The sequence below is a fragment of the Caretta caretta genome, chromosome 2 (assembly GCF_965140235.1).
Source record: "Caretta caretta isolate rCarCar2 chromosome 2, rCarCar1.hap1, whole genome shotgun sequence".
NCBI lineage: Eukaryota > Metazoa > Chordata > Testudines > Cheloniidae > Caretta > Caretta caretta.
In genome coordinates, this window is record NC_134207.1 from 74,251,764 (window position 1) to 75,108,994 (window position 857,231).

The window sequence follows — 857,231 nt, forward strand, 5'->3', positions numbered from 1 at the left end:
GCAATTAATTACAAAACTTTTTTTCTTTACTCTTCGGTATTCTTGTATGTGATGTTTTTTGTTTTAATTTGCATTTCTTATTTTTCAAGACTTGTATGTACAACAAACAGAAGAAAATGCAATTAATATTTATTTATCTGAAGAAGTCTCATACACAAACAAAGCTATTAAAACACAATTAATTACTTGATTTTTATTATTGGGAAATCAATTAATACAAAATGATTTGTCCCATTGATTATTTAATAAAAATAACTCTAAAACGTAATCGGAACTCTTTAAACGATTACACATATCCCAAAAACCTTCTTTTCTGCTGTTCTCATTTTTCCCCCATCGCTTAATTCCAAAATGAAATACTAAATACTGCAGTTGTAAATAAATAAGTAAATAATATTTGTGGTAAACTCAGGACAAACAGCTACAAAAGGGGGGTAGTAATTAGTCCCAGGGAATTGAAAAGCCCCTCCCTATCCACTGAGGAGAGAGAACCAAGGGGCAATAAGGTTCCGCTGGAAAAGGGGTTGCTAGGGAACCAATTAGGTTCAGCTGACTCCAACTACTTGGGACCTTTTCAAACCCTTCTCTGGGTGGTAGGAGGGGGAGAGTGAGGGGAGCAGGGAAGTTGCCAGTAGGCTGTTTGCAGCAAGACACCAGACCTTCCCAGTAGGGAGGCTGCACTCGCTCCCCGGAAGGAAAGGAAAACAAGCACAAGGGACTGACTGAGGAGAGGAGTAGCAGGAGCCTGTGCCACCTATAAGGATTTGCCTTGCCCCAAACCTGAGTCTCCAAGGCTAAAAAGGACTGAGCCTACTGAGGCGAACAAGGTATTTTGCAACATATTAAAAACTTTTACTGTCTACTGTTGGAAGCTAGATAAACAGTACATTTTTTTCTGTTGTGAGTAGAAAGACCAACACAACAGCAATAACACTGAAGTTATGTACAGTTGAAATATGAACTGTTAGAGTAGAATATCATACACTGGATTAGCACACAGTTTTCTGTTTACAAACTGCTTTGGAATACTTTTGAGAAAAGGGGAATTAGCTCACAGGGTAGCATGTTTTCTTAGTGTGTCTGTTGAGGAAGTGGGATTGATGCTCACGTTCTCCAGTATGCATTTTGACGAGATTATTTATTCTAAAACTGAAAATCAGTAAAACGCTATAAACACATTCAATATTAGCTTTATTCAAAGCTAAAACTTTCTTTTTGGATAATGACATAGTCACATGCAACAAGCAGAATTTCTATATTTCTTCCAGGAACAAATACATATCTTTGGTATATACCCTAAATTAAGACTAAATCATTAACAGGAGCAATGAAAAGCTGTTCTGAATTTGTTTCAGTCTGGATGTGAAGGATTTGTATCTACACTGTACTCCGATTTCTCTTTGACTGTCTGATTTTTATACGTTGTAACATGCTCCTGTAAAATTGTTTGTGCCAGCTCAAGAAAAATAAATTTATGCATCTAGACACTATCACTAATATTGTGATAGATCAGACCATTTCAATTACATTCTGCTAAACTAAAGAGTTAGCTTTTGAGTTTTTATTTGGCCTAGAAACTCCACAGTTTCATCAAACAACTTGGGGATGTTAACCCCCTACAACTTTAGTCCTGCTAATCTGCTCCTGTTTAAATGTATTTCACAGTATCCTAGTTCTCAGCACTCTCACCTTTTGAAAAGTGACCATTTCAGGAATGGTAACTTCATTTACATGCTTGTTTTATCCGTCACTGTGTAAAACTACAGAGAATTTTTGTTAAGATTTTATATTCTAAGGCTGTCTACACTACAAAGTTAAGTCGACTTAAGTCACATCAATGTACAGCCACCACTGTAATTAAACTGCTGTTGCATGTCCACACTATGCTTCTTGTGTCAGCGGAGCGCATCCACACTACACAAAACTGTATCGTGTAGACATGGTCCAAGATTCACTTACAGCCAGAGACTTTTCAGTAGTAGTTTACCCACCCAAGTCGAACATGAATGGAAGATCAGACAGTGATAAAGACAGTCATACCTGATCTCTTTTTGAATGCAGCATCTGACTTTACTTGCATCACTAAGACCATGTCTACACTACACAGTTTTGTCCACATAAGGCAGTGTACGTTGACCTAACTATAGAGATGAACACATTGCAATGCTCGTCCTGTCATTTTAATTTGCTTTCTGTGCTGACATAATAAAACTGCCTCGATGAGAGGCGTGGAGCTTAGGTTGACGTAGTTAGAGCGAACACAGTGTCAGTGTAAACACTGCGTTGCTTACGTTGCCTTAAGTGGCCTCCACGAGGTATCCCACAGTTCCCACCATGGCCACTCTGGTCACCGTTTTGCACTCTGCTGCCCTGCATCCAGGTAGACAGGTGAAAACCTCTCCCCTGTTAAAAGCCCCCGGAAGTTTTGAACTTGCTTTTCCTGTCTGCTTGGTGTGGAGAGCTCATATAGCAACTGCCCAGATGAGCAGACCGGCTCCACACAGCAAACTCGCTCCTACCTGGAGTACACAGGAAGTGGTGGAACTCCTGGGTCTGTGAGGAGAGGAGATGGCAGTAACGGCTCCACTCCAGCCACAGGAACTTGCTTGGGTATGGAGAAGAAGGGCTACGTTAGGGACATGCATCTGTGCCATGTAAAAAAGAGCTGCAACAGTAATAGAAGAAGGCAAGGGAGGCAAATAGTTGCCTTTAGTGCATAGCTACAGACGTGCTGCTTCTACAAGGCCAAGAGGTGTCAGGGTAGTAGTGAATAGCCTCCTCGTTGAGCTCCTCTTGTAGCCTTGTGTTCAAAACGCACAGCCCAAGACTGAAGGAGGTTGGCGTAGATGACCTCCTGATGTCCCTTCCAACCCTGTGATTCTATGAAGAGCAGTGCAGGAACCATGCTTTCTGACACAGATCGCTGGCTAGCAGGTTACCAGGCAGTTGAAAAGCGGCTAGTAGGATGCCCATGGAATGATGGGATTAAGAAATGTGCATCATGTGATGCTGAACCTGCCCCCATGAGGCATTGCAAACCCTTCCCAAAACACCCTGTGGCCAGCTGCACAGTGGGATAGCTCCCTATGGTGCACTGCTCACTGTCAATGGAAAAGCTGCTCCTGTGGGTGCACTCAAAAAGAAACAAACAAAAAAAGGAAATTATTTCGATTTTGTTAATCAGACAAAAACTTCAGCCCAAACTTTTTATCCTGAAAAGGAACATGTGCCAGAGACTCCATTAATTCCTATTGGATGAAAAAGAAGTTCCACTTCCATTTAGACTTAAACAGTTTCTTTTAGCCTTTATGTTGTACATTTTAAGACAATGCTGTTACCACCTATGAATTATATATACATGGTGAGAAAGATAACTAATCAAGTTACCTCTTCTGGGGTCAGGGTGATTTTTTTCAAATTTCTTGTCTCTGAGTTTGGTCCATGTCTTTTCGAATCTCTTGTTGTCAATCACCTATTTTTTATCTCCTATTCCATTACTTTGCAGACTGAGTTTATTAAATTACCTCATCTGTGTACGTATCTATTCTAATCCCTTAATGAAAATGTTTTCATGCATAAATCACGATAACTAACCTAAACTAATACATTTTTGTTTATCCTGCTAAAACTTACCTTTGTCTATTTGTGACATCTAGTCTGTGCTGTCAACCACACTGGCTCCACTGAGGTGTTTTTTTTCTTACTAGTCTGTTTTTGTGGCCTTGGGTTTTTATTTATTAGCTTGTCTTGATAGGAGGGATGCGAGCAGCTGGAGCTTACAGTTCCCTTATGAAACTCTGCTTCACCCTACTGTTAGCACAGACCAAGGAATGTATAGATGAGACACACAAATGAGATTTCATGATTTACACAACTGTGAAACCGTTTCAGCTAAGTTCTGAAATGCTGCGTCAACAGAGAGACCTACAAAAATCAAAAGTTCCTTTATATTTTCTTATAAAACTATATATAATATTCATTTCTCCAACACTATTTACTATATATATTTGACTAACATCATTTATTACACAGTTTTCTAACAGATCCTAAGGGTCTTTGCTATGGGTTTTTATGTGGATGGCACTTAGATACTATGGTGGTGGGCAGCAGGATAAAACTCTAAGAAAGAAAACCATGAGAATGATACATTTTATTTGTTAACAGGCTTCCCTTGGAGGTTTCTGACAATAGCTTCTGCACTTCTCAAACATGTATCCTTTATAGCACTCCAAATAGGTAGAGAAATATACTCCCAAGTAATTTCCAATTAAGGTGGATATGTCTGACATGTAACTCAATATGATAATCAATTCCATTTTCTTTGGAAGTCTGGCTACTTGCTACCTACCCCAGGAATGCTGGGGCATCTAAGTTATGAGAGAGAGAGAGTGTGTGTGTGGGGGGGGGGTGGACTAGGCCCTGAGGCCCCCTACTGGAGGCCTCACAGCCCTGCCATATTCTGCCGCAAAAAGGGCAGTAGAGAGGTCCTCCAAGCTGCCTGGAGTGGCTGCGTGGGATGCAACCAATCAGCAAAGAGGCTGCAGGGAGAAGTCAATCAGGGCCTGTCAGCTTGGTATAAAAGGAGCTGCAGGCCTAGAGTGAATTCAGTCTGCTGCTGGCAGGGAGTGGGGAAAATGGGAGCGGCTGGCTGGCTGGAAGCCTGAGCATGGCTCCTGACTGGCTACTGGGACTAAGTATGTAGTTACTGGCAGGGACCAGGGGAGTGAGGAAGGACCAGCTGGCTGGTTGCCTGGATTCAACTAAGATAGGCTATGGGGAAGTGGCCCAGGGAAATGCAGAGCAGCAATTAGTAAAGGGATGCAGCTCAAGGCTGCTGTACTTAGAGTCACTGGGTTGGGACCTGGAGCAGTGAGCAGGATTGGGTCCCCCCTCCACCAGCCCCTGGGTGGAAGTGGCTATGGTTTTAGGAAGGGAATTAGAAGTGTGGCACACCAGGGAAAGGGGTTGCACTACCAGGACTGAGTCAGTGGGGAGCTATGGTCAGCCAACTGAGTTCAAGAGGAGTGGCTCAGCTGGGGACACTGAGGACTCAAATGAAGGCAAAGAGTCTCCAGGGAGGAGGCCTTGGGGGTGCTGCTCCACTGAGAGCAGGAACCTTTGCAGGACTGAGCCCAGGAAAAGCTACAGAGAAGGACATGCCCAACTGAGGGTGCTGTGATGGGCTGTTTTAGAAGACTGAGCCCAGGGAGGGCTGCAGAACTTTCTGGATTATGTACCCTGGAAGGGGGAGTTTGTTTTGCACATGGACAGAGAATGACTTGGCCGAAGGGCTGAGTCATCAAAGACCAACCTGACAAGTACAGTGGCCAATGGGGGAGGGGGGGTTCTGTGAGAAGAGGAAAAACTGCAGGCATGCACACAGTCAACCAGGGTGCTTGCGAGAGATGAATGCACCCATTACAGAGATTAGATGTTTACATAAACAAGAATATCCAAGTTATATCCTTTCCAAACTCTTTGTTTTGTAACTATTATAAACCCTCATGCCTCAGTGCTAGCTGGTATCAACAGGAGGGTTAGCAGAAACTTTCCCTGTGCACAGGTTAACTCTTTACGGCAGGTTCTCTTGCACCACGTATGAAGCATCTGGTGCTGGCCATGAGTGGTAACAGGATTCTTGATGAGATGGACCATTGTCTTTGATCCAGGATGGTAATTCCTGTGAGTAAACTGTACAGCGTGTCTTTGGTCAGGAGCTTGCACTGAGGTGGTTACACTGATGCAAATTGCACTAGTAGTTTGATTGACCTTAGTTCTGTTACGCACTGATGATTCAAGGAATTTACTCTAAAGATGTGACATTGTTCACAAAGTAGGTTACAGATGTATTAAGATATCCACAAGTGTGACCCTCCCTGACAGCAAAGCTTTAAAATGGTTGTAAAATTCCCCAATGCCTTATATTAAGAAAGTTTCTCTGTATTATACAGCATATATTTTTTGTTTGGACATTTCTCAACCATCTGTTACTTACGAATAACCATGGGCAGTTTGTGAGATGTGACTGGATCACTTTGATGTGGCACATCTCAGAGCCAGGTGAATCATAGTTGGTTCTAGTAGAATAGCATCTGTGGAAATATAGTCTGGCCAGAGACAGTGTTTTTTAGAACAGTATTAGCACAGCATCATTAAATAAGTGGGATCCTGTCACAGATTTTTAGTACTGGCCTAACTTTTCCTGAAACATTGTGCATAGTACCAGAAATAACCTCCTACTAGTGATTTGTGTCGCAGTAGAGCTCAGAGACCCCAAACAACATAAGGGGCTACATTGTGCTGGCCATACAAACATCTACTGAAGGAAAATGCAGGGGTTGATAAAACAATCTTACAATCTGTGTGTAATTAACCATTCCTTTTGTGTGTTAGGTGAATCAAGTTAGCAACTGGCTGTGGTATAGTTATATCTTACACCATACATTCTGTAAAGTGATAATCCTTAATGAGAGCTGGTGAGCACCTCCATATTTACAGCAGTTTGTTCTGTAGGTGAATACATTATTTCTTTAATCATAAGTAAACCACTTACAATGTGTTATGAACTAGATCTATTTTAGGATGACTTATCTATGTGGTCTTTACTCTTGCAAAGTCAGAAACATCTGCAAAATGTTTTTTTAATCTATGCTGCTGTATACAGGTGGCAAACCCCTTGAATTACCAGCCACCATGGCAGCTGTGGGATTATGAAAACACCTGTTTTGACTGACTACCTGACAAGATAAGAAAGCAAAAATACTGCGAAATGTATGGTCAAATCTCCCTGCACAGCTACTTTGTATGCAGTGCCTCTTTTCAGCACTAACCTTAAGTGTCACAGGGCTTTCTGAGAAGTTAATGTGGAATCCCCCATGATTTCCACAGCCATGCATTTGGGGACTTTGAGGAGATGGTTGGCCTGGGATCTTAATCTTTATATTAGTTTTGTTATGGGGGATATGGGGAGCAAGGCACTGGGCTCTCACTTAAGATCTAATCCTGTTACTAGTGAAGTCAGTAACAAAACTACCATTGACTTCAGTAGTGCAGGAGGAAGTGAGTGCCATTCTAGATCTAATATAGGTATACAGTGGAAGGAATACTACAGGCATCAAAATTAGAAACTAGCAATGAACTGAAGTGATATTTTTTCACCTAAACTGCTTTGTTATTCCATCCCTCCTGACTTTTCTGAACTAATCTTATGATATGATGCTTATTTGCATTAGTTCCCCATTTATCCCCTTTTGTGAAAGCATTCCACTCCAGGAGAGTGGAAGTTTGTGCTGTCCCATTCCACTTTAACTGCAGCTTTTCTCCCTTTAGTATTAAGGCAATGTAATTGTCAATGCTACGTCCTTTAATGGGCATGTGGAAAGTATCTTTAACATTTGTCTTATACCCTTACTACTTTATACATAAAGGAGCCTGAATAAGGGTTTCTTGCTTATTATCTTGGACACAAAAGAGACTGCTCTCTCACTGCTGTGCATTGCATTCCATTCCCCATTTACAGCTAGCTACCCACATGGAAGGTAGCATAAAGACATCTTAATAAATTGGAGTGAATATTGGATTAATTGAAAACATAACACTATTCCTTTATGGAGACTTCACGTGAACAGGTTTCAGAGCGTTAGCTGTGTTAGCCTGTATTAGCAAAAACAAGGAGTCTTTCTGGCACCTTAGAGACTAACCAATTTATTTGGCCCACGAAAGCTTATCCCCAAATACATTGGTTAGTCTCTAAGGTGCCAGAAAGACTCCTTGTTTTCACATGAACAGAAATTCTCAATCTGTTTGAGCAAGCATTTGTGGAGATATTTATGCCTTTCTCTTCCCAGTTTTTCCTTTTCTACTGTATATTTTAAGATTGATGTTTGTGATGGGAAAGCATTAGTTCATACAGAGGAGGATCCAATTCTATAATCAGAACCTTCGCTAAAGAACAGCTTTCAAATACAATTCTAAAATGTTTCTATAATTTTATTGACCTAGTTACTAATGTGGGACTTGAAAGGTTCTGACCCATCTGTTTGTGTTCACATGTAAGGGTGTCACCAATTATTGTGTACTAAGAATTGCAATTGGACAGTCATCAATTTTAGTTCTACATCCTCTCTGATCAAGATCAGTACCAGATGCTTAAAGGAAAAAAGCAAGAAAACATGTTATGGACAACTTGAAATAATCAATGTTTCTTCCTAACACTTATGAATCACAGGTTGGTTTGTGGTCTGAAGAATAAAGTATAAGGGCTTTAGGCGCCCCCCCGCCTCTTTTAAAATCTTTTATTCCTATTAGTGTCTTATCCTAGTAAGCTCTTAGCCTCTGCCATAATGTACTCTAAGTTAGTAACACTCATTTCTGAATCCTCTCTAGGTATGCTGTATTATTTGTCAGGGTGAACCAGAACTGAACTCAGTATTCCAAATGTGGTGTACCATGACTTCAAGGAATTGCCATTTTTGGTAGTATTTTCTATTCCATTCCTTATGCAGCCTACCCCCTTGTTCAGTTTGACTGCTGCTCCACAGAGACCAGAATTTTTCACTGAACTAAAGACACCCACAACTTCCTTCTTAGTGATTTAATTTAGAACCCAGCAGCCTGTATAAATATTTCACATTATTCCTTCTAACATACATTCCCAGGCATATATCAGCATTAGTTTTTGTGTGCCTAGCTTAAGTGCTACTGCTGACTAACAGTTGTCATTTACAAGTTCTGTCCTCCTTGCTATTTACCCCCTTTCCAATAACTTAGTACTGCAGAACACTTGAATACTTTGCTTACTTTTTTTACTGTACTGAATGTTGACTAATTCAATACAGTAGGATTAAATGATCAGTTTCTAATGTATTGAACTTTATTCATCTTTAGCTTGTTTTCAGTTTTCTAGAGAAACTTTTTTGTCATGTTCAAATACTCTTGATCTCACTTACATGTAGGGAAGCTGTGCATAATCTGAAACAGTGTGAGAACTGACCTTGTGCTCTGAGAGCAGATGAGTATAATTAAATAGCTAAAGGCCACTTTTCCACATCTATAAAATGTCTGTAATATTAGTGTTATGCCTACATGCTGCATCCTCTGATTTAAATTCCCACTGCAATGGACGAGAGAAAATGACCGGAGAGACAGTCTGAATTATGTTTTATGAATTTATAAATCTTACAGTAATAGGGGTTACTATAGGAAAATGACCTAATGTGAAACTTGGACTTCATTGTAGCTTGTTATGGTAAAAGTTCAAAGCAGAAAGACATCTTAACAGCAATTAAACGCTGATGGGAGGAAGAGAGAGCAGTAATCTGAGGGAAAAGGAAAAATGGTTACTTTGTTCTTTTAAACTCCTGGAAAACAAAATGAAGGCTGCTGAAGTGTTCAAGATTTAGCTTAATTTTTTGTAATGCATACAAAGGAAAAATTATAATGCCAATGGATTTTAATTTCGAAAAGTCACAAGCACTAATCTCGCTGTAGTAAAAATATTAAAGCATAAATGCAACTTAAATCAGTGCATATTATGTCAAAAAGCAGTGGTTCAAGATGAATTTTGACATTTGGGCTTTAAAATACATAAAATTTGTAAGCTTGTTCTACCAAGCACTTGACTGAAAATACACATCACACTGAAATATAAGTAACCCATTTTATCCAAACAAATATCGCTGTTCAATTGCAGCTTTTTGCAGTCCTTCAGAGAATCTAGTTATTTACAGTGCTGACAGTGGTGTTCACCAACAGGTCACCATCATGAGTTTTGCCACGGAGAATAATATTCTTAAACGTGATGCAGATCAAGGGAAGTACTTGAAAAAAACAGTAAAACTCTGCTGTTAAGTTATCATTTCATTACAGCAACCTAACAGTCTTTCCAGTAACAGTCAAGAAGTCATCATCAGCCAAGGCACGAAGTGCTTCTTCAAACATTTCTTTAGTGACAGCCTTAGAGAAAAGAGAAATGTTTGAGAAAATATACAAAAGGCTATGTTACAAAGCCCCAAAGAAAAATCATGGGATTCTGCTTGTCTCACCAACTTCCATGTCAAGTTTGCCAGGTTTTAGGTAAAAGTTTTGTCTTTTCAAACTGTAAAATTCATCCTGGAATGCAACAGTTAAAGTGGGTTCTTTCTGGCTTGTGCATCCTCAGTGGTAATAAGAGATTCTGCAATCATTTTGTTGATGTGCAAACCAGAATAGACACCTATAGCTGACAAGAATAATCAGCTTTTTTTTGTCAGTCAGACAAGGATGTAAATAGTCAAGATCTCTTCTATTCCACAGATGGAACTTATATCTATGAAAGAAACACTAACTGAAACCAGAATTAAGCTAGTTAATCAGGAACACCTAATGACCAACTGACTAGCAAGCTAATCTTATGCCTGCTGATGTGTCAGGTGGACAGCAAGTAAATAGATTCATAGATTCCAAGGCCAGAAGGGTCCACTGTAAACGCTGATTACCTGTATAACAAACGGCATACGTACAATTTCTAGAGTGTATCTTTTAGAAAAACATCCAACCTTGATTTAAAAATTGTTCAACTTCCATTAGATCGTATTATATCTTTCTCTGTGAGATTGAAGAGCCCATGCTTAATATTTATTCCCCAAGTAGATACTTAGACTACAGTCAACTTACCCCTTAGCCTTCTCTTTGTTAAGCTACATAGACTGAACTCTGAGTATCACTTTAAGGCATGTTTTTGAATCCTTTAATCATTTTTAGGGGTCCTCTCTGAACCCCCTTTAATTTATCAACATCCTTCTTGAACTGTGGGCACCAGAACTGGACAAGTATTCCAGCAGCAGTTACACGAGTGCCAAATACAGAGGTAAAATAACCTCTCCACTGTTACTCGAGATTTCCATTTAGTTTTCCTAGTCAACTGAGATACAACTATAATCGGTACTGAGGACCATGCTGAGTACACAGAAGATCCCCCCAGGAGATGGAAACTTTTTTTTAACTCAGAGTAGTATACAAAGAAAGCAGAAACTTACTGCGTCAGACTGTGCACGGAGATCATCAAAAAGCTGTTGGTATTTTAGAGCTGGTGTTTTGCCCTTTGACTGGATAAGCTTCTTCAAGGCTTGAGCCAGCTCCTCCTTACGTTTACGGGCCGTGGCACTTATCCCTTGGAAAAAAGTACAGAAAAAGTTACAAAGGATATAATGTTGACTTATTTCTGCTTTAAATATGACAATGTCAACATTAGGAACTGAATTCTTTGTAGCTGAAAGAGGGCTAACAATATAGGCTGCTGTATCAACTGTTCACTTCAGGTATTAGCCACGTTTGGGGAAAGTTTTGCAGATTTCAAACATTGTTTCAATTCAAAATCAGATTTCATTGTAAAATGAATATACTGACTTTGAAATTACATCCAGGTTTGACATTTATTACCTGGATTGCTCAATGTCCAATCTGAAGCATTTACAAATCCACAAACCAATCACTGAGGATATCACCAAACTGAAATAGCATATATAGTTTTCTAAAGCCAGACCCATTAGATACTAATTTATCCTTATGTGAGCACAAACCTGTAGTGAGAATGGATATGTCCACAATGCCAGTTCTTGGATCAGTAGCAGACTGTTTCAGAGCTTCCCGATGGAGTCGTTTTGCTTCTTCGACATCAATTGTTTCAACCTTGTCAGAAAAACGTACTTTAGCATGAGCTTCTGCCAGACGGATCAAAGACTCAAGCTGTCTGGGATATGCAGAAACCATTCCTCTACCACTGCCAATCTTTCTCATGTCCACATAAGCCTGAAGGAGAAGGAAGGGGGGAATGTTTTATGTATGAGTAATTCACAGATGTACTATGTAGGATGTATCCAGACTCCTCCTTTCAGAGGATTATCAGCCTGGGGGGGGAAGAAAAAAATCCAAATAGCATGTAGCCCCTTAAACATAAGTGCCATATACATCTTCACTATTTCCCTTGCCATGACTGACATCTACCACAGCTAGTATGTCTCTCCTTGTGCTTGATCCTGGAACAAAGCCGTAATAAACTGGGCAGATTATTCCTGCAACCTTACACAGTATCTTTGGGGATCACAGTGGATGGCAGGGAGCTGTGCAGCCTTAATATCCCCTGTCAGAAGGGTCCCTATCCGGAGACAGGTGATGGCTGGAGACTTGACTGGGCATTTCCAGAGTGAATCCAGGGGGAAATACGGGTGCAGTTACCATGAAACTGAGACAGTTATTAATGTTAAATCTGGTCTCAAAGCACAGAAGAATATGTGGAATGCTAAAGCCTATCACTACTATCTGTACAGGTATATCTATAAAAAAGCATGAGAAAGTTCAAGTTCTACTGAAATTATGTGATGGTTCTGTAGGAGTATGGGAAACCTGCTCAGGGACAGACTGGTTTGCACAGAATGACTTCTATGCAGGATTAAAAGGAAGGAGAATAGTAAATACAGAATATAGATTTTAAAAAGATTTCAAGAGCCTAATAAAGGAAACCGGTGTACACAGTTCTGGTACATCTTATCCCACAGGAAGGTTCCCCCCCCCCCTTCTTTTTAAATCATGTACTTTAAATTTCACATCCACAACTTTTTACCTCAATAAGGGCCTGACTTGCTTCTTCACTTAGTCTAGGATTAACATAGCTACGAGCATACGCAATGTAATCCCTCAATACTGCCATGTCCATGTACTCTTCTTCCACCTGCTCTTCACTTTGGTAGTACAGTGCAACCAAGTGGTGAGCAAGACGTCTGTCGTATGCTTCATCACGCGGGTCCAACATTAGAAAGATCAGATCAAATCTGCATGGAATAAAGTTTCAATACTTAGTGCATAAACTTTTTCCACCATTTACACTACTCGGTGTAAAGCTGTGTAAAGTGGAAGCTGTCTGCAATCTAAAATCTGACATTTTATTTGTTACATCACGAGTACTGGATACTCTCAGGAAGTAAAAAAGACGGTAAAAATGTGATTTTGCTTTCAGTCGACAGAGCTGAGTATTTGAAGGCAAGATGTTTCCAGAAGGCTTCCAACTATGGAATTTTCTCCCATCATTCACCGAAGAACATCTGAAGGCTGGAACCTTCCACGCATAGTGTAAACTTCCATTTATTGAAGCTTCTGCCTGATGAGGTGATAGAGTCTACATATGCTTCCAGTTTGATCTTGAGGGGGAATGTATTTGAAGTTTGTCTACTTAATGTATTGAATAATTCCTGGGTGCAACTGTATTCCGAGAAGGATGTGCTGGGCATACTTTTAGTCAGATTTCAAAAGATGACAACTACCAGCAGTTTATTAAATCAATGGAATTAGATGCTCATAATCATCCATAGTTACTTATTTTCTACACTGCCTAAAAGAGTTCTAGGTGCCTCATGGTATGAGGTATGGTACATATTTTGAGAGGTTAAAAATCTTAATTTATCATCAATAGGCTCAAGCCTATAAAAAACAGAAAATAGGGTGACACTTGACATAAGAATACAAACCATACACTTGTATACTATATTTGGCTTCCTAATTTGTAAAGCATGCAATGGCTGAAAGACTAATTTTTATGCTCTTCTGAAGATGTGATGCCTCTATCATTGTTCATGAAACACTTACTCCAGCTACTAATACAGCTTGACAGGAAGAAAAGGCAACTCAGGTATGTCTACACTGGAGCTGAGGTGTAACTTCCAGCTTGGGTAGACATACCCAGGTTAGCTCTGAGTTAGTGCGATTAAAAAAAGGAAGTGTTGCTGCCCTGGCAGAAGTGGCTAGCTGCCTGTGTACGCACTGAAGAGTTTCAGATGGGATCATGCCTGGAGCACCTATCCTGTCCCACTGCTTGCACTGATGTGGCTACACTTCTATTTTTAGCACTGTGGCTTGATGACCATTACAGCAGGTATATCTACTTGAGCTGGAAATTACACTCCACCTCCAGAGTAGATACATGTCCTTAGAACTAAATGTAAAATACTCGAGATTTGAAAATGCCAGTGCCTGCGCAGTGACAAAATCTTGAAGCAAACAGAACAATGGACACAACAAAACCCTAGAGACACTGCCGAATCCCATTATTCAATACCAAGCACTATATGCTAGAAACTGGTCAGCCATTTACAGTCCTCTGCTAGAGTATTAGTTAACAACATTACTTTTAAAGTAAATTTAGAAAAAAACCTTTCCCTTTCTACATTGCAAATGTCACCCCTAATCAACATGTTCCTGCACACACTATATATATACACACACAGAGAGGGGTAGAAAGTTGTTTTGTAAAAAACCAACCAAGCATGCATCATGGAAACATAAGTCTAATTGTAATACCTGGATAACAACGTATGAGGAAGTTGGATGTTTTCAATAGTAGTTTTCTTTGGATTCCACTGCGACTCTATAGGGTTAGCAGCTGCTAGGACAGAGGTGCGAGCATTCAGTTGGCAAATAATTCCAGCCTGTCAAAAGGAAACGCATTTGAGAGCAAACAACCTTTCCTAGCGGAAGGAAGATTCCAGCAGCTATGTTAAGAGCCCCAAGACTTGCTTCTTCTAACAAGAAAGACTTTAAAGAATTAACTCTTGCTGGGTTCACCAAAAATGCTTTATAAAAAGGGTTCTCTAGATCAAGAGAAACAACCTCATTACAAAAGCTTGGGTACAAAATGGAGCAAGGTTATCTGGAAGGGGTATTACATGCAGTGTGCAGCCATGCTGAATGTTGTCACTGAAATACAGCTCCAACATCTATACTGTCATTTAACTCTGAGGTTTTAAGTGACCCAGTTCTGTCAATAGTCTTATCTCCAATTTCTATGTTACCTTTTAAATTATCTCATTTAATCATCTAACAGATATTAACCTGGGTACAATGCTGAGCTAGGGTCTTACCTTGGCAATAGAAAGAGTCTGTTGTTCCATTACTTCATGCAGTACTGATCTTGTGCTTTCATTCATTTTATCAAATTCATCAATGCAGCAAATGCCATTATCACTGAGAACCAGAGCACCTGTCTGCAGAACTAGCTGCCTTGTCTCTGGGTCCTTCATTACATACGCAGTGAGGCCAACTGCGCTAGAGCCCTTCCCAGATGTGTACTGGCCTCTAGGAACCAGGTTATAGACATACTGAAGCAGCTGTGATTTACTAGTGCCAGGATCACCACACAGAAGAATGTTGATCTCAGCACGAAAATTTCCTCTTCCGGTATGACTGAAATCTTTTCTTGATCCCCCAAACAGCTGAAGCAGAATGCCCTATAAAAATAAGAATTTTTCCAAATCAGACACCAAAGTTCTTGATAATTACATGAGCCAATCTCTGATTGAGTGAACTGAAATGTCAAATGAAAATGTGTTCTGTTAATAATTTCAGACAATGTGAAGCTGGAGTACTGTTTTCTGTCAAGTATCACTAGAAAGGGTCTGGAGTTCTAGCTTTATCACTTCAATGATTTCCAGGTCATATCTGCTTAGATTACTTTTTAAATTAAACCACCGGCTTTGCAAAGTCAATTTTGAATTTAAACACTGAGCTAGGTTCTTTCTGGATCTCTTATCAATGAAGACTCTACAGTTGGTGTGATGCTGTATAAAAGAAAGGTGACCATGTCTGACCCCTGTTGCGCAATTGTGATAAATCTTGTACCTGTGTCATGTAAAAAGAAAAGGAGTACTTGTGGCACCTTAGAGATGAAGTGAGCTGTAGCTCACGAAAGCTCATGCTCAAATAAATTGGTTAGTCTCTAAGGTGCCACAAGTACTCCTTTTCTTTTTGCGAATTCAGAGTAACAGCTGTGTTAGTCTGTAATGTGTCATGTAAGGTATCATTGGAAAAGTTATAGTCTGCTAAGTACGATTATCCTGTTTGTATGCATGTATCATCGTTGTATATGAAGTTATGAAACTTAGCTGTGTGTCTGTATCTCAAACCTGTTGTGTTTCTGGGTTTATTAATGTAAAAATAATGTAAAAAAATACAATGTCTGTGTTTATTAATGTAAAAAAGGAAGAGTTATTAAACAGTTAAAATGAATCTTTTTTCTTTCTGAGCCTCCTTCCCCCTCCCCCCGCCCCCCCAACATGCTATAAAAACTCCATGGCCCACTTGTGCCACAATAACTGGTCTTCGGCATATAAAAGCCAGGGCTGGCGTTAGTGGTTAGCAAGCAGGGCAGTTGCCTGGGGCCCATGCAGCAATGTTACTCAGGCTTCAGCCCAGCTGATGGGACTCAGGACCCTGGGGTGTGTGGCTGGTTCTTTGGAACGGGGAAAACTTTAAATGTGGTGGTTTTGGTTTAACAACCTTTCATCCCTAAGTCCAATTGTAATAACCAAGGGCTGGAGGGCCTAGGGGACTGTTGTGTGGCTCTCTGAACTAGTGTAGTGATACAAGAGCTCACTTTTCTTACTGGCTTGGTGATCTCTAATCATAGAATAAACCACCAGTTTTGGGTTATGTCTGTGTTATGTCCCCTAGACAGATTTACATCAAGGCTAGCCAGCCTGCTTGATGGCCCATTAAGGAGAATCAGCTCTTCTAGAGACCCCTTCTGAGATCCCTTAAGGCAGCACCTAGGCAATGAATGCCTCATGACTCAGCAAGGCATGACATCAATCTTGGTCTTCATTCCTGCTCCACATATCTGGGCTATGATTTCTAAGCAAGGGAAGCTTTGAATAAAAGGACTGATGACCCCCAATCCTTTTAAGTGATCCAGAGAGACTTAATGCAAACTGACAGATTTAACATCACTGCTAATATCTTGATTTACAAACTCTGAAATCAACTGTAAACAGTAGTTTTCAACCAGCGGTCCAGGGCCCCCATAAGGGGCCTCGAGCACGTTTCAGGGGGGCCTCCAAGCAGGGCCAGTATTAGACTCACTGGGACCCAGGGCAGAACACCGTAGCCCCACTGCATGGGGCTGAAGCCTAGGGTCCTGAGTCCCATCAGCTGGGCTGAAGCCTGAGTAACATTGCTGCATGGGCCCCAGGCAACTGCCCTGCTTGCTAACCACTAACGCCAGCCCTGGCTTTTATATGCCGAAGACCAGTTATTGTGGCACAAGTGGGCCATGGAGTTTTTATAGCATGTTGGGGGGGCGGGGGGAGGGGGAAGGAGGCTCAGAAAGAAAAAAGATTCATTTTAACTGTTTAATAACTCTTCCTTTTTTACATTAATAAACCTTTAGTTTTGAGTTACTAAAGGATTGGCTACAAGCATAGTTTTTGGGTAAGATCTGACCTATATATTGACCTGGGGTGTGTGGCTGGTTCTTTGGAACGGGGAAAACTTTAAATGTGGTGGTTTTGGTTTAACAACCTTTCATCCCTAAGTCCAATTGTAATAACCAAGGGCTGGAGGGCCTAGGGGACTGTTGTGTGGCTCTCTGAACTAGTGTAGTGATACAAGAGCTCACTTTTCTTACTGGCTTGGTGATCTCTAATCATAGAATAAACCACCAGTTTTGGGTTATGTCTACCCTGAATTTGGCACACTCAGCTGTGACTCAAACTAGGTAGCTGGAACTTACTTTAATTTGGTTGATGATGCACAAGTCAAAATAAAATACCATACGCTCCCCCTCCCCACTAACAGAACAACAATGATTTTCATACAGCTACAGCTTCCGTCTTATTTCAGGTTTACCATTATATGTTAGCTAGTATATAAACTGTTACACTGATTCCCATTGTGGCTCCAGCCATCGAGCAAAAGGCAGGTTGACAACACTAATGTGCACAAAATGCAAAATTCCATGGGAAAGGATTTGAATTTATTGCCCTTTTGTTGAAAGTGCAAATCTGGTTACTTTAAACCACCATGGCAGTATGTTACTCTGAGTGTCGTTCACCAATATGTTTAAGGAAACAGTTGCTCTTACAGGTATAAACTTTCTGTAACCAGAGATGCTAAAACTTTGAGTGCTGTAAACTTTGAACTATTTCTAAACTTGTCCTTGGTACCATTGAACAGCTGATCTCAGGAGCAGTCCCTGCTGTTTCATGAAGGTCAAAGCCTTAGATTCGCCTTAGCTTTACATTAAAAAAGTTGCACAAATCTGGAAAAAAAAAGTTACAGCCTGCTCATTTTAGGCGGGCCTGTATATCACGAAGCTTTTGACCAAATGTCCCTAAATTTCCACTATAAACTTTAACCTCAGTCCCTCTTACAGCATTTCCATGCACGTGGGTTTTAGAGCAATTGAAAAATTAAAAATCAACTCCTTACTAGAGGGCTGTATCCAAGGAACCTCTAGATCAAATGACTCCCAACTTGCACTACTAACTGTGGCTCTGGTCCTGATGACATTAATTTTCAGCACAACTGGACTATGCATATGGATTTTAGAGCACTTTGAGATGGTGGCTCAAACTAGCAGCTTTTCCCTGAGAGCAAGCCTTCCAAAAAGGAGCTCCTTCAGAATGCGAGAATAATTAAAGTGAAAAACACATGTTCTCAAAAAGCTACTGAGGGCAGGAATTGAATGCATAGTACCCGGGCGCTGCTCGGGTTCAGTGGCCACAGCATGTCACCTGAGCCATCCAGTTACTCTGACATCAGGGTAGCTGCAGAACACGCTAGCTTGGAACAGCTCCATTCTCGCTGGACATACACAAATGACTTTTCTCTGGCTTGCCAGCATGGGCTCAAGCCACATTATAGATTCAATTTTTATCCTGAATAGTTCAAAATACTGTTTCCCCAAAGGGGCAATGTGTGCCAGACCCTAGCTGAGATCAATGCCAAATGTGTTATATTCAATAGCAAAAACACCCAACTTAATTTTAGAAGCAACGTCCAAGAGGAGGATGCTTAGAGCAGAGAACTGGAAACATAAGTCCATCCAAAGCAAACTGAATAGCTTTCCATGCAGGTGCCTGTGTAGAATATTCAAAGTAAAATGAAGAAATCCTTGAATGGGCACAATTATCTACAACACCACAAATAGTACTGAAGAATAGATGGACTTATTTGGGGCAGCTGATAAAAGGCTACTTACATGAGCATTTTTTTTTGGCTACCCCAGGGCACGAGTGCACATACAAACCAGTAAGCTTTTAAACAGTAAGCTACTCTCAACCTGAGAGTGTTACTGCCCCACTATAATAATCAAAGATTTAGAGCCCCACTCAGTGGACGGTCTATAATGTTTCCCAAGGTTTGTTAGTTGTGACTGCATTTCTCAGTTATCTGGATCCTGTTGGAGAGTAGAGAGATGGCCAAAGAAAGCAGAATTACTGGCTGGCCAGTTTCCTTAAAGCCAGCCAATAGAAGAGGAGAGTGAAGCTAAAGGCTTCCTTCCCTATTACCTGAACCCCTGTCCCATTATCTAAAGATTTCCGATTCCCGAGGCCCTCTGATAACTGAAACTTACTGTAAATAAAACTCAAATTTTATTCGGGATGTATTCAAATACACAAAGGCCTCTTATTTTTCTGTATTTGAAAGACTCCATATAGAGTATCATTTCCAAAAAAAGTGTATATTTTAAATGGAGATGTGGATTTATACTATCTAGTCAGGTGTTCCGGTAGACTTGTAAAATTTTGTTTACCTTTTTGATATCTTCATGTTCATAAATGCTTGGAGCCAGAGCCAAAGAAAGTCTTTCATAAATATCTGGTTTTCTGGAGAGCTCTTTCAGCATTTCCACACGTTCCTCTGCAAACATTTTCTGCTCAGTTTCTTCATCAACACCATGCAAACGTTTTGAATCGGTTTTACGGTAATGAATGACGTCAATGTGGGTTTTATAGACCGATTTTACATTGCTCACTCTTGGATTAACTCGAATAGGAACTGCTCTGTAGATACCTAAAAAAATCCCACACAGAATTACAATGCAGATATGAATTCAAATAAGCTCAGCTCAAATGCTGGAGGTTTAAACGACTTATCTACATTTTTACTTTTCACTTCAATTTTCAGATTGCTTCTACAGAATTAGCCACATCATGGAGGAGCAATTCTCTAGAAAGCTTTCCAAAAGTTGAAATGCTTTGACCAGGTTATGCTCCTCCTGATATCAATGTTACTTATGCCCCTACTATTGAGGCCCTGATCCTACAAACACTTAAGCATGTGTTTACCTTTACTACCATGTCCCATTATTTCAGACGGGCTACTCATGATAGTAAAGTTATGACCTTAAGTGTTTGCAGGATCATGACCTAAAGTGCATTAGAAAATCCTAAAAGAGCCTAAATTTAGCCAGCTCTTGTAAAAAAAATAAAAATAAAACAAATGTTGGCTTGCACATATAAAAAGTTGACAATATTGTTTGTGCACTGAAGGTCTAAATAACTTTTCAGTATTAAAACTGAAGCAATCTTGTTCTGAAGCAGCAATGATTTTATGCTAGTAAGAGAAAAGTTTATTAAAAACTATTTTAGTCTGACCACTGCGAACAAGCACATGTAAATTTAAACATGAGTAGTACTATTTAAGTCCATGGTACTGTTCACATGAGCAAAGTTAGTTATCTGGTTAGGTGACTGCACTATCAGGATCATAATTTTCAGTGTTTGGTCTACAGCAGTTTTGTAAAATTTAAATTAGACTAGTGACATTAAAAAAAAGCACTTATAGTTAATTCATTATAAATTCTAACCTAATGTTTCAAAAGTACAATTTTTAAATTAGTTTCAAAAAGCCTCAGCCTAATTTAAATTGAGTTAATTTAAATCATTTCAACATGCTTCCTCATCTGTTCAAGAAATCAAAATCTGTCAGTACATGTAAGCTTTTCAAAAGCTGTTTCATGATAAAAATGCTTCTTTCCTTTGAAGTATAGGTTAAAGAGCTGTAATCATTAATTTTTAGAAATTGTATCATACAAACATATGGCAAAAACACTCGCACCCGTCCGTCTACACAGATAGTACCTATTGGCAGCTGTAGTTACACTATTGCTGATTTAAGAAAGGGGGAAATATTCAGAACTCTAACGGTATTTTGCACCAAAACTAAGATATCACTATATAAATCAGATGGTGACTGAAAACTGAAGTGGAAATATCAATTATGATGTACTCAATTAATATTCAACAGACACTATTCCAGAATAGACCACTTGGTCCAATGAAAAGAAAGGCACGTGTATTAGCCAGATGAAGTTAAGAAACTGCATTTTACCTGTAACATTAACTCTGTCGCCTGGCTGAACCTTATCAACAAGGTCGTTGTGAGCAAACAGCACCACAGTATGAGGTGTCTGGCCAGCTGGCATATCTTCAGGAGACTCCTGTAGTTTGATCTGACAAAAGAGATATTAAGGTTACTATTTCTAAACAGTAGAAACCTAACAAATTTAACTCATTTGTAAGAAAGGATTTTACAACAACTAAAGAAGTCGGGCATCTTCGAATGGATACTGTTACATATTAGAGTACACTAAAACACAAAACTTTCAAAGATTTCACAACATGGTAGAAAACCACTACTAAATTAGAATTCCCCAGTAGGAATACCCAATCAGAATTATGCAATCTAGTTGTAGAAATGAGAGAGTGCATCTAGTGATTACTATCTCACATTGGCAGAAGTATAACAAGCAAGATTTACAGACAGGGCTAACCTATCCCACATATGTCATAGGACATTAGAACAGTCTCCGTATGGCAACATTTATTCGGTAAGTGAACAAAAAAACACTAATTGGCTTGACTAACTTTTGGCACAAAAAACCACTCAACTCCCCTTCCAAATGGAGGATGGATAATCCTTTCATTTCTTTCCCCCCCTCTAAATATTAAGTATTATTGCAACCCTGTATTGCTTCATATGGTTACTTAAAGAGCTATGAATTGTTTTGAAGTTCAATATAGTAAGTCCTAAGAAACAGACATTTTAATATGGTTAAGTTACTTTTTAAAGAAAAAGGCAACTATTAAGCAAGCAAAACTTTTCTATTTTACAACACCAAAACGAAGCAACATACCATCTGTTTGTCTGAAAACATGGACCGATTGTGTATTAGTGCCATACTGTGTGTTGTGCTACAGTTCTTGCACGTTGACGGTTCAGCAATCCGGCCGCGGTCAATTTCTACTCTTGTGGTGAAGGCACAAACCTGGCACTTGAAGAATGCTTCTTGCATCTCAGGAATCAACTGGGAGCTTCTGATCACCATACCACTGATGGTGATAAGTTGGTCAATGTCTACAGCATAGAAAGGGATACATGTGATTGGCTCATGCTTTTCATTTGCCTGTCTCAAAAGTTCACCCTAGATTTTATTTTTACAACTAAATGGAGATTTACAGTGCCCACACATGAGGTAGAGAATATTTTGTCTGAGACACAAAGAAAATAAAATCTATATGAATAAAAATAAGCCACAGTTACCTCAGAATTTTGACACAAGGGATATTATAAACCCTTACATTTCCAGGTATAAGACAGTCATTTACCAATAGAAGTTTGGAAAAAAATTCTTTTGTGGGCAGGTTATTCAACAGTTGTCCATTACAGTGTTTTTTGCACTTTCCTCTGCAACACGTATAGTGACTATGTGAGTCTGAAAATACTGGCCTAGATGGACCTGAAGTCTCATCATTTATCTTTTTTAATCTGTGTTTTCCTAGTTGTTGAACAAATTTCATGCATCCTCAAGTTTCTTTTTTTACATGGCAATTAAAACATCTTACCTTCAGGGTTCAGACTCCTCATATTCCTGGTCTTCAATGCATTATATGGTCTGACTTGAATCTGGTGTTCTAATATTGAGTCAGGGTAACGATCAAAAAAGATCTCATTAGCAGCCATGTCAAATGTTGGGATAACTTCCTGTTTAAAAGGAATAGATGCATGTGTAAGAAAGCCTGGCATTAAGTAGTTAACACTTTTTACTCCCAAAATATTCAACTTTGTGACCCCATTTGGTGCTAAGAGATAGGAATGACCACAGTTCTGTAAGCATTCCCCTATAGAGAGGGAATTGCCAGTTGGCTGTTTAAACTAGCTTTTTGTCCCCTTTGTACTGAAAGAGCAGTGCACTCCTGATCTGGCCTTTGGATTCTTAGCTGTAGTGCAATTGCCCTACCTTTTTGGGTTTAGATAGAATTTTAATGATACCCTACATTACTTTTTGAAAGGTGTAACATACGCATAAAAGGACAGCAAAAAAGGGGCCACGAAGAGTATGCCAAATATACATACATCATTATGGAACATATGTATTGCATTACCATGAGACAATTTCACTAAATACAGCCTGTGACTTTTAGTCATCTTCCTTAATATTTAGCATTAATACAGAATGCACACACTAGGCTAAAAACCCCCACTAGGCTTTGGAGAGTAAGGTTTCTTATTTAAGAAAGATTAGAATCTAAACTTTCCTCTAAAGAAGTAGGTTGCTAGCTCTTATGGTTGCAAAGACAAGGATACGGTGAAATGTCTGAATGTGCAGAAAGCTCCATTGTTCTGCTGCTCAGAGTAACAACTTTCTCAACCTACAACAGAGTGAAAACTGGCAGCAAACTTGTCTTCAGAATCCTGTGGGCACCAGTAAAACTGAGCCACAGTTTCATTCTGTTGCTACATAGAAAAGCTGTGAGCAGCAGCAGAATCCGACTCTGGAGCTATTCGCAGGCAGAGGAGGGACTCAAAAGAAAGGCAAGGAAAAGAATTGTGAAGGCAGCGCCATGGTTGCAGTTGTAGCTAGGTATAGAACAGATTTAAGACAGGCACAGAAAGACTGATAAAGATCCAGTGACCACTACTTTGTCATTCTGGGATTCAGCCTTGAACTTATGGTCTTTTGAAGCTGCCTGCTTCCTCCACACACCTACCTGGCAGAGAGAAATAAGCTGGAGCACTGAGCAGGATCCATGGACTACAAACTGGGAGGAATTCCAGCAAAATCCCCCTTGTCAACAAATTTGGTGAGCGGAATGGGGAGGCGTTCAGAGCTTCCCATGGGAATTTGCTTTGGAGAGCACCCTCCCTGAGCTCTCTAGTATCTGTCTGTGGTTATGAAGTGTCTGGTAAATATTTTAAGACCTTTATGTAACAAAATATATTTTATGCTGAAGTTTGTATACACAAATGTTATATTTCAGAGTAGCAGCCGTGTTAGTCTGTATTTGCAAAAAGAAAAGGAGTACTTGTGGCACCTTAGAGACTAACAAATTTATTTGAGCATAAGCTTTCGTGAGCTACAGCTCACTTCATCGAATGCATCACGAAAGCTTATGCTCAAATAAATTTGTTAGTCTCTAAGGTGCCACAAGTACTCCTTTTCTTTTTACAAATGTAATATTATCTTTCTAAATATTTATAGAAGTACTTAAGCACTGGGGTATGTAGCTATAAATACTGCTTCCTCATTGAGTGATAATCTAAAACAGTTACATACTAATTTATGCTTAAATAATGCAATTTAAAAAAAACAGAACTCAACTGGAAGAAAACCTTTAAAAAAGGCCTGATGTTACCTGTGGATAGCAGATCAGCTGTCTGTATAGATTTGTGTCAAAAGACCTCAGATGGTCACAGTTTACGTTTAGAAATGGTTCCCCAACCATATTGATCTGCAAGATGTTTAAAAACACCACATTAAATCACCAGCATTTAAGTCTGAAAAACAAGTTAGTTTTAGCTGTATTACAGTACTACCTCCTCAAGTCGCTGCATATAGAGTGGTTCATTAAGATCCAAGCCAACGTTCTCTTCCTCTTTAGCCAATGGATCAATAAAACGCTGAAGAAATCTCTGAATATTGAGAATAAGATAAAAAAAGTTATATTTAAGAGTGCCCAAAGGGACAGAGCTGTGATTTCACTGCTACACCATTCCTACCCTGGATGACATTTTCATGGCTCAAATTACCTTCAAAAATTCTCTCTATATTGCAGGTAATCAAAAACTCCCAAAGGGTAAGGATACCCCTAATGCATCCCCCTACAGGATATTTCTCTCATACACACTACAAGTTTCTTAATTCCAACAATATATTTCAAATTTCACATAGTAAAGCATACCAATTACTTTGAAAAAGCCTTATTAAGCTATTATCCCTTTTTAATCAAACTAATTTTTTAAAATTTTACAAATACAAGTTAAAAACACTTTTGGGAACAGGATAACATGCTAAGCATATTACTACTAAAAAAGTATATGAAATTTTACTGGGGATTTTACTCTATTACATCCTAATGCCTACAAACCTTACTCCTGGACCAAAATCCCAACATTGTACAGCGCTTACTAACAGAATAAAAAGAGCTTTCCCAAAAAGCTTACCATCCAAGTAGAAGACAAGAGACAACAGATGGATACAGACAGGGACATAAAAAGAAACAGGGTCACAGTACTGGTCAGTATGACAGGCAGTGGCCTTAGCACACCAGCAGCCTAGCTGTTGTAAAGGTTTTTGTAGGCATCACAGAAAAGGAGAGCTTTAGAGAAGGATAATAAGGGAACTTTATAGATATTTACAGGGAACTCCTCCTAAGTGTAAGGGGCAGCATGGGAAAAAGCACAAAGATACTTATTTGAAAATTTAACAAATGGACAATAGAAGCGGTCCAACTGGAAAAGAAAGGAGACTTTCTCAATAGTTAATAAGAGTTGATGGGTAAGGTGGGAATAAGCCATGACAGACCTTGAAAGTGAAGACCAAGTAGCTTGTGCTCAATGCAGCAGAGAAGGGGGAGCCAGTGAAGAGACGAAAAGAGAGGGGTGATCTGCTCAAAACAACATACTAGGAAAATATTTTTGGCAACATTCTGAACTGGCCTAAGCAGGGCAAGATTTGATTGGTTAAGGCCAGAGAAAACGCTGTTGCGGTAATCAAGAGGAGAGTTTTTGGCCAGGTCTACACTACAGACCTATACTGGTACTGAAGCAGAGAGGTACAGCTGAGTTTCCCACATAGAAGGGATAGCTGAATTTGTGTTTGCAGATGAGATTACCCAGAGATAAGGTGGAGAGGGAGAAGAGAAGGGAACTCAGGACAGAACCATTTGGAACTTCTACAGAATGTTGAGGGTGGATGAGGAGGATCATCTAAAAGACTTGCTGAGGAGGCGATTAAAGAGGTAGAATAAAGAATAGGCAAAGGATGGAAGCCAAAGGAGGAAGAGACTTCAAGAAGAGCATGGCTGATTGTGCTGAAGGCAGCTGACAGGTCAAGGAAAATGAGCATAGAGTACTGGTTCTGAGCTTTAGCTAGTAAATGGTCATTAGAGACTCTGGGAAGAGCAGTTTCATTGGAGCCCAAGGGATGGAATCCAGAATGATGAGCTCTATGGTGGAAATTAGAGAAAAGAAACTCCAGACAACAATTTTACTTTTTCTCCTCTTAAAAACACTGTATGAAAACATCAGTATTCTTCAAACACCCTCAGATTGATCCTAAACATAACTCAATTCTAATATTTGCTAGAATCAAATACTGCACATAGAGAAGACAAATAAGCTTTTCATGAAAATGGAGGTATCCACACTTGTTCACCTACCTGGAACTTTTCTTTGCATGAAGCTACATTAACATCTGTTCCCCATATCACAAGTTTTTGTCCAAGAGTTTGTTCACTTGCCAATGCATCCTCTGCTGGCTGTGGGAAGGAAAAAGCCATCAATATGGATAATATAAATACATTTTAGAAAAAAAGTTACCAGCAAAATCTGAAACATCTACCTACCACATCAGAATGCAAGTCCACCTGCCTGGCTTTGCGGGCGGATCCAAGATCTGGCCTCTGCCTGACTGGAGTTCCTCGCACACCACTCCTTGGAGTGCCCTCCACTCTAGAGCTGGGAGTGCCATAGGTCAGAGGTGAACTAATATCAAAATCAAGTGGAATTGCTACAAAGAAAATGTTTAATTATACTTCAAAATATTAATGAATACACTTTGCCCTAATGAAGTAAACAAGTTAGTGTTTGTCATCGGTCAGTGTGATGGCAGACTAGCAAAGTTTGTAAGTCTTGTTAATTTTATAACTGTATTTTACAAGGCTGTACTAGCCATAGAATGTACTGTATGGATTAAAATGTATATTTCTCCAAGCCAGAAGGAACACACTTTGCTAAAATAGTTTATTTTAAACACCAACAGTATTTTAAAACACTGTAGAGCTTAACAACAAGTCACACTAAGGCCTACTGGGTGCATGTTTTATGCGCTAAAATCAATTAACTAACGTAAAAGCAAGCCACCAACTAACCTGTAATTGAAAACAATCCTGTTAATTCATTTTTTGTTTTTAAATTGACAGCTATGTAAAAGCCTACATTAAATCTTTCAGTATAGGCCATTTAACAGCCAACAGTACACAGATATCAGCATTTTGCTCCTACTACTGACAGCAATACCTGATTCCCGAAACTGAGGTGGGCTGGAAAACAGAACATCTTGCGCATTTGGGCTTTGCATGTCAACTGCTGGGGAAGTAGGCATTGGCTGTAGATCTCCTGTAGATGTGGAGTCATCTGTTCTACGTTTTTGTGAAGGAGGAGACTGAGCATCTTCAGTGTGTGCTGCAAGAAGATGAAAGCTGGTTAAGTAGCTATTTCAGATGTTAGCTGCAATGTTCTACACAGATTAATGTTAAAAGACCAAATCACAAAATAGATCATATGATAGAATAGCAGAGAACTTAGCTGATATAAAATTAAAAAGCAAAGTGCAATATTTTGCTGAAATGAAAATGAAGAGTATTTGTGAGATTCCAAAAGTGGAAAGTAGCTTAAGACAGTTTAAAATAATTAATTATCTTCTAAATGCTTAAGAAATCAAAACTGCTACTACTAGTGTTATGAAAACCTAGCTCACATAGTGCTTTTCATGAGTAGACTCCTTTGTAAAGTGCTTTGAGAGCAGTATCAATATCCCTGTTTTCCAGCTGTGGAAACTGAGGCAGAGAGAGGCAGAAGAGACCTACATACCAATGAGTATCAACGCTTTTCAAGTGCAGTGATAAGTTTCACAGATCACACCTGTAACACTTGTAAACTTGCCTCCCTTTCACTTTTACAAAGCAGCCTCTTGCACCAATGCATTGTTGAAGACTAAAGCCAGGTCCGTACGACAAAGTTTTGTCAACATAGCTATGGCACTGACAGATGTGAAAAAACATACCTCTACCTGACACAGCTATGCCAGCAAAAACCCATAGTAGTAGCAACAGCTTTGCTAACAGAAGGGTGTCACTGAAATGGGAAACAATGCCCCAGAGTGAGTTGAGCTTACTACTGTACTGACATTACCTATGCGGATAGAAGCACACTTCTTCCCACATAGCTGTGTGGGAAAAGCCTTTGCAGTGCTGACAATGCCATGCAGAAAAAACTAGTTTAGCCCAGAGACTAACAAAAAGTTAGTTTACTTAAGTTGTCATGTTCCTCTGAAAAGGATCTAAACCAATAATTTATTGCTTCCTGCACATCCAGATTTTTAAATTTTTGCTTTAATAACAAAAAGCTGCTTTTACTGTTCTTAAGGCATTAGCCCTGCAGACCAAACACAGGTGAGAGTGAGCTAGACTCCATCTGTTCTTTGGCATCAGTTTAGGCCTAGACTACACTTAAAATGTAAGTGAACCTAGTTACTGCCGTCAAATATGTGAAAAAGCCACACTCCTGAGTATACCTTGGAAGACCCAACCCTGGCTGTAGATGTTGGTAGGTGGGCAGATACTGTCACTTGGGGAGGTGGAGTTCCTACAGGCCCAGAAAACCCCTAACTCTCTCAGGGTAGGCAGTGCTCATGCTACGGGGTTACAGCAGCAGTAGCTACACCAGTACTGTATAGTCTCTGCACGGTGCACATACCCTTGCTAAGCACCAAACAGAGAGCGGGGGGGCTGCCCACATTCCCCACTCCGGGCATTGCTTGGCCTGCCGAGGCCTTCCCGGCCGGACGCTCATCTCCTAGTGGAGTTTGCAGGGCTGCGGCCGCAGTCAGCTGCCCCGACCCAATCCCGACGCACCTCCACCCGGCGGGGAAAAACTGCACTTACGAGTCGGCGGGTTGCTGCCCCGCCCGCGCTTGCTGCCGCGGCGGCTCGGTGTGGAGGCCGGCGAGGACATGACGCTGCTTCACCGGCAGCTGCTGCTCCCTGCGCGGGTGGAGAGAGAGAAACTGAGGCAGAGCGACCCCCCCTCCCCGGAGCCCGCACCGAACCCCCTCTCCCGCGAGCCCGCCGGCCCCGCGCCCTGCACCGGGAGCAGGCAGCCCTGCTCTGCGCCGCCCCCCGGCACCTGCTCCGAGCCGGGTTCCGAGACCAACAAGTTACAGCGAATTAACGGCACAGCACGGAGCCGCCCTCTTCAGCGCCGCGAGCCCCCCGCCCGTCCCTCGATCCCCTTCGCGCGCACATATTCGCGGGGGGGGGGGGGGCGTGGGGAGAGATGGGGGCGTCTCGCGCTCATACCCCGCTTTTCTTCCCCAAGCACCTTCGGCCAGCCCGTGAACCCCGAGAAAATTCCGCGCCAAACCGGTCACGTGGGTGGGCTCGCGCGGGTTTTCCCGCCAATAGCCGCACGGCCGAGCCTAACTCGGCCCAGAAAGGGGGTCGGAACCACCCATCTCGGTTCTGGGTACGGACGATCGCGCCTTAGGGGTTCTGTGAGCCTCTCTGCAGGGACAGAGCAGACTCTGACAGGAGCCCGATTATCTCACAATACAGGGAATTCACCCACGTAGAGCCTACATCAGATTCACAGACGGGTCCCCCCTCTCTCTCTAGTGAGACATGGTATCGCCCAAGTTTCGCGGCTCAGCTATTGAAAGCCCCTCGACGCAGGTTGGGAGACTAGAACGGTCCATTCCCATCGCGGGGGTGAGGGATTGTACTCATAGCTACCTGATTTACACGAGACGGAGTTTTACATCTGCAGCAGTAACATCGCATGAAAACAGCTTCCTCGTTCGTGTTCCTGTGTCTCCGACCGGAGGCGCGGTAACGGACACCCCCGCGGCCGCAATGGTTTAGTCCAACCTTTCCTTTCCTCCTCCTCCTCTCTCAGACTGAATCAATCAAGCTCCCTCCTGCGCCGGGCTGGGTTACTCGGCTCTGCCTGGGGAAGTGTCCTCACCCAGGCGCGTGCGTCTGTGCGATTGGTTCCGCCTAGCGAAACTCCTATCTGGGGAAGGTCCTACCCCGCCGGCGGAATTGGTCTTGTTCTGGAAGGCCCTGTTGGGAGTTGGTTGCGCCCGGCGCCGGGGTCGCCATGGCTGCGGCTCTGCCCGTGTTCGGCCGCGGCGGCGGCGGCGGCGGCATTCAGGGCTTCCTGCACCAGCTGTCCTGCGCGCTGCAGGACCCGGACCCCGGCACTGCCGCCCTGCGCGGCTACCACCTCATCCGCAGCGTGGGGGAGGCGTGCGTGACCAGCACCGGCGACGGCGCCCGCGGTGCGTGTGACCTGGGCGGCGGTAACCAGCAGGCCCGTGGGCGGTGCAGCCCCGCTGCCCGGGCGCGCTCAGCCCGTGCCTGGGAAGAGCTGTCAGGCGCCTGGCCGGCGGGGACAGGGGAACCCCGCCCACGGCTGGCCCCCTTGGGGGAGGGGGGGTCATGGCAGTGAGCCCCTCTCGTTCCTTGGTCACTGTGCCCGTCCTAACGCAGTAGGACCCTGCAAAGGGGTTCTGGGGTGCCCTGTGGACCGAAGCAATAGGTCCCGGCCTGTGCATGGGGGCAGGGAACCCCTTCCTCAGTCCTCGTTGTCCTCGCCCAGTTAGCCTGCGAAACGCTCTCCAGAGCGCCTGCCGCCCCAAACCTGACCTTCCGCTCTCAGTAGCCCCCAGGGAGCTTCCTGTGTTAAACCTTGAGAGACTAGGTGGGTGAGCAGTGATAATTTTTGTGGGGGAGAGAGACGAGCTTTTCTGTCCTGACTGCACAGTGCTGCACGCTCTGCACCCAGCTGCTCCGCCAGCATTAGCTCACGGTTGTGAGGGAGGGACGCGGAATGCGAGCGAGCTGCTCCGCTGTCGGTACCAGGAACTCCCCCATCACCAGGCCAGTTGGTGAGGGTTTTGGGTTACCATGCCGTCTCAGGAGCCAGCTGAGCAGGTTCAGGTGTGGTTGGTTTGCTGTGCCAAGGCTGACCATGCCTGGGGCATCTTTTGCAGCTCACTATGCATTTGGTGCTGTGGAGCATGCTGCACGGTTGTTCTTTTCCTCTTGAGCTCCCCGGTGTTTGCAAACTGAACACTGACCACTCAGAAGTCATTGACTAGCTTTAGATAGCTCTGTGATTTTTGTTTTTTAATAAAACTTGCTGTCCTTGTCATGACAATATTCTATATAAGACTGTTTAAAACTATTCTGTGCAGCCCTACCAGCCACCGTTCTAATCCTAGTCCGGGAGGGAAGCCCTACCCTGTGGAATGCTAACCATAGCCTGGAGAGCCCCAGGACCTTACTGGGTCGGGGGCTCCTATCCTATTGAACCCTAGCCCCAGGAGCTCGATGGTATTTAATCCTAGATTAAGGAGCTCTATCTTTTTGAACAGTAATCTTAGCCTGGAGACCCTGTACCCTATTGAACTCTAGCAGTTTTTTGGTGGATGCTTGCAGCCCTGCCTTAATAACCCTTAACTCTAGTGCTGGGAGCCCTAACCTTTTAAACACTAGCTCAGGGAGTCCTAGCCCGTTGAAACCTATCTTTATCCCAGGGAGCTCTACCCTTTTAAACCCCAACTGTATCCTGGGGAGCCCTTGCAATCCCAGACCTAGCCCTATCCTGGGAAGCCCTAGCCTATTGAATCTGAACTCTAGCCTAGGGAACCCTAGTCTACTGAACCTTAACCCTAGCCTGGAGAGCCTTTTGCTATTGAACCCTAATCCTATAACCTGAGGAACTGTAGCCTATTGAACCCTAACCGGGAGAGCCGTAGCCTATTGAGCTCTAACACAATCTCAGGGATCTCTACCCTATTAAACAGTAACTCTAATCCAGGAAGCGTACTCTGCTGAAGCCTAACCCTGGTCCCAGGAGCTCTAGGTATTGAACTCTAACCCTAGTCTGGGGAGCTCTAGCTTTGGGAGTGCTGCTCTATTGAACCCTAATCCCGAGAGCTGTACTCTATTGAACCCTAACCTGGGGAGCCCTAGTCTATTGAGCCCTAACTCTAGACAGGGAGCCTTTGCAGCTCCAGCCCTATCCCTAGCTGGGGAGCCTTAACCCTAATACTAGCCCAGGGAGCCATAGCCCTTTGAACCCAAATGTGATCTCGGGTATCTCTGCTTTTTTAAACTCTAACCCTAGTTCCGGGAGGTATACTCTAATGAGCTATACTAGCCTAAAGATCGAAATCTATCCTGGGGACGCGCATCCTTTGTAATCCTATCCCTAGACCAGGGAAGCCTACTGGTCCAAGGTCTATTCCTAGCCTGGGGATGCCTACCCTTACTAATGCAAAGTGTACGTGGGGAGTACTAATGTCTCCAGGCCTAATCTGATCCCAGAGAGCCCTACCTTTGGTAACTGTAACCATAGCCTGCTGAGCTTTCCAGCCTCAGGCCTAACCCTAGCCTGGCGAGCCCTACCATCACCATGAACTTGACGGTATAGCCCTGTACTTGGGAACCCTAAGAGCCTTTCAAGATCCAGGAATGCCTACTGACCCCAGGCCTAAACCTAGCTCAGAGGAACATACCCTTAGTAACCCTACCCTTAGCTCAAGGAGCCCTACTGGCCCCAGGCCAAAACGTAGCCCAGAGACGCCTACCCCTATGAACCCTCACCCCAGTCTGGGAAGCCCTACCTTTAGTAACCATGACACCAGCCTAGGGAGGTCTTAATCCAACAATGTCTGGCCTTACTAACACAAACTCTAGCTGGGGCATCCTAGCATCCTTAGGCCTACATGACCACAGGGAGCCATATCCTTGGTACCCCTAACCCTACTCCAAGAATCCTACTGACCGCAGATCTAACCCTCACCCAAAGAGCCTGACCCTTAGAAACTCTACTCCTAATATGGGGAGTCTAAACCTATCTTGGTGAGAACTACCCTTAGTTACCCTTTCTCTTCCCACAGAGACCCAGGCCCAACCCTAGCCCTTGGAGCCCTATGCTTTGTAAACCTAGTCCTAGTATGGGGGAGCCCAGCAGTCCCAGGCCTAACCCTCACCGGGGGACCTCTCCCAGAAGCAACCTGAACCCTAGACGGGGGAGCCTTACCCTCAGCAACTCTAATCTTAGCTTGGGAGCTCTACAAGGTGTGGGCCTAACCCTAAACTGGGGTAACTCTTACCCTAGCTCAGGGAGCTACACTGATCCCAGGCCTAAAGCTAGCCTAAGGAGCCCTACTGACTCCGGGCCTAAAGCTAGCCCAGAAGATGCCTACTCTTTGAAACTCTAGCCCCGGGGAGGCCTACCGACCCCAAAGCCTAACCCTAGCCCCGGGGATGCCTATCCTTAGTAACCCTGATACTAACTTGGGGAATCCTACTAACTGCAGGCCTAACCCGAATCTGACGAATCCTACCGTTACTAACACAAACCCTACCTGGGGGAGTCCTACTGTATCCAGGTCTACCTGACCATAGGGAGCCATGTCCTTGGTACCAGGGAGTTCTACTGGCTCCAGCCCTAACCTGGCCCCAAGAAGCCCTATCCTTGGTAATCCTAACCCTAACTCGGCCAGCCCTACTGGCCCCAGGCCTGACCTTAGCCTTAGGAGTCTTGCAAGATCCAGGACTACCCTTACCGCAGAGAGCCCTACCAGTATCAAATCTAACCCTAGTCCAGGGAGCCCTATCTGTAGTAACCGTAACCCTAACCTGGGGATCCCTACCAGCCACAGGCCTAACACTAGGCCAGAGGGGCCTTACCCTACCTGGGGAGTCATACGTTGCCCAGGCCTTCCTGACTACAGGGAGCCATGCTCTTGGCAACTCCAGCCTATGGACTCCTACTGGTCCCAGGCCTAACCAGCCCCCAGGAAGTTCTGTCCTTGGTAAACCTAACTGTAGTCCAGGAAGTCCTACCAGCCGAAGGCCTACCCCTAGTCTGTGGAATCCTACCTGCCTAACTCTAGCTTTGGGAGGCCTGTGGGCCACAGGCCTAACCCTAACCCAGGGAACCCTACCAATCAAAGGCATAAAACTAGCTTGGAGAGGTCTATCCTTAGAAACCTTAATCTTAGTCTGGGGAGTCCTCCCTGTAGTATGCCTGACGTTAGCCCTGGGAGCCCTACCCTAGCCCTCAGTGCCATAACCTTACTAACCCTGATTTAGGTTGGGGAGCCCTAGCAGCCATATGTCTAAACTGATCCCAGGAAGCCCTAGCCTTGGGAGCCCTCACCCTAGCCTGGGGATCCCTCCTGACACCAGGCCTACCTCTCACCTGGAGAGCCTTACTGTTAGTAACCCTAATCCTAGTTTGGAGAGACCCTACCCTTTGTAACCCTCACCGTAGCAAGGGTAGCTCAACCTGCCCCAGGCCTAGCCCTACCCCAGGGAGCCCTGTGGGCCCCAGGTCTAACCTTCACACAGGGAGCCCTACCGTCCCCGAGCCTAACCCTAGCAACTGGTGCCATACTGGCCCTAGCCCTTAATGTAGCCTGGGGACCACTACCATTGGTAACCCTCACCTGAGCCTGAAGATGCCTACACTTACTAAACCTAACCCTACTCTGGTTGTCCTACTCTTCCAAGGCCTATCTGACCATAGGGAGACGTACCTTTGATAACCCTAATCCTAGCGCAGGGACTCTTACTGGTTCCTCGCATAACCTGACCCCATGGTGCCCTACCCTTTGTAACCCAGACATGGGGAGCCCTACCAGTCCCAGGCCTAATCCTAGTGCACGTAGCCTGATGGACTCTTGCCTGTGAAGTACTACTGTCCAAAGGCCTAAAATTAGCCCAGTGAGGTCTACTCTTACCCATGGTAACCATAACCCTAGCTCAGGGAGCTCTAGTCTACTGAACTCTAACTCTAGCTCTGGCCTATTGAACCCTAACCCTAGTTTGGGGAGCTCTAGCCCAGTGGCTCTCAACCTTTCCAGACTACTGTACCCCTTTCAGGACTCTGATTTGTGTACCCCCAAATTACCCCTCACTTTAAAAACTACTTGCTTACAAAACCAGACATAAAAATATTACTGAAAAATTGCTAACTTTCTCATTTTCACCATATAATTATAAAATCAATTGGAGTATAAATATTGTACTTACATTTCAGTGTATAGTGTACATAGAGCAGTATAAACAAGTCATTATATGAAATTTTAGTTTGTACTCACTTTGCTATTGCTTTTTATGTAGTCTGTTGTAAAACTAGACAAATATCTAGATGAGTTGATGTACCCCCGGAAGACCTCTGCATACCCCAGGGGGTACATGCAGAATCACTGCTCTAGCCCATTGAACCCTAACCCTAGTCCCAGGAGTTTTAGCCTACTGAACATTAACCCTACTTTGTGGAGCTCTACCCTATTGAACCCTAGCCTGGGGACCTCTGTCCTATTAAACCCTAAACCTGGACCAGGAAACCATAGCTTATTGTATGATAACCATAGCCTGTGATTCCCTACCCTATTGAACCCTAACACCACATCAGAGATCTCTACCCAAGTGAACCCTAATTCTAATATGAAAAGACTTCTTTTACTGAATCATAACAATATCTCATGGACCATAACCCTAACCTTGAGAGCCCTACCATATTGAGCCCCAGTCCTAGCTCTGGGAGATGCATTTTGTACATGGAGGGGAGCTAGAGAGGAAGAAATGTTCATAGTGAGGGTGGGAGAGTATAAATCTTGAATGAAACTTATAGTTGTGTGGGCAGGAAGTAAAGACTATATCTGTGAGATGTTATGAAAGAATAAATAGCAGGATTTGGTCATAGTCTGGATATTTGGAACAAGATAAAGGGAGGAGTTAAAGGTGGCACCCAGGTTACAAGTCTGAGTGACATGGAGGATGGTGATGTTAACAGCGAGTGAGAGTGGAGAGACTTGGGTAGAAAAGATAAACTCAATGTGAATGAAACTCCTGAAGTTGATGGTGTGCTGAGGAGCGGTAAGAGAGACGGCATGAAATGTGGGATTGGGTAAACGAAGACAGGATTGGAGAGAGAGACTAGCAAATCATCAGGAAAGATGGCAGTGAAAGCTGTGTAAGTGGATGATTTCATCCACAGTAAAGGTTTAGATCACAGATGTCAGATAGAATCTAGCCCGCATGATATATTTGTGGCTTGCATCAGACATTTAGAGTCTCCAAACTCTCTAAAATTTCATTTTTAAAAAGTAAGTTTCTAATTCTTATGGCTAGAGAGGAAACCTTCCAAAAGTAAGGCAAGTGTAGTCAAAGCGGTGATGTCTGCCTGAGTATGCAGACAGCTTGAAACTGACTCAGAGGGATGAACACCATTCATCTGCTTGGAATATCAACTTTAAACTGATAACTGATTGTTTCAGATGAGGGAAATGCGGTAGACCTAATCTATCTAAGCTTCATTAAAGCATTTGACATGATACAACATGGAAAATTATTAGTGAAGTTGGGGAAAATGGTGATTAGTACAGGAACTGTAAAATGCATAAGGAGTAGCTAAAGGAGAAACAGCAGCTTGTTGTGTTGAAAGGAGAACGATGGGATGGAGGAAGGTTACTAGTGGCGTTCCTCAAGGGTCTGTCTTAGGACTGATTTTATTTAATATTTTCATTAATGACCATGGCACAAAAAGTAGTAGTGTACAAATGAAATTTGCTGATGACAAGTCAGGAGGCATTGTCAATACAAAGGAGAATTGGAATATTATATGAGAAGAATAGGATAGCCTGGAGGACAGGAATTTTTTCTCTAACTTGGGGGCTTATCAGTTGGAAATGACAGAGGAGGATAAAGACCTGGGTGTGTAAGTTGATCATGGGATGACTAATGTAATATGGCTGTGAAAAAGGCTATTTGGATCCTGAGATATATCAGGTGAGGCATTTCTAGTAGAGCTGGAGAACTATTAATACCATCAAACAAGGCACTGTAAGACCTCATCTGGAATATCATGTACAATTCTGGTCACCCATGTTCAGTGAAGATGAATTTAAACTGGAACAGGTGTAGAGATGAGCTACTAGTTGGGTTAGGTAAATGGAGAACTGTTTTAGGAGAGGAGACAAACAAGCCAAGCTCTCTCAAGCCTAGCAAAACAAAGTCTAAGTGGGAATTTGCTTGCTCTCTACAAATACAGAAGGTAGGGGTTAACGCAAGGGTGGGAGAAGAGCTACCTAAGCTAAAGGACAGTGTGTGCATAACAACAAATGGGGATACACTGGCTATGAATAAGTTTAGGGTGGAAGTTAGAAGAAGGTTTCTAACCATTAGGGGAGTAAGATTTTTGGGTTAGCCTACCAATAAGAACGGCGAGGGCAAACAACCGAACTAGTTTAAGATGGAGCTTGCTATGTTTGTGAATGTGATTATATGAGGGGATTGCCTGCAAAAGCAGACGACTGGACTCGATGACCCAGGAGGTCCCTTGTTGTCTTTTGTGCTATGTTTCTGTGTTTAAAGTTCAGCGATGACACTTCAGTGGAACCTGATTCTCCACTGTTTTGCACCTTGTGTAGTCATTTACATTGATGCAAAATGAGTACAGAATGCTGCCATTCTGAGTTCATAACATTTCATCCTTCACTTTGTACTTTCTTTGCACAGGTGTAAATGAATACACAAGGTGTAAAGCAGTGGAAATCAGGGCAGTGGTTCCTGACATTTTCCATTCAACTGTGAGCATGCTGCCACTGTCTGGAGCAGTGGAATAAAAGGCTGGCAGCATCGGTGCACTAGGGATCAGAAAAGTGCCGCCTTATTAAGACAGGGATTAGGAGTGTGGATCACAAAAAGTATCAGATTTGTTACATATAAGTTGTGTTGAGACTCACTTAAAAAGGCAAACTCCTGTCACTCTTACATTGTGGAATACCTTATGTGGCAGTTTGGGTTCACTGACTGTACCCATGGAGAAAAGTACTACTCATAAGTCAGGATGGCAGAATCTGGCCCTAAGATTGTGCCCCAACTGCCACGTCTACAACTGGCAGTGTTGCTGTAGGTGTTGGAAACTTACAGCTTCACTTCCTCTACTGTGTATTCATGCTTCTCAGTTCACTCTACTCTTAACTGAGGATCATATTTGTTACCTCCTGAACTGTTAAGAGGAAGTTTTAAGCAGTCTGATTTATCTAATTGCTGTTTTTTTAAATAACAGCTGTTAGTTTTAGAAGTGAAACAAATTAATTAGTTGTTTGCAGTGTTGTTGTAGTCCTATAGGAGACACATTGTTGTAGCCAGAATACGAGACACAGAAAGTGGGTGAGGTAATGGCTTTTATTGGACCAACTTCTGTTGGTGCAAGAGACAAACTTTTGAACTATAAGAAGTTCTTCAAGAGATTCATTAGTGGCAGGTGTATTTAGAAGAAATGAAAGGAAATACTATTTCACGCAGCATATAGCTATTGTGTGGAATTCGCTGCCACAAGGGGCTATGGGATTAAATTCTGTATCTGGATTTTTAAAAGGGCAGAATAATTTTAGGATTAATAACACTTGACTGTGGAAGAGGTTTAATATTTTTCTGAAGCATTGGGTGTTGTCCACCATTAGAATTGGGATAGTGGACTTTGATGGACCACTGGTTTGATCTGACATGTAAAATACTATGTTCCTGTCTAAACTCCTCATAGTTTTACTAGATGATAATTAAGACTTGTTGACATGACCTTTTTGGTCCTGTCTACTCTGGTGTTTGGAATCAGGTTAGCACCTTTTTGGCAAGAAGTTTATTTAAACGTCTCTCCGGACAGGAGTTAACACGGCTTCAAATGTTAATATAGATTATGTCTTAGTCCAGGATGACCTCTCCTCATACTCATTGATTAAAACATAATTGACAGGTTATGCTTTGGGGTCATTGCAGACCTGATGTTGCTGTACTGGTTTTGGCCCCAGGATTGGAAGATACAAAGGTGGCGTAAAGCCACCTTTGTCTCATCCCTGGTTCTGTACCAAGCAGAGTGGGGACTGAACATGAGGTTTGAGCATATGTGAACTGAACATTTTACAAACAGAATTTAGGGTTCAATCTTGCAGACCTAATTCATGTGACTGGCCCTTTTGGCTTCAGTGGGAATACTTATGTAAGGACTGCAAAATCATGTTCTTATTTAGCACTGAAAATAATTAGTTGCATTTTGGCACAAGGACATTCTTTAAAAGTGGACATCCTGAATAATGCCCAATATTATCTAAATAATCAGGTTCTAGGAGCCACTTGTTTGGAAATACTGTAAATAACAAAGCAAATAGTTTGATGCTTTTCTTGTTCGTCCTACAGCATTGCAAACTTCACTGGTATTTTCCAAAGATAATGGATTACTTGTGTTTGTCCGCAAGTCTCTCAGGATTGAAGAAGTAAGTTGATAAACTTAGTTGTGATTTTTTTTTTTTTTAAAGAACTGTTGTAATATTTTTCGTTGCTAAGTGAGAGCATACAGGCTTTTTTTTCTAAAAAGGAACTTGTTTTTTCAGTTTCGAGAGTGCAGGGAAGAAGCTTTAAAATTTCTCTGTGCCTTTCTGGAAAAGATTGGTCAGCACGTTCATCCTTATGCTCATGATATTAAGGTAAGTGAAGGAAAACTTATTTTTAAAAATCTCTGTCAAATACTTTTAACAGTTCTTCAGTGTTTTTAATTTGAACACGAAAGCTTGAAAGATATATAAAAATATGACTAGTACCAGGTTCATGGCTTTCCTTTATTCAATTCACCCTCCTCCCCCCCCCCCAAATGTTTCTAATAGAGCTAAAACAGAAGAGCAGTTTTGGTTTACATATTAATGCACTGGTGTCATTAAAAGTGTTAGTATACTTTGGTAGTATTTGTTCAAGTATCTTGGAGCCAGCAGGGTTAGCATATATTTTTCTCTCTCTCAAAAAATGGTAGTTGCTGGGTTTGGGGGTTTTTTGATAATTTTGTACCAGTGAAATATTTGATTTAAATATTTTGAATCCTTCTGCTCCAGTTCGTAACCTTTGAAGTGACTTTTTTAAGGCCTGTTTTTTCACAGGAGTTGTGTACCTGGGTACTATGAGTGCTCATTATTTCTGAAAATGTGTCCCTTAGAGTATGTCTACGGTGCAGTTAAAAACCCATGGCTGGTCCATGCTAGCTGACATGGGCTTGTGGGCCTCAGACTAACGGCTGTTTAACAGCAGTGTAGACATTTAGGACCCTGTGAGGTGGAAGGATCCCAGTGCTTGGGCTGCAGCCCAAGCCGGAATGTCTCCAACACAATTAAACAGCACCTTAGCCTGAGTCCCGCGAGCCCAAGTCAACTGGCACAGGCCAGCGGCAGATGTCTAATTGCAGTGTAGACTACTCTAAGAGTCTAAACTGCTCAGTAGTATCAATTTAACTGGAGATGTTTGTGCCACTGTACTTTTTGAGCTCGTGGTAATAGCCCCCTGCTTAAAAGGAAAGGGGGCTAGTGGCAGATTTGCTGCATGGGGTTCTTTTATTCTAGAACTTGCTTCAGTCTAGATTTACCAAAACTTGGATTTGCTCATTTTTAGGACACACTGCAAAACCAATCTTTTCTTTTGGGTTTGGTTGAGGGATATAAGGTAGTCAAGTGATGGGTTAGTGTTGCTATTTTCTGGGTGAATATTTATTCTAGTCTGCATTGGCTTTGTATAAGAAGTTGTGTATTTTTATTCTTGGGCTTTGTACATTTTAAATGTTGTAAAATACCTAAAATCATTGGGGAAAGGTATTTTAAAGAAATATCTTAAATTATTTAAATATTTTTAAATCTTCCGTCCTGTTAATGATTATTATGGTCTATTTTTTTCCAACCTAGCTAACTTGTATTAGCGTTTACACAAAAGAAAAGGCTGCAAAATGTAAAATCCCAGCCCTGGAGCTTCTCATTAAGGTAAAACATACTTTATAGTTCATTATTTCTAAGCCTAGAGACTTTTGAGTTATACCATGGCTGCTGTTGAATGTGGCAAACTCAAAAATCTACCATAACAAGGGAGGTTTGGTGGTTTAATTCTGTAGGAGGGGTATTAAAAAGGTATTTCTCTGCCCACAAATCAGTCCTAATCTCTTTTGACCAAATTGCTTTATTAAAGGTGCCATCCCTTAATTTGTGTTGGAAGACATCTTGGATTTTGAGGGTGATCACAGAGTGCATCTTTATTCCCAATTTAAGTGCTGTTCTTTAAAGCAACACTGTCAATTTAAAAATCACACTTCTGTATGAAAATATTAATCTGTTACAGATAACAACTAGGATAATACAACTGAAACATATTTGAGGGGCAAACTTGTTTTATATTTTTTTTTAGTTTTCTTAGTGCATATGATAACATTTTGTATATAATAATTTTTACTGTTTTTCCTGTGTAGTGCATTATGCCCTGATCTGCAAACACTTATGCATGTGCTTAACTTTACATATGGGAGTAGTCCTTTTGAAGTTAATTCTTCTGTGATTTGAGTGGGCCTTACAGCAACAGGGAGAGAAACACTTTAAAACTAGGTAAACATGCTTATGAAACTGCAGACATTAACAGGTGTCATATCCTAAAACTAATTATAACTCATTTTTTAAACTGATTACATTTTAAATTGATGGTGCCCTTTTGACCTCAAATTACAGCCAAAATATGTACAAGGAACATAGGAAGTAGAAAAATAGGTGAACTACATATACAATAGGATGAGCACATGATTTGCATGAGGAAAACACAACAAAACCAATATTTATTGTATAGAAATGGTAGCTTGTCTTTACCTACATCTTATACGATCAGAATACGTATCAATCATCTTTAACTTAACCCGCTAAACCAGTGGGACTACTTGTGCTTAAAGTTAGGTATGTACTTAAGTATCTTTCTGACTTGGGGGCCTTATTTACCTGGGTCCAAGTGGGAAAAAAAAAAAAATTGTTTTTCCTCATTTGTGGGTATCTTGTATATATTTCCAGTTGCTTCAAAATTTACGGTCTTCCTTTCTAATGGAAGAATTGAAAGTTGGAGAGATCTTTAACAAATTTTATGGGGAACTTGCTGCAAGAAGTAAAGTGCCTGACACAGGTGAGCCTTAGCTTTTCTAGCAACATTATTACTTATTTTATTTATTATCTTTTAGTATAGTAGAACCTCAGAGTTATGACTACCAGAGTTACAAACTGACTGGTCAACCGCCTATGTCATTTGGAACCAGAAGCACACAATCGGGCAACAGTAGAGACCCCCTACCCCGAAAGCAAATACAGTAAAGTACTGTATTAAATGTAAACTATTTTAAAAAAAAATAAAGGGAAAGCTTAAATTTTTTTTGACAAAGTAAGGAAACCGTGTCTGTGCTTGTTTCATTTAAATTCAAATGGTTAAGAGCAGAAATTTTCTTCTGCATAGTAGAGTTTCAAAGCTGTATTAGGTCAATGTTCAGTTGTAAACTTTTGAAAGAACAGCCATAATGTTTTGTTCAGAGTTACAACCAACTTCCATTCCCAAGGTGTTCATAACTCTCAGGTTCTACTGTATTAATATCTTTATGGATTTTTTCCAACAGTAATGTGGGTAAAATAGGAGAAGCTAGGACTTAAAATAAAAACAAAACTTCAAAAATAGTCTTTAATGAATAAATGTAAGTTACATACTAGTAGTAAGACTGCTCGGTTGGGAGTTGGGAAATTATGTATAAATGCATTTGACATTAGTGAATAGGAAAATCATGAAATGTTACTATTTAGTATACTGGCTCTAAATACTGATCAGCTGTCAATATGCTTTTGTAAGACCAATAAAGCAATATCATCATCATCTCCTCTAGAATAAGTAAGTGTCCTCAGAAATATTGACTGTCACATATGGTAGAGCTAGGTATGGGTTTTCTGCTTCATTAGGCCCTGATCCTGCAATGAGCTCTGACCTTGTATGGTCCAGCTCCATGTCAGCAACATTCCATGGACATCAGTGAGGGTGTGCCCACACAGAGCTCGTGACAGGAGACTTAGGCTATATTTATATTAATGTTGCATTTTTAAACTTTCACTGCTGAACTCAACTCCTTGATTAGGGACTTAGAATGTCAAGGTGCTGAGCACCCTGTTTTCTCAAATCCCATTGATTTCAGTCTGAGTTGAGGGTGTGTGGTACCTCATAGGATTGAGCCCTATAATTTAGTATTTAAAACTAGTGGTTTGAATAAATTAATCTTCACTATATGAGCTGGTGATTAATTTCAAATCCAAGCATGGAAGAATATGTATGTATTAAAGCATTGTTTTACTCTTTCGTTTGCCAGTCATCATGCCAAGATACCACTAGCCTTAACTGCCTAAATAGGTGGGTGGACAAACACACTGACTTTATAATAATGGTGTCTAACTACTGTATCATATGCCACAGAGATCTCAAAGTAAGTGACGCATATATTGATATTTTTTAGTACTGGAAAAATTATATGAGCTCCTTGGAGTATTGGGAGAAGTCCAGCCTATTGACATGATTGACAATTCTGAGAAATTATTCCGAGCTTTCTTGGGTGAGCTCAGAACACAGGTATGATTGGAACCTCTTGTAGGACTCTGTCAATCAGTTTTCTCTGGTGGGTGTTGAATTACCATTCATCCCAAGATGGTTGGATACTTCATTTAACCAGATAATTATAAAACACAGTTTGAACAATTTTATTGTTAATAGCTGTCAAGTTTTGTTTTCTCTGGTTACAAGGTCTTGGGTAGATTACAGGTGGAGAGGAGACCTAGTGGCCATTAGCTGAGTAATGTGGGGAGGGGAGAGGGAAGAGCATGATCGTCATCAGCCATAGTGTCCTAGGTAGAGGATGTGATTTCCATTAGAGGCCAGTTTCTTATTTAGACTCTATTAAGCTGCAGAACTTCATTGCACTGTTTGTTTCAGAAGGTTGACAACACAGCTATGCCTTACCAAGGTCCTTACTTGTTTGTTTCTATCTTACTCTTCTAATTTAAGCATAATATTTTCTTTAAAACTTTTATTTTCAGATGACCTCAGCAACAAGAGAGCCCAAACTACCAGTAGTAGCAGGGTGTCTGAAAGGACTGACTGCGCTTATGTATAACTTTACTAAATCCATGGATGAAGGTGCAGTACTTTTTATTTTTCTTTTATTTTTATATATATAGACATTTTAACTGTTGTGCACCTGATGGAGCATCTGTTCATCTGGTCTCAAGATTCACTCTTTTATAGATAAGAATGGATGCAAGCAGTTGTGCATTCTGAGTGAAATTCCCCCCCATTGGCAGAAGGCCTGCTCATGCAAGGCCTTCATGCCCCAGCACCCCGGGGTACTCCAGTACGTAAGAGAGTGTGGTCAGAGTGGTTGCATAGGGTGGGAAGCTGAAGTGCTGTTTATCCAGGAGGGACTGGCCAGCTGTACAACCCCAGGTGAAAGTTTGAACATTCTTATTCATAATTATATACAGGCACATTTACACTAGCATACCCATGTTGTTTAAAGAGTGGTTTTTCAGAAAGTCAAACGGAGAAGTATATGTAAAAAAATTTTTTTAGCATCCTCAGGGAGAGTTTCCCTTCCTTTAAGAGTGTGGTATTTTGAAGACCTTTAAATATTGTCTCTTCACATCCATAACAAGATAAAATTATCTTGCCGTTTTGACTCTCTCAGAGGTGCCCTTAGTGAAATGTTTCATTATTGTTATCCTACAGATCCCCACACTTCAAAGGAGATTTTTGATTTTGCAGTGAAGGCGATCAGTCCACAGGTAGAATGTTTGATGAATATCTTCCGAGTGTGCATTCTTCTACATACATTAGTGCTGAAGAGCAAGTCATTTATGGTGAACCTTTTGTTTTTACAGGTTGACCTAAAGCGATATGCAGTACCTCTAGGTAAGATTTTATCTTATAACTGTTTGCAGTTCTATGGATACCAAGCATATCTTGGAGGAGACATGTTTCCTCCTCTGCTTATTCCCTTCAAAGAATACAGCATATTTTGCATTCTAGGCTAGAAGAGTGGAGTGAGAGAAGAGTGTGCTTTTGTGATCTAAGAAGTTAAAAATAGAGTAGTTGGCTGAGCAAAGCAAATTCTAATACTCAGCAACAACACTGCATCCAACACTTAACTTAATGGCATTTCTCTTTCTGTAATGTGACAACTTTGAATGCCATATCCAATGTGTTCCAAAATTTCAGGGAATGTTCTAGGCATCTGTGCATACCCAGGATAAAATCCAGATTAATGAGTAGCTACGCCATGCCTGCCTTCTAACCTGGGGTGTCGTTTACAATGCTTTGCTGGTGTATCCTCCCATTTGGATTGCTCACAAACAGCCTCCAGATAACTTGCCACCCCAAATGGAGTTTTCCCAGACACTTTAATCTAATCCATTGTGTTTTAATTGAACAATAAAACAAGTTTATTAACTACAGACAGAGAGAGATTTTAAGTGAGGTACAAGTAATGAGGTGTAAAAATCAGATATGGTTACAAGAAAATAAAATTAAAACACTACAAGTGCCTAACTTAACCAACTGTATGAGATTCAAGCAATGTTTCTCTCACTACACACACTCAGCAGTTTTACTGTCCAAACTTCTTAGGCCAGGACCTCTTCTCCAGTTCTGTGGCTGCTTCCTTTGTTCCTTTTGGTGTAGTGAATTGATGAACAGAGAGAGGAAGAGTGCTTTGGGCTGTCTGTCCCTCATTTTTATAGTATCTGTCCTCCTCTTGGAGAACGTTTCCACCTGAGATTCAGGGAATAGAGAGTATGTGTAGGAAAGGCTGTTCACTACTGCATTTCCTCACTTGTCTGAGGTTTCTTTGTCCACCCTTCCTGCTTGATGACTCTGTTTACTGCTTAAATGCAAGTGAAGCAGAGCACATGTTCCTTTGTTTGATACAGACCTGTTTGCCAGTTTCTGCTGTGGTTTGGAACATGTGTTAATACCGTTATACAGGGGAAAATGCAACACATTTTATCAGGATACTGTTGATGAGCAAATTACGAGTTTGCAAATGATACCTCACAAGGCATACTTTGTACAAAGATTATTACGATAATGTGTAAATTGTGGACACAGGACATACAGTTCTGGGGGAAAGTCTAAGACGGGGGTGTGTTGGGGTCACCCTGCAATATAACCCAGGCTGGTAAGTGAATTGCATGCTGGAGGCTGTTTGTCAGCAGTCCATACTGGAGGCTACAGCAACAAAGCAGTGTAGAGGATACCGCAGGTTAGAGGGCAGGGGTGACAGTTACTCATTAGTCTGGATTGTACCCTGGTATGTCACAGCGTCAGTGGCCAGAACTCTATTGATTTTGGTGAAAATCAGAAAAACTGAAAGGGGAAAATGGGGAACATATAGAGTCTGAGCAACAGGTTAGCTAAGCCTTCCATATAACAATATTCTCATCTCAGCTCTGCCCATCCTCCCAATACAGTTTTTAAAATGCTGTGGAGAAGGGGACAGTGGAGGGCACACAGAGCCCCTGGCATGGGGAAAATATGGGAAATGAGGAGCAGATAGAGCCCCTGGCCTGGGGGAGGTTGGGTGAAACTGATATGGAATGAAGGGAGGAGGTGGGGAGGTTTGCAGGGAGATTCTGAAATAGAGGGGGATGGAAGGTAGCATACAGGCAGCTATGAGGGAATGGAGGGATCTAGAGAACCTTTGGTGTGTGCAATGCTACAGAAGCAAAAAAGTGTGTGACCCTCTCGTAAAGGTGGTGTAGGTTGACTAGATCATGGATTCTCAGTCTGAGGGCTGCAACTCCTCACTGGGGGGTTATGACCACTCTGTATTTCCTATGTTGCTAAATGTAAGGTGCGGGGTTGGGGGGTGGCATTGTTCCTACCTACATCCCAGCTCAATGGAAGAGGGGACTCTGGCATGTCTCCTGGCATGGAAAAGGCTGAGACTCACTGGCCTAAATGAAGTAAAGTTCTCATTCATAATATCTGGAGCCCCTCCCTCCACCAGCAGTAATATACAGACCACTGAAAGGGGCTGCTGCCTCCCTTAGCTGTATCTATACTAGGATAAAAGCAGGAAGATTGTTTTCAGTTTTGAGCTCATATGTAGAGTTAAATGTGTGAATATAGATGTTTTAATGATCAGTAATACAATTTAGTCAGGAGATATGAGACTTCCTGTTGGCCTAATGTAAACTTCTAGAGCATGTTAAGTTGTCAGAAACTTGGAACACAAATCTGAGTTTTACTGAAAATTGTGGTTTTGAATTACAGTTGGATTACACTTGTTCAGCGAGCATGCTGCTCAGTTTGGCACCTGCCTTCTGGACAACTATATCTCGCTGTTTGAAGTACTGTCCAAGTGGTGTGGCCATACAAATGCAGAGCTGAAGAAAGGTGGTCATTCAGCCCTAGATTCGTTCCTTAGACAGGTACTGCTAATTTACATAAGAACTCCAAGACTTCATCAAGGAGTTAGATTTCTCAAAACACAAGTGGAGTGCGGGGACTGTTACATAGATATGGTGGTATATATTTTCTTAAGGTTGTCTTTTTTACTTTAGAAAATAACCAAAGTGAAATTAGTTTCTGGAAATCCATAATTGATTGTTTGTGTAAATCTGCAGATTTCTCTAATGGTGGCTAAAGATGCAGAAATGCACAAGAGCAAGCTGCAGTTCTTCATGGAGCAGTTCTATGGTATCATCAAAAAAATGGATTCGAGCAATAAGGAGTTGTCCATTGCCATTCGTGGATATGGGCTTTTTGCTGCGGTATGGCAAACTTACTCTGACAAAACATTGGATGGGTTTTATGTTATGATTTGGAAGCCATTCATCTTACATGTTTGTTTTGATTGGCAGAGTCTGTTATGCAGGGAATGCTTCCCCCCAACCCTAGTTGTTTCTGAATTATAAAAGAAATCCACGAGTCAGACTTCTGCATTTTGACTTATAATAATCACTAAAGGCTCAGTGAACTACCACTGAATTCACTTGGAAGACTTGCAGAATTGGACTCTAGAGCATTATAGCTTTTTCTCCTTAATATGTGACTTTAGAAGTTAGAAACACCCTTTCCGCTGTCAGAATTTTGGCCACATTAATTCAACTTAGACTTATCTTGTTGTGCTTGGATACGAAATCTACTGCCTTGGCAACTATTAAAAGTTGGAGGAGTTGCATCTATGGGCTGAAAATAAAACCTTTTTACCACTATATAATTCTCCTTTTTCCTTCCTCTCTCTTAACTGAGAGTGCTGGACAGGGTTTACTCTGGAGTCCCAACAGTGCTTCTCCTGATTGGCCAGTGTGGCTTGCTATGAGTAACATGTTGCTACCATGTTCCCCTGTGGAGAGCTAAGAGCCATTGTCTCTACAACATTCTCAGCCTGTCAGAGCTCTGGAAGTAATAGCTGTAGACCTCTTCAATGTCCCCAACTTATCCTTTCAAGGCAGTTGTATTGAAAAGTTGCAAGAAGAGGATAGATAGTGGCCACATTTCCGTTCCTAAAAGACCACCTAAATTCTTAGCTTCTCAAGTTGGGTTGGAAAAGTATTGTAACTGCAAGCTCAAAATCAGATTATTAATATAGTTGCAATAAATTATAAAGCAAGGTCACTTTGTTTACTAGCACTTAACTGTTGAACAACATGAAAAAAAGTATTCAAATGTATCAGGTTCCTGTAAAGTTTCAAAAAAAGTTTTTATCTGAACCCAGCTTTTTTGGTTTTTTGTTTTTGTTTTTTTCTAGTATTGCCACGTTCTTGTGCTTAACGTAAATACTAATTATTGAAGTGATACTTTACTTTCTCTCATTAAAGCCTTGTAAAGCTATAAATTCTAAGGATGTTGACTTCATGTACGTTGAGCTTCTTCAGCGCTGTAAACAAATGTATCTCACTGAGGCGGAGACAGCAGATGAACATGTGTATCAGCTACCCAGTTTCCTTCAGTCAATTGCAAGTGTTATATTCCACATAGATACAGTAAGTGGAATATTTAAAACATCAGTCAATTATTTTGTACCTTTAGAGCCATATATGGATCTGTTAAGGATGCACTGAACTACAATAGAAGAGACTCCAATATGGGAGTGCATGGTGACTTGCTGCTCAGCATGTACACGCTGACCTTTTGCTCCTAGAAGGCGGGATGAATAGTGCTATATTAAGAAAATTAATGAGAGGTCTGTTGAATAAAGGAAAGGATAACACACAGACTAGGTAAAACAGTAAATACTATGGCAATTGGTGCATTATAGGACAAGCACAGTAGTCAGGAGTGAAATTAAAAAAAAAACAGTCTCTGGATGTGGCACACCCTCCCTTATTAGGTCACTTGTGTTGCAATGGCAGGCATGGTGATATCTGTGTTAGAGGGACATAATCAACTTAATAGCCACACTTCTACATTTCTTTTAAAACTAAGGTTAAACTAAGGTCACTGGGGTTTTTTTCAGTTTGTTTTTGTGCATACAACAGCACTTTATATAGTCAGTTTCCCCTATGTACCGCTTACCCCCTATATACCCAATCACTTTCTTGTTTCAATCCGTCTTTCACACAACAATGGAAAGAGAAATGTTTCTCCGGCAATACAGCACAGCTTTGTATCAGCTGTGTTTGTATAAGCCTACTGTCTTTATCTGCTCCCACACTGATAAGTCTGACACTTAAAGTGCCACACTGAGACGGGCAAGTGAGTCTACATGGATTCCTTTATGTATCTGGAGTGTGTGTTTTGAATGAGGGCTTCCTGATCATTGGCCATAGGTTGGGAGTAAGATGAGCTGTACTTGAATGCCCTGGCTTCAGATGCATAAAAACAGATTAGGCTTCTGGTTTGTGGTTGCTTTTGTGTGAATAAAGCTCTCATTTTAAATTCATAATAATAAGAAATGAATATGATTATTTCTGCTAACACTTGCCTTCATTCAGAAACTGCCTTTCTGTTCCTGGGACATAATGTGGCCCCAAGAAGCCTTCACTAACTCCTGTCTGTCTTGATGTTTTAAACTCTGTCCACATATAGTGGTTTGCTAAGTCTTTCTTTTACCAGTAAATAAAAGATAGTAGATAATTGTGTAACATTTCTCTTCTTTTACCTTTTGTTGGGAATTGCCTCTTATTTGAGAAGATTTGCATAATTTCCTGAGTGTTTAATGAAGTTATAATCGTTGCTTTTACTGGACACTTTTTTTTCCTGCTCTTATTTTGTCTAGATTCCTGAAGTGTACACTCCAGTTCTTGAACGTCTAATTGTGGTGCAGATAGATAGTTTTCCACAGTACAGTGTAAAAATGCAGTCGGCTTGTTGCAAATCCATAGTAAAAGTTTTCCTAGCCCTGGCAGGAAAGGGACCAGTTCTCTGGAGTTTCATCAGCACAGTGGGTGAGTATGTGTTTCTGACTCCTGATTTTTCCATCTACAATGATAAACCAGTTGAAGATAAGTTTGTGGAGTATTTATCTGAGATGGTCTCAATGATAATGGCCATTTTGGGAGCAACCTGAGGACTCCCACTCTCCAGGCCAGTAGAGGGTTTGGGGTGCAGATTACATTACCCTTGAACATCCTCTACCAGTTCCCTCTACAGGTGAGTAACAACCTTGTATGAGAACGTGACGATGACTTACACAAAAGGGTAAATGAAACAATAGTGTTTTAAAAAAACAGAGGTAGCTGTTACTGTTCTTGTTCAGATACATTGGGTTGAGGGGGAGTCTACCAACAAAAATAAAAAGTCCCTGTTTCCCATTTGCAAAATTCTTAAACTTTATATTAAAAAATGTGTACATCTGTTTAGGCCTGGGAGCACTCTTGTGGTTGATGTTATTGTAGAATCTATCAGAAATACATGATGATGAACTCTTTGCTTTATGGAATATATTAATGGCATAAAATAAAATTCTAAATTTGTGATGTTGTTAAGATACAATCCTGTGAACAGAACAGTGTCTCTCAATGTTTATAAAATTTCCAAGATTTCCCAGCACGCCTTGCAATTAATATAAAATTAAGGGTTTTTCTTATTACATTGGGATTTATTAATTTTCTGTTTAATAACTGATCACCCACCGTATCATACTCTAACACAAGTCCTGACTCCCTGCTCAGTGAAGTCCATTGGGATTTTTCTTATTTACTGCAATGGGCATTAGATCAGGTGCTCAATTCTGAGTACAACCAGCATCAGACCTGGAGAGGGGATGAGGCAGTGCTGACAAAATGTGATGTGGAGGCAGTTCAAAAAAGTTTTCCTGTGGGAGATCCTTAAATTTAGAGTCCACTTCTGGTTGTGCTTGCCAATTGATAAACTTCCTCTCCCCGTATTTTTAAAACCCAAATTCTATCAGAATGCCAGAAATAAAGTTATACACCTCTTTCTTTTAGTGAATCATTTGGATGATGTACCTTTGAAATCTGTTCAGATAATTTTTTTTTATTTCAGTGCATCAAGGGTTAGTCAGAGTCTGCTCCAAGCCAATCACCTTCTCAAGGGTAAGTTAATTGTTGAGACTCTTTACTGGAAGTGTTTTTTTTTTGATTATACAGTGCAAAAGGCAGAGACTACTGTATATAGTTATCAGATCTGTAAAGTACGAATAACCTTTTGGGAGTCAGCTGATTGTTCTTTGGCGATCTATGATGTTTGTTACCAAAAAGATGCAAATAAACTGGTAGCTTTAAAAACAAATAAAGTCTTTTTTGTGCTAGTTTTGCATACTACTTAATGAATGAAAAGCCCTGTAAGCTGCTGCTGTTCTTCGAGTGCTTGTTCATGTCTATTCCAATCAGGTGTGTGCGCATTCACGGTAGCTGGAGGAGTTTTCCTGTAGCAGCCTCTGTTGGGTCGGCCTGGGAGCCCCCTGGAGTCGCGTCTTCATGGCGCTCAATAGAGACCCCTGCCGACCCGCCACCCCCTCAGTTCCTTCTTACTGCCAGTGACGGTTAGTTTGAACATCCCATAGCCCTTGCTTAGCAAGTGCCTTTATCTCTGTTTTTCTATATAGTTCTCACCCTCTAGGACATGAGGCACTGACTGGCACCGCCATAGCCCCGGCGCTCGAAGACAATCGGGTGTTGCAGCAATTGCTGCACCAGGTTGCTCAGGGTTTGGGCATCAAGGCAGAGGAGGTAGTAGAGGACTCTGATCCCATCGTGGATATCCTTGCAGCCTCTGGACCTTCCCATATTGCCCTACTGCTCATAAAAACTATTGTGGACACCACCGAAACCCTGTGACAGAACCCAGCCTCATTGCCACCTACCAGCAATAATTTGTGCTGGTTATGAACATCTTTATTCCCACCTGCAACCTGATTCCCTTGTTGTGGATGCTGCTAATCAGTGCAAGCAGCAAGGTTTTCAAGGCCCCTCCCCCCAAAACAGGGAGGCTAAAAAACTCTACCTTTTCAGGAGGAAGGTCTATTTCACGGGTGGATTGCGGCTCCACATTTCCAATCAATAGGCCACTGTCAGTCAGTACTCTTTTAATACCTCTGTGGCAATGGAAAAATTTTCAGAGTTGCTCTCCTAGACCCCCGTGCTGAATTTTCAGCCTTGTTTGAGGAGGGCAAGCTAATTTCCCAAGCTTCCGTCCAAGCTCTAGTGGACAGTGCTGATGTAGCTACGAGAGTCATGGCTATGGGGTGGCCATGGGAAGGGGCTCCAGGTCTCTGGTCTCCCATACGAGGTCCAGTGGACCATACAGGACCTCCCCTTTGAGGGTGTGACTCTGTTTTTGGAGAAGACCGATAAAAGGCTACACAGCGTAAAAGACTCTAGAGCCATGCTCAAATCCTTGGGCCTACACACTCCTGCCATGCAGCAGAAGCATTTCAGACCTCAACCTCCTCCGCAGTTCTACCAATAGAACTGACAGGACAGCTCCCGGAAGAGGAATAGGAACGGCAGAAAAAGGCCTCACCCATCCTCAGGCCAGGGCTCTGGCCAACCCTAACCACCTCCAGCCCCAAACCAGTCTTTTGAAGGTGCGGTCAAGGATGGCACACCAGAACAAAAACTGGACCTATGCTGCCTTACCTTTTCCTCCTGACTGTCCCCTTTCTGCTCTGCATGGTCCTGTATCACTTTGGACCGCTGGGTGCTCCGCAAGGTAGAGGGGGGATACCCCATCCAATTCCGTGCCCTCCTACCCTTCCACCTACCCTTCCCCATCCCTCTTCAGGGACCCCTCTCACAAGCAACTCCTTATACAGTAGGTGCACTCAGTCCTTTCGCTAGGGGCAGGGGAAGAGGTTCCTCAGGAGCAGAAGAGCAAGGGTTTCTATTCTTGGTATTTCCTAATACCGAAAGCCAAGGGCTGACTTAGGCCCATACTAGACCTCTGAGAACTCAACAAATTCGTAAAGAAGCTCAAATTCTGCATGGTCTCTTTGGCCTCCATCATCCCTTCATTGGATCCAGGAGATTAGTAAGCCTCTCTCGACTTGAAAGACGCGTACTTTCACATAACAATAACTCTGTCCCACAGAAAATACCTCAGGTTTGTGGTGAACAGGACCCACTGTCAGTTCACAGTCCTCCCGTTCGGCCTATCAGTGGTGCCTCGTGTTTTTATCTAGTGCATGGCAGTCATGGCTGTGTTCCTGTGCAGACAGCAGATACAGGTGTTCCCGTACCTCAATGACTGGTTCATCAAGGGCCGCTCCAGGTCTCAAGTGGAGGCACAAGTCAACTTCATAAGAGCGACATTTGACGAACTGGGCCGCCTTCTGAACGAGGGAAAATAAACGCTGTCCCCAGTTCAGAGGGTAGAGTTTATAGGGGCAGTAGTGGACTCGATACAAGCCAGGGCATACTTCCTGGAAGCAAGGTTTCATTCCCTCAGCGACATCATACGAGGTCTCAGGTAGTTCCCCACCACCACAGAAAGGAATTGCCTGAAACTCTTGGGACACATGGTGGCTTGTACGTATGTAGTACAGCGTGCCAGACTGAGACTTCGACCTCTTCAATTGTGGCTAGCATTAGTGTGTCGGCAAGTCCAGGACAGCTTGGACAGGATTGTAACCCTGCCTCGCCTGGCTCTCGACTCCCCCTGGTGGTGGCTCGACCCACGGATAGTACGTGCAGGGGTCCCCTTCACCAGCCCTCAGCTGTCCCTCTCGCTAGTGATGGATGCGTCAGCTCTGGGTTGGGGAGCACGTCTGGGAGAACTCGGAACACAAGGCCTCTGGTATCGGGTGGAACTCGCTCTCCACATCCATGTCAGAGAGCTGAGAGCAATACGCCTGGCGTGCCAGACTTTCCAAGCTCACTTGACAGGGAGATGCATCTCAGTTATGACAGACAACACCACAGTGATGTTCTATATCAACAAATGGGGGTGCACGTTCCTCTCCCCTGTGCCAGGAAGCCCTCCTGTTGTGGGACTTCTGTGATGAGCACTCGATACATCTGCAAGCATCATACCTCCCCAGAGTACAGAATGAGTTGGTGGACTATCTCAGCAGGTCGTTCTGTGGCCACAAGTGGTCCCTTCGCCCAGATGTGGCAAACTCAATCATCCATCAATGGGGCTTTCCCCAGATAGACCTGTTCGCCACCTGACGCAACAGGAAGTGCCAGCAGCTTTGCTTCTTTCTGAATCACAGTGCTGGTTCTATCGCTGATGCATTCCTCCTTACATGGGGAGACCATCTCCTATACACGTTTCTGCCCATTCTGCTCGTTCACAAGGTGCTCCTCAAGATTCAGAGGGAACGAACTTCAGTGATATTGAGAGCTCCAGCACTGGCACGCATCACTCCTGCAAATGTCCATGGAAGCTTCAGTCAGCTTGCTGCTCTTCCCGGACTTAGTAACTTAGGATCACGACAGTCTTCAACACCTGAACCTCGAATTGCTACGCCTCATGGCATGGAAGCTCCATGGCTGAACCTGATGGAGCTTTCTTGCTCAGACCCCAGTTAGACAAGTCCTTCTTGGCAGTAGGAAGCCTTCCACCAGGGCTACCTACCTTGCCAAGTGGAAGAGATTTTCAGTCTGGTTGGCGCAGCACCGTTCATCCCCAACGCTTGCCTCTGTGGCACTTATGTTGGACTATTTCCTCCATCTCAAGCAGCAGGGACTGTCTGTCATCAGTAAGGGTTCGTTTGGCTGCCATCTCTGCCTTTCACCCCGGAGCAGAGGGCCGCTCGCTCTTTGCTAACCCTATGGTTAGTAGCTTCCTTAAAGGTCTCGACAGACTGTACCCGCAGGTCTGATAGCCGGTCCGAGCTTTGGATCTCAGTCTGGTCCTTTCCAGACTCCTGGGTCCACCCTTTGAACCTTTGGTGACATTCTCTCTCTCTCTCTTTACACACAGACACACACAGACACTCTCTCTCTCTCCCTCGCGCGCTTCTGGTAGCAATAACCTCAGCCAGAAGGGTGTCTGAGTTCAAAGCCCTGACATCAGATCCCCCTTATGCTGTGTTCTCTAAGGACAAGGTTCAGCTCGGACCCCACACGACTTTTCCTCCCGAAGGTTGTCTCCCAGTTTCACATCAACCAGGACATCTTCCTCCCAGTATTCCATCCTAAGCTTCACTCGAGCGGCAGGGAGCAAAGGCTTCGCTCATTGGATGTCCGTAGAGCGCTAGCCTTCTACGTTGGGAGAACAAAGCCGTTCTGAAAGTCGGTCCAATTATTCGTGGCGGACAGGGTGAAAGGTCTTCCTGTCTCTTCTCAGCGAATATCGTCATGGATCACATCCTGCATCCATGAGTGCTAGAACCTGGCGAAGGTGCCAACTCTTCTGATCACTATATACTCCAGCAGGGCTCAGGCCTCTTCAACGGCTTTCCTGGCACAGGTTCCCACCCAGGAAATCTGCAGAGCAGTGACATGGTCCTCCATACACACTTTCACCATGCAGTATGTAATCACCCAGCAGGCCAGAGATGATGCGACCTTTGAAAGAGCAGTGCTCCAATCAGTGGACAACTCTGACCCCACCTCCTGAACTTGGCCTTGTGAGTCACCTGATTGGAGTGGACATGAACAAGCAGCAAAGAGGAAAAAATGGTTACTCACCTTCTCCTAACTGTTCTTCGAGATGTGGTGTTTATGTCCATTCCAATACCCACCCTCCTACCCCTCTGTTGGAGTAGCCAACAAGAAGGAACTGAGGGGGTGGCAGGGCTCTGTATTGAGCGTCATGAAGGCGCAACTCCAGAGGGCCCCAAGGCTGACCCAGTGGAGGCTGCTATGGGAAAAATTTTTCTGGCTACCATGCACATGCGTGCATGCACCTGATTGGAATGGACATGAACAACACATCTTGAAGAACAACAGTTACGAGAAGGTGAGTAACTTCATTTTTTTCATATAATGATAACACTTCAAAAGATAGCAAGAAAGGGTGCCCTGTACCTCTTAAACTCTTTGTTGCTTAGATTGGTCATCTCAAACTAGATCGTAACTAATCAGTCAGACTTTGGAGTTTCTGTGATGTTTACTAACATGGACTAAAGGATAAATCTAACTGAGCATGTAACAGGGGCCAACCACTTTTCAGGCACCCCTTTGTGGCTTGGGTGGCTCTATTGTGACCTGCCTCAGTTTCCCCTTCTGCTACGTAGCCCTTAAAGTCTACACAATCCAAATATTCAATGCATTCCCCTTCTGGAGTCCAATTTATTAAAACCTGCACAGTGTGTTGCAAAACCAAACTCAAACCACAGAGAACTTGTCTATATGAACATTTAGTTGGTGCCAAGCTGTTGCATACTCACCTGCTGTGTACTAACTGTCTGCTCCTGTTTCAAAATGGGGTGTAGATTAAAGTGCTCTAGGGCATTTTTAGTGTGTGGCAGTAGGGTCTGCACAGAGAGGTAGTCAGTGGAAGGCTAATGCAAGGTAGATTTACACCCCAGCTTGTGGCGAACTAAGTGTTTGTTTAGACAAGGCCAGAGTCTTTGCCCCAGTCCCAAGCTGGGCACAGGCCTTCCTCCCAAGGGTCTGTCTTCCCTTCAGAGTTCTAATACTCTCCTCTCTCCTTGTGTCAGGAGCTCCCAGAGCTGGGTTGTAATCAAATAGAGCCTTTTTTACTGCCTGCAGCACTCTCCTACAGCTGCTCTCTCAGGCCAGCTGCAGCATCCCAGGCTTCTGTCATGCCTGGCACTTCTAGTCTAGGCCTAGCTGGAGTGTTATGTTCCCACTTGAGCTCCCCTTTCCAAGGACTTACCCCTAGGAGTCTGTACTTTCCTTCCTTCTCCTGATCACATGACCTCATGATCTCACTCATTGTTACCCACCTGGGGAGGTGAGCTGATCTTCTCACAGGTGAGGCTGAGGGCCCATTTCCTCTTAGAGGCGGGACAGCCACCCTGTGATAGAACACTTGCCTAGTGAAGGAATTTTAAAATGTAACAATTAATCTCTTACACTGCATTGAATTAGAATCTCTTTAAACTAACAGATTACCTGAAGAGAAAATGAAATAGAGGTCCAGCGCATACACAGGAGAATTTTATAAGCAGCTAGTTGTACTCTATCTCCAGCATGGTAAAACCAGGAAGCAGTCTGTTTCAGTCTTCTGATCTAAAAGTGACTTCCAGTTACTTATCTTAGCCTTTATTGAGACTTCTTCTCTTTCTAAGGAAAATATGTAGCCGAGGCTCTTGTAGGTAGTTTCACATGCAATGTATTGTACAGTTATTTAAAAAATATTAACATATTGATCTATTGCACTGCCCTGTAGGAGATTTTTGGAAAAGAAGTTTCTAAATTGGAAGAGTCCACAGCAGCTGGAGAGGTCAGAACTGGGAAATGGAAAGTACCTACGTACAAGGACTATCTGGATCTTTTTAGAAGCCTATTGAACTGTGATACAATGAAGGTAAAAGCCCACTTAACGTTGAGACCCAACAAGAAAAAGTTGAACTCCTTGATTTTTTTTGTTACATTTATTCAATTAATCCAAGATTATTATTTGAATAAAGTTTATTGCTCTTAAAAGCAAGTAACTAACGTCACTGGCTAACACCTGGCCTCATACAGCCATATATTGTGCAGGCTGCCTTGCTTGGTTCTGCCAAAGAATCCTAATCCTGTCCTGTTCTTATCCCTGCTATGCCAACCCTAGATTTCTTCCAGGCAGGCAGCCAATCATGCTGCAGTATAGTGATTTAATGATATGGGCTCTGAATGTGGGCTGAGGGTGCGACGATCACATTAATTTAACAAAGGTGAATTTGGCCTCCTGGGGTGAAAGGCTTCTGTACTAACCCTCTGCACCACAATCCCTCAAAACTTTACAGGTTTAAAAATAAGGAAGAATATAAATTTCAGAGTAGCTCTTACCATTGTTTTGAAGTTTATCCCTTTTTCTCCCACAAAGGATTCAGTTTTCGCAGATGAAACGTTTCTGATCGCAAATTCACCACTGCTTTCTCTGAACCGTTTGTTGTATGATGAACTTATAAAATCAGTATTGAAGATTATTGAGAAGTTGGACCTGACAGTTCAGAAACTGAATGTTAGTGAACAGGTGAGGCCTGATATTTTACAATAATTATTGTGATGAAAACCCCAAATCCCAGTCTTTTGCCTTTCTTTCCATACAGTGTAACCCTTGAAGTCTCCTTGAGTTAAAATTCATAATAGTCAAAATGTATTAAATTTTATTTCTGGAAGCTATTTCCAAACTGCCATTATGGCTGTCTTCAAGACGGACAAAATTCCCTCCTTGGCATCCTGTGATCTCATTATTTTTGTTTTTCTTAGTGAGTATTTTCAGTTATTACAAGTCCAATGAATTACATATGTCTATTTTTAAAAAGATAGATTAACGTGTAGCAAACTAGTGAGTATATTCTTTTTCCTGCCTTGCTGCTGACTGATAACAGTGGGTAAGTATTGTTCCAATCTGTAATGCCCGCTCTGTTGAAGCACATAAGCACATATTACCCTTTTTTTTTTCTTTCCCCCACCCTAGGATGAAAATGAATCTGGCACTGCTTTGGTTGTTCCTACTTCTGATCCAGCTTCAAACCTTCAGCCAACTAAGCCTAAAGATTTTATAGCATTTGTTAACCTAGTAGAATTCTGCAGGTACTGCAAGTTCTATAATTTGGGAATTCTGGAGTAGGTGCTGGGATAGTAAGATGCTATAGAAATGTGAACTATTAGTATTGAGTGTGATCATTTCCTGGTTTCATGCAGCGGGAGTGTGTAGGTTTCTGGGCATATTTGATGTCTGTTTAAAGTGCACAATGTCCAGAACACTAGTTGGAAGCCAGTAAGCATATTTTGAACATTTAGGTTGTGGGTGAAAATATTAGTATACACTGAAACTGTATAGAAGATTTGCAGCAAACTCCAAGATACATGATGCCCTTCAAATTGAGTGAGGAATTAACTGTGTGACTGCTGCACTTTAATGCTATGTCATTCATATATTCTAAGTGCTTTAGTTTCAGATGCTTAAACTTTAGAAACTTACAATTCAATATTAGAGGTTTTTGTCACCATTCTAGCATTCTTATAAGATGGTTGATAAGTTAGTCATTCACCTTCATTTTATTCTCAGACATGCTTGCCTGTAATAAAATACCATATATAATTACACTAGCTATTGTAGGATATAATAATTATGAGGACTTTCAGCTCTCATGCTTTAGATCATAAGATCTCCTTTAAAATGTACTACACTATTGAAGGCCCCAAACTCTACAATAGTGTTATTGTAATCTGTAAGTGTTTAGGATCAGTATTGTATTATATTCTTTATAAGGGTGATCACTGGAGGGGTCAGGAAGAAATTCTCTATGTGCCCTATATAATGTGTAATTAGGGGCAGTCTGGGAATTTTACTCTTTCCTCTTTAGTTTCCTGTAACTGATTTCTTTTCAATACTGATAGTTGGTCTGTTGCATTATGGCAGTTCTGATGTTTTTCACTTTCAGGCTGGTATAAGAAAAACTCATTTCAATTTATTTTGTTTGAATGTTCCCTGTGCATTTATTTTACAGAGAAATTCTGCCAGAGAAGCATGTTGAATTTTTTGAACCATGGATGTATTCCTTTGGTTATGAGCTTATTACACAGTCAACACGGTTACCTCTTATTAGTGGATTCTACAAATTGCTCTCTGTTGCAATGAAAATTGCCAAGAAAATAAAATATTTTGAGGTGAGTACTCTCACTTGGAGCATCCCATTTTGTATTTTAATGACTATGCAAGTTGAAATATACTTTTGCACAACTGAAAATATTTATTAGTTATTGTTCGTTATTTTATTTAAAAATTTGGGTGCAAATTATGCCTTTTTGCAAAAAAAAACCTATTGGAAAGCTGAAATTAGGCTGAAAACTCAGCTTTTTAAAATATATCATCCATACGGGATTCCTTTCTGCTGGATCTTAGCTTCTTAGTGTGAGATTAATAGAACTCACCTAGCACTTAAGGTGTTTGACGTTTAAGGTGACTGGCCAGATTCTCAGCTGATATAAATTGTCATAGATCCATTGGCTCCAATGGAAGGAGGCTGATTTATACAAGCTAGGAAAATGGTCCAATAAATTCAGAGAAGCAGAATTACCAATTCAATAAATTACTCTTTCATTCTCTGAGTTTGTATCCTGTTGTGGGAGGAGGATTCATGTGCAAGGAAGCTTTTGGGCAAAGGAGGTCCTTCAATTCAATGGATATTCTTAGAGCTGTGAGGGAGGGAAAATCACAGATGTTGAACCACCTTCTGCTGTCCTTCTGCACTGCATACCTTCTCCTACCAAAAATAGGAGCATGGTTCCTACAAAGAGCCTGGCTGTGCCTACCGCTCCAAGAACTGTAGAAGGGAAGGACCAGTTTTTCACAAAAGTTCAAACTAAGAAGGTTGCCATTGATTTCCACAGAAATTGTGTAGACATTTATGCAGGTTAGCATGAGGGGATGATGCTATGGTGAGCAGCTGCCTTTTCCTACCCCACTCTCTTTCTAGCCGCACCTTTATAAACCTGCAGAGCCATATATGCACACTGTTCATGGAGAGAATCTTTCTTGTTTTCTCTTTGGCCTGGGGTGAGGGCTGGGGAGAGGAAGTGATGCTGCTGCTTAAACTCCTCCATCCACATGCATATTGATCACTTTGGCTAGTACTTGCATACATTTAGTTGCCTCTGTACCTCAAAGCAGAGAGGATGACTGTCTTCAGTGCTTTTTGGTAGTATGTAATGGTGACTTTTGCTGAGAAAAGTGAATGAACGTACATTTTAAGCTTTCACTTTAGCAGATCTGTTAGTATTCAGGCAATAACCTATTCTTATCCTGTAGCTTTTTGTTTTGAGCCTAACTTGCGGAACAAGACTTGATGTCTGTCAGAACACGTACCTTTTGTGTATATATTTTTTTATTATTCATAGCAGTGATGATAGTTTTCTGTTTGGCAGGGTATAAGTCCAAAGAGTTACCAAAAATGCCCTGATGACCCTGAGAAGAGCTCTTGCTTTGCACTATTTGCAAAATTTGGAAAAGAGGTAAACCATTTTCTTTGTTAGGCTTTTATTACTATATCAATATAAACAGTGTTATTTCCAGTACAGCATTTTTAACAATAGTATCTTTTTGATTTTTGTCTCCATCATAATACAGCATTATCCCAGCATTTTGGGTTATAAGAGATACTTACTTTAAATAAATATGACCATGCGCAAGTGCCTTTCCCTGCCTGCTTGCAAGCACAGTCCAAATACTCTGTAGTCCAAACTTGCTGCATTTCTAAGGTTTGGTTTCATTAACATAGAAACAAACAATAAGATCAAATTCAGCTCAAGCCTTCTTCTGACTTGGCTGCTCAGCCAACACCCTAAATCTCTTATATTTGGGTGGAGAAATAAACCACCTGCCTGCATAAGGGCTAGTCTTCACTGGCAACTCCCAGCGCTCTTTAAAAAAACCTACCTCAACGGGGGGCGTAGCTCCCAGCACTGTGAGCGCTGTTTACACTGGTGCTTTACAGCGCTGCAACTTGTTGCACTCGGGTGTTTTTTCACACCCCTGAGCGAGAAAGTTGCAGTGCTGTTAATTGCCAGTGTAGACAAGCCCTTAGTCACCAAAAACACCTTAAGAGTCTCTGGTAGGATCAACACCTGCTCCCTGACTGGTATGTTTCAGACCGAAAAAGGTCATTCCAGTAAGCTGAAGTGATTGTGTCAGATAACCCAATAGTGCAGTATAAAACTATACAATATGCTCCTTTCTTTCTTTAAGTAAAGTTCCAAAATGACTAGAAGTGATTCTGACTTGGGAGAAAGACATTTACATCCCTTACTCAACTTAAATGTAAAGTTGATTCATTAAACAAATATAACTATTATCATGCCTTTTAGTCCATCCCCCCATAGTAAATGATTAGTGCCAAGAATGAACTTCAGGGAAAGAAATGCTGCTTAGTATAAAATAAATAGCAACACATCTTCCATTGTTAAATGAAAATAATCAATTCAAGGGGAACAATTGTCAGTTCTCTTTTTAAATATGGATGGTAAATTCTACCATACTGCAGTGGAATCATCTCGGCAAATCAAAGGATGTGCAGTTCCTGATCTACAACTATACAGTTACTTCTCAGTTGTGCATTCTATATTGCATGATAATGAGTTATTCTCTATGTGGCATTCAGATCCTATACCCAGATTTATTGTTTCAGTTTATAGAATGGATCTGTCACAAACTATATTTAAAAATGCATATTACAAAACAAATGTAAGTTGAAATAATGTCAGTTAAAATGTACTCTGGTGTTCAAAAATGAGACTCAGTGCACGGCCTGAGAGAAAACAATGTGAATACATAGGCTTTGTAGTATGCTTATGTATGCAGTAAGTTAGGCTTTGTCGGACCAATGGAGGAAGAAAATTCCATAGTTAAAATCTAATCTTTGGCCCTAGAGTTTTGTTCAGGAGAACAAAGTTTAACAATATTAAGAGCAAGCACTGTCCTTAAACTGATTGTAGTCAGGAGATAAGTTCAAGTTCATAGAACTTATTTGTTCTTCAAGATAAGACAAATCATCCTATTACTGTTGATATGATATGATGATGACTTTTTTATAATATGGGATGTGAGTGAAGTATTTAAAAAGAAAAAACACTTAAACGTGTGATGTCAGAACAGCCCCTCATTAGAACTAGATTTTTAATTTACACTTTGAACTAAAATCATACCAAAACCATGAAACCTCACAAAACCCTCTCTTCCAGTGGGGTTTAAACGTTTTGGTTGATTCTACAGTACCTAAAATACCAACTCTTAAGTACAACTTTTACCCTCAAGGTATTTTCTGAGCTGCTGTGAATTTCTGTTATCCTACCCATTATGTTCTAGTCACTAAACGAGATTCCTGTGGTATATGAATTATATAGCAACATATAGTGATAAAGCCAACACTTTCAAGATCCTTTAAGGTTTTATTTACCAGCTAAACAAATGATCTGCTCAATTATTATTGTTACATTTCTGAATTTTAGGTAACAGCAAAAATGAAACAGTACAAAGACGAGTTGTTAGCATCATGTCTAACCTTTGTACTCTCCTTACCACATGACATCATCATGCTTGATATCAAAGCATACATTCCTGCATTGCAGGTGGGTCAGTGTGATGTATAATTAACATTCTTTGTTGGCTTTTGTTTTTAAAATCACTCTTGCAAAATTTTGTAATTGTATATGATTTTTTTTTTTTGACGGACAGGTAAGAAATCTCTTTCACTTTTGCACTAGCATCATCATTGATAAAAAGTTGGGTCATTGACCCTTTTGTGTGAGCTGGTAAATTTGTATGGCTAAAACGTGATGTTTGCAGCTCCACCTGAAGGTTGTGATCATGCAAAGGAGTTCCAATGTTGTAATATAGTAAAATAAATGTTTGGTACATTAGCATGTCAGCTCTTAAGGAACTAAAGATATAAAAGGACATTATAATTTATAGTGTTATAATTTACTCATAAAGGTATCTTTTCTTTAAATCTTAGTATTGATTCCCAAAATATTTAATAGCTTTGTTGGCTTAATATGTAGAGTGCATTTAAGCTGGGCCTCAGCTATACCCCAATGGCTGATGTGGGGCTGGATGCCCTGGAAGACTGGTCAGCTCGCATTCCCAAACATATAATGCAGCCTTACTACAAGGATGTCCTTCCTCTCTTCGATGGCTATTTGAAAACCACTGGATTGGCAGGTATGTAGTAGAAAACATTGATGGTATAGAAATACAGAGTTGGGGGCATTTGCAAGCTTTAATATATTCAAGTATAATATAATAAAAAATTCAGTAGAGCATGAGGGTGCGGATGTAGGATACTTGCAGCTTATTGTAGAAGCTCTTGCATGTGGAATATTAGGAGATTCTTCTACAAACAAGAATTGTGCTGCTTTTTTTTATTAAACTGAGAGATCAGTGACTGCTGCAAGTAGAATCCCAACAATAGCAAATGGTATCAGTATATTTGCGCCATCCTTCATATTGTTTTCAGCAGTAGCTAACAGGACAATAACTGTTGTATTACCCCTAGTTTATTGGGGTAAGTTTTGTAATGTTAGTGGGAGTTCTGTGTACCCATGAGTGGGCAATAACCCCAGTTACTGGTCTTCACTTCCAGCTATAATAACTGGCTTTTTCAATGCTCAAGTAAAAGGCCCATATTGGATAGTGAAATTTTACCTCTACTGACACCTCAATTAGCTGTTGTGTAATAATAATTTCTGAAAAATTAGCAGAGCCTCTTCATGGCCAATCTTGTGCCACCCTGTAAATTGCCTGGTGGGGGGGAAAGCTTTCTGTTAGAGAATGGCTATTGCCCTTCTCTGTGCACCTCACAAGTTCAAGCAAGTCCTGTCTTCAGTTCACCCATGCTCCCAATGGTTGATGACAATAGTCCTCTTGTCTCTTTTCTGGTGTTAAGTTTCCTTTGAGTCAGCTTAAAGTCGGTTCCATAACATGAAGAGTTTTTCCATGTCAGATATCTGAAAAGGAACTTAATTTTTTGCAAAATCACTTTTAAGAGAATAAATTCAGTGGATTTGAGTATATGGGCAGTATACATTATAGTATATGGGCATTAATAAGCTGCTTCTTTTTGATCAGATGAATCCCAGAATAATTGGGAAGTGAGGAAGCTTTCTCGTGCAGCCCAGAAAGGATTTAACAAAGTTGTGATACAACGTCTGAAAAAAGCAAAGACCCTTTCATTGGTAAATCCTTCTTTCTCTATTGAAACTGACATTAACACTTCTGTTCTGCTCAGCTTTCAAAACCAAAAAGTATTATATCTTTTCAGAAGTAGATGTGAAAATACACTGTTTATATCTTAAATCAGAGTGAATCATTTATTTGCTGGCAGTAACAGCATGTAACCATGAATTCTCTCATTTTTCTTAGTGACGTTTCATGTATTTTTTTCTTGTATATAATATGAGGCCTGACTGACATGTTGAATAAACTGATGTTGTAGATGCCTTCCAAAATCAGATGCTGCACATATAGGCTTGTGAACAGGGCCCTGTGGATCCCTTGATTGTGGAAATCACTTCTTGCCACAGAATTGGGCTCAAGAGTTTAAGCTTTTATTTTTGAAAATCTGTTTCTGGCCCGTACAATTGCAGAGTAAATCTTGGGTACAGATTGATGCAGAATTGTCTTCCTAAATCTGCGGATAACCAGGAACAGTAGCACTGAGAGGTGAAGTGTCCCACTCATCTCAATGAGGTATTAACTCTGAAACACAAACCTGATAATCTGTGGTATATTGAAAATGTGCAACAGTATGAAATAATTGGAATTGAATATCACATGAATAATGCAGGGATTAGTTAATTGATTGTGGTGCTTAACTTTATATGTATTTCAGTAAAATTTTTAAAAAGCCCTATATAATAAAAACTACTTCAGAATTTCCAGAACATCCACCAGACTGCTGCTGATTTACATCCTGTTTGCTGCAGAGTACATGAGGCCTTGCTCAGAAGAAGTATCTGATATTTTCCTGACTGGTATTCAAGCCACACTAAAATCAGAATCTGGTTTTATAGTGGTTCTGAATGGTACTTTGTGGAAATTTTTGTATCCCATCCAAAACGTAATTGAAACTCATGAAAGTCAGGCATATCACTCATCCAACCCAGGGGCTTCTCTCTCTCTTTAGAAAACAGTGGCATAGTTTAATTTATATGTAATTTAATTTGGGTAATTTTAATTTATAAACTACCTGGAAGGGAGACAGTTTTAAGCAGGTAAACAATAGCTAATCCTAGTTGTGTATGCAGTGTTGTACCCATGTCAGTCCCAGGGTATTAGAGAGACAAGGTGAATGAGGTAATATGTTTTACTATTCTCTGTCGCTCAAAAGCTGGTCGCTCACCAACAGAAGTTGGTCCAATAAAAGATATTCCCTCATCCGCTTTGTCTTTCTATTTGTGCAGACAGTGTCAGATCCAGTAGTTTATGAACAAAGCCAGCTAGTTTATACATTAAACTAATTTACATCATTGTTGGCTGCTGGATACTCAGCACTTCTGAAAATCAAGCATATGCCTAAATATGGATTTAGGAGCCTTACTTTAAACCCCTATTTTTAAAAAATCTTTACCTTAAGTGTTTTGATTTTGTGAAATTCTGCACCCAACATGGTATTCTGTAGTCATGTGATATTCCTGTGCAGAACAGAGACAAATGTGCCACAAAATTATTTTACCTTTCCTGCAGAAATTGCCACTGAAGTGTCACAAAATATGGTGACTGTTTTGATACCTTCAGAATCAATCTTACTAGGGAGAGGAACTGCATATGGAGCCAGATAAAAATATATATAAAATGTTTTCCAGTGCTTCTGCCTCTTACTGAGGCAAGAATTCCACCCCTACCTCCAACTGTTTTAACTTTGTGGACAGGAATTTACTAATTAAGACCCTAATCCTGTATCCACTTATATTTGTAAAGTTACACACATGCGTGTGTAGCCCCACTGTCTCTTCACTTTTCTAATGAAGTTCTGAATTATCCAGGAAGAAGACCTGTCCTTGGAAGCTGTAAGAACTAGAGTGGTTCGGCTTCTTGGATCTTTGGGAGGGCAGATCAATCGAAATTTAGTTACAGGTGAGTGTCGAAAAATATTAAACACTTTTTTATGCTCTCTCTCGTTTACAACTGACTTTAAGTGCAGGTTCATAAATGTTATCCTTTTATGAAATAAGGTGACCTTACCAAATAAAACACTATTTTAGTAGGCTGGTTCTATTTTGTTAAGCTTTCCAGTTCACAAGAAGAAAGTAAAACCTATTATGGAATGATAAGTGTGTGTCTGCACTGCAGCTGGGAGTGCCATTCCCAGCTTGAGTAGACATACATGCATTATCTCCGCTCAAGCTAGCATGCTAAAAATAGCAGCGTGGTTGCGGCAGTACAGGTGGTGGCTTGGGCTAGCCACCTGAGTATGTATCTAGGACCTCAGTCAGGGTTGTACTTGGTGGCTAGCTCAAGCCACCATGGCCATGTTGCTATTTTTAATACATTAGCTTGAGCAGAGCTAGTGCATTTTTGTCTATCTGAGCTGGGAATTACACCTCTCAGCTTGCAGTGTAGACATACCCGGAAAGGTCACTTAGCCCACAATCATGCAAAGCCTTACACATATACTTCACTTTATACACGGGATTGGTCCCTTTGATGACTATTAATGGAAAAGTCTGAAACTGACTGTACAAAGTGAAGTCGGACTCAGTTTTTGCCGCCTCCCATTTACCCCTTCCACTCCCCAGGTTAACTATCATTTTCTCTTTTAATTTTAGACATTTTAGGGTCATATCTTGTCACTGGATCCACTTGTTTAGACCCTATACTCACACTGAGTCCTGTTTGAAATTAGTGAGTTTCTGTGCATTTCCAAGGGTCTTCCTGCCTGGATCCAATTTGTAGAATCCCACCTCTAAGTGTTGCTTGTAACAGAAGCAGACCAAAAAAATCCATATTGGACTTTTGAGAGAAGTGTTCTGAAACAAGCATGTTCCAATATGTTCCAAATTTATAAACTACTCTGAAATTACCTCTGTTGGAGTTGGATAGTAATGCTTTCTTGTGACAAGTTGGCAGCAATTACTCTTTCTCCAAGTGACAGTGAAGCTGTTTTTCTGTGAAAGTGAGACCACCATTATTCTGACAATTACCTTGATTAGCTAGGTACTTTGATGCACCCCTTGTTTGAAGTTGGCGGGGTTAGTCAAACAACTCTATCAAAATGCCTGAAAATCTCAGTGCTTTATGACTTGTGTTTTGATTTTTATTATCTGGTTAGTTGCATAGCATAAAGCTTATTTTTGTTTTGCTCTCTTCCTAATATACTAGCTGCTTCTGCAGAAGAGATGATGAAGAAATTTGTGTCCTGGGACACTGAGAAGCGCCTGAGCTTTGCTGTACCCTTTGCAGACATGAAGCCAGTCATCTACCTGGATTTGTTCTTGCCTCGTGTGACTGAATTAGCTCTATCTGCTAGCGACAGGCAAACTAAAGTATTGCCATTTTTGTGTTTGTTTTCATTATTAAATAATTGTCAGCTAATGCTTGTAAAAGATCTACTTCCTTTCTGAAGACTGTTCTGTTTTTGACTAAATCCTAGACTGTAACATGGTTCCTTGATGCAGCTCTATAATCATGTTGCTCTCCACGCTATAAACTAAAAAGTTATAGAACATAGATCCTTTGAACTGTACTGTACAGCCATGTGCTTCCACGGTTAGACTTGTAGTGAAAATGAGGGTTTAGAGAGAGCTTTTTTTGTGTGTTATGTGGCCTCCCTTCCCTGGCATAGTAAGCAAGCTTGTATTTTCCTTATCCATTGGCACTTGTGCAGGAAAGTATTTAAGGACATGCTTAAGTTCTTTGCTGGGTTGGGATCATGGTTTCCAAAGAAAGACGAGGCCAGTAGTGGCAATAGCAATGAAAGGCTATGAATGGTTTTCAATAATGTGTTTTCTCCAGGTCATAGATTCCACGGCCAGAAGGGACCATTGTGACAATTTAGCCTGACCTGCTGTATAACACACAGGCCATAGAACTTCCCCAAAATAATTCCTAGAGCGTATCTTTTACAAAAACATAAAAAACAAAAACCCCAATTGTGCACAATGAAATGGGAGGCAATAACTTGCTATGAAAAACTGTATTAGTATCTGAATTACTTAGTGAGCACAGTATTGAAGTACTTCTTAGTGCAATATTTGTTGCTAGGATGAGGATACAGTATAGATCAAAACCAGTTCATTAACATGCATTAGTGATAAGAATTTCCCCCGACCCCATTCCTTTCTTGTATAAGTAACTGGTACATAACAAAAAAGGCTGATCAAACTTTTATTGCAGGTTGCAGCATGTGAGCTCTTGCATAGCATAGTTATGTACATGTTGGGGAAGGCATCTCAAATGCCAGATGGACATCCAGGTTCCCCACCCATGTATCAGCTGTATAAACGAATATTTCCTGTACTGCTTCGGCTTGCCTGCGATGTAGACCAGGTAAATACATTTATTTGTTTGTGCCTCCCACTGAAACTCACACTTTGTACTGTTATATCTTAGAAAATTCCTTTATAGCTTGGTTAAAAGCGTCAAAATTTTGGAATACATTTACTACATGATATAAAATATTATGGCACATGTTGCTGCCTTTTTTTTTTTTTTTTAAATAAATACTTTTTGTGTACTGAGATCCTTATCCCCCAAGCTTCCAAAGTGGAAGACAAAAGCCTCCTAGAAAAGTCCAGTGATGGACTTCAATCCAGGTTAATTCACAAGAGTATCATTTAAAGAACAGTCTTCTCTGATTCATTCCAAGAGTTTTCCAAAGTATGAGTTCTTGATTTCTGTAGCAAAATAAGTTAATTTTGGGAGGGGGGAATTAATCATTCCAAATATACAGTTAATGTACAGCTGCGATGCTCCAGAGAAAAAATACATGAGGCACAATTTGTGATATTTGGTATCTGGAGATGATGATGTACATAATTCTGTGTGCTTCTATAACACCTTCCAGACAAAGATCTCAAAGCATATTAACCCTCCCATCCCTTGTAGGAAGGTATTATCATCCTCATTTTACAGATGGGAAGCTGAGTCTCACAGTTTAAAATTACTGAACATATAAGGTTTTTCAAATTCTGAAATGTTTCATCCTATAAAAGAATTATGTCTTAAGACCCACCAGCTGAGTTTCTCTTCCAGTGCACCAAAATAAAAAGATTTAGATATCAAGTCTAACTATTTGCTGGTGTAAGTGTGGGTACAGCTCCACTGAAGTCAGTGGTGATGTGCCCAATTACAGCTGTGCAAGTCTGAAGTTAGTGTGCATGGGGCCCATATGGCGTCCTCAGTCTATGTGAGACTGAGATCAAATACAGGTTTCAGAGGAACAGCCGTGTTAGTCTGTATTTGCAAAAAGAAAAGGAGTACTTGTGGCACCTTAGAGACTAACCAATTTATTTGAGCATGAGCTTTCGTGAGCTACAGCTCACTTCATCAGATGTATACTGTGGAAACTGCAGCAGACTTTATATACACACAGAGAATATGAAACAATACCTCCTCCCACCCCACTGTCCTGCTGGTAATAGCTTATCTAAAGTGATCAACAGGTGGGCCATTTCCAGCACAAATCCAGGTTTTCTCACCCTCCACCCCCCCCCACAAATTCACTCTCCTGCTGGTGCTAGCCCATCCAAAGTGACAACTCTTTACATAATCAAGTCGGGCTATTTCCTGCATAGATCCAGGTTTTCTCACATCCCCCCCACCCCCATACACACACAAACTCACTCTCCTGCTGGTAATAGCTCATCTAAACTGACCGCTCTCCAAGTTTAAATCCAAGTTAAACCAGAACATCTGGGTGGGGGGGGGGGGTAGGAAAAAACAAGAGGAAACAGGCTACCTTGCATAATGACTTAGCCACTCCCAGTCTCTATTTAAGCCTAAATTAATAGTATCCAATTTGCAAATGAATTCCAATTCAGCAGTTTCTCGCTGGAGTCTGGATTTGAAGTTTTTTTGTTTTAAGATAGCGACCTTCATGTCTGTGATTGCGTGACCAGAGAGATTGAAGTGTTCTCCGACTGGTTTATGAATGTTATAATTCTTGACCTCTGATTTGTGTCCATTTATTCTTTTACGTAGAGACTGTCCAGTTTGACCAATGTACATGGCAGAGGGGCATTGCTGGCACATGATGGCATATATCACATTGGTGGATGTGCAGGAGACCAAGCCTCTGATAGTGTGGCTGATGTTATTAGGCCCTGTGATGGTGTCCCCTGAATAGATATGTGGGCACAATTGGCAACGGGCTTTGTTGCAAGGATAAGTTCCTGGGTTAGTGATTCTGTTGTGTGGTATGTGGTTGTTGGTGAGTATACTCACTAACCCAGGAACTTATCCTTGCAACAAAGCCCGTTGCCAATTGTGCCCACATATCTATTCAGGGGACACCATCACAGGGCCTAATAACATCAGCCACACTATCAGAGGCTCGTTCACCTGCACATCCACCAATGTGATATATGCCATCATGTGCCAGCAATGCCCCTCTGCCATGTACATTGGTCAAACTGGACAGTCTCTACGTAAAAGAATAAATGGACACAAATCAGAGGTCAAGAATTATAACATTCATAAACCAGTCGGAGAACACTTCAATCTCTCTGGTCACGCAATCACAGACATGAAGGTCGCTATCTTAAAACAAAAAAACTTCAAATCCAGACTCCAGCGAGAAACTGCTGAATTGGAATTCATTTGCAAATTGGATACTATTAATTTAGGCTTAAATAGAGACTGGGAGTGGCTAAGTCATTATGCAAGGTAGCCTGTTTCCTCTTGTTTTTTCCTACCCCCCACCCAGATGTTCTGGTTTAACTTGGATTTAAACTTGGAGAGTGGTCAGTTTAGATGAGCTATTACCAGCAGGAGAGTGAGTTTGTGTGTGTATGGGGGTGGGGGGGATGTGAGAAAACCTGGATCTATGCAGGAAATAGCCCGACTTGATTATGTAAAGAGTTGTCACTTTGGATGGGCTAGCACCAGCAGGAGAGTGAATTTGTGGGGGGGGGTGGAGGGTGAGAAAACCTGGATTTGTGCTGGAAATGGCCCACCTGTTGATCACTTTAGATAAGCTATTACCAGCAGGACAGTGGGGTGGGAGGAGGTATTGTTTCATATTCTCTGTGTGTATATAAAGTCTGCTGCAGTTTCCACGGTATGCATCTGATGAAGTGAGCTGTAGCTCACGAAAGCTCATGCTCAAATAAATTGGTTAGTCTCTAAGGTGCCACAAGTACTCCTTTTCTTTTTGAGATCAAATAGACTTTGCATTTTGAAAAATATGTAGGAAATGACTACACCAATTGAAGTAAAACCCTCTTTGCAGACATTGGGCTAAATTCAACCTTGAAGGAAATACATTAATTACATCAAAGTTGAATTTGGCACATTTAAGTTCTTTAAATGCTCTTTTCTATCAAGATCTCAATATTTGGTGGTAATTTACCTTCAAGTAAGTGTTAAAATACAACATATTAAATAGTAAGGGTAAAAAGATGCTAAAAAAAACCCCAAACTGAGTATGGTTTAAAAACCAAATATACTGCTCTACCTACCTGCCTTCCTTTCAAAGTCTGCTTGTATGCACCAGTGTCAACCAGAAGGTTGCGGTTGTGATGTACGATGTGAGTGAGAGTGAGCTTGGTGAGCTCTTGGCTTTGAGGACCTGAAAAGGGAAAACAGAGTCTAGATGATTCCAAGTCAAATGCTGCTTTTAATCCTTGCTGTTGGATATGTGGACCTATAATTATGAAATTATTGGCTTTTCACTCATTCACTTTACGGACTCCTCCTTTTTTAAAAAATAAATAAATACATTTTTTTTCATTGTCACATGAAAACAAGCTAGAATGTAAATATATATTTTAACCTATTGGGTGGTGGTTTTCATCTCTTCAGGTAACAAGGCAGTTGTATGAGCTTCTAGTCATTGAATTGATTCACTGGTTCACCAACAACAAAAAATTTGAAAGTCAGGACACAGTAGCATTGCTGGAAGCTATTCTGGTAGGAAGTTGGTTTCTCTTTTTATTATTATTGTTGTTGTTGTTGTTTTTATTTATTATTCGTGTGTGACGTCTTTTAAAAAGTAAAGTATGATCTGCTAAAGGAACTCTAACAACAAATATACACATTTTACAGACTTTCCTCTCATGTAAAGAAGAAACCCAATTTATTACTTTCCTCCACAGGCCATCTTTATTCATTATTATTTACTTTTATGTTGGGCTTTATACTCCTGTGAATCCTTCATCTTTTTTTTTCACTTGACAATCTCTAAATAAGTCAAGTATCTTAAAAATTAGCAAGCATATTGTTAATCTTGGAAAGATCCTAGCCATCCTTTTTGTGATCAGCGTGTACAAGAAAGTACTAAAATACCATTTTGTATGGCCTGTTTGAAAGTTTTCTGCAGCTATTATTCAGGCAAAAGTTTAACTACTTTTTGCACCATACTGATCAATTAAGGTTATCACAGTGGTCAGGTGAATGGAATTTTTAACCAAAAGAACTTTCTCCCATTTCTTTGGTATTCAGCTGAAATAGGTATTAAAAAAAAATACTACCCAGAAATAGTCTGGTTAAATATCCTTTTTCCACTCGGCTCTTAAGATACGCTTCATTAATACTGTGATGTCATTGTATTAGTTCTCCAGTTGTTCATAAACTTCCAGGGGGAAAATGAGTAGACAAGACTCTGAATTTCAAATAGAAACTACAAGCAGAAAAAAAACTTAGTTATTTTCGTCCCCAAACAAACAAACAATTCCAGCTGCCTTTATATATTGTAAAGATAAAAAAAGGGGACCAACATCCCTTCCCTTTGTAGATGATCTGTGAAGTACTGTCTTAATGCAGGAAGTCAGTTTTTACTGAGCAAATGGTATTGTGTCTGGATGACTTCAGTAGGGAATTTTATTTTTAATCTAAAAGCTTACTCACATACACGAATTCCCCCCTCCCCCGTGCAAACTTTTTTTTTTTTTTGAGCCATTTATACTGTGAATTATTTTTTCTCTATGCTTATTCTTATATTTGTCCACTGGAATAATACATGATATTTAGCACTTATAGCTGAGGTTCTCAAAGCTCTTCACAAACATTAATTGAATAGATCTCACCTCCCCTATGAGACGGCTATGATAAATATTGTCCTCTTCTTATAGATGGGAAGACCGAGGCTTGGAAGTTAACTTGCCCAAAATGATACAGCAAGCCTCTGATAGCACCAAGTTTAGAACCTAGTTCTGACTGTCTAATCTAATTTTTCTAGGTTCTTATCAGATTCCTGTTACCTTAGAATCTGAGCACTTCTTAATAAATAAATAAACCTTAATATAAGACAGAGTCTAACAAATGGCATAGATTTTTTCCCTCTACCCTGGAAGATTGTTGGAGTTTTTTCCCCAGACATTTATTCTGTCCAGTTCTTCACCTTATATATTACATTATTCTCTCTCTCACATATTGCAGGTGTTGACTCCTTTCATCTGGGCACTAAAGTGAAAGTAGGCCTATAATGGGGAGGGAGAAACCTGCTTTTGTATGAAGTAGAAAACCACAGCAATGCTAGCCTTGAAGCTTCTACTTCTTGTAATGAAACAGTCTGCCCTTAATTTCAGGATGGGATAGTGGATCCTGTTGACAGCTCTTTGAGAGACTTCTGTGGTCAGTGTGTTAGAGAATTTATGAAATGGTCCATTAAGCAGACAACGCCGCAACAGCAGGAGAAAAGTCCAGTGAACACCAAGTCGCTCTTCAAGCGACTGTACAGCCTTGCTCTTCACCCTAATGCTTTGAAGAGGCTGGGAGCTGCGCTTGCTTTTAACAACATCTATAGAGAATTTAGGTGAGCTGAAAACTTGAACGGTAGCTAAGCTAGACTAAAATAAGCAATGTTAATATACTAGAGGAGAGAGACATTTTGAGAAGAGAACCCAGGTTTTTATCCACTTACACTGAGGTTGGTTGATGCTGACTATTAATATGTAAAGAAGCTCTATCAATAGACCTCTTAAGACTATATACTGTGAGGGAAATTGACTTTACCCACAGAGAGCCTAAATATTTGGGTTCTATGTGGGGTGGAGAGCAGTGAGGCTGAGGTGGCGAATTTTCGTCCCAAAGCCAGATAAAAATAAGTTAACAGTTTTTCTTTTTAAATAAAGTACCACTTTTAATGATGGCTAGGTAATTTTCTCTTTTGCTGATAATGGTCTAAAATACTCTTGCAGTCTGTGTTAAGAAGCATAGGATATTTCTTTGTTCATTTGAAATGTGTTGTTTAACTTATTTCTAAATTTCATATTTGAGTTTCATATTCACTTGCCTATTGTTACTCCTATGCATGCTTTTTAGCATATTTACTCTCTTCCTCATTTTATAGGGAAGAAAATTCTCTCGTAGAGCAATTTGTGTTTGAAGCATTGGTTGTGTATTTGGAAAGTCTGGCCTTGACCCATACAGATGAGAAGTCACTAGGTGAGTTGAAACTGATTTATTGTGAAATGGAATGAATAAACCATCCGGTCTCTCATCCTTTTAGATGGCTAATGAAACAATCTTAACTAAGCCAAGCCATGACATTGAAGTTGTAGGTAAACTACAGTGCAGTTCCCTTCTTTCCAGAGGATCAATTATTTTCCATTCTCAGGGCTCCTCATTAAATTGGGTTTCTGATTTACTGGCATTTCTGTGCCAATTTCTTAAATGTGTGGGATTTTTATATCTGTATGTAAAATAAATCAGAGTTTTACAGATGTTTTACAGCAAAACTTCAAAAAACTGAGTGATGCTTCTGACCTAAGTATCCTGGTCCCACAGTTACACAAAGTAAAAATGGAGCCCAATGGTTTTTAGAGTTTAAAGGCTATTTTGTAACAAATATGGGGTTCAAAAAATGTATTTTTCTGCATTGATGGAGAGGGCTCCACCTACTTAGCAGTACCCTCAGCCACTAGCCCTCTTATGCTCCCCCATTTGGTTCTGGGAATGGGAGTTGTGTGAAGAATTCATGACCTCTTCCCCAATATTAAATAATAACCTATATTATTATATTTACTTGCCTTTTTTCCAATAGCCCTTTGTCAACTAATAATGGTTAAAATGTAAAACCAAAACCTTGTTTACAAATCTTTCATTATTTCTTTCAAAGAAAAATATTTTGGATGTGATATTTTACTGGGAGTGGCCACGGGAGCATTCATATGGAAAAGAATGAGCTCCTTCTCTGTGTGAGTTAGTCATATATGCCAAAGAAATTATCTCTAAATGATATATACAGGGGGTAGGAAAGATGATTTTGTGGCAGAGGCCTGGGAGTTAGGATATGTAGTGACTGGGGGTTTTATAGTAGATGTAATATATCTGGACTTCAGTAAGGCTTTTGTCACTGTCCTATATGAGATACTCATGTGTAAACTAAGGAAATGTGGCCTAGATGAAATAACTGTAAGGGGGTTACACAACTGGTTGAGAGAACATACTAATAGTAGTTATCAATTGTTTGCTGTCATACTGGAAGGACCTATCAAGTGGAATCCTGTAGTGTTATGTCTTGGGTCTGGTACTATTCAACACTGTCATTAGCGACTTGGATGATGGAGTATAGAGTACGCTTTTAAAATTTATGGATGACACTTAGTTGGGAAGGGTTGCAAGCACTTTGGAGGACAGGATTGGAATTCAAACCAAACTTGACAAATGGGAGAATTGGTCTGAAATCAGTAAAATGAAATTTAATTAAAAAAAAGTACAAAGTACTAAACTTAGGGAGGAAATATAAAATATACAAATATAAAATGGGGAATAACAAGCTAGGTGGCAGTACTGCAGAAAATGATCTGGTGGTTATAGTTAAGGCTACGTTTTAGTCACAGGTATTTTTAGTAAAAGTCACGGACAGGTCACTGGCAGTAAACAAATTTTCACGGCCTGTCACCAGTCCATGACTTTTACTAAAAATACCAGTGAATAAAACTTTGGGGGGGACTGCTTGGGGGCTCCACGGGTGCTGGGGAGGGCAATCCGGCTGCTTGTGGGAGTGCAGATGGCAGCACACAGCTCGGGACCCCTGCTGGTGCTGGGGAGTTGTGGGTGGTGGCACGTGGCATAGGACTCTCGCTGGTGCTGGGTGGGCATGGGTGGCACCCCAGGACCCCCCTGGTGCTGGGAGGGGCGGGAGAGCATTTTGGCGGGGCCGGCAGGCTCCCTACCTGGCTCCGTGCCTTCCTCCCCAGCAGCAGCAGAGCTTTTTGGGTGTGGGAGGGGGTTGTGGTACGGGACGGGGTGAGGCTGGCTCTGGGCGATGGTTATCTGGGGGGCTCCCCGGAAGCCGCGACATCCTCCTCGTTCAGCTGCTAGGTGGAGGTGATGTCAGCCCCACGCTCCAGAGGCAAGCCACCACTGGGATCACCGCAGTCATCACCGGCCTGGTACCGGTCTTGGTCGAGGGAACGTTCCTGACACTGCTCACCGCCCAGTGACCGTTCAGGGCTCAGTCCATGTGGATCGCCCTTGACGCTGGCCCGACTGTCCGGATGGGTGCCGTCCAACCGGGACTCCTGGGACCGCTTGTCTTCGCGAATCGAATATTGACGGGACCATGGTGGACATTGCCAATGGTCCTCATCTCGCAGGAGATACCGCAGTCGGTCGTGGCATGATTGACGCCGGTCCCGCTTGGACTCCCATTCCAAGTCTCTGCCAAGGCACTGTAGCCCCGGGCGTCGATCACCGGCGTCTTGCTGACGCAGGTCTGCCCGTCGAGGCTGTTCACGGAGCAGCTACTACCGTCGGTGCCGCTCCTCCGTGTCGAGATCACGGTCCCGTGGCTAGCATAGATCCCTACACCACCGATACTCCCGGTCCAGAGGCAGCAGTGGATCATATGCCAGTCCGGCCTCCCCTCACAGCCACCTGTCTACAGGCCCCGCCGGTGCCTCAGCAAGCGCAATGGCACTAAGCGTCATGGCCGGCCCAGTGGTACCAGTGGGCACCGTTGCCTCCAGCGCAGCCCCTGGTGGGGGCTCACTCGGCGGCTGGGGCCTCGGAAGCACCATCAGCATCCATCTTTAGACTACCAGAAAAAAGGTCGGTGGGACCTGTGTCCTTGGTATTGTGCCGGAGTCCGACCGGGTAGTGGATCCTTTGGTGCCGGACGACACCCAAAGCACCGCACCGTCCTTGCCCTGTCTGGAGGAGCTGATTGTGGCCCTGCCCCCCTTCGTCCCGCAGGAGGACTACCGGGCCCACCAAGACCTCCTAAAAAGTGTGGCAGAGAGCCTCCACCTCCAGGCTGAGGAGATGGAAGAGCCCTCAGACTCCCTGTTCATTGTGCTGTCCCCTTCAGCACCAGGCAGGGTGGCCTTGCTGCTCCATGAAGGGGTGGCAAGAATTTCAAATTCCCTGTGGCAAACACCAGCCTCAATGGCTCCCATCTCTAAAAAGGCAGTGCGCAAGTACTTTGTAACCACGAAGGGACACGGGTATTTGTATACCCACCTGGCACCCAACTCCTTGGTGGTTGAATTGGGCAACCAGCCCCGACCCCCCAAGAACAAAGACTCTCGGAGCCCGAATACTTTCAGGAGAAAAGTTTATTTGTCATCAAGCTTTCAGCTACGACAAATGAGTAGCAAACCATCAGGATCTGGGAATCCCTCCCTAAGTTTGAAGGACTCCCTCCGGGAGTGCAATAAGGAGCTTAAGGCGTTCACGGAGGAAGGGCGGCGGCCGCAAGGGCATCCCTGCAGGCTGCTTCGGATGCAGCGGACACGGCCGCACCGTGCATGGCCTCAGTGGTGTCCATGAGAGGAGTGTCATGGCTTTTGCTATCTGGGCTCTCTAGTGAAGTGCAGTCATCAGTGCAGGATCTCCCCTTCGACTAGAAGGCTCCGTTTGCTGGGGAAACGGACACAAGGCTGCCTGGCATGAAAGACTCCCGCCTGACTCTCCAGACCTTGGGCCTCTATGTCCCTCCTCCAGCAAAACCCAAGTTCAAGCTGCAGCAGGCTCCCGCCCAGGCTGCTCTCCCGAAGTATGAGGCCGCCCACAAAAAGCAGCAGGACTATAAAAAATGCCTGCAACGACAATCCCGGCCTGCCCCCCACAGCCTGGGTCTTCTGAGGTCAAGCAGGCGGGCAAAAGTCTTTTTTGATGGGATGCTCGGGGTACCCCGCCAGTTCTCAGCAGGGACCTACCCCCAATAAAGCTCCCTTTCTCCAATTGGTTGTGTGCTTTCCTCCTGGAATGGTCACGGCTCACCTCGGACCGATGGGTCCTCAACACCATCTCCCGAGGTTACACCCTTCAATTTACCTCCTCGCCGTCCAACTGCCCTCCGCCCCCGTCCATCCTGGGGGACCCCTCTCATGAGGCTCTGCTCAAGCAGGAGGTGGGGTGGCTCCTGGACCTAGGAGCTATAGAGACGGTGCCCAAGGAGTTCCTGGGCAAGGGGTATTACTCCTGGTATTTCCTTATCCCGAAGGCCAAAAGGGGCTCAGGCTCAGGCCCATCATGGACCTGTGAGGCCTGAACCACTACATGGTGAAATTCAAGTTCCGCATAATTTCCCTGCCCTCCATCATCCCCTTCCTGGATCCTGGGGACTGGTACGCTGCCCTCAATCTACAGGAAGCGTACTTCCACATCCACATATTCAAGGGACGCAGACACTTCCTCTGTTTCGTGGTGGGACAGAGTCACTACCAAGTCACAGTCCTACTGTTTGGTCTGTCCACTGCCCCCAGGGTCTTCACAAAGTGTATGGCGGTAGTAGCGGCCTACCTCAGATGCCAGGGGGTCCAAATATTCCCATATCTGGATGACTGGCTAGTCAAAGGCACCTTCTAATCACAGGTGAGGGATCATGTGGTGCTCCTCCTGTCCACATGTACTGCCCTGGGCCTGTTGATAAACAACGGCAAGTCCATGTTAGTCACGGTACAACGCATAAGAGTTTGTTGGGGTGCTACTGGACGCAACGTTGGCCAGGGCCTCTCTCCCACCAGACAGGTTCGAGACCCTGAAAGGGCTCATCGACTCGGTCACAAGGTTCCCGGTGACGACAGCCAGGGCTTGCCTGCAATTGCTGGGTCACGTGTCTGCGTGCACATATGCGGTCCGTCACGCCAGACTCAGAATGAGGCCCCTCCAGCTCTGGCTGGCATTGCAGTTCTCCCAGGCCATGGACAGAATGGACAAAGTCCTCACCATGCCGAACTCGGTGATCACCTCCCTGCGGTGGTGGACCACCCCAAACAACATGCTCCAAGGGTTCCTGTTCAGGGGCAAGGCCCTGTTGTTGGAGCTGGTGTCTGATGCGTCGGACCTGGGTTGGGGGGCCCACGTGAAGAACTTTCAAACCCAAGACCTATGGTCTCTACAAGACCTACCCCTTCATATAAATGTCAAGGAACTCAGGGTGGTGCAACTGGCGTTTATGGCTTTCCGCTCACACCTGGAGGGTAAGGTGGTCAGGGTCCTCACGGACAACAGGGCCTCGATGTTCTATATCAACAGGCAAGACAGGGCCCAATCCGCTTCCATGAAGCTCTCAGTCTGTGGGACTTCTGTGTAGCCCACAACATCTACCTAAAAGCCTTCCACCTGCCGGGCGCCTGGAATGTGAGGGTGGATCGCTTGAGCAGGGATTTTTCCTCTCAGCACAAGTGGTCTCTACACCCAGAAGTGGCTCAACAGCTCTTCCGAAGGTGGGATACTCCCCAGATGGACTTATTTGCAACCCGGCAGAACTGACGATACCCCCGGTTCTGCTCTGAGGGGGTCTAGGGAGGGGCACTATCTCTGATGCCTTTACCTTGTCCTGGTCAGGCCAGCTTCTTTACGCCTTTCCCCCATTCCCTCTGATCAGCAGGACCCTGGAGAAAATAAAGACGGACAAAGCCAGGGTCCTCCTCGTTGCCCTGGCGTGGCCCAGGCAGCACTGGTACGGGACCCTCTCAGGGCTGGTGGTAGCTCCGCCATGGCAGTTGCCGCTCCACCCAGACCTGCTCTCTCAGGACAAGGGCTGCCTCCTCCATCTCAACCTAGTAATGCTTCGCCTCACGGCGTGACTGCTCAGTGGCTAGGTGGTGAGGAAAGGACATGCTCGGAACAGGTTCATTGCGTCCTCCTCGAAAGTAGACGGCCCTCCACTCGTCGCTCCTATGTGGCGAAGTGGTCTCGGTTTTTGAGGTGGGCGTCAGGCCAGGGTGTTTCCCCGACAACTGCCCTGATCCAGTTTATCCTTGATTACCTCCTCCACCTGAGGGCCCAGGGACTGGCCCCCTCGTCAGTCAGGGTACGCTTGGCAGCCATGTCAGCCTTTCATCCCCCGATGCAAGGGCACACAGTGTTTTCCCATGCTATGACCAGCCGGTTCCTTAAGGGTTTGGACCGTCTCTAGCCATATTCCAAGCCCCTGGTTCCAGTCGGACCTAAACCTGGTGCTGGCTCGTCTCACGGGGGCCCCGTTTGAACCACTTGCCATCTGTTCCTGGTCTCGCCTCTCGTGGAAGGTGACCTTTCTGGTAGCTATCATGTTGGCCAGGCGGGTCTCGGAGCTCAGGGTCCTAACCTCTGAACCGCCGTATACAGTTTTTCATAAGGACAAGTGTCGTAACCATACAGCTAAGGGTAACCTAGAATTCTTCCTTACCTGTAATGGGTTAAGAAGCTCAAATAACCTGGTTGGCACCTGACCAAAGGGACCAATGGGGAAAGAAGATACTTTCAAATTGGGGGGGTGAGGGAAGGCTTTGTTTGTGCTCTTTGTGTGTGTGTTCTCTGAGAAAGCAGAGAAGCATCAGGTCAGAAAACTCCTCCTAAAATCATCCTAAAATGAGTCTCAGTATTGCAAAAAGAGTAAGTAAATAAGGCAAGGCGCGTTAGATTATCTTTTGTTTTTAGCTTGTGAATTTTCCCTTTGCTAGAGGGAGGTTTATTCCTGTTTTTTGTAACTTTGAAACTAAGCCTAGAGGTAGCTCCTCTGTGAATCTTTTGTTACCCTGTAAAGTTATTTTCCATCCTGATTTTACAGAGGTGATTCTTTTACCTTTTCTTTAAATAAAATTCTTCTTTTAAGAACCTGATTGATTTTTTTTTTTCAGTGCCCTATAGACCCAAGGGGTTGGGTCTGTGCTCACTTTGTAACCAATTGGTTAGGATATTATTCTCAAGCCTTCCCAGGAAAGGGGGTGTAAGGGCTTGGGAGGATATTTTGAGGGAGATAGGGCTCCAAGTGGCCCTCCTTGAATGTTTGTTTAAATCACTTGGTGGTGGAAGCATACTGTCCAAGGACAAAAGGAATTTGTGCCTTTGGTGAAGTTTTTAACCTAAGCTAGTGGAAATAAGCTTAGGGGGTCTTTCATGCAGGTCCCCACATCTGTACCCTAGAGTTCAGAGTGGGGAGGGAACCCTGACAACAAGCTCCAGCTCCGCCAACATGCCGCGTTCCTCCTGAAGGTGGTCTCCACCTACCACATGGGTCAGGACATTTTTCTGCCAGTCCTCTGCCCCAAGCTGCATACGACTAGTGAGGAACGCCGTCTCTACACGGTCGACATGAGGTGAGCTCTGGCTTTCTACCTTGAGCGGACCAAGCCGTTCAGAAAGTCTTTGCAACTGTTCATCGTCTCAGCTGAGCGTGCGAAGGGTCAGCCGATTTCCACTCAGTAGCTTTCTAACCAGATTACTTTGTGCATCTGTTCCTGTTATGAGCTGGCGTGGGTTCCCCTGCTGCCCATTGTGAGGGCATATTCGACTCGGGCGCAAGCCTCGTCCGCTGCCTTTGTGGCCCACGTCCCCATCCAGGACATTTGTAGGGGCCGCCACGTGGTCTTCGGTGCACACGTTCACCTCGCACTATGCAATCGTCTCCCAGGCCAGGGATGATGCCGGGTTTGGCAGGGTGGTACTCCCTCCCGAGAACTTGTGAACTCCTACCCACCTCCAACAGATATAGCTTGGAATGGCCTATTGTGGAATACACATGGGCAATCACTTGAAGAAAGGACATTTGCCTTTTCTGTAACTAGCGTTCTTCGAGATGTGTTGCTCATGTCTATTCCACCCTTCTTCCCCTCTGTCAGAGTGGTCTGGCAAGAAGAAACTGAGGGGGGGAGCACAGCCCCCTTATACTGCGCCAGACAGGTGCCGCTCAAGGGGTCGTGGGGGGGGGGTGGTGCTCCCCCCTGCGGGTACTGCTAGGGGAAAAACTTCCGGCACTGGTGCACATGGCAATCATGCATACCTATTGTGGAATAGACATGAGCAACACATCTCGAAGAACACCAGTTACGGAAAAGTAATGGTCTTTTCCCAGCACATCCTGAAGTAAGCAGGTGGCATGCAGGAAACTCTGTACAAGCCCAGGACCCAGTATTAGGCTGTTTCTCCCTTTGCATCCTTGGGCTTTGGGAGGGAAGGGGGTGCGAATGTATGGGCTTGCGGGGGGCCCTGTGGTTGGGTGCTGGGAGTGTGGGTGTCTGGGCTGGTTGGGGGGAGGCACAGCTGAGGTCTGGAGGGAGAGGGTATAGGTGTCTGGCCCTGAAGCTCAGGGTATGTGTGCAGGTGGCTGGGGTCTGGGAGGGCAGGGGACAGAGAAACAGCAACTGGGTTGTTGTAGGGGTTTCTTTAACTCTCTACTCCTGGGGTAATCGTGTTTGTTGTCTGTATTGTTAAATACACAGTTGCTGACAGGTATTTTGAAATAAATTACCAGACTAATTGAAACTGATGTGATTATAATATGTTGTTTTGACAAAATAAAATATAAAGAATTTTGCAGAATTTTAAAATATTGTGCACGGAATTTTTAGGTGCAGAATTCCTCCTGAGGATAATGTTTAATCTAGAAAAGAGAAGAGTGGGGGGCATAAGTCTTCACATATGTATACTTCTTGTCCTACTTATTACAAATGTGATCAGCTTAGTTTGCAGCAAGGGAGATTTAAGTTGGATATTAGGGGAGGCTTTCAAACTGTGAGGATAGTTGAGCACTGGAGCAGGTTACCTTGGGAGGTTGTGGAATCTCCATCCTTCGAGGTTTTTAAAAACAGATTAGATAAACAGCTGCAGGAATGGCCTATGTATACTTAATCCTGTGATTGTGTGCATGTGGACTAGATGACCTCTTGAGATCACTTCCAGTCCTACGTTTCTATGATTTCTATGACTCCCAGCTGTTTCACAGGCTTGCTCGGTGACCTTGAGCAAATTATCATAGAAATGCAAAGCCCGATTATTATTAGGCATGATCCTGCATGTAATCCTCATGGAAATCCCATAATAGAAATACACATTTCTACAGCCTGGAGTCTCCCACAATTCTGTTATGTCTGGGCTGCTTTCATTCACTCTGCAGTTTCTATAGGTGGTTTGAACTCTCAGCACTGCTCATGCTGGCCACGTCCCTTTCTCCTGCTTGTGGCCAGATCTTCTGCCTCTGCATCAGCAGTCAAGTGGTGGTTCATTTTACTCCGTCCTTTCAGTTTATTAGTTATTCAGCCATTTTGGGCAGTGACTGGCAGTTTTCTCTTCTTCCAAGCCTCCTCTCTTCCTTTTTGGTTCAGGGTCTGAGCAGCGTGATAGTCACAGCCACCTGAAGCTCCACTGGAGTGTCTCCAGGCTGAGCTCCTCTGCCCCATTTTAGCCAGAGCAACCGTGTGAGCGCTGGTCTAAGTCCAGAAGGATCCAGTGTAAGGCAGCTTTCCCAGGCTCAGCTGAAGGTGAATATTCCAATTATCACAAGATCTCTCTTCTTTGGAGAAAAGTTATGTAAGATGGCAGCAGAAAATGCTGTAAAATCTAAGTAATCCCTTCTCCTTCCACTGGGTGCTCTCAGAAGGGATACAAACCTGCTTTCAGGCCGAGACACTCTTTTTGTTCCTGCTCTTCTCAGAAATATCAGAGGAAGGTGTGATGGGTGTCGGGGGCAGTCCAGACTAGTGAGTGGTTGCTCTATAATTCTGGATTGCCTCATATTGCTTTCCTGCTGTAGCTCCCAGCCTGGGATGCTCACAACAAGCATACCAGCATGCAGGTCACAACCTGAATGTCTGTGTACTAGACAGCCCTGGTTCAGCAGCTCTGACCCCAGCAGACTGTCTACAGCCCCACTGTGGTTTCCAGCAAACTGGGTTACAACCAGCAAGGTGACCAACATACTCCCAGTCCCTGATTTTCCCAAAACTATGTGCTCTGTGATGCCCAGCCCCCCTCCTGGTCACTTCAGAGAAATGTTCGGGTCTGTTCCTCTAAAGACTCAAAAGCACATCATAGCTTATTAGCTTAACTGACATGAGTACAATCTTCCTTTTAAACACAGCATTGAATTGGTTTATAGTAAAAATAAGACACATTTATTCACAATAGGACATAAGTTAAGTGATGCTAGGTAAAAGGAATAAAGTTAGAATGGGTTACAAGAAAATAAACGTGAAAACGTGCACTTAAAGGTCTGAAATGTAGTGTAATAAAGTACCTTCATTGCCTAAGGAGGTTTTTCCCCTATATTCAGTTTCCAGAGACTACTATGAGAGTGCAAAAGGCCAGCTGTAGCTCAGTGTCTTCAGCTACCTGTCGTCTTGATCTCATGCACAGGGATCACTCCAAGGGCAAGGTCATACATCCAAATACTCCAGGTCTTCCTCATGAAAGTGTGAGACTACTCCCTGGGGTGCATGATAGATCAGATGCTCTGTTTCCTAACATAGTGGACAGCCTCAGGGAGTGTCTGCAAAGGCCCTCCCCCATGTGCCTTCCATACCCTCTGATTCTTGCAACGAATATCAATCTGAAGGGTTGGGAAACACATTTGGGACCCAAAACCACACAAGGAATCTGGAGCCCAGGGGAAAGTGACCACTGCATCAGTCTCCTGGAGCTCAGACTGGTCAAACTCGCCCTACAAAGGTTCCAGAGCCCCCTAGAGGGGATTCACTTTCTGATTCAATCAGAGAACACTACCACAGTCACATACAGAAACAACCTGGGAGGGACAAGAAGCCCAGTGCTACACACACAAGTGATGGTAGTAATGAGACGAGCAGAATGCTTTCTCCCTTCCTAAAAGCAATCCATGTGAAGGAGAGATGAACTAGAAGGCAGGCTGGCTCAGTAGACAAAAAGTCAACAACTTAAATTAGTGCCCTCCTGAAAAACTGTGGCACACCTTAGACGTCAGAAGAGCACTGAAGATTTGCCTCAAGTGTACAGAAGCCACCCGAAGTGACCAAGGACTCTGAGTTTCCAAGCTATATATTGCCAGATGGATCAGACTGTGCATTGTTGAAGCCTACAAGTCATCTGGCATCCCTGTTCTGGAAGGAATTGAGGCACGCTTCACGAGATCAGGACATCCTTGTGGTCCAGATGGGCAAGGGCTTCCACTTCAGAGATATGGAGTGCAGCTATCTGGTCTTTTGGCCAACACCTGATCAGACACTATATAAAGTGGACTTCCTTTTGTCTGCAGAAGCTGCTTCCTGGATGAAAGTGCAGCAGGTGGTGGCCCAGTAATAGTATTGCCTATTGGGCAACTGTCAATAAGGGGGATTCCCTTCCTACCTCATTCTGTTTATCTTTTTCCTCCCTACTTCTGCTCACTGCTCCAGATGTAACAGAATTGTGGGAAAAGCTGGGCTGCAGAATGGAAAATTTCTTATACAGTAATTTTGTTTCTGCTAGCAGCATCTCCCACAGTTCTACCCACCCTGGATGGCTTCACTGTTGAGGGTAAGCTTTTCATCTAGATCATCAGCACGTAGGCTGTTTGTCTGCTATAAATAGTTATCGAGTTGGCATTGAGGTTACTGTTGTTAATTTGCTTTCCATGAATTTTCTGCAGCTTTGAAATGACTTATCTGGCAGCAAGTGGGAGAAGGGAGCATGTCCAGCCTGAGATGTGCTGTAACTTTAAACCATCTCCAGAAACTCCAGAGTGGAGGGGAGCATGCCAGACATAATAGAATTTTGAGAGACTCAGCTAGCAGAAAGGAAATTATTGGGTCAGGAATTTTCCATTCTTTAACTGGGCCCAACTATTGGCATTTATTCATAGATGAGCACTTCCCTTTTCTTTGATAACAGGTACAGTTCAACAATGTTGTGATGCCATTGATCATCTAAAGCGCATAATTAAGCACAAAGCATCTTCTCTAAATAAGGCAGAAAAACGGCGGATACCAAGGTTAGTTGTTTGAGATTTTGCCTTTCCAAATACTATATCTTAGTTCGTTACATATGGCTCTTGTAAAAATTTAGGGTGGTGGGTCTGGACTTCCATTAATGCGTAACTGCATCCCCTTGTGTGTGAAAACTTTCTCCTGAAATGCCCCTTGGCTCAGGTTGGCCACCCCTGAGGTAATGGAAAGAGCATCCATAATTCTTCATTGGATATTTATCTTTGCAAATAGAGCAGTATGGCTTCATTAACATGATGCTGTTGTGGCTTTTCCTTGAAACAAAGAAAAGTCTTTGGCAAATATCAGTAAAGATTGTTGATTTGTATTCCTTATTTTTGTGCAGAGGATTTCCAAATGCTAAGTCAGTGTGTCTGTTGGACCTTGTCATGTGGCTCTTGGTGCAATGTGGGCGACCCCAGACAGAGTGCCGGCATAAATCCATGGAGCTCTTCTATGAGTTTGTTCCTTTATTACCAGGTACCATGGTCACATATACCTCTAGTCTCCTGCTTCACATAATTGTGCATTTCTGCTCTCATTTTCTGTGCAAGTAGCTGCAAGTATTTCATTCAGTATAAAAACAGCATTTTTTTTTTTTACCATGCAAACTTCCTCCAGCCAGTGTGCCTCAACTCTGACCTGGAGTGACCACCTTTAGGTGCAGGAAAACTATTGTAGCTAGCTGTGAGGGGATCCTCAGCTAATGCAGAGCAAGAGGAGTGGTTCCTAATCCACCCTCTTCCTTGCAGTTGACATATGCAGCGTGGCCAAGGGAATCTGACCGCTGTATTGGCTGTCTCCTCTTCCAGAAAATAAGAGCAACTAATGGAATAGGTTTTTGAGTGTTGATCCGTGTCCATAATATCTTGCAGAATGCCAGCTGTGTATTTACCTAAAGAACATTGATTTCTGTATGCTTCTTTATCAGGAAACCAGTCCCCATCTTTGTGGCTAGGTGATATTCTAAAAAAACAAGGAATCTCTTTCCTCATCAACAAATTTGAAGGGGGAGGTAATGATTGTGACAATCTCTCTGGAATCCTTTCTCAGCCAACACTGTGTGACGTGCAGGAGCCCTTTAGTTTGCGAGCAGTTGTGCAATGGATGGATATGTTTTTAGCGGCTCTGGACTGCTACAATACATTCATTGAGCAGGGAATGATCAAACCATACGAAATACTAGGTAGGTAAATCCTGGCAGCAGCTGGGTCAGTATTATCCATGTTATAAACTCACTCTGAGGGGTTCCTAGCTTGGGCTTAACACTTGTTTCAAGAATAGATTTGATTTACAGGTTCACAATCAGTTTCAGCAACAATTGCCTTGCCACGTGGATTTTTTTTGTAATAGTGGGCTGGTATAATACCTTATTTACTTTGTGTTTTATAGAAATGTTTCATTGCAATTATAAAAACACTAATTTAAATTTCTTTTCCTCATGGATTTATTTTCCCCTCACGTTGTTTAATTGTGTCCCAACTTCAAAGGCCCTGCAGTGCAGCAACCCTACCTCCAATGAGAAGATCTGTGCATGATTCCTTCTAAAGTCCGTCACCACTCTCCTTCACTTACTTAAAGACGATTACCAATTATCAAAGTGAGGCGCCTCCTTCACTCTCCACTGCCAGCCCAGTCATTTGAGTTTGTTGCTTTTCTCATGCTTCAGCCCCACCGAACCAAGGGAGCTCAGTACTTGTATTCTGATGACATGAATACCAATACCTTGTGTAGCCGTTAGGCCATTGGGTCTGCATCCAATAAAAGTTTTTTTAAATTTATTCATACATTTCTGAACAGCATGTTTCCATAGTAGTAAAATGCAATGGTGGAATTAGATAACCATTTGTAAAATACTGGTCTGTGTGTGTGTCAGGGCAAGATACCTAGCTTCATTAAAGTGTACAATAAGATTCTTACTAAATGCAGATATTAGAGGGCCAGATTTTCAAAGATGTGGACTTAGATTTGACATGTATGCAGATACCTAGTACACACATCCATTAAGAATGTATAGTTGTCTGAAAACCTATCCCTCATGTCCAAAACTTAATACTAACAATGTAATTGAAATATGGTTTGAAGAAAAAAATCTCGTTCTTTCACTGGTGGGGAAAGATTTTGACTTTTCTCCCCCCCCCCATATTTTCATTGTCATTGCATTATGTTAGTCTTTCTCTTTGTGCTGAGCATAAAATGTATTTTCAGATTTATGGGGTCACTATATATTTAGATTTGGTGTAATTCTTTCTAGGTACAAAGATGAGGTCTTCATTCCTGAGAGCTGTGGAGTTCTTCCTTGAAACTATTGTCTTGCATGATATATCTGCAGCAGAGCGGTGCTTTGACATTGGGTCAAAAGGCACTATGTTCAGCCCACAAGAAAGAGAAGAGTATAATTACAGCAAATGCACGATCGTAGTCCGAATCATGGCGTTTGTCAGCATGATCCTGGAGACCTGCCAACAGGATTTCTGGAAGGTAGGTGTTGAACCTATTGATCTGTAGAAGGTGACCTCTGCAGTTGTTGCAGTTGTTATTTAAAGTTATGCATTGTTGATTTGAGGGAGGGTGGGGGACTCATGACTAGCTAGGAGAAGTGGATCATCCTTTGCAATACCTTGGGCCATTAATCCTAGCTGGTTATTAAGCCCCAGGAAGTGTCCTGCTCTTTGGACATTACTGCTTCAGTAAGGTGAAGGAAACCCTCACTTCATGGATTATTTTGCAATGAGTGATGCAGTTCTAATTAGGAGAAATTAATACCATGTATATTTGCCAGTCAGGTTGCTTGAATCGCCATCAGCATGAGTATCTTATGTTCTTGAATCTGGGAATTTTTCTAAGTGATCATAGTACAGATACTGTGAGAGAGACAATGGCTATAGAAATGACTGTGCTCTGCATTTTTCCTGTTAAATTCCTTTTTGAAGAATGAACATGCAAGTCTCTTTCTGTATTTAACGTAATATAAATGGAAGTTTTAATATCTACAGTTCCTTATGAATTTTAAAAAGGGCACTGCTAAGTCAATTTCCGGGTGCATACAGGTGCATAACTGGCAGTTGCATAATTTGTTCAGATGCATAACTAGCAGTCTTCATGTGTGTAGAAGTCTGTAGTATTGGCACATTATTTGAACACTAAAATGAGCACATGTATGTGGAAATAAGGTGTGATATTGTGCACCCTCATCTTTAAAAATGGCCACTTAACTTCTGTAAATCAGAGTAATTAACAATATATTGAAAATGAGCCATTTTGGAGAGAAAGAGATTAAGATTAACAATTGAATAGCCATATTCTGCTTATTTCAGGCACAGGAAAAATTATGGAAAGCAGAATAGGTCATCGAATAGGATTAAGAATAAAATGTCTTCAGCTTCATTTTAATCTTTTATTCGTTCCAGTTACTTGAGAAGGAATTGCTTAATGCAAATCTGATAGAACTTCTTGTGAGAATAGTGTGTGATCCAGCAAACATAGGCTTTAATACAGCTGATGTACAAGTCATGAAAAATCTCCCAGATGTTTCTGTGAGGCTCATAAAAGCTTTGATGAAATCTCCCTATAAAGAATCCTTGGAGCTAAGTATAAAGAAAAGAATAACATCACAAAGGTAAGAGCTCTCTGATAGCCATAAATGGCTAATTTAAAATAAAAACGAATGCAGTACATAGTGAGAGATGCAAAGTGAATGAAGCTTCCATTGCACAGTTATAGGATGGTGTATTTTTCTCATGTTATATTGATACACCCACAGGCAATCTATGTTTTTATTTATTTTTCCTTTCCTTTGTCAGCATCGAGGAGCTTTGCTCTGTTGAGCTGTATAATCCAGATGCTCGTTTTGATCATATTAGACTTAGTTCCATCTTGTCTGCATGCAGGCAGCTCCATAAGGCTGGCCTGCTTCATTCCACACTTCAATCACAGGTAAACATTGATTCAGAAAATAACAGTTAAGATTTTTCATATTCAAGAGCTTTTCTAATGTGAAAGGCCATGAAGTCATGGGGAGTTGCTTGTGAAGTAACCAATGGCAGAATAGGCCTTAGCTAATTCTCATAATTTCCTAGTGAAGTAGGTCAATAAATAATATCCTTTTATAGATGAGAATACTCTGGCAGAGAGATTAAGTAACTTGTCCAAGGTAACACTGGAGAGTTGGTGTTGAAACTAGGATCTGAACTCTCGAATTGCTGGTGCTCAGACTCTACCACCCCTAAATAAATGATTTACATTACACTCAATAAATACCAAACACTGGGGCATGAAAACAATAGAAGAGAGCCGTGAAAAATCCCTTTATCTATGGTTCCGTACAATTGGGTGGTAAATTTGGTAGTGTAGCTAAAAATCTGGCCACATGTGTGTACCTTAATGTTCAAAATGGAGGTTATTTCAAGAAAATATCTGCACTTCAAATGGAGTGGTAGACATTTAATTCCAAAGAGAAGATTAGATTGCAGACAGTAATGGTGGGGAAAAAAGAAGGGGAAGATGTGCTTAATTTTTGACAAAAGTAAAAAAACTTGATTTATCGTTAAAAGAAGTCCAGGGGAAAGAGTGATTTTTGTGGTTTTGACTATGCAAACAAACTTTTTACATTTTGAAAACTAGCATGTAAACTTACAAAATGTCAGATAAGAATATATCATTGGTTATGATTCAGTTGTGAAGTAGTCGGTAGAAGAAGGAAAAGATTTAAAATGCTATCAGAACGAGACAGAAAAGCATCAGCCCCTCTGATGGAGCAGTGTTCAGAAGAGAAATATACAATATATTACAATATATTAATATTCTGAGAAGAATATTAAGACAAATGGGAAAAGGTGTCAGAGAAGCACGTATAAGTGTGGTATAGGGGATACGTTATTTGGATGTATTGTTATTAAAATAAAGATTTTGGACATAGTTGCAAATAAAAATTGGTTTCCTTTATTCATGAGTGTTGGCAGGCCTGGCCTTTAAAGAGCAAATCCTTTGTCCAAAAAAATAATCAGTATAGGTCATCCTATTAGTACTACATATGTTGTTTTGCAAGAGACCAGAGTTCAAATTGTGAAGAGGTGGGTTATTCAGCTTCTGGAATAGAAGGAGAGCCTCTTTCCTTCCAGTAGGATGCTCCATTGGCTGAACAGATGCAGCCTGAGGGGCCTTGTTTAGACTTTTGAGTCACAGGAAAGTAGGATAGAGGGAAGTTGTACAGATCAAACTTAAACCTTTATGGAACCTCCTAGGTATTCCTTGGGCTTCCTGATACCAAGGTTCTGGAATTCATGTCTCAGCCAGTCTCTGTCACTATAGGTAAAGGAAAAAAGAAGGAAGATAGGTAGCAGCCATTCAGGATTGACAAAGACTCTGCTATTTGGTGAAGGATGCCACATTTATCATGTAACAATGTAAATGTTAAATTTTATGGAATTTTTGCCGTTAATTTCTCCAAGACCAAGATTTCACCCTATATGTTCAGATAAAAACCTGCAATAGTAGGACAGCATGTTGACTGGTGTCAGTGGTACCCACGGATTATATGGTGCCTCCTTCAGGGCATCTACATTCTCATAAGATTTTCTGAATGTCCATACTAGTATTGCTCATCAACTGTTCAGAATCCCTTAAAGTCCCTCAAAATCCCTTAAAGGAAGAGGTTCAGCATCCCTTGAAGTCTTGAGTCCAAATTTTGGGTTAGTGAGTAATGATCCCCAAATGGGTATCAGCTCATTCTGAAACCAAATGTTTATTCAAGTGTGGTTTCCAGGAGCATGAATAGGACTGTCTAGGTGCAGGGACAATTGTCAGGTCAACAAGCTTGAAAAAACAGAGATTTTTTCCCAGAACCCCTGTGGTGCTCCTGTCACAGAACAGTTTTACGGAGGTTTAATTTATTTATTTTTGGCAGCTAGGCAGAGCAATTTAATGTTTAAATTGTATTTTTCTCCTGCATTTATGCAGACTTACAGTAGAAGTTGTCCCTCTCCACCCCCCTCTCCACATCCTCTAGGGTTCGGGGCTCCATTTCACAGTTGGCTCTAAGCTTCTTTCAGTTGTTTATAAAAGCATTGCACCAGGAGATGAGAGGAAATCTCTTCCATCATTGGACATCAGCAGCAAGCGACTGGCTGATGGACTCTTGCAGCTGGCCTTTGCTTTTGGTAGCCAGGTAGGAGGATCACCTCTTCTGATGTACTGTCTCCAAGTCCATTTCTGTAGTTCTGGGTTCTGGCATGTTTCCTGTTCTGGTAGTTAATCTTATCTGTGCTGTCTTCAGCAACATTGTAGAAGAAACTGGTCCATTTCTCTGTAACATGTATTTTTTGGGACAGAAAATTATGTATGTATGCAGCATGCTGTATTTATAAAGTTACCTCAACACTTCGAATCCAGAAGCCAGAGTTTGGCCATTGTTGAGTGCTAGCGTCAAAGGCAAATCATGGATTCTTTAGTTGGGGAAATATTCTGATAATGTTCTGGGGGGGGAGAGGGTTTGTGCTTTTTTCCTTAAGTTTTAATATTTGTTTTTGTGTTATAAGTATACGTACAACTATTTGAGAAGGTAGCTTTAAAAGAGCTTCTCTTGATTTTGTAGAAGGCTAGTGACACTTAGTGATTTCAGTACCTCTGGACTGACCTCTCTTCTTGTGCCAATTCCCACAGTGTGAGGAGCTGGTAAGTCTCCTGTTGAACACAATGATCCTGTCTGTGCCACTATCAGGAACATCACAGAGGAGTCTGATCAGCTTCTCCCATGGAGAATATTTCTACAGTTTGTTCTCAGAAACCATTAATCGAGAACTGCTGAAAGACCTGGATGTGGCCATACTTCAACTTATGAAATCATCTGTGGACAGCCCCAAAATGGTACTGGACCTTTTTTTCAAAAGGACACAGTCAGTTGAAAATGTCATACCCTCTCTAGTTACAAGAAACATCTACAATAACTGTAAATGAAAGATTGGGGGGGGGGGGTTGTTAAATGTTCTTTTTTCAGTGTTTCACTTTGTTGTGGAGGTTTGTTTGTTTTTTTGGGTTGTGTTGATACTCATTGGTTCTGCATACCTCATGCACCATAGCAAGATGGCATAATTCCCATGCACTGCACTCTCACATGCTTCCTCTTCCCCAGGCCCCATTAAAGAAAGTCTGCCAATTAAAGAGGGTTTACTGGTAACACAGCAGCCGAGCTGATGTTTCTAAGATTGGGCTCAAGATGCCTGGTAAGGGCTAGGGACAGCAGAAGCCCATGGGAGGTGGGGATCTGTCTTCTTGGCCCAGGCAGGGGTCCAGGGAATGCAGTGACTGAAACCTGAGGAGCAGCAGCCTCTGCCTGGGATCAAGAGGACAGGTGATTCTTCTTTTTTGGGACTCCTCTATAGGTCCCTCGGAAGAATTTAGAAGGTGGGAGGCCTTATTTCAACATTGCTGCTAAAGAGCTCAGCAGAGAGGTATCAGAGCAGAGGAGTCAAGCATGTTTGCCAGTGTTGCTTTTGAGCCCACACACACTCTCTTGCAGAAAAATTCAGCAAGGAAGAAGACACCCCACTTAAAAATTAATCAAAGGAATTTTAAAAAGTAGTCTGGACATTACATTTAAAAGGTTTTATCTCAGACAGTTCTAAAAATAATCAAGCTGGTGGTATCACTTTAAATTGTTTCCACTGTCATTAAAGCTGATGTAAGCAGCAAAGAAGTGATTTTTTTTTAAAAGGCTGGCACTTGCATATTGATGATTCTCCAATGTGCTGTGTGTGCAGAGCCATAACAGCTGTTAGTCTGAAAACTGGATCTCTCCTATCTAGTAGATTCCTAAATATTCATATTCACATAGTTGTAGCTGGCAGTGGATATTCTCTATAACACCTGCTTTTTAAATTCTCTACTACTTCTGTTTTTGAAAACTTCTTGTGGCTGGTTCATGCGCTACAGGTCAGGGAGGTATGGTCAATTATTTTCCAAAACCACATTCCCTCCTCCTTTGTTAGAACTTGGAGATTTCTTTTTCAGGTTAGTGAGATTTTTCTTTTACAGTCTTTTGTCCTCGCTTTTGAAGATTTGGGAAGAAAAATACCCATAGTTTAACTGTAATATTCTAAATCTGGTGGAATCCAAATATGATGATTATATAGTCAAAAGTGCAAGTAATCCTTGCACAGTAGGATGCAAAGTTCAAGTATAGTACTTAGTGATTTTGTTTTATACTCTGATCACATAATTTAGAAGAATTCTCTGTTTATTAAAATTGTGATCTCATCCTGTTACACTCTCTGTCTTGGATTGCAAAACTGAGAGGGAAGAGCAAAAAATGCTTGACTGTTACCATGTATGATACACCTTTATTCTTGGCTTCTCTGTGTACTTGTCAACAGAAATGTGTTTCGATTTTATTTTTAAATGTTACTTCATTTGTATCTTAGGTCCATTCTAGAGACTATTTTAAAATAAGAATTGGAGTTTATTAGGTTACTGTATCTGTCTCACTCAAATATACTCCCTTTTCCCATGTTCACACAAACTTTAACAAACAGAACTGCTGCACCATATGTGGAATAAAACAGGAATGAATATGAGAGCAATCTGAAGTGTTTGCTTTTGATCGTTAATGCTAGTATGTCCTTATGGAAAATTAATATTAGCACTACTACGTGATGCATGAAACTAATCCTCACTTGATTAATATTTTAGGCTCGGATTTTCAAAATCACCTAGAGAATTTGGACTCAGTTCCCATTAAAAATAGTGCAAATTGGCTGTCAAAGTCTCCTAAACTAGTGATGCTTATTGTTTGTAATGATCTATCCCAATGACCAAATATCATGATTACATTGAATTAAATGTTACCACCATATGGAATACATGGAATTTTTATTTTGTTTTCATTTCAGGTGGGTACCATCCTGAATGGTATGTTAGATCAAAGCTTTAGAGAGCGTGCTGTACGCAAGCAGCAGGGAATGAAGTTGGTGACTGCAGTACTGAGAAACTGGATGAGACTTGACAGCTGGTGGGCCAAAGATTCTGCTCCAGAGAGCAAAATGGCTGTTTTGACACTGTTGGCTAAAGTTCTGCAGGTATATATTCAGAGGGGTAGCCGTGTTAGTCTGGATCTGTAAAAGCGGCAAAGAGTTCTGTGGCACCTTATAGACTAACAGACGTATTGGAGCATGAGCTTTTGTGGGTGAATACCCACTTCGTCGGATGTATGTAGTTGAAATTTCCAGAGGCAGGTATAAATATGCAAGCAAGAAACAGGCTAGGGATACCGAGGTTAGTTCAATCAGGGGGGATGAGACCCTCTTCTAGCAGTTGAGGTGTGAACACCAAGGGAGGAGAAACTGCTTTTGTAGTTGGCGAGCCGTTCACAGTCTTTGTTTAATCCTGAGCTGATAGTGTCAAATTTGCAAATGAACTGAAGCTCAGCAGTTTCTCTTTGAAGTCTGGTCCTGAAGTTTTTTTGCTGCAGGATGGCTACCTTTAAATCTGCTATTGTGTGTCCAGGAAGATTGAAGTGTTCTCCTACAGGTTTTTGTATATTGCCATTCCTAATATTGCTGGTGAGAATACGCTTCAGCCCATAGAACTAATCAACATACCCTTAGAGCCCCGACAGGGGTTATTCTATCTACTGCCCAAGATCCACAAATCCGGAAACCTTGGACGCCCCATCATCTCAGGCATTGGTACTCACTGAAGGAGTGTCCAGATATTGTGGACTCTCTACTCAGACCCCACACCACCAGCACTCCCAGCTATCTCCGTGACACCACTGATTTCCTGAGAAAACTACAATGCATTGGTGACCTTCCAGAAAACGCCATCCTAGCCACCATGGACGTAGAGGCTTTCTACACAAACATCCCACACACAGATGGAATACAAGCTGTCAGGAACAGTAGCCCTGATGATGCCACAGCACAACTGGTTGCTGAGCTCTGTAACTTTATCTTCACCCACAATTATTTCAAATTTGGTGACAATATATACCTCCAGACCAGTGGCACCGCTATGGGCACCCGCATGGCCCCACAATATGCCAACATTTTTATGTCTGACCTGGAACAAGGCCTCCTCAGCTCTCGTCCACTCACGCCCCTTCTCTGCCTACCTTACAATGATGACTTCATCATCATCTGGACCTGCGGGAAGGAAACCCTGGAAGAATTCAACCATGATTTCAACAGCTTCCACCCCACCATCAGCCTCAGCCTGGATCAATCTACACGGGAGGTCCACTTCCTAGACACCATGGTGCAAATAAGTGACGGTCACGTTAACACCACCCTATACCGAAAACCATCATCAGTGATCTACAACCCATCCTGGACAACAGTCCCTCACTTTCACAGGCCTTGGGAGGTAGGCCAGTCCTTGCCCACAGACAGCCTGCCAACGTGAAGCGTATTCTCACCAGCAACTACACACCGCACCATAGTAACTCTAACTCAGGAACCAATCCAGGCAACAAACCTCGGTGCCAACTCTGCCCACATATCTACACCAGCGACACCATTACAGGTCCTAACCAGATCAGCCACACCATCACCGGTTCATTCACCTGCACATCCACCAATGGAATATACACCATCGTGTGCCAGCAATGTCCCTCTGCGATGTACATCGGCCAAACTGGACAGTCCCTACGTAAAAGGATAAATGGACACAAATCAGATATTAGGAATGGCAATATACAAAAACCTGTAGGAGAACACTTCAATCTTCCTGGACACACAATAGCAGATTTAAAGGTAGCCATCCTGCAGCAAAAAAACTTCAGGACCAGACTTCAAAGAGAAACTGCTGAGCTTCAGTTCATTTGCAAATTTGACACTATCAGCTCAGGATTAAACAAAGACTGTGAACGGCTCGCCAACTACAAAAGCAGTTCTCCTCCCTTGGTGTTCACACCTCAACTGCTAGAAGAGGGTCTCATCCCCCCTGATTGAACTAACCTCAGTATCCCTAGCCTGTTTCTTGCTTGCATATTTATACCTTCCTCTGGAAATTTCCACTACATGCATCTGACGAAATGGGTATTCACCCACGAAAGCTCATGCTCCAATACGTCTGTTAGTCTATAAGGTGCCACAGGACTCTTTGCCGCTTTTACAGGTATATATTGTGTTTGGTAAAGTTAAAGCCACTTTAACAGCAATCTGTAAGAGCATGCTGCATCTTGGAAAAGTGGCAGTATTAGATTTTGAAGGTTTATTTTAGTTGTTTTGTTTTTACTTTTATTGCTAGTTGGAGAATTTCAGTGTTCTCTGAATAATGAATACAAAGGTTTTTTTTTTTTTAAAAAAGGTTTTGGCAGACAGAACTTTTGATTTCACCTTCCCATTTTTACTCCTGTGTCTGATGTTATAGCTCCCCATCTCCTTCATAACCAGAGTTGCCAATGGAAGGAGTCATCTTTGGGAAGCAAGCAACCTCTGATGAGGTACTGCCTGTCTCGTTGGCAGCCAGACAGTTGTTTTTGGAGTGGTTGTCCCCAGACCAAATCATTTCAGAAAACTATTCTGTTTGGAAGAACTTCAACTTCTTTGCCTCTCCATTCCCTCACTTATTTGAGACATTCTTCCTCAGCTCACATCTTGAAGACAGAGCTTTTTTGACAACTTGTAAACCCATGCAAAATATCTAGGAAAAGAATCAGAATGACCTCCCCTATTCTTTTCTTTATATTCATTCTGTGGCTTGAGGTTTATTACTGGAAGGTGTGTTTGAAAATATACGAAGTGGATTATCCTAATGGCTTAGCTGGTAATAGTGCAGTAATCATAGGAGATCTAGCTTTGGGAAGGAGCTTAATACTGTTTTTCATTGGCCAGAAAAGGTCACAACATGTGATTCCCAACATTGTGATGGATGGGAACTTTTAGATCCATGCTAAGAACACATGTAAAACCTAAACCCTCATCATATGCATGTCTGCTGAAATAAATTCCAGAAATGACTGATGAATTATGAAACTCTGAACAAAAATCATGGAAACTGTGTTTAACACAGAGATTCTTTTTATATATTAAATATTTTTATATGTTTTAATTGTTTTTTCTCTCTCCAGATTGACTCCTCAGTGTCTTTTAATACAAATCATGAGGCTTTCTCTGCTGTTTTTAGTACATATACCAGCCTACTTACTGATTGCAATTTAGGTCTAAATCTAAAGGTAAGTTGTATTTTGTTTTCCCCCGAGTTTGAATGCTAGCTCTACTCATGGATTAAAAACCAGTTTTAATTGGGTTACGTCACTAAGGGTACCTTTCTCTTGCTTTTCATAATAATGTAACAAATTTCCTTTTCTTTCTTACCCTCCCATAGATCAGCAAGCTAAAAATCACAAGTTAATGTCATTTTTATTTTTTTATTTTTACATTTTTCTCAATCTTCCTTCTTTTTCCTTCTCTTTTTGATCATGTAGTTTTAGGAAAAGTCAATAATATGGAGATATAGATGTAGTTATAAACTCACTTAAAAACGTAAGAGGAATATAGCTTGATCAGGGATGTCATTTCACTTTTGAGCACTATCTGTAGGGATTGAACCTGGGACCTTTGTATATAGAAGCATTAGATTCCTATTGCTTGAGCTAAATACCAAACTCATAAACTTCTATATGTAGTCTAGACACTAAAGTGGGGACAAAGAACCACACTGTGTTAGTATGGGGTACAAAAGATGCTGGACTGAGAGCCCTGACAACTGAAGTTCTCTGCCTACAGAAGAAACACAGTATGGTTACTTTTTGCGAATACAGACTAACACGGCTGTTACTCTGAAACCTGTCAGTATGGTTACTGCCAATGTTCCCTCTAATTTTTTACATCCATGCGCGGAATGAATTTTGTTATGTGCACCAATATGGAAGTGGTGTGTGGTGGGGCTGAGGAGTTCGGAGTGTGGGAGGGGGCTCAGGGCTGGGGCAGAAGGTTGGGGTGTGGGGGTCAGGGGTCTGGGGTGGGGCCGGGGATGAGGAGTTTGGGGTGCAGAATGGGGCAGAGGGGGTTGAGCACTTTGGCTGGGGGTGAGGGCTCTGGGGTGGGGCTGAGAGGTTCAGGGTGCGGGAGGGGTCTCAGGGCTGGAGCAGAGGTTGGGGTGCAGGGGTGAGGGCTCGAGCGTGGGGGGTGGGCTGGGGATGAGGGATTTGGGGTGCAGGTTGCCCCAGAGCTGCAGTGGGGAAAGAGGAGTTCCCCCAGCCCTCTCTCACCGCCGGCGGCAGCTCCGGGGGAGAGGCACCTCTCCCCGCCAGCAGCTCTGCATGCCCCAACTTTCCCCTCTCCAGGCCCCCGTAGCTGTGCACCTGCCAGCTGCGCAGCTTAGAAGGAACATAGCTTACTGCCCTGCTAATGTGAGTCTGCCATGAATTAGGCAGACTACTCTGGTGATTGCCTGTTTGTTCATATTCAATTGAACTTGGACTTTTTGCTGTAGCTACCAAGAAGGGTGTCAGTTAGTGCATTAGTAGTGGTGTTTTTCTGTGCTAGTAGACACTTGTTAAGTAGAAAATGGACTGAGACTTATTCGTTGTGTACATCAACCATGAAATATCCATTGGAGGATAATTTTTGGTCATTTCTGACCAGGGCTTGATTTTGGACCAGCAGCTTAAAAGATGGAAGGCTACATATTAACTAATTACCAACCACCTGAGCTCTGCACTTATCTAACTCTGCTACTGAGGAGTAACTTGTAGTTTTTTCAATCTGATACATAGCTGGAGGATGAAAAAGTTTTTCTAATTTGAAATAACCTCTATTTACTTCAGAGCCAAGCAGTGATTATTCTTCCATTCTTCACTAATCTGACTGGAGAAAGGCTTAGTGAGCTTAAGGATGCTCTTGACCAACTTGTGGCTTTCAATTTCCCCATGAAGTCTGATGAGTTTCCCAAGGGAACCTTGAGGTACAATAACTATGTGGACTGCACTAAGAAGGTCAGTACTTGCGTATGTTTAAAGTGTATAATTAAAAACATAAGTGAATTTCTATGCAGAAACCATGTAATTTATCAGTATGTTTGTCATCTTTGAGATGACAGGATTGTTTCCTCTAAATCCTAATGTAGTTCACCAGTTTATCTTAATTTATTTCTGGTAGTTGATGATTCCAAGCATCAGAAATTAGGAATATAAATACAAGGTCCAGTTCTGCAGACCTTTACCCTTGTGAACAATCCTTATTCATACAAGTAGTCCTATTGACCTCTGTGGGATGACTCTCAGGAGTAAGGCTTAAATTTAAAGGATAAGGGTGTATGGTAATTCAATCTGAAGAAAAGTCATATTTAAGGTAATACATTTATCAGATTTTCTTTAAGAATATGTTGTGTCTGTGTTAGGGCAGAGCTAAATTGTATTCTCCATGGTCTAGACTGTGACTGTTGAACCACATCCTTTTATAGGGGAGGTGCAGTGCGGAAAGGATCAATGGAGGGGCACAGTCTCTTTTCAGAGTTCTTCCACACATGGTAGTGAGCATTTTGTCCATCTATCCATAAAGTGGAGCAAATTGCTGTCCCCAGTGTAGTAGTTCCATCCATGGCCCAACCCCAAAGTGCAGGAAACATACAGAATTCTCTTGAATTAAGAGGGCTCTCTGACAGCAGCCACATCCCCCTACTCCTCAAAGGAAGAGGCTTTCTTTATATCTGGTGATTTATTTTTTGTGTGTGTGGAAGATTCTCTTTCCTGGCAAATGAAAGTGTATGAAATAAAAATATTCTCTTGAGCATGGTCCAGCAGCATGATAGGATACCAGATCCGACGGACCATTGGTTTGATCCAGTATGGGCAACTCTTGTATTCTTTTTTCCAGTTTCTAGATGCACTAGAATTATCTCAGAGTCCAATGTTGTTACAATTGATGACAGAAATCCTCTGTAGGGACCACAGACACTTTATGGAGCACTTGTTTCAAACCAGTTTCAAAAGAATTTCCAGAAGGTGAGCTTGGGCTGTCATTTTTTGTTTTTCTGTGAAGCTTTACCTTGACAATAGGTGCTCGACAGTAATCAAGTCCTGTTATGCAGATCGTTATGGTTATGAGCATTATATTTCCAGCTGTACTTTTGAAGAAACTTGTCAGTTTCTTCCTGATCTCTCTTGAGCAATACCATCTCCTCCTGAAATTCTCCCAAAACATTTTGACCAATATTTCCCGTAAAAAACAAGTAAATGTGGTTCTGATTTCCAGATGACACTTCATGTGTCTGGAGAAGTTTGCAAAGCCTTGACAGCTCAGTCTCTTCAAAAAAAAAAAAAAAAATTCAAATCAAGATAATAATCTTGGAAAACATGCACCCGGGGATGTTCAGTTGATCTTCCAATTGTATATTTAATGGAGTTAACCTTTTCCATAAGTAACTACCATGAAGACAACTAATAATTACTTTGTGCACATTTATGGGAATGAATATTACCAGGACAGTAAGACAGAATCATTTACAAAAAAAAATGGTATTCAGAAAAGTGTGTTTTAAGATTATATCCTCATTGAGAGCATTAAGGTTTCCTGACTTGAAGTCTTCATTTATGTCCAGATTTCAGTTTTGTATGTTTAGTTTTATGTAATTATCCAGGATAACAGCCAATATGTGGCAAAACTACATCACTGACAAGCCCAAATTTACCATGCCAGTAGATGCTGAGCAGTAATCCAGTCCTTCTCTTTTCCTTCCTCTTTGGAGATCAAGTATGTCTCTTCAGTTGTCCAGAAAGCAAGAGACTGAACGAAGCATGGCTACAACCCAGCTGACTCTTGAAAAGCTGTCCTTTTCAAAGAGTTCTAGTTTCTGTCTTTGTGAACGATTTGGTGGGTGCCTGAATGGCCTCGATTTTATTTTTTATTTGCTATTTGCTTATTACTACATTTCTAGGTGATGTTCTGTACACATTATTAAAGATACAATTGAGTTTTTAATATACACAGAGAACCAGATTCTAAACACCTAGATGTTCAATACTGATAGCTATGCGTATCTTGAAAAATCTGATACTGTGCTTTTGCATAGTTAGGTCACCAAAGTATGTTTGGGCAGCTAACCCTCATTCCCAGGGATCAGACTCCAGTATTTTAGCCCTCTTTACACTTGTGATTGATGCTAATGCCATTGCTTACTTGCAGGCTGCTTGTGAAAATTAAGCAAAACTGGACAGGAGAATATAAATCCTGTTAAATATTTCTAAGAATTGTATATTGCGGTGGAATCTCCATCCTTAGAGGTTTTTAAGACCCGGCTTGACAAAGCCCTGTTTGGGATGATTTAGTTGGGGTTGGTCCTGCTTTGGGGGGTTGGACTAGATGACCTCCTGAGGTCTCTTTCAACCCCAATCTTCTATGTTTCTATGTAACAAGCTTCTTATATCTAGGCTATTGGGTATTGGTTTCCTAGATATAGGGTTTTAATGGTTTGGTGTTTCAAGTGCTCATGTGTGCAAGTACTATTTTGAATTTATTTAATGGTCTTTGTCCTGAAAGCTCTCAAAACACTTGAAAAATTACATGTGGACAAGAATTGTCATCTACCACTGAAATGCAGCTGTCTTTTGGGGTGAAATATGGCCTCCATTTAACAGCACACAGCAGCACTGCGCTATTGTTTCATAGGAAGTGAAGAAAAGCATGGCATATATTGACAATACGGGGGGGATCATGTAGACAGAACGTAATTATCCAATCTTGAAAATGAGCTAAGATGCTGGGCCTAATACTGTTCTGTAGAGTGCTGTAGAATGTTTCATGACCACAATTGGTCTAGAGTTGGACCTCTCATTTATAAACCATCAGATAGCACCTCCACTAACCCAATGCCTTCAAATGGCATGCTGTGTTGCTGGATTAACGAAGACTCAAAAAGTACACCTACACTCCACACTTCTTATGGTGTCATATAGAGTACATACACAGCTCCCCTTCCTCCCCCCACACAGTGTGGGTACAAATAGCGGTGTAGATAGTGAGGCACTGCTTAGGCAATTAAAGACAGGCTTGGATGTACCTGGTATGTACCTGGGTATATACTCTGTGACTCTCTCTACAGCCAAAGCAGAGCTTCCCCAATCTGCAGTGCTATTTTTCCAGCCTTTGTCCACCACAGGGATAGATTCTGGGCAGGGTGAGGCAATGGGAAGGTGCTGAAGCCTTTTCCTGTTTTCTCACCCTGCCAGAGCCTTTCATTGACGCATGTAGCTACACACCGCAGTGTGGACGCAGCCTTTTTAATGAGGAATATAGCTACGTGTACCCTACATGCTGCCAACAGTGACATGCAGTGTAGATGTAGCCAAAGAGCAGAATGCCACTTACCAAATGACAAAAACTGCTTCCTGCAACACCTGGGTATTGTAGATCTTCTACCCCAGTGCTGATGACCTTGCTTACCATGTGAGATCCGCTGAGATGACAACCCAAATTGATATGACTGCTCAAGAGAATCAAAAAGTAAATGTGGAGTTGAAAATTTAAATGGAAATTTGGTAAAGGAGTGGTTCACCTAAAATTCTCATCCTGCTTAGGAGTAGCTGTGAAAAACAAGTTGTGCTGTTAGACACCGTGCACAAAATGTTCCAGAGCGAAGCCCTTCTTTCAAATGCCACTCGACAAGCCTTCGTGGATCGCTCTTTCCTCACCCTCTTGTTGCACTGCAGCTTGGATGCACTGAAAGAATTCTTTAGCAAGATTGTATTAGAAGCCATGGATACACTGAAAACCAGATTTACAAAGGTGAGCTTCATTTTTCTTTAAGGTTGTAAGAAATCCTCTAAAATGCCAGTATTGTTCCATGATATGTTACAGATTATATTTTCTTAACTATAAATACAACATTCAAATAAAGATAATTTTTTCCAATTTTGAGTACATTATAGAGCACAAATTAACATCTTAATGTCACTGGGAGTCTTTCCATTGACTTGAATGTGTGTTGGATCTGGCCTGAACATGTTATTACTGTGAAGTTAATATATATTAACTTATATGTTGCTTATGAAAAGAGAAGAAATGCCATCTGTGTATATCCAGAGAGGCTTAAGGTCCTGTCAAAGGCAAAATCCTGTCCTAACCTTAACTGGGGTGTGTGCGTCTGTCTAGAAGATATATTGTTTTACTGTACTCTTAAATTATATAAACTTGCATATTAACATGAAATGATGGTGATGGCGCCAAGTCTTATTTTGACTATTAGAAAAATGTTAGTACTTCCTGTGGTCAGTAATATATATATTTTGTTACAATTAAAAATCCTTACTGTTTTTATTTCAAAATATCAAAGTGCTGACCATCCTCGGGGGAAACTCCCATTGACTTCTTTGCAGACAGGATTTCACCTCTGGCTTCTATTTTATATTCTCCTATCACTGTTCTATTTTAAAAAATTAAATACATAAATATAAAAGATCATTGCAATATGAAAAAACAGAGTTCTAAGCCTGTATTTCTATAAGAACGGCCATACTGGGTCAAACCAAAGGTCCATCCAGCCCAATATCCTGTCTACCGACAGTGGCCAATGCCAGGTGCCCCAGAGGGAGTGAACCTAACAGGTAATGATCAAGTGATCTCTCTCCTGCCATCCATCTCCACCATCTGACAAACAGAGACTAGGGGTATGTCTATACTACGGAATTAGGTCGAATTTATAGAAGTCGTTTTTTTAGAAATCGGTTTTATATATTCGAGTGTGTGTGTCTCCACAGAAAATGCTCTAAGTGCATTAAGTGCATTAACTCGGCGGAGTGCTTCCACAGTACCAAGGCTAGAGTCGACTTCTGGAGCGTTGCACTGTGGGTGGCTATCTCACAGTTCCTGCAGTCTCCGCTGCCCATTGGAATTCTGGGTTGAGATCCCAATGCCTGATGGGGCTAAAACATTGTCGCGGGTGGTTCTGGGTTACTATCGTCAGGCCCCCGTTCCTTCCCTCCCCTCCGTGAAAGCAAGGGCAGACAATCGTTTCGCGCCTTTTTTCCTGAGTTACCTGTGCAGACGCCATACCACGGCAAGCATGGAGCCCGCTCAGGTAACCGTCACCGTATGTCTCCTGGGTGCTGGCAGACGCGGTACTGCATTGCTACACGGTAGCAGTAACCCATTGCCTTGTGGCAGCAGACGGTGTGATATGACAGCACCGTCATCTTCATGTCCGAGGTGCTCCTGGCCACGTCGGCCGGGAGCGCCTGGACAGACATGGGCGCAGGGACTAAATTTGGAGTGACTTAACCAGGTCATTCTCTTTAGTCCTGCAGTCAGTCCTATTGAACTGTCTTATGGTGAGCAGGCAGGCGATATGGATTGCTAGCAAGAGATGAGGATGGCTAGCAGTCGTATTGTACCATCTTCTGCCGGGCAGGCAAGAGATGAGGATGGCTAGCAGTCATATTGCATCATCTTCTGCCGGGCAGCCATGAGATGTGGATGGCATGCAGTCCTTCTGTACCGTCTGCTGCCAGCCAAAGATGTAAAAGATAGATGGAGTGGATCAAAACAAGAAATAGACCAGATTTGTATTGTACTCATTTGCTTCACCCCCTCCCCTATCTAGGGGACTCATTCCTCTAGGTCACACTGTAGTCACTCACAGGGAAGGTGCAGCGAGGTAAATCTAGCCATGTATCAATCAGAGGCCAGACTAACCTCCTTGTTCCAATAAGAACAATAACTTAGGTGCACCATTTCTTATTGGAACCCTCCGTGAAGTCCTGCCTGAAATACTCCTTGATGTAAAGCCACCCCCTTTGTTGATTTTAGCTCCCTGAAGCCAACTCTGTAAGCCGTGTCGTCAGTTGCCCCTCCCTGCGTCAGAGCAATGGCAAACAATTGTGCATCTGAGTTGAGAGTGCTGTCCAGAGCAGTCACAATGGAGCACTCTGGAATAGCTCCCGGAGGCCAGTACCGTTGAATTGTGTCCACGGTACCCCAAATTCGAGCCGGCAAGACCGATTTAAGCGCTAATCCACTTTTCAGGGGTGGAGTAAGGAAATTGATTTTAAGAGCTCTTTAAGTCGAAATAAAGGGCTTCATCGTGTGGACGGGTGCAGGTTTACATTGATTTAAGGCTGCTAAATTCGACCTAGTCGTAAAGTCGTAGTGTAGACCAGGGCTACGGACACCATTCCATACCCATCCTGGCTAATAGTCATTAATGGACTTAGCCTCAATTAATTGATCCAGTTCTCTTTTAATCCTGTTATAATCCTAGGCTATGGGCTGTCTTCTCTCTGATATAAAAAGCTACAGATGCAGGTTATATTTCAGGGTTTTCTTTTTGCTGCAGTGGGATTGCCATAAAATCTAAAGCTGTGGGGTTTTGAGCACTAATGATGATTAATATCCTAGACATATTGTCTGATAAATATTTTAAATAATGTTTGTACTTACGTAATATATTTCAACCAAAGATCTGAGTGCTTTACAAATCTTTAAGTAAGACTCCCAACACCCCTGTCAGGTAAGGAAGTACTGTTCTCCCCATTTTACAGATGGGGATATGGGCACGGAGGTTGTGACTTGTCCAGGGTTGTATGAGATATCTGTGGTACAAATGAAATAGAACCTAGTTCTTCTGTTTCCTAATCTTCTATTTCTGCATTTTTGTTCCTTCACTACTGTGTACTGGTACTGCATTTTTTTCAAAACCTTAGAGCTATGTTTTGGATGATAATTGTTTAATATTTCATGCACTCTATAAATATGGTTATGGAATCTTCAAAGAAATATTTAAGATTCACTCATAAAATGTCAATTTTTAAATTTACAATTTAATTTTATTCTCATGAAAAGTAGTTAGTGGCTGGATGTTTATTTTTACCATCATACAGTGAGACTTTTGATATGGAATTTTAGTTTTAGGATATGGAAAGCGAGTTTACTCTAGTTTCTACTGAGTAGCTTTTGGAGATACATTGCAAGGACAAAGGCTAGGTGATCTTTTCCTCTGTACATGTTTTGTTTTTAGTCAAATGAATCTGCTTTTGATACACAAGTCACCAAGAAAATGGGGTATTATAAGATTCTGGAAGTGATGTACTCCCGTCTCTCAAAAGACGATATTTACTCCAAGGATTCTAGAATTAACCAAGCTTACCAGGGATCCACAAATGTAGAAGGAAATGAACTTACCAAGGCACTAATAAAGTAAGGCTTTCTCATTGTTTCATAAACTTGTTTGCTACCCATTTGTCTGAGTGCCAGATATTTTTTTATAAATATTCAGTTTAAACCAAAAGTTCATATCCAAGGAAAAATTTAATTTGAAAACCTGAGTTTTGGTTTAAACCACAGTATAAGGTGTTGAATTGAATTTATGCCTGGATGTGAGGATGTCCAAATATAGAAACTGGAGTACTTTTCTGTCAGAGTAGGTACCACTTTTTTCATGGGTGTGTTTGTGACGGTTGGGAGTTTTGTTTGGTTTGTTTTTAATGAAAAGTGTGAGACTCTGCATCTTTTAAAATGACTCAGTGGATTTCCTTATCTTTTACTGTCGCTTATCACTGAGAGATTCTAGATCTTTTGTATAATTTTGCTGATCTATAATGTAGCCAGCCTGGCCTGTTTGCACATAATTTCCTAGATCAGAGAAAAGTCTCCTATGTGGGTTGAGAGCTTGTCTCTGACAAGTTGAAATCAGACAGAGAACATTTTAAAGTATTAGATCCCTAGCACTGCTATCACTATAGAAATACCAGCTAATGTTTGGCTTCAGTAGTGCTGCTGAGTCAATTTTAATAAAATATTTCTATGAGAAGACTTAAAGGCAAATTAATATTTGACATGGTGCATTGAGATGATGCATCAGTAGGCTGTGCTATGACACGGATGCAAAGCCTATGAAAGTCTTTCTGTTGATTTCATTGGCCTGTGGATTGGATTCTATGTGGCCTTCTAAAAAAAAATTTGACGCTATTTTCTGGTCTGTTTTGTTCTAAGGTCATGCTATGATGCATTTACAGAAAACATGGCTGGTGAGAGTCTGCTGTTGGAGAAGAGGAGACAGTACCATTGTGCTGCATATAACTGTGCCATTGCTGTCACCAGTTGTGTCTTCACTGAAAGTAAATTCTACCAAGGTTTTCTTTTCATAGAAAAACCAGAAAAGGTGAGATTTAATGAGGAGGCTACTGTCATGTCAAAGGTCTGCAGGGTCCGTACAGTTTATTTTGGACACTAACTGAAAGCTTGCACTTTGAACCCAAGAATTGAACCTATATAATGCAAATTGTTATGTAAGAAACTGATGAGATTGAAAAATTGTTCTTGTTAGTCTCTGAGGATTGGACAAGAAGCAATGGGCTTGAATTGCAGCAAGGGAAGTTTAGGTTGGACATTAGGAAAACTTCCTAACTGTCATGATAGGTAAGCACTGGAACAAATTGTCTAGGGATGATGTGGAATCTCCATCACTGGAGGTTTTTAAGAGCAGGTTAGACAAACACCTGTCTAGTCTAGATAATACTTAGTCCTGCTTTGAGTGCAGGAGATTGAACTAGAAGATCTCTTGAGATCCCCTCCAGTCCTATGATTCTATGTAGGTGGCTTCCTTTGATCCTGCACGGCAATTGAATCACTGATGGAGGTTTTTCATATGGTTGAGTGGGGATGCAGTAACAGTACATTCAACCTCTCTACTCTATCTCAATCACTATTTAGTTATGGAAAGTGCTTAAATATTACAAAAGCCCTCCAACATTTTGAAATATTATTGAATAAGAGAATGTTACAGGGCTTTGTGTACTCTTTTAAAGTAACTAGTCACTTAACTTGTTCTTAGATGTCTGCATAATGGTAATTTCTCATAAATGAGTGTAATGGAACGGACTGTCCCTTATTTTGTATGGTAATTTGAAATAGACTGTCTTTTGAATAAAATATTGCTGGTGCCCCAGCTATTGTTTACAGTAAGTTAATTTTTAAATTTCCAAATATGCTTTGGTTCACAGAACTTGTTTATATTTGAAAACTTGCTAGATCTGGAGCACCAGTATTTGTTCCCTGTTGAAGTTGAGGTGAGTCATAGTTCTGTGTTTTGTTGTAATACAGTGAAAATGTTCATTGCTTTTAATTCTACTCAATCATTGCAGAGTGCACGCTCTGTGTGTGTGTGTTACATAATTATACATAGAAAGAAATGGTGCTGTTTGAAACCATGACAAATACAAGTGGAGACCTATGACCCTTTTGACTGTTATGTAGTTCGCATAGTAAAATCCCAAATCCAAGGAATGAAAAGCACAACTGGGATGTACACATTTAATATATTGTTTTGGCAGATTTATTCCAAAGATAAATTATTTCTAGTGTCATTAGTTCAGCTGATGTGATAAATTCTAGAACACTGATTATTAGCATTTGTAAGTTGGAACTCCTGTTCATTTTTAAATAGCTGAAATACTTTTTTTCCCCACATTGTTTAAAAAAGTTAAGTTATAAATAAAAGTTCTATAGAGTTTGCTAGGTAATAAATATAATTCTCTAAATCTTTTTGTAAAGATATCAAAATAGAACTCTTATTTTTTATCAACTAGTTATTTTTTTAAAAGCAAATTTAACTAATTTTAAAGCTCATATTTTTGTTGGTGTTCTAGGTGCCTATGGAAAGGAAGAAAAGGTATATTACTATTAGGAAGGAAGCCAGGGATACCATAAATAGGGACTCAGGTATGACATAAATTTACAATGATTAAAAATTTGTCACTCCCTCCTCAGCTCCCCCCACTTAAATGTACAATGCACCATTGCACTTATATGGAATGTGCTTATTTTAGTAGAGATGCATCTAGAAAAGCTGGTAACCATGTCTAAATTCTGATTCTGCAGGTGGCAGTGCGTGCCCAACTTCTGACTGCATGACCCCCTGAAGCTATTTTTTCAGTAACTAGAATGGGACCATATAAAGGATAATTTCCTTCCTCTTTCTCAACAGCCCCAAGCAAACAGAGCCATATAAAAATTGCTAACTGAGACTGCATTTTTGCGTTTTGACATGTTTGCTAAACGGTTTCAGAACGTTTTCCCACGCCAGTGTGTTCCGGTTTTCTGGGACAGCGGTCCATTCCATGCCTTTCTAATGACATTGAGGTGCAAGAAATTGAATTGCTAATAGATATTAAATGCGTAGAAAATTTGTTATGTCAGTGGAGGAATTATGCAAAGAAAGAGACCAATTCATCATATTTATTAACAGGCCTGTGCCTTACAGTGAAACCTGGACGAGAGACCACCTTTATAAAAGTACCACTGATGTGCTCAATATTGTTCCAGATGCAAATAAAGACAGACACTGTACTTGGTCTAACTTTCATTAGAATACTTCCTTGGTTAAGCAACCAAATTTTATTTTCCTTGAGTAGTCACTGAAGACAGCTTTCACTCAAATTAGTGTTGTGATTATCAGTACATTATTTTTCTTGTTTAGATGAACCTCAGTATTTGCCTTCTGCATCGTATATGGTTGACAGCAGTCTGAGTGAGGAAATGAGCCAATTTGATTTCTCAACTGGAATCCAAAGTTTTTCTTATAACTCACAAGACCCTACAGCTACCAGTATACACTTCAGGAGAAAGGTGATTACAGATGTATACTGTGGGAGGAACAAGAGTCTCAGTATTCTAAAACTCTCAGTAAACTTATACATTAATTAAAAGAGCAAGTTTCACGTACATGTCCTAGGAAAGGTAAAAGGTTCAATGGGAGTAAATACTGGATACGGGTTATCTCTATATGTAAGTCTGTCTTTAATATGAGGCTTTAGGCATCAGAGCAAGTGTTTTTTGCCATCAGTTTGGGTCCCTCTACTCTGTTTTTGAACTTAGTAAACCTTCTTTTAATTTGAAGGTGGAGATTTGCTCATGAAGGCAGAGGCTTTGCATTGTTGAAGGGAACTATAGTACAGAGTTTCTAAATCACTGAATCTAATTACAAAGAAAAGTCCATCACTAAAATATTTTTAGAAGCATCTTAGATATAATGTAGGTTAAAGGGCCACTGTCTTCTGTACTTTTCTGAATTTGACTAGATTTAAAGTGGTTGTATAATTTACATCTGTGCCTGAGTTCCCCTGCCATTTTTCTGTTTAATAGTCAGTCTCCTATTTCCCACCTCCTGCTTTACTATTACTATGTGAAAGATCCACAGAAACAACACATGAAAATGAGTTAACGACTATGTAGGGAAAACCCTGAAACTGGTCAGTTGGTATCAAATGTACACAATAAACTGAACAAAAGAGAGAGAAAACAGTATTATTTTCAATCTACTCTCTTGTGGTTATATAGTGTCTTATGTGTTGCTTGCGACAGTATGTTCTGACATAAGCCTGACTTGAAGCTGACGGTGGCCCTTTAACATTTAGTCAGGCAAGAGTTTGCCGTATTGAAAGTAAGATTGAGAGAATCACTTTCACCATTTTAAAAACGTTGGTCATCCAGGTATCATACATGTTTAAAGCAAGATCTATCAAAATAATTATAATGTTATCTAACATCAGATAACCACCTCTTTTCATATTTTGTAGTGAGGAGGTTATTTTAACAGTTGACTTGACTTAAATTAACCAAAAATTTATTGTAATTATAGAACATGTCATAAGCAATTGTGATTTCCACTTCTTTGTAGTGGTGAAGCCAATTTTTTATTTGTTCTTTACTGTCAAATGAAGTTTCTTCTGGAAAGAAGAGAATGGCTATGGCTGCCCCCACTGGAAAACAGCCTCTGAATTCATCAGAGATTAATTACTTTACAAATAGCTTGACTGGGAGTAAAATTTAGGAAAAATGCATGAAGTCTTGAGGAAGAAGTATGGTGGTGGCACTCTCAGGTGTGAAGTGGAATTATAGCTTCTGTGGAGGACAATTAATTTTTACATTTCTGATTGTTGTTGCCATACTCTTTTACGTATCTGAGTCAGAGTGACATGCAGCTGGCACCCTTAAACGTAGAGATTTGGAGCTGTACAAAATTAATTCCTATATTTGGGGGAGATTTTGGTTTGAATAACATATTTGACCTATTGTTTGTTGTAATACGGTTTGTATAGACGTGACGAGAAAATCAGCATAACGAACAGTATAATTACGACTTTTAAAAAATGGTGCATAAAGCCCCTCATGATTAACTGGCTCTCCTTATTTTGACAGGAACCCACAGAATCCATGGATCCAGATGATCTGATGGAACTGGAGATGGACGAGCTCAATCAGCATGAATGTATGGCCTCTATGACGACCCTGATTAAACATATGCAGAGAAATCAGATTACACCCAAAGTAGATGAGGTCAGTATTGGTTCATGGTTTAGCACCTCTCTAGTTTAAGAACATAGTTAAGTATTTGAATAGGTTGCTGACTGAGGTTGTGAAATCCCTGTGGAAGTTTTTAACAACAGATTAGACAAATATCTGTCAGGCATGGTCTAGGTGCACTTGGTCGTGGCTCAACGCAGGGGGATGGAGTAGATGACCTCCCAAAGTCCCTTCTAGTCCTGTATTTCTATGACTTTTTAAACTCAAGAAAGGAGGTTATAATGGAAATATTGTTTTGTAACCGTTGTTGCTATCAGTCCCTAGTGTAATAGAATAAAACCTGTGGTAATCTTGAGTTATATGCATTTCAAATGACCTATTTAATTTTGATTTCAGGGAATAGTTCCACCAGACCTTCCTCCATGGATGAAGTTTATACATGGCAAATTGGGGAATCCATCTGTGCCACTAAATATTCGCCTCTTCTTAGCAAAACTTGTTGTTAATACTGAGGAAGTAAGTGATTTTTCAAAAAAATTGTATCATATTCTCTCTCTCTAGTAAAATATTATCTTAAATTGATTACAACTTCAGCTGTGTAAGTCTTTCAGAACAAAACCCCACACCAGTTAAACCTCTCCTAGATACAACTTTAGTTACTTGACCTATTGAAGGGAGGGTGTTCCTGGCGTATGTGTCAGGTGAAAGCCATGTGATATTAGTTGGCTCAAATGAGTTTTAGCAACTCCTGTGAACCAAAACTCCTGAATTTTGTATAGCTCTAATTGCAACAGAATATAAAGCTATGTGGTCACTGAATGAGGTCTGTAGTGACTCTGTGGAAATGTTCTTCCTTCCTCTATTTCAGGTGTATAATGTTTCCATCCTACTTCAGCCAGTCTCTTTAAAACAAAGTATTATGAACCAAAGGAATCCTACTGTCCCATTACATTGTATATAAGATCCTAAATGTTGAAATTTCTGCAGTTCAGTGAATTGTCAGTCAGTACTGTTCTCAAAATAGCTTAGTGCTAGTCTGGTGACAGAGTAGCAGCTTTTAACATTAAAAGCTAAATGAGAAATGTGTGCGTGTGTGCATGGGCGCATGCACTCGCTTGCTTGTTCATTCTGGATGGGTGGGTTACTATTCTGACTTCCATGGGTAAGACTTAGTGTATGGAAAGCTGGTAGATGGGCTCCAGTGGAAGAAATCATGTGCTTTGCCAATAATAACGAACTTGACTTTTCAGGGCTTGCACACAGAAATACAAATGGGGTATGTAACTAATTTATCAATGGGGAAATTTTCTTTGGGAGCTTTTCAAATTACTATCGTGAGGGCTTTGTACAATATTAGGCAAAAACTATACAGAGAAGGTTGATTTCTAAATGTCTGACAGACAGAAGTTGGACCTTGATGGGGATGGATCACTTGATAATTATCCTGTTCTGTTCATTCTCTCTGAAGCATTGAGCACTGGCCACTGTTAGAAGACAGAATGGTGGGCCAGATGGACTGTTGGTCTGACCCAGTATGGTCATTTTTATGTTCTTATGTAAAAAATAACTATGCCTGTAACAATGTGATGCATAAATGCTTTTTGCATAGTAGGTTTGTATAGATAACTGTTCTTTATTTCTTCTAGGTTTTCCGACCTTATGCAAGGCAATGGCTTGGTCCTTTACTGCAGCTTGTTGTTTCTAGGGATAATGGAGGAGAAGGAATTCATTACATGGTGGTGGAGATAGTAGTTACTCTGCTTTCCTGGACTAGTATAGCTGCTCCCAAAGTAAGGAAATGTGGAACACGTTTAATTACAGTAGACTTCGCTTGCAACCCATCGGTTGCCAGTAAAAAGTTGCTATTATCTAGCAGTTGCTAATAAGCAGAAGCAGGTTTGTGGGGCAGGAGCCAGGGAAGGAACAGCTGGGACATGCCTTCCTTGGCTGTAGCCTTGCAACCTGCCTGTGGGCAGGGCAGCAGTGAGGAAAGGGCTTTTCTTCCCAATGCTGGGGTTTTCTGTGGGAGCAGTGGTGCTGGGAGCCCAGAGGGCTGCACTGCACCTCTTTCTCCATTCTCTGGGAATCAGGATTCAGCGTGTCCTAGCACTTTCTTCTCTGCATGAAATCCTGAAGCAGGGAGCAGCTTGGGGAGCACAGGGAGAGATACTGCGAAGCTCCAGGTTGCAAGTTTCAGCCTTCCCTTCCCTCCGAGCCTGCAGTCCCTTACCTCCTGTATGGTCCCTATGCACGGGCAGGTTTCTGGTGCTGCAGTCCCAGAAGGAAGCCCTAGAATGGGTTGAGAACTGGCCAGAGGCAGGTTTTCAGGTCTGCAGCTAGGCAAGGCACATCCCTGCACCTTTTTTCCCTGGTTGCAGCCCCACAAATCTGCCTGCAGGTGGTTCCACTTCCAAAAAAAGTTTAATAAGCGGCATGCCATTGCCAATATCTGAATCCCTTTAACATTAAAGTAAATGGAATGGAATTGATTCCCAGCAAAATGTTGCTACGAACTGGAAGTTGTTAATATCTGGGTGGCTATTAAGTGGAATCTACTGTACTCTGGTGATAGTTTTGTAATGAGTTTTTAAAATTATGTTCATATAATCACAGAATCCTAGAGTTATAGGACTGGAAGGGATCTTGAGAGCTCATCTAGTCCAGTCCCCTGCCCTCAAGGCAGGACTAAGTATTATCTAGACTAGACCATCCCTGAAAGGTGTTCGTCTAACCTCTTAAAAATCTCCAATGATGGAGATTCCACAACCTCGCTAGGCAATTTATTTCAGTGCTTACCTACCTTGAAAGTTAGGAAGTTTTTCCTAATGTCCTACCTAAACTACCCTTGCTGCAATTTAAGCCCATTGCTTCTTGTCCTATCCTTAAAGGCTAAAGAGAACAATTTTTCTTCCTCCTGCTTAAAACAACCTTTTATATACTTGAAAACGGTTATTGTGTCCACCCTCAGTTTTCTCTTCTTGAGACTAAGCAAACCCAATTTTTTTTCAATCTCCTCTCATAGGTCATGTTTTCTAGACCTTTAATAATTTTTGTTGCTCTTCTCTGGACTTTTTCCATTTCATCCACATCTTTCCCAAAATGTGTCATCCAGAACCGGACACAATACTCCAATTGAGGCCTAATCAGCACAGAGTAGAGCAAAAGAATTACTTCTCATGTCTTGCTTACAACATTCCTGCTAATACATCCCAGAATGATGTTTGCTTTTTTTGCAACAGTTGTTTTTGCAACTTTTTTTTGTTACACTGTTGACTCTTATTTAGCTTGTAATCCACTATGATCCCCAGATCCCTGACCATAGTACTCCTCCTCAGGTAGTCATTTCCCATTTTGTATGTGTGCAACTGATTGTTCCTTCCTAAGTGGAGTATTTTGCATTTGTCCTTATTGAATGTCATCTTATTTACTTCAGACAGTTTCTCCAGTTTGGCCAGATCATTTTGAATTTTAATCCTATGCTTCAAAGCTCTTGCAACCCCTCCCAGCTTGGTATCATCTGCAAAGTTTATAAGTATACTCTCTATGCCATTATCAAAATAGTTAATGAAGATATTGAACAGAACTGAACCCTGCGAGACCCCACTTGATATGCCCTTCCAGCTTGACTGTGAACCACTGATGATTACTCTCTGGGAATGGTTTTCCAACCGGTTTTATGCACCCATCTTATAGTAGCTCAATCTAGGTTGTATTTCCCTAGTTTGTTTATGAGAAGGTCATGCGAGACCGTATCAAAAGCCTTGCTAAAGTTAAGATATGCCGCATCTATTGCTTCCCCCCATCCTCAAGGCTTGTTACCCTTTCAAAAAAAGCTATTAGGTTGGTTTGACGTGATTTGTTCTTGACAAATCCATGCTGACAGTTACTTATCACCTTATCTTCTTAGGTGTTTGCAAATTGATTGCTTAATTATTTGCTCCATTATCTTTCCGGATACTGAAGTTAGTGTTGGGGACACTGGGGCATGGCCACTGGATAACTCGAGGGAATGGAAGACCACGAGTGTCGATGAAGCCCCCTCGCACTAGGCCCAAGTGTCCTTGGCCCCCTTCCCCCCCTCAGCCTCCCTCCCCCCCCCGCCCTGGAGGCACTCGCAGCAGTTATGCGCACTAGGCCCAAGTGTCCTTGGCCCCCGCCTGGAGATACTCGCAGCAGTTATGCTGAGAATCTGCAACAATATGTTGCAGAGTCAGACTGCCTAAAACTAAACAAGGCCAAACAGGGCAAATATAAAAAAACAATGCTAAATAAAGCAGCTTTATGTATAGTTTAACAAATAATACAAAAAACAAGGGAACTAGCTGGTAACTGGATTGGCTGGCTATATAAGTACTTAAGGCAGCTTGCTATTAAATAAATATGCTAAAAAAAAGAATGTATAAAAGTCTGTGTAACTTCCTGCTCTGTGTACAGGATTTGAGATTCTAATCTCCCTGTACCTTTTTGAAGCTTCAAATAAACTTTTCTGCTTCTCCACCCCGTTGTAATTATTGGGTGAAGCACACCGGGTAGCAAACACCCCCCCCCCCCCCCCACCACCGCTGTTGCTCGTCTCTGGCACTGAGTGCCGGCAACATTAGGATGACTGGTCTATAATTCCCCAGGTTGTCCTTATTCCCCTTTTTATAGATTGGCACTATATTTGCCCTTTTCCAGTCCTTTGGAATCGATCCCATCTTCCATGACTTTTTGAAGACAATTGCTAGTGGCTCAGATATCTCCTCAGTCAGGTCCTTGAGTATTCTAGGATGCATTTCATCAGACCCTGATGACTTGAAGACATCTAGCTTGTCTAAGGAATTTTTAATTTGTTTTTTCCCTATTTTAATGGGATGATATTATTTTATCGATCTTTCCTCAGTGCTGCTTTAATCATTAACCACTGTAAATAACTAGATCATCTTAATAAGAAGCAAGTTTAGTTCATTAATTAAATCAATCTCTCTGGCAACACTGTAAGTAACTTATTGAGCCTGTGATCCTCCAGGTTCTTTCTTATTGGTCCACTAATGGACACGTCAAGTGGTAGAATGCACAAGTTCACAACATACCTGAGAAATACATTAATGAACTCAAAAATCTACGCCCTGTCATGTCATCTTGTAATATTTTTTAGACTGATGGTAAAAGTTAGTGCCACCTTCATACTTCCCTTCCCCAAAAGACTTATCAGTACTGGTATAACTTACTAGTGCCTTTTGGACGCTCAGTTTGCCAGTTGTAATAAGATGCCAGGATAGTTACTCTGTATCACTGTGAGGGCTAGAATGTCTTTTGAGTCGGTGTGAAGCAATGGAAACAGTCTCTAGCATGGTTCAGAGCACTTTTTATTCAGAATATCACCACATTCAATCATCACTGGGATTCAGGGATCTGTTACACTGAGAATATAAAAATTGGATGGTATCTTTTCCATGCTAATAGTCCTAGACCATTGTGATATCATACATCACCACCATTACTCTTCAGCTAATTTGCATGGAACAGTTTCATTAGTTGTATGAGGCATACTGCACTGATGGTGGATTAGTTGGCCCAACTGCTATAGTTCAAAGTATGGACTTTCACCTGTTTTCATAACAAGTTGCCAGGGCTCTCCTACGTAAAGCTAACAAAGTTCTGGTGAATTCTGAGCTTGACTTCCCTACAAACTTATACTGCTGAACATGCCTTTTCCTTCTGTACACTTATTGCAAACTCATAGTCAACATTGTGTTAGCTAACTTGAGAATTCAGAGTTATATTTTAAACATTAAACCAGTGGAGAGTAAAAACGTTCTATGCGTTCAGATTATGAACAAAAATATTGTTTTATATAGAATTACCATGTTGCTTTTTGTTTCATGTTAGGGGAATATTAAAGATGAGATACTGGCTAACAGATTACTTGAATTCTTGATGAAGAATGTATTTCACCAGAAAAGAGCAGTGTTCCGACACAACTTGGAAATTATAAAGACAGTTGTGGAGTGCTGGAAGGATTGTCTCTCCATACCGTACAGGTAATATCAGTATAAAAAGAATGTAGGGAAAATGTGAACTGAGCTCTGCAGAGGTGAAAGGGTTAGCCCGGTGGTTTTCAACCTGTAACACAAACAACTTGCAGGTGGTCTGAGGATCTGGTCCTTTCACAGGCAGTAGTGAGGCATCCATAAGTCTTCAAGTGGTAATGCTTCCTGCTAACAGTCGCTCAATCCAGGATTGTACATGGATTTTAGTGGCTTTTTGACCAACCAACTATTTTTTAAAAACAAATTCTCTTAGTGCTTTAGCCAGCTGCTCTCTCCCTTTGTGGTAAATTCACCTACATTTCTGTCTGTTGTTGACACCAAAATTGCAGAGGCAGCAACACACACAACTCATGCTGCTAAGAATCCTGGATAGATAAGAATTACAATGAGCTGTATGCAGTGAGAGAGCAGAAGGCAGGAGAAACTACTGAGAGGATTTTTTTGTCTGTTATTGCACCATTGAGTTAGCAGCTGGTGATGTTCAGTCATTGAGGATAGAACACAGAAATCAAAGGATGAAAGTTTTGTGGGGGGGATAATTTCTGGGAATTTGCAAATATTTTATACTATATGCATTCCCAATAAAGTATTGTTCATGTAGCCACGGTCACTTTCACCAGATTTGTACTGTCTTTAGCATGTACTCTGTCACATGCATATATATACATATATATATTTTTTTTGTACATCCTTGTGCTGCAGGTTAATATTCGAACAATTTTCTGGTGGAGATCCTAATACAAAGGACAACTCAGTGGGAATTCAGTTGTTAGGTATTGTTCTTGCTAACAACTTGTCTCCCTATGACCCAAAGTGTGAAATAGACAGCGTGAGGTGAGAAGCATGTCTATTTGGGGAGTTAATTTTTTATTATAAACCTTACAATAAGCTGACCAAGAAGGATGTTGGCAGCATGGAGGGTGGGATTTGGAATGCTCACCTCTTGGAGCTTCTTGTCTCTCTGGCCCCACCACCACCCCTAAACTCCTAAGTTGAGCAAGTTGCTCCAGCTAACTCCGCAGCTGTTCCTTGCTTTAGGAGGTGAATTGGCGGGAGCGTAGATGTATCTGCACTTGGCACTATTCTGACTCCTGCTTTTACAGTTGTTGAGCTCTTTGGCACCCAGTGGAGTCAAGAGTGGCGAAACAGGTATTTGTGGCACTCCAGATCCCAAAAATTCAAAAGGGGAAGTGTTGTTACCACCTGAAACCTTCATGGATATGGGGTGTTAGTGTAATAGCACCACAAAGACTGCAGTTAAGACTCTGAGTGTGGATGCATGAAATGGAGAGCGGCAAAGAATATTTTTAGAGTTTCTTAAATGTCTGATTTTCATGGAACATCAAATACTAGGGTGAATGGACCACAGCTGATTTCCTTTGTATGTTAGGTACTTTCAGGCTTTGGCCAATAACATGTCCTTAATAAGATATAAGGAAGTTTATGCAGCTGCAGCAGAAGTGCTGGGACTTATTCTTCGATACATGGCTGAGAGGGAAAATGTGAGTGTGTTACATTGTGTCTTTTATCATTATTGTATTAAAGACTGTTATATCTATAAGTCTAAACTGAATACCCAATTCTAGCTTCAAAATGAGAGAACGTTAAATTTAATAAGGCCTCCCCAGAAGTTCGGCAATAGCAGAAGATGCTATCACAGGAGAATCAGAATTCAAGATGAGATTAGCACAGGCTGGGCGCACTTTGCCTCAATTCTTATGAACCTTTTGTCTTGACCGTGGCAGTGAATGGATCTGGGGGAGTTGTGTTCACCTCTTTTCTGCCAGTGGGACTGACAAATAGAAATTTTTCAGATATGAGGGAAAGTGAATAAAATGTGAAAGTTAAGAATTCTCAGGGCTCTATTTGATAGAAGATTTCTAGGAACCTGAAAATAGGGACTTAGAATGAAAGTGCTTTCTCAGCTGCTGCTCTTGAACTGTAATTGTGGCACTCCTGTAAAGCAGGTATGTAGCTGTCTTCCCTGTCCAATACATTCCATTTTGTTCATCCTTTCTCATTCTCTAGGGTGCATGATGAATATTGTTGAACCCTTGCACTCTTCTCATTTTCAGTCTTATCCATTCCTCCTTTCCTTTAAAAAAAAAAAAAAAAAATCTGTCATTTTGAATGAGTAAGCAGGTGTGGTAGTTAATATTCTGTGTGTACCTTGTATTTCTTTGCAGATAAAGTTAATTTAATAGAAAATGGCTTTTTATAGTATTTATTTTACTGGAAACCTGCCACACACCATCAGGAATTATTTAGTGTTTGAAATAGGAATATCGTGTGATTTTTTTCTTTCTGTATTTAAGCTGTTGGTCTCTGCACAGTTAATAGAAACTTATGAATTGTTAGACAGCAGCTCTGTTAAAGCAGACAAGTTGTATTTCATCCAGGCATGTTGTGCTACTGCTGTGAATTGTCATAAATGTCAAGATTAAGCCAGTGAAGTTTCACTGTAACTAAAAATATCCCCCGTGTAATAGTACTGTTACATAATTTGAGTGTTCCTGAGTTTCTGGTGTTGGCATTTGTTTAATGATAAAATGTTTCTGATCTTTCAGATATTTGAGGGTCCAGTTTATGACTGTGTCATAAAACAGTTAAAACAACATCAAAGCACCAAAGAGGACAAGTTTATTGTGTGCTTAAATAAAGTAGCAAAGAACTTTCCACCTCTTGCTGACAGGTATAGTGAGAGATGATACCCTGTATATAGAAAAATCATTATCTAATAGAACAGTGGTCCCCAAAGTCTGGGGCTCACCCCCCTAGAGGGGTGCAGAAGAACGTTCAGGGCAGGGCCTGCACCAGACTCCATGGAGGGCAGGGAGAGACCACCGCCCAGACCAGTTCTGCTCCCAGCTACAACTCCACTCCAGCTGCAGCTCTGCCCTCATTCTCTTTCCTCCCCCATATCCAGTTCAGTCCCCAGCTCCACCTTCAGCCCAGGCTCCTCTGCTGAGCCAAGTGTGCAGTAATGGAGAGGTGTGTGGACAGATCCCATTACTTGTAATGGGGGACACAACAGGAAAAGTTTGGGCACCACTGTAATAGAATATAACTTCTTATTTGTTGCTTTGTGGGCTCCTTATCATGTAAAGGTTTATGAATGCAGTATTCTTCTTGATACCAAAACTTCATGGTGTTCTGAAAACATACTGTCTGGAGGTGGTGATGTACCGTGCAGAGGAAATAACTGATCTCTACTTACAATTAAAGAGTAAAGATTTCATCCAAGTCATGAGTCACAGGTAAGTGGGCACATGACCAGTGCATGATCATCTTGGCAACCTGGGAACATAGTCTGAATTTTGCAGTGTTATCTTTTTCTAGTAGTGATGCAAGTTTTACATTCCACGTGCATTTACATTTCCAGTTTTTTTTCTTGAGAGCCTTGTTCTCTTCTTTGAGCAAATGTAGATTAGAAAATCTGGCAGGTTTTTTCTACTTCTCTTATTCAAGTTGAAAAGTATGCTTGCTGTAGCTTTTTTCCTTAGCCATATGGTGAAATCCTGGCGCTACTGAGATCAGTGGCAAAACTCCCATTAACTTCAGTGGGGTCAGGATTTCACCCTTAATGTGTATTTAGTTTGGTTCGACAGATTTTTTTTTTTTCAGGTAAACACAAAAATAGTAACTAAAAACATTTTTATGCAATATGAAATTGCTAAATATTACTTTAATGTTCAGCTGTATGTGTAACTGTAAATAGAATAATGAAACCAATGCAGTTGCTTTTTATCTCCTTTAGAGATGATGAAAGGCAGAGGGTGTGTTTGGATATCGTATACAAAGTGTTGCCTAAGCTGAAACCACTAGAACTAAGAGAACTTCTTCCTGGAGTAACAGGGTTCATCTCTCACCCTTCTCCAGTATGTCGGGAGCGCATGTATGACATCCTGATGTGGATTTATGATAACTACAGGTATGGATTCAGTTTCAAGTAGTGTCTTCCAACTGGGTAAGAGCAGTTATATAAAAGTGATCTGAATAGTTACTTTCCTTATGTAAAAAGTGAGGTGATGGTGTTATCACAGCACTGGGAGCAGAAACCTTTGAGTTCTACTTCCCTTCCTGAGGCTTGGAAAACTCACTTAAACCTTTCTATCTTCATTTCCCTGTCTGTTAAATGGGGATGATAATTGTGTACTTCTTCTAGTGATGGTCCCTATTGTATTCCACTGTGGGTCTACCCATGCACCCGGAGCCAGAGAATTTGAAAGTAGCATCCATTGGTCTGTGCATGCACCCTGGCTCACCTCCAGCCTCTGATGGAGGGGATAAAGGACAGGGAACCATCTCTCTAGTTCCTTCTCACCTCTGCCTGATCTGGGTTGGAACCTCCAGTGTCTGTAGTTTTGGTTTTGTCCTACAAGATAAGATTTAGATTTAGTGTTGTAAATGGTTTTAATAGCTTGTACAGATTTTAGTGTTTTATAGATTTCTTAGTGTTTAAATTTAGTCTCTTTGGAGGAACCCTTCCCTGTTCAAGTACTGGACTATGCCCAGGTCTCCAAGCTTCATATTCTGCACTTGCTGCCCGCAATCCTTTTCGATCAGCGATGACTATCTGTATGCCTTGGGGAAGCCTGCATCGCGGTGAGTTGCAGTATCCGCCGATGATTCCTAAGCCTTACCCAAGAAGGGCGGGAACTTCATCTCTAGAAACACCTCAGTCGAACTCAGGTCAGGAAACCATCCCTGAACATTGGCCTGATTCAGGAAGCGATGTGTCTCCTGGTGCGAAGTCCAACTCTGGAGTAGGAGCGTCTAGCCCCACAGATGCCCCAGTGGGATCTTGTCAGGAATTGAGGAAGCCCCTACCAAATTCACTGTCCATTTTAGTCAATTTCACGGTGATAGGATTTTTAACATAATACATACCATGATTTTAGCTATTTAAATCTGAAATTTCACAATGTTGTAATTGTAGGGGTCCTGACCCATGAAGGAGCTGTAGGGTTGCAAGGTTATTGTGGGGGGGTTGCGGTACTTCTAACCTTACTTCTGCACTACCTTCAGAGGTGGGCAGCTGGAAGAGTGGTGGCTGCTGGCTGAGAGCCCAGCTCTGAAGCCAGAGCCGCTGCCAGCAGCAGTGCAGAAGTTAGTATGCTATTGCCACCCTTACTTCTGAGCTGCTGCCTGCAGAGCTGGGCCCTCAGTCAGCAGCTGCCACTCTCTGGCCGTCCAGCTCTGAAGGCAGCAGCGCAGAAGTTAGAATGGCATAGTATGGTATTGCCACCCTTACTTCTGCGCTGCTGCTGGCGGGCGCTGCCTTCAGAGCTGATGCCTGGCTAACAGCCACCGCTCTCCAGCTGCCCAGATCTGAAGGCAGCGCAGAAGTAAAAGTGGCAATTTGCAACCCCCTTGAAAGAACCTTGTGACCCCTCCCCCCCTACAACTCCCTTTGGGTCAGGACCCCCAATTTGAGAAATGCTGGTCTCCCCTGTGAAATCTGTATAGTATAGGGTAAAAGAACACAAAAGACCAGATTTCACTCAGGAGGGGGAGACCAGATTTCTTGGTCCATGATGTGTTTTTCAGGGCCATGAATTTGGTAGGGCCCTACTCATAAGCATGAGACTAAGTCTTTCTTTCTCTAAATCCACTTCAGGGAAGTCAGATTCAACTCTGAGCAAAACCCATCAGTTTGGCCTGTGAGGACTTAGTGTGTCCTTAGTCCCTGAGGCATGACAAGAAAGCCCATAAGCATAGGGCTACATCATTCTTGGCACCTCCCAAACCCTGAGATCCGCCGGCACTGACAAAGACCAATCATCAGCTTTGCTTGTCCACAGCACCAGCTTCATCAACAGTTACACAATCTTCTCTGGCTCCAGCAGCTTGGACAAGTAGAACCCCTCTCACATCAGGGAGATCAGATCCATTGCTGTTCCACAAGACATTTTTGCTCTCCTGGATCTGGAATTTTCTGCTCCAGCACGTCCCTCCATTTCCCAAAAGATAATATCACAAATGAGGGAGTTGACCACTGAACGGAGTTCATCACCTGTCACATGCGCAGAATAAAACTATCCTCCAACAGCCATTTCAACTATTCCTGCTACATATCCCTGCTGTTGTGGATAAATCCTAGTCAGGTATGTATGCGCTTCTCTTTTCTCCCTTCCTCACCAGACAGGACCATTATTACAGATCATTCTTGTTCAGTTGGGGAGGCCACATGAACAGCCACAAAGCACAAGCTACCTGGACATCTTCAGAGCCCAAGAGTTCCAAGCTGTCCGGAAGGCATATGAGTCCTTTCTTCCATACATCCACGCTCACTATGTCCTTATAATGTGAGACAACATTACAATTGTCTTCTATGTCAACAAGCAGGGAAGAGTGAGATCTGTCCCCCTGTGTGCAGAAGTAGTTAGCCTATGGAACTGGTGTCAGCAGTCAAATCACCCTATCAGCAGCTTACCTTCTGGGGAAGCAAAATGTGCTTGCAGACTCCCTCAGCAGACATTTTGCAGTCAACCATGAATGGGAGCGCCACAACTTGGTACTGTGTAATATTTTGCTCAGTGAGGCACCCCAACCAGGGATCTGTTTGCCTCTCAGATGAACACGAAATACATCACATATTGCTCCAGAGGAGCCCTAAGTATCTCTCCCTCGGCAGCACTCTACTTCCTCAGTCAGGCCAGCTCAGCTATGCCTGCCCTCCGCTATCACTCCTTCCACAAGTTCTACACAAAATCCAGCAGGACAGGGCATGGGTCATCCTGATCACCCCCTGCTGGCCCAGTCAGTTTTGGTTTCCCATCTGCCTATGCATGTCATCCCTACTACCAATCATCCTCCTAGTGTTTCCCAGGCTTCTGACTCAGTAGAATGGCAAGATCAAGCACTCGATCTGTGTCCATTACACCTCAGGGCTTGGTATTTGGATGGGCATTATCCTTAGAATGTTCATGCTTTGTAGCCATGCAAGACATCCCTTCTGATCGTAGAAAGGACTCCACTCAAAGATGTTTCTTAGCTAAATGGAGGTGCTTTTCTTCTTGGGCACATCAGAGGACCATTCTCCAAGAAACAGCAGATGTTCCTTATCTTGGAGTGTATATCCTTTTTCTGAAGACATCAGGCCTGTCCATCAGCTCCTTGCGAGTCCACTTGTTAGCAGTTAGTGCATACCGTTCACCTTCTCAAGGCTACTCTGTCTTCTCACACCCACTAATCACCAGATTCTGGAAAGGCCTAATCACAGCCTTCCCATCTATTCAGAAGCCTACTCCCAGTGGGACCTGAGCCTTGTTCTCTCAGCACTCACAAAGCCCCCCTTTGCTTTTTGCTCCATGTCTCTCCTTTCCATGAAGGTCACTTTCCTTATAGCCATCTCCTCAGCTAGAAGGGTTGGCGAGCCTGGGGCAATATTCCATAAGGATTAGGTTTCTTTGCATCTACACCCCAAATTCAGTCACAGAGCAGTTTTAGAATTTTACCTTAACCAATCGATTCACTCACCTGTGTTCTTTCCAAAACCACATGCATCTGCAGAGGAATGAAGATTCCACTCCCTCAGTGTTCAGTAGGGGCTTGGCCTTTTACCTGCAAATAACAAAACCTATCAGGAAGTCCTGCAACTGTTTTGTTGCTGTAGCAGAAAGAATTGGGGGGCACACCATCTCCACCCAGAGACTCTCCAAATGCATCTCTGGCTATATTCTACTCTGCTGTCAGCTGTCAAACCTTCTTCCCTGCCAGGGGATAAGAAGTCATTCCACAAGAGCACAAGCAATGACTATGGCATTACTTCAGGAGGCGCCCCCCCTTGATATCTGTAAAGAGTCCATGTGGGGCTCTGTTTACGTATTTGCGAGACATCATGCCCTGGTGCAGGACTCCTCTGCTGATACCTCCTTTGGGCCGGCAGTCCTCCCCTCAGTTCTACTGTCTATATACTTGCACCATTCTCCAAGTACTTCTTGTCGGTCACTACAGTGGAATAACAGGGACCTTCACTTGAAGAAGAAGAGGAGGAAGTTACTGACCTGTAACTGGAAGTTCCTGGAGGTGAATGGTCCCTATCTGTATTTCACTACCCATCTTCCTCCTCTGCTTTGGATCTTCTCTTATTTATGGTAAAGAAGAAAGTGAAGCGAGGGTCTGGCTGCTCTGCCCTTTATCCCCTTGGTCAGAGGCACGAAGTGAGCCAGGACACATGCCTGAACCAATGGATGCTACTTTCAAATTCTGCGGCTCTAGAGGCATGGTGCACATGCGTAAACCCACAGTGGAATACATCTCAAAGAACCTCCATTTACAGGTCAGTAACTTCCTCTTACCTATCATGGATTTGTGAACTATTTAATATTAGTAAAGCACTTTGAGGATAAGTGCTAAATTTGATTTATGACAGAAAATTGGTCTTATTTCACCATATTATTGAATTCTTGGGTGTGTTGCTTTTCTGCCTTTTTCAAGTTCTGTTACATTTTCACAGGGTAAACAAAAGAAGGGCTTGCCTTCTCCTCTGAAACTTCCAATAGTGTTGTTTCCCAAATTGACCAGCAGAAACTTCTAAGGAATAGCATTATTTAGTTTCTTTCTACCTCTTTTTTCAGAAATAAAGTATCTGAAATATAACCTGCCGAGATAACTGTTCTCCACTAGTCTTGGGATCACATGTCTGCTAGCCACTTACTAAGCTTTGTTGCTGTGTGGCTGTGTGTTCACTGCAGTGTAACTAGGCAAAGTCAATGCTATACCTCCCACTTGAGTTTGATGCCTCCTAGCTATGTTGCAATAAAAGCTATAGAGCAGGGGTCCCCAAACTATTTCAGTCGTGACCCCCTTCCCTCTGGGAGAGCAGGGGTGGGGCAGGATGGGGGAGAAGAAGCTGCGTTTGGGACAGGACAGGGAGTCACCGGTATCTCTGCAGTTGTCAACTTTCTGACTGCAGAAAAATGAACACCCTTTCCATGCCCCCTGCCACACCCCTTCTGAGCCCATGCCCCTTCTGAGGTTCCACCCCTGCTCACTTCATTCACCCCCACTCTGTCGGTCGCTCTCCCCCAACCTTGCTCATTTTCACCGGCCAGGGCAGGAGATTGGGATGTGGGGGCAGGCTCTGGGGTTGGGGAGGGGACTCAGGGCTGGGGCAGAGAGGTTTGGAGTGTGGGAGAGGGTGCTGGCTCTGGGAGGGAGTTTGGGTGTAGGCTCTGGCCAGGCAGTGCTCACCTCGGATGGGTCCCCAGAAGCAACTGACATGTTTCAGTGGCTCCTAGGTGGAGAGGCCTGGGGGCTCTGCACTGCAGTTCCTGGTCAATGGGAGCTGCGGAGCCGGTGCTTGAGGCGGGGGAAACACTCAGAGCCCCCAGGACATCCCTGCGCCTAGGAGCCGCGTGGACAAGTATGGAGCCTGCCTTAGCCCTGGTGCGCTGCTGATTGGACTTTTAATGGCCCAGTCAACAATGCTGATGGGAGCCGCCAGGGTCCCTTTTCGACCAAGCATTCCTGGGTGGCGCTCCCTCCTCGGGGGGCTGGCCTGGGCCCACCGCATCCCCCCGGACATTCCTCTGTGTCCCCGGGGGGGGGGGGGGCACAGTTTGGGGACCATTGGTATAGAGCCTTGTCTCTGTGAGGGTTTGCATGAGGTTACTAACATGCGTTATCTCTCTTTAAAACAAACAGCAAACCATCATCGTTTTGGGGCAGTGAAGACATAGCATGTATGAGCCAAGTGCACTGCCATTATTTTTATTTTCCCCGTGTTTGTTCCTTTTGTTGCAAGTTGCATGAGAGAGAAATCAATAAGACTTTCTTTCCTTTTCATTTTATATCAGGGACCCAGAAAGCCAAGCAGAGGAGGAATCTCAGGAAGTATTCAAACTAGCAAAAGAAATGCTACTTCAGGGACTGATGGATGAAAACTCCGGACTACAGTGAGTCGGCACACCGAGTATTGTGATGGGTCAGCTGAGATGCTTAAGTCTTGAATGCGTTTTTGTTTTGTTTTGTACAACAGATTTTTTTTTAGGGGTTTTTAGGCTATTAAGATATGTTAAGCAGTAAACGTAATAGTGACACCTTGCTCAAAAATTTCATGTTTGTTTCTGGAGATGGTTATCTTGTTTTTCCTTCTTAATTGGAAGACATAGCTTTCCCTATTTCAAAGTTTCCAGTTACATTTCATGAAGAGGCTATATTACTATTAATCATGCTTATTATGGTAGTGCCTAAGGGCCAATCAAGTGTAGGCCGCCATTATGCAAACTGTACAAACGCAAAGTCGGAGATGGTCCCTGCTCTGAAGAGCTTACAGTCTAAATAGACAAGAGAGACACAAGGTGGGGGAAGGGGTAGAACACATGTGATGGTGGCAAAAGTCGTGTTAGTTCCACAATTATTTTTGTGGAGTGTGGGGTTAGCTAGGAGGGGATACTCGTAGTAGAAAGAAAAGGAAAGGGAGGTGAGGGGGACAGGGCAGGGGAGATGAGAGTAAGATGGGCAGGTATGGAGTGAAGCTGAGGTGAAGAGGCTGTGAGGATGGAGGGGCACGGAAAGGGCTTGAGCTAATCAGTACAGGGCAGAGAAAGTTTGAGAACATTCTACAGTTTTGACTAGAATGCTCTGCTTTGACTGCTTCTGCTCCTGCCAGGTGGAGCCTCTGGCTGGCTTCTCTCTGCAGTTCTCTCCCAAAGCCACATGGTGAAAAGGCAGGGAGGCACCATCTGGGTTCTAGTGCCCCTAGACTGGGCAGGGGCTCCACTGCACATTTCTGAGACCAGGGCATGCTGGGGGAGAGATGGCTCTGCCTGGGCTACATTTTATCCCAACCCCAGTGCAGCAGTCCCAGCTTTGGCTGCTTCTGGTCCTACCTGCTGATTCAATGTCACTAACAATGATCAATTTGGAAAGTAAAGACAATATTATAAACTGTTTAAAGTACAGTAGAACCCTGTTTGTTTGTCCGGTTTAATTGGGATCGGGGCCAGATTAGATAATCCAAACTCTGTATAAACTGGACAATGGGAAAATACGATGCTGCAGCACCATCTAGTGGTCCCAGGAGAGATCACCTACTTCTGGCCCTGGAGTCCTGGTTGTTAGGTAAATGCAGAGAGCTGGTTAAGGGAGGGTTGGATAAACGGGGTTCTAGTGTATAAAATTAACAGAAGATTAACATTTTAAGAAGTGTTTGTATCCTATTCTCTTGCACTACATTTAGCTGAAATAGTGAGAATTTGAAAAAATGTTAAGGGCTTGTTCTAAAGCCTATTAAGTCAATGGGAGTCCTAAATCAGTAAGTCTCTTTAGTTTATATTAGACTTAATCCTATGTTAATATAACACAGTCCCTATGCCAGCACCTAAACTTTTGATCTATAAAGACGTAAGAAATTAGGTCCAGTTTTGGAAGATAGTATCATCATTAACTTTTATAATGCGGCACAATAGGAAAAAAGGTGTGTTTTATATACCTGTGCCCACAATTTCTTTTGTTTGCATGGACATGATTTCATAATCATAAGTAAAATTCCAATTTATGAAGTATAAAAATCCTTGTGACCTTACTAAAGTTTTTAATATCATTTAGATGAAATACAGATTGGGGGTGGAGAGTGGGAAATGAGATGATTAACATACACCAGTGTGGAATCGTTGGGGTAAAGAAATTAGTGGGGTAATATAGTCCTAATCCTAATCCTCCTTATATATTTTTTGCTATTCACTAGTTTTAAAAAAAAAAAAAGGAAGTTTTTTGAGTCAAGCATTGCGTAAGGCTATAGTGTTCCATTTATAGGTGTCCAAGTATGTTTTTCCTCTCTTTACAGATTGATTGTTAGAAATTTTTGGAGTGATGAAACTAGGTTACCTACAAATACCCTCGATCGTATGTTGGCTTTGTTAAATTCCTTGTACTCTACCAAGATAGAAACCCAATATTTGAGTTTAGTGACGAATTTTCTGCTTGAAATGACCAGCAAGAGCCCAGATTATTCCAGAAAAATGTTTGAGCATCCACTTTCTGAATGCAGATTTCAGGTGAATTGTAATATTTGTGTAATGCTATAGAACTATGCAGCAGTGTCCAGTTATCAATGTAGCAGTTACCTTTGTAGAAGTTAAATAGAGCTGAAGTAATGAAGGAGACTGAACGTGTGCTGTGTTCTACATCAGTAACAGCTGAGGCAGTCATGGGTTATTCAAGTTCTTAGGAGTTTGATATTTATTTTGGGAGGATAACTTCATATTTTTAACGTGAACTTTTATTTTAAAAAAGTGTAGGTAAGAACTTACTTATAACTCAAGTGGTAATTATATATGATGTATGCTAATTGTCAGAGATCCTTTTGTTAGATTATGTGTTATGTGCTAATTAAATAAATAAAAAGGGCACCTATAGCTTGGAAAGATAACTGAATAAATAAAGAATCAAATTGGGGGTTCTAGTGTTGTTACAGCAGAATAGCAGAACTGATACTAAATGACTGCTTTGTATTTGAACCAGGATCATGCAATGTTACTGAAATATGAACAGTTGTCATATGGTTCTGTATGTTAAGGAGACCAGTCAGTACTGAATTTAAAGTGATGTATTACATACTAGCCATTTTATCTCAATGGTTGAAAAAAGTTTCAGTTCCCTGTGCTCTTATTAAGACCTTTTTGCATGTATAGGACTTCACTATTGATTCTAACTGGCGTTACCGAAGTACTGTTCTCACACCAATGTTTGTGGAGACTCAAGCTTCCCAAAGTGCCAAGAGGAATCGGTTACAAGAAGGATCCCTTTCAACTCCGGGGTCACTAGGTGGTCAAGTGAGGGCTACCCAACAGCAGTATGAATTCACACCTACACAGAATATCAGTAAGTATAGATCAGCATGTTCTGGAGCTCTCCTGTTCCCCAAAGCAACAATTCTACTTTCCTTATTCCTTTTGTGTATGCTTTTTTTAAAAAGCAAAGGTATAAGTAAATGTGTATCATTTTTATGAAAACATCTAAACACTCTGGTCAGCTGTAAATTGAAGTACTGTATATACTCGATCATAAGCTGGTTCGTTTATACGCCGACCCCCCCCCCCCCCCGCCCCAAGATGGATAAGTAAAAATGGAAAAAAATGTATGATCCATTCCTAAGCCAACCCTATAATTCAGGGGGCATTAAACTTTGGCTCCCAGACCATCAGGATAAGCTGCTGGCAGGCTGAGATAGTTTGTTTACCTCGAGTGTCCGCAGGCACAAAGGTAAACCTAAGTAAACGAAAAGAAAAGGAGTACTAGTGGCACCTTAGAGACTAACAAAATAAATTGGTTAGTCTCTAAGGTGCCACTAGTACTCCTTTTCTTTTTGCGAATACAGACTAACACGGCTGCTACTCTGAAACCTGTCATTAAGTACACAAAGTGTCCCGGCATGCCAGCTGCTTACCCTGACGAGCCGGGACAGCAACTGGTGGGGAAATTTTTTGTGGGGGAGAAGCTGGGGGTCAGGGGAGTAACCCCTGTGACCATCCCCCCACGTGACCCCCCAGCCCAGGACCCCCACATTCTCCCTATCCCATCCCTTCCCACCTTATCTGGGGAGGGCCAGACGGGGCAGCGTGGCCGCAGCATGTTCCAGCGGGCTGGGCTGGGTGGCACAACCACAGTGTGCTCCAGCGGGTGGCGCGGCCACAGCCTGCCCTGGTTGGCGGGGCCGAGCGGCATGGCTGCAGCCTGCCAGCCCTGGAGCTGCAGCTGCTTTGGAGGCTGGGAGGAGAGTAGCGTGGCCAGAAGTGGAGAGACTCTGGCCCCGCCTCTTCCCTTCTGGCTCTGCTGGCTCTGCTGCCTCTCCTTGCTCTCTCTGTTGCGGGGAGGGGCTGTGTCCCACCTCTCCCTCTCTATACCCGTTCATAAGCCAACCCCCTCCTCTGGTGCTTCAATTTTTAACTAAAAATATTCGGCTTATGAATGAGTATATACGGTATGTTACTAATTTGTTCCAGTTCCAAAGTAGTAAGCCCTACACACTTAGTTTGCATTGATTGTTCTTATTTTTTTAAGCCTCATGTCCAATTAAAAAGATTGGCCTCCCAGCTGAACATTTTACTTCCTGTTGTTCTATTTAGGTGCAAAAATGCAGCATTCATTAGATAATAATTGGACTCTTCTTCTTTGCTTATGAGCAACGTGCCTCAAGTGGCAAGTGACCAGGATTCATCACTGAATTTGGTCCACTGGTTGGATCATTAGCTTGCCCGGGCTGGGTACTGATGGGGACCAAGATGTGAATGCTGATTTCCCCCCATAATTGGACTATAAAAATGGGAATTGTGCCCTTGTTTGGAAGGAAATTTTGTGCATGTTTTGACTTAAATGAAGTCACAAACTGATATTTCATATTTCTGCTTTTTACAGGTGGGAGAAACTCTTTTAACTGGCTAACAGGAAGCAGCATTGACACACTGGCAGAGTATACAGTCCCTTCATCATCCGAATCATTGTCCTCATCCATGCTGTTTGCTAGCAAGCGGAGTGAGAAATCACAGAGGGCAACCTTAAAACCACTGGGACCCAATTTTGGGAAGAAAAGGTTGGGTTTGCCAGGAGACGAGGTGGACAGCAAAGCTAAAGGTATCAATACCTTATTGATGGAATGCCAATGTTGTTTATAAATTTTTTTTTTGTTTTTTGTTTTGTTAAAGAAAAACTGACTCTGTGTGCTAATGAAGTAGGTGGCAGAACATCATCTTTGGGATGTTGTAATGAAGGGACAATCTGGAAATTTTGCTTCCTGTCATATCTGATGTAAGGAGCATGTCAGATGTGAATCCTTCAGTTTGAATGGGCTACTGTACCCTACTTAAATATATATAAATATAAATAAATATATCAAATGTGGCTGTTCATAATATAGGTGGTGTTTGAGTAGTGGAGTAGTAGTAGGTGTCTACAAAATGGAATGTTGTTGGCTAAAATGATAGGGTAAGTAACACCTCCATTGTCTAAAACCAGCATTCCTTATTTATGTTTCTTGTTCTCTCCAAGATGACCAGAAGGGAAATGCCAGGGAAATCTATATTTCCTTGTATCTTCTAGATTTGTCTGAGTGTCTCCATAAATGAACCTAACAAGTAGTAAACATTAAAACAGTTACACCGGACCCTCTCTAGAATGCAGGATTTGGGATCCATGCGCAGTACCGCGTTATAACGAATTGCAATTAAAGTAATTAAATTTGGGATCCATGGCCGCGACCGCATTTTATGTGAATTTGCGCTATATAGACATGCGTTCTAGCGAGGGTCTGGTGTATTTCTTTTTCAAATAATTTGAGTAGTGCCTCAGACATTTTTCAAATGGATTCCAATTTGGCAGCAGAATTAACTATTGTTCTTATAAATCAATCTCTGAAAATGAGCTTTCACTTATCCACTCCAGGTCTGAAAAACACTAGCATCGTTCTGGAATTGCTTAGAGGTTTTTTGTATGGTTAGTTAAAAATAAAGTGTGAGGCAGACAGCTCTGGAGTTTGACCCCTACAACATGGGCAGTGTACCTCATGCTGCCAGGTCAAGGTACTTCAACCCTGTTTCAAAAGGAACATACTCAAAGTACGGCCATGTCTACACTACGAAAGTACTCGGATTTTACAGAAGTCGATTTTTGGGAACAGATTGTAAAAAGTCGAGAGCATGCGTCCACACTAAGCACATTAATTTGGCAGTGTGCGTCCACAGTACCGTGGCAAGTGTCGACATTCCAAACGGTGCACTGGTGATGCACCCACAGTTCCCACAGTCTCCGCTGCCCATTGGAATTCTGGGCTGAGCGCCCAATGCCTGATGGGGCCAAAAATTTGTTGCGGGTGGTTATGGGTAAATGTCGTCAGTCAACCCTCCCTCCCTCCCTCCCTCCCTCTGTGAAAGCAATGGCAGACAATCATTTCGCGCCCCTTTCCCTGGATTGCCGGAGCAGACGCCATAGCACGGCAAGCATGGAGACCGTTCAGCTCACCGCAGCAGTTATGACCATTGTAAACACCTCGCGCATTATCGTGCAGTTTATGCAGAACCAGCACCTGAAAAACCAGGTGAGGAGGTGATGGCAGCATGGTGATGAGGACATGAACACAGATTTCTCTAAAACTGCAGTCCCTGGCAGTTTGGAGATCATGATGTTACTGGGGCAGGCTCGTGCCATGGAACGCCAGTTCTGGGCCTGGGAAACAAGCACAGACTGGTGGGACCGCATAGTGTTACAGGTTTGGGGTGATTCCCAGTGGCTCTGAAACTTTCGCATGCGTAAGGGCACTTTCATGGAACTTTGTGACTTGCTTTCCCCTGCCCTGAAGCGCAAGAATACCAAGAAGAGAGCAGCCCTCACAGTTCACAAGCGAGTGGCAATAGCCCTGTGGAAGCTTGCAATGCCAGACAGCTACCGGTCAGTCAGGAATCAATTTGGAGTGGGCAATTCTATTGTGGGGGTTGCTGTGATGCAAAGTAGCCAACGCAATCATTGAGCTGCTGATATCAAAGATAGTGACTCTGGGAAATGTGCAGGTCATAGTAGATGGCTTTGCTGCAATGGGATTCCCTAACTGTGGTGGGGCTATAGACGGAACGCATATCCCTATATTGGGACCGGACCACCAGGGCAGCCAGTACATAAACCGCAAGGGGTACTTTTCAATGGTGCTGCAAGCACTCGTGGATCACCAGGGACGTTTCACCAGCATTAACGTGGGATGGCCGGGAAAGGTTCATGACGCTCGCGTCTTCAGGAACTCTGGTCTGTTTAAATGGCTGCAGGAAGGGATTTGCTTCCCAGACCAGAAAATAACTGTTGAGGATGTTGAAATGCTATAGTTATCCTTGGGGACAGCCTACCCCTTAATGTCCTGGCTCATGAAGCCGTACACAGGCACCCTGGACAATAGTAAGGAGCTGTTCAAGTATAGGCTGAGCAAGTGCAGAATGGTGGTAGAGTGTGCATTTGGACGTTTAAAGGGTCACTGGCGTAGTTTACTGACTTGCTCAGACCTTAGCGAAACCAGTATGCCCATTGTTATTGCTGCTTGCTGTGTGTTCCACAATTTCTGTGAGAGTAAGGGGGAGACGTTTATGGCGGGGTGGGAGGTTGAGGCAAATTGCCTGGCCGCTGAATGCACACAGCCAGACACCAGAGCAGTTAGAAGAGCACAGCAGGAAGTGCTGCACATCAGAGAAGCTTTGAAAACCAGTTTCATGACTGGCCAGGGTACTGTGTGACACTTCTGTTTGTTTCTCCTTGATGAAAACCCGCCCCCTTGGCTGCCTCTAAATTCCCTGTAAGCAACCCCCCCCACTTCGATCACAGCTTGCTTGCAAAGGAAATAAAGTCACTATCGTTGAAAAAACGTGTATTCTTTATTAATTGATTATAAAAATAGGGAGATAACTCACAAGGTAGCCCGGGTGGGGTGTGGGAGGAGGGAAGGAAAAGGCCACTTCAAAACTTGTTGAATGACAGCCTTCTGTTGCTTGGGCTGTCCACTGGGGTGGAGTGGTTGGGTGCCTGGAGCCTCCCACCCCGCGTTCTTGGGTGTCTCGGTGGGGAGGCTATGCAACTTGCGGAGGAGGGAGGGCGGTTAAACAGGGGCTGCAGCAGCAGTCTATGATCCTGCTGCCGTTCATGAAACTCCACCAGATGCCAGAGCATGTCCGTTTGATCCCATAGTAGCCCCAGTGTTGCATTATGCCTCCTCTGATCTTCCTGCTGCCACCGTTCATCGGCCGCTTTCCTGTACTCTGCTATTGTGTCCCTCCACACAGCTCTGTCAGTGCCGGACGACTGCATGAGCTCAGAGAACATTTCATCGCGTGTGCGTTTTTTTCGCTGCCTTATCTGAGATAGCGTTTGGGGCGGAGGAGGGATGCTTGAAACATTTGCAGCTGCTGGAGGAAAAAAAGGGAGTGAAATATTTAAAAAGATATATTTTTACAGAACAATGGCTATACTCTTTCACGGTGAACAACACTATTCACATTACATAGCACATGTGATTTTGGTACAAGGTCGCATTTTGCATCTTATATTGAGTGCCTGCGGCTTTGGTGTTAGAGATCACACGCAGTGCTGGGCAACAGAATTAGGCTTGCAGACGGCCACGGTAAGCCATAGTCTTCCGGCTTCTGCAACCTTCATAACAGCAGCCCCCTTTCCCATACCAAGCAAAGCACATTGAGTTGGCCATTTAGTACTGCAGTTTTCCTGTTAACATGCAGCAGCAGAAACCAAACTAACTCTCCCCTCCTCCCCCCCCATCTCCCCCAATTCAATTCTCTGGGATTATCTGGGATGATCGCTTTACCCCTCCCCCCATCACATGGCTGGTATCAAGGAAGATCCCTGCTAGCCAAACGCGAACAGCTCAGCGCCAATTCCCACCACCACCACCACTGCGTGGCTGACTGTGGGGAGGATTTCTTTTCAGCCACAGGCAAACAGCCACCTCTGAATGTCCCCTTAATTAAATTCCCCTATTTCAACCAGGTTACCATGAACAATATCACTCTCCTGAGGATAACCCAGAGAGAGAGAACGGATGTTGCTTGAATGCCAACAAACACCGGGACCATACGCTGCCAGGCTTTGTCATGCAATGATACCAGATTACTTGCTACTAGCATGGCATGGTAAAGTGTCGTTCCCTGGAGGACGGAATAAGGCTGCTGTCCCCAGAAACCCTCTGCAAAGGCTTTTAGAGGACCTCCAGGAGAGCTTCATGGAGATGTCCCTGGAGGATTTCCGCTCCATCCCCAGACGCATTAACAGACTTTTCCAGTAGCTATACTGGCCACGAATGCATCCCAAGTTCTCAGGGCTACTTAATCATTAAAAAACTCTTGCTTTTATAACATGTATTATATTTTAAAAGGTACACTCACCAGAGGTCCCTTCTCCGGCTTGATTGGGTTGGAAGGGTATTTCAGTCAGGGTGATAAAAAGATCCTGGCTGTCGGGGAGAACGGTGTGCTGTGTGCTCTCCTCAAGCTTGTCCTCCTTCTCCTCATCTTCCCCGTCCGCAAAATCCTCAGGCATGGCGGAGAGCACCCCATCATCGGAGTCCATAGACAGGGGTGGGGTAGTGGTGGCCCCCTCCTAGAATTGCATGCAGCTCAGTGTAGAAGCGGCATGTCTGGGGCTCTGTCCCGGAGTGTCCATTTGATTCTTCGGTTTTCTGGTACGCTTGTCTGAGCTCCTTAAGTTTCACACGGCACTGTGTTGCGTCCCTGCTATAGCCTCTGTCCCTCATGGCCTCGGAGATTTTTTGAAATGTTTTGGCATTTCGTCTTTTGGAACGTAGTTCTGATAGCACGGATTCATCTCCCCATACATCGATCAGATCCAGTACCTCCTGTTCGGTCCATGCTGGAACTGTTTTTTGATTCTGGGACTGCATGGTAACCTGTGCTGATGAGCTCGCCTGGCCAAACAGGAAATGAGATTCAAAAGTTCCCAGGGCTTTTGCTGTACACCTGGCCAGTGCATCCGAGTTCAGAGTGCTGTCCAGAGCGGTCACAATGGTGCACTGTGGGATAGCTCCAAGAGGCCAATACCTTCAAATTGCATCCACATTAACCCTAATTCGAAACGGCGATGTCAATTTAGGGATCTGGGGCAAAAATTGGGGATTGGTCCTGCTTTGAGCAGATGGACTAGATGACCTCCTGAGGTCCCTTCCAACCCTGGTATTCTATGATTCTATGATACTTAACACAGTGCTCAGGGATTTCAGCTTGTAGTAGGGGGAGCCTCAGTGCTGGTACACCATAGTGAATTCAGCTCAGCACCTGTAGCTAGACTCCTAATAGACCCAGAATTAGCTCTGATATTCCACAGTGGAGAGAGACAGAGGTGCAATTGATGGTTCAGGCCCTCACAAAGGGGCCCACACCACCAGGTACTAATACCTGTCTCCAACCTCTCTCAATTCACAGTTTGGGGGGAGGGTTAGCTCAGTGGTTTGAGCATTGGCCTGCTAAACCCAGGGTTGTGAGTTCAATCCTTGAGGGGGCCATTTAGGGATCAGGGCAAAAATTGGGGATTGGTCCTCCTTTGAGCAGGGGGTTGGACTAGATGACCTCCTGAGGTCCCTTCCAACCCTGATATTCTATGATTCTATGAATTTGAGCGCTAATCCCCTCGTTGGGGAGGAGTACAGAAATCGGTTTTAAGAGCCCTTTATGTCGGGCGGGAAAAAATGGCTTCGTTGTGTGGACGGGTGCAGGGTTAATTCGATTTAACTCTGCTAAATCTGACATAAACTCGTAGTGTAGACCAGGCCTAAGAAGAGGTAGTTCAGTTTCCATGCCAATCAATCCATAGTCTTCCTGTTGAGACTGCTAGCCGGGTGTCTGTTGTGATGGTGTAAGTTGTTTATGGGCACCTGTTTACTAAGATTTGGACTGAGATCACAGATTTATTTCATATAGGGCCCCACTGAACAACCATTGGAATGATTCTTTTCCATTACTGTCCTGGATTGGGTTTGAACCACTGAGGCTTGAGATGGAAAACCATATAATCTATTACCAAATCTCTGAATCTTTTCAACTCTGTTGTTTACAGAAGCTGCAAACATGCTGAATGCTTTTCAGAACTTGGATAAAATACAATACTTGGCCTGAGGCGTTTACACTCTATTTATTACATAGACAGTAGTACAATTCACTCACAAATTTTTACATACTTACAGGTCAGACATAGAATGTACATGAGGAAGTGCTGATGAAAATTGATTGACATAAGTTAAGGTTTTCTTTAAAGGGGATAGCTATAAGGGTGGATACTCAAAATGTGTGTGTAAATTGTTGGTGCTTACTCATTATTTATTAGGTATAGATGAACGGGCAGAAATTCTAAGGTTGCGCAGGCGTTTCTTAAAGGACCAAGAGAAACTCAGCTTGATTTATGCAAGGAAAGGTGTTGCTGAACAGAAACGAGAAAAGGTTTGTTTGCTTCTTAATAGTTAGAGATTAAAATCTTTGACTAACAGGATGTGTTAGCTGTTTTTGAGAAGTCTGATATTTTACCTATAGAAGCATCATGCCATTGGAAAATTATGGTGTTGGGTACCATTGGAAGAACCTAGATAGGTTCTGTTACAGAGATGGTATCTGCAATTATGTTTTGCAAGTTTTATAATATATTATTTGTGTGTGTAATGCTGAGTGTGACTTAAACTTCTCCAGTAGGGAAAGCGCTGGGCGTATTTACTCCAATCTCCCATATTGTGTGGGGGTATTGGACTATGTGATTTTGTGCACCATTTGTATCACAACTCCTAGGAGCGATGGTGCAAGTTAAAAATGAAGGGCTATTCTTAACTCTAAATTCCTCAACTGTTATGGTATACTGTGAAACTCTAAAATTACTTAAATGTTTCTTGTTTGCAGATGGCATAGTTTTCCAGTGTAGATGTCTTATTTAGGTGCGTAACGTTACTGTGTCCTGTTAATTGGGGTGATAACCACCCACAAGTCCCAGTATCTTCAGTGAGTTGAGGGTACTCCCTTTTTAGATGTCTAAATATGGATTTAAATTAACTATTTTTAGATACCTACATTGGAAAACTGGTCAGTTTCTGTACTCTACTCAAGATCTGCAGATACATGCAAACTTGATAACATGTCCAGTGAGCCCTGTTCTATAATGCATCTCTGACAGCATTCACCCTCGGGTACAGAACATGAAATGGCTGATGGAGTAACCTGAAATGTGTCAAACACAATGTCACAAACACATAGTATGTGTTTGTACAGCATGTAGCACAATGGGGTCCTGATCCATGATGAGCTCCTAGGCACTATGAATAACAATATTTTAGCCTGTGTAAAATGTGATACTGGATTTCCTTCAGGGTTTATAGATTCCAGTTTACTATGTGTCAAGTCTTGACAAAATTATCTAAAATAATTTGTAGTAGCTGTTTATTTAACCCATTCATGTTAGATGTGTAATATTCACCTTTCTCACATTTTTGCAGACTCTGATAGGTTTAATGAGGGTCATGTTACTAAAAATGAAAGCACTGTTGCCCAGGAACTGATACAGTTGGACAAGAAAGTACACATGGAGGACAAAGCCTCGCATCAATATTGTCATGTCTGATGGGGCAGCAGGAGTGAATAGATACCAGCCAAAAAAAATTTCTAGTGCTCTGGGAGCTTCACCAAAGCTCTAGTTCCCCCATGACATATCTCTTGTAATCTTTTGAAAGAGTGATCCATTTAGAAGGAAGACGAGGCATAGAGGTGTGGAGGTAAAAAAGCCCAAAAGAGCAGGAGGAGGAAGAGGAAGGATTTGAGCAGAAGAAAAGAAATTGCAGTCTCGTCCCCTCACTAGCGTGCACACTCTTCCAAGACGTAGAAATGCAATTCCAGGTGGTCCGGATAGCAGTAGCAACATATATGTACTTTTTTTGCAGGGAATAGGGAGGAAGCAAACCCCAAGCCCTTTTTACTGTTAATCTACCCTCCTGCCCCCTTGCCAAAGCCCATCAGTATTTTCACTTGTATAAAAGGAAAAAGGCAGAGGCATCTGGAGAGAAAAGTAAATGTTTGTGTACACGAGAGAGTTGCACCTGTTTAGTTTAAGATGTAATTAAAAATGGATTTAGTTAAACTGGTGCAAAAGGCTGTTTGGACAATCCTATTTCATTTTAAAGCAGGTTTATTTCTGTTTAGCTTAAAATAATTAGGAATAAGTTTAAGCCAAAATGAAACAAGCCATTCTTAAAACAGAGTGAATCTACAGGTTTGCGTACTGGTTTAGGCAAATCGGTTAAAAAATTGACTTAAGGTAAACTAATGCCACTTCTGTAGAAAAGGCATAAGATACAGTGGTACTAAGGAAGGGTGAAAGTAGCTTTAGGCTTTGTTTTTTGTTTTGTTTTTTTACAGAATAATCATTTTGGTGTTTGGTTTTAACTCATTATGATTTTTGTAACTTTTTTTAGCCATTAACACTTATGAGAGTTTTTAAAGGAATTGTTAAACTTGATCACATTTATTATATCTCCTCCATTAAACCAGAAACAGATTTCACTGAGTAGGTATTATGTGATCTTTTGTCTCTACATGTAATCAAGGCTGCTTTTTTGCTGGCAATTGTTGCAGGAGATAAAATCTGAGCTGAAGATGAAGCATGATGCTCAGGTCACGCTGTACAGGAGTTACCGACAAGGAGACCTTCCTGATATCCAGATTGAATACAGCAGCTTAATCACTCCTCTGCAGGGTGTGGCACAGGTCTGTCTTCTGTTCACAAGTCACTAGCCAAATGTTCCAAAATTGTTCTCTGCCAGACAAATTGAGTATGTAACAGCCAAGCTTTTTTCAAAATGATTAGTGATTTGGGGTGCCTCAGTTGTGGGATAACCAAGTTGAAGCACCTTAAAGGAGCCAGGTTTTCAGATGGTGGGTGTTCAGTACTTTCTGAAAATCAGGCCCCTTTAAAGTATCCTAATCTGGGGAACCAAAAATGAAGAAAAGGGTATAGCTGGCCTTTTACTCTTTCCCAGTTGGAAATAGCAGCAATTGTAGACTGGACTCCTCATCACTTTTGATGGTCAGGCTCTCACAGCATCTTTGGCCACCCTAGCCCACTCCCACCCCATCACAGTAGTATAGCTAGGAATAAGGGTACATAAGTCAGGCTTCATGAACAGTTTGCCTAAACTCCAGTCCCACTAAAGATCAGGGTGGGTTTAGGCTCTGTTACACTTGCAAATATCTACGTTCAATAATGTGTGTAAATCTGGGCTGATACTGTTCATCGCTATCTCTTTGCTCCATCCTCACACATGGATGACTTCCTATTTTGTCTTTTGAGCCAGCTGATCCCTTGTCCTGTCTCTTATGTCTTTGGGAGGGTGTTGGCTCTCTGCTCCCAAGTAGCAAGGTTTTTAGGGGAGATTGGGAAGAACACCTGGATGTAATTACTACCTCTCCTAGTCCTTTCAAATGGCATGGCTGGGTGGGATGTGAAGAATAGGATACATTCTGAGCCCTCAGTCCCTCCTATAGACAATGGTATACACACTCACTGAACAGGTTTAATAGAAAACTCCTTATTTCATACAGTAAAAGTACAGGGTCACACTTCACAAATGTTTTGAGTGAGTCATTTAAAAGATGCTGTATTACGTAGATCTTCCTCAAAATATCTAATATAGGTGAAGAAAACTAGTGGTCTCCTCTGACTGGCGCCCCCCCCCCCCCCCCGCCCCATTCTTTCAAAAGTCTCGATGCTTCAAATTTGGGCCACTTTGTCTGGAATACACCGTACTTGGCATGCAATGAGGACCTTCTTTTTAGCATTCTGAGTTACATTGTCTTAGTCACTTGTACTATGGTAATTGGTAATTTACAGAGAGATCCAGCGTTGGCCAAGCAGCTCTTCAGCTGTTTGTTTACTGGAATTTTGAAAGAAATTAACAAATTTAAGAATCCTTCTGAGAAAAACTGCATCACCCAAGAGCTGCTGCAAAACTTCAACCGCTTCCTCAGCATGACCGTGTCTTACTTCCCACCATTCATAGCCTGCATCCAGGTAAAACTTTCTGTGTGGTGTGTCGTCTTTGTCTACCCTAACACTGATTAATTATGGTGTCACAACTAATTCCAGGAAGTGCATTTTAATCCTATTAGAGGGTTAAGCCAAAGAAAGAGATGGAATATAAATGGAGGCAAACAGTGAATGAAGATGGCAAAATAACTGTTCTGTAAAAGTGAGAATGATGTGACATAGCAAATCCTTCCTACAGTTTTGTGTTCCATGTGTACTAAACAATAGATACCAGATATGTGACTTAGGCCAGAATGCCTTAAGGCAGCATTTCCCAAAATGTTGAAAACTAAGTCCCTATTCAGGAAGATGAAACCAGTTGCTCTATAGCACCACCACATGTTAATTAAAGACCTGTCCATTTTAATGTAAACATTTTCTTCACTCTGCCTGGCTAGTTTCTCACATGTACGCCAGAGGAGACATTGGGAAGTGCTGGTATAGATCTTCATAATGCTATACTTCCTTTCCTTTCTTACATAATTTGATGAGCAGCTGAAAATAATAGTGATGGCATTAAAGTATCATCACTTGGCAATTTGAAGTAGCACCCATTGAGGTAAATAGGGTGGATCACACCTCAGAGCTACTGTTTCAGGCTCTCTGCAAATTCAGGCATGCATTGCTACATCTGGTACATTGAGGTCACATTTTGAAGGGGTTTTTTCTGCAACCACAACAGAGATACTTGTTTTTAAATAAAAGTTCAGAGAATAATTGAGAAGTCTGGGCATCCCAGCTGATCTTTCAGACTCGGTCAGGGGCATGCACTTCACATTTTCCGAAATGCTGCATTAAGAAATACTTTGAGGTGTAAGGCTCGCAGACATTGATAGCATTTGTTTTTTTTCCAGCAACTCTTACTCATTGCTTGCCAATGTCTTCAGTTTATTGCCTTACAATAATTACCAATGTAATGCAGACAGCTTCCTACTGAAGGGAAAGTTGTTCCCATTGACACTGATCTTCGACCCTTTCTCCTTTGCATCCTCTTTGATGTGTTTCCGTATCACCAACACACAATTTTTAATAGCATGTCAGCTCCAGTTTTATGTTAATTTTCAAAGAGTCTAGTAAAATTTATGGTTATCCAAGTAATCACAGTAATAATTAAACACTTCTCATATACAAACCTCGCTATAGGTTAACATCTCTTCTCGTTTGAGTTAATTTTGATCAATCCATTTGTAATTTATGAAACTCTGAAGTCACTACAAAATAACATGCCTTTAGAAAGGCAATTAGTTTAGCTTCAACTCTCTAGCACAAAAATTTGAAAAACCTGATCTGTGGCAGCAGGTGTCATTCTTATTACGGTGAAACGCTGCTGTTCTGCAAATCATGTCTAGTGTCAACCCAGTTTTCTAAACTGTGATAACCTCACTTCCTAGCACTTAATATTTGAACATATGAAAAATTACAGCTTCCTGTTTACTTTCCTCTCTGCAGCTGCACATAAAGTTGAATGCTTTGGGAATTATTCTGTGCTTTCCAGGCCAGCATCTCACTATGGCTTTCTATTCATCATGTATTCCCTCTTGACTCTTTTTTTTTTTTTGCTGGTTCCCAAGCTCAGTATTTTATTGTTACTTGCATTGAACTGTGCTCCCTGCCTGTTCTCCTCTATCAATATTGTTGTTGTATTTTGGCAGCTCACTGTATGAAATTTCAGAAAATTATGGAAAAATAAAAGTAAGATGAAGATACACAGCAACTAAATTGTGAGATTCTGCTTCTGCTGTTACTTTTTCACCTTTAAACTTAATAAAAAGCACAGGAATGGAGCTCAGAGAAGTCACCTGGTATTTCCACCAGCTGCTGCATAAATGTGGGGTTGGAAGTGAAAACAATTTAAAATTATTCATGAGAATGGCTTAATTTTTTTTAGATGTCTGGTTTGAAATATTTAGGTTTCAGAGTAGCAGCCGTGTTAGTCTGTATTCGCAAAAAGAAAAGGAGTACTTGTGGCGCCTTAGAGACTAACAAATTTATTTGAGCATAAGCTTTCGTGAGCTGCAACTCACTTCATTGGATGCATTCAGTGGAATAGTTATGTTCCCTAACATTCTAAGCCTGGCCTTGGCTTTATCTCTCATCCCAAGGCCTTCCTGCCAAAAATTAGGTAGGAAACGTGACATTCTTCTTCGAGAATGTGGGTGCTTCACTTTAGGTGCCTTGATGCCCTGCACTTGTAATGAGAGATTTGTGGTAGTAGATTTGTGGTAGCTGCCTCGTGCCGCTCCGAGTGGTTACATGGTGGTGCGTGCAGCCTTAGCCTCAAACAGGCTAAGCCTTGAGCCTTAGCCTCAAACAGGGTTTACCCTTGTTTTTCCTCTGAGACCGATTCAGGCGTGCCAGGCTCACCTGGTTTTAAACACTGCCTAACTTGTACGCTCTTCATACTGGTCTCTGACGGCCATGCTCAGTGTGTCTGCTGCCTCAGCGAGACACACGTTACTCAAAAGTGCCCACATTGCAGAAAACTGACGGCCAGGACCAGAAAAACCAGGGATCTCCAACTGAAGTTCCTCATGATGGAGAAATCCCTCAGGCCAGCCTTCGACCCCATGTCCAGGTCGCACCCTGGTCAACGGTCACCAGCAGCAGCCTGTGATAGGGGCTCTGCTCCAACAACAGCTGTCAAAGAGCCTGTTCTTAGACAGGTTCCAAAAAACAGTCGCAGACATTCCTGCATTGAGAGTTGACCAAAAGAAAGCAATTTCCTGATGAAGGATCTGCCCGAGGACCGATGGCACCGAGAGTTCCTGACAAGCTAAAGACCCTATGCGGGCATGGTCTAATGGAGTTTCACGTACTAAAGTGAAACCTTCCAACTCGGCACCCATAGAACCGAAAAAGGTCTCGGCACTGAGCGGTACAGTGGTGCCACCTGCCATGGCTAGCATCATTTGAGGCCTGAGGAAGTACCTGACCACTACTGCAAGGAGTTGTCATACCCGCCTACTTCAGGCTACGTTACCTCTTATTCTGGAGTACCTCCTGCACCTGAAACAGCAAGGCCTGGCAGTGTCGTCCATAAAGGTACACCTAGTGGATATCTCAGCTTTCCAACCCGGAGTCTTGGGACACTCTGTTTTCGCCATCCCCATGGTTGGCCAGTTTCTCAAGGGCCTGGACCAGCTACATCCCCAGATTAGACAGCCTGTTCCTGCATGGGACCTTAATTTGGTCCTCTCCAAATTAATGGGGCCCCTATTAGAGCCACTGGTGACTTGCTCCCTCCTCTACCTGTTGTGGAAGGTAGCCTTCCTAGTGCCTATTACATTAGCAAGAAGAGTGTCTGAATTGAAGACCCTTACCTTGGACCCACCTTATACGGTTTTCCACAAAGACAAGATGCAGCTGAGACCTCCCCTGGCTTTTCTGCCTAAAGTGTTGTTTCATTTCCATACCAGCAAAGTCATATTCCTGCCTGTTTTTTTTTTTAAATCCAAAACTGCATACCAGTAGTGTGAGCGTAGGCTGCACTCCTTGCATTACTGGTCTCATCTCAAATAATATCTTCCTGGATCACGTCCTATATCTGTGTTGCGAGCTGGCCAAGACACCAGCTTCAGCATTTACAGCACACTCCACAAGGGCATAGGCCTCATCGGTGGCATCCCTGGCCCAGGTCCCAGTGCAAAAAATTTTCAGGGCAGCAACTTTGTCCTCCATACATATGTTCACCTCTCGTTACGCCATCGTCCAGCATGCCAGAGATGATGCAGTCTTCGGCAGAACGGTGCTTCAATCCGAGATTTCGTAACTCTGACCCCACTGCCTTTGTAAGGCTTGGGAGTCATCTAATTGAATCGATATGAACAATCACTCGAAGAAGAAAAAATGGGTACTCCCCTTCTCATAACCGTTGTTCTTTGAGATGTGTTGCTCATATCCTATCTGCCTTTCCCTCTGTTGGAGTATCCGGCAAGAAGGAACTGAGGCAGCGCTGGGTTGGCAGGTTCTTATATTGGGCTCCATGAAGGCACCACTCCAGGGGGCTCCACTGCCAACCCGACGGGTGCTGTTAGGGGAAAAACTTTCCAATGACTGTGCATGCAACGCACGCACACCTAATTGGAATCGATATCAGCAACACATCTTGAAGAACAACAGTTATGAGAAGGTGAGTAGCCATTTTTTACTGAACAGTCGGAGACTAAGCACAAGAAAGACCTGTATCCATAAGTGGAAACGATTTTGCACCTGGTGCAGCACAAGAAAAACAGATCGTACCACAGTTGTCCCCCCACCTTGTTATCCTTGGAACTTATTCTTTGTTGCCCTTATCCATGAAGGTGACCTTCCTCATTGCCATCACGTCCGCAAGACGAGTGGGAGAATAAGGTGCCCTAATGGCACACCCACCTTATACAACATTCTTTAAAGATAAAGTAATCCTGCGACCACATCCAAAGTTCGTACGCAAGGTCGCCTCTCCTTTCATTTAAGTCAATCCATTTACTTATCTGTATTTTTTCCAAAGCCACATGCGGACGGAAGGGAGGTCTCACTCCACATGCTGGATGTTCACAGAACATTAGATTTCTACGTTTGAAAGAACAAAAACATTTAGAAAATCACCTAGACTATTTGTTTCCATAACAGAATGCTCAATGGGTCAAACCATTTCAAACCGGAGACTGTCCAAATGGATATCTGGATATATCCATTTGTGCTACCAAAACAACCTACAATCTCCACTGGGAGTTCGTGCACACACCACCAGAGTGCTGGTAGCATCTGTAGCCTATCACTGACATTTTCAAAGCAGCTACCTGGGCATCAGTCCATACTTTCACTAAACACTCTGCTTTAGTACAACTGTTAGCATCAGATGCTCACTTCGGACTCATGGTGTTATCTGCTGTCGACAGACCAACCCCAAAGCCCCTCCCCTCCACTGAGGGGCACTGCTCAACAGTCACCTAAAGTGGAGCACCCCTGGGGGCATTCCTCGAAGAAGAAGACAAGGTTACTCATCTTGTGCAGTAACGGAGGTTCTTCTAGATGGGTGTCCCTGTGCATGCTCCACTACCCTTCCCCCTCCCCTCTACTTCGGAGTTTCAGGCCAATTCTCTGAGGCAGAGAGAAAACAGGAGGATAGTTGGCTGCGCACTGCTATGTAAACGCTTGATGTGGCGCGAGATGGCTACAGTGCGTGCGCAGCCCAACCACACTGCCGCTACAAACCTCCAATTACAAGCGCAGGGTGTCAAGACACCTAAAGTGGAGCACCCACAGGGACAACCATCTTGAAGAACCTCAGATGCTGCACAAAGTGAGTAACCTTCTCTTTGCTTCTCTAGAGAGGATGAATGTAATTGACATGTGACACTGAACAGCATTCTATAGTCAATCCATTAACTTGAAATCATATTATACAACCTCTAGATGGCTGCCATAAAAAATCACATTAGTTGCCTTCATAAGTAAATTTTTTGGCCACAGTTTCCAAAAGTGTATTTTGTTTAGAAGTTGGAGAGTTTTCAGTGTTGCATGAATAAAGCATTTATCACCACTCTAAATTCCAGTGCTGCTTTTCCTGGTGGCCATAACTAGAAAATCCGTGTTTGTAAGACAGTTACTTGTATAGTTGTCGAAGTTTGGTTAAGGCATTTTTTTTTTTAATTTTAAGCTAAAAAATGGCTTTCAGACTTCTCTACTGTTTTAGTTTTATTTTTTAATGTGCATTTGGACTTAAAAAAACTTGAATATTGTGTTTCAGCTAGATGTAATTTGAAGCAGCCAGTAATGCTGTGCCCTGCTGTGGATTAAGGTTAAATGGGAACAAAGATCCATCAAAACTGTATCACTCTGCTAAAAAGCAAGCAGAGCTGGACAAGCACAGTTAAATGTGTTTAGCTTCAGGTTCTGGTCTGCTAAAGCTGGACAAGACTTAGGCTCAGGGCCTGTACCTGAACGATCCAAGTCTTCATGGTTAATCCAGCCCTGGGCTTATAATAGAAATGCACCATTTAATAGATCCTTAACCTATTGTTGTTTAAAGAGTGCATGAGCATTAAATTAATAGGAGGAAGGACGTGCTGCAAACGAGATGGAAGTTATCATAATATCTGTAGTCACTCTGCCTGCCTTATGAAGAGAATGTTGGTTATCAGTGTAGTTCCAGCCACTTATCTCTCTATCACTTCTGTTGTATTTTTATATAATGCCCAACATCCAAATGGCAGGCCAGGTGCCTCAGCTGAAATATGCACATGGAGTAATGACCTATTTCTGTTGCACAGCTTCTCTCCTCATTGGATAATGCCCCTCACCGGTGGAATTTGGTGGTGGATTATTGTTGCTTGGAGACTCCAGGACTAAGCTCCAGTCTTCAGCTCAGGCCACCAGATTTTCTGCCTCTGGAACAATTTGGTAGTTCAGATTCTCCTGATCATTTTTTTTTTTTAAACTATCCAGAGCTATCCTGCAAACACCTGGCTTAAATCTAAGTGATGTTCCCTATGTGAGACATCACGTATGGGCTCTACAGAAGATGAATTATCCCATGCCTGTGACCAGCCAGCTGACCCTTGCACTGCTAAGGCACAGAGGTCAGAGTCTGACCAGCATGTCGGGTCCCCATCCTGCCCCAAGGAGCCATGACTCCAGTGCAGAAAAGACTGATCATGACCTTCTGAGGTTTTGGAGAGAGAGCCTAATGAGGAAGCTCTCTGGACAGCTCATGGAGTAGGTACCACAATAAACAGGCACCGAAGGGGAAAATATCCAGAGAAGATCCAGAGTCCCCACACCCAGATGTGGGTTCCCTCCTCTCTGGGGGAAAAAGGCAGAGCTCCTACGCAGCTCCTCTTTCTCCCACTGTGAATCAGAGGATTTTCATTATACTCATGGGTAAGTCCTGAAAAACCCAGTGACTTCCAAAAAAGCAAAAGTGCAAGCGATATCTTCTTAAGACGGTAATTAATATTATGAACAAGTGAGTTTGAAAATCAGGGGTTAAACTCTTTCTCCTTTGTCTTCTCCCCCTGAGGGAGCGTTTGCTGGGGTTTCTCTCCTTCATAGAGGTTCTCTCGTAGCTTTTAGCCCAAGGACCCTTGCTCTGCCAGGGAAAGGGGCTCAGACTGTGAAAGGTGGGAAGGGTCTTGCTCTCTACCCCTCCCCGCTCCACAAGCTGGCTCCACACTAAAGTCTTAGGAGCACTTGAGGCAGTTGATGACACAAATGGAGGCACATGAGTATTCCACTCTCCACAAAGGTGCACCTTCATGGGATTACAGAATGTTCAGAATTATCCTTCTCATGTTCAAAATTATCCTGATTTACTGAGTAAAGCGCTGAGTGGTACTAGGTTGCTCCTACAGTAATTACTTGGGTGCCAGCCTTCAGGCTCCCAGGAACTTTTAACAGGCTACTTCCACAATTGAGGTATGTGTACCACTAGCCCTCCTCTGTTTTGGGGTTCCCATGCCAGGATAAATAGCGTTCTATCTTTCTGCTGTATACAGCCAGGGGAAGAAATACCACACATGCAGCACAAAACAAAATAAAAATAAACCTCTACAGCACCCTATCAAGAGAAACAGACCCAATCATAAATTAACAGCTGTTGGAAAGGATTCATAGCCACCAGTTTTTTATAATGAAGGGGAACTTTGGATCCAAATGCAGAGTTCCTACCCAGAGATCAAAATAGATATGGCTTTGGCTGTAATTTTGCCGTAGGGTAAAGATTTGCAGGAATCCAAAACTTCATGGCATCAGTATTTCCTAAGGGGTCATCAGTAACCAGCTATTTCCAGGTTTCAGAGTAACAGCCGTGTTAGTCTGTATTCACAAAAAGAAAAGGAGTACTTGTGGCACCTTAGAGACTAACCAATTTATTTGAGCATGAGCTTTCGTGAGCTACAGCTCACTTCATCGGATGCATACCATGGAAACTGCAGCAGACTTTATATACACACAGAGAATATGAAACAATACCTCCTCCCACCCCACTGTCTTGCTGGTAATAGCTTATCTAAAGTGATCATCAAGTTGGGCCATTTCCAGCACAAATCCAGGTTTTCTCACCCTCCACCCCCCCACACACAAATTCACTCTCCTGCTGGTAATAAAAATAATAAGCTATTACCAGCAGGACAGTGGGGTGGGAGGAGGTATTGTTTCATATTCTCTGTGTGTATATAAAGTCTGCTGCAGTTTCCACGGTATGCATCCGATGAAGTGAGCTGTAGCTCACGAAAGCTTATGCTCAAATAAATTGGTTAGTCTCTAAGGTGCCACAAGTACTCCTTTTCTTTCAGCTATTTCCAGTGGCTAGGGTTGCTGATGCAATGCACCACTTTCATCCCTTGTGTGGGTTTCTCAAAATGCACCTGCTGAAATTCCTTCTGAGGACATAGAGCCATGCACTTGATGCAATGCAAAGTTAGGTGTCATTCTCAGATCAAATCCAAATGACCCTTTGGGGAAGGGTTAGTGCAAACATCATGCTGAAAGCAAACCTAGCTTTCACTCTAGACCCTTGCATACTCACTGTGGAATCAAGCATACTAGGAAGACAAATATAAATGAGATTCTGCATATACAATATACAGAACAACATTTCAGTTCATTTTGACGTCTCTATTAGGGTGTATATTTAAAAAATTAAAAAAGCAAAACGTGCAAATATGGACTCTAGGGGAGTCATTCTGTTGTCCATGCAATCCAATATCCTTTTTATGATAGTGGCCAATACCAACTGCATCAGAGGAAGGTGCAAGAAACCATTTCGTAGGAAATTGTGGTACTTGCAGAGAAAGTATCCTGCTAATTCCTGTTAGAGGTTGGCTTATGATTGAGGCATGAGTGTTTATATCCCTTCCATAATTAGGGAGTAACCAGAGTGAAAGCTTCTCCTTGGCAATGGAAAAAATGTCCTGGGTAGAGCAGAATCTGCTGCCTTTCAAGACAGTTCACGTAAAGGATACAGAAAAGAAAAAGGAGAGTTGTGGTCCTCTTGCTAGTCCTCCACTGGCCCAGAAGGCACACTGGACTTGCTAGATAACCAAGGACCCCACCTTGTACATGCAGAAAACACATGATCCGTTGAAACCGGGACTCCTACAGGAATACCTACAGTTAACAGCCTGGGTGTTGGAAGAGAAGTTCAGTTTTCAGCATGGATTCCAGAGTTCTGTCTGGAAACCAAACTGTAACAGTCAGAATATTTCATTCACTGGTCTGGTCAGATTTACATTTCTGGTGCTCTTTGGGGCAGGGACTGCTTCTTCGTTTGTGCAGTACCCAGCACAAAGGAGTCTGATCTCTAGATACAAATATTAATCCCAAAATTCTGGTAATCTCAGATACACTAGAGTTTCTCCAGGACTCTACAACCAAGTCCTACAACCAAGCACCTTTAGAAATGTGGGTACCAGCCACAGCAGCATTTTGTAGACAGGCACATCGGTTCCTCTGAGTATATCTGCCAAATTTAATTAGAAAGATGGATTAGACAAGCCTGTGGCTGGCATTTTTAGTCACCATTACCTCCAAAAGGAAGATTTTGGAATTAGTTCCCATATCCATACAAGAACCATGCTGCCTTTGTCATAAGGAAAAGGTTACTTTTAGAGCTCCAGAAACCTTTCTGTCCAAGGTAAATTTCTCTTTCCACAGTTCCTGGGAAATAGTTCTCCCATTGTTTTGTTCTAATCCTTGGAAGATTGTGGCATAAATGGGCATTCCTAGAGCTCTAAAGATATGTCTCAAGCACATGGCATACATACACCAATTGTAGCCTGTTCATTTCATTCTATCCAAAATGCCAAGGTCTTAGGGTCTCAAAGTTGCTTGCAGGCAACATGTAAAATTCTTGCACCAGCTGGCATGCTGTGGGGGGGAAGGAACCTCACCTGAGGAAGATTTGCAAAGGAAATTTCCATTTCTCCTTTGGTTGGAGGTTGCTACTTAGTTTATAAAGCTCTTGCTTTATATATGGAAGAATTTCTATTCCTGCCTATTAGCCTACTGTAATAATTAAACTGCTTATTGTTTCCCTTCCTGCTTCTGGGAGTCACTACTTGCTACTTTCCATGAATAGCGAAAGAGGAGAGAAACTGTGCAACAGAATGAGAAATTCCTTATCTGATGATTTTCCTTTCTGTTAGCGGCTTCTCGGAATTCAACCCACACTGGGAGTCCGGTAAATGAGGTTGTCTTAATGCTAATAATTGGTTGCTGGAGTGTTTCTACAGCTGTGGAAGAACTGCTCTGGTGGCCTGAGCTAAGGGGCGGAGCTTAGTCCTGGACCCTGGAGCAACAACAATGGACCACCTCTGAATTCCTCGGGTAGGGCGCGTTGGTCCATGAATAATGGACTCGGAAAGAAATTGCTCATGTAAAGAAAATTATCAGATAAGAAATTTCTCATTCTCCATTCATTTTCAATTTGTTTTCATGCTGCAGAGTTTAATTCAGTCTGATGGTGCATGAGTGGGAGAAAAGTGGATTTAGGGTGACCAGATAGCAAGTGTAAAAAATCGGGACGGGGCTGGGGGTAATAGGTGCCTATATAAAAAAAAAATCCCCAAAAATCGGGACTGTCCCTATAAAATTGGGACATCTGGTCACCCTAAGTGGATTGGTTACTCATGTCAGCCAAACTGTTGCTACTTAAGGAAAACTGCACCACAGCTGGGAACTCTCTTCATGATGCAATGGCCTCCATCCAAGCTTCCTTTCACTTTAGGAAAATAAAACCAAAAGATGTTCTCAGTGGGCCTGTAAGTATTGGAAATAGGCTTTATAAACAGCCCATGTCTTTGTTTTACAGGAAGTGAGTTACCAGCACAGAGAGCTGCTAGACCTCGACTCGGCCACTGTGAGCACTAGCTGCTTAGCCAGTTTACAGCAACCCGTGGGCATCCTGCTTCTTGAACAGGCTCTAACTCGTCTTTCTTCTGCAGAAGAACCACTGTCCAAACGAATGCGTGGAAGGGCAGAGCTCTCTCCAGATGTAATCAGATGGATTGAACTTGCTAAGTAAGTGCTTGTTTGGGCAGAAATTAATTAGTTCAAATTAAAGCAGCCAAGAGTTCTAGTCATATGTAAGTCTTGATTTTCATAGGAGGTATATTTTTAATACTTCTGAGCTAATTATTGACCTTTCAGGCAGGGCTACTCCCATGTCATAAATCTGTTCCAACACATTCTCTGGTACAGATTCAACAGCTTGGTTTCCAATCCAGTTAAATGCTGTACTCTTTCGGAGTAGTGTGTGCAGCATTCTTTAAGCATTTTTTGACCAGAGTGGAATTTACACAATCCAGTATAAATTCATAATCTGATAGAAGAATAATATCCATTTATCAGTGATGCATTCTGTGCAGCCAGGCAGTTATAGAGCTGTCAGTTTGCATAGACTATCTAACATGTATCAGTTGTAATACTGAAGCACTTTGTACCTGGATACTTTGCACTTGAATAGAAAGCTGTTCTTTTTCAAATAATATTTTTTTGTCTTAACTTTACTAGGCTTTATCGATCTGTTGGAGATTATGATGTTCTTCGTGGTATTTTCAGTGGAAAGATTGGAACTAAGGAAATTACCCAGAATGCACTGTTAGCAGAGGCAAAAAGTGATTATGCTGAAGCAGCTAAACAGTATGATGAGGTAAAAAATTACATGGTTTATGGTTTATTTCCTCTCAGATTTTTTTTAAGACCCTTTTTTTACTTCCATCAAAATAATAATTCTGAGACAGCGTGTTGCTTTAAACGTTCTTTTATTTAGTTCACTTCATTATGTAATTCAAGAACAATAAAAGATACTTGGCCAAATGCAATATAAATAACAGTTCATAACAGACAGTGCTTATTGAGCCTAATTTTCAAGTTATCTCCATTAGTGTCACACAACTTTACAGGCATAAATCAATATAATTTCAATAAATACAAAAGAGCATTAAAGAGTGCAAATTAAGTGCCTATGATCTGCACATGTAAGTTCTATTTGTGTTCACAAGTTGATAATAGATAAAAAAATCTGTGGAAATGATTTACCTACAGAATGTTTGTGTCTAAATGAAAGGTGGAAAAATGCAGCTCTTTACAAATGCAGGTTGACTGAAGCTCTCATCTGAATTGAGTTTTATATGTTAAAGGTGTGACTGGCTTAAATTTTGAAGAATTCTTTGGAACATTTTCTTTGGTCCTATTTGTTGATTAAACACAAATGCTGATAAAGGAATAAAATATTGTCATGCAACAGTGAAAACATTATAGGTTTTCCTGAACGTGTTCAGCTAGAATAGTAAAAAGATCATAATGTTGCCGCTAAGACCCTACTTGTTTTTTTTATCTGACATTCCTTTTCTAGGCTCTCTCTAAACAAGACTGGTCGGATGGTGAGCCTACTGAAGCAGAAAAGGATTTCTGGGAACTTGCATCTCTTGAATGCTACAACCATCTGACAGAGTGGAAGTTACTGGAGTATTGTTCCACTGTTAATATTGATAGCGGACAACCTCCAGACCTAAACAAAACTTGGAGTGATCCATTTTATCAGGTTTGTGAAATCATTGCTAGATTAGATTTGATATCACGCTGATTGCATTTGTACAGGGGCCATTACTGCGGTGCTTTGATTAGGGATAGAGGTAAAATGACTTGATCACAAAGGTATTTTGCACAACTTAGATGAGTTTTCTTATAAAAAAGTACCGTCAACAGTAATTAAAGTAAATATTTTTTGCTGTTCTGTTGCTTCTCAAGTTGCCCTTTAGTCCCATGACTGAGAAAATGGCTCCAGCCTTGTCACATTGTCCTCTTCATGTTGCTGTCATTTATTTTTCTCCTCCTCCTGTATTTGGGTGGTCAAACAGAATTTATCTTGAAGTTGATAAGAAATGCAAAGCGCCAGTACCTGTGCAACTGCATGAGCCCACCGGAAGAGGGCTCTATGTGACTTGTTGGTTGATGGGAGTCAGTCTGAAAAAGGTTAAGGTACACTGAAAAATATAATTACATTTGGTGAAATATGTTAGTCTTTTCCTAATTTGAAAATCTTTAGGCCTGTAGCAGATGGAACCAGGCCCCTATATGTCTTGCATACGGTTCTACATCACCAGCAACAGATGGCAGAAGTGATTATTCAGTATCCTGCCCCAGGAGTAAAGAGACTTTACTTTTTTCCTCTGTAGGAAACCTATCTGCCATATATAATACGGAGTAAGTTGAAGTTACTGCTCCATGGGGGCAATGACCAGTCCTTGCTGACCTTCATTGATGAGGCTATGAAGATAGAACAGAGGAAAGCCCTTATAGAAATGTATTACAGCCAAGAGCTGAGTCTTCTCTACATCTTGCAGGATGACTTTGACAGAGCCAGATATTACATAAGCAGTGGCATGCAGGCCTTCATGCAGGTAACAAAGCTGCTGACATGTCTGCTGTGATTCTCTGTTGGAAGTCATGTCAAGTGCAGCCCTTGCTGCTACTGGAACAGTCCTTCAAGATAAAAATATAAAGGATGGAATCTTGACCCCCTTGAAGTGAATGGCAAAACTTCTGTTGACTTCCCTAGGGTCAGGATTTCACCTCAGGAACTGAAGAAATGGAAACAGCCATCCAGTGCAACATTGCCCCCCCCCCCCTATTTTGGGGGTGTCTTGCTCCTTTCAGTTTATTCATTCTGTCTCCTCCTCCCCCCCACTATATCACACTGAGTTTATTCAGCCTAGTTCACTGATGTGTCATTCTGAAAACCTCTAACTAGTGTAAACTGATACTGGTTGGTTTTATGCATCTTTTCTAAGGATGATATGAATCACAATCTAGTTGAGCATAGCACATAGAAGGATCGGTTATTTATCTGCTCTACAGGGCTTTAAATAAAAACATGATAAGAAATCACTTAAAAATCATTTTCCCTCTCCTAGAACTATTCCAGTATTGATAATCTGTTACACCGAAGTCGACTAACAAAGCTGCAGTCTGTCCAAGCTTTAACAGAAATACAGGAATTCATCAATTTTATAAGCAAACCAAGTAAGATATTTTTCCCCACAGTATTTTTCGCTTATTTTGTGTATATACATTGTGGCAATGAGCTTTTTATTTTTGGAAAGAGTGAGTGTAGTTATTTTCACATGTCAAAAGACTCTGAATCTGTGTCTGATAACAGTGAAGATACTTTTAAAAAGGGTCATCAGCTATGTTATGTTTTATGTTTCTAGCCCTTGCCATAAAATCCTTGCATGATGATTTAAAATACCAATTATCTCTTTAAAATTACACATGATTAGTTTTAGACTAGTTTGATAGATCATAGAATATTAGGGTTGGAAGGGACTTCAGGAGGTCATCTAGTTGAACCCCCTGCTCAAAGCAGGACCAATCCCCAACTGAATCATCCCAGCCAGGGCTTTGTCAAGCCTGACCTTAAAAACCTCAAAGGAAGAAGATTCCACCGCCTCCCCAGGTAAACCATTCCAGTGCTTTACCACCCTCCTAGTGAAATTTTTTTCCTAATATCCAACCTAAACTTCCCCCACTGCAACTTGAGACCATTACTCATTGTTCTGTCATCTGGTACCACTGAGAACAGTCTAGATCCATCCTCTTTGGAACCCCCTTTCAGGTAGTTGAAAGCAGCTACCAAATCCCCCCTCATTCTTTTCCGCAGACTAAACAATCCCAGTTCCCTCAGCCTCTCTTCATAAGTCATGTGTTCCAGTTCCCTAATCACTTTTGTTGCCCTCCGCTGGACGCTTTCTAGTTTTTCCACATCCTTCTTGTAGTGTGGGGCCCAAAACTGGACACAGTACTCCAGATGAGGTCTCATCATTGTCGAATAGAGGGGAACAAACACATCCCTCCATCTGCTGGCAGTGCCCCTACTTATACAGCTCAGAAGGCCATTAGCCTTCTTAGCAACAAGGGCACACTGTTGACTCATATTCAGCTTCTCTTCCACTGTAACCTCTAGGTCCTTTTCTGCAGAACTGCTGCCTAGCCATTTGGTCCCTAGTCTGTAGCAGTGCATGGGATTCTTCCGTACTAAGTGCAGGACTCTGCACTTGTCCTTGTTGATCCTTATCTTTTGGCCCAATCCTCTAATTTATTTAGGTCCCTATGTATCCTATCCCTACCCTCCCGCGTATCTACCACTCCTCCTAGTTTACTGTCATCTGCAAACTTGCTGAGGGTGCAATCCACGCCATCCTCCAGATCATTAATGAAGATATTGAACAAAACCGGCCCCAGGACCGACCCTTGGAGCACTCCGCTTGATACCAGCTGCCAACTAGACATGGAGCCATTGATCACTAGCCGTTGAGCCCAACAATTTAGCCAGCTTTCTGTCCATTCATCCAGCCCATACTTCTTTAACTTGCTGGGAAGAATACTGTGGGAGACTGTATCAAAAGTTTGGTGAAGTCAAGGAATAACACATCCACTGCTTTCCACTCATCCACAGAGCCAGTTAACTGATCAAGGAAGGCAACTAAATTAGTCAGGCATGACTTGCCCTTGATGAATCCATACTGACTGTTCCTGATCACTTTCCTTTCCTCTAAGTGCTTCAGAATTGATTCCTTGAGGACCTTCTCCATGATTTTTCCAGGGCCTGAGGTGAGGCTGATTGACCTGTAGTTCCCCAGATCCTCCTCCTTCCCTTTTTAAAAGATGGGCACTACATTAGCCTTTTTCCAGTCATCTGGGACATCCCCCGATTGCCATGAGTTTTCAAAGATAATGGACAATGGCTCTGCAATTACATCCGCCAGATAGTAGTGAACAGCATAGACAGATCATGTGTTCCATTAATATCTGCCATTTTAGGCATAAAATATAAAGTTATTTACATCTTATCAGCTTAGTACAAAACTCTAGTTAACAATTGTACCTTTGTATTCCACTATACTCCTATGAGGAATACTGATAACTGTCATTCTTTTTCAGTGATAATTATTGCTCCTTTTAGTTTCTTTACTCTCTAGTAGTTGAGATACAGCAATGCCTAGAAAATAGTATAATAAACACCAGACAATGATTCATTTAATAGGAGTCAGGAAATTTGAGTGAGTTTCATTATAGTAACTGCTGGCTGCTGCTGTGTCAATCTGTGCTTTTCTCATTCTAAACATTATGGTTTGACCCCCTACATTTTCACATTACCTCCATGCAGCCTTTTCTTAAAGTATTTTTAATTGATTTTAGGCAGCTTAGCTTCTCAAGCTTCCCTTAAGAGACTTCTCAGAATTTGGACAAGCAGATATCCAGATGATAAAATGGACCCCATGAACATCTGGGATGACATTATTACAAACCGGTAAGATGAGATACTTGTCTGTTAACTATGATTCTACGTGATAGTTAAGCTTGCTATATTTCTCATGTTGCTTGTAGAAATTTTTGGTTGGAATCTAGCACTCCGTGATTTCTAAGTACTATTGTGTCTTGCCTTTCAGATGGAACAAATTGTTTTCATATTACTAAGATATGGAGAGGAGCAAAGGGCAGACTGGGTGCGTAGGTGGATAAGAGGATGTTTTCATATAAATAGTGTAGTTAGCAGATTAGACCAATAGCCTAAAGCTTAAAATTGTTTGTCATCCATCAATAGCTAGGTACACGATAAAGAAATAAGGATTATAAATTAAGATTTGCCATCCATCCATCCTTGGCCCAATTTTTCAATCCTTACATATGTTGAGGAGTAGATGGGTGAATAGTCACATTTATCACAATGGGGCTACTCACTAAGTGCCCCTCAGCGTGAGTAAAAGTCACAATAATGGGCTCTCAATTACCAGATGTCTTTAAACAGCTAGAAGTTTTAACAAGGTTTTATACAAAGAACCCAACCCCAGTCATCACCATGTTCTTCAGGTATTTATGTGACTGTCTTTAACTATTACTATAACCAAAACTTCTGCTGTGCAACAGTTACCTGAAATGGCTGACCCTTGAGAGACTTTATTTAGGCAAGCTCTCAAGAGGCTCAGATGCTTTCTCTAACCTTTTAATTTCTTTCTCCTCCCCATAATATTTCTCCACATCCTCTCCTTTCTCTCAATGCAACTTCAGATCACTCTCCTTTCCTCAGTCTTCATCATTACCTCTCTCTGAGCCAAATAAGCTCCTTAAAATTTGCTGATTATGGAGTCTCAGCAGGCTTGGCAGTGTTCGTTCAGCCAGGAGCCAAAACCTCGTGTGCATAGGAGCTTACTTAGGTTAGAGGTGAACCAAAACACATTTCATGCTTTATCCTTTGGGAAAGCCCCAAAACTTACAAGCTTTGGAGAGTTGACAAACTGCCGAAAGCTTGCTGTGGGCTTTTAAGATACCTACTTGTGTCTTCTCTTAAATTAGGTTATAAGGTTCCTTGGGACAGGGACCGTATTTCTATGGTGTTTACACAGCACCTAGTGCAGAGCCAGACTGATACCCAGACTCCCAGTGAGTAACAGTTTACATGGTAAGCAGTCCCATTGAAGTTCATGGGCCTACTTATAGAGTAAGGTAATAGTCACTGTGAGTAAGGATATCTCAGTGGGTCCCTTGATGGTGACTGGAGTCTCAGGGCACTACTGTAATAAAAATCTGAAAGGTCACTTGTGCAAACCTAAATAAGATTTTCAGTTGGGTCAGAGTTTGACATGAAATATAGGCTCGTGCTAGAGCTGGTAAGGATTTTTCCTGTGAAATAGAGTTTCATTGGGAAATGCCGATTTATTGAACCTGAAGTGTGTTACAGAAGCATCTCTGGTTTGATAAACTTTAATTGAATCACAGGCAGGTTTCCACCGGAACTCTGCTTGGTTTCATGGCAGGCTGCTGGGGAGCCTGGGCTTCTAGGGTCCATGGCTTTGGGCAGCCCTACCATGCAGACTGCTCCCAGATCAACTGGCTCCCAGGACCCACCCACTTGAAAGACTTGGAGCCAGCAGGCCTAGATGTCTGGAAGCTCTGCGGCCCCCAGTGTCAGGGCTGTGAATATAGTGGGGCTGCCTTGGATCCTGGGAATCCTGGCAGCTGCTGACTGAAATTGACATGATTCTTGTCAGCTTCACCACTGCCCTTTGAAATACTGAAATTTTCCATGAACTGGAAATCCCAAGTTTCAGTCAGCTCTAGCTGGCATTTATATTTTATAAGCCGGTATACATGTTCCTTACAATTATGCTGTCATTAGAGAAAGGGCTATAGGTTTATCTTCGTACATTTGGGGTAGTATTCTAGAAAAATGTAATAATGGACATTTTCTAGCACCTAAACTCCATAGTCTCCAATAAAAATCTAACCCCATAGCCAGGATTAAAAAATGAAATATTTGTAAGGAACACCATTTCAAGACAGAGGGGTATTCATTACACCCTGTTTGTGACTATTAATTCTATTAGTTGAATATGCCTACTCCTGACTGAAGAGGATCAAAATCACAAATAATAGTGACATCAGTCAGTGATTGAAGCTGCTTAGCCATATTTACCAGTGGGAAATTTGGCAGCATTGAATATAGATCAAGGAGAGGAAGGATTAAAATCACCTGTGTGCTTCTCACTGTATGTTAATGTCTTATATTTCCTTTCACCATTGTGCAGGTGTTTCTTTCTTGGAAAAATTCAGGAGAAACTGCCTAACATCCAGGCTGATGATAGTATGGAGGTGGATGGAAGGGGAGATGTTGGTGACAAAATGGAAGCAGATATGCAGGAAGAAGACATTCATTCAATGATTAGAAGCTGCAAATTTAATATGAAAATGAAGATGATAGAGAGTGCCAGGAAACAGGTGACTCTGCACTGTCTGGTAGTGCTTGATTCATTGGAAAACCATAGCTATTAGAACTGGAAAAGACAGATTAGGTTGTCCATGTCATGCTGCTGCCAATGCAGGGATTTCCCCCCATAGTATGTTCTGGGAAGCCTGGTTCTTTTTCTACAGAATTGTAGATGGCAGCTGTTAATTAACAACTTTTCTAAAATGTGCAATTTCAGGAAATGTGCCCAAAGGCTCTTTTCGTTCACCAGATGTTCCTGGTACTTTCCAGAACAAATAAATAAAGCATCAGAAATGTTATAGTTGTGGGCCTGTGGGGGGCATGTGTAAGTAGCATAATGTATCACATTTTAAAGTTTTTTAATTTCATGTATTTATATTTCTATTTTTATCTTCTGCTCTAGTAAGGTAAAGGATCTGAACAGGGATCTGCCACCACCTCTCAGGCAAGTGCCCTAACCATTGGGCTATGGGATATTGTTATATGGGACTCTCTCAGTCTTTCCTTTTGAAGCTTTTCCTCTCTGGAAAAAATAATTAGTCATTAGAGCAGGGATCCTGGGCCTCCCACATTCTGGGTGAGTTTTCAAACCACCAGGCTCTCTCTCGCTCCGGACTAATGACTGTTTAATTGTTTATCCACAATGGAACTGCTTCTACAGGACAGACTGAGGGAGGGCCACATCAGAATATTCCATACCTAGTGATTGGGGCCTTCACTTGCTGATCCCTTGAACTGGGGTTTTCCATGTTCCACATGAGTATCATAAGGACTGAGCTAAGTCCCACTGTCTGTTTTGTGTGAGCTTACCTGTGGGGCCAGGTCCAGCAGGCAAGCTTACCTGCTTACCAGCTCAGGCCCAGCGTGCAAGTTAGGTGGAGGAACAGCTGTGTTTCCCCGGCCTGTGCATCACATTGGGACTTAGGTGTCCAGATGTCTAGAATGGAGCAGAGGCTCAGATACACAGAGGCAGAAACATAGGTGCCTAGGTAACTTGTTCTGCAAAAAATTACGCACCAAGTGAGTTAAAAATCTACAGGATTCAGCAGCAGCTGAGCTGTGGGAGTTTTAATACTAGTGGTGTCTGATCTTGGGATTTAGGCACCAAAAGTGGAAGGTAGGCACCTAAATCCCTTTCTGAATCTAACCCTAAGTGACCTGTTGCTCAGAGGTGCTGAATACCCAAAGTCTCCATTGAGATCAGTGGGAGTAATGGGTACTCAGTACCCCTGAAAGTCAAACCACTTGTTAATGGGTCTAAAGATAGATGTAGAGACCTAATTTAGAGACCAGACTATCAAGGTGGAAAAAGTTGACATGTTGACCTCTGTATTTTAAGTAGGATTTGAGTTAAAAATGACTGGAGCTAGATTGTTTGTGTATTTTTTTTTATTTTTATCAAATACTTCCATGTGTAAGCCTGTTTTTCACACCCAGCCCAAAAGGTAGTGGTGCCCCTCACACTTTGCTGGAATTCCCAGGACCTTTCCTGTTACACGTTGTGAATCCTGTAAAGGCGCTTGCAATATCCCTGGATCTCTTCATTTGCTGCAAACAGTAGTTTTTTATTTCCCCTTCTTCTAATGCATTATTGAAAATTCCCATTTTGATCTGTTAATGTAGAACAGCTTCTCAGTTGCCATGAAGCTTCTGAAGGATCTGCACAGAGAGTCTAAAACCAGAGAAGACTGGCTCTTGAGATGGAATCACAGCTATTGCCGCTTTAGCCATAGTCGCAGTCAGAGCCAGAATAGTCCTGAACAAATGCTCACTGTGTTGAAAACCATCTCTTTACTGGGTAATAATGTTATCTATTCAGACTCCATTGATGCAGAACCTATGCTATGGATTCTCTTCCTGTTTGTAATGGGAATCCATTTTACTGCCAAATTACCAACTTTATTTCTGAATTCGAACAGATGAGAGCAAAACTGACTACCTGAGTAAAAACATAGTGGCCTTCCGCAACCAAAACCTTCTGTTGGGTACCACTTACCATATTTTGGCCAGTGCCCTTAGCAAAGATCCAAGATGTCTTGAAAAAATGGAGGAAGAAAAAGCTAGGAAAGTCGTGATGCTTTCTGGAGAGAGGCCTGAAAACTCTGAGAAGGTAAATGAGAAGGGAAAGGAGCTTCTTACTCATTATTGTAGCTAGCTAATTTTGTTATGTAATTCATTAACTCAGTTACATTAAGCCCATGTTACTACAGTAAACCCATGCTACTGCTCTCTGTTGCTAGCACTGATTTCTCCAATGAGCTGCAGCTGCTGTTAGTCTGATCTGGACCCCGCTTAGTCAGTCATGGGCTCCTGCCCCTGGACAGTCCTCTCCTACTCATTGCTGGAGAGGAGGTTTCATGCCCCAAACTCCCACCAAGATGGTAAAGAAAAACTTGTGGAGGCAGGTTTTGAATCTGCTGTGTCCAGAGCCTCCATGATTGTGCTAGTGTTTGTCCCTACTGACATCTTATATAGAGGAAGGAGGTCTGTCCGAGAGCATGTGCATGCACAAAGGCAAGAAGGGTGAGGGAGCAGAGACCAGCCTCATAGTGGGATGCGTGGTGCTCTTCGAAATCCATGCTAACATCAGGCAGGGCTGGTCACATGAATCTCCCATGAAGATAGTCAATTCCTAATATTAATATAGCTAATTTTCTGTTTATTTTAATGATTGTTTAGTCATTTTAATGATCAACCATAGCTAGGAGCAGAAAAAAGTAAAATTTGTCCCATTGTCCTTTGCCTTAATTGAGCAGGAGTACAATATAAAAAGCACGCAATTGGAGATCCTACCAGATCTTCAAATGTATGTATTGAGAGTTGTTCAAGATGCCCTGGAACTGAACTTATGTCTTTCAAAGGAAACCAAATGGAGAGTTAAACTGCATATATCAATTTATATCTGCTGATCTTGATAGCTGCCCTCTATTAAGAGCCTTGGGAGTAACTACAGTCAGAATGAACAAACAGTCTTATTTGTCTCTCCAGGAGCAAGTACAATCTGTAAATGAACAGTGTCAGTATAATAAGGACAAAAATTATTATAACTATTTCATAAAGTTAAAAATTATTGTGCTAGTTACTCTACCAGAATGAATGACAACATTCTTTATAATGAGCAGTTGAAAAGTAAGCATGAAATCTCTTCCGTACCACCTTGTGCTGTGATCCTTAAAAACTAAGAAAGATCATACTTATTTGAGAGACCTCCAGAAAGATACTGCAGTAAGTGGTATCCATCATTTTGTGGATGATTCTGTTCCCTCTGAGTCAGTATTTAACCAGTATCCCAGCATGGTACTAGAGAGCACTATACTACCTTCTGGATGAGACATCAAACTGAGATAACATGGTACCTTCTGCAAGACCTAAGGGTGCTAACACTTGTCTCCTGACCAAATTCCAAGTCCAATAATTTCCCTTTGCCTCCATAAACTTCACAATGTAGGGTTTTTTGTTTATATTTTGATTCCCTCCCCCGAAACAAATAAGGGAAGAATAGAAAAGATAAAAGAACGAAAAGGGAGGGAAAGGGAAGAAAGGAAGTGGGGGTAGGGAGGAGAAAGAAGAATGACATCTCTGTTTCCATCCACTAGGGATTAATCAAACATTTTAAAAAAGTTAGACCAAATCTTTTCAAATTTGCCTGAAGTCCCTGTTCTCCAAAATGTTACCTGCTCTGAGATGCCTGGTCAGCCAAGTTGCTGAGCCAAGCTTCTGTCCCTGGACGCAGTCTGCTCTTTTATCTAAATAATATGAATCATTTTGCTACAAGCACAGCTCTGGAGAACCAGGCTTTCCATGAGTTGTTGCATTTCCAAGACAATGGGATATATTACAAAATACAGTTCTAGGAAGTGATTTTTAAGGAGATGCCTTTTATCATATTAATCCTCCTGCCTGCTTCTAGCCAAAAGGATTATATCCTGGGACTGTCCCAAAAAAATTCACAGTGTAGTTTATATTGGATACAGTATTTTTCACTTGCTGTTCCTAAACTGTTGGGTGGTATTGCTGAATACTGCTAAACAGCTGGCACATTTCTGCCAAGTAGGTGGTAGATGATGGAATCTGTATACGGAGTTTAGGTAAGTTTGTTTGTAAAATGCTTTGTAAATGATTTCTTCCATTCAGTACATTGTGGTAGAGAAATCTGGGATGACCACATTGTGCCTCAGTTCTCATAATAGAAAAAAACATGATTTGTGTATAAATAAAGGTTAAAACTAGATCTGGGCTTTTTAACAAAACAAAAATCCCCCACATATTCTCATGGCCATTCAAACTAAAAAACTTAATTTTCTTCAGCTGTGCTTGTGTCTCTTTCACGTTAACTGTTTACAAATAGTCTATTGAATGAGTTTACTAGCTTGGAAATACCAAATTGTAGAGAATGTTCATAGAAAGTGAATTTTAAACTAATAAATATGACTTGCGTTGGAAGCCCCAATCTAAGATTTATGCCTATCCAGACAGGGAACAGAACTAATACCATATGATCTATGTATCCAATACAGCTCAAATTTCAAATATTGAATACTTGCAGCCAAGAATCATCTACAGATCAAGAACTGTTCACATAAAGTATTTGACAAATACGTGCTCAGTCTTCATTTGCAAATAGAAAAAAGAGACTAAATTTGTTGAATATTCACCATGACCTATTTGCTGAACTCTCCTTGTTGTGGTTTCCACTTGTGGTTGAATTTCAGGTGATAGCAGGTCTGAACAAGAGGGCTTTCCAGTACTTCAGCACTGCAGTGAGGAAGGCTGAAGAAGAGGTGCAGTCTCACTCTATGGAGCACGTAGACCTTACAGGAGTCATAAATGCTTACATGACTTTGGTTGATTTCTGTGACAAGCATCTCCGTAAAGAGGAAGAAGGTTCATCTGGTGAGTCAGAAATTAAAATATTTGTCAGGACTTCTCATCTTACTGTTATGCAAATTTCAGATGGGAGAGTGCCAATAGAGAGCAGTAAAATGCAGGGGCTTGAGGTGGGCCATTTAAAAAGAAAATATTCTTGTACATGGAAGAATTTATAACCGGTGGTGTTTAATACCAAGGGAGTAACTCCTGTTGTGGAGGATTTACCTAAAATACATCAGGCTTCACTCTGCTCCTGAAATCCCAGAAAGTTATATGACTTGAATTTAAATGTAAACAGATTGTCCTCAACTTGGATGTTGTTTACATCCTTTTTATTCTTTCTGACAGCTGCTTCTGGCTTCACCATTAGTGAGTCATGAGGTCTCCATCTTACTGGTGGGATATGCATCCTATCCAGCAGATGCTCCTCTTGTTCATTCCCAGACCATGACAATGCTGTGTATAACATGGGCAAGATACTAGTGATGATGCAGCCTCCTGATAAAAGCTAATGCTTACAGTCCAAGAATACACAGACTAGTGGTGTGTGCAGTTCAAAAAAGTCTTCATATGGGAAACAGAATAAAGTAAAAAACAAAAAAAGTTAAAATTCCATACAGAGCACCAAGAAAGTAGATAATACAATTAAAAGTAAAGATGATGTTTTAGACGATCAAAGGGATGGAAAAAAAGACGGTGTTTCTGATAATTTTTGTTTAATGTTTCTTGGCAGATGTCAGTGCTCTGGATCTGCAGACATTCCCAGCCATTGTAGTGGAGAAAATGATAAAAGCTTTAAAGCTGAATTCCAGAGATGCTAGGCTAAAGTTTCCTAGGCTGCTGCAAATAATAGAAAGGTATCCAGCAGAGACACTGAGCCTAATGGCACGAGAGGTTAGTTACTTCCATTCCTGGGACAGCAGAGTTGATTGTGAACCAAATATTTATTGAACGGAATCCCTTTACTTCAAATTGAATTTTGGATTATTGTGTAAATCTGTATGTTAGTTTAATGGGATGTTTGGAACTTGTTGCATTGCACTTTTTGCTGAGTCAGCTGCTGAGTTGGTTAATGAAGAAATAAGACTTGAACAGTGGTTCTTAACACATGGCCCGTGGGCCACCTACGGCCCAATTAGTATACAGTTGCGGCCCAGTACCGCAGCTGTGTGCTAAAAATAATTAAGTTTGCTGCTCCGGTCAGGCAGGGGCTGGGGCCAGAGCTGGGTGAGGGGGAGCCTGCTCTCACAGCCCTGCTGGAGCGATCCTGCCAGCAGGAAAGGCCAAGCAGTCCCCTATGGCTTGGAAGGAGCTCAGCCGGCAGCCTGCTGCTTCTGCTCCCTCCTGTCTCTGTCTCCCCACGCTGCAGGAACACACTGTCAGGTATTGGTTAACACTGGTGACCAGGTGCTAAAAATCTAGAGACCACGGGAACCCGTGTCAGCTGTGGGTGTAGCTTGAGCAGACATTGCCCCTCCCCGCTCCCCCGATTTCTTCGCAGCTCTGCTTAGCTGTCAGGGTGGGAAGAGGCTCCCTCTGGCCCTCTCCTCAGCTGAGGCTGGCAGGCAGCTCCAGGACGCTGCCTCCTGCGTCATAGTGCCCATCACTGTCATCTTCTATATGTGCTGTGTCCCATTTCTGGACAGGTGGTGATTGCCTTGGGTGGGGGGGAAGAGGCAGTAGGGAAAGAAGAGGGATGATACAGGATGGGGGAAGAGATGGGGATGGGGGAATGGGGCAGGGGACAGTGTGGGGAAGAAAGGGGGTGGAGTTGGGAGAGGAAAGGGGAGGGAATGGGATGGGGGAAGCGAAGGGGATGACTGAGAGTGCTGTTGCCGGGCAACTGCTGCCTCCTTGCTTCTGGGTGTCTGCCCAGAGAAATGGGGGGGCATGTCCCTCCCCACTAGCCACTTCTTCATGTCGCCTCCGGCAGGGATGAGCATGCTTCAGGCTGTGATTGCCTGCCCATCCCCTATGGCCATTTCTAAACGGTTTGTTTCAGCCGTTCTCAACCTGCGGGCTGCATGCAGCCCAATTAGCACACAGCTGCGGCCCAGCTCAGGTGTGTGCTAAAGGCCACGGGCTCCCAGCTGCCCTGCTCCAGGCACCCCAGCCGGGCAGCTGGCTGCTGCCTGGCCCTGCACAACAGGGTCCTGGCAGGCTCTGGGGTCGGGGTCCTGGCTTCTGCCTGGCCCCCTATAGCTGGGTCCAGGCAGCCGGCTAGCACCTGGCCCTGCACAGTGGGGTGTAGGGTCCGGGTCCTGGCTACCCACCCTGTCCCGCACAGCAAGGTCGCAGGTCGGTGTCCCTGCCCCCACACCCAGCTCTCCGCTCCTGGCCCCACTCTGTGGAGGGGTCTCTGGGCGGAGGGTGCTGAGCTTAGGGGTTTGTGTGTGAGGGAGTTAGGTGGGGGGCACTGTGGTTCTCAAGCTGCAGCCCAGCTAACACTTTGAGGGCCACAAATGTGGACCACAATGATAAATAGGTTGAGAATCACTGGACTAGAGGGCTGCACACTTTTTATTTCTGTCAGCCAAGTGCTTTGCACACATCAGGGTCTCCTTGCATCCCTTCATTTTCCCCCACAAGCTTCCCATCCCCTCTTTCAAGGACTCCTTGTAACCCTTTTCCTCCATGCCAGGCCACTGTGTGACATCTTCCCCCCCCCCCCCCCCCCCCCGTGACTGCTCCTGTCTTAGTCTACACTGAAAAGTTCTCTCACACACTCCTGGTGTACATAGCTGTGCTGACCTACCCCCACAGTGTAGATGCAGCTGTGTTTGATGGAAGAATGCTTCCATTGACATAACTAAACTTTTTTCAGGAAGGTGGTGCTCCTACCCCACTGGGAAAAACCTCTTCCATCGGTGCAGGCTGTGTCTGCATTATAGGTTTATGCTGGCATAGCTATGCCGGTATAGTTTCTGCATTGTTAGCACAGGCTTGTTTCAAAACCACTTTTTTAACTGAATTTATATGCTAGTGGTTACAGATTGGGGGGGGCAGTGCATTGATATAGGGACATACTGAGAAGGCATCATGGGAACAGAATCGCAGCTTGGCTGCCCCACTGAGCTGAGAATGTATCTGTGGAAGCCAAGACAGGAAGACTACGACCTGGTCTACACCTAAAACTTAGGTCAACCTAGATGCATCGCTTAAGGCTATGAAAAATTTTGCACCTTGTGCAACATAGTTAGCTCAACCTAACCCTACTATAGACTCAAGCATGCTGATGGAAAAATTCTTCCATTGACCTAGCAACCACCTCTCATGGATTAACTACACTGACAGAAGATACCCTTCCGTCTATGTAGAAAGCATCTACACTACAGTGGCTATTGCGGCACAACTGCAGCACCATAGGTGTGCTGCTGTAGCCACTTGACATAGACACACCCTAAGAACTGTGACAGTAATGAATTCCCCATTAGAACATTATGGGTGAAGTCTGTCCTAGCTAACAGATGCCACAAAAACAATAGTTGCTCATCAGGAGTCCTTCATTAAGTCATTTAGGGTGTCAACATTTCAAATTCCATTGAGGCAAAGGGTAGAGCTAAGATGGGATATGTTGTGATGCTGGAAGGTGTTAATGGCTGCCATCAAACACAGACCTGGTTAAAGCTGCTGTGTTGAACCCTACTGATTTTGGGCTAACCAGGTGCCAGGAGCTCTGTGTCCCCCATTTCCTCCTCGTTTTCTAGGTTTCCGCAAAATCAATAGGGTTCTGTCCATTGATGCCTAGAACGTTGCTTGAAAGTTTGGAATTGATCAGATGCATCATGCAAATGTTGTTACATCCAACCAGACACAGAAATGCCATCAAGTTGAGTGTAGGGCCTCACTTGGCTCAGCCAATGAGACATAAATGTTTGCAGATGAAAACCTATCAAGAACTGAAAATGATTGCTTCAGCAGGGGACATTCTGTGCAATCTAATTAACGTTGTCTATTTTTCCACGTGTTTCTGCCTGCTGACTTGGAACGCAGAGTAGTTTTGTTTGCTTTTGTTTATAGTCCGGATTTTTCAAGATATATAGAAGGTGAAAACACTGTCTGTGTTTTGCAGATTTCATCAGTTCCCTGCTGGCAGTTCATTGGTTGGATTAGCCAGTTGATGGCAGTGCTTGACAAAGAGGAAGCCGTAGCTGTGCAGCATACTGTAGAAGAGATTGCGAATAACTACCCACAGGCAATTGTCTATCCTTTCCTGATCAGCAGTGAAAATTATTCCTTCAAAGACACTGCAACTGGCCACAAGAACAAGGAGTTTGTAGCAAGGTGGTGTTTGAAATGTTGCTTACAAATCTATAAGATTTTAATAGGAAGTGATAGTCTGTGAAAAGCATAGAAAATGGTAGCTAGATTTTGGTATCTACTGTGCTTGGTTCGAAGGCATAGAAAAACGGGTACTTTTAGGCCAACTTTTCTAATGTGGGTGCCTAAAATTAGGCACCTCCATCCATATTTAGGAATTTAAGTAAGTGGCTAGATTATTTTTAGAGGTGCTGAGCACCCATAGTCCTTGCTCATGCTTAGCCTCCCACAGCCGTATAAAAATGAACTACAAAACATAAAAGAAAAATGTTTGCCTTTTCCTGCTCTTTTGAAGTATGAAGTATCAGGTGCAAAATCATAGAGTGAGGATCCTTCCTTGTCTGCTCTGCTCTGCTAGGGTTGAGGGAAATCCACAACTCACTCTCCAATTACATCACTATTCATATCTGCTAATGTTTTCTAAGATCCTTTAGCAAAGAGAGGAAAGTGAGGCCCTGACATTTTTAATCTTTCAAATATAACAAAATGAGCAAAGACACTTGTTAATTAAAAAATAATTTAACTAATTAAATAAGCTATCCTTGTACATCAAAAAGAGCAGTGAGGTGAATGCCCAGGCTTTCCTTTTAGAAGGCTGCTCTTATTGCATAAAACACACTGCTCCCTTATTCTAGAGTCCTCAGCCATCAGGAGAGTGGGGTTGGGGGAGGTATTTTTTCATGCTTTGTGTGTATAAAAAGATCTTCTACACTTTCCACAGTATGCATCCGATGAAGTGAGCTGTAGCTCACGAAAGCTTATGCTCAAATAAATTGGTTAGTCTCTAAGGTGCCACAAGTACTCCTTTTCTTTTTGATCTCCCTAGCGTTGCTTTTCACCACCATCTGTTAGTGGGGCAAGAGCTGTTTTAGTTGACTACAATAGCATGTAATGCCTAACTTTCTCATATGGGTTATCACACAGCCCTTGTAAAATTACTATTATTGTATGTGTCCCTTTGTCTTTTCTCATGATTTTTGCATCATATCTTAGTTTGAGACAAGAAGGCAAAGGTCCACACTTCTTGTGCTACTCAGAATAAATAACCCACACGCAGCTTCACTGGCATGTGCTGGATGTATACAGTCTTGTTAATGCTGATTGCTGTACCCACCGGAGAGCTGCCAGTTCAAAATATTGCTATTTTCACAGCACACTCTTAGCAAATACCAAAAAATAACAGGTTGCAGAGAGAGAGAGACGGACAGATTTAAGTGCTGTATTAGAGGCCAGTAAGTGGTTCCGCTGCTGTTCCTCTGCAGCCTGAGAGAGAGAGAGAATTCCCATCCTCGAGTCCCTCTTGTCCCTGAACCCCATAGAATTATATGTGTTCAGGTTTTACACATAGAAAGTATTTGTGTGAAGACCGGACAAGAATATGCTGAGGACAGCTTTTGTTGCCCAATTCTGATGGTCTGTTCTTTCACAGGATAAAGAGTAAATTAGACAGAGGAGGAGTGATTCAAGATTTTGTTCATGCCCTGGAACAGCTTTCTAATCCAGTGATGCTCTTTAAGGTACAGTAGGAACCCCTCAGCCATCTGGCCTTTGAGAGAGATAATGCAGAGAGGAGCCAGCCAGACTGATGCTGGAGAACTGTTGCAGGGATTGATGGCCACAGATGATGTCATCATAGTGCTTTCTGCAATTTTTACTCTGAACATTCCTATCCCTGTTCTGATCTGATGTTAGCCCCTTCCTCACTAACTCTAACCCTTCTTGCTCCTTCCCTTTAGCACTTCACCTAGCTAATCCCCTCCTAATATAACCTCACTGAAAGGATTTAAATAACAAAACAAAAGCAGAAGATGTGGTAGAACTAGCATAATGTTTGCAATCATTGCATTGTTTCTTCTGCTTGTACAATATACTCCTTAACCCTACTTATGTCTGTCTTGTATATTTAGAGTTTACACTCTTTAGGTTAGGGACTGTCTTATTCTGTCTTTGTACAGTGGCTAGCACAATGGGGCCTTGCACTCAGTTGGCCTCCTGGCACTACTATAATAAACAAAGTATAAGAAACAGCATTTTACATAGCACTCCTGTAGTTTTCAGCTTGCTCCAAAATGATTATAGCAGACTTTTAAATTCTAAGTCACATAATCGGTAGACCTAATACCATCTGACTGGGTTACAAAAGAGAGAGTGTGTAAATTATTTTCTTCAGTCCTCAGCCCCTTCTCTCTGTATTCACAGGATTGGGTTGAGGATGTCAAAAATGAGTTGGGAAAAACTCAGAGAAATAAAAATAACCTTAAGGAAATGTATGAACGAATGTACAGAAACTTAGGAGAATTACAGGCTCCAGGTCTTGGGTTGTTCAGAAGGAGATTTATTCAGGTATGTATGAAATGCTGTTGGTGTGTAATGGGATGAGAAGGGTATACTGGAAAGTTAAAAAGGACAGTATCAATCATATAGGAGGTCCTCGCCCAATCCTGCAGCCCTCATTCGTATGAATGACTGAGTTACGACTGGGCCTTTAATACTTATTAATCAATAACTGTGGTGCTTTAGTTTTGTTACCGTTCAGCTGACACTTCCTGACTGCTCTGCCATGTAGAATGTTCCCACCTGAGGCATTAGTTTACACTTGTTTAGTCATTCCCCTCTGCTTCCATGCCAGTGCATTTGCCTCTGTCCTTACCCAAAGCTTTCTGCCTATGTACTTGTGTGGTACTCTGGCCTCTTATTCCTATCGTAATGATTTAGAGGCACCAGATGGACAGTTCATTTGGGGTCTTGTTGATGGCTGTGGCTGTGCCGAGAATCCTGAAATATCTGAGCAGTTAGTGACAAAGAAATGGAGAAGGAAGAGTGAGTGTGTGTGTGTGCTTTTTTTAATGTTAAACATGCTGATGATTTCCAGCACTGCCTTTTTAGAGAAGCAGTTTCATTCTAATGGGGATTAGTGGATTTGGGTTTGGAATCTCTGGACATTGCAATTAATTATTAGGTCAAGTCCTCTCTAGCTTAATTAATTTTCATCAGAACTAAAAATATTCTGATATATTTCAAGAACACACAAAAGAAAGGAGGCTTGTTAATGCACAGTACAACATACATACTACATTGATCTTGTCTTCAGTGGAACTTGTTTTACTTTTGTGCAGCCCTGCCTACTTTTGCCAAATGACTGTGATAAAATAAAAATATCTGTGTTCAGCTCTTTAAATGGGCCACTCCTCATATAGTATCTCCTATTCAGTGCAGCACTGTGAGTGATAGACACATCTAAATGACCTGGAAGAAAATATGAAACCATCACTTGATAAAGTTTGCAGATGAAACAAAAACTGGGGGAGTGGTAAATAATGAAGAGGACAGGTCATCAATTCAGAGCAATCTAGATCACTTAGTTAACAGGGTGCCAAAAAACCAAAAAGCATTTAATATGGCTAAATGTAAGTGTATACATCTGGGAACAAAGAATGTAGGCCATACTTACAGGATGGGGGACTCTGACTCTGAAATAAGATTTGGAGTGGGGTGGGGTGGGGAGGTGGATAATCATCTGAACTTGAGCGCTCTGTGTGATTGTGGCCAAAAGAGCTAATGCAATCCTGTGATACATAAGCGGAAATCTCAAGTAGGAGCAGAGAGGTTATTACCTCTGTATTCGGCACTGGTGTGACCGCTGCTGGAATACTGTGTCCAGTTGTGGTGCCCACAATTCAAGAAGGATGTTGTATCGATACACTCAGGGAGTTCAATCTATTTAGCTTAACAAAGAGAAGGTTAAAGGGTGACTTGATTGCAATGAGGAACAAATATTTAATAATGGGCTCTTCAGTCTAGCAGAGAAAGATATAATACGTTCCAGTGGCTGGAAGTTGAAGCTAGACGTTTAGATGGGAAATAAAGTGTAAATTTTTAACAGTAAGAGTAATTAATCACTGGAATAATTTACCCAGGACTGTGGTGGATTCTCTATCACTGACCATTTTTAAATCAAGGTTGGATGTTTTTCTACAAGATCTGCTCTGGGAATTATTTTAAGGAAGTTCTATGGCTTGTGCTATACAGGAGGTCAGACTGGATGACCACAGTGGTCCCTTCTGGCCTTAGAATCTATGAATCTAGTAACCAAACAAGAAAGAAAAGTAGACTTGAAGTAAAAAAAAAAAACAACTTTAAACTAAAACATAAATGATAGAAAAAATACTCTAACAGTTGTCTGAGCCTCCTTAGAATATTACTCAGATCCTCCATAGTGGGATTTTTTTGTGCTAATCCTCGTTTCACAGTCTCCATGGGAATCAGAATGCAATGCCCTTGACGGCTCATTTTATTTCTTTATTACTACAGGGTGATAGTTGTTCATAATGCTTTATAGACAAATAAAATGATAAATTTAAGTTACAGAGGACTTGTCTTAATAATTAATTACTATGTCCAGGGATTCCAAAAATAAATTCCCACTAAAATGAAACTGATTCTCTAAAAATGCAGTGTTGTTCCTCTGAGGCACAGTGTGATCTTGCTTTGTATGAAGTGAACTTTAATTCCTTTATTGTAAATTAATTTCAACTTCAGACCTTTGGGGAGGATTTTAACAATCATTTTGGAAAAGGCGGCTCAACGCTGTTAGATATGAAGGCTGATGACTTCAGTAGAATTGCACTCTCTCTCCTTTCAAAAATGAAAGACCAGAAAGAACCTGGAAATCTGAAAGAATGCTCACCTTGGATGAGTGACTTCAAAGCTGAATTCATGAGGAACGAACTGGAGATCCCTGGTATGCTACCATTTCAATACGGACAGTGAACTCTTACAAGAATAGTAGTTACCCTTAAGTTCCAGTCATCTTTAGCTAAGAACAAGAGCCCTCTCAGTTTGATACCTAGTGCGTCCTCTCTGTGGCCCTGTATCCTGCCATTGCAGGCGAATGCACTTGGTAATCAGAGGGATCTTTCCTGTCTCAAACTACCAGGATTCTCCTCTTCTTAAGACTAGATTTAGCTATATTTACTGCTGTGGTATTTTAAAATATCTTTGCTTTTAAAAAAATATCATTGAACTTTTATGTTGCTTCTAACCCCTTGATCCCAGCAGGTTTTAAACTAAGATCTAATGGATTTGCATTCTAGTTTGAAAAAGGTCTGCCCTCTGAAAGCAATAAGAGTTCCAAAATCTAATGGCATGGGTGAAAAAATAATACATGTCACTGAATGACCAGATGAAATACTGTGTATGTTTAAATATACACTTTTAAAATTTTAGTTTTCTGCTAGTTTAATAAGATGCAATATTAGGCTGAATATGCATGCCATCATTAACTAACATTTAATTTTTAATTATTTTAATATTTAAATGAAGACTGTATGCCTCTTTGTTTTATTTTTTCTTCAGGTCAGTATGATGGTAAAGGTAAACCATTGCCAGAATACCATGCAAAAATCTCTGGATTTGATGAACGGGTATGCTAACAACTTTAAAGATAATATCCCTTTTGGCTTCTAATGTAAAAACATGGCTCAGTATTGTGTTTTTTGTGGGGAGGGAAGCAGTGCATGAGCAGATATCTAACAGTACACAAAAGATTAATCTTATTAATTAGATGGCCATTATAACATCATCATTAAATACACACTGATATTAGTTTGCAGTGTGTTCCATATGGATAATGGGATATTTTCTGCAGAGGCAATGGATTTATCTACATTTTTCTGAATTAGCAAAAAATTAAGCAGTCTAGTGGTGCAAGAACAACAACACGATCACAGTACACAGGAATGTAAGAGGCCCAGGAGTTTAAGTGATAGTCCTGATGCTACAGCATTGCATCCTCTCACCTGTGCCAAACATGTTTTGCTTTTTTCCCTCCCTCCAAGATCAAAGTAATGGCGTCTATCAGGAAACCAAAACGTATAAACATCCGAGGCAGTGATGAGCGGGAACACCCCTTTCTTGTCAAAGGTGGTGAAGATCTCCGGCAGGACCAGCGCATTGAGCAGCTCTTTGATGTCATGAATATTATCCTTTCCCAAGATGCTGCGTGCAGCCAAAGGAACATGCAGATAAAAACTTACAAAGTCATACCCATGACAACCAGGTAGGGACTTCGTGGTCTTGTCATTCAGGGATAAAAGTCCTCACCTCAAAAGTCGCATAGCTTTTTTGTGCTGGGAGGTGGGATTTCTTTGTGCCAAATGCTGGTGCAAAAATTTTTGGCACTTGGCTCTGGGAATTTTTATATGATATGAAATTTTTTTTAGACCATTTACATGATATTTTTAGATCTTTGTTGAAAGTGCTGTGTCTGGCAATTATTTTTCTGAATATATTTGGGTTTATAATTATAACTTAGCAGTTTATATAAAACTTCCTGCGTTTAGACCTCTCAGCACATCCCAGCGTTGGTTAAATCCTATTATCCTGTTTTAAGGATAAGGAAACTGAGGCACAAGGAAATTTGAGGCTTGCCCAAGACCATGATCTTTACCAGAGTCAGGAACAAAACCTATAGCCTTGTGACCTGTCAAGTGGACCATGCTGCTTTCTGTTTATATTGCTCCTCTTCTTCAGTTAAACTCTGGGGTTTTGTTCCCACCCATGATTTCTTTTGTTACAGATTAGGGCTGATTGAGTGGTTGGAAAATACCTGTACCTTAAAGAATTTCCTTATGGAAAGCATGTCCGAAGAGGAAAAAGATTACTATCACAGGTGATGCTGGTTTTAACTGTCCACGTGAATAGAAATAACTATTTACTGGGCTCTTTCTGACATTCTGTTTGTCAGAATAGAACCTAGATTTAATGGTGTAAAATAAATAAATAAAAAAGTTATTGGTAAGCCAGAAGTCTCTTTAGTACTTCCTGACCCAAATTAGTAATTGGCAGCTATTTAATGAGCACCACTGAACCTGTCCTCCATATCTTCCACCCAACTTGTGTAAACATGGAGTTTGTAATCATCTATGATATTACCATCACTATTTCCTTATCAACAGATTATGATTTTACAAGTGAAGGATTTTGATCTCTTGCTTTGAACAAGCAGGAAGTGAACTTAGGTCAGGAAGGAGAGAGAGCTACTTAGAAAACTGTGTGTTCAGCAATGAGTCAGTAATTGAGGATATTGCCTGTAACCACATGAAATACAAGTCTATTAGAGTTTAAAAGAAATGTTGCCTTTGCATGAAGAGTGGATTTTAGAAATTCTGGTTTTCTGTCTCCTGGCTGTTGGTTTTCAAAGGAATGAATATTTGTAGAATCAGATAAATTCTATTTTTTCAATCTTGATTATCTTTGTGAGGCTTTAGAAATAACTTTCACTAACCTGCTTTGTTCCCATTACACAGTTTTGTTTAGATTTGTCTAAATATTGGCATGATTCATTTGCAAGCTCTCTTGTTTTTGAGCCAGGGTGTGGAATCAAGTCCAACACCAAGGCTCACATCCAGGTTGACACATCAGTTGCATTACTGGTTGTGTCCTTCACTTGAGACATTTAACTGTGCTCCTTTCTGCTTGTGTTCTGTTTGTACAAAACCAAGTTAACAATCATTTGACACTTTTCCAATAGAAATGAGAGCTGTGAAAAGATTCTTTCTCCATTTTCCAAGTGGGTGGTGGAGTAATCACTGAGCATGTGAGAACTACTGTATTTGCCTACAAAGTCTCTGCATTACCAGCACCTACCTCATTGCTTTGCGATGGGCTTGTACCTTGAGTGAGAAAGGGGTCATGTAGATCCCATTCTGGGTGGTGGGAAAGTTGAGGAGGAGGGACCATGATGTGCAGAAAAAAAAAGAGAATTCTAATATGTAGGGTAAGTACATAGAAATGTATGTTTGTGTCTTTGTGAAAACTGTTTTATAATTTAAAACATAAACCTATTGTTGTAAATACAGTTTATTAATTATTTCCATACTTGGCTGAGGGAACAGCAGCATTCCCAAAGAAAATACTGATGAGAATTCCCACTGGCTAAACTTCAGTTTAAGGGAGCGGGAAAAAAACCTAAAATAATTATACAAGGATTTGGAATTTCTTTGCTTTGCGTTCTGCAAAGCAGAGACACCAGGCAGCCTGGATACTAATCTTCTTCTTCTACCCTTAGTCCCATCTGTATGTGTCAGCTCTTCGAGTCTGGCTTTTCCATTCCAGTTTGTCTTGAAACAGTTGCTTGGAAACTCCACAGCTAATCAAATCCTCTTGTATGACATCCATTCAACTACTTTTGGGTCTTCCAACCCTTCTCTTACCCTCGATTTCTAAATTTAACACTGAGTTTCCTATATATTCTTCTGATCATCTTTTCACACACCCAAACCATACAAGCTTGGATTTCCTCAGCTATTCTATAATTGGTACTACCTTCACACTTCTTCTACTTCATTCATTCCAAACATAGTCCATCCTTGCAACTTCAAGCATCCATCTTAACAGTTTCTTTTCTACTATATTCCAGATCTGCTCCTGTCTCTTCCTCAGTGCCCAGTGTTTGGAGCCATACAAAAGGGCAGTCCTAATTACCATCTTACAAATCTTCAGTTATTTTTCAATTTGATAGGCGTTTTCCTATTTCAGATCATTCTGCTCACTTCTCTCCATTTAGTCCATCCCTTTCCAGTGTTGCTTGTAAGTTTGTCATTGAGTTTACCTTCATCCTGTACTATTGAATCTAAATACTTGAACTTCTGTACCTTTGGTAGTGGTTCCCCCTTCCCCCCGCCATACTTACACTCATTGCCTTCCTGCAAATATACTTCAAATGTACAGGCCATATTTCTGCTGATTTTTTTCATGCCATTTCTTTTAAGTACACACAATTCTATCTCTCTCAATCTTTTTTGCTCTCTCCCATGAACACTACATCATCTGCACAAAGCATGCACCAGGAAGCCACTCTGAATGTTTTCTGTAAGTCCATCAAGCACCAACATGAACAAAAAGGGGCTGAGCCTTGATGTATTCCAACTTTACTAGAATCTGTTCAGTTTCTCCACAGGGCCTTTTAATTGGTAACAGCACCCTTGTACACGTCCTGGACAAGTCTGATGTAGTCTTCGGGTATCCGTTTCAATCTCATACAGATCTGAGAGCTGACTTCTCTCAGAACATTGTCTTAAGCCTTCTCAAGATCGATGAATACCATCTGCAGAGTTTTTCTCTTTTCTCTATATTTTTCCACAGGCAGTCTTAATGCAAAAGTAGCATCCATTGTTGACTTGCCTGGCATGACTCCAGCCTGATAGTCACTGACCTTTACTTCTCTTCATAGTCTCTTATCCTAACTTTTCCCCATATCTTCATTGTGTGCATCATAAGTTTAACGCTGTCATAGTTGCCACGGTCTTTTATGTCTCTCTTTCTCTTAAATATTGGTACTAGTGTGCTCTTTCTCCAGGCATCAAGCAGCTTCAGTCCTCATGATGAAATTAAACAGTTGTGTCAATATGTTCATGTCTACTTGCCCCAGGGGCTTCCATACTTCTGCTGGTGTGCGGTTGGGGCTGAGATCTTTCTTTTTCATGTTCCTCAATACTTCTGCAACTTCTTCTAGGACTGATGCCACCAGGCCCTGGGTTGGTTTTATATATGGCTTAGTTACTTTGGATTCTTTTCATTCATGAGCCTTGCAAAGTAATTTCTTCACTGTTCCTTAATCTGGTTCTCATTGATTAACGTATTTCCACTTCCATCTTTTAATGACTTTGAAATGAAGGAGGGTGAGAGAGAAATATATAGACTGGCAAAGACTCACGATAAGAGAACTAAAGACATTGTTGAGATCAGTCTGGATACTAATACTTTACTAGAATATTCCATCTGAGAATAACAAAGACCCCAAACCATTAATTAACCTCAGAATATCCTCTGTATCCTAGGAAAAGAAGGGACGTTGTGTACATCTCACTTCACCCTCTACTAAAAAGCATTCAGGCCTTTGGTGGAACACAGCTGTTTAACAGTACACAGCAACATTACACCTGATCTTACAGGAAGAAAAAAAAAAGAAACTGCAGAAGCAATTTAAGCAGGCACAATGGAATTATGTGAATAGGAAATTGGCCAGGGCAGCGAAGGTAGCACTCTTCTCCCTTATGGAAAAATATGATGGGACCTGCATTAAGCTACGAGAGGTCAGGACCTCAGCTTTACATATTTTTTCCAAAGACAGAACCTTCAACTGCACACAGTGCCTCTTAGGGGCCAGCGTGGGTAACAGGTTCAGTAACAGGGATAACTGTGCCTCATACCAACTTCCATCTGAGGGTCTCCAGGGTGTTACAAACCATACATTAGGCATCTAAAGACCCTTATGATAATAGGAAGTATTAGTCTTAACCCCATTTTTTATAGATGGGGGGAAAACTGATGCACAGAAGTGACCTAACTTGCCCAAGGTCAGACAGGAAGCCCTAGGGTAGGCTTTTGACCACAGTCTTTTCTTCCTCCCAGTACTGAGAAAATGCCACCTACTGAACCACAGCACAATTTCCTATAGCAATTAAGCATTTATTTAAAGGTCTCTTATTCAAATATTGACTTGTCCTTACCCTCCTTACCTTGTTACTATCTATGAGAAGCCCAGAGCAGCACAGCTGGAGATCATAGACAATTGTTTTAAGGATAGGAGGGTATGGACAATTTGAATCTTTCTACTATATGCTTTCTCTTTACTGTAGTGTAGATTCAGACACTGTATGCTCTCTGTTTAGAACAACCTGGCAAAATTCCCCTTGCTGCAGGTGAATTAAAATACCATTCAGGTTTTTCTTTATTATCAATTAGCATGGTAAAAAGTGGTCAAATAGATTTTTGCATGAATTACTAAATTTTCAAGACCCTTCTTTTCAAGGCTGCTTTAGGATCAATTTATGCTCTCTCACTTCCTTCTCAAGGCCCTTGCTGTTCCTACAGAGAAAAACAGTTCAACAAAATGCACCAAGTCAAAGAGTCCTGTGGCTGGTGAAGGCCTGTCTCTAATATTTGTTTCGTATGAGCTTGATTGCAGAATATTTGCACTTCACTCTGGTTTACTGTATTTTGTTTTGCATTTTGTGCATACAAAAATGTAGATAAATCACCCCTCCTTTTGTTTGTCTGCAGCCGAAAAGGACCTTGTATCATGTACAGTGACTGGCTGACCAAGATGGCTGGGAAGGAGAAAGGCACTGCACGCTATAAGACTATGTACAGGTAAGTCTCATAGTTACGTACTTTTCAGGAAAACAGTTGGTAAGAAACATCTACAAAATGTTTTTGGTAGAATTTGCTGAATCATCTAAACCAAAATGTTCCAGGGACCATGTTGATTTTGATGAAATTCTGCCAGAAACCAGGTAGGGTTCCAACAGAATCCTGCCTTGTGTCCTGCCAGCTTTTCCATTCACGTCCTTGACAGCCCATCTAGTAGGCTGACACAGAGGAGAGAGCCTAAAAGCCCAGGATTACCAACACCAGCACGCCCCACCAGGTTGTCTGCCCCCAAGCCAGGGCTTACAGTGCAGCTGTGTGGAAAATGGTAACTCTGCTTCACCGAGAACTTCAAAATATTGGACTTTTGTTCCAAACTGGAGCTAAACCAATTTTTTAAAATCTCAAAATCCTCCACAAAATGAAATAGAGTATTCTCTGGCCTGCTGTAATACTGATCCTTGTAGGCAATGAAAGTTAGGTTCTGAGTTACTGATTATGAATGGTTGAAATTGGCATGCTCCTTGAATCATTCGCTGCATCTCTTGCTTTTTAATGGATATTTTTGATCTGTTCTGTGTGTGCTTGCTGAGGGATTTAAATTGCAGAGACACTAATGAGACCTACAGAGGGGATTGTCCAATTGTATTTTTAAGTTTCTGATTGTATTTCTGCATTAACATTGAAGCTTATCCCATTTATTTTATTTTCTCCCTGATTTCCACTGTATTGAATTGATACATTAGGAGATTTCACTCTGGGAATGGCTGCCTGGAAAATAGGTATTTTCTGTCTTCCTAGGAACAAACAACATTTTTTCATCTTTTTTCCTCTGAATTTGAGGAAACACTCTTTGTGATTGGTACAGAGTTAAAGAAAATGTTAGTGCTTTGATGTAAGAACCCAGATTTTCTTAAGTGTTATATCTTTTCATTGTACAGTTTCAGTAACTAGTGCATTCTGTTGTTGACTTGCAGTAGAGCTAATCGTACAGAAACAGTCCTGTCTTTCAGAAACAGGGAAACCAGTGTTCCAGGAGACCTTTTAAGGTGAGTACACTGTCCTTTACTGTGTGTTGTTTACAAAAGCTATATTAATGTTTGTTTCACAATATCTGACTTCTGTTTTTGTTAAGGAGAGCATTTGTTAAGATGAGTACAGCTCCTGAGGCCTTTCTATCTCTGCGATCCCATTTTGCCAGCTCTCATGCACTGATGTGCATCAGCCATTGGATTCTTGGTATTGGAGACAGACATCTGTCCAACTTCATGATTAATATGGAGACAGGTGGCATGGTGGGAATAGACTTTGGACATGCATTTGGTTCAGCGACGCAGGTATTTTTCCTCTAATCCTTTTCTGTTGACTACTCTATTGGGTGTCTTGGGGGCTGGCAGTATCTTAAGTGGATGGTGGTCAATCAATTACTTTATATTTTGTATTGAATTTAATTTAAAAGTATTTTATTTCTGCTGAATTTGATGATTACTCATACTTGACACCATAAATTAAGCAAATGATTCTAGTTAACACTAGAACAGAATCTTTTCCCGAATAACTTGTCTGATGCTAACAGGTTGATAAATTCTACAGTTCTATGTGGAGAGCAAAGTATTTTTTTAATATGGGTATCAGTATTTGATGCTTTTTGAAAATGAGAAGGCCTTGCTCATCCATGCTTTCAAACAGTAGTTATTGACAAATATTCATAGCCATAACTTTTACGCAAGAGCAATCTGGTTTCAGTGGGCTCCAAGTTATTTTCAGTTCACTAGTCAGCAATGTTTTAAGGTTCACACAAAAGACTTCTTTGTAATCCTTCAGTTTTAAGGTTTCTTAATTCATGGGTTTCACTTTTTCTTTGTTCTTGTGTAGTTTCTACAAGTGCCAGAGTTGATGCCTTTTCGTCTAACTCGCCAGTTCACTAATCTGATGTTGCCAATGAAAGAATCAGGTCTCATTTATAGTGTGATGGTACATTCCCTAAGAGCCTACCGCACAGACCCAGACCTCCTGATCAGCACTATGGACGTGTTTGTAAAAGAACCTTCCTTAGACTGGCAGGTAGATTTTTTTTTAATTTTTTTTTTGTTCTTTCCTTTTTGCCTTTCTATTCATGTACAAAGTCTAAAGTTGATTAGTTTTGTCTTTGTTTGATCATTTTTCGTGATAGAACAAGGAAGTCTTTCCTAATAGTCAGCTTACATTTCCCTTGTATCTTTATCAGCAGCTTTATTGAGCTAGGGAATAATCTTTCAGAGGTACTGGCCAAGTTCTTGCAACATGTAAAATAAGACACCGATCTCTTACAGGGGTGAGAGATGGACTGGATAGAGTGATAGATTTTATCCATTTCTAATTTGTGTTGTTTAGTTTAATTTCTGTATTGAATGAGTGATCTTGAGATCTTCAAATGTTTATGGTGATTCATGCTATCACCCTATGTAGTATAAATACAGTATTTTCAATTTGTCAAACAGAGCAACTCTTAGTTTCATTTGCAACATGCATTTCATACAATGTGCTGTTTATGAAAATACTTCAGAAACCAGTTACTGAATTATAAGTTTGAGTATAAATATTTTCAGACTACCTACAACCATATAGAATTTGCTAAATAGATGTAATTATGTGCAATAAATTATTCCTTAGTTTTAGAGGCAGCAAAACTTTGAGATTTCGCTCAAGCAGGTCAAAGTAGAGCTTAAGAAGATGTCTTTTCCTATGTTCAGGTTAGCGTTGTTCATCCACTATACTGAATCTGCAGAAATACAAATGTTTGTCATATTTTCAGTTGCAAAGTAACTTAAGTCACAAACAGAAGTAAATTTCCTCTAAATATCCTGCCCTCCACTTTCTTTGCAACACAGGTTATTTGCTGACTTGTTCCTGAGGATGTGGGTGGCTGTGAGAATGTAGGAGAGGTTTAGGAGTATGGTTATCTGTCTAAAAAGAAAAGGAGTACTTGTGGCACCTTAGAGACTAACCAATTTATTTGAGCATAAGCTTTCGTGAGCTACAGCTCACTTCATCGGATGCATACTGTGGAAAGTGTAGAAGATCTTTTTATATACACACAAAGCATGAAAAAATACCTCCTCCCACCCCACTCTCCTGCTGGTAATAACTTATCTAAAGTGATCACTCTCCTTACAATGTGCATGATAATCAAGTTGGGCCATTTCCAGCACAAATCCAGGTTTTCTCACCCCCCCCAACCCCCCCCACAAACCCACTCTCCTGCTGGTAATAGCTTATCCAAAGTGACCACTCTTCTTACAATGTGTATGATAATCAAGGTGGGCCATTTCCAGCACAAATCCAGGGTTTAACACGAAGGTCTGAGGAGGGGGGGAGGGTGTAGGAAAAAACAAGGGGGAATAGGTTACCTTGCATAATGACTTAGCCACTCCCAGTCTCTATTCAAGCCTAAGTTAATTGTATCCAATTTGCAAATGAATTACAATTCAACAGTTTCTCGCCGGAGTCTGGATTTGAAGTTTTTTTGTTTTAATATTGCAACCTTTAGGTCTGAGATCGAGTGACCAGAGAGATTGAAGTGTTCTCCGACTGGTTTATGAATGTTATATAATTCTTGACAACTGATTTGTGTCCATTTATTCTTTTATGTAGAGACTGTCCAGTTTGACCAATGTACATGGCAGAGGGGCATTGCTGGCACATGATGGCATATATCACATTGGTGGATGTGCAGGAGACGGAGCCTCTGATAGTGTGGCTGATGTTATTAGGCCCTGTGATGGTGTCCCCTGAATAGATATGTGGGCACAGTTGGCAACGGGCTTTGTTGCAAGGATAGGTTCCTGGGTTAGTGGTTCTGTTGTGTGGTATGTGGTTGCTGGTGAGTATTTGCTTCAGGTTGGGGGGCTGTCTGTAAGCAAGGACTGGCCTGTCTCCCAAGATCTGTGAGAGAGATGGGTCGTCCTTCAGGATAGGTTGTAGATCCTTGATGATTCATTGGGGAGGTTTTACTTGTGGGCTGAAGGTGACGGCTAGTGGCGTTCTGTTATTTTCTTTGTTAGGCCTGTCCTGTAGTAGGTGACTTCTGGGAACTCTTCTGGCTCTATCAATCTGTTTCTTCACTTCCGCAGGTGGGTATTGTAGTTGTAAGAATGCTTGATCGAGATCTTGTAGGTGTTTGTCTCTGTCTGAGGGGTTGGAGCAAATGCGGTTGTATCGTAGAGCTTGAGGAATTCCACCATGATTTCAACAATTTCCATCCCACTATCAACCTCAGCCTGGTCCAGTCCACACAAGAGATCCACTTCCTGGACGCTACAGTGCTAATAAACGATGGTCACATAAACACCACCCTATACTGGAAACCTACTGACCACTGTTCCTACCTACATGCCTCCAGCTTTCACCCTGACCACACCACACGATCCATCGTCTACAGCCAAGCTCTGCGATACACCCGCATTTGCTCCAACCCCTCAGACAGCCCCCCAACCTGAAGCAAATACTCACCAGCAACCACATACCACACAACAGAACCACTAACCCAGGAACCTATCCTCGCAACAAAGCCCGTTGCCAACTGTGCCCACATATCTATTCAGGGGACACCATCACAGGGCCTAATAACATCAGCCACACTATCAGAGGCTCGTTCACCTGCACATCCACCAATGTGATATATGCCATCATGTGCCAGCAATGCCCCTCTGCCATGTACATTGGTCAAACTGGACAGTCTCTACGTAAAAGAATAAATGGACACAAATCAGATGTCAAGAATTATAACATTCATAAACCAGTCGGAGAACACTTCAGTCTCTCTGGTCACTCGATCTCGGACCTAAAGGTTGCAATATTAAAACAAAAAAACTTCAAATCCAGACTCCGGCGAGAAACTGTTGAATTGGAATTCATTTGCAAATTGGATACTATTAACTTAGGCTTGAATAGAGACTGGGAGTGGCTAAGTCATTATGCAAGGTAACCTATTTCCCCTTGTTTTTTCCTACCCCCCCCCCCCCCCCCCGAGACATTCTTGTTAAACCCTGGATTTGTGCTGGAAATGGCCCAACTTGATTATCATACACATTGTAAGGAGAGTGATCACTTTAGATAAGCTATTACCAGCAGGAGAGTGGGGTGGGAGGAGGTATTTTTTCATGCTTTGTGTGTATATAAAAAGATCTTCTACACTTTCCACAGTATGCATCTGATGAAGTGAGCTGTAGCTCATGAAAGCTTATGCTCAAATAAATTGGTTAGTCTCTAAGGTGCCACAAGTACTCCTTTTCTTTTTGCAAATACAGACGAACACGGCTGTTACTCTGAAACCTGTCATTATCTGTCTAATTTATGATAAACGAATAAAAATATTTTCTCTTATTAGAATTTTGAATTGAAGCAGTTGAAAAAAGGCGGCACGTGGTCTAAGGAAGTAAACACAGCTGAAATAAACTGGTATCCCTTGCAGAAAGTGAACTATGCCAGAAGAAAGCTGGCAGGTTCCAATCCAGCAGTACTCACCTGGTAAGACAGTCTCTCCCTTGGATTTCCAAGTCCTTTAATAAGAACCTTTGCAGCTGAAAGAGTCAGGGACTTGTTACCTTCAGACTTAATGGGAGAAAAGGAAGACAAGGGGGCAATTTAATCATTTTGCTTCTTGGCAGAGTGAATTGTTTTTGTGTACAAAAGGTGTCTGAATCATCTTACCAGCCAAACTACCCCGTATCTATCTCCTGAGTGTCCTTGTTCCAGCTCCGTTTTCCTTTCTACTTCTGAGCATTTATTTTTCTTGGCAGCATGTGTGGCCACACCATGTAAGCCTAGTTATTTCCCACCCCTCACAAGCTGTTGCTCTTCATAAAGCTTTGCAGGTAGAGGTGGAATTTGAATGGACTCTACAAAAAAACAGTAGTCTAGCAGGAATGTTGAGGCAACTGTAAGGGAGGCATACAAGTAAATTAACTAGTTTAAATTGCCTAGGAATGTGATGGGCTACTGAGATTTAATCAGCTCAGTCAAGATTGGCTCAAGCTAGAAATCACAATATTTTAGTCTTTAAAATTCAATTAACCCCTTCTGTTTAAATTTGGGGTTGGTGCAATGAATGAAAAGCTTGTTTAAAATTATACAAATACTTTACAAATGGCTGAATAGGAAGGTGCAATTGGTATCATTCAGGAGAGCTGTGACAGCAACAGGTTTGATTGCCTTTAGGTTGCTGAGTGTGACAGAATGAGTGAGCTGTTTTCTGCTCTGGCCTCCATAGGTGAGGCAGACTTTGCAGAAAGCAACTGGCTGCCTTTTTTCAGATGAGCACTTGGCAGGTGAGGGAGGGGAGAAACAGTACAATACAAGTAACAGTTTGATTGAGAGGCTTATAGAAATTCTGTATATGTCTATATTGTATCTGAGAGCGAGATTCCCAGACTGGGCCCCCAGACTTGTGGTTTGCTCAAGTAGCTATGCAGATAGTGCTTTAACGGTGCGGCTCAGAAGCCGGGGCAGGGGTGGTTTTCAGAGCCCAAGCTGCTATGTCAAAGCACTGTCTCCACAGCTACTTCTAGCACATGAGTGCAAGCCCCCTTAACAGAAGTCTGTGGACTCAGTCTGGGAATCTTGCTCCCAGATGCAGTGTCGACATACCCTGTGAGATTTTCAAAGACTTGAGCTCAAGCTGAAGATGTTCATAGTAAATGCTCACAGATGAGGGAGGAACCTGAGATCACTCATTTAAGGACCTGATCTTGACTTGCTTAGCATTCTAAACACCTATTGAGTCAAGAACGCTCACTGTGACAAGTTCGGTCACAGAGACCCCCTTGGGACTGTCACCTGATGTGCAGGCCGACGCCTTTGTTTACATGTTAGTTTGAACCCTTTCCCAGGAAAGCTCAGATGTGGTTTGGTGTCTCCTAAAGTCCATTGTCAGTTAGGTGTTCCTTGATAGAACTATTCTCAGTAAGTGCCCATACTCAGAAAGCTGACCAAATACTTCCCTGAGGCTACTTAGAATCAAACAGATTGAGATACAAGTACATAGCCATTATTCATAACTTCAAATACAAAAATGATACACACATACAGGCAGCATAATCATGACCAGCAAATTACAACCTTTCTATAGACACCTTACCTTGACCTCCTTTGTACAAGATTTAGTCCAACTAGAGGATCTTGGTTGCAACAATGATCTATACGTCACAGTTCACGTCAATAACGGCACACTCACTACCTCATAGGATTAGGCCTTAAAGCTCTCATTTAAAAATAAAAAATCCAAGGCCTGGATTTTCAGAGTTTTCTTTTTTTTTTTCAGTGATGAATTACGACTGGGCCACGAGAAATCACCTGCCTACAGGGAATATGTAGCTGTAGCTCAGGGAAGCAGAGATCACAACATCCGAGCCAAAGAACCAGAGGATGGGCTTTTGGAAGAAATCCAAGTGAAATGCCTTATAGATCAAGCAACAGACCCCAATCTCCTTGGCAGAGTTTGGGAAGGATGGGAGCCCTGGATGTGAAAGAAAGGATATAAGGAAATAATCAAATGGAGTGTTCTCTAAGCCAAACCACTACTGTCAAGTTACTGTGTAGTGGGGAAGGAGCATGGATAGAAAAACAATTAATTTGTGTTTTCCACACTGGTAAGTCTGAACTGATTAAGGGTTGTGATACTGTGGTAGAACTTACTCAAAGATGACAATTATGAACCAATGTCTCTGTACTAGGAACCTGAAAGGAATATGGTAATTGTGCTGAAGGCTAAGGCCCATGATATTAAGCTATTGTATTTAATAGAAGAAACCACAAACAGAATAACCACACAAGCTTTGAAGAGATGTTTACATGCTGTATTAACATGTAAACATGTAATAACCACACAAAGAGTGATTAGATAAATGTCAACACATACAGCCTACTGAATGATACACATAGAAATCTCTCATTTTTAAAAGTAGCAGTCAGTTGCTATAATACCAGTTATGACTACAAAACAGCCTGTTTTAACAGTTATAGGAGATGTTTAGTAAGTTGACTGTATATTATAAAGATGTTTAAATTAATGCAAAACAATAAAACTGCAAAGTTTTCATGTTTTAAGAATCCTATTTAACAAAAGTGTTGAATCCATACCTGAAAACAGGCATTGCTGGCGTCTCTACCGTTTTCTGCTGTGAATGAGCTGGACAATGTAGTCTATTGTTTTCCAGTACTTGCTTATGAGGAGATTTAAGGTGGGAAAGTCTGACTTTAGTCACACCAAGAGCACGAGGCTCTATTGTAAAGCAGTTTTTTAGAGGTAACTTCTGTGCCAAACAAAGTGCAGCAGGTATTATATGGGGATGAATTACTGTCTTTCAAAATATTATGACTAGTTATTAACATGAATTCATTTAAGAAGACATTTCCCATTGACATTTTAATAATGCGTGATTATCATGTAGCAGTGAACAAGTATAAAATAACTTTAAAAAATGAAAAGCAAGCACCTTTGACTTCTCTGCAGCTGTAGGCTCTTCTTTGCAACTGTTATTAGTCATTTCAGCCCTACTCAGGGCTGCTTCTACACTGACTTCCTTTCCCTGGCATCAGTTTCAACCTGAAAGCAGACGGACCATCAGTCTCTCTGCTGGATAAGAACCTATAAGACAAATACGAGCTGGTAAATGTATAAAATAAAGCTAATGAGCATAAAGGGGATTGTTCAGAGTTGGAAACTGAGTGGCACAAAGAAGCAACAATTAAAATTTCTGGGAGGTTTTTTTCCCCCATCTAAAAATGTTTGACATTTTAACACCCTTTCTAGACCATAAATGCTAAGAGTTTTGCTTTGTTCACTTTGACTCAGTTCTAGCACTGTAAATCAATATCTCCGAATTCTTGGTCAACAGCATTTTGAATGAATACAACCGAGTCTGGGGCCATACTTGATCTTTATTGGGAAAACCATTGGCACAAAAACTCCTGGGTGCTGTACAGGAGGTTTGTCTATTAAAAAATGAAAACATAAGCTGTAGAATAAGTAATAGCTCATTTCTAAATTAGTAGTTTTAGGACACTTACTCACTAAAGAAGCTAAACTGCTCTTTTCCACTCTTAAATTGCAGGGCACTATATATGCAAAGTTGTTTTTTTTTTGTCCGCTGCAACATGTGCAATGTAGTAATGTGCTTTATATACTCACCTTTTTATGATTCTTCTGAATGCATTTTGCTCATTTTTATCTTTGATATTAATAAAGGAGACAACATGACTTAAGGCTGTCTGTGTGGAAGAACTGTGTGTCTCGCCAAGGCCACCTTATTCTAAAGTCATAAAGCACAGTTGTCATAACCATACAGCTAAAGGTAGCCTGTAAGGGGTTAAGAAGCTCAAATAACCTGGTTGGCACCTGACCAAAAGGACCAATGGGGAAAGAAGATACTTTCAAATCTTGGGGGGGGTGGGAGGAGGGCAGGCTTTGTTTGTGGGTGGGAGGGGGTGTATGTGTGAAAGCCGAGAAGCATCAGGTCAGAAAACTCCTCCTAAAATCATCCAAAAATAAGTCTCAAATTGCAAAAAGAGTAAGTAAATAAGGCAAGGTGCATTAGATTTATCTTTTGTTTTTAGCTTGTGAATTTTCCCTGTGCTAAGAGGGAGGTTTAGCCCTGTTTTTTGTAACTTTAAAGTTTTGCCTAGAGGGGAATCCTCTGTGTTTTGAATCTGATTACCCTGTAAAGTTACCTTCCATCCTGATTCTACAGAGGTGCTTCCTTTCCTTTTTTTTTTCTTATAAAGTTCTGTTTTTTAAGAATCTGGACTACCTGTTTGGTAGGTAGATTATTCTCAAGCCTCCCCAGGAAAGGGGGTGAAGGGCCTTGGGGGGATATTTTAGGGAACAGGAACTCTAAGTGGTCCTTTTCTTGAATCTTTGTCTAACTCACTTGATGGTGGCAGCAGTACCCATCCAAGGACAAGGAAGGATTTGTGCCTTGGGGAAGTTTTTAATCTAAGCTGGTAGAAATAAGCTCAGGGGGTCTTTCATGCAGGTCCCCACATCTGTACCCTAGAGTTCAGAGTGGGGAGGGAATCCTGACAACAGTAAAGAATCATAGAATATCAGGGTTGGAAGGGACTTCAGGAGGTCACCTAGTCCAATCTCCTGCTCAAAGCAGGACCAATCCCCAACTAAATCATCCCAGCCAGGGCTTTGTCAAGCCTCACCTTAAAAACCTCAAAGGAAGGAAATTCCACCACCTCCCCAGGTAACCCATTCCAGTGCTTCACCACCCTCCTGGTGAAAATGTTTTTCCAAATATCCAACCTAAACCTCCCCCACTGCAACTTGAGACCATTACTCCTTGTTCTGTCATCTGCTACCACTGAGAATAGTCTAGATCCATCCTCTTTGGAACTCCCTTTCAGGTAGTTGAAAGCATCTATCAAATCCCCCCTCATTCTTCTCTTCCGCAGACTAAACAATCCCAGTTCCCTCAGCCTCTCCTCAGAAGTCGTGTGTTCAGTCCCCTAATCATTTTTGTTGCCCTCCGCTGGACATTTCCCAATTTTTCCACATCCTTCTTGTAGTGTGGGGCCCAAAACTGGACACAGTACTCCAGATGAGGCCTCACCATTGTCCAGTAGAGGAGAACGATCACGTCCCTCCATCTGCTGGCAAGGCCCCTACTTATACAGCCCAAAATGCCGTTAGCCTTCTTGGCAACAAGGGCAAACTGTTGACTCATACCCAGCTTCTCATCCACTGTAACCTCTAGGTCCTTTTCTGCAGAACTGTTGCCTAGCCATTCGGTCCCTAGTCTGTAGCGGTGCATGGCATTCTTCTGTCCTAAGTGCAGGACTCTGCACTTGTCCTTGTTGAACCTCATCAGATTTCTTTTGGCCCAATCCTCTAATTTGTCTAGGTCCCTCTAATTTGTCTACCTCTCCTCCCAGTTTAGTGTCATCTGAAAACTTGCTGAGGGTGCAATCCACACCGTCCTCCAGATCGTTAATGAAGATATTGAACAAAACCGGCCCCAGGACTGACCCTTGGGGCACTCCACTTGATACTGGCTGCCAACTAGACATAGAGCCATTGATCACTACCCATTGAGCCTGACAATCTAGCCAGCCTTCTATCCATCTTATAGTCCAAGAGTCACATGACTTCTGAACTGAACTCAGCTTTTCAAGTGGCTGACTCCAAGGAGGTGTTAAATTGCCCTTTTTGCACATTCCTCTTATACTTGCTGAGTACTTTGACCTGTAAAATAGATAGTGTAGGCTTACAGTTTAACCAGAGTTTTTCATATAGGAGTTTTGAAGCTTTCACAAGGAATTTGCAGTTTTCTGACTAGGCACTGCAATTTTTATTTTTTTTGAAAATTGGACACTTAAGTTGCCCCAACATTCTCAGAAGGGGTTTGTATAAAGGATTCTGTAATGGGACTTTTGAAGTGAGAGCCAACACCCAATGCCATTGTCCCAGCCAGCCACACTTTTTCAAGGGAAAGGAAGTTGTGATGAATGTGGACTGCTAGTGCATCAGGGGAGGGAAAAATAGACCACCAAAAAGATATACATACCTGTTCTGAGTAGTGTAAGAGCTTGAGAGTTACCAATGGAAGCCTTTGATGTAGCCCAGCTGCTGAAACACTCACTAATTGTCCAAGGGCACCAATTTATCATGTGCTTTCTACCTCGATGATTATTTTTAGATATAAAAGTGAAGTCTGATTTATAAGCAACAGACCACTCAGTCCTATGAGTGATGTATACGGATACTACTCTAGCTCACTATGACAGCCACTTCCTCCATGCAGGAATTAACCCATCCAAGCTGAAGGTTTTAATAAGGTTATTTATATTTTCACTGGCACCACCTCCAGGCCATTGACTTTACTAAGTTATCCAGTCAGGAATACACCTCTGAGACTTCACTATCTAGTTGTAAAGGTCTGTTAAACCAACCCCATCATTTAATCCTTTCAACTGTTGTGCTGTACTGAGTTGCAGCTCTATATCTAAATACATACATGTCAAAAACAAAGACTAAATGCCAGGGCAGAGGCTAACAGACAAATAACATGGAGCAACAGGCAAGGTATGGGAAGGTGCTGACACAATGACAACCTCAAAAAGGAAGGTTTTTTTCGTAGAGTGAGTTTTCAGAAGAAGGCAACAAGAACCTATTTGGCACACAGGAAGTGGGAGACCGTTTCAACTGGCTTAAAAGAAGGTGATAAATAGAATAACTGAATAATTAGCCACAAAGTTTGGGTTAACAAAAATATTACCTATTCTTACATTGAACTGGTTAAAACAAGCAGATACACTAGATTAACTAAAGAAAAATACATTAATTGAATGCAGGAAATTATACAAACAATTGGAATAAAAAAATACAAATTCTGCTGAATAACTAATAAAAATAAACTACTTAGAATATGTAAATACTCCTGATCACACATTCTTTGGAGGGAAAAAAAAACCCCATCAATCATCTTTCAGCATTGCTTTGCTGGTTTGCAATTTGGGATACTGTTCCATCCCCTTAAAAAAAAAAAAAAAGACACCATTGTCCATGACCAACTCCAGCATCCTTTCCTAGAGATTACTGATGAAGTTCACATTCTTCTCACACATCAGCACTATCTTTCCCCATCCTAACTTAAGCTATGTCTATACTACAGATGTTACAGCAACAGAAGGGTTTTTTCTGTCACTTTATTTAATCTATCCCTCCAAGATGTGATAGCTAGGTTGATGGAAGAATTCTTTAGTTGACCTCGCTTAGGTCAACTTAACTATGGCTCTCAAGGGTGTGAATTTTTTCACACACTCCAACTGACATAGCTAGGTACACCTCAGTTTTACGTGTAGACCAGGCCCTAGATCTGAGTTGTTAGGTGTTTGCACCTTGCTTTCCTCATATATATCCCAAGGAACCTGCAAGGTGTTCCAGAGCAGAGTTTGTTTGGTTACTGTGTCTGTTATAGGGTAAAGGCCCCTTCAGCAACTAGTCTGCCCTCATGCTGAAGGGTTTGGTTAGAAGCTCCACACAATTAGATAAAGCAGCTTTATTGAAGGAATGATATTCTTTGAGAACCCTGTCCACAAACTTACTTTATGCATAATCTTGAATATGCTAAGGATTGTTACCCAAATATAATTGCTCTAAAACTTATTCAACGTTGTAGTTGCTAACCCATGACCAAGGGTGTGGGACTATCGTCTGAGTCAGTCCATTGCTGCTAATATGACTGGCTATGAAAAGATGTAGATATGAAATGTATACAGAAACTCTGACACTTTTTAAAAAGCAACTAAGCAAAAATACAATGACCATCTAGCCTGGGGAGTGGGGTGTCAGTAACAGCAGAACTCAGAGGCATTTTAGTGTATTACATAAATGTTGTTTATCTGTTCTACTGTCAATAGAAAGATATGGTGTCTGGAAATACAAATATTTCATTTTACAGCAACATTTTAACTCCTGTTTCCATTTTACTTAAATATTCTTCCTATTGCAAGGTGCTGCTTTTCCTAGGACTTACTACCTTGCTTTCAAGCAGATGGCATAGCTATTTTGCATTCATCAAAAAATGTTAAGATTTCAATCACATGAAATACAGAAGGCATTTTCCCATTTGCTCTAAGCCTGATATTCTGCTCCTTCCTATTGGCATCAATGGTAAAACTGACTTCAGAAGGAACAGATCAGATTCACAATGTCTAGGTCTGATATTTCATTAGACAAAAGCAGAGTTCTCTTCCTGCTGCGACACCAGTATCATCTTAAGACTGAAAAGTGGCATCCTAAAATCCAATGTTAAAATCCAATCAATATTAAATAAAATACCTTTTCCTGGCACGGTTCCATTCCACCAGGGTCACTTCATGACTAATTCCGCTCTGGGGAAGAGAACATACTTTAGCTAGCTGATTAGCAACACAGTTAAGTACAGGCAATTATGGATGCGCTTTCTATGGAACAATGTGGTTTCTAAGATAATTTGTCATGTGCCAGAAACACTACCCATAAAGCAGTTCCTTCCAGCTGATCTATGGACCATCCCATAAAGAATGTGTGAGAGAGGAAAAACTAGTAGAACACTTGTGAACTAAGCTTGATCCCAGAGAGATAAAGTGCCTTCCCCTATGTTCTATACGTCCTGCTATGTAAACTAATGACCTTTTAGTGCATCTGCAGGGAAGAGTACAGTAACACCTTTTAGCTGACTTTCAGGCTGCTAGGCTGAAGTTTGTAGGGCATGTAGTCACAATATAAACAGATGCCATAGTGCTAACTAGGATGGAAAAACAAAACAAAAAACCACCCACAAAATTGGCGCATAGCACATTTATGTAGGTGAGAAAAGTCTTCTATAGAAATGTATTCTGTCTGGCATGGAGAAATACAGCATGCACGTGTCACTACTGCATCTACATACAACAGACAAAAGTGGCAGTACCCTCCATATTCTTGTGTCAAGAAACAAAACACCGGCCTACTAAATGTTCTCAAATTAAGTGTAGCACCACCTCTATTGTAACAGAAATTGTCAACATAGGTCAGAGATTGGGCCGAAATAATTTAACATTGTTACAGTTGGATGGAAAGGACTCCTCCCAATGCCAAAGATTCTTTCTTTCTTTGATAGGAACTCGCTTCCCTCTGTGCATCAGCACCATCATGAAAGGCAGCATTGCCCTGAGAATAGGTTTTGCCAACCAAGCCTTGGCAGAGCCAAAAAATGCTGCACTGAACAAAAGCTGTATCCGTTTCAAGATTAATACCCTGTCAGCTAAAATAACTTCTAATTTATACATTTTTTGAAACAGGCTGAGAGGATTTTCAAAGGTCAGTAGAAATGGAATATGGCATCACAGATTATGCCAAGGAACGTGAGCTTTAAATAATAAGCAAGTTAAATTTTGTATCAATAGCTACTAGGCACAGGCTGAGACTATTTAATTTTTGCTAGAGCTATACATTGATATATATATCGCTCCAAAACAAATGATTAGGGTGGATAATTCCAGATCAGAATGTAAAACAGAGGCTGGGGAGTTTATGCATCTGGTTTAGAAATGTTGGAAAATTGCCAAGTTTTGTTTAGAAAGTAGGCCTTATGGACATTAGAAAAACTTGTACCTGCCAACAATGGTGCATCTGAGCTAGAGATAATGAAAAACAGACTTTTATCATAGTGGTAAAAATGCTTGAGCCATGTCTAAACCTCAGTCCTGCCGTACCATTTTTGGCTGTTGTGGCAATATGGACGTTACATTTTGTAGTGTAGACACTCACATGTAGCATATGCAAAGGTTGTTGAATGTTTTATCTATAGTAATTCATATGTTTAAACAATTTAAAAATTATTTTAAATAGACAAAAAATTATGGGAATAGTATTAGGTTTCAAAATCGTGAATAATGAGAATGGACAGAAAGGAGTTTGTGGCTTCAGTGTCCAGATAGATTACAGGTATGTATGCACTCATCAGATTAGGAAGCATTGTGAACTCAGAGATCACCTAGAGACGTGCGAGACAGAGTCCATTGCTGATCTTTACTACAATACAACCTATTTACAAATGAAATAATATAAAATGAAGGTACTTGTTTGAGCCACCTAAAATGAATATTGATTTATAAAGGTATATTTTGTGTTACAAAAATACAATTATGTTAATATATCCTCAATCATGCAACCCTAATTCATGTGAAAGTTAAACTCAGTGGGGACTATTGATGTAACTAAGAGTTGCATGATCAAGTCCAGAGAGAGCAAACTGAAGCTATGCCTACCAGCTTGTCTAACTACACTTATATAGCTAAAGCGGTACAACTTGTGTGTGTAAAGTAATACAACCCCATAGTAAGGACAGTTGTACTGGTACGAAGATGCTTGAGGTAGTATAGCTCAGTGGTTCTCAAACTGTGGGTCAGGACCCCATAAAGCCAGGGCTGGCCTAGACTTGCTGGGGCCCAGGGCCAAAACTGAAGCCCGAACCCCACCGCCCAGGTCCAAAGCCCAAGGACTTCAGCCTGGGTGGTGGAGATCAGGTTACAGGCCCTCTGCCTGGGGCTGAAGCCCTTGGGCTTTGGCTTTCATCCCCGGCCTGGAGCAGTGAGGCTTGGCTTTGGCTCAGGTGGGCTCAGGATTCAGTTCCCCACTCCTGAGGTCATATAGTAATTTTTGTGGTCAGAATGGGCTTGTGGTGCACTGAAGTTTGAGAACTCCCGGTATAGCTTATTTCCATAACGGAAGAAGAATAAATTATAGCTGTATAACTGCATCCACACAAGGGGGGTGTCATCCTGTAACTATTTTGGTTGAAACAAACAAACAAACAAAATGCACACCACTAATTGTAATAGTTAAGGCAGTACAAAAACTACTGTATGTAGACCAGACTGTAGCACTGTCCTTTTAAAGTCTACCTATGAAGAGAGAAACTAGGCAACTCATTTTGAATATTAATTGCTTTAGCTAATTCTCTTAAAAAAAACAAGCAAACATATTTTGATAAACAATTTTATTTTCCCTTTTGTAAACAGTCAGGGGACTATTCTTTTAAAATGTTTGGGAGATGGGAAAACTTCATATTACACATTGTATCTTTAATTTTTAATTACATTAATTTTGTTTCAGGTATACTTGTTCATTTACCAGTATCAATTACTGATTTTAAAGTATGAGTATATTCATCAAAACTTTTTTTAATAGGCAGCTGAAGGGAGGAGGGTAAGAGAGATTACTGTGCAACTAAACTGTTTTCATTTTACTCTCTAAAGTGTCTAAAACCATAAATCTACATTTATAACCTTGTTGCTGTCAGAAGAACATCTTGTAATGAAATGTACAGGCAAGCATATTGTCAGTTAAAACAGATTGTCCCAATCTGTCAGGCTGAGTTCTTGCCTTTTTAGTAACCACAGTAATTTCTCCTAAACTAACTGAACCTCAGGAGGGCACTAGAGTGACATTCACAAAGTGAAATACTCAGGTGTATGTATGTTTATTTTGTAAATATATACTGATTCCTCTTTAAAGTCTCCATTGGAAAAAGTTGTATTTTCTACACTCATTTACATTACATGTGCCAGGTCAAAAGGTGAAGAATTTACCCATCAAAATGTCAAGCAAGCCACCACTGGTATGCAATCCTCCAGCCAATATGAATGATGGAGGTGGTGTTCATTTGACAAGACTAGACTGCAAACCAGTGGGAAGATTTCCTAAACTCTATTAGTGTTTTTATAAGCTTTCACATCACCAAAAATGTCTGAGCCTAATTAGTTATATAAAGAACTTTTAATGACCATATGTTTTTACAGTACCTTTCACTGTGGAGGATCTCAAAATGTTTGTGTCAGAGCAAGCAGAATACTTTGTTCACTGCTGCCATCAAATGGGGGAGGCAGCAGCCCTTTAAAAGCCCACAGCAACAGTTCTATAAACCTGTGTGGTGATAATATCTAGTTTTAGAGGTAGGTATTTAGGAAGACAAGCTTTTCTGTATGTAATACCTAATCCTGCAGTGATTGCTCAAGCAAAACTCATTAAAGTAGATTGCCCCTGAGGTCATGGTATCAGAACCCCTCCCCCCCACGTGTTAGTGACTGCAATCTAGTATGGCATAAAGCCCTTGTCAGGAGGGCTGGTGCTGAGAAGGCGGGGAGGTGTATTACTATACTGGAACCTTTGGGAAAGGATAGGGACGTTCTCATTCCTCATAAATGCTTGCTACAATTCAGGTCAGTTCCACTTAAAAAAAAAGAAAAGAAAAAAAAGTTCATCATTCCTTCCTTGCTAAGAAACCCAAATTAACTATTTATTTGGAGTGTTACTTTATAGTTTTCAGAGTAGCAGCCCTGTTAGTCAGTATCCGCAAAAAGAACAGGAGTAATTGTGGCACCTTAGAGACTAGCCAATTTATTTGAGCATAAGCATCCGATGAAGTGAGCTGTAGCTCACGCTCAAATAAATTGGTTAGTCTCTAAGGTGCCACAAGTCCTCCTGTTCTTTTTACTTTATCGTGCCACGAGCTGCAACCCGTTCACAAGGCTGTGCCGCCGATAATCATGGCCATCAAAATCGCGCAAAACGAAACAGAGAAACGACCGTGTTCCTAAAGCAGCACACTTTACACGTTATTATTCACGACTTACCTCTAGGAAAACCCTCTCAAGGTGAGCGATTGTTTAAAGACCGTAACTGGGAACCGGGACACCCGGGCGGTCTCTTCCGCGGCTGTGGGTGTCAGTGTAACACACCCTCCCCGCGCTCTTTGCGTGACCTACATTGCAGCCTGAGCTGACAAATACCGACATAGCCAACATTCAGCCACAAGAGGGCAATGCGTACCAAGGAGGCAAATCACTTCATGGTTTTGAATGCAGACCAAGTATTGCCTATGGTGCTAAAATCTATCACATGGTCAAACAAACAGCACAAAGCTATCCCCCCCCTCCCCCCCGCCGCTCCATGCAGTGTGTACGTGCCAGTTCGCCTGTCAAAACCACGAGGCGCCGCACGGCCCTGCGAGGACGCAATAAGTGTGAACACGTTTAGAAAAGATAGCGGACGCACGAGGGAGCGGAGCCTTGTTACGGGGGGGGGAAATTCATCGGCCAGGCGGAGTGTCCCTCTAAACCGTGGCTGATGCCGAGCCTTGCAATACACAAGCTGCGAGCTACGCCCAGCCTCAGGTGCAGCAGGCGAAGTACCGATCGCCGCCACCTCACTAGGCAGCGCACCGGGCGAAGGTGAGCCGTCTCCTCGGCAGGCTGGGACCCAGCGCCAGCCACGGGAGTCCCCGGCGACGCTGAGCTTTGCGAAATCAGCCGCTGGCGCTCAACGCCTTGGCGCTGCTCTGGGGCTTAACAGTTACCCTGGTCCTGCCCAGGGGACACGTTTGCAGCCCACGTGCATTGCTCGTGTACGGTTCAGGGCAAGTGGTTTCTCGCTCCCGCCCCTTCCCCAGGAACCCGAGCAGCGCAAACCCCCATAAACAGGAAGGTGGGAATGAGACCAGCAAGTCCCGCCGCCTGTTACAGGCGCGTTCCCAGCGGCAGCCGGCGGAGCTCGCCCGGGCTCCGGCTCGGTGGCGGAAGCAGCCCGACCTCCCCCAACTTGCTGCTGCTGCAAAGATTTAGGAGGCGCAGCCTCGGATTTAGGTTCCGCGGCTCCGCGCCCCCCGGCAGCGGCGCAGGGCAAACCCCTCCCCTCGCGCGGCACAGCCCCGGGCCCGAGGGATTCCAGTAACACGCTCGCCCCGTCACCGGGGCAGGGGGGCGGGGCCGGGGCCGGGGCCAGATAAAAGCGGGGCAGGCGGCGGCTCCCAGGTTCAGACTAGCTGACCCGGTGTCGGAACAACCTCCTCGTGGGCACGGGCCTGGGCGCTCCCAGCGTGACACGCCGCCGGGCAGGGTGAGCCCGGGAGCAGCCTCCAGCCCAGCCGGACAGCCGAGGGGGAGCCCCTCCCGTGTGGCGGCGCGAACAGCCCGCGGAGCCCGGGCCCCGCTGCGCCCCCGTCAGCCCTGCGCCGCCGCTGCCCGCTCTCCGATGAGCGCCGCCGCCCTGTACAGCCTGGACTCCCCGGCATGCTACAGGAACTGGTCCCTGGAGCCGGCCAACTTCTACGACACTAAGGCGGGCGGCGGCGGGCTGAGCCCCTCCTGCAAGCCCGGGAGCGGCGGCATGAGCGCCGAGGAGCAGGGGGGCGGCAGCAGCAGCCTGGCCGAGCTGAGCGCCGCCGCCCCGGCCATGTACGAGGACGAGAGCGCCATCGACTTCAGCTCCTACATCGACTCCATGTCGGCGGTGCCCAACCTGGAGCTGTGCAACGACGAGCTCTTCGCCGACCTCTTCAACAGCAACCACAAGGCGGAGCGGGGCGGCGACTACGGCGAGTACCTGCCGCCGGCGGGCCGCGACCCCGCCAAGGACTTCGGCGGCGCCCTGCTGGGTGGCGAGCCTCGGCCCGGCTCCTCCTCCGCCCCGCGGGCCGCCCTGAAGCGGGAGCCGGACTGGAGCGACAGGGACCTCTCCGCCTCCCTGCTGCCCTCGCAGGTCGCCACCTGCGCCCAGACCATCATGAACCTGAGCGGGCAGCCCACGCCGCCCACCTCGCCCGAGCCCGCGGGCAGCAGCTCGCCGTCCAGCTGCAGCACCAGGTCCCCCTCGTCGTCCTCCTCCTGCGGGCAGGGGGCGGCGGCGGGCAAAGAGCGGAGCGGCAAGAAGTGGGTGGACAGGTTCAGCCCCGAGTACCGGCAGCGCCGGGAGCGCAACAACATCGCCGTGCGCAAGAGCCGCGACAAGGCGAAGCGCCGCAACCAGGAGATGCAGCAGAAGCTGCTGGAGCTGTCGGCCGAGAACGAGAAGCTGCACAAGAAGATCGAGCAGCTGAGCCGGGACTTGACCAGCCTCCGGCACTTCTTCAAGCAGCTGCCTGGCGCCTCCTTCCTGCAGCCCGGCTCGGGCACCGACTGCCGGTAACTCAGTGGGCAGGGACGCGAGGGACTGTGACTGCCTTATCCTACCAATACCTCAGAGACCTCCACGGAGCAGCCGCGCTGCAGAGGCGGGACTGGCCTACCTGCGGCGGGGACGGTGCCTCAGGACTGCGGAGGGGGCCGCCGCCGCTGCTCGGCTCCCTAAGCGGCATGAAGGGAGAGAGGAAGACAACAGTGAAATTGTGCTGGATTTCAGTTTCTTTTGAATGTTGTAGCAAGATTGGGCTAGGACCCTGGGTCTTTAACGGCCAAACTTGCAAAAAAATTCTAGCGAGAGAGAGAGAGAAAAGGAAAAAAAGCTAAACTTTTGTGTTTTTTTCCCCTTAAATTATTTTTGTAATAGTTGTTTTTGTTCTTTCTACATTTTACTCATATTGATGCAGCTATGGTACATTTGTAAAAATGATTCAAAAAACCCTCTTTATACTGTAGATAGTAGGAGGAAAAAGACTGAGCATGCTCAACCTTTTATATCAATTTTTACAGCATTTCTAAAAATAAAAAAGCATTTTTAATCACTTCTGCTTCATGTCTTTGCCCTATGCTTTGGAGCCTTGGGTTGAGTGTAAATGCAACAGGTGGAGCGGTACTTCTCAGGAGTTACAAACATGCATAGTATGATTAATATGGAAATGTGATTCATCAGTAAAACCCAGACTGGAGGTGTGCTTTAAGTACAACTTTTTAAAAAAAGTTTAATTTTAAATTAGGAAAAAACTAATAGGCTTATTTAGTGCACTAAATCTTTTAAACATCTCAAAAGAAAATGGAGGCAACACTTTGGTATTCATTAATAGGGTTAAAATTCATGTCTGCCAGTATAATGGTTATAAAGTATACCTTTCTGCACCCCCTACATTCTGCTATACCAACGTTGAGTCAGTAATTACTATTTATAACAACAGTTCAAGCTAACTGATCCACCAATGGCTGAACTCTTAACAACAAGTAGGCCATTTCCTACCATGGTTCTCAAGTAGCATAATAAAACACAGGGGAAGCTAAGTTTTGCTATTAAACTGGTAAATCCTCAAGACAACAGAGCTCCCACTGTAAAATACCCCAAAATCAGGTCAAGCCATGTATACTATTACTTGTACAAAGAGGTTTTAAGGCTATGAAGTCTCTCAGGAAAAATGCATTCCTTGTGGAATGAACAGGTTATTTACATTATTGCTGCAAGTACATAAATCTTTAGTTTCTTGTATGGATACATTTTAGTATTCTGAATCCTACTCAGTGAACAAACTGACCACCTTTGCTGTGCAGTTCTACTGACAGTGAGGGTCCAAGAGGCAGAACTGACACTGAAAATAACTGCATATATTTAAGTCAATTTAGTCACCTAAATTTGTTCATAATCTGGAAGGAAACTTATTAGCAGCACAGCATGTGTGGGGGCAGCAGTGGCCTGCAGAAAACCAACCTAATGCTGCAAACACTACCAGGGTGTAGTGCTTACCTGCAGAAAATAGTTCCATAGATTTCAGTGGGACTATTCACAGCAGTAAGTATTACACCTGGTATTTGATGGACTAGGCCCACTGTTTGTAGCTTTTTCTTAAGGTAAAACAGCTAAGGAAGAAAAGGTCTTTTTTTGACTCAAAGGCTTGGTTATTCATTAGTGCTCAAAAGAGTGCCTAAAAGTCATTCTGTTATCTCAGATTACCCCAGAAATGACTAGCAGGAGACCGATTTACAGTTATTTGTCTATTCAATAGCCACAAATCAGGTAGGAAAATCTTTTCAGCATGCAAAACTAGTTACTGTATAACTCTGGTCTATTGTTTTTTCATTAAGTGCAGACAATGTGCTCTGTGCTGTACAGGACAAAGAAAAAAATCAGTTGGTACCTTAATAACCTTACAGTCTAGTCTTACATTAAAGTTCAGTTATGAACACAAAAGATTAAGGTTATAACGATGTCTCCATAGCTACATGCAGCTATCAGAACAATTATACCACTCCTGAACCAGTTTGTTCTTTGCTCTTCATACACATTTATACTATACAATGAAACATCCACCTCATGGGAAGTTCGATGCCACAGTATTTCTATATTTAGACTATGACTAACTTATAAAACACTAGTTCAATACACCTTTGACACCATTTATCATATCTGAAAGATAATGAGGCTCATTAAAATCTGTATTTGTAATATTTATTGCAGAGTGGTAATAACGTTACAGTTCAGTATCAATGGTGTGCAGTGTATAATGCATCTGGAAATTGTTATTAAAACAGATAGCTTAATTAAGGTCCACCACTCATGGTAAAACCCTTATTCCAAAAATAACATTTAAAATGTTATTCTTTTGATACACACACAAGTATTGATACATACACAATATTCATAACACCCATTATAAAAAAATCACCAAAAACACACTTTACAAACATTCAAACCTCCAGAACAAGTTGTTTTACATTCATGAACATTTACTCCAACAGAACACTCTCAAGAACTATACTCTTAAATTCTGGACTGATCAAAAACACAATAGAAACATTCAAAAAAATCAAGATTTTAAAAAAATTATATTTAGCTTTTTTAAGTTTAGCAACAATATATTTTCTAAATCACAGTTTTAATAAACTACCTCACTATATCATGCTTGCATTATACATTATCTGTGGGTATAGTTATCAAATAACCACATTACAAAGTCCATGGATATTATAGTAGCTGACAGCATTCGGTTTAGTTTCTTCCTGCTTCCAGAAGGACAATTTCCTCCAATCCAACACAGCTAGGATGGTTGGTTACAGACTGGACATAGCAGTTTAATAACCCCACCTCCTTTCCCAGCACACTCTTCAACTCATAACTCTGTAGTGATAAAGGCATGTTGATTAAACAAACAGTACTGTACGTTCTGTTCACACAACTCAGAGATAGAGTGTAAGGTCCTCTTCCAGTGTACAACATTTTTACTGCTCAAAAATGAAGCTAAACAAAATAAGATGGTGAAATGCTGCTACAAAGAATGTACTTAGTCTGATAAACGAATTAGATTTTCAATAATTTTAGAAATAAAACAATTCCCAGCAGTCGCAGTTAGAATGGATCTCACGGTCAGGCTCTTAAAACTGCAGTAGGTATAATGGCTACTGCAATCTAGCACCCAGTCCATGAAAGCATAACCAATTGCTTCTTTATATAGCTTTCTTGGACACCCAAGGATTTTGCATGTGATAGGGCACTGTGTGTGTGCATGGTCTGTAAGAAGGTAACCAAAGAAAAAAATCCCATTCGAAATAAAACCTTAAAACAAAACCAAAAAAAACTTTACACCTGTTCCTGTACAGTCCTACATATATAGTTATAATAATTTGCATTTATATAGCTTTTTCTGTTTAAGGATCACAATATAGCTTAATACTAATTGTGCCTCAACATTTCTGTGGGGTAAGTACTACTATATTCATTTTATAGTGTGGTACACTAAGGTATAACGGTTAGGTGATTTGTCCAAGGTTACACAGAAAGATGGTAGAACCAGGATTAGAAAATAGGAGTAGTGGCTGTTCGAACCAGGCTTGAAAAGACATTTTTATTTGAAGCCCACACTAACTTTGGCAAAAATTACAATTTGAAGTGATATTTCTTATGCTTAGTCTTTCCCTAAATGTGTTTTCTTTTTAAAATAACGCTGCAGTTTGAATTAGTGCAGTATAGGGGGGTGGGGTGGGGTGGGGGGAAGTTATCACTGGATTTCAACTAGAAGGAAAAAAAACCCCTCCAAACAGCAAGTTTTCGGGTGTAATCTTTCTGGATAACTGGCAAATATTCTTAAGACTTAAAGCATGAAAATGAGTTTCTTTGGGTTTTGTTTGTTTTAGTTAACTAACCCAACTCACTCAAAAAAGGGCTACATTATTTTGTCATACTTTCCAAACAAAAAATAGTTAATGGAAAGAAGCTTGTGTCAAATGACATTTGAATAGACTTCGGAATTGATGTGCAAGTACTCTATCAAACACTGGCTTTGTATTCAAGAGTTGCAGGAAGATTATTAATCATTTTAAAAACGGTCTTCTATAAACCATAAGTCTATTAGCTTACATATACTAAAGTATCTACAATATAAAAGAGCAGGAAACAATTCACTGCAAAATAATTTTAAGAAAAACTTTCCACTTAAAATATTCCTTATAAATCAAATTAATACAGTGTATTGTGTTAGTGACAACTAAACATACCATATAAAACACAAGACAAGCAAATAGGGCTATACTGATGATATCTCAGACCAAGAGAGTAAACCACTTGATGACTGTCTTATAGAGCATGGTTGCTTGTGTTTCATGTATCTGTGGTTTGATTTATTTGGGTTCCAATAAAACAATTTATTATATATTTTACAGGTTTTTTTCGTGCTGCTTCCTATGATGAAACTTCAGTGACAGTTACTTGAGAGCAATTGGGTCTGGGTGTTAGAAGAAAGAACTAGCGGGCCAGGACTCTTGGTTTTGTCACTGACTTGCACTAAGTGCCCATCTGTAAATAAGTGTACTGTCAGGGTGTAGTGAGACTCTGTTTTTTCCTAAGCATTCCCAGATTCCCAAATGAAAGATGCTATATAAGAACAAAGTATTCTTAGCATGTTTACATACAGCTCAGAATAGCTACTGTCCACTTTGGAACTCTGCCTCTAAACTAAAATTCAAGAAATTTCAATTTCTTTATTTATCTTATGTATACCTACCCCATCCTCACTGGATGATGACATCAGGACAGAAGAAATTGTTTTTTGTAGCAGCTGCAATAAAAAAGTGAAAGGAAGACAAGACAAAAATCATATTTATGTGTAACATTCACTTTCCATGTTAAAAGTGAAAACTAGTATCTTGAGCCTAGAAATGTCTGTCCAATGTTTTACAATGCAGTTGACTGACAAAACCAAAAGACCTAAGAGTAATACTGAAAAAGAACTTCAGGATGCGAGTCAAAACACCCATATTTCCTTTAAGCTATGGCCTATCAGTTGGCTCATTGAAGAATACTTCAAGGGATATTAGATAGGGTGGGATCTGAGTTACCCAGGAAAGAATTTTCTGTAGTATCTGGCTGATGAATTTTGCCCATATGCTCAGGGTTTAGCTGATCGCCACATTTGGGGTCAGGAAGGAATTTTCCTCCAGGGCAGATTGGAAGAGGCCCTGGAGGTTTTTCGCCTTCCTCTGTAGCATGGAGCACGGGTCACTTGCTGGAGGATTCTCTGCTCCTTGAAGTCTTTAAACCACGATTTGAGGACTTCAATAGCTCAGACATAGGTGAGAGGTTTTTTTGCAGGAGTGGTAGGTGAAATTCTGTGGCCTGCGTTGTGCAGGAGGTCAGACTAGATGATCATAATGGTCCCTTCTTACCTAAATATCTATGAATCTATGAATACATGTCCATGGCTCATTACTTCCTAAGGGCCCAATCCAGCCAAGTTCTTCAATGGGAGTTGTTGGTGCTCAGCACCTTGTAGGAAGTGCTCAGCATTTTGTGGGATGAAGCTCTTAAGAGTGAACTCAAGGGGTGTTTTACCTGAGTAAGGACTGCAGGATTAGACCCTTAATCTCCATTTCAGTACCACATTAATTTTAGGATTTTCTTTTTGTTGTATTAACAAAGTTATCATTTTTCTTCCATCAGGGGCTGCATAGAAAATTGTGTCTCAGAGCATCTGATATCAACACACCTACCCTCAATATACTGGATACAATTAGCACTTTTATTATCTACACTCACCTTTACTTTCACAGTACAATGAGGTCGGGATGGACAGTGCAGAAAGACTTCCAGTTGCATTTTGAGAACTGGTAAAATTACTGTTTGGGAGCACAGGCTGCAGTAATATGATCCCCTGAAACATATGTGAACAAATAGTGATGGAAGAGACATATGAAAGACAAGTATCAGTCATCAGATCAGAGGGCAAATAAGTAAACGATGTACTGATTTTGGCCCTGATTCAGCGAAGTACTCAAGCATGCTTAAGTCTCATTGAATTATCACATGAATAAAATTAAGCACATGGTTAAATGCTTTGCTGAACTGGGGTTTTATGGAATAAATTTACATTACATTATTAGCTAAATAACAGCAAAACTTCCTTCAAATGATAGGGTCTGATCCATTGGAAAACACACACAGAGGCACTACTAATAACATACTTAAAAAAACCTACCAAAATATAGGGCAATCTTTGTATTTTCGGCTTGCGGTTTTTCAGCGGAAATTATATATAACACAGTACACAGTGTATTTTTTTTAATTTTTGTTGTAAATATTCCTTTATCCCTTTAACTGTAAATTACCAGAATCTGGAATCAAAATAACTCTATCCCTCTTTATGTATCTTGTCACTAGAAGACATCCTTTTTTTCTTCCCTTTACACTATGCCTACAGCATTATTGTCTTGTGCTGTCATCCCATCAAGGTCTTTAAAACTATGCAAGATGAGACTAGGTAAGTACTTAGATGGTAGACTTCCCAAGAACTTTCTGGTGGGAAGTAGCATTGGTAATTCAGCTGGTAGAATTTGTGCTGAGAGGTAGCATTTGTAATTTAATTGGTAGAGTTCTTCCTGAGCCAGTGCTGAACCAATGTCCCAGGATGCAGTTGCCCCAGTGTCCCTTTCAACATAACAGATACCATTTGCTTCGAGCCCTGAAAGGTTCTGAGAAATCAGACTTTACAGCTGTGATCTATTTGTAGAAAAGTGTCATTTTTATTCGGGTTATAAACTTAACAGGCCTGATTCTCCTCTCATTTACATTAATGTAAAAGAAGGAGTAACACAGAAGTTAACTAATACATACCAGTAAAAAGTGAGAAACGTACTATATCCATACCAGTTTGAGGTAACCTACAAAAATATATCATAGCAAACTCATACCATTTTGAGTCTACTTGTGTCTTCCTTAATAGGTGAATCTTACCCTTACTGGTTGTGTCATTCCATCAGCAATAAAAATCCTGCAGTTTTGTCCCTCTCCCTCCCAACTCCACCGTGTAGCTGTTGTGGGAGAATACAGGCATAGACAACATTGTAGGAATGAGTGTACCACATATGGCTGCATCTGCACAAAAAACCCTTGGTACATCAAGCACCACACTGATTCTTACCTATCCTGTGGATGCTGCTCCAGTTTTCCATTGCCACATCTGTTACATGTGGGCCAAGAGAAGGCAGTGCTCTCGTTAACTCCAGAGACGGTGCCTAAAAAAACAATGAAATTCTTACAAAGGTATAATATATGATGGTGAATACAACTACCCAGGGAGGGAGTTCTCCAGGTGAAGGAGGAGCGACTACCTGACCCTTGGGTGAGTTTGTTGTCTTTGTTAGCCGTGCTTGCTGCTTGACTGAAGTATATAGTGTGGTCTGTTTGTTAGGGGTGCCATGTGCTGAGCCAAGCAGCCTGCTAGGCAAGGCTGGGAACTTCTTAACAAGGCTTTGATCCCCAAGCCCTTTAACACCCATTAACTCAGTAAGAAAGGGGGCTTAAAAAGCCAGCTCCTAAGTGACTAGAAGAGCTAGCGAAAAAGGAGCAGCTAATGGGAGTTTTGTAAGGGAGTGGGAGAACTAGATACACCTGATTAACATTCTCTAAACTTAGGGCAATAACTACCTACGCTCTCTCCCCCCCCCCCCCCCCCCCAAAAAAAAGAGACAGACAAAACCAAACAAAAAGCTGCAGGAGTAAAAAGAATGCAGGCAAAGTCCAGCAGCAGAGTGGGGGTATCCAGTTTACTACACTGAATGCAGCATGTATGATTACCTGCCTTGGGAGCAGGTGGCATGTGTGTGCATAGGTGCTCGAAGTAGAGGTGCTGGGGGTGCTGCCACACCCCCTGGCTTGAAGTGGTTTCCATCATATAGGGTTTACAGTTTGGTTCAGTGGCTCTCAGCACCCCAACTATACAAATTGTTCCAACATTCCTGTATGTGTGCATACACTGCAAGGAGCTCATGGCCCTCAGAGACCAAGTACAGGCTCTGGAGACCAGAGTGGCTCAACTGGAGGAGCTAAGGGAGACAGAAAGGAACATAGATAAGACTTTCCGGGACATGGTAGAGTGGTCCCACTGACAGCTTCTGTGCTGCTGAGGACTGAAGTCTCAGGGAAGAAGAATATCAAAGTAGGGCAAAGGAAATGGTCCCATAGTTGGGACCCTCCCCCAAGATGATGTCATGGTCTCCCTTCACACTGAGGATACCTCTTCAGGGGAGAGAATCCCAGTTATTACAAAGAAACAGGTAATAGTAATGGGAGCTGATAATCAGAAATACAGAAAGCTGGGTTTGTGATGACCAGGAGAACCGCATGGTGAATTGCCTGCTGGGTGTGAAGGTTGTGGATCTCTCGAGACATCTAGACAGGCTTATGTGCAGTGCTGGGGAGAAGCGGGTGGTCATGGTACATGTAGATACCAATGACATAGGGAAAGGTAGGAAAGAGGTCCTGGATGCCAAATTGAGGCTCCTAGGTTAGAGATTGACCCAGGACCAGGACTTCAGTTCTCTGAAATGCTTCCTGTTCCATGCAAAGGGCCAGATAGACAAGCAGAAGTGCAGGGTCTCAATGCAGGGATGAGATGATGATATAAGAGTTTAGATTTATTAGGCACTGGGAAACCTTTTGGTAGAGCAAGAGCCTAAACAGGAAGGATGGGCTCCACCTAAGCCAAAACAGTACCAGATTGCTGGCATGTAAAATTAAAAACGTTGCAGAGCAAGGGCTGGGAGAAAGCTGACAGGTGTGGAGGAGCACATGGTTCAGATAAAGACATCCCTTAGGGAAGGATCTATTAATAGAGATTCTCTATATCCTAGTGAGGAGAGGATGGAAGTTGGTAAAGTACAGATAGGAAATGAAGAGAAATGAAAGAAGCATCCCATTTAATTACATCACATAATGGCAGACAGCTAAAAGTGACAAATTTTATAAATGCTTGTATACAAATGCTAGCAGTCTAAATACTCAGATGGGTGAAATTGAGTGCCTGATATTAAATGAGAATATTGATATAACAGGCATTTCAGAAACTTGGTGGAATGATGATAATCGATGGGACATGGTAATGCCAGGGTACAAAGTATATAAGAATGACAGATTAGGTCATGCTGGTGGGGGAGTGGCATTATACATGAAAGAAAGCAGAGTCAAATGTAGTGAAAATCTTAAATGAATCAAATTGTACCATAGAATCTCTATGGATAAAAATTCCATGCTTGAATAATAAGAATATAGCCGTAGGAATATACTGCTGACCATCTGATCAGGATGGTGATGGTGACTGTGAAATACTCTGGAAAATTAGAGAGGATATAAAAATAGAAAACTCAATAATGGGGGATTTCAACTATCCTCACATTGATTGGGTACATGTTACCTCGGGATGGGAAGCAGAGATAAAGTTTCTTGACATCATAAATGACTGTTCCTTAGAGCAGCTAGTCCTGGAACCCAAAAGAGGGGCAATTCTTGATATAGTCCTAAGTGGAGCACAGGAGCTGATCCAACAGGTGAATTTAGCTGAACCGCTTGGTAATTTATAATAGTAATTTACAGGCTGGTAAGACTAACTTCAGTACCAGGCAAATTGGTTAAAACTACAGTAAAGAACAGAATTATCAGACACATAGATGAAAAAATTTGTTGAGGGAAGAGTCAACATCGCTTTTGTAGAAGGAAATCATGCCTCACCAATCTATTAGAATCCTTTGAGGGGTTCAAAAAACACGTGGACAAGGGTGATCCAACAGATATAGTGTAGTTGGACTTTCAGAAAGCTTCTAGCAAACAGAGACTAGGGGCACCATCCCTGCCCATGCTGGCTAATAGAAGCTGGGAGTGGACGACGGGGGATGGATTACTCAAAGACTGCCTGTTCTGTTTATTCCCTCTGAAGCACCTGGCAGTGGTCACTGTCTGAAGACAGGATACTGGGCTATATGAACCATTGGTCTGACTTAGTAAAGGCATTCTTATGTTCTCATTACTTCATTGTTTTCAGTTTAATAATTCCTCTTCTTTCTTTGCAGATGAACATCTGACAGCAGGCAATGGCTTTCCAATCATCAACAAAGTGGGCAAATGAAGAAAAAAATCTGACAATACAATTATGAGTCCTTCATTTTAATGTCAGGGTGCATCAGAACTTCAAATACTTCAAAAAAGTATTTAAATCTCCATTTCTTTCATTTAAAACTAAAGCTCCAAGCAGATTTTTTTTTAACCTTTGCTGTTTCCATGGCAGAGAAGAATGATTGCTTAGTATTCTAGACCAGAAAATTTCATACTGATATTTAGGAAATGCTAGATAATCAGAAGATAGACGCTGCTTTTTAAAAACAACTCAATAGGTTGAATACTATAAATAACAGAATTACACTTGATTTACACTGATGTAACAGATTAACATCTGGCCCATAAAATTAACGGTTTGATCAGGGAGAAGATGCTAGATATATTCAGGATCATCATTAATGCACTCCCAACTAATGACAATATGGGAAGCCATTAAGGAGATTTAGAATAATGATAATATGCTGAGATGAAGAGTTAGAATTATGAGTAGACCATTCTGTGTCCATAAACATTTCTGAATGGCACGAACTGGGACAACTACAAGTGACAAATTATATTAAATCAACCTGTAGTTGATATGGCAAAGGCACTGACTAGTAATTCCAGATTTTTTTGAGCAAGTCTCTCAATTTTACAATACATCCAATACAATAAAATAAAATCCTAGAGAGACAAAGAGGTGGCAACACATTTACTTTCCCATTATAAAAACATTACTGAAAGGGACAGGCAGGAAAGAGGGGGAGATACACTGCATGCAATTAGGACAAACCAACAAAACTTTGATTTTCAGTTTCATGAAATTTGAAGAAATCCAAGAGCAGACACCAAGAAGGCAATCATTGAATTCTGAAGTAGCATTTATGTGGCTTGAACGAATGGCTCAAAAGATCTGACAGTTAAGTATATAAGCAAAGAAAACACAGACTTCTGATAAAAAGTGAATTTCAAGGGCAGTGAACAGATGCTGAAGAGCAATCTGTAACATGTAAGCAGAGACCCTCAGGCATGACACAGCATGAAGTAAGTGGATAACTTTTTCATCCATTCTTCTTTTGTTTTTGTGATGAAAATTAATTTAAATATTTATAATGCATTGGGGAGGGGGATGTGCAAGATGTATTTAATTAGAATTTGTTATTACAAGATTTTACACAAACTTGCCACAGTATATGAGTGCCTCTTTTCTGAATGGAGGAAGGATAGTCATGCATTTTTAAAGTACATCTCTGCCCTCACTTCTTTCACCAGAATTTTTTTAAAGTTATTTTTAAATTGTCCTTATTTTGATAGATCAGTTTCTTCTCCCTCAATCTTCTGATTTATTTTCGTCTTTTGTATAGTATTCCAGATACTTTATTTAGCACCAGCAGTATGTAATCCAAATAATCAGAGAGAAAATAGATACAAATTTTATTGACTATATTACCCAAAGTGTTGAGGTTCGCTCTTACTTGGATGAAGAGGTGAACTCCCCAGTGAAACCATCAAAGATGATAGCAAAAGGGGAGTACCAAGCCAAGTGAAAGCAGTGGCAGACACACTAATCAGGTGACAATCACAGATGTCCCACAACATAAAATGGTATGCAGAATCCAGGTTTAAATGCTGTACAGAATTACTAAGTCCATAGTTTTTCCTCAACTTCAAGCAGTTTTAGACTCTGGCCCTAAGCTCTCTCTTTTTAAAGGACCCATTGGTAGCTGTAATTTGACTTTGAGACATGTCTTATATTTCTTTGGACTGCTGCTGTCATCAGCATGAAGAGACTGAGAATGGCTTATCTGGGCTGCATCTGGAAAATTAGAAACTGGTCACTAATGGGAATGAGAGCTGGTGGCTAAAGGAAGTGTGCTGACTAAAAGGTCCAAAATCAATGGGTATGAAGTTTTCTTCAGCTTGTCACATTGATTAACGAGTGGGTAGAATGTCTGGTCAATTGACAATATTTAGGAATAGGCAGGGTGGTAATTATCATCATTCGAGCAGTTCATCAGTACATCTGGAAACAGTGCCTCTTGGAGAGGGGCTTAAATATGAAGACATCAAGTGTCAAAATCAGAATATCATATCTGAATCATTCCCTGAAAAAAATACTGTTAACCAGTTAATCCTCCCACAAAGCATATGTGGAATGAACTACCGGAACGCTCTCATATGAACAGTTGGGCCTAATAAGAAATAGTAATAATCTTATGCTCTTATCAAATACAAATGGGGAAGCTGCAAGCATTTCAGAAAGATACACCTCCTTTGTTAATCATTTCACCAAATAAATTTGTTACTACAAGAACAACCGCGCTACACAATCATTTACCATTCATCCACTAGAAAGGTTCGAAGAGGAAGTAGCCAAACAAACTACAAAGCAGTGAAAATCCATTTTAAACACTGTAAACTATTAGTTACTATGTGAAAATACAAAGAAGAGAGATTATCTATAGACAGAGCTAGCTCTGCCTATAATAGGAGAAGATACTTTACATTCTGCATTAGAACAAAAGGACCCAAGAGACTATTAATAAAATAACAGGTTTCAAAGTAGCAGCCGTGTTAGTCTGTATTCGTAAAAAGAAAAGGAGGACTTGTGGCACCTTAGAGACTAACAAATTTATTTGAGCATAAGCTTTCGTGAGCTACAGCTCACTGAATGCATCCGATGAAGTGAGCTGTAGCTCACGGAAGTTTATGCTCAAATAAATTGGTTAGTCTCTAAGGTGCCACAAGTCCTCCTTTTCTTTTTAATAATAGTTACCCTAAGTGAAAGTAACTGTAAAATCAAACAGGGTGAATGCCAGAGGAAGTTCCATAAAACACATCTGCTCAGACCGCCAGCAGCACAACTCCCTCTTTCTTCCTTAATCCTTCCTTCACAACTAAGGAAGAGCAGGAGCTGAGGGGTTTTTTTGTGTACCTTGAGCATTAAAAATAGTTCTTCATTTTTACAATTATGTGCTTTAACTTGTACAGGAACATGAGGTGGATTTTTTCTCCTCTAGATGAAGGGGATGGCGGGGGAGGCATCTTGCACTGATTGTGTGTACATGCACGCACACACAGGCAATGAATGGGAACACTGACCATGCAGAGCTCAGATGGGCAACGGTGTGCAGGGGAAAAGACTTCCACAGCAACATGTGCAAGTGAAAGGCAATGAAAACCCAGGAAGAGATATAAACCTGACTGTCCTAATGACACACAGCAACTGCCCCTGAAGTCCCCCCCCCCTTTTTTTCTTCTTCAATACACTGTTTTATTCAAGGGACCTAAACACTTAAAATGAACACAAATAGTTAGAAACATTCATTTAAAAAAATGCTGTACCAACCTCTTATGGTACAAATGGAATTGGCCTGTGTTGTAGAATCCAGTTCATCTAGTCTGACAGGGCTAGTCAGCTCACTAAAGTCAGCCTCGGCAGCCGGGTACAAAAGGGGCTTTTGTAACGAGAGAACGGTACGTTCAACACAAATAATCCTACCTGCCAACAAAGACATTTCAATTTATTACAGTAACAAGGAAAAAGGTGACCGCATTGTCATGGCCAATAAAGACAATGCTTTCTGCCAGTTACTAACCAGATAGATGGATTATTTCAGATTTCCTCCACAACAACATATTTGGTTTTTGAATGAAATACATATTATGCTCCTGGTGAGTTCAGTGCCTTCTGAGCAAAAAGATTTTGCTAAGTCAGATTTTTAAAAGGAGAGAGATTCAAATTCAATTCAAATAGGATTGTTATTTATTCACTGGAAGCATGTGGTTTTTGTCTGTTGTTTAATCAAATAACTTTGTACTTCTCTTAGAGGTGTTTTTATTTGTTTAAATCTGTCCCGAGGCAAGGCACATGTAGTACTTTACTCTCCAAAGCAGGAATTTCCCAAACTGTTACTCACCTGCACCTAAATGCCACATCTCATTTGCATAATATGGACCAGATTTCAACTCCTAAGGGTAAACAGATTGTTCAATGGATTTGGTAACAGGACATGGAGCCTTTCATAAGTAGGTCAATGGCTCAAACCCAGGCTGGATTGATGGTGACTGAAAGTCACTAATATCTGACGTCTTATGTGAAATCAATTTGGTGTTCTCATTGTATTTCCTGGTGGACAAATATGCACATCCTAAGATTGTCACAACTATTGGCACTAAACTGGCTCGCTAATTGGGTGCCTTGAAAGAGAGGCCAAAGAATGAATGGGCATAGAAATGGAACTATCTTCCCATAGATGACAATATGGTCATTGAAGAGCTACACTGAAAAGGCAGTGTGGGGCAGCTTGCAATGCCTCTGGCTGTAGGGAAATAGAGGTGTCAGGTCTCTGGTTGTCATTAACCCTACTCCTTCTAGGGGCAGTAAATTCAGTTAACAATGTAAAAGAATGAAAAAAAATTATTGAAAACAACAGTTACAATTCCCCCTTCCCCAGATATTGGGTCCCAGCTTACAATGCTTCATCTTGATCTGGGTGTTTTAGAGTCTCACAAGGTTGAATGTCTATAATAAAGATTTGAATGCCCATGGGTCACAGTTAATTTATTTTGGCCCCTGTACTATGAACAAACAGCTTACCATTTCCTCGTAAAGCATCCTTGAAGAAGATAACACAGTGGGAAGCATTGGTGAGTGCCTCCATTACTTTCTTATCGAGAACACATGATGAAGCAAAATATACAGGTACAGTCTTTGGAGTTCCACCGTTGCCTTTAGCCCCGCTCTGCAGTGTGAAGTCGGTCACAAATAACCAAAACTCCCTTTGACCCACAAAAACACTACATTTTACCTAGGGTTTCAAAAAGAAAGGGCAAAACATTTTCATTTAATTATAATACAATTTGATTCAACTAATAGCAGAACTGAAGACTAAAACACCTCCGTCTTCTCATAACAAACAAAACTCACTGAGACCATGATGTTTAGAGTTTGGACAGGAAGAGAAGTGAGGGTTAGGACAGGATTAGTTAACATGTGTTAACCCTTTCGCTGGCACAGATTCAGATTAACATCTTTTATCTTAATTTAGCTGGTCGACCTGAGTGGGGAGTCTGGGGTTACCTCAACCAGCTAGTGTTATAATACAATTTGCTCCACCCACACTAGAGTTTTAAAATATATTAGTTAAAATGTGTTAGCTAGCAACATTTTAAAAATACACCTTTTATGCCAGTCTGGACAAGGCCTTGTATGAGCTTTGTAGTTAAAAAAAAAAGTCTGACTGACGTTATTCCTACATAAGCAAATATTGTCATCAGACTCTCTCATATGCACCATTACCTGAGTAACAGCTGCTATATGTTACAAAATTGGATGTTTTTCTTACTGATGAACAAATAGCATCTTTCAAAAATTTTGAAAAATACATCTAATTATAAACTAAATTATTCATAAAGAGTTCTGAGAGAAACGAGGGAATCAACCCTGATTACATAAGTCTTCTGCCTGTTTAGGACAGGGAGAAATATATTCTGGTATTGCTAAAATAAGCAACATGAAAACAGATGATGTCACAGCCAAAATACCTACACTTTATGTTAGACTTCATATCTGAAAACATGATTACCAGTAGCTCATTAGTGTTTTAACATGTTTCACATTACTTTGATGAACAAACTAGACAGATGGATATTAAATTTATTAAAAGATCTACCAAGATCAGCTGGGCTAAAGTTTGGCAATTTGTGTTTTCTTGTGTCTGTTTGCAAAGCTTTTGTAATTCTCTGTGTGTTCCCAATCCACTTTAAATGCTTCAGTGTTTTATTTTATATCTACAATTCATGCAAAGAGAGCACTCAGGAGCAGCTCTATAATAATGAAGTAGTGTATAATAATGATAGAGAAAAGAGATTTTTAGGTAAATAAACTTAATTTAGATCCAAGTATTCAAGGAAATATAAACATTGTATAACTTTTTTTCTGAAGGATTTATGATTTTTTTAAAACAATACTTCAAAGCTTAGATAATATGGTGATGGGTGCTACCAGAACATTATGTATAGATATAGCCTTTTAATTTTCAAGAATACATTAAAATTTTTATTGAAGCATATAAGTAGAAGATACTCTGCAAATATCTTTATCATCTCAATTATTTATTGGAGTTTAACTCTAACTTCCTCCACCTCACCTCCCGCCCCAAGAGAATGTCTATATTTCTAAAAATAAAGACATATGAACTCGTAAAGCCACATTCATCTATTACAGGTTATGAGACAACGAGAACCTCAGCTCTTATTTCCAACAGCAAATTAAACCTGAAAAATCAGACCCTTTAAAACTAACCGTTTGTTCATATTAGTAGCTCCCAGAACAAATACACTGATTGGAAATGGTAGTTGGCAGAATTCATAATTCAGATGCAACAATTTAATCTGGTTCCTTAGTATATGTTTTTTTATTGTACTTATCCCCAAGTTCCCTCTCTAACAGCTACATGCATCTGATCATCTTCCACATGTGCAGAGTTTTAAAACAGTCTCGAAAAACTGACTTTTACAGCTGTCACATGAGAGTTACCCCAGAGCTTTTAAAAGTTGGTCTTTAGAGGTACACAACAGAAGAGTCAGCCAAAAAGTAAAATAACAACAACAGTAATAGTCACAAGTCACTGTAAAATCATCGTCTTTGTATGTGTGACAATTTGTTCTGAACAGAAAGGAAACAACAGACAAACAGCAGCAGGATTGAGTTATAAAAAAGGACAACTCCTCAAGCACAGATGGAATATATTTCCTCATTTTCCTTTTCTACCACAGTATTTGTTCTGAATAAATAAATAAATAATAACAGGCATATTTCCATTCCCCTTTCACCCAAATAAGACATTGCAGAATACCAATCAAGTGGCTATTTGGACTGAACACTGCTGCTTTTTAAAATACAGTAATATAAATGAACTACAAAATGTACACAATTCATACAGAGTATTTTCCCAGTTCTGAATAATGAGCCTGAAGAAGACATTAAAACTGATTCAAGGTCCTCACTTCACATTTTATTGCACAATAATCTTGCGTGTGAAGAACAACTCCTCTTGGCAAAGACTGAAGCAATCAACAAGTTGCTGCATGTGACATTTTATTTCTGGAAGGATTAGATGAGTGACACACAAACAGCAGGTAAGTTACATCCTGAGAGCAGCTATCCAAAAGTGAAACATTTTTCATTACCTTTGTAGCAGAGTTTTCCAATAATTTAGGAGTCCTTACCTTGTTAATTCACAGAAGTCTAATGCATACAGTTAAATAGTGAATGATCACTTACAACAACAACTGGCTTATCAAACATTTTAACAACATGGAAGTATATATAGGTCTTTCCTAGTAGGCACATGAAAATTCTTCAAAGAAATGTACATCCCAGCATAGTTGATCTCTTTTCTAAGTAAGTCACCAGGAACTTCTAGAATAGGATACTGCTACACAATATTGATTCAGATATAGGCACATCTAAAATCAATGATCTCCGAATCAGTCAACCAGTTACAAACACAATCTACTTTTCTGTGATTAAAACAATTTTTAGAGGAAAGTTTCTTTTTTTGTTGTTTGTTTGTTTAAAAATAGGGCAGGGAGACAAATCTGTGTATCTAATTCCCCTACTGATGCCCCCAGGATCTCATAATTTCATCTTGCTTTAAGACCCACACAAATGCCCATGCCATTTAACTTGGGGAAATCATCATTGAGCAATAAAAGGCACTAATTTCTCAGGAGTCAATTGTGCTGCTTGCCTAAGTATCAGATTATAACCCATGAGCCCTGGAAGCAAGAGATGATTTTTGACCTGAAACTGAATTCAGCTCTGTGTCATGGTGGTGGGGAGCACTTCCAGTTTCTTAGCTGGTCCTGTTAGAATTAAATCCCTTCAAATTTCCTTATCTTTGTTCATTATTTTTGTTTGACACTATTTTTCTTGTCAATGAATCCTCCATCTACTGCATATTCAGTAGTCTGGAGAAAATCAGTAATGCAAAATCCCTTTAACTACTGATACAGAGGGGTGAGCATCACTTTGGAAAAAAAAAAATCCAGAAGTAGAAAATCCAATGTGGATGGCAGACAGATTTACCTAAGAGCTCCTCCTTTTTACTAGTAGATTAGAGAAGCTAAATTCTGCTCTTGGGTGCACCTGGATGGCTCCCCTTGAAGCGAGGGGGAGCCGCCCAGTAGCACACAAGGACAGAATCACTCTCTTTCTATACCCATCATCTACCAAAGTCTGCACTCAGATGTACCACTGAATGGGGGCTTCTCAGGTGCATCTGAAGGCAGAATTTAACTGTAAAACAGATTCTCTTTTTGGTTGTCACTGCAGATCCCGACTGGTTTCAATGGGAGCTGCCTGGTCATATATAAGGTGAAAATTTGTCCCATGACAAACAGCACTTGATTCAGAAGAAATTAGTTTTCTAACCTAAACAGAAGCGAGACCAAGTAGAACAGTTCTTCTTGCTGCCCATTCACAGGGATACCCTACCTACTGATAGTTCCACTCAGACAGCTCTTGAAGAGCATCTGAAAAGTAAATGTTTTATCTAAACACAGCAAATATCTGCTTCTTCACACACATTACATTGGTTTTAGTACATTTAATTGCTAAAAAGTAAAATTACCTGCAGCCTTCGATATATAACTTGTGCCCAAAAGCTACAACGTTGATTAAAATCACCAACCTGCCATACAATTTAAAACAGACGATTAGTCAAATATGGTATTATAAATCTATTACATTAGTAATACAAAATACCTGTTATTGCACTTTTAAAAAAGTTACCTGAAGAATTTCCTTTAGACTATGCACAGTTGGGGGCAGGTACATATTGGAAATCTGTCCTTCCTCACCTACATTGACATGTCTTGGATCAGGCTGAGCCGTAAGAATGTAACAAAAGCTGGGAGGAGGAAGGTTAGTTTTAATCTGTTGAAAATAAATTAAAAAAATGGGAACCAATTAAAAGTATTTCAATATGAGCAATAATGATAAGTAATAATACTTAGGACTTACATCACACATTTTCAAAGTGCTATGCAAACATTTAACTGATACAACACCCCTGTGAAGTAGGAACTGATGAAAATTTAATGTTTTCATGTCACAAGTGAAATCAGTTTGTAAGAGTCATCCTTTTTCCTAATTTGACATTGATCCATAGCTCAAAAATATCACACAGTTTGGCACAATGGACAACCACTATGACTACTTTGTGACGGGGCAGTTTTGAGAGTTACGAATTCTATGATTTTCATGTTTTCAAAAAAATGTGTGACTTCTGAGACTTCGGGATTTTTTTGTATGTGGGTGGGTGACAGTAAACAGCTGAAGCAGCTTTACTGAGAATGCTGAAAGCTGCCAAGTTAAATCCTGGGCAGCACAGAGAGAAAATGGAGAACAGCAGCAATTCAGCAACAACATGAACTTTTCTCTCTGCTAGGACCAGCCCTTATTTCCCTTAAACTGTTATGTGATGGAATAACCACACTAGCAATCCCCATTCAAAGAGGCCTCAAACTGGAATAGCTTCTCAGGATGCAGGGTCAGCTCTATACTTTTATTTTTATTTACCAGTTTGTAAAATTCTACTCTGGGGATGTTGTTTAGGAGTTAATAAAGCACTTTATATAATAAAGGAAAGCTGGATTAATGAAAACAGCTGTTCAGCCATTAAAAAGTACTTCCACATAAGAAAAAAAATGTCAAAACAAGATGTTTCCTTTTGAATATATCAAAAAAGATAGTTTGGTGTATGTATGGCACAAGAGAAGTCTATTCCAGAGACCTCTTCATACAGTAACATTTTATTATTCATATTTTTAATTATATCTAAAGAATGTGCTTTCTAGGCACATTTATATCAATAACAAATGTATCAAAATTAAACAACATACTGCCAAAAATTGGAAGCAATAATAAACTTCATTGTGGCATCTTCAAATATTAGAATCCTAGGTTTGTGAAATACACTTCAAGTGTATGACAATGGAAAGTTTCCTCTCTATTGATTATTTATTTATTATTATTTATTAAAGTAAAAGAATTTAAAACCAAATAAAAGTTATAACAATATTACACAACATTTAAGAGTTCTGCTCCATACATAGATGCTCCCACTGCTGCCTACTTGTTGCAGCACATACATCAATCAATCTTTTTGAGACTTCTGAAATACCTAGATTGTATGAGGGGTGAATCAAGGACAGACCAGTAGTTTTATTCAGAATTGGTCTTGCTTTTTTAGGTTAAGTCAGAACTTTAATGGTATTATTTTAAAACATCAGGGTTTTAATTTTGTTCTCCAATGTAAACCCCTTAGCAATGTAAAAAGTATGTTGTAGCGAAGAGATTCATGGGATTTTTTCCCTGGAGTAACAAACGATCACCTTTTCAATTTCCTTTGTGTTGGTTACTTTTTTCCCCATGGGTACGTTTCTTTATTTTTAAATCATGCACACCCAATTTATAAATCTGTATAGCACCTAACACAATGGGGCCCTGCCCTGGATGAGACCTCTAGGTTCTAATGTAATGCACATAATTAAATAACACCAAAACCTTCTCTCCAACATGAGAGTTATACAGGAATACCAGAACAGCATAGGCACCTGATTCTCAATCATTAAAACAACACCACATCTCAAAACTTTCCCATCAGAGTAATACTCCCAAACAACACACAATAGACAAAGTTTCTTTTCTGAATATAATATCAATTAAGGGAAATTAACAGATAAAATCCCAGATTTGCAGTGCACATTAGCATCACATTTTAGTTTGAAATTCACAGAAATGCTCACACTATTTTTTATTATGCCAAGATTGTTTTAGTGCTCAGTTAAACCTCCAGATGATAATCTTTACGCAGGATGAGTACCACAATCAGAATCACTCCAGTATGCAAAGGAAGTTAGAACAGCCCTTACTTTGACCTGTAGAACGGTTCTGTCCTTGCTGAGTTCTACAGTTATATTTTCTGGTTTGCCTTCATAGCATCTGATCTAATTTGTATTTCCTGTAGAAGGAGAGGACTACCAAACTAGCGACCAATGCTGTATTCCACCATGACGTGTAAAGAGAGTACATATGGAGTACACATCTACAGTGGTGGATGAGCAGTGGCGGATTAGCCACTGGGCCAACAGGGCCTGTGCCCAGGGGCCCTGGAAAAATGTACACCCCCATGTGCTGGAGGGGATAAGGGGGGACTGCAGGCAGAAGGGGTGGGGAGGAGACCCTACAAAACAGTAATCCGCCTCTGTGGATGAGATCAAGGTGTTGGTCTAGGGCAGGGGAGGCCAACCTGAGCCTGAGAAGGTGCCAGAATTTACTAATGTACATTGCCAAAGAGCCACAGTAATACGTCAGTAGCCCCTCATCAGCTCCCCCACTCCCCCGCTCCCAACACCTCCTGCCGGCCTCACCAATCAGCGCCTCCCCCTCCCTTCCTGCACCTCCCTATGAGCTGTTTCGTGGCATGCAGGAGGTTCTGGGGCGGGAGCGAGGGCAGGCTCAGGGGAGGGGGCGGGAAGGGTTGGAGTGGGGGCAAGACCTGTGGCAGAGCCAGGGGTTGAGCAGTGAGCATCACCCCAGCACACTGGAAAGTTGGCACCTGTAGCTCCAGCCCGGGAGTCAGTGCCTATACAAGGAGCTGCATATTAATTTCTGAAGAGCCGCATGTGGCTCCCGAGCCACAGGATGGCCACCCCTGGTCTAGGGGATGGGGGTAGGCAGTTAGTCTAGAATGAAGGGAGAAGCACTAGAGCACAGCTGTATGGCTAAAGGGACTGGGAGAATCTGACAACCCAAACAAACATGTGCACACTATACGTACAAGACCTTTAATTTTGGATGAAGAAACACAGTTCAGTAAAATACACCTTACCGCTTCACAGTCTTGACTTTGACCAGGAACTTTTAGAGGCACTAATGGAGGCCACAAACTGTCTATCAGACTGAAAAGTCCCAATGCCCTTAGGAAAAAAAAATACAACCTGATTCAAAATATTTTCAATTGAACATGCTGCATTAAAAAGACATTTAATTTGAATCTTCATATGATTGTGAAAACAAATCTAAGTCATCTTTGTTCATCAGATTGATTTTTGTGGGGCCTAATTTAACCCCCATGGTCTCTGCTGCAGAGCAAGAGAGAAAAAGAAAGATAATTAATTGCTAACTATCAAAGTTTCATTTAATTCTTTGCCTATAAAAAGATGCAATATTGATAAACACTGACACTGTACATGACACATATCAATCCAGTTCCTTATTCAAGAGTTTTCAATCTAGAATATTTGCAATAAGCAGAGTAAAACTAAATTTGCTGCTGAACTAAAAATGTTTGACTTTCTTGCTTTTCTCTGACCTCAGAGGTCTACTGGCCATAGAACCTTATAAGAAAGCCAGGGTAGATGTGATATTCTAATGTACAAAACAAACAGGATTTTGTTTTTATTTTAGTTATTTTTAAAATAACATCGAGCGTTCATTATACATCATAAAGAAGCACAAATGGGCACAGTCCCACTTTATTTTTCCTTTGCATTTCATCCTTTATCCATTTTTTAAAATCTAAGTACTCTATTTTGCATTTAGAAACCTACATACAAAATGGACAAACCCCTTGAATAAGTGGACTGGGGTGAGACAAGTTTAGGGAAAGAGGAATAACGGTGGATGCAAATAAAAAAGAAATGAATATAATACTTTGCTCTTCTTTAATGTCTTCCATTCAAGGATCTCAAAGTGGATTATCAACATTCACAAAGCTGATTTTATAGTACTTTGTACACCTTTGATATCCCTCCTACTATTAGCTGTGCTTTTCAGATGGGAAAACAGTGGAACAGCAAAGTTGACTACATGTGTCTAGCAGAGCCAGGAGGAGAATCTAAGGGCTTGTCTACATTCAGGAAAGTTAAGACAAATTGAAAATTTATAGAAGTGTAAGTTAAAGCACATTAGTTACAGTGCATTAAAGCCCTGTTTGGTCACTCTCATTTATAAGTAAGGTGGCCTTGATGTTTGTGGGAGGCAGCGTGGTCTCATGGCTAGTGCAGGGAGCTGCATTTGGGGATTAAGCTACAGGAACCAAGGCAACCTTACTTCTGTATAAGAGACTATACATAGAGGTTTAATGCATGCATGTGGAGGTCGCAAAGTAAGAGTGGAATAGTTAACACTGGCAATAAACTGTAGAAGCTCAGCTGCACAGATGACCCATGCCCTGCCTCCAACACCCAAGGGATGATTCTGTCTCCTCCCAGAGGCTGTGTTGGTGCCTCACACAGGAGGTGTGAAGTTTGCTCTTATTACTTACATTTCACCAGGGAAGGGTAACTGACTTTTCTGTGTACAATGGGAAGCAGCCTATCTTGCTTGAACTAGAAGCACCTAATCGCTACTCTGAAACCTAATTGCACAATAATTCACACCACTTGTTTACAAATCAGGGAAACAAAATTACTTAGCAACTGTCTATCTACTAAATATCTTGGCTCCACACTTTCCTTTGATGTTATTAGTCAGACTAGTGGCATGGGGGTTATAATACCAGAGGGATCTGCAAAGGTAGAAATCAAGTTGTGCTTCTCTCTCTCCCAGGCTGGAAATTCTGTTTTGGAGCTGTTATTTGTGAATGCTGGGGGAGTATCAGCCACTGCCCCTTCCAAAGGGCCTGCTTCCCCACCCACATGGAATCCAGAAGGCATTGTATTTGCATATCGACACTCCAAACAGTCATGGACTTTGCTTCCTAAGCAGTTGGGGAGAAGGGATTGGAAACCACACAGGGACTATATCCTCATCTTTGGAAAATGGTTTCCCCGAACAATGAATGAAATTAATCCTGCACAGTAAGCTGGTACAAGGCCTATGCAACCCTCATGTCCCACCTGAGCCCAAGTTTCAAGGATTGAGGGGTGCATAGGCTGTGTGTATGCAGGCCCTCTGGAAAAGGCTGTATGTCACACAACACTGGTAGCACTTGCTATGGAACCAAGCCAACGTGTGCAACTACAGCGGGCTCTGCGCTAGAGTGAAGGGTCAGGGTTGACCCACAGTGAGTAAGGAATTTCTTTCACTGTATAATAAGAAAGGTGAACTCCCTGCACATTTGCTCTGTGTTTGTGCATGGTAGTGGAGGGGGGAATAATGGCAATTTTTTTTTTTTTTTTTTACATTTTTGTGACAATGTTTTTGAATATTTTTATGACAAAAGAAACATGGACAAAATAAAAATAAGCAACAGGTGCAAGGAAAAAACCATCATATTTTAAATAATGTTCTTCTTACCTAAAACAGAAAGAATCTAATCTAATACTCTGTATTCTTATTTTTCCTACAAAAAAAGGTTTGAATCCCTTTTGTAAATTAAAAACAAAACCCCTCAACTATGGAGTCATGACCAGCAACTCCATAACAAACTAAAAGATGCGCATGGAAAAAATCCTTCCATCCCACGCCGAATGCAGAAATATGTTGTCTATCGATAACCATAATGTACAAGGATGCAGGGAATAGTCATCTTATGACAAGGACCCCTCTCCATGTCAAATGCTCTCCCTTTCTCTTGCCCTGAATCTTTCCAGCTCTGCTCACAGCCCATACAAGTAGGAACTGTTCAGGTTTGTTTTTACATCCATTATACTTGAAAATCATTATTTACAACTTTAGTCTGAAAAGTTGAACATGCTGCCTCTTTTTCTGTAGATCAGTAAACTCCAACTGTCCTGTCTGAACCCTCAGTTCTGGTTGAGGTTTTAATAATCCCTATTGTTAAACAAGTTGAACACACGGTTGACAGAATGAAAAAACAACACCACCACAAACGAAACCACCACCTCCTGCATATGCAAAAGTAACTCATGACCTATTTAATAAATCATCTTAAACCACTGAATGGAACAATTACTAGAAGATAGATGCTGATATGAACAATAACAGAGACAAGTAGCTGCCACCCCCACCCCCTTGGAATAAAGAATGTGCTGCCCCGTTCTGAGGCTGCTTTCATTTATACACCTAACCACCTCCCTCCCCAGTTTCACATTTCAGCAGTGTAATCAGGAAACACAACCACCTTCTGTTTCTTACCTTTTGTCTTTTAGTGTGTATGTGTGGCGTAATCTGTGATTTTTGATAAAGAAGGTAGATATTATTGACATCTGTTTAACAGATGGGTGAGCTGAGACTTTGACTTTGTTGACACTACAGACATTTTTGATAAATTTCTCAACACTGCTAACACCAGCAACATTAGAAGCTCTAATATAGACAGGTGTTTAGCTGCAGACAATCTTCTGGCACCATGTCACCTTACCCTGCCGGGAGAAAGTTTAACTGATGCACTTGAAGCTGTTGACTATGTTTCTAGATTAGATCTATATTCGTTTTTCTGCAGCAAAATGCAATTTATAAATATTTTTACTTAAAAATCATGACACAGCAAATTCAGGAGAAAATGAGACAGGATAAAGAGAAAGGATAAAGACCAAGACAGACAAAAGAAGAAAAGGACAAAGAAGAAAGAAGGGAGAGAATGGGTCTACGAACTAGTAAAATGTAAGAAGCTAGGTAATGTAGTGTAATGGTTGCAGAAGGGGACAGAAAGCAGGAATCCTGGGTTCCATCCCAAGGTCTGCCATAGGCTTGCCATGTGGACTTGAGCAAGTTACTTAAACCTCTTTGTTTCTCAATAAACTCCACTATAATGGGCATAATATAGACCTACATCACAGTGGTGTTGAAATTAATACCTTTAGAGTGTTTCAGGATCCCCAGATGAAAGGTGCAATAGATCTACATGTCCTGATCACAGCTAGAATTGGAAGAGAAAGTCATATATGAAGACAATATTCTTCTTTCATTTCCAGCTAGAGAACGCACATCTTGTGAGAAAACTTGATCTCATGAGACTTCCAGCCCTGTCTACAGGCCAAAGACATTAGGATATTTACTCAAATTGAATCTTCAATCTTTTGGCTTACTCATCAATACTAGAGAACACAGTAGCGAATATCTGGCATACACACCATCTTTCTTTTGGCTAAATCACCCTGTCAGTTTTCCAGGGAAAAGACCATCCGTATCGTAGAACACATATATTACCTCAAACATGTTCAGTGGAATACACTTAATGAAACAGAATATGGTACCTGGATTTGGCAGCATCAGGGATACTGGAGAAGTGTAGCATAGAAAATCTAAAGTCGTGGCTGCTGGAAAGCACATAGATTACACAATTCCTTGTAGGAACTGGCATCGGTACCTCTACCAGTCCATGGTGCTGACCTGAATTTTATGGGTTAGTAGTTATGACTTGCTGCTGATCGCATCCAACCAGAAGACTACAGGGTACAAGAACTCAGAGAGTTCTGTATCAGGAGAGGACTCTCTGGGTGCCTGGCAAAAACACTTGCACTGAGGACAATACCAAATTGATAAAAACTTTATTGAGATTAACAAAAGAATAATAAATGCTATGAAATTTATGACTGCAAAACAGTGAAATAATTCCAACCCCCCTAGTGGTAACATTCCTATTATAAGTTCTTTAATTTAACATACTCACGTCCTTCCTTGAGGACTCGGTAATAGGAGGTGAAGGACCAGCCTTACTCCTGGCATGCCCGAAAACACGATGGTGCTGGCTTCCCCAATAGTTAGGAATGTTGAGTAGTTATACTATACTACACAAGCGGAGCTGAGAGCATGATAGAAGATAGAATGATAGGTAGATAAAAAGATAGTCTATAGAATATAGGAGAACAAAGAAAAGAAAGAGCTAAAGACTAAAAGAGCGCTGAAAGAGCTACAAGCTAAAAGACTGCTAAAAGAGCTCAAGACTCTTCATTACAAGGTATTTTATAGGATCCTGACACTATGTAATTCAGGCCCAACCTATTATACCCAAAACTTATTTGCATACCCTAAGAAATGTATGGGTACCCTTATTCTGTATGTTAGTGGATTATGACACTTACTCTCTATAAATTAATAAGGATTATCTCACTCCAAAAACCGCCAACCTAGGCTCTCTTGGTGACTTCCAGGTTGTGGTATACTCTGCAGTTACCAACCGGTTGCAGATGCCAGATAAACCTGTTCAGTGTTGTATACACTGTTGGTTCCCCAAAGTTCAGGGACCATTCCTATCCATTCCTATGTGCCAAAGGTTACCAGCTTTTATGCTGACTTTTAACTGATTATACTTTTAGCTATTTAGCGGATCTTACCGGATATAGGCCGGTAGGCTTCTTGCATTTCAGCAAAACTTATTCTATGTATAATTATTAGGAAACACGTATCATATGCCTCAACACATCCTAAATTCATAGGAATTAATACTGATAAATATAAGAATGAAATGGATTAATTCAGAAAGAGAAACATATTATTTGATACGGCTGTCTGGATTAGTAGGATATATTAGCTAGCAAAGTAATCCTATGGGCTATAATGGGGCCTGCAGAGCTTCTTCATCTAGTTGCTGAGAAGGATAATTATTGCTTAACTGAGCCTCTTATAACAAATATAAGTCTTATTTCCAGCAATATAGACATACAGGCCCTGCAACCCCAGCATACACTAGAGAGAAGCCAAACTGCTCTTAGAAAGCAATGGTCTTCCACTGTCTTTGAAACTTTCTGAAATTACAAAACAAAAAATCTCTCTTCAATACTGCAATAAAAATCGCAAGAAAATGTTTTATTTCACCTCTTTCCCCCCCAGCTTTAGTAAAAAAATATTACAGAAAGAGACATTTTTAAGACACAGGTGTTTGGGTTTTATCAGGCAAATATTACAACACACAAAAATAATATTAAGGGGGGGGTGGAAGCAATTACTTACCTTCCATGAAAGATTTCCATTTGTTCAACACTAAAAACAAATCCACCCCCCAACTCCATCCCACACACGGCATAAATCTGAACAGTCAAAAGACAAGGCAAGCCAAATGTAAATCTGTACTTGCCAGTCAACACTGCTTCCTCAACTTCCCTTGTTATGCATAGTCATTGGAGAATGTATGACATGAAACAATATACACTCTTAGATTTCAGCTCTCCATACACCTATGGGAGCCTGGGGGGAGGAGGAAGTCAAAACCTGGAACTAATAACTCAGTATTTCAGTCAAATTGTACTTTTTTTCCGTTTTTGTTAACTTTAGCTAGTGTGATTACATTCTTTATGGGACATTAGAAATTACACATACTGCATGGAATAATTTGGATAGTGCTAACCAAAAACTAAAATCCATATCACATCACTGAGAGACTGAAATGCTTTCTTATACCATATGAGGCCATTTCGTACTCTCAGATATACATATAGGTGGTGGTGATAGATAATAAATATATCCTCACCAGTTTAACGGGCCACTGACAACCTAATCAATAATCAAAGTTTGTTAAAGGAAATAGAATACACTCAATTAGAAACTAAATTAGTTTTGATAATCTATGCAGTTATTAAAAACAGTAAAGAGTAAAAGTATCTTAAAACATTAACTTATTTAAGTTATGCTTTAAACTGAGACACTCAACTTATAACCACAGCAATTACTAAATGGTTTCAAGGACCTCAAAACCTCAGGGAAGTGGGCGGTTCCTTTAGATGGCACTCTTTCGGAGGAGGAAAAACCAAAATGAAGGAAATTACAACTTCCTTGCTCTCTGGCCATTGCATGTTTCCTGTTACCATCCAGCAGTTGAAGAACCATCTCTGATGGCAGTTACCAGTCATCTATGTGGTCCTGCAAAACTAACCATGTCTTTTTAGAAAGCCAGTATGTGAAACAGAGTATTAGAAAAAGTAAATCAGAGCGAAGGGTTGGAAGAAAAGATAAGGGAGAGAGAGACACTGAATTTCAGGAAGGGCTAAGTGATGTACTGACTAATACTAACACTTGTAGCTAATTTACATAAAGATTAAGATATGTGTGACAAGACCTCATGCAATAGGTGCCGACTATCCATGGGAAAAAAATAGTGGGTGCTCAGCACCCACCGACAGGCAAGCGGATCAGCTCCTCCCCCTCTCCCTCAGTCCCTCCCACCAACCGGCGGGCCCCACCCATCAGTTCCTTCCCCTCCCTCCCAGCACCTTCTGCCCATCGCAATCAACTGTTCAGAGGCATGCAGGAGGTGCTGGAGGGGAGAGGGAGGAGCAGGGGAAGGAGGCGAATGGGGCGGGAAGAGGTGGGGTGGGGGTGGCGTCTTGGGGAATGGGTGGAGTTAGGGTGACCAGATGTCCCATTTTTTGGGGGACTTTTTCTTATATAGGCGCCTATTACCCTCCACCCCCTGTCCCGTTTTTTCACAGTTGCTGTTTGGTCACCATAGGTGGAGTGAGGGTGGGACTTGGGGCAGAGCAGGGGGGTCGAGCACCCCCCGGGAACTCAGGAAGTCAGTCCTCTGCCTCATACAGAACATAAACTGCTCATCATAGAAGGTCAGGCATAATCAAATAAATCGTATTTCTATAGTATTTCCCATCAGAGGAGCTCATAATGATTTAAAAATACAGTTCTGCCAAAACTTTTTTAGCCAAAAAAAGCAGATTCAGGCTGACTGAATTTTGCATTCACCAAATTGTTTCAGTAAAAAAAAAAAAAAAAAAAGTAAAAAAAACCCCCCCTAAATGTTTTGTTTTGACATTTTCAAAATAAAACACTTAGATTTTTTGATTCAAAACAAAAAGTTGTTTAATTTTATTAAAAAATAAAAAGTGTTTATAAGAGCTCAAAAACTAAACCAAACACTTTATTTTAGGTCAAACATTTGTTTGACCCAAAATTATTTTTTCCCTTTTTAGCTCACTGAAAATTTTGATTTTTTGTTTCAGGTCAACCCAAAAAGATTTTTCCCCTCAAAACAGCCAGTGAACAACAAAACCAGTTATCTGCACAGCTCTATTTAGAAACACTGGGTAAAATCCCCACCGAAGTCAATGGCTAAAATCCCATTAAGTTCCGTGGAGCCAGGATTTCACCCATCAATGTGGTAAACTTTACAACAACTTCCAAACATAGGTATTGTCATAACAGACCACAGGACCAGCTAGTTCAGCATCCAGCCTTTGACAGAGACAGAAGGACTAGATGTTTCAGAGGAAGATGCAAGAAACCCTGGAGTGAACAATTATAGAACAAACTTCCATAAGAAAAGTTTCTTCCCAAACCCCATCAATAATGTAACTTTGGAGGTCTGCATTATCTATAGAAATGTCTAATCCTTTTTTGAATCATGGTAAGCTTTTAGCATCAATTATATCTTTTAAAGCGAGTTCCCAGGCTAGTTAGGGATCATGTTAAAGTATTTCTTTTTATCACTTTAAAATTTGTCTTTGTTTTGTTGATTATGCTTTTATATTCTAAGAAAGAATAACTAGAAGAAATGGTTACTCATCCTGTGTAGTCACTGTAATATTTTGAGATGTGTCCCCTTATGGGTGCTGCACACTAGGTACGCTTGTGCCCCCTGCACCTTTGATCGGAGAGTTCTCATAGCAATGTGCGTTCGGCCCACATATGTGTATTACTCAGCCTCATGCTCCCTGACGTTGTTATATAGCACTACACACGCGAACCAGACTCAGTTCCTTCTCTACTGTGAAGCTCTATAGCAAAGAACTCCGAAGCAGAGGAGAAGGAAGGCAAGTAGCGGAGCACCAATTGAGGGACACATCTTGAAGAACCAGTTATTGAACAGAGTGAGTAACCATTCCTTCTTCTTCAAGTAGTGTCCCTACACTAGGTGACTATGGAGCAGTTCCCTCTAAGCAAGAGGGGGCTTCAGAATTGAGTCCAATACCAAGAAAGTATAGTCAAGCTGAATGCAGCATGAGAAGCTCAGTCATGAGCTATGGTGTGATGCTCAGCAAACATATGTATAGAGACACAAGTCACAGCGCTACATATTTCAATGATGCGAACATTTTTGAGAAAGGCTTTAGAGGTAGAAATAGACCTTGTAGAGTGAATTTGTATGTGCAAAGGTGCTTGGATATTGCAAGATTGATAGCAAGAACTAATACAATCGGATATCCATTTGAAAGTCTTTGTTTAGAGACTGCAGACCTCTTTGTCTGCAAGCGAGACAAATAATTTGGGAGTCCATCTGAAAGGTCTAGTCTTGTCAAGATAGAAGGCCAGGGCTCTCCTTACATCAAGCATGTACAACAGCGCTTCTTCTTTGCTTAGGTGAGGTTTAGGATAGAAGATCAGAAGGTCAATGGGTGGGTTAAGATGGAACTTGGAAGATATTTCTGGTAAAAACTTGGGATGTGGTTATAATGTCATCTTGTCCTTGAAAAATATTTTGAAAAGGGGGTATGCCATAAGGGTCCCTATTTTCCCAACTCACTGAACCAAAGTGAAGACGATTAGAAATGTTGTTTTAATTGATAAATGGAAGAGTGAGCAGGTAGCCATGGGTTCAAATGGTGATCTTGAAAGGCATTTAAGAACCAGACTGAGGTCCCAAACTGGAGTAGGACTCCTGATTGGCAGAAAGAGATTTCCAAGCCCCTTGAAGAACCTCATGGTCATTGGGTGGGCAAATCTGGAATAACCTTCGATTGGAGAATGGAAAGCCAAGATAGCTGCCTGGTGGACTCTAATGGAGCTCACTGACAGGCTTGTGTTTTTTAGTTCTAGGGTATAGGTCAGTATAGCTGGCAGCAATGAGATTGTTGGAGGAATGTGTTTGAAGTCACACCAGCAGGCAAATCTTGTCCAATTTTGTAAGTAAGTGTAGCATGCACACTGTTTTTTTTTATGTGTAATAGCACTCTCTTTACTTCCTCTGAGCAGGTTGTTTCTAATCCCATGAACCATCTACCATCCATGCGTTGAGATGAAGAAGTCCAAAATTGGGGTGAAAGATCTTCCTGCCTTCCTGGGAAAGGAGATCAGAAGTGGCCTGGAGAGTGATTGGTGAGTAAATGGCTAGCTTTATCAGGTAAGAAAACCACGTTTATCTGGGCCAGATCAGAACTATTAGAATAACTCTGGATTTGGCCTTTTTTATTTTGAGTAGAACTTTGAATATTAGAGGAGTTGGGGAAAATGCATACAGTGGACCCAATGACCACTGAAGATGAAAGGCGTCCCCCAAGGAATGGTGATTCAGCCCACATCTGGAGCAGAACTGGGCACACTTCTTGTTCATTGCCAATGTAAATAGCTTTATTTGCGGGGTGCACCATTGCTGGAATATGTGGTGTAGTATGATGGATGGTATTCAAAGAAGTACCTGTTGAGTGTGTCTGCGGTCACATTCTGAACTCCTAGAAGGTAAGCTACTGTGATGACAATCTGATTGGGTATGCACCAATGGCAAAGCTTGACAGCCTCAGCACACAGAGAGGGGGATCTTGCCCCTCCTTGTCCTTGATATAGAACATACAAGGCATGTTATCCAACAGGACCTTTATTTGTTTACACCTAATTAGTGATAAAAACTGGAGACAGGCATATCTGAGTTCCAGGAGGTTGATGTGCAGAGTGGTCTCCTGAGGCATCTACCTGCCTTGGGCTGAGTGTCCAGATGTGCTCCCCACCCTAGCAGGGATGCATCCATCATTATGACACTGTTGGGGAAGCGTGGGTGAAAGGGACTCCTGCACAAACATTCTGAGGGTCTTTCCACCAAATGAGTGATTCTTTCACACAGGTAGGTATGGACAGTAGTGTAGTGAGACTGTGATTGTTCAGTGCCACATAAACAGTTCTGAGCCACCCATGAAGGCAATGCATGCAGAGTCTTGTATGGTCTATAACAAAACTGCCAGCTGCCATGTGCCCCAACAGTTCTTGACTGGGGTCTGAGGGCTGATCTGGATTGTACTATGTTGGATATGGCCATGGATCTGTGCATTGGGAGGCAGGCTCTTGCCTCTATTGAATTTAGATAAGTGCTTATGAATTCTAACTTTTGCACGTGAGTCAAGGTGGATTTTTTGAATGTTCAATTGTAGGTCCAAGTTGATTAAGAGGTCTACGGCGACACAAGTTGCCCATGAGTTTACATCCAAGGAGTGACCTTTCAGAAGCCAATCACCTAGGTAAGGGAACAAAAGAATTCCTTTTCTGCAGAGGTGTACTGCTACTACTGACATAATCTTCAAAAAGACCCTTGGGCAGAGGACAGGCTGAAAGAGAGCAACCTGTACTGAAAAACAGTCATGTCCAACCGTAAAAGGTAGAACTGTTTGTGAAATGGGTGGATCGTTATATGGAAATATGCATCCTGATAGTCTAGGGCTGAGAACTAATCCCCCTGGTCCAGTGATGAAATTATTGCTGCAAGTATCACTATTTTGAATTTTTGAACCTTCATGTAAGTATTGAATAGCCTTAAATCTAGGATGGGTCTCCCACCACCATTCTTTTTTTGGAACCAGGAAATATCTGAAATAAACCCCCTTCCCTCTGTGCTGCCTCAGAACCAGTTCTATAACACCCAAGAGTAGGAGAGAGTCTATTTCTCGTCGAAGCTGGTTCTCATGAGAGGGGTCCCTGAAGAGGAATGGGAAAGGAGAGTTGGCAGGCAGAAGAGAGGTAACTTTTGTGTTGAGGTCTGTATGATCTCTGGGAGCTCGATAATTGGGTGGACAAGATTTCTGCACTGTCTGGGACTCACTAAACTTTTCTCTTGTGGGCACTGGGCAGGTGTATAGACACTGAGAAAATGCAAAGTAGCCTTGCAGTCCTTTAATGTGCATAGTGATTCGTCCGTGCTATAATCGAACAGTTTAATACCCCATCAAAAAGAAGGGCTTAAACCATATTTTGGACCTCCTTTGGATATCCTGAAAGCTGTCACCAGGAGGCCCTCCTTCTAACTACAGCTGTAGTGATCGAATGAGTGGGAATATCAGCAGCGTCGAGGGAGGCCCGCAGAGATCTTCTGGCGAGCCACTGGTCTTCTACAATAATGGCCTGAAATTGCTCAGTATGTTCAGCTGGTAGATTCTCAATAAAAGAACTCAGCTTGGCATAATTTGTATGATCATATTTAGCCATTAATGTCTGGTAGTGGCGATTCTGAATTGCAAAGTAGCTGACAAATATGATTTTTTTTTCCAGACAGATGTAGGTGCTTATGATCCTTGCCATAGGGCAAATATTCAGCGTGGAGCTGCCTTCTACATTCATTAAGCACATGAATCATCAAAGAGTTAGAAGAGGGATGAGAAAATAAAATGTATGAGTCCTTAGATAGGATATAATATTTCTTATCCACTCTCTTGCATGTAGATGGAATTGAGGCCGGGGTGTACCAAATAACCTTTGCAAGGTCTAGCAGGGCCTTCTTAACTGGCAAGGCACTGCAGCAGATGAAGCTATATGGAGGATGTCAAGGAGTTTATGATGTGGTTTTTTGCAGATCCCTCTTGAGGAAGTTAAAGAGTCCGCAGTTCTCTTGATGAATTGTTAAATCTCTTTAAAATCATTTGGAAGGGATGGAGGAGGTGGCATTACTCCTTCATCAGGTGACAAAGAAAAGATGTTGGCCAGTGGAGAGATGTCTTCATCAGCTCTAGCTTCCTGTTTCTCCCAGGTTTCTCCCTGAGGTTCCAGTCTCCTATAGAGGGAAAGTGATGAAGGTTGCCTATCTCTGTGATGGGTGGTGCTTGAGGCCCTAGAAAGGCTGGCCCTGGTGATATGCTGCCCAAGGGTCCCTGTATGGCCAATGAAGTGATGTATATGGCGTGGTGGCGGCATGCATGGATGTTCATACAAATGAGATGGTGGTTGAGGTTGTCTCTCGTGACTTCAGAGACTTCCGGAAAGGGGCCTCTATAGCGGTAGTGCCCAAACTTTTCCTGTTGTGCCCCCCTTACCAGTAATGAAATCTGTCCATGCTACTCCTCCATTACTGCACAGTTGGCTCAGCAGAGGAGCTTAGGCTGAAGGTAGAGCTGGGGATGGAGGAGGAGCTGGTCTGGGGGCAGAGGGTGAATGAGGGCTGAGCTGGGCTGGGGGGACACAGGGGACTGAGTGGAGTTATGGCCGGAGCTGGGCTGCAGGCGGAGTGGGACTGGATGGTACTTCCTCCCTGCCTCTCATAGGGGCTAGCCTGAGCCCTACTGCGCACCCCCCAAATGCTCCTCCATACCCCTCCTAGCAGGGTATACCCTAAAGTTTGGGGACCACTGCTTTATAGGGATGGAGAGGAGATCCCTGCACAGATATCTGGGAAACCGAGGCAAGATCGTCAAAAGAATCCTGCTCTTCCACTCTGTCATGGTGAAGCACTGGAAGAACCCTGAGGTAAAGCCACCAGTACTGGGAAAATCTGGAAGTCCCTGGTACAGAGAGTATATTGGTCCTGAGCAGTGGTGAGTCAGGCATGTCAGACACAGCTAGGTCTCGGGGAAAGCAAAACTCCTGTGATACAGAGATTGTTGTTGGTACTGTCTCCCTGGCCTGCACCAAAGTGATAGTGGCCGAGACAACTGATGATACCATGAATCTCAACCACTCTGAGAGGAGACCAGACAGAGCCTGAAAGGGCTTCTTCGGTACCGAGTGAGAAGTAGTAGAGCGCTTCTCACCACTTTGCTCTACTGGTGGTACCGTCGACCTCTTAGAACCTCAGACTTTGCAGTCTTTAGGTCTGACAGTGCCCTTAGTACTTGAGGAATGAGCAGCTTTGTGGGTACCAGGTTGGAGAGCAATGGTTGCCAAAGTAGCTGAAGTCATTGGAGATCATGATCTCTTCAGGATAGATTCCCTACCTGGAGAACTTGAGGGACAGTCTTAGCGGAGAAATCTGCGGTATTCCTCTGAGATGCCCTCGAGGAGTGGGGTTCAGAGGCAGCGGACTTAACTGGGGAGCGGCGCGTAGAGTGGTGCCCTGGCCTTGGTCAGAAGACAGGTGCAGCAAGCTCTCCATCATAAGGAGACAAAGTTTGATCTCCTTGGAGTTTTTTTTGGCTCTACATTTTAATGCAAGGTAGAATTTGCAGTTTTGGGAAACAGGAGATTCTCTGAAGCAATGTATGCAACAGGAAGGAGTATCTGTCATTCATTGAGTTTGCCTCCCAGCATGACAGGCAATGTTTGAAACCAGGAGAAACGGGCATAACCTCCCAGTAAAGTAAAAACTATCTATATAGAAGAGGAGAGAGAGAAAAAAATTGAAAAGTTTTTTTAAAACTAGCATTACTTACTACTACTAAGAAAACACTATAATAAACTACACAGTTGACGTAAAACTCAATGCAGACAACTGCAAAGGCTCCATCTCAGGCCAAAGTGGTTGAAAAGGAACTGAGGGTGGTTTGCTCATGCAGCGTTATATCACAACTGCATGAATCACAAGACCGAGTAACATTCATGCATAGGGCAAACAGATGAGAAATCTCCGATCAAAGGCGCACAGAGGGCAAGCGTACCTAAAGTGGAGCACCCATAAGGACACTACTTGAAGAAGAACTAATAGTTTGCTTTTGGAATTGTTATCCTGAAGTCACTTAGTGCCTGCCTGACCAGGTAAAAAGGTTTATAAACTAAAGGAGAACTTATTGTATGTATTCACAGATTTCAAGGACAAAAGGGACCATTTTGATCATCTAGTCTGACCTCCTGATTAACACAGGTCATAGAGCTCCCCCCCAAATATTTCCTTTTATACTAGAGCATATCTTTCTTAAAAAAAAAAAATTCCAATTTTCAATTAAAAATTGCCAATGATGGAGAATCCACCATATCCATGGACAAATTGTTCCAAAGATTAATTACTTTCACTATTAAAAATGTACACCTTATTTCTAACACCATTCAGAACTAAAGTACCAACACAGAGAAATCCATAAGTGTAGACAGACAAGCACCAGGTACATCACAGCATACAATTTTAACTTCCTATAAGGAACCATTTCACAGGCAATTTGTAGGTTACTTTTCCCCCCTCATGCAATCTTTTATTGAACACACTACTCAATCTTTACACATAACTGCATCCACTTGGGTAGTGATCATACTGAGGCTATCTTGGAAAATGTGGAGTATACTCCAGAGGGGAGGTGACATATAGGCTGGAATGTGTACAGCTTGGACATTGCTATCTACGTCCCTGGAGGAAACCTGGGGCAATCTCACTTCTCTTTTCCCAAGAGACTAAATTTATAAGATTGGCAAGTGGGCGGGGGGATGTTAAGAAATATAGAATATACACATCAAACACTAAATGGCAAAAAATTTCACTGTGTCTGCTCTTCTCTCTCCAAACCTTCATATTATTTTAGTCTCTGTTAGGCTGACACAAAAGGTGCAGGTCAGGGAAGAGAGGTGCAGGGAGGGTTGGTGGACCAATGTGAATGAGAATAGCGGAAAGGAAAAAGATGCCGAACCACATGCTATTAATCCAGCTTCTACAGTAATGACTTGTATAAACTGAGTAAGTCACGATAGCTTCTCTGTGACTCCACACTATCCATCTGCCATATAAGTCAGCCAGATACTGGACAATGATGTCAGGGGAAACATTTCTTCCTTTAGTTTCCTAACAGGGGAAAGGGTTCATTGCTGTGAGAGCCTTGCAGAAGGTGTTCCTTGTAGACACTAGGACCCCAATCCAGTCCAATGGGAAGCCCTCCATTAACTTCAAAGAGCTTTAGAACAGGGCCTAAATGAACTGCATAATCCTAGACTGTCCTTTGAACCAAAGGCCCATCCCAACCCCAACAATCACAGAAGTGGAGAGAGAGCCCCCAGTGACCTCCTTCAAAAAACAACACTGGGAGACCCTGTACCCAACCTCTTCTCTCTTCCCCCACAGTGGAGCTGCATGGGGATTACTGCAGCCCTACAGCAATAACCATCATAATTCCAATGGTCAAGATCTGCACGGGCTGCTCTGGGTCAGGATATTGTTGGATCATATTAAAGAAGTTCTGTATTAAAATCACAAATGAGTTTGATTCCCCATAGTTTAAATTCCAGGGTATTACTAATTAAGAGGTCTCTTGGTTTTTGCTACTGTTTCTCTCCCTCTATGTGTGAAACCTACAAGCTGCTAATTGCGTTAGTACATTCTAAGACAGAGTCTGTTCTCAAAGCAATTCACACAGAGAGAGACTCAAAGCAATACTCTGTAACAACAGAAACAGCACCCAGAGACTCCCTGCCCTTTTGTTGTATTAACAATTGTGATTAAAATAGAGATAGAGGATGTATGTGGATGGATGCTTGGTGTGGATAATAACTGAATGATCAGGGAGGTGCCAGCCTAAGAATCCAGTGTCCATCGGCTGAAGAAGGCGTCAAGTGGAAATAACCAGAAGAGCCCCGGAGGGCAGACTGGAATCCACCCAACAGCCTCAAGAATGGGAGAACCAAAGAACAAGATAACATCTAGCAGCACAGAGCCGTCAGGAATGTGCTATCTGCTGATTGATTCAGCAACAGCATGATGAAGCAATTCCCATAGACTGGCATAGGAAGAAATTCCTATAAAAATGGACTCTAGAAAGCGAGAACTTTGGGGTCTGATTCTGCAAACCAACTTCCAGGAGCATCAGATGAGCATCTGACAAGGCTCTGCTCCCTCCTCAGCTTCCAGGCCACCTGGCCAGTGGCTTGGCATGAGCAACTCTAAGGCTGGTAACTATGATAACAACCTTGCAGAACCTGTGTGTGTGTGTGTGTTTGTATGAATGAATGTGTGAATAAATATGAGACTGAATGGAATGTTATAGCTATAACCAACTGCTTACTATGATTCTTTCTGTATTCACAATAAATGTGGTATTTTGCCTTTTCCCCTTTAATAAGATCCTGCTAATTTTTATTTTATTGGTATAACATTTTGGTGGAGAATTGCAAAAGGGGGAATATTGGTAAAAAACCTCAGTTATTGTAAATATTGGTGTGCATACCGCCAGCTCTATTGAGCTAGGCATTTCTATTAGGTTAACCAGACCTGCTGGCCTCCGAGAAGGTAGCAGGGAAAACAGATTAAACCAGACCTGCTGGCCTCTGGGAAGGTAGCAGGGGACCTGCTGGCCTCTGGGAAGGTAGCAGGGGACCTGCTGGCCTCTGGGAAGGTAGCAGGGGACCTGCTGGCCTCTGGGAAGGTAGCAGGGAAAACAGATTAAACCAGACCTGCTGGCCTCCGGGGACCTGCTGGCCTCTGAGAAGGTAGCAGGGAAGAACAGGTTAACCGGACCTGCTGGCCTCCAAGAAGGTAGCAGGGAGAAATAGGTTAACCAGACCTGCTGGCCTCCAGGAAGGTAGCAGGGGAAAAACGCATAGATTAAGCTATGATTTCAGAATCTAGGCTGTGTCACTTGCTAAGTAATACCAGGAGTGACAAAGAGATTGAAATATCCATGTTAAGATGTTTAAAAGAAAACAGGGTAAGCCAGTACCAGAGGGAGGAATGGAGTCAGAAGGAACTCCAACCTCACCTTTTGTTAAAGAAATTACACCTTTTAAACAAATCCTTCAAAAATTTGGGCACAGTCCTTGGACTAAACAAGTCCTAGCTGATGTCTGCACTATTTCGGACCTGGAGGATAGATTGGCTCAGTATATCCTCATATACAAACCTTCTAGTGCTGCCAAAAGAGATGCAGCAGCAATTTTGTTCTTGTGGGAGGCATGTAAGGATTCTTACCTCCGCTTGTCTTCATGTAAAGAGAAAAAGGCACAAACGGAAAAGGGAGCAGACAATTGGAAGGTGCTGGCTACAAATACCCAAAGCCAGCTGAAAATAGTGAAAGAGGCACTCCAGGAATACAAAAAGAGTGAAAAAGTTAACTCTGCAGAGGCTGGAGGGACGTGGGTAGAGGGGGAGAAGGTCCTATGTATGGCACCCCCAGGCATAATTACAAAGAGTAAAAAAGTTAACTCTGCAGAGGCTGGAGGGAATTAAGTAGCTAAACTTTGTGAAAATGTTAAAAAGGAAAAGTGTTAGAGAAAGAGCATTCTTGGTTTCTTTGCAACCATTCTGAAGGAAAAATGGGCCCTTTTCCAAAGGGATGTCTGTAAATTAGCCAGGCAAAAATAAACTATCTGATTAAAATCATTTGACTGGACAATTTAGTCAAATTTGCTAAAAAAACATAAGAGGGTTCTATTGGAACTTAACTGCCTCAAATGTATAAAGGGAATGTAAGATGTAAAAAACAGAGCAGTGTGGAAGGGATGTTAAGGAAAAGAAAATGTGTATGTATATATGTAAAGTTCTAAGGACCAATTGGTTTTGTTTTTGTTTTAAATAATGCCACTAAAAATCCATTTGACTCTTTAATTCAAAGTTGCAAAACTGACAGACCTTTTTGCTAGGCACAGGTAATTAGTGTTGTTTGGCTTTGGGATTTGGCATTTAACCCTTAAAAGGTAACTCAATGCTTTACAAAATTTAAAATGTTTTTAAGTTGTGGCTGCAGCAAGGCAGTCAAAATCAGGAGAACAGAAAAAAATTCTGGATTCTTTTTGTTTGTTTGTTTTTTGTAACAAAATAGCAGATGAGAGTTGTAGTAAAAAAAAAAAAATTAAAAAAGACAGTGGCCCTCTGAAGCAACAGCAGGGGTGAGGTGCACAAAACAAAAAGAAGCAATGTTAGAAACACTGAGTCTTAAAATGGCTCTGAGTAATCAGACTGTCACTTTGATAAAGGTTCATGAAAACTCTGTAAGCAAAAAAAAAAGAAACAGTTACACCTTATGTAAAAATTGATATGGATAACGTTATAAAAGTTAAACTATGGAAGGAATGTGCATTTGCCCCAGAACATGTGCAGGGTATATTGTAGAAGGGGCAAAAGAAATGCAAACATACCATGCTACTTAATTAAAATGCTATTAGGGCTCCAAAGGGAGCCAGAATAGGTTGGGTTTTCTTTTTCAGATTGCTGTGTGTTTTGGAAGCAGAAGTTAAAAGTAATCAAAACTCTGGTGAAAGTTGATTGTGTCCCTTTTAAGATAGAGTCTCTGAACGGCTGATGGCTTTAAATCCGAAAGCAGGAAGTGTCTGCGAAAATGCAAATTACCTAAATGATAAAGGAAGGAAAGAACTAGCAGCACCAAGGAGCTGCAGATAAAGGACATACCTGGTCAGCAAACAAATTGTCTAAATAAAAGGCATTGGATAACAAGATAATTTTAATAAATTTAATGATAATAAGTACCCTTGTAACACCCTATAGTGTGTATGATTTTTGGAAAAATCCTTTAAGGTCATATGGTACTGATGCTTCTCAGCTATTACCTGTAAATAAACTTAAAGCTTAACACAGCAGGAAAAACATTATAAACTTGGTCTGCTGTATAAGAAGGGAAACTGAGGTACCCCACCTCAGGGATTTAATGACTAAACAGTGGGATAATTTCCCCATAACCCTTAAAAGATAGAAACCATTGAAATCTGATCTGCCTATAGAACAAAAACAGGAAAATGTGGGGGCCAATTCCTCTGTTTTGCCTGCAATCAGCAAGGGTATTTGTAAAAGAAATATTTTCAGCAATAATCTGCCACCCCAAAAGAGGTAGAAACATGTTCTTTTTGTCTTTCAGGAAATCAGGAAAAGTTGATGCCAGCTGAAAAGCAACCCAATACCATGAATCTACTGTCACAATAGAAATTGTGTTTTGTGTTCTATGTTTTGTCTTGTGTTTTGTCTTGTTGCTAGCACTGTTGTATGTTTAAAAAAAAATACTAAAGACCTGCAGGTAATTAAAAATAAATTAAGCTCTCTGTCCCAGCTACAGGACAGCCTGATACAAAAACAAGTACATGCCAATGTAGACTTGGTCCAAATTGGTTTGGGTAACCTAAAAGCCCGATGGGATCTTTGGCAATGGCTTAATACTACCACATGGCTTATGCATAAGAAAAAAAAATTAGAAATAGGAAACTACACAGCCATAGCTATAGGATGCACTGAAATGCAGATACTTGCCCTAGCAACTTTGGAACACAAAATGTTCTGGGTCATATTGGGAAATATTAAGGGTTTGGTGCATTTGTTAAAAAAAGAAAGAGATCATTTTGTTTGACACTTATCAAAATGAATGGATGCAATACGTTTCCAGTATTGTAAAACTAGACTTGTTAATGGGAGAAATTGTTGTCAAAATTGCACACCAACAGTCCCTGGAGGCAAAGGTATTGAAGGTTAGCCCACTCCCCATATTACACATGGGATCCTTCTGGCTACCCTGGACCTCGAGCCAGTGAGCTGGGGAGGGAGGGAAGCTATTGGACACTAGAGGTTGTACTGAATGGACTCCTCAAAAGTGGGTGTGCCTTACCTTGCCTGTTGCCCCAGAACCTTGTAGTAAAGATACATCACTAGGATCATGTATGTGGGATGAATTGGAATCACAAACTCAAATTGCCTCACAGTACCTTCTTTTGAATAGGCTACATAGAAAGTGACACTGACAATTATAAATCTTAGTGTCAAAAGGGGGATTATGTTGGATCATATTAAAGAAGTTCTGTATTAAAATCACAAATGAGTTTGATTCCCCATAGTTTAAATTCCAGGGTATTACTAATTAAGAGTTTGGTACTTTGGTACTTGGTTTTTGGTACTGTTTCTCTCCCTCTATGTGTGAAACCTACAAGCTGCTAATTGCGTTAGTACATTCTAAGACAGAGTCTGTTCTCAAAGCAATTCACACAGAGAGAGACTCAAAGCAATACTCTGTAACAACAGAAACAGCACCCAGAGACTCCCTGCCCTTTTGTTGTATTAACAATTGTGATTAAAATAGAGATAGAGGATGTATGTGGATGGATGCTTGGTGTGGATAATAACTGAATGATCAGGGAGGTGCCAGCCTAAGAATCCAGTGTCCATCGGCTGAAGAAGGCGTCAAGTGGAAATAACCAGAAGAGCCCCGGAGGGCAGACTGGAATCCACCCAACAGCCTCAAGAATGGGAGAACCAAAGAACAAGATAACATCTAGCAGCACAGAGCCGTCAGGAATGTGCTATCTGCTGATTGATTCAGCAACAGCATGATGAAGCAATTCCCATAGACTGGCATAGGAAGAAATTCCTATAAAAATGGACTCTAGAAAGCGAGAACTTTGGGGTCTGATTCTGCAAACCAACTTCCAGGAGCATCAGATGAGCACCTGACAAGGCCCTGCTCCCTCCTCAGCTTCCAGGCCACCTGGCCAGTGGCTTGGCATGAGCAACTCTAAGGCTGGTAACTATGATAACAACCTTGCAGAACCTGTGTGTGTGTGTGTGTTTGTATGAATGAATGTGTGAATAAATATGAGATTGAATGGAATGTTATAGCTATAACCAACTGCTTACTATGATTCTTTCTGTATTCACAATAAATGTGGTATTTTGCCTTTTCCTCTTTAATAAGATATTGCTGGTTTTTATTTTATTGGTATAACAATATGACTCATTTGTGTGAGCTCTCAGACACCTTCTCTTCCAGAGCATTCTTGTCCCCCATCAGAAGGGAGTATGGTTCCCTCTGCCCCACTTTAATGTACCAGACCCACCATCCCCAGAATTTATTCAGGCTAGTTAGCAGTCTGTAGTCAGAGTAAAATACCCTTTACTGCCTTCTGAACCTAGGCTACATTTTGGTCCTTAAAGTCAGCACACGCTTATCAGACCATAAAGAAAAATCTTGTCTACTAAACACCCAAGACTAAGGGAAAAGTATTGAAGAGTATTGAAGTGAGATTCCAGTCCTTGGGATTGTGGGACAACAGACACATGTTGGAGTTTATCACCCATTTTGGCTTACTCCAGACTCACATGCCCCAAAGGTGAAGGGGGGCAGAGGGAAAAAAATAATTTTCCCTCATACTTTATACTTTTATTCCTTTACGTCCATTTTAGAATCCACTGATGATTTTCCTGAAACCAGCACCTTAAGAGTCACCTTTTGGCATTTCCTGCAGCATTTGAAATAGTCATGGTTAGGGACACAGATGACAGAAACATGAGTGTAAAGAAACAATTTTTAGCATAAAGCAGTGATTCTCAAACTGTGGTCCGTGGACCTCTGGAGGTCTGCGAGTCATGTCCAGTGCCACTGGCCCTGCTGATCAACTCCTCCCCGTCCCTCCCAGTGTCTCCTGCATGCCGCGGAACAGCTGTTCAGCGACGTGCAGGAGACGCTGAGAGGGAGGGGGAGTGGCGGGGATGAGGCGTGCTCGGGGTAGAGGGCAGAAAGAGGCAGGCAAGAGGAGGGGCAGGGGTGGAGTGGGGGCAGGAAGCGATGGGGCGGAGGTGGGGCCTTGGGGGAAGGGGTGGAATGGGGAAAGGACCTGAGACTGAGCGAGGGTTGAGCACCCCCAGGGGAAAATTAGAAGCTGGCTTGGGGGTCTGTGAAAAGTTTGAGAACTGCTGAAATAAAGCATGATTTAAATATTAGACAGTGAAACCATGTTGCAAATCATGTTAGCTATCCCTGGATTTATATTAGCCTTCTTCCTTTAATGTTACCACCAATGCAGCTCCAGCAGCACTAGCCCAGACCAGCCTCTAGTGTTTTAAGCACTTCATAGGTGAGCTGTCTGAATAACATTTGGTTTGGGTGCAGATCAGGAAAGAAATTTATTGGGTCAACACAAAATGTTTAGGTCAACCTGAAATGAAATATTGTGCTCACTTTGAGGTTTTTAAACTTAAAAAAAATTAAATACTGAGCAAAATTCAAAACCAAGACACTTTTCTAAAACAAAATGTCTTAACATTTAATTTCATAAATGACTATACAAACTGTTTCAACATTTTGGGTTTTTTTTGTTTGTCCTCCCTGAAACAATTATCTTTGAAAACTCGTGGCGAACGGGGGAAGTCCCGGATGACAGGAAAAAGGCTAATGTAGTGCCAATCTTTAAAAAAGGGAAGAAGGAGGATCCTGGGAACTACAGGCCAGTCAGCATCACCTCAGTCCCTGGAAAAATCATGGAGCAGGTCCTCAAAGAATCAATCCTGAAGCACTTGCATGAGAGGAAAGTGATCAGGAACAGCCAGCATGGATTCACCAAGGGAAGGTCATGCCTGACTAATCTAATCGCCTTTTATGATGAGATTACTGGTTCTGTGGATGAAGGGAAAGCAGTGGATGTATTGTTTCTTGACTTTAGCAAAGCTTTTCACACGGTCTCCCACAGTATTCTTGTCAGCAAGTTAAGGAAGTATGGGCTGGATGAATGCACTATAAGGTGGGTAGAAAGCTGGCTAGATTGTCGGGCTCAACGGGTAGTGATCAATGGCTCCATGTCTAGTTGGCAGCCGGTATCAAGTGGAGTGCCCCAAGGGTCGGTCCTGGGGCCGGTTTTGTTCAATATCTTCATAAATGATCTGGAGGATGGTGTGGATTGCACTCTCAGCAAATTTGCGGATGATACTAAACTGGGAGGAGTGGTAGATACGCTGGAGGGGAGGGATAGGATACAGAAGGACCTAGACAAATTGGAGGATTGGGCCAAAAGAAATCTGATGAGGTTCAATAATGATAAGTGCAGGGTCCTGCACTTAGGACGGAAGAACCCAACGCACAGCTACAGACTAGGGACCGAATGGCTAGGCAGCAGTTCTGCGGAAAAGGACCTAGGGGTGACAGTGGACGAGAAGCTGGATATGAGTCAGCAGTGTGCCCTTGTTGCCAAGAAGGCCAATGGCATTTTGGGATGTATAAGTAGGGACATAGCGAGCAGATCGAGGGACGTGATCGTTCCCCTCTATTCGACATTGGTGAGGCCTCATCTGGAGTACTGTGTCCAGTTTTGGGCCCCACACTTCAAGAAGGATGTGGATAAATTGGAGAGAGTCCAGCGAAGGGCAACAAAAATGATTAGGGGTCTGGAACACATGACTTATGAGGAGAGGCTGAGGGAGCTGGGATTGTTTAGCCTGCAGAAGAGAAGAATGAGGGGGGATTTGATAGCTGCTTTCAACTACCTGAAAGGGGGTTCCAAAGAGGATGGCTCTAGACTGTTCTCAATGGTAGCAGATGACAGAACGAGGAGTAATGGTCTCAAGTTGCAGTGGGGGAGGTTTAGATTGGATATTAGGAAAAACTTTTTCACTAAGAGGGTGGTGAAACACTGGAATGCGTTACCTAGGGAGGTGGTAGAATCTCCTTCCTTAGAGGTTTTTAAGGTCAGGCTTGACAAAGCCCTGGCTGGGATGATTTAACTGGGAATTGATCCTGCTTCGAGCAGGGGGTTGGACTAGATGACCTTCTGGGGTCCCTTCCAACCCTGATATTCTATGATTCTATGAATTTGCTGAAATTGATCCAAACTGCTTTGATTGACCCAAATCTGCATTTTTCAGTGAAAAACAGTTGTCTGAGAAAATTCCCCCCCAGCTCTACTCTATAGTCTGACCCTCCTCAGAGCAGCCAGAAGTGAGTTACTGTTGCTCTGAAATAGAATTTAAATTTTTAAAAGTCTGTCTCTCATTTACTAAGCAGTACGGAGACTCACTAACAGCCAGTTATAAGGCTGCATTTGTAACCAGCATTCCAAAGCCATAATTTCTTTGGAAAATATGTAACTTCTAAAAAAGATCAAAATAATGAGCTATGAATGAATGAGAAGTGTTTGTTCTTAAAGATACATAAATAATCCAAGTAGATGATCCAAAAAATTAATTCTGCACTAACTGGTACAGAGTAATAAAAGGGGGCAAAATGCGCTTCAGGTCCATATGAAGAAAACTATATTAAATAGTCTGGCCAGAAAACAACAATTCCATTTCACGACACATTTCAGCGTTTTAAAATTTGTTTTCATTTTGATGCGGAATGAAAATTAGACCCTTTGAAAGCGTTTGGGAAACAAGTCTCTCTTTCTGTCTGCCATGGGCTGGATCTGAGAAACCTTCCCAACAAAACTGCTGCAGAAATGGATGTTTCCATGAAACATTTCAGTTTCAACTAAATGTAATTTTTCAACAGAAAAAAGTTTCATCAAAAATATTTTATCTGTTCTAATGCTAATGACTTGTTTACATTGTGGTATAAGATGGAGTGAGAATTTAAACTGATATAGTTATACTGGCATATGTCCCCTTGTGGACACACTTACACCACTTCCCTTGGGAAGCTATTCCACAAAACAATAAATCTCATAAAAATAAGTTTTCTGTGACTAATTACAGACATATTTACATTGAAAAATAAAATAAATTACACACTATTAGCAAAACTAAGCCAAGTACCACAGGTTAATTTTGTACTCCAGATTTCTTGCTACAGTCTTTTCTTAGGGCTTGTCTACACAGGAAAGTTTTATCAGTTATATTGGTATAATTTTACCAGTATAGTTAAGCCAATATAGTTATACTGGACTAACTCTCAGTGTGGACATGCTTATTCTGGACTGAAAATGGGATCCCTCCCCCCCGGTTTTGCTTAAACCCCTTTCAAAGCAATCTAAGCGAAACTGAGGCCTTGGCTACAATTGCGAATTACAGCGCAATAAAGCCGCCCAGAGCGCTGTACCTCACTCCCCGTCCACCCTGGCAAGGCCTGTACAGCGCTGTGTCTCCGCGGCGACCGCGCTGCTGGTACTCCACCTCCCCCAGAGGAATACAGTTTGTTGCACCACCACTGGTGTGCTGCAGTGCCAGTGTGGCCGCCCAGTGCGCTCTGATTGGCCTCCAGAAGTATTCGGAAGTATCCCACAATGCCTGTTCGAGCCACTCTGGTCATCAGTTCAAACTCTACTGCCCTGGCCTCAGGTGACCAACCATCAGACCCGCCCTTTAAATTCTCTGGGAATTTTGAAAATCACCTTCCTGTTTGCTCAGCCAGGCGTGGAGTGCTATCAGCAAATCTTTCCAGGTGACCATGCCTCCACACGCCAGGCGATCCCCAGTACGGAGCAATGGAGAATTGTTGGACCGCATCAGTATTTGGGGGGAGGAAGCTGTCCAGTCCCAGCTGCGCTCCAGCCATAGGAATTACGATACCTTCAAGCAGATATCAAGGGGCATGAGGGAAAGGGGCCATGACCGGGACGCACTGTAGTGCAGGATTAAAGTGAAGGAACTGAGGAGTGCCTACTGCAAAGCCCGCGAGGCAAAAGGCCGCTCGGGTGCTCGCCCCACGACCTGCCGATTCTACAAAGAGCTGGAAGCGATTCTTGGGGGCGACCCCACCTCCACTCCGAGCACCGCCATGGACACTTCAGAGCAGGAGGAGAAGAAGGAAAGCAGGAGTGAGGGTGCTGGAGCGGGGGGAGACACCCCGGAATCCCTGGCGGCATCCTGGAGGCATGCAGCCAGGAGCTCTTCTCAAGCCAGGAGGAAGGTAGCCAGTCGCAGCGGCCAGTACTTGGTTGAGGACAAACAGAAGAGCAGGTTCCCGGTAAGCAGCTTTGTTTTCAGGAAGGAATTTTTTCGGTGCGGGCTCTTTGGGCGAGGAGGGTTAGGGCTGCAGGCATGCCTAGATGCGGAATAGAGCATTGATGTGGACTATTACATTGCGGTAATCGGCCCCGGTAATCTCTTCAAAAGTCTCATCCAGAATGTGGGCAATGCACTTGTGCAGGTTTCTTGGGAGAGCCACCGGGGTCCTTATCCCAGTTAGTCTAACGTGTCTGCAACACTGTGCCGCAAGGGGCAGTGGGACCATTGCTGCACACAGGCAAGATGCATATGGGCCAGGGCAGAAGCCGCTTTGCAGTAGAAGACCCTCCCTTGCTTCCCAGGTCACCCTCAGCAGCGAGATATCTTCCAGGACAGACTCCTGTGGAAAATGTTGGGACAGTGTTCAGTTTAGATGCCCCCTGCAGCTATTGGCTCTCCCCAAGGCACAGAAACCCAGAGGACAGTACAGCCATGAAACAATCAGTCCCCCTTGACCCTGTGCTTACTCACCATTTTGGGGCTCCTGTGAGTTATGTGCGCTCTCTTTGGGACGGGAAAGTTATGCTATTGTGTAGACTGTGTGTGCCCTCCTTAAGTTTGGGGGAATCGTTACTATGTCTGGTATAAACAATGCTGCCTCTGTTAAGTGTTGCATTTTGCCTTTACAGATGCAACCTTGAGATCTCAGCAGTCCGTGTTATCATTGGCCGAGAGACTGCAAAGACTCAGGAAGAGGCCACGAGAAAGCAAAGAAGACATGCTGCAAGAAGTGATGCAGCAATCTCCTAAAGAGAATCAAAAAGTGCAGGAGTGGAGGGAGACCAAAAGCAGGATCCGCCAGGAAAACGCAGTGCACCGACAGCAAAGCACGGAGCTCCGGCAGCAAAGCACGGATTGGCTGATAAGCATCATGGAGCGCCAAGCGGACTCGATCCAGGCACTCAGAGCCATGCAGGTGGAGCACTACAGCGCCTGCACACCCCCCCCCCCAGCAGCCGTTGTCCCAAAACTCTTTCCCTTGTGCCCCCATGTCACCTCCAACCCACTTTCCCCAACATCCGGGTTCTTATCGCCACCAGCTGCCTCCAACACCTGTAGCTTCACCACTCAGCCCTGAAAACTACGACCCTTACCCACTGCACTCAACCCCTATCCTGAATTATAGCCATCCTGAAGTGCAGCACTCATTGCACAGCACTCCAGACAGGAAGGCTGAGTATGAGAACAGGACATACGCAAATCTATGATTGAACCATTCCCCACCCCACCCCCTTACCCTTTCTGTTTCCCAAGCAGTTGTGTTTCTTTTCAATAAATGGATTTTTTGGCTTTGAAAACATTCTTAATTATTGCATAAAGTAAAAGATACCTTAAAGAAACAGGCCCTGCAAGTCAGCTTAGCAAACAGAGATTCCTACTAAGATTGGAACCACTGCACTTCACTCCCATGCAGGGCACCAGACATTACAGGTGGTTTTGAGCCTCAAATTATTCCCTGAAGGCACTCCTAATCCTTGCAGCCCCACGCTGGGCCCCTCTAATAGCCCTGCTCTCTGGCTGTGCAAATTCAGCCTCCAGGTGTTGAACTTTGGAGGTCCATGCCTGAGAGAAGAATCCACCCTTCCCTTCACAAATATTATGGAGGGTACAGCACGTGGATATAACCGCAGGGATGCTGTGTTCGATCAAGTCCAGCTTTCCATACAGAGATCACCAGCAGCCCTTTAAACGGCCAAAAGCACACGCCACAGTCATTCAGCACCGGCTCAGCCTGTAGTTGAACCGTTCCTTGCTGCTGTCAAGGCTCCCTGTGTAGGGTTTCATGAGCCAAGGCATTAACGGGTAAGAGGGGTCTCCAAGGATCACAATGGGCATTTCGACTTCCCCTACTGTTATCTTCCGCTCTGGAAAAAAAGTCCCGGCCTGCAGCTTCCTGAACAGGGCAGTGTTCCGAAAGACGTGTGCATCATGCACCTTTCCGGGCCAGCCTGCGTTAATGTCAATGAAACGCCCACGGTGAGCCACAAGCACCTGCAGAACCATAGAGAAATACCCCTTCCAATTAACGTACTCGGAGGCTACGTGCCAGAATAGGAATGTGTGTCCCATCTATCGCTCCTCCACAGTTAGGGAAACCCATTTGTGCAAAGCCATCCACAATGTCCTGCACATTACCAGGACTCACGGTTCTTCTGAGCAGGATATGATTAATGGCCCTGCAAACAAGCATCAACACAAGTCCAACGGTCAACTTTCCCACTCCAAACTGGTTCGCGACCGATCGGTAGCTGTCTGGAATTTCCAGCTTCCAGATTGCAATAGCCACCCGCTTCTCCACCGTCAGGGCAACTGTCAATCTCGTGTCCTTGTGCCGGAGGTTGGGGGTGAGCTCCTCACACAGTCCCATGAAAGTGGCTTTTCTCATCCGAAAGTTCTGCAGCCACTGCTCGTCATCCCAGACTTGCATGACAATGTGATCCCACCACGCAGTGCTTGTTTCCAGAGCCCAAAAACGATGGTGATTAGCATGTCTGTGAATGCCACAAGCAATCTCGTGTCATATGCATTACGCAACTCGATATCATCGTCGGACTCCTCACTGTCACTTTGGATCTTAATGAATAGCTCGACTGCCAAACGTGACGTGCTGGCGAGACTCGTCAGCACATTCCTCAACAATTCAGGCTCCATTTCCCACAGACTGAAATGGAACTCAGATCGCACTGCACAGAAACCGTTGAAAGATGGCACCAAATGTGGACGGAAAAACAGAGATTGCTGGGATGCGAAGCGATGTATCATAGGGCGTTGGGACAGGTCCCAGAATGCTCCACACCCCACACCTCCTTTGCACAACCCACGATGCCAGAATGGGAAGAGGTGCTCTGTGGGATACCTGCCCATAATGCACCGCTCCCAATGCAGCTGAAAGTGCCGCAAATGTGGCCATGACAGTGCGCCCGCAGCTGCCAATGTGGACAGACTGCAGCGCTTTCCCTACTCAGCTGTACGAAGGTGGGTTTAACTCACAGCGCTGTACATCTGCACGTGTAGCCAAGGCCTCAAAAGGCCTTTTTATACTAGAAGAAACTGCAGTGCTTGAGACATTTTAAACCAAACTGGACAAAACTGTAGAAAATGTACTGTACAGACCAACCCTGTAATGGGAAGGAGATGGACTAAATTACGTAAAAGGTCTCATCTATCTTTTTGAGTCTTTGAATCTTAAACAATAATGAGCTTGCTTCTCCTCCTCCACCCCTTTTCCTGGGAAATACTTAATATTATCTAAACTTGCTTATGCTGATTGAGTATAGCTGTTCAAATATTATATTTTTTCTTTATTGCTCTGCTACCGGCATGGTGTTCTACAAATGGTGATTATAATACCAGACCAAACAAAGTCTGCCTTGTGTTTCAAAGTATCTTGATCCTTAACTAAATAAAATGACATCATCTCTACCACAGTACACAGCATACTTTTTCAGGGGATTGTTCTCACCTTCCCCGTGTGGTTCTCTGCAAAATTCTTATTCCAGCTAAAGTGCAGGATTTTCCTTCCCATCTCCGGCTATGCTGTTCAATGTCCTCTGAAGAACATGGGGTCTGCAACTGCACTTCACTGAACATTCCATAGGCATCCTGAACAAGGAGGCATAATCTGAAAAATAATGTTTAATGTTTCTCTGTTAGCAAATTGCTCACAATTATGAAACAACAGGTAACAAATTTCAGAAAACTTGATTGTGAGTTCCTCAGAGTAGGGATTAGCCTAAAATGCTTTGAAAGCACTTTGCATATAATGGACTCTGGGACAAATAAATACATTAAAACAACAATAGCACTAAAGATTTTTTCAAATATATTTGCAATAGACAAAGGATAACAAAAGTTATGGAGAACAAGTAAAAATGTAAAGGATTTACATTGGAGATTAGGAAACAGTAGATAAGTAATACTTTGTTCCTTTGTCTGTAAAGAGAGTACAAATCTACTCGAAATGGGGATGAATCTTCTAGAACTGATAGACGGTATGCACAGATAACACAACTGGCTGTAAATATATTTGATCCACTTAAATAAAACACTGGATTTGATGAGATGAACAAGAGTCAAGAAAAAGGAAACCGATGGATATATTTTTTTAAATTTAATTGAAATCAGAGTGACCCAGAGGATTAGAAATTGGCAAACACAACCCAATTATTTAAATAAATGAATAAAAAACAAACAAACAAAACACAGAATGATACATCAGTGAGTTTAACATTTGTTGTATAGAAACACTTGGAAACTATCTTCAGGGATGTGGTAAGAGTACCCCTAAACAAGCAGTGCGATTAAGGACAGCCCACATGGAATCAAGCTTGGGAAGTCATGCTTAACTAACCTGCTGGAATTCTTTGAAGATATCACTATCATGGTAGATAAGGGAGAGTCAGTGGATGAAGTATATTTAGATTTTCAAAAAGGTATTTCATCACAAGGTTCCACATCAGAGATTAGCAGCTAAGATAGTATGACTCATAGAAGAGTGGGTGAACAAGGCTGCTGGATACAAAACTAGCTTCACTGCCCAGGGGGATGGGGGGGGGGGGAATTGAGCAAGGAGACCTTTCAAGAGGGAAAGGAGTTATGGAGCACCCTTGCAGATAGCATAGGTGCCTCCAACATCTAGAGACGATTCCTTTTTGGAGGAAACTAAGAGGTGTGACAGAAGATAGAATTAAGATAAATTTTAAAAGTGCAGGCACTGCTTCAAAAGGTTTTAGAGAGGCTTCCTGTGAAATCTCCTTGTCGGTCAGTCCAAACACGTGAGCACCATTATTGAAGATCCTCCACTGGTAGAGCACAAACCCATTTTAAAAAACATCTAATGACTGAGAAAGGACTGCAACCAGTGAAAGGTAGAGAGAGTCACGTATCTCTTAGTTCATCTCCTCATCCCTCTGGATCCATGGAATCAGCTTTCTCCTCATCTCTCACCCGTACTATACATGGAGCCTCCATGCTACCCAGAAGCATACTGGGCTTCATACCAAGGACTCAGCCCAGCCTATCAAAAAACTGATATGTTTTTTGTTCCACACGGGACCTATTATTATCGACCTTTACTCTTTTCACAGAACTTGCTTGCAACTTCAAGTGTGGTCTATCTCAGCTATTACCTCAGACACTTGGTGATGCCAATGTTCTTTTAAGAAGCACCGGATCCTTCTCATTTCTTGAGATAGACTTTAGTGCTTGCAAGTCAGCGTCAGGCCAAATAGCAGTATGCTCATATTAAGGACACTGAGACAGTCTAGTGGCTGATGCAAAATGAACTCAGTTGCTGCTGAAGAAGTTAATCATTACAATATAGTGTACAAATGAGCCCCACATTGTGTACAGTGTTATTTTTACAGACAAGTGGCTTTTAGCAAACTTGACCCATGTATAGTCAAGTGCATAAAGTACACCAGACCCCAGGACGCATGAGCAGTGACGGATGTGGAATGGTAGTGGAGAATTGTACTACTGCAGCTACAACACCCACAATCCAATCCACAAAAGTACTGCATCAGCGATTACCGGTACAGTAGAGAAGCACAGACAGTATCTTTGCTCACCATTAGTCTAATCCAAATGCCTATGTGATTGCTTTTGCATGATTGGGAGAACGTGTGTAAGTGGGCATGGGGGGTTATTACAAATATGCTGGGGGCACCAAATAGTGGTTAGGATTACTCTAATATACACAAGTCTAAATTGAGATTAGCACGTTGACTTATTTGCAAAATTGAATTCCAGATTGGCACTCAAGATAAGGAACATCACAGACTAACAACATGACTGAGGACAACACAAAAAATATTCACCTCCTTAAAACTTTTTTACAAGTACAAGTGATATAATGTAAAAACCGGAGATCATACTGATCATAGACCCAGCATCTCTCACTGTGGAAGGACAGAAAATCAGTCTAATGCTACAAGTATCTAATTAATGGACATCACTTTTCCTCTTCACTCTTACAATAAAAACAACCTAGCATCACAACAGGACCCAGAAATGTATTAATAGAACTCTTGATGTCATTTTAGGTGCAGCTGGCTCAGTTCTTACAGATCCATTCATACACTATTACCAGTACCACCATGAATGGATGCAGCCTACTGGCTCCTTGAGGATGTTGATGCATGGCAGCTATGCTTTACAGAGAATTCTATTATATATATTTACTTTAGTTTTCTGAAATAAATTCTGAATTCGCATCATTTTCTCATATTATAATTTGCACCACATTTAATCAGATACTCTCAAAATTTAGTTCTCAATCAAACAATATATAAAAAATTAAGCAACAATTTATACCAGCTTTTTATCTTTGGAACCACTATGCGGAACAAACTTGAAACCTAAATTACAAGAGACCAAACATGTAATCCAAAATGTAATTGTTCAGAACTATATTACTTATCTATGAAAATTCAGCCATGTATTTACCACAAATCCATCTCTCCATAAAGTGCAATATGCATTAACAGCTTGACTAATATTGTACATTTTCTAAATAAATGTTTAACACTTGTTTGTTGCTATACATATTCCTGAACTAATATAAAAGAAAAAACATTACTATTAATCAATGGTGTCTGTGCGTGTGTTGTGGGCCTATACCCTTTTTTTCAAAATACAGTGAACTCAATTTATAAGACTCATTGATGGAAGAATCAATTGCATATAGTGATCAAACCCACTGGGACAAAATCATTCCTACACTAACTAAAATACTCCACTTGCAAGAATCAACCACTTATAAAAATCAAATCATTCGGGACGGATGTGATTCTTATACAAGGAGTGCACTAGAATGGTCTGGAAGTAGGCTGACCAGATAGCAAGTGTCAAAAATCAGGACACGAAGTGGGGGTAATAGGTGCCTATATGAGAAAAAGACCCCAAAATCTGGACTGTCTATGAAATCGGGATATCTGGTCACCCTGACCGGAAGGCTTAGCATTTGTGGCCCTACAGAAGTACTGAATTTAAAGGAGGGATGTGGAAAAAAAGACTCCTGTTGAGATCTATCCCGGAGGGTGACATGGGAGACGGCATGAAGAGGAGAGTGTGAGAAGACAACTAAGGAAGAAGTGAGGTCTGACTCATTGATAAGAGCAAAGGAGGTAAGGGCAGGGAATGATAAGAAATGAAGCAGAGCTTAGTCAGTTACTTTTTTTTTTAAATGTAATGACACAGTGAGTCTTATTTTAAACCTTGGGAAGATTTTGTTAATTTCCTAAAAGCCGTGGGGGATGGGGGAGGGAGTAGGAGAGGTTGACTACTTTGCATTATTTTTATGACTGAAGTAATATTAAGGACTAAATATTTCCCACTGGAAATGTGGAGATGATTACAGGATTGCACGGCTGTACCCCTCCTAATTAGACACCCTTCACAGTGAAGGAGTAAAACTCCATTTTCTTCTTTTTAATTATACATGAAACACACCATACATCTATGGTGCTGCCTTGTATCTTGCACTTAAGTCTTCTGGAAGGATGGGCATGAGTAGAACCCCCTTGTGTTTAATCATTCCACAGTTGACAATTACCTCTGCCAGTGAGAGGAACAGTGTATTGAAAAATATGCCTAGCCCAGGAAGAGAGGAGAGAATGACTGAGGGTGGGGAGCAAGAAGGCACTGAATGAAGATGCTGCAGTTGCTCTTGTCCGTATCTTGTAGAAATATGCAGCAGATTTGTCATAAACAGAAATTAACTAAAAGTAACTGTGTTTTATCAAAAGGTAAAAGGACCACACAGGCTCTTTGTTTATTCACATTTTAAGGAACACACTCCAGACTGTGGTGAGAAAGAAAGCCAGGCAGAAATTTGTGCATACGAGTCCCCAACAAATCTCCTACAGTATGCAAAAGGGACACTGTTAGTTGTTTCTTTGGAAGGGAAAGGAAGCGAGAGTCAGGAGAGTGGGAGAGAGAGTGGAGGGAAGGGGAAAGCACATACAAGCCTTAAGTTAACTCCAAAGTTTGCTCATCCTTTATCTCAACCATCAAGGTAGGGTAGTGTTGATTATCCTTCTTTGCTGGGGAAGATTTCTTATCTATTTTTGTGTGCTCCTTGCAGAGACATAAAACACACCTAAAAACACTCCCCGCTCCCTCAATCACCACAGGCACAACACTCTGCCTACACAATTCCAATTCAGCAACTTGTCTAGTCAAGTCTCAAGGTGGAGCTCCTTAACTCCTGTAAGCATAGCTTAGATTCACACTGTAAACTTCAGGATACCACCCAAGCTTGAGTTAACTTATCTGAACTTCACACATGCACACAAGAAGCCACCCACCATCATGCAAACAAAGCAGCCCGTCTGCTCATTGTACCTGTCGTTGGAAAAATCAGAGCCGGAGACACAGACAGGGTTGGCACCTATCCGGGTTTTACCCAGACAGTCTGGTTTTGGCTTCTGTGTCAGGGTACCATTTAGGATTGCCAGGTGCTCAGTTTTCAACCAGAAAGTCTGGTTGAAAAGAGCACCTGGCAGTGTATAGACTGGACACCAAAAGTCCGGTTACTGTGAGTCAGGGGGAGGCACCGGGTCATTAACCTGCGCCAGCCCCTGCTCAGCCAGGGCCACCTCCTTGTCAGGCTGCAACAGCTCCCCTCCGAGCACCAGCACCTGAGCACCGGAGCAGAGGAAGCCCAGCTTGGGAGGGAGGGAGGTGAAGATGATCCAGGGAGCAACAGAGGGTGGGGGAGGGTGCAGGGAGAGGAGCAAGTGACAGGGGCAAAGCCTTGGGGGAAGAGGTGGAGCAGGGGCAGGGCCTTGGGGAAAGAGGCGGGGCAGTGGTCGGGTTACCAGCAATTAGAAAGGTGGCAACCCTACAGATCTGAAAACACTGTGGGACTATGATCAGCTTGTTTATCCTGAAACAACACAGGGATTGTTGTTTCAGGATGCTGTGTCCTCATTTTATAGATGGGGAAATTGATGCCCAGAGTTTACATTATCTGTCCACAAATCAGCACAGTAGTGGCTGAGCTGAGAATAACATCCATGACCCCAGCCAAATATGGCTAGGGAAATAACAGCCTAAATAACAAATATGTAGCAGAGGCCTCCAAAATGTTTAGTAAAACATTCTTAGCAATTACTTTCTCACCCTGCATACATACAGCAGAAAGTTTATACAAAGTAAATGACACATTTTGTAGTGTCCTTATTCCAAAATTAAAGGTTCTGTACATTTATTGCATTTATCTAGTCACTTGTGTTTTGATGGCAGTATTTTAAAAAATGGTCTTTTTTCCCACTTCTTCAAAGAATCAACAAGTGCAGCTCAAACCTGGAAAATTAAATGTACCTTCTACCAGGACTTTTATAACCGTCCCCTGGCTGACTGCTTTCTCCATTTTTCTACCCAGGTTATTCTTCCATTGCCTTCTTTGTTGCTTTTATGCCTTGAGGAAAAGGAGCTGATAAAAACTGCTTCTGTCGGAAGCAACAGGCCTGTAGGAGCCATGTGGTGGCCAGGCTATGTTGTTAATGCCAAACATACACATGACTGGAGCTGCATGGCAATTTAAATTTTCCCAGTCAATGTGGAACACTCCAAATATCTGGTGAGAGCTGAACATAAACAATACGCCATGGAGATAGCATGTGGCACAGAAATGGACTATTTATATTTGTAAAGACAAGAGCACTGGTTCCAGAAGTTGAACTGGACGATCATTTTCAACAGAATACATTTTTCCTATGCAGTTTTTTTTTAATACGGCACCAATGCAATGTTTTAAATTCACCGAACCACACTCTCTGTAATTCACTTTCCTGTAATTCTTAAACTCCTAACGTTTGATTCTTTTTTATATGTTCACAGATAAGAACTTTCTAGTTATTTTTTGAACGCCCTTATAGTTTTGGCCTTCACAACATCCCCTGGCAACAAGTTCTACAGGTTGACTGTGTATTGTGTGAAGAAGTTCTTCCTTTTGTTTTAAACCTGCTGAATATTAACTTCATTGGGTGATTCCGGGTTCTTGTGTAATGTGAAGGGGAAACAACACTTCCTTATTCACTTTCTCCACACTAGACACGATTTCAAGTCTCTTTTGCTTGCTGAAAAGTCTTTATAAACTCTCCTTGATCATTTTTGTTGCCCTTCCTGTACCTTTTCCTATTCTAATATGTCTTTTTTGAGATGGGGTGACCAAAACTGCATGCAGTATTCAAGGTGTGGGTGCACCACAGATTTATATAGAGGCATTATGATATTTTCTGTCTTCTTATCTAAATGGTTCTAACATTCTATGCTTTTTTGACCGACGCTACACAATGAGCAGGTGTTTTCAGAGAAATATCCACAATGACTCCCAAGATCGCCTTCTTAAGTTGCACCAGATAATTTAGACCCCATTATTTTGTATGCATAGTTGGGATTATGTTTTCCAATGTGCATTACTTTGCATTTATCAACACTGAATTTCATCTGCCAGTTTATTGCCCAGTTACCCAGTAACCGAGTTTTGTGAGATCCCTTTTTATTTAAAAAACAAACCAACATTTACAAACGATAAAAAGACATTCCTGTCATCTACCCAAGCTCAATATCAAGCTTAAGTTATAGTTCCAAACCCTTTCAGAGATGCATTTGGCAAATATTTTCTACATTTTTCTGGTTGTTTTGGCTGTCTTGGACTCCTGAATATTGAAATCATTCTATTAATAGTTGCAGCCAAAAAAAATACATCAAATAGAAACAAACATTCCCAGCAAGCTGTTGTTGGGGCTAGGAGGGGTAAAGAAAACAGTTATTTGTTCAAATGTTTATCTCAGAACTTGGATGAAGTTTCAGGAGAAACAGTCCAGTAGGACATAAAAAAAAGAGATAATTTTATAGCTTTCTGTAATTTGTTTGGATCCATGCTGAATACATCACCAGGGTAAAGTCTTAATTATACAATGAGAAAAAACTACATCCATAACATCTTCAATCATTTCCATTTGTTTCCGGAGTGCAAGCATCAGCAGTGCTATAAAATAACTAAGAACAAGAAGCGCATTCTGGGTACATATAAGTAAACAAACATGAGACCATTTCACCTAGTTTCAGAATTGCTGCCGCCAGTATTGTTGTGGCAGTAAATTACAGGTAGAATATAGTTTAAAAAAAAAAAAAAAGAGGTAAATGCAGACTCCCATCATATACTGCTATGTTAAATTATGGATAGCTTCCACATGGAGTCTCATTACAATTACCTGATTTGTTTGTATGGATCAGCTTAGAACAGGATAAATTTTTTCTACAGAAAATAATTTATTAAACAACAGGAAAACTTTATGGTGAAGAAAGCCACAGACTCAGATGAACACCATCCATTGAGGGTGATTGAAATCTCCAATCTCCAAGAGAAGATCACATTCTAAATTTAGGTTTCAGAGTAACAGCCGTCTTAGTCTGTATTCGCAAAAAGAAAAGGAGTACTTGTGGCACCTTAGAGACTAACCAATTTATTTGAGCATAAGCTTTCATAAGCTACAGCTCACTTCATCGGATGCATACTGTGGAAAGTGTAGAAGATCTTTTTATACACACAAAGCATGAAAAAATACCTCCCCCCACCCCACTCTCCTGCTGGTAATAGCTTATCTAAAGTGATCACTCTCCTTACAATGTGTATGATAATCAAGCTGGGCCATTTCCAGCACAAATCCAGGGTTTAACAAGAACGTCTGAGGAGGGGGCGGGGGGTAGGAAAAAACAAGGGGAAATAGGTTACCTTGCATAATGACTTAGCCACTCCCAGTCTCTATTCAAGCCTAAATTAATTGTATCCAATTTGCAAATGAATTCCAATTCAACAGTTTCTCGCTGGAGTCTGGATTTGAAGTTTTTTTGTTTTCATATTGCGACATTTAGGTCTGAGATCGAGAGACCAGAGAGATTGAAGTGTTCTCCGACTGGTTTATGAATGTTATAATTCTTGACATCTGATTTGTGTCCATTTATTCTTTTACGTAGAGACTGTCCAGTTTGACCAATGTACATGGCAGAGGGGCATTGCTGGCACATGATGGCATATATCACATTGGTGGATGTGCAGGTGAACGAGCCTCTGATAGTGTGGCTGATGTTATTAGGCCCTGTGATGGTGTCCCCTGAATAGATATGTGGGCACAGTTGGCAACGGGCTTTGTTGCAAGGATAGGTTCCTGGGTTAGTGGTTCTGTTGTGTGGTATGTGGTTGCTGGTGAGTATTTGCTTCAGGTTGGGGGGCTGTCTGTAGGCAAGGACTGGCCTGTCTCCCAACATTTGTGAGAGTGTTGGGTCATCCTTCAGGATAGGTTGTAGATCCTTAATAATGCGTTGGAGGGGTTTTAGTTGGGGGGCTGAAGGTGATGGCTAGTGGTGTTCTATTATTTTCTTTGTTAGGCCTGTCCTGTAGTAGGTGACTTCTGGGAACTCTTCTGGCTCTATCAATCTGTTTCTTCACTTCAGCAGGTGGGTATTGTAGTTGTAAGAATGCTTGACAGAGATCTTGTAGGTGTTTGTCTCTGTCTGAGGGGTTGGAGCAAATGCGGTTGTATCACAGAGCTTGGCTGTAGACGATGGATCGTGTGGTGTGGTCAGGGTGAAAGCTGGAGGCATGTAGGTAGGAATAGCGGTCAGTAGGTTTCGGGTATAGGGTGGTGTTTATGTGACCATCGTTTATTAGCACTGTAGTGTCCAGGAAGTGGATCTCTTGTGTGGACTGGACCAGGCTGAGGTTGATGGTGGGATGGAAATAGTAGAAATCATGGTGGAATTCCTCAAGGGCTTCTTTTCCATGGGTCCAGATGATGAAGATGTCATCAATATAGCGCAAGTAGAGTAGGGGCGTTAGGGGACGAGAGCTGAGGAAGCGTTGTTCTAAGTCAGCCATAAAAATGTTGGCATACTGTGGGGCCATGTGGGTACCCATAGCAGTGCCGCTGATCTGAAGGTATACATTGTCCCCAAATGTAAAAAAGTTATGGGTAAGGACAAAGTCACAAAGTTCAGCCACCAGGTTAGCCGTGACATTATCGGGGATAGTGTTCTTGACGGCTTGTAGTCCATCTTTGTGTGGAATGTTGGGATAGAGGGCTTCTACATCCATAGTGGCCAGGATGGTGTTATCAGGAAGATCACCGATGGATTGTAGTTTCCTCAGGAAGTCAGTGGTGTCTCAAAGGTAGCTGGGAGTGCTGGTAGCATAGGGCCTGAGGAGGGAGTCTACATAGCCAGACAATCCTGCTGTCAGGGTGCCAATGCCTGAGATGATGGGGCGCCCAGGATTTCCAGGTTTATGGATCTTGGGTAGGATAGAATATCCCAGGTCGGAGTTCCAGGGGTGTGTCTGTGCGGCTTTGATCTTGTGCTTTTTCAGGGAGTTTCTTGAGCAATTGCTGTAGTTTCTTTTGATAACTCTCAGCAGGATCAGAGGGTAATGGCTTGTGGAAAGTGGTGTTGGAGAGCTGCCGAGCAGCCTCTTGTTCATATTCCGACCTATTCATGATGACAACAGCACCTCCTTTGTCAGCCTTTTTGATTATGATGTCAGAGTTGTTTCTGAGGCTGTGGATGGCATTGTGTTCTGCACGGCTGAGGTTATGGGGCAAGTGATGCTGCTTTTCCACAATTTCAGCCCGTGTATGTCGGTGGAAGCACTCTATGTAGAAGTCCAGTCTGCTGTTTCGACCTTCAGGAGGAGTCCACCTAGAATCCTTCTTTTTGTAGTGTTGGTAGGGAGGTCTCTGAGGCTAAGTCATTATGCAAGGTAACCTATTTCCCCTTGTTTTTTCCTACCCCCTCCTCCCCTCCTCAGACGTTCTTGTTAAACCCTGGATTTGTGCTGGAAATGGCCCACCTTGATCATCATACACACTGTAAGGAGAGTGATCACTTTAGATAAGCTATTACCAGCAGGAGAATGGGGGGGGGTATTTTTTCATGCTTTGTGTGTATAAAAAGATCTTCTACACTTTCCACAGTATGCATCCGATGAAGTGAGCTGTAGCTCATGAAAGCTTATGCTCAAATAAATTGGTTAGTCTCTAAGATGCCACAAGTACTCCTTTTCCTTATTCTAAATTTAACATACAATCACGATCATCATGACACTTAAATAGCTCTTTTATCCATGAATCTGAATAGGCTCATACCAACATAAGACTGATACTAAGGGCTTTTTTGTTTGTTTTTTGTTTTTAATGTTTTAATGTTCAATTGCATATTTCAATGGGGAGCTAACAAAGGATCTTGTTCTGTGCACTGCTGGGTACCCTCAATTCCAAAGAGATCAGAGTTCAACTCCTGGCTCTAGCACAGGTTTTTTTTGTTTAATGTTCGGCAAGTCACGTTCCCTCTCTGACTCAATTTCTTGTCTACAACATGAGACTAGAAATGTTACCCTCGCAAGGCTGTTGTGAGAATAAATGCTCAGGAAGAGCACAGATACTGCAGGGATGGAGGCAATGTAAGTACCTAGAAAGACATACCCTGCTGCAAGCCCCTCCATGTACTAAACTTGCATATAAATTTACGGCAGTTTTGTAAGTGAAAGGCTTTCAAGCCCATTCTTTTTGAAATACAGCAGCATCTTTGAGAGAACACTTAAGTACCTTTGACAATACATATGGCAAGCGCTTTTCAAATATTGTAGCCGCTGAAATAAAATAAGAATGCTGTACCAATACCAGTGGCATCACTGAATCTTTCAACTGTGTATCATTTGTGGATACAGTGGACTGATTTTTAAGCCACATAGACTATGAATGGACTGTGAGAAGAATTTATAAAATACGATACAAAACGAACTTTAACAACAAAGAAAGGGAACAGCCCACATTCTGAAGAGTGATAAGGCATTCAAAAATATACTCCTGGTAACATAAAGCAAAAGAGATATATAAAACATTCATTGCTTCAGTGAACATGTAATGTGAATGAAATATAACACTGCAGGGTATTTTATGGAGCTGCATTCAGGAAGAAATTCTTTCAACAATATTAAAATCTGTATCTATTATTCACCAAAATAAGCAGCAGAAAAAAACAGCAAAGAAAATCACAACTGAAGACTTTCTGGGGACCTTGTTTGGCAAAAATACAACTCAATTCTTCCTTGAGGTTTCTGATGTTTCTTTTCACCCTTGGTTGTTTTTCTCCTTGCTCTCATTCATTGGCTCAGTTTCATAGGTGTGTGTACGAGTGAGGGTGAGTGTGTGTATATAGACTGTTTACAAGAGTTATGGTAGCAATTCTCAGCAGTCCATTGAGAATTCCAGGAAATGGCCCCTGTTATTTTATTCTAGGTCAATGTCAGCTCATGACAGGCAGTAAAGATCACACAGGACAGCTCACTCAAACACACAATCCTTCAGTGAGGCCTCAATGGGAGAGAAAGCCAGAGAGCTGTGAGTGGGCGGAGTGCCTTCCCAGCACTCTACCAACCACAGCACAAGGAATTATGATAAACATCACTCTGGAAACCAGATACAACAGTACATTGTGTTCTTCTTCTGAAAAACAACCAGGCATCTCCTCACTTAAAGTAAACAGTTAATCCTGTTTATCTTTTTTTTCTTGATGAGTTAACAGAATGATCTATTCTGCATAGCAAATTAAAGATTTTTCCCCTATAATTCATACAGATTTTTTTTCCTCCAAAGGGGGGGAGGGGGAAAACAATCAAGTATGTAAACTTTCTAGTATTGGCAGGCAGTGAGGAACACCAACCTTTCTTGGCTTAAACTGACAACACGATGCCAAAAACTGAATAAGACCTTTCCCTCTCTTGCATATTTTATTTTTGGAGTCCCAAACACAGTGTGTTATTTTTCTCATTTAACTACTACTTTTCTGTCATGAACAAATAAAACTGGTAAAAACTGTTACATGCGATATCTTTCCAGGCTGGGTAAATGCTATACTCTCTATATGAGACTCCTTTCTTCCCAAACTTTGATTTAGTCAGTTCTTTACAAGATATGGGGGGAGGAGAGAGAGTGTATTGTATGCAGTTTTCTCACCATGAATTGATAAGTTGCTTGCTTTTCCTCTTTTTCACAGTAAGTGCTAACTGTGTAAATTCATCCTGTCCCTGATTTTGTATCCTAAGGATGACTAAACAGAAAAACAGCTGGAATTGATTATCTTGTTTTTATGAAGCCACCATGTTATACCTATTAACTACTTATTACTGGTGAGTCCCAGTGTGTCTTCTGCAGGGTAACTGCTTTTCAGTAGGAAATCCCAACCTCTGGCACTAAGAAATTAAAACTGTACAGAAAAACTGAAGATTTTAAAAGTTTTTAATATCCTAAATCACTAACAGAGTATTTGTTTGGCCTTTTATAATCATAAATACATATGATTTGGTTTGTTTTTTTTTTAATTTATCTGACTAGTCTTTAGTTTAGGATTTTGGGTTTCCTATGCAGTAGAATGGATGATATCATCAAGGGTTAGTGGGAACTCTGAATTTGGGTCTTGGAAAATAAGTATCCATGAGGCAGATTTTCATATATTTTATGTTTAAATGTATTGATAAGTCTTAAGCTTACACAATCATTTTTTGTTACTGATTTGAGCTCTTAAATACTTTTGTATTTTATTTATTTTTTAAACCTCTTGAGAGAAGTATGGAGCACAATGCCTCCCAAAGCTCCTGTGGAACACAAACACTGCCCACCCCTTAGGAAACCTGAGGAGTATGTATGTGCAGGGGAAGTCATGGCTCTACCGCTCTCTTACTTTTCAGAGAGGGTCTAGTGCAGAGGTCCTCAAACTGTGGGGTGCACCCACTTAGGGGAGTATGGGGAACATCGAGGCCCAGACCAGCCCCTTATGGGGGCCGTGGAGGGAGTACCACCCAGTCCTGGTCAGCTCCCAGCTCTGTTCTGGCTAGGGTTGCGAATTTTCTAATTACACAAAATCGAACAGCCTTGCCCCACCCCCTGCCCCAAGGCCCCAGCCCTTCTCTGAGGCCTTGTTCTTTATAAATGGCCTTTGTCATTTTATTTCTTGTGCATAGGGGACACTGTACTATTACATAAAATTGTTAAAAAGTTTGAAATATTATCTGTCAACATAGTTTATTCAGTTAAATCAACAAAAAAACAGTTACCTACCTTTCATAACTGTTGTTCTTTGGGATGTGTTGCTCATGTCATTTCCATTCTAAGTGTGCGCGTGCCCATGTGCACGGCCGTTGGAGATTTTAGCAGTACCCCTAGGGATTTTAGTAGTACCCCTTAGCAGTACCCCTAAGGCAGGCTGTGGCGCCCTCTGGAGTGCCATGCTTATGCCGCGGTATATCAGGTGCTGCCGGCCCTACACCCTCTCTGCTCCTTCTTGCAGACCATTCCGACAGAGGGGCAGGAGGGTGAGTAATGGAATGGACATGAGCAACGCATCTCGAAGAACAACAGTTACGAAAGGTAGGTAACCGTTTTTATTTCTTTGAGCGCTTGCTCATGTCGATTCCATTCTAGGTGACTCACAAACAGAATCAATGGAGGTAGGCTCAAAGTTCACAGTCTTGGAGCACTGCTCTGCCAAAGCCAGCATCGTCTCGATGAGATGCGAACACGAGGACAGATGACCAGGTTGCAGCCCGACAGATCTCTTGGATTGGCACCTGCGCCAGGAAGGCTGCTGCTGCTGCCTGCGCCCTAGTCGAATGAGTCATCATGATCACTGGCAGTGGCACCTTTGCCAGCTCACAGAAAAAGTGGATGCAGGTCGTGATCCAAGATGAGATTCTCTGGGCTGACACTGGGCAACATTTCATCCTGTCAGCAATAGCAACGAACAACTGCGTTGACTTACGGAATGGCTTCATTCTATCAATGTAGAAGGCCAGTGCCCGTCTGACATCCAGTGTATGTAGCCTGCGCTCCTCATCCATAGCATGATCCTGGACAAAGGACTGGTAAGCAGTTGTCTTGACCAATGTGGACCTGGGAGACGACCTTGGGCAGAAAGGCCAGGTCCAGACGCAGCTGGACCTTGTCTCTATAGAAAACTGTATAAAGTAGCTCCGACATGAGTGCCCTGATCTCAGACACCCTACAGGCTGAAGTTATAGTGACCAAGAAGGCGACCTTCCAGGAGAGAAGAAGAAGGGAGCAGGAAGCCAAGGATTCGAAGGGGGGATCCATGAGTCTGGACAGCACAAGATTCAGGTCCCAGGGGGGACCGGGTCTTGGACATGCAGGTAAAAGTGTTCTAAACCTTTCAGGAAACGCCCTGTCATGGGATGGGTGAAAACCGACTAACCTTGAAGTGGCAGGTGGAATGCCAAAATGGCAGCCAGATGTACCTTGATAAAAGATAGTGAGAGACCCTGCTGCTCAAGGTGCAGTAAACAGTACAGTTATGTCCTGCAGCGGGGCCTGATCCATACGAATGTGTTGGTCCACGGCTCAACATGTGAACTGCTTCCACTTCACCACATATGCAGCCCTAGTGGATTGTCTTCTGCTGCCCAGCAGGACCTGCTGGACACCAGCGGAACACCCCCATTTGTCCATACTCAGCCATACAGCAGCCAAGCCATCAAGTGCAGCAACTTCATGTTTGAGTACAGCAGTTTGCCATGGTTCTGTGACAGCAGATCCGGCCGAAGAGGCAGTTGCAGCGGGGTGGCTGCCAAGAGATTCAGCAGCATGCTGAACCAGTGTTGATCAGGCCATGCCAGGGCTATGAAGAGGATCAATGCCTTGTCTTGCTTTACCTTGAGCAGGACTCTGTGGATTAGCAGCACCGGCAGGAAAGCATACATCAGGGCCCTTGACCACAGAATCAGGAAGGCGTCTGACAGGGAGCCTTTGCCCCTGCTCTGCAGAGAACAGAACATGTGGCACCTCCTGTTCTGTCTGGATGTGAACAGATCCACTTGGGGAGTCCCCCACCTGCAGAGGATCAGGCTGACCACCTCTGGATGGAGTGATCATTTGTGGGGAGATGAGAAGGTGCTGCTGAGGTGATCTACCAGGACATTCTTGGCTCCGGGCAGGTGGGTGGCTACCAGATGAATGGCACACCACACACAAAAGTTCTAGAGGCTGAGCACTTCCTGACAAAGGGCTGAAGACCTGGCTCCGCCCTGCCTGTTGATGTAGTACATTGCGGTTGTATTGTCCACCAGGACCTGCACTATCCTGCCCTTCAGGCGGGGCAAGAACACCTGGCAAGCCAGGCGAACCGATTTGAGCTCCCTGACGTTGATATGAGGGACAAGATCGCTTTGAAGCCAGAGGCCCTGGATGTAGAGTTCGCCCAGATGGGCTCCCCAACCCAGGTCAAATGCATCTGAAACCAGGCTAAGTGACCGAGATGGGGTCACGAAGGGAACCCCGCCGCAGCACCGACTCCAGATCCAGCCACCAATCCAAGGACAAAAAGGACGCAGCTTGGTACTACAACCACTCGGTCCAGGGCATGCCTTCTGGGGATACAGACCGGAGCCAGCCACGCCTTCAGAGGTCGTAGATGAAGACAGGCATGATTGACCACATATGTGCACACGGCCATTTGACCCGTCAGTCGCAGGTGTGTGTGGGCTATGGTAAGCAGATGGCTCTTTACATGGGCAATCAAGTACGACATGGCCTGGAAGCGTGCCTCCAGAAGGAAGGCCCTGGCTCACGTGGACTGACATTAACATGAACTTTTCTGTATTTATTAATAGGCTCAGATAGTCACAGATGGATCACACCAGGTCGAGGCTCTGTTGGACTTGCCCTGGAGACCTGCCGTTGATGAGCCAGTTGTCGAGATATGGGAAGATCTGAACTCTCAGGTAAGCCGCTACTGGAGCCACGCATTTCATGAACACCCTGGGAGCCGAGGACATGCCAAAGGGTGACACCATGAACTGGAAGTGACGCCTGGGCACTATGAAGTGCAGGAAGCGTCTGTTGCCCGGGAATATGGAGACATGAAAGTAAGTGTCCTTTAAATCGAGAGTGGAGTACCAGTCCCCTGGATCCAGGGAAGGAATGATGGAGGCCAGGGAGACCATGCAGAACTTCAACTTATTGAGAGATTTGTTGAGGCCATGCAGGTCCAGGATGTGCCTGAGGCCCCCCAAGCCCAGTAGCTGCTAGCGAGAAGAGTCCCTGAAGAGGGATGGGAAAATGCAAGGGTGGGAAGGAGGGATGGGGTATGGCCCTGAGCCACTATGTCCAGGACCCAGCGGTCCGACGTAACCCATGACCAGGAGAAGGGCTTGATGCTTCTTAAAGTCATCCAGCAGGCTAGCTCTGGAAGGTCCCATGACCGCCTAGTCTGGGGACAACAAGGAAGACTGGACTGCCAGTGGGGGGTGCTGGGTCTCGATCACCATTGGAGAAAGAGGCTTTGGGGTAGGCACAGGGCCCCAGCCTCAGAACAGGCTTCCGGTACCACGTCTGGTGATGCTGGAGCCGCCACCTGCCGTTCTGTCATGGCCACCTAGGATTGCTATGGAGGAGGCATTGTCATGACCTGTACGCCCCATATGCTCCAATACGGCCACTGTGCTTGCCACTGGCCATGCTGCCACTACGGTACTGCTGACGAGGAAGCTGACTCCAGCGCACAGCCATGCTGATGAGACCATGGCAACAGGCTGAGCTGGCCCTCCATATCAGAGAAACTCCCTTCCAGAGACCAGGGAAGAGCCATCAACGCCTGAGTTTGTTTGCTGGTCGTGGTACCGGTGACCATTGGGAAGAGTTGGGTGCCAGTGGTGCACTGTGCACGGAGGCCGAGGCACTTTTTGCAACCCGCCTGGATGGCTCAGAAGCTGAGTGGAGGGCAGACTCCACCAGGAGAGCCCTGAGGCAGATGTCCTGCTCCTTCTGAGTGCGGGGCTGAAAGTTTTTGCAGATCCGGCACTGCTCCTTAATGTGTGACTCCCCCAGGCACTTAAGGCAGCTGCTGTGGGGGTCACTCACAGGCATAGGCCTGCTGCAAGGCTTGAACCTAGGAGACCGGGGCACGCCCTGCCTGGAGCAAAGTCCTGCTGGGACCCTAACTACTAACTAATTCTCACTTAACAACTACGTAAGACTAACAAAACAAACTAAATACAACAACCTTAAGGCATGAAGTTCAAAATGGTAGATAACCACTAGCTCTTGCTAAGCAAGAGAAGCACTCTGACGGACCAACACAGGGTAGTCAGAAGAAACTGAGAGGGTGTAGGGCAGGCGGCATCTAATATACCACAGCAGAAGTGCGGCACTCCAGAGGGTGCCACAGCTGGCCCTACAGGTACCGCTAAGGCAAAAATCTCTGACAGCCAAGCACATGGGTGTGCACACACTTAGAATGGAATCGACATGAGCAAGCACTTGAAGAATAAGTAAATGCTTCAGTCTATAGAAAAGGGCACATGATAGATAAGTTCTAAATGTCACCCTGTTGGAAGTTCTACTGCACCTCTTTGAGCACTGTGCAGAAGGCTAGTAACCCCTTGTCCCATTCTAATTTATAACAAGGCTACATTTACATAGTGCCTTTCATCCCAAACAAGTCTCACAGTAATTGAAAAATGAAGTACTTAATGGATATAGATTCAGATTTTCTGCTCACCCTACATAAACAGAATTTCCTTGAAAGCAAACAGAATCCATTTATCTACCACTGAAACACAGAATCTGTTTAATACTTCAGGACAGTCTAACAGTGGCTCTCAACCTTTCCAGACTCTTGTACCCCTTTCAGGAGTCTGATTTGTCTTGAGTACTCCAAGTTCCACTTCACTTAAAAATGACCTGCTTGCAAAATCAGACATAAAAATTCAGAAGTGTCACAGTACACTATTACTGAAAAATTGCTTGCTTTCTCATTTTTACCATATAATTATAAAATAAATCAATTGGAATATAAATATTGTACTTACATTTTACTGTACCATATATAAAGCAGTATAAACAAGTCATTGTCTGCATGAAATTTTAGTTTATACTGACTTCGCTAGTGCTTTTTATGTAGCCTGTTGTAAAACTAGATGAGTTGACATACGACCTGGAAGACCTCTGCCTACCCCCAGGAGTGTGCATACTCCCCCAGTTTGCATAGAACCACTGCTCTAAGAGAAAAAAAGCACCACGTCTAATCAAAACTACAGGACCAATTTAGATAGACAGAAGGTAATCATGAAAATTTGAATGGACTAGGGTACTTAATTAAATATCTACTGATGCCAAAAGTGATGATTTAATATTTCATAGCACAAGTGGAAGACTTGGATTTTGTGCTTTATCCAAAAGAGTACCTACAACTGCATATCATTCTATAATCATGCTGGTGTTCCTAGTTCTGGCTCGACTCAGCCTTAATTCAGAAGGAAGAGAATCACCAGCAACATTTCCTGGAGCACTTGGGTTTTTGCTGGAGGTCTCCCATCCAAGTACTGAACAGGCCTGGCCAGTCAAGCATGAGATCTGACAACATCAAAGTCAAGAGAGGAGCATATATTTTGTCTGTAAAGGTTCAATTTCCTGCTCATAATGCTTACTACTGTTACCCTCATTGTCTCTCCCTAGTTTCCTCTTATTCTTTGTTACAGTCCGTTGTCATTACTTACCTTAAATTAGACTGTGAGCTCTTCAGAGCAAGAAGCATGTCCTACTGTGTGTTTCTGTAGAATCTGACAAAACGGGGTTCTAATTCTGATGGGCATTATTGCATTACAAAAAATAAAAAAAAGTTATGGCCTACAAGAATGAAGCTGCTTAGATGTAAATTACTTATGCTTAGCCCGCTGAATAATGTGTCATAGGGCTAGTGCTTGTATCCCCAGAAGAGATAAAATACTGTCAGCCTTACAGCATCTCCCCACTTCTCTCTTGGGGGTTCTCCATGAAATAGGAGTTCTTTCTGTTGAATGTAGCAATGGCTCTCAAACCAGGTTGCCTGGATGACTCTTCAACCATGGATCCATTCCTAGTGGTCCACAGAATTAAACAATTTGTGAACCAACAAGTGAGATTTTGACAGGGCGGGTGTTCCTTGAAGGGAGCTCTTTCTTACTGGTCTATATAATAAAAAGGCTGGAGAGTCACTGACGGTAGAAGTGGCGGGTTATCGCTCAAAATGCTGGTCATACATTGTTTGAATGTGTTATCTGTTGCCTTCAATACTAAATAAATAGCATTATTTGTATTGCCAGCCACTTTCAATTTTTACATCATCCCATGCTGTCTATGTATTCACACATGTAGAAATACAAGGATTGAAAGTTTAAATGAAAAGGGAAAAAAATATTCTAAAACTAATATACATGTAGACAAAAAAATAAATTCTATTCATGAGATCAGAAGACAAAATGTCAGTATTTTTAATAATAGATTTGTTAATGTTCACACTTACCGCATCTGATACAAAATATGTCATGAAAGAAGCATCACCAGAGAATCCTGGGCTCTAACTAACTTCTCTTAAATGTTGTCTTTTCTCACTCCTCCAATTTCTTTCAAGTTCAGTTTTCACAGTCTATCTTAGGTTTATATATGGTTCCTTTGAGCAACTGATTGATCATATGCCTGTGATTGATCATATGCCTGGAGCTGTGCTGTAAGGGTGGGTGTCCATGACTTTGAGAAGAATCAAGTTTCAGTTGGAAGCACGGCGCCAGGCATGGAAGCGATGTGCAGCTCAATCAACACAACTAGCCAAATGGCTCTGTGGCCAATGTGTACGTTGTTCTTCCCGAACTGGTCTATGGAATCACTTGAAGACCCATTATTACAAACTGTGCTTCTTGTCCTCATCCTTGAAATTGAGGTGACTAACATCACCACCATCATCTACGGTGTCTGACCACCTGTACCTAAGCACAGTACATTGCAAAAGGTAGTCGGAGAAAATAAATATATTTGTAAAAAGAAAAGGAGTACTTGTGGCACCTTAGAGACTAACAAATTTATTTAAGCATAAGCTTTCGTGAGCTACAGCTCACTTCATCGGATGCTTACGCTCAAATAAATTTGTTAGTCTCTAAGGTGCCACAAGTACTTCTTTTCTTTTTGCGAATACAGACTAACATGGCTGTTACTCTGAAACCTGTCATTATGCAAAATATATTTGTGCTTATCTAATAACGTATCTCCTCCGAATGTCCAGGTTCACCATAAGTGTGAATTTCCATCTGGTGTGCAGACTTGAATGAAGGGCTAAGTGATAACTTGACTCCCCCACCTCAGAACCTAACTAGCAATTAGAGCTGGACAGGAAATCATTTTCCCATCCTGTGAACATTTTCAAGATTTTGAAAAATATTCCATCTTGAATCAGGATGAAAAGTCAAAATCTCCAAAATGTCTGTGAACCAAAAATCCAAAGAATGTTTCAAATTAACGTTTCAGGTCAATCAAATGTTTTGTTGTGATCATTTCTAAATGTTTATTTTGATTTTGACCTTTTTACTTATTTAATTATTATTACACCGCTATCTAGTGAGGAGGCATGGCCTCCCTCAGAGGCAGATGCAGAGGGGACGCCACAAGCTGCCTGGTGGATGGAACTATGAGGGCCATATCCCGCACGCTGGAAGCAGAGGGGCGGGACAGGAAGAGGTAGTACAAAAGGCCCGCCCAGTAGCTCAGTCGAGAGGGAGCTGCTGAAGGAAAGAGACACTTCTTCCCTGCTGCTGGAGTGGGACGCCAAGGAGAACCATTGCTGCCCTGAGGACCAGCCTGAGCTTCCAGAGACCCTGCCCACTCCCGATGTTGAGGTGCTGCTACCGCTACCCCTGGCAGAGTATCTTGAGGAGACTGAGGATGACCTCTGGATGCAGATATACCCGAAGGGGAGAGAAGGAAGCAGCTCAGGGGAGCCAGACTACCATCTGGCTGTGGTGCTGCTGGAAACACGATCAGCATGTTGCGGGTGTATTCCCCGCTGACCCAGTGGCAGACCACTCTGCCGCTGTTGGGGCCTTGGGCTGTGATGCAGTGGAGCTGGTGGGCCCACATCCCCGGGATGGCAGTACTCCCCCACCTTAGGCCAGGAGGCCTGCACTCCTCAGGTGTCCCTGCCATAGCCCCATAGACGGTACTTGGTGCTCCCCTCTCCCGGAGCCCATAGACTAGGTGGATAAACTGCTACAGCTCTGCCTGACTGCAGGCCAGAGCCTTGATTGCTTGCCACCCTGCCCTGCTTAAAGGCTGGGCAAATAAACAACTACCACTCTGCCTGGTTGCAGGCCAGAGCCCAGACTGTTTACAGCGCTGCCCTGCTTGAAGGCCGTACCCATTGAGAATCGCTAATTCCCCCCTTTGTTTTTTCTTAGCAGACCAAACTGCAAGGACGACAATGCCAGCTTACATGCTATCAAACCAAAAAATGGTTTTGAACCAGTATTCTGACAATTTCAAAACTTGTTTTTTCCCCAAAAGATCAAAAAGGGAAAGTCACTAAAACTGACCTTTCTTACAGAAAGTTAAATCAGCATTTTTGATGGAAAAATGTTTTAATCAAAAAAATTCCTAACTAGCTCTACCAGCAAGTTTTTCCAATCTGCGATACATTAAATAAACTCATCAATATGTAAGTATATAGGATTTTTTTTTAAGAGTATTACTGGCCAACATGTCCAAAACTACTTAAAGGAAAAAGACCTAGCTTTCCAGAGTGTGAGTGTGCCTACGTAAAAAATAGCAAGCCTGGCTATTAAGAGAAAAGAACTTACTAGGTAAAAAAAAAAAAAATCTCCTCCTTTCTGTTCCTCATATCCAGGAAATAAATTACTAATTTTTTAAAAGCTGTAAAAATGTAAGGAAAGGCCCAACAAAGCTAATGTAAGTATGTAAAAATTTTAGATGAGAGAATGATATGAATTAAAGGTGAACTTCTGGAGTAAGGTGCACTCCCTGGCTAACCCCCCCCCCCCAAAAAAAAATCATATTAAAGCATAGGAAAGGCAAAACCCAGATATGTACAAAATTAAAATGTAAGGTCAGAGGGGAAAAGCTTACACTCTACAGAAAAATCAGGCAGTCGAAAGACTACATGAGAGCATGCCTGGAGGCATAACACAAATGGCTGTGTTCCCATATGTGCAGAATCAGTCTCAGTATCTGACAATTCTGGTCCCAGGCCCCTATCTGCATGTGATAGCACATGGGCAGACTGCTGTGTACACCCACTGAAGTCAGTGGGGCTCTGCCTGGGAGCAGCAGCCTTCCTGAATGCTGTCAACTGCAGGATCAGGGTTGAAGTTTGTACAGAAGAAGAAAAACCCCATAGTCTATGACTATGAGAGAGACTTTGATGATAGCCTTTTTCTTTTCTCCGTCACACCATCTAACATGTCTACAAGGGAAGAAAAGGTCCTGGCTTTGAACAAGAGTTGAAGGATCAGAGCAGGCTATATCAATTTTATTTAAGGATTGTTTATTTTATTCTATTATTTGAATATATGGTTCAATGGTGGTTTGTATGAGTTTCCAATTTTAAAGAAATAGAATTTCCTGGGTGGAAGGAGGGGAGAGAAGGGTAGTAACTTCGGCCTGGACTCAGTCCCCTTTGGATCACTCTTGTTTTTAATTTGAAAAAAAGATGACAGGCATGTAATAGAGGTTTATGTTTGTTTGTTTTTAAACCAGTTACCCAGATACGTGGTCTTCTAGGCAACCCCATGAAATATGACGAAAATGTCCAACACAGAACTGTATTCTTTTGGTATCAACATTTAATTCCACGCAAACCCTCCTTTCCAGATCACAAAGCATTTATATTTTTAAGCACACAGCCAGTTGTACTTTATTTATTATTATTTATTTATTATTTAGACTTAATTTCTTAACCTAAGTAGGGAACTATTAACGCACAAAAAGCTTTCTGTTTCAGTGATAAGAGGTGGGTTGCATGCCAAATCGTAAGCGAGGGATTGAAAAGTTAAGGGTAATATTTTCCTCTGAACTTGCCCTGATGTGACTGGAGAAAGAAGACCCCAGGAAAAGAACTGAAGTTTAAGACAGTCGGAGAGGTAGTGGGAATATTGCATCTTAGAAACACTAGTATTTTTCAACTTGTCAGAGGAATCAATGCTGAGAAGTATATACTGTATACCCACTGTTTGCAAATAATTAACTTGCTTGTATTCCTAAGAATTGTCAATAGCAAGAAAGCCAATGATGTTTTTTGAGAGTGAGCAAATGTAACTGAGAGCAGCTGATTTTGAATCAAAATTAGACACTGGAGGAGCATTTAATACTAAACTAGTTAGGATTTATAACCCCCCCCACTTTCCTCCCAATAACCACTACAGGACATGCATTTTTCAACACTCCACCCCGTGGCTCCAGGCTACATACTGAACACTTTGTACATTCTGTTCCTAAATTTCAATATTTATTGTCAATGAAAGCTTCCTGGTATTTCTTCACTCTGCAGTTTGGGTTTCAATTCCACAGCCTGGATTTTATGTATTAAACTCCCTTTTGTGGAGTTATCCTTCATCATTACTGTATGGTTTAATGGGTGATTATAAGAATTTTTTGTACAAGTAAATGGTATTTCTCTAACAGACAAGTTAATTTTCCAGCTACAATACATGAGTTAGTCAGATACTACGTTTCAGAGTAGCAGCCGTGTTAGTCTGTATTTGCAAAAAGAAAAGGAGTACTTGTGGCACCTTAGAGACTAACCAATTTATTTGAGCATAAGCTTTCAATGAAGTGAGCTATAGCTCACGAAAGCTTATGCTCAAATAAATTGGTTAGTCTCTAAGGTGCCACAAGTACTCCTTTTCTTTTTTCAGATACTACGGTGAGGAGAGTAGTATAATAACCTAAACAGAACAGAAGTTTTTATTTATGTTACTTTTACAGGCAAGAGTTACCAACTGAGTATCAGAACATTTTAAGCACCAACAAAGGTTTTCCTGGAGTTCCTGTTAGCTTCCCTACTGTGTACGCTATTTCCCTTAGTATAAAAACCAATAATCACCAGGAGAGAGGTGAGAGATATCTTGTTGGAATTATATTGTAATAAAGTCAATGGTATCTGCATATGTTCAGTATCTCCAAAAATCAGGCCACTTATTTAAGTGCCTAGATAGGATATTGGTGCCTAACAGTAGACGCCCGTATTTGAAAAGAAACCTTCACCTCCAGTCTTCATTTTCTCCATCTACAAAATAACACCAACAAATTGTCTACCTCCTGGGGCTCTGAGAGACTTAATTTCATGTTTGTAAAAGCCTTGGGAGATCTCCAGATGGAAGGTACCATTATAATTGCAAAGTATTATCATCACAAAAAGCACAGTAGGCATCTTCCTGCTTCAGAGCTCCTCAGCTGAGGAGGTCTGCTCCTCACTAACTGAAGTTGATGAAAGGACAGGCTGAAACTGTCCCTATCTCAAATAGCACCATGTATAGTGGCTAAGATTTCTGGCATAAGAGGCACAGAATATGTTGCATGATCTCACCACAGGAGGCGAATTTATTTGATTTCTCTTTAACCTTCTCTAATTTTTACCCTTCGCGGTGCCTAACTAAACTGAGACAACCAGTCAAAAAGTAAGAACTGGAAAGCAAGGTCACTTGTCCTGTTCACTCTGCATGAGAGTGAAACTAGAGATGCTAACAGGAGTCACAAGGCAACCTCAACAAATTTTGCAAGTCCTTGAGAATGCAAAGGTACACTGCCAATACCCAATCACAGAACTTAGAAGTGATAAACTGATAGAGGTACACAGCTTATACACAAAAGGTTACTGAGCATCCTTCAAAGTTGGGCACTTCAATTAGATTGTCACTACTTCAGAATACAACACAACAGGTTCCAGGTCCTTTCCTGGAAGCTGTACATGACACTTGTACAGGAAAGTGAATGCTGCTGTTTGGAAATGCATGAATTAAATCCTAAAGTTCCATGTCCCGTCACTTAATTAACCTGCATGAGATAAATATCACACATAGTAAACACTTTGCAGAATATACCAGGCACAGAAAAAGTCAAGCTCTGGAATACCCTGGGTGTAGAAAGTCCATAAGCAGCTTAAGAATTCAGGGTGGCTGCACTGGAAATAGCAGCAGCAGACCCAGTGCAAGGGGGTTTCTCCCTGGCATGCAGGAGGGTGCAGGATGCATCAAAGACTCAGACAGTGTATTTACACCTGGCACAAGTCAACTTAACCAAAACCTCACATGGGAGAAAAGGTAGCAGTCAACATCTCCTACTTCACCCATACTGTATAGTAGCCACAGACCAGCCTCACATATACAGAGCTTAATTTGTGCCAGTTCTTGCCATGGCTGAGCCCCAGCACCTCTAGGCTTGGCAGTTCATAGTCCCAGCACCTCTGGGCTTGCTGCCTGTTATGAATGTAAAAAAATTGCTTGAGTCCCGCCACCTCTTTCATTACAAATTAAGCACTGCACGTACACTATGATTCTACCCCTTATCTCTGCAATATTTTAGCATAGAGCATGGGACTTCCACTTAGGCTTTACTCCTTCTGCAGGTTTTAGCCAATAATTGTTTCAGAGGTATGACAATACCTCTACAGCAGCCAGAGGCGGCCTCACCAACCTGTCCTTGCAATTGCTTTATATCATATCTTTGAAATTAAATGAAGATACAGAATGATTTTGATGAGAGAAAAGGACAGTATGCAAATAACATGCAGAAAAGTATAGCGTGAAAAGAAATGTGCTAAGTCATTCTTAATAGTTTTATACAGCCACATATTGTCAGAAGCAAGACTGGCTAAAGAAAAAAAAAAGGCACAAAGTTCAAAGCTTATAGACAGAAAGCTTAGGCTGCCAAGGCTTCCAGAAGCTAGAAGATTTGGTATGCCTTCTGAATCAATTTTTCCATAATAAACCACTATTTGTTGTGCTGTTTAAAAAATGCTCTGGGCTGAAACTTAGCTTAGCAAATCTTAGCACACAACAAAATTTTTATATTTTTTATAAAATCCTGGTTGAGTCATGAAAAAAATAATATTAACCTCCTCTTTTTCTCACAAAATAAATGTAAAGACCAGATTCAACTTTAAAAGAATGCTCTGTTTCTGCTGAGATGCATTTTTATGCTGGTATAAATTTCAACACAATTCTGGTTTTCAATAATAGAAGTTTGTTGAAGTATATAACTAAGCTAGAGTAACTTAGTTTGTAAGCTCTTTGGTGCAGGAATTCTTTTTTAGCTCTGTGTTTGTACAAGACTAGGGCTCATTGGTGCTGGTCATACAAATAAACATTTTTTCTATTAAATCATCCAATTTCATATTTCATCTTTTTTAAAAAATGGATCTGCTCTGCCTGAGCAGCAAGATTTTTCACCCAGTGCTTCTTGTCAATCTTCTTTTACAATCTACATGTTTATAACTCACTTTAATCTTACAGACCACAACAAATCTGTTTATGGGCCATAATGAACTTTAGGATCCATGATCCACAAATGTAGAGAAATTTTAGTGGTTCTTTGCAAGATTAACTGCATCAGCTCCAAAACACCCATGCCAGTCCTCAGTACAAATGGGACCCCAACATTGACCTTTTACACCTCAACAGTTCAAAGGCAGAGAAACAAAACCTAATATTGTATTAATGATGAGGTGGGATACAGGCTTTCCTCCACAAGTCATAGAAACCAAATGGTGCAAGGCTCATCTGTGTACTCAGACTTTTGGTGAAAGAAGGTCTTATGTTCTTAAACTTAACTTTGGTTTTTGGTTGGGAATATTGGTTTTCCACTTGTGTTCTTCATTGTGAGTTTTACATTTGGGGAATATCCTTTTATGCAGAGGATGGTATGTAGCATAATGTTAAAAACAATTGCATTTTAATTGTAAAATTTCCCAGAGATTTAGGGAATGGGCCAGATTAAAAAACAAAACAGAATCCTAAAACCTTTATATCTAAAAAAATGGCAGAAATTCACCAAAACCCAGGAAAATCCCATCTCTGAGATAAAAATCATGTAAAGTTTCTCTGGTTTTAAGCTGTTTTGAAGTCAATTTAGTTTTCCCAGCATACAGTACATAGACAGGAATTTGTGCCCGTGCACACATATATACAGCCTAACTCCCCTTCTTAAAAGACCTCAACAAATGAAAGTCAGGCTGCAGGCTTCTGTTAAAAGTTGTGTTTAAGCCTCATCCACAATATTCTAGCCCATTTTCTTTATTTATATTTTCAGGATGGTTTGCTGAATTTGTAAAACTCCTTAGCTAAAATTTAGGTATTTTTCAGGGTTCTATTTCACTGCCTCTCAATTGTATTCTTGTAGGGAAGTTTTACTAAAAGTAAAAAGAAAAGGAGTACTTGTGGCACCTTAGAGACTAACAAATTTATTTGAGCATAAGCTTTCGTGAGCTACAGCTCACTTCATCGGATGCATTCAGTGGAAAATACAGTGGGGAGATTTATATACACACAGAATCTGAAACAATGGGTGTTACCATACACACTGTAACCAGAGTGATCACTTAAGATGAGCTATTACCGGGGGGGGGGGGGGGGGGGGGGAGGGAACAGACGGGACACGACACACAAGACCTTTTGTGGTGATAATCAATCCCACCTTGATTATTACTACAAAAGGTTCCCCGCCTGCCCCCTCCCTCCCTCTCCCACCCCCCCGCCTGCTGGTAATAATGCATCCGATGAAGTGAGTTATAGCTCACGAAAGCTTATGCTCAAATAAATTGGTTAGTCTCTAAGGTGCCACAAGTACTCCTTTTCTTTTTGCAAATACAGACTAACACGGCTGCTACTCTGAAAACTTACTAAAAGTAGTAGTCTATAGTCACATCGAATTGTGAGGGCTAACATCTTGACATATACCACAATGACAAGTTATAGTATTCAGTCAAACTTGAAAAGCTGGACAGTTTCCTCTTCTCACATAGACAATTATCTGCTAGTGAAGGAAAAGAATAGAGGTTATTTCCAAGTAATGTTGTATCATTTTGTACCTAATGAGAAAGCCCAGCAACTGAAGTTTTATTTTACCATTTTACTGGTAGTTAAGATACTACCAGTATCTTCTCTATGCTTATAATGAGGAATTACTACTAGAACCAGTATCATCTTACCTACCAATAGGAGGTGAGGTAAAACAACAAAAAAGTTAACTGTCCCCAGGACACAAGTCTTCAGATGGTGGGGCCAGTGCCAAATTCAGGCCAGAGTGTTGGCAAGACTGTCTATATTATGAAACCTACAAGCTTTACTAGGTTTTAGTACAGATTCCTGCAGAATGAGAAATCCTCAATACGAGAGTGCCTCAGGTAAATATTTATGGAAAAATAAATTGTAAAATATTTCCCTCCATAAAGGTAGCTGGTAAAAACACAATGCTAGAGACATACTTATAACACTAAACTTCAAAAAGGCAGATAAAGTCTGTATCTATCCTCCTCCCCACCTGACAAAGACTCCCAATTTTACAGTTATTGAGAAACTATGCTTTTTCACCCCCAGTACAATACTATCGTTTCAGGATTTGCAGCTAAAGATAGTGTTAACATGGATCTGATTACCACAGGGTATGCATTCTGAATGGACTGAAATAAAAGCAGTTTTTTTGGCCTATCTACATGTGTAGTTAGATTTAACAGTATGAAGGAAGGAAAAATATGTGCAAGAACAAACTACAAGTAATATATCAGGGGTGTTTCCTAAACCATTCTATGAATTCCAATAGTTTTTGAGATTTGTTTCCAGACATACATTTTATAACATGTTTAATGGTTGCAGTATTCTACAAAATATGAAAGGCTTAAAAATTAAACATGTCTGAACATTCCTCCTAATAAATGAAATAGCCTACTTTTTGTGGGGTTGAAAGGAGTGCCCAGATTTGATTGACTGGGATTGCGTTATGTGGGAAATGAGTGACAGCGCTGATTTTATTTGTGGAGATAAAATTGACCAATTGGTGTCAGGGGACAGAGCTGAACTTCTGAGAGGGGACTGAAGTTGTGGCAATGTACATAAACAGTCATGGCTTTAGGCCATTGCACTACTTTTTTTCCTGGGTGTAATCCTTTCCTATGTGTCAATGAATTTATCAAGCTCTGATTTAAAGGGCTTTCTTAAAGGACAGACTCAAGATTTGACCCTGCTTCCTTTATCTTTTCTCATCCCGCCCCGTACAGTGATTGTTTGTTCTATAATTGCTTGTGTGTGTGTGGTGGTGGTTCTTTTCCTCTTCATAAACAAATCTCCAACATTATTTCTTTAGTTCAAAGCACTGACCAGCCTTTATGAGCAACCCTAAAATAACAAATCTAAATGAGTGATTGAGATTTTATTACGGAAAAAGATTTTATTTTTAAGCCTCTAAGGATTTGTTGAAGGGGGAGACATAGTGACCTCTATGCTAAGCATAACTGAATGGTGGTCTATGCTGAAACTTTACATCAACATAGCTTCGTCTCTCAGGGGTGTGAAAAATCCACACCTTGAGAGACGCAGTTAAGCCGACCTAAAGCCCAGTGTAGACAGCGCTAGGTTGACAGAAGAATTCTTCCATATTCTTCATACCTAGCTACCTTCTTTCAGGGAGTAGATTAACGATAGTGATGGAAAAACCTCTCTGTCGCTGGTGATTGTGTACAGTGAAGCGCTCCAGCTGTGCGGCTGTAGTGTTTTAGTGTAGACATAGCCTGACACTCTCCCTTACAAAAAGAAAATATCACATCAAAATGATTTTTAAAATCATGGTGCTTCTCTTGTCAGTATCTTTGAAGTCTCAATATTTATCTCTTGTATAGTTTTGTTAGCAGTCCTTCGCACTGTTAATAATAGAAAATGAAGAAGCATGTAATTGTACCAAGGAGGAAAAAATTTTAAAAAATGATTGTGTTCTCAGAAATTAGCATCAGTTTGTCCAGCCATGAAGAATTATAGCTTGCTTCTAGCTTTAAATTACCTTAATGATGATAATCATAAACATTTCTAATAGTATTTTAAACTGGTCTTGTAAGGTTTTTGAACATGGAACTGAATGTACTGCCAGCTAGGGCTTCACCAGCCATGATTGTAAAAAGAAATTTTTCAATTTGACATTAGCTTGTTTTCTGACATGAGCGTAGTCTGAGCTTGGATATTCAGTAACGGGGATCAGTAATGATCTGAGAAAACGTTACTACTAAAATATGTGAACTAATTAGTCATTTCACTTTTTATTGCTGGGTTTTAAAAACATAAATAAGTAACCTTTAATGGATGCAAATTTATTTAGATACATGTGATCATTTAGCATTCTGATGTATTATGTAATGTGCCCATCACTGTGGTATATAGGCCTCATATACACAATTTAAAAAGACACAGTCATCAAAGAGGAGGATATACCGTAGACTGCATCATATTATAAGATCTAGCTGCATTCTTAGATGGGGTTGTACTCCCTTATTAGTGTCCTTCAGAAGCACAATAAATTGCATACACAGAATATTTCACATTTTTCTAATGTATGAGATTTTCACATTTTAAAATATCTAATTTTGGCAATAATTTAAAAATAATCATCCTAGGAAACAATTCAAGGTTTTGGTATTAATTGAATTTCATGATCTCTGATACATCGAACTGGAAAGATTCAATTTTTCACATTATGCATCAGAAAGAAGCAACAATCAAGCGGCAAAAGTTCTGGCACAAATAGAATTAAAAATAAAATGTATATATACACACACACTGTTTACATCTTCAAAGTGTGGGGGTTAATGTGGACTTTTCTGCATTTACCTGAAGTCCTGAGGACTGAAACAGATTGAGTAAGGAGAAAACTGCTACTTTCACCTCCTGATACGACCATGTCTAAGTAAGGAAATGTTGGGTTGCCTTGTTGGCACAAGTGTGCTACTACCACAGCCAGGACCACTGTAAAGACTCTTGAGGCTGTCGATAAGCTGAAAGGAAGCACTCCATATTGGAAGTGCTGTAGGCCCCCCGGTAAACAGCAGAAATCGCCTATGAGCTGGGTGAGTAGGGAAATAGGAGTCCTTCAAATAGAGAGTTGCAAAGCAGTCACTTGTATTCAGGGAGGGGATTATAGCAGCCAGAGTAGTCATCCTGAATCATGAGTGGTGGATGAAGATACAGCCACCTTGGAACCAGGATGGCTCTCCAACCCCACTTTCTTTTGGGAATTAGGGACTATTTGGAGTAAAAGCTTTTCCTCCTGTGTTGACAAGCTACAGGCTCTATTGCCCTTCAATGGATAAAGGAATCCACCTCCTGTTTGAGGATCCTCTCGGGAAGGGGGGTTTTGGAGAAGGGGTAGACAGGAATTCGATCCTGTAGCCAATTGAAATGATGTCAAGATCCATTTGTCTAAAGTGATATGTTACCACATCAGAAGAAAATGGGCCTGGAGGCCATCGAAGGGGAGTGGGGAAACTGGTTGTGCGCAGGCTGACTGATGGCTCTCGAGCATCCTGTTAAAATGCCTTCTTGATAGACAGCTCGTTCTGAAACGGGGATGGTGGTGGTGCAGTGTGTCTGGCATTTCCTTGCAGGCTCATAGGCCCTCTGAAGATAGAAAGGCTGAGGTAGCTTAAAAAATTTCCCTGGGTGTATATTCCCAAGGACAGTGGCAGGAGAGTCCTTGAGGGAGTGAAATGACTCATCAATCTTTTCACTAAACAGATTGTTAGAGCCCTGCGCAGATACAAAATTTGTATCCACATCTGAGCCGTGATCTGCAAAAATGCTCTGTGGATATCTGCAGATTTGCAGGGCTTTAGATATAAAATTTGGATCCGCATCCATCTGCGATCCGCAAAAATAGTCCGCAGATGTCCACATCCGATTTGCAGGTCTCTTCAGATTGTTACTCTTAAAGAAGAGCAGGGGGAGGGATAGCGCAGTGGTTTGAGCATTGGCCTGCTAAACCTAGGGTTGTGAGTTCAATCCTTGGAGGGGGCCATTTAGGGATCTGGGGCAAAAATTGGGGATTGGTCCTGCTTTGAGCAGGGGGTTGGACTAGATGACCTCCTGAGGTCCCCTTCCAACCCTGATACTCTATGATTCTAAGAGATCTTCAACTGTCACCTGGACCTCCAATGACTGCAACCAAGAGGCCCACCTCATAACCAAGAGGACGCCATGGAGCATGAAGCCACGTCCACTGCTCCAAGTGATGCCTGAAGGAATGATCTGGGATTGGGGTCCACATTCCTGCAGTAGTTTAATGGCAAACTCTGAGAGCTTGTTGTAATTGATAAAGTTGTATTTTCACAATCTAGCATAGTAGGCTGGCTGAGGAGAAATTATTTCTGATGAAGGGATCTAGTCTCTTGGCTTCTTTGTTCAACAGAGCGGACCTAAGCTGGTGGAACCCGTTTTATCCATGACCACCTGGAAGACGAGAGAGTTCAGGTTATGGTGGGAGAACAAGTATTCTGTCTATTTGGAGGGCACAAAGTACTCCTTCTCAGCCTTCTTCAGTGTCAGGGCACAGGTGTGCCACATAGATTGAGCAGGCTCCAATACAGCCTCACTGGTTGGGAGCACCACCTTGGAAGGAACCGTAGAATTGAGCATGTCCAGAAGTTTACGGATGGAATCCTGAACCTCCTCCAGTGCGATCTGGAGGGTTCTGCAAATCTCCAGGGGAGTCTTGGTATTGGCTATAATCATCCTGGGGAGATGGAGAGGCTGGTGCCACCGCCTCATCTGGAGGTAAAGGAAATGCTGTTGGCAGCTCTGTCAGTATTGGCTGTTCCAGCTCAGTGACATGCTTTAAGAGGGACTGAGGCTCTTCTCTTGGAGGCAATCTCTGTGGAACGTGGTGCCCAGGAGCTCATAGTCTGGGGCCTGAAAGTACAGATCCCATGGACCCCAGTATGGTCAGCAGCTAACTTCATAAGGGTATGGAAGCGAGCTCCGGAGGTGTTACTGTGGGTTCCTAGACCCACAGTACAGGTCACAGGGATGCAGAAACCTCTGGTAGGCTCTAGAAGCCCTGTCCAGGCTAACTTCTCATGCTTGTGCTGTCGGGGAACTACTGGTACCATCTCCTGTTCGTCCAAGGAGTTCTATAGGTGGAGTTGACTTCACTGTCTGTCTTGTAGCAGCAGAGCTGGACGCATACAAAGGAAAATAGTGCCTAAACGGTGTGGAAGTGTCCATGACACAGCTAATACTTGGGACCAGTGCATGTGAGGTGATGATGGCTTTCTATAGAACCAGTTCTTCAACTGTCTGAAAGGATCAAAAAGGTTCAGTGACTCAAGATCAGTGTAAATCATCAGGTCCTCAACAAGAGTGTAACAAGCTGGCTGGAGTTTTTGATATAGGCTGGTCCGACAGTGCAAGCTTGGATGCAGCACCATACCACCTACATGGAAGGCTAATGTTCTTTCCTATCCTTCCGTGCTGCAAGGGACTGGTCCCCATCTCCTCCATTGACAGTTTTGGAGCACTGGATGCTCCCGATACCATCGGTCGCAGTCCATATCCCCCATGAGCACCAGATGCACCCATTCTATAGTTTTTCACTCAGTACTGAGGGGAGAGGATAGGCAGTCCTCTTCTAAAGGGCTTGTGTAGCTATTTGTCTCTCTTTTACCCTCCTCATGTCTCCATCTGAGTTTAATGCAGGATTCCGAGCTGGAAAGCATCAGTTCATCAGCAGGGTTTCTAATCTGAGCCTTCAGCAATGCAGCATTGGCTGCTTCCACTTGGCTATAGTCCTAACGACATTAGCTGGCAGCAGGAAAAGGCTGTTGTTCCAGAGGGACTCGTGGTGGACAGCTGGGTCCAGGAGATCACTATAGGAGCCCAGCTCCAGCTCCAGCCCCAGCCCCTCTCTCTCCCCTTTCCCCACCAGCCCCACCCCCAGGACTTGGGTAGCTCCGGCCCCATGTACTGCTCCCAGAGACAGAGATGGCTGCTAGAGCTCACGTGCAGGAGCTGGGGGGTAGGGTTGGGGAGCCTGGTCCAGCTCTTTTTCTTATGTCCTGGGAGTTGGAGGAGCTCCTGACTCATGTGGGGCCCCCACAGGGGCCATACGGTTGGTCTGAAAGGGGGAAGCCCAGCCAGACTCTCCCATTCCCTCCTGGCAGCTTCCAGGTATTCCCTGCACAGTGGCAGCTGCTGCTGCTGCTGCCAAAGAAAACAAGGCACTTTCTACCTTGAGGGTATTCCCCCTGCCGAATATCAAAGGTCTGGAAGTTCTCAAATAAAAGGTCACAAGAATCCTTTATAATGGAAAATGTTAGACTACCTAAGTAGAGGAGTTGCTACCAACTCCCCGTACAATACACATACACTCACAAATTTGTTGTTACAATCTACACTAGCCTTTGCAGAATTACCACACAATCTCACTATTGTAACTCTTTCTTATCCATCCTCCTCTTACCTCCTATTTTGTAACTTCCTTCACTGTATCATGTCTAAAAATCAGACTTTTTGGGGAAGGGACCATATTTTATTTGTACTGTGAGATGCCAACCACACTCTTGAATGCTCTAAAATAATGCTGATGAACCGAGAACTCTCAAGTAGAAATTAGGCATATTACGACATGTCTTCACTAGCAATGTTAAAGTACTGCCACGGCTTTAACATGGCTGTGTAGTCGCGGCACCAGCTCTGGAAGAGAGGTCTCCCAGTGCTGATAAAAAACACCTCCATGAGGGGAATAGCTCCCAGAGCTGGTGCATTGTCTACACCTCTACTTTACAGCACTGAAACTTGCAGCACTTAGTGGGGTGGTTTTTTACACCCCTGAGCAAGAAAGTTGCAGCGCTGTAAAGTGGCAGTGTAGACAAGGCCTTAGAAAAGAGAGTGGAGGTAACTGAGTGGGGAAGAGAGTTTCAACTACTCTCTGCATTCTCCTGGGCTCTGCATTTGAGCACTGTCTACTGAACCAGTAAAAATAAAGAAGTGACATCCTCTGCATTCTTAGGGTAATAACTTGCCTCAGAAAACTGAGAATGTCTCTACTTAATAAAATACAAATGTTTTGCCCTCGGACACCTGAAGCAGACATCAACCAGTGACACTGACAGCAGGCTGGTTGAGCACAAGTGCACCTAAAGAGCCAGCCCCACTAGGTTTGCCAACCCTTCCACTAGGTTTGCACAGTGAAACCTTAGCTCTCACCACAGCTTGAGTCCTTCCCTAAGATTCCCAAACTCTCCTAGTATATTTTCTTGACATACCGCAACTATCCCACTGAAATGCCCTCCTTGTCTGCTAGCTGTCATAGTTGTATGCAGTGTTGTTGCAGCTGTGTCGGTCCCAGGATATTAGAGAGAAGTGGTGGGTGAAGTAATATTTTCTATTGCAGTGGCTCTCAACCTTACCAGACTACTGTACACCTTTCAGGAGTCTGATTTGTCTCGGGTACCCCCAAGTTTCACCTCACTTAAAAACTACACTTAAAAACTACTTGCTTTCAAAATCAGACAAACATACAAAAAGGTCACAGCACACTATTACTGAAAAATTGCTTACTTTCTAATTTTTACCATGTAATTATAAAATAAACCAATTTGAATATAAATATTGCACTTACATTTCAGTGTATAGTATATAGAGCAGTGTAAACAAGTCATTGTATGAAATTTTAGTTTGAACTGACTTTGCTAGTGCATTTTATGTAGCCTGTTGTAAAACTAGGCAAATATCTAGATGAGTTGATGTACCCCCTGGAAGACCTCTGCATACCCCCAGGGGTATCCCTGGTTGAGAACCACTGTTCTACTGGACCAGCTTCTGTTGGTGAGAGAAACAAGCTTTTGAGCTTAATCAGAACTCTTCGTCAGATCCCTGAAGAAGACCGGAAGAAGAGCTCTGTGTGAGCTTGAAAGCTTGTCTCTCTCACCAACAGAAGTTGGTCCAATAAGAGGTATTACCTCACCCATCTTGTCTCTCTAGTTGTCATAGTTTTCACTTTAAAAATACTGATCCAATCATTTCACCCTTCATCTCAATATAAAACATTGTAAGAGTGACTATTGGCTGTGGCACATTTAACTACTACACCAAGAAAACAGTCAAAAACAAAGCCAATAAATACATGTTTAAGCAATAGGCTTTCTAAATCAGAGAATTTTAGAAAGTGGAACAAGCTGGTGCAATGGACTGGTAATTCAAGGTTGCTTCAGATCTGGTTATGTCACCACTGACTGAAGATTGCTGCCATTTTACAATTGTCAGTGTCAGATATGAAATGACCAAAACTCATTCTTCACAACTGGCACTGACTGACAGCCTTGCTGGTCATTTCATCAGAAGAGTCAAAGATTAAACGGGTCTAGAAGCTGAACTCTTCTCTCACCAGTACTGGTGCTGCCTCAGTTAGAAGGGAGGGGCACACTAGTAGGCACTGTGGGAAGGTTGGCCTGTGCTGTATCTGTGGTATAGGGAGACGACTTCAGTTCCCAGCACTGCTAATGCACACTTATCACTTTTACAACCACAAAAAGAAGAAAACATTTTCAGAATGCTGACTGGAATTTTCCAAGAAACAGGGAGTTCCATAAATCCTGTCCTTACTGAGAATCTGGCTACTGAATGGTTTTAGCCTTTAATCCAAAAACATAAGAAACTAAACTAAGACCTGTTTACTCAAGGTAATGTTTCATTTATGTCTTCTACCATGTAAATTGATTTTTTCTGCTGTAATCTAGTTTTAAAGAAACTTTATACTTTTTAAAAATTTTGTATAAAAATCAGATACACCTCTACCCCGATATAACGCAGTCCTCGGGAACCAAAAAATTTTACCGTCTTATAGGTGAGGCTGTGTTATATCGGGGTAGGGAGAGGAACTGCTCCCCGCCCCAGCTCACCTCCGCTCCACCTCCGCCTCCTCCCCTGAGCGCGCTGCCACCGCTCCGCTTCTCCCCCCTCCCTTCCAGGTTTGCCGCGTCAATCAGCTGTTTGGCACGGGAAGCCTGGAAGGGAGGGAGCGAGGGGGGGGCAGAAGAGGAGCGGCGGCAGAGCAGAGGTGAGCTGGGGAGCGTTCCTCTGTGCGCCCCCCCTTACTTGCTGTGGCCCCCCCGCCCACCTCCGCCGCCTCCTCCCACAAGCATGCCACAGCTCCGCTTCTCCCTCCTCCCAGGCTTGCTGCAGAGCTGTAGTGCGCTTGTGGGGGGAGGCGAAGGCGGAGCAGAGGTGAGCTGGGGTGGGGGGGGGCTGCAGTAAGTAAGGGGGGCGTGCAGAGGAACCGCTCCCTGCCCCAACTCACCTCTGCTCTGCCTCCGCCTCTGCTCTGCCTCCTCCCCTGAGCGCGCTGCTGCCGCTCCTCTTCTGCCTCCCCCCTCGCTCCCTCCCTTCCAGGCTTCCCGCGCCAAACAGCTGACTGACGCGGCAAGCCTGGAAGCAGGGGGGAGAAGCGGAGCGGCGGCTAGCTCAGGGGAGGAGGCGGAGGCGAGCTGGGGGGGGAGTGGTTCCTCTTCCTACCCCGATATAACACAGTCTCACCTGTAAGACGGTAAGATTTTTTGGTTCCTGAGGACTGCATTATAAAGCGTTGCTTTACCGCGTTATATCCGAATTCGCGTTATATCGGACCACATTATATCGGGGTAGAGGTGTATTTTGCATACAGCAAGATAGTAATAAAGGAAAGATTGTAATCTGGCTTCAATGCTTGAAGATTCTCGATCACTCTAGGGAAAAATATGTATGTATTGTGACAAAGCTCTCTCCTTGTCTCCGTGGGTCCCACGTTTCCCGGTGGATTTCGCTAGCCTCAAAGGCTCACTGTGACCCTCCACCTAGCCCTTCTCTCTCTAGAGGCAAGTGTCACAGCCTACTGAGCCATTTTCATCATAAGCCAGTGTGGGAGGTGGGGAAAAGCTATCCTCCCTTTCACAGTCTCTCGTCTCCCAGTCTCAGTGATTAATCAGAGGGGCAAAGGTGGGAGCCCGGGCCTGCCCTCTACTCTGGGCTCCAGCCCAGGGATCCTAATAGTATCAGCTATAGTAGCTGACTTTTTAGAAATAGGACGTGTACAATTCCCTGGGCTACTACCCCACAGCAGCCCCCACTTCCTCAAGATCCACTTCACCCTTACCTCACAGCCTCCTTCCTTGTGCCTGATATGGTGTGTACTGCTCAGTCTCTCCAACAGCATAACTTCCTGACATGTGCACCCACCTGACTAACTAGTAGGCTTTTAACTAGTTTCAGCCAGCCTCTGATTGGCTTTAGGTATCCCAATCAACCTAGCCTCCTCCCTGCCTTCTGGAAAAATCTTAATTGGCCCCAGGTGTCTTAATTGACCTGGAGCAGCTGCCATTTGCTTTTTCTGGTAACAGGGATTTGTTTAGCCTGTGGCTAATATATCTGTCTCCCATTACTTTATTATAGCCCTCTGGCCTTGCCCCGTCACAGTATCTACATTTTTTTTTATCCTAAATACACAAATGTGAATTGAAAGATACATGTTCTGAACCACAAATGTAATAGACAATAGAACCTATCAAATTGCTTTAACTATTCTGGCCCCAATAAACCATAAGCCTACCCTTTAAAAATCGTTTTTCCCATATAGGAAACTTCCACAAACTCAAAACTAAAATGTATGTTAAAGACTGGAACCATAAGTACAGAAATTACTGATAGCTTCTATACCTACTAACATAATGTGTATACTTGAGCCGAACACACACAGGGCCAAATCCTAGTCCCCCTGAAGTTAATGAATGTTTTGCTATTGATTTAAAGGTAGAAGCAGGATTAAGTCAACTATAAGTAGTAATATGATACTGAGTTGCTAACTATAATGAACATAGAATCCAGGAGAGAGATCGTAAACTGGCACATGTTTGACACGCAGGATTATCAACTCCCTATTCAGATCCCTCTGCTGGATTATTTTTCTCACCATATCAAGTTTAAATTTCTGTCCTTGCTTTCAAGACCCTGCTCTATGCTGCCCTGGTCTACTTTTTGTCTCTTATTTCATCCTCCATTCAGCCCCTCTGTTCTGCCAGCCTGTATATCCCATTTATTTTTGACAGTATTGCCTAGAGATCCCAAGTCCGGGCCCCATTGTACTAAACACTATAAGGCATATAGCAAAAGACAGTCCCCACGCTAAACAGCATAGACTTTTAGGTTTAAACACAAAATGTAACAGATGAGTGAAACAAACATAATGGAGGGGAGACAGGGTAATAGCAATATGAACACTTATTAAAGACTCACCATGTGCATAATTTGTGTTGGATCTTATTGAAGAAGTTCTGTATTAAAATCACAAATGAGTTTGATTCCCCACAGTTTAAATTCCAGGGTATTACTAATTAAGAGGTCTCTTGGTTTTTGGTACTGTTTCTCTCCCTCTACGTGTGAAACTTGCAAGCTGCTAATTACGTTAGTACATTCTAAGACAGAGTCTGTTCTCAAAGCAATTCACACAGAGAGAGACTCAAAGCAATACACTGTAACAACAGAAACAGCACCCAGAGACTCCCCGCCCTTTTGTTGTATTAACAATTGTGATTAAAATAGAGACAAAGGATGTATGTGGATGGATGCTTGGTGTGGATAATAACTGAATGATCAGGGAGGTGCCAGCTTAAGAATCCAGTGTCCATCAGCTGAAGAAGGAGTCAAGTGGAAATAACCAGAGCACCCCCGGAGGGCAGACTGGAATCCACCCAACAGCCTCAAAAATGGGAGAACCAAAGAACAAGATAACATCTGGCAGCACGGAGCCGTCAGGAATGTGCTATCTGCTGATTGATTCAGCAACAGCATGATGAAGCAATTCCCATAGACTGGCATAGGAAGAAATTCCTATAAAAATGGACTCTAGAAAGTGAGAACTTTGGGGGTCTGATTCTGCAAACCAACTTCCAGGAGCATCAGATGAGCATCTGACAAGGCTCTGCTCCCTCCTCAGGTCCAGGCCACCTGGCCAGTGGCTTGACATGAGCAACTCTAAGGCTGGTAACTATGATAACAACCTTGCAGAACCTCTGTGTGTGTGTGTGTGTGTGAATGAATGTGTGAATAAATATGAGACTGAATGGAATGTTATAACTATAACTAACTGCTTACTATGATTCTTTCTGTATTCACAATAAATGTGGTATTTTGCCTTTTCCCCTTTAATAAGATCCTGCTGGTTTTTAATTTATTGGTACAACATTTGCAGGTATTGCGAATGTTCATTTTCTTCTGCCATCTTATATTTTTCAGTCCTGCACTTGTATATGGGAAGACCTCCCAAACCCAACCCACCAAGGACTCCAACCTCTCATTCAGATCTGCCATAATAGCTCACTCTTCTGCAGCACCCACAAGAAGTGGGTTAATAACAAATAGTTCCCTCCTCTTGGTTTCCCAGTTTGTCCTGTGTTCTCCATGTCCATTTGACTGTAAGATCCTTGGGACAAGGGATTATCTTCATTTTTGTGTCTCGTAGAGCAACAAGCATATTGTCAGTAGTTTACAAATAAGAAAGGATTAGTATTTACCTGTAAATATTATTTCTGAATATCAAATACATCAGTATTTATGGATGGTATACAGCGGTTTTGCAGAGTAAGGGTGATTTTACTCAGTCACTCAGCAGAGTGAGGAGTATGGTATAAATGCCTAGTTAAATTAAATACAATAGACTGGTGCCAAGTAGCAATAGTCTGTTAAAAGAGCAGATTGTATTTTGCATCTGACCCCATGCCTCAGTTTGCCAATTTGTAAAAATGGGGCAGTTCTTCTCAACTTGGGTCACATATAAAGTTTTAGCTTGGTTCAGAACACAGTTATGTGCTAACCTATCAACTGGCACATTGTTGCAACCAGGATAGGGAAGATCCATAGTGTAACCAGGTGCCTTGATATGGTTGTATTTGTAGTACGGAAGTGGAGATGGGCTCGATGAGCCACCTTATTTCAGTAAAATCCCAGTTGTGGTGATCTGAATGAAGTGGCTGTCAGCTGTACCTGTTCTAACTGAAAAACCCATAAGAAAAAGGAGCTTAAAGATCAAGGTGTCATGGTTCCAGCAGCTCAGGAGAGATGACAGACTCAGAGCACCAGATTCAGGCTCTAGATTGATCAACATGTCCAATGGGAAGTCTAAACAGGGCCAATACCTGGAGGAAACATATTACTAGGGGATAAAGGCCTAACTCTGTTATGTTTAGACTTTCTCTCTCAGATTTCATTGAAGCATGAGTTCTGAGGACAGACTTAGGGTCTTTGCATAAATCAGTGGTGTGATCTAGGGAACAACTGATGGATCAAACAGAACTTGGACAATTTCAAAAGAAAAAAAAAAACTTTTCCAAATCTAGTGATATGCTGCTGATGTCCCAGATCTTCTTGAGTGAGAACATCAAGATCACTGGTGGAAAAAACATCTTTGCAGAAAGGTTTAACCTCTCACACCACAGTGTCATTGCTAGTATAGTTAGCTCCTGAAGAAATGCCTCCCAACATGTGCACACACAGGTCAACATGAGATCAAATTATGGAGGATTGGGACCAAGGGACATATGTACAGAAGACTAAGGTTCCATCAGAACGAAAAGTTTTCCCAGGATTTAAGAAATAGCTGAAAAGGAAAGGAAATGAAGTTTGAGATGAATGTGAACAAGGTCGATCAAAAGTGTTCCTCCATCTTGGCACTCAGGATCAGCAAGATGATCGTCTAAAATGTTCTAGCTCAACTTAAGTGGTTCGTGCTTGATCTAAGGGATCTGTAAAATAGCATGCAGGATGACTATATCAACTCCCCTTTTGCCCAAGAACATAATCAAAAGGATCTTCTAGCCACCATATGGCTAGCTATTTCACAAGCTGAGAAATGAAGGAGCCTTGAGTCACAGCACAGGGGTAACAGGAGGCCAGATCATATGGGGCTGTTCTGTAGGAAAATCAGGGTGCTTTCCCAACTATACCTTCTGGGCACAGGCTGTATGTAAGGAACAAATACCGTTCATTTTCTTTTGACAGGATAATGGTCTTTAATGGGTGGAGGAAATGTATCCCAACAGGAGATTACTAATGATTCAATCTTGGAAGCAAACCAGATTTTTGCCTTAGTTACAGAAAGTATAGTTCAGCTTTGGGAATGGACAGAGTAAATTAGGCCACAGGAGCTGCCGAATAGCTTTTGACAAGGGCACTGTTTGGGGGGTGAAAAGGTATAGCATTATCAGACTTCTCTTCCACAGTGAAGTGAAGCTCCTATGTGATGATGGCTGATGTAGTGAGCGGTATTCTGAGAAGATTGGGATGGTTTTGTACATACAAACAAACTATTACAGTGAACTTTCTGAGGCCCCCTTGACTCTGAAAACTCTATTTCTCATCACTAGCATCTGAGGCAATTCTTACCACTGTAATGGAGGTGACAGGAATGGAAAGTCATGCTAAGGCCCTTTCACCATAGCCTACCAGTTTTTCTGTATTCTCCCTTAAAAAAAACTTTCAGATTTCCTGTGAATGGATGCAGAGTGACTGTGAGGGAGTGGAAGAATAGCAGCTATAGCCTTAAAAGAAGCGATAGGCCTGCGTTTCTTAGGAGGGAGATGCTGGGGTGTGGGACACTCCTGGGATTAACTGTTAAAACAGCTAGGTTAGCTTGTAAAAGGGACAGTGTTAATTCCACATCTTCTGCAGCAATGGTAGGCAGAGCAGAAACAAAATTTCCTACTACTTCTTTGGGTTTCTGTGCTGTAATCTGGTTGAGAAGACTTGTCAGAGCTGGTGGCAGACCCTTAATTACAGGAGGGAGAGAGGATGGGTTGACAGGATTGTCAGAGACCACCTCAGCTGTGTTCCAAGGACAGCATTTCTTACCCCCTTGGTTTCTCTCTCCAAGTAGCTTTCTGACTACTTCTCTTTCAGAGGAGGAGTAAGGAAAAGTAAAAAAAGAGAGAAACTGGAAAAGATAATTGAGCTGTTCTCCAAAAATCTTCGGTTCAATAGCCAGTCACTTGAATCAATGCAAAGCAACTAGATAAGCAGTCCAGACTGACCTATTCAAGACTTGCAGGAATATGATATATCCCTAACTCATTTTAAATGCCAAAGAGAAAATGCTTTATGGAGCTGCATACGAGCTGAGCCTTATTTAAAATAACAACTAAGTGCATTGTTTTTAAAAATGTAACTGAATTCTGTAAGTCTTGTGTTTTGATATGTTAAAGTTTTATACAAAGTCCCCTTGGATCCTGGAGAGTTCTATTTCTTTAAAGAGACGCATACTGTTCTAATATATATTCTATGACAGCACAAACAGTTTTCATGTAAACACAGCCATGAACACCATGAGTAACAACTCTGCTTCCATCAGAAGCCCTTTTTCCTGCGTAAGAAGTCTGCACGCTAATAAATGTCCCATGCTAATGTTAACCAGATACAGCTGGCTCATAGCTATAAAAAGCATTAATGAAAACATAAATACTAACGTCTCCACCCTCCAGAGCCAGTACGTCAAGGCTGAGCAAAAGCATCACTTTCCAAGTGCTCTGTGTGAATGAACTGGCTGCTCTGAACCAGCTTGGGCTGGTTCTCTGAAGTTTGTTTACTGAACAGCGTGTGCAGAGAGACAGGCTGATCATGGGGGATGGAGGGGGAGAGACAAATCACATGATCAACTGGCTCAGGCAGCCTTGAGTGATGTCGTTTTCAATAACAAATAGAATAAGGGGGAGAGGAGTGTTTATAAACAAAAAATATTGAGCTATAAACAAAGATGAGACTATCTTTACCTGTGCTGAATACTATATGATATTCTGAAATTTATTAATTTTAGCATATGCTTTACTATGCAGTAAAATATCTAGATTCAGTGCATGCAATGATATACTGCAAGATTAAAGAGAAGAGACCTCATTATAGGTTTACCTTTTTGCTCTCTCTCTGCTTTTTTTATATAACAGCACTTAATTTTTTATTGTGCTAACATTATTTTATTGAGCTTTATCATTTAAAAATTATAGAAAAAGAAACAGATACAAATTTAGCATGTACATACATGGAAAATAAAACCACATCTGTATTTCTATTTAATGTGAAAAGGGTGCAACATTCATGCAACATTAAGGTTGCAAATCTAGACATCATCAAGTCAGGAAATTAAAATGGTACTACTGGTAGCAATGGTAACAAGCACACTGCATATATGTAAGTATTCTTGATTATTATTTGGGCTGCAAACTGTTTACAGTATGTGTAATTATATTCAATTTAAAGTAAGCTAATGTTGGTATGAGAACTGTTACCTAATCATTGCCGAACTTGTGTGTGTTTCAGTGTGTACTGCTAGATTGTGACAAGCCCTCCATGAGCATGCAAGGAGGGAGACTTACCTACTGTGCCAACCATCCTTTCAAAGGGTGCAGCAGGAACCAATCCAATCTGAACTCCCCCAGTTCTTCCAAAAGCAGTTGTGTCTGCCCCCAAAAGCTCCTCCTGGGTAAGGCAACACCTACGCCCCTTTACACAGTTTACACCTTAAAGTTACATTAACATACATTTTGATTTCAATTTCCTTGTTTTATTTCAAAGATATAAACAAAAATGAATAGCGCCACCAGATCTTGCAATTTCATCATGAGTTTCAAGATATTCGATATACTGCATTTCTTAAAGCCTCAGCTTCTAAAGTCATATGAATACGTGAGAAGCTCAGCTTTCAAGTTTTGTTTAAAAGTAATTTTCTATCAACAAGCTTGCAGAGAAAAGTTTGAGAATGTGACCCAAGTGTAACCTAAAGGTTCAAAACCAGAAAGTAAATAAAAAGTATCCAAAATGTAGTCTTATTTTAAAATATCTCATTTTTAAAGCCAATCTCATGATTTTGAGAGGCCTGGCTCTTGATTTTTGAGCACATGGGGCTAACTATACTGAAACAGCCTTGCAGAAAACCATCTCAAACAGCAGCAGCAAATGTGTCAACTCATCTGCTTTATTCCATCAAGATATAACTTCAGAGGCTAGTTGGGACTCTCAAGTTAAAACAGTATGGGACATTGGACAAGGGCAGTTGTTTTTTAAAATGTGTTAGTTAGGGTTAGCTAGGGTTTTCAAACATGACTGTCCTTGTCCACACTAAGGACTAAAGCCATACTGTTTAACATTGTGTTTGTTAACATGCTTTCTAACCATGTATTTTCTCTTAGAGAAGCTCTAACACTATTCTGTATCTAAGGGCTTGCCCACAGGAAGACTCAGGGTCTGAACGTACAGTGCACTAGTCTGCTTCACACTAAATTGTCATGTGGACCCTGCTATAACACACTAAAAGTTCCATAAAAAACAGCAGTAGGTCAAAGCAGATGGGGTCCATCTGACAAAGAAGGGGAAGAGCATCTTCACGCACGGACTCGCCAATCTAGTGAGGAGGGCTTTAAACGGGGCAGGCGACAAAAGCCCACAGGCAAGTATAAAAAAAAAAGATGACCTTAACAGAGATGTTGGAGGGGACATGGACAATTAGAATAGGGTCATAGGAGCAACACGAAGGAAATCAGTGGGGGAAATCTGCCCAACATCTTAGAAGTCTACGCACAAATGAAAGGAGACTGGAAGTATTAGTACATAAGCTCAATTATGACTTAATTGGCATTACAGAGACTTGGTGGGACAAGTCTCATGCCTGGAATATTGGTATAGCTTGTTCAGGAAGGGCAGGCAGGGTAAAAAGGGAGGAGATGTTGTATTATATATCAAGAATGCATACACTTGTTCTGAGGCCCAGAAGGAGACTGGATGCAGACCAGCCGAAAGTCCAAGGGAAAACATACAAGGGGTAAAAAACAGGGGTGATGTCATGGTACGGGTCTATTATAGACCACCAAATCAGAAAGAGGATGTGAATGACAAACAACACAAATATCCAAAACACAAGACCTAGTAATAATGAGGGAGTTTAACTTCCCAGGTATCTGTTGGTAAAATAATACAGCAAAACATAAAATTTCCAAGAAGCTCTTGGAATGTATTCAAGACAACTTTTTGTTCCAGAAAGTGGAGGCAGTAACCAGGGGGAACAGTCATTTTAGATTTCAGAGTAACAGCCGTGTTAGTCTGTATTCGCAAAAAGAAAAGGAGTACTTGTGGCACCTTAGAGACTAACCAATTTATTTGAGCATAAGCTTTTTAGCATAAGTCATTTTAGACTTGATTCTAACCAACAGGGAGGAATTGGTAGTGAATCTGAAGGAGAAAGGCAATTTGGGTGATTGTGATCTTGAAATGACAGATTTCATGATTCTAAGGCAAAGAAAGAATGAAAGCAGCAGACTAAGAATAATGGGCTTTAAAAAAATCAGATTTTAACAAACTCAGAAAACAGACAGGTATGTGAAGAAAATCTACAGGAGAGAGGGCAGTTTCTCAAGAAAACAATATTAAAGACACAACTGCCAGCTATCCCAGTGTGAAGGAAAGAGAGGAAGAATAGTAACAGATCAATGTGGCTCTATTAGGAGCTCTTTAAATGACCTGAAAATCAAAAAGGAATCCTACAAAAAGTGGAAACATGGACAAACTGCTAAGGAGGAGTATAAAAGAATAGAACATGCATGCAGGAACAAAACCAGAAAGGCTAAGGGACAAAATGAATTACATCTAGCAAGGAACATAAAAGGCAATACAAAGAGATTCTTTAAATTCATTAGAAGCACGAGCAAGAAGGAAGGAAGGAAAGTGTAAGTCCTCTACTTATCAGGGAAGGAGAGCTAATAATGGGTGACATCAAGAAAGCTGAAGTGTTTAATGCCTATTTTTCTTCAGTCATCACTAAAAAGATTCATGGAGTTCAGATACTCAACAGATTTAATATTAACAATGAGGGGGAAGGAAAAATAGGGAAAAAACAAACATATTTAAATAAGTTAGATGTATTCAAGTCAGCAGGACCTGATGAAATTCATCCTAGAAAAGTACTCCTTTTCTTTTTGCGAATACAGACTAACACGGCTGCTACTCTGAAACCTGAGGGATGTGTGAGATCCCAGAAGACTTCAGAAAGACAAACAAAGTACCTATCTTTAAAAAGTGGAACAAAGAGGACCCGAGGAACTATAGACTGGTCAGCCTAGCTTCAATACCTAGAAAGATACTACAACAAATTTTTAAACAAATCAATTTATAAGCACCTAGAGCACAGTAAGGTTACAAGGAATAGCCAGCATGGATTTGTCAAAAACAAATCAAGCCAAACCAACCTAATTTCCTTCTTTGACAGGGTTTCTGGCCTATTGTATAGGGACAAAGCAGTAGATATGATATATATCTTGATGCTAGTAAGGTTTTTGACACAGTCCCATATGACATTCTTATAAGCAAACTAGGAAAATGTGGTATAGATGAAATTACCATAAAGTGGGTGCAGAACTGATTGAAAAAAACCTATCGCTGTCAAACTGGGAGGACATATATAGTGGGATCTCACAGGGGTAAGTCCTGGGTCTGGCATTATCCAATATTTTAATTAATGACTTGGATAATGAAATAAAGAGTATGTCCATAAAATTTACATATGATACCAAGTTGGAAGGGGTCGCAAGCACTCTCGACGACAAGATTAGAATCCAAAAGGACCTTGTTAAAATGGAGAATTGGTCTGAATTCAACAAGATGATATTCACTAAAGACAAAATGCAAAGTACTTCATTTAGAAAGGGAAAATCAAAAGCACAACTACAATATGAGGAATAACTGGCTAGTTTGTAGTACTGTTGTATAGGATCTGGAGGTTACGGTGGACCACAAATTGACTAAGAGTCAACAATGTGATGCAGCTGTGAAAAAGGCTAATTGTCTGGGGTATATTAACAGGAGTGTTATATGTAAGACATGGGAGATAACTGTGCTGCTCTACTCAGCACTGGTGAGGCTTTAGCTGGAGTGCTGGGTCCAATTCTGGCTGCCACATTTTAGAAAACGTGGACACACTGCAGATAGTCCAGAGGAGAGCAACAAAAATTATAAAAGGTTTAGAAAGCCTGACCTATGAGGAAAGATTTAAAAAATGTCATCTTTAATCTCAAGAAAAGAAGACTGAAGGGGGACCGGATAACACACTTCAAATACGTTAAGGGCTGCTATAAAGAGAACAGTGATTAATTGTTCTCCATGTCCACTGAAGGTAGGACAAGAATTAATGAGTTTAATCTGCAGTAAGAGATATTTAGGTTAGATATTAAAAAAATCTTTCTAATTATAAAGCTAGTTAAGCTCTGGAATAGGCTTCCAAGCGAGGTTGTGGAATCCTCATATTTGGAAGTTTTAAAAAACAGACTGGACAAACATCTGTCAGCGATGGTCCAGGTTTACTTGGTCCTACTACACTGCAGGAGGCTGGACTTGACTTCTCAAGCTCCCTTCCAGTCCTACATTTCTATGATTCTATGAAAGCACACTAGGGAACTTTTAGTATGAATTAGCAGGGGCTTTTTGACCAGTTAGCGCATGGCAGGCTAATCAGCTGTACATTTAAACCCCTGCTTGCCACACACTAAGTTTCCATGTGGACAAGCCCTAAGCAATAAATATTCAATAGCAGTCTGACTCAGGAAGTTTTTAAAGCACTGAGTTAAGTTCTGCACTCAGTTACATGAATACAACCCTGCTCAGATCAACATTTACATGAGTGTAGCTGACCAATGAAATTGACCCACTATCGATCTCTTCCCCACCAAAATGTTTTTCCATCTCTTTTGCTATCACTCTTCCCAACTCCGTGCCCATACTCTCATGCACACAGTTTGATTCTCCTCTCATTTACATTGGGGGTTTTTTGTTTATTTTTTAACAACCACAACACTCCACTGGTCTCAGTGAAGTTACTTGTTGTACACTGGTGTAAATGAGATCAGAATCAGACCCACTGATTTCCCTGATTTTGAGGGTGTTTAATTAAAATCTCTCTTTTCTCAAAATTTAAACACTACCAACTGGGTCCCCCTGCCATGGCAGCTGGTCTTCTACTGCTGATATATTTAGACATTTAGTACTGAGCATGACTGCTGCAAGCAGCCTTTGTTGGTTCAGCCACCATGCCAAGCAAACATGTATTTAGTATTAAATAGAAATCAGTGAGAAATGGAAATTACTTTTGCCAAGAAATAAGGCCCTGAATTCTTTAGTTAAGAAGCTCGTATATTTTGTATTTAAGTTATTCTAAGGTGGTTGATTAATCTGTGGTGCCATATATAAGAGATGATATAAAAGTATTTTTGTTCCTAATGACCATATTCACATCCTGGCACTTTTCCCCCCTCATGTTGGATGGAGTATTTAAAAATCTGGGCATCTGTTTGGGGGTAGGGAAAAAGCCTCACAACTTGAGCATTGGTCTAAAAAAGCAAAAACATCTGCTACAGTCACGAATTGAATAATATCTGAATTCAATCGGGAACCCTGGTGTTGATAGGTGCCCTGTTCACTCACAAAAATACTCCAGTGTGGGAACTACATGGATTCAAGGGACATTAATGGATAGACACACAAAAAATGAAAGGTACACCATACTAAATAGTATTAATTAATTCCTAGTTCACCCTATTGTACTGTGAAGAAACCTACAGCGCTAATAAATTCTGGAGAAAGCACAGAGATAGTAAAGTCTTTTGACTATACCAAGACCCAATCACACAGAACCAAAACGTCAAAAGTCCTGTCATTATGCAATAGAAAAATCTTTAATTAAGAGGAACCAAGCCCACTCCACTTACATTCTGTATAGTTTGATGACATCACTCTGTCAGTTTAAAAGAAAAATCGCTCTGAATTAGTTGCATTCAATCTTAACCTCAAGTGCTTCTAAAACAGGTCACCCAGAGGAGCTTGTACTGCAGCCAAATTTAGGCCTCAAATCAAACATCTAAAACTCAAGAGTTATAAAAACATTTAAAATCTTTGTCAGTTTGTCAGAGAAGTGCAAATCACTTCCTTTTTCTTGCCTCAGAAGAAAGTAACAACAGCAACAAAGAATCCCTTTTAACCCCATACCACTATGTATACCTTGCAAAGTTTGTTAAATAGTAAATTCATATTTATTTACTGCAGTAGTTTTCCCACACATAACTTACATCATTTTGAGGTATGGGCTCGTCTACATACACAAAGCTGCAATTATGATTCTATTCAGGAAAAAAAAAGGAGTTAAGACACTGACTGAAATGAGTTTGTCCATATTGGATATCTGGCCACACCATTAAACAATGACACAGTTTGGGAAGGCTGGAAGTTTCTCTCCAGGAGAAACACAGATGTAGAACAGCAGAAATGATAACACATCAGGACTGAAGTGAACTGATAGAGGTAGAGAGGAAATCTTAATTATCACTAAAATTAGAAATTACAGCCTAGTATTCCTCCATAGCCCATAAGAAAGGGAGTAAGATAAGAACTAAGATGGACCTTATGAAGGACCATTCTTTTCTGTTCTTATATCTTCTCAATGCTCTTTATCTTTTACACCAATTTATTAGTGTATAGTGTACAGGATATCCCACCCTTCACAAGTTGAAAAATCTGAGGGTCTATATTATTATTTAGATTGTAAATAGCCCTGCACACTGTAGCACTAACACATAAGACGACAATATTTAGAATCTAAAGGCCCTCTTTCCACTCAATAATATCTTACTCACAAAAGTATTCCTAATGATATGAAGGACACTATTCAACATGATGAAAGTTGGTGGTTGGAACTAAATTGGACACATATATAAGTAAATCAGCACAATGTGGCAGAGGAAGGAAACAGTGGGGTGACAGTACAAAAGATACCAGGTTATACAAAGGTGGGATTTTGGTGGAAGCACAAAAGAATGCGCATTTCAAATATGGCCACAAAAGTCCCACTATGAACATGGATAAGTGTAAAGTCATTATAAATTGTAGCCTAAAATATGCTTATTCTTATTCAAACAATGAATATGAATTTTCTTCTTCACTGCAACATAAAAGGTTAAAGAGAAGAAAGTAGAACTGGATGTGTAAAGCCCTGCCATGTCAGACTCTCCAGTCTGGCCTGATTATATTAAAACTCTCTGAATGTAGATGCTAATGAATGGTCCTAAATTTTTAACTCTGTCCCTAAAAAAATAAAATAAAATTAATTGGGTCCAATCTAGTAAGATTAAGAGGGCCAAAGCATGTATCTTCTCTCCAATGTGTCTTTATTAGTTATTTTCAAATGATGTCTTCTCTGGGGCTGATGATGACAAATTTTAAAAGTTAATATTGGTGATCCTCATTCAGGCAAGCCTCTCATTCTAAATCAACTTACAAAGACTTTTTTTCAGAATAGGCCTCTAATTTTTAACATATTTGAATTTGCACATACAAACAGTGTTTACACAATTCAAGCAAAAATATATTTGCATGTACAAATTCCAGACAACATATCTGGGACCATTTAGAGTCTCACCCAACTATTAACTCTCTATTGAGGTATTTATAATGCATTTATCACCACTATATCTGAGATTCTTGCCTTCTGCGCCATAGTAGAAGGATAACAAATTCCAGAGACACAAACTGGCTTTTATAAAAGTTTTGGAGAGCTGCTCCAGCATGACTAAAATACTGCCTCCAGGTCAGCCTCAAGTCATGTATCTGGGTGAGAGGTAGGGTAAAAACACACGTGGAGGATTTCTGCATTCAGCACCGTCAGCCACACAACTTCCAAAGACACAAAATTCAAGGGGAAGAAAGGTCAAAAACAAGGGGGGAAATTCCATACCTTTTACGTAGACCATCTTGGAATAATTCTTGACAAATAACAGATGCTGAAAAATTACTATCCCTAGTTTAAACTACAATCTGAGAACAGGGACTGCACATACCTTGATCTTTGCTCTAGGGCTGGAAAATAACCTTTGCAAGTTGCTGGCTTTCTACTCCCTAAACTGGTTTTCTACCACTAGATAACACATGGGGAATAACAATACTATTTTTATATTTTTCTATATTTTTTCCATAATCAAAAGGATTAAGTATGAAAACCCATTAGGGTTTTCATACTTGGTGCACAGACATAAAACTGGGGGGAGAGGAGAGAAAAGACAGGGAGAATGACAAGATCGTAGAATCATACAATATCAGGGTTGGAAGGGACCTCAGGAGGTCATCTAGTCCAACCCCCTGCTCAAAGCAGGACCAATCCCCAACTAAATCATCCCAGCCTGACCTTAAAAACTTCTAAGGAAGGAGATTCCACCACCTCCCTAGGTAATGCATTCCAGTGTTTCACCACTCTCCTAGTGAAAAAGTTTTTCCTAATATCCAACCTAAACCTCCTCCACTGCAAATTGAGACCATTACTCCTTGTTCTGTCATCTGCTACCACTAAGAACAGTCTAGATCCATCCTCTTTGGAACCCCCTTTCAGGTAGTTGAAAGCAGCTATCAAATCCCCCCTCATTCTTCTCTTCTGCAGACTAAACAATCCCAGTTCCCTCAGCCTCTCCTCAGAAGTCACGTGTTCCAGTCCCCTAATCATTTTTGTTGCCCTCCGCTGGACATTTCCCAATTTTTCCACATCCTTCTTGTAGTGTGGGGCCCAAAATTGGACACAGTACTCCAGATGAGGCCTCACCATTGTCCAGTAGAGGAGAACGATCACGTCCCTCCATCTGCTGGCAAGGCCCCTACTTATACAGCCCAAAATGCCGTTAGCCTTCTTGGCAACAAGGGCAAACTGTTGACTCATACCCAGCTTCTCATCCACTGTAACCTCTAGGTCCTTTTCTGCAGAACTGTTGCCTAGCCATTCGGTCCCTAGTCTGTAGCAGTGCATGGCATTCTTCTGTCCTAAGTGCAGGACTCTGCACTTGTCCTTGTTGAACCTCATCAGATTTCTTTTGGCCCAATCCTCTAATTTGTCTAGGTCCCTCTAATTTGTCTACCTCTCCTCCCAGTTTAGTGTCATCTGAAAACTTGCTGAGGGTGCAATCCACACCGTCCTCCAGATCATTAATGAAGATATTGAACAAAACCGGCCCCAGGACTGACCCTTGGGGCACTCCACTTGATACCGGCTGCCAACTAGACATGGAGCCATTGATCACTACCCGTTGAGCACGACAATCTAGCCAACTTTCTATCCACCTTATAGTCCATTCATCCAGCCCATACTTCTTTAACTTGCTGGCAAGAATACTGTGGGAGACCGTGTCAAAAGCTTTGCTAAAGTCAAGGAACAACACGTCCACCGATTTCCCCTCATCCACAGGGCCAGTTATCTCGTCATAGAAAGGCAATTAGATTAGTCCAGCATGACTTGCCCTTGGTGAATCCATGCTGACTGTTCCTGATCACTTTCCTCTCCTCTAAGTGCTTCAGAAGATGTTCATATGCTGCAAAGTTTCCTTAACTAGAGGTTGCGATTCACTTTAGGCCTTGTCTACACTAGGAAATTAGGAGGCTTTTACTATGTTGGTGGTGTGAAAAATCCACACCCCTGACCAGTGTTGTAAAGCTGCCCTAAGTCCATGTGTAGACAGCTCTAGGTCGAAGGAAGAATTCTTCTTTTGACTTAGCTGCTTTACCTATGCTGACAGGAGAATCCCTCCCGTCGACATAGGTAGTGTCTACACAAGTGCTATAGCAATACAGTTGTGCCGCTGTAGCATTTTAAGTGTAGGCATTTTAAGTGTTGTATGCATTTCAGTGGGGGAGGCGGAGAGGACAGAGAAGGGAGTGATTACAATGTAGGTGGTGGTGAATACAGAATTGTGCATAATGGTAGTTCCATGAGAAACAGTGAGTGAGCTAGCAAACATGCATGTATATTATAATGGGAAAATCACAGATTAGTAGGAATTCTACTGTTTCTTGAATAAAGTAGCACTCTTCAGAGGAGACTACTTTCTATCTGTGTACTTATAAACCTGCCACCACTGTATGAAAAGCTGGACCAGGGCAAGGCGTTGGAGGTGGCGTGCAAGTGGGACACCAGCAAGCATTTCCTTCCCAGGAGCAGCTTCACCCGATTTGCCTATTGGAGATTCAGCCACAGGGCCCCGTTCAACTGCGTCCCACTGAATGGAGCCGTCTGCCACCGGAATCGGGACAAGTGATGCAGGAAGTGCGGCTATGCCAACGAGACGCTATCCCACATCCTGTATAGCTGCAAGCCCCTCCTGAGAGCTTGGCAGCTGTGACACAATGCCATTCAAGATCGCCTGGCCAGAGCCATCCTGCCACCTGTTGGGAAGGTTGCCGTAAACGGCGCCATCCCTGGAACCAACAGCCAACTGCGAACGCATATTGTCATCACCAATGAGGACCGGAAGAAGATCATGGTGGATGTCACAGTGCCGTTTGAGAACAGGACCCCGGCCTTCCACAATGCCAGAGCTCGAAAGGTAGAGAAATATGCCCCTCTGTCCGAAACCCTTGAGAGCTAAGGATTACCAGGTCCAGACACACGCACTGATTGTTGGAACCTTAGGCGCATCGGACCCCAGTAATGAGTGAGTGCTAAGAGAATGCGGAATCAGTCAAAGCTATGCTCAGCTGATGCAGCAATTCATGGTGTCGGATGCCATCAGGTGGTCGTGGGACATCTACAAAGAACACATCACTGAACATCGGCAATACCAGCAGGGATGAGCTGGAGTTCTGATTAGAAGTGCAGCCAGAAAAGTAACAAACACTTTCCTCATGGATTGTATTTTCTAAATGGACAACCAACCAAATTTTCAACTACTGAGGGACAATCTGCACTCATTGATATACTTTGCTTTCCACAACCAAATCTCCTTACAACTTTTCATGAGTGATGTACCCAAGTATTCGGATTCTAATACCTAAACTGTATTGTCAAATCTATTCACCTAAATTTGGGTTATTGCTGATTATGTACTGTATGTATCATATGACTTTTAAAAACTAACTTTGTATTTGTGGATAATCTAAGCACTATACCCAGATGTAGAGACAGTCTTTTCCTAACCTATGTATTATATAACTTTTTTTAACATTAGCTTTAATAAAATTTTTAAATCTGAACATGCTGAAATGGAGCGTGATTCTTCTGGAAAACTAGTAAGTGACCATAGGTTCCATCAGCCCCCTCTGCCCCCCCCACCCCCACCCTGACACACACAGTTGGACAGCTAGTAATTGTCATTTCTGATAATTTCCTTGCCAGAAGGATCAGTACCCTTCACAATGTGTGCTTTTTACTGACCACCACCTGCTTGGGACTTCTCTTGTACACCAGCTCGTCTGCTTCAGTTCTGATACAACAGAGTGACAAAGACAACTTCTTAACAAACCATTCTATCATTTTATTAGTTGTTATACCCAGTGCTGGATTTAAAAAGAATGGCAAGTTTTTGTTCTTGTGCAACATATTTATTAGATAATACTTCTTTTACCCTCTGCTTCACTGTTTACCTAACATAGGAATAAGATTCTGTGTTTAGCATTGAAAAGGAAACTGTAATGTAAAATTAACAATGTCTACACATCAACCACCTGAGCAGCACAGCTGCAACACTGCAGTTGCACTGCTTCAGTGAAGACACTACCTACACTGATGGGAGGGGTTTTCGCGTCAGGATAGGTACTCCACTTCCCCAAGAGGCGGTAGCTAGGGGACAGGAGAATTCTCCCGTTGACCTACTGTGGTCTACACTAGGAAATTAGGTTGGTTTAACTGTGTCGCTTAGGGTGTGGATTTTTCAAACCTCTGAGCAACAGTTATACCAACTTAATTTCCTAGTGTAGACCACACCAGAGTGTTGTGTAGGAGTGGCACTGGAAGGAGTTGAAGTTCCATCCATCAAACTTTATAATCAGCACTTGGGAGGCAGCCTTTCAGGAACGAGTTTGGGAAGGGATGCACAGGGAATCAATGGCACGAAATGTATTATAATTTAATGTCTCAGCCAGACAGTGAGATGCCAAAGCTAAATTCCCAAAAAGCAAACTGTCTTTTTCCTCTCCATTTCAAATCCACATTGGTCAGTGAGTTGCTGTGACCAGGGCGATGCTTTCCTTATAGAACGGGTAAAGAATGAGGGGGGAAAGTGAACAATCCTACTGTAAAGGACACTAAGGCCTGGTTTACACTTAAAAATTAGATTGACCTAACAATGTTGCTCAGGGCTGTGAAAAATTTCATGCCCTGAGCACCATAGTTAGGTCAGCCTAATCCCCAGCATAGACGTGGCTAGGCTGGTGGAAGAATTGACCTACGTACCGCCTCTCAGAGAGGGGGATTAATTACACTGACAGAAAAACCCTGTCCGTTGATATAGGAAGCATCTTCATTACAGCATACAGTGGTGTAGATGCAGCATTTCAGCTATAATACTTGTAGTATTAGACATAACTCTACTCAGGGAAAGAAGGAAAAGCAGAAGCAAGTTATTAGTCCTTGAACTGCAGTGAATATGTTTTCTCAAACTGCTAAGGGAACTATTAAAAGCCTTTCAAGTAGCAATTAGACAACTTTACAAGAATATTAAAAGCATATATCTTTGCTCACAAGAAGCAGCTGAAAAGAGGAAATCAGGGAAAATGTCCTAGTGCATGAATTGCAGTGAAGAGCCTTCAGTTACCTATTTCCTGTTTACTTCCCACTTGAAAAATTGTACCCCAGAAATCCAATGCAATTAAAAATCCATCATACATTTTAGCACACACTGTTGAGAAATGTTTTGTTGAAAAAATGACTGGAATGCTGTAAACAGAATAAAGTCGGCCACAAAAGAAAATGTTTTGACAGATGCTAACATCTGTGAGCATGGATCTTTAAATGGCTCTCCTTTCTTCAGACCTTTTTCACATTAAAAACCTACTACTGTAATTTAAAAAAGGCCTCTTACACCTCAAGATGAGATTTTCCTTAAGTTAGACACCACGACTTATCTATGCCACCACAGAGCTGCTAGAAATGTTAACTGTTGCATTTGATCCATAATGCAACTATGTGTGCTCTAAGACAAATTGGAATGAAAATGTCCTAAGACCGCAAGAGGGAAGAAGGGAAAGAAGAAAGATGATCCTGATAGAGTTTACAAATCAGTTTCAGAGGACTGGCACAGGTCACTAGATCCTTTCTGCCTCGCATTACGTGGGCATACACTGTGTAGAAACTCAGAACAAGCTGCTAGGAAATAAACAATCCCAGCAGACATGGCTGTAGTTTTTTTGCTGCCCTAGTCAAAATGGAAATATACAATATCCCCATTCCCCTATTTATACACAGAAAAACTTGGCTTTCTCTAATAATTTGCTTCTCTGGGGTTCTGCTTGCATGGTGGAGTCAGCCCTAGCTGCTTCTCAAGGCCCTGACAAGAAAAGTGACTAGAAAATAAAAGATAGAAAGAACAAAAGAACTATTCATTACTGAGAGGGAAAACAGGGTCGTACCTTTTTTTTAAAAAAAAAAATTGTATACATTCTGAGAATAGAACTATAGAACCAAGCTATAATTTTAACATTCGGGGGGGAAGTAGGTCAGGACATACCCAAAGAAGTGAATGGAAAAGTCCTATATTCGCACACAAAGATTTTAAAATGTGGATTCACAGACATAACTAGCTTTGTTCTCTTTTAAAAGTTACTAAGCTTTTCCTCAATAGGGCACATCCTTTTTCAAACCCCAAATCTTTTGAGCTCTTGGATTGGTTAATTATCCAGTAAGCCTGCAAACTCTGAGTACTGGTTACACTAACTACTAGATAATGATTCCTGTCCTTAAGGAATGAAACTGACCAACTACATTTTCCTGAAGTCAAGCACCCCACTCACAACAAGATGATACTGGCAAGAACAAAATCCAAATTATACATGGCTTGATACCACAAACACAAAATGCAAGGCTGACTCAGCAAATCAGGCATCTCATCAGCAGAAGGCTCCTTAACACAAAGGGTGTCCTTTTTTTTGTATTTTCTTAACAATTAGGTTCTCTCCAAAAGAAACGAAAAGAGTAATGTTAGAGGGAGACGTTTTGGGCTTACACCTGTGCTCCACACCTCCTAGGGATGGGCTGAATCCATTCAGGAATACCACCCCAGAATTCTCCAGACAGATGGCTCTAAGCAAGTGTAAAACAATTTCACTGAGAATCAACTTTATATGATTTGTAAAAGCTACTCTTTCACCAAGACGGGAGAACAGCAGCAATATGTATGCCAGACAAGAATGGGGAATAAAAAGAATCATGGCAAGGCACATTTCTTTCTTTACCTGCTCTCTAAGCATGAATAGTACATCTACAAGAGCAGTTCATTACTGGAGGGAATGGCAAATATAGTGGTTTTTAAGTGTCCTGAAAATGCCCAGACCCCCAAATTTCATAGAATAATAGATGTTAGAGATGCAAAAGTCCTATTAGGTCATCTAGTCAATTTGCCTACCATTAAAGGATTGCAACTTACTGTAGGTACAAACTATATAAGTACCTATGCAGTCAGTTGCTATATAAAGCTAGGTATTACAGTTTTTAGTATTTCATCCATTTACATTACACTAGCAATAGTTTTGGAAACTTTTCTTAAGAGAAAATTCCAAAATCCTCCAATTTATAAATACCTTTGTAGAATTTAGGTGCCCAGAACAAAACAACATGTTCCAGATGCAAATCCAGCAAAACCAGGCAGACAACCAGGATTAACATCTCCTTGCTCCATATTTTAATTTTCTGCCTCTTTTCATTTTACTGCCTTTTTAAAAAAATGTTTCTCCATTGCAGTGACATTTCGATTCTATAACAATAAGAAAACTATAAAACAGTCTGTCAGAAACAGCTTAAATCCGTAAACTGTTGGGCTACCCTGATATTTAGTTCGAACTTTTGTATACAAATTAAAAACTTCTGTTCACTCCTATTGCCTCATAAGATACACATCTTGTTTTCATGACAAACGTTTTAAGTAAAGAATTGGCAGCTGGTTTAAGGGATTGTCTAGGGGATGGTCCCTTGTGACAGGAAATGAAGGAGCTCATTAGCTCCATGAGGAAGTGATCCAACCAGGTCACTTTTAAGATGATGAGCATGAAAGTTTCTGATGTAGGAGGAAGGTCTATTCTGCGTAATTGTTTCACCACGGAGGTGGGAACTGGGGATCATCTCCTGACACACGTCTTCCACCCCCTCCTGAGCTCTAAAGCAGTGCTGCTTCACCAGCTTCCTCCCATCACCTGATTAATTTTCTCTCCTGGCAATGGGGTCTCAAAGCAGTCTGATGGTTGATACTGGCAGCAGTCAGGCTCACTTCTCAGCTGAAATGCTTACAAAAATTCTAAGCCACTATCAATGGCTTAGTTTAACTACTGTATATGAGACAACTCAGCTACAGCTGTAGGGAGTATTTAGAAGCCCAGAACCCTATTTTATCCACCTGTATAACCATTCATCCAGTTCTGAACTGAGGGGTTTAATGTCCAAAGTCTAAAGGATCTATTTTTATTTCAAGTTTGATGTAAAAATACAATCTGAGATTTGTATGTGGTTTTACCCCACTCCTGTGAAGGGTGTAGATCAAAGACTATCTGGAATTGTGTTCATGGGTGCATTTTTTGTTTGTTTGTTTAAACACAAACTGAAAAGGAGGGGAGGAAGTTAGGATTTTAGATCATAATCAAGCTAAATTATGGAGTGATAATAGTCACTTCATCGTTAAAATTGCAAATGGTTTTCCATCAGAAGCCCAATTTCAGCCCCTTCTTTAAAATCTATGAAGAGAAAAACATTGGCAGGCTGTTTTTTGGCCAAAACAGAATTTTTCTACCATTTTTCTGTAATAGTGGACAGAAAGTTGCATCCATTTAACACAGCTTTTAAACTGGCTTAAGCTAAACCTGTGAAACTTGAGAGTATGGACGAGCCCCAAGAACACTGGAAGACTGATGATCCTGTTGAGGTTTGCTGAATGGCTGATGATCCAGTTTTAGTTCTGTGGGAAAAAACAAGCCTCGTAAGGCTTGTGGTGAAAGATTAGGGATTGGCTGGCCTCTGTAGAGCATCATAAGGCTCGCAGAGAAATGAGGGTTGAGGAACTTCGATGAGTTTTTGAGGCTAGCGGAGTGCTCACAAGCCTTCCATCGCCTACAGGGGTGTGATTGAAAGTATCCCCAGTGAGGGCCCTAAGGCATAAAGGGTCCCTCATGAGTCTCCTTAGTCTCCCCAGGGGGTCTGAGGCACTTATCCATGTATAGCCTCACCCTTATATAGCTCCAAAATTCTGCAGGGTCTTCCTAAGGTCTTGAAAGGCATATACATTCAAAACTCTGATACGTGCCTGTAACCTTAGCTTAACCTTAATAAAGCTTTTTGTAGGAGAACAAAATTTAATGCATTTGCTGTATAAAGTTTCAATTCAATGTGATTTGAAAGTGCTAAGATATGAAATCCACTCCCCCAAAATGGGATTTAATAAAAATCATGGTGGTCATAACCACAGACACACTCATTTTATTTCATTCTTTTGCAATTCTGCTTTGCATTTTTAGGGTCAAAACAACGAGAACAAAAAGTTGCAACAGTGGCCAGTATTGCTGGCATCAAGATGGAACTGCATCTGGCATGTCTTCTGCACTGGAAAAGTGAGATCCCACTGTGACTCTCCTACACTGCAGACACTAACAACATTCCATTTGCAGGACGTAAAGGAAGAAACAGAAAAGGTTGAAAATGCTGGTCTAAGCCTCTAGATGTTGCAGGCCTTGGGTACACTGGAGATTTTTGCACGGATCCTGATGTAACTGTGCAGTACAAATCATTTTTCACACTGGTGCACTAGGGGTGAAATGCTGGTCCCACTGAAGTCAATGGAAGTTTTGCTACTGACTTCAGTGAGGCCAGACTTCACCAGAGGGTTGTACTGGTGCAGCTAAATCAGTGTAAAATCCGCCTTTTAGACAAGCCCTCAGTTTCTCCACTTCTAAAATAAAACTAATTTTTCTTTCCTATTTCATAAGGGTGTTATAAGAGGATCAATTAATTATTTGTCAAGTGCTTTAAAGATTGAAATAGTTAGGTAACTGTTAGGTAACAGAATTAGTAGCTGTACAGTGCAACTCATGTAATAATATAAGACAGGCACATAATCATCACCTATTTTAAAATTATCATCCAGTTACTCATTTTTCAACTTTCTGCCAGTAGTTCTTGGTGCAGCACAGGAATCTTAGGCAAGAGGTCAGGCCATCCCCTCCCTCAGGTAACATCAGTGGTGCTCTGCACCTGTGCCTATTAGGGAGGTGTAATATTATTACAACTAGATCACTAGGTCTTGCTCAATATATTTAGCCAGTGTTAGCTGAGGGCATCAGAATGCCAGACCCAACTTCCCCTCCCTGTTTTATGTCCCTGATATTATAATCCCAACAGACCAGTTTGCAAGTGTTTTATTACTCACCTAATATTTGGCAGATCTGAATTTAAGATTGGTGTTGCATAACGAATTGGGTTATTTCCTTGAAGCTGACATCTGAAACCCTCTCTTGCAGGTAGATAATATACCCTTTGGACAACCACTTGTACCTGCACTTCCTTCCACCCCGCTGCTCCCTGGCTTTCCACCACTTCTAGGAGAGAGTCATTCGGGGCACTGAGTGCAAAGGGATGTAGTTTGGACTCAGGGTTGCTGTTAGTCTGTACAGTCTTTGGTGTAATCATATTGGTACAAGCAACCTGGTAAAGACAAAGCCATAAACTAAATTACTTTATGGACTATGAAACCATGCAGTGACGCAAAGTAAAATTCAACAAAGATTCATTATAGAAAAGCATCACAAGATTATTTTCAAAGTATTTAGTATATATAAACTATAATTTACACACATGGCCAGCTTTTATCTAAGATTTTAAATAAAGGCACAAGAAACCCTACAGTTCAGCACACAGTGGTCTCCTGTGTATAAATGTTACCTTGGATTAAACAAATTCAGTTCATGTAAGACAAAGGTGACAGTAGGGGGAAGAAAGAATTGGCATTAGTATGTATCACCATTTTATGTTTTACTTAATTCTTGGTAGTTCTAACTATTACTTCCTTTTAAATTGTAGCATTAGCCTTCAAAATTGACTCTACAACTTCTAAATTGAGGGAAAATATAAGGGTGCATAGTTTTATGAAGCAATAATCCAGCTCTCAAATTGATGAACTACAATGTCAAAGGAACCAGATTAATGAGGAGGAAAACAGGAACCCTAATCTATTTCCCTATCTATTTCCATTCTTTCACTACACCTGAAAAAAGTAAGGTTTCAGAGTAGCAGCTGTGTTAGTCTGTATTCACAAAAAGAGAAGGAGTACTAGTGGCACCTTAGAGACTAACCAATTTATTTGAGCATAAGATGCATCCGATGAAGTGAGCTGTAGCTCACGAAAGCTTATGCTCAAATAATTGGTTAGTCTCTAAGGTGCCACTAGTACTCCTTTTCTTTTTGAAAAAAGTAAGTTTATTTTGGAATAAAAATTGTTGTTGCCCTCCATCTCCCCTCTGCCATCCTTATTCTAAACCCCATTTTCAGTACTCTTTTAGAAAAACGCTACAAAAAATTAATCCCTACTAGCTGTCACTCGCTAGCATGAATGGATTTGTCCTGATACCATTCAAATTAATGCTGAACTCCCTTTGACATCAGTAGGACCAGGATTGTCTCCAAGAACATAGTGCAATTCAAAGGGCACTTGTTACCAGAAAGGGCTCATGGCCACTTAGGCTATCTCTACACTGGCAACTGAACGACAAATCTTTTCTCTTTCAGAGGTGTTATAAAAACGCCGCTCATTGGGGGTGGAAGTATTTTGTTGACAGGAGAGCTGACAAACAGCAGCTACACGGTGTGCCTTTTAGCGACACAACTGTGGTGACACAGCCCTGTCGCTAAAAGCTGCATAGTGTAGACTTAGCTGAGTCCTTGCTCATTCTGAATTTTTGCACTGATGTAGCTAAATCAAAGTACTTGCAACCAATACAAACTCCACTGTAGATGCACGGCATCAGTGTATAAAGATATTTGCACCTCTCAGAGAAGCTACGCTGATACAAAAATACCCCATGTAAACAAGGTCAAAGCTGTAAGTTTTTTAGCTGAAATTTCAAAGGAAGTGTTTTTGGTTTTTTAGAAGTTTGTTTGTTGGGTTTGGTTTTGCAAAAACAAGAAGTTTGTTTGTTGGGTTTGGTTTTGCAAAAACAAAACCAAGGATGGTTTGGATACAGGCCCCATTTTTTCTGAACCTTCCAAAGTGTAGGAGTGTGAGTAAATTATTCTGGATTTGGCACATTAGTAGTGGAAATTGGTTAAAAATGTGAAGTCAGATTAGGGTTTGATTTGATATATCTAACCTTTTCATTCCCAGGCCTAAAAAGAGGTGTCAGATATGATGGGAATGGTGAGCTTTGCAAGGGAGTCATCTGAAACTCTGGCCAAGATTTTCAAAAGTGACAAGTTATTTTCGGTGCCTCCATTTTTGGGTGTCCAACAAAATACCTTAAAGGGGTCTGGATTTTCAGACAGTGCTAAACATTCACTCTCTATCAACCAGGCCTCTTTAAAGTGTCTTAAGTTGGGCATCCAAAGTTGAAGCCCCACAACCACTAGTCATTTTTTAAATCTTGACCTTATTTCTATTAAAGGCAATCGTTGGTGTTTTAAAGAAAGGATGCAAGAGGAAGGGGAAGAAGGCTCAAAGATGGGATTATAGAAAGGAAACATCAAAGTTTATTAAGAAAATAGTAATTATTTAAAATGAGATTGGGTACTGAGCTACAAAGAATAAGAGTGAATCAATGAAAACTTAAGCTGTGATACGTCACCAATATTACTCAGCACAGTAGCGAGCCACAACAAAATAATCTCACAGCAGTTCAGCATTTGGCTGGCCAAAAGTCTCTACTTGTAAAATATTATTAAAACAAACAGCACATAATATTATTCAGTTTTGGCTAAATAAGAGGGCAAGAGAGCACAATATTTCACTATTTCTGTTTTTGTTATGATTTCCAAACATCTGGCCACCAAATTATTAAAAAAGTGCTAAACTTCAAACAAAATGAACCATACCTGATTAAATGCAGATTCCTGGGGCAGATTGTCTCTGAGGTCATTTAATCTGAATATTTGTGCCAAAGATACACTATTCCTTCTAATATGCAACTTCTCTGGACAACGTGTCCTATCTTTCACTTCTGCATGATCTTTGAGAAGAACCTTCTGACTAAAATATGTATTCATGATAACAGGGACATTTTCATTATGGAGAAGGAGCTTTTGCCTAGAAAAAAGGAGTAAGAATCAAATATTAAATTATTTTTAAAAAATTGTGTCACCATTAACCCTATTTTAAAAAAACTTCTTCCATGTGTCTTTCTTCCTCTTTTTGTGTGTGTCTGTCTCTCTCTTGTGCTTTTACTGAGATATACTGCACAGTATTTTGACTCAAATATATTTTCTTCCTGCTTGTTGTTATTGCTCTTGTAAACCTTCATTCTCAACCCTACCCCTGATCACTAGCATTTTGGCTCCTCTTGCTATAGTACATCTCCAAACGGTTTCACATATAACAATTTTTCTGCTAATTGACTGAGGTAGCAGTTGAAAAAAATCTATAACCTCAGTTTTCAGAGTAGCAGTAATTCAATACCAAACATGTTCTGATGTTGATATTTGCTCTGACACACACATGTCATAGTCTTATGTTTTGAGATGGATATTTTTGTACTCAAAGAATGCAAGTCTATTGAAGTCAGTTAACAAAAACAACGACTAATTTAATTTTCTAGTGCTTGTCAAAAAAAAAGAAATCAATTCAGTGCGTTTATTGAAAGCTATGTTTTTTCCCAATTAGATTAGTATCACTTGGGAGTAAAACAAGGCCTCCTTCTTGGCAGCAAAGATGCAGCTGACCCGGGTTCAGAAGCAACCTCAGGACTCTAGTTCCCCAGGCTGCTGCAGAACAGTTGTGTTTTGTTTGCTTCATATCCTTGTCTTCACATCTGGGATTAAGTACTACAGCACTATGGCAAAAATAAAACAAGGTGAATAATTCCTCAAAAATATTTGTTTCATATTATCATAGATACTGTTTCATTCCACCTCCCCAGACTTCTTAATTTGTTCTTTCTATTCATTACCCAGGGTGAGAAACTCTACAGCTCACTCATACAGGAACTGAATGGCCATGATAAATTAGACGGTGATTGGATCATCACTCTACATTCACTCTTCCATATAACAGGACATGCTTTCTTTTTAAACAATGCCAGCAGCTTGGGTACATGGAATCTACAGGGTGTGTATCGATGAGTTTGACTCGATTTCCTTTGCAGATGGAATGGGAAAATATGGCTATTCAGCTTGTATCCAGTAGGGTCGCTTGCACTCAGTATTAAGAAAACAATTCAGAAATAAAAATAGAAATCTACACTGCATGCAATAAAACATAAAAATTATATTATAATAAAATAGTGCACTATCAAATAAAATAGTAACTATTATTATTAATAAGGTTTCTACTTATGCATCCTCCTCTTTATGACTACGGTGGAAAGTTAAAATTTATCAGGGAAATGGTCCTCAGATAGAACAAAGGGGAAAAGAGCAGTCTTGCGGTTAAAGTATTGGTCTAGAATTCAGGAAATCTGGATTCAATTCCCAGCTCTGCATGACCCTCAGCAAGTCATGCAAATACTCTTTGAAAAGGGTATAGTACCTAATTGACAGGGATGTTGTGAAGATAAATCCACAAATGTGTAGAGAGAGCACAGCTACTTTGGGTGGGAGGGCACACAGAAATAAGATAAATGTGCTTCAGAGTGTTCCAAAATTGGTTTTGATTTGCCCATGTTGAGCGTCTTTCGTACTACTACTTAATGCATACACGTTGCCAATGACCCACTTGTTCAGCACTTTTCAAATGAGCAGTTGGAGAGGAGACAGTCTGTGATGTGTGTGTTCACTGAATTAGAGAGGTCTTCGTAAGATATTCCAAGATGTGTCCAGTAGGAACTTGCCTCATTCAGATGTCCTAGCTTTAATAATCCAAAATGCTGAAAAGCTGATATGCCCAACTCATGAAGATTTTAATAATTCGAAGTACAAACTCAATGAGACAGAATTTCACAGGAACTCTTGTCTCATGGAGTAAGGTGCACGCTGAATAAGGTGGGGGGTGATCAGAAGCCTTTACTAAATTCATTATTCATCTCACATGGGACAGGGCATTGCCTCATTCACTGCGTCAATTGTACAAAAATGACTTTAATGGGTGCATCTGGTACAACCAATGTAGTTTGTTGTAATTAGGATGAACAGATAGATATCTGGCTGTAGAAAAAAATGGATGATGTCATATTGTGACAAATACATTAAAGACTTGTTCATAAAGCACTCACAGAAAGGGGTGAAATTAAGGTATCACATTCAACTCTCTCTTTGGCATGCCCTGATTCTGGCATACTTAGTTGCACAACTTTACAGAGGCTTCTTAAATGGAGTTGCTTTACACACACACACACTTTAAAAAACATGCCTTATTTTGTTAGTCACTTTTACTTCTCCTGAGTTATTTACACTGCTCTGCTGATTTATTAACAGAATACAATACTTATTGTTCAAAGGGCACAATCATTAAAATGTGCTTTAACTTTTTGAAATTAGCTCCACTTTGACTTAATATTTCTTATGCCTGGTAAATCTGAAGAAAAATAATAGATAATAGATTACATTTCCAAACCACTGTGCAAACACTAATATATCTTTGCAACATCTCTGTGAACTGAATCGCATTATTACTCCCATTTTACAGCTGAAAATCCAAGAGGTGAGATGATCTGCAGAAATCCCACAAAGAAAAAAATGTACAGTAGGATAAAAAGGTGTGTCTTTAAAATGTAATAGTTAACATGCAATGGATTTTAAAACAGGATAGCTGTAATTTTTTTAAAAACACATCTTTTGTCTTACTAGTTTAGACAAGGCCATAGAGAGGCTGAGCCAGAACGAGAATTAGAACTCAGTAATCCCAAACTCATAGCCTCTTGCTTAGTTCTCAAACCTACTTTGTCTCACTTGAAAATCCAGTTAGTTACGTTTTTACTTTTGTTTTGTTTTTTAGTATCCACTTATGGTTATTGTGTAAAGAAAAAAATTAGCCATACTGAACATACTCATAAAGGCATTAAACTTGGCATGTGCAGGACAAATGAAAATACACCTCTACCCCGATATAACGCGGTTCTTGGGAGCCAAAAAATCTTACTGCGTTATAGGTGAAACTGCGTTATATCAAACTTGTTTTGGCCTCAAGCATTTCCGTTATTAATAGTCACTTCCCGCCCCCTGACTGACCCTTCAGAACCCCCGACCCATTCAACCCCTCAGCTCCTTGTCCCCTGACTACCCCCTCCAGAGACCCTCCGCCCCTAACCACCCCTCCCAAGACCCTACCTCCTATCTAAGCCTCCCTGCTCCTTGTCCCCTGACCCCCCACCCCCAGAGACCTCCCCATCCCTAATCACCCTCAGGACCCCACCCCCTACCCAACCCCCCTGCTCCCTGTCACTTGACTGCCCCGACCCCTATTCACACCCCTGCCCCCTGACAGGCCCCCCAGGACTCCCACGCCCTATCCAATGCCCCCGTTCCCCGACTGCTCTGCCCCCAGAACCTCCAAACCATCCAACCCCCCCTGCTCCCCCCTGAGATCCTCTGCCCTTTATCCAACCCCTTGGCCCCGGCCCGGCACCCTTAACACGCCGCTCAGAGCAGTGTGTCGGAGCCAGACACGCTGATCCCCCAGAGCGCTGCTTTACCTCGTTATATCCGAATGTGCGTTATATCGGGTCACGTTATATCGGGGTAAAGGTGTATTGCACATGCACAAGAAGGCCAAATTACATTAGGTGTAGGATTTCTTGACTTTTGTACATGTAAGAACTCAACCATACAATTCTTGCCATAGCAGTAACATTTACTTTATTCAATAATTTCCCTATTTTGTTTTACTCCTGAGGGCATTCTGCACCAAAAAAATTAAAAATTCTGCACACAATATTTTAAAATTCTGCAAGTTTTATTTGTCAATAAATAAATGTAGAGGCTCCAGCATGGCAGTGGGGAGCATAGGTCACTGGCTGCACAAAGATGGGAGATCACCCTGCAGCCTCCCCACCCTGGGGACACAGATTCAGTGGTAAGGCTGCACCCAAGCCTGACACAGCACAAGGCCTGGGCCTGCCCCAGAAACATCCTGGGGGTCCTGCCAGGTGTGGGGCAGGCAGGCTCAAACAGGCAGGATCCAAGTGTAGAGGGGCTCAGTCTCGGGGGGATCCAGGTGTGGGATGAGAGGATTCTGTGTGGGACAATCTGGGTGCAGGCAGCTCAGTGCGGGGTCTAGGTATGGGGGGATCTGGATGCACAGAGGCTCATTGCGGGGTGCAGGAGGTCTGGATACAGCGGGCTCCTGATGCAGGGAATGAGATTCAGTGGGGTGGGGTTTGGGTTTGGGTATGGAGGGCTAGGGGGGTTCTGGGTGTACGGGGTGAGGCTTGGTCTGGGGTGTCTGGATATAGGAGGTCCAGATGCACTGGGGTTGGGCGGATGGGAAAGCAGCTCCCCTTACAGTGACCCCTCCCCCCGCAGCTGAGGAGCAATGGGGGCAGGCAGCAGGGGAGGATGCTGAGCTTCTGCAGCTGGGGGAGGTTTCTGGGGGTGGGTTTGACACAGCCCCAGCCACTCCTTGCTGGGGTAGAGGAAGTTCCGTTCTCTCCTGCCTCCAGCCCAGCTGGAACTAGCAGCTGATCCCAGCTCAGGGTAGGAGCCACTGTCTGGGGTGTCCCCAACCCTTCAGTGATTTACCTCTCTGCCGGCTGCTCCGGGTGTCTGAAATTATGTACCTGCACAGCTAGGGAGTGGTGCGTGACTGCTCTTGCAGCTTCCCTTTGCTTCCCTGTGAGAAAGTCATTTTTCTGCAGGGAAGCAAAGAAATCTGCGGGGGATATGAAATCTGCACACACACAGTAGTATCCTTTTCAAAAAGACTGAATTTTTTAGAAGGTATACATTTAAAATAATCTTTCATCTTAAAATTAGTTATAAATAGGATCCATTTAAAAAAAATCTGACTGTGAGCACTCAGAAGTGCCGATTTGACAACATTAGAGACTGAATTCCTCTATTTATCAACAGAAAGTAACAGCACAGAAAGCAACTGCAAGCTTCATCACAATGCCCTACTACCATCCCTGAACTCTGACCTAGAAGGATGTCTAGTAGCCAAGTAGCTGAGTCTCTACAGACATTCAGTCCTTAAACTCTTGACTGAGATAGCCAACAATGGTGACAATCAATGAGATTATGATGGTAACTCATTTTAGGTACTCATGGCCACCACATAGTTGTCTTCTGGTAATAACTTTTGGCATTACTGATCTGGTCTGTGTTCAAATTGGTGACCTACATATGAATGACTATTTTCCACCACAAATTTGATGAGCTATCTAGCTCCCAGATTTTATACACACAGGCAGTTATTGTACCATGCATCCTCATATATACAGTTTCAAATATATTGTATATTACATATATTTGAAAATGAACATGCTAATGATGCATAGTAATTTTATCCCTACTTTAGTTTAATAAGACAACTGTGATCCGATCAGTTTTATAGATCTATGGGGATAAAAATGCATTACCTTTTTACTTTCTGAAAGAAAGAATATCCACAATTTGTCAAGAACCTCAAAACAATTAATTCCATAGCTATACTTGAACACACACCCCATAAGAGGATTCTAGAATCTACTTTCCTGACACTGCTGTGTTCAGAACACAAGTAAACAGGAAACATGTTAAACCCAGGTCTTTGTTACGTCACCAATGTCAGAAGAACACTTGCTTGATCTAGCCATCTCATGCTCTAAAAACACTGACGTGGGTAGCAAACCATTCTCAGGAAGGCTGAGGTTTATGGTTTTGTTTTTATTTTCCTACAGCACAGAAATCTGATCAGCTTTTTATTAAGGTTGATAGGCTTCACTTACACACATTACTTGAATGGTGTTGTTTTGCTACATCTATGCCTTCCATCCTCTGATTACTTTCATTTCCACTAACAGTTCATTCATCTTTCATAAAAGCATTAGATGAGTGATGTCATAAATTAAGAATATGCCTGCATTTCCATAAGAAAATCTATTTTCAGGTATAAAAGTAGTTCATTCCCTACCTATAACATTTACTTACTGAATATATATATCTTAATGGATTTATTTTTTATTGGATATGTATACCTGCATGGAGGCCTGGTGGTTACTCCCACACTCTATACTGAACCAGCAGTCATCTTTCATATGAGGTCAGGTGCACAGCTAGGCAACTCTCTCTAGAAGAGACAAGCATGTTCCCAGCGGCGCTGATGTGAAATTTTTCTTGACCAATTGAAAATTGAGGGTTTTGTGACCTAAGATGGGCATGGGCCCACTTCTGTTTTCAGGTATCAGGACATACCTAGAATAAAATCTCTTTTCAGGAAGTGATGCTGCAACCGGAATTATTAAACTCAAGTGAATTCTCAAAGCTGGCAAGTTGGATCAATATCTCTGGGCTTTACATCCCCACTGTATAACACTGAGAGCCCTCCCTTATTAATAGAAGCAATCAGTGAAAAACACCCCTCATCTCCTTTTGACAGGGAAGGTGCTCTGAGGTGATATAGGCAAACTAAATATTTGCTTCAAAATCTTTTAAAAATCTGCAGAATTTTGCTTCGTGTGTGAATGGGGCTTGGAATCCTTCTGCTTCAGCCGATAGGGAGGCTGAACAATCCAACTTTAAGTGCAGTGGGCACCTAAGAATCTGGACCTAGAAGCTTCCTTTGATCAGATTTACCATGAGGTTTTGGGTATATGTCTGCATTTCCTAGTAGGCTCTGGAGCAGCTCCATTCCTTTTTTTCTGACACAGCCCATAGGATACTGCTGAGTGATCTCTGTACTGAGGGCTCTTCTCATGATGGCTCTCCTAGAGTGCTGTCTTCTGCAGTCCCAATTCTTACACATGCTTACACATGCTGAGATGTACCTTACTCCACATGAAGGTCTACTGAGTTTTCATTCTGAGTAAGGATGGCAGAATCAGACCCACAGAGAGCAACTCAACAAACTTTCCTCCCAAACTTAAAAATAATCTCTCACATTTTTTTAAAGAGGAAAGAAAACTAATTTTTAAGATTTCCAACAATCTTAACAGATGTAATGTAATATGAAGCATTTCCTAGACTATGACAGACTCTCTTCCAATTTTCTTCTCTCTCTTTTTAAATTAGGAAAAATCAATGCTTTAACAATGCTTTCATTAGGTTTAAACTGTTACTTTCATATAGTGAGAAAAAATGCTACCCCAAACAATCACTTATATAGAAACTGAATGTATAGAAAAAAGAGCTCATGTACCCTAAGATAAATGTCTGTAGTGAACTTTAAACATCTTCTTTACTCCGCAAAGTGTATTTAAAACTTGTGCTGTCAGTGTTCTACTTACCCACAAGTGCCTGTAAAATTTAAATTAATGTAGATCAACTTGACCAAAGAACATTCTAAGGTACTTTGTAATGATCTGGAGCAGAGGCTTTGAATTTTTGTAGTATGGACCACCGTTAGAGCGAGTATATCTTGCAGATCACCTTTTTCCTCATTTGTGATCCCACAGAGCACCTGTGCTAACATCCCTCTGAGAACTACAGTAACTGCTTACATGGACAATATTAATTATTTCATTTTTATCTGTTCCATTAGCAGCTCCAGCCCCCAAGGGTATCTCCCCTGTACGTAAGAGTGGCTGCTACTGAAGATAGATGCAGGAGACCTGCCAGGTCTCTGTAGATCACCAGCAAATGCTCTATTGGTTTGAAAATCACTTACAGGATGGCCCTGAAGCACACAACAAGCAAGTGGCTAAAATTTCAACACAGACCAGGGGTTTGAATCCTGCTCTCAGATACTGAGAAGGTTCATATTGTGACATGTCTTGTATAACCCAGTTCTGTGCTTGCATTGTATGTAGCCTCACACTCAGTCAGAGACAGGTTTAGAATCTATGGCCGCACTTAACTAACAAACCACAAACATCCCCAGAGCCATGCTGACATCAAACCACGATGCTTCATTGGTTCATGAACTTAAGATGACATTTTGTCATATTTGTTTTATAAAATACATTTTCATTACACATTGTGCAAGGGCCTAAAGAATTTTGACAAGCGTATTGTATTGATCGAATTAATAAGTTCATCAATATGTTTTAGTAAATAGAAGTTGAAGTTATTAAACAAACAAACAAGACATGTTAATTTCAAGTCCATTCAAAACTTTGAAGGGGGAAGAAAATTCAGTATTTGTCAAATGGAATTGTATTTGTTTACACAGAGTAAAAATCTGACAGGCATTTATGTGGGAACCCAGGAGCAAGGGGGAAAATGCAAGTAGCCTTCCCACTTACATGCCTCATAAAAAGATCCATCTCTATACCTAGTGAGGTACAGTCACTGCCAGGGATACACTTTGCCCCCAAAAGATTAAAGGGGCAGGGACTCTTTGCTTCTTAACTGGGCCGTGTGTGGTTTGCCCAGTGTAGCTCATGATGATTTACATCAAGCCCGAACGTCTGGGCACACATATAGAAACTGAAAACAAACAAACTGACTCAAAAACACATTAATCCCTACCAGTACCCCACCAATGATAGTAAATTCCCTCCCAATTCCTAGCCCAAATCAACTAGCCAGTTGGAACAGATTCATTCATCTTGCACTATTAGGGTTGCCAACTTTCTGATTACAGAAAACCAAACATCCTTGTCCCACCCCTGCCCCTTTCCTGAGGCCCCGCCCCCGCTAACTCCACCCTCCCCTTCATCGCTCACTAGGGTGACCAGATGTCCCGATTTTATAGGGACAGTCCCGATTTTTGGGTCTTTTTCTTATATATGCTCCTATTACTCCCCACCCCCTGTCCTGATTTTTCACATTTGCTGTCTGGTCACCCTATCGCTCTCTGTCCCCAACCCTCGCTCACTTGTTCATTTTCACCGGGTTGGGGCAGTGCGTTGGGATGGGGCTAGGGAGAGGGCTCCGGGGTGAAATGGGGAAGAAGGGCTTGGGGTGCAGGAGGAGATTCTGGCCTGGGGGATGGAACTGAGGGATTCAAAGTGTGAGAGGGGGCTCCGGGCTGGGGCAGACAGTTGGGGTGTAGGAGGGAGAACGAGCTCTGGGCTGGGGTTCAGGCTCTAGGGTGGGGCCAGAAATGAGGGCTTCAGGAGGCAGGAGGGGGCTTTGGGCTGGGGCAGGGGATTGGGGTGCAGGGAGGGATAAGGGCTTCAGCAGGGGGTGCAGGCTATGGGGTGGAGTTGGGGATGAGGGGTTTGGGGTGCAGGAGGGGGCACCGGGCTGGGTCCGAGGGGTTCACAGTGCAGGAGGGGGCTCAGAACTGGGGAAGGGGGTTGGGATATGGGAGGGGGTTCTGAGCTGGGTCACGGGTTGGGATGCGGGTGTGGGTGAGTGCTCTGGCTGGGGGTGAGGGCTCTGGGGTGTGCCTGAGGATGAGGGGTTTGGGGTGCAGGAGGGGGTTCCGGGCTGGGGCCAAAGGGTTCAGAGTGCGGGAAGGGGCTCAGGGCTGGGACAGGGGGTTAGGGTGCAGACTCAGGGCAGCGCAGACATCAGGCGGCTCCCAGAAGTGGCCGGCATGTCCCTCTGGTTCCTAGGCGCAAGTGCAGCCAGAAAGGGCTCCATGTACTGCCCCTGTCAACAGGTGCCACCCTCGCAGCTCCCTCTGGCTGTGAGTCCCACCCAATTGGAGCTGCAGAGCTGGTGCTCGGGGCTGTGCAGGTGCAGAGGGATATGCCAGCTGCTTTCAGGAGCCACTCAGAGCTGCGCAGGGAGCCTTCCAGGCCTGCACCAAATGGACTTTTAACAGCCCGGTCAGTGGTGCTAACCAGAGTCGCCAGGGTCTCTTTTCGACCGGGTGTTCCGGTAGAAAACCAGACACCTGGCAACCCTATGTACTATTCAAAGTTGCCATACTTGCTAACAAAAGGCTCAGTACTACCAATAGGTACATGAGTAACTTTATTCATGTGAGTAATCTCACTGCACTCGTGTCAGCCTCCAATTTGGACTTCTCACTCGAGTAAAATACTTTGCCATATAAGTGTTTGCAAGATCATTTCCAAATATCATTAGGAAAAATGATTTTCAAACATCTGAGACAGTAATACAAGCAACTATAAAAATTTCTTGCTACTACTCTTTTTAGCACTAAAATTATCCAACTCTCACAAAGTGACAGATTACTCCAGAGCACAACTCTTATGCTACCTCTACATTTTCCACCACTTGGGCTGTAAAGGCTTTTTCTTTTTTTAAAAAAGAAATAAAATACCAATTTAGACTAATATCCAAAATAATTTACATTAAACTTGCAATTCTGTATATAACCAGCCTCCAAAGAAATCAAACTGAAGTATTTCTGGTTAGCTGGCTCAGCACAGTATATGCAGATCAAAGGTTCTCTCCGATAATATTCCACCCATTTTCATATCCTTTGTACCAATTTACTATAGGTGCTGAACTTGCATTGGATGTATTGATGTAGTATGTTCCTATGTACACTATTTGTAGAACATGATGTGTTTTATGTAACTATACAATGGCAGTAGTTGTATTCCCTGATAAAACAATTTTTTTTCAAAATCTTGATTGCATCCAACATAAACAAAGAAACCACAGCTATTATTAACTGGTGTATTGTTTTAACACAAGCCATCACCATTTGTTCCTCCTCAACCCCAAATGAAGAGTGTCAACAGCAAATGAAATTAGTAAAAGGGTACAAGAAATATATCTTCTTTGGGGAATACAGCAACTTCTTTGGGGAAAGGAAATAGCCTTGCCCTTCTAAACAAGATTGTTTATGAACCTGAGAAAACATTCCAGACAGAAATTGCTCTACGCAAAGATAGAAAATTTATTTATTTTTATCATTTTACTAATTTCATAGTAAATATGTAGCACAAACCACAGGCTGTCCACAGCATTGCCCTTTGAAATGTGACACTTTCCATGCAACTAATTTTCAAACATTTTAAAGTTGCACTTTTCAAAGGGCGCTAATATGATGAGCCTGTAGTGAGCATTATGTACTACCATGTCAGACACCCAGGCCTAGTTGCCAGGCTTCATTCCTTGCAGTAGACAGCACACTGTGTTAGTCTTCGGTGAACCTTCTGGTTCACTTAGGAACGCCATGGATGGATTCCAAAGTGAATCTCATCCAACTCAGAGAAGATTGTCATAATTCAAGGCCTTGGTGGCAGGTGTAAGAGGATGAGAAAGTAGGTCTTAAGGCATCTAGAGACCACTGACTGACCTTCAAAGAGTGAGTGCTATTTAACAGTTTAGGGATAAAATCTGAATGACCTTAAATATGCCAAAGGAAGTTCCTCAAAATTATAGAGATCCATTTATTACAATAAATCTCAGCCTTCCAGCACCAAGAAATGAAATATATAAAAAACTCCACCATAGCAGCAGTTTCCTAAGATCTGCACAAAAACAATCTCTTGTTCTACTGTGCTAACACTTCTGAGGCAAAAAGAAAAGGAGTACTTGTGGCACCTTAGAGATTAACAAATTTATCTGAGCATAAGCTTTTGGGAGCTACAGCTCACTTCATCGGATACATGCAGTGGAAAATACAGTGGTGAGATTTTATATACACAGAGACCATGAAACAATGGGTGTTACCATAGACACTATAACGAGAGTGATCAGGTAAGGTGAGCTATTACCAGCAGGAGAGAAAAAAAAGCCTATTGTAGTGATAATAAAGGCGAGCCATTTCCAGCAGTTGACAAGAACATGTGAGGAACAGTGTGGGAGGGGAGGGGGGGGAATAAACATGGGGAAATAGTTTTAGTTTGTGTAATGACACATCCACTCCCAGTCTTTATTCAAGCCTAAGTTAATTATATCCAGTTTGCAAATTAATTCCAATTCAGCAGTCTCTAATTGGAGTCTGATTTTGAAGTTTTTTTGTTGAAGAATTGCAACTTTTAGGTCTGTAATCGAATGACCAGAGAGATTGAAGTGTTCTCCGACTGGTTTTTGAATGTTATAATTCTTGAAGTCTGATTTGTGTCCATTTATTCTTTTACGTAGAGACTGTCCAGTTTGGCCAATGTACATGTCAGAGGGGCATTGCTGGCACATGATGGCATATATCACATTGGTAGATGTGCAGGTGAACAAGCCTCTGATAGTGTGGCTGATATGATTAGGTCCTATGATGGTGTCCCCTGAATAGATATGTGGACACAGTTGGCGACGGGCTTTGCTGCAAGGATAGGCTCCTGGGTTAGTGGTTCTGTTGTGTGGTTTCTGGTGAGTATTTCCTTCAGGTCGGGGGGCTGTCTGTAAGCAAGGACTGGCCTGTCTCCCAAGATCTGTGAGAGTGATGGGTCGTCCTTCAGGATAGGTTGTAGATCCTTGATGATGCGTTGGAGAGGTTTTAGTTGGGGGCTGAAGGTGATGGCTAGTGGCATTCTGTTATTTTCTTTGTTGGGCCTGTCCTGTAGTAGGTAACTTCTGGGTATTCTTCTGGCTCTGTCAATCTGTTTCTTCACTTCAGCAGGTGGTAATTGTAGTTGTAAGAATGCTTGATCGAGATCTTGTAGGTGTTTGTCTCTGTCTGAGGGGTTGGAGCAAATGTGGTTGTATTGTAGAGCTTGGCCGTAGACAATGGATCAGGTGGTGTGGTCTGGATGAAAGCTGGAGGCATGTAGGTAAGTATAGCGGTCAGTAGGTTTCCGATATAGGGTGGTGTTTATGTGACCATCGCTTATTAGCACTGTAGTGTCCAGAAAGTGGATCTCTTGTATGGACTGGTCCAAGCTGAGGTTGATGGTGGGATGAAATTGTTGAAATCATGGTGGAATTCCTCAAGGGCTTCTTTTCCATGGGTCCAGATGATGAAGATGTCATCAATGTAGCGCAAGTAGAGTAGGCAGTTAACTAAGAATAATCTACTCAGGGCCTGTGTTGACATCATTCATGCACCTAGTGCACAAGTCAGTGAGGCTAGGTCCATCAGTGGCTATTAGCCAGCATGGGCAGGGATGCAAAACCATGCTCTGAAGTGTCCCTAAGCCTCTGTTTGCCAGGGGATGGATCACTTGGCAATAGGGGATGGATCACTTGATTACCTGTTCTGTTCATTCCCACTGAAATACCTGGCATTGGCCACTGTTGGAAGACAGGATACTGGGCTAGATGGACCATTGTTATGAGCTAGTATGGCCATTCTTATGTTCTTATTTCAAGTGGAATACAATAAAGTCATGTTAGCCTTAAATTATATTAAAAACACTGTGGGAGAATATGCCCAAAAGGAAAAGGACAACATTAGAAAGCGAAAAAGAGCAACTATGAAGGTGTTACAAACAATTGGGGGAGTGGGGGGGTCATAAATATCACCAGACTTTATCTTTAATAATCAGGATTTACGAGAGAATTCCAGTCTCTGTGTTTACACTACAACTCAATCTCTGACAAATTATCTATTAGATCATTTATTCAGAAGACTTATCCTACATGCTGTCAGTGCTAAAGTGCTCTCTGAAAGGATACATGCCTTCTGCACACCAAGAGCCCAGTTATGCAGTGGCTCCCTGTGCACTGTTGTACAGTGAGGAGTGGAGACAGAACAAGGAACTATATGGACCTATCAGTCACTCCTATTGTGATGGAAACAAAAGCAGAATGGCACCTATGAAGCTGCAATGACAACCATACAGCAGTTTCACTATCACAAAAGTGATGTGAGTGGCTTCCCCTCAGCCCCACTGGAGCTATCCAGTGTACAGACTGGCTGCTTGGGGCTGTGCATTAGAGCCAAGATCTGGGGCATAAGAGTTCATCTCTCTATTGTTCCAAGATATCTGTCTGGAGATTCAGAAAGTTAACACTATTTAAGTTGATTCCAGTGTGGATGATTATCTTCACAACTATAAGGAAGAGATTTTTTCTTTTAAATAAAAGTTAAAATTTTGCACAAACTGATGAGTAAGCCCTTCCTACAGTGACAACCTAAATATAATACCCAGAAACATAGGCCAACATAAACAGGCTGTCATATGTCCTATTTCTTAGGCAATGAAAGCTGTTCTTCTCAACTACAGCACTAAGCCAGTTTTCTTACATATATGAAAAGCCTTGGGAACACTTTAGGCGCATCTAAACTCACAAGTAGATGCACTGCTAACAAGACTTTATTTGGAAAGTCTCAAGAAGGCTTTCTGCAAAGGCATTGTTTCTTCCATACTTGTAATAAACCTTTTCCCCCTGTAGTTATTAGAGTATTCTTGCAAAACATATGTCCCATGCATTAAAGTAAACAGGGACATGCATCTATAGAATGTCATACGTATGTCAGGTGTATGTATCTCTCCACAATACAACAAACAATAAATAATATTTAACTAACAATTAAGATCATTAAAATGTTCAAATATCTGTTTAAGGCTCCAGAGTTTTGTTATTATGCTTACACGGAGGTACCAAAATTGCAAGTACTACCACCACTAATCTCAACATTTTCAGTGCAATATATAAAACCACTACTTGCAACAATACCAACAAACAACCACAAAACATGATTTAAAAAAGGATAATATATTTAAACTTACCTGAAAAATCTCCTTTATTTGAGTAATAAGGTCCACGGATCCATTATGTTTGGTTTTCAAGCACAGCTGCCAGTTGATGGCACAACCAGATATGCACATCGTCAGCTTAAGAAGAATGCCCCTCTCTCTAAAGGGCCCATGGGTGGAGACCACTTTCACTACTACTACTACTACTAAGTAGAAATTACTAATAAACTTCTCATGAAGAAAATTCTTGTAGTAAAAAATGCAAATTTATATTCTTGTCTGATCAGTAAAGATTCTTTGCCAAGCGTGGGTCAAATGTGTCAACTTTCAGTAAGGAAATTTTCAAGAATCTTTTGCTCATGCTGTCATTGTTGCCATAAGGAATGAACCCTAAAGTTCAAAGGAGGTTTGATTTGTATGCCATTGAAATTCTCTGTCTATTCCATGTTGAAAGAAATGACTCAGAAGACTTCTCAGGCTTTGGATTTCCTGCAGGATTAGCAGATTCTTGAAGAACTAGCAAATAGCTAGCATGTGCCAGAGCTACTTCTGGGGCATCAGAGGACATTGGACTATTTCTTGAAGTATAAGGAAAACTGAATTTACTTTGGGATGAATACTGTAGTTGGGGGTAAGGCTCACGTTGCCTGAACAGAATGCACAATACTGATATTCTAATGAGTGAGCACCTAGTGCAAAACAAAATATGTATAGCTCCTGATCTGTGGAGAGAGTACCATCCAGGCTGTCCCGAGGAAGAGCCTTTTGTCCAGATCTTGAAATTTTTTTGTTCTTCGATACATACACAGGATACTTTGCCTTTTAATATAGTAGCTCTATTGTAAAAATTCAGGCCTTCTTGCAGAAATTGTAAGACATGTTTAATTTCTGCTACTATGGGAAGCACACCATGGTCTTTGCACCCAGTACTTGGATCTTTGTTAGGTTTGATACTATGCTCTGTTTGTTTGCCTTTTCCTAGATACCAACAGCACACTAACTATATCATGTCACTATCCCTTTTTCCTCAAATATTTTCTTACAAATTTCAAATTTCCCTTTTTTGCTTTAGGCTCAATAGCAGGGAGGTCTAATAGACCCTGCCTGAAACTATGGAGGCAGAACAAAACTGGTAGGCTCTTCAAGGAAAGGGGCACTCCTTTCTGATGGTCAGTGATATCTGGTTTTGTCCTGAGATGCCTGCAGGCTGAAGACCCATTGTAATGGATCTACGGAATGTCCAATTTCTGAAGATGTGTGTGTGAGAGAGAAAATTCTTTATTTTATAATATTGGGAGGCTGTCAGATCCCATGGTGAGAAGTTCTCTGACAGAAATTAGACAGACAGCTTTTTCCATTAAGAAATATTGCAGAGTTCCTGAGGAAACTACAATCAATTGGTGATCTTCCAGAAAACACCATCCTGGCCACTATGAATGTAGAATCCCTCTACACCAACATTCCACACAAAAATGGACTACAAGCCGTCAGGAACAGTATCCCCGATAATGCCACGGCAAACCTGGTGGCTGAACTTTGGGACTTTGACCTCACCCACAACTATTTCACATTTGGGGACAATGTATACCTTCAAGTCAGCGGCACTGCTATGGGTACCCGCATGGCACCACAATATGCCAACATTTTTATGGCTGACTTAGAATAATGCTTCCTCAGCTCTTGTCCCCTAACACCCCTACTCTACTTACGCTATATTGATGATGACATCATCATCTGGACCCATGGAAAAGAAGCCCTTGAGGAATTTCACCATGATTTCAACAATTTCCATCCCACCATCAACCTCAGCCTGGATCAGACCACACAAGAGATCCACTTTCTGGACACGACAGTGCTAATAAGTGATGGTCACATAAACACCACCCTATGCTGGAAACCTACTGACCGCTATACTTACCTACATACCTCCAGCTTTCATCCAGACCACACCACCCGATCCATTGTCTACAGCCAAGTTCTACGATACAACCACATTTGCTCCAACCCCTCAGATAGAGACAAATACCTACAAGATCTCGATCAAGCATTCTTACAACTATAATACCCACCTGCTGAAGTGAAGAAACAGATTGACAGAGCCAGAAGAATACCCAGAAGTTACCTACTCCAGGACACGCCCAACAAAGAAAGTAACAGAACGCCACTAGCCGTCACCTTCAGCCCCAAACTTAAACCTCTCCAACGCATCATCAAGGATCTACAACCTATCCTGAAGGACGACCCATCACTCTCACAGATCTTGGGAGACAGGCCAGTCCTTGCTTACAGACAGCCCCCCAACCTGAAGCAAATACTCATCAGCAACCACACATCACACAACAGAACCACTAACCCAGGAACCTATCCTTGCAACAAAGCCCGTCACCAACTGTGTCCACATATCTATTCAGGGGACACCATCATAGGGCCTAATCATATCAGCCACGCTATCAGAGGCTCGGTCACCTGCACATCTACCAATGTGATATATGCCAGCATGTGCCAACAATGCCCCTCTGCCATGTACATTGGCCAAACCGGACAATCTCTACACAAAAGAATAAATAGACACAAATCAGACGTCAAGAATTATAACATTCAAAAACCAGTCGGAGAACACTTCAAACTCCCTGGTAACTCATTTTAAAAGTGGCAATTCTTCAACAAAAAAAACTTCAAAAACAGACTCCAACAAGAAACTGCAGAATTGGAATTAATTTGCAAACTGGACACCATTAAATTAGGCTTGAATAAAGACTGGGAGAGGATGGGTCATTAAGCAAAGTAAAAACTATTTCCCCATGCTAATTTTCCCCCCTACTGTTACTCACACCTTCTTGTCAACTGTTTGAAATGGGCCATCCTGATTATCACTAGAAAAAGTTTTTTTTCTCCTGCTGATAATAGCCCACGTTAATTAATTGGTCTCATTACAGTTAGTATGGCAACAGCTATTTTTTCATTTTCTCTGTGTATATATATATATATATATATATATCATCCTACTGTATTTTCCACTGCACACATCCGATGAAGTGGGTTTTAGCCCACGAAAGTTTTTGCCCCAATAAATTTGTTAGTCTCTAAGGTGCCACAAGTACTCCTTGGTTTTTTTTACTGCATATACTGTATCCCTCTTTAGTTTGGAAAAAAAAATCTTTCTTACAGAACACAACTGGTCAGGTCAAGATCTCAGTTTCAAAACCAACTCCCTTAACAATTAAATACTGCTAATCCTGCCAATTAAAGAATCCTTCCACCTGTGAGAAATTGCTTGTGAAGTAGAATAGGAAGCTGACAGGAACTCTGTGCTGAAACGTCAGCTTTTTGGATTCATATTAGTGCTCTCTGTACTTTCAGTTTTCACACAGAAAGTGAAAGATATCAAATGTAGTCTGCCTCCTGTTCTTTTCAGCCCAGCTAACGTATGACCCTAAACATCAGCAACACACTGAAAATATGCAGAGTAGTTTTCCACACTGGTTCTCAGTTATGCCTGCAACACACAAACCTGACACATCAATATACTATAATTTAAGATACATACAGAGGGGAGGGAAATGCTTTTAACTATACTAAAAATGTCATGACAAAAAATAGTGTAGCAATTGTGTTTCTTGTTTCACCTGGGTTTTCAGTTTGTAAATTTTTTGGACACTGGGGTTAATGGCACATTCTGTATCATAATTGTTTTAGAAACATAAACAATGCAGAGTATGAATTGTCCACAGGATGCTGAGTAACTTCTTTCATTATATTGCACAATCAACTCACACTATTGATTATGTACCCAACATAGCCTACACTTAAGGATGTCTTTCACCTGCTTTTTCTTGCTCAGGCCTGAGTCAAGAGAGAAACTTGCCTTTGAAGAGAGATACTCAAGATCAACTGTCTTCAAAGGTTCTAAAATATTGTTCACACTGAGAAGTTTCAATGATTTCCCCACATACGGCCTAGCTCCAGTGCAGATCCACCAGTGGTAGTACTAGTGACAGTATCAATGCAGACAAGACACGCAGCATTTTACGCACTGTATCACACAAACCTCTGCTCTGAGCAATGATAGAATACAGTGTTTAAAATGCCAGTGACCACTTGGAATTCTACCTACAGTAATGCACCCGCCGTTGTAACCAGCTGAGGCTCTGAAATGACAGTGGAAAGAGCAGGACATTTTTCAAGAAATAGCCTGGCCTAGACACAACCTCACTACTAGGGTAGCCAGGTGCCCAGTTTTCGACTGGAAAGTCCTGTCGAAAAGGGGACCTGACACGTCTGGTCGGCTCTACTGACCAGACACCCAAAGTCCAGTTACTGTTGGCAGGGGAGGCGGGGAGTATGGTTGCCAACTTTCTACTCGCACAAAACCGAATACCTGCCCCAGGCCCCACCCCTCCTCTGAGACCCAGCACCTTCTCTGAGCCCCACCCCCCGCTCACTCCATCCCCCCTCCCACTGTCCCTCACTCTTCCCACCCTCACTCACTCATTTTCACTGGGCTAGCTCATGGGGTGGGTGTGCAGCTGGGGGTGCGGGTTCTGGGGTGCAAAAGGGTGCTCCAGGCTGGGTTCGGGGGGAGAGCTGGGCTTCAGGGCTGGGGCAGAGGGTTAGGGCATGGGGTGTGTGTGTGCAGGCTCTGGAGTGGGGCTGGGGATGTGGGGTTTGGGATGCAGAAGGGTGCTTTGGGCTGGGACTGAGGGGTTTGGATGACGGGAGGGGGATCGGAGCTGGGGTAGGGGGTCTGGGCATGGTGGAGGGGAAGATGAGGGCTCTGGCTGGGGATGTACTCTCTGGGGTGGGACTGGAGATGAAAGGTTTGGGATGTAGGAGGGTTGTCCGCGCTGGGATCGAGAGGTTCCGAGGGCAGGAGGGGGATCAGGGCTGGGGCGCGGAAGAGGGTTGGGGTGCAGGCTCTGGACCGCGTTTACCTCAGGCAGCTCCCAGAAGCAGCGGCATGTTTCCCTTCTGGCTCCTACGCAGAGGCGCGGCAAGGCGGCTCTGCGCACTGCCCCCGCAGCTCCTATTGGCCGTGGTTCCCGGAGGATGTGGTTCCCAAGTGTCAAGTTTTTAAATATTACCAAGTTGCCAACACTACTCAAATGTAGTATAAGGGAAGGTAGAAAAAGCCTGTCACTGAAACATTCCAGTTCCATGATAAACAAAATACTTTTCTTCTGTATTTTTGGAATAGAAAGCAGTAGTCAGTAAATATAAGATTTTCACTTGCAACTCACAGTAGAATTTTTTGTTTTTGTTTTGAAACTTACTAAATAATTATTTTCAGAACGTTTTATTTCTGGGGAATATTGCGTCTCTCTTTCGTTAATTACAATAGATGGAAATTCGGAATATCTTCTTCAACTGCAGATGTGAAAAAAAACTTGCCGAGAAATTATAACATTTTAGATTCTGCTCCCTGAATAGTGAGGCATTCGTTTTGCATGTTGGAATTGATAGGAATGTTGTTTCAAAGATACAATTATTTTCTTGATATGTACTAGATGAGCCATAGGTCTCTGCACTAACACCACAAACCATGGAATTGTTGACCACTAGGTTATTGTTATGATTTGTTGATAGGCCTTTTGTTTTGTTTTATTTCACTAAGTACCTGTAATTACAATAAGGCATCAGGTCACCTCAAACCCACATAACTGTCAACCAACAACACACTATATTTCTATATCTGACTAATGTCCCTTTTTGGACTCATTCAATGGAGCTTCTAAATTGCTGGTAAGACTCATTAGTGTAACGACATGAGATTCACGCTTCCCCTAATAGCAGTGCATTGATGCTTTGACAACCCTATTAGCCCTTAAAGGCCATGGAGGTGGAATATTTCCTACATTACCTAGTCAGTTTGACATCTACTGCAAGAAGGAAATGGACTTTGCTATTGTACGTAAAAGGGAGGAAGAAAGTAACAGAGGACCTACCACTTATATATATATATAAATCTTTACACAGAGAGAGAGCAAGAGAGTGCTCTCCAAACATTACCAACAAAATGAGCAAGTGAATGGGAAACACATAATTCTGATGTGGTGCATGCAATGATATGAGTACTGTTGCTTTGAAACTGTAACTGGAAGCCAGCCTTGAGTAGGGTGACCATACATCCCGTTTTGCCTGGGACAGTCCCTTTTTTAAGCCCTGTCCAGTCCATCCTGACTTTTTTGGAAAAAGTGGGCATTTGTCCTCTTTGCTCTTGCTGACTTGATCAGTTGGCAAGAGCAAACGGGACAAATGCTCACTTTTGTCAAAAAAGTGGGGTGTGGTGCAGAAGAACATGCGGTGGGAGGACAAGCAGTGATGCCAGCTCCACGTAGCAGGAGAGGCAGGGCTCAGGTGAGCAGCAACGCCAGTCCCAGCCTTGCGGGGGGGAAGGACAGGCATAGCGCGGGCGAGCAGCTCAAACCAGCTCCATGCAGGGAGGGGGGGGTGCCTTCGGGCTAGCCTTGCGCAATGTCCCATTTTCCTTTTTGGGCTTGAGGGGCGGAGAAACATTCTAGAAAAAGCTCTACAGAGTGAGAGAGAGAGAGAGAGAGATGAATAACTTCTTCAAGGCAGGGAACAGATCGACCTTTGTGTTTCTACAGCATCTAGCAGAATGGGGTCTCATCCTGACTGGGGCCTCTGGGTATTACCACGATACACTGAAGTAAAATAACAATAAACTTCACTAAACTTGAAATAAACTATATTTAAGTCTGACACAAAAGCAGTAAGCCAACTATGGTCAAAAACAAATGGAAAGCTGTCCCCTAGTATAGTGGTACTGTGCTGTGCTGACATACAGAGGATCCTTTCAGCCACCCCACGTTCAGGCTGAGATCAGAACTGTGCAAATAACTGATTTTTTGGTTCATTATTAGGTCTAAAAATTTTTTTAAATCACTTTGGATCAAACCAAAACCAACATTTTTCACAATTGTTGGTGAACTGAAGTTGGAAAAATTTCATTTCATTTCGATTTTGGGCATTTTTAACCTTTTTAAACTTAAAAGGAAATAAAGGACTAGATTCACAAAATGGAGAAAGTGGTAGTGGTGCCAACCCTCTTACGGCCAAAAGCCTGCTGGTTAGGGCATTCACCTGGGAGGGGCGAGACCTGGAATAAATTCTTTTCCCTGGAGAGGGGTAAGTCTATTCTGCAGTGGGTCTCTCTCAATCTCTCCGGTTGAAGCTGTTTCACTTTGTATAAATAGAGTCACTAGGCCAGAGAGATATAGGAAAAAAATGAGAATTACTCAATAGCCTGGTGGTTAGGACACCCTCCTGGAGAGGGAACATCCAGGTTCCAGTCCCTGCTCCAATAAGCGTTTAATTATTTACACAAAGTGGAAAAGCTCCACCAGGAGAGATTGAGAAAGACCTGCCCCACATTAATCTATAACCTGGTGGTTAGGACACTTGCCTGGGAGGGGAGAAACCTGGGTTCGGTCACTGCTCTGCTCCAGAGCAAGGATTCAAACGTGGGTTTCCCTCCTACTAGGTGAATGCCTTAACTATGTAGCTATTGACAGGTTTCAGAGGAACAGCCGTGTTAGTCTGTATTCGCAAAAAGAAAAGGAGTACTTGTGGCACCTTAGAGACTAACCAATTTATTTGAGCATGAGCTTTCGTGAGCCACAGCTCACTTCATCAGATGTGTACCGTGGAAACTGCAGCAGTCTGCTGCAGTTTCCACGGTACACATCTGATGAAGTGAGCTGTGGCTCACGAAAGCTCATGCTCAAATAAATTGGTTAGTCTCTAAGGTGCCACAAGTACTCCTTTTCTTTATGTAGCTATTGAGTATCAAGGGGGCAACCACCTCTTCAGCTTGAGCTCCTGGTTTTGGAATGGCACCAAAATCTGCTCATGAACCTATCGTGGAAAATCAAAATATTTCATTTTGATGTCAAAACGAACCATTTTGACATTTCCAATTTTTTTTTTTTTGCCCATTTTGAGCAAACCGACTGATTCACTTAAATCAACAAGAATTCGCTAAATGTTTCAGTCAACCCGAATGTGTTTTTTTAACCAAAAAAAACCCCAAAAATTTCAGACAAAAAAATTTCCTTCAGCTCTAGGTAAGAATTCTGTAGAGACAACATGCTCCCAAGGGAAGGGAGCATCGAAGGTATCTAACAACTCTAAATGGCCCATGGATCAGCACTGACAAGCTCTTGAGAGAACTGTATTCAGCCCCCTTCTGCTGGAAAGAATGGACACAGGGCCTTTGAGGTGAGGAAAGACATTTGGGTCCTTTGAGCCTGGAAGGCTTGGCAGCGACTCAAAAATATTGAATATGCATGATCTTGTTACATTGCTGACTACAGAACAGTGATCACTGCACCACACCTCAGTGATTCTAGCTAGGGGTTGAGCCAAATTGGACCTTCATAATTCTGCCCTCCATCAGAATATTACCCAATCCAAATGGTGGAGAAGTTACAGCTCTGAACCCTGCCGTTCCAGGGTGTTTAAGGTAGCCATTATAGACATTATTCTCCAACAATTTTTAAATGATTTCTTTTATTTTAAAAAAAGATTTATTTTTTGCCATAACCAGAGAACATAGAACATAAAATTAAGTTTAGAAGGAAAAGTGTTGGAAACGTATGTAGGAATTTACTCCTGCAAGAGCCTGCTTATTAAGATGAAATTCTTCAGATTCATTAGCTTGTTTTCAAGATTGTTTTTGTCTGAAAAACTATGCAGCCAAACTTAACACTAACTACATTAATAAAACAACTTTATTTTATCTGTAACATCTTTCCTTCAAACTATATCCCCAAATGCTTTAATCAAATAAAACAATGTAAAATAATAGAGAGAGAGAAATTAAGAGGTATAAGCAAGGGAGGACAGATACACTTTGGAATGAGGTGGAGGGTCAATGAGGCAGTGAGATACAGGAAGGTAAACTATTAAGTTGAAGTAAATTTAAAATGCTGGCAAACTCAAAAAAAGGAGGAGCTTTAAAGCGAAGGCTGAAATTCTGTCCCTAAGTAACTCCACTGGGCTAGGCACATTTTTAACAAGAGTAAGATCAGAAAATATGTGGAGAATCATGAAATGTTTATGAAAAATAAGGGGAGGTTCACCCTTTATTGAAGATTCCCTCATTTTTGTGGTTTGAAGAAATCCTGAACAATAGTTTAATGTACATTTTTATTATTAAAAAAAACAAAAAAATAACTGCTCCCAGGCCAAGACGCTATATGCCAAGTTCCAGAACAAATAAGATTTTTATGGCCAAGTTTTAATTTCTTAGAAATAAGGGCTTGTAATGAGAATGCTGAAAGATTTAACTAGAGAGGAATTGTCCTGCAATTATTTCAATTGTCCTGAAGAACAATAATCACTGATATACTTCATACTGTTGTATACAACTTCACTGAAAAGATGGTAGATATTACTACATGCTGCACAGTAATTTAAGGATTTGAGAGTGGACAGTGCAGTGGGGGAGAGGGCAGAGCGTAACAAAGTGCAGATTCTGCATTCACATGCCTTTTACAATGGAAGCTGAACCCAAAACTGAATCTGAATCCAAGCTTACTCAACCCTAGCATTCAGGTGGAACAGAAGAAAATGGGGCAACAGCGGCACATTCTTGCTTAAAGGTGTACAAATAATTATTTTTAGGAAATTATATTTTTAAAACGTATTTATAAATTATTTATGTAACCACCTTTTGGTCTCCCAGCACAGACTGCATACTCTAACTTAGCATTTATGAAAACTAAATGCATACCTGAAGCCATATGAGCATAACTATCTAGTATTAATGATTTTAAAAGTAAGAGGAGATTATGGTTGACTTCCAGAATGTAAATGCGTTCAGCTGAAAAATGCAAGATTTTCAGACCATTGTACAGTACGGAAGAGAAGTTCCCTTGCCTAGTTAATGTCAGAAAGAACACAAGGGATTCATCAAGGGACCAGAGGCAATTCCATAATTACAGCACTCTCTTTTTCTCTCTGTGCTCCACCAAGGAGGCAGATGAGCAATTAGAAGATTCCCTGCAGGGAACAGCTCTTCAAAGATATTGTGCTTTTACATTCAGCTGACTACATAAAACAGTCTTTTAAAATATTATCTGTTTGCTTGCTCAAAGCATCACAAACATGATGTTCATGTCTGCGACCCTGACAGTTTCTGGTCAAGATGCAGAGAGATTGTGCAGACCACATCACTTTCCAGCACCCCTGGGACGCCAGCCAAACAGCAGTATTACAGTCTCAGAGGAGACTGTCGGCTCATTCTGCCTTAGGCAAACACTGCAATAGTCTATAGAGACTGACATACTGGAAAGATGGATGGGATTCTAGAATGGAGAAGTAAATCCAGAATTAAGGAGTGAATGAAACCAAAGACTTACAGAACTTTAATTTTGTAAAAGTGCCCAATAAATAAACAACAATAGCAGAGATAGTGTCTATCTATTCTATGTTTCTGGAGAGAGAGTGGAGGCAATTAAGTTTAAAAACAAAACAAAGCTTTTTTTCTTTTTAAAATGTTTGCTAACATGCTAGCATGCACGTCTAAACTAAGGCTCCAAACCTACTGAAACCCAGTTAAGGATCTGTATTCAAACACACCTCACTTCATACAATTTTTAACACAATCTAACCAGCCAGGGTGTATGTATTAACGCCTCATTTAAAACTCTCATTCAACTGAAAGAATACTGTTTTAAAGCCAGCCAAACTGGTTCTAATTTGGTTTGTCCCTATCCAAACTAGCCAGCCTAAGTGCGCATAGAACTGTTTTCATAGAAACTATGTTTGAACCAAATTCATACATGGCTGCCACACTTTATTTCAAGGCCACTGGAGCCACAGTCTAGCAGACACTGAAGCTAGGGCAGAGGCAGAAATGAAGGGGAAAATTAGAAGGTTTGAAAAGAGAGAGGGAAGAGAAGTGACGAAGCAACATTACATGGCTTTTAATACATTTCAAAGTCAGCTCTGAATTTGGTGGTATTCACCACAGTGTCACATTCAACCACAGAAATGACTGAGCACAAAATGACTATAATCAGTATTTGCATATACAGCTATGGATACCAGTATGTAACTCATCATTTTATAGACTGCCACGGTATACGTGAAAGACATGAGATAAAACTAATATCTATTCTGTTTTATTCTAAAACTAGTTCTGGGAATTATTTTATTTACTTATTGGAATCTTTTATATAAAAGTTCCTATTCTAATCTGTAGTCTCTTAAGCATATTATTTAAAATATACAATTCAAACCCAAAATTAAAACAAACGAAGCCTAAGGGAACTCTAATTCACATACCGAATCAACCAACCAACCATGACATCCCCCAAATACAAATAAATAGGCCACCCTCTTTAAACCCAAACCCTTCAGCCATTCCCAAATACTTCAGAAAAATAGATGGGTTTTATTGTGTGTCCTGAAGATCATTAGACTCTGGCTATTTCTGACCAAAAGAGCAAATTTTAATGTTGAGGGCCCATCATTAATGTCACCCAGCCAGCCTTCCTCCCGCGTAAGATGAGGGGGTTCAAGGGTCTTTGCTGAATTCAACTATACCAGGATTATAATGAAAAGAAAGTCTTTCAAGTCAGCCGGTTCCAAGCTATTTAGAATCTTAAAAGGTTAAAAACAACCCCCAGAGGCAACTAATGCAGCTTTCAAAGTGCTGGTGTTATGTGCTTACTACTTAAAAGACAAGCAAGGTGCATGTGCATTCTACATTAGACTACGTTTCCAAACAGTTGGTACAGCCCTATGAAGAGATCCCAGCTGTAGTTTAATCTCAATATGACAAAGACATGGATGATGGATAAGAAGTTCTGCATCAGAAAAAAAGGGCTGCAACTTTCTGGGCAGACGCAGATTGAAAAGAGCCATCCTAACACACGGCTGCAACTTGATCATCTGAAAGCAAATGAGGATCTTACAAGCCCCCTAAATTGCAAATTTACATAAAAATTAGAAGGTTTACACAAACAATATAGGGGCTGATAAAATCTTCAACTCTCCTGGTTGCTTCCCCATCCCATCATCTCTGTCTTACTGGGATTAAGCTCCAGCCAGCTAGCGCTCATCCACACTTCAGTCTCAACTAGACACTGGGATAACACCATGTGTGTTAGTCAAGGTGGAAACACAGAACTCGGGGTGGTCAGCATATTGAAGGGATCATAAACCCTATGTCTCCTCACTAACCTCCTAACAGACTCATAGATATGAGCAAAAGGGACGGCAAGATATAACCCTGCAGAATAACACAGGACAGACTAATCCAATGCTACCCTCTGGAAAGACTCATCAGAAATATACAGAAGCTCTGCCCACTCCCAACAGGATCCATCGGTGAGCTACCACCACTAGAACTAGGTGAATTTTTTTTTTAGGGAATAGTCAATTTGCCGAAAAATGCATTTTTCAGGGCACCAAAGCTATTTGCACATTCAGTGCAAATTTGGCAAAGTGTTGGCTGAAAAAAAATGAACACAGTTTTGGAAATGTTGAATATTTTTTGACTAATTACATTGAACCATTTCAAAGATGTTCAATCTATTTCACATTTTGTGTCAAAATGTCATTTCAATTCAACATTTTATTTAGAAAAGGTTGTTTCAATTGGACACTTTTTTGATTGGAGTTGGCATTCAAAATATTTCATCCCGATACAAAGAAATGTTTTTGTTTCAGTGAGAAAAACCCAAAGAAATTCAGTTTCGGTTCAAAACTAACTGAATTTTCTTCCCCCAGATTTTTCAGTTTGGCCACTGAACCAAAATAAAATGAATAAATAAATTATATAGAACTACAGATTATATATATATATATATATATATATATATTTGCGCAACTTTTTTTACCACCACTTCATGGTCCATGATATCAAAGATAGGTAACAGATCTAATAGTATCAACACAGGCACCTGTTCTTCATCCATCACCAGCAAGAGGTCAAGCATCAACTGATCCAGTGCAGTTTCAGAACCATATCCAGGTTCTATGGGTGGGATGACGTACACTCATTCACTGTGGAAAGCTTCCCACTGCCATGTGGATTTTTCAGCTGATGTCTATGAAACTAGCATTACTTTAGATTAGCAAAATTGAAAGGATTAAAGAAAAAAATCAAATGTACTATACATTTTTCTATGCTGTTTGCTTTTTCCTGTTTCTTTATCTTGGATAATGAAAATAAATTAAACCAATTACACTTTCAGGTACTCCTCCACGCAGTGTTTAGTTTGCACACATTATAGGGTATGGATTATTTGTTTAAAAGCTACTGTATTCATTGGCTATATTCATATATATTTAGTGCCATGGGAATATTTCTATGGTCCTTAGCTTTTGTAGAAACTCGTTGATACAAAATTTACATTTTGGCCAAATTTTACTTGATGGTGCCCCTTCAACAAACTATAAGTGTTACAGCAGGCTTGCTTTGTTTCCTGAAAGCACACTCTTATTACCAGGTGAAAATCCTGCTAGAAGATCTAAAGTGGGTTCTGCTGACTCACTATCGTAGGTGGCTCATTACACCACCTGGCTATAAGGGAAGAGGATGTGGCTCTACAGAGAGCCTTAGATGTGGGCTGAGCAGTCCCTGGGGAGGAACCCTGACGGCAGCCAAGTTTGAGCTAGATTTTATGTAGTTTTAATTTTTAGTTTAATTTTGTCAATAAAGTGAAATGCCAGGAAGAGGGTAAATTTTTACCAATAGCAACTGCTGAGGGCTCTGTTGGAGTAGGATGGAGGCAACAGTGAGCATATTTCTCCAGTAGAAACATACCTGTGTTGGCTAATTAAAAATGCACACCTTATGAGGAAAAGCCTGACCCCAGCATGTGACCCAAGTCATTAGGCTGTGTGCTTAAGCAGACCATCCCATTGAGGATCTGAAGTCTCATCCTTGGATGATATCGTATAAGCAGAGCTACTCCACAGCCATATTTTATCCTCAGGGCTGCAATAGTGTGAACTCCTGGCTGCCGCCCTTCCAAGTGTAAGGGCCGGGGAAACAGCAGATGAACTAACAGTAACAAATCCCATTAGCCCCTCCTTTTCCCCTGACCTGCCTCTGCCACCCAAACCTATTCTCTGTGTACAAGTGGTGCAGTGAACTACCAGGATACTGTATCCAGCACAACTGATATAGTTCTCCTGCATCCAGGTCCCTCTATGCTTGTGGGATAGGTAGGGAAGAGGCAGGGATGTAATCCTATGTAAATCAATGACATCATCCTTTCAGACAGAAACAATTTCCAAACTCAACCTTCAACAGTAGTTACAAAAGTACCTGAAGCCAAGCAAGAATGCCATAGCTTATAAAAACAATAATAATCTACTCCTGTGGCTCAAATACAGAACATGTCCTAGAAGGAGAGTAAACATGTTTATTCACTCAAGATTATTCACTTCAGTCACAGTACACTCATGCAAATGAAACCTTTAAAAGACACCAACCCGATGGCTATTATACTATAGGAAGAATAAGATTATTCCAAGCTTGAAAAATGTATCTTCTAACCAGAGGTTGATGGGAAAGACAGGTGGTCATACCAGCAGGGTACAGAGGCAGTGCCCTGGTGAGGAAGTCAGCAATTCCTTCTCTGCTGCTGAGAAGGGTGACCTGAGTTTCCCCACCAACGTGCTGACCTAGGTGTCTCCTTGGCAGGCTCCTTTATTTATACTGTGTCAGGCTTGGCAACTTGTTTGGAATCGCGGTGGACCTCTCCCCTGAACACTTCCCTGTCTTCTGCCAGTCTGGAGAAAGCGGGAGCTCTTTCCCTCAAGACCCTCACTATTTCCTAGGAGGCAGGTCTTCCCTCATTTTTGTCTCCTGTACTCTGGGAGAGGGAGCTCTTCTCATGTCATTTTTAAACTAATATCTTTAAATGTCATAGAGTAGGGAAAAAAAATTGAATCTCTAATTAACACCACCACCCAAAAGACTATACTCTACCTTCATGTACACATGTCCAATCCCACTGAAGTAACTGGGGGCAACATGTGGCCAAAGTATACTTGGGGCCAAATTTGCCTCCAAATGTGCACGTGGAGTTACTGTTAAAGTTAACAGACGCGCCCTGTCTGCATCTACAGACAGAATTTGGCCCTAAATGTTTTATTAAAATTGACATATTCCCTGGAAAACAGTGAGACACATGGAAGGAATTCAGGGAATTCAGTACAATGCCTGTGTAGTGCTGGAAGAAATGTGCTGCATAGCACTTTGTGGCTATGTCTATACTGAACTTTCATCAGTAAAACTTTTGTCTGTCAGGGATGTGAAAAAACAACAAGTTTTGCCAACAAAAAGCGCTGGTGTGGACAGCTCTTTTTCGGTGGGAGACACTCTCCCGACCACAAAGCTACCACCGTTCATTGGAGGTGGTTTTATTTTGCTGGCAGGAGAGCTGTCTCTTACCAGCAAAGAGCGGCTACACTCGAGACCTTACAGGGGCACAGTTGTAGCAGCACAGCTGTGCCGCTGTAAGGTACACAGGGTAGACATATCCTGTATCTGCTGGTGAAAACTGAAGGTTGCATGCTCTCGAATACCTGCTTCCAGATGAAGATAAGGTGTAGCCCTAGCCATGCTACCTGGGATTCTAATACACCACTGTGTATACCCCCTACCATCTTAGAGTGCTCAGAAAGCACCTGTGTCCATATTCCTGGCACCCTGTGCTGGAAAAAGAAAAGGCTCTCTCCTGAACCTACTCTAGATGAGCTACAATATAGCACTTCATTCATCAGCTTTTCCCATTGTTACCACTACAAACAACTTTTTCCTTAGGTTCTAACACATTTTTGTGCTACATAACAATTCAACATGCTTTCTGTAATCTAGACATCTGTCTCATGACATACCCAGCGTATGCAGTTTGTTGTTTTGTTTTCTTGTATTTTACCTAGTTAATTCTTTAAAAGGAAAGAATACAGAGAACGGGGATAAACCAGTGAAGCAAACAGGAGCCCAAATCTCTCACTGTCTAAAACATACCACGTCACCAGCAACCACAAAGGATATTAAAGTCAACAGATAAAGGTCAGATAAAGCACAAGATATGGCACTGTGCACGTTAATACCTCTCAGACCTTATTACAAGGTTAATCTGTAATACTACTTATGCTTTATGGTTAACAATTAAATATTTTTATGTATCAAAAATCAAAAGCATTTATTTTTATTGTATAACCAAAATATAAATGTTGCTATTCATACTAAATTTTATCATAATTTTTATTTATGACAATTGTTAAGTCTTAATTTTAGAATAAAATCTAAATGTATGCAGTTTGTCTACAATTAGAGACTTTTACCCAAGTGTGGCTACACTAGTCCAGCTGCACCTATGTAGATGTACATCGATACAACTTAGCACAGCTTCAGGTAGTGCTCCACTTTATCTAAAACCACAGTAAGTCACACCCCTAGACCTGGTCTATACTAGAAAATTAGGTCAGTTTAACTATATTGGTCAGGGGGTATGAAAAATCCAAACTCCTGACCAGAGTAATTAAGCTGACCCAATTCTCCATGTAGATGGCACTACATCAGTGGAAGAATTCTTCCATCAATCTAGCTACCGCACTTCAGGGAGATGGATTATCGACACTGACGGAGTAGGCAGTGTCTACACTGAAGCACCACAGTGACACTGGGTGCAGTTTGCTGCTCATAGAATCATAGAATATCAGGGTTGGAAGGGACCTCAGGAGGTCATCTCGTCCAACCCCCTGCTCAAAGCAGGACCAATCCCCAACTAAATCATCCCAACCAGGGCTTTGTCAAGCCTGACCTTAAAAACTTCTAAGGAAGGAGATTCCACCACCTCCCTAGGTAACGCATTCCAGTATTTCACCACCCTCCTAGTGAAAAAGTTTTTCCTAATATCCAACCTAAACATCCCCCACTGCAACTTGAGACCATTACTCCTTGTTCGGTCATCTGCTACCAAGGAGAACAGTCTAGATCCATCCTCTTTGGAACCCCCTTTCAGGTAGTTGAAAGCAGCTATCAAATCCCCCCTCATTCTTCTCTTCCGCAGATTAAACAATCCCAGTTCCCTCAGCCTCTCCTCAGAAGTCATGTGTTTCAGTCCCCTAATCATTTTTGTTGCCCTCCGCTGGACGTTTTCCAATTTTTCCACATCCTTCTTTTAGTGTGGGGCCCAAAACTGGACACAGTACTCCAGATGAGGCTGCTGTAGCGTTTTAAGTGTAGACAGGCCCCTACATAGGAGCTTTGCATCACTGTGCCTACTCCAGTGTAGAAAACCCTGAAATTAGTTGGTAGTGTCTCTAGTTTAATAAATTCATTTTCTCGGATCTTGGTTGCTTCAGGGACATGGGGCTTTACTCAGTTGTTTTCACTAACATTACTGTATGCATTAGACTGTAAATTTGTTAACCTCAAAGATCTGCAATACAGCCTCTTCTGCCATCTCCATCTTGCCTAATCCTACTACAGTGTTGTGGTTGAAACATGGGAGAATGCATAAAGTAAGAGAGTTCCCAATTTTAGACAGAGTCCTGTGATAGAGACTGCACAATCTCATATATGATGCTACACCAGGGTGTCAACTGATGTAGGAATTTGAAATGCGAGGACATTTTCACAGGATTACCAGGAAATTACAAAATTCAATGTCTTATTTCCTTCAGTGTTGTATTATAATTGTAATATGTGATGACTTAGTGAACTTGGAACCATATTCTAATTACAGTTATGATAAAAAGGATTATTAAAAAAATACGTGATGCTTCTTCCCAGGGCCTCCCTCTAGCCCTTACAGGGGCTTTTTCTTATACTTATTTTGGATCTATGGAATATATAAGTCCCAAGAAGTGTTTAAGTTTGCAATCTTAAACCAGATATGTAGAAATCATTACCAATGGGAAATTTGCCATGAAGAAAACAAATATTTTACATGTTGAAGATTTTTTTAAAAATTGAGAAATTCTTATCTTTCCCAGTATTTCAAGGATCAGAGTATAGCCTGCGATAATGTCACGGCTAACCTGGTGGCTGAACTTTGTGACTTTGTCCTTACCCATAACTATTTCACATTTGGGGACAATGTATACCTTCAGATCAGCGGCACTGCTATGGGTACCCGCATGGCCCCACAGTATGCCAACATTTTTATGGCTGATTTAGAACAACGCTTCCTCAGCTCTCGTCCCCTAAAGCCCCTACTCTACTTGCGCTATATTGATGACATCTTCATCATCTGGACCCATGGAAAAGAAGCCCTTGAGGAATTCCACCATGATTTCAACAATTTCCATCCCACCATCAACCTCAGCCTGGTCCAGTCCACACAAGAGATCCACTTCCTGGATACTACAGTGCTAATAAACAATGGCCACATAAACACCACCCTATACCGGAAACCTACTGACCGCTATTCCTACCTACATGCCTCCAGCTTTCACCCTGACCACACCACACGATCCATCGTCTACAGCCAAGCTCTGCGATACAACCGCATTTGCTCCAACCCCTCAGACAGAGACAAACACCTACAAGATCTCTGTCAAGCTTTCTTACAACTACAATACCCACCTGCAGAAGTAAAGAAACAGATTGATAGAGCCAGAAGAGTTCCCAGAAGTTACCTACTACAGGACAGGCCTAACAAAGACAATAACAGAACGCCACTAGCGGTCACCTTCAGCCCCCAACTAAAACCCCTCCAACGCATTATTAAGGATCTACAACCTATCCTAAAGGATGACCCAACACTCTCACAAGTCTTGGGAGACAGGCCAGTCCTTGCCTACAGACAGCCCCGCAACCTGAAGCAAATACTCACCAACAACCACATACCACACAACAGAACCACTAACCCAGGAACTTATCCTTGCAACAAAGCCCGTTGCCAATTGTGCCCACATATCTATTCAGGGGACACCATCACAGGGCCTAATAACATCAGCCACACTATCAGAGGCTCCTTCACCTGCACATCCACCAATGTGATATATGCCATCATGTGCCAGCAATGCCCCTCTGCCATGTACATTGGTCAAACTGGACAGTCTCTACGTAAAAGAATAAATGGACACAAATCAGAGGTCAAGAATTATAACATTCATAAACCAGTCGGAGAACACTTCAATCTCTCTGGTCACGCAATCACAGACATGAAGGTCGCTATCTTAAAACAAAAAAACTTCAAATCCAGACTCCAGCGAGAAACTGCTGAATTGGAATTCATTTGCAAATTGGATACTATTAATTTAGGCTTAAATAGAGACTGGGAGTGGCTAAGTCATTATGCAAGGTAGCCTGTTTCCTCTTGTTTTTTCCTAACCCCCCCCTCCCCCCAGATATTCTGGTTTAACTTGGATTTAAACTTGGAGAGTGGTCAGTTTAGATGAGCTATTACCAGCAGGAGAGTGAATTTGTGTGTGTATGGGGGTGGGGGGGAAGTGAGAAAACCTGGATCTATGCAGGGAATAGCCCGACTTGATTATGTAAAGAGTTGTCACTTTGGATGGGCTAGCACCAGCAGGAGAGTGAATTTGTGTGGGGGGGTGGAGGGTGAGAAAACCTGGATTTGTGCTGGAAATGGCCCACCTGTTGATCACTTTAGATAAGCTATTACCAGCAGGACAGTGGGGTGGGAGGAGGTATTGTTTCATATTCTCTGTGTGTATATAAAGTCTGCTGCAGTTTCCACGGTACACATCTGATGAAGTGAGCTGTGGCTCACGAAAGCTCATGCTCAAATAAATTGGTTAGTCTCTAAGGTGCCACAAGTACTCCTTTTCTTTTTGCGAATACAGACTAACACGGCTGTTCCTCTGAAACCTGATGAGAATGTTAACCACACCCCCACCCAGGCATTATCTCAGCTGTACATTTTCCTGTATGACAAGAGGAAAGGCTTCATTACTTAGAAACCCTCCAGGGATGAAACAAAACAAAAACATCTACAGTAAGTCATACTACAGCCATCTGCTGCTTACCAAATATTAAAAGCGAATTTCTGAGATTCACTATTTAACTAGGTGCTTATATGGCTTCCAGTACTGTGCTCATCTCCAAGTGTCTTGAAATATATAAAATAGAAATGACAACCACTCCCTCCCTCTTCCTTCTAAGCCTACAAGAGAGACAGTTTGATTAGTTTAGAGGTTGTTTATTTGCTTATTTATGTATGGGGGTGTGCTGGCCTTTGTCAGAGAAAGAGAGTGAGGAAATTATTGAGGAAAAGCTAAACTGAAAAAGTTACTTTTACATTTAGGACTAAATGTACTTAGCTCCATGATCACTCATCTCCTGGGGGGAGTGAATTCTATAGTCTAGGTCCGGAAACTTCTGTCTCTCATGCCCACGTGCCCACCCCCCCAGCTCTCCACCATTGGTCAATGCTTCACTCTTTCAGTGAAACACAGATGCCATGAAAGGTCATGGTCATGGAGCGGTCATTGAGGGCCAATCCCATAGAAGTATTTGATTATTAGGACAGAGATCTTGAGATAGATTCTATTCAATGGAGAATGGGAGCAGAAAGTAGAGCATTGGGTGATGTGTTCACAAAGACCTATTAAGCAGAAAGATTGAAGCATTTTGTACCAGACGGAGTTTTTTCAAAGCATGTGGCTTCATTCCTGGAACAATAATGAGCTGCAGTAAAATAAAGCCTGAAGGTCATAAACATATGGATTACCACAACCAGGGCTGTGTCTGATAGAATCCCCCTGCACTCCACGCTATCTTCACTGAGACAGAAACTTAATCAAGATATTATCTTGTTATTGCAAGAGATCCAAACATGCAGATGATTTTTGAAAAGAAAGAAGAAAAAGAAAAAGAGCATTTATATAGTACTTTCCATCTGAAGAGCTCAGAGTACTTCACAAACATTAACTGATTAAGGCCCAAATTTGTAAAGATATTTAGATATTGCAACGCCTAACTAATTTAAGAAGCCTAAATCTCGTTTTCAAAAGGGATTTAGGCACTTAGGAACCAAAAATTTCATTTACAGCCAAAAGGATTTAGGCTGCTAGGTGTATAAATCCCTTTTGACAATGACATTTAAGCTCTCAAATCAGTTGGGCATTGCAAGGCTAAGCATAGAAATGCCTAAATAGCTTTAAAATGTGGTTTAAACCCTGAAAAGATTTAATGAGTTTTTTTTAATTTAAATTCATTTTTATATTTTATTTAATTTCAATTTTGGATGCCCCCCATCCTGAATTTTACCAACTGTGAAATGGAGACACAAAGATGTTAAGTAACTTGCCAAATGTCACCCAGAAAGTCAGTTTCTCAGCTCCTGATTTGCAGTGAAGTGCTCTGATTAGTAGACCACACACCTCCCAGTCTTTCTATTGCCTTTAAAGAAGCTAAAAAAATAACTACTGGCTTACTAATGCATGCCAGATAATCATATGCAATATCTTTGGAGACCATCTTGTATTAAATTATGAATTGTTTATGTATGATTGTGCTCCACTGCATGGGAGAGGGTTACCACAATTCCTATAGGGTTAAGAACAGTGGTAGGTGATTAAGGTGAGACTAAACAACTCTATAAAGGTACCACCCCCTGGAATGGTTTAAATATATTAGTTTAGGATGGGTTTTCCAGAGCATAAGAGACAAAGAAAGGGCTTTTGGTATAAAAGGATGAGCTTGAATTGACTCAGGTCTTCTTTCTGATTCAGCAAATGGACAGGACCTTCTGTTCAATGGGGGCCCCAACTCTTGGGGGAGGGCAAGAAAAATATTTGGTATACTAGGGACCCATAAGACTCCTGGGTGACTCCGGGGTTTTTTTGGTGTGTTTAAATCTATTTTATTTATATATATTGCTTTTATCTTAAAAAGAAACATGCTGCTTAGAAAGAGTTGTGTGGTAACTTGTAACTGTCACAATACATGGTTTATAGCTCTTGGAGAGAAAGCAAAAAACAGGTACTGGCCTTTTGGCAGATATACTCAACAATCCTATCATAGTGTAAGGTAGGAAGCTGTGCAATCTTAAAACCTCCCGGTCAGAAGGGAGTGGGACAAGGGTACCTACCTAGAGACAGGTGATAGCGATAGACCTGAGACCTGTCTGGGAACTCCTGAAGTGGACCACAGAGGGGGGATATGGGTGCAGTTTCTGAGAGAAATAATCTGTTCATTACTGAAATTAAATACAACTAGTTCTGAAAGGTGGTAGATATCCATGTGAGCATGCACAGTAAGGGTGTTTTTCACAAGTGCCCCCTTAATGCAGCGCAGGACTAAGTATCACATCGGTCATACTAAAACTGAAGATGTCAACCCATGATCCAAACCTTCACTTGATGATTAATCTGAGACATAAGATAAAAAAGGTAAAAGAACATAAACCAACAGGATGTTAAAGTAAAATCTAGATACTTATCTATTAGACTTCCCTATCTGGTCTGAGTTCATTATATATCATACTAATAATGCATTGCTTTACATGTGTTGCCTCCTGTCACAATACACATTTTAATCTTTTCATATCTCCCAAATTAACACATTTTATACTTTTGGCAATAGGAAACAACAATCTCTTTTTAAAGAAGTGTAAAAGTAGCTCTTTATTACATTCAGAAGAATGCTTTCGACTATTGCCTTGAACGTCATGAGGGAAGCAGAAAATCTGTGTACACTTGTTCCATTGAACTTTCTGTTTATTTAAAAAAAATTGATCACCTCTCAGCGGATTATGTTCAAGGACTTAAAAAATAAACAAATAAATAACCTTGAACACAGACTACTGATGTCATTTCTGATATATGAATGACGACACTGGTTGTCACAGGGGCACATACAATCAATGCCAGCTGCCTTGGAATTAGCTCTGGTAGATCTGGAAGTCCTTCCAGAAGTATCTAGTTAAAAATTAACCATTTACAGATCTGTTTGAGATACTACTACTAGGCACTCCTACTCAACATATAAAGTATAGACAGTGTAATACGAGGGGGAGGGGGAGGAGGAGGGGGAAAAAAGACTGTTTACTTTCAGAACCATCCTGAGTTAAAAGTTAATACAACTTACTTATGGTAGTGGAAAAAAATGTTACAGACTCATTAAAAAAAAACAGAAGAGAGTTGCCCAGTCCAGAAAATTGCAGGACAAACCTGATTTTCTGATCTTCCATTCTACAAGAAACAAAAGCAGAAACAGAGGTTTATAAGTAACATGGAAATTAAAAAAAGAAGAATTTTCAAATAATAAAGAATTATTTTATACCTGTACAACAAGGGATTCTGTGGGCCCTTTAGAACCAGCATTTAAAACAGTAATTGAATTATACACCACACTGATGAAATAAAAAAAAAGACAGGCATCAGTGTTGGCATTTCTCAAATGAGAATCTCAGATGGAAATAAACTTCCTTTTAAAATAAATATGTATATGTGACTATAGAATCCTCTTGCTACCATCACGTAGTACAGGTTGGTTTACATTTTGAGGAAAACTATGTACGAATTTAAGGGCCTGATTCCATCCCGAAATTCTATGAAATGGGAGCAAGGCTGGGCCCTAAGGGCCTGTCCATTCTGTGGAAATTCTCCAGAAATTCTAATCTGTTTTAAAACTGGTAGGAGCCATAGTATGGATCAGCATGAAATCAGTCAACACTGAAGCACTAATCAGTTTTAAAACCAGTTCAAATTTTATTTTATTTTTTTAATTTCCCTAATCTGTTTTAGTTCTGGTCTAGATGACACAGTTAGGTCAAAGCAAGGCAGCTTATGCTAACCTAGCTGTGGACATGTCTTCACTTAAGCTTGTTCTGCAGTACACCCTAGACTAGAGAACTGTATACCAAGACATCCTTACGGCCTCCGTCAACATTCCACATGGCACGAGCGACCACTGCACTGCTCCTACCACTCCATCCCTGAGGACATTAAAGACATTCACAGACACACAGACTCTGACCTATGAAAGACACGATTGATGTATGTATCTGAAATGGAAATGACTGCTTTCCTCTTTTTCCCTTAGTTTATTAAGTTTTATTAAGTTATAAATGTTTTTCTATTTGCATTGTAATGGAATAAAAGTCTGTTTTTGGAAACATAATTCATCTTTATTAGTTCACAACATATATTGGGTGATAATGACATCATTCACAAACAGTATTAATGGGTGCATTGGCCACGTTATATTACTACACACACAGCACGCAAAGGGTTCACACAGGTCTGCAAAAGAGCTAGGATGGGTGGAGGATACTACAGTAACGCACACTACAGTGGCGTTACAATGGACTTTCAATGCCTCCTTGAGCATATAGCTACATGTTGAGCTCTTCTTACAGCTCTTGTATTTTGCTGTTCAAATTCAGCAGACAGCTGCTCCTTCTCCACCCTCTATCCCAGTGGAAACATTTCCCCCTTTGCTTCACAGATATTGCACAGGACAGCGCAGACAGCTATAACCATGGGGGTATTTTTCTCACTGAGCTCCAATCTTGTAAGTAAACAATGCCAGCAACCCTTAAAATGACCAAAGGCACATTCAACTGTCATTCTACGCTTGCTGAGCCTGTAGTTGAAGTATTATTTGGTGCTGTCAAGGTCATGAGCTCTGGGAACAAGGGGTAGGTTGCAGGGCCATTCCTACCAGTGATGGTGCTGTACACAGCATGAGCACACACACACACACACACCCGTCCCCGAGGGTCTGGGCTGCTCTCAAGGCCTGCGAGGCCAGGGAGGCAGGAGCTGTGGGGGGCCCCACAGGCCCAGAGTGGCTAGGGGGATTAGCAAGGGGCCTGGCACCAGCAGCAGGAAGCGGAACAACCCGGCCCCAGCCAGCTCTGCTCCCCCCACCCCAGGCGTGTTGCTCAGGGGAGGTGACTTGGGGGGGAAGGGGTCCACCCCCCCGCACTCACCAGTGGCGGGAAATGGAGCGACCCCAGCCCACTCTGCTTCCCCCACCTTGTCCCCAGCCATGTTGCTTGGGTTGGGGGAATGGATGGAAAGAACCGCCCCCCGCACTCACCGGCGGTGGGAAGTGGAGAGACCTGGCCCCAGCCTGCTCTGCTTCCCCTGCCCCAGCCCCAGCCCTGTCGCTTGCAGGAGGTAGAAAGATCTCCCCCCACACTCACCAGCAGCGGGAAGCGGAGCAACATGGCTGGGAGCTGGCAAAGTGGAACGGGCTGGGACCAGGTTGCTCTGCCTCCCGCCGCTGCTGGTGAGTGCGGGGTCGCTGGGGGAAGAGGCTTGGGAATGGGGGCAGGCCAGGGAGGAAGGCTAAGAGGCAGGGCGGAGAGAGCTATCCCGGGCCCCACACTCCCGTAGGGACGGCCCTGCCCCTTGCAGTAGGCGAAGGCCGTGGGGGAGCCAGCCAGAGGATAGGGCTGGCTGCCAGAGCTGGTGCTGCTGTGTATTCAGCACACAGCTGCCTAGGGCATCATGAGATTTGGGGCAATTTGGTCCCCCAAATTTCATGGTGCCCTACTCAGCTGCATATTCGGCGTATGCTTAGGGACGGCCCTGGTACGTTGGGTCTCTCAGGATCACTATTGCATTTCAACATTCCCAGTGGTATTCTGCTAGTCAGGAAAGAAAGTCCTTGCTTGCAGCTTTCTGAACAGTCCTGTGTTCTTAGAGATGTGCTTAGCATGCACCTTCCCTGACCAGCCTACACTGGTGTGGGTGATCCACCAGCACTTGCATTACCATAGAAAATAAGTCCTTTCTATTGATGTACTCTGTGGCAAGCTGGTCTGATGGCACAGACCACAGGAGGCCCGGAAGGTGGAGACACAGGCCAGGGGCTGATCTCGGCCCCCCCACTCCAGGCAGGCAGATGGACAGTCCATGGCCCCACTTTCAAGAAGTGGGAGGGCTATGGCTCCCTGCCTCCCCCCACCCTCCAATTCCGGTGCCGATGCTCCATCAGCTCTGCGAACGTCACCAACCACCTTGAATTGTTTCTGTGTTGCACAGCAATCTAGCCTCTAAAGAATTGTCCAATTCCCCACAGCTCCTCTTGTGGCTCTGCAAATACTACAGGATTATGCGCCTTGTGCAGCAATGCCCATGACAATTGTACACAGCTGTGCAGGCTCCATGTTTCCATCAGAGATGGTGGCTAGCAAGGAGGGACAAATGGGTTTGTGGGGCTTTTTGAAAAGAAGGCATGAAATATTATGGGATGCAGAACACTGCATTATGGGAAGTTGACCCCATGCTTCCAGTCATTCCTTTGTGACTCATTTCGGCCGTCAGGCATTGCAAAATCTTCCCAAAACACCTTGCGCTGGATGGTGGTGAATTGCACAATGCAAACATTCCCATGGTGCACTGCACTCTGGGTTGATACAAGGACTCCTGGTGAGGATGTACACCGCTGATACAAGGAGCAAAGTGCACACACACAAACAATATAACAACTGCGGCAGCTGTATGCCAACATAATTGGCATAATTTTTCCATGTAGACATGGTCTAAGACCAAAAGTCACCACCCATGCAGCTCTGCTGGTGGAAGCAAAGTTAGAAGCTGTAGTGTGGACAGGACTCTGGAGTTTTTAAACCACTATATTGTTTAATACTACTCAAACACCCGAATCCTGACCACAGTACAACCTCCACTACTGCTAACACTGGTGGAGAATTATAGGCCCTAATTTAGACAAGATGCACCAGCATCCCTTCATTCTGTCATGTCAGAAAGGGTTAGAAATTTGTGCAAAGTCTGACCTGGTAAATGATTTTCTAGAGCAGAAGGAGATCAAAGCTGCCACAAACAGTTTCTCATATCAGTCAACCCTCTGAGGTTTATGGGAAGGGGGTCTCACTGGTACCCACATCCTTTACCTCATTAAGAACTTTTTGAACTAGCAAACTGCCTTGCATTCTATTTCCAACATGGTGTCAGCTCTATCAGTTTGAAGCTCCCATTGTTATATTTTACTGTAATGTAAAGAACTGAAAAGCAATTAAAACTTGTTTACAGATCTTTAAACCAATTGCTTTTTGGTAAGAGAATTGGTTCCATTAATGCCATCCTTAATATAATCAAACAAGATGATAATAAAACAGCACATAGGGATGTCACAGCCCAGCTAGAATGTTGTAAAGAAAACAATGCAAGTCAGTTCACACCTCATCAAACTAACAACCTGAATACACACAAAATGCAAATGATTAACTTAAAGGACAGTAAAAAGAAAAGGAGTACTTGTGGCACCTTAGAGACTAACCAGTTTATTTGAGCATAAACTTTTAGCTCACGAAAGCTTATGCTCAAATAAATTGGTTAGTCTCTAAGGTGCCACAAGTACTCCTTTTCTTTTTGCGAACACAGACTAACACGGCTGTTACTCTGAAACCTGTCATTAAAAGACAGTATCTCTGAATGGTGGGAAGTAGGGGAGAAAAGGAAGCAAGACAAATAGGGGTTGCCTATACAGAAAGTTGCAGAAGTATAGGATAAATCAATGTAGCTCCACTGATTATGTCATTCCCACCAATATGAAAAAAATTATTTAATGCATTTTTTGTATATATACAAAATCAAAGAGATTGGGTTTAAACTCTAGGGAGCCACAACCATAGTAAATTTATGCTGAAGATTCCAATATTAAGAAAAAGGACATTTTGACACTGAAACAAAATTCAATTTCGGGGATAGAAATGATTTTTTGTTTCAAAATTAAGTAAATGTATAGAAAAAAATTTTTAAAAGGTCAAAATGAAACTAAACATTTCAGAAATCACTGAAATGAAATCCAAATGGTATTTTCAGACTTTTGGTTTGTAAAAAACAGAGTTTGACCTTTTGTCCAGATTTGGGACAGGATTTTTTTTTAAATCTCAAAAATTCTCACTTGATATAACATCATTCACCACCCATCTCTAGTACTTATGTTACTGTAGTTGCATTTCTAGAAGTTGCTGGAATACAGGGTTACATTTTTCTAATGCAGACAAGGACTATTTATTTTAGTAATGTCCTTATTTTTGAGGTGGTCGGGCAATCTTCTTTTTTCCTCTCATTTTACTGTTTTTGGACTTTTGTACTTTACCAGGTATGAAAAAGAGCGGCAAAGCCTTTTGTAAGCAAAGCAGCAAAACAAAGCTTGCATTCAGACTAGGCATACACTCCACATTTCATTTTCTTAAGTAAACTCTTAAGGCTCCAGATGCAAGTAAAATTAAGTACTTTGATAACCAAGTGGAACTAAAGAAAGGTTGGCATTTACTTCTGACTGTGTCAATTGCAAAGATGACAGTAAAAGAAATGTTGTCTTAAATCACCACTCAAACATTAAAGTTGAAATTCTTATTTCAAAACAATGATGCAGTGTAACACAGCATGTTTCCAATCACTGAACCCAAGCAATCAGAAATCCTGCAGGAGAATAACTTGGCTGCTAATAGTTAGAACAGTAATGTTAATTATATAAGGTCAAGGATTAAATACAAAAGTCAAGTGTTCTCTTAAAAGTGTTTTCAGCAGAATTTAAGAGCAGCACTGACCCAATCCTGAAGCCCTTAATCAAACAAAATTCCGAGTTATGTCAATAGTATTTTTGCCTGAGTAAGGACTACAAAACCAGGCCATATGATCAACAACCCAATCATACAGGATTGGAATTTATTTTACTGTGTCATGATTAAGATGAGGTTTTTTTTTTTAAATCTTGCTCTTCATGATGTGATCTTACCTCTACCTAAACTAAAATAGGGCTTCCCAAGACTAGAGAACTCCAGTTTATCCTCTACCCATGATCTCTTTCACTCATGAATAAACTACGTATTGCTGCCAGACTACAAACCAAAACCTTGGTTTCTTTTTCAGGTTATATATTTTCCAATAATTAATTATTAAAACTTAACATTTCTGTTCTTCCTCACTGAGAAGTTACTAAGTGGAAAGCACTCATATTTTCTGTAATTAAAATAAATAATAAAAAATTAGGGGACAAAATAAACATTTGTGTGTGTAGTTAAAGGGAGCACCTCAGCTCTAACACCCCTGCAAAAAAGTTAGGTGGAAATCAGTCACTGGCTCCACTTTAACTAAGCTCTAGTTACTAGAGTGTAGAGTCATAAATTAAACTAGCCCTCTGACCTTTAAGAAAATTTAACAACTGAGATCATAATAAACAAGTCTCATGTTCTCAGTTTAGGCCCAACAGAGAGAAGTCCCACAGTGCTTCATAAAATCTTTAAGAGGTCTAGTCTCGTGAAGCACATGTAGCATCCATTAACATTTAAAATAGTTATGTGCACATCAAAAGGGACTAGGTCTCAACTTATTTTGAATGTTAGTTTTCCCTAAAAATTAATAGTCTATTAGTCCAAACTAGAAAATAAAAAAGAAGGGGCTGAAAACTATCCCACTGATATTGACATATTGATAGAAATACTAAGATGTTTAGGACAAAGCTCAGATAGACCACACTGCATAGTATTTGTGTATAATAATGTTTGATCTGAAAATTTTAATTTTAATGAGGAAACTACAGAGATTTTTTACTTTGAAAGGTAAATCATTTTAAATAACTAATTGTCTTTAAAAAGTAACTCCAAACTAACAGAAATAATAAAGGGCCACAAAGTTAAGTTCATCACTTCAACATGAAAAACTCATGTGGAAACATTTTTCCTTAAGTAGCATAACAATTATTTTTACTTTCACCTTCACCTTTCCTCAAACATCACAGCACAAGCAAAACTCATGCCATCATTTGAGGACAATTTTTAACTATTTCTCCAACAATCCATCTTGCCCCAGCCAAAGCATTATGGCCTTTGTATTCTTATTGGATGAGCTGATTACGTGCACGTGCCTCAGCCTCTTGTTCACCATAATCTCTCAAGGCCTTGACTACACACAAAAATGTTTTTCCACTTTAACTACACTGCTTTAGTTACAACAGTATAACCTCCCTAGAACAAACAAAGATATAGCACTAAAAAAGCGCTTATATTGGTATAGCTCATATTAAGGATTGGATTTCCAATTAGGCAGTTAGGCATGTGCCTAGGCGCGCCGACATTCTAGGGACACCTAAAAGTTAAAAGTGGGTTAAAAGTTTCATTTTTTATGGAAAGCATGAAGGTCAGCTGTAGGTGGGGGGCGGCGCACTGAAGATGCCGTGCCTAGGGGCGCGTAAGGTGTAAATCCGGCCCTGCTCATACTGGTATATATAGTCAGGATGGGTAATAAGCTATACTGGTATAACTAGTTAACTTTACAACTATTTCAGCTAAAAAAAACAACCCCCTCACCAAAATAGTTATACTGGTCAAAAAGTGAATGTAGACTAGCCTAAATATTTTCCACCAGTATTAGTGATGTTGCGAGTAGTAGAGTAGAAAAGGCTCCTGCAACCAACCAATATTTTTGAATACTGAATTATCTAACCCTGCTCAGAGCAGGTCTTCAAACATGGTGCTTATAATGCCACTGGCTCTCAATTCTGTGTTTGCACTTGTACTACTACTGTTGCTACCACCGGTGGGACTGAACTAAATGGTAGCAGTGGCAGGAAATTTTTCAGAAAAACGGCCTGTGTGCCCTCCCCATCTTGGCTCTGGGTCCTGGTTCCATGTTGCTTCCTAACTGCAGAAACCCTTTTCTTGACCAATTCCATCATGTTTCCACCCTCTGCTTCCTTCTAGTCCCCCATAAAACATTCTTCTGCCAAAACGCCTTTCTATCCTAGGCCTTGCCTACACTGCCACTTTACAGCACTAAAACTTTCTCGCTCAGGGGTGTGAAAAAACACCCCCTTGAGCGATGCAAATTTCAGTGCTGTAAAGTGGCAGTGTAGACAGTGCGACAGCGCTTTAACATTGCTAGTGAAGACATACCCTTAGTCTTCTCCCCTGAAAAAGTATTAACAAAACAAGGCAACTGAAAATCTTTAGCCTTTAAAAAAATTCAAACAGATGGAACGAAACAAAATTATGGCTAACTTGACCAGCTTTAATAGCTTCTCGTTCCCCTTTCTGTGTCGATAAATTCTGTAGTTGGATTGGAAACCCTCTGCAAACAGGGATCTTTATAGACAAATATGAAGAGAAACATCTAGCATACTGCAGGCATTTGGCAAATATTCGCTTCATATTGAAAATACCCACGGTAAGACTTAAAACAGCAAGCATTGTCACTGCCCCCCATGTTGGTTCACAAATACTCACAGCAAAGTTTTACTAATTTTGAAAACTGGATGTAAAAATGACAGTTTTGATGCTATAAAGAAGCATTATCATGCTGGCTGACACACAGGGAATTTAATCCTTATTTCAGTACAATCTGAAGTACTGCTCAATGGCTTTAGTAAGAACAGCATAAAAGTTCTATCATGTGATGAACTACATGCTGATCTCTGGCATAGTATGTAAACGAACTCTTTCACCCTCCTTGGGTTTTCCCCTTTCTTTTCCCTGATCTTTAATGAGAATATCATGCTTGGGAGTAGCAGGCTAAAGTTTGCTTTGTACTTTCGGAGTGGGCAGGATGCCAAAATGCAACCACAATGACTGGATTCAGTTTTTAAGCAAGCACATCAGAATGGCATTCGCCCTCATATGGGAAGAATGCTTTCGATCGCAACTTTAACAGGAAATCTAGACCAAAACAAAAATGGGTCATCTCCTAATTCACTGTGGAGACTTTACACCTGGATTTTAATGCCGCTTTCTTGTAATGAAAGTTTCCAGTGACAGAAATTTCACTTCCAAAGACTTATTTAAGTGCTTTTTTTCAGCACAATGATTTTTAAGGATGCATATTCTGTACAGTTTATAGTAGGCTTGACATTTCTGCTTTTATTTCTTGTTGAAATCACAATGTATATACATGTGAATAACATTTACAAACTTATAAAATTCTATTACACACACCAATACATTGGCTTATTGTCAATCTGTAAAATAAATATTCACTAAAAAATGTATTTTAAAATTACAACATTCATTTTCTGTTTTTTAAAATATAGTACACTGGGCATAGGTTGCACATGCTAAATTCCAGTTTCCATTCTGTTCTCTTCTCCCTCCACCCCTATAGATGCTCCAAACTACGTCAATTTAATTTCCTATGGGATGAATTTACCAGAGGTGAATTTCTTTGGGCAGATTACATAAAATCAGTTCAGGCATATTCCATATTTTGGCTTCATAGACATACAAATGTATACTATCGGTGAGAATCCATGCTGCGCCTCTAGGAGGTGGCCACAGGGAAAGTGGGTTAAGGAGGCTTTAAATCCTCTCTGCTCTCCCAATTTTGGGGTGCTTCAGGGACTGGGCCGGCCCCATGGTGTAATTTACCCAAACTCTGCACTCAGTAGGGAATTATTTCTTTCTATATTGGCTTTTCTACAGCATTCTTCATTGTAGTATGTGAATGCCTCACTAACATTTTATTTTCACAAATACCCTGTAAAGCTAGGAAATACTATCAAACCCATTTGACATATGCAGAATTGAGGCACAGAGAAATTACTTGCTGAAGGCCACACAGGAATTCTGTAGCACAATCCCAATCTTCTGGGTCCCAGTTCAGTGCCTAAAACACAAGAACATGCTTCCTCTTCAAATAGACAGCTGGCCATTTACTACGCTAAATTAATTTGGCAGTTCCTAAGGTAAATAAAAAAGTGGTGTTCTGGTCATCAGACAAAGGTGCCATACAACCCTGCTTTATTGTCTGTCCAAAGTGCATAAAGAATTAGGAAAGAGTCCTGAGGAAAAATAGTATGTGATAATTTAAGAGTGTATTGCAATGCTCATGCACAAGGAGGCAGAGTATTGGTTGCATAAATAACCTTAACGTTGTTAGTTCCTGAACTTGGCTTGCATTACCTTGCAACCCTAATGTTCGTTTTACATATTTTCCCCCCCAACTATGGAATTTCCCATGAGATTTAAAAAACAAAAATCCACCATTTTCAGGTCTTTGATTTTGAGCATTACAATGCTCTATACTATGAAATATGTGTAATCAGTGAGAAAACACACCTTTATATATCAGATGCAAGGCCCCTCATTTTTGGTTTTAATTTTTTTTTAAATTTCCCAGGATTGTTTATCAGTGTTTATTACAAAAATTAAAAAACAGATTAAATCAGTGCAACGTTAATTTCACAGTTTTCTAGGTACATGTCGGGGTTAATATTAGGGGGCAAAACTACAGAAAAAAAGCAACTAGAGAAAAGTAAGGGCTATTGAAAGTAAAAACAGTTTAATGCGGTGATTTGTTTAGTGAACTGTATATTAACAGTATGTTCATATATGCGTGCGCATGTGTATGTGTGCCAGTCTTCCACAATATTGCCTTAGTTTAACAGACAGCCTCGCATTTACACTTGGACTAATTTATTGTTAATATAAACACGTCTACCTAATGTAATGTAACGTATTGTATTTTCTTAACATAATCTGTATTTTCACGTCCAAAATTTGGGTGAAAAATCAATAAAAAACAAAATATCTATGTAAACCCGGGAATTTTTAGTTAAAAATGAGTAAATAGTGAAAGCAAAGGCCTTAACCATATGTAAGGAGGCCAAATTGCTCTGAAGCCATGTCTCTTCCCATGCAAAGGTCCCTCAAAGATCGCGTTCCACAATTCAATCAGTTTGTGTGTGCAACACGCATATTGACAATGAAATACTGGAAAACAGTTTTGTCATCATTTAACCAAAGGCTTATTTGTGAGAGAGTTTGTTTGTTTTCTGTGGAAACCTTATAAACTGATTTTCCTCAGACCAAAGGAAGGTGCATACACAACCCAGAAACAATGTCTCTGCCAAATTTCGAGTTATCGCCTAAAATCTGTGTATTGGGCCACAGTCTCTTTATCAGGCCACAGAGAAGCAGAGGAAGGAGTAAGTGGTTACATTGGCAGGATACTGGTTCAGACTCTATAATTACTTCAAAGACAGTTAGATCCAAAGAGAAAGTAAAAATGAAGTCAGGTACAGGACAGATGTGTATTGGCATTTTCTCTACCAGAGCTACCATCCCTTGTTCTGAAAAGGAAAAAAGGAAGCAGTTGTTCCAATTAATAATGATTTTGTGTCATTTGAGTTCTTAAATAAACATAAAATAAAGTAAAAAAAGGGAAGTCTATGGAGGTAGGATCATTTGCTTCTTATCAGCATTATGGTAAACACATTATAATTGGAAGAACCAAGAATACAAAACACAAATTTAAAAGGATGTTATTAGCATTTTACAGGGGATGGGGGGAAAGAGGAGGGAAGGAAGGAAGGTAAATAGCATTTGTAGGGTTATTTGAAGAAGTTCTATATTTTTCAAATTGGAGGAAAGAAAGGAAGGGAAGAAAAGTAATATGTTCTGAATATAACTGACTCAACAATGACGTCTTACAGCAAATTAGCAGATTTCCACTCTCTTATTTGTTTATTTTAATATGAGGCAACAAATTACTTGTTGGTTATGCTGAAATAACCAGAGGATCCTTCTGCAAAACAAACATGACACAATGAAAAACTGCTAAAATAAAAGACTTACTTAGCACTGGCATGCCCTTCCTGTTCATCCTGGCTCACTTTTCACTTCTAAGCATAAAAAGAAATGTCATGTATTTCTAAACTATGTCTGGGAGCACAGCCCCAGAGATCATGAATAAAACACCGAAGCTCTTTATTATATAAAAAAAAAATACTGTACTTAATCACAAACTGAGATGTTTTTAACTACAGATTGTATCCATCATGTGACGAAGAAATGTCTAAATATCCTCCTCCTCCTTGGGAGTTACGCCCCTCCTCTGAGAACAGCAGCACAAATTCCATAGCATACTGAAAGCGGTCAAGACAGCATGTTCTTTTTGCCTTCAGTGTAATACATATTCTTGTATAGAATGTGTGACACATGAAATGAAAAACCTGTGAAGGAACGGTGTTTTCTACGTTATACACTTACTGCTGACTCAAATGTCTTTATTATCTAAGGCAACTGGAACTCGTGCCCATAGCAGTTACATTTGATAACTCAAGGTTTACCTATAGTATAATTTATTTCTTACAGCATTATTTGCTATCATTTGGAGCTTTTATTCAGTGCCATAAGTTGGACTTCTACTATTATACAGATAAACATCAAATATGACTGTAAAGAGACACCATGACTAGGCACCAATCTCTTTTCTGTGCAACTATTTAGCCAAAATTCAGTCTTGAAGTGCCACAATTTACTGTACTTACACTAGTAGGGGAATGGATCACATGACTGTTCCTCACTAACATCTATGATTATGATATATTCCACAAAATGCAAACTTCTGCTTATTCTTTTTCAGAAGTAAAGAGACTAACATTTAAGACTGTGTCTTTCCCCAAGCACTTTTCTTCTTTTGGTGTAGCATAAGCTTTTAATGTTTCATATGCCCAATCTCTGAATTGCAACTTGTTTCCTTGGAGTTGATTTGCTCAGGATGAAGTGGAATTGTGTTAACAGCAGAGGTTCATTTTGATGGTGAATATAGTACTTACCTACCTCAAAGGGGTGTTGTGAGAATAAATACATCACAAGATTATGAGGTGATCATACACTACAGTGATGGGGGACATATAAGTACAATACATAGAGAGAGAATGGAATAACTTAGGGCCCTGGCCTTATCTAGCTTTTCTGACCATTTTGCTGTTCCAGTAGGACACAGATACTGTGGGAGGTCATAGTCATGGAAGGAGTGGTGAACTCTCAGGTAGCTTGGGTCAGACCTGTCGAGGGCTTCATATATCAGGATAGAAATTTTGAATTGGACTCTGTTCTGAATGGTACAAAGAATGGAGTACTGGAGTGATGCATTTACTATAATGTGGGTTGGTAAGCAGATGGATGGCTAGGTCTTGTACAAGTTGGAGCTTTTTCTGGATGTGAGGCTTCATTTCTAGATATGAGTTTTAATAATCAAGCCTGAATGTTGTGTATGTGTGGATCATCTTGATCGGGTCTGTGTCCAAGAGGATGAGCACAATCTTCAGGCTCATGTTTTTTGCCACCACAGCTACTGATGATCCAATAGACATTGAGGAGTCCAACAAGTAAGCAAATAAAATTTGAGGAAAGATGACCTCAACAGTACTTGTCTTTTCTCAAGATCATCATCTTAGCCTGGATTCAGTTTAAGATGGCTGCCTTGAGCCAAGTGCTGAGGAAGCTGGAAGATTGTGCAGACTGACAGAAGATGGAGCAAAAAAAATCTAGGAGGAGAAGGCTCAAAGAAAAGATTCAGGCCTTGTCTAAATTAGAAGATTAAGACAGCTTAATTACATTGCTCAGTGGTGTGAAAAATCCACACACTCCTGAGTGGCGTAGTTAAGCTGACAGCCCCCCAGAATAGACAGTGCTAGGACAACAGAAGAAGTCTTCCGTCAACCTAGCTACTACCTCTCGGAGAGGTGGATTACCTAAAGCAGTGAGAGAACCCCTCCTGTCAGTGCAGATAGTGTCTAACACTGAAGTGCTGTAGAGGTGCAGCTGTGTCGCTGTAGCATTTCAAGTGTAGACAAGCCCTAAGAAAGGATTGAAAAGTACCCCAAGAAGTTCAAGAGTAGTTAAGACAGGGATCTAAGAAGTGTAGAACTTATGGGGTGGCGGGTTGGTGAACAATTATTTTCTTCCTTCCCTGCCCCACCACTTTTAAAAAATGAAATATGGCTCTAGATTATTTTCAGAAAGATGAGCTAAGCTTTGTTTTTTGAACCAGTTAGTGATAAGTTGCCATTGATTACTGCAAACTACTTTTAAGAAAGGTAGGATTTTCTAATCATGCTACCTAGGATTCTGGGATTTCCCTGATCATTCATTCTTGTGTAAGCAGGGTCTGAATTAATTCTCCCCTGACAGCTAGCTGTGAGGGGGAGAGACTTCAGGAGCAAACTGTATTTACATGAACGCACTACTCTGCTTAGATATCCAGCAGATGGAGCGGTATTACTCAAAGTAATCAACTTTGGCTGTTAGGTTACAAATCACTTTAGTACTGAGTGCAGGGGTAGTGAAATGCTGTTACGAATGTTGTTGTCATTATTGTATGAATAAAGGGGAGCAGAACTGTGCATCACCTGTCCTAAATGAGGGGGTCACCCTCAGCGGAAAGGACCTCGTTAAGCCAGGGGCTCGAATGCCAGAAAATAAGAGGGGTGGTGACAGGCGTCCCAGCCATGAGTTGCAGACTCTATCTAAGGGTTCCCAGTCTGGTTTAAGCTGTTCCTCCCCACTGTTCAAAGAAAGAGATGAATAGTCTTCATTAGGAGTCTTTGTTACGCTAAAGTGCTCAAAAGAGAGCTAAAATTACTTGAGATGGGGCAGTGTTTCTGCCCAGCCTACAAACAGCTGAAAATTACTAAAACTGATGTGTAGAGGTCACAGCAGAGAGGCAGGTGGCAGCAGAAGGTAACTGGCGGCCAGCAGAGAGGAACTGCAGCTGGTGGGGCAGCCAGCCAGAGCAAGCAAGCAAGGTGCCTTCTTCCCTGGTGGGAGATGCACCTCTGAACCTTGGGTCCTCACTGACCAAGGACAATCACTGTGAGTGGGGTATGGTGAAGGAACAGAAAGGGGTACCATAAAGGAATTTTTGGTAGTAGAACTCAAGAATGAGGCAGAAGGCACTGCCCCATGCACTCTGGGCTGGGTGTCCTGCTCACAGTTTTATGGTTATGAATCCCACTTGTGGCATTTTCCCTAATTAATGTTGGGTGACTTCCCTCCTTTCATTCAAAGTTTCTTTGCTACACTCAGACTCTGCTTGCAAATAGGGAAGTACTGCCTCTCCGAGGCGCCCAGGGGTGGTGTATAATTTTCCCAGGTTACTGGGTGGGAGCTCAAACCAGTTCTGTGTTGTACTGTCGAAAAGGAACCCCTCGATATTGACCCCAGCCCTGGCTGCTGCCAGATCCACCTGGCAGAAGGGTTACACTTGAAAAATTATTTTTAATTTCCCCAGTCTCCTCTCCTTTTTCCAAATTGACATAACATCCCCATTCACCCTTCTCCTCCCTTCACAAACACAGCTTTCACTGACCTCAGCTTCCCTCCTCCAAAATGACATGGTGATATCTGAACACCCCTAGGAATGTGCTGCCCTGAAGACTGTGATACAGAAGGATTATAAAGAAATGGTGACAGTTATTTTAGGAACAGATTGCTGCCACCATCATCAGCTAAGTAGTTGTGGCAATGATGATAGCAGGACCATGTAGTCTTCTATAGACCTGTTTTTGTGTGTGACTACAGTGGATGCCCCTCACATCATGTTGTCAGGAGATGCTAACAAGATTTGGATAAGAGTTGCTGCATAAGGTGAGCCAAGTTGTTCAATAAGATCAAAGACAAACAAGATTTCCAGCAAAAGAAGGTGAAGTTGCATAAAGCAGTATTATAATTTGGAACACAGGCAATATGTATCAGTGTGATTTCTCAGGCAAACCAAAATACTAGAGCAGCTGACAGAACAGCAAATCAAATAATGCAATTAGGAGAGAGAAGGAAGCCAGACACAGAAATAGGTGGCAAAGGAAGGAGAAAATACCGGGGAATTCTCCATCTTAAGACACAAAAATAACAGTACTTCAAAGAAGCGGATGCGGTGGTGTGTAGGTTTGTATTAACGATGGGATAGCCATACCAGAGGAATAGGATTGCAAAGTCTGATGTTACTAGAAAGAACCTCTGGGATCTGATGGGATGGGTTAAGTTACAAAGTGCTGACTGTAAAATGAGTAGATGTTCTTGTTAAATTAATACATGTTGTACCAATTTTTCCTGGAAAGCTGGACCACTCTTATGCATTTTATTCATTCAGGGAACATGCAGTGCGTCTCCAAAGTTGAAAAGGACGAAGGAGTAACAGATTGTACCAGAAGTGACTGGAATCAAGTGATTCAGCTGATACTTGTTTACCCAAGTCAGGTGACATATCAATCTAAGTGGACACTAGCATGGTCATTGCTCATAGCCTGGTGTTCACCAACAGGTGTCTAGGAATAATGTAGGGCCTATACTGCTTATCAAACTATAGTGGTAAATGGCAGGACACAACTAAACATGAAATAGCTCCCTCCTGAAGGTGGGCAGCGGATAGCATGATGAAGTTAATCTCACGGATCATTAAATGTTGGTTTTGGGGAGAAATACTGTGGGATATGAGTGGTCTAGGGCAATTTTGTTGGGAAGCTCATCATAGGCCCATATCTCAGAAAATATTTCAGTAAAAATGAGGGAAGATAATGGTTTCCCTATAGCATAATGTAAGAGGACAAAGTTATTCTCTGAGGAAGAGAGCCAAATTCTAGTCAGCAATAATTATGTAGCTTGAGGCACTTACTACTAGCAGAATGGTATAAAAGACTAGTTCCAGAAAGGTTTTGCTGAGACAGTCATAGAAGAGGAAATATGAAGTTACTCCTAGGGCAACAGTAGGGTGTACTATATAGAGGGAGGAAAATCCAACATAATGGGATGAAAGAAGGCTGTCCTTTAAATATCTTTTTCTTTAACATTTTGGGGAGTAACTCTGTAACTGAGCAGTTTTGTATTCAGTAATTCTATGCCCTATGCATTTCAAGCCTCTTCCCACTCCCACACCCACCCCTCACACAGGAGGTCTGTGCCAGACCATGAGACATTGCAAATTGTTGCCTTTTAGTACAAGCTTTCAGAGTTGCCAACTCTTGCAATTTTATCATCAGTCTAACAACATTTGGCCATTTTCTTAAAACCCCAAACTCCTGGAGTCACATGATTATGTGAGAATATCATCTTTAATTTTAAAAAAATTCTGTCCACACAGCTGTGGAGAAAAGCTTTAAATCATGAATGCACAAGGATAAAAATGAGAAATCAAATAAAGAACATCAAGGATGTTAAGCCAGTTTCATAAATTTTGGGAGCCTTACTCATGATTTTGAATACTTAGACTCAACAATACTGCAGCTGATAAGTTGGGCTCAGTTTATAGACCCACAGTAGATAAGTCAAACTTATCTCAAGTCTGAAAGATAGGTCACATATACTCCCTTGTTTAATTACCGTTAAACAGATCTTTCTACGATGCTGTAAAGTGACATGGTCTGTCCTTTACCACTAGATCAACAACAGAAACCTTTGCAATGAGCTTAAGTGAAAGCCATAGAATCTCTGTGTGTTTGTCGTCTCCCATTTTGCTGCTATATGCTGCTTTGGATGAGCAGCTGCATTAAAGTTTAGAATATCTGTTACTGAGGCATTAATAATAATACCTAACTCTTATCAGTAGCTCTCAGAGCACTTTACAAGCTCAGTATCATTACCCCAGATTTGAAAACTGAGGCACAGAGAGGTGAAGTGACTTGCCCAAAATCACGCAGCAGGCAGAGGCAGAGCTGGGAACAGAACTCATGTCTCCTGAGTCTACGTCCATACTCTATCCACTAGACCACACAGCCTCTCATTACTGAAAGATTAAATTATCTCCAGTTTTGCAAATATATATCTCAAATACTTTTCCTACAGACTGAGGTGGCGAGTTAAAAAGCACGTACTAATATTTAAAACCAAATATTTTCTTCTGTTATTGGTGATACCTTAGAATACTAAAACTGAAACATTTTAAAAATGTAATTTACTTCTTGACATTTATTTCTGTGTTTACTTACGACTTTTTATTCAGCTTGGATAATGAAGACAGTCTAATAAGTTTGTTATTTAAATTAAACAAAACCATAATTTGGGGTTTGATCTGCCGAATTCTAAAGATTTAGTCCAGGACATTTCTGCAGTATTTGATAGTATCTTGTTTAGAGGTCAGCAATAGAGTCACAAAGTAAGTTTGAAACAAAAAAGGCAGACATCAGTTAATAACAGGCACTACTAAATATACTCATATTATGTTGCCTGAATATTGTTCTATTTAAACATGCAGAGGGGCAATTATATAATTCCCTGACCCACACAAGATACTTTTTATGGTGGTCCTACTGAGGACAATAAACCTATGTTTGTGACCAAAATCACATGATTAACGTTGAATACCGCAAGACTCAAACCTGAATGACTGTCGGAATACTACAGGTGCAAAGAATGATAGGCAAACTGATTAGAAGAAATTTGCCGAGTTATTAGCACAATATTAAATATTCATTAGTCAACACCACATGATTTACTGAACAACAGACAAAAAGATGGCTCTGTTTCATATATATATGCACACACAAATGCTGACAGCAATTTTAGTAATAATTAGCCAGTCTATGGTGGCTTTTCCAAATAAACTTTCAGTTTATGAAGGACTTCGTGGAACAATATACACATCAGAGACCTTTCTAAAATACTAAATATGCTTGGCTCAGCAGAACAAGAGGAAAGAAAAGATTATGAAGATGGATTTTGAAGACAGGCTTAAAAGTTACCAGGCTTATCAGCAAAACTTTGCCCCATCTCTGGCCTGCACAAGCAGAAAACAACAGGTAGCAGGTTTTGTTCAGAAAGAAATCTGTACTGGCAATTTGACAATTCCTTCTGAAGTGACGGCTAAAAATAAATATGAGATGGGGCAGCAAAAGTGCTGGAGCTTTTAAATTGAACCCATCATAGCAGTAATCGCACATGTGTCGCCTTTCACCATTTGAGCAACAGTCCCAACTCTTCAAACCTAAGGACTCAGCAAACATAGGTACTGAGCGAGATTCAGCAACAAATAAATGGTTACTGTAATTTTACACCTGAAAAAGGCATTCTGATCTGTGAGAATGGTAAAAGCCTTTCTTGCACAAACTCTTTAAGACACTTTTACAACAATCCAATTAGTGGGAAAATAGAGAAGGTTAAGTATTTTAGCAAAACCACCTGCTTTCCAAATTCTGAAAATAGATTAGAAAAACACAGCAAACCTCAAAAGTGTCTGTCATTTTGAAACCACCAGCAAATATCTCAATCTAAGTAACACTGCCTTGCCCTCTTGCTAAAAATAAAACAGTACATTACAGCAACATTTTTGCTTGCTTCAGCCAAGAACTCAAAAGCCTCCCTAAACCCTGCCTTAGCTGGTTCATATGATTGTACACTATGAATCAGCATTTCTCAACATTTCTGGAAATTCCTCAGAATATAATCCACCCCTGCAACAGGAAACAGCCTATCCATTCCAGTGTACAACAGGAAGCTCACACATTCACAGGCTTCACCTGAACTGTATAAATATTATTAATTGCAATGTACTGTGGCTATCAAATACCCTACCTTTTACCATAATAAACTCAGTAACTCTCTCATCTGCAGGTAAATAGCATTCTGAACAATGATATCATAAGTAAATCAGATTAGCTGAAATGTACTACCTTATGCGCAAATCACTACTCATTCCTCAGAGAAATATCAAACCTTTATTGTATTTACTCCATTTAGAACAACACATTCCTGCTATTATATGCACAAAGAAAAGGAGTACTTGTGGCACCTTAGAGATTAACCAATTTATTTGAGCATAAGCTTTCGTGAGCTACATACAGCTCACCGATGAAGTGAGCTGTAGCTCACGAAAGCTTATGCTCAAATAAATTGGTTAGTCTCTAAGGTGCCACAAGTACTCCTTTTCTTTTTGCAAATACAGACTAACACGGCTGTTACTCTGAAACCTGCTATTATATGAGATTCAATTGAACCACATGGAAGACCTAAGGCAGGAAAGCAAGAAGAATGCATAGAAAGCTAAATCCCATTCCAGCACCCAGCCGAAATAGCTGGGCTGGGCACTCGGTAGAAGAAAAGGGAGCTGAGAGGAAGAATCCTCCTCAGGACATGGAATAGTCTAAGCAGCTGCTCTGCAGCTTCTACATCATTATTAGCTGAAATAACCCTTCATGTGCCTTCATCCCAGTGGATCAGTGCAGCAAATGGATCCTGTAGCCCTAGCTATGGTCCTTGCCACATGTCTCTTGCCACACAGGGATCCCAGCAAGGCTCTGAACATTCCCATCCAAGTTTTCTTCATACACATATCCACAGATAGCAGCAAAACCACAATAGTTTTGCCATCAGGGCAGCATTTGGCCCATAAATGTAAAATCAGTCTCCAGCCTTAATAGACAGGTAGTGGGGGTTCTCCATGGAGCGAGGTGGAAAGAATCCTTCCACACTCAAGGCCAGAAAGCAGCTCTGAAGTCACTATACAGCCACTACCACAGAGGATCTAGAGGTGGCCGCAGCCCAACAGCTCCTGAAAACTCCCTCTTCTACACCGCAATTTAAATACCATGCAAACCAGGGTTCAGTGACGGGCAATGGGCATGCTTCCCCGGGAAGAGTTTCCAAATCCTACCCTCTCCTACATACATTAGCATCTGATCAGTTCTGCTGCAAATGTGACCCCATGCACTCACTGAACGTGAGGGCAGGATTTGTCTCTCAGCATTTTACTACATTAACTATTTGCATCCAAGCAATGGGTACACATTGAATACAAGTGGCAAAAATATTCCTGAAAAACCGTGAACTTATTGTACCTCTCTTGTTCTACATGTAGTATTTCGAAAGCACTTCCCACAGTTAGTGTAATTCCTACTTTACTGATGTTGCATTAAGAATCTGCTATTGTTTTGCTTTTAATATATAACTTGGCAGTGATATTAAAGACAGGGTAAGTGAAAAGGGAATCATTTTGCAAACAGCGGTTACACACTCCAAACCCTCCGATTTACACCAAGTATATTTTTCCAACTAGCACAAGGTAAGAAATTTACTGGATTAAAGACTGTATTCTTCAGAATTAAACTAAATTTTATTTCTGAAGAATAAAAACAGTAATAAAAGCATAAAACAAATACATATTGTTGCTTTTTTATGTATAAGTATGTCTCTTTTTTTCCTAGAAGGGTCATTTTTGATAATTTTTATAAAAGAAGCTGTTCAAATCCCAGGGACAAAAATCTTTTTTTCTCAACTGTGTTTAAATACAGAGCAATGAGATTAAAGTGCAACAGATAGACAAATACTTCAACCATCGTAGTCATTAATAGATGCATTTAACATTCGTGCAGCTTTCAAAAGCAAAACATCTGGTTCTAATTTCAAATCTGGCTTATAACACGAGTTCCGCCTCCACAATACTTTTATTATAAACTGTTCTTTTCCTCCTCTTTTTTCCCCTCCTTTTTGGAAGCGGCTGTTCCTTCCTTCTTGCTGGAAGCCACCTGACCATTGCCAGGAAGAGGAATGCAAAACATTCCCAGGAGCAGCTCCTGACGTCAGTGCAACATTCCACCTCCCAGCGGTCAAGACTGTCTGGAAATTCCAGTCTCCAGCAGAACTCATTTAATACGATAACAGCTGTAGCCTGCACTGAATCACATTAAAAACTCCTTCATGTTAAAGCAATAGACAGTGATATTATCTGCTTAAAAAACAAGGTTAGACCTGAACTGCTTTCTCTGAAGTTATATTACAGTGCTTACTGTGATATTTTCTTTTCTTTTTTTTACACTGTACAGTAATAATACAAGACCCATTAAAGTGGAGGTATATGATGATACGCTTAAATTGGATTTTTTAAAAGGACCACGTACCATTTCTGAATGTTTCATGAGGGAGCTGGGAAGCAAGGAGGAAAGCCAGAAGTTTATTTAAGATTACAGAGGGTAATCATGACTCAGCCAGAATTCCTTATAGGAGGCACCAGCCACTTCACAGCCATTCCACAACCCCACCCTCCAGCATGCAGGACACTATCTTGCCTTAAAGTAGAAGTTTCCATCTCAAACAAATATTGGTTCTTTAGTGGGTTTAAGTCAGACCCTGAGGTGACCAGCATGGATTCAAGCTTTTACTATTCTTTGACTTTACTTTTCTATTCTGGGTCTAAAGGTGCTGAGGAGGAGGTATGATAGAAACATGCCAAACAGTTTCCCCTACAGTAGTCCCTGATACATCAAGTAGTGACAACAATACATCTAGATAACACAGATAACAGAGCTGTCCTGTTGTGTCTTGTTTAGAGGTAGGATAAGATTTTAAATGTAGTAAAAACTGTAAAGATTTGCAAGTAGGGAAGGCACTTTTTTGCAAGGGGGGGGCCTCCCCCCTACCCCCATATCAACAATAAACTGAGTGAAGGACATCTAGAGGCTACATACACCCTTTTAAATTGATAATGAATGTGCTGTTTTTGAGGAGTAAGTGGGAGAGGGCTTTTGTAAACAATATAACCTTGAAACTCTCACAATGTTTCCTGTATTGCCTATAATATTCAATTTGAAATTCTGGCAAAATGGGATGATTAGAAATAGAATTTCAGCTACGAATTCCCTTGCTTTTGTGGGTTAAAATAAAAACTTAATATCTGTATACATTAATATGTTCAAATAACAATAAAATTCCTTCCGCCCTACTTTGAAAGTCTGATTCAACTGAAAGTTACACAAGGGATATTCCTGTTCAGGTTGAATGGTCCAAATCCTGCTGGCTTTATTCAAACACACAGTCCCATTGCAGATTACTTAGGTGACTAAAGCCAGCAGGATTTAGCCTGATATTTCCTGGATGCTAACATTTTTCATTCTACTAAAAGACCAACTGCAAAGATGATTAATGAATTTCATTGAAATAAGAGTAGTATAGTGGCATCTCTGAGAACTCTAAACTTTGAGATAAGAATCTGAAAGTAGTTACTGAATCTGGGAAGCTGAAATGGACCACTGATATTATCTCATCACTGGGGGCATGAAGAGTGATCAAGGAAGGACCAAGAAGGTATGAAAAAAACGAAGAAGGGGAGAAGCTCTCCAAATACATGTTTGCATTCCATGTATTCCCATTTAAATCTTAAAAAAGTTAAAAATGCACGACTTCTCATTTCAAAAGCAACAAAAACTTAAGTTTGGACCTACCTCTCTTAATTTAATCACTAAATATTTTCCAGGAAAAACAAAAAAAGCCAAAACCCCATCTTGAATAGACAAGGAGGAGGAGGAGTGGATGTTACGAACCCTTCTAGCCTACCTCTTTCTTCCAGATATCTACATATTAAATAATAATGTATCGATCTTGACTGACTATAGTGAGAAAATCAGTATTCTCTAAGTACTTTCTTTACTATGAAAGACAATTAAGCAATTCCAAATTTTAGAGTGCATATGACATGGTACAACTAAATCAATGCTGTGCAGTGAGGTTCCTGTATGTCTGGTCATAGTTCTACATTTCAGCATTTGGATTGTTATACAGCACGTGTGAGTTTACCACCTTCTTGATGCTGATGTAATAGCTGTTAATTTCATCTCATAATAATTTTGAAAATTTTAAGTTTGTTCTCATCAATGGGAGGAAATGGAATCAAGGTAATCAACAGAAATTTTTCTCATGCAGAACACTAGTTCCACACTACCTATGACATTAGTAAAGAAAACCATTCTCCGAGGAATTGCAGAAAGTAAACAAACTGTTTCCTGGTCAAAAATCTGCATGACATCTTGGTTGCACTAGTTGGTCAACAGCTAAGTAGCTGGAAAAAATAAAACCACTTTTGGCCTCTACCGATCATGAATATTGAAGCAGATTAATTTAATCGGAAAACTTCTTTGATGAGAAAGCAAATGGCTAAAACCTTTATTATCAAAAAAAAAAAAAATCTGACAATTCTTTCATTTTCTCTTACAACACTTAAATAGGACCTGGAAAAGGAAAACAAACAAATAACCATTAGCTTCTCAACCTAGAAATGATAAATATAAATATATCAAGTACCAACAGTAATTTGTTCAACAAGGAACACCTGTTTGGGAAGGTATGCTTAATACAGACTCCACTCCTGGATGGGAGAAGCTAGCAAAAAAAGGTTATTCAGCAACCTCACTTGGCAGATGTAGAAAACAGAGGGGGTATTCATGATCTATCCAAACAACAAGGAGTTTGATTCGGTTTTCACTTATGCCAGTAAAAAAATCAGAAGTAACTCCACTGAAGCCAATGGAATGACAAGGTAAAACAGAGGTGAGAATGGAATAACACCCTGTAGCTATGTTGCAACAAGGGGAAAGGGAAAGTGCACAAAACCTGTATAAAACTAGTACAAAAATAGGAGAAAATACAGCAGCAACATTGAATCTGATTCTACTGCCTGAGCTAAAATATAAATAATAGAATAAAACAATTTAGGCCTCACTGAACAGGTTGAAATTCAGAGCTAACAGATAAAGAGAAAAAAATTGAGGTACACATGCCATTAATGTCTTTCAAAACTAAACACTCAGAAGGTTTGTAGCCTCTGAAATACATATATGTAGATAATTAATAGGAGAACCAAATCAATTATTTCCCCTCTGTAATTGGTATACTTTTTGCTTAATATCAAAACCATACCCCCTTCTTTGTAATAAGACATGCATTTCAGGGGGTTGTTTTGAGTTTTTTAGAATTCTCTCACTTTTATGGGGTGCGGGGGCAAGAGACTTTGTCGTTTTCTTCAGTCTGTCGGATGAAACATACAAATTATGTGGAAGTACCTCACTACAAAAGATTTAATTATCAAACACTTTTAAAGTGTTTATATTTTTATAACACCTGGTGTGGATGGCTCGGGTGGGACTAGAATGGGAACAAAGTGTGTATGGGGGTGGGGGGGATGTGAGAAAACCTGGATCTATGCAGGAAATAGCCCGACTTGATTATGTAAAGAGTTGTCACTTTGGATGGGCTAGCACCAGCAGGAGAGTGAATTTGTGTGGGGGGGTGGAGGGTGAGAAAACCTGGATTTGTGCTGGAAATGGCCCACCTGTTGATCACTTTAGATAAGCTATTACCAGCAGGACAGTGGGGTGGGAGGAGGTATTGTTTCATATTCTCTGTGTGTATATAAAGTCTGCTGCAGTTTCCACGGTATGCATCTGATGAAGTGAGCTGTAGCTCACGAAAGCTCATGCTCAAATAAATTGGTTAGTCTCTAAGGTGCCACAAGTACTCCTTTTCTTTTTGCGAATACAGACTAACACGGCTGTTCCTCTGAAAAGTGACTCAGATATCCAAAGGATGGGCTTGAGTTGAGCTCGCCTACAGTTTAAGCTTTTTCTCTTTGGTTTTGACACTTGGAGGTTATTTGCTTGCTTGCTTGTTTGGTTTCTTTCTTTTCTTTTCTTTTTACTGCCCTCTATAGTAGTTTTGATTACCAGAAATAACTTCAGGATTCCCCCCCCAAACAGCAATTTACCACAGCAGAAATTTTTTCATATGTATGCTACAGGGAGGTAGGCTGGAGATACTGTTCTGAAGAATCTCATGACTCTTATGTGCCCCATTCCAGAGGATAGGGGTCAGGCAGTAATATCTAACTTTCCCTGAGAGAATTTGGTAAGAGATTTGATCTACTTCAGTCCGTAATAGGAGTATTTGATATTGAATTGTAAATTCTGCTTCCCAAGACATATGATACTCAAAAGACCGAGTGGGCATAATTTATCACGCGAATAAGACAAAATGGCTTCGCTATTAATGGGCAAAATGACATTTGCTAGTTGGTATTTCCAGAAGGAAAGGAACATGGGGACCTTATTACTTCTGTCAGAATTAAATAATGAGTAATAAGGATAAGGTAGGTAAGAATTTAGAGAGAAAGATTGGGAGAAATGTAATTTTATTTTTCAAAAGGAGCTCCTTTCTGGCTCTAAAATATCTATTTAGATTATCTGCTGTTTTAGGCACACACCCATCTTGCACGGAGAGCTTGAAAAAATTGTGTTTCTGTTTGAAAATGTTGTACTTATTATCCGCATAAGTAACACCTAAAATGGTTATAACTGAAAAGAGTTAGAGGAAAACGGGTCCTATATTCCAGTTTGCTTAACTGTTCATTTGGCAGCATTTTGCGAGTCATCTATTTCACTTCTTATTTTAGGCACTAACATTGTCCTTGTGCCTTGTTCACATGGGTTTAAGTGCTTTGCTGGATTGAGGCCGCAATGCTCAGCATCTTCCAGTATCAAGCCCCTCTTGTGGTTTCTGAATTTTGGTGCTAAGAAGGTATATTTCCTTGCAACTCTTTAAACTTTGTCCCAAACCCATCCTTAACCGTCCTTGCAGTTCGAAGACCCTCTGTGAGTATTTTTAGTTTTCTGCTGCTGGTTGGCATAGGTAGTGGAATTGTTGAAATACAACAAAAGAAGAAGCCAATCCAACTGTATTACTGACACAATTCAGATGGCCTGTTCCCATGGTTTTGTACATCAGCACCCACACGTTTAGATACTCATTTAAACCAACATCTTGAGGATGAATTTTCATTAGTACTAAGCCATTAAGGAGTCTGATACATTGTTTCAGAAGATCAGAGTATACAAGACACAGTGCTAACTATGCTTAAGTCAATTCATAACCTTAAAATTTCAATTCTATCTACACAGCTAAATTATTGCATTAATGGCTTTGGTATGTCCCTTAATGTTGAAGAAAAACGAATCCAGAGATCTGTGAATCAAGTCACTAAGCCTGTTCTATTCAAAACTGGGACAAAGTCTTAAAAGACTATCTGTAATTATGTACCACAACACTGAGACTCTGTTATAACATTCAGTGTTCTGATATTAGATTTATTGATATAATTATGGTGTTACTAAGATGCTTAAAGTTTTAGGCCTCCACTAGTTATGAGTTCTTGTTAATCATGCTCCAAAATCAACTGAAGACTCCCTTCTTTCCCCACACTGTGGAGACACAATGCAGTTGGAGTTTATTGTTATGTATTACATTTGTATGCAATGCTTATTTATTTTCATTTAAAGATTTTATGATGTGAGACCTTTTTCCTGACAAAATGTTTAGCTTTGCTGCATGGATAGACATGAGCAGCTAATGTGGGTAGTGTTTATCATCCATAATTTTAAAACTTTAAATGCAGCATATGATAAAAGATATAAAAACCTATAGAGAGAGTATGATAATCCCAGGGTAAAACATTTCATATTTACCCTATTCTATAGCAGTTTGACATACAGTTTTATGTAATTATTGTACTTTAAATAAGAGATAGGAGAAATTCTTTAGACGTTTTATAGGTTTTAGAAGTTTACACTATTCGGTTTTTCAAAACCCCAGTCTGAAGAGGAAAGATTCGCCAATTCAGAACAATCAAACAATAAGATTCCAAGAACATAAAAGTTAGATGGAAGAGACCTAGTAGTATCCCTGCAACACTTTGCAAAACTAAAGCCCAGATGTTGCCTCCTCCCCCATATGTGACCTTGGGGAAAAATTGCAGAGAGGAATCAGCCACAGAGTCCAGGAGCAGCTGCAGAAGTAGCCAAAGCAGGGACCTGTGGACATTCAGAGAACTCTCTAGAGTTTTGACTGTCCTGATTGGTCCAACCCTGTCCTATCCCCCACTCAGTTTCTTCTCCTCAGCTTCACTCACACCTGCCCCTCTTACCCTCTTCTTCCCTGTTCTGTCCTTCACCTACCTTCCTTTCAATATCCCCTCTCCCTTCTCTTTCCATGTAGGTTATCCCTTCCTAACTAAATCAATCTCTCTCTCACACACACACACTCACAAACACACACACAAAATCATGGAATTAACATGACATTTGTTGCCATCATATTGTTCACTCTGCTTAGGTTATACCCCTTCTTCCACCCTGTTCGTCTATTTAGACTGCAAGCTCTTTGGGGCAGGACCAGACTGTTACTCTGTGCCAGACACAATGGGACCCCATTCTTGACTGTCCCTTGGGTACTACTGTAATAAACTTGACCATTATTATTAACAGGTTGTCTAATGAAAAGTTTTGCAAACTGTAAATTCCAATCCCACCTCCTCCCCGCCCCCACGAAAGGTTGCAAAGGAGAAGATATGTGGGGTTGAAGGGTTGCCCCAGAGATCATAAAAAAAAGGTGATATTTTACAAAATTCTAATTCTCATTAATTAAAAAATGAATATAAAACGTAAGTCCAATAGAAGTGTGCCTCTTTAAGGCCACCATATTTTTGTAACGTGTGAAGCCCAATTAGTGATCCAGCACAGTTTAGTACAGTGTGGGGGCTTAGCAGGCTACTACAGCTCCTGCTAATAAAATGGTATTAAGCCTGTGCCCGTGCAGGTGCTCTTATATTTACCTTCTGTAAAATAGTATAAATCCTATTATAATGTTATTTATGACAAAGTCATGAAATGGGATTACCAGAAGCATCTTCTATAATCACTAAGGCCTGAGGACCTTGCTGAGACTCACAGAACCTCACCGCATGCATCATTCATTCAGTGTTCCAGCTCAGTTGGCTCTGAGGGCATGGCTCCACTTGCAGATGTAGAGCACTTTGAGTTAAACCAGCCTTCGGAGAGCACAGTAGGGAAAGCGCTGCAGTCTGTCCACACTGATAGCCGCAGGCGCACTGGTGCGGCCACATTTGTGGCACTTGCAGCAGCATTGGGAGTGGTGCATTATGGGCAGCTATCCCACAGAGCATCTCTTCCCATTCTGGCACTGTGGCTTGTGGGAAGGGGGCAGAGGGTGCAGGGCATTCTGGGTCCTGTCTCAATGCCCCGTGATGCATCGGTTCACATCCCAGCAATCCCTGTGCTTCCATCCACCTTTGGTGCCATCTTTCAACTTTTTTTGTACTCCACGCTCTGTCTTCCTTTCAGTCTGCGGGAATGGAGCCCGAACTGCTGAGGAGTATACTGACGAGTCTCACTAGCATGTCACATTTGGCAGTCGAGTTATTCCTTATGATCCAAAGTGACAGTGAGGACTCCGACGACATCAACTCGAGTAACGCATATGACACGAGTTTGCTTGTGGCATTCACAGACATGCTCACTACTGTTGAACACCGCTTTTGTGCTTGGGAAACAAGCACTGAGTGGTGGGATCACATCGTCATGCAAGTCTGGGATGAAGACCTTCATCCATTTCTGAGAAGGACATTGGAAGTTATTCTGATTATGGTACAGGAAGATAAATGAAAACACAAACATACAACATATACCAGGTGCTGTTTTAGAGTGATTCTGTACCACAGTATATTCTGAAGATCTGGCTCTTCAAGTCATTGTTACACTTAGAAACAAACATCTATTATGAATAGATGAACCTGAGGGCTTTTTTTAAAGAAGAGAAAACTTGAAGCCTTGAAAAATACGGTTTAAGAAATTATAGAGCTTAAAGAAAAGTGAAAACAGTGCATCTGTTGAACAACAATCTTATGTGCCACATTAGTGATGTGGCCAAGGAAGTCCAAGGCCAATTGCTTTCAAAATTTAGGCTAAATGACTACTTCACAACTCAGCCTTATGATTCAACCAATATTTCTGGGGCTGCACCACTTCGTATTTATGGCTATTGTATATTCTGATTGTTCTATTGAAAAAGACTTGTGGCACCTTATAGACTAAGAGACAAACTGGAGCATAAGCTTCCATGGGTGAATACCCCCTTTGTCAGATGCTTATACTCCAACACTACCCACGTTAGCTGCTCATGTCTATAAGGACTCTTTGCCGCTTTTACAGATCCAGACTAACATGGCTACCCCTCTGATACTTGAAAGAGACTTATTCATTTGTAAAGCTGTGCCAGGACAGAAAATAGGAGAATGTTTATTCAAGATATTTCAAGAAGCTGGCAAAGACTTCCACATTCAGTGGGAGTCGTGTATTGCCATCTGAATAGATGGTGCCAAGTCAACGGCTGGTAAGAATATATGCGTGGTCAAACAGATGCCTAATCCTGCACCTAATACTTCGCAATTTCACTCCCTTATATACCACCAAGCTCTTGTTGCTAAAAATGTCTTTAAAACTGTGGCACAACACAAAAGCTAGAAGCAGAAGTGAGTAGACTCTTCAAATTAAGAGCAGAAGTGCATATTTTCCGGAAACGTTAAAGGCATCGGCAAAAGAAAATTACTGAGGATTCATTTTGGGCAGCAAAGTTTACCAAGTTTACTTTCTGATTCTCTTTTTTATAACTGTATTTGTTATGATATGGCTACAGTTATTAAATTTTGCCTCCCTATGGTTACAATAAGAAATTTTGGGGGAGGGGTCCAAGAAAACATGTCTTTGTCTGGAAGGGAAATAGGGAAACCCGGTTTTAATCCATCTCCTTGCCAGTACAGAATTGCACAAATGTAAAGAGGTGTACCCTGCACTCATTTTACATGCAAAACTCCCATTTATATGAAGAGCTTGATAAGTCCAGGGGCATGAATAATTGCATGCACAAATCTCTTTGCACAAATGTATACTTAACTGTACAACACCTCACTACACTACACTCCCCACCAACTCCATCAAGGGGACATGACTTAACCCTAAAATTGTCTCTCCACAATGAACCTGAAGAAATGCATTACATTACCAAAAAAAATGATATAGCAATGCTGATTAGACAACACAACTCAAGGAAATAACTTTTTTTTAAAATGTAAATACAAAAAAAGATGAGATGCATCCTGATAATTCTGCATGCTTTACATACATATCACTCACATTAATCGAAACTGGTTTTTTAGTGGTTAAACTACTGCAGGAATTTTGGCACAAACTCTTTTTACAAATTAACCATCATTTTACACATCCCAAATGTGTTATTCAGAATTATTAATGGAGAAATAAAAGTCACAACTTTGTAATAATCCTGTGTTAAATCTGAATTTGTTCATCTTGTTTTTCCTTCAGGACTGGACAAAATAGGCTATGGTATTTTGTGCAGTGCCAGGTCTTGGCTCCATCAGTTGCTCATTAAATAAAATCTGGAATGTAGAATTGAATTGAATGCACATGGGAATGCATGTGAAGCTGCCCATATATCATTGATAGCTCTGTTACTAACGCAGAGTTTATCCAAGACTATGCATTTTTATATGACATGAACAAAGCTGTTTGCCATTCTCTGTTTTGACGTCAGTGGACAACTTCCCACTAACAGTATCTGTCACAGCAGAATGCTTGGAATTTCCTCACTTGTACGTGCTGGAAAGTTTTGAGTACAGAGCTTTTATTTTAACAGAATGGTACACATTATTAAATTTTAAGATTTAGAACATCTTTTCTGCAGGATTATTAAATAAGAAATTTTCATTGTGACAAAATGTTTTTCTCCCTCAATAAACAGATTGAGACTGTACTGTATATTTAAGCATGAATAACATTTACACAGTACCATGATACCACATTTTAATGAGACATATCAGTTAAAACTGTGGACGTAACTACTTTCTTCCTCTTACCCCAAGAACTTAAGAGGACAAAATTAAAACAGCTTCTTTGACAATTTAGTACAGATATTTAAAAGCTGACCTTTTTTTTTTTCTGCACCTAAGATTGTGGGCACAGTTACATACAAATTCAATTAATATATTGTGGATATCTAAATACCACAGTCAAATATTTAGCTGTCTAACTGAAATGAACTGTGCCCACAAACACAGAAGCAAGAAAGAAGAAAGAAAGCTTGGAAAAGAGACAACTAAAAGGAGATATGATAGAGGTCTATAAAATCATGACTGGTGTGGAGAAAGTAAATAAGGAAGTGTTATTTATTCCTTCTCATAACACAAGAACTAGAGGTCATCAAATGAAATTAATAGGCAGCAGGTTTAAAACAAACAAAAGGAAGTGTTTCTTCACACAACGCATAGTCAACCTGTGGAACTCTTTGACAGAGGATGTTGTGAAGGCCAAGACTGTAACAGGGTTCAAAAAATAACTAGATAAATTCATGGAGGACAGGTCCATCAATGGCTATTATCCAGGATGGACAAGGGTGGTATCCCTAGCCTCTGTTTGCCAGAAGTTGGGAATGGGCGAGACGGGATAGATCACTTGATGATTACCTGTTCTGTTCATTCCTTCTCAGGAACCTGGCACTGGCCACTGTTGGAAGACAGGATTTGGACTAGCTGGACCTTTGGTTTGACCCAGTATGGCCATTCTTGCACGTTCTTATGCTATCGCTGGTGTTAAATAACAGTATAAAAAGTCATGCCCTTTATATGTATTGGGGTTTTCCTCTTATATACCCTTCCTTTCTTATTAACATTGAAATGTCCCATGTTGAACTGATTCCCACTAGAACTCAGCAATATAACTTAACAATACATGGTACTTCCTCCAGCCAGGGTCTCAGCAGACTGCTTCCACTCTACTCATAGCTTCTACTGGCCTGGAAACATACAATTAGGTTTGAGACACCCAGTTTGGGAGAGATTATATAATGCCAGTAGATCACTGAGCCAGCATCTAACTATTCCAAGCAGATAAATATAAAAACAATGGTTGTTGGAGACTGCCCTTTCACATTAAAGTAATTTTTAAAAAAAAATCACTACCAAAGGCCCAGGCTATTGCCTCACAGACAGATCCTTTACTGGGACATCCCCAACCTCTCCAACTCACCTGAAAGCTGGACTGATAACTATAGAATTTTGTAACAAAGATCATATCATTTTAACCTTCTACATAGCTATAAGCACTGCTAGAATGAAGCGGAATGTCTTGGCTAATCATCGCTCTTAAGTACTGTACAAGTATCAGGGGGTAGCTATGTTAGTCTATATCCACAAAAACAACAAGGAGTTCGGTGGCACCTTAAAGACTAACAGATTTATTTGGGCATAAGCCATCATGGGCTAGAACCCACTTCATCAGATGTATGGAGTGAAAATTACAGATGCAGGCACTACTATACTGACACATGAAGAGAAGGGAGTTACCTCACAAGTGGAGAACCAGTGTTGACAGGGCCAATTCGATCAGGGTGGATGTAGTCCACTCCCAAAAATAGATGAGGAGGTGTCAATTCCAGGAGAGGCAAAGCTGCTTTTGTAATGAGCCAGCCACTCCCAGTCCCAAATTAATGGTGTTAAATTTGTGAATGAATTTTAGTTCTGCTGTTTCTCTTTGAAGTCTGTTTCTGAAGTTTTTTTCTTCAAGTATAGCTACATTTAAATCTGTTATAGAATGTCCAGGAAGACTGAAGTGTTCTCCTACTAGTTTTTGTGTGTCACCATTCCTGATGTCCAATTTGTGTCCATGTATTCTTTTGCGTAGGGACTGTCTGGTTTGGCCAATGTACATGGCAGAGGGGCATTGCTGGCACATGATGGCATATATCACATTAGTAGATGTGTAGGTGAATGAGCCTCTGATGGTGTGGCTGATGTGGTTGGGTCCTCTGATAGTGTCGCTAGAGTAGATATGGGGCAGAGTAGGCAACAAGGTTTGCTACAGGGATTGGTTCCTGGGTAAGGGATTGGTTTCTGTGGTGTGGTGTGTAGTTGCTGGTGAGTACTGTCGAGTTACTGTCCCACATCTGGATGGTTATGTCTCAAAACTCCTATATTCCACAAAACCTTGTCTTTCATTTTCTACAGACCTCTGAACTCCCCATTTCACATGCCTGCAACAAGCATGGCTGTCTCATCTTCTCAGGTCCTCTCAGAGGTCCAGAGAGGCCCATTGCATTTCCAGCTTTTGAAGCCCCCTAGACATAATTTAAAAAAAGAAAAAAAGACACATGAAAACAAAATAAGGCACCAAAAAAAGAGTGAGACAATTTGAATATTTTTTAATTTAACAAATGCTTTTCTAGCCTTTTTCTGTGCAAATGCACTAATTATTGATCTAAATCTAGCTTTCATGCAATGTCACAGCTGATATTAAGCACGGCGAGCCCATTCAAACACTCTTGTCCCATAGTTGAACAGTGATAGTTCTTCACCTGCTTCAACACATTGAAGGTGCGTTCACGTGAAGCCACTGATGCAGGCAAACTGACAAAAATACGCAGTGCAATTGTGATATTAGAAAACACCCCAGAGAGTCCAGGTTCGAGTATTTCTTGAAGCAATTCCTTTGGCTTGCAATCCAATTTAAAGTTCGTGGAATATATTCATTTGAGGAAGATGACCTCGTCACGGAGATCTTTTGAGATTTCTTTGTTGTACTGTTGCTGAAATTGTTCAGCTGCAGAAAGTAGATCTTCATTATTCAATCTGTTGAACTGCCAAAGAAACCCAAAAAGGGTACAAATTAGTCACAGTGACTCATATTGACGTGTAAGACCTAACTGAAGAGAGTCAGTGATGACAAGGAAGACATTGACCCTATAATGCTGCTCGGCATCGGATTCAGTAGGTAAGTTGCGACTGATGGAGAACTGAAATGCCAATATTCTGTGCTACTAATTTGGACTCAGCCAGGATCACATCCCATTGTTCACAAATCGGTTCAATGTCATTGATAAGACTTTCAATGTTATCCCTCTCAACATCAAGTGTAGCACTGCGTGCTTCGATTACCAGATTAGTTTGGTGGATCATTGTAAGTAGCTTCATCCACAAAGATTACATCAGAATGCATTCAAATTTGGACATGTGCTTCTGAATAGACTGAAGTTCAGTTCAAGCCTGTGCAGTGAGATTGAGAGATTCAGGTTCATTTAAAGCCTTTCTCACTGAATTCAAATGCTGCGCAACTGGTTGAACACCATCAATCTATACAGACCATCTAGTTTCGGACATCCCATGCAGTGAAACAGGAAGATATTGCTTCAGATTTTCCCACCTTTGTGGACTGCTACTGAAGAGACTGTACATTTGCTGAACAGTTCCAAAGTACGTAATTGCCTCCTTGCATGATTCAGCACCGACAACACCTACAAAGTTTAGTGTGTGGTTTCCACAGCTGGAGAAAATACAGTTTGAATTATGCTCAAGCAGAACTGCTTTGTACTTCCCATAAAACCAAGCTGCGAAACTTATCAAATGTCAAAACATTGACAAGTGTCTAAATTTGAGGCCCCCTTTGAGCTTGAGGTCCAGGTCAAATGGCACTCCTATCCCCCCTCGCCCCAGCCTCCCCCTGCGATTGGTCCTGCATCTTCTCATCGCCGTCCACTCCACTCTTCTCAACCTCTCCTCACACATCCTATTGCTCTCTTCTCTTGAAAGTGTAGCATTTCCACATAGGGTGACTTCTTGTCCTGTAATTTACAGGGATATCCTCTCTTGCATGCATTATTTTCTACGATACATCAGTTTGGAGGTTAAAAAAACTGAATTTGTTCATTTCCTTGAAAATAATTGGATCAAGTGACAATGACTGCTATAGAGGGATCTTTCATCTGAAATTGCATTTGCAGAGGTCTATTGCTTCAACCGGCTGTGACAATTATATGATCTGAGGAACAGGTAGAATCTACAGAATGTTTTCTTGAAGTCAAAGATCTTTAACCCACAAGTCCTTCTTAACTCTGTTCTGATATTATCTGGCCTACCTTTGCATAAGCCTAATATAACTATATTATTTATCAGTCTGGCTAAAAAGGATTTGAATTATTTTGATCTTTTACATCTTGGATGAAAGGACACAAATAATACCGATGACTATCTGTTTAGTTTTTTTATGATATATTTGCATGGCTGTACAGATAGCAGGTTTATGCCATAGTTTTTTTTCTTTTTCATCTATAGGATCCAAACCAAAACATGCTAAGAATCTCCTCTGAGGTGTGACAACTGATTTATCTTTGCATTTTTTAAAATGGGTAAATCCTTAGTATTACTCTCTCAAAATGGATATGAAAGAGAAGCCACATTTGCTACAGATAGCTTTCTGAAGTCATGTTCAAACTACAAACTTTTGCTGATGCAAGTTGTGTTGGCACGAAGCCGCTTGCTGCAGTTAGTATATCACTTGTGCACATTGATGCATACTTGGTGCCTTGCATTAGTACTCTGCATACTCAGCAGGAGTGCTTGTGTCAATGCAGAGTGCAGTGCACCATGAGTAGGTATCCCAGCATGGAGCTTGCCACCATCCAGCACACTGTCTTTTGGGAAATTTTGGCAATGCCTGGTAGGGCAAAAACAAGTCATGGGGGAGTGACTGGGAGCACGGGGTCAAGTTCCCATTATGTAACTTTCTCCACGCCGTAATGCACTCTCTAGCCCACGATTTTCATACCTATTTGGAAAATCCCCGATACCCATATGGGACTCACTGCTGTCTGCCATCTGTGACAGAAGCTTGGAGCTGCACAGCTCTGCACAATTGTCATGAGTACTGCAAGCAAAGGACACATGATCCTCCAGTATTTGCAGAGCAGCCCCGGGGAACATGACAATTTCCAGGAGGTCAGACAGAACAAACTGAGAACCAATTCAAGACTGTTCGTAGCATTTGTGGAGCAGCTGCAACTGGTGGAGTGCTTGTTTCTCTCAGCCTGAAAAATGAGCACTAACTGGTAAGATTGCATGATAATGCAGGTTTGCCATGACAAGCAGGGGCTGCAGAACTTTTGGATATAAAAGGACACATTTCTGGATCTGTGTGCCAAGCCAGCCCCAGCCCTCCAGAGCATGGACACCAAAATGGGAGCTGCACTGACAGTGGAAAAGCAGGTGGTGATTGCACTGTGGAAACTTGCAACACAGGATTGCTACCAGTCAATGCAAAATCATTTTGGAAAATCTACCGTGGGGCTATTGTCATGCAAGTGTGTAGGGCCATTAATCGTCTCCTGCTACACAGGAGTGAGACGCCAGGCAATGTGCAGGACATAATGGATGGATTTGCAGATATGACATTCCCAAACTGAGGTGAAGCAATAGATGCCAACAATGATCCTGAGGGACCAAGCCTACCCCTTGCTCATGAAGCCATACATCAGCCACCTCCACAGCACAAAGGAAAGATTCAACTACCGACTCAGCAGGTGCAGAATGATAGAGGTTTTGGTAGATTGAAGGGGTGCTGGTGTTGTGTACTGACAAGACTGGATCTCAGTGAGAAAAATATCCCAATGGTTATAGCTGCCAGCTGTGTCCTTAATAATATCTGTGAAGCAACGAGGGAAAAGTTGCTGCTAGGGTGGATGGCAGAGGTGGAGTGGTTGTCTGCCGAGTTTGAACAGTCAGATACAAAGGCTGTCAGAAGAGCTCAACACAGAAGTATACAGTGCAGGGAGGCTTTGAAAGAGCACTAACAGTGAGCCACAATAATGTGTTGTGGTATACCATGCTCTACCTTATCATGCAGTTTGGGGGACCTTTGGGAATTATGTGGTGCTTGGTACACATGTAAGAATAACATCGACAACGCATCTATTATTTTTGTATTGCTTGCTGTACATTTAGGATTATATATACTATGTTTGTCACTGATCCTGTGAGTTGTCAAAGTGTACAATCTTGTGTACAATCACAAGTAAGTAGATACTTTCAATGCCGCCAGCCATTTTGCTTAAAAAAGGGGAAGGCACATTCATGCGCATTTCAGCTACACGTATGTCAACCGTGGCTCTCATAGGTCAATGTATGTTAAGCTGTGGTTCTCCTTGACATCCCCTGGTGTGGAGTGGTAAGAGTAGGGATGCGGTCCGTGATGCAATGGGAAATGTTGGCCGGGGGTTGTAGGGAGATGCTATACTGCTGTTCTCCATGGACTGCAAAGGAGGTGAACTCGGAATTATTGAATCTGTGGGTCCACAAGAGTCTGAAGCCTCTGTGTTTGCTGCTGCAAAAGCCCCATTACGTCCTGGTGCATCTCCCTCTCTGACTCCTGGGCCTGTCTTCTGTATCTTCTCCATAAAGTCTGCAATATTTGTCCTCCCGGCTCTCCGTTCGTGGTCTGATGCAGCACTGGCTTGCAGGATTCTAATTGAAAATGTCATTCCAAGTCCTCTTCTTTCTCTTGCTTAGCTAGCTCAGGCATTCCGCAGGTGGGGAGGGGGAACCCCTTAAGGCCGCTACAGATAAACACACAGAGGTAGCAGTGTCAGTGCAGTCACAATGGAAAGTGAAAGTTATGATTCAAAACTCCCTTCCCTTGCTCCCCTGAAGTTGTAAAGAAGAGAGGCTTACTGACACTTCTGCTTCGGAGTGCTTGTGCACAGTAACACTCACAGCACCAACCATGGTGAGTATGGCGTGCCAGGGGTGAAAGATATGCTCAGTTGCATAAAACAAAGAGTATAGAGCAATAGCACTGAATACTGCCACCATTTTCCACAGAAGTAGTGATTTTAGCTGATATCTCACTCCTGATGGTAACAAAGACGCAAAAGGCACAGCTTCATCTGATGTCCCAAAGCTGCCAGGGTCCATATGCTGCTAGCCTGTGTACTGTAATGGTACCTGCCAAAGTGGCATTGGAAAGTGTCCTGAGGCAGAAGAAGAAATAAGGCTGCCATTCCTAAAAACCTTCGAGAGAGGACTGCAGAGTGCCTCCAAAGTTTTGTCAAGCTCTCAGGAGGGTTTAAGGGACATCCCTGTGTACATAAACACATTGTTCCAGATGACCCCCTGCCTAACTGTACAGGGAAATGAAAAGCAGATAATGACTCTACCTCAAAGAATTTAAAGAATAACTAGCCAAAGACAAAAAAAAATTATTATTACTTTTTGAAAGTACATCAGAAGCAGGAAGCCTGCTAAACAACCAGTGGGGCCAATGGACAACTGAGATGCTAAAGGAACACTCAAGAACGATAAGGCCACTACAGAGAAACTAAATTAATTCTTTGCAATGGTCTTCACGGCTGAGGATGTGAGGGAGATTCCCAAACCTGAGCTTTTTTTAGGTGACAAATCTGAGGAATTGTCCCAGATTGAGATGTCATTAGAAGAGGTTTTGGAACAAACTGATAAATTAAATGGTAATAAGTCACCAGGACCAGATGGTATTCACCCAAGAGTTCTGAAGGAACTCAAACAAGAAATTGCAGAACTATTAACTGTAGTTTGTAACCTATCATTTAAATCAGCTTCTGTACAAAATGACCGGAGGATAGCTAATGTGACACAAATTTTGAAAAAGGGCTCCAGAGGTGATCCCAGCAATTACAGGCCAGTAAACCTGACTTCAGTACCAGGTAAACTGGTTGAAACTACAGTAAAGAACAAAATTGTCAGACACATAGATGAACATAATTTGTTGGGAGAAGAGTCAACATGGTTTTTGTAAAGGAAAATCATGCCTCACCAATCTATTAGAATTCTTTGAGGGGGTCAACAAGCATGTGGACAAGGGGGATCCAGTGAATATAGTGTACTTAGATTTTCAGAAAGCCTTTGACAAGGTCCCTCACCAAAGGCTCTTAAGCAAAGGAAGCAGTCATAGGATAAGAGGGAAGGTCTTCTCATGGATTGGTAACCGGTTAAAAGATAGGAAACAAAGGGTAGGAATAAATGGTCAGTTTTCTGAATGGAGAGAGGTAAATAGTGGTGTCCCCCAGGAGTCTGTACTGGGATCAGTCCTATTCAACATATTCATAAATTATCTAGAAAAAGGGGTAAACAGCGAGGTGCCAAAATTTGCAAATGATACAAAACTACTCAAGATAGTTAGGTCCCAGGCAGACTGCGAAGAGCTACAAAAGGATCTCACAAAACTGGGTGACTGGGCAACAAAATGGCAGATGTAATTCAGTGTTGATAAATGCAAAGTAATGCACATTGGAAAGCATAATCCCAACTATACATTTAAAATGATGGGTCTACATTAGTTACCACCACTCAAAAAAGAGAACTGAGTCATTGTGGAGAACTGAGTCTATGAAAACATCCAATCAATGTGCAGCGGCAGTCAAAAAAGCAAACAGAATGTTGTGAATCATTAAGAAAGGGATAGATAAGACAGAAAATATTATATTGCATCTATATAAATCCATGGTATGCCCACATCTTGAATACTGCGGGCAGATGTGGTCGTCCCATCTCAAAAAAGATATATTGGAATTGGAAAAGGTTCAGAAAAGGGCATTAAAAATTATTAGGGGTATGGATCAGCTTCCATATGAGGAGAGATTAATAAGATTGGGACTTTTCAGCTTGGAAAAGACATGACTAAGGGGGAGACATGATAGAGGTCTATAAAATTATGACTGGTGTGGAGAAAGTAAATAAGGAGGTGTTATTTACTCCTTCTCCTAATACAAGAACTAGGAGTCACCAATGAAATTAATATGCAGCAGGTTTAGAACAAACAAAAGGAAATATTTCTTCACACAACAGTCAACCTGTGGAACTCCTTGCCAGAGGATGTTGTGAAGGCCAAGACTATAACAGGATTCAAAAAACAACTAGATAAGTTCATGGAGGACAGGTCCATCTATGGGCACGGATGGTGTCCCTAGCTTCTGTTTGCCAGAAACTGGGAATGGGTGACAGGGAATGGATCATTTGATTATCTGTTCTGTTCATTCCCTCTGGGGCACCTGGCATTGGCCACTGTCAGAAGACAGAATACTGGGCTAGACAGACCTTTGGTCTGATCCAGTATGGCCGTTCTTATGTTCTCTCTTTGTTCTACAGCTACCTCTTATAGTACGAGTAAATAAATGAAAAGTCAATAGCTGTGTCCTGCTAAATTGGGGATGCCATCACGGTAATAGGAAACTAACACACTTACCCAAGGCTCCTTTGCCTGCATTGGGCTTGCCCATGCTCGACTGCCAGAACTGACTGGACTGTGGTGGATGCTCAAACAGGTCCTAGCTCACATGTGCCCCATTCTCTTCCTCCTATTCAGCCTCGCTGTTTACACCAGGGGCCTGTGACTGCCTCCTCAGAGGTATCCATGGTGGTGTGCAAGGTGGTGGTGGGGTCTCTGCCAATTGTGGCATGCAGCTCTTAGTAAAAGCAGCAGGTCTGCGGCTCAACAGTGGATCAACTGTTGGCCTCCCTGGCGTTCTAGTATACCTGTCTCAGTTCCTTTGTTTTCACACAGCACTGCTGCTGATCCCCATCATAGTCCTTCTCCTGCAGCCCCCCATGCAATTTGCTCGTATATGTTCACATTTCTATGGCTGGTCTGTAGCTGTGCTTGTACAGCCTCTTCTCCCCACAGGCCCAGGAGATCCAGTAGCTCCTGTCTACTCCAAGACGATGTGTGTCTGGATTGTGTAGCCAGCACGGTCAGCTGGACAGTTGCACATAACTGTGGAGAGCTGCTTGGTGTGCTTGCCAATCTGGACAATTAGGAAAAGTCATCTGAATAATCTGCAGGGCTTTAAAGGGGGAGAGGTCTTCCGGTTTGTGTAAACCCTGGATTGTGGAGTTCACAACTGTGACCAGAGTGGTCAGTTTCAGGCATTGTGGAAGAGGTGCTAGAGGACTGTTCGTGTCAACATCGGTAACAGAGCATCTACATCTGCGCTGTGTCAACCTCAGTAAATTGACCATGACTCAATGCCACTTGGGGGGGTGGTGTCACTATGTCGGCATAACTGAGAGTTTATATCAGTGGGAGATAAATGTAGGCATACACACATGCACAACTAGGTCTACACAAGGTGGCTTATGGGGACTTAACTTTGTAGTGTAGACCAGGCCTGAGAATAGATGGAAAAAATCATTCTATTTTTAAGGACAGTATTTTTAAGGTTTCTTTTTAAGTCAATATAACAGGAGAGACAGGCTGTTTTAACAAAATATATTGGGGATAAAAATGCTTTTCAGAAGGCTGCAGCTGTTTCAGTTTCTCCTTAAGGTAGCTTCAATTTTCCTAACTGCATGATCTTGAAAAGTAATCACCTACAGATGGTAAGATCATATCTTTGGCTTTGAGGCTACTGCCATATCTACTTTAGAAATAGTCACCATGCTGGCTTTGGAACTTTTGTAGAATTTTATCTGCTGGTTGAGCCTCCTTTCCCTTATCAGGATTCTCACACTGCTATTATAATATCTTCAAAGGAAGAATGTAAAGACAGTGCTCACTCCCTTTTTGATAGTGGGGATTTGCCTGTTGATTTCTTCTCCTCCTCTTTGTCTGGTTGAATATCTATTATATTGATAATGTTTTTAAATGTACACATCGTATCAAAGGGCTCTGAAGGAAAACAATCTCTCTTGTTGATCCTGGTCTGACTGATCAACCTCTGATTCAGAGAACTTGCCTTTATCAGTGGAACACGTAAGGGAACTGAAGTTTTGCAAAAGATATTTCTTCCTTATTTTTTTATGATTTAAAAAAAAAAGTTTATGAGTATCAGCAGAATGCAAATGATAGAGTTCTTTTCCTGTTAGACAGCACCAAACTGAGGAACACACTGTTCCTGTGTTTCATTAACAGAGCAAGCCCAAGCTGCTACTTTATCATTATCAAACAGGCTGAGGTATTTTATGATAGCATTTTTTTAAAAAGCCTCATTGTCCAGAAAACAGTGACATGGGCAAAACATCTTCCTCCTGTCTAACAAAAGGAAACAGGAAAAGTGAAGTTAGAACTGTATTTGCCCCTTCAAACTTATGTTCAGGAAGCAGCAGGTATATTTGAACTTACTGCAACTATGAAATCCAAGTTGGGGGAACACTTTGGGATCACTCTTCTTGCCAAGTTTTATTAAGATTGATGCCTTCCCTACATGCTGCATTGGCTCCACCACCAAAAACCAAACATTGGTATTGTCTCCCTACCAGATGCCTCCTACATCCAATACTCTGAACACGCAAGGGTTTTTGGGCTAAAACCAGAATTGACAAAAGCCTCCTTCAATCTCAGGATTGAGACATCTTACAAATTAGACAACTTCTGTTTTTTATGCCTGTTTAGAACAAGTCAACTGTGACACTTCAGGTAAATGAGACATTTCCTGTGAGTCATCTCCAGAGAAAATCCTTTTTGTTTATGGTTGGAACTTCAGAAATTCATAATATACAGGACGAACTAACAACTACAATTAATGTTCAGTGTGCCTCTTAGTTCCCTACTCCAAAAACTTCTACCTGAATCGGCAAAAGTAGCTTTTACTGTTGCAGGCAGAACTTTTAGCAGGAAGTAGAAGGCACGGCTTATAATCCAGAGTTTAATGACAAAAAAACTGAATTGCCCCTGGTAGCCATCAAGAAAAGGAGAACCCACGTGTGATGGAGATTCTGTAAGACAAGGTTTCTAGTAAGTATTCATTTAAATTTTCATCATTGGCAACGGACTCTAAGGTGCCACAAGTACTCCTTTTCTTTTTGCGAATACAGACTAACACGGCTATTACTCTGAAACCGGACTAATTTCTGTGCTCCTCTTCACTCGCTTCTCCCTGCTGACCAGTGCCAAGGGAACAAAGACTGATCACATCTGCCTTGTAAGGTTTTGTTTCCCTGCAGACGGTGGTAATTCTCAGTAAAATAAATTCCCTTCAGTGAGGATTGTAAATACACATTTTAAGTTTAACACAATGTATGAAACATTAACTAGGTGAAAAAAACTGATCCAATGTATAAAGCAATTAGTGCCCAATCTTACACATTCTCTTTCACACATGAAGTTCCATTGAGTCAGTGGGACTACTCATAAAAAGACTGTTTGTGTGAATAAGGAATATTTTTTGTCACAGAACTAAAATTAGTATTTGTCTTAATGTTACAGTAACACAGGATTCTGTATATAAAAGTGTTTAGGGACAAATCCAAACACTGCTTCCAAAAATATGCATGCATGTTTCCTGCAGGACCCATTTGCTTATGCAACATTTTTGTCTTTTTATGTCAAGTTGTGATTTGTGCTCAACAAATGTCCACATACAAACTCATCCTCTGAAACTGTAGATAATGTGAAGAGTAAATTCTTTAAACACTAGCTCCTAAATTATGCATGTAAGTTTTGCGCATGCACAAATCAGCACTGGTGTGTCTAATGACCTTATTCACATGCTCAGGTGATCAATCTGTGTGCACAAAGATTCAGTGCAAAACTCTAGAGAGTAATTTGAAGAACATATTTGAAAATGTTGCCCTACAGATTTAACTTACACCAACAGAAGCAGTCCTCTCTTAACTCACCCCATTCTGCATTACACTGCAAGCACCTCAAAAGAGTGGATGAACTTACATACTGTGCCATGTGTTCCAAGTATATCTGGGTGATTTAAGGATGAGGTGGCGGCCTTTGCCATGACTTTCTTTGTTGATATAGGTCAAACCTCAACCTTATTTTAACATCCTATTTTCTTATTCAGTTTCCTTTGTTTCTGATTGATGTTATAAATAAAATAAATGTGTAAATAAGCTCATTTTAAAAATAGAAGAAGTTCTATTTAAACAGTGTTTTGGTGTTTTCAGATGCTTTTTTCACCTGTTCACATGTTAAATAGCTTTATTTTAGAAAATGAAGTTCTGCCAGTTTTTCTTTAAAGGCCACAGCTGTATTTCATTATGACAAATTACACTCATTGTAGACTCGTACGTACTTCTGTCCACATCCACAGTCCTATTGATTCCTGTTTTCTAACTAGTGGTGTCTGGAATGCTGAATCATAACGCTGATGTGATGGAATCATTTATTAACGTTATAGAAGTGAATCTTACACTATTCAAAGCTTCATTTTATCTACTGTATATGATTGTGTTCCCTACTTAAAAGGATCATCTAAAGTCTTGGTCCAACACTTTAAACTGTGATATTTATTTTTAAAGTCGAGTACCCTATTCTAAGCTTGAAAAAAAAATCACTGTTTGTTTTACCTTTTCTAACGTTACTAGCCATATATATTATAACACAGTAACAAAAAATATTCAGTTCATAACATATTGGGTCAAATTAATCCACGGAGTAACTCCATTGACTTCAATGGATTTACATCAGGGATAGATTTGTCCCATTATCTTTGGAAGAGACATATGAACATGTTTTTCCCTCATGTTTTTGTCTCCTTCAAATTATAAAAATGTTTATTCAATCCAAAGGTAGTGGAGGATATTTTATTACTCTTAAATAACAGTTTAACCAAATAAGCCGCACTCCTGCACTATTTTTTTAGTGTAGTGGAGGAAACATCCACTAAATACAAGACAAGTTTCAAACTTATGTAAAATTACGACTTCCAAATTATAACCTTTTTTAAAAACAAGAAAAATGGTTTACTTTAACACCACCCAGGCCAACTTCATTTAACATTTGGCTGAGTGAGGAAGGAAGACAATTTGGCATCAAAACACCACCAAAATGATGTAAAATGGGACTGCAGATCAGATATCACGGAATTTTGCCACTATCCACCAGTCTTTAAAAATAAGCCTTTACAACAACAGAAATTATGAGAGCACCTCTAACAATTCTGAAATGCCCCATGCATAAATATTCTGACTTCATAAGATGATCTTTTGCCAATATGAAGAACCCTGTGGGGGTTCAGTGATTGCTCAGTGCTTAAGGAGCTTGCAAAAGATGTGCTTTTTTCTGTGTTGGGTTCCAAGAGACTATGCATAAATAGAGATTACATACCTGTAAACTAGAAGTTCTTCAAGCTGTGTGGTCCTTATCTGTATTCCACATGTGGGTACACATGTGCACCATGTGCCTGAGTCCAGAAATTCTAGCAAGCATTTTCCATTGGCCCACACATGCGCAGATCTCCTTGTGCTCCTGAGGGCAGAAGAGGCAGTGCAGGCCGACACCTCTCCAATTCCTCCTCCTAACGCAAATCCAGAGAGGTACGGAGCAGAGGGAATGGAGGGCAAGTAGTGGAATACAGATACAGACCGCAAATTGAAAAGAACTTCCAGTTACCTGTAAGTAACTGCCATTTCTTCTTCAAGTGCTGGTACCTGACCCCCCCTTGCATCCCAGGACTCTGCAGGGCTAGAGGGTCCGAGTCAGTGTTAAGCTGGAACCTGGGGTCCAAAGCCTATTGATTTCTCGTGTGCACGCAGTCCCAGCTTGACTTGGGTCCCAGAAGACCTCTGGATATATCCCAGAGTTCCTGGCAGAAGAGGAGCGGTGCTGCAGGCAGCAGCACAGTGGCTGGAAGCACCATTACTGCCTGGCCAAACCCGCTCCCTGTTCCTGTTCCTGCTCCTCTTGCGGCAGAAGCTCCGGCTCCTCCTTGCTGCTGCTGCACGGAGCTTGCCTGGAGCAGGGAGCAAAGTTGACAGGCACGAAGTGGCTTTGACCGCCAGGATGTTGCAGGTCATCCCACCCCCAACCATGCTGAACTGGGAGCCCTGCCGCTCCCGGCCCCTCCTCCACCCCTGCTCTCCCTGGGGCTGTGTGTGCAAAGGCACCTGGGCAGCGTGCACTGTGAAGGCAGTGAGTGGGAGCAAGCCCCAAAACTTCCTAACAGCCTTCCTGGGACCTCTTATCCCTACCCCCTGAAGTGCGGCAGGGGCAAGGATGCCCGGTGGGAAGAGGTGACGCAGATACTTTTACCTACTGCTGTTTGGCATAACACCTGAGATGACTATGAGAAAGATATTAGCAGAAAAAAAGTTTTCTATTTTTCAGTTTGTATAGACCTTGGCTGGTGGGGAGAAGAGCAACAGCCCTATCCTAAAAAGTCTCCAAACTGCTGACCCAATGCCACAACGCCTACACGCTACAACCAATCCTTCACTCTAAAAATATAGTCATCTTATGCTGCCCTCAGTCCAGAAAAGTTAAACAGTTCAGCCAAAGTTATATTTTGACAAGTTCCAGAGAAAGTTAACAATGCGTGCTACAGTTGAGTTTGTGGAGTGGAATAGAGTTAGCAGTGAAAATGATAACCAGCCATTTACTGTAGTCTTACTGATAAGTAGTGAGTGATTTATTTTACTTTTTTCAGACACACTATCCTTCCATGGAGTATCTGCTGAGTACTGCACAGTTAGAATAGACTTTTCCACCAACAGGGATATGCCCAAACTAAAGACAACACAGGAATATTTCTGACTCACTTTACCCCACCAGAAAATGTATTTAATTGGTATTATCGTTGTAAACAGTTTTTCATGAATCCTAAACATGAAAATATTAAATGAAAAACAAAATCAAAGCCCACAGCAACACAAGCAGGTATTATATTTCCTTGTTACCTAACCTAGCATTACATTAACGTGTCTGTCAAAAATTCTCACAAGCCACCAGAGACACAAGGCCTGACTCTCTGGAGCCTTTTCTGTAATAATGTGATGAATGGTCTGATAAAAATACCTTATCTTTTAACACTACGGCTGGTGCAACCAACGTATTGTACTTACCAGGGAGGATAGATGTGGACAATATCCTGTGGGCCTCCCTTGAGTTGAGCTGCTGTTTCCTTTGTAAAGAGAACTTTGACTCTGGGCTCAGACTCAACGACAACCTCTTCAGAGGAGCTGTCAGCAGACAGCGGTCCCAACTGCTGGCAGAGAGCAACTTGCATAGCGCATTCCTCTTGTACCTCTAAGATCTTCACAATTAATACACCGGATTTGCCTCCTGGAAAGTAAGCAAAGTGACAAAAACAAAATAAAAAGTTAGGAAGACGAGTCCTACAGACCAGAGTAGTGGCACACAGATTCACATCCCACTGTCAGACTCCTCTCATTTCTTTTGACAAAGCAGTCAAAACTGCTTGGACGTGTTAAACAACCAAAGTGAAATAATACAACACCAGGCTACGAACCTGCTTTCTTAAAAACCACATCATCACAAAACATATTCTATATAGATGTCATGAACTGAACAAAGCATTAAAGTCTCTCTATGTATTCCAAATACTGAGGACAGCACCATACACCATTTAAAAAAAACAACACTATTTTTGAAGCAGTTTGTATACACCTGGGGTGGTGGGGAGAAGAGCCACCCAAGGTGTATACAGAAGAAACAGTGTCGTGCCAAGAACTGGATGTAGTACTCTAGCTGGGACCTCACCAGTGCCAAGTAAAGCAGGACATTTACCATCCATGTATTACATACAACACTCCTGTTCATATTAGTCTTTTTTTGCAGCTGCATTACATTGATGACTCATCTTCAGTTTGTGATCCACTATAACCCCCAGATCCTTTTCAGCAGTACTAACATCTAGCCACTTAAGCCCCATTTTGTATTTGTGAATTTGATTTTACCTTCCTAAGGACACCTGTCTTTATTGAATTTAATCTTGTTAATTCAGACCAATTTTTCAATTTGTCAAGGTCATTTTGCAGACTACTCCAGGCCTCCAAAGTGCTTGCAACCCCTCCCAGCTTGGGGTCATCTGCAGATTTTATAAGCACACACTCTAACCCATTTTCCAAATCATTAATGAAAATATTACATAGTACCAGACCCAAAACTGACCTCTGCAGGACCACAGTAAATATACTCTCCCAACTTGACAGTACACCATTGATAACTACGCTTTGAGTACAGTCTTTCAACCAGTTGAGCACCCACCTATAGTAAATACAACTAAACCACATTTCCCTTGTTTGCTTATGAGTATGTCATGGGGAACTGTGTCAAAAACCTCACTAAAATCCAGATATATCACTACTGCTTCCCTCCGATCCATTAGGTCAGTTAATTGATCAAAAATGGAAATTAAGTTGTTTTGACATGATTTGTACTCAACAAATCCATGCTGACTACTCCTTATAATCTTATTATCCTCCAGGTAATTGATTGTTTAATAATTTGCTCCAGTATCTTTCTGGGTATTGAAGTTAGGCTGACTGGTCTATAGTTCCCCAGATCCTTGTTGTTCCCCTTTTTAAAGATAGGTACTATGTTCGTCCTTCTCCAGTCTTCTGGAACCTCTCCAGTCCTCCAGGAATTTTCAAAGATAACTGCTTCAGCTAGTTCCTTACGTAACCTAGGATGAATTTCTAAGTTAGATGTAACTTATCTAAATATTCTTTTAACCTGTTCTCTCTCTAGTTTGGCTTGCATTCCTTCCCCTTAGTTGTCAATATTAATTGTGTTGAGTATCTGGTGATCATTAGTCTTTTTAGTGAAGCACCTCAGCTTTCTAGATGTTATCAGTTATTAGCTCTCCTTCCCCACTAAGTAAAGGACATACACTTTCCTTCATTTTTCTCTTACTCCTAATGTACTTCAAGAACCTCTTCTTGCTGTTTATGGCCCTTCTAGGTGCAACTCATTTCGTGACTTAGCCTTTATGATTTTTTCCCTACATACTTGCGCTGTTCTTTTGTACTCCATCAATTTGACCTTGTTTCCACTTTTTGTAGGACTCCTTTTTGATTTCCAGGTCATTAAAGAGCTCCTGATGGAGCCATATTGGCTTCTTACTAGTCTTCCTATCCTTCCTTGCAGTTGTGCCCTTAATATTGTCTCCCTTAGGAACTGCCAGCTCTCCCGAACTCCTTTTTCCCCTAGATTTTCCTCCCATTGGACCTTACCTACCAGTTCTCTGAGTTTGTTAAAGCCCATTATCCTTATTCTGCTGCCCTTACTCCTTCCTTTCCTTCAAATCACGAAATCTATCTTTTCATGATCACAATCACCCAAATTGCCTTTCACCTTCAGATTTGCTAACAATTACTCTCTGTTGGTCAGAATCAAGTCTAAAATGACTATCCCCCGGTTACTTCCTCCACTTTCTGGAACAAACAATTGTCCTGATACATTCCAAGAATTGACTGGAAATGTTGTGTTTTGCTCTACCACTTTCCCAACATACGTCTGGGTTAAAGTCCCCCATTACTATCAGGTCCTGCATTGTGGATATTTCTGTTATTTGTTTCAGAAATGCCTCATCTACCTTCTCTTCCATTTTCCTGCTTTGGTGGTCTATAATAGACTTCTCCCATGACAGCACCCCTATTGTTAACACTTTTATCTTTATCCAGAGACTCTCAACTGGTCTGCCTCCCACCTTCTTCTACATCTCCTAACAATTATATATATATATATATCCTTTATGTGTAATGCAATCCTCCTCCCTCTTTTTCCCGCCTGTACTTTCTGAACAAGCTATACACCTCTATACCAATATTCCAGTCATGAGACTTTAAATCATAACTTAGTTATGTACTAATACTTCCAGTGCTTCCTGTTTATTCCCCACACTCCTTGCATTTGTGTAGAGATCTAAAAATGTCCAAAAACCCTGAAATGGGACTTTTCAACCTTATCAAAACACTTTGTTTCAATTTTCATTTCAAAACAAGTTTTTATCAAAAGCAGCAGATTTCAATGAAACATTTTGCTTTCAACAAATCAGCGTTTTCTGATGGAAAACATTCTGCCAGAATTTCTCATCGGTTCTACCCAGGAGACCTGAGTTCTGTTCCCAGCTCGGCCTGTTGGATGATCTTGGGCAAGCCACTTCAGCTCATAATGCCTCATTTTCCTCTTTTGTAAAGCATTTTGAGATCTACTGATAAAAAGTGCTATTCAAGAACTGGATTTTATTCTATTATTATTACACGTCTTTCTCCGCCTCTCAGGACACATTGTTAGGTTAAAATCTAACCTCAAGAGTTATCTAAAACAGTTAAGTTCTGCTTATGCACAAGCTTCCAATAAACCTATGATGCCAAAGTCTGGGCAGGTTTTCAGTGCCTAAAAACAAACTTTAGAATATTCACGCTCTCATGAACTATCTTGAGAATATTCACACTTTCGTGAATTATACTTGAATGCTTGTTGTGGTTCTCAGCTAACTCTAAACCATGTGGTATTCATAAACAGATTTTCCCACCACAAAAATTCCCTGCCTTTAAAGTAATTGGATGTTTCCTTCACTAGACCTACCCCACAATTTTAATATTCATGTATTCTAAAAACCATTTGAGTCACTCAAATTAACTTCAAACACACACAAAAATTATAATCAAACTTTTTTTTCAAATTTAAAAAAAAAGAAGAACTAGTGAGGCCAATCTAGCATTTGAAATATCCAGCTCTAATAAACGAAGTTTTGCCATTTTGACTATGCAGCATATAATTAGGTCAGCTGATCCAGCAGTAAGTTCAGAAAATTTCTGTAGGACAAGATGATGATCTGACAAGGTGAAACACACTGGGTTCTGTTTTTTAATAATATACATGAAAATGAGCCAGATTTGAAAATACCAAAATATTCTCAAATTAATTCTTAACTTTATATGAAACCCTAGAAAAGACAAGAGAAACCCCATTCCCACTATTCTCAGGTTGTTCTTCAGTCTGAAAATTGACACAAGACAGAGTTAATATTGTACAAAGAAGAACATTTCCTCACCAAAAGAAATGTGTAACCAGCTACTTCAGGATCCCAATTAAGCCGTGCACATGGCAGAAAAACAAAGTATACAGAACCACAACCTATTTGATTATTTATATCCATACAGATAGTTACATTTACTCAGAAACTGTGCTCTTACTCCTGTTGACAGAATGCTCTCTCAAAAACCAGGAGAAGCAGCCTGGATTGCTGGCAAAAGATGAAATGGGAAAGTACAGAATGCAGCTTTAATGTTTAATTCATTTGGCTCTTGGATTTTTATGCCAATTAAATCATCAAATGTGTCTGCTTGCGCATCGAGGGTGTGTGTACGGGCGAGGAGGCGGACTGGACAGCTGTAATTTTGACAGCTTCAAGCTTGGTTGTTTGGTTTGTTTGCTTGAGGATGTTTTCCTTGCAGTGTTTTCCTTTCTACTTCGGATAATCTATGGAAATTCTTGTCAAACTTCTGAAGACCTCATTCTACTGTATTCCACTGCCAAGGCAGAATTATGTTTTTGCATTCAGTGATGCAGTACCTAGGGAAAGCAAGCTTAGAGGTATGTTGGTAGCAATTCTGCATAACAAGGAGGTAGGTTTCTTAGAACTAACCAACCATTTATGTTAACAACAAGAAAAATACTTTAATGGTATGCAGGAATCCTGACTACCATAGGTGCTGTCTTCCTGATTTCCTGGAGGGTACTTAACCCCTGCCCCCAGACCATGCCCCCACTCCATCCCTTCCCCCGCTCCGCCTCTTCCCGTCCCATTCTGCCTCCTCCTCTGAGGGCACCCCATAGACAACTGGTGCCTCCCCATATGGTGGGGGGAGGGCACGATCTAAAGGGGAGGTCACATGCGCCCCTCCAGCCAACACCCCCCACCCAGCCGAGGGCCACCACGCTCTCCCAGACATGTTACGTGCAGCAGGGGACATTCTGTCCTCCCTCTGCACCTGGCCCCCAGCATGTTCTGGCACTCTCCCTGGTGTGAAGGAGCTTGGGAGGGGAGGAGAGGGGAGCCTCTTCTAATGCTCTGCAGCCCAGCAGCTGCCTGAGATAGCCTGCCCAGGCTCGGCTGAGCGAGCCGGAAATGTGCTGGGGGAGGGGGTCTCAGACTTGCTCACCCCCAGTCCCTGTCACCCAAGCCCAGATGGGGAGCAGAAATCGCCTCCCCAGCCAGGCTCTCTCAGGCAGCTGCCAACCCACTATGCTGCAGAGCAATGTCCCTGCAGCCAGAAGTGGCTGGTCCCACCCCTTCCACTCCCTGGCATCTGGAGAAGTTTCCCTGACCTTGCCCAGCCCTGCCCCTGCTCTTCCCGCCCCATTCTGCGCTCTCCCCTGCCTCTTTCTGCTCCTGCTCCTCCCCTTACCCCCAGCGCCTCCTGCATGCCACTGAATAGCTGATCCACGGCCGGCAGGAGGCGATGGGGAGGGGGGAGCTGATTGGTGGGGCCTGCCACCAGCTGGAGGCACTGAGGGGTAGATGCGAGGAGGGGTCCACCAGTGGGTGCTGAGCACCCACTATTTTTTTTCTGGAGCGCTCATGGAGTCTGTGCTTATGCTGACTATATGGACTGAATACGTTGAAGCAATAGCTATGAAACTGTATCATGTAGAGGGATTATACTGAGGACAAAATATAAAATAGATGCTATGCTAATTGGTCAATTATTAAATATGTATATAGATAAGATGTGACTAGAGCTAATTAAACAGACTTACTATTTTACCTACTCAATTAAAACTTTGATTCTGCCATCTGCAGGAATCTTCTTGAAAACTCAAAAATAGTGTTTTTCCAAATTGTCCGTGTCATACAGGGGACGAATACAGGACTATAATTTTTGAAAAACTGTTTGTGAAATTCTTGGAACTACAAGCTTTTCTCTATTTTTTGTCTGAGCTGAATGAAGAGGACTATTGAGTAAAACTATCTATCCAGTTTATATTTTACATCTGTCTCTATAATCTGTGAGACCAGGGCTGTTAAATACAGTCTGCCAGAAAAGCTGCAATTCAGCAAAAATAAGAATGATACAGTATCTTCAGTGGTGGACTATTAAAGAGTCTATTTAATAAACAATATACAAAGAGCTCATTAATATTGACTCTTTAAAAATGCAACTTATTTATTCTTCAAGTATTAGGTTCTGACTCAAAGCCCATTGAGGTCAAAGCTGTTACATGAAATAAGCAGTCTCCCATAAAACCGTAAACAGATGAATTATAAATTATGTAGAAACGCAAGGGACAGTTCAAGTGTATGATAATTACTTGCAAAGATTAAATAAAAAAGCCATTTAATTGGGCTCCAAAGGAGGCTTGGAGAGTGAAAGTGAAAACTATGGGTCCTGTTTGCTCCCCACCACTACTGAGGCTAACAGAAGCTGTAGGTGCCCTAAATTACACTGCAGCTCATTCAGTCCCAGGGAAGATGAGGCAGAGTAAGTTTCTCAGGACAAAACAGCATAGACAGTCTTGGGAAAGAATTTACGCATCTCTTCAGAAGAGATACACCAGTGTGAAAATTATGGTGATGAGGGAATTCAAGGGAAAAGGATAAGAGGAAGGGGAGATATATGAAGTGCTAAGTCAACAAAAATTGAAATTCATATGCTCATATTTCTCTCTCTCTCTCTCTCTCTCACACACACACAGACACCCCGCAAGATTTAAACAGCCAAAGTAATGCATAATAAATAGAGCCATGCAAATCTATGGATATCTGTGGACCATGTTTGCGGATCGCACATGGATGCGGATCAAAATTTTGTATCCACGGAGGGCTCTAATAATAAGGTCAAGCTATAATCAGTGCCAGGAGAAATCCAGGGGCACAGAATTCCCACGAAAATCAAGACCAAGAAATCTTAATATAACACCCTAGAAAACAGGGAAAGTTGTTTTCCAAATTAAACCATAATTTAAAGCAAAATTATTAAATATTTTTGTTCCTGTTTTGTGCAAAGGTAGTCTGGACAGCATATGTTTGGTTTTATCATGTGAGCAGCCAAGATCTACACCTTTTGAGCTGATATCACCTGAGTGGGGTGACAGCTCAGCTTCTGAGAAGGACAGATACTTCAGAGAAAGCAATTACGGATAGTCACTTATGATCAAATATAATAAAAAAACTACAGAACCAAATTATATGATTTACAGATTACAAGTAGTTTTGTAATATATTTGATGTAACCAAATAATTAAAATAAATCATTTAACAGTCTGAATTTCCTAGGATTTTTGCCATTTTGGCTCCCAAGAAAATGAAATACATTCTGTTGGATTTCTATTGATTCTGCCTGTAACAGTTCATGGAATAAAATCTTATGGAAATGCAAACAATCCCGTAAACATAATATTGCTGATAGAATGTGTCGTGCTAAGAAATAAGCCCATATTCTGGGGCTGCTTTAGAAGAACTGATGGAGTTCAACTGTTTTCAACTTGAGAGGATGAAGTACTTTTTTTTGTTGCATTTTTAGTTTAAAAAAAAAAGATAGTTAATGATAAGCTCTCCATTTGTCCCTGCTGGTTACTAATTTTAAAATGAGGCAATATTTTAGTCCACATTGTTTAACTTCTATTTGTCTAATTTGGGCCTGATTTTGCATGGCACTGAGCACCACTTGGAGAGGGTGCTGAATGCCTTCAATTTCCATTATATTCAGTGGAGCAATGGCCTATTCTATACTTCCCAGATTCAGGCCACATATTTATATTTTTCTTCTCAAGTTAAAAAAAAATGTCTTGAATATTTCTTTTTTACATCAGTAGTTTTTCAACATGGCTTCTCTTCCTTTGCTCCTCCTCCTTCCTGCAGTAGAAGTCTCCAGGCATGGGTACTTCAAACTCAGCCAGCAGCTGAATGCCAATCCAAAGCCAATGTCTCAAAACTAGGAAGCAGAGTGGGGCTTCAGGGGACTTCACAGCATAACTGTCTTGATGTTAGTCAGCTCTAAAGAGATCATATTTCTTCATGTGGTGATAATTTCTGAACCCATTCATAAGTTCTATTTTTGAGAAAATAAAGACTATAAATGCAAGACTACCTCTTTACCCCACTTACGGACATATGGAAGAGGCTGTCTGAATTTGGCCCTATTTGAAAAGTTCTGTGCTCTTTAAGAAATTATTTATGGTGTTTTGAGTGATTGAACATACCATTATTCTTTCTCATAGGAAGGCCCAACTTCCTTGTAAAAAAACAAGCAAAAAAGAGAAAGTTACTTACCTTATAGAAAAAACGTTTACTTAGCTTTTCGTAACTGTTGTTCTTCGAGATGTGTTGCTCATGTCCATTCCATTCTAGGTGTGTGCGCACCCATGTGCCCAGCCGTCGGAGAGTTTTGCCTTAGCAGTATCAGTAGGGCTGGCTGTGGCACCCTCTGGAGTGCTGCGCTCATATGGCGGTATATCAGGCACCGCTGGCCCTATGCCCTCTCAATTCCTTCTTGCCGGAACTCCGACAGAGGGGCAGGAGGGCGAGTAATGGAATGGACATGAGCAACACACCTCAAAGAACAACAGTTACGAAAAGGTAGGTAACCATTTTTCTTCTTTGAGTGTGTAGCCCATAGGATTACTTTGCTAGCTATTATATCCTACTAATCCAGCCAGCCATAGCAAATAATAAGTTTGTCTTTCTGAATTAATCCATTTTATTCTTATATGTTATCAGTATTAATTCCTATGAATTTAGGATCTGTTGAGGCATATGATATATTTTTCCTAATAATTATACATAGAATAAGTTTTGCTGAAATGCAAGAAGCCTACCAGCCTATATCCTGTAAGATCCGCTAAATAGCTAAAAGTATAATTAGTTAAGAGTAAAAAGAACAAGAGTACTTGTGGCACCCTGAGAGACTAAAAAATTTATTAGAGCATAAGCTTTGATACATCTTTGGCTCAGATAGGAATGGTTACTGTTTTTCAGTCATAAATTTCATAGCATTTATTATTCTGTTAATCTCAATGAAGCTTTTATCAATTTGGTATTTTCCTCAGTGTAAGTGTTTTGCAAAGCATCCCGAGAGTCCTCTCCCGATATAGAACTCTCTGAGTTCTCGGACTCTGTAGTCTGAATTGGACAAGAACCTATAAATCTTCTGGTCAGATGCGATCAGTGGTGAGCCATAACAACTAACCCATAAAATTCAGGTCAACAAGTGCTTGCTCATGTCGATTCCATTCTAGGTGACTCACAAGGAGTATCTATGGAGGTTGGCTCGGAGTTCACAGCTTTGCGGCTTGCAGTATTGCTCTGCCAAATACAGCGTTGTCCCGGGCCTGCTGAGTAAGTGCGTAGTGGGATGTAAAGGTATGGACAGACGACTAGGTGGCCGCCCCACAGATGTCCTGGATAGGCACTTGGACCAGAAAGGCTGCTGAACAGGCCTGCGCCTTGGTAGAGTGGGCGGTGATGATCGCCAGGGGCAGCACCTTGGCTTGATGATAGCAGAAGCGAATGCAGGCTTTCCAAGAAGAAATTTTTTGAGCAGATACAGGGTGACCTTTCATGCTGTTGGCCACGGTTGCGAATAATTTCCTTACAGAATGGCTTGATTCTGTCAATGTAGGAGGCCAGAGCCCACCTGACGTCCAGGGCACGTAGCTGTGCTCCTTCTCCAACTTATGGATCTTCGGAAAGAAGACTGGTAAGTAAACGTCTTGGCTCGAATGAAACTGAGATACTACCTTGGGAAGGAAGGCCAGATGTGGTCTTAGCTGGACCTTGTCCTTGAAGAAGACCGTGTAAGGCAGCTCCGAGGTGAGTGTCCGAATCTCGGACACCTGACGGGCTGATGTCACCATGACCAGGAATGGAACCTTCCAGGAGAGGAGAAGGAGACAGCAGGAAGCCAGAGGCTTGAAGGGGGAACTCGTGAGCCAAGACAGCACCAGATTCGGGCCCCACGGAGGAACAGGATCACTGATATGTGGATAGAGGCACTCCAGCCCCTTAAGGAATCTGGCCGTAATATCCTGAGAGAAAACCGACCTGCCCTCGAGCAGCGGGTGGAAGGCTAAGATGGCCGCTAGATGGATCTTGATCGATGAGAATGACAAGCCCTGGAGCTTGAGACGCAGGAGGTAGTCTAGAATGAGTCGCAACGCAGCTCACTCGGGACAGACACCCTTATCTGCCCTCTAGCAGGTGGACTGCTTCCATTTAGCCAGGTAGGTTCCTCTGGTGGAGGACTTTCTACCTCCCAACAGGACTCGCTGGACCTTAGCCAAGCGCTGCCACTCCTGTGAATTTAGCCACACAGCAACCAAGCTGTCAGATTAGTGCCGCCAGGTTTGGGTGCAGAAGACTGCTGTGGTTCTGGGACAACAGGTCCACCCTGAACGGAAGCTGGAACGGGGTCGCCACAGAGAGGTACAGCAGAGTGCTGAACCAGTGTTGGCGCAATCATACCGGCACTAAGAGGATGATCACCATCCTGTCCTGTTTGATCATCATGAGGACCCTGGGCAGCAACGGCACCGGAGGAAAGGCATACATCGGAGCCCCCGACTGTTAGGATATTCAGGCCTGTCTGCAAAGGCCTGTACTTTAAGAATTTAGGTGTATTCTTATCACTTGGCTAGTTATAGAGGTATAAAAGAAAGAATCAAAATCACTGTCTGCCAGTGGAAGATCCTTCTCTTACTGTGACAGTCTGAGGCCCTGTTCTTAGGCTAAGGCCTTTGGCTAAACAGCAGAAGCAGCCATAAGCTGGGAAGCAACCGGTCACATCCTCACATTCCAAACTAGTCACATTGAAATAAGGTGCTATTGGGCTGTTAGGAATACAATCCTGTCCTGATAGTGCCTATCACCTCCAGAGAAAGGAAAGTGCCCAGAAAATGTAAATGGAAACTTAGTTTGATAGCATCCTGTCTGGCAAGAACTCACATATCAATAGCTGGGATGTGAAATCCTCACTTCTGTATTGTTTTGTCATTATAGTTCCCACTTTGCTATTGTTTGTCTGTATAATCTCTGTCTGGTTCTGTGATTGTTCCTGTCTGCTGTATAATTAATTTTGCTGGGTGTAACCTAATTAAGGTGGTGGGATATAATTGGTTACATAATCATGTTACAATATGTTAGGATTGGTTAGTTAAATTTCAGGAAAATGATTGGTTAAGGTATAGCTAAGCAGAACTCAAGTTTTACTATATAGTCTGCAGTCAATCAGGAAGTGAGGGAGTGGGTGTGTGGGTGGGGCAGATGGGAACAGGGAATGTGGGTAAGGAAATTGGAATCATGTTTTGCTAAAGGGGGAAATGGGAACAGGGAATGGGGGTAAGGAAATTGGAATCATGTTTGGCTAAGGACAGGAATGGGAACAAGGACACAGGTGTAAGGCTCTGTGGTGTCAGAGCTGGGAAGGAGGACACTAAGGAAGGAAACTGGAATCATGCTTGCTGGAAGTTCACCCCAATAAACATCGAATTGTTTGCACCTTTGGACTTCAGATATTGTTGCTCTCGGTTCATGCGAGAAGGACCAGGAAGGAAGCGGGTGAAGGAATAAGCCCCCTAACACCGACTACGGGAGCAGGAAGGCATCTGACAGGGATCCTCTGTCCATGCCCTGAAACAAGCAGAAAACATGACATTTTCTGTTCTGCCTGGACACGAATAGGTCCACCTGGGTAGATTCCCCACTTGTGGAAGATAGAACTGACCACCTCCAGATGAAGGGACCACTCGTGGCAAGAAGAGAATGTCCTGCTGACATGGCGTTCTTGGCCCCTGGGCGGTGAGTGGTTACGAGATGGATGCCATGCTACAGACGGAAGTTCCAGAGCCGTAGGACTTCTAGGCAGAGGGCAGATGACTCTGTCCTGCCTGTTGAGATAGAAGACAGTGGCCATATTGTCCATCAGGACCTGAACCACCATGTTTTGTATGTGGGGCAGAAAGGCTTCACAGGCTAGGCGAACCACCCTGAGTTCCTGGACGTTGATGTGCAGGGATCGATTGTAACTGGACCAACACTCTTGCATACTGAGATCGCCCAGGTGGGCTCCCCATCCTAGGTCTGAAATGTCAGACGCAAGAGTCATGAATGAGACTGGGGCTGCGAAGGGGACTCCTTCCAGCCCCAATGTGGGATCTTGCCACCAGTTAAGAAATGACAGTACACTATCTGGGATCCTGACCACAGTCAGTCCATGCCACGCCGACTGGGGACATAGATCGACGTCAGCCATGCCTGTAGAGGTTTGAGGCGGAGTCGCACATGCCAGACCACGTAAGTGGATGCCGCCATGTGACCTAACAGTTTTAGGCACGTGTAGGCAGTGGTGATCGGTTGGGCATGCAAAGACAAGATGAGGTCACCCATGGAATCGAGTCTTGGGGAGGAAGGCTCTGGCCTGAGTGGAGTCGCACCTGATCCGAGGACCAGCCCTTTATCAACCAATAGTGGACCTACTGGTAGATTTGGATTCCCCCACATCGTAGGTAAGCGGCCAATGGCGCTGTATGCTTTGTGAACACTCTCGGGGCTGACAAGAGACCAAAGAGCATTGCCATGAACCGGAAATGGCGCTGGCCCAATGTGAAATGGAGGAAATCCCAGTGCCACAGGAATATGGAAATCTGTCTCCTTTAAATCGAGGGTGGCATACCAGTGTCCTGGATCCAGGGATGGAATGATGGAGGCTAGGGAGACCATGCGAAACTTCAACTTCTTGAGGGACTTATCAAGGCGACACAAGTCTAGAATAGGTCTGAGGCCACCTTTCGTCTTTGGAATTAGGAAGTAGTGGGAATAGAATCCTCTTCCTTCCATGTTCCGAGGAACTTCTTCCACTGCCCCCAGGCACAGGAAGTTTTCGGCCTCCTGAACAAGGAGCTGCTTGTGAAAAGGGAGGACGGGAAGCAGACCAGGCTGGGAATGGGGACGAGATGACGACAATGGCATTGCTTAAAACCCCCTCCTTTTTGTAGGAGCAAGACCGAAGGGCACCCCAAAACCTCAACAACAGCAGAGGAGGTGGAGGGCGGAATGGCTTTCTAGCCTGCTGAGGAGTATGCAGGCCCAAGGAGCGGAGGGTGGCCTGGGAGTTTTTAAGGCCATGGAGCCTTGCATCAGTCAGCTCCAAGAATAGCCCTGTTTCCTCAAAAGGGAAGTCCTGGAGAGTAGTTTGCATCTCCTGGGACAGCCCAGAGGTCTGTAACCAGGAGTTGTGCCTCATGGTTATTGCAAAGGCGACCACCCTGGACACCGAGTCCGTGGCATCTCAGGCCATCTGGAGGACACCGCTGGCCACAGCCTTGCCCTTTTCCATGAAGGTGGCAAACTCCTGAGCCCGATCCTGTGGGAGGCTCTCCTTGAGCTTTCTGATCGAGTCCCACAGGTTAAAATTGTATCTGTCAAGTAGGGCTTGATGGTTAGACACCCTAAATTGAAGGCTGGCTGTCGAATAAATTTTTCTGCCAAATAAGTCTAGCCTCTTGGCATCTTTGTTCTTGGGGGTACCACTCGCCTGACCCTGCTTACCCCTTTCATTGATGGCAGATATGACTAGGGACCCCAGGGGAGGGTGTGTGTACAGAAGAAAGGAGAGCAGCAGAATACGGACCCTGGACTTCAGAAAAGCAGACTTTGACAACCTCAGGGAACTGATGGGCAGGATCCCCTGGGAGAACAACATGAGGGGGAAAGGAGTCCAGGAGAGCTGGCTGTATTTTAAAGAATCCTTATTGAGGTTACAGGGACAAACCATCCCGATGTGTAGAAAGAATAGTAAATATGGCAGGCAACCAACTTGGCTTAACGGTGAAATCCTCGCTGATCTTAAACACAAAAAAGAAGCTCACAAGAAGTGGAAGATTGGACAAATGGGAAGAGTATAAAAATATTGCTCGGGCATGCAGAAGTGAAATCAGAAAGGCCAAATCAGACCTAGAGTTGCAGCTAGCAAGAGATGTTAAGAGTAACAAGAAGGGTTTCTTCAGGTATGTTAGCAACAAGAAGAAAGTTAAGGAAAGTGTGGGCCCCTTACTGAATGAGGGAGGTAACCTAGGGACAGAGGATGTGGAAAAAGCTAATGTATTCAATGCTTTTTTTTGCCTCTGTCTTCACGAACAAGGTCAGCTCCCAGATTAGTGCACTGGGCAGCACAGCATGGGGAGGAGGTGACTAGCCCTCTGTGGAAAAAGAAGTGGTTCGGGACTATTTAGAAAAGCTGGACGAGCACAAGTCCATGGGGCCAGATGCGCTGCATCCGAGAGTGCTAAAGGAGTTGGCGGATGTGATTGCAGAGCCATTGGCCATTATCTTTGAAAACTCATGGCGATCGGGGGAGGTCCCGGATGACTGGGAAGCCTGGCTGTTTAAAAATAGCCAGAGCTTCGCGAATCAGCTGAGCGGCGGAGAACCAGCTGAGCAGCGGGGACAGCAGAGCAGCACACAGCAAGAGTTTGCCTGGGAGTTCGCCTGGAGTGAGCCCAGTGAGGCTTACGTCTTGCAAACTGCTCTGAGGAAGCTCGTAGTAGGAAGGTGATATGGAAGGGGGGAGTTCAGCTGTTGTGACCTGCACTGGATGTGCCATGTTTGTCTTTCTTCCACAGGACAGAAGCGACTTTGTCTGTACAAAGTGCAAGCTGGTCTCCATATTGGAAGAGAAGATTGAAGGTCTGGAGCAACAGATAACAACCCTGCGTTGCATACGGGAAACTGAGGATTTTCTGGACAAAACTCAGGATAGGCTTCTAGGGGCACAAAGCTCTACAGATATAGAGCAGGTTGCACAGAGGAGCCAAGAGGCCAGTGAAGAAGCTTGGCAACATGTGACCTCCAGAAGAGGTAAGCGGAATGTCCGGGTTCCAGTAACACAGACACAGGTAACTAACCGCTTTCATGTTCTCTCCACAGGTATCGTTGCGGAGAGTGGACCAGATGTTATGTCTGGGGCGAGAAAGCAGAAGGAGACTCCGCTGGTTGGAAGGCATGAGATGCTATGTCCTGAGGTTGGGAGTTCCACGACCACCACTCCCAAGAGGAGAAGGCGGGTGGTGGTGGTCGGGGACTCTCTCCTCCGGGGGACTGAGTCATCTATCTGCCGCCCTGACCGGGAAAACCGAGAAGTCTGCTGCTTGCCGGGGGCTAAGATTCTCGATGTGACGGAGAGACTGCCGAGACTCATCAAGCCCTCGGATCGCTACCCCTTCCTGCTTCTCCACGTGGGCACCAATGATACTGCCAAGAATGACCTTGAGCAGATCACTGCAGACTATGTGGCTCTAGGAAGAAGGATAAAGGAGTTGGAGGCGCAAGTGGTGTTTTCATCCATCCTCCCCGTGGAAGGAAAAGGCCTAGGTAGGGAGCGTCGAATCGTGGAAGTCAACGAATGGCTACGCAGGTGGTGTCGGAGAGAAGGCTTTGGATTCTTCGACCATGGGATGGTGTTCCAAGAAGGAGGAGTGCTAGGCAGAGACGGGCTCCACTTAACGAAGAGAGGGAAGAGCATCTTCGCGAGCAGGCTGGCTAACCTAGTGAGGAGGGCTTTAAACTAGGTTCACCGGGGGAAGGAGACCAAAGCCCTGAGGTAAGTGGGAAAGCGGGATACCGGGAGGAAGCACAGGCAGGAATGTCTGTGAGGGGAGGGCTCCTGCCTCATACTGGGAATGAGCGGCGATCAACAGGTTATCTCAAGTGCTTATATACAAATGCACAAAGCCTTGGAAACAAGCAGGGAGAACTGGAGGTCCTGGTGATGTCAAGGAACTATGACGTGATCGGAATAACAGAGACTTGGTGGGATAACTCACATGACTGGAGTACTGTCATGGATGGTTATAAACTGTTCAGGAAGGACAGGCAGGGCAGAAAAGGTGGGGGAGTAGCACTGTATGTAAGGGAGCAGTATGACTGCTCAGAGCTCCGGTACGAAACTGCAGAAAAACCTGAGTGTCTCTGGATTAAGTTTAGAAGTGTGTGCAACAAGAGTGATGTAGTGGTGGGAGTCTGCTATAGACCACCGGACCAGGGGGATGAGGTAGATGAGGCTTTCTTCCGGCAGCTCACGGAAGCTACTAGATCGCATGCCCTGATTCTCATGGGTGACTTTAATTTTCCTGATATCTGCTGGGAGAGCAATACAGCGGTGCATAGACAATCCAGGAAGTTTTTGGAAAGCGTAGGGGACAATTTCCTGGCGCAAGTGCTAGAGGAGCCAACTAGGGGGGGCGCTTTTCTTGACCTGCTGATCACAAACCGGGTAGAATTAGTGGGGGAAGCAAAAGTGGATGGGAATCTGGGAGGCAGTGACCATGAGTTGGTTGAGTTCAGGATCCTGACACAGGGAAGAAAGGTAAGCAGCACGATACGGACCCTGGACTTTAGGAAAGCAGACTTCGACTCCCTCAGGGAACGGATGGCCAGGATCCCCTGGGGGACTAACTTGAAGGGGAAAGGAGTCCAGGAGAGCTGGCTGTATTTCAAGGAATCCCTGTTGAGGTTACAGGGACAAACCATCCCAATGAGTCGAAAGAATAGTAAATATGGCAGGCGACCAGCTTGGCTTAATGGTGAAATCTTAGCGGATCTTAAACATAAAAAAGAAGCTTATAAGAAGTGGAAGGTTGGACATATGACCAGGGAAGAGTATAAAAATATTGCTCGGGCATGTAGGAATGTTATCAGGAGGGCCAAATCGCACCTGGAGCTGCAGCTAGCCAGAGATGTCAAGAGTAACAAGAAGGGTTTCTTCAGGTATGTTGGCAACAAGAAGAAAGCCAAGGAATGTGTGGGCCCCTTACTGAATGAGGGAGGCAAACTAGTGACAGAGGATGTGGAAAAAGCTAATGTACTCAATGCTTTTTTTGCCTCTGTTTTCACAAACAAGGTCAGCTCCCAGACTGCTACGCTGGGCATCACAAAATGGGGAAGAGATGGCCAGCCCTCTGTGGAGATAGAGGTGGTTAGGGACTATTTAGAAAAGCTGGACGTGCACAAGTCCATGGGGCCGGACGAGTTGCATCCGAGAGTGCTGAAGGAATTGGCGGCTGTGATTGCAGAGCCATTGGCCATTATCTTTGAAAACTCGTGGCGAACCGGGGAAGTCCCGGATGACTGGAAAAAGGCTAATGTAGTGCCAATCTTTAAAAAAGGGAAGAAGGAGGATCCTGGGAACTACAGGCCAGTCAGCCTCACTTCAGTCCCTGGAAAAATCATGGAGCAGGTCCTCAAAGAATCAATCCTGAAGCACTTGCATGAGAGGAAAGTGATCAGGAACAGCCAGCATGGATTCACCAAGGGAAGGTCATGCCTGACTAATCTAATCGCCTTTTATGATGAGATTACTGGTTCTGTGGATGAAGGGAAAGCAGTGGATGTATTGTTTCTTGACTTTAGCAAAGCTTTTCACACGGTCTCCCACAGTATTCTTGTCAGCAAGTTAAGGAAGTATGGGCTGGATGAATGCACTACAAGGTGGGTAGAAAGCTGGCTAGATTGTCGGGCTCAACGGGTAGTGATCAATGGCTCCATATCTAGTTGGCAGCCGGTATCAAGTGGAGTACCCCAAGGGTCGGTCCTGGGGCCGGTTTTGTTCAATATCTTCATAAATGATCTGGAGGATGGTGTGGATTGCACTCTCAGCAAATTTGCGGATGATACTAAACTGGGAGGAGTGGTAGATACGCTGGAGGGGAGGGATAGGATACAGAAGGACCTAGACAAATTGGAGGATTGGGCCAAAAGAAATCTGATGAGGTTCAATAAGGATAAGTGCAGGGTCCTGCACTTAGGACGGAAGAACCCAATGCACAGCTACAGACTAGGGACCGAATGGCTAGGCAGCAGTTCTGCGGAAAAGGACCTAGGGGTGACAGTGGACGAGAAGCTGGATATGAGTCAGCAGTGTGCCCTTGTTGCCAAGAAGGCCAATGGCATTTTGGGATGTATAAGTAGGGGCATAGCGAGCAGATCGAGGGACGTGATCGTTCCCCTCTATTCGACATTGGTGAGGCCTCATCTGGAGTACTGTGTCCAGTTTTGGGCCCCACACTAAAAGAAGGATGTGGATAAATTGGAGAGAGTCCAGCGAAGGGCAACAAAAATGATTAGGGGTCTGGAACACATGAGTTATGAGGAGAGGCTGAGGGAGCTGGGATTGTTTAGCCTGCAGAAGAGAAGAATGAGGGGGGATTTGATAGCTGCTTTCAACTACCTGAAAGGGGGTTCCAAAGAGGATGGCTCTAGAATGTTCTCAATGGTATCACAGAACGAGGAGTAATGGTCTCAAGTTGCAGTGGGGGAGGTTTAGATTGGATATTAGGAAAAACTTTTTCACTAAGAGGGTGGTGAAACACTGGAATGCGTTACCTAGGGAGGTGGTAGAATCTCCTTCCTTAGAGGTTTTTAAGGTCAGGCTTAACAAAGCCCTGGCTGGGATGATTTAACTGGGAATTGGTCCTGCTTCGAGCAGGGGGTTGGACTAGATGACCTTCTGGGGTCCCTTCCAACCCTGATATTCTATGATTCTATGATTCTATGACTGGAAAAAGGCTAATGTAGCGCCCATCTTTAAAAAAGGGAAGGAGGATGATCCTGGGAACTATAGACCAGTCAGCCACACCTCAGTCCCTGGAAAAATCATGGAGCAGGTCCTCAAGGAATCAATTCTGAAGCACTTAGAGGAGAGGAAAGTGATCAGGAACAGTCAGCATGGATTCACCAAGGCCAAGTCATGCCTGACTAATCTAATTGCCTTCTATGACGAGATAACTGGCTCTGTGGATGAGGAGAAAGCAGTGGACGTGTTGTTCCTTGACTTTAGCAAAGCTTTTGACACGGTCTCCCACACTATTCTTGCCAGCAAGTTAAAGAAGTATGGGCTGGATGAATGGATGATAAGGTGGATAGAAAGCTGGCTAGATCGTCAGGCTCAACGGGTAGTGATCAATGGCTCCATGCATAGATGGCAGCCAGTATCAAGTGGAGTGCCCCAAGGGTCAGTCCTGGGGCCGCTTTTGTTCAATATCTTCATTAATGATCTGGAGGATGGTGTGGATTGCATCCTCAGCAAGTTTGCAGATGACACTAAACTGGGAGGAGAGATAGATACGCTGGAGGATAGGGATAGGATACAGAGGGACCTAGCCAAATTAGAGGACTGGGCCAAAAGTAATCTGAGGTTCAACAAGGACAAGTGCAGAGTCCTGCACTTAGGACGGAAGAATGCCATGCACTGCTACAGATTAGGGACCGAATGGCTAGGCAGCAGTTCTGCAGAAAAGGACATAGGGGTTACAGTGGACGAGAAGCTGGATATGAGTCAGCAGTGTGCCCTTGTTGCCAAGAAGGCCAGTGGCATTTTGGGATGTATAAGTAGGGGCATTGCCAGCAGATTGAGGGACGTGATCGTTCCCCTCTATTCGACATTGGTGAGGCCTCATCTGGAGTACTGTGTCCAGTTTTGGGCCCCACACTACAAGAAGGATGTGGATAAACTGGAAAACATCCAGCGGAGGGCAACAAAAATGATTAGGGGACTGGAACACATGACTTATGAGGAGAGGCTGAGGAAACTGGGATTGTTTAGTCTGTGGAAGAGAAGAATGAGGGGGGATTTGATAGCTGCTTTCAACTACCTGAAAAGGGGTTCCAAAGAGGATGGCTCTAGACTGTTCTCAGTGGTAGCAGATGACAGAACGAGGAGTAATGGTCTCAATTTGCAGTGGAGGAGGTTTAGGTTGGATATTAGGAAAAACTTTTTCTCTAGGAGGGTGGTAAAACACTGGAATGCGTTACCTAGGGAGGTGGTGGAATCTCCTTCCTTAGAAGTTTTTAAGGTCAGGCTTGTCAAAGCCCTGGCTGGGATGATTTAGCTGGGGATTGGTCCTGTTTTGAGCAGGGGGTTGAACTAGATGACCTCCTGAAGTCCCTTCCAACCCTGATATTCTATGATTCTATGATATTCAAACCCATTTCAGGGGACATAGGACTTCTTTTCCGCCTTCTTGGATGTGGGCGGAATGGAAGGTGGGGTCTGCCATGCAAACTTGGCAATTTTTAGGACCCCCTGGTGGATGGGCAATGTGACCCAGGCTGGGGCAGAGGAAGGGGATGATACTGAAAAGGTCATCGGACTCTTTAGCTAGCTCCTTGACCTCCAAATTCAGGTTGGCAGCCACCCTCTTGAGCAGGGCTTGTGCTCCCTGAAGTAATCGGGGGGGGCTATTGGTTTGTGAGGGCTCCGCCACTGCCTCGTCTGGGGACGGCGAGGACGACTGCACCTCTGGAGGGTGGGGAGCGTCTCCTTGCTCCATTGGTGACCGCTCTGCAGCTGCCGGGGCCTCCCGCGAAGCTCCCGCTTCTGACTCAGCATGACGCTCCAACTCGGGAGCCAGCTGCGCCGGGCGTAGCTTGTCCAATGTAACCAGGGAGAAGCGGTACAACTACAGTGCCAGCATAAAGGTACACCCCACAGGTTCCACTATTGCCACAGGGCGGGCCATTGCCCTTGACCCCATGCCAATGCCGCCAGCACCTTAGCGGGTTCCTGGCTAAGAGGCGATTCGCCCTTTATAGGGAAGCGGCTGAAGGGGCCCTCTGACCTGGACCACTGCCCTTCTGGTGACCAGGGCGGGAATGTTGAAGCATGAGTCTGTCGACTAATCCTCATTGGCGACCAGTACGGAGAAGGCCAGGGCCAATGCCTGCCCTAAGAACGGTGCCGGGGCCCAGGCAAGACCTCAGACCACAGTGGTAACCCTAAGGGCCTCTGTAGTGGGCACGAGGCCTAACATAGGTCCTTTGCCTGAAATTCCCTTCTTGCACAGTGCCTGTGGGCCAGTCAACAGACTGTTTCTTTGGTATAGGTGAGGGGGAACGGTACCAGGCAGATTCCGGTGCCAGCAGGGCACTGCATGTCAACACCAAAATACCGGGCGTGGAGTCCGAGTGCAAGGGCTCCGATGCTGGGCACATATTGGTCTCCATGAGGAGGGCCCTCAATCGAATGTCCCGCTCTTTCTGAGTCCAGGAATGAAAAGTTTTTGCAGATCCAGCACTTGTCTTTTCTATGAGACTCCCCCAGGCACTTTGAACAGCTATCGTGAGGGTTACTGATGGGCATCAGCCAGCTGCACTCAGAACACGGCTTGAAACCTGGGGAATGGGGCATGCCCTGCGCCAGGATAAAGTCCCAGCTGGGACTCTAACTATGAAACTACTATTAACCCACTTAACAGCTAACCAATCAGTCAACTAAACAACAAAGGAGAACAATCTAAACAGTGAAGAACCAATAATGCTCTTGCTAAGCAAGACCAGGTGCTCCAAGCAACGGTTATGGGCGGTAAGAAGGAACTGAGAAGGCGTAGGGCCAGTGGTGCCTGATATACTGCCGCATGAGCGCGGCACTCCAGAGGGCGCCACAGCTGACCCTACAGATATCGCTAAGGCAAAATCTCCGAAAACTGTGTACGTGGGTGCACACACCTAGAATGGAATCGACATGAACAAGCACTTGAAGAAGAAACTAGAGTTTTTTGAGATGCGGTGTCCTTATCTCTATTCCACTGTGGGGGTATATGCAACCGGAGAATTTTCAAAGCAGTGTCCACTGCTCCACACATACGCCCTGATTCACCTCATGCCTCCAACTGGGGATATAAAAGGTACCCATGCAAATATACATAGGGACCAGCAACTCAAAGAAGGAGCAAATTTACATTTAGTTTTGTTTTCAACACTGCAACAAATTCAGACATTTGGTTAGTAAAAGAGGATACAAACAGAAATTTGGCCCTTTGCCATTCCTCTGTAGGCCTAAAATAATAATTTATAGTATTAACTCTTAAGTAGCTATTAAATAAAAGAAATCTAGACTAGGATAGAATGAATTAGCAAGTGAAGCTCAAACTCTTACAGATTTTCATATTCTTGGGCTTGTCTACACATTGCATTAGTGCACTCCAGCTAGGGTGTAAATTCTAGTACAGACCAGCGTGTCACACACTAACTGTCCTCGTAGTTCCTGGTAGTGTGGACTACAAGTTCCCTAGTGCACATTGACATAGTACCATGACTATGTCAATGTGCAGTCCCTTCAAAACTGCACTACCCCTTTCAACTGCATAAAGTTTATACTTCTTGTCCTCATCTTAAGGACTTTCACAATTCTGCCCCTCCACTAGTTTTTCTGTTCCTATGTCATATTGAATTCCTGTCCCTGTCACACACCTACCCACCCAAAAGAAGTTTGGATTATAACTCTGGAGTAAAGTAGTTTCTCATTAATAAACCCATGCAATTGGAGGTTCTCACAACCCCAAAATGTGCACACATCCTGAAGTCCTTGTTATTTATGTCCTCTGTCTCAAAGAGCTTGCATAAATAGTTATGACTATCTAGTCCTTTTATTGTATTAGAACTGCTAAACATGCAACATAGCAACGTATTAAGCCTCGTGTAATGATTGCAGAAAAAGAAAATAAAAACAACCCCTCAGACAAATAAAATGTATACTGTACAAAGCTTCAGCGTTTTCATTCTTAAAATCTACAGCACACAATCCCCTAATATTATATGTATCCCCTGCTATAAAGAACAGATTCTTCACAACATAATCCAGCACAATGTAGCTGTTGCCTTCCACATCATGCAAGCCCCTTAGAAATTGCAGATGCTTCCTCTGCAACAGGCGGACCTCGTCAGTACAAAGTTCAGCTGCCAAAGACTCCCCCTTGCTCCAGTGACATTTCCGGTTTGCAAGATACAGAGCTGAATTAGGAGAAAAAAGATGTGTATAAATGACCTCACAGAATCTTGCACTCAGTGACTTCAGATTCTCGGGACTACCTGTTCCACTCACCAAGAGATAGTAGTCCAAGAGATTATGAAACCTTCACAACCACATATACATAGATAGGCCAGATGGCTATAAAAACACAAACCCAACAAAAGAAAATATATTAGATTGTTAGGGGGAGGTTCTTGCCCTCCCCCAATCACTAGAGTGCCTTCACATATCCATCACACCTAAAACATTGGTATTGTATTGGTGAAAAAACTCCTCACCCCAGCCTCCATTACATTTGGGGGCAAGGAGCCTGTCAAATCATCATTGTGGAGAAATGTTGGAGGAACTCTGTCTCTTCTCTCTCATTACACCTTTTACTAACAGGGCAAGTGGGTTATCTTAACCTTGTTCTCTCTCTCTGACTGAAATGGAGTTATCAGCCAATGGAGTTATCAGCCAATCCAATGAAGTTATGTACACAATAACCTCTCTTTAAAATTGTTCACAATTGACAATCACATCCCCATAGTAGGGGACTCAGGGGTTCACGAGGTATGCGCTCCCCTTCTGCCGTAGGGTTGCCAAGTTTCTACTTGCACAAAATCGAACACCCTTGCCCAGCCTTCTCCAAGGCCCCGCCCCCCATTCACTCCATCCCCCCTCCCTCTGTCGCTCACTCTCCCCACTCTCACTCACTCGCACTCATTTTCACCGGGTTGGCTCAGAGGGTTGGGGCGCGGGAGGGGGTAAGGGCTCTGGCTGAGGTTGTGGGCTCTGGGGTGGGGCCAGAAATGAGGAGTTCAGGTTGTGTGAGGGGGTTCCAGGCTGAGGCAGTGGGTTGGGGTGCACTGGGGTGAGGGCTACTGGCTCTGGGGTGGAGCTGGGGTTGAGGGGTTTGGAATATGGGAGGGGGCTCCGGGCTGAGACAAGGGGTTGGAGTGTGGGAGGGGGTATGGTACGGGCTCTGGGCTGGGGCCAGAAATGAGGAGTTCAAGGTGCAGGAGGGGGCTCCAGGCTGGGACAGGGGGCTGGGGCTTTGGTGTGGGCTGGGGATCAGGGATTTGGGGTGCAAGAGGGGGCTATGGGCTGGGGGGGTTCAGAGGGTGGGATGGGGATCAGGGCTGGGGCAGGGGAGGGGGGTCGGGGTGCAGGCTCCGGGAGGCGCTTACCTCAGGCAGCTCCTGGAAGCAGTGGTATGTCCCCGCTCTGGCTCCGACACGGAGGCATGGCCAGGCAGCTCTACACGCTGCCCCATACATAGGCACCGCAGCCAATGGGAGCTGCGGAGCTGGTGCTTCAGGAGGGGGCAGCGCTCGGAGCCCCCTGGCTGCCCCTATTCCTAGGATCTGGAGGGAGGGACATACCGCTGCTTCAAGGAGCCACACGGAGCCACAGCAGGCAGGGAGCACTGCTGACTGAACTTTTAATGGCCCGGTCAGCAGTGCTGACCAGAGCCACCAGGGTCCCTTTTCGACCAGGTGTTCCGGTCAAAAACCAGGCACCTGGCAACCCTACTCTGCCCCTGTGATGTTCCCCTGGTGTTACTGGACCGACTAGTTCAGTCCAATCCTTGACTCTGGGAGCCAGCCTTACCCTGCTCCACTCTGAGAGCCCCCACTCCTGGGCTGTCCACAGCCTCTAGCATGTAAGCTGCTCTGAGTGTGCACTTTTGGCCAGCCGCCGCTTGGATTGTGCAACCGAATGACACTGGACAATATCTCCGGTCCCAAACACAACCCTAGGAAACTCTGTCTTGCACTGTCCATTTATGCTCACTGGATGCTGCAAGCTTGTATGAGTTCGTCAGTTTAACAAAGAAACTGATAAGTACCAGGCTTGTTACAGGAGCCTCCGACACGCTTCAAACCAAATGCACTGCTTCAGATAGAATAAACAAACAAATACATAAACTACAAAAGATAGATTTTAAGTGATTATAAGTCAAAGCACAACAAATCTGATTTGGTCAAATGAAATAAAAGCAAAACGCAATCTGAGCTGATCTTAACATTTTCAGTTCCCTTACAAACTTAGATCCTTCTCACCACAGGCTGGCTTGTTGCGCTTCAGCCAGGCTCTCCCCTTTGATCAGCGTTTCAGTCGCTTGGTGGTGGTGTCTGTAGATCGGAGTGAGCAAACTACGGCCCACGGGCCGGATCCAGCCCATCAGGGCTTTGGATCCAGCCCAAGGGATTGCTCCCTGTGGTGCCGCAGGCCCCGCGCCGCTCTCAGAAGCGGCAGGCACCACGTCCCTGTGCAGCCCCTGGGGGAGGAAGGGCAGAGGGCTGCATGCGTTACCTTTGCCTCCAGGCACTGCCCCCCACAGCTCCCATTGTCCAGGAACGGAGAACCGCGGCCAATGGGAGCTTCGGGGGAGGTACCTGGAGACATGGCAAGGGCAGCACATGGAGCATGGTTCCGGTTGCTTCCCGGAGTGGCGCCACATGGGGCCAGGGCAGGCAGGGAGTCTGCCCTGCCCCAGTGTGTGCCGCTGTCACCCTGGAGCCCGAACCCCTCCTGCACCCCCATGCCCCAGCCTGCATCTCGCACCCCTCCTGCACCCCAACCCCCTTCCTGCACCTCACACCCCTCCTGCACCCCAACCCCCTTCCCTGAGCCCCCTGCCTGAACCCTGCACCCCTCCTGCACCCCAACTCCCTTCCCTGAGCCCCTGGCAGCACCCCGCACCCCTCCTGCACCCCAACTCCCTTCCCTGAGCCCCTGGCAGCACCCCACACCCCTCCTGCACCCCAACCCCCTGCTCTGAGCCCCCTGCCTGCACCCCACATCCCTTCTGCGCCCCAACTCCCTGCCCTGGGCCCCCTGCTGCACCCTGCACCCCAACTCCCTGCCCTGAGCCCCCTCATACACCCCACGCCCTTCCTCTGCCCCAATCCCTTGCCCTGAGTCCGATCCTGCACACCGCACCCCCTCCTACACCCGCACTCCCTCCCGCACCCCAAACCCCTGCCCTGCATACAATTTCCCCACCCAGATGTGGCCCTCGGTCCAAAAAGTTTGCCCACCCCTGCTGTAGATGGAGGTGGAAGAGAGAGAGAATGGCAAACGTCTCTCCCTTTTATCAGGTTCTTTCTTCCTTCTTGGCTTTGCTCCCCGCCCTTCAGATTCAGGTGAGTATTACCTCATCGTAGTCCCAAACGGACCAAGGGAAGGTGGGGTGACTCACTGGAGAGTCCAACAGTTGCTGCCTAGGCCAGTGTCCTTTGTTCATGTGAGGCTGGGCTGGGCTTGTCCCCATACATGCCATGATGAGGTGTGAACTGCCCCTCTGCTCCTGGAGAGATTTGCCTGGGCTTGTTTTAAGCCATGGGGACACATTTTCAGCCTCATAACTATATATATGAAATTACAACCTATAACATTACTATAACAACAATACTCAGTGCATCATGAGCTTTCCAAAGACACCTGACATGACAAACTTTGCATTGGATACCACACAATCATATTATAAGGATGAACATGGAGGTGGAAGGTGTTCCCCCGAGGTAGAGAGCATCACAGCCCCCTCCCCCTACACTTGAAAAATCTTCCAAAAGACCAACAGCCATATACAGCAATCAGATGTAATATAGTCATAGTTAGCCTCTACCTCAAGAAGGGGCAACTATGGAGTACATGATGCACCATTCCACAGGTGCTGAAATGAAGATACTTCTCTCTACAGAATAAGGTGTAGGCTCTGTTGTGGTAGAGCTCAGAAAACTCTCAGACATTCCAAGCTGCTATGGAGTCTGATTTAGACAAAAGCAATACCCTTAATGAATAACCCTCTCAATTCACAGTATGAAAGACAACAAACACATGCTTCAAGGGGGCACTGTTTTCTGAAGCAGTAACTCAGCTCTGCTACAGAGAGGCAGCCAAACCACAGCAATTACATACAATTAAGCTCTGCAACAGAACAGAGGTCGGCAGAACAAAGGAATTTTTAAAGAATAAAGCCAAAAAGAAAGGTTTCATTGGGTGACATGGAGGTTGACACAACACGCAAGATAATAGCAAAATGAAAGCTCCAGTTTTTGCAACATAAAATGCCATGAGGGGGTCAGCCAGACCGTTCTGGAAATATTTCTCCTAAAATCACAAATTAAACCAAAGGCCTGGGATTAATTTCATTGGGAATTCCTCCCTCCTTCCTTGTCACTGAATTTCTGGTCTATGCGAACATACAATACAGAGCATCCAAAATGACTTAACAGATCTTCAACCACTAAGCTGCTTCAATCTCTTCCCACTGATCACTGTGCTCATCTGTCTCTTTTGTGTCTGCCTTTAGCAACAGAAGCAGAGACAAGAGCTGCATGAAAGTCAGAAACAATCCTGCATTTTAGAAATATTATCAGAGCGAAGAAAACCTAGAAGGCTGAGTATCATGCTGCCTGGAGCAGCTCACAGCCAAGAGTGCCAACCTCAGGGCAGACTGTCAAAAGCAGGGCAGACACCCCAAACTGGTGATATGTTCTATAATTAGATTACACCAACCCAGTAACAAATGTGAATTCCTATCTCACTGTACCAGTCTTACCATGGAGTCATAGACAGTCCCTTTGGGCTCTCCAGTCTATCTTGCCACACAGGCAAGCTGGATTTAGTTATAAATGATCACTTACACCAAAAATCACAAAATATTCAGGTTGCTCCCAGTCCCAAGAGACCAGCCACTTACTCCAGATTCATTTGTCTTTGGGATGAGATCTAAGGTACAATACCTACAGCCAATCCTGTAATAAACTAACTAAAGGTTTATTATTAACTAGGAAAAAGAAATAAGAGTTATTTACAGGCTAAAGCAAGCAAGCATATATACACAAATAATTTTAACTCTGTGATTTCAAAGGTGACAGAGATGTAGTAATCTGTCAACACTGGATGTCTTTTTTGGGCTTAACTCAGGTCAACCCTGCAGATCTCTGCTTTTTGTTTCTTAGCTCCTGCCCTTGTGAGATTCCAAACAGTAAAGAGAAGAAAAATCTTCATGCTAGCAATTTTTATTTCCCTCTTCCGGCATTCAAGTGGATGGCACAAAGCTTTCTGCACGTACTTCTCTATGGGTGGATTGGGCAATCAACAAAGCTTTTGTCCTACAATGGCCTACTTAATATTTGATAGTCCTCTTGGATAGGTAGGGGAACAGACTCTTCTTGTTTGAGTTCACAATTTCAGAGCAGGCATTTTTACAATCATAAAACAAACTTTATAGCGTGGAATACAGACATTACAAGTAAGATTAATGCATGAAGCAATTTACAAGCATTTCATAGAGTCTAAACATTAAATACGTTCTTATAAAGCTAATACGTATTTTGAACAAAACTAACATATAGATGAGCTGGTTTCGTTTCCAGCTATTAGTTTGTTAGTTCTTAGCTAACGCCTACGGCCTTGGCCAGAGCTGGCACTTTGTTTACCAACATTACACTGAGACCAGCAAGAGATTCTTATCTTAAATCCCAATAAGATGAAAGCCAAAAGTGTTACAATTAGCAGCGAAACAAAATTATTACACTCTTAGATTACAGGCAGTTACATTAATATTGCCTAACTGTCACAGCAAAATCTTAACCATTCGGGCTGAAATTTTGCATACTGGGCATCTGACCTAGGTTGAACTTTTTTTTTTTTTTTTTTTTTTTAATTTCAGCTAAAACAAGTCAGCTATTTTTGAGAACCAGATTAGATTAGAGAAATATATGTTGTCCAGCCCATGTAAAAAACAAACAAACAAAAACAAAAAAATCACAGCCATGTTGTTGAGATGCTCTAGTGCTTCCACCCTTTGCAAGATAGACTTGAAATTTTGTAGTGGGGTTGCCCTGATGTAAGAGATGTGCCCTTTGTTGTCCCTGTGAAAATTCACCCAAATTCAGCCAATTTTTGAGACTCTGAAAAATCACACTTTATACACGCTCAGTAAAGTCTTAAGAGTTTGGCAGCTACATTCTTTGAAGATTCAGAGAGGCATGTGATCATGTAATTGGAGACTGTATCATAAAACTGCATACATCCAAGGGGGATAAATTAAAATTTCCTATACAATCTTAATTCTCGCATTTCCTAACATTTAAGCCCCTAGATCAGTGGTTCCCAAGCTAGGGGTGCTGCTTATTCAGGGAAAGCCCCTGGCGGGCTGGGCCAGTTTGTTTACTGGCCGCGTCTGCAGGTTCAGCCGATCGTGGCTCCCAGTGGCCGTGGTTCACCGTTCTCGGCCAATGGGGGCTGTGGGACGTGCTGGCTACCCTTCCCGCAGCCCCCATTGGCCTGGAGCGGCGAACTGCAGCCAGTGGGAGCCGCGATCGGCCAAACCTGCGGACGCGGAAGGTAAACAAACCCGCCTGGCCCGCCAGAGGGTTTCCGTGAACAAACAGCGCTCCTAGTTTGGGAACCACTGTCCTAGCTGGACAGAAAATTTTCACCTTTTGAACTCAAGTACTTCAGTGACAGGGACATTATGAATACCTAGTGTGCTAGATAAGAGATGCAATTCTGCAGAATATTAATGATGTATGTGCCACAACTCAGAGCCACTGCTATACAGAATACAAACTTGCACCATATTACTATATGCATGGCGATGTCAAATATTTTTCTAATGAATAGATGTAACTAACAAATATGTACTTTCATATAACATGCCTATATACATGGTTCTTACCTGAAGAGGTTTTATACTCTGAAACACATTGATGTTTCCAAAAGCTAATGGCAGACCTCTCTCTGTTCTTCAGCCGATTTAACCTCTCTGCTAGCCCTCCCCTGCAGAGAATGAAGAAATGCTCAATTAAGCCAAGAATTAGCATTCAGTTTTGCCAAGTGACAAGTCATAGGACCAATGAAATATTTATTCTGTGACCCTCAGAGACAGAGACATACTGTAAAATTACACTCTACAGATTTGCTCAGACAATTCAGATTGGGCTACAATCCCAATAAAATGTGAGCTTAATACAATAAAGAAGACACAGAAACGTTCATCATCCTGGTATTCAAAATTTCAAGTCCCTCAGTCCCCCACCAATATGAGTTTAAAGAAGTATTTCCATCCTCCCTTCCACTTCCACTTTTTTTTTTAAATTAGAAGAAAGACACAAATATAGAACAATTTTGAAAACGCCCACATCTGTCAAGAGCAATGCCCCGCCCAGAATGTCATCTTATCCATAACTTTCACCTGGGGTTCACTTTACAGCAACTTTTTCAAAGTTGCTTGCTCACTGGCAATGAGTGATTGCAAAAATATTCTTTTAGCCACACTTTACCCTATGATTCATTTCACATGCTGGGTCAAGTGTGCATTTCAGTGGCCTGAAAACTCTCCACACTGAAATTAATTCAACATTCTCGAGGTCAGAAGAAGAGGAGTAGCATCTGAAACATACACATTTAAGATAATTTCAAAGCAATTCCTATACCTTTGATACTGACCCCAAAGGGGTCAGTTTTCGAGTTTAAGAACAAAGAGACTAGTGTGTATGAAGCTGCCTTTGGACTATTGTGGGACTATTTGAGCATTTTTCTTCACCTCTGACTTAGATAAATTTTCATATTTATCTGTCTGCGAATAAGATCTGAAAAAATTATTTATGCAGGGCTGCAACTTGTGTTTCCTTTCCCTACATTCAGCTACCATCTATTATTGATTCTTTAACAATAATCCTTCCATTTCCCATCAAAAAGTGCAGTTAAAAGAAGCTGTGAATTTGCTTGGTTTCAAAGTATAAAGTATACTCACGACAGTACTTATGAGAAATTCCAGATGCTCATTGGAAATAGTTGTTTCTGCATCTGTTTGGTACATTGTAAAATTGGAAAATACAATAAAAGGATATGCCATGCATGAGAGGAATTTCCACGGTAAACAAGGGGGATGGGTAGTTTACAGTTAAGATTTGTTCGGGGGGGGGGTTGTTTTTGTTTTGTTTTTTAAAACAAAACCAGAAATTAACTACTTCTTTTGGTTCAAACATATACACACACATTACAACAGAGTTTACAATATTGATATTTGATAAACACCAAGTGATATTTTATATATAATACTGTTGCATACATTATTAAGAGTACTGGTGGGGATATGTTGTACAAGTTATGTATGTATGTTAATATGGAATATGCAAGCAATATCATGGCTGGACAGGTAAGAGGACATTAACTATGAGTATATTTTCCCTTATTAAAGATGGAAGATAGAGCATGGTGCAAAGTTGATATTGGAAACAGCACAGAATCTAATCTCTTTTCCATGTTTAGAGGGAGGCAAGAATATTTGTTTAAATTACTTTTAATTCTTTTTTAAGGTTTGTACATACAAGCTGGTGTTCATGAATTCTTCTCTGCCCAGTGAACTGTCACACTCAAGGTTTCATTTACACAGCAAACGAAGAGACCCTTGGCAGCAATTCTCCAAATCTAAGTCAATTCATTTGGGAGCGCTGTTAGCGTAAGATCCATAAACCTGGAAATCCTGGATGCCCCATCATCTCAGGCACTGACACCCTGACACCAGGATTACCTGGCTGTGTAGACTCCCTCCTCAGGCCCACGCTACCAGCACTCCCAGCTATCTTCAAGACACCAATGACTTCCTGAGGAAACTACAATCCATCGGTGATCTTCCTGATAACGCCATCCTGGCCACTATGGAGTAGAAGCCCTCTACACCAACATTCCACACAAAGATGGACTACAAGCCGTCAGGAACAGTATCTCCGATAATGTCACGGCAAACCTGGTGGCTGAACTTTGTGACTTTGTCCTCATCCATAACTATTTTACATTTGGGGACAATGTATACCTTCAGATCAGCGGCACTGCTATGGGTACCCACATGGCCCCACAGTATGCCAACATTTTTATGGCTGACTTAGAACAACGCTTCCTCAGTTCTTGTCCCCTAATGCCCCTCCTCTAATTGCGCTACATTGATGACATCTTCATCATCTGGACCCATGGAAAAGAAGCCCTTGAGGAATTCCACCATCATTTCAACAATTTCCATCCCACCATCAACCTCAGCCTGGACCAGTCCACACAAGAGATCCACTTCCTGGATACTACAGTGCTAATAAACTATGGTCACATAAACACCACCCTATACCCGAAACCTACTGACCGCTATTCCTACCTACATGCCTCCAGCTTTCATCCAGACCACACACCACGATCCATTATCTACAGCCAAGCTCTATAATACAACCACATTTGCTCCAACCCCTCAGAAAGAGACAAACACCTACAAGATCTGGATCAAGCATTCTTACAACTACAATACCCACCTGCTGAAGTGAAGAAACAGATTGACAGAGCCAGAAGAGTACCCAAAAGTCACCTACTACAGGACAGGCCCAACAAAAAAAATAACAGAACGCCACTAGCCATCACCTTCAGCCCCCAACTAAAACCTCTCCAATACATCATCAAGGATCTACAACCTAGCCTGAAGGACGACCCACCACTCTCACAGATCTTGGGAGACAGGCCAGTCCTTGCTTACAGACAGCCCTGCAACCTGAAGCAAATACTCACCAGCAACCACAGACCACACAACAGAACCACTAACCCAGGAACCTATCCTTGCAACAAAGCCCGTTGCCAACTGTGTCCACATATCTGTTCAGGGGACACCATCACAGGGCCCAATCACATCAGCCACACTATCAGAGGCTTGTTCACCTGCACATCTACCAATGTGATATATGCCATCATGTGCCAGCAATGCCCCTCTGACATGTACATTGGCCAAACTGGACAGTCTCTACGTAAAAGAATAAATGGACACAAATCAGACGTCAAGATTATAACATTCAAAAACCAGTTGGAGAACACTTCAATCTCTTTGGTCACTCAATTACAGACCTAAAAGTGGCAATTCTTCAACAAAAAAACTTCAAAAACAGACTCCAACAAGAGACTGCTGAATTGGAATTTAATTTGCAAACTGGATACAATTAATTTAGGCTTGAATAAAGACTGGGAGTGGATGGGTCATTACACAAAGTAAAACCATTTCCCCATGTTTATTTCCCCCCTCCCCACCCCCCACTGTTCCTCAGACATTCTTGTCAACTGCTGGTAATGGCCCACCTTGATTATCACTACAAAAGGTTTTTTTTTCTCTCCTGCTGGTAATAGTTCACCTTAAGCGATCACTCTCCTTACCGTATGTATGGTAACACCCATTGTTTCATGTTCCCCATGTATATAAATCTCCCCACTGTATTTTCCACTGAATGCATCCGATGAAGTGAGCTGTAGCTCACGAAAGCTTATGCTCAAATAAATTGGTTAGTCTCTAAGGTGCCACAAGTACTCCTTTTCTTTTAACTGAAATAGTGTAACTTAGGTCGACTTACTGCAGTATTGTAGACCAGCCTTAAAAAAACTAGAATAGATGTTTTGGCTTTGCTGGAGCCCAGGCTTTGATACCTGGCAAAGGGGGAGGGTCGTGGAACCCAGGCTCCTGCCCAAGCCTGAATGTTTACACTGATATTTTTAGCCCTACAGCACAAGCCCTGCAAGCCCTAGTCAGCTGACCTGGGCTCTGTTACTTGCTTTTGACAAGATTTCAAGGTATACCATTTTTACTCTGCATCAGCTTCAGGGGTTGTTGTCATGTTATATCTTATGATTTCCTCAATTTTGCTGGCATCTGTGATGCAGGCCTTTGTTGATGCTAGTATTTGCTGTGGTCTTGCTTCATTTTGCCAGACGTTGGCATCAGTGCAGGGCCTATTGTAACTAGCTCTTGAACTTAACTGTGGTTTCGTTTCTTTGTGCAGCTGTGTGCCTCGGGATGGGGTGGGAAGGCATGTTATTTTCTAATGCTGAATTTCCTCTTTTGGCAGATCCAGACACTATTATGTACTTAATTGGCCTATGTGATTGACTTACATTTTGGTGTATATAATTTGACAGGTGGCAAATGTCATTTTGAAGAATAAAATATGATTCTTTTCTGTGAAGGAGGTGGACAGTATGTTTTTATATAACAAATAGCATACTTTGAGATTTATATCATATCAACCTTTCCCAAGAAAGAACAATTTTTTGTGAAACAATTTAACACGCGCATTCATTTAGCCACCTATTATGCAAAGGTGACCAATCATACATTCTCCATTGCCCACAATTTTTCCATATTTTACCTGGTGTCACTATTTTATCCAGTAAAAAGAAAAGGAGTACTTGTGGCACCTTGGAGATTAATTTGTTAGTCTCTAAGGTGCCACAAGTACTCCTTTTCTTTTTGCAAATACAGACTAACACGGCTGCTACTCTGAAACCTATTTTGTCCAGTGAAATCCCCTGGGGAAGACTCCAGTTTAAGAAGCAAGATACATGTCCTAGTTCAGTACTTAACATGAACTTTTCACTGTAGGACCACTACCTCCCTGAGCAACGGTAGCTAGGACTATGGAAGCATTCTTCCCTCAACCTAGCTGCTTCTACATGGGGAGTTAGGTCGGCCTAGCTATGGCACTCAGGGGTAGTTCACATCCGTAGCTATGTCAATCTAAATTTTAAATGTAGTCTAAGACTTACTGGCCGTTGGGTCCCGACCCAAGTGAAGTTAAATTTAAAAGAAAATCTGTACTGCACTTTGAGCATGCAAGTGTAATGCCGGGTAAGTTGGGTTTAGAGACGTTTATCTTGTTTATTTGTTCTTTTTTTAAACGTGTTGGGAATCTATGTTCATTATTTAAATTACCAAAACCAACCCCATTAAATATGGGTCATCTAAGTTTACTGGTTTCTAGTTCATTTGAATTTAAGAGCAATAAACAGTTACAGCAATATAGCATTTCCTAAACATATTTTATTCTCATAGTCAGGGTCCCATGTAATCAGTGATTTCACAGCCACAGACTTCACTGCAGAATTCACCCGCTGACAAAGAATTGTGGTTCCAGAATCTCAGCTCCCACTCGCTAGCTCTCATGGTTGTGAAGATTACACTCAGTTCAAGTTAGAATTTTTGTAACAATTCTGAGGAGTGTTAGCCATCCAATTCAGCTCAATGTAGTGTTGACTTAGAAAACTAATGAGTTCTCTTTAACTGTCACCATTGTTAACTATTTCACAATTGATCATTAGGTCATTAATTATTTGTATTGTAGCATTGCCCAATCATTATTGGGTACTCACTGTACAAAGTACTGTACATACATATAGAAAAACAGCTTATGGAAGTTTGTCAAAGTAGTTGCCTTGCAAGTCCCCTCTCAACCCTAGAGATAGTTGCTGAGGATATGTCTGGACGACAGAGGCTATACTGGCATAGCTCAGCTGGCATATCCCCATAGTATTGATGAAGCCTACTGTAACAGAGGGTGTCTTTCTATCAGTCTAGGAACACCACATCCTTGACTGAAGTTAGCTGTGTTGATGGAAACCCTTTTTTTCCCCCATCATGTGTTTTTCACATCCCTGACCAACAACTACATTGTTGATATAACTTTTCAGTGTAGATCAGGCCTGACCTAGTGGAGTGAGTTACAAAATCTTCAGATGGTATAAACTTAAGCTAGGTCTACGCTTAAAGTTTCGATCAACCTAGCTATCTTGGTGACAGGTTTCAGAGTGGTAGCCGTGTTAGTCTGTATCAGCAAAAAAAACAGAGGAGTAGTTGTGGCACCTTCGAAACTAACAAACCCCAAAAAAATGTGTTAGTCTCTAAGGTGCCACAAGTACGCCTCATTTTTTTTTGCTACCTATCTTGCTCAGGGATGTGAAAAATTTACATCGGAGTCCCACAGTTATGCCAAGTTAACCCCCCAAGTGCAGACGAGGCTAGATCAATAGAAGAATGCTTCTGTCGACCAAGCTACTGCTTCTCAGGGAGATGGATTACCTACAGTGAGAGAAAAAGCCTTCAATCACAGTAGGAAGCGAATACGCTATGGCATTACAGTGGCATAGCTGAAGCACTATAGCTGTCTGCTGTAGCACCTGTAGTGTAGACATGACCCAAGCTTTAGAGCCCTGCACTACACAAGTTTTGATACAATTCACTATCACAGATTTAGAAGCCTTATTCCCTCTGTGTCTCAAAATGATGCATTAGAATCAGTGCAGTACATTTTTTCATTGGTTTAGTGTTGTCAAATTTGGACCACCCTTCTAACACCTGAGGCATGCCACAATTTTTCTTTGTGATAGGATGAGTTGGCACAGAAGGAGACAAGAGTAATCCTTCATCCTTATGTTACTTGTTGTGTAATTGCAACTGGGTACAAATTCTGGAGACATGCATACATCAACTTTGCCATTTTGGAGAGTGCAGTGTTTCTCCATCAACACTTCAGCCAACTTAGATATCATTTGGATGACCAGGAAAATATCTAAGATACATATTTTCACTGACAAGAAGAACAACTATTTCAATGGCTCAAATAATCATTTCTAATACACAATGGTCAATGATCAATGGTGAGCTGTATCTGCCAGTACAGAAATCGTGGGGAAGAGGGTACATATTTGAAAGGGATAGAAAATAAGACAGAAAATATATTTCTTCTACATAAATCCATGGTATGCCCACATCTTGAATACTGGAATTGGAAAAGGTACCAAAAGGGGCAACAAAAATTATTAGGAGTATGGAACAGCTTCCATATGAGGAGAGATCAATAAGACTGGGACTTTTCAGCCTAAAAAAGAGATAACTAAGAGGGATATGATAGAGGTCTGTAAAATCATGACTGGTGTGAAGAAAATAAATAAGGAAATATTATTTGTTCTTGTGTTATTTGAAGGAATTAGGAGTCACCAAATGAAATTAATAGGCAGCAGGTCTAAAACAAACAAAAGGAAGCATTTCTTCATACAACACACAGTCAACCTGTGGAACTCTTTGCCAGGGCATGTTGTGAAAGTCAAGACTATAACAGGGTTCAAAAAAGAACTGGATAAGTTCATGGAGGATAGGTCCATCAATGGCTATTAGCCAGGATGGGCTGGGATGCAAAACTGTGAGCTGAAGTGTCCCTAGTTTGCCAGAAGCTGGGAATGGGCAACGGGGGATAGATTACCTGATGATTACTGTTCTGTTCACCCCTCTGAAGCACCTGGCATTGGCCACTGTCAGAAGACAGCATACTGGGCTAGATGGACCATTAGTCAGACCCAGTATGGCTGTTCTTATGACCTGTTTGAGGTAGGGCATTAATATGGATACAAGTGGTAGTGTGGCTTGGAAAGTTGCACTGATGCAGGTTTTCCTCTCTCATCCTTCTGTTTCTATTCAAATTCTTTGATCCATTGTATCAATGCTGAGAGGTCTTTTTTGACTGTTTAAGGCAGTAAAAAGATACATCTGAAGTCTCACCTAGAATCACTTGTGAATTTATGGATTTGGAGTTCTTTCCTGGAATCTGATAGAAGAAGCAGTTGCTCCTTCTGCGCTCTGCTAAAGCGTTTTCAATTGCCTCACACCAGAGTTAGCTTCAGCAAAACTTGCAGGGAGCAAATACTTAATTTGCATGAGTTGCCACACAACGGTAGGAGCCAAAGATGCCTGTTAGCAACTGTAGGAGAAGAAAAAGTGACTTTCCAGAAAATTTTACACTATCTACAGCTGTAACCCACCACAGAGGCTGCTGCTAGATGCATCTTCTTAATCGCTGTCTTTACCTCTTTTATCTTAAATTGGGCAAGATGTGCCTAAACACTATGCCACTGTAACTCCTGCAAACGAGTAAACAAATATATGTTTGCAACACTGAAGAGTCAAGGTTCCTATGAAGCAAGATTTCAGTTTTCCAATTTCCCAGATCCCTTGAGGAAAAAAAATGTCTCTGGAAAAAGGCACAATAGTATTCTTTCCAGGGATGAAACTGCATTTGTAAAATTGACAAACCTGCTATTTGTCTTTCTGCATATGGTAAGATTTGGTCGAGAGTTTGTGTTCCTGTTCTTCTAAGCAGGACAACCACCTCCACTGAATTTATCAGCGGAATTTAACGGCCCTGTTTGAAACAAGAAGGAAGAAACTTTTGGGAGGTCTAGGTTTAGGGCCTGGTTTGTTTAGGGCCTCCTCAGTTTCCAGGGTATTAATTACCTTTTTAACCACGTACTTCAAAAATTCAAGTTGAAAAATTTACCAGGAATTTCTTAATCCGTTCCCGCCCAACCACCCCCCCCCAAAAAAAAAAAAAGCAGAGCGCGCTCTCCTTCTAAACCAATGGTTCTCAACCTTTTTCCCTTTGCAGACCCTAAACATTTTTGAACAGAGCTGCAGGCCCCTTTGGAAATCTTAGGCATAGTGTGTGGACCTCCAGGGTCTGCAGACCACAGGTTGAAAACTACTGCTCTAAACTGGCATGGAGCTGGCATGGAGGCCTACATATGGATTTCTTCGACCTCTGAGAGCCTAAATATGACACACATGTCTCTTGCCCCTAACCTGAGGAGGGGAGGTAGACAGAGGAGAGGACTACAGTTCAGGGACAGATGACCCACCTCTCCTATGACACATGGAGAATCTTACCAAAACTATGGAAACTCGATCCAAATAAGTGTCCTTGTTCACAATGATAAGTTATTTTCTTGGTTTTATTCCTGGTTTGAATTTTACCCAAAGCTGATTTGTTCATACAACTGCTGGCAAAACAAAAATGGCAGAAGGCTAAGGAAGAGAAGTCCGCATAGAAGCGGAGACCAGAGCAGCAGCCAGACAAAGCAAAGTATCCCCATGGATTCCCTGCCTTTGCTCTTACAGACTAGATACTGAGGCACGATCTCTGGCTCAGAGACTTCTCTGCCAATTTGTCTCCCAAAGGCTTGCACATAACACCAGACTATGATTCCAGGGCCAAAAAGGAAAAGGCACCAAACTGACTCCTCTTTGGTAAGGCACAGATATGTCCTGTTAGACAATTCTAAACAGGCAATAGCTAGTAATTTAAAGTTACAATTGGGAATTTTTTGTTTTAGGTAAAAAGTATTTTTGCTCAAAAAGCTGTCTGCTCCCTCCATTAATATACATCACCTGACATGAACAACAAGGCAGGGGGCATCAGCCTCATTTTCAGTTTACAGACAGCCTTCAATCTTTGACAAGTGCATGGATCATGCATTAGTGAGGGCTGCCAGCCAAACCATCAGCAAACAAAGCAGTTTTTACAAATGATGCATCCAGGCAGTAGCTCTGATGCATTTCAGTTATGTCCTCTTTGTCCAGGAATAAATTATCTAGTGAAATTTTACTTAGTATTTATAATTCCAGTATTTTATCAGATCAGGATGTCAGAGAAATTAGGCTCTAGCTGTGAAGATTTCATACTACTTGTATCCATATGTGAGGAAAACAGATCAAATTAGATAGTATGAACAAGCTCCTTTTTCCCTTGGCATTTTATTTTATATTCAGGGCCTCTGCTGGCCTTGTACGATAGAAATTGGTTGTGTTTTACTTTGTGGAATACCAGGACATTCTGTATTTTCTGGTCCTTTGAAAAGGAATACGTGCATTCTAGCAGATCAAATCTTAAGTACCCCACTGTTCTACAGTACAATTACATATCAAATAATTAAATAAAACTTTCTTAACCTGCTCAAAACAATCCAAGCTAAGAATGTTAATAAAGTATAAAAGGAATTGTACTGATACAGGAAAGATTCATGATAGCTGGAAAAAAATATTACAAAGTGACAGATCTGGAAACAGAAGAGTTAACATTGTACGAAGTCTGCATTTCCTGAACTGACCAGCAGGCCTCAGAATAACTGGTCAGTTTTGCTGACGAAAATAAAATCTTACTTGAAAAAACTAGAAACCCATAAAACCTTCACATCAGACATTTATTTTCAGCCACAAAAAGCTGAGTTTTATAGCAACTGTTCATCACATTTTATCTACACTTTGTCTTTAAGTTTCCTTGTTTACCAGTTTTATGAACAAACAATTATTGATATAATCCATACAACGAACTCTATAAAACCTCGTATTTTCTTCCTTCTATCCTTCATAATGGAACTCTAAGAGTGAAAGAACTTACACAGATACCCAATTTCATCCTAAGGTATGGGCGTGAACGAACAGACTGCAGAAATAAGATTCATAAAGGGTGGTGGCTGCTACACATTCCCTTTGGCCTTGTCTGATGTAAAAAACATGCAAATTTTTTTAGTGTAGATAAGGTCTCCAATTCAAGATCTGTGTGTGGTGGAAAGCATGGGAACAACACTTTACTACCTGAACACCAGCATAATCCATCTCTCATTAGTTATGGTTACACTGCTTCCTTAATAACAAAACAACCCCTTGGAAGCTAGTTACTATGCAGTGCAGTAACATACAATCAAGAATCATAGAAATATAGGGCTGGATGAGACCTCGAGAAGTTAACAACTCCAGCCCCCTGTGCTGAGGCAGGACCAAGTAAAACTAGACTATCCCTGACGGGGGTTTCTCTAACCTGTTCACTGACTGGGATTCCATCATGTCCCTTGGAAACCTATTCCAGAGCTTAACTGCCCTTACAGTTAGAAAGCGTTTCCTAATATCTAAACTAATGCTCCCTTGCTGCAAATTAAGCCATTACTTCTTGTCCTACCTTCAGTGGACATAGAAAACAATTGATCTCCCATCTCAGTCTTCTTTTTCCTCAAGACTAAACATGCCCGGTCTTTTTTTTAACCTTTCCTCAAAGATCAGGTTTTCTAAATCCTTTATTGTTTTTGTTGCTCTCCTCTGAATTCTTTGCAGTTTGTCCACATCTTTCCTCAAGTGTGGCACCCAAAATTGGACACAGTACTCCAACTGAGGCCTTACTAGTACCAAGTAGAGCAGAACAATTACTTCCCGTGTCTTACGTACAAACGCTCCTGTTAATACAGAATGATATTAACCTTTTTCTCAACTGCATCACACTGATGACTCATGTTCAACTTGTGATCCACTATAACCCCAGATCCTTTTCAGTGGTCCTACCAGCGAGTCAGTTATTCCCCATTTTGTAGTTGTACATTTGATTTTTCCTTCCTAGCTTAAGTACTTCGCACTTACCTTTATTGAATTTTATGTTGTTGAATTCAGACCAGTTCTCCAATTTGTCAAGGTCATTTTGAATATTAATCCTGTCCTCCAAAGTGCTTGCAACCCTTCCTGCATGTTGTCATCTTCAAATTTTATAAGTATGCTCTCCACTCCAAGTCATTATTGAAAATATTGAATAGTATCGGACCCAGGATTGACTCAGGCGGGATCCCACTAGATATGCCCTCCCAGTTTGACAGTGAACTACTGATAACTAGTCTTTAAGTCTGGTCTTTCAACCAGTTGTGCACCCACCTTATAGTAAATTAATCTAGACCACATTTCCCTAGTTTGCTTATAAGAATGTCATGTGGGATTGTGTCAAAAGCCTTTCTAAAATCAAGATATATCACATCTACTGCTTCTCCCCATCCGTTACGCCAGTAACCCTGTCAAAAGAGGAGAAATGAGATGGGTTTGGCATGATTTGTTCTTGACAAATCCATCCTGACTATTCCTTATAACACTATTATCCTCTAGGGCTTAGAGGATTGTTTAATAATTAGAGCTATAGATTAATCACAGTTAACTCACGTGATTAACTCAAAAAAATTAATTGCGATTAATCGCAGTTTTAATCACTGTTAAATTGAAATTAAATATTTTTGATTTATATTCTGTGTTGTAATTGAAAGCAAAGTGTATATTATTTCTGATTACAAATATTTTCACTGTAAAAATGATAAATAGTATTTTTCAATTCCCCTCAGACAAGTACTGTAGTACAATCTGTCGTGAAAGTGCAACTTACAAATGTAGATTTTTTTTGTTATGTAACTGCACGCAAAAACAAAACAATGTAAAACTTCAGAGCCTACAAGTCCACTCAGTCCTACTTCTTGTTCAGCCAATTGCTAAGACAAACAAGTTTGTTTGCATTTACTGGAGATAGTGCTGCCCTCGTCTTATTTACAATGTCACCTGAAAGTGAGAACAAGTATTTGCATGGCACTTTTGTAGCCAGCATTGCAAGGTTTTTACGTGCCAGATGTGCTAAACATTCGTATGCTACTTCATGCTTCAGCCACCATTCCAGAAGACATGCTTCCATGCTGATGTCGCTTGTTAAAAAAAAAAAGTGTTAATTAAATTTGTGACTGAACTCCTTGGGAGAGAACTGTATGTCCCCTGCTCTGTTTTACCCACATTCTGCCATATATTTCATGTAACAGCAGTCTCGGATCATGACCCAGCACATGTTGTTCAATTTAAGAACACTTTTACTTCAGATTTCACAAAATGCAAAGAAGATACTAATGTAAGATTTCTAAAGATAGCTACAGCACTCAACCCAAGGTTTAAGAATCTGAAGTGCCTTCCAAAATCTGGGAGGAATGAGGTGTGGAGCATGCTTTCCGAAGTCTTAAGAGAGCAACACTCTGATGTGGAAACTACAGAACCTGAACCACCAAAAAATAAAATCAACTTTCTGCTGGTGACCTCTGACTGAGATGATGAAAATGAACATGCGTCGGTCTGCACTGCTTTGGATTGTTATTGAGCAGAACCTGTCATCAGCATAGATGCATGTCCTCTGGAATGGTGGTAGAGGTATGAAGGGGCATATGAATGTTTAGCATATCTGGCACATAAATACTTTGCAACGCCGGCTACAACAGTGCCATGTGAACACCTGTTCTCGCTGTCAGGTGACATTGTAAATAAGAAGTGGGCAGCATTATCTCCTGTAAATGTAAACAAACTTGTTTGTCTTAGTGATTGGCTGAACAAGAAGTAGGACTGAGTAGATTTGTAGGCTCTAAAATTTTACATTGTTTTATTTTTGAATGCAATTTTTTTGTACATAATTCTACATTTGTAAGTTCAACTTTCGTGATAAAGAGATTGCACTACAGTACTTCTATTAGGTGAATTGAAAAATACTATTTATTTTGGTTTTTACAATGCAAATACTTGTAATCAAAAATAAATATAAAGTGAGCACTGTGCACTTTGTATTCTGTGTTGAAAATGTAGAAAACATCCAAAAATATTTAAACGGTATTCTAATATTGTTTAACAGTGCGATTAATCATGCAATTAATTTTTTTAATTGCACAATTAATCACAATTAATTTTTTTAATCACTTGACAGCCCTATTAATAATTTGTTCCAGTAACTTTCCAGGTATTAAAGTTAGGCTGACTGGTTTATAATTCCTGGTGTCCTCTTTGTTCCCCTTTATAAAGATAGGTGATATGTTTGTCCTTCGCCAGTCCTCAGGGTCTCACTTGTCCTCCATGAGTTCTGAAAAATAACTGCTAATGGTTCCAAGATTGCTTCAGCTAGTTCCTTAAGTACCGTATGATAAGTTTCATCAGGCCTTGCCAACTTGAACATATTTAACTTATCTTAGTATTCTCTAACCTGTTCTTTCCCTATTTTGGCTTGGATTCCTTCCCCTTTATTTATCCCAGCTATCACTATTAGCATGGGAAAATTGAATGGATTTATTTTTGTTTACTTCTACTAAGGGATAGGATTGCACAAAGTGACATACAAGATTGATGTATATAATGAGAGGATGCTTAGGAGCTACAGTTCTGACAGCTGAGAACTAAAGAGGACAATGATGTACTACCAGCACAGCACCAGAATGGGCCACCAACTACAGTTTTGTTCTTTCGAGAATTCTGAAACCTGACGGGGTCCATCAATCCCTGATGGCTAGTCACACCATGTGGTTATGCTACAGAATGCAAAAAAGCCGGAGCCCTGCCATCTGGACCTGCAGTGTCAATTTCCAATATTCGTGTGTGTGCTGGTGGTTCATTTAATACAGAGAGCCTGATAATGGAGGCTCGGATAAACGGGGTTCTACTGTACTTCTGTTCTGACTTCAACCCTAAAGCTCACTTACCCCTGCAGTCTGGCCTAAAAAAGCTGGCAAGGGGGATAGAATTAGTGTCTGTAAGGCATTTTAAATCACTATTGAAAAAGCTAAACTATACTGAAACTTAGAGAGCTGGAGTTCAAAATCCAGTGCTTTCCTCACTGATTTCAAAACAGAAAATGCTTTTTCTCTCTCTCTCTCTCTTTTTTTTTTTTTTTTTTTTTTACAGTTTGCCTGTTAGCAGATGAGAGAGCGTCTTAGTAAATTTTCCTTCTTTAAATTTTTAACTATAAAAAGAAATTAATCTTATAATAGATTCTACTGTTTTTGATAAATGTTGGTTAATTCTGATTTTTTCATTTGAAGCTTTTCCTTGAAAAAGAATTGTAATCTACCTCAGCAATTTCCTTTTCTTTGCAGAATCTTCTGGAGTCCTTGAAGTCTTCTCTGATTGTTTCTTAGGTGTCTGCAGAAGGGCCTGTGCAGATTTTAGCCAGTCACTTGCAGATCTGCCTGTAGCCTGTGCCAGATCTGCTTCAGAACTTGATTGTAGCTTTTTGCTAAATCCAAAATTAGGAGACTCTGTGTCCACCTGGCCTTCTTCCAGGTTTTCACTCTCAGATGAATATTCAGAAATTTCTGTTGAAACTGTCTGGACATATGAAAATAAGAACAAACATAGAGCATCAAGTCTGAACATACACTGACAGAAGAGTACATCCGATTTATTTTTTGGATGTAGGTTTGTCAAGTTGGGGAAAACAGTTGACTCCAACAATCTAAAGATCTCTTTACTGACTATCCAGCTTTATTGAAATACTAGGTTAAGTCAGCTTTGTTCTAAAGGGACTTAAAGCTGCCCCTTAGGACTCCTAATTTCTGGCTCAGAGAATGGACATGATTCCTTTAAGTAATGTTTTTATACACTGCTATACAAAATCTCATGGCAGAGGATGTTGTAGAACATTAAAGCCTGTAACTTCTACCAAAGCTGACTCATGAGCCTTGTCTACATTGAGGTTTTCTTCAAATTCTCCCATCAGTGCTCAGGGACGGTAAGTTGTACGGGCCCGTGGTGTCCGGGCTCCAGCAAATTCAGGGCCTGGAGAGCCCAGCTCCACCAATGTTTGTGGCTGGGTCTCTCCTCCAGCCCTGCCTGCCATTCCTGTGCGCCTCCCCCGGAACGTCCCATGGGGCCTGCCTGCCACCTCCCCAGAGCATCCCTGCCTGCCCTGGGCAGCGGGTGGCTGCCCCCTGCAGCTCCGCATTGCACTCCCTCACCGGCTGCTGCCACAGCTGGCTACAAGGGAGTGGCACTGGGGGCAGGCTGAGACGGCTGCTGCGCCTGCAGAGGGAGGAAGGAGGGAGGGAGGAGGAGGTATATGACAGCCCCCCTTCCCCCAGCAGGGGACTCCGAGGGCTTATCCTAGCTGGACCACCTGAGCATCAGCAGCTGGGGTGGCTTGGGTGAGTGTCGTGCTGAGGAGTGGCCCCCTTTTCCCTCCCCCCCGGAGCTCGCTGCTGCTGGTGGGGAGAGCACTGGGGAGAGTCCTCCTCTCTGGCCCCCTGTCCCAGCCTGCCTGCTTCACCCCAAACTCCTCATCCCTGGCACATCCACATGCCCCTGACCCCCACCCTCTGTCCCAGCCCAGAGCCTGCACCCAGCACCCAAACCCCCTTCCAGAGCTCACACCCCCTCCTACACCTCCTCCTGCACCCCAACCCCCTGTCCCAGCCCAGAGCCCACACCCCTCCCGCACTCAAACTCTCTCCCAGAACCTGCAGCCCAAACCCCCTCCTGCAGCCCAACCCCTGTCCCAACCCAGACCCCACACTCAGGACCCAAACCCTGCACCCCCTCCTGCATCCCAACCCCCTGCCCCAGCCCAGAGCCTGCACCCAAACTCCGTCCCAGAGCCTGCACCCCTCCCACATCTCAACTCCCTCCCAGAGCCTTAGGCAGGTGTGGGGGGCAGGACAGGACTTGGATCTGTTCTGAGCACCACCAAAAATTATACAAACTTGTCGCCCCGTCACTGCTCTAAGACAGGTGATATGACACCACAGTGAAATTGCTGGGGGCTGGTCTACACTAGTAGCCCCTCTATTGCCAGTGGAACTATAATAGTGCTGTTGCAACACTGGGACAGTTTGACAAAAGAAGGCCTCAGTGTAGACAAGATACATGACTCAGAATTATCGTCACAATTATCAGTCTATTTGGCTCTTTTAAAGTATTATCCTCACTTTACAGAAGGGGAACTGAAAAAAGAGAGAGAGTAAGTGACTTGCTCAAGGTCAAATTTTCATCAGTTAACAGTGCCCTTGACCACAGACTATCTTTTCCCCATGGAGTCAGCAAGGCAGACAAAATCTCCAATGAAGACTTTAAATCATTGGTGCCATCATGATAACTGAGGTTAGTGCCTCCTCTCAAGAAGCTAGCAGTGTCATCTGTCAATAATTAACTTAATTATTTGCAACAGAACATTGTGTTTAACTGTGTATTTTTAAAAAAGTTCTCTAAATTTTTCTCCAACGCAAGATTAGTGTAAATTATGAGATGCATGGTTAATGTTCAAAGAACACACACGTGCTTTCAAAAAGAAGAGTTGGAAGGACTTTTAAAAATTACTCAGAAGGAAAAAGAATGGCAAAAAAATGTATTTAAGCCCCCCTGTCCGCCAAAAAGCAGGCTAATATTAAACACAACGATTAACAACATTGTATTTTAGCAAACAGTGGGGTGGGGGGGTTGTTTGGGTTTTTTTTAGGACAATGCTTTCCTCCTGAAAATGCAACCAGAAATAAAAAGGTTTCACACAGTAATAAATTAGTACACCAGCTCTTTATTTTTAGATAACCCTTGGATACATTCTTTTGCTTTTGGAGAGATTTGAGTTTACTGGGATAAATGGCTGTAATACCCATCACATCAAAAACAAAAAAAGGGATGCAAACATGAAGTAGTTTGTGCACATACATCCCAAATGAGGAAAGCAATTAAACATGCTCTTAACTCTAAGGATGTGCTTAAGACCCATTGAATTTAATGGGAGTTAAACACATGCTTAAGTGTTTTCCCCCCTAAATCAAGGCAATATTTTTGTTGGAATTTATTACTATACACATATTAAAATTATTAATTTCCCAAGAAATCCCATCTTGTGATTTTTTTTAGAATAAGCGAGGAGAGTACTAACATGTACTGTCACTGAAAGCCGGAAAAGGTCTAGTCTCTTAACCTCCTTATTTTTGGGGGTGGAACTAGAATGCCCTTGCCTGTCTTTCTCGTTGGCCACCGAAACAAAAAACTAATGACACTGGGGGCGGGGGCATGTATAAGGATTGGAACCCCTTGGCAGGGAAGAAATTCTTTTTCTCAGCCCTCTTGGAAGTGGGCAGGCTTGAGAATGGGGTTTGCCAGAGGGCTTTGATAATCTTTAGGACCCCTTCATGCACTGGGAGCACGTGCGGGGATGGATGCAGAAAGCACATTAAACAAAGCGTCTGATTGCTCCACCATCTCTTCCACTCTAGACCTAAGTTAGTGGCCACGCTTTGGAGTGGGGCTTGGTGCTTCTTAAAGTCGTCTGATGGGCTAGCATGAATAGGCTCCGCCACAGCCTCATCTGGAGAGGATGAGGATGACTGAACCCCCGGGGGAGGACCCAGAGCATCATCCCCCGGCAGGAGGGGATCTCAGAATGGGCACCTGTCCCTCCACCTCAGCATCTGCTTGCACTTCACGCACCCAGTCCGGTGCCGTTTGGTGATTGTCCAACACAGTGACCAACACTTGGTGAGATGGGGACATTAGCATAATCAGCATGCCCCAGGCATTCCAGTAAGGCCATTGTGCTGGCCACTGGCCCTGCTGCCAGGATGGCATTGCTGAGGTAGATGCAGCCTCAGGAGCCCAGTCACGATGGTGCTGTCTCGGCGAGGGGCTGAACTTCCTCATCCTCCTCCCGTGACCATGGCAGGGCTGTTGACCCCTGATTCTGGCAGCTAACTGCCAACGTGGGTGACCGGTGCCTCGAGTAGGCAGACCAGTGCCAGGAATGGCGCTGTGCTGGGGAGAGTCCCTGTGGTCTAGGTGATGGTGATTGTCGGCGTGCAGAGGGTTGGCATGAGGATGACTGGTGCTGACCGTACGATGACTGGCACTTCCCTCTGGGCAAGTCTCGACACGAGGGCAGAGACTGGGAGCACGGTGCCGGCGATCTGTGGCAGCAAACCGGTGACCTGGGCTGATGCAGAGGCCAGAGGCGTGGTGATAAAGAGCTCTGCCTTGGCATCGGAGACCAGCAGCATTCACTTGCCTTCTGGGAAGCTTTCATGGCTGGCTTGCCCTTGTAGGGAACCTTTGGCAGGTCCAGTGCCGCATGCGGTGCCAGCTGTGGTGGGAGAGTCCTTTGCTCTCTGGGCACTGGGAAGGCATTGACTCCGCCATCAGTCTGGGTCCCTTACCATCCCCTGGAGTCAGCGGCGGATCACGAAGGAGGGTAGGAGGTTCCCTCGGGGAAGTGTCCCCTTGCAACTCCAGCATGGGCAGGCAGCCCAAACAGGGTCCTTTACCCAATGCCCTTTGGTCTGTCTTGCTCGGTGCTGGGTCGCACTTCTTAGACTTCTTCTTGGGCACCAGCGAAGGGGATCGGTGCCGGGTAGAGCCCAGTGCTGGGGGTGCGCCACGAACCGAGGACCAAGTGCTGGGCATTGTGTGCGTCCAGCCAGAACGGCTTGGAGGCTGGGCAGAGAGCGGCCTCCATGAGGTGGTGTCCTGGGATGAAAGTTATTACAGATGCGACACTTTTCTTTGATGTGGGATTCCCCCAGGCACTTCAGACAACTGCCATGCAGGTCACCAACCTGCATAGGCCTATTACAGTCAGCGCAGGTCTTAAAACCCAGCGACTGGAGCATGCCTCGTCTGGGGCAAAGCCCCACCAGGACCCTAACTGACTAACTACAGTACTTAACAGCTATTTACTAACTAATCTACAATAGCAAAACTATTTACAGCTGGACCACTAAGTCAAAAGGGAAAGAAACCGCTGACCACTTGCAAGGCAAGGAAAAGAGGCACTCCGACCAACCACCACGGTAGTAAGTAGTAAGAAGGTACTGAGAGGGCATAGGGCCGGTGGCGCTGATATACTGACGCATGAGTGCGGCACTCCGGAGGGCACCACAGCCAACTCTACGGATACCACTAAGGCAAAAGTCTCTGACCACTGTGCATTGGGGCGCACAGACACCTAGAATGGAATCGGCATGAGCAAGCACTCAAAGAAGAATAAAGAGTTTAAAGCTATACATATTTTTCTCTTTAAAGCTTCTCCCCCCCCCCCCCCATTTTGAAAATTGTTCATTGAAACACAATGTTGACTTCAACCCCAGATCTTTTACTAAGATTCATGGAGATAATTCAGTTAAGGTAAATATTTCTTTTCAGTCTTATGGGTTAAATTCAGATTTACACCTTTGCTTAAAAGCCTAAATTCTTGGGTATAGGCTTTTGTGTGTGCAGTACCATAAGAGACACTACCTTTCTTCTGACAGCATATCCATAGAGAGAGCAGACAGTGTCTGTGAGATTAAATAGTAATGCGTGGGCTGTGTTAACCATGACGACAAAAAGGAGTAATAAGATAGATAAATCACTAGCTCTTCATTTTTTGGAGCTGCAAGCCCAAACTGATGGCGGAGATTAATTGAAACTTCCTATCTGGAGCAATAATGCAATGTATTTATAATATTAATAGCTTATATTTTTGCAATGCCTTTCATCCCAAAGGACACCAAATTACTTTGTAAAGTACAGATCAAATTGTGGCTGCTTGTTTGGGTGCACGAGGGAAAGAGAAAGTGCAGGAAGCTTCCTGGCAATCCCTCTGTGCACATGCACTCGCACAGTCGGATGTGCTCCATATCATAGAATCACAGAATATCAGGGTTGGAAGGGACCTCAGGAGGTCATCTAGTCCAACCCCCTGCTTAAAGCAGGACCAATCCCCAATTTTTGCCCCAGATCCCTAAATGGCCCCCTCAAGGATTGAACTCACAACCCTGGGTTTAGCAGGCCAATGCTCAAACCACTGAGCTATCCCTCCCCCCAAAGCCTACAGCACCCAGTATTCCCAGGAGGTCTCCCATCCAAGTACTAACCAGGCCCGACCCTGCTTAGCTTCCGAGATCAGACGAGATCGGGCGTGTTCAGGGTGGTATGCAAAATGGGAAGTGACTGGGCCTGCTCAATGCTCCACATCCCCTTCTGTACGCATTATTACTCTGAGGCTGACACCACAGAGAGTGCAACTGCACCCTTTAAAAAAAACTGGTAACAGTTGCCTCTCCTGAGTTCGCTGACCAACCACCACTCCCAACCTCAACAAAAGCCACAACATAGCCGCTTACATCGACACAATGAAATGCAACCGTCCTCTGGGGTGGAATGCAGTAGCTGTTTAACCGTGCACAGAAACATTACATAATCATTTAGGATAAATAGTGAGAAAGAAGGCTACATCCACTTGTATCTGCAGAAAAAATTGTATAGGACAAGTGGTAGTTTCTCAAATTAGAATTTAACCAGAGCCAAATACCCCATCTCTTCTAAACAGTGCTATGAGATCTTTAACAAGTGGTTAGCACCTCATTTTTAATGACTCATCAGAAAGACGTTAATCCCCGCAGCACAGCTCCTCTCATGATGCCAGGGCATGGGTTCATTACTGTCTCTAAGGGAAGAGGATCAGCTTCTAAATTAACAGCACCACTTCCTGGAACAACACATTGGCTTTTCTTTGGAGGTCCCCCGTTGAAATATTGACCAGTTCTGACACTTCTAAGGTTGAAAGTCCTGTCAGGATCACAATACCAGAAGCTGTGTTTGCATTAGCTACTTTATTAGCTGCAGGTTACCCCAAGTATACATGTGATCAAATTCAAAGCATTAGTACTAACATGTATTGTCACTGAAAGCCTATTGGACAGTTTTTGAAAAATTTCCATCGGGTGAAGGAATTGGAAGGGATTTGGTCTAAGCCTGCAGATGTTCACAGACAACATGCCTTAAGAACATAAGAACGGCCATACTGGGTAGACGAAAGGTCCCTCTGGCCCAGTATCATGTCTTCCGACAGTAGCTAATGCCAGGTGCATCAGAGGGAATGAACAAAACAGGTAATCATCAAGTGATCTGTCCCCTGTTGCCCATTCCCAGCTTCTGTGGAATCCTACTGTAACCTCTCACCTATTTACAAGCTATCTATGTGAATACTAAAATGAAAAGAGAAAAAAAAGAGAAAAATTAAAAAATAGGATGCTCCCTAAAATGACTGGAGATCAAAGCACAATACTCAAAAGACACCAAAATGGTATACTCCTGTTCTGATTTCTGCACAACCTTTGATGTTTGTTCTAGGAGGTACCTCCTGTCAGGCAATTTTACATAGTGTCATTTGTTTCAGGAAACTGTTCACCTTCTTCAGGTGGACAATAACTGTGGTAACAGTAACTGTCTGTTAGAGGAAACAGTAACCCCAATAAGCAAGAGGAGGGACAAATGAGATCTTGCCTAGAATATTGTTCAAGAGTAGTGGGAAAGAGTTCAACCTGAATGAGGAAATTTTGTGGCTTCTATTACAAGCAACTAACACCCATTGCCTCAAAAAAGAGTAACAGAAATGAAAAACAAATGATCTCCATTGTTACAGAGTGGCTCTGATTCCTTGTTCAGATGATACTACCTTGGTTCAGAAAAAGCACGGCTGGCACTGACTTCTCAAAGAAAAAAATGCACGTCATCACACACACAATCCTACCTCCTTCCAATACGCAATACTCATTTGCCAACATACTGCATGCAGCACCACGAAAGAAGAGGCTGAAACATGGTTTTGCTCCTCCAAAAATTCATTTTTCTGCTGCAATTTTGTAAAACCTCAAGAGAACAGATTTAACTTGTAACAGAACAGATTTTTCCACTGACCTAGTGGGAAAGTTCCATGTTAGTGAAGCTTTAGCTAGGTAAAAAGGAGTGGGGAGCCAGTGGCAGGGAGGAAGAAATAGAAGCTACAGGATTCCTCTAGTCTCCAACTCTAAGCAGAATTAGCACCTTTTGAGGCAAACAGGTTTAGCAGGTTAGTCCAGAAGATGTCTGCAAGCTGTTTCAGCCTGCCTGTCTCAGAACAGGTTAGTCTAAGGCAGAGGTTTCCAAACTTTAACAGCCCGTAAACCCCTTTCACTAAATTGTGAAATCTTGTGAACCCCCTCCTAAAAATTAATATTTCCAGGGATTTAAGTTTAAATTTCCTCCGCACTCCATGAGGCTCCTGCTGCTGGACCCCGCTGACCGCCCTGGCCAACTGAGCTCCACTGAACTCGGGCTGCAGGCCCCGCTGATCGCCGGGGCTCAGGCTGCCAGCCCCAACTGCCCAGCCCCGCTCTCCCTGGGGTTTGGGCAGCCGGCTCCCCGGCTGACAGGGGCAGGGCTTGGACTGCCAGCCCCAACTGCCTGGCCCCGCTGTCCCTGGGGCTCAGGCTGCCAGCCCCAAGTGAAGTGCCGGGGTTCAGGCTGCCGGCTCCCCCACTCGCAGGGACAGGGCTCGAGCTTCCAGCCCCAACTGCCCAGCCCCAGTCTCCCTGGGGCTCAGGCTGTCTGCCCTGCAACCAGGTCCCACCTGCTGCCTTCAATGTCCTCTGGCTGCCATTAGTGAAATTTTTCTGGAGAACCCCCTGTAACATTCTGCGAACCCCCAGGGGTTCGCAAACCCCAGTTTGGGAACCACTGGTCTAAGGCATAGATCCTCGTAATAGAAATAGTAGAGGCCACTTGCTCAGTCCAAGTAAACTTTTACACACAAAAAAGTGCCCCCCTTTCATTTAATTTTTATTTCCAAAGGCACTTGCCAGCTATAATATTAAAATGAAGTTTTGAATGCACAAACAGATCAAACTAACAAGCACAGTAAGACAAAGTGCTATCTATTGGAGAGAGGAGACCAGGTTAAAAGAAGGAAATGACTGGCTAAGTGACAATTTACAAAGATGCAGTTTTAGGGTTACTTCGAGGCCCTGCCCATATTATAAATATGACTGTGTGAAGAAGACTTGCTTGCAATCTAGGCAGTTGGAACAGCCATGTTGTAACTGAGCCCCTTTACACCATTGTCTTTGTAATGTAGATAGGCCTCAAATTCAGGGATTTTGTGATTTGATTTTTCTATCTTAAATAGTGCTACTGTTCGCTCCATCAACTTGTAGCACAAGTGAACAGAACCTGTTTTCTCCATTAACCTGATAACTGTTTAAGTCTCAATGCTGGAACTCCAGATATGGTTTTATTGCCTTGTCTAGTCTCTGATTCATCATCACACAAGAATATCTTCAATTTCTTCCAGTTATGTCAGGTTGAGAGACAATGAAGATTATGGACATGTATCTATTTTTCAAAAAATTGTTAAAATTATTTGGATCAACCTGTGCACATAACTAGCCTATGTATTACAGTTACTCTCAACCTCTCTCAATCTTACACTCACTTATATCTTGTCCTTAATTAGATTTGCAAGCTCTGCAGGACAAATACCATGTCTTCCATGTAACTATGTAGCCTCCAGTACAATTGAGTCCTGATCTGATTGAGGTCTTGTGGGCACTAGTGTAATATCAATAGGCTCAATAGGTGTAGATGGTTAGCACCACTGAAAATCAGGCCACTTTTATGCAGAAACTTACTTGGCTGTAGATGTCTATCTTTAGGCACCTAAATTTGAAAATTTTGGCCAACAACACCACTGAAGTCTCTTCATCCTTGCTGTCACTTATATAAGGACTATTTCTGTATTTCTGACATTAAAGTCGCTAGTTATTACTATCTTTCTATTAGTAACTGTATGAGAACTATCACCACATCAACCGTTAAACCTATTCGATAGTTTTCAGAGTAGCAGCCGTGTTCGTCTGTATTCGCAAAAAGAAAAGGAGCGCTTAGTCTCTAAGGTGCCACAAGTACTCCTTTTCTATTCAATAGTGTTTTGCTTTAGGTAATTATGTGTTCAGTTTCATTTATGAAAATGAGTGGAAAAACCCAGTTTTTTGAGATTGGTAATCCTCTGGGTTAAAGCCTGGACATAATACAAGATGACTCAATTGAAAGGCACTACAGAGTCAAATATTATTTCTATGTAAATCCTAAGATACCTACTCAGACTAAACTCCTACTGAATCAGAAAAAAAAACCTGTTCTTAAATAAGGAATTAAAGTTTGTAACTTGAAGCACCTCTTTGGCCCCTTCTACAGAGTTTCAGAACCATGAGTAAAATCAGTATAAATACAATTCTTGCAAAACTGGTTTCTAACATTTTGGTTGCCTAAATTGAACAGGGAAAAACTATATTAGAACTAGGTTTTAAGACCATATTCTTGCATAGAAAATAGGGCAGAATTTCCAAGATTTTGATTTTGAAATGAGAGAATTTTATTCAGGAATAAATCCTATGTACTAGAAGTAAAATCTTTAGCATGTTTCAAGCTCTTATCTAAAGAAGGGATCAGAACAGCTTGGTATAAGCACAAGTGCCACTTATGCCATAATGCTGAATTCTGAGCAGGTATTCTATTTCAGATTTAGACATGACTCTGTGCCAGCAGCCAAAACTCCAACAAACTAGTCCATTTCCTCCTCTTCCAGCAACTTCAGGTAGTTCAGATCTGCCAAAGAGCAATCACCACCAACCTGTACTTTGAACTAAACTGGATTATCTAAACATCATTTCAGTCCTTAGACCCCTTCATCTGAGCTGGCCACGTAGACAGATTTGTTCACAATCGGTATGAAATTTTTTTTCAGAGGCTTCAGAAGTAATGTTCACTTATCAGCGCAAGTGGGGGGCGGGGAGGAGGTACTACTTCTGATGGTCTGCATTTTTCAAGGGTAAACTGGAGCAGAGCTTATTGATGGACTCAATCTTGCTTCCATTTACATCTCTGCTCTCAGTACAATCCTATGGGAATAAATCCAGGTGCACACACAAACACAGGAAGAAAAGGAGTACTTGTGGCACCTTAGAGACTAACAAATTTATTTGAGCATAAGCTTTCATGAGCTACAGCTCACTTCATCGGATGCATGCACAAACACAGGATTAATGTTCTATTTTCAAAGTTTCAGCAGACTGCTCCACACTAACAGCTCCTGCAGTGCTGGGGAATTTAGGTTACAGCACTTAAGGAACATTATAGTGCACTCATTTTCTCCCACTCCCACTGCATTCCTCCCAAACCTCTTGCTTGACTGCCCTTCCCCTTTGCCCCACTTCTTGCTTCACAACTCACAAGGCTCTGTCCCCTATGCCTGGAACATCTTACCTCCTTCAAACCCCTCCCTAAACTTTTTACTTCTCCCTGCCTTCTCATCTCCCACACAAAATCTCTCCCATGCCTACCTTTTGTAAGATATCATGCCAGGTTTTATTTTTATTGGTGTTGTCTATTTTAGTCTATAAACTCTTCATGGTAGGGAATGTGTCTTTTCTACACGTCTGAAGCATCATGTCATTTTTAGGGATTGTTAATAATGATGATAACAATACATGCATACTGAGGGCACGAGCAGCAGAATGGAGAAGGTATTAATTTGTTTTCCCGGTTAAATCAAACAGCATCTCCTAACTATACCCAAGAAAAGTGAGCAAAAAGAAATTTACATTAAATGCACTCTACTAGAATTCTTTGTTTTTGGGAGAAATATGCTAAGTTTATTGATATAATATCACAGAGTGTGCGTTAATCTGTAGAGAGGTGGGGACAGGAGGGAAAGTAAGTCATCAGAAACTGGGCAGGTGTGCTGTCCCTGGGAAGTTTTTGGGGAAATGCATTACATTTAGCAGAATCGCATGCATTATACAGACAAAAAATATGCTGTCAACATTGCTCATCTGCTTGTAAAACACACCCTGTTAGCAGAGTGAGTAGTTCTGCTTGGCCAGTCTCCAAGCATCTAAGGAGGACAGTAGCAACATGGAAGGCAGGAGACTGAGTTTAATAAAAATCCAGTATATGTGCTATTGTAAAAGAACAATTAAAAAGTTTACCAATTTCAACTTTTATAATTCAGATTTTTATAACTATATAAGCCACTAATGAGTAGATATTGAAATGTTATGCCTGCTAGATTCCATGGAATGTGCTGACATTACGTTTCTATAAATCTGTGAGGAATTTCAGGTTGCTAGATGTAGTGTTTTCTTTGATAATCTTTTCAACAAGTTGAGGATAATGTTTAACAAGGGCTGCATTAACCCACCCTAAACCACAGAGGAATAAGAAACAAGATATGGGGATAAGCAGTCATCTCAATTCACTCTCTTCCTCAGGTACTTCTAATGTGTCCATCACCTAGTACATCTAGGAGGTCCCAAATGGAATATGTGTACCAGTGGTGGTATGTGAGATTGTTGGAAGCGATGTACCAAAAACTCTTTAATAAATCTGTTTCACATGAAAAGTTGCTGCATGAATTACAGCACACCAGAAAATGCTCAAGAAGCAAAATGTACACTCCTGACTGCTTTCAGCCATAATCGTGAAAGACTCACTGACCATGCCAGCATAGTCACTTTATTTAGTGGTTTCTTGTATGCCAATCAGCATTATACTCTCATCTGGTGCACATCTGGATGGCTCTCTCCTAAGCCTAGCTTTCAGCTTGCGCTGAGCCACACAGCTGGAGCTACTGAGGCGAAACTACAAAGTTCTGTATCTCACCACCAGAGATCCTTTCATTCTAAAAGATGCAGGCATACATGGCTGGTTCGGAGCAACTGCAAAACCTGCAGTTGCAGGGAACCCTGAGATCAAAGCCCTCTCCCCTCCCCTCCCCAATGCTGTAGCAGAGCAGGAGCTTTCTCTATATTCTTTGCCCTGCAGAGGCTGTAGCCTGGTCCCTGCAGGCCTGGGAGGCAGAGGATGCATGGGGAATTCCCTCTTGTCTCCACAGGGAAGTTGGGCAGGGGAGTCGGACAGGAGGCCAGTAAGGTCCAGTGGATAAAGGTCTGACTACAGCTCTGAAGAGAATCAGCTGAGGTTTGCCATCTTTCTAACTGCTGGTAACTGGACCTGAGACCCCACTCCACCTTTTCTCCCAAGACCCCTCTTTGCCTCTTCCCCCGAGACCACATCCCCATTACTTGTTCCTCTCCCTCTCTCCACCCATTGCCCACTGGATCATCTCAAGAAGCCTGCCTGCAGGTAGGACGCAGACCTAGCTAGGTAGGGTTGGGCATGTATTAATGACCAGCGCTTCCTCCTGTTCCGCAGTAACCAGACTTTTAGTTTGGATGCCATTTAGGGTTCCAGGTCCCCTTTTTGACTGGATTTTTCAATCGAAAACCAGGCCCCTGGCAACCCTAAATGGCACCCAGACGCAGAAGCCAAAAACCAGACTGTCTGGGTAAAACCTGACTGAGTGGCAACCTTAATCACCTGGCTCTTCAGCAACAAAGTAGCTGGCTGCAATTTGAGCCTCCTCCCTGCTAAGAGGAGCTCCTGTGCAGCTTGCCCAGCATTGCAGGCACCCAGTGGCCTTGCTTGGGAGACAGTGTAGCCACTGAGGAGCAAGAGGCTTCCTGGAATAGACGCTGCCAGATGCCCAGATAAACATCCAACACTCTCTAACACCCCGCCCCCACTTCTCGTTAATGGCACTTTTCATTGTTAAGCAAGAGTTACTCAAAATGTTTTGTATTTTTTCTGTTTACACTTTTTAAAAGGAGAAGTAAAGTGAACTTTGGCTTACGTTCAGCAATAATCCAGATAATTAACAGGAACTTCCAAGTTAAATGCCTTACAGAAGTCTAAGTATATTATATCAATACTATTACCTCTATCAACCAAGCTTGTAATCTCATCAAAATAAAAATATCAAGTTAGGTTGACAGGATTTATTTTCCATAGACCCATGTTGATTGAAATTCATTATATTACCCTCCTTTAATTCTTTATTAACTGAGTGCAGCATCAGCCACTCACTTATAAGAAAAGGAGTACTTTGGACACCTCAGAGACTAATAAATTTATTTGAGCATAAGCTTTCGGGAGCTACAGCTCACTTCATCGGATGCATTCAGTGGAAAATACAGTGGGGAGATTATATACATAGAGAACATGAAACAATGGGTGTTAGCATACACACTGTAACAAGAGAGTGATCACTTAAGGTGAGCTATTACCAGCAGGAGAGCGGGGGGGGGGGAGGGGGGGACATTTGAAGTGATAATCAAGGTGGGTCATTTCCAGCAGTTGACAAGAACGTCTGAGGAATGGTGGAGGGGGGGAATAAACATGAGGAAATAGTTTTACTTTGTGTAATGACCCATCCACTCCCAGTCTCTATTCAAGCCTAAGTTAATTATATCCAGTTTGCGAATTAATTCCAATTCAGCCGTCTCTCGTTGGAGTCTGTTTTTGAAGTTTTTTTGTTGAAGAATTGCCACTTTTAGGTCTGTAATCGAGTGACCAAAGAGACTGAAGTGTTCTCCGACTGGTTTTTGAATGTTATAATTCTTGACGTCTGATTTCTGTCCATTTATTCTTTTACGTAGCGACTGTCCAGTTTGACCAATGTACATGGCAGAGGGGCATTGCTGGCGCATGATGGCATATATCACATTGGTAGATGTGCAGGTGAACGAGCCTCTGATAGTGTGGCTGATGTGATTGGGCCCTATGATGGTGTCCCCTGAACAGATATGTGGACACAGTTGGCAACGGGCTTTGTTGCAAGGAGAGGTTCCTGGGTTAGTGGTTCTGTTGTGTGGTCTGTGGTTGCTGGTGAGTATTTGCTTCAGGTTGCAGGGCTGTCTGTAAGCAAGGACTGGCCTGTCTCCCAAGATCTGTGAGAGTGATGGGTCGTCCTTCAGGATAGGTTGTAGATCCTTGATGATGCGTTGGAGAGGTTTTAGTTGGGGGCTGAATGTGATGGCTAGTGGCATTCTGTTATTTTCTTTGTTGGGCCTGTCCTGGAGTAGGTGACTTTTGGGTACTCTTCTGGCTCTGTCAGTCTGTTTCTTCACTTCAGCAGGTGGGTACTGTAGTTGTAAGAATGCTTGATCGAGGTCTTGTAGGTGTTTGTCTCTGTCTGAGGGGTTGGAGCAAATGCGGTTGTATCATAGAGCTTGGCTGTAGACAATGGATCGTGGTGTGTGATCTGGATGAAAGCTGGAGGCATATAGGTAGGAATAGCGGTCAGTAGGTTTCCGCTATAGGGTGGTGTTTATGTGACCATCGCTTATTAGCACTGTAGTATCCAGGAAGCGGATCTCTTGTGTGGACTGGTCCAGGCTGAGGTTGATGGTGGGATGGAAATTGTTGAAATCATGGTGGAATTCCTCAAGGGCTTCTTTTCCATGGGTCCAGATGATGAAGATGTCATCAATGTAGCGCAATTAGAGGAGGGGCATTAGGGGACAAGAGCTGAGGAAGCGTTGTTCTAAGTCAGCCATAAAAATGTTGGCATACTGTGGGGCCACTATCAGAGGCTCGTTCACCTGCACATCTACCAATGTGATATATGCCATCATGCGCCAGCAATGCCCCTCTGCCATGTACATTGGTCAAACTGGACAGTCACTACGTAAAAGAATAAATGGACAGAAATCAGACGTCAAGAATTATAACATTCAAAAACCAGTCAGAGAACACTTCAGTCTCTTTGGTCACTCGATTACAGACCTAAAAATCGCAATTCTTCAACAAAAAAACTTCAAAAACAGACTCCAACGAGAGACGGCTGAATTGGAATTAATTTGCAAACTGGATACAATTAACTTAGGCATGAATAGAGACTGGGAGTGGATGGGTCATTACACAAAGTAAAACTATTTCCCCATGTTTATTCCCCTCCTCCACCGTTCCTCAGACGTTCTTGTCTGAGATGTTCTTGTTACAGTGTATATGCTAACACCCATTGTTTCATGTTTTCTATGTATATAAATCTCCCCACTGTATTTTCCACTGAATGTATCCGATGAAGTGAGCTGTAGCTCACGAAAGCTTATGCTCAGATAAATTGGTTAGTCTCTAAGGTACCACAAGTACTCCTTTTCTTTTTGCGAATACAGACTAACACGGCTGCTACTCTGAAACCACTCAGTTATGTTACCCAGGATCAATGTCTGACTCAAAGAACTATAACCACCCTGGTCATCCCATTTACACTTTTTATATATTGGCACAAAATTAAACTTCCTTCAGTTTTCTGGTGTTCCAAGATTTATTGAATATTAACATTAACGGTCCAGTCAGGTCCTCAGCCAGCTTTTTTAAAACTCTTGGATGCAAGTTATCCAGAGTTGCCAATCTAAAAATGTCTAACTTTAGCAGCAGCTGTTCAACATACTACCGAGATACTAGGGGAATGGAAAAAGTATCATCATCATCGTCACTACATGATATTATGATATCATCTGTTTTTCCCCAAATACAGTTTTATGTATAAGGTTATTTTGGTTTTGCGTATTTGAAATAAGTATGTTTTAAAATGAAAGACACAAAACTCATTTAAAAGTTAAATCTCAAGAAAGAGCACTTTACTGTCACCGCGCACTTATTGCAGGGACTGGGCAGCAGGCTGCCTGGTGTACACTCTGAAGAGTGCACACCCAAAGTTTCTAAGAGAGGGATTACAGTTCTGTTCAGACTCCAGAGTATATTGAGACACAGAAGCCAGCAGCTGGGTCCCCTCAAAGCAGGGGTCCCCTCAAAGCTGGGTCCCCTCAAAGATCTTTTGGCCTCATGCCCCCTATTACCTCAAAAAAGACAGAGATTGGCATGTCTCCCCTACTTTACCAATTCACTTGCAACCAATTTCTCCATTTATTACAGGGGAAAAAAATCTTTAATTCAGACCTCTCATTTTCTCTTCCATTAAGTATAGGGCATGTCAGTTTGCATTTATACTTTGAAACCTCAAGCCTAGGAGCACAACCCTGAAAAGTTGTGACATTTAAAATGAGTTTGAAACGAATAATAAATAAATATAATATCAAAAGATAACATATGCATATGCTTCTAAACCAAAATCTGTTTCGGTGAATTTTGGTGGAGAACATTATATATCTGAAGTATCTGCACCCTCTATAGTATCTTAATTTTCTCTCTCTTAACCTAAAACCACTTAAGTTTTAAGGAGGAGGGGAGCATGGGTGTGGGTGTGTAAAAGAATCAAATACCTTTCCTGTAAAAAAGCAGGAAACTGCTTGTGGAAACAACTCTCAAGTATATGCTTTGAGCAAGGTGCCCATTTGGTTCACTGTCCACCATTCTGGGCCATCAACTCCTACCCTTTTACTTTTCTTTTAATAAAATATTTTCCCCCACACACTTTTTTTGCAGCAGAAGGTTCTCTCTCTTTTCTCTATGGGATATATGATTAAAGCTACAACTATCCTCAAGAGAAAACAAAGAAAGGTTACTTACCAGTAAGTGTTGTTCTTTGAGTGTCAGCTCTGTGTATTCACATTTGTGGAATAAGGTGGGACTGGAGGGAGACAGGAACAATGGACAAATGGTGAGGGTGCAAGCCAAGGGCTTGGCAGACCTGGATCAGATCCCTTCTCTGCCAGAGTCTTCCTGTATGACCTCAGGCAAGTCACTTAGTCTCCCTGTCCCTCAGTTCCCTGTCTGTTAAATTGAGATACTACTACTTCCTTCCCTCAAAGGGGTGTTGCAAAGATAAATACTTTAAAGACTGTCAGGTAATCAGATATTACGGTGACAGGGTCTATACATATAGAGGCACAGACAGGAAATTGTCTTCATTTCTGTTCATACCACTTCAGGGCAGAACCTTTCCTGGATTGCAATAGGATGGCTTGGACACTCAGAGCAGAAATGGTCCACATTAGTCAGCAGGTTACCCTCTATTCTGTGATATGGAGTATCTGGGTTCAGATGCTGAATGCTCCACTGCTGTTGAGACAGGATGTCTGAACACAGAGGCAGCAGATATGGGGTTTCTCTGGCCAGCTGCAGAAGATATTGACACCCATGCCAACAAGGCCAATTTGAGGCCATTAATACAATATTTGCTCTGTCCAACTTGATCTTCATTATGACCCTGGGTGTCTAGGAAATGGGAGGGAAGGCATGTAGAATCTTGTATCTAAGCCAGCAGAAATGCATCCAGGAGATTAGTTTTTGTTTCTGTGTTCTTTTGTGAAATACATATGGCATTTGAAGTCTTGTTTGGACGGGAAGAGGTCTATTTCTGGGTGGCCTCATCTGTAAAATAGTGCTCTGGCCACTGCTGCTCCCATGTTAAAACCTGAGGCCACCTGCTGAGTGAGTCTGCCTCCACACTCTTCTCTCCTACTATGTGAAGATCAGTGGGATGGATTTGGTTTTTGATGCACCATATCCATAGTTTTCTTGCATTCACATATAAGAGGTAACACCACGTTCCTCCCTGGTAGTTGTAGTACGTGGCTGTGGGTGTTGTCTGTAAGAATCTCAACTACGCAATGCTGAAGGGCTGGACAGAAGGCCTTGAGGGCGCACCAGAATACCCTAAGCTCCAGTATGATGTTATGGAGTCTGGACTCTCAGATGTTCCAAAGGCCACGTATTTGGAGGTCTTGGCAATGCATACCTCAGTCCAGACTGAAAGCATTGATAGCAAGTGATGGTAGTGAAGAAGGAAGCAAAGGTTATCTCCATGGGATAGGCAGTGTTCTCCCACGAGCGAAGCTGTTGGAACACTTGAGAAGTCTCCTCTTAGTGTTCATAGAACCATAGAATATCAGGGTTGGAAGGGACCTCAGGAGGTCATCTAGTCCAACCCCCTGCTCAAAGCAGGACCAATCCCCAATTTTTGCCCCGATCCCTAAATGGCCCCCTCAAGGATTGAACACTCAACCCTGGGTTTAGCAGGCCAATGCTCAAACCACTGAACTATCCCTCCCCCCGATGTGTTGTGTACATCCAGTGTGTAGTGACCTGTCACCCAGAGCTGCAAGGGTTCCATGTTAAGGCAAGCAAGGGTGTGAACACAGGCTGATACGGCCATCAGAACAAGCAGTGTGAGGAAAACTGCATGGTCTGTAAAAGCTGTTCTCTCAAAGTTGTCAGGGAATTCCATATCTTGAAAAATCTCTCTTCTGGGAGAAATGCCTAGGACTGAGTGGAGTCTGGGACTGCTCCAATGAAGATTTAAGAGTGAATTTCTCCCAGTTGACAAACAATCCCAATCACTGGAAGAGGCTCCATATGTGCCAGATCACTATGCAGAGCTCCCGTTGAGAGTTGGCCGTTAAGAGCTAGTTGTCCACAAACGGATAAAGAAATATTTCTTGGTGTCCAAGGTGAGCAGCAACCACCACAAAGCACTTTGTAAAGACTAGTTGATCTGCGGACAGGAAGTGAAGGACTCTAAACTGTTAGTATCTTGTACCCACACAGAATTTCTGGAACTTAATGCAAGTATTTCTCCTGTGTCTGCATCTGTAAAATATCAAATGGGATCAGATCTCTCTGGTGCAGTGACCTCCGTTTCAGCTGCAGAGTATAGACCATTCTCCCTGATACCTCTTGAAATTGTCTGATTTCTCAGGAGGGGAGACAGATGAAGTACTAATTTTATCTTCTGGTGAAGTGTCAAGGAATGTGTTTCCACAGCAAGGACTTGTATGGATCCTCAGAAGAAGCCCCATCCCATCCCTCAGACAGGCTGATCTTCCTGCCTACCTGCAAAATCCAGTGCTGGTTTCAGTGTCTGCAATACATGCTGGATATGGGATTGGTAACTGCGCAGGCATCGGCTGGGGTAGAGAGTATCAGCGTAGAGTCCATGCCAGAACAGGTGTTGCAACTTCCAAAAGTGCCTTCACAGAGTCCTATATGTAGGTCCACATAAACAACTGAAGTGGGCCCTCTGCATGTCATCCTTCCATGATGTATGGACCTGTGGTGAAGGAAAGGCCCAGCATCCCAAGGTCGATTTGGGAAACCCTCCAAGCACATTTCAAAGGAGTGGAAGGCTCTCAAACAGCTCTGAATCAAACCCGGAAAAGTCGGTACAGGGGCAGAGTCAGGTAGTAGGAAAGCATGCAGCAGAGTGGCTAGTAGTCTCAACAGCAAACCCCCACACACAGACAGAGATCAAATGTGTTATTGGGATATGATCCATGGAGGAGTCCAACTTTATCAGTACTGAGACGTCCCGCACTGGAGTGTGGAGAAGAGGTGACAGTGGAGCCATTTGAGAGGCTTCAAAAACACTCCTGAGTCAAGGAATAAATAAGAGGGGACGGAGGGCACATCCTGTTCTCCTTCTGTTTATGTCCCTCTTGTGGGGAGATATGCTACCTCCTCCTTCTTTCACCCAGATAGGCACCAAAACGGAGTTGAGGTGAGATGCCAAGAGAAAGTAACTGTTGTAGGACATATCCAGTGCCAGGTGAGTAGTCAAGTGTTGAGGTGAACACCTCATGCGATGGCACCAAGATCAAAGCTTTATGAGACAGTTGGCTTAATTTTCTGACACAATTTAGAGTTGACTATCAGTAGAGGCTGTGAGCATTGAGAAGTCAGATGAGCCTCAAGTGTCTCCCATTTTGTGTGGGGAGAGAAGGCACAGAAAACCACACACACTGGGTTACTAAGTAGGTCTCACCCACACACAGACGGCATCAACATGGATGTTGGTCTCTGGTATATTCCTCAGGCAAGAGGTGCACTTCTTAAAATCTTTATGGGTCTCAGGGCCCAACACAGTTTTTCCCTTGGCCCCTTACTGGACTATTTACAGTAAACTAACTAAAACTATTCTGTACTACTCTACACTATTTATACTATATACTATAAGCGCAAGGTAGGCTAAGAGAAGGTTTAATCTGGGGACACAAAGACCAGTTCTGTTTGCGCTCTGCGATGACCAACAAGGAACTGAGGTGGCTAGGAGTTGCACTCCCTTATTCAGAGATAGGGTGAGGAGTTCATCTCGTCCAAGACAACTTGTGATTCCACTCCCCAACCTCCAATGCTTTTCAGTGTAGTTCCACAGCTACAGGGGTGCCAAATTCCACCAGCGGGATTACAGAGACCCTTAAAAGAAGAATAAGGTTTTCAACCAATCACTAAATAACTCCCCAAATGTCACAATACATAAAACTAATACTATATTTCAGAGACAGAGGATAGTTCAGCCAAAGAACAAAGGTACAAAAATATATAGGAACTGCTGTGACCTTTCCTCTATTTCTAGGGTGGTTTTAAAGTTATTAGACATTAAGTCTCACAAGAATACATTTATGACGGCAGTCAAGCTGCTGCAACTCATACAACAATGAAGCACTTCTAAGCAACTGGGAATGTTATATTTCCTTTGTGCTCATATATGTCAGATAAGCAGTAGGAGAAATATTAAAGTTATATGGTTAACCAGTCAGAGGTCAAGAAATACCAAAAGTTAAGACTGATTATACAACCTTAACTCTGGCCCCGTGTGTGAGTGCATTACAAGAAATTGTTTTTACATGATCACGTACTCTCTCTCAGATATGGTGTTGTACAGTTTTTTCCTACAACCTGCCTAGCTCTGTTGATTGTGAAGTCACCCTAGCATCTTCAGGATGGCTGCAAGAAGTGAGGGGACAGGGGACACACATGAGGATGGAGTAGGAAAGCTAGTAGCCAGAGAGTGACACCACAGAGCAGGAAGAGGCAGGAGTAGGAAACAGCAGGGAGGGAAGAGAACAATGGGAGGGAGAGCAGAGGGTATTACAAAAGGGGACCAAAAATAAAACAAAATATTTCCCAGGAATGGAGGCATGGACCAAATAAAATAATTCAGAAGAGGAGAAAAGTGAGACGAGAAAATGAAAATATAGGAGCAACCTGCTTTAATTTGGTGGGGCTTCTATTTTAGTTTCTTTTGGCTATAGGAAACTCAAACATAATTCTTCCCCTAAAGTGTTTGGAACTGCCCCTGCTCTTCCACCCCAGAAATAGAGGAAAGGTCACAACACTTCCTAGCTATTTTTATATCTTTGTAGCTTTGTTCTTTGGCTGAACTATCCTCTCTGAAATATAATATTAGTTTTATGCACTGTGACATTCAGGGAGAGGGACGTTTAGTGGTTGGTTGAAAACCTTATTCTTCTTTGAGGGCTTCTGTAATCCCACTGGTGGAATTTGGCACCCCTTGTATTGTGCTGTGGAACTACATTGAAAAGCAGTGTCGGTGTGGGGAGTGGAATCACAAGTCTTCTTGAACAAGATTAACTCATAACTTCTTTAAAAAAAAATGGTGAAAGTCTAGAGAAAGGTCTCCCATCCCTTGTCCCTTTCTAACAAGTATAAAATTGAACTCCCAATGTAGCTAAATTGTTAAATAATCCATCCCTTTCCTTGTCTACACACACAAGTTGTGCCAGTTTAACTGATATTGGTTTAGTTAAATCATTACAAGTTTTTCAGCTGGAGTGCACTGGCACAAGCAACACAGCTTTTAGCTACACATCACATTGCTGCAGCAATGTAAACATTGTACAGTGTGGGTAGGTATCCCAGAGTACCTTATACTGCCTCCAAGCTCACTGCATTCTGGCCAATTTCCACGACATATTGGGGGATACCTGCTGGCATCCAAAGAACCTGGAAGCAGGGGCCAATTTCTCAACATCTCTTCAGCTGTATCCCATAGCAAACCTCTTGTCTTAAACATTTCTTCCAGTGATGCTGACTCCTTGGCAGTGGAGTGCAAAAAGGTTAACAGTGAAATTCTTCAATGAGCAGTGCAGTGTGGGATAGCAGTGGGACAACAACTTCCGTTGGTTTAGCTATATAGGAAGTGGAAGGCATCTAATTTACCTGTATAACCAGTACAGAATTCCATAGTTAAAATGTAGGACAATTAATTGATTTAACTAAAGAGCTCTGTAGATGGGAGACGTATATGGACACATGCCTGCTTCCACCAAACTAAGGAGAGGTATATCAGTGCCATGTGTGTGTTTAGGCCAAGGCAGCACACTAGTATACTAGCTTTTTCACAACAACCTTAACAGGATTAATTTCTCATGCTTCCTATTTATTCTACAGTAGCCATGAAAAAATATAAGAACTGGGCAATTACAAAAAATGACCCTAAAGGGATTATAAGAACAAATATATTTAAACATTAAACTATGCAACAGACTCAGTCAATTAAGGAAATTCAAAAATAAAACCAAAACTGCACACTTGTGTCTAAATACTGGGAGTCCTAGCACTAGGCAAATCTACCCAGTGTATTTCACTAGGGGTTTCAGGAGGCAATCTCAGGCTTGAGTCTGAATTTTCTTGGATAAGACTGTTTCACAGCATTAATATAATTTTGACAGGTTTTTTGTTTTGCTTTGTTTTTGTTTTTAACTACAGTCACTGCAGGTCCATCTTTGAATCCTTCTTTGTTTTCAAACCAATGACCTGAGATTTTCATTGGAGCCACTGAAATTTACTGCATCAATTTGGCTAAGACTTCAGGATAAAAATCTTCCTGACATGTTTATTGACATCTACTACAGCCAAATTTTAAACTTGGAAATCTCAGCCATTTTAAATGCATTTTCCCTCCAAATTGCCAAAAGCAGCCAGATTTTGTTCTGTACAGATCACTGAGAGAAAAAAAAGTTTGTTGTGTTTTATGTAAAATGCACTGTTTGAATAAACTGAGGGAAATGCATCAAACATAAGTGATTTTTTTCTTTCATTTTACTATCCACAAAAATAACGGAAAATTATTCATTTTAATTATTTAGTTAATCATTTATATTAGAAAAATGCTCCGATACAGCTAAACAAATTCATGGAATAACATTTATTGTAATGAAAGTGCAAAGCACAACAATGAAATGCATTTGTCTAGTGTAAGTAAAATGATGGAATTTTATAATATATTATCCACTTTAAGAATTACTCTATGTCAAGGCAAAATTTTTAGGGAATAACAGCTAAAAGAGATTTAAAATCAGCTAAAGAAAAAAGTTTACAAAAAATCCCACATTTAATAAATGTTTATTTCCTGTAACATATTTAATAAATTAAATTTCAATTGAGTCAATTAATGAGATTTTAAACAGCAATGTCTTTCTGCCTTTAGGGCAACATATAACATCCCTTGTTAGTTTTATTTTTGTCTTCATGTATTATTATATACATATTTGACACTGCTAGTGAACTAGATAGTGCTGAACTGATTGGATTGTTTTGTTTTAAAGATGATTAAGCCACAAGGGTTCACAATTCAATCTGCTTTTGATTCTCCTCCTGGAGTGTGGAGAACTTAGCTTTACTTTACCCTCTTCCACACACTAACGGGCTATACAGTTTCAAGATAAATTTTAATCTAAGCAGAGAAATAAATATAATGTTTGGATTCACAGATATATAAACACACAGAATAAAAGTTTCATACCATACCATCAATCAGTGTGTATGCCACATGCTACAGAAAAAATATTTAGGAATGTTTAAATATTTTTTACAACGTAATAAAGATTTTATGACATTTTGGAGTCTTTTTTGCGCCCCTCAACCTGTAAAACTAGATGACTTAGTTACAATGAAACTCACTGGACAAGTCTCAGAGGAGGAATAAAATTAAAACACTACTAAAAAAAGCAACCCCAAATAGCTTTTTCTGTATATAAATATACAAAAATCTAAGGCCAAAATCCCAGGAAGTTCCAGTGCTAAAAGTAAATGCTGTGTCTTTGGAAAGCTGGGGCTCTCCCTTGTCCTAACATAAGAACATAAGAATGGCCCCACTCAGTCCGACCAAAAGTCCATCTAGCCCAGTACACTGTCTTCTGACAGTGGCTGGTGCCAGGTGCCCCAGAGGGAATGAACAAAACAGGTAATTCCCTGTCGCTCATTCCCAGCTTCTGGCAAACAGAGGCTAGGGACACCATTCCTGCCCATCCTGGCTAATAGCTATTGATGGACCTCTCTTCCGTGAATTTATCTAGTTCTTTTTTGAACCCTGTTATGGTCTTGGCCTTCACAATATCCTCCGGCAAGGAGTTCCACAGGTTGACTGTGGACTGTGTGAAGAAATACTTCCTTTTATTTGTTTTAAACCTGCTGCCTATTAATTTCATTTGGTGACCCCTAGTTCTTGTGTTATGAGAAGCAGTACACACTTCCTTATCTACTTTCTCTTCACCAGTCATGATTTTATAGACCTCAATCATATCCCCCCTTAGCCGTCTCTTTTCCAAGCTGAAAAGTCCCAGTCTTATTAATCTCTCTTCATATGGAAGCCGTTCCATACCCCTAATTATTTTTGTTGCCCTTTTCTGAACCTTCCAATTCCAATATATGTTTTTTGAGATGGGGCGACCACATCTGCATACAGTATTCAAGATGTGGGCATACCATGGATTTATATAGAGGCAACATGATATTTTCTGTCCTATTATCTATTCCTTTCTTAATTATTCTCAGAATTATGTTTGCTTTTTTGACTGCTGCTGCACATTGAGTGGATGTTTTCAGAGAACGGTCCACAATGACTCCAAGATTTCTTTCTTGAGTGGTAACAGCTAATTTAGACCCCATCATTTTATATGTATAGTCCAACTGTATAAACCTGCCATTACTAATCCTAAAAAGCAAACTGTGGATCTTAAACTTGTCACTATTACAGGGCCAAGTATTCCCTGTCCTCAGGCCTGTATACATTTGGAGGGAAATTTTTCACACTTGGAAACAAAGAAGAAAGCATTTCCTACGAAGGTTTGGAAGAAATAAAGACAGCTTTCTGAAGCATCTCAAAGATGTTAGAAGTACTCCCGGTTGAGATGGTTTAAAGACCAAAGTGCAGGCAAGGTGCTCAAAAAAGTACATGATAAATGCAATCTAAATATATATGCAATACATACTATATGCTGCTATATACACTGTCGACAAGATTTTAAACAGTGGATACATGAAGTTAGGAACTTAAATCCACCTAAATCAATAGCCCGATGTTCAAAAGTGATGAGAACAATGGGAATTGTTGGGGATTCAACGTATCTCGTGAGTAGTTTTTTATTGTCTGCAAATTTTGCCATCTCATGGTTTACCCCTTTTTCTAGATCATTTATGAATATGTTGAACAGTACCGGTCCCAGTACAGATGCCTGGGGGATACCACTATTTACCCCTGTCCATTCTGAAAACTGACCATTTATTCTTACCTTTAGTTTCCTATCTTTTAATAAGTTACTGATCCATGAGAGGACCTCTCTTATCCCATGACAGCTTACTTTGCTTAAGAGACTTTGGTGAGGGACCTCATCAAAGTCTTTCTGAAAATCTAAGTACACTATATCCACTGGATCCCCCTTGTCCACATGCTTGTTGACCCCCTAAAAGAATTCCATTAGATTGGAGAGGCAACATTTCCATTTACAAAAACCATGTTGACTCTTCCCAACAGATCATGTTAATGTATGTGTCTGACAATTTGGTTCTTTACTATAGTTTCAACCAATTTGCCTGATACTGAAGTCAGATTTACTGCCTGTAATTTCCGGGATCACCTCTGGAGCCTTTTAAAAAAAACCGTCATCATATTAGCTATCATTTGGTACAGAAGCTGATTTAAACAATAGGTTACATACCAGTTAGTAGTTCTGCAATTTCACATTTGAATTCCTTCAGAACTCTTGGGTGAACACCATCTGGTCCTGATGACTTATTACTGTTTAGTTCATCAATTTGTTCCAAAACCTCCTCTAATAATTTTGTCAACTGCTGTTGACCATTGCCTCATGCCTTTTCTCAGGCATTTGGGGAGTTAGTGCTTAAAGAGTAAGGAAGGCTGGAAATTAAGAATTGATTTCAGGTACAGTCTTTGTTATCTCATGGTTAGATGGAGTGTGTGAAGTTTCATGGGAGAGTTCTTTAAACTATAAATTAGTAACTAGAACTGTGATAATTTGAAATACTATATGTTTCAGATTTACAAGTGCTTTGGCCTATGCCAGCTCTACACTTAAAAAATAAGTTGATCATTCTAGGTTGCTCAGGGGTGTCAAAAATCCACATCCAAGTGACACAGTTAAGCCAACCTAACCCCCAGAGTGGACAGTGCTAGGCTGATGGAACAATTCTTCCGTAGATCTAGCTACCTCCTCTCAGGGAGGTAGGTTAAACTATGCTGACAGAAGAACCCACCTGTTGATCTAGTAGCATCCACACTAAAGCCAGCAGCGGCTCAGCTGTAGCATTTTAAGTGTAGACAAGCTCTTATAGATTAGGAGGCACTTAGAAGACTTGAGTAGAAACCAGAAACATGGAAAACATAAATAAAAATACATTAGCGTGCATCTAAGCCTGGCAGCAGACAGAAACATGGCCGATGGCCAAAGCCTCATAACAGACTTGCCATGCAAAACTGGTTTGATGAAAACACAGAGGAAAGAACAACAACGTGTCGACAGTAGATGGCAGACAGAACAGGTTTTTCTAATGATTGTTGCAGAAACAGAACCAATCAAAAGGCTTCCCATTCTAAATGTTCTAAATCATTTTTTACTGGAACCTATCAAACCACTCACTATTAGGAAGGAAGATGGTTCAAGGGAATTCCCCAGTTTGGGTACAGAAGAGGAAACTACTGCTGTACCCTCAAGAGCCAAGAAATGTATTTAAAGCTTAAGTGTTTTAACAAAATAATACAGCTTGAACATGTAAACCCTCGCAAAAAAACCATGAGATTGTGGTGTGAGCACAGGACTATGGGTCAGGATATCCTTGCATCTAATACCAGATTTGACCCCAACTCTCTATATAGTTTGGGGCACACTGCTTAAGAAAAAAGTTTTCAAAAGAGATCTTTAATTTTGGATGGCAGTCTGAGAATCTAGTGCCTGCTTTTCAGAGGTACTGAACATGTGCAGCTCCCACTGACTTCAATGTAAATTGAGGGTGCACAGCACCTCTGAAAATCAAGTCGTAGGCTTCTCAAGCTGGGCATCGAAAAACGTAGGCACTCAAATTTGATAGACAATTGAAGAGTGTGGCCTTAATTGCTTTACCTTTAGTTTCCCTGCCTGTAAAAGGAGGGAATACATACCTATTTCAGAATGACAGTGGAAGAAGTAATGCCTGTCAAGTGCTTTGCATGTGAAAAACACTGTAAGAAACAAGCATGTAAAAATGTTGAGTACCCTCCTTCAAGCAAATTTTGTCAAACTTATCACTGGTCAAAGTAAGTTCCCTATAATTCAGTCCTCTTGAGCAGTTCAATATTCAACCGTGAAATTAGAATAATTTAGGCATTTTACTTTGACATACCATGACAAAGCATAACTTGATCTAGTTTTCATTTTTTAGCACAACAAGTTCTTATTTCTTTGTACACTTCCTCAATTCAGCCAGTGATGAAATTCAGGCAGCGAAGCTTACACTGTTTGGTGTTGCAATGCATTCGGGACTTAAGAAAAAAACCCTCAGTATGAGATAAAAGTGGTCAGAAGGGTAGTACTCAATAGGAAGTTGTTCCTCCAAAGGAAATTGCAAATTCAAGTCAAAGAGGAAGACTTTGGAACAGTTAATTCTGCTCCATGAACTTCAAAAATTAGAAAGAAGGAAGGGCTATAAGTGAAGAAACCATCTGTGACCACAAATACAAGCTGAACGTACTAACTTGGACATGGTTGGGAAAATATATCTGCCTTTTAGTAGATCTCAGATTAAAAAAACAAAATTTACAATATGTCTCCACCAAATTACATTTATTTTTAAAAGGACAAGAAAAGGGATATCTCAAATTGTAATCTGTGTCACGTTGGGATCCAATTACCAATAATATAGACTACATCAGTGCAGATGTCCTAAAAGCTAGCTGTCCAAGACAAGAAAAAAAAATAATAAGGACATGAGATATGTTACTGAAGGTATTTAAAAATCAGAGCTTCTATTCCATTCTATTCTGTTCAGGCTTTTAGACCACCCTCAGCACCATAACATCTGAGTACCTGGTTCTAATGGAATAACAAGGCCTATCCCGGTACACAATGTGTACGTCAGAGTGACCAGCCAAACCTTTTTATCAGCTAGTTTAAAAGGGTCCGTTTTTGTTCACAAAAACGGTTCTTGGCCCAGAGTGCACAGGGACTAAGTGCATGCTGGATTGTTATTTATTTTTTAATAATGTAAAAAAATTGTTAACTAAAAACATTATCTGCTAACTGCTGTCTAGATGCTAGAGTGGTATTAACCAGTTAGAGCTCCATCCCCACTCAATCACAGGACTAGCACAAGTTTCCAAAGAATAGCATCTAAACCAGAGGTGGGCAAACTACGGCCGCAGGACAATCCTGCCTGGCCCTTGAGCTCCCGGCCTGGGAGGCTAGGCCCCCAGCCTCTCCCCCGCAGCCTCAGCTCGCCATGCCACCAGCGTTCTGGGCGGCCAGGCTGCAAGCTCCTGCCAGGTAGTGCAGCTGTGAGAGCCACCAGGTGTAGTGTATGAAATTGCTCGCTGTAGGAATGTGCTACCTAGAGCACCAGGACTGGCAGCCGTAAGTAGTACACCATGAGTAGCACATTCCTACAGAGAGCAATTTCATACACTACACCCAGGTAGGGAAGGCTGTGCCTCCCCAAACAGCCGGGCCCCTGCCCCCTATCCGCCGCCTCCCACTTCCTGCCCCGACTGCACCCCTCAGAATCCCCAACCCATCCAACCCCCCTGTTTCTTGTCCCCCGCCCACTCCTACTGGGACCCCCCTGCCCCTAACCACCTCTCCGGGACCCCACCCACTATCCAACCACCCCTGCTCCCTGTCCCCTGACTGCCCTGACCCCTAACCACACCCCCACCCTCTGACAGGCCCCCGGGACTCCCACGCCTATCTAACCACCCCTGTTCCCTGTCTGCCCCTGTGACCACCTAGCCTTTATCCAACCCCCTCCCCCCCCCCGTTCCCCATCCCCTTACCATGCCACTCAGAGCATCGGGAATGGCAGCCATAAGTAGTACACCGTAAGTAGCACGTTCCTACAGGGAGCAATTTAATACACTATAGTTTTGGAACCCCGATGTGGCCCTCAGACCAAAAAGTTTGCCCACCCCAATCTAAACTAAACCCACAAAATATGTGCACATATAATTATGCATTCAGAATAGAAGCAAAAACTTTCCAGCTACCCATGTGGTGGGTCCACGCATCAATTTGAGCATGCACATTTTGCAGACAAAATTTAGAGATCATTGTTTGAAAATATTGCATTAGCAGGGTAGGGGGGAGAGCAGACAGTAACCCCACCAGGTAAACTGAAGACCATGCCAATAGGCATTGTGCTAAACATGGCTCTTTGTCATTTACTGTATTTATTTTAATTTATTGCCCTTCTCTTAATGCGGTTACCTCGCTGTGAAGTATTTGTACACCTGGTAAACTGTGAGAACATAGGTGGTAAAAGGTCCTGGTTAGGACTGTCTTTTATAAAAAAAAAAAAATTACTCTTGATGAGATTCTTTCCTGATTAAATACAAGGATGATGTCATAGGATGACTGACCCTTTAAAGGGGAGATGATACCGGCCACATCAGTGCCACAATTGATTAGCTGCTTCCCAGACTGAGAGGGTGGGACTAAGGAGGGTCAGGTGACAGCTTAAAGGACACCTACACCTTAAAAAAGACCGAGTCAGATCCATCAGGAATTGGAACCACTGTGAGTGGGAAGGCTCCTGGGGAAGACCCTGGACCAGGGTCTGCACGAGGCCAGGTGCTCCAAGGCAAGCAGCCTAGGGATCCAGGGCTCTATTCCAGAACAGAGAGAATGAGGGAACTGAAGAGAAGCCCAGGAGAGGTGGAAGACTGTTGTGAATTACATTGTACCTGGACTCCCACAAGAGAAAAGCCTAAGGAGTTAGCACTCTGATAAGGAGTGAGAAGACCTGTGACAGTTGAACTTAAGTTATTTTGCTTTCTCCTAGGTTCACTTGGGACTTTTGTCAAAGGTGGTGTTAATTTTGGGACTTTGGAGTACCCTAGAAGGAAAATGAACTTTCAAGTGGCCTGGCTGCAGACCTAGGCCATGGCAGACCCAGATGAAGGAGACTTATGCGGAAGGCCCAGCAACCTATGTATCCAGCCACAAGGGGGCTCTGGCCAGTGAATTACTTGAGTGTATGTTCTGGGGCAGGATCCTAAAATAAATAATAATAACTAACTAAGCATGGAAAGCTTACTTAGTCTAATAAGCAAAACACATGTGTCTTTGGAACATAGGTCTGCCCATTTCTGGACCTCTGGCCTTTAGCGTTCAGATGCAGTAGTCTCTGCTACAAAACCTACAGCATTACTAGCTGTCTTCCACAATTTATATTCCATCTTTAAGCATAAAATTAAAATCTCCATCTCTTCAGGAGATAACAGGAAAAACAACATGTGCCCCCCTTGACTATCTGTATGTACCTCGCCCTTCCTGCCAATTAACATTTTGATAGTATCACTCCTTCTTCACTAAGTGGTATCTGCCCTCCTTCCCTCCAACTGCAACAGAAACACATTCTTTGTTTTGTACCAAGAAAGAAAATATACCAGGCAGATATGAAACAGAGAAGATAAATAAGAAATCAAAAACTATGGTATTTGAGGCTAGAGTATTTAAAAAAATAAAACTAAAACTAAAGGCTAGATGAGTGCTTAGCCAGCTCATGATCTAACTTATTTAAAAGAATTTAAATCAAAAGGGTTTCATTACAATTAGAGAATTAATTATGAAAAACAAAAGTACAGATTTTATCTAAAGTAGTGGGGAGAAGTTAAAACTACTACACTCATTTTGTTAGTAGAACCCACTTTAGATAGTAGCACCTGCCCACCCAGTTAGCCCACTTCAGGGCTAAATTCTTAGCTTACCAGAAGCTAGAAGGCTGCAACTAGTTTGCATAGAACAGAGCAGTTAACAGCTGCTTTTTTTGTTTATATAGATGTGTAGCTCACCAAGATCAAGATGGACCATTGTTTACTGGAATCTGTGGTCTCTATGGCCCCCCCACACCTCTCCAAAACAAACAAAGGAAAACCCACCACAGCTGCACTGTTACATGATAAAAACCGGCAAAGAGTCCTGTGGCACCTTATAGACTAACAGACGTATTGGAGCATAAGCTTTAGTGGGTGAATACCCACTTGTTGGTGTATGTAGTAGTATTCACCCAAGAAAGCTTATGCTCCAATACGTCTGTTAGTCTATAAGGTGCTGCAGGACTCTTTGCTGCTTTTACAGATCCAGACTAACACAGCTACCCTTCTGACACATAATAAAAACTACTCCCCATAAGTGAAGAGTCGCATCCTCCTGCAAGCCTCCCTTTGTTGCCCAAAGCACTATGACATTCTCTACTCTGCCTGTCCACAGTCTCTCCTCTCTTACAGCACTCCTAAGGCTCAAAGAGGAAAACAGGGAGAAGAGCTGACAGGACTGGCAGTCACTCTTGCCCCCACTGATGCTGTACTGCTGACTCCTACTCTGTCCTAGTAAGGTCATAGTGTGGTTCTCAAATTGTACACATCTTCTTTCTGAGTGTACACTTTTTTGTCCTAAAATAATGTCAGGTGGAATCCTACATGAGCATGTGTATGAGTTGTAAAAGGAGGTGAACAATCTTTTAAAAATTGGAAGTCAAATCCTACTAATGAAAATAGAATGTAGCAAACTCTGGCAAGTCAAGTGTAAAAGTATAATAAAGCAGCTCAAAAAAAAAAAGAAGAAAGAATTTGAAGAGCAACAAGCCAAAGACAAAAGCTAACTAACATTTTTTTTAAAGTACGTCAGAAGCAGGAAACTTGCCAAACAATCTGTGGGGACACTGGACAATAAAGGTGCTAAAGGAACACTCAAAGACAACGCAATTGCGGGAAAAACTAAATGAATTATTTGCATTGGTCTTCACTGCAGAGGATGTAAGGGAGATTCCTACACCCAAGCTATCCTTTTTAGCTGACAGATCTCAGGAACTGTCCCAGTTTGAGGTGCCAATAGAGGAGGTTGGGAACAAACTGATGAATTAATAAGTCACCAGGACCACATGATATTCACCAAAGAGTTCTAAAGAAACTCCAGTATAAAATTGCAACTGTAGTATATAACCTATCATTGAAATCAGCCTCTGTATCAAATGACCGGAGAATAGCTAATGTAATGCCAATTTTTAAAAAAGGGGCTCCAGAAGCAATCCTGGCAAATACAGATCAGTAAGTCTAACTTCAGTAGCAGGCAAATTGGTTGAAATGATAATAAAGAACAGAATTATCAGACAGCTGAACATAATATTTTGGGAAACTGTCAAAATGGCTTTTGTAAAGGGAAATCATGTCTTATCAGTCTATTCAAATTCTTTGAGGGGGTCAACAAACACGGAAAGGGTGATCCAGTTGATAGCGAGTACTTGGACTTTCAGAAAGCCTTTGACAGGGTCCCACACCAAAGGCTCTTAAGCAAAATATGCAGTCATGGGATAAAAGGATAAGTCCTCCTCTGGATGAGTAACTGGTTAAAAGACAGGAAACAAAAAAGAGTAGGAATATAAGAACAGCCTTACTGGGTCAGACCAAAGGTCCATCTAACCCAGGATCCAGTCTTCTAACAGTGGCCAATGCCAGGTGCCCCAGAGGGAATGAACAGAACAGGTAATCATCAAGTGATCCATTCCCTGTCGCTCTTTCCCATCTTCTGGCAAACGGAGGCTAGGCAAACCATCCCTGCCCATCCTGGTTAATAGCCATTAATGGTCCTTTCTTTTCTGAACCCTGTTATAGTCTTGGCCTTCACAACATCCTCTGGCAAAGAGTTCCACACGTTGACTGTGCGTTGTGTGAAAAAATACTTCCTTTTGTTTGTTTTAAACCTGCCGCCTATTAATTTCATTTGGTGACCCCTCGTTCCTGTGTTGTGAGAAGGGGTAAATAACACTTCCTTATTTACCTTCTCCACACCAGCTGTGATTTTATAGACCTCAATCATATCCCCCCTTAGTCAACTCTTTTCCAAGCTGAAAAGGAATAAATGGTCAGTTTTCACACTGGAGAGAGGTAAAATAGTCGAGTCCCCCAAGGCTCTGTACTGGGACTGTGCTGTTCAACCTATTCATACACGATCTGGAAAAAAGGGGTAAACAGTGAAGTGGCAAAATTTGCAGATGATACTAAATTATTCAAGATAGTTAAGTCCAAAGCAGACTGCAAGGAGTTACAAAGGAATCTCACAAAACTGGGTGACTGGGCAACAAAATGGCAGACGAAATTCAGTGTTGATAAATGCAAGTAATGCATACTGTAAAACATAACCCCAACTCTACATACAAAATCATGGGGTTTAAATTAGCTGTTACCACTCAAGAAAGATCTTGGAGTCATTCTGAATAGTTTATTGACAAGATCTGCTCAATGTGCAGCAACAGTCAAAAAGGTTAACAATGTTAGGAACCATTAGGAAAGGGATAGATGATAAAAGAGAAGATATCATAAATCCATGGTACACCCACATCTTGAACAGTGCATGCAGTTCTGGTTGCCCCATCTCAAAAAAGATACATTAGAATTAGAAAAAGTACAAAGAAGGGTAACAAAAGTGTTCAGGCCTATGGGACAGCTTCCATATGAGGAGAAGTTAAAAAGACGGACTGTTCATCTTAGAAATGAGATAACTAAAGGAGGGATATGATAGAGGTCTATACAGTCATGAAAGGTGTGGAAAACGTAAATAAGGAAGTGTTATTTTTCCCTTCACATTACATAAGAACTAGGGATCACCTAGTTCCAATGAATTTAATTATTAGGCAGTAAGTTTAAAAGAAACATAAGGGAGTGAGTCTTCACACAATGCACAGTCAACCTGTGGAACTCATTGGTAGGGGATGTAGTGAAAGACAAAACTATAACTTGTTCAAAAAAAAAAAGAATTAGATAAATTCATGGAGGATATGTCTATCAATGGCTAACAGCCAAGATGATCTGGGATGTGACCTCGTCCTATGGGTGTCCCTAATATGATTGCCAGAAGCTGGGATTGGAAGACAGGGGATGAATCACTCAATAAATTGCCCTGTTCTTTTCATTCCTGTGAGATCAGCCACTGCTGGAAGACAGAATTATTGGCTAGATAGACCATTGGTCTGATTGAGTATGGCCATCCTTATGTTCTCAGCTGTGGGGCTGGCAGAGGAAAGGTATGTGATAATGGGGTATATTGGGGCATTCCTAAACGAGGACAGAGCTAAGGAAGTCTAACCAATGTTAACTCTACATTTCCTGAATGATGGCAGACCAAGTGCCAGCACGTGCCAAGGCCCCTAGGTCTCACCAAACACGGACAAATGCATAGCTGGAAATCAGTCTGGCTCACCTATGGGTTAGCATTTTTTAAAATATGTCAAGTTTATTGGAATGTGTTTAGTGTTTGAACTTCATGAGATGCCTGTGAGTTGCTGCACGCAGTAATCTCACTTATAATATCTGTATCCCACGTTAGAAGGTAATATTTAAGTGTTTTGCTCTGTAACTATAAAAGTGTTTGCTGTGAAACTGGAAATCTTCCCCCCACCTCCCAGTCAGGAGAGAAGCATTAACAAGTGTGAGATACTAGTTTATCACAAGAGTGTCATCTCCTGTCCAACAAAAGAAGGCCTGTAGACTCCAGACAAACCATTGTGGAACAAACAACAAAATCTTTTGTCCACTGATGTTTTCCCCACAGCCATCACAGCTTGAACTCTGGGGGAAGGGAATAAAAATCCCTGACCAGAAGGGTTTGTATCACTATACTGCTTGGAATTTAGAGAGGGCAGTATTTCTAAGACTAAGCAAGAGATCCCCAAGCTGCTTAGCTTGGGTTAGTCCTAAAGGACATACAACACTTTTATATTATAGCAGCTTCTGTTACCTTTTGACACCTAAGACTGTAATTCATGTGTATGTTTACCTGCTTTAACCTTGTAAATAATTCTTATTTCTTCTTCCTAGTTAATAAATCTTTAGCTTATTACAGGATTGACTACAACTGTTGTCTTTGGTGAGAGATTTAAGGTGCAATTGACCTGATTGGTCCTTTGGGACTGGGAGTAACCTAAATATTGTTGCAATTTTTGGTGTAAAGGACCATCTATCACAAAGGCAAGATAGATGGGAGTGCCCCACAGGACTCCATATTAAGGCAGTCATAGTGCATGAGGAGTTCACACTTGATACTTGGTTGATGAAATTTAAATTATAGAACACAACTAGTTTGGGGTTTGTGTCCTCCAGACAGCTTGACATTCTGGTTTTCAGATGTTTGAGTTTTGCCCAGGTCAGTGTTCTGCAAGGGAATGATATACCACTAAGCAAACTTAGCTCTACATTAAATGTAGCTTTTTTGCCACTGAAATTCCTAGTTTTGTTTTGTTTTTTAAACAGGAAAAAAGATATGTTGTTGTAGGCATTAGCAGTCATTTAGGCAACTGTACATATCATGTCCTGCAATTTGCATACCAAGCCAAAACAGCCTGCAGTCAGCAATTCCCAGGCCATTGTGTATGCCTTGCTTCCTGCAAACTTCCGCAACCTCGTGATCCAGGAATCACCCAGAATCTATATGTTGGCAACCCTAGCAGCACACATTTCTTTTCCCTAACTAATCAAGGTACCTGTACTATGAGTTCTGAACCTATGCACAACACATCTTTGGAAACACCACAGTAATCTGGCCCAAGATCAGGAAGCAACCAATTGTCCACCACGCCCTCACCAACCCACCTCTGGAGCTCGTAAAAATAATGATTTTCCCAAACAACCATTCCACGGTTTGCCTGCCACCTGTCCTTATTGTCTAACCCCATTGCAACCCCTGTACCTGTTCCCACCCTTCCCCCCACAAATTCCTCTGTCTACAACTCCTCCCCCTCCAATATAACAAACATTTTGGTTAGACGAGCTGCTGACTTCTGCTGCATTCACAGTAACCTCCCCATTAAATAAATAAAGATGTCATATTATAAGAGAGACAATTTTCAGCAAGCAACATGAGTCATTAAATGTTTACTGCACAGGTGTACAAAGGTTCAGACTAGAAATATCGGCGGTGGAGAGTTCACTGGGGGCAATGATATTGGCACATTCCCTCAAACTACCCAGGCAAGCATGAAGTGGCTGCACAGAAACCCTCTCACTTTTTTTTCCTTTATTGGTGCATGTGCACTATAATCCTTCCAGATTACACATCTAAAAAAGGAAAGAATTTAACACGTTCTTAAATACAATTTGCAGTTTGGGTCCCCCCCAAAAAACTTAGTGGCTGCCATGCACTACCACGGGTAAAAATTGATCAATTGAAACCATTTTGACCCACATCACAACAGTAGTTTTATCTGGTCGCCCTCTGGGGGGGTGGGGGGGGAAACACACCTAGAAACTTTGGAAAGTGGATATATTATTCAGGGCTTATACCTCCAGAACACCAGGCTTCAATGACTCCAAATATGGGTCATTAATCCTACTCCACATTCCCAGAAGGCATAGCAAATTTCAAGAAAATCCATGCAAGTATGAGGCTTTCAGAGACTTGTAAGTGTCATCCTTTACATAGAAAAGACAGAGGGATGGTAAGGAAAGGGCTCTGTGCACTCATTTGCAGCACAGGAGGCTCTAAAAAGTGTATAGTCAAAGTGGTCCATTCATCACAATTCAATGTTCTCAGCAAGACAAATCCGACATCTGAAAGGGGTACAGTAGTCTGGAAAGGTTGAGAGCCACTGCTTTAGAGTCTGTGATATGCATGACATAGGTCAGTTCTCAGCTCCCCACTCAAAGGGGCAGGATTTCCCCAGATCCTGGCTCACACTGCGGGGGAGGGATATGTGCAACAACTGTAGATGACCACAGCTCCCCCTCCCCTGTGATCTGGCATGCCCACAGGGAGGAGCATGAGCCGCTCAGACACTCTCAGAACATCAAGGGACAGGAAGGGGGCTGAGACTCCCCTGGGGGGCAAGAGCTCCCTAGAGCTGGCACACACATGTGAGGGGAGAATATGGGGCTGACAGAGACTGGCAGAGCAGGTGCATAGGGGTCAGGGAACATTGTCAGTGTGCCTCAAACTTCACCAGAGCTGAGGGGTGCAGGGGATTGGGGTGCACTCGCAGAGTTGGGGACTCTATCCCTCCCTCACCTGAGCCCCCAACCTCTTGCCACCTCTACCATCCATCCCCATTTATCCCCTCCCATCACTGCAGCCCCAAACCCCTCTCCCCTTTATTCTCCCTCTCCTCCCAGGAAACATTCACATTTCTTGGGGGGCCAGGGGGAACTGTCTCCTGTGACTCACAAACTGTAGCAGTCTCCAGCCACTGAGTCCAACACGCCTTCTGTCTCAGATTTAGGCTTGTGATTAAGTTATCCTAAGTATCCTATGTTAACCGAAGGGTGAGTTCACCGTCCGCAAGCTCAACAAGGTCTTTGGATTTGTGGATTTGTGCAGTCATTAGTAAGGGCAAAAATTAAGTCAACCTAAGCTACGTCAACATACAGCCACTGCAGTAATTAAATCACTTTGGCACATCCATACTACACTCCTTGTGTCAGCACTGAATGTCCTTACAAGGGACACTTTAACTGATTTAAGTGTCAGTGTGGGGCACTGTGTCAAAAGGCAAAAGCAGGAGACATGCAGGAGCCCTGTTCGCCTCCGTGGCCCTGCCCTAGGGTTGCCAGCTGTCCAGTTTTCGACCGGAACAAAAAAGAGACACTGGCAGCTCCGATAAGCTCTGCTGACTGGACAGCTAAAAGTCTAGTCAGCAGTGCAGCGGGACTAAGGCAGGCTCCCTCCCTGCCCTGGCTCCGCATGGCTCCCGGAAGCAGCCGGCATGTCGGGCTTCTATTCGCAGGGGCACACAAAAGGCTCTGCATGCTGCCCCTGCCCCAAGCGCCAGCTCCGCAGCTCCCATTGGCCAGGGACATGCCGGCCGCTTCCGGGAGTCACCTGAGGTAAGCAACGCCCGGCCAGAGCTTGCACCCCTCACCCCCTCTCGCACCCCATCCTCCTGCCCCAGCCCTGAGCCCCCTCCCATGCCCCAAACCCCTCATTTCTGGCCCCAGCCTGGAGCCTGCACCCCAAGCTGGAGCTCTCAACCCCTCCCGCACCCCAACCCCTGCCTCAGTCCAGTGAAAGTGAGTGAGAGTGAGGGAGAGCAAGCAACGGAATGAGGGGGAATGGAGTGAGCAGGGGTAGGGCCTCAGAGAAGGCAGGGCAGGGCAGGGCCTCAGGGGGAAGAGGAGCGGCAGGGTACGGTTGCCAACTTTCGAATTGCACAAAACGGAACACCAGGGCCTCGGGGCAGGGCAATGGTGTTCGGTTTTGTGCAATTCGGAAGTTGGCAACCCTACCCCGCCCCTCCTCTTCCCCCTGAGGCTCTGCCCCTTCTCTCCCCTCAAGCCCGCCACCCCCTACTCCTCTTCCCCTGAGCCGCCACCCTTGGCCAGGCCAGAAGCTGGAACGGGGCCATCGTAAAAGCTGCCTAGGGATCTCAGGCCACTGTGCTAGAGAGCAGCCCCTGGACCATATCCCCACCCCCCAGGGTGCATCACCCAGGGCAGCATGGTAGGTCTGCGGTTCCCTGGGCAGCTCTAATAACTGCCCGGCACCAGCTTCTGACCTGGCCAGGGGACGGGACCTCAGGGGGAAGATCAGGAGTAGGGCCTCGTGGTAAGGGGAGGCTAAGGCCCACCTCAGCCCCACTACCCCACCGGGAAGAGGCTGATGCTGCATCTGAGCCTCAGGCAGGCGTGAAGCGGTGCCGCAGGCAGTCCAGGACAAATAGTGCCCTGGAGTCATTCAGCCCAGGACTTGAATTCTGCATTTCGGTACTGTCCCACTCAATTCAGGACAGGTGTTCACCCTAATTGCGGGACAGCTTCTGAAAGGAAGCAACAATTGAGGTCAGCAACCCAGTGTATACACTGACTGCATCGACCTAACCACTACGCCTCTCGTGGAGGTGGAGTTAAGTCAGTATAGTAGGCAAGTTATATCAGTGGGGGCTACATTTTAGTGTAGATACTTCCAGAGTTAGGTTGATGTAAGCCACTCTCAGTTTAACAGTACAAGGCAGCAGAAGGAAACTGTCCGGGGGGAGAGGGGGGACAATAACTCAGGAACCCCTCCATCAGGGGTCGGTCCTGGGGCCGGTTTTGTTCAATATCTTCATAAATGATCTGGAGGATGGTGTAGATTGCACTCTCAGCAAATTTGCAGATGATACTAAACTAGGAGGAGTGGTAGATACGCTGGAGGGCAGGGATAGGATACAGAGGGACCTAGACAAATTGGGGGCCAAAAGAAATCTGATGAGGTTCAATAAGGATAAGTGCAGGGTCCTGCACTTAGGACGGAAGAACCCAATGCACCGTTACAGACTAGGGACTGAATGGCTAGGCAGCAGTTCTGCAGAAAAGGACCTAGGGGTAACAGTGGACGAGAAGCTGGATATGAGTCAGCAGTGTGCCCTTGTTGCCAAGAAGGCTAATGACATTTTGGGATGTATAAGTAGGGACATAGCAAGCAGATCGAGGGACGTGATCGTTCCCCTCTATTTGACATTGGTGAGGCCTCATCTGGAGTACTGTGTCCAGTTTTGGGCCCCACACTACAAGAAGGATGTGGATAAATTGGAGAGAGTCTAGCGAAGGGCAACAAAAATGATTACGGGTCTGGAACACATGACTTATGAGGAGAGGCTGAGGGAACTGGGATTGTTTAGTCTGCAGAAGAGAAGAATGAGGGGGGATTTGATAGCTGCTTTCAACTACCTGAGAGGTGGTTCCAGAGAGGATGGTTCTAGACTATTCTCAGTGGTAGAAGAGGACAGGACAAGGAGTAATGGTCTCAAGTTGCAGTGGGGGAGGCTTAGGTTGGATATTAGGAAAAAAATTTTCACTAGGAGGGTGGTGAAATACTGGAATGCGTTACCTAGGGAGGTGGTAGAATCTCCTTCCTTAGAAGTTTTTAAGGTCAGGCTTGACAAAGCCCTGGCTGGGATGATTTAATTGGGGAATGGTCCTGCTTTGAGCAGGGGGTTGGACTTGATGACCTCCTGAGGTCCCTTCCAACCCTGATATTCTATGATTTATGATTCAAATGACACCAAATTTGGATCACAAATGCTACCCATGCTGCTATGAGGCACACTAAATTTCAAAGTAGCCTCATGTATTGTTCAGAGTTTTGAGCACTTACAACAGTCAAGCTTTAAAAAGCATATAAAATGGTGGGAATGGAAACCCTCTAGCGACTTTTCTGTTTTGACACATATGCGAGTGTAAAATATGTACATTTTCTTAAATATTGTTTTCAATTTGGGTCCCCCAACCATTTAGTGAGTACCATGTGCTACCTTGGGTAAAACTCAAAAGATTGAGATCATTTTAACCCACATCCTACCAAAAGTTTATCTTTACATCGGGGGGGAGGGGGAAGAGGCAGAAAAACACCACCATCCATGAAATGTTTTTAAATGGCTATTGGGAGTGGGGGGGAGGTGTTATATCTCCAGAACCCCTGGCTCAAGTGACTCCAAATTTGGGTCACTAACCTATCCTGCACACTGCTGAGGCACACCAAATTTCAAAGAAATCCAAACAAGCATGTCAATTTTAAAGGATTTAGAAAGATCAATCTTTAAGCAGATATCTTGATGCAAACTTAAGTATAATTAGACCCTGATTAAGAAATGGCCTATGGCCACCATCTTTAATCTTCACAGGCTGCCTATTCTATGTTGCGGAACCAAATGTGGATAACATAACATAAAAAGTGAAGGATCTACAGTATTTTACTATGATTAAAGGTGTAATTATATAAAAAGAAAAGGAGTACTTGTGGCACCTTAGAGACTAACCAATTTATTTGAGCATAAACTTTCGTGAGCTACAGCTCACTTCATCTGATGCATAATTATATAGTTGGTCATGAAAAGTATTCTAATACCTACTATACTTCAGAGAAACCCACCTCTCCAGGGAAAGTGTGGGGAAGATAATACTGCTTTATTCATCCAAGCACTCTCTCAATTAAATTCAAATAAGGATAATGATAATACTAACTGTGTATTAGATAAATACAATGACACACTGCCACAAATACTTAGTAATCCTAGGTAAAACAGAGATGGACACCTTTTACCCTGTAACCTTCGTAAAGGGAAACTGGAGGTTTATGAGTAAGCATTTGTCATAACCCATACAGGTATCAGCAGAGGAAATGTCTGTTTTTCTCTACTGTGCCATGTAAAAAGTTAAATGCTCTTAAAATATCACTAAACTGCATAAAAAAACTGAAATCTATAACCAAAAGTGCTAGAAAGATAGGATTTAAGAATAATCTGAATGGATTTATCTGCTTTTATATGGACCATGTTCAGCACTCAGTTCAGGCATGAACTTCCACTGGCATCAGTGGGTAGTTTGTGCAGAGCAGGTAGAATATGGTCCTAAAAATCCTGTTCAGGACTAGCCTAACAGAAAGGCACTTCATGTTTCCTCCCACATTTTCTGAGCTCTGCTATATAACTTTGAGTAAGTCATTCTCTCCAAGTCTTAGGGCTTGTCTACATGGGAACCTTTCTATCAATTATACCAGTATTGTTACATTAATATAACTCACCCCCACACACGTGAGCATTCTTATTCTGATACAAGGGTAGCTTTTTTCAATTTAGCTTAAACTCCTTCCCAAGAGACAAACTAAACTGAAAAAACCACTCGTACTGGAAAACAAGAGTGTCCAAATAGAGGGTAATAACGTATAACTATAGTATTTTAAATTCACACCTTCTGTTATCGAGAAAAAAAATGTCTGTGTAGACAATGCCTCAGTTTCTTCATCTGTAAAATGGGAAAGTGAAGCTTCTCATCCGTAGAATGGGACTACTACTTACCTACTTCACAAGGCCATTGAGAGTCTTAATTTGTTAACATTTGAAGAACATGGATATCCTCAAATAGAAGGTGCTAGAGAAGTATTGTTAAACTATTATTATTAAATGAATTCTGAAGACACCTCAGGACATCTAGTTTGCCTCGCTACATAAAATCAGACAACACAGAACTGACCCACTTGAACCCCTGCGTATGTGGGAGGATGGCAGAGGGGGGGAGAAGGGACATGGTATGCAACAACTTGACTAGAGCAGCTGCCCCTGCCTACCAAGCTATAAAGCAGCATGGCCTCAAAATAGGTGCCTGTGTACTATAAACTTGACTAGTACCAAGAAGTCACTCTCAAAGTCAGATTTCAATAGTGGGGCAGGAGGGTGGGAGTAAGGAAAGAGAGAAGCACTTCCAGTAATATACCTATTTACATTTTACCTTTGGTGGACATATTTCTCTCCCTGGACATCCACTTTTGGAGAAAACATGATGAAGGTTAGCTAGGCATTCAGCAGTACCAACTCATATAGCTAAGTCATCACTGGCTAGTCCCCCTGCCAACACCCCATTTAAATTTAAAAAAAAAAAAAAAAAGGTAAAAACTTTAGAGGGGATATTTTACACTGCAGAGTCAGTAAAGACACCAAACTAATACCAAAATGCTGGAGAAGACAAGGCAAAAGCCAAGAGAGGCACCACATTCCACAGAACGTACTAGACAACAACAGCAAAATCATCTCAGTGGGTGCATGTGCAAAATCATCTTGGCGCGCCCACATACCCCCCTTGTCCCTCTCTCTTTTTTATAACATCATCCACTGCCTAACACATCATAAGGCATCAGCGGTTAAACGCAGAGTAGTTTTTTTAGTTTGGGAGTCTCCTTTTCTACTTCATACATGCTAGTTCAGTTTGCAGTGGTTGTTTTTTAAGTATCCCTTTTTGTGATCCAATGTTCTATCACTATGTCTCCCTTTGTTTATATTTTTAAAATCACTTTTGAAAAGATCAGCTGTCGTTATTTTTGCCTCTCACATACTAGTGAACAGAACTATATAAAAATGACAAAGAAAGAACAAAGAGAAAGGAATGTGCCATATAAGAATTCAAAACTAGTAAGTACCAAAATAGGACAATTTTATGGGGCAGGAGGTGATAGGATGGAACAGACCATTAGAATTTCTTGTCATTTCTCTCATTTTTTTTTCCCCTTTGGCTGAGACAGCAAGGAAGCAGAATGATTTCAGAAAAAAAAAATCCAACCCAAATGATATTCCAAATAATTGCAAATGAGTGACATCTAGCGATGAGCACAAAGTTGATCAACCTCTACTCTCCCACACAGTCAAGATAAGCTAGCAAGCTCTGACAAGTAGCTGAAGAGTGGGTGTTGAACCATGGGAACCTGGTACTGCTATGTTTCTCTCCCTTAAAGACCAAACAACAATTGAGCCAAGACCCAGAAATATGATACAATACATGACTCCAAAAAACAAGACGTTAACACAATCAAAGGGGACAGAAATTTCAGCTGGGATCTGTGAATTAACACCTCCTTAATTTACATCTCCATTCTTTTATACATACCCTTTCCTCCCACTGTTTTAATCATGGAACTGTCCCAGATATTTTATTCATAATAAAAAAATCTAAGAGATATGGTGAAAAAAATGGATTTCATTTCTGATCTTGAAACATTAAACAGTTGTCTCAGAGACAGCTTAATGACTTCCCTAACTTTATATATCTTAATAGTGTCCTGTCGTAAGAGTTTTATGAACTTGTCAAACAGGCTCTTATTTTGCCAGTGGTTCCAAAATTATTGCTCACAGAGCAGAGTTACTGGAAGTGAGGGGGAAGGGAGGGACTGGAGCGTGATTTGTGGTGGGGTTACAGGAAGGAAAAGTACGCTACTATGCAAAGTAGCAGTAATACAGTCAGTCCCCTGACAGGGAAGTTGGAACTAGAGAGCAATAAAATGAAGGCAGATTTTTCACCACCATAACATAGTACAGTTCTTTAGGAGGGACATGGACCCAGAATAGATTTCTTTAAGGTGTATGTGTATATTGGAATAGAAGTATAATTATATGTATTTTAAAGAACAACCCTAAACACATTGAAGATAAGAGAGTGAAGCCCAGAATCTTAAATGTGGGGGGAAGAGTATATGAGCTACTGCCCTAGACTGAGACACTGTAGCGTTAATACAATTCACCATGCTGTATCTATTTCTGTCACAATCAGGGCTCTGCCACTGGGATTTCAGTAGTACTCCCAGAGCTGAACAGAAAAGATACACAACAATGTCAAGACTGATGTAGGGAAGGATAAAAAAAAAAAAAATCAAAATCTGATAAAGCGAAGGAAAGTCACAATACACAGGTTTTGTTTTATATTCTAGATCAGAGGTGGGCAAACTATGGCCTGCGGGCCGGGCCCATGAACTCCCGCTGGGGAGTGGAGTCTGGGGCTTGCCCTGCTCCGGCACTCCAGCCAGGGTGCTGGGTCGGGGGCCGCACCATGTGGCTCAGCCCTGCTCCGGCCAGGGCGCTGGGTCAAGGGCCACACCACACAGCTCCCAGAAGCCACAGCATGGCCCCGCTCTTGCTCCTACCTGCTCCAATGGGAGCTACAGGGGCCGTGCCTGCAGATGGGCGAGCATGCAGAGCCACTTGCCCATGCCTCCATGAAGGAGGCAGAGAAGGGACATGCCACTGCTTCCAGAAGCCGCTTGAGGTAAGCACCGCTCGAAGCCTGCACCCCAAGCCTCTCCCCACGCCTCTGCCCCAGCTCTGATCCCCCTCCTGCTCTCCAAACCCCTCGATCCCAGCCTGGAGCACCCTCCAGCATCCCAAACATCTCAGGCCCAGCCCCATCCCAGAGCCTGCATCCCCAGCTGTAATCTGCACCCCTTCCCACATCCCTGCCCCAGCCCTGACCTCCCTCCCACCCTCCAAACCCCTCAGTCCCAGCCCAGAGCACCCTCCTACACCCCAAAGTCCTCATCTCCAGCCCCACCCCAGAGCCCACACCCCCAGCTGGAACTCTCACCCCCTCCTCCACCCCAACCCCAATTTTGTGAGCATTCATGGCCTGCCATACAATTTCTATTCCCCAATGTGGCCCTCAGGCCAAAAAGTTTGCCCACCCTGTTCTAGATCCATTCTACCATCTCATTCACATGCATGAAAATGATTTTTTTTGTATTACCTATTTAAAAAAAACAAAAAACACTTAACTTATTTAGAAAAACTGACAGGACAGAGCACCCTATCCTGTGAAGACAAGACTGACATTCCTCACCCAGTGAGAGCCTACGCTAAAACTTATTTAAATGAACTTGACCCAGCTTGGCTTCGGGCCAGCATTCAACGTCACTGAATGACTTAACAGAACAGAGTGTTCTTGGCATGAGCACAAAAATGTGTTGAAATCCATGCTGGAGAGAAAATCAGTTTGCATTTCAAATTAATAAAAAGAAGTGGTAATAAAAAGGTAGCAAACACAAAGACAGCAGTAGTCATTTGAATACAGATTTACTGCAAGAATTTTTTTTAGCTTTCTACTGTTCCCTCATTCACTAAACAAGTTACATTAAGGGACTTAGTTCTCTGAGATATGCCCTTCCTTCCTTCTCCAAATCTCAACTCACAGCCTCTCCCCTTTCCTTCCCCTTCTCACCTCCCACAATGCTGTACCTGGAAAATTCCAGTACACCTTTTAGCTATCAAGCAAAGGGAGTGACAGCCTGTAAAGCCAGAACAATTCATGACTCACTTCCGCCCAAAACCTTGAAGTAAAGGCTACACTGCAGGCATCTCACGCAATGCTTCTGTATAGAATACTTTATAACAAAGTTATGTCATTCCTAAATGGATTATGTTAATTCTCTGTCATGAAATGAAGAGGAAACAAGAGGGAGAACAGGCAAAATAAACTTACCATACATTCAATGAACTTCCTGCATGTAAACATATGGGTATTATCTCCTTTCCTGTTTCCACACTAAGATTCCCCCTTATTTTCTTTCCAAGCCCAGTTGCATGTCCTGTTTTCCCTTCCTTTGTTCTAACCCTTCTTCTGTCTCCAGTATTCCATTTTTCCCCTCCAGCAAAGACTGTATCACCAGAAGCAAAAACAGCTAAAGGGCCTTTCCCAGGTCAGTCACACAGCGTTGTCACTTCCATCACCCATTTATCATCCCATTAACTAGGGAGCATTCCTGCCACGGCCGTCCGTAGGCAAACGTGGCTGCGTAGGGCACCTGAAAATTTGGGGCACCACCGGGACAGCAGGTAAGAGTGGGTCAACTCCTGCACACCCAGCGCGTGCTGCAGTCTCCTTAAGTAGGGGCCGTATTCACAGAGCAGAATGTGCCAGTATTCTGCGTGAGGGAGAGGGCATGGGGGTCTCTGCAGGGAACAGGGACTCTCCGCCGCCGTGAGGTGGGCCAGGTGGCTTGGTATCCTTTGCTGCCTCGTCCCTCCCTCTCTGGGCTGCGAGCCCAGGCTGCCGCTGAGTCTGCTGCATACGAAGCTCGGTGTGTGTCAGCAATGGCAGGGAGGGTCTCCTGGAGGTCCAGGGGCCGGAGGTGGTGGCTGTGCCCCAAGTTGGGCATAGGGGCATCAGTTTAATAATACTGCGTAGGGCCCCATAAATCCTAAGGATGGCCCTGATTCCTGCCTTATGACTCCATTAGACCCTCAAATGCAAGCCTCACATCACAGCAACATCCTCCAGCTAGCGAAACAGGCCATAGTGAGCAATGATCATTCTCAGAACATGCCACACAAATCCTTAGACCAGCCCATAGCCCAGGGCCCTAGGAATTGGGCAGATGCTTCCCACCACCTTTGAAGCCCTAAAAGTAACTCTGGAGCGGCTTTGCAGAAGCTACTTCAGGTCACTGACTGAAATAGACTTGTGCCACCCTAAATCACTGTCAACCCTCTGCTGAAAGAAGATTGAAGATCTGTGATCTGTTCGGCAAATGGATCCTTCAGTCACACACAGAACTTCATGGCAGGGAGGGGACTCCTTACCCCCTGACTCATCCTCCCCATATCCAGTACTTTCAGCGTGTAGCAAAGCTGCACTGGTTTTTGCTTCCGGGGGGAGAGTGGGCGTCCACAACCACTAAGTGTTCACATTAACAAAATTAAACAGCCCTGCATGTGAACTAAGAAGCAAAGTAACTTGCATGGCACATGAATTAGGTCTCCATTTGGCATCACAAACTAAGCTCTTCCAATCCTTTTCTAACATATATTATAGAATAAACTCTGCCCGTGCCTCCCATCAATTGACAAACTACAGTATCCACCGTGTTAGTCTGTATTCGCAAAAAGAAAAGGAGTACTTGTGGCACCTTAGAGACTAACCAATTTATTTGAGCATAAGCTTTCGTGAGCTACAGCTCACTTCAGCATCCGATGAAGTGAGCTGTAGCTCACGAAAGCTTATGCTCAAATAAATTGGTTAGTCTCTAAGGTGCCACAAGTACTCCTTTTCTTTTTGCGAAACTACAGTATGTTTACAGTAGCATATTAAAAGTATTAAAGTCTGTTTTGAGGTCCTAAATATGGGGAGGGGAAAGGCAGCAACCTCCTTTTTTGTAGATTTTTGTTTGCCTGATTGCCCTTCTCTGCATAATTACATCCTAAAACATGACTGGGGGAATAAAGAGGTATAAATGTTAGTTCTCACACAGAGGAAAAGGAAAATGCCTATTGAAAGCATAAATCAGACTTGAAAACAAACACTACTGATCATGAGGTTAAGGATGGGTCTAATCTATACTTTATTAAATTCAAAAACACTTTGCAATCATATAACAGGAATCAGACAGGATCAAGGGGGCATTTTCACACCATCTGCTTCCTGTAAGCACATGGCATTGGTGGAACTCAGCACTTCCTGTCTTATCTCTCTGGGTTTCTATGATGGTCAGACTATGGAACAAAAGGGCCTAAATAAGAAACAGAAATAGAGTTTATTTCAAGAGAGTAATGGATTGGGACTGGAAGAGTTTTAGCAAGTGCTAAAACTAGAGAGTATGCACGCTGCTACTGCTGACGACAACAGCATTAATATGTTAATGTGCATTTCCTAATTTTAAAAGAAAAGGCCTTGTTTGATATACTCTCCATTAGGATTTTTAAAAGAGAATGATAAATCTTAGACAAACTGTAGGCCATAAGCAATGATGTAATTAGTCCACCAGCACCCTCACCCAAAACAAAAACATGAACAAAATACACCATTCTGTAACATGAATAGAAAAGAGGTGGGGGAGGAGCTGTGCATAAATTAAGGGAGACCATGAAACAATTTCAGTATTTACAGTGAAGCATTTTGGGCTGTTAAGTAGGAAAAAGATCTTTGGAATACATAAGATTTTATTAAATCACAAAAATATGTATCAGTTCTATGTAGTCTCAAACTCTGCCCCAATACACTTGCCTCTCACCTAACAGGTTTCAGAGAAACAGCCGTGTTAGTCTGTATTCGCAAAAAGAAAAGGAGTACTTGTGGGCACCTTAGAGACTAACCAATTTATTTGAGCATAAGCTTTCGTGAGCTACAGCTCACTTCATCGGATGCATACTGTGGAAAGTTTAGAAGATCTTATTATATACACACAAAGCATGAAAAAATACCTCCTCCCACCCCACTCTCCTGCTGGTAATAGCTTATCTAAAGTGATCACTCTCCTTACAATGTGTATGATAATCAATTACCAGCAGGAGAGTGAGTCTGTGTGTGCGGGGGAGGGGGGGGTTGAGAAAACCTGGATTTGTGTTGGAAATGGCCCACCTAGATTATCATACACATTGTAAGGAGAGTGGTCACTTTAGATAAGCTATTACCAGCAGGAGAGTGAGGTGGGAGGAGGTATTTTTTCATGCTTTGTGTGTATATAATAAGATCTTCTAAACTTTCCACAGTATGCATCCGATGAAGTGAGCTGTAGCTCACGAAAGCTTATGCTCAAATAAATTGGTTAGTCTCTAAGGTGCCACAAGTACTCCTTTTCTTCTCACCTAACAGTATGCTGTCATTCAATGCCAAGTTCAATTAAGTCTGAAAGTTTGCTTGAGAACCAGATCCACAGGTTAGCGAGGTTTTCTAAAGCCACTCCCTGTCAGTTAGTAGGCAACCCACTGGAGACTGGCACAATCTCTAAGAAGGGCAAAATTGAAAGGAGGATGTGACATATCCTACAGTCATGTAGGTTACTTGTTTTAGTAATGTATTACTCCATAAATAATCTTTGAACAAATGCATGAGACCATTAGCTCAAACAGGAGGAGACTACATTTTTCAATGTACTGTAAAATTATGTACTGAGTGGGTTGTGCATTCCCTTTTCTGTGTACACTCTAATTTCATATTCTCATCGACGTTTGAACAAATTGTTCAGTCTCTTGAGAAGGTTCACTGTCAATTCAACTTTTCAATCTTTTTTCCTAATTAAAATAAAGACCAGCAAGATCTATATTCCATTACCCTTTTCCCAAGTCACTCAGTTTCCCTGGAGGATTACTGGGAAGTTGCAGAATTCTGGAATATTTTCCTTTGTGATTTAGGGAATCTCAGGTGATCTGATACTGTACCTTGTTAGCTGTGCCAGAACCAAAGAGGGTAACACATTTCCCTACTTTTGTGTACACTGCTTGACTTAAAGCTTTTCAGTTGGGGCATTTTATTTTGAAAATTAAGCTTGAAACACAAGAAAAACCCCAACCCATCCTATCAATATTAAAGCCCCATTTTCTGGACATTTTTCATATTATTCTCATATGAGCCTCAATTAATCAGTGTCTCCCCCACCCTCACCACCCAAGCATGTATGAAACTGACTAAAACAGCACAAGACTAGATCTAGAGTAACACATTTTTGGGGGTAGCACTATGTAAAAGGGAATGTTTTTACATGTAAATGCCATTTTAAAATTAAGAGGAAGCCAGATGATATAAGGTAGCTTCCTTAAAGGAAACTAATAAACATGAAAACAAAACTGATACCCAACAAAAAGAGTGATATAAGCCAGCTCCGTTATGTCAATTTACTAATTTGAAAGTTAGGTCATTTAATTATAAAGCAGAAACTGATTACTGGTATTGTTATGTTGTAAAGTTCTGCAGCATTTCAGACAACGTTGCCAACTGTTTAAAAAAAAAAAGTTCAAAAACTTTTCCACATATTGTACAGCACCAGTTAACAAATGGCATGCATCTCAAACTACGAAAGTTTATAACCCTGTATTACTTGGTGTCTGTAAAGTTATTTCACAGACAGACAATGCTGAACCACTATAAATACAACACACATTTTCCAATTATTTTGATAAATATCCCACATAGCTGGCATAGGTACAATCACAAAGACAGTATTACTGCTTCAGCTACTTCTAACTCAGCCATTATCATACATCTCTCACTATTATTTCAAGCATTAAAAAGGAAACAAACCGAGCACAATTGGTTTCAGAGTAGCAGCCATGTTAGTCGTATTCGCAAAAAGAAAAGCTACAGCTCACTTCATCGGATGCATCCGATGAAGTGAGCTGTAGCTCACGAAAGCTTATGCTCAAATAAATTTGTTAGTCTCTAAGGTGCCACAAGTACTCCTTTTCTTTTTGAACACAATTGAAGCATCATGCATTTCTGATTTTCATCAGTGGCCACATTTTTCAGTGACGACTTAAATATTTAAACATTTTATTGCGGTATCATCTAGAGGCCTCATCCATGTCAGGGGCCCATTGTATTACACTCTAACAAACAAACAAACAAAAAAAAGAGACAGTCTCCACCCCAAAGAGTTTACAATCTAAAAAGACCTCACAGCAGGAGGAGACAATCAGGGGAAATGACCCTCTTTAGAAAACTGTGGAAGATGCTTTACTTTTGGGTAGAGCGTTGTATCCAGTGCTCTTTTCCAGAACATTTACCTATTGGATCATCTCTCTAGTCCACAGCTCAGGCCAATCCATGAGCAATATTATCAATCTCTCTCCTTTTTATAACTGGTGATTGTAGCACAGGCTATTGTAGATGATTAATTGGTTACACAAACCCATATTAAAAATTAAATCCATTTTCTTGTCTCTGGTTTAAAATGAGCATAGTTACAAAGCAACATAAAGTAGCAGTAAATCATCTGTGAAGTCCCACCCTCACAAGAAGTAGTGAACTGGCAAGCATAATCAGCAGCGGTCATACTTTTCTGATCTAAGATAAAGAAGAAGAGGATGACAATAATGAAATTTGCCTCAGAGCAATGATGAAGGCAGTAGTCACTCAAGCATTGGCTAGTCAGCATCTTTGGAGCACGCACAACACATGCTAAATAGAATAAAGGAAGTGGCACTTCCCACAATGCTTATAAGCAAATTCAGTGACGAACGCCAGCTGAATGACAGATGAGACAGCACTAAATAAGCATGTGACTCACGCAGGAATATTCCCATTTTTATTCCTATAAAAGGTATTTTTAAAATTATGATCCATATTATTTTATAAGTTGTTTGTGATTCATGCCAGAAACTAAACTCTATAGTTACTGGTATATGCTCTTTGCAGTTCCTCCAGAAAAACGCAATACAAACATTTAAGTTAATGCAAATTCTTTGAGCCATACCTACAAGCCGCTATACGGAGGTCATCCCTCTAAATACTGAGGCTTATAAATACTGTACCCTATTTCCCTCTATGAAAAATTCTGTATGTAGCTAATGCCAAAATGTTCTTTATAAATATTTGTACTGTACTTTGTCCAACACAACACTGGCCACCCAAATATGACACCTGAATAATCAAGGTTTAGGATAATCATGAGACTTTTCAATGTCATTAATAGACTTCAGGTGGTCGGTCCTGTTTTGCATAAACAAGATTATATCACATCTGTGAAACAAAGAACTTCAGAAAAGTTAAAGCTACATATTGCATTTCAATTTTTTATTCATTTATTTAATAGGGGGGAAGCCTCACTAAAGGCCAGATTGTGTCCCACAAGCCAGTATGCAGAAAGGATCTTCCTCGCATAGTTTTTTTTGCCTGTCTTAAGAGAACATATAGGTTAGCCACCTTCACAGCATTGTAGCTTTTCTGCCCCAGTAAGGGCTGATCCTTGCTCTGAGAATCTGCACATGTGGAAGAGGCAGGCCTGGGACGACCAGAGGTTAAATTAGGTTGGACATGCATTTTCTCTTCTGGCAACTTGGAGGCCAAGAACATGAACTATGCTAACTTTCCTGCTTAGCTCCATTTGTGTTAGTAACACCTTCTGAAAGGAGGGTTTGCAGGCTGCAGCAGATACACAAAACTCTGGCATTTCAATTCCACCCAAGCAGTTTGGGTGATCAGATGTCCTGATTTTATAGGGACAGTCCCGATATTCAGGGCTTTGTCTGTTATAGGCACCTATTACCCCCAACCCCCGTTCCGATTTTTCACACTGGCTATCTGGTCACCCTACCCAAACCATATGGCAACAACTCCGACATAACTCTTCCTTACACAGCTATGGAAATCAGGGTTTGATATAATATTTTCACACTTCTGGCCTCTTTCATCTATGCATTGCCCTATGCTCTTACAAATCCCAGAAATCCACAGGACTTTGGAATAGGCTCTGTTTCTTCTACAGGGGAACAAACAAACAAACAGTCTTCTCCTTTCCCACTCCCAGAGTGGGGAATCTTTGCAAAGGGAACTTCAGTTTTCCATTCCTTCAGTTACTTATAGGCCTTCATAAGGCAGGGTGCAGTATGGTCTTTAGTCATTTGATATAAAGATTAGCATTGCTTTTAGCTGATCGTGCTGCATTGGTTCACAGTCCCTTCCAGAACACAAGCATTTTTTATTTATTTTATTTTATTTTTTGCAATGGCCTCAATATACAGTAGGAAGTGCCAACTTTTGAATACTTAGAGCAGGAAACTGAAATATGTTCAAAAAGAATACACAGAAAGCACTGCATCCAAAACTTTATTTTCCAGTTAAGTTATTTGATTTTAAATCCAATCACACTTGTACTCAGACCTAAGAAACTATTTCTGAAAACATGAAGATTATGCATCATACAGCACAAACCTGGCATAAACATAGCTCTTCCTCACAGCTTTCTGAAATTCAGGGTTGGATATATTTTCCTCCTCACCCCCAATCTCACTACCCTCCTCTTCCACTCAAGACATCTGAATTAGTGTTTATTGTCCAAAAGATTTATAACTACAATGCTTTTAGTTTATTTATACTTATTTTAAATAATGGTAGGAGGGAAAACAGCAGAATAAAGACAGTGGACTTCAAGAAGGCAGACTTCATCTTAGAATGCTTACGGAGCTGACTAAGGAGATATCTGAGCCATTAGCGATTATCTTTGAAAACTCATAGAAGATGGGAGGGATTCAAGAGGACTGGAAAAAGGGCAAATATAGTGCCATTCTATAAAAAAAAGGGAAATAAGGACAACCCAGGGAATTACAGACCAATCAGCTTAACTTCAGTCGCCAGAAAGATAGTGGAACTAATAATCAAGCAATCAATTTGAAAACATCAAGAAGATAAGGTGATAAGTAGCAGTCAGTATAGATTTGTCAAGAACAAATCGTGTCAAACCAACCTATAGATTTCTTTGACAGGTTAACAAGCCTTGTGGATGGGGGGCAGTGGTAGATGTGGTATATCTTGACTTTAATAAGACTTTTTATACTGTCTTGCATGACCTTCTCAAACAAACTAGGGAAATACAACCTAGATGGAGCTACTATAAGGTGGGGCACAATGGTTGGAAACCCATTCCCAGAGAGTAGTTATCAGTGGTTTACAGTCAGGCTGGAAGTGGGGTCCCGCAGGGATTGGTCCTGGGTCCAGTTCTTTTCAATACCTTCATAAATGATTTAGATAATGGCATAGAGAGTACGTTTATAAAGTTTGTGGATGATACCAAAGGGAGGCATTGCAATTGCTTTGGAGGACAGGATTAAAATCAAAAATGATCTGGCCAAACTGGAGAAATGGTCTGAAGTAAATAGGATGAAATTCAATAAGGACAAATGCAAAGTATTCCACTTAGGAAGAAATAATCAATTACACAAACACAAAATGGAAAATGAATGCCTAGAAAGGAATACTGCAGAAAGGGATCTGGAGGTTGTAGTGGATCACAAGCTAAATGTGTGTCATTGTAACACTGTTGCAAAAACAGAGAAAATCATTCTGGGATGTATTAGCAGGAGTGTTGTAAGCACGACACGAGAAGTAATTCCTCCGCTCTATTCTGTGCTGATAAGGCCTCAGCTGGAGTACTGTGTCCAGTTCTGCGCACCACATTTCAGGAAATATGTGAACAAATTGGAGAAAGTCCAGAGGACAGCAACAAAAATGATTAAAGGTCTAGAGAAAATTACCTATGAACAAAAATTGAAAAAACTGGGTTTGTTTAGTCTGGAGAAGAGAGGACTTATGTCCCCCGCTCAGTTTTCAGGTACATAAAAAGTTGTTACAAGGAGGAGGGTAAAAAGTTGTTCTTGTTAATCTCTGAGGATAGGACAAGAAGCAATGGGCTTAAATTGCAGCAAGAGAGGTTTAGGTTGGACATAAGGGTAGTTAAGCACTGGAACAAATTGCTTAGGGAAGTTGTGGAACCCCCGTCATTGGAGGTTTTTTAAGAACAGGTTAGACAAACACCTGTAAGGAATGGTCTAGTTATTATGTAGTCCTGCCTTGAGTGCAGGGGACTGGACTAGATGACCTCTCAACTCTGTAGGACCTCTAGTCCTACACTTCTATGAGTCAGCATACTCAGAGAATTGGTAGGCAAGATCCCATTGGAAGCAAGTGTAAGGGAAAAAAAATGTTCAGGAAAATTGGCAGGTTTTTTTGGAGAGACAGTATTAAGGGCACAAGAGCAAACTATTCCAATACATAGGAAAAATATGAAGTATGAGAAAAGACCACCCTGACTTAACCAGGAGATCCTCAATAACCTGAAACTCAAAAATGAGTCATACAAATAGTGAAAACTAGGTCAAATTATGAAGGATGAATATAAAAAAACAACAACGAGCATGTACGGACAAAATTAGAATGGCCAAGGCAAAAAAAAAAAAAAGATTAAACTAGCTAGGGACATAAAGGGTAACAAGAAATTTTTTTTTATAGCTTATGAGAAGCAAGAGGTAGACCAAGGCGCATTACACAATGAGGACGGAATGACAACAACAGAAATAACAGAAAATGCAGCAATGGCAGAAGTATAAATTGGGTAGGATTTGAGGCTAAAATAGGAAACGAACAAGTTAAGAATTACTTCGGCCATGTCTATGCTACCACTTATGTCGACAAAAAACTTATGTCGTTCAGGGGTGTGAAAAAAACACTCCCCTGAGTGACCTAAATTATGCCAGCATAAATGGTAGTATGCATAGCACTATGTCGGTGGCAGAGCTTTTCCCGCTGACATAGATAACTCCACTCATTGGGGGTGGCTTAATTATGTAAACAGGAGAGCTCTTTCCCCTTGGCACAGAGCAGCTACATGAGAGATCTTACTGCAGCGCAGCTGCATTGTTACAGCTGTGCCACTGTAAGCTCTCTAGTGTACACATAGCCTTAGACAATTTAAAGGTCTTCAAGTTGGCAGGGCCTGATGAAATACATTCTTAACTATTTAAGAAACTGGCTGAAGACCTCTCTGAACCATTAGCAATTATCTTTGAGAACTCATGGAGGACAGGATAAGTAAAGGGCAAATATAGTACCTATCTATAAAAAAAAGGGGAATAAGGACAATAAGGGAATTACAGAACAGTCAACTTAACTTCAGTACCTGGAAAGATAATGGAGCACATAATGAAACAATCAACCTGTAAACACCTATAAGAAAATAAATGGATAAGTAACAGGCAATAAGGATTTGTCAAGAACTAATCATATCAGAGCAACCTAATATCCTTCTTTGACAGAATAACAAGCCTTGTGGATAGCAGGGAAGCAGATGTCATATATATCTTGACTTTAGTGAGGCTTTTGATACCATCTCACATGACCCTCTCAAACAGACTAGAGAAATATAGTCCAGATCATTAGTTCTCAAACTGGGGCAGGCCTCCCAAGGGAGGCCCGAGTCGTGTACTGTTTTGTTGTTATTTTTTAAATAAAGAGCTCTAGCTGTCAGCCCCGGATGGCTGGGGTTCATGCAGAAGGGCCATGCACATCCAGTAGGCAGTGGTAAAAGAGGACGGAGCCCTACCATCCAGGCTTGGGCTCTCCTCCCCTCCCCATAATAGCTCACCAAGAGGTAGCCCAAGCTTGGGCTCTCCTTGCCCACCCTCTGCTCCAATCCCTCACTAGGAGGCAGCTCAGGCTCAGGCTCTCCTTCTTCCCCCACTCCCTGCCCCAATCCCTCACTGGGGACAGACACAAAGAAAGGGGACCCGATCAAATAAGTTTGAGAACCACTAGTCTAGATGGACCTATGATAAGGTGGGTGCACCACTGGTTTGGAAAAGTTTTCTCATGGCTCACAATTAAGCTGAAAGAGCATATCATCTGGGGTCCCACAGGGATCTGTCCTGAGTTTGATTCTATTCGATAGCTTCATAAATGATTTGGATAATGACAGAGAGTAAACTTAACATGTGTGGATGAAACCATGCTGGGAGGGGTTGCAAGCACTTTAGAGGACAGGATTAAAATTCAAATGATCTTGACAAATGGTCTGAAATAAACAGGATGAAATTCAAGAAGGACAAATACAAAGGACTATTCTTAGGAAGGAATAATCAATTGGACAAATACAAAATGGAAAATTACTGCCTAGGAAGAAGTACTGCCTAAAAGGATCTGGGGTTGATGACAGATCACAAGCTAAATATGAGTCAACAATTTAATACTGTTGCAAAATAAGCAAATATTCTGGAAAGTATTAGCAGGAGTGTTGTAAGCAAGACATGAGAAGTAATTCTTCCATTCTAGTCAGCATTGATATGGCCTCAACTGAAGTAGTGCATCCAGTTCTGGGCACCACACTTTGGGAAAGATATGAACAAATTGGAGAAAGTCTAGAGGAGAGTAACAAAAATGATTAAAAGTCTAGAAAAGACGACCAATGAGGAAAGATTGAAAAAAAGAAACGGGGGAGGTTGTTCAGCCTGTAGAAGAGGATACGGAGGAGTGGACATTGAATACTTAGTCCTACCTCAATGTAGGGGACTGCTCTAGATCAGTGGTTCTCAAAGCCGGTCTGCTGCTTGTTCAGGGAAAGCCCCTGGCGGGCTGGGCCAGTTTGCTTACCTGCCACGTCCGCAGATTTGGCTGATCGCGGCTCCCACAGGCCGCAGTTCGCTGCTCCAGGCCAATGGGGGCTGCGGGAAGGGCGGTCAGCACGTTCCTCGGCCCGTGCCGCTTCCTGCAGTCCCCGTTGGCCTGGAACAGTGAACTGCGGCCAGTGGGAGCCACGATCGGCCAAACCTGCAGACGCGGCAGGTAAACAAACCAGCCCGGCCCGCCAGGCGCTTTCCCTGAACAAGCGGCGGACCAGCTTTGAGAACCACTCCTCTAGATGACCTACTAAGGTCCCTTCCAGTCTTACACTTCTAAGATTCTATGAAAAAAAGGATTTATTAGCACTTATTTGAGATGACAGTCCTAGATCCCCATGACTTAGAAGTAATGTACCTATTTACTACTCAGCAGAAAGAGACCCATTTCAGATTCAGGACTTTATACCACATCACTAGGTATTCCCTATTTAGGCATACACACCCCAAAAAACAGCTGCAACTACTTTACTCAACACATCCTCCTAAATATTCAAATAAGCGCTTCTGACAAGTACATAGGTTATACTATACAGCTCCTCTCATTACAAAGGATCCTAAACTGCTTTACAAATTATATTTCACAAAACATATAGAATCACTTTCCCACTCACTCAAGTATGGCACTTTTAGCATATATCTAACAGTAACAATGAATATTTTTTTAAAAACACACTGAAAAATGCAATTGAAAAACACTGAGCTTTCTTCCAGAATGTTACAAATATAAAAGTCTTCAAGTTACAGTCAGATAACTGTCTTGCGTTTCTTTTAATGATCAGTATATATATATATATATAATCTCCCAGTCTGATGAAGTCCCTCATCATCTCACCCAGAGTGAGAAGACAGCATTTCTAGGAGAGTCTGACAAATGCCATCTATTTCTGTAGAGTCTAAGATTTTTTTTTTAAAAAATGAAAATTATTGAATCTTATGGCTTCTCAGAAAACTTTAGAACCATGACCTAAGCATGAACAAATCTTGCAGTGGCCAAGCAATGAGATCTGCTGCTTCTAACCAGTGGGACTAATAAGAGGTGCTCCTAGACTTTAAGACCAGAAGGGACTATCACGATCATCTAGTCTGACCTCTTTGCACACCACAGGCCACAGGACCTAACCCACCCCCTTCTGCAATAGATCCATAACCTCTGGCTGAGTTACTGAAGTCCTCAAATCTTGATTTAAAGACTTCAAGTTACCATTTATTCTACTTTAAATCAGCAAGCAATGTGGCTATGCTGCAGAGGAAGATGAAAAAAAACCCAGGGTCTCTGCCAATCTGACCTGAAGGAAAATTCCTTCCTGACCCCAAATATGATGATCAGTTGAATCATGAGCATGTTGGCAAAACCCACTAGCCAGACACCTGGGAAAGAATTCTCTGTAGTAAGTCAGAGCCCTCCCCATCTAGTGTCCCATCTCCAGCCATTAGGGGTTATTGCTATTAGCAGTTGATTACACAAAGGTGGGAAAGGGATTGCAAACACTTTTCAGGATAGAGCTAAAATTCAAAGGGATCTTGATAAATTGGAGAATTGGGCTACAGACAACAAAATGAAATTCAACAAAGACAAATATATGGTGCTACACTTATGGGAAAAAAACAAATGCACAAATACAGAACGGGGGATAACTGGCTTGGCAGCAGCACTGGTGAAAAAAATCTGGGACTTGTGGTAGATCACAACCTCGACATGAGTCAATAATGCGCGGCTGTTGCTAAACAAAGCAAATGCAATTTTGGGTTGCATTAACAGAGGCATAGCATAGCATGCAAGGAGGGGATAGTACTGATCTACTTGGCACTGGTTAGGTCTCAACTGGGGTACTGTGTCCAATTTTTTACTACCGTTGTACAGAAAGGCTGTAGAGAAACTGGAAAGGATCCAGAGACGAGCAACAAAGATGATCAAAGGGATGGAAAGCAAGCCATATGAGCAAAGGCTGAAGGAACTGGATATGTTTAGTTTGGAAACGAGGAGATTAAGGGGGAACATGATAGCAGTCTGCAAATACTTGAAAGGCTGCCATAAAAAGATGGAGAAAAGTTGTTCTCTCTTGCCACAGAAGGCTGGACAAGGGGCAGTGGGTTCAAACTACAGCATAGTAGATCTAGATTATATCTCAAGAAAAACTTCTTAACTGTAAGAATAGTAGGACAATATAACAAACTGCCTAGGGAAGTCGTGGAAGTTTCTTTATTAGAGGTTTACAAAAAGATGGTGGATGGCCATCTGTCTTGGATGGTTTAGACACAACAAATCCTTCATCTTGGCAGGGGGCTGGACTAGATGACCGTTGCAGTCCCTTCTAACCCCATGATTCTATGTTCTTGCACTGCAATGGCAGCCAGTGACAGCAGTAGCACCTCCTACACCCTATTCCCACACCACCTGACTGTACACCCTCCAAGCAGAGGCCAGCAGCAGCATGAAAATACTTAGCTAGCCTCTGACACATGGAATACAATGGGTGAAAAGATACTGTATACAGATACACAACTGAGGAAACTAACCTTATCTGTCTGAAAGAGAAAACAGACACCTGAGCCCCAAGTGACAAGGTTTCTGGACTATGAACCTTCCAAACTCCTCTTGCAGCCAGAAAAACTTAAAGTTTTATTCCATCTCATCATATTCTGTTTATTGTTCTTATCAGAATCTACTGAACTGTCTTGTTTTATACAGTAAGATGGACATAAACTCTACATGCTTAACACTTTTCACAAAGGGCACAATTCTGCTCCCACTGAAGTCAAAGGCAAGAAACCCCTAAATACAAACTGAAGCAGGCCCTAAATGTTTAAAACAATAAATCTGGAGATTTAAGAGCAAGGTTTTTTGTATACTTACTGCTTTGGGGGGGGGTGTTTTTTTTTAAACTTTGTCTACAGACTAGCCATTTTAGATGTATTTTGTTTACTGCTGAATATTTTAGGGGCTGTTTGTATGTATTTTTTGTCTTTGACATGGCAAAAACCTTCAATCAATACAATTTGATATGAGAACAGGTACAGCATGAGCAGCAGCAGTACGAGATTCCTCAAGTTACGCTGCCCTCTCCCCTGTGCTGCAGCAAGCATTCTAGTGGTGAGAGGGTATTTCACACTCCCAAACCTATTCAATCCGTCACCTTTTTGCTGAGACAGACAATCGTGAAGGTGTAAATTTGATGGAGAAATATCCACCTAACATCTTGAGGATAAACCGTCTTTATAAATATCTGTAAAATAAGTTTGGTTTTTAAATTAAAAATTAGCAAGGAAGTCAGAAACAATAAAATCTGTTTCAGAGTAGCAGCCATGTTAGTCTGTATCCGCAAAAAGAAAAGGAGTACATGTGGAACCTTAGAGTACCTGTGGCACCTCACGAAAGCTTATGCTCAAATAAATTTGTTAGTCTCTAAGGTGCCACAAGTACTCCTTTTTAATAAAATCTGTGTAAATTAGAGCACTATCGACAGTTTGGTGATCAAATGCAAACCTACCCAAGACACAGGCATTTGTTACAATTTGATGTGCACAAACCTCTTTCTATGGTCGAGAATGGAATTAAAATCATTAAACCAAAACGTTTGGTCAAGTCTTAGTTCTAATACTACTAAGTCCATAGCAAACACCCATCATGCACATATGCCAGACCATCCAGACTGACCCTATTCATGCTAATGAGCCTCCTTTTCCACCACTTCTCTCCACAGCAAAAGTTAAAAACTAACACCTGATCTACACTTATAAATTGGTATTGCTGTTGGTAGAGAGAGGAGGGCCTGGTACAGCAGCATGTTTCCTTTGGGAAATATGGTCACCCTAATTTTAATGTTATTTTAAAACGTGGGGTGAGAGGGAGGTATTTGGTACACATAAGCAGAGATAGCTATGCTGTCAGCTGCATTTAAGTTGTGGCTCTCCAGAGCTATGAAGAAAGAAGATGTAGCTTAACTGAATCCTTAAGTTAAACAGAGCAGAACTGGTGGATTAGTAGACCCAAACAGCCAAAGTGTTTGCCCAGTTGAATCAGTGAAAATAGACAGGTCTAGTATGAACAGCATGCGCCATCAAGGCTTAGGCTCTACTTCATTCAGTAACTTCTGCTATTCAACAGAGTCTATGTGAATAGCATAATACACCGGATGCTATTTTAGATTTATATAGAAAAACATCCCAGAATATTTAACAAACTGAAATGTGGCCACCTCTAAGCAACTCAACTTATAGAACTAGAGTCTATGTAACATGGCTATTTAATGTCTATGCACAGCACAAAGGGCTGATTTGAGATTTCAAGGTATTATTTGAATAATCACCATCCAGTTGTCTACCTCAGGAGGAAAATGGACCAAGTCAGCCATGCTGAGATTTGAACTTCCCAAAACTAAATGTTTTAAACCATCAACCCTTAGACCAATATAGACCTAATGATTCAACTTATATCTTCAGCTACCTTCAAACTCCGGCCCAATTAATATGAATGTGGAGCCCTAAAGGAAAGCAGTTATAACCAGCAGACTACCACAACTCATCCAGGAGTGGACTATATTCTATACTGAAAAATGAAAAATAGACTATTACACTTCATTAAATTGATCAAGTCAATGGAAGCCAGGTGTCACAAGATAAGTCTCCTCTGGCTACAGAAAGGCTGATTCCATTACCGTGTTCCATTATAAGGATATTATTTCTGTTATATCAAGTGGTTACTGTATAGTTAATCATTTTACCTGACTGATGTGAGTGCAAAGTGACAGTTGCTTCCTAAACCATTATTGACCTGATGTGTTCTGACCAACTGGTTTTGAAAACAGGCCTACTTTAGTGCGTGCTGCAGTCAAAGACCAGTTTGTCCATAGAAAAGTATTTCTTTAGAAGTATAAGAGTTTCTAATAAGCTGGTTGAGGTGTTTGTATTTGTTGTTCTGGAGGCAGATCTTTCTTGATAGTGGGTTCATAACTCTGAAATTTGCTCCTTGCAGAAATACTCTTTCAGAAACAGCTGCAAGATGCTCCTCTTTGTCCAGGCCTTCCCAGCCAATTAAATCCTGGTATCCTGACTTGTAACGCTGCAGGCAGCAGGGGAATGTGGTGTTTGGTCTCTCTCTCATTATGATTATTACTATGTCTTAATATATGCTTTTTAAGGTGCCCAGATACAAGAGACATGGGTGCCAAAGTAAATGCTTGCAGCAATACATAAACATATAATCTTTTATCAATGTTTAAATTATCAATCTGACTTGACACAGATTCCATTTGATGTTATGAGTCAATTCCCTAAAATAACCTATTTTTAACTGTATTGTACAAGATAGGTGCTAGATTCAACTTTAATTTTACATGTAGAAAAAGTATAGTGGTGAAAGACAATGAGGAAAAAATACTTGTATGACTGGCTGCTCAAGATACTGCTCACCTTTGAGGGATATTTCTGGGATGCCATCGAAGATGTAAAATCTACTTCACGTAAGACCAGGGTGCAGAAAGGGAGAGAGAAGCTAATCACTTGCTACACTTTCCTATTTTGTCATTTTTGAGCTAAGTTACTGAGGCAGCAATAAACTAATATATCAATTACTGACTCATCCATGGCCCCAATTCTAGTCGGTCAGAAAGCCTCAGATACTACCACAGGTGTGTATTTAGAAGAACGTCACAACATTCTTCACTGAGGAAAGACAATTGCACAGAAGAGTATTTTCTAGTCTACATAAATCATTTAAAGCTCCCATTTCCAATGCAATGCCAAAAAGCAGCAGGGCTTTTAGAATACTAGTTATAATCCATTTCAGTGAAGTCTGAAACATTTAAAACCTGGCGATGGTCTAGTTTAAGGAATATCCTCCTAGAACAAGATTCCCATTTAGGAACTGTTAATGTTTTAGAATCATAGAACATCAGGGTCAGAAGGGACCACAGGAGGTCATCTAGTCCAACCCCCTGCTCAAAGCAGGACCAATCCCCAACTAAATCATCTCAGCCAGGGCTTTATCAAGCCTGACCTTAAAAACTTCTAAGGAAGGAGATTCCACCACCTCCCTAGGTAACGCATTCCAGTGTTTCACCACCCTCCTAGTGAAAAAGTTTTTCCTAATATCCAGCCTAAACCTCCCCCACTGCAACTTGAGACCATTACTCCTCGTTCTGTCATCTGCTACCACTGAGAACAGTCTAGATCCATCCTCTTTGGAACCCCTTTTCAGGTAGTATTTATTCCTTTGAGAAAAAATGTTCTATCAAATTATAAAGTTAGCTTTTTTGCTGGGTTCTTTTGCATCCAGATTAGATGTTATAATTTAAAAGATAAACTGCAGGCAGGCTTATTAAGTGTGTTTTGCAAAAAAGGGTCTGCCTTAAATAATTATTAAGCCTTACTTATTCTACATAGCACATACAGAGGAAGATATGATCACTGCTCCAAGAAATTCATAATTTAGGGGACAAATTTTCCTCACTTCATTCATGTAATTAAATTTCTCTGGCCTAAATGGGACTAGTCACAAAAAGTGAGCAAATCTGGCAGCACACCAGACACAGACAATACATAGTCTAAGCACACAGGACATTAGAGGAGTATCCAGGCTCCAAGTGAGGCAGACATATATTTTAATAAAACAGAGTTAACCTACTTTAGGAGGATTAATGCTGAAGACTTCACAGAAAAGTGTTTTAGAAGGGATCTGAAGGAAAAAAAGGAGGCCATTTGGCATGGATGGAGAGAGGCAGTTCCTAGTGTAGGAGGCAGCATGGTAGGAGGCATGAAATCTGATTTAAACAACATTAGATTCTGTTTAATCCCCTGGAATGAAAATATTTAAAATTTAAAATATTTAAGAGATTAGTCTTTTTTGATTACATTAGAGGCCTTTTATCTCTGAGAGGAGGCTTTTAGCAAAGGCCACATTCTGGTTGGGTCATTCAAACCACTATTTGTAATGCAGTGACCTGCGTTGAGTGGAATAGAGTCCTCCTTAAAACATTATATAATTATACTGGAAAGGAGGTCACCATCATTGCACACCAGAATCTCCAAGGAAAAGGTTGCTAGTGCCTCCTCGACCCTTTGGAAGTTCTTGAGGAAGACCATTCTTGAGCCAGACCTCATCAGTATTGTCTGTCCTTCATTTCTTATGCAAAAAATCAAGTCAGTTATAGATAAAAGGGTTTTTTGTATCTGAGCAAAAAGCAACACGTCCTTTCCATTCCCGTCTCGCCCCCACTCCCCAAAAGGAAAGAAAACACACACTCCACCCAACTCTGGGTGGGATTTTCAAAACTGTGTGTATTGACCTAACTCTGCTCCCATTGAAGTTAATGAGACTGAGCAGAGTTAGGCCAATGTTAAGCAGCTGTGAAAATCCTATCCTCTGTTTTTTAAGTGCAGGGCCTACACATAAGTAAAAGCTGTGTACATACATCCTGGTGTAATACATCCAGCTTGTACATTTCTGTTTAAGCCCTCACCCTCCTTTTTGTTTTTAAAAAAATGATTTGTAATAAAACACGGGAGAGAAGTAATTTTCAGACTAAACCTATTGGTGCATCAAGGAAGGCATCAGTCACAAACTTATTCGTCTTTAAAAATGGCCCATGACATTAGAGGTCTAGCACACTGTAAAAATGGATAAATATTGCAGAAAAATATTTTGACAGAATTGCTAACCCTCCAGAACCTAATGGAGTGTAGCATTTCTGAGTAGTAGAAAATAAATTTCACACAAAAAAGTCTTCTAATTATGCAGACACTCCATTAGGTTTCAGAGATTTAGTAAATACTACACAAATATTGTATCTCAAATGGTTGCCCATTTTACAGTGTTAACCAACTAAATTAACAAGCAAGGATTAATCTTGTAGACAATGCTTTCCTATAGCAAACACCTCTTTTGTATTCTCAGTTCTGTTGTGTTTTTCCTCAGATAGTTTGCCTGAATTATTCCTACAAGGGTGCAAGTCCCAAATATTGCATAACATGGCAAAGTATACCAAAGCTGTAAGAAGCCACTAATTTACACTGGGGATTTACCTTCCTGCATGAGCAAGCCCCCAGAGTTAAAGTATGGCCCAGACTGACCACTCCCATGGAAATTTCCACAAAAGGGAGCTCTGTCAGAAGGAAAACTGAAAAGGAATCCTCCGAGTCCTGGTCTACACACAATTTTTGTAACAGTATAAACTATTTTGCTTAGACGTGTGATTTTTTTCTGAAGTAGTTATATTGGTACAACCCCTAGCATGGATGCAGGGGTTGTACCAGTATAGAAGGTGCAGTATATTGTTATAGCTGATTCCCCTTTCCTGTATGGAATAAACTATACTGGTATAACTACAGCCACACTGGGGTGGAGGGGGTTGTACCACTTTAACTAAACTGGGATAATGAAAGTGGCACAACTGTCATGTATAGACAAACCCTAAGTGTGTTTTCCTGGGATTGTATGAGGTGGGCATGGGGCACTCCATTCCACCTCTGCTATTTGGACTCCCAAGTTCCTTTAAACTTCCTTAATGTGGATTTCCATGTGCAGAGAGTTCATTTGAGTTCATTCTGTATTAATATTACCCTGGATTCCTGATGGTACTCTGAAGAGGGTGTAGGGGAGAGGATGTACTTACCTACACATCACCCACTGACTCCTGACATAGTATGGACAGGGGAAGATCTGCGGGGGGGGGGGAGGGGAGCCTTTCTCCCTCTGCTGGTCAGATTAGGGAAATGATTTGACAACTGAGAAGAGCTGATACACCTAATTATCTAACTCCTCAACTATTCTTATTTACAGATTTATGTAATCTTGTCTGCCATGACTATCAGTTTTCACTTGATTTCAGGGGCTCTACCACAACAGTAACAAGATTACTAGTTGTCAGAGCATGAAAAATTTACTTGTTGGCACTGAGAGGGAAGTTATTCCTAGATAACATGGAGGCCCAAACCATCAAGTTGTATAGAATTTAAATTTCTATTAAAAGAAGCTTCTAGCACTTATGATTGTGAAGATAGCCTTTCCTCTTCCTTTTGAAACAAACCAAAGCAGTACAGTCTTCCTGAATCTACAGACAGACAGCTCTAATGTTTCCACTAATGTTCATGGCTTTGTAAAACAGCAGCAAAAACGAAAACCAAACTTGTCAGTTTCACTGCTGCTACTCAGCCCTCTGGGTAGCAGCAAAATAATCAGGAATCACATTTAATGTCTCACTGCTTCTTGGGCACAAATGTAAGCACTGGAGAAATTGAAAGGGGATCAAAAACTTAAACTGGAAGGTGAAGAAAGGGTAGAGCTATGGGGTATGTCCACACAGCAATTACAAACCCATAACTGCCCCGTGCCAGCTGACTCAGGCTCATAGGGATTGGGCTAAGTGGTTGTTCAACTGCGGTGTAGATGTTTGGACTCAGGCTGCAGCCCGAGCTCTGGGACCCTTGCAGGGGGAAATGCTCCTTCCTATTTATAGCATCTAGAAGGGATGAAGCATCAAGTTTATAAGACATCTTACTAGTCAGAGCCAAATAAAAAGAGAGAAATAGAGATGGCACCACAAGCAGGTTTCAGGAACAGAGCCCTGTAGAAAACCCTGTACCTTTCCCTTCATAGCAGGGGGTGTCAGGAGGGCTAGGTTTTTCTCCAAGATATTGGAAATGGAGCCTCTCCACCCTTGTCTTTAATCTACTAGCCAGAAGCAGAAGCATCATGTCTGATGAATTATTCAAGTATTGCTACTTGTCAGCGATTCTACCCCACTCCTGATTAGTAGACGGGAAACAGAACTCTTATTCTCAGACAGATCCTTTTTTCATAATCTTGGCAAGATTCAGTCTTGGTGAAAGTAGTTGCGACTCCATTGATTTAACTGACGTAGTGATGCAAGTAGTTGCAATTTAGTTTGGCCCATTGTTTTCACACTCCACTTATCATTATTACTACAGATATACTGTTTGTTTTTCCTTTTGTCTAGAATAACATGCCATACCTTATGTCTGCTCAGATGTCAGATTTGATGTTGACATCTGTATTCATCATACCAAAAAAAAAAAAAAAACCACCCCACACACACAAACCCCTCTTGGACAATTTAACCTGCACAATCTCTAATTGCCACAACAGTGCATTAAGCTCACAAAAGCTTATGCTCAAATAAATTTGTTAGTCTCTAAGGTGCCACAAGTACTCCTTTTCTTTTTGCAATTACATAAGAGTATACAATTCTAAATCCATTTTTCTCTAGAATTCCCAAGTAATCTGTTACTGAAAAGTAAAACTGAATAGTTAGTTTTTGGCACCCTCTACTGGAAATTCTGGGAACATACTTGTACAGTACTATGAACTTTTAAATACAAGGGCTAAATATTAGAAATTACTTCAATCCAGCCCTTAAAATATGTATGCTTATTTTTATGAGTGCAATTTTGAACATCAAGTTTTTCTGCACACAAATAGCATTTGTGCACAGCAATTGTCACCCAATTTCCCAGCTGAAGCACAAAAATCAAGTTGGCACAAACCAATCCAAGATTTGGGACGTCCAAAAAATGCAGGCACCTAAAATTTATGCATGCAAATTTAGAAACAATGTTTGTAAAACTGGTGCCTAAGGATAATGGATCTTCTGTGAGAGGAAACAGGTAACCATTTTGTAAAAAACATAAGAATAGCCATATTGGATCAGACTCACGGTCCATCAAGCCCAGTATCCTGTCTTCTGACACTGGCCAATGCCTGATGATTCAGAGGGAATAGACAGAACAAGGAAATTCTAGAGTGATCCATTCCCTGTCACCCAGTCCCAGCATCTGCCAGTCAGAGGTTTAGGGACACCCAAACCATAGGGTTAAACCCCTGACCATCTTGGCTAATAGCCATTGATGGACCTATTCTCCAAGAACTTAATTCTTTTTTTAACCCAGTTATTCTTTTGGCTGTCACAACATTCCCTGGCAAAGAGGGTCACAAGTTGATTGTGCATTGTATGAAGTAGTACTTGGGTTTGGGTTTTTTTGTTTTAAACCTTTTGCCTGTTAATTTTATTGGGTGATCGCTGGTTCTTGTGCTATGTGAAGGGGTAAATAATACTTGCTTATTCATGTTCTCCGCACCGTTAATGATTTTAAATAGACCTACATCATACACCCCTTTAGTCATCTTTTTTCTAAGATGAATAGTCCCAGTCTTTTTAATCTCTCCCTCATATAGAACTGTTCCATACCCCTAGCCATGTTTGTTGCCCTTTTCTGTATCTTTTTTGAGACGAGGCAACCAGAACTGCACATAGTATTCAAGGTGTGGGCATACCATGGATTTAAATAGTTGCATTATGATATTTACTGTCTCATTAACTATCCCTTTCCTAACGGTTCCTAGCATTGTTAGCTTTTTTGACTGCACACTGAGCAGATGTTTTCAGAGAACTATCCACAATGTCTCCAAGATCTCTCTTTTGACTGGTAACAGCTAATATAGACCCCATTATTTTGTATGTATAGTTGGGATTATATTTTCCACTGTGCATTAAAAATTTTGCATTTATCAACATTGAATTTCATCGGCCATTTTGTTGCCCAGTTGCCCAATTTTGTGAGATTCCTCTGTAGTTCTTCGCAGTCTGCTTTGGACATCACCATTTTTAATAATTTTGTATCAACTGCACATTTTGCCACCTCACTGTTTACCCCTTTTTCCAACTCACTTATGACTATGTTGATTATTATAATATATATATATATATATATATATATATATATATACATACACACATATATACACACACACACACCATTATTATTATATAACAGTGTGTACCTTACAGGTTATCCTAGCAGAGGAAAGCTGCCTCAAGGTCTGATACTGAAACAGTCTGTTTTGGCACAGCACTCTTACTTTAAGGCAAAAACCCATGCCACTGAAACGGCACAAGACATTGTACAACTTTCTTATAAATTAATGATTTTATTTTCTAAATCAGATCTCATGTGATGATTTAATAACTACAAGACGCTCTGTCGACTGATCTATTCACTGACCATACTGCTTACCTATCTGTAGGTTTGGGGAAGAATGAGAATTTGAAATATTCTTGTTTGTGAAGCTCTCTTTTAGGGAGAAGAGGTAAACAAAAACAAAAAACCTCATGTCCCACCCAAATCAGTTCTTCCAAACCTTAATATGCTGTACGGTTATGTTTTGGTTTTTTTAAGCAGAAACATTTTCTCACCTTAGGAAGTTCACCTTCCTTCTCTTCAACAGGCAGAGAATTACTGCTTGCACAGGAATCAGAGTCTGATATGTCCAATGCACTGTCATCTTTTCCTGATCCATTGCATTCACCACCACCATCCCCAGGATCACTGTCCTTCTCCCAGTCAATGAATTGTGGTTCACCTTATATTTTTTAAAATTAAAGACATTTTTCTTAATAAGTCTGTGTGTTATTTATAACTATGAATTCAACAATGACAGTAAACATGCTGTTAAATTATCTCTCATTCAAAAATGTAAGTGATGTTATTTTATATACATTCAACCGATATTTTTCTTACTCTTTCCATAACACACAAAACAACTTTGATAGCATCTTCCTTAAAAAGCTCAATTCTAATATACTTTGCAGAGCTAAATAGTACAGTTATAAAATTAAATAGCAGGTAAATGCTAACTTTTGTGGAGGCAAATCTCAAGATGACAAACTGACTATTTCCATATGCAATCTGATTGGTTAACAACTCTTATTGTCCCTGAAAAGGTAGGGGTTTTTAATTATTAGGATTTATCTAGTTACATTTTCCAAAAGCCCTAGCTCACGTTTGGCTGAGTAAATCAAACAACAGAGGGTAAGAGAAGTAAAAGATAAGAGAGAAAAATTAAGTCTTCTTCAGAGATCTGAAACAAAAATAGAGAGTTGATAAACCAAAGCTACATGAAGGTTATTCCAAAAGAAAAAAAGGTACAGACTAAAGCAACAAGATGATGGGTACATCTACACTGCAGCAGGCAGTGCGCTTCTAGCACAGGTAGAAAGACACGCTAGCTCTCCTTGAGTTAGCACACTAAAAATGGAAGTATAGTGTGCGGTAGCACAGGTGGCAACTCAGGCTAGCCACCTGGGCATGTGCCCAGGGGATTCGGGTCAGTTTGTACTCAGGGGGCTAGCCAAAGCCATCACCCATGCTATCCCCAGCTACAATGCTATTTTTAAGCTCTGAGCTACTGGGCTAACACCTATCTGTCTGCAGCTGGGAACATGCTTCCCAGTTCAGGTAGCGTAGACAGAAGAGACAGGTTAATACCAGGCCCAATCACGCCTCCAACTCACCCCTTCTTTCTTCCAATTTCCCCTGAAAATAGGCCTCTTCTCTCCACTTATGGAACCCAGCTCTGTCTCAAAGAAACTCAGTCCCTATCCTTCAGTTGTACATTGGATATTTAGGCCCTTATCCTGCAAAAAAGATAATCTTTAAAGATACATGGAATCTAATTTACTTTAATGGGACTGCATCAGACATAAGGGTCTACTCATGTTGATCCCATTTCAAGACCTTTTCAAGTCAGAGGGGCTCTGTATTGTTGCAGCAGTCTTCCCTTCCCCGTGCAGTAAATTGCAGGATCAGGATCTAATAGCTTGTCTACATTACAAGTGCTAGAGCACCATAGCTGCAGTTACGCCACTACAGTACAGACACTTGCTACAGCAGTGGAAGGAGTTTTTCTGTCGCTTTAGTTAAACCACCCCTCTGAGAGGCAGTAGCTAGATCAATTGAAGAATTCTTCAGTTCACCGAGTGGTCTACACCGGGGATTAGCTGGGCTTAACTACGACGCTCAGGGTTTGAATATTTCACACCCATGAGTGACATAGCTTAATCAACCTATGTTTTAGGTGTAGATCAGGCCTGAGATTGTAAACTCCTGAGGGGAAGGATCTTGTCTTGCTTGCAAAGCATATAAACACACCATTCTGACTAAACTTGCTTGAATGGAGAGAGAGCAGACACACCGTTGTTTGTGAAGTAAGTCCATGTGAGGTTTTAAATCTAGGGGGGAGGTCTAAAGGAAGCATGGTTAGAACAAATAAGGAGTTGTGGAATTGGTCAAAGCTGAAAACAATATGAATATACTTTCTTGTATGTGTGAGGAAGCAGGCTGAGGTAGCAGCACTTGTTGGATCATATTAAAGAAGTTCTGTATTAAAATCACAAATGAGTTTGATTCCCCATAGTTTAAATTCCAGGGTATTACTAATTAAGAGGTCTCTCGGTTTTTGGTACTGTTTCTCTCCCTCTATGTGTGAAACCTGCAAGCTGCTAATTGCGTTAGTACATTCTAAGACAGAGTCTGTTCTCAAAGCAATTCACACAGAGAGAGACTCAAAGCAATACTCTCTAACAACAGAAACAGCACCCAGAGACTCCCCGCCCTTTTGTTGTATTAACAATTGTGATTAAAATAGAGATAGAGGATGTATGTGCATGGATGCTTGGTGTGTATAATAACTGAATGATCAGGGAGGTGCCAGCCTAAGAATCCAGTGTCCATTGGCTGAAGGAGGAGTCAAGTGGAAATAACCACAGGACCCCCGGAGGGCAGACTGGTATCCACCCAACAGCCTCAAGAATGGGAGAACCAAAGAACAAGATAACATCTAGCAGCCCGGAGCAGTCAGGAATGTGCTATCTGCTGATTGATTCAGCAACAGCATGATGAAGCAATTCCCATAGACTGGCATAGGAAGAAATTCCTATAACAATGGACTCTAGAAAGTGAGAACTTTGGGGTCCGATTCTGCAAACCAACTTCCAGGAGTATCAGATGAGCATCTGACAAGGTCCTGCTCCCTCCTCATGTCCAGGCCACCTGGCCAATGGCTTGGCATGAGCAACTCTAAGGCTGGTAACTATGATAACAACCTTGCAGAACCTGCGTGTGTGTGTGTGTTTGTATGAATGAATGTGTGAATAAATATGAGACTGAATGGAATGTTATAGCTATAACTAACTGCTTACTATGATTCTTTCTGTATCCACAATAAATGTGGTATTTTGCCTTTTCCCCTTTAATAAGATCCTGCTGGTTTTTATTTTATTGGTATAACACACTCTGTTCATGCTGATGTCTGGAGACATGGTAGTTAGAAAGGAACATTGAGAACCAAAGAAAGTTACTACAAAATTGCATACTAATGGTACCTGACCCCAGTCAGAGTAAAGGTAGTTCACAGAACTGGTAAGTGAACTGAGAGAGGGCAATTCTTCTAGTGGTTTTGAGCACACAAGATAATTCCCCCGCCCTCCCCAAACCATGCAGGAAATAAAAGACGAGGTCACTCACCTTGTTCAGCCACTGTGGTTCTTTGAGATGTGTGTCCCCCACCATGGGTGCTCCATCTGAGGTGGGCATGCTTCTCTGAAGCCTTTGATTGGGGATTTTTCCACTAGCAGAGTCAGTTTATCCCCCGCATGTGCTCTTACAACCTCCTGCCATGCTCCAAGCACATATAGTGCTGCACAGGTGAACTTCGCACAGCTCCTACTCTATCTGCGTGTTCAACAAGAACAGTCCAAAGCAGAAGGGAAGGAGGGCAGGTGGTGGAGCACTCGTAGAGACACACATCTCACCGAACCACAATTACTGCACAAGCCGAGCGTAGCCTTTTCTTCTTCTTCTTCTTCTTCTTCGAGTAGTAGTGTCCCTTTGGTGACTCCCAAGCAGTATCAAGGCCAAGACTGAAGACAGTACAGTAGAACCAAGTGCCGCATCAGATCTAACAGCATAGACCAACGCACTTTGTTTAGAAAAGGTATGCACTGAAGCCCAAGGAGCAGCTCTGCATATCTCAGAAACTGGAATGTTTTTGAGTAACGCTGTGAAAGTTGCTTGTGATCTGATAAAGAGAGCTATAATCCTTTGGGGATGCAAAGCACCATCTGCATCACACAAGCAGTAATATACCCAGCAATCCATTTCAAGAGACTGTGGTCCCTTTGATTATTCTGCAATGGACACAGAGTCTAGGTGATTTCCGAAATTGATTGGTCCTATCCAGATAAAAGGCCAATGCCAAATGTACATCTAACATATAAACGGAAGTCTTCCTCTGAGATTTATGTGGTTTAGGAAAAAATACCAGTAGGTGAACAGACTGATTAAGATAGAAATCCAACAGCACCTTAGGTAAGAACTTTGGGTGCAACTGTAGGAAGACCTTGTCCTTGAAAAATATTGTAAATGGGGTGAGGTCTGACATCCAGCTTCTTCAACCTTGTGGGCTGACATGATAGTTACTAGAAAGGCCATCTTCATAGATAAGTGAAGCAAGGAGCAGGTCACCATAGGTTCAAATGGAAGTCCCATAAAGCTATCTAAATACCAGGTTGAGATCCCAAGTCAGAGTAAGATCCTTAACCTGGAGCTAGATTCCCCAGACCCTTAATAAATCTTAAGGGCATGGGATGTGCAAAAACAGAAAACTCCACTAGCGGGGAATGAAAAAAAACTGATATCGCAATGAGGTTAACTTTAATAGAGCTAATTGATTTTAAAAAAAATCAGGTTTAAGTCCAGTAATTAATCCAAGATAGCTGAGAGCAGAAAAGATTCAGGCAGAAGCCAGTGACTAACATCAGTGGTTGAATCTCTTCCATTTCTGAAGGTAAATAATTTGAGTTGACTTCCTTCTACTGTTTAGTAATACTTGTACTCCTGTCGAACAGGTAGATTCTAATCCCATGAACCATCTAGGACCCATGCTTGAAGAAGGACCCCCCCTAGTTTCAGGTGAAGCACATGGCCCAGGCCCTGGGAGAGATGAGAGGCTGTCAGAAGTCTGAGCACCAGTTGGACACACAGGTGAAGCAGGTAAGGATATAAAGTTTGCCTCAGCAAGGTCAGTGCTATGAGGATAAACCTAGCTTTGTACCGGCGGATCTTGTTTATCACTCTTAGAATTAGTGGTGTTGGAGGGAATGCATAGAACAGGCCCTTTGTCAAAGGAAGGGGACAAGCATCTCCCAAAGAGAGGCGACCTACGCCGCCTCATGAGCGGGATAAAGGGCACTTCCCGTTGTTGGATGTGGTGTATAGGTCCACCTGTGGAATTCCCGACCTCTAGAATACCCCAGGAAGGATTTGGGAGTCAAACTCACATTCATAGTCCTGGAAGAAGCACCTGCTGAGAATATCAGCAGTGACATTCTGAACTCCAGGAAGACAAAATAGCTGAGATTTGAATCTGATGGGCTATATACACAATGGGCTTTATAGCTTCAATGCACAGATCCAGGCACATTTCATTAATGGGTAATGCAACTTGGATGGGTGTCACCAGCTGCAAAATGTCCTGGAGCTTGTGATGTGACTGTTTACCTCTTGAGGAGGTAACCTGGAGTGTGTCCACCATCCTCTTCACAAGGACCTGGAATTGATGAAAACTGTCAGCTATTCATGGTGGTGGAGGCATGACTCTCTCATCCAGAGACAAAGATGATATAAAGATTTAAGGGGTAGCCTCTTTGTCCACCCTAGCTTCCTGTTCCTGAAAAGGTCTTCTTGTGTTGGGGCTTTGGTGGAGCAGACAGTTTCCAGATGCAGTGGAGTTGGAGGTCAGGCAAATTGCTGCTGATACGCTGCCAAAGGATACCAGTAAGGCCATAGGGGAAGCCCATGCGAGAGAGGGGGTAGTACTCAGGACTGATCTCTACACCCCTGACATGGGCAAGGGTCTTTGTTAAAGTATGGGTTCCTCTAATGATGTGTAAGGGAACCCTACACTGATAAGGAGGAGACAGACTGAGGAGGATGAAGGAGTTCTCCAATGTCCTCCAATGGGGTGACTCCCAGGAGAAAAGGTTGGACAATTCTGTGGTACCAGGAAGCAGTGGTAATCCAGAGACTGAGGTCATGGTACGAAGAGTCATTTGGTACCCATAAGCAGTGGCTTGTCTAACACTGACGGAATTCCTGTGGCACCAAGTGGGTTGGTACTGACAAAGCAGTTGACTTGGGAGATACCATTGGTTTGTAGCATGTAGGTGCCGGGGCAGAAGGTGTGTGCTTCGATTTTGTTGGTACCGATAGAGTCAAGTGGGAGGGCACCATTGGTAAGTCTGAAATAGATGGGCAGTAGTACCAGGGCTCTGCCAGCACCATCTTTCCCCAAAGTGCTCCATGATCTTCCTGCTCCGCCGGTACTGGAGGGAGGGTCGTTCGCTTCCACGGCACCATGTCGAGAGGTCAAGGCCTCAGACACTGTAGACTTCACAGAAGATCAGGACTTCTTGGTAGCTGGCTCCTTCTGGTGGGAGACCAAGCTCCTCCTCTTTGGAGCCTTATCTTAGTCCTGTGAGATCTTCTCAGGCACTGGAAGAGGTTACTCTGAAACCTGGATCTGTCTGGAGACAGATGTACAGGGAGGGAGGGAGAGAATCTCCTGACCTGACTTGAAAGTGGGTTGAGGGGAGTGATCCCAGCAGCAGCTTCAATTTAGTCTCCTGATTCTTTGGAGCTCCAGATTTTAAGAGCCACACAAAAAATTACCCATTTGGGAGATATAGGACTCTCCCAGGCAATGGATATACTAGAGTGGCTGTTGCTGATTGGGATAGTCTCCTGCCAGGAGAGGCAGCATTTGAAAGCTGGTAAGTCCAGCCAGGCCAAATAAAGTCCCCAGGAAAAATGGGGAGGAAAAACTGGGGAAAGAGGAAAAACTGAAACCTCTTACAACTAATTCTATACTACCAATAAACAAAAACCACAAAACACACTGAGGCACACATGAGACAGACACATTAGCGCTCCATCTCAGGTTGAGGGGTAGAGAAGGAACTGAGGGCAGTTCACATGTGCAACCCTACATACCCTTGGAGTGCAGCACGAGGTTGTATATAGCACGTGTGTGGGCCAAACAGACATTGCTAAAGGAAAATCTCTAATCAAGGGCTCGAGAGGTGCTTGCTCACCTGAAGCAAAGCACCCATGGGGGACACTACTCAAAGAAGAAGACGAAATCAGTTTGTTCTAGTCACATCGATCCTTGACTGAATTTGCTAACTGTTCAGTGCCTGGGCATATAGAATATTACAAAATAAAGTGATTTTGTATGTCTTAGAAGCCACCAGGTTGGCAACTACTATTCAGTAGGGAAGGGGTTCTCATGTTTTGGTTTTTTTTGCTGAAACGCCCTTTTAAAATATTTCAAGCTGTGATGACAATCCCCAAAAAGTGACAAGCTCCCAGCAATACCATGCCACCCTTACTTCTGTGCTGCAGTTGGCAAGGGTGCTGCCTTCAGAGCTGGGCATCCAGCCAGCAGCAGCTATTGTGACACCCCCCCCACCCCACCCCCCACACACACACGTCTTGTGACCCACTTTTGGGTTGGGGCCCCCAGTTTGAGAAACACTGCTGTAGGGGATAGTTGCCCCAAGCACAGAGTATTATTTTGAGGAGGAAAAAGTGATATAAGCAAGAAATAAAATGTCAACTATTTAGAAATCTGGTTGCTGTTTATTAATTATTTAGAGAAAAGTCAAAGGTTCAGAAGCTTTTTTGAATTAGAAAAAATGTACAGTTCAAAATTATTTCTCTCTCTCTCACACACACACATGCTAAAAATCAAATTGAAAAACACTCTCCACCCTCGCAATCCACTACACCCTGGTGGTTTATATTCAAGGAAGAGAAACCCCATGTTCATTAAAAGTATTAATTTTGTTCCACCATTGGCAAGGTTAGATTTGTACCACACATTTCATTTTTCACTATATATATTTACTGTAATTACCTGATATTTTAAAGCAGTATATTACCAAAGGAAATGATTAGATGTTTATTTCTTTACCTTTGGTTCTCCACCCATAGACAGTTAATGTAGATCAGAGAAGAATATGCAAGAGTGGCACATGGGTTCATTCAGATTAATTCTGCTCTGCTTGTTAATATTTAGGTGAAGAGTTACAAATTTGTGCACAAAGCATAGCTCTTTTTCTTCTTTAATTATGGTTTTGTCTCTCTTTAGACACTGGGGGCAGAGAACAATTAACCCAACAGAAAACTTATTAAGTCAGGGAGAAAACCTTTCATTGGACCAGAAACTCAAAGAACCATGGTGTACTATATGTGAACGGTGTACACCAGGTGAGCAATAAAAATTGATAAAAATATCAGATGTAGTGAATTGCAGGAATACTCTATATGGAAATCTAGGCTTGATTTACCAGATAGGCACAGGAAGTGCCATTTACCACCAGCTGTATCTGCAGGAGTGTAATGGTTGTGTGGGGACTGGTTGTGTGGGGACTGAAGGCCTGGGGGTTCACAACTCCACAAACAGCATGGACAAAGGAGTTAGTGTACCATCCTATAAAGAGTAGGTCATCCTATTTCAATATATTATAAATCATTTTTATTTGTATTGGACAACTATTATCCCTCGCCATTCCACCCTTCATACTTTAGTATATAGTTCACTTTTGCTAAAGCTGTTTAGGGCCCATTCTGGCTCCCACAGAAGTTAGAGGGAGTTTTTCCACCAACTTTAATTAGAGCAGGATCAGAGCTGTAACATTTTGCAATAACTTCAACTGATTTTCCCATAAAATATTTAAAATCCAGCAAACACAGGATTTCTTTCCAAAAAGCACTTGCAAACATTTGAACTCACCTTCACTACTCCTGTCCTCTGACAATAAGTTATTCTTGCTGTAAGATTTCTGTGCTTTGGAATGACGACTCTTTTGGTTATACAACCTTGAAATCAATATTTTATTCTCATCATCTGACAAGTCGCTACCACTAGAGCTCCATACTATGTCCGCAAACTCCTCTGGGTTCTCAACAGTAGAAACTCCTATCAGAGAGTATGAGACAGTGTTAGTATATAACAATATGAAATCAATAGGAGTTTCTAAACTAGTGAATTTAAAATTAAACTTGCATTCTTTTTGAGCTGAAATAAATCATAAATCCTGTCCCCCCAATATCAGGTGCAACTATTTGAGTATCCACACTTAATACTAAAATATTACAGCATTACCACTTACACTTTTAAAATATAAAGCATTATCTATCTTCATTACAACTCTGTGAGGCCAGTATTAGCATCTCCATTTCCAGAAAGAGAATGTGGGGCAGAGGGGTCACATGACTTGGCCAAGGCCACAAAGCAAGTCAGTAGCAGAGCCAGGACTAGAAATCTTGACACAGTTCCCTGCTCATTCCTCTGGATCACATTGTTACCTCCAGGCTCCATCTCTGCAGAGACACTTCAAATACAGTATTTGAAGCCTCAAAGTAAAATCAGTTTTTGGATTTTTTTTTTTTAAGTATGTGTGGTAATTTACACAAAAACTAATAATGTGTCATCATTAATCATAACAACAAAAGTTAAGATGCAGAATTGTAGAGCCTTTCACTGTCATAGCAAAATTAGAAAAGGCAATTAAACTGCTCAGGAGTAACTAAGAACAACAGTTCATTCAGAGACAACTGGTGAAACCAACGTGTTTTCAGAGATAAAGTAAAGACAACTGATGGGTATTCCAAAATACCTTTTACCCATTATTATTAATGCATATAAAGGAAGAGGATTACAGCTTAGTAGCACAATGAATTTCAGTTTACAGGCAGGCACAAGGCAAATGAGATCTCTTACTTCCTTCCACTTTGAAGTCTGATCTCTCATTCTGAAAAATCCAATTGTTGGGTATCGGTACTGGAGGAAAAAACCAAAATCACCTTCTCCCACCCGCAACACAGATTCCTTTCAAAAATCTGGAAAAGCATAATTTTGAACTCCAAGATAGCATGTAGAAGAGATGCCCATTATCTTACTTATTTTTAACTCAGGGAACCCAACGGAAGCAGCAGAGCCTCCGGAGCAGATAGAGAGACAAAGGCAAGACTGGAGACAAGGGGTTAGAAGTGACACACCTGAAGAGAGCCTGCAAAATCTGTGGGGGTTTCAAACTCCTGTGAGGAAAAGTGGAAAGAGTCTGCAGCAGTAGCTTCCCTACCTTGCATCTATAAGGAAGAGGGGACTTTGATTGGCAATGGAGGCTAGGAGGTTAGGGAACCACTATCCCAGCGCATTTTGTACATGAATGGAGTGCTATCACTGGCTAACTCATCAAACTCCTTCTCATGGAATTATAATTTAAATTCTCCTGAAGTTTCACCTAGATAAAGCATTATTCTTCACTTTTTAATTGTAAACCAATATGTAACTCTTCTAAGAGTGCATAGTAACGCTGACATGTTCTACCAGAGGTAGCTGCATTTCATCAATGGCTGATTGCATTCCTAAATAAAGTCTAGGGCTTTTTTGGAATAAGGTGTATTGCCATATTTTTTATTTATATATATATATATATAGTGTGTGTGTGTGTGTGTATACACACACACACACACACACAAATTAGAACTTATTTTACATCATATCTAGGCTCTTTTTGAACTGTAAAGTCAAATCATCCCTTAAAAATTTACTGTTATGGCTGCATCTATTTTTGTAATTCCTATCACGATAGTAGTTGCTCCATGCAGCTATCCTGGGTGTCCTCACACAAAGGGAAAAGGATATGAAAGCAGCAGTGCTGCTGCTGTCAATCCAGCTGATAGGGTCCATTTTCTTTTCCCCCCAGCTCCACCTTTAGTCTCCTTATTTATCTGTCTCCAGGTGGAGTACACAACTGCCTCTCCTTCCATCTAAACACTTTAAGCGTTGTTTTTTTTTAAACTGTGAAAAAACTTTAAAAATACTATCCCTGGCAGGATATGAAGTGTACAATATATGAAGCATTAGTAGAGCTCCTTTCGCACATACAAAAGCAGTGGCCGAGGTTCCCGCCTCCCTTCAGGATCTTTATCTGGAGATCAGGGGAGAGGGAGACCAGGAATGCAGGTGCAAGTGGGATAGGATCAGTTCTATTTCTTCGAGAGATCACCCTCTGTATGCATAGACTATGCCAGTAGGTGGAAGCAGCTGATCTCACAGATAAGAACTCAGAAAACTTCTATGGACAATGCAAACTGATAGATGCTTCTACAGTGTTAATGTGAAATAGTGATAGTACCTAGTGTGCCTTCAGCAGAGGTAAGCAGTGGCCCAAGATGCTTATCAGCTCTAGACTTCTTTTCAGAAGATTCTGATGTCTACATGACAAAAAAATATAGATATATATATTTTATATACGCACACCAAATGATTAAAGGAACAAGGTAATAGAATAGTTGTATGTTACAGTGACTATTATTTATTCACATTAACATGGCAGTTCACTTTCAAGTCAGTGAGCTTTATATTCTATTAAAAGCATTATATATTAAGCAGTCCTACTGATTCTGAGTAATTCCCTCACACTCTTCCCAAGGAACAACAACTTCAGAATTGCATAATCTCTGCTCTGGGTCAGGAAAATATCCACTCTCCCTGCCCAAAGCACTGACATTACATTTTACCAGGGGTGGGGGGTAGAGATAGGCAACAATTTCACTCTAATTCCAACGTGGGAGAGCAGGCTGAAAGTTGGAAAATATGATCCTTAACATATTCAAAGGGGCAGGGAAAGAAGCATGCAGTTGTATTGACTCTGCTCTTATAAAAATCTCACAAACCAAGCACGAATGGGCCTGGCCAGTACTTGGATAAGAGACTACAGGGAAAAAACCAAATGCAAGAAGATGCAGAGTTGGAGATTCAGTAGATAGCATTCCTTCAATCTCAGCCAGAATTGAACAAACATCCCAGTAGAGTGACCAGACAGCAAGTGTGAAAAATCGGGATGGGGGTGGGGAGGGGGTAATAGGAGCCTATTTAAGAAAAAAGACCCAAAAATCGGACTGCCCCTATAAAACCAGGACATCTGGTCACTCTACATCCCAGTGAGGTAATAGAGGTAAAGGTACTGCAAATGCCATTTTGAATGAGACATAAAACTAAACTATCAACTGAAATACGCCGTGAACTGTTGTTGAGTGTTGCTGTGAACTTTTAAAGAGCTACTGTATTGCATCCCAGGAACGGATGAAATTATTTTTTGATACTATAAATATAGTTTGGAAATGTTTGAGCTCTTTCCAGATGAAAGGTACTGACCAGGATAAGTGTAAGATACCATCATGTGCAGAGAGAATTACACTTTGGAATGAAAACCAATTCTGTGCAGTCTTGTTTTCCAGTTCTGCTTACCTTGTCAACTCAACAATATGCTGTTGACACAACTTTTGAGTGGTGTTCCAAGAGGAGGAGGACAACTGACAATATAAGCAAACATGGGGAGAAGAGATAGAACACATGAAATTTCAACTGATAGAAATTTTGGGAGAGGAGCTACGAGCCACATTGAAGCCTCAAGGGTTTGTTGTATGTTTGCTATAAACAGTAGGTTTGTTATTTTTGGATTGTGCATAAAAAGCGAATTTGGGGGGGAAGCCTTATGATCATCAGTTTGCATCTCTAGCCTACACCACAGGTTAACCAGGATTTTACCTCAAGCATGGAAGTGCTCTGAAATCCATCGCCACACTTAAGCCATGCGCTGGAAATGGAAGAAGTAGCTACTGCTGTCCCAACATTTGCTTTTCTCAACGCTAGAGGTGTCTCATCCGGAAAAGACATACATTCAGCATCCCAAGCTCGTTTCCTCTACAAAGAAAATTGTAAACCCATTAAACTATTGAGCGTTCATATTTAATTTTATTTTAAGTACAATAAAGTCTAGTTAATCTGGATCTTGATTCAAAATATAAAGAATACTTATCAAAGAACTGCATACTTGGTTTGAATACTTAACAAAGAATTGTAATTTCTGCTTTTCAATAAATTGGAGGGGGCTCAGAAAAGAGCCAGGAGAATGATTAAAGGATTAGAAAATATGCCTTAAGTGTGATAGACTCAAGGAGCTCAATCTCTTTAGCGTAACAAAGAAAACGTTAAGGGGTAACTCTATCAGTTTGTAAGTAATTACATAGGGAACAAATATTTAATAATGGGCTTTACAGTCTACCAGACAAAGGTATATCAAGATCCAATGGATGGAATTTGAAGCTAGACAAAGCGGAGGGGCGCTGTGGGCGCTGGGAAGGGGGGCGGGGCTGCAGGTACTGGGGAGGCGGGCACGGGTTCTTGGGAGGCGAGTCACAGCCCAGAGGGGAGCTGAGGGTGCTGGGCCAGGGGGTTGCTGGAGCTGGCTCCCTACCCAGGTCCTGGTAAGCGGCAACAGCAGCTCCCCACTCCACGTGCTGCCTCCGCTCTCCCCCAACCCCTGGTTCTGCAGCTCCCATTGGAGCTAGGGGAGCTGAGGGAGCGGAGCCCCCCACTCAAGGTAAGCACTGCCCCACACCCCAAGCCCTTACCTCCCCCCACACCCAAACTCCTGCTGCTGAGGGGCAAGGGGGCCTCCGAGACTGCCCCAGCAGCAGCCGGTGCACCTGACCCAGGGGCTGCCTGAGCTGCTCAGACGGCTCCTGGGCCAGCCACACAGGGCTGTTGCAGAAGTCAAGGAAACCATGACTTCCGTGACCTCTATGACAAACACAGAGCCTTAACTATAATCAAATCTCATGCTTTATCTGGTCACCTGCAGGAGGCAGAAAGGATTTTTTTTCACCCAATGCACAATTGTCCAGACATAACTAGGTTGCTTTGTTTGTCTCCCTCTCCTCCCCACCCTCCTCTGAAGCATCAGAGATTGTCCACAGCTGGAGAGAGGACACCAGAAGGTGTGGGCCAGTACTCTGAAGTTGTACAGAGAATTGTCAGCAGTTAATCCACCCCCATGAGAACTTCAGGAACTATGTTGATGGAAGAAGCCCTCCTGTTGACACAGCGCTATCTGCGCCGGGGTATAACTGCATTGCTCAGTGATGTGGATTTTTTACACCCCTGAGCAACGTAGTTATACGGATGAAAGTTTACAGTGTAGACCTGGCGTAACTAAAGTATTTAGTCTTAATATTGAGATATCTGGGGAAAATGTAATGGCTTGAGATATACAGGAGCTCAGACTAGATGATCTAACAGTCCTTGCTGACCTTAAACCCTATGAAACTATGAGTTTGGAACAATTACAGTTTTAGATTGTACATAGGATATCCAGATCACTGTTTTATAAACAAAATTTGATTAAATTATTTGAAATGTTAAGTGCCAAAATCTTCTCTCTCCCTCCCCCCATCCTTAAATGGGAATAGTCCTATTCAAATAGAAGTCCTTCCCAAATTCATAGCAGCAATGTCTGTATTAAGGACCAAATACTTTATAAAATCTAGATACAATCCACAACTACTTTGTAAGGTCTGAGGCCCTTTTCTGCAGTAAGCAGCAGCAGCCATAAGCTAAGAAGCAGAGAGTCACATCCTCACATTCCATCTAAATTGCACCAAAACAATGTAATATCAGTCTGTTAAGAAGGCGCTCCCATCCTGATAGTACCCACCATCACCAGATAAGGAAACAGATCTTAAGATGTTTAAAGAAAACTTTGTTTGATTGTATTCTGTCGGGCAAGAAACCACTTATCAACAGTTGTGATTATGAAATCTATACTCCTATTGTTTTGCCTTTATGATCCCTACTTCTCTATTTTTTATCTGTATGGTCTCTGTGATTCTTTCATTGTTTCTGTTGCATAACTAATTTTGCAAGATTTAATTCAACTAAGGTGCTGAGGAATGATGAGTTAAAGAACAGTGTTGTAATGGGCTAGGACTGGTGAAAAATACAGCCTTGTAGTATTTTAGTTTAAAATGATTGGTTAAGGTATAGCTAAGAAGGACACAAGATTTAACTACATAAATGGGTCCAAAAGGAAGTTCTTTGAAACCTAACTCCAGGACACAGCCCAAGATCAGAATCGCCGGACCTCAACACCCTGGCAATCATACCGTGCAGAAGCTGGTGCCCTAGACGATCTAATCTTGACCGGCCACCAAGAAAAGTTTGCCTGCCTTATTGGGAGTGGTGAGCATTGTATGCAGAGTGAGCGTATTCTGTTTTGGTAACTGTTAATAAATAGAGGTTATGGATATTGCTGTGTAAGGTTCTTTCACTGGTAAAAAGGACCTGCAAACCCGCAGAAGATTACACCCTGAGCCCTAGGAACTGGGTAAGGGCAGGTGCCTTTTGCCTCCACTCGGCAGCTAAGGGCAGGTGCTTTATCGCCTCCACTCAGCTTTCCCATCGTGTAGCACTCAGTAGTTTCTCTATCAGAAAGGATGTTCCCAGATGTTGCTTCAAAATTTGCCATCAATGAGTTGATGCAGAGAAAAATACACAGATGCTTTGAATTACATTAAAAAATTCTGCAGCCTTACTAGAAGCTGATGCTGCATCACTGACCACCAAGTTCAATGAATGAGAAGTGCCTGGGACAAAAAAAGCTTGAGGGTTTAACTCTCAGATCCGTGTCTGCATTCCTCTGTTCTTTCCTCTCATGTTGGCACCATTATTGTAGCCCTGACCTCTCATGTCAGCTATTGCAATTCCCGTATCTTCCAGCTTTTTAAGAAGCACATTTGTTATACCAGCTCCTGTAATATCATCAATGTCAATAAATTCTAGAAAATGCTCTGTCACCGTTGCAGGGACATTTTCACTAGGTTCTGGTGTTGTTACAAAACGCACCATTAAAGTCATTTGTTCCGTATGGCTGATGTTAGGTGTGCAGTCCAGAATAACAGAGTAATATCTTGCCGACTTCAGATCTGCCACAATCTTCTGTTTGACTTTTGTTGCCAGTAACTGTATGATCTCATTTTGAATTGTTTTTTCCAAGGTAGTGATGTGTGTACATTTCTTGGGTGTGTACTTTCTTGCACATTGTAGGGAGAGTGGTCACTTTGGATGAACTATTACCAGCAGGAGAGTGAGTTTGTGTGTGTATGGGGATGGGGGGTGAGAGAACCTGGATTTGTGCTGGAAATGGCCCACCTTGATTTTCATACACATTGTAAGGAGAGTGGTCACTTTGGATAAGCTATTACCAGCAGGAGAGTGAGTTTGTGTGTGTGGGGGGGGGGGGGGCGGAGGGTGTGAAAACCTGGATTTGTGCTGGAAATGGCCCAACTTGATTATCATACACATTGTAAGGAGAGTGATCACTTTAGATAAGCTATTACCAGCAGGAGAGTGGGGTGGGAGGAGGTATTGTTTCATGGTCTCTGTGTATATAATGTCTTCTGCAGTTTCCACAGTATGCATCCGATGAAGTGAGGTTAGCTCACGAAAGCTTATGCTCAAATAAATTGGTTAGTCTCTAAGGTGCCACAAGTACTCCTTTTCTTATTTCTTGGGTGGTGACTCTTCTTAGATGCTACTGGAGTACAGCATCAAACTCAGCCATCAGCTCCACAATTTTAAGGAAGTTTCCATTGTTTGGCACATACAGCTGATCTGAAGCACCACTCAGTGCTAGGTTTTGGGTAGCAAGCATTCTCACAATGGAAACGAGCCTTTTCAGAACATTTTTCCAGTAAAGAGACTCTGATGCAATCCGCTCTTGAAGCTGATCATCTATGGTGGCCTTTAACCTTTGTCTCATCTCAAGCTCTTTCCACCTGTGGAATGCTCTCTGGTGATTTGCTGCCTTCTCACGGCATGCCAGATTTCTAGCCAAATTTTTCCAGTCCTTTGTTCCTGTCAAACCCAATGTGGCTGGAACATTAGGCTGGAAGAGTTTGCAAGAAAAACAGTATGCAGCATTCTGGGTTTTTGAGTACATAAGCCATGGCCTCTCCACTTTGTCACCATTGGGGATTTGCCAGTAATGTGTTGGATGGAAACTTCTATTCTCATTGTCTTTGGGGAACATGAAGTTTTTGCTGTGGCCCATGCAGTACAAGGAAGTCCCTCAGGCTGCTGTCCACAGCAAGTGGGTCCACAGTCCTGGATCATCTAGACTTAAGGAACTAAACTCAGCAACAGCTGTTTCTTGTGCCTCCACCACACTCTTCTCTGATCTACACTTTTCTTCAGGAATGCGTATGGTTACATCCATTTGAGATGCAGATATGGATGCTGCAGTAACTACCAGGTCACCTGCACTCTGACTAACTGGAAGATCAGGCATCTCGTCACCACTCACATCCTCACTGGGGCCAGAAGACTCACCGTGAACATTTGTGTCTATGTATCTCAGGAGAGCTCCTTCCTGCTTAGAAAGCAAAGGAAGCTTTTCTATCTTTCTTTTTCTGAATGCTGCTCCCGAGGGGCATTTTCTTCTTTCACTCATGAATGATGAATGCTGTTCTGTGACAGCTATAGTGGCTCTCAACACTCATTTGAAAAGGACAAATAAGCAGGCTGGTAGCAGGGCCTGAGTGAGGGAAGATATCAGCATCTTAAGGGCCTAACTGGCTCCTACTACTTCAGTTGACTGCCTGTTCTCCTCAAGTGGGTTCAGGGAAGCAGCAGGAAACAGGAAGCTCCCTGAGAAGCTGGCGTTAATCATTCCAGGCTCCTGGGGGTGTTAGAAAGGTACATAAGAGACTCCTCCTCTTCTCTCTCCCTGCAGCTCCTGCTGCTTTCTGTTATTCCCTCTCACCTTTTCTCCTGCTTGCCTGCCTGTTATGTCTCTTGTGCCCTCCTTCTTCCAGCACAGCACTCCACCATCTCTGTGCATCTAGAGCAGAGAGAATACATATGCACCAGCAGCAGACACAATTTTCTACACTCTGGGTTCTAGTGGCCCCCGCCCAAGCCTGGCACCTGAGGCAGCTGCCTCAGTTCGCCTCATGGTAAGGCCAGCCCTGAGCAGAGGTGACTTTCACTCTGTTGAGCCTGATACTGTAGACACCAGAGCTGAACCCATGATGGTGTAATACAGCATTACTAAATTCACTTTAAAATGTAAGGGTACATTACCAACCTCCTACTTCATTGACACCAGAACTGGAAACAACATCCAAGTAGAAATCACACCAGTGCCAATACAGAAAAAATATACTCTTTTTAGGCCTACTCAATATTACCCTATTAATACATCCAAGAATTGCATTAGCTCTCTTGGCCACAACCAAAGAGAGAGGCTGGAAATGTGAAGAAATATATTAAAATTTCAGGAGAGACACCTATAACTGGGGAGTTCTTTTGCAAGGCTTTAGCTTCTTGATTAATGATATTCTGTCCTGTAAGAATTAACCTTTTATTGGAATCTACAGGAAAAAAAAAGAAAAGAAAATCCAGTCGGGTGGTTAGTGAGCACTGCAGTTTTCCAGACCCAAACATGGGAACAGTTAGCTTCCACACAAAGGGCTAGGGAAATGTTACAAGTCTTACTTATTATAATGGGGGAAAAGTATTAACATGATATCAGAGGGGTAGCTGTATTAGTCTGTATCCACAAAAACGAGGAGTCCGGTGGCACCTTAAAGACTACGGGATTTATTTGGGCATAAGCATAAAAAAAAACACTTCTTCAGATGCATGGAGTGAAAATTACAGATACAGGCATAAAAATATATTTGTACATGAAGAGAAGGGAGTTTACCTTACAAGTCCACGTGGGCTTTGACCTCTTCCCTGCCCAGAGCAGTGGGGCTTGAGCTTTGGCTCCCCCACCCGGGGCACCGAGAATCAGGTGGACTCAGGCTTTGGTCCCGCCTCCTGGGGTCATGTAGTAATTTTTGTTATCAGAAGAGGGTCACAGTGCAATGAAATTTGAGAACCCACGATATAGTACAACCATCATTTTCAGGCTAAATGCTGTTACACTTTGGCTATGTCAACAACATTAGTAGCATATTGGGATAGCTGGTCAGTTTTTTTAAATGGCTTGCCAATTCTGCAAACACTTCCGCATGTGCTTAACTTTAGGCCTACACATAGACACTATTTGGAGATGAAATTAAAGTTAAACATGTGCATGTTCGCACAAGGTGTCTGTTTCTGATAATGCCATGCTCAGAATTCAGGGGGCCATGGCTCCAAGCTCTCTTGTAAGACCACTCTACAAGTTATCAGAGATTAAACACTAAACATGGGCACTGCAAATGCCTAAGAGATGCCCACAGCAGCCAGGGCTCTTCACTTTTGTCCACCATCCCTCTCTAAAGACAAATATGCTGCAGTCCCCACAGCAGCTAACGTAGTAATAATAGGCAAAGAGTCCTGTGGCACCTTATAGACTAACAGACGTATTGAAGCATGAGCTTTCGTGGGTGAATATCCACTTCATTGGATGCATCGTCATATTCACCCACGAAAGCTCATGCTCCAATAGGTCTGTTAGTCCATAAGGTGCCACAGGACTCTGCCGTTTTACAGATCCAGACTAACATGGCTACTCCTCTGAAGCTTGACATAGTAATAATAAACAGCTCTTGCCTATTGCTTTTTTTCTGTAGATCTCAAAGCGCTTTACAAAGGACATCAGAATCTTTATCCCCAGGTTACAAATGGGAAAACTGACAGGAGCCCATGCCCTGTGTGTAAGAAGTTAAAATAGCAAACAATGCTTTATCTTCTCTTCCTCTGCAGGGGGGGCCACACTGAGCTGCCCCTGCAATTTAGCTCCCCCTGTATCTTTAACATTTGTATTTCACCAGCCTCTAAGGCCCTCTGCACGGAGGCTCCCACGTGTACCTAGGGGCCCGCTGTAAAACAAACCAATAACGGTACCGAACGAGGCCCACTGTGCTAGGCGCTGTACAAACGGAAGCTAACATGGCCCTGGCACCAGACCACTGCGGGACTAACTCCAGTCCTCCCTCGTCCCCTTCCCGCAGGGCCCCGCAGCCGCCTCACACAGCTCGCGCTCGCACACCGGCCGGTACTACCTTCCTACTGGGCATATCTTCTCCCGGGCCCTTACGCCGCAACAGCCGCTCCCTTCCCACGTGACAGGGAAACCCCGGAAGGAGGCGCGGGGAGCCCGAACTCCAATCCCCGGACTGGAGGCGGGGCCTGAGCCCTTTCTGCCACGCCCCCTCCTTTCCAGCTTGGCGCCACGACACAACGGCTTCTGATTGGATAGGCGTGCCGGGATGCGCGTGACGTAACCGAGCGACCGGAGAGCGGTCGTGCCTTCCCCGCCTTTACTGAGGTGGCCCGTGCGGCGTCGGGCGCGGGGTCCGCTCGCCTTGCCTAGGCGGGCCGATGGCGGAAGCCTCCGTTGCCTGCAGTGGGAAGAGGCTGGGAGCCGAAGGAGCTCGCTCCTCCCTCAAGGGAAGCCCGGGGGGCGCCAGCCACCGCCCCGCTCCGCGGGCTCGAGGGGGAGCTGCGCGGGGGCGGCCCCGAACCTGGGCCAGCGGCGCTGTGGGAGAGGCAGAGGACACCCCGGCGAGCCGCGGGGCGGCCCATCTCGCAGGGCCCGTGCCTGTAGCGCTCCCGCCCACGCCGTGCTGCCTACTCTGCCCCGGGCAGGCCGTTGGCGCCGTGCCCCTCCGCGCCCCCCCAACCCCCCCCCCCCCCCCCCCCCCCGGCGCCGGGCCACTCGCTTTTTTCCTTACAGGGTTAAATAATCAGTTGGGCATCTGGGGTTTGTAGCTCATGCCTCGCCCACGGCCAGCCCCCCTGCGGCCGGCAGAGCGGCTGGGGCGGTGAGCCCGGGAGCAGTCACAGGATCGCTTGGCTGGGCTGAGTTTTATGGGAGACCCGTTTTCCAAACCAGGTTTTTGTAAAAGGAAGTGATTCTGTGACTGTATGGCATGTGCCTGTGTTCACGCCCCACGCGCTATTGTAACTTTTGTACAAGGCATCTCTTGGGAGGGATCATTTAAAAGCTCATAACTTGCTGATCTATAATGTGGCGAAATGCATGTAGCAGTGTTATAGGTGAAGCTATAAACATAAGCAGAGATCATGATAAAAATATGTTTTTCAGAGATGTAGGGAGAATGGCTAAACCGGTTCCTCAGAATCCAAGGGCAAGCTGACACCTCAGCCAGGTTTAAAAAAGGCTGATGACCAATACCTCCTAAGTGGCTATCCTTTGCCAAGAAAGGAGGCTGGTCAAAAAAATGTACATCTTAATAAAGAAACAGCATGGAGTTCTCTTCCACACAGACTCCCTGTTGCCTTGCTCCCGGTTGGCAATGCTTCTCAGAGGGGGCTAGGACTATAAAAATAAGGGACAGACTCCCCAGGAAACCCCTCTCTCTCTCTGCCCATTGATTCATTGTACCTGAAGAGACAACAGAAATAACCATTGGACTGGAAGAGGGGTCCTGATCGAAGAAGTTTGGTCAGTAACTAAGGCTGCTGAAAGCATGGGATGAGAAAACTTTGCTTTGAATTTAACATAGTTAAGTTACAGGTTTCAGAATAACAGCCATGTTAGTCTGTATTCGCAAAAAGAAAAGGAGTACTTGTGGCACCTTAGAGACTAACCAATTGATTTGAGCATAAGCTTTCGTGAGCTACAGCTCACTTCATCGGATGCATACTGTGGAAAGTATAGAAGATCTTTTTGTACACACAAAGCATGAAAAAATGGGTGTTTACCACTACAAAAGGTTTTCTCTCCCCCCACCCCACTCTCCTGCTGGTAAAGAGTAAAAGCAGGAGAGTGGGGTGGGGGGAGAGAAAACCTTTTGTAGTGGTAAACACCCATTTTTTCATGCTTTGTGTGTACAAAAAGATCTTCTATACTTTCCACAGTATGCATCCGATGAAGTGAGCTGTAGCTCACGAAAGCTTATGCTCAAATCAATTGGTTAGTCTCTAAGGTGCCACAAGTACTCCTTTTCTTTTATAGTTAAGTTAGGCACCTGTTGTGTTTTATATTTATTTTTTCTTGTAACCATTTCTCGTTTTATGCCTTACTACTTGTACTTACTTAAAATCTGAATCTTTGTAGTTAATTTGTTTTATCTAATCCAGTGTGTTTAAATTAAAGTGTCTGGGAAACTCCGTGTGGGGTGGCAAGTTGTATTCATGTTATTCCTTTTAAAGGAATAACAGATGTATAACTTGTATTGTCCAGGAGAGGGTTAGGCACTACAGTAGCTGCTCATTAGTCTGGCTTGTACCCTGGTATGTCACAATTTTGTTGAACTTTGATCAGATTTGTTGCAATCCATTTCCTTGTGCAGAAGCGTCCATGTAACATCACACCAACCATTGTCTGAACAAGAACTAATTTGTTGATAGTAGAAAGAATGAACTGTCTGTCTCTTGGAATGATCCGACATTAGGTTAAGGCACGCTAATGGAATACTATGGGGGAATGCTACTACCAGAACTGTTTCTCCTGTAGAGACAGAGAACTTCAGTCTCTATAAAAGTATGTCTACAGGGCAACGGGGAGCATGACTGCAGCACATGTAGACATATATTATTAAAGCTAGTTTATTTAAGAACAGCCATACTAGGTCAGATCAATGGTCTGTCCCGCCCAGCATCCTGCCTTCTGACAGCAGCCAAAGCCAGAAGCTTCAAAGGGAATGAACAGAACAAGGCAATTATCAAGTGATCCATCCCATGTTGTCCAGGTCCAGCATCTGGCAATCAGAAGCTCAGTGACACCCACCACATGGGATTGCTTCCCTGACCATCTTGGCTAATAGGTCCATCAGTGGCTATCTTCCATGAACCTTTTTTTTTTTTTTAACCCTCTTACAGCTTTGGCCTTCACTACATTCCCCGGCAACAAATTCCACGTTTGTTTGTTTTAAACCTGTGCTGTCTATTAATTTCATTGGGTGACTCCTCGTTCTTGGATTATGTGAAGGGGTAAATAACACTTCCTTATTCACTTTCTCCCACACTATTCATGATGTTATAGACCTCTATCATCTCCCCCCTTAATCATCTCTTTTCCAACCTTTTTAATCTATCCTCCTATGGAAGCTGTTTCATAAGCTTAATCATTTTTGTTGCCTGTGTCTGTACCTTTTCCATTTCTAATATCTTTTTTTTTTTTAATGGGGCAACCAGAACTGCACACAGTACTCAAGGTGTGGGCATCCCTGCATTTATATAGTGGCATTATGATATTTACTGTCTCATCTATCCCTTTCCTAGTAGTTCCTAACATTGTTAGCTTTTTTGACTGCCACTGCACAGTGAGCAGATGTTTTCAGAAAAACATCCAGACTCCAAGATCTTTCTTGAGGGGTAACAGCTAATTTAGACCCCATCATTTTGTATTTATAGCTAGATTACTGGTACTGATAGCAGTGAAGCCACAACAGTACAGACTATAGAAGCAGGGACCCTGCATAATTACTTGGGTGGCTAGTCAGTGTTGGCACTGCTTCAGTCCAATTGCATTCCCCAGTTGCAATGTAGACCTAGCCTAAGGCTCTGAGTCCTGCCTCCTTCACAATCTCTAGTTTAATTAAAGTAAATACACCAGGACTAATGTTCCTATGGAGGAATGGAGAAGGAATGGTATATGTCAGGCAGCCTCACAGAGCTCTTTAGAAAGGTTTCTAACATCAGAACTTTTTTTTTTGCAAGTGTACAAGGAAGCTTATTAAAAACATTCTTAAGTTCAGTTTGGAAGGCCATCATTAATGTGATTAGCCACAAAATTTTGTAAGAAAAAAGAACATGCTAAATTTGATTACATACACCTATCTATGCATACCCTGGCCTAGATGGCATTTCATGTCTGTTGTTTACCTGAATCAATAGCTTCATCATGACGTGTTGAAGATCAGAGATGAGACTAAATAAAGGGCACCTGCCACTGCACAATGGAAATTTTATACATTTTTCACATTTTGTATTTGAACTGTGTGATTTTTAAGGGAAACACAAATTAAAATGTAAATTCCTGTTAGCAAAAAAGTCATATCTTTAGTGGTGTTCACAGGGAATAGCAATTAATTTTCCGTGATGCACGGAGTACATGAATACTACTTTGTAATCCATATCTAAATAGTACAGACTTTTGAGGAAACTACTAATTACTTTATGCCCCCTTAACATTTTTTATATAAACTATTCAGACTGTGAATTGTTACTATGAACTGAACAAATTTGTATCTGATTCAAATGTAGTTTAGTGATTCAGTTCCCCATGCTTCTAAAGTTATAACTCTTAAATGTTTCCAAAATATAAGAACTGACACTTTTACCAAGTGCCAGACCTTTACTAAATGGAGTAAGTATTATAAATAATTTATATTGAAATTGTTAACTTGTGATTAATTTACAACAAAAATATATTTCATACAAGATATCATAAAATATTTTTGAATCACTTTTAAAGGACCTGCACATTTGGCAAAGGATTTTCTTGTCGGTTTTTGCCTTAGTAAAGATTGAAGGGTTGCAAAACTCCAAGTAATTTCCGTACCCAAGGAAAAAACAAATGATTAATACTACGGGACAAATTCTGAAGTCCTAGTGACAGTTTGATGTTTATGAATATTTCTTGCAGTGGATGTCCCTGAAGCAGTTCATTTGTGTTGAAGTCTTTATTCTGTTGTGTGCTTGCCCTGAGTACAGTTGTCAGAAATGTTTCCCTCTGCGATACCCACTGGGGCAGTTCAAGCACCCTCTGTTGCGGCACACCACTGTGTGTAGATATAAAGGATGAAGCTGCCCCAATCCCCCACAGTTCCTTCTTACTGATGGTTGATAAAAAAAATCAGTTTGTCTTGCTTCAGCAAGCTCTCTATACACAACTAGATGCATAGTTACCTATTTGGGTAGCTTTTAATGCTAGTTAATAGGTAATTTTTTTTGTTTTGTAAAAGTTAGTTTCTCAGTTCCCCAATGTTGGGGTTCAATTTGTTGGTACTGAGAAATGCCTTCGTCACTGTGTTTCAAGCCCTGTCTTTCATGCTGTAAACTGGGGCCTCCGAGTGACCCATGCACTAGTTGTTCAAAAGCGTCTGGGTGAGTTTCACATTACAGATCAATGCCAGATTTGTGACAACTTCAAGACAGGACCCAAAAAAGTCTATCTATACTGCAATTAAAAACCTGTGACTTGGGGCACATGGGCTCAGGCTAAACAGCCCCTTAACTGCATTGTATATATTCAGACTCCGGCTGGAGCCCAGGCTCTAGGACCCTGTGAGATGGAAGGCTCCCAGAGCTCAGCCCAATGTCTACACTGCAGTTAAATAGCCCCGAGGTCTTACAGGACTAGACCGAGTCAGCTGGCATGGGCCAGCCACAGGTGTCTAATTGTAATGTAGACATACACAGAATGGCCAGGCTGTTTCTTTTGATAGAGGCTGCTCTGAGATTACCTTCACAGCTTTCTCAGTCAGGAAGGGTGCCCAGCACTCTGGCTTCTGTGAGAAATGCCTGTCTGATGATGTCTGAGTCCCAGCACCATTGTTCCTCCCCAGCACCCAGGAAGAAACAAGGCTTACGACAACACTTCAGGGAGAGGCAGATCACTGGTCCCCAAGATGCTAAGCAAGAACTCAAGGGTCTAGAAGTGTGCATGCAAAAAAATCAAAGCACTCCTCCATTCACTCATTGGCTAATATGGCACCATTGACTCCAGTGCCAGGGCAAGGAGAAGTCAAGCCTGCAAGCCCAAAGTGGTGCCTTCATCATCTGCAGCACTGTCTTCATCTCTCACACACTAGTGAAAATATTCCAGAGGCATATGCAGCAGCAAGGGACTTGAGTTAATTGGTGCCATTGTCTCCAGTGGTGCAGGAGATTGCTCCTACTGTAGTGGTGAAAAAACACGGCACCAGCCTCCAGTGCAGCACCCAATACCTTCTCAATTTCCCATGTCCCAGAGTTCTCACCGGTCAGTACCATCCAGAGGAAAACCATCAGTGAATTGGTTTCTCTTAATGTTCTCTCGGCACCAGTCTCCAGCACTGACAGGGACGGCCCCTCTGTGATCAGGAGAAGGTGATTCTTCTTCTTCTGACTGGTTATTATGTCTCCCAGCCACAGTGCTTGTCCCTCCTAGACTTTACCACTTACAGTACTTGCAAGATCCTGCAGCCTACACTGGCATGGAAGACGTTGGGGTCTAGTACCCTTACAGGAACTGTGGAGGATTCCCCCTGTTTCCAGAACCTCTCCAAACCGTTCACATTTGGTTTCTTCATCTAGATGGGGGGGGGGGCAGAGTCATCTCGTTGAGCCCCTCCTGATCCTGCTATGATGCTGGCAGACCAAGTGCCAACTCATGCCAAAGTCCCCACATCTCTATTGGGCATTGACAAATACATGTCTGGGATCAGTCTGGCTCACCTGTGTGTTAGTATTGTTAAAATAGGTACTAGAATAATAAGAATGTGTTTAGATTTTATTGAATGCTTGAGATTAATGCATACAACAACTCACACTTATAAATTTGTATCCCATATTGCAAGGTAATATTTGAGCAGTGTCCAGATGAAGCAGTTTCCTCCAGAGCATCTTTACTCTCATCTGTTGACTCAGAGCTCACCAGGACATCCAAGTAAAGGAAGTTAGGGAATCTTATCATCTTATTGACATCCTCTCCACAGCTTGTCTGTCTTGTGTGGCTCTTCTGATTAATGAGGCAGGGATCTGATTTAGAGAGAGTCAATGGCAAAGTCCCTCCTTGCCCCTTTCCACATCAAAATAAATGGAGTGTAGATGTTAAGTACTTTACCAAGGCTTCGACCATTTTTATACCCCATCCCCAGGATCACTTGTCTTCAGACAGAATGCCCATGAGCGGGAATACCTGGGGCAGCAAGCAGCTACTCAAGTGGAAGGATACTAAAATCTTGACTTGTTTGGTAGAAACGTTTAATTCTACGGTGGAATTACAGTTTAGAATCGCCAACCAGCAGGCTTTATTAGGACAATAGGATTTTAACATCTGAGACTCCATTCTGGAATTTAAGGATAAGCTGCCTGAGGACACTAAACAGGAGTTCCTTTCACTGGTATAGGAAGGGAATTTAGTGGCAAGAACTTCTTTTCAGGCTGGTTTGGACATGGCTGACTCGGCTGTTAGGACCATGGCCTCTGCTGTCACCATACACAAGTGCTCATGGCTGCAGACTTTGGGTTTGCCCCAAATAGAGAAAATTATTCAAGACCTGTCATTTTAAAGGTCATCCCTCTTTTTAGCACAGATGGATTATAAACTTCATAAAAGATTCCAAAACAACTCTGAAGTTATTGGGGATGGAAATTCCTTTGGGATTTTTGCACAGCCAGTTCGATCTATCTCAAAGCCTCTTACCTTCTAGTGGTGCAGATCACTTAAGCAGGTTGTTTACAAGTCAGCACGAGTGGTCCCTGTCCAGATGTAGCCAGGTTAATTTTCCAGCTCTGGGGGACTCCCCAGGTGGACCTGTTCACAACAAGATCCAACAAAGTCCCAGCAGTGGTGTTTCCTACATGGTCAGGGTTCCCTCACAGAAGCTTCCCTGTTTCGCTGGATGGGCAACCTCGTGTATGCTTTCCCAGCAATCCCACTTCTTCATAGAGTACTGTTAAAAATCAGACTGGACCATATCCAAATCATACTCATAGCCCCAGCTTGACCTTGGCAGCACTGGTTCTCCACTCTCCTGTCCCTTTCAGTGAAAGCGCCAATATCACTTCCACTGGACCCAAACCTAATTTTGCACCTTCTGCACCCAAACCTGTAGGCTTTCCATTTAACAGCCTGGATGCTCCATGGTTAGACTCGAAAAAGAAGTTTTGCTCAAAAGAGATTCAGGATATACTGTTAAATAGAAAGATGCCATCTACTAGAGCTACTTATCTCTGTAAGTGGAAACATTCCTCTATCTGGTCTCAGTCTTGAGTCATGTCACTACATTCTTTGATCTAGCATATCTCGGGCTGTTATACCAAAAACAACAAATATGGACCATAAGTTCTGTCAAAGTCCACTTAGCAGCTGTTTTGACTTCCAGACAGAAAAGACAGCGATCATCAAACAAGATGTCAAATCTTTTTTGACCGGCCTGGAAAGGTGGTAGTCTCACACACAAGATCCTGTTCCCCCATGGGACCTAAACTTGATATTGTCAGAGCTTACGGGGCCTCCTTTTGAACCTTTAGCAACCTGCACCTACTACATCTTTCAATTAAGGTAGCATTTTTGGTGGCCATCACTTCTACAAGGAGGGTGGGTGGGTGAACTGTGGGCACTGATGTCTGGCCCTCCCCCACTTTATAGTTTTCTTTAAACACACTCTTTACCTGCATCCTCATCTAAAGTTTGTCTCAAAAGTGGTATCTAACTTCCATATCAACCAAGCGATATATCTACCTTCATTCTTTCCGAAGCCACATTCAAATAAAGATGAGGAAAGGCAGCACACACTGGATGTCAGGGGAGCATTGATGTTCTACCTTGACAGGTCCAAGCAGTTCTGTTTATCTTCCCAGCTGTTCATAGCAGTCACAGACAGCCTAGTTTCTTCTCAGAGAATATCATCTTGGATAGCCTCCTGTATTCACTTGTGCTACAATTTGTTTAATGTTACTCTACCAAGCGGAGTGACAGCTTTCCTGGCTCAAGTTCCTGTCCTAGACATTTGTGGGGTGTCAGCTTGGTCTTCAGTGCACACATTTGCTTCCCATTATACCATTACTCAGAATGCTAGCGACGATGCCAGATTTGGGCAAGTTGTGCTTCAGTCCTTGTTCAGATAGACTCCGATCCCATGTCCTGATTTCATCACTTGTGGGTCACCAAGACTGGAATGCACATGTGCAATCGCTCAAAGAAGAAAAAAAAAAGGTTACTAACCTGTTCTGTAACTGTTGTTTTTCAAGATGTGTTGCACATGTCCATTCCACAACCCACCCTCCTACCCCTCTACATCACAATATTCCTGCAAGAAGGAGCTGAGGAGGGTTGGGGGCAGCCTCGCCCATATACCTGCACGCAGAAGCGCATGGCAGTTGAGGGTGCTCAAGCTCCCCTGACAGGTACCAGTGAAATTTCCAACAACTGTGCTCGGGGCGAGTGCACACTAAGAGTGGAATGCAGATGTGGAACACATCTCAAAGAACAACAATTACGGAATAGATTAGTAACGATTTTTTACATGCTGGGCGATTAGTAACTTTTTGAAGTGTTTGGGGGAGTAACATGCAAAGTTAGGTGATCAAAGGATGAGAACTATGAAGGTTTGACACCATAAATGTCATGCCACCACCACAATAAACTTAATGGGATAGCTTGAAGATATAGTAGCTGGCTCTGAAGAATTGAAACTGGTTGTGGACATGGGCAATATACAAAGTGCCAGATTTTGATAAGCTGCATTAATATTTATACCTTCATCAGAAGAACATTTTAATGTCTGCTTTTCTTTTTTAAACCAAAATAGTATTTGAATGGAGCTACATATTAATTATGTGTCTTTGGAACTGCTCCACTTTCTCTATTTAAGTCATAGAGCTACTGTTTATGCAAGACAACCCCATGCTGCTCCTGGTCTGGCCAGCAGAGGGTAGCTTTGTACAGCACAGAGGACTTTCCAGTGCATACCACACTAGTACAATCTAGGAATCACACAGTATTGCCAGGCTCTGCACGTTTTTATGGTGGCTGACATTTTCATATTTGCTTTTTCCTTTGTATTCAGTGCTAACAGTGGAGGGAATCACATGCTTGTTGATTTTTTAGACTGAGTTTATTGCGCACAAGGGGTCCTTGCATTCCTCCATTGTTCCCCACCCTGTGTACCACTCTCCCGTTCCCCTTTATTTCAGGGACTCATTGCAAACCAACCCTGCCAGGGCCTTTGGGTGCCTCACTCATTTCCCTCTGTACCATGATCCCCCATATCCCCTCCTGCCAGACGCATCTTTGTGCCCCACATTATACCCTCCATGACAGGGGCTCTGTGCACACCCCCATAAGTCCCTTCCCTCAATGGCCCCCACACCAGGGTCCCCCATGGTCCCACTGCCAGCAATTCTCTGTGCCTCTCCCATTTTCTCCCCATGCCAGGATCCCTCATTCTGCTCCATATGCTAGGGGGTCTGTGCACTCCTCTTTCTCCACTTATGCCAGGGTCCTCCATTCTTCCCCTGCCAAGGACCACCAGAGTGTGTTGTAGCAGTGGGGACAAAGGTCAAGCTTAACCTCAACCAGGATCCCTTAGCTAGGCTTTAGAGTGACATAAGCTGTAAATTGAGGAAGACTGAGAGGAAGAACTGCAGCTGGAAAAAAGGAGTCTAGGGCTGAAGGAGAAATGACGTGCTGACCAGGACAAATAAACGCCAACCTAAACAGGAGGAGAGGAACACGCTATGCCAACAAGGACAGGAGGAGGAGGACAAGCAACAGCACAAAACAGAGAGGCAGCATGAGCTAGGGAACAGAGGCCTGATGAATCAGTAGGTGGGGATAAACCACAAGAAGCCAATTCTGTGTGGGGCATAGATGCTAAATTGATAAGTGTCTGTCCCTCTTCCTATCTAACAAGCTTTGGAAAAGCTTGTGATTTGCACCAGGTCCCCATCAGAGAGGATCAGATTCCGACTCCATTGGTGGTACAAAGGGCCTTGCTGCCTAAAGCCAAACGGACGGAATAGAAATTGTGAACTATGAAAATTTAAGACAACTAAACTCCTTAAAGTCTGAAGTGACCCCCTGAGGCTTACGGGGAAAAATTTCAGGTGGGTTCAAAAGCATCAAGGTGTAACTTATATGGAGGTGACAAGACAGATAGATTATCCTTTTCCCCATTTGCAGAGGTAAAGAAACAGTACCGTGGATCAATTGTATGAAATGTTTGGGTTAGAATAATTTTATGATTTGTGTTCATATGACCTGAGGTTGCGGGTGAGGGCTCAGAAGCAAGAAGACCTGTGTACTGTGAGCAGATTGATGAGTTTGTGGCTAATTAGGTTGGTTCTGAGAAAAAACCAAGGTTGACTGGCCCAAGCATGGGTTATAGGAGGGGGAATATGTGGGATTCCCCAGAATTGGGGACTGGATAATATCAAGCTAGGGAAGAGGGAGGTGCAGCACCCCCAAATCAACACATTGGTAAGGACCCCAAAGATCTGAGTTATCATCACTGCCAGGGAGCTGGACACAAATGGGCTGTCTACCCAAGGCTCAGGCACTGATGCTGAGTCAGCATGTATTACTTTATTGCAGCCTGGCCCAATAGGCGCTGGGACACTGGCCCACCGGTGCAACAGGCTAACCATGGGAGTACAGTATGAATGCAACTGAATTCACACCACAGCCATCTGTTTATATGTCCTGCGGTTTATATGTCCTGCTGCATCCTTGAGAGTCAAATACAGCCAGATCCCCAATGGCAATTGGAAGTGAGAATCAATGGGGAGATATTTACAGTGTGGTGGAACACCAGCACTGGTCACACCTTAGAACCTGCATGTTGTACCCAGAACAGGTGCTGACAGACAGGCCCCTGTGTGAAGGTTCCTACCATGAATCTTCATCACTCTGCCTGTGGCCCATGTCATTAGAGACCCCAAAGAAGGTTCTGGGAGCCTGAAAATAGGATACTGGAGGATATTACTTTTTGATGTATTTGGAAGAGTTACTGCAGGGTGGAGCCCAGAGAGCTCAGGTGTAAATCCACTAGAGGCCAGCCCCATAGCCAAGGGGCCTAGCTCACAGACATCTTTCAACCAGATAACAGAGCCAGTGTTAAGCATGGTAGCGTCCAGAACTCCACATGGAAGTGGGGGAAACCAAGGCACAGATGAAAGTGGTATGAATCCAAACTCCACAGGGAGATGGGACACTCAGGCTGCTAAGGGATACTGCCAACTACACAATGCCTGCCAGGGAGTTGGACAAGCCTAAAGTAAGTGTTAAGCCACTGCTTAGGGGAATATAAAGCAAGCAGCAGCTAGGAGTAGGGGGAAGGTCTGTGATGGGGCTCCACTCACCCCACTAGCACCTCCTGCTGGCCATCTTGGGGATTAGCTCCACAGGTCAGTACACCCTCTCCTGATGGTGCCTCACTGCTGTCACATCCTCTCACATTACTCCAAGGACTGTGGCATCCTTTTCATGACATAGCCCTCTGGCACCATCTCCATCTCTGCTCCCCCCTTCCAGGTAATCTACAATCAACTGTGCAGCCACTTCACCAGAGGCAAACCTAGGCCTGCCCACTGCTCTGGGTCCCAGACCAGAGACTCTCTGAACCACAGTAATCTACTACAGTCCTTTGACTTGACCACCACTGCATTTCCCTGCACCACTTCCCCACAGTCACGGCACCCCATCTGGAGCTCCTTCTCTACTCCCTGCCTGCACTGCTCTGTCCAAGGTGCTACAGGGCTGTAGTCTACTCAGGACACAGTCTTCTCTTCTCAGGCTCCTAGCAAAGACTAAATGATGCTAGCCCTGCAGTTCCTTTTATGTGAGTCCACTGGGCCCTGATTGGCTGCTCCTTGCAGTCTGTCTCCTATTGGCTGCTTCTTGCACAGACTCCCTAGGGCCCTATTAACCCCTTCCCTGCCAATGTGGGATGAATGTCCCATCACAAGGTCTCCCTCTATCTATAATTGTATTATAATCTGTGAAAATGTAAATGGATATAAGGCCGGTGGGGGAGGAAGTGCTGCTCTCCTAAATGTATCATGAGCAGTGGAACTAGATTCAGAGGGCCAATATTCCCTGGAGGCACTGTTATTGATGGGACAACTGGAGAAAAGGGAACGCACAAAATTAGGCTAGAAGCAGCTCAGCCACATGGACAGAGCAGTGCAAAGGGTTTAATAAAGTTTCATTTCTTCAACTTAACCCGCAGTCAGCTTCACTCTTTGTGAACAAAACATTTAGCATGTAGAGAACACAGGGACTCCACAGCCATCACATAGACTGCAAATGCAGGAGGACCAGGGAATGTAACTTGGTTGTGGGGGCAGTTTGAGGGTTCACCCCTACCAATGGATCAGGCCTATTCCTCTACAAGAAGCATTGTGGGGTTAAGACATGCTCTGCAGGGATCCAAGCCAGTTTTCATTATGGGAGTTAATCAGTGCCCTAAGAAGAGACAACAGGCTTCCCCTAAGAATGGTGACCCTGTGCCTGGGAATGTGGGGGTTTCCGAGAGTAAAGCACAGGGTGGGGTGGCTGTGGCAGAGCCTGTGTCCCAACAGGCTCTGGGTGTCTCTAGGGATGTTGGTTCTGGGGGGTTAGTGCCCTCCTTTACAATCTGGGGGAGATGACATTACTGGTTCTGTGGCTCCTGACTCAGTGGCCTCTTGGCCTGAGTCTGACTGAAAAATAGAGGCTGAGCCTGTTGCTATGGAATCTGTGATCTTCCTTAACTGAGGATTCTGGCTTTTTGGCAAAGCCCCAAAGCAAAAAAGGCCAGTGAAGGAGGAGGCAGTTCCAGTTTCTGAGGGTGCTATGAATTGGGCTAGTTTGGTTAGTGCAGTTGGGAAGCACGCTGTTGAGGGGGTTGCTGGGGGTGGTTCCATGGTTGGGGGCATAGAGAATTCTCTGGTATTAGTTTTGCCCCCTCCCTCTAGTCTCTCTGAGGTTCCCCCCCCTTGAGGTCAGTAGTGACTCTGACGTGGGATGACAAACTCACAGATTCTTTGGGCCCTGAACATCTGGAGGGGGGAAATATCCTGGACACCAAGGATAGGTTTCTGGCTGAGACTAAATTGGGGAAATTGGTTTCCTGAACTTAATCTGTTTTTGTTGTAAAGTAACTGCCTCTATGCTGTAGCATAAGTATATTATGTTGGATCCTCCTCCACTCTTTTCCGAAAAAGATCAGAAGGTTCATTTGGACTTTTTCTTGGAAGTCTGAGGCAGAATATTTTGTATCTGCCCATTGTGGAAGGGGGTCAAAGTCTCATTGATCCTTTGACTAGAGTTGCAACTTTTCAGTTACTGTCTCTGTAGCAGTTCTTTGGGGATGAGTCTGTTCCTTGGAAGCCATTGGCCTTTGCTTTTCTTCAGAGGGTAGGGGGTTTGGGTTTTGATCAGAAACTTTTTTTATTGGAACCTGGGTGCCTCAGTTTTGAGGTGTTACCTGGTTTTATTAAAGCCTTTTTAACACTTGGAGATCTTTCGAGCCGAGACTGCAGGATAGGTGGCTGGAGTTCCCAGGGCTGCTTCCTGAACCTGTTGTTTATAATCCTGCCACCAGGATTCCTACTCTTGTTTCTAGGAGTCTTTTCTTTTCCCTTATTGCAGCAGGTATAACAAAACTGGTTCATTTAATTGATTTTACTAATTTTACTTGAGTCTCAGCAGCTATCTTGGCTGTCAAGCTTGGTTTTCATTCTGTTTACTGGTATTGTCTCTTTTTGTTTTTAAATCAGAGGTGGAATGAGCCCTTCCTAGGGGCAGTATTTCCAGTCTTGGCATTTGCCTCCTTCAGTGAGCCATTCCTGATTATACTAATGGTTCTGTTTTCTTGCTTGTTGTTCCTGCTGTGGACTGGGATGTTAACAAGTCTGGCAACTTGCTTGCCTTGAGGAGGGAGGGCGGGGGGGGTCTTCTGAATTTATTTTTCATAGCCTAGGCCATGTGTCATTGCATATGCTTTTGGTAAAGATTCATCATTTTCAAACGCTTGTTGATTATCCCAATATGGTATGGAGAAGACAGCTTTTGGTGATGGACTCCATCCATCCAGCCTGGCGAGCTGTATACAAGCCTCTGACTGCAAAGAGGATGGTTGATCTCCAATGGAGAATTCTTCATGGGGCTGTTGTCACAAATGTGTTTATTCATCCACTGACTGTGGAGGTGTCCGTGTCATGTCCTTTTTGTGACACGGAGGAGACTGGTTTTCACATGTTTCTTACCTGTCCCAGGTTACAGCCATTATTTGTTTTACTTTAGTGTATTTTTTGGTTATTGTCTCAATATTTTTTCCTTACTGAATTTATTTTTACTGTTACGTATAAGTTCACAAATAGATCTGTGGTATGCCTGGCAAACTTTACTTTGGGTCAAGCAAAGAGGGCCATTTTAAAAAGTAGACAATGTAAATTACTGTATTTAGTACTGGAGTTGCCAAAGTTCTTTGTGTGTTTTTAGCTTTTTATTGGTTTTACACCTTCTTTTGGAGTTTAGCTAGCATACACTTATAAGCAATTTGGATCAATTTATTCAGTGGTAGAATATTGGAAATGCACCTTACTGTTGGTGACAGGCAATTATTTTTGAATTTGTAATTTATGTTCTTGGTTTTACTGCATTTCAGTACTGATTTAATTAAAAGTGTTTTAAAAGTCAAAGTTTCTCTGAGTCAGCCTGTCTCCCTAGGCAGCTGCTTACAAGTGATCCCTTTTTCTCCCCTGGAGAGAAGCTTTTTAATGCTTTAGTATTCTTTTGATCTCTAGCCTCCCAGCTTTGGCAACATAAAGCTTGCAACTTATGAGAGACCAGAGACAGGATTCTTGAAGCTAACAGCTTGACCCATTGTCTTTCAAATGTATGTTGGGATAGCCTTAGCTAGATCTCTTGTTGCTTTCCTGTTTGTTCTTCTCGTGGCTCCCCTTAAGTAAGATCAAACAATCATTCAAAAAATTCTAATAACCCTCCATAGTAATACAGTACAGTAACTTTATCTAGCTGACTGGGTTGCTTACAGTATTCTTACCTTTAATACATATCAGTATTCACAGATTAATACATAACAATTGCAAGCTTTCACATCTCCCTCTTTCTAGAATGGGCACAGCGTTACCCTACAGACATCCAGGCATGCCCCCAATACCTCTAATTCACTGTACCAGTTTCCTCCCATTGATCCCATAGGAGGGGTATATATGAACAGACTTCATGTGCCCATATGTTCTTGTCACTCCCGTACTTCTGATCATTTGGGGTACCCATGAGAGGGTTGGATCCCTGCAGAGCATGTCTTAACCCACAATGCTTCTTGTAGAGGAATGGGCCTGATCCATTGGTAGGGGTGAACCCTCAAACTGTCCCCACAGACAAGTTACATGCCCTGGTCTTCCTGCATTTGCAGTCTATGTGATGGCTGTGGAGTCCCTGTGTTCTCTACATGCTAAATGTTTTGTTCACAAAGGGTGAAGCTGACTGCCGGTTAAATGGAAGAAGTGAAACTTTATTAAACCCTTTGCACTGCTCTGTCCATGTAGCTGAGCTGCTTCCAGCCTAACTTTGTGTGTTCCCTTTTCTCCAGTTGTCTCATCAATAACAGTGCCTCCAGGGAATGTTGGCCATTGCCTCAGTGGCAACAAACTCAATGTAGTCACACTCTCCAGTGTTCTAGAGCCGCCAGGTCTACACATATTGAATTTATTTCCACATGTTAAGTATCCTCACATCTTCTTGTCAACTGTCTAAATGGGCCATCTTGATTATCACTACAAAAGTGGTTTTTTTTTCTCCTGCTGATAATAGCTCATCTTAATTAATTAGCCTCTTACAGTTTGTATGGCAAATTCCACCTTCCCTGTATGTATGTATATATCTTCTTACTATATGTTCCATTCAATGCATCCGATGAAGTGGGCTGTAGCCCACAAAAGCTTATGCTCTAATAAATTTGTTAGTCTCCTGGTTTTTTTGCGGATACAGACTAACAGGGCTGCTACTCTGAAACAGGTCTATGCAGAGCGTGTCACAAGATCTTGTATCTGTATTCCGCAGTGCTGTGTAAACGAAGCCTTTGATTGTAACAAGGGACTAGTGGCCCCGTCGCCTCTTCTCACTGAGCCGGAGCCTCCAGGCAATGCCTCCCTCCCCAGGCAGTGCCCATGCTTGGTGCCGCCTAGCAGAGGAGCTGCGGGCAAGCGCGGGACCAGGCTGAGACTGACACATGCTCCCCGACTGCCAGCAGCTCTTCTCCCACCCTCCCCTTTCTCCAAGCGCTCCGGCTGCCTCGCCACCTCAAACTCTGCCTCGAGCGCCAGCAGCGGCACCCAGCACCGGGGCTGCACCCAGGCGCGCGGATACGGCACCATGTGACAGCCCCAGTATGTCACTGCCTAGCAGCGGGCCGGCTTCCGCCGATACCAGCTAACGCTGGCCGGAGAAGGAAATCCCACGCGTCCCTCCCGAGTTTGGCCCCCTCCTCCTTGGACTTCCTGGGCGAGGGAGAAAGCAAGCGTCGGGTGCAGAAAATACACTGTTTAGTTCCCCCGCCCCCACCCAAAGCTGCTGCAGCCCCTGGGTGTTTTCTTGATCCCGGGGATGGCCGGGGATTGGGAACTACGGGAACCGAAAAGTTGCGGGGGTGTTGGCTTCCGTGCGAGTCTGTGGGTATGTGCGGTGTCTTTCCTGCCCCTGGCCCCCAGAAATGAGACCCATGGCCAAGTTCTGGTCACTTTGAAGTCAGCAGCCTCAGGAGCCCCAGGGCAGGAATGAGAAGGAAAGTCACCACTGGTACTCAGCTGCCTCCTCATGCGGTGCTGCCTGCCCTGGCCCTGCAGGGGCGTGTGATGTACAAGGTTGGGGGTGGGACCCTGGGAACAATATGCTTCTTTCTCCTAGCATGTTACTTGGCTCTTCACTCTGTGATATTTCTTCTCCCAACTCCTGAAGGGGCCCTAGCTACCTGGTACTTTCATTTTACATCCCAGCGTGTGGGTTGATTGGATTGTTTTTTACCACATCAAATACAATTATTACTTGCATCTGAAGAAGTGGGGTTTTTACCACGAAAGCTTATGCCCAAATAAATCTGTTAGTCTTTAAGGTGCCACCGGACTCCTTGTTGTTTTTGTGGATACAGACTAACATGGCTGATACTTTACACAGTGTTTGGGTGTCCCCATGCTGCTGGCAGAGGTCAGTGAGGAAAGACCAAACTAGGGAAGGTTGAATGTATGTGAATGTGAGTCAAGTGGCATATTATATTCTTTTTCAGGTTCTCCTAGTTGTCTAGGCTCAAAGCTTGATTTCCGGTTAAAGAAAAAACAAATGAATGCTTTTCCACACTGGCAAAACAACAGACCTCTTTTTCTTACTTCAGTGATCATTTAGCTATTGCAAAGTTTTAAGGATCCCTTTTAGATTTTGTTTTTTTGAGTTTGAGAAAGTTGACATGCATTGGATAAAATTATGTTAAGATGTTTGTGTGTAAATCAGTGTATTATAATGTTTATTTAAAATAAAATATATCAGCAGAATTGTTGACTGAACTAACTGTGAAGGTCAGCAAGGGGGGTTGGAACTGAATACTAATGAGGAATTGAAATGGCCCCAGGTGAATATTATTATCATCACGCTTGTTTAAAACAAAAAATCAAAAACATGTTTATGTAGATTAACCATTATTTTTAAAGCTGGAAGGCATCACTATGATGATCTAGTCTGTCCTGCATAATACAGAATTTCACTCAGTTCCTGCAGTGGAGGGAATTACTTAGCCCCTGGTCTACACTACAGGGTTAGGTCAAATTTAGCCACGTTAGGTCAATTTTATAATGAATGCGTCTACACAAGCCACCCCATTCCGTCGACCTAAAGGGCTCTTAAAATTGTTCCGTCGACCTAAAGGGCTCTTAAAATCAACTTCTGTACTCCTCCCCGGCGAGCGAAGTAGCGCTAAAATTGACCTTGCTGGATCGAATTTGGGCTAGTGCGGAAGCAAATCGATGGTATTGGCCTCCGGGAGCTATCCCAGAGTGCTGCAATGTGACTGCTCTGGACAGCACTTTCAACTCCGATCCACTAGCCAGATACACAGGAAAAGCTCCTGGAACTTTTGAATTTCATTTCCTGTTTGGTCAAGCGGGCGAGCTCAGCAGCACAGGTGACCATGCAGTCCCACCAGAATCGCAAACGAGCTCCAGCATGGAGCGAACGGGAGACACTGGATCTGATTGCTGTATGGGGAGAAGAAACTGTGCAGGCCGAACTCCGATCAAAAAGAAGAAATGCTAATATATATATGCCAAAATCGCACAGGGCATGGTGGAGAGGCTACAACAGGGACACACAGCAGTGCTGCATGAAAGTTAAGGTATCTCAGGCAAGCCTACCAAAAGACAAAGGAGGCAAACAGTTGCTCTGGGTCAGAGCTCCATACATGCCACTTCTATGGTCAGCTGCATGGCATTCTAGGGGGGGGGCCACCACTACCCCACCAGCGTCCCTGGACACTGCAAGGGGGGAGTGTCACGCAACAGGGAGGAGGATTTTGTCGATGAGGAAGAGGAGGAGGAGGAGGAGGAGAATGAGCAGCAGGCAAGCGGTGAATCCGTTCTCCCCAGCAGCCAGGACCTTTTCATCACCCTGGAGCCAATACCCTCCCAAGGTGGGATCCCCGACCCTGAAGCCGGAGAAGGGACCTCTGGTGGGTGCACATTTGTAACTACAGTATAGGGTTTAAAAACAATAGTGTTTAATGTTTGATTTGGCCCTGAAGACTTGGGATGCATTCGCGGCCAGTACAGCTACTGGAAAAGTCTGTTCACATGTCTGGGGATGGAGCAGGAATCCTCCAGAGACATCTCCATGAAGCTGTCCTGAAGGTACTCTGAAAGCCTTTGCAGAAGGTTTCTGGGGAGGACTGCCTTATTTCATCCTCCACGGTAGGACACTTTAATGCCAAGCCAGTAGCAAGTAGAATCTGGAATCATTGCAGCACAAAGCATGGCAGCGAATGGTCCTGGGTTTTGATCGCATTCAAGCAACATTCGGTCTTTATCTTTCTGTGTTAGCCTCAGGAGAATGATATCATTCATGGTCACCTGGTTGAAATAGGGGAATTTTTGTAAGGGAACAATAAAAGGACCCCATTCATGCTGGGTTGTTTGTGCTTGGCTAAAAGGGATCATCCCAGAGAATAGCCATGCTGTGGGGTGCGGGGAGGTGTGTGCTGCACATCCACCCGAAAACCATAGCCCCTCCTTTTAAATGTGAAACCCAACCGGCATTGCTTGCTATGGGAAAGGATGGCGCTGCAGTTTGAAACCATTCCCACATGTTTTGAAGGCGGAAGAAGCCAGCCCTGCATACCAAAAGGCTTACCATGGCTGCCTGGAAACTGAATTCTGTTGCCCAGTCATGTGTGATGTGTCACCATATCAGCAGGCGCTCAATATAAAAGGCAAAATGCGACCTTGTACCTAAAGCACATGTGCTGTCTGCTGTGAATTGCTTGATTCACTGTGAAAGAGTCTCCCTTTTGTTCTCAGAAATGTATCATCTTAAATTTTACTCTCCCTTTTTTATCCCCCTGAAGGTGTAAATGTTTCTATGCTCCCCCGATCATCTCTGTCCCTGAAATTATCACAGATTAGAAGGCAAAAAAAACACCGCACTGGTGATGACATATTTTCCGAGCTCATGCAGTCCTCCCACACTGATAGGGCACAGCTGAATGCATAGAGGCATTCAGTGGCAGAGGCCAGGAAAGCATTAAGTGAACACGAAGAGCAGAGGCAGGAGGCGATGCTGAGGCTAATGGGGGAGCAAACAGACATGATGAAGCATCTGTTGGAGCTGCAGGAAAGCCAACAAGAGCACAGACCCCCACTGCATCCATTGTATAATCACATGCCCTCCTCCCCAAGTTCCATATCCTCCTCACCCAGATGCCCAAGAATGCGGGGTGTGAGGCTCCAGAGGATGGCCGAAGCAACAGAAGGCTGTCATTCAAACGGTTTTGATTTGTAGTGTGGCTTCACTAAGCAATGTGGCCTTGTCCTTCCCTCCTCCTGCACCCCACCCCACCCCACCTGGACTACCTTGTCAGTTATCTCACTTTTTTTTTAATTAATAAAGAAAGAATGCATGGTTTCAAAACACTACTGACTTTATTTCCTTTGCCAGCTGTGATCGAAGGGGGGAGGGTGGTTGGCTTACAGGGAATTAAAATCAACAAAGGGGGTGGGTTTGCAGCAAGGAGAAACACACACAGCTGTCACACCATAGCCTGGCCAGTCATGAAACTGGTTTTCAAAGCCTCTCTGATGCGCAGCGCGCCTAGCTGTGCTATTCTAATCGCCCTGGTGTCTGGCTGCTCAAAATCGGCCGCCAGGCGATTTTCCTCAACCTCCCACCCTCCATAAATGTCTCCCCCTTACTCTCACAGATATTATGGAGCACACAGCAAGCAGCAATAACAATGGGAATGTTGGTTGTGCTGAGGTCTAACCTAGTCAGCAGAGAGCCCCAGCGAGCTTTTAAATGTCCAAAGGCACATTCTACCACCATTCTGCACTTGCTCAGCCTATAGTTGAACTGCTCCTTACTACCGTCCAGGCTGCCTATGTATGGTTTCATGAGCCATGGGAGCAAGGGGTAGGCTGGGTCCCCAAGGATAATTATTGGCATGTCAACATCCCCAACAGTAATTTTCTGGTCTAGGAAGTAAGTCCCTTCTTGCTACTGCTCAAACAGCCCTGAATTCCTAAAGATGCAAGCGTCATGCACCTTTCCCGGCCATCCCACGTTGATGTCTGTGAAACGTCCCTTGTGATCCACCAGTGCTTGCAGCACCATTAAGAAGTACCCCTTGCAGTTTACATACTGGTTGGCTAGGTGATCTGGTGCCAAGATAGGGATATGTGTTCCATCTATCACCCCACCACAGTTAGGTGCATTGCAGCAAAGCCATCCAGTATGACCTGCACATTTCCCAGAGTCACTACCCTTGATAACAGAACGTCAGTGATTGCACTGGCTACTTGGATCACAGCAGTCCCCACAGTAGACTTGCCCACTCCAAATTGATTCCCAGCTGACCGGTAGCAGTCAGGCATTGCAAGCTTCCACAGGGCTATTGCCATTCACTTCTCATCTGTCAGGGCAGCTCTCATCTTGGTATATCTGTACTTCAGGGTGGGGGAAAGCAACTCACAAAGTTCAAGGAAAGTGGCCTTACCCATGCGAAAGTTTCGCAGCCACTGTGAATCATTAAATACCTGCAAGACTATATGGTCCCACCAGTCTGTGCTTGTTTGCCAGGCCCAGAATCAGCATTCCACTGTATCAACCAGCCCAGCTGCCTCCATGATGTCCCAGTTGCCACAGCCTGTGCTTTCTGTGTCCATGTCCTCATCACGATCGTCCTTGTGCTGGCGTTTCTTAGCCTGGTTCTGCACATACTCCAGGATAATGTGCGAGGTGTTTACAATTCTCACAACAGCAGCGGTGAGCTGAGCGAGCTCCATGCTTGCCGTAGTATGGCGGCTGCACGTGTAACCGAGGAAAAAAGGCACGAAATGATTGTCTGCTGTTGCATTCACGGAGGGAGGGAGGGAGGGAGGGGCGACTGACAACATGTATCCCAAACCACCCTTGACAATGTTTTTGCTCCATCAGGCATTGGGAGCTTACCCCAGAATTCCAACGGGCAGCGGAGACTGCGGGAAAGCTACCCACAGTGCACCGCTTCGTAAGTCGATGCTAGCCATGGTATTGAGGACACTCTCTGCCTATTTAATGCGCTTAGTGGGGACGTACACAATCGACTGTATAAAATCAATTTCTAAAAATCGACTTCTATAAAATCGACCTAATTTCATAGTGTAGACATACCCTCAGAGGCTTACTGTGTGAAAGGGGTCACCACTACAAAAGTTTGAGAGCCACTGATCTAATAATTCTAACAGTTATGCTAATGTTACCTTTGGTTCCCTATTCTCATCACTGTGGTCCCTAGCTTTCCCCAGGTAATTTACCAGTCTGAGTCGACCTTTTGGTAATCCCTGTTGGGGTATCACATTGGACTAAATCTCCACAGGTCAGAAACCGTTGACCACTTTTTCATCTCTCACCAGAAGTCAGAAGTTTTCTGCTTGTTTCCAGGAACAAACTGTAGTGAATTATCCCAAGAACAGTCAAATATCTCAAAGTTACAAAATTGAAAGATCAACAGGAAATCAAAGATAAATATTACAAAAATTATATGAAGGTCTAAGGCTCCCTAGTTTCACCCAGATAGGTCTAAATCCTTTAAGTTACAGAAACAGTATCAGAAAATATGGTGTTCACATTTCTCGAGTTGTATGTTTCTCTCAGGGAGTCAAGGTGCTGGTCTGATCCTCCAAACTTTAACATATAAGAGTTTTAGCTCAGTGTGAGTGAGTTTCTGTCTCCTGCATTTAGATTAATGTCTGTCATTTGAATCCTTCTGGCTGCCTGACATGGCTAGGTGTGACCTTGCCATTACCAAACCAAGAATGGAAGTAGCACCCTTCTATGTTAATAGGTTCACAATAAGGTTTGATCCTATCAAACATGACCTCTCCGCCTTGGCCTATGTACTCCAATTTAATGCATTAGTCAGTTTGCTTTCCATAGCCAACAGCTGTAATTCCTATCTTTTTAACTACATTTTTTACCTGAAAAGAAAAGGAGTACTTTTTTACCTGCTTAAGCTAAATTGAAATGACACTTTTATTCTCAGACTTGCACCAAAATCAGTGACTTACCACTGAGTTAGTAATTTCCATGAAAGTTTGTGATTCGACCAACCCTGACAGAGACTATTTAAACTCAGTTCACATTTTCAAGGCTATCTTCATGACTGCAAGGCCTAGAAACATAACTAGAAGCATGGTTCTATTGAAGTCAATGGGAGTTTTGCCATGGACTCCAGTAGAGCCAGGATTTCACGCAATGGTTTTAAAATGAAAGTTTACATTTCAAAGCACAAGAGATTGTAGTGTATATTTTCCCATGTAACTGTACAATTCTCAGGGCCCTGATACTACCCATCTACATTAGATATGATTTCTTAATGGACAGTATTCAATGTACCACAGATAGTGAATGGTAATTAGGGTGGTGCCTCTGTAGACAAAATTGTTCTCCATTTGCCTTGAAATTCTATCGATCAGCTCAGCCTGTTGTGGTTATTTTTGCACAGCATCTCAGAACCAGGTTAATTAAAACTTTGATCATTTTAAACAGTGGAGAAGCCTAAGATTGTCAAACTCCCCAAAACTAACTTTTCAGTAAGAGAATAACTGCTACCTTTTAGAAACAAGACAGTGATTCAACCACCTACTGTTCTGGGAATGAAATCTTACAGATTTTTTTCCACTTTACTTTGATGAATTATGTAATTAAAAGTCTAATTAGAACTCTGCTAGTGTATAATGTTCCAAATAAAACAGTAGAGTCAGTAACCTTAATTTCTCTGAGGATTTTTTAGATTATTTTTGTGCAGATGTAGTAAATCAGTTGGTGAAATCCTGACCCCATTGAAGTCATTATATTTAAAGCAATGTGCCAGAATTTGCACTGCATACTTATTCCTGCCCTATTGATAATTGATGTAATGTAGTATTCACATAGCTCCATAATCATTAGTTTTCTTACAGACACCAAGTCATATGCGAGAGCAACATAATGAAATCATTTGGCATAGAAGTTGCAGCCAATGTCACTGATCACAGGACTAATGGTGGCACTATTGTATATACCCTTGGGGAACTCAATAAGAGCAGCGTTCTATCAGTGAATTCACAGGGGATTCTTGTTTGCTGAATCATTTCTGAGGCAAACAATTTGGGTGTAAAAGAAGTTTTTTGTTTAGCTGGTTCTCATAAAAATGCAAACAGTGACAACATATTTTGATTGTGTTCCTTTGTTTAGAGATATCATCTCTATGAGATGATAATGTTATAAAAAGTTTACCTGGAGTTTATTGGTAGGATATACAAGAAATTTAATTACCACCAATTTGGTCTAGCATGTGCCTGTACATGTTGGTTATTTCACGTTTTTTTATTCAACTATGTTTTGATGGTAAAATAGTTTCAAAGCTATAGATATGTGAAGCAGAAATGGATTATTTGTTAATATTTCTGTGGAAACTACTCACAGAGATTAGCGAAGAAAACTACTCACATGTGGTTTCTTGTACCTTTCTCTGAAGTAGTACCTGCCCTTGTTCGACAGGATACTAAACTAGATGGACACCACTGTTCTGATCCAATATGGCAATTCCCATTTTCCTAAGATATCTTTAATTTGATTTTATATTGGCTGTGTTCTTTGTGGTAATGTAAATAAATACATATTTTACAGAAATTAGAAGTCATCATTCTTTTCTGCTATTAAAGCGCAATCAGCTGAAAAATGTGATGAATGTACTTGAATTGTACAAAGTCATACTGAGAGGCCAGCAAAGTAGGCATTTAGCCACTCAACTTTGAGGTACTGTACATAGGAATTTCCATATTGGATCAGAACCATGGTCATCAAGTCTAGTATCCTGTCTCTGTCAGTGGCCAACACCAGATGCTTCAGAGGAAGATGTAAAAACCCTACAGTAGGCAGATGCGGGATAATGTGTCCCCCACAATAGGTTTCATCCTGATCAATGAGACATATTGTATGGAGACTTGTTTAAGTGAGAGGAAGCTTCTTAACTGTACAGACAATGTAATCATTAGTTAGTATATAGTTCTGGCATCAGGGAATAGAATCGACAACCTCAGACTCCAAAAAGAAACAAGAAAAGGAGGACTTGTGGCACCTTAGAGACTAACAAATTTATTTGAGCATAAGCTTTCATGAGCTACAGCTCACTTCATCGTGTAGCTCATGAAAGCTTATGGTCAGATAAATTTGTTAGTCTCTAAGGTGCCACAAGTCCTCCTTTTCTTTTTGCGAATACAGACTAACACGGCTGCTACTCTGAAACCTGTCAAGAAGAAACAGACTTCTATCTGGGGAAGTAACTGAGCTGTTGCTCTATTTGTTCAGCCAGCAGAGGAACCTATGTTAACATGAATAGATTTCATTTAATCTATTACAGATGGCAAAGGTATACTAAGCAGTTCATTGCACTCAATATTTCCCCTCACCTAATAATTGCCTCAAAAATGATTATGTTAAAAATTGTTTTAGAAAAATTGTACGCGACTTTTTTGGTTTGTTAAAAAAAATACTAGAGTTGTACAGCTTATGCTGTAGAAAATGAAACACTGGGCACGGTTTTTAAAAAAATGTTAAAACTAGGCTGCAAGTTAAATCATCACACCAGCATTCGAAAGAGAGGTTTAAGGATTGAATAATTTATACTATTAACAAGCCTCTTTTCTGCTCCGAAATTGCTCTACCTGAGAGAAGCCTTCATCTTTCCTCCCTCATTAGCAAAGAAGTGGTCATGGGCAATCTTCTGCACTCTAATTTCTCCATCAGTGACAGAACACTTTTGGAGTTGGGTTTCCACAGCTCATCCTCCCATCAGCAGTGACACATCATGGTTGCATCCATCCTTCCTTCCTTCCTTCTGTGGGAAAGTAGTGGTGAATCCTGGCCCCAGTGAAGTCAGTGGCACAGGAGGTTGAGGAAAGCCACATATTGTCCTCTGCCTCATCAAGTGCACTTAACATAGCTTAGGTATACCTGAGAATCTGGCCCAAGGTTTTCAATAATTGTTATTCTTTTTTTGCCTTAGCTGTGATGCATTGGGTCCAATGCATGCTGTGAAAACCTGTTTTTCTTAAACCACATTTAAGAAAAAGATCTGGCCAATGATAGCAGCTAGAACTCCTGAATGTTACACCCTATGGTTGAAGTGAAAAATGTTCCAACTTTGAGTTTAAAATGGATAAAACTGGTGGTGTTCTTCCCACTCTCTTTATAGTTTTATCCTGCTTGTAATTAGTTTTTTTTTCTAAAATACTGTAGATTATTTTTATGTTTTTCTTGGACTAATTTTATTCATTTTATTAAAACCTTCAAGTGTTTTATGACCTTCATATAAGGTCCCCTGTAATTGTTAGTTGGCTCCTTCCCTTTCTGTGTTGGAACAACTATTATACTCGTCAATAATTTACTACAATCATCATCATCTTCCTATTATGCCTTTCAATGGTTCCCCAGCTGTGCCCCAGGTTTTTCAGGTTGGCTTCCACAGCTCTTCACCGTGTTGTTTTCGGGCAGCCTCATTTTCGCTTGCCTTCAGGTGTCCATCTTATTGCTACTCTGGTGATGGAATCAGTTTCCATCCGAAGCATATGACCAATCCATCTCCAACGTCTCCTAGCAATGATGGTGCTCAGATCCTCTTGGCTACGCTGTGTCAATTGATCTTGTTTGAGATTGTTCTGGGCTAAAAGATAGGGAGGATTTTTCTGAGGCAGTTTGTATGGATTGAAGACAGTTTGGACATGTCATACTTTCTCACTGCCCAGTATTCTGAACTATAAAGTAGTGTTGAAAGTATGCAACTCTGATAAATCTTGAGTTTGGTTTTGGTGTTGTATTTTGATGATTTCCAGACTGTATTTAAGCTCCTGGAGGTGTTCCTGTTTACTACAATGCCAGATTTCTAATTCCACATAAAATATCAGAGGGTCCATGCAACCCTGTCTTCTATGTATTTCAGCCTAATCCATGATTACCACCTGATATACAGCTGCTTTAAACTATTGGTTTTTCTGAGAAATAGGCTTGGCAGTCATTAAATTCCTAATAATCCCATTTCTTTCCTTTCATAAAAATGAACTCTTAAGTGCAAATTTGAGTTGAAACATTCATACTTTATTTGAACAATCTTTTATTACTTATGCTTAAATTCTCTCTCTCTCTATATATATATGTTTGAAATATTTCAATAAACAACACTCCCAGCTCTGTCTCTATTGGCTTTCTGACCCTGGGGTGAGTTACAGCCTGTCTGTACCTTAATCTCATGTTATGTAAAAAGGAAATAATAGTGCTGACCTAACTCTTATGGATATTGTGATAATTAATTATAAAGCGACTCCCAGGCCAAAATGCAAAGTATTGTTAAGGATTTATAGCTGCTTATACATAATTAAAAAAAAAAATCTGCTTCTTTGTTGCTGTTGCTCCTTTTTGGCCTGAGCAGTTGACCAATATTTGGAGCTTTATTGGCTTATTTATGTTAGAAGGAGAAACTGGTGAAAGAGTCAAGTATTTCTCTGGTGGAAGCCTGTTTATTTACAAAGAACGCTCACAAAGCCCTGTTTCACTCAACACACTAGGAACAAACAACAATAGTCTGTTTCCTTATTCAGAAATCCAAATTTGCCTTTCCAGTGAGCATTGTGTCCAAAAGAAGTTCTTTCAGCTTCCTCCCAGGTCTACATTTATGACTTTTCTTACTGTCTGTGGCTTTTTTCCCCTCACACACAGACACACAGCTATAACCAATCAGTTCTGAAGCCCCTGCATTTGCAATCAGTTCCAAGGTAAACCCCTCAGTCCATGTGCCTTAACTCCTGCTCAGGCTTTGGCATGCTGACCAGGGCCTTGGGCAGTGGCTTCAGTTGTTTCAGCTATCGCTGCACAAAGAGGTATTTAATTGCTCCTTCCATTTAGCTTGAATGAAAGGTGGTTAATACATCCATAGATTTTTTCCAGGTCTGTGATTGATCTACATATCAGAGACATGCTTGAGGGCAACCATTAACACCTTCCAATAGAACATTAAGATCCTAAACTGCAGGATTTACAACACTGTTATAAAATCCAAGGCTCCTATATGCTCTTCCCCTTCCTCTTTATTTGTGGAGCCCACTTAGGGTAGGATGACAGCTGGGCTCTTCCCCTCCACTCCAGTCTGCATGTGCCATGCCCAGCACAGTTCATATATTCCAGGGCCAGGAGGGACCACTGCGATTATCTAGTATGACCTGCTGTATAACGCCGGCCATAGAAGTTCCCCAAAATAATTCCTAGAGCAGATCTTGTAGAAAAACATCCAGGCTTGATTTTAAAATTGCCAGGTATGGCAAATCCACCATGACCCATGGTCAATTGTTTCAATAGTTAATTACAGTAGAACCTCAAAGATACAAATGCCAGAGTTAAGGACTTACAGGACAACTGGACACCCTCTGGAAAAGGAAGTCATCAATCAACCAGCAGCACAGACAAAAGAAAAAAAAGCAAATACTGTACTGCCTTAGGGCTTTAGCTCCGAGGCTCACGGCTTCAGCCAAGGGGGGTTGAGGCTGCAGCTGGTAGGGGGTGGGGGGGTCAGGGCTCTGGGTGGGTAAGGGAGGAGAGGGGCTTCTGACCCTCAGGAGCACCGGGTCTTAGGGCATTAGACTGGGGTGGGGGGGTGCTGGGGCTTGGGACTTTAGGTATGAGGGGAGCTCTGGTTTCAGCCCCAGCACTCTCCCCGTAGTTAAAGCCTTGAGCCCTGCCCCCCACTGCCAAAGCTCGGAGTGGAGCCATGGGGAGCCCTGGCACCCCCCGTAGGACTAATGCCAGGAACGGAGCTGAGGGGCTGCAGCCCCAAGCCCTGGTGCTCAACGCAAGGCTGAAACCAGGAGTGGAGCTGAAGCCCCAAGCCCAGCACTCTCCCCAGATCTAAAGTGCTGAGCCCCAACGCTTCTGTAGGGCAGCAGCCCTGAGCCCCTCATCCAGAGCCCTGGTGCCCCAAGAGTCAGACGCCCCAACCACCATCCAGGATGGCTGCAGCCCCAAGCGCCCGTGTGGCTGAAGTCTGTAACCTCTTCTTCAGAGTTACGGAACATTTCATAGTTATGGACAACCTCCATTCCTGAGGTGTCGGTAACTCTGAGGTTCTACTGTACTCTTATTGTTTAAAATGTACGTCTTATTTCCAGTCTGAATTTGTCTAGCTTCAACTTCCAGCCACTGGATCATGTTATACCTTTCTCTGCTTGTTTGAAGAGCTCATTATTAAATATTTGTTCCCCCGTAGGTATTTATAGATTGGAATCAAATCACCCCTTAACCTTCTCTTTGTTAAGCTCCATAGGTTGATTTCCTAGAGTCTATCACTATAAGTCATTTTCTAACCCTTTAATCATTCTTGAAGTTCATTCTCTCTCTCTCTCTCTCTCATTCTTATTTACTTGGCTTTTTTGCACCCTTTCTCCTGGTGATAGCCTTCTTTTCTCTCTGCATTCCTTCAGTTCAACAAAAGGCTATATACTACTCTTAGCCATGCCTGGCTAAACTACAGGATCAGAGAGAAGAGAAGCATGGGCTGACAGGCTGATTCCTGAGTCTGCAGTCATGTATATGTCTGCTCCTGCGGGAATTCTGTGCCACTGCACATGTGCATAAATAATAAGCCATGCATATTTTTAATTTTTTGCACAGAAAAAAGCTTCTGCCGGAAAGTTGCTTCAGCTCCACCTTTTGCCCACCAGAGGGAGCTGTGGCAAGAGAACAGAGCAGCAGCTAGAGAAGAGAAAGAGCCTGCCTTCTTCACAGCACCTGTCCAGAGACAGAAGCTAGAGGGAGACAAAGAGAGTGGGGTTGCTTGGGGGTCAGACAGGGGCTCATAAGGGCTAGTGGGGAGGACAGACTGGGGCAGAGGCTGAATGGGAGTGGAAGTACATGGCCACAGGGCGGGGGGGGGGGCGTGCAGGGCCACATGGTGATGGGGAAAGGGTGCAGGGCCACATTGGAACAGGGGGAAGGGGTGCAGGGCAATATGGTGATGGGGCAGTGGGTGTCTGAGTGGGGGTGGAGGGACATGTGGACGGGGCAGAGGTATCTGACTGAATGGGAGAGGCTAGGAGTCAGCCAGGGTCTGTATGGGGGAAGCATCCTAACAATCCCTCCCCATCTCCCCAAAAAAACCTGTTCCATACTTTTCCCACCCATACCCAACAACCCTCCAAGTTCACATCTGGGCTCCTTTCCAGCAATTACTTCCCTCTCCCTCAGCTCCTCCGTTTCCCTTGACACTCCCCCAACCCGCCCTCAAGCCTTTGCACTGCTTCTGAAAGGTGTGGGAAGTAGGGTTGTGTATTGTAGTTTAAATGAATTATTACTCGGAATTCTGTATTAATATGCCTAGTAAACAATCTATTTGTCAAAAAACATTTCCTGAATCTTTTTTGTTGTCTGTATTGTTACAGACATACTTGTTGACAGGTATTTTGAAATAAAGACCCAAAAATAATTGAAACATATGTGATTATATTGTGTTATTTTCTCAAATAAAATATGCAGAATTTTGCAGAATTTGGAAATATGCATAGAATTTTTAATTTTTTGGTGCAGAATTCCCCCAGGAGTAATAATATGTGAATTACTCCCATGTTTAGCCCTATTAGGAGCCCTTCCTAGAGCAGGGAGAAAAAGAGGACGGCTTTCAAGGAGCTGCCAGTTGTCTTAAACACAGCAGAAGTATGTTTGGAGTAGGGAGCAGGATGGAACTGCTCATGCTGTTTTGCCCATCCCACTGCCTTTAGCCACTCCCTCTCCCTGATGGGAATCTTTATAGTATTGTTATTGTTTTATAATAAATTAAATGTTCTTGATAAATCTGAACACCTCTGCTGGGTATCAGTGAAAGAACACCCTGAATCCTTTTGTAGTCCACTAAGGCTTGTTTCCAAAACCATGGTTATTGCTTTCCTAAAAGACATAACTATGTGTCTTTGGTATTTCCATTAAAATAAATATAATGGCAATATGATTTTGATTTTTATATATAAGTAGTGTTTGGTTTTGTGCGAGGTGTACCCTACCGCTATTTTATTTTTGCAACAATAAAAATGTACTGGAAGCTGAAAATAGGCCAAATTCTGCTCTTAGTTACCCCAGTACAACCCCACAGGCCGGCTGTATCTAGCAGCTTTTACAAAGGTCATTATTAGTATTATTGGTGTCATGAGGATTTAGCGTTTAAACTGTGAGCCAGTCAATTTCTTCAGTACCTTCATTTATTTCCTTAGTGTGGTGCTGTAGTGCTCTGTCTAAAGCCTTGTCTACACCAGAAAAAAACCTGGTATTGCTAGAGCCACATTTACAGCTGATTTAAATACAGAGGAAGGATAGTCTTGTGGTAAAAGCACAGGGTTTGGAACTAATATCTGGATTCTAAAAGGACACAGAGTCACAGAGTCTGTGACTTTGGAAAAAGCATATTTTCATAAATGACCTCTAAGACATTTTCCTGCTACAAAGCTGCATCTAACTTTGGGTGCTTTAATATTCAGGTGCTTAACTCCAGAGAACTAAGGCATAATTTTAAGTGGTTCTAAGCATCAAACAACTTCTTTTGATTTCATTGCAGCTGTATATGCTTAGTACCTCTGAAAATATGACCGTACATTGCTAAAGCTGGGTATTCAAAGTTAGAGAGTGCACTTAAGAATGTGGGCTTTTACCTGTCTGACTCATTTTTACTTCAGAAAAATAAGGAATTACAATACTTACCTCCCTCAGTTAAGAAGAGTTCAGAGACCACAATTTAGGAATCTCTGTTTTACTGAATAGTTTGGTCTCCTAAAGAGCCAGGAGCAACAAACTTATGGTCTTGAATGCTATGGGTATTTTCTTTGGAACAGAGCCTAGCTCTGTGCCAAATCTTATTTAACTCAGCTGCTTTTTCCCTTGACAGAAGAATGTCTGAATGCCTCTCCCAGCACCATTCAGTTTATACATTTGTTTTTTTCAGTTTAACTAAAACAGATCAGCAAATAAAAAAGAGCAGGTCTCTATTCTAGTTCTTCACACCTTCCTGAACATTCACCCACTTCCCAAAAGTCCACAGTTCATCCAAGAACAGGGGAACCCTTTTTCCCTTCTTCCAATGCATTGTAAGTGACCCTATCATATACTGTGAACTGTTCTTGAAAAGTCTGCATGTGATGTGACAGAATATTGCTGCAGTCCATGATGTTTTACTAAAAATAATGACACTCACCCCTGGAGTTATCATCAAGGCTTGATGTCTTCACCAACCCCCCCCCCCCCACCTTTCTTATGCAAAGCAGTTTAAATGCTTTCATTTTCTGGCAAGTGTTGATTTTGTTTCACTGTTGTTAGGAATATTAAAGATTCATATTTACAATTAAGATCACTATAAATATTTCCAGAAAATGAGCTGACGTGGGTTTTCTCCTTGGGAGCAGGTAAATGTTCTGGAGAGTTTCTGAGTACTTTGGCCATGAAGCTGTATTTTATTGTTATTTCATAGATATTTTAGTATTTTAATGTTATGGGTGTGCTTAAGGGAAAAAGAGGGTGGGTGAGGAGGAAAGAGCAAGATTGAAGGTCAGGTGGTTCTACCTCTTTTTACTCTGACTGTTCTTGTTTCAGTACGACTGAATTTGTCAAATTTGCTGTCTAGCAAGTTATCAGATAGCCTGTGTATGATATTAGAGATTTCTCATTACTTATGCTGGCAACCTACAGTATCTTGGGCTTCTTAGTGTTGACATCAGACATCTCTTAAAGCTGAAGAAAAATAATCACAATACATCAGGGTGGAGCAATATAAAACAAGGTTATTTAAATAATTGAAATCATGATCAGTCACTTGATTTAAAAAGAAGAATAATTGATTTAAATTAGGTCAAGGGTGTGTAAAACTAATTTGCAACTTTTGGCAATTGCAATTTCAAATTAAAATGTACAATGAACTAAGTTATAAATGTGGGTTTTTAAAAAATATTATGATTAGTCAGGTATCTTATTTGAATTTAACAAAATTGCCATAGGCAAAAAACAAAATATTGCAAATTAAGACCTAGAGTCTACACACACTTAAGCAGGTAATTTTACTCACATAAATAGTACCATTGACTTTAAAGAACTATCAAGATGCTTAAAGTTAAGCATGGGCATAAGTGTTTGCAGTATCATGGGCTAAAATTTGTTTTTATTAAAAACTTGCCTCTAAGTAGCATACAAGCTTGGTTACTTCAAAACAAAATTGCATCATTGTTAATAACAAAGTTATTTAGCCTTTGGATACGTTCACATTAATGTGAATATTCTTATATACACAGGCTAACATTTTTAAAAATAGGAGCCTGAAGTTGGGCAGTTAAGTTCATAATTGAGGTTTTAAGGGTGGGATTTTCAAAAGCTCCAAGGGGCAGATCTTCAGAACTGTTTAGGCATCTAACTACCATTGAAATCTTCCTCTGAAAATGAAAGCCAATGAGGCTTGGAATGGGGGTGCAGGGAGGGACAGGGGGAAACTTTAGGACTCTTCATGCTTACATGAAGTCTCTGTAGTTCAAATATATACTAACTGACTATTCCATTTGCCATAGGGAATATCACACCTCATCCACCCACACCATATACATGCATACCCCCCTTAGATACCAAATGATTAATCCATTTGCCATAAGGGATATATGGCTGGATGCACACATCCATCTGAATATTCATACAAGCACAAACATACACTGTTCCAAACTTCTGTTATTTAGTAGCAAGCAGCACCACCAAAAAAAAAAAAAAAATTAATCAGTGCAGTTAAGGTTTGGATGATACAATATGGAGATAACGTGCTGATAAAATACTGTAGCGACAGTTGGGAATACTGTACATACAGGCTAGTGGTAAGCTGAATCCCATCTGACAAATTAATTTTAGTTTATGTAATGCATTTTCCTCCTTTTTCAAAAATAAATGTATATATGCTATCAGAAGAACTCTCAGCATAACTAGGATTGCCAACTTTCTAATCATACAAAACTGAACACCCTTGCCCTGCCCCCTGCCCCACCCTTCCCTGAGGCCCTACCCCACCCCTTCTCTGAGGCCCCACCCTTGCTTGCTTCATCCCCCCTCCCTTTATCATTTGCTGTCCCCCATCTTCACTCACTTTCATCAGCCTGGGGCAGGGGTGTGTGGGCTCTGGGGTGGGTCTGGGAATGAGGGGTTTGGAGTATGGGAGAGGGCTCTGGGCTGGAGCAGGGGGTTGGGGGGTATAGGCTCTGGGCTGGAGGCGTGGTCTGTTGGTGGGGCCAGAAAAGCATTTAAAAGTTAGGAAATGCCAGAATTAAGGTTTCTCATGCAACCCTAGTTCTGCCCTCTTATGTATATGCATTATGATAGTCTTGAATCACATGATGACATACTATTTTTTCCACAGTACCCAGCCTGATTTAGTGCACAGGCTGGTCCTGCTCTGGGGATGAATCAGGATTGAGGCTGTTGTCTGTAGGATCCCTGCCTCATTCATAGCAGAAGTCAAAAGATATGTAGTGAATGAGGCAGGGGATTATAGGAAAAAAAGAGACAGTTAAAGACACTGAAAAAACAGAAATTCCATCGTGTGGAATCATTCTGATGTCCAGATGGGTCACCAGCAGGGTTGGAACCTAAAGCTCTACTGTACAGAGTCTGGTTCTTGAAATAATGGAGTCGGTTGTTATCTGTGTAGACCTGCACTAGAAGGGGATGGGATGCACATGGATTTCACAGGGATTTGCTGACAGCAGAGGAGTAGTGAGACTCTGGAATCTTGGGCTCCAAGATCGGGAAGGATGGGCACAGACTCTTCTGCTTGTTTCCCTCCAACCTGTCCCTGTCCCAGTCCTGTCTCTTACCCAACCCCGGTCCTTGTATCAATCCCCATTTTTCCTTGCCTACCCAGCCCTACCCTCCACTCCTCAGAATTTTCATCCTAGTCTCATTGCCCAGCCAGTCCTCGTCTCTCCCTCCTCCAGTCTCTGTCCAACCCCCAGTCTCCCCACAGTTCTTAGTCTCTCTGCGCCCCCACCCACACCTAATCCCAGTTTCCTTACCCAGATAGTCCCCTTTCCTGCTGCAACTCCTTGTCCCCAGTATCCTGGACTAGCCAGTCCCAATCTCCTCCCTTCCCCCAGCTCCTCACTGATCTCAGTGTCTCCACTCCTTTATGACAATTGGCTCCCATCTCCCCATTTCCTTCACTGGCTCCCAGTCCCATTCTCCACCACATATGCTCCCAGTCCTAGCTTCCTCTCCCCTCCCCTGCCAGCTTCCAATCCCAGCCTCCCCTCTCCCTCAGGATTCAAGTCTCCTTGCCCAACCAGTCCATCTCCTCTCCAGATCCCAGTCTCCTTGGCCAACCAGTCCCAGTTTCCCCCCTCCAATTCAATTACAGTTTCTCACCCCTTTCCAGTTCTATCCTCACTAGAGTTCTTGGCCCAATCTACTCCTTTCCCTTACCTCTAGTTTGGCTTTCCTCCCCCTCTTCATTCAAGTTAGATGGCTTCCTCCTCCATACTGCCTGGGTGCCAGCTGGGCGGGTTACTGGGAACAGAGGAGAGACAGGCTCTCAGTTCCCTGCTCTCAGTTCCAGTGTCTGACCCCACCCCGATCCAGAGTAGATGGGCACAGTCAGTACAGGCTAGGCCCCATAGCCTGGGGATAGAATATGCACAGCCATTCTGTGGGGATGGCTCATGTACAGTCTGCTCATGCATAGGAGCTGCGAGAAATGGAGCATACTCAGGAATCGTCTGAGCTTTTATTTGTTAAAATTGAAGAGGTCTATTGAGCATGTGCAAATGACACTTAATAAAAGAAATGGTCACCAGAATTTTTAACATGGACAAAACAATGTATTTTCCCCCAGCCTTCTGGCAAATGTTCAAAAATGAAAACAACAAAACAAGCCTGACACAGGTATCTATCATGAAGATTTTCAACCCAAACGGTTGAAGTTTGGTAAAGTTATACGCAACTGAAAACAGGGTCTTATAATGGGAAGTGTTGGGCAACCTTAATAATAGGCAGGCTACCAACCCTGCCTATAATACACAGATAAATATTCAAGTTTCAGGAACAATACGGTTTTCATAGAATCATAAAATATCAGGGTTGGAAGGGACCTCAGGAGGTCATCTAGTCCAACCCCCTGCTCAAAGCAGGACCAGTCCCCAACTAAATCATCCCAACCAGGGCTTTGTCAAGCCTAACCTTAAAAACTTCTAAGGAAGGAGATTCCACCACCTCCCTAGGTAATGCATTCCAGTGCTTCACCACCCTCCTAGAGAAAAAGTTTTTCCTAATATCCAATCTAAACCTCCCCCCTGCAACTTGAGACCATTACTCCTCGTTCTGTCATCTGCTACCATGGAGAACAGTCTAGCTCCATCCTCTTTGGAACCCTCTTTCAGGTAGTTGAAAGCAGCTATCAAATCCCCCTCATTCTTCTCTTCCGCAGACTAAACAATCCCAGTTCCCTCAGCCTCTCTTCATAAGTCATGTGTTCCAGTCCCCTAATCATTTTTGTTGCCCTCCACTGGACATTTCCCAATTTTTCCTCATCCTTCTTGTAGTGTGGGGCCCAAAACTGGACACAGTACTCCAGATGAGGCCTCAACAATGTCGAATAGAGGGGAACGGTCACGTCCCTCGATCTGCTGGCAATGCCCCTACTTATACAGCCGAAAATGCCATTGGCCTTCTTGGCAACAATGGCACACTGTTGACTCATATCCAGCTTCTCGTCCACTGTAACCACTGGGTCCTTTTCTGCGGATCTGCTTTCTAGCCATTTGGTCCCTAGTCTGTAGCGGTGCATGGCATTCTTCCGTCCTAAGTGCAGGACTCTGCACTTTTCCTTGTTGAACCTCATCAGATTACTATTGGCCCAATCCTCTAATTTTCTAGGTCCCTCTCTATCCTCTCCCTACCCTCCAGCGTATCTACCTCTCCTCCCAGTTTAGTGTCATCCGCAAACTTGCTGAGGGTGCAATCCACACTATCCTCCAGATCATTTATGAAGATATTGAACAAAACCGGCCCCAGGACCGACCCTTGGGGCACTCCACTTGATACCAGCTGCCAACTAAACATGGAGCCATTGATCACTACCCGTTGAGCCCGACAATCTAGCCAGCTTTCTGTCCACCTTATAGTCCATTCATCCAGCCCATACTTCTTTAACTTGCTGGCAAGAATAGTGTGGGAGACAGTGTCAAAAGCTTTGCTAAAGTCAAGGAACAACACGTCCACTGCTTTCCCCTCATCCACAGAGCCAGTTATCTCGTCATAGAGACAATTAGATTAGTCAGGCATGACTTGCCCTTGGTGAATCCATGCTGACTGTTCCTGATCACTTTCCTCTCCTCTGAGTGCTTCAGAATTGATTCCTTGAGGACCTGCTCCATGATTTTTCCAGGGACTGAGGCGAGGCTGACTGGCCTGTAGTTCCCAGGATCCTCCTTCTTCCCTTTTTTAAAGATGGGCACTACATTAACCTTTTTCCAGTTGTCCTGGACCTCCCCCAATCGCCATGAGTTTTCAAAGATAATGGCCAATGGCTCTGCAATCACATCCGCCAACTCCTTTAGCACTTTCGGATGCAGCGCATCCGGCCCCATGGACTTGTGCTCGTCCAGCTTTTCTAAATAGTCCCGAACCTCGTCTTTCTTCACAGAGGGCTAGTTCTCAAGTAAGAACAAAGTATTCGGTGCAGTTTTGTTCTACAGAAGACAGCTCATAGATACTGGGTGTAGCATTATTATGCAGAAGTGTACACACAAGTATTCAATGTTTTACCCAAACGAAAGCTAATATCTTCATAGAACCAACAAAGGACCTTTCAGTTTTAAAGAGTTGCCAGACATAGATAGTATTAGCAACTAAAGACCTGATCTTACACTGGGATCTGGTAGAGCAGACCCTTGCACTAGTGCTGAGTCCCATTTAAGTTAAAGGAACACTGAACAGGTGCGGGGACCTAGGCAATCCTGATGCATGATCTGGTTCTGAGAATATTACACAAGTTACATAGTCTTGATACTCACTGGTGAAGAAGAAATGACTCATAATGTTAGTTCAGGAACAGATAACAATAATCCAAAGAGAGGACATTTAGGGCAAGATTTCTAAAGGTATTTGGGCTCCTAAATCACACCTAGTGGAATTTGCTTATTGAAATGAATGGGAGTTATGCACTTAAGTGCTTTTGAAAATCCCACTTGACACCTATCTGCAATTTAAGGCACTTTAATACCTTTAAAAATCTGGCGTTTAGGGACATTTTATTTTAGCAACCTGAGTCTCTTCTGGAAATGTTTTCTTATTGTGAAATTAGCGTACAGAAATAGCATAGTGAAGTCATGAATGATCACTTTGGCATATGAAAGCCTTCATGGCTGTTTTCTAAAAGAGATGTAAAGGAGAATAATGCTGTAGTTTTCTTCAAATCCCACATTCATGCTAGCAATATACTACTGCTGAGAATACACATTTCAAAGGGTTCCACTGAAGACAATTTAACTAAAAAAAGACACAAAACAAAATACAGTATTTTAAAAGGATTGCTAATGAAGTCAATGCGAATTCTATGCATAGAGTGGTTATAGAACTGATCTGTACTAATTTGTCAACGTGAAATCTTCGTGTGTATGTGTGTGTGTAATAGATATTTAAATCTAAGTCTCAGGATATTTGTCTTCCACAAAATCCGTTTGTTATTGCCAATATACTATAAACCAGCTCAGCACATTTTAATTAAATTAAAACTTCATTAGTGGCAATCAGGGTGAAATACACTTACATCAATCAAATTTAGGTTGATTTTTCCTAAATGCTGAAGGCCATATTCTACCCATGGAAAACAGTGTTCTCAATGTCTTGTATGTTTACATGTTTGTTTCTTTGCTTACAGTACAGTGCTATGGACACAAACCCTTTCATCAGTCTATGTTATTCAGCCCCTCTGGAACAGAATTGTAAATTGTTCTTATTGTTTATAAGAACGATCCAGTCATAAATGTAAGAGTTTGTTTTAAGGTGCAGAAGGTAGATTTAATTTTAAACAATAGATACTGATTTTAAAAAGCTGAAATTAAACTTATAAAAACCAAAAAAAACAACCCCTGAAACCCTCTCCACACAAGAGCTTACTGAATGGATAGATATATTTGAGACGGGTATGTTTAGATTTGTATATATCTGTTACCAGTGTTGTATCTATTGTTTGTCATCATTATAACAGAAAACATCAGTTGCCATCACATTCCTCATTACTGAATTTTTGGAAACATTGAAAGACATCCTTAGTACAAGTCATTTTTCCTACAGCATATGCTTTCTACCACCAGGATCTCCTTATCTTTCTGTTATGCAAATGATTACAAACAAGCACTGTCTAATAGTCTCCCAAGGGAACTTGTCCAGGGAGCTGGATATTTCTTTAACAAGCTGAAAATGGGAGCAGTTACTATGATCACCAAAAACGTTGGGAGGTTCTCCAGTCATAAGGTACAACCCCCTGAATTTAAGGATTCATTAAAAATTCTTGCCTTTGGGCTTGACATTTCACTTGCCATCTTTCTGCTAAAGATGGGCCCAAACCACAATACTGGAGAACTGCAAATGAACCCCCCCTCAAACTTTGGGTCTGGAGCCAAAATCTCTGGAGTGGGTGCCTCTCTACTCTTTGCATTTATTTCTGCTTCAGCAATGAAGATAGTCAGTTTCACTTTTGCTCCTAGTTATTTTCACTATCAATTCTAATCTGGAGCAATGCAGGGTAGTGTTTATTTGTAAAACAAACAAACAAACAAACCTGCCTCCACCAGAATAAAAAAAAAACATAGAAATATTGCTATTGTCTCAGCTTTTGTAAAAGTTTGTTTTTAAAATCATACACTTTGGGCCAGACCATGTTTTACATGACAACATCTCTTTAATGCTAGACTGACCACTGTTAACTCCTGTAGAGAGGTGGAAATGCACAGCCAAAATGGGGGATCCAGTATACAGTAGAAATTTCAGTAGAGTCCAGTAAGATTGTTTGACTGGTTTCTGGTTGTTTCTACTGGAGCCAAGCAACAGAACCAGTAGACCAATAGACTTTTTGTTCTGTTCCAAAACTTAGTTGGCCAACTAGGACTAGTGAGAACCAAATGAATATTTTAAACTAGAATTTCCAGTAGAGCAGTATGACTGTTCATCTCTGAGTACTGAGAATAGGTTTGACTGCAGCTCCTCCCACTCAGCCCTACAAAATTTTACTCATTTGCTCACAAAGCGAGTAATTTTTTTTCTAACAGCAAGTAAAATTGTATCATAATGGCAAGGGTAGGTAAATAGATATTCTCCTTAGCTGGTAAATATTGCAAACCACCTTTATTTATTCAGATTATTTATTTTTCTGTTTTGTATCCATAGTAAATACAAGAACTGGGCTAGAAGCAATAATCTAGCAAATAATACTGAACCTACATCTCACAGTATGACATTTGACTTAGATGTGACCAGAAAGGTACACCACAGTAGAGAGACAAATGAGAGTTTTAGGAATGTTATCAGAAATTAAACAAATTGCTTGAAATTTGTTCATTAAAAATTGGGTAATAAAAATATGTCCTTTGAGGACTGAGAAACCTCTTTCCTCTTGGTTCAGCTATCCTATAAAATTTGCCATACTTACATACATGCATATACACAAGATATGAATAAATTCTGTATGTTTTTTTAATTCATGAAACCCCACTGCACTATATTTCCTCTTTTCCTCGTGCCCTAGAGCAGTTAAAAAAAAAATAAAAAAGCATCTTGCAGAGCCAGTCAAGTAAAGAACAAAGTGTGATGGTCTATAAAAAATGTATGAATATGGATGCTTAGGAATTAGGTCTAGCTTTTTGTGTGCCAGTTTAACCCTATTTATGGCACATGTATCTCTGTATTCCAGAACACAAAGGAAAGCATCCACTTGTCAGCGCACCCTGAATTAATGCACGTACTTTTACTACATTATGAGAGACATGAAGAGAATCCAGCACTGAAGGAGCGATAGCTATAGAGCAAGACAGACACATTCATATCCCAAGAAGAGAAAGAAAACTACCTTATCGTAGCTGGTTTAAGCATTTATCTGAATATTAGCAGAGCAGCCAAGATATCCATGTAGACAGGAGATTCATATGAGAATTCTGAGCATTACTAGCTGGTGAGTGCATTTTTCTTAGGTACGGTATCATGTCTGATAGTGTCACTGTATGTTACTTTCATTTATTACACATTTTTTGGATGTCATAAACATTCTTGGTTAGACATCTATTCACTTGCCACTGATTATCATGAAAAAACAGAAAGTGGAGGAAGACTGGCTTCATGCCATGATTTTACAATGTGCTAGGAGCATTTCTGTTATGCATGCATCCATTGCAGACCCTTCCCATAATGAGACAGCATATGAAGAGGAGCCAAATTACAGCATATGCATGCAAGCCATCTTTATACCTTGAGGGAGGACTCTGTGCAGAACATTTATATCTCAGGGGGATAGAAAGATCTTTTTGCTACAGGGAGTTCATTTTATAAGGGGTATCCCCCCTATAAAGTCATACTGTTTTGTGGGTGTGTCACATCTAAAAGTTCTTATTTATAGAAAAGAAGGGGTTGCAGAATTACTGCCTGTAGAATTACTTATTACAGTGTGGGAGTGGAGTCCTTTGGAAGATTGTTACAATGCTGCCTGGATACTGAGTTACCACACTGTGGTGCTGCAGTTGCTTTTCTAGTGTCTAAAAGCATGAGAAACTTTCACTGTAGCGCTTGGGAGAACAAGGACTATAATTAAATATGTATAATGCATGAACATAGAACATTTCTAAACTACATTATTAATAAAAAATGTCACTAAAAGATTTAGGCAAAAAAAGACAATATTTAAGAAGAAATTTTCTTGCATATTTTCCAGAACTTTTTAATTTAAAAAATTGAGGAATCTTTAACATTTGAAATATTTGCTGATTTTGCAGATATAACAGCCTTTGATTTATGAACACATACTTCTCTTTAGCTTTTACAAACGTGGTGACATGTTCAGTTAAAATATGGTTTCTTAATAGTGTGATTTTTCTTTTAAATATTTTTACAGATAGTGCCTCTGTGGATTGCTCCTAAGTTGTTAAGCTTCTCTGGATTTCTGATTATTTTAATTAATTATTTTCTGTTATCTTTTTATGACTGGGACTACACCGCATCAAGTAATTATCCCTTTGGTTTTTACAACTGTAGAGCTACTCAACTAAATTCTGGCAAGATATCTGCCTTCCTTCTCCCACACAAAGCTCCATTGACTTCAGTGGGGCTCCATGTGGATGCAGTTGCCTGCCTGCCCACATCTCATTGAAAGATCAGGGCTGAGAGTTGCAAAGACCCACACAAAGTCATTTAGCTGAACTTTTACACTATAGGTTTGATCCCGCAACCATTCAAGTCAATGATAAAACTCCCATTGAATTCAGTGGTGCAGGAGCAGGCACTATCATAGGATTCTAATGCCATAATCGTTCTTAAATAAGATCAGAAAAAAAGAAAAAAACATGCCTTCTATAAAGTTTTTTCATTTGCCTCAGAGACCATAATAGCTAAGATCCGTGTCCAGATCAGTATTCATTTCCCTTTCTTTTCTGATGTCAAAATAAGTGAGTTTCACCTCCACATTCAAGTCTTTTTCTGGCCAAATACAAAACTATAGAAATTGATTCAAAACACCTGCTCTTTTCTGACAAATTTAGATCTACATTTTCTCAGGTTCCAAATCCAAATTTATCTGCATCATGGGCTGAATTATTAATACCACTCACTCCGATTTCAAGGATGATGTCAGCAATCACAATTTGTACTAATGGGTTTTCGCCTGCGACTGTAGACCAATTTGGGAAGAACAACATTTACCACACTGACCACAAAGCCATTTGCCTGGGTTGTGTTAAATGTTCTGCACATTATTTCTGTGCCTGGTGCTGTGCTTCCTGCTGCACCAGCCAGGCTGTAAGAAAACTGAAAAGGTTTGTATATATGAACATTTGTTGTTGGGACACCCTCACCAGGTTATGTCTAATTTAGATTGCATGCTCTTTCAGGCAGGGACCTAGTGCTCTAAATAAACAAGGATTTAAAAAATAGTAGTTTTGTAGCCATCTTATAGTTCTATACAATTCATATTTTTCCCCGGTTTAAATGCAAGACTATCAAGAATCACCGTATCAAGCACCTTTCCAAAAATCAAGAGAAACTATCACTGCTATATCCGCTCTAGCCTATGGGCAAAGTTTTCCTCTCTGATCTGTACTGTAAAACTGCACAATGATCTCATTTATGTTACTAAGAACAATATGTTACTAAGAACTTAAAAATTACACAGTGCATTGCGCAAATATTAACTCATTAGTTGATGGGTGGTCTGCACAGAACCTGCATGAAGATTTTTGCCCTATTATCTTTACTTTCATACAATGTTGTAATCACTTCAGCTGCAAAAATCTATTGTATATTTTTTTCCCCTTTACAATATGAGCCTACTTGTAAATACCCTGGGCCTCCATTACCCCACTAAATTCAATGAAGTATAATCAGTATAGATTGCTGATGGTGCACATTGCTTCCAATTCACAAAAATATACTGTTTTAATTCTTTTTCACATAATGAGGATGTGCACATACACACAGATACATGTTCTATTGCACACAAGACTTTTAGGTGATTTCATTAGTTATAACCACTGTTATTCCTCCCCATTCCTCCACTCACCCCCATATCTTGCAGGTGCCAGTCCCGGAATTGTTCCAGCATGGGTATGGCTATGTGGTACTTGTACCACCTTTTGTGCTTATGCTTTAGGTAAAGTATGATAAGAGAATTTGCATAACTCATATCTACATGTTGTTTTGTCCAGTATGTTGTAATTAAAACAATAAAAGGTTGTGAATAAATTACTAGCCTATTCCCAAAGCACTGACATATAGGGATTTGATAATGTGCTGAAAATGTTTAACACCCATAGGATGTATTTTTAACCCAACATTCTAAAACTTTCCATATTGGTAAACTGCGGCCTTGATAACTAGCTAACCTCCCTTACAAATGCAAGCAGAATTTTTTTGCAGCATGACAACACCAACCATTTTCTTTGGAAATTGTTACTAAGTGCTGACATTGCTGTTGGTGACCCTGGCTACAGTCCTTGGCTTTCTTAAAAAAATAATTTCATTTTACCTTTGGGTGTATTTCAGATGTTTCAGAATGGGACAGCTTTGTCTTATCTGTACATTTGCCCTTTCTTAAGAATGATTCATAGATTCCAAGGTCAGAAAGGATCATTGTGATCATCTAGTCTGACCTCCTGCATAACACACGCCATAGAACTTCCCCAAAATAGCTCCCAGAGCAGATCTGTTAGAAAAACATGCAGCCTTGATTTTAAAATTGCCAGGTATGGAGAATCCACCATGTCCCTTGGTAAGTTGTTCCAATGATCAATTACTTTCAGTGTTAAAAATTTATGCCTTATTTCCAGTCTTAACATAAGACTGGCCATACTGGGTCAGACCAAAGGTCCATCAAGCCCAGTATCCTGTCCTCTGACAGTGGCCAATGGGAGGTACCCCAAAGGGTTATCATCAAGTGATCCATGCCCTGTCACCAAATCCCAGCTTCTGGCAAACAGAGGCTGGGGACACCATTCCTGCCCATCCTGGCTAATAGCCATTGATGGACCTATCTTCCATGAATCTCTCTAGCTCCCTTTTGAACCCTGTTATAGTATTGGCCTACACAACACCCTCTGGCAAGGAGTTCCAGAGCCTGACAGTGTGTTGCGTGAAAAAATACTTTTGTGTTTGTTTTAAATCTGCTGCCTATTAATTTCATTTGGTGGCCCCTTGTCCTTGTATTATGAGAAGGAGTAAATAACACTTCCTTATTTACCACTGCAGTTTGGAGTTGGGCAGAGAGCAGTTTGGAGGAGTTGGGGCAGAGGAGAGTTTGGAGAAGTGCCATGGCTGGCTAGAAGACCAAGACCCTGGGTAAAAGACATCTGGCTTGTGCAGAGAGAGGGCAGGAAGCCCCACAAGCTGAAGAGCAGGAGAAGGAAGTAGCCCAGGGGAAGGAAGGACTAGTTCAAATGGTTTGCCACTATCCCTAGGGCCCCTGGGCCAGAGTAGAGGGCAGGCCCGGGTCCCTCCCTCGTCACTACCCTTCTTTGGGTTACTAGTGGGACAGTAGATACCCCTAGTTCAGGGGCAGGAAACTGCACCCTGAACCTCCCCCCCCACACACAAGAAGAGGAAGCGTGGGACCCATCATAATCATGCCGGCAATTTGCCACATGTGGTTTTAGAAGTGGGATCTCCACGCTGGGGACTTAAACCAGTGTTACCCAAAACCATCCCATCCCCAAGATGGACGACATGGTCAAGGCTGAAATATAAGCCACTGTGGCCCAGCAGGAGGCTACCCGAATCCAAGCAACCACCCAACAGGAGGCAACTCGGGTGCAGCAGGAGACTAATTGGCTGTTGATGAATTAGGCTGCCCAGGACCGAGGTCTGTTATAGGAGCTGGCAAACCAGATGAAGGCCCTTATGAAGTGGAACCACAATTGCCATGGAACCCGGACTTTACGGGCCAGCCCTGCCTACAGAAAATTACATGGGAGGATGACGTGGAGGCATACCTCCTGGCATTTGAAAGAACAGCCCTGTGGGAGGCCTGACCCCAAGATCAGTGGTCTGGTATCCTCGCCGTGTTCCTGTGTGGAGAGGCCCAGAAGGTCCACTATGATATGGCTGCAGAGACTGCGGAGGATTACGCCCAGCTGAAGGCAGAGATCCTGGCCAGATCCGGAGTAACAATGGTGTTGCGAGCCCAGAGGTTTCATGAATGGCAGTATACAGAGGACAAGACACCCCGATCTCAATTGTTTGACCTGATCCACCTGACCCGGAAATGGCTGCCCTGAGCTCTGAGAAAATGATGGAGCTCCTGGTATTGGACCGGTATATGAGGGGGCTACCACCAGGCCTTCGGGCTTGGATTGGCCAGAATGACCCCTCTACCTATGATGAGTTGGTCTCCCTCGTGAAAAGACAGCTGGCAGCCCATGAACTGTTCCAGACACCAGGGGGTGAGACACGGCAAACCAGGAAGCCAGCCCCAAACCCAAGGCCCCGGATTGTCGAGAACTACAGAAGAACCATAGCTGGGAGGAAAGACACTGAGGAATGGCCTGAGGCCAAGAAGGGACCTGGGGGTTTGGGAAGAGAGGGCTGGGGGGGGCCGACCAAATAGCCCCAGGTAGAGAGCGGCAACTGGGTTAAGGGGTTGGTGTTACGAATGTGGGGAATTGGGGCATATAGCAGCCCAATATCCCAACAGGGAAGAGCCTATGCAGTGCAATCTGGGGGATCCTGGGGAACAATGTGGCCGAATCGGCCTGGTAGGGGTCGCAATGACCTCACATGGGTATACAAGGTCAGTAAAAATGAATGGTATTGTGACCACAGCATTAGTAGATTCTGGGGGTGCTGTCACACTGGTCTTGGGGAAGTTGGTGGGGCAAGACCAACTAACCCGGGCCAAAACCATGGGGGTAACATGCATTCATGGCACCGTAAATTTCTACCCCACAATCCCAGTATGGATTGAGATCCAGGGAAACACTACCAGGGTAACTGCAGGGGAGGTCCCTAGGCTCCTCTACCTGGTCCTAATTGGTAGGGACTTCCCTGGGTTTGAGAACTTACTCCCCACAATAGAGCCAGGGGAGGGTAGCAAGCCCCAGGCTGAGACAGAGGCACCCCAATTTTTGCCAAATTTGCCCCAGAGCTATTTTCATCCCCCAGGAAACCCCGAAAGTATAGGTGGGAAAAAGGGCAGATAAAAGGAGGGATAGCTCAGTGGTTTGAGCATTGGCCTGCTAAAACCTGCTAAACCCTGTTCAATCCTTGAGGGGGGCATTTAGGGATCTGGGGCAAAAATTGGGGATTGGTCCTGCTTTCAGCAGGGGGTTGGACTAGATGATCTCCTGAGGTCCCTTCCAACCCTGATATTCTATGATTCTATGAAGGCTAGGGATCAGGATTCTAGCAGAGAACCAGAAAGCTTCCCTTGTTGGTAAGCGAACCCATTCAGGAGGCTAGGAGACAATTCAGGCCAATGAGGACTCAGATGCAGTTCCTAGCCCAAGTAGGGGCAACCCAAGGGGCGGAGTAGAAATAGGTCCTATGGAGTTAGGTCAGAGTGGTACTGCTCATGAGAATTTCGGGCAGGATCAAGCCAACGACCCACTATATGCAAATGTGACGGAGGAGGTAGTGGAAGTAAATGGCGTACCCGTGGAAGGAAAGACCAAAGGCCCAAGGCTGTATTATGTTATCAAACGTGATCTGTTGTACCGAATAGTGCAAATACGAGGGGAAGAAGTAGAGCAGCTCTTAGTCCCATGGAAACACACAAGGGCAGTACTAGAGTTAGCTCACAGCCATTTATTTGGGGGACATCTAGGAGTAGACAAAACACTGGATAGAGTCCTAAGAAGATTTTATTGGCTAGGAATATGCGCGGCGGTCCGACGCTATTATACCTCCTGCCCAGAATGCCAGTTGCATAGCTCCGACCTCAATTGCGGGCTCCATTAGTACCTTTGCCTATTATTGAAGTCCCTTTCGAAAGGATAGCCATGGACCTAGTGGGCCAGCTGGAAAGATCAGCACGGGGCCACCGAAATGTATTAGTCATCCTTGACTATGCCACGCCAGAAGCCATTCCTTTAAGAAACCCCACATCCAAGGCAATAGCAAAAGAACTACTCCAGGTTTTTGCTAGTGTGCATCCCTAAGGAGATCCTGACTGACCAAGGAACCCCTTTCATGTCAAAATTAATGAAGGACTTATGTACCGTGCGCCGCATCCATGCCATACGGACCTCAGGCTACCATCCTCAAACAGATGGCCTGGTCGAGTGGTTTAACCGCACCCTTAAAGGTATGATCCGGAAGGTGGTAGCACAGGATGGAAAAGACTGGGATACCCTTCTATCATATCTAATGTTTGCTATATGGGAATTCCCCGAGGCATCCACTGGTTTTTCTCCCTTTGAGTTACTATATGGACGCCACCCATGCGGAATATTAGATATTGCTAAGGAGGACTGGGAAGAACAACCCAACCCAGCAAAGAATGTCATTGAGCATGTGACACAGATGAGAGCGCAAATAGCTCGAGTAACCCCTATAGTACGAGAACATTTGGAAAAAGCACAAGAGACCCAGTGGACATATTACAACTGCTGTGTGAAAGTACGGAAATTTCAGCTGGGAGAACAGGTGATGGTGCTCGTGCCAACAGCGGAAAGCAAACTCCTAGCCAGCTAGCATGGGCCGTATGAGATAGTGGAAGCCGTTGGGGAAATGGACTATAAGGTCAGACAATCAGACCACCAAAGACCAGAGCAGATCTACCACATAAACTTACTGAAGCCCTGGTGTGACCGAGAGACCTGGTCATTCGGAGAGCTCCACCTCAGACAGACGACCCACAGGGCAGATGAGGATATCTCCCGAGTTAGCCCCAGAACAACGAACAGAGGTCATTGATATGATCCAACGGAACCAAGATGTGTTCTGTACACAGCCGGGCCATACGACACTGGTCCAACATCATATCGTCACCAGGCCTGGAATAAGGGTGACGATAAGACCGTACCAGATACCAGAAACTAAAAGAGAGGAAATTAGGATAAAAATGAAGAAGATGTTGGAACTTGGGGTTATTGAAGAATCCCACAGACAGTGGTCCAGCCCTATCGTCCTAGTACCGAAGCCTGATGGCACCCTGCGGTTTTGCAACGACTTCCGGAAGTTGAATGAAGTATCCCAATTCGATGCCTATCCGATACCATGCATTGACGAACTAGTTGATCAGTCACACAAGGCCTGATACCTAACTACTCCAGACCTGACCAAAAGATATTGGCAAATTCCCCTGGCCGAGAATGCCAAAGGAAAAGACTGCCTTCTCTACACCCGATGCCTGTTCCAATACACTCTCCTCCCTTTTGGACTCCATGGGGCCCCTGCAACATTCTAACAACTTATGGACAAATTGCTGCGACCCCATGCCAGGTATGCCGCTGCCTATTTAAATGATATAGTCATCCATAGCTGTGACTGGGAAAGACACCTAGGGAAAGTAGAAGTGGTACTAAATGCCCTGCAGAAGGCCGGCCTCACTGCCAACCCTCTCAAGTGAGTGATAGGACTAACTGAGGCCAGATACCTCGGGTATGTAGTAGGGAGAGGCTTGGTAAAACCCTAATGGAACAAAGTGGAGGCAATACAAGACTGGCCTTGGCCAGTCCATAAAAAGCAGGTCAGAGCATTTCTCGGGTTAGTAGGGTACTATCAGAGATTCATCCCTCATTTTGCCACAAGAGCAGGGCCATTGACGGACCTGATAAAATCTCGGGGCCCCAAGATAGTAAAGTGGTCTGATACAGCTGAAGGAGCATTTGCAGATTTAAGGACAGCCCTTTGCTGCCATCCAGTACTCATAGCCAGTAGTGAGCTGGAGCCGGTTTGTACTGGTTCACTAGAACCGGTTGTTAAATTTAGAAGCCCTTTTAGAACCAGTTGTTCTGGGAGGGACAACCAGTTCTAAAAGAGCTTCTAAATTTAACCGGCCAAAAATAACGCCTTAGGCGCCGACTCCACGGGTGCTCCAGCCCTGGAGCACCCAAAGGGAAAATTTGGTAGATGCAGAGCACCCACCGGCAGCTCCCCGCCCCACCCACGGCTCACCTCCACTCCACCTCCGCCTCCTCCCCTGAACGCGCTGCCCCGTTCTGCTTCTCCGCCCCCACCCCAGGCTTCCCACGAATCAGCTGTTTGCGTGGGAAGCCGGGGCAGGCTGAGAACACCCTGGAGCACCCAGGGAGTCGGCGCCTAAGGCGCCACTTTTGATGTGATCAGTGGGGGGAGCAGCCGCTCCCCCTGCTCGCCCCATAGCTATGCTCCCCCACCCCTAGGAGGGACCTGCCAGATGCTTCCTGGGAGCACCACCAGGACATCCCATCTCGCCCCCCGGCAGGTGCCTCTGGCTCCTAGGGGTGGGGTGGTCACCCACTACGGTGGCCCACGAGACCCTCCTGCCCAGTTCTGGGGGCAGTCAGGGGACAGGGTGGATGGGGCAGGGGTCCTGGGGGGGGGTGTCAAGGAATGTGGGGGGGTTGGATGGGGCAGGAGTCCCAGGGGGTGGGGGTGGGCAACGACCCCCTCGTGGGATGAGGAGGGAACCCGTTGTGAAGATTTTGGCAGCTCATCACTGCTCATAGCCCCAGACTTCAAGAAAGAATTTGTCCTACAAACAGGTGCCCTGAGCCCCTTCCTGCACACTGCACCCCCTCCCACGCCCCGCACTTCCTCCCGCACCCCAAACCCCTGCCTCAGCCCTACATTCATGGCCCTGCATGCAATTTCCCCACCAAAATGTGACCCTCAGGCCAGAAAGTTTGCCCACCCCTGGTGTAGATCATAATTATTTAGGGTTATTTATTCCCCTCTGTTAGGAATGTTTTCCTGTAGGACTTGGGTCTACTGTGCTTTGACAGATTATCAGGGAGGCCATTGGGAGACAGGGTAATGAATGCAAGTGTCTATTTGCAAAGCTTGTGAGGAAGAAGAGTTGTAACAGAAAAATATTTCGATGAGGGCAGAAGTCAATGTTTTATGGACAGGACTAAAGTTTTGGTGGAGCAGAACTCCATTTGTTCTTCGTCTATGAATACATTTCCCCCATGTTATTAAATACTGTAGCATGAAATCTATCTAACAAAATTATATTTCTTTTGTTTTTTCTCCCCGCCCCTGACCTTTCTAGACTCTATAGATGGGAAGCATGCTCGAAGGACTCAGTCCAGTAGCCCTTTGGGGTAGTTATTTGACCATGGGCTAGATAGCTGGGCTACCTCCCTCTTCATCCTCTCTTATTTTTCTATCTGCTCACATGATAATGGAAAGACTGGGATTTCTGTACATGCAATGTATATATCTTTAAGCATTGTCTTGCTTAACTTTATGTTTTCACATTGGGAAAAATATAACACAGGAGTTCTCTTTCTTCCTTGGGGATATGATCTAAGCCAAGTGGTAAGTATTTATGATTCTTGTTTTTAAAACTATGTTACTGTTAAGTATGAAAGAAAAGAGAAAAATATTGCTCAGGGCAAATGAACTTGGCCAAGAAATTGAACAAGAAATAGCATAATCCTAGAAGTACTGCAGAAATATTTGTGCATTTGAAGGGAAGGGGCATGCTCAAACAAATCATCAGTGTTATAGTTTCATTAGCTTATCAGAAAAATATGCCTGCAGCAAGTATAAAAATCAGATGACATAAATGAGAGTGTAATTTAGCTAGATTTGATTTGTGACATTTAGATAACATTAGTCTTAGTGAAATGGTAAGCATAGCAGTTACTTCACCAGCACAGACTCTGATGCACTGTATGAATTAACACATATGGCATTTATTAAAATGCCATAATCATTACTCTAAGCCCCCCAGTGCCCTCACTTCCACTGTTCCATCAAACCTTACATAAAATGCAGGGATATAAATGACAGTATTTGCACAATAGTCATATGGTGTTCCCAAGTGATTTTACCCATGCAAAAGTTCAAAGTCAAGTACCTTTCCTTAGAATTCATCCTCCTGGATTGATTTCCCCAGTCTCAGTTATCTTCTTCTGGTGGCTTACTAACCAGCCTCCAGGTGGAGCTCTTTCAGAAACCAGATCCTAGGTAGGATCTTGATGACCATTTGTACTGCGATCACACTTTAGGACTTCCCATAAAGGTTCATTCTGCATGGCAGGTACAGCTGGGTGAAGACAATCAATTATTAAAGCTCAAATTATTAATACGAATACTCACAGAGAGCTGTTCATCATGGATCCAGTGCTGAAATTCAAAGAGAGCTATCCCCTATTCATGAGGCGCTATTAGGGAGGAAAGCCCAGGACTGGGAACCAGCTGATATGGGTGGTACTTCTGGCTCTGCTAACAACTTCCCATGTGACCTTGGGGAAGTCACCGCTCTATGCCTCAGTTTTCCCATCTGTAAAATAAAGATAAAACTTCCTTATCTCATGGTTGTGCTGTGAGGCTTAATTCAATGGTGCTTGTGAAGAGCTTTGATGAACTCAGGTGGAAGGCACTAACAAAATGCAGACTACTCTTATTTCCATTTTCTATCGACTTAGTTCACAAACCACTGTATTTGTTTTTATACCTCATTTCTAGTAACTTCTGTAACGACTCACTCACAGTCAGAGCGGTAAGCAAATAAACTTAAATATCTGTTAATTACATGAAGAGGTAGAGCGAATATTAAGGCAAGCACTATATATAGGGCCCAGATCCACAAAGGTACTTAGGCATTCTAACACTGAGTGTTGTGGTACCTAACTTTTGACCATCGAGAAAAATTACAGGAGCAACACTGTGATCGACAAAGCCTAGGCATCTAGACAATGAATGGGGAAAGAGAGGCTCCTTACAGTATGATCCACAAAGCCAGCATGCTGGCGGGGGAGCTGTCTGAGCTAGCCAATGGGAGACGTTGACAAGTAAAGGGGGGAGGGATAGCTCAGTGGTTTGAGCATTGGCCTGCTAAACCCAGGGTTGTGAGTTCAGTCCATGAGGGGGCCATGTAGGGATTTGGGGCAAAAATTAGGGATTGGTCCTGATTTGAGCAGGGGATTGGACTAGATGATCTCCTGAGGTCCCTTCCAACCCTGATATTCTATGAAAGGTGTGTGGTAAGCCCTGCCCTTCTTATGGAGATAGGCATCTAAGTCTGGGCTGCAGGAAGGCATCTGTCTTTGCATGTGAGCCACAAACTAGGGAAGATAGGTGTTCGGCTGACTAAATTGTATGCAGGGCCTGAAACAACAGAAAAGAGGAGGAAGAGGACCTCCCTTATAACCTTTAGCCCTGTGGACGGGGTACTCACCATTTGAACAGGGATCAGCCACCTCTCAGGTGAGTGCCTTAACCACTAGGCTAGAGAATCATTCTGACTCTGTCACTGGCCCAGTTAATACTTAATTATTCAATTAAAGGGGAACAACTTCAATAGGAGAGACTGATGGAGCCTCATATCAGACTACGCCATAGCCCAATGGTTAAGACACTCCCCTGAGAGATGGTTAATTCCTGTTCAACTCCCTTCTCTCCCTCAGGAGGAAGGGGGACTTGGACTAGGGGTCTCCCACATTCTGGGTGAGTAGCCTCTCCTCTCCCACCACAGCTGTTTTGTGTGAACTCTCCTGTGGGTCGCTATCCCATAGGCTGCCTCTCAGCACGTTCAGAGGCAAAACCATGGGCAACGAGTAAGTTTAGGTGCCTACAGGGTTAGGCAGCAGCTGAGCAGAGCTTTGTGGATCATAGTTATGTCCAAAAACAGGACCCAAGTATCTTTGTGGCTCACACCCAAGGTGTCCTTACTCCAGCAACTAGTGCTTGGCATTGAAGTAACGCTCATTATGCACTGACTGAAGCTAGAGAAGGGGGAGTCTGATCCACAGGGCCATCCTTACCCATACACAAAGTACTCAGCTGCGTAGGGCACCAGGAAATTTGGTGCCCCAAATTTCCTGGTGTCCTGCGCAGCTGCGTGCTGCTCCAGCTCTTCCCCAGGGCCCCTGCCCCTGCTCCACCCCTTCCCCGCCCCAGCCCCAGCCCCGCCTCTTTCTGGCCCCGCCCCCACTCCCCTGAGCTCTGCAGGATGGCCGAGGTGTTGCACTCACTGGCGGCAGGAAGTGCAGTGACCAGCCCCAGCTGTGCCGCTGGTGAGTGTTGGGAGGCGGTTCCCCCTGCCCTGCAAGCCAGCCCCGCCCCCCTGCAGAGGCCTGGGGCCAGCCCCCCCGCAGAGGCTTGGGTGCCCCCATGGGGGGGCAGCATAGAGCCCCAGAATAGCTAGAGACAGCCCTGCTGATCCAGTTCCTGTTATTGGCTCTGCCACTAATTCACTGGGTTAAATTTAGTTAAGTTATTTAAGGCCCAATTCTGCCATCATACTCCCTACAATACTTTAGTAGTACCTTATTGTACTAAACCCCATTGTAGTAGAAGCCATTTCTCACAGATTAAGGTGGTACACAAGGCAAATAAGGGTAGTAGAACCAGGCTCTTCATCTCTTTATGCTTCAATTTTCCCATGTGTAAAATGGAGGCAATACTTATCCATATTTGTAAATCACTTTGGAACCTTAGATGAAAGGTTCTGTTTAAAGCATGCACATCATTATTACCTCCAGCAGCACAGAAGAAGAGGACTCTAACTTCATTCAGTGACAGAGTTACACTATTACACCACTTCAAGCACTGAGATGAGCCAGTCCCCCTTACCAACGTGCCTCCTTTTTAAATAGGGTTGCGAAGCCTCCAGGATTGTCCTAGAGTCCCCAGAAATTAAAGATTAATCTTTAATTAAAGTTTATGTCATATGATGAAACCTCCAGGAATACGTCCAACCAAAACTGGCGACCCTATTTTTAAATTGATGGTAGCCAGTCACTCAGGGCCACGTTTTCAGCATAGTGTGCAGGAAGTACAGCATATTATATGATAGCAGCAGTTGTGTAAGCTCAATGAAAACTTAACCCTCATTGTGCAGTTCACAGGATGATGATGATGACTCAGCTTCATTCTGTGAAGCAGCGGACTATCCTCTGTACTTGCCTCTATCTTAACTGGAAAAGAAAATAGCTGTGGTTCATCATGAAAATGTCATGAGACAGAGAAATTCTTGTAAGTTATGCAGATGACTTTTATTTGCCACTGCAGGACTCATCAGAATTAGTAATGTAATTACAGGGCTTTTGTTGTAATTGGTGTTCCGATTGGCTTTGCTTAGAGCTAGCCATTCAAAGGAGGCCATGATACATAAACTTGAAAATTAGATGTAAAATTTCTGAAGGATAGGTGATCAAATACATCTACATTTATAGAATCATAGAAATGTAGGACTGGAAGGGATCTTGAGAAGTCATCAAGTCCAGCCCCCTACTCTGAGGCAGGATCAAGTAAATCTAGACCGTTCCTAACAGCTTCTTTCCAACCTGTTCATAAAAACCTCAAACAATGGGGATTTCACAGCCTTCCTTGGATGCCTATTACAGGCCTTATAGTTAGAAAGTGTTTCCTAATATCTAACCCTAAATCTCCCTTGCTGTAGATTAAGTCCATTAGTTCTTGTGCTACCTTCAGTGGACATGGAGACCAACTGATCAAGTCCTTAATTTTTTTATTAATTAAAACCATCCAATATCAAGAAGAGTGCTGCCTTAATGGTGTTTGTTTCTCCAGTAAACACAAGCTCTTAGTCTTATGCAGAGTCAAAAAGGCAGCCAGAAGAGGAGCCTCTTTACATTACACTGGTGCATGACAGTTTTGGTCCCAGTGCACAAGGATTCATGTAAACAGTATTAGAAACCCCATAAGGAGTGAGGTGAAGGAAGGGCCGTGGTTAGAGCCGGTTTAAAAATGCCAGTTACTTTTCACAGGAAATTTCTATAGATTTAAAAATTTCCATTTATTTGTAATTTCTTGTGGAAAAAACACTAGAGATGTTTGATTAAAAAAAGTTTTTAAAAAAAGCTATTAAAATTGTTGAAAAATGTTACTGAAAAGTTAACTTTTTAAAAGATGCCGCCCCATCAATTTATACTGAAAAACTTATTGGTTTCCGGTTTTTGGATGACAAAATGGGAAATTTTGATCAAAATAAGTTACACATTCTGTCAAAAAATTATAATTGAAAAAGAGATTATGAAAAAATTTGGACTAGCTCTAACCATGACCCTGCTGTGGCTCTAAGCCAGCTCCAACAGCTAGTGTGAAGTGGCAGCAAAGAATTTATTTCTTCTTATTGACAGGTGTAGCACTGCTACTGTGTGCAGTCCCAGAGACTTTATGCTTATCTGAAGCACTATGGGAAATTTTCTTTAATAAAATGGTAGGTTAAGTCGCACCAGATAAATTACAAATGTTGGTAATAACTGGAGTGATTTAGGTGGATAGGCTGTGTCCCTACTTCTTACTCACTACTGCCAATTGAAGAGAGGAAACAAAGCTAAAAATAAAAGGAAGAAAATAAACATCAGTTGTGAGAGGGAGCCTCTCAGTCTGAGCAGTGGACCACCAGAAAAGCCCAGATAGCATGTATTCACTGAAAAGATGGCAGTGGCATTACTATTCCAACGTTAAGAGTTGTACTTGGATAGCTATTTCAGATAAAAAGAAAATCACACTCCTAACCCAAATAGTTATACCAGTTAAAAAACAAAAACAAACAAACCACCTGCTTATAGACTGGGCTCTACTGAACCAGTGTGTGACCAGTCACAATCAATTTACACAGCTTGAAATTAATCTAAGTGAATATCATGTTTTCAAATTCATGTGAACAGCAAGAATATTTTTATGTGCAATTGCATGGAAAGCTTTGACATTTTGTAGAATGGCTTCAAAAGAAAACCTGTAAGCAGTCAAATTTTGTTGGAAAGTCATTTTCTCCAAATATTTTTCTCACCTCTACTAAGTATTAAAATAGAATTAATGTTAAGGGTTGATTTACTATATTGAGAGGCACACCCCAGCAGGGTCCTGTACAGCCTCTATTCTGCAAACTGTATGTTTGTCTAGATGGAGAGCTCATGCACGGCAAGCTGGGGTGTAAATTTACAGTGCCCCAAGCTGATGCACACTAACTGACGGTGTGGACTCCACTACTGTGCACTAACAGTTTCCTAGTGCGCTTTCAAAGAATCATAGGGTTAGAAGGGACCACAAGCATCATCTAGTAGTAGTAGTAGTCTAACCCCCTGCCAGATGCAGGATTTGTTATCTAAACCATCCAAGACAGATGGCTGTCCAGCCTCTTTTTGAAAACTTCTAATGAAGGTACTTTCACAACCTCCCTAGGCAGTCTGTTCCATTGTCCTACTGTTCTTACAGTTAGGAAGTTTTTCCTGAGATTTAATCTAAATCGGCTGTGCTGTAGTTTGAACCCATTGCCTCTTGTCCCGCCCTCTATCACAAGAGAGAACAACTTTTCTCCATCTTTTTTATGACAGCCTTTCAAGTATTTGAAAACCTCTGTTATGTCCCCTCTTAATCTCCTCTTTTCCAAACGAAACATACCCAGTTCCTTCAGCCTTTGCCCGTATAGCTTGCATTCCATCCCTTTGATCATCTTTGTTGCTCACCTCTGGATCCTTTCCAGTTTCTCCACATCCTTTCTATACATTGGTGACAAAATTAGACATAGTACTCCAGCTGAGGCCTAACCAGTGCTGAGTAGAGCGGTACTATCACATCCCATGACTTGCATGTTGTGCCTGTGTTAAGGTAATCTAAAATTGCATTTGCTTTTATTGCAACAGCATCACATTGCTACTCATGTTGAGGTGGTGATTCACCACAACTCCCAGATCCTTTTCAGCAGTGCTGCTGCCAAGCCAGTTATCACCCATTCTGTATTTGCACATTTGGTTTTTCTTCCCTAAGTGTAACACCTTATATTTGTCTTCGTTGAATTTCATTTTCTTGTCTATAGCCCAGTTCTCCTATTTATCAAGATCCCTCTGAATTTTAGCTGTATCCTCCAAAGTGTTGACAACCCCACCTAGCTTTGTATCATCTGCAAATTTGATCAGTACGTTCTCTATTCCTACATCCAAGTCATTAATAAAGATGTTGAAAAACACTGAACCCATAACAGATCCCTGTGGAACCCCACTTGAGAGTTCCCACCAGTCTGATATAATTCCATTGATGGTCACTCTTTGTGGTTGTTTAACCAATTATGTATCCACTTAATGGTAGTTCCGCAAAGCCCACATTTTTCCAGCTTAGTTATCAGAATGCCATGTAGGACTGTTTCAAAAGCCTTGCTGAAGTCCAGGTATATTATGTCCACCACATTCCCCCTATCCATCAAACCAGATACCCTGTGAAAGAAGGAAATCAAGCTGGTTCGGCATGATTTGTTCTTAGTAAATCCATGCTGTCCGCTTGTGATTTACCCCTTCATCCTCCAGGTAGTCACAAACTGAATGTTTTATACATTGCTCTAATAGCTTCCCAGGCATCAAGGTCAGGGTGATTGGTCTGTAGTTCCTCAGCTCCTCCTTTCCCCCCTTTTAAAAGATGTTACTCCTTCTCCAGTCTTCTAGGACCTCGCCTGTCATCCATGGGTTTGCAAATATTATTGCCAGTGGCTCCGAGAGTTCTTCAGCTAATTTTTCTGCAGCCTGGGTGAATAGCATCAGGCCCCGCTGACTTGAATTCATTCAAATTAATCAGAAGATTGCTGATGTGTTCTTTAGTTATCCCGATCTGCATCCCTTCCTCTTTATTGTCTATGGTAACTTCGCTAGTCGTCCGGTCATGTTATTTTTTGTGTGAAGACTGAAGAAAAGTAGGCATTGTGCAGCTCTGCCTTCGTATCATCTTCTGTTACTGGCTCACCGTCTCCATTGAGCAGTGGACCCACACTATCCTTGATCTTTCTATTTGGTCTGACATGTTTGAAGAACCCCTTCTTGTTGTCTTTAACATTTCTTGCCAGCTGTAACTCATTCTTTGCCTTGGCTTTCCTGATTTTGTCCCTACATCCTCACGCTATTCCCATGTATACTTCCTTGGTGACATGCCTCTCCTTCCATTTCCTGTATATATCCCTTTTGGTTTTTAGGTAGCTCTTCTGATCTTTCCCTTGCATCAGAGTAGCTTAATGTTGATCCTCTAGTATTACATCTTTTTAGGAACTGCCAGCCCCCCTCAACTCCTTTTCTTCCTATTTGGCTTTTCCATGGGACTTTGCCTACTATTGGTTGGTTGAATCCGCCTTTCTGAAGTCTAGGTTCCTTGTTTTGCTGTTCTCATGTCCTCCTTTCCATGATCACTTCCTCCCAAGTTCCCAACCACCTTCACATTCTCAGTTAATTTATCCCTGTTGTGTTACCTGCACATTCTAGGGCACACACCTTTACCCATTTCATAGGGCTGAAGGCATAACACAGTTAATTTAGGCACCCTCCACCCTTTCCCAGATCCTAGGGCTCTGGGTGAAAGGTACACACCCTTACCCCATTCGTAGGGCTCAGGGCCACCCAGACCCAATTCTGAGGGCTCAGGTCGTAATCTGGTTCATTTAAGTACCCCCCTTACTCCGTTCCTAGGGCTCAGGGCATACTCTTCTGCGGGGCCTTTTATCAGTGAAAGAGCCTTACACAGTAATATCCTTAACTTCTATTTATTAACAGTTACCAAACCAGAATGCACACACTAAGCATACAGTGCTCACCACTCCTAATAAGGCAGACGAACTTTTCCTGATGGCCAGTCAGGATCAGGTCATCCGGGGACTCCAGTTTCTGCATAATATAGTTGGCAGGGTGTTGAGGTCTGGCAGCTCTGATCTTGGGGCTGTATCCTGGGAATTAGGTTCCAAAGAACTTCCTTTTGGACCCAAGTTTATATAGTGAAACTTGAGTCCTTCTTAGCTGTACCTTAACCAATCATTTTACTAAAGTATTACAAAATAATTTTGACCAATCCTAACATATTGCGAAACAATTCTTTACCCAATATACCCCACCATCTTAGTTGACTTAAATCTTGCAAAATTAGTTATGCAACAGACAGTAATAACCAAAGAGAGACCATACAGATAAAAAATAGAGAAGTAGGGACCATAAAGGAAAAACAATAAAGAAGTAGAGATTTCACACCCACAACGGTTGATAAGTGATTCCTTGCCAAACAGAATGCTACCAAAGAAAGTTTTCTTTAAACATCGTAAGCTCTGTTTCTTTATCTGGTGGTGGGTTGGTTCTATTAATATAGGAGCGCCTTCTTAACAGCCTGATATGTAATTGTTTTAATGTAATTGAGATGGAATGTGAGGATGTAACTCTCTGCTTCTTGGCTCATGGCTGCCGGTGTCCTAATGTGGCTGCAGAAAAAGGCCTCAGACCTTACAGTTGGTCAAGACCAGATCAAAAATTGATGACTCCTTAGTTGTTTCCTCAACTTTGTGAATCAGAAAGTTGCCCCCTACACATGCTAAGAATTTGCAGGACGTATTATGTTTTGCTGTAATTGTCTTCCAACAGATATCAGAGAAGTTAAAATCCCCCATTAAAACAAGCTCATGTGTGTTAGCTAACCTTGTTATCTGCTTGTAGAATGACTCATCCACTTCCTGTTCCTGATTTGGTGGTCTATAATAGACCCCCACACTAACATCGCTACAGTTCTCTCTCTTTTTTATCCGCATCTAGAGGCTCTCAGTAGGTCTGCCACTCACTTCCTCTTGGGCCTCGGACCAAGTGTACACATTCTTGACGTCCAACGCAACGCTTCCTCCTTTTTTTCCCATACCTATCCTTTCGGAACAGTCTCCATGCTGGTACCTCACTGCTGGTACTCCAATCATGAGAGTTGTCCCACTAAGTCTCTGCAATACCAATTCAGTCATTTTCTTCATATACCATGACTTCCAGTTCACCCTGCTTGTTCCCACTCATTGCATTTGTATATAGCATTGAAGATATTTTTGCAGACTGCGCTATTGCTTTTCTTCTGGCCTTTTTAATGCAGTTGTGTTTTCTAGTCCCTTCTCCAGAAATTAGCCTCTTCCCCTTGTCTTCATTAGTTGAACCTAGATGTGCATTGGCTGGATTTTTGTCACCATCCCTCATAGGACCTAGTTTAAACTCTCCTTATCAGATTAGCCAGACTATGTCCAAAGATGCTCTTCCCAGTATTTGATTGATGGAGCCCATGCCAGCACAGTAATCCCCTTTCCTGGAACATGAGCTTCTTGTTGAAGCAGCCAACCTCTCTTGCCGATATCACCTGTGTCGCCACAAATTTACTTCCATGATTTAGTGGTCCTTGCCCAGACCTTCTCCTTCAACAAGGAGGATGGATGAGACACCACTTGAACCCCAAACTCTTTTAACTTTCTTCCCAGTAACATGTAGTCTACAGTGATCCACTCAAGGTCGTTCTTGGCAGTATCATAGGTGTCCAGATGGATAAGTAGGAAGGGGTAGCGGTCCAAGGGCTTGATGAGTCTCAGTCACATCCTGAATTCTAGCTCCAGGCAAGCAGGACACTTCTCAGAATTCCCAGTCTAGACAGCAGATGGATGACTCTGTCCCCCTTAGGAGGGATTCCCTGACCACCACTATCTTTCTCTTCTTGGGAGTGGGGGGTTGTGGAACCCGCATCCTGAGGACAACGCATTCCATGCCTTCTGGTTGACACGGTCTCCTGATCCCTTCCCTCAGATGACGCTTCCAAGGCATTCTCCCTAGTACCTGTGCAGAGAGCCTGAAAGCAGTTGCTTACTTCTATCTGTGTTGGGGGTATATTGGTTCTCCTCCTTGTTCTTCAAGAGGACACATACTGCCAACTTCCTTCCTTTTTCATCAGTTCCCCCCTGCACTGCCCTCTCTGATTCTTCAGCAGGCTGTGCCTGAAGTAACAAATCCTGACTTCTAGCCAAAAAGTCTTCATTTTCTCTGGTGCAACACAAGGTCAATACATGGGTCTCTCTCTAGTCCTTTAACCTTTCCTTCCAGTATAGAGACCAGCTTTTATTTCATACAGACAAAGTCGCTTCTATCCTCCGGGAGAAAGACAACCATGATTTGATCTACTCCCGATGGGAAATTTACACCCCAGCTTTTTGTGCACCAACTCTCCATCTAAACAAGACTTAGGCACATATTTAACTTTACATACCATGAGTAGATCTATCAAAGTTAACAGAGTTACTCCCAATGCATAAGGTTAAGCACATATGTAAGTCTTTGCAGGATCAGGACATAGGTGTGGAAGGCCCATTAGAATCAGTGGAATTCTGCTGCACTGACTCTTACGCTCTGTTAGATTAATTAATCAAGGAGCCCATCAGCAGAATTATAATTAAGTGGTTTTTCTGTGAAACTCCTTTTTTCGTTTGTTTTCGCTATTACTGAATATCTGCTCAAATCTAAATGCATAGCAAGCTTCTTTAAGAATTAATTTTTTTTTTACATATTACTTAACTGCCTGTCACCAGTTCTCTACCTGTTTCTATATGTATCAATTTATTGCACATAATGTCATGTTAAAATTAAAAAAAAAAAAAGTCTGAAAAAATTCACATCAGGCTAAGTTTTGCACCTGTTCAAATCAGACCCAGAAGATTGCTCGGCTGTTTACTTTTATTTTCTAGAGTGACATTTATGTAATGTTTATTTTGGGGGCAGAAAACAAATCTTCCTTTGTAAATGATTTTTTATTTGTTCATATTCTCTAGAGGTTCATGTATTAAGCAAAAAGAAAAGGAGTACTTGTGGCACCTTAGAGACTAACAAATTTATTAGAGGATAAGCTTTTGTGAGCTACAGCTCACTTCATCGGATGCATTCAGTGGAAAATACAGTTGGGAGATTTATATACACAGAGAACATGAAACAATGGGTGTTTCCATACACACTATAAGGAGAGTGATCAGGTAAGGTGAGCGGTTGTGGGGGTGGGGGTGCCGGGGAACCTTTCGTAGTGATAATCAAGGTGGGCCATTTCCAGCAGTTGACAAGAATGTGTGAGGAATGGGGGGAGGGGGGAATAAACATGGGGAAATAGTTTTACTTTGTGTAATGACACATCCACTCCCAGTCTTTATTCAAGCCTAAGTTAATTGTATCCCGTTTGCAAATTAATTCCAATTCAGCAGTCTCTCATTGGAGTCTGTTTTTGAAGTTTTTTGTTGAAGAATTGTCACTTTTAGGTCTGTAATGGAGTCCTTGAGGAATTCTACCATGATTTCAACAATTTCCATCCCGATGTAAGCAGAGTCAGGATGAGCTCCACCCTGACATCTGGTGGTGAGGTGTGGCAAGTTGTGGAAAAGAACTTCAGGGGCTGATCTCATTTGCATATGCACACCCATGCCACCTAGAATGAGGCCATAGCTGCCCAAATGGTCACTTTGGCTGCTATGGGATCCCCAGTGTCTCTGTTATTGGGGCAGGAAGAATAAATTGTTATTACCCTGATTATGGGAATCAAGGACAGTGGAACTGTACTTGGCCTTTTGTTATGATGGAGGGACTCGCCATCAACTAAGTAGCACTCGCTAGGCAAGGGACATGGGTTCCAAAACTCTGTGAATTAAGAGAGGCTGGGGACAGGTATTAATACTTGGTGGCATGGGCCCCCTGGTGAGGGCCTTACATGTTAATTGCACTTCCTCCTCTCTCCACTGTGGAATATCAGAGCTAATTTTGATTCCCTTAGGAGTCTAGTTACAGGCTGCTGAGCTGAATTCACTTTGGGCCAATGGTGCACCAGCACTGAGGCTCCCCTGCTGCAAACTGAAATCACAAAAGAGCTAAACTTACTAAGAGCTGAGTGTTGTGTTAAGTAGTGGGGGAGCCTGAAGATATATGGTGGAGCAGTTTGTGGGACGGTGAGCAGAGCGGCTTGTGGAGCAAAGCAGTTTGTTGGCTGCCTAGAGCAGCTCATGGGGCGGCTGGCGGAGCGGAGCTCCATGGAGAGGTGGGGCCATCAACTTTGGACCACGTAAGGTGCCCCTTAACCCCCCCCCCAAATCTCCACCTAGGTTGGGAAGTAAAACACTGCAGATGAACTTTTGAACTCTGGGACAGAGACTTTTGGGACTTTAGGTGATTTTGGATTGCTGGACTCAAGAACCAAAGGGAAAGGACACGTCCCAATTTGCTTGGCGTGGGTTTTTTGCTCATGGATTGTGTTATGAATCCTGTTGGTGGTGTTTCCCCAACATAATGCCACATTGTTTCTCTCTGTTATTAAAAGGCTTTTTGCTACACTCAGACTATGTGCTTGCGAGAGGGGAACTACTGCCTCTTGGAGGCGCCCAGCGGGGGTGGTATATATTTGTCCCAGGTCACTGGGTGGGGGCTAGAGCCGGTTTTGCATTGTGTTATTGGAATGGAACCCCTAGATACTGAACCCGGCCCTTGTTGCTGCCAACTCTGACAGGCAGAAGGGTTACACCACCATCAACCTCAGCCTGGACCAGTCCACACAAGAGATCCACTTCCTGGACACTATGGTGGTAATAAGTGATGCTCACATAAGCACCACCCTATACCGGAAACCTACTGACCGTTATGCCTACCTACATGCCTCCAGCTTTCATCTAGATCACACCACACAATCCATTGTCTACAGCCAAACTCTGTGATACAACCGCATTTGCTCCAACCCCTCAGAAAGAGACAAAACACCTACAAGGTCTCGATCAAGCATTCTTACAACTATAATACCCACCTGCTGAAGTGAAGAAACTGTTTGACAGAGCCAGAAGAGTTCCCAGAAATCACCTACTACAGGACAGGCCCAACAAAAAAAATAACAGAACACCACTAGCCATCACCTTCAGCCCCCAACTAAAACCTCTCCAACACATCATCAAGGATCTAAAACCTATCCTGAAGGACGGCCATCACTCTCACAGATCTTGGGAGACAGGCCAGTCCTTGCTTACAGACAGCCCTGCAACCTGAATCAAATACTCACCAGCAACCATACACTACACAACAAAAACACTAACCCAGGAACCTATCCTTGCAACAAAGCCCGTTGCCAACTGTGTCCACATATCTATTCAGGGGACACCATCATAGGGCCTAATCACATCAGCCACACTGTCAGAGTCTCGGTCACCTGCACATCTACCAATGTGATATATGCCATCATATCATCATTGTGCCAGCAATGCCCCTCTGACATGTACATTGGCCAAACTGGACAGTCTCTACGTAAAAGAATAAATGGACACAAATCAGACGTCAAGAATGATAACATTCAAAAACCAGTCGGAGAACACTTCAATCTCTTTGGTCACTCGATTACAGACCTAAAAGTGGCAATTCTTCAGCAAAAAACTTCAAAAACAGACTCCAACGAGAGACTGCTGAATTGGAATTAATTTGCAAACTGGATACAATTAACTTAGGCTTGAATATAGACTGGAAGTGGATGGGTCATTACACAAAGTAAAACTATTCCCCCCCCCCCCCCCCGTTCCTCACACATTCTTGTTAACTGCTGGAAATGGCCCACCTTGATTATCACTACAAAAGGTTTCCCCCCCCACCTCCGCTCTCCTGCTGGTAATAGCTCACCTTACCTAATCACACTCTTGTTATAGTGTGTATGGTAACACCCATTGTTTCATGTTCTCCGTGTATATAAATCTCCCCACTGTATTTTCCACTGAATGCATCCAATGAAGTGAACTGTAGCTTATGAAAGCTTATGCTCAAATAAATTTGTTAGTATCTAAGGTGCCACAAGTACTCCTTTTCTTTTTGCGGATACAGACTAACACGGCTGTTACTCTGAAACCTGTCATGTATTAAACGTGAGCATAAAATTAATTGAAAATTTTATAATGCAAATGTATTTAATGCTAATCTATTATCCCAGTGAAACTGAAAGTATAAAACTTTAATTTTGACTTAACTTTTTGCAATAAAATGAATGCTGTGATTTTTGGTGCATTGTAGAGACTTTAAAGGAATGGTCAGGAGTTTCACATAGCTCTACATTTAAGAAGAGCTGGAGGAAAATTATGATAAACTTTTTGTCAGTTTTTTGTGGGTGTAATGTAGCAGACCCAGTCTTACATGTGTGCTTGTATGTGAAATATAAATGAGGCCAAAATATTGCATATATCAGCATTCAGAAAACTTCAGTCACAAAATTCTCTTTTCTGAAGCTTCAAAAACCTGGAAGAGGCAGTGCCGCTCAAAAAGCACATAGTGATTAATTACAAGCCATGAGTTTTTATTCCACCTTTGCCACTTACCAGCACTAATAAAAGGTTGCACTTATACAGAACTTTACAAATATTAAGTATCATTACCCCCATTTTACAGATGGAAAAACTGAGATTAAATTACTGTAATTGCCATAAGCATGATTATGTAGCAAGTCAGTATTTAGACTAAGATTAGACCTCCCATATCCTGACTCCAAGCCTGGTGCCTACTCTGCTATACCACAGAGCCCAGAAGCAAATAACCTTTCATATCTTAAGTTTTCAAATCTTCAAAATGGGAATCAATGGTACATACTTGTGGGTATGGACATCTTAAAAACGACATATTTTCTGATTTTTGTCTGTGTTAGGTATGGTGGTTGTCTTTTACAAATAAAATTCAGAGATTAAATGATTTGATGGTAAAGCACTGGATTCTAGTGGATTAGTGGGAGAAAAACCTGGGTTGTATGCATGATTCTGACACCGACTTGCTGTGTGAACTTAGGCATGTCATTTAACATGGCATTCTCATTTTCTCCATCTGCATAAAAGGAGATAATACTCGTAAAGTACTATATATATGCAAAGTATTATTAAGGCCAGTCATTGCCAGATGTAGAAGTAGAACTCCTGTCTCTCAGCCCTCTTTTTCATTCAGTTGATAATGTAGTGTTTGGGAATATTACCATGCAATTTTTATGTACTTATTTATTTTTAGCAAAAGGAACTTTTTAAATGTTCACAAACATTAGGATTGTGCAAAATATGTTGCACAAATTTGTCAAAAAAATCCAATTTTGCAAGAATGTAGTGAACTCAAATCCATATTTTTTTTTTTAAAAAATTGTTTTACTTTTGCTCAGTTCTACTTTCAAGATAAATGGACATGCTTAAGGTTTCTAAGCTCTGCTTTTGATTTAACTTTTCAAATTTTATAATGTGACAGGTTTCTGGGCTGAAATCCTGCCCCATTGAAGGCAATGGAATTTTTTTTGCAATTGATTTAAATAGATCCAGGATCTCACTTTTTTTTTTTTTTTTCAATCTTTAAAAATATGCCTCTCCAGAAGTTTAAAAAACATTCTTTTGTGCATCGTCTACAGCATCTGTAAAATAACAAACAATGCACTTGATCCTGTGAGTAGAGCTGATCGGGAATTTTTTGACTAGCCATGTTTTCTGTTGAAAAATGCTGATTTGTCAAAAACAAAAAAATCATTTGTGAAATAGATTAGGATTTGATGAATCGCCCAACTTGAAAAAAAAAATCACCTCATCTGATGTCAGTGTTCCCCACCCCGCCTCCCCAATCTAACTGGTCTCTAACTCCCTCCTCCCATTTCTCACACTGGTTCATGGTCTCAGTCTCCCCCCACCCCAAATCCCAGTCCCAGTCTCCTTGTCTACCTAGTACAGCCTCCCCTACCTCCTGGGTTCCAGTCTCCAGTAACAGTCACTGGATACTTCCTCCTACCCCCACCCTCCCGCCAGTCTCAGTTTCACCAGATTCCTCGTCCCAGTTTACTTCTTCCCTTCTCCCCTAGTCCGGCTTTAGCCCACTCTGCATTCAGCTCTAGTGACTTCCTCCTTCATGCATGCTAACAGAGGGGTCACTGAGAGCACAGGAGAGACAGGCTCCCTGCTTTCAGTTCCTGTGCCCGGCCCCATCCTGGTACAAAGCAGCTGAAAGTATCTGTTTCAAGGAAAGTCCAGCTTTGCCCCATAGTCCTTGCTGGAGCATCCTCAGTTGCTTTCTGGGAATGGTGCATGGGCAATAGAGTTGGTAAGAAATTTTTCTGATGGAACAGTTTTCTCTTGGAAAATGCTGATGCTTCAGAATTGACAGGTTTCAGAGGAACAGCCGTGTTAGTCTGTATTCGCAAAAAGAAAAGGAGTACTTGTGGCACCTTAGAGACTAACCAATTTATTTGAGCATGAGCTTTCGTGAGCTACAGCTCACTGAGCTGTAGCTCACGAAAGCTCATGCTCAAATAAATTGGTTAGTCTCTAAGGTGCCACAAGTACTCCTTTTCTTCAGAATTGAAACATTCTGGGGGAACGTCTCGATTTCAACAAATTTCTGACAGATGCCTGGCAGGTTTCCAACAGAAACCTTCCTGGTTTCCGGCCTGCCTCCCTCCCTAGCTCCTCAATAGCCTTCCTGTGGCAGCCTGTCAAATTTGGGCAGATTTACACCAAAATGGTAAAAGGCATATCCCTGGTACAAATGCCATCCTACTGTAAAATTTCAAGACCCTGCTGCAAAGCATGGAGGTGCTAGAGCTTTTTAAAGAAAACACCACCAGAATTTTACATGGGCGCGTTAACGTATTTCCCCCTAGCCTCATTCTTAGTCACAACTACATCGTTTTGGTTGAAATTTTCCAGAATAATTCAGCCTGAGGCAGACACCCAGCATATAAAATTTCAGCCTGAACTGTTAAAGGTTGGCAACTAAGAACAGAGTCTTATAATGAGACATATTAGGCAACCTTAATAATAGGCGGCACTACCAGTCCTGCCTACAGTATCCTGACTGGAGGCTTTTTGATTCTTCTACATTCAATACTGTATGGCCACTGTACACCCTGAAAATGACAGGAAACACTAGTCAGCTTTGGGCCTTCAAATGCTAATAAGCGGTGATGTGAAGATTATTATGATACAATGACTACAATGTGAAATAAAATAGAGCTACCGCAACAAGAATGTTTTTAACGATGCCACCAAATTAACTTTAATCAGAATATCCAAATTACAGGTACATCACTGTTATAACTAGAGTAACCTAACCCACATAGGGTAAAGTTTTCAATGCAGTGCCTAATGAATTAAGTGGTTACTCCTTTTATTTTTAATAAAGTTGCCTGCTTGCTTCCTCGTCTATCCTATAATTAGGGCACTACCAAATTCTCGGCCGTAAAAAGTGTGTCATGGTCCATGAAATCTGGTCTTTTAAGTGCTTTTACCCTAGACTATACAGATTTTACAGGGGAGACCAGCGTTTCTCAAATTGGGGGTCCTGACCCAAAAGTGAGTTGCGGGGGGGCGGGGGGGTTCACAGTATTGCCACCCTTACTTCCCTGCATTGCCATCAGAGCTGGGCGGCTGGAGGGCGGCGGCTGTTGGCCAGGCGCTCAGCTCTGGAGGCAGCGCCCGCCAGCAGCAGCGCAGAAGTAAGGGTGGCAATACCTTACCATGCCACCTTTACTTCTGCGCTGCTGCCTTCAGAGTTGGGGAGCCAGAAAGTGGCAGCTGCTGACTGAGGGCCCAGCTCTATAGACAGCAGCGCAGAAGTAAGGGTAGCAGTACCACAACCCCACTACAATAACCTTGCAGCCGCCCCCCCCCCCCGCAATTTTTTTGCGGGGTCAGGACCCCTACAATTACAGCACCGTGAAATTTCAGATTTAAATAGCTGAAATCATGAAATTTATTATTTAAAAAATCCTCTGACCATGACGTTGACTAAAATGGACCATGAAGTTGGTAGGGCCCTACCGGTAATGAATAGTGTTAGCGTCTCTTAGCCAAACTAAGAATCTTTACAAAAAAGATGAGTTCTATTTTTTCATTTTTTCCATTTTGTTTTAATAAGAAATTAATGCCAGCTATTTTTTCCCTTAAAAGTACTTTGCTTTATTCTGTTTAGGGGGAAAAAATGGGTTGGAAACCAGGGGTGGGCAGACTATGGCCCACGGACCGCGTCTGGCCCATCAGACCTTTTAATCTGGCCCTCAAGCTTCTGCTGAGGAGCAGGGTTGGGGGCTTGCCCCGCTCCATGCGGATCCTGGAAGTAGCGGCACGTCCCCCCTCCAGCTCATATGTGTAGGGGCAGCCAGGGAGCTTCACACTCTGCCCCAGCCCCAAGTGCCGGCTCTGCAGCTCCCATTGGCCGGGAACTGTGGCCAATGGGAGCTACAGGGGTGGTGCCTGTGTATGGGGCAGTGCCTACGGACGGGGCAGTGCATAGAGATGCCTGGCTGGCGCCGCGCCTCCATGTAGGAGCTGGAGGGGGGACATGGCGCTGCTTCCGGGAGCTGCTTGAGGTAAATGCTGCCTGGAGTCTACACCCCGGACCTCTTCCCGTACCCCAACCTCCTGCTCCAGCCCTGATCCTCCTCCCACCCTCTGAACCCCTTGGTCCCAGCCCAGAGCACTCTCCCCCAGACTCCAATCCCCTGCTCCAGCCCGGAGCCCCCCGCCTACCCTGAACCCCTCATTTCTGGCCCCACCCTGGAACCCGCATCCCCAGCCCAGAGCCTGTACCCCCTCCCATACCCCAACCCCCTGCTTCAGCCCAGAGCCCTCCTATACTCCAAACCCCTCTTCTCCACCCCCAGCCTGCAGCCCCCTCCTACACCCCAAACCCTGCATCCCTGCCCCACCCCAGAGCCCGCACCTCCAGCCAGAGCCCTTACCCCTTCCCACATCCCAACCCCCTGCCCCAGCCCGGAGCGCCCTCCCGCATTCTGAACTCCTCATTTCTGGCCCCACCCCAGAGCCCGCACCTGCAGCCAGAGCCCTCACCCCCTCCTGCATCCCAACTCCCAATTTCATGAGCATTCATTGCCCACCATACAATTTCCATAGCCAGATGCGGTCCTCAGACCAAAACGTTTGTCCACCCCTAGATTAAAGAGACAGAAAATAATTACAGTAACCAGATTTGAAAATCTGAATCTAGGTCCATTGACACCTATGAGACCCGGCTTTATGAAGAGATTGGGGAGTTGCAGTTTCTGGACTAGTACTGAGAAGAGGAGGATGCACACATTACCAGGATTGGAGCTTGCATCTTGTACAGCTTATTCTTAAAGTCATTTTGTTGGCTGTATTGGAACTTTGCTCCTCTACCTCCAAGTATTGAGTTGGGTTGCAGGATTAGTCCCTATTGTGTGGGGAGGGAAGAGGTGGAAACCAGCATATTTGGACCCTGGAGTTTATGCTCGATTAGGGTGAGTGAAATTTTATGCATTTAAATTTGCCTTTATAAGTGGAAGATTAAAACAGCTTTATCCTTTTTCTATAGACATTAATAGCAATGTATCTGGTGATTGCTGCTGTTTGGGGTAGAAGTTTGGCACAAGACTTTCCTATTTGGTTATTACATTACAGATATATTAGTAATCTTGCTGATAGGTAAATCTCCAGAGCTGTGAAAATCTAAATGGTTTTTCCTAGCTTATTTACTTCTTTTTCTTTATAATGTTTTTTCTTCCTACGATATTTGTTATCTGCCACTGAAAGAGATGTTTTTACAGAGTGATTTATTAAGATCAATATTGTAGTGATTTAGAGAATCTCCCACTGAGAAATGGAAACGATTGGAGAAATGTTTCCTCCTCACGTTCATACTTTCTGATGCTCACTAACTCGCAACTGAGAAACAGAAGAACCTGACTTCAATCAGGGGGTCTAATTCTTTTTGCTGCTTGGTTGACAGGTTTCCAAAGATTCAAATGTAGTTAATGTCACACAAGTAAGATTGCTTTCATTATTGGGGTGGTGGGGGAGGAGAGAGACATGGAATTTGTATGTATGTGTGTTTATTAGTATGAGTTTGACCCTTTTAATCCATAATACAATAGGTTCTTAGGACAAGATCCTCAAAGGTATTTAATCTCTTAACTTCTATTGATTTCAACTGACGTTCAAATCCTAACTAGCTTTGAGAATTTGGGCCTTAGATACTATTGGTATAAAGTGATGTGGTGGAAAGAATGAAGGCTTTTACTGTTTAAATAATGTTAGGAGACAAAACTGTAAACCTGACGAGCAGGCTATTCAGTTTTTAAACTTGTATTTAGAAAGTATTTGTAGAACAGAAATGCTAAAATGTTGCTACTCCTACTAACTAATGTTTAGCATTACTTCCTATCTGATGTAATCACTTTTATTTCTAGATTCTGATATAAGCACTGAAAATTTCCTAAGCCAGGAAACAGACAGAATTACAACTGGAAAGAGAACAGAAGTAGTTTTATCTTTTAACAGATTAAAATAATGAGTTTTCAATAACATGAAATCAGGAATGTGTCTGAAATATCTTCCAGGATTTAGTTGGAATGTTAAGAAATTAACATGCACATTTTGAATATCCTGATGTATTAGATTTTTATTTGTAATGAATTTAATTAGGAAGAGAAAAGACAGGAAAAGGAGAAGTTGGTCTTATACGCTATTTAACACATCCAGTATGGAAATAATTCTTAAGAAACATTTGCACTCTTTGAGCCAAATTAAGCTCTTGGGTATGTGTTTTTATCACCCATTGACTTCCCTAGAAGCTGTACAAATGTGTTTGAGGAGATAATTTAATTGTGCCTATTAAATTCACACACACTCTCCGTCTCCCACACCCACTTACAAACCATTAAAAGATACTATCTTCAGCTTCTATTGTACCTTCCAGGAATTCACAGATTATAAAGAAGTAGAACTATTCGAGTGACCCTGTACTTAGGCATAATTTTTAGAAGGAATGTGTACAAGGATGTGTTTTTGTTTCCTCTCTTGTTTTACCTTCAATGTAAAATCTTATGACAGCAGCCAAAATTGTATAATCCTTTGTATTTCAGGTCCACAGTATGCCCATTTTTGAGCTCTTTGGAGAAAAAAAATGTGAAATAGAACACGCCACAGTAATATCTCATGAATTTGTCAACTCATTTTATGTGGGAATGAGCTTAAAATGCCATCTGGTGGCTGGAAGTGGGGAAATAGGGAGATATGGAGTGATTTGTGCACAAGTCAGAGCACCATAGGCACTCTGAGAAGATCAATGCCAGCTTGTGCAGAAGTTGGCTATGTGGTGGTGCGATATGCAATCCTGAACTAGTCCACTGAGTGCAGTCTTCCTTTACCAAGTACCTATCTTCTTTTGTGCCTGTCTTTAAGGCACGTGACAACCAGTTTAAGGAGAAAAATAATGACCTTCCTTCGGCTTGACAAGCCACGGATAAAGCTTTAGTTCACACTGTTCAACATATTAAGAAGATTTGTGGAAGGGAGGCTTGTTAAAGCTTTAAAATCCCCAGAAGCAAGCAGCCTCTCTTTACTCTCACTCAACCAAAAACCACCTCAAAGAAAAGCTTAATAATATCACTTAAGAGTTATTAGGCTCTGTTTATATATTGCATGCTAGTCAGGCAAGGGTCATGTGAATGGATTCTTGAAGCAAGAGAACTGAATGTTCTTTCCATCATTGTCTTGGGTAGTTTACACATATCTAAGAGCCCAGGGAGGCCTTTAAAATCTGTCACACAGTAGTTACAAGGCACTTGGTGGGACAGATTTCATGGCTAGAATATATATATGACTGTTTTTAACAATGCGAAAACCCCCCAAATGAACTATATTAATTGGCTCAGTTATTACTGTTTTCACAGTCCCTTGTAACTTTATTGAAATCAGTCTTCAAGTTTGTTTTTAGGGACTCTTCAGTTACATTCACAAAGCAGGAGAGGGCAGATGAGAGAGTCCTTGGAATTGACTTTGGGCTAGAAAGCATTTAGTCTTTGTGTCACAAGTTTGAATCTGGGTTCAGTAATAGAGACCAGAAGTGGTCACCGTTTGATAGCTGTTCATCAGCTTATGTGCAATGAGTAGGTTCAGTTCAGTTTGCAATGGTAGTCTGAGATCTGTAGCACCATATTCATTTTGCTCTGTGCCAGGATTCCTAAAAATGGTGACAGTCTCAGATATACTAAGGGCTGAACAGATGAAGACTAACCTACCTTCTCACACAGAGGTTGTTTCACCAGATTAGTTGATAGTGGGGGAAGCCTGAATGGCAAGCACATTCTGTGGAACTGATTTCATATATATAAAAATAAAATCAGAGAATCCACTCTCTTGCAATTCAGTCCCTTTCATGAGCACTTATAAATAGAAAAACAAACAGGACACTGACATTTTGTGAGTTTGTTTCCAAGGCCCCTAATTAAATCTTAATGGGGCATCACTTAACCATTTGGTGGCTTTTATTAATCACTGTTGGCACTTTAACAATGAGCTTGTATCTGGTTGGTCAACACTTGGCAAAGTATCTGAATGCAGTTTCATTCTCTCTCCCCCTCCTCACCCCAGTACAGAAGCAGAGCTGCTGGGCTGTCAAGTTTTTGGACAATCAATTTAGAAGAGCAAGAGTAGGGTTTGCAAATGTCTCTAATGGATTTTCAACAATTGGAGTCCCTAATGGTGAACTTCACTCTTAACACATTCTCAATAGATGTTGTAGTTTTACTGAGTGAGGCTCATGTTCTCTCATTACCAGGATTGAGTGTGTTTAAGATTTACAAAAACAGCAGCAAAACCGAGTGTTAGATCTGCAGGGCTAGGACAGTCTTCCTTACTTTCCTGTGAATCACCTTGCATGCTCTGAATGCATCTAGGAAGTCCAGAGTCAGATACACTGGACAGAAATCTCCCTGGAATCCCAGGTTAAGCAGAGAAACCACTCCAGAGTATTTTACAGTATTTCTTCTGCTACCAAGTGAACACACCCAGAAAACTTTCATGGGCCCTGGCCACATTTTCATCATGAAGCTCAAATCCTTAAGCCACAAAGCAAACTCTCAGATACACACCAAACAAAATAAACAGGGTAGCTCTTCTGTCTAAAGAGCTCCCTGTCCTGACATCCAGACAGCAAACACCTTTTCTAACGTAGTATGAGAGAAGCCCAGTCCCTTTTAAAAGTTCAGACACTAAGTAGCCTCAGCTGTACCTAATTACCTCAACTCAGCAAGGCCCTCTCAGATGATACCCTGAAAGCCCCGTGAGGATTAATCACAATTGCCCCTCAACACTCTGGCTCAGTAGAATCTCCCATAGGGTCACACTGGGACAGGGTGTGTCATAACTGGTCCAGACCCCCCTGCAAAAAAAAAAATAAAAAAGCATAATAGTAGAGGGCAGATATTGATGTGAACATTTTTAGAAAAACATGTCTTTTCACACAATTATTTCCCAAGTGAATTTGGTACCTTAAATGAATCCAAAAAGCTGCCATAAAGTTTTTGCTCACTTGCAAGCAAAAAAATCACTTTTGAATGCACAGAAAGAAATGCTTTCCTTTCCCCACACCTCACAATATTAATCAAAATCAGAAGTTAGAAAATTGTTCTTGTGCTTGAGGTGCCATTAGAACTTACAGTGGCTTCCATGTATTTCATCAGTGCAGCTCTAAGTGCACAATAGAAAGGCTGTTCTATAATCCAAGCATTGTTGCATGTTTCAGACCTTTGGGATTGGCCAGTAAAGATGGGATCCACAAATTGATTTAGGCACCTAATCCCAGACTTAGGTGCCTAAGTCCCCGTTTGGCTCTACTGCGATCCACAAAACTTCAACTGAACACTGTGGGCACCTAAACCCATTCGGTGCCTAAGTTTTTTAGCGTGAAAGTTCCCTCAGAATCGAAGTTTCTGTCTCTGAGCATGTGCACTGCTCACTCCCTTTAGGCATCTGGACACCTATCTCCCACCTAAACCCCAAAGCAATTTGAGAGCCAGGGGAGGAGAGGCATTCAGCCACTTAAGTTGTGTGTGGGCCCTGATCTGGAAGGAGTCTTCAGAGGCTGCCAACTGGATCAAGTCCAATTCTAAATCTAGCTGTAGGAGGAGATGTCTACCTTATAACTTTTAGACCAGGGTTAGAGCACTCACCTGGGTAGTTGGAGACCCAGGTTCAATTTCCCCCTCTCCGCCAGAAGTGGGAGAAATGGGGTCTTCCACCTCTTAGGAGAGTTCACTCACCACTGATATTCTGATGAGGGGATGCCCTCAGTTTCTCCTGCTGAAGCAGTTGTCTGTGGATAAATAATGAAAAAGTGACTGGACCCAGGGTCTCCCACCTCCTAGGTGGGTGCCCTAACTAATGGCCTACAGGGTCATTCCCATGCACTTACTCCCTCTTTCTGGCCCAATGACTATTTAAGTATTTATCCACAGTGGAAGTAATAGGTTTAGAGAGAGGAAGAGTGTGAATGAGGCTGTAATCCAATGGTTAGGGCCCCACCTGGCAGGTGAGACACGTCAGCTCCAATTCTCCTGCTTCAAACTCTCTTATTTATCCATCATGGAACAGCTTCAATACGAGAGACTGAGGGAGCCCTCATCAGAATGTCCCATAGCTCAGTAGCCAGTAGAACTCTCCATAGGAAACCCCTGTTCAAATCCTCCCTCCCTCCCTGCTCCCGGCACAGAGAGGAGAATTGGACTTGGCTCTCATATCCCAGGCAAGTGCTCTAACCACTAGGCTAAAAGTTAAAAGGTGGACACACCCTCCCTGTACCATTTTGTGTGGAGCAAGGCGGGTGCCAAACTCATTCTCACAATAAATGCCTTAGGCGCCATTTGGCAGTAGGTTCCTTTTCATGGATTGCTAAGCAAAGCTAGCTGTCTTTCTTCAGCCAGAGCTTACATGCCCACCTCTGAGAGAGGGGCAGGGCTTAGGACACATCCCTCTCATCCGCATCTCCCATTAACTAGCTTAGGTGGCTCCCCAACTAGTATGCTGGCTTTTGTGGATTGCATTCTTAGGTGCCTGTCCCTCCCCGTTCATTGTATAGAGAACCTAGGTGTATAACTTGGCTTTGTGGGTCGCAGTGTTGTTCCCAGATTTTTTAGACACCTAAAAGTAAGGTGCCGTGATGCTCAGCATTGCAATACCTCAGTCCTGTTGTGAAACCCACCCTAACTGCCCGATCTTGTGCCCACTGAAATCAATGGCGAAGCATCCATTGGCTTCAATAATGCAGGACCAAGTCCCAACTGAAAAATGAGATGTAAAAGCTGGCTGAGGTCTGGGCCATGCACTCTCTCCTATAAGTGGGGTTAATGTTTGTAGAAAAAAAAGTGTTAATTTTTTCTGTGGTGTGTTATACTGGAATTTACATTGATTTTGTAAAAATAAGTTTCCATTTTTGGAGGTGCTCTCAGCCATTGCTATATGTTGGTTTGATAATAAATACATAAACAATAATAATTAATAAATAGGGATGACCCCAAGGCATGACATTTAAACCTTACCAAACAGGAGCTATCATACAGGATCAGCCCAGGGCCATACCTAGTCTAGTAGCTTGTTTCTTAACCGTGGCCTGTACCATATGCTCCAGAGGCAAGTGCATGAATCCCTGTAAGTGGACAATCATGCAATAACCTAGCCATAGAGAACATTTCTTCCTATCCTCTGTCACTTAGTGGTTGGTTTATGCCCAGAAGCCTGAGGGTTTAGCTCTCTTCTAAAAAATTATTCTAACATAATGTTGCCGGCACCCAGTGCCGAGAGGCTGAACAACAGCTTGAGTTGGTTCGTTACCCGGTGTGCTACACCCAATAATCACAACGGGGTGGAGAAGCAGAAAAGTTTATTTGCAGCTGCAAAAAGGTACAGGGAGAATAAAATCTCAAATCCTGCACAACAGAGCAGGAAGTTACACAGGCTTTTATACATCCTTTTTCCCAGCATACTTATCCAATAGCAAGCTGCTCCAAGTATCCATATAGCCAGCCAATCCAGTTCCCAGCTAGTTCCCTGATTCTCTGTATCATTTGTTAAACTATACATAAAGCTGCTTTATTCAGCATTGTTCTTCCATATCTCCCCTGTTTGGCCTTGCTTAGTTTCAGGCAGTCTGACTCTGCAACATACTGTTGCAGATTCTCAGCATAACTGCTGTGTGTGCCTCCAGGCGGGGGGGCCAAGGACACTTGGGCCTAGCACGCAGAGCTGCTGCGAGTGCCTCCAGGCAGGAGGAGGGGGGCCAAGGACACCGGGGCCTAGTGCGAGGGGGCTTCATCGACACTCGTGGTCTTCCATCCCCTCGAGTTACCTAGTGGCCATGCCCCAGTGTTCCCAACAACTCCCCCCTTTGAGAACACTCAACAGCCTTGGCTCTGAGTTTTCTCACTTGGGCTACTTATTTCTTTACAATATGACTTTGCATAAGCACTTTGTGATAGCCCTGAAGAGAATGACTTATTAACTTTTGCAAAAGGGCCCTAACACATGATACTGCACAGCATAATACCAGTAATACAATCAATACAGTAAAGAAAAATTTCAATAGCAGGCTAAATAAACCACCAAGCCAAGACGACAAACCCCAGCCTGAAAACAAGGTTTGCAACCAATCGTTCTCTGGGGCAGTATAGGCAACCTGTGCTCCGGCTCGGGCATGGGCCTCAGCCTGTACCACCTTTTCATAGATCTCATAACTGCTATCATTTACATATACACAACATCGGGGCCCGATGAGGGCACAAACCCCTCCTTGGGATGCCAAGAGATAGTCCAAAGCCAGCCTGTTTTGGAGGGAAAACGTCCTGAGCTGCTGTACCTCTTTATTTAATGTTTTTACTGCTGACCCTAAATCACTAACCGAGTCCTCTAACTTTAAGGCCACTTTCTCAAGTACCATCTGCAGCCTTATAGTATAGCGGCCTATGCATGCCATGGCTGGCCCAGTAAACAGTGGCGCTATTCCCAGGACAGAGCACCCTACCAGCTTCTCGGTTGTGAGGGCATTTTTCATATTGCCCTCCAATGCCTTAGTCAGTCGCCGCAGGGTCTTTTCTCGTGACTCAACAGAGGTGTCTCGGGCATTTCTAATCTTTCCTTTGGGCAGTGTGGCAGTTATGGAAAGATGAGGAACTCCATGAGCTATATAACAGCTACCTGTCCAGTTGGCTGGCAGCACCTTGTAAGCCTTTCGGCCACATACAAAATAGTGACCCTGTAGGGCCCAGTAAGGACTGTTTCTTAAGGGGATTCCTGGGATATTTAGGGCTGCTTTGGCTGTTTTTTTTTAAATAATTTATATGCCCCAAAGCGGGCATCCCATCCTCCTGATTGGGTACAAGTGGGGGCATTTCTAATTGTCCCGTTCAAATTACACTCGCCATAGGGACCACTACAAACCCACCATTGGCTTGCTACATTGGAGATATTAACTGGACGGCAAGTTACATTTCCAAACCCCTTTTTTGTGGTAAGATTATTTGTAAGTGTTTCCCTAAAAGGGGAGCAACCATTACACCCACACTGTTGGCCTCCCCTGTTGGTCTTTATCCAATACCCATCAGCCCACTGTGTAATAACACAGGAGCTCTTTCCCACAGGATGCCCATAGGGATCAGATTGGTTTCGGGTAAAACATAACACTCCCTCAGTGAGTACTGCAACTGAATACTCCTGGTCCTGATAGGTGGCTTGCTGTAAAGAGGTCTTGTTCCAGAACGGTGAGTTCGTTCTTTCCTGCTCTTTGGTGGTGGCTAATTCTGCTAGGGTCAAGGGCAGCATGTCAAGGGACATTCCCGTCTTGGGGGATAGTGGAGTTGGAGCACATACTCAGCAATCAGTCTGGTTTGTTAAATTAGCAACATGGTGCGCAAGCAAAACAAAGGAGTTATGCTCCCGATATGCACAGTTTGGAAATACCAATACAAAGAATAACAATGTTACCCAATTAATTATTACCAAAGTCTTTCCAACCCAAGGTCTCCAATACCTGGGTGGGCCCATTTTAGCATTAAGGTGCCCGCTATTTGTGTCTTTTAAACAGTAGCTTTAGCCCGAGATCGTCACTAGATGAGGAGTCAGCAGGTTGGACAGTCCACTGTTCTGCTGACGAGGGGGCAGGTACTGCCTTCAGACGAGAGTGATGGATCCAGTTCTTGTGTCCCTCGATCTTTGCTGCTGTATGGGAGATCAGCAGGACGGTATAGGGTCCTTTCCACTTTTCCTGGAGAGGCTCGTCTTTCCAGGTACGAACAAGCACAGAGTCACCGGGCTGTAAGGAGTGAACGGGAGAGTCCAAGGGGAGAGGCTGGGAATCCTTGGTATGCCTGTGAAGAGACAAGAGAACAGCAGACAGGGAACACATATACTGTGACAAAAAAACATTACCCAACTCCCATTCCCCTGACAGAACCGGGGTGCCATTCATGGGCCATGCCCTTCCAAACATAATTTCAAAGGGACTGAGCCCTAATCTACCCTTTGGGAGAACGCGGATACGGAGTAGGACGAGGGGCAAAGCATCAGGCCATCGCAGTGAGGCTTCTTGGCACACTTTTGAGAGATGCCGTTTAAGGGTCTGATTGGTATGCTCCACTACACCACTGGCTTGCGGTCTCCAGGGCGTATGGAGTTTCCAGGGGATCTGTAAGGCATGTGAGATGCTTTGAATGATTTTTGACGTGAAGTGTGTCCCATTGTCAGATTCCATCCACAGGGGGAGTCCAAAGCGAGGAATGAGCTCCTTAACAAACTTGAGGGCCACTGTCCTGGCAGTGCAGTTACAGCATGGGAAGGCTTCTGGCCATCTGCTGAACCGATCCACTATAACAAGGAGATATTTGAACCCTTGGGTCCGGGGAAACTCAGTAAAGTCTATTTGCCACACTTGTCCGGGGCCCGGAGTGGGTTCTAGGGCAGCTGGTGGCACAGGATGTCCCGGTCGGGGGTTATTCTTTTGGCAGACTAAGCAGTCCGCTTGTACCTGGGCAGCCAGGGGTCGGAGTCCGGAAGTGATAAAGTATTTTCCCATTAGCTGGATAAGTGTTTCCCTGCCAGCATGAGTGGTTTGATGTAGTTTCTGCAGCACTGGCCGGATTAGGCCCTTTGGTAAGAGGACCTTCCCTTCTGGGGAATGGAGCCATCCCTCCTTTTTCCGGAGACTGAGTTTGTCAGTTAGCTGTTTCTCCTCCGCAGAGTACTGAGGGGTTGGAAGTTTCCCTTTCTGATGGGATAAGGGCATGCATATGGGCGTTCTCAGCCTGAGGGGATGGCAGGGTGGCAGCATGCTTAGCCTCTCTATCTGCCCGGGCGTTACCTCTGGCCACATCTTGATCCTCCCTTTGATGGGCTTTACAGTGTACCACCGCCACTTCCGAGGGGAGTTGTATGGCTTCTAGGAGCCGGAGGATTTGGGGCCCGTACTTGACTGGGGAGCCTTGGGCTGTCAGCATTCCCCTTTGCTTTCATAGGCCAGCATGAGCATGCAGCACACCAAAAGCATACTTTGAATCGGTAAAAATGTTGACCCGCTTTCCTTTTGACAGTTCAAGTGCACGGGTCAGGGCTATTAGTTCGGCAAGCTGGGCAGAGGTCCCAGCAGGCAAACCTTCAGCTTCCACAGTGTCATGGAGGGTCACAACAGCATAACCCGCCCTCCTTTGCCCATCTATTACAGTACTGCTACCATCAGTGTACCACTCATGATCTGCATTTGGGAGAGGTACATCCTTTAAATCCGGACGGCTGGAGTACTGGACATCTATGATCTCTAAACAGTCATGTTTCTGTTCCTCTGTTTCTGGCAAGAGAGTGGCTGGGTTAAGGGAGGGGCAAGGCTGTAGGGTGACTTCAGAGTTCTCTAACAGCTTAGCCTGGTACCGAGCAATCCGAGCCTGGGTGAGCCAAAGCCCTCCCTTTGCATCCAATAAGGCTCGGACCATATGGGGAGTATAGATTTGCATAACCCCTCCCAATGTTAGCTTCTCGGCTTCCTCAAGCAATAGGGCAGTAGCTGCGACCACCCGTAAACATGCCGGCCAACCCTTTGCAACCTGATCCAATTGCTTAGAAAAATAAGCCACAGGACGCTTCCATGCTCCTAACAGCTGTGTAAGCACTCCTAGGGCCACCCCCCTTCGTTCATGTACATACAACTGAAACGGCTTAGAGAGATCTGGCAGGCCCAGAGCCGGGGCTTCCATCAATTTTCTTTTCAGAATTTTAAATGCCCTGTCAGCCTCTGGGGTCCAATAGAAGGGGTCATGATCCGCTCCTTTTACACAGTCATACAGGGGTTTAGCCCACAGTCCAAACTCTGGGATCCATATCCTGCAAAAGCCTGCCATACCCAGAAATGCCCTGAGCCGCTTACGGTTACTTGGGGTAGGAACTTGACAGATAGCTTCCTTTCTTTCGCTTGAAAGCTGACGCTCCCCTTGCCTTAGCTGTAACCTGATCCCTCTCCACCTCAGACAACAGGGTTCTCAGGAGGATATTACAGTCATCTCAATCGGCTTGTGACTACTGAGGCACCCCTCAAAGACTGATATAAACCTGCTTGCGTTGGTTGAGAATTCCCCAGCCTGTGTTTTAAAAGCTGCTAAGTCTATTGGATTGAATGGCACATGGGTTTAAACTTGCATAGTGGTAGCCTGACGTCCGTCTGCCCCTGGGCAAGCCACAACCGTCTCGGTAAGCAAAGGATAGAGTACCACCGAGGGGGCAATCTCTGTAACCCGAGGCATCCTACCCTTATACGGTGGGGGTGTGGGGGCCGAAGGGGACACCGGCTCTGCCATTACAGTGGGGGTGGGGGTCTGGGGACTAACATTAGCTGCTACCGAACCAGTCGGAGTCAGATTACAGTGCTGTAAAATATCTGGTCGAGTACATAAAGTCAGAAACAAATGCGCATACATATGTTCATTCCATTTACCCATTCACTGACAAAACAAAACTAATTGGAGGATCGTGTTGTAATTAATTGACCCTCCTGGTGGCCACCACTCCTGGTCCTCTAGTTGATATTGAGGCCAGTCAACTGTACAGAATCGTTTTAATTGGCTCTTAGTCATCGGATCCGCACCAAATACCTTCCAGTTTGCTAGAATGCACTCTAGGGGCGTACACCGTGCCCTAACCTTTGAGCTCTGTCCCTGTCCCATACCTACAGGGTAACTCTGGGCGTCCCCAGGTTCCAACAGAGCATATAATCCGGATTTTAATAGGTTCCTACCTTATCCAAGGGTCCGGTTCTTCACCGTGGCCTGCAGCTGCTCCTCCCCCACGTCTAAGGGACCGGTTCTTCACCGCCGTCCACAACAGCTTCTCCACTATATGAGTGCGTTGCACCGTTGTGCCCTCTGGGGTCGATCAAATCGCGTCTCCTCCGAGGCCCCCGATGAACTCACCGGTGCGCGCTGGGCGTCGGTTCTCGCTGCAATCCTCGACCTCCAGGAGGGATCCGGGCAAGGCTAAATTGCAGCCTCGTCGCCCACCCAGGGACGCCAAAAGCTGTTGCCGGCACCCAGTGCCGAGAGGCTGAACAACAGCTTGAGTTGGTTCGTTACCCGGTGTGCTACACCCAATAATCACAACGGGGTGGAGAAGCAGAAAAGTTTATTTGCAGCTGCAAAAAGGTACAGGGAGAATAAAATCTCAAATCCTGCACAACAGAGCAGGAAGTTACACAGGCTTTTATACATCCTTTTTCCCAGCATACTTATCCAATAGCAAGCTGCTCCAAGTATCCATATAGCCAGCCAATCCAGTTCCCAGCTAGTTCCCTGATTCTCTGTATCATTTGTTAAACTATACATAAAGCTGCTTTATTCAGCATTGTTCTTCCATATCTCCCCTGTTTGGCCTTGCTTAGTTTCAGGCAGTCTGACTCTGCAACATACTGTTGCAGATTCTCAGCATAACTGCTGTGTGTGCCTCCAGGCGGGGGGGCCAAGGACACTTGGGCCTAGCACGCAGAGCTGCTGCGAGTGCCTCCAGGCAGGAGGAGGGGGGCCAAGGACACCGGGGCCTAGTGCGAGGGGGCTTCATCGACACTCGTGGTCTTCCATCCCCTCGAGTTACCTAGTGGCCATGCCCCAGTGTTCCCAACAATAACATAACTGTGGAAGTACTCATTAGCCATTTACATATCTAACCTAGAGTTAGTTGCAAAAAGTATTTCCCTCCCTCCCCAAAGTTTCAGACAAAAAAATGTTCAGAGCTTTTATGATCTTTCACTGACTTTTTAAAATCCTATTTTAAATTTTTGTTTCATTTCAGGTTTTATATTTTTGGGTCTCCCCCCTCACAGTTATGGTTTTTTTCCCACAATGGAAAAATGTGGAAAAATGTAAAAAAGGATGAGTGGGATATGGGGAAGATGATACTTCCTCACTTTAAAATGTGTTTTTCAACTGGAATCATAGAATCATAGAATATCAGGGTTGGAAGGGACCTCAGGAGGTCATCTAGTCCAACCCCCTGCTCAAAGCAGGACCAATCCCCAATTAAATCATTCCAGCCAGGGCTTTGTCAAGCCTGACCTTAAAAACTTCTAAGGAAGGACATTCTACCACCTCCCTAGGTAACGCATTCCAGTGTTTCACCACCCTCCTAGTGAAAAAGTTTTTCCTAATATCCAACCTAAACCTCCCCCACTGCAACTTGAGACCATTACTCCTTGTCCTGGCCTCTTCTACCACTGAGAATAGTCTAGAACCATCCTCTCTGGAACCACCTCTCAGGTAGTTGAAAGCAGCTATCAAATCCCCCCTCATTCTTCTCTTCTGCAGACTAAACAATCCCAGTTCCCTCAACTTCTCCTCATAAGTCATGTGTTCCAGACCCCTAATCATTTTTGTTGCCCTTCGCTGGACTCTCTCCAATTTATCCACATCCTTCTTGTAGTGTGGGGCCCAAAACTGGACACAGTACTCCAGATGAGGCCTCACCAATGTCAAATAGAGGGGGACGATCACGTCCCTCGATCTGCGTGCAATGCCCCTACTTATACATCCCAAAATGCCATTGGCCTTCTTGGCAACAAGGGCACACAGCTGACTGGAAAAGTATGAAAACTTTAAAAAAAGTTTAAACAAATGAAAGTATTTTTTCACACTTTCTAAAAACATTTTTCATACTTTTCTGAGCTGGGGAAAAAAGGTGTTAGAAGAAAAAAAAGGATATTTTCTTTCACTGAGAAAATGTGGGGTTGTTCTGCTTTTGTTTTAATTCTTACAAGGGGGGCAGAGAGGAAGAGGATGTTTCCCCTGCCACATTCTCTCAATTTTTTTGACCTTTATGCTCCTTATTCCAGTGGACAAAGGAAGGGTGGCTGGGGCAGGGTGAGGAGAGGAGGAAAGTAAAAAAGGAGAATGATTAAACCTGAAAAATCTAAAAACTGTAAATTGAAACATTGCATTTTTGGTTTTTAAAAACAGAAAGACAATAGAAAAGGCAATTAGGTATGAAACTAAAGTGTAAATGACAGGTTTCAGGGTAACAGCCATGTTAGTCTGTATTTGCAAAAAGAAAAGGAGTACTTGTGGCACCTTAGAGACTAACCAATTTATTTGAGCATAAGCTTTTGTGAGCTACAGCTCACTTCATCGGATGCATACTGTGGAAAGTGTAGAAGATCTTTTTATATACACACAAAGCATGAAAAAATACCTCCTCCCACCCCACTCTCCGGCTGCTAATAGCTTATCTAAAGTGATCACTCTCCTTACAATGTGTATGATAATCAAGTTGGGCCATTTCCAGCACAAATCCAGGTTTTCTCACCCCCCCCCCCCCACAAACCCACTCTCCTGCTGGTAATAGCTTATCTAAAGTGACCACTCTCCTTACAATGTGTATGATAATCAAGATGGGCCATTTCCAGCATAAATCCAGGGTTTAACAAGAACGTCTGGGGGGGGGGTAGGAAAAAACAAGGGGAAATAAGTTACCTTGCATAATGACTTAGCCACTCCCAGTCTCTATTCAAGCCTAAATTAATTGTATCAAATTTGCAAATGAATTCCAATTCAACAGCTTCTCGCTGGAGTCTGGATTTGAAGTTTTTTTGTTGTAATATCACAACTTTCATGTCTGTAATCCCGTGACCAGAGAGATTGAAGTGTTCTCCGACTGGTTTATGAATGTTATAATTCTTGACATCTGATTTGTGTCCATTTATTCTTTTACGTAGAGACTGTCCCGTTTGACCAATGTACATGGCAGAGGGGCATTGCTGGCACATGATGGCATATATCACATTGGTGGATGTGCAGGTGAATGAGCCTCTGATAGTGTGGCTGATGTTATTAGGCCCTGTGATGGTATTTTTTCATGCTGTGTGTGTATATAAAAAGATCTTCTACACTTTCCACAGGATGCATCCGATGAAGTGAGCTGTAGCTCACGAAAGCTTATGCTCAAATAAATTGGTTAGTCTCTAAGGTGCCACACGTACTCCTTTTCTTTTTGCGAATACAGACTAACACGGCTGTTACTCTGAAACCTGAGGGAGGAGAGAGATTGCTTTTTTATTGGCATATACTGCTAAGACAAATTTTCAGTAACATATTGGTAACTCATTTCAAAATGATTTCCTGTACTTTCTATTGCAAAGCAGCTAATCATTCTGAATAGTCATTAGGTAATGTTAAGGGATATACTTTCAAAGTATGCTTAGACTTTGGCTCAATTAGGATTTAAAAGTGTGTTCTGAGCATGTGCTAGCTAATATATTCACCTGCTTAGTACATATGAAAGTATTGTTATGATGGAGGCTGGGTGAAACCCTATCGAAGCTGATGTGCATGCTAGCCACTATTCATTCAGGATAAATGCAAGAAACAGGTAAGGTCCTTTTTGGAGAAACAATAGGAACAACTGCCCAAAACACAGGCTACACGGCTCGACTGGACAAAGGCTGAGCTATATGTGTTGAGAGAGTTTCTCTGGGGGCTTAGGGCAAATATGGGGGGTGGGGGAGAATAATGTTTGGTAGGGCTGTGCATGAGACGACACACCAGAGAAGCAGCCAGCAAGAGAAACACTAGTAACATGGCTCAGAGAAATGCAAGAGGAAGAGCTTTTGGGGCAGAATGCTGGCTGAAAAGAGGCTTGGAATGGTTAGTAAAGAAATTCCTTCCTGTTTGATTCCTACTGTGATCAGGGAAACAGGACTTTGGAAACATTTTTGTAAATAAAAAGGATTGCCTGAAAGAAATACAAGTCTCCATCATCAACTTCTCCTCCTAACTCAACCAGAAGATCATGAACATTGGCTAACCACTTGGTTCAAAAGGGATAGCAATGTATACTGTACTATATGGAGCTATCTCATGACCAGTCTGTGCTAGATTTCTACAATGGGTTAGCATGTAGCCTCACCATGACAATGCCTTAGGTGGCAAATATGGGTGCAAACTCACTAAATCCAAAACATGTGCATGCAAATGTTAATTGAGTCTTTGTGCATGCAGATAGCATACATGTTTTGCACAACTATCCTGTCTCCATGTAAAATCAGATGTGTTGTAATTCATGCTGTACTGGTACGCTTGAATATGTATTTGTTTGCTTAAATTGCTTAAAGTTGCATACTTCAGACATGTTAAGTTTATAAATTCTAAAATTTTCTTCTCAGTTGATTCTTTTCAGTTCATAAGTGGTGCTAACTTTTACACTGTAAATAATAAAATACTGATTGTGTAGTCAGCAAGCAGTTGACTATGTAATAATCTGTTTGCCCCGCCAATCAGTGGAATTAGAAATTAAATGAAAACAAAAAAGTTCCTTTCTCCAGAAATGCATAACAGTGAGAATCAGTCCTGTTCTATAAACAGCCACTTCTCCAGCTACCAGTGCCTCTGAAAGTTAAAAGTTTAACAAGGGTATATTAAACATTCTATGCAGTGAAATTTTTTCCCAACAGTCTCACTGCTCTAAAATGTGGAATATGGAGTGGGGAGGGGTTTTCTAGGGTCTGAGATGCCAAACATTGCTAAGTAATTTTTCCAGCTGCTAGGTGTAAATGAATCATTTTTACAGTTGACTCTTCAGCAGTCATTGAATATAAGGTTATCAGTCTAGAGGTTGAAAGGGAAAATAGTGTGGTGATGAGATGGGTCAGTTATGGCACATCTACACTGCAAACAAACCAACCCTGTGGCAGTGAGTCTTGGAGCCTGGGGCAACTGAATGGGACTCATGCTACCGAGCTGGAAATAGCAGCGTAGACTGCTGCTACTGCTGTGGGCTGGAGCCTGGACTCTGAGACCCTCTTCCCTTGCTGGGTTTCAGAGCCCAGACTCCAGCCCCAGTGGGAACATCTACACTGCTCTTTTTAGCCCGATAGCACAAGCCCCTCAAGCTTGAGTCAGTTGATCTGTGCTCTGAGACTCGCTGATGTTTTGTTTTCTGCAGTATAGCTGTAACCTTAGGGCTGCTGAGAATTGGTAATATTAGTGATGCAGGTTGAAATGCTACTAAACTGCCAAGCATTTAAGGACTCAGTTCAGTCAAAATTAACTCTTTGGCTTTGTCTACGCTGGCAACTGAATGACAAAAGTTTTCAGAGTAGCAGCCGTGTTAGTCTGTATCGGCAAAAAGAAAAGGAGGACTTGTGGCTCCTTAGAGACTCACCAATTTATCTGAGCATAAGCTTTCGTGAGCTACAGCATCAAGTGAGCTGTAGCTCACGAAAGCTTATGCTCAGATAAATTGGTGAGTCTCTAAGGTGCCACAAGTCCTCCTTTTCTTTTTGACAAAACTTTTGTCGTTCAGAGGTGTTAAAAAAATCACACACCCAGAAAACAAAAGTTTTGTCAACGAAAAGCGCCGGTGTGACCAGGGCTTTGTCGGCAGGAGCGCTCTCCTGCTGACTAAGCTACAGCTGCTCGTTGGGGGTGGAAGCTTTTTGGCGGTGGGAGAGCTCTCTCCCGCCGACACACAGCAGCAACACTGCGCACCTTTTAGCGGCATGGCTGTAACGGCACAGCTGTGTCACTGAAAGGTGCGTAGTGTAGACAAAGCCTTAGCTTCTGCCTTCTGCAAAGAAGGATTGCCCAGCCCTATTCCCTGTCTCCCTTCTCCCCCCGCCCCCGCCCCGCCAAAATGGGGGAAGTTTCCCCTTCTCAGATGGAAAGTTTTTGGAAACCAAAATTTATCTGAAAGAATGGCATTGGTTTGAAGTACAACAGTGGCTTAAAAATGACAGCAACAGTGTAGAGCGGCAGGATCTCATTGCCGAACTTGTTCTCACAATCTGGAGGAGTTTGGTGATCTTCTGGTAATGGCCTAAGGCTCTTTAAATAAGTGTTACTTAATTACCATTAGACAAAGGCGAGAGGCTTATATAGGGCGCAAAGTGGGTCAGTGATTTGATTAAGTCATTCTTTAAGATGACAGATATTTGTTTTTAATTTTCCATAAGGTGTACTATGCTATGGCAACGTCTGCTATAGAAATATTCACATAAGTAACTAACACTTTTTTGTGTTAGGATAAGGATTGAATTCAAAAGCCCTAAACAAGAATTTGAGGTGTCAGAATTGCTATTGCAGCTGCCTCTTTGATAATGAAAAACGTAGATCTCAAAAATAGCTTTGGAAATTCAAAAAGTGTCTTTGTTCCTAATGTGCCTTTGTCCTTTAGTGGATCATTTTAGTATTTCCTGACATGACAGAGATGGTTACAGATACAAATGCATTTTAACTGCCTATTTTATGTGTCTAAAAGAGGGTTGGATGATCTTGCTGCTGACTTGGGGGTTCTATTCCCATCTTGCCACTGGATTTCCCTACGTTACTCTGTGTCACCTCTCTGTGGCACAATTTCCCCACTATAAAATAGGGATAATTTCTCACAGTGGTGTTTTGAGATAGAGCTCAGGAACAGAGTGGGTTGAGAAGTGGTAAGGATTTTTGTGTAAACAAAAGCTTGACCAGTTCTGTTCATAGGTTGTATAATGTTTTTAGATCCTCAGAATGAAGTCGTTGTAGAAGTGCACAGCATTCCTATTCGCACTCACATTTTGCATTACTTCATGTTCTGATTTTTTGAAGTTAGATTTTTTTTTAGACTGAATGATTTCTATTGAGAGAATGTCTCCTAATATCCCAAGTATGAGATTTCAGTCAACACAGGTAATATTTGCAGAATGTGTGATTTTAGGGAATTTCAAAAATCACTGCTTGGACAGGAGTCAGGATGGCTCAAAGGCCAAGCGATTGTGATTGGGTTAGAGCCTCACTCTGTGCCTTCCGCTCCCTGAATCAGCAGGGACTGAGAATGATGTAGAAGCAGCTATTCAGTTGCTGGGCAGAAGGGATTTCTTAACGCTAATTAAAAAACAGTCTTGATGATTTCCAATGACAACCCCTAGCAGGCCTCCTCAGCTAAAAAGACAGCGGAAGCAATGTGCTGAAGAAATTGGGCAACTTCATAAAAACTACCCCCTCCCCCATACACTCAAACCCCCACCCTCATAAAAGATTACATTGGGTAAAAGTTTATTTGGGTGAAGGATGTATTTGGTGTATCTGTTCCCTCTTGGAGATGGAATTTTAACTAGTAAGATTATCATTTGTGGTCCGTGTGTTATTTCTACCTAAATTGACACTTCATAAAGATAACAAATAGCTGGGAACTAATGGTCTTTAAATTCTATTTCTAGTGCTTGTCTCTATTTCTGTTCTTCTTGGTTGCTTTTCTTCTAACAAATCAAACTTCAGGATTGAAACAGGAAATTTAGATTTAACCTTAAGAGTCAGTGTTTTGTCTCATGTCTGCTCTAATGTGATGCAGATGGTAGGACTGCTGTACGTAACTCAAGATTTTATTGAACTAGCCCTCCTTGCTTAATAGAAAACATAGCTAGCTGCAAATGCACATTAAACAGACAATTCTGAGAGCAGTAAGCTTGAGAATATATATAAGTATATTGACAAAATACTTGGGATGTTTCTTCAAACTGCAAGTCCTCCAGCTGTTTGATAGAGAGGACGGATTTTTTTTGTAAGGGTAGGGGAGGAGAGGCAGATGAGGGCTAACCCCCAAAAAAACCCACCACCCCAAAAAAATTACAAGCTGAACTATTCTTTTCTTTTTTCTCCTTTTAGAAGATGGTTGAAGGTTGATGGTTCTACTTATTAAAGAACATATAGGCTATACTGACTAGTCTCCATGGAGCTAGAGGAGTATTCCTTAATACAACTTTATCCTGACTCCAATATCCCTGCTATTCTAGTTTTCCTTTGTTGGAGTTGCCAATCATCCCAAATTGTGCCAAAGACTTTGGTAGTTCTACAATGGGGACAAATGACTGACAGGTGAAAGCCAAAATCTCTTGAGGAGACAAGAAACCCTGCTGTGCTATGGTAACCCCAATATATACTATCCTAAATTTGTTTTTGCACATCCTCTACAAATAGAGGACCCTGCATCCTGAATTTCCTTGTTTTTACAAAAATTGTTACAAAACGCTAATACTGTGAAACCAGTTGGGTACTTTTTTATAATTAAGATTTTTGGAAGTTTAAACTTACAAACTCAAAGTTTATATCACCAGAGGGTGCAATTCTACCTCGTAACAAACTATTAGTCTTGCACAATTTTAAAACACAGACATTATGACAATTGTCCAGCCAGATAATAATGAAACGGAGGCAGAGGCCATCCTATGGGGACTTCAAGCAACAAATCAACCAGCTGGAAAACACCTGATAGGTAGTCAGAAAGGAAAATACTACATAGACCAACACAAAGGAAAAAACTTACGCCACAGAAGATCACAGGAGTACCGCATATGTCCACTGCCCATCATTCTGACCAGTATTGTCTCACTGTTTCCTTGTACACCCTGATCTGTCTGTTTCCATCTGTTGTCTCATATTTAGGTTGTAAACTTTTTGCACAGGGACAGTCCTTTTGTTCGCTGTTTGTACAGCGCCTAGCACAGTGGGGTACTGATCATGGCTAGGGCTCCTAGGCACTATGGTAATACAATAAACACAGAGCTGCTGGCCTAGTTTATACAAGGGAATCCCTATTCCTTTGCCAGTTAACTCAGTCTCAAAGAAGAAAAGATTTTTTTAAAGCTGCTGCTGTGTTTTTAAAGTGAATATCAAAATGACAGTCAGTCAAATAATGACAGTAGTGAAAATAAATCATTGTTAAAATGGAATATACAATTATATTATAAATAGAATCTTTGTATATTAAATTGCCAACCTACCATTTTCCTAAAAAGCACATTCATTTATAAATAATTTGACTTCTGTGTTTGTGGTTAATTATCAATTCCAGCTGCAAGTTCTTTGTTGAAGATCTGTCTATTATGTGAACATACAGCGCCTACCAAAATGGGGCCTTGATCGCAGTTGAAGCCACTAGGTGCTACTATAGAACAAATAATTACTGAACTGTGATGCAATCTTTTAGTAACGCCATTACAACACACTCTGCTCAGAATGTCTCTTAAAAGCTTCTACTGCTTGTCTTACAAAATGCAGGAATTGAAATGGTTAACCATTTGCAGCAGCATCACTTAATAAAATATATATGGGCTAATAGTGATAATTATACAGCTGCAATCAGCCTTTGACCTCAGTTTACACACCCAGTAGAGAATTCTCTCAAAACAAGGCAGAACAGTTCAGTTACCACGTCAGTAAAGATTTGATGCCATCAATGCAGCATGTCCATAAAACATCATGTATGAATCTTGTTTCTTTCCAGGCTGCAGTATATTTCTTTCAGTTCTGCAGACGCTGTACAACATTCATAAGTAAGTGCATTAACATAAGTGTCATACCATCCTACTTAAATCATTGCATTTTATGCTGTCCTCACAAGAGAAATAAATGTAACATATGAAAAAGCTATGTTTCTTTCAGTTGGCAACTGGTCCACAGATGTACTGTGTGAAAACTTGACTACAGAAAAACAATCTGTAACATTGGTTTCTTTTTCATGTTTATAACTCTTTGTGTTTTCCTGTCACTTTCAGGCCTCCAGAGACTTAGGTTTGTAGTGTAGACCAAGCCTATGTCAGTATAACTATGTCACTCAGTCCTGAGTGATGTAGTTGCATCGACCTAACCCCGAGTGTAGACAGCGCTATCTCAATGCAAAGGCTCTTCCATCAACTTACCTACTGCCCCTTGCTGAGGTGGAGTACCTATGACAATGGGAGAAGCTCTAGGAAGTGTTTCCTGCCCCCCGCCCACAATCTAACCCAGTTCCTCTTTATAACTCCGATTCTTCAACAGGCAAATTAAACAGATGTATGCTGTTGGTTAATAATACTGTGTTTTATTTGCAGTCAAATGTGCTCCATGATTTTCTCCAAATGTTATTGGCCACTGAAGGTAAATTATTGTTGTTGAGTACCTTACACTCAATACATCTTATCCTCTTTTAATCCCTCTTTAAAACTCAGCTCTGCCAGGAAGCATATAGGAAACTACCGTCAGATAATGGCTAGGCAGGTGGCAAGTTGTGATTATTTCTAATGGTTGGTGCATTATACCTATGAAATTGTATGCACAGCTAGCATATGCTCAAATAGCCTATTTTAATTATTCTGTCCTGCCCTCTGCCTTATATTGCTTGTTTATATTTCATCCATCTGTTACATCCTTGGAGCAAGGACAGTCATTTATTTACATGCATATATAATGCTAAGTACAACCTGGTTGAGGTCTCTAGGCATCAGTGCAATATAAATATTATAAAGTTTTAAATTTAGATAGAATATAAAATAATACCTAGCACTTACACAGCATTTTTGTGTTGTGGATCTCAAAGTGCTTTACAAAGACAGAGCCCAAGGAAGCCAAGAAGAGGAATGGACATATCCCAATCCCTTTGCCCACCAGCTTGCTGAGCTGCTGGAGTAGGTTACACCATCCAAAGAAATGGGGCAGTTTCTGCTCTTCACCTGCATGCTAGGGTACTCCAAGAGAGATTATGCCTCCTGCAGCATATTCCCACCAGAGGTGTCTCCTGTGTCATCCCAAAAATGGGCCTGCAACCAAAGCATAATGTGGGTTTACTGGCCCTGAAAAGTGCCAGAGACCTGATAGAATTAGTATTTCTTCTGATTAGTGAATATTCTTTATTTTCTTTCTTGTCATTCTCAGCACTTTGTTTTGCTTAGCATTTTCCCTCTTATGTAATCACTTGGCAGGGCTTCTCTCAGGCCTGCTGCTGTTTTATGTCACTACTCTGAACAGAAAAGTACAGTAGTTCTAAACATCCAGCAAGGTCTGATTTATTGGATTCTAGTGGTCATGCTCAGAAGCTTTGGTCATTAAAAATTCAGGTTTTCTGGTAAACTTGCCCTCTTTTCTCCCCACCCTGCTACTCTGAACATCAGCAGGTATTTTATCAGCATGGGTTATTTTTTATTTTTAAAACAACAAAAAATTTCAGGAGACCTTATTCATTCTTTTGTATGTATTAGGGCTATCAAACCATTAAAATTAATTGCAATTAATTGAGTGGTGTTAAACAAGAATAGAATACTATTTATATAAATATTTTGGATGTTTTCCACATTTTCAATTGATTGATTTCAATTACAACACAGAATACAAAGTGTACAGTGCTCACATTATATTATTTTTATTACAAATATTTGCACTGTAAAAATGATAAACAAAAGAAATCGTATTTTTCAATTCACCTCATACGACTACTGTAATGCAATCTCTTTATTGTGAGAGCGCAACTATAAATACATACATTTTAACTGGTATTCTATTGTTTAACAGTGTAATATATATGTGATTAATTTTTTTTTAGTTAATCGTGTGAGTTAATTGCGATTAATCGACAGCCCTAATATTTTATATATATCAGCGGTCTCCAACCTTTTTACACACAGGATCACTTTTTGAATTTAAGATCAAGCCAGGATCTATCCCGCTTCTTCCCCAAGGCCCTGCCCTGCTCACTCCATTCCCCCTTCCCCCTGTTGCTCACTCTCCCCCACCCTCACTCACTTTCACCGGGCTGGGATGGTGGTGGGGGGGATGCAGGCTCTGGGCTGTGGCCAAGGGGTTCAGAGTGTGGGAGGAGGCTCCAGGCTGAGCCTGCAGTAGTGGGTTGGGGTGCAGGAGGAGCAAGCTCTGGGAGGGAGTTTGGGTGTAGGAGGGGGTGGAGACCCTCTGCCCCCACCCTGCCCCAGGTCCTCAAGCACCTCCCCCACAGCTCCCATTGGCTGCAGTTCGCAGCCAATAGGGGTTGGGGCAGCAGCAGTGTGCAGAGCCACTTGTCCTCCTCCTGCCCCACGGGGGTTGCAGAGACATGCCAGCCGTTTGCTGGGAGCAGCATGGAGCCAGGGCAGGCAGGCAACCTGCTGCTGTGCCACCGGACTTTTAGCGGCCGGAGAACGCGATTGAGTGGCAGAGGCTCCAGGATCGACCAGTCGACCGCGATTGAGCGGTTGGTGAGCACTGATTTTACACACACAAAGTAGTTGTGTGTTTTGCAGTATATACTGTACCTAAAGTTGTTCTTTTAAATCAGGGGTGGCCAACCTGAGCCTGAGAAGGAGCCAGAATTTACCACTGTACATTGCCAAAGAGCCACAGTAATACGTCAGCAGCCCCGCATCAGCTCCCCTCCCCCCCAGTGCCTCCCGCCCACCAGCAGTCCCGCCAATCAGTGCCTCCCCCTACCTCCCCGCTGTTTTGTGGCATGCAGGAGGCTCGGGGAGGGGGGTGGTGGGGGAGGAGCGAGGGTATGGCAGGCTCAGGGGAGGACGTGGGAAGGGCCTGTGGCAGAGTCAGGAGTTGAGCAGTGAGCATTCCCCAGCACACTGGAAAGTTGGCACCTGTAGCTCCAGCCCTGGAGTCGGTCCCTGTACAAGGAGCCGCATATTAACTTCTGAAGAGCAGCATGTGGCTCCGGAGCCACAGGCTGGCCACCCCTGATTTAAATCATAAGTATAAATCAATGACCCAAATCATATAATCTTTAGTGATCCAAAATCCCACTGATATGCTTTATGGGAGTTTTACGTTAGTAAGGAGATTGGTACAGGCGCAATCACTGTTTATCTTACATTTATCCTTTCCTCTGACAGACCATCAGTTCTTTACCGCCTTTAAAAGTACTATAAAAGATCAACAATCAAGAAAAAACAAACATTAATTTTGTTATATTTTACTACTTAAAATTGATTCCACATTACAATAGCATTTGGGTGATGCCGCAACAATCATTTAGCAGAAACATATCTAAAACTAAGCAAATAATAATGTGCCAGCATTAAGTATGATGTATAATGGATGAAAACATTTCAGCAGCCTCTAAATAAAAAAGTTTCATCATCTAAATAAATAGTTGCACAGCATGTGGATTTCTGTGAAATTGGAGAATTGCAAAAGACACAGCTACTGCAAATCACTCGGCGTGAGGTTTGTGTTTTATTGCTAGACGTGACGAATAGGGGAAGCTGAGCAAAGACTACCTAATATGAATAAAACAATCTAATTTTAGCCAAGTAAGAAGAATTGCATAGGTATCCTAGGATCTCTTAAAATATTTAACTTTCTAAAACATTTGCACAGTGGTAATAATATTTGAGAGATGAACTGTTAAGCTTCATAGACCTTGTTCAAGCTAGAGTTTTGAAATTATTGGGGAGAGGTAGATTAGATAACGTATATCTCACTCCATAAAATCGATAGTTTTCTTTATTTGCAGAGCACACAAAGAAAACATTGAAGAAAGATTCTTTGTATGAAGGACTTCTACCTCTGGTATCTCCTGTGCTGCTGTTTGTGCTTCTTACTATCTGGGTGATTTTATCACCGTGTGATACATTAGCAAAACAAACCAGGCTATTTTTATGGATGGCTGGTGTTGTCTTCTCAAATGTTATTGTAAGTATTTTTGTGACTACGGTTTATATGTAGAGACACTATTCTAGGAGTAGAATTAAATTGTTCTTTTACTTGATGTGTCTAAAAGAAAGAAAAGAGCAACATTAGTTAAAAAAACTCACCAGAATCACTTTCACTCCTCTTGTGCCACTGGAATTAAGTGTCTAAATAGCGTGTCCACATTACACCCTCATTTATAAAAATATACTACACCAATTGCCTGAAAAGTTAACGCTTTCAGCAGTGTTAGTACAGGTTTTTGGATATTTATTCCAGATTAGTGTAAAATTTTTAAGGTCTCTTTTCCAGGGCTTTATGAACATTGCTGTCTTTATTTCATGAAACATACCAGATATCCTCCAACACGTAGGTATAATTGGGTACTCCCCGATTAATCGGGTACTCCCCAGTTTAGACCACCACCACAAGTACTATAGTATAAGTAATATTTTGAGGGCATAAGTGATGCCTTGCGATGGTCCTCTGAATTTCTCTTACATTACTTGTTCATTGTGCCTTAGCACTCTCTTTCTTCATCTAATGTAGATGGAAAATAAATCTTTGTGAAGAAGCAATATGGAATACCATACAACAAAACTGAACATAATTCTTAATATTCAAGCTCTCACTGAAATCAAGGGTTAGGCCTTGATTCACGACAGCGCTTGATTTCAATGGGACTTAAGCACATATTTTGCTAAATCAGGGCCTTGTGTTGAAAAATTTGCCTGCCCCAGGACAAACCCTGAATAACTGGGCTTCATGCATGGCACTAAGTTTTGGAAACATATCGAATCCATATGCCTCAACCTGCAAAAGATATTGTATAACTCCAAATATATAAGTTTACTTAAGTAAATAATGCAACTCAATATATAAGGATGAAAAGATTTTTTGAGAATTATAGGAAGTGAACAATTAACTTCATACAGAGAGCTGCAAATGCACTGAGATGTTGGACAACCATTATATCTGTAAAAAGAAAAGGAGGACTTGTGACTTATGCCCTCAAATTTGTTAGTCTCTAAGGTGCCACAAGTCCTCCTTTTCTTTTTGCGGATACAGACTAACACGGCTGCTACTCTGAAACCTGTCATTATATCTGTGTACACCTTTTCAGTATAATTGTTCCTCCACAGGTAAATATATTTTAGTTGTTTTACAGGAAGATGCACATTTTACCGCATATTTTGAACAACACTTCTGGTATAATTTCCAGGACACAGTTTCACTATAAAAGTGAATATCAATCAGTACTATGCTCATTGTAATTAAGTATTTATTACTACAGTATACAAGAGTAGGTTAGTTTGGCATACAGTACCACCAAATTTAACATGTACAGAAACGGAAGTTTCCTGCATTACAGGAGATGTGAAATCCTGTCAGTTCAGGATGGAAGCCATGAGCTCTCATTGGAGGCCTCTAAACATTTATTTTGTAAAACCAGGAATGGATATTCATGGATAGTGCTCATGTTCAAATATCCTTTTAAAAATATGCTTGGCAGTCACAACTGAATAAGCTCCATCTTGGAGACTGCACTCTGCCATGTGAGGGGTGCCTCATTTGTCAAGGGTACAAGCGCAATTGTATGAATTTGTCATTCCATTTACATTTCTAAGAGAGCTGTGTATGTTCTTAAGTGAGAAATACGGATTTCCTGCCAGTGAGGGAAATCTGACGGGCAGTAGGCAAATATTAAATAAGCATCTCAACCAATGAAGAACAATAGTGTCAAGATACTTTTAAGGTGAAAACAACAAGGTGACCCAAAAGTTCCTTGTTATGCTGCAATTTGTTGCAGCTAATGAGTATAGTATGTATTTCAAGATCCTGTCTTACTGAGATAATTACTGCTGAATTAGAGGGTTACAGCAATTAAAATGTGTAAATAAATAGTAATTGAACCACTAACATTTCAAAACCAAAAGAAGCCATCTTTTTTCCTCCTCTCCGTTGGTACCTTTTATACATATTCCCTTCAGAGACTAAGTAATAGTTGTCATAGCAATAGAGGTTCACCCTGAGATTCTGATACACTGGGTTTTCATTATCTGCCCTAAAGACCACAAATTGCTGCCCACTGTTCTCTACCTGCCAGTATCTTGCATGTCTCATTCCTTTCACAACATATTTATTTGTCCACTAGACACTTTTGACTTCAAGCCTGCTTTCAACTTGACCTCAAAACCATGCAATGTCAGACTAGGTAGGTAAAGCAAGGGCCTCCTGGGGGGAAAAACAAGAAGAAAAAAGAAAAGCCTCTAATGGGAAGCTCTAAGAGACAGGCAGTTCCCAATATTTTAGCATCTAACTGGAAAAACAAGACTTTAAAAAAAAAAAAAAGGTAAGGTGTCTACCAGCAACTCATCCCCAAGAGACAGCTCTTGCCCCTCCCCCATACACCCTGCCCCTTTGGCAGGGGCAGCAGCACAGCCTTGGAGCCACTCCATTCATCCCACTTCTCTTCTGGTTTGAAGCACAAAACTTACTTCCCTCTATTCCACTCAGGGATCTCAAAATTCCACTGAGGGGTCTCAAAGGCATCCTGGGAAATGTTCAGGCAACATTGTTGGCTGGTCTGAGCACACAGTCACAAAAGGCAAATGTCATACTTCTGTCTGAACTACAGGCACACTTAGAAACTCCCCTAAGACAGGTAGAGATTTCCATTCAGAATAATAGAACACTTCGTATTGAGGATTTAGGATGGTGGATGGGAGAGTCTGAGCCCTTTTGGACCTCCTCATGGAGCTGGGTGTGGAGATTGCAACTGCTTGGGGGATTTCAGATTCACTGCTAACAAACGGATGGGGCGGAGGTGAGCATAACTGTGGAGACAGTTAACAGGGAGTTCAAAGTGGGAGAAGACTGAGGACCTAGACTGAAATATAAGACAACTGTAAAACGTACATGTTTAAGATCATCATAGCCAAAACAGAATTCTTAACCATTTCCCCGTCCCCACAATGGACACCATCCATCCATCATCACCACTCAGGCCCATAACCAGGGCGTCATCTTCAGCTCTGCTCTTTCTCTAGAGCCTCTGATCCAGGCTATGTCTAAATCTGGCCAGTTTTTTCTGAACCCAATAATAAATACTAAAACAATGGTAACAATACTCATAGAATAGAAAAAGAGAGGCTACTGAATAACCTTATAAAGACAAATATATATGTCGTGTGGCCAACTGAGGTCTAGGTAGGGAATACAAGTCAAATAAAAATACTTGTAGCATTGGAAAGGTGTAAACATTAAGGAAAGAGGAATTAGCTGGGTTGACACATGGGAATGAGGTTAACAGGATGGAATTAAGAACGAAAATTTTAACCTTTCAAAAAATATTCCTAACACAATTAGCTTGTGGAATGGGAATAGTGGAACTGACCTTTCTAAAGCCAGTTTAAATGGAACCAAAGCACTGAGAATAGATTGTAGGAAAAGATTCTGAGGGAAATGGGTTAGATCAGCAGAAGAGTCTTAATATCCCACTTCCATTTTTATCTGACAAACTCAGTTCTAACCTTTTTTCTACTGTCATCTGTAGTGACTAGAGTAGTTCAGGTTTAAAATAGTATATTATTTATTGGCCAATATATCTCAGAACTAGTAAATGACTGCAATTACAATTCTTTATGCACAATATATTTTGTTGATGCCTTATGTTAATGGAAGTAATTTATTGTGATGGAAACTGGGAATAATGTGAGTAAACATTACAAACACACTGAGAATTTAACAAATCAGTTTTAATGGAAAATCATATTTAACATAATTAACAATACATATTCCACCTTCTGGATATATGCAGTTGCTCAGCAAAAAAGACACTATGTATGTAATAAGAAGATTACGGTAACTTACTCTTGTTGATATACTGCAAAGTACAACACAGCTCCCTAAGTGAATTCTAAAATGGATTGTATTTTAAAAGGGACACTGTCAACTTCAATAATACATTGTAAGCCAGTGTGTTTACCTGCACTATTAATAATTACACCTTAAATTACTGAATGTGAAATAAATTTACATACTTTATTTTTTCCATTTTTTAAGCTTCCACGATGAAACAGTGAAGTCAGTGTCACCTTTACTTTCAGAGTCGTAATACTGTAGTGTCTGGATTTCAAACACTACAGGGGAATGAACTTTTCATTTGATTTTTTGTGTGTGGAAGTTTTTCTATTGATTTTAGGATTTATAAAATGCAAATTTTTACTACATTTCAATTTTGAGCCAAGCTTAAGTTGACAAGGGGTAAAATTTTCAAAAGTGCACAAGTGATTTAGGAGCTTATTTCATTTTCATAAAATGTTTTTGGCTCTTAAGCTCCATTGACTTTCAATGATACTTAAGCCATGTCTACACTACAGCATAATTATGGCACTGCATCTGTGCTGCTGTCGTGCCATGGTGTAGATGCTTCCCAGACTGATGGAGGGTTTTTTCCCATCCTTGTTGGTAATCCACCTCTCTAAGAAGTGGTAGGTAGGTTGACTGAAGAATTCTTCAGTTGATTTAGCTGTGCCTACCAGTGGGGTTAGGTTGACCTAACTACATTCCCCAGGGCACAAATTTTTTCACAGCCCTAAGTGATGTAGCTAAGTTAAATCTAATTTTCAAGCCTAGACCAGGCCTGGAGCCAAATTCTTAAAAGTATATAGGCACTTAAAGATGTACAGAGGTGCCTCATGGGATTTTCAAAAAGCACTTACACTCCTAACTCCATTGATTTAATGGGAGTTATGCAACCAGTGGCTTTAAAAATTCCATTAAATCCCATTTGAACCAATTGAATTAGGTGCTTTTGAAAATCCTACTAGGAGTATGTCTGGATCTTTAGGTGCCTAAATACCTTTAAAAGCTGACCCATAGAAACCTAAGTCACCTTTGAAAATGGGACTTAGGTGCTTTTGAAAATTTTGTCTATGGTTTGGTATTTAGTCATTTCAAGCTGAAAGAAACTTTGGTTAAGGATATGAAAATTCATGTAGTGAAAATACATAGGAGACCAATATATTACAATAGTATTACAGTATTCAGGATCTCACTAAAACACTAATACTTGTGATTTATACAGCACTTTATATGTTCAGTCCATCACTTTGACCATGATCCTTCTACCTCAACCCATTGCTCCAATGTTTAAAGTTTGATTTAGTATTACATTTTTGAGTGTGTGAAAACAAGTGTCAAACAAGCTGCCCTTTATGCAAAGTTATTTTTAAATTCAAAGAGTAACATGTCAAAACACTGTCTCCATAAAAGATATGTACTGTATGTTTTAAATTACATGTAATAAAGTGCTGTAAAAATCACAGCCAATAAAGGAGCAAAGACAATCATTTATGATAAATCCCCATCTTGGAACTACCCATGTTTCCTAAGCCACACGCTTTTTCAACTGAAAATACTCTAGCAGACAAATTAATACGCTTCCTTTAAATAAATTGCTCCAATACATCTTACCTGACTGATTACATTATTCTAACAGTGCAGACTGATAATTTGCCAGGCAAGTGACACCAGATCTGAAGCTTTCCACTGGCTCCTGTTTCCATGAGCTCTCGTGGTCTACGCAGTGGTAACAGGGCTCCTGGGCAAGAATGAGGAAATGGCACTTACCATATTCACTATGTTAACCACAGCTGTTCACGTACGCTATGGAGTTTGTGTGGTAAATACATGTTTTTTATAATTTTATTAATAATTGCAGGTATAGAAAAAGTTACAGCTGAGGCAGTAGGGAGAAGATACATGTGTCAGATTTGGTGTGATTACTAATAACATACAAGTGTGGCAGTATGCTATACTTTGAATTTTTTTTTAATTCATTCTTTGCTGTGTATTTATCTTTAGTCCAAAGGAAAACAAACTTGTTCATTATGGGCACTGCATCTCTTGCCCCCAAGTACAGAATCTTTAGTGGCTCAAAATATTGCAGGGACAGAGATTATTATCAGCTAAGCCTATCATAGTCATAATCTTTGTTGATTGGTTTTATGTAACAGTTTATGAGTGTCCTGCACTTCCCCCAGCCTCTTCGCTAGGAGATTAATCTAATGAAGTTAAAACAGAGTAAAATACAAAACATATTTAAAAAATGGTCATTTTGTTTTGAATGTGCAAAGCAGCATTTCAAACATTTAATTTATGTTGCCTCCTCCACCAGCTCCCATGTTAGAGGTACCATGGTGTCATTGTGTGTGTGTTCTAGGAATATCTTCCGAAAGCTTTCAGATTAGCTGGATACCGTTTGAATTTATTTTTGGCATTTATCACCATCTGCGTTACTGATCAAATTCATTCTTCTGCAGTCAATAGCATTTTGTCCTACCAATTTTGTAGAATAATCCTTAAAACATGCCCTAATTTGACTTTGCTTTAAGAGCAAATGTCCCAAATAGCAAAAATTTCATTTAGAAAATATACAGTTGACATCCTTTTATTGAAGACCTGGTGCTGCACTGTATGGGAAAGCTTTGCCTCCTGCCTTGAAAAAAATGTTCCCTTGTCAGTGTGTGGATGCAAGTGCCGTAATAGATTTTAAGACATTTGTCAATCCAGGCCAAAATAGCACAGATTAGATCTGAATTATTTGGACCAGATTCAATGCTGGCATAAGAGGGCCTAATTCTATTCACTTCTTTTGCCACCTGTGAATCTAGTCCCCAATGGCTTCATCTCTCATCAATACACTACATGAGGAATTTAAAATCAAAACTCACTAGCTTTAATGCTTAGAATTCCAAACCTAAAACTCCCAGTCAGTGGGAATACAGAGACTTGGAATTCTTGTGCAGGTACAATAATGTTCTCATCAAAACATGCAACCCTCTTTAATTTATCTTTAGGGGAGGCAGCTGAGTAAGCATTTCAACATTTACATCTTTTTGTTGAAGAAACACATTCAAGAATGAACATCTTTGCTGTGACCAGAGCATAAACCTTACCATGGAGCTTCTCATTTGTGTTTCTATGATGAAAATAGTGGTGCTTTGTTGATTAAAATAACCAAAGAGTATAATGGGCTCGATATGCAAACGGCTGAGACAATGAGCTACTCAGCAAGCTTCAGAGAAAGCTAGTCCAGTGATCAAAGTATTGCTAGTCATTCTGCTGCCTATGTTGCCTATCCTATCTTCTTCCTCTTTGCCCAGAATATCAAGTTTGAACTTCTTGTCCCTACCTTCGAAACCCTGCACAAATCAGTCCTAGGCGATACTACATCATTGAACTTTTTAAATTGTGCCCTCTCTCTATCCTGTCCATTCACCAATGAAGCCAGTTTTGATGTCCCCTACACTTCCTTCCCTGGCTCATATGTTTGTGTCTGCTTAAGTGATGCTGTATTTGTGTGGAACTTCCAATATGCCAGCCACATTCCATTTCCTAAAGTCTCACTTCTCTGACACTCCCCCCCAAATACTAACCCATGTCAAATGCTTTATTTACCTCAAGTTAATCAGTGAAGAGCATCAGATGAGGAAACTTCAAGCAAAACAAGATCCTTTAAATCCCACACTCTCTTTGGTTCTCAGTGATCCTTGTCTGATCTATATTATTCAGATTGCAAGCTCTGCAGGGCAGGGATTGCCCTTACATGTGTGTCTTATACAGCACAAAGCACATTGTTGGTGCTTACCTAAGAAACAACAATATACCCCACTCCAATCTGGTTGTTTATGAAAAGAAAACTTGTACACTAGAAGGCTTTGAAGATTCTCTGAGGGCTTGTCTACACATGCTGCAGTGCATCTGGTGAAGATGCTCTATGCCGACGGGAGAGAAGCTCTCCCACCAATATAGTGCTGTCCATATCAGGGCTATATGTCAGTGTAACTTATGTTGCTTGGGGTGTGGTTTATTCACACCCCTGAGCACCGTAAGTAATGCCGACATAAGCTGTAGTGTAGACATAGCCTAATCTTGTTGTGAAGGTAGGGCCTGAATGCTAGAGTAACTGGGCAAACAAATTTGAAAAACCAAATAGACACAAAGTGAGTGGCCTGCTAGATCCTTTGTGCACAGTATTTTTTTCAGCCTCATCTAGGTATGCAATACATACTAATCAGTTCTTTGCCTGCATTCTTTACTATCTAGGCCAATAAATCTTCTGGTGCATATAGCAGGGTTGCAAATTCCTGTTGCTATTTAAAGTACATTACTCAGGTTACACAGGAAATAAGAATTTGGGGGTGGAGTGGGAGGAGGGCTACAGCGATATTTAAAAATACAAGTGTTCGTCCTTCACTGAAAAATGCTTACTTTATTTAAGTTTACGTCCTTTGTGATTGGGCTCTCTTCCTCTCACATGCTGTCCTAGCCAAAGAGGCTTTCTGACTCGTCCAAGGTATTCAGGTGTGCGTCAATTGTGCTTGCATCACATCAATTCAAGCCAATGGTTAAGTCAGCTACTTAGGGAAAGTTCTACTATCCCTCCTTGAATGACGAGTCCCCTTCCATCTATGGAGGTGAAGGTGAGGGTTGGGTTGCCCCAGCCTTTTTGGGGTCTCCAGAGCAGGATTCCAGTGCTGCATGAAGGAATACTTGCTGCACCTACCAGGTCTAAAGGATTGTGTATTTAATGAGATGCTAGAGGGGAAGCCCCGAGTGCATGTAGCTAAGAAACTGAAGTTTCAGACAAAGATTCTGAAGTCTCATTCTTTGATGGAATTAAATATTAATTCAAATACTTTATATATTGGAACAGAATTTTCTCACCTACTTTGACACCTGTAGATTTTCGAAGTTTGTTTTTTTTTAAATCCATTCATCAAAAAATATCGGGAAAATATTTGGGTGAATACAAGCAAATCATAATTTTTTAAGTACAGTGTATGAAAAGTATGTGTAATAGAAATATACACCTCAGTAGTTATATCAGGATCATTATCTTTGTATTGTTGCTCCCCGCACAATTTATTTGTAAACTGTTGGAAGTGTACATGTACATAAAAGTGTCTTAATTTGGTGCACTGTATTGTAGTACCTTAAAATAGTTCACTAACTTAAAAGACAAAACTTGAAACGCCACCATCCTGTCCATGTCTCTACTATATTGATTTTTTAAAATGCATAGCACAGAGTTTTAATGTAAATGAATTCCTTGTACTATTTAATGTGGAAGCTATATCACATATGCAATTTTTATCCATTTTTTTAAAATTAACTGTCAAGCTACATTAGAGCAAACTGAAGTATAGATGCAGATTATGTACTGTACAGTGTATGTTACACTGTTAGAGAATGTCTTGGAAAATAAGTCAACTTTGATTCAACAAAATGGAATAGAGTGGTTTGTTCACAGCAGGGCAGTATGAGCACTGACTGACTTTTCACAAGGTCTGCTAAGGACTATGGAGAAGATAAACTGGAAACCGTGCCTCCTTTTACTTGGTACATCTGTGCAACAGATGGTTAGTTTCACCATCATTTTCAAATGAAAGTTATTTAATAAGTGAAATTTATACTCTTTATGATGGGGCATGTTAGACATTGGAACATAGATTTGCTTACCTATTCTGATGAAGGGCATCTATCGTAATAATCTTCTCACTGTGACAAAGAACTTAAATCTGGTTGGTCTGAATGAGATTTCTGCCTACCCCTCCATGGCCTTCTGTTCTTCTTCCCCACCAAACTTTAGTAATTTAAGAACTGTTATAGTACATGCTAAAGAAGCTGAATTGACCTCATGCTGAATGGATGGACAAAGCAGCCTTCTCTGAAGCTGTGATGAAACATTAAAGCAAACCTCTAGGTGGAGATCAAGAGCAATTTAGATTAGATCCTTCCTTCCTCTAGGAAGGGAAGCATTCCCTGCCCCCCAGTAGTGTTCCCTAAGGCTTAGCAGCAAATACCTAACACACTTTCCCACACTACACTGAGTCAGATCCATGGAGTTGGCTTTAATGCATTCTTTCAGCTATTTCGTCACACAGAGCAAGTATTTCTGATCCCAATTTAAATCTTTTAGAGATTGCACTTAAGATGGCATCCCTACCGTTAGACCTCTGTGGCAAAGGTCCATTTGGAATTTCCCTGAATTTCACTATAATATTCCCTCTTCACCTCTTAGTTTACTTTTGCTGTACCTACATCCAAACTAAACTACAGCTGCAAGAGATTTAGTACTCTGAAACTGGAAAAAGTTTGCCAAAAGAATAATCTGCATCTTATTTTATTTTTTTTATATTTTCATTCATCTCATCCTGAGATTTGTGGAAGGGTGATACAGTTGTTGGGCTCCTGAAAAGAGATTTCTACATACATTATGAACCACATTTCCTTTTAAAGCATTTGGCTTTTTTTCCCTTGCTCGCATTTGCAATTAATAATGAAACAGTTTAATATATAAATAGAAAACTACCACTTTAAACTGTTTTGAATAGTCTCTAGAGCTACACAGATTTTAACATATACTTTTTTTTTTATTAAATATGTAAAAAGATAAACGCAAGTCAAGTTATTCACATATTCAGAGACCAAAAAAAAAAAAAAAAAATCTACTCTACCATGCGACAATTTGTGGGTAATGTAAAATGAGTGATACATCTGAATAAGACTTTTTGCATCTATGATGTCATTACTTATCTATTTATAATTAACAATACATATGTTTACATTCCTTTCAGTTTACATTTAATATATAACCAAAGCTTTATGGTGTGCTATTTAGTAAAAGTAATTACAAATGCATATTAAAACCATAATGGAATAATGGTGTTACTCACCCGGGCAGGAGGACAACTCTATCCCCTTCCAGAGTATCACTCCTCACCACATTTGAGGCTCTCAGGCTTGGGAAGGTAACTACCATTCCTGTGCCCTACATCAATCACTTCCTGCCTGATACAAAGTAGTGAAAGGGTTATACTCCTCAGACCAATTACAAGGCAGAGTAGGAAGAAAGGGAGGAAAGGACAGGTTGGCTTTTTTTATACTTATAGCTGAAAAGGGTAGGGTAGAGTAGCCTTGTCGAGAACCACCTCGCAAGCAGAAAAATCTAACCATTTTGCAGCCTTGGAAAAACACTTTAAGGAAGACCTCTTCAATGTCTGCTTGCCTATAAATGGGAACATGATGGAATTGTATCAGTGATCACAATCTGGTGCTGATGCCAGTAGCAGGGTAGGGTCTGATCCTGAATTTCTTGCGCCACCAGAACTTCCCCAGATGCTAATGGAAATTTCTGAGACAAAATTAAGAACTGTGCCCTAAATGCTGACATTATATCCTTATAAAAAACTCCTCACTTTTTAATTTGCTTTACATATAGGATTTTAATTGAAACCAAGCAAATCAATTAAACTAAAAATAGCAATGAAAGTACTACATTGCAGGGTACAGCACTTTCACTACCTATTATTGGGTAGGAAGTGAGGTCAATGCTGGGGTCAGGGCCAGAAAACTCTTTCAACCCACAGGGACTGGATACTATGCTGCTGAGCCGAGGGAGCAATTGAGGAAATGGAAACACCTGTTCTAATGTTTAAAGGTATTTTATGTACTGGCTGTGGTATGAAACTCAGTAGGAGTGATTGCTCACATTTAACTAAATTAGATTAACGTTGCTGCAAAAGATTTGAGAACTGAAGATTTTTTTTGAATTAAAAAAACCTTCTGCTTCAGTATAAATTTAGTACCGGAGCTTAATCAGTAAAGCAACTCCATAAAGATTTTAAAAAAGATACAGCATTCAGAAGGTTTTATTGAGCTTTTCAATGATAGTAGCCTGGGATGCGACTTCTCCTTGTGCCTGCCAAATCAAATAACCGAAGTAATAAATCTAGAATTAAGAAATCAAGCGATGGAAGCCAGGAACACCAAGTGTAAAAGAAAGGCAATACTGATTCAGAAATAGACCAAAAATGTGCTATTTTAAGATTTTTTAAAAATAAGGAATGCTTTTAAATGTATTTTATGCTATATTTCTGCCTACAAAATGCCATAATTTAGAACAGGATAACAAGTACCCTAATTAAGAGGAAACACCCTTGGCACAGAAGTCTCTAAATTCTGTTTCTGCACTGGGCCAACCTATCCAGCAGTGAGGTCAGTCAGCCTGCAGAACTGTTTTTGTCCCTTGCAGGTGATCCCCTGCTAATGTGTTCTTTACCTCTAACAGGACTTCTGGCTGGTTCACTAAGCATGCAGAGAGTGGCCTAAGCACCAATGGGGAAAATATGCCTTCAATCAGTAGTCAAATCATTTCATGTTTAAAAGGAGAATCTCTTAAGAGTTTCAGGACTGGTTCTGCAGCTGGTTTGCAGCACATCAACCTTGGATATGCCTAGCCCCAGTAAGGAAGTCTTCATCTTCCATATGTGTGTGGCCAAGGGGAGAGGCAGCAAGAGTAGGAAAGAGGAATGGCTGACCCACTTGATCCTCATTTGTAGGGGTGGCAGGCAGAATATAAGGTCAGAGATGGCATTCTGCAGATGCAGCTGCAGGAGAGAGGAGACTGTTGTCTCCCGAATCAGCACTGAGCTGGAGGCAGTGACAGAATTTCTAATAAATACATGTCCTTCAAAAGAAAGAAGCAGGGAAACGTCCTGTTGAAAAGTCAGGAAGTTGAGAGGACTTTCAAACAGCTAAGTAGACACGTATCTTCCAGAAATAAAAACATATCGTGCAGCTTTCTAACATGCTTTGGTGTAAAACACTCAGGGGGGTTTAAATCTTTATTAGGGAAACTGTTGCTTTGCCGTCTCTTTTGTGAATACAGGATAGGAACGATATGAGTCACATAAGCCTTTTCCCTCCACAACACATACCTCATCATTATAGCTTGAGTATCACTTCTAAAGTATCCCTTTGTTCCAACTGTTTGACCAAATTTATGCCCCGAGGCAGATGTACTTGAAAATACCAAAGCACCACCAAGTGACAAACACATCTAGTGGTACAGTACTTCTTGCCACAAGAGATGCCAATATAAACATTTTAGAACAAATTACAAATGTATCATACTTAAGACAAAAAGAAAAAATAAATATATATATTTTTTAAAAAGTGGAACAAATCTCAAGCAGCCAAGTGGTGAAGTTGCAGTGATGTACAGTAGGTGATGTAGCCCTACAACCTCTCAGGTAGACACACTGAAAGAAGACTTCTGCAAATGCATCTTGGCAAAATATGGGTACAGAATGCAGTGGTTTGCTTGCACTCACTACGGTACATAAATGTTAATGGCAGACTGGGAGTGACTGGTTTTGAGTTTGAGGCCACACATATTCCTTTCTCCAGAAGAAAGTTCCCATACAGAATGAAAACTGTCAAAGATGTTGGACAGGTCAGTATTCTTCCTGCTGCTGGGGCTGTTCATGAACCTGCTCCTCGCCTTCATGCTCATCTGTGTGGCTCTCCTGCATGTTTAAAAATAAAAAGAATAAAAGACTTCAACAGAACACACTCCTGATTTGATATATTACCATAGCACTAAACCTAGTCTATGTTTTGGCTCCTAATTTTCATTCAGGTATGAGGACAACAGGTAGCCATAATTTCAAGGCTACCAAGGCAAGACGTCTGTGTTGGACACTCCCACATCCCCTTTATTCTCAATATCCAAACTATTTTGCAAGTATGTCTGTTTAATACAACAGGATGAACCTTTGGGACTAAGGGGTTAATATTTGAAGAATTTCATTTCCAGTACAAAAGAGACTAGTTCAGTGGAATAAATGTTGCATACTAGTTAGCAGGACTCATAACAGGTTTATGGAAAAATAAGTTTCATAGCACTTTGGTATAGCTTTTCTTTTGTTACTTAAAGACTGAAAACTGGGATAAGACCCTGTTTAATATGGTCTGCTGCAGTGGCCTGTAGTACGTGATTGTGGTAAACAAGTTAAAACTGCACAATCGGTCGTAGGTTACAATTCAGACAAATCCACTTTAATATATTTCTGCAAGGTAGAAAACTGTTTTGTGTTTCTCAAGTATCATTTGACTTGTAGCTAGTAGACAGCATGGGTTGCAGCTAATAGCTGGGGAAAGCACAGATTTACCATGGAATTACATTCTAATTAAGGCTGTCAAAACGATTAAAAAATAATTGGAGTTAATCACAAGATTAAAAAAATAGTTGTGATTAATTGCAGTTTTAATCACACTGTTAAACAGAATACCAATTTAAATTTATTATAAATATTTTTGGATTTTTTTCTACATTTTAAAACATATTGATTTCAATTACAACACAGAATACAAAGTGTACAGTGCTCACTTTATATTGTTTTTATTTCAAATGTTTGCACCGTAAAAAACAAAAGAAACCATGTTTTTCAATTCATCTCATACAAGTTGTCATAAATATAAAGGGAAGGGTAAACCCCTTTGAAATCCCTCCTGGCCAGGGGAAAGCTCCTCTCACCTGTAAAGGGTTAAGAAGCTAAAGGTAACCTCGCTGGCACCTGACCAAAATGACCAATGAGGAGACAAGATACTTTCAAAAGCTGGGAGGAGGGAGAGGGACAAAGGGTCTGTCTGTGTGCTGCTCTTGCCAGGGACAGAACAGGAATGGAGTCTTAGAACTTTTAGTAAGTAATCTAGCTAGGTATGTGTTAGATTATGATTTCTTTAAATGGCTGAGAAAAGAATTGTGCTGAATAGAATAACTATTTCTGTCTGTGTACTTTTTTTGTAACTTAAGGTTTTGCCTAGAGGGGTTCTCTATGTTTTGAATCTAATTACCCTGTAAGATATCTACCATCCTGATTTTACAGGGGGGATTTCTTTATTTCTATTTACTGCTATTTTTTATTAAAAGTCTTCTTTTAAAAAACTGAATGCTTTTTCATTGTTCTCAGATCCAAGGGTTTGGGTCTGTGGTCACCTATGCAAATTGGTGAGGCTTTTTATCCAACATTTCCCAGGAGAGGGGGGGGTGCAAGTGTTGGGAGGATTGTTCATTGTTCTTAAGATCCAAGGGTCTGGGTCTGTAGTCACCTAGGCAAATTGGTGAGGCTTTTTACCAAACCTTGTCCAGGAAGTGGGGTGCAAGGTTTTGGGGAAGTATTTTGGGGGGAAAGACGCGTCCAAACAGCTCTTCCCCAGTAACCAGTATTAGTTTGGTGGTGGTAGCGGCCATTCCAAGGATAACGGGTGTAATATTTTGTACCTTGGGGAAGTTTTGACCTAAGCTGGTAAAGATAAGCTTAGGAGGTTTTTCATGCAGGTCCCCACATCTGTACCCTAGAGTTCAGAGTGGGGGAGGAACCTTGACATGGTGGCACAGTGGTGGGATTAACCTGAAATCATTTGAGATCCAGTTGAGATTTTTTGAACTAGAAATACAGATTTTAAAAAGGAAATTTTTTTTTCTTTGGAAAGAAAGTCCAGAAAGCAGCTTTGAAACTGAAAGCAGCTTGGTTTCTCTCTGCTTTGTGGCCAAGCAGAGACAAAAGGGGATTATCTTGTGAATTGCAGGTTTTCTTTGCCTGGAGGCAGGGTACTTAACTCCTGCAGGGAAGTCTTCCAAACCAGAGGGTTTTTTTTCTTTTCTTCCTAAAAGTAAATAGGGGGTGTGTGTTCTACCCATTTGCTTTTTCTTTGGGCTGGGTAAGCAGGTTTCCAAGCAGTTGGAGGTTTTTTGCTTTAATTTGGGCCCAGAGCAGAGACAAGGGAATTGTCTTTTTCTGTAGGCTGACAATCACTATCAGAGAATAGGTATTCTATTCCAGCACAGCAAAATTTTACAGCCAAGTTTTGTTTGTTTATTTCTAAACCTCGGGTGTAAAGTTAGTAAAAACAGAGAGGTTAGAATGGCAAAATCCGCGGCTCGACTACAGCTCGAATTAGCCAAATTTCAGGCTGAGGAAAGACAAAGGGAACATGAAAGACAGATAGAACTCATGCAGCTGAAGAAGGAACAAGAAATGGAGGCAAGGAAGCATGTGGAGGAGGAGAGGGAAAAAGAGAGGAAGCATGTGGAGGAGATGGAGAGGATAAAGGCCCAGCAGAATATACCAACAAACCCTAGCAATCCTTCTCCAGGTACCACTTCCCATCCCAGAAAGTTCCCCACCTACAAGGCAGGTGATGATACTGAGGCCTTCTTAGAAAACTTCGAAAGGGCCTGCCTTGGGTACAACATCTCTACTGACCAATACATGGTAGAGCTGAGGCCGCAGCTCAGTGGACCCTTAGCTGAGGTGGCAGCTGAAATGCCTAAAGAACACATGAACAAGTATGAACTGTTTAAATCCAAGGCGAGAGTCAGAATGGGGATAACACCTGAGCAGTCTCGTCGGAGGTTCAGAGCCCTAAGGTGGAAACCAGACATGTCATTTACCCGACATGCCTACCACATTGTGAAACATTGGGATGCCTGGATATCAGGAGCAAGTGTTGAATCTCCAGTAAATTTGCCCTTCCTAATGCAAATGGAACAATTCTTAGAGGGTGTTCCTGAGGAAATAGAAAGATACATCCTAGATGGGAAACCCAAAACTGTAATTGAGGCAGGAGAGATTGGAGCCAGATGGGTGGAGGTGGCAGAGAAGAAGAAAACTGGTCGCAGTTGGAGCGGAGACCAGAAGGGACCACCCCAGACCACACCCTATTACCGGGGGCCGCCCAAAGCCCCACCTACCTCCCAAAGAGCCCTCCAGACCCCTTATCGTCCCACCACCCCGTTCTCCAGCAACCCTCCTCGCCCCAGTGACCCGTCAGCTGGACGATGTTTTAAATGTAACGAGCTGGGGCATGTAAAGGCCAACTGCCCCAAGAACCCCAACAGATTACAGTTCATTGCACCAGAATCACACCAGAGGTCCACAGGCCCAGATACCTCCCAGATACCCTTGGAGCGGAGGGAAACTGTGAGTGTGGGCGGGAAGAAGGTCACCGCGTGGAGGGACACCGGAGCACAAGTGTCAGCTATCCATGCTTCCTTAGTGGACCCCAATTTAATCAACCCAGAGATCCAAGTGACGATTCAACCCTTCAAGTCCAACTCTTTCAATTTGCCTACAGCCAAGTTGCCTGTCCAGTACAAGGGCTGGTCAGGAACGTGGACTTTTGCAGTCTATGATGATTATCCCATCCCCATGCTGTTGGGGGAAGACTTGGCCAATCATGTGAAGCAGGCCAAGAGGGTGGGAATGGTTACCCGCAGCCAGGCTAAACAAGCCGTGAGGCCTAGCTCTGTTCCGGAAACTTCTATCAGGACCCAGTCAGAGGTGATGGACCTGGACACCAGGCCAATGTCTGCAACAGCAGTAGTGGATCCAGTCCCAGAGACCCAGACGGAACCAGTCCCAGAACCGGAACCAGCCGAACAACCAACACCAGACCCCGTGTCAGCACTGAATCCAGTACTTGCAACCTCAACACCAGAGGGCCCCACCGAACCTGAACTGGCAGCAGCCGATAACCCGACCCAAGAGGCTCAGCCGGAGCCTGAATCCCAACATAGTGCACCAGCGGAGAGCGGTTCACAGTCAACAGAAACAGCTCCATCCCCTATATCGCTTCCAGAGGGACCAAGCCTAGGTCCACAATCCCATGAGGAACTGATGTCTCCAGCATCAAGGGAACAGTTCCAGACTGAACAGGAAGCAGATGAAAGCCTCCAGAGAGCTTGGACGGCGGCACGGAGCAACCCACCGCCTCTCAGCTCTTCTAATCGATCCAGGTTTGTTGTAGAAAGAGGACTTTTATACAAGGAAACTCTTTCTGGTGGACACCAGGAAGACTGGCATCCTCAGAGACAGTTGGTAGTTCCAACTAAATACCGGGCCAAGCTCTTGAGCTTAGCCCATGATCACCCTAGTGGCCATGCTGGGGTGAACAGGACCAAAGACCGTTTGGGGGGGTCATTCCACTGGGAGGGAATGGGCAAGGATGTTTCTACCTATGTCCAGTCTTGTGAGGTGTGCCAAAGAGTGGGAAAACCCCAAGACCAGGTCAAAGCCCCTCTCCAGCCACTCCCCATCATTGAAGTTCCATTTCAGCGAGTAGCTGTGGATATTCTGGGTCCTTTTCCGAAAAAGACACCCAGAGGAAAGCAGTACATACTGACTTTCATGGATTTTGCCACCCGATGGCCAGAAGCAGTAGCTCTAAGCAACACCAGGGCTAAAAGTGTGTGCCAGGCACTAGCAGACATTTTTGCCAGGGTAGGTTGGCCCTCCGACATCCTCACAGATGCAGGGACTAATTTCCTGGCAGGAACTATGAAAAACCTTTGGGAAGCTCATGGGGTAAATCACTTGGTTGCCACTCCTTACCACCATCAAACAAATGGCATGGTGGAGAAGTTTAATGGAACTTTGGGGGCCATGATACGTAAATTTGTAAATGAGCACTCCAATGATTGGGACCTAGTGTTGCAGCAGTTGCTCTTTGCCTACAGAGCTGTACCACATCCCAGTTTAGGGTTTTCCCCATTTGAACTTGTATATGGCCGTGAGGTTAAGGGGCCATTGCAGTTGGTGAAGCAGCAATGGGAGGGATTTACACCTTCTCCAGGAACTAACATTCTGGACTTTGTAACCAACCTACAAAACACCCTCCGAACCTCTTTAGCCCTGGCTAGAGAAAACTTACAGGATGCTCAAAAAGAGCAAAAAGCCTGGTATGATAAGCATGCCAGAGAACGTTCCTTCAAAGTAGGAGACCAGGTCATGGTCTTAAAGGCGCTCCAGGCCCATAAAATGGAAGCATCGTGGGAAGGGCCATTCATGGTCCAGGAGCGCCTGGGAGCTGTTAATTATCTCATAGCATTCCCCACCTCCAACCGGAAGCCTAAGGTGTACCATATTAATTCTCTAAAGCCCTTTTATTCCAGAGAATTAAAGGTTTGTCAGTTACAGCCCAGGGAGGAGACGACGCTGAGTGGCCTGAAGGTGTTTACTTCGAAGGGAAATGTGCTGGTGGTGTGGAAGAGGTGAACCTCTCCATGACCCTTGGGCGTATGCAGCGACAGCAGATCCAGGAGCTGTGCACTAGCTACGCGCCAACGTTCTCAGCCACCCCAGGACTGACTGAACGGGCATACCACTCCATTGACACAGGTAATGCTCACCCAATTAGGGTCCAACCTTACCGGGTGTCTCCTCAAGCTAAAACTGCTATAGAACGGGAGATCCAGGATATGTTACAGATGGGTGTAATCCGCCCCTCTGAAAGTGCATGGGCATCTCCAGTGGTTCTAGTTCCCAAACCAGATGGGGAAATACGTTTTTGCGTGGACTACCGTAAGCTAAATGCTGTAACTCGCCCAGACAACTATCCAATGCCACGCACAGATGAACTATTAGAGAAACTGGGACGGGCCCAGTTCATCTCTACCTTGGACTTAACCAAGGGGTACTGGCAGGTACCGCTAGATGAATCTGCCAAGGAAAGGTCAGCCTTCATCACACATCTCGGGCTGTATGAATTTAATGTACTCCCTTTCGGGCTGCGAAATGCACCCGCCACTTTCCAAAAACTTGTAGATGGTCTCCTAGCGGGATTAGGAGAATATGCAGTCGCCTACCTTGACGACGTGGCCATATTTTCGGATTCCTGGGCAGACCACCTGGAACATCTACAAAAAGTCCTTGAGCGCATAAGGGAGGCAGGACTAACTGTTAAGGCTAAGAAGTGTCAAATAGGCCTAAACAGAGTGACTTACCTAGGACACCAGGTGGGTCAAGGAACTATCAGCCCCCTACAGGCCAAAGTGGATGCTATCCAAAAGTGGCCTGTCCCAAAGTCAAAGAAACAGGTTCAATCCTTCTTAGGCTTGGCCGGTTATTACAGACGCTTTGTACCGCACTACAGCCAAATCGCTGCCCCACTGACAGACCTAACCAAAAAGAAACAGCCAAATGCTGTTCAGTGGACCGGAAAGTGTCAGAAGGCCTTTAACAAGCTTAAAGCGACACTCATGTCTGACCCTGTACTAAGGGCCCCAGACTTTGACAAACCGTTCCTAGTAACCACAGATGCGTCCGAGCATGGTGTGGGAGCAGTTTTAATGCAGAAAGGACCTGATCAAGAATTCCACCCTGTAGTGTTTCTCAGCAAAAAACTGTCTGAGAGGGAAAGCAACTGGTCAGTCCCTGAAAAAGAATGTTACGCCATTGTCTACGCTCTGGAAAAGCTACGCCCATATGTTTGGGGACGGCGTTTCCACCTGCAAACCGACCATGCTGCACTAAAGTGGCTTCACACCGTCAAAGAAACTAACAAAAAACTTCTTCGGTGGAGTTTAGCTCTCCAAGATTTTGATTTCGACATCCAACACATCTCAGGAGCTTCTAACAAAGTGGCTGATGCACTCTCCCGTGAAAGTTTCCCAGAATCAACTGGTTAAAATCGTCCTTGAGATGTGGAAAATATTGTTAGTCTTTATGTACTTGGTAGTATATTTAGAGATGCATGTGTCTTATTAACTCTGTTTTTCCTAGAGCTCCAGGAAGAAATCCCAGCCAGTGTTTCACCCTAGCTGAGATTTGGGGGGCGTGTCATAAATATAAAGGGAAGGGTAAACCCCTTTGAAATCCCTCCTGGCCAGGGGAAAGCTCCTCTCACCTGTAAAGGGTTAAGAAGCTAAAGGTAACCTCGCTGGCACCTGACCAAAATGACCAATGAGGAGACAAGATACTTTCAAAAGCTGGGAGGAGGGAGAGGGACAAAGGGTCTGTCTGTGTGCTGCTCTTGCCAGGGACAGAACAGGAATGGAGTCTTAGAACTTTTAGTAAGTAATCTAGCTAGGTATGTGTTAGATTATGATTTCTTTAAATGGCTGAGAAAAGAATTGTGCTGAATAGAATAACTATTTCTGTCTGTGTACTTTTTTTGTAACTTAAGGTTTTGCCTAGAGGGGTTCTCTATGTTTTGAATCTAATTACCCTGTAAGATATCTACCATCCTGATTTTACAGGGGGGATTTCTTTATTTCTATTTACTGCTATTTTTTATTAAAAGTCTTCTTTTAAAAAACTGAATGCTTTTTCATTGTTCTCAGATCCAAGGGTTTGGGTCTGTGGTCACCTATGCAAATTGGTGAGGCTTTTTATCCAACATTTCCCAGGAGAGGGGGGGGTGCAAGTGTTGGGAGGATTGTTCATTGTTCTTAAGATCCAAGGGTCTGGGTCTGTAGTCACCTAGGCAAATTGGTGAGGCTTTTTACCAAACCTTGTCCAGGAAGTGGGGTGCAAGGTTTTGGGGAAGTATTTTGGGGGGAAAGACGCGTCCAAACAGCTCTTCCCCAGTAACCAGTATTAGTTTGGTGGTGGTAGCGGCCATTCCAAGGATAATGGGTGTAATATTTTGTACCTTGGGGAAGTTTTGACCTAAGCTGGTAAAGATAAGCTTAGGAGGTTTTTCATGCAGGTCCCCACATCTGTACCCTAGAGTTCAGAGTGGGGGAGGAACCTTGACACAAGTACTGTAGTGCAATCTCTTTATCATGAAAATGAAACTTACAAATGTAGAAATTATTATTATTCTTTTTTACATACGTGCACTCAAAAACAAAACAATGTAAAACTTTAGCACCTACAAGACAAAGCATGAAGGAGCACATGAATATTTAGCATATCTGGCACATGAATACCTTGCAATGCCGACTACAACAGTGCTATGCGAACACTTGTTTTCACTTTCAGGTGACGTAAATAAGAAGCGGGCAGCATTATCATCCATAAATGTAAACAAACTTGTTTGTCTTAGCGATTGGCTGAACAAGAAGTAGGACTGAGTGGACTTGTATGAGGTGAATTGAAAAATACAATTTATTTTGTTTATCTTTTTTTACACTCAAAATATTTGTAATAAAAATAATAAAAAGTGAGCACTGTACACTTTGTATTCTGTGTTGTAACTAAAAATCAATATATTTGAAAATGAAGAAAAACATCCAAGATTGGTTTTCTATTATGGTTTAACAGTGCTATTAAAATTGCGATTGCGTCTTTTTAAAATCTAGTTAATTTGTTTTGTGTTAATTGTATGCATTAACTATGATTAATTGAGAGCACTAATTATAATGGATTAACCCATTTACTAGTTAATATAGGAATTTTATTTTAACCAGTTTGTGCTTGATGGGAGCTGGGATTATTCCCCCCACAATGCTGTTGGTTTTCACAGCATTACGTGACATATTGTTCCTCTGAATGGACATTAAAGAATAGGTAGTTTATCTGCAAGCTAGAGTTTGATAAGGAATGTGGCTAAATGAGAGCTCCTGATACATACTCCCTGATTTGTCATTCACCTACCCTGGTCAAGTCTCTTAAAATTCAATGATGGCTCCTAAGAGTCTGAGCAGTGTTGCCAACTCATGATTTTACTGCAAATACCCCAGTATTTGCTGGTTTTCATAAAGCCTCAGTTATGCCATTACACGAGTATCTAGGCATAGACTGAAGGGGGGGGGGGGAAAGAACGTGTAGCCTTCATGGCTAGAAGCTCGAAAGGCTCGAAAGTCAGAAGGCGCGTTTAAAAAGAACCCAACATTTAAAACACTCATGATTTTCTGGGTCTGACTCTTCACTTTTGAACATTTAGGGTTGGCAGTAATAATATCCAAACTGAGGAGAGACAGGAAGCACCATACCCACAGGTGCAGTACTCTCTGGGCACTGGGAGCAGCACTGGCCAGAACAATGTGCTACCTTCGGAAGAGATGAAGTCAGAACTTCCCCCCGTGCAGCTCTGAGGATTCTTTGGGGGCAGGGCCACAATGCAGTCCTGACAAGCCCCCTCTGGGGCTGGCTAACAAAGATGGCAGCTCTAGTTTTTCTTCCTCCTTTCCCCTACAATATAGTATTGCTGTCTCCTGCAGAGGTGCACTAGGGAGCAGATTTTCCTGCCCTTCCCCAGCCCTGCAAAGCTAAGTGCTAAGCATGATCACAGAAGCATGATCTGCTAAATTACATTATAAAATGCACAAGGTCCAGAATGCTTTACAAATGAGTGAAATACAGTCTCGTGTTCAAAAGTTGGATGCACTTTAGGAAACAGATATTTTTATTTTCCTTAGTTGTTTTATTCACGATTCTGCTAACCTAAATCAAAGTTTAAAAGGATACCTAAACTTTTTTGGGAGTTTTATTTAATCCACAAAATGTACCTTAAGAATAATTAAATATGTATTTAATTTACGTTTTATTTAAAACATATTTATTTCTTTGAACAACTCTGGGTTCAGCATTCATTGACCTCACTGGCTACTGTTAGTGACATTATGTCTGGCCTTTGTTGTCTGAGGACCACCATTAAATCCCATTATTTAAAAAAACGGATTAGTTATGTACAACATTCTCTAGAGATGCTTCATAGAATGCACCTTACTACAAAGCAAATAAACACTGATTCTTTTAGATCGGAGATTTATTATTTCAAGATACTAATTTTAGTAAAATATTGTGCAGTTTAGCGATACTGGAACTCAAAAACCAAATCTTAAAGCGCACTTTCCATGTTCCCATTGACTCTGGCACCATTAAAAGCTATGCTTTGTTTCAGCAGATTTCATCATTCTGGAGAATGATTTTACTGAAAAGACCCTACATAGTTCATCCCTGCCCTACATTAGTGATAGCTAGCTGACTACGACTGAGAGGCGGGGGGACAACTTTGCTTAGCCGCCATTCAAGTTGTACCATCAACAATCCAATACTTCTGCAGGACCTGCTATCGCCAGACAATTTTTATTAGACATGATTGGTGTAAATAACTCTCCAAAACGGATATTGCTACTTTTCAAATGTAGAGGCTGGTGGGGGGGGGAATAAAAGGGGGGGGGGAGGGGAAGAGTCTGATGAAGAGAATTTGAGGCTTCTCAGTTTAATTCAAAGCAGGTTATGCAATAAAGTGTTTCCATTTTAGCAGGTAACTATATGTTTCTAGAGGATAGGGGAGGCAGAATAAGGTTTTTACATTTGGTGTCAATGCTGAGCTGGTTTTGGAATAGTCCTTTTCAGATGGGAAGTTAAACAAAATAAAAACAGAATGATACACAAAAGTCAAAATATCAGCACTGATACTCCTAATCTTGGGCATTAAAGTGACTCCCTGGGTGTTTACCTGTCTGATGAGATGCCACGATAAATTAAAATCAATTATTTTTTTTTTAAAATCAGCTTTCTTCATTATTGAAATTGGACTTTATTTAAGCTAAATACAGGGTTGTTTTTTAAGAAATTATATTTGAAATTGACAATCTATGTTGAGCCAAAACTTATTACAATCTTAAAATTATTTAATTTAAACATTAAAATATTAATCATTACATGTTTGCTGTCAAACTTTGGAGACAGTCAAAACCACTGTACTAGTAGATGTCACCTGAGTTTGTTGAAGTGCTAAACTAGCTTTTGACAATAGTAGCCTCTTCCTCAGGTACAGATAAAATATTTTCTTCACTTTAGTTTATTCAACTAGTTCAGTTCAAAGACTAGTTTATTTCAAGTTCAAACGCAGATGGGAGTTGAAAAAGCAGGAAAGCTTGTTTTTCTCTGTCAATCGATGAATAAAAGCTAGGTAAGAGAGGATGAGATCTATAAGATCTAAAATCTTGAAGGACACAATGACCAGAAACAATTAGTTCAATTTACTAACTACAGACAACACAGGTTATAAATCTGTTTTAAATGCAAAACGTTTTGATAAACATTTTTGTTTTACGTATCCAGCATATTTAAAGCAGTCCTCATGGGAGACAGAGCGGGAGTGCCACCCAGCCCTGCTCTGCCCCCAGCTCAGCCCCACTCCGCCTTTTGCTCTGTCCCAGCCCAGCTCCAACCCCAACCGCAGCTCCTCTCCGCCCTCTGCTCTGCCCCAGCCCAGCTCCACTCTGCCCCCAGGCCCGCTCTGCCTCTAGCCCCAGCTCCAGTTCTGGCCCCCGCCCACTCTGCCTTCAGCCAAAGCTCGTGCTGTAACGGAGAGGGAGCGTGGACAGATTCTGTTACTGATAAGGGGGGGTCTGACAGGAAAAGTTTGGGCACCACTGAAATAGAGCTTAACACAAATCACAAGCAAAAAATTAACGTAGATAATTACTTAAATAGAAGTGTACAGATATCGTCCTGATTAACACAAATAAACACCAGATTTAATGTAAGGACTATATTTAGTTGCAAATCAAGATGTGTTAATGATTACCAAGCAACGAGAATCAACCTTTCTTCAGGAAAATAACTATAAAGTATGAATGTAAAACGTGATTAAAATCAATTATTTAAATCATGTTTCATGGCTGCTGATTTAAAACATGATTACAATCAGTGATTTGAATAAATTTGATTTAAATCAATTCCCCCCGATATGCAGATTTTTCTGAGGCACCAGTTAGAAAATACATGCATGATATTATAAACTTGTACATCCTGATCTTGTACATGTGCTAGGGAAAGCCACTAATCCTGAGCGAAGAAGTGGCTTGGGAACCTACTCTGACTCTGAACAAGACTGGTGGTCTTCTGTCTGCCTGAGGAATGGTTTCCTTGGGCTGGAAATGGCAAATTCTCCCTGTGCCCTGGTCACTCCTGAAGAAGTTGTTCTGAAATATGGGCATAAATTTCTCAGTTTATACAGTCTGTACCTATACAAATGAAATAGGAAAGTCAGACTTTCACTATGCACAATCACTTTGGGACCATATAGTCTATTTGAACAGCATCCCTAAAAAGTAAAGTAATAGAGCATTTACTTCTACCATATATTGTAGGATTGTGTCACCTCAGGCCTCCCCAATAGAGATGCTAGCTTCCAGCTGTGAATAACCTGACTCTTCAATCTATCTGACTTATACGGTGAGTCATCTAACCGCACAGGTGTGACTGCCGGCACAGTCAAGTATTATGAAGCCCATCTACTTCAGGAAGTGTCTCTTTCAACTGGAGTTTCTTTCTGAGGGACTGGAGCAGTAGGGTGCTAAAAATTACTAAATTAAGACAAACTGCTTGAGAACCTTGAGCTGAGTGACTGACAGGGATAGAGATACGCACTAAAGCAATTAAATAATGGCAAGCCTTTAGCTTCCATTGAACTGCAAAAGACTAGACTGTTTAGGAGAGAGAATAGAAGAAGCAAATTTTTCACTACAAGCCAGAATTGCATGGCTCAAGGATTCGTAACTGGATATGAAGCCTTTCACCTCTGGATTACAAGACTGAATTATCCCAGTTCAAAAGTGACTGAAAGCTGTTAGGCTAAACAGACTATCAAATGTTTTACTTGCTAACTGAAGTCCCAGTTCAGTTCTCAGCACATCCATGTCATAAGCAATCCATTTACTAAAAAACTAATGACCCAGTATCTGTCTCTCAAATGCTCCTACGACTTTGCTGATGTCTTTAAAGTCTTTCCTCTCCCCAGCACTCTTCCTCTTCACCTCTCTTTATATCCAGCTTTGTTCTTACAGACACAAATAAATGATTTTTACTTGCTAATATTAATTTTATTTTTCTCTGGGTGATGTTTGTATTCCCTTCATATCTTTGTTACTGAGTAAAAATTCTTATAAACAAAGATTTAACAAACAAAAAGAAAAAACAACTCATCCAAGTTGGTGCCTGCATTGTCAAGCTCAGCAGAGAAAGTCTACTGACTGAATGGAACCTGCTTTATTGGTACCCTAAAATTGTTGTCTCCAGTTCAGTACAGAGGCAATGGAAAGAAGCTGATAAAGCCATGGACCAGGTTGTGCCTTATGGATTATTTATAGGGCGCTGTGTCTGTCAAGGAGGTCACGGAAGTCACAGATTCCGTGACTTTCCGCAACCTCCGTGAGTTCTGCAGTGGCCAGTGGGCCTGACCCCAGCCCCTGGGACTGCTGCTCAGGTGGCCCTGGGACAGCCACGCTGGCTGCTACTGGAGCCGCTCCGCAGGCAGCCATTCGGACAGTCCCTCAGCCAGCTGCATCAGCCGCTGCTGGAGCTACCCCAGGGACTGCCCATCCCTGGTGCGGCTGGCCCAGGGGACCGACTGAGCACCAGTCCTGGGGGTGGCGGAAGCAGCAGCGGTGATGTGGCCCTGGGAGTGGCCAGAGCAGTCGCTGCTCTATGGCCTCTATGGCCTCCTCCCCAGTGCTGCAGGCTCTGGGCCCCCTCTGCCCCCCCCTAGAGAAGCAGCCTGCCACCATCCCCTCCCCCCTCCAGAGCAGCGGCTCCCCCGGGGGGTCCCCCCAGCTAAGATTTAGTCAGGGATATTTATAGTACAGGTCAAGGTCAGGTCACGGGGCTGTGAAGTTTTGTTTATTGCACGTGACCAGTTCATGACTTTTACTAAAAGTACCCGCGACCACATCACAGCCTTAATTATGTATTAATTTAACAGAGATGAAACCAATAGGATTCTACAAAAATGTAATAATGTTACACAGAAATTACTGTAAAAATCTACTGAATGTAACAGACAACATCCTTTATAGGTGTTCTGAAACAACTTATATCAAATTCTATCACAGGCATATAAAACTTTATTAAATTGTATAAGGAATTTACTTAGGGGCATGGCCTTCCTTAGGCATACACAGCATATGCGGCTGTGTAGGGCACCCAAAAATTTGGTGCACCACTGGGACCGTAGGCGCCAACTTCTCATCTTGCCAGGGGATGCTTGACCCCCCTGCCTCCACTCCATGCCCCACCCCCACTCCACCCCTTCCCCCAAGCCTGTGCCCCTTCCCGCCCCTGCTCCACCCTCGCCCCGCCTCCTCCCCTGAGTGCGCCCCACCCCTGCTTCTCCCCCTCCCTCCCGGAGCTTAAACGCCACGAATCAGCTGTTTGCGGCACTCTGGAAGCACTGGGAGGGAGGGGGGAGAGTTGGTAAGCGCTGGGTGGCTGGCGCGCGGCAGGTGTGGCAGGAAGGGGGAAGAGGGGCGCATGATGCAAAAATTTTCCCTGTGGGTGCTCCAGCCCCGGAGTACCGACCCGCGGAGTCTGCGGCTATGACTGGGACAGCAGGTAAGCGCGGGTCAGCTCCCATGCACACAGTGCACGCTGCAGTATCCTTACTAGGCAGAAGCCGTATTCACAGAGCCAATAAAGGGGCACCAGTATTCACAGAGCCCAATGCACCGGCACAGGGACACCAGTTGCGCCAGCATAGGGACACCAGTTTAATAATACTACGTAGGGCCCCATAAATCCTAAGGACAGCCCTGCCTGAGGGGTAGCTGATCTGAGAGGAGAGCTCCAGTCTCTAGTGCTGTCAATCCAGAACTTTTCACAAATATTAAGTTTATTTTTTAAAAAGAGCTATTAAAAATAGGGATTAAAAACTGAATAAGAACAGTTGGCATGTCTGAATAGGGCATGCTCTATAGAAAGAATACAATATATGCCTGTAAAATTACAGCTTAAATGAACCAGGGCATGAGAGTGCTACCAAAAGGTTATTGGAAATATGAACTGAAAACAAATTTAAGTCAACAATGATATTTCAAGCATGAGGCCTTTGCCAGGAATGATTTGTACAGTTTGTTCTAACTATAACTTTTTGCTGAGGAGAGCCTCATGACCCTTGATATCTAAAATGCACCCTGAACACTAAGTTAACCCTTTTGCTTCACTGACAGCCCCTACACTCCAGCTCTTTCATTAGCAGTCCATTAGACCAGAGGTTAAACCAAAGCTGGATTTAGCAAGAACTCATTAGCAAGAAACCAGAACTGTTGGAGCTGCTTGTAGCTTTGGGAGTTGGGGCTCTTTCATTTGGGGCTCAGGAAATCCTAACTGCTGTTACCAAGGGATTAGCCTACAAAATGCTCAGTGATAGAGAGAACACTTAACTTGGAGATGAGGAACAGATTCACTGCACAGGCAGAAAATAGAACGCAAAGGCAAGCCAAGCCAAGGAAAAGAGAAGACATTGCAAAAGAAAGAGTCGGCAAGATATGCAGCTACCCTCTCCACTGTTAGCATCAGAGCACCTAGATCTTTGGCTCTAAGTGCTAGTGCGCTGATGTCTTGCCTCAGTAAACCAACATTGAGCACTGAAGATCTAAGGAAGAAAGACAAGGGGCTCAGTTTTCCCATTGCAGAATATGCAATAATTCAGTGGAAGTTATCTGTATCCAGATGCGGGAGAACAGGGCTGCACTGTATATGCTAAATGTTTTTGGGCAGCTATTAGTTTATGACATTCCTAGTGGGGAGGATGGAAGGGAACCAGACAAAGGGCTCAGAACTATGATCTGAGGTAAGCTGAATTTTGTGATGTGTTTTGCTAATAACGAAAGCTAAAGAAAAGGGAATCAACAAGCATTCTTTAGCTGAGAAGTCGCTTAACAATTCAAGCCAACGAACAAACAGATGTGATAGGATATGGGGAGAAGGGATTTCTCCGGCTTCCCTTTACAAATAAATCACTGTTCTTGCATTCAGACATTTCCTTTGACCACTATATATGTGCAGTTCTTATGACTTTGCTCATATGTCTGGTCAAGTTTTTTTAAAATGTTTGGTCCTATCAGTATTGAAATACTGGTTTGTTCCCTAAGGAAACCTCCATGAATCCCTCCCACTTCCAGTCAGTTTTAGCTGTGTGGGGCCATCAAAATCATAATTACAATTTTCAAGTTCTTGATAGTGTTTTAAAAACTACACAAGGTAAATTATTCTAGCCTTGCTTTTAATGACCCAATAATCTTATCTCAAGACAACTCAATCAACTACTACTGAAGTTATCATCTGAGAATAGATACTAAATAAGGAAGTGTCAACAAAACCACAGTACCAGTGAGACTATGTTGATGCCAACACATTATGGAACCAAAGCTACGGTGCACTGGAGACTGAGGGGCAGGGCGTGTGTGTGGTGTCAATCTTCAGAGTAGTACACACAGGGATTTAGCCAACATGAATGGGAGTAGTTCCAACTAAATTCTCATGGAGTCATTACCCCTGAACATATCTAAGGAATTTAGTCAGTATCCTTTATCAGCCCTCTTCATTCTTCCTGTTCTATTAAATGTTTACCATGCTATGTCTATAATACAAGTGAGATTCTTGCTTATTCTTCCAGATAAAATAATTCTGAAATATTGGTAGACTGAAAAGGACAAAAGATTATTGGGTTTTGTGCAGTGAAGATTCTGCCTATAGCAACAGGATAAAAATGCTAAATAAAAAAGCAGATATGTTCCTTGTACCAGAAGTAATCATAGTGTGTACAGTGTGCAAATCTGTGAACATGTCTATCTGGTTTTCAATTTAATATTCTGAGATATTTAGGACCCTCTGTATTTCAGCATATTTATGCAATCTGACTTTCAAGAACATGTCAAGGAACAGGATTACAAAAAAATTTCTGTATAATTGCAGCAGCAGAAACAAAGCAGAGGCAGGAATAAGAAAATTTGAAAATACTTCAAAATACTTTTGATGTCCCTTTCTGTTTCAGATTAACATCTCAACAAAATTAGAGCACATAAAATTTATACAACTGCACTAAAAAGCTATCAGCCCCTTCAGTGCATTCACCGATAACAAAAAACAATTGTCTCTAGATGCAAAGTGTTTTTTAAATTGACATTTGTTAAAAAGACTAGGTTGCAACAATCTGTGCTGATCTACCTAGAGAACTTGACCCAATATGGTGCCAGTGATATGAAGCCTGTTTTCATTAAGGAAACATACGAGAATAAAGAATATCTTGCACTTACGTGTTCTTCTGAAGCATAAAGGACTTCCATTAGCCTTTGGACAAGGTCATTATTTTCTTGCCCATGTTCTTGGCAGAGAAGTTCAATCTCCCTTAATTTTCCAAAGTAGAAATCCCTTTCCTTCTCCACGCCTTCGAGTGCAAGTTTTAATGAATGTACCTGTAAATAAAACATACATGTTCCAATAACAGGAGCACGGCACACGCGATCTGTGAGCAGATTATGAGTGAGTTTTGCCTACAGTGCAGGACAGTACATAACAGGCATAACCTTAATATATATACTTTTTTACAAGTCTTTAAACTTAAAAGTGCATTTTGTAGTTGTTAAAGGTGCTAGACTGTCGGAATAAGGAAATCCTTGTTCACAGAGCAGCATGGGCAAAAGAGTGTAGATTTCCCCATACTACCCATCAAGGCACCTCAACCCTCACCCCGGAGGGACCATTTTTACAGAATGTTTCAGTGCTGTGGTAATACATATCAATAGCAAGCTCCAATAACAGAGTGGCTCAGGAGCTATGACTAAAACCTGGCCCCCTGTTGAGACTGCTATAAGTGCCAAGCTGTGCCACTTGCCATGGCAATTTCACAATATTCATAATGGCTGCATTTCTACTTTGGCTGAATTAATGTACATTTGTTGTAAGTATTGTTTATCCTAAAATTTATCTACTCCTTAAAAATATTTAGCTGTGTCTCTTATGATAATTTTTTTAGTTTTCTGTCAATCCTGCCTTGGCAGAATAATGATCAGGTGACCTACTATATGTTAAAAAAAAATCTTTGAGTGCGAATACTGTGTGTGGCTGCTTATACCTTTCTTCACTTGTTTAACTGGTCTGGTGCTGGGTTTCAGAATTCTCTTATGCTGGCATAAAATATAGTGGTAGTTCTGAAATACCAGCTTTCAGGTGATTGATCCAGGTGCTCCCTAATGGGGTTCTCACAACAAATTTTTTGGTGACCTCAGAGAGCGGCCATCAACTCTTGCTGGTGGCCACTCTGACAATTTTTCCTAAAATACTTATTTAACTTTAGGAAAAACAAATAAATATGCATATATACATGTCCAAATCATTATAATTTATTTATGTAGGGTTTTTGTTGTTGTAAACGCAACAATAAATACAATTGTCTCTATTCTTTACTGGACCTACACAGAATAGAAACACAAATTCATGTTTTTCATGTTCTTCTCTTTTGATGTGGTGGTGGTTTCTTTTGCTTTTTTGGTTGCTTTTTTCATTAGACTTTCTAGCTAGTAAGTCTGCTGCTGTGAAAAGTGATATTTGTATGTTATATATATCATCACTTTTCACAGAAGCAGACTTGCTAGCTAGCTGGAAGGCAGTGAAAAGTGATATGAACAGACATACAAATATTACTTTCCATAGCAGATTTACTCAGCCCCGGCAAGCTAGGGGATAAATTAAGCACTGGATGGAGAGGTGGGTAGGGAGGCAGTGAGGGCCAGGGATGATGGAGGGGTTGTGAGCCCAGGGCCAACACCCACCACCACGCAGCTGGGGCCAGAGTACCCATAGCTGGAGCCTGCTGCCTGCTACCCCACAGCTGAAGCAGGAAGCCCAAGCCCCACGGTTCCCAGGAAGGTGGCGAACTCATACTGGCTGGCTGATCCTCTGGCACTTGTGACTCCAGAGGGGGGCAGGGCTGAACCCCTGCTGATGGCCTTGGGGGATGAGCCACTGTGCTTCCCCCCACTCAATCACCGCCCAGGAGGCTGTGGCCGGAAGAAAAGCCCATGATGGCCGCATGTGAGAAAAGCTGAAACTGCTCAAGTTTCAAAGTACTTCTCTTAATTGACACCTGCACATGAGAATCTAGTTCCAAGATACACTTTTCCAGCTCTGTTTCACCACTATACCTGTTGCACTCATTTGCGGTTTATTCTGACTGTATTAAAATAACAGGTTTCACATAAACTAGAACAGAGCCCTCAAATACTTTTTGAAAGAATAACTTTGTGTAAACAAAAGTCAAATTACAAATATCTTAGCTGCTGTATATTTAACTCTACAATAACATGTTACCACTTCCTTCCAGATAGCGAAGTATATTGACCATCACCAAACTCCAAATCCAACTACAGATCCCTAGGACTCTACTATTAAACCTCTTTCCATGGTGAAAATAAGTTATGTTTCATTATTCCTCCTATCACAAGTTTTAATCCATGAGGACAGACTTAACTCTCAAAATGTTACTGGATTCTTCATAACAGGGAAACATATTTATCAAGATACCTTTTAAACTCTAAATATAATATAACAGACATACAATTCTTCTTTCATTCTAAATTCTCGTGTTAGAGGGACTAGAATTTTTCTTATAAACCATGCAGCTATCTGTATTCAAGTAAAACTGTAATATGCATATTCAAGTACAACTAGCTTTAAGGCAGCTCTCACACTGCAGTATGATTCACCCAAAATCATCCTTAGCATCTTTTTAAAATATGGGCACAACATTGGCCATCCTGCAGCCAACTGCTAGAGCAGCATGTTTTTAATGACATCACTTTTGTGTTCATAGCTGAGCTATTCCATTTGTTAGATCCTTCACCACTGTGAAGTGAATATAATCCAGACTGGAATCGGAAGTTAATTTTTCAGTTGTTCAATGTTTTGCTCTGTCTCAGTACTTTTACTATCAGTATACAGTAATCTTCGTTTTCATGACTTTTCATAGCTTTCCTAGTGCTTCTGATAATGAGGGTCCTAACAAATTCACGGCCACAAAAAACACGTCACGGACTGTGAAACTGGGTTTCTCCCCATGAAATCTGGTCTTTTATGTGCTTTTACCCTATACTATACAGATTTCACAGGGGAGACCAGCATTTCTCAAAGTGGGGAGTTGCAGGGTAAATCACAAGGCTATTTTAAGGGGATCACGGTATTCCCACACTTGCGCTTGCGCTGCCTTCAGAACTCGGCGGCTGGAGAGCAGCGGCCGCTAGCCGGGCTCCCAGCTCTAAAGGCGGCGCCCTGCCAGCAGCAGCGCAGAAGTAAGGATGGCAATACCATACCATGCCACCCTTACTTCTGCGCTGCTGCCTTCAGAGCTGGGTGCCCAGAGAGTGGCAGCTGCTGACTGAGGGCCCAGCTCTGCAGGCAGCAGCACAGAAGTAAGGGTGGCATGGTATGGTATTGCCGCCCTTACTTCTGTGCTGCTGCTGACGACAGCTCTGCCTTCAGAGCTGGGATCCATAGACAGCAGCCGCCACTCTCCAGCTGCCCAGCTCTGAAGGAGGAGTCACTGCCAGCAGCAGCACAGAAGTAAGGGTAGTAGTACCGCCACCCCCCCACACAATAACCCTGCGGACCCCCACCCTCCACAACTCCTTTATGGTTCAGGACCCCTACAGTTACAGCACCTTGACATTTCAGATTTAAATAACTGAAATTCACGATTTTTTAAAACCTGTGTCCATGAAATTGACCAAAACGGACCATGAATTTGGTAGGGCCCTACTGATAACTAATTCTGCGGTTGAAGCAAAGTTACCTGTTCACTGAGTTGTATGACTTGTGTTTCCAAATCTTTATCTGATTTGGATGCTGAGCTGCTTGGTGTGGCTTTTTTTGCTGACGATGGACGAGAAGGTGTGGACCCTGGTTTAGAAACTGGACTGGATTTAGCAGCACCTGAAAGCACAAGAATAAAATTGATTTGAGAACACTCTTTTAAAGATCAGATTTAAGTATTTATGCCCAGTGTAAGTATTATACTCCCAATAATTTGAATTTTTACCCCTTCCAGATACAGAAAAAAGGTATTTAATTTGTATATGACCATTAGTGCTGTTACTTCCCGGTTTTAAGTAGAAAGATGCAAAATATTGAAAAGGAAAGTAAATACCATAACAAGAATGCTTCTTTCAGTTTAAAAGGACAAAATACCTCACTGATACGCAAAGAAAGGTGAATAAATAACATAATTTCTTTAATTACTACTACTTTACAGTTTTAAAGATGACACTGGCAACAACTAAATCATTTAGCTTAACAGTTAATATTTATTGATTTTAAAAATTTACTGGAGAAAGGCAAGTTGATTTAATTTGTGGTGATTTTATTTGTAAGTCTATCTGCTTCTATGCTTTAAAATGGAGAAGAAACTAACACCATTACTTGTACAATCACACTGAAATTCAGCAGATGCAAACTGAATTAAATCCATCAGTGAGCACTTGATTGCAGCAGTGGCCAAAAGATAACGTTTCTGATCAGCTTAGGAGGTTTTTGGTACTTCATGTGAAAAGCAAAGCCGATAACGTACCCAAATGTACAGCAACACTTTTGCCCACAGAAAACACCACTCACACCAAGCACCGATAGATACTCTATTTTCACAAGCATCAAGCATGCACAAATGCTTAAGTATAGACACAGGAAAATGCAGTGCTAATGCCATCTTTCTACGCACCCTAAGGCTGACAACTGATATGATGCCCTTCCCTTCTCCGTTCCCTTCTCCCCTCTCTTCTTTAGGGTTTGAGTGAATACTAAAGTCCCAACTGGGCTCTGAGTTTATCATTCGTGGAAGGAGATGTCCAAGCTTCACATACTGTAATTAGCAGCATCCACTCCCAAAGCACAGGATGTCCCACTCCAATTATTCTTCAGAAGAGACCACCCACTTTATGGTCTCAATGTGGCATAAGGTTACCAGTTTTTAAACAAAAATGACTGAGCAGAATTAAAAAGCACAGAAATGAACTCCCTAGACCTCTCTGCCAACCTTAATTATATTTAAGGCTTGAGGAGGAAAAGTTAGGCTTGTTAGATTGCCCATTTTCCTTTAAGGAACAGAGTAAAGAGTAAAAGCCTAAGGAACTCAATCCACAAATTAGCTTTGATGTAGCAAGACTCCCCCTCCCATCACATACACTCAAACCCCCCACCTCCCGCAAGATGTCCTCAGGCTTCTCGGTCAAGAAACTCAAAAGCTGATTGGGAGGAATTGCAACGATCGGTGATTCAGTCAAGCTTGTTAGGTTCTTGTGATTTAGTCACAGACTACACTGGCTACTGTACAAAGAGTTGTCTTTTCTCATCACTTTATATTCTCTAGTGACAGCCCTGAGAGTATAAACAATTACACATTTCATCTGCTTTTAGTGGGCACCATTTTGGCTAAAATTCCACCATACTTTTTCATATTTGTTACAAATAAAATTATTGATATATCTGAAAGGTACCTTGCCAACAGAAAGTTAAAACTCCAGTCTGGCCAAAATATAGCATCTTCCATCCTGAAGTTACAAGTTACATACATGGACTACATCACCCCTTGATAACAGAGTTCAGGTACGGTATACAGAGTTGGTAAAGATGAAATTTACACTGTTCGTATGCCTAAAATTACTTATTTTTTTGAAAGAGCACTTAGTATCTACAGATGTCATCAATCCAGCTCTTTTCTTGAGCAATAAAATTTGGTTCATGAGGCTAACATGAACCAATACACACTAACAGTGCCCTACTGCTCTTACACAAACAAAACAGTAAGTCTTTTTGGTAAAGTACTCTGACAATAGAGTAAGATCTGTAGTTGCCATTTTTTCCTTTGTCAGAGACCAGCAGATCTTTGTGTATAATCTTCACTAACATTTTCCCCAAGGGCCTGATCAATACTTTAAATACAACTGAAACCACAACTCATTAAAACAAATCTTTTGTTAGGATCCCAGAATCTTACTCTGACATTTAAGTGATCCATGCATCCCATGTGACAATAAGCTTCATTTTTCATACAATAGCATTTATATACACATCACCACCATATACTTTACATACGTAGACTAGTTTCAGAGTAACAGCCGTGTTAGTCTGTATTCGCAAAAAGAAAAGGAGTACTTGTGGCACCTTAGAGACTAACCAATTTATTTGAGCATAAGCTTTTGTGAGCTACAGCTCACTTCATCGGATGCATACTGTGGAAAGTGTAGAAGATCTTTTTATACACACAAAGCATGAAAAAATACCTCCCCCCACCCCACTCTCCTGCTGGTAATAGCTTATCTAAAGTGATCACTCTCCTTACAATGTGTATGATAATCAAGGTGGGCCATTTCCAGCACAAATCCAGGGTTTAACAAGAACTCCAGGGGGGGGAGGGAGGGGGGAGAAAAAACAAGGGGAAATAGGTTACCTTGCATAATGACTTAGCCACTCCCAGTCTCTATTCAAGCCTAAGTTATTGTATCCAATTTGCAAATGAATTCCAATTCAACAGTTTCTCGCTGGAGTCTGGATTTGAAGTTTTTTTGTTGTAATATCACAACTTTCATGTCTGTAATCGCGTGACCAGAGAGATTGAAGTGTTCTCCGATTGGTTTATGAATGTTATAATTCTTGATATCTGATTTGTGTCCATTTATTCTTTTACGCAGAGACTGTCCAGTTTGACAGTATGTACATGGCAGAGGGGCATTGCTGGCACATGATGGCATATATCACATTGGTGGATGTGCAGGTGAACGAGCCTCTGATAGTGTGGCTGATGTTATTAGGCCCTGTGATGGTGTCCCCTGAATAGATATGTGGGCACAGTTGGCAACGGGCTTTGTTGCAAGGATAGGTTCCTGGGTTAGTGGTTCTGTTGTGTGGTATGTGGTTGCTGGTGAGTATTTGCTTCAGGTTGGGGGGCTGTCTGTAGGCAAGGACTGGCCTGTCTCCCAACATTTGTGAGAGCGTTGGGTCATCCTTCAGGATAGGTTGTAGATCCTTAATAATGTGTTGGAGGGGTTTTAGTTGGGGGCTGAAGGTGACGGCTAGTGGCGTTCTGTTATTTTCTTTGTTAGGCCTGTCCTGTAGTAGGTGACTGAAACCTGTCATTATGCAAGGCACTGCATTTAGCCGTATGGAGTGGAAATCTATCAACTGCATGAAAAAACTTGTACAGATACAGACAGACATCTTCCTTTCCAAATGCAAACAGATGGACATTTTACCAAAAGGACTGAAAGTAAAAAATCCATTACAATCTACATACCACACAGACTATGCTGACAGCTTGTGCCACACTCTCTCAAAGAAACTGCGGAACGACCTGATCAACATCCTCTACAGCAAACAGGGAAAGATTAAGAATGAGCTCTCAAAAATGGATACTCTCATAAAAAACCAACCTTCCACACAAACTTCCTCGTGGCTGGACTTTACTAAAACTAGACAAGCCATTTACAACACACACTTTGCTTCTCTACAAAAGAAAAAGGACACTAAACTTTCTAAACTACTACATGCTACAAGGGGCCACAGCAATGGTTCCCTCAACCCACCCAGCAATATTGTTAACCTATCCAACTATACTCTCAGCCCAGCAGAAGCAGCTGTCCTATCTCGGGGCCTCTCCTTCTGCCCCTCCACCCCCACGAACATGATACAGTTCTGTGGTGACCTAGAATCCTATTTTCGACGTCTCCGACTCAAGGAATATTTCCAACGTACCTCTGAACAACATACTAATCCACAGAGGTCTCCCTACCAACACTACAAAAAGAAGGATTCTAGGTGGATTCCTCCTGAACGTCGAAACAGCAGACTGGACTTCTACATAGAGTGCTTCCGCCGACGTGCATGGGCTGAAATTGTGGAAAAGCAGCATCACTTGCCCCATAACCTCAGCCGTGCGGAACACAATGCCATCCACAGCCTCAGAAACAACTCTGACATCATAATCAAAAAGGCTGACAAAGGAGGTGCTGTTGTCATTATGAATAGGTCGGAATATGAACAAGAGGCTCCTAGGCAGCTCTCCAACACCACTTTCTACAAGCCATTACCCTCTGATCCCACTGAGAGTTACCAAAAGAAACTACAGCATTTGCTCAAGAAACTCCCTGAAAAAGCACAAGATCAAATCCGCACAGACACACCCCTAGAACCCCGACCTGGGATATTCTATCTACTACCCAAGATCCATAAACCTGGAAATCCTGGGCATCCCATCATCTCAGGCATTGGCACCCTGACAGCAGGACTGTCTGGCTATGTAGACTCCCTCCTCAGGCCCTACACTACCAGCACTCCCAGCTACCTTCGAGACACCACTGACTTCCTGAGGAAACTACAATTCATCGGTGATCTTCCTGATAACACCATCTTGGCCACTATGAATGTAGAAGCCCTCTACACCAACATTCCACACAAAGATGGACTACAAGCCGTCAAGAACACTATCCCCGATAATGTCACGGCTAACCTGGTGGCTGAACTTTGTGACTTTGTCCTTACCCATAACTTTTTTACATTTGGAAACAATGTATACCTTCAGATCAGCGGCACTGCTATGGGTACCCGCATGGCCCCACAGTCTGCCAACATTTTTATGGCTGACTTAGAACAACACTTCCTCAGCTCTCTTCCCCTAACGCCCCTACTCTACTTGCGCTATATTGATGACATCTTCATCATCTGGACCCATGGAAAAGAAGCCCTTGAGGAATTCCACCATGATTTCAACAATTTCCATCCCGCCATCAACCTCAGCCTGGTCCAGTCCACACAAGAGATCCACTTCCTGGACACTACAGTGCTCATAAACGATGGTCACATAAACACCACCCTATACCCGAAACCTACTGACCGCTATTCCTACCTACATGCCTCCAGCTTTCACCCTGACCACACCACACGATCCATCGTCTGCAGCCAAGCTCTGCGATACAACCGCATTTGCTCCAACCCCTCAGACAGAGACAAACGCCTACAAAATCTCTATCAAGCATTCTTACAACTACAATACCCACCTGCTGAAGTGAAGAAACAGATTGATAGAGCCAGAAGAGTTCCCAGAAGTCACCTACTACAGGACAGGCCCAACAAAGAAAATAACAGAACGCCACTAGCGGTCAGCCCCCAACTAAAACCTTCAGCCCCCAACTAAAACCCCTCCAACGCATTTTTAAGGATCTACAACCTATCCTGAAGGATGACCCAACGCTCTCACAAATCTTGGGAGACAGGCCAGTCCTTGCCTACAGTCAGCCCCCCAACCTGAAGCAAATACTCACCAGCAACCACATACCACACAACAGAACCACTAACCCAGGAACCTATCCTTGCAACAAAGCCCGTTGCCAACTGTGCCCACATATCTATTCAGGGGACACCATCACAGGGCCTAATAACATCAGCCACACTATCAGAGGCTCGTTCACCTGCACATCCACCAATGTGATATATGCCATCATGTGCCAGCAATGCCCCTCTGCCATGTACATACTGTCAAACTGGACAGTCTCTACGTAAAAGAATAAATGGACACAAATCAGATATCAAGAATTACAACATTCATAAACCAGTAGGAGAACACTTCCATCTCTCTGGTCACGGGATTACAGACATGAAAGTTGCGATATTACAACAAAAAAACTTCAAATCCAGACTCCAGTGAGAAACTGTTGAATTGGAATTCATTTGCAAATTGGATACAATTAACTTAGGCTTGAATAGAGACTGGGAGTGGCTAAGTCATTATGCAAGGTAACCTATTTCCCCTTGTTTTTTCCTACCCCCTCCCTCCAGACGTTCTTGTTAAACCCTGGATTTGTGCTGGAAATGGCCCACCTTGATTATCATACGCATTGTAAGGAGAGTGGTCACTTTAGAAAGCTATTACCAGCAGGAGAGTGGGGTGGGGGGAGGTATTTTTTCATGCTTTGTGTGTATAAAAAGATCTTCTACACTTTCCACAGTATGCATCCGATGAAGTGAGCTGTAGCTCACAAAAGCTTATGCTCAAATAAATTGGTTAGTCTCTAAGGTGCCACAAGTACTCCAGTTCTTTATACGTAGACTAGGAATTCTTTCATCAGAGTTTCTAAATCTTACTCCTTCATAAGGACCAGATAAATAATCCCCTCAGATACATGGTAAGCTTTTTAAAGTGGGAACAAGGGTGCATATTTTAAAAGCTAGGGCAAGGACAGCCTGTTTCTTTTCCTTCCTGGCTTGTTTCCACTAAGAGTTCAGCAAAAACTTCTTGAAGATCAGGAAGGCAACATAGCCAGATGGGACCAATCATAGTCACAGTGCATACAACTAGCTCAGATTGACCAGATTACTGTAAAACTGCTAGTAAAGGCAGCCTTCATGGAACCTGGAGCTCTACCTCTTGTGTCTGTCTTCAAATGCACACACAGAGCATATTTCTTACAGAAAGGATTAGGCAAAGGGGAAAAAATCTTCTTCATTTTCCCTGGAAATATATTAGACCCTTTGCAGGGAAGTTGACCCCCTTATTAACAAGCACTGCTTCATCAAACTTGGTGCAGTGACTCATAAAACTTAAAAACATAAAGAGAAAAAGTAACAGAAAAGAAAGATGAAGTTTCTAAGTTTCGAAAACAAGTACAATGTGTATCCTTGCAGACTAGTCAATCAGAGGACAGAAATGCAGCATGTGAAGATGCATCACTGGGGCGAAGACAGGCAAGGCGAGTATGATTTAGAGTCACAGGTTAAAATGAACAGAGGTTAAAATGAACAGAGGTTTTGAAAAGATTTGAATAGCTTGGAAAGAAGGAGTTCCAGAAACTAGTCCCTTTTTCACTTCTATAGTACACTGTAATGTACAGATAGTGCTAGTACAGAAATCAGGTGGATACATGGTCTGATGTATAGGAAGCAGTAAGTTCATGGATGTTTAACCCAAGAGGGCATTTCTGAATTGAATTTACAGATGAACAGGAGACAGCAGAAGTGACAAGACAGTGCAATATGCACACACTTTGTCCAGTAACGTCTTGGGTTACAACATTTTAGAGCAGAATACAATGAACAGAAGAAGCCACCCACTGAAAAAGCAACACACATGCAATTAGATAGCTGTTACCGGAAGATAATTGAATATGCTTTTTTGCATATCAAGACCAAGGCTTATTATCTCCAACTGCAACCTACAATGGCAAAAACTCATCCCATTAGAAGACCACCATAAAAAATGATGGTATAACTTTAGGAATTAGTAATCGGGTCTGGCTAGGGACCTATCAAATTCAAGGTCCATTTTGGTCAATTTCACGGTCATAGGACTTTTAAAATAATAAATTTCATTATTTCAGTGATTTAAATCTGAAATGTCATGGTGTTGTAATTGTAGGGGTCCTGGCCCCCCCCCAAAAAGGAGGGGTGTGTGTTTGTGTGTGTGTGCGTGTGTGTGTTGGTGGGCGTTCTGCAAGGTTATTGTAGGGGTGGTTGTGGCATTGCTACCCTTCCTTCTGCGCTGCTGCTTCTGGCGGCGGCAATGCCTTCAGAGCTGGGCAGCTGGAGAGAGGCAGCTGCTGGCTGGGAGGCCAGCTCTGAAAGCAGAGTGGCTGCCAGTACCAGCGCAGAAGTAAGGGTGGCGTGTATGGTAGTGCTACCCTCATTTCTGCGCTGCTGCCTGCAGAGCTGGGCCCTCAATCAGCAGCCGCCGCTCTCCGGCAGCCCAGCTCTCAAGGCAGCCCAGAAGTAAACATGGAAATACTGCAACACCCCTCAAATAACCTTGTGATCGCTCTGCAACTCCCTTTTGGGTCAGGACCCCCAATTTGAGAAATACTGATCTCCCCTGTGAAATCTGTATAGTAGGGTAAAAGCACACAAAAGATCAGTTTTCATCAGGGGACCAGATTTCACGGTCCATGACGTGTTTCGTGGTTGTGAATTTGGTAGGGCCCTAGGTATGGGATGTGAAACACATAAATCACTGGACAGAGAATATGTTGATATGACCAGAAGTTAACGTTTGATGTTATATAGCCTAAGTCCATCTCATAAAACTTCTAATCATAAGGTCACATGGACTGAGTATGTGCAGAGAGCATGGACTGAACAGGCACAGTCATCTACCTACTCTCTCACCTCTAGATGTTCTCTGTCAATTGCAATTTGAGGCACTATGGTGGGGTGTTCTGGGAAAGCTCAGACTGTCTCCTGCCTGTGGTTAGAGATCATTTGATAACACTTCTCATACAGCATCTTTCACAAGCAGAAGAGTTATTAAAGGACTATGCTTTAAAATATTAAGTTTATGGCTTTTTAATTCCTTATCCTGAGTGACACTAAGCACTTCAAACCCCACTAAAGTCAGCAGGAGTTAGATATGCTCCTTACTTCTCAGGATCAGACCCTAACCAAACAGGATGTTCTGATATCCATTATCAGTACTGTCGTTTTAAAAAAAAGCTAAATAATCTGAGCGTTCCAGATGGCATGAACTAGAGACAGCTGAAAATGAAATCTGAATAACAGAGGATGTCCAGCAAATTCTAACTGAAAATTTTTTGCATCAAAGTAAGTTTTACCTCCACATTTACTCTTTTTGTTTGGCCTCAGGGAAAGCCCTTGCGGGGAAATGAATTTCCAACAGAAACAAAATTTTATAAAAACGTGTAACGGCTCCAATCTAGAACTACAATTAAATGCAATATTTCAGCCCAGACCATTTTTATCAGCTAAGTACCTGGAAATTGGGACTCACAATGGGAAACCTTGATAGACTTAATAGCTGCACAATTTAACACTAGGAGTGCAAATACTGCACTTATTTACACCACTGTAAATCTGGAAGAGCTCCATTAATTCCCTGTGGAGAGGTGCTATATTTTCCATACACAAATAGCCAACATGTTCTTCCAGTCAGGATGATTTATTTTAGCATGAGGATTCCAAGCCAGAATCCCATGGTACTGAGCACAGTCTCTCAACTCTAAGATCCTCCATCTTGAATTGCCCTCAACACTCTCCCCACCTCTCTTCATTCTCCCAGCAGACAGGCAAAGTCCTTACATTTAAAGATGCAGTACACAGAAAATAGGATAATATCTCCTCAGAGCTGAATAGCAGCAGACTTCCTTCTTATTTCTTTATTGAGAAAAAGAGTATTTTACTTTCATTATTAATTTTTGTCTGTGCACTTACTCCAGCCAATGTGACTGAATTATTATTTATTTGTATATTATGGAATCCAAGGGTACCAATCAGGTATCAGGCCCACACTGTACTACATATTCTCTGGACAGATATGCAGCAAAGAGGACAGTCCCTGCCCCAAACAGCTTAACAAGATACATGCCCTGTGTATGTCTTTGTTAATTAATGTAGTTTTTATTGCCTCGAATCTCAAGCCTGGTCTGTGTCGGCATGTGGTCCATTTTAACTATAAATTTATTCTTTGGGTAGCAGGGATATCTCATTACCTGCAAAAGTACTAGGCACTTTGCTCGTGCTATGGAAATAAATAGCAATATCTACTATAGCTCCCTGCCTAGGCAGCAGTCCATGACAGTTTCAACTGTATTTTCAAAAGGAAGATTCATGAAAACAATTAAATGACACCCCTACATATCTGTCATGTAAGCAGTTTCTTTCAATCATCACTGGTATATGAGGCATTTCATTATCAACAGCTGGGATGCTATCAGGCAGCCTCAACTCCCAATCAGACAGGATTAACTTTAGATGTCCAAAACTGACACAGTGTGTTATGATTTTACGTTAGCTCACAGCTCAGTTTTTAAATACACCATGTCACTGAGCTTGTTAGCAGCATCACAGCTGGCTGAATTAACACTCAGTTCATTTTAGTTTGTACCTGGCAATACAACCACCACCGGTGTAAGATAATTTAATATATCGTTAATAAAGACAGGAATTATTTTTATCTTGACAATGTAACATAAATTGGATAGAGTAGCTATTACAAACATTACAATTATCAAGCAGTGTATTTATGATGCCCTAAAAACCTAATTACTATCAGTCTCATTATGCTGAAGAATTTCCCACTACAGCTTCTATTTTCTTTTCTTTTTGCTAAACGGGAGTTTTTATGTGCAGATTAAAAATGTTTAAATTTTGTATAAACTGCTACAATCCCAAACCTTTCATTGCTGACTACAAAAATGTGGGATAAGAATGCCAGGTCACTTAATACTCTGAGTAGATGTATTCAAAATAATGGGTCCAGGATTCTGTCTAAATAGGACTTCTGGGATTTAATTGTAGTCCTACAGACAAAATACCCCAACTACTGACTGCCTCAAGGTCAAATTATCTCTGAAGCTATGTCAGTAATTAGTAACTTGTTCAATATTTGTGGAAAATGCTATGAAGTTCTGCTCATGTGACAACTGCATGAATGCAGTGCAAAGGGACATGCCAAAACATTGCACTCTGTGGCATCATTCATGGTCACTGCTTGCGTGGAATTTGGGACTCACTCACATTAACTGCAGTATTTCTTCTGTCACATTCATTAAAAAGGGCTAAAATAAGAAATTACACTGGTGACATGCTCCTGAGAAGAAACAATCTTTGAGGAAGATTAAGCTTTAGAAAAGGTTATTTGAATTAACAGCTTCCCTACTAACTAAATCATTACTGAGAGACTCCCTCTCACCCACACATTTGTTTTAAAGACAAGGGAATCAGTGCTCATGCATGCTTCCCCTCACAGCTCAGTGGACATGCAGGAGCCTGCTCAACTGTGTGACAGGTTTGTTGGAGTGATGACACCCTCCCCTGCTGAATGGGATCAGAGACTTAACTCATTTCATTTGTGACCCAAGACAAAAATCTAATCCTCAGTCTTCAGAAGAACTGTAATCCTACTGCATTGTATAGGGCCCCTTTTCCACCCACTGACATCCTCAGACCAAACTTCATAGCTATTGCTAAAATCTTAAATTTTGTTTCTTAAATCTGCCCCATACATAAAGGAAATGAGCTTGCATAACTCAAGATACATCTACACTGCCTCACAGTTTGGCCTGAAGGGGTATGAATAGCACTGTGCATCGAAATGTTGTGCTGTCTCTCTCCCATGTGGATGCTGTGGGCATGAATCATTCACTTCCACCGCGTCCACAAGGGAAAGTTACAGCGCAGCATTTTAGTGCACGCTGCTATTCTCAGATCTGGAAACCTGTATATAGGTTGGCCAAAGTGCAGTCTTTGCGCTAGACATAGTCCACTGGAGAGCTCTTAGATCAAATTGGAGCACTATCTATGTGGATTGATAGTCTGATTTCCACCTTAGCATTAAAAAAGGGTGGCTGCAATTTGCTTAATATTAGACAAAATTAGGTATGCTCCTATGCTCGCAGCAAGCTGCCAAAGCAGCTTTAGCTGGGCAAAGTGTGACCACTCTGCCTAAAAGTGTATCATAAAGGAGACTCAGCATGTGACTTTGAATGTTGGCCATTTCTCTGAATAACTCACTTCTGTTCTATATTATAGAACACCATGTAAGAAGCCTAGAGCTATATATAATTAACCACTTCAGCATGTGTATAATTAGAACCTAACATAATAAACATTAAACCCCATATATGTGTTTGCAATGCAGTTTCAACTCCTTTCATTAGATATTAATCAAAGAGCACATATGCTCTGCTTGCCACTTCAGGCAGTTTTTTTGCTGTTGTTGAAGCAGTTGAATCCATCAGGAATGTAAATTACAAGGCATCATGGAGGGATTTGTTGGAAAAAAATATTGTTTCCAGTAAAATCTTTAACTGAGCATTCAAAGTAGAAGGCAAGAATGGAGGCAGCTGGTCTAAAACAAATGTTACAGTTCAAAGTAGTAAATCTTAACATAAGTAATATGCTGAACTATCATGGTTGTACACTCCAGTAACTTAGCAGAGACTAAGGATCTTTTCTCCTCTGGATCATGTGAAAGTCAGATCGGTAATGGGATATAGATGTGGTTCTCAAACTTTCACAATTGTTCAGAACTTAAGACAGGAAGGCTTTAGAGAACTTTTTCTCCCAACCCTAATCCGCACCTCCCATTCCACGTGGTGGCTGGATCACTCAGTTACATTAAGTAGTAGGACACTATTATAGAGACAAGTTCAAATAAACTTGCTTTAATGCAATAGGTTCAGGTGCTTGACGCTAGCGGTGCTATTTATTTCCTCTCCATCGGTGTAGGACTTTACATTAGTAACAAATCTCTTCACCTTGCCTTCAACGCTCACTGCTCTTGGCCTCTTTGCAGTTTGAGTTTGCCTGCTGAATTTGATAACCCCACACTGACTGTGTTTACCATACAGCTGACAAAGAAAGTCTTTGTAAACAGAGTCCAGCAACCTAACAGGACTACGTGCTGGAATCTCTACTTGTGAGCCAGTATATGCACAGTTAAAGATTTCTGGGATGGGGTATGGCTGATGGAGTTCAATTATACATACTTCCTCCTTGTGATGGAAGAGGCTCTGTAGACCACAATTTGAAAATGATTGGGAAAGCCATTTAGAAAGATATTACCACTAGAGCTGGCTGGAAAATGGTTTATTGCCCTGTGGAAAATTTTGACTTTTGATCCTAAAACCAAAAATTCAATCATAAACCATAAGCTTTTCTAGTTTAGATTTTTCAAGGAAAATTTGACATTTTTGAATGTCATGAAAAAATTGTTTAACTGAAAATCCAATTTTCCACCAGAAAACAGTTTTGATGGAAAATTTTCAACTCGCCTTAATTACCACCGGATGGTTTATGTAAAATGTGTTCAACCACTTTGTAGCAGCAGAAGGAGCCATTTTAAATTGGCCATTATGTCTTGTAAACGATATCGGTGGGATTTTTTTTTTGTTTATATATCCAGAATATAGCAATGTGCATCACTAAAGGGAGGTCTGAAAAAAAACTGCCCGGAGGGAAAGACAGTTGATTAACAAATTTTCTCAACTAGAACTACACTGACATACTGGAGATTAGAAAAAAGTAAGAGACGCGAGAAAGACCAATGTTAAAGGTACAGTTTATAATTTATAGCATCTTGATAGTGCCCTATTTTTCTAGGTTTTCAGTCCAGTTTCTAGAACAGTAGTCCATGTCACCTTGGAGCAACCTTGCTGGCCCTCTTTTATTACAAATGGAAACTAAACTACCTTCTCATTCTTACAGCTGGTTCCTACGTATCAAGGTGGAACAGGAAAGCCTGCACTGTCAGTACTGTATCGATTCTGTGAAAGGAACATTTCATCCAATGGTATTCCAACTCCTTTCCTGAACTCCAAACACCAAGTTTTTAAAGTAAAAACAAACAAAAACTTCTGAATATGCCCTCTCAGCATCTCCTGTACAGACTATGCCTCCATAGCATTCTACATCTTCTGCAACAATACAACATGAGAAAGGGTCAAAGAACTATATATTGAAATGAAAACAGATGTGATTGTATAGTTGTGTCTGACCTACAGGAACGGTGGCAACAGGGTTTGATGGGGAAGGAAAGAGGAGAGAGAAAAGATGGCAGAAATTAATTCTTTGAGTAATTCCTGCTATTTCAAGTCTCCATGCTTGTCAACATGTCACTAACAGCTAAATTTAAGTTTTAGTACACTAAGAATAAAAAAAGAAAAAATATTTTTATCGAAAAATTAATTTACAGCACACCTAGCATTGTCTGATGCCATAACCTATGCAAACATATCTCACATATTTCTCTTTCCATAATGCATTATAAAGAACACCAGTTCTCCTTGCACAAGAGGCCTCAGATGGCTGTTTCATTCTCTGTAAACATTCATGGACAAACAGTTAATTCTGCCCTGGTTATTTTCCCTGTCATAGATGTGCTTATTTTTAGCCATCATGTGACTCTCCAGTATTTTCCAGGCACTGCTTTAGCCATCCAATTCTCACAGGATACTTCAAAGCAAAAGGCAAAACATCCTTCAGACTGAAGAATCTTCTGGAATTTTAACCTAATAAAATTGTTTACTTAATAAGTTGTCTTTTGTCCACAAATTTTTGATGCTCCCCACCCTGAAAATATGGGTGGCCTATTGAGGTGTGATTTACACTTGGGAATGCTTACATAAGCTTGCTGAGCTGAAATCCCAACAACCCGATCAGACTATTTTCTACAGGCAGAATTAAAATTGGCACAAAACAAAAAAAAAGTTGTATTTAATCCCTCACAACAACTTTGAGCCTACATCTGTTGACTGTTTACTACAGCATAAGGGAAAAAACAGGTTATAAGAGGTTAAAGGACCTGAGCAATATTGAGCTGGCAGATGGCACTATCTGTGAGGAACCTGTGGTGCTGGCGGGAAGCCTGTAATGGAATATATACTGTTGGTACCAATCCTTATGAAAACACGCATGTGTATTCCCCTTGTACAGTGGGAACAGTATGTGGTGAAGTGGGGCTCCTTATTCCAGAGTACTGCCACTTCAGGTAGTCTGAAAGGTACAATTATCAAATTCCATCCATAGTTCATACTATATATCAGCTCTTGACAAATTGGCTCTGCCTCCCCAAGGAATGAAGGCAACATGAGGGTGGCACAGAAGATTAGTCCCAATGAACTATTTATGCTGCAATTTCCAAGCTGCATTATCCTTGACCTGCCCTGACTTTTAAGAGTGACTGCTCTTCGAAGATGTCAGAGAAACCTCCTTGGAGCACTCATTTTTGAAACAAAGTTAATATTTCTTTTTATATTTCTCCTTGCTCTTAATTTTTTACAAACAAACCAAACCAAACGTAGGTTGCTAAATGCTAGTTGGGGACCAACCGTAGCATTTGCACAAATATGATAAACATCTATTTACAGAAATGGTAAACAGATGCCAAACTCCATCTGGCTCTGAGAGTTTGGCATCAGATTAAGGCACATTGAAAATAATTTTAGCTTGTTACAACTACCTTTTAGGGGTAAATTTTCAAAGCAGCCTTTAGGGATTTAGCAGTTTAATTTTGTTAGTGGGAGATTCACAGCTAAATCTTTTTGTACTTCTGAAAAAACAGAACAAAATGTTAGGAAAAATATTAATTAGTTAGGAATAATAATTAAAAGATTTACATGATAAGTGTCTGATTAAACAGAAAATGTTATTTTGTGGAGCAAATCAATATTAGTGTCTCTGCCAACTAGGTAGATAAAGATAATATTTCAATCTATCTATATCTATATAGATTTATTGGTGGCTAAATATTAGGGCTGTCAAGCAATTACAGTGCTCACTTTATATTTATTTTTGATTACAAGTATTTGCACTGTATAAAAACAAAAGAAATAGTATTTTTCAATTCATCTAATAGAAGTACTGTAGTGCAATCTCTATCATGAAAGTTGAACTTACAAAAGCAGAATTATGTACAAAAAAAACTGCGTTCAAAAATAAAACAATGTAAAATTTTAGAGCCTGCAAGTCCACTCAGTCTGACTTCTTGTTCAGTCAATCGCTCAGACAAAAAGTTTGTTTACATTTGCAGGAGATAACGCTGCCCACTTCTTGGTTACGTCACCTGAAAGTGAGAACAGGCATTCTCATGGCACTGTTGTAGGCAGCGTCGCAAGATATTTACGTGCCAGATGCGCTAAAGATTCGTATGTCCCTTCATGCTTCAACCACCACTTCAGGGGACATCCAGCCATGCTGATGATGGGTTCTGTTCGATAACAATCCAAAGCAGTGCGGACCGATGCATGTTCATTTTCATTATCTGAGTCAGATGCCACCAGAAGAAGATTGATTTTCTTTTTTGGTGGTTCGGTAGTTTCTGTATCGGAGCGTTGTTCTTTTAAGACTTCTGACAGCATGCTCCACACCTCATCCCTTTCTGATTTTGGAAGGGACCTCAGATTCTTCAACCTTCGCTCGAATGCTCTAGCTATCTTTAGAAATCTCATATTGGTACCTTCTTTGCGTTTTGTCAAATCTGCAGCGAAAGTGTCCTTAAAATGAACAACATGTGCTGAGTCATCATTCGAGACTGCTATAACATGAAATATGTGGCAGAATGCAGGTAATATAGAACATGGGACATATAATTCTCCCCCCAAAGAGTTCAGTCACAAATTAATTAACACATTATTTTTTTAACAAACGTCATCAGTATGGAAGCATGTCCTCTGGAATGGGGGCTGAAGCATGAAGGGGTATACGAATGTTTAGCATATCTGGCATGTAAATACCTTGCAATGCCGGCTACAAAAGTGCCATGCGAACGTCTGTTCTCACTTTCTGGTGACATTATAAATAATAAGAAGTAGGCAACATTACCTCCCGTAAATGTAGACAAACTTGTTCGTCTTACTGATTGGCTGAACAAGAAGTAGGTTTGAGTGGACTTGTAAGCTCTGAAGTTTTACATAGTTTTGTTTTTGAGTGAAGTTATGTAACAAACAACAACAACAAAATCTACATTTGTAAGTTGCACTTTCACAACAAAGATTGCACTACTGTACTTGTATGAGGTGAATTGAAAAATACTATTTCTTTTATCATTTTTACAGTGCAAATATTTGTAATAAACAATATACACTTTGATTTCAATTACAACACAGAATACTATATGAAAATGTAGAAAAAGATCCAAAATATTTAATAAATTTCAATTGGTATTTTACTGTTTAACAGTGTGATTAAAACTGCAATTAATCACGATTAATTTTTTTAAATCGTGATTAATTGTTTTTAGTTAATTGCGTGAGTTAACTGCGATGAATTGACAGCCCTACTAAATATATTACTCAGGCTTCTTGGAATTATTTGACTAATTTATGAAAGATATTAACCAGAATTAAAAGGAAACATATACTTTTAAAATTTTTTAAAAATAAGTTTTAATATCCCCACATCTATCCTGTTCTTGACACACTAAGCACTATATGTCAGCATTCACACACAGACCTGCATCCTCAGGACCCACCCTGAACCAGCATCATCCAAACTTTCAGAAGGGACCTTCTAAACTATATCCACAGAAGTTTTTGTATGTGCTTACCTGCACACTCATACCTCAGAGAGTCTAATTAGTATTTTTGTGAAATGCCAAAAATTTGAGATACTATAAAAATCAATGTTTTTGCATGTACAATGGTTATCTTCATTTGCAAGCAGATAATCATACAAGTGCAGATATTACAGAACAATTTGAGAGCATTTTTGAAAATCTGACCAATGAAGTTTTCACACACATTTGGAGCAGTTTTAGTCCTGTAGAAGAGTGGGAGAATACTCATCATATAATTTAGCATTTTGCGAGCAAACTAATGTTAATAGTCAAAAAGGCATCTGCTTTATTTCTCATTGCTTTTAAAAGCAACTTAATACAATGCACCATGCATGCAAAGAGCATTAAAGGTAAAGTTTTCAAAAGCATGCAGCATTGACCTAACTATGCCCCCACGTAAGTAAATGGGAGTTTTACCACTGACTTCAACAGGAACAAAAGTTAGACCAATGCTGACTGCATCTGAAAATCCCACAAAATGATTTGATTGCAGTGGACAGAATGCAGCTATCTTTATAGGCACATGCAATTAATATCCATTCACACAACTACATCCTCAGGGCAGTCCCTGCACTGACATAATCCAAGTAATCACTCCGCTGCCTACCTACTTCAGGAGAGCATCAGAAAGGGGCCTAGGAGCTCTTGTAGTTTCTTTGCCAGGCCCTAGTATCTGCAATTTTAAGTTTCTCATCCTAGGTTTTATGGGTGGTGGATGACGCTTCCCCTTGGGGAGGCTAGCCCCCTGCCCACCTCTTCCGGCCGAGGGCCTGCCTCCACTCACTGCTCTCAGCCCCCCGCCCCAGTGGCCCTCGCCAAAGGAGTTGGGGGGGGGGGGGAGCCAGGGGAGGGAGGGCTGAGAGCTCTGCTGGGACTATGGCAGAGCTCTCTTCCCTGGCTGAAGAGCAGAGCCCGGAGCCCCTCCCCCCTTCCACTGCAGCCCCATCCCATTCCATTCATCCATGGGCCTGCCCCAATTCCATCCCCACTCTGCCTCTTTCCCTGTGAGGCCAGGCCCCCCACCAACTCCCTCCCCCACCACCCCAAGATCGGAAAAGGCCTGTGCCCCCACTGCAGCTCCGGAGTGAGAGCTCCTCCAGCCCTGGGGCTGTGATAGAGGGAAATTTTTCAGAGTGCCCCAAATCTTCCACTGTCTCCACTCCCCACCACGACGGTGCGAGGTTTGGGGAGACTTAGCCTCCCACAGTCTCCATTATGCACTGCCTATGCTAGGTTTCATTTGTTTTTTTACAGTGCAAATATTTGTAATCAAAAATAAATATAAAATGAGCATTGTAAACTTTGTATTCTGTGTTACAATTGAAATCAATATATTTAAAAATGTAGAAAACATCCAAAAATATTGAAATAAACGGTATTCTATTATTAACAGTTCGATTAATCGCACAATTAATCGTGATTTTTTTTTAACTGCACGATTAATCGTGATTAATTTTTTTAACCACTTGACAGCCCTAATATATACACATAGGATATATTCCTTTTGGGACTATATTGGGAAGTGTAAGTATTCTCATCCAATAAGAGACCTTATTCCTTTAGACAGTGCAATTTACATGACTTAACACATGACATATTGGTGAAACTAAAATACACGTTACTCAATGGGTTAAACCTACTTTCCAATGAGCTACCAACACTTTTGACTAAACATAGAATCTTGTTCTAGATATAATGGACAACAAATGTTTTAAATACACAAAAATTCTCCATTTAGCATCTGGTAGAAAAAAATATCAAAAGAGCTTTGCAGATAAACACTGTAATTCTGGACTATATTTAAATCAATGGAAAGGAAATCCATGTACTTCCCGAGTGTGTAGAAATTGTCAGAAGACCTCTTATTTGTCCCACACAACGCTTGAACTGGAGAAATGTCTTATGTGTCTCAGTTTTTCCTCCAGTGTCACTTTTCATTTTCTTCTTCAAAGTAGCAGCAGCCTGAAGACTGAGGATATGGCATTACCACCCACACCTCTCTTGCCCAGTTCAAATACTGAAAGCTATTCCATTCCCTCAGAATCTTCCAGGTATTAGCAACACTCACGAATTCCCTCTGCAGATGGTCTGTTTTGCCATCCACATTAAGCTTACACTTATTAATAAGAAGTATTTTTAAAACCATTCACTTTGAATTAGCAATAGAACTTAGCAATTTTCCTTTTTTGAAGGGTGGTAGGGAACTACCACTCAGGGAAGTACACATAGGGTTGGCTATCAGGTTTCTTGCCCTGGGTGCCAAACCATCACCGGGAATGATGTGGGGTGTGTGCGCACCTAATAAGGTTGGGTTTTTTTTTTGTTTAGCCGTTCAGGGGCATCAAAACTATGTCCCACCCTATGTGACAACACACCTATGGCCATCCCTAAGTACACAAAAGGCACCAGCTCCTCAGAAATTCAGAACGAAAGGTTAAAAATATAGGAGGTACAAAACCAAAATGCAGATGTGTTACAAACCCAGCATAAGAAGCTGGCAGTGTTTGCCTGAAACACCCCACTGCGCTAGCAGATGTTGACCTTGCTGGGAAAGTGGGTTAAGTGAGTGTTGCTAATTCATGGAGGTAGGTGGTTCAACCCCACACGGATATAAGGGAGAGTAGGGAGCAGCACGTTCCAGCTCTTGGATCTAAGGTGTGGACTGAGGAAGGAACTGTAGAAGCAGCCATGCTTGGGGTGGAGTTTTGAGTTGAACTTTATGTTATTGTTAATGTAAATGTTGAAGGTAAACTCCAGGAAAGGGTGAGTATTTGACTCTAAACAGCGTGTGGATTTTATTTGAGAGCAGGCTGGGAAAGGACTTACTCTCACCCCAAAACTATGAAAAACAGATTAAAGCAACAAGATTGCACTACATGTTTAGGGTTATTTTTAAGATGTTTCTGCTGCTCTCTTGTTCCCTGGTTTAGTCAAAGTGATAAAAAAGTATCTGTTTTGTGACCCACACTCTCTATGGATAGTGTAGGAACAACTGTGAAATGGATCTTTGATGCTTTTTCCCATTTCCGATACATGCCAAGTAATAATAATAATAAAAAAATCAATGATGCCTTTGAAGACATAGGACATTACTGTACGGGGCCCACTTAGAAGATTACTGTGTCTGAATGATCAGCACATTTAAAAATACAAATTAATCTATTTTCTGCTTTTGGGCGAGCACTTAGGATCTGGAAGTGTTCCAGTCACCAGAAAACCAGACTACGCCTGCAATTTCCTGTGAAGATGGGGGGGTGGGGGGAACTATTTGTTACATTCTTGAGTAGTTTATTTCACCTAGGCTCAGAAGCAAAACAGTCAATTGGCTTTGTCTCCAAAATTAGGTACACTGGAGTCATGGGATTTATCTCCCAGACCGCGAAATCTTCAGTAATGATGTGGCAAGTCAAAACAGACCAACAAAATGACTGCCCACAAAAAGTCCATTTATGTAATCTAGGATGGTGAGCCCCAGATAGTGCAAAATGCAAACACAAAGAGCGTGGTGGCTGTTGAAACACCATTTCTAATTTGACCCCATATTTATATAAGCTATTGACAGCAGATTAAGACATTACTATACCATTATCTGTAAAATGGGAATGGAAATCTCCAAGATTTACAATACCTGCAGTGGGGGAGTTTGCATGATGGGACTTTTTTGGTAAGTTAAAGATCTGTTCACCGGGATCTGGTGGGGGAAGAGCATCTTGGCCTTGTCGAGCCACGACAGGATCATACTCTTTACCATCATAGTTGGCATCAAAGAACTTCTTAAACCATTGGATAAAATCTAAGTTGTCTTGGAAGCGCCCTCTCACCAATTTCTCCACTGGAATCACCTGTAAAATACAATGGTAAACGGTTCCAGTAACACTGCATTGCCAGTACATACATATTTCTCAAATTATCTAACAATTTAACTACCAGTGTGGTGTCTCCTGCATCACTCTGGATTTAGAGTTATATGGTTACGGTCTTCTCAGCTTTGTGTGTAGCTATATATATAAAGCCCTTTTAAATACTCATTTTCTAGCAGTACCTTTCCATGAACAACGTTAAGTTAACCTCTCAATAGTGCATGTTCTTCTAAAAGGTAGAAGTACCAGTATTATGATACCATAGTAGAGAGTCTTGCAACCTGACCCAAACCCCATGGGACCCCATATACAAGTGTTGGGTTCAGCTCAGGTCTGAAAACAACCCAACACATTTGGGCTTGACTCGGTTAGTCTCTCATCATCTCCTCCTGCCCATGAGGTCGGTGAGGCAAGGTGGCGGAGCCTGCTGAGTGCCCTGCTCCTGCTGGCCATGGTCGTGCTGTGCTGTGTGCACCATGGAGCGAGCGTGCTGAGGAACTGTAACATCTATTATGCTGTAGCACACACAGCGCAGTGAGACGGGGGCAGCCGGCTGCACCGGTACATGCAGACACTACTGTGACGACCCCACAAGCAGGAGGTAGATGGAGATGGATTGTGGGCACAGGGTGTGGGGAGCCCCCACCAGGCCAAACCTCAAGGATGAAATGGCAGCAGTGTTGACACAGATTGGGAAGGGGGGGGGGGAGGAGTGTCAGATTTGGGTTGGGTCAGGTCTGAAAACAACTTGACTCTCTGGTTGGATTTGGACAGCCATGAGCTACTCAAGTTTGGGATGGACTTTAAAATTAGGCCTGTGCAGACCTAATTACTGTTCTTCCTCAGCTATGCTCCTTTTAGGTTTGAGTGACAACTGGGCTGCATGTAGCCAGTCTGAAACTACTGCCATCTTTAACAACAAGTAACTGGGAGTCTGTCCAAGATTTTAACTAACAAATTTTCATGCAATCAGATGTATGTCCTAAAACTGAACAATTTCTTCAAAAAGCAAAGAGTCAGATTCTGGCTTGCCCTGAGTAGGTGTGCAAGGAACTCTCAGAACACAGGAAATCCTCTTTCACACTGCCCTGTGTATTCACGGTGGGGAAACAGAATCTCAAGTGTTCTCATTAGACAAACCTATGTAAGCACCGTTAGTGCTGGGTGTGTCTGCAAAAGGCTCACGGAATCATAGAAGTTTAGGGCTGGAAGAGACCTCAAGGTATCATCTAATTGCTCCCCCTGTCCTGAGGCAGGATTAAGTATACCTAAACCATCCTTGACAGGTGTTTCTCTAACCTGTTCTTAAAAATCTCCAATGATGAGGATTCCACAGCCTCCCTTGATAACCTATTCCAGTTCTTAACTTAACTATTCCAGTTCTTTAACTTACAGTTAAAAAGTTCTCCCTAATAACGAATCTAAATTTCCCTTGCTGGACATTTTTTCAATTACTTCTTGTTCTACACCCAGTGGCCATGAATACAATTGATCACCATTCTCTTTATAACAACCTTTTTCACATTTGAAGACTTATGTCATCCTCCTTCAGCCTCTCTTCTCTAAACTAAACATGCCCAATTCTTTCAACCTTTCCTCATCAGTCATGAACTTTTTTTTTTGGTGCTCCCCTCTGGACTCTCTCCAATTTGTCCACATCTTTCTTAAAGTGGGGTGCCCACGATACTGTATGTCTCCAAAAGGGAAAGGAGCTGCTCCTTGGTGCACTCCCACAAAATCCTCAGAAGCATTCTGCCCACCTGTGTCCTGTGCAAGAAGAGTGTCACCAACCAATACTGCTATGCCTTGGCACTCTCCTCACCGCCTCTGTAGTGAAGCAGTGGATTTAAAAAAGACACAATGGAGTTCAAACTCACCTATATTTTTGAAATACACACTCATTCTAATACTGAGGTACTAACCTGACCATTCCAACCCCCACCCTTCCATACATGCTGTATATAGAATGGTTTGTTTACATGCAAGAGTTTGGGAAATTGCCCATGAAGTTTTAATGAGCTATAATGGAGACTGTGAGAAAGTTTCTTCTGTATCAATATCTTGTGAATTCTTCAGCAACATGAAGAATCTAATGAAACTGATTAAATCCTAATACTGCAGCATAAGATAGGGTTCTGCCCTGCTCTCTGGAAGATCAGGATTCAATTCCCATTCCCAGTTTCAGTGGGCAGATAAGGACTACTGTAGGAATGCTGGAAGTGCCACCATGGCTTGCTTAGCAACAGTCCACATTGCTGAAAGTTGAGTGGATCAGAAGAGAATCCAATCTTCAACTGGAAAAGGGGTGCCCAGAGTCTCAGGGGGAATGGAAATTACAAGGCTAAACCGGCAACAGTGTTTTAAAAAACTAAAAGCTAGCCTGTACTTCACAGATCATGTCACATTTTGTACAATATTCCCTCAGTCTGTTATGTTTATATTTTTAATGACACACTGGCAAACAATGAGGTTATTCCCTATAAAAAAAAGAAATGACAATCAACTTTATTAGGCTTTTCAATGCTTTGCTGAAAGAACCCATTTTAAACAGAAGCACCTGTAGCATTATGGTAATAATGAATTAGTATTAAAAAGTCCTATAACATTCATTCAAAATATAGTGCTTTTAAAAACAGTTTAAGATTCAGAATAAAAAGGTTAAAAGCAGGCATAAAACCTTTTTTTGGATAAACCTTTACAAATATAGATATTTTGTACATGCAGAACTGAAACATGACCGCATTTTAAACTTATTCACTTTTATTCAGTTTAGTTTCTCATGTTGCTACTGCTTACATAAACTGGGCAAATTCATGTTGAGAAACAGTTAATTTTATACCACTTCAAATTTAGTCTGAGTAAAACGTGTGATAGGATCCTATCTGCACACAGAATATACACCTGACTGTATCAAGGGGAAGTAGCCTGGGGAACACAGAGGATGGGTCAACATGACTGATTAAAGTCAAGGAAAGGAAAAGTAAAGACATATTTAGTTTTACAGAACAAATAATGCACAACAGGTGAGAGACTAAACAACACAAAGAACAAACATTGAAAAAAGCTTAATTTGTCAATGTGTATTTTGCTAGGAAAGTTGACCTGCTTGGACAAAATGCTGATTACATATTTTATAGGTTTTCTACATTTAAGCCAGGCAGGGCACGGTTTGATTTGTTCATAGGTAATGTTCAAAGGAAATTCTGGATAGATTGCATAGTTTCATATGTTTTAAGGCCAGAAGAACTAGTAGGATCATCTACTTCCGGAACTCCTTCACAATTCGGCCACAGAAGCATCAAGCCCATATCTTGAGGTTGAGGTAGTTTGTTTGTTTGAAGAAAGATATCTAATCTTGGTTTAATGACTTACCAAACAACATGGTGGATTCTCCATCATTTGGAAGTTGTTCCAATAGTTAAAAATGTACAACTCTTCATATCCTACCTTGAGTAAGTAGTATTCAATACAACAATAGATACAGAATGCTTGTTGTTTACCTCTATTGGGAATTCTGGGTGTCACCACACATGACCTTAAGTTTTCCCCTCACCTTCTGAGGATCACAGTATTTATTCATTTTAAGGATCTTCCAATGGACAGCATTTTATTACGAGGCCCTCTCGTGAACTCGGGGACCTAATGAGTGGTAATTTTTAAATTATTGACAGCTAACTATTATGGGCCCAGTTTTTCACCTTGAATACTAAGGGTCCCGGTTTACACATTTTCTGCCTTTGTACCCAAATACCCACTTTAGACGTCAAAATGCCAGTGAGAGCATCTAAATACAGAACTGGGATCTCCAATTCAGGTTTTAGAGTTTGAAAAACTAGGTCTGGTCATTTTTCATTTTGGTTCCCAATGTCCATTGTACATCACCCAGTATAGAAAATTGTTTTGTAAAACATTACAATTATTTAAATATTAAAAACTTACCTTATCCACATTCATTCTTTTAAATGATGCTTGCAGAAGTTTGAAATTGTGAATGTACTCGTGCTCCAGCTTTGCCTGAAATTTTACTTTCTTCAAGCTAATGCACCCTGGGAACAACATGTCCATGAACTGGCAGTAAGCTGCTCCTATAACAAGAAAATGCATTGACATTAATCTTGATGCACCCAGCTATAACTAAGTGTCATTTATAGTCAGAAAAGAAAGTAACCATGCTGACTAGCTACTGCTGTAATTCATTTCTAGTGCCATGTACCCAATGCCTATCTGTCCACTACAATGTTGAATAGTGTAAGTGGCCTATTAATATCTATATTATTTTCATTCAGTCTGGATGCACCAAGCACTATTGTGTAACATCTAAAGGATGACCGTGACTGAGGCAAGTAAATCTTTCTTCCATTTACAACTGGTGTTGTACTGAAGTAGACTCCCTATACAAGGTAGGGCTGCCTGTACAGCAAGTAATAAAGTCCCTAGCTGTCAGTTTAAATGGAAGCCATCTAATAAGTGTCTTCAGACTCCTACAGCTTCCCAAAGTTGGATCAAGGGAAAATATGTTTGTTTCCTGGAACCAAAGAAATCAATGGCACTGAGATATAAGGTAGCTTGCTCAGTTTGCAGCCAATCCTATTCAGTACCCCCATCAGGTAGAGGCTTAAAATGAGACAGAGCAAAACCCAAAGTGACATGAATACAGGCGGGAAATAAGTTTCAGAATTATGGGATCTAAGGCCATTTCTCCCCCTCATCCCGCCCCTTCCCCAACAAAAAAAATCCTGAAATTTTTCACCTCTAAAGCTCAAAAACGAAACATTTGGATAAGGAGACACTCAGTCACCTCATTGCCCAAAGCGTTCAGATATTGGGCTCCTTTTAGTGCTGCCAGTTTTAATTCTTTCACACAACAGGTTTACTAAATTTAGCATGAGGGTTCAGTAAATTTAGATGCCAGCCACAGGGGATAAAAATATGCAATACACAAATGTGCAGGGAACTTTTTAAAAAAGGTGAACTGACTAGGAATATATAGGTAATACTTTGTTACACCTAGTGACCTTTCCCTTAAAAGGTCCTTATGTCACAGCAGCACCATCATTGGGGAAGGGGGGATCTTCACTATCAAGACATGAAAATGTCATGACATTTTGGTGACAAGTGTTAAAAATGTGGGGAAGGGAAATCTCAACTCAGATTCTTTGTGGAACAGTGATGTCCTCTAACCTGGAAGATATTCCACCGTATTAATATTCCACCGTATTAGCATATTTAAGGTCAATTTTCAGATGCGTACAAGCTCAACCACCTATATACCTGTGTATGCAAGTCAGAAAATTGCACATTAAATACTATTTGCTCAATAAGTTTTAAGCGTTTTGTGCAAATAGTATTTATCAAAAGGGCTGTTTTGTGCAATCACTTGATGTATGGGTAGGTCTAAGAGGCACAACTTGGGTGCGGGCTTTTGACAATTTTGCTCAGTGTCACACAAATATTCTTTTTTAATCAAAGTTTTAGCAATTGTCAGTAGTCTTGCAAGGTAACAGGTGTGTTGGATCCGAGATTATCCTCTATTTAGCCAAAGCACAGATACACCACAGATAGCAACAGAGCAAAAAACTACCACACTTTTCTATCAATATGCCTCAAACATGTTCTGGAGGGCCCATAATTCTCTATACTCAGTCAACCATCATATGAAGGGAGGGAGAGGCTGTCTTCCAGAAAAGAAAAAAACAACAGAGTTTGAGCTAGAGTCACAGGAAAACGAGTTACATAAGCTACAAATGAAGCTTTCATGTGACTTATTGTCAAGGCTGTGACAACAGCCTAGACTCAGTGCTTGAAACTGCTGCCATTTTTAATACCTTCTTTGCACAGCATTTCTTAGGAAGTATATTTACACTTACTGACTTTATGGGTGGAGTTTATAGGAAAGATTTGAATTTCCAAAGAAACCTCTTATTTAGCTACTTGCAATGGCTTTGGTATGCTTAGGATATAAAATAAAGAATCCCTGTAGAACAGGAGCCTTGTGGCAAGTTAAAAACCTCAGATAATGCAGGTGCATCATCATACAGAAAGCTTTGTAAAGCAAACTAATTGCACAGAGCTTACCTTTATATTGCATGGGAACTAGTAAATAAATGTCCACTAATAGAAAGTATGTGAAATATCGCTGAAAAGGAAGATGAGTAGTGTGATATAGTATTGGATGGCTTGACTTGATTATACTATATTATTTATTACTACGTGGATTTATTTAGTATGCAGTGTTGTCCTAGCCATGTCAATCCCAGGATATTAGAGAGACAAGGTGGGTGAGGTAATTTTTTTTATTGGACCAATTTCTGCTGGTGAGAGAGACACGCTTTTGAGCTACACAGAGCTCTTCTTCAGGTCTGGGAAATGTACGGCGAGCAACACAGCTAAATACTAGATTGAACAGACAATTTAGCATAAGTAGTTAGCACGTATTCTAAGGGACCATTCATCAAGGTGAAGCAGCCCACTAAAACCCCTGCAGTCATAGGACCATTCAAGGTGAAGTAGCCCACTAAAACCCCTGCAGTCATTGGACAAAAAAAAAAGGGGGGAGGGGACTAGTGGGTTACAGATGGTTGAAATAAAGCCTAAGTCCAGTGTCTTTTTTAAAACCATGATTTTTAGTGTCTAGCAAAGTTATGAATTAAAGCTCCCAGATGTGTCTTTTGAAAGTGTTGTGCAGGTTTCTTTTGAGGATGTGGACTGATAGGTCAGATATAGAGTGATTGCTTTGTTCAATCTAAGGGGTCAATTGTGCAACTGATTCATGGTATAAAGGGAGTTTGCGCCAAATTCTCCCTCCCGACCCTCTCCCCACATATAAGCTTATACTCTAACACCTAGGTAATTGCCAGGAGTCCCTGAACACTCACTGCACAGCTGCTTGTGTTAAAGATATTCACAGTGCTGAGGTTCTCACCATTTTATTTATAGTTGTCATTTGGTAAGTATACATGAGTTTGCAAAGTCATCTTTTATTGTTTCTGCTGGTAACAAATTCCTTTTGCATCCCTCTGGGCAGCAGCTTACTAGGTTTGAAACCTTTGTGATGATGCGTCCCCGTGTTCTCTTCTCCCTCTGATGTTGGTAGTTGTTTTTCTTGTATTTCATATCAGCCAATAGGATGTTCTGGTTCTGTGCAATACCCAAATGCCAGAAACGCTGAACATACCCACTTTACAGTACTGACCTGAACTGTGATCTCCGATAACAGCACAGTTTGCTGCCAGAACACTCCCTCTGTAGTAAGCTTCATTACAGTAACAAATACAAAAGTGGAGTAGGATGGGCCAAATTTGATGTCAGAGACTAACTCACATCAAGTCACAATCACCAGCTGATGTACGTTAGGAACTCTAGAAAGGAGAGTGGTGTCAGAGCTCAAACATGTGTCAGTACAAGTGTCAAGAAGAAATCTCGTACATAGCTAGGGCTCATATCCTGAGCTTTGTGAACGCTGCTATCTTGCTGGATAATACAGGAAGTAAGGATGCATCCTATGTCCCTTTGCTTCCCAGCACAGTGTTGTACCACAGATTATTTTGTGCCTAGTTAGTTTAGTCACTTTCCCACACCGTTGGAGAGTTTTGGCACAGCCACCGGCAAGAAATTAAAAAAAATAATTAAAAAAAAATCACAAAATGTGGCAGGAGGCACAGGGGCAGATAAAAGTAGTCAAGTATTAACTCTCAAATTAACAAGTTTAAGTTAACTGCGTCCCTTTAATGCAGCTGAAAGTTCTAATGATGAAACTGTATTTTAAAAAGACTATTACAGCTATTGTGTAATTTACATGAACAAGGTTTCTACAGCAGATTTACCACTTGTCATTTATTTTATTTTAAAACTTTACCTTCTCTGCTCTAGTTTACAAAGCGTAAAAGTGGATGTTGGAAACAGTATAGCAACAACCACACCAGAACTGTCTCTCATGGTTAGTCTGTCTCTGTCCAGCCACAACCACATCAGAACTATCATCTCTCATGGTTAATCTGTCTCCATCTACCCCTACTGTATTCCCCTCCACATCTGATTTTTTGAAAATATTACCAGGCACTCCACTTTTTTTAAATGAAATTATAATCAGCAGTATAGCAATAGAAAGGTTATTGAATTTTGTAGATGCACCAATGCTGGAACAGAATGAGAAAGGGTTTTTAACCATTATTAAAATTAATTCTGAATTTTTATGTAAATCTTATATTAGTTGTTGTTCTGGCATATTGATCCGGTCATTGACTTCTTTAAAATTCTGAGGCTAGATTACAGAAAGTATTTGCCAGCATGGTTGTGCTGATTAGACATGAATGGTCACTACTTTTGACCCAATCAGTAGAAATGTAGAAATTCTATACCCATTTTAAAATTAAGTGGCACAGCAACTGTTTTTTATACACAGCAGTATTGCCTACTTCTGTTGTTGTATACAGCTAGCAGAAAGACACTTGAAGTTGATTTGGTTTAAATATTTATATTTAGAAGAAAATAACTAGTTCCCCATACCGTGACATTACAATTGATGGTTTCTGTAGTCCTGAATCAGGCTAACATGCCAAAATATTACTGCTTCTGGCCCATGGGAGGCTTATGAATAGTATTTTCCTTCCCTCCAAGAGAGAAAATTCCATTGCGATTAAAATCTAAAAGCTGAATATCACTAAGTCTTCATAACTTGGGTGTGGAAGTGTGTGCTGAGTTGCTCTGCCAGCCAGCCCTTTACGCTGACGGCTTTTTCTTGGTTTCCTGCATAGAGATTACTACACGGCATGCCTCAAATGTAAATGACAAGACTACACCCACAATGCTAAGTAGGATGACTACAACCGTAGTAGGGGAAGGAACTGGCCTCTATGTCAGAATAAAAGCATGGAAGAAGAAACTGTTGATTGTAAAAGTGTCAAATGATTAAATTTCAATTAAAATGTTTCAGTAAATGCAATATTAAGGCTGACATTTGCTGTTGATTGCACATTTCTTTAAAATCAGAACTACAGTTCAAATTGTAGAAAATGGTAGTTCTTAGTAATGTTTTCGAAGTTGCATACATTTATTTTCTTGATAATTTAAGTTTTCTTTGTCTTCAGCACAATGCATTCAGGTCCCCTCTTGCCCTTTTTTTTTTCTCCTGAGAAACAATCTGCACTCTTTCTGCTCAACATCTGGAGGCTGGAGCCTTCTGATCTTTAATATGGCCCAGAGTCTTGTGTCCTGGGATTTGTGGCATTTCAAAGGGACAATGAATATATCACTCACTTTCACTAACACAACTGGACATGAGCTGCTGTTGTTTAATATGATTCAAATACAGCTTAGCTGCATTAGAAAGAGAAGCATGATCACCATGGTACCTAAGCACTGAATGGGAGCCTTGGTGCAATTATTAAATAGTCAATATAAATCCAGAGTTCACAGTGGAAACATTGAGAGACTGATTGCTAAAGGAGCAAGAACAGTGGAGAAATGGTTCAAAATGAGAACCATATCCAGAAAGGAATTTACAAAGTTGCTCATTAGTTTCCTAAATGAAATGGCACCTTACAACTTTACTGCTCAAAAATATATGCAGCTCTCGGTTTGCTTCTCTAAATAATTCCAGCTGGAAGTGGAAATCCGTCCTGACTCCCGCACAATTATACAATAGTATTTTTTTTATTACGTTTACACATGTGGAGAAGATAGTTCTATTGATAAAAACAATCTAATTATTTTTATACAAAATGTCTTTGATATAAGCCAAACACTTCCTGTCATTTTTCATCCTCTGCAGCAGAAGCCAGGTAAACTCCTCTCCCCACCGAGAGACCCCTTACCTCATGTTGCGTATTAACAGGTTCTGCCCATTTCTTTATGGCCCAATATCCTTACAATACTAGCTCACCTCCATCCATGGAACCCCTGCCAGTTCTTGACTATCCCAGTGGTTCTGTCCTCCCAATACTGTTGCATCTCCCTCTTCAAGTTTCCAGGCCTAGAGGATTACAGGGGTTAAACAGGGCCTGGGACTCTGCTGCCCAGAGTGCTGACATGACAGCCAGAAATTCCTCCACCTGACAACACTACTCTGACAGACTCTCACAAAATCCTTGGGAGTGGGATATCCGCTGGGCATGAAATCCTCGTAATATCACTGTCCTGAAACCGAAAACGACATGTGGTTGTAATAATTATGTTTATGATAAAGGCAAAGGATATTTCAAAGACAAAGTAGGCCCAAAAAGATAATGGAATATAGGAATAAGTCTAAATTTGAGTGTCATGTGTTAGTTAAGCAAGGAATATTTGGTTTTATTAATGAGATTGTGTACCTGAAGAAATTTCTTTTTTAATGGACCGAGACATTTTTGATGATCGGGTCAGATAGCTGGTGATGCATTGGAGATCATTGGGCTTGCTGGATAGTCTTAAAAAGAGATAAGTTTGGATAGTGATGCAGTCACTTGTTAATGAAAACAAGACAGTTTTGCAACTCTTTTCTTAGCCCTGGTCTACACAAGGACTTTAGGTCGAATTTAGCAGTGTTAAATCGATGTAAACCTGCATCCGTCCACACAATGAAGCCCTTTATTTTGACTTAAAGGGCTCTTAAAATCGATTTCCTTACTCCACCCGACAAGTGGATTAGCGCTTAAATAGGCCTTGCCAGGTTGAATTTGGGGTACTGTGGACACAATTACACGGTATTGGCCTCCGGGAGCTATCCCGGAGTGCTCCATTGTGACCGTTCTGGACAGCACTCTCAACTCAGATGCACTGGCCAAGTAGACAGGAAAAGAACCGCAAACTTTTGAATCTCATTTCCTGTTTGGCCAGCATGGTAAGCTGCAGGTGACCATGCAGAGCTCATCAGCAGAGGTGACCATGATGGAGTCCCAGAATCGCAAAAGAGCTCCAGCATGGACTGAACAGGAGGTACGGGATCTGATTGCTGTATGGGGAGAGGAATCCGTGCTATCAGAACTCCATTCCAGTTTTCGAAATGCCAAAACCTTTGTCAAAATCTCCCAGGGCATGAAGGACAGAGGCCATAACAGGGACCCGAAGCAGTGCCACTTGAAACTTAAGGAGCTGAGGCAAGCCTACCAGAAAACCAGAGTGGCAAACGGCCGCTCTGGGTCAGAGCCCCAAACATGCCGCTTCTATGATGAGCTGCATGCCATTTTAGGGGGTTCAGCCACCACTACCCCACCCGTGTTGTTTGACTCCTTCAATGGAGATGGAGGCAATACGGAAGCAGGTTTTGGGGACGAAGAAGATGATGATGAGGTTGTAGATAGCTCACAGCAAACAAGCGGAGAAACTGGTTTTCCCGACAGTCAGGAAGTGTTTCTTACCCTGGACCCAGTACCCCCCGAACCCACCTAAGGCTGCCTCCTGGACCCGGCAGGCGGAGAAGGGACCTCCGGTGACTGTACCTTTTAAAATACTATACATGGTTTAAAAGCAAGCATGTGAAAGGATTAATTTGCTCTGGCATTCGCGGCTCTCCTGGATGTACTCCCAAAGCCTTTGCAAAAGGTTTCTGGGGAGGGCAGCCTTATTGCGTCCTTCATGGTAGGACACTTTACCACTCCAGGCCAGTAACACTTACTCGGGAATCACTGTATAACAAAGCATTGCAGTGTATGTTTGCTGGCGTTCAAACAACATTCGTTCTTTATCTCTCTGTGTTATCCTCAGGAGAGTGAGATATCATTCATGGTCACCTGGTTGAAATAGGGTGTTTTTCTTCAGGGGACACTCAGAGGTACCCGTTCCTGCTGGGCTGTTTACCTGTGGCTGAACAGAAATGTTCCCCGCTGTTAGCCATGCAGTGAGGGGAGGCAAAATGCAACCTTGTAATGAAAGCACATGTGCTATGTATGTAATATTAACAGCAAGGTTTACCCTGAAAGAGTGTAGCCACTGTTTTATAAAATGTGTCTTTTTAAATACCGCTGTTCCTTTTTTTTTCTCCACCAGCTGCATGTGTTTCAATGATCACAGGATCTTCTCCTTCCCAGAGGCTAGTGAAGATTAGAAAGAAAAAAAAAACACACTCGTGATGAAATGTTCTCCGAGCTCATGCTGTCCTCCCACACTGACAGAGCACAGACGAATGCGCGGAGGCAAGTAATGTCAGAGTGCAGGAAAGCACAAAATGACCGGGAAGAGAGGTGGCGGGCTGAAGAGAGTAAGTGGCGGGCTGAAGACAGGGCTGAAGCTCAAATGTGGCGGCAGTGTGATGAGAGGAGGCAGGATTCAATGCTGAGGCTGCTGGAGGATCAAACCAGTATGCTCCAGTGTATGGTTGAGCTGCAGCAAAGGCAGCTGGAGCACAGACTGCCACTGCAGCCCTTGTGTAACCAACCGCCCTCCTCCCCAAGTTCCACAGCCTCCACACCCAGACGCCCAAGAACGCGGTGGGGGGGCCTCCGGCCAACCAGCCACTCCACCACAGAGGATTGCCCAAAAAACAGAAGCCTGGCATTCAATAAATTTTAAAGTTGTATATTTTTAAAGTGCTGTGTGGCATTTTCCTTCCCTCCTCCATCACCCCTCCTGGGCTACCTTGGTAGTCATCCCCCTATTTGGGTGATGAATGAATAAAGAATGCATGAATGTGAAGCAACAATGACTTTATTGCCTCTGCAAGCGGTGATCGAAGGGAGGAGGGGAGGGTGGTTAGCTTACAGGGAAGTAGAGTGAACAAAGGGGCGGAGGATTTCATCAAGGAGAAACAAACAGAACTTTCACACCGTAGCGTGGCCAGTCATGAAACTGGTTTTCAAAGCTTCTCTGATGCGTACCGCGCCCTCCTGTGCTCTTCTAACCGCCCTGGTGTCTGGCTGTGCATAATCAGCAGCCAGGCGATTTGCCTCAACCTCCCACCCCGCCATAAATGTCTCCCCCTTACTCTCACAGATATTGTGGAGCACACAGCAAGCAGTAGTAACAGTGGGAATATTGGTTTCGCTGAGGCCTAAGCGAGTCAGTAAACTGCGCCAGCGTGCCTTTAAACGTCCAAATGCACATTCTACCACCATTCTGCACTTGCTCAGCCTGTAGTTGAACAGCTCCTGACTACTGTCCAGGCTGCCTGTGTACGGCTTCATGAGCCATGGCATTAAGGGGTAGGCTGGGTCCCCAAAGATAACTATAGGCATTTCAACATCCCCAACAGTTATTTTCTGGTCTGGAAATAAAGTCCCTTCCTGCAGCTTTTGAAACAGACCAGAGGTCCTGAAGATGCGAGCGTCATGTACTTTTCCCGGCCATCCCACGCCGATGTTGGTTAAACGTCCCTTGTGATCCACCAGAGCTTGCAGCACTATTGAAAAGTACCCCTTGTGGTTTATGTACTCGGCGGCTTGGTGCTCCGGTGCCAAGATAGGGATATGGGTTCCGTCTATGGCCCCACCACAGTTAGGGAATCCCATTGCAGCAAAGCCATCCACTATGACCTGACATTTCCCAGGGTCACTACCCTTGATATCAGCAGATCTTTGATTGCGTGGGCTACTTGCATCACAGCAGCCCCCACAGTAGATTTGCCCACTCCAAATTGATTCCCAACTGACCGGTAGCTGTCGGGCGTTGCAAGCTTCCACAGGGCTATCGCCACTCGCTTCTCAACTGTGAGGGCTGCTCTCATCTTGGTATTCATGCACTTCAAGGCAGGGGAAAGCAAGTCACAAAGTTCCATGAAAGTGCCCTTACGCACGCGAAAGTTTTGCAGCCACTGGGAATCGTCCCAGACCTGCAACACTATGTGGTCCCACCAGTCTGTGCTTGTTTCCCGAGCCCAGAATCGGTGTTGCACAGCATGAACCTGCCCCATTAGCACCATGAGCATGCATTGGAAGGGCCCATGCTTTCAGAGAAATCTGTGTCCATGTCCTGATCGCTCATGTGACCGCGCTGACGTTGCCTCCTCGCCCGGTATCGCTCTGCCAGGTTCTGGTGCTGCATATACTGCTGTATAATGCATGTGGTGTTTAATGTGTTCCTAATTGCCAAAGTGATCCGAGCGGGCTCTATGCTTGCCGTGGTATGGCGTCTGCACAGAAAAAAGGCGCGGAATGATTGTCTGCCATTGCCCTGACGGAGGGAGGGGCGACTGATGACATGGCTTACAGGGTTGGCTTACAGGGAATTAAAATCAACAAAGGGGGTGGCTTTACATCAATGAGTACTTCAGGCAGGACTTCACGGAGGGTTCCAATAAGAAATGGTGCACCTAAGTAATTGTTCTTATTGGAACAAGCAGGTTGGTCTAGCCTCTGATTGTCTAGATTTACCTCGCTGCACCTTCTCTGTGAGTGACTGCAGTGTGACCTAGAGGAATGAGTCCCCTAGACAGGGGATGGGGGGGGAAGCAAATGAGTACAAAACAAATCTGGTCTATTTCTTGTTTTGATCCACTCCATCTATCTTTTACATCTTTGGCTGGCAGCAGACGGTGCAGAAGGACTGCAAGCCATCCTCATCTCTTGCCTGTCCAGCAGAAGACGGTACAATAGGACTGCTAGCAATCCGTATCGCCTGCCTGCTCACCATAAGATGGTTCAATAGGACTGACTGCAGGACTAAAGAGAATGACCTGGTCAAGTCACTCCAAATTTAGTCCCTGCGCCCATGTCTGCCCAGGCGCTCCTGGCCAACATGGCCAGGAGCATCTCAGACATGACGATGACGGCTGCCAGTCCTACTGTACCGTCTGGTGCCACAAGGCAATGGGTTGATGCTGCTGTGTAGCAATGCAGTACCACGTCTGCCAGCGCCCAGGAGACATACGGTGACGGTTACCTGAGCGGGCTTCATGCTTGCCGTGGTATGGCGTCTGCACAGGTAACTCAGGAAAAAAGGTGCGAAACGATTGTCTGCCCTTGCTTTCACAGAGGGAGGGAGGGAACGGGGGCCTGACGATATGTACCTAGAACCACCCGCGACAATGTTTTAGCCCCATCAGGCATTGGGATCTCAACCCAGAATTCCAATGGGCAGCGGAGACTGTGGGATAGCTACCCACAGTTCAACACTCCAGAAGTCGACTCTAGCCTCGGTTCTGTGGAAGCACTCAGTCGAGTTAATGCACTTAATGCACTTAGAGCATTTTCTGTGAGGACACACACACTCGAATATATAAAAACGATTTCTAAAAAACCGACTTCTATAAATTCGACCTAATTTCGTAGCGTAGACATACCCATATATTAACTCCTTAGCAACAAGTTAAAAATTAGTCACTCCAGTGCAAACCGACTGAAGACAGTAGGCTTCCACAGATGTTACTCAGGGTATGATTTTGCCTACAGAATCTTTATCACTGATGATTAGAGCCCTGCACGGATACAAAATTTGTATCCGCATCCGATCCACAAATATGATCTTTGGATATCTGCATCCGCAGATGTGGATATCCGCAGACATAAAGCAGATATCTGCAGATTTGCAGGGCTCTAATGATGATATACAATATGCAAGAAACCTGCTTTACTTTCAGATCCCATTCTAAGTGCAGAATTGGCAGAGAAAACATCTTAACTTTCATACTGAGGAAATCATAGCACCCCACAGTGTCTGTTTACCGTGTCACTTCTCAGATTAGAACAGCACTGCAGGGGAATGCAGAAAAGTTACTAACTGATGTCAGAACTATGGCAACAGAAACTCGATCCTGAACTGGTAACTAAGCAAAATAAGAAAGAACAGATTTGTTCTAAAATGTAGTGTGGGGCAACATTTTTTAATGTGTTTAAGTGACTTCAGAGCCTAAGTCAGGGGTGAGCAAACTTTTTGGCCAGAGGGCCACATATGGGAATAGGTTTCAGAGTAGCAGCCGTGTTAGTCTGTATTCGCAAAAAAAAAAAGGAGTACCTGTGGCACCTTAGAGACTAACCAATTTATTTGAGCATAAGCTTTTATTGGTTAGTCTCTAAGGTGCCACTAGTACTCCTTTTCTTTTTATATGGGAATAGAAATTGTATGGCGGGCCATGAATGCTCACAAAATTGGGGCTGGGGTGTGGGAGGGGATGTGGGTTCCAGGGTGGGGCCATAAATGAGGAGTTTAGGGTGCAGGAGGGGGGCTCTGGGCTGGGGTGGGAGACTGTTTTGGGGGGGGGGATGGCTCCAGCTGGGGGTGCGGGCTCTGGGGTGGGGCTGGGGATGAGGAGTTTGGCATGTAGGAGTGTGCTCCGGGCTGGGACTCAGGGGTTCGGAGGGCGGAAGGGGAAATCAGGACTGCGGAAGGGGATCGGGGCGCAGGGAGTGGCTCAGGGGTACTTCAAGCAGCTCCCTGAAGCAGTGGCCAAGGCCCCCCACTGGCTCCTATGTGGAACCACGGCCAAGCGGCTCTGAGCACTGCCCCGTCTGCAGGTGCACCCCTGCAGCTCCCCCTGGCTGCAGTTCCCAGCCAATGGGAGCTGCAGGGGCAGCACTTGGGTAGGGAGCAGCGTGCAGAGTGGAGCCCTCTGGCTGCCCCTACACATAGGAGCCAGACGGGGGCCATGCTGCTGCTTCTGGGAGCCGCATGGAGCGGCCCCCAACCCTGGTCCCCGGCTGGAGCATGGGAGCAGGGCCATACCGCTCCTTCCGGGAGCCGCTTGGAGTGACCCCCGACCCTGCTCCCACCCTAGAGCACTGGAGCCTGTAAGCCCCAGACCCTGCTACCAAGAAGGAGCTTGAGGGCCAGACTGAGATGGCTGGAGGGCCTGATCCAGCCCATGGGCCGTAGTTTACCCACCCCTGGCCTAAGTCCCATTGATTTGCAACGAGAGATAGGTTTCTAAGTCCTCCTGCGATTCTAGCCCTTAAGAATCTAATTCCCACTTAAGACTCCTAATTCCCAGAATCAGATCCCACTGAAATCCATAAAATCTCCACTCATCTGCCTCCAAAACCCACAGGTACTAAACTTGCTAAGTACCTAAATTCAGGTAGTAAAAGTTCCCTAGGTGCCTATGTTTCTGCCTCTAAGCATGTGCACCACACAGCCCCATGCCAGGCAGCTGGACTCCTAAGGTCCAGAGTGTTTCATGAATCAGGAAAAGAGGGGCATTCTTCCACCTAAGTCACCTGCAGGGCCCGAACAAGTAAGCATGCTCTGACCTCACGTACCAGATTGGGCCCCAATAGGCGAGCTTACACCAACCAGCTGGGGGAGAAAGGAGCAAGAGGAGCTCCCTCATAACTTTTAGCTCAGCCGGGATATGGGAGACCCCACGTTCAAGTCCTCTCTCTCAAGAGGGGCAAGAAGGGATTTGAACATGGATCTGTCACATCTCAGGGGAGTGCCCTAACCACTGTGCTCAGAGATATTCTGATGTGGGCCTTCCTCCATCTCTCCTGTTGAGGTTAGTCCACATTGAACAAATAATCAAAGAATCACAGGGGCTGGGGGAACAGTACGTGCACAAGAACACATGCACAAGCAAGCATGCCAATGACTCTGTAGCCTAGAGGTTAGAGCACTCCCAAGGGAATTGGAAGACCTTTGATCCAATCCCTCTGCTTCAATAAATTTTTAAAATTATTTAAACAGGAGAGATTGAGGGATGCCCATATCAGAATATCCCACAGCCCACTGGGAAGGGCACTCGCCTCAGAAGTGGTAGATCCCAGTTCAAATCCCTTCTCCACCTTAGACAGAGGGGACTTGGACTAAGGGCTCCCACATCCCAGGTGAGTACCCGAAGCACTGAACTGAAAGTTATGAGGGAATTCCATCCCTCCCTGCTTCTTGCTAAAGAGACATAGGTGTCAAACTCCAAGAGAGGGTTTGCAGCTGAGAATTCCAAGCAGAGGGAGGCACCTCATTGCAGCTTAGGCGAGAAACCACCCAGCCTGCTGGCTTTTTGTGAGTCCTGTTCTGAGGCACCCTTCTCTCCCCATTTATTGTAAAGGGAGCCAAGGTACCTAATTCATTCTTTGTGAATCCCAATGATTTTTTTAGGCACCTAAAAGTTAGATCAGTGTCACCACACCTAAGAGTCTTTGAAAATGGGACTTAGGCACCTAAGGTCCAGAATTTTTGGAGGCATTTAGATGTTGCTGTGCCTAACTCATTTAAGACCCTAAATCTATTTTTAAAGTGGATTTCGGCACTCAGGAGCCTTAAAACCCATTGACAGTTGATGGGATTTAGGCTCTTATGTGCCTAAATCCATTCTGAAAATTGATTGAGGCTTCTAAATCAGTTAGGTATTACAACAATGAGCATAGCAATGCCTACATGGCTTTAAAAATCTGTGCCTAAGTATCTCCACATAGTCTACTAATAAACTGGATACTTAAGAGGTTTTTTCTTTAAAGATTTCTCAGCTATTCCATAAATTAAAAAAAAACGAAATTAGATGCAAACCCCTGCAAATTATAACAATGAAGTTGTAACAATCTGACCATGTAGATACAAAACTTAAGATTGATAATCCTTATGCTTTATTGGGAGAAGAAAATGGGCACTGAACGCACAAAGTAATACATTAAAAATGAAAGCCCAGCATTAATTTTATATATATTAGTCATTAAACACTTCAGTCCATAAAAATTATGGGTGTTAACATTGATGGGAAGGGACACACCTTGTGTGTTCACTGATGGGTCAAAAAGAAGCATCTTGTAATGAGCATGCATGACATAATAGTTTCGGTGAGAACAGAAACAACTGCAGAGTACAGCAATGACTGTTTTAGAGCTACATAGCACTTGAGGCTTAAGTTTCATATTTTTAGACTTCCTAGAATTGCTTCCCTGAACATGATTTTAATGTTCCTATTTTCAATGGCTAAACAGTACGTTAGGCATTAACTTTTTGTCTTTAGATAAGATTTAGTAAACTAAGAATTTTGAGAAAAAGCAAGTTTAGTTTTGTTTTGAAGAGGCTTAATGGAATGTTTCATCTATTCCTATGCACCTTCATGCCACTCTTATGATGCTTTTTAAAACATCTTTGGCACTAGTAGCATGGAAAAGTCATGCTAAATGTATCCATATGTTTAGGAATTTATTATGATGCATGCAGTCCCCATGGAGTAATAGAAGTTATTGAATGCACATCAAAAACACCTAAGTGACTTAGGAGCACAGGTTAATAAGACATGCTTCTAAATCACATAGGTGCTTCTGAAAATCCAACCCCATATGTCTCAGAGTTTGTGTTGTGATGCAACCAGGTATCCACTGAACACCTGAATGAAATAATGTATTCTGGATTGTAAGACCTCAAACGCGTCTTTCCTTAAATGGTGTGTTAGCCTCAGGCAGTCAGTTAAAAAAAAACAAAAACAAAAACACCCTGCTGTTAGGCTTGCCAACTTCCTAATCGCACAAAACCAAACACCCTTGCCCGGCCCCCTGCCCTGAGGCCGACCCGTGCCCCGCCCCCACTCACTCTATCCCTCCACCCTCCATCACTCACTCGCTCATTTTCACCAGGCTGGGGCAGGGGGTTGAGGTGCAAGAGGGGGTGAGGGCACCGGGGTGGGGCCAGAAATGAGGGGTTCAGGGTGTGGGAGGGGGCTCCAGGCTAGGGCAGGCTGGCTCTGGGGTGGGGCTGGGGATGAGGGGTTTGGGTGCAGAAGGGGGCTCTGGGCTAGGTGGAGCCTAGGGGTTCAGAGTGTGGGAGAGGGCTCTGGGCTGGAGCAGGGAGTTGGCGTGTGAGAACGAGTATGGGCTCTGTGCTGGGGGTGCAGTTTCCAGTATGGGGCCAGAAATGAGGGGCTCAGGGTTGGGGCAGGCAGTTGGGAGGAGGTATAAGGTGCAGGCTCCAGGAGGGAGTTTTGGTGCAGGAGGGAGCTCAGAGCTAGGGCAGGGGGTTGGGGGACAGGAGGAGGTGCGAGGAGAGGATTGTGGATGGTGCTTACCTCGGGGGGTTCCCCAGAAGCAGCGACATGTCCCTCAGTTCCTAAGCGTAGGGGCAGCCAGGCGGCTCTGCACAGTGCGCGCTGCCTCGTCCCGTAGGCGCCACCCCTGCAGATCCCATTGGCCGTGGCTCCTGGCCAATGGAAGCTGCAGAGTCAGTGCTTAGGGCGGGGGCAGTGTGCGGAGCCTCCCAGCTGGCCCTCCACCTAAGAGCCGAGGGAAAACCAGACAGCTGGCAACCCTAACTGCTGTGCTTATTCAGTATTTCAGGATCAGTAATACTTATTCAGAATTCATTATATTAAATTTGTTTTTCCTAAATCTTCTCCTGTCTAAAAACTCATTTTAAGCATTTTGCTCTGGACATAATGTGTTCCATGATCATTCTAAGCTAAATTTAATAAATAAAGGACAAGTAATGAAAAGTTTCACATGGGTAAAAGTCAATTTAACTTTAAAAGTGACAGTTTGAGAAGAAACAAATAATTTTAACAGAAATATGCAAAGCTGTTGTTTTATTTTTAAAATTTTATTCCTTGTGAGTTTTTGCTGAATTACTATTAATGCCCATGAAAGAAAATAACTGGTGTCTGTTTAGAGTTTATGAGTAGCTGCTTGGCAAGGTCTCTCATGAAGCTCTGCACATGGTCTTAAAAACTGATTGTCAACATCCATTGTACTCTAATGCTAAACATCATACGGAAAACATTAAGGAGTCACTTACACAGTAGACTCTCAGTGTAGCAGGACCTCAATACAGTATGGTAGTGCCTTAAAAACATGGTTCAGTTTCACAGCGCAGACAGGATCAAACTATGTTTTAATCATGTTTTCAAGTCACATTACAGCCTTCACTTTGCAGGGCTGCAGTGTGATTAGAGAACAATGCTGAAATATGTTTCAGTTCTGTCTGCACTGCCAACCGAATGTTTGGGAACAACTGGTCTAAAAGGGTCCCACAGCACAGGCTTTCATAGTGTGTACACAGGAATCTTATTTATTTGGCTTAAAATAAATACATTAAGCAGCATGTACCCAAATATTTATGTATCCTTTTCCATCAATTAAAAATACATTGAAAAAATGTTAAGGCAAAACAAGCACATTCCCCTCCTGTATACAATGACAAGAGAGCAAAACACACTTCTTCCCACTTGTGGAATCCTCAAGTAAACTTCACCCCAGCCACCCTCAGCCTTGCTCATAAGAGGGGCCCTACCAAATTCACAGTCCATTTTGGTCAATTTCAGTCATAGGATTTTAAAAATCATAAATTTCAGCTATTAAAATGTGAAATTTCATGGTGGTGTAATTGTAGGGGTTCCTGACCCAAAAAGGAGTTGGGGGGTGGCTGCAAGGTTATTGTAGGGATGGTTGCGGTACTGCTACCCTTACTTCTGCGCTGCTGCTGGTGGCGGCTCTACCTTCAGAGCTGGGTAGCTGGAGAGCGGTGCCTGCTAGCCAGGAGCCCAGCTCTGAAGGCAGACCAACTGCCAGCAGCAGCGCAGAAGTAAGGATGGCATAGTATGCTATTGCCACCCTTACTTGTGTGCTGCTGTCTGCAGAGCTGGGCCCTCAGTCAACAGCCACCTCTCTCTGGCCGCCCAGCTCTGACGGTAGTGCAGAAGTAAGGGTGGCAATACTGCGACCCCCCCTAAAATAACCTTGTGACCCCCCCTGCAACTCTTTTGGGTCAGGATCCCCAATTTGAGAAATGCTGGTCTCCCCCATGAAATCTGTATAGTATAGGCTAAAAGCACACAACACACCAGATTTCACAGGGGCAGACCAGATTTAACGGTCCGTGATGCGTTTTTCATGAACATTAATTTACGCTAGGGCCCTGCTCAAACATGGTCTTTACAGCATGCTCTGAAGGTAAACACATTTGTATGCATCAGACCAAAGGAAGTATTAGGGGAGTAGATTCTAAAGTTGAGGTTTCCCCACAGAAGAGCCTGGCTGACACGTCCCTTTATGTTAACACTGAAAGAGTTTTAGTTCAAGCACCTCCACTGATTTTCCATTGTGGCAAAATAACCTCTGGGGGAAAGGCTGTCTCAAGTAGTGTGGTTCCAGACACAAGGAGAACAACATTCAGCAGCCCCCTGTGGGCGGCATGAGAAATATAAAGTTGAGTATTATGCTGAAAACACTTGGTAATAGTTGGATGGATTGTCAGTGGCAAGAGACTTTCTTTGAACAGAGGACCAACATGTACTTCTTTTAAAGCAACTGGCATCCTGCCCTACTCAAAGGAGATGGAGGATCTCGTACTTCCCCACTGGACTCCACAAGTCAGGAGAGACAAAGATCCAAAGTACAGAAGGCAGCATGAAATTCTCCCAACACATCCAAAACATCCAGAAGTGACCCTCGCTGTAATGACCTAATTTTTGTCCTATTCAGATGTTACTCTGCATCCATGGACAAAGCAAACAGTTTGAGTACCAACAATTGTATCTGCAATGTGACGAGAAATGTCCTCAGAGTGGAAGGGACTTATATCAACAGTCAAGCAAAGAAAACACATATTAACCAAACCATTCATCACTTGAAATAAGTTTCCTGATCAAGACTTTGCAGATACCATAGTGAAGACAAGTGCCATGGTATAAAAATTCCAAATGTCAAACTGTGTGTTGGTTTTACAATGTGGTCTGGCATTCACTAAAGACAAGGTAGAGAATTACCTATTTTATACACACTCATGTATACATACATATATAATTCATTTATATACAAGTCCTCTCTATTTTCATATAGCCTTGCATGACTCATTTAGAAAACACATTCCAATACCACAGCAATACATTCACAAGCGATCTTATAACAAAAAAACTCAACTGTGCATACACCATGGAGGAAAAACAATTTTAGTCAAGACAGATTAGTTATAAATCTTATTTAAAACCTATTTTTACTCATTACAAAAATAACTTGACCCTTGGGAAAAGTATGACAATGAAGTTGGCCGTCTATTTGAACTAATGTAACTTAGAAATAAGGCTGCTACGTCTAGGGATCCCAATGCATTAAAACCGGTTAGGTTTTTTTGTTTGGTATAGAGGAATGACAGTCTACAGTGCTCTAGATCCTTAGGAGAACATTATGACAGTAGATTGACATGCTATAATGACACGTGCAGTTGAAGATATACATTTTCATATTCAGCTCAACAATCAAATGCAAAACCAATTCAACCTTTTTGGCTAGAGACCAAGAATGACTAAATACCCTCCCCACCAGCACCACCCAAAGTTAAGATAATTCCAAGGCTTTTATATTTTGGAGAGTGTTCCTTGTCTATGTTGTCAAAGCTAAATTATCAGAGCTGCAGACTAAATTTAGATTCTCCAGGGCTGAATTAATCCATAACCAGTCCTTTTGGCACATCACTACTACAGCAGGCATTCTGAAAGCACAGGGGACACTACACTGCACTCGACCTACTTAGCAAGGACAAAAACACAGCCAAGACTCAAGATGAATACAAATACTGTGCAACTGTAAAAGCAGCCTCTTCCTTTGCTGCTTCTCATCCTAGCTCTATTCATCTAACCAGCTACTGGGAAACAAACTCGTCTCTCTATAGTACATACACTCTTAATGCCACTCCTTAACTACTTAACAGCAATGAAAAATGAAGAAAGAATCCAGTGGCCTTAGCTGTTCTTCCTTCCATTAAAAATGGTCACCTGACGCTTTTCACTGCAATATTTATTTAGAACTCAAAAGCGTACCTAAAGGCACAGTGTCATCCTATTGTTTTTCCTTTATACTCAAAATGTTTAAAACTGTCTCTGAAGTATATGCTTTACTCCAGTGTGTGCAGCACCCGAGTGCCATGATTTCAGCTGGCATCAGTGGGAGCCAAGGATGTTCATCATTCTACAAAACGGGGCTTTAGTGTTTTGCACTCAAACAGTTGATGATTTTTCCTTTTTTTTTTTTTAAGTTTGACCCTGTAGTTAGCTTTTTCTGGCATTTGGATTGCTTCTTGCTGCCAAAAATGAGCACAAATTGAAAATGCATAAGACTGCAATACAAAACGTAATGCTTTTTTTATTATTATTATTTATTATTATTATTATTAAAGAAAGCAAAACACCCTTACAGTTTTTTATTAGGAGATAAAATCCAGTTATCTTAGTCGCTCTGTAACTCACTAGAATACTGTGAAATGCTTCCAAGTGTTACAAAGTTTCCCACATCCTCCTTCCCTTTGAAGTCTTCCAGAAATGCTCATATTTTATGGAAACTAATGTTAAACTGCATGAAGGTTGCAAATACATTAGGAACGATGGCCAAAATAATGTTAGAATGAATGAATTAGATCAGCCGTTCTCAAACTGTGGTCCATGTAGCCCTTGCTGGTGGTCCACAGACAGCTCGCTGGTCACAGGATGCTAGCTTGCCTCCTTGCTTGCATCTGCTAAACTGTATTAAAAGACAACTAAGAAAATACAGCAAGTGCTTCCTTAATATTACTTTGCCATGTAAACAATCACTGTAGCTGCCACAGGAATTTTCTTTAACATGGGTGGAGGAGGGGACAGGGAGACAGGTCTGTGAAATCAAAAATGGCAAGGGAAGTGTCCATCAGACTGTTGTGGTCCACATTATGAAAATTGTTTGCAAGAACCTGTATCAGTGTCAATATTTCAGACACTGAGATCTTTTTTGACTGTAGAAACTTTTTTTGGGGGGGCGGGGGGGGAGAAAACCTGGATTTGTGCTGGAAATGGCCCACCTTGATTATCATACACATTGTAAGGAGTGTGATCACTTTAGATAAGCTATTACCAACAGGAAAGTGGGTTTGTTTGGGGGGGGGGGGGAAGGGGGAGAAAACCTGGATTTGTGCTGGAAATGGCCCACCTTGATTATCATACACATTGTAAGGAGAGTGATCACTTTACATAAGCTATTACCAGCAGGAGAGTGGGGTGGGGGGAGAGAAAACCTTTTGTAGTGATAAACACGCATTATTTCATGCTTTGTGTGTATAAAAACAAACATCTTCTGTATTTTCCACAGTATGCATCCGATGAAATGAGCTGTAGCTCACGAAAGCTTATGCTCAAATAAATTGGTTAGTCTCTAAGATGCCACAAGTACTCCTGTTCTTTTTGCAAATACAGACTAACACGGCTGTTACTCTGAAACCTGTAGAAACTTGGACACACTCTCACACCAAAAATTGCAAGATTGAAACCTTGAGTGGATTCTGGATTGGAGCATTTAGGGAGTAGAATAAGAATGCCTGAGAAAAAAAAATATAAAGCTAAAATCTCAAATTGAATTGGTAAATAAATGTAAAGCAATTTGGTCTATCAATGTTTGACTATAAAAATAACATGGGAGAATGGAAAAAAATATACAAAGATAGAATCTGAAAGTTAATACAATCCTAGATTTCATTTAATACTAAGTACGGAAAAGGTGGGAATGAGAACTCTGATAAAGCAGCCTTTTTTCAATTCCTCCCATGATACACCCTAAAATCCTTGCTTGAAGACACAGAAAGAGGTCCTATGAGAACGTCTCATGTAATAAAACAAGACAATGAATTCATAGCATTTTTCCTGCCAACTATGGACAATCCAGATTTAGAGATTTAAGATCTCTAACTTTCACTGCATTCTCCACATTTAAGTTTTTTTATCAACTATTTTTCCTTTTTGGTTATGGAATTATATCATGAAAGCTTTTATTTAAGTCTGCAAACATTCGAGATGATGGGGTATTAGCTTCGAAGCTTAACTTTAGACAATTCAGAAGTATTTGAATGGTCATACAGGAACAAATCAATAGCTCATCCTGTCCACTATGCTTCCTGTCTTAAATCGTGAAAAATGCTGGTAGTTGTGGGAGAAGGTGTCTATCCTCATGTACCTTATTGCGTCATATTATATGTTTAGATGCCAATACTTAGAAACAATTTGCCAAAACCAATACTCAGACAAATGTATGGAACTTAATTAGAACACCAGCTAGGTGTAGTGGTTTTGCTTCAACTAGACACTCACAAAAAAAACCAACCCAAGATGATCTCGGTTCAGCAAAAACAACATGCTATGATGCAATATTTTAAACTAGTCATCTTATGTTTAGCAGCTATATTAGTTACACTGACCTGTACTGTATCAACACGACTTTCACAAGTCCTGTAGTGAAATTTGCTTATGTACGGAAAGAGGACAGATTTCTGCAAGTGGATGGGTTGTTCCTTCATATCAGTTTTGGATTGTTTTGACTGCTCTGTGGAGCTTATATTCAGATAATTTAGAATCACAGAAATGTAGGGCTGTGAGCTCTTGAGGTCATCTTGTCTACCCCGCTGCCACGTATATCTAGACCATCCTTGTTAGGCATTTGTACAACCTATTCTTAAAAACCTTCAGGGATGAGGATTCCACATCTCTTGGAAGCATATTCCAGAGCTTAACTATCCTTACAGTTGGAAAGTTTCCTTAATATCTACCCTAAATCTCCCTTGCTGCAAATTAAGCCAATTACTTCTTATCCTACCTTCAGTATACATGAAGAGCAACTGATCACCATCCTCTTTGTAGCAGCCCTTAACATATTTGTAGACTTATTAAGTCCTCCTCAAGACTAAACATGCTTAGTTTTTTAGAAATTTCCTCAGAGGTCATATTTTCTAACCTTTTATTTTTGTTACTCTCCCCTCTGGATCTCCCCAGTTTGTCCACATCTTTCTTAAAGCGTGGTTCCCAGAATGGACATAGTACTCCAGCTAAGGCCTCACCACTGCCAAGAACAGTGGGACAGTTACCTCCCATGTCTTACATACAACCTTCCTATCAATACACTCCAGAACTAGCCTAGCTTTTTTCACAATTGCATCACATTGTTGACTCACTCAATTTGTGATCCACTGTAACCTCCAGATTCTTTTCAAAGGTACTACTGCCTACCCAGTTATTCCCCCATTTTGTAGTTGGGGATTTGATTTTTTTTTCTTAAGTGTAGTTCTTTGCACTTGTTGTCACTGAATTTCATCTTGTTGATTGTTGGACTAATCTCATCCTACCAAGTGCTTGCAATGCCTCTCAGCTTGGTGTCACTAACAAATTTTATAACTATACCCTCCACTTCATCATCCAAGGCATTAAGAAAAATATTGACTAGTTCATGACCCAAGATAGACCTCTGCGGGACCCCATTAGATAACATCACCCCAGTTTGAGAATGAACCCTTGATCATTACTCTTTGAGTATGGTCTTCCACTCAATTATGCATCACCTTATAGTAATTTTATCTACACCACATTTCCTTACTTTGCTTATGACAATGTCACGTGGGACTCTGTCAAAGCCTTACTAAAATCAAGCTATATCAGACCTGGATCTTTCCCTTCCCTTCCCCCCCCGCCCCCCCATCCACTGGGCTAGTAATCCTGTCAGAGGTTCTTGACAAATCTATACTGGCTATTACTTATAATCCTATTATCCTCTAGGTACTTACAAAACAATTGTTCAATCATTTGTTCCAGTACCCAGAAAGCTAGCATTTTGGAGGACACGATTTACCATATCTTTCATGAAAATCTGACTGAGATGGACATCTACAGAAGAAGTGGTAAGTAAAAATTAAATGTCTAACATGGATCATTCTTACAATAAAATTTCAACTTGGTCAACAGATCTAATTTTTGATGAAGTGGTTACATGGATTCAGTTGTCCTGAACCCCCAAGGCACTGTCTTAGCAGATATGAAGTCACAGCATGCCAGGTAAAGAGTATGGAGCAATGATCTTATTAGATCTCCTTCACAGAAACACTTTTCATTTTGAAAAACTACAAACAGAAGCCATGATGCAAGTGACACCGCTCACTGCCCATAACTTCCACTTTCCTAGCTGCCACCTAGTTATAGAACCTGCTGTTTTACAGACAGTTTGCAACCTCTACTTTTATTAAATCATGGAGTTCCTCAAAACATCTTCTCTATTCCTAGATCTCATTGACTGCATTGCCTACAGCAAGGGCCTGTCATAGATGCAGTGGAAATAAGCAGATGTGCCTGGCACACTGTAGGAACACCTTGCAGCAGTTAAATGATGCTTTCTTTAAACCGACTATGTCCCACTTCATTTCACATCACCACTTTTCTGTGATTTTTTGTGTGCCCTCCAACAAGAATTTCAGGACACTTACCACTGGTGAATAACCCTTGGCGTATTTTATTCATCTGGGTACCCACCATTGCATTAGTGTATAATGTTGCTTTCACTAAGGTTGTCACTTTTCAGATAATATAATTCCCAGTTTTGCACCAACGTTTTAAAGCTTTCTTCAGTAACTGTACTATGCATTTAATACAGACACTCTCTATTGCATTCCTTTCCTTTGCTGCTTAATCATCATATTTATTACTAGATTTTATCTGCAGCTTTATCTAGACTCTTCATGTTCTGCATTCATTTTGCTTCCCCAAACAACCTTATCCTTCCATAAGTTATTTTTAACTCAGCTACACAAAACACATGGTTGGATATATTCTTCAGACTGTCTTCCCTCAAGAGAGCTATCCTCTGACACAGAAGGCATTAGAGGTATACATTTTCATCAAATCAGATTTTTAGGTTCAAACATTTTATGAATATACAGTATTTTAAAATAATATCTTACCTGAACAAAGTTGTTCGACTTTTGTGTAGTTTAAAGCTACTATGTCATTAACCCATGCAATGATGTCATGTCTGCTCATAGTCTCTTGGGTTATAGAGGTAGAATACACGTTGACCGCCATTCCCCAACTAGAAAATAAAAGTTAAATAAATAAATCTGCTTGACATTTGAATGAATTTATTTGATACATACATTTTTAAAAGAGCAAGTTTCATGTAATTTCAATCAGTGCTAGTGAAGGAAACAAAACTGCACAGTCTGTAAGAAAGAGCCTGCATTAAACACACCTTTTCTCTTTTCTGGAGAAAGGAGGCTAACTCCACGTAAATTTTCTAACCCACTTTGGCAAGGGGTGATCTCCCAAAGGTCCCCTCCTATGCCAACTATAGCAGAAGGGCAAAGAGCAAACTTTAAAGAAGAGAATATCATACAGAAGTTTGTGGCATTTAGTTAGGATGGTAGCTAGGATGATGGCAATTCTTTTTAGCATACATCTACTAGGAGCAAAGCTGAAGGGTAATTCAGAGAAAGCATGGTCTAAAGGAATTTGATCAGGACTAGTGAGCCGAGACTCTGAAGTTCTATTTCTGTTTGCCACTTACTGCTGTGTGACTCTGCAGTAATTTAATATCTCTATCAGTTTCTCCAGCTACAAGTTTCCTTATCTAGGTGCTGTGATTAGTTAATATACATAAAGCACGCTGAAGATGTATGATGTTCTACAAGTGCTACATAATAAATATACTAGACTACATAGATCATAATAGTTATGAGCATGACATCAGCTCAGGACAATTATTGTAAAATAAAACAAAGTTTGAATACTCTGGAATGTAATGGAAAACAAAAAATTTGAAAAAACACGCAAAGAAAGAAAAGCTGTAAGCTTAAGTGTGGTTTTGTTTATGAAGGTGACTAAAATTAGCACCTTTTAACTCAATATGATATATGTTCCTTAAGCATATTTGGAGCACTCTCTCTTGCTTTATTGACAAAAATAAGCTTTTCCTACTTTGACTCTGGTTAATTCTACAGACCCAATACAGTTAGCTACAGGGGACTGAGACAAATTCTTTTCCGATTCATGCCTCAAATTTCTTTTAATTAAGTGCAATATGTTTCCACCATTCCTTTTGTGCTGAAAAACATATCAGCTCACTATAAAGTTTGCCTCCAAATTCTATTCTTTCTATTTGAGATACTGCGGATATGCCTATACTATAGCCACTCAAAGTATTTTCTGGGGAAATATGGGAGGAGTCACAACCATGCCAAAATACAATGTATGGTATGTTATCCTGCAAAAATCAAAATAATTTGTCACAGAAAACGGACAGTAAATTAAAAAAATCTCTAAGTAGCAGTAACCTGCCATCAGCAAGAATCCATGGAATAATGTAGACAAACATATACATTTCCATGGATGTCCAAATGGATGAGCTGTCTATCAATGGCGTGCACAGGCTTCCTCGCAGACAAGAAGACTGGAAAAGCTTGCTACATATCCATACACCCTGGACCTTTACTATAGATTTCCCCATATTTGTAATTGTGCAGTGCTCCACATCTTTCTTAAAAGATTATTCATGAGTTAACAAGTTTTCAAATGAGTGAATTTATTGTAATGTGCCCAGGAGTCTATCCAACCTAACAACATCTAGTGGGAAACCCGAGGTAAGCGGCCTGATGTTGGCTTGATTTGCCTAAAATGCTACCAAGGTAGCCACAGCAGTAATGAGTCGAGACATGAACTACAACTGTCTAGGGAAGAGTGGGACCAGGCCAGAGTTGCCCAGGAAACAGAAGATGGCCCAGACTGGAGCTAATGCATAATCTTTAACAGTTCCTGGGGATAGTGAGAGATGGTCAGGGCAATTTAGATAGATATCTTTGAGGAGACTGTGCTAATGGGAATACTGTTTGGGAAAGATAACAGATCCTGGGTTAGAGGGACCCTGACTTAAGTGACAAGTCACAAGGATCTTGTAAATTGGAAGTACTTATATTTGAAGTGTAATATTCAATATACTTTAAGATGTTTACTGAGTAAGATGGTTTGGCCTGTTAATCCCAATAAGTGGTTCTAGGAATTCTTGTTCAAAGTAAGGCTTGTAAGTTGCCCCTTACCAAGACAGAATGAACCACCTCAAGATGACATTGGTAAAATTCGTAAAATTCCAGTTTCTTCTCCATTTTTAGAGTACATTTCAATCAATGCATCCGATGGAGTGAGCTGTAGCTCACGAAAACTTATGCTCAAATAAATTTGTTAGGCTCTAAGGTGCCACAAGTCCTCCTTTTCTTTTCTCAATCATTTGTACATTTCTGAAAGAACTGGGAATATTAATTGCTAGACTACTGGAAACCTGCCACATTTTCAGAACTGGAAGCTCTGAAACTCACAAAACTGCTTTAAATCTTCAGCAAAAGTGAAATTTTATTCTTAGAAGTAATAAGATGGTTTGTGGGGGACCCACTGCTTATGCCTCAGTGATTCCTTATAGAAAATGCTCAGTTTGCTAGTTTAACTGCCAGCCCTGAAATTCAGCCTTGGATCTGAGAGTCAAGCTGGGTTCTCTCTCTCTCTCACACACACATAGTAAAGGTTCTATTTGCCAAATTATGCTCTCAGTGAAACCTGAGTAGTCCCATTGTTGTGTTGACTGCACTGGTGCTGGGGGTTGTTCACTTGGTAAACATTAAAGCAGGAACAATTTTTCAACATCTGGACTGAGTTGAGGAGCATTGACAAGGATTTAGCAACAAAGAGTGCCTGATTACTTTTAAAGGCCCATTATTATGGCCTGTTAGAAACTTATCTCCCAAGGCCAGCACTGAAGAGAGGTTGGGTAGGCATAAATTTGTGTCTGTTACTGAACATTACCTGAAATTTGAACTTAATTTTTGCCAACCCTGAGACATGTGGGATTTCTTTTCTCCTTTCTGAGCTAAAGAAACATCAAGAAGATTTTCATCTCTGTGGTTTTAGTATTAAAGAATACAGTTGACCTGTTGACTCTAAAAACAAATAGCCAAAGAAATCTTCAGTGAAAATTTAATACGTTAAGCTACTCTTTTTTAAAAAAAATCATTAGTTTTTCCAATTACCAGCAGTTTGGGGCCAGCGAATTTAGCCCATCAGAAATACAGTTAGACAAATATACATCTGTCAAGAAGGAAGAAAGTAATAAACCCATCATAGCACTCTTCCAAAAGCTAATACCAAAGAAAAACCCACAACGCTTATTACCTTCAGTGACAGTGGTAACATGAGCTACATGCTATACTACACAGAAAGAACAACTCCACAGAAGGAAAACTGTGCAAGGAAATTAACAACATGAAATTTAAAAGGATGCCCTGAAGTAGCTCTGTAACTTGCATAGTGTTGGTACAATAGTAAGAAAATATTTTATTACAATCAGGGGTCAAACACAAATTTCTTAAGGTTAATGCTAAAGAGATGACAATTTTCTATTTACAAGTCTAGATGTATATTTTTGGCCATATCATGCCAGTTTTTAAATACGACCCATTTTAAAATAGAAATTTTCCATGAAGTCATTGCGGGAGAGCGACTTCCACTCAATCAAACACAATGATAAAGCCCTTTATTTGCAATGGTTTATACTGTATTGCATTCCTGAATCTTCCTTTATATCTAGGGTGACCAGATAGCAAGTGTGAAAAATCGGGACGGGAGTGGGGGGTTATAAAGATCTATATAAGAAAAAGACCCAAATATCAGGACTGTCCCTATAAAATCGGGCCACCTGGTCACCCTATTTATATCTTCTTTTGAAATAGTTTACAATGTACCACTAAATTCTTTGTACACCACCCTGGAGTTTATTCCAAAGGAGGAGGTTTTTTAAATAAACAAAGGAAAAGCTTAGTTGTAAGATCACATTTAAAGTAAGTGTGTTCTAAATCAGTGCTCATTTTCTGTATGGATGCTCACACAGACTCTCTTACTATAAATCAACAACTATGCAGGAAAAAACAATCCACTACATGTAACATGGGCCAAATTTTCTAAAGAGCACAGTACCCAACATGCTCATCTTTTGAGAGTCTGAACCAAATTTAAAATACATTCAGTAAAGTGCAACATAATGGCTAAGGAAGCAGAAAGCTGTGTTCACAACTACTGACCAAGCAACTAAGAACTTGCAGATTTTATTATGTTTGTTACCCTGGCTCACCAACCTTTCCCATGCCCACTTGTTTGCATCGTTGACCTGTTATGTTTGTCTTTTTGACTGTATGCTCTTTGGGACAGGGACTGTCATTCATTGTGTGTCTGCACAATGCCTAGTTCAATGGGACCCAACCTAACTGTAGTCTTTAGGCAAAACCACAATACCAATGTTCAGCAACAACTAGAGATACGAGTTAGATCTGGAACTCCATCTTGGGCCTTCCATACCCCATACTTCAAAAAGTTCAGAGCAGAAATTTGCGGCTCACAGGCCTAACAGTGAAGAGTTAGAAAATGTGCTAGTTAGAAAAAAAGAGTCATTCATTTCAATTATGAAAACCTTAAACTGAAATCCATAGAATTGCTAATTAATATTTATCAGTTTTCACATTATATTATTAATTCAAGCCCTGTTTCAGCAAGACACTTATGCATATGAGTAACTAAGCACTTGAGAGTCTCATTGATCTCTTCGGGTACATCTATGCAGGGCTGGGAAATTGCTGTGCAGGTGTTTGGGCTCAGGCTGGAGCCTGAGCACTGGGACCCCACAAGCGTGGGTGGGGTCCTGAGCCCAGTCTCCAGACCAAACCCAAATGTCTACACTGCCATGTTTAGCCCTACAACCCAAGCCCCAATCAGCTGACCTGGGCCAGCTACAGTTATGTCACAGGTCTTTTATTCTAGAGTAGAATATCAGGATTAATCAGGTGCTTGAAGTTATGCACATGCTTACAATAACCTGATGGATCAGGGTCTTACTAGTTTAGCATATCCCTTGATAATACATAGTCTGATCCAAAACAAAACTAGATATTTGTGTGTGGCACAATATACATTACAGGGTATGATAAAAGTGTTCCAGAAATGCTTACAGATAATTATGACCGATAAGAGAAATCATCATCGAGTTATATTTGGGGAGAACTTTTTGAATGTGAAATATTTACTTAGCAATGTTTTTTTTTCCCTAAAAAGCAAACAATTGTTGGCAGCAGAAGTTATTTCTGCCAAAAGCAGTAATAGAGCCCAGATAAAGGATAAAACAAGTGAGGAGTACTTCCAAATTAGTTTACCCATTTTATGGAATGTATGAAACTATCATTTTTCAAGAAACAAACAGAGGACTTTTGTAGATGCTAGAAGTAGGATAAATCTGTGGATAAATGGATAAAAAGATTGTTAAAATGGGAAAATCTTATTCTAATAATGCCAAGGGAAATCATTCCAGAAGTCCTCCCCTGACAGTACCCAAGATACACATTTTGAATAAAAGGAAAGCTCTCAGAACAAAGCTGTTGAAGCAAAAGATATGAACAAATAGGCCAAGATATAGATGAGTGAGTCTGCCCAGGTCTGTGTGGGAAGTCCATTTAAAATGAATAGCTTCTGCAAAAGAATAAAAAGCTCAAAGCAGCAGAAAAACAGGGAAGCTTATGATTCACTCTGGCCATTTTTCTATGGGAGAAAAATTATTGATGTCATCCTGAACTGGGGGGGATGGAGGAGAGAGGTTGTTTTAAGATTAGACCTTTGCTGCTGTCTTAACACAGATTATGTACAGATTCAATGTTCAGTTTTGATCATTAGAGAGGCCAATTATACTCCTCCTGGGGCTCGCTGTATTGAAAACGATTTCTGGACACAATTTGGGCAAAAAGCTGCAGCACATCCTGCCAACATATGATGCGCACTCTCCAATTTTCAAGCCACAACATATTCCTGTACCAAAAACAACTGCAAAAAACAAAACAAAAACCAAAAACCACAGAATTTTCTCATGGGTCACAGAACCTGTAACTGAAATGAATTATGTAGCAGGTATTACAAATTCTCTGGTCTAGTCAATCACCCATAAAATCTGCAAAGATGAAAAACACCCTTCTTACTTGGTATACTTCTCTCCATACCCTAGCCAATACATCAAACCTTTAAAAATAGTGAAGGTCATTCTCTGTGCATTGTACTTTCAAGTGTTACCAAACATAAATAGCATCTTAATTTTTGTAGCAAACTATGATGTTCTGACCCAGAAAAAAATTAAGGTGTTTGGATCTCAGTGATTGGTTTGAGACCAAATGTAATTAAGTACTACACAAGGTGTAACATTATACAATAGCAAACAGTTTGCTAGATAGAAAGATGCATACCACTTTATTCAGACAAGTTTTCCAGGTCCCAAAAGCTCATCTAAAAATGTTCAGACAATACAAACCCATTGGGGCTTTGGAGACAAAACCTTTAGAATAACCCAATAAATAGTCCCGCATTATATTATTTTGCTATTGCTTGAAAGATAATTTTGCTTTAAGTTTATTCACTGAGCCAACTGTGAAAGTATAGTTAATACTTTGCATTATTAGAAATTAAGTTACAAATTTCATACAAGTGATGTAGTTCTTAAAAACACTTTAGGGCACCTCAAAGAATCCAAGCCATGTCCAATGGCTTCTTTGAATTTTATGTATTTTGAGTTTCCACTCTCACCTCTGCACAGAAAACTGACAATTTTTTTCATTCTTTGGCTACTTTCTCCATACCTTTTCCTGCTGTTTTTTTACCACTACAGTATTTTGCTGCAATTCAGTAAATACAATATTTGATAGGCCTTCAAAACTGTACGGACAAATCTATATTAGACCCAGCTTATGCATAACAACAAACTGTGTGCTGTTTCTTAGTTCTTATGTATTTACATATTCACTGTTTGTAGTTAAATAGTTAGCAGATAACGGTATAACATGATCCAATTGCTAGACGTTGACGCTAGACAAATTCAGACTGGAAATAAGGTGCACATTTTTAACACTGAGGGTAATTCACCATTGGAAGAATTTACCAAGGGTCATGCTGGATTCTCCATCGCTGTCAATTTTTAAACCAAGGTTGGATTATTATTATTTTTTAAAGATATACTCTAGCTCACAAGAAGGTATTTTGGGGGGAGTTCTATGGCCTGTGCCATACAAGAGGTCAGATAGTGGTTCTTTCTGGCCTTGGAATCTATGAATATGTTGTCATATCTTTGGAATTAACATGGATTGAACGTGTCTGCATTTGATCTGTATAGATAGCTTTCCACATCAACCTTCACCAATGTAGTTTTAGCTAAGTTTGGCTCAGGTAATAGTACTGGAAGACAGCTATCAGCAGTTTGCCCTGAATGGATGTGGGTCCTAATCTTTAGAGACAAGCATCAGCTTTACAATAATTGATCCCCACCCCAATAGTGTCTATACTCTTATTAGTTGTGTGATGTATCCAGCAATGGAGCTTGTGCTCACAAACATGATTGGGGTTTGGACCACCCAATCTTCTTTATGTACTAGAGCTCACACATCTTATGAGAGGAGAGCAGCAGCAGTGACCAAAGAGACTCATTAAGACAGGAACAGGAAAGTTTAAGGTAGAAGTATGAGATGTATATGTTTTTATATATCTGAGCAGCTTGGAACCAATAATTCACAATATACAATATAAAATGGTGTCTTACAATGACGGTTGGAGCAATACCCGGTTGGACTTCTGAACTGGCCGTAAGGTAGGAATTTAATGTGGCAAAGCTTAAAGTGTCAGTGAGGTAACACTTTCAAAACTGGCCAGACTTTATTTAAAATATTACCACTGAGCTAGTCTTCAGCACCAAAGAGTTAAGCTTGAATTGCTCCTTTGATGTTTTCTTCCAGAAGGATGAGATTAAATCTATAAAATTTTCAATGAGCTAGGCATTGGCAATGGTGCTTGATTCCCCTTGTTTCAGCTCTTTTCACATTATACATCTGTACATTATTCATTCCCTATATTAAATCTGAGTTGTAAAATTTTAAAAATCTACATAAAATTTAGATAGGTCACCAAGGATGAGTTCTGATCATCTGTGACTGCAATAATTTGAAAGAGAAGATTAATAAATCTGTGGTTGGTCCCCAATGAAACCAAGCTTGAACCCACCAAGAGAGACTTTGGATTTTAGATTCTCTTGATACAGTTGTTCAACTCCTATTTAAATTAAAGAGTTGCTAAGCACACTTATGAAGACAATACAACTGTATATGTGGAGCCATTTACAAAAAGCAAAAGGTATCATGATATAATACATTGCCGCTTTATTAAACTCCTGGGTTGGATGCAGCAGACAACAGATCAACCCATGAGTAGATTATCTTTTGTTCTGGGCAGAGGACGATTAGCAGTTACACATCATGCTTCTCACCAGTACGGAAGATTTCAAAGTGCTTTAACAAACAGATAAAGATTTTATCCCCATTTAACCAATGGGAAAACAGGCACTTTTCAAAATTGGCCTTTAATTACAGGTGCCTAAAACTTGAGATGCCTGAGCCCACATTTTCAGAGATGCTGAGCACCTGCCACTGCCACTGGCTTTCACTGATGTGGTGGGTACACAGCCACTCTAAAAAGACTGGGACTGTGCAGGCTTTCCTTCAGTTCTAACTTTAATTCTCACTCCGCAATTTCAGTCCAGAGACTGCCCATGGTGTTTAACTGCTGGGTAGTTTTCAGATGGACAAGATTCAGCTAGTTAGCAGGATGAAATCGCCCAATTAATTTAATTTTTGACCTGTGCAGGATTCTCACTTGCATATTCAGAGCACTGACCTACTGAACCACTCATGTATGTGGGCTTCAAGATAAGGTACCGTAACACTACATACTCATCCTCACTGGGGACCTAAGCAGATTCCAAACTCCCCACATACTTACTAACAGCTAACTATGTATAAAGCTCATTCAAGCAATAACTAAGCAAGAGTGAAGAACAGAACAATTTATGAAGATTCAATGAGTGTAAGCATCAAGGAGGAAGGGGAACTACTTAGAGTGGTACAAAGGGAATGACTAGAGGGAACAGGATAAAAGTCACAAAAATTGAGGCTAAATGTTAGGAAGAACTTCATGACAGTGCGATCTATGAGACTGTGGAATAGCCTCCCCAGGGAAATTGCTTGAGACATCTGAAACTAGGCTGGACACTAGAAAGTGTCCTGTAAGGAACATTCTTTCATTGGCAGAGAGATGGGCACAGTAAATATTTTCTATTCTTAGCTTCTACTTACATAGAACCAGGAGATGATCAAGGACCAACCCTTCACATCTAGAACTGCTTGACCCTCCTACCCTACATATTTCAAAAGACAAACATTTCTAAGATTAAAATTCTTATTTTAAACTTTTAAAAATGTTTTGTGCCTGAAAAGGATCAAAGAGCACTCCATTACAAACCATTTCATAGCCACTCTTGCATTATACTTCGAGGAGGCAGGGGCATGATCAGCAAGGACAAATTTAACTTTAATTAGCTAATCTTTAATTAACTTCTAACTGTAGTTTCATATGGTCTTCTAATATATTTAAATACATTAATGCTATTTGATTCCACCTATCCACCATTCTCTAATATACCTCTGGATTTTTCTTACATGAATAATCTCTCAAATTATAGTCATGTCACCCAGGGCCCGATTAAAGCATTCCAGAGCCACCACCTAAATGTCTTACCTCGGCACCATGGCCCTGACACTTGGGGAGCTGGTGGCAGGGGCTACCCACAGAACAACCATCTGCTGGGCAGGTTTCCAACACCACAGACCACCTGAAAACTGGGGATTCCACACAGTCCTCAGTTTCCCTTCCTGCCAATGCCATCTCAGCAGAGCTATAATGGGATGGCAGCACTGAGCCCACACCATGTGTCTTCTGTTAGGTTTGTGTTTTCAAGCTTTCCCGCCCAAATGCACCCATAAGAACTAGAAAAATATATATATATATATATATATATGATTAAATGAAAGCCTGGATTCTGACATAATACGATTGTCTGAGCAGAGGCCTCAATCTAGCTCTGAGAACTCCTGCTATTGGTCTGTGCAACCTCAAATAGATCAATATTAATAAGATGACTTATCTGGCTTTAAAACTTCAGTCATGTCACCTTTAGTAGTTTTCTTCCAAGACTAAAACAGTCGCGTCACTCTCCTCACATATTTGGTTGCTTTATGCTGTACTCTCTCCAGCTGCACTGGGTGCTCTCGGAAAGTTGATTCTGGTTATAGAAATATTACCAGTATGTTCTCTAAACTTAAAAATTCATTCCCATTCTGGAGATATTACTGCCCCTAACAGTATTCCTTCATTTCAAATGCACACACTGTATAACTTCCAAATTAACCTCAGATAGGGTGGCCAAAACTGGACTCTACACTCCCTTGTGGAATAAACTGCCCTTTATAAAAAATTGTTTGCTCATCATCATTTATATAATAATTTTTTCTTGATACAGGCCAATATTCTATTAGCCTACTTTGTTGCAGCTGCACAATGAATCAATTTTAATGTTGGGACCAGGATGGATAAAAACAAATTTTAAAAAATGATTTTTTAAAATTTAAATCCTTGGATTTTTATATTTAAAAATGGGATTGTTTTGATTGTTATTTAAATTATAATAAGTTTTTCTAACAATAGACCTGTTTAAAATTAAAATTTAATATAAAATATGTTAAGGCCTAAACTCATTACAATCTCTTAAAACATTTAAGTAAAAAATAAATAGGCTGAATTCATAAGCCTCTATCAAAAACTCTGAGTCAAAGGATGCTTGTGCATACAAAGAATGAATCGGGGGGAGGGGGAAGATCTAATTTCTGAGTTCAAGCTTTATAAATATGGCATAATAGGTCATGTATCGTATTAAGGGCTCGATCCTGTGAGAGAACCAGGGGCTGTGCTACTAGATGAAAGAGACCAGCAAAGTCATCACCGGCATTGGGACCTGGCCTGTGACTCCAGGAGACATCATCATGTATCTCTTCAGGGTCATCCTTTGAGCCCACCTGGATGGTCTCATACTCCTATTTTAAAGCTTCTCCCTACCTGGGCTCTGACTGGCTGTTCTCAAAATTATGAATATTTATGATTCCACCCACCATGGAAACGTAGTTCCCGGTTCATGGCAAAACACTGATCTGCCCAGTAACAACCAGCCCTTGCTTTTGAATCTGGGCACTTCAACTAAATGGCCTTGCTCGGTGTCCTTGCACATACACACAGCCAGATACAAACAGAATTAGTTTCTCAACTGCCCCCCGGTCCCTACACAAATAAAATGCTGCAGTGCAAAAGGCAGATGGTTACTTAAGTTGAAGTCTTGGATTGTTGTTAGCTTGTTTTTATAGTGGTAAGGGTAGGGTAGAGTGGGAGAGTTAAATGACTAGGGAGAAAGAACAGAGTATGCAACAAGGAAGGAGTAACACTGGTGTTAAGCAGGATGCTGTGGGAAGAATGTACAACATTCTTCAGAATGCAGTCTCTAGTGTTGATTTCAACATCAGGGAACAGCAGAAAAAAACCTTCTATTGCTGTAAGTGGTAAAATAAACCCTATTTGGAAGTATTTTCAAGAAGTTCCTGTACCTCTGAGTAAAAGAGGAACGCATGCCAAATGTAAACACTGCAAAAAAGAGATGCAAGGGCTGGTTGTCAAAATGAAACATTATGAAAAATGCTCCTCAGAAGGCAATGACTTTGACAATGATGATGTGGACAAGTCTGACAATCTAGATCAACTAATTAGTAAACTTATTTTTGCACTATTCATATGGACTGCCTACCATGTCCTACTATGCTAACAAACTTTAACTTTGATTATTATAGTAAATTTATGTTTTGAGTGGATTACTTATGAATTTCAAAATGTTTGTATTCAAAATATAATTGGTATGTTAGTTTGTTGTCGAAGTATGTCAATGTTTTACTGATACTGCAGGACTTCTGAAGTGATTTCTTAATTGCTCAATATAATCAAATCTAGGTGAAGATTTTCTGTTTAAAAGTAAAGTTTTACTAGGGATTTATTAATGTCAACATTTAAAAATGTTCTTTTTTCAAACTGTTTGGTATGTTGCTAGAAATAAAAGTTTAACTAGATTTAGATAATCCTTATGCTTTATTAATTATTTCCCCTATAAAACTAAGTTTAGAAAATAAGTTATATCATTGAAACAATGGTACAAGCAGCTGCAGTAGAAGGACTCTTTCATTTACAATCTTATTTTTTAAAGCAGTGCACTTAGTAATACTCAGTGAGAGAGAGTGACTTTTTTCACCATTTTCTTTCAGGGTCCACCTGAGACAAAAGGGGTTATGATGGTCCATCATCTGAAATGTCTACAACTTCAGAGACTTCTGTTAGTACCACCAACAGTGCTGCAATTAAACATACATCAGACAATAAAATTACCTATATTAAAAAAGACTTTCTTCATAATCCAGTAAAATGAATGAATTTGTAATCAGGACCAGCAAATTCCATCAAGACTCCATAGACAAAAAGATTGCTTGGTTCATTTATGCAACCGAGTCTTTCTTTCATTTAGTTCAGAACAAACATTTCATTTATATGATTCAATCATTACAACCAGCATACACTCCTCCAGGCAGAGCAGACATTGCTGGAAGGCTGCTGGGTACAGCATATGAGAAGGAAATTTGAACACTGAGAAAAAATTAATGAATTTTCCATCAATCTGAGTGTTGATGGGTGGAGCACGTACACTCTGATCCAGTAATATGTTCTTGTGTCACAACAAAAGGTGGGGTTTCTGTCTTACAGAAACAACTGATACATCAGGAAATGCCCATACAGCAGACCGCTGAAGAGAAGTAGCAGTAAAAGCTATGACAAACTGCAAATAAATACTTAAGTATCAAGTGCATAGCTTTGTTACAGACAATGCTAAAAATGTAGCAAAGATGAGAAGAAATCTAGAAGAAGATAATCAAGAGAACCTGAAACTTGCAACATATGGGTGTAGTGCTCATTTGATGCATTTTTTAGCCAAAGATTTAAGTATAACTCCAGGAATAAAGGAAAATGGTGTTTAAATTGCAAAATACTTCTGTTACAACTGCTTTGCTTCAGCTTCATTGAAGAGAGCAGGAAACTAATTCTCTCCCAAAATGTACAATGGAATTCATTGGTTGACTGTTTTGAGCTGTTTTTTAAGAACGGGCCTATCCTGATAACAATTTGCAAAGGAAAACATGACAGAACAGATGGAACTATCAATGTAGCCAAAGTAGTCAGCATTGGACTAAAGAGAAATGTGGAATATATGCTGAATATATTGAAACCTAGTTCCATAGCATTGGAAAAACTGCAGAAAGATTGCTGCTGTATTGCTGGTGCTGCTGAAATTTGGAAAGAATTGAAGAGACACTGAAGAAATACTCAACAAAACTGAATTCCAGGCAGTAAAGAGCGGCTGGATCAAACTCTAACTACACCAAATTTTCTTGCCAATTTCCTCAATGCACCAGTCATGCCAACCATAATAAATTTCAGGAGTGGAAGTGAACTATTCAAGCAGTACGTGTTTGCTGATGATGTTGCACCACTGAACTGGTGGAAGTCACTAAATAAGCACCTGGAACTAGAGTCTGTTGAAATGATAAATCAGCTTTCAATAGCTGTAACCTCTTCCACAGACACAGAAAGAATATTTTCTTCATTTGGACAAATTCATTCAAATCTGAGAAATCAACTGGGAGTTGAAAAAGCAGAAAACCTTTCTATCTCTTCCAGGCTATGAATAAAAATGAGATGGGAGGGGATGAGATCAACTAGTTTTAAAAGTTTGAAGGACAATCTAAGTAATTTAGGAGATTGTCTCATTTTCAAGAGACTTAGGCAAGTGGGAGCTTAAGTTACAGTCACATTCACTTAAGCATATTTGAACATTTTCCAGTCTGACTTTAAATATACAGATAATCCCTCTGTTTATTTAATACATCAAATTTAGTTGGTAAATATGAAACATGTTTTGATAGGAAATGTTTATATATCCAAAATGTCTAAGATTTTGTTTAATAAAAATAAATTTTATATGCTGTTTTGTGCGTTTAAATTCCAGTTAACATCCTAGCACAGCTTGACACAAACCATGATCAAAAATTATCTAGTAAACAAGCAGTGTTGTTCATCATTTTCTAACATACTAAAAATGTATAATTTAAGAATCTGAAAACACTAAGCTATATAAATTGCTTAAATAAATGTATATAATTATAGTGTACCATCCTAGATATCAAAAAGATGTACCAAATCTAGTATAAAAAGTCTCTATTTAGTTGTAAATCAACATGTTTTAATGGTTGAACCAACCAATGAGAATGCAACTTTCTTTAGAAAACTGAAGTAGAAATGGGAAAGTTGATTAAAATCAGTTATTTAAATCAAGACTTTTCACTTGGTGATTTAAATAATGATTTATATTGCCTTGATTTAATCAATACACCCTGGTTGAAACTATCAGTATCAGTGGTGGGCAACCTGCAGCCCGTCAAGTTAGCAAGCAAGCCACTGGCGAGCTGCAAGACAGTTTTTTTACGTTGACCATCCTCAGGCTCGGCACACCTGCACCTCCCAGGGGCCGCAGTTCGCCATTCCCGGCCAATGGGAGCTGCGGGAAGCCACGCGGGCCGCAGGTTGCTCACCACTGATCAATATACTATGATATTTTCCCCCAAATCTCATTTCCCCCAACCACATTGGTCTCTGGTGGAGCTCCTGCAGTTTAAAAATTATTAGACCGTGTAAGAGAACACACAAACTAAAAAGAACCAGCTGCAGTTTGTCAGACGATCCCTCTTTTAGATCGTGCTAGTTGCCTGAATACCCAAGAACAGAATTACCAGTGGCCGTTCAGACACACCCCTTTTATCTTGAAGGGCTAGCAAAGTTGTGTCCTAGTTCACCTTAAGCTAAGAGAAAGGTGGATGTACTGTTTAACAGAATTTGTCCTCCTTTAATATTTTAAGGTCAAGTCCTAAAGTACACTCCCATCAGACACATGGTGACACTAGTGCGTTCAATCCCCACCATAAACACTGTAAACAACAAACAAGCAATTTAGTTGAAGACAAATGCATCATGCAACAAACACTTCAACATGCCTATAACCTATAGGCATACTCTGATATGTAAATTAAGTTGCACACTGTAAATATGTATTTATTAAATGCTTGGACTGTCAATCTGCTTACAGGGTCATGTGACAAAACAGGTTCACTCTGTAGGCCTTCCCCCCGCCCCCAACATTAACCAATGTGCAATAAGATGACATGGGTCACATGACACTTGGATTTAACAGATGTGGCTGTGATCTTTATTGAACTTCCTTAAGGGTAAGAGTTTAAAAAGATAAACAAAAGAAACAGTATTTTTCAATTCACTTCATACAAATCCACTCAGTCCTACTTCTTGTTCAGCCAATCGCTAAGACAAACAAGTTAAGTTTTCATTTACAGGAGATAATGAAACCCTCTTATTATTCACAATGTCACCTTAAAGTGAGAACAGGCATTCACATGGCACTGTTGTAGCCGGCAATGCAAGATATTTACATGCGAGATATACTAAGCATTCATATGCCCCTTCATATTTCAACTTGTAGGCTCTAAAGTTTTACATAGCTGCACTCAAAACAAAAACAAAGTAATTCTGCATTTGTAAGTTGCACTTTCACGATAAAGAGACTGCACAACAGTATTTGTAAGAGGTGAACTGAAAAATACAATTTCTTTTACCTTTTTTACAGTGCAAATATTTGTAATCAAAAACAATAATATAAAGTGAGCACTGTACACTTGGTATCATGTTGTAATTGGAATCAATATATTTGAAAATGTAGAAAAACATCCCAAAATATTTAGAATAAATTTATATTGGCATTTTATTAACAGTGAGATTAAAACGGCAATTAATCATGACCTTTTTATTCTCGTGACTAATTACGATTAAAGAAAATCATCATAAAGTCTGATGTCATCAGATCATCCATTGCCATGAAAAGCCACTACTTAATTATTATGTAGAAACCCTATACTCTCCTCCCCTTTCTATTGCCTTATGAACTTGTGGTCATTTCTGTATAGTGATACTGTAAAAGACATGTTTCCCTATAATTTGCACACTACCATCCTGCTGGATGAAATTAGGTAACAACACATTTTAGGAACAAAAACACCAGTCTGGCACAGCACAAGCTGTCAAAAAAACAACCTTGTGGCACATTTACGAAAAGGTATTTCTAATGTCATTTTTTTCTTACCATCCCTAATAGACTATAGCTATACCAGCAAGTCCTTTGTAGTGTAGACTAGCCCTTAAATGCCTTGTTCTGAATCCATTTAATTTCTACCATATTCTAACATTGTATTCTTTGGCAGGAAATGGTGGAAGTGGTATCGGAAAGGCAGACCCTGCCCTACATAAAGGAGTATTAGCTAAAATGGATACTAATCCATGGCATGTGACCTAGAGACCACAGAAAGGGCACAGAAAGAACCTACATTACTTTCAAAGGAGTGTTTGGGCCTTTATTTAAAGATCCATGCTAGACAGTGAGTAGTGCCAGGCAGTAATGCACAAAGATGTTTAACAGCTGCGCCATTTTGATTTTTGGGATGAAGAAATATGGCAACTGAAGATGGAGATGTATACTCCACCTCCACACAGCAAGCCATTACTCAGGATTTCTATAATGGTTTTAATGATAAGCTACCCTTTATAAGCTACTGAATACTGTAACAAATATTTTAATGGGATATATATTGTTTTAATGCGTCTCAATCAGGCAACTATCGCACTAGTTCCACAGGGATTAGCCTTAAAAGGTTTTCCTCTTCATAATAATGTATAAATCTACCTGAGGCATATTTTTATTTTTTAGAACACAGTACTGTACTAACAGCCCTTCTGAGAATCCACACTCTGCATTCCAGAGTGACAAACAATAATTTGCATTCAAGTGCATCTCTGACTAAACGCAGCTTTTTAGGTTGCAGACTTGCACTGTATGAAAAAAAGCCCTGCTGTATGAGGAATGCTCATTTTACATACTTCTAATTATATATCTTCTCTGAAATGTCACTTGTCCACAGCCCTTTGGACTGACCATGTCCTAGAGCTTTGCCAAGAAATGCAATACTGAAAAATGAGTATCTAAAGAGCAGCTGAAATTACACTCACAGTACCTGCCCACACCACAATATAAAAAAAACAAAACACACAACAAGAGCACATACACATTCTTAATTGATGTTCTGCATCTCCGTGAAGCAAAATGATGGGCTATTCCTTTATTCAGCAGTACTACTAGTGCAGGAGCCTGGTTATGCAGACAAAAACATTGGCTAACATTTTTTCATTTGAGAAACAGTTTCTTGGTCAATTCCACTGATTTTTAAAATATTATTCTACCGCACTCTTAAAACCCCCTCATTTACACAAGATCATTATAATAATCTTTCCCTTCCTTTGCTATTCACATATGTCCCAGATTCATAACATGTGATTCTTTTCTGACAAGGCAGTAGGTGAGAATTGCCCCACTGATTTCAAATGAGTTAACTGGTGTAAAACTAGCATAAATAGGAGCCAGATCTGGCCCACAGCCTGCATGGGACATTCCTCCCCCAGCAGCTCAGTTTGGCACAGTTATAGGTTTTCCTATGAAAGCTACATCCTTAAGCCTCCCTTCACTGATTAATGTTTACATTTCCTCTTGATGAGCCAATCCTTTTTGGACAGCGTGACAGAGAAACAGATTTAACTGAATTATGATTCAGTTAGTTTGTTTACAGCTATCATGAAAAGAAAATGAAATCAAATTGGTCAAGCCAGACCTTTAAAATACATATATGATTTTACCAGATGGTCCTAGCCTTCCCTGTGATTTGGTGTGCACTAAGTGTTAGTCCACAAAACTTACTCTTCAGCAACACTTCAGTAATAAAGAGCTTCACAACCAGAATATTGCATGCAAATAATAGATCCTCATTTTGAATTACGTTGTATTCATTTTAGTATTAACAAGATCACCAATTAATGGGATTGACAATATGTGATAAAACCACTCATTTTCTATTACAAAACTGCCAAGAGGGCTGGTTGGAAAGTCTGCAGGGAGTAAAAAGCTGACACATGCTAATCTGCTTCCTTACCAAGCCTGAGCTATGCCTTCCTTAGAGTGGGAGGATGAGTGCAGGAATTTTTCTCCAACAATTGTTACACATTTCAAAAATTCACTTGCATTTTGGAGTGAATAAGTGCTACAAATATAGTGCTACACTATGTTAGTTTTCATTCCCTATCCTCCAACCCATCGTATACATGGGAAAGGTTACTGCCTGATCTAACTTCATTCACTGCCTCACATCTTACCATGAGCACGGGCATGTACCTGGCATGGTTCCCAACCTTCCCCAACACCTGCTCTTTCTTCAGCGAGAGGGAGACCATGGTGTGCACTTATATAGGGTGCACCATACTGCAGCCTGTCTTCCCATTCCTCCAGAATCTCCTCCTGAGGTACTGGCTGCCCTTTCCCCCCACACCTCCTGACCCAAGCACACTCTGTCTGCGGCCCCACAAAGTCATAAGACCTCCTCGTCAGCCTGCTCCTGGCACTGGCCAAGATGGCCATCCATCATACCAGGAGGAAGAAGCTGGATGGTGGGTGCTCTGACTGTGGGACCTACTTTTGGTCCCTCCTTAAGTCACATATCCAGGCAGAGTTCCTCTGGGAAGCGTCCATTGCCTCCCCGGACACCTCCGAGGAGCAGTGGACGCTGTCTGGGGTTCTCTACTCGGTGTCCTCCTGTGAATCCCTGACTTTATCCCTCTGACCTTCACTTCCATCCCTGTTTTCTCATTTGTTGTTCCCCAGATTTAGCTGATGCCTGGGTTTGGTGGCTCCGGGGGGGGGGGGGGGGGAGGGGCGGGAATGGAGCTTTAGCAATGGCCAGGCTGACATCTACCAATCCCCAGTGCCTCAATGGGTCCATTACACTTCACAGAACCTAGGCCTGCATAGAAGGTTCTGTTCTTATAGTCTAGTCCAAATGTGACAAGGCAGTTAGACCTCACTCACTCCACCCACATAGCAAAGGACAGTTAAGGTTTCTACCTTGCTCCTATCAATTTACTTAATACCTTTCTTCCTGTGGGCAAAAACCATGCAAGTCCCCACACCGATGTCCCCCAAACTATCCAACCTGTTTTCCATATAAATTCTGTTAAGACATTTTTCACTGTCAGCTGCAGTGGCAGCAGGAAACACTAACCTCACCAGCAGGAAAGTACCTAGCAACAAGGTCTTCCCACAAGAGGACAAGGCTGGGGCGAAGCCAAAAAGGTTATTCCTAAAGGATACATCAGGTTAAATTTTCTAATATCTTAAGTCTACTCTCTTTTTGCAAGCACCCACACAACACTGGGGTGGTGACCATATTAATAAGCAGCTCAACAAGCTGTACCTTTAAAATAAAGCTCACCTAGCCACAGGATGCTTCATAGACCCACAAACGCAGCATATATTTCAATTCTATCCAAAGCACTTCAGTCAGAGAGAACCGGCCTGAAGGCTGAGAAGAGGATGGTATGTTGGAAAAAGTTTTAGTTTCACTTCCTTACATGACCTAATGCTAGACTGTCTTGCAAGTCATAAAGAGGTTCTCTTCAACAAGAATCTAAGTTATAATCAGAATAGGATCCTCAACAATTTCAGGCTGAGGAATATTTACATTTTGAAATGTCAGTGCAATGCTATTGCGCAAATGAGATCAGCCCCTTGCCCTACAGATCAGCTGTAGTGTTTGAGTACACTCAGAACATTTGTTTTGCCAAAACAAGTTCTCTTTAAGTAGAGCTCCACGGTGTGCCACTATAGCCCATTTTGAAAGCAGGATCTCTCAAATGGGCTATATCCATTGAAATTAGGGTGACCAGACAGCAAATGTGAAAAATCGGGACGGGGGTGGGTGGGTAATAGGAGCCTATATAAGAAAAAGATCCCAAAATCAGGACTGTCCCTATAAAATCGGGACATCTGGTCACCCTAATTGAAACAGTGTCTCCAATTTATCCCAGAATCAGAATCTGCTCACTCCAGTTTTTAAGAAGCAGAAAATAGCCTTTTTAAAAATTAAAAAAAACCCAATAGGCTCTATGAAGGGGAACTGGGATGAGATAGGAATCCAACCTGTATGAGAAGAAGAGAAAGAACATCTATTGTCCAACCTACAGGTAGTAGGCAAAAGGTAAGGAAAGATTCTTGCACCACTCATACAAGTTACACTGGAGATTAACTGCATCCTTTAAGTCACCATTTAATACACACAGGACATTATCATGGGTATTACCTTACTACGGTGGTAGTATTTTACTTCAGATGCTTTGACATGCAAGAGGGGTTATCAAACAGAGTCCATATCTTTTGGAATGGAGCCAAACATATAGGATATGATTTTCAAAAGCACTCAGCACTGATCTAAATCTGTTCCCACTGAAGTCAAAGCTAAGACTCCCATCAACTGCAATGGAAGCAAACAGATCAACACTGAGCACTTTTGAAAGTCTAACCTTTATATATAATAGCACTTGTCATGGGTAGCATTTGAAATTTTCAGAGACTGAAGGATGTGGGTCTGAACTGCAGTCTGTGAGCCTTACTTATCCAACCCCATAAAATGAGAGTACTTGTCTATTTAGTATCTTCTCCCATAATTCCTTGCAACAAGACTGAGCCCTATTCTACTCATTTCATCCATGTGAATAGTCTTATTTAAAGTCAATTGAACTATTTGCTCGAGTGCGGCAGGCAGGAGTTTGTGTTCTGTCTAACCAAACTAAGGTAATGCAATAAATCCTTCTTAAATACTTAAGTAAAGAATACAATTATTTTGTACCAAAAAGTAAATTCCACTGCTCTAGACATACTGAGGGAATAGATTAACTCAAAGAGTAAAATATCAGTGGATGAAACTAGTTTAACAATACAGAGAAACCCTCGAGACATATAATGCAGGTTTTCTTAAGGATGAATGATTCATGGTCCAAAATTCTCAAGTAGAAAATCTGTCCAGGACTTAATACAAGGGAAACAAAAGATGTGAAGGACGATTCTAGACTTCTGGGTCCTAAAACAGTTAACATTCTACTGTTAATTTAACTCTATCTTCTATAGGCCAAAGAAATTACCATCTAAAAATCCCTATACCAACTGAAACTCTAGACATATCCTGTTAAACATTATAGTTTTTGTAATCAGTGGATGAGAACACCATCACTTCTGTTCCACATTCGTTATTATGCACAGAAAAGCTATACATCAGCAGTGTAAATACCAGTTTCTCCTTAAGAAGAGAGAAGAGGACACTAACAGTAGGCAAATATTTATAACTAAACAAAGATATTGTGTCAGAAAATATATAATCTGTACTCAAGCTGTATGTACAAGCAAAAAGCCTGAAAGAGTCCTAAAAAGTTTAAACACTCATTCTTAAAAGCTTAGGGTAGTGAAGTAAGTGATATGGCTAGTGGACAAAAGGCCAATTAATAAATCTGATTTCCCAACTGCATGTGGATAAAACAAAATTAGGAGTGGTATCCAAAGAAAGAGGGTGTAAGACTCCACTATTTCAGTGAATTAAAAATTTTACCTCAGATTTGTAATATGAAACTTGAAAAATACTTTAAATATTTGTGTGTGGCTGGTGAACTGATTGAATTGCCTAGATTGTGGCATAGGGCGCTGTGGCCAGGTGCCTGTTTAAAAATGTCCCCACCCAGCCCTGTCATTCCTGATTTGCTGCTTTACTGATTTACTTATATTTACCTAGGGCAGAGAATTATAATTATAAGCAAATATGGGGCTATTCTCTGGTGGGAGCCAAGATCCATTCTTGGCCATCAAAATTTATTACACCTTAGTGCCAAACCAAATTTACAGCCAAGCCTCCTGACTGAGATGTATCAAACGAACACCCTCTTGTCCTTCCTTTCCACCCCAGAAATATAATTTTAATAAACTAATATAAATTTAATATTTACAATTATTTACTGTAAGATGCAACATGATCTTATGGATTGAGCACAGAGTTGGAAGCCAGGAACTGCTTCAGCATTTGAATAGTAGTTCTGCTATTGACTCTCTAGGTAACCTACTGCAAGCCACTTAACACTCTGTATACATGTTCCCATATCTGTAAAATGGGGATATCTACCTCACAAGGATGTTGAAGACTATTACATGGGTTAGTGGATAAAGCACTATATTGGGACTCAGGAGACCCGGGTTCTATTATTTGCTCTGCTCCTGGAATGCTGGATGACCTCGGCCAAGTCACTTTGTCTCAGTTTCTGCATCTGCAAAATGGAGAGGGTACTCCCTTCCTTTGAAAAGTACATTTAGATTTACACATGAAAAGCACTGTACAAGAGTTAAATAATGCCTAACAATATTAAATATTATAAAAGCACTAATTTTTCACTAGATTAACAAATATACTTTTGTTTATTATGACCAACAACCATTTCCTTTGTTTAAAATAAGATGTGTTTACATAAAAGCATCTAAGGTATATTATGGAGGATAACTTGAGATGGTGTTGAACATTGTAGGAGAGAGATACAGTATTTGCTTTTCATGAAAACATAGTAGACACAGTCTAACTTGGCCAAACTAGATTGCGAGCAGAATGTTTTTTGTTTGGTTGTTTTTTTTTACATAAGATTTGCCCAACAATTGACTTCTACTTCATGTTTTAGGATTTTTTTAAGAGTAAAATTAATGCATATTTCTAAATATAGATGGAACCAACTAACTATCAGAGTCACGCCAGCTTGGAGTGTGATTTTATGAGATGTTTGTTCTGGTCGGTATTTGAATATGAAAGCTACAAGGAAAATGCAAAATGCTACACAAGAAATTGGACAGAAGTTTATACAAGGTGCATTTCCCCCATCTCAAATTCAATTGAACTAATAGTCCAGCATGATCTTAATGGGTGTGATGCTGCCTTTCAGACAAAACATAATTTACTTGTGTATAAGGACTTTCATCCTACTAGAACTCAGGGTACTTCAGAGCCCTAAACCAACTGAGTCTTTAAAGATTTCATGGCAGCTTCAGCAAAATTAAGAATGTGATCTCGTGTCATGATAAAATCCCAATTTAGCTATTTAACTAAATATTTCCTGTAAATTTCAGTTAAGTAGTGTTGACTTATATAGCAGTTTTCATCTGTAGGTCTCAGAACACTTTATGAAAGTATCATTATCCCTATTTGATAGATAGGAAAACTGGCACACAGACAGGTGACTTGTCCCACATCACAAGGCAAGTTGTTAGCAGAGCCAAGAACAGATTCCAGATCTCCTGAATCCCAGTCCAGTGCTTAGTCACAAAATAAAGTTGCCATTCAAGCTTGCATTATTCATTTAACTATCCTAAAATGATGTATAGTGATAGTGTTGACAGGTAATGTGCTACATTCCATTCTCACAGGTGGGTGAATTGATAAAGAGGATTTAAAACATCTTGAGGCCTGGATAGTCTCTGGGTAAAAGGCTAAATGTAAGCAATTTTCATGTAAAGTATTATTCAATTGATACATTAATTTCCACCGTAATGTTTCCAGTAGTCTTACTACAGCAATTTTTCAAAAATTCTATTTTTGGGCATAGTCTTGTTGATGTGAATATCATTCCAACATGCATTATTGTCAGGCCAGAAATTGATTATTTTGTAGGTAGGTGCAGAAGTACTAAATGTAAACAGTGATTCCTCTCTGGTGCAACAGTGCAATGGGAGGATCTTATTGACCAAGGGGTTTCAACAAACACTGAAGACAGTGCTATCTTTTGTAAGTCAAACTGGAGTGCCTAACATTAAACTTACTTCTATCAAAAGATTTTGTTACCAGAATACAGCACAACTGCAAAGATGCAGCAGAATGCTTCCATTTAGCCATGTGGTAAAAGTCCAGCTTTCCTCTCAAACAAAACTATGCTACATGGCAGGAATTTAAATCTACAAAATGAGAGCTTCAGTCTTCCTGCCAGTAGGAATGATTCTTTACAAAAGGTGAAAAACCTATTGGAAGTTTAATAATGCTGCTTTAAAACTAAGCCCAATGAACTCTATCAACATAAAGGAAACGCCTGTAGAGACCTGAAGGCTTCTGGGAAGCAATAAGATTCTAATAAAGTGCAGGCTAAATTTGTGTGTGGCATTCATGGTAGAGTAAGCACTTGGATTCCACAAGTATGTCACCTCACCACATTCATTTGAGTGCTAAGCCATGAGCTTTTGGGGGAACTGTATGGATTCAGCCAAGATTTACTTACAAGGTTAATATCATCATAACTGAGTTATTAGGGCCCAGTTATTCCTAATAGAAAATAAAGTAAAATACTCTGATTTTCTTTGGCTAACTTAGCAAAACACTCAGGTTTATTTTGATCCAGTTCTATGTACAATCAGAAAGTATACATTATCTAAATATTTAGCTAACGTTTTAAGGACAGTATCATTTCCTGTTGCTGGTTTGTGAATATGAGCTTTGAAAGATGTGTGTGCTCAGAAAAGGCACAGCTTGCTGTCATCAAGGCAGCATTTAAAATAACTGCATCTTAACTTTAGAGGAGATACGACTGATCACATTATCACGCTTCAAGTCTACAGCTCAGAGCACATAAAACTAGTTGAATTCAAGGCTACATTGTTATCCTTATCAAAAAGGCAAACAATTTCAATTAGCTTATCTACTGGACCATATTGTCAGATATGTTAATGTAAAACGGTGCCAACAATACATGCCAAACCATTAATCAAAAATGCTTACAACTGTGACAAAGAACACACCATCCTCAAACCATACAGTCAAAAATGTAACGCAACTGCCTCCCAATTGGAAAGAAGGGCTGAGTTCCCTGCCACACACCAGAATCAAAGAAAAGGCACGGGGATACGCAGGGTCTTCTAGAAACGGCTGCAGTCCACCTGGTCGCTAATAAACCCCCGGTTTCGAGGAGGAAATGTTAGTGAATGTGTGACACCGTGACCTCTGCTGTCAAGCCTTCCACCAATCAGGGAGCAGAATTCTTACAAAGCTCCATCAATCTGGCGCTTTAACATCATCATCGACTGCAGTTTAATCTGGAGGATTCCATTTTTCCTGCACGCACCAGGGCAGGCAGGCACAAGCCGTTTTGACTCCATCCCTTCGCCTTAGCTTTCACGCGCAGATGCCCAGCGACCCCGGCACAGCCAGAAATTCGGCGCCGCAGCCCAGCTCCCTTTGGGCGACCCCACAGATCTCTCTCGCTTGCATTTTTTATCAACACGCAAGGAAGGAGGGGTCTGTGGGGCGGGCGGGGGAGAGCCCCTACAGGCAGCAAATCTACTCACAAAATGTTTTCCAGCTGGACAATACAAACGCTATTTCCAACAGCCAGGCTTCCATGCAGGCGAGGCAGGACCCCGGCTAATAGGTCCCAGCTTATTTTTAACACGCCGCGGAGAGCACGGCGTTTTGTTATGCAATCCCCCTGCCTGTCCCTTTGCTGCAGTGCCCGCAGCAGCCCCCACCCCAATCACGCAGGCAGCCGCACCCGGGCGATCCCCGCAAGCCAGCGCGGGTTACCTGTAGGAACGCTCCCCGCGCACCGTGTGCTTCCTGAAGGGGATGATGGTGCCGTTATCCTGCAGGATGTCGTTGTTGTTCTCGCCATTTGGGGACAGCGTTTGGGTAGGTCCCGGCATTGGCGCGCGCTCCCACCCCCACACGGCTGGCTGCCTGGCTCGCGCGCGGAAGGTCGGCGGAGAGGCTGCGCCGGGGCTGCTCTGCTGCTTTGCCACAGCGGCTGCCTGCTCGCGCTCGCGCTCCCCTGCCCACCTCCCTCCCTCCCTGCTGACGTCAAACCGCCCGGAGCAGCACCCTGGTCACGTGACACGGCCCCCCTCACCATAGCAACCAGCTAACTCATCAGATCTCCTCGGTTCGCACCAGGGCTCCGGCGTGGCCGCGCCAGTGCCGCCCAAGAGGCGCAAGGGAGGCGGGGATGGGGGCGGCCTACATCTGGCCCGCAGCGCGCCAGCGCCCCCCCCCCCCCCCCGCCCCTGACAACAGCCTCGCCGCCTCCAAAGCCAGCCCTTCCTCTAACCGTTTCCTTTCGGTCCCCTGCGCGCCGTGCAGCTGTGTACACAAAGCGCCCGGCCCGGGCGGGGGGCGGCCCCGCAACCGCCTCAGGGCCGGCGCGTCCCCACCCGCCGGCCCCTTGCAGGTCGGCTCCAGCCCGGGAGCCGGCCCGGGAGCCGGCGGGCTGCACGCGGGGCCGACCCCAGGGCTTGCGGAGTCACGGTGAGGCGGAGACGCTGGAGCCAGCCCGAGCCGCGTGCAGCGGCGGGGTTTTACCTATTAAAGGGACCTTCTACCAGGCGGCGGCGGCGGCTGCACACAGCCCTGGAGAACACACTGCAGGGAGCCGCCGTGACTGGGGGGAGGAAGGGGGCGAGCTGGGATGACGATCCCCCCCCCCCCGCCCGCCGGTCTTTTCCACCGTAGCTTTAACTTTGCCCCCGCGAAAAGCCCGATTCTTCTCCGATGATTGGTGGAGAAGGGTGGCATGGCAAAAAGCCATTTTCACGGCGCAGAGCTGCAACACGTCCTTCGAGCCTGCTTCATGGGACTGGGGGAGGCACTTTAGTGTTTGGACCTGCATTTACGAGGGAGCAAAACAAGCGTTTGTGAAAGATCATAATCCACCGTCATCTCTCCCCAGTAATACGCAGATATTTTTGGTCTCAAACTTCCGGAATTCGCATGGAAGCCTCACAATGGTCGCATACAATGCCCGGCGGGTCGTGATAAAATCCAAACATGAAAAGAGAGCGCGCACTCGCTCACACGCCCACCTTATTTTGCCCCGGTATTTTTCCTATCTTAATGTGCATGCAATATTTGATCCCCCGTAATGCAAATATTTCCTCTTACTTCTCCTCATTTAAAATGGTGCAGCTTTTGAGGAGTGGGGTTTTTTTGTTTGTTTTTAAATAGAAAGTAGATCTGACCCTTACTGGAAAGGGGCTGAATTTAAATGCACATTATTATGTAACCGTATATCAGAATTGAGCTCCAGCCTATGAAGTATTATAAAGGTCTAAATTTAACACCTTCCCAGTACCCAGACCTGTAATTGCTTTCCTTCTCCTCTCTGCTACTCGGACTGGATTTCCGTATGAGACCCTAATCCACTATTTTGTGTCCTCGAGCTTCATCTGAGACTATGCTTAAATGAACATTTTAATCTTCATTTTTAAGTTTCCAAATTTCTTTCAATTTCAGTATGTACTAAAGCCATTTGATGGCTTTCCTTTTTAAAAAAAATCTTGTTGGGGGAGGGTGCAAAAGGGGAAATAGTGCCAATATACGGTGAGAGACTACTGAATAACTAGCATTGCTAACAGAATTAGCAGTTATGTTAATGGCCATGTTAAGTACCTCTTCCTTCCCTTCTCTTCCACCCCACAATTTAGAAACAGTTCCCTATCCCCCCAGGCTTTTTTGCCCCTTAAACCACTCTGCATATCCACAGATAGTTAAAGCCTCCCTGCATATTTTCACATATTTAAAGTAGCAAGGAAAATTATCTTTGACTTTAAATACTGTGTATTTTTAACAAGTAATATTATTAATTTATATACAAGTGGATTAAAAGCTTAATTGGGCACCCACCATTATGAGAGGTTGAACCACAATAGTTCCCAGATATGTTAACCAAAATCAAACCATTTAAATGAGTTTCTCTGGCTGTTCTCTGAAACCCACATAAGCAAAAGTGTGCATTGAACTGTGGTGGGAGGAAAGTCTCTTAATTAGGTCTATAGAAACTCAAGGCTGGGAATTGGAAAATAATAATGAGTAATTGGGCAGATGCCTCATGATATTTTTGGCTTCAAAATTAAAAAAAACACTTAAATTCACCCTTTTAAAATCAAGGGTTTGATCAAGTGGAAATCATGAGATATTTATAAGTGATTAGATCTCAGTGACGAGATTTAATAAAAACCTCACAGCTTTCTCAGCTATCATAAAGACAGACTCTGACCAGATTTATATTTTCTGACAGGGTTAGCAATTTCCTCTCCCCTCTCTGAAAGTAAAATTCATGCACTGATTAAAATATAGTCCATTTGTGACCTTTCAGATGGATTTGATGCTTAGGAAAAAGTTACCTTAGTTTATGGAGTTGCACTTATTGTATAAGTGAGGTTTTTTAAAAAAAAAAATCCAAAGAAGTTCAAGTATAACTAATTTGGCAGGAGCTCAACCACAGAACAAAACAACCTACTGTGCTGCAGGGAAGCCTAACGCAAGTCATGGTGGTGAGTTTTGTAATGTAGGCATCTATCTCTGAGGAACTCAGCTGAGACCACCAACCCCTTGCAGGCCGCTGAACTGACAGATGGGAACTTTCACTACTGATCCACACTGGATTTGAACTGGAAACAAAGGTGGAAGACTTTTCAATTACCAATCCAAGGATATGCCCAGTTACTTTATGTCCCCACACTTGATTGAAGAATACCCCCATTGTTAAATTGGTAATGGACTTGAAATAACAAGGGAAAGACAACAGATTCATAGTTAGCATTGTAACATTTGTCTGAGCCTTTTTTTAAGAACAAATAAATGCTGCTAAACAGCTCACAGGTGCCTTAGAAGTACATGAGATAATGCAGATGCAAAAGCTGCTATATAGTGATAGACAATATAAAAATAATCTGTAGCAGGTCTTTGGCTGCCAGACATTCCTATCTGATCCGTCAAACCAGAAAGCAGTAAAACATTCAGCCACCTCTAACTTGTAAAAACATTTTTATTTCTTCATCAACAGCAAAGAACAGAGGCTGCTTTACTGAGGTCACCAAAATAGCTTAAAACATGCACTGACAAAGCTACAGCACAGGGAAGAGCAGATGAAGACAACATTACAGCATTATTTCTCTCTCTTAAATGTGTTCACATTAGGATTCCAGTTCAATTCAATTGGCTAGAGAGATCTAGTTTCCCTTTGCAGGCTGTGCCAGGTCTGGACAGGACTAGAGTTTTTCATTTGTTTACAGAACAGTGTTTCTACATCTTATCTAATGCAATTGGGGAAATATGGGGGGAGCAATATGCATGACCGTCCTTCTGCCTGGCTGGCTGAGTCTCCATTTGGAAACATTGCATGTGCTACAAATATAACTAATTTTGTAGGTACAGCAAGCAAACCACTAAAAGTACAGTAAATCATCCTGTAGGTTTCTTCTTCCCACATTCATAGTTCTCTGCAAAAAATTCCCTAGATCTAGAACCAGTGACAGGGAACAAAGCCAGTAAGCCATAGGAGTTATGAAATGGCTGTATATCCTTGGTGATTTTATAGCTTTCACATTTGGTAAACACACAAACAGAAATGCAGCTTTAAGAATGTAGGTCAAGTAAAAAATCCTACATTTCTATCATCACCAACACAGCTGGAGCTAGAGGTACTGCTGCACCGCCTGGCTTGAAGTGGATTCCATTATATATATAGGGTTTACAGTTTGGTTCAATAGCTCTCAGCACCACCACTATAAAAATTGTTCCAGCACCCTGATCACCAATGAATATCAAAAGGCACTTTTAATTAAAATGAAAAACTGGTGCCGTTTCCACTAATTAAGCAAAGCAAAAAGAACCTGGAAATCCTGATTAATGCTCAAGCTTTTCCTTCTACCACCACCCTCATGTACTGCATTCTTGGAGATTCCCTTCCATGTCCCTCTTAACTCCTGCCACAAGGGACAACAACATTACTTCCAAGTAAAGATTGGGATGCGAGTCCAATCATACTACATTTTAGCCAGCCAGCAAGTCACTAAAGCCAATACAAGTCTCTTGTCAGCATTCTACATTCTTACCAATGCCAGCATGGGGACTGAGTGCATGAATGGTAATTGAAACCCAGCTCTCCTGCCTAGCAGCAAAGAGCACCACAACCAAGACTTAATGTTTTTCAAAACATTATTTGCTTCTTTCTACTCAGAACTTTCAGCTCCATTCTAGTTAGCGCTCTGTGTCTCATTACTACTATCAAAAGCCCACAGTATGGATGGGTAAACAACACAACCAAACAAAAAAAAAACCCCAAAACAAAAAACCACAGTGATATAAAGCCCTTTAAAAATAAACACTTTTCGTTTTAGAAATACCTCAAACATACTCTAATCAAGACTTTAGGCCATCTTTTATTATAAGAAAACCAAGGCCAGGCCTGCACAAGAAACTTGCTAGTGTAGCAATGTTGGCTACAGCGTGATTTTTTTGGCAACATGTTATACTGACTGAGCCCTGGTGTAGATGAAGTTATACTGGCAAAAAAGTACTTTTGCCGATATAGCTTAAGTGAGGAACTATAAACTATGCAGGTAGCAGCACTTTTGCGCTTCATCTGTACTAGGAGAGGTTGCCAGTGTAGCTATACCAGCAAAAAACTTTCCTAGAGTAGACCTGGCTTAACATCCTCTGTTTATCTACAGATTGCTAGCACATCCCTCAGCCTGCACCGCTTCCCGCAGCCCCCATTGGCCTGGAGTGGCAAACCGCAGCCAGTGGGAGCCACGATCAGCTGAACCTGCAGACACGGCAGATAAACAAACTGGCCCGGCGCGCCAGGGGCTTTCCCTGAACAAGCAGCAGCCCTAGTCTGAGAATCACTGCTGTACCATATCCTCCCTAGTTGTCTCTTTTCCAAGCTGAAAAGTCCCAGTCTTATTAATCTCTCCTCATACGGAAGCCGTTCTATACCCCTAATCATAGAATATCAGGGTTGGAAGGGACCTCAGGAGGTCATCTAGTCCAATCCCCCTGCTCAAAGCAGGGCCAATCCCCAATTTTTGCCCCGTATCCCTAAATGGTCGCCTCAAGGATTGAGCTCCTAACCCTGGGTTTAGCAGGCCAAAGCTCAAACCACTGAGCTATCCCTCCCCACCCCCCCATTTTTGTTGCCCACTTCTGAACCTTTCCCAATTCCAATATATCTTTTTTGAGATGGGGCAACCATATCGGCACACAGTATTCAAGATGTGGGCGTACCATGGATTTCTATGGAGGCAATATGATATTTTCTGTCTTATCCTTTCTTAATGATTCCCAACATTCTGTTCACTTTTTTGACTGCTGCTCCACATTGAGTATGTTTTCAGAGAACTATCCACAATGACTCCAAGATCTCTTTTTTGAGTGGTAACAGTTAATTTAGACCCCATCATTTTATATGTATAGTTGGAATTATGTTTTCCAGTGTACATTACTTTGCATTTATCAACACTGAATTTCATCTGCCATTTTGTTGCCCAGTCACTCAGTTTCATGAGATTCCTTTGTAGCTCTTTGCAGTCTGCTTGGGACTTAACTATCTTGAGTAGTTTTGTATCATCTGCAAATTTTGCCACCTCACTGTTTACCCCTTTTTCTAGATCATTTATGAATATGTTGAATAGGACTGGTCCCAGTACAGACCCCTGAGGGATACCACTATTTACCTTTCTCCACTGTGAAAACTGACCATTTATTCCTACCCTTTGTTTCCTATCTTAACCTGTTACCGATCCATGAGAGAATCTTTCCTCTTATCCCATGACAGCTTACTTTGCTTAAGAGCCTTTGGTGAGGGTCCTTGTCAAAGGCTTTCTGAAAATTTAAGTATACTATAGCCACTGGATCTACCTTGTCGACATGCTTAACTCCATCAAAAATTCTAGTAGATTGGTGAGGCAACATTTTCCTTTACAAAAACCATGTTGACTGTTCTCCAACAAATTGTGTTCATCTATGTATCTGATAATTCTGTTCTTTACTCTAGTTTCAACCAATTTGCTTGGTACTGAAGTTAGGCTCACCAGACTGTATTTACTGGAATTGCCTCAAGAGCCTCTCAAAAAAATTGGCAGCACATTAGATATCCTCCAGTCATCTGGTACAGAAGCTGATCTAAAAGGACAGGTTACTTACCACAGTTAGTAGTTCTGCAATTTCACATTTGAGTTCCTTCAGAACTCTTGGGCGAATACCATCTGGTACTGGTGACTTATCACTGTTTAGTTTATCAGTTTGTTCCAAAACCACCTCTAATGACACATCCATCTGGGACAGTTCCTCAGATTTGCCACCTAAAAAGAATGGCTCAGGTTTGGGAATCTCCCTCACATCCTCAGCCTTGAGTGCTCCTTTAGCTTCTCAATTGTCCAGTGGCCCCACTGGTTGTTTACCAGGCTCTTGCTTCTGATATACTTAAAAAATTTTACTATTACTTTTTGAGTCTTTAGCTAGCTGTTCTTCAAATTCTTTTTTGGCCTTCCTAATTATATTTTTATACTTCACTTGCCAGAGTTTATGCTTCTTTCTATTTTCCTCACTAGGATTTAACTTCCACTTTTTAAAGGATGCCTTTTTGCCTCTCACAGCTTCTTTTACTTTGTTATTTAGTAAAAGAGCTAAAAAACTGCCACCATGGCTATGTTTTTTAATTTGGGAGTATAAATTTAAGTTGAGCCTTTATTATGGTGTCTTTAAAAGGTAGAGACATCAGAGTGTAAACTTTCCTGCACCATCTTCATAATGCGCCTCAACTTCAGCCTGTAGAACTCACTACTAACCACTGGAGATCAGAAACCCCAGCTACATACCCATTCAGTCTTTGACCTCTCTGCTAAAGCTACCAAAGGTTCCAATTAGTGCTAGGTTTTATGACCAATATTGTGATATGGACAATTGTCCACCGGGAAGCGGAGTAAGATCAAGCTCATTTCATATGAAGTGTTAAATGGTAACATCTCAGTCACTAGTAAAGCAACAATGCACTGAATTTCCGATCAATGCAATTTCCTTAGTTCATTCAACAGTCATTCTTGTTTTCTTTGAATTCACTACACGGGAATGAACAGTTATCTGAAGAAAAACCAAGTGAGACATTTTAAAGCAAAATGAAAGTTCAGAAAATTATTTTTAAAATGATCTTTTAGCACCCTAAAGTGTGCTCGGTATTTTTCAAGTCTTTAGAGATGTCCCTGCCTGAAAGAGCAGCTTACACACTACATACATGTAAAAAAGAAGTGATAAATGGGGAAGAGACGGTTTAGGACAAGATTAAAATAATAAAATCATAGTTACTTAGTAAGGCATGCACGCATCTTAACTATTCAGCTAGACCTGAATAAGCTGCTTAGGCATATATCTCATTTTGAGCATGAGTAGTTCCACTAACCTCAGTAGAACTATTTACTTATAATACGTATTTAAAGTTAGGCTGAATCAGGATGTACATTTTCTTTCTAAATATGCATTGAGAATGTAAAATTTCTGTTGATGTTTTTGGTTTACTAAATAATTGAAGAAAATTGTTATTGTGTTAAGAAGCCCACAATAAAGTGTCACCTAACAGAAGTGTGAAATAGACAAATGTGATTGTACATCTATATTAGAGGGTATAGATTTGTGCCAGATTATTATACATTAGAACACTGTACTGATTTAGTGACATACATTACACATAAATGCACGAGTTACATAAATGCTTACTTTAAAGGAATTAATAGCAGTTGACAATAGTATTCCCAACACACTGAGCACACCAAATCAGATGTGATCTACTGTGTGGCTTAAATTCATGCTAAACTAGGTTATGCAGACAGAACTACTCAGCTCTCATTTTTCCATGACATGTGACCAGCATCACTCTGATTAACTCAGAGGGACAATCCAGTGGTGATGTTAAGGTGGTTGGAGTGAAAATTCAGATCCTAGACCTTTTATGTACTTTATTGGCTTCCATAGTACCTGATAAAATCCCCTTGGGTACTTGCTCTATTCCTTAATGTTTATGTCACATTAGGTTTAAACACTACCATACCAAAATAGTAAATGCTATTTCTGGCATTATGCAGAGAAAGAAACACAGCATGTGGTTTTCTAAACAGTTCCTTATCCCTCCAGGTATCTTGTAGATAAGAAATGAGGCCCCCTATTGCCACTTCAGGATAGACCTTAATTATTTGCTTGCTCTGGAGAAAGCAGGCTGCCCAATGACACCATGTGCATGGACCACATTACCATGAGGGAATCAATCAATTTTTATAAAGATGGGGCATATTGAAATTCCAGGGGTCAGGTTTCATATTTTAAAAAATTGTTCTGTGTCTGCAAGGAAAAGTAACAGGAAAGACTCAGCTGCTTGCCACTTAAACCTGGCTTTTCAAATGTGCTCAGCTGAAGATCTGACCCATAGTAGGGAATTCATACAAATGCTGATGCTCTTCCCCCTAGCCTTTGGGAACCTATGCTTTTTAGCAGCAGCCATCCTTTAGTTACTACAATAATCTGTGGCTCACTCACAGATCCAAACATTTTGGTCACAGACAGTTACAGAAAATGGTCAATATTAAAAGTGTTTTTAAACTAAGATTACATTCTGGAGATAATCCCAGAGCTATTTACTCAGATTATTAGCAGCAGCACGTAAATGCATCACCATACAATGGATCACAAGATAAAACACTATGCTTCAATTCACATGGTTGAAAAATACAAGTTATGGAAAAGATTATGTTTAATTAGACATTCCCCAAGCCAACTTGAGCACCACTGGGCCATAAAGCCAAAAAGTCCTTTAGCTAAAACCACCCTCAGATACTGTGTCTAAGAAGATACAGCCTTCTGTGTACACTAAATCTCTCCTGCTTATCCAACTGAAAGAAGTCTGCACCAAATATCCAGCATGTTCTTATGAATAAACACTTCGCCAGCTACTTAAGAATATTATAAAGCCATCAGCTGAAAGCACTATACAGTACAGCAGAACACACCCAGTGAACGAAAGTTCAGTCTGAGAAATTAAAAGGATTCTCTTACTTGCATTACCTCCAGACATAGCAACAATTAATGGAATTCTTATAGGGGCATATTACACCTGTGTTCAGTGGTATGTATTTGATTTCAATTGAGTTCTAGGTACAATTTTAAAAGTGCTGATTTTGACCAAGAAAGTCATAAATGGGCTGAGATCAACTGAGGCAGTATCTTTCCCTCTGTCCCTCATTGTAAATGGAAAAGGGCTGGAGATAGGACCCTGATTCCCATTTTATTTACACCAGTTTTACTCCAGTGCAAAATCCAGAGTTGCTCCACATTTATACTGGCATTTTAAAGAGTGGAGTCCAGCCCAGTGGGTTTGCAGGGAGGAGTCCTCAATGCTGGAACTAACTTCCTCACTTTGGTTTGCCAGTGTCCAAAATCTGAGGATGGTACTCAACATGAAGGGTATAGCTACACTGCAACAAAACACCCAGGGCTGGCTTGGGTCAGCTGGCTCAGGCTCACAGGGCTTGGGCTATGGTTCTGTAAAATTGCAGCATAGATGTTAACGATCAGGCTGGAGCCAAGGCTCTGGGATCTTTCCCCCTATGGGATCTCAGGGCCTTGGCTCCAGCCTGATCCCAAATGTCTATGCTGCAATTTAACGGCCCCACAGCCCAAGCCATCTGACCCATGCCAGCTGCAGGTGTTTTACTGCACTGTAGACATACCCTCCCACCTCCTAAAGGTGGTCTTCAGGTAACTCAGGTAATCTTTTTCTGGGGATGAGAAGAGCTTGATTGGGTGGGAGGCAGATGGGATGTTCTAGAGAGGGGTTCTTGTTTTGAGCTTTGGTCCAATTTTTAGGTTGTACAGATTTCATTCATTTTAATGTGCGCAGATCTACAGAAATCTACATTTGATAAAACAAAACGAATCTATAAAATAAATGTGGCATCAGGCTGGAAGCCTGGAGGAACAGCAGAGAATATCTGAGAGGGGGAGAAGGTAAAGTATGAAAGGACTCCTGATGGATTTCAAACTGTTAAGGAATTTTAGAGCTGCTCTCTGCTTCCCAAACACTCAATTTTGTCCCTAAGTGGCCCAAGTTGGAGCTGGAAAAGCGCAAAAGGAAACAAATAAATGGCATTGGTCTTCTGATTTAAGAAGCTGCGTGAAGTCATGTCTTGTGTTCTTCATTGGGAGATAAATACATTCTCCAAGAGCCTTTTAAGCCAACTGGCACTTTCACCCAGGCAATTGTTTAAAAAAAGGTTAGTTAGTAGCATTGTGTGACACAGAATTGTCAGGTTTCAGAGTAACAGCCGTGTTCGTCTGTATTCGCAAAAAGAAAAGGAGTACTTGTGGCACCTTAGAGACTAACCAATTTATTTGAGCATAAGCTTTCGTGAGCTACAGCTCACTTCATCGGATGCATACTGTGGAAAATACAGAAGATGTTTTTATACACACAAATCATGAAAAAATGGGTGTTAATCAAGGTGGGCCATTTTCAGCACAAATCCGGGGGGAGGGGGGAGGGAGAAAACCTGGATTTGTGCTGGAAATGGCCACCTTGATCATCATACACATTGTAAGGAGACTGATCACTTTAGATAAGCTATTACCAGCAGGAGAGTGGGGTGGGGGGAGAGAAATCCTTTTGTAGTGATTAACACCCATTTTTTCATGATTTGTGTGTATAAAAACATCTTCTGTATTTTCCACAGTATGCATCCGATGAAGTGAGCTGTAGCTCACAAAAGCTTATGCTCAAATAAATTGGTTAGTCTCTAAGGTGCCACAAGTATAGAATTGTCAGTAGCTTTGTGTGACAAAGAAGGGAGCACTTTTCCAAAATGTGAGTCTGGCATCCCTACATCTCACTTGCCTGCCAACAAGATAAAATACACCAAGCAATCATTTTAATGCTGTAACTCACTTTTTGAATTGAAATAATATGAGTTGGCCCTTATGTTACACAATGGATTCCAAAAAAGTGAATGCTGGCTCTTGGGACTGGTAATTCTCTGTCCCTAGTACACTGCAAGATTCTGACTGTGAAATGTTTTGCAGTTAATGGCCATTTCATTTATGCACACAATAAAAGAAATTTAATCCCCCACACAAATACCTGTTGCATGCGTACAAAGTCTATATAAGGAGCAGAGGAAATGTAAACACTTTGGAATTGTTCAATAAAACTTAAATGCATCACACTGAGTAAAATTCAATCATTAGAAGCTGGCCCAGCATACAGTACTAACATGTCCTGAATCAGTGGTAGGACTCTTGTGAGTTAGAGTTGCACAGGAATTGTAACCTAATACAATGAGTATTACATTTGCCAACCCCCGTCAAAAAAAAACAAAAAAAAACACATCACTGCTTAAGAAAAATGAAGATAGAAGGCTGGCATTTTAAGAAGTGATTACTTCCTTACTGTTAAAGAATTTCATGAACAGTTTTCTTACGGTGTTAATACAATGAGTATTTGTCAGAGTCACAAGGTCTGGTCTATGCCCCAGCCTGTAATCAGTCTCCTGGGATTGACTCCTTTAATGTGCTGGGCCCCAAGGACCCACACAGTTCCACAGGCCCAAACCCATAGCCTCCAAGACTCAGATTGGGCCTTCGGCACCAGCAATCCCTGTCTCTCCGAGGGAACAGAGTCCTGCGGGAGGCTGTTACGGTCCCCCGTCAATCTGCTAATATAATAAAAAAACCTCAAGGTTACTAACCTTTCTGTAACTCTTCCAGAGGTGTTGTACATATCCATTCCAATGTAGGTGTGTGTGCACCCTGAGCACAGTTGCTGGAGGTTTTTCCCTTAGTGGTATCCTTTGGGTCAGCTCCAACATCCTCTGGTGCCGCACACTCATAGATCCCAGATAAAGGGCCCTGCCGACCCTGTGCCCTCTCAGTTTCTTCTTACCAGCTGACTGATAATAGTGGAAGGAGCATGGGTTTTGGAATTGACGTGCAACACATCTCAAAAACAACAGTTACAGAAAGGTTAATGCTTGCACATGTCCATTCCAATTTAGGTGACTCAAGCAGCTGCACAGGAGGTGGGCTTGGAGTTCAAGAACGAGCTGACTGCATGGCCAAAGTCAGCATCGTCTCTGGTCTGCTGAGTGATGGCATAGGGCTTTGAGAACGTGTGCACCAAAGGACCAGGTTGCTGCCCTGCAGATGTCCTGAATAGGAACTTGTGTTAGGAATGCAGTGGAGGCTGCCTGCGATCTTGTGGAATAAATGGTCAGGTTAGCTGGAGGCGGAATGCTGACCATCTTACAATGCGTACATTGTAATCCAGGACGAGATCTTCAGGGTGGAGGTGGGAAGGCCTTTCATCCTGTTGGCTATTGCTATGAAAAGCTGGCTTGATCAGCGAAACGGCTTGGTTCTTTGTAAATGGATGTGCTCTGGCATTCTAACATCCAAGGAGTGTAGACATTGCTCCTCCCTGTTTGCATGCGGCTTCAGGAAGAAAACTGGTAGAAAGATCGCTTGACTGCAGTGGAATTGTGAAACCACTTTCAGGAGGAATGCCGAGTATGTATGCAGCACCTTATCTTTAAAAAAAAAAAGAGAAGGAGGACTTGTGGCACCTTAGAGACTAACAAATTTATCTAAGCATGAGCTTTCGTGAGCTACAGCTCACTTCATCAGATGCAGTGAGCTGTAGCTCATGAAAGCTTATGCTCAAATAAATTGGTTAGTCTCTAAGGTGCCACAAGTACTCCTTTTCTTTTTGCGGATACAGACTAACACGGCTGCTATTCTGAAACTTATCTTTAAAGACTATCATATATGGGGGCTCTGATATGAGGGCACAGATCTCCAAAACCCTTCTGACTCAGGGGATGGCCACTAAGAAGGCCACTTTCCAGGAGAGGTGCACCAACAAGCATGTTGCCAGCGGCTTGAACGGGGGAAAAGAGACCAGTTGTTGACCCAGGGGAAGAAAGGCAGATATTGCTGCTAGGTGGAGCTTGACTGAAGAAATAGCCAAACGCTGTTGTTTCTGATGCAAAAAGGTACTCCGATATGAGTTGCAATGAGGATTGAATGGGTGGAACTCTGCGTTGGGAGGACCAGATGGAGACTCACTTCCATTTTGCAAGGTAAGTGGTCCTGGTAGAGGGTTTTCTACTACCTAGCAGAACTCTACGGATTTGCTCCAAGCAAGCTTGCTCTTCAGGATTCAGCCATGGATCTTCCAGGCCATCAGATGAAGAGACCTGAGATTTGGGTGGAGCAGCTGACCCTGGTCTCGGGAGATCATGTCTGTGTGTAGCAGAAGCAGGGTTTCCATTGAGAGGTCTAACAGGGTGGTGAACCAATGCTGCCTGGGCCATTCTGGGGCTATGAGAATGACCAGTGCCCAGTCCCACTTGATCTTCATCAGAACCTTGTGTGTCGAGTCCTCCACCATTGGAAAATGTCCCTTGAGATGTCTGGCCAAAGGGACCATTCATGGTGAGAGGAGTAAGACCTGCTGAGGTGATACGCCAGCTGGTTCTGTGCTCCCAGGAGGTCCAACACCACGAGATGGATTGAATGGGTTATGCAGAATCCCACAGCTGGATTGCTTTCTGGCATGGGGATGGGAGGAGTGAGCTCCTCCCTGCCTGTTGATCTAGAACATGGCAGTTGCATTGTCTGAGAACCAAAACGACTTTGATGTAATATGGGGCAGGAATAGTTGGCAGGCAAGGCGGACCATCCTGAGCTCTCTGACATGGAGATGAAGAGAGAGTTCTTCTGGGGACAATAGTCTTGAGGGACCCTAAGTGGGCTCCCCAGCCCAGTGCTGATGTGAGAGACTGGAGACATTGATGGTTTGGACCGTGAAAAGGGCACTCCCACACAGACCACTTGGTAGTTCACCCACCAAGTCAGTAAATAGAGGACTTGAGCGAGCACAATGAGCACTGAATCCAGATGATGCCATGAACGTGAATACACCATGGCCAGCCATGTTTGGAGAGGTCTGAGACACAGCTTTTCATGTTATACTACGCAAGTGCATGATGCCATGTGGTCCAGAAAACGGAGACATTTTCAAGCAGTCATGACTGGATGGGATTTATCAAGACTGACTGCTCAAAAACGGTCTTCTGGAAGCAAGGCTCTTTCTGAATGAAGTCAAGAACTGCACTGATGTACTCTAACCTCTTCATCAGGACAAGGGTGGATTTCTGGGTGTTTATCAGTAGACCTAGGGCCTGGAAGTTTGATTGGATGAGATGGATGTTGGATTCCACTTCAGCTGTGGACTGGCCACTGACTAGCCAGTCCCTGAGAGATGGGAAGATGTGCACTGTTTCTTGAGAAAAGCCCCCACCACTGCCATACATTTGCTGAAAACCTCTGGAGAGACTAACAGGCCAAATGGAAATGTACATTACCGCAAACTGGTAATGTACTTGGTTCACAATGAATCTTAGGAACCTTCTGTGGCCTTGGGGGTGGGGGGGACACGATATGTGGAAGTATGTGTCCTTTAAATCAAGGGTGGCATTTCAATCCCCCAGATGCAGAGAGGAAATGATGGAAGCCAGGGAGACCTTTAAGCTCTTCAGATAGTGGTTGAGACAACGCAGGTCTAGGATAGGTCTAAGACCACCCTAGGCTTTCGGGGTTAGGAAATAACATGAATAGAGCCCCTTTCCTCTTAGGTGATATGGAACCTCTCCTATGGCTCCCACCCGAAGGAGGGATTGGGACTTCTTGTTCCAACAGTTGCTCCTGAGAAGGGTCCCTGAAGAGGGATAGGGGCGAGGTAACCACAAACTGGAGAGTGTATCCCACTCTACTGTGCTGAATACCCAACAATCTGAATTAATGTGCGTCCAGGCATTGGTGTGGGACAAGTGGTTCAAAAACAGAGGGACAATTGTATCAGATATTGTGTGGATTGAAACGTCAACCTTGAATGTCTTTCCACTGAATGCATCCGATGAAGTGAGCTGTAGCTCACGAAAGCTCAAATAAATTTGTTGGTCTCTAAGGTGCCACAAGTACTCCTTTTCTTTTTGTGAATACAGACTAACACGGCTGCTACTCTAAAACTCACCCAAATGAGTGCTTCAAGCTCCCTGAGAGTTTGGGGGCAGCCTGTATCAGCCCTGCTGAGGCGGCCAGTGGAGGAGGTCTAAGCCTGAATCCACTGCTCTTCCTCCTCTGCTGGTCCTGGCTGGCTGGGCAAAACAACAGCCTATCTGTTGGGGTCTGTAATGCTTCCTGGATGCCGCTGGAGTATATAGCCCCAGGGATTTCAGGGTCACCTTAGAGTCCTTAAGCCCATGGAGCCTACCATCAGTTTGCTCTGAAAAGCATGAGGACCCTTCAAAAGGGAAGATCTTGGAGGTTTTGTGGTACTTCCTGGGGAAAACCCCAACAACTGCAACCATGAGCTTCTGCACATGGTCGTTGCCCTGGCCATAGATCTGGCTCCAGAGTCAGCTACATCCAAAGCTGCCTGTAAGGAGGCCTTCACCACCATTTTCCCCTCCTCAATCAGCAAGGAGAACTCCTGTCTGGCATCCTGAGGGAGCAAGTCTTTCAACTTTTGCATAGCCTCCCGCATATTAAAGTCATAGCAGCCCAGGAGAGCCTGCTGGTTTGGTATGAGAAGCTGTAGTTCTCCTGTGGAAATAGGCCTTCTGGCCAAACAGGTCTAACTTTTTTGATTCCTTTGCCTTAGGTGTTATGCCTGATTGTCCCTGGCGATCTCTCTCATTGGTGGCCACTATCACCAGGGATCTCAGGGGAGGATGAAAGAATATAAACTCGAAGCCTTTGGATGGTACGAAACACTTCCATTCTGTATGCTTTGCCATGGGAGGGAGGGAAGCAGGGGTCTGCCGTAGTCCCTTAACTGGGTCCACGATAGCCTCATTGAGTGGTAGAGCCACGCTTGAGAGGCCCGCCACCAGCAGAATGTCCAGTAGATTGTGAGTCGCCTCATTGACCACCTCTGCCTGGATGCCTAGATTCGAGGCCACCTGCTTTGATAAGTCTTGGTAAGCCTTGTGGTCATCCCCAGATGAGGACATCCCCAGATGAGGCTGTGGTGGCAGTGGGTAAGAGGAAGAGGAGTCTAGGACTGGCTGAGGGGCCTCCACTCCTCCCTCCATATTGACCAGGATCCGCAGGGCCTCTTCTTGAGGCTAGTGCCACGCTTGGTACCAGAGTCTGGATCCGGGGGGGGGGAGCGGGTGTCACACAGTGAGGTACCAGAGGTGCTCTGCTCTGAGGTCACCAAGTAGGAGCACCTCAAGAGACTGCCTTGACCTTGGGGGAACCAGAAAGGCCATTGCATAGGTGCCGGCCGCCATGGAACCAGCGGCCAAGCACTCGGTGGTACCCCTATGCTTGGGGGCACGATGGAGTAGGAGCGGCCAGGGAGTAATACAGGCAGCTGCGATGACGGGAAGAGTCAGATCCCACTTCTGACTCTGATGAAGACGAAGAGTCCCAGCATGGTGTCCAGGGTTGTGCAGACCCCCTTGGTGCCGGTGATCCGTGCTGCAGAGACGCCTGCAATGAGGCTCCCACAGGGGGTTTTCCCCTAGAGGGCAGTCGTGGTACCGGAGGATGGCTGGGGGAGTGTTCTTTGCCACTCAACGGTACAGTAGTGCCGAGTCCTGAGTGCCGCCAGGGACACATGAAGCGAAAATGAAAGTAGGGTGACCAGACATCCCGATTTTATCGGGACATTCCTGATTTTAGGGGACTTATCCCACGTCCCAAACTTATATCAGTCAGGATGCCCTTTGTCCCGATATCGGGACAGTCCGGACCGCAGCCGCGGTGCTGCTCCTCACCGCTTCCTGGGGCAGCTCCCAGCGCCCGCCCGCCGGCAGGAGCGCTGCATGCTGCAGGGGCGGGGCTTGCAGGTGTCAGGAGCGGGCAGAGAGCCCTCTGCCCCCCACCCCACGACCCTAGGAGCCAGAGGGACCTGCCTGCCGGATGTTTCCTGGGATGGGAGCTGCCCCAGGTAAGCACCACTGGGACACCCCACCTCATCCCCTGGCAGGTCCCTCAGGCTCTTAGGGTGGCAGGGCTCTGTGCGCTGCCGGTGCCTGCAAGCCCCGCTCTGCGTCTCCGGCAGCTCCCATTGGCGCTTTTCCCAGCCAATGGGAGCCACGGAGCTCGCGCTTGTGGCGGGTGCAGCACGTGGAGAGTCTGGGGACTCCCCTCGCTGCTCTCACCCTAGGAGCCAGAGACCTTCCAGCAGGGCTGGTGAGTGCGGCCAGGGAAGGGGGCAGGATGTGATGGTGAATATCTGGGAGGTGTGTGGGGGGTACTGGGCTTTGAGGGTGTGGAGGGTGCTGGGCAGTGGGGGAGGTTTGTGTGTTTTGGGGTGCTGGGAAGTGGGGGAGATCTGTGTGTGTCAGGGCACTGGGTGTCTGTATGGGGCATTGTATAGTTGTGGTGGGAGTGTTGTGGGGAAGGGCACTGGGAAGGAAGAAAGAAGGGAGGGGAAATCTGTGTGTATTGGGAAACTAGCAAGTGGGGGTGTTCTGTATGCGGGTGCTGGGCAGCTGTGGTGGGGCTGTGGGGGCGCTGGGCAGGGTGTGTGTTTGTACAGCACTGTGCATTTGTGGTGGAAGGGTTGTAGGAGAGCTCTGGGCATAATAGATCCAGTGGGCGCTGGGCAGGGGAGCTGTGTGGCGCAGCATGGGCCCACCCCCAACAGGAAGGGGCACGCTGGTAGCACAGGGCCAGGCGGACCAGCATGCCTCTGGCTCCGGTTAGGGCTGTGCACCTGTGTCTGTCTCTTCCCTTCCGCTTGCCCAAAGTGTCCTGATATTTCACTCTTGCGATCTGGTCACCCTAAATGAAAGTAGGTCCTTGGCTGCTGCAAACACCTCCGGAGTAGATGGCACCATGAACTGACTGGCACACTGTCTGCCTGAGGACAGTGTGTCGGACGCCAGAGTCAGTGGGTCCTGCATAGATACTGGAGTCATCAGTACCAGCTGTTGCAGTGCCAGGGTGAAAGTGCAGCCCCATGCGGACATCACTTTATCCTGGTCCCCAGGCCTGTTTGACTTGTGCATTGGATCAACTCTTCTCCCAACTGTTTCTTATGCTTCTTGGGCACCAGGGATGGGGACCAGTGCCAAGACTTATGACCAGTGTGGGAAATACTCCTTGCAACAAAGCCCGTTGCCAACTGTGTCCACATATCTATTCAGGGGACACCATCATAGGGCCTAATCACATCAGCCACACTATCAGAGGCTCGTTCACCTGCGCATCTACCAATGTGATATATGCCATCATGTGCCAGCAATGCCCCTCTGCCATGTACATTGGCCAAACTGGACAGTCTCTACGTAAAAGAATAAATGGACACAAATCAGACGTCAAGAATTATAACATTCAAAAACCAGTTGCAGAACATGTCAATCTCTTTGGTCACTCGATTACAGACCTAAAAGTTGCAATTTTTCAACAAAAAAACTTCAGAAACAGACTCCAAGGAGAGACTGCTGAATTGGACTTAATTTGCAACCTGGATACAATTAACTTAAGCTTGAATAGAGACTGGGAGTGGACGGGTCATTACAGAAAATAAAACGATTTCCCCATGTTTATTTCCCCCCCCCCCCCTGTTCCTCAGGCGTTCTTGTCAACTGCTGGAAATGGCCCACCTTGATTATCACTACAAAAGGTTCCCCCATCTCTCCGCTCTCCTGCTGGTAATAGCTCACCTTAAGTGATCACTCTCCTTACAGTGTGTATGCTAACACCCATTGTTTCATGTTCCCCATGTATATAAATCTCCCCACTGTATTTTCCACAGTATGCATCTGATGAAGTGAGCTGTAGCTCACGAAAGCTTATGTTCAAATAAATTGGTTCGTCTCTAAGGTGCCACAAGTCCTCCTTTTCTTTTTGCGAATACAGACTAACACGGCTGTTACTCTGAAACCACAACTATAACAGTGTATATACACTGGAAAAGACGACAAAACTTCTACTGGGAAGTTTTCCTGAAGCAAAGAGTAGTTCCAGCAACTGCCACAGGTGGTAAGAAGGAACAGGGGATGCAGGGTTGGCAGGGCCCTTTATACCAGTGCTATAAGGGCATGGCACCAGAGGGCGCTGGAGCTCACCCGATGGATACCACTAAGGCAGTGGTTCCCAAACTTTAACAACCTGTGAACCCCTTTCATTAAAATATCAAGTCTCACAAACCCCCTCCTAAAAATGAATATTTCCAGGCATTTTCTCCTTTACCTGAGTATAAATTATAAAAGCAGTGATCTTGGAAATATAAAATTTGTTTTTATGGCATGCTCATTACACACTATTATTAATTATTATTTATCATTACAGTATTTTTATTACATTACGAAAACAGCAACATTCTTCCAAGATCTCACTTTCGTAGCTTGTATCACTTTGAATAAGCCTGTTATAAGCCCAGGCTCCTATGTTTCATCAAGGAGTATCAGATGTGAAACAGCATGAAGGTATTTAAGAAGCCAACTCAAAAAGATCCTCCTACACAAGCATTCAGGTCTTGAGCAGTTTGGGCAAACAATGCATGTTACAACAAAACAAACTTGTTCTTCATAATAATTTTAAAAACAATACTAGCTGCCTATTAACTTTTAAAAACAGCAAAAAATATCCACCTCCCTTTCAATTTATTACAAGGAGTCTTGAAGTTTAAATCTCCTCAGTGTGATAGATATGCTTGTTTTAATTTGCTTAGCTCTTGGAAGCCCAGGGGCTCCAGGCTGCTGGCCCCGTGCTGCCTGGGATCCCTAGGGATAGCTCTGTCCACCATTAGGGAATTTTTCCCTGAGAACCCCTGCAACATTTCGTGGACGCCCAGGGGTTCACAAACCCCAGTTTGGGAACCACTGCACTAAGGGAAAGAATTTCAGCAACTGTGCGTGCGCCGTGCACACACGTACATTAGAATGATCATATGCAAGCACTTAAGAAGAATACAGTACTAGACTATTGGGAACCATGAAACACTGTTAATCTACTTGGTTGAATTACTTCACCATGCTGTATCTAGAGGGCAGATTTTCTCATGGATTCTTTTACTGTTGGGTACTTTTTAAAAATGCATTTCAGGCTACTTATTGCTTACATCTAATCTGAACTGCATGTCTAGTTCTTTGATATCAGTTAATTTTAAAGTCTTATTTCCTACCTTGCTGCTTATAGTGTTTACCAATCTGTTATGGCTCCTAGTGCTAGCTGATTAATATTTTCACATCCTAGAATACACAAGCACTTCCATTATACAAAGCCTTCCACCAGAGAACCTCAAAGCTAGTGAATTAAGCCTCAAAAATACCCTTTGGTTTCTAAAAAGATCTATAGGGTTCGCCCTTTGAAAGGTTAGAGAAGGCTGCAAAAACAGCACAGAAAGAAGACTACATAGCTTAGCACACTAAAGAATGGTCTGAGAGCCAGAAATTAGAGTTCTACCCACAATTCTACCACTGACCAGTTAAGTCATGCAACCAGTGTCTTAGTTTTCCGAACATCTATATAAGATGAAAGTAGTACTTTCCTTTTTCACATGATTGATGAGGATTAATGTTTGAACAACACTAAGATGCTGAATAAATGCTAAGTGTTATTAATGAGAAAGTTTCAAATGAGCAGAAAACAGCATTATGCATGAAGAAATTCAGCACTGTAGGGAGACATGTTGGTTTTGTTACCACAGTGTGCTAAGACAATGAAAAGTTTTCAGAGGATGTCAAGAAATTTGCATCCAAACTGAAGGATATTTCCTTAAAGACATTTGAGGGTTATGAGTCATATTAAGCACACATGATTTCATGAATACCTTAATACAGCTTATTGGAAGTAAGTAGTCTATTTACTAAAACTGTACATTCTGCTCTGTGTTCTTGCTTATGTGTATTTGTACACTAACCTGCTACAGGTAACTATACTTAGCAGAGCTGCTGCTGTATGGTTTTCTGCAGCTCTGAGATTCAGATTTAGCAGAAGGTGCCCTTAACAGGGCATCTAGAGGAAAAAATGGGTCAGGGTGGAGGCTGATGTCCTGAAAGGGATAAGTGACTCTCAGAAGCCAGTAGAAAAGAAAAAAAAGTCGTGCTCAAGAATTGAGGGGAGTATGCATAAAGAAGAAAGAAGGATTTTTTTAGCAATACACAAATAAATATAAATGAACATAGAATTAAATGCAATTAAAATTTGACTAAATTAAAAATTGCAAAAGGCTACAGCAGGATGCAATTAACACTGCCACACATCCAGGAACAAGCATATATAGGTCAAGTGTTATGTCTGCTGAAGAACTATAGTTAAAAACAAATTTATATAGAGCAGAAGAAATCCAATATAAAGCTCATCTCTCTCCTCGTAAAGATAGAGCTCCATTAAAAATTTAAGTGCCTCCATTTTGAGTAGACAGGAGCATACCGAAAATACATACATCTTATTGGGAAGATGGAGAGCTGGATTTACTTCCTTTCATTAACCAATGACCCACCTGTCAAATACATGGTTTAGACTTAAGAAAGAAGGATTACATGTAACTTGTTCTTACGTTAAATACAAAATACACACACACATGCACACACACACTCTAAGGTCTTAGTTAAGAAATCAAGTCAGGAAATGTGAAAGTAAAGGTTGAATGCACAATCTTAACTCTGCTCCTTTGTTAGGGTTGCCAGGGGTCTGGTTTTCGACTGGAATGCCCAGTCAAAAAGGGACCCTGGTGGCTGTGGTCAGCAGTGCTGACCAGGCTGCTAAAAGTCCGGTCGGTGGCATAGCGGGGCTAAGACAAGCTCCCTGCCTGCCATGTCTCCGCACAGCTCCTGGAAGCAGCCGACATGTCCAGCTCCTGGTTGCAGGGGTCGCCATGGGGGCTCCGTGTGCTGCCCCCACCCTGAGCACCAGCTCCGCAGCTCCCATTGGCTGGGAGCCATGGCCAATGGGAGCTGCGGAGGCAGCATCTGTGAGCACAGGCAGTGTGCAGAGCCCTTTGGCCCCTCCACCTAGGAGCTGGACATGCCAGCCGCTTCCGGGAGTCGCCTGAGGTAAGCGCTGCCCAGCCAGAGCCCGCACCCCAAACTCCCTCCCACACCCCAATTCCCTGCCCCAGGTCAGAACCCCCTCCTGCACCCCGCATTCCCTCCCACATCCCACACTCCCTGCCCCAGTCTGGTGAAAGTGAGTGAGGGTGGGGGAGAGTGAGTGATGGAGGAAGTGGGGATGGAGTGAGCGGGGGGGTGGGGTAGCGGTGTTCTGTTTTGTGCAATTAGAAAGTTGGCAACTCTATCCTTTGTACGTATGCATAATGATAGCCATCAATTAAGTGATAATCTTATTTTACATACAATATAATGCAGTGATGTTGTCTAGAGCCTTGCACATGTGTATCCCCACAGTGTCTGATTAGACAATTAAAGAGAATGAGCCAAATTTGAGCCTTATATAAATGGGTGGGACTCCAATGGAAGCCAATTTGCGATCTTAACTAGTAGGCACTATCAGGGTCCTGCTGTAATAAGTTTATAGGGGGCAAAATTATGTTTTCTGGGTGGTTTAGAAATCAAATTATAGCCATGCCACTTAAGCTTATATAATGTTTTGGAGGGAGATTTTCAAAGTCAAAGAGTACTTAGGTACACTGTTACTATTGAAACACAAAAGGCACTTTGAATATCTACTCCTTTATCTTTGCTTTATACCATCTTCTATTGTAATAAAAATTGTAGCCCACATGATAGTGGCTTAGTCACACTGTTAGTTATGACAGAACAACTCTATGTAGGCTGAGCAGGTCATTATTATACACAGCATCTAACTTTTTATACAAGACAACAACATTTAGAGTAAACATTAGGTGAGAAATTTTTCACATCCACCTGACCCCTGTGATCCCAACACTTGAGATTTTATTGTGAGTCTCATAACATTGGTGATTTTCCTCAAGCCCCCAGCTCCTGGAATGATGTAATTACATGAGAATCTAACCTTTCATTTAATAAAAACAAGCTGCTAGCCCTCCTGCTTGCAGAGAACAGTGTGGACACAAGCGATTCCGAAAGTCAAATAAAAAGATCCCAAAATGCATTTCACAGAATCAGGGTTGGAAGGGACCTCAGGAGATCATCTAGTCCTTATATTATTTCAATTTTTAAGTCAGTCACTCTCATGGTGTGGGGGGCCTGAATCATGATTTCTGAATGTGTGGGACTGGCAACACAGATGTGCTTAATATTCAGTTGCCTGATGCAATTAAATACTGTTCCCTCAGCATTCATGCTATTCCCTAGGCATTCTCCATTCTTAGTATAGGCTTCAGTTACAGTGCGGTAATGTTATCTACTTGCAAGGCAAAACTGGAAATGTGAGGGGCATGTTCTCTGTGTGTATAGATAGATAATCTATCATCCTACTGTATTTTCCACTGCATGCATCTGATGAAGTGGGTTTTAGCCCACGAAAGCTTATGCTCAAATAAATGTGTTAGTCTAAGGTGCCACAAGTACTCCTCGTTCTTTTTACTGTACTTTAGAAGACCCTCCATCTGATGCTCACACTACATTTCTTAAAGAATTCATGTAAGAAAGATTATGACTAAAGCAGACTGTCAAACATTCTGTGGAGAGGATTGAACTCCATTTCTAATTATGGCCCTGTGGCAGGAACACACATATAGGACTATGTGCTTCCTTCATTCCACACCTGATCTCCCACAGATGTCAATGAGAAATTTGCACAAAGGGAGGAACAGAAGATAGCCCTTATACAGCAGCTAAATTCTTAGTTACATGTCCAGGTCTTTGTCACGCTCATCAACATCACTTAGGGGGAAAATATGCTGACGTTTAGAACCACTGCTATTTCAGCCCTTTGTTTCTCTTCCTTCCCCATGTTTCTTTCATTTCTCTTCCTATTCCCTGTGTCCTTTCTTTCTTCCCTCTGCATATCCTTCCCTGCAGCAGCTCCCAGTAATTACCCATCACTTTACTCCCACCCCTTTCCATCTGCTAACATGATCAACAATTAAATAGTTGATGATATTTTAAGTATCACCAGTATGCTTTTTACACTTTAGTACAGTATTGGGCAACCTGCAGCCCATCAGGGTAATCCGCTGGCAGGTCGTGAGACAGTTTGATTACATTGACCATCAACAGGCATGGCTGCCTGCAGCTCCCGGTGGCCATGATTCGCCGTTCCTGGCCAATGGAAGCAGCGCTGGCCACAGGGACGTGCTGGCTGCCGCTTCCCCCGGCTCTCATTGGCTGGGAATGGTGAACTGCAGCCACTGGGAGCTGCAGGCAGCCGTGCTTGCAGACAGTCAGTGTAAAACTGTCTTGCGGGCCCGCCAGTAGATTACCCTGGCAGGCCATGTGTGGAGGCTCGTGGGCCGCAGGTTGCCCACCACTGCTCTAGTAAGATTAATGGGGTTAGTTTGGGGAAAATAATACCCCTGTCTTGTTTCAGGCTGCCTGCAGACTGAGGAAGACAACATTGCATTGGATTATACTCTGCTCACATTTGGAAGGTTCTCTTTACAGCCCTAAGAGGTAGAAACTTTTTCTAAAATGAAAATTTGTTTCTGCAAAATCTGAGTGTGTCATATTGAGTCAAATATTTCCAGTGAGCCAGCTCTGGCAAGCAGGTTGGGTTTCTTAAACTGCTGAATCACAGAAGCAGAGCAATCTAGGATTTCTCTACTCAGACTGCAAGAGTGCTTAGTCATTGCTTGAAGTATCTTTAATACACTAATAAATTGTTGAAATGGACAAAATGCAATACACTATGCATAAACTAGAATCTGGCATCCATTTACCAAAAGCCCATAAAATGATATAATCCTAACTTTATTTTCCATTTATTTTATGCATATTTTTGAATAGCAACTAAGTAACAAAATTTAGTAACCTGAAATGGGTCTTATTACTATGAGGTTAAGTTGCTCTATTGTAAAAAGCCTGCCTTTTAAGTATTGTAAACAAAAATATAGCAATGATATTACAATAATATATTTTGCTCATGTTGTTAGAAAATTATGTGCTGATTTTATTTAATGCAAAGTAACAAAAACCCATATATTTAATAGTTATGAGTTATAGTTAACATTGATAGCTTGGCCATTGGAATGGACTGTCATTAACTTTGAACAAAACCTTACATATGTTGCATTTTTTTAAAAAAATTCTGTGGTGTTTTTTTTAAATGAGTCAGTTGCATTGATGAACTCCTGTGGGATAATTCCTGGTAGTAGGACAGTGGGGGGAAAAAAAGTCACCCTATGGTTCAGAACATTTTCAGACAAAACCATAAAAGGATATTTAGTTTGTTCAATTACTAAGTAAGGCAAGGAAAGGATACTGGTTAGCATGAAGCCATAAACAAACATTCCATTCAAGTTAACTTTGACCTTCAGGTTCAAAATTTAGATCCAAACTACAGCTCTCTTCTCATGTTAAATCAAAATTGACCATAAAACAATTGTGTCTTCATGCAGTTGTGACTGTCATAGGATGTTACCCTACACTGACTTTTGGAAGACCCAGTCACTTTCCACAGGATGGAAATGCTGTGAAAGCAATGCATTCAGCCAAAGGATTAAAGTGACTTGTTTTAGTGACCCCCTCTGGCTAATAATGAAGATGCAAAAGAAGTAGAGGAACTTTTTCCCCTGCCTGGAAGGAAAGACAGTGTTCCTTTACTCTTCCTGCTTTCAAGTAACTAAGCATATCTTTTCTACATGCAAGAAGCAGAGCAAATAATGAAAGCCTCTTATCAAGTAGATTTAGAAAGTTTTAGCTTTAGTGAAGCAAAGAAAACCTGCCAGGATATTGAAGTTGTTTTATTGTGTTCCTTTCCTGAACAAATTCTGTTTTCTAATCCACACTGGATTAGATGCTTTTGGCTGCTTGTACTGCTAGCCAGAAAATACTGAATAACTGCAAGTAAACATGGACTCTAAAGCACCATAGAAACAGCAATGTTTTTTGTTGTTAGGATGCATTCTAAATCTGTTCTTTTAAAATTCCTTGCTTAATGCATTGTATTTTTAACTGCCAATGAAAACTTTCTACATATCCTGGGGGAGTATTCTAAATGAAAGTTGTAAAACTGCCTGGATAGTTGAACTTCCTTCCCTATATGGCTATCCCTACAACTTTAACAATTAAACAAAAACCCACAAACCACCACTGAGTTGTCAAAGAAAGCATGAAAGTGCATCAAAATTCCATTGCATATTGATATGTGAAACCTGGATTTGGTCAATGTTCGGCTATAGTGCAGCTATCTTTATAGCAGTATGATAAACCTCTGGTATTAAAAAGCTGGCGGCTGGGACTTTATTTTGATATTCAGCGTTCTACAAAGTTCCACGGATTTTGGGAGGAAAGACTACAGAGTAGGCAGCAGACCAGAGGGAATACTCTGGAAAGCAGCCTGTTGGTCTGAGGGTGGGACTATTCACTCCAGGAAATCTGTATGTCCAAGATAAGTTTTATTAGGCAATGTGTAGTCACAAGCAGACTTTTGTAAAGTAGACTATATATCTCTGTTGCCTCTACACTAGTAGTTTTCTTCAGATTGCCTACTGTTTCACAACCACCTATGGGAATGCTAGTATAATCAGATTGATTGCAGCTGAGAGTGTTTTAACAGTATCATCCAGACATGTTTTGAGCAGGGTTAGAAAATACATGATTAAAAGGACATGGCCACTCTACGTTAGGCACTTCCACTGGTGCAATCCTACCACTGTTAAAAACAAGGTGCAAGTGGAGGAAATCCATTAGAATTCCTACAGCTTTGAGTTTCTCAGCTTCTTCATGGGACCCAGATCCTTTGTTTCATCTTTGACTCATTCCAGGCCTCTTTCAGCTTCTCTTGTGCTATAGCAATTATCCACTGTTCTTAATATGAAAACTCCCAGCTTAAATATACTGCATATATCTTGTGGTTCCTCAAATTCTTTCAGCTCTCATCACTTCATTCTCAAAGCTTCTAAAGTCTGCAGTTATCCCCTTATAGCTCTCCCCATCACAGTTTCAGTCTTCTCTTTTAACTGCTCCCTCTCCCCAGACCCCCGTTAAGCAAGGTTCAGCTCCAATTCTTCATCTCCTAGGAACTGTTCTAACCTAAACCTCTCAACAGATCCCAATTCTCTGCAAACATTCAGGTCTCCCCTCCTGTTGATTTGAGCTAAAAACCCACCAACTGTGCATTTGTAGCACCTTTTTACAAATATGTCTGAGCAGTTTCAAGATATTCAAAACCCTTAATCAACAGTTGAACCATCTCCCTAGTTCCCTTGTGAAAAAAGCCTTAACATTGATTAGAGAGTACAGGAAAAATATGGCTCATCTTTGCTAAAATATACAACATAAATAAAATATTCTAGCAAATGAGACATGCCTTATGCCCCCATCAAAGTCAGACTTTATAAATGGTAACATTGACAGACTTTCAAGCATTGGCAGGTGGGTTCTAAACTAAAAGTTTCTGAGCAGGGATATGTCATTTTATTTTTATGTTAAGTGCACAACTACATAAAATATAATGTGTTATAAGATATGCCATACAGTGAACTGTACTCTGTACCTTACCAAGAGAGACTGCATGGTTGCATATACTTTTGACAGCACCACACCGCATGCTAGAAGGTGTTTTTATTTAAAAAAAAAAAAGGACTATAATATTGTATTCTAGTCTTCCTTTTGGAGAAAGTTTAGAATTCAGGCTGTGTAACAAGACAGACACTTGGCAACCATGATACAAAAAGACAGTTAATATGTGACAATGTTTCTTTAATCAACCACAGTTCAAGTGATCATTTTAAAGACTTTCAAAACATTGCCATCTTGTGGACCTACCTCTAATTGTATCATTGTTCTCTGCTGTTCCTACAGGTGAGCCAAATTATGACTGTGCAAATTGCAACATGACAAATTGGAGGCTGGATAGATTAACCTAGTGTCCAATACACAACTAACTGAAAATTTACAAAGAGATGTTCCTTATCAGATATGTATTATTAACCATGTACAGTAACATTTGGTCTAGCTCTTTTTTCCCCCAGTTAAAATTGGAAAAGCTGTATTATTTCACTGGTAGAGCTGCTAACTCAATGAAGTAAAATGAGCATTGAAGAGAGAGCATAAGAAAGTTTTCCACCAGAGTTCCTGAAGCAGGAGAGAAGGACAAGAGACGAGAGAGAGACGGAAAGATAGGGAGAGAAAGAGATTCCTCTCCCACCTTTGGCTTCCCTCTTTATTGATTGCCCCCTCCCCCCCCCCCCGCCCTTTATTCACATTTGCAATATTTTTTCTGGAAGCAGTTGTCATTGGTGCTGCTAGCTGTGAATTTATTACAATTAATTTGTATTGCATGGATACTACCATTTACAAAGGCAACTTATTCTGACTTGTACCTATTTATTTTTGTATGCTAGGTCTTGCTGCAAAGGAAACTCAGTATCTACTGTACACTGAATGTCACCCAACTGTTGACTTGCTCTTTAAAAATATAAACAAAATCAAAGCAATACCTCATTACTTTTAATGTCAGTCAGAACATACTGTACATTTTATCACGCTACAGAGAGAAATAAAACACTTACTTTGAGCATCCAAGCACTTTCCCTGGTTGCCGGAATGAAGTATTCCTTACAGAAATTTGGTACTAGAAGGAAAACATGACAACAATTAGCTCAGCAAGGAAATAGGAAAAAATAATGAATGGTCTTTGTCTATATGGGATATGCAGCGATGCAACCACCATGTCTGTTCTAAAAACGAAACAAGAGGAGAAACCCTTCCTCACAATACCCTAATTCAGCTGAGCTCACACAATAGCACAGTGTCTGGTATAACTGCACAACAGTCACATGTGCCTCCTAGATGGTAGGAAATCTGTTAGGTCTCTTGCACCACCACATTCAGAGTTTATTCATAATCGCAGGTCATATTTCTGCCCCTTAATTTTGCCAGTCTTTTCTGAGCAAGAACATAATCACAGCAAATTTATGAGCATTCCACCAAACTGATCTTCCTGGCTATGACCCACTTGAAAAAAAACAAAACAAAACTATATGGTCCTGCTTCGAGCAGGGGGTTGGACTAGATGACCTTCTGGGGTCCCTTCCAACCCTTATATTCTATGATTCTATGATTCTATATACAGTACCTCGTGGGTCTATATTCCCTACATTTCACTACATTGCTGTGTTCCACAGCTGTCCATTAGGGGGCTGAGAGGAGAGGTTATGCAGAATGCTGTTAACTAAAGCTGGGTGAATAATGGACTTTTTGGTTCAGTAGCATTCCAAAAAAACAAAAATGAAAAAAAATGTTTAACTTTGTGTTGAACCAAAACCAACGTTTTCCAATTTTTTTCAGCCAATTGAAGACTCAGAAAACACAGAGGGGCCAAACAGAATACTTTGTTCGACCAAAGTCAAAACTGTGTTTCAATTTTGGGCATTTTAACAAAAGTAAAGGACCACAAGGGCTTGTCTATATGACCAGTTAGTGCAGGGAAGCTGGGGTGTAAGTTTACCTCACACTAACCTGCTGCGCACTAACTGTCCATATGGCCATGCACTATAAGATCACTAATGTGCTTTGATCTATTCCCATTTCAAAGCAGGGTAGATCACACTAAAAGTTCCCTAGTGCATTTTGGACTGTTTGTATGCATCAGGCTAATGTGAGGTAAACTTACACCCCTGCTTGCCATGCACTAACCATTCATATAGACAAGACCTGTGTTCATAAAACAGAAGGGACAGGGAAGGGAAGGTGCCTCTCTCTTCTGTTGAAGCAATTCCATGTTGCATCAATAGTTAGTCACTGGAGCAGGGACTTAAACTTGGGTCTCCCAGAGGAGTGCCCTACCACTAGGCTACAGAGTCACTTCTCACTCTTTCCTGGCCCAATGACTATTCATTGTCATCATGAATGACTACGAATGGCAAAGAATTCCTGAATAATTTCAAGTCAACCAAAACTGCATTTTTCAGAAAATAAGCTATTTTTCAAAAAAAAAAAAAAAAAAAAATCCCCTAGCTCTACTGTTGATGCAATCTGAATCAGGTGGCATCTTTTACACTTGGGCATGTATTTAAGAATTTAATGACTCAGGGATAGGTATTTTCTTTTGAGTTTCAATCCCTGTGTTCTGCTTCTGTGCCTCAGTGGACTGGACGCTTCCCATCCTATTAAGCAGATTTTTTTTTCTTCAAGCACTGGGAATTTAATGCCACATGATGCAATCCTTACAACAAATTATAACGCGAAAGACAGGACCTATGCATGCTAGAAAGTTTCCTCTCCTGGCTTTGAATGTCTTCACCACTTTTTGCAAAAAGAAAACAGGATATAAAAACAATTTTTAGCAATTGGAAGGGAATTTTAAAGGGGCCAAAAGTGTCTGACAGTCACTGTTTGCACAATGAATGAATGACTACCCCAGCCACAACAGGTTGCATAAATGGATAAATTCAGGGTATGTCTCACTGCAACAGAGATGTGATTGCAGCATGTGTAGAAATACCTAAACTAGTTGTGATCTACAGTAGAACCTCAGAGTTACAAACACCAGAGTTACGAACTGACCGGTCAGCTACGCACGTCATTTGGAACCAGAAGTATACAATCAGCAACAGTAGAATCAAAAATACAAATACAGTACTGTGTTAAATGGAAACTACTAAAAAAATAAAGGGAAATTAAAAAAAAAAAAAAGATTTGACAAGGTCAGGAAACTGTTTCCGTGCTTGTTTCATTTCAATGAAGATGGTTAAAAGCAGCATTTTTGTTCTGCATCGTAAAGTTGCAAAGCTGTATTAAGTTACTGTTCAACTGTAAACTTTTGAAAGAACAGCCATAACGTTTTGTTCAGAGTTACAAGCATTTCAGAGTTCTGAATAACCTCCATTCCCGAGGTGATCGTAACTCTGAGGTTCTACTGTAATTAGCTAGCTCAAGTAACAATAGCAGTGAAGCTGCAGCAGCACGTGCAGCTGCATTGGCTACACCGGCTTGCCAAGGTACCCTGGTTACATCCTTGAGCAGCCATCACCTGTCCTGACATGCCTTCACTGCTATTGTTACTGAAGGTGGCTTTGATGAAAGCTAGCCTGAGTATGTCTATATGCGCTGCAATCATACTTTTGACAGCAGTGTGGACATACCCTCAGCCATAGCCATAAAGTGTGAACTAGCAAACAAACATACTGCTGTATGGGATCATTCTGCTGGCTACAAGATAAAACTGGTGAAGAATCATTGGACTATCTCAAAAATACAGATATAATGGGAGCAGAGTTCTGCACAGGTAGAATAGCACCAGCAATTGTAGGATGGAGCCGAATTCAGTGTTCCCTTCAATTCCAAAAAACCCAAAGGTATCCTTGTTGACTCAGATCAATTCACAGGAGAGACACTGACAGAGTACACATCTGAAAATTCCAACAAGCATGTGTCAGATTTTTCATGCCTCTTTATGCCTTAGTAATTTAAAACACATTTTTGATCCGTATCTTCTGATTCTCTTCCCGTGCCTCAATTTCACGTTGCACATTGACATGAATAAAGGCTACTAAAAGTTTTCCTCCCCTTGTTCACAAAGCCACCAATAAATCTTCTGAGTGATCAAAAAGAAAAGTGTTACACTATTAAATACAGTCTTGTCCTGCTGAATGACTTAACAGGCACAGAAGAAGGACAAACATGCACTGTTCCTCATAAGTGGCTAGGATATGCTCACAGCCCTTACCTCTAAGAGGCATCATATTTCATCCCCACAGAGCAGCCAGCCAGCTCTACCCCTTGGAATATAATTCCCTTTTGCTGAGCTCCTCCAAGATGGAGATGCATATAGAGATAATACATGGATCCAAGACCTTGGGAACTATGAATGAAGATCACTTCTGCGCTCTCATGAAGGCCTAATTCCCTTCCAATGCTTTATAAGCTTCCTACCTCTTTCTGTAAAGGCTTTATGACACCATAACTATCTTCCAGCTGGGAGGGTGCCATAGATCTGGCTTCAGAGTCAGTTAATATAATTTCTGTTACTATTAGTATGACAAGTACTGCCAGTCAGTACACTAAGTATCTATGTAAATAGTAGGTCTAACAGTAGTAATTGAGTAGATGAGATTTACAAAGTGTGTCCATTTTGCATTATTGTTAATATATAATTTGATAGCACAGGCTGCCACACTTTGTGGAACTGTTATTTCTTCCAGCGGTTTCTTCCCTTTGCCACTTTAGTAGGCAATGCTACTTTTTGATCATGAGAACAAGTCTCTCCTCTCTTTTCGTTTGGTAGAGAGAAGTAGAAAATGTCTGCATTTCAGTTGCTCCTGTCACACTGATTAAAGTCTTTCCTACTTGCATTTTCAATGTGTCTGATATCTGCTGGCTTCTACATCTTGTGTGCAATCACTGAAGGAGTATGTTAAGCATCTGTCTGTAATAGTTGGCTAGTCTGGTGCTCCTGCATGTTTTGATCTGTTTTTACCAGTAGGCTGTCTGTTTTTAGAGTTAGGTGTAGTAATATGAGTATGAATGAAGTTGATCAGATTTCTGGGTCATGCATTAGTGCTGCTCACCAACTTTACATATTACTTCAGAACCCAAGCCCATGTCATCGCACCATGCTGGTGTTCCATGCATGGAACAACGAGGCAAGAAGCGTGGGATCCGAACCCACATTTTCCACTGAGGAGTGCACTGAGCTACTACTTTGAGGCTGAACTGAAGCTATATTGTAAACTCAAAACCAAAAGTGACTAGACTTAATCATTTCCTATTAAACTGTTAGAGGGGTTACAATTTGGAAAAGTAACCATGACCATTGCACAGGACAGGACTTGAAGATTACTGACAAGGTGGGGTAAATGGCATGAGGCACATCAATAACTAGGAAATAACCTGCACTTCTTTTATTAGAGGATGGCTGGCAGTAACTGCTATATCTAAGGATACCATTTCCATTATACGCCTCTTTGCACATACTCCGCTTTACAGCACAGTTTTGCTGCTGAAACTTCTCAAGCTCTCTCTCTGCCATAAGTAGCTTTTTTTTTTTTTTTTTATATAAAGACAGGTTAGGCAAAATTCTGTAGGTTTTTAGTTTGGCAAGGTAAAAAAAATACTCAGTTTTTCCCATTTAAGAAATTCTACAGACACTTCTTTTAGTCACGACTATAGCAAAAACTACTACAGTTAGAAACTTAACATGAGGAGAGCCCAATGAAAATTAGCAATTCATGGCTTTGATGTTACCAAAGTTATAATCCTTCAGAAATTGGTTACTGAGTATTGAATGATGGAAAATTTTGTTTAAAGATGTGCTGTATTCTTGGAGATGCATTGTAAATTAATTCACAGCAAATAGTGTGCAACTTTCAAAATCATTTTGATAGATACATTTTAAATGTTCCTGTCTTTAGAATTACTATCCTTATTGAAGCCAATCAGTTTGGTAGATTTAAAAGCAGTTCTCTAAGTATTTGTAAGCAATTCCTTCAGTCACCTAAACTCGTACACGTCCATATATATCATAACATGCACAGGCTAGGAACATCATAAGTTTAGTTTGCAATTTTAAGATACTAGGCCAATTTTTCACCAATGACTGCATATTAAGATTACAAGTATGTAGTTTACTGGTAACAATAAAAAGCACTAACTGGCTTTGGCTGTCTGGTATGTTATGGAACTGGCGACTTATTTTGAAGAATGTTTTAAAATTAGTTAATGCAACATTAGGGTTGCATAGTTAAGCACTTGAAAAAAATCAAATAGGCAAGTGTGGTCCTAAAGAGTGACTATGTAAAAATGCCACCATTGTACTCCAGAGAGCTGCCCACTATCTGCATCTGGAATCATCTTATCTACCCAGTAGATGGTCTTCTGGTTAAGGCACTAGACTGATACTCAGGACATCTGGATTCTATTGCCACCTCTGCCTCAGTCTTCCTGTGCAACCTCTGTGCTTCAGTTTTCCCACCAAAAATGGGAATACTTCCCTACCTTATATGGATATTGTGAAGATAATTAAATTAAAAATGTTTGGGGGATGCTGAGATATCAGGTAAGAGCTATAGAAAATAAATTTGCATTCCTCTTGGTAGCACTGCTGAGATAACAGCAAAGAGTATGAGCAGGATACTATTCCTTCTTGTGTATAAGAAGTATCGGTTACTTACTTGCAAACAATTACACATGTACAAAGCCACTGAAGACAGACACCACAGATGTCAGAGGACTTAATTTGAAGACAGTAAGTTTGCACAGGTGTGACTGAGGTCATAGGATGGTCCAGTAGTTAGAGCGCTCACCTGAGACTCTGTGACCTGCCTTTGCCACAAACTTCCTGCATGATCTTGGGAAAGACCTTTAGTCTCTCTGCCTCAGTTCCCCATCTGTAAAATGGGGATAACAGCATTTCCCTACCTTACAGGCATTTTGTGAGGATAACTACATTGAAGATTGACATGTGCTTAAACACTAGGAGGTTACACACTTAGTAGCGTCTGTTGGCTGAGCTTACTGCAGGGGCATCTTGCATCCCTCCATTCTTCCCCCCTCCCCACCCCCAACTCCCTTTGTGCCACCCTCACATGCCCCTCTCTTTCAGATACTTTCAGCAGCTCCCCCCCCATCTTCCCCCACTGAGGGCTCTGTGTGTCCCCCATTCTCCCGCCATGTCAGCTATTCTGAGTATTCATTCTCACTCCCCTTCCCCCATTCACCCCTCCCCCCCCATGGCAGGCATTTGTGATCTCTTTTCCCTCACTCCTATATCAGGGTCCCCCAATCTCCCACACCAGGTGTTCTGGGTGCCCCACATTTCCCCCTCCCCTCATACCAGGGTCCCCATTCTTTCCCCCATGCCAAGGGCTATGTGCATGTCCCCATTCTCCCTTTCCATCCATGCCCTCTGAAATTCCCCATTTCCCCCCATTATTATGGGAGATAAGTCATTCAGGGAGTCAACACAGTAAACTGTATTGGTAGGATAAGCAGAGATGAGATTGGGTGTTCTGCTGGAAGACAAAGTATGCCATCAACCGATAGATTGCAAAGGTGCTCAAGCCAGCGGCTGGGTGAAAGAGCTGGCATGAATTTCATATGTCCACCATTTTCTCCCTTTTTGGTTTTCCAATTTTTCCTAAAAAACAATAGGGTTCTGGCCATTGATGCAGGGGTACCAGGGGCCATGGCCCCATCACTTTTAAAAATGAGGGCTATGCCATCCCAATTTTTAACAGTGGTAAGGGCGAGCAATGGGGGGAGGGGCAGAGAGGAGCGAGCAGGAGGTGGGGTTTTGGGTGGAAGAGGTGGGGGGGGCAGAGCCTCAGAGAAAAGGGGAGACATGGGGGCAGGGCCACAGATCAGGCACAGGTGGCCCCCCCCACACACTTTTAGGGGGCGCCCGCCGTTCCTGCATTGATGCAGAGAACATTCTCTGAAGTTTTGGAATGGATTAGGTCTGGCATTCAAAAATGCTTGCATGACAGACACATGTGCCGGCAAACTGAGTGTCAGGTCTTCACAAGCTTGGCCACTTACAATAATAGGGGGCCACAATGTATGGAACAGAGTCATACTTTGGCTGGCAGAACCTGCTATACTAGAAGAAAACTCAGCTCAACTCTCCAGATCTCAGACCAAGTTTGGAGACCTGGGAGCCAGAAAATATATATTTACTTGAGACTATTAACAGACAGACAAACATGGAACCCCACAATGCCATTTACAGAGTCGCTTTTCAGAGTAGAATCATACTTTAAGGTTAAATGTGTAGCTTTATTCCACTCCTTTACAATTACCATATACCACTGTTTCCCAAACTTGGGACGCCGCTTGTTCAGGGAAAGCCCCTGGCAGGCCCAGCCGGTTTGTTTACCTGCCGCATCCACGGGTTTGACTGATCGCGGATCCCACTGGCCGCGTTCACTGTGCTGGCCAATGGGGGCTGCAGTACATCCCTGGGCCCGTGCCACTTCCTGCAGCCCCCATTGGCCAGGTATAGCAAACTGCGGCCACTGGGAGCTGCGATCGGCCGAACCTGCGGACACGGCAAGTAAACAAACCAGCTGGGCCCACCAGGGGCTTTCCCTGAACAAGCGGCGTCCCAAGATTGGGAAACAGTGCCCTAGACTAATTCCATGATCACAGCTTCTAAGATACATATGTAGCTGAAGTTGAAGATAAATGGATCAACTTAGAGTATAACAGAGAAATACACAATATAACAATGTAATAATATTGCACAAGCAAAAGACATGGAAGGGGTTAAATTAAGGCTCTCCATTCAAATATCTTGACTTGACATTACCTTGCTTTGGGGTGTGTGTTTGTATTCAGTTGCTCTCTGGACTGCACCTGTGAATGGCAGTGTTTCCTCACCATGGCAGTCATGAAAACGGACATTGACTTAATCATCTTTGGTCACTTTACTCTGCAGAGGAGCACTGCACTACGTATGAGCGCAGTCCGGAGTGTTAACTGAAAACACCTTTCTCCATTCAGCAGAAAAGAGTGGAAAGAAAAAAAGTGAAAACCCAAAAGATTCTATAGTTTCAGGCTGAATTTAAATCCCTGCAGGAGTTCTGATATCAGAGAGACCAGCTCTGCATTTACCCATTCCTCACTGCCAGTCCAAGGAGAGCTCTCCCACTCCTGGTTTGCGGGACCACCAAACACTCCTCATTCAAATCAGTTGTAAAAATTCATTGTTGCATTGTCCACAAAGAGTTCAGCAGCCTATTATTCCCTCCTCTGCATTTCCCCGACGCTCACACTGTTTTCTGTGTCCCGGCCAGATTGTAAGTAAGAGCACAGACATCACTTAAAAAATGGCTGGAATAGTTCCTTTGGACTCTTACCTACTGTTAATGCACACACAAATGCTTACCAATTGTTAAGGGGTTTGGTTTTATATAAAAATACTCAGCAGGCCACAGTAGCTTTTAATTTATAGACCGTTTTTAATATTCAGAAATAAAATTATGGAAACAAAACAGGGCAAATAAAAACAAAAACTGAAAATCCAGGAAACTGAAAGAGGATTACTAACTTTCATCATTGTGCGTTTCTAATGTAACCCTTCCGCTACACATCTATGTTTCTCCTCAGAGTTCACTGAATTTCTAGACTTGCCAGTTTTTTTACAACTAGAAAATAGCACTGCCCCTTTAGCCCAAGTGATTAACCAAAACTCAGGGCCTTGCAAGGTTGTTACCATTAGGAAAAGGAATTGATTATATAAATCAGGTATATTTTTGCTGTAATCTTGTTTATTTACAAAGTCCTGTTTCCATGAACATAGCAGAACAAACAGTAGCAGGCAGTTTCCTTGCTCAAAAATCTGTGTTTGCCACTCCAATGAGTTGGGTGCCTAAAGACCTGCCCCCGGGCTGATTGACCTCTATGTCACAATGATGACCTTTCTAGCATCTGGAAGACGGTATAAAAAGAGATGTGACATCATGACTAGGCCTCCCTCCCTTCCCCCCCCCCAACTCCAATCTCAACATCTGAAAGAAAAAGTCTGAACTGGGGAAGAGTGGTCTGAGGCTGGAAGGGTGTCTAGTCTGTATATTGAGGAACTGTAACCTGCTTATACCATCTGTTAGGGTGAGACACTGAGTTTGTTTTAGTTTGAAGAAGAGAAGACTGAGGGGGGACATGATAAATTTTCGAGTACATAAAAGGTTGTTGCAAGAAGAAGGGAGAAAAATTGTTCTCCTTAACCTCTGAGACTCGGACAAGAAGCAATAGGCTTAAATTACAGCAAGGGTGGTTTAGGTTGGACATTATGAAAAAATTCCTGTCAGGGTAGTTAAATACTGGAATAAATTGCCCAGGGAGGTTGTGGAATCTCCATCATTGGAGATTTTTAAGAGCAGATTAGACAATCTGTCAAGGGTGGTCTAGATAATACTTAGTACTGCCATGAGTGCAGGGAACTGGACTAGAGGATCTCTCAAGGTCCCTTCCAGTTCTTCAATTTTATGATTGCTTGATTCAAGTTTTGCTTAGTCTGTTAAAGTTAGAATTTAGACTGGTGTTTATATTTTATTTCTTAGGTAACCAATTTTGATCTCTATGCCTGCTACTTATAGTCACTTAAAATCTATCCATCTTTCTTTAGTTAATAAATAAGTTTTATGCTTTTGTTAAATTGCTATGGGAATCTCAGCTCCAATTACAATGGCTGGTGCATGTCTACTTTCCTATGAAGAAGAGGCCAACTAGATCATGAGCTTACACTGGCCAGTGCAAAGACAGTACAGCTCTGGGGTGTAGAGCGGGAGATGGGGGGGAATTGGCTGAAGCCTCTCTATTGATGGTTCATGAGTGGCTGGGAGATCAATCACGTAACTCAGTTGGGTGTACCTCTGCCTGTGGATGTCTGTGTAAGTGCAGTGCCTGTCAGAGGCTTCAGAGTAGCAGCCGTGTTAGTCTGTATTTGCAAAAAGACCAGAACAGGAGTACTTGTGGCACCTTAGAGACTAACACATTTATTTGAGCATAAGCTTTCATGAGCTACAGCTCACTTCATCAGATGCACTCAGTTGAAAATACAGTGGGGAGATTTATATACATATTGAGAACACGAAACAAAAAGGTTTTTTTTCCCCCCGCTCTCCTGCTGGTAATAGCTCACCTTAAGTGATCACTCTGGTTACAGTGTGTATGGCAACACCCATTGTTTCATGTTCTCTGTGTGTATATAAATCTCCCCACTATATTTTCCACTGAATGCATCCGATGAAATGAGCTGTAGCTCACAAAAGCTTATGCTCAAATAAATTTGTTAGTCTCTAAGATGCCACAAGTACTCCTTTTCTTTCTGTCAGAGGCTTGTAGCTTGACATCAGCATCACAATGTGAGAGGCAGCCCAGGCTGGTGAGTTTGGAGGGTTCAGTGGTCCCGCAGTCCAGGTTGCATCCTGGGAACCCCAACACATACGCATACCACAGTTTGGGAACATGCTCCAGAAAATGCAGCCTTATTTTTTTTCCTTGACTGGTAATGCTCAAACAAGCTGCAAATGCCTTATACGTATCAGTGCCATCATTTTGCCTCAACATGTCAGTGTATTCCTCCTCAATAGAAACCGTCAGTTTCAACACTCCGCTACTAAAACATTTATGGGTTGTCAGCATTCACCTCTCCAGTTCACATGACAAAAAACATGTGAACTTGAATTTCCAGAATACAAAAAACCCACTATGCTAAGATTTTGAATGATAAGATACTTCATGCATCTCAGAATAGGAAAGGATACATGAAGCCCCATAAGACTTAGTTCTAATAAACAGTAACTTACCTTCAGAAAAAGCATACTGTTTTCATTCATATATTCCTTCTCTTACATCAGTAAAATAGAGACCCATGTTTTAATATGACGATTCCAACAGTGTCACTATTTGCAGAGTTAGATCCTCTTCCTTGCTGCCCACGTGGCACGTATGAAATACACATTGATATCAAAGTAGTTCTCTGATAGTAGTAGAAAAAGTCCAATACATTTAGGAACTTAAGTTGATGCTTCTCCTTTTTAAAACTGATTCTGTACGTTTGGAAATGCAAGCCACAGATTTTCAGCATCTGACTGGAGAGTCCGTTCCAGAACATGAACATTTATCTGGTAACATGCATGAAGCACAGATATCAAGTGACGCCACATCTCTGGAAACCACATTTATGTTTATATATTTTCACCCATTTGGTTGTTACTTTTCAGAGCACAGGAATATGCGCATTATAAAATGCTATAAAAACTCTGTCAACTGGTCTTTAATAGCTCTCCGTGCCATGATATGTTGTCTCCATGTGTCTTGTCTTCAAAACACTTCACCAGCACTCAGCTTGGCTGAGCTCTCATCTCCCATTGATTTCATTGGGTTCTCAACACCTTGCAGGATGAGTCCCTATATGATTTGCTCAGCACCATGTGCAAGTTAGCTTTAGAGCTGGAATTAGGATTGAGTCCCTCTTTCAGGCTCCTGCTTTGAGCACACCTTTCCTAGGACTTCAATTTTTATAATGTGGTTATTAACTATTTGCATGCCAATGTGACTAAAAGATTTGTAGATATCAAATCTACTGTGTATATAGCAAGTGGATTGGGGTCTCCATCTCATTGTCTATGTGCATCTGGTACGATACCCTTTTTGTAATTCTACCAGTTTGGTTGCAAAACTATCATGAAGCATTTTTCTTTAATTCGTGTAAAACCTCTGATAACAAAGACAATCACTGCATAACATATTCCTCCTCACAGGTATTATTTTGTAAATGAAGATATGTTTAAGACTCATGGGGTTATCCATCCACTATTGGGGTGAAACAGTGAGGCAAACAGTGACAGTAGCAACTAGGTCTGAAAGGATATTATAAGGTTTGCTTTATTAAAAAGAGTGAGGCCTAAAAATTAAAGTGTTGCTTTAAATAAAGTTTCCTTGCATAATATACAATGCTAGCTTATTTCTGCGAGTTTTTATATGGTGCTCATCACCATAGTTCCAAAGCACTTAATTATGGCAAATTATCCTCTTATTCACCCATTAATAAAAGAACCTAAAGGTTGGCAAAGAACTTTCAGAAACTCTTGTGTTTTCCTCAGAAGTACTGAAATATTGGAAGACCCTATTGCATTCATGCTTCCAAGGACTTGCCACCATACAGCCGATATAGTTAAAATGTGATTATGTCATTCTTCAATGAGAAACAGCACAATAATTGAACCACGTTATATGCCAGAATATGAAGGTGAATGCACAGAACAAAAATATGACTGATTAATATAATTATAGGGAATTAGACGAGTACAACTATATCTATGAAAAAGAAGGGACTGCTGAGATACTTGAAGGTATTAAGGTTTCTAGGTGTATTACTTGACACTCTCTTAGCTGTTTGTACAGTCCATGTAATTTCTTCCACCCTGCTCTTCCAAAATCTGCAAATAAGCCTTTAAATTGAAAGTTAGAACTATTAGTAGATCTAGTCTATCCCACTCCCAGTACAAGAAAATTGCTTCTGTGAAACAAAGGCCCCATCAGTCAAGATCAGGAGCCACCCAACAATAAACCAGTCAACATGAGAGCCATGGTGAAAAAGAAATGTTCATAACAGATTCCAGCTTCAATGGGATAGCAAACATTAAGGAACAGTTTCTGATGCTCATTGTCAGAAAGAGTAACAGGCTCCGATGATACTAACTAAGCAATTATGTCCTAAGCACTGTGAGCAATCTAGGCTCATGCTAAAAGGAGTTTAAAATTATTTAAAATATCCTGAGAGAGTCCCTTAAAAGGCCTGCTGGAGTATGGGGTAATTAAACTCAGACTCCACCAGGCAACATAGTTTCAAATGACCATTACATTTATGAAATATTCTGGTCAGTCTGTTTCTCATGTAAACCGGCTTGCGTAACAAGTCATACCAAGTCTACAAGTGACAGATTGCAAATAGACATTAACATCTTAGGTTGGAAACTACTTATAATCAAAAATCCCTTATCTGAGCTCTCAATCCTAGACAGGGTAGGGGAAGGAGACGTTAATGTGAGAAGAGATATTTCTCAAGGATATACAATAAGGTCAAGAACTAATCTTTGCATTTTTATTTCCTCCATTGAATTGAGTGGAACATAATATGATCTGCAATTCAAGAAGCAAACCCACAAGAAGGTGGTTAGAGTTTTTCTAACTCATTCATAGGGAATACAGAAGAGATCAGCACTCCTTCCAGCCCTTCTATGTGACTTATTGTTTTGACCAAAAAAAAAAAAAAAAAAAGCAGTACCAGTAGCTACTAGTTCCTTTCAAATAAAGACAAATGATAAAGCTACCATCAGTCAGACAAACATTTCTTGTTGTCCAGCAAATCATCAATTCCATAAACCACATAATAAGTTCCCTGTCACTGGATAACCACATTACAGTATTTCTCTGTCTGACCATGTTCATGTGTAGCCCCTGAACCACAATGAAGAGTTTTAGTGCAACAGAGCTGATACATCATTCTAAATATGCAGGTTGTGCATGCGATACTAGTCAAAATGCAACCTTTCGCTAATGTGGCCTTCACATTTTTGACAAATACTCTTCATAGGTGTCTCTGGTTAAGCGACATTTCACCCAAGACCTGGGTGACTGGCTGGCATATCCATTTTTAGCTATTTTTATCCAGTGATACTCGGAGTGGTACTAAATATTCTTACAGACTTGTTTAGCAGTGTTGACACCCACTTCCCACAAGATGCTACAAGGCTGAACTTCAGGCCTCTGCTTTGTGCTAGGAATATTGGCTTATTTGCATGGCTAGGAGATGGGGGGAAAAAAAGATACTGCCATCAGAATTAAAGTTTAAAAAAGAAACAACCCCAATTCTAGTGCCAGTGTGCAACACCACAAGAGAGGGGGGAGGTTGGCTGACATGTTAATCTGGCATCAATCTCCATAAATTTCTATGACTGTCTCAATCACTTCTTCAGGGAGAATAAAAATGTCTCCTTAGTTTTTCCTGTTGAGGGATACTCCTTGATATCTTTGGTTAGATACACAGAACTCTGAGATGAGAGCACATCATAAAATAAAAGCCTCTCCAATAAAATGACTAGTCCAATGATGTGATCAGGGAAATGCAACAGCCCCCTTCTCATGCAAGTGTTGTGGGTATAATAGTAGCATAGTGATAGGACCCTTATATGTTTCATACACCACTAGTTTGAAGCACATGGGAAAAGCTATTATTTTAGGAGAGTTCAGTGAAGCTTGCTCAAGCTTGAATCCAGAACTGGTTTTAGGATCTGTGAAGTTCCTCTGATTTCAGGACCTAGAAATTGGAAAGACTTTAGATTTTATAAAAAAAGGAGAATCATTATTTTTCAGTTTGGGTGCCTACATTTAAGCAGACAAATTTTCAGAGGTGCTGCACACTTGCAGCTCCCCTTGAAGTCAGCTCAGCACTTCTGAATATGAGGCTACTGTATTTAGGTGTGGAAATGTGGATTTAGACTGGGCTCTAGGTGGAAAATATTGAGCTAAATTTCTAGTCCTCTTCCTTAGGAAGACAGTGTTGAAAATGTAAAAACACATGTAAAACATTCACAAGGGTTAGAATTTCACCACTACTTCCGTGCCTCCCCCACCCCAGAAGATCACGGCATATTACGAGTCCCTTGTGCAGATGTGAACAGGTCTCTTGATTGCTTTGAGGAATGCAGATCAGCTCAGTCAATGGGAGAGATGGAAAAACCACCCAGGTTTCCACAGAAGGCACTAGAGCTGATGCAAGTTCCCCCCTATCCCCCACAAGCTTCATGCAGCTGAGCCAGCTCCTATGCTACATATTAATGTTAGTGACTTTGTCCACAGGGAGAGGTTCCTAAATAGTCCACTAGATCACACTGCCTCTCATGCCACGTACAGAAATGAGAGCATGGTACTCACGTGTTCTAATCTCAGTTCTAACACTGGCTTCCACTGTGAGCTTAGTCAAGCCATTTAATGAGTGTCTCAATTTCCTTAATTCAAAAATGGGGCTAATACCTACCTCCAGGGTGGCTGTGACAATGTCAGACACTTCAGAGATGAAGTGAGCTGTAGCTCACGAAAGCTCATGCTCAAATTGGTTAGTCTCTAAGGTGCCACAAGTACTCCTTTTCTTTTTGCGAATACAGACTAACACGGCTGTTACTCTGAAACCATTCAGAGATGAAGTTCACCAGAATGCACACAAAGCCCTCCTCTGGCTAAGGGCCTGGCATACTCCAGACCTCCAGTTCGTTTGGGCAATTGTCCCTCAGAATTGTTTTAATGATTGTCAACCATGCATCGACTCCAGCAAAAGCAGCTAGGCTCCACTTCCGCAGCTGGGGGCTTTGGTATCGGAGGAGTATTAACACACACTTCATAAACATGAATCAAATAAGTTTGGGGTCCATCACCAGAAATTCTCAATAACCTTTTCTAAAATCTACAGATTGGCCCTGAACAGAGCAGTGTGATCATGATGGATAGAAGTTTCCTTCAATCAAAGGAGAAAGGGGAGTGGGGAGAAAAACTGGCTTGAGGGTCCATCCAAAAACACTAAAGCCAGCTCTCCTTATTTGGGTCTTCTGATAGCAAAGTATTTATTTTAATGTGAAGGGCAGGGTAAATATTAGCATGCAATGTGATTTATTGCGGATTCAAATGTCATTGTTGCCATTTGATAGTGCACATGCAATAAATTACTGTAATCTAAGTTGTCCTGGCTATTTTTTTCACATTTATTACTTAGCAAACCAACAGAACAGTTCTCTTGGGCTTTCCTATAATTACCTTGGAGACTTTTTAGCATCCTGCATGAGAAGGAATCATTCAAACATTAAAGTTGTGTACATATTACAAATATTTAAAGAAAAAATATATATATAAAATTTCACAAAACATGTACCCTAAAGGCGAGAAGGCATTCAAGGTTTTGAAAAAGATAGACAACGTTTTATTGTTAGATTTCAGTCACAAATATATTATTCTCAAGAGTTCACATGGATAATTTATCAAATAGAATTATAAACTTAAATATAATTTTAAATATTTTAATTTGAAATTGGCTTTTAAGTCTGCTCTTAGCAATGACCATGTTGCTAGCATGTTGAACTCGTAGCAAGGCAGTCTAAAGTCAAGGGTCATAATCCAGTTTCTCTCCTAGATGAACAGCAATTTGGTATTTGAACTGCATTAGATAAACATTTTTATTTACATGAACATTCCTCAGATGTTAAAATGGAAAAGGCTAGTTTAACTTATTTCAATTTCTACATCAGTTCTTAAAACTGCCAATATCACAAGTTAGTGTACTATTTAGGCCTAAATTTTCTAAAGTGGTAAGTGATCCTCAAGTACCCAATTTCAGAAAGCTTTAAAGGGGCCTGGTTTTCAGAAAATGCTGAGAAACCATCCTATGAATCATAGAATATTAGGATTGGAAGAGACCTCAGGAGGTCATATAGTCCAACCCCCATGCTCAAAGCAGGACCAACACCAACTAAATCATCCCAGCCAAGCTTTTGTCAAGCCAGGCCTTAAAAACTTCTATGGATGGAAATTCCACCAACTCCCTAGGTAACCCATTCCAGTGCTTCACCACCCTCCTAGTGAAATAGTTTTTCCTAATATCCAACCTAGACCTGCCACTCTGCAACTTGAGACCATTGCTCCTTGTTCTGTCATCTGCCACCACTGAGAACAGCCAAGCTCCATCCTCTTTGGAACCCCCCCTTCAGGTAGTTGAAGGCTGCTATCAGATCCCCCCTCACTCTTCTCTTCTGCAGACTAAATGAGTCCGGTTCCCTCAGCCTCTCCTCATAAGTCATGTCACCCAGCCCCCTAATCATTTTTGTTGCCCTCCACTGGGCTCTCTCCAATTTGTGCACATCCTTTCTGTAGTGGGGGGGCCCAAAACTGGACACAGTACTCCAGATGTGGCCTCATCAATGCCGAATAGAGGGGAACAATCACTTCCCTTGATCTGCTGGCAATACTCCTACTAATGCAGCCCAATATGCCGTTGGCCTTCTTGGCAACAAAGGTACACTGTTGACTTATATCCAGCTTCTCGTCCACTGTAATCTCCAGGTCCTTTTCTGCAGAACTGCTCCTTAGCAAGTTGGTCCCCAGCCTGTAACGGTGCATGGGAGTCTTCTGTCCTAAGTGCAGGACTCTGCACTTGTCCTTGTTGAACCTCATATTTCTTTTGGATCAATCCTCCAATTTGTCTAGGTCACTCTGGACCCTATACCTACCCTTCAGCATATCTACCTTTCCCCCCAGCTTAGTGTCATCTGCGAATGTATTGAGGGTGCAATCCATCCCATCATCCAGATCAATAATGAAGATGTTGAACAAAACCGGCCCCAGGTCCGACCCAGGAGAACTCTGCTTGAAGATCAAGCTGAGCATCCAAAAACAGAGGCACCCAAAATTAACTTGTCACTGTTGAAAATTTAGTCCTATATCAATTTACAGAGCATGTATTGGAAGGCATCTAAGCACTGACTAAAATCAAATACGATGCAATTAGAAATGCCCACAAACAACCTAGCTGCATTGTCCAAGAATATCAAGACAGCTGGTATAAGAACAAAGCCAACAGAGCTCATCTCCATGGGATTGTTATGCTATTAGACTGATATGCTACCTTCCCAGCTATTGAAATTTTATTACTACAACATTGTTCACCAGCCTTCAGAATATATATTAATATTGATGGTAGGGGACAATACTGGCCACATAATTGAAGTTAAACACAGTACAAGTTTAATGATGGCATAACTGAAAAAAAATGCAGCATCAGTAAGGTGGATAATGATTTCATTGCATGGTGGGGGCTGTTGTCTGGCTCATTGGTAAAGGTGTGTTCCCCTTTAAGGGCTAGAGAGCCAGAGTGTGACATGCTGCAGCTGCTTCATACCCATCTCCCCCAGGGCACACTATTTAGGTCCATGCTGGTGAAGGAAAAGTCCTTTTACCTGGCCCATGCAGAGCAGCATCCTCCCTCCCAGGTTTGTCATGATCTGCTGAAGGCATTACAATAGTTGCTCCTTTAAGGGAGGGGCTAGGAAGGAATTTTTCCCCGTCACTGACAGATTGGCCAAGGTGAGGTGGGTTTTTTTCCTGCCTTCTCCACAGAAAGTTGAGGGCTTAGTGGGGGCAGACATGAAATGGGGGTAGGCTATGATGTTGCCACTCATTATGTAAGCACGGGGTGGCTATCCAGTGCATATGCTCCATAGGAAAGGGGCAGGGAGATCAGATAAAATGGATTGGTAGAAGATTTAAAGGAGGTATTTTTTAAAGGCACAGAAACGGATGATTCAGGGCTCCTATGACTGGTATAATAGGGAGTCAACCCCCTGCTCCTTTATAGCTCCCCCTTAACCCTCATTAGGGGAGAGAGGCGTGAAGGTCCCAGCAGCAGAACTAGGATTGGTAAAGAGGGAGGGCTGACGCCAGTCCCCCCGCAACCCCTGGGTATATGTAAACAATTATGAAATTATCTTCACTGTACAATATTCTATCCATCAGGAGCTCCCAAGCATTTAGGAACAAAGTTGTGGCCTCGTCAAACCACATCCAGTGTCTCCTGTCCTTCTGGCATAGCCAGACAAATGTGTTAGTTCAATTACTACAGTCAGGAAATGTGCTTATTTTCTCAAAGCCACGTGTTTTCTCAAATCTACACCAACTAAAAACCTGTCAGTCAATGTCACCAAACCACAGCATCTGAGTTTGTAAAGAGGACTTATGACCTTTAGAATTAACTAAACCAATTCACAGGTCTATCTACACTTTGAAAATGGCTATCCTATCTTTGTGGATAACCACCAACCATTTAAAAAACCCTTCTGTTTATTTTTCTAATGCCCAATAATATGCTAGGAACTTAGCAGGACAAGTAAAAGACAGGTCTATTTGCTAAAATGCTTACAATATAGATTTCAGAATTTTACCAGGGCTTTGGAGCTGTGCTCCAGCTCCGCTGCTCCAGGCTCCAGCTCCGGGCTCCACTCCAAAGCCCTGAATTCTACAAACCAGGGTAATGACTGACAAAAATACAAACCCTACTTCTACTTCTTCCAAAGCGGCAACTCACAAAGGAAAACAAAAATAAATAATTGATTGCTCTTCGAGTCTGTCACCTATTTAAAAAAAGAGCACACTACAAGCAAACCCACTGCAAATGTTAGTGAGGCAAATGTTCAGATATGCTTGTTAACTTTTCTTCCAAAAGTCCCCGTGGTATAAATATTCTATGTAATGGTGGTCAATGCAATACCAGTGGGGTGACCAAATTTTTCTAGCAAAAAGCCAATACATCTAAATATTCATAGATTCACATTTCAGGCTGGGGAACGTAATTCCCATCTTCAGGAGACATACCCACTCTAGTTTGCTAAAAACAGAGTGTAGTTACAGTGGGAGGGGTTAGCTGTCCCAAGCGTGTGCCTGTCTGAGACTCACGGTACATACTCAGGCAGCTAGCCACTCCCTCTTCTGGTGCCACCATAGTTACACTCTGGTTTTAGCACACTAGCCTGATGAATGCAGATATGTCTCCCTTGAACTGGGAATTATAGCCCCAGCCTGAAGAGTGGAGACACCTCTGGATTATAAAGCCAGAAGGGACCAATGTGATCATCTATTCTGACCTTCTGTAAAGCACAGGACTTCTCCAAAATAATTCCTGTTTGAACTAGAGCATATATTTTGGAAAAGCAACCAGTCTTGATTTAAAAATTACCAGTAATAAAGAAACCACCACAACCCTTGGTAAGTTGTTCCACTGGTTAATTATACTCATTGTTAAAAAGCTGCATCCTACTTCCAGCCTGAATTTGGTTCGCTTCAGCTTTCAGCCACTTACTCATTAGACCTTTGTCTGCTCGATTGAATAGCCCCTTATCATAGTGGTACTTACAGACTAATCAAGTCACCCCTTCCCTTTCTCTTTGTTAAACTACACTTTGTCGTGGTGCACAGCAGAAGGCTTTGGTATCTAGGAGAGAGTTGGTTCTCATAGCTGAGCAGCACAAGGGGTTCTGCAACTGAAGCCCAGAGACTTGTTCTGGGAGTGGGTGAAAATGTTTTCTAGCTAGGATAAGAGAAGATGCTTTTTGGCCAGGTTCTGTCATCTTAGGAGGAAACGCTGCTGATCACTGGAGGTTGAAGGAAGGTTTAGAAGCTGGGGCGATGGTTGGGGTACTAGTCAGTGGGGTGTCTGGGAATGTTTAGTATTGCTGGTCACTGATCGGGGGAGGTAGAAGGATTTATCAGCTGGAGCAGGTCAAGTTGAGGGTACTTATGTGGAGATTGCAGGAAAGTTTTGTGGTCAGAGCAGGGTAGGAGTATTTTTCACTGGTAGGTACAAGTGAAGTCAGGGACTGGGAGAAGGGCAGGAGCAGAGCGCGTAACTCTTACAATATGTGAAAAGTTTTAGCAGCTGCAAGAAGCTGAAGTCAGGGTTGTTTGCCAAGATCTGTATGTAGGAAGAAGTGGTGTGTGAGCATGAGGGTTACATGGGAGGCCCTGACAACTAAGTGTATATAGCTGGGAAACAGTGGTCACGGGACGGGGCGGGGAGGTGCCTGTCCATTCATCCTACCCTTCCAAGCAACCACCGGCATTTTACCCTATGCCAGGAGAGGCGAAAGCACCCTAAAAGTGGGGGTCCACAGGTGCCCAAACCGTGGCCCTGCCCCTTCCCCCCACCAAGACTGCCCCCCTGCTCACTCCTCTCCACCCGCAACTCCCATTGCTCGTCCTTACAGCCAGTAAAAAGAGGGGAAGCCATGGCCCCCAGGACCTCACTGTTCCAGCACCCCTGCCTGATACAATATTTAGAGGGCTCGGCTACTCATTAACTACCATGTAACATCCTAGTCAAGTTTTACATACAACAAAAGTTGTACTTTGTATTATGGGGCATTCTAAACAAGGCAAAAAGACCAGTCCACAATACACAGCAATAGTTTTGTTTTACATATGGCTGTATCAGGAGAAGGTAGAATAGTACCACAGCTCAATTCAGAAGCAACTGAGTCACCAAATTACTGTAAGATAGGTAGAGCAAAGTACCAAAGAGTTCACAAGCACTCCCTTTTCCACCCACAAAGACTCCCATTTCCATTAGCAGCCTCTTACAGCGCTTGATCTCAGTCAGAGAAATAAATTGGTTATTAAAGGGGCCAAGTCACAAACTATTGTATGTAGAAGTACACAAAAATACTGTGGTACACTCCAAGGCAAAAGTTATCAGACAGTTCCAGGGAAGCCAGGTGGATTAAAGAGCACCCACTAAGCTACAATTATGTAATTAAACACAAGACACATGGAGAAATTATGATTGGTGTAGCTTAGGTGTAACAGTCATCAAAGCCAAATTAATCTATCTTGATCACACGGGGAGGGGGTTATGCATCACCCCTCATGAGTCCCAAACATTCAGGCAGGGCTTGTGGAAAGCAGAACCTACTTGTAAGTTTATTATGTTAAGGGTTTTTTGTTTTGGGGTGATTGTTTTTTTTAAAAACAGCTTGAATTTTGCCCTGAGTTAGCTTTATAGAGAGCAAGGGCTATGGAGAACAAAACTCAAATTCAGGGGGCAGAGAAAATAGAGAACCTTTAATATACTGTAGAAGGAAAGCCAAGTTGTATTTACATCTTTAAGATCCAAGGGCAGGGCAATTATTTTATATAAAAAGGGGATGAGAAGTAGTAAAGCAAGCTCCATGACTTACCTTGCATTGTTGACTATAAGATGTATTTAGAGAGCTATTTAAAGAATCATCCCCACTGGAGGATGATTTACAGTGTTTCGGCATGAGAGTAGAAGTGAGGAAGTAGGGTAACAAAAATCTCAGTACCAAACACTCAAGTTACTATTAACTTGTAGATTTCCCCCAGAAAGGCACCCTCTTTTATGAACGTGGCTATGGGGCAGAACTAAAGAGCTAGCTCCGCCCCCTAATCCCACCCAGAATTTGGGAGCTGCTACAAAAAGATTTTTAAGCAGCCACTTACAATTCTATGAGCTTGTTAGATAGTTGAGTTACCTGGGGTGGGGTGAATGAATGTATAGTTTACACTTACTTTTACTGCTTATACTCATGTGGGTAATTTGGGAAATAATAATAGTTTTGAGGCTTGACTATTTTGCAAAAATCAAGAAAGTTAGTGCTAAAGTGTGGTTGTGGCTATCTCGATCAGGTTGTATTGTCTACTAACTTTTTATGTGCTTTTAAAGAAGCACACTACACGGCTCACTTAATACATCTATTTGCTTTGTGGTGCTCCATGGTCAACCTCAGCACAGTGTGACAGGGATCCTTATTAATAAGCTTTTATCTCTATAGCCTGTAATATGAGCAAAATCACTGGTATATGCTGTTGAATCATTGCACTGAGCTACTTTGGGAGAAACTTCACCAAGATGGCTATTTTCAGTGGCTTTCTACTCTAATGTACCCATCTTTCATCAACAATAGCATCTTATATCTTTTTCAGGCCATCTACTCACCACCACTGTTATCTTAAATTATCTTCTGTATTCATAGCCCTTTATTTTGACTTTATTAGCTTTATGCTTCTATTAAACAAGTGAGGTCATCCTGATACTTCTGTAGGAGATCTGGTGTGAAATCTGAGTCCTTGAGCTGCCTGCCAAGATTCCAGCCATGCTTCCAGTGTTTCTGACTATCATCCGGTATGCTTTCAAGGGAGTGATTAGGTGATTATGCACTTGTTAATAGGATCTGCACAAGTAATGGCTGTTACAACAGTCAACATTTCTGATCTTTTCTTCTTTGTGTGAAGAAATGAGTTTTGTTTCTGAATTAGTAAATCAGTCAGCTCTCTCCAAATTCTTTAGAATTTTTTTTAAATAAAGTTCAGCATTGGAAGAAAAATAGATAGCCCTTCTCAGCAAAAGGGACACTGATTGTTTTGCTGTAAATGTTAAATTGGCCTTTACAAGTTAATGAAAACTCCAATATGCATTTGTAGGATCAGAGCATTCAACTTAGTACCCTGCCCTCCCTCCCGAAAAATCTCTGACTTGAAATGTCAGTTGAAAAAAGAAGAAATCTTCATGGACAACCGGAAGCTCTGCTATAGTACTAACGTTCACTATTTCTACTGCTGGGTTTCTACAGCGCTGAGATAGTGATGTCAAATACTTTTTTAAATTTAAACCTAATTTCTTATCACACATTCAGTATAGATGACCCATGTTTCTCTCTCTGGCTGAATGCTAATCATTTGGCCTTCTTTGGTGTCTGAATTATGAAATTCAGCAGAGTTTAACTGAGCTATAAAAGCAGTTCACTGTTTAGAGATTGCCTGTTGCTGAATGCTAATTTGGGGGAGGAGACCACATCCTATTGATCGGTCTCCTGCCAGAAACTGAGCATAGTGTAAGGAGGAATTAAAATGTATATATAAATTCAAAGGCAGCTTCCCAGATTGCTCCGCAGAGCTATGTATGCTGCCAATTATGAAACATTGTTTCAGTAATTTCCTCTAATTTAGTGCTAATCATTTGAGTTAAATTTGATAAAAGGAAGGCTAATCTAGTGGTTAGGACAGTAGCCTGGCATGTGAGACTCTGGCTTGATTCTCTGCTCCACCACACGCTTTCTGTGTGACCTTGGGCAAGTCACTTAAGCCCAGATCCTCACAAGTAATTAGGCACCTAACTCCCATTGAAGTCAATAAGAGCTACGTGGCTAAATACATTAACTATGTGGGCTCTACCCTCTCTGTGGGTTAGTTCCCAGCCTGTATCATAATGGGGATGATAATATTTCCTTACCTTACAGGGGTGTTGTGAAGATAAATATATTAAAATATTGAAGCAAAGGTAGATAAATACTTTACATGTCTGAGTACTGATGCATTATGAGAAATATACAAGTTCTTTTCTTTGCCATGGCTTTAAGGTTTTCTGACAATGGAGCTGTAGTCCTGGGGCAAACTTCTTCCCTAGATTGCTCTTTGGAGAAGAGACTAGGTTTTTGTTCTGTGTTAGTACAGGGCCTAGCACAATGGGGTCCTGATCCATGATTGGTGCTGTGATAGTACAAATAATAATATTCTCCCCAAGTACTGCTGATGTGGGTCAAATGCTGTATAATTGATGGAATTCCCATTTACTTTTAGTTGCTGTTCTTTCCCAGTGGTAGTGGGGGAACCGATTGGGGGGAGACATGTTGTGGGAGGAAGGCAAAGTTAAAAGTCAGATGTGCTGTAAATATCAATTTTGTTTTTGAGGATAAAATTGTGCACTGTCACTGTCTGTTGCTACTACACTATCTAATTGAGACCCATGCTGTTTGAAATATTAGGCTGGGGAGATCCCAGAACAAACATCTTAATTTGTAAAGGATCAACTATTTCTGTTGCTAAAAGCCATACTTACCTTCCATATTTAATGTTTTTAGAGTTATATTTGGAGCCTTTTACAACCTTGATTTTGATCTAAGGCCAAGTCTGCACTAGGAACTTTTATAAATGTTTATTAGAATTATTTTAATGTCACTTTTATACTGGCATACCCCTCAGTTCAGATGCAGTTATATGAGCAAAAAACTCATGTCAGTATGGCTTATTTCCTTTGAAGATTTGGTATAATCCATAACAGCAGAAGCATTTTTTGTCAGTAGAAGCTGCATCTGTATTAGAAGGATTTGCTGGTACAGCTATAGGCACAAACCTTTTTTTAGTGTTGACTAAGTCTGAGAATTCACAACAGTAAAATCTAGCATGGAATTCTATTGAAATCACTTTGATTTTTGCTAGCTATCCCATGCAGAGACTATAGGATTAAGTACAAAACTTCCAGGAGCAGACTAACCTTGTAAGAGGATTTAAATATCATCAGAACCCTGGGTCATTAGAGACTGAAATGGCAATGTTTAATAATTAAATTGTAGAACCAACCTAGTACCAAGAGTCTCCAGTGCCATGTGGAAGATCTAGATTAAATTTCCACTTCCAACCTCCAGCTCCATGGGCCAGTAGGACGTGGGGTGATATGACAGCAATGTGCTTAACTCCTGAATTGGGTAAAGTGGAGCATCCACATCAGTAACCTCCTTGGCCAAGGAGTAGTATTGACTGGTTCCATACACAGAGGTAGAGTGGGGCCAGGTTGAAAACCCATGCTGTAACATGAGTGCTCCTTTGTTTGTGTGTCAGCTTCCTCACCTGGCAACATGTTCAAGCAAAGCAGCAAGTGCTGATTACCAAGTTGAGCACCAATGGCATGCATGGGACCATGTGCTGACTAGAAGAAATTGAGGATGAAACGGACCATGCTGGAAGAGTCTCTTTCAAAGTGTCCAGGCAAAGGCAGAATTACGAGCAGGAAACCACAGAAGGAAGGTACAGTCCTAATTACAATCACTTATTCAAACACTGTGACTAGTGCTCCTGTACTTCTAAACTTACTGCTTTCTACAATGAGTGCAACCCTGAAGGATTATGGTTGGTGATGGCAGTGTGGGGTGTGAATATGGGTGAAGGGATCCTTGGAACTGGAGAATGCTGAGTTGCAGAGGGGAAGTATCTGATTCTCTTTCTTATGATGACTTTAAAAAATTACCAAAATTGATACTGGTCAAGATCTGACTCACCACAATCAATATCTGGGTTAAAAGCTCAAGTTATACATCTCAAACAAGTGAAACCCTTAACTAAAGCGGGTCATTCAACAAATCCTATACTCATCAGTGGCTTGTATATCTATCTTTAAAAATGTTATCAATTTACTTTAATATAGTCCTACCACTTTAATCGATTGATCAGTAATGCAGCTATTAATAGTTGGACATTTTGCCTTGGTCACTAAGCCAGCTAAAAAGATTCCGATGCTTATGATGCTATTCAGAGTACTGAGTGCCAGGAGAAGTTATCTTGTTTTGTTGGAGCAGTCTGGTAACTTGAGTTCCTGTTTCAGCAGGATAAGGTAGGAGCTCTGAATTAAAAATATCCTCTATATGCCTAGTCTATTTACAGAGCCTCTGGTTTGGTATCTCCTTGATGGGTTAATTTAGCTCCCATTAACATTAATGGTGTCTGTAGGCATGCCCACAATGTCTCCAATTTATTTAGAAAGAAAAGGAGCCTATATGCATATGGTGGTGATGACAGTGGGGAAATGCATTTATTTGCCTTCCCCTTCCAAAAGTACACCACATCAAACTTTTGCCACCATAAACAATTTTTGTATTTGAGCATATTGCTGGAAGTAGCCATCTTGTTAACCGATGTTATCTCTGACACTGACAGTTCAGGAATCCAATGGGAAACTAGAGCAGTTTTAAATACTTAATACCTGTTTCATCCCTAAAATGTGAATAATTTATTACTAGTATTGTCAATGTTGTTGAAGCACATTGGGAATCAGATTAAAATCTCTTCTATGGATGTTGCCCTGCTGTAATAAATATTATTTCTCTGCATGATTTCCAAGACTAAACTTCACAATCTCTTCCACAATGAAGCTAGATTCATTGAATCACTGTATTAGTACTTGTTCTGAACTTTTAAGCTACTGAGCTGAGCAAAACAGATGCTGTTTTCCCTCTCAGTCTGATTTAAAATTGTCCTGAGTATTTTTTTAGTATCAGCATTGAACACCGTAATCTACAGACCACAAAAGGCCAAGGAGCAAGCAAGTCAGTCTTAATGAACCAGTCACTACTCTCCACAATGACAGAACTCCTTCTTTTAATGGTATATATTTAACTGGTAGATAAAAGGCTTTGCAGGTGTATGTTTTGAACTGGGATTTGAATCCAAGGGTAGTAATAAGCCAGACTGAGAGTGTTTCTCACCTAAGGAGTGTTAAGAAGGAAGGCAAGGAGACTATAATATGAAAACATGCACAGAAAATAGTTAGAATGAAGCCTTGTGCAGAGTACTCTGGGGGAATTCTGTGCCACTGTGCATGCGCAGAATTTGTCTGCTGCAGATTTCTTTGCTTCTCTGCAGAAAAATGACTTTCTGCCAGGGAAGCAACAAGAGTGATCATGCAACCTTCCCCCACAGTATGTTTTGGGTGCTGAGGGCAGCTGGCAGAGAGGTGAGTCATTGTGGGACAGGGGAAGACCTGGCTCGTGGCTCCTACCCTGTGCCGGGCTCAGCTGCTAGGCCTGGCTGGGCTGGGGAGGATGGGATTTCTTCTTCCTCTGCATAGCATCTGGGGCCATATCAGACCCACCTCCAGATTTCTCCACTGGCTGTAGGAAGCTCTGCAAACTCCCTCCTGCCACGCTTCCTGCATCCATCGCTCCTCAGCTGCAGGGGGAGGGATCACTGTACAGGGAGCTGCTCCCCCATCTGACCTACCCAGTCTCCCTCATACCCAGACGCTCCCACTGAGCCTCATGCCCCCTCTGCACCCAGAACCCTCTCAACGAGCCCCACTCCCCTGCATCTGGACCACCCCAACAAGCCACCCGCACCTGGATACCCACCCTACTGACCTCTGACCAGCTGCTCCTGGATCCCCACCCCACTGAGTCCCGCCCCAGCATCTGGACCCCCACCCAAGCTCCCCATACCCCCCTTCATCTCCCTGCTGAGTCCCAACCACCTTCCCCTGGACCACCCCCTGCAGAGTCCCATTACTGTTGCACCCAGTCCCCCTCCCCCACAAGACCCTGTGCAGCCAGGTCCCTCCTGCATCCAGCTCCCCCACTGAGCCACCCACATGCAGATTGCCCCACACAGAATCCTCTCAACCCACAGCTGGATCCCCCCACACTAAGCCTGTCATAAACATACTGCTAAGGGTAGCATAAAATCCCTCCTTTACCTGTAAAGAGTTAAGAAATTCAAATAACTTGGTTGGCACCTGACCAAAAGGACCAATAAGGGAAGAAGATACCTTCCCCCACAGATTTGAAAGTTTTTGTTTGTGCTCTCTGTGTTCTCTCCAGGACAGAGAGGGACCAGAGCAGAAAAAATACATCTCCTAAAGCCATATCTGAAATAAGCATCTAAGATTACAAATTGTAAGTAATAGGAAGGAAATGCATTAAGTTATCTTTTGTTTTCACTTGTGAATTTTCCCTATGCTAAGAGAGGTTTATTCCTGTTTTTTGTAACTTTAAAGTTTTGCCTAGAGGGGAATCCTCTGTATTTTAAATCTTATTACCCTGTAAAATTACCTTCCATCCTGATTTTACAGAGGTGCTTCTTTTACTTTTTTCTTTATAATAAACTTCTGTTTTTAAGAATCTAATTGGGTTTTTAAGTGTCCTAAAAACCCAAGGGTCTGGTCTGTGCTCACCTTGGTTACTCTCAAGCCTCCCCAGGAAAGGGCATGAAAGGGCTTGGGGGGATATTTTGGGGAAACAAGAACTCCAAGTGGTCCTTTTCCTACATCTTTGTCTAACTCACTTGTGGTGGCAGCGATACCGTCCAAGGACAAGGAAGAATTTGTGCCTTGGGGAAGTTTTTAACTTAAGCAGGTAAAAATAAGCTTAGGGGGTCTTTCATGTGGGTCCCCACATTGGTACCCTAGAGTTCAGAGTGGGGAGGGAACCCTGACAAAGCCCCTCCACACTTGGATCCAGTCTTGCTGAGCCTGCCTGCCCACACCTGGCCCAGAGGGGCAGGGCCCTGGGGTGTTTCTGGGGCAGGCCCAGTCCTTGTGCTGTGTCAGGTTTGGGTGTAGCCTCACCACAGTCTATGTCCTGGGGGTGGGAGATGGGAGCTGCACAATGATCTCCCACCTCTGTGCAGCCAGACATCTGTGCCCCCCACTGCGGTGCTGGAGCCTCCACATTTGACAAAATTTGCAGAATTTTAAAATATTGTATGCTGAATTTCTAATTTTTTGGCACAGAATGCCCTCAACAGTAGCAGCGTAAATAAAGCCAGATGGGGGAATGAAGGAAATAGGTGCAGAGGTATAAGTAGGAACATGGTGTTTGCCTGGACTTGAAGGCTGAGGAAGGGGAGAGTTATCCCTTCCTCTCGGATAGCGAAGTTGAGGTACAGTGAAATGTGACACTGCTTTCCAAACGTCAGCGTGTCTCTGGCACAACCAGGAACAGATCCCACATTTTCTGACTTCCAGTCAGTGTTATCTATAAAACCACTCTCCTTCTCAAATAAATTGGAGTGCAAGTTAAGTGAAAGATGGCTACTACATGAAGGCATGTTCTGTAAGATTCCAGTGGAAGAAAGAGTAGGCCTACGATTCATTATGGTACACGCTGCCATTTCATATTGTCCCTTCCAAGTGTTGCACAACTGTAGGAATATGTGTTGAGGTCAAAGGCAGGTGGTTTTTGTTTGTTTGGGAGTTTTTTTGTTTGTGTTAAGGTTTCATGGCTAAATACATAAATGGATTTACTTAGCTAGAACAGTCCAGATGTCTAAGGCTCATCTCTGATCACCTTAAGTGTAACAGATTCCTCTCACCCCTCAGATCTGTGCAGGGAATCCTATTTCACAGCAGTTTACCGGTGTTATGTGGTGTTTTCCATGGTAAGGTGATAACTGGTACAACCTGAATGCTTGTGATTTCTATATGGTGTGTGCTATTGAGGACTAAAACATTTTTCATGCCTACATTTTTATCCCCTACAGTGTGAATGGAATATTGATTATTACAGGCTTTTGGACCCCCCAAAATTTATAACACTTACCCAGAAACTAGTTATTTAAAAAAAATTAGCTTCTGTGCAAGCTGCAGAAACTTGAGATGGTCTGCCCCTCACATTAGCAGTAGCTGAAGAAGCTGTAGCTGAAGTAGCTGACTTCCCATGAAATACTGAATGTGATAGAACCTGCTTCTAAATTTGCAGAATCCTAAATCAGAAGCCACTTATGCCCCCACCCCAAGTGAAAATGGACAAATGCACACTATTCCCATTGCTTAAGGAAAAAAAAAATCAACTCCCACTGAAGTCATAAGAATCCTTGCAGTCAGAATAATTGGGCCAGGACACAGATGTGTATGGCTGTCCTCATAGAAAGTATCATGAAACTTTTAATAAGCTAGTAGTCAAGATCTCAGGTAAGCCTCACTCAGAGACAAAACATGCGCCACCATGCCATAGTGGGGCACTGGTTCATTAATGACTCAGAGGGAACAGTGCTACCTACAGAGTCATCAACACTACTTTCAGCAACATCTGCATTTTTCTCAGCTGTCTCATACAAAAACTGACCCAGCCCAACTCTTAAACAACTGGAAGCTTAATATGATATAGCATCATTTTCCAATTACCATTGAAAAGCTTGAACAAGTTAGTTGAAATTCTTTAAAAGAATTAGAAACAATTTTGAGAGATTTGACTGTATAGGAGTTGCAAGGGAGGAAGTTGCAAACATGTAATTGCCTCCATTTAAGAAAGAGGGGGAAGTCTGGGGCACTGGTTACTTTAAAGACAAATATGAATGACATTTTGTAGCTAAAATTACACTGAATTTGAGAACTCTTTAAAAGTGACTGATCAAGGTTAAAATTGGAATATGTTTCAGGGGTAGTGAATTCAGCTTCCTGCCCCGAAACTTAACTAGCGATTGGGGAAGTGGTCAATTAAAGTTGCAGTAGAACTCAGACTGGAAGCATTGGCCAGAAGAGACAGAGATGAGCAGTGGAGATTGTTTGGAAGTATAATAGTCAAGATGAGAAATGAAAGCATTTAGCTCCAAAGCTTTAGCTCCAGGTAGAGTCCGATTTAAAGTTTGAAATATTAAACAAATCTGGCAACTAAACACCCTCTGGCAAGAGCACTAATGAGAAGCAAAGGCATTACAGAAGACTCCTGTTCCTTATCACTGAAATAGACATAATGCAGGAAGAATTAACCTTGAAAGAACAAATTACCAGACACATGGTCAATTGCCAAAATCTTAAAAAAAACAGAACTGCAGCTTCATCCATATTCAGCATCAGAAAGTTCCAGTCCAGCCAGTTAGAGCTGTTTGCCAAACTATGTCAGATTAAGTCATGGCACACCCCATAAAGTGAGGTCATAGAAAAATACCTGCACATCTTGGGTGTCTTTCAATATAGAGGTATGTAGGTAAGACAAACAGGCACCTGGTCATGTTGAATCCAGTGCTACAGGGCATAGACGGCAAGTTATATGGGCCTGTAGTGCCTGGGCACCAGGAATATTCCTGGCCCAGGGCCCGGCTCCAGCAATGTTTGAGGCCGGGTCTCTCCCTCGGCCCTGCCTTCCACCACCGGGCACTCTCCCCCACGTGTCCCCCGGATGATTTAAAAAGGCCTGGGGCCCCCACTCACCACCGGCAGCAGAGCTGAGCTGACCGGCTTGTGCCTGCTTGCTCCATGTGGCTGCTGGCCCCTTCCTGCGGCCCCTGGGCGGGGTGGGTCGGGTCTGTGTCTACGCGCTCAGCTCCTGCCCCAAGTGCCACTGAGGCCAATAGGATGCTGCGGGGGCAGTGCCTGGGGGTAGGAGCATGCGGAGGCCCCCAAGCCTGCCCTGCCTAAGAGCCCCAGGTAAGCGCCGCACCTCCCACCCCTTTCCCACACATCCCCTCCCGCCCCCAAACTCCCTCCCAGAGCCTGCACCCCCTCAGTCAGATTTTTGTATTAGGGATGAGGTGAAACTTCCCTGCCCCAATCAATCACTAAAAACCATGGCATACTTCATGAATGTACAATACCGCATGAAATTCACCTCTTGCTATACCCTGTCCAGTGCTTTGCAGATGAGTGGGTCATGATCCTGCCTCCACCCCACAATCGTTGGAGCAGCTGGTGCTGCCTGGGCACTACCAGGGAACGGTCCTTGAACCCAGGAATGATTGTTGTCTGCTCCATTGTGAGAGGCACAAAGTGTGAAGTCTCCGTTTGCCTTCCCTCCCATTCCATATGTAAAGGTCACTATTCTCTCTAAGCTGTGTGCATGTGCGCCCGCACAGTGATCCTAAACCCTGCACACACAGCGAAACACAGTGCACACAAAAATTTGCACAGAAGCACAACAATTTGCACAGAAGAAATTTTTTGCACACACGGCCTGTCAAAAATTAGAGGGAACATTAGTAAAGGTCCACCCCAAGCTACCCTTATACATCTGTGTACACACAAAGGCAAAGTTAAAAGTCGGAATAACCAGGTTTTTTGTTTGTTTGTTTTTGTTTTAAAACAAGTATTTACACTATAACTTTTCCAGTAACTCAACTCATGACTTAGGCATGCTGCAGTGACAGTTTGGTTACAGAGGTAAATGAATCTGCCATTCACACATGAAGGGGAGCTCTATGTGAGCTTGAAAGCTTGTCTCTCTCACCAACAGAAGTTGGTCCAATGAAAGATATTACTTCACCCGCGTGGTCTCATTCATAAATGAACTTCTGGAATTGTGTGTATAGAAAAGGATGGAATGTTTCCAAAACTAATAAAAAACAAATATATGTAAAATACTGAAATGTTTTGTTTTCTAAGGCTAGACATCCTCTGCCACAAACTGACAAAGACCTGACAAGAACTCTGAATGGATACTCCTTCAATAACTTCCCTATATGCCCCACTCATTAAACTATTGACACTTTCCCCTGCCACGTATTAGAGTTTACCTAGATGTTTTAAACAAGCCTTATTTTTAACAAAGTTATTTTTTTAAAAGATAGCAAAAAGTAAACATGGGTGTGATTTTAGCTGCACATATCATGCTGCACTCTAAACAGAAGAATGTTAATGGTTTGTTTTAAATCTGCTTTGTTATTACGTTACAGAAGTGTGACCTCTGCTTTCTTTTACTATTTGTCTTTTCTTAAAATTAAGCAGAATAGCCAGAACCGGTAATACAGAATCTTTCTTTGGATTTCTTGTTGTTTACATTATGGTTTTATACGGTTATTAAAGCCAACGTGTCTTCTGTTTTTACACCCCACAATTTGGGGAGAGGCAGGTAAAAGGAAATATCAGTTCAGAGAACAAGTTTTCGTATTTTCACCATTCACCACAGAAACAATGAGGTCTTTTTTGCATTATTAAAAAAGATCTGTGAATGAAACAAACAGATGAGCAGTGGCAAAATATAGTTAGTAAATGAGAAGAGCTATTTTACAAACATCACATACTCTACACTATTGCGTGTACAGTTTGCAGCTTCCCTAGGTGTTAATACCTCTGCTGTTATTATTGTAACTTTCTATGCAGTGATGGCTACACGCCTCATCACTGAATGCAACGTGCTGATTCATCAGGCTCTCTTAGGTGTATTCCCTGTAATAAGATTTACCCATCACTGATCTTTCCTATTAATCAGCTTTCTGAAGGATTCCTTTTATACTTCTCTTACCTGAAGTGCAGAACCCTGCCTTGGATAGTAATTACAAAGTTAGCAGCAATGCTCAAATGGATATATACTGCAGTAACTTAAATTAATGCAGAGGGAATGAGTCCTCCTTAATGGCATAGCAATGTGAAACCCTTTGAGTCATAGTAAGGAGCTAATGACAGACTCACCCAAAAGGTTTCTTGTATCATATCAATGATGGCAACTTTCTCTTAAATGAAGAAACTCTTATTTGAATTTCCATGCACCCTGATGCCTATGTAACATTCACTATACACTACAATATTTTCTGAACCGCAAGCTTAACTAAGCAGAACATGTTAGTGGAGAGGGCACTGGACTGGGAGTCAAGTCCAGCCATGGGGGGTTTCTGGCACTCGTAATGATCTATCAAGTGTCACAGGATCATTTAGACCATCTCTGTGCCTCAGTTTCCTCAACTATAATAATACTTTCAGACCTACAGATAAAGGCTGTGTCCACATTAGCTTTTTAAAAGAGATCTCCTACCATTGCACGAACAGCACTTTTACCACAATACTATTTAACCCTGCTTGGAGCAGGTCTAGCTACCACAGTGGTAAAAACCACGTGGTCACCTGAGCCATGTCTATAGTAGCACTCCCATCATCAGTGGACGAGCACCAGTCATAATGGAAAAGTAGGAGGTTTCCCAAAATATTATAATGTAGACAAGGCAGAAAACTACTATGGAAGAGCTCTGATTAGGTTGTTATATGTATAATTACCTTGTGACAAAAAGTTCAAGGCCTCAAATCAGGTTTTTTGGGGGGGAGGGGGGAACATGAAAGCAATATCAGGGCTCTTTAAATAACCATAGGCGATTATATTAATCTGCTTGTTTGTTTACAAGACTACAGCATCTTTTTTAAAAAGACCAAAATAGGAGCATAAATGACCGATGTGGATCTCAAGCAACCCAGCAGTGGTGGTAAAAACTGTAAGTCAAAGCGGAATGCTTCCGATACCTATTTCAGTAGAAGTTACTCTTATACGTATACCCCGTACCAATGAACATATTGTAAGCCTTCTTTTTAAGTCTAGTATACTCTGCAACATGTGCTGTAGCTGGTTTATTTTTGGACTCACACTTACTCTAAAGAAATGTTCCAGCAACAATACCCTGTCAGTACCCTGCTTACTCTAGACAGCCCTAGTACTGTCATCCTTGCTATCATTGGCAGGGTGCACTGCAGCAGTTGAACAGTGGAATATTTCCTGAAGAAGTCTAGTGTAGCTAGACACAGGCCCTGAGACCAGCAGGGGAGAAGACACATCAGCTGTTTCAGCACACAAGGGAATTATGGATGTTAACTAGCTGGTGAGGTCACACCAGTTAATGTTCAAACAGCTGTGCACTTTATCCACTGAATCTTTTATTACTCTCTCTCTCTCTCTCTCTTCGAATTGGAAACTCTGGCCACAAATAAAAGCCTTTGCAGGAAACTGACTTCAAACTTAAATAACCTCAACTACTCCTGGGATGCACCTCAGCTCAATACAGCAAAAGATTTGTTTCCTTCTCCAGCAGAGACCCTTGATGCACAAACCATGGCTCTAGTAGCTTAAGTACTGGAATACACAGCAGGAAACTATTTCAATGCGGCGGCCGCCTACGCTCATTTAGCTGACACACGGGGTCTACTTCCTACCGGGCTTTAGCTGCTAAGGGGACTTCCCCAAGAACAGACCGGTTGGAAAAAGTGATCTTTTCCTGCAAGCTTGAAATTAGCCGCAGACCTCCCTCCCATACCCTTCTCCAAATCAAGCGGAAACCTCCACACAGGGGCGATGAATGTACTTGCTCTGAGCGCTCAGCTTAGATAACGAGGACCAAGAAATCCGTGTGCCCAGTGAAACTGTATAGCGCTCAGGGCAGGTGAGGCAGCTGCCCGGCAGAGGAAGAGGAGAGAGAGTGTGTGTGTGTGTGTGTGTGTGAGAGGGGAGGCGAAGACGCCAAACACTTCGCCTCCCTCCAGGGAGGCCCCGCTCCCTGAACGACTGTACAGAAAGCCAAGCGATGCAGGCTGCAAAGGCCGGGGGGAGGGAAGAAGCCACCCCGCGCGCCGGCGGTGACCCCAGCGGCGGTACTTCCTGCCAGGCGCGCTTTGTACCTTAGCCGCCTTTTGACAGCTCAGCCCAGGGCGCCTCACGTGCCTCGCAGTCCGGTCCCCACCAGTGCTGCAGGGCAGAGCCCGCCCCGCCGCGCCCCGCCCGGCCAGGCGCACACACCCTGCAGGGCCAGGCGCTTTCTGCAGAACGGATCGTTCGGCCAGTCGCCCCCCACCCCCCCGTCCCCACCCCGCCTTCCCGGGGGGGCGAGCGCTGGGGAGCGGCCCTGTGACCCCCTCCACCTCGCGCTCTGCCAGCGTGGCAGCGCCTCTTCCCTGCACAGCCCGCAGCAGCTCGCACCCTGGTGCCGAGGGGGCTGCGAGGTGGTCCCTTGCTCCCGGACCGCAAGGGGTTAAATCTGGGCGGGAGGCGGCACAGCGGCATCCGCGGAGGCGAGGAACAGCGGCTCTGGGCAAATGCAACTTCTTGCCCCCTTCAGCCTCCTCCGGACGCCTGGCCGTGCGCCCCTCACACCCCGCCCAGGCGCCCGTACCGCTTGCAATGCACTTGACTCACCTGTCTCCTCCTGGGCCGCCGCCGCCGCCGCTTCCCCTCTCCCTGGCCGCTGACAGCTGGGCTTTGTTGTCTCCACCCACCACCCCCTGCGCTTCGCCAGCCGCTCCACCCCGAGAGCCACGTGAACCAACCGGGCAAGCCCCTGGCTGCCGCTGGGCTCCGGATCGCTCCGGGGATGGGAGGAGAGCGGAGCGCGGAGGCCCGGAGAGGAAGTGGGGAGGAGGCGGGTGCGTGCCGGCGAGTGGCGGAGGAATGGCTTTGTCACAGCTGAGTGCCGCCCCCCCCCCCCCGCCTTATCTCCGTGCACGGTCTCGGCGGTGGGGGAGCCCGGGAAGCCTGATGTTTTCTTTTTCTCCGTAACGCTGGCCTTGGGTTGCTCAGGTTGTGCTACAAGGCCTCTATGTTAGGGCAGCTAAATGGAAACTTCTCAGCCGTGGCAGCTCGAGAAAGCCAGGAAAATATGCACCGAGCTCCCAACCCCCCTCCAGCCAATATCGTGGCAGGGGACTGATACATTTTCTTTATAGGAGAAACACCCCCAAATGAACAGCTTGCCACCCTCCCACACAGAGTGGCCGTATTTCCCTTCCTACTTTATTATTGATCTGTAGCACCAAGCCTACGCTTAAGCCCTTTACAGTGAGACAACAAGGTCCCTGACCCCAGGATCTTACAGTCAAGGTAAGATCATACGATCTAAGGACAGGATCCTGCAGAATGACGCTCAAAAATCAAGTTACTTCTGCATAGAGTCTCACTGCTGGCATCCCACCAGGGGAGTCATTCTCTCCATCTATGATTTTTATAGCAGCGGCCAATCTCCATGGTCAGGAAGTGCTGGATAACTCCTAGGCTATACTTCTAGGCAGGGCTGTTTGTAGGATAAGGCCCAATTATCTTTCCTTTGTTTTCTCTCTCAAGTTGCACTGCACAATGATGTGCCCTTTAGCTCCTGTTCTACCGTGGGCACAGGTTAAGACCCAAATAGGGGAAGAAGTTTGTTTTTTTTCTATAAAAATCTTAGAAATCACACTTGTGGTTTTTTTCATAATCATCTAGCCTGTTCCCAAGAAATGAGATTCCCTTATGAAGCTGTCAACACCATGTCTTTAATATATTGCTTCACAGATGGACCATTAGTGAAGTTCTGCCCACATAGGATCTAGCATTTTATGTCTTTTGGTTTTAAGCGCTCATGTCCCATATAAACATAAATTAAACATTGAGGATAGGTGATCTCTTCTGTACATTTCCCCCAGTTTTCTTGTCTTTGTAAAGGCAACACATAATACTATAAGTAAGGATTTGAAGTAGGAAAAAACTAGTGATGGAATTAATCATGCCCCATTACCTGGTGGTTCCCCCTCTGTGCCTTCTGCTCTTTCATAACTGCTGTTGTCTTTTTTCCTCCTTTCCCTTTCCCTGGAAGTTCACTTTGTGCATGGGTGACTAGATGAAATAGGATGAAATTAAGAAAAAATAAAATGTAAGAAAAAATTCCTTCCAGCGAGATCCAGAAGACTATGGAATAATGTACTGAAGTTATGGTAGACCCACTGCTTGACTCATTTAAAACTAGGCTGGATAAAGCACGAACTATTATAGAAAATAATGTAGTATGCGACAGAACAGTCCTGTATTGACAGGGAATGGACTGTATGACCACATTAGTCTTATATAATAATCAGTCAATATCTATCATCTGTAATATCCCATCACACTGAGTAAGCACATTAGCTGCCTTTTTCCCGCTAAAATGATCAACAGTGAAATAATGAAGTGTTGACATTCAAATTGTTATAATTAGGTATCAGAGTTAATGCCCCATCCAGATGAATGAGGGCAGTTCACACCTCTGAGTTACTGTTTCAGCTTGTTTGCCTGGCAATTTAGGGTATGTCTACACTTGGATCTGGGGATGCAATTCCCACGTGAGGAGATAGACCCACACTAGCTCTAATTCCTTCTGCAAAGGCCCTGTCCGTTTCCTGGATCAGAGAGAAGGCCCTGAGTCAGTATAAACCCAGTTTTTTCATATCAAAACCATTTTTTGTCTGTTGATCTCTGGAAAACCAAGATTGACCCAGTATGTGCAAGCCTCCCCAATGGATATACATCTCAGGAGGTGTTTACAACCAAAGTGATTCACCTTAATCCTCCCACCCCCTATACATACATACACAGTTTTTGGTTCCTGGAGGAACCGTTATCACCTTCCTTCCCCCGCCCCACCCAGAGTTCCATGCAATCCCTGGCCCAAAATGATACATAAACTTGATAGAATATGGTCACCAAAGATAATGCATGGGATTTCAATGTCTGTCATACCACTCATATTCTTGAAACAGCCTTCCATCCATATCTTCCATCAGATGACTTGTTCCAGGAGGCTATTCTGTGCTAATGACCACATGGCACACACATCTCAGGTGTCCAACACTTGAGAGTATGACTTTGTTCCAGTTTTCATATGGATGTTATAATGAGTGTAAATAATCATGTAATTCTATGGCTAATTAACATTGTCAATTAATTATGTTTCTGTTCAACAAGTTAGAGAAGTTACCACCCCTCTGATGTACAAATCTCTAACTTGCTGAGCAGGAACATGTCTAATTAGCTATGTTAGTTTGATTAGATTTTGCTTATGGCATTAACCTTGCAAAAACAAACAATACAGCAAAAGGAAAAAGTCTATAACTGCTCAAACATCTCAACAGATAATTTATAGTTATATGATAGTCTTGGTTTTGGGAACTGAACAGACTATAACTAGAACTGGGGGAAAACTGCACAAAATTGTTCTCCAGTGAGCATTAGTTTGAATTTTTTAGTGAATTTATTTTAACTATGCTTATTCCCCACTGTAAGAATGTGCATGGAAACTTTGCAGAAAGCAAATCTAAATTGGTAAATGGAGGTGTGGAGGAGGGCAATAATAGCAAATCCTAAGTGACGATAAGAAGTGTATACAGTCTTTGGGGGATTGGTACTACTTGTTACTCTTGATGGATTTTTTTTTCCTTTCTCAGCAGTTAACATACTGTTATCAAAGAGGAAATACAAATAAAACAAAGCTAAAGAGACACATAACCAAGATTCCAGGTACAACAGTTAAAAAAGGGAGCAGCCAATAAATTCTTAACAAAACTGATATTTAAGATCACAGGTTCTTATTTTTAAAAATCCATGAAAAACTGCCAGATTTATTCCTACTTTGTCATCTCACATGCTAGTGACAATAACTGTGTTCTCCCCATACTTCCTCCCCTAAAAAAGAGTCTTATCACCTCTGCAAGCCTCATTTAATAGACCTGAAAGTAACATGTGATATTTATGTATGTGCTTTTGTATGGTACTCATCATGGTTTTCTGCAAAACTGGTGAAGCAACAGTTTTGCAGAAAAGGACCTGGGGATTAGAGTGGACGAGAAGATGGATACGAGTCAGCAGTGTGCTCTTGTTGCCAAGAAGGCCAATGGTATATTGGGCTGTATTAGTAGGAGCACTGCCAGCAGATCGAGGGAAGTGATTATTCCCCTCTGTTCGGCACTGGCGAGGCCACACCTGGACTATTGTGTCCAGTTTTGTTTGCCCCCACTACAGAAAGGATGGGGACAAATTGGAGAGAGTCCAGCGGAGGGCAAAGAAAATGATTAGGGCTGGGGCACATGAGTTATGAGGAGAGGCTGAGGGAACTGGGATTATTTAGTCTGCGGAAGAGAAGAATGAGGGGGGATTTGATAGCAGCTTTCAACTACCTGAAGGGGGGTTCCAAAGAGGATGGAGCTAGGCTGTTTTCAGTGGTGGCAGATGACAGAACAAGAAGCAATGGTCTCAAATTGCAGTGGGGGAGGTCTAGGCTGGATATTAGGAAACACTATTTCACTAGGAGGGTGGTGAAGCACTGAAATGGGTTACTTAAGGAGGTGGTGCAATTTCCATCCATAGAGGTTTTTAAGGCCCAGCTCAACAAAGCCCTAGCTGGTATGATTTAGTTGGTGTTGGTCCTGCTTTGAGCAGGGGATTGGACTAGATGATGTCCTGAGGTCTCTTCCAACCCTAACGTTCTATGATTCTGTGATTCTGTGGTAGTATTTGAGTTCCTCAGATACATCAGTGAGTTTATCCTCACAACTTGCCTATGAGATAGGGAGGTATCAAGTGCAACCTTGACAAATTGGAGAATTGGTCTGAAATCCACAAGATTAAATTCAATAAAGACAAGTGCAAATTGCTACACTTATGAAGGGAAAAAAAAATCAAAAGCACAACTACAAAATAGGGCATAACTGGCTAGATTGTAGTATTGCAGAAAAGGATCTGGAGGGTTATAGTGGATCACAAATTGAATATGAATCAACAATGTGATGCAGTTTCAAAAGAGACTAGTATTATTCTGGGTGTATTAACAGGAATGTTGAATGTAAAACACAGGAGGTAATTGTTCCATGCTACTCCATGCTTCTGATGAGGCCTCAGCTGGAGTACTGTGTCCAGTTTTGGACTTTAAGAATAATGTGGAGAAACTGGAAAGAGTCCATAGGAGAGCAACAAAAATGATCAAAGGTATAGAAAAACTGACCCTAGGAGGAAAGGTTAAAAAACTGGTCTTGTTTAGTCTTGAGAAAAGAAGACTGAGGGGGGAGCTGATAACAGTCTTCAAATATGTAAGGACTATTATAACGAGGATGGTGATCAGTTGTTCTACATGTCCACTGTAAGTAAGACAAAAAGTAATCAGTTTAATCTTCAGCAAGGGAGTTTTAGGTTAGAGATTAGAATATTTTGGATAACAGCCAAACATATTACATATATTATGAGCTGGAATGTTAGAACCCTATTCACTCCAGGCCAGACTGAGCTAGTAGCAGGAGGGGGTAAGGAGGTTACATATTTCTGTTTCTGCCACACAAGCTGGGCACAAGAGAGTTCAGAGTTTAAAATTATTCTTTCCTTTATTCTGGAAATTCAAGTGGACAAGCGAAGCATAAGGATGCCATTGCTTTAGCAGTGAACAAGAGAACAGGTACTTCAACGAAGAGCTGGAAACTGGTCTCTGAGCAGATTGTCATAGCAAGGTTTACTACTGCCTACAGTAAATTATGCACAACTGTGGTTGGCTGTTATGCACCAACAGAAGAAGCAGAAGAGGAACAGGACAGTTTTTATCAGCAGCTGGACAGCACTGTAGACAAGATTCCTGATCATGATATGATTTTGACAATGGGAGATACAGATGCAAGGTTGGTAGTGGACATGGTAAGTTAATGAATAGTGTTGGACCACACAGCATTGGGACAGAAAACCATAATGTGGAAAGATGATGAACTTGCTGTGAGATACACAAAGTGATATTTTGTTTCCTCACAAAAATATGCCAAAGGTTATATGGAACTCACCAGATGGTCAAACCATAAACCAGATTGACCACATTATTATCAGTAAAAGGCATAGATGGTCACTGCTGGATGTTAGAGTCTATAGAAGTGCCAAGTGTGGCATGAACTTCTAATGGGAAAGATTGTGATTCAGTTAAAGTCCAACAAAAAGATGCGTGCAACTGGAGCCAAATTTGATCTTGATAAGTTAAAGGATAGCTCTGTGAGGGAAGCTTACAAGATGACACTTTGAGGGCATTTCAGGCCATTAAAATGCAACGATAAAGAAATCTCACTCCAGACTGAATGGGAAATATTCAAGGAAGGGATAAAAAAATGCAGTGGAGAAGTTACTGGAAGGCATAAGCAAACAAGGAAAAGCTGGACAAGCAATGAAACAAAAACATTATGGAAAAGTGTAAACAGGCTAAGACTGCTGGGAAAGTGAAAGAAGTAAAAAGCACTGTGCAAAGCGGTGAAGAAATCACAAAGATTGGACAAGCAAAAGTTCTGGAAAGAAAAAGCTCAACAAGTAGAAGAGGTGTCAAGAGAACAAGATATGAAAATGATATGCAAAAAAGTTAAGTTGTATGGAAACACAATCAGGCCAACAATGCAAGCAATAAGAAAGGCTACCTGTGAACTGACAACAAGTTCAGAAGAGGTGCTGGAAGTATGGAGAGAGCATTTTAACAAAGTGCTGAACCTGCAGTTCATCCAGATATAAGGATTGGAGAAATGCTAGATGAACAGGTCGTCTTGCAAGGCAGAATGGGTACCAGCACTGAACCACCAGGAGAAGAAGAAATAGAAAGAGCAGCAAAGGAATTAAAGATTGGGAAAGCTGCAGGAATAGACAATTTAACAGCTGATTTTCTAAAACCCGGAAGGACAAGTGCTATCAAAGCATTAGGAAGAATATATAAGAAGGCATGGGAGCAACCATAAGGAGGTACCAGATGATTGGATAAAGGCAATACTTGTACCACTCCTGAAGAAAGGAAAGCCTGCCAATACATATAATTATAGGGGAATAGGCTTATTATCAGTCCTGGGAAAAATCATGATGAAAGTAATTGCCAACAGATTAAGGGCAGTTTTAGAGGAAGTAGTAGGCAAGGAAAAGTCCAAATTCAGACCAGACCAAAGTTGCACTGATCACATATTCATACTCCAACAGTTGATGGGAAAAAAGCGAGAATGGGAATTAAAGATGTTTGCTGCTGTCATCGACTTCACGAAGGCATTTGATTTGGTTTGGAGGGAAACATTATGGAAAGTAGTAAAATCTTAAGGAGTTGCAGATAAGATAATTGCAATTATAACAGTTATGTAGGAAGACTCCTGTAAGAGTTGGTGGAAAATTAAGCAACTAGTTCAAGTCAATGTTTTGTGTAGTCAACTTGGACTTATAAATAATTGCCAAGAAGACAAAGTGGTTGCATCCTGGAAAAGGGATAATGAATAAAGCATTTAATTACAGCAGCAGTGAAGTTGTAGAACAAATAAAATCTTATGTGTTTCTTGGAAGCTTGATAAATTACAATAGTTGCATTAAAGATGAGGCTAAAAGGAGATGTGCTTTAGCGATAAGAGTTGTACAGAAGTTGATGAGATTATGGACTGAGGAAAACATTATGTTTGGTGCCAAAGAGAAAATTTATCATACCACTGTACTAAGAATATTACTGTATGATCTGGAAGCAGCTGCATTAAACAAAACAGACATCAGAAGGCTGGAGGCAGTAGCAATGAGAGTTTTTCAGAAGATGGCAGGTGTAAAGTGGAATGATTTTAAGACAAATGAAGAAATTAGAAGTCGATTAGGATGTGAAGTCAGGGTACGGGATTGGCTGTGTGATGGGGTGTCTACCCCACATAAGCCATGAGCAGATTAACGTAGGTCAGGATGGGCTAGTTAACCTTAGATGTTGCACCTGGAAGGGAATCAAGGATTGATAGGGCCTAATGGTAGATGAAGCCAGGCTGGGATAAGATTATAAATCAGGAAGTGAGAGTAGGAAAGCGCTGCAGGGAGGAGGTCTGCAGTGACCTAGAGCAGGGGTCTCAAACTCGCCACCCAAACTCCCTCTCAGAGCCCACCCTCTCACCCCTTCTGCATCCAAACTCTCTCCCAGACCCTGCACCCTGCACAAGATATTTGTCAAACAGAAATAGGTGAAACGGGGAAATAATTGCATGTTTAAGCTTTAATGGTGGTTACAATTAAAAAAAAGTATCCGTCTTCTTTTTAGGGCCATATAGCCATCTCCACGAATGTACCTGTCAGGTGATAATGATGGGGAACACATATGGAAAGAGGGGAACACTGACTCAGTGACAGATGTCCCTTTCCCTGCAACTTGTGGAAACTTGGGGTGCATGGAACAGGTATTTGAGGGCCAGAAGCGGGGCAGGCACAGAGCAGACACTAGCCATGGCCTATCTGATTAGGAGTGGATACTGTCCCAGCATTATTAACTCTGTCTCAGAACTACCACTGCTGAACAGCCACAGGGAAAGCTGCAAAGGATAAATTAAATGGCTATTATCGGAAACATTCTCATTAGAGAGGTAGTGGCCCGGGCAGCCTTGCAAATGCTTCACAATTGTCCCAAGAGCCATGCAGAACATGGACAGCTGCTGGTGCAAGGAGCCAAGCCTGCCTGTGTTATAATTGGGACAAATCCTTCCCGGGATGGAATGATTTTAAGGAAACTGAGTTGTAACTCATGGAGATACCTGCCTTTTACACTGTTTTCCCCCTCATACAGGTCAGTCAGGTTCAGAGGTTAAAATTCTATAAAAAATAATTTTCTTTAAGATTATTTGTGCTTCTCACTGTCACTAATGTTGGAAAGAGCTGTATTCTTTTTTCCACAACCCTCAGTAATAGAAGAAATGAAATAACAGGGTAAGACAAACAGAATTGTTTAATCTGAAAAACAATGACATTTTTTTCTCTATTGTGACGTAGTAGTCATTTCAGATTTTCATACCAGCTGGGATCACTTCCATTCACAGACATAAATTAATTCTCATAATTAACATCACAGGCTAATGAGGTTCAGTCTATGGCATCTGACATAAAAATCCCTGAATTAGCAAGTACAGGTAATGAAAGAACTCCTGTTTTAATCTCTCCAAAGAAAGCCAACCACCCTGAAAAGCAGATGAACTCTGTTTAGGGAGCTGGATCAGGACTTGTGTAAATGAATCTACAAGGAATAAAACTAACAATGGTGGAAGAGTCTTGGGAACTGAATATCAGCAGTCAATAGAGCTTTGGAAAAAAAAAACCCTAACATTGTTTGTCATGCTGCCATGTGTCTCTTTGTTCTCTCAGAGAATTAATTCTGTACACCACCCATGAACGCACATTTGGCTTCATCTCATAACAGAGGGAGTAACAATAAGAGAATAAAAAATAACATTTTCCAATTAGGTTGCATATTTTGTGTAAGCAGTTCAAATCACAACCAGTCTTTTCACATGAAAGTTTCTTTTATTAAACTTTATATTTGAAAATACATACTCAAACCAATAACTCATTACAATGAGCAATATGGAAACTAATAATAAATGACTAAATCCTTTGTCATAGAACAATACAATTTACATCAGCAACACCCACCTTCACACAGGACTTTCCGTCCTTCAATTAGAGTAATTTTTAGGTTAAATGTGATGAGCAAGGAACACTTTCTAAAGCAATTAAAGGGAAATAACCATGCACCTGAATACAGACAGTGACCTTTGAACTGAAAAAGCTGGCGATCCTATTTGAAGTAGACATAAAAATGTGAATATCTTCCCAGTAACACAAGAAGTAAATCAAACATTGGACAAGGCTATTTGACTATAGCTGGGCTAAAGCCTCAGCCTCAGGTGTGTTGTCTGACTAAAAACACAGACATCCAGTTCTTGTCCAATGGGAACTTGGGGTGGGATCCATGAAAGGACCTAGCTGTTTCAACGCTGAGTGTCAGAACGCCTCACTTTTGGGTGTCTACAACATCACCAGGGCAACACTGCGATCCACAAAACTGGGTTAGGCCCCTAGGCTCCCCATACAATGAGAGAGAAGACAGGCGTCTTCGAATGAAATCCACAAAAGCCTTAGAAAACAATCCACAGAACTGGCTAAGCTAGCTAATGGGAGATGCTGACAACAGGGATGTGTGCTAAATTAAGCCTCTCTCTCAGAGATGGGGTCTAGACCCTGGTCTACACTATGGGGTTAGGTCGAATTTAGCTGCATGAGGTCGATTTTAAAATGAATACGTCTACACAACCAACCCCGTTCCGTCGACCTAAAGGGCTCTTAAAATCAACTTCTGTACTCCTTCCCAGTGAGGGGAGTAGCACTAAAATCGACCTTGCTGGGTCGAATTTGGGGTAATGCAGACACAATTCGACAGTATTGGCCTCCGGGAGCTATCCCTGCGTGCTCCAATGTGACTGCTCTGGACAGCACTTTGAACTCTGATGCACTAGCCAGGTACACAGTAAAAGCCCTGGGAAATTTTGAATTTCATTTCCTGTTTGGTCAGTGTGGCGAGCTCAGCAGCACAGGTGACCATGCAGTTCCCCCAGAATCGCAAACGAGCTCCAGCATGGACCGAAAGGGAGACACTGGATCTGATTGCTGTATGGGGAGAAGAATCTGTACAGGCTGAATTCCTATCAAAAAGAAGAAATGCTAATATATATATGCCAAAATTGCACAGGGCATGGTGGAGAGAGGCTACAACAGGGACACACAGCAGTGCCGCATGAACGTTAAGGAGCTCAGGCAAGCCTACCAAAAGACAAAGGAGGCAAACGGTCACTCCGGGTCAGAGCCCCATACATGCCACTTCTATGATCAGCTGCATGGCATTCTAGGAGTGGATCCTACCACTACCCCACCGCTGCCCATGGACACCTGCAAGGGGGGAGTCTCACGCAACAGGGAGGAGGAGGAGGAGGAGGAGGAGGAGGAGGAGGAGGAGGAGAATGAGCAGCAGGCAAGCAGTGAATCCATTCTCCCCGGAAGCCAGGACCTTTTCATCATCCTGGAGCCAATACCCTCCCAAGGCGGGATCCCCGACCCTGAAGCTGGAGAAGGGACCTCTGGTGAGTGCACATTTGTAACTACAGTACAGGGTTTAAAAGCAATAGTGTTTAATGTTTGATTTGCCCTGAAGAATTGAGATGCATTCACGGCCAGTACAGCTACTGGAAAAGTCTGTTAACATGTCTGGGGATGGAGCGGGAATCCTCCAGGGACATCTCCATGAAGTTCTCCTGGAAGTACTCTGAAAGCCTTTGCAGAAGGTTTCTGGGGAGGGCTGCCTTTCTTAGTCCTCCACGGTAGGATACTTTGCCATGTCAAGCCAGTAGCAAGTAGTCTGGAATCATTGCAGCACAAAGCATGGCAGCGAATGGTCCTGGGTATTGGTCACATTCAAGCAACATTCGGTCTTTATCTTTCTGTGTTAGCCTCTGGAGAGTGATATCATTCATAGTCACCTGGTTGAAATAGGGGAATTTTTGTAAGGGAACAGTAAAAGGACCCCATTCATGCTGGGCTGTTTGTGCTTGGCCAAAAGGGATCATCCCTGAGAATAGCCATTCAGCGAGGGAAGGGGTGAAGGGATCATCCCAGAGAATAGCCATGTGGTGGGGTGAGGGAAGGTGTGTGCTGCATGTCCACCTGAAAACCTCAGCCACCTGAAAGGAGGGTGCTGCAGTTTGAAACCATTTCCACATGTTATGAAGGCATAAGAAGCCAAACCCGCATACCCTTTGGCTTACCATGGCGGCCTGGAAACCGAATTCTGTTGCCCAGCCGTGTGTGACGTGTCACCATACCAGCAGGCTCTCAATATAAAAGGCAAAATGCGGCCTTGTACCTAAAGCACATGTGCTGTCTGCTGTGAATTGCTTGATTCACTGTGAAAGAGTCTCCCTTTTGCTCTCAGAAATGTATCTTCTTAAATATTACTCTCCCCTTTTATCCCCCTGCAGGTGCAAATGTTTCTGTGCTCCCCCTATCATCTCCGTCCCTGAGGTTATCACAGATTAGAAGGCAAAAAAAACCGCACTCGCGATGACATGTTTTCCGAGCTCATGCAGTCCTCCCACACTGATAAGGCACAGCTTAATGTATGGAGGCATTCAGTGACAGAGGCCAGGAAAGCATTAAGTAACTGCAATTAGGAGAGGCAGGAGGTGATGCTGCGACTAATGGGGGAGCAAACGGACATGCTCAGGCATCTGGTGGAGGTGCAGGAAAGCCAACAAGAGCACAGACTCCCACTGCATCCATTGTATAACTGAATGCCCTCCTCCCCAAGTTCCATATTCTCCTCACCCAGATGCCCAAGAACACGGGGGGAGGCTCCAGGCACCCAGCCACTCTACTCCAGAAAGTGGCCCAAGCAACAGAAGGCTATCATTCAAACAGTTTTGATTTGTAGTGTGGCTACAATAAGCAATGTGGCCTTGTCCGTCCCTCCTCCCCCACCCCAGCCCACCCCACTCGAGCTACCTTGTCAGTTATCTCACCTTTTTTTTTAATTAATAAAGAAAGAATGCATGGTTTCAAAACAATAGTTATTTATTTCCTTTGCCAGCTGTGATCGAAGGGGGGAGGATGGTTGGCTTACAGGGAATTAAAATCAACAAAGGGGGTGGGTTTGCAGCAAGGAGAAACACACACAACTGTCACACTGTAGCATGGCCAGTCATGAAACTGGTTTTCAAAGCCTCACTGATGCGCAGCATGCCTAGCTGTGCTCTTGTAATCGCCCTGGTGTCTGGCTGCTCAAAATCGGCCGCCAGGCAATTTGCCTCAACCTCTCACCCCTCCATAAACATCTCCCCCTTACTCTCACAGATATTATGGAGCACACAGCAGCAGCAATAACAGGGGGAATGTTGGTTGTGCTGAGGTCTAACCTAGTCAGCAAACAGTGCCAGCGAGCTTTTAAATGTCCAAAGGCACATTCTACGACCATTCTGCACTTACTCAGCCTATAGCTGAACTTCTCCTTACTACTGTCCAGGCTGCCAGTGTACGGCTTCATAAGCCATGGGAGCAAGAGGTACGCTGCGTCCCCAAGGATAACTATTGGCATTTCAACATCCCCAACAGTAATTTTCTGGTCTGGGAAGTATGCCCCTTCTTGCAGCTGCTCGAACAGCCCTGAGTTCCTAAAGATGCAAGTGTTATGCACCTTTCCCGGCCATCCCACGTTGATGTCGGTGAAACATCCTTTGTGATCCACCAGTGCTTGCAGCACCATTGAGAAGTACCCCTTGCGGTTTACATACTGGTTGGCAAGGTGGTCCGGTGCCAAGATAGGGATATGCATTCCATCTATTGCCCCACCACAGTTAGGGAAACACATTGCAGCAAAGCCATCCAGTATGATCTGCACATTTCCCAGAGTTACCCTCAATAACAGAACGTCAGTGATTGCATTGGCTACTTGGATCACAGCAGTCCCCACAGTAGATTTGCCCACTCCAAATTGATTCCCGACTGACCGGTAGCAGTCAGGTGCCGCAAGCTTCCACAGGACTATTGCCACTCGCTTCTCAGCTGTCAGGGCAGCTCTCATCTTGGTATTCCTGTGCTTCAGGGCAGGGGAAAGCAACACACAAAGTTCAAGGAAATTGGTCTTATGCATGCAAAAGTTTCGCAGCCACTGTGAATCATCCCATACCCACAACACTATGCTGTCCCACCAGTCTGTACTTGTTTGCCGGGCCCAGAATCAGCGTTCCACTGTATTAACCAGCCCCACTGCCATGGTGTCCCAATTGCCACAGCCCGGGCTCTCAGGAACGTCTGTGTCCATGTCCTCCTCACAATCGACCTTGTGCTAGCGTCTCTTAGCTGGGTTCTGCACATAGTGCAGTATAATGTGCGAGGTGTTTACAATGCTCACAACAGCAGCGGTGAGGTGAGAGGGCTCCATACTTGCTGTGCTATGGCATCTACACAGGTAATCCAGGAAAAAAGGCGGGAAATGATTGTCTGCCATTGCTTTCACGGAGGGAGGGAGGAAGAGAGGGGAGACTGGTGACATGTACCCAAAACCACCCACGACAATGTTTTTGCCCCATTAGGCATTGGGAGCTTAACCCAGAATTCCAACGGGCAGCGGAGACTGCAGGATAGCTACCCACAGTGCACCGATCTGTGAGTCAATGCTAGCCACGGTATTGAGGATGCACTCCGCTACTTAATTTGCTTAGTGGGGACATACACAATCAACTGTATAAAATCGATTTCTAAAGATCGACTTCTATAAAATTGACCTAATTTCGTAGTGTAGACATACCCGTAGTCCAGGCCCTATCTTGCTTGTGATCCATGAATGGGAACCTGCTACCTGGAAAGTGAAGTAGCTTACGCACCTACGCTGCTTCTTGGGGGAATGAGTTGTGCCTCATGCCACACAAAACAAGGAGGATGCAGTCTTACAACTTTAAGCCTAGGGGTTAGAGTACTCACCTGGGATTTGCAAGTCCCAGGTTCAATTCCCCCTTCTCTGCTAGAGGGGAAAAAGGATTTGAGCAGGTGTTTCCCACCCTTCAGGAGAGCATGCTAACTACAGAACTATGGGACATTCTGATGTGAGGATTCCTCAGTAATTTTTTAGGCTAAAGGTCATGTGCAAGGAATACATTCTAGGGCAATAAAAGTGAAATAACATGCATATGAATAAAGAAAATGAGCCGCAGGACAGCTTCTAATCAGGGGTGACAGGGCCTACCCAAAAGTGGGGGGGTCAGGGGCTCCAACCTTCCAGAGACCCCGCACCCACCCCTCCTCTTTCCCTGAGACCCTTCCCCTTCCCTGAGGCTTCTCCTCTTCTCCAGGAGGCCCCACCCCCAGCCAAACCAGAAACCAGAGTAGGGCAGGGAGGGCCAAAAGCAGCCTCCACCCATGTCCTCACCTCCCAGGTCCCCAGGCCAGGGCAGGTGGAGGATCCAGGCTTCCCACAGCTGCCTGCATGGCTCTTTCCCTGACCTGGCTCTGGCCGGGGGGTGGGGCCTCGGAGCCGTAGCCTGGCCATGGTAAGAGCGGCATGGGAAGCTGATGGAAGCTGCAGCACAGACCCTCCACCTGCCCTGGGCAGGATCCTGGAGGCAGAGACACAAGCCGGGGGGCTGCTTTTGGGCCTCCTGTACCACGTGCAGGTGGAGGGTCTGCCAGTGTCCCACAGCTGCTTGCGTGGCTCTTACCATGGCCAGGCTGAGACTGCAAGGCTCTGCCCCCCAGCCAGAGCCGGGTCAGGATAAGAGCTGTGCAGGCAGCTGTGGGGAGCTGGCACAGACTCTCCATCTCCATCTGTCCTGGGCAGGGAGCCTCAGAGTTGGGGATACAGGCCGAGGGCTGCTCTTGGACCCCCCGCACCACGGACTCCCCGGCCAGACTCCACCAGCTGCTGGCCTGGCAGGGGGGTGCGGCCTCGGGGGGATGAGGAGGGGAAGGGGGTGGAGTCTGCAGTGGTGAAAAGTGGAAGGGCCATGTCCCCCGGGCCCTCTGTTTCGGCGCTACCTCTTCAATGCAGCCCTACCAGGTATTCATTACTGCAATGGAAGCTTTAACATGCAAGGTCTTTTTTCCAGTGCAGCACCTACTGAAGTCCTGGGAAGGTGGGCGGTCAAAGGCCCATCCCCCAGCCTAAGGGGAGGAGCTACCGAATCGTGGCTCAAGGTTCTGGGGAACAACTAATGAGAAAACAGAGAGAGGAGTGAGGGTTACAGATGCAAAATCAGGGATCCAGAAGGGGACATCAAGCAGAGAACCCCAGACAGTGCCCACTGCTCCTCGAGGGTGTCTAGGGAGTCAGCAGATGCCGCCCACAGGAACTCTGCTCGGATGCATGATTGAAGGGAGGAGTAGAAATAGGCCCCATAATCGCAGAGCACCTCCCCATCCAGCATCCTCCCCCTGATTTTATAGATGGCCGCATTGGCTAGTGCTATAGGGAGGTTCACGAGCAAATCTCTTGACTTTGTGGGGCCACGGATGGGGTGTGCATAGATCAGGAGGTGCGGGGAAAAGTGCAGCCAGAACCTAAGGAGAAGGTTCTGGAGGAGCTGGAAAAGGGGCTGCAACCTGGCACACTCCAGGTACATATGCACCAGGGTCTCCCCCACACTGCAGAAGGGACAGGTGTCGAAGAGGGGGGTGAACCATGCCAAGTACACGCCTGTGCTCACGGCTCCATGAAGGAGCCGCCAACTAAAATTCACAGTGGGCCAAGGGTGCAATGAAGGCTGGCCCACGGGCCCACAGATGGAAGGAAGCCCTGCCACTTGGTATTGGTGCAAGACATGAGGGTGAGGAAATGAAAAGTACGGAGCAGGAGCATGTACATGTGTGTCCTGGGCACGCTTCGGAAATGAACCGGCTCAGGTTACGGAGGGGAGGGGACTCGTGAGGCACAGACCCGATAAGAAGATCCGGAGGGCTGGGCGTGAGGTGTGGGCAGGAAGCACCCTCCTGAAAGACCCACCCAACGAAAGCCTGAGAGATGGGCCCAGTGCAGCAGCAGAGCAAGCAATTACTTTCTTTAGGAGCTGATGTTACCACTTACTCACATTGAACAGTTTGGCACCTACAAATTGAAGCAGTCCCATTATAGCCCATGAGTCTACCTGCAAAAGTACTATGCCATCTACGGGTAACACCTCCACTTTAACAGGTGTATTGAGACAGCATCAAGTTTCCAAACTCTATCTGTGACGGCCACAAGCCGCTTCTTTGTGCCCATACAAAATCACTATCTCAACGTTATGGCATTATATCACGACGATGCAAAATCACAATCTGTCGCTGTGCTTTGAAAGGGGGAGGGCAGGACGCAGGTGAACCGCAGGCTTAGGGAGGCTAGCCCTCGGCCGGCCCGCCCCTTCTGCCAGGGGCCCCGTCCCTCCCCTCACCGGAGCCCCACCCTCCCCCAGCCCCAGAGCTCCTGGCGGGTTGGCAAGCAGCATGGCCCCCGGCCCGAGCCCCAGAGCAGCAGGTGCGCGGGCGGGCAGGCAGGGCACGGCCCCTAGCACGGCGGGCAGCGCGTCCCCCCAGCCCCGGCGTGCCGGGTGGGCGGGCAGCACGGCACCCAGGCCTGGATAGGCAGGCAGCGGGAGCACCAGCTCCAGCCGCCCGGAGTCCCTGGCTGCAGCCCCACTAGCCCCAGCCTGGGGCAAGGGCGCCGGAGCCCTCCCGAGGGTGGGGCGAGGACCCCTGCCCGAGGTGGCGGCAAAGGCAGGCAGCCCGCTGTCCATCTTCCAGGCCCCTCGCCCAGGGCAGGCGCGGTGGAGAGACCCAGGCTCCCGCGCGGTTCTCCCTGACCCGGCTGCGGCGGGGGCCCCCGGAGCCACAGCTCGGCCATGATAAAAACCGGGTGGGCAGCTGTGGGAAGCCATGGCGGACCCGCCACCTGCCCGTGGTGTGTGGGTGTGGGGGGGCAAGCAACCCCCGGCCCGTTCCCCTGCTCCCCACCCTCCTGGGGCAGAGGGAGGGTCCACGACTCCTCACAGCTGCCTTGGCTCCCCGGCCGGGCTCCATGGTGGCCTGGCGGGGGGACGGGGTCCATCCCGGCGAAAAGTGGACGGGCCAGGCGTCAGCCTTCCCCTGCCTTTGATAGCCGCAGCCCCTGGGGGAGGGTGATTTGGTATGGGCTTACCCAACAAAGCTCCCTTCTGCTTGACAGCCCTGAATGAGCAGGAAATGAGCCAGCATAAAACAGAAATAATGGAGTGGTTTTCAAACTAGGGAATGCAGGATAAAAACTAAAATGCCAAGCAAGAAAAGATTTATCAGGTGATGTTGTGGGTGAGAAGGTTTGGCAGGTATATCATGCCGTGAAGATTGTCTCACTTGCTTAATTTAAAGCAAGTGAGTCTAGCTAGAGTTAAGGAAAAGGAACGTTGTGGCTATATTTGTCTACCAGTAATGTCATCTCACACTCATTCTAGGGCTCCATGCATAGAAATCCTTACACAAGAACCATTAATCTGTTTGAAGGGGCTGCAAAGCCTACCTCTTTCAGGCAAATTGTATGTGAATAATATTCATCTATACATGTTGCTCCCTGTGTGTGGGTGCTGCCAACTCCGATGATGTTATAACAAGTTTCATAATATTTGGTGTCTTTCTTAAAGTCCCATCTCCTGGAGTAAAATGATTACAAAAGAATCTCAGCTTTCCTTAAAAAACAACAAAAAAAAAAGAAAAGTAGATTTCTAGCCCTCACGGTTGTACAGAAAACTATGAAAATATGAACCCTGAAGGCTCACATAAAAAGAACCCCAAATTTCATAATTTTTTCGTGTCCTGACTAGTGAGTGGGGTTGACAATATTGGCTAATGAAACACACATCGATATGTAGAGGAACATAGGAAATGGTGAAATAAGCTAGTTACTTCTGTTAAACATTTTTTGAGAAGCTGGAGACACAGAAGACTGGCCTGTTGCTTTGTTTAATTTAGGTAAAAAATAGCCCAGATTTTTGGAAACGTATTTATCAGCATTACAGAACAATATATTTTTTCTGCCTATTTTCCCTTTCAAGAAGGCTAAAAGTGCTTGAAGCCCCCTAATGGTTTATTTTATATTTTAAATAGACTCGTGCATTCCTCTGCTAACTTTCACACATATGCATTTTACAAGAACTAAACATGTTTTTAATGTTGCCTTATATGAATCAAACCAAAATGTTCTGAGGAAAAGACAGAGAATCTGTTTTACACAGTGGCAACTTCATTGAAATCAACAGAGTAACATTGAAGTAAAACTGAATCAATTTGTGGATGTGGGCCACAACATTGTATTGTACGTAGCTTATTTCTCCCTGCCCCTCATCTTTCTTTTGAAGTTCTGATTAATAAGTCATATTCCCCAGAGGAAAAGAAAGATATTGTTCAAAATTAACAGACTGTATGGGAAACAGATTTAAGCATCTCTTTGATTATCTCCCTTGGCCAGAATGAGATATGATCAGCAGTTAATGGCTCGTTCCTCTTAGCCAGTGAGGCAGAAATGCAGCATAATGAAAATAGATCAACAGAACATACTTGATTACAGAAATATGAGCAAAGACATCACTTCTGAAGAAGATGAAAATTAACAGGGTCTATCTATACAATTTTTTTTTTTTCAGAAAAGTAGATAGGTAGGTGGAGGACAGACCATCACTGGGTGGAGAGTTCAATGGGACACCTATGTTTGAATCTTAAATTTTTAGGTGAAGAGTCATAAAAAAAGACAAAATGAAAAAATAAAATAAAATCACTTTACTACTGCATGCTCTTGCTGCTTGTCAGATGGCAATACTTCAGAAAATGAAGACTGGTTCTGTGGTTAAGGAACAAGCCTAGGAAGTGAGAGACTTGAGTTCAATTCTCTAGCTCTATCACAGACTTTTTGTGTGACAAAGGGCAAGTCCCTAAATTTCTCTCTGCCTCAGCTTCGTCTTCTCTAAAATGGGGGTGATACCACCTACCTTGAAGAGCATGTGTGGTCATTAATTCATGTGTAATGAATGCTTTGAGTTCCTTGGGTAGCAGGTGCTATAGCAATGTGAAATACAGTTATTATTTTAAAATAAGTTAATTCCCTCTCATTTCTTCTGATCTCAGATACAGGCCTCTTATGTGTTCATGCAAATGTTCTCATCTCAGCTGTCTTATTTCAACCTCCTCCTGTTTATAAAGCCTCAGTCTTCCAATAGGGAAGCAAAAACAGTATCTTTTGATGTAGGCGAGCAATCACAGCACAAACAGCAAATCACAGCAATAGTCACACAGTTTGAGAGCAATTCATAGGCTGAAATGTGTTCATATAAAGCATTCATTAAAGAATTTAGAATAGCAAATCATAACCAATGACGTCTGTTCACAGATAATTGACAAACGGAAAAAGGGTTAAATTTGCAGAATAAATATTCACTGCAAATAGTTTATCCCGCTCTATTTACTTTAATTCCACTTTACTATGTGCTCAACCCCAACATCATTTTTTTAAAAAATGCTGAAAAATGTTAGATTTGGTGATAGGGACAATTCCTGGCCCATTGACTCTAAGCATCTAGAGATGGGTCACCACAATTTATAGTGGTGTCAACAGACTCCCACACATAAATATGGGACTCTTGGCTTCTATGATCCTATATTTCACAAGGCCTGCTAATCATACGCAGCATAGTGATCCATGGGAAATCCAGGCCCTAACCCCACCAATCTAATCACATCCCTGCAGAGAGCCAGTCTGTCTATACCAGGGGTTCTCAAACTGGGGGGGTTGGGACCCCTCAAGGGGTCGCAAGGTTATTATATGGGGGGTTACGAGCTGTCAGCCTCCACCCCAAACCCCGCTTTGCCTCCAGCATTTATAATGTGTTAAATATATAAAAACATGTTTTTAATTTATAAGGGGGGTCACACTCAGAGGCTTGCTATGTGAAAGGGGTCACCAGTACAAAAATTTGAGAACCAGTGGTCTATACAATATCCTGCTCTGCCATCCCCACGTCAGCACAGATGGCTCTGTAACTGTGCTAGCATTGATCCATAACTATTCACTACTTCCAACAGATGGCATAGAAGCGATAAGTCAGAAAGTAATACTGCAATGAGTAAGAATTATACATGTGATATGCAAGTGTCTTTAATAGGCATGACCTTGACATGCTTAGCATCACCACTGTGTGATCCTTCCACTTCTGCCGGTATGGGGAGTCCAGCATTTTGTGTAGTGGGGCTATTCCTTGGCGCTGTGCCCTGCAGCTCACTACTGAGCATACCAGAAGTATTCTAATGTTAGAAATGTGGGATAAAGGGGCTGTTAGGCCTCCGGAGAAGAAGGTATGCATGCCACATTGTCTCTACTCCCTTCTGTGATTTACAACTATATATGGCTGGTTTTAATAATCATTTGCTCCCTTACACAATAGAGATCAGAGGCCTTGCTATTGCCTGGTTCATCAACATACACTGAAGAACAGATAACTAATACATCTAGGTGTGGAGGAATGAATTTAGATTATGTGTAAGCAAGTGAAACTCCCTATGGGAACGGCCCCTGTTTATGACAGAGATATAATCCTTGGGCTGTTCCTTTCTTTCACATTGATGTGCCTGTCAAAATGGAATCCAGCAAGCAACCAAAGGATTAATGAGGGTGACCCAACCTCCTCCATTTTCTAGTTTGTTTTCAAAGCTATGAACAGCAAGAGGCTCTGCCAATAAAACATTTTGATTAGTGCTAATGTGCCTCTTCATTTCAGCTAGAGTTGGCCATTGTATGGTCTCAGACCTATTTTGCCAGCTAAAACAAGCTGATTTTACATATAAAACAATTTATTTATGTTTTTGGCAGAGAGCTGGTAATTCCTCCTTTTGATGCATTGCAGAATGTAGTGGGAGAAAGTGAAGGGCTAAAATACCACAATGCAGGAGATTCACCAGCAGGCAGGTATGTACCCACTGGACTATGTTTTATAAAAAGGCCTCCATATTTGGATGCACAAAATTGTGTACATATACCCATTCCCCAAATATTACAGGTGCAAACACCAGCACACAGAATTAAAAATTTCTAACATCTGAACATATACTTGAAATCATCCAACTAATATACACAACTGATAAAATCTGTATCCTTAAAACCCACTGAAACAATTAAAAGTACCAAGTAAGTGTTTATATATTTTTGACATGATCATGGGTCCTGATCCAATGCCCATTGCAGTCAATAGGAACCCTTCTATTCACTGCAATGGGCAATGGATCAGGCCAAAACAGCAGGGACTGAAAATGTATTCCAGGGTATCTTAGCCTTGGAAAGTCCCTGACATATGGTAGGTTGTAAAAGAGCTCTCCCTGCTGAAATAAAGCTGTATGTTGAATTGGCTGAATGCGTGCCAGTATGTTAATATAGTATATTGTTTACAGACTTACAAGCTGGGCCAAGGCAAATCTTCAGCTATTGGGACACCATGTACTGAAACAGTTTTTTCTACTTGGAAGCCTCCCTTCAGGTTCTCACTGTACCTAGGGTCACGGCTGCATTTACTCATGATTTATGATGTGTCTGAGATTAAGATACAGACCTGCTTCTTCAGAGGCAACAGTTTCCCGCTGACAGAGGTGAGGTGCTACTTCCAGTACTCACTCACTGTGGAAGAGGAGGGATCAGTGCAGTGGCACCAATTCAGATACTTCTTGGGAGGGCAAGTTCCAGTCCACGCTCATTCCCTTATCCTCCTGCAGGGACCCCAGGCCTCCTCCCCCAGCCAGAGAGTCTCCACTCTCCCTCTTACCCACACAGTGCATGAGCAGGTGCCTCCAGGAGTCAAGCTCTCAGACGGCTCCCCTGTGCAGGAATAAACTGCCTGTACACCAGCTCAGGACAACACTTGTCCTGGCTGCCCCTCCATCTGGATGGAGGGGCTGCCTGGCCAAATTTGAGTAGTGTTGTTTCCCTGTGTGCTAGGTTGCAAAGCCACTCACTGAAATTTGGCCCGGCTCCCCTCTGTCTGGATGGAAGGCTGAAGGGTCAAATTTCAGTGGTATTGTAACCATGCAGCTGGAGCAACACTCCAGACTGCTCTGACAGCAGTACTGATTTAGTATGGGACCATTCCTTAAAAATGGTTGCTCCCCTCCCCCGACTACACAACTTGGAGCAAGTGCAAAGACATGGATACTGTGATACCACTGCAGACCTCAGTCAAATTTGGCATCCCTTTGTGCTAGGTGCAGGACAAACATATACCTAACTAGGGTTTTAAATTGCTGCCCATCACCATAGTATCTGAGGACCTTCCACCTAAAATCAATAGCAACAGCAGAGTCCCTAGTGGACTTCACGGAGTCTCTGGCACTTCTCCCTTTACAGGATGAAAACTAGACACTGTGCCAGTTCCATGTTTAATTTTAGAGCTCTGGAGTTTTAAGGTGGTTGGGGCAAGTCAAGATTAAAGCGGAGGAGAGTTGGAGTAAGGGCAGGGACAGGAAAATATAAAGGGGAAAGGAGCAAGGGGAGGGGAAACATCATGGGCAGAGACACCTTATAGAGTGCATATTATTTAATAAATATTTGACTTACCTTCTGAATAGACAAAGACAGGCAAAGGATGGAAGAAAGTATTATTGCCTAATTTCACTTTGGGGGCGACAAAGAGAAATTAAATAATTTGCCCAAGGTCGGACAGAAAGTCCATGGCAGATCTAGGAACTGAACCTAGGTCTTCTGGGTCCCAGTCCAGTACCTGAACCACAAAGCACCATGATTATTTTATTTTGTAACAATTTTTTAATTATTATAATTACTATTATCCCCCAAACTCCTAGTGGTGCCAATGGAAGAGCCTTGTGACTGGTCATGCCATGGCTGGTCAGACAGGTATTATGTTGCTAGTAAGGGTGATACTACAAAAATGAAGTAATGTTAATATGTGACTATGCTAATACCTGTGTTAAACCTCTGAGCATGCCTAGTGTGTTTGCAGAATTCTGAGCGGACTCACATAGAGCTGAGTGCTTATGCAATCAAATAAGTGCTGAGCTTTCTCTCCTGACTAACCTGACTCCTGCTTTAAAAACATTACAATGGCCATTATCCCACACAGAAGTCAGAGGGTGAAATCCTGGTCCTATTGAAATCAGTAGAAAAATTCCTATTTGGTGGGGCCAGGATCTCACCCAGAATGTTTAGCTAAACGTGTCTGACTATTTCTGGGAGCTTTACATGATCAATAATATACTCCTTCTAACTGCAGCACCAGCCCCCTGATGCTTTACACACAGGATTTGAACTTTGAAGTTTCAGTTAATTTCAGCTAAAAGTTGAGGCTGAAGAATTGTTTCACCTGAATGCTGTTAACACTCCCAATGAATTACACCTTTTGTCCAAAACCTTTACACTTCTTAAAAACCCCAAAAGTAAAAAAGTCTGGAAATGAACAACGAAGGCCAGACCTACACTGTCACTTACTTTGATATAACTTATGTTGCTCAGGGGTGTGAATAAGCCACCCACCTGAGCGATGTAAGTTACACTGACCTAAGCACAGGTGTGGACAGCGCTATGCCTGTGAGAGAACTTTTCCCACTGACATAGCTACCGCCTCTCGTGGAGGTGGATTTATTATGCTGACAGGAGAGCTTTGGCATAAAGCTTCTTCACCAGAGGCACTACAGAGGTGCCAACATAGCACTTCTAGTGTAGATCCAGCCGTTTCCTCACTGCCATATAATTAGCAGGGCTTCTGAGGATCTGTGGACCCAGAAGCCCTGAGATGCCTAGTCCTAGGGCATTCCTCATGGTGGGTTCAACAAATCAGCATTTTCCAATGAAAACTTGGTTCACCAGAAAATTCCTACCCAGCTCTACTCATCCCTATAGTATCTGATTGCTTCACAAATATGAATACGTTTATCTTCACAACACTCCAGTGAGGTGAAGGGCTATTATTGGTCTCATTTTTCAGAGGGGGAACTGAAACACAGAGAGATTAAGGTCAAAAGTATCCACTAATTTTGGGTGCCCAATTTCAGACACCTAGAACCTGATTTTTCAGAGCACTTACCATAATATAGCACCTTCCATGTTCAAAGCACAGCTCCCGCTGACTTCAGCTGCAACTGAGCATGCCCAGCACTTCTGGAAAGCAGACCCCAGGCCTCAATAGTCAGACACCCAGAAAATGAGGAACACACAGTGAGTGACTACCGGCAAAAAAAATTGTTCAAGTGAGATATGAACTGCGTGGCAGAGACACAGACAGAATGCAGTTCTCCACAGTGACATTCAACTGCCTTAACCATGAGACTATCCTTTCTCTTCCTGAAATTCCTGCGTACCTTCCAACTTGAGACAACAGTCTCCTATGCTACAGAACTCTTGCTCAACCTCTTGCTCAATGAATAGGTTCATTCTCTGCACTGAATGACACAGGGGTCCTGTGGAAAATAGAATGTGATCATGTAATTAAGAGACTGTCATAACGTACATGCACAAAGGGGCTAAATGATGGTTGCACTGGCAACTGTAATTCTGCCATTTCCTAACTTTAAAGTGCTTGACTTTTTGCCCCGATTGTTCTTTTAACAGTTTTTAAATGTTCCTAAATGTTAAAAAACAAAACAAAAACACCCCAGAAAAAATAGAAATTCCATCACATGGCATCGTATTAACACCTACATGGGTTAACAGCAGGGTTGGAATCTTTAGATCTACCATATGGGCTGTGCTTGAGCTAATGGAGTAACTGGTAGCAATAGTAGTTAACACCCTCTATGCGGGCCATTGGGTTTCACAGATACGTGCTGTTGTCAGAGGAATGGTGAGGCTCAGGAATCTTGGGTTCCACTCCAGACTCTGGAGGGGAATGTGCTCTCGTGGGCACAAGCTCTTCTGCCTATTCTCCCTGAAGTGTGACCCCTTCTGCTCCAACCCATCCCAGTCACCGTATGTTACAAACACATAAAAGTGGATTTCCCTGTAAGGACAAGGCCACATGGGTAAAATGAGCACCACAGCATCTGAAAGTAACATTTCATGGTTTATGTTATATTTTATTCATAAAATAAACCAAGATGACAAGAGATGTCAAGCAGATACTTGTACACAAGCAAACATCCTGCCCTATATTGGGCTAGAGTGCTACGGGCAAGGACAGCATATGCAGCTTTTGTCATCCTCTTCCCCTTGAAAGCACACATATGGCAGGAGGTGGGCCTGGCTAATGCACCAGCCTTCTGACCACATTCCCACAGGAACATGAGGTCTGTGTGGCTTAGAGGACATGCCCAGACCCCAGGGCATAAGAGCGGCCATGCTGGACAGTGGCTAATGCCAGATACTTACACAGAGGAACAGCTCTGACTGAGAGTAAACAGTTGGATGTAGGAGACAGTGGTTCAAAGCCCTGCTTCTAGTTATGCATAGTAGACACTAGAACCTGGGTTTCTTGCAGCTTTGCTGTGTGCCCGAACCAGCAGGCTAGGGGTGAGGTGCTGTTTTTTCTTGTTTTAATGTCAAAAGTTCTCAGGTTTGTCCCAAGGTGGAATGGGACAAGCCTTTCCCACCCAGCCTGAATACTAGACTGGGTGTTTGCGTATAGGATTGTGCCACTCTTCCCAATGCTTGCTGAGCACTGAAAGCATCCATTCACAAAAGCTAAGCACAGATTTTAGGAGCTAATATCTGGGTGGTGGAAAGGATGTTTCCCTTAACTAATTTTCTTCCCTGGGGTGGGTAATGATTTCTCAGAGGGCAAACTGGCTAACTTGTCCTGACAGATGCTGTCATACCCATACCTACGCTTAGATTCCTTATCAACCAAGCAGATTCGTGCTTTTATAAAGCCCTTGGTTTAAACTGATGCAATCATTTTATCTGATGGATGTTGCATGGAATAGATTGACAGTTGCTTGTTGTGCTCATTACTGACCTGTTATACTCTGATTGATTAATCAAAAACAGATTTACTATGTGCTTTAGTCAATCAGAAACCAGAGTACATGTAACAGAACGGTTATCTGAGAATTATACATGGTATTTTTATAAATAAACTGCTTTATATTTTTTCTGATTTAATAATGAGGAGATATCAAAGGCTTTGGCTGGCACATTTGGTATTGCATACAATATATTCTGTAGGATTTCCAGCTTTATTTTAGAGAGTATATTACAGGGAAGAGTTTATTATGACATGCTGTCAGCAGACATCAAAATGGGATGGCTTAGCGCAGTTCATCAAGCTGGTGCTTTTCCCTGGGAGTTTCAGGTTGTGGTCTGGAATCTATTTATTTTTAAATTAAATTAAACCTTTATCCTTTATGTATATGAAAAAAACCTCAAATGTGAACTGGATGTAAGTCAATAGCTTGAAACAATAGCTCAGAGTAGTGTGAACTGCCTCATTCATCTCAATGGGGTATCAATTCTAGTGATGATAATATAAAGGTCAACATCATTAACTATTTCACTACTGATCAAAGCATGTAAAACAGACGTGGGATGATCTTAGTTCAATGATTTGCACCATCTTTTTTGTAGACTAAGTGGGTGGAGCTGTAATTGTGGGCTGAATTTGAAGGACAACCATCACTTGTATTTTTCCCCAGTTTGTCCTGCTGGCTAGGATTCCTAACTACTAGATAAGGCACTTTGGGTCACAGCCATAACATGTGTAGGTTGTCATAGCTTTATGGAGTTATGAAAATTTACTCCATCTGAGAAAATGGCCCTCTGTTGCACCTTGCTGCTATTCACAGCAAACAAAGTAGCCAGCTTGGGGACCAAACATTTTCCTCTAAAAAGCATACCCCTTGATACACAGGCCAGTGCATTAGTGAATCTTCTTTCCTACTGCCCCGTTGAGCATTATGGAGAGAGCCTTTCCTGCTACTTCCGTAAGGGAAGAGCTTCTACATCTTCCTTCCTGTTTCAGAGTAGCAGCCGTGTTAATCTGTATCCGCAAAAAGAAAAGGAGTACTTGTGGCACCTTAGAGACTAACAGATTTAGTCAAATAATGCTCAGATAAATCTGTTAGTCTCTAAGGTGCCACAAGTACTCCTTATCTTCTTTCCTGTAAGAACTGGGTGAAATTTTTTGAAGGAAGAGTTTATTTGCCAAAAAATGCAGTTTTGGGTCAATCAAAACTATTTGTGAATTGGATACGAATTTGCTGACTGGTTTCAGCCCCCCCAAAAAACGGGGGAGGAGGGGCACTAAATTCACAGAGGCAGTGAAGGCAGCAGTGGTGGTGGCCCTGTATAGTCTTGTGGCTAAAGTACTCACATGAAATGTAGAAGACCTCTGTTCAAGTCCTTATTCAGAGCAGGGATTTGAACTTGAGTCTCTTATGTTACAGGTCAGGACCCTAAATGGAATTATAGAGCATTCTGGGGTGAGGCTCTCCCAATTTTTCTTATTGAAGATGATCTCCTTTGTATAACCAATTATTGATTGGAACAGGGACAATAACCTGAGTTTCTCAAGTGAGTGCCCTAAGTGTTGGACTAGCATGGCTCACTCTCACTGCCCCCAAAGAAGTCTGATCTAAAGAAGTCTGATCTGTACAACACAGGCCTCATTCACCCAGTAATTCCTGCATCAAGCTCACAACTTTTTGTTGAGCTAGAGCATATCTTTTAATCTAAAACAGAAGATGGTAGAATGAGTTTCATAGTTCATACCTATACTATTTCAGAGCCAGGAATGCTTATTTTTTTAAAGATGTTGAAAAAATGATCCAAAAACATTGAGTCACAAGTGCAGCATTAACATCACCCCCTCTCCTCCGCCCCAAAAAATGCTGAAAGGTATTTTTGCTTCGGACGTGTCTTGAGATATTGCACAAACAGAAGCCAAATAACTAGGTTAAAATTGAACCTCACATTACCAAAGCAGAGAGCTAATATAATGTAGAACGTAAAATAGATAAAGTTTTACCAGACAGTATCTATATTAAAGAATCATGTGTATATATTGAACCTAAGATACCAGCTGTTGACTTTATGGAGAAACGCATGCATCCGTGTGTGTAAGTAACTTCCCTTACCAATAATGACTTGGAACTCAACTTCTCTAGAGGATTCAGGACCTTAAATTTAATCTTAGCGGATTTACAGGTAGTTTATTGACAGGGAGTTATGAGAAAAGTGAAGAGAGATTTCTACTGAAGGCAAGATGAATAGGTGTATAAAAGTTGAGTGGGGAGGGATGCAGATAGGCAGGGTGTTGCACTGTGTTTCCTGGATGATCTGTGCAATCAAAAAAGGGATGTAAAAGAAATGGAGGATACCTAACAAAAAAACAAAATCTATTGCAAGTTAGTATACAAAAGTAGCGATGGTGGACATAAAAACTCACATATCGCTTATTAGATGCTGTAAGGAGGTTTGATTAAATTGCCCAACAAATACTACATGACCATCTAGAGAGCTGGTCCGATAAATAAAAACATTATTTGTGTTAGATTCCTGAACATGCACCTCCCCCCACATTCATTGAGTAAATTGTAGTAACTTAACTGGTTCTAATACATAGTAATCAATCAGACAGATCAAAATAAAGTTGTCAGCATGTTAACTTTTGTTGGGTTTAGTATCTTCTTACAGCAGTCCCCAATTTTTTAAAAAACTTCCTTTTAGTACACCAATAACAACTCTGTAGAACAAATGGAATAGGTCCGTGCTTTGCTCAGCCTGGGTAGCCCTTTGGAACTCTGGAGAGGGATTGCTCTGCACTGTGGATTACTGTATGCTTGTGTTTCCACCAGTGACGGATTAGCCACTGGGCCAACGAGGCCGTGCCCATGGGACCTGGCCAATTGGGGAGTCCTGGAAAAATGGGCTCCCCTGTGGCCCGACTTGCTCTGCCCACCCGGCGCTCCTTCCAGGGGACAGGAGGAAGCCCCTGAGCCCCAACCCCGCTCCCCAGCTGGAGCATTGAGTGAGCGGGGCAAGCCCCCGCTCCCGGACCCCATTTTCCCAGCAGAAGTGCAGGGAGTGAGCAGGGGGGATTAGGGGTGGAAGGTGTGAGGAGGGGTTCCCACTTGCTGTGGTCCAGGAGCCCCACAAAACCCTAATCGACCCTTGGCTTCCACCAGCAAAAACATTCAACAGTATGATATACAAAAGGGAGTCCATAGTGGGGAGATTTAAAACTTTGTGGAAAATATTTTTGGTTTATTTAAAAAAAATAACCAAGGATTATGGAAACCTCTGATGCTACCATAGTCATAAGCAAATATTTGAGAGGATTGGGATTTGGTATTTTGCAAGGAAGACACAAAAATCCACATCTGTCAGACTGATTTAGTTATTTCTGTATTCATTTATTGCCTTTTCCTACAGACACCAGTAGAAATCCTTCTGCTTTGATCAGTGCCTTGGTAAAGGCTGCAAGGCTTTAACCCTTGGAGCTTGCCTTTGATCAGCTCTGCTGTTTGAAGTCTTAGCATGGTTAATCTCTCTCTGGTGCTACGGGGTGGAGCTGAGCTGAGCTAAGCGGGGAGACTTGGTATAATGAGTCACTTGCTATGTGAACTGTTCAGTCACTAGCCATCTTGAAATAAAAGGTAGAGCTGAACCTAAAAGAAAAACTTCTTACAGAGGCAGCTAACTGGAGAGTTTTGGAAGGAGTTTAGAGAGGGAGTGATTTTCTTCCCAGGTTTGAGTAAGAAAGCAGCTTGCGATCAAGGAGTTGTGGGGAGAGACGATGTCACAGAGAAGGCTTGGCAGTTCATAACCAGCAGAGGTAAGAGGTCACAGCCTAAGTTCCCTCTAAGCTGCACGACTGTGCAGCAGCCTATTAAGCACTGCGCAGGAGCTCAGGGCTGCGGCAGGGAGAGATGCCCTCACACAGCTCCCGACCTGCTGCAGCGGGGAGAGATGCTCCACCCCCAACCCCAACCTAGCCCAGTCCCGGACCTGCCATGGCTGGGGGAGAGGCACCCCTCCCATGGCCCCAACCCAGCCCAGCCCCAGACCTGCCTCAGCTGGGGGAGAGCCGCTTCTGCCCCAGCCCCAGCCCAGCCTGGAAAGAGGTGCCCTTCCCCTGGCCCCAGCCCAGCCCAGCCCCAGAGCTTCTGTGGTGGGGAGAGGCACCTCTCCCCTGTCCAGCCAAGGTGCTGCGGTGGGGAGAGAGAGATGGGGAGAGTCCTCTCTCCCCACCATAGTCTCAGGGCAGCCTGCACCCCAAACCCCTCATCCCTGCCCCCCCAAGCCCGCCCCCTCAGCCAGAGCCTGCCTCCCCACTCCAACCCTCTGCCTCAGTCCTGAGCCCCTCATCCCACACCCCACCGCAGAGCCCATACCCCCAGACAGAGCCCTCACCCCCTGCACCCCAACCCTCTGCCCTTGCCCTGAGCCCTGTCCCACACTCCAAACCCCGAGGCCCCATACCCACCACATGAATTTTGTTATGTACACCAATATGGAGGTTATGTGTCACACATCAACTCCATATTGGTGTACATAACAAAATTCATTGCGCACATGCATGGGAAAAATTAGAGGGAACACTGGTCACAGCAGCATTCTACATGGCTGGAGATAGATGAGAATGGGCACGCTGTGGTCACCTGAGAGAAGAGAACCAGGAGGAGTTCCACACAGCTAGAAGTTTCCAATTGATACCAGGTCCTCAAAGCATAAACTGTGGAAGATAACTCTCAAGATCCAGGGATCCAAGGAACTAGAGAGATGTATGAGACACACTTGTGGATGGCAGCTCGGCCCACCCTGTAAGAAAATCAAACTTGTCCACAAAGAGTTCTCTGTATATCCCAGGAACTGTCCAATCCTTGTTGGGGGTTCGATACTCGAAAGGATCAAAAGAATGTTCTGCAAGGGACAGATGGAGAACATGATGATATGCTACCTTCTCAGAGCCAAGACATGAGATATCATTCTAAGTTTGGATAGACTTTTGAAGTTATCAGGGGAGGATCCACTGGTGATAGTTCATATAGGTATTAATGACACTGTGTCATGGGATATCTCACATATAGCAGATGACTTCAGGGAATTTGGATGCATGCTGAAGAAGAATGTTCATGTGATCTTCTCTGAGATCCTTCCTGTCCCATGAGCAAAGGAAGACAGCAGGCAGATAAAGTGGAAGTGGCTAGATAAATCATGTAAGATGAAGGGTTTTAGTTTTGTGGAACAATGGTCCACCTTCTACGGGGAGAGGGAGCTTTGGTTCCCCTTCTACTGAAATAGAGGCCCTCCAATCTCCTCAGGGACAGGCTGGCTAGAGCAGTCAAGGCGGCATTCAACTAATAACAAAAGGGAGGGTAAAAAAGGAAGGATATGAGCACTCAATGAGCACAAAGTCGAAATGCTGAAAACAAAATTAATCAAGGAATCAAAGGACATGTAGAGAATACATTCTTTAATTACCTACACACCAATGGTAGGAGCCTGGGTAACAAACAAGAGGAACTGGAATTACTTATTTATGAGCATATATTTGATCTAGCTCGTATTATTGAAACCTGGTGGAATAAGTCACATGATTGGAATGTTATAATTAATGGTTATAACCTATTTAGGAGGATTGAGTGGGCAAAATGGGGAGGGGAGAGCACTCTGTGTCAAAAATGGCATTACCTGTACTTCTATCACAGATAACTCAGAAGAAAATGATCTTGAATGATTACAGATCAATGTCCCAGAAAGATAAAGAACAAGATGGAATATTAGTTTAATACAGACTGCCAAATCACACTGGGGAACAGGATGACTGGCTCCTTATGCACCTATCTATAATGTGTAGGGAAAAAAGCTGCATAATCATGGGGAAATTTCAATTTAAGTGATGTATGCTATAGGTCTCAGGCTGCCAGTACTAAACCACTCCCATTGGAATTTCTAAATACTATAGATGACAATTTCTTAACTCAAAAAGTATTGCATCCAACATGGGGCAATTCTATATTAGACCTCATCTTGGCAGATGAAGAGAAACTGATCACAGAACTAAAAATTAATGGTAACTTAGGAAGAAGTGATCACATTTGTAATGTGCAAATAAAATAAAGTCCAGATCAGTGATATATATACTTGGTGCTTTAAAAGGTCCATTTTCACAAAGCTGAAAACAATTAAGCCAAATCAACTGGGAGGAAAAATTTAATCAGAAAAATATGAATGATAATTGGGAATTATTTAAGAACACTTTATTAGAAGCCCCAAAAGCCACAATCAAGGAGGAATTCTGATTGGTTTAAAAAAATGACATGTTTTAAAGGAGAAGTAAAGGCAGCTATAAAAATAATATATAACAAATGGAAGAAGAGGAAAGTTGATAATAATTAGGATAAATCAGAAGCTAGGAATGGTCAAAAATTGATAAGAGAAGTAAAGGGACACAAGGAGAAATCTATGTCTAGCAGAGTTAAGAACAATAAAAGGAGTTTTTTAAATATATTAGGAATGAAAAGAATCGTAACAATGTTGTTGGTCCATTACTAAATGCAAATGATAGAATTATAAATAACAATGCAGAAAAGGCAGAAGTGTTCAATAAATAATTCTGTTCTGTTTCTGGGGCAAAAACAAATAACACTCTTTCCATTCCACTAGTATCTCAGGAGATTGTTAAACAGCACTTACTAACATCAGACATTTTTAATTCCTCAGGTCCAGATAACTTGCATCCTAAAGTTTTAAACGAGCTGGATGAGAGCTCACTGGACCATTAATGTTGATTTTCAATAAGTCTTAGAACACCAGGGAAGTTCCAGAAGATTGGAAGAGAGCTAATGTGCCAATAGTTGAAAAGGGTAAATAGGATACCTTATTATATATTATTATAATTATAGGGCTGTTTGTCTGACATTAACCCCGACATGATAATGGAGCAGCTGATATGGGATTCAATTAATAAAGAATTAAAGGAGGATGTTGTCAGATGGCCACCGGTGTGGTGACCTGTTCTTGCTCGATGTTGATATCAGTCGGCTGCGTGCGTGTGTTCCTTCTGTGTGCTGCCCCAGCTCTGTGCAGATAGCTAACACAGCAGACCCCGAAAAAACCCCCAATGACCACAGACTCTAGTAAGGTATGAAGGCACGTCGGCCAGGTTTATTGTCAAACGAAGCACAGTAATAGTTCCCTATATACTCTACCATGTAGAGTAGGGCATACTACGAATTTGTGCTCCCTGGCAAAGGACACAGCTCAGACAGTGGCAGGACTTTCCACTGCCCCCTAGGCTGGACAAAGACATCCACTCAGGGATGCATTCTTATACACAGGTACAAACAATACAATTAATATAATATAATTAATGCCAGTCAACATGGGTGTATAGAAAATAGATTCTGTCAAAATAAATTTATATTTTTTTATGAGATTACAAATTTGGTTGATAAAGGTAATAGTCAATATAATATACTTAGACTCCTATAAGGCATTTGACTTGATAACACATGATAATTTGATGAAAAAACTAGAAAAAAAATTAACATGTCGCATATTAAATGGACTAAAAGCTGGCTCACTGATAGCTTTCAAAGTGTAACAGTAAACAAGGAATCGTTGTCAAGCAGATGTTCTTTCTAGTTGGCTTCTGTGTGGCTCAGTTGATGGCCCTACACTATTTAACATCTTTATCAGTGACCTGGAAGAAAACATAAAACTATCACTGAAAAAGTTTACAGATGACACAAGAATTGGGAGAGTGGTAAATAATGAAGAGGGTAGGTTACTAATACAGAGTAATCTTGTATTGCTTGGTAAATTGGGTACAAACAAACTATGTATTTTCAATACAGTTAACTGTAAAGATTTTATTACCAGATTTGCCCGTTACTTTGGGGTACCCTCATTTATTAGGGTTACTCTTCTGGGGGTGGGGGTGGGGGTGTTCTGTAATTCTATCAATGAACTGCTTGTGTCACTTCTGTTCTCATATGATCTCTACTTCTCCCTTCTGCAAGTTCCCTCCCAATAGAACTATCCTGCAGGACCTAGGTTCCCCAGGGCTGGGTTCTTCCAGCCCCAGAATCAGATGGACACACACACACATTAACAGAGCGCGTCTGAGGGGACCAGGTTAATCAGCATTCCCAAGCTGATCCCTTATATGTCCCTGGACTCAGTAGGCTGTGTCGAGCAGCACTGGCACCCTCATAGGCCATGGGCACCGCACCGGAATAGAGTACACCTAAGCAGGCTGGGTCGAGCAGCACTTTCAAGCTGCCTCCCTCATATGCCCCAGGTTCAGCACGTCCCTATCCCCACTTTCATGTTACAATTGTTCTGGTAGTAACCCACTTGATGAGCAAACCCCACAGGATTTTTGGGCACTGCAGGGATCTTTAGCTTAGGTGCAAGGAGCGTTGCTGCAGAGCGAATGGGGAAGCCAAAAAAAAACACCTATGAGGGGGTGCGGGGGAAGAGAGATAGAGAGAAAAGCAACCAGCTTAACCATGGAAGTTATTTATTGCCAGGTAATAACCACACAAGGGGAGCCAAACAAACAGTTATAATATTAAATCTAACTTAAATTTGATTATAAAAGTCAGGTTTAGAAAACTATAACTGATCACGTAAGTCAGGGTCAGAAGGCTATATCTAGAGAGAGAAAGAGAGAGAGAGACTGGGTTCTCACCACTCCGTGAAGCTTGAGTCAATCGGGGTTCTCAGGCAGTGGTAGCTGATGGTCTGGAGTGCTGGAGACTGGCAGAGCCCCCAGCATGATCAGTCAGGAGAAGATGAAGTCCCAGTGCAACTGATGCAGATTTTGGATCCAGGCATCAGAGTACTTACTTGAGCATGGGTAGGGGTTTTTGTAGGGAAAGAACAATGGTTCAAGAGAGAACACTAGATTTGTTTGTGGGTAAACTAATGGCTCAAGGGAATATACCAAAGTTGTTTAGTTCAGGCTAGACAATAGGAACTGATTATTCCTGGCTATGGGCGGTGTTCCTTAAAGGGAGCTCACAATGCAATTAAGCAGTTTCAAGTATTTTGGATACCAATAAAAGTTTTAATACTAGAATTGGTCTGATAACTACTGAGCTGGGTGTGTGCAGGCATGGGTTCATTAACATCTGTAGCAGCGATTCCCCATCATGCAGTGCTTCTCTGCTTTTCTGGTGCCAGAGTTCAGTGCGGTTCTTGCCTTGGAATCTCTGTTCTCCATTCAATATGCTAATGGGGATGCCTCTCCGTCCCATCCTTGATGCAAATGAGGCTAGGGGAGTTTCCTTAATCCTGTCACTCTGGTCTGGAGGGGTTTAGATGTGTCTTCCACGGCCTTTTCATTGCTTTTTGTAAGTCTTTCTTCTGATTGGCTTTGGTTCAAGCAGAGGCTGGGGGAGAGGGGATAGGTCTTTCACGAGTCAAACAGGCTGGGTACTGTGCCCTGGTTCCCCAAGAACACAGAGCTGATAGGTAACAAGTTACACCTAGGGAAAAAGAGTGTAGGTTATACTAACAGGATGAGGGACTGTATCTTGGGAAGCAGTGACTCTGAAAATTATTTTAGTGTTGTGGTGGATCATCAGCTGAACGTGAGCTCCCTGTGCAATACTATGGCCAAAAAGGCTGATGTGATCTTTGGATGCCTAAACTGCAGAGTCTCAAGTAGGAGTAGAGAGGTTATTTTACCTCTGCATTTGGCACTGGTGCAAATGCTGCTGTCCAGTTCTGGTGTCCACAATTCAAGGAGGATGTTGATAAATTAAAGATGGTTTATAGAGGACGATTAAAGTATTAGAAAACATGCCTTTATAGTGATAGACTCAGAGAGCTCAATCTATTTAGCTTAACAAAAGAAAGGTTAAGGAGTGACTTGATTCTAGCCTATAAGTACTAACATGGGGAACAAATATTTAATAATGGGCTCTTCAATCGAGCAGAGATGGGTTTAACATGTTCCAATGGCGGGAACCTGAAGCTAGACAAATTCAGACTAGGAATAAGGTGTACATTTTTAACAGTGAGAGTAATTAATTATTGGAACAATATACCAAAAGTTGTGGTGGATTCTCCATCACTGACAATAATTAAATCAAGATTGGATGCTTTTCTAAAAGATATGCTCAAGTAATTATTTTGGGGAAGTTCTGTGGCCTGTGCTTTACAGAAGGTTAGACTAGATGACCACAATGATCCCTTCAGTCCTTGGAATCTATGAATCTATGGAAAGGTGTTCCACATTGCTGCATTATGGATTTTCTGTCTTTAAGATGCCCTCCTTTTGCTCTGCAATTAAAAAATGACAAATGGATTAAATCTGAGAGCAACTTGGTCTTGTAAATCAGAGCCTTGAAAAGAGACCTAGAGTATGTTCAAAGTGAATATCACAAAATAACCCCAATACTATATCGGCCTACTCCTTATTTAAATGGAAATTTTGCCAGCAGGTTCAGACTTCATTTATACAATTTTTTTTATTGTGGTTTGTTTAGGTATCTTTACACATCTCTTTCGAAACCTACTGAATGTGCATTCTCTTTATAGTTTATTTAGGTGTAAAGAGAGGCAAATAATCACAATCTGTTTATGCCTGCACTTAACTAGGGGTATGTCTACACTACGGAATAAGGTCGAATTTATAGAAGTCGTTTTTTTAGAAATCGGTTTTATATATTCGAGTGTGTGTGTCCCTACAGAAAATGCTCTAAGTGCATTAAGTGCATTAACTCGGCAGAGTGCTTCCACAGTACCGAGGCTAGAGTCGACTTCCGGAGTGTTGCACTGTGGATAGCTATCCCACAGTTCCCGCAGTCTCCGCTGCCCATTGGAATTCTGGGTTGAGATCCCAATGCCTGCTGGGGCTAAAACATTGTTGCGGGTGGTTCTGGGTACATATCGTCAGGCCCCCCTTCTCTCCCTCCCTCCCTCCGTGAAAGCAAGGGCAGACAATCGTTTCGCTCCTTTTTTCCTGAGTTACCTGTGCAGACGCCATACCACGGCAAGCATGGAGCCCGCTCAGGTAACCGTCACCGTATGTCTCCTGGGTGCTGGCAGACGCGGTACGGCATTGCTACACAGTAGCAGCAACCCATTGCCAACTGGCAGCAGACGGTGCAATACGACTGGTAGCCGTCCTTGTCGTGTCCAAGGTGCTCCTGGCCACGTCGGCTGGGAGCGCCTGGGCAGACATGGGTGCAGGGACTAAATTTGGAGTGACTTGACCAGGTCATTCTCTTTAGTCCTGCAGTCAGTCCTATTGAACCGTCTTATGGTGAGCAGGCAGGCGATACGGATTGCTAGCAGTCGTATTGTACCATCTTCTGCCGGGCAGGCAAGAGATGAGGATGGCTAGCAGTCATACTGTACCATCTTCTGCCGAGCAGCCATGAGATGTGGATGGCATGCAGTCCTTCTGCACCGTCTGCTGCCAGCCAAAGATGTAAAAGATAGATGGAGTGGATCAAAACAAGAAATAGACCAGATTTGTTTTGTACTCATTTGCTTCCCCCCCATCCCCTGTCTAGGGGACTCATTCCTCTAGGTCACACTGCAGTCACTCACAGAGAAGGTGCAGCGAGGTAAATCTAGCCATGTATCAATCAGAGGCCAGGCTAACCTCCTTGTTCCAATAAGAACAATAACTTAGGTGCACCATTTCTTATTGGAACCCTCCGTGAAGTCCTGCCTGCAATACTCCTTGATGTAAAGCCACCCCCTTTGTTGATTTTAGCTCCCTGAAGCCAACCCTGTAAGCCGTGTCCTCAGTCGCCCCTCCCTGCGTCAGAGCAACGGCAAACAATCGTGCATCTGAGTTGAGAGTGCTGTCCAGAGCAGTCACAATGGAGCACTCTGATGGGGCTAAAACATTGTCGCGGGTGGTTCTGGGTACATATTGTCAGGCCCCCGTTCCCTCCCTCCCTCTGTGAAAGCAAGGGCAGACAATCATTTTGAGCCTTTTTTCCTGAGTTACCTGTGCAGACGCCATACCACAGCAAGCATGGAGCCCGCTCAGGTAACCATCACCGTATGTCTCCTGGGTGCTGGCAGACGCGGTACGGCATTGCTACACAGTAGCAGCAACCCATTGCCAACCGGCAGCAGACGGTACAGTACGACTGGTAGCTGTCCTCGTCATGTCCGAGGTGCTCCTGGCCACGTCGGCTGGGAGCGCCTGGGCAGACATGGGCGCAGGGACTAAATTTGGAGTGACTTGACCAGGTCATTCTCTTTAGTCCTGCAGTCGGTCCTATTGAACTGTCTTATGGTGAGCAGGCAGGCGATACGGATTGCTAGCAGTCCTATTGCATCATCTTCTGCCGGGCAGGCAAGAGATGAGGATGGCTAGCAGTCCTACTGCACCATCTTCTGCCGAGCAGCCATGAGATGTGGATGGCATGCAGTCCTTCTGCACCGTCTGCTGCCAGCCAAAGATGTAAAAGATAGATGGAGTGGATCAAAACAAGAAATAGACCAGGTTTGTTTTGTACTCATTTGCCTCCTCCCCCGTCTAGGGGACTCATTCCTCTAGGTCACACTGCAGTCACTCACAGAGAAGGTGCAGCGAGGTAAATCTAGCCATGTATCAATCAGAGGCCAGGCTAACCTCCTTGTTCCAATAAGAACAATAACTTAGGTGCACCATTTCTTATTGGAACCCTCCGTGAAGTCCTGCCTGAAGTACTCATTGATGTAAAGCCACCCCCTTTGTTGATTTTAGCTCCCTGAAGCCAACCCTGTAAGCTGTGTCGTCAGTCGCCCCCTCCCTCCGTCAGAGCAACGGCAGACAATCGTTCCGCGCCTTTTTTTGGTGCGGACGCCATACCAAGGCAAGCATGGAGGCCGCTCAGCTCACTTTGGCAATTAGGAGCACATTAAACACCACACGCATTATCCAGCAGTATATGCAGCACCAGAACCTGGCAAAGCGATACCGGGCGAGGAGGCGACGTCAGCGCGGTCACGTGAGTGATCAGGACATGGACACAGATTTCTCTGAAAGCATGGGCCATGCCAATGCATGCATCATGGTGCTAATGGGGCAGGTTCATTCTGTGGAACGCCGATTCTGGGCTCGGGAAACAAGCACAGACTGGTGGGACCGCATAGTGTTGCAGGTCTGGGACGATTCCCAGTGACTGCGAAACTTTCGCATGCGTAAGGGCACTTTCATGGAACTTTGTGACTTGCTTTCCCCTGCCCTGAGGCGCATGAATACCAAGATGAGAGCAGCCCTCACAGTTGAGAAGCGAGTGGCGATAGCCCTGTGGAAGCTTGCAACGCCAGACAGCTACCGGTCAGTTGGGAATCAATTTGGAGTGGGCAAATCTACTGTGGGGGCTGCTGTGATGCAAGTAGCCCATGCAATCAAAGATCTGCTGATATCAAGGGTAGTGACCCTGGGAAATGTGCAGGTCATAGTGGATGGCTTTGCTGCAATGGGATTCCCTAACTGTGGTGGGGCCATAGACGGAACCCATATCCCTATCTTGGCACCAGAGCACCAAGCCGGCGAGTACATAAACCGCAAGGGGTACTTTTCAATAGTGCTGCAAGCTCTGGTGGATCACAAGGGATGTTTCACCAACATCAACGTGGGATGGCCAGGAAAAGTACATGACGCTCGCATCTTCAGGACCTCTGGTCTGTTTCAAAAGCTGCAGGAAGGGACTTTATTCCCAGACCAGAAAATAACTATTTGGGATGTTGAAATGCCTATAGTTATCCTTGGGGACCCAGCCTACCCCTTAATGCCATGGCTCATGAAGCCATACACAGGCAGCCTGGACAGTAGTCAGGAGCTGTTCAACTACAGGCTGAGCAAGTGCAGAATGGTGGTAGAATGTGCATTTGGATGTTTAAAGGCGCGCTGGCGCAGTTTAGTGACTCGCTTAGACCTCAGCGAAACCAATATTCCCACTGTTATTACTGCTTGCTGTGTGCTCCACAATATCTGTGAGAGTAAGGGGGAGACATTTATGGCGGGGTGGGAGGTTGAGGCAAATCGCCTGGCTGCTGGTTACGCGCAGCCAGACAACAGGGTGGTTAGAAAAGCCCAAGAGGGTGCGGTACGCATCAGAGAAGCTTTGAAAACCAGTTTCATGACTGGCCAGGCTACGGTGTGAAAGTTCTGTTTGTTTTTCCTTGATGAAATCCCCCGCCCCTTTGTTCACTCTACTTCCCTGTAAGCTAACCACCCGCCCCTCCTCCCTTCGATCACCGCTTGCAGAGGCAATAAAGTCATTGTTGCTTCACATTCATGCATTCTTTATTCATTCATCACACAAATAGGGGGATGACTACCAAGGTAGCCCAGGAGGGGTGGTGGAGGAGGGAAGGAAAATGCCACACAGCACTTTAAAAATATACAACTTTAAAATTTATTGAATGCCAGCCTTCTTTTTTTTTGGGCAATCCTTTGTGGCGAAGTGGCTGGTTGGCCGGTGGCCCCCCCACCGCGTTCTTGGGCGTCTGGGTGTGGAGGCTATGGAACTTGGGGATTGGTTACATAGGGGCTGTAGTGGCAGTCTGTGCTCCAGCTGCCTTTGCTGCAGCTCAACCATACACTGGAGCATACTGCTTTGGTCCTCCAGCAGTCTCAGCATTGAATCCTGCCTCCTCTCATCACGCTGCCGCCACTTACTCTCTTCAGCCCGCCACTTACTCTCTTCAGCCCGCCACCTCTCCTCCCGGTCATTTTGTGCTTTCCTGCAGTCTGACATTATTTGCCTCCACGCATTCATCTGTGCTCTGTCAGTGTGGGAAGACAGCATGAGCTCGGAGAACATTTCATCTCGAATACGTTTTTTTTCTTTCTAATCTTCACTAGCCTCTGGGAAGGAGAAGATCCTGTGATCACTGAAACACATGCAGCTGGTGGAGAAAAAAAAAGGGACAGCGGTATTTAAAAAGACACATTTTATAAAACAGTGGCTACACTCTTTCAGGGTAAACCTTGCTGTTAACATTACATACATAGCATATGTGCTTTCATTACAAGGTCGCATTTTGCCTCCCCCCACCGCGTGGCTACCCCCTCAACCCTCCCTCCTCCCTGTGGCTAACAGCAGGGAACATTTCTGTTTAGCCACAGGCAAACAGCCCAGCAGGAATGGGCTCCTCTGAGTGTCCCCTGAAGAAAAGCACTCTATTTCAACCAGGTGACTATGAATTATATCTCACTCTCCTGAGGATAACACAGAGAGATAAAGAACGGATGTTGTTTGAACGCCAGCAAACATACACTGCAATGCTTTGTTCTACAATGATTCCCAAGTACGTGTTACTGGCCTGGAGTGGTAAAGTGTCCTACCATGAAGGACGCAATAAGGCTGCCCTCCCCAGAAACCTTTTGCAAAGGCTTTGGGAGTACATCCAGGAGAGCCGCGAATGCCAGGGCAAAGTAATCCTTTCACATGCTTGCTTTTAAACCATGTATAGTATTTTAAAAGGTACACTCACCGGAGGTCCCTTCTCCGCCTGCTGGGTCCAGGAGGCAGCGTTGGGTGGGTTCGGGGGGTACTGGCTCCAGATCCAGGGTGAGAAACAGTTCCTGGCTGTCGGGAAAACCGGTTTCTCCGCTTGCTTGCTGTGAGCTATCTACAACCTCCTCCTCCTCATCATCTACTTCATCCCCAAAACCTGCTTCCGTATTGCCTCCATCTCCATTGAAGGAGTCAAGCCACACGGCTGGGGTAGTGGTGGCTGAACCCCCTAAAATGGCATGCAGCTCATTATAGAAGTGGCATGTTTGGGGCTCTGACCCGGAGCGGCCATTCGCCTCTCTGGTTTTCTGGTAGGCTTGCCTCAGCTCCTTCAGTTTCACGCGGCACTGCTTCGGGTCCCTGTTATGGCCTCTGTCCTTCATGTCCTGGGAGATTTTGACAAAGGTTTTGGCATTTCGAAAACTGGAATGGAGTTCTGATAGCACGGATTCCTCTCCCCATACAGCGATCAGATCCCGTACCTCCTGTTCGGTCCATGCTGGAGCTCTTTTGCGATTCTGGGACTCCATCATGGTCACCTCTGCTGATGAGCTCTGCATGGTCACATCTGCTGATGAGCTCTGCATGGTCACCTGCAGCTTGCCACACTGGCCAAACAGGAAATGAGATTCAAAAGTTCGCGGTTCTTTTCCTGTCTACCTGGCCAGTGCATCTGAGTTGAGAGTGCTGTCCAGAGCGGTCACAATGGAGCACTCTGGGATAGCTCCCGGAGGCCAATACTGTCGAATTGTGTCTACAGTACCCCAAATTCGAGCCGGCAAGGCCTATTTAAGCGCTAATCCACTTGTCAGGGGTGGAGTAAGGAAATTGATTTTAAGAGCCCTTTAAGTTGAAATAAAGGGCTTCATCGTGTGGATGGGTGCAGGTTTACATCGATTTAATGCTGCTAAATTCGACCTAAAGTCCTAGCGTAGACCAGAGCTAGAAGTATAGGGTCACATTCTCGTTAATTACGCACATACAACCTGTTAGCTCCATTGCAGTTACAGTGATGTAACAAAGAGGAGAACTTGGCTTGTAGCATTTTAGTGGAGAGTTAACCACTTTTAATGGACAGTTAAAATATTTTACAAGTAATTATGTGAATATTTGCACCTTAAGCAAATGTTGTATATTAAACTTTGATTTGCAATTTGTATGCATAATTTATAAAATGAAACCATTACTCTAGACTCTAGAGCCAGCTGGTGTTTTTTTGGCTCTCTTTCTCTCTCTGTGTGGGTTTTTTTTTCTTTAAGTGGTTGTAGTATCTCATTGACTGAGAAATTCTTTTTTTTATGTGTTGTTTGGACTATTGTGCTGAAGTAATTTTCTGATATATACAGGATAATTTTACACATCACATTTTACAAAATCTTACATTCCTACTGTAAGTTTGGAGGGTAGGAAAAAGCCCCTTAATTAATGTCAGGATGGTGAAAACTCCTTGTAGGGAAAATGATAAATATTTAGAGTAAAAGTATGTGACATTAAAATACATTTAAAAGGTGATCTGTAAAGGTCTTTTTAAAAAAGTGGTGGTGTGCATTTTTTAATCATCCCTGGCATCCATTAAAGAAGATTTGAAGAGGTTTTGTTAATAAAAACAACCTGTTTGTGTCTGGTCTTCTCTACGTTTGCAGGAAATAACCCCCCAGGAATCTCAGCTGCCACAGCTTTTCTTGTAGAGACCAAGTACTTGACCTTTACCAAAGGCATTCTCCAAAATGTTCGTTTGTCATTGCACCTAAATAGGTGTTAACAAAAAACAAACTAGGGGCCCATTTCTCATTTATGCTAAGGCTCCTTTACACCACTCTGGCAGCGTAAAGGGAACTTAAATTGGTCATAAATTATTTACATCATCATCACATCAGGCCCTAAGAGTTCTGAACAGTCTGACTCGTGTGAAGTCATGAGTTCACTAGATCTCTAGTCACTAGAGAGCTTTTGAGGCTAGACAAGACCTAAATGTCTAATGTTGAAAACAGGGAAGAACACTTCTGAGGAAAAATCCCAAACCTCTAGGCCTTTATTATATACTATAAATAGCTAAAAGTGCATAAACAATTCTCTTTCCTTCACAGGTCACATTTAATGTCCTCCAGACCTGGCTTAATGCTAAGATGTGCTCTTTCCAGTTGTCAGGCTAAAGTCAAGCCTGGTCAATACATAGATTGGAGATGTTGTTGGATGGGAAGCCTGCTTGTGGTTGAAAGAAGCAAGAAAGGTAATTCAGATTGGGGCAGATATGGTCAGAATGTTGAACAAGGTAGATTATTTTTGCAGTGATGTGTTGGATGCATTTAGGGTAGGTAAAATGCAGGGAACCCCAAGGAAGTGGTGGTCTGAATATGAGGCCTGGACAAGGATACTAAACAATGGGGATGGAGAAGAATGGGCTGGTTGTTGGAGACATCATAGAGGAAAAAGGGTAAGATTTGGCAACATGACTGATAAGGGAGAAGGAGCAAGAGAAGTAAGATAGTGGCACCAAGGCTGCGATGTGTAAATTTCAAATCACAATTAGGAAAACTTACCATGACTCACAAATATAAAGAAAAGGCTCCTGGACTCTGCTATGTTCCTCAATCCAAAATTACAGATTACTCATCCTAATGAAAGTAACAGAACGCCACTAGCCGTCACCTACAGTCCCCAACTAAACCCTCTCTAGCGTATCATCAAGGATCTACAACCTATCCTGAAGGATGATCCCTCACTCTCACAGACCTTGGGAGACAGGCCAGTCCTTGCTTACAGACAGCCCTGCAACCTGAAGCGAATACTCACCAGCAACTACACACCACGCAACAAAAACACTAACCCAGGAACCAATCCTTGCAACAAACTCCATTGCCAGCTCTGTCTGCATATCTATTCAATGGACACCATCATAGGACCTAATCACATCAGCCACACCATCAGGGGCTTGTTCACCTGCACATCTACCAATGTGATATATGCCATCATGTGCCAGCAATGCTCCTCTGCCATGTACATTGGCTAAACTTGGACAGTCTCTATGCAAAAGAATAGATGGACACAAGTCAGACATCAAGAATTATAACATTCAAAAACCAATAGGAGAGCACTTCAATCTCCCTGGACACTCAGTAACTGACTTAAAAGTGGCAATTCTTCAACAAAAAACTTAAAAAACAGACTCCAACAAGAAACGGCAGAACTGCAATTAATTTGCAAACTGGACACCATCAAATTAGGCCTGAATAAAGACTGGGAGTGGATGGATCACTACAAAAACTAATTTCCCTCTGCTGATACTCACATTTTCTTGTCAACTGTTTGAAATGGGACACCTTGATTGCATTGGCCTCATTAGCACTACAAAAGTGATTTTTCCCTCCCTTGGTATTCACCCCTTCTTGCTGATAATAGATCACTTCCACCTTAATTGAATTGGCTCATTAGCACTGACCCCCCAACTTGGTAAGGCAACTCCCATCTTTTCATATGCTGTGTATTTATACCTGCCTACTGTATTTTCCACTCCATGCATCTGATGAAGTGGGTTTTAACCCACAAAAGCTTATGCCCAAATAAATTTGTTAGTCTCTAAGGTGCCACAAGGACTCCTCGTTGTTTTTGCTGATACAAAATAACACAGTGACCACTCTGAAACCTGTCTTCTTAATGAGTTAATGATGCTTATCCAAGTAAAATACAGGGAAATTCTTCTTATTCAAAATAGCCCCAACGTGCTTTTTGTTAATTCCTGGTCTCATTCACCACTGCTCTACAGTTACAGCATTTCTAGTGAAAACCTGAAGGAACATGGCCCAAATAGAGGGGTCAGCTTTCTGAACTAAATCATACATTAGCTGGGAGAACGGGAGGAGTGTGTATGTGAGGACTGTCCAGTGTTCTAGTGAACTGGCTCACAAAACACCAGGGCCATTGTCTCTGCATGCAACAGAAAGGCTGTTCAAAAACCCACAATGCCAAAATCTTCTAATGCCAAAAAATCTGTGCTTGTCATTTTCTGTGCACTTGCCACTGAAATGTTTCATTGCTTTTCTGTTCCTGCAATTATTTATCTCTACAGCAAAGTCCTCAACGTCAGTAAATAAGCTACGGCATTTTCAGTTTATTATATTATTTTTTTGGATTTTTTTAAAAAAAATTCTCTAGTTCTATGCCTTTGTCATGTAGCTGCCTTTGTATAAGTAGCTGCTCACTGCTGGAAGATTGACAGTGCAGCAGGCTTCCCTAGATCACAGATTTACCAATGGTTACTTAGTGTTTGTGCATAAAAGGACTACATATGTATTTACATTTTCATGCTTATTCTGTTATTATTGGAATGGATTTTCTGTTCCCTAGCTTGTGTAGTTGCAGTTTGCACTGGGCTGCCAGCTCTCTCAGCAGGGGAAAAATTAAATCCCTTTAGGATCTATATCCGCCTCTTTGTCAAATACAGATGTATTTTACTTTTTCTGAATTGTGTACAACTTAGCCAACCAAAACCTGAGGTCTGGAGGAAGCTGCCACTGTCATTCACCCTGCACCACCTCTTCAATGAGAACGACTGCATGTTTCAGTGGTGGATGTTGAGGCTTAGGGCCAGATTATCAGATTGTCATGAAAGGAGCTTGTCCTGCATCCAGTGGTACTTCACATAGTGGCGCTACACAGGTTCCACTGTCAAGCGAATAGAAAAGAGGTGGATTTTCCCCTATGTGAGACTGGCTGCAATGGTTACAGCCTCATTATAGCTGGGACCAGTAGCTAGTCCCCTTCTGTGCAAGAATGGCCTAGGCTAAGGACCCCATGGATTTGTGGATCTGCTGAAATGATTTCCTGCAAGGGCCTTCCTACCTTTTAGCAGTACTCACACGCTCTTTGATGATTTAACTGGGAATTGGTCCTGCTTTGAGCAGGGGGTTGGACTAGATGACCTTCTGGGGTCCCTTCCAACCCTTATATTCTATGATTCTATGATTCTTTTTACTACATTTTTACACTCTACAGTAAAAAAAAAAAAAACCAAACAATTAAGTCCTGATCCAGCAAAGAAGTTAAGCATCTACTTAAAGTTAATTGTGCTACCTGTGTGCATAAAGTTAAGCAAATGCTTTAGTGCTTTGCTAGATCAGAACTATTCTGAGCAAAAAGTATTCAATGCTTAAATAGGAGTTTTCTACTCCATTACACATGGTTGCCTGATCGTGCATGCTCTTGCCAGGGAGTACAGTGCTGAAGAAGGGCCATCAACTATTAGGTATTATAAGAATGGCTGTTTTATCTGCTTAGTAGCTTTTTGCTCATTGTTCACTACATTCTGGTTTCTCAGTCGTCTGACATCCATGCTGTACAGAACTAACATAGACTTTGTGGAGCATTATATAGGGCCTGATCCTGCATCACTGAAAAGAAAGTGAGTTTTGCCATCGACTTCAATTGGAATTGGATCAGGCCAATACTACGCTACGGGAAATGTCATGCGTTAGTCATCTTTTCTAATATTAATTTTTGTCACGCAATCATGGGATTCGCTCACTATCAATAAGGGCATTCGTGACTGAGACAGAAAAGTTTAACCTCTGTTAATGAGCTCAACAAGTAATATAACTACAACTGAATTCTTTGCTAGCTCACAATCCTTATTCCCAATTTATTTTGTTTAAACGTTCACTTGGTGTTTGGTATTGTAATGTCTTTATGCAGGAATTAAGGAAGCAAATATATTGGGGCTGCCTGATCAAATGTAGTGTCCTATGTTTACTTTTCCCAGTTGAATCTAGATCTTCATGGGCTGTAATTTGTTTCAGACTTCATTAATGTGCCATATGTTTCCAGGCAGTCAGAGGAAGCAATGTATGAATTAGAATGGACCGGGTTGTTATCTTTAATTCTGGTAATCTGACTTCATTTTTGAAGGCTGCCAACATATCCTTGAAACCAGATGTTCCTAGAACAATAATTCTGCAGCTGCGGAGGGGAAAACCACCACATTTTCAATGAATGTTGAGTCACATAAAATATGACGTACCTGGATAGTTATTTTTAGGGTATATGGGATGGAAAACTTTTGATTAATAAACCTTCGCATTATACTAAAAATTAACCCATGCACTGGTGAATTATTTGTAACAGTTCCGCCCATTTCAAATGTGGTTACAGTAAAATGGAATCTCTAAAAATGATATCTGTCATACTGCTAATGAGTTCCAAGTCAAATTTACGGAGGCCCAGATTTTCAAAGGTGTATAGATGTAGCTGTGTTGAGTGTGGCTGCACTTAACAGATTTATCTAGTAAATTAGATTGGCATTGCAATGCTGAATGCAGCGATGCCTAAATACTGTTAAAATGCTGCACCTGGGTTTGTAAATCTTACCAAGTTTTTCTTCTAGCTGCTGGCTCAACCCACAACCTGAAAAATCAATCTGAACCCTTTGTGCTTTAGACTTGCTCCTACAGCAGTCTGGAATGGTAATTTAGTTGGCAGTGTTGCTGCTGCATAAACACAAGAAGATCTTCCCAGCTCCATAAAAATCTTTGTAGAGTAACAACTTGTTTTGGTAAGAAAAACAACAAAATGACTCATGAGAAATAGGGAACAAATATTTCCATCAACAAGATTATAGTCTCCCACTCTCTCTTCTGGTCATAACTACTCTTTA

At 42.3% G+C, this 857,231-nt stretch overlaps 5 protein-coding genes, 2 long non-coding RNA genes and 2 pseudogenes across 14 annotated transcripts; 4 read left to right on the plus strand and 5 right to left on the minus strand.

Moving 5' to 3' along the window:
- Positions 1–570: 570 nt before the first annotated feature.
- LOC125632428 (uncharacterized) lies at positions 571–13,336 on the plus strand. The gene is made up of 2 exons (XR_007355302.2): positions 571–827; positions 12,992–13,336. It is a non-coding gene; the product is annotated as an uncharacterized LOC125632428 (long non-coding RNA).
- On the minus strand, positions 9,154–29,923 carry LOC125632425 (DNA replication licensing factor mcm4). Of its 3 annotated transcripts, none has more exons than XM_048840611.2 (17): positions 29,820–29,923; positions 28,974–29,072; positions 27,328–27,492; positions 26,655–26,818; positions 26,469–26,567; positions 24,625–24,720; positions 24,444–24,539; positions 22,653–22,791; positions 21,944–22,164; positions 21,139–21,259; positions 19,559–19,818; positions 14,889–15,254; positions 14,329–14,456; positions 12,599–12,806; positions 11,559–11,787; positions 11,016–11,149; positions 9,154–9,954 (listed from the first exon to the last, which is right to left on the minus strand). In XM_048840611.2, the coding sequence occupies exons 2-17, from the start codon at positions 29,041–29,043 to the stop codon at positions 9,862–9,864; spliced, it is 2,589 nt and encodes an 862-aa protein (XP_048696568.1). In that variant the 5' UTR covers positions 29,044–29,072; positions 29,820–29,923; the 3' UTR covers positions 9,154–9,861. The 3 variants fall into 3 exon arrangements, with proteins under 3 accessions (XP_048696568.1, XP_048696567.1, XP_048696570.1); XM_048840610.2 differs by lacking the exon at positions 29,820–29,923 and adding an exon at positions 29,388–29,490; XM_048840613.2 differs by lacking the exon at positions 29,820–29,923 and adding an exon at positions 29,410–29,433.
- Positions 29,924–30,100: 177 nt separating this feature from the next.
- Positions 30,101–192,402, plus strand: PRKDC (protein kinase, DNA-activated, catalytic subunit). Of its 3 annotated transcripts, none has more exons than XM_048840604.2 (86): positions 30,101–30,367; positions 39,309–39,385; positions 39,503–39,595; positions 40,832–40,906; positions 41,969–42,077; positions 43,438–43,550; positions 44,015–44,114; positions 44,703–44,758; positions 44,855–44,885; positions 47,247–47,404; positions 47,600–47,746; positions 48,797–48,961; positions 50,197–50,365; positions 51,426–51,475; positions 57,687–57,824; positions 58,326–58,475; positions 58,923–59,038; positions 59,959–60,118; positions 61,376–61,462; positions 63,455–63,574; positions 64,007–64,166; positions 65,073–65,179; positions 66,989–67,079; positions 68,325–68,488; positions 69,339–69,491; positions 72,966–73,073; positions 74,690–74,916; positions 75,454–75,548; positions 87,159–87,258; positions 87,597–87,730; positions 88,182–88,436; positions 89,505–89,731; positions 90,661–90,869; positions 91,054–91,186; positions 93,258–93,416; positions 93,911–94,114; positions 96,136–96,321; positions 99,315–99,419; positions 101,016–101,183; positions 102,064–102,191; positions 104,763–104,970; positions 108,197–108,375; positions 109,171–109,339; positions 110,181–110,246; positions 110,826–110,898; positions 111,656–111,804; positions 113,377–113,514; positions 113,878–113,997; positions 115,128–115,271; positions 119,353–119,504; positions 120,216–120,347; positions 120,904–121,015; positions 122,081–122,205; positions 122,621–122,770; positions 123,271–123,444; positions 129,317–129,415; positions 131,308–131,518; positions 132,155–132,344; positions 133,878–134,093; positions 140,340–140,452; positions 142,622–142,753; positions 143,877–144,056; positions 154,864–155,072; positions 155,565–155,703; positions 156,409–156,597; positions 157,232–157,456; positions 157,970–158,078; positions 160,254–160,365; positions 162,641–162,830; positions 164,443–164,617; positions 164,739–164,929; positions 167,532–167,712; positions 168,422–168,582; positions 171,761–171,972; positions 173,438–173,525; positions 174,208–174,351; positions 176,548–176,749; positions 177,364–177,431; positions 177,846–178,066; positions 178,586–178,678; positions 183,073–183,162; positions 184,137–184,208; positions 184,295–184,496; positions 185,035–185,223; positions 188,528–188,667; positions 190,460–192,402. In XM_048840604.2, the coding sequence occupies exons 1-86, from the start codon at positions 30,187–30,189 to the stop codon at positions 190,662–190,664; spliced, it is 12,447 nt and encodes a 4,148-aa protein (XP_048696561.2). In that variant the 5' UTR covers positions 30,101–30,186; the 3' UTR covers positions 190,665–192,402. The 3 variants fall into 3 exon arrangements, with proteins under 3 accessions (XP_048696561.2, XP_048696562.2, XP_048696563.2); XM_048840605.2 differs by having other exon boundaries at positions 104,769–104,970; XM_048840606.2 differs by lacking the exons at positions 164,443–164,617; positions 164,739–164,929.
- LOC125632427 (uncharacterized) lies at positions 179,853–191,747 on the minus strand. Its single transcript, XR_007355301.2, has 3 exons — positions 191,634–191,747; positions 188,665–188,751; positions 179,853–185,920 (listed from the first exon to the last, which is right to left on the minus strand). It is a non-coding gene; the product is annotated as an uncharacterized LOC125632427 (long non-coding RNA).
- Positions 192,403–202,033: 9,631 nt separating the features above from the next.
- On the plus strand, positions 202,034–204,167 carry CEBPD (CCAAT enhancer binding protein delta). The gene has a single exon (XM_048840615.2). The coding sequence runs from the start codon at positions 202,700–202,702 to the stop codon at positions 203,630–203,632; it is 933 nt and encodes a 310-aa protein (XP_048696572.1). The 5' UTR covers positions 202,034–202,699; the 3' UTR covers positions 203,633–204,167.
- Positions 204,168–205,799: 1,632 nt separating this feature from the next.
- Positions 205,800–539,035, minus strand: SPIDR (scaffold protein involved in DNA repair). 3 transcript variants are annotated; one of them, XM_048840607.2, is made up of 21 exons: positions 538,260–538,331; positions 536,027–536,104; positions 530,974–531,129; positions 529,559–529,637; positions 527,149–527,334; positions 518,711–518,877; positions 448,609–448,865; positions 433,998–434,098; positions 404,618–404,837; positions 320,046–320,256; positions 317,392–317,666; positions 255,575–255,733; positions 225,625–225,712; positions 222,522–222,665; positions 222,361–222,420; positions 218,322–218,532; positions 217,071–217,223; positions 210,774–210,867; positions 209,393–209,507; positions 208,362–208,415; positions 205,800–206,482 (listed from the first exon to the last, which is right to left on the minus strand). In XM_048840607.2, exons 1-21 carry the CDS (start codon positions 538,272–538,274, stop codon positions 206,354–206,356), a joined length of 2,952 nt encoding a protein of 983 aa, XP_048696564.2. In that variant the 5' UTR covers positions 538,275–538,331; the 3' UTR covers positions 205,800–206,353. The 3 variants fall into 3 exon arrangements, with proteins under 3 accessions (XP_048696564.2, XP_074981348.1, XP_048696565.2); XM_075125247.1 differs by lacking the exons at positions 536,027–536,104; positions 538,260–538,331 and adding an exon at positions 538,932–539,035; XM_048840608.2 differs by lacking the exon at positions 536,027–536,104 and having other exon boundaries at positions 538,260–538,369.
- On the minus strand, positions 454,336–454,455 carry LOC125633137 (5S ribosomal RNA; annotated as a pseudogene).
- Positions 539,036–555,490: 16,455 nt separating the features above from the next.
- On the plus strand, positions 555,491–641,937 carry LOC125631056 (ethanolaminephosphotransferase 1-like; annotated as a pseudogene).
- A 3,247-nt stretch (positions 641,938–645,184) lies between these two features.
- Positions 645,185–809,312, minus strand: MAPRE2 (microtubule associated protein RP/EB family member 2). 2 transcript variants are annotated; one of them, XM_048840602.2, is made up of 8 exons: positions 809,264–809,312; positions 773,357–773,418; positions 718,780–718,907; positions 694,216–694,361; positions 690,045–690,258; positions 669,167–669,306; positions 665,637–665,795; positions 645,185–648,387 (listed from the first exon to the last, which is right to left on the minus strand). In XM_048840602.2, exons 3-8 carry the CDS (start codon positions 718,898–718,900, stop codon positions 648,316–648,318), a joined length of 852 nt encoding a protein of 283 aa, XP_048696559.1. In that variant the 5' UTR covers positions 718,901–718,907; positions 773,357–773,418; positions 809,264–809,312; the 3' UTR covers positions 645,185–648,315. The 2 variants fall into 2 exon arrangements, with proteins under 2 accessions (XP_048696559.1, XP_048696558.1); XM_048840601.2 differs by lacking the exons at positions 773,357–773,418; positions 809,264–809,312 and adding an exon at positions 744,490–744,748.
- Between the last annotated feature and the right edge of the window lie 47,919 nt (positions 809,313–857,231).

What these genes read in the sequence shown, in the direction of transcription:
- SPIDR (XM_048840607.2), bottom strand. An exon ending in AGAGTATAAAACCTCTTCAG is followed by an intron (nt 404,838 to 433,997) that starts GTAAGAACCATG and finishes CTTACTTTCCAG; the next exon opens with GAGGCAAATCCGGTGTATTA. An exon ending in AGGAATCTGCATTTAATCAG is followed by an intron (nt 317,667 to 320,045) that starts GTATGGTTCATT and finishes TGTCTTTACCAG; the next exon opens with GTTGCTTGTACCAATATGAT.
- CEBPD (XM_048840615.2), top strand. Translation starts at nt 202,700, where the DNA reads ATGAGCGCCGCCGCCCTGTACAGCCTGGACTCCCCGGCATGCTACAGG.
- MAPRE2 (XM_048840601.2), bottom strand. Translation starts at nt 744,608, where the DNA reads ATGCCGGGACCTACCCAAACGCTGTCCCCAAATGGCGAGAACAACAAC. An exon ending in TCATACAACTCAGTGAACAG is followed by an intron (nt 665,796 to 669,166) that starts GTAACTTTGCTT and finishes TTTTATTTACAG; the next exon opens with GTACATTCATTAAAACTTGC. An exon ending in TTTATGCTTCAGAAGAACAC is followed by an intron (nt 648,388 to 665,636) that starts GTAAGTGCAAGA and finishes TTAAACATGCAG; the next exon opens with GAGAGCCACACAGATGAGCA.
- PRKDC (XM_048840604.2), top strand. Translation starts at nt 30,187, where the DNA reads ATGGCTGCGGCTCTGCCCGTGTTCGGCCGCGGCGGCGGCGGCGGCGGC. An exon ending in TGTGAAATAGACAGCGTGAG is followed by an intron (nt 120,348 to 120,903) that starts GTGAGAAGCATG and finishes TTTGTATGTTAG; the next exon opens with GTACTTTCAGGCTTTGGCCA. An exon ending in TGAGCCTAATGGCACGAGAG is followed by an intron (nt 168,583 to 171,760) that starts GTTAGTTACTTC and finishes TGTGTTTTGCAG; the next exon opens with ATTTCATCAGTTCCCTGCTG.
- LOC125632425 (XM_048840611.2), bottom strand. Translation starts at nt 29,043, where the DNA reads ATGTCCTCGCCGGCCTCCACACCGAGCCGCCGCGGCAGCAAGCGCGGG. An exon ending in CCTCATACGTTGTTATCCAG is followed by an intron (nt 12,807 to 14,328) that starts GTATTACAATTA and finishes TATTCCATGCAG; the next exon opens with ATTTGATCTGATCTTTCTAA. An exon ending in CATATCCATTCTCACTACAG is followed by an intron (nt 11,150 to 11,558) that starts GTTTGTGCTCAC and finishes CTTTTTTCCAAG; the next exon opens with GGATAAGTGCCACGGCCCGT.